A 1,153,433-nucleotide genomic window follows, 5' to 3' on the forward strand; every position below is an offset into this window, starting at 1 on the left:
CACTTCACTTTCTACCAGGGGATACTTGCACATAAGGAAGTTTTATATCAATGACTTAGAGCCATAGGACCTGAGTTTGAATTGTGCCTCTACTATTTGCTTCCCGTGTTACCTTGGGGAAGTCACTAGACATTCTTGGGATTCATTTTCATCATCCTTCAATCAGGCAGTCAACAAATATTTATTGTGTTTACAATGTACTAGAAACTGAACTAAATGCTAGGAATACAAATGTAGGCAAGAAGAAAGATGGTCTCTGCCCTCCAGAAAATTACATTCTAATGGGGAAGTCAACTCAAGAAAGGAAGCTGAGAAGGGAGGATGGAGGAAAAAGGTATTTAGTGTGGAGGCTGAAAGAAGTCCAGAAGAGTGCAGCATGGTGGGAAATGAATTGGGTGCCCTCCTTAAGTGGAGGTTCTGGGAGGAGCTCTCCACTCACCAGTCAGAGAGAGGGGACCCAGCAGCAAAGAGCACTTCTGAGAAATGAATCTGTGAGTTGAGGAGTGAAGTGATCTTCCAGGATGAAGAGCTTTCTGAGGTGTGATGGACAAATCCAGAGGAGTGTAGTCTGGTGGGAAATGAAGAGAACACTGGCCTGGAGAGTCAATATACAAAAAATGAGGGGCTAGGATTAAAATGGTCTCTACGGCCCCTCCCAGCTATAAATCATAGGATCACGGTGTAGTAACACCGTGGTCTAACTCTCCCAAAATGAACCTGGCTATGCCTCTGCCTCAGGGATCTAGGGTACTCGTAAGGGATTGGGTGTCTTTCTCTAATCCTATTAGCCTCAATCAGGTGTGTTTTCTCTCTCCCTGCCTCATTAAGTAACTATAATTTGTTCCCCATTTCCATTTAACCAATTAATTTATTCATTTAATTAACTAATTAATTTAATAGATTAGTTTAAAAAATTTATTTTATTTTTAATTTATAAAATAAAACAAGCATTTCCCTAACATAGTATTTAAAAAAGACGATTGCAGCAAAGGAATATTCACTGCAAAGATCAGCCGGAACAGAAGTATTAACTCCTGGAGGTTCACTCTCCTTTATAACTACCTCAGTCCCTAGAAAGAGTGGGCTCACACTTAAATCCATAGCATTTGATCCCACCAAGTTCCCTATCTAATGTGGTGAAGCCATTACATGAGTTTACATCTCAGTTATGGTTGGGGCTGTGTCAGACAAGTCACTTTGTACTTTGCTCTTTTGGCAAATTCCTTTATAGACGCCAACTCTCTTGGAGTTGTGGTAGGTTGCTCTCAGGACTTTGCTAAACTCAGAAGGCTACGGTGATCCCCAAACTCTATCTAAAAGCAGGAAATAATAGACACAACATGAACAGAAACAATAGCAGGGACATATACTATTATCTGGCTTCATGTGAGAGAGGGACAGAGGCCTCTCCACAACCCGGGAGCCTAGAGCAGCTCATCTTCCTCAAAGGCAAGCCAGTCCAAAAAGATCCAGGCTGGGAGATTCCCTCTTGTTGGTTAGTGCCTTTTGAATGAACCTAATTCCACAACCAATTTTTGATTGGTTCATCTTCACCACTTGGTTAGCAGACCAGAACCTGGCACCAAGTGTTTCCCCAGGCTCATGTTCACAAGCCTCTGCCATGATAGGTACATCAATTTAGTCCTAAAAGGGACTACAATCTCTGGATTCTATGATTCTATGACTTTCTTGGGAGAGAATTGTTATTGTGACTTCATACAAGTCACATAAAGCCAAGTATTATTTTTTAGATGTTGGTGGTTTCAGCTATTTCAGGACCATAGACCTTACAAAATGATATTAGCCAGCATCCAGGCCTTAAATTGGCTGAAAGCTAAGTAACGTGCTTATATAATGGAGAAAGAAGTGCTTGGTCTTGTACAAATAGAAAATGATTTGGGCAGAGACACTTTATGGTAATAACAGACACATCAGTTTTATAGCTTGCTATTACAAGACTAAATTACTTGGGGGCCAAGTTTGAAGACTCTCAGGCTTGGTCTTTATCTTCAATTACAGTCAAATGAGGCTTCATCAAGCTCCAGGTGCCACACTTTAAGTTGCCCAATGAAAAGAGATCAGACTATAGGAATACACCAGTGAATTCCCTAAATACTACTGAAAGTCAAAGGTGGCCATCTAAAGGGCTGGAGGAGGCTGCTGAGAGTTGAGAGGAAAGACCCTCTGTCCTGGGGGGCCCTTCCCATCATCATAGCCATTGGCTTGTTTTTATCCCACCAAAGATCCTTGAAAACACAAATCAATAGCCTGAGCCTCGTTCAGACTCATCATCCCCATGCAGTTAATTGCAGAACACTTCACCTCATTGCAATCACAGGTGGCACAAACAGTAAAATGCATTTCAAAGATGACAGGGCTAAATGTGGATCCTGTACCAGAAAAACCATCACTTAATGTTTTGACATAAAAAACTAGTTTGACTGTGCAGTCTAAAGATAAGGTGAGTTTTATATGTTGGAGAAAAGAAAGGATTTTCTAAGTTTTAAAAATTATTTAAAATGGAAACTGCCAAACCTCAACTTCAATGAATTATAGAGTTGGTGGTGCTTTAGATATCATCCCACTTGCCTGTGGTTATCAGATAATAATGCATATGACAACAGCCTCAGAATTGAAAGAGACCTCAGTGACCCTCTAGTCTAACCCATACCTACAAAGGAATCCCCTCAATAGCATCCCCCAGCAAGTGGTTGTTCAGCCTCTACTTGAAGACTTCCAATGAAAGGGAACCCATCATTTCCATGGGCGGCCCATTCTACCTTTGGGCAACTCTAAATTTTACTAAATTTTTCCTTGGGTAGGGCTGAAATTTACTTCTGCAATTTCCATCCTTTGCTTCTGGCTCTACTTTTCAGGGCTATCCTTTTCCACATGATAGCCCTTCAAATACCTGAAGATGGGTATTATATCCCTTCTAAGAATTCCCTTTTCCGGGATATCTCCAATGCCTTCAAGTGGTCTTCTTCCTATGGCATGGGTTAAGGGCCTTCACCAACCTTACTGGGCTCCTTTGGTCTTGTTCCAGCATCCTTCCTAAAATGCAGTGGACAGAATCAGGCAAGGTAACAAGCATTTAGTTATTAAGCACTTACTATGCTTCAGGCACCTGGTTAAATGCTGGAGCTATAAAGAAAAGCAAAAACAGTACTTGCCTTCAAGGACCTTAAGTTTTATGGTGGAAGATGACTTAGAAAATGGAGCTGAAAAAGGCAAGGTTGGGGAGAGATAGTAGGTATCCATGTGGGCAAAATTCAGAGAGTTAGGAACTCACTGATGGGAGAAATGGGTTGGAATGATAGAGAGAGGAAGTAATTGTGGAAAAGTCCATAGAACAGAACCCTTTCCCCCACACTAAGATGTTTAAAGCAGTAACAGTCTTATTTAAACCTTGTACTTCTCCCAGTGGTTGAAGGAAGACAGCTGGTGCTGAATAAATGCTTGGCATAGTATTCTTCACACAGCTGGTGCTGAATAAATATTTGATAAATGTTGAATGATGAAAATAATATTTCAGGTGTAGCCTGCCAAAGGCAGAGCTCAGGGAGACAATCATCCATCATCTGCTGCCCTCTAAGTGTGGTTGTCCTACAAGACTTTTTCCTGAGCCTTTTTCTCCATCTACTCTCTCTCCTTTGGTGATCTTATCCATTCCCCATCAAATCACACTAAGGTGAATAACTCCTAAAGTGATACATCCAGCCTCCAAATCTTCTTCAACTTGGCATTTCTAAATGCTTGTTTGACATCTCTACTTGGAAGTCTTACTCACTCTTTTTTTTTTTTAAGTGAGGCAATTGAGGTTAAGTGACTTGCCCAGGGTCACACAGCTAGTAAATATTAAGTGTCTGAGGCCAGATTTGAACTCAGGTACTCCGGACTCCAGGGCTGGTGCTCTATCCACTGCGCCACCTAGCTGCCCCCTTACTAACTCTTAAAACTGAATTTGCCTTGTCCCTCAAAACCTGTAAAGGACAATACCACCCGTCCCATTCATGAACTATTGCAAAATCTTGGTGCTATATTTCATTCTTCCTTCTCCCTCATCTTCCATAGACTATCAGTGCCAAGCTTTGTTGATCTTCCTTCACAACATATTTCTCATCTATCTCTATTCTCTAATTGCATATGGCTACCGCCCTAATGCAGCCTCTCATCTCCCTTCTGAACTATTATAATAACCACCCAATTGCTTTATCTGCCTCCAGCCTCTCTCATCTCCAATATAGTTTTTCCCCACACAGCTGACAAAATGCACATTGGATAAAGGGCTGAAGTAAGGAAGATTCTGGTTCAGATCTTGCCTCAGTCACTAGCCATGTGACCCTGGGCAAGTCGCTTAACTGCTTTCAACCTTAGTTTCCTCATCTGTAAAACGAGGATAATAATAGAAACTAACTCACAGAGTTGTTATTAGGATGAAATTACATAATATATGTAAAGTGCTTTTCAACCTTTACGACTCTTTATAAATAATAGCAATTACTCCTAAGCTATGGGTCTCATCAAGCCACTGCTAGCTCAGCAACCTTTAATGCCTCCATATTGCCTTTAGGAAAGAAAATAGAGTAGGGGAAAGACCCAACCTTCTTAATTTGCTTTTCTTTTTCTTTTCAGGGCAATGAGTGTCAAGTGTCTGAGGCAGGATTTGAACTCAGGTCCTCCTGAATCCAGGGCCGGTACTTTATACACTGCACCACCTAGCTGCCCCCTTAATTTGCTTTTTAAGGCCTTAAACAAAATGTTTCCTGGGATACCTTTCCAGTTTTACTTCATATTACTCCCTTTCACATACTTTGTTTATGTATACACCAAATTGGACCAGTCTCTAAACTTGACATGCCATTTCCTACCTCACATACCTGGTAATACATTCCTTTGCTATTTCAGCCTCTCAGAATCTTGACCTTTCTTCAAGGATCCTCTCAAGTACTGCTTCTTCCCTGTGAATCCTTTCACCATAACCCCAGTTGAAAGTGCTGCCCATCCTCAAAGAGTTTTAAATCACTTTGCCTTCCTGATCCCTGCTTTATGTTACTGTGTTAAGCCTAATCTTTATGCATGTCATGTGCCCTCAAGTAGAATGCAAGCTTTTTGAGAGCAGGGTTCACATCAATTTTATCTTTGTCCCCCAAGATCTACAACTACATAACTTGCATATATTAGGTGCTTATTAAATGTCTTTTGGATTGTGGACTTGTAGAAGCAGATGTGTCCGTGGGTTGCTCCCCAAGCAAGATAGATGAGCCATATGGCAGCCAGAGCCAACCAATGCTGGTTCCTTGAGCCCTTTGTTGTTGTTGTTATTCGCATCTTAGTTTATACTGTCCTCCCAGGCTATCAGAGCTCAATAACAATAATACTAATACTAATGATAGCTAACCTTTATCATTAACTATTGTTAATATAACTATCATTACTATAACCAGTACCTACTATGTGCCAGACATTATGCTAAACACTTTATAAACATTTTCTCATTACCCACAAACAATCCTGGAAGGTAGGGGCTATTATTATCCTTATTCTAGAAATCAGGAAATTGAGGCCTACAGAGGTTGAGTGACTTGTCCAAGCCAGTAATATATGAGGCTGGATTTGAATCCAGATCTTCCTGACTTCAGGCCTGGCCCTCTATCCACTGTACCACTCCTCCTATGAAAAATCTTTGAAAATTGGGTTTCTCTGGTACAAATTGGCATTTGACCTAAGCCTCCTTACACTGATTGAGGGTCTTTAGGACTCAGTTAACACTCTACAGTTTTTCTGGAGCTCATCTAGCACAGTGCCCGTCATGTAGCAGGTACCTAAAGGCATGTTAACAACTGAATAAATCCTCTGTCTGACTTTTGTGTAGGATCTACAGAATCTAGACATTAGGCTAAGATGGTCTCTGTACAGAATGAATGTGCCATTAATTGTCTAAGTTGATAGTTTTGGTCTCAAGCTAATAATTTATTTAAATGTTCTCATTAGTGGTTGTCATTGCAGATGAAGGCAGGTTTGAAAATTAGCTTTGGGAACAGAAAAGCTAACACAAGTATAATTTGTATCATTGTCAGGCTCAAAATAGTCCATTTTTATGTGATTTTGTTGTTCAGTCATGTCTGATTCACTGTGACCCCTTGGACCATAGCATGCCAATACTGGACATGGAGTTTTCTTAGCAAGGATACTGAAGTGGATTGCCTTTGCCTTCTCCAGTGGACTGGGGCAAATAGAGTTAAATGACTTGCCAAGGGTCACATTGCTAGTAAGTATCTGTGGCTGGATTTGAACTCAGTTCTTCCTGATTTCAGACCCAACATTCCATCCACTGAGCCACCTAGCTGCCTTTTTTTATGTGATAGCAATACCTATTAAATATGGCAGCCATCAATTAAATAGATGACAAATGCTACCACAGGTACCCTCTCTTGCATTTATTGAACTTTGATGATCATTTCATTAGCCTTTGGGGACCTCCAAGTTGAAAGCTCTGGGAGGAATTCATTTATTGGATAAATCTTCAAATTCCTTGAGTTAAGGGACACTATTGCATTTGTTTAACAATGGTAACTAAGCTTGTTGAGTATGGGAGGTGACAATGGAAAAAACACTGAATTTGGACTCTGGTGCTATATTTAATTAGCATGGTTCTTTCTGACTAGTCTCCACACAGGAAATGAGAGGAAATGGGGGGAGAAGGTGGGAAGAGACAAATGAGCTGTTAGCTTGGGGTGTGAGCTTGATGGCTTTGAGAGTGGGTGTGGGAGTAATATCAATGGGTTGCATGTTAGAATTTGTCCCTGTCCTGTAGGCTTTCTCTTATTTGGCTAGGTGATGGCATATGGTACCAACCTGCCCCAGGATCCTAAGCAAACTAAAGAATAAGAGAACAAGGGTCTCTGCCAACCTTCTCCATGACCATTGGCATGGTCAGAACTCACTTTTAGCCTCTTCAAATGGTTATACCAGTATCTCCTACAAGCCAAACTGCATATTCAGTAATGGGATGGGATTGGCCCCAACAAAGTCATGGAGTAAGGCTAGACAGCCAGGATATAAGAGATGCTCAATTTGGCATAAGCCCTTTTAGCTGGTCTTATTTAGAAGCTTGATAATAATGTGATGTCAAGGTCTCCACTGGATAGAGTGAGCTGATGTGTGACCTCAAGTAAGGAAGAGCAAGAGAGATGTTATAAGGACACAGAGCAGCTAGGTGGCACAGTGGATAAAGCGCTGGTCCTGGATTCAGGAGTACTGAATTTGAACTCAGGTTCAAATCTGGCCTCAGACACTTGACACTTACCAGCTGTGTGACCCTGAGCAAGTCACTTAACCCTCATTGCCCTGCAAAAAAACAAAAACAAAAAACAAAAAACAAAAAAGAGTGCATCATTTGAGAAACTGGAGTTCATGTGTTTAGTGTTATACAATATCCAAAGCAATTTCTTTCACATCCTCTATCTCATGTATTCTTCACAACAACCCAGACATTATTTTTCCATTTTATATAGAATCACTTAAGGATGGAAGCACCCACATGGGAGACTCTAGGAACTTCCTTTTAGGAAAAGACATTCTATACTTCCTTATCATGTGGGTAGAAGCATCCTCTTTCCATTGGTTATATAGCTATCAAAACTAGCTTCCTTTAAATCTAACTAAGGGAAACAAGATCATTTTTTCTATCTAGTGTCATCAAGGGGTGAAAGTCTTCTTCACCCATAGCATGGGCACCATGTGGTAAGCTGGAAAGGTTCTCAGGGCTACCATCTCCTTCCCTTTAAGACACCATGAAAAGGGCTCAGGGTTTTGGTCTGTTTTGTTTGTCCTTTTCAGTTCTGGATGCAGAAGGTGGGGTCATGGACCCAGGAACTCAAACCTTGGAGCCAGGGTTCCAGGCCAAATGTTGCGATCAGCCCTGCAGGAAACTCTGAGAAACTAGGGTGATGGAAGCAAGCCCAGGGAGACTTTGGATTTGGTGGGACCAATGCAATCTAAAAAATGAGTTAAACTGTGAATCTAAACTCCATCTCTAGAAACTGAACTGATATAAGGAGTAATATCTGTCATCCCTGCCCCCCAGGTGTTGGGAGGAAATGTTTATATGTTCATTTCTGCTATATCTTTAAGGTAAATATTTCTTTATAAAAGTTAACATGTCTTTTAAGTGGTTAAATCGAACTGGGGATTGAAATTCCCTAAAAACCTAGGGAACATCATAGGTGGGGGCTTGAATCAATAGCAAAGACTAGACATTTCCCAGTTCTTTTAATTGTATCAGAGAACCCTGGGGGAGAGGTGAAAGGTAACATACCTGGTTTTTGGACAATGGAGGCCAGAAGACACTGTTATATACAGAGTAGAGAAAGGGAATTTTAGAGAAGTCAGATAGCTTTCCCAAGGTCAAATAAACCCAGGTCATTGAATTCCTTACTCTAGTGGTTCATTGCACTTTTCTATTCTACTATCAGTTTAAAGAGATACTCATTGGGGAGCTCCAAATGCTTCTTGGCCATGCTTTAGTCCATTTTCCTGGCAGCATGCGGAAAAAAGTTCAATGTAAACAGAATTCAGACTCTAACTTATAATAATAATAATAAACAGGCATTTATTAAGCATCTGATATGTGACAGGCACTGTGCTAGGTGCCAGGAATACAAAGACAAAAATGAAAGAATCCCTACTTTCAAGGAACATACATCCTATTGTGGTGCATGTGAGTGTATGTAGCATGTGTGGGATATGAAGTGATATGTGTGTAAGGGGTGGGATGGAGCATCACTTGTAAAAGATGTTCTCACTCAAATCTGATCTTTCCCTGGTTCAGCTTGCATTTGCCTCAGTGGTTTATCTCTATATGCATTTGTGTGCATGTATACATCATATATAGATATATGCTTATAAACACCCATATGTGTATATTCACATACGTGTACATTCATATTTTATACATTATAGCTTAATATATAACATACATATGTATATACATATATACATACAATTATAGTAATAACACAGATTATATTGTATCAGCTATCCTATATTTCATTACACGTATTCTATGTACATGTATGCATACAAGTATATATTCTATGATGTTATATATTATATATTATAATATATAATATACACATAGAAATATGTACATATACATATTTCTATGTGTATATAAGGCATATAAACATAGCATGTATGTGTATATATGGTATATAAACATAGCATGTATGTGTATGTGTATGTGCAAGGGTTGTATTCCTACATATTAAATACATGGTATATTTTTGAGAGCCATTAGCTACTGGGAAAATCAGAAAAACTCTCAGGTTAGCCGTGTGTGTGTGTGTGTGTGTGTACACGCTTATGCATGCTATGTACACAGATGTAAGTACCTGTGCAGCATATTTCATGTTTTAAGGGGTGGGAGGGAAGAAATCTTTACAAGATTGTTTGATGATCAACAACAGAGGACAGGGACAAATAAGTAGAAATTCTAGAAATAAAGAAGGGGAAAAAAGAAAAAAAAGCCTCAGGTTACATGGGCTAAGCTTTGAAAAAAATAGGGTTTTTTAAAAGATCAAGGTGAGGGGGGAATATATTCCAAGCAAATAACTTAAATTTATATAATGTATGCAAAGCATTTTACATACATGTTCATTTGATTGTCACAACAACCTGTGATGTAGACGTCATTTTTAATACTCTTGTCACAAGTGAATATATGGAGTCTCAGAATTGCCTAGGGTCATATAGCTAAAAAATGTCCAAGGCAACATTTGAACCCAGATCAATGCTGTTAACCCCAGCAGGGACCAGCCTGAAGAAATAGAGATTAGCATTTAGCTACTGAGTATGGAAGTCTGGGGCAGATTTCACTGTCTAACTCAGTCACCGAGGCAACTTGGTGCAGTAGGAACAGAGAGCTGTCACTTAGAAACAGCTGTTTGAGAATGTGATGGAAAAAAGACTTATTCAGGAGACTACAAATAGAGACAATTTATAAGAGAGGCCTTCTATTCTGCCCTCAGCTAAACAAACCAGGTGGCTCAGTTCCATAACCCTGAATAGCACATTTGCAATGGGATAATGAAATCTTATTTTGCTTGCCTGGCTAATAGTTGCTTCCCTAAAGCCCTCTATTTGAACTTCTATTATGATATAAACTACACTTTGTCATGTAATTTAGTTATTTATGTAAACATCATTTGACCCAAGGGATTATAAAAGACACTGTAGCCCATAATGGAGAATCCAGTTTAGAATCAGAAAAGCCTGGGTTCTAATCTCAGTTCTGATGCTTACTAATTTTTTGGACCCTGGGCAAGTAATTTAATCTCCATGTGCCTCAAGCAACTCCCTAGAACTCTCAGCATGGTATAGTGGAAAGGGAAGGTAGGTGGTTCAGTGAATAGAACACTGGGCTTGGAGTCAGGAAGACTCATCTTTCTGAGTTCAAATCCAGCCTCATACACTTACTAGTTCCACGGCTCTGGGCAAGTCATTTGACCCTGTTTGCCTCATTTTCCTCTTCTGTAAAATAAGCTGGAGAGAGAAATGGCAAACCACTTTTTGCCAAGAACATGCTAAATGGGGTCACAAAGAGTCGGACACAACCAAAAACAACATCAAAAAACCAAAACCAGGGGGCAGCTAGGTGGCGCAGTGGATAGAGCCCCAGCCCTGGATTCAGGAGTACCTGAGTTCAAATCTTGCCTCAGACACTTGTCACTTACTAACTGTGTGACCCTGGGCAAGTCACTTAACTCCCATTGCCCCGCAAAAAAATAAAAAATAAAAAAAAAACACCAAAAAACCAAAACCAAAACTCAAAACATTCCAAGGATCTTGCTAAGGGCTACCTTGGCTTATATCATTATCTTTTCATTTTGACAATCATAATAGCTGACATTTTTTATAGCACATTAAGCTATATAAAGCCTTTTGCTTATGTTATCTCATTTGAACCTCATGACAACCATGTGAGGTATGTTCTATTATTATTCCCATTTTATAGATGAAGAAATTGAGGCAAATAGAGATTAAGTGACTTACCCAAAGTCACATAGCTAAGTTATCTTGGGAAGAATTTGAACTCAAATCTTACTGGCTCCATATCCATTATTCCATCTACTGTACTATTTAGTTGCCTCTCTATGCTGTAGAAACTAGCATGCTATGAGGATGTAAAAAATAAAATCAAATCTATTATCACCAGCATTGTAGTTAGAATAGCTTGACAATGCAGTGGGCTGGCCTTACACAGATGCAGAGGGAATGTTTCAATAGGTGGCATTATTAGAAGTCCCCAGGAAGGCCCTCTGGTCTGAATGTGTGCATGCATGAATACATACATGTACATGTGTAAAGGCACATTGTATATACATTCATATGTGTGTGTATATACTATATAAATATAAGTGTATACACACACACACATACATACACATACGTGCATATATATCCACTCCGTTGTAGTCTGGCACCATTGCATAGACATTCAATTGGATGAAAGCATCTCAGACTTTGAATCCTTTAATTAAACATGGATATTTAACTAGATTAGAAACTACTGGAGGTCTGGGACTACCTTTTCTTATTTTGTATTCTTCTTATTACCTAGTACAATGATGCATACACTAGGCATTCACAAACACCTTTTAAATGAATGATTTAGCCTATTATCAATTATTAACATCTCTACAGGGATTCATTTATTAAATTGTTTTCCAACTGTGACAGCTGAGAGTAATGATAATCCTACCTTATGTTTGGATGGTACTCCACAGTTGAGAAGTTTTCTTTTATATCTTCAGTACTGTGATGCACTAATAAAAGTTCTGGACTTGTCAGGAGCTCTGGGTTTGAGTTTTGACTTTCTGCTGCTTACTAGCTATGGATCCAGAACAAACTATTTAAACTTTCTGAGCCTCAGTTTCCTCATCTGTAAAATTATACTTAGCTTACATGGTTGTGGGAGAAAAGAGGTTTGTGATCCTTCAAGCATTTTAGGATGGGAAGTTGCTGATAATTTGGTGTTCTCAACAACCCTTTGAATTAAGTAGATCACAGATTAGCCATATTTTACATACTAGTAAATGTAACCTTAAAATGGTCAGGTGATATGCTTAAAATCACACATTTACTGGTAAAATTTTGAATGGGCCCTAGGCTGGTGGAAGAAAGGGCTTTTGCACCATGAAGAGTCTCAAATGATGTTGTCAGCTCAAGCTAAGACCTTACTCATACTCAAGAGCTGCATCCTGAAGAATGTCAGGACCTGAGTTCAGGGTTTCCCAACAGGGGATTTCCAGGAACTATTATTGGGGAGCTGGAGTCAAGGGAATCAAAATAAAGCTCAAAATAAATGAGAATAATAAAAGCCAGGCATCAGGAGTTGTGTGGTCACTGTCCTAAGGCCTGCAACAACAATAAAACCAACAACAAAAAGTGCCTACTGCTTAAAGGTCACCAGAATAGGCAGAGGGGGGAGATTCAAGGTTAAGATAGGTAGATAGGTAGATTATAGATAGAAAGATATAGATGATAGAGAGACGGGTAGATAGAAATAGATGATAGAGATAAAAGATTAGAATGACAAAGATAAATGATAGAGCTACATATAGATTAGATATATCATAGAGCAATAGGTAGATGAATGGATAAATAGATTGATACAGATGACAGGTAGATGATAGATTGATAGAGATAGATGGTGGAGAGATAGGTAGACAGAGATAGAGATAGAGATAGATGATAGATTAAATATACAATGGAGAGATGATGGATGGATAGATTGATAAAGATAGATGATAGAGAGATAGGTGATTAAGATGACAAAGGTAGATGAGAGATATAGGTGATAGATTAGATAAATAATAGAGAGATCAATGATAGGTAGATAGATGAATGGATAGATGGATAAATTGATAGGTAGAGATAGATTATAGAGATAAATGATAAGAGAAGAGGGATGAGAGAGAGCTATGTAGGTATGGACATAGATTAAATAGATGATACAGACAGACAGACAGACAGACAGATAGATAGGTAGATAGATAGGTAGATAGATAGATAGATAGATAGATAGATAGATAGATAGATAGATAGATAGATAGATAGATGGAGCATTTACTCATTTACGTGCCTGGCAATGTGCTAAGTGCTAGAAATACAAGTAGAAGAAAGCAAGACAGTTTCCATCAGGGATGTGCTAGAGCCAGAACTGGCTTGTGAACTTGAACAGGCTAGTGAAAACCAATCTTTAAATTTATGGTGTGAGTATTCACACCTCAGAAGTCAGCAAAACAGATCAAGGTTTGATTTTTTCTTCTGCTGTTTGTCTAGACAAGAAAATGATGGAGAAAATGTTAAAAATGGAGATTAAACTTTAAGCATGTCTTCCCCTACTTTTTTTGGGGGGGGGGTAGAACTAGTTGTTAAACATTTACCAACATACAAATTAATGGTACATGTGATGACACATATAGACAAGACCCAGTTAATTACCATGAAATACTCACAGCCTAGTAAAGCATGGGTGATGACACCAACACTGATAGCTACAACGCACAATATTCTGTATCATAGGATGATAGGTCTAGAGCTGGGAAGGATCTTCGAGGCTATCTAGTCTAAATGGCTCATTTTCCAGATGAGGAAACTGAGGCTCAGGAAAGGTAAATGACTTGACCAAGAAAAGTCATACAAATAATAAAAATTGGGGGGCAGCTAGGTGGTGCAGTGGATAGAGCACCCGCTTTGGAGTCAGGAGGACCTGAGTTCAAATCCAGCCTCAGACACTTAACACTTACTAGCTGTGTGACCCTGGGCAAGTTAATTAACCCCAATTGCCTTACCAAAAAATCAAACAAACAAAAAAAACCAAACAATAAGCATTGGAAGTGCTATTTGAACCCAGGGTCCTCTGACTTCTGAGACAGGACATTACTCTATGTTACACTGCCCCCAATGGAGGAAGTCACTTAAACCTTCCAGCTTCGGGTTTCTCTGCTGTAAAATGGGTCTAATAAGGTCTCAGTGGTTTGTTCTGAAACTCAAAAGAGATAATGTAAGAAAAGTACTTTGAAAATTTCAAAGTACTAAATTTTGGGGGGTTATTATTATTATTTTTTGTTTGTTTTTGTTTTAGTTTTTTTCAGGGCAATGAGGGTTAAGTGACTTGCCCAGGGTCACACAGCTAGTAAGTGTCAAACGTCTGAGGATGGATTTGAACTCAGGTCCTCCTGAATCCAGGGTCGGTGCTCTATCCCCTGTGCCACCTAGCTGCCCCTTATTATTATTCTTTTATTAGCAGTGGGTCAACCGAACAAGTCACCTTGTGCTTTGGGGCTTTGCTTTCCTCTTCCACACTAGGAAGAGGTTGGATGGGATGATCTATGAGGTTCTTCTATGCTCTAACATTGTATAACCTTTTGTTTTTTAATGGACCAAACCTCTGATTTATTAGTATAGGCAAGTGTTTCTCAAATCTTTTGATCTCAAGATTCCCCTGCTCTCTTAAAACTGATTGAGAGCCTCTCAAAAAACTTGTGTTGCTGTGGGTCATATCTAGTGATGTTTCTGTTATTAGAAGTGAAAATAGTATTTATTATAAAGCTAGTTTTGAGTTCATGGACCCCCTGAAAAGGCTTTAGGGACTCCCAGACCACACTTTAAGAATTGCTGGTACAGGCACACCTCGGAGATATTGCAGGCTTGGTTTCAGACTACCTCAATAAAGCAAATATCACAAAAAGTGAGTCACATGAATTTTCTGGTTTCCCGGTGCACATAAAAGTTATGTTTACACTAGACAGAAGTCTATGAAGTGTGCAATTGTATTATATCTTTAAAATGTACATGCTTTAATTAAAATACTTTATTGCTATAAAATGCTAACCATCACTTGAGCCTTCATCAAGTCATAATCATTTTGCTGGTGCAGGGTCTTGCCTTCAAAATGATGCCTGCTGACTACTCAGGGTGGTGGTTGCTGAAGGTTGCGGTGCCTATGGCAATTTCTTAAAATAAGACAACAATGAAGTTTGACCCATCTATTGAGTCTTCCTTTCATTTGAACACATAGAAGTCATTATAGGGTTACTAAATGGCCTAATTTCAAAATTATTGTGTCTCAGAGAATATGACAGCTCAAGGGGAGGGGGAGAAATGGGAATGGCTAGTCAGTGGAGTAGGGAACACACACAACATGTATCAAGTTCACCATCTTATATGGGCTCAGTTCATGGAGCCCCCAAACAACTATAATAGTAACATTGAAGATTGCTGGTCACCATAGCAGATATAATAATGCTGAAAAAGTCTGAAATGTTACAAGGATTACCAAAATGTTGGAGCAGCTAGGTGGCACAGCCCTGGATTCAGGAAGACCTGAGTTCAAATATGGCCTCAGACACTTGACACTTACTAGCTGTGTGACCCTGGTCAAGTCACTTAACCCTCATTGCTCCACACAAAAATAATAAAAATAAAAAATAAAAAAATAAGAATTATCAAAATGTGACACAGAGATATGATGTGAGTGCATACTGTTGAAAAAATGGTGCCAATAGACTTCCTCAACACAGGGTTGCCACAAACCTTTAATTTATTTAAAAAATCATATTTCTGCAAAGCACAATAAAGCAAAGTGCAATAAAATGAAGTATGCCTATATAGGGAACTACAAGGAAGAATACATCTTCTAGACATCAGTACCTCCAAGCCTTAGCTGGGGAGAGGCCACCAAGAAGTTAAGGGACTAGGCCATTATCACATGCAGGATTTGAACTCAAGTCTCTGACTAAGGTCAGCTCTCTGTCCATCATGATATACTGTCTCTTTGGTCCCTATGGAAGACAATTCACCAAAGTATACAGGGCTATTCATGCCAATAGGGCTTCTGACACACTGGCAATAATAGTATTATAGAATTTTTAAGGAAGCCCTTAATGGCTCCTGAGTGGGCCAGAGAAAAACCTGATCAATTGACTCACAGGTCAAGGTGAGACTTACCTGTGTGCTGCTGCGTAGAATGTGAGCAGAAGAGAAGGGCCCTGGGGTTTTTGGCTAATTGGACATGACTGCAGACAGTTTTTTCTTACCCCTTTTAGGGGTAAAGGGGTATCTCCCAGGCTATGGTGTTTCATCCTTAGTGGACAATGAAACACACACACAAATGGAATGAGTTTGAGAAGAGACCTCAGAGGTCATATTTCGTCATTTTCCAAATAAGGAAATTGAGGTTCATAGAAAGTGAATTGCCGATATTTTTGTAAAGCCAAAATTTGAACCCTTTTCCTCCAGCTCCCATTCCATCCCTCTTTCCACTTCACCCTATTTAAGCATATGTTTTTTTCAAGAGGGAAGGAACCACATGTACAAACACATGTTCTTGGTAACAAAGCACTTATTGATGGCACAGGGTTGACAGCACTGAGGTCTGAGCAGCTCAGGAGAAAATGTAAACGAAGTGTACATTAATAGCCCATGATGTTTTGATGGCAGCAGGCAAGAATACAACAAGCAAGGAGCTGAGGGGCGGGGGAAGAGGCAGTCTGGAGGTTTTTGTTTAAATTGGTACCAACATAACTGAATTGTGAGTGCTTGCCAAGCATTGAAGAAGTCCTTGGTGCTGTGCAGGAGATGACAGGGAGGGCTCAGTTTGAGCCAGACTGAATAACTGAAACAATGGAGAAAGTGACTCCAACTCACAGGTTTGAGGTCACTGGCTAGCTCCTGCCTTTTCCTAGCCCCCTTCCCCTCATATTCTACTACAGGGAAAACCAGATCCCTGGCATTGGGGAAAGCTGGACCTGGCCTTATTCTTGGGTCTGTTTCAGAACAAGATCCCCGCCTCCCCGCACCCCAAACAATGCAGTGAAAATGGTAGCAAGGAGTAAGAAGGAATGCAGCAATGGAGAGTTCAAAAGTACGGACCTGCAATGACTGAATATGCCCATACATCCATGCCCAGCAGCAGTAGACAAAGCCTCATCATCCCCTCTGGCCAAACTGCCCAATTCGGCAGAAGGAAGTTATATATAGTCTGAGCCAAATTGTCTCCCATTGATCAGTGACCCAGGCAAGAGGTGCCAAAATCACAGAATCCAACAAGACAGAAAGCAGAGCTTGCTGCAAAGGGCAGAGAAGAGGTGGACTGCATGTTTGGAAGGGATTCATCTGGAGAGCACTGGTGCCTAGGAGGGCATTGGCCATGACTTGAGAAACAAAAGCTTAATTACCTTAATGTGCTCACTACAAAGTCTCCTTTTTCTTTTGTCAAAGAGGAAATGAAATAAAAGCAGAAGAAATCATGACTGGATGAACTGAGACAGGAAAAAGGAAGATGGTCTTTGCAAAACTGTGCATCTTCCCTCCCCATTTCAGTTTCCCTGTTCTAGAGTCTCCTATTCATTTGTAGATTCCAAGGGAGCCTCCACTCCTGAAGGTGACACAGTTTGTTTTTAGGGGATTCATTTTGCATACATCCTGTATTCATTTATCTGTAGACATGCCGTGGTCCTCTGGATGAGAGTTTCTCATTTTGCACTTCATTTCTTTCTCATTTTGTACTTCAGTCTATAGGGCCTACCAAAGCATTTGGCACTAGAAGGTACTCAGTAATTAAATTTATTAGATTGTAAGCTCCTTGAGGGCAGGGACTGTCTTTTGCCATTTTTTGTATTCCTGGCCCTTAGCACAATGCCTGGAACATAATAAATATTTATTTAATGATTGATTGACTGTTCCTTGATTGGCCAATAGACTTGTGTTTGAGTAATTTAACAACAAAATGGGTTACACCTAGGAAGAAAGGCCAGGTGTGCCTCATTTTTTTTGTAATTCATGTAATTCCTTCATTCCTGGCCCTTTGGCTGATTTTGGGGACTTCAAAATCATGCCCACTATATTGCTGGCTCATCTTGTAATTTCTCTCAGTGCTTAGGGACTTCTTTCATTGAAACCCTAAAATATCCCTCCACAAGTTCTACCCCTTTTCTCCCACCAGTGAGTTTCTCCTGGAGCAGGAACTAAGAGCTGATTGTTCAATTTTCAGTGTGAACATTTATACTTTTGTTGTTGTTGAGTCATGTCTTACTCTTCATGACCCCATTTGGAGTTTTCTTGGCAAAGATACTGGAGTGCTTTGCCCTTTCCTTCTCCAGCTCATTTTATAGATGAGGAAACTGAAGCAAACAAGGTTAAATGATTTGCCTAGGGTCATACAACTAGTAAGTGTTTGAGGTCAGATTTGAACTCAGGAAGATGAGTCTTCCTGACTACAGACCCAGTGTTCTATGCACGATGTTGCCGCCTAGCTGCCCTTCTCCAAAGAAACACATGCAAAATACAGAGCTAGAATTTGAACCTGGGTCCTGTGACTCCCAGGTCATTGTGATCTTTCTATTGCACTATTTAAATAGCAACTATTATTAAGTGACTGGCTCACAGTCAAAAATGATAGTGGATAATCAGGGAGATGATTTTTAAGATTCATTTCAATTCTAAGATGATATAATTCATAGTAGGGGATTCTTCAAAAAGAATGGAGGTTATCCTCATTGTAGGTATTCCAGTAGAAGCTGGAAGACAACTTATCAAGGGCACTAGAATAGAGGAGGCTCATTCTATGGGTTTAGGTTGGACAAATTGGTCTCTGAAATTCCAAATCTACTATTCTGAGGTTAATTGTACATATGTGCGTGTGTAAGTGTGTACATGTCAGGGCAGTTAGGTGGCAAAGTGGGTAGAGCGCTGGTCCTGGAGTTGGAAGGAACTGAATTCAAATCTGACCTCAGACACTTACTAGCTGTGTGATCCTGGGCAAGTCACTTAACCCTGTTTGCCTTAAACATTTGGTGCCATCTCCAGTCATCCTGATCTATATCTTGCCACTGGACCCAGATGGCTCTGGAGGAGAGAGTGAGGTTGGTGACTTTGCACAGCCCTCCCTCACTTAAATCCAATTCAGTACAAGTCATGACATCACCACCAATGTCAAGGACCAACAACAACAACAGCAACACGTCAGGGATCAGACAGGAGTAGATTATAGGATAGAGCTGGAAAAGGATTCCAGAGATCACTTAGTTTAATCCCACCTCTCATTTTCCAGATGAGGAAATTGAGACACAGTGGGGAGAAAAAAACTTACTCAGCATCACATGTGGAAAATAAGTACCCGAACCAGGATTTGAACCTACATCCTCTTAATTCCAAATCCAGTCCTCTTTCCACTATATCCCCTCATTTTTCCTCCTTAAATGAAGGGAAATGGTATTTTAAAGGATCTCACAGCCATTCTTTTAGTAGAGTGAAAAGTCCCTTTATTGCATCATTTATCATCCCCTATTTATCTTTTATGTAAACTCAGATTCACAATCCTAAACTGAGCAGGTACATTTTTATCTGCTGCAGAAGGTCTTCTCCTTTAAACAACTTGTTGTTGTTCAGCCATTTTTTTTTAAAGTGAGGCAATTGGGGTTAAGTAACTTACCCAGGGTCACACAGCTAGTAAGTGTTAAGTGTCTGAGGCCGGATTTGAACTCAGGTACTCCTGACTCCAGGGCTGGTGCTCTATCCACTGCACCACCTAGCTGCCCCTGTTCAGCCATTTTCAATCATGTCCAACTCTTCATGACCCCATTTGGGGTTTTCTTGGCAAAGATAGTAGAGTGCTTTGCCATTTTCTTCTCCAGATCATTTTACAAATGAGGAAAGTGAACCAAGCAGGGTTAAGTGACTTGCCAGGGGTCATACAGCTAATGTGTCTGAGGCTGGATTTGAACTCAGGACAATAAGTCTTCTGACTCCAGACTTGGTACTCTATCCACTACACCATCTAGCTTTGGGAATTATGTGCAGATCCATAATTGATCCATTCCATTTAGAGAAAGCATTATAAATCTGCTCCAATTCAACCAAGACACATTTATTAAATGCCTACTATGTTCAATGTCCTAGAAAGCTATGTAAAGGATTGGTGATTTTGTCAGGGTGGGGAAATGGAACTTCTTTCACCAATGCAGACTACAACTTGTTTATGATTTATTAGATAATCCCTAAGGAGCTTTTTGAGATACATAAAGTGATATGACACAACTTACCTAGGGTCTCAAAGTTAGTGTTAGAGCTAGGTTTTGAAGCCAGGATTTACTGATTCTGAAGCCTAACATTTTTCACTGTCAATGTTTGGACACTGGGGATAAAATGATGAAAAAGAAGCTTACAGGGAAAGGTTTAGGGTTTCTAAGACCTGCCCTAAAACACGAGTGATGTGAGGTTGAATTTGATTAGGTTAAAAGAGAAAGTTCAATTAGACTGGAAGAAATGTGAAGAGGAATTGAAGAAGAAGACATCACTTCCAGTAGTAGTGAGGTTGGGGAAGGTTTCATAAAAGAATGACACCTGAATTGGGTCTTGAAGAAATGAGCAGAAATTTAATAGGGGAAGAGATGTGGAAAAAAAATTCTCTTAAGGTGCTTGTAATGTCAACCCACTCATTCACTAATCAAAGAGCTCAATGGGGAAAATCGGGCTTGGCCATGACTTCTCACCTTGCAGCCTCCATATGAAAACTCCGATCTAAAAGTTCACTTGGCTTTCTGATTCTCCAGGCCCCCAGAAGTGAACCGAAATCCCACCTGAAGCCCAATCCACCAGACCCAAGAGTTGCCATGGAGGAACATTCATTATGTTTACTCATCTGCTTTATTTAAACAATGACCATCCAGCCTTAGCTCATTCATTGGCCTTTAGCTTGCAGACAACAAAACTCGACAAAGTCTTCCCAGATGGAGGAAGAAGAGGAGTTTCCTCTCCCCAGACAGAACAGAATCCATATTAAATTACTTGTTAGAAGAGAGAGAAGGACCACCTTGAGGACAGTTGGTAGAAGAGGGGAAAGTTTTACCCTGTGACATCCCCTCCCCAAGAAAGCCGCATTGGGATTATTTAGGGTTGAATTAATGCAGGGTATTTTTTATCCAGGAGATTAAATCAAGCCATCCATTAAAGAAATAATCCATGTACTTGGTTTCCATTAACATGGCTTTGGTCCCCCTCCCCCTTTGTCCTAATTTCCCCTTTTTTAAACATCCTTTCCTGGGATTACTGATATCACTGTGGCATTTAGGATCTGGTTTAGGGGAGTGGGTGGGAGCTTCTCCCTTTGCAGGCCCTGCTGATTCATCTCTGTGAATCATTTGTCAGGGGTGCCACTGCTGGGCCCGATTGCTTGCCTGAGTAAGTAAACGATAGAACTTGTAAATTCTCTTTTTCTCCTTCCCACTCACCCCTCCTCCCCTTCTCTCTGTCTTTCCGTTCCTTTTCTTTCTCTTCCCTCCTCTCTCCCCTCCCTTCCTCAATCTTTTCTCCTCCTATTTTCCCTCCCCTCATACCCACTCCTTCTTGTTCTCTCCCTTCCCTCTCTATTCTTTTCTTTTCTTCCTCCCTCCCTCTCTTCCTCCTCCCACGTTCCATCTTCTCAGATGTTTAACACTTAGTGTGTGTCAGGAGGAGAGATCTTGGGTCACGCCAGCTGCCCAAGAGCCTGGGAACATCAGCTGTTTCCCAAATGCTGGTTGCTTGTGGGCCCGGAGCCCCTGGGTTCTCACCATTCCAGGACTGATCTCACCCACACCATGCTTCCCACTAGGTAATTTATGGATTCAAATATCCAAACTGTGACCAACCCAGTACATTCATGAAAGCCAGACGCTGAGGAGTCATGCTTCCCAGACCAAATTGGACTCTCTGTTGCTTGAGGTCAATTATTATAAACTATCAATTTTGTAGGAATGCTATTAATTCCACTCTTGTATAAACCATGTCCCTGTTTCTCCACAATTACATCTTGTGAGATTTCAAACAGCAGTGATCTCTAATCTTTATTCCCTCCTCTTCTGCCTCCCGTCCTCCTCATGCCCCCACCCCAAATGGAAGTTTCCAGCTGTGTATTATTTGGATATGATTCCACACCAGCTTTTTCCATAATACGCAGTCGGACCAATTCCAGGTCCCAGATGTGCTATTTATTTACTCTGAAGCATCTGGGCCTCAACACAATCCTGTCCCTGCAACGTGGCAAACTTGTGAAAAATCAGGGTGGCAGCCAGATAGCAAACAAACTGAACTCTCTTGGCAAGCAGGGGAAAACATTTCAAAGGAGAATGAATGGGGAGGGTGGGAGAAGGAGGGGGAGGAAGCCTAGGAGCAAACAAGGGAGGGATGGGCATAAGGGAAGATGGAGGAGATGCAAGCAGGGCTAGCAACTGACACTCTTCCATCCTGTGCCTTCTAGAGTTTCATATGAACAGATTAACATTAGAAGCTATGGATTTTGTTTCTAGGGCTGGGCAACTTCTAAGACTAAACAAACGAGTGCAGGCTCCTCAAAAAAATGATCTCTAGGCCTGATAGGGCTGGAAGGGTGGTGGTCCACAAGGCTATAAACATATTATTCCGAGAGAAGGGCTGCTTGATCTTGCTTTGACAAAATAGGGTCAATCCGGCAAAGTTTTAGATGGGATACGATTGGTCCTAACCCCAGAACAACATGCTGGGAAAAACAGTTCTATGCTCAAAGTTGGCACAGTGGGGGAAAAACAAAAACAAAAACATTGCATTTGAAGCAAATCCTGTTCTGTTATTAACTAGCTGTGGGACCTGGAGAAGACAATTTACCTTTCTAAGCCTCAGTTTCCTTATCTACAAAGTAAAGATGTGAGACTAAAAGGTCCCTTCCAACACTAAATCACCCTTCCTGTGATACTAACTGTGGAACCTTGATACAAATTCTCAGGGAAGGGACTCTTGCAGGTTAAAATCTTATAAATATTACATAAAGTAGGAAGGAAACTTTTTAAGACCCTAGGAAATGTCAAAATTAGGAAACCTCAAGAATTCATCCAATCCAGAGGTTTTTAACTTGGAGTCTGTGAACTTGCTTTTAAAAATATTTGGATAACTGTATTTCAAGAGAATTGGTTTACTTTGTGATTATATTGATTTTCTTCTATGCATTTAAAAACATTATTCTGAGAAGGGGTCCTTGGGCTTTACCAAACTGCCAGAGGGGTTCATGAGACAGAAAAGTTAAGAATCCCCATCTATTTCAACCCAGACCTGAAGAGGAACCATTCGTTCCTCCAACAGCTCTACTATTGGCTATATGTTGTTGTTGTTCAGTCATTTCAGTCATGTCTGACTCTTTGTGACCTCATTTGGGGTTTTCTTGGCAAAGATACTAGGGTGGTTTGTCATTTCTTCTCCATTTTACTGATGAGGAACTGGGGCTAACAGGGCTAAGTGATGTGCCCAGGATCATACAGGTAATACGTATCTGAGGCTGGTTTTGAACTCAGGAACGTGAATATTCTTGAGCCCAGGCCTGGCCCTCTATCCACTGCACCACCTAGCTGCCCCACAGTGGTTATATAGTTTATGTCAAAGGCCTTCTTGGGGATGGGAAACCTTACTACTACCACTTTTGAACAACTCTCATTTACTGGGGAATTTTTCTTTATGCTGAGATTAAAACCTCCCTCTTGGGGAGGCTAGGTGGCACAGTGGATAAAGCACCGGCCCTGGATTCAGGAGTACCTGAGTTCAAATCTGGCCTCAGACACTTGACACTTACTAGCTGTGTGACCCTGGGCAAGTCACTTAACCCCCATTGCCCTGCAAAAAAAAACAAAAACAAAACAAAAAAAAACCTTCCTCTCTTTGCACCTTTTATTTGTTGCCTAATAGGATATAAGTTCCTTGAGGTCAGTGTTTACCTCTTAGTACCATGCCCAACATATAACAGATGCTTAATAAATGCTACTTGACTAATTGTCTGGAACATTGCCTGATATGTAATAAGGATTGAATAATGACCTTTGTATTGGAAATGAAAAAGCAAAATTGACTAACATGTAGTTGATAACCCCAAACCCATCTGGGCTCATTTTGCAGTGGGAAAGACCCAATACCGCCAAGCTCCCCTTCCCTGTCTGTCTATCTTTCATACCCTTGCCAGGCTATCCAGCTACATGTAGCTGCCTGACTGCTCATACTGCTTTGATGAAATGGAAATCACCAACTCTTTTCCTTCTGGTGAGATGGAGAAACACCAAGCCTTACCATGTGCCCCACCACTGCTTCCTAAGGACCTCTACACACTCCACACACCATCTGACACACTGATGCATCCTAAAGATTCCTAACCTCTCCATCCATCCTTCAGATTAACTTCCTTTTATGTATTGTCTCCCCTAGTTAGAGTGTGGCCTCCTTGAGGGCAGGGATGTTTAATTTTTCCATTTGTGTCCCCAGAGTTTAGCACAGTTCTTGGCACATCAAAAGCACTTCACAAATGCTTTTTAGTTCATTTACTCAAGATAATCGAGGAGATTGTAAAAAAGCATCTAGTTGTCTTTTTGACTTCAAACCACCTGGACCAGATGAACTAAAACTGTTAGTACTATGAGAATGAGCAGATGTGATTGCTGAACTACCTTTAGGGAAATGTACAAGTCCATGGGAAATGGGAGAGGTGCTATGAATTAGAGAAGGGTAAATATGACAATTTTCTTAAAATGCAAGAGAACACAGTCTGCAAACTATAGGCAAGTGAGCCTGACTCTTATTCTTGGGAAATTCTTAGAATGGATCATTAAAGAAATCTTTGGCTAGCATCTGGACAGGGAATTGGTGATTACAAAGTCAGCATGGCTTCATCAAAAACAAGTCATGCCCAACTAACCTCATTTCCTTTCTTTTTTGGCAGGATTATTGAACTTGTATGTGGGGAATGCTGTACATAGAATTTACCTAGTTCTTAGCAAAGTTTCTGATAAGTGTCTCAAACTATTGTAGAGAAGATGAAGAGATATAGTTAAGAAGATTATATACTAAAATGAGTTCAGAATGGTTGGATGGTTGAACTCAAAGTGTAGTTGTCCATGTAAACATGGCAGCAGGTCTCCAGTGGTCTCCTCTAGGGAACTGTGCTTGTCCCTGTGCTATTTAACATTTTAATCAATGATTTACATCAAGGCATAAATAGCATGCTCATCAAATTTGGAGATGACAAAAATGGAGAGGGATAGTTAGCCCATTGGTGGATAATTAAATTCCAAGAGGATCTTGGCAGTAGAGTATTGGGCTGAATCAAATAAGATGCAATTCAATAGAGAATAAATATAAATATTCTATACTCAGGTACCAAAAAAAACCATTCTCAGAAATACAAGATGGGGGAGACAAGGTTAGATAGCAATTGTTCTGAAAATAGATCTGAAGTTTTCCATGTATGAATCTACATTGTTGTGGTAGCAAAAAGAATGATTTCAATCATGGGCTTCATTGAAGGGCATAGTTTCCAGGAATAGGGAAGTGATCATCCCACTGTACTCTGCCCTAGTGACACAGCATCTGTAATATTGTGTTCAGTTTTGGGAGCCACAGTTTAAGATGAATATTTATAATCTAGAGAGTATGAGGGTAACCAGGATAGTGAAGGGCCTTGAGTTCATGCCACATGAGGACCGGTTGAAGGAATCCATGCTTAGCCTAGACAAGAGAAGACTGTATATATGTGCATGTGTGAAGTGTGTGTGCGTACACGTGTGTGTGTGTGTGTGTGTGTGTGTGTGTGTGTGTAAATGTGAATGACTGCTGTGCTCAAGTATTTGAAGGGCTGATATATGGAGAATGCATTAGACTTGTTCTGCATTAGACTTCACTCCAAAGGGCGGAACCAGGAGAAATGGGCAGATGATGCAAAGAGGCTAATTGAGAAAGGTCTCCTAACAATTAGTTGTTCAAAAATAGAAAGAGCAGGTGAGAGAGAGAGAGGTGGTAGATTCTTCATTCTGTGGTCTTCAAGTAGAGGCCAGATGACCACTTGTTGGGCATGTTACAGTGGGGATTCCTTTGATGTAATGGTTCAGGCTAGATCACCCCCAGAAGTCCCTTCTATCATTCAAATTTTGTGATTCCACTAATGCTTCTTGGATGAATTGCCTTTTGGGTTCAGACAAACCAAATGCGATCCTCCTCCACCCTGCTTTGTGGAGTGAGATGTGAAACACAGCTACATGAATAAAGAATCAAACTATTTCATAAGAGAGATCACCAAGAAAGAAGGATGTCCAATGTTTAACTGGTATCCATCAGCTGTAACCATGACATTTCAGGCAGTGGGATACCTGGCTAGAATAGATTTGGGGACTTCTGGTGCTCTATAATTCTCAAAACTTTTCTTTTTTGCTCCAATCACAGTATTTTTATTTATAACACTTCCAGAGAGCCAGGAGACTGGTATGGATACAGGAGATTCTAAGTGTAAGTTCAATAAGATTTGAGGGAGACTCTCATGCAGTTCCAAGTTTAATTTCTATATCATTCCAGGCATTCCTTGTCAAATGTATATGACAAGGAATGCCTGGAATCAATCATACACACACATACACATACACATACACATACACATACACATACACATACACATACACATACACATACACATACACATACACATACACATACACATACACATACATACACATACACATACACACATATACATATACATATACATATACATATACATATACATATACATATACATATACATATACATATACATATACATATACATATACATATACATATGGTGACTTTACACTCGCACATAAAGCCAGCCTTGAGCAGGATATTAGACCACCTTGTGAGTAGAGCCTGATGTCAACCTAACTTGTATGAAATGATCACGTTTGTAGAGAAGCCAAGCCAATTCACTTCTTTCTCCTCCTGGGATGATAATCATAGCAGAAGTTTCTGACTTCCTTGAGGCTTTTGGGTGCCAAGTACCAAGAAGATTCTTTCTACCCCTCTTCCTCTGTTTGACTCACCTAGTACACAGGACCGATAACTGAAATTTATATAGAGCCTTAAGGATTTCAATATACTTTTCATACATTACCTCATTTGATACTCATTACCTCATTTGATATTCATCCTTATCTCCATTTTACAGATGGTGAAACTGAGGCTTGGCAAGGTTAAGTGACCTGCTAGGTAGAATTTGAAGATAGATGTGAACGAAGTACTTCCTGACTCCATGTTCAGCATTCAGTCTCCTATACCATACTTCCTATTAAGAGTCAGGCCAATGAGACCGAGTCATACATTGCTTGGAGCTGGGGGGAGGGGGGGCTTGATTTATTCAGGAAAGAATCAATTTGCATCTCTTTACTTCTTTTAGTTTCCTTTATCTTATGTTCTTAGGGGCTTAGCAGAAACATCTCTGGTAAGAAACTTTTCTTCTCCTTCTCCTTCTCCTGCCCCACCCCAGATACTAAAGACTCCCCCCCCCCCCAGGGTTACCCTCTATCTATTCTATAAGTACCTCATATGTATCTCTTTATTGATGTTATCTCCATCTGACAGGAACCTTTTTTTTAAAAAAAAGTTGGCCTTTCTTCATATCAATAGCACAATGCATAGCACCTGGCATATATTAAGCACTTAATAAATGCTTGTTGACTGACTGACTGTATAATTTCATTCCCCGAGGAGTCTAAGGTTGCTAAGCCCTGGATAGAAGATCATAGGATTTAAGGTTCAAGTGACCCTAACGGTCAATTAGTTCTACCCTCTCATTTTACAGATGAGGAAACTGAGGCAAAGAGAGGCTAAGTGTATTCACCAAGGTTACCAGGTGGTAGGAGCTGGTATTCAAACCCAGGTCCTGTGCTGCAAAATCCAAAGCTTTTTTTCCATGGCACCACATTGCCTATATGCAATTGTTCCGCTGTCTTCTGAAAACTTTTTTCCTACCTGAAGACTTAGCCACACATTCAGTTGAACCTCATACCATATTCCCAAAGGTTAAGTTTCAAGGCAAGAGTAAACCACCATAGCAAGAACCAGACGTCTACCCTAATAAGAAAAGCACCTCAAAGGCCAGCATCTCTCCAGTGACTGGAATCCTTGTCTCATGCTATTTCGTGGAGCTCATGTCAGTTTACACAGATGCTAGGCTTTTAGTCCCACATCTGTAGTCCAGATTCCCCATTTGGGGGCAGACAAGGACAGGAAAACCGGCAGTTCTACAAGAATAGGATTTGCTGTTTAACATTCTGCCTTTGTGAGGTTGTATCTACTTCTGCCTACATTAGGTATGGATTAAAGAGTTTTGTGTTGTGAATAGTTTCTGACATAATTTGTCAGCTCTAGGGAAGACAACAACACCAGTCTTGTCTTCCCTGGTGGATCTTTTCAAGTGTTACATCACAGAAGGTTTTCCCTCCACTGATGCGGAGCTGATGCATGCTTTAAAAGAGTAATCTATAGGAATTATTGTGGGGGGGAAGAGTTAATTAGCATGTAGTTGCCAACCTTGGTGAAGAGGCCTTATGAACTTAACCTCAGGCAGAGCTGTGACTAGGGCAGGTGACCATCACATTGCTACAGAATGCTGAATTTAGAGTACCCACAATACTTTCAGCCCTTTAGCAGCCTAGAAAGAGCAGTACTTAGCTCCTAGTCAGAAAGAATGCTACCGCTTCTTGGAGCCACATATAAGAATAGCTATTGTATCCAGGGCCAGTTATCTTGATTTTTGTCCTGCCACTAGATTTGAATTTCAATGACTCTAGAAAAGAAAGTTAGGCTGAGCAGTTCTGCCTCACTTAAATCCAATTCACATGCAAGTCAAGACATCACCCATGATGTCATCGGTCCTCTTAGAAAATGAAGGATGAACAATAACCACAATTGTTTAAAAGAGCAAGTTACCAGACTTTAGATTTAGAACTGAATGGAACCTTTTAAGTTGGCCATCAAGTCCAGTCCCCTGATTTTACAGATGAGGAAACCAAGTTGAAAGAGGTTAAGTGATTTGTCACAGATCACATATCTAGTAAGTATCTGAGATGGAATTTGAACTCAGATCTTCCTCACTCAAAATTCGGAATGCTAGCCACTGTGCCACCAAGTTGTTGAAATGATGCTGGATTGCAGTGAGGACTTTTCCCAGAAGCCCTCTGATCCCTGAAATGAGGTTGAAGTACTTCCCTGAGTCCTAGTTTCTTTGCCCTTGGGTAACAGCCCCATAGCTCATCACTGGGCCCATACAAAAGCCTTTTCAGCTCAGTAGTGCTCTGCACTGCAAAATAACAGGGTGAGCAATGATTTATCTGGTGCTTCAGCTGTCCTAATAAGTGAATTAAAACAGCCATTCAGAAGTCCTGATCAATTATATAGAAATAGATTAAGATGACTGGAAAAAATGAATTAGCCACTTTCAATTCATCTACCTTCCTCACCTGTTCCACTTGTCTGGTCTGAGTCCTTGTTAGATGGAACTGTGCTTATTTCTGATTTTGGCTGCTTAACAAAACCTTGTGTGGCTATAAGATAGATTTTATTTTTATTTTTAAAACAATGGGATATAAACTACAGCAATGGAAAAATCAAGTCATACAGAGTTCCACATAAGGGAAACCAAAACCTATTAAAAATAATGATCTTCAAAGGGTTCATTGGTTTTAGAGCTAAAAAGGCTATAGAGATCATCTGGTCCATCCCTCTTATTTTGCAGATTGGGAAACCATGGTTGGGTTCAGAAAGAAAGGGAGGGGAAAAAGCACTGTTTAACAAAAATGTGAACTTTCATTTTCCTGGGTTTTTTGTCTTGTTTTGTTTTGTTTTGTTTTGTTTTACAAAAGCTGCCTTTTCATCCTTCCCTTCACAGAACATACATTTCTCACATTGTCTTATGTTAGCCTTAGATGTATTCCTTGACTTTATGTCTAATCTAGCTCACTTACATCCTCACTGAGGAAAGGAATACAAATCTTCCTCTGATCATCCGTTAGATGATGCAAAAATAATTTGCAGCCATCTTCTTATTAAGCTATCTGCCATCTCTATGAAATAGAGGCATATTGATACTGATAGAAGACAGAAATTGAGGCACAGAGAGAGCTCTTACCCAGTTACAATAATTAGTTCCTTTTAAGCTCAGGGGCCATATCATTATATGGTCCATCCCTCAGGTTTCTCCTCTGCTGTTTTAGGGAGTTATAGTCAGTGAAAAGTTTGGAGTATAATCACAATTGCTGACCCCCCCAACTGGGAGCCTCCTAATATTTATGCAGAGGTTTGGCTCTCTGCCTCCATTTATATTTGCATTTATCTCTAGCTAATTCCAGACTCTTTGTGGTTGAAGCAAAATTCAGGTTACTGGGAATATTTCAGTAAAGAGCAACAGAATCTGTTACAATGTCTATTAATAGACCTCCAGGAAGGAGAGGTGGGGAAAGAGCAGACATTCTATCAGAACTTTCCTCATTTCTCAAGGAGGTGGTGACAGCCCAACCCTTCTGCTTTGAGATATGTATAGGGGCCAATGGCTTCCCTCAGTCTCTCCCTGCTCTGCCACAGCTCAGTCCAACTTTCTTTTTCTCCTCATGTTTGTTGCTCTTAGGCTGCCTATTCTTTCTGGCTCAGCTCCTGATGTCTCCAACGTTCCTTTCCACCACCAGGTCCTTGGAATCTCTGATACTGAATTATTTCCTAGTTTTATTCAAGCTTTTCAGACTGAAAGCAAATCCTTCATCCACTAGAAACAGAATTCCAGCCACATTTAATTGAGATATCTTTGATTCAGGAAGGTATCCACTTAGTTATAATTGATTGATTGATTGATTCAATCAAAAATTGTTCTTGCCTAATAAACATAATTACTTTTAAGTGGGGTGGGCTAATAAATAGACTCTTACCCTTACAGATGTCAAAACTGCGCTGTATCCTGAGTTTACTTGTTCAACAAGGGACTAAAATCCCCAGTAGAAACAAAGAAACAACAAGAATTCCTTTCTGTACTCTTCCCATACTCTCCTCACTCACCACTTTGGACTTTAAGTGGAGGAGAGAAAGTAGGAGAGAAAGTAGTGGAAGTTAGTACTGCAGAATCACACATTGAGAGTTGGAAGGCTTTCAGAGATTATTTAATCCACCCCCTCATTTTACAGATGAAGAAACTGAGGCTCAGAATGGTTAAATGACTTGCCCAGGATCACACAGGAGGAAGGTAGTAAGTGGTAAAGTTCGGATTCAAATTCAGCTCCTCTGGGTCCAATTAAAGCAGAAAAGATGAAAAGGTAGGAAGGAGGTGTGGGAAAGAAGAACAGAAGACATCCCTGGAGGGTTGATTACCCACCTATAAATAGGGAACACAATTAAAATTACCAATCAATCATGTGCTTTGTTGGAGGCAAGGGTATTAGAAAAGTTTAGGCAGTCTCCAATTTATAAACAGTTTGCATTCTAAAATTTCCCTTGAAATTATAGTATAGCAAAATGACAAATATGGTAATGTTTTACATAATCATACATGTATAACCCATATCTGATTGTTTGCCACCTTAGGCAGGGGGAGGAGAGGGAGGAAAGGAGGGATAAAAATTGGTACCCAAAACTAAAAATAAAAATGCTTATTACATTTTTTAAAATATAGTACAGAAATAATATTATAAATGGGGGTTTGCTAGAGTTCCAGGTAATCCTTTTCAAGCTGAACTGTAGCGGAATACTGTATGTTTACAATGAAACATAGTAGGAAATAGTGTTATTGCCAAACTAGAGTTAAACAAAAAAATTAAAAAATAAAACTGAATAATAAATAGTGTTTTGTTTTTAATCTTGAATTCTGGTACTTGAGAGGAAAAGCAGGTTTAATTAGAAGAGAATGACAAAATAACTGAAGGCTTTTGGAGAGATTGTCAAGAGTACTCCCAGGCCCTTTCAAGGGCTTTAGAGGTTGATGGCATAGGTATTTTACTATGTCTAATTTCACCTCAAAACTTATCATCCTTTTTCCTTGATACAGGTGTATCACATATTAGCTAAGATTAGGGTAAATTGTTGTCTCATAAATAGAACAAAGAGGAGAGAGGAAGAGAAAGGGAGAAGAGAATAATATCTTTCCAAAGATTCAGAAAAAGAAGCAAGAAGGACAGAAGTTAAAGAAGACCTATGGTTACATGTGAGTCCTTCCCTAAGGTGATTGAGCTTGCTTGAACTCTAAACAGTAAAAGACAGGTAAGAGGAGGGTAGCATAGTGTGTTCATGATATTCCTGAAAGGAAAGAAAGGTGGTGGTAGGGAAGAGACAATTCATTGATTAGGACATGAGGTGTTGCCATTGGTTTGAGACCTCTTGGTTCCTATACATAGAAATTTGACTGGCAATGGAATGATATGGTAGGGTAGCTGGAAGGAAAAGAGTGTGCAACTGACTATTTTTATGTATAGGACAGTAGCTTTTTGAGTATTTATAACTGGGGAAATTCATAAGATGAAGTCCTTGCCTTTAAGGAGCTTCAAATATTTGAAAAAACAGAATTTACATATAGTGAAATAATTAGGAAACTATACAGTTTCCTCACCTGGTGCTCCCAATACTGAGAAAATTACAGGCTAAATAAACAAATCAACAAAAACTAGACTCCAGGCCATATCTGCTGATAAAGATACCTCTCCCACCCAGATTGCTATTGGCAACTAGAACAAATTTCTGAAAATCAGAGATGGTTTGAACAATTCTATTCAAATACCCAAAGGGTCCTGTCAGTAAGGCAAGTAGGGAAGGAACATGGCATTCTAATGTTGAGAAGTGGCAAGAACTTAAAGGTTAATGGAACAGGAAATGTTTAGCCTACAGAAGAGAAGATGGGGGTAGGGGGAAGGGAAGGGCTGTAATGGCTGTCTTCAAGTATATGATTGGTTATCATGTTGAAGAAGGAAGAACTTGAAGCAATGGGTAGAAGATATAGAAAAAAGAATCTAGGTTTGGTGAATGAAGACATTTCCTAATAAGTAGAGTTGTCCCAAAGTAGAATGGACTACTTTGGAAGATTATGGGTTTCTGGGTCTTGGAGGACTTTGAGAAGAAGCTCGATGATCACTTGTCAAGTATGTTACAGTAGGGATTCTTTTCAGGTATGGGTTGAACTAGGTAACTTCTGAGGTTCTTTTCAACTCTAAAATTCTGTGATTTTGTTGGAGTGGGATTTTGGTCACCTTATTTAAGAAAATTCTGTGTTGGTGACTTTTGTGTCAAGCCAGGTCCTGCTGCTTCCTTGTGAGTGATTGTAGAAGTGCTCATGGGTGGACCAAATGTTTCTGCTAAGAACAGTTCACAGCCAATCAGATACTGAGCAGGTTAATTGGCAACCATTAGAATGAATGAATGAGAAAGCAATGATCAAGTTTTGTTGTTGTTATTGCCATTTTTCAGCCATGTCTGAATCTCTGTGACCCCATTTGGGATTTTCTTGGTAGAGATACTGGAGTGGTTTGCCATTTCCTCTCCAGCTCACTTTACAGATGAGAAATTGAAGCAAACAGGGCTAAGTGATTTACTCAAGATCACATTACTAGTAAATGTCTGAGACTGGATTTGAACTCAGGAAGATAAGTCTTCCTGACTCTTGGCCCAGCACTCTATCCAATACACCACCTACCTTCCCTGATTAAGTGCTTACTGTGTACAGAGTGTTTATCAAGTGTTTGTTATGTAGAAAGCACTTTACTAAGGGATACACATAAAAAAGTAAGACAATCATTTTTCAAGTGGCTCACATTATGATAGATGAGACAACAAATATAAGAGGTTTTAGTTATAAATAAGACAGAAAGCTTCCATGATCCTAGGGGTGCAGCCACAAAGCAGATGGTGATGGCTCTTTATTCATTCATTTCCATGATTAAATCACATAAGTTTCTGATGTGTCAAGTGTTGAACCACTTGACAATGTCAAAAATAAGTTATTATAACTAACATTTGAAGTATTTTAACATTTTATGTTATTATATTTTAATTTCAATTTCAAATTGTCTCTCACTCCCTCTGCTTCCCCCTCTCCACTGAGAAGATAAGAAAAACAAAAAATACTACAAATATGCATAGTCATGCAAAACAAATTCCCACATTAGCCATGTTCAAAAAAGAAAAAAGGAAAGAAAGACAAGACAAGAGAAAAAAGAGAAGATAATATGCTTCAATTGCCCTGAGTCCATCATTTCTCTATCTAGAGGTGGATAGCATAATTTCATCATGAATTCTTTGGAATTGTGGTTGGTTGCTTTATTGATCAGAGTTACTTGATCTTTTATAGTTGATAATCTTTGCAATATTGCTGTTACTGTAAAAAGTGTTCCCTTGGTTCAGCTCATTTCAGTTTTCATCAGCTCATATAGATCTTCCCAGGTTTTACTGAAAGTATCTTCCTCATTATTTCATATAGTACAATAATCTTCCATCAGATTCATAAACAATAACTTGTTCACTCTTTCCTCAATTGATGGGCATTCCCTAAGTTTCCAATTCTTTGCCACCACAAAAGAACTGTTATGTATATATAATACATATTTTATAATCTGTAATATTATATATGTATGTATTTTAATATGAGTCCTTTTCTCTGATTTCTTTTGGGCATAGACTTAGTAGCAGTATCACTGGGTCAAGGGATATTAATAATTTAGTATTTTTTTGGCCATAGTTCCAAATTGCTTCCCAGAATGGTTAGACCAGTTCACAGTCTCACCAATAGCTCATTAAAGTATCTGTTTTCCCATAGCCCCTCTAACATTTATCATTTCCTTTTTTTGGTCATCTTAGTCAATCTGATGGGTATGAGGTAGTCTTTGAATTTCTCTATTATGATTTAGAGCATTTTATATATGGTTACTGATAACTGAGATTTATTCCTCTTATTTATTCCTTTGGTCTATTCATATCCTTTGATCATTTATCAATTGGGGAATGGCTCTTATTCTTGTAAACTTGACTCAGTTCCATACACACACACTCATTATACATACACACACACATATAGATATATACATACATGTGAAATGATACCTTTATCAGAGAAACTTGATGCAAAGATTCTCCCCCCAGTGCCTTGCTTCTCTTCTAATTTTAGCTGCTTTAGTTTTTGTTTTGCAAAAACTTTGCAATTTTACATAATCAAGATTATCTTTAAAAAAAAAATCTCCTGTGAACCTCTCTGTCTTTTGTTTGGTCATGAACTCTTCCCCTGTCTATGGATCTGGAAGGTAATTTCTTTTTTGCTCCATTGATTTACTTATGATATCAACCTTTATATCGAGATCATGAACTCATTTTGAATTTATATTGGTATATGGTCCTGGATGTTTGTTTATGTCTGGTTTCTTTCTGCTAGATTACTTTCAAGTCTTCTGAAAAATTTTGGTTGAATAATGAGTTTTTGCCCTAATCACTGGGATTTTTAGGTTTATCAAACACTAGGTTGCTGTGTTCATTTGTTTCTGTATATTACGTATCTAATCTGTTCCACTGATCAACTGCTTTATTTCTTTATCCAATCCCAAACTGGTTTGACAATTACAGCTTTGAGATCTGATACTGCTAGGTCCCCATCTTTCCCATTTCCCCCCATTAATTCCCTTGTTATTTTTTACCTTTCGTTCCTACATATAAATTTTGTTATTATTTTTTCTAACTCTATAAAGTAATTTTTTGTTAGTTTGATTTTTATAAAATTGAATAAGTAAATTAATTTAGGTAGTATTGTCATGTTTAGTACATAAGGTTGGCCTGTTCATGAGCAATTATTTCTCCAAGTAGTTATGTCTTTATTTGCATGAAGAGTGTTTTGTAATAATGCTCATATAGTTCCTTTGTATGTCTCAGCAGGTAGACTCCCATGCATTTTATGTTGCCTGTATTTATTTTAAATGGAATTTCTCTTTCTATCTCTTCCTACTGGATTTTGTTGGTAACATAAAAAATGCTGATGATTTGTGTGGATTTGTTTCATATCCTGTCACTTTGCTGAAGTAGTTAATTGTTTCAGTTAGTATTTTTTAGTTGAATCTTTAGGGTTTCCTAGGTAAAGAACCATATATTCTTCAAAAGTAATTATTTTGTTTCCTCTTTGACAATATTTATTCTTTATTTTTCCTAACTTACTGCTATAATTTGCATGTTTAGTACAATATCAAACAATAATTAGTCATTATGGACATCCTTTTTTTCACCCCCGATCTTCCTGGAAAGACTTTTTGTTTATCCTCTTTCAGCTCTTGGTAATAGATACTATTTGTCATTTTAAGGAAAGTTCCACTTATTCTATTTTGGGGGGGAGCGGGGCAATCAAGGTTAAGTGACTTGCCCAAGATCACACAGCTGGTAAGTGTCAAGTGTTTGACATCAAATTTGAACTCAGGTCCCCCCTGAATCCAGGGCTGGTGCTTTATCCACTGTGCCACCTAGCTGCCCCCAAGCTCCACTTATTTTTATGATTTCTAGGGAAATGTGTTTTTGATAGTTTTGGGGGGAAGAGTGTTATCGTTATCAAAAGCATTTTCTTCACCTAGCAAAGTAATCATATCATTTTTATTGTTTTTCTTATTAATATGGTTAATTATGCTTATAGTTTTTCATCCCTGAAATCCTGATAAAAATCCAGTCCAGTCATAGTATATGATTTTTGTTGTATATTGCTATAATATCCTTGTTAGTATTTTATTTCACATTTTTACATTAATATTCATTAGAAGAAATTGGTCTATAGTTTTCTTTCTTTGATTTCACTCTCCTTTGATTAGGTATCAAAACCACATTTGTGTCAAAGAAGGATTTTTGTGTGTAATGTTTCTGCTTTTCCACTTTTGCTTGTGAGGCTTTATGCCCTAACACACAGTCAACTTTTGTGAAGGTGCTATGCACAGCTGAGACTAGGTATACTCCTTTCTATTACCATTTTATATTTTCCAGAGGTCTGCCATATCTAACTTTAAAAACATTCTTTTCATCTCCTTAATTTTTTTCTTGTTTATTTTATAGTTAGATTAATATAGGCCTGGTAGGGTTAGGGGATTTGGTAAATTGAGCTTCCCCACTAGTATAGTTTTATTTATTTCCTCCTCTAACTCATTTAGCTTTTTCATCAAGAACTTAGATGTGATGCCATTTGTTGCATATATGTTCAGTATTGATATTAATTCATTATTGATGGTACTTTTGAGGCTTTGCCTCTTAAGATTGTTGTCAGGATCAAATGAGATACTATTTGCAAATTTCTTAGCACAGTAGATAGCACATAATAGGTGCTATAAAAGTGCTATTGTTGTTGTTGTTGTTAACATTATTATTATTATTCTTTAAATTTTTTGCAGGGCAATGAGGATTAAGTGACTTGCCCAGGGTTCCACAGCTAGTAAGTGTCAAATATCTGAGTCCAGATTTGAACTCGGGTCCTCCCAAATCCACAGCCAGTGCTTTATCCACTGTGCCACCTACCTACCCCCTGTTAACATGATTATTAACCAGCCAAGAGGGTAGGAGTTGTCAGAAGAGGTAGAGATGTGGAGCACAGCATTGCAACTGAGGACTGTTTGCCCAGAGCAGGCAACTATGAGTTGCCACAGTACTTTGTTTGACCAGTCTCTATGGTAGCAATATATCAGGCTCTGTCTCTTGGAGTATGTCAGCTTGCGCCAAGACTGTAAGTGACTCTGGGGAATACTCAGTTGGTACATTGTGAACCTTAGAGGATCCTCTAATTAATTGGTAGATTACTGTGTTTAAAGTCCTTTGATTCTTTCCTTTTCATAACACTCTCTTTGGCTATGTAAGAGCCAACTTGTTTAGATCCATGCTTCTGTCTAAGGGTGAGATGACAGAGGGTGTAGTGGGTAGCACCCTGGATTTGGAGTCAGAAGAACTGGGTTTCAACTTTGACTCTCATCTACTGTGTGACCTTAGGCAAGTCATTTTTCACCTCTAATTGCCTATTTCCTCATCTGCCAACTATAATTATAATACATATTCCATAGGATGGTCGTGGAGCTTAAATGTGATAATGTGTGTGAGAGCTTTTTATAAACTTTAAAGTTTGCATATATGCGCTATTTATTATTACCATTTACTTATTTATTTATTCATTCATTTATGTATTTTTTCATTAATTAATTAATTAATTAGTTTGTTTGTTTATTGTTGTTAATTCTCTAAATTTCTCTGGGTCTGTTTCCGCCTTTTAAAATGGTAATTGTTCCATAAATCCTCTTTTGACTTGAAAGTGTATGATTTTCCTAGATTTCTGGACAGGGGTTCAAGCAAAATGAACTGCAATATTTTCCTCCAGAATGTAACCCTGTCCCTTCATGATAAGACTGGAACAAAGGTAACATTGCAACAGTCAGTCTCTCATCTCCATTCCTTCCCTACTCTAATCCATCCTCCACACACCCACCAAAGTGATATCCTAAAGCAAAGCTCTGACCATGATACTTGCTGCCCCAAGGAGCATAGTAGCTTCTAGGATAAAATACAGACTCCTCTATTTGGCATTTAAAGCCTCTTCACTCTCTGACTCCCACTGCCCTTTTGAGGTTAATTACACATCACTTCCCCTGAAACACTCTATGCTACCAATAGGTATACTTGCTGTCCACCATAAATTGTATTTCATCTCCCATCTCTGTGTACTTGCACAGGCTTTCCCCCCTGCCTGGAGTGCCCTTCCTCCTCACTTCTGCTCTTGGAACCCCTGGTTCTCTCCAAAACTCAGCTCAAGTGCACTTCTTTTAAGAGCCTTTTCCCTGGTTCTTCCGGTTGATGTCCCCAATCTCTCTCCATGGTACTCATTTTGTGCCAAGCATTGTGCAAAATTCTGGGGAAACTAATACAAAGATAAACATCCCTGCCCTCAAGGAGCTTACATTCTAAGGGCAGGGGGAGAAAACAAATATTGAGGAAAGGTTGTCGGGATGGATATTTTGGCTTGGAAATTTACGGGGATAAAGAGTAAAATCTTAGGGGAGTAGATTTGTACTAGGAGAAATGATGGAGTTAATCTGATCATTGTTACAGAAGTAGAAAAAGAAGAGGGATGAGAAAGAGGAGGGAGATAGTGAGGGAGATGGAGCAGGGAGCCTATTGAGGAGATGGCTAGATAGTAGCTTGGCCAATGTAGCCAGCTGAGGCAAGCTCCAGTCAGGAACCTGGGGTCCTACAGCAGGAATTCTGGGAACAAAGGAGTTAAGTTCTCCGGGGCTCAGTTTCTGGTCTGGGCAACATGGGGGCTTGGCAGCCATCGAGGAGACTGTTGATTGGTTGATTGATTGACATTAAGAACAACTGAAATTATGTAGGCCATCTGTTATGAAGTTTTCCTCTTTGATGAGGACCTCTTAGAGGGCATATTTCTCAAACTGTTAAGGGCCATTGAAAATGCTCAAGTTTTTACTACAAGAGGCAAATTTAGCCTGCCTTTATCTCTCCTCCTCTTTCCCTTCCACCCCACCCCCAGCTCTGAGCTGTAAACAGGCTCCCCCTGGAACTGGCCTTGCTGCCATCCCCTCTCTCCAGGACATTGGAAGGACTTATTACGGCCTTGGCACCATTCCACTTCATTAGCAACACTCACTGTCATCTAATAGAGGAGAACCATGTCTCTTGGGAAGGAGAGGAAAGCCCCTTGGCTGGAGAAGTTAGTCTGGGCCAATAAAACACTAAAAGATAAAGTTCAGGACATATTTTGTTCCCGGCGCTGTGGAATGAGCTGGATGACTTAGCTGGCTTTCCCCCCTAGCTTGTTAATTTCTATGATTTGCAGCAAACAGGCCTTAATAGGAAAGGAAGAAGCATAATTTTCTGAGAACAAAAGTAGAGACTCTGTCTGCTTAACAGATTTTGAATACTGTCCAGCCCAGAGCTGTCTCCATATGGTATTTAATAAGTGTTTTCTAATGGGGGGAAATAGTGTTTAAAAACAATTAACTGAAAGCTTTTATTATCATTGTCCTGGTTACAGCTCCCAGATTGAATGGGGGGGGGTGTGGAGAGGGGTGGTTGGGGGAGAGGTATGGAGAGTGAAAACATTCCCACATCTTTCTAGGTTTACTTTAGTTAATGCTGGTTCACTTTCATATTAAAAGAAGAGTCCCTAAGACAGGTGCATTATAAATGAGAATTTCAGTCCACTTTCTTTTTCAGGGGACAGACCTGATTTCAAATCCAGACTCATTACTCACCAGCTGTGGGACCCTGGGCAGGTCACTTAATCTCTCTCTGCCTGAGTTTCTTCAACTGTAAAATGGGAACAAAGATAGCACCTACCTCTCAGGATTGTTGCAAAGATCAAATGGGATAATATTTGTAAAGCACTTAGCACAGTGCCTGGATCATAGGAGACACTCAAAAAATGCTTGTTCCTATCCCTTTCCCCACTTTAATTATGTATTTAGTGCAATACACTTTAAAAATATAACTGTGGGGCAGCTAGGTGGTACAGTGGATGAAGCACCAGCACTGGATTCAGGATGCCCTGAGTTCAAATCCAGCCTCAGACACTTGACCCTTATTAGCTGTGTGACCGTGGGCAAGTCATTTAACCCTCATTGCCCTGCCCCAAATATATATTTATGTATGTGTATATACATGTGTACATATGTGTGTGTATATATACACATATATACATATATAATATACATATACATATATATAAAACTTTGTGACAACTAGTCTGCATGACACAGAAGTTAAAAGTGCATGTGCAGGTCATAATCATGCTTATTTACCATGGACACCAGAAATGTGGACACAGGTAGAGGATTGTTTTTTAGAGCCTGCCAAAGTTCCAAATTATAAGCTTGAACATGACCTGAGTCACAGGTTGGCTAAATATGCCAACCATTGGTGATGTATTGAGCCCCATAGAGGCCTGTGTCAAGAATATATAATATATTATATAGCTCTTCAGACCCAACAGACTCCTCACTACCCTTTGCTACCAGAGACCACCTCAGTCTCTGTGCTTAGCCATGGATCAGGTATCTTTGACGAGGGTCTGCATGTATCTTTGCTGTTGTTGTTTAGTAAAAGAGGGTGGGGTTTTTATTTGTTTGATTTTGCCACCTGCCTCTTTGACTTTATCTCTCCAGATCCTGAACCTGCACTACAGGCCTGAAACAGAGGTAGATTTACCCTCTCAAAAACTCAAATGTGTCTGTGATCTGATCACTTCTTGGAGCTCTCCTTTGAGGATGAAGATCACAGCCCATCCTCTAAGACTCCCTTAAATGTCTTACCCAAAATCTGCCATAGGAGATTCAGCAGACATGGGAGACCTCTTCCTCACTTTCTTCAGACATCACAAGAGTACTAGTAGAGTAGTCTGGCCAAATACTTATCATCCCTTCTTTTTCCCAAATGACTGACTATCTTCTCTTTCTGTCATACAATTACTTGATGGCATCCCTTGGTCCTTTTTTTTTTTTTTTTTTTTTTTTTTTTAGGAGGCGGATTCCTTTCACAAAAGTAATCCTGGGTTCTTAAGGACTCCACCACTGGATCACAAGCTATTGCAAGTTCTACCATGCTGGAAAAAGCTCCAAGTGTTGTACAGAGACAAACTAAGTATGGTTTCTTAAGGACTAGCCCAGCTAATAGCAAAGAAACCTATCACCAGTAGACTGGCCACTTCACTGATGAACTTTTTTGACTAAGACCACCTCTGTTGGGCATTTCAATTCTAGAGGATATTGTCTGGGGAGAACACATGTGACAGATATTATATAAAGAAGAAATACAATAGAGTAACTGTTCTCAAGAAGATTACAAACTTCTGGGGGAAGGGAATGAGTTATAATATATACATAAATAAGTCCAATGCTACATTAAAGATATTATAAATAAGGAAGAACCCAGACAAAGAGCTCAAGAAAAAGTGAAAAGGTAAAATTACTTTAGGGGTGGGGTGGGGAGGCAAGGTGGAATCAGTGAAGGCTGTTCACAACTCATGAAATTTGGAGGTATTTGAAGTAAGAAAAAAGCTGATGGGATTCTGGACAGTGACATGGCCAGTTATCTAAAAATATATGTTCCAGACATCCTGAAGAATCCATTGAATTTAAAAGACAAGTAAAAAAAATCAGTTTATAGCAAATGCAATCTCTTCTTCTTTTTTTAAAGATGATACCGCAGAAGGAAATGGGACAAGAGATTAAGCTCTACAGAATGGAATAGAGCTCAGATTTGGGGGAAAATCACTTTCAGCTTATAGAGTAAATAGTCTAAATTGCAACTGGATTATGAGGAAAATATGGCTATCAGAACCCTCTGACTGATTTGTTTAGTGATAATGCATCAGATATCCCATGTGAATTTTCAAATCATTTAGACAAGAGAGAAAAAAAGAGGTCAAATGCAGGGTCTCAAAAGAAGTCCTGTGTTGTAAGAGGATGTTAGAATAACTGCCCAAATGATCATCACCTGGAGGAATGAAGAGATATTATTCTGGGGGAAGAGAAGACTTCAACTGGATACATTTAGCTGTCTTTATGTATTGGAATAGCTGTCTGGAGGAAGACAATCTTTTCCCGTTTCATGTCAGAGGGGACACCAAGAGTCACAGGTTGTAGAGAGGCAGATTTAAGTTTGAATATGGAAAAATTCTAATAATTAGAGCTATCCCAAACTAGAATTGGCTATCTTAGATGATAATGGGTTCCCCTTTACTAGATGTATTAAAAAAAATAAAAGGAAGGAGGAGGTGGACAGAATCAACCCTATGATACACTGAAGCATGATTTTAAGTAAATCAGCCTGGCTATAGATAATGGTGAAATATCAGAGGGATCCAGTTGGCATGTGGTGGTAGGAGAAGGTATGGGACTCCTGGATTCAAGGTGCTAAGTAGGATCTGAGACATATTAAAGTCACAGACATCAGCAGGCCCAGTAGAGCTAAGCAGCAGCTGAAAACTGAGGGAAGATATTTCTATGTTTATATTGTGGAAAGGACTGCTGGCCAGGAAGCCACACCCACATGCAGAGACGGCATTCAAAATCAGACCCAGTGTCCATGGGCATGGATGATAGATGAGCTGCTATTTGTTGATTTTGCCCTAATACCAAACTTTCCTTTCACACCGTGTTCCCCCAAACCCTCACCACACACAGGGTCTTTCTCCTAAGGACCATAGAAAGGCTCCTGTGGTCTTAATTCTGATTAATCATGGGCAAACAGCAATGTGGCCTATTTCATGGAATCATAACTCCTTATCTTCTCCTGTAAATCTTCTCTTCCTTCCAAAATTCCCTGGCTCTGTGGAAGACAATCTCATCTTTCCTGTTCACCTAAAAATGAAACCCGAATCATCCTTGTCTCTTTCCTCTTGCTCACCCACTTACCCATAACTAATTGCCAAATGTTGCCTCTATATCAAATCTCTCATCCACACCTTCTCTCCATTCATCATGCCATTGCTATGGTTTATGCTCTCATCATCTCTTTATTCCTAAAGCAAGTCTGATCATATCTTTCCCTGCTTAAATATTCTCACTAATTCTCTGCAGCCTCTAGGATAAAATGTAAACTCTTTAGAATGACATTTAAAGCCTTCCACAATCTGGCTTCCATCCACTGATCTGGACTTATTTCTCTTTGTTTACTCTATATTTTATCCAAACTGGCTTACTTAATGTTCCCAGAATTTGAATTCCTCTCTTCTTTCTCCATTATGCTGCACAGGGTATCCCCAGGCCTGGAAAGTATTCTCTTTTATAATATTTAGCTTTCTTCAAGGTTCAGCTCAGGTGCCAAAACTAGGAGCCTCCTTTCATGATGCCCAAGTTGATAGTGTTTTCTCCCTTCTCAAATGATCTCATATTTACTTAATTTGTGTATATGTTGTATCCCCAAGTAGAATGTAAGCTCTTTGAGGACAGAGACCTTTGTTTTTGTCTTTCTGTCTCTAGTGTTCAGCATAATACCTTGCACATAATGGGTACTTCATAATTGTTTATTGAATTAAGAAATGAAAAAAGACCTTAGATCAGCCAGGCCAACTCTCTGTCTCATATGAGGAAACTGAATCATAAAGCTTTGTGTCTGTGACCACAGTCATCCCACAGGGCAGACAAACCAACCTAACTGAAGTAGCAATGCACCCTGAGAGAGAAAGGGGAAGTGGATGTATTAGGCAAGTCAAATCACTACCACCACCACCTCAATGAACAGCTTCCCTCAGATCCTGATGGAGACAACCCAGTATGCTGAGACCAAGAGCCATGGGAATATCAATGTTTCTAGCCCAATGCCCTTAGCCCTCACTCTCAGATACAATCCTGTGGAGATGTAGCCTGGCAAGTGCTATAGGCACAGCTACTGAAGATCCAGAGAGGAAAATTTTTACCACCAAAGTCCTTGGCACTGTCAAATGGGTCAACATCAGAAACTGATAAGACTTTATAAGTGGAAATGACATTAAAGATGAAGCATTAACATCTGTTTTACTGCTGCATCCCCCAAACCATTGGATCTTTCCATTTGATTTACACCTGAAATCTTCCATCTGTATTGTTTTGCCATTAGAATGTGAACTCCTTGTGAGTAGGGGTTGTCATGCTTTTCTATTTGTGTATCCACAGCACTTAGCACAGAGCTTTGTATTAATAAGTACTTAGTAAATGCTTTATTTATTCATTCATCTATAGTATTTAATATCTATGAAAGATGCATTTAATTCATTCATCCATTTAGGTTCAGATGTATATGAACAACCCAGAGACTAGACATAAATATTTAAAACCACGATACATTCCTCTATAGATAAAGTGTCCAGGGATATAAACAACTGTTTACAAAAGAAGGAACACACTCTCAATAACCACATGAAAGAATATTTCGCATCACTAGCAATGAAAGATAGGATAATTAAAATGACTCTGATGTTTCACTTCACACCAATAAATTTAGCAAACATGGTAAAAGGTGGAAACAGTTGCTGTTGGAGGGACTGGAGGGAAGACAATCACATGAATGCACTCTCAAAAGAGATATGAATTCATCCAACCCATCTGGAAAATAATTTGGAATAATGTAAGAAAAATCAGTAAATAGGTCATACCCATCATTGTCACTACTGGGCAAAGATAGAGGGAAAGTTCTCATACATACTAAAATAATTAGGGTAAGGGTTTTTTGTTTGTTTTGTTAGCAAAACAAAACAAAACAAAAACCTGGAAATTAAGTGAATGTTCACAGCTAAACAAATTGTAGTATATAAATGCAATGGCATGTCATTGCATTGTAAGAAGTGATAAATTTGGAAAATTCAGAGAAATGTAGGAAGACTTGTATGAACTGATGCAGAGGAAAGAAAGCAGAATTAAGGAAACAATAAAACACCACCAATCATTGGAATTCAGATTAGTATAATGACTAATTTTGATTTAGAACTAATTATGGAACCAATGGTGGTAAACCATGATTACAGAATGCTGAGTCGGGAAATTTGTCATTGGTGGGTATTTTGTCAAAGAATAGACTTTGGAATTTGTTTGAGTTCCTTTGGTCTTAGCCCAAGATGGGTGGGAACTGAATTGTGAAGGTCTCTCCATTCCATTTAGCTCTTTAAAGGCTTGGTATTTCTTGTTTATTCTGTAGGTTTTTTATGATTTTTCTTCCAAAGAAAATGTCTCCATTCTCTAATGAGTTCCTTTTGGTCATGGAGTTATTTGAAAAGTTCAATACAGTCTATCTGGCCTTTAGGAAGAAAGGGTGGAGCTTCAGCAAGCATCCACACTTGTGAAAAATTCAAGTGTCACACTTCATGACATTAGATCTTCTGGTTGACTCATTCACCCATAATGCCTGTTTGCTTTCCTGGTTCCCCTGGGGATGCAGGACAGCCCAGAAGTGAACTTCTGTACCTTACATAAAGATTAAGCATGTGTATTTATTCTTTGAACATCTGCATATCACTTGGCAAAAAGCTACCTCTGGGGTCTTTGCCTGGACCTGATTAAAGGCAGTCTTTTCTGTCCTGTATAACAATTTGGCCCTCATTCCTCAAGCCAGCCCATGTGCAGATTAAACCCACCAGTCCACTTCTTCCAAAATCGTGTGTTGTTTCAATAATAAATTGCTCAGAAGTAATTGTTATCATTTAAAATCCAAATCCCATCATGGCCAACCAAAATGTGGGCTCTCATTTCTCTGGAAGTCAGGCTGGAGGAGATTTTCCATCTCCTAGTAACTCTGCTAAGAACAACATTTTCAGACCCCACCTACCCGCCTTAACTTTTTTGTGATGTGGTCATCTGAGAAAATTTTGACTTGTTTTTCTTTGCCTGTTCTTCAGGATGTATTTCCTGACAGGGCTTGGGCATATACATTTGTAAGGTGTCTCTTTCCAGGGACTGCTGTGATCTGAGCTCAGCATAAGCATTTCCCTGTATGTATACCAGCACACTGTTAGGTAATTAAAATGCTCCTAAGCTCCAGCAGGCCTGGAACCATGCTGAGCCAAGTCTATCTAAAAATAGAGGCCTCTGCCAAACACTCATCAGTGGTCAAATCCCTTGGCCTTCAAGCTCTCCTGTGGCTTTTGGGAGGACAAGCAACTGAGGGAAAGGTTGTGGATCCCTTGACTCAAGGCAGAATGTAATAATGAAGCTCACATACACTCTTGCTTTATAACTAGTCTTACTCCTGTTTATAAAAGTCTTGGCCTTCACAACCACTGATTACAGCTCCAGCTGGTACCAAGAAGGAACAGTTGGTACTGAGCTGTTAGGTCTCAACAAGGCTAGTTTTAGTCACTGGCCTTGGGTGCTTCTTTGCATGGCCAGAAACTGTAGGCTAAGTGACTGCCAAAGGCTTACCAAAATCAGGTCAGGGGCCTAGTGGTTATGGGGAAATGGGATTATAAGAACACAGACAGATCTTGTAGGGCAAGTCTACTGATGGAGGGATATCTCCATTCTGTCCCTTCTCCCCATCCCCACACTATGTCACTAAGAGCCATGAACTCTCCCAAATTCTCTCCTTTGACTTGCACATCCTGTAGTTGTTTGTAATTATCATTTAAAGAATGAAATTAGAACACCCAAATTCTTTCCCGTGGGTTTCCTGGGGTCATTTCTTCCTTTTCTCTCTTGTCCCCTCAGATTCCTGAGAGTCCCAACAGACTCCACCCCTCACGCTCCTGCCTCTTTTTTGGGCAGTGGGTGCTGAGGAAGTGACAGACTTGTCAGATTACTTAAAGAAATAGACTTGGCAGATAGACTTCAGAAGGGCTTCTTGCATGTTTTTATGACTTTTGACCCAAGGTAGATTTAGGTCTGAATGTGGAACTCCCTTCATTATGCTTAGAAACTCTTATAAGGCATGGCGGTTTATTTTAATTTTTTATTCTCTATAGGGTTTTTTGGGTTTTTTTGCATTTTCCCCTATTGACTTTCTTTTGGGGACATAGATACCCCTAAGGAAGATGGCTATCTGTAGACCTTCCAATATCATACACTAGATTTTGTTGTTGTTGTTCAGTCATTTTTCAATCGATTCTGACTCTTCGTGACCCCATTTGGGGTTTTCTTGGCAAAGATACTGAGGTGGCTTGCCATTTCCTTCTCCAGCTCATTTTACAAATAAGGAAACTGAGGCAAACAGGGTTAAGTGACTTGCTCAGGATCACACAGCTAGTTTCTGAGGCCAGATTTGACCTCAGGAAGATGAGTCTTACTGACTCTAGGCCCAGCTCTCTATCCACCTAGCTGTCCCAATTGTGCACTATAAAATAGAGCTTTATTAAATTAGGGAGCAGCTATGTTCTGCAGCTAGAACACTAGGCCTGGACTCAGAAAAAACAAAACAAAACCTGAGTTCAAATATAGCCTCAGACACTTGCCAACTGTGTGATCCTGGCCATTTCACTTAAACTGCCTGCCTCAGTTTCTTCAACTGCAAAATGGGAATAGAAATAGGGCCTATCTCACAGGATTCTTGTAAGGATCAAACAAGATAGTATTTGTAAAGTGTTTAATACAGTGCCTGGAATATAGTAAGTACCAAGTGAATTTCCTTACCCTTTCCCTAAAAATTGATTTTCCTTATGTAACGATTGGAATGACGCCACCTGCTGGAGAACTACTGTAGGAAAGCTCCGCCATGAGGAGAAGGCGTCTGAGGGCAAGCCATGCAGCTTTTCTTTGATATCAGGAAGTGACGTTTGCTTGTGGGAAGAAGAAGGGGCAAGGCTGGCTCTCTTGCACCCTTCTGCCAGGACTCTTGTGGAGAGCGGAGCAGGAGAACTGTAGCTCCCGAGATAGATATCTGAATCTAGGCCTCTTTTTCTCTCTCTTCACCAAATTCTTATTCTCCTTAATAAATGCTTAAAAGTCTAAACTCTTGCTAAAGCTTTTAATTTATTAGCGACCACTCATTAGATAATTTAGACAGACTAGCTAGAATTTTAGTGCCTTACACTTACTTGGTCAACTCCAGTGGTGCCTGTTGTCTTAGGATAAAATATAAATGCCTTTATTTAGTTTTTAGAGTCTTTCACAACCTATCCTCAACCTATTTTTCCCAGATTAATTGGATATTATTTCTTTTCCTATACTTTTCGATGCCCACCCCCCCCAAATTAGCCTTCTCTCCCTCCTTTACACATGGACTCCATTTCCCATCTCCATGCCTTTACATTAGAAGGTACCTAATGCCTGGAATTCCCCCTTCACCCCCAACTTATAGATTCCCTCTATTTCTTTTTTTTTCTTTTGTAGGCCAATGAGGGTTAAATGACTTGCCCAAGGTCACACAGATAGTAAGTGTCAAGTCTATGAGGCTAGATTTGAACTCAGGTCATCCTGAATCCAGGGTCAGTGCTTTATTGTGCCACCTAGCCGCCCCTGATTCCTTCTATTTCTTAAAGTGATTTCCTGATTCTGCCTCCTCCCTCCACCCCAGCTGAACTGCCATTGCACATTACTACTTTGAATTTATTTGTATTTGTTCTCTTTATATTTTTTCTAAATATACTTATATATCTATATGTTGCCTCCCACCCCACCCCCCATTCAATTGTAAGGTCCTTGAGAACAAGGATTGTTTCATTTGTATTTGTATGCCTAGTTACTGACAGTCTCTGAAACATAGGAGGTGCTTAATGTTCTTTGACTGATAATGACTGAAAGTCTTTCACTGAAATTTGTAGAGCTAGATGTGACCTGTGATTCTGCACTTTATACTTCATGTTGGTCCAAAGTCCGTGCCCAAAAAGCACTCTCTCATTCTTTAGAGTGAACTGTTTTTTCCCCCTAGCCACCCCTAGAGGAAATGTGATATACATCTGAAGTCAGGGCATCTGTGATCAAATCCTACTCTATCACATTGCTACCTATGTGACCTTGGGCAAGTCGCTTAATTTCCCTCAGATTTCTCAGCTGTTAAATGAGGATGGGGTAGATGGCCTCTAAGACCCCTCTCAACTTGAGAGTCTTTTAAGCATTTCTATAATAGCTGCTTGTCAGCTGCTATCTGTTCTCCCCCTACCCAGTCTGGTACAATTGTGTTTTTGCTTGAAGCATTTCAACATTTCACTGCCAGCAGCCCATCAGAGACTTTCTAGCTGTAAGGGCCCTCAGAGGTCTCACCATTTTAGAGATAAGGAGACTGAGACAGAGAGAGGTCAAGTGACTTACCACCACATAAGCAATAACTAACGAACCAAGGTTTCAGCCCTTACTGCCTGTTCAATGCCCTTTCTGTTGTATGATGTGAGGTATTTTCCAGGGACTCATTTTTGTGAGGGGCTGGCAGATAAAGGATAGCAATGTCTGCAATCTAGTCGTCAATTATAGGATACAATCTACATCAGAGGAGAATGGCTATGAGACCACAGGCGATATGGCTACCTCCATGAACAATGGTATTAATACCAGCCTTACTGGATTTGCTGCTGACCTATCAAAGGACACTGTGATAGGACCCAAATCTCCCATTTTTCTGGAACAGGGATTGGTTCTTCTGAAAGGACAGTAGAGCTATTCCTGGGGACCAGATTGGCTCCTGCCTCCCTTGATACAATTTCTTGGTCACCTAAGGGCATAAAAGCTGCCCCATTTCATCCCTGAATCAAACCTGAACAGGCTAATGGGGTTGGGCCCACTCCTAATGGACACACTGACCTTTCTTATAGGATTTTCAGGTTCTATACACCATTCAAAAGTAGGCTGACTTGTAGGGTGTCTCATGGAGTTTGTCAGTCCCTGCTATTTCTCCCAGCCTTTAGGGCAGCTAAGTGGAACAGTAGATAGAGTACCAGGCCTAGAGTCAGGTAGACTCATCTTTTTGAGTTCAAATCTTGTCTCAGACACTTACTAGCTATGTGACCCTGGGCAAGTCGCTTAACCCTGTTTATTTCAGTTTCCTCATCTATAAAATGAGCTGCAGAAGGAAATGGCAAACCACCCCAGTATCTTTGCCAAGAAAATCCCAAATGGGGTCATAAAGAGTCGGACTTGACTTAAGAAATCCAACAACAAAAACAACAGGGAATCTCTCTCTCTTCACCACTCCCCATCGCAATTCACAAAGCACTGCTTTTTTCCGCAGGGGCAGGTCTCCTGTGACTTAGAATAGGAGAGGCTCCAGAAAGGCTCTCAGGCCCATACTAATACAGCAAACTTCTGGGAAAGTATCATAAACATTGGAAGTTGGGGTGAGGATCTAGATTCAAAATCCAACTCGAGTGACCTGGGACAAATTAATTCAACTGGCTGGATCTCCATCTGGAAGATAAGGGTTAGTAACTCAATAGCTTCTTTATCTTTTTTAGCCAGACCTGTGATTTCATTGATTTAGGGAGTTTCTAGGAAAGAACTCCCTGTGTGATCTGGGACGAGTCACTTCAGCTTGCTGGGTCTCATTGACTTCATCGATGACATGATGTCTGTAAGGGGACTTCTTGATCCTTTTCTCTAATCAGACCTGTGAGTTCATTGAGACAGGGAGCTCCTGGTGAGATATTTCCTCTTGCCAATGCAGACTCCTGTTTTGCAACTTATGGTGTTAGAGCAGGACTAATTCTTTACCTTTCTTTTTTCATGACAAAGTGCCTTTGGCAGTCTGGTGAAGTCTATGGACTCCCTCCCTTCCCCCCCTGCCCCCTCAATAACATTTTTAAAATGCATAAAATAAAACACATAGGATGACAAAGGAAAGCAATGATAGTGAAATAAAGATGATTCCCTCCTCCCCCCCTCCACTACCCAAGCACAGGGGCCCCTTGAAATCTATTCAAAGATTCCCTGGGGAAGGGGAGGGGGTCTGTGTTTCCCAGTTTAAGATTCCCCAGTGTTTGTAGGGATGTCTGAGATTAAGTGACTTGTTCAAAGCCATACCATATGTGGAAGAAGAAGGATGTCCACCCAGATCTTATTGACTCCAAGGTTCTCTATTCACTATACCATCCAGTGCCTTGGATTCAGTGACGACTCAAGGTCCTTGCTAGCCCTAAATCTATCAAGAGCTAATTCCACTTATAAGATGACCATCCCAGGCTCTGGGGTTTTTGTTTTTGTTTTTTTTTGCACTACAAAAGCTACCATATTCTCCCATCAAATATTTCCATTTTCATGGAAACATGCTATCAGTACAATTTCTCTGGGGATTGAATCCCATAGAAGTGAACCCTAGCAGGATAATGTAAATAGGACCAATAACAGAGCAAACTGATAGCAACTCCAAACCAGGGGTATGCTGGTAAATGTTTAACAACAGGCTCAAAAAATGCAAGCAGGACATACATCATTAACATTTTCTTCATCACTTTCTTAAAGTCCAGACTAATTGACAAAACAATAAATCAAGTCGAATTGTGTTTTGCTTCCAAAGTATAAATAAATGCTCACAAAGAAAATTTCACGAGCAGTTCCCAAGTACCCCCCGACCCCAACAATTGTGCTTTTAGGAATTCCTCAGGGTGTGCAGCACGAGTCTGCCACCTATAAATTGTACTTTAACAACATTGCTGAATCCCTAGATTTAGCACTCATCAAAACAAGAGGCTAGATTCAACAAAGCACCTAGCACTGAGAACCTTCAAACTCTATTTTACACGCTTCTAAATGTTTTCCTGGATGCAGCAACTAGATGCAGCCTGATCCAGCTGCTTCTCTACGTGTTCTCGGTACAAATCTACTTATTCTCTGTATTGACTGTTCCCTGTATAATAATAACTACCTGCTAACTAGGGGAGGTGGATCATTAGTTCCCCCCCACAGACCTTTGCTTACCCAGGATTTGGTACTGCTATGGAATGCCCTTTTGGTATTTTTCTTCCATTTATCTTATTTATTTTTTTAATCTGAAAATTTCATTAAAATTTTGCGCATTCATAGGGTAATGATCAAGTTATCAATAGATTATAAGCTCCTTGAGGCCAGAGACTGTTTCATTTTTGTCTTTGTAACCTTAACACCACAGTGCCTAGTACAGAATCAGTGCTTACTAAAGGCTGGTAGAGTTTGAGTTTTGGCTGGAGCAAAGAGTATGGAGTATGTGGTAGGGAGTGGTAAACCCAATAACTAACATTTAAGCAGCATATTGTGCAAAGTGTTTTTTACACATATCATTGCATTTGAGTGTCAAAACTACTGTCTGGTGTTCCTGTTTTACAGATAAGGAAACTGAGGCTCAGAGAGGTGACTTGCCCATGGTCACAGAGTTCACAAGTTTGCAGGAGATGAGATCTGAACTTATTTTTCTTTATGGTACTTGGTCCAGCACTCTCTTCACTATCCCATAAAAAGGATAGAAGGATAGGGCTTTGGAGGAGCCTCTCAGGAGTTCTGATCAATTCTTTTTTTTTTTTTTTAGTGAGGCAATTGGGATTAAGTGACTTGCCCAGGGTCACACAGCTAGTAAGTGTTAAGTGTCTGAGGCTAGATTTGAACTCTGGTCCTCCTGACTCCAGGGCCAGTGCTCTATCCACTGCACCACCTAGCTGCCCCTCCACCTACCTGCCCCTAGTTCTGATCAATTCTAAGGGATTTCTGGAAGGATACATCTGTCCCCTTACCATTTGACACACCCACTGCCATCCCTTTGTCAAGTTCTCTGCCTCTCATCCCTCCCTCTGCTCTACATCTAAAATTCTGCTACTCACACTACTCATTCAACCACACAGTAGTTCATGGGCTCATGGTTCCACAGCTTCTTGCCTGGGTTCTTTAAAAAAAAATAAAACCCAAGCCAATACAGGACAGAACTTTCTGGCTGGCTTGTGCTCCAGTGAACATGGATAATGAAGGGAGCACAGGTGAATATCTCTTTCTGATGCATGCACTATTCACTATGGGATAAAATATTAAAATGCCCCCAAACAACAGCTGGAGAAAATTACTCCATCCATTGCTCATTATGTAGTTCTTGCCTCTGGTTAGCATTTACATTTTCTGAGGCTCTGAAAAGTGAAAAGACTAATCATTGGGTAGATAGCAAGGCAATAGCTGTATAGTCAAAATGAGAAAGAATCCAAGGGATGAGAGTTAAAAAGTACACTCACACCTGGAAGTTTTTTTATATGTGCAAAAATGAACACTATCACTTTGCCATCCAAAACAGATTGCATCCTCTTGTAAAAATGGAAGGGAGAAGATTGATTAGAAACTGAGTTTCATATGGGAACAGATCTCCAATGCAACCATAACTGTGAACCTCTCCCTGCCAAATATGATTAGAAATCAATAGAGGAACTCCAGACAATGGGCCAAAAATGTACTGAAATGGATATGTAGGCTTTTTGTTTTTGTCTGGGCCTGTGATTTCTTTGGCACGGAGAGCTCATGGGTTAGAAACACTTCCCCAATGCAGATTGGCAACTTATCAGGATCTTAGATTCTTGGAGAGTTGTCTGAGAACATTAAGAAGTGAAGTGACTTGTTCAAAAGACCTACATCAAGTATGTGTCAGAAGTAGGAATTGAATCTAGGTCTTTTTGACCCCAAGGGAGGTCATAACTTCACTTTCTCTGTAGCTCTATACATATAGAATATCTAGCCATTAAATGGGGTGTAGGGGCCTCCCCTGAAACTGCAGATCAAGGGATCATGACACTATACCCTATTCTTGGAAGCAGGATGGGGGCAGCTAGGTAGCACAGTGGATTGGGTGCAGGGCCTGGAGTCAGGAAAATTCATCTTTCTGAGTTCTAATCTGGCCTCAGATACTGGTTGTGTAATCCTCGGCAAGTCACTTAACCCTGTTTGAGGAAACCCTGTTTCTTCATCTGTAAAATGAGCTGGAGAAGGAAATAGCAAACCACTCCAGTATCTTTGTAAAGAAAACCCCAAATGGGCTCATGAAGAGTTGGACTTGACTGAAAATGACTAAACAGCAACAACAACAAGGAGGCTGTATGATATGAGGGAAAGGGCTCTGGAGTCAGAGGATTTGGGTTTAAACATTGCCTCTGATTACCACCTGTGTGATCTGGGGCTGATCTCAGTCTGTTTCCTCATCTGTAAAATAAGGGAGTGGGGCAAAGACTAGATGAGGACTAAGATCTTTTCCAGCTCTGGTCTCTGGTCCTGGGACATTTTCTGCCCAGAAGTTTTTAATGGTTACCACAGCACAAAGAAACATTTCAAACAACAAAGATTGGGGGGTGGGGCGGAGTTCTTCATGCTGGAGAGTCCAAATCAATGAAAGGAAAATTAAAAACTGGCTTCCAAGATTACACCATTTGAAAAGTCACAAAGCAGAAGAAAGCCTGAAAGCTGAGGTTTCTGCACACACAAAAAACGAAGGGTTCTCAAGGAAAGGTTGGCTTATGTTTCTTTCTGCGCAGTACTGGCTATGGGCTACAATGCAACTTGGCTCATTGGACAGTGACTGTTTTTCCACGGTGTAAATAGAGTAGCTGCATTTCCTCCCTACTGTGGTCTTGACAATTCTTGAATCATTTGCTCTGTCTTTCTGCTTATGCAGGTCTCTGTATAGTCCTGAGGGCTCCATTTTCCAAGGTTGGTGAGCAGCTCATTTCACATCAGTACTGTATATATTACACCAAGTTTCTTTGCTGGGGTGGGGTGGGGAGGATCCATTTGCCCCTGGCAGATGAGGCCAACTCTCTGCCTCTCTGATTTCAGAAGAGACTGGGGTCATGGGGGGCGGGGCGGAAAGGGAGAGTGAGAATTCTGCCAAAATTCAGGTGTCATTAATCTGACCTTGTATCTGAGTAAACTGGATGGTCCTGGGCAGTCAGTTAATTCCCAGCCACCTTCTTTGGGCCGATTTCTGGGAATGCTTGGTTTTATACTTCTTGATTGGACTTGACCCATTGGTCCTACAAGCTGGCGCCAGAAAGCGTTATTGTCTCTATCCAGGAGATCATTCTTAGCATTTTTGCATGTCATAGACCCCTTTGGAGGTCTAGTCAAAGGCCATCAACCCCTTCTTTGAATGCTTTTAAATGCAGAAGATAAAATACATAGGATTACAAAGGAAACCATCTATAGTGAAAGGCAGTTATTAAAATATTTTTTTAAAAAACAAGTTCATGGAGCCTCTTAAATCAGGACCCATAATTCCCAGGTTATGTAAAACTGGAGCAGGTGAGTCCCTCTCCCTGCCTTTGGCTTCACCCACAGGAGGGCTGGTGATGGATGCTGTTGCTTGTAGTTGAACTGATACAGTAGGAGAGGTCGTCTGTTTTTCAGCAGAAGCAGTGCTGACCCTCCAGGGGTTGAAGAGGTGTGTGTGTGTGTGTGTGTGTGTGTGTGTGTGTGTGTGTGTGTGTGTGTGTGTGTGTGTGTGTGTACATGTGAAATCCCATGTAAGGATGAGGGAAAGAGCAAAGAAGGGATACTGAAAAAGGTTGGGGTTGAACACTTCTAGGTATGTCAGGGAGGTTGGTCTTCAGCCTTGTGGCCACCAGGCTCAGACTGGGGAAGCTGGGAGCAGAGAGACAGGCAGCGTGCTGCTGGTGGCTGGGCTTGGATTAACTCTCAGAGAGAGAGATAAGTGAGGAAGGGAAAGAGGTGACGGTGGCCTTTACTGCTGGAGAGCCTGAGCCTGAGCTTTGGAGTAAGGAGATGCAAACCTCACATGTATTTCTGGGCTTCAGAATATCTTGTAGCATTTCTCTTCCCCTGGACCTTCCCTGGTGTTTACTTTTATTGTGTTTTAATCAGAGACCAGCTTGTTCCGAATCCAGATGACAATTTAATGTGAAACATCTGAGTAAAAGGGAGAGGATGAATGATTCCATAAAGCCATAGCCAAAACAAGCTGCCTGTGGGGGCTGTCCAGGACCTAGTCCCTTGGGAGATGGCTGCCGTGTGGACCTTGTGACCTTGGCAATCTAATTCACCTCTCTGGGCCTCTCTTTCTCTCATCTGTAAAATAGAGGATGACCTCCAAGGTCCCTTCCTGTGCTAAATCTATGATGCTGTGACCTTGGGCGAGTTACTCTACCTCATTTTCCTCAGCTATAAAGTGAAGGTGTTGTAAGGACCCTTCTACTTCTCAATCTATGATCCTATGATCCTATAACCTACCCCAGGGTCTGGAGAAACAACAACCTACGTTTGTAGAGCCCTTTAAAGTTTCAAAAGCACTTACCCTCCTCAAAATAACCTTTTGAGAGAGGTACTTGGAGATATTATTATCTCTATTTTACACATGCTAAAATTGAGATAGAGAAACTAAATGGATTGCTCAGAGTCACACAGCTGGTAAGTGTTTTGACAGTATTTGAACTCAATTTCTTTGACTCCAAGAGCAGTGTTTTCATGGCCCCAACTGGAGGGGTAACTACTAATTCAGTCACCTGGCAAGGATGACAAAAGATACTTTGGGTGGTTGCTGTTAAAAGCATCATTTCATAACTTTTTTTTTTTTTTGTGGGGCAATTGGGGTTAAGTGACTTGCCCAGGGTCACACACCTAGTAATTCTTAAGTGTCTGAGGCCAGATTTGAACTCAGGTACTCCTGAATGCAGGGCCGGTGCTCTATCCACTGCGCCACCTAGCTGCCCCCCTTTCATAACTTTTAAAGACAAATTCAGTCCTGCGTGAGTGGACCTCCGGGAAAAATCTCAGAACTCAGTACCTAAGATTCTGTTGGGGGATACACCAGGATACCATGCCATGGAGTGGAGAAGATAGAACACCAGAGCATAGAGGCCAGAGAACAAGAGTAGAGCAAGGACCATGGGAACAGACACTGGAGGAATTCACCTGGGGTGTGAAGAGGGAGCTGGGTTCAGAAAAATGAGCTGATTGTGCTTGCTAGCTAGGTGCAGGAAAGGAGCTAGAATGGTTCCTAGAGAGCAAGCCTTGGAATCAAGAAGACCTGGGTCAGAAGTCTCACATTTGACACATACAGGTTATGTGTTCATGGACAAGTCACTTGATTACTCAATGCTGTAAGGCTATACATTACGCATGATGTGTAAATCATCATTGGTGGAGGGGTTTTCCTCACTGGAAGTTTCTTACAAGCATGAAACCACAGATGGAGGAGCTCCCTCAAAAACAATGACGATCACCACCACCGCCAAAATCTAGGTGCTAAGTGCATTTATTTTTATCTATTAAAAAGTACGAGTGTCATTGGTTCCTTCTAAATTTCTGTGCTGAGTCAAAGACCAGTTGCCCCCACCCCCAGCCCCAGCTACAACTCTGGTCCTAACACCTAGATAGTATTACTCAAAGCAGATCTTGCTTTATACATATTTCACAGATGGGGTACATGCTTTTAATAAGTATCTTTTTTGGGAAAGCCAATCTTTCTGTACCAAGGAAGGATGGGGTAGTATAAAGAGCATAGGAGATGAGTTCAAATCCCAACTCCCAATCTCTGCAACAAGAACCATCGTTCTTTCTTCCTCACAGGCTTGTTGTCATAGTGTGCAAATCCATGCAGGGAAATCAATTGCCTGCTTCTCTCCCCCTCCAGACCTCCCCATCAAAAGGTCCTGGGTCCTGGGGTTTCCTGTCCTGTATTTATTTATTGTCTCCTCCCTTTGAGGTGGGCTGCTAGGTGGAACAATAGACAGAGTCCTGGCCCTGGTGTCAGGAAGAGAGTTCAAATTGGCACTCAGCACTTACTAGCTGTGGGACCCTGAGCAAGTCACTTAACCCTGTTTGCCTCAGTTTCCTCACCTATAAAATTAGCTGGAGAAGGAAATGATGAACCACTCCCATATCTTTGCCAAGAAAACCCCAAATGGGATCATGGAGAGTTGAGACTCAATAACAACCATCCTTTGAGGTAAATTAGTTCAATCTTCTCATTTTACAACTGGGGACCAGAGAGTTTAAGTAGCTTTTCCAAGGTCACACAGGAAACAAGTGCCAGAGCCAGGATCTGAACACTAGGGTAAGCAGTATAGTATAATGGAAATATTTTGAGTCAGAGGACCTGAGTTCAAATTCTAGCCCTGTCACTTACCACATTGTGACCCTAGGCAGATCACTTAACCTCACCTGGCCTCAGTTTCCTTGTTTGTACAATGATAGTTTTGGAGTAGATGACTTCCCAGGTCTTCTGCGGGTTGACTATATGGTTTTCTAATTCTACAACTAGGGCTCCTTCCACTATGCCACATTATATACTCACGCCAAGAGAGAAGAGGCATGAGGCCCTGAAGTATCTGGTTTTTGGAGTCTCTCATGGACCATCATACCCAGCATGAATCTTTGTGCCTTACTAGTCTGAATGATCCCCAAGAGATTATGAGCGGCTTGAGGGCAGATACTGTTTTTATCTTTCATTGTATTCCTAGCACTTAGCACAGTACTCGGTCTATGGTGAACATTTAATAAATTGCTTGCCAACTTGTCTTGACTCGGCTGGACTTGACTAGCAGTTTTTTTGGACCAAGCATTTGTTTACAATGACCTGTCCAGGCCTTCCTGTTTCCTATATATGCTAAGCAGGTTCTTGGAACAGGTGGTGGGTCTCAGATAGATTAGAATACAGGAAACATCATTTGTTAGGAGTCTCATGAGCATCTTATGTTACTAGCAATCATTTACAAGTTTTGGAGGGCTGCTTTACTGTAGCATTCTTCTTTCTTAAGAAATACCATCAATAAACTTAATGCTTTGTTGTTGTTGTTTTTTTAAGGGAAGAAAGCACAAGTCAAGGTTGGGAGGGACAGATCCTTGCTGTCAGCTTTTCTGCATCCCTTTCACCATTCATCTTGCCGACTGCTGGGGTTCTGGCCACTACGCTATGTTTCCCTAGTGGACAGAAATAATTATCCAGTGCAACTTTGTTTTTGAAAGAACTCTAGAAGAAAAGCTTTGCCCTTGGAGATACTTTAAAGCTGACCAAATAATGGAGGTGCTTTCCTAAAATGGGCAGAGAATTGATGTCCCTCCAACATTAGTCCTCCCTCACAAATCCCAGAACACTCTAGACAGTGGATGTTTAGCCAATGTTTCCTTATGGTTAATCTTGTGGGAAAGCATCTCTAAAAACAAAGCTTTGATAGAAATTCAAATTAAAGGCCTCTACATCTACCTACCTGTACATCTATCCTTGTCACCTTCCCTTGAGCCCCCAAATCATACACTTTTCAGAGTTAGAAGGGTTATTAAAGGCCATCTAATCCATGGACCAACCCATCCATGGACAAGGTCCCACTCTAAAGATTCCAGACAAATGATCATCTAACCTTTGCCTGAAACTTCCAATGAGGGGAAATCCACCACATCTGAATGTTAAGGCCAAAAGGAAATTTGAGATTGTCTAATCAAATCCCTTCATATTTTAACAGCTCAGGAAACTGAAGCCTAGAAGGGCAAACAGATTTGCCTAACACCACTTGCTAAAAACATACAATTGCAAATGTGATAGAGACCTCAGTGATAGTATTGTAGAACCCCTACATAAGGAACGAATTCCATCTATATTCCTAACATGTCACATAGCTTTTGTTTGAAGACCACCAAGGTTAAGTAACTCACTTCCTTCTCAAACAATCATTTTTTAAATTTGATACAGCTCCATCAAGTGGTGTGCTGGTAAATATTTAACAACCAGGTCTCCAAAAAAGTACCCGTGATATGTTTTTAAGTTTATGCATTATTAAGAGAGAATCAATATGCTATTAATAGAGAAAATGTTAATAATTTTCTCTATCACTTTCTAAAGTCCAGACACTCATCAAAAATATAAATCAAACCCTGATTTGTAGCAGTTGCAAATTTCTCTGTTTGCCAATTACACTGAAAATTTAACAGTCCTGGGGGAGCACATTTGGACAGTTTTAACAATAAGCACTTTTTCCCATCATTTCTTCAGCACCCAGTGTTCCCTGGTAGTTTCCTTGTTCAAGAACAAACCAGTTGTGCTATAAGAAATAATGAGCAGGATGGTTTCAGAAAAACCTGGGAAGACTTATATGAACTGATGAAAATGAAGTGAGGAGAACCAGGAGAACATTTACGCAGTAACAGCAACATTATACAATGATCAACTGTGAATAACTTAACTATTCTGATCAATACAATGATCCAAGACAATTCTAAAGGACTTGTCAAAAAATGCTATCCATGGGGGCAGCTAGGTGGCGCAGTGGATAGAGCACCTGCCCTGGATTCAGGAGGACCTGAGTTCAAATCCGGCCTCAGACCCTTGACACTTACTAGCTGTGTGACCCTGGGCAAGTAACTTAACCCCCATTGCCTCACAAAAAAAAAAAAAGAAAGAAAAGAAAAGAAAAATGCAATCTATCTCCAGAGAGAGAACTGATGGAGTCTGATCAGGTACAGATTGAAGCATAATTCTGAAACTTAAAAGTTTTCTTGATTTTTTGGCAACATGGCATGATTTTACCTGTATAATTGATATCACATTTCTTTCCCTCTCAATAGGTGTGGGATAGGGAGGAGCGAGGGAAAGAATTAGGAACTCAGAATTTTTTTTAAAAAGAATGTAAAAAATAAATCAATAAAAGTTGTGAGTTTTTTTTTTTTAATTTTCCAGGCTTAACCCATCTTTACTTCAAAGAGCAGGAAAAAAAAACCCAACCCAACTCAGGGTCATATGGCCATGAAAACAGTTATTTAGTTTACAAATGTATGGTTGGCTCAGTGACTGGCACACAGCATAAAAGATTATGGATTGATTGAGAGTAGTAGGCCCAGGTTTCCAACTCCCAGTATTCTTTTCACTTAACTCATAGGAATTGGATTGATAAACTCTATAGTACTGCTTAAAAGCAGAGTCACACTAGGGTGGAGGCACCCAAGACACTAACATTTGGAGAGGCATTGATTGCTTTCTGAGCTTTAGCTATGATATGAAGCTATAGAAATGATTTATTTCTTCTCCTCAGATTCCAGACCCTTCCTGTCCCAGTCCCATCCTGCTCCCACAGTACACCCTTCTCCACAAGCAGCAGAGGATAGAAGGTACTTCAGGGTCTCTACTGCTCCTCTCTTTCCAACAGAATTGAGGGGACACTTTGTGTTGCACAGTAATTGCTGGTTACTCTACTACAGTAGGAATTCAGAGGTGATCTCTGCCAGTGGATCTGGAAAAGAGTTGTGGAAGAAACACATGAAACATGGTATTTTTTTGTGTGTTGCAGTTTGCTGCTGCCGACTTTTGGCCACTTAACAGCTAGATGGCATCATGTTTAGAATTCTGTTCTTGGAGTCAAGAAGACACACTAGCTGTACAATCCTGAGCAAATCACTTTACCTCTTTGAGCCTCATTTTCCCCATCTGTAATAAGGTCACAAAAATGACACCAGCCTTAAAGCATTGTCATAAAGAGTAAATGACTCTGTGTGTGTGTGTGTGTGTGTGTGTGTGTGTGTGTATCTATACCTATATCTATAGATCAATCACTTGGCAAATCTTAAAATGCTATATAAATTTTAGCTATTGTTAAATCTTGGCTTACTTTTCACTCTTTTTTCCCCCTGGGGCAATGAGGGTTAAGTGACTTGCCCAAGGTCACACAGCTAGTAAGTGTCAAGTGTCTGAGACAGGATTTGAACTCAGGTCTTCCTGAATCGAGGGCTGGTGCTTTATCCACTGTATTACCTAGCTGACCCCTACTTTTCACTCCTAATGGAGACACCCCTCCCCACTGTTCACTCCTCTAACCCCGAGTCCTACCACCTACAAGTCCAGACCTTCTGAGGCCCCCTTTCCTCTCACCAGAGCCATAAGCAGCTCTAAAGAGTTACATGTGTCCACGGCAACAATCTAATTTTCTGAAATATGAGTCTGAAAAGCTTAGCACCCTTAATAGGAGCAGAGATAGATAAGCAGTCTTAAAACCCTTCAATATGCCATTTCCAAAAATCCATCTCTAACGAGGCGTAGCTAACAAAATGTGTACGGCGATTATTTATTCTGCCAGAGATTCCCAAGGTGATAGAATCGGTTGCTTGTGAAATTTGTTGTGACAAACCGTCCCTGATTATGTAAACCCTCTGCTGCGCCCAGACCAGGGAGGCGCTGCTATTGACTGAAGTTTCTGATCAACTATTTCTGCAAATGGCAGAATATAGATTGAAGTCAATGTCGAGTTATTAGTCACGAGTCATTACCTGGGACTGTGATCAGAGAGGCTGGCTGCTGAGTCGTGGAAATGTTAAGTAGGGAAAGAGATAAAAATCCTACTGTTCACAGTGGAAAAGCAGGTGGCTGCTTCTACGGGAATGCCAAACACTAGCACCAAGGAGCTGGGTATAGATGTAAGGGTGAAAATGAGCTTTGTGGGGCCATAATCCCCACATGGGGATCCCTCATGGGGGTCCCTCATACCTCCACATTTTTGCTTGCTGTTTCCTGTGTCTGAATGTTTTCCCTACCTTCTTTCAACTGTTAAATTCCCAAATTCATCTTTGACAGTCCAACGACAGAATCTACTGCCTCTTTAATCAAATATAAAATCCTCTGCCTGGCATTTAAAGCCCTGCACAATCTGGCTCCTACCTACCTTATTAGTCTTACCTCGTATTATTCCAACTTTGGCACCCTCTGCTCCAGTCCAACCGGCCAACTCATTGACGTCCCTTAGTTCAGTCCCAAATTTTCCATCTTATAAAATGAGAGAACTCAACAATTCTCCCTCTTTCTCGATATTGATCATGTGTTTTGCATGCAGGAAGCCCTGCATGTTTCTGAAATCATTGCCAGTTCATTTTTCCTCCTTGCTTCTTCTGTGGGAAGGATATGAGTATGATTCCCATTTGTGGAGACCAGGGAAGAGAGACATTGAGGGTTTTTTTTGTTTGTTTTTCTTTTTTTTTGCGGGGCAATGGGGGTTAAGTGGCTTGCCCAGGGTCACACAGTTAGTAAGTGTCAAGTGTTCAAGGCCGGATTTGAACTCAGGTACTCCTGAATCCAGGGCCAGTGCTCTATCCACTGTGCTATCTAGCCGCCCCTGAGACATTGAGTTTTAATGGTGGCCCCAGGAATGGACAGAAAGGAGTTTGAAGACCCAGACCTATTACCCATAGCTGATTATGCTTGGGTAAGTCACTTAACCCCAATTGCCTCACCAAAAAAAAAAAAAAAAGATTCTCCCAACACCCATGGGTCCTTCCTCTAAACCAGGTGGCCTTTCTGATCTCAGAGAAGGTGTTGGGAGAATCTTTCTTCTTTCCTTCTTTCTTTCTTTCTTTCTTTCTTTCTTTCTTTCTTTCTTTCTTTCTTTCTTTCTTTCTTTCTTTCTTTCTTTCTTTCTGGGTGAGGAAATTGGGGGTAAGTGACTTGTCCAGGGTCACACAGCTAGTAAGTGTCAAATGTCTGAGGCTGGATTTGAGCTCAGGTCTTCCTGAGTCCAGGGCCAGTGCTTTATGCACTGCACCACCTAGCAGCCTTGGGAGAATCTTAATTGGGAGCTGCTTACTGATTTTCAGAAAGCACATTCATAAAGTTCTTCATAACATGCATACATATCCTTTTAAATACCAAAGATAGTTCCTCTGCTCATAGAAAAGTCCTCTAAAGACCCCAGATACTTCCTGTTATTCAAGACTGCCACTCAGCTCATCTTTTCAGCAATGCTCCAATTAGGGTCAACAACCCTCTTAATTATGTATCTTTTCCTTGAGCAATGAGGTAATGCTTCATTCATCAGGATTTTATCTCCTGGTTATGCTACTAGCAATCCCTTTGGAGTACTCCACTCACATTATCAATGAGAATAAATCGGAGAGTTCAATATTACTGCAGAGTTGGCCGTTTGTTAGGGCTTAGTTTATTAGTCTCCTGCAGTTTGAAGCCATCAGGAAGTGGGCACAGTAACTACCACCTGCTGACAGGGCTGGCAGCCAAGAAGGCCAGAAACATCTCAAATAATCTCTGGGTGAATGGCAGCAGAACAGCTAGCGTTGCCTGAGGCACTCAGCAGCAGGAGCAGGCCAGGGAAGTCCAAGGCTGGCTTACTGTTCCTTGGAGGAGTTGGTGTGATGAAGAGAGCATGCTCATCCTTCAGCCTTCTCTGTCAGGTGTAGAGAAGACCATCTTTTTTTTTTTTTTTTTTGAGTACTTGGTTCTGGAGGTTAGGTTCTATTTTATGTCTTACACAACTCAAGATTAGGGAAACTGACAGCTCTCAAGAGGCCATTGAGTTCATTCCTTGGCTTCTAGTAAGAGAGCTAGCTATCTACTCTACCTAAAAAATCTCTGGAGAGGAGATACCTTGACTTCACTTGGGGTCACATATATTAGGGGCTTCCAGTAATCAGGTCCAAAAAATCTTCCCCCTCCCCTTCTCCATGATGATGATGATGATGATGATGACGACGACGATAAACAATAATAATAATCGGCACTTGAAGTTTGCAAAGCATTTTCCATATTGTGCCATTTGAACCTGACAACAACCCTAAGAGGAAGTAATACAGACTTTATTATTCAATCACTCAATAAACATTTATTAAGTGCCTATTATGTGCTAGGCACTATGCTAAGTTCTGGGGATCCAAAGAGAATAATCTCCTTGTGGAGCTTACAATCTAATGGGTGAGACAACATGCAAACCAATGTATACAAAGCAATCTACATACAGCATAAATAGGGACTAATTAAGAGAGTCGAGGCAATAGAATTGAGGGGTTGGGCTGGGTTTCCAGTAAAAAGAAGGGATTTTAGTTGGGATTTAATTATTCCTGTTTTACAGATGAGAAGACTGAGGCTCAGGGAGTTTAAGCTATTGATCTGTCTGCAATGACCCAGCTAGTAAGTGTAAAAGGTAGAATATCTAACCTATAGCACATATTTAACCTGCATCTTACCTGCTGCTATTTGTTGCCATAACTTGTTCCCTATCATATGCCTTGATCTTCATTGCTATAATGGAGCAGAGACAACTATTATTATTATTATTTTAAACATAAGGAGTAGATGACCATGTTGGCCTACTAGTCAGTTAGCCAGGAGATAGTCAACCTGTCAAGGAGTACTTACTGCATTCTAAGTACTTTGCTAAGCTTCTGGGAATACAAAGAAAAGCTGAAAATAGCTCCCTAAAGAGCTAACAGCCAAATGAGGGAGACAGCATGCAAAAGACTTGAGACATACAAGATAAATACAGAGTAGTGGACAGTAATCTTAGAGGAGAAGGCAATAGAAGCTGTTTCTGTGTGTGTGTGTGTGTGTGTGTGTGTGTGTGTGTGTGTGTGTGTGTGTCTGTTGGCAGGGGATAGAAAAAAACCTTCTGTGGAAGGTGAGATTTGATCTCATATGGAAGAAATGGAAGGAATCCATGAAGGTGAAGTTAGGAAGGCATTCTAGGCACAGGAGACAACCAGTACAAAAGCAGCACTGTTAGGAATGGGAGTGCCAAGTGTGAGGAACACCTAGTTGATCAGTGTAGTTGAATGAGAGAGTGGCTGGAGGGGAGTGAAGTATGATAAAGCTTGGGAAGGCTGGAAGGAGCCAGGTTATGAAGAGCTTTGAAATCCAGAGGACTTTACTTTTGATTCTAGAGGTACTAGGGAACTACTGGAATTTTTTCACCATAGGTTGGGGGTGAGGTGTGTTAAATCATGGAATAAACCAAAGCCATGAGTTAAGGAAGAAAGCATCTTCAGTTGAAATAACAGGGTTGCAAACCTGCCACCTTGGGGGATGGCCAGTGGATTTCCCAGACTAGATGCCCATGGAAAAGTCTTTTATACCCTTAAGAGGGAAGGGGGAGGAGGCAGCATGAGGTAGCAAGATCCCAGCCACCCCCAGCAATCTGAGCAAGGAGAACCACTTTGTTCCGACTGTTTTGTCCTTCATGTCATGAATTCCAATGCAAGGGAGCAAAGACATCAAGGGCCTAGATCCAGCTTCAGTCAGGTTCCTTCACAAGGCAAGACCTCAAGATAAGACTCAAGGTCTGACTCAGTTCAACTTAATCTCATGATCATAAGGGTAGGAATTTTGACTGGAATTTTTACATTGTCAGGATGACTAAGAGGTTGTGGCAGTCCACATAACAATTGGTATTAATAGTTTTCTGTACAATTTTCTCAGGGGTGATGTGGTCAGAACTACACCTGAGGAAGGTCTCTTTGGCAATTGAGTGGAGGACTGGATGTTGTGGGGAGAAACCTGAAGTAGGAACAGCAATTGGGAAGGCTATTGCTATAGTAAGGGTGAGAGGTGATGAAGGACTGAAACAGGGTGGTAGAAGAGAGAAAAAAACACATAGGAAAGATATAGCATATATAGAAACAATGAGATTTGCCAAAGAGTGGCTATGTGGACTGAGCAAAAGGGAGGAGTCAAAAATGATACTGAGGTTGTGGGTCTGAATGGTTGGGAGGATGATGGTATTCTTCACAGTAAAGGGGAAGTGGGAAGAGTTTGAGGAGAAATTTCCATTTTAAACATGTTGAGTCTGAGATGTTTATGAGACATCCATGTTCAGATATCCAAAGGGCTATTGATGATACAGGATTGTAGATGAGGAAAGAGATTAGGATTGGGCAAATATAGCTGAGAGTAATCTTCACAGAGATGATATTTGAACCCAACTTTCCACATGGATTTTTTTTTTAACTCAGGTCCTTCTGAATCCAAGGCTAATGCTTTATCCACCGTACCATCTAGCTGCCCCTTCCCACATGGATTAAGGGTAATATTTCTAAAGGGAAAGGCTGTGCCTATAGATACAATGAAATGAGATCTGCCCTTCCCTTCACAAGAACTATTATATCAGTTTACTTAAAACATTATTTTCTTTGAAAAGCAAAAAGTCAATGTAATTAGTTAATTCAAAGTGATGAAGGAAGATGTGTCCTGGCAGATTCCCATATTAAAAGGATCTTACAAGAAAAGGAGAAGCAGTATGGTGTGGTGAAAAGTGCTGGATTGGAGTCAGAGGAGATCTACATTTAAACTCTGCCTTTAAACTTCCTATCCATTTGAATATGGGTATGCCCATGTAACCTCTCTCAGCCTCATTTTTCTCATCCATAAAATGGGGGTTGATAATATGTAATACCTAGGGCAAGGTGATGTTGTGGGCTTTAGCTTTGACAGATAATACATGATAACCACTTATAAATCCCAATTGTAATGATAATAAGAAGAAATGCACTGGGATTGTTGACTTTATCGGGGATTTGGGTTAGATTAAAAGGAAGAAATTTCAGATTGTGATGATTGGGAAGCTCTGAAATGTGTTATCAAGTGAGGCTGAGGGTCTCCCTCTATGAGGATTTTAAAGGAAAGAAAATTTATGTCTGCTTAGAAGCAGAGGAATTGACAGTTTGACTTCTTGAGATATCTCCAGCCCCATGAGATTGTAAAAATGCTTCCAATTTTTCCTTGGGCCAAATTCACAATTCTAGTTATAAGACCACAGCCTTTTAGGTCTTCTAGTGTTACTGAAATGACACTTTATAAACAGTCAGAGGGCTGGATCCATTTAGATTCCTTCTGCTAAGCAGCTGAAATGTGTAACTTGGCCAATGAAAGAAAAGCACATTGCAAACTGAGCCCTTCCATTGACCACAATTCCAAAATCTTTTAATAAGTAAGAGAGAAGTTTTATTTTGGTTGGTTGGATGGTCTGATGGGATCCTGAAAGCCAGATAATGCTTCAGGGTCTTATATCTATCCCAACTAAAATGCAGCCTTGCTTCCCAAACCCACTCGTTTTCACAGTGAAAATAGCACTGCTTTGGTGCCGATGATGTTTGCCAAGCAAAAGAATGGTATGTCTTCTGTTGATGGGGTGGAGCAAACTCTCTTAACCTTCAGGAATGGGAACAGTGTGGGGCCAGCCACAAGGATTCAGCCTGCCCAGCTTCCAGAACCTTCCTGAAAGCTGGGTGAGATTCTCCCTTATGCCTGGAGTGAAATTAGGCCTGGGGAGCCAGACAGACCAGACTGTGGCTTTGTGAGGAAATCTTTGGTGCCATAGCAGGGGCAGATTGAGTGAGGGGGATATGAAAGATGAACATTCTATAAAGTTAGCCAGGTGAAATCTCATAATGTCTCACATCTACACAGAGAAAGGAATTTTTTTTTCTCTTCCTGTATCTACCTCTTTTATTTCAAGTGTAGGAAATTCTGGTTTCTTCATAGGCCAAGACTCCAAAGAATTGAAGGTGAAGGTCACTCAAAAGAAACTGGAGAGGCACTTGGCAGGCATAAGCAGACTTCAATATAATAGCAACCAAGGGTTGTATTGGAGAAGATGCAAAATGGATGCTAGCTGAGAAATGTCTGAAAGGAAAAAGATGAGGGTCAGTCTTAGCAAATCCACTGACATCTGAGCAATAACAAGAAATTTAGAGGAGTGCTCCCCATCAGTTGGGTGTATTCCTGTGGAAGGTTTATGAAAGGACATGGACGAGAGTTCTACAGGATGAGGAGTGGTTGTGATGGGGTTGCCATCTGCACTGTTAGAAAGGGTATTGATATCAGTGATATCACAGAGGTATCAAAATATTGAAATATTGAAGTATACCATCAACAGCTAGGTGGATATTATGCCAGGTCAGGTGTCAGAAAGACTCATCTTCTTGAGTTCAAATCTGGACTCACATACTTACTAGTTATGTGACTTTAGGTAAGCCACTTAATCCTGTTTGCCTCAGTTTCTTCATCTGTAAAAAGAGCTGGAGAAGAAAATGGCAAAACCATTCCAGTGTCTTTGTCAAGAAAATCCCAAGTGGGGTCATGAAGAGTCAGATATGACTTAAATCACTGAACAACAAACATAGGCCAATAGATCTTTGAATGGAGGGATGAATGGGGGTAGGAAAGAGTATTGGATTTAGAGATAGAAGAGTATGGATCGGGCCTGGTCAAGGATTGCAGTGGCAGGAGCTCTTATTTGAAAATACTGTCCACCGATGCATTTTCCCTGAAACAGAGAGAAGAGAGGCTATCTAAGAAGAGTAAGCCAAAGACTGTTAATTATAATTAATCAGTTTGAATGTCTTTTGATATTTTTATTATTGATATTGTCACAGTCATGTATGCTATTATTTCTTCATTTCACATAACTTTATACAAATCTATGTGTCTCTATTGTTGTTGCTTTTTCCTATGCAGTAATATTCCATTCTATCTATGTATTACAAGTGTGTTTAATCATTCCACAACTTAAGGATACCTATTTTGTTTCCAGTTTTTTGTTTCCTCTATTTGTTTTTGTTACCAAAGGAGTTGTGAAGAGAATACTTTGTTGCACATCAAACCTTTCCACCATTGACCCTCTTGGGATAGTTGTCGGACTCTACTGATACAAGCTAGTGCATGTTGAAAGGATGCTGGCTCTGATGGTGAGGGGAATGGAAACCATGTCCTTTGAAGATCAATAGAAGGAACTAGAGATGTTTACTTTGAAGGGGAAAAAAGACTCAGTGGGGAAATCATAGGGACAGGTACTGGACCTGTGACTTCACTTGTATAGGGAATAGCCAGGTGAGAAAACTCCCTGTACCAATGCAGTTCAACAAATTCTCTTCAACTTCCAGTCTTTGAGAATTGCCTAGCTCACTGAGAGGTTAAGTGATTTACCCAGAGTCACACAGTGTGTATATGTCACAGTCAGAACCTGAACTCAGGCCTTCCTATGCAAAGTCAGTTCTCTATCCACTTTGCCACACTGATTCTCGTTCTAAGGTGTAGAACTGAAGGACCTGGACTCCAAGCCAAGCTCTACTGCTTAGTGCTTATATGACTTTGGATACTTAAACTTTGGATTATATGTCCTTGAAGGTCCCTTCTATCTCTAAATTTAATGATGCTATGAAGTCTGAATTCCAACCTAGCTTTTCTCCCAACCTACTATAAAACTCATACTGCCTTACCTTCATTTTCTCATTAATGCTGACTTACCAACCCAAGCTGGATCACCAGGGAAATATACTATAATAACGTTCCTTGTATGTAGGGAGAGGCTAATCAAAGAACTGGTCACTGAAACAAGAAACAGCCAAGAAGTAGAGAAGACAGCATAGGTCTGTAGGGTTCAAATGATGTAAGGTGTGGTCAGTGTCTAAACTTGGGGAGATAAAGGTGAAAAAGACATAATGACATCAGCTGATCAGGAGCTGCTTCTGGTCCTTCTGCTACTTTTCCATGCGATAGAAAATCTGGACCCCTGGGTAAGACCAGGCCAGGAGACAAGTGATGAGGTAGAAGAGGCTGGTGGCTTGGATGGAATGGAAATGGGAGGAGCTGGAGAAGGAATCAGCATCTGAATCCAGATTAATCCCCTCCTTTGAAGAGGAGATGGAGACCATCTGAGAAATCCTCAGCCCTGAGTCCCACAGAGGACTAGATGTTGATACTATAGGAAGCTATGAGCTAAATGGCAGTGGGGACACTTGCCAAATCCCAGTTGAGATGGTTGGGGGGAAGTCTAAGTCCCAGAATATGAAGTGTTCGCCTGGGATTTCTGGACTTGGGCTTGCCTATATATGCTATATATAGTATATAACTTATGTGTATGTGTATATATCGTATATTTGGTTTTATTCTTTTTTCTTCACTGGTCATGATGAATAGTAATAATAACTAGCATTTATATAGCACCTATTATGTAGTAGGCACTTTGTTAAGTGCTTTAAAATTATTATTTCATTTGATCCTGACAATATCCCTAGAAAGTAGATGCTATTATTACCATCATTTTACAGTAACATACGTTAACTGACTTGCCCAACATCACAGAGCTAGTAAGTATCTGAGGCTAGATCTGAACTCTCTTCTTCCTGACTTCAGGGCTATGGCTCTACCCTGTCACCAAGCTGCTTAAAGAACTGCATACAAACCATTCTTATGTGCTTGATGTCATTATTGCCATGCTAGTGTGATGATTCCATTGCAATGTAGCAGGAAAGGGAAAAGGGCAGAGTTGGTCACTGAGTAGGGTCTGAGCCAAGAAAGAAATAGGATAAATCTACTTAGACCACCCCCTAGACTGAAGAGAATAACAGTTCTATCCAGAAAGTAGCAGACATAAAGGATATAGACCGCATTCTAAGAAATAGAGAGAGCTTGACATTTCTCCTAAGGGCCCTCTGGTGTTGGGTAAAGCTCATAGCCACCAGGGTAAGCAAATGCTAACCAGTTCCTGGCTCTTATGTATGAATAGTATCCAGGTAAATGGGCATCCACATATTCTGGGGGTTAGATTAATTGCCGCACCCTTTTAGGATAACTACCAAGGATGTTGTTGAAATACAAAGACAAAAAATGAAACAGTCCCTACCCTCAATGCCCTTACATTCTAATCAGAAAGAGGGGGCTGGTACAATGTATCCACAGATAAGCAAATACAAGACAATTTGAATTAAAAGAGAACACTAACAGGCATGTCAAATAGGAAAGGCTTCCTTTCCATTTGAAATAACACAAGAGCTGGGTCCAGAGGAAGCTCAGGATTCTGAGAGTCAAAGGTGAGGAGGCATTACATTTAAGGAATTGGGAATCAGTTGTGAGAGGGTATGATGATGAAAGATGGAATGTTAAGTTTAGGGAATTACCAGTGTGGCTAGAACATAGAATATTTATGTAGGAAAATGATAGGCAATGTCTTGAAAGGTGGGCTAGAGTCAGATTGTGAAAGACTTTCAATTCATGACTGAGGAGTATGTATATTATCGTAGAGGCAATAGGAGGCTCTTGAAGATTATTTTAAAGTGGTATTTTCCCCCCAATTATATATAAAGACAATTTTAGCATTCATTTTTATGAGATTTTGGGTCCCAGATTTTTCTTCCCTCTTCCTAAAATAGAAAGCAATTTGATATAGATTATATATGACAATCATGTAAAACATATATCTTAATTAGTCACAGCTATGAAAGAAAAAACAAATCAAAAGGAAAAAAATGAAAAAAATAAATAAGTAAAAATAGAATGTTTTGATCTGTATTTAGAGTCCATCAGTTATCTGGATATGGGTAGTATTTTCCATGATGATTCCTTTGTAATTGTCTTGGATCATTGTATTGCTGAGAAGAACTAAGTCATTCATAGTTGATCAATATTGCTGTTACTATGTATAATGTTTTCCTGGTTCTGTTCATTTCACTTTGCATCAGTTCATACAAGTATTTCCTGAAAGATTCTTAAGCAAGGGAATTATCTTGTCAGAACTGTTCCTTAGGAAAATGACTTTGTGACTTTGACAACCATGTACATAGTTTAGAAAGAAAGGAGACAAAGTAAAGTGACCAATTAGGAAAATATTTCAATCATGCCTACTAGAGGTGATAAACCCCAAAAGGAATAGTTGTGGTGTGAACAAAAAGGAGATGAATGGGAGAAGTGTTGAATAAACAAGACTTGGCATATAAGTAGGACTCTGGTTTTGAAATTTGGGGGCACTGAAAGGATGATACCATATTACATAGATACAGGAAAATTAGGAGGAAGAGTGAATGTAGGAGGGGGGAAGATAATGTGTTCTATATTGGAAAAACAAAATTAGAGGTACTAATGGGACATCCAAGTGGAAATGCCCATCATACAGTTGATTTTGTGGGACTAAAGTTCAGGAGAGAGTTTAGAGTTCAATGTATAGATTTAAGAATCATTTGCTTAAAGTGAAAATTGAACCCATGACAGCAGATAATATCATCAGAGGAGAGTACATATAGAGAAGAAAAGTTGGTCTAGGATGGAGTCTTAGACAACATACATACTTAGCGGCCCTAAGATGAATGATGAGTCAATGGAATAAGTTGAGGAAAGGTCAGACAGATAGGAGGAGAAGTAGGAGAGGGGAGTCACAGAAACTAAAGAAGGAGATAGCATGGCAGGGGAAGGTAATGAAGAATATCAAAACTTGTAAGAGAGGGGGAGCATGAAGACAAAGAAAAGGCCACTGGATTTAATACTTAAAAGATTGCTGGGGGGCAGCTAGGTGGCACTGTGGAGAAGCACTGGCCCTGGAGTCAGGAGGACCTGAGTTCAAATCTGGTTTCAGACACTTGATACTTATTATATATATATTATATATAACTGTGTGACCTTGTGCAAGTCACTTAACCCCAATTGCCTCACTCCCCCCCCCCAAAAAAAAAAAGAAAAGAAAAGAAAAAAAGATTGCTAGTAGCCTTGGAGGGAACAGTTTTAGTTAAGACGTAGGAACAGAAGACAGATTGAAAAAAGTCATAGTGAGGTGAGGAAGTCAGAGTTTAAAAATATATAAATACTTTATGGAGAAACATGTCCTAATGCAGATCACACAGCAGTGGCTTGTGTATTTCTATTTGTTGCAGAGAATACAAAGTTCTCAGCTTGGTATTTAAGACCCTTAATAGTCTGGCTCGTTTACATTATCAGTCTTATTTCCCTTACTTCCTCTGGAGAACTTGACATTCTAGCCTGGCTGGACTAATAGCTCTTTTCTGAACTCTGTATTCCATCTCTAGCCTCCCTGCATTCAAATATGCCCTTCCCCATCCCTGGAATACGTTCCTTCCTCTTCTCATGGAAAGGCAAAGGAGGGGTAGCCTTGGAATCAGGGGGACCAGACCATTTCTGATACTAATTAACTGGACCTTTCTGAGTCTTGTTTTCCTAATCTGTAAAATGGGGATAACAATGGCACCAACCTGGGGGGCAACTAGGTGACACAATGAATAAAACACCGGCCCTGGATTCAGGAGGACTTGAGTTCAAATCTGGCCTCAGACACTTGACACTTACTAGCTGTGTCACCCTGGGCAAGTCACTTAACCCTCATTGTCCCCCCCCCAAAAAAAACAAAACAAACAAACAAAAAACCCAAAACAAAAACACAATGGCACCAACCTCACATAGCTGCTGTAAGGATCAAATTATATAACCCATGGAAAATACTTCTTGAAACTTAGTGCTATATAAATGTTATTCTTGGGATCTTTGCCTCTCATAATCTTTCTCAAAGGCCCAGCTCAAAAGCTCTCTCCTCCAGGAAGACTTCTCTAATGTTCCCATTATGAGTACTCTCTCCTGCCTCTAATTATTTGGTTTCTTTCCAGGGATGTGCTGGAGCCAGCTTTAACTATCTTGTGAGAGTCCATCACTAAATTTTCAATGTGAGCGTTTATGCTGGGAAACTGGCAGGTTTTGATTAATTATGTTCTTGCTTGTCTGGATTTCACAAGGTGATGAAGAAAATATAAATAATGGTTTAATTTTAAAAGTATATTTTGTGCATATATGTACATATATATATATATATATATATATATCTGTACAGAGAGTTAAACATTTACCAGATATTTACTCCTTTGTGTCTGTGTTATATATCTTCAGTTATATAGCTTCTTAGGGGCAAAGACTTTTTCTTTTTTGAGGTGGAGGGGTTGGTCTTTTTATCCCTAGAATCTAGGAGATTGTCTTACAAATAGTAAGTGCTTAATCAAATCTTAATGAAATTGAATTACTCTTGAACATGATCAATAAAATTGATGTTTAGCACCAAGAATTAGAATTTTTTTATCAAGAGCTGCTCATGCCAGAAGCTCATTTCATTTTCTAGAGTGGAGTAAAGTTTCTAGTGGGGCAGGTAGGTGGTATAGTAGATGGATTTCCAAGCCTGGAATCAGGAAGACTCATCTTTGTAAGTTCAAATCTGGCCTCAGACACTTACTAGCTGAGTGACCCTGGGCAAGTCACTTAACCCTGTTTTCCTCAGTTTCCTCATCTACAAAATGAACTGGAGAAGGAAATGGCAAACCACTCCAGTATCTTTGCCAAGAAAACCCCAAATGGAGTCACAAAGAGTTGGACATAACTGAAACAACTGAGCACCAACAACAAAAACATTTCTAGTCTGGTAGATTAGGGTATTGCTGTTGATCTAATGTACATAGCTTTCACCAGTGTCGTGTGGTGGATAGAAATGGCCAAAGAGCCAGGACAAACTGGGTTTAAGTCCTGCCTCTGACACATATTGGCTGTGTGACCATGGACAAGTCACTTAACATCTCAGTGCTCTAGACAGCTCAATTTTCCAAGTATGGAGAGAATCCCCTCAGACACTGGTTTGAAACAGATTGTCTATACATGTTGTATCCCCCTTCCCCAATAAAACACAATTCCTTTAAGGGCAGGTTGTTGGTCTTTGTATAGTGCCTGGGATATCATAGGTGTTTAATAAATGTTTGTTGATAGATTGGTTGATTCATAGAACTGGTGCCTCATCTTTGATTCCAGTATCTCCATATAATCATCATTTGTCCTAATATTTTCCATGCTACAACATGATTCCTTGGAGAAAAAAAAAAACAACAACAACCCAAACAGCTTCTTGTCCAGCACACACACACACACATACACACACACACACAGAATAAATTCCACAGAGTTCAAAATGGTATATTGTGGCCTAGACCAAGCTTCCACTGTTGACTCGGCTGCCAAATGATTTCATCCTCTGGTGGAGACCTTTTAACCTCCCTTCTCTCTCCCACTCCAATACCCATGAAGCTCTTCTGTTGTGAAAGTCAGCTGTTGCTAAAGTGAAATGCCCCCGGGGTAAAATCCACCCTTAGCTCACAGTTGACTCTCACTTTTGGGGCCTTGCTGAAGGGACTTCGGTTGTGTCCTTATATGGGAGCTGAATTCTCTGAGCAAGGCTGATGCCAGGAGATGAGAGAGAGCCTGTCAACAGCACCGGTAGTTTTTAGTATGCTTCCAGGGTTAGATTTTTTACAGCTTGAATAAGGAGCTGTTTTCTCCCTGGAGTAAGACCTTGGAATAAGACTGTTGGTTGTCATGTACACGGTGATAGTTGTTGGTCATCAACAGACAGTGCATTTTGCTCGGGGGATCATCTGTATGGGCAGTCACCTTAGGGTTTCCTCTATTATGGATGAAGGGAAAACCTTTAGATGCCTCAGTACCCTGGAACTATGAGTGCCCTGGCTAAAATAACCACTAAAAGGACCAAGAGACATCGCAGTTTACTTATGAAATGAGCAGACTGGCCCTGGGACTCAAGTCCCTGAAGGAGGATATTCAGGAGACCCTAAAGACATGCTTAAATCAGTCCACATTTAACCCATGTAAATGACAGTTTACCAAGCAAGATTTTAAAAGCCAATTTTATGCAGGAATCTTCCAGTGTCTTCAGTAACATTTCCATACAAATAGTGGCACCACACAGATGACTGAATTAAGATGTACTCTCTGGCTCTGGCAATGGTGTCATTTAAAACAATTACTGTATGATTTCCCTTTCACATAGTCATAGAAACCACATTGAAAGGATTTAATGCAATTTATTGTGTTGGAGCTTAAGCAGAGACCTGTTTTGCTGGGCTCGAAAAAACAAAGCTGGCCAATTTTGTTTCTCCTTTATCCAAGGTGTGATGGATCCAGGTTGGGAGACGGTGACCTCCAGCAGCAGGCTGCTCAGCTTTCTGGGAAATAACTCCGCAGATAAGTGGATGCATTTCCCTTGATGCGGCTGAAAACAAAACCCCGTGCCAGGAGAGTGCTAATCCCCTTTGATGTGCCTGCAACTGATTTTCTGTTTCAGAAAGGGAAGCACAGGGAACCTGGGGCAAGACCAAGAACCGTTTGAAATCAGCGGAGCGGAGAAATCTGTCTTGCCCAATCATCCCCAGAAGCCTCTTCTTTCACAAGCTACTTTCTCGGGAAACCTTGTAGTTTCGTGATGATCTCCCTACCTTCTCCCCTCCCCCAGGACAAGGTGAAGCCTGAAACTGCAGCATTATTGATTTCTGGGATTTGTGTTAAACTGCTGGATTTCTACATGGTAGCTCTAGGACCTGTGGTCCCCCCAGGCTCATGCCTCAGGCACCGATTAGGGCAGAACTAGAAATTCCCTTCAGTGGGTGGGATGGTGAAGAAGACTGCAAAGATATAAAGGAGGTCTAGATTCAAGTCTTAGCTCCATGTCATCTTTTGCCTCAGTTACCTCAACTCTAAAGTGATGGAGGAAGTGGGCAGCTAGGTGGTGCAGTGGATAAAGCACTGGCCTTGGATTCAGGAGTACCTGAGTTCAAATCCGGTCTCAGGCACTTACTAGCTGTGTGACCCTGGGCAAGTCACTTAACCCCCATTGCCTCACCAATAAAAAAAAAAAGGCTATTAAAGTGATGGGGGAGTTAGACTTTTTTGTTGTTGTTCAGTCATCTGACTCTTTGTGACCTTATTTGGGATTTTCTTGGCAAAGATACTGGAATATTTGCCATTTCCTTTCCCAGCTCATTAAAAAAAAAAACAACAGTTGAGGAACTGAGGCAAATAGGGTTAAATGACTTGCCCAGGGTCACTCAGCTAGCAAGTGTCACAGGCCAGATTTGAATTCAGGAAGATGAGTTTTCCTGAGTCCAGGCCCAACACTTTATCCACTGTACCAACCTGACTTCCCTAGGGGTTAGTTAAAGAGTGCTGGGTTTGGAATCAGGTAGACCAGGGTTTAAATCCTACCTCAGACACTTAATATGTGACCCTGGGCAAGGCATTTAACTTCTATGACTCATTTTCCTCCAAGTGAAATGAAGAAGTTGGACTCAATGATTTTGAAGCTCCCTTTTAGCGCTAGATTTGTGACCTTATCATCTACAGCCCCTTTTCAGCTCTGATGGTGTCTCTGGCATGCTACTTGTTTTTGGATGGGACATGAAGTGGGTTTTGATACATCCAAATCGTCTATAAATCCATCCCAACTGCCACACTATAAAATCCAGCTTCTTTCTCCAGGCTGCCTGGGTCAGCAGGCTATCTATCCCTAACCAAACAAACTTTTGATATGGGAGAGAGGAGTGTTAGTAACGTTCTTCCTCTCTCCTCTAGAAAGGCCAGGGTTAGTCATTCCCTGAGAATGAGTAGAGTTAGGGTTTCCATGATCTTTTAGGAGACCACAGTTATGTACAGCTGGGAGCTCTTCTGGGAACTCTATGGTAATAATAATATTTGTATAATATCATAATAATACGAATATATAATATTGCCTATGGTAACAACAACAATAGCTAGCAGTTATATAGCACTTACTATGTAGCAGACCCTGTGCTAAGCACTGTACAATTATTATCTCAATTCATCCTCACAACAACCATGGGAGGTAGGTGTTATTATTATCACCATTTAACAGATGAGAAAACTGAGGCAAACAAATTAAGTGATCTGCCCAGGGTGACACAGCTAGTAAGTGTCTGCGGTCAGATTTGAACTCAGGCCTTCCCGACTTTGGACCCTAGCATAGTGTGGAGCTCATAGTAAGTGCCTAATAAATGTTTATTGAAATGAATTTTCCTCTAGTCATTCTCTGAGTTGCCCTCATAACCTCTTCATTGAATCATAGATATAGAGTTGAAAGGGCTTCTAAAATTCTAGCTATAGGGCAGCTAGGTGTTGCAGTAGATAGAGCACCAGCCCTGGAGTCAGGAGTACCTGAGTTCAAATCCGGTCCCAGACACTTAACACTTACTAGCTGTGTGACCCTGGACAAGTCACTTAACCCCAATTGCCTCACCAAAAAAAAAAATTCTAGCTATACTGTCTAAAATATCTAATGAGTGGTTGCCAATAAATCATAAGCTTTAGCAAGAGTTTAGACTTTTAGGCATTCATTAAGGAGAATAGGATTTGGTGATAAAAATCTAACCATTTCTAAGAGACCCCATCATCCGACCTGCCATGGTGAGGTCAGGAACCAAAATGGCCCAACCTTTCCTTCTTCTTCCTAGAAGCCTCCTCTAAAACTGGGAACATCCCCCATCCACACGCACACACAGCTCCAAGCTAATTGGCCGGTAGCTTTGATAGACAGTACCCACGAGCAAACATCACTTCCTGACGCCAAAGAAAAGCCACATGGCTTGCCCTCAGAGGCCTTCTCCTCATGGCAGAGCTTTCCTACAGTAAATCCCCAGCAGGTGGCATCACTCCAATCATTACAAGTGCATGAATCCTGTCAACAACACCTGTAAATGCTCAGCCATCATCTGCTTGAAGATCTTTAGTGGCGGGGAACTCACTGTCTTCTAAGGCAGACCATTCTAACTTTTGGGTATCTCTAATTAGATTCAGAAACCCATAGGATTATAGATTCAGAGCTGGTAGGAACCTCAGAGATAATTTAGTCCCATCCACTAATTAGAAATAAGGAAACTGAGGCATAGTAAGGGTAAATGACTTGCCCAGTACTCAAGCAGTTCAATCATTGGAATATGTCTCTTTTAACAGCAACCCATTGATCCTAGGTCTATCCATCAGGGCCAAGCAAAGACAAATTTAATTCCACCACAAGGACAACACTTCAAATAACTGTAAGCAACTATCCTGTTGTCTATAAGTCTTTTTTGCTTTTCCAGGTGAATCTCAAATTCACTTTCTTTACTTAATCTTCATATTAAGCCTCAATTTTGGGTCCCCTCATTATCCTGGCCACCAACCTCTAGATGAGCTCCTGATCATCAGAGTCTCTTCCACAATGTGGAACTTCAAACTGAACATGAGAGTTCAGATATAGATCCAGACGCTTCATTTCTATTAGTGTGGCCAGAAATGACACGAGTTCTTTTTTTTTTTTTTTAGTGAGACAATTGGGGTTAAGTGACTTGCCCAGGGTCACACAGCTAGTAAGTGTTAAGTGTCTGAGGCCGGATTTGAACTCAGGTACTCCTGACGCCAGGGCTGGTGCTCTATCCACTGTACCACCTAGCTGCACCCTGACACGAGTTCTTTTGAGCAGCAAAACAATCAACCAGCATGCATTTATCAAGCACTTACTTACCTGCCAGCCACTGTACTAGATGATAGGGATACAAGTACAGAAACCAAAATGAACCCTTCTCTCAATTAGTTTACATTCTAATAGGGGAGACATGCTCTCTCTTTCTCTACCTACACACAAACATTTTTGTGATGACACATATATGTATACTTAGATATAGTATATACATTGTCTCTATATTGTTAAGGGCTAAAATTCTAGCTAGTCTGTCTAAAATATCTAATGAGTGGTCACCAATAAATTATAAGCTTTAGCAAGAGTTAGACTTTTAAGCATTTATTAAGGAGAATAAGAATTTGATAAAGAGAGAAAGGCCTAGATTTCTATCTATTAAAGGGAGAGCACATTTCTAGCTCCGCTCTCCACCAGAGTCCAGAGGAAAAGGCGTGAGACCGAGCGCCAGTCTCTTCTTTCCTCCTCCCACTAGTCCGCGTCACTTCCTGATGCCAAAGAAAAGACTCCTGGTCTTGCCCTCAAAGACCTTCGCTTCATGGGCAGAACTCTTCTACAGTAAGTATCCAGCAGGTGGCGTTATTCCAATCGTTACAATATACATTATACATTGTGTTATATATGCATATGTACATGTATAATCTATACATATGTATATCTACATATGAACACAGATTATTTAAAGTGAATAAATCTATACATGTATATATAATATATACAATGAATAAACAATACAATATGCTTTCTATATTTGATATATATGAATAAATATAAATGTGTATATTATATAAAATGAATAAATAAATATATATACATTGTATCTCTATATAGATATGCCTATATACACACATATATATACACACATGTTATTAAATAAAAGATATAAGGAAGGTTATTAGTAGTTGGGAGGGATTAAGAGAGATCAGGAAAGACTCCATGCAGAAGAAGGCATATAAGCTGCTCCTTGAAGGAAGAAGTAAGGAAGGAGTGCATGCCAGGAATGGGGATGGGGGGCAGTTAGTGTAAAGGTACAGAGATGGAGGATAGAGTGTGAATGTGAGGAACAGAAAGAAGGTCAGTTTGTCTGGAGTGCTAGAGGGAGAGTAATGTCCATTGAGGTTTGAACAGTAGAGTGGGACCAATTAGGCTTGCATTTCTTGAGGTCTTTTTCCTACTTCTTTTAATGTGAAAAATTTTCTGAAATAGGGCTAAAAGTAAGAAAAGCAGTTGCTTGTAGCTTCTAGTGTCAATCAATAGGCATTTATTATGCAACTACTATGTGCACAGCACTATGCTGAGTGCTGGAGATGCAGATGCCAATGACGGTCCTTGCTGCCAAGGAGCTCCAAGTCTAATGGAAGAGACGATACGCAAACAACTACGTATAAATGAGGTAAAATAAAGCATTTATCAACATTTACTTTGTGCTAAGCACTGAGTATACACACAGAAAAGTAAGACATTCCTAGCTCTCCCATTCTAATAAATTTGAGATAATCAGTAGAAGAAAGGTACTGGGGGAGATCAGGAAGGAATTCTCATAGAAGGTGGAATTTTAACAGAGGCTTGAAAGAAGCTAGAGAAGTTAGGAGGCAAAAATGAGGAGGGAGAGAATTCCAAGCAGAGGGAAGAGTCAATGAAAATTCTCAGAGTCGGAAGATGGAGTGTCTTGTGTGAGGAACAGCAAGTAAGGAGGCCAGCATCCCTGGATTGAAGAATATGTATATGGAGGTGAATAAGATAGAAGAAGACTTGGGGGCAGCTGGGTGGCACAGTGCATAAAGCACCAGCCCTGGATTCAGGAGGACCTGAGTTCAAATCCAGCCTCAGACACTTGACACTTACTAGCTGTGTGACCTTGGGCAAGTCACTTAACCCTCATTGCCCCGAATAACAAAAAAAAGATATAAGAAGGCTGGGAAGGCAGGAGGGGGCAGCTCATGAAGGGTGTTGAATGCTAAACAGAGGATTTTCTATTTAATCCTGGGGGTAGTAGGGAGCCGCTGGAATTTACTGAATTGGGGTTGACATGGTCAGACCCATGCTTTAGGAAGATTAATTTGATATTTAAGTGGAAGATGGACTGGAGTGGAGAGAGAATTGAGGCAGGGAGACCAATCAAAAGGCTATTGTATCAGTCCAGGTGTGAGGTGATGAGGACTGTACCAGAGTTTTGGCATGTCAGGTGAGAGAAGGGGGAGGCATATACAAGAGATATCACAAAGGTAAAATCTACAGGCCAGTTCTTGTCAAGAGATGGAATACTGGGGGGCAGTGGGGAGGAAGAGTGAGGACTCAAGGATGACACATAGGTTGTGAGCCTGGCTGACAGGAGAATGATGTGAACAGTAACAGGGAAGTTTAGAAACAGGGGAGGCTTTGGGGAGAATGATAATGAGTTCTATTTTAGATGTTGAATTTAAGGCATTTATCAGATATCTACTTTGAAATGTCCAATAGACAGTTGGAGGCACAAATCTAGAAGCTAGAACAGAGGTTAGGGCTGGATGAGTAGCTTTGAGAATCATCAGCATAGAGATGATAATTGAATTCATGGAAGTTGATGAGATCACTAAGTTAGATGATATAGAACATGAGTCAGCAAACTACCCAGTGAGCCACCTGCTGGGAACAAAGAAGGTTTTTTACATTTTAAAATAAAGTTTTATTGTATTTTAACATTATTTAAAAAATGCTCCTAGCTATGAGTACAAAAACAGGCTGTGGGAGAGATTTGACTCTCTAGCCTGGAGTTCACTGAGTATTGTTGTTATTGTTATTCATTCTTTTTTTTTTTTTAGTCCTTCATTCTTGAAGAGGACTAATGACATCATGGGGGTGTGGTGGTGGTGGGGAGCAGGGGGGTGATGTCTTGACTTGTGTGTGACCCTTGATGTAGAGGGAAAAGAAAAAAAAAGACCCAAAATAGAGCCCTGGAAGTGGATGTGGCATGGACAAAGATCCAGCAAGGAGACTAAGGAATGGTCAGACAGGTAGAAGGAAAGTCAGTATAGAGCAATGTCACGGAGTCCTATAGAGAACAGTGTATCAAGGAGAAGAGGGTGCCCAAAGGCTCTAGGAAGGTCAAGAAGAAAGAAGATTGAAAAAAAACCATCTTTTTTCTTTTTTCTTTCTTTCTTTTCTTCTTCTTTTTTTTTTTTTTTAGTGAGGCAATGAGGGTTAAGTGACTTGCCCAGGGTCACACAGCTAGTAAGTGTTAAGTGTCTGAGGCCGGATTTGAACTCAGGTCCTCCTGACTCCAGGGCCAGTGCTCTATCCACTGTGCCACCTAGCTGCCCCTTCAATTATTTTTCAGTGAAGTGTGAGGCAAGTTCTCAGCTGAGAGTTTGGGCAGAGCAGGAATCAGGGGTTGGTGGTTGGAGGAAGGAGGAAAAGGTTTGTAAAAGCTTCTGTAGTAAGTAGGAAAATAAGTTAACTAAGGAAGCATATAAGGATTGCCTTGTTACAGTGAGGGCTCAGTTGAGAAATATAATGTCTACTTGTAGTGGACTTAGTCAGCATGGCATCCACTTCCTGGTTTTCTCTAGTGTCATTCCGCAGCATGAAAGTAAGAGTAAAAGCACAGGACAGTTAGAATAATCTAAGACGGGCTTTGCAGGAGAAGATACACAATAGAGTATAGGGGCCAAGGCATTCAAGAGAAAAGGACAGTGTAGAATCAAATTGGTTTACCAATGAACAGATCAAGATGGGGAAGGGAAGAAAGCGTAGCCTTTGTAAGGGTGATAACAGGGGAAAGAACTGTGACTTTCAATCTTCTGAGCCCTCAGTCAGGATGAACAGAGTTTGAGGTTGCAAAGCAGAAGTAGAATAATAAGATTGTGATTGGATAAGAGAATTTCAGGGTTCTGAACATAGAAGTGGTTCATTTGTGGATGATGGCAAGATGAGGATATGACCATCTTTGTGTGTGACTGAGGTGTCACAGGAAATTAGTAAATTAAAGGATGTTGAGGTTAGGGTATTTGAGGTGGTATGGATTTATATGCAAAGTCTCCTCATATGTGAGTAGGGGTTGGGAAAGAAAGACTTTGAGCTCATTGAGGAAAGAAGTGGAGTGCTCTTTAGGTCAGCTGACTACAGCTACCAGAATTGGTGTGGTAATTATGGATTGAATGAACTTCAACAGAAAAGAGGTTACTGAGTAATAGTGGCCAAGGGAGGGACTGGAAGTGGCAACAGGGAGCAAGGTATGTTACAACTCTCCTAATTCAAATAGTAAGTTGAGAGAATGAGTGAAAATTCAGCCAGTTTTGGAAAGGGAGGCCAGGGAGGCTTTGTCATTAAGAGGAAGTCAGTTTTCAATGAGAGCCAAAGGACAGAAAGAGTGAGAGAGGAAAAGATTTAAGATGAAAGGAAAGTTGTTACCTATGGAGCAAGTATTCCAGAGAGCACCATAGAAGGGCTAGGTAGCCTTAGACAGGTAACCATTAGTAGGGGGAAAGGTTGGGTTGAGGGAAATGGAAATAATGGATCAGATAGTAGGAGACAGAAAATGGAATTTTGAATGATGATGGGGGCAGGGTTCAGAATCACTATGAGGGGGGTAGTATAACCCAATGGAAATTGATTATTCAATAAATTTAAGTAGGTTATCAACATCCCCAGGGGTTTGGCCTCAGGGTAGTGGCCTCTCATGACCTTTGGCAGCTCAGGTGAAGGGACCAGTGGGGGAGAGCTGAAAGAATGATGTTTTGTCTCTCCCCATAAGGCAGGAGACTTGGCATGAGGGAATAGGGTTTCCCTCTTTACCCCAAAGGCAAAATACTGGTGCATGCTAAAATGGCATTTCTTCTCTTCCTTTGAAAGTCAGGCGACCTGGTGTGATGCCCTCCTATCCTTTAGGCCCATATTACTCTTGGTAGGAGTGAGGGAACCCATTGGAGTTCTCTTACTCTATACTTCATACTTCAAAAAAAACACTTTTATAAAGAGATATTTAGTGTAAAGATAGAGCTAGGACAGAAATGCAACCATTTATCCCAAACAACTGGATATTCATTTTCCCCTATGCTACCTCAGTCCCTGGAGAGAATTAGTTTAGACAATACTGTGCCTACTTACCATTCACCTACTGAGTTCACTTCCAAATACAGGATGTTTGAGGGATACTTTAGCCTGTATCTCTGCTCCAGTTGCACTGGGCCAGGCAGACAGCTTGGTCTTTTGTTTCTCATCAATTGGCTTCTCCAAATCCAGCCCCGATTCTAAGCTCCTGAACTATATATTTCACACTTCCAAAGGTTCATACTAAGTCAATTCCTTGCAGGGTCAATCAGATTAAGAACAAATCAGGGGGCGGCTAGGTGGCGCAGTGGATAGAGCACCAGCCCTGGAGTCAGGAGTACCTGAGTTCAAATCTGGCCTCAGACACTTAACACTTTACTAGCTGTGTGACTCTGGGCAAGTCACTTAACCCCAATTGCCTCACTTAAAAAAAAAAAAAAAAGAACAAATCAGGCCCTTGAATTTTTCCTGAACCGGGTACCCTGTAGTAAGAATACTGCTCTTAGTTCAGGATTACCATTGCCCTCCAAGTCCTAGTTTGGTTTTCATCAGGGAGTAGATGGAGGCCTGAGTTTGAAGTCAGAGGCTCTTCCATTTATGACCACAGACATGTTGTTCTACCAATCTATTCCTCCATTTCCTCATCTATAAAACAAATAGGTTAGAGTAGATGTCTTCTGAAATCCCATGATGATAGATCTCTAATTCCTATGTAGAATTCTCAGGAAGTTGAGTTTTTTTCATTTAAGCTACATCGGGGCCTCCAAGGCCCAACCCTGCTCAATACCTTTTCAGACTTTAAGGGGTTTGGAACAAGATGAAATAATTTGGGGATTCAAAATATATTGTTTTGAGAGTTGGAAATTATTCAACTTTCTGTTTCAAAAAAGAAAGAAAAGACTTACACAGGCTTCTTAGACCTCAAATAAATTTTGAGACAGTATTTTGAGGAGCTGAATGTAAATGAATCTGAAAACCTATAAATTATTTTCCCTTGAAGTACACAATTTTAAAAACAGGAAGGGAAAAATGTACTTTGCAAAATATGCCCTGATGAACTCTAGAAAGAATCTGGAAATGTTTTGCTGACCCCCTTGACAATTCTAAATGTAGGACCTGTGCACCAAACAACCCCTCCATACTGCACTATTGACAATCTTGCCACATTTCTCTCCTTTACTGAGGTGGAAATTTGCTTGGGGACTTGTAAAGAAAAATTAGAGAAGTTTTTTCAAAAAGAAACCAAAATCTTTTATGCAAATGCCTACAAAACAAAAAGAATCCAAATATCCTCCACTTTACTCTCTCCCAACTCCAGCCGGCTATTATGTGACTGATACAATAAAACCCCTTTAAATAAGAATTCTACATTTCTTAGGAATTACAGATTAATAACACTTGACTCTTAATGCCTTAATATTTCCAGTTCTATGTGGGATGTTTTAGATAATCATAATTATACAAGTATGGCTTGAATCCTTCACCAGTATCTTTTCATATACTTAGCAGGAATAAAAAGACAAATAGCAAAGTACTGTAACGATTGGAATGACGCCACCTGCTGGAGACTTACTGTAGGAAAGCTCTGCCATGAGGAGAAGGTCTTTGAGGGCAAGACCATGTGTCTTTTCTTTGGCAGCAGGAAGTGATGTTTGCTTGTAGGAGGAAGAAGGGGGAGACTGGCGCTCTGACTCACACTCTCATGTGGAGTCTGGTGGAGAGTAGAGCTAGGAATGCTCTCTCCCTTTAACAGATAGATGAATCTAGGCCTTTCTCTTTCTCTTCACCAAATTCTTATTCTCTTTAATAAATGCTTAAAAGTCTAACTCTTGATAAAGCTTATAATTTATTGGCAACCACTCATTAGATTTTAGACAGACTAGCTAGAATTTTAGTCCTTAACAGTACTTAATTAAAACAGAATAGAACAGTAAATTTCAAGGGGAAATCAAGCACTATAATCATTTTCTATACCTCATAAATAAAAAGTGACAATTTCTTACACACTCTCAGTTTTGGTGGGAGTGGTAACATTCCTCAGACAGCTCTCACTCTTACAAGGGAATGTTGCTTCTCATCTGGTAGACCTCATCATGGCTATCTCACTGAAACCAACTGTAACTCACTGCTTCTCCACCCCACCTCTATGTCTCTAATCCCTCCTAGTCTCCAGAATTGCTATTCATTGCTTCTTTCTGGACCCCTTACTACCATTTGCTGGAGCTGCCTCTACTGAATCTTTTTCTGCGGAAGAAGAGGAATGTAATCACTCCTTTGTAAGACTTCCTTCTGCCATACTGGAGATGGGGGTGGGGGTGGTATCAAGCTAAGGGGCTGGCATTTCAAGGTTTATTTATTTATTTTTTAAATATTCACGCCTACCACACCAGGCGGACACTTGATGTTCCCCAGAATATCAAGTTTTCCAGTCCTTCTTCTTCTTGATCCCTTGGCCACTGGAGCTGAGGTCACAAAAATAAACTCGAAGCTTCTATAAACATGAAGGAGGTGTTCCGCAAACTAGAGGAGAAAGGCAGAGCTCATCAATCAGTCCACAAGCTATTCAGAACTTAATATGTCAGGCACAGTACTAGGCACTGGGGATATACTAAGACAAAAATGAAATGGTCCCTGCCCTCAAGCAAATGAATGACTCCTGCCTCTCATTTCTGCTCCCATTGTAAAGATCCCTGTCACCTTTACATGTGTATCTTAACATTAGACATAATACATGAGTGGGCAAGCCTCATTACTCCAAACTCTCATTAATCGAGCTGATGTAACACTAACGAGTTATGACTATTGACTGTTAGACCATAAATATCAGGGAATGGGGAACCAACGACAGCTGGGTGCTTTATGGAGTTTCCTTATCAAAAATAAAATACTAATGCTACCTAAGATTTATAGAGCCATTCTTTCAAGGAGCTCAATGCTCTGCATATAGATTGTTTCATTTCAATCTTACACTATCCCAGTGAAGAGGAAGAGGGCAAATACTCTTAGCCCTAGTTTACAGTTGGGGGTAAATGAGCCAAAAAGAGGGTAAGTGACTAGCCAGCAGCCTTGTGCTAAGTCAGCAGCAAGGTCACACTGCAAATTCAGGCCTTTTGGCTCTGGGTGTCATGCTCTTTCACTAAGGATCCATTTTCAGAAAGAATCTTTAAACAGAGAGGGTCAGCATGACTCGGAACAACAGCAAGGTTCAAGCCCCACCAAGCCTGGCATCATGATCCGCCTCCCTGGCCTCCTCTCCTCCATCCCATCTGTATGTCTCATACACACACTAACCTAGTGCTACCCCTCCTCTGCTTCCTGGTCTGTTGCATACAAGGCATTTATAGTTCTTGGGACATATTTGACTGAATCTGAAGAACAAAGAGGCAGTACTAAAACACCAGATCACACGGAAAAGTCTTCACTGACGTTTACGTTGACAATGATGTTGGAATATTGACAGACCACACCATGTTTATCCTGTCCAGTTTCCTGGAAAATCATTCAGGCATGTTTATGGATGGATAATAGGTTCCCATCAAACTAGATTCCCACCCTACTCCTGTGGGGGTAGAAACAATTTTTTTCCAGTACAACTTCCCTCCCTGGTTACATTATTCAATCCACGAGCACTTATTAAATATCAACTCTATGTAAGATACCATGCCAGGTTCTGGTTATACAAAGACAAAAAAAGAAAGGAAAATGTATCTGCCCTCAAGGAGCTTACATTTGATTAAGGGAAAATAATACCAACTTGGCTAGTACTCTAGGAGACAAAGTACGTGTATGTATGTACATGTCTATATATGTATGTATATGTATACATGTGTATGCACACACACATACATATACACAATTGCCACTAGATAGGGCCACAGAAGAGAACATTGGCATCAATGATACCACCCTTGCTACTAAGCTCAGTTGACCTTCATACTTTAAGTTGAAAACATTCTCATGATGCCAGGCCATTAGACAGAGGTTTCATGTGTTACAAAGATATTCCAATTCTTGGAAAAAGCAGAGTTTACCCCAGAGATCCCCAAACATTTTCCTAGCTCTAACCCAACCTTGGCCTAGAGCATCAATGTTGGTATATGTAATCTGCAATGAATGTATTAATGAGCAAAGTTCAAATAAGAGTAAATTCTTCCTAAACCATAAACTAAGAAGTTAAAACAATTTCTAGAAGCATTGATTCACAACAAGGAACAAACAAGGAGAAAAAATACCAATTAAATAGTTGATATCTCCTTAGGAACAGTCTAGGTCATCCATATTCAAGATTAATTGAGTTCAAAAATCACATTTCATCTGAGTCACAGTGGTTCTCTCTTTTTTTTCCCCCTCTGTATTCACCTTTCTCTGCATGAGCCAATAAAAATGCCCAGCATTTCTTCAAGTCACAGAAGATATATTTTTGTTCATTAATCACCAAGCAGAGGTTAGGACATAAACAAATCAGTATTATTTATACTGAAAGTGGCAAACACCCCATTCAAAGGCATTCATTTCCTCCCTGAGCATGTGCTACCTGGACCAGAGCAAAAGAAATATGTATTTTTGTTTCCTTTTAAGAAAATCTCACCTCATTGCCAAACCTCAAGCATAACAGGCCCAAATAGAAGTGAATGTTTCTCAAGTGCAACAGGGAGGCCATTTAGATTAAAAAGCCTCTCTTCTGTCCTTTCCAAATAGGGACTCCATATTAAACTGACTTTGGAAAGCCCCTAATGTCTTGCAAATCTTTTCTTCAAGAGAAATTTCCATCACAATTGGCATTATAATGGCCTCTTCCATAATCCCCTCTTGCCAAGTGGCCAAAAGCTCTAACCTAGAGAAAATATTTCCCAGAGCTTATTTCCTGGGCAGCCATTAGGGAAGAAATAGGAGCCCCAGGGATGAGGTTGGGAAGGGATCACTCTTATCTCCTCTCAAGCCTGGTCTTACTGTGTAATAGGAGATAAGTTGCTTACCCTCTATGAGGCTTGGGTTTCTTCTAGTGTCTGTAAGATGGAGTTGGCCCTTCTCTCCCTGGAATTTTGTCAGAATTAATTCATTTGGATTTCTGTGGAAATAACGAATCCAAAAAACAGTGCCTAGGAAAATATGAAATTTAGACATAATGAAGTCAGTCTTTGTAATGAAGAAAAGTAATGTGAAGCGTGAATTTTTGAGGTGGGGGTGGGAGTGGGGGGGAGGACCACTCTCCCTTGAATGGAGGAAAAGTTGATCATCCGTGATCCCAAGAGGCTTCACTTCTAAGGTTCAGACTTCCTGTTTAGTAAGACTCCCTCCCAAGACCACTTAAGGTCTGTAAGCAGGCTGTGCTCGAATGGTCCTGTTGGTGAAGAGGCAGATGGTTCAACATAACTGTCACCTTCTTCCTTTTTGCCTTTCCTTTGACTGCCCTGACCGAGAAACCTTCCTACACAGAGGTACAAGGAAATGGTTGTCAGCTTTTGCCTATCAGTGTCCAAATTGGGCCCGAGTCCAGCAATCTATACTAAGCTCTATGCTGTAAGCTCGGCTATGACCATCTTCCAGCAGGTGGTCGATGAAGGTGAAGCATTAAAGGCTCTTTTCATTCTCCTCTCATCAGCAGACCTGGAGCTGGTCTGATAGTTTCAAAGTCATTTCCATATTGAGCATAGACTCTGTTTATACTGGTTGATAGATAATTGTTTAAGTCATTTCATGCATGAATGTTTGGTCTTCCCAAATGGAATGCAGTATTTTCTATTTTCACATCCAATCAGGGCAGACCTGATCCACCACTTGAAGTTGTATCTTTCAAGACCCAGCTCAAATGCCACTTCAATTCAATTCAAAGCACAATATGCCAGCCAGGTGCTGGAGCACATGCTCGATATCCTCACCAAACTTCTAGTGTAGTAGGAGGAGATGGCAGATACATAAATAACTGTAATACACAGGATAACATGTAAGGTCTTTAGAGGCGTGCACAATAATGACTTATGGGAGATCTGCAAGTGGGGATTAGAGAAAGCTTCATAGAAAAGACCTAAGTTAGGTATCAAAGAACAAGATGGAATTCAGCAGAGTGGGAGAGATTGGAAACACATTCTAGTCTAAAGTAAACAAGGAGAACAAAGGCACAGATTGTGACAGCATGCAGGCCGTGTTCAGGGAATGAAGACCAGGCTAGGCTGGCTGGACCATAGGGTGCATGGGAAGGGCCAGATGAGATAAAGCTCAGAAGGTGGAAGAGGAGGAGGGAATTTGCAGATTTTGTGGAGGTGCTTGAATGTCGGATAAAGGAGGCTGACTTTTACTTGGTAGACAATACAGAGTTTCTGAAGAATCTTGGGAAAGGATTGGAAATGACCAGATCTATGCAAAAGAAAAAATAAGTCGATTAGGGAAATGAATTACGGAGAGAATAGGATAGAGCTATTTGAAATTTATGGTAGTAGTCCAGGCAAATGGTAACAAGGGCCTGCACTATGGTAGTGGTAGTGAAAGTAGAGAAGGCAAGATGGGTTTTCTTGGCAAAGACACTGGAGTAATTTGCCATTTCCTTCTCCAGCTTATTTTTACAGATGAGGAAACTGAGGCAAACAGGGTCAAGAAACTTGTTCAGAGTCACACAGATAGTAAGTGTCTGAGGCCAGATTTGAACTCATAAAGGTGAGTCTTCCTGGCACTCTATCCACTGTGCATATATGTACATGTGTATGTATGTGTGCATGTATATATGTATCTCCAGTGTTAATATGTCTCTTGAACTCTAGTCCTGCATCACCAACTCTTCTGGAAATCTCTATCAGGATGTCGCATAGGTATCTCAAACAGATCCTATTTAAAATGGAACTCATTGTATTTCCCCACAAACCTTATCCATCCTTGTTGATGGCACCACTATCCTTCCTCTCACCCAGGTTTGCTACTCTGAAGTCATGCTTGATCCTATTCTCTCCCTCAACCTACCTATTCAATGAGTTGCCAGACCATAGCCCTACCTTCATAAATCTCTCAAAGCTGTGCATTCTCTTCTAGTACAGGCTCTCTGAAATATTTCCATATACTCCTGCTTTGTCTCCCGGAATCCAGTTTTTCTCTTTTTCAATTCATCCTCCATACAGCTGTCAAACTGATATTCCTAAAACACATGTCTGACAATGCCACTTCCTTGTTAGAGAGGCTTCAGCAGTTCCCTATTGCCTCTAGGGTAAAATACTAACTACTTTTGGGGGTGCCTTTAAAGCCCTTTTACAATCTGGCTTCAACCTCTTTCTAGAATGATTTCACATTACCCTCCTTTATGTACTGAACTGCTAGTTCTTTCCAGTACACAGTATTCCAGCTCTTGTCTCTCTTCCCTCATATGGGCTCTTCCCTATGTGCAGAATGCTACCCTCCTCGCCTTCATCTTTTAGACTCATTATGTCCCTTCAATGCTCAGCTCAACTGAGCTGCATAAGACTTTCCCAATTCAGCCCTTCCATCATTAATGTTCTTGTCCACCCCTACCCCTTTTTTGCATTTACTTTGTATATATTTTGTATTCACTTATCTGCAAATATGTTGTTTCCTTTCAGTAGAATTTAACCTCTTTGAGTGCAGGTACTACTTCCTCTTTGACTTTGTATCTCCAGCACAGTTTCTGGAAAAAAACAGATGCTTAATAAAAGTTTTTTGAATTGAATTGGACAGGGATTCCTGCAACATCCTTGAAAAACATAAACAAAAACACAAGGGAGGAAGGAAACTTTCCCTAATCCCTCCAGCTAAATATAATCTCTTTTTCATATGATTTCTTATCATTTTGTGCCACTATCCTGCACTAAACACATTCTAATTTGAAAAAGGAGATGATGGGGGCAGCTAGGTGGCACAGTGGATAGAGCACCAGTCCAGGATTCAGGAGGATCTGAGTTCAAATCCCGCCTCAGACGTTTGACACTTACTGGCTGTATGACCCTGGGCAAGTCACTTAACCCCAATCACCTCACTAAAAAAAAAAAAGAAAAAAGAAAAAGGAGATGATTTTGTAGATAGACAACCTGGGGTTTGAACCCCAACCTTGCCATTAATTATCCATGTGATTTTGACAAGTTAGTTAACTTTTGTACTTCTGCTTTCTATTTGTATTAATGAGGGGGTTGGACTAGATGCCCTCTAATGTCCTTTCCAAGGCTATACCAATGATCTCATATGATGGCCTTTGTTAGATTATAAACTCCTTGAGGGCAACCCTCATTGCTCAGTATAAGGCATTTCACGAAGTAGGCATTGAATGGATGTTGAATGTACAGATTAATTAGCCATATTTGAGAAAAGTCTAACAAATACTTTGGCCAGGACAAGGTAACATGAAATAAAGAAAAACACAAAGTGATTCTCAGTCTTATGAAGTCCACTTGCAGTTCTATAGTGATGGTGGCATAGTTATCAATAAGGAGCTGGAAGTACTGAGATTCACACAGTTTTTAGACCATCTATGGACATTAATTTAACCACTGATGCTCCAAATGTGAGATCTTTGTCTACAGATCAAGGAGGAATTATAAGACTGGAGAAATTACATTTTATTAGTCTTTGCATTCTCACCATAAATCAAACCACAGCTCAGAAGAAGGTTGCTACTTAATAGAAGGATGGTTCATTGGTTTTCCTTGGAGGGGTCGCTTATGAGGGGTATCCAAAGGCAATGAGGAACATTCTCTTTTTTTTTAATTTTTTTTTTTTTTGCAGGGCAATGGGGGTTAAGTGACTTGCCCAGGGTCACACAGCTAGTAAGTGTCAAGTGTCTGAGGCCAGATTTGAACTCAGTTACTCCTGAATCCAGGGCCAGTGCTTTATCCACTGCGCCACCTAGCTGCCCCCAGGAACATTCTTTTAAGGGATATTTGGAAATCTAGTGTTGCTGTGCTCATGATAAACATTTGCAAAACAGCCAACAATCTGGACCCTATAGTTAACCAGTATGAACAGTTTACATTAACCTCCACTCTCTCAATTTGCATAATTCCAAATTGTTTTTCCAAATGGTTGTAGTGTTTCACAACTCCACCAAACAATAGTGTGCCTATCTTCCCACAACAACTCATCTAACATTGACCACTCCCATCTTTTGTCATTTTCACCAGGGTCAGACTTTTTATGCCTTTAGGTGATAAGGAAGCTTCACTCTCAAGAAGCCAGGACCAATAAACTCCTGGGGAGTCTTGTGTTCTTTTAGGGAAAGATAATCCATGTTGAAGGAGGGGAGGAGAGGGGGAGTAGACCTATTCTTTGTTGTGATCAGGGAAAAGAAGTGGGTATATGCTGGTAAATATTAGTCTTATCACAACCTTGCTATCTCTCTTATCATTACAAGTTGTTATCCTGAAGATCAGGGCTGAACCTCTTGGAACAGATGATGTGCAGACTGAATACATGGGAGAAATCAGATGCAAACCTCCCCACTTTATACCACCTGCCTACTCCCAAGGAAAGTCATGTTTGGGGAGGGGGGGGCTCATATAAATGGCTAACTCTTCCTAGATGGCTTGCTTATCTGCCATTTGAATTAGGACCCTTGGCTATGAGGAGCATTTCCTTTTTTTCCTTTTGTTTTATTGATGCTTTTTTTTTTAACAGTTTAATAGTATTTTCCCAATTATATATAAAAACAATTTTTAGCATTCATTTTTACAAGATTTTGAACTGCAAATTTTTCTCTCTCCCCTCCCCTCTTCCTAAAATGGTAAGCAATTTGATATAGGTTACATATGTGCCATCATGTAAAACATATTTCCATATTAGTCACAGTTGTGAAAGAAGAAAAAGACTGAAAGGAAAAAAAAACATTAAAAAGTAAGTGAAAATAGTATTCTTTGATTTGTGTTTAGAGTCAGTTCTTTATTTCTATGTGGATAGAATTATCCATCATGAGTCTTCTGTAATTGTTTTGGATCATTGTATGGCTGAGAAGAGCGAAGTCATTGATAGTTCATAATCACTTAATTTCGCTGTCATTATGTACAGTGTTTTCCTGGTTCTGCTCATTTCACTTTGATGATGTCTTCTTCTTCTTCTTCTTCTTCTTCTTCTTCTTCTTCTTCTTCTTCTTCTTCTTCTTCTTCTTCTTCTTCTTCTTCTTCTTCTTCTTCCTTCTTTCTTCTTTCTTCTTCCTTCTTCTTCAAAAATTATTGTCACTTCCAAGTAACTTTCCCCACATAGACCCTTCTCTCCTTTGTAACAAAGAAAAGCATCCAATTGAAATAAAGTCTCATGGTGAAAGTATTTAGCAGCATATGCCCAGTTCCATACCTGTAGACTACCACCTCCTTTCTGAGGGGAGGGAGGCATGTTTCATCAGCAATCTGCTGGAAACAAGATTGGTCATTATGTTTAATTGGAATTCTGATATTTTCTAGTGTTCTTTTAATTTACATTATTGTGATTATTCTGTAAATTGTTCTATTTTCTTCACTCTGCATCATTTTCTACGTCTTCCCAATTTTCTCTGACCTCTTCTTACCACATAATAATATGAATGTAATGGAATACTATTGTACAACTTGTACAGTCCCCCACTTATTCCAGTCTTTTTGCTTAACACAAAAATTGCTACTGTGAATATATTACCTTTTGAAATATATGAGATCTTTCTTTTTGTTTCTGACCTCCTTGGCCTATACAATAACACTTTTTTCCCCCTGAAATAAATAGTTAGAACAACAACAACAAAATACCTTGCACTTTGGAAAGAACTAGCTCCAATTTTAACACAAGATCAGAGTGAGTCAAGGAGTTGCCTGCTTTCACTAAAGTAGATGTGAGTGCCTCATTTACCAGGGGCTGTCATCAAAATTAAGAGGCATATTTGGTCTCCTAGGTGACTGCAGGCATGTATTTCCCTTGTCTGTTTTCCTTTGTGGAGGTATCACATAAAATATACAGGAAGTGCTGCAGTACTGGGTGGAGATTGGTGATGTTAATATTCATTCTGTGACATTGGGGCCACATTGGCAACTCAGAAACCCCTCTTGTCAGAATTTCCCATTACACAGGAGTATGTTTTTGGTTTTTGCTCTGTTTAAAAACAAAGACACAATAACCTCAAGCAGAAATCCAATTCATCTTTCAGTTGGAAAGTGGATATGTCTAAAGATCAAGAGACCATTGCTAGAAACCAAAGCCCCCCACGGTCCTGTGGGAAGAATTAAGCCTTTTATTAAAAGATATTCTTCTCCAAAGGGGGAGATTGTATAACATGGTAAGAATATGTAAAGATCTACCTCATCCACTTAACTGACTAGAATTCTAGAATGATAGGGAAGGGAATAAACATTTATTTAAACACCTTCTGAAGCATTTATTAAACCTACCGAGATGTCTAGGTTGCACAGTGATTAGAGTGTTGGGTCTGTAATCAGGAAGACCTGAGTTCAGATCCAGCCTCAGATATTTATTAGCTATATGACCTTGGGCTAGTCACTTAACTTCTGTCTATTTCAGTTTCCTCAACTATAAAATAGGGATAAAGAGCTTGGCCAAGAGCATGGCACATACTAGGCACTTAATAAATTCTGGTTTTACCCTGTACTATGTGTCACACAGTGGGCTAAGCATTTTAAAAAATTTATCTCATTTGATGTTAGAACTGGAAAGGAACTTAGAGAAAATCCGGTCCACTTTCCATATTCCACCCCCCGCCCCCCCTCCATTTTACAGTTGAGGAAATTGGGACACAGAGAGAGGAAGTGATTTGCCTAAGGATACCTAGTGAGTTATTCAGTGGCAGAGCTGAGACTTGAACTCAGGCTTTCCAACTCTCCTTCCAGGATTCTGTCCACCATTTTTTTTTTTTTTTGGTCTTATCCTGTGATTTCACCAATGTACAGAAATCCCAGTGGAGTCTGATTAACTCTTCTATAACTTGTTCCCTTAGTTAAGTGACTTGCCCAAGATCACACAACTAGAATATATTAGAAGTGAAACTTAAAGCCAGGTTGTTCTGCCATACACAGAATGCCCTCTCCCTATACCTTCTGCCATACCATCTCTCTTTATTCTTTATCATGTTGCATTAGGATAGATGAAAATTTTCTGAGGTGTTTGAGGATCCTTTCTTTCAGTGTGTTTTCACTGGATATGGCACCTTCCTTTATGGAAACCCTTCAGCTTATCTCCACAGTGTTTGTAAAAAAAAAATACATCTCTCATAAAAATGATGATGTGAATATGTAGACAAGAGTAGTAGAGATGCCATCATGCTTCCTAATATGAATGTTCTCTGCAGCAGTGAAACCTCATGGAGCTTACTTAGGCACTATCATCTTAATCACAAGTTGTGGTCACTTATAAGAGACCAATAGCTTTTGTTGGTTTTATTTCCCTCCATTTTTGTATGTGAGCCTTATGCTGCTTCCTACATTGTTACTAGTTTCACCTTTCACAGTTGTCTGATTGTTGTTGTTGTTGAGTCATTTCAGTCATGTCTGACTCTTTGTGACCCAATTTGGAGTTTTCTTGGCAGAGATACTGGAGTGCTTTGCCATTTCCTTCTCTAGCTCATTTTACAGATAAGGAAACTGAGGCAAACAGGGTTAAGTGACTTGCTCAGAGCCATACAGCTAGTAAGTATTTGAGGCTGGATTTGAACTCAGGAAGATGAGTAACTTCCTGACTCCAGTCTTAGTGTTCTGTCCACTATGCTACCTAAATGCCCCTATTAATTGTCTAATGCCATGCCCTATTTCATCCATGTGTGAGTCTATGTACTTTGTCCATGGCTTGGGGTTTAGACCCCACAAACCCTGCATAAGATTTTTTTATATTTGTTCCTAGACATAGTTACTCTGAAGATCCCACAAAAGTGGCATGAAAACCACTCTCATATAGTGTCTCATTAGGGATGCCACCTCATCAGGGAGGGTCAATGCAGTTTGCCCTAAAAGATGGTACCTGAAACATTAACTATGTCTACTGAGATTCCATATAACCTGGACCACCTGAGGAATAAGGAGGTTTACTACCCTTCTGCAACAAATAGTTAAAACTAGAAATATAGATAACAGGTTGGCTGTATTAATGAGATTGTTAGACTTCCGTGAAACAATAGAAACTGATTCCATTATGCCACCTGGCTGACCATTGTAGCAGCCCAGAAAGCTTGAAAACCTCTCCTCTTGGTGAGAATGTATCCCTCATTGCCATCTCCAGCCCTGACCCCTCTCTAGGTCATAGGCATACATTTTCAACTTCCTTCCAGGTAGCCCCACCTTAAACTCAAACCCTTTGGACCTCTGAAACCCGAAGCTCCTCCTCCTGATGTCCCTCTTTCTGTTGCTGCCCCTGGTTTGTTGACCAGAATAATGATCTTGGCATTGCCTTTCACTCTTTTATGACCCTTAGCACTCTGCCTATGATCAATAAGCTTCAATTTTGCCCTGAGACTCATCTTGGAGTACCTGGGTTCAAGTTCTGCTTCTGGCATTGGTTTCCAGTGACCTTGGACAAATCACTTAAACCTCTCAGAGTTTCCTTGTCTTTAATGCTTTCACCCTTCTCTAATTTATTTCATGTACTGCTGCCAGATTAATCTTCCTAAAGAAAAGCTTGTTCAGGTTTATACAAGTAGGAAGTAGACAGTAGACCCCAAAGCTGGGATTGGAACCCAAGTCTTCTGGAAAAATAACAACAGTTCTCTTTCTATTGCCCAAAGCTGCTTTTTTTAGTCATATCTCACACTATAACCTTGGATGTACTCTATGCTGTAGTCAAATTGGATTCCTCACAAGACATATCATATGTGTTCCTGCTCCATTAATGGGAAATGGAGAAGCGGAACTGGGGCCAATGATGTTTTCTCCCAAGGGACTGGCATTGGGAATGGGAATTGCTACCTCCCTAAGGTGAATACCATTCCCAGACTTTGGCTTGTGGTCCTCCATCAGACCACCCTGCTACAAGGTGAAACTAACCCTGTCCCCCATTCCAAGCATTCCATCTCCAGGGTGCCCTCTTTCAAGGTCTATCTTCTTTGCCTTCCCCCATCTCTGTGAATATACTTGAGGTTGGATTTTCCTTTTCTCCAATGCCATCACCACTTCCTCACAACTTATCTTTGACCCACATGAAAAAATTCCTAGTTTTGGCTTTCCCAATAGTTATCATCACAACTTACATTTATAGATTGCCTTAAGGTTCACAGGGTATTTTGGGATCATTTTAGTCCCTTTACCAAGAATGCCCTCCCCCTATACCTTCACTTGTCAAAAAGATACTTATTTTTTGAGGCCCAACTAAGATATCACTTCTATCATTTTGCTTTCAATGAGACCTTCAGCCATATGTGATCTCTTCTGTTTATGAACCTCTATATTATATCATTTCTCCTCTAATTTGACATTCATCATATTCTTGGATTTCATTTGTGCCTTTTTTTTTTTTTTGCATTGGCCAGTCCTCTATTGAAGATTTACAGAAATATCCAAGTGAGAATTACACAGGATGGGAAGGTGTTGGGTTGTGACTTTCATGGTTGGAAAATGTCTACATCAAAGAGAACATGTACATATGGAAATATTGAAGTAAGTAGAAACATTTTAAGACCATGTTGTGGTATAATATAGAATCTAAGCAGAATAATGGCAGTATATAAGCTCTTTGAGGGAAAGGCTGTTTTTCATTTTGTGTACTCTTGTCTTATCCTTCTCCTTCTCCCTCAGTCAGATTGTGAGCTCCTTGAGGCCAGGGACTTTGTCATCATTTTTGTATACCATGTATTGCCTAGCAAAGTGCCTTGTAATCAGTAGGTATTCAGAAAACGTTTATTGAATTGAACATTTTTTAAAAATTAGACAAAGAAGCCAGATAAAAAATGTATTTTGAGATTACTGTATTAATCTGGCTCCCAAGTAAAGGTGAAAAATGCTATTTTCTGAAGGATTCTGGGTTTCATGTTTAGCAGGGCTGAGTGCTGTTGCCTATAACTTGAACCTGACAGATGAATTCTGGAAAGGCCTTGTAATGTGCTCACCTCCAAAGAGCACTTCAGACTGCTTTTGGGAATTCCAATTCTTAAAGTACTGAAGAAATATTTGCTTAAGTTTGAGAATGAACACATTGGTCATTGGTCTAGAGTTCTCTAAACGAAATTGGAACAGTAGGAGAAATGGGTGGTTTCCAGGGATTTGTGCAAAGCCATTGATTGAGATAGAGGCTGAGTCCATGTTTAGTTTATGCTGTCATCATTATGGAAAGTAGTCTTGCATCAGATGCATTTGATTTGGTTTATAAGAGAACAGTGTTACAGGAAAGAGAATGTTCTGTGGGAGCAAGTTTCACCGAAATAATAAAAAACAACCACAGTGGAACCCAGCTTAGCAAAGCAAAATCTTGACTAAAAAAATCCAGCCTGGCCCTGATTGCTGAAATCCTTAGAGCATTCTCCTGACTATAGAGATTTAGAGAGACATTTTCACAATCCCTGAACTCAAAAAGCCAAAAAGGATGATCTTTTTCAAAGCACTCTTTTTATTAGCAAGGATGTACAGCCATCACAGTGAGAAAAGATACCAATACTCAAAGAACAATAATAGTTGTCATTTATTTAGCATTTTATTCAATTCAGTTAACAAGAATTTGTTATGCACCTACTCAGTGCCAAGTATTGAGCTAGGTGCTGGTGATTCAAAGACAAATATGAACCAGTCCCTGACCTCAAGGAGCTTATATTTTATTCAGGGAAACTACATGTACACATGCATAATGACTAGAGAGTTTGGGGGATGGGGTTGGAGGGGGCTAGAAGTAATAGCAGATAGGAAGAGGTAGCATTTGAGTTGAGCTTTGAAGGAAATTAGGAATTCTAAAAGGTGGGTGGGGGTGCAGAGAAGATGGAATGTCATGTATGAAGAACAGTAAGAAGGTCAGTTGGGATATACCAGAGTCTGTGAAAGGGAGTCATGGGAAATAGCCAATCTAATAGACGTTCATTAAGTACCTACTGTGTACAAAGCACATAATCTTTGGGAGTACAAAGACAAAAATGAAACAAACCCTGCCTTCAGAGATTTTATATTCCACTGGGGATGTAAGATAGGCAAGTGTAACTTCTATACAAAGCAATACAAAAGGGTTTCAAGCAGATCACCATCAAGTGGGGAGATTGGAGAAGCGCTCCTGTGACTCACCCCTATGATGTGCTCCGAAGGAAGTCCATGATTCTAAAAGACAGAAGTAAAGAGGGAATGAATTAAAGACAAGGGGCACAATCTATAGAAAGGTTCAACTGTAGGAGATGGTGGGTCATGTATGGGGAAAAGCTAATAAGTCAGTTTAACCAGAACAAAGACCATGTGAAGGGGAATAATATGAAATGACTGAAAAGGGAGATGGGAGATAGATTAAGGAGGTCTTTAGAAGTATTTTACCGGGGCAGCTAAGTGGCGCAGTGGATAGAGCACCGGCCCTGGAGTCAGGAGTACCTGAGTTCAAATCCGGCCTCAGACACTTAACACTTACCAGCTGTGTGACCCTGGGCAAGTCACTTAACCCCAATTGCCTCACTAAAAAACAAAAAAACAAAAAAACAAAAAACAAGTATTTTACCTAAGTTAGCTCTTGTAAACCTCACAACTATCCTAAGGAGAATAAATCTTCTTAAACTCTGATTGCAGATAAGGAAACTGAGGGACAAAACAGTTCACTGGTTTGCCCAATTTCATGAAACCTACTAAGAAGCAGAGGTGGAATTTTGGCCTAGGTGTTCTGAACCAGAACCAGTGCTTTTACCACTGGCTGCCCAATTTTAATTCCTTTTCCTTGGCTTCTACCTCAAGTACTTCAACATTATATAGTCCTTTAGTAGTCTGATACAATTAAATTGCTTCCAAGTTCTCATTCTCACGCTAGAGCATTCAATTCAGAGAGCACTCAGCATGTAAAAATAGAATTTAATTTGTCTTAGAATTTAGTACTTTTTTTTTTCTGAGCATGGATGTCTGAAGTGAAACTCTTGAACACATAATGTATTCTCCTCAGATGTTGAGACAACATGTACAGAGAGAAACCCAGGTTTCAAAATGGATTCCTAACTCAAATGTATCTTCACATCTTTAGTCAAGAGTTCCAGTGCCCTTTATAGGCATCAACGGTCATTAGCCAGTCAAGCATTGCCCATTGAGAATGATAACCTGCATTACATGGAATCACCATCATGGGTGACCCTGACTGGGATTCCTTGACACTTGAATCCTCTTTCTGCCTACTTGCAGTTTTTAGTTTTTAGTTTTTGTTTTTGTTATATTGATCTGGAAACTCTAGATTTGGGGTATGACATTCCTGGGTGATTTCAATTTGGGATTTCTTTTCTATTTTCACTTTGCCTTCTGGTTTTTATAAATCTAGATAGTTTTCATTTATTATTTTTGTTTGGTCATGGTTTCCAGAGACCCTAACCATTCTTAGATAATCTCTCCTCAACCTCTTTTCCCTGGTCAGTTGGTTTTGATAGTAGATGCTTTATATTTTCTTCTATTTTCCCAGTCTTTTGATTTGTTTTAATATTTGCTATCTCCTTGAATCACTGAGTTCTATATGTTTCATTCTAAGTTTTAGGAGGTCCATTACTTGGATAAGATTTTTAACTTTCTGTTCTAAACTCTTCAGTCTTCTTCCAATTTTCCTCTTCAGAGCCCTTATTTCATTTATAATTTTGGTTTTTTCTACCTCTTGCTTAATTTCTTCCAGGCCCTCTTGGAATTCTGGGAGTTCAACCATTTTTTTTTTCTGAGACTGTTTTCCTTTGTCTAGTTACTCCCTATTGTGGGTTAACCTCTTCTGCATCTCTTGATCCATAGTATTTCTTCACTATGTTTAATGTTGTCTTCTGTTTGCTTGAACTCTCAATCCCTGGTTTGGGACTTTGTGAACAGGCCAGAATCTACACCTTCCTTCACTCTTAGATGGGGTGATAGGTCCTGTTTGGTCCTGACCTTAATTTCCCAGGCTTCTGCTTCATGTTTCCACCTCTCCTGTATGTCTGTGCTCAGAATATTACATTCTTCAGGCCTTTCTGAAGCATTTTAGGTCAGAGTGCTCTTGGTCCAGATACCCTCAGATAAGAGTCTTTAGTGAAGGTGCTGATAAATTTCCAGAATATTTACCTGAACTCATGCTGGCTTCCCTGGCAGGACCCTTCTCCCAATGTCTGCAGGCTTCTGGCTATCTTTTGGTGTATTCTTGTGATAGATGAAGAAGCTTTCTTTTTCTTTTTGGAGTTTTTGATCATTATTCATTATTATATGCTCTTTAGATCTTTGCCAGAGTTTATGTGGGAAATCTGGACTCCTCTATGCTCTTCACTCATGTTGTCATTTTAATGGAAAGTCTGGTAATTTAACTTTTGTGTAAAATGCTTGAACCCTTTAGACTCTTAGAAGGAATGCACGTGTATGTTGTTCATGACCCTGGAGTCCATGAAATCCTTCTTTCCTGTATTGATAACTATATTTCAATATGATTGATTTCTTTTGCAACCCTATGTACTTTATTTTATACGTCCTTTAAAAACAATATTCTTATAAGGAGTTCAGAGGTTTCACCAGACCATCCATGGGGTCCATGACACAAAAAGTTTAAGAACCTCTGAACTAAACCAACTGCCTCACTCTACATAAGGAAAGGAAGGCCCAGAAGGGTTCATTGATTTCAGCTCCCTTTGTGACTCACTCCCTAGCTTAAAAATCACAGAATCTAAGTGAAGGGACCCTTTAAGCATCCGGTCCAACCTGTAACTGAACAAGAATCCCATCTATGATAAATGGCCATCTCCTCATTACTGGATGATCCCCAGCAGTGAAGAACCAATTACTTTGCAAGGTGGCCTGTTCCACTTTTGATGGGCTCTAATCTCTGGGAAATTTTTCCTGACATCAAGCCCTAGTCTTAGCCATTGTACCTTCTACCCATTGTTCCTAGTTCTGCCTTTTGAAAATGAGCAGAACAAATCTCTCTTATGTGCCACAGCCCTTCAAATACTTGAAGGCAGTTCTCATGGGTCCCTTAAATTCTCTTTTCTCCAGGAAAAGCATTCCCAGTTCCTTCCGTATATTGACAGGTGGTAGCAGAAACCTGAATTCCAATCCTGCCTCTTGAACTTGGTAGCGGTGTAAACACGGACAAGTCCCAAGTTTCTTCACTTGTGAAAGGAGGATAATAACAACTGTTGGAAAACAAATCTTGCAGGCTGGTTGATGGACACAGATGAGAAATAAAATATAAGGAACCTGGAAAATTTTAAAGTATAATATAAGCATCTTCATCTTCACTGTCTTCATCAGTCATCAGCATCTACTCCCTTGAGGTAAAACTCCAGCCTGCTTGCCCTCCTCAGGACAGTGTCCTTTCTAAAATGTGATGCCTAGAACTGACTATCCTATTTCACATATAGGTTGACCAGGGCAGAGTCTTCCAGGGCCTTCACATCACTTTTGTTAGACACTGAGGCTCTCCACCTGCTTCCTTAGAACAATTTAGCAGTTTTGTCTGCCCCCACATGGTTTACTGCACTTCTACTAAGGACACAGTCTTTGATATTCTTGACCTTTTGTTCTTTCAAATGAATTTTGTTACTGTTTTTTCTAGTCCAGTAAAATACTTTTTTGGTAATTTAATTGGGATGGCATTAAATATATAAATTAGTTTAGGTAAAATTGTCATTTTTTATTATATTAGCCCTACCTATCCTTGTACAATTAATATTTTCCAATTCTTTACATCTAATTTTATTTGTTTTTTTGTTTTGTTTTGTTTTTGTTTTTTGCGGGGCAGTGGGGGTTAAGTGACTTGCCCAAGGTCACACAGCTAGTAAGTGTCAAGTGTCTGAGGCCGGATTTGAACTCAGGAACTCCTGAATCCAGGGCCAGTGCTTTATCCACTGCGCCACCTAGCCGCCCCCTAATTTTATTTGTATAAAAGTTGTTTTTTGTTTTTTGTTGTTGTTTTTGTTTTTTAGTAATTTTGTTCATCTAGTTCCTGGGTTTGTGTTGGTGTACACAATCTCCTAATGATCTTTTTCTCCCTATTTTCCCCACCAAAAAGGGAGATAGAATAAAATGTTGGTGGTTGTCTATATTCCTCTATTCATAATTCAAATGACTCAGAGCTGGAAGACAACCTTAGAAATCATATAAACCAGGAGTTCTCAGTATTCTGTGGTGGCAGCTAGGTGGTACAGTAGATAGAGCACTGGACTTGGAGTCCGGAAAATCTCAGTTCAAATCGAGACACCATCACTGTGATCTTGGGCAAGTCACTTACCTTTTTTTTCTGCCTCAGTTGTCTCATCTGTAAAATGTAAAATAATAGCACCTACCTTCCAGGGTTGTTGTGCAGATAAAATGAGGTAATATTTGTAAAGTGTTTTTTAAACATTAAAGCATTCTATAAATACTAGCCTCTATTATGATTGTGTTATGACAGCTAGTTGGTACAGAAGATAGAGTACTGGGCTTGGAATGAAGAAGACTCATTTTCATGAGTCCAAATCTGATCTCAGACACACTAGCCATGTGACCCTGGGAAAGCCGTTTAACCCTGTTTGCTTTAGTTCCTCATCTGTAAAATGAGCTAGAGAAGGAAATGACAAACCACTTCAGTATTTTTGCCAAGAAAACCCCCAAATGGGGTTATGGAGAATAGAACACAACTGGAAAACAACAAAACCCCCCAAAAAGGTGGTGCAGTGGATGAAGTGCTAGGCCTAGAGTCAACAAGACCTGAGTTACTTTAGCCTTAGATACTTTCTAGCTGTGTGACACTGGAAAAGTCACTTAACTGCTACTTGCCTCAGTTTCCTCATCTACAAAATGAGGATAATAATAGCACCTACCTCCCACGGTTGCTGTGAGGATCAAAGGAGGTAAAATGCTTAGCACAGTGCCTGGCACATAGTAAGCACTGTATAGATGTTAGTTGTTGCTCTTGCTGTTGTTGTTGTTGTTACATGTGTCATGCACCTCTGTCACTGTCTAATCAAGCTTACAGACTCCTCAAAATATATTTTTTTAATATATAAAATAAAACAATAGGATTATAAAAGGAAACCAATTATATTAAGACACAGTTATCAAAATATTAAAACAAAAACCAAATTCCTGAACCCTAGGTTAAAAGAATCTGAATTCTAAACCAACTTCTTCATTTTACTGATGGGGAAACTGAGGTCCAGAGAAGAATGAGTTACAGAAGTGGAACTGAGAACTAGGTCAAGTGATTCTGGATCGAGGCCACTGTTCCCTATACTATTCTACCTCTATCCGCTCCATTTTTTTCACATATGCTTATCACATTGAGCCCCTTTAATCTGCCCTTTCTTTTCTATAACCTTATTTTTATTGATTTTTTTATATCACCTTCGTTTTCAAATATATCCCTTTCTCCCACTACCAAGCTAGGCATTTCCTGCTGGAAAACCCAAAAGAAAATAAATTTAAGTAGTTCAGGAAAAGCATTAAGCACATCAACTGTATTTGATGATACTGGTCAATCATTCAACAAGCATGTATAAGCCAGCCCTTATGTACCACATTACACATATATAGTACCCTATCCTTAGAAAAAGGCAAGGCATTTTTAAAAAATTCATCTTCAGGATCAAACATAATTATTAAAATTATACAACATCCAGGTTAATTTATTTATTTTTCTTTCTTTCTCAAGCCTACTATTCAAAGATATTTGTGGGGGCAGGGATTGGTTCAGTCCTCACACGTGTCCATGAGAAACTGGCCTTCCAGCAAGGCGGAAAAACAATGAAAGCTCTGAGAAAACTTTCAGTCTATGATGTCACCAGAGAATGTTAGCATTTCAGAGCCAGAACTTTTCCTATAGATGAAGTTTCTCAGTGGGTTGAGGGAGGTCAGGCCCTCTGTTCTGGATACTCAAAAGCTGAAGATTAGCTTGGTATAAAAATCCACCCCAGACTAACCTACTGAGAAAAAGAATCTCAGACCAACAAGACTTCCCATCACATCATACCCTCCTTGGCATCATCTGGCCTCAGCTTCCAGACCTCTAGCAATGAACAGCAAGCAGATTGGAGCATGGAGGGATGTGTAGCTACTTGATGCATTTTCTCCTTCCAAAAGGCTTTTGGCACATGTTTGCATGTGTGTTGGAACAAAAAAAGTGTCATTTTTGGTGCCATTTTCCCAATGTTTGCATATTATGAGATTCACCTATAGTCTCACTGCATGGAAGGTCTGGGGAGTGGCATATACAAATGCAGTCATCAATACATCTTCTGTAAGGTCTTTTGCAGACTAATTGTGGGAGTCTGATTGTGGGGTTTTGGTGGCAGGAATGTTTCGGTGTAATTGATGTTAAGAAAAAAAAAGTGTAAGTAGGGGGCAGCTAGGTGGCACAGTGGATAAAGCAGCGGCCCTGGATTCAGGAGGACCTGAGTTCAGATCCAGCCTCAGACACTTGATGCATACTAGCTGTGGGACCCTGGGCAAGTCACTTAACCCTCATTGCCCTGCCCCTCCCCCCCAAAAAAGAAAGAAAAGGCTAGAAAAGAATAAAAAATGTGTAAATAATAAAAATCTTTGAAATACTCTATCACTGGCATACCCCAGTGAATTTGTGCTATGATGAGAGGAACAAAGAAGCAGTTGGATTGGAAGCTGCTGGGTCATCATAGGTCTACTTAAGGTCAGTCATGGTGAGTTCTGAACAAAGGATTAATAGGAACCTGACAAACCGTGTTAGAAAATATATTTATTTTGTCAGACTTCCTGAAGAGTAGCTATTTCTCCATTCAGCCTGAGTGATGGCGTTCAGCTTGCATACTTACTCATCTTGACAGCTAACAAGATAAACATGTCAGCATGTGATTTGCCAAATACTTTCCCATGGAATTCAGACAGAACTTGCCAACTGTGCTCACTTTTGAAAAGGATGATCATGGCATGAAAGTGGAGGGGAAAATCTATAAACCGTAAGATGATTTTTTTTTCTAATCACCATTCTCAGGTTTCCATGTGCCATGGACAATTTTGCTCAGTCCACTGGGGAAATGTGTCAGTTCTATGCCTAGAACTCAAAAATTTTCACAAGAATTAGATGGATAGAATGAGTTATTATTAGGGTTATTTCCACGCAATGAACTTCTATGTCCTGGTCTGGAAATGCAGGACACACTAGTATAAGGGGATACCATTTTGGAGCTGGACAGTTATTGGTGATGGAAGACCATTGAAACCACCTGTGGCAGCTTGAAACAAACCCTGGAATTTGACTTTCTGACTGAATCATGGCATGAAGCAACTAGAGCTACTTCAGAACATATCCACCTATATGGAAGGTGGAAACCTCGTAGGCCTTTGAGAGGACCTCTGGAACTGACCTGGGCCTTCAAGTGAGTGTCCATAGCCAAGTAGAGCTTCTACCCTAGGGCCACAGAAGAAGCCCCTCTGGACAAATAGTTCTATGCTGTATATACTCATCCATGAACCAGAATATCAGAGGCTTGAGGTCAGTATGACATATTTCAAGGTACAACCAAGAAAGAAAACCCTAGGAACAAATATTTAGAGCTGAAGGGGTCTTAGTGGTGATCTAGATCAAATCCCTGATTTTTACAGATGAGGTAACAGGCCTAGAGAAATAAAATAACTCATTGAATGTCACAGAGGAAATAAATAAGAGAGTCAGGATTAGAACCCAGATCCTTCTACTACATCATAATACTTTTCTCATATTTTTTTGGGGGGGGGCAGGGCAATGAGAGTTAAGTGACTTGCCCAGGGTCACACAGCTAGTAACTGTCAAGTGTCTGAGGTCAGATTTGAACTCGGGTCCTCCTGAATCCAGGGCTGGTGCTTTATCTACTGTGCCACCTAGCTTCCCCTTCTCATAATTCTAATTAAAGCCAAGAGGATCAGATTGAAATCCTTGGTATTTGGGGGGCAGAGACCACTGGATTTAGAATCAAAGAACTTGGTCATGAATTCCAGGTGTGTTGCAGCTACCTGTATGATGCTGGGAAATTCATTCAGCCTCTCTGAGCCTCAGTTTTCTCATTTGTAAAATGAGGAGGTTGATGACCTATTTTATTTTGATAAGTGAACCAGACTTCCGGATCACAGATTTAGAGCCAGAAAGAACCTTAAAGGTTGTTGAGTCTGCCCCCTCATTGAACACATAAAAACAAACAAACCAGCCAATACCCTCAAGGAGCTTCCAGTTTAATGGAAGAAGACAACATATATAAATCAGCACATAGAAGATAAATACAGAGCAGATGGAAGGCAGAGCAAGCGGGGAAGGCATTCAAAACAAGTTAAAGTTAACAAAATGGATCAGGTTGTTCTTTTGTTATATCTCCTTATTGCATTTATTTCTGCCTTTAAATACAAAGAACACATCTAATTTGTCTTCCTTGTGACAACCCTTCACATACTTGAACAAAGTTATTATATCCCTCCTGAATCTTTTCTTCATCAGACTAAATAACTCCAGTTTCTTCAAACGATTTTTGTATGACATGAACTTGGGACTCTTCACCATTCTCATTGCATTCCTCTGGAAACTTTCCAACTTATCAATGTCCTTCCTAAAATACAGTTTCTAACCCATATCTCTATCTTTTTCCTTAAGAACAGCATAGGAGATTTTAGCCGCTTTGCTTAAGACTAGATAAACAATATCTAGAATTCTTTCTTTTTTTAAATATCTATAGTTCTTTCCTGATGTACCAGTCTAATTGTCCTGTTGAAAAAAAATAAGTGAAGTTAGCTTGGCACAGCCTCTTCTTAGTAAAGTCATACTGGATTTTAGTGATCGCTGCTTCCATTTCTAAACGTTTAATAACCACCCTTTTAATAGCTAACATTTCTCCAACACTTTAAGCTTTGCACTTTACATGTTACCTCATTTCATTCTTTAATAGACTTTATAATTTTGCAAGGAATAGAAGTCAAACTCATTGATTTATCATTTGAGCAAATAGATTTAGAACTGGAAGGAACTTTTATTGCTATTCAATTGTGCCCAACTCTTCTTGACCCCATTTGAGGTTTTCTTGGCAAAGATACTAGAGTGGTTTGCCATTTCCTTCTCCAGGAGAAAATGAGGCAAACAGGGTTATGTGACTTTTCCTGGGTCACTCAACTATTAAGTTTCTGAGGCCAATTTTGCACTCAGGAAGGTGAGTCTTCCTGACTCCGGGGCCTGCACTCTATCCACTGAGCCCCCTAGCTGCCCCAGGAAGGGGCTTTATAGATCACCAGCTCTATAGTACTTTGCATATTTGGCCAAGCCTGCACACAGTCTCTGTAGCAATGTCTTGAAATATCCCTGTGGTAGTAAGTATGGTCCATAGGAACAGTCAATAGAGGAAAATAGGTAAAAAGAAGTGATTAGTGGCTACCTTGCTCATTACTGGCATCATTATCAATTAATTCAATGAGTATCCCAGGTACCCTTTATAATACTTAATGACTTCCCACATCTCTACCCTTAGCACAACCATAAAATTACGTATGACCATGAATATATTGATAAACTTTTACCCTTTAAATATAACCACAACTAACAAAGAATTAGAAATGAAGTAAATGTCTATCAACCTAGAAATAGCAAAACAACTTGACAAGATGGTAATGGAAACATAACTGCACTATAAGAAATGATGAATATGAAAAATGTAGAAAACTTAGATGAACAAATGCAATATTAGATATTTAAAAGATTATTTGAAAATCAACAGAAATATGTATGTATGTATGTATGTGTATGTGTATATGTATGTGTACTTCGCTATGGCTTAACAATTTGGAGAGCTATCTAGTTTTAATTTTTATTATCAATTCACCTTTAAAGATTACACATTTATCATTAAAACTGGAAATAAGAATATTAACTAGATTTTTTCACTGACATTGTATGGAATGAACTGAAAGAACCAGGAAAACAATATATGCAATGCCTATAACAACATAAATGGAAAACAATAACTATTTTTGAAAACTGCAATGCAGTGCCAATGGCTAAATTTGTCTTGGAGATGAAAAAAAAAAAGATTCCACCTTTCTCCCTTCTTTACAGGGGTAGAGGACTATGAGTTTTGGACATTGCATACACTGTCACACTTGGTTGATGTGTTGGTGAGCTTTGACGAACTTGGTTTTTGTTTTCTTCCCTTTTTAAAAAAAATTCTTGCTGGGTAAGAGGGAGAGGAATATATTTAGAAAGGAAAATGTTATAAAAACAAAAAATAATTAATTAAAAAAATTTAAATGTAACTATTATATCATCCCAGACTTTTCCAGTGCCTTCAGTGAGGGGGATAGTTGTGTGATAAACCTCAGGAAGTGCTTTTAGTGGGACTCAATTAAAGTTCCATGGTCTCAGATTATGAAATCCAGTACCCAATGTGCCCTGGCCTTCTAAAGGCCTTGGGGGCTGCTCAGATTTCACAACATCACTCTTGAAAAATGAAGTGACAAAACCCCTCTCTTATCAGGGCAATTTTCATTCTTTCGTGTCATGACATTCTCATCTCCCCTTAAGCTTTTAAAGGAACATTTCCCTTTCTCTCACCCCCACCCCCATCCCCACTTCTCTAGTCAGTTCACACATTCTTGTGAACTAACAGAGACATGGAGTAATGGGCAGTTTTTTCCCTCTGGGATGATAACACAAAAAGAAAACAAAACCCTGGACTTGTGATCATGAGTCACATACATGTAAGCAGGAGAGGGTGGGGGGGGGAAGGTTCAGGGGGATTTTAAAAATTAAGTAGTAAGTAGGCAGGGGTGCGTTTTAATGATGAAGATACATGGCACAGGGTGTCCCTATTCCACTGTAGCCAAAAGGCTATTTCTTAGCACTATTTCCCAACACTACCTAAGAAACTGAAATATACTGAGAAGTCTTTCTCAAAGTAAGGCTTAGGTAGGAGAAATGATGTTTGGGCTATGTTTTTTTACTTAATTTATTTATTTTTAAGTTAGTACATAACCTTCATAGAGATTGGATGGGGGGCAATTGGAGTTAAAGACTTGTCCAGGGTCACACAGCTAGTAAGTCTCTGAGGCTGGATTTGAAGTCAGGTCCTCCTGGGGCAGCTAGGTGGTACAGTGGATAAAGCACCAGCCCTGGATTCAGGAGGACCTGAGTTCAAATTCAGCCTCAGACACTTGACACTTACTAGCTGTGTGACCCTGGGCAAGTCACTTAACCCTCATTGCCCAGCAAAACAAAAAAACAAACAAACAAAAAAAGAAGTCAGGTCCTCCTGACCCCAAGGCCAGTGCTCTATCCACTGTGCTACCTAGCTGCTCCTGGGAGTTTAAAAAAGGTGTTACCAGCTGGTAATCATCAATTTCAAGGGGACTTAGACCTACTTTCTTGTAGATTACCTTATCTATCATTATGTATATTTCTGCCATCCCTGAATATTTGTTGTACCTTATTTAGCTGTGCTTTAGATAACAGATGTGACCTTGGGCAAATCACTTTCTCTGACTATTAGTTTTGTCAATAATTAAATGAGGGCATTATTTGAAGGGCAGCTTAGCATCCTGGAAAATCACTGGACCTTTTAATGGGGTTGTTTTGGGGAAAATTTTTTATTTTGGTCTCATATCCCCAGTGGTGAGCACAGTGCCTAGCTTATAAGAGACACTTAGAAAATACTTAGTGAATGAATGAATAAATGCTTATTGAGTGAAACCAAAAAGAAGATACCCTTATATGGACTTTTTTGTAATTGTAGGGCATGTTTCCATATGCTTTGATTTGACCCAACAGCTTCGGACTGGAGAACAGTGTTCCTTGAAACATACAATACACGTTACTTTTAGCTGGTCTAGGCATTCTTCCACAGATTTGCTTAATATCTAGTTTCCTCCTGATGGTCAATCTTAGCTAAGGCAACCACTCCATTTTGAAGCCCACGGTTCACTAGGGCTAAATATACTTTCTCTGGGAGTCAGGCCAACCATGACAATCTGTCTTCCTTAGTTCTAATGTCTTGGTGCAAGGCTGAATATAAGAGGAAATGGAGAACCAGCATGGAGAAAGAGCTTAGCCTTTGCCAAGTATTGCTGTATATTCTTTAGGAGTTTATTCATCTTGGAATACCCCCCTCCCGAGTTCAAGGACAATGATATAATACACAATTGGTTAGAGTTGGGATTGCTATGAAATGGCATGTGCTGCTAAGTACCTGTTTCTATCTTTCTCTTCTCCCCTTTGCCTACATCCTATTCTAGGTTGACCTTTTTAAACTTAAAATTTTAAATTTAAATTGAGAAGAAAACTGAAAGATCACCTAGTCGTACTTAATGATGACTGAATGGTCTCTATATCTCTCCCAACAAGTGGTTATTCTGCTTTTTCTTAAATGCTTTTGGTGATATTGGACTCACTACCTTCCACAGACCATTCCACTTTGGGGTAAATGTAATTTGGTAAACACTTCTTCCATATGCTGAGGCACAATTTTCCCTCCTGGAACTTCTACTCATTGGTCCTACATCTGCTTTCTGGAGGGACATGTGAAAAAGTCCTTTCCTACTAACACTGGACAAATCTCCAATATTTGTAGAGCACAATTATTCTCCCTATCTCCTCCCCAATTTTCTCTTCTTCTGGCTAAGCATCTTCATTTCCTTTTATTGATTTTCATATGTTATCATTTCCAGTGACTTCAGCATCCTGATATCCCACCTCTGGGATATGTACCATCTTCTCAGTGCCTTCCTTGAAAAGACATCTCCTAATATTCTATATATGGTCTGACCTGGACAAGCTACATTGAGATGACCACCTTCCTTGTTCTGGATGATTTAAAGTTCCCCCTCCAAACTGAATCTCTCATCTTGCATTTAAGCATTTAAGCATTAAGCAAGAAATCATCTAAAACATTTCAGAAAATGTTCAAAATAAAATACTGATTATCAGTGTCAGAGAATTGAGAGACAGTTCACTATAAAAAATATTCCTGTACAACCCAGTTGTAATTGTTCAGTCATTCTTCAGTCACATCTGACTCTTTGTGACTCCATGGACATAGCATGTCAGATCCTTCTCTCCTCCACTATCTCCTGACATCTGTCCATGGTCATGTTTGTTGCTTCTGTGACACTATCTATCCCTCTCATCTTCTGCCGTCCCATTTTCCTTTTGCTTTCAACCTTTCCCAAGATCAGGGTCTTTCTCAATCAGCCCTTTCTTCTATGGCAAAAGTATGTAGGTTCAGTTTTAGTATTTGACCTTCTGGTGAATAGTCTGAATTAATTTCTTTAAGTACTGACTGATTTGATCTTTTTGCTGTTCAAGGTATTCTCAAAAGTCTTCCCCAGAACCATGACTGAAAAGTGTTGATCCTATGGTATTCAGCTTTCTTTATACTCCAACTCTCATAGGCATACATTGCTACTGGAAAAAACCATGGCTTTGATGATACAGACCTTTATCAGCAAGGGGATGTCTCTGCTTTTTAGTATTTTATCCAAATTTGCCATAGCTTTCCCTCTGAAGAGAATCTTTTAATTTCATGGCTGCTGAAATGACCTTTGAGCCCAAGAAAATAAAATCTGGGGGGCAGTTAGGTGGCCCAGTGGATAAAGCACCAGCCCTGGATTCAGGAGGACCTGAGTTCAAATATGACCTCATACACTTGACACTTACTAGCTCTGTGACCCTGGTCAAGTCACTTAACCGTCATTGCCCTGCAAAACAAAACAAAACAAAACAAAAATAAAATAAAATCAAATCTGACTCTGCTTCCATTTCTTCTCCCTCTATTTGCCAGGAAGTAATGGAACCAGTTGCCAAGATCTTAGGTTTGTATTTTTTTAATGTTAAGCTTCAAGCCAGTTTTTGCACTCTCCTCTTTCACTCTCATCAGGAGGTTTCTTAATTCCTCATCACTTTCTGCCATCAGGGTGGTATCATCTACATATCTGGGACTGTTGATATTTCTCCCAGCAACCTTAATTCTGGCTTTTGATTTGTCCAACCTGGTATTTCACATAGGGTATTCTGCATATAAATTAAATAAGGTGACAATATACAGCCTTGTCATACTCTTTTTCTAATATTAAACAATCAGTTATTTCATGTTTGGTTCTAACTTTGCTTCTTGGTCCTCAGACAGGTTTCTCAGGAGACAAGATAGATAATCTGATACTCACATGTCTTTGAGAACTTGCCACATTTTGTTGAGATGCACATAGTCAAAGGCTTTAATGCAGGGCTTCTTAAGATTTTTTCACTCACAACCCCTTTTCACCCAATAAATTTTAATGTGACCCCAGGTATATAGACACATAAAATAGGTATACATAACCTTTTACTGTTGCAAAATTTTTCATGACTCCCACATTCAATTATGTGACCCCATATTTGGTTGTAACCATATTTGCTTTAGTGTAGTCAATGAAGCAGAATTAGATATTTTCCTGGAACTCCCTTGCTTTCTTCATAATCCAGTGAATGTCATCAATTTGGTCTCTAGTTCCTCTGCCTCTCTGAAAACTAGACTAGTCTTCTGATAATTCTCAGTTTACATATTGCTGAAGCCTAACTTGCAGAATCTTAAGCAAAACATTCCTTGGGATTGCCCTCCTTTAGAACTGGGACGTAAATGATCTTTTCTAGCCCAGTGGCCACTGTTGAGTTTCACAAATTTGCTGGCATATTGAGTGCAGCAGTTTAACAGCAACATCTTTTAGGGTTTTAAATAACTCAGAATTCTATCACCTCCACTCACCTTATTATTAGCACTGCTTCTTAAGGCATATTTGACTTCATTCTCCTGGATTTCTGGCTTTAGATCAATTACCACACATAGTGGTTAGCAGTGATGTTAAGATGTTTACTGTATAGTTCTGTATATTCTTGCCAACTCTACTTAATCTCTTCTACTTCTGTTAAGTCACCATTTTTGTCTTTTACCATGCTCATTTTTGCATGAAATATTCCCATAATAGCTCTAATTCTCTTGAAGAGATACCTTGTCTTTCCCATTCTATTGTTTTCTTTTATTTCTTTGCATTATTCATTTAAGAAAACCTTCTTACCTCTCTTTGCTATTTTCTGCAATTCTGCCTTCAGTTGAGTGTATCTTTCAATTTTCTCCTTTACCTTTCATTTCTTTCCTCAGATATTTGTAAAGCCTCCTCAGAATCCAGTTTTCTTTCTTGCTCTTCTTTTTCTTTGGAATGTTTTTTGTTTGGTTGGTTTTTGCTGCCTTCTGTACAATATTATAAAACTTTGGCACTCTGTCAATAGATCTAATCCTTTAAAACTATTCATCACTTTCACTTCCTAGTCATAAGAGATGTTAGTTAGGTCATACCTATATGGTCTCATGGCTTCTTCAATTTGTTTGAATTTTGCAACATGAAGCTCATGATGCGAGCCACAGTAAGCTTCAGATTTTGTTTTAACTGACTATATTGAGCTTCTCCATCATTGACTGCAAAGTATATAATCAATTTGATGTCCACATGTGAAGCTGCCTTTAGGGTAATTAAAAAAGAGTGTTTGCTATGACCAGTGAGTTTTTTTTTGACAAAACTCTATTAATCTCTGCCCTGCTTCATTTTGTATTCCAAGGCCAAATTTACCTATTATTCAAGTTACCTTTTGATTTCCAACTTTAGCATCCCAATCTTCTATGATGAATGTGACATCCTTTTTTGGTATTATTTCTAGAAGATGTTATAGGTCTTCACAGAACTTACCAACTTTGACTTCTTCAGTATCAGTGACAAAAGCATTACTGTGTTGTTGAATAGCTTGTCTTGGATTTGAACAGATATTCTATCATTTTTGAAATTATATCCCAGTACTACTTTTCTCACCCTTTCATTGACTATGAGGGCTACCTCATTTCTTTCAAGGGATTCCTGTCCACAGTATATGTAGTGATCCCCTGAATTAAATTCACCCATTTCTGTCCATTTAAGTTCACTGACTCCCAAGATGTTGATGTTTAATCTTTCCATCTCTTGTTTGAACACATCCAGCTTACTTTTGTTCGTAGATCTTACATTTCAGGTTCCTCTACAATATTGATTTTTGCAGCATCATACTTTTGTTTTTGCACCAGATATATCCACTGCTGAGCTTCCTTTTGGCTTTGACCCAGCTGCTTCATTCTTTCTGGAGGTACTTACAGTTGTCCTCTGATCTTCTTCAGTAGCATGTTGGACACCTTCTGACTTGAGGGGCTCATCTTCCAGTTTCATATAATTTATCATTTTAATCATGTCCATGGGGTTTTCTTGTCAAAGGTACTGAAGTGGTTTGTCACTTCCTTCTCCTATAGATCTCCTTTCGTCAGAACTGATTATCTATGTCAAGGAATTGACAGAAGGTTCACTATCCATAATATTCCTGTAGTAACCAGTGGGCTTGCTCAATGTGATCTAGCTGGGCTAGTAGGGGACAACTAATTTTTTCCACTGCTCAGCTTCCCCTTTTGACTCTTAGCCATGGATACCATATACATTCAGGGATAGAAAACTGGAAGTGACAGTAGTTATGTTCCTGCCCACCTAGTCTCTTCCCTAATAGAAGTTATATAGTTCAGGGAAAGGCGAAAAAACTCTATGGTACAGTGGCAGCCTAAGAACCTGGGTTGGAATCCTGGCTCTGACATTTAACTACTTGTGAGCAAGTCACTTATCCTATCTGGACTTCAGTTTTCTTATCTATAAAATGAGGGATTTAAATTAGATGACCTCTAAAGTACTTTCCAGCTCAAAATCAATGATCCTAAATGATCAGCTTTATAAATTCAAGATGGCAGAGGCATGGATAACAATTGCTTTAAAAAATATCTGAAGGTTTTGGTTTTTTTTTGTTGTTGTTGTTGTTTGTTTGTTTGTTTTTTTAGTGAGGCAATTGGGGTTAAGTGACTTGCCTAGGGTCACACGGCTAGTAAGTGTTAAGTGTCTGAGGCCGGATTTGAACTCAGGTCCTCCTGACTCCAGGGCCGGTGCTCTATCCACTGCGCCATCTAGCTGCCCCATATTTGAAGGTTTTAATGAACTATGAGCTCAAATGAATTGGCAATAAGACATTGAAAACTAATCTAATACTATTCTCTCTAACATCCATGCATTTCCTCAGGTCATCCCTAAATTTGGGATGTAATCTTCCTTCCTTTGTGCCCTTCCTCCATTTCCAACTGGTGAAATTCTTTTCCCTCATTGAAAGCATTATCTTTTCCCTAAAATATTTGTTGGATTTAATTGAAAATGAATATGAAACATTATTTTCTGAGTTTATAAGCTATGTTTTGGGAACATGGTAGGAGACAGCAGGAGTGGGGAGTCTTTTTATCTACTTATTATTGATAAGGGATTGTGTTTGAGGGAATCCTTTATCTAGCTTCCATTTGCAAAGTCTATAGCTATTTGCAGCTCAGTCTTCTTTTTCTTCCCAGGTTTGATGTTATATCTGATCCAAATGAACATTTCCATTTCTTAACCTACTTACCACATTTGCCTGTCTCCAGTTATGTTCCAAGCAAGCACCAGTTATTCCACATTTTGTGAAGCTGGATCTATTACTGCACTGCATAAGGTCATTCCATGTTAGCCAATAAATCCTACGAAAGCTTCTTCGAGGTGCCATCTCCCTTTCCCACAAACAATTGGAGGCAAATTGGTGGCAAATAGGAGGCAAATCTACCCATCAAGGTAGAGAGATAAGATGAATTCTACAAAGCCACTGTTAGTTGGATATCCCGTTTCAATACTAAATGGGGAGGGCAGCTAGGTGGCACAGTGGATAAAGCACTGGCCCTGGATTCAGGAGTACCTGAATTCAAATCTGGCCTCAGACACTTGACACTTACTAGCTGTGTGACCTTGGGTAAATCACTTAACCCTCATTGCCCCAAAAAAGAAAAAGAAAAAAATCTAAATGTGAAGAAGGGTTCATAAGTGACGTTGATGAAATTACTCAAGAATCCAGATGTGAGATGCATCCATCAATCAGAAAGCATGTCCTGAGCACCAACTATGTCCTTGGCCTGATCTGCCCCTCCCCTAATGAGCTTGTAGTCAAGGTAGGGACCCAAAACTTAAACTCATGATAAAATAGCAAATAATGCATATTAAAATATTTCAAGGATCCATTATTTTATTGGGTATGGTTACTCTCTCTCTCTCTCTAATAGTGCAGATTAGGGCATCTCCATACTATAAAATAGATGGTATTGCTGAGTTGGTAACCCCACCACCCCCAAAAAAAGTCATCATTGGTGGCCAAATGAAAAACCTTATCAGCATGGACAGATTGGTTCTCAGGTGACAGCCATTCATAATTGGCTAAAAAGGATAGGTGAGATGGGAGCTTCCCTTAGTGAAATCCAGCCAATCAATAAACAGTTACCAAGCACCTATTATGTGCCAGGAACTGTGTCTGGGGATACATATAGGAACAAAGAAATATGATCCCTGCCCTCAAGGACACCACAGAAAAGGGAAGGAGCTAAAATGAGGGATGCAGGAAGGGATGGAGAAGTCAGAGATGTCCCAGAATAGTGTAGCTAGATATATTAAATGTTCTGAACTGAGCTTCCTCCTTAAATGGTGGTTTTGGAGTTCATGGCTATACTCTTTAAGCAGAGGGGCAGAGGGTGGTCTAGTCACAACTGTATCTCTGGGTACTAAAAGAATTAGTTGTTGTTATTTCTAAACCTTATCAATGATCTTTGAAAAATCATGAAGAATATAAGATGTGCTAAAGTATTAGAGAAGAGAAAATCTTGGCCCCATTTAAAAAAAAAGAGAACTAGATATATTCTTTAAATCATAAAAACAATAAACTTTCTATTCTTGGCAAAATTCAGAAACATATGGTCATCATGTGAAACCTTCAGAAGGATGGTTTCTGAGAATTTGGAAAGGGAAGTGATGATCACTAAGAGCCAACATGACGTCATCAAAAATTCACATTTCCTTTTTTGGGGGGTTACTAGACTAATAAAACAAAGGGATACCATAGACACAGTAAATGACAATTTTAGTAAGATATTGGACAAAGTCTCTCATATTCTTTACTTTCCCTTTGAACAAATATTGATGTGTGAATTATGTGACATTATGGTTAGATGGATAACATTGACCTTTCCCAAAGAGGGATCATTCATAGATCAATGTCAATTTGGAGGGAGGTCTCTAATGCACTAACTTAGGAATTTGCTCTTTCTCCCTGTCCCATTTAACATTTTTATCAGTTACTTTAGTGAAATCATATATGACCTTCCATTCAAATTCACAGATGACATGGAGCTAGGAGGAACAGTTCATATAGTAGATGACAATAACATTTGCATGGTGCTTTGAGCTTTGCAAAGTGTTTTCATAACAATCTTGCCATCAACCTGCCACTATTGCCCTACTACTCCTCACAGGGCATAGCAAACATTACTCTGGACCTCAGGGATACACACCCCTATTCCCAGGGAAGTTCATCCACTCAGCTTTGGGATCTACCCTGCCACCATGTCTTTCAGGCTCTTTCCTATCCTCACCCCTAACTTGCTACTGCATGCTCAATGATCTAAACAATCTTATTGCTTCTAAAAAGGTCCTGTTAATTGCCTACCTTATGGATCTATTGATGATCTCTGTTATTCTCCAAACCAAAATATCCCTTCCCATGGAATCATTTCCCTACACGTGTTGTCCTTGAGGGGAGGGAACTATCTCACATTTTGTATTTGTATCACCAGTACTTAGCAGAGTGTCAAGCACATTGTTATTGTTGTTGTCATTCAGTTGTTCAGTCGTGTCTGACTCTACAGGACCCCATGGACTTTTGTCCATGAGGCTTTCTTCACAAAGATACTGAAGCAGTTTGCCATTTCCTTCTCTAGTGTGTCCCCATTTTACAGATGAGGAATTGAAGCAAACAGGGGCCAAGTGACTTGCCCAGGGTTACACAGTTTGCAAGTGTCTAAGGCCAGATTATCTTCCTAACTTTAGACTCAGTGCTCTATCCACTGCACCACCTAGTTGCCACTAGTCACATGTGGTAAGTGCTTAATAAATCCTTCTTTGTCCAATTATTCATTCACTCAATCATGTAATGAAAGTATTAACACATCCACTTTATAGATGAGGACACTCAGGCTCTGACAGGTTAAGAGACTTAGTCATGAAATGTCTAAGGAGGGACTTGAACTCCAAGATCAGCACTCTATTTGTTATGCCAAATTGCTTTTCAGCAATGAACGATAGAGCCACTATTAAGAAACATTTCTACAGGGTAGAATGTTGGACTGAATCCAATAAGACAAAAATTAAAATCCCATATTTGGTTTCAATAAATGAACTTCACAAGTACAGGGTTGAGGAGGCATGAGTAGACAACACCAAGAAGGTATGAGGTTCTTGTTGGCATCATGTGACATGGATGTCAAAAAAGTCAATGTAATCTTAGGCTGTGTTTTAAAAAAGAATAGTGTTTGTTGTCCAGGAGAGAGACAGAGAGACAGAGAATGATGATGATGTTAGGTCCATTATATTCTTCCCTGGTCAGATTCTTCTGGAATATTGAGTTCAAATTTGGGTGCCTCATTTTAGAAAAATCATTGACAAGTTAGAGTGTATCTAGATAAGGGTGTCCCAAATGGTGAGTATAATGGAGATTATGCCACATAATAATGATAATATTAATTGATTTTCGTTATTAGCAACATTTACATACTAATAATAACTAGCATTTATGCAACACATTAAGGTTTGTAAGTACTTTAATGTTACCTCATTTTATCCCTGTAACAATCCTGGGGGATAGATGCTATTATTATCCTCATTTTACAGAAGAGGAAACTGAGGCAAAGAGAGGTTAAATGACTTGCCCAGGGTCACATGACCAGTAAATATCTGAACTTGGGTCTTTCTGACTTAAAGTCTAGTACTCCATCTGCTATCCCACCTACCTGCTTAAGGTTTGCTAAACTCTTTACATATATTACATCTATTTGATCCTCATGAGAAGGAACAAGAAATGTTTAGCCTGGAGGAGAGAACACTCAGCAGGATGTAAAAGCTGTCTTCTAGCATTTGAAGGGTTGTCCCATAGAAGAGGGATTAGGCTTGTTTTACTAGGCTGCACAGGATAGGTTTAGGAATAATGGATGGCAATTGCAGAATGCAGATTAGGGTTTGATAAAAAGAAAAAAAAAACTTCCTAGCAATTAGAGCTATCTAAAAGTGGAACAGCCTATCCCTCAAGGGAATGACTTTCCCTTCCGTGGAGGTCTTCAAGCAGGATGGATAATCACCTCAGCATCTAAACCAAAGCTTTGCAAATAATAAGCACCTCCAGGGTCACACAGCTAAGATACTGAAGCAGTTTGCCATTTCCTTCTCTAGTGTGTCCCCATTTTACAGATGAGGAATTGAAGCAAACAGGGGCCAAGTGACTTGCCCAGGGTTACACAGTTTGCAAGTGTCTAAGGCCATGTACATGTGGGTCCTTTTCCCTTTTTTATGATCTGTTGGGGAAAAAGACCTAATAGTGGTATTACTGTGTCAAAGGGTATGCACAGCTTTATAGTCCTTTGGGTATAGTTCCAAACTGCTCTCCAGAATGGTTGAATCAGTTCACAGCTCCACCAATAATGCATTCCAATTTTTCCACAGCTTTCTCCAACATTTATTATTTTCTTTTTTTGTCATATTAGGCAATCTGATAGGTGTGAGGTGGTACCTCAGAGTTGTTTTAATTTGCATTTATCTAATCAATAGTGATTCAGAGCATTTTTTCACATGGCAATAGATAGCTTTGACTTCTTCATCAGAAAACTGAAGGGTCTTAGTTTTTACTCACATATTTCTCATCGCTGATGTTACGGTCAGGAGGCTAAGAGAGAGTGCTTGGCATTGCTCCAGATGTACAAACATGGGCTTTGGAAGTTTTGAGCCAAAGTCAAGGAGAAGGGAATAAGGTCTAGAGTACAGGCAATCTGCCGTAGATGAGGTTCATGAGTCTCAGACAGGTCCCTCAAATCTGAGGGGGGTTTTTTGGATTCTTGTACTGTCCTATTTCTATTTCTATTCCCATTATCCTAATGAGCTTCGCCTTACTGAACCAATGCCTTAGCCAATTGCCTGCTCTTCCTACCCTTCCTAGTCCCTCTTCTTCTTCCCCCTTTCAATTCAATTCTGCATATAGTTATTCAGTACCTACTGTTTATCAGTCAACAAGCATTTATGAAGCACCTACCTTGTGCCAGACATTGGGCTAAGTGATTTAAGCACTGAGATATTGTAACTATCCTGTCATCCTAGGCACAGGATAGGTTCTGAATACTACCTTACTTGGCCCCTCTTCTGAAGCCTTCTTCAGATTGGTTTACAAGTTCTTGGGAATAACACCAGAATGACCACCTACTTAGCATCATACCAGGGATTTCCCTGCTCCTACCTTCTCTCTTTGCCAACCTATCAGTGTTTCAGAAATCTTCAGGGATTAAAAAAAAAAAGAAGAAGGCAAAGGAAAGCTGACACTAAACTGGATGCCCCTGATCTCACTCACATCTGGTACCAGTCAGAGATTTACAGAAGCTGCTTGGAGAGATTTTGGTTACCACTGGAAAGCCTGATCAAATTTACCGGCAATGTTTTTGTGATGTTGATTGAATTGCACAACCAACAATAACTAGGAAACAGCGGTCACACACAGTTCTGCACATTCAGTCATAGAGAAATAGTAACAAAAGTCAAAGGGTTCTTTGGGACAATATTGAAAAAAGTTTCTTGTCTATCATTAGGTTCATTAAGGTCAGAACAATGTTAATATGCTTAAGGAAATTCAGGAAGAGAAAGAAAAACATCAAAAGCCTGGGAAGGTGACTGGTTTAGAGAGCCAGATTTTAAAGTGGACAGGGTTTTAGTTGGCTCAAGTGATGACTGAAGATTACAGAGGAGAGCAGTTGCTTTGGATTGTTTTAGGGGTTGTGAACTAGACCAGGCTGACTGAGCAGAAAAAAGCTGATGATCAAGAACTTGAGGTCTACCAGAGGAAGCCTTGGAGCAATCTCCCAAAGGAAGTGACCAGGATCAGCCAAAATGAGAAATAATAAAATAAGAGATGATAGAAAGAAGCCTTGTCTTGTCAAGTAATAGGGAAGATAAACTGCTCTACCATTGGAATGTAAAATCCTCCCCATTAGATAGTAAGCTCTCCGAGGGTAGGGACTGTTTTTTGCCTTTCTTTGTATCCCTAATTCTTAGCACAGTGCCTGGCACGGAGTAAGCATTTAATAAATATTTGTTGACTTGATTTGAGAAAGAGAAGACAAAACATGAAAAATGGAGGGAGAGAGAGAGAGAGAGAGAGAGAGAGAGAGAGAGAGAGAGAGAGAGAGAGAGAGAGAAGGGAAATAATTTTGAAACAGAATTTGCCAACGCAGGGCATTCTGTGGGGTATATTATAAGAGACTTAAAAAGCCAAGAATACAGTGTTGTATTGCCTTTATATGCCATGATAGTCTTCATTCTGGGGCAGATAGGTGATAGTGGATAGAGCACTGGGCCTGGAGTCAGGAAATCTTACTTTCCTGAATTCAAATCTGTCCTCAGATATTAACTAGCTGTGTGACCCTGGGCAACTCACTTAACCCTGTTTACCTAAGTTTTCTCATCTGTAAAATGAGTTGGAGAAGGAAATGGCAAACCACCCCAGTATCTTTGCCAAGAAAATCCCAAGTGGGGTCATGAAGAATCAGACACAACTGAAACGATTCAACAGTCTCCATGCTTAAAGCTTATTCCCCTGCTCCAAAGGAAAAATGGAAGTTCTATGCTCTTGACAACACAACCACTGAAAGTGAATGTAGAACATATGTATTCAAGGAGAGAAATGAAACAAAATGTGTCATCCTAGAAAACCTTATAGGTTGGAGAGAGAATGACTTCTGGGACTTTGATGTTGAAGAAATTGTTGCCACTATTTAGTGGACCTGAGATGGGAAAATTTATCCCCAAACAAATTATCTACCAACCAGTTTAAATTTCTGCCGAGGCCAGCCTATGTCACTGGGGCAGAGAGGACCCCAGACATTAGCTGGAAGCAGCTCCTCTTTCGGAAGCTATCTTATAGAGCCACTCTTGGAAAGAAGATTTGGGAAGAAGACTCCATTCGGGAGAACCAGCCCTGCTGATAACTTCTGTCTGAGTGCTCTAACTGGGATCCCTCAGGAGGCCAAGAGAAATGGTTATCTCCTTCTGGTTCTTTGCTAAGATGGTGGTTTACACTTCTGTAAAAGCTCTTGAAATCTCTTCTTTAGTTACTTTTCTCATCACCTTACACAGGCCTTCCCTTGGCCTTTTACACTAACCTTCTTACAGGTCTTATCAAAAGATAATAGATCACAAATTTAGAGCTGGATAGGAACTCAAAGGTTTACCCTCTCTTTTTAGACAGAAGGAAATTGAGGTTATAGGACTTACCTAAGGTCACACAACTTAAACAGGCTTAAATCCAGGTCCTCTGACGTCCAATCCAGGGCTCTCTCCATTGCCTCTTGCCATTCATTCTCTCCCTCCTCAAGGCTGTACTATACATCAAAGCTTCTTAAACTGTGGGTCACAACCCCAAATGAGATTGCATAACTGAATGTGGGGGTTGCAAAAAAATTTGGCAATAGTAAAAGGTTATTTATACCTATTTTATATACCTACATACCCGGGATCCATAAACATTTCTCAGGGGAAAAGGGGTCGAGTGGAAAAGGTTTAAGAAGCCCTGCTGTAGACCATGGACAGGTGTGAGAAAATAATGTGATTTGGCAGATACTCAAAGGCCCACCTGGAGATTAATCTAAACTGATTGAATTAGGTAAGAGTGGTTGACTGCTGATTAGCCTACTTCAGATTAACTAGATTGTAACCACACCTGGCTGGCCTTAAAGAGGTATTGTACTCAGAAACTAAAGATTTTGAACATAACTTGAGACCATCTTCAAGTCCAGTGAGCCAAGGGATTTGGATGATGCCTACCAATCAGCTCGAAGAAGTGTGTAAGGACCGCCTCTGCTCCAGACCTATAAAAAGCTTCCACACTCAGTTTGAGGGAGTCCATGGTTGAAGTAGGCTCATGGTGGAGGGCATGAGGAAGAACCTGACCAGGTTGGAACTCAAGGCTAGATAGACCTTTTCTTAACTTTCTGAACTCCACATGAATACCTGGTATGCTTTAATAAAGGCTTAATACCCAAAGACTGGCACTAAAGATTCTAATTTAAGGCAACCATACGTTAATTTTTTTTTGCAGGACAATGGGGGTTAAGTGACTTGCCCAGGGTCACACAGCTGTGTGTCAAGTGTCTGAGGTCAGATTTGAACTCAGGTCCTCCTGAATTCAGGGCTGGTGCCAACTTCAATATTTCTATGTAGCCTTGCATTTTTTTTCATCAGGAATGCTTAGAAGTCCTCTATTTCCTTAAAGATCCATTTTCTCCCTTATAACATTATACTCAGTTACTCCAGGTAACTTATTCTTTTTTTTTATTTAGAATTTTATTTTTTTTCCCAAATTATGTGTAAAAACAAATTTGACCATCAATTTTTAAAACATCGTGTTCCAAATTCTTTTCCCTCCCTCCCCACCCCTTTTAAGAACTCAAACAATTCATTATAAGTTATACATCTGTAGTCATGCACATTTCCACATTAGTCAGCTTGTGAAAGAAAACAGACAAAAATCCTTTAGAAAAAGGAACTAACAAAAAATTATGCCTCAATCTGTATTCAGATACCACCAGTTCTTTCTCTGTAGATGGATTGCATTTTTCATAAGTCCTTAAGAGTTGTATTGGATAATTGTATTGCTGAAAATAACTGTCATTCATAGTAGATCATCTTACAATATTGCTGTTATTTTATATATATATTACATTCTACTTTGCATTAGCTCATGTAAGTCTTTCCAGGTTTTTCTGAGAGCATCCTGCTCATCATTTTTTATAGTAAACTACATTTGTATAGTACTTTATTATTTTCTAGTTACATGTAGAGATAGTTTTCAACATTTGTTTCTATAAGTTTTCTAGTTTCAAATCTTTACCCTTCCTTACCCCTCCCCAAGACAGCAATTATATATGTACAATCACATTAAACATATTTCTGCATTAGTCATGCTGTGAAAGAAGAATCAGAGCAAAAGGGAAAAAATCTCATAAAAGGAAAACAAAAAAAGTAGAAATAGTATGGTGAAATCTGCAACCTGATCCCATAGTTCTTTTTTTCTGGATTTGGAGAGCATTTCCCATCATGAGTCCTTTGAAACTATCTTGGACCATTGTGTTGCTGAGAAAAGTCAAGTCTATCACAGTTGATCAACACACAATGTTATTGATACTGTGTACAATGTTCTCCTGGTTCTGCTCATCTCACTCATCATCCGTTCATGCAAGTCCTTCCAGGTTTCTCTGAAATCCACCTGCTCAACATTTCTTCACATTGATCTTTTTAAAACTTTGTGTTCTAAATTTTCTTCCTCCCTGCCTCCTCAACCTATGGAGTCAAGCAATTCTATGTAAGTCACACATGTGCAATTATACCAAACATCTTCACATTAGTCAAGTTGTGAAAGAAAATAGAATAACTTTAGATAGAGGAACTAAAAAGTAAAATTATACTTCAATCTCTATTCAAATACCATCAGTTCTTCCTCTGTTGATGGTTTGCATTTTTCATACATCCTTGTGATAGCATCTTGCTCATCATTTCTTTCACAGTTACTATTGCTAACTGTATTTCCCTTCATCTTATTCCCTTCCTTTGATATTTACTCTATTTTCCTATCCCTCCGCAAAAATGTTTTACTTTTTACTGCCCCTCTCCCAATCTGCCCTCCCTTCATTCATCTCTCTCCCTCTTTTCCCATTTCCCTCAGGGCAAAATATATTACTATACCTACTTGAGTGTTTATTCCATCTTTGAGCCAATTCTGATAAAAGTAAGATCCAGAGATCCCAGGTCAAGTAAGGCTCACTCACTCCCTGGCTCCTTCCCTATTTCCCCCTCTACTCCATAAGTTTTTTCTTGTTTCTTTTATTTGAGTTACTTTACACCTTCCCACTTCTCCCTTTCCCTTTCTTCCAGTGCATTCCTCTTACCTCTCAACTTTATTTTGTAGATGTAATAATGGGTCAGCTAGGTGACACAGTGGACAAAGCACCAGCCCTTCACCCATGAGGCCCTGAGCCCAAATCCAGCCCCAGACATAAGCCACCCCACCATGCCTGCCTTACAAAAACAAGAATAAATGCTTTACATATATCATCCCTTCATATTCAATTCACACCTGTGCCCTCTGTCTAAGTATATTCCTTTCAGCTGCCCTAATACTGAGAAATTTCTTATGAGTTGGAAGTATTATCTTCTCATGTAAGAATGTAAACAGTTTATCCTCTTAATGTTCCTGTTTACCTTTTTATACTACTCTAGGGTCTTGTATTTGAAAGTCAAATTTTCTATTTAGTTCAGGTCTTTTCATCACAAATGCCTGAAAGTCCTCTTTTTCATTGAAGTCCCATTTTTCCCCCTGAATGATTATACACAGTTTTCCTGGGTAAGTGATTTTAGGTTGTAGTCTGAGTTCCTTTGCCCTCCTGAATATCATATTCCATGCCCTCCAGTCCTTTAATGTAGAAGCTTCTAGATCTTGTGTTATCCTGACTGTGGCTCCACAGCATTTGAATTCCTTCTTTCTATCTGCTTGCAATATTTTCTCCTTGACCTGGGATCTCTGGAATTTGGCTATAATATTCCTGGAAGTTTTCCTTTTGGGATCTCTTTGACATGGTGATCAGTGGATTTTTTTAATTTCTATTTTACCTTCTGCTTCTAGAATATCAGAGCAATTTTCCCTGACAATCTCTCGGCAGATGGTGTCTAAGCTCTTATTTTGGTCATGGTTTTCAGGTAAACCAGTGATTTTCAAATTCTCTCTCCTGGATCTATTTTCCAGGTCAGCTGTTTTTCCAAGGAGATATTTAATATTGCCCTTTATTTATTTTTTTATTCATTTGGATTTGCTTTACTGTGTTTTGGTTTCTCATAAAGTCACTAGCTTCCATTTGTTCAATCCTAATTCTTAGGCAATTATTTTCTTCTGAGAGCTTTTGTATCTCCTTTTCCATTTGGCTTTTCAAGCTGTTGACTTTTTTTTCATGACTTTCCTGTATCACTCTCATTTCTCTTTCCATTCTTTCCTCTATCTCTCTAAATCTTCCTTTTATCTCTCCTACTTTCTCTTCAAAGTCCCTTTTGAGCACATTCAAGGCCTGAGACCAATTCATATTTTTTGGGGAAGCTTTGGATGCAAGAACTTTAACTTTGTTATTATCTTCTTCTGAGGGTGTATTCTGGTCTAGCTTGCCCCCAAAGCAGCTTTTGATGGTCTGCTGGTTTTTTTTTTTCTGCTTACTCATCTTGATCTCCTATTTATTGGCTTTTAACTCCTTCTTAAAGTGTGGCATTGCTTCCAGGACACACTGTTCCAAGCTACAGCTTGGTCCAGGGGGTGATTGGGCTTTTTCTTAGCCTGCCTAGCTTGTGAGTAACCATGGCCTGATTTCTCTTTGACCCAGAAACAGAAGTCTGATTGAAATCTGATTCTCTATGGTCTTTGCATGCCTGTGCCCCTCCCCCACTGTGTGGCTGTACCTCAACTTTGCTTGCTGGTTCAGAATGTGGGTGCCCCACCCCAGTTCTAGCAGAGACTGCAGCTATTCCCCCCAACTGCTGAACCCCCTCACTGGTCCATGAGCTGAGCTTCAGAAGAAGCAGCTGAAGATTCTGAGGTTTTGGAGGCACTGTGAGGCTGGTCCGGCTCCTCATGCTGCTTTCCTCTATCAGCTTGAACAGCAGGTGATCCCAGTCACCTAATTAAGCTGTCTTTGGCTAGAAAAGAGTCTCACTCTGTTCTTATATGGGTTCTGTTGCTCCTAGAGTTGTCTTATTGCATTATTTTTGGATGTATGTGAAGAGGTTTTCTGGAGCTGGGAGAGTCACAGCCTTTCTTCTGCCATCTTGGCTGTGCCCCTCTGGTAACTTATTTTTGACTGTAAGTTTATATCTCTTGCCTTCTGTAATATCATATTCCTAGCTCTCCTCTCCTTTAAAATTGTTGTTGCTAAATTGTGTATGATTCTAACTATGGCTCTTAAGTTCTTGAATTCTTTCTTTCTGGTTGCTCATAGTATTTTTTCTTTAACATAGAAGCACTGGATGTTGATTTTGATATTCCTAGAAATTTTCATTATGGAGTTTCTTTTAGAAGGTGACCAGTGACTTCTATTTCCACGTTTCTCTCTTGTTCTAAAAGATCTGTGCAGTTTTCTTTTAAGATTTCTTGAAATATAATATCTAGGCTCTTGTTTTGGTTATGGCTTTCAAATAAATTAATAAATTTTCTTCTTCAATCTGTTTTCCAGATCAGTTATTTCTGTGGCAAGATACCTTACTTATTCTATCTTTTTCAGTTTTTTCGCTTTGTTTCAATATATCCTGTTGTCTCATGGAATCATTGGCTTTCTATTTGGTTCATATTAATTTTCAGGGAGTTTATTGCTTGGGCAGGATGTACCTGTTATGTGATACAGCTAATTGCCTTCCCAATTCTTCCTTCCATAATTCTCATTTCTTTTTTCTTTTTCTTTTTTAGTGTTGTCATTTCATTGACAAAAACCCCACATTTTTCACTCTTAAAAAAAAACAACAACAACCTTGTTTCCTCTCTTCCAGGAATTTTGTTTGCACTTGTGCCTACACAATTTTTTTCCTTTGAGGCTTTGCTTATAAATATTTTGGAGTCATTCTCTTCTTGATTTATGTCTTAAGTGTCTGTGTCACCATAATAACTTTTTGTTTGCTCTAGACTTGCTATTGGGGCTAGGATCTGTAAAGGGGTGGTCTGGATCGGTCCTTTTATTTCCTTCTTGGGAAATTAGATGTTGTTTTATTTTAGAATCTCAAAGATACTTCATGTTGGTGACCTATGAGCTATCAAGGTAAAGTCTGATTACTGCCACCCCCCACCTTGTCTGAGTTCTTCAAGCTTCTGACCTGAGTTTGGGTCTAAACAACATTAGAATGCTGCTGGACTCGGTTACTGTTAGTCAAAGGGGAAGCTCTACTCATTCATAGTGACAAAACTGCAGATCCTCCTTTTGTCTGGAATCCATACCCTGATATTCCTCTGTAGTTTTCAGAATGGGATAGAAGCTGGAACTGAGACCCTGATTCATTCATGGGCTCCAAGACACACTGCTATTGCTCTCTTCTGAACTTGTTCCTCATTTTGATATGCAGACAAAGGTCTGCATTAGAGTGGGGTAGGGATACAGGTCCCTTCCTCATTCTACTCTAGATACGTGACTCAGAAATGGGTAATGGGTAACAAAGCTGCCAGTTGCATTTGTCCTAGTCAGAGTGCCCTGGTATGGGTCTGGGGGTGCCCTGCTATGAGTCTAGGACCTGCTTTTGTCCTGGACCATAGCCTCTCTGCGTATGTTGTAATGCCATCCTCAGACTTCTCTGCCAACCTGGGCTGGAAAAATGACTTACTGTGATACTGTGATTTTTTTCTTGGATTTTCCCATTAGGATTACATCCAGTGTATTTTCTAGATCTGTTTGGAGGAGTTTTAAGAGAGTAGTTGACTGTAATGCTTCCTGTTACTTCCGCCATCTTGGCTCTGCCTCCTTCTGCAAGAAGAACCAGCAACAGTGGTGGTTCAACAAGAACAATCTATTAACAAGCATTTATTGGGTGCTTGGCATGTGTCAGGCAGGCACCACTCCAGGCTCTGGAGATACAAGGACCAAAGTGAGAATAGTCCATACCATTGAGGGGTTTCCCTCCATTACATCAGATGAAATTACACATGTACATACATACCAGTAAATACAAAATATTAATGTAGCATCAGTATTGCTACGAAGATGACAGACTCAAGCAGATGCCATCCCAGCATTTACCAGTTGGTGACATTTTTTTAACTTGGATTTCTGGGACTGTGCTTTTTGAAGATTCCTGAGAGAGAGGGGAGCTGGAAGAAGAGCATTTCATCTACTTCAGCATCACATGGAAAGGCAAAGGTCAAACATTGCACCGGATCTTGGGGGTACTTGCTAAGGTGCTCTTTCCTTTTGTGCTTTTGATAGAAAGCCACTACTGCTATTAGGTGAATGGAAGAGGGGGAGGTATACAGGAGGTGAGAGTGGTAGTTACTGAAATAATGAAAGTTTAAGACCCCTTTAAGACATCTTTCCTTTTCCCTGCCTCTATGTCAAGGAAGTAAATAAGTATTTATATAGTGCCTATTACGTCCCAAGTACTATACTACATGCTTTATAAATATTATCTGATTGGATCTCTATGACAACCTTTGAAGGTAGGTGCTACTATTATCTCCATTTTATAGATGAAGAAACTGAGGCAAACAGAAGTTAAATGACTTGCCCAAAGTGAAATGGTTAGTAAGTGTCCGAGGCTGGATTTGAACTCAGGTCTTCCCGATTCCAGGCCCCTCACTTTATCAACTGTACAGTTGGCTGCCTCTGAAGGTAGCAACTCCATTTAATTACTCCAAATTTTGTCTGTCTCTTCTTTCTGGAAAGTGAAAGGGTTAAATGCATTTAGTCTCTGGATTTAATAGCACAAGTCACTGCTTCATATCCAAATGAAATGTTCCCTTCCTCCCTCGTAACCCCTCCTTGCCATTGCTTAATGGATTTTCATTGCTATCATTGTATTTCCCTTTATATAAAAGAAAATCTGGCAACCTTCTTGTAGGATTAATGTGGATACAGGTAAAGATTTTGGGGAAGGCTTGTATCTGCATAAAGAGAGAGAGAGAAGCATTTCCACTTCAGCCTGAGGTACAAGGAAAGAAGGTATAGTGAATCCAAGGGAAAGATATAAATACAATGGAAATGAATTGAGATAATATCCTGAAATCAGTGCAAATTTCCATTAACAGGAGAGAAAACAACAGGAAAGGGGGGAAAAAAAGCTTTCAGAAATTAATTCCCAAGGATGAAGTTCTCACATGTAAAGAATATAGTTAGGCGGGGGATGTATATCCTTAACAATAACATGAGGAGGGGTTCCCATGTGTTAGCTTTAATGGGGATCACCATGAATAAAGAATAAGGGAAAATATCCTTTGGTGTAGTATTTTAACAGGAGAGCAGGTGTCTTTCAAGGTCTCTCTGAAGAACTTTGGAATAAATTATGAGATATGGGACACACTAGCACAGGTTCCCCAGTGTGGCATGCCCATATCAAAGAAGGTGCTATGCTCTATGAACAAAGCAGAACTACAGTAGCTCAAAAGAAATGTGAGATGTACAAATTAAGAGACATCTCCTTTCCAAATGTTCATATGGGATATTTGTGCCCAACATTTGGTAGAGCCTTCTGAGCTCATATTGGTTTGATCAGCCACAGTCAGAAACACTATACCTTGACCCCAACATTGTGATGTCATTTTGGTCCTCTTTATGCATGAAGGACAACTAAGTGTTTCCCAGAAACAAGTTCATTTGGAAGAGGTCCATGTGCAAACACAACAAATAATACAAAGGGGCATCATGTGTTAGACATCCATGGTAATACTGCCTCTTCCAATTAGCCTTGTCTTGCTTTTCCCTCCAGGAATTGTCTCTTCTAGATCTAAGGATAAATGTATATTTGTTTTAAATTTCCCTTTGCTTATATACTAGATGTTGTCTATACAAAGTAAATACAAGGTAATATTGGTGGGGAAGCTCTAGGAGCTGGGAGTTGATTTCAGAAATGATCATATGTAAGAAGTTAAGTTTCAGTTGAGCCTTGAAGGAAACTAGGGATCCTAAGAAGGAAATGAGGAAGGAGTTAATTCCATGAATGAGGGATGATCTGAGCAAGACATGGAAATAGGAGGTAGAATGTCAGACATGAGGGACAGCAAGAAAACCAACTGGGTTATACCATATTGAACATGAAGGAAAACAATTTTAAAATCAACTAAGAAATGTAGGTTGGAGGCAGGTAGATTAAAGTCTTTATCTTCCAAACAGAAGATTTCATATTTTATCTTAGCAGTAATAGGGGACTCCTGGAGTTTACTGAACTGTGGAATGACGTAGTTAGAGCTTGACTTTGGGGAAATCACTTTGGCAGTAATTCAGAGGATGGATTGTAGAGGAAAATGAGACCTGAGATAGAAACACCAATTATGAATCTATTGCAGCAATCCAGGTAAGAGGTGATAAGGGCCTGAACTGGGGTGTTGTTTACAAGGAATAGCAAAGATGCCAGTCGGTGTCACTGGGCCACAGTGTGTGTGTGTGTGTGTGTGTGTGTGTGTGTGTGTGTGTGTGTGTGTGTGTGTGTGTGTGTGAGGTGGGGGAGAGCAAGGTGTAAGAAGAATGGAAAGATAGGGAGGGGCCAGATGGTGAAGGGCTTTGAAAGCTAAATAGATGGTTTTATATTTGATCCTAGATGTAATTGGCAACCACTGGAGTTTATTGAATGGTGAAAGGGGCAGAGGTGACACAGTCAGACTTGCAACTTAGGAAGACTAATTTAATAGCTGAATGGAGGAGGTATTGGAATGGGGAGAGACTTGTGGTAGGGAGACCAACCAGCAGGCTATTGTAGTAGTCCATAAATGTTACAAAGGTGGAAATGAAAGGACTTCAACACTGATTAGATAAAGGGAAAGGGGCAATGAGAGAAAGAGTGATAAGCTGAGGATGACACTTTGTTTTTTTTGGTGGGGAAATGAGGGTTAAGTGACTTGCCCAGGGTCACACAGCTAGTAAGTGTCAAGTTTCTGAGGCTGGATTTGAACTCAGGTCTTACTGAATCTAGGGCTGGTGCTTTATCCACTACGCCACCTAGCTGCCCCAGAATGACACCTTAGTAGTGAGGCTAGGTGACAGGGAGAATGGAAGGCCCCTATATAGTAACTGGGAAATTAGGAAGAGGGGAAGGTTTTTCAGTTTCAGACATGTTGAGTTTAAGATGTCTACAAAACATCCAGTTCAAGCTCTCTAAAAGCCACCTGGAAATGCAAGATTGGAGGTCAGGATAGAGATTAGGGCTGGGCAAGTAGATCTGAGAGTTCGTCTGTATAGAGATGATCATTAAAACCATGGAAGCTGATGAAAACAATATATGAAATGATATATGGGCTTATTTGTGGGCAATAGGGACATACCTAGTAGACAGGTAGACAGGGAACAATTAAAGATTGGTGAGAGAGCTGGGATGATAAAAGGAGTAATCATCATGTGAAACAGAAGTAAAGGAGAAGATGGTGGCAGATGGCACCTCTGTGATGGGAGATGAGGAATGGGGGGAAAGAGGGAGCTTTCAGTTAAGAGCTTCAAGTTTTTTCAGGCAAATATGAGGCAAGGTTGTCAGCCTAGGCTGGGTAGGAGGGAGTAGTAGCAAGTGTGAAAAGATTACCTTGATGCACTGAGAGTCCAATTGAGATTATGTAACCTAAACTTGTAGTGGTCTCCATCAATAAGTTTTTTGAAGGTTTCTCTACCAACCATGCAGAGTCGTTGTGAGGAAATGGTTTTTCAAACTCTAAAGTGCTATAGAAATGTGAGTTGTCACTGGTTTTGGCCCAGAATTGTGGAGATAAAATGTGATAATGTCTACAAGAAAGCTTTTTAAAAAATAGATGTTTTATTAAATATTTAAACTTTGCTGTCACTTCCCAATGACTCTCTATTTCCCATGATAAAATCCTCCCTTGTAGCAGAGAAGTACAGTCAGGCAAAAGAAACAAACACGTTGGTTTTGTATGCCAATGCATGCTTTATTTGACAGACTCCCCCATTTCTCAGTTCAGAACAGGGAAGTATACTTTATTGTCAGTCCTTTGATGGGTGTCATGATTGGACTGTATTGACCAGACTTCTGGTGTCTTTCATAATTGTTTTCCTTTATATTAGTGTGCTCCTTGTGTAATTGTTTTCCTCACAGTTCTGCTCACTCTACATTATATCTCTTTATAGAAGTCTCCCTAAGTTTTTCTGAATGCTTCATATTTGTTATTTCTCATGGTGTGGTAAAAATTCCATTACATTTATAGAACACAATTAGTTTTTGGTATTTCCCAGTAGATAGACAACAACTTTGCTTCAAGTTTCTTTATAGATATATTATATAAATATAATAGTATTATAAAATTTTATATATCATCATATATTTTATATAGTATATATTTTATAAATTATAACATATCATAAATATAATATATAATATAGTCTTTGTTAAATGAAATAGGAGGGGGAGGGATACAAGGGGAAATTTAGTGAGTTATATCAGTGAAAGATATATTCACTGATATCTTTTACTTATATAGCTCACCTAAATTTCCTAATATATTTTTACATATTTCTGTATATTATAAATGATAAAATTATTATAAATACAATATATAATATACTATAAAATAGTCTGTTTTTTTTTTGTTTGTTTGTTTGGCTGGGGTTTTTTGCATGGGCCAATGCAGGTTAAGTGACTTGCCCAGGGTCAGTCACACAGCTAGTAAGTGTTATGCGTCTAAGGCCAGACTTGAACCCAGGTCCTCCTGAATCCAAGGCCAGCGCCTTGTCCACTGTGCCACCTAGCTGCCCTAAAATAGTCTGTTAAATGAAGTAAGAGGGGGAGGGATATTCACTGACATCTTTGACTGATATAACTTACCTATATTTCCCCCATATCCCTCCCCCTCCTATTTCTTTTTTTAAAAAACTATTTTAAGAGAAAAACAGCAAAACTGTTGATCAATATATAAAAGAAATATAGGCAATATTCCACACACATAAACATTCCACCTTCAGAAGGGAGAGAGAGGAAGAGGGGGAGGTGGCTTCTCATATTTGTTCTTTGCAATCTTGTGACATTATAAGAGAACTTTGTAATGTAAAGCACTACTCAAGTCTATTATTATTATTATTATTATTATTTTGGTGAGGCAATTGGGGTTAAGTGACTTGCCTAGAGTCACACAGCTAGTAAATGTCAAGGGTCTGAGGCCAAATTTGAACTCAGGTCCTCTTGAATCCAGGGCTGGTGCTCTATCTACTGCACCACCTAGCTGCCCCCTATTATTCATTTTTACATATTTTCTCTGTGTTTTTGGAGTAGTCCTATAATTTAATTCATATAAACTTTTGTTGAGGAAACTCCCTTTACTAATGATGCCTGCTTGGCAATCTATGCGCTCAGAGAATTGCCTGGGACACAAAATGTGTTAGAGAAAGGCCTTGAATGTAGATTTTTCTCTTAATCAAGCTAGCTCTCTATAGATTGTACCATATAGTAGGTATCTCTTAAGTGTCGTCAAATTAAACTTTTTTCTCTTCTGAAGAGCCAGTTTAGGAAATATAAAGGTCACTGTCTCTACTTCTCTATCATCAATCCAATGCAATCTAATCTAACAAGTATACTAGCCATTTGCTTCAGTGCAGGGCACTGTTTTGGGTTCTGGGCATACAAAGCAAAACAAAAACCAGTTTCTGCCCTCAAGGAGCTTACATTCTACTAAGAATGCATTGGTTCTCTGTGCCATATATTTACTCAACCAACATACCAGTAGTGGGGGAGTATGAGATCAAATCAGCAAAAGAGCAAGAAAGAAAAATAAATACACACTCCTTCAGACAAATTTTAAAAACTTTTTTGAATGACTCTTTGATAGTTAGTGAAGCAGGTAGAACTCAAATTCAATGGCAGCCATAACATTGCCCATCCATTCTCTTGGCAGCAATTTTTCATCGCATCCATTATTTATAGCTTGCTGCTATGACTCCACAAAGCTCATCTGTTTTCACAAAGGAAAAGGAGCCAGTGTGGATTTATGGGTTGCTTTTCCCTTTGTGAAAATTGGTGAGTTACATCAATGAATTTGGTGACAAGGAACATTCTACATAACTTCTCCCATGCAGGTATGTGGGTGTAGTAAAAGTTTACTTCTCTGCATTGCAGATACTCCCATATTTTCTCTGTCATCATCCAAATGTAGGAAGTACTGCGCAGGGCTTTGTTCTGGAAGCTGTACTGTCTAACAGGGATAGAAACAATTCCTGCCTTTGAGGGTGTTAACCCCTAATTCCATGAATGTGATGGTGAACATGGCTAAGAGGTCTGATTTATCTCCAGCAGTGTGTGTTACCCCAGGTCTATTTCAAATTCTTTCACTGAGTAGTTCCTTTATCTGGTCCCTGTATTCTTCAGAGGAACATTTGAGCTAAAATCACACTTTTATTGCCAGTTGGGGACCTGAGAATCCCTCATTTTATAAAAAAGAAAACTGGGTTACATAGAGGTTAAGTGCCTTCACTAAGGTCACAAAACTACTTAGAATCAGAGACAGGACTGGAACTCAGGGCTTCTGATTCCAATGTTCTTTCCAATTTATCACGATTCCTCTAAAACACCATTCAGATTGAGTATAACAAAATTCAAATGAACCATAACGCAGCAAGTTGGCTCCTTCAGTTAAGTAGGACATTTCCCTTATACCTTATTTTTATGAGACAGACTCACATTAGTCATTTTTTTTAAAGACACCTTGATGGTTATGTCCTAGGGACAATATAGATTGAGCCCAATCTCCCGTCTTCCACATCTACATCTACAGTCTTTTCCGTTAAAATTTATATTCTCAAATCTAACCACCGGTTTAGAATGCAAACTCATTTGTAAAACATTATGGAGGATGGCAGAGAATTAGGAGCAGTATCACCTCATAAAACTGCAAAAAAATAAAGGTAAAAACAAGATTACAGAACGCTTTGTGTGAAATGAAACAGGCATATCATCATACAGCAGATGAAACTGATATGAAGACAACAAATAGATAAAAAATGGAACAGATTTGACAGTATTCCTATAAAAATCTATTTTTAAAATCATTAACGACAGTTCAGTCATTACATAAGGTACTGATATGTTGAGAAGTAGAAGCTATAGCTGGAAGAAGATGTAAATTAAGAAAGATTTAGTGCACAGATTACATAAAGAGGTAGTCTGTGCTGAAGGTGACATAACCTTGCAGACCTTGAGGGACCATTTTATAAACTAAGAGATACAAATGTGCCAAAAGAATGGGAGGAAAGCATGTATGTTATTGATAACCTTAAAGTACAATAGTAACTAACTACCTGCCTACTTTCTTATCTTAATAAAATCTTAATGAGAATGATTTATACATTATTGAGGTTCTCTATAGAGAACATAAAGGAAGACAAATGATAAACAGGGGAGGATCTTGTTTTATCTGTACCTTTCAGACAAATATTTGTAAGATGAAGTCTTATAGAAAACTATAGATTTAAAAGTCTGCTAATTCCTATCTCATATATTCATGAAGGGCACCCTCAATATATTCATACACAAAGGATTTTATAAAGTTTTTTTTAATATAAAGATGAGAAAGTAGACATATGGTGGTTAGATTCAGAAAATCAATCCTAATTGGAAGCTTCATAGATACAGATGTGGATATAGTCAATTGGCTCTATGATCTCATGATCCAGAACATAATTATGGGTATCCTTGATGAAAAAAAGGACAGGAACCAGAAGGCTTTAACAGATGGTTTTCCACAACAGACTTAATCTTTACAATCAAACAATTAACTGAAAGGTACAGATGATATAAGGTCTTTTTGTGTTTATTGTTTGTTGACTTAAAAAACAAAGCATTTGCCTTAGTAAAATTCAGCCCTAAAGGGTCTCTTCCCAAAAGGAATCTCTCATTACTTTGGTAAACTCATAAAAGATTCTTGGTAAGTAAAATCCTAGAAATGACCATTTAATGGCTCTCTGATGATTAATATCAAAGGAGGCATAAGACAGAGAGATGTATATTCACCAAGGCATAAGATAAGGAGATGTATGTTCCACTGCCAAGGAAGGTGTCCACCATAGGAGCCACATGAAAGAAATGTTCTTCAATGGATGGTGAGTTACTCTAAATACTCCTGTTTGCAGATGACCTTGTGCTGATTGCACCAAGTCCCAGAACACTGTTATTAGTACCTTTACCTAAGTTAGACACTATAAATAGATAATAAGCTGAGTTTGGAATCAAATAGAAGGAAGAGAGAGGGCTGAATTGCATTTGGGAAATTGTGCAGTGTTTTTAGTGATGTAAAGCTGATTCCCTATACACACAATCATGTTTAAAACAACAATGAATTTTTCTGGTTAATCTATTTTGCTATAAAACTCAACACACCACAATCATCTCCAAATAATTAAAAATGTGGGTGACTCAAAGAGCAATGGAAAAATACATGGTGGGAACAAATGCGTTATTTCATATTTCCAAATGACATCCAGTCAAGAAGTGGGAAAAAGGATATCATGGAGGAAATGAATAATTGGAAAAGAAGGTGGGCTGGTTATGTAATGAGAATGGAGGATAACAGATGGTGAGTCCAAGTGATGCTCTTATACCAATGAAGTGTAAAAAACACCCCAAACCTAGAGGAAGACCTCTAATACATTGGTTGGATGCTCTGTGGAAGACTTACGGGAGAACAAGAATGAGACACAAGCATACATGATAAGAATGCATGGATGCATTGTGATCTTCATTCAACAACCAACAAATCAATCAACAAGCATTTATTGAGTGCCTACTCAATAACAAGCATTGAGTTAGTTACTTGGAATACAAATACAAATAATGAAACAATCACTGTTCTCAAAGAACTTATGGGGAAGTACATACTTATAACAAATATGGATCATCAAGTCATTTAAGAGATTCAGTTATATTCAATGCTACTTTACCAGCAAATGCAAAGGAAGTAAGGAGAATCTTGTCAGCAAAGGTTTTCTGCCTAAAGCCAGTTCACCAGAAACTGACTTTAACTAAAACATCTTGTTCTCCAAACCTTGTGATCACATGAGATTTTGCTAAGTGGTTTTTTTTGTTTGTTTGTTTGTTTTTACCAAGAGAGAACCATTCATTCTCTGACATTGTATTTAGCCCATTGCAGCAAGGTCTCAACCATTTATATCAGCACAGAGATAAATTTCCAGTTGTTGATACTAAAGTAGTATTATAACTATGAATACCGGAACAGACACTAGGGTCTCTCTAGTTATTCCAGCTCTCTAATGTGGAAAGAAGATTTTAAAAAACAACCAAAAATTTCTTGAGATTTTAAATTAGAACAGTCCATCAAGGCTATACTTTAGAGAAGAGGCTGAGATCCAAATAGAGGAAGTAACTTTGATCGATGTCATATAGCTAACGAGTGGCATAACCTAGAATTCAAAGCCAGGTCTCCTGATACCAAATAAAGCCCATGTTCAATGGATGAATTACTGAATGAGTTAATGAACAGAAAAGCATTTATTAAATGCTTACTCTATGCTGTTGCATCATGCTTTTGGTTCATCAACTGATGGCATCTATCTGCATTCCTGGTTGGATGGAGGCCTGTTCAACGTTTCACATCTGAGATCCAAAACTAGAGTGAGAGGTAGCACCCTTAGAGACCTGCTTTTCAACGATGATGTCACACTTGCCTGTCACTCAGAGAGTGAATTGCAGACCTTGATGGATCACTTCTCCCAAGCTTGCACGGACTTTGGCCTAACCATAAATCTTAAAAAGATGAAAGTCATGTGTCAGAGTGCTATGTCACCTCCATTGATACACATCAGCAGCTACCAGTTGGATGTTGTAAGCCAATTCTCGTATCTTGGCTCTATTGTCAGTGACAATTTGTCACTTGATTCTGAGATCAATCAGAGGACTGGGAAAGCTACTTCAACCATGGCTAAGCTTGCCAAGTGTGTCTTGGCAAACAGTAAACTGACAAGACGAACCAAATTTGCTGTCTGTAGAGCATGCGTCCTGAGTACCTTACTGTATGGCAGCAAAACATGGACTATGTATACTAGACAAGAGAAGAAGATTAACAGCTTCCACATGCGCTGCCTTCCTCGCATCCTTGGCATATCTTGGTCAGATAGGATCACCAACACGGAAGTGCTTCAATGCATGCAACTTCCAAGCATCTATATGCTACTGAAACAAAGACTGCTGCGCTCACTCGGTCATGTGCACTGCATGCAAGACGGGTGCATTCCTAAAGACCTACTCTATGGTGAGTTAGCCTCAGGCCAAAGACCTGCTGGACGCCCCCAGCTTCGCTACAGAGATGTATGCAAGCGAGACTTGAGGGCTCTGGGAATAGACACCGGCAGCTGGGAGGAGATGGCCAAGGACTGCACCCGATGGAGTTCAGTACTCAGGAGCAGCTTGCGCACAGCTGAGATGGGCCTTCAAGCTCGGGGGGAAGAAAAATGAATGGGACGCAGGAACTGATGGGCGACAGAGAGCACAGTTTTCCAATGTCCTCCTTACGGCAGGAGCTACGGCTCCTGTATCAGACTACACAGCCACACTGTGGCCTGTGGCTCTTCAAGGTGCTGATCCATGGTCTTCTGAGACTGCTGGGAGCCTACTACTACTACTACTACTACTCTATGCTAAACACTAACAAGTGTTCCAAGTGTTTAAGGTACAAATACAAACCCAAAGATACTTCCTTTCCTAAAGGAGCTTATATTTTAATGGGAAAGACAACACACACAAGGTGGTGGTAGCTATGCAGGCATACTTTGGCCAAGAAAAATTTAGGGAGGGTAAGTGGTATCGTAGTGCAGTGGATGAAACCACACCTAGTAAAATGGCAGTTGATTTGATCATGGTCCCCAAAACAGAGGTGGGGAAAGGTACAAACATGGCAGCAATGAAATTGGAATGAAAAGAAGCATGGATAGGGTCTTCTTGAAATAGTAGGCCATGAGAGAAAGTCAGCATTCAGAAAGGAATGGGGAATGGGTTCACAGAGCAGACTTTATGTAGATGAAAGGATCAAACACCTTCAGTGCATGGTCTCTGCTGTGGGCAGCAAGAGAGTTGGAGAAGCTGTCACCATTGTGCCTCCTTGGATGCTGCCTTTCTTCTTTTTAAAAAATTGCTGGAGGTGGGGGGTGGGGTGTAGCTAGGCAGCACAGTGGATAAAGCATTGGCCCTGGATTCAGGAGTACCTGGGTTCAAATCCAGCCCCAGACACTTGACACCCTGCACAAGTCACTTAATCCTCATTGCCCTGCCAAAAAATCGCTGGAGCAGGGGGAGGTGAAGGTTGCTATTGTTGCTAATAGGCCCTCTTTCTCCATAGCAACAACATTGTAAAGGGACTAATAATAATATGAGAGGAAAGTTATACAGTCAAAGATGAGTCTTTCCATCCCCAATAGATCTCTCATGCTCCAGATGCAAATCATCAATAGTTCACTGTATTAGTTGTCTAAATCACTCAGAAGCTTATTGAATTGCATCAGATTGGAGCTTGAAGAATGTTTCCATCCAGATATTCCAATGATGCCTTGAATTCAACATGTTTCAAACCAAGCTCATCCTCCGCTCAGTAAAACCCGCTTCTCCTGACTCCCCTGTTCCCTTGGTTACACCCTCTTTCTTCAGCAAAGCTTAAAACCTTTTACTCTTTCCTTTCCTTCACCATTCACATCAATTAGTCACCAAATCTTATTGATTCTACTTCTAAAATATTTCTCACATTCATCCCATACTTTCCATGCTTGTTACTATTACCTTAATTCAGGCCTTTATTACTTCTTGCCTGGACTATTTTTAAAAATATGTTTTTAAATTATCTCCTTGCCTCCAGTCTGATTTCTCTCCAATCTATTCTATATGCCATAGAAAGATTGATTTTCATAAAACAATCTTTGATTTCATCATTCCTTTGCAATAACCCTTCTAAGGTCTCCCATTGCTTACTGATTTAAGTCTAAGCTTGTTAGTTTAATATTCACACCCATTCAATTTCTGGGACCTATCTATCTTTCTAGGTATATTTTCTAATTCCTCTCGCAGAGGCTCCAGATAAATTGGATTATTTACTAAATTTTCAGTATATTCTTGTCTTTTAATTATTTGGATATTTATTTAGCATACCCTCCTCAGGTAGGTGGGGTGATTCCCTGAAGGACAATACTGTGATACTACATGCTGCTTACATGAAGAGAAGGGACTAAGCATTTATTAATCACCTGCAATATGCCAGACACTGGGTAAAATCCTTTTTAAAAATGTACAAATAGTATCTCATTTGATCCTCCCAATGACTCTGGGAGGTTGTTGCTAGTATTATCCCTATTGTACAACTATGGAAACTGAACCAAACAGAGGTTAAGTGACTTACCCAGGGTCATATAGCTAGTAAGTATCTGAGACCAGATTTGAACTCAGGGCATCCTGAATCTATGTCTGGCACCCTATCTGATGGGCCACCAGCTGCCTCTGAAGTGGCACCTCAATGACTGATAGACCTTTTAGCTCAGCATACCTGTGTAAGGTGGAGAAACTTTGAAGGAGGGAGAGAAGTCTGAGAGATATGCATGAGAGAAGAGGCTCAAACTTTTGAATAGAGGCTGGGTAAATCTTCATAGAGCTGCAAATCAGTGGGGAAAGCCAGCCTCCATCAGGTCCCTTGATTCCCAGTATCTGCACCTCCCAAAACTGATGAAAGTAGATTTCCCAAGGGAGAGGATTCTCTCCTTGGTGGAGCTAAAATTTTATCTAACTCTTCTGACTATGAGTCCATTTACTTTTGTCTATTCCATCATCTAACTCTAATTTGTATAAGTTCCTTGACATCTATTTATTGTTTTTTTGGATAAATGATTTTGCCTGGCCTCTGAGATTGCCTTTTTTGTACCAAGCACTTGGTGGGTGAGAGCTAAATTGGTCCTGAGTAAGTTGTTATTCTCTTCTTTAGAGTGACCATGAAAAGTCATTTTTATCCTGAATCTCTATAAAAGCACCATACCCTGATACTACAAATATCTGCTATGTGGTAGATAGATATAATTCTAGCTCAATACTTCTCTTGTAGGTAAGAGAGCAAAGGAAAATTTGCCCAGCTACAAGTGTCCTGGATCCTGCTTCCCTCTTGCCTAGCAGACTATTGATAATCTAATAATAGCCCTCTTCCTCCTCCTCCTTCTTCCCCCTTGTCCTCCTCCTCTACACCGGGAAGAAATTACAGCCTAGAGTGAGCTAGATCCCAAATCATTTCTGTGTAACTATATCCCTGCAGATCTGACAAACCAGGGTCCCTGTTGACTAGCATTTAAACCATTACAGAAGCTAATCTATTTTATACTTCAGGTTTCCCCGTCTAAATGATAAGCTTCTTGAGGGCAGAGACTTCATATTAATCATATTTTTATCCTCCACAATGCATAGCACAATCGTTTCCCACATCTGCCTCCCTTTCCTATTCACAAGCTGCTGAACAGAGCTAAAGAAATGCTCAAAACTGCCTGCGGGGTCCACTACAAAGTTATGGCACAACATCTCAACACGTCTCTCACAGCAGCAAGTTAATTCTTTCACACCTCCCCAATCAGTTCTCTCTTGCACTCACCCGTTGTGACTATTCTCAACCTCTTTGTCTCCCTTGAAACCTGCCATCACACTCCCTCTCCCTACCCTGGACCCATACTTCAACCAAAAATGGAGTTCATTTGCTCACTCTTCTTCTTTCCTCCTCATTTCACACCATTTAGACAATCTTCCACCATTCTCTTCTCCTTGGCTCCTGTCTCTGATGAAAAGGTGGCTCTCACCTCTTTGCCGAAGCATACTGTATGCATCCTTGATCCTCTCTCTTCCTACCTTCTCCAACAAACTGCTACTGCTAACATTCCTTCCCTTTCTGTTGTTGCTGTTTTTCAGTCATGTCCAACTCTTCATGACCCCTTTTGGGGGTTTTCTTGGCAGAGATACTAGAGTGGTTTGCCATTTCCTTCTCCATCTCATTTTACAGATGAGGAAATTGAGGCAACCAGGCTTAAATGACTTGTTCAGGATCACAAAGTTAATAAGTATCTGAGTCTGGATTTGAACTCAAGTCTTCCTGACTCCAGGTCCACTGCGCCATCCATTGCACCACCTGACTTCCCTACTATCATCCCTACTTTCTATCTAATCTTTACTCTCTAAAAATTCCTTATCTAATTGACCATATCCTCTAGCAATTCTTTGTATTCTTTACCATCCTTCATGGCTTCCTTGAGAAAGTCCTCTGTCTTAGGTGTTCTCATTTTCTCTCCTCTCACTCTGTTCCAAAGCCCTTCACAACTGGCCCCTTCCTAGCTCTCCAGGTTCCTTATACTTTACTTCCCTGCCCACACTCTACTGGCCTCTTTATTTTTGGTGAGGTAATTGGTGTTAAGTAACTTGCCAAGGGTCACACAGCTAGTAAGTGTCAAGTGTCTGAGGTCAGATTTGAACTCAGGTCCTTCCGACTCCAGGGCCAGTGCTCTATCCACTGTGCTACCTAGCTGCCCCCCTGCCCACACTCTACAATCCAGCAGCATTTGCCTTCTTTCTGTTTCTTGAACAGGGTACTACATCTCCTCACTAGGTGTTCCCACATCTGGAATATGCCATTTCCTCATGTCTGCCTCTCAGTTTCCCTGGCACCCATCAAAACTCAGCTCAAATCCCATCTTCTGAACAGGGCCTTTTCCAATCCCCCTGCTGCTAGGACCTTCCCTCTGAGATTACCTTCTATTTACTCTGTATGTAGATGGTACAGTGAGCAGGTAGATGGCAAGTAGATAAAGCATTAGGCCTGGAGTCACAAGACTTGAGTTCAAATCTAGCCTTGGAAACTTACTAGTTATATCACTCTGGGCAAATGACTTAACTTGTGTTTGTCTCGGCTTCCTCACTATACAATGGGGATGCGAAGAGCAGGAGGATCAAGTAAGATAATAACGAAAAAGCACTTAGCACAGTGCCTGACACATAGCAAGTGCTATATAAATTTTAGCTTTTAATATAGCTATTGTTGTATGTAACGATTGGAATGACGCCACCTGCTGGAGACTTACTGTAGAAGAGTTCTGCCCATGAAGCGAAGGTCTTTGAGGGCAAGACCAGGAGTCAGGAAGTGACGCGGGCTAGTGGGAGGAGGAAGGAAGAGAGTGGCGCTCGGTCTCTCGCTCTTTCCTCTGGACTCTGACGGAGAAGGGAGCTAGAAATGTGCTCTCCCTTTAATAGATAGGAATCTAGGCCTTTCTCTCTCTCTACCAAATTCTTATTCTCCTTAATAAATGCTTAAAAATCTAACTCTTGCTAAAGCTTATAATTTATTGGCGACCACTCATTAGATATTTTAGACAGTTTAGCTAGAATTTTACCCCTTAACATGTAGGTACCTAATCTTTTACATGTTGTCTCCCTCATTAGAATATGAGCTCCTTGAGATTAGGGACAATATCTTTGCCTCTGTATCATCAGTGCTTAACAAGTGAGGCAGCTAGGTGGTAAAGTGGATACAGCACTGGCCCTGAAGTGGGGAGAATCTGAGTTCAAATCTCACCTCAGATACTTACTATGTGGCCCTGGGCAAGTCACTTCACCCCAATTGCCTTAAATATCTGGGACCATCTCCAGTCATCCTGATATATATATACATATCTACACACACACACACACACACACACATACACACATATATATATATATTGCCACTAGACCCAGATGGCTCTGGAGGAGAGAGTAAGGTTGATGACTTTGCACAACCCTTCCTTACTTAAATCCAATTCACTGCAAGTCATGACATCATTCTGATGTCTTGGTCCTCTCAAACAACAGCCACAGCTTAGCACAGTGCCTAAGGTATTGTAAGAACTTATTAGATGCTTGTCAATTGACTGACAATAAATATTTGCTGAATGCGCATGTAGCCCTTGGCTGAAAGGGTCAATTGTATGAGACTCTCTCCCTGTTATTCATAAAATGAATACAAAAAATTAACATACCTGTAAGACTGTAAAAAGCAAAAGATAAGAATCAACTGAGGCTTTACAAAAAGACATGCCAATGGAAAAAAACAAAAGAAAAAACAAACAAAAAAGCTTTAAAAATTATGTTTGGAGCAAGATAAAGAAGAAGAAATGAATGGGAGAACCATCTTCAGGTAGTTATGGAATATGGATTAGATTTTTTTTATTGCCCTAGAGGGTAAAACTAGTGCCATTAGGTACAAATTGGAAAGAAACAAATATCAGCTTGAGAAAGGGTAAGAAACATCAAAAAACAAACAAACAAACAAAAAATCCTTCCTAAAAATTAAAGCTATTCCAAAAATGGAATGGACTGTTTTTGTAGATAATGGGATCCCTATCACTGGAGGTCTGCAATCAGAAGCTGAATGACCACTTGTAATGGATATTATAGAGGGATTTTCTGTTCAAGTTTGAGTTGGACCAAGTGATTTCTGAGGTTCCTTCCAACTCTGAAGTTCTATAATTCTATGCTATAATTTTAAAAGATATGACAGACAGAGGTATGGAAAAAACTCCAGTTTTTTAAGGAAAAACTGTTCAATTTCTGTCTTCCACAACAGGGAAGAAAACTTAGCTGCAAAGGCTAGAACTAACAGTGAATAAGAGAATTGAAGGTCCAGATGTGCGGGCAGATCATAGAAAAGAATTTAAATTTCTAAACTCAGATTAATTATATGCATTTTAGAGGACTGGAAGAACTTGCCAATGTTAATGCATAACCATTCCCTTTAATTGTTAAAGAATTCTGAAGAAAGGGAAAGGTACTGAAGACTGGAGATGGGCAAATTTCCCAATTTTTTTTTTAAAAAAAGGAAAAATAAAAGGTAGTGTATCCAACAAAATTCTAGAACAGGTTACTAAAACTATGTTTTGTTTGGAAATACTTGAAAAAAAAAAGAGTCATCTCTAAGAACATCCAACAAATGGCTATTTGTTAGAATTATCCCTAGTGGATGGAGAACTTTGATGACATTGTTATGGGAGTTTAATACAGACTCCAAAGACCAAAGGAGGAAACATCACAAAATCTGATCAAGAGAGCTTTAAACTCAAAAGTAAGAGTAAGGGAGAAAACTGCTCATCCCAAACTGCCAAGTCAGATGACACAGAGAGAAGTACAGCAAGGGAATAGCAAGAGAGAATAATTCACAGGAGAAAAGAGCCAGCAATAATACTCATGGTCCCAGATGTCTATACACAAATAGACAAAGTATGGAGAGTAAATAGCAAAGTAGAGATCCTAATGTAATTCTACCACAGTATGGCTTGATGGAATTGAACTCATGATTAGAATATGGTTATAGAGTCCTATATTTTATTCAAAGGAACAGAATGACCACACTAGCATTTTTTAAAGGCTGAGAATGAAAAACTGTCTTATCGTCATTATCTACTTTTAGCTGTCCGCTCCCCTGATTTGTGCCCATTTTTAACAAATTGATGTTATTGAAGTCTTTTTAAAAAATCATTTTCATTTCTAGGTATATTTCTCATTTCATTCCAGAAACAAACCTTCCTTTTTTTTTTTTTTTTAAAATGGTAATCTTGGGGGCAACTAGGTGGCGCAGTGGATAAAGCACTGGCCCTGGCTTCAGGAGGACCTGAATTCAAATCTGACCTCAGACACTTGACACTTACTAGCTGTGTGACTCTGGGCAAGTCACTTAACCCTTATTGCCCCACAAAAAAAATGTTAATCTGTTTTTTAGCAGTCAACAACAACTAACATAGAGGTAGTCTTATGGTATATGCATCATTCTTCCCTTGTACCATCGTCTGATGTATGAAATTATTACTGGTTTTTCCGTTGCTCAGAGTTAAACTACTTTTAGAAAAATAAACTTTTATTTACATATTTTTATATCATCTACATCTTCCACTACATTCTTGCCCCTTCCCCGAGAGCCATCTCTTTTGATATTATTATTTTATTTTATTTATTTTTTAGTGAGGCAATTGGGGTTAAGCGACTTGCCCAGAGTCACACAGCTAGTAAGTGTTAAGTGTCTGAGGTCGGATTTGAACTCAGGTCCTCCTGACTCCAGGGCCGGCGCTCTATGCCTGCACCACCTAGCTGCCCCTGTAACTATCAGTTTTTATTGTTTTGTTGTTCTTTTCATTTACATTGTGGTTGCCATTGTGTATATTACTTTCTTAGATCTGCTTATTTCATTCTACATCCATTCATATAAATCTTCCTATGTTTCTCTGAATTCCTCATTCTCATAATTTCTTACTGCATAGTAATACCCTATTGCATTTATCATGGGACAATTAGCTTAATCCTTAGAAAATGAGTGATGTGCTCTGCATAGCACCAACCCATAAGTAGGATGGTGAGTCTGTTTTCTGACATGAATGATGTGGGAACCCTTTCTTCACTTCAGAGTAAAAGCAGCTACCCTTTGTTTCCTGCTGCCTTACTATGTGGTAATGGAAAGACTTTTAATTGGTTGCTATAATGGAGCTGAGTATAGAAACAAAGACTCGAATTAATGGAAGAACTCTCTTTCCTTGTAGCTTTTAAGTAAGGAAGAAGAAAAGCTATTTTGGGTCTTGGACCCTCTTACCTAGTGTCTATGTGGCCCTGAATGCATGGTGCTATTTTTGTCTCTGCTGTGTTCATTCTTTCCAGATTTTAGGCAAATGAGCCTCAAAGATGAAATGAGCCAGATAATGACTTTGTGAGGTAAAAAGGTTGGAAGAACCTCCAGAAGTCCTACAACCAGAGGCCACAGCAGAATCTACCAGTAGCTACTGTTGAACCCAGTGAAGAGTCAACCCTGATGAATTATTTGCTTCACTCAGTCCATCACTATATTGACTCAACAGCAAACACACCATATTTTCAAACAAGGGAGCAATTCATCCACTGGCTACTCTACAGCCCAAGTGAACTTGGTTGGGGGATCCTTGGTAGTCACATGTTAGGTTTGAGTCCATTCTTGCCATCATGGATCAAGTGGGTAGAAGAGAGTGGGCATCTGATTTCAGAATTGTTGTTCTCTACTTTAGTCTTTACTCTATCTTCCCATTAATATCCCTTTATAAAGGCTAATTGATATTAATTGGTTAATTGAAAAATTGACTGGTTAAAATTATATTGGGCAGTAATCACTGGCAAATGATATTGAGGGAGGGAACACACAAAATAGGGTCTTGCAAGCAATAGCATCAGAAAGATACTCCACAACCCTTAAGGGATACCCTTAGAACCTTGAGGTAACAAAAGTAGTAGGTATTTTCTAGGGACTCTGCCTATCAACAGAATATCTATATTTACAGATACAATTACATTAAGATTATCTTTGTTTTATATACTACATGATATTAACAGTTTTAAAATATTAAACTAGGATGGAATGCCTGGTATAAACATTGCTTGGCGATGATGGATATATTTTCAAAAATACATTGCTGTTACTGCTAATATTTTATCTAGTGCTTATTCATCAATATTACTTAGGGAAATTGCTTTCTTTTCTTTTTTAGTGTTATCTTTGCTAGGTATTGAAATAAACACTATAGTAAGTTCATAAAAAGGTATTAGATAAGTATTATATGGATTAATATTATGTAGTAATATAAAAGTATTATACTTATTAGTAATTTATGTATTATAGATCATAGGAGCACAGATTTAGAGTTAAAAATACCTTTACCCCTCATCATGAATGAAAAATATTGAAGTAAAGAGAGGTTAAATGATTTGCCTAGATAGTAACAACTGTGGCTAGAACCTAATCCCTTGAGAGCCACTTATGTACCTACTATTCAACACCTTGCTTCAATATTCTGATGGATTTGTGATCTCACCCATGTCCATTGATGCAGATCCCAACTCATCTATTCCCTCTTAGCTTGTGCAACTCTTTTTGACAGATTCCCAGAAATCCTCCAGAGAGGGTGCGCTCAGCAGGGTGTGGAGGCCTTTTTCTAGATGTAAACACTAGTTAGAAAAAAAATCTGCAGTGGTTCTCAGAGGTTATTTGTAGGGTAGATTCTCCTTCTAAGGAATGTTCTAAAATTGGTTATAATATATTTACTCTGGTGTTGTGACAAACAATGTTAGTTAAAGTGATCTGATGGCTAGCTGCCAAATTCTAAATGAAGTAGGGTGCTCTCCTGATGAGAGTCCATCCTTCTGACTTCAGTGCAACCAAATTCATTGGGGCCTACTCAAGAATTTTCTGTCTCATCCCAGCAAGGGAGCAGAGCTCTATGTTCCATGAGAGGTAGCCCAGTACAACAAATATGAGGTTTTTCTGATCACCCCAATAAACAAAATCAGGGTTTTATTTGTGGAGAATCTTCATTTATGGAGGTCTCTCTTGCCCCTGTTCACCTATATCTGATACTCAGAAGCTGCAGAAATTCAAATCCAACCCTCTGCAGGGAAAGACTATGCATCTGCAAGGTCCCTCCAATAATCCATGTGATCTCAGGAAAGGAGGAAACCATTTGGCCCCAGAGATGACAATACCTGGAGATGAGAACAGAGTGATGTGAATTCCTCAGACAACGTGCAAAATTAAGAGCTGTCAGCCGTGGACTTGCCCTGGCAAAGTGACTGAGGAGTTCCTGGACAAATGAAGCAATACTGGGCCTAAATCTCCTGGACGCTGAGAAGGAGTTTATGAACACTGCTGTGGTCCTGGGCCAAACCCCCTGGAAAAAGAAGCAATTATTGGAATTTTGGGACCTAGCAAGGAAGAACAGGAGCTGAGGGTTACCAAGGAACAAACTTACAGTGTAAAGGAACCAACCAAGATATTTACCTTTAATTGTCCTATGAGTTAAGTGAACTATGAAGGTCTGGGGAAAGGGGCCTACTCTTTAACAACACCAAGCATGAAAAAAAATATATTATCAGTGTGTAGAACTATATGAGTCTGGGGGAAGGCATATGGGGAAGATGAGACTCATTGGGGACAAAGGAGTCAACTCTTAAATGTCCCAAAGTAGTTTTGCCTTTACTAGGTATGTGATCCTGAGAAAATCACTTACCTTCTGTTTGCCTCAGTTTCCTCAACTGTAAAATGGGGGTAATAATAATGGGAAGATAAAAATGAAATGCTTTCAAGTTCTTAATATAGTGGCTGGCACATAATAGGCACCTAATAAATGCTTTTTCCATTCTCTTTTAGGTGAGGCGGGATGACATCCTTAACCACAGGGAACTATTATAAATCAAGAAGGCTATAGGTCCTCAGGAAAGATAGAGGCACAACAAAAAGGGAAGGATAGCTGGTTTGACTATTTATAGGCTCAAATGCAGGGCAGTTAGATGATGCAGAGAATAAAGTACCATGTCTGAAGTCAGGAAGACTCATTTTCATGAGTTCAAATACAGCTGCAGACACTAGCCTGTGTGACCCTGGGCAAGTCACTGAATCCTGTTTGCTTCAGTTTCATACTCTGTAAAAAGAGCCGGAGAGGTAAATGACAAACCACTTCAGTATCTTTGCCCAGAAAACCCCAAATGGGGTCATGAAGAGTCTGAAATGACTGAACGACAACAACAAAGGTTCAAGTATGAATCCTTTCTGTTTCACATTTTTTGTCTAATTAAGTAAAGCTTGTCCTGTATTCAATTAGCTTAAGTGCTTGCATGGGAGGTGAGGATTCCTTTACTATTTCTGTAGAGAGTTAGACATGAGCTACTTGCTGATGGTATCAGAAGCAGCCCAGGATAGAGGAAATATGAGCCAAATTCTAATGTTCCTAAAAGAAGTCAGGGGTGTTGGTGGCATGAGCAGTTTTTGTATCCCCTCCCAAATTGAACCCTGTCCATGTAAACTAAGAACCATGATTTGATGCCACAAGTTACAAAAAGAATTAAAGTGTTCTTGAGTGTATTTGTATGGATGCATGTGTTTATGGCTTCAAGATGTTTGTGGGGGCCCACAGCATAGCCCCTTTAAGCAGAATCCCTTCTAGTGAGCTGGGAGAATGTAGATGGATGGTAGTCCCCAAGTGTCACATTTCACTGCTAAGTACTGCAGTGAAAAATGGACTGAACTGAGCATAACCCATCATATAGCCTTGATCCACACCATTAGTCACAGGAAATGGATAGGAGAAGATGCCATCAGCATTAACTCAACCGCACATCCTATCACGAAACAGTCTCAAGACATTGGTCAGTGTCTGAGAAAACAGGAGCTGACCGGATCTAGAAATGCTGAAACACCTAAATACACCATGAAGCAATGTAACCCTAGTGTTCAGGAAAGTTCTTATGAGGTCCAATGGGCATTCAATTTCATGTCAAGTCAAAAGTTCATGTTACCATTGTGGGCTATGTATAAGTCATTTCAGTGAAAAGGAGAAATGATACTTCCTTTTGCCTAAGAACACCAAACATCTCTAGGTGGGGATGTTGTAAGGGGGACAGGGGCGAGGCATATGGAATAAGCTATAGTCTCTGTCCTTCGGTAGCTTCAACATTATATTGAGTACTTAGCTCCCCACATAGGAAAAAAAAAGAAAGGACTCAACAAATTCATTGGAACTTTTTGAATTGTTGTAGCATAGGGTATAGCAGTGTGTGTTATCAGAGATCTCTGAATTAAGAGTCAAGGCAGAGACAGCTAGATGGAACAGTGGATAAAGCACCAGCCCTGGATTCAGGAGGATCTGAGTTCAAATTCAACCTCAGACACCTGACACTTACTAGCTGTGTGACCTTGGGCAAGTCACTTAATTCTCATTGTCCTGCAAAAAAAAAAAAAAGAAAAGAAAAAAAGAAAAGAAAGGAGAGTCAAGGCCCTGTCGCTGACCAGTTATATGACTTTGGACAAATCATTTTACCTCTTTGGGCCTCACTTTTCTCTTCTGCAAAATGGAAGCATTAAGTTAGATAAAGACAAGACAATGACAAAGACAAAAGTTCCTTTTAGCCCAAAAAATTCTTTAAATTCTGTGAAATGAAGGGAACAAGCATTTATGAAGTACCTCTACACTATGCTAGGCATTTACAGAAATGATCTCCTTTGATCCTCACAACAACTCAGCATCATGCAACTAGTAAGTGTCTGAGGATAAATTTGAATTCAGGTCTTCAATCTATTCACTCTATCCACTGTGCATCTTTTTTTGTTTTGGTGAGGCAATTGGGGTTGTGACTTGCCCAGGGTCACACAGCTAGTAATCATCTGAGGTGAAATTTGAACTCGGGTCCTCTTGAGTCCAGGGCCAGTGCTCTATCCACTGCACCACCTAGCTGTCCCTGTGTACCTTTTTAAAAAGAGATTTTCAAGTGAATGTTTGCTGAAGGATGTGGAAGGGCTAAGTCCTGATGGTTTTCTCTGAGGTGGAAGGGAGGGTGCTGAGAGGGGATGGAGGGAGGAGAAAGCTGGAACATTAATTGAACATTATGGAGTGAATTAATATTGGGTCCATCCAAAGAGAGAGGCTGAAAAAAACCTGAGGTGTCAAAACAAAGATTGGACCAGGGAGGTGGGAAGTTACCCCTATAACAGTATTTAGGATTCCGGACGTGTTGAATCCTGAGGGATGCTGCTCAGTCATAGAGAATATAAACAAAAGAAACATCAAAAGAGCCCAGGGCTGAAGGTCCAAATTTGTCAGGAAGGAATCCATGAAGTGAATCGAGGCAGGCAGTCACAGCTTGCCAAATCAACAGCGTCTGTAGGTAGGAAGGAAAACAATCTAGGGAGATTTGAAGGGCATAGGAAGAATAACTGTTGAAAACATCTTTTCTTAGCTTAGAAGGCCCCATTCTTCCTAAGCAAAGGCCTAGGATTTTAAATAGAACCCAAAGCAAGAATATTTTTTTTTGCCTCCCTTCCTAGTTAAACATTTGTAAGGACTCAAGTCAATATGGGAACTAATTATTGTTTCCTTAGTATTCAGAAGCAGTGTTGCTTTGTCTGGGCCCAATGTTAATTAATTTCATAATGTTTAATTAATATTTCATCAGCTGTGTCTCTCCTCCTTCCTCTCCCCCCCCCCGCATCCCCCCCCCCACTCCCCATATACACCTCAGTGCAGCCTTTCAGGATTTACCCCTTTCATATCACCCAGCAAATGTTTCACTTGAAAATCTTTCTTTAAAATGTTTCTATTTATGAAATCTTGTAGCTTTGTCTTATGGCTCAAAAAAAAAAAAAAACACAACAGGAAATGAATAATAAGCCCTGGTTTTGCTCATCTACCAGAGCATTACCAGGTTTGAAAGCCAAAGTTCAGAAAAGGACGTTTTCACAGAGTGACTCTCAAACCTTTCCACATAAAGCTGGAATCATTCACTAGTTCCTGAGGCTGATCCTCTCTACTCCCTGAGGTAAATACTACTCCCATGATGGGAAGAAGAGAGCTATGAGAGTATCTAGAGACTGCTATAGGGGAGGTCTCCCAAGGGGGGAACAGAGACAAGGGAGGAAGGGACAGAAGAGCATGAAATTTAGCTTACAAAAGGAAATCTATTAATGTCAGGAACTGTTGAGAGGCATGTCAGAGGGAAAATGAGGAGATCACTGTTAGGGGAAGCAAAATTTGCTTAGGCTCCTTATTGCCACCAGTTCTTTCAGAATTCGTTCAATAGATGTCCTCCTCACTCATGTCCAACAACCCATAATAATAGCATCATTCAATTAGGTTGTTATGAATTTAGATTTGGGAATGTGGAGTTATAGCATGCCAGAGGTAGAAGGAACCTGGAAAAATCAATTAAGCCAGTCCCTTCATTTTAAAGAGAAACTGATGCCCAGATACTACAAGCATCTCTTCCCTCTCTTGGTCTATTTCCTCATTTAATACACCTGTATTTAAATAAAACAGTCAACAAATCATCTTACAGAGTCTGAAACATAAGTGCTCAATAAATGCATCATACATTTTCCTTCCTTCTTTCCTTCCTTTATTCCTCCCTCCTTCCCTTCCTTTTTCACACATTTCCTCCTTCCTTCCTTCCTTCCTTCCTTCCTTCCTTCCTTCCTTCCTTCCTTCCTTCCTTCCTTCCTTCCTTCCTTCCTTCCTTCCTTTCTTCCTTCTTTCCTTTCTTCCTTTCTTTCTGTCTGTTTTTCTGTCTTATCCTTACGAACAAGATAGATGTGGGCTAGATAATAGTATGCTCAAGGGATTGAGATCATCCTGGAAGGAGATCTCCAGTGATGTCTAGTGATTTGCCCTTGGCCCTTTGCTGTTCAACATATTAATCAATGTCTTGGATGAAAAACATAAGGTTTCATGCTTAAGAATTGTACATATGACATAGAACCAATGGTATGCTGAAGCAGGCTTGTACTGGCTCACAAGTACCTTGTTAAATTTTCAGTGTGAATATTTATACTTCGGAAGTTGGCAAATGTTATAAATCACGACTTGATTTATTGTTTTGTTGATTGTCTAGACTTAAGAAAGTAATGGAGAAAATGTTAATAATACATAACAATCTTAAAAGTTTGTCATGTCTACATTCTACCCACTCCCCCAGAAAGCTGGTTGTTAAACATTTACCAGCAAATCCCTGCTTAAAGCTGAGTGGAATAGTGCACAGATCCCAAACAATCTAAACAAGCTAGAGTAATTGTTCAAATCTAAAAAGATAAAATTCATTAGCAACAAATGTAAAATTCTCCCTGGGTTCAAAAAATCAACTGCATACATATTGGATAAGAGAACTCTATATCAGTTTCTGTGAAAAAGATCTGTGAGTTTGAGTGGCCTCTAGCTCACTGTGAGTCAGCATTATAACATGGCAGACACAAAAGCTAATGCATTTTAGGCTTCATTAAGAAAAAGCATCCTAAACAAGGAAGATGATAGTCCCACTGTTCTTTAACTTGGTGAGGCCACATATGGAATATTATGTACAGTTCTGGATGTCACTTTTTAAGGATAACATTAATAATCTGGAGAGAATTCTAAGCATAACAATCAGCAGAATGAAAAGTCTTAAGATCATACCATATGAGATCTGGTTAAAGGATGTTTAGTTTGGAGAGGACTTAAGGGAGATAGGCTTGCTCTGGTATTACGTTTGTGTTTCTCAGATTGAACCTGAAGCAATGGGAATCGTTGGGAAATATTGAAAGGTAGATTTGGGCTTAATGAAAGAAAAAAAAATCCTAAGAATGAGAGCTTTCCAAAAGTGAAATGGTCTGTTTTGGAAGCTTAGCCCCTCACTGGAGGTCTTAAAACAGAGGCTGGACAACCACTTCCTGAGGATGTCATACAAGAGAGTCTTGTTCATTTATGGTTTGGACACAGTGGCCTCTGAAATCCCTTTAGACTCTGGGATTCTGTGATATCCTTAGTTTGTGTCATTGTTCTGATTATTTTCAAGATTTAGGATAGATCCTTAATTCATGAGGTCTTCAAGAAGGGATTTTCTGTGTTTTGGTATGTGAGAAAATTCATTCTCTCTTTACTATTAGATAAGTCTACAGAGCATATGGCTGTGCTGAATGAGTTGAATCTATAGAAATAGTTTGGGAACAACAACAACAACAAAACCCAAATGAAGACTGTTTTAAAATTGAAGAAATATTAGTTTGACCTTAAGTGCAAAGGTGAAAAGGAAGAGAGGTTCCTGAAGCCAACCTCTAATGTGATTTCCTTTCCTGAGGAGACACAATTAAGATCGTATATCAAGTCAACTCCTGGATTTGCATGTAAAAGGACCCAGTAATGGATGTAGCAGGCTGTTTGAAAGGCAAATTATAAGGAAATGCTTCTTCCTTCTGTCATCAAGACACTACTTCAGACTTTTCAGTATTAATTTTGTAGGCTGGAAAGCCCTTGTTGCCGTTAATTATATCTGGTCAAAGCAGGGGCGAGTGGAGCTGGGTTAGTAATAAAATAGGATGTTCTGAGAAATCTTGCATAATACATCACCCGCCTGTAAGTGATGTGAAAGGGGAGATTCTTAATTATCTGTACCAGACATTCCATTCAGTGAATGGACAGGAGCAAATCCAGGGAACAATGACATCTTGTAAGTCTTGAAACAGTTCAGTGTTCAAGGAATAGGCCAAACATTTAGAAGCCACATCCTTTTATCTTCTCCCTTTGCCAATCCCCCCATTGGGTGGGACTGATTCAGACATGTTACACTGGCTTTGCACTGCTTCTTCTGATTTCCAGGGTACCTGAGAGTGACTGGATCATGGAAGTATTGGTCCTGGCTTTCCTGGTAATCGCTTTATCTAATTAGTCACTGCAACCTTTGACTGGGCCCCTTCTACTGTCTTTCAGGTAGATTCATTCCCACACCTTCCCTTTCTCATACATTTCTTCTTGTACTCACAATTACACACACACACACACACACACACACACACACATGCACACCAGCTGGCACAAACCACTTACTCAATAGTTTAGGAAAAGGAGAAATAGCTTTGGAGCTTAGAATTCAAAGGGGTACCAAGATGTTGGCTAGTTCATGTTCTGTGTTGAAGATGCTAAGGAGAATATCTGAGCATTAGCAATCTCCTGAGGGCTTCTTGGTTTTCCTCTGGAAGACACAAATGCCGTGAGAAAATTTAAATCTCATGCTATACCTGACCTCTTTCTGGAATGCATGGACGTAGGGAAAATATGTAAACCTGCTAGGCCTGCTTCAAGCTCTCCAGATGCTGAATTCTGCAGCACAAATTTAGGTTGACCTCATTCGAATTCAGCATCACTTTTCTTTTTTTTTGGTTTCCATTTAATCTAGGTAGCTTGGTGATACAGTTGACCTAGATTCAGGAAGAACTGAGTTCAAACCCTGCCTCAGACACTTACTGAGTATGTGACCCTGGACAAGACACAACCTCTGTTTGCCTCAATTTCCTCACCTGTAACAAGGAGATAATAATAGCACCTTCCCCTTCCCCCCTCCAGGGTTGATGTGAGAATCAAAGGAGTTAATGTATGTATAGTACTTTGCAAACCTTAAAGCGCTATATTATAAATGCTAGTTCTTATTTAATGCCAACTTATATTTAAATGAATGTTATTTTTATCATGGCTTTATATTGTGGTATAAGGGCTGAATGTCTAAGCACTGTACTGGGTGAGGTTAAAATCTTACCTCAATGCTTCCTACCTGTGTGACCTTGGACATTCTGCTTCACTTCCCTAACCCTCAGTTTCCTTATCTTTAAAAGGGATTTATGGGGCATTCAGGGAAGACTAGCACCTCTGGTGTCCACCTTTCAGCCAACTCTCACCTGTGGCTCTAAGAAGCTGTATGTAGCAAGCTCAGTGGCCACACCCTGGTAAAACCACTCAGCAGATGGGCTAGACAAGATTGAAGATAGCCAACAGGCCTGAAACCCATTGGTGAGGTAGCAGGGTGTCTACCTCAATCACACGAAGACTTCTCCTGGTGGAATGGGCAGATGGGAACAATTTGTTACAACAGCCACGAAGGCAGCTGAAGCAGTGCTTAGAGCTTGGTCAGACATTGAAGACTCAAGGTCATCCACTGAATCCTGAGCCATCACCAGTCGTCTTGATTGTTGTCCTGCCACTGGCCTTTAATGGCTCAGGAAGAGAGTGAGACTGATGACTTGGTGCAGCTCTGCCTTACTTAACTTTAATTCACAAGCAAGTCAAGGTATCCCCCGTGACTATCCTGGATCTTTCTTTGAAAACAAAGGACAAAGAACGTCTTTAAAATAAGGGGACTGGTTTGAGTGGCCTCTGAGTTCCCTTCTAGATCTATGGTGTTATGAGTACTCAGTGATGACGCCTTTGTGTTAATACTGATGATGTCTCCCTGTGCTAGGAGGAAACATTACCATAATACTACACTGGGGTCCTTGCCCTTAAGCCTCACCTTTAAAAGAGAGAGCAGACACAAGGATAAAGAGGGCCAGAACTGAGAGATACTGATAGGAGAAGAATTATACACACAGAGGCTCATATTTGGTCTCTTGTAAGGAAACACTGTGTATCTGAGGGGCCCCTTCAGGAGCCACGTGTTCAAGAGAGTGGAAGAAATCACACTATTACAGATATGATATCTAATCACTTGATTCCTTTAGTAAGGGTTATTTTTGTCTCCCATGTGGATGTATGACCTTGTGTTCAGCACTTTCAGTCTGGACTATGGGTTGCAGTAGGTACTTGGACTGCAGCAAAGTAGTGAGGAGTTCCTCGACCAAACTGGGAAATACAGGAGTGTGAACTACCAGTACAATAATAGAAGTGGAGGGACTGGTAGTTTTCTGGACAAGTAGAGGAATTCTGGGATCAAGTGTCCTCAATCCAGAAGAGGAGTTCCCAGCAATTCCTTGACTTGGTGAAGGAATTCCAGGACCAAGCAGAAACAGAAACAGAAGTTAAGCAACGAAGGAATAATAGAATCACGGTGGGAAAGAAAAATCCAGACCTTGCCTTCCAGCAGTACTGAGAGTAAAGGCCGACTGTTACTGTCCAGAAGAAAGGGATAAACATGCCCAAGTACTTTCTATCATTTTGGGGGGGGCTGGGAGGAGTTGTTTGCCCTTAATTTCTCGAAGAGGACCATGACATCGGGGTGATGTCATGACTTGCCCAGAATTGGATTTAAATGAGGGAGGGCTGTGCAAAGTCATCAACCTCAATCTCTGGGTTCAGTGACAAGATACACGTTAGGATAAATAGAGATGCTCCCAGATCTTTAAGGCAATTGGGGTTGTGACTTGCCTGGGGTCACACAGCTAGTAAGTGTCTGAGGTGAGATTTGAACTCAGGTCCTCCCAACTTCAGGGTCAGTGCTTTATCCACTGTGCCACCTAGCTGCCCCTAGCATAGAGGGAGAGAGAGGAGGAAGTGTGGATACTCAACTAGCCTATAGAATCATAGAAATCTAAAGAAGATGTAGGTCCAACAGCGAAGAGGAAGAGTTTAGACTCTTTGTGTACTTAGGGGCAAGTCTTTGCTAGTTGGTTTATTTGTTTGTTTTTGTCAGATTAAGTTAAGCTTCTTCCATATTTAATGCATTTTTTTTTTTGGCACATGGCTTAACTTTACCACTAAGGGTGTTTTAGTTTTTCTATAGAAGCCCAATCATGAGCCATATTCTGATGCTTCCAGGGGGGAACCTTGGGTTGGGCATGAGCCAGAGTGTTTGTGAGAAGTTCCCATAGCTGTTCCCAGTTTGTGTAAAGCCAGCCCTTTGGGCATAGTTCCAAATTGCTCTCCAGAATGGTTGGATCTGTTCACAACTCCACCAATAATGCATTAGTGTTCCAATTTTTCCACAGCTTCTCCAACATTTATTATTTTCCTTTTTTGTCATATTAGCCAATCTGATAGGTATTAGGTGGTACCTCTGAGTTGTTTTAATTTGTATTTCTCTAATCAAAAGTGATTTAGAGCATTTTTTCATATGACAATAGATAGCTTTGATTTCTTCATCTGAAAACTGCCTGTTCATTTCCTTTGACCATTTCTCAATTGCACAATGATTTACATTCTTATAAATTTGATTTATTTCCCCATATATTTTAGAAATGAGGCCTTTATAAGAAGTATTGGCTGTAAAAATTGTTTTCCAGCTTTCTGTCTCCTTTCTAATTTTGGATGCATTGCTTCTGTTTGTACAAAACCTTTTTAGTTTCCCGTAATCAAAACCATCCATTTTGCATTTCATAATATTCTCTATCTCTTGTTTAGTCATAAATTGTTCTCCTCTCCATAGATCTGAGAGGTAAACTATTCCTTCTTCTCCTAATCTACCTATGGTATCACCTCCATTGTCTAAACCATGTAGCCATTTTGACCTTATTTTGGTACAACCATAGACTTCTAACCAGAATCCCTGCCTCAAGTCTATCCTAACTCTAACCTATTCTCCAGCCACCTGCTAAGTGATCTTTATAAAGTAGAAAGTATAAAATGTCTGGTCACATTACCCATTGAATGAATGAACTCAATGAACTCCCTATTACAACCACAACTGAATACAGATTCCTTTGTTTGGCGTTTGAAGCACTTGATATCCATCCTGATATTAGTCTTCCTATACTCTACTTCATACCCTACATCCTCTATGTGGTAGCAATACTGGTCCATGTGCAGTTCCTAAAACATGAAAATCCATCATCCATCTCCATTCCTTTATACTGTCTCCCATGCCTGGATGTGCTCTCCATTCACCTTTATTTCTTCATTTTCTTGACTTCCTCTAAGATTCAGCTTAAGTCCCATCTACTTTCCTTTTCCATCCAGCTGCTAATGCCTTCCCCTCCCACAGTGCTTTCCATCTACTGCAAATATGCTAGGTACATCTAATTAATTAGTTGTTTCTATAGCCTCCCCCAATGGAATATAAGATCCTTTGCAAAGGAGCTGGGAAGCAGCTAGGAAGCTCAGTGGATAGAAATCAGGAAGACATCTTCATGAGTTCAAATCTGGCCTCAGGTACTTACTAGCTTTGTGATCCTGGGCAAGTCACTTAACCCTGTTTGCCTCAGTTGCCTCATCTGTAAAATGAGCTGTAGATGGAAATGGAAAACTACTCTAGTATCTTTGCCAAGAAAACCCCAAAGGGGTCACAGAGAGTAGGACACAAATGAAAACACTCAATAAGATCCTTGAGAGAAGGGATTTTTGTTTTTGCCTTTCTTTGTATACTCTGCTTAGCAAAATTATTTGCACCTAATAAATATTCAATAAATGCTTATTGATTTGAGTACATCCATCCTAGTGTTGTTCTTGAACCAACATTTCCCATTGCTTATTGAACACTTTAAACAGGATTTCCTATAAGCACCTCAAACTCAACATGCTCATAACAGTCTCATTATCTTCCCCTCTTTAAACTCCCCAAACACAGTCCTCTTCTGGTCTTCTCTATACCTGTCAAAGGCATCACCTGCCTTCCAGTCACTCATGTTAAAAACCTTAATATTGTCCTGAATTCCTCCCTTTATTGCACCCCTTATATCAATGTTGGTAACGAAATAATACAAAATCTTTCATATCCATCTCATCTTCTTTACCCACACAACCACTAGCCTAGTTCAGGGCCTGATGACCTTTCACCCAAACTCTTCCACTTTCCTTCCAACTATTCTCCTTGCCTAGAGTTTTCTCCTCTTCAATCTACCCTCCCTGCAGCGACCTCAATGGTATTCTTAAAGCCTAGGTCTGACCATGTCTCACTCCCATTCATGTGCTCCAATGGCTCCTAATTGCCTCTGAGATCAAATAGAAATACCTCCAATTTAAAGCCTTTCATGACCTGCACTTCCAGCCACCTTAGATATACCCTCCTGCTCTCTATAGCAGGATATATACTGGCCAGCTTGTTTTTTCTCATGCATGAACTTCTACCTCCAATCTCCATGGGTCTATAACATTCCTTTTTTTGGGGGGGGGCAATGAGGGTTAAGTGACTTGCCCAGGGTCACACAGCTAGTAAGTGTCAAGTGTCTGAGGTCAGATTTTAACTCAGATCCTCCTGAATCCAGGGTCGGTGTCTTATCCACTGTACCACACAGCTGACCCTACTCCATGACATTCTGTCACCATTCTCCATGGTTCTATGACCTTCTACCTCCAATCTCCATCACTCCATGACATTCCGTTTCCAGTCTCCATGGCTTTTTAATGACCATCTCTCAGGTCCAGAATGTATTGCCTCTTCTTGATCTCTTAGAATCTTTGTTACTTTCAAAAGTCATGTCAAGTAGTACCTTCTACATGATGTTTTTCCCCATCTTCATCCCTCCCCCAACTATCTCTTGCCACTCCAAATTACCTTGTACTCCTTGGATAGAGAAGGGAAAAGAAGAGAACAGTCCTTTATTAAGCACCTACTATGTCTCACATATACTGGTTAAGTGACTTGTCCAGGGTCATAGACAGTGTCTGATGAAGGATTTGAACTCATGTCTTCCTATCTCCAGTCCTGACCCTCTATCTATTGCATCACCTAACTGGCTTTAGAACTAGGAAAACCTGTGTCCAAGTCCTCCTTTAAAGACACATTGACCATATAACTTTGAGCAAGTGACTGATTTAACCTATCAGTACTCTACTCAAATCTCTAAAACTAAGATGCTGATCAGGTGCCAACTTAGAGTAGCAGAGGGAGTTTCCTCATGTGGGAGTTCACTATGCCACTAGGATCACAGTCACAATCCTTTCCCCTTATTTTGTACATGATTTCATATGGATTCATTGTCTCTCCCAACAGCATGTAAGCTTCTCTGAGGAAGGAATTATTTTATATCTTTCTTTGCATTCCTAGCACCAAGCACACTAGCTGGAACATAATAGATTCTTAATAAGTGCCTGTTGATTGATGGATTGATATTTTTATATGACATGTCAACTACTTTGGATTGGAATCCTTTTGTTTTGACAAGCACAGATATGCCTTCCACATGGGTTTGGAGTAGGAAAAAAATGAACTTGAACTTTTAATTTACCACAAGAACTTGGGGGGAGGAGAGGTATGAGTAGTGTGTGTATTAGGGAGAACAAAAAATATGCAAAGCCTTCAATGAGCCTCCTGGGCCCAGAATTCTAGGCACTCACACAGAGCATGGGTTTCATGCCTTACTAAGTTAATGATGGGTTAATCTTAAAAACACAATTGACGAGCAAACAAGGAGGAAATGGGTAGCTTAAGATTTCCCGAAATGAGGCAAGGGAGGATTAAAATGAAATATGAAGAGGAGATGGGGGGTGAAATGTGGTTAAGGTTTGATGAACTCAAGGTTTGTGGTGCTATTTTTTTTTTGACCCCTGAACCTCAAGCTGCTAGAATATGTAATCCAAATCCCTGTTTGAACCTGGAAGGGAGAGCTACAAGTGATGAATGGGAGGTCAAAGGGTCATAGAATCATACATCTAGAGCTGAAAGGGACCTCAGAGACCATCTGGTCCAAGCCTTTAGTTTTACACATGTGGAAACTGAGGCCCAGGAAGGAGAAGGCACTTGTCTAAAGTCTCACAGGTACTAAGTATTAGAAGCAGGATTTGAATCCAAGTCCTCTCACCCTAGAGACAATGGCTTTGCTGAGAAACAGATAATAGGTTCAATAATACACGAAAATATCCTAGGAATGAGTACTGTACAAAAGATAGGAGGTAGTAAGTTACTTTTTGCTGGAGGTCATACACAGAAGACTGAATGATTATTGGTTAGGGATGGGGTGGGTAAGAGGAGGTGGAGAAGACATTCCTACATGGGCATGTATCCACTAGCCAAAATGGTTTCTGTGGACCCTTTCTTTTTTGTTTGTTTGTTGTTGTTGTTGTTTTGTGGGACAATGAGGGTTAAATGACTTGGCCAGGGTCACACAGCTAGTAAGCGTTAAGTGTCTGAGGCTGGATTTGAACTCAGGTCCTCCTGACTCCAGGGCTTGTTCCACCTAGCTGCCCCTAGGACTCTTTCAATTCAGAAATTCTGGGATTCTAGGCATGCTACCATATAGTATTGAGAGGAAACAACCATTTCTCCATAGAGGGGAGACCTTGAAGGAATACAGTTGCTTCCTTAAAGAGGGTATCTCCCTGAAGCAAGTTGCTGTTTCCTGACAATGTCATTGCAATTCTCAGGTGAAGGGGACTGGTACATTCTGAGAATGTTCAGCTGAGTTGTGTAATTTTACAAGCTGAGTTGAAGTGGCTGGTGACAGCTGTAGGTTACTTACAGCTAGGGGAGGGAGGGCACTGATAGAAGGGAGAACAAAACACAACAAAAATTTAAAAAACAAAAAAAAACAGAAAGAAATAAAAATTCCTGCAGTTAAATTTAAGTACCCAAATAGAATGGTTAATTGGAGTGATTCTTTCTTATTTCATTACATGCATAGGTTTGTTTACCAAAATAAAAACTTTCTTTAAATGGCCAGCAATTCATTCCAAATCACAGCATATTTATTTTACAAGCTAACAAAATTCATCAAATTTCTGTAATAAAATGCCAACCAAAAGGCTATCAGCTACACAAATCCCAATTCTTGACTCATCAGGCACAGTTGGATTTCTTCAGTTTGTGTCCAGCACCGGCTCTCTCTTGTGTCTTTCTCTCATAGAAGAGACATGGGTAGGTAACTCTGGCCTTTGAATAGATTTCTGATCCAGTGTTGTCTGAAAGCCAGTGTCCTCATCTGGGAAACACCTGGCCTAGCTGCTGCAGATTGGTCTCAGCCCAATGATACCAATTCAAGCCAATTAAGTATAAGGTCATGTTCAGCAGAGTACATAGCTCTGGATCTGGTATTGGAAAAACCTGGGTTCAAATCCCCCCTCAGCAACTTAATAAGTAGGTGATCATGCACAAGACACTAAACCCCTCAGAGCCTAGGCTTCTATACTTGTAAAATAGAGATAATACTTGTACTACCTACTTCACAGGTCATTTGGAGATAAATCTTTTGCAAAACTTAGTTACATAAATGAGAATTATCATTAAAATAAATTCATTAAAGGGTTTTTATGCTAAATTCTAGAGTCAAGAAAATGAAAGCAAATCAAAGTAAAATTCTTTGAAGACAAGAACTTTTTTGATTCTGTCGTTTAAAGGTGAGGATTTCTATCTCACCCTAATTAATGAAATCCTGGAAGGAAAGAGACATCGTTATTGAATCAATTAGTCAAAAGTATACTAGGTGTGAATAAGTTCTTAACTAATCTAAAAGGATCATAGGAACTTCGGGTCATTGGATGAAAGCAAATGATGGCACACATAAAATATCTTATGATTGGTTGAAAGAATCAAAAACATCTCTGGGCCTAAGTATAACACAGCTAGCCAAGGTTCAGGTGATTTGCCTGCCCTATCCCCAATCAATACCTTCTAAAGAGGCTTTTTGAGACTAAAGATAAACACATCTCACATTCCAATTCCATATGCAGGCCAGTTGAGTGGCGTTGAATCTGTAATTAAGGACTCCTGAGAGGGAATGGAAGGAAGTGCAGAAAATTCTCTCTCTCTCTCTCTCTCTCTCTCTCTCTCTCTCTCTCTCTCTCTCTCTCTGTTTCTCCCTGTGTCTCTATATCTGTCTCTTTCTGTCTCTCTGTCTCTGTCTCTCTCTATATGTCTTCTCTGTCTCTCTTTGTATCTCTCCCCCTCTGTCTCTGTCTCTCTGTCTCTTTCTCTGTATCTGTCTCTCAGTTGCCCTTTGGGGAGGACCCAGGCTATCAGCTTGAGTGGGACTTGGGAAAGTAACCTTAGAGGCAGGGCTACCCTGTCACTAGATTATACATCATAGATTGAGACCTACAGTGGACCATAAAGGTCATTTAGTCCAGAACCTCCTTATTTTATGAATGAATCGGACCAGAGAGTGAAGTGATTATGTCAAAAGTTATATGTCATGACATACTCAAGATCTGAATGCAAATCTTCTGACTACGAATCCAGAACTCTTTCCACTGTGTGCTGAACCCTCTGTTACTTAGCACAAAGCTTTTCACAAATTTCATTGTTGTTGTTCAGTCGTTTTAATCATGCCAAGTACTACCTGTGTAACCCTGGACAAATTACTTAATCTCTCTCAGCCTCAGTTTCCTGATCTCCAAAATGGGGATAATACTAGGACTCACTACACAGGATTGTTGTGACGATCAAATGAGATAACATAGGAAAAATGTTTTGCAAAGCCTACAGAGCTCTATTAACAACAGCTGTTATTTTTCCTTATTAAAAAGGCATAGGGGCAGCTGGGTGGCACAGTGAATAAAGCACAGGCCTTGGATTCAGGAGGACCTGGGTTCAGATCTGGCCTCAGACTCTTGACACTTACTAGCTGTGTGACCCTGGCCAAGTCATTTAACCCTCATTGACCTGCCAAAAAACAAAACAAACAAACAAAAAGGCATAGAAGGCAATAGTAAAGATTTTGAATATTTGAATTCTATAACTATATACTTAGAAAGATAGCATGGCACAGTAGCTAGAAAGTTAAACTTGGAGGTAAGGAAGTCCTATTTCTGATATGTGCTGTCTTTGTGAACCCTGTTCAAACCCTCTAGGTGCCTCCAGGCAATGCTAGAAGACAGACATGGTGGCCACCAGCATTTATGGGGGGAGTTTCATCATCTGGAAGTTCCCGCCACCAGAAAAAAGAATGGGTCTAGACTCTATCCATTATTATTATTTTTAATTAAATTTTATCTTTCTTCACTTAGCAAGCATTTTCTTTCTTCCTTCCTTTTCCACCTCTTCCCTTCACTCTTTGGGGGGAAAAGAAAAAGAAAACCCTTGTAACAGAAATGTGTGGTCAAACAAGACAAATTTTCACATTGGCAACGTCAAAAAATGAATGTCTCATTCTGCACTCTGAGTCCCTCACCTCTGTCAAGAGTGGGGAGAATACTTCTTCACCAATCCTGAGAAATCATAGTTGTTCATTGTGTTAAAAATAATAACAGCTAATGCTTACAAATTACCTACTATGCTTCAGGCACTGTGCTAAGCATTCTACAAATATCAGTTTATTTGCTCCTCATTGACAACCCTATGACATAGGTGCTATTATTATTCCCATGTTACAGATGAGGAAACTGGAGTCGAGTGACTTGCCCAGGGCCAAACAGCTAATAAGTATCTAAGGGTAGATTTGAACTTTGGTTTTCCTGACTCCAGCCAGATCCAGTGCTCTATCCCTTCTACCACCTAGCTTCCCCATAAGAACTTGATCAAAACTCTTACCCCAAGGAGATCAAAAAAAGAAGAAAAGGAACATATATATATATATATGTGTGTGTGTGTGTGTGTGTGTGTGTGTGTGTATGTATATATATTATATGTGTGTATATATACACATAGATATGCATATGTATATATATATCCATTTAGACAGATATAGTTATATCTATAGATCTATATCTATTGATATCTATAGATATATCTATCCATATAGATCTATAGGGATATATATTTGCACATATATAGAGAGGTAAGGAAGGAATATATATGTATATATATATAATCCATATAGATAGATATCGATATTTATGTAGCTCTCTACATATATTATATATATCAGCTCTTTTTGTGATGGCAAAGAACTGGAAACTAAGGTGTTGATAACCATCTGGGGAATGGCTGAACAAATTATGGATATGGATATATTTGTAATAAAGACTATTGTGCTATAAGAAATTATGAAAGTGGGGGCAGCTAGGTGGTGCAGTGGATAAAGCACTGGCCCTGGACTTAGAAGGACCTGAGTTCAAATCCAGACTCAGACACTTGACACTTACTAGCTGTGTGACCCTGACCAAACCCCTTAACCTTCATTGACCCACCCCAAAAAAATAAATCATGAAAGGGATAGTTTGAGAGAAGTCTGGGAAGACTTACATGAACTGATTCATAGTAAAGGGAACACAACCAGAACAAATTATTAATAACATTGTAAAAATGAACAACTTAAGCCTTAAGATTCTTAATTAGTGCAAGAGTCCCTCTCCTTCAGATAGCCTGTCTTCCCACATGGTCAGCTCTCTGGGAAATCTTCCAAAGTCTTTGTCAAGGATGAGGTGTCAGATTATTGAGTTAGGTCCAGCCCCATTATACTATAATATTCCACTGTCATGATTTCCATTGAAATGAATATGTTGGTTATTAAACCATTTTTGCACTTTACTGAAACAGATGATATTAGGAATAGATAGCTACGTGTTCAATCTTCTCTTTATCTTCAAAGCCAGGAAGAGTGGGAGATTGGAAAGCTCATTGGACTTGGGGTCTTGGGACCTTGATCTGAACCCTGGTTTGGCCACTTATTCCCTCTGTGGCCTTAGCTAGGTCACTTAATCTCTCTGGACCTCATTTTCCTTATCTGTAAAATGAGAGGCCTGGACTGGATGACCTCCAAGATCCCTTTCAGCTCTAAGTAAATCTGTAATCCTGCCAAAAGGCCAGGTTGTGGTATTTTCGTGGTCCAAAAATCATCACTCTCTTGGAAAAACACAATCCTTCGTTTTTAAGAAAGGAAAATATTTAGGAAGCAAGTGTGGCTTCTTGAATTTTAACTAGCTTTTCTAAAACTATTTTAATGAAGAACTGAGAGGGAATCGTTGGGGGAAATGAAGAGGGGGGCTGGAATCATTCCTCCTTAAAATGCTGTATACATAAGTTTATAATCTAAGTGGGAAATAGGCCCCAAGCTAGACCTATTTGGTACTTTTACCCAACCCCAACTTTTTTTTTTGAGAGGCAATGGGGGTTAAGTGACTTGCCCAGGGTCACACAGCTAGTAAGTGTTAAGTGTCTGAGGCCGGCTTTGAACTCAGGTCCTCCTGAATCCAGGGCTGGTGCTTTATCCATTGAGCCACCTAGCTGCCCCCCAACCCCAACTTAAAAAAAAAAAGAACTACAAGGAATTGTGTTGAACTGTAGCTGGCCCTTGGGTTAATGAATCATTGTTGCAGCAACTCCCACATTAACGCATCTAAAATACAACAGGTTCTTCAGCTCTCCATACCAATGCCAAGTAGTGCCCACATTCATTATCAGTCTCTCACATTAAATTCTCACCCTGGAGATCACCACTGAAACAAAACCTGTCTTCCTTATTAGTATCCTGACTGAGATGACTGTAACTCCTTTCACATAGGCCATGAGTCCTCTTCATAATTAACCTATCACTTCCTAACTTAATGGATCTCATAAGTGAGCAGGGTCTTAGACATGTAGCCAAGCCAGCAATTCATCCCTAGGGCTTCCTTTCATGGATGTACTAAAGTATTTTTTTAAAGGACTCTTGAAAAACAAACAAGCAACCATTTTTAAGGATGCAATAGCAGGTAGTGAGTTGCTTGGACTACTGATGGGAAAATGCCTTTATTATTTTGTTGGTGGTCCCATTAGACCTGTGTTTGATTTTTTTCTTTTCAAGTAAAAGTCAATTTCATCTTCATTCAAGTGAATTCTGTAGATTGCAAACAGTCCTTTCTCTGCATCCCCATGGAGAATCTGGCCATGGGTTACTTGAAACTGACATACCGGCAAACAGCTCCCTCCCTAAAGGTGCTGGCATTTTCTGGATGTCCTCAAACTTATTGTACCTTATTTTGTTCTTTCTACCATGACTTTTTAAGGTATAAAGCACTATATTTCCCTTAGTCCCTGATGTGAGAGAAGAGTCTTTGAGCAAATAATAAAGAGAAATAAGGAAGGAGGGGAAAGAGAGTTATCTCATTTGAGCCATCTTAGTGACAGTGAATAGTTTGGAGATCTCCAAAATCATGGGTGAACCTGCTGTATCTTCCTGCACATTTCTGGAAGCTTTTCTTTTTTTTTCCTGTAGGGGGGCCCTCATAGCCTTGTTCTCATGGTTTACATGTCGTTTCCTTCCTTTACTCTTTCCTATGCCGTGGGTTTTACTCAGTCCTTCCCTTCATTCCATGCTGCTCCCCCTTCCCCCCCATCTTGGCCTCTACATCTGCTGACTAAGTCAATGCTATTAAATCTTGTTCTTCCATGCACTGACTGATAGTAGGTAGTAGAAGTAGGAGGGTAGAGCATGGAAAAGGTACCATGTGGGTAGACATGAAGAATGATTGGGGTGAGTGTTGGATGCAAACAGAGAAATCCTTTCATTACAACTAACACAGTCCTGTAGAAAACATGTTAAAGTGACAGATTCAAGTTTTAAAGTTGGGTTTGGGGAAAATCTCCTACCTATACTTTCAGCAGTTGGGCTGGGATGGAAAGAGCAAGCTCTTATTCATGTAGATTTTCTTTAACATAGAGCTAAAAACTTAGGGTGTGCCACTAACTTCAGCTGTTCCCTGATAGGCACCAAGAAGAGGTTGAGAGGAGTTTGCCCATGGTTACGTGGTTTTAAGTGACAGATGTAGAATTCCAAATTGACAAACATTTTTTAAATGACGTATTCTATTTGAAGTACAGTATTAGGTTAATGTGGCTCTCTGCCTATATGGGGCTAACATTCTACCTCCTTTCTACCTACAGAACCCGAAGAATCCAACAAGGCCTTGAAATCTAGTTGTGAAACACACATAGATACATACATGTAGATACAGTGCATCATTAATCATCAATTAATTAAAACAGTGAGAAAGAAATCCCCAGATTAATCTGCTTTTAAGATATATAAGTCAGTAATAAAGAAATGTAAATTAAAGTAATTCTGACACTCTACTTCATATCTATCAGATTAGTAACAACAACAACAACAACCAACAACAACAAAGACAAATGTAAGAGAGACTGTTGAAACAGAGACTCATTAATGCACCTTTGGTGAACCATGCTAACTGTGTACCATGCCATCCTACTTGTGAATGGATACAACCATTCTGGAAAGCAATTTGGATTTATATACAAAAAGTCACTGAACAGTAACCTAGAACAAAGTTAACAAATAGAACCTGGCACTGTGATGAAATACTACTGTGCTATAAGAAATGAGGAAATAGGAGACATGGGAAGACTTATATGAACTGATGCAGAATGAAGTGAGCAGGGAAAAAGGATTTATACTGGAACATCAATATTACAAAAAGTGAACAATTTTGAAAATTTTTATAAAGTGATGATGAATGAAACAAGCAGAAACAAGAGACAACATACAATAACAACACTGTGAAGACAAATAATTTAGAAAGCTGTGAGAACTATGATGAATACAATGATGATCCAAGATTCAAGAGTACAAATAATGGAGCATGTTACTCATCTCCTAACAGAGAGGTGATGGATTCAGTGTGCAGAATGAGACATAGATTTTTTCAAACATGACCAAAGGGGGAAATGTGATCTGACTCTACATATTTGTTCAAAGGAATTTCTTTTCTTTTTACTTTTTTCAGTGGGGGGTGGGGACATTGGAGGTGGGAATGGGATGGAGAGAAAATAGATTTTTGTTAATCAAAATAATAAAACTTTAATAAAGACATATAGATAGTTTTCATGGAGGGTTGGCTCCCTTAGGGGCATCTTCCACATACTAGGGGAAGGAGTAAGGGTAGGAAGAGAAAAGGGGGTATTTTGCCAAAGCAAAAGTAAGAACCACATCTTACAAAGAAGTTCTCCCACTTAGAGCAGCCCCCAAACCCTATCATACACTGTTACCTGGTCAACAAAGCAGCTACAGGATGGCAACTTATAGAGATTTTTTCTAATGCTTCAAAACATCTATGTAGATTGCCTTGGAAGAGTGACTTCATAAGCTTTAAATGTGTTTGTAAAAGGATCAGTTCCAGCCCCTACCCACCCACCTCCATGCTGGTAAAGAGCATTCATTAAAACGCAATAACAACATGTTTATACAATTGTTTGCTCCTTGGACTCTTTAGGGAGCATTGCCAACTCTTTATTGGGAATTTAAACGTGCATTGCAAGCAGAGAAAGAAGGATGAATACATCATCTCCTAGAACAAAGGTAACAAATAGAAGCTGGGAATGTGTTTCTGGTAGGATAAACACATATAAAACCTTCACTGACCCTTAGAATGCATGGAACACTCAACATGCTGTTTATGCAAAGGGAAGTCACTTTGAAGAATTTCAGAGAAAACCAGTAGGACTGTTTGTCAAGTCACAAATCTAAAAGGCACAGATCAGAACATCAAAAAATATTTATCTGGGCTTCTCAAAGTGTTGGTGAAATCACTAATCTGCCAGACGGAGACATTTCCCATAGATGTAAGGGCTATGGTTTTTGGTGGGTTTTTTTTTATCTGTTTCAGGGTGGTAGGTGCCATCTGATCCATTGAGTGGTTCTTCCTGTACATCAGGCAAGTACCGAAGGAATACAAACATACCAAAGAACAAGGAAAGAGGACTTCTCCCTTATGATTTCTTTTTTGTGGGGAAAAACAATGGAATATATCTATAATTACTTCCTGAGCACTTATAATCAATCACCACTTGAACTGAAAGCTTGTAGATGAAGCTCCCACTCCACACTTTTTCAAGTGGAAACATTAAATCTGGGGAGGCATAAAGGGAGCCAGGTACTGCTCAGCAGAGAGCACGATTTCAATTAATTTTTTTTTCCTTTCTTGAAAGTCACTTGGCCACTGACATGTTTTTAAAAAAAACTTTGAGAGTTTGTAAGTTTCTTTTTCTTTCTTTGGCAGACTTGAAAATTAGATTAGCAGGTCCTTGACTTGTAGTGTTGGGCTTCTTTTTACTACTGGTCCCTTCATTATCAAGCCTCCTATATTTAAAAGAAAAGGAAGAATTGGAAGAGATCCCAGACTTTACTTACATAGCACTTTTTTTTTTCATGAGATGCTTTAAAGAATGACCTTCCAAGGATGGTTTATATGACACCCCTCAATAAGCCTAGGGAATAAATGTCAGTTATGCATATGCTATAACTGGGGAAAATGGAGAAATTTACTGAAATAATATACAACATGGCAAATAAGTATAGGAATGGTCAGTGACTCCTGAAACCTCAAAATGAGAATTGTAGATGAGGATGGTCTTTAGAACTGGACCTTGTTTTTCTCTCTGGGCTGGCTCGCTCACCCCACCCTTCACTCGAACTGACGAATAGAGTTCCCAGGTAGGGGTGGCTACACTACTATTACTTTCAAGATCTCTAGGGTCCTACTCAAATGGGTAGGTTATACTTCTACTTAATTGGAGCTTCTGGTCACTCTATTTTTCCCATTTTACAAATCATCTGGGATGATACCATCGTAACCAGGAGCAAGAAACATTAAAATATAACATTATACCCATAAACCTAGGATATACTCTCCCTCCAATGAACCCCGTGTCCATGTGGGAGAGTGGGTACAAATTTACAAAGCCATGGTAAGGAGATACACAAGTAGTGAAAACGTGTGCCCATGGCAACTCAGGACTTCAAATCTTGATGTCCACTGTTCTTTCATGCATGTCAGTTCAAGGCTGTAGCTGCTTCTAGCTTCTCTGTCCTTCTGCTTCAGCCTTAGATCACTCCCATCTTTCTCTGCTTTCATGCCTACACCTATGCTGCTGAATGAAAATGGAGAAAATTACTCAACTGTTCTGACAGGGTCCACTCCAAATATATGCTTTACAACCTCAATTAGGCCTTCACTCGTGCTAGGCAATCCTACTATACCTTATCCTCTCACTATCCCACTGTCCAGAGCAGCTCTTTCAAATTGTTTTATCCCTCCTTGAACCCACCACTCTCTTAGCTGAAAACTTTGCCTCATATTTTACAGAAAAAAATTGATGCCTCTCCCTGGGAACTCTCTCTTATCCTCTCTTCTTCATTTCCCAACACTCAGATGCCTTCTTCTACCACTGTCTGCACTGATGAAGTGGCCTCACTCCTTACAAAGCTAACTCCCCTACTTGTTCAAACAATTCCATTCCATCCTTTCCTCTCCAAAAGATTTCCCCTTCAGTCCTGCCCACTCTTTCACGTATTTTCATTTTTTCCCTGTCTACTGGCTTATTCTTCATTGCCTATAAATACAGCCATGCCTTCCCTATCCTAAAAGACCCTCACTTGATCCTCCCATACCAGCTACCATCCTATATCTCCTTCACCCTTTGTAGCTAAAGTCCTCGAAAAGTCCCCCTACGATAGGTGCCCTACTTTCTCTCCTCTCATCCTCTTTTTTAAAAATGTTTTTTTTTTAATTTTTTTTTAGTGAGGCAATTGGGGTTAAGTGACTTGCCCAGGGTCACACAGCTAGTAAGTGTTAAGTGTTGAACTCAGGTACTCCTGACTCCAGGGCCGGTGCTCTATCCACTGCGCCATCTAGCTGCCCCTCTCATCCTCTTTTCAACCCCTTACAGTCTGACTTCTAACCTTATCATTCCACTAAAACTGCTCTCTCCAAAGTTACTAATGATCTCCTGGTTTCCAGATACAATGGCCTTCTCATTCTCTTGGACTTCTTTGCAGCCTTTGACACTGTCAATCACTCTCTCTTCCCTGACACTTTCTTCTTTCTAGGTTTTTCAGGACACCTCTCTCTCCTGCTTCTCCTCCTACCTATCTGGCTGTTCCTTCTCTGTCTCCTTTGCTAGATCCTCTTCAAATGCTCCTCAGGGTTTTGCCCTGCACTCCCTTCTCTTCTCCTTCTTTATTACTTCACCTTCTCATTAGCTCCCCTGAATTTAATGACCCCCTTCTATACTGATGATTATTAAATCTATCTATCCTTCCCCAAACTCTCTGCAAAACCTCTACTCCCGCATACCCATCTTCTGTTAAGATATCTTTAAGTGCATGTCCCATAGGTATCTTAAATGCAACATATCTTCAGGAACATGGCTTCAGGAACAAATACAAAATGCTCCGTTTAGCATTCAACCCCCTTCCTAACCTAGCCCCCTGTCTTCTTAGACCTTACTCCCCAGTACATATTCTCTGATCCAGTGGTCTCTTGGCTGTACCATAAATAAGACATGGGCATTTTCTCTGGCTGGACCCCATGCCTAAGAGCTCTCTCCCTCTTCTTCTCCACCTACTGACCTCTCTAGCTTTCTCTAAGTTCCAACTAAAATCCCATCTTTTCCTGGAAGCCTTCCCCAACCCCTCTTTTTTTTTGGTGAGGCAATTGGGGTTAAGTGACTTGTCCAGGGTCACACAGCTAGTAAGGGTCAAGTGTCCGAGGCCGGATTTGAACTCAGGTCCTCCTGAATCCAGGGCCAGTGCTCTATCCACTGCACCACCTAGCTGCCCCATTCAACCCTTCTTTTTTTTTTTTTTTTAAATTAGTGAGGCAATTGGGGTTAAGTGACTTGCCCAGGGTCACACAGCTAGTAAGTGTTAAGTGTCTGAGGCTGGATTTGAACTCCGGTACTCCTGATTCCAGGGCTGGTGCTCTATCCACTGCACCACCTAGCTGCCCCATCCAACCTTTCTTAATTCTAGTGCTTTCCCCCTGTTAATTCTTTCCTATTTGTCTTATACATAGCTTGCTTTGCATACATTTGTATGCATGTTGTTCCCCCCCCACCCCAGATTGTAAGGGTGGCAAATTATTTTGCCTCTTTGTATCCTCAGTGTTTAGCACAGTGTCTGGTACATAGTAGGTACTTGGTAAATGTGTATCTATTGCTGGGCAGGCTCACTTCTTTGTTGGCTTCTACATGCCACTAACCTCCTGGGCTGCTGAGGTAGTGTTAAGTTCTTTTAAACAAAGCAGTTTTGCTAGCCTTGGATCTTTAGGGCTTCTCCCAGTCAGCTCCTTTGCTTGGTCTAAGAGACAATGTTATCATCTTTCATCCAAAAGTAGTTCCCCTAAACCTGGGATCTACAGAGCTCTCCCATCAGGCTTCCTTGTCTGGGTTCTGAGGAGTTTCCACTTTTCAAGCAGTAGATGGCAGTGCAGAGAAAGGTAAATGTGGACTCAGTCCAATCACTTCTAGACAGCAGCAAAGCCTTCCCCCTTTCCAAGTAACAGGTGGCAGTGGCTGAGCTGCCACTCAGCTCTGAGGTTGCTTCTTGGACCCCAGTTCTGAGGACTCTGAGGTCTGATCTTCAACAAACGCTACTGATCCAAAGCAGGATCACTCATGGGCAATGACTCACTTCTATTTTAAAAATAAATTTTAATTGATATCTTTGGTTTTATATCACCTAAATTTCTCTCTATACTCTTCCTCTTCCTTCTCCCAGAGCCATTCTAAATAACAAAGAACATTTTTAAATAAAAAAAGAAAGAAGGGGAAAACACATTCAGCAAAACAGATCAGTTCATCAACTAACTTAGAAAATATATGCAATGTTTCACACCTGTAGAACTACTACTTCTGCAAAGGAGTGTGTAGAGTGGGGATATCTTTTCATACTTGTTCTTGGTGTCATTCTTGTTTTTCTAAATTTTACAACATTTTACTATGATGGTTATTCTTTTTATTTATATTGATGTCATTGTGTAAATTCTTTTCTTGGCTCTGATTATTTCACTCTTCATCAGTTCATGTAAATCTTTCTATACTTCTCTGTATTCAAGTCAATGCACATTTATGAAGCACCCCAGTACTAAGTACAGGGGATACAAAGACAAAAAACAACAAAACAAAACAAAACAAAAAAAACAGTTCCTGCTCTCAAGGAGGGAGACAACAAGCAAATGATTATGTACTAACAAGATTATTCACAGGATAAATGGGAGATAATCTCAAAGGGAAAGCACCAACATTAAGGAGAAGTGGGGAAGATTCCTTGTGGAAGGTGAGATTTTAGATGACACTTGAAGGAAGCCAGGAGGTGTAGGTGAAGAGAAAGAATATGATAGAGATAGGGAACATCCAAGAGATGAAATTTTCCAAGGATCAGCTAGGAGACCAGAGTTACTGGATTGAACAGTGATGTTGTATTATATTTATGTGCCTCAGTTTTTTATCCATCCCCCAATCAATGAGTATCTACTTTGTTTCTAGTTCTTCTCTACTACCAAAGTGCTGCTATAACTATTTTGACATAAAGGGGATTTCCTTCTTATCAATCACCCCTTTGTCTATATGATTAGTTCTAGAACCTCTGGATCAAAGAGTACAAGATGCTTTAGTTGTCTCATTTGCATAATTCCAAATCCAGAGCTAGGGTGTATTGTACTTTGGTTGTTCCAACCAAAGCTGGCTAAAGCTTTTGATAAATATCATTCTGTAGGCTCCCAGCACCAGGCATTTGTGAGAGTCATCCATTTCACCTGGAATGCAAAATACTCTCCTATCAACTTGTTGCAATCCCTCCCTTCATTCAAGGAAAAGCTCAGTTTCCCATAGCTTCCCAGATGGGAGTGTTCTCTATCTCCTCAGTTTTTCCTAGAACACTTTATATGGATCTCTTCCTTTCCTTAATCACATTCTCTGTAGTAGAGAACAGAGTGAGGGGGGGTGGGGGGGTGGGGGGCATGAGGCTGGGAGGATGTCCTGAAGTAAGGGCTTGGTTTCCACTAATCAAGAGAAATCTTAACAGATGCAGCCAGGGGCAAAAAGTTTCTCTCGCCCTTATAATACTGATGTAGAAACACATATGAGACCTTCTTCCCAACCCCATCTTGCCTTCTTCTCACCAAAATCATACATATATAATAGTTTAAAATTTTAGTATAACTTTAAGGCACATCTCACCCCTGCCTAGAAGTTAAAGCTTGGGGCGGGGGGAGGGAACAAAACAAAAATCCAACTATAGCGTATGTTTTATTTTCCATTAAGATTTTTATCTCCATGCCAGCTTCACATGCTTATGTACATTTATTCCAAAAAATAGAAATGTAAGAAAAATACAATTTTGAAACTCCCTAAATGATGGCTGGCTTCTCTGGCAGAGGCAGCCACCTATCTGGCAGCTCCTGGGTTGTTGATCTGGTAATGGCCAGAGTTCACAACTTCATTTCAAGGGAAAAGGAAAAATATACCAGATTAGAGGCAGCCAGGTGGGGCAGTAACTGGAGTATTGGACTTCCAGTCAAGAGGTCTTGAGTCCAAATCTGTCTCAGATCCTGTATTAGTTTTGTGACCCTGGATAAAGTCACTTAGCACTTTTCAGTCTCAAGTTCATCATCTATAAAAATGAGAGAATAATAGCACTTACTACACAAGGTTATTGTGAGGATTATGTATACATGTATGTATGATTACCTGTCTTACAATGATAATTATGAAAAACTCTGATGTTTAAAATCTAAATGTGTGGTCCCCTTAAATTATAAGCTTTAGCACCAGTCTTTGGGCATTAAACATTTATTAAAGCACACTAGGTATTAACAAAAAGGAAATCACGTGGAGTTCAAAAAGTTAAGAAAAGGCCTATCTAGCTTAGAGTTCCAGCCTGGTCTGGTTCTTCCTCAAGTCCTCTACCATGATTCTGCTTCAACTATGGACTCCCTCAAATTGTGTTTAGAAGCTTTTTATAGGTCTGGAGCAGAGGTGGTCCTTATACACTGCTTCAAGCTGATTGGTTGGCATCATCCAAATCCATTGGTTCACTAGACTTGAAGGTGGTCTCTAGTTGAATTCAAAGTCCTTAGCTTCTGAGAAGAATACCTTCTTAAGGGCTAGTCAGGTGTGGTTACAATCTAATTAACTTGAAGTAGGATAATCAGGAAAGTCAATCACACTCACTTAATTCAATCAGTTTAGATTAACCTCCAGATGGGCCTTTGAGTATCTGCCAAATCCCATTATTTTCTCACAGATCAGTCTCACTTGATCCTAAAAATAACCTTATGAGGTAGGTACCATTATTCTCCCCATTTTTATAGATGAGATTTTATACAAATAAAATACATATATTAAATATAATACATAATATAATAATGCATAACAATACATATTTATAATATATGATAAATACAAAATATAGTATATGATATGTACTATCATATATTATATATAATAAAATATAATATATTTTATTGAATCTCATTTGATCCTCAGAATAACCTTGTAAGGAAGGTGGCTGTGACTACTATCTCCATTTTTGCAGATAAGGAAACTTTATATCTAGAACAATATATGTATAGATATCCATATTTACATCTATCAATAATGTTTCATTTAATCCTCACAATAACCTTTTTCTCTCCCTTTCTCTCTTCCCTCAATATATGTGTATATATATATATATATTTGTATATACATGTGTATACATGTGTGCACACAAGTATGTATGTACACACATCCCACAAAATGGGGAGGGGAGAATTTCACAATACATGCATACATATATGTATACATATGTACATAATAAGATCGAGCACTTTGACAACTTTAAAGGGTTATATAAATACTAGCTCTCATTAGTATAAGCTGTCAATTATCTAACTAACATCTGCTCCAGGTCCCCCTGACCAGACTCTTCACATCATGATACAGGCATAGTTTCTCTTAGTGTGTCCCAGGCAGAGTTTCCCTGTCTAAGTGGCTACTGTGCTATTCTCAGTAGCCAGTTATAGGCTGCTAACTCTGACCCATGAATGCCCAAGGAAGTAGGAAAGAGAGATGGAGAGGGAGGTGAAGGGTCCCCTATCCACTGAGCAGAGAAACCTCCAGCGTATACAATATCTCTATCTGTCTTCCCCCCTCCCCATTTTGTGTGATGTGGTTCTACTCCCCTACCCCCAAATTTTAAATAATACATTGGGAATAAAAATTCTGCAGCTGTCCCATCACTTTTCTTTTCTTTTTGTGAGGCAATCGGGTTTAGTGACGGGGAACTCATTAATTCCTGGAGGAGTCCCTTCTTTTTTTCCCCCTTTTCTTTGAGGCAATTGGGGTTAAGTGACTTGCCCAGGGTCACACAGCTAGTAAGTGTTAAGTATCTGTGGCCAGATTTGAACTCAGGTCCTCCTGAATCCAGGGCTGGTGCTTTATCTACTGCAAACCTAGCTGCCCTCTGTCCCATCACTTTTCAAGCTTGAGAACATTCTTTCAGGTGCTCCCACCTCAACATCAATCCCAGTCCTATGAGTGCACAGGTCCAAGTGGAAACCAAGGGAATGTGAAAGAAAATTCTGTCTCTAGGCAGATTTGAAACATGTATCATGTGTGTGTATGCATGTGTATATATGCATGCACATGTGTATATTTGTCCCCAGTAACAAATTAAGGGCAGAATGTGTTGCTTTTTCATCTGTGACTCCCTACTTTGCTTTTGGTGGTTACCTGAAATGAGAGTAGTCACTTAATAGATATTTGTTGAACTGTGTACCAAGACAAATAGAACATGGTCCCTCACCTCATAGTATTTCTCCTTGTTTAGCAAGAGGGGCTTTATGTATTCACTCTGTCCTTGCCTGGGGTCCTAGGAGGCTCACTTGATGACTTAAGGTACATTCATAAACTTTGGTCATAGAGACCCAGAATGGAGACAGGCTAAATTTGTTAATCATTCTTGGTGAATTCTGTGGAAACCAATGTTAAGAAGGGAATATAGCTAGCTCTTCAAACCTGGCAGACTATTTCCATGTAGGTTGTTGTCGTGATCTCTTTAGGTACATCTCTGACACCAGGGGCCTGGAGAGCAGTACCTATGAATGTATAATAATGTGCAAATAACTCAGGGCAAACAGTTTTGATATGGTTTTATTTTGTGGCAGCAACAGTCATGAATGTGTGCTTCTATTGACACTAGGCTGACTCAGGATGTCTGACCTCAACCAAATGAAACAGATTGAACTGGTTAGTTCTGTGCCATATGAGGGCTGGATTTTGAGCCATACACACGTTTTATTGTTCTCTCTGTCTCTCTGTCTCTCTGTCTGTCTCTCTGTCTGTCTCTTTCTGTCTCTCTGTCTCTTGTATTTTTAATTCTGTGGTTTTATTACTCTAAGGAAACATATGCAAGTCATAGCTACTAATATGTACACTTTGATGACTGTTAGAGATATTTGTGGCAGCTGTTGGTGGGGAAAGTCAAGCATTTGAAGGATCATTCCAACCCTCAGTGAAATAGGATCCACTATACTAAAGCACAAAGGAAAATGCAGTTTAAAAAAAAAGAAAAGATGCCAAGAACTGTTGACTATTGCTGCAAATCAGCCCAATTAATCCTGAGAGAATAAGCAAAGACCTTCAGAGAGACATAACAGCTGGAGTAGTTGTTACTGATTCTTCTACAGTGTGGAATAGGGTACTTGAAGTTGAAAGGAAGGAAGGAAGAAAGGAAGGAAGGAGAAAGGGAGGGAGAGAAGGAAGAAAATTAGCTTTCACTATCTTCCAGGCACTATACTAAGCACTCTAAAATAACTCATTTAATCCTCACAACAATCCTGAGAGGTGATATTATTATCCCCATTTTCCATTTGAGGAAGGTGAGGCAAATAAAGGTTAAGTAATTTATCTAAGGTCTCATGGCTAGTTGTGTCTGAGGTGGGATTTGAATTTGGGTCTTCCTGACTCCAGGCCCAGCACTATATTCACTGCACCACCTAGTTGCAGTTCTTTTTATTTAAACAGCTGCTAACTATTGCTGTAAAGAATAAACACTTGTCAAGAGTAAGACAAAACAAAGATTGAAGTGCTAACCATTGTAAAAAGGTAGTTTTTCTGATAAAACTCACCTTTTCAATCAATGTCATACCTTTGTTTTTGTTTTTTTTTGCAGGGCAATGAGCTTTAGGTGACTTGCCCAGGGTCACACAGCTAGTAGTGTCTGAGGCTGGATTTGAACTCAGGTCCTCCTGAATCCAGGGCCACTGCTTTATCTACTGCACCACCTAGCTGCCCCTTCAATCAATGTTATATCAAAACCATTGTTAGAAGAAATCCAGAGAAGCCTGTATCCTCCCACTTCATCCTCCCGCCTTACATAGGCATCTTGATGAGACTCAAATATTCACTCCAAAAAATGCTTTGGAGATTTAAAAATTTTCTAATAGGCCTGAAAGTCTTATCTCATTGAAGGAAAAAGAAACTGATAAATATATTGTTATTCTTAGAAGAAGAATCATTTTTAAATTGTAGAAATTCACAAATGGAGATGGAATACTAGAACATGCCACATCTCACAAAACGTTAAGAAATTTTCCCCAGAGATGGAAATAATCATGCTTCAGTTGCCCTAGGAGCTCAGCTAAACACCTATAGGTTGTAATCAAGGCTAGACTTGCAAAAATGAACTCTTTGTAAGATACCTTTTTTACATATGCAATCTGTTAAGAATGTTGTTTTATGATGCAGAACTAAAGAACATGTCAGAAATCTTTTGAATGAAATGCCAAATCATATAAAACAAAAGATTATAGCAAAAGGTCATATTGCATATTAAATAATTTTTTTAAAGATTTGAAAATTCTAACGTGTATTGTATGTTTCATTGATCATTTTTGTTTGTCCCAAGTAATTCTCACAACCCTGCAAATCCTTCCTGAGTATTTGCTTATATTTAGTAAAGGAATTGAAATTTTTTCTTCCTCATTGACTCAGTCTCTTTGGATCTTGACCACGCCCTTGGACCAGGCCTAAAATACAATTATACATGCTTAAATATACAATAACTAAACAATACCTATAAAATAACTATATAGCAGAAGAGAGTCTTATGAGAACAAGAGGGGTACACATTTTCAAGTAAGGTCCAAGGAAGAAAAGCTCATTTTTTTTTTCATGGACTGATTCCCCATTCAAGTCTACCTCATCCTTCAGCAATCTGTTGAGTAGAGTCAATTTAGCTGATGCTAAATTTTGGATCTCAGTTGCCCCAGCTGCTACGGATACATGAGGTCAGGAATTGGGTCAGTACCAAAGAAGCTAAGAACAGCAATATGAACCAGCTAAAAGATTCAAGAATTCAGAGAATCACAAAATGTCCAAACTTGGGATGGGTCTTAGAGATACCAACTTTTACAGATGAGGAAATTGAGGCCAAGGTCACACAACGCACACACGTTTTGCCATACTGACTTTGTTGTTGTTACACTGGCTCCTTCTTGAGGTCAGTTTCTCCTTGCCAACACTGGCAGCCAGTTGCCTCCCACTCCATTTTTCTCCTGCCAGGTTCATTTTGCTGCTGGATGGCTAAGAAAAGTAGACAAGTTCCTACAAAACCCAACAAGGTGTTTTCCCACCAGGGGAGGGAATGTCCAAAAAAGTCACACAAAGCAACAAACATTTTATAAACTACAGCTTGAAAAAAGAGTAAAAGAGGGCTTTGAAGAGGCTTCCAAAGGAAGAATTTATATGGGGGGTCATCAGTCCTGAAGTTTCTAAGATTTCACAGGATTCTTTCCATATTTAATGAATTTCAAAGATGATCTAGTATAGTCCCTCATTTTATACACAATGAAGCTGGAGATTGCCCAAAGTCATACAGTAACTAGTTTATTTAATAAATATTTATTGAGCATCTGCTGTGTACATATCACTATGCTGTAGGAGGTGCTAGCTTCTCTGGGACAAAAAAAGAACAGTCCTTGCCCTATATGTGTTTACAGTTTATGGCTGTTCAGTCACGTCTGACACTCTGTGACCCCTGTGGGGTTTTCTTGGCAAAGATACTGGAATGGTTTGCCATTTCCTTCTCCAGCTCATTTTAAAGTTGAGGAAACAGAGGAAAACAGGGTTAAGTGCCTTGTCCAGGGTCACACAGTTAGTGAGTGTTTGTGGCTGAATGTTAACTCCAGGCCCTGTGTTCTATCCACTGCACCACCTAGTTGCCCCTTACAATTTACTGGTGCATAACTTAGAACTAGAAAAAATCTCAGAGACTCTCTAGTCCAACTCTCATTTTACAGATGAGAAAACTGAGGCCACAGTCACAAAGAGCATACACTTTTTGCCACACTAACTTTGTTGTTGTTATGCCGGCTCTTTCATGAGGTCGGTTTCTTGTGACTTGCGTGAGATCTCACAGGGAATAAGGGGCAGAGCATTGATTTTGAACTCAGATTCTGACTAAATCTAGTACTGGCATACCTTGGAGATATTGCAGGTTCAGTTCCAGACCACTGCCATAAAGTGAATATTGCAATAAAGTTAGTCATATGAAGTTTTGGGTTACCCTGTGCATATAAAAGCTGTGTTTATACCATATTGCAGTTTATTAAGTGTGCAGTAGTATTATGCCTTATTGCTAAAAAATGCTAACCATCACCTGAACCTTCAGTGAGTCACAACCTTTTTGTTGTTGGAGGATCTTGCCTTGATGCAGATGGGGGTGGTCTGATCCGGGTGGTGGTTGCTAAAGGTTGGGTGGCTTGTGGCAATTTCTTAAAATAAGACAACAATGAATCTTGCCACACTGGTCAATTCTTCCTTTCGCTTGAACACTTAGAGATAGATCATTGTTGTTGTTGTTGAGTCGTTTCAGTTTGGGGTTTTCTTGGCAAAGGTACTAGAATGATTTGCTATTTCCTTCTCCAGCTCATTTTACAGAGGAAACTGAGGCAAGCAAAGTTAAGTGATTTTCCTAGAGTCATACACCTAGTAAGTGTCTGAGGTCACAATTTGGCTTCAGGTCTTCCTAACTCTAGGGCCTGCTTTATGCACTGAGTCACCTAGCTTCCCCTAGAGACCATTGTCAGGTTATTTGTTGGCCTAATTTCAATATTTTTGTGTCTCAGGGAATAAGGAAGCCAAAAGAGAGGGAGCGAGACAGGGAACAGTGGAGTGGTCAGAACACACAAAACATTTTTCGATTAGGTTCGCTGTATTACATAGTCACGGTTTGTGGCGCCCCAGAACAATTACACTAGTAACATCAAAGATCACTGATCACCATAACATAATAATGAAAAGTCTGAAATATCATGAGGATTATCAGATGTGATACAGACACACCATGTGAGCACTGATGGACTTGTTCTATGCAGGGGTGCCACCAACCTTCAACTTGGGAAAAAAGAAGAGAAAAAAGCACTATCTGAATTGCCTAAGGTCATAGAGCTAGTAAGTGTTTGAAATGGGATATGAACCCAGGTTTCCCTGACTAAAGTCCAGTTCCCTAGCTGCTAATTCTTTTTTTTTTTTTAAAGTGTGGCACAATGGAATGAGCACCAGCTCTGGAGTCAGAGGACCTGGGTTCAAATCATACCTCCAATGTTTACAATTTGCATGGGCTTGGGCAAGTCACTTAACCTCTAAATTCCTTCTCTGTTAAGTGAAGGACTGGGGATAGATGACTCCCCGAGGTTCCTTACATTCGAATCTCTGATCTTATAGTCTTTGGGACCAATAATTAAAATAAAGGGGATAATTTGTTCAGAATTATCTACATTACTGGTCTGTTCTCTTTCACTACTACACTCACTAAGAGCATGCAGTTGGGGTTTGGGGACAAAGACACTGTAATTCCATTATAATACATGTCTACCTCACCAGGGATCATAAAACATTTATTAAACACCTACTATGTGCACTCACTACATTTTATTTTCTTATGCCTAGCATAGCATTTTGCATCCAGTAGGTGTTTAATCAATGTCTGTTGAATTGAATTAATTTGCAGGGCACTATGCTAGGTTCTAGGGCCTAACAGGAGAGAATGGCATGTTTTGTGGTATTTTTTTCCCCTTCAGGTTTCAAATCTCTCCATACTTCCTCTAAAGCTGAAAAAGTAAATAAACCCAATCCATTCTGGGCTCTGATCAGGACCACAGGCATCTGGAGCTGTGCAGGTTGGGTGGCAGATTGGGTACACCTGGAATGCCCTCTAACGATCAGATTCCTCAAGAATGTTTTTTTGTACTCGACAATCCATGCTCCAAACATTTATGTGTTTATTTTAAAAGGGTCATGGCTGCTGACAGACTGCAACATTTGGGGGGAAAGGTCTTCTTTGCCTAGAGTCAATTGACTGGAAGAGATCAAAGGCCCTATGGAATGATCTGGATCCAGCAGTTTCACTTTGTGTACAGAACTGCTGTTAACCATTAGCCTCAGCCCTCTCTTTGGTTAACTAAAAATCATTTGGTGGTCCCTTAGAAAGGAGAGACAGAGAAGGCAGGAACAGGCAATGTCTGCTCCAAAAACAGTCTCATGTTTCCCGGTTCAAGAGAGAATTGAGTAGCATGCATCATTAATTCCTATGCAGCAAACATTTTTCACTCCAAGTGGCAATTAGCAGTAACATTTCTATCTTGTGTTGCCGTGATGAGATTTTTATGCTAATCATCACATAACAGTAAATTAATCATTTGGGCACGGTTCAAGAGGATGTATATTTCATGAGGCAGATATAGATATCAAGATCAGTTTGATATTTACTCAAGGTAAATGGGAAGCATCACAAATTATGATGAGAGAGGCCAACAAAGGGACCACGTGAGGGAGGAAGGAACATGTGCAGTGTCAGTGTGCGTGTAAGAATGCTACAAGTGCTCTTGGGGTCAATTAGTGTAATCATTGGAAGGAAGGTAAATTCCCAGGGGATCCTAAACTGAAAAATCATTCACAGACTCAGCCCCGGCCCTCAAAACCACATCTTGACAATGTCAAGGGTAAAACCAGCAATTTCCCACGTTTCCCTTTAATCCTTTTCCTTTCCCCGCTACGAAATTTACCCTTGTCACATTTATATAATATTTAAATGGAATTCTCAACTTGCACTTAAGTCCACATGGCCAGATGAACCAGAAATGGGACTTGTCCCAAAAGCCAAACTAGAAAGCTTTTAAGTTCTCAGGAAATGGGACGCCCACTCAAATGTAGCTTTGGTCCCCAGCAGATAAACAGCCCCCATCCATCAGTTTATGGAAAACAGGATGGCGGGTGGTCGTGAAATACACACAAAGCCCTGACTTACTCACACACCATGGGACATGCCTGTGGAGGGCTCAGAGTCATGGACAGCTCACCAAAGAGTAGGGGAAGAGTAGTTGAGGGCAGGGGAGAGGGGTGGAGAAGGCTGAGGCTTGTCTTGCTTTTCTCAAACCCTTGCATTGTTCTGATTACTTTCCCAATCTTATATAACACAACATCCACACACTTCTCATATTCCTACTTACTCTCCCTTCCCCACATCCACCAAAACACACACACACACACACACACACACATGCACACACACACGCACACTTCTATTACACAATGCCTTTTCACTAGCCCCACCCTCCCTCATTTCCTGTATGACCTGTAATGAGGCTCTAGTGACAGGCCAGGGCAGGAAATGGACCTTTCTGTCATCACCTCTTCCAATCCCCACATCATCCTTTCTTTCTCTTTTTCAGAACTATTGCAATAGCCTCCTGGTTGGTTTTCTTTCATCAAGGCTTTCCCTTTTCCAATCCATCTTCCTTACTGCTACCAAAATGATACTCTTAAAGCTTGTTGTTGTTTTGTCCTTCATTCCCAAAGATGATCATGACATTGGGTGAGGTCATGACTTGCACTGAATTGGATTTAAGTGACGCAGGGCTGTGCAAGGCCACCAACCTCACTCTCTCCTCTGGAGCCATCTGGGTCCAGTGGCAAGACATAGATTAGGACATCTGTAGATGGTCCTGAATGTTTAAGGCAATTGGGGTAGTGAGTTGCCCAGGGGCACATAGCTAGTGTCTGAGGTGAGATTTGAACTTAGGTCCTCCCAACTTCAGGGCCAGTGCTCTATCAACTGGGTCACCTAAGCTGCCCCGACAAAGGAAATAGTACCCAATCCTACTTACTCTTAAAGCACAATTCTGACTCTATTACTCACCTTCTCAATAAGCGCTGATGGTTCCCATTACTCTGAAGGTCAAATGCACACTCCTGTGTCTGGTATCTAGCTCTTTACCACTTGATGTCCAGGCTTTTCCCACATCTGTCTCTTTCCCATGAACTATTGGTCCAATCAAATTAGATCCTTGCTGTTCCTCTTCTATGTTTATGCCTTTGCAAAGGCATGAACACCTCAGGGTCTAAGATGTATTAATCCCTTTTCACTTCTGCCTCTTGCAAACCTTGGTTTATTTCAAAGCTCAGTTCAAGTGTTACAACCTATATACAGCCTTTTTCTGATTCTCTCAATTATTAGCATCCCCTGAATTTACATTCCATCAAATTTACACTCTCCAAAGTTACTAATGATCTCTTAGTTGCCAAATCCAATGGCTTTTTCTCAATGCCCCTTCTCCTAGCCATGGGTAGCCTTCTGCACTGTTGATCACTCTCCCTTCATTGATACTCCTCTCTAGGCTTTAAGGATACCACTGCCTCTTGGTTTTCCTCCTATCTGACTGCTCTTTCTCTGTCTCCTTTGCTTGCTCTTCCTCCAAATCAGCCCGCTAACCATAGCTGGCATCCAGGGTTCTGCCCTGGGTCCTCTTCTCTTCTCCCTCCAAACTACTTCACTTGGTGATTTCATCAGCTCTCATGGATTTAAGTACCATCTCTATGCTGATGATTCTTAAATCTATCCATCCTGCTCCAACCTTTCTGCCGACCTCCAACTGCCTTTCAGATATCTCTAACTGGATGTGTAATAGACATCTTAAATTCAATATGTGCAAAAATGAACTCATTATCTCTCCCTCTAACTATCCACCCCCCCCAGCTTCCTTATTTCTATAGAGGGTAACATCTTCCCCCCAGTCCCTCAGGCTTAAAACCTAGAGGTTATCCTGCATTCCTCGTTATGTCTCATCCTCCAAATCTAAGTTGTCACCAAGGACTGTTGATTACATACACTTCCTTCTCTTTTTTGATACCCCCACCTCCTTTGACACTGCCAACCCTCCTTACCTCACACTTGGAATATTGAAATAGCTGATGGAGGCAGCTAGGTGGCGTAGTGGATAAAGTACCGGCCCTGGAGTCAGGAGGACCTGAGTTCAAATCCGGCCTCAGACACTTGACACTTACTAGCTGTGTGACCCTGGGCAAGTCACTTAACCCCCATTGCCCCGCAAAAAAAAAAAAAAAAGAAAAAAAGAAATAGCTGATGGATCTCCCCTCTCCAATACATCCTCTGTTCAGCTTCTAAAGTGATTTTCCCAAAGCTCAGGCCTGACCATGTCACTGCCCCCCCCCCTACTCAATAAACTGCACAGTGCTTAGGACATAGTAGGAACTAAATGTTTATTGATTTATTTAGGGAGGGGGCTTGTGAGCAAGCACTGAGACAGTATGATACCATATAAAGTCATATATCATAATTTATCACACTTCTTTGTCATACTTCTATACCATCTCCTCAGGATGCATTTGGTAATTTGTGGCTTTTCACACTGTCCTTGATTTTCATTCATTGAGTCACCAAAAGGACAAAGTATAATGCCTGGGTCATAATACACTGTGCACCACCCCCTCCAAGTCTTTTCCTCTCCTTCTACCTAATTTTTATATGAGGACCTCAGATATCATACAGTCTAATATACTATAGACACCAAAGGAGAGTCCAATACTCTCATTTTACAGATAAGTAAACTGAGGCCCAGGGAGGTTGCTCAAGATGATAAGTATCCCAGGTGAAATCTGATCCCAGGGCTTTCTGCTGCTACCTTGTAAAACATACTATCGGAGGCCCCATTGACACCCCTGTGGGTTTCTTTAAACATTGAACTCTACCCATTTGTTGTCATAATTGATGCCATGCTTGTTGAATATTCTTATTAGGGGAATGCATGTTAGTCCACTGAGTGAACTCCTGAGGTTATAAGCCTTGATGGATCAGAGAGGGGGGAAGAAGAGATTTGACTGGATGAGATTCTCTGATTGGACAAGTTGAATATTTGAATGTTGCAAACACTGAAGCAGCAGAATATGTGTGATAAGCATCCAGCATATGGTCAACCTGTTTATCTACCTAATATGTATGTTGACAACAAATCCAAAAGCAGTGAGTACATCATCTAAGAGGCCAGAGCTAGTATTCTGGGGACACAAAACCAAAATAGAGCTATTTGTTTCTTACAAAAATAAACACTGAGATCAAAGAAGAAGAAGAAATATCCAAGTCTGGCATTAGCATTCACTAAAGGGAGTCAGATTACAGGAACAGGATGTGAGATGGCAATCACAAAATTAGATGAATTGGAATGCTAGAGGAGCCAATTCAGCAGTCCTAGAAGTAAGCCAAGAACCGCTACCCCAAGTCCAAGCTATTCCATGAAGATGAAGTGAACAGACAGGAGTGGTTGGTATTGTAGGAAGTTCAGAGAGGAGGGTGAGCAGATTAAAGTGATCTCAGGGTTACCTGAGCCCCATTCTTTGCTGTAAGGAATTGTAAGAGAGCTGTGACTAAATAGAAGTGGAGGTGTAAGGAGAAAAAGAGGAAGAATGATTTTTTTTTGTTTGTTTGGTTGGTTTTTTTGCTGGGCAATGGGGGTTAAGTGACTTGCTCAGGGTCACACAGCTAGTAAGTGTCAAATGTCTGAGGCCGGATTAGAACTCAGGTACTCCTGAATCCAGGGCAGGTGCTCTATCCACTGAGCCACCTAGCCGCCCCCAGGAAGAATGATTTTTAAAATTTCTTTAGTCTCCTCCTGCTTACATGATTATAGATTAAGAGCTAGAGTGTACCACCGAGGCCATCTCATTCAATCTGATCATTTTACAGATGAGGAAACTCAAGTGACTTGCCCAAGATCAGAAGTTGATCAATAACACAGGTGGGATTTGAAACTCTGGCACTAAAATGACTGTTTTTCCTCTCCATTTTTGGTATAGACATGAAAATCAGAGGAATGATGCTTCCCCAAAAGGCACTTCCAGACTCTAAATGGATTCTGTGTTTGGCTGCATAAGGGGAATGAGGTGGTAAAAAACATAGTTTACAGAGCAATGAAAATGAGAGTTTACAAAGCAGGAAGAAAAAGCAAAAAGAGAATGAAACCCCAATGGCTGTAGTCATGTTGTGGTAAGGTTACAGGTTGTACCTGGCTTCTCAGTTGACTTGATGATGTCATAGCTAATAACTGATCTCTTAGAGCTATATCATCAGCTATTTCTATTCTTGGTAGTGTTCTGATTGACAATGGAAACCTTCAAGCTGTTTGAACAGGGACAAAGGCAGTAGAAGAGCCAGTCCCTAGCTGCTTACAAATATAGTACTGTTCCCCAAATGGGTAATGGAATGGAGGGAAGGTTGGATGTGGGGCATTTTTATCATAGCCATAAAGTAGAATCCTTTTACTCTGGCCATTTAGTTGCCTAAGATTCATGTGGAATGGGCAGAGGACTTCCTCCTCCTCTTCTTCTTCTCCTCCTCCTCCTCTTCTTCTTCTCCTCCTCCTCCTCTTCTTCTCCTCTCTCTCTCTGTCTGCTGTTTTTATTTCTGCCTCTCTTTTTCTTTCTTTCTGTAGAAATCAACAAGAGGAGGTGCATTTAAACACTATAGCTGGGGCAGCTAGGTGGCACAGTGGATAGAGCACCGGCCCTGGATTCAGGAGTACCTGAGTTCAAATCCAGCCTCAGACACTTAACACTTACTAGCTGTGTGACCCTGGGCAAGTCACTTAACCCCAATTGCCTCACTAAAAAAAAAAAAGAAAAAAAAATAAACACTATAGCTACTTCCAAACCTGACCTCTCTTCTTCCTTGATAGAGTGGCCTCATTTTGCCCGCATCTTCCTGTAACGCTTGTTTCACTAGACTCTCCTAGAGATTACAAATACTATTATATCTCTTTTAGAGTCAAATGGAATTTTGAGGAAACAGCAACTTTAACTGTCAGTTTGGGGAGACTATTGACGATAACAGCTAGAGAGATGCTAGAAAAACAGTTCTCCTGTCATGACTGGAGAAGAGCTGAAGGAGAGAGAAAAACTGAACAGAGAGGCTTTCGGTTCTTCCTTAACCTGTTTTAACTTTTGTCTTGTGAAGAGAATGAAGAAAGTTCTGGTGAAGAGATTTCACTATCATGAATGTACTTAATGATGTGGGACTGTGTCCTCAGAAATAAAGAGGAATCATTTGTCATTACCATGAAGGTTTGTGAGGTAACTGCGATCATTCTCACAGTGCAAATGCTGTAAATAATGATGTCTGTTTCTATTGTTGATTTCATATTTAATAAACTGCATTTCAGTAACTTTAAGATTTAGTTAATTCTAGGAAATTAAGGGATTTAACAGAGAGAGAGAGCGATGAACTACTATTGGGAAAGGAGGTTTCTCCAGTTTATTAATTCAATGATATTTGATGATCGGGTGGGACCTCTGACATTAGTTGATGAATTAAGAGATAGGAAATGTGTTTTAGTTAAACATGCCTATAGATCACCCTGGAGCACAGGATGACAAAGTGAATGAGTCAAGTAGCAGTCTATACAATTGTGGACGACTGAGGCTATTTGCTTTGCTTCTTTTCTTCCCAGCCCTGATCTCACGGGCTTCCCTTTCTTCACTTTCTCTCTGGTAGCAGTTGGATGGTCTATGTATGCATGACCACACAGCCCCCTGGGCTTAGGAGAGTTATGGATTATTGTCTCATAATCATCCTTATAAAAATAATTGCACATATTTCTAGGATTGTTGATTCTATCTTTATTATGTAGAAGTCATTATTGCTGGATTTCTAAATTGTTGAGCTGATAAAGTTTTCTGATGGCCCACGCAGTTGGTAATTCCAACTTCTACTAGATTAAGATGTTCAGGGGGCAGCTAGGTGGTGCAATGGATAAGGCCCTGGCCTTGGATTCAGGAGTACCTGAGTTCAAATCTGGTTTCAGACACTTGACATTTACTAGCTGTGTGACCCTGGGCAAGTCACTTAACTTCCACTGCCCTGCCAAAAAAAAAAAAAAAAAAAAAGATGTTCATTACTGGGCTAAGTATTCTCCCATACAACCTATGCTGATGAGCCAAATTAAATATTCTCTAAAGAAAAGTCATTTAATTGTTTTGCAAGGTTTCTCTCTGTAGGAGCAAGGCCAAAAGAGCCCAAGACTCCCAGGACTACAATAGATTCAAGGGTCCAGTGGGTCAATAGCTAATTAAAGTGAGGTGCTTTCTTCCCTCTCCCCTTGGTCAGTTAATATTTACTAGTGGGGAGGGGCAGCTAGGTGGCACAGTGGATAAAGCACTGGACCTTGATTCAGGAGGACCTGAGTTCAAATCCAGCCTCAAACACTTGACGCTTACTAGCTGTGTGACCTTGGGCAAGTCACTTAAGTGTTGTTTTCATTGCCCTGCAAAGTATATATATATATATATATATATATATATATATATATATACTAGTGGTAAGGGCCATAGTGCCAGGCTGGGCTGCAGGAAGCCTGGGTTCTAGCTGTTGCTCTGCCACAATCTTGCTGTGTGACCTTGAGCAATTTACTTCACCTTCTTTTGGCCTTGTTTTCATTATAGAATAGGGTAAATATACTTACTTAGAACTAGAAGGAAACTTTGAAGCCTCTTGGTCCAACCCTCCCTGTTATCCAGATGAGGGAACCGACTCCTAGAGTGGTCAGCTGACCACTCCAATGTCATATTCTCCCAAGGTAAGTGGCAGAGCTGGGATTTGAACCTAACTCCTCCAACTCCAAATCCCATTCTTTTCCCATCATACCAGGGAGAAAGACATGGTATAAACCATAAGACCTCTGAGATCCATTTCATCTTTTTTTTAGTGAGGCAATTGGAGTTAAGTGACTTGCCCAGGGTCACACAGCTAGTAAGTGTTAAGTGTCTGAGGCCAGATTTGAACTCAGGTACTACTGACTCCAGGGCCAGTGCTCTACCCACTGCGCCACCTAGCTGCCCCCTCCATTTCATCTTTAACATGGAACTTTTCTTTTGAGCAAGGTAGCATAGTATTATGGAAAGTGGCATAGATCTGGAATTGAAAAGAGCTGGGTTCAAATTCTATCTCTGATTTTTCAAGCTGTGTAACCCTGGGCAAGACACTCAACCTTTCTGAGCCTAGGTTTCCTCATCTGTAAAATGGACATCATAATGCCTGTAGTATCTACCTCATAGGGTTGTTGGGCAGATTGAGTAAGATAATGTACGTTGAAATGTTTTGCCTGCTTCGAAGCGTAATATAAATTATGTCAGCTATCATCACCACCATCATCACTATGATCATTATTATAATTAGATACTTTCAGAGTTGGGGTATATTCTTTGGCATATCCCTAGTCATACCATATCTTTATCTTTTGAAAATGAATGTGACTTTTGGAAACAACCAAAAGTCATTCAGAGGAGAGTTTTGTGAATAAGCTGAGGTTTTAGGTTGTTAGAAAATATGATTTCTGATTGTAAAAAAAGCATGGTGGGGCAGCTAGGTGGCGCAGTGGATAGAACAACGGCCCTGGAGTCAGGAGGACCTGAGTTCAAATCCGGCCTCAGACACTTAAAGTTTACTAGCTGTGTGACCCTAGGCAAGTCACTTAACCCCAATTGCCTCACTAAAAAAAAAAAAAAAGGCATGGTTATGGAATGGGGGTGGGTGGATAAGGAGGGAACTGGCCTGTGAGGGCCCTGTCCTTACAGCCCATACAACAACAACACGACTACCAGTAATAGCCAACATTTAGATAATGCTTACTATGTGCCAGACACTGTGCTAAGCACCATACAAATATTTCATTGAATCCTCACTAGGAAGTAGGTGCTATTGTTATCTACATTTTATAGTTGAAGGAACAGAGGCAAACAGAGTTTGAATGACTTACACATGGTCATATAGCTAGAAAATATCTGGAGCTGGATTTGAATTCAGGTCTTTCTGACCCAGGCCTGGCACTCTGACTACCTCATCATCTATCTGCATATAAATAGATAGATAGATAGATAGATAGATAGATAGATAGATAGATAGATGGATGGATAGAGACAGCGATATAATTATCTAGCTAGCTAGATATATACACATATATGTATATACACACATATATGAATATGTAAGGGGAATCTTGCAAAATTATACATATAAATGCATGCATGTATGTATGTAAAATTTGCAAGATTCCGCTGAGCTTCAGAATGTGGGTCTGGTCCTTTGCCTATATAGATAGGCCACTAGATGACACATTATACACACACACACACACACACACACACACACACACACACACACACACGAGCTCTCCCTGCTGTATGCCCATATGAAGGCTTGGTTAGTATGCTTTTGGAAATACTTGATGGAGGGTTCCTATCCCTCTCCACCTAAAAACATGTGCATATATTCTCTGATCATTTCCTGTCCATTTATTGCATGGACATGAAAAGCTTTTTAATTGACTATTGAACTGTAACTGTCTGAAGGCTTCAACAAATTCTCTCTCTCTCTCTCTCTCTCTCTCTCTCTCTCTCTCTCTCTCTCTCCTTCCCTCCCCTCTCCCTCTCTCTCTGGTTCTCCTCTTCTTTCTCTCTGTCTCTTCCTTCCTCTCTCCTCCATCTCCTCTCTTCTCCTCTCCTTTTTCTTTCCTTCTTCTTTTCTCCCTCCCACTTACTGTGGCAAGTGAAGAAATAGTTTGTATGGGTCTCTAGATAGGGCAGACGTCAGAAGCAAAGGTAGTGGCAGGTACTGTTACAGTTGACTTAATGTCTCTATCTGGGGGCATGTGGGCATGAACATGTGTGGCGACTGTTTCTTTTGTTTCATGATCTTAGATGAATGAGTATTCCAGATTATAACTTTTTGAGCTTTGAAATGTGTGTGAGATTCTGAAAGAAGCCATAGCAGCCTTGCCTGATGAAAAGACAGCCCTGGGGAGCAAGCTCTTTGACTTGACCAAGCAGAGAACCAACCCAGTAGCCATTTAGGGAGATGGTAACTGGTAGATTGATATTGGAAGGGGGACATGCTGCATGGGGGCTCACAAGCAATAGCAATAGAAAACCTTAAGTTCTCCCCATTACTCCTAAAATCGTCATGAGGAGATGGAGAAGCTACACTCAGGGGAACTGACCTGCCATTATGAGTTAGGGTTGGAAGAATGAGCCTGGAGTTCTGTGACATAATGAAGCTGATTTTCCTGTGGGGCTTTTAAGCTAATTCTCCTAGGCACGGAGTCAAGAAAAGCTAGGAGGACATGCTGCTTTAGACACTCGTTTTGTGACCTCAGTTAAGTTATTTAACTGTTTCTAGCCCTCAGTTTCCTCATCTGTAAAATGGAGATAATATCTAGCATACATATCTACCTGGGAACATCAGCTGATGTTGATCAACTGAAGTTGGATCATGCATGCAAAACACTTTGAACTTTAAGGCACTATGCCAGCCATTGTCAGTACTATTCCCAGAGAGGAATTCCAAAAATATTTTGAGCGACACAACATTGCTATACTGAGTGTATAGCCTCTCAAGCTGACAAGGTAGGAAAGAGGTATGTAAAAGTATGTATGTAATAGTCCTTGTATAATTGCTTTAAAAATCAGTATCTAGCATCATTTTATACATAGCCCAATTATCCACTTAAGATTCTTCAAGGTACATATAGTGTAAAGTTTTACTCAAATTGGTGAAAAAGTGATAATTTCTAATCCTCCTTTCCCCCAAATCCCTAGCAACCTTCTTTGTTGTTTGTCCTTCATTCTCAAAGAGCACCATGACATCAGGAGGTGATGTCATGACTTACAGTGAATTGGATTTAAGCGAGGGAGGGCTGTGCAAAGTCACCAACCTCGCTCTCTCCTCCAGAGCCATCTGGGTCCAGTGATAAAATATAGATCAGGATGACTGGAGATGGCCTCAGATGTTTAAGACAATTGGGGTTAAGTGACTTGCCCAGGGTCAGACAGCTAGTAAGTGTCTGAGGTGAGATTTGAACTCAGGTCCTCCCAACTTCAGGACTAGTACTCTATCCACTGTGCTACCTAGCTGTCCAGCAACCTTCTTGGATTTATTTATTTATTTATTTATTTGTTTGTTTGTTTGTTTGTTTGTTTGTTTGTTTATTTATTTATTTATTGCAGGGCAATGAGGGTTAAGTGACTTGCCCAGGGTCACACAGACAGTAAGTGTCCAGTGCCTGAGGTCAGATTTGAACTCAGGTCCTCCTGAATCCAGGGCCGGTGCTCTATCCACTGTGCCACCTAGCTGCCCCCCAGCAACCTTTTTAAGCACAGGTGGTCACCTTGCTATTTTAGTGATTCAAGGATATTATCAGTGCTTTCCTTCAGCAAATTTGAGATAGAGGGGAAATCCATCCTTGGCCCCCAATTTCTTCTTTTTGTGTATTTTCCCCCATTCTATTTTTATACACTTTCTTCACCTTTCCACCCACTGCCTTCAAAGCACAGTGTGTTCCTGTTTTCCCTTATCTAGCTATATGTTCCTGCAGTAACCCATATAGTTCAGTCCTGCCTGGAATGTGTAACGATTGGAATGACACCACCTGCTGGAGAGCTCTACCATGAGGAGAAGGAGTCTGAGGGCAAGCCATGCGGTTTTCCTTGGTGTCAGGAAGTGACATTTGCTCATGGTACTGTCTATAAGAGGCGAGGCTTGTTCTCTTGGTGATTTTCTGGAGTTCCTCAGGGGAGAGAGGAGCTGGAGATATTGCCTCCCTGAGATAGATAGATAAATCTAAGCCTCTTTCTCTCTCTCTTCTCCAAATTCTTATTCTCCTTAATAAATGCTTAAAAGTCTAAACTCTTGCTAAAGCTTCTAATTTATTGGCAACCACTCATTAGGTATTTTATTTTATTTTTTGCTTGTGAAGCAATTGGGGTTAAGTGACTTGCCCAGGGTCACACAGCTAGTAAGTGTTATGTGTCTGAGCCCGGATTTGAACTCAAGTACTCCTGACTCCAGGGCTGGTGCTCTGTCCACTATGCCACCTAGCCACCCCCTCATTAGATATTTTAGATAGTATAGCTAGAATTTTAGGCCCTTACAGATGTATTCCAAATTCTCTCTCTTTCCTCCCACCCCATCACAAAATTCTTCTTCTTAATGCCCCACTCTCAGTTAGCTCTGAAAAGAAAGTGCTCTGAGAAGAGCTGGACCTGGAGTCAGGGAGACTTTTGCTCAAATCCAACCTCAGACACTTACTGGCTTGTGTGACCCTGGGCAATTCCCTTAACCTGTCTGCCTCACTTTTCTCATCGGTAAAATGGGGATACGCAATCTTTTTCCCAGGATTGTTGTGATGAGCAAATGAGATATTTGCAAAAATCACTTAGCACAGTGCCTGACCTATATTAGGCACTTAATAAATGTTTATCAATTGATTTTTGTGAAAAAAGCACAGTGTGGTGGAGCTTTTTAAAAAAGCCTATTTTGGTTAAGGAGGATGGAGTGAGCAAAGGTGCAGAGATGGTAAAGGGGAGAAGGAAAAAAGGGCATGATGAGTAGTCCATCTTGGTTGGAATGTAGAGTGTGTAATAGACAATAATGTAAAATAAGAGAGGAAAGGTAGGGAGGATCCAGACTGTGGAAGGCATTTTGAAAGCCAGAATAAGGAGTTGATGCTTCTTTGGTTGACATTGTAGAACCACTAGAAAGTTTTTCAACAGAATGGGAAGGTGGTCTGAAGAATAATTTGGCAATATTGTGAAGTATAGATGTGAGAGGGGGGAAACTAGAGGAGAAAGAACAGTTGGGAAGTTATTAAAATAACCTAGGTAAGAGGTGATAAGGATAGGAAATGAGATGTAGTAGTTAACTTAAAAATGAGGAAATTAAGAAATCTGAGGTGTTTAATGCAGTCTTTAAGCTATCAAAGCCTAAATGATTATTATATTATTAATATAGTTTTGTGAATAAAATAATTCATTTTATTACTCTAAATGATTAAATGAGTTTAAGGCTTAGTAGCTTAAAAACTACACTGACATTTGAAATGCCCCATATTTCCCAGGCAGAATTGATAGAAATGAACAAGCAATTGAATATGGTGGGGTAAGAAAATAGGAAAAATTTAAGTATGAATCCCAGAGGTATTACATTTTAAAAGTAAATAATAGCTTAACACAAAGGGACTGATGGCAGAATTTCAGACACTGATAAGCAGGTGATGAATACAATTTTGAGGTATTTGAGCTTCCCCTGGAGCCCTTCAAATCCTAGCTCTTATTTTAACCCTAGTTACTGGTAAACCAATTGAAGCCAAGTCAGACCTCCTCATTCTTCAGGATAAACAGGCACTAGTTCTAAAAACAAATAAAAGAGAACTATCTAAAGAGAACAGAGTGAATGCATAGGGAGCTCAGTGAACAACCTACATTTTTTGTGTGTGTGTGAGGCAGTTGGGGTTAAGTGACGTGCCCAGGGTCACACAGCTAGTAAGTGTTAAGTGTCTATTTGAACTCAAGTCCTCCTGAATCCAGGGCTGGTGCTCTATTCACTGTGCCACCTAGCTGCCCCCACAACCTACATTTTTAAAAGGTTTGTAGAGATGATCAAAACAGGGGTAGGTACTAGGGATGACTATGAAAGAATGACATGACTCTATAAGAATGTGCCCAAGAATTTCAAAGTTCAGAATGAGCTAAGGCTGGTGATAGGCACTAAGGATAAAAACAAGGGTTGAGGGGTTTTGTGAGGGAAGGGGTATATATTTTGGCAGCTAGAAAATGATCCAATTAAGGGCTAGAGCTCTTGATAGGGGTGAATGTGTCTATGATAACAAATGACAGAGAGAAGGCATAACTGACTACTCATTTTATTTCTCTTTTGTCTTCCAAGGAGAATGATCTTCAGATTGGGTAGAATAGCACAAGAATAGTCAACATGAAATTGAAACCTAAGATAAAGATGGCAAAGGCAAAAAAGTACCAACCAAAGGAGTTTATGTCATCAAACCTAAGGTCATGAAAGAACTTAAAGATGTATTTGCTTAGCCACTGTTCATAATCTTTGAAAAAAAAAACTATAGGAAGCATAATATGTGTCTCAGGACTTGGGGTGAATATTGTGACAATTTTCAAGGAAAATGGAAAAGGGCGAATTTTCAAAACTGTAAGACAGTGAGCCAGCATATGAGAAAGGAAGGAAATAAACATTTGTTAAGAATCTACTATGTGTTAGTTGTTGTTGAGTCATTTTTCAATTGTGTCAGATTTCTTGGGATCCCATTTGGGGTTTTTTTTGGCAAAGATACTGGAGTGGTTTGTCATTTCCTTCTCCAGCTCATTTCACAGATGAGGAAACAAACAGGGTTAAGTGACTTGCCCAGGGTCACATAGCCAATCTGAGGCTGGCTTTGAACACAAGAATTTGTGTTCCTGATTCCCAGCCTGATGCTCTATCTACTGTGTCACCTAGATGCCCTACTATGTGCTAGGCAATTTATACATTTTATCTTCTTTGATCTTAACAATAACCTGTGAAGTAGGTGTTATTATTATCATCTGCATGTTACAGTTGAGGAAACTGAGGTAATGAGAGATTAAGTAATTTGACCAGGGTCATATAGCTGGTAAGTGTGTGAAGATGGATTTGACTAAGATTTTCCTAACTCTAGGTGTGAAGAGGGATTTGAACTCCGATCTTCCCAACTCCAGGCTCAGTTCTCTATCTACTGTATCACCTAGCTACCTCCAGATAGGACAACAATTATTAGCAACTAGCGCGGGTTTATCAAGGTCTGGTGCCATCTTGTATCAGAGGGCTTTTCTGCCAGCACCCACTTATTTGTGCTTTCTGACCTCCTAAAATTACTTTACATTTATGTTGTATATAGTCTTGATATTTCCTTCTTTGTCCATGTTGTAGCCCTTAGGAGAATCAAAGGTACTGGAGGCCAAAGACTTTCATGTTTGCCCTTGAATCCTTTGCACATGGTAAGAGCTTAATAAAAGTTTGTTGAATTGAATTGAGTGCCCTTTGATGAATGGGTTATTAGATTGGTTGATCAGAGACTTGCTGTAGACATAGTATTCATGGACTGAAAATATCTTTGACACCATCATTGTGGACAAAAGAGTGTGGTGAGCTAGATGAAAGTACAGTTATGTGGACCTAGAACTGTTCAGGGAAGTCTTGATGAAAAGTGTTTGCCCTCAGCTTAACAAACTTCATTGTTACTCACAAGAGAAGGAGAATAGTTGCCAGCAAGAACAGTCTTTGTAGCTGATCTACATGCCTACAGTGGCTAGCACATCAGGGTGGAGTGGGGAAGGTTATGGTGGTCTGGAGCTGGGAGAAGAAGGAAAGAAGTATGTATGCTTAAGTCAAAGGCCTAAAGCACATATAAATTTATATACAGTGGACATAAAGATCCAGTATGATACCACTGAGAAACTTCCCTTTTATCTAAAGAACTAGTAAAGTGAAAATATTCTCTAAATTACCTAATAAAGAGGAAAGAATGAAGGGCAGGGAGGTAGAAATGAGGAATAGGGAAGTAAAGAATTTAACCCTAATGGTACCATCTGAGAAGGATGCTGGAAAGGTTAATGCTCATCCTCTGGGTTTGTTAGTCTTTGCATGCTTGCATCCTAGGGGTAGGAGCCATAGCAGTCAGACTCATTTGCACCCAGTCCCCACATCCAAGCTATTCCCTCTAGGCCTGTGTCTTCTGGGTGAGCCGGGGTAGGGGTTTGGGCTCATCTCTCTGCTTGTGCTAATCTTCTCCAAGAAAGACTAGGGTGGTTGCCAGGGCTTCCTCCTAAAGCATAGTGGGCACTGACTGAAGGATCCAGCGATTCCCAAAGCACCAAGGTAACCAACCACTCCCAGAAGGTTTGTACCTGGATTGCTGTTCAGGCACCTAGAGTCAGCCAAAGAAATATAAAGCAAAAAAGGCAGCCAGTGGCCCAGACTGGGCCCCTGCTCAGGCTGTCCCGTGGGAATAGTCACCTTCCTGATGGAGCTTCATAATCCTCATGTGATCAGAAGGCAGAAAAAGAGAGTGATGCAGAATAGGAATTGCTCCTTTCTAAGGTCTACCACATCAGTAGCTCTTACAGTGGTCAATAAAGGGATTGCTTGGTCATCTTACATGTCACACGCTTCAATGATGAGTCATACATGCCTAAAAGTTGTCAGGGAAGCATTGCATATGTTCCGTGGGATGAAACCCCTTCTCCATATACAATTCATTACTTAGGTGAGGGTGAGCAGCTGTGCCTTCAGGATAAGCTCTTTATAGGGTTAGACATGATATGTAAGCTGGACATTGAAGGAAGCAGAGGGAGGGAGGATTGCATACCAGGTATAGGGGATAGTCTACCCAGAGGCACAGAATCACATGTACCAGGAACAGCACAGGCCAGTCTGTTTGGGACACAGAGTGCATGAAGGGGATTAGTGTGCAATTAGCCTGAAATGGGATTGTGAAGGACTTTAAAAGCCAGATAAAGGAGAGTCTGCAATTGACCCTAGAAACAAGAGGTTTTTGAGGAGGGAGGGTCAAGGTCAGATCCATGCCTAGGAGTAACACTTTGGCATCTTAGTGGTGGGATTAGTTTTGTTCTGTTTGACCTAAGAGAGCAGACTTAGGAACAATGAGGAAAAGATTTAGGCAGAGAGGTAGATTTAGAGAATGAGGGAATAAGCATTTATTAAGCAACCACTTTGTATCGGGCATTATACTATGGGCTTTACAGATATTCTCTCATTTGATCCTCACAACGACCTCACAATTAAAGCTAGCCCAAAGCAGAATGGGTGTCCTCCAAAGGTAAGAAGTTCCCTGTCACTAGAGGTGTCTAAGCAAAGCTTGTTGGGGTGGTTGAAGAGAGGATTTTTGTTCAGGAATGAGTTGTCCTGGATGCCCACTGAGATCCCTTAAAATTCTTGAAATTCTGTAATTCTGTGACTCTTTTCTGAGTGGTTCATTCTGAGTAGGGAGCTGTGTACATTTAATTCTTCATACTTATAATCCTAGTGCCTACCACAGCGGCTAGTATGTAATAGCTACTTAACAAAGACTTGATGATTAATTGATAGACATATTGCTATACTAAGATTTGGAGGAGTGATTTCAAATAGTGGACTCTAGTTTTAATTTCTTGGAAGTCAGGCAGGAAGAGCTGCCTATCACTTGATTCAATTCAATTTTATTTTATTTTGTTGTGCTTTTTTGGTTTGGTTTGGTTTTTTGGGCAGGGCAATGAGGGTTAAGTGACTTGCCCAGGCTCACACAGCTAGTGTCAAGTGTCTGAGGCTGGATTTGAACTCAGGTCCTCCTGAATCCAGGGCCAGTGCTTTATCCACTATGCCATCTATCTGCCCCCAATTTTATTTTATTTTTTTTGAAGGTGAGTATGTCTTGAATGTGTTCTTGTGATTAGGACATGTATGATAACATCAGATTGTGCAGTATCTTCCTTACTTCCGCATCTAATCCTAAAATACAAAACAGAATCCCCTCGGACAAAAACACAATGCATATTATTCTTGCAAATGGAACCGATTTATTCAAGCATTTACTCTCAGCAACAAATCAATTTTCCTTATAACTGAAAGAAAATGCTACTCTCAAAAAACAATAAAATACTGGCAATAAAAGAATGTAGTCTTGCTACTAAAATGAGAAAATTAGGAAAGAGAAGAGAAACATTCTGCCAGATGGCAAAAGTGTGCTTTGAAGTCAAAGAACAAAAACCAAATCAACCTATTGAGTAGAGGAGAGGCCTTCTACCATGTAGAATACTGGGTTCTGGAAAGGGTGCGCCATCTTCCTTGTTCTTTGGATCATCTAGGCAACATCTCATCTAGGTCTGCAATGACATAGGAGACGACAGCCCAAACGGCGGCTGAGTAGTTCATCTCGATGGGATTCAGTGCTGTCATGGTATCTCCTTGGGAATGATGGAAAGAGAAATACTGCTTTAGGTCATCCATTAGATTGGCACCTAGGGGAAAAAAAAGAGAGGAGTTCTTAGTGGAGTCTGATTATGTTTGCATGAAGACACGAGTAAAATTCTCCATGGGAGAGAGAATCAGCAATGTCTTCTCTTGGGTGTGGACAGAAGAGAACCTTCCCATACATCACCTCTAGTTTGCCTCACCCTTCCCGCTACAACTCTTGCCTAAGTCAGGGGTTCTTAATTTTTGTGTGTGCCATGGACCCCTCTGGCAGTCTGGCAAAGCCTATAGACTCCTTCCAGGGGGTTGGACTAGACGACTTCTTTGTTCCCTTACAGATTCACATTTAGGATATAAATATTGCAAATGGGTGTCACAGGAGTAGTTCTTTACCCCAATCCTGACTCACATGTCCTTCTAGGGTTATAAGACCTGGGGTATATGTAGAGGATGGCTGCAGGAAGAGGTACAATCCCTCATCACCACTTCACCCAGGGCTAGCTAGCCAGTGTGGGATTAGGAAGGCAACCCATCAGTAGCCTATGCCCTCTAGCTCCTCCTCATCCTTCCTCTCCTTTGCCTCATCCCCAGTTGGAAGGAACATCAAAAAACTATTCCTCATTAACAAACCTTTCCCTTTCATTCATTGACATTTAGCTCAGAGCTCAATTATGGTGTTATATACACTGTAAACCAATAATGTAAAAAAAAAGCCTCTCAGCCATGAAACATTAGCAATGAACTCTTCAGGTGCTAGTCTGCAGGTGCAGAGGACGCCGTACAGTTATCCCTTCCATATCATGGGGATTAGGTGCACAGCACCCGCATGATCTGGAAAATCCACATAAAATGTTTTGGTCTTCCCTTCATACCGGAGAAAAAATCCGAATCATTATGGACTCAACAGATAAAATATGTTGATATTATACAACATGACACATATTTTATGCATTTCTGAGTTTCTAAACTTTTTCTGTGTCATCTGCTGGCCTTCATGTGTCATTTATATCTTCTGCAAAACTCCCTCAAAATTCCCATTTAATTTCTTATGCCAGACTGTGAAATATCAAAACCATGATGGGGAAAGTCGCTATGTGGAAAGGATAATGGTACATTAAGCTGACAGTACCTATCGAAGGCCTCACTTGTCTTTAGAAGGCATTCTCTTATTTCTTTTCTTTTTTTGGGGGGGGGCAGGGCAATGAGGGTTAAGTGACTTGCCCAGGGTCACACAGCTAGTAAGTGTCAAGTGTCTGAGGCCAGATTTGGACTCAGGTCCTCCTGAATCCAGGCCCCATGCTTTATCTACTGAGCCACCTAGCTTCCCCCTCTACTTTTATTTCTGAACCTATAAATAGTGGTTTTTAACTCAGTAGCTAGGAAAGGGGGGAATCAAACTACCTATCACCCATATCATGATACTGTGATAAGGTTTCTGAGTATGGAATCAATAGACCCGAGTCAGTAAATCAGATCAAGAGGCATTGGTTAAGTGTTTACTATGTGGTAAGTGCACAAAGAAAGGCAAAAAGAATCCCTGCCTTCAGGGCAGCTAGGTGGCACAGTGGATAGAGCACCAGCCCTGGAGTCAGGAGGACCTGAGTTTAAATCCGGCCTCAGACACTTAAAACTTACTAGCTGTGTGACCCTGGGAAAGTCACTTAACCCCAATTGCCTCACTAAAAAAAAAAAAAAAAAAGAATCCCTGCCTTCAAGAAGCTTACATTCTAAGGGGGAGACTGCATGCAAGTAACTATGTACATATAAGACAGGCACAATGTATAGAGAAGACAATCTCGGAAGGCAGGCAATTTTAGTCCCAATTCTGGAATGGGGTAATCATGTAACCTTGAGTAAGTTCTTTAGCCACTATGATCCTCAGGTTTTTCATCTGTAAGATAGAGGAAATAATGTCTCTGCCCACCTCATAGGGTTAATATGAGGATCAATTGAAGTAATGTACATCAATAAAAGTGCTTTATAAGTTTAAGTCCACCTTTATTAAACACCTACTATGTGAAAATATAGGAGAGAGCTCGGTGGATAAAGTACCAGCCTTATTGGATAGACCTAGTTTCAAGTCCCACCACTTGACACACATACACACACACACACACACACTGGCAGTGTGACCCTGAATACCTCACAAACTGAGTCTTTAAGCCCCTGGCAATTTAAGGCTATAAATTGCAGGGGAGGTGCTAATTTCTAAGATTATGAGATCCACATTCCAGTCAACTCACAAGTCTCAATCCAAGTCATCTTCCTAACCCTTCTCCGAACTTCCCCAAAGTGCAAGTACTATGCTAGACACCGGAGATACACTAACATTATCAAAATAGTTCCTGCCTTCAAGAAGCTTACATTTTATTGGGATAGAAACTGCAAGGTACTCTAAAAATGTACAGCAAAATCTCTGAGGGCAAGGACTTTCACTTTTATGTTCCCATGTCCAGGTCTTAGCTTAGTTACTTGTTAATTGATTGATTGGTTCTCCTCCTTTTTCTTCTGTAATTCAAGACACATTAAGTGACTATGCTATCCTAGACATTATGCTAGGTAGAAATACAAATGGAAACACAATCTTTCTCCCTTATTATGAACAACAAAAATAATATTGGGAGGCAAAATAGTTCAGAGTTACCAAACATTCAGAAGCTTGTTTAACTATAAGGGTGGAGGTCACTGGCCAGTGTGGGGGAGGGATTCCTGGAGAAGAATGTTATGGGAAGGGACTGGCCAATGGGGAGGCCCAATCATTTGAGGACTGAGACCGTATTAGCCAATCTCCCTGCTTTATTTAACCTCAGTTTCCAATAAACAATTAAACTAAAATGAATCTAGTTCTAACAGAAATGGAATTTCTTTCTTTCTTTCTTTCTTTCTTTCTTTCTTTTTGGTGGGGCGATGAAGGTTATGACTTACCCAGGGTCCCACAGCTAGTAAGTTACAAGTGTCTGAGGCTGGATTCGAACTTAGGTCCTCCTGAATCCAGGGTCAGTGCTTTATCCACTGTGCCACCTAGCTGCCCCTAGAAATGGAATTTCTAACCACATGCCTTCCCTCCAAGTCATCTGCAAAGAAAGAGCAATCATGCTTTCTGACAGAAAGACAGTTTCCATGTTGAAACAGAAGGTCCTTAAAAACAAAATGGTGCAGGGAACTCTGTAAAGCTGACTGTATCACATTTCTTACAGATTACTGACAAGTCTTGGCTACAAGAAGAGTCCCTAGAATGAAGGGTGTACAATCCCTTTTTAGAAAAAGAGGGACAGCTATCTACCTGTATTTCATCTTTTCAGTGTCATCTACAGTTCCCAAATCCCCCAGCTATCAGTCATTTCTCCAATTCCTCAAATTTGTATAGCTCTTTGTGTTGACCTCGCCCTTCCCCTTACGCTTAATATAATAGCAATTTGTGTACATTTCTTATCCCTCCATTATATTGTAAGTTCCTCAAGGAGAAGGACTATTATCATTTTTCATTTTTCTCTCTCCAGCATCTAGCATGCTGCCTTACAAATAGCAGCTCTTTAATCAATGTTTGCTGAATTTAATAGAACTCAGAACTTCCAGTTTGGGATTCCCCTTATGATCAAATCAAGACTAACGTTCTTCTGGAAAGGTCATGTTAATCAACTGTCCTATAGTTCTACATATCATCCCTGGGATTTTTTACATAAAAACACCTATCCCTGGCTACCACTCCCCTATATAATGTTTTAAAATCTTAATAGCATTTTATTTTTTACAGTTACATGTAAAGATAGTTTTCAACATTTGTTTTTTATAAGATTTTGAGTTCCAAATTTTTCTCCCTCCCTTCTTTCCTTCCCTCTCCACAAGAGAGCAACCAATCTGATATAGATTATATATATACAATCATGTTAAACATATTGCTACATTAGTCATGTTGTGAAAGAAGAAATAAGAACAAAAGGGGAAAACTGCAAGAAAAAAAACAAAACAAAAGTGAAAATTGTATGGTTCAATCTACATTCAGATTCCACAGTTCTTTTTCTGGATGTGGAGAGTGTTTTCCATCATGAGTCCTTTGGAATTGTCTTAGATCATTATATTACTGAGAAGAGCCAAGTCTATCACAGTTGATCACCAAACAATGCTGCTATTACTGTGTACAATATTCTCCTGGTTCTGCCCACTTCACTCAGCATAAATCCGCTTAAGTCTTTCCATGTTTTTCTGAAATCTGCCTGCTCATCATTTCTTATAGCACAATAGTATTCCATTACATTTGTATACCACAACTTGTTCAGCCATTCCCCAATTGATGGGCATCCCCTCAATTTCCAATTCCCTATATACTTTTACATTGTGTTCTCTTATTAGAAAGCTTTTGTATCTGTATCTTTAAAGCTTAATATAGAGGTGAACACATAGTAAGCATTTAAATGGTCATTCATTCAATAGTTTGTTCATTCATTCTCTTAATTTCTCAGAATGAAAAAGGCTGACTTTTCTATTGGGTAGCAATCTCATGACTTCTTAGCCCCTGTGGATTATAAAACGATGCATACCTTTTCAATTCTTCTGAGATATTAGAAACTGCTTATAAAACTAAATGACCAAACAAAAAAAAGTGTGGCATCAGGCCACACTGCAAGGGCCCAAATAGCCACAGCTGAGAATGAACTAAGATGAACTCCCTAAAATGTTTTTCTCTAAAATTTTAAGAAGACATTTCATCTTCATTGGTTACTTTTCTGAAAGACTAGTAGAGAAGGAGAGCCAGTATTTCAATTTCTTGTTGCGTCTGAGATTGCAGAGTAAGGGGTTAGAGGTAATGTCAAGTACCCCAGGTGATGCAAATCATCACATATTTTGACAGGGAGGTGAACCCTAAGCAGAGAACCATGAAATGTGTTTCAGAAACAGTGACATGGAGGGAATGATTCTGATGTGAAGGCCAGTCTCCTCTTCTAGCAGTAACTTATGGCATCTCTATCAGAATATGCTTCTCCATCATGATCTTTGTATCTCAAGTAGGCTTTATTTCTTCTAGGTTTACTCTAAGGTTGCAGGTAGCTCATTTCCTTTAGGATTTGAGCCATGGGGGCAGAGGGATACTGTTTGATGTGGTGGTAGTGGTGGGTAGTGGGTTGTTCTGTACGTCACAGAACACATGATCAGTATTTAAAAAATGCTAAACAATAAGGACAGCAGATCATAAATATGTCAGTACTTTACGATTTCAAGAAACCTTTGATTTTAGTGGTAGAGGGTTTCCCTCCAATGATGCAGATTACAGTCTTTCTACATGCTCTAAATTTATTAATTTTTTTTGCAGTCAAAGAAATTCATCACCTGGTGGCCATACTTCTGATAGTGAGACACTCTCAATTTAGATAATATGGTCCCCAGAGGAGAGACATGTAGTCACTAGGCGGCAGAGCAAGCAATACAAATGGCCGTCAAATCAACTTTGTAATTCATGAATACAAGATGTGAAAAAAGATAAATTCATCTGAGTGAAGGGCAATTAAGTGACTCTAGAGGCTGCAGATATAAGAGTGCATATGTTAAATTTGTGTGCCCTCTAAATCTCAGTGCTTTGCCACAGAGTTCTAGTCTCTCTGCCACAGTTTAGCCTAGTAGCAATTAGCAGATCTTGACTTTTGCTGGCCACACTTTTGAAAACTCCATATTATTTTCATGTCATGATGAGGCATTGGAATAAAAATTTAGGGGAAGATATAGATAGATGGATAGATACATACATACATACATACATACATGTGCATGTGTAGCTCTATCTATCTCTCTAGACAGATATATAGACAGATCAACAGATAGACACATAGATAAAAAGACAGAAAATTTAAATTTATTAAATATTTGTGACAGGTATTGTATAAGAACTGGGTATGAAAATCAGTAAGACAAAATGGTTTCTACTCTCAAGGAATTTGTTCTAATGGAGGAAAACAACACATGAATAAGGTGGGAGAGGGAAGAGAACTGGTGGAAGATGTCTATAGTTTCCTGGATAAAATATTATAAAGAGTCTATAAACCTAAATGAACAAATGGAAGCTTTTGCTGTTAGAGTGGAAAGGGAGAGTTCAGCCATTAAGTCTATTATGTAGGAGAATTCCTTGACCCTAGATTTTGGATTTTTTTTTTTCAATTTAGTCAACATTTATTAAAAGCTTACTATATGCTAGTTGTGGAGAATACAAAGTCAACAATGAAACAACCCCTGCTCTCACAGGGCTTTTATACTATCAGGGGAGGCAACATGTATATAACAAACATATACAAGGTAAATTTTGGGGGAAGGATGGGAGGGCACCAGAAGTTGGGGAGAAGGTAGAAATCAGGAAAGGCTCCTCCTAAACCTTCTTGAGAAGTTAAAACACTAAAAACACACACACACACACACACACACACACACACACACACACATACACGTCTCCTCTGCCCCTTTTTATCAGAGACAACATTTTCTGGCAGTATAACCAAGCAATAACTGTTTAATTTGCATGATTAAAAAAATACAATGCCCACTGTTATTATTTCTGCTCACAAGAGACCCCATTAAGTATTATGGCAAGGTTACTAGATTTCAGATTAATTCTAAATATTTGGTAATTCCTGAAAAGATCAATGAGCAAATGGATAGCCACTGAGAGAGGTATTGCAGAAAGAGCTAAGAGGTAGGAAGTAGGAGAGCAGGGTTTGAATCTTGCTTTTGACATTAACTTGTTGTGTGGCCTTGGGCAAACTTGCCTTCTTGAGCCCTCAGTTTCTTCCTCTGTAAAATGTTAGGTTTTTAACCTCTAAAATGGAGGCTAAACTACATGAATTTCAAGGTCCCTTCTACCTGTAAAACTCTGTGACTCTCTTGATAGCTCAATCCCCTTTGATGTAATTAGCTGATTTCAGTGTAAGCAAACTGGGTGATTAATTTTATAGAAGTTTCTGAAAAGATATTTGAAAGCTTTTGAAAGTTAAAAATACAAACCCGCTATTTTGGTGCATGCATTAACTTCTGAAAAGACTGCATTAAGATGCACTTACAGCTGTGGAAAATCCATTTCTCTTTTCTAAACAGATCTTTATCAGTCTGGGGACATAATTTAATTGCATGGAATGTATAACAGACATTCTCCTAATCATAATAATTATGGGCTTATAGAACAGTGTTATGTCCTTAATTTAGTCCTCCAAAGAAAATTTACTCTCCCTAGAATTCATAAAATGCTAAAAATACATTTAAAATGTAATTAAAAATTACTGTGTCTTTCAGCAACTTTATCGGGTGAGAAAACTTTGTTGCCAAAACAATTAGCAAATCAATTGATGGAATTTGCAGATGTTTAATTTCCCTTTTCAAAGGAGGCACTTTTATGATGCCTGTGCTCTGACGCTAAGACTCAGAAGCAACTAATTAATAGCTTCCCAACCAAGAGCCCCCCACCTGAGAAAACAATTTGCACATGGCATTTCTGAACTCACACCAGGAAACCACTGTCCCTGTAAGAAAAAAAAAAGAAACATGGATCACAACTGTCCAAGAAAAGAATTATGATTTGTTTCTAAAATAACATGTGTCTGATATTAACGTACGTTACAGAATCCTGGACCACTGGATTTGGAGTCACGGGACCTAGGTTCACAAGTCACATCTGTCACTCACTAAATAAGGCAACACCACCCCCTTGGGCAAGTCACAACCTCTTTGGGTTTTAGTTTCCTAATCTGTGTGTTGTGCCCCCACTTTGCCATTCAAGAGAGGGCAGATGTTACCTTCAGACTCAATGGGTACTCTGTGGGTACCTATTTTTTACAACTAGGAGCTCATGAGACTTCCCCTCCCCGCCATGAATTCACTTTTAGTAGTCAACCAATGGTATCTGTATAGTGGAGAGAGAGAGAGAGAGAGAGAGAGAGAGAGAGAGAGAGAGAGAGAGAGAGAGAGAGAGAGAGAGAGAGAGAGAGAGAGAATTTAATTCAATGATTATATACAACAACTCTGGGAAGTAAGTGTTATTACTAGATGAAGAAACTGAGGCTAAGAAAAGGAATTTATCCAGGATCACACAACTAGCTAAATATCAGCTAGCTGCCTCTTTGGGGAAAGAGATGATAATGCTTCCCATTTGCTCTTCTTCTCTCTGCTCTCCCCTCCCAATTCTCTTCTCCTTCAGTCCCCATCTCTGCCCCTCACACCAATACCCATTCTGGTGATAGGCAGAAACAGAAAACAGACAGGTCAGAAGTATTAGCTTAAAAAGTTGTTAATGTTCTAGACATCACTGACAAAGCAGATGTAGATAAATCACTGGGACACTAGAATCACCTAATTGTTTAAAAACAACTCAAGGATGAAATGGTGGCATTATACACCAAAATACATTAGCTGCTGTTGAACAGCTGAGGTTCTGTGTGTACAGCTGTCTATCTGGGTATTAGAAGGAGGGCTAGTCTTGTGGTCAGGAACACGTGTTCAAATCCAGGTAGGATTCTGTGACCCTGGGCCAGTCACTTAGTCTTTCACAGCTACTTTACTTTGCCGTAGAATGGAATAATAGTATGTATCTACCTTACACAAATATGATCATGAATAAAAAGTACTTTGAAAACTTTATAATGCTAAATTATCATTGTTTCTGGTGCTGTGAAGAGCCTCTGAGGATGTTATGGAAACTAGACCAGTATACTAGTCTGATATTCATATTGAGATGCTGGTGGAAATACAGAGCTCAGGGAGGGATCACTGGGCACTGAAACAAATGGCATTTCTCTAAGAAGGACAGCATAGTTTCTGTAAGGAGGCATTGTGGTGCAATGAATGGATTGAGCACCAGGTATTTGGAAAAGGGAAGATTTAGGAGAAACCAGACAGCTGTCTTCAAGTATCTAAAGGAGACTCATGTGGAAATCAGTCACATGGATTCTGTTTGGGACCAGAGGGCAGGACTATATGAGTTGTAGTTGGAAAATGTGAAGACATAAGTTTGGATTTGATATTAAGAAAACTACCCTAGTAATCAGAGTAAGCCCAAATTGGAGTGTGCTTGTTCGAGAGACAGTGGTTCTGCATGATCCCTACTCTCAAGAACGCTATAGTTTACTGAGAATATTTGCCGCCATAAATAGTATACAATCCTGAAATATTTGTTGTTGTTAAGTCACTTTTCAGTCATGTTCGACTCTCTGTGACCCTGTTTTTAGGGTTTTCTTGGCAAAGATGCTGTAGTGGTTTTCCATTTCCTTCTCCAGCTCATTTTACAGGTGAGCAAACTGAGTCAAGCAGGATTAAGTGACTTAGCCAGGGTCACTAGTAAGCTAGTAAGTGTCTGAGGTCAGATTTGAACTCAGAAAGATGAGCCTTCCTGAGTCCAGTCCCAGCACCTTATCCACTATGGTGCCACCTAGCTTCCCTAGGTGTGTACACTCTGCAGCAAAAAAAAAAAAAAAATGCTTATGGTGTGAAAAACATGTATAGTAATTTTTGTTTTGTAAATATGTAAAATTTTTGGACAAATGGGTATCAGATATGAGGATGTCTTTTTTTTTTTAAACAGATATAAACTGTGAACTGATGAAAGGTAGTACTTGTCATAATATAAATACTTTGTCACCCCTGAAAGAAAAGAAAAAAGAGTTTTCTCAGGGCTCCAGGCAACCCTCTGAGTTAACTGGGAAGGTGCTGATCTACATTGGAAGAGGGTTTTTCCTCACATGGTAGTTCCCCAGAGCAATGAAATCACATCCTTACCCCATCCTAACGCCACAGAATGGTCTGCCACACCTAACATACAAAACTAGCTCCTTTCTTGTGGCTTAACATAACTTGTTATATTATAACTAACTTGTGGTTAAACATAGTAACAGGATTGTGGAAAACTGAATTTGCCTTCTAGCTGCAAAAATCCTTCTAAATCCAGAAAATCTTTTACTCTTTAGGCATTCACTTGGCTTTTCCTTCTCTTTAACATGGTTTATTAAATGTCAGAACCCATTAAAAATTAATTTTAAATAATGATGTGACGGCTTTTCAGGGATATGATGTGTTAAAGACATTATTAAGTAGTCCAAAGACTACCGCATTGGGAATAAGAACACCCACATTCTAGCTGCTTCTCACTAATTCTGTGTGATCTTGGCCAAGTCACTTAATTTCTATAGACCTCAAGTTCCTCATCTATGAAATGAGAGAGGGTGGTCTAGATGATCTCAAAGGTGCCTTTCTCATCTGAAGCTTAGTGATTCCAAAGCTATGTACAAGTCACTTGGCTTGACAAAACACTACTCGAACTCTACTCCAAATCAGGTTCTGAGGAAGGATCCAAGATGGCACCTACCCTGAAACCAATATGAAACCAGTCAAGTCTTGACAAAACACTACTCGAACTCTACTCCAAATCAGGTTCTGAGGAAGGATCCAAGATGGCACCTACCCTGAAACCAATACGAAACCAGTCAAGTCAGATGTTAATCATGTCCAACATGATGTGGGAGCCTCTGGTGATATTTTCCTAAAGCCTTCAGATTTATTTATAAAAATAACTTTTCTCTTTTACTGGTTTTCTGGTGGTTCCCCATCTTGGAAGCTCAAATAAAATAGGTGATTTTAGCTGAATAGCTGCTAAAAGGATACAGATTTTAGGCATCCAAATAAAACCTACATGGGAAACTAATAAAATGTCTTAAAATTATATTCCGCAAGGGAATCAACTTGTTAAGAATTTAAGCTCTGTGAACTCCCAAACAAAGGAAAACAAGTCTGAAAGAACATATCTGTGAAATGAATATGCTTTCTAGTGCTCTAAACACATTTCACTAAAAGCAAAATGTCTGTTAAAGGAATATCCATTAGCTGGCTATGCCCTGTGAAAGGATTCTGGCACCCGGCAATTCATTTAAAGTGTGTTTATTATACAACAAACCCATGTTTAGCTTGGGATATGGAGGTTTTGCCATAAAGACTGGATTGTGTCATGGAAAGAACAGTGGGCCCACGAGAACTGGGTTCTAGTCCTGGGTTAGCCACAAACTAAGTGGGAAACCTCAGGCAACTCAATTAATTGTACACCCTGTGTCCAAAGCCCTCACTTTCCTCATTTTATAAAATGATGGGGTTAAATAGATAATCTCTAAGGATCCCAGAAGTAGAGCTAGAATGTCTCATCCAACCCCATCATTTAACAGAGGAAGAAATCAAGGCTTTAACAGGATAAGTGACTTGCCCAAGATTACACAGATCATAAGTAGCAAAGGCCTGAATTTGAACTCAAGTTTTTTGGTTTTGTTGTTGTTGTTGTTTAGTCCTTTCAGTTGTATCTAACTCTGTGATCCCATTAGAGGTTTTCTTGTCAAAGATACTAAACTGATTTGTCATTTCCTTCTCTGGCTCATTTTACAGATGAGGAAACTGAGACAAACAAGGTTAAGAGGCTTGCCCTGTGTCACACAGTAGGAAGTGTCTTAGGTCAGATTTGAACTCAGAAAGATGAATCTTCTTGACCTGACTGCAAATCCAACATTCCATACTATCCCATGATGCTTCTAGACCTAAGGTTCTAACACTCTACCAAGGAAACACACAGATTGATCTTTATTAAAACAATCTTCAAGCCAATCTTAGTGATGACAAAACAATAATTATTCCCAGTATCCCAAAGAAATAAAATTCCTTTCTACTTAATTCAAAAGACATTTATCAAGCACTTAGTATGTACAAGACACTATGGAGGTACTAGGGATATAAAAATACACAGAGCTGGTTCCTGCCCTCAAGAAGCATATGTTCTATGGGGAGATACAAGCATACATGCAAATATATATGTGTGTGTGCATGTATGTCTATATATGTCTCTCCCTACATGTGTATAAAACGCATATTTGTGTGGATGTATATACATATACACAGATACACAATGCACAATGAAGTATATGTATATATATATACAAACATATATAGTATGTTTATGTACATGTATATATACATATAGGTGTATATTATATATTAATATGTATGCATGCAAACAACAAACATCCTCACATATATGTGCATGCAAATACATATACATATAAAATAAAATGTACTTGTGGACAAATCCATGCAAATATATATACAACATAAAGCATTCAGAAGGATGGTAGAGTCCATATTTGAATCACAAATTTAAACTTGATGTAAAGGGGGGAAAATCTTAAAGCAGTTTATAATTGGAAATGTTTTTTTAAGAAAAAGGAAGGAAAGTAATAAGCATTTATTAATCACCTATTATGTACCATGTTCTGTGCTATGCAATTTATAAACATTATCTCATTTAATCCTTACAATAACCCTGGGAGGTAGCTACTATTAGTATTATTCTCATTTTACAGATGAAGAAACTGAGGCAGACAGCACTTAAGTAACTTGCCCAGGGTCACACAGCTAGTAAGTATTTGAAGCTAGATTCAAACTCGGGTCTTCCTAACTACAGCCACTGTGCTCTTTCTGCAACACTGCCACCTGCCTGAGCTGGTGGATTTCCTTTCCTTAGAGGCTCATTGGGTAGATTAGCACCTCTGGTGCTGCCTGCTCCACTTTCTAATTCTGTGATTCTCTTAAGTGTTCTCTGGAGAGGAGGGGGGAGGAAGGGAGACACAGAGACAGAGAGAGAGGAAGGGAGACAGAGACAGAGAGAGAGAGAGAGACAGAGAGAGCAATTTACCCATTTCTTCTACATATTCTTCAAAACCAAGGCTCCAACATTGTAGGCGGGCATAATCCCATTTGCTCTCCCATCATTTATGCCTTTAATACTACAATTAAGCGGGGGAATGGGAGAATGGCCAAGGAAAGGGGGACCAAGCCTCTTCAAGGCCCTGATGTGGCTTCCAGAGCAGAGTTTATAAATAACAGTGGATTCCTGCTGTTTTACCTCCAGAATCTTTTTTTTTCCCTTCACAAGGCTTTAGAATTCATGACAAAAGATAAAGGGAAGGCCTGAGGTCCTTCACTGGCTAATTAAACCATAAGAAGACCACATCATCTAGGATAAGGAACATCTAGCGTGAAGTATTTCTTGTTTAATTTCCTACATTTGAGTAATAATCTTATGGCTGCTGTAAATAGGCTAAATGACTGCTCAGAGTTATCACAGCCACTCTGACAATATATTAACCTTTCACTCATTGCTGCAAAGCCGCTGGAGCAGCTGGGGATTTTTTTTTCCAAACTAGGCTTGCATAAAATTGTGTGAAATTGGGTCTTGGGGAAAGGAGTTCCACTCTGCAGAACAAAGGTTGGCTGGAATCGAAAATAACACATCCCCAACTGCTTCCAACTGCAGAGAAACAGATGAAGCTTAAACACTGCAGGGCCTCTAGGGCTCTCATTTCTCCACTCCACCCTGACCCCCCCTGTTTGACATGAGAGCAGGTTTTCTTCTGAAGGCTAGTGCATCCTGCAGCATGATATTGGCCAGAGAAAAGGCACACAGTCGAAGGCTTTCCTTGGTTTATTCCTATTGTGTCTTTTCTGGAAGACCACGTATGCAAATGTAGTCAACAGAACTAGTAAGGAGCAAGGAGAGTCTCTCTAAGTGTAAGTTAGGGATGTCTATATGGATTGTCTAAATGTATAGAAGCAGCCTTTGGGTGGCATGGAGAGACATGAACTAAGGCCTGGCCTGCCTCAACAGACAGGAGGAGGACGAAAGACCTTGACTGTACTACCAGAACGCTAGCTTGCATGGCCCAGGAAGATTCAAAGAGTTATATGCTCTTGTCTCCAGGCTCCAACATAAGTATCAGTGTAGATTGTTTTCTGTTTGCCCCCAAATATCTCTGGTCTAGGGTTATGAAACAGGTAGGAGGCACAGTAAATAGAGTGCTGGACTTGAAGTCAGGTAGATTTATCTTCCTGAGTTCAAATCTGGCCTCAGACACTTAGCAGTGTAATCCTGGGCAAGTCACTTAACCCTGCTTGCCTCAGTTTCCTCATCTGTAAAATAAGCTGTAAAAGAAAATGGCAAATCACTCCAGCATCTTTGCCAAGAAAACCCTAAATGGGGTCACGAAAGGTCAGATATCACTGAAACAACTGAACAACAACTAGGGGTATATGAGGGCTGAAATTTAATATATGGAGCATTAATTGGGTGACTCACCAAACTATTGGGGTCCCGGAGATAATGAAGGACCTTTAGGTTCAAAGCTCCCTCCCCTCTGAACTGCCCTTTTAGATATTTCTCCCAGGCCAATAAGAAAGGAGCCTTACAGCTTCTTTTCCACAAAAGGATCAGATTTTATTACTTGGGAATTAATTAAACAACAAAGGTGTAATTAGTAAAAATCAAAGATAAGGAAGTAGGAAAAAGAAAATACAGATAAATTCTCTTAACTCTAAACTTAGCCTATGAAAACCAGATTGTTTCCAATTAAGCTAATGCAAAGGAATTTGCATTCACTCACCACACTTGGGATGTCTACAGTTGCTTGCACCAATGGAAAGGCAGAAGCAAGAGAGAGAGCTAGCTTTCCAGAAGGGCCTCAGCCTCCCCTCAGGGAACATTCAATCTTCCTCCCCCAAAAGGGGAGGTCCTTCAAAAACTGCCTATGGAGAGTTCTCCTTCTGACCTCAGTAGCATATGTAACTTCAGGGTGTGCCAGGTGTGGCCCCTTCCAAATGAGTCAGCTAAAACTCCAATAATTTTTACAACAGGTATGAACCTGGGTTCAAAAGAAAAGCCACTTGTCTGGTCAGCCTTAAAGGGTAGAGTAATCCTTAGCTTATATTCATTGTTAAACTCTGGTTGCACAGAAGATCATCATAAATAGCAAACAATAAGTAAAATCATTTATCCAAGCAAACAGCAAACAGCATCAGAGAAGTAATACAGATTAAAATATACCAGAAAATACTCAAGAGTGAATGAGCTCTTCAGCTGAAAGTCAGATAAATATCTAAGCTATAAACAAGAGAGAGAAAGATTGCACCCAAGGGGAAGTCTTCTCTCAAGCTTTGGAAGTTCAACATATTTGTATGCTGGCTTCACCTACATTTCTGCAGCTCTCAGGAGATGTTGGTGCTTTTCTCTTGCAAATGTCTTCCTCAACATTCTCCAGTGGTCTCAAGACAATCCCTTCATACCTCATGCTGAGTACACAGCATCTCACTCAGGTCCTTTCTGCCAATTAGTAGTCCCATCTCCCTCTGCTACGTTGCATGCAGTGCAATTCTGCAAAACCATCCCAGGCTTGATTGGCAGCTGGTTATATAGATTAAAAGGAAAGTTTAGGGCTGTCTTCAGACTATAATCTTCCTGAGGGCAGGAGCCTGTAGCATTATATTACAGCCTGTCTCCTTTCAGAATGGTGACTTGTAGAAGAGTACCCAGCACAATGCTCTGAACAGACTGAAGTGGGTAGCCCTGATTCTTCTGAATGAGAACATTTATTGTATGTTTACCATTTTGGATTTCATACAATGATATGTTTAACTTTACATACATGCCTGGTTTCTTCCCTAAATTTGACTTGGAACTCCTTGAGGGCAGAGGCTGAATCTTCTCTGTATTGTATGATACCCCCTTCTTCACCCTAGACTATAGTACCTTATAGTAAAGTGCCCAGCAAAGCTGAAGTGAAGAGTTCTAATCCCTCTGAATGGAAGTACTTCTTTGTATCATTTCATATTTCATATGATTCCTTGTTTGTGTATTTGCCTGGCTTGTACTATAAATTAGACTGTAAGCTTCCTGAAGGCAGAGAAATTGCCTCCTACTTCTCAATAACCTGAAATTATGTACAGAATTACATGTTGAATATAATTAAGTAACACCAATGAAATATGCAAAAAAAAGCCTGGTAAAATAAGTAATGGACTGGATTCATTTCACCCATATCATCTGTTTACTTAGAATTCATTCTTTCATTCCAGGCAAACATTTTACATGTGTTGGGATATTATAATTATAATTCTGGGGTGAAAAGACAATTCAATCAAAATCTTTAACCAAAATCTCCCCTAAATATATCAACTCTGTTCATTTCTCTCTAGAGATTCCTTTAGATCTAGCTATTTTCTTCTCCTGTTCACATTTGATTATCCTTTTTTAATGTCCCCCTTAGAGGAAGAAGAGTGAGTTCCTCTCCTTGCTATATCTCTTCTCCATTGAAAAAATGACCACCTTAAAAAAAAAGAAAAGAAAAAAAGGACAACCTTGTAAATTTCCAAAGATTGAAAGATCTGGAATTTTCATTGGCATTGGTAGCAGCATCCACCTTGGGAGCTGAGAGATATACCAAGAACAAGCTCAACACATCGAGGAAAGATAGCCTAAGGGAGCATATTGGATTTGGAGTGAAGTGTCAGTTATGGATTCTCTTAAGGTGCCGATATCAGAGCCCAGCAGAGAGCAAAATCAAAAACGAACTTCATGATAATTCAAAGAGAGGAGAAAGGGGATTGCTGGTAACCCAGACCTGGGAGTTACCCATTTGCCACATGTACTTGCTATATGAGAACCTTCCTGCCTTTGAACTTTCAATCTGAACCTATATTCACCAGGGACCTTGTATTTGCAAGAGAAGAGTACATACCCAGAGTTCTTTTTTAAACTGTCTTTGTTATACCACCTTAGCAAATGCCTTTTCTAAAAGGTAATTAAGTCTAATTGATTGTCAATAGGAAGCACAGCAGTGGGGGCTTATGAATGATAGTACAAGAAAAACCTAATGGTCTTTAAGTTTACTCCTAGAATCCTCAAGGAGAGTCATGGTCATTGTCCTCTCAGGATCATGCTCTGCCAGTGGGAGTGGGAATTGGGAGGTGATCCAAAAAAAAAAGAAGAGTGCTATTCTCAGATGAAGACATCCATAGGCTATTTACCAAATTTTTAGAATACACAAAACTGGATGTAATAGGTAATATAAGAATGACAGAATCAGATCCGAAAGGATGTTGAAAGGCTAACATAATGGGCTGAATAGAGTAAGATAGAACTTAATAGAAATAAATATCAAGCCCAACATTTGGGTTCAAAACATTAACTTCTTAAAATCACAAAATGTGGGAGGCATGGCTAGATACAAGTCTGTCTGAAAAGATATGGAGCATTTAATGGTCTCTGCTTAATATGAGTAAAGAGCGTGATGAAACATTCACCAAACTAATGTGACCATAGGCAACATTGAGAGTGTCTAGAACATAAGATGTATTGTCCTACTTTCCTCTTCCCCAGAATATCGTGTTCAGTTCTGAGTACTACACTTTCAGAAGGATGAGACAAGATGGCAAACACCCAGAGAAGGGTGACTCCAGTGGCGAGTAGACTGAAGAATATGCCATATGAAAATCAGCAGAAGGAACTAGTGATGTTCCATCATGAGTAGAGGAGACTTACGGGTGTGGGGTGTTGCAGGGATTTGCTAACTTTCTTGTATTATCTGAAGGGTTATCATGTGCAAAGGTATTATATTTGTTCTGATCATAGAAGGCAGAACTGGGAAGGATAGAGTGGGAATTGGCAAGAGGTAGATCTATATTTCAAATAAGGAAAAACTTCTTAACCATTCCACCTGTTGAAAAATTGAATAGGTTGCCTAGGAATATAATTGTTTTCCTATCACTTTGAGGATTTCAGAGGCTGGTTTATATGTCAACCAGTTCTTTGGGATGTTGTTAAAGGGATGCCTAGGTAGCCTCTGAGGTCTCTTCCAACCCTGAGATTCTTTCATTCTTTTCGTTGCTGTTGTGGTTGTTGTTTGTTTTTGTGGGACAACGAGGGTTAAGTGACTTGCCCAGGCTCACACAGCTAGTAAGTGTCAAGTGTCTGAGGCTGGATTTGAACTCAGGTCTTCCTGAATGCCGGAGGACCAATGCGCCACCTAGCTGCCCCCGAGATTCTTTAATCCTTAATATTTCCTTCCCCTCATGGTCTGGTGAAACCAGACTCTGCTGATTGTTGGGGGAAGGAGGGAAGGGTCCCAACAGTTTAAGCAAACATTTATTATCCTATCTTATGTGCCCAGCAATCTGGATATTGGGCATATTTACAAAAATTAAATAAGGATTAATATATTTTACATAAACAAACATGGATTTGTTCTGCAAACCAACCCACACATCAGGACTGATTTTCTCTCTCTTTTTCCATCGTGCAACACTGCTACTACAGGTGTCGAAAGTGTCCCTCCATCATTGCTACTATATAAAAATGGCCTGCTGCCAGGCCACCCCCAGCAGGGATGTTGGACCAAGCTAGAGTTCCTGTCTGGTAAATGTTTAATGACAGCCTTCGGAGGATAAAGGGATAAAGATGCAATTAAAACCTGCACTTCTGGACAGATACTGTGATCAGATTAGACTTTGGGGCATTATTTCAGTTTTTGATATAGTAACATTGTGTCATCTTCAGTACGCTGTCCCTGATCTAAGTAATCCCCTATTGATGTACATGAGGGAACTCATATCAAAGAATAATGGCATCTAAATCATTGTTTCTGACTCATTAAACAATTTCTACCAGTGAGTAATAATACTTTGGCTTTAATTAGCCTTTTCCTGAAAGGAAAAAAAAAGAATAACAGAGCTTTTCTATTTATTTTCTTATTCTAATCGGATTCCTCTGAGGAAAAAAGAGATAGGGATGTGGGGGGTATATGCCCCTTTTACAGATGGAGAAAATGAGGCCCAGGGAGCTTGGAACCTCCCTGCCCCCAAGATTCCACAGTCACAGTGGCAGAGCTGGCCTCAGTAGAATCTGTCTTGTGATGAAAAAGCCTGTGTGTTCTTTCCCTTAGATCATGGAAAGTGCTGAAATCCTTGCTTGCTGCAAAGCCCAAACAGCCTCCCCACAGAGACATGAGAAAACTCTAAGAAACTCAGAGGATACTAGAGAGTGGGCGGGGGGGGGGGGGGGGGGTAGGCGGGGCAGAATGCTTGGAAATCACCTAGTCCAAATCCCTTGTTTGACCGATGAAGAAACTAGGACCTAGAGAGGTGAGGTAACTTGTCCTAGGTCACACAGCTAGTTAGTGGCAGACCTGGGACCCAAATTCAGATTATTCTGAGTCAGAGGTCAGAGGTCAGTGTTCTCCACAGTGCCTTGGCAGAATGAAGGGGGGTGGGCAGGGGGAATGGGGGTGGAAGAGGGTGGAGGCAAGCAGAGCATGTGGCAAGAGTCAGAACGGGCCAAGTGTAGGTGGAGAGGTTGGCTGGAGATCAGAGGACAGGCTGGTTGGGGAAAGGGGGGCACTAAGTCTTTTTTGGGTTTTTGTGTCTTTACTGGGTCTTTACTGAAAGTATCTCACACCTTATGAGTACCATCTCTTACCTTCTTCAAGAGGCCTTTTCCAATCTTGTCACTTATTAGTCCTCCGTCTCTCCCCTTCTTTATATAGCTCTAAATGCAGGTTAAACATCTTGTGTTTACTCATTTGTGAATATGTTGCATCACACTAGATTCCAGTGTAAGCCCCTTGAGGGCAGGCATAGTTTCACTTCTATCTTCCTATCCCAAGGGCCTAGTACAATGCCTGGCAGAGAGTATCCCTTTAAATTCTTAGTGTCCTATGACCCAGCTGAAGGAGTTAAAGGACCCTCCCAAAGGCTAAAGGAGTTAAAGAACCTCCCTGTGGATTCCAAAGGCAGGCACCACTGACTCACCCTGGCCTATGGTACATTAAAGTAAATATTGAGACTATTAAAACAGGGCATCAGTGTAACGGTTGCTAACACAGACAGACTCAGGAATCAGAAGGGACTAAAAAATTTGGCAAGAACCATTGCAAAGAGCTTTTGGTCTTTCCCTATAGAAACACTCCTCACTGTGAACCTCATTCTCATTTTTTTGGTTTCAGCCGGGAACTGTTTATTTAATATATTCTGCTTTTAAAAATCAGTTTAAACATGCATCACTGCATTCTGTTTCCACTGCAAACTGGTCAGATCCAGTAATGAGTCCAAAAAGCTCCTATTTCAGTATGGATTAGCATATGTAGGGGACATTCCCTCAGACTGTCAGATTGTCCTAAGAAACCCAGACTCATCAATTAATTAGTCGGACATCAAACTCCCCATCTCTTCCCCCTTAGCCATTACTAGCCAGTAACTCTTGTTTCTTGGATAGCCTTTCTCGCTTTACTTCCATAATTCTACATATTATTTAAGCCCCTTTTAGCCCACTATTTATATTCTCTTACCTGTCATCTTTCTTTCCTTCTGTTTCTTCCAAGAATTATTTTCCCACTTCCAGTATTTGTCTCCTGTGTTTTCTCTTCCCTCACCCATTTTTCTTTGCTATCATCCTTTTTTTTTCTTCCTTTGGAGTGCCCTTGTCATCATCTAATTTCCTTTTCAGTTTTTTCATTGTTTATTTCTTTATTACCCCGAGTATATTTAAGATTGTTTTTAAACATCATTTTAAAAAACATTACATTCCTTCCTCAATATATCCCTTCCCCCGAGCTCTTTATTCAAGAAATTTTCTCTTATAATAAAAATTAAGAAAGAAAATGGGGGGAAAAGTTAGCAAAACCAGCCTGCACATGGACCATCTCTGAGAGTATATGCAACAGCAAGATATTTTGGGGGCAGCTAGGTGGCAAAGTGGATAAAGCACTGGCCCTGGATTCAGGAGGACCTGAGTTCAAATCTGGCCTCAGACACTTGACACTTACTAGCTGTGTGACCCTGGGCAAGTCACTTAACTCCAAATGCCTCACCAAAACAAAAAGGTTTTTTTTTGAAAAAAAAATTACTAACAAACTACATTATTCAGAATACTTCTTCAAAGATCCACGATCTTAGGTCAGTTTGACCCCTTAAATTTGTTTATTTTTTAACTGAATCTTAAAAAAAAATCATCAAGCACTTTTTGGGGCAGGAACCTTGTGACAAACATCCATACTTGAGCAAAACAAATTCTCACATTTGCCATGTCCCATGTCGTCCTGTACAGTGAGCCCCATCACCTCTCCGTCAGGGTGGGGGTGGGGTGGGGTGATGGCTTTCTTCAACCCTGGCCCTCTGGAACCATGGTTGGTCACTGTTTGATCAGAGTTATTTACATCTCTCACAATTATTCCTTTTTACAATGTTACTGTTATGGTATAAATTGTTCTCCTGGTTCTGCTCGCTTTACTCCACATCAGTGCATCCCTTTATTTTAAAAATGAGTAAACAGAAGCTCAAGCAGGTTAAGTGCTATGCCCAAGGCTGCCCACGTAGCAAGCAGAGAGCCTGGATTCAAAGCTGGAATCCAATATCCTTACCTCTTCACTCTGCCACAAATAGTTTTCCTGTCTTGGCAGGAAAAAAAAATTGTCAGTTAGTGGACGTCATTCTAGAGATGAGGTGTGAATAAAAAGAAAAATTAAAGCTAAAAAGTCAGTGTCAAGGGATGTTTAAAAGTTGATTTTTAAAGTTCATTATGTTGTCACATAGGGCAGCTGGGTGGCATGGTGAATAGAGTACTGGGTGTGGAGTCAGGAAGACTATTCTTCCTGAGTTCAAATCCAGCCCCAGACACTTACTAGCAGTATGACCCTGGGCAAGTCTTGTAACTCTGCTTGCCTCAGTTTCCTCACCTGTAAAATGAGCTGGAGAAGGAAATGGCAAAATCATTCTAGTATCTTTGCCAAGAAAACCCCAAATAGGTCATGGAGAGTCAGACACAACTGAAACAAATAAACAATAACAACAACAAAAACAACACAATGTTGTAACATCAGGGAGAAATCACATATGGGGATCAACATTCACATAGTAGTAATTCTCAATAGCCCAATTTTGTGCCTCCCTGTTTATGCCAGAGACAAGAGGAAGCACATGATTGATCTGAAGCTTGACTACATATGGGCACACAAACAGGCAGACAGAACACACACACACACACACACACAGAGTAAATCCATCCAATCAGGCCAAATGCAGACCAGAGAATTTTCCTTTCCATTGTGCCATGAAGCCTGCTAAAGTGAGGCACCAGCCAATGATCTGAGGAGGATAAATTCAGAAAGCCCTCAAGTTTTCTGAGAACAGTTTGTAAACCAACTGTTCCCATGGAGTTTGGTTCCAGAAGCCTGATCACCTGAGCAAGAGAGCCATAGTCCCACTGGGTGACCAGCCTTTATGCTTAATGGGCTGAGGAATTCAAGATGGAGTTTCCAGATCCCAAACCTAACAGAGTGTGTGTGTGTGTGTGTGTGTGTGTGTGTGTGTGTGTGTGTGTGTGTGTGTATGGGGTAGATAGGTGGCACAAGTGGATAGAAGCACTGGTCCTGAAGTTAGGAGGACCTGAGTTCAAATCTCACCTCAGACACTTACTAGCTGTGTGACCCTGGGAAAGTCACTTAACACCAATTGCTTTAAACATTTGAGACCATCTCTGGTCATCCTGATCTATATCTTGCCACTGGACCCAGATGGCTTTGGAGGAGAGAGTGAGGTTGGTGACCTTGCACACCCCACCCTCACTTAAATCCAATTCAGTGTAAATCATGGCATCACCCCAATGTCATGGTCTTTTTCGAGAATGAAGGACAAACAACAATATATGTATGTATGCATATATGTATGTGTATATATGTGTCTATATACATATATGTATATATAATCATATATATGTGTATATACATATATATGTATATACTCATATTCTATTTTGATATAAAAACTTATGTGGCACTATCAAGTTTGTAAAATGCTTTATATGTATCATTTCATTTTATACCCCTTTTTATAGGGAGGAAACTGAGGCTGAGAGGCTACATAACTTGCCCAGGTTATGTGACACATATAGTAAATGTCTGAGGCAAGATCTGAACTCTAGTTTTCCCAACTCCAGGCCAAGACCCCTATCTACTGTACTGCCTAGCAGCAGAATATTAGAACAGTCAGACAAACTCACGGTCCCAGTGATTCTGAGTCAAGTTGTAAACATTGATTAATCATATACTCCATGTCAGACACAGGGCTAAACACTGGGAATACAAAGAAAAGCACTGGTCCTCTCTCTGACCTCCCTCTTCTGCTTCCCTCCCCAACAAAACCAGTTTCTTCTCTCAAGAAGCTCACAATCTAACAGAGTCGACAATACTTCAATGGTTTGTCTGGGCTCTGAGCAGGGTTCATGCCAGCAGAACTCTAGGATTCCAAAAGACAGAGATGGTACCAATAATTATCTCAGTAAGAATAGATAGATTTCTGTCATGCACTGTATATTCAAGGCTACAGGCTTGTGTGGAATTAGCTAAGGCACACAGGGTGTCTTTAGAGCAGTTGGTCTCTTTTAGTGAAAATAAAGCTAATAGGCGTTTTTTCCCTGAAACAATAATAAGGCACATTGCATCTCCTATCCCCAACTCCTCTTTCTGCTTGAGGAAATTTCAGTTTGGTTGAAAATCTTTAGAGAGAAGGATGGGAAAAGGGGGGAGAAAGAAGTAAATGTAGGGAAAAAATCCCCAAATTTATCCAGGAAGAAATCCAATTAGGGAATTGTGCACTGTACTTTTCAAAATGGAAATGGTATACTCATTAAATTGCCCATTAACCAAATCTAGGAAAACAATATGTGGGAAAGGAGACAGACAGAGGGAGGATACAAAAGGAGTCTGCTAGATTTCCCAAAGACGGGATGGGGACAACTGAGAATGCAACCTATGTTGTAGCTGTACTACATTCTACAGCTGTGTGACAGCTGGTGGTGAGCCTTGACAATAAAGAAACTTTCTGGTAGTGAAGTATGATGCTAGGGGAAAGCTTTGTGGTTTTATGCCCAATACAAAATTTCAAACAGATATACTTTTTTTTTTTTTGGTGGGGCAATGAGGGTTAAGTGACTTGCCCAGGGTCACACAGCTATTAAGTGTCGAGTGTCTGAGGATGGATTTGAACTCAGGTCTTCCTGAATCCAGGGCCAGTGCTTTATCCACTGTACCACCTAGCTGCCCCAAACAGATCTACTCTTGGAGAAAAGAGCTTTGTCCTAGGCAGAACCTGAGGACATAACAATGGACAACATAATTCCTGACCCCAAAGTGTTTACAATTTAATGGGTAGAGGGTTGGGGAAAATATCTATGTCTATATGTATATCTATATGAAAGTGTGTGTATGTATGTATGTATGTATGTATGTATGTATGTATGTGTGTACATATACTTATATTCACATATGGATATATAGAGCTATAATATTCAGATACATATGTCTGGATAGCAAAATCTAGATATAAATATAAATAGAGATAATGAATTATAAGTGAAGCTAAGAGGGATCCAAGAAGACTGGAGGTGGGGAAAGGAGGCACAACAATAGCTAATAGCTAGCAGTTTTACTATGCTTTAAGGTTTGCAAAGAACTTTACAAATATTATCTCATTTTAACCTCATAACAACCCAGTGTTGGGAGTGTTATTAGCCTCATTTTACATGTAGCCCAATCCTCTCTAGGTTACTGGTAACTTCCATAAAGATGAGGAACCTGAGGCTGAGAGGTCAAGGGATTTCCCTAGGGTCAGGCAGCTAGCTAATCATCTGAGCCAAGTTCTGAACTCAGGTCTTTCTGGTTTCAGATACAGCACTCTATCCATTACAACAAACCACCTCCCAATAGTGATGACAGAAGGTTTCATAGCAGCAGTTCAATATGAGCTATGCCTTGAAGTAAGAAAAAGATTTCAGCATATTGTCTGTGAATGGATTCTCCCTTTCTAGTGCAGACACATTTCTGTAATGAAATACCCAGGCCCCTTCATTAATTGACTAATCTGTTAGCATATTAATACACAGGAGGTAGAATTCTGGCAGGCTCAAGGTAATTTCCAAATTTGCAGTAAAAGGATGGTAAACAGCATCTTTACTGGCTTGTTTTCTAGGTCTCTATTGTCCAACTGCTCAGACATTTGTTAAGGGATTAATGTTGGCTGGACACCATGCTAGGCACTGGTAATGAATGAATTAAATAAGACAAAGTCCCTAATAGCACTCTTTGAGGCAGCCAAGAATGTGCAATAAAGTGGGTGTTCAAAGACTAGAAAACAAATTTAAAAAAATGTAGCACACAAATGCAACAGAATCGTATTGTACTATAAAGATTCTTCAGGAGGTCCAACTCAAATGTCTCATCATAGAATGGAGGTGCCACTGGGTTCTGGAGTCCTATGTCAACATAATGCTAGATACAGAAAGTTCTACCATGCTGATTTAAGTACAGAAAGGCTCATCAACGGTAGAAGGCCCACCATGTGATGAATTCTTTAGTTCAGAGTAATCCATGAAACAAAAGAAAAACACAAAATGCAATACAAAATGAGTATCATTCATCCATCCATCAAAATCATTCAAGATTCTTCAGAAGATATAGCAAGAAAATCAATGTTCTGATAATAATCAGTAAGATGAAGCAAACACCAGGGAGATGCATGTTCAATAAAGGTGTCTGTCTCTGTGATGGAAAACTAGAATCCAAACTGAAAAGGGATTTACTGTGAATGGAGGGGGTCTCCACATGCTCCTGTTTATATGTAACATTGTCCTCCCATCAAGCTACAGAACATTCCAGAGACCCATGGAAGAGATCTGGAACCACTCACTATAATTTGGTCTTATTATCTACACAGAAAAGACCAAGTGAATGATGAATGGCTATTGCTTGGATTACAACATGCTAGATAGGCTCTCAAGCTTGTCCATCAGTATGATTATACATATGTACAGTGAGTTGGGTCTAGAAGTGAACATAAAGAGGAAGGCAACAGGGATTTTTTTGGGGGGAAGTTTTAAAACTTCTTTAGAGATATCTCAAGCTTCCCATAAAAACAATGACCTATATATATATTAATAGCAGCATTCTATAGGTATTCTATATGTCAGTGAAAAATGGAACATAACAATCTCTGAAGAATTAAAATTAGTATCTTAGAGAATGTAGAGGAACAGGATAAGTGGGAATAGGCTGAGACATATAACCAAAAAGGAATTTTGAAATAGAAGAAATGCCATTGAGGAAATGTATGATAAAAATAGAAAATGGGTTGGTCATGGGGCACAGGTGAAGAATGGCAGGTAAACAGCCAGGGTGCTCTTCTGGTATCTTTACAATGTCAGAAGAGAGTAAGGAAGGCCTCTAACCCCTTGTGTGTATGGGTCTTATTGTTGAATTTAGGGAAGATGAGGACAAGGATCATGAACTCTGAAACATTATAGAGATTAATGGAAAAGATCTGTAACCACCCAATAGAATTTGTACTTCTCATCCACACAGAAAAAACCAAGTGGATGATGAATGGCTATAGCTCATATTATAACATGTATGTAAATGGCTGGATAGTGAGAGGCAGGAAGAATAGGTTCTGATCTGAATCATAGGAGGGAACTTACAAATTTGAGATCATTAATCTATTTGAGTATCTGTGTAGATGAAATGATGAATATGAGGACCCACATGGAGAAAACCTAAAATAAGCAGAACTCAAAGAATTGCAGGCACAACAACCACCACTAACGATCAGTCAAAGCAGTGTGATCAAATTCAAATAGAAATCATATATAAGGATCCCTGCTGGCTCCAGTTTGAGTTAGAATTCGGAAGTGTTGTGGGCTGTGTATTTGACACCTCTGTCTTAAAGGAAGCTAGACTCCGAGTAATTGAAAAAACCAAAGAGAGACCCAGAAAACAAATAATGAAATGTGAAAAAATAAATATTAATAACAAATTTCTTGGGGACCCAGAGATCTAGTTTCAATTATCTCCCTCCCTACTTCAGAAGGTTCAGTTCTTGTTCAGGGCCAGCCCTAGCAGTACAATAGGAATGGAGATAGACTCTTTTGTCTAGTTCAGTGAACTGATGGGATTAAACCACACCCTTTGCCTTGTGCAATTTAGAGGTTACTCTTTTGGATACTTCCCCCTGTCATCTGTAGAGATCATTTTAATATGGACTACCCTCAAGTCATGTCAACCAATGGAATTGAATGATGCTAGCCAATTAGCTTTGATCAATGTATAGTGACCCGCCTCTATCAAAAGAGGATAAGAGCCAAGACCAAGAGGTTGGCACCATTTTAGGCTTGAGTCAGAATGCTGTTGGTTTGTGTGCACCTTCCTCTTAGGACAAGGTAGGTTTGCAGGCCATGTGCTCTATCTCTGAGAGACATGGTGCTGGGGCTTTTCTGTTTGTGTTAACTGCCACACAGTCAATTCTTTACTAATATTTAATATTAGTTAATAAGAAATGATTACTGCCAAAATGGGTACAATAGCCATTATTATATAAATAGCCATTAATATATAAGTAGCAAATAATTTTAGAAAACCCAGCCTAGCCCCAATAATTAAAAAAACACACAGAAACACCTCTCCCTGCTCTTGACAGAGGGACCAGTAGGATATAATAATAATAATAGTCACAATTGCTGGTAAATATGGTCATTTAAAGTCATACTGTCACTGTATCGGAAAGAAAGAGGGAAATATTTATTAAGTGTCTACTATGGGCCAGGTATTGTGCTAGGTGCATTACAAATATTATCTCATTTGATCCTTGCAGCAACCCTGGATTATAGGTACTATTTTTTTAAACATCTTTTTTTTTTTTTTTTACATTTTATAGTTGAAGAAACTAAGGCAGGCAGAGGTCCAGTGACTTGACCAATTTCACATAGCTAGTGTCTGAGTTTAGGTCTTTCTGATCCCAGGGCAGCTTGGTGGCATGGTGGTTAAAAGGATGGGCTTGGAGTTAGGAAGACCTAAGTTCAAATCTGGCCTCAAACACTTATTAGCTGTGTGACCTTGGGCAAATCATTACTTAACCTTTTTGCCTCAGTTTCCTCATCTGTAAAATAAGCTGGGGAAGGAAATGACAAACCACTCCAATATCCTTCCCAAGAAAACCCCTAAAGGGATCATGAAGAGTCAGACTTGACTGAAAATGACTAAACAACAACAAACTTCTTGATTCCAGGACCACACCCTTTTCTACTGTGCCACCTGAGTGTCTTTTGTGGAATTTTTTTTCTTTCTTCTAGGTTTGAATGGGAGTGGTGATATGGAAGGTACAAACCTAGGGGAAGAGAATAACTCTATTACATCTATAGCCAAAGCCTCAAATAAAAACATGACTTATCCATAAGGCCAACCAAAAATCTTGGAAGAAATGGAACAAAATTTTAGATGATACTATAAATGAAATGACAGCTCTAGATGAAAGAATTAGAAAAGGAATGAGTTCTAAAGAAAACACTTAGAAAAAGAATTAACAACTAAGTATAAAAGGTGCAAAACCTTACTCAAGTAACAGAATTCCTGAAAATTAGAATGAACTTAGAGATCATTGATTCCAAAAGATAATAAGAAAATATTAAAACAAAATCAAATAAGTTAAAAAAAGAAAAAATATGTCAATCATATCATATCACAAACAACTGAACTGGAATATAGGTCAAGGAGAAAATCCATGGATGTCTATTATATTGAAATAATTGTCTATGGAAATCTACTTTGGATGTTCTGGGTAGCTTTTGATTAAGCACCTGGGATCTCCTAGAGAGTCATTAGGCAAGAAACCACTGAAGGTTTGTAGAACCCAATTTTTCCCCCGTTGATTTATTTCAACATTAATTAAAACTTGAGGGAGCAAATAACAAGGCTTTTCAAGGGGGAGAAGTTAGATGGCACTCCCATCATGAAAAAAAACAAAAAAACAAATAAAACCCTTTTGTTGAGTTGTGGGATCATCAAGACAATTGCTACTGCCAATAACTACTAGGAAGTATTCTTTCCTTCCTAATAGTGGTGCCAACAACATAAATAGGGATTCTGGGAGGAGAGACAAGTTTTAGGGGAAAATAATAATTAGTTTTGGATATAGTTGAGATGTTGTGTGGAGGTATTGGTTTGGCACAACAGGGTTAGGAACTGTTAGAAGACTTTCCATATTTGTCTGAATATTCATTGTGGAAAATCAGTGCAGCTATGGGGTGCCTATTTACACGACTGGCTTCCTCTGTATGTGTTTTCCTGTAATGTATACTTGTGACTTTGGAACGTCATGGGGCCAGGCAATAAATTACTACAGGTCTTAGTCAAAGATTTCACCAAAGCCTGGGCAATGATGATTCTGTCATAAAGTCAGCAACTGTCACTGATAACATCTCTGAAACATTATCTCCTCTTACTACTATATCATATTATTTCTCAAGGTAGAATGGATAAAACTTTGTAACTAGATGGATGTGAGGCAAAAGGGAAAGGGAGTCATCAAAATCAGGAAACTCAAAGTTATATGTCTAATTGCCTAGAGGTACTTAGGTGGTCCAATAGATAGAGCTTCAGACTTGGAGTCAGGAAGACCAGACACTTCTTAGCTGTGTGATCCCTTGGGCAAGTCACTTAACCTCTATCTGCCTCAGTTTCCTCAACCTTTAATGATAATAATAGCCCCTACCTCCCAAGGTTGTTTGAGGATCAAATAAGTTAATATCTATCAAGTATTTAGCACAGTGCCTGTCACATGGTAGATACTTAATAGATCCTTGGTTCTTTCTTTCCTTACTAATAGTGCTGCCAAGAACATAAACAGCAATGTTGGAAAGAAGGACAAGTTTTAGAGGGAAATAATGCTTAGTTTTTTATAAACTTGAGATGGCATATGGAGGTATTACTTTGACACTACAGGGTCAAGGGTAGAGAAATTCATTTGAAGTGACAGTTGAAGTCCTGGAAGTACATGAAAACACCAAGAGAGTCCATACACAAGTACATATACACATACATATGTACACGTGCACACTCATAATAAATACTGTGTGTCTGTCCATGTCTATATGTAGATATACAAATATGTGTGTAAGCATACATGTATACACATAAATGTATGTGTATACACACACAGAAGAGGGCTCATGAAAGAGCCTTAGGTGACATCTATATCTTTTTGGTTAACATTTCACTAACTGGGGTGGGGGGGATTTGGAAAGGGGCTATAATCACAAACCTCTCCTCTCTTCCCATCAGCTTGAATCAAAATGACAGATCTTAGAAAAGGGGTAACGATGGGCCAAGGGACAGGACTGATGAGCTTGATTTATGTTGTTAAAAACTTTAAAAGCTTTTAATTTAAACCCGATCTTGCCCTTTAAAAAGTCAACACTCCAAGTGATAGTTAAATCTGGCATTTTCAAACCATGCTGTCTGTCCTTGGACATCCTCCACATGCCCCCACACCCCCACTGAAATTTAGACTCTTTCTTTGGGACCTTTGGCTCTGATAGGTGAGCTCACCTTATCTTGCCTGGAACCAGCATGCTTTGCCATTTTCTGGCCATTTCCAAAGCACTCCTCCTACACTCTAGCCATCCTTCCCTTCCCTTCTCACACGTTAACGCCCCATTTCCCTATTAGAATGTAAGCTTCTTTTGTTTTTTTTTAATATGAATTAAGTTTACTTTATTGAATTTACAAAGCAGTACAAGTCACTTCTAATATTTTATTCACAACTGGTTGATTGGTCAGAAATAAACAATAATAACTACAAAGAGACTTTTTTTTCCAAATAAAGAGAAAGTTTTAAAAAACTGTTATGGTAACAAATCCATATAAGTCAGAGTTGTAATAAAAGTTCATTTCTATCACAGCTCCATCCCTATCTCTCCTAGTTTTATTCCTTCCTACCTACAAGGCTTGGTCATCACTGCCTTCTTCAGAGTACCTGAAAATTTGGCTTTTTAAAGATATTTTATAATTATACTGATAGATAAAAATATATCTATGTGTTAAACCCAGAATATTTAGGATGTGTAAGAACAAAATGAATGTGAAAACTGCACTAGACTAGAAGCTTGTGCTCAACCTTTATCTGAAAGCATCAACCGATACTTCCCAGATTATAGATTATATTGCTGAAAAACACAAATCCTATGCCATTAAACTTTAACAGAACGTTCCAACCAGTACATTTTAATTGGCAGCATAAACAGGTTAAAACAGACAAACAGGTTACATACTTAGAGAGGCACTTTTGAAAATTTAAGTGTAAGAATGTAAATACATTTCACCAAATAAAAATTGTCTTACTTTACAGATTGGTGAATTTATCGCCCCAACCACAGGAAGAGTTCTTACTAATACATTCAGGAATTACAGTGTCCAGGAAAATCTCAAATTTTCTGACTAAATCAAATACCAAGCACATACAAGTATGACAAATGAACTCAAAACTTGGTTTGCAAACAGTGAATCTTAAATTCAACAAATATTTTGCTGAAGAACTTTTGCTCAATCCCTTCCTAAAATTTTCTTTACAAATTAAATATACATTCTCATTCTCTTAAACTTTGAAAAAATGTGTTTTGATATGTTTTTATGCAAAAAAATTATTTTTTAACAAAAAGATTTAGAAAATTTTGGTTCAGAAAGGGATGAGACAACTCCTCAGGAACTGTGACTCCATATTTGAGGTCTGCCAAACAGTGTAAGCTTCTCTAGGAAGAATAGTGTCAAAATAGCGGCACTGTATTCACTGGGCCTACCCAGGGTATATGGATCATGTGGCAGGAAGCCAGAATGTAAGCTTCTTGTGAGCATTGACTTGCTTATATTTCACAGTGCCTGGAACACGCTAAGTATTGAAGAAAAGCCTTTTCTAAAGCCTTTAACAAAGTACAAAATCAACTTATTAAAAAAATCTTACAAAGTATAGACATAGAATCTTTTTTACGATTAAAAATATCTAAAACCCAAAACAAGCACTATATATAATGGATTTACGTTAAAGTTTTCCCAATAAATATAGGACTAAAGTAAGGATGCCCCTTTTCCCTGTTATTATAATGCTACAATTATAGAAATGTAAGCAACAGCAATAAGATAAAAAAAAAATTAAAAGTATAATGATAGGCAAAGAGGAAACAAAACTATTATTAATTTCCCCAAAGTTGCAGGTTATAAAATAAACTTTTAAAAACATCAATATTTCTTGTTTTACATGATTACACATGTATAACCTATATCTGATTGTTTGCCATCTTAGGGAGAGAAGAGGGAAGGGAGGGAAGGAAGGAGGTATAGAATTTGGAATTCAAAACTTAGGGAAAATGTTAAAAATTGTTTTAGCATGTAACTGGGGAGAAAACATAAACAATTTAAAAATCGGTATTTCCATGTAATTAACAATAAAATTCAGGAGGCAATAACAGAAAGGGGAGTCCCATCTGACAGAAAAACAAAATGCATAAGCTATTTTGGAGTCAATTTAGGAAAGCGTACTCACTACAGAGAAAGCTTCAGAGAGGTGGTAGCAAGCCAGGCTAGGCTAGCCTTGAGTTCTTTCACATTTTCATCAGTGACTGTTCTGTGTGGCCCTGGCTGCTGATTCTCTGAGAGAGGTAACTGAGAGCTCATAGACCCACAACATAACAGGATCACAGACTTAGATCTGGGAAGGACCTTACCATTTTTTATTGCAGGGATGCATGTTTCTCTTTGGGAGTGCATCTCCAATGTATGTAATGGAAGACAATGTCAAAAAGAAAGAATGTTGTTTTCCATATAACTTCTTAAGAAAATAACCATTTACCAAAGGGTGCCTATGATGCCCTTCCCCGTGATGAAGCAAAAACAATTGTGGCATTGTTTTTGTTTCTTGGGAAGAAAGGGCAGGAAAGGTTGTTTTCTCTCCACTGAGATATGTATAAAATTGAAGTAGGGCAAAGAGGTAGACCATCTCAAGGGGAAGCACTCCTGATCTGGCTACACAAAGCAGTTTTCTTCTATTCTGTGTGTGTGTGTCTCTGTCTTTAAAAATTATTTTTACTTTGATTTATTTTTTATTTATGTAATAAAACAAGAATTTCTATAACATAGTATAATAAAAAAGATGATTGCAAATTAAACTGCAAATCTATTATGTACAATTTGTTATTCCTCTTAAATATAGAATAAAGTTATCGTGTATATTTCTTTTTTCTTTTTTCCCCCTCTTCCCCCCCAGGTGACTACTATTAGATGCAAATATGTGTGTGTGTATATATATACGTATATATATATATATATATATATGTAAAATCATTCTATACATACTTCTATTTATCAGTGATCCTTAGTGAACCCAGATGTCTGACAGTTTTACCATGTGTTCCCAAACATGAGCTCTGGGATGACTAGTGATTAATTAAATAAGAACAAATGTATTTTATTATTGGAAGAGGACAGCAAGCAGGGGAAACTCTGCTAATCAGAGGTGGAATAGCTCATTTTGAGCAGGTGAGGAGAAGACAGTGGTCCCTCAAACAGCAATCCTAGTTGGGCATCCTGCATGGAATTTTTAAAGAAGAGACTGGTGGTCCAACACTGGGAAGTCCTTTGTTGCCCCAGGATCCCCTTAGTCATCTCAGTAAACTCTGGGGGCTTGACTAGTTCGGCTCCACCATTCTGGAGAAGTTCGATTGGCGAAAGATTAGAGAGATTCGATTCAGATCTCTCAGTAGATAAGAATTTTCAAAGCATGCTAGAACTGGCTTGGCCTTCCAGGAACCCTTCAAAATCCCGGGAGTCAGCCTATTCTTTGACCTGAGACCTTCCTCATTCCAAAAAGCAGCCTGCCCCCGCGTGTCCAGAGTCAGCCTGGGTTCTGGGAGTGGACTACCTAGTGTGAATCCTGCCAGTCCTGTGCAGAAAGGCCTAGTAGCTTAGCTTCAGGGGCCCCTAAGCTCCAGGAGAAGTTCAGATACCTGGGATAACAGGAATAAAATACCTACAGGTAAGATCAATTCTTCATTTTAGCCAGCTCCCCAAAGCTGCAAATAGCCTTTTTCTTTTCAAGTTGGAGGAGAAATCCAATAGTTTGTATCACTTGCCACTATGAATCTGATAAAAAGCCTTTCCTGAAGGCTATAACAAATGGCAATGTGAGCCTTTATGTTAACTCTGCAATATTGTAATACACAGCTGGACCATTCAGACTGTATTGATCTTGGACAGTTGCTGCCTTGTCATGTGTCTCAGCACAGCATTCCACTAGCTTCACTGCTGCCTTTATCCCTCATTAGATGCTGGCCATCACAGAGGAGGGGAGGTGGGTGAGTGTGTGTGTGTGTGTGTGTGTGTGTGTGTGCACACGCGTGGGTGGGTGGGTGGTGGGGGAGGGGTGGTTGGGAAGGGACCTGAGCTTCTATAACACAGGGTTAGTGCTTGGCTATGATTAATATTTGAAATCTTCTATTCCTCCCAATTTGAAGCTATTCTCTCCTTTCTCAAATTTCTCATGCAACTCTGGTCCCCACAATGAGCTTAACCCTATTCTAATTTGCATTAAATTTACTGCTATAAGATGCCTCTTTCCTTTTATGAGACTGTCTCGAGGGGCTATGTTGTTTTTCACTTTTGTAGTAATATATGGCCAAGTTTAAAATAAAAATTTTGCTCGACTGCTGCTCCTTCTGTGAAGCCTTTGGGGATTCCCCCAGTTATTAGCCCCCCCCCCCACCTCCCCATCTTCAAATTACTCTGTTTTGCCTTAGCTGTGTACACACTATTCCCTCAGCAGAATATCAATTCTTTGAAGATGGTGACTTCTTCGTTTTTGTCTTTGTATCCAGGGACACTGTCTTCTGTAGCGTTCCTCCTACAAGATACTCCTTCTCTTGACTCTGAACATTTCCCCTATGCCTGGGATGCTCTCCCGTCTCCTCTCCATCTTCTGTCTTCCTTCAAGTCTCAGTGGAAATGCCACCTTCTGCAAGAAGCCTTTCTCAGCCCTCTTTAATCTTAATGTATTCTCTCCCTTGCTTATCTTCAATTTACCTTGTATATGCCTCATTTGTGCATAGTTGTCTGCATGTTGTTACCCGCCATTAGGTTGTAAGCTCTTTGAGAGCAGGGGTTGTTTTTACCTTTCTTTATACCCCCAACACTTAGTACAGTGCCAGACATATAATAAATAGTACGTGCTTAATACATGTTTGCAGACTGAATAACTGATTTGTATCTTAGCCAGTCAATAATGCTTCTGGAATTGAATCAGCAAATTGTTACAGAAAAATTGTTTGCTGTGCCATCTTTGACTCTTCAGTTATCTCATATCTGCTAAATCCATCCATTTGCCAAGTGTTGGTCATTCAACCTTGGCCACCACCTTTTGCATCTGGCCCTTTCTCTTGGCACAGTCAGCATCCTAATTTAGACCCTCATTATCCCTACTTGAATTGAATCATCTATGAAAAGCACAGTTCCTTCTAAGAAACCAAAAAATAAGTTCACAAATGTGTATTGGTTCATTAATCCTAATAATAGCCCAATGAAAAGGGGGAGATGTGGGTATTATTTCTATGATGTTTATTTTATAAATAAGAGTAATATAAGAGAAAGAGTTCTTATCTAGGAATCATGAGTTACAGCATTACAGAGTGATCTCAGCATTTCAGAGGATCTCAGTAGCTATCTCATTCAATCTGGACCTAAATAAGAACTTCTATAACATAGTACCAAAGAAGTCATTTGGTCCCACTTAATCAACAGGTATTTATGAAGTGCCTGGTATATGTGCTGGAGACACAAAGAGTAAACCAAGACCCTGCCCTCAGAGGATTCTGATTAAACATCTCTAGGGGAAGGAAACTCTGCTTTCTCCCAAATCTGTCCATTGCATTTCTCGAGAATTTAACTCTTCCTGGATTACATCTCTGCCTCTGTTGCTAACTTTCCAGGTCACTTTAGGCAAGTCATTTCACTTCCTTGTCTTTAAAATGGGGATATTAGATGGTATCTGTTTTCTCTTTCAATAGTTAACTACCCCACGTACCAGTGGACAAAGGCTCGCTTGGCGTACATCAGGTCAAACTTGTGGTCCAGCCTTGCCCATGCCTCTGCAATCGCCGTGGTGTTACTCAGCATGCACATGGCCCGCTGCACCTTTGAGCCAGGTGAATTCTCAGATGCCAGGGAGGATCTGGCTGCTCTGGAGAAAGATTATGAAGAGGTGGGCGCAGAGGCAGAGGAAGGGGAAGAATACTAGTGAACAACCCAGCTGAGGGATGCCAGAGAGTCTCCCTTCTCACCTCCTACAAGTAGAACTGATTACATAATTTGTTTACAAATAAACATTTGCGTATTAAAGTAAAAAAATAAAATAGTTAACTACCACCAGAGGGGTAGTTAACAACAGTAACAACAATAGGTGAGACTCCTATAGATTTTAAGGTTTGCAAAGCACCTTAACAACACTGTGTCTTTTGGTCCTTACAACTACCCTGTGAAGTAGGTATCATTATTATTTCCATTTTAAAGATAAAGAAACTGAGCCTGAGGGAGTTAACATGAATTGAGCAGGATTAGACAACATATAAGGCTATATTTGAATTCAGACCTTTATGATTCTATGTCAAACAGTTTATTCAGTGTACCACCAGTCTGACTGGCCTTAAACTTTTCAGTTCAAGGCTCCTAATTCTGGGCCCCTTAACAGCCACTTCTTTCCTACTTTCAGATAGAATATCCATTCTATTCTTAGTCTATAACAGCATGTTCTGTAAGTGGCCGCAGTTTCTGGCTCAGAGACGATCTGATTTTACAAATATAAACACTCATACATATCTATTAAGGAAACAGATGAAACCTCCTGCAAAGACTCCAAGCCCCCCAATCTCTCTGACAATGTCATCAACTCAATTCATTGGTAGCTGTCATTGGCATTCAGGGCAGACACACTCCAGAGCATTTGCCTTACAAAGAGTTATTATTGTGAGTCTCCAATGTAATTCAGCATCCTAAAAATGAGGAAGATGAAGGCGCATTGACAGCATTCATTGATGAAAAGACAGAGGCTGCACAACATGGTGCTTTATGTACCTGCCTCCTGGAAATCACACAGAATTACCAATCAACTTTGCCAGTTTATATGATTTGGTCAGCATGGAAGTGTGAGAGATGAGAGATGGAGGACACTGAGCTGCATCTGCATTACCCAGCTGGAGCTAAACTCTCAGCTCTGTCTTGGGACATAGTCAAGGGTTTTTCATTCTATTTTCTTTTTTAAGTCTGATTTCTGAAAAGTGTAAATAACCTTTTCCATTCATATGATTCTAAGACTGTAGATTTAGAGCAGGGAGAGACCTCAGAGGTCATTGAGTTCAACACTATCATCGTACAGATGAGGAAACTGAGGAACAAAAAAGCTAGTGACTGGCCCAGGGTTATACAGTTAGTAAATGTCTAATGTAGGATTTGAACTATGTCATCCTGGCTCCAACTCCAAGGCCCTGTCCATTAACACCATGCTGCCCTATTAGGATATCAAAAACGTATACCCCCTCCAAAAAAAATTGTAGCATTTAAGGATTAATTGGTCAATATTCTGTCTCTCTCTACTCTCAAGGGTCACCTTCTACATAAAGCTTTTCCTGATTCCTCCAACCCCACCCCCTCAGCTGCTAGAGCCTTTTCTCCTCTGATGACCTTGTAACATTCATTTTTACCTATCTTCTACATATACTTAAATATGTACATGCTGGCTCCCACATTAAAATGTAAGCTCCTTGTAGCCAGGGACTATTGCCCTCTTGTCTTTGTATCTCCAGCATTTAGAACAGGATACAGCAACTATGTTAAATAAATGCTAGCTGGTTGGTTGGGGGATTGAAGAACGCTCAGAAAACAAGACACCTACAACTTTAAAAGCCGATCCTTTAGGGAGTGATCTTTCACTTTTATAAAGTCATCCTTCTCGTTAGAAAAAGTATTCTCCATCGGGTTCCATTAAAGACAATGACATTAACACACTTAAAAAATTAACTTCTAGGCCATTTTATTTACACGCTTCTTCAGGGATAAGGCACCGTGGGTTTGTACAGTTCATTAATGCTTAGTTGTTATGAGGAATTCAATGGTAACAGTTTTGAAAGGATTATAACTTATTTCAAATGATCCCTACAACCACTCTTGGAGATCACTAAGACACCTGCTATTATTTCATTTAATGGATTAGGAGAATGAGGTTCAGACAACAACTAAGATAACAGCCAAGTTCACACAATTAGTAAAAGGAAAACCTGGGATTATAACTAAAGTCCTTTGATTCCAAGTTTACAATCTTCCTTATCACATACTACACTGTCTTTATTTTCCAATGAAGTCCCAATAGAAAAATGGGAAGGCATTCTTTTATTGCCAGCATGCTCTTGAAGGAAAGAAAACGTCTTTAGCCCTGAAGTATATTGTAAGGTCATGGTATAATAGACCTAGAATTTTAAGGGATGAGGGAGGCTTTCTAGTCCTGTCTTGTTTTACAAATGAGGACACTGAGGCCCAGGGTGGTGCCCAAGGTTATAGAGATAGTGAGCCTCAGAGGTAGGATTTTAATCTATGCCCTCTGATATCAGAAATTCCTTAGGAACTTAGTACATATTAAAATACTATGGAATTGAGGCATATTAGTATTTAGCAAAAAGATCCATAAACTTAAAAATCAGAAGAGGTTGAGTACAGATCCTGGCTTTGCTACTTATCAACTATATGACCATGGGTAGGTCACTTAACTTTTTTTTTTTTTTTGCAGGGCAATGAGGATTAAGTGACTTGCCCAGGGTCACACAGCTAGTAAGTGTCAAGTGTCTGAGGCCAGATTTGAACTCACATCCTCCTGAATCCAGGGCCAGTGCTTTATCCACTGCACCACCTAGCCGCCCCCATTTATCATTTCTAAGCTTGAATTTCCTCATCTGTAAAATGGGGATGCATTCCTATCAGTTCTAAGAGTCCCCAATGTATCTCAGATTTATTTTGATGAAAGGTCTTTTAAAATTTACTGTGAATAAAAGCCTCTTAAAGTAAAATTTTAAAGTATAACACATATGAATGTTGTCGTTGTCATCATCATCATCATTCTTTCAAAACCCCAGTAGGAACAAGAATTTTCCTTATCTAAACTTGTTGATCACTGGCACTTTAGATTACACCACAAAATTTGTTTCAGGCAGTATAAAAAACTCCAGAACTTTGTCCATACTTGGTCAAGAAACCCACATTTAATCTATTTGCATAAAAGTCAGCATGGTACACTGGGAAGAACATGGAACCTGAAGTCATAGGACTTGAATTCAAATCCTGACTGTCACTTACTACCCACATGACCTTGGACAAATCAGTTGGCATTTATAGACCTTAGTTCCCTCATCTGCAATATAAGGAGGCTGGATGAGATGACCTTTAAGGCTCTGGATCTATGTTCCAATAATCTGATTTGAAATTTCCATTCCTTCTTTAATAATGTTTAGTGAATAACTACCAATTTTTGAATTATACTTCCAAGCAGGCTCAGTAACTATGACTGAGAATATGGCTGAAAAGAAGTTTAGACCTGTTTTTGTCAAGTACTTTAAAAACGAGGAATATTATTCATGGCAGGAGTCCTTAACAACAATAAATCTTTGTCTAATGTGCCTTGACAACACAGGTACCGTTGGGTATTATTCTAGGCAAGTTCCTTTACTGACTCATTGAATGAATCTTACCTCCCACATAATAACTTTGCAGAACTAAAACGCACATTTCAATTTACAGTGGTGGGACAAATTTTACTTTGAAATATCACTTCAAATATCCAGTTAGAAATCCAAAATATTTTCTCACTTACTGAGTTTTGAAATGATTCACTAAACAAACACTAAATTTCTGCCTTTCCAATTGCTCCTTCCCATCCTCTGAATAGAAACATACAAAATCTCAAAGCTGGAAGGGACTTAAGAAATCATCTACACCAACTTGTGTCTTGACAGTGTGGAAATTTATTTTGATTTGGGGACCCTACCTTCAGGCTGAGATTAGAAAGCCTTAGGCCCTCAGGGTCTCTCCCCATCCTCCTCAGCTTCAGCTGAGTGAAAGAGCCCCATGGGCTATACAAGACGCCAGGTCAGGGGGGGGGGGGAAGGAAGCCCCCAGCTCTCTCCGACCTGAGCGGAGCTATCTGAAAGATAGCCTGTGCTGAGGCACGTGAAGTGGGAGTGCACCCCCCCCCCCAAAACCAGCCATTAGCTTGGTCTGTGGGGGTGAAGGAAGCCCAAGATTTGAGTGGAGAGAAGAAAAGGTATATATAGACCTGGGAGTTAGACAGGAAAAAAAGAAGGAGCTAGGACGGACTAGATAGAGAGACAAGATTAAGGAGAGGAGCTGACTAGAGGAGGACGGACTAGATAGGCTGACTAGAGGGGAGCTCAGACAAGGACGGAGGAGATTTTGGTTCGGAGAAGGAGAGACAGGGCTGACAAGGTTACAGGCCTTATTACAAACCAGGGAAAGTGTAACGTGCCCTGAGGCCGGAGGTGGCTATGGCCCTTATTGTATTCAAGAAGTTTGAACTGCAGCAGGTGGGAAAGAGACCACAGGAAGGCAGTCAGGTTGTACATTTTATTTTTGTGTATTCTTAATTTTCAATAGTATCTCATAAATAAACTCTGCTTTGATTATTTAGTTTAAGAGGCTTCTTAATCTTTAGATTATCAATAGCGGAGCAGTGTGGTGGAAGTCAGATAGCCAAATAGTCAAAAGTCCCCAGATTAGTCCTCCAGTCAGCTTTAGCCCCCCAAAATTAGGCTAGTCAGTAAAAATATTTTTACATTTGAATGGCGACCACAAAGGGACTTAAGGCCCAATTATAATTTTTCTAAACTTATCATTTTTCATATAATCATAATTTTTCATAAATCTAATTATATATAATTTTCCCAGGTTAGTTATAGTTATGAATAATTAATTTTTTGTACAACAGAAACACTTTTTACATCATTTTCAGACAAATGGTCATCCACTCTATGCATGAAGACTTCCTGTTGCCTTCTGAAGCACCCCGTCTCATATTGGGTCACCTATGATGGATCCCAAATTTAAGAGAGAGAAAAAAATTGGGGATATACTTTGCCTCACTGTGCTCTATCACCATGAGACCCACTCCATAGTACTGTGTTCCATTTTGGGTACCACATTTTGGGAAATATCAGGATGTCAGATGGAAACTAGGATAGTGAAAGACCTCATGATCATGCCAAATGAGGATCAGATGAAAGCATGGGGAATGTTTAGCCTAGAAAAGAGAAGATTTGGGGGTAAAGGGAACATACTAGCTATTATCTGAAAGGCTACTGCATGGAAGAGTGATTAGACTTGTTCTACTTGGCTCCAGAACATAGAACCCTACAATGAGTTCTTGCTTCTAGATGAGTCAAATGAGTAAAAGTTGCAAAGAAGTGACTGAGGCTTGACATCAAGAAAGCTTCCTAATAATGAGAACTATCCAAAGGTGAAAAAGGTTTCCTCAGAGGTTCCAGGATCCCTTTCACTTGAAGTCTCCAAGCAAACAGTGGAGGGTCATTTGTCAGGTATATAGTAGAGGGCATTCCTGTTCAGATGGGTGTCAGACTCAGTAGCTTCTAAGGTCTCTTCTGACTTTGAGATCTGTGACCTGAAACCTCTCTGCAATGACCACCCTTTGCACTTGGTATAGCTCTTGATGGCCAAGAAGAATGACTGTGATTTGCCTTTCATGTGAACACTCTTCAGATATTTCAAGTCAACTATTGTTTTTCCATAAGTCTTTAGGCTAAACGTTCCCAGTTGCTTCACCTAGTTCTAATGTGGCATGATCTCTGGTCACAATATCTTAATGTCTTTCTAATAGACAAGGTTCCATTTGCTAAGGTCCATTCTAAAACAGGATGCCTAAACTTGTGTTGTTGGTCCTTCATTCTTGAAGAGGACCAATGACCTCAGGAGGGTGATGTGCTGACTTGCAAGTGAATTAGATTTAAGTGAGGCAAAGCTGTGCAAAGTCATCAGCCCCACTGTCTCCTCCAGAATCACTGGAGTCCAGTGGCAAGATGTAGGTCAGGACAACTGGCTATGACTTCAGATGTGGTGGGAGACCTTGACCTTTTTAAGTTAAGGTCTTTCCCAAGTCTCATTTTGTCTGAGGCAACACCCATTCAGTAGTTAAAGAGTAGGTAAGAAGTTTGATAGGGAAGGAGCTAAACTGTTGAGTATAAACTAAGGGTTACCTTGAGGCTTATAAGTATCCAGAATGCAAGAAAATTGTCTTCATTTTGTTTGCCTGGGAAAGACTGTGGGTTTACTGCATCCTAGTGTCCCCTCCATGCAGTAATTCTATCATCTATAATTCTATAATCTTTAAGGTGCCTATCAGCACTAAATCCTAAAATCCACTTTGGGCTCCTGGCGTTTTCTCTGGCTGTTCCTCATGCCTGGAACATCTTTCTCCTCCAGTTCGACTAATGGCTTTCCTGGTTTCCTTTAAGTCTTAACTAAAATCCCACCGTCTACAGGAAGCTTTCTTTAAACCCTCTTGATTCCAGTGCTTTCCCTATTTTAATTATTTCCTTGTTGTTTGATCCTTTCAATCATGTCCAACTCTTCATGACCTCATTTGGGGTTTTCTTGGTAAATATACTGGAGTGGTTTACTGTTTCACTCTCCAGCTTATTTTACAGATGAGGAAACTGAGGCAAACAGGGTTAAGTCACTTGCCCAGGGTCACACAGCTAGTAAGTATCTGGGGCCAGATTTGAACTCAGGAAGATGAGTCTTCCTGACTCCAGGCCTGGTGCTCTATGCACTATGGCACCAGCTAGCTGCCTTAAATCTAGTGCTTTCCTTCTTTTAATTGTTTCCTATTCACCTTGCATTTAGCTTGCATTGTATATATTTGTAAAATGCTGTTTCTTATTAGATTGTAAGCTCCATTTTTTTGGTCTTTTTTTTTTGGTATTCCCAGCATTTAGCATAGTGCTTGGCATATAGAAGGCATTTAATAAATGTTCGCTGAATCAGTGAATGAATCTTATCATGAATCATAAGTCTAGAGTTAGGCAGCTATATAACACAGTGGGCAAGTTCAGGAAGTGCTGAATTCAAATCCTGCCTCAGATGCTTAGCTATATGACCTTGGGCAAGTCACTTAATACTCTTCAGCCTCAGCTTCCTCATCTATAAAACAGGGGAAATAATAACATGTACCTGTTGCTGTGAGGATAGGATGAGATGATATGTGTACAGTATTTTGCAAACTTTAAAGTGCTAGATAAATTATAGCTATTATCATAATCGCCATAATTATTATGTAAGAACAACAGCAATAACATCATCATCGACCTCAGAGGCCATTTAGGTCAATTGCCACAACTGTGATGATTACTATGGCAATTATTGACTAAGAAGGGACTTCAGAGGCCACATTTTATAGATGAAGAAACTGAGACCCAGAGAGGGAAATGACTGGCGAAAGGTCATGATATTGGAGGATCATTAGATTTAGAAGTGGACAGTTTAGTAAAGGCCATTTATTCCCACCACTTATTTTATAGATCAAGACACTGAAGCTCAGAGAGGCAAAGTGATTTACCTAGGGCTACACACCTAGTAATCATTAGGAGGCTAAAATTGATTGTAATTAGACTGTAAACTCCCTGAAGGCAGGGTCTGTCTTTTGTCTCTTTTTGTATCCCCACAGTACCTGGCCCACATCAGGCACTTAATGTTTACTGAATTGAATTGATTATAGTCCAGTGGCCTGGCTACATAGGAAAAACTGGTAAGATGCCAGATAAACCTAGAATTCCATGATTCCCCAGAAGAAAAAAAGATACATGGATATAGAATATGGAACTTTAAGGTGGCATTTACAAGAAACTTGGAAAAGATTTGGGAGGAGAAATAAGTTTGCTCTCCCTAGAGAAAGGGTCACTAGCTATGTGACCTGGGGCAAGTCACTTAAACCCTATTTGCCTCAGTTTCCTCATCTGTAAAATGAGCTGGAGAAGGAAATGGTAAACCACTTCAGTGTATGTGCTAAGAAAATCCCAAATGAGGTCATAAAGAGTTGGACATGACTGAAAAGACTGAACAACAAGGAAATAATTGCATGTTCTGCAAACAGATTGGGAGGACTTGAGTTCAAATGTGACCTCAGACACAAGCCGTGTGACCCTGGGCAAGCCACTTAACCCCAACTGCCTTAAACATCTGGGGCCATCTCCAATCATCCTGATCTATATCTTAACACTGGACCCAAATGACTCTGGAAGAGAGAGTGAGGTGAGGTTAGTGACCTTGTATAGCCCTCCCTCGCTTCAATCTAATTCACCATAAGTCATGATATCACCTCCTGAGATCATGGTCCTTTTCCAGAATGAAAGACAACAACAACAGGTAAATACTATCCATTTCAAAGATACACGCTCCCACCACTTTTTAAAATAACATTTTAAAAGAAGTTATGAATTTTTGAGATCACTGTTTTTCATATATTTTTTAATTTTCCTCAGGGAAAACAGGGCTGAATTTTTAACAGCATTTCAAGGGAAGCAAAAGGTTAGCTGATGAGGTGCCATTTGGTTCAGCAAAGCAGATTGTAAGAAATGTGATTATGACTACAATTAACAAGGGTGTAGTCTAAAAAGTGAACAGAAAACCCAGCCCTCCTAAAGCGGATGTAAAGTGATGTGGGAGGGAGTATTAGGACAATTGCCAGAGTACAAATCTTGGGAAATCTGGCCACTTGAACATTCTCATTTACTTTCTGTGTTAAATTAAACTTATATTTGAAGGCCTAAGGGCCTAAGGAGGAGGGCTCTACTCTCACATATTGTTCTCTGATCACACATGCACATACACCAACATTTCAAAATTAATCTTTGTGCACAGATGAAGCCAAGAGGGGCAGAGTCCAGGAGAAGAACTGAAGTTCTAAACCCTATAGAAAAACAAAACATACCAACACAACCTGAAGCTCACCCAGCAGGCGAGCCTAGCATGCTGAAATGTCTTGTGAGTACTGGAAACCCAATCTTCTGAACCAAAAGCTTATTTAAGTTTTTTAAATTGTTATTTTTATGCTATTAACTTTAGTGGTGTGGTAAAATCTATGGACTTCTCAGAAAAAGGTTTTTAAATCTATCCAACAACATATATAGGATTCAATTACACTGAAACACATTTATGAAAAAAAAATTTTTGTTTTTGTTTTTTTTTAGTGAGGCAATTGGGGTTAAGTGACTTGCCCAGGGACACACAGCTAGTGTCAAGTGTCTGAGGCTGGATTTGAACTCAGTTACTCCTGACTCCAGGGCCGGTTCTCTATCCACTGCTCCACCTAGCTGCCCCGAAAAAATTTTTTTTTAAAGTTCATGGACCCCATGTAACCATAGAGACCTCTAGCCTGCCCTCAACACTACTGAGAGTTTAAGTTACTACTGGTTATGGTTGTTGTCCTTCATTCTGGAAGAAGATCAAAGTGACATCAACATGTTGGGGTCAAGGTACGGTGTGTCCAACTATGGCTGAACAGACCAATATGACCTTGGATGGCTCTTCTACAGGTCAAGCACAAATAATCCCTGAGAACATTTGTGGTGGATGTGTCTCTAAATTTGCACATCTCACTAATACGAAGGGGATTGGCCAGCAGGGAGTTGATTCCCAAGGTAATGAGATGGTAAAATAATTTTACGCTTCCTCCAATTAGTCCAAGTAACCAGACCCAGACAAACTAGATCTATAGGTAGTGAAAGAATTTGAAGATACAATGGCTGAGACCCTGTCAGTGATATCTGAAAGATCATGAAAATGGAAAAGGTGCCACAAGATTGAGTTAGGTTGAGCTGTTGTTTGTCTGTTCCCTAAGAGGACCAATGCATCAAGGTGATGTCATGACTTGTAGTGAGCTGGATTTAAGTGAGGGAGGTCACCAACCTTACTCTTTCCTACAGAGCCATCTGGGTTCAGTGGTTTTATATATAAAACCACTGAATATCACATATATAACATATACCACATATATCAGGACAACTGGAGATGGCCCTGGATGTTTAAGGCAATTGGAGTTAAGTGACTTGACTAATCTCTGAGGTGAGATTTGAACTCAGGTCCTCTAACTCCAGGGCCAGTGCTCTATCCACTGTGCTACCTAGCCGCCCCCAAATGGATTAGGTAGAACAAATGTCCCAACTTTCTTTTCTTTCTTTCTTTTTTGTAAATAGTATTTTATTTTTTCCAATTACATGTAAAGATAATTTTCTACATTCATTTTGAAAATTTTTTCTTCCTCTCCTCTCTCCTTTCCTTCTCCCCTTCCCAAAATAGCAAGCAATGAAATATAGGTTATACATCTATAATCACGTTAAACAGATTTCCAAAATGTCCCAACTTTCAAAATAAGAGAAGAGACCAGAGAGTATAAAAACTATAAGCCAGGGAGCTTAACTTTAGTTCCTGGGAAAATTCTAGAGTAAATCATTAAAGAGATGATTGATGAACATCCAGAAAGGGATGCAGTGATTACTAAGAGCCAACTAGCTTCATAAAGGTCATGCCAAACAAACCTCATTTCCTTCATTGAAATGGCTACTAAAATGGGAAAGGCTACAGATTTATTTTACCTAGAATTTCAGCAAGGCTTTGGATAAAGTATCTCATGTTATTCTCATTGAAAAGCTAGTTGTATGTGAACTAGATGACAATAGAATTAAAAGGATTCAGAACTGTTTGGATAGCCAGACTCAAAGACTAATCATTAATTTTTAAATGTCACCATAACTAGAAACCTTTTAGTAAGAGTATACCACGGTCCTGTGCTGGACTCTATGCTCTTACATTTTTATTAGTGGCTTGGATAAAGGCAATGATGGCACAATAATCCAATATGAAGATGACCCTCAGCTGGGGGGTATGGCAAACAAAACGGAGGGCAGACTTTGGAACCAAAATGATAATATCAGGCTAGCACACTGAGTTGAATTTAGAAAGAGAAATTTTAATAGGGATAAATATAAAGTCTTACACTTAGGCGCACACACACACACACACACACAAATCAGCTTCACAGGTGAAAATAGCATTTTTTTTAATGAACTGTAAGCTCAATATGAGTTAGTGGGGTGATGTGGCAATGAGAAAATAGGCACACACTGGTATACTCCTAGGTCTATAACCCTAAGAGATAAAAGAAAGAGGAACAGGACCCATTTGTATAAACATATTGATAGCAGTTCTTTTTGGTGTGATAAATTAACAACTCTAATCAATGCAACAGCCAACTATGACTCAAGAGGACATGATGAATAATGCTACTTACCTCCTCCCAAGTAGGTAATGGACTAAATTTGTACAGATGAAATAGGAGGAAGAAAGAGTGAAAGTCTCTATATCCAATGCAAGAAAATAATTGAGAAACTCATTAAGCAGGCCAGCAAAGGGTGGAGAAAGGAGACGAGTTTAATAACTCGGTAGGCACAATCCCCAGTTATCCATTTAAGGGATTTCCTTAGACCCTTCTCTTCCTGTTTCCCCCACCAGTGGATCTTTATACTTAATGTATTCCCAGCTCTGACTCCTATTTTCTCTGCTCAAGTTTCCAAGGTGACATGGAAGCAACTTTGGGATTTTAAAGGCTACGTGAGCCAGCCTGGCACATTTTCTGGTAAACCCTTCAAAGCTGAAAGGCTATGACCATGAGGCAGTAAGTCTGTTATCCATGGCTAAGCCTGAGTATAAACTCAAAAGTATATAAAGAAGGTGGGGCAGCAGGTTATGAACTATTTTGGAGGCTACAATTTATGCAACTCTTTACTAAGGCAGGGAAGGACTGCAATCTGCACTGGTGAAAGAGATACTTAGGAGGCTGACGTTGTGATTCACTCAAAGTACCAAAGGTTAATCCTGAAGTTTTTGTTGACTTTTCTTTTTTTGATCTCACTGATCAAGTGGTCCTGGAGTTAGGAAGACCTGAATTAAAATCTCACCCCAGATACTTACCAGCTATGTGATCCTGGGCAAGTCATTTAACCTTAATTGCCTTAAACATCCAGGGTCATGTCCAGTTGTCCTGATCTATATCTTGTCACTGGACCCAGATGGCTCTGGAGGAAAGAGTGAGGTTGGTGACCTTCCACAGCCCTTCCTCACTTAAATCCAATTCACTGCAAGTCATAACAACACCTCACAAAGTCATGGGCCTCTTCGAGAATTGAAGGACAAACATCAACATCAACAACAACATTTAAACCTAATATAATTGAGATTATGTATTTTGAGATGCCTGGGAGTCTATATAGTCAGTCTTAGCCTGAAGAAAGCCTTTCTAGATATGTTCAACTCCTTGGGAATTAAGCTAATATAGAAAATCTGGCTGGGTTCTAAAGGAACTACTGGACATGGCATAGTCCACCTGGGTTACGAAGCTCCCACTGGGTCCTCTGTTAGGAGGCTGGATTAAAAAGCACATAGGAGGGGCAGCTAGGTGGCGCAGTGGATAGAGAACCAGCCCTGGAGTCAAGAGTACCTGAGTTCAAATCCGGCCTCAGACACTTAACACTTACTAGCTGTGTGACCTTGGGTAAGTCACTTAACCCCAATTACCTCACCAAAAAACAAAAAACACATAGGAATCATTCCATATGTTTTGAGGTATTCTTTTTTTCAAGTATTTTTTTAAAAATTCACGTCCCTTTTGCTAACATCCACTCTACTGAACAAATTTCTAAAAAAAGACAAAAACAAAAAATTATGTCAATCCACAGGAGGCCTAGTCCAACAAAACAAATCTGCACATTTGCTGTTTGAAAATGTATTTTTCTTTCTTCATTTTAAGTTCATCATCTCTGTCAGGAGATAAGTGGCATGTTTCATCTTTATTCTTTTGGACTTCTTGTCTTTCACTCAATCAGTTAGCATTCTACAGTATTTCTGAGTTGTCTTTCTCTATAACTTTATCACTATACAAATTGTTCCTCTAGTTCTACTCAGTTCTCTGCAACAGTTCAAAGAGGGTTTCCCAGTTCCCTCTGAAATGGTTTCTTTCATAATTTCTTATGACACACTAATATTCCATTATTATACACCATAATTTGTTTAGTCATTCCTCAGCAGGCAGTATTCCCTTAATTGATCATTTTTGACTATCACCAAAAGAGCTGCTATAAATATTTTGTACACAGATTCTTGTCTTTGGAGGGGAAGTATAGCCCTTGTAGTCACATCACTGGGTCAACAGGTATGTGTAGTTTTAGTCTGGTAATTTTCTGACCATGGTTCCAAATTGCTCTTCAGAATGGCTGGACGAATCTATAACTCCACCAATCTTCTTTTTCATAGCCCCTCCATCATTTGTTAGTTTCCTCTTTGATCATCTTGGCCAATCTGATAGATATGAGGTGAGACCTCAAAGATACTTTAATTTGTATTTTTCTGAGCTGGAAGTGATTTAGAACATTTTTTAATATAATGGTTGATATCCTGGATTTCCTCCTTTAAAAACTGCCAGTTCATATCCTTTGATCATTCATCTATTGGAAGCAGCTGGTGGCACAGTGTTAGAATGCTAGGCCTGGAGGCAGGAAGACTTGAGTTCAAATCTGGACTCATTACCCATGTGAGGCTGAACAAGTCATTTAAACTCTGACTCAGTTTGCTCATTTGTAAAATTAGAATAATAATTATGCTTACTGGACAGGGTTATAAGGATCAGATAAGATAACAATTGTAAAGCACTTAGCAAATAGCAAGGGTTAAATAAATATTAGCTAGTATTATAATCATATCTATTGGGGAATAGTGTTTAGTCTTATAAATTTGAATTAGTTCCTTCTATATCTTGGATACGAGACCTTTATCAGAGAAACGTTTCACAAAGTTTTTTTTCCAGTCACCCATTTTCCTTCTAATTTTGATTATACCAGATTTGTTTATGAAGAATTTTAAGAAAATTTATGTAATAAGAACTGTCCATTTTTGCGTGTGATCTTATGATTTGTTTAGTCATAAACTCTTCCTCTCTTCATAAATCTGAAAGATAATTTCTTCCTTGGCGTGACATTTTATATTGAAGTCTCAAATCCATCTGGAGCTTAGCTTGGTGTATAGTGTAAGGTATTGGCCTAAACCTAATTTCTGTCTGACTGTTGTCCAGTTTCCCCTGCAGCTTTGGCAAGAAAGGTGTCCTTCCCCCTCCCCACCGAAGTATATTTCATACAGGGTCTCCACAACTGGTTTTAGAGACCAGGAAAATTTTAACGAGGAGCAGAAATTTTAGTAAAAGAATTGCCAACTTTACAACTATCTCTTGATTTTATCTGCCTTTTTTCTTATGGTTTTACCTGAAGCCTCCACAAAATCCTATTCTGATGCCCCATCATGGCACGGACATGACCCTGTCTTCTCAAAGTCTGTGTCAGTGGATTGTAACGTCTAGTAGGTTACAGCATGCTAGAAAGGCTTGAAATATGGTTACAGCCCAATCCAAATCCATTTCCCAAAGACCAGCCTAACTATGGAGAGGCATAACACCATTGCAATATCATTGCAAAGCATGAAGCAAAGAAAAATTTAAAAATGGCCGTGGTCCTGTGCACTTCCCTTCTCTTTGCCTTAAATCTACTGGAGAAGGAAATGGCAAACCACTCCAGTACCTCTGATAGCTTCATGGGATCATGAAGAGTGGGATTTGACTGAACAACAGAACAACAAAGACTAAAGACAAATCATTTAACCTCTGACTGCTTTGGTGTCCTCATCTATAAAATGGGAATAATATCACCTGCCTGATGGGGTTGTAGTGAGTATCAAATGAGATAATAACTGTAACGTGCTTAGCATAGTACCTGCACATAGTAAGCACTATATAAATGTTAGCTATTATTATTATTCTTATTCATTAGAGCTGACCCCACACTTGGCTATGCTTGTCTGGGTATGTTTAATTGAACTTCACACGGAGTTTGCTCTCTGACTATAGCAATGCAAGAATGTAGTACTGGGGCAGCTAGATGGCTCAGTGGATAGAGCATGGGCCCTGGAATCAGGAGTACCTGAGTTCAAATCTGGCCTCAGACACTTAACACTTACTAGCTGTGTGACCCTGGGCAAGTCACTTAACCCCAATTGCCTCACTAAAAAAAAAAAAAAGTAGTACCCTCAAACACCATGTGTTAGTAGAAAAACATGTCATCTCAAAGAAGACTGTTTAGCCTTTCTAGTTGGCCAATATCTTCACAGGGAGGACTAATACGTAACTCCCTTTAATTGCTTTATTGTCTGGCATTGTATGACCTTGAGAAAATCAAAAAACTTCTGTGGGTCTCAGTTTTTTTATCTGTAAAATGAAAGCATTACACCAGACAATTTCTAAGATTCCTTTCAGCTCTAAAGCTATGATCCTATGGTATGTCTACCCAAATAGGAGCAATTGCCCCTAAAAAAACCCAAACTGGTACAAATGCAGATTATACCATGACAATCATAAAAGGGCACCCTGAAATGCCAGGTAAAACATCCAAAGACTTCTCTCAAAGCATAAATTATGAAATATTTAAAGAGTTTGGAAGGAAAAAAAATTGGTCAAAAAACAATGCCTAGGGGCAGCTAGATGGTGCAGTGGATAGAGCACCAGCCCTGGATTCAGGAGGACCTGAGTTCAAATTCAGCCTCAGACACTTGACACTTACTAGCTGTGTGACCCTAGGCAAGTCACTTAACCCCAACTGACTCAGAAAAAAAACAAACAAAACAAACAATGCCTACTAAGTTGTACTAAGTTCAGCATTACACACATGAACAAGCTGTAAATACATACTAGATGAAAATGATGATTTATACTTTTAGTGGATCCACAAATTCATGGGTATGTGTACCTCCTCCCCCCCCCCCAATTTGGTATGCCTTCTCTTTTTGTGAAATTTTTGTCCATCTCTTTCCATCAGTCTTCTATAGAAGAACCATCCAATGTGCTAGAGGACTTGGTCAGTTTTTAAAAATCTTTTTTGAATGACAGTGCTCCAGTTGGGCTGTGGATCTTATCCTTCACTCTTGGCCTTCCTCCACATAAGTTCTTGATGCTATCTTTTGTGTACTTTAATGGTGTCATGTCGGAAATATGCTAGTAACTACTTGCATGGGGCAGCTAGGTGGCGCAGTGGATAAAGCACCAGCCCTGGATTCAGGAGGACCTGAGTTCAAATCTGACCTCAGACACTTGACACTTACTAGCTGTGTAACCCTGGGCAAGTCACTTAACCCTCATTGCCCTGCAAAAAAACAAAAAAACAAAAAACCTACTTGTACCCATCTAGAATCTCTACATTTAGGTCACCTGAAGTTTCAAGGGGCCCAAGATCATAGTACCATATGACTTTCAGGGATTTAAGAAAAAACACTAGAAGGATACTGATGTTATTTAAAAGATGGCCTTTGTTGTTGTTGTTAGCAAGTAACCTGGGATCAGTGAAAGTGCTTTGTGATTTTCTAAATGCTATGCAGTCTATTATCCAATTCTTTTGTTTGTTTGTTTGTTTGTTTGTTTGTTTTCAGGGAAATGATGGTTAAGTGACTTGCCCAGGGTCACACAGCTAGTAAGTATCAAGTGTCTGAGACCAGATTTGAACTCAGGTCCTCCTGAATCCAGGGATGGTGCTTTATCCACTGCGCCATCTAACTGCCCTCTCCTATTCAATTCTTGACCCAGTTCAAAGATCATTTTTAGCAACTGCCCAAGATATACTCACTGTAGTACTAATAAGCTGTCCCATCCATGGAAATGCTTCCCTGCGACTTTTTCAATGAATCTCCCTTTCAAGTTTTCTACTTAAAGTGAATCAGTTTTGACAACTCCCCCTCCCAATTTATTCTCCTTCCCCTGCTCTTACATGAGATCTTGCATAACAGTGGGGCACCCACACACTGAATCATTAATGGAAATGGTTCTATGGTTTTACCCATTTTTTTAACCTAGTACATTTCAAGCTAGTTTAGCAGCTGTTTTCTATTTTCAGTGAGTCAGATATTTTTTTGGTGACCTTTCAGGTTCTGAGTGTGGGAACCATAAGGATCCCAAGGGCAGACAGTGATGGTTTTTAGGAATATGGCATGGACCTTGGCATCTCAGTAACCTAAAAATAATTTGAGACAGGATGCGGGTGATGTTGATAGTCAGGGAGAAGGTTTTCTGAGTACTCCAAAACAAAATGTTAAGGAAATGCTACCTTTCTTGGTGTTTTATATCTGGGCACAAGGGTACAGTGAAAAGGGGAACAGAAGACCTGGGTTTATGCCTAGAAAAATAATGATAATAAATAATAGTTATTTTTATTACTGATGCAACTGTTTTCATGCAGATCTTGGTTTAGTTCCACAAACAGTGTCTCATCATTTGTCATAGCAATGTTATTAGATAAGTAGGAAGAAAGGATGATTATCTCTGTGTACACACTGGGAAATTGAGTCACAATTACACCACATGACTTGTAAAAGGTTATCTATATAATCAACAGTGGCGCTGGTGATAGAACCCAGGTCAAATGACTTCTGGTCTGGGTCATTTTCCCAGGATCTATTGGATGAAGCTATATTTCCCCTTAATAAGAACATATTAGTAAACTCTCTTTGCTCCAAAAGTGCTTTTAATTCTGATCTAGACAACATAAGAATTAAAGAAGTAGAGTTTCCAGTTTATTAGTGAAATACAACTAATAAAATAAAATATTAATAAAAGAGCATCAAAATTAGGTGATTGCATAATGGTTTCAAAAGTTGGTTCAATGATACACTGAATAATTGTTAATGCATTTTTGTCAGACTAGACACTGATACTTTGATGGATTTGTGATTTCACTGGTGTGGATACTCCATTGATAGAGGCAAATTATAATAATGATTGCTGTTGATGTTGAGTTGTTTTCAATTGTGTCCAACTCTTCATGACACTAGTTGGGGTTTTCTTGGCAAAGATACTGGAGTGGTTTGCCATTTCCTTCTCCAGCTCATTTTAGATAAGAAAACTGAGGCAAATAGGTTTAAGTGACTTGCCCAAGGTCATATGTCTAAAGCTGGATTTGAACTCAGGAAGATGAGTCTTCCTGATTCTAGGCACAGTGCTCTATCCCCTGTGCTACTTAGCAATAATGATATGAATTATAATGAAAGTAATTCACTTTTATCCAGCAGTTTAAGGTTTGTAAAGTGCTTTACAGAACTCATTTGTTCCTTGCAAGCATCCCCTGAGGGGGTTTCATCCCCTGAGGGGGGTTCCATCTATTATTTTCTGTATTTTTTCAGACGAGGAAATTGAGGCTCAGAAACATGGGCTGGGTCACACAGTTAAGAGGCTGAGGTGGGATTTGAAATGAAGTTGTCCCAGCCTCATCTGTGGGACACTTTTTGTTTTTTATTTACTATACCACACTGATTCCCGATGACAATACCTCCCTTCTTTCCAAACCTAGGTGCTTCTTGCCTCTATCTTTTCATACATTCTTTTTAGTTTCATCTATATGACTCTTCATGGCTTTTAGATGTGTTTGTCTCATGCAATAACTTGAGATTTATTTTCTTAGCTATTTTTAAAAAGCAGATTATTATTTTGGAGGCAGTGAGGTGGTACAGTAGATAGAGCACTAGGATTAGAATCAGGAAGACTCATCTTCACAAGTCCAAATCTTGCCTCAGACACTAGCTGTATGATACTGGGGAAGTCACTTAATCCTGTTTGCCTTAGTTCTTCATCTGTAAAAAATGAGCTGCAGGAGGAAATGACAAACCACTCCAGTATCTCTGCCAAGGAAGTCCCCAAATGGGGTAATAAAGAGTTCGACACAATTAAAAATGGCTGAACAGGGGGCAGCTAGATGGCACAGTGGATAAAGCACCGGCCCTGGATTCAGGAGTACCTGAGTTCCAATCTGGCCTCAGACACTTGACACTTACTAGCTGTGTGACCCTAGGCAAGTCACTTAACCCCCATTGCCCCGCAAAAAAAGAAAAAAACCAAAAAACAACAAAAAAACCACTTTGGTTATGGGCTAGCTAGGTGGTGCAGTGGATAGAGCACCGGCCCTGGAGTCAGGAGGACCTGAGTTCAAATCCATCCTCAGACACTTAACACTTACTAGCTGTGTGACCCTGGGCAAGTCACTTAACCCCAATTGCCTCACTAAAAAAACAAAAACAAAACAAAACAAAATAAAACAAAAAAATGGCTGAACAACACTTAAGTGACTTGCCCAGGGTCACACAGCTAGTAAGTGTCAAGTGTCTGAGGACAGATTTGAATGCAGGTGCTCCTGAATCCAGGGCCGCTGCTTTATCCACTGTGCCACCTAGCTTCGCCACCCCAGCCATCAACCTACATGTGGATCAAACAAGTTAAACCTGACCTCAACAAAGCTGAAAACTGATCTAATAAGCTATCTAAAGATAAGATATCTAAAATAGATATCTTATCTATTTTACCTCCAGGTATGCAGTCATGGAGCATAAAGATGCTGGGTCCTACTTAGTTGAAATCTTTCACTGAGTAACAATAGCAATATACACAGAGTAGAAAAAAGAAGGTAACAGAGCCTCTGGGAAAGCTATTAGCTACAACAGCATTTAGATCTCAATTACTCTAATTTTCACCATTGAAACTAATAAGGCTATTCAGCAATAGTGGCACTGTTAATCATTTTTAATGCAGCAACACACTTTGGTTCTGAAAAGGAAAAATCCAGGTGGTGTACAGTGTAATACTGGTGACAGATCCCTGAATGGTCTGCTTTGGGACTTGTATGAAGTATATAGAACCAAACAGCGTGTGTTAAATGAAATCAATGAGCCTTTTAGATTCCCCTAACCAAAGGGTGACCTTGAACACGGATAATTAAATGTGTTACACAGAAAGCACATAACCATTTGTAAAAGCAAATTCTAATAATCAAAGAAGAAAAAAATCTGATTTTAAGCCACTACCAGGTTGGCAATTAGTTCAGATGATATGAACTATACCTATATAAAGCAATCTTTATAGAGTGTTCATCATCATCATTCTTTCCTTAGCTTCATTTGATTTGTTTCCTTAGCTTTATTTAATATATGAAAAGTGCTTTATTGAGTTCTTGAGATGAATTAATTGGTTTTTTAAACAATCTTTTGTTTTTACATCACCTGGGTTTTCCCTTTTATCCTTTCTCTTTCCCAACCTCCCAAAGAACCAACTTTTCTAACAATTTTTTTTAAGAAAGAAAGAGGAGGAAAAAAATTCAGTAAAAACCATTTGTACATTGAAAAATCTGATGTGAAGTGGAATGATTCACACTTTTAATCCCTAACCTCTGCAAAGAAGAGGAGGGAGGTGTTTTTTCTTATCTCTTCCCTGGAGCCAAATTTGTTTTTTATGATTTCGTAACACTTGGTTTCTTCCATTTTGTGGTCATTCTTTCTATTTACATTGCTGTAGGTGCATTTGTTGTTTTCCCGGCTCTGATTCCTTCACTTGGTATCAGTTCATATAAATATTCTTTATATTCATTGTGGTCTCTATTTCTTGCAGCAAAGTACATTAAATTCCTGCAGCACAGTAAGCTTAGTCATTCCCCAGTCTTTAACCATCTCTTTTAATTCCAGTTCTTTGATATCACAAAAAAGTGCTAATATAAGTATTTTGGTGAATAATGAACCTTTGTTTTGACCAATTACCTTCTTGGGTTATACACCTCGAAATGTAATCTCTGGTTCAAAGAGTATGGACATTTTAGTCACTTTCATTCACCTGATTCCATATTGTTTTCCAGAATGGTTGTACCAATTCACAGCTCCAACAATTAATTAATTGTTAAAAAAAATAATAAAAAAGGCATGTATTTCCCCTGTGGGGGTTCACATTCAAAGAGTAAGGTGATCAGCCTTTTTCCTTTCTTTCTTAGTAATGATAGTAAAAATAATAATAATTATTATCATTATAATAATGAGAGATCACATTTATATGATGCTTTAACATTTGCAAAGTGTTTTACAAACAACATTTTATTTTTGCAACAACCCTGGGAAGTAGACACTACTATTCTTTTCATTATACAGATGAAGAAACTGATGCAGATAGGTTAAGTGATTTGCCAGTGGTCTCAAAGAGAGTAAGTTTCTGAGGTCAGATCTGAATTTCAGGTCCAGCACTCTATCCACTGTACCACCTACAGAGTTGTATGCAGGAATGATACTAGGGTCCCAGAAGAATTTGGGGGCAATTGTATTCTGATTGTAGGGAAGGAATCCATTTCTTTTCTTTAATATTAATATCATTAGCAGCCTGAGCTGTCAGTAATGTCTAATAATCTAATACCTAACAGTTCAAGAAATCCACTCTACTGGCTCACGTGGTGGTCAGATGAAACAATACAAGGACACTCTCAAGGTCTTTTTTTTTTTTTTGTGGGGCAATGGGGGTTAAGTGACTTGCCCAGGGTCACACAGCTAGTAAGTGTCAAGTGTCTGAGGCCAGATTTGAACTCAGGTACTCCTGAATCCAGGGTCGGTGCTTTATCCACTGCACCACCTAGCTGCCTCCTCAAGGTCTTTCTGAAGAACTTTGAAATTGATTGTGTGACATGGGAGACACTGACACAGGACCACCCAGCATGGCATGGCCACATCAAAGAAGGTGCTGTGCTCTATAAGCAAAGCAGAATTGCAGTAGCTCAAAAGAAACATGAGTTGGACAAATTCAGACATATCTCCGCTTGAAATGTTCATATGAACTATTTGTCCCAACCTGCGGTAGAACCTTCCAAGCTCATATTGGTCTGAGCAGCCACAGTTGGACACTGTTAATTTGACCCCAACATAGTGATGTCATTTTAGTCCTTTTTGAGAATGAAGGACAACCACCAACTGACCTAATAAGGTAATCATAACATAATAAAATAATAATAGTTAAACTTTATAGATTGCCTTATTGTTTGAAAAGCACTTTACATATTTTATCTCTTTTGACAATTTTAATTATTAGGTCATCACTGACTTGACCTTAAGCCAACTGATAGCCCAGTTAGACAATACTGGGAGATGTTAGATACATGTTTCTCTTCCTCCCTCATTTTGTTGATATGGCATGAAAAAAGGTGCTAGGCAGAAGTCTGAGACAACAAGGCAATGAGCATTTATTAAGCACTTACTGTGTGCCCACCAACGTGCTAAGCACTGGGGATACAAATGCAGATAAAAAGAATGATAGTCTTTGACATCACAGGAAGTATATAATAACATACAAGAGACAGACGAAAGCCAGGGTGGGTTTGGGTGGGGGGGGATGTTGAAGTGACCCAGTGTGGGCATAGTGTGAATTCCAGAAAGTCAGAAGCACAGCTGAGAGGGGAAATTAGGCTGCCTGGCCCTTTCTTGAAATGACAGCACCAGGAATAACTCACTAGTGAAGGAAGGGGGCTTACATGGCTTACATTGCTCCAAAAGCACAATTCTCAAACTAGAGTTTAGTCTCCTGTGTTAAGAACCAAGTAATGGGGGCAGCTAGGTGGTGCAGTGGATAGAGCACTGGCCCTGAAGTCAGGAGGACCTGAGTTCAAATCTGGCCTTAGACACTTAACATATACTAGCTGTATGACCCTGGGCAAGTCACTTAACTCCCAATTGCCTCACCAAAAAAAAAAAAAAAAAAAGAACCAAGTAATGAAAATAGGGAAAGAACTTCCAGCAGGGGCCTTGACATCATATGTTAGTAACAGCAACAGCTGCTAGTATTTCTATAATACCTCCTGTGTGGCAGGCACTGTGCTAAGTGCTTAACAAATATCTCATTTGATCCTCACTAAAACCCTGGGAGGTAGGTGCTTTTATTTTTTATTTTTTGGTAGGTGCTATTATTATCCCCATTTTATAGTTGAGGAAACTGAGGCTAAGTGATTTGCCCAAAGTCATATGGCTAGTAAGAGTATAAAGGGGATTTGAACCCAGGTCTTCTTGACTCCAGGTCGAGTGCTGTATGCGTCACACCACTTACCTGCCTTGAAATGAGAAAGTTTCCCCAAACGTTCCAGGGTGGTTATGGCTCTGATATATAGCACACAATAACCACAATTCAAAAATCACTTGATGTTAAAGATAATTTGATAACAATGTTTTCAACTCAATTCAATAAACATTTATTGTGCACCTACTATGTGGTAGGCATTACGCTAGGTACTCAGTATACAAAGCCAAAAATGAAATCATTCCTCACCTGAAAGAATTGACATTTTCTCCCCAAAATTCCTTGTTTTTTAAAAAAATTTTTCTTTCAAAGGAACCAATATCTTTCCAATCTCCCAAGTTCTTGACTTTGGCATTCTCCCAGACTTCTAAGTCCTCCTCACATCCAATCAACTGCCAATTCTTGCTGTTTCTACCTCTACAGCCTCTCCGGCATCTGACCCTTTCCATTCACTCACAACAGCTACCAACTGGGTTCAGGCCCTCATCACCTCTTCCAGACTACTGCAGAAGCTTTATAATTGGTCTCCCTTTCTTCAAACTCTCACCTCTCCAGTCCACCCTCCACTCTGCTTCCAAAGTCATTTTCCTTAATTACAGATCTGACCATGTGACTCCTTCAACATCTGTGGCTTCCTATTGCCTCTAAGATACAACAGAAACTCCCATGTTTAGCATTTGAAGTCCTTCACAACTTGGTCCCAACATATCTTTCTTACTGGATATCCCACCTGCTTGGAATAAATTTTTCCCCTACCTCAACCTCAAAGAATACCTTTCCTTCTTTAAGACACATCTCAAGTACCTGATTCCTCCAATGGCTAATGTCCTCCCTTGTCGAGCCACCTCATACTTAACTATTTTGTTTATATTAGTATTTATTCACTTTATATTAATATTATATGTATACATACATGTATATATTTATATATATTTATATGTATACATACATTTATATATAAACTTGTTTTAAGTTCCTTGAGAATGAGGATAATTTCATTTATTGTACTTGCATCTCTTCTGCAAGAACCTGGAACATGGTAGGCACTTAATGAATGCCTATTGATTTATTAGTAAACATTTACATATACTTGTGTAGATGCTTACATATGTGTGCATATATATATGTATATATATATCATTTATTTAATTTTGGGGGACATGTCAAGGATGGACCCATGATTTAATTGAAATTCTGGTGAAGGAACTCCTATCCATGCAGTCTGGCAATGTTGTGGCCCGAGACATTAGAAGAATTGTCCAGGATCACAAAGCAAGGAAGCATTAGAGGCCAGCAGGTTGGGATCAAACCCAGTTCTTGATTCTAAAGTCAATTCTCAATCCACTATGCCATGTTACCTTTCATATAAATAGTATACTGAGAAAATTTTAGGGTGGGGTGAAAGTTCTAAAAATAGGGGGTATATGGGAGGACTTCTTATAGGAGGCGGTACTTGAATTGTGTCTAGAAGGAAAGTAGGGTTCTATAATGAAGAAAGGAGGAAAGAGGACATTTCAGACACGAAGGATAGCACAAGGACAGAAGATGTAAGTCATGTAGGGTGAATAGCAAATCAGTAAGTCTAGCAGGAACATAGAGATGATGGTGGTGGTGGTGATGATGAGAGCAGTTAGTACTTATATAGTATTTGAAGGTCTTCAAAACACTTTACAAATATCTCATCTGATCCCCACAACAAATCTGGGGAGGTAGTTGCTATTTTTTCCCATTTTACAGATGAAGAGACCAAGACAGAGATCAAAAGATTTGTCCAGTGTCACACAGTGTCAGGTCTTCCTGACTCCAAGTCTAGCACTCTATCCACACCATTTAGCTACTTGTAGTATATGAGAGGAAGTATTATAAAAATAACTTGGATAAATACATTGGGATGGAATTGTGAGTGGATTTAAATACCAGCAAAGGAGTGTGTATATTAACATATAGGTATTAAGAAGTCACTCTTGAGGGGCAGCTAAATGATGCAGTGGATAAAGCACCAGTCCTGGATTCAGGAGGACCTGAGTTCAAATCTGGACTCAAGACATTTGACACTTACTAGCTGTGTGACCCTGGCAAGTCACTTAACCCTCATTACCCTGCAAAAAAAAAAGAAAAGAAAAAAGAAAAAAAAAGAAGTCACTCAAGCAAGAGAATGACATGATCAGACTTGTGTTTTAGGAAAAACATTTTTGTAGTTGTATGGGTGATGGATTGGAGAGAGGAGAGCCTAGAGACAAGGGAATCAATCAGGAAGCTATTTTCATAATTCAGGGGGAAGGTGATAAAGGGCTGAACTAAAAAGTTGTCCACTTGAGTGGAAAGAAGGGGACAGATACAAGAGATGCTATAATCAATGACTTAGTTATTGATTAAATATTAAGTCAGTGGCTGAGGGAGAGCAAAGCCAAAGGTGATACTGAGATATTGAACCTAAATAACTAAAAACATAGTGCTACTCTCTACCAAAATGGACATTAGGAAGAAACAGATATTTGAAACCAGGATAATGAGTAATTCTTTGGACGTGTTTTGTTTGCAGCAACTTTTGGGACATCCAGGTGGAGATACTCAGCATGTAGTTAGTTGTTGGTGCTCAAATATCACTCAGGAGAGAGATGAGATCTTGATATGTATATTTTTGAGTAATGTGCAAAGAAATTGAACCTATGAAAGCTTATGAGATTTCTATGAGAGAGTAAAGAAAGAGCCCAAATTAGATCACTGTGGTATACCCTCATATGAGGGTACAACATAGATGATGATGTTGATCCAGCAAAGAGGACTTCTTTTTTAATAAGCATTTTTATTTATAGTTTCGAGTTCTAAATTTTATCCCTTTTTCCCTCCCTCCCCTCTCCCCTTCTTGAGGCAGTAAAAAATCATATATGGGTTATACATGTATGATTATATAAAACAATACCGTATTTGTCATCTTGTACAAGAAAACTTGATTAAAAGAGAAAAAAATGAAAGAAAGTGAAAAATAGCATGCTTCAGTCTGTTTCATCAATATCAATTCTTTCTTTGGAGGTGGATAATATGTTTCATCAATAGTCCTTTGGGATTGTCTTGGTTCAGATCACTTCACTATACATCATTTCATACATGTTCTTCCAGGCCTTTCTGAAGTCATCCTACTTGTCATTTCTTTCTTTTCTTTTCTTTTTTATTTTTTAGTGAGGCAATTGGGGTTAAGTGACTTGCTCAGGGTCACACAGCTAGTAAGTATCAAGTGTCTGAGGCTGGATTTGAACTCAGGTCCTTCTGACTCCAGGGCCAGTGCTCTATCCACTGCATCACCTAGCTGCCCCCTGCTTATCATTTCTTATAGCACAATAATATTCCATCACCATCATATACCACAGTTTGTTTAGCTATTCCCCAATTGATGGGCATTCCTTTGATTTCCAATTCTTAGTCATCACAAAAAGAGCTGCTATAAATATTTTTGTACAAATAGGTCTTTTTCACTTTTGGGGGATGTCTTTGGGATATAAATTTAGCAGTGGTATTGCTGGATCAAAGTATGCACAGTTCTATAGCCCTTTGGGCATAGTTCCAAATTGCTCTCCAGAATGGTTTTATCTTTTCACAACTCCACCAATGTAGAGTGTCCGAGCTTTCCTACATCCCCTCCAACATCCAATATTTTCTGTTTTTGTTATATTCAGCAAAGAGGACTTCTAAAGACCGCTCAGAAAAGTCAAAAGGGAGTTCAGTCATGACAACCTTGAGAGAAGAGAGTTTTTAGGAGGAAGAAGAGGTAGACAGTGGCAAATGGCAGAGAGAGGTCAAAAAGGATGAGAAAGGCTACTGGGTTTAGTAATTCTAAGCTCTTTGATAACTTTGGGGAGATCAGTTTCAGTTGAGTGATGGGGTTAGAAGTCAAATTACAAGAGATTGAAAAATGAATAGAAGGTGAGGAAATAAACAATGAATATAGACAGTTTTTCCTATGGATTTAGCAATAAAGGAAGGAGATATATAGGACAAGAAATGGCAGTTTCGAGTGAAAGTTTTGTGTAATGATGTGGGCTATCTGGGCATGTTTGTAAGTAGCAGAGAAGGAACTAATGGAAAAAGGAGAGATTGGAGATCATAAATGTTAAGCGGATGATAAACAGGGCAAGTTCATGGAATAAACAAAAGGGAATGATCAAGGGCACAGGTAGAAGACTTGGCCTTAGAAAGAAGAAAGACTATCTCTTCTTCAGAGGATAGAGGAAAAGGGGAGAGGAGTGAGGATGATCTTGAAAGGAATTGAGATATAGAACTGGGGAGAATGAACTCTTGACAGAGATGGCTTCCATTTTGTTGGCAAAGTAATAAGTGAGATTCCATGCTTACAAGAAAGTAGGAGGGAATGGTGTAGGTGGCTTGAAAAAAAGAAGAGAAGGTTTGGAACAGGTACTGTGAGGTATGTAACAGGGAGTTAATAAGGGATGGGTAAAATAATTGTTGTGCAGGATTAAGGAACCCAGTGAGATCAAATAACAAAGATATATAGTACACCCAAACAGCACAGCTATATGATTTTGTCTAATAGTATTATTTCATGAGTAGGAACAGAGGAAACAGATGAGGAAATCATGTTAGGCTGAAGTTTGGGAAGGAAAGTGGAGAGGTAGTCCAAGGTAAAATTAAAATTGTTAGCTATAATGTCAAGATTTCAAAGGGAGCAAGTAAGGACAGAGCAGAGTTATAGAACGATAGGAGGAATTAATGAGAGTGAAGAATAGGTTTGGGGGGCACAGAGAAAGGTAGAAGGGCAGGAAGGCATAGTTGGCTGAACTTCTGAGTTTTTATACAATTAATTAAACTTCAGATTGTAAGTATCAAAATTGCAATGTAATCCATAAAAACTTAAATGCCACTAGAAAGCTTTTAATGTATGACATGATATAAGGAATAAGTGGTTCCAAATACAACCCCCCCTTTTTTTTTTTTGCTTTAATTGGGAACTGAGAAATAAGCATCTATCTTTAATCAAGTACTGGATGTGAAGAGGAAATATCGGAGCTGGCAACAACCATTTGAGAAGGAACTTTTCAAATTAAGCTTTCAGAATTCACACTGAGAAATCCCAGCTGATGTCAGTTCTCAGATGTAATGACAGCATTTTGCATTTGTGATTCTGAGGATTAGGGTAAGGGTAATGAATGCACAAAGTTGGCCAATTTAGCTTAACTTCAGTCCCCAAAATTGATGCCACTGGATTCCTAATGGGGAAGCATTTTGATTTTATATTCTGGTTTGGATCTCTTCATTTACCATTCGAGAAGCAATGTCAATTAACATTTTTTTAAAACCCTCAGAAGATTGCTTAAAGGCAGCAATAGAACAGTATTTTGGTTAAAGATTTTCCAAGGCAATATTGCTTGGTATTCAAAGGTGAAGACTCCACTTAAGCATCAGATACCATCAGTGTGATGTGGTCTGGACACATGAGACTTGGGCACAAGTTCCTATTTCCATTAGGGATTCTACAGGACAATTCCGTTCCTTCTGTCCCATGTAATTTGCAGCTATTATCATAGATATTAGATGTGGAAAAGACTTGGCAGGTCACCTAATTCCCCAGACCTTTGTATAAAACTGTCTCTGTTGAATATTTATGGGAGCATTAGTTAGCAGGACACTCTAAATATAAGTGTAATGCAGTAGTCATCATTTGGTACCACCCTGTAGGCAAACAGCATCAAAAGTAATAGAAACACAAGGATAAGTAGGGGAATAATCAATAATAAAAATAGCAGGATTAGTAATGATATAGATGGAGTAGCGAGGTGGCACAGGATAGATCATTGGACCTGGAATCAGGAAGACTCAACTCCCTGAGTTCAAATCTGGACTCAGACATTTAGCTGTATGACGTTGGACAAGTCACTTCACTCTATTTGCTCATCTGTGTCCTTATTTATAAAATGAGCTTAAGAAGGAAATGGCAAACTACTCTAGTATATGTGCCAAGAAAACTACAAATGGGGAGTTGGACATAACTGAAAAATGACTGAACAACAACACACACACACACACACACACACATATATATATATATATAGTGGAAGGAATCAAAACCCAAGGGGAAACAGGATGAGGTTCATATCATCTTTGTCATTCTGTCTAGGCACAGATGTTTTCGGAGAGCCTAAAAAAAAATGGGCTCACATCCTAGCTCTTTTATTCAACCAGAAAAGATAAGTCATTTTATTCACCTCTATAAATAGTTCACAGAATATTGAATCTAGGGAAATAATAGCAGGATAGAGATTCGGTCTAGGACTGTTTTCTATTCAAAACCTTCTTTTGAAAGAAGATGAGAATGAGGTGATACTAGCTGAAATGGGGAAAGGTAGCATGGAGTAGTAAATGGAGAACTGGCCTCATGGTTAACAGCATACAAGTTCAAGAGCTGACTGTCATATACGGCTGTGTGACACTGGCAAGTCACCTCAGCTATTAGAGCCCAGACAGCTTTCTAAGATGAGGTTGCAGAATCTGGAGTCAGCTTGGTGGTGCAGTGGATAAACTGCAGGGCCCAGAGCCAAGAAGTCCTCAGTTCAAATCAAGCCTCAGACATTTACTAGCTGTGTAACCCTGAGCAAATCACTTAACCTCTCTCTGCCTCAGTTTCCCCAACTAGTTAATAAGAGCCCCTAACAGCACTTTTCCCACAGGGTCATTGTAAGGATCATATTAAATAATATTTGTAAAGCACTTAACCCAGGGCCTGACATGTAGTAGGCTAAAAATACTTCCTTTTATGCACCAATTTGCATTAATAGAGGTAGTTCCCTATACCAAGGAAATTAGACATCTGTCAAAAACAACCAAATATGTTTTATACAGTGCTTCAAAACTGACAAAATGTTTTCTACACAATTTGAGCTGGGTGGTGTAAACATTTTACATCCCCTCTTTACAGCTTAGGAAACTGAAACACAGAGATTAGGAAGCTCACCCACGGTCATGCAGACTACTAAATGGGAGAGCCAGAACTCAAACCTAGATCTCTATGGAGGCAAATCATCTTCTGAGCAGGCCCAGTGATGAGTTGAATGATGGGACAATTTTAGATTTGCCAGAGAAACTTGAGAGTGTGATCAGCCCCAAGGGCTCCAGGGCTTCCCTGACAATTGTTTCTTCTGTTTTAATAAAATGTCCAAGTAGCCATGTGCCAGGTACGGCATGTTGATCAAAAAATCAAAATGATGAGATTTTTAAAGTAGATTTCATTAATGCCGACAGCGTGTACTTAATTAATATATAGAAAACTCATCTGGCATTTCAACTTGGAAATCAAGTCCATTTCACTTGGCAGCAGGGCACAGTAGAAAAGACCAATGGGCTCTGGAAGGTATGGAGTTCCCATAGGCATTAGGAGCAGTGCTCCAGAAATGGAAATGACTCATTTATAACATCTGCATAAGGAGAAGCTAGACCCAAGAAGCAGCTGTTGTTATTGTTGTTGTTGGTCCTTTGAGGACCAATGACATCACAGGAGATGTTGTGATTTGCACTGTGAATTGGATTTAAGTGAGGCACAAAAGTCATCACAAAGTCATCAGTCTCACCCTCTCCTCCAGAATCATCAGAATCTGGTAGCAAGACAAAAGTCAAGATGACTGGCAATGGCTCGGCCAGAAGCAGCTGGTGGCTCAGTGGATAGAGTTGCTGGGCTTAGAGTCAGGAACATCTGAGTTCATTTTGGCGTCAGACACAGTAAAGCTCTGTGATTCTGGGCAAGTCACTTGTCTCTGTTTGCCTCAGTTTCCCTATACTTAAAATGGGGATAATAATAGTCCCTACATTTCAGGGTTGTTTCAAGGATCAAATGAGATAATATCTGTAAAAAAGGGCTAAGCAAGGCATCTTGCCCATAGGGCACCATCTAAATGCTTATTTCCTACTTTTGCGTTACAAGAAAGGAAGAGAAGGATGCTCTCAGAAAAACCTGGACTTACATGAGCTGATGCAGAGTGAAGTGTACTGTGTAGAAAGTAACAGCAATATTGTCAGATGATCAGCTGTGAATGACTTAGCTATTCTCAGCAATACAATTATCCAAGACAACTCTGAAGGACTTACTTATGATGAAAAATGCTATCTATCCCCAAACAAAGAACTGATGGTGTCTGAATACAGATGGAAGCATACTTTTAAAAAAAATTGTCTTTATTTTTCTTGAATTTTTTGTCTCTTTTTTTCACAACATGACTAATATGGCAATGTTTTGCAAGACTACAGATGTATAATCTATATTGAATTGCTTGCCTTCTCAATGTGGGGGAGGGGAAGAAGGGAGAAAATGTGGAACTCAAAGTTTTAAAAATGAATATTAAAAGTTGTTTTTTTACATGTAATGGGGGAAATGAAATATTAAATAACATAAACGCTTATTCCCTTTCTTCTCTCCTCTCCCTCAGGAAAAGCAGAAACACTGGAGTCAGAAGATCTGAGTGGAAATCCTGACTTTGCTACTTACAAGCCCTGCGGCAAGTTATTTCATTTCTCTGAGCCTCAATTTACTCATATGTAAGATGGCAATCATTCATTCAGAGCCTTGAGCTGTAATGTCTGCACCTGGAGCAAGTGTAAGAAGGTAGGAGGCTCATGTGTAGTATGGCTGTTGGGAGGAAGACTCCTGCCTCTGGATATTATATTTAGCTTTGCCATTCCTGAAGAAAGGGTTGTTGCTTGGGAAATGAGATAGACCAGCATGTGGATACAAGTACAGAGGGGAAATGAAACAAACATGACCCAAGATAAGGCAGTCATGGGTTCATGGGGGAGGGGCTCATCCATGGTGTGGCAACTAACAGGAGGAAGCCGACCCAGGAATGGGACTGTCAACACTCTCCAAATTCCTGGGCAAATTCCCAAACATCCCACCCTATCTATAGATTTTATAATATTTGTAGTGTCTAACTCATAGGACTACTGTGAGGAAAGACCACTGAACATACTACAAAGCATCATATAACGATGATTATTTCTTAAAATGATAACAGAATTAAATAAATACATTTAAACTGTCTACAAAGCACAAAGTGAAGAGCAGATCTGATATGATTTGAGTTTTTCGAATTTGGGGGCGAAATCTCCAACACCTGCTCACAAGGGTGGGCTTGATGCAGTGGATAGCTGACTCCCTCTCAGAAATGGAGGTTGATGGTGCTAAGATCAGCAACCACTGAGTGTTGCTGGCTGTTCCTAGGATTGTTTCTCATAAACTCCCACTGGTGTGCTTCCCACTGCTTATTAGCCAGTGTTAATTAGAAAGGCTATTTACTAAGCAAGTATAGCAAGGAAAGTTATTATAGAAACATCTCTCCAAACCAGGGTCACACTCTTCTTTTGCACATACATCATCTCTGAGAAGAGTGGGCTCATATACTTTGACTATTTATCAATTGGAGAATTGAAGTATGTATAGAATATTTTTACATATATATGTGTGTATATGTATATGTGCACACACATGTGTGTATATATGCACATGTGTATACATACAGACACACACAAACACACACATTTTTGTCTAATGGTACCCATCTCTAGGGCAGGGTGGTGGGAGGGAAGGACAAAAAAAGAAAGAAAAAAATGTACATGATAACTTTGCTATATATTTAAAAGGAATAGCAGAAATAATAGATTTACAATTTCATATGCAATCAGCCTTTTTATTATGCTGTTATAGAAATGTTTGTTTTATTCCATAAGTTAAAAATAAATAAATGTGAAAAAAATTTATTTAAAAAAAAGTGGGATCAAATTTAGAGGGTAAATGTATCCAAAGAGTAAACTAAGTTTCAGATTACATGATGTCTTTTTCTCCTGTCATGGAATCCTCATTGGAAGTTACCATTAGGTGCAGCTGAACATTGAGGATCAGCGTCCCTGTAGAGTTTTGAAGATAACTTTCTTTCTTTTGTCTAATTTAGTCTCTGTGTATTCCCCCCACCCCCAATGTATATGTTGTCATGAGCCACGACTGCTCCTGGAAAATTGCTATAAGGATTGCTATGCTCACAGAAACTCCAGGTTTTCTGATCTTTTGAAGTTCACACTACTGTCACCTGGTCAGAAACTTGCTCTCCCTTCCCTGGGCAATCCCCCATTGGGAGTCCTTCACCAACGTATTCAACCAAACTGGAATGTATCATTCTGAATTGTCCAGTCATGTTATACACAGGCCTAGGGTGTGTCCGATTCTTTTGGCCAGTCACTAGATATTTCCAATGTGGCATCATCATCTGCCTTTATCTAATGACCAAAACTTCCACAAACCTTTCTGATTTGAAAGGTTATTATGGACTTATTCACATGTAGTTTACTTTTGATGGATTCATTTGAGGTGTCTAGGCCTTCTGTGATTTTAATATTTGGGAAAGGGTTTTTGTAATTTATTAGAATAATTTAGATACCTCACAAAGATGGATTATGCTCCAAATGTTCAGATGCATCAAGTCTATGTGCTGTGTCACTCTGGTCGAATGTGCCACAATTGATTATGGTGACCCTAAACTCTGGATGCTTATTTTCAGTAGATAAGGATTTTTTAAAGGGCAAAATCCAATTATTTTGCAAGTAAAACTGCACAGTTCTAAATGTAATCTCAACTTCAAAATCTTTGTAACCTACTAAACAGCACAGCTAGCTTTTTCAAGTGCCAAGCAATTAAAACTGCTCTGTTAGCATACTCCTTGAGTTTAATAGCTCCAAAGCTATGCAAAAATGGATGTGGGTGGGGAGGCATACTTCTGCATCTCCTTTCCCTCCAGCAGGATGAGGTGAGCCCTCAGTGGCTCAGAAGACTAATAATTCACCAGCCTGCCTTCTGCTGAATTCCTAAGGTTGCTCAAGATGTTTCTTTTTAGCAAACACTGAAGAATCTGTACTTAGCTTACCACACCAAGGCAGCAATCCATTGAAATATTCAGGATAATTAAGCATTATAGCACCTGATTCTTTAAAATGAAGCAACATCATTAACCATCAAGAATGAAACCATCATTGGCTCTAGGCTGTTTTCACCACAGTCCTTTCCAGAACCTAAAATGTAGTTTTCTTCCTCTTTCTCCCTCATTTACAATTCAGACCATTATTCAGAGGTCTTCACACTTGGGCATTTCCAAATATCTAGGGCTTTATGATCAGACACACTATCCACAGATCTGATTTAATGTAGACATAGTCTCACTTCCTCCATGAGTAGCTATTTCCTCAGTAAAGCATCTTACATATAGCTACCCATTTAGGTCATGAAGAGTGAATTATGCAGTCTTTGTGAAAAAGATGACACACCTTTTAGTAATTTGAAGTACTTTGGTGTGGGGGGGGGGGGAGGCCACATCCTTTCTTTAATATCTGACCCAATCTCTCTCTCCAGACTGCAGTAACACCATATGGAAAACCAGTGGTTTAACACCCAGTATAGAAAACAATTTAACATCAGGTTGTTAAAAATAATAATAAATGGGCAAAACCCTAGAGAACCCAAGAAATAAGCTATTAGGAAAAGAATGAATTAAAAAGGAAACCAGACCCATAGAAAGAAGCTTTGTGTATGGGTAAAATGCAACAGATTCTTTATTCGTTTTCTAACAGAAGTTGGCTCTCCTTTGGTGCATACAAAAATTAATAAGGGTGAGAGGAGGCAAAAAATGTTCCTTTATAAGGCATATAAACACATTCTTGGGCAAAATTAAACTCTTTGGTTCCAGGACAGTAAAAAGCACATGCTTTGTACAAAGTCCCTGAGGGTTCGTCAAACAGAGGCATAGAGAGGCATATGCCATGGAGTGATTGGCATAAACTGCTCCTCTGTAATCTTCAACAGATGTGGCATGCCAATTGATCGGGGGAAAGCAGCTTCTAGTTAGCACTCATTGCTTTCTGGTGATGGATAGGACCAAAGTCTTTGATAAATGTAGTACTGATGGCCAAGGCACACTGTTTAATTGTGCTAAACTGTCTGATTCATCTTTTCATTAAGTTTATCAAGAGATCCAACAACTGAGAAACAGAAAGAAAAAAAATTCTCCCTCTGGGGCTTCCAAGAAGAAAATGGGAAAAGGAATTGAAACCGAGAAGTATTCTAGCAAGGGATAAATGTTACTAGGAGTTACATAAATTATATAACTGATGAATGTAAGTGAAGTCTCATCAGTAGAAGAGGAAATGAAAATGGCAATAGGGTCAGACATGGCGGGGGGAGCCTATTTCTTCAATGTCAGAATACTCCCAAACATTTCCCTTTTTAGAGATGGTGAATTGTCAGCCTTTTGAGCCACTTTATGCCCAGTGCTGAATTTTCCATTACAGTGTGATCGATATCATTTCCCAATTCTTACCTAATAGCAATCCCTCACATTTCTTTGTCTTTATTGTTACAAAGCTTTTTACACCTTCCTGGATCTTCATACCTATCTTGCAAGGTGATAAGCAGGGTGGGTATTTTTATGCCCAGTTTGCAGATGACAGAAATAATGCCATTGAGGTGGGACAATTTATCAAAGGCCACACATATGCTAAGTCGAAAAGCCAGGGCCACAATGCCTTCTGACTATGTCAAAGGTTCCCTTCAGTACTACACTCTTCCTCCCACATATAAAGATACCAAGGTCAGGCTTATCCAATTTTTAGGTGGCAGGGAAGTGATATTGGATCAGTTTGGAGTCAGGATACAAAGATCTTGACCCACTGGAATGATGAAATGAATCTAATAAGATAAAATTTAATAGGAATAAATGCAACAATGTATACTTAAATTCAAAAATTCAATTTTACAAGTATAGAATAAAGAAGGCATAAATGGGGGAAGGGAAAAAGCATTTATTAAGCACCTACTATATACCAGGGTAGTTATAGCAGCTATGTGGCACAGTGAATAGAGTGCTAAGCCTGAAGTCAGGAAAACTCATCTTCATGAGTTCAAATCCAGTCATAGATTTACCATCTGTGTGACCATGGGCAAATCACTTAACCATATTTATCTCAGTTTCCTCAACTATAATATGAGCTGGAAAAGGAAATATCAAACCATCCCAGTATCTCTGACAAGAAAATCCCAAATGGAGTCATGAAGAGGTGGACACAACTGAAATGACAGAGCAACAACAAACTAAATGGCAAGAACTGTATTTAGTAATAATAATATATTTAATACATATATTACCTTTACTATATGCCAGGCACTATGCTTTAAAATTATTATTTAATTTGATTGTCATAACAGCCTTGGGAGGTAAATATTATTATTATCCCCATTTTACAGTTGAGGAAACTGAGCCAGACTTACCCAGGGTCATATAATTAATAATTATATGAGACTGAATTTGAACTTAGGTCTTCCTGACTCTAGACCCAGAGTTCTGTCCATTAAGCCACCCTGGAATTTCTAAAAAGCTTCAAGTTGAATATGTATCAACAGAGCATCATATCAGCCCCCAAAGCTATTGTTCTTCTGGAGACAAGCATAGTGTCCACAAAAAGTAGGGGATCATTCCATTGGATGTTGTCCAGATCATACTACAACCAGAACCTCAATGTGGGTTTCGGTTCTAAGTGCTAGATTTTATGAAGCACACACACAAAAGGGTGACCAGGATGCCAAGAGGACTGCAGACAGTGACTTAAGAAGATCCATTGAAGGAACTAGGCTTATTTCAGCTGGAAAATGGGCTTCCTCCTTGCCCTGCCTTTTCATTTGAGAATTCTTAGCTTCCTTCAAAGCATTCCTTATCCCTATAGAAAGCATTTCCTGATCTTCCATCTTGTTCTTTTTTCTCCCAATCCCAAGGATCTCAACATCCCAAGAAAATTTAACCCCTTTCAGGGCAGAAATTGATTCATGTTTCTCTGTGTATCCCTAGCACTCCTAATACAGTATTTGATATATAGTAGGTGCTTAATAAATGTTGAATTGGCTGAGTGTGAAAGTTGTTGTTATTCAGTTGTGTCCAACTCTTTGTGATCCCATGGACCATGCTGTGCATGGAGTTTTCTTGTCAAAGACACTGGAGTAGTTTTCCATTTCTTTCTCCAATGGATTATGGCAAACAGAGGTTAACCAACTTGCCCAGGGTCACACAGCTAGTATATGTCTGAGGTTAAATTTGAATGCAGGTCTTTCTGATACTAGATTCAGCAGGGCCATCTAGCTGCCTCAAGTGTGGAAGAAGATACCTGTAATCCCTGCTACTAAGGGAGGCTGAGGCTGTGGATCACTGGAGTTCTGTAATTTTGAGCTGAGGCAGGGCTAGAGTCTATAAGCCCCTATACCAATCCCAGCACCAACATGGTACCTGTACCCCTCAGATCAGAGGGCTAGTAGGCTGCCTAACAAGAGCTAATCTGGCTGGAAATGAAGCAGGTCAAAGATTGTATGTTGATCACCAATGATATTGGGCATGTAAATTGATGGAATGGAATTGAACTACAAAGATGTAAAGGCACCATGTTAGTTATTAACAAGTATCTGTAGGGCTATCACGAGGAAGAGGGATGAGGTTTATTCTTTTTCAGGCTCAGAAAGCAGAATTAGGAACAATGGATGGAAGCTGCAGAAAGGCAAGTTTCAGTTCAGTGTCTAACAATTACTGCTATTCTAAACTGGAATGAACTGACATATTGATGAGCTTTCGGATTATAGGCAAGCCAAATGGCTTCTCTGACCCTTGGTTTCCTCATCTATAAAATGGACTTAATGCCACTGGCCCTCTCTCCTTCACTAGGTTTCCATGAGGAAAGTGATTTATGAACCTTGAAGAGACCAAGTAATATGACTTATAAAACATGTGATTTTATGAAGTTAAAGTTGTGAAATATATACATAATACACATCCTCTTTTTTCTTCCCCTTGGTGTTTCTGTCACCAAAATATAAATTTTTAAAGTTTGTTTGGAACTTTCTGCAAGTTACATGTAAAAAACCAAATTTTTTTATACTGATTTTTAAAAATTTGTGTTCCAAATTTTCTTCCTCCCTCCCTCCCTCCTCACCCCTCCCTAAGAAATCAAGCAATTTAATATAAGTAATATATATACAGTCATGTAAAACATCTCCACATTAGTCAGGTTGTGAAAGAAAACAGACAAAATAACTTTAGAAAGAGGAACTAACAAAGAAAATTATACTTTAATCTGTATTCAGATACCATCAGTTCTTTCTCCTGTAGATGGATTGCATTTTTCATATGTCCGTCTGATAGCATCCTGCTTATCATTTCTTTCACAGTTACTATTGTTAACTGTATTACCCTCCATCCTATTCCCTCTCCTTAATATTTACTCTATTTTCTATCTTCTTTCACCAAGCCCCTTCTTGCTTCTTTCATTTGGGATTTCACCCCATTCTACCTCTCCCTTTCCCCTCCTGCAGTGCAATCCTCTCACTCCTCCATTTTACCCTAAAGATGTCATCATGGGACAACTAGGTGACACAGTGGACAAAGTACCCACCCTGGATCCAGGAGGACCCGAGCCCAAATTCTGCCTCAGACACAAGACCCTCACCCATTGCTTGACCCTGGGCATTCCATCCAGCCCTGACCACCCCACAGAAAAAAAAATGATAAAAAATAAATGATTTACAGATATCATCCTTTCATAATCAATTCCCACCTGTGCCCTCTGTCTAACTCTATGCCTATCATCTGCTTTAATACTGAAAAAGTTCTTACAAGTTAGATGTATCATCTTCCCATGTAGGAATGTAAACAGTTTAACCTTTTAACATCTCTCATGATTTTTTTTTCCTGTTTTCCTTTTTATGCTTCTCTAGGGTCTTGCATTTGAAAGTTGAATTTTCTATTCAGTTCAGGTCTTTTCATCATGAATGCCTGAAAGTCCCCTTTTTCATTGAAGTCCCAATTTTCCCCTGAAAGATTATACTCTGTTTTGTTGGATAGGTGATTCTTGGTTGTAATCCCAATTCCTTTGCCCTCTAGAATATCATATTCTATGCCCTCCTGTCCTTTAACATAGAAGCTGATAGATCTTGTGCTAGCCTGACTGAAGATCCACAGTACTTAAATTGTTTCTTAGTTCTTGCAATATTTTCTCCTTGATTTGGGAGCTCTGGAATTTGTCTATAATATTCCTGGAAATTTGCATTTTGGGATCTCTTTCAGGAGGTGGTGGATTCTTTCAATTTCTATTTTACCTTCTGTTTCTAGAATATCAGGGCAATTTTCCCTGAAAAACTCTAGGAAGATGATGTCTAAGCTCTTGTTCTGATCATGATTTTCATGTAGTCCAATGATTTTCAAATTATCTCTCCTGGATCTGCTTTCCAGGTCAGCTATTTTTCAATTTAAAAAAATTATTTATTTATTTATTTTTTGCAGGGCAATGAGGGTTAGGTGACTTTCCCAGGGTCACACAGCTAGTAAGTGTAATGTCTGAGGTCAGATTTGAACTCAGGTCCTCCTGAACCCAGGGCCAGTGCCTTATTCACTGCACCACCTAGCTGCCCCCAGCTATTTTTCCAAGAAGATATTTCACATTGCCCTCCATTTTTGGATTTGCTTTACTGTGTCTTAGTTTCTCATAAAGTCACTAGTTTCCATTTGTTAAATCCCAATTCTTAGGTAATTATTTTCTTCAGAGAGCTTTTCCATTTAGCTTTTCATGCTGTTGACTTTTTTTCTCAGGCCTTTCCTGAATCATTCTCATTTTCTCCTCTACCTCTCTTACTTTATCTTCAAAGTCCTTTTTCAGTGTCTCTATGGCCTGAGACCAATTCATATTTTTTTTGAAGCTTTGGATATAGGAGCCCTGACATTGCTATCCTCTTCTGAGGGTACAACTCGATCTTCCTTGTCACTTAAGAAACTTTCTATGGTCTGCATCTTCCTCTGTCTGCTCATCTTGCCTTTTTTTTACTTGACTTTTAACTCCTTCTTAAAGTGGGACATTGTTTCCAGGCTGCACTCTCCCATGCTTCAGGGGGACCTAGGTGGTACAGTTAAAGGAGAGGCAAGTTCTGCACTCACCCTAGCCTGTGTTCTTGTCCAAAAGTAAACCCAGGCCTACCTGCTCTTCAACCAAAAAACAAAATTTTTGTTTCTCTGGGTTGATACCTCCAGTAAGCCTGCACCCCTCTCCCACCTGGGCAGCCACCACTCAAGGCTGCTTCCTGGTTCCCAGCTGGGGTAAAACAACTGAGTACCACCTCAGCACCAGCAGGGACCCCTGTAATCCACCACCAGTCAACCACTTAGCCCTCTCACCAGACTGTGAGCTTAGTCCCAGAAGACGCTAGTGCTACAGCCACTTCAGAGGCTCTGGAGGTCTCTTTCTCTGGTTCAGTCTGCTTGGGGCTGGATCTGTGTCAGCTTGACCTCAGGGTTGGGTTCCAGTCCCGCCCCAGCACAGCAGATCCCTCCTGCTGACCTTCTAAGCCATCTTTGGCTGGAAAATAATCTCACCCCATCCTTTTGTGGGTTATGCTGCTCCAGGTATTGTCTTATGGCATTATTTGAAGGGATTTAGGGGAGACTTACGAGGACTCACTGCCTGTCTGCCATCTTGGCTCTGCCCAGGAAGCCAAAATGTAATTGTTGACACTTCGATTTAATTAGAAGCCATGGAAAGTACTTTGTACATAATCAACAACAAATACTATTTTATAGGAAAAGAGGAATTTGTTCTTGTCCTACTAATATTTGACTTATTTTTTCCCTTTGCTTGCCTGATATTTCTGCCATATGATATATACCACTGATACACTGAGCTCAAATGGGTCCCTTCTCATGGGAGAAAGAAATGTAAAGTAGAAAAAGCACTGTTGTTAGAGTCAAAAAACTAGGTTCTGATCTCACCTCTGTCATTTATTGTCTGTGGAACCTAGGACAATAGTCACTTAACCTCTATGAACCTCAGTTTCCTGATCTGTAAAATGGGGAGCAGGGTGAATTAGACAGCTTCTAAGGACCTTATCTGTTCTAAATATATGACCCGTGTGGCTTTGGGCAAGGTACTTCACATCTCTGCGGATCAGCTTCCTCATCTGTAAAGTGAGTGGGTTGGACTACAGATGACCTCTGAGGTTTCTTCCACCTCTAGATCTATGATGCTTTCAAATAAATAAGAGGCATGAGAGAGTTTAGCAAATGCAGAATGCTCTTTGAATTCTCTTAGGAGGAACCACATAGTAGATGTTCTTAAGTGCAAACATTCTGTGAATATCTATAATACTAATACCATTTTCCCTCATTTTCTAGGAACTTTTTTATGGATTCTTGCCCTGTCTGAGTATGATGGAGAGGAGCTGGTGGGGATAATGAGAAGCAGCATACGTGGCATCATGGGTAGAGGGCTGGCCTTGGAAGCAGAAAGACCTAAGTTAAAGTCCTTCTTCCAACATATAGTAGCATAATGTATTTCACTTCTTAGGACCCTTACTGACTTTCGAAAACTATAAATTATGTCACTCTATCAGTGGACCGTTTTTACAATGGAAAATCGCACATATGAATGAAAAAAAGAGAGAGGAGCATCTTTGAAGTCTTTTCCAATTCTGAGATTCTGAGTCAAAGATTTGTCATCTCAAATGACTAATAACTCAGTTCTATGGTGCTTTAAGGTTATTTGATGCTCAAAATGAGCATCCTTCTTTTGCAAAGGAGAAAACATGTTCAGAGTGTTGGTTCAGGGTCATGCAGCTCAAGAGCAGCTAAGATGGAATTTGAACCCAGGTCTTCTGGCATGAGACTTTAAAGCTGTAATCACTCTAGTACTTTCCTCTTGAATACACTCTTGAGGAAGCCAAACATGATCTGTGGGGAGATCATATTTGGATGAGCAAAGGGACTGAGTGTTTTAGAATGAGGTGACTCTTTGATCTCTTAATTGCCTCTCAGACCTCACTACCTTACACCAGCAAGTAAGGTTCTCTCCAAAAGGAAGCAAATGTCTTAATAATTAGACAAAAATACTTGCCTCAGGCTGATCTGAGCATTGAGCTGGTCTTGATTAGCAAAGCAAAATAAATAGCTTAAGCGATTTTTTTTTCTTGGACAACTGAAGTTAAAACACAAAGTTTGTGGCAATGACCTGGGGAACTGGGACAAAAGCTTGAGGAAGTGTCCACCTCATGGGGCTGCATATAAATGTATATACAGCATTTTGTAAATCTGAAAACACTACATAGATGTAGACTTTTATTATTTTGGAGGAGGGAACTTGGGGGGGTGAAGGGAAAGGGTTGAATTACCTGGAAAATTGCTTTAAATTTTTACTTCCTTTTGCTATAGAACCGGCCAAGGAGAGTTAATGATGTTTGTTTTGATGCCAAATCATTGGGTAGGTAAGACAAGTAAACCTTTTTACGTACATAAAACACAGATATTGTAAATAATTATCTGGCAAGCTTTTCTTTTTAGAAACATTTGAACTGCTAAGCAATAGAAGAGATTTAAAGGTCTTTGTGGTCCAACTCTTTTCATTTTATAATGTGACTGAGGCCCAAAAAAGTTAAATAATTTAGCCAAAGTCACACATGTAGCAAGTGGCAAAACCAGGATTTCAACCCACAGTCTCTCCCTCTCTCAATCCAAGGTTCTTTTCATGTTTCCATAGGATTGTTCTGAGTGTAGATGCAGCCAATATCCCTGTGGAGTTGTCAATATTTTTTTTTTTTTGCTAAGAGTAGGCCACCTTAGATATTCATTATGGGATGAAATAAAAAAAATATGGAAAAATAATGCATGGTTCACTAACATAACATTAACATAATAACCTGTGAATTATTTAAATTCATATGAATGTGAGGGCACAGGAAAACATGGAAACAAATTGTACAATCCAGTTCTGTTACATTCAACATGTCCACTCACATTCCAAAGACCCACCATTAATGGATTTCATGGAACTCAGTACTTGTTTTATGCCTCACGAGAGGAGAGATTGTCAGGACAATAGAAAATCTAGTTCCAAAACAAAACTAAAGGTCTATTTTAACTTTTTTTTGTGGGGCAATGAGGGTTAAGTGACTTGCCCAGGGTCACACAGCTAGTTAGTATCAAGTGTCTTAGGCCAGATTTGAACTCAAGCCTTCCTGAATCTAGGGCTGGTGCTTTATCCACTGTGCCACCTAGCTGCCATCTATTTTAACTTTTAAATAAAATATTAACATCTTTGAAACTTTGTAATATCACCGAGCTCTTATAAAATTATGAGGAGGAAAATTTTCATTCGCAGGACCAAAGATTCTCATGTAGTGGGTAAACACAAAGCTATGTCCCAAAGGATATTTTGGGGTGCCCTTTTTGAGATGAATTATACACGCTGAGGAAACCTGTTCTAAATCACTCTAGTTGGAAACAGTCTATCCCCAATTTTCCTTTGGTAGTATCTATCCTTTGCTCTTGTTACATGCTACTTCGATCCATATTTATTTGTTCATATTTCCTATTATCTATTAGATTTTAAACCCCTTGAAGAAAGAGACTTTATAATTTTTTTTCTTTGAATCTCCTAGCACAAAGAAAGACCTTAATCACAGTTTGGTGAATGGAACTGTCCTTGTGCCTTGTTAGCATACAATTAGTCTTTATGGCAAAAAGTCATTATCTAGCACCAGCTTACTTATCCTAAAATCCCTTGCTCTGTGTGATGCTTTCCTCATTGCTTCCATAATTCCATAATTATTAAGGAAATCAAAATCCTAAGCATAGCTCAGTAAAGTATTTAAGTGAAATTGATGAAATGTCACAACATTCTAATGCATGTTTGAATCAAAGGAGATTCAACAAGCTGTTCTATTAAGTTCAATTAGTTCTCTCATCACTGTAAATAATCAATCAATCAACAAGCATTTATCAAGCAATGACTATGTGTCAGGCACTATGATGGGGGCTAGAGATATGAAAGCAAAAATGAAAAAGTTCCTGCCCTCAACAAATATATGTCTATCAGAGAAAACAACATGTATACATATATGTTAAGCAAATACAAAATATAGAAACAAAATAAATGAAGCAGAAATAAAAAACAAGATGGTGTGAGGGAGTGGGGAGAGACTCTAGGAACCTAAGGAATAAGGAAATCAATATATTGATGCAAGGTGAAGAGGATGCTTGTTACAGGGACATATCTTGTGGAAAGAATACAACCAAAAAAAAAAACCCAACAACATGGAAGTGACTGGTTAAAACCATAGTTTGTCTTAACCATCAGGAGGAAAAGATACCAAAAGAGAAAAATCAAGATAGATTCATTTTATATATGTGCACATGCACATGTTATATTCACACACACATGTTCACACATGTATGAAACTATATAGAAAGCATTCATCTTTTGAAATGTGCTAATTCCATTGGAACCCTCTTCCAAACCACAATGCAAAGCACTGTGGGAGCATTTACAAAATGCAAATCACAAGATAAATGAGGCACAGTTAGCAAAGCACAGAAAACTAAGATGTTTAGAAAGGGAACTACTAGTTGAAACCAAACAATATTTAAGAGATGAATTATTAACAACTATGAACACACATTACTGTCCTTTATCATAAACAACTAAAATAGGATTAAATTAATTTCAATTGGATAAACATTTTTAAAATGCCTCCTCATGCAGAGCATCTTGCTTGGCACTGGAGATACATCAGGCATAGCATGATGACCTTCCTCCTTATATCTCATAAAACACTTGATCTTTTGTCTTGTTAAAGAACTTTTCCCATATTATAGTGTATTTCTGTTACTATATACTGTGTCTTAATTCCCATAATAGGCTATAAGTTTGAGGAGGAGAGAAATTGTATTTTATGTAAACTTTGCATTCCCCCATATATAGTGCTATAAGTTCAGTGAAGGAAGCATTACTTTAAGCTCAGGGCTTGCCTTCATGGAGAATGCGGGACCTAATTTTGGAATTAAAAGGAGGGAAGGATTTCATTAGGTATATATGGGAGATGGGAGTTAGGTCTTGAAAGATAGTAGTCAAAATTGGAGGTGGAAGAGCATTTTAGGCAATGAAGGACCAAGTGAAACACATAAAGAGGGAAAGCATAAAACACATTGATAAACATCGAGTAGCCCAGCTTAGCCAGAACACTGCTTACACACTGTTGTTTGTCCTTCAATGATATCACGGAAGAATGACTTCACAGGATCATATCTTGACTTGCACATGAATTGGATTTAAGTGAGGCAGAGTTGCACCAAGTCAGCTTTAGAGACCTTGAAATCTAGCGGCAGGACAAAAGTCAAGACTACTAGAAATGAACCTGGAAGCAGTAGATGACTTTGGCATCTTTGATGCCTGAACAAGCTCTAAGCACTCCACAACACCTGCTTCACCCTCCTTCATGGTCATTGGAACAAATCATTCTCATCTGCCCATTCTGCTGGGGGAAGTTTTTATATGTTTGGGTGTAGACACTTTTCCCAACAACTGACAAGTCTGAGGCCTATTGGTTACCCTTAACCTTGTTTAGTCCATCTGTGAGGATGGTTTACCTGGATATGGCTACTGCACATGTTACAACTGCTTGGACACCATAGGTAGATAAGTAACCCTGAAAAGGGCTCAGCAAACCCTCACACCAGAGGTTCCAGTCCTCTTGGGACACCTCATACACCCTTGTCTATTTGTAGGATAGTCACAGAAGATGAGGCTGAAACAAAAGATGGAGCCAGGAGAAGGGGAACCTTGAGGAAAAGCTTGAAAGCCAAATTAAGGGGTTTGGACTTTATTTGGTAGATAAAGAGAAAATTCCTGAATATTTCTGAACAGGCCAGTGACACTATGACTGATATTGAGCCATATATCAAGTCATGTGATCACTTACCTTCCCAGATCCTCTGGTTTCTGTTGAAAGGGACTGCGTCGTCATCATTTCTGGGTACTCCCTGTAGCACTGATGCAATGCTATGAATTTAGTAAGTGCTCAGCAAATACTCATCGAATGACTGAGTAGGAAAATGAAGGTGATATTATAGTACTAATCATGTGTCTTGATCCCCAAAGTTATGGTGGTTTGTTGTTCAGTCATTCAGTTGTGCCAGACTCTGTAACTCTGTGAGGTTTTCTTGGCAAAGATACTGAAGTGGTATGCCATGTTCTTCTTCATTACCTTTTGGCAGAATTGTCCACTATGACACGTTGGTCTGTCTGTCTGGATGGAATAGTTCATACTTTCATTGAGCTATACATGCTCCTCCATCATAACAGAACAGTGGTTACTGGGTGCCTAATACTCCTATATACCAGTGAACCCATGTGTTCAGGGAAGGGATACACTATTCTCCCATTTGACTCAGTGAGCCTGTCAGATAATGGGCTCATATACAATTCTTCTCCATAGAACATTCCTCTAAACATCAGAACCAAGGCATGTTCATATGGTCTATACTAACTCTGTGGTATGCATATTGCACACTAGCCCCTCTACATTCTCCTTGGGCTAAAATGCTTACCAGTTAATAAGATATAGCAATTCCCAAGATGCTTTGCCCCAGAACATGTAGGTTCATTGGATGAGAACAAAGACCCCATTTTTTCTTCAGGATGTACATCCATAGGACATCTATGGATGGTGGATCGAGTCTAAAGCAAGCTAGAGAAGTAAAGGAAGTCTCTGCCAGTTTTGTGACCACAAGGAGGGAAAGATAAATGAAGGAAACATAGAGGTGTCAGCAACTAAATGAATGATGAGCAAAGCCAAGCCAGGGGCTTTACAGAGAATACAATGAAAGAGATGGGTTGTAGATACTGGTAGGAGCAGGATTTAAACAGGAATGCCAAGCCTATTTGCATTGAAGGCACTAAACTCTAAGTCTATTTGAAGAAAAAGTATGCCTTCCCCATTATAGCTATAAATCTTTAGAGAAGGTCTTTCCCCAAACTACTCTGGGGAGAAGGGAGATGAGATTTCACTTGTTTGGAAATGTATTGCAATATAGTTTTCTGTCACCATTCATATGCTGATTAAGCATTTTACTAAAGCTGTTTCCTGGATCTATTAAATAAATACATAGACCTGAATTAAATTTAGCAATTATGACTTTTTTTTCTAAATGAGTAGGGGCATGAGGAAGGCATAGACATAAATTACCAACGTAAACCTAAACAATTTGAATTTGATTCTTAGGGTCCTAAGCAGGTTGTACCACAGGGTAAATTATTGTGGATACATATAATATGTCATAGAAGTTAGCCTGGGTGGTCTTAACTCTTCCTGGTGGTTACATACCACAGAAATTGTGGTAGGTAGGGTAAGTGTAGGGAAAAAATCCCACAAACATAAGTGCAAAATACAGTTCTCATAGAAGGGCATATTATGGGGAGATAAATGGACTAAATTTGGCAAAATTTCGTGGTGGGCACAGTAGGGTCTTGCCTAAACCAAGAGCTTGCTGCCTTCCAAAGTGGCAACCTTATTATGTAATGTTGCCAGCTTTGCAGAGGAATGAGGTAGCTATTGCTATAGTAATGCATCCTCTGAAGATGGTTGCTGGTTTGGGGGTGGGTGGAGAAGAGTTAGGGGATGGGAGATTTGCAGTATGGCAAGCAATTCTGTCATTGTAAACTGCAAGCCATTTGTTTTGGAGTCAGACAACACCACCAGGTCCACCTAAGGCTGGCAGTCAAGCATAATCTTTACCTGGGGATAGAAGGGACTAGAACTGAATTGAGGGCAAAGAAGCATAAACCAAGAAGCCTGGCCAGGCTGGCATTAGGGATTCTGTGCCATACCGAATTCAAGATGCTGAGGCATGCAAAAACAAAACAAAACAAACAAATAAACAAACAAAAAACCAACCATTTATAACACGGATATAGGAAAGGATAACCAGAAATGGACCAGGAGGCAAAATGCAGACATGGGCACATTGCAGATTGCTGCTGTTCAGTGTGTTTACCCCCAAAGCTTATTGTGTTTGATAGCACCCATTGGCATTCTCTCCTCCTCTTATCAAGGTGTTTTTTTTGTTTGTTTGTTTGTTTTTTGGGGGAATTTGTGGGGTAATGAGGGTTAAGTGACTTGCCCAGGGTCACACAGCTAGCAAGTGTCAAGTGTTTGAGGCCCGATTTGAATTCAGGTCCTCCTGAATCCAAGGCTGGTGCTTTATCTACTGTGCCACCTAGCTGCCCCCAAGGTATTTTCATGGTCAGGCTCAGGGTCCACCCCAGCTCCATCTGACCTTTGGCCTCATAAAATTGTCCATTTGATACCATTTATCTAAGCTTCTCCCTAACTTTCTTTTTTTCGGGTCTGATGATCTCAGTTTACTTCTTACTCACAAAGTACTTTTCAATACTTTGTCATTCCTGTAGTTATTTTGCCATGATCCTCTTATTTGGGTGATGCTAGTTCATTGGAAAAATAATTAGAAATTAGAGTGGCAATTCTTGAAAGAATCTGGCCAATATTGAGTACAACAGGATTTTTGGAGTTCCTCCTCATCATTTAATAGTCAAATAGATCCATGGTCTCACTGATCCCTATAATAATGTTAACTGTTACCTATCCCTTCCTGCTCATACTGTGGGACTTTTGTCTATGCTCTCCCATAAGTTGTTCATAGGGGGTCCATTGCTAGTCACCTTTATCCCTTTCTCCATACATTGAGGTGAGTGGAACATTTTGATTGTCATCTTTTCATTCTTGCCAGGTGACCTTGTCCTACTATTATACAACTCCTTGATAACATCTTTTAGTCCTGTTCATACCTGTTTACATCTACTGGATACCTCTCTACTAACTTCCCTCTGTGGCATACTAATTTTTAATTCTTCAGAGGCAACTGTATTCCATGTCTTACTGCAATATAGTAACACCAGTAGAATGTATTAGCAAGGTGGGTCTTTGCTTTTCAGTAAAGCAGTTTTCCAATTTCCTCAAGGTACTTTAGTCTGTCTTTCTTCTCTTGTTTGACTCTGGGTCCAATTCATTGTCAAGCTGCACTATCATAAATATACATATGCATATATACATATACATAGGTGTATATGTATTGTTTGTGTGTGTGTGTATGTGTGTAATATATAGAAAGAGAAGTTCACATAGAGATAGGGATACTGATGAACAAGCTCTTTAGGGTGTCTCTCCAAATGAACGTCGAAACTTGGACTTTGGTTTTTCCTGTGTAGATATACAGGACAAACTCCATTGAATAATCACAAATCTCATACAATCATCCCAATGTCATCTGCAAACAGTAGCATCTGGAAGACTTCACTTTCCATGAATAATCCCTTTTTGACCTGACTCTTCATTGGATCTCTTCTATCACAGGGGTGAATGCCTTTGGCAAGCATACATTTTCCTGTTTTATGTCTTACCTGACATTTATTATTAGAGGGTCACTGAAAGGGTTATTTCTGTTGTTATATCTTCCAAGGAATTTTAAATAATTTTGATGTATAGATGAGAGGCACCTTGCTGTTGAAAGAGCCTGTAAGGTGGTGTTTTGTTCAATTTTTTTTGGTAATCAACAAACAATAAGCACAATGGAATCATATCTTCTATGTTTTTAGATAACTGTAAAATGGCAAAGATGTTGTCTATGTTGAATATCACTTGCAAAAGCCTTCTTATTCTTTAATAATTCTAATAACTGAGTTTGCCCTTGATTCATATAAAAATGACTTTCATAAAGATTTTGCATAGATAGGAAATTAGTCACATAGGTCAGTAGTTATTCATATTCTCTTGGTAGCCTTTTTTGTACTAATAATGTCGAAGATTTTTTTCTATGCCCTTGGTTACTTCTCCTCCTTTGCCTTGTATATTAGTGCTTTAAAGACCTCACAATTGTATTGCCTACAGCATGGATGTCCTCTATATATACATAATCTAATCCAGCTGCTTTTAGGTTTTGGTTTTCTTTAATGCCATTTCTATACCTCAAGGATTGTAGTATTCCATTTGTCTCTTTCTCTCTCTATGATCTATCTCCTGACCTTATCACTTGACTGAAATTTTTCTCTTCAAGGACACCAGTGCTAAAGCTATTCACCTTTTTTCAGTCTTTATCCTTCTTGACTTCTGCACAATCTTTCACACTGTAGACCACCTCTTCCTGCCTACTCTCTTCCTGGGTTTTTGTGTCAGTGATCTTTCCTGGTTTTCTTCTTATCTGTCTGATCATTCCTATGTCTACTGTTGGATTACCATCTATGTGTAGGTGTATTCTAAGGTTCTCTTCCCTTTCCTTCCTCCCTTCATTCCCTCTCCTCTGCTCTCCTCTGCTCTGATCTCCTCTCCCCTCCTGTTCTGTCCTCTTCCTCTTTTCTTCTCTCCTCTGTTTTTACTTTTCCTTTCTTCTCTACAATCTCCTTGTTGGTGGTCTCTTTATCTCCAAAGGACTGAATTGCCACTTTCATGTAGATGACTCCCAAATCCATCTGTCAATCCTTCATCTTTCTATTTACCTCCAAGGCTTACAACACCAATTGGCTTCTGGACAACTCCACTAGGATGCCCTATAGGCATAGCTAACTCAACATGGCCAAAATAGAAGTCATCTTTTCCCTGAAGCACTCTTCTTGCTAACATTCCTATTTCTTTTGGAGGCAACCACCATCCTCCATGTCATTCCAGTTTTCAACCTTGGTATCATTCTAGATTTTTCTCTCCTTCTCACTCACCATATCAAATCAGTTACCCAGTCTTATCAATCCTAACTCTACATCACTTGCATTGGTACACTTTGCTCCATTCGCATAGATATTTCTCTAGTTCAGGTCCATATCTCTTCGAACTTGGACTGTTGCAGTAAACTCCAAATTGGTTTCTTTGCCTCTAGTCTTTCCCTTCACCAACCATCCCCTACCCAGCTGCAAAAAATGACATGCCTAAAGCACAGACCCAACTATATCATTCCACTGTGTAATAAGCTTCAGTGGCTGTCCACTGCCTCTAGGATAAAAACTCTTTTGTTTAGTATTTAGAGATTTAAAGTCCTTCATAGTCTAGTTCCAATCCATCTTGCCAGACAGTTCATAATACTTCTAATTGTGCATGTTATGCTCCAGCCAAACTGGTCTTTTGTTGTTGTTGTTGTTCCTTTTATTCCACATCCTGCCTCCATGTCTTCTAATAGGCTGTCTCTGATGCTTTTTTGCCCTTACTTTTGTCTTTTGGAACCCCTAGCTCCAGTCACAAGGCTCAACTCAGGAGGCTACCTCCTACCTAAGGCTTTTCTCAATGACCTCCCATCAGCTGTTAGAAATCCCCTGCTCCTCCAATACTTTCTATATTAATTAAATCTATTTTGTATTAATATACATTTATTTAAGTAACTTTCCTGTAATAGAATGTAAACTCCTTGAAGACATGAACTATTTTCATTTTTGTCTTTGTATATTCAGTATTGGTACATAGTACTTGTTTAATACATGCTTGTTGAAATGAATTGAAAAGTTCACAGCTCACAGTTTGATAATACTTTGCTTCAATGCTGGAGAGTGCTTTTGCTTTAAAAAAAAAGGCCATTCAAGGAAAGGGCTTGATTTTTAAAAAAGAAAAAAATGTTGGGTGAATGACTCTTTAAATGACAGTTTAGTGAGTATACTTACATTGGTAATGATGCTTATATTTTAGCCATCAGAGTGTACTAGGTCTCCAAAGGGAAAGAGCATCCAATCGGTACATTTTTATTTTTCATTTGAGACTAACTGCTATTCTTCATCTTTTTCTCAAATTTCTAGTTCTTGAAACTTTCAGTGAGGAATAAGAATCACAACCAAAGCAGTCTCATCTTAACTTCTAGGAATAGTAAAAAAAATTGAAATACTCGATACTAGTTTCAAAAGAACTAAGGAGAAGACAGCAATCATGCAGTTCCCATCATGGGACTCAAAAAGAAACTAAAGAGAATTCCAGGAAAACATTCATTGCTTTAAATGAACCACTGACTATAATAGCCTTCCCCATATAGAGAAGGAAAGGGCAGCAACAAAAGGAATGGGAGATGAAAAAAAGGAGTCATTTAGAACATACTCCTTTCTTCTGGACACAAATTACTCTGGTAGAGAGGTCAATTGAAATCCTCCATACCAGTGGAAATGAAGAAATGCATCTAAGTATTCCCTTAAGAAACTTAAAAGTAATTTGAATAACACAAAAGATTATTTCATTAGTCCAGACACCCCAATCATGCTATCATGGGAGTGGAGGGTTTCTGGTACCCATGATGCTTCTCACATCTCAGTTTCATTAAAGCAGAAAAAAATTTAAAGTGACAGTTTAACAAGACTAATCCACAGGCCAGCAATTGCAATCTATTACTACTGAATGGATCTGGCTTTATGTAAGCTTTGTATATGAATAAACAATGATAGGACTACATCTCAGCTGTCCAGCTTAGTGAGAAAGACAGACATCATAGAAATGTACATTCCACAGATGATTTCCAACAGCAGTATGTACTGGCACAAATACTGATCCATTAGATAAGCATTCTAGCCCTGTCTTTGACTATTTTTACCAAATGGGAATCATCATTTAACTTCTCTATAAAATGAAAGAATATGATTAAATAGGATCTCTACATTGACTTCCAGGAATAGAATTCTATGATTTTAGCTAATGTTAGCCATTATGGTCACTCCCTCCTCCCCCTTCCCAAATTTTCCTATAACCCACCAAAACTTTGCCGAAAGCTATAGGACCAAATGTACCGATTTGGGTTTTTGCCTATGCTTAGTAAATGATTGTTCACTGATTCATTCATCTTAAGAAACTTTTGGTTTCAGAAAGATAATTCTTCAGCATAATTGAATTGGCACTGGCCATATCTCCAGACACTACATTAATGACTGACAGCAGAAGAAACCATAAGAAATGATGTTAAAATTTGTTTTTACATATATTTTAGAAAATTGTCATGGGGCGCAGAGCACCCCAGAATTTCTCTGGGGCACACCAAGGAATCTTCTCCTTGAGAAACTAAACCAGAGGACAGATAACACCTAGAGAGATAAACTGAACCAAATCAGACTGAGCTAGCTTGGGATTCCTACCCTTCATTCTGGTCTCCCTTACCCTGGGGAGATAAACTTGCGTGTGGCTGCAGCCTTTGTGTTCTGAAGAGGGATCATAGCCACCCCCTCACCCAATTCCTCTAGTCACTACCAGTGGGGGATGGTCCTCTACTCCTCACCCAATTCTCCCAGCTACCACCAGTGGGGGATGGTCCTCCCTCAATAAAGGAACTTTTCAGGGGCAGATGGTCCACCCCCATCAGTCCTCTATAAAAGTACCTTCCAGTCTCCTATTCGAGGAGATTTGGTACCTCTGAGCTATGTGCTTTATGCCAATTGCCCCATGAAAAGTCCAAGGATTTATTTCATGGTTTCCCTCCCCCCACCCTTCCCTTCCCTTGCTCCTAAATAAATTATTACCTTATTCTAACTACTTTTTGTGTGCAAGAGGGTGTAATTCTTTAAAGAGGAATTCTCAATAACCCCAACCCCACACCCCATTTCCCACCATATCAAAAATAAAATTCTATTAGAAATGATCAGAGTACCAGATAAAAGTTCAGTGATTCCATCTTACTCTTCTTCATTTCCTCTACAGTATAAGCACAAAGCCTTTCCTGTAATAGACTCTTCATAGATATTTATTGAGTGTCATTGAATGATAGTAATTAAAGACATCAGACCATCTAAGTTCTCTGCTCAAGAAGTTCCCTATTTCCTCTAGGGCCAAATACAAACTCCTTTGGCATTTAATGCCCCTCACACTGACTCTAGACTATCTTTTCAGAATAATTACCCATTACTCTGTGATAAAATAATGGAATTTGGCAGACGCCCAGGGGTCCCACCTGATTGATTTAGTTTTGTTTGAATTGGGTGAGAATGAGAAACTAAGTATCTACTTAAGGGTGATGGGATGTGGACCACACCCGGCTGGCCCTGAGTGACATGTTTATATACTACTGACATCAGCAAGAGAACACTCTCAACCTATTAGCTTGAAGGACCTCCCCTTTGGGAAAGGGAGAAAGGAACTAGGAAGGGGATGCTGGATCATAGAAGAAGTCTTTTTATTTTTTATTTTTTGGTGAGGAAGAGGTGCGTGGGAAGAGAGGGAGAACAGGAGTCCTCCTAGTCTTTTGTATACCAGCTTGGTGGTGAGAGATTTCACATGGGCTGCTAGGAAAGGAAAGGTTTCTGTCTCTCTGGCTATACCAAATAGATCTAAGCTTTAATAAATCTTTAAAAGCCTAAACTCTTGCTGAATTTATCAGTGATTTTAGCCAATTTCCCCCTCCCCCCCCCAAGACTGGGGTGGGGGTGGGGGTGGCGTAGATTAGAACCCACAATTTAGATTTTAAACAACACAACTCCCCCTCATGGATTCTAGCTTTAGCCAACCTGGCCTAATTGTTTTTCTCTGTATCTGATACCTCATTTTCTATCTTCATGCCTTTGCAAAGGCCACTCACCCCATGCCTAAAATATTCTCCTTTCTTAGAAACACTAGTTCCTTTCTAAGCTCAAATCAAGTGCCACTTCCTTCAAGAGACCTTTCCTAATTTTCCCAGTTGTTAGTGTCCCACTGTTGAAATAATGTTGTACTTATTTTATCTATGTTCTCTATGAACTTATGCACAAAATTGTTCTATACATCTAGGAGAAAATCAGGTGCTTAAGATGAGAGAGTATTTCACATTTCTTTGGTATCCATTGTACCTAGTTGAGTTCCTGGCACATAGTACCTGCGAAACAGATACCTCTTGTTTGATCCTCCTAACCTGCCATATTTTGAGATATCTCATCTAAATGATATACTTACTGATGCTATGAACAGGACTTTTCCTTTAAGACAATCTCCAAGTTTGGTTAACACATACACACAGAAACAACGAAAAGAATTTTTGTCCTGTATTTGTTTTTTTAAGATAGCTCATTCTATTTTTAGTTGTGAAAGATTATTTTAGGCTCTACAGCCAAAAATATGATTGGCATCCACAGAGTCACAAGTAGAATATAAGCCATTAAAAACAAAACAAACCCCCCCGCCAACAAATTAATATTTTAAAAAATATTTTTTCTTTTTTTCTTTTTTTTCTTTTCTTTTTTTTGCAGGGCAATGAGGGTTAAGTGACTTGCCCAGGGTCACACAGCTAGTTAAGTGTTAAGTGTCAAGTGTCTGAGGCCAGATTTGAACTTAGGTACTCCTGAATCCAGGGCTGGTGCTCTATCCACTGTGCCACCTAGCTGCCCCTCTTTTTTTCATTTTAAAAAATTTTTTTTAATTTAAAATTTTTTTCTTTTTCCAACAACGTAAACATATGTAGTACACTGTTGGTGAAATCTACTTTACATAAAAAACTAGGTTGTTTGTATATGTTTGTGCATGAAGGGAGTAATTATGAAGTCTCTGTAGCTATAGAAATGTTTTTCAAAACAATAATAGAATGTAAGCTCCTTGAGGGCAGGGGCTGACGTGGTGAATTTTTTTTCTTTGTATCTCTACTGCCTCTCACTGTACACATCATTGGGATGGGAAGGAGAAGGGAACAATAATTTATTAAGGACCTATTATGTGCCAGCACTGTGCTAAGCATTTTACAGATATTATCTCATTTGATACTCACAACAACCCTGGGAGGTAGGTTCTGTTATTATCTCTATTTTCCAGTTGAGGAAACTAAGGTAGGCAGAGGTTAAGAGACTTGCCAAGGGTCACATAGCTAGGAAGTATCTGAGGCTGAATCTGAATTCAGATTTTCTTGACTCCAAACCCAGCGCTCTATCCACTGGTTCAGGTAGCTGCAGAAATGTTTTCCAAAACTATAACAGAATGGCGCAGTGGATAGAGCACTGGCCCTGGAGTCAGGAGTACCTGAGTTCAAATCTGGCCTCCCTGTGTGACCCTGGGCAAGTCACTTAACCCCAAATGCCCCACTAAAAAACAAACAAACAAACAAACAAACAAACCAAAACTATAACAGAATGTAAGCTCCTTGAGGATAGGGGCTGATAAGCTTTTTTTTTTCCTTCCTATCTCTATTGCCTCTTAGCACCTATTCTTAGTCACTTAATTAAGTGTAGAGCTGAATTGCAAAAAAGACTTCAAAAATCAAACAACAATTGAAAAAGAGAGCCTAGGGGCAGCTAGCTGGCACAGTGGATAGAGCACGGGCCCTGGATTCAGGAGGACCTGTGTTCAAATCCAGACTCAGACACTTAACAGTAGCTGTGTGACCCTGGGCAAGTCACTTAACCCCAATTGCCTCAAAAAAAAAAAAAAAAAAGAGAGCCTAAGCTTCTGGTAGGCAAGCTAGGATCAGGTTGCCCGTCCCCCTCCCCCTGCCCCCAACCCTGTCTAGAGACAGGACCTGGAAACAAGCTCAGCTGAGAAAATTCGGATAAGCTGCAGCATGAGACACAATCCGATCCCCCCAGCTGTTACTGTTACTTGATCCTATGTTGTTTCGTGCAGGATGTGTGAATATCATAGCAACCAAAGCTGTTTGCTGAGTGAGACAAACATCTATGAAGGACCTTCATGCCACAAGGATGACACAATGGTAGGAGGCCCGAGTCTCATGCTCTCACAGAACAGCATCTTCTACCCCTTCTTGCATATCCTTAGGGGTAGAAAGGAGCTAATGTTACAGGAAGTTTCCTTCTGTACCAGGATACTCGCTTTCTACATGGGCACTGGAGGAGGAAAGACAGGTGGGTGAGCACCAATCCCCAAATAGCTCCCAGAAGCCAGTTTGGATCCCTCTCTTCTAATACTGTGGCCAAGCTTTCTTCCTCCGCTTGGCCAAGGGTTTAAAATATAAAATCATGCTCATACGGTACTTTTTTTTTGGTGAGGCAATTAGGGTTAAGTGATTTGCCCAGGGTCACACAGTTAGTGTCAAGTGTCTGAGGCTGGATTTGAACTCAGATCCTCCTGAATCCAGGGCCAGTGCTTTATCCACTGAGCCACCTAGCTGCCCCTCATACAGTATTTCATAAATTTATTTCAACTGGCTCATGTGCCCTCATTTTCCAATAAGATTCCTAACTCATAGAATCATGGATTTAGAGATGGTCGGGACCTTAGAGATCATTTAGTCCAATACCCTTATTTCGCATTCCACAGTTAATATCATTAACAACAACAATAATAATTCATAATAATAATAGTAATAGTTAACATTTCTACGGCACTTACAATGTGCTAGGCACCATACTAAGTGCTTTACAATTACTCTCTCCTTCAATCCTTGCAACAACCCTGAGAGGTAAGAACTATTATTATTCTCATTTTACAGATGAGAAACTGATGCCCATAGAGATTAAGTGACTTGTCCATAGTAACAAAAATTGTAGGTAGCACTAAGTAGATAGAGTTCTGGGTCTGAAGTCAGGAATACCCGAGGTCAAATCCTCCATCAGATACTTAGTAGCCATGTGACTTGGAGCAAGTCACTTAACTTCTCTGTGCCTCAGGTAACTCATCTATGTAATGGGGATAATAATCACACCTGCCTCCCTAGGTTGTTTCAAGGAACAAATGAGATATTTGTAAAGCACTTAGCACAGTTCCTGGGCACACAGTTAACACTATATAAAAGCTATTATTAATAGTATGAGTCGCAGGCCAGACTTGAACCCAAACTTGAACCCAGACCTTCCTGCCAGTACTCTATCCACTACAGTACTTGGTTCAAAAGAAAAACAAAACAAAGGAATACATGTGATACTCTAAGATCAAATATAAAAACCTTTGCTTAGCTGTTAAAGCTCTTTGTAACCTGGGCCCTCCCTACCCTAACAGTTCCCTCACATATTACTCCTTTCTACATACTTTGTCATGTATGACTCTAGACAAGTTGCTATTTCGAGCACATGACACTCCATCTTCTGACTGCCTCTTTTCACGACCAGTCTCCCATAGCTAGAATGGTGTCGAGCCTCACCTCTGCCTCTTGGTTTTCCTGGCCTCCTAAATTTAAGCTTCAGTTCAAATTTCACCTTCTATAAGAGAGTCCCAGTCACCCCTTCCCTCCCAATGCTAGTGCTTCCCGCTGAAATTTATACTGCATGTACTGAGATTTACACTGTTACACTGAGATTTACTCTATGTATCTTGTAGGCATTTAATTGTTTGTGAGCTCATCGAAGGCAAGGACCATGTTTCTGCCTTTCTTTGCATGTCCTATTTTTAGCTGAATTCAGAAGGTTAGAACCCCAAGAGAATGGTGGGACCAAGTGGGATCTAGGTTAGGGGAGGTGTTTGGGGTACAGCAGATTTTCCTAGATACACCTCAAATCACAACGTTCAGGTTGTGTAAGGTGTAAGGTCACCTCTGGCATTTCCATCTGGTCATATGAGAACACAGCTTTAGAATTTCAAAAGTTGTGTTTATAGAATTCACTTCACTTCAATCAACATTCCTATTTTCTGATTCAAGCAGTCTTACCAGGTATTCCAGCTTGAATCCAGTAGCTAATGTCAGTTCCTCCTCCATGTTCAAAAACTTGGGTGATATTTATAGGTTGTAGCAGGTTCATAACCTCCTTTATAATAGCCCGGGCTTTATCACTTCCAGTGAATGCTAGACCTGTGGGCATGAAATTGCCCTCGTCAGACTCCATTACCAAGCTGACGTTAGAAATGTTGACCTAAACACAAGAGAGAAAACAGTTTAGTCCACGTTCCTTCACTTCTTCAATTTTCTCTTGGGAATGTGCAACAACAACACAAATTCCTTACTCATTTGTTACCATGATGAGAAATACTTTGGCTCAGAAGGGTTAAGTATCTCAGGGTCACACAATAACTAGAGCAAGGCAGCTCATGGTCTGGCCACATTAACATATGCCTACTCTACACAATTAAACATTAATGAGGTGTCCACTATATGACACTTGGTTCTGGAGTTACAAATACAAAAAAAGAAAAATGTTGTCTTCAAGGAACTTTCTACTGCCCAGCTTAAAAGTCTATTTGCAGAGATAATTAATGGAGATAATAAGGCAGTTTAAAATAAAAATTGTCATGAAAATGTGTCTTTTCCATGGCATATCTAACATTTAAACTGGGCTTTAAGGTTTGCAAAGCACTTTTTATGTTTTATCTCATTTGAGCCCCACAACAACTCTATCGAGGGGGTACTAAGTATCCATATTTGCAGCTAAGGAAAGTGAGGCGGAGAGAGATAAAGTGATTTGCTTAGGATCCTATAGCTAGTCAATGTCACATAGAGGTGGGAATTGAATTCTGGATTCTTCTTTACTCCAAGTCTAATATTTTATAAAGCTCCACCTTCCTATTTCTAATTCTAGAATATTATATTATGCTAACCTACCTGGTGGAAAAAAACACAGGACTTGGAATCAAAAGACTTCAGTTCAAATCTACTGCTTCATATCTCTGTGACCTTGAGCAAGTTCCTTCTCCCTGAGCCTAAGTTTCCACATCAGCAAGATAAGAGAGTGGTACTAGATGACCTAACATCCCCTTCCAGCTCTAAATTGTATGACTCAACAGACCTATTTGTATTTAAAGGTAGCAACTCTCATCCCTCCATTACTCTTAGACTAGGGAATAAAAGATATGTTCCATGAGGAGCTTTCTTTTACAGATCTCTCTATCCTGAATATTCAGCCCCATTCAAAGCCTGGGTTCTTATAAGTCTAGCAGGTTTACTACAAATTTCTGATTTTGTTGTTCTTTCTGTTGAATCCCCTGAGTAGGAGGTAATAGTTCAAGGCCTCAAATGCTAGTCTCCCTGGTGTAAAACTGCATAGCCTAATTCCCAGGTGGCTGAGCCTGAGCGGCCCATGTAGAAACTCTTTCTAAATAAAGTTAGCTGGAGAAGTACAGTGATGAGAAGGTAGCCTCTGCTTTCAGTGGGAGAGCTTAAAATACAAGACACTCTCAGCAGGTTGCAGAGCTCAAAGGCACCCAAGCCTTAAACTTGCTTAGCTTTTAAAAGCCCACAAGTTTAAAGCCCTTTCATACTGGCAAGACCATCTGTTTGGCAGCATCCATCTGCCTCTTCATGTGATTTGTTCTGGCTACTATCATCCAAAGATGCATTAAGGTCTGTAATGGTGTTCTTACCTTATTATAACCATAGTCCCTGGGTAAATAACAAGTAGTAAATTAATAAAGGACTGGGAGGAAGGGGCAATAGATTCAGAGTAGGAGGATCTGGGTTTGAATCCTGGTTTTACCTATGCAACTTTGGCCAAGACATTTAAATCTCTTTGGGCTTCATTCCCTTCATCTACAAAATGAAGGAGGTAAACTAGATTAAATTCTAAATCTACAATAGTATGATCCTAAGTAATGATTATGCTGAATTATATAGAGAAATATATTGCAAGTCACTAGCAAGAAGAATTTCTTAAAATTGGAGCCATCCAACAGGAACTGGCTTCTTTGTAAGGAGGTGAGTTCCCTGTCACTAAGATGTATTCAAGCAGAGGCAAGATGACTCCTTGTCAGAAATATAGAAGGAACTTTTGTAGTAAGGAAGACATTGATCTAGTCAAGCCTCTTACAACTTTGAAAATCTATTATTTCACACCAATCATTAACTCTAAAACAAGCTGAATAAACTTATCTATTGAGCTACTGCTCAGTTTCAGAAAGACAGATCAACAGCACTGAACTAGAAATCAGATTTGATTTCTGGTCTTGTCTATACCAAAGGTTCTTGAACTTTTTCCACTCGTGACTACTTTTTGCCTGAGAAATTTTTATGCAACTCCAGGTATATAGGTATATAAAATAGGTATAAATTCTATTTTACTGTTACCAAACTTGTCATGACCCCCACATTCAGTTACATGATCCCATATGGGGTCACAACCCACAGTTTAAGAAACTATGGTCTATAGCACCAAGTGATCTAGGTGGCCCAGTGGATAGATCACCAGACCTGGAGTCAGGAAGACCTGAGTTTAAATGCAGCCTCAGACAATAGCTGTGTGACTCTGGGCAAGTCACTTAGCCCTATTTGCCTCAGTTTCCTCATCTATAAAATGAGCTAGGGAAAGAAATGGTAAACCACTCCAGTATCTTTGCCACGAAAACCCTCAAATGGGGTTACAAAGAGTCAGACACAACTGAAAAAGGACGAAACAATAAATGTACCACTAACTAGTTGTGTAACATCTGTCAAGACAAAACCTTTCTCAGTCTCAGTTTACTTATCTTAAAATAAGGGAGGGAGTTCGACCAATTCATCTCTGCAGTTCCTCTAACACTAATGTCTTGTAAATCTTTAATTTTTGGCTATATATAAACTTTGACTTATGCAAATTTTTGAGGTTAGAGAAATATTTCTAGGGAATATTTCTGACACTACAAAGATTTTCCAATTGTAATCATAGAAGCTTACTTGTGCTGTAAGGGAATAACAAAACCTACAATGGGCTCTTCAAACACATGCAGCACATGATCCTGATCCATAGGACTATTTTGAGCAAGCTTCTAGACCCAGGGAAGGAGTTAACTTGGTCAGGAAACACAATGCCTGGGGCTGTGAAAAAGAACATGTTCAACTGTGAATTCATCTAGGCTCTACCACGTATGTGATGGAGACCTGTATAAAGTGGAGAGGGGCAGGGAGATAGATCCCTACTGTTGAGACATGGAGAAAGAATTAGAGAAGCAGCAGCAACAGGTAACCTGCTAAGAACAGCAGAAGAGGGCTATGGATGCCAGCAGTAGAGAGTTGTAGAGAGTTGCAAGGAGAATGATAACAGGCACTGCCAGCTGGGAGATAACAAACAAAAACTGCCTACCTTCAATGAGCTTATAGTCTACCCTAGGAGATAACATGGAAATAGAGGAGTAATCACAAGATAATTTAAGGAGGTAAAGAGCACTCAAGATCAGGGGGATCGAGTAAAGTTCCTTGTATGAAGTGGTACCTGAGATACCCATTAAAGTAAGTTTAGCAGTGGAAATGAGAAGAGGGTGCACTTTAGGCATGGGAATCAACTTCTTCAAAGGCCCTAAAGTCAGAGATAGCAGGCTGAGTTTGAGGAACAACAAGAAGCATGTGCAGTTGGAGTCTAGGGAGTATGACAGGGAGTAATGTTTTAATGCCAAAGGAGATCATGGGAACTTAGTAAGTTGTGTCATATAGTAAAGTCTTTAAAATTTCTATGTGAGGGTTAAAGAGCCAGAGATATGAGAAAAATCTGCCCAGGTCTTTTGTGTAATGTGAGAACCTCTGACGTAAAAGGTGGGAGAAAAAAATAAGATGAATTCCAGGTAAGACAATAGTTTGTGAGCACCCCTCCCCACACACACAACATAATGACGTCACAGGGGAAGGAGACCCAAGGCAAATGCCATGCCATTGTTGTACTTTCTACCCTCTCTTGCTGCATCCTGTTGTAGAAGGGGGCTATTCACAAGAGGCCAATTATAAGAAGTTATCCTTCATATGGATACACCTGCTCCCTTGTAAGCACTAGGGGAGTAAAGACTGGTGGGAGATCATCACTGCTCTGGAACCCAGAACAATAATAAAGATCTTACTCATATATTTACACTAATAATAACTGAGAAAGGCTGAGTTGAATAGTGAACAGAGCCCTTAGCCAGCCTCAGAGCACAGCAGAATGGTTGTAGTCACCACTATCTGACATTTAAGGAGTAGTTTTCCTTTTTTTGATTTTTAATTACAATTTTATTGGTTTTAATTCCAAATTTTTCCCCTCCCACTCACCCTTCCTGAACCCATTGAGAAGGCAAGGAATATAATACCCTTTTTATATATAAAATCATGAAAATCATATTTCTGCATTAGATATATAGGGAAAAGGAAAAATATACTTCAGTTTGCACTCTGAGTACATCAGTTCTCTATCTGAAAGGGAATAGCATTTTAAAAATTATGAGTCCTTTGGAATTATGATGGATTGTTGTATGGATCAGAGTAGCCAAGTCTTTCATAGTTGATTTTCTCTACAATATTGCTATTACTGTGTAGATTGCTGTCCTGTTTCTGCTCACTTCAATTTTGCATCAGTTCATAAAAGTCTTCCCAGGTTTTTCTGAAACCACTCTCTTTATTATTTCTTATAACATATTATTATTTCATCACAATCATATACCATAACTTGTTCAGCCATTCCTTAATTTATGGACATCCTAAGAGATTTCTCCATTGCCACTCAAGGCCATTTATAAAATTTTAGGCATTGGATAGAGGCAGTATAATATAGCAGATAGCCTTGTAGCCAGGAGGACTTGGGTTCAAGTCTTATCTCTGACCCACACCGACTATGTGACATTGGACAGTCACTTAACTGGCAAATGTACCAGGCTACTGGGAGTGTCCAAGACAACAAGCTGAAAATATGGTAGAAATCTTCTTTGGTTAAGGGAATTTACGCACAAGCAATCCCTTACATCAAAGGAATCACAGGTCTGGACCAAAAAAGAGCAACCTGACATTTCTGTAGTGCTTTAAAGTTTTTTTTGTTTTTGTTTTTTGTTTTGTTTTGTTTTGTTTTGTTTTGTTTTTTAGCGAGGCAGTTGGGGTTAAGTGACTTGCCCAGGGTCACACAGCTAGTAAGTGTTAAGTGTCTGAGGCCGGATTTGAACTCAGGTACTCCTGACTCCAGGACTGGTGCTCTATCCACTGCGCCATCTAGCTGCCCTTGCTTTAAAGTTTGCAAAGCACTTTGTACATATCTCATATGAACCTCAAAATGACCCTGCCAAGTAGGCACTATAAATATTATCTCCATTTTACAGATGAGAAAACTGACTCACAGAGGCAAAGCAACTGGTCTACCAAAGTAAGAAGAGTTCAAAGCAGGCTTTGCATTCTTGACTCTACCCCAGTCCTGCATTCTACCCATTATACCACACTGCCTCTACCTAAATCCTATTCAGTTTTTGGGAGGTGATTTTATGAGACAGGATTTAGTGATAAAGTAGAGTTATGTAAGAAAACACGACACCTCAACTTTAGCTACTGATGTTGCACGCTGGTGGTGTCATTAGAAGTAATAATGTGTGAGAATCGAGTTATGTTCAGACCTAACATTCAGGCCTTGTTTAACTAGCTTGGTGATGTCTGATCAGCAAATCCTCGATGAAATTCTGCAGTCCTCATCAGCTTCCCCTCCTTTGTCTCCCACAACACACACACACATACACACAGCATAAAAACAAAAACAGAAATGCACTACCATAAAGAAGGGCTTCCAACATTGATCCCAGAGCTACTCTTCAGGGGAAAGGAAAAACCCAACAGCCTAATTATCTACCATTTAGGTTAAAAGTGGAGGCTAGTATAGAAGTGAACTGTTATGCTTTGACAGTTAAGTGCTAATGAGGCAGCTGGGTTCAACGGAGAGAGTCCTGGGATGACAATTTCCAGAGACCTTGTGTTCTAATTCAATAAATGACAAGTTGAGCTACCTTAGGGGAGAGTTAATCCCTCCCTCTGTCTCCCAGTCACTTAGCCTTGGCTTCTCCATCTGTAACCTGGGAACAATACCATTCCCATATGAAATAATTAGAGTGCCTAAATAAGAATTTTAGTTACTTAGAAGAATAATGCATATGCTATCCATTCAAGGGGCAATGAAATGTAGTGGATAGAGACCTGGCCACAGAGTCAGGAAGGTTTAGCCACGGCCATCAACTGCTAATCTCAGTGCCCCAAGTAACCTTCCAAGACTCTAAGTCACAAAAGAAAGTACTAGTCTGAATGCCCCATTGGGAGTTTCCTACAGCAATGAAATCACAGGTCCATTTTTTAAAGCTACCCATGTGTCATAATTATACAAGATTCCTTGAAAGAAATAACAAATAAGCTTGGTCAACAACACTCTCACAACAAAGGAGGCATATGCTCATCAAAGCTGTTTGCCACTATTGTAAAAGAGATTGAGGTCAGAGTTGAAATGGAAGAGGAATCTCCCATAGATGGTGGGATCTTCTGAATGTTCCTGTTTGTGGATGGCATTCTGCTGATTGCATCTAACCTGGTAAAACTGCAGAGATTGCGGGATTAGATCTACAATCATTCTAAAGAGTTCTGTTTAACTATTCACATGGGGAAACCAAGTGGATGAAGAATCCTATTGTCCAGTTGAATGGAAAGCCTATAGAGTTTATCCATCAGCATACACACACACACACACACAGATCTCAACATAGACATAGATGGCAAGTATTGCAAATGGACAATGATTTGGACCCAGAATGGAAAAGGAAGAAGAGGATAAGCTAGATTGGTTTTGGAAACAGCAAAGTTCTTTTAATTAATTCAAATTTCCCTTAGAAAACATTTTTAATAACAATATTCTCCTGGTGATGTCATCTGGTTGCAAGTCACTGAACTGAAATTAACAATCATAAAAGGTCAGTGGAGTAGAGCAATGGATGTGAGTAGGCTCCAATACAGTACAAAGGAAGGGCCATGTAAAGGATGCCACTAAAGAAATCTATGAGTGAAAAAAGAGCGTGGACTGGTCATTTGGACCAGAAGAAAGGAAAACAGATGGCAGTTCCTTATACCAATGAAGTCCCCCTTTCTAGCTAATACATTATTTTAATTGGTATTTTTTAAATAATGAATATGTTTTATTTAAGTTTTGATATTTTGTGGTACAAAGCAGCTAGGTAGCATACTGGATACCTGGAGTCAAGAATACCTGAATTCAAATCTGACCTCAGACACTTTCTGTGTGACCCTGGGCAAGTCACTTAACTCTGTTTGCCTTGGTTTCCTCATCTATAAAATGAGCTGGAAAAGGAAATGGCAAACCACCCCAGTATCTTTAACAAGAAAACCCCAAATGGGGTCACAAAGATTCAGACATGACTGAATAAGAACAGCAACAACAATTATACAAAGCAGTTATGTAAGCGTTAAGTTCTGAGCCCTCAAACGAACTTTGGAAATGCTCTAAAAAACCATTAGGTTAATTAGGAAATAAGTAAATCTCCACTGAGGATAGGAGTGGGGAAAGGAGGGCTTTTTGTTGCTCCTCTAACCCCAGTCCTTCCTTGCAATGTAGGAGCTGCATGGGCAGGATAGATGCCAGGCCTACAAAGTGATTTGTTTAAGCAAAGAGAGTAACAAAAAGAACGAGTCTACTTCCCCCATTGACCAAAAATTTCCTGCTGATGAGAAGAAATAAAGAGCCTAACCTAATAAAACTTGCTCTTGCCGCAAATTATCTAGTACACATAGATATCAATGCACCCGAGCTCTGGGACCACTAGGTAGAGAAGTGTTTGATTTTCACTCATGCTAAATTTTATAAGCTGCTGCTAAAATGATGGCAGACTCCCATTGTTTCCTATTTATATATAAATGTTCACATATGTTTTCAATAAAAAAAAAAACTTAAGAAAACAAACCACCCACAGTACACAACACTGCCTTTTCTCCTCATTTAGAGAGTCACTATCTAATTGTTAGCACATGGAGAGAAGGCCAGAAAAACAAAACATCTTCTTTGCATAAAGAATTGGGGATAAGCAAACCGGGGTCATTGAGATGTTAGGAATCTCTGCTTCTCTAGAATGTCTTCACCAACCTCCTTGTCCCTCATCCTACAATGAGTAATTGAGTAATTAAGGACACACCTCCTATGGATTTGGATAGCAGAGCACCAAGGGTTCCAGCAGAGGCAGCCTGAGTTCATTCATGCAGCCCATTTTAAAATATAGACTCAAAGAAAACTAAGAGAGGGAAGGGTCCTTGGAGATCAGCTCATCCCACATAACTCAATATTCATGGTGTCTGACAAAAAGTATTTTATGGGATTGAATATTTTATTTCCTCCTGGAACAGGGCTGGGTTTGCCACTGCTGAATGGAACAAGCTGAGGTTGGATTTGTTCTGGTGAGTAATTTTTGTAGAAATTAATAGATACACAGAGCTGTAGGATACCCCATGGATCAGATATTAGCTTAGCAGTTCTCTGTGTCCACTTAAAATCTGCATTTTAAACCACCATGCTAATTAAGAACTGTTAAAATTGTCATTCATTGCCCACATCTTATCCCCTGAAACAGTTAGCATTCTCTATGATGATGGGTGGGAAAACCTTCCATGATCTGGGCTTGTCCCAAAGTCACATCCCTTAACATTTTCTTTGACTCCAAGAGTCAGATTACCTGCTCCCCAAAGAATTCCATTAACTGTGGTCTCACTATATTAATGGTCTTTTTTAAAAAATGGACCGCCACATTAAATTAATGAAGTACACTTAAAATAAGTATTGGCAGCTAGGTGGCTCACTGGATTGAGTGGTAGACTAGGACACAAGAAGACCCAAATTCAAATTCTGCCACAGACATTTGTTAATTGTACCCTGGACAAGTCACTTAACTTCTTTCTGAGTCAATTTCCTCATCTGTAAAATGGGGATAATAATAATAATAATAATAACTCTCAGGATTGTTGTGGAGACTAAATGTGATAACTTCTGTAAGGTGCTTTGCAAAACTTAAAGTGCTATAGAAATGCTTATGAATATTATTAGTAGTAGTATTTATTAGGGTCTAGAAAACACTTTTGCTTTTATAGGATGCTAATATATTAGTCCTCAGAAGTATAGAATTAGAATTTTCAAGTAATTCTTCCCTTGGGGAGATTAAAAAAAAAAACCCTAGACTATTCTTCTTTGTTTTAAAGTATTCATTTCATTGTATGCTAGCCAGGTGCCTTCAGTTCCATCCAAACGACAAGGGGATTCCTACTGCCTTCCAATTAAACCTGCAGTTCATCTAGTCACTCAGGAATGAAACATCAATCTCAAATAGGCCAACAAAGCCTACTGACATGCCTTAAGAAATTAACATGTGACAGACGTTAGTGATGTTTGGTCAGGTGGTTGCCTGAAGTTGAGTTTCCAAAGGCATGTTTTCACATGATAAGTGTACTGAGTCACTACACACCATCTTTTCCATCTGCAACTGTGACCCTGGAATTCCCAGTTCAAATGGTGGAAGGGAGGAAGAATGAGAGAAAAAGCAATCTGTGCTTCTTCACAGAGGTATGCTTATGTTTCTTTGTTTTGCAACAAGCCATCTCCCTGCTTGACAAAGCCAAGAATAAGTGTTTCCCTCCATGGCTGGTTGTTGAGATAGTTATACCATGTGGCTCAGCATTGGACTCTGACACAGTCTCCAGGACTCAGCTTTGAGCCTTGGTCTTTCCTACCCTGAGGAAGAGGCAGGGAAAAAACATGATGACAAAGTGAAAGGCTGCAAGTTATTTTTATTTGACAGCTAACCTGGTTTCAGCTTCGGGAAGACGGGCAGTCATTGTGCTGTTACATGGGGGCTGAAATAGAAAACATCTATTGAGATGTAAGTGCAGTCTTAGTTCCAGACAAGAGAGGAGAAGGAGTGATTTCTTGAGGTCTCCTTCCAGTGTTGGGATTCTGAGCATGTATACAGAGTGATGCCTAAATGTGACAAACCTGCGTTTACCAGCAATTTTCCAAGATGCCATCTGAGGCTGCCTTGATCTCAATGAATACTCCTTTCATACTGGTTACAGTCAAAGAATAGCTCTCTAAACTTATTTTTTAAAAAAACACCAACCCACATCAACCCTAGGTGAATATCACTATGGTAACAATGGCAAACCAAGAGGATTATGGAGAAATATGGCAAAAACATATGCTAAAAATCCAAAGTGTTTGTTTGGCAGGAAAAAAAAAAGAAGAAGACAATTACCAGGGTATTCAGCTGATGCACTTAGAAAGACTCACATGGCAATAATGTCAATCTTGGCTTCTAATTTTAGTCCAGCACAATGGAAGCAACAATATGGCATAAATGGGAAGGAGAGAGAAAAGGCTCAAAACAGATGTCAAAAAGCAACACAAGGAGCAGGATTCTGAATCTCACAGCTGTGGGTGAAAATTTCATTCCCTTAAATACTTGGGTTTTCAGTAGCTTAGGGCAAGAGTCTCATGTTGTTAAAATATAAAACCAGGCAAATGTTTCACTACAGTATTGGAGAAGATGAATCTCCAATTGAAGCTGGGATTGCATTAGCGATGTGCCCCTGCTCTCACTGGCCCATAAAGCAAGAAGCAAATTGTCTCAGTGGGAAAGCTTTTTGGAACTTAAGGGCTTTCTATGCAGCATCTTGACACCCTAATAATAATAATAGCAGCTCATATTTATAGAGAGCTTTAGGGCTTACAAAGCACTTTCCTCACAATAATTCTATGAGGCAGGTAGTACCAGAGTTATTGTTTTTTTTTTTTTCCATTTTACAGATAAGGAACCGAGGCACAGCAGGAATCCAACTTATAACATGGATGGAATAATAGCATGTTCATTTCATCAATATTTCTCACAAATGGTCATTTTGCCTCTACCTGAAGACCTTTTGTATTAGAGAATGAACCCACAAACTTCCGAGCCAGTCCATATGTTCTGCTTTTGGAGGACTTAAGTATGAGCTACCTTCCTTCAGATTCTGAAATTCTGGGACATATGACAGATTTTTTTCCTCTGCCTTTGGAAGCACATTTGGTCTGTTTTCTCATCTTGACTGGTGAGGAAACGAACATAACTTTTCCTAGCCCATTATATTTATTGGCATCGGAACAGACTATGCATCATGTCCCATCCGGCAGTTCATCCCAGCCACTTTGCTGTCTGCCATGTTTCTTTCCACCTGGAGTAACACCATCAGGTCCAGACCTAGAAAATGTTCCCCCAGGCCCAGGAAGAATCAATCCACTCAGCTTTGGAACTCTTGCCCTAAGGCTAAGCTGTATTGTTAAATAAGTGAGAGCAGACTTGCCTAGTACACTACATCTGGTTGACTCCCTGACTAGCAGACCATGTTTCACATCATATCCAGCCACCCATCCCAATCATCTGCTGGTACACGTACTCTCCCACTTACCAAACCCCCTCCCCAATCTCTCATTCTAGGAATAATAACTGAATCAGCACAACTATTGTTGGCTGAATGCTCTATGGATAAATTGACCATCTCTGCTTTGCATTCTCTTTCTTATTAGAATATAAGTTCATTATAGTGACACCGTGTCACTATAGTTACTTTTATTACCAGCATTTAGCACAGTGTCTTGTACATAGTAAGTACTCTGTAAGCTATTTTTCTTTCTTTCATTCATTCATTCTACTAGAAGGGAAACTACTAGGAATTTTATTGGAAGGAAAATAACGAATGTTTCAGTCTCCTGATAACCTGAAGAGTATAGAGGCATTTTTTTCTGTCCCTTTCACCTTCTCCCCCAGTTGGAATGCCAATCTTGATATTGTGTACATGTAGCTATTAATTGGCACCAGCAGAAATATGACTGTATTCATCTCTGGGTGGATGCCTGGGACTCTGCCTTTAGCCTCTATTTTTACCTGAGCTGAAACCCTCTGTTTTTTCTGTTAACTCCCTTGGCTCTTTGAAAATTTGCTGTGTCAAGGGTTCTTTCACTGAATGAAGCCTGACTTTGTCACCTTTCTCTTGGTCTTTTTCCACCTTTACTTGCTCAAGGGCATTTGATCTGCACTTAAAAACTTCCTACCAACGCCTTAATGCAATGAGTAGGGGGCCACTTATCCTTGATTACTTACTGTTCTTATCCATCAGACTTCATAACCTATCTACTTAGACCAAGCCTATTTGAGTCCAAAGAATCTTAACAACTCCCTTCAGCAAGGCATTATCTACAGCACATTTTCCTACCATTTTATGGGTCTTTTTTCAGGATATAATGCCTAAGCAAAAGTATACAGAATCCTGCTAGAAAGGGAGAGCCAATTGTTAAGTTTTCAGTGTAAGCATTTACATCTCAGAAATCAGCAAATACTATAAATCAGATTTACTGTTTTGTTGATTGTCTAGACTTAAGAAGGTGATGCAGAAAATGCTAATAATGTAGATTACATTTAAAAGTGTATTGTGTGTACATTCCTACCCACTCAGGTATTAAACATTTATCAGAACCCCACTGTAGCTTGGATGAGTCTGATCTGCATTTATCAGGTTTTTTTACCAAGCTCCTTAGGCAAATATCTGGTATTCTTACCTCTATCTGTAAGAAAGTAGTGTATATTGTGCCTCTTTTCCATAAAATAACTCAGTTTCTACTTTCTTCTCTGCTTTCCTCCTCTAGTATTTTACTTATTTCACTAAATATTTCCTTATTAAATTAAACTATTAACATTATTATATTTTTAAATTTTGAGTTCCAAACTATTTTTCTCTTTGCTAGCCCTTGAAATGACAGGTGATATACTGATAACATATATGAAGTCATACAAAACATATTTCCATATTAGTTGTGTTGCAAAAGAAAAACATGAAAGAAAATGAAAAACTGTTCTGCAATCTGCACTTAGAGTTTATCATTTCTCTTTCTCATTTTTCATAAAGGGTTCTTTGGAATTGTCTTGGATCATTATCTTCATCAGGGTAACTAAGTCTGTGGCTGATCATCTGATCAAATGTGGCTGATCATTGTTATAACAATAATAATATAACAATAACTGCCTACAATGTTCTCTTGGTTCTACTCATTTCACTCTGCATGAGTACACATAAGTCTTCCCAGGTCTTCCTGTAAACCACTCTGCTCATCCTTTCTTATAATACAGACATATTCCGTCATAATCATATACTACAACTTGTCCAGCCATTCCTGAATTGATAGGCATCCCCTCAGTTTCCAATTCTTAGCCACCGCAAAAAGAGCTGCCATAAATATTTTTGTACAAATAGGTCTTCCCTCAAAATATTGATAGCAGCTCTTTTTGTGGTGACTAAGAATTGGAAAACAAAGAAATGCCTATCAATTGGGGAATGCTAAACAAGCTGTGGCATATGATTATGATGGAGTTTTATTATGATATAAAAAATTACAAGCAAGACGATTTTGGAAAGGTCTGGAAAGACTTAATATGAACTGATATATAGTGAAATGAGCAGAACCAGGAGGTTGTGCACAATGACAGCAATATTGTTGGTGAAGAACTGTGAATGATTTAACTATTCTCAGCAATACAATGATCTAAGACAATTCCAAAGGACTAATGATGAAGCATACTATTCACCCCCAAAGAAAGAACAGATATTGACTGAACACAGAGTGCAGCATGTTATTTTCACTTTCTTTTTTCTTTTATTCAAGTTTTCTTATACAAAATGACTAATATGGTAATGTTTTATAAAATTGTACATTTATAAACTGTATCTAATTGCTTACTGCCTCAGGGAGAGGTGAGGGAAGAGAGGGAAGGAGGGAAAGAATGTGGAATTCAAAACTTTAATAAAAATGTATATTTTTAAAATCCCATAAAAACAAATAGATCTTCCCCCCACCCTTTTTTTGGATCTCGTTGGGATTGGGACAAAGGGTATTTGCAGTTTTATAATTCTTTGGGCATGGTTCCAAATAGTTCTCCAGAATGGTTGGACCAATTTACAACTACATCAATAGTGCATTAGTGTTCCTAGTTTTTCATATCCCCTACAGCATTTATCATTTTATTTTTCAGTTATGTTAGCCAATCTGATAGATGTGAGGTGATATTTCAGGGTTCTTTTAATTTGCATTTCTTTAATCAATAGTGATTTGGAGCATTTTTATGTGACTATTAATAGCTTTAATTTCTTCTTTTGAAAACTATCTATTCATATCCTTTGGCCATTTATCAATTGGGGAATGGCTCCTATTTTAATAAGTTTGGCTCAGTTCCCTACCTTTCGAGAAATGAAGTCTTTGTCAGAGAAATTTGCTGTAAATTGCCTCTCCCCCTACCCATTTTCCTGACTTTCTTCTAATTTTGGTTGCACTAGTTTTGTTTGTGCAAAACCTTTTAAATTTCATGCTTTCTTAATTTACTTATGATATTACCCTTTTACGTCTTAATCCATTTTGATACTATTTTCATGTATGGTATGAGATGTTGGTTTATGCCTAGTTTCTGTGAAATTGCTTTCCAGTTTTCCCAGCAATTTTTGTAAAATGGTGAGTTCTTACCCCCAAAGTTTGGATCTTTGGATTTATCAAAGGCTAGATTACTTTGATCATTTATTATTTATTGTCTACTTAATCTATTCCACTGATCTATACCACTCTATTTCTTAGGCAGTAACCAGATTGTTTTAATGATTACCATTTTTTAACACAGTTTGAGACCTGGTATTGCCAGGTCACCTTATTTTTAAAATTTTTATCTTGGTGTTCTTGACTTTTTGTTCATCCAGATGAATTTGTTTTTTTTTTTCCTAGCTCTATAAAATAATTTTTTGGTAATTTGATGAGTATGCCACTGAATAAGTAAACTTGTTTAGGTAGAATTGTCATTTTTATTATATTGGCTCGACTTACATAAGACCAATTAGTATTTGTCCAATTGTTTAGGTCTGCCTTTATTTGTATGAAATATTTTGTAATTGTGTTCATACAGTTTCTGATTTTGTGTTGGGAGATCCCCAAGTATTTTATATCATCTGCAGTTATTTTAAAAGGAATTTCTCTTTCTATCCCTCCCTAACAGTGACTTCTCTTAGAATGCTTCTTTTCCACAGAAGAGAAAATTAAGAGAGTTGAGAGAAAAATTTTTTTAAGTCTGGCTGTGGGAGCTAGAATGGAATCTTACCATTTTCCCTTGTTTGTTGAGATCTTGGCTAGAGGTCTCTGGGAGCATTTATAATATAATACTTCAGCAGTATTTCAAATTATAATCAGGCAGAGATGATGGGCATTTTATAGACTGTCATATTCAGAGAGCAGTTTTATGACCCTTTTGTGAACCCTACTAACCTGAATAAGGTACTTCATACACTTGGTAGATCAAGACTTGGCAAGTGTTAGATAAGCCTGGCTTTTGAGAATACTGCCAAAACATCCAATTCTATGAATTAGTGTAGCTGGCATCTTATCAGGTTCATTTTCATCATAAAAAACCTAGAAAGAATAGTTGTGCATTTGATTCATGCTTATCTATTTTACCTAGCCCTGATGGCTTGAGCATGCCTTGTAGGGACCAATTAATTCTGCCTCCATATTTTCCTGTTCATGATCAGGTAGTTCATCATTTGACCTAGAAGTACTTCTAGTCAATCCAGTTTCAATGATGCTATATCTCTCTAAGGAAAGTGAAATTTTGTACCCTGGATTCATTCTTTCTTTCTTTCTTTCTTTCTTTCTTTCTTTCTTTCTTTCTTTCTTTCTTTCTTTCTTTCTTTCTTTCTTTCTTTCTTTCTTTCTTTCTTTCTTTTTTGGGTGGGTCAATGAGGGTTAAGTGACTTGCCCAGGGTCACACAACTAGTAAGTGTCAAGTGTCTGAGGCCAGATTTGAACTCAGGTCCTCCTGAATCCAGGGCCAGTGCTTTATCTACTGGAGAGGGGGAGATATTTCCTTGTGTGAGTAAGTTGCTGGCTCTTTTAACAAAAATAAAAAGAAAAATAGAAAATCCACAAAAACAAAGCATTAACATGATCTTATCTCCCATTTGTCTGGTTAAACAGACTAAAATCAAAAATAGGGTAATTAGGGAGTTTAAAAGGTCCATTCGAAAAAATTTAAAGGGAAAACACAGCCAGTACGCCAGTACTTAGCAGTTAAAGGGAGAGCGTAGGGGAAATTTCTTACCCAACCAGAAGATCAGAAGATTGAGGGTTCGGGTCCCTTCGTGGTCGCCATCTGTTAAGGGCTAAAATTCTAGCTAAACTGTCTAAAATATCTAATGAGTGGTCGCCAATAAATTATAAGCTTTAGCAAGAGTTAGACTTTTAAGCATTTATTAAGGAGAATAAGAATTTGGTAAAGAGAGAGAAAAAGGCCTAGATTCCTATCTATTAAAGGGAGAGCACATTTCTAGCTCCGCTCTCCACCAGAGTCCAGAGGGAAAGAGAGAGCCCGAGACTGAGCGCCAGTCTCTTCCTTCCTCCTCCCACTAGCCCGCGTCACTTCCTGACACCAAAGAAAAGACTCCTGGTCTTGCCCTCAAAGACCTTCGCTTCATGGGCAGAACTCTTCTACAGTAAGTCTCCAGCAGGTGGCGTCATTCCAATCGTTACAGCCCAGGATTCTTAAGTCACCTACCTTGACTAGTTAACTGGCTAGTAGATAGAGTGCTAGACTGGAGTCTGGAAGACCTGAATTAAAATCTTGTCTCACTTACTAGCTATGTGACCCTAGGTGAGTTACTTAATTGTTCTGAGTCTCAGTTTCCTTATCAAGTATGACAGGGAAAAAATAATAATAACTAGCATTTTTATAGTATTTTGAAGTTTGCAAAGTACTTTACAAATATTATCTCATGTATCCTCACAATAACTCTGGGATACAGGCACAATTATTGAACCCATTTTACAGATGAGTAAACTGAGGCATACTGGGCAATTATTGTATATGCTAGGCCCCTGCATGAAATAGAATAATTTAGTACAAAGTTAACATGTATACTAATTATTTCTTTTTTACAAAAATTAGATGTCTTATTAAAATGGATGTGTGACAACAAAAAGAACAATGTTTTTTTTAAAAGGGAACATTTATAAAGCATCTGTGAATTATATTTTTAAGTTTTTAAAAATTCTAAATTTGACAAATATTTAAAAAGTATTTCCATATGCAAAGTAGATTAGTAAAAAGAGAATTATATGTGAAATAATAAATTTCTATTACCTATAGCTCAAAAAAGAACATGTTTTTAAAAAAATCAACTCTTAGATTCAATATATTTTTCTCATTAACTTTCTGCTATTTCATTCACTGCTTAATTTAAATTTGGTTTTATCCCCAAGCTTAAATAGAATAACTGTTTCTAATTCAAAGTTGTGTCCATATTTTGACATCAGAATTTCCTCCAGATAATCTTGAGTCTTGTGGACATCATGGCATCATTCTCACAATTTGTCCTCAGTAACTGTCCTACTGTCTTTTCTCTTCCTGAGTCAGGGGCATAGTACTCCCATGCTAGGTCAATAGATCTAAAATAAAGATATGGCCACAATTTTGCCTTGAGTTGTCTTATCAGCTAGGAAAAAGGAAGGGCAACATTCTTAATTATATGTTCTCTCATTTATGGAGTAGAAATAGAAAGATTTCATATATAGATCCCAACATAAGTAATATGAATTCCCACAAATGTCTTTTTTTAAAAAGTAAAAATAATGCTTTGTTTTTTAGCTCCTTTACCTCTTTTCTGTTTGTTTTTAGACTTTACTTCTCTCTTTCTCTCAATAGGTACCAGCTTTCAATCTACCAAAATAATTCCCTTGGAAGCTGAGGTCTTTGCTAGTGAGTGACCCCTTTTAAAACTGTTTTGGTTGCAGAATGATCTTGGGGGAAAATTTCCCAAATATTTATTTTTTAAAAGAAATTTTTATTCATGCCAGAAAAACAGTAAAAACATACAAAGAACAATAGAAATAGAAATGTTTAAATAGAAAACTTAAGTTTTTTTAAAAGAGGTTTAGAGTTGATTTATGATGTAGGTTTGTAATTAAATAAAATATGAAGTCCTGGTTAATAACTGGACTACAATTTGCTTTTAAGGCACAATAGAGTTATCCAGTGTGATATGCAACCAATAGATTAACACAGTGGGAGACAGAAACAAAATTTTTCCTTTTTTGTATTTGTGAGACTAGCTATTTTTGATCATTTATTTCCTAGGAGTGAGAGAGAGATGTCTCCAGGTGAGAGTCCAGCTGGTCTGGGGAAACCTACATGTAGTTGTCTTAGTGACAGAAAAGTTTCATCTCCTCTGAGCCCCCACACTATTTGAACTATTTGTATCCTAGTGATTTACTGGCAGGAAAGGAAGACTAAGAGTGAAGGGTGTGTGTATGTGTGTGTGGGCACACTGTTTTCTTAAACTGGAATTTGAACCATTTAACACCAGTGCTATAGCTAATATCTCAGCTTGATTTTGCAAACTGGCTAGTTACATGATCTGCTCATCATAAGGAATTGATGGTAATAAAACTGAGCCAGAAATTCTCTTATCACACCATGAAGTAAAATTCTGTTTACTTGTGGCAGAAAAATTTAAGTATGTTCAGATCTTTGTAGCAGCAATTAAAGGGTTCACTTACCCTTCCAAGGCTACAGAAAATAACATAAACCAAAATTTAATTGTTCTCTGCAGTGTCAAATAGGGGAGGATCAAGCAGATTTATAATTTTGGTTGGAAAACTTTGGATTCAGAGAAGAGTGCCTAATATTGAACAGAGGAAGATGTTCTGTAAAAATGTCTCCTTTATACACCTGATTCCTATTTCCTCCTCCTTGTTTTGCTCTCTTCAAATCCCAGAGAAAATTCTCCCTTCTACAGGAAACCTTTCCTTTACCAACTGTCTCCAGTTTATCCTTTATATTCCTTGTATGTACATGGCTATTTACATATTGTCTCTATTAGATTGAGAGCTCCTTGAGAGCAGGGATGGTTTTTGCCTTTCTTTGTGCCAACACTTAGCACAGCATCTAGTACATAGTAGGTGTGCCTAATAAGGCTTATTGACTGATAACTGATTCCAAGATAGGATATAGTGAAATATACATCTAGAATAATATCTTTAAAAAGCATAATAACGCTAAGAACTAGAATTATGAGCCTATTTTCATATCTTTTTCATCTTACTCTTCCTAGCCAAGGAGAAGGAACCCTTAAATATGTGGTAATCAAGTATCTGCTTATTGAGATGGATTTTGTGGAATCATAAGGTCTCTGAGTTGAAGGGTACCTCAACTTGTCATTTCTATAGTAATAAGTGTCATTTATGTAGCACTTACTATGTGCCTGATGCTGCGTTAAGAACTTTACAGTTATTATCTCATTTTATTCTCACAAGAACCCTGTGAGATAGGTGTATTTATTATTACCATTTTATATATAATGAAAAAGAGGCAAACAGGGTTAAGTGACTTGCTCAGAGTTATACAACTGTAAGTGTCTTAGGCTAGATTTGAACTCAGGTCTTCCTGACTTCAAGCTCAGCATGTCTCTTATGCCACTTAGCTGCCCCAACAAGAATACCTTCTACAGGATCCATGGGAAGAAGATAATCACTCTCTTCTGAGGCAGTCCATTTTGCTTTGCCATAACTTTAACAGTTATGCAACCAAGATCTGCCTCTCTACAACTTCCATCCTCTGTTCCTAGTTCGGCCTCTGAGGTGAAGCAGAATGTCAAATCTCTCATAGGAAAGCCTTTTAGATGTCTTAAAACAGATTATATTTTCCCTCCCCCACAAAATTTTTTCTTCTCCAAGACAAACATCCTATATCCCATCAAATTACTCTTATACCTTATCATGTGATCTGCAGTCCCTTAACCACCCTGCTTACCTTCGACTGAAGGACCTCCAGCATAGGATCATAGAATATCAAGGACATCAATGAAAAAAATGTGAAGGAAGGTGGCCTATTAGTACCAGATGTCAAATTGAATTACCAAGTCATAATGATCAAAACAATATTGTTCTAGCTAAGAAATAGAGTGGTAGATGAGTGGAATGTTAATTACATATTGCGCATTAGTAAATGATCATTATAATTTAAGGTTTGATAAACCCAAAGATTCAAGCTCTTTGGACAATAACTCACTATTTGACAAAAATTGATGGGAAAATTAGGAAGCAGTTTGGCAGAAACTTGGCATAGACCAACATGTTACACTGTATACCAAAATAAGGACAAAATGGATACACAATTTAGACATAAAAAGTGATATTTTTATCTGTCAGATCTATGGATAAGGAAAGAATTTATGACCAAACAAAAGAGAGAGGGGATCATGGGACACAAAATGGATAATTTTGAGTACACTGGTTTAAAAAGGTTTTGCATGAGCAAAACCAATGCAATCAAGATTAGTAAGAAAGCAGGAAACTGGGGGAATTTTTTTTTTTACACCAAGTTTCTCTGATAAAGGTCTCATTTCTCAAATATATAGAGAACTGAGTCAGTCAAATTTATAATAATATGAGCTATTCCCCAATTGATAAATGGTCAAAGGATATGAACAGGAAGTTTTCAGAAGTAATCAAAGCTATCTATAATCATAGAAAAAATTGACTAGATAAATGCAAATTAAAAGAACTCCCAGGTACCAGCTCATACCCATCAGATTGGCTAACATGACAGAAAAGGAAAATGATAACTATTGGAAGAGATATGGAAAAATTGGGACACTAAAGCACAGTTAATGAAGTTATAAACTGATGCAACCATTCTGGAGATTAATTTGGAACTATGCCCAAAGGGCTATAAAACTGTGCATACCCTTTTACAGAGAAATACTATGACTAAGTTTGTATCCCAAGAGGTCAAAGAAAAGAGAAAAGGACCTATTTGTACACAATTATTTATAGCATCTCTTTTTGTGGTGACCAAGAATTAGAAACTGAGGAGATGCCAACCAACTGGGTACTGGATGAATGAGGTGTAGCATATGATTGTAATGAAATACTATTTTCTTACCAGAAATGATGACCTTGATAGTTTCATAAAAACCTGGGAAGACTTATATGATCTGATACAGAGTGAAGTGAACAGAACCAGGAGAACACTGTATACAGTAACAACAATATTGTATAATGATCAATTGTGATTGACTTAGCTATTATGATCAATACAATGATCCAAGACAATTCTGAATTACTTATGAGGAAAAATGCTGTCCATCTCCAGAGAAAGAACTGATGGAGTTTAAATGTAAATGGAAGCATAGTTTTTCACCTTTTTTTTTGCAACATAGCTAAGATCAAAATATGTTTTGTAATGATTTCATATGCATAAGCAATATCATATTTTTAACTTTCACAATGGGTGGTAGAGGGGTTGGAGAGGGAGATAATTTTGAACTCAAAATCTTTTAAAAATTAATGCTAAACAGAAAAATAATAATACATTTAAAAGAAAATAGATTGAGATAATTTAAGAATTATTAAACTACCCAAAATGCATAATTTAAAAAGAGCTTAGACATCATATTTCAAGAAATTATAAAGGAAAACTGCCCAGATATCATAGAACCAGAATGGGCTTCTGATGGAGGTATTCAGAGAGTGTGTGTATGCATGTGTGTATGTATGTATGTATGTATGTATGTATGTATGTATGTATGTATGTAGAGAGAGAGAGAGAGAGAGAGATCCAGAATATAGATACTGTCCATGGATATAGGCTTGAAGGCAGAGGAAAAGATTTTTTTAAAAATACTTCAAGAATCTGTGACATTGTCAATTTGGGTACTACATTTCCTGGTATATATCATAATCCTTTTCTTCTGTGCTAAGTAGTAAATTGCTGTTGCTACCAAACTTTATCAAGTAATTACCAACCAACCTTTTGGTGACAAAATGAGATCATAGCGGATACGAATGCTAAATTATAGCAGATATGAATGCTAAAAGGGGAGGCAGGATAATTAATACAAACTTTTTTTTCCAAGGCAGGCCTGGATTTTCCCACTTTGCTCATTATCTTCCACTGAGGATCAAAGTTGGAAACCCTTCTGAAAGCAAACTTCAAGCAAAGGTTTTTCATGGATTCTAATTATTCTACTTGCAAAGATAACTTGAAAATTATTAAGGTAACAGTGTCTACTTTAACTAAACCATTTTCATGATTTTAAATGAAACATTTTGACCAGGCATCAACCCAAATGAACGAATACATTACTTTGTCTTGTTTAGCTTTTAGAGATGTTTGGAGCATTAGATGAAGCTAAGGGACAAATCTATTCATTCCATCCTCCCCATTTTCAGGCCCCTGACCCCCATTTCTCTACCTTCCCATTACCTATCACTGGAAAGTCCCTGGGTTTCAAATGTATGCTTTCTCAGGAGGATAGGAAAATACAACTCTCAGTCTAGTGTGCATTTGTGCATAAAGAAAGCCTGCAGAAGCTCCCTGGAGAATACTGGTTGAGTGACTAAACCAGCAGTCACATCATCAAATGTAATCTTCTGGGGAAGAAGCTCTGGAAGTCCATGACAAGTAAATGGACAAAAGATATGTCTTTCAAGCCAGTGTTCCCTGAAAAAAGTCTGAAGGTGAGCAAAAAGAAATATTCTAAGTAGAGGAGACCTTGGAAAAGATTTTTTTGGTGACATGACACTAAGGATCGACCTTTTTTCCCCCCAGGGCAGAGGGTTAAGTGACATGCCCAAGGTCACATAGCTAGTTAAGTGTCAAGTGTCTGAGGCCTGATTTGAACTCAGGTCCTCCTGAATCCAGGGCCGGTGCTTTATCCACTGTACCACCTAGCTGCCCCCACTAAGGCTCAATCTTATGTTTGTCCTACTGCAGTAAAAATGTCTTTTGAATGAAGACACCCTGAGGAAACATGTTAGGAAAACTTCAGCTGCCTCCTATGTCAGAATAAAAGTTGGAAAAAAGCATAAAAATAAATATTTCATCTGTAGTTTTTAAAGAATTAAGGAACAAGACCTAAATTTAGTTCAAGGCTCAGTGCTAAGCACTAATAGGCATATGAAAATGAATAACATATAGGCCCTGTCCTCAAGGAGCTTATAGCTTAGCGGAGTTGGAGAAGGAAGCCATGTCCATAAGTAAATATAATGCTAAGTAGAATTTCAAGGAGACTAGGAAAGTCCCTAAGAGAGACACAAAGTAAAATACCATGAGGATTTGAAAAAACCGAACCAAGGAAAATTAGGACCATAAGAGCTCTTAAAAAATCAAATCTACCTTCTTTCCAGGAAGGCTTGTGTCCAAAACATACAAGACCGATGACTCTTTATCTTGTTTTTAGAGGACTCCAGTGGCAGAGATTTTACCTGTCCCAGCATTTCTTTGCATTTTGCAAGCACAAACTAGCTAAACACCATTCCCCTCCAGGCTAATTTTTTAGGTGTTATTGAGATGTCATTTATTGTCCGATTGCAGAAAATTCTTTTAAAGTGGTACTTCTGTGGCTTCAGAGTTAAATCCTTAATTCCTGTCTATATTATGAAAAAGGAGTAGCTCCCAAGGAGAGAAAACTGGAAGAAATAAGAACCATTTTTGGATAATTTGAAAGCAGAAAGTCCAAGTGTAAAAAGCAAACTTGAAGATGGAAAAAAAGTTTGTTTTTGAAGAGCTTACAACAATTTCTTCCTTCTCTGTTAAGCTCCTTGATACAAAGGATCATGTCTTTTTCTTTTTTCTTTTTCTTTTTTTGGTCTTTGTATCTTTAGTACCTAGCACAGTGCCTGAGACAAAGTTGCTTAATAAATACTTGTTCATAATAAATAACTGCTTGACATGAACCTAAATTCCCGAGAAGCAGTATGGAGTAATAGAGACAGCAATCTAACAATCAGGAGGACCTGAATTAAAATATTCTATCGGACACATACTGGCTCAGTGACCTGAGGAGAAAGAGAGAGAGAGAGAGAGAGAGAGAGAGAGAGAGAGAGAGAGAGAGAGAGAGAGAGAGAGAGTAGAGCATTCCATGAATGGAGGAGAGCTAACGTTAGAAGATGGAGTGTTGTGTACATTCCTTCAGTACTCTAACTTCTAGTTCTCTAGCTTTCAATTAAGGTTTAATTTATAATGTCCCTTTGGTGACTTCTTTCCTAAGCATGTTAAGTTACTAGTGCCAATTTATTGGAGAGATGTCAGTGGTGAAAAAGAGGGCTTCTGGGTGACTCACCTACCCAGTGGCTACAGTAACATGGAGAGGAAAAGGAACATTCAGAAACAGAAACAGAAACAATAACAGGAGTTTGAGACACCAGACCTACTGTTTTTGTTTTTCAGTGCTTCCTGCCTGACCGCCCCCCCCCCCAGCTTTTTTTATTCTTGGAGATGCTTTGACCTCTAGTCATTTTTATCTTCTCATCTTTTAGGCAGTTAACATAGTATGGCAAACTGTGCTGAAGGCTCTAATTTAGGCATCCTTTTATAAATCACCAAGACAAGAATGGAACAAATGAAGAGGAAAAAAACTACCTTCATACAAAGCGGCTACTTTCAATTCTCTAAAACTATAGTTAATGGCTAATTATACTGACATTCCCATTGTGTGGAAATGCAGAGAATGCAAATATAATTCCTCAGGTAATTATTTCATTAAATGGAAGTGACTTGTGTGAAATAGCAAATTAACATAAATGTCTTCATAGGAACTAGCAAGTATGTGCTTTAATATGGAAATGTTTCAACTTTGAAATAACAGGTATCCTGCTGCATTCTTCAGGTGACTATAATGATGAAGTTGCAATAGGCTACTATATTTACTCATATAAGTCCCACCCTCTCTTTTAGTTTTTACTTCATCATGAAAATGGAATGAGCAAAACATGCAGGTAGATTCCTACTAACAAAGGGACCCAAGGAATCCATATAGCTGCTGCGTCAACCTCAAGCATTAATTTTCCCTCTGAAGACTTGTTTTTATTTTAACAATTTTTCCCTTTACATTTTAAGTTCCAAACTATCTGGCTCCTTCCCTCCCCACCCGACACTAGAGGAGGCCATCATTTGACACAGATGTGTAGATATAGATATAAATATGTAAAACCATACTATCCTACTTCTATTTATCAGTTCTTTCCCTGGATGTGCATAGGATGTTCCTTGATAAAATCCTTTGTAGTTGATCTAAGTATTTATAATACTCAGAATAATTTAGTCATTCACTATTATTCCTCAAACAATATTGCTATTACTATGTGCAATGTTCTCTTGGTCCTGCTCATTATACTCTTCATAATTTCATGCAAGTCTTTTCATATTTTTCTAAAAACAACTTGCTCATCATTTGTTATAGCACAGTAGTATTCCATCATAATTATATGCCATAACATTTCCAGCCATTCCCCAATTGATGGGCATCCTCTCAATTTCCAGTTCTTTGCCACCACAAAGAGAGCTGCTATATATATTTTAGAACATACAAGTTCTTTTCCTTTTACCCTTATCACCTTGGAGAAGAGACCCCATAGCTGTGTTACTGGGTCAAGGAGTGTACACAGTTTTATAACTCTTTGCGCATAATTCCAGATTACTCCACAAAATGGTTGGATCTCACAGTTCTACCAACAGTGTATTGGTGTCCCAATTTTTCCATATCCCCTCCAACATTTGGCATTTTCCCCTTCTATCATTTTAGCCAATCTGATAGGGGTGATTTCTTCATCCAAAAAATTGCCTGTTCATATTCTTTGCCCTTTTATTAATTAGGGAGTGACTCCTACTCTTAAACATTTTTAAAAGTTCTCTCTATATGTGAGATGAGAGACATTTTTCTGAGAAATTGTCTATAATCTCCCCTCCTAATTTTCTGCTTTCCTCCTAATCTCAGCCACATTGGTCTTATTTGTACAAACCCATTATAATTTAGTATAAAGAAAATCTATTTTTAAATTTCACAATGCTATTTACTGTTTATTCTTCTAGTCATAAGTCTGATGGGTAATGTTTCATGTTCTTCTAATTTTTTTATGATATCTCCTTTTATATCTAGGTCATATATCCATTTTGACCTTTTCTTGGTAAACAGCATAAGATATTGTTTTATACCCAATTTCTGCCAGACTGCTTTCCAGTTTTACCAATAATTTTTACCAAATAGTAAATTTTTATCCCCAAAGTTTAAATCTTTACATTTGTGAAACATGAGTTTACTATAATAATTTACTGTTGTGTATTGTATGTCTCCTCTGTTTCACTGATCCACTTTTCTATTTCTTAATCAGTACCAGATAGTTTTTGATAAATATTGCCTTATAATACAGTTTAGGATCTGGTACTGCTAAACATCCTGTCTTTACAGTTTTTTTTCACTAATCCTTTGACATTCTTGACGTTTTCTTCTTCCAAATGAATTTTGTTACCTTTTTTCTAGTTCAATAAAATAATCTTTTGGTAATTTGATATGACATTGAATAAGTAAATTGATTTAGGTAGAGTTTTCATTTTTATTACATTGGTTCTGCCCACCTATTAAAAATTAATATTTTACCAATTATTTAAATCTGACTTTATTTGTATAAAAATATGTTATAATTATGTTTGTGTAATTCCTAAGTTTGTATTGGCAGGTATACTCCCAGATATTTTGTGCTGTCTACATTTATTTTAAATGGGACATCTCTTATTATTTCTTCTTGCAGGGTTTTGTTGGTGATAAATAGAAATGTTGATGATTTATGTGGGTTTATTTTATATCTTGTTACCTTGCTAAAAGTATTAATAGTTTCAAACTGGCTTTTTAGTTAAATCTCTAGGATTTTCTAGGTATACCATCTTATCATCTGCAAAAGAGATAGTTTTATTACTTAATTGCCTATTCTGATTCTTTCAATTTCTCTTCTTATCTTATTGCTATTGATAGCACTTCTAATAAAATACTGAATAATATTAGCAATAATGGGAATTCTTATTTCACTCCTGATATTATCGGGAAGTTTTCTAGCTTATCCCCATTACAAATAATGCTTTCTAATGGTTTTAGATAGATACTTCTTATCATTTTAAGAAAAAATACATTTATACCTATTCTCTCAAGTGTTTTTTTAAAAGGAATGAGCATTCCATTTTGTCAAAAGCATTTTCATCATCTATTGATATAATCATATGATTTTTTGTTACTTTTGCTATTGATAGAATCAATTATGTTAATAATTCTCATGTTAAATCATCTCTGCATTCCTGGTCTAAATTTTACTTAGTCACAATGTATCATCTTTGTGATATAGTCTCCTAGCTAGTATATTACTTAGGATTTTAAATCCATATTCATAAGAAAAACTGGTCTATAGTTTTCTTTCTTTGTTATTTCTTTTCCTGGTTTAGGTATCAGTACCATATTTGTTTCATAAAAGGAGTTTGCTAGAACTCCTTCTTTCCCCATTATTCCAAATAACTTGTTTAATATTAGTTGATCTCTAAATGTTTGGTAGATTTCACTTGTAAATCCATTTGGTCCTGATGCTTTTTTCTTAAGAAGCTCCTTTATTGCTGGTTCAATTTCTTTCTCTAAAATAGGTTTATTTAGACATTCTATTTCCTTTTTTGTTTATCTAGGCAGTTTATTTTATTTTATTTTGGTGAGGCAATTGGGGTTAAGTGACTTGCCCAGGGTCACACAGTACATGTCAAGTGTCTGAGGCTGGATTTGAACTCAGTTCCTTCTGACTCCAGGGCCCATGCTCTATCCACTGTGCCACCTAGCTGCCTCTGCAGTTTATATTTTTGTAAGGAGTCCTCCATTTCACTTAAATTGACATATTGGCAATTACAATGGCATATAATTGGGTAAAATCAATCCTTATAATTGCTATGATTTCATATTTATTAGTGGCATAGTCCCCCTTTTCATTTTTGACACCTGTGATTTGGCTTCCTTCTCTCTCTTTTTAAATCTTACTAACCAATGGTTTACCTATTATATTTTCCATAAAACCAACTCCTCATTTTAATTATTAATTCAATGGTTTTCTTACATTTAATTTTATTAATTTCACTTTTAATTTTTAGGATTTCTAATTTGCTGTTGTGAGTGAGATTTTCCCTGTCCCTTAGTTATAAGAGATTTACTATAGTTTTAAGTGATTTAATTAAAATAATAATCAATGTATTAACAAAAAATAATTGTGATTCATATAGATGGCATAAGGTTAGTAGGTCAAGTCCTTTTTCCATGTTTCTCAATTTTCCTATGACATAATGTAGTTGATCTTGTGATATCTGCCTTAGGAAATGTCACAGGGCCTGTAGGTGGTCAGGCCTATGGTTCACGCCGCTTTACACTGGCCTACCAATGATCCACCCTATTGATATCATAACGCTTATCCCCTGTTATTACTCAAGACTATGTTCTAATTTTAGAAAATGTCCCCAAGGGTATATAAACCTATGCAGTTTGTACTTCTGGGTCTTTCAGGCCCAAAGCCTGGATGACCGGTTTAGTTGAGGGACTGGCCCTCTCTCAATAAACCTATTTGCTTCAGCCTGGAAACTTTGTTATTTTCATTCTTCCGTCGGACTTAAAATTTTTTCGCGACACTGTTTAATAGGGAATTTTAAATTTGTCCTTTCTCTAGATTATTTTTTTAATTGCATACCCAGTACATTGGTCTATTCTTTCACTATTTTATTTATATAAGCATTTAGAGATAAATTTTCCAATTTCAGAGGAAGAAACTGAAAAGCCATAACTGAACTTCCAAAGGGGGGAAAACCTCCAGGCCCAGAAGGATTCATAAATGTAATCTATCAAATAATCAAAGAACAATTAAATCAAATATTACATAAATTGTTAGCAAAATAGTAAAGAAGAGATTCTATTAAAATTCTTTCAATGACAGATATTATCCTGATATACAAGCCAAGGAAAACCAAAGCAAAAAAACTAAAGATTAATATGCTAAAACCCCACATAATTAAAATCATGCAATATAACCAGATTGATTTTATGCCAGAAATATAAGATTGGATTAATGTTAGGAAAACTATAAATCTAATTAACCATATTAATAACAAAATCAAAAATCACATATCAATAGATGAAGAAAAAAGCTTTCTGACAAAATATAATATTCAGTGTTTATGCTAAAACATTAGAAATCAGAGAAATGAATGGACTTTTCCTTTAAAATTATAAATAATATATATCTAAAATCAAGAACTACCATTAGTTGTAATAGAAATAAACTGGAATTCTTTCCAATAAATTCAGGGGTAAAACAAAAATGTTCTTGTCGCTACTTCTAGTTGATAAAGTACTAGAAATGCTATAAATTACAATGAAACAAGAAAAAGTAATCAAGGAAATAACGACAGTTAAAAAGGAATCAAAAGAATAACTTTTTGTATATGATATAAAAGTATAGTTATAGAACCCAAAAAAGAATTTTAAAAAACTAATTGAAATAATAACCTCAGCAAAACTACAAGACATAAAATAAATCTACACAAATCCCTAGCTTTTCTATATACTATCAAAGCAATACGGAAAGAAAGAAAAAGTAAAATTCCATTGAAAATCACTATAGAAGGTATCAAATACTTGGTAGGTGACTTTCCAAGATGTACACAAGAACTATATAAGTACAACTAGAAACAGGTGTTTACATAAATAAAAGATAGTTCTAAGTAATTGGAAAAATATTAATTGCTCATGGGCAGAATTAGACAATACAATAAAAATGACAATACTCCCTAATTTAATTTATTATTTAATGCCATTCTAATCAAATAAATGGATTTGATTTAAAGTAATCAATTATTTGCTTTATAGAAATAGGAAAAAATTATAACAATATTCAATAGGGCATAAGTAAAGAATATCAAGAGAAATAAAGGAAAGAAATGGGAACAAAGAGGACCTAGCAGATCAGATCTCAAACTATATTATAAATCAATAATTATTAAAACAATTTAGTATTGACTAAAATATATATCAGTGGAACATATAGAAGCAAATTATATTATACTTTGGTATCAATAAACTCCAAGATCTGAGCTACTGGGATATAACCAAAAATCTAATCTTTCCTTCCTATACTTCCAGTCTTCTTACTCATTACTTCCACCTTCCCTCCCTTCAACTACCCTAGCCAAAGCACCATCTAGCCAAAATGACCTACTTGTAGTTTCTCACACATAACATTCCGTTTCCCATTTCCATACCCTTTCATTGACTGTCTCTCATCCCTGAAAAATTCTCCTTCTTCACCTCTTCCTCCTCCTCTTAGAATCCTTCCCTTCCTTCAAGACTCAGGTCAAATGCTAGCTTCTTCAGTAAGTCTTTTCTGGTTCCCCCAGGTTCTAGTGGTTTCCCCTCTATGGTCACCTTCCATTAATTATATATGTATCATTTATGAATACACACACATATACATACAGAGAGAGAGAGAGAGAGAGAGAGAGAGAGAGAGAGAGAGAGAGAGAGAGAGAGAGAGAAAGAGGGAGGGAGAGGGAGAGGGAGAGGGAGAGGTAGATAATAGAGATAGAGTTAAAGACAGATGTATGTATACTGCCTTCCTATTAGATGTAAGTTCTTTGATGTCAGAGACTGGGCTTTTTCTTTGTATACAGTACTTGGCAAAGAGTAGGCATCTGAATGCTTATGGATTGACAGATTTTTGCTAATGATTCATTAAACTGTTACTTATTAAAATAATTTTTTTTTGCAAAAATTCAACCTATTCACGTTTTCTAGGAAAACACCCTTTATCATAGTGATATAATCTGAATCATCAAAGATGGCCAACTTATTTAGGAAAGAAAAGCCTCACTCCTTATAAACTGAATGTAGCACAAACATGAATAAGAATTATGACTCTAAAATAACATGTCAAATGTTTTTTAATTGACTGATCCATTCCAATTCTAAAATTCTATAAAAGCCAATAATATTTTAGGAAAATTGTATGAGAACTTGATAAATATTTGCTATATCTTACTTGAATGTCAGGCTCACAATGAAGCATTTATAGCATCTATTACTGTTGCTATTTTTAAAATAGTTATCCTTTATATGTAAAATACAGAATTAAAGAGGGTCCTTGATTCTTTCTTGACAACATGTGCATTACTAGAATTAAAGAATCTTAAATAGATGAATATATGGTTATAAGAAGGATCATTTTGATGACAAAGGCAAGAATTTGAAATATTATTTGGAAAGCCATGGTGGAACCAATGAAAGAATTTAAGGCTGAATTCACTGTATTGGTCACAAGACAATATTTTACCCGCAGATTTTTGAAGAGATAGTGAATAGAGGGTAGCAGGTGCATGAAAACTAGGGAGGAAAAGGTCAAAGTAGCCACAGTCAATGGCCTGCTAGGTATATAGCATTCTTTAAAACATTTACATTATTTGAAAATCCCTGCTTACTTAGAAAGGTCATCACAAAAGTATTATGTTATCACCTGTCTCAATTCAACAGCATACAGCTTTTCTTATGAGTTGTAGCTATTATAATTCAGGATAAACTGTACATACTCACTGCTTAAAAATGTTGATCAGTGATAATGATTATAAATTAGAGATTGCCTGATAGGTACTAATCCTTGTGTACATCTGGAGAGTTGTATTCGATTCTGGGTGCTATGTTTTTGGAGGGATATTGACAAACCACAGTGTATGCATAAAAGAGTGACTCTGTATTTGGTAAGAGGACTCTCTATATTTGGATCCTAATCAGGGTATAAGACAAGTCATAGAAGAATAGCACGGATGACATGGTCAGTAATTGATGGGGAAAAATAACGGAATAGGATCAAAAATAATACTTTGGGTCTCAGCTATCTGCATACCAACATGTAGAATCCAAGTAAGTAATGAAGACAGTGTAAAAATTTACCTCAAGAAAATAAATATCGACTTCATAGAAAGCACTGAGCCTTGCTGGAATGGGATTTCTGACTGGAATATAGCAATGGAAAGATAGCCTTGCTCAAAAGAAACAGATCCAACAGAAGAGGCAGACAGTACTATATGTCAAGAAAATGAACATTTTTTACAGAAATACATGTAATTTAGTTAGAAGCACAGTAGAGAAAATTTGAAAGAAGATAAAAGGAGATGGGGATAGGTCTGGACCTTTGGATTTCCTGGTATTTAGTGTGGCCTCGTCAAATGCATGCTGACAGCTTCTCTACAATGTATAGTCTTAGAGAGCTGATAAGAGCAAGGAGACATTAGGTGATTTGCCCAGGGTCATATAGCCAGTCTCAGAAGTAGGGAATACTACTCTCTATCCATCTTTCATGAAGATTAAAAAGCAAAACATAAATGATCATAAATGGGGGGCACCTAGCCCATTAGACTATGAGCACCCTGGGAACAGGCATTTATTTTTTGCATTTTCTTGTATCCCCAGTACTTAGCACAGTGCCTAGCACATACTAGGTGCTTAATAAATGCTTGTTGCCTGACTTACCTAGTTAAACAGAGGAACTAGATAAGCTCCTGGTAGCAATCTCAAAATTGGTATGAGGGCAGGCATAATATAGTGTCATTTTATTTTTCCTTATGCTTAGTAACTAGGGCATCGATGGCACATAATAGGTACTTAATAAATGCTTACTGATTGATTGATGATGGGGATTTCAAGGACTCAGAAATCACATAAGTCACAGAACTCTTATTCATTTAAAAGCAGAACATCTAACTGACTTGCCTTCCTGACAGTTTCAATTCTTAAAAGGAAAAGGAAGCGATGTTGAAGAACTAGACTTAATTCTGGCCAGTGAAGAAACTCTAATTGGTGAAATGAAAGTGACAGTAACCTTGGGAGAAAAGGACCACGGTGTTATCACTTCTTATAACCCAGAGAAGTAATGCTATGACTTAAGGAAAGCAGATTTTTAGAAGTGCAGAGAAGAGAGGTATGATCCCATGAAACTCTAAAAGGGCAGATGAATTAATGGAAATAAAGACACTAATTCACACTTATAAGGCCACTTTCAGTTTACAAGGCACTTTTTTCCCAATAATCCCATGAGACAGGCTTTCAAAAAATGATATAGTCATGAATAATCCCAATAATATTTTTAAAAGGATAAGCATCAGAAGTTCTCCAGTAAGTTCATATTTTTAAAAAAGATAGATTACAGTATTTATTAAGAGCTTATCATGTGCAAGGGACTGTTAATATAAGTAAGTAAGATGGTCCCCGCACCCAAGAAGTTTACATTATAATAGGGAAAGATAATACAAAAAGGTGACCAAAAGGCAGGGGGATGCATGTGGTGGCTGAGTTTGGAGATGGTGGAATAGGGGCTTGGTTCTGGGCAAGATACAGTAGAAGGTCACCTACGAGAACCCAGGCTGGGGCCAGAGCAGAGTCCAAGTTCCTGTGGGAAGATGGCCAAAATGGAGTTCGCTTGGTGTGGAGATGGCCAAATTTTCACAGGGACAAAAGATATAAACAGGGGCATATAACCAAAGAAGAATACAAAAGAGTGGAAATTACATAGAAGGATAATAGAAGGCCAAAGTCCAAAGTGAAATGAGGTTTTTTTGTTTTGTTTTTTAGTGAGGCAATTAGGGTTAAGTGACTTGCTCAGGGTCACACAGCTAGTAAGTGTTAAATGTCTGAGGCCGGATTTGAACTCAGGTACTCCTGACTCCAGGGCCAGTGCTCTATCTACTGTGCCATCTGGCTGCCCCCAAAAGTGAAATGAGTTTTGGGAAGAACAAAGAAAGAAAAGAAAGGAAGGAAGGAAGGAAGGAAGGAAGGAAGGAAGGAAGGAAGGAAGGAAGGAAGAAAGAAAGAAAAGAAGAGAAAAGAAAAAAGACAACAAAAAGGGATTTTTAAAGCTATATTTTGTGCCAAAAAAGGGAAGAGTTGGGGGCAGCTAGGTAGAACAGTGGATAAAGCACTGGCCCTGGCTTCAGGAGGACCTGACTTCAAATCTGGCCTCAGACACTTGACTCTTACTAGCTGTGTGACTCTGCGCAAGTCACTTAACCCTTATTGCCCCACCAAAAAAAAAAAAAAAAAAAAAAAAAAGGAAGAGTTAGGAACTACTCCTTAAATTTTATTTTGTAATGTTAGATCAGACTAAAGATGTCTTGTTTTGCTTGCTTTTTTCAATGGCCAGAAGGCATGATATTCAAACTGGAAATAAAAGAAGCAATAGGAACAAACATGAAGAGAGAAATGAAGGTGGAGATCTGTGAAGAGATAGGAAGAGCTCACCAAGTTGTTCTAAATGGTTTCAACAATCCTATCCCAAAAGAATTACACTGATTCTTAAATATTTTACAGATGTGGTAGCGGTGATTTTTAAAGGACTGAAGAGAACAGAAGAGGTGCTTGAAAACCAGTAGTGGACAAAAATTCTGATTTTCACAAAGAGGAAGAAGAAATTAATTTTAGATAAGAAAGTCTGATGTGAATATGTAGCAAACATCTAGAGCTCATTAAGAAATAGGTGGCTTTTGAGCAAAGAGAAAACAAAAAAAGAAGTGAGCATAGATATACATACTCATGATTTGAAAGTGAAACTCAGGGAATAATCAAGTCTAATGCCTCCCAGAAACATTCGATAGCTATAAGTAGTCAACAAGCCTCTGATAAAAGGCCTCAGATGAAAGGAAATTCACAGCTTCCTTGGGAAACCCATCCAGTTGTGATATGCCTGGTTATTGAGAAATTCCTATTCATATTAAACCAAAATCTGATCCCCCATAACTTGCACCCACTGGTCCTGGATTTGCATCATGGGACCACAAAGATTAAATATAACTGGCATTTATATAGTACTTTTCATGTTTGCAAAAAGTTTTGTAATATTATCTGATTTGATTCTAACAACAACCCTGTGAGGGAGATGCTACTATTTTCCCCATTTTACAAAAGAGGAAATTGAGTCAGACAGAGGTCAAGTGGCTTGCCCAGGGTCACACAGCTAGTAAATTTCTGGAACTGGATTTGATTAGGTTCATTGGTGGAATAGATCCTTTTGCTTCTGTCTTTGAATCACCAGCACCTTGTTAGGGTGACTGGCATGTAGTGAGTACTTAATGTATGTTTCTGGGCTGGTTGATGAGGACTTGGAAGAATAGAAGAGAAATGAGGAGGCAAGACACAGCGAGAAGTGAAATTTATTCCAAGACAACAGTTTTTTTAAAAAGAATCTCTGAGGGGCGGCTAGGTGGTGCAGTGGTTAGAGCACCGGCCCTGGATTCAGGAGGACCTGAGTTCAAATCTGGCCTCAGACACTTGACACTTACTAGCTGTGTGACCCTAGGCAAGTCACTTAACCCCCATTGCCCCACCAAAAAAAAAAAAAAAGAAGAAGAAGAAAAAAAAAAGAATCTCTGAGGATTTTAGTAGACTTGGAGCTCCAGAAATATTATATAATCACCAAGAATGCTAATCTGATCTTGGGCGATAGTCCCACTGTACTCTGCCCTTCTCAGATCTCTTCTGGAGTACCATGTTCAGTGCTGGGCATCAGTCTAGGAGGCATTATTAATATGAAGTGTGATCAGAGGAGAGCACCAAAATGGGGAAAAGCCTCGACTCCAGATTATATGAAAATCAATGGAAGGGACTGGGCATCTTTGTTCTAAAAATGAGACTCATGGGGGACAGGCCAACTGTCTTCAAGTATTTGAAGGTTTAGCATGTGGAAATTGGACTCGAGGATTTGTCCTGTAGAGTTAGATTTGTTTTGTTTGGATTCAGAGGGCTGAATTAGGAGCAGTGGATAGAAGATGGAGGAGGCAATTTAGATTTTTGCTATCAGGCAAAACTTCCTATCAATTAGGACTGTCCAAAAAATGGAATGGCCTGTTTCAAGGGATGGTTGACTCCCTTCACTGGAGAGCTTCAAATAGAGGCTACATGCCTATTTGTTGGGTGGTGGTGATTCCTTGAGTGTATGGATGGGTTAGACAGAATGGCTTTTGAGGTACCCTTCAAATCTCAAATTCCACAATTCTGTGAGTATGGATTTCTGCTTGCCAGGGATCTTATAGAGGAGATTTTCTCTAGGGGGAGGTTGTATAGGTTAGGATAGAGTATCTCTGATAGATCTTCCAACCCAGATTCTGATGTCTAATTCAAAGGTGCACATTTTCTTTTCTTTTTTTTTGGTGAGGCAATTGGGGTTAAGTGACTTGCCCAGGGTCACACAGCTAGTAAGTATCAAGTGTCTGAGGTCGAATTTGAACTCAGGTCCTCCTGACTCCAGGGTCGGTGCTCTATCCACTGCACCACTGAGCTGCCCCAAAGGTGCACATTTGCAAAATTTGCTTGTAGAGGTTAGAAAGCTTTATCTACAGGATGACACCAAGTGGAACCCTGAAAGATAAATTGAAGGACTTTCTATGTCAGGCTTAGGAATTCTTATTTTATTCTATAGGCAGTAAGGATGTTATATAGGATATAGGATATATAGGATATGGGATTTCGAGCAGGTAAATAATAGTCTTTTTGATTCCTCATCTGAAAATATTCTGTCCTTCCTCAGATATTAATTGAACCATTCCTTTGAACCCCTCCTTAACCCCTATTACACGATATTTTGTATTTTTCTTGTCTCTTTATATATGGTACCTCCCCAACCTGCAATGCCAGAATAAATGCTCCTTAAAGAAAAGGACCATGCCATTTTTTACCTTTATATACACTCTGGACCACCAACAGGCAGGTATTCCCCAAAGCCCTGGAAACTGCAAGATATCCCAGATGACTGGTCCTGCTTCCAGCCTATCCTCACAGATGCAACCTGGCAACTATAGAGAGGCAACCCCTACCTCCTCAATAACCACTGCCACTGAACAGATAGGAAAGTCTTACTTCCAAGGTCTTTGGCAGTAGTTAAACGGTTCCACATCAGAAAATGATATGGTTTTATTAATGGAAATAATATTAAAGAAAATGCATTATTATTTGCTTTGGTATTGTACCATAAAGGCCTTTCCATCCGACTTGTCACCAAAATCTCCCATCTGTGATTGTCTTCCACATTAGAATGTGGACTTGAGAAAAGGGATGGTGTTGCCCTGCTTGCAACCCTAGAACTCAGCACAATGATCAGCACACAGTAAGTGCTTAATAAATGCTTTTCATTCATTTTTACATTCATTTGCTGCCAAGCCTAGGGTCTTAAACACTGCAGGCATTGATAACCATGTGTTCAATTGAATTACATTGAATCTGCTGGGCTGATAAATCTCTACCTATAATCAGCAAGCATGTGATACTAGTCACAAGTCATAATAGACTACTCAGAAGGATGCAAATAAATACAAAGAATAAACATTAAAAAATAAACAAATACCATTAGAGTCCAAAGAGCTCCCATGGGTACTGTGGAAATTATATGAATATCGGAAAAATAAAAGTCGCAAACCAACAGCCTATAGAAATAAATGAAAATCCGAAAAATGTCGGGCTTTCTTTGACAGATTCAGGCAAATATCTAATCTCCAAAAGAAAAGCCCAGGCTGCACAGAAGCCCAACTGTAACAATGGTGACAATAACCTGTAATTAGTAAATCTATACTGCATGGAACAGTGAAGAAATAAGCCAGGCTAGCTTTGAAAACAGAGTTGAGATGAAATCAAATCGAATGGTTATAGCAATCCTGTTATTTCCATAGCAGTATATGAAAACCACATTATTCCCACTTCGGCAATGTCACCATAACTAAATCTACTTTATATAAACCCAAACTGTACAATGATGGATCAACAAAACAAAGAAAACTAAAGAAACCCATTTGCCCATATATAAATTTAATATTTCTAAAGTGGTAGCATAAAAATAACATTTTATTTGGGGTTAAAAGACTGGTATTAAATCCCAGCACTGTTACTACTTGTGGGATCTTTGGCATATCAGTTTACCATTCTGGGATCCCATTTCCTTCTCCGTAATAATAATAGCTAGCATTTTTATGTGTTTTAAGATTTACAAAGCACTGTACAAAGTGCATTTTATTCTCACAACAACCATGTGAGATAGGTACTATTATTATTTTTTTGATAGGTACTGTTATTAATCCCCTTTTTATAAATGGTAAAATTGAGGTTAAGTGACTTGCCCAGAGTCACACAGCTAGCTGGTCATCGTCCAAGGCTGGTTTTGAACTCAGGCTTTCCTGACTATAAGCACTGTGTCACCTAGCGGCCTCTGTAAAAGTAGAAAGTTTGCATAAAAGGTCTCTTTAAGCTCTATATTTTCAGTATCTTTCTCAATTTTTGAACAAAGCTGCTGTGCATTTAGAAGTTGGCAAGAGTTTCATGATTAAAAGGAGAGTCTAATCTTTTTGCATATTTATACTCTAAGCATCCCCTACCCAGGCTCTATTAAAATTTGTTTCTGAATATTTTTATGACATGAAATTCAATAAAATACTACAAAGATCCATGTGACCTTTTTTTCCCTTACAGTTGGCTAGGATTAGGATAAACCTATGCATTTCAGCAGTTCATACAAACCATCCCTCATTTACTAATGTCCATTTAAAATACTGCTCTTATTAATGACTACCACGGAACAACAATGATCATACTCCCTGTAATTCAATTGCCAAAAGTTTGTGCAATAAATCAGGAAAAGGTTAAAATATTTTTTCATCCTAGAATAGAACATATCAATCTAGTTTATTTGATTACCTTGTCTAATGAGGCTTTCTAGAAGCTGGATAACGTGGCTTGTTATAATTATGCCAGATCATGTTTTGCCTAAAAGGAAAAAAAAAGCCAGCAATCTGGTTGATATTATTCTTGAATTATTTTTTTTCCTTTCTGCTTTGTAAATATCCCTTCACTCAGATTCAGACTGAATTTGGTACATAAGACACGACAGCCTCCATCTACTCTTCCTCTTTCCAGGCTAAGAAGGGGATCAAGATCTGTTCCATGTAGAGAAGATTAGGTAAAATGGCTTCTTGGAAACTCTCCCTTCCTTCCTATGTTTGAAAATACAATGGAATCATTTATAACTTTCCTTAATTCCACACCTAAAACCTACTCCTAGGAAAAAGCTCTTCACAAACCATCAGCACCATAATGCGACTACATGAAAGATGAGGGATATTTTTTTTTCTTTCTTAAGCATTCAAAGGCAAACACAACATCCATCTCTTTGAATCTGAATTCAAAACAACAATAACAACAACAGGAAGGTATAATGGACAGAATGAGGGTGTTGGTGTGTAGGTTCAAATATTAGCTCAGCGACTTATTCTATGTGTGCATCGCGGGGAGATCGCCTTCATGTGGGGAACTCATTGGAGACATAACTCAGGAGCACACAGCCCCTTAGGGGTTTGGCTTTACCAGACAATGGGAAGACACTTTCATTCCAAAGAAAAGACACAAATTAAGTGACAAAAAGGATACATCCCCCTCTGCCCCATCCCCACCAAGTGAGTACATGCTGTCTCCTCTGAGTCACCAGACCACCAAGGGAAAATAGCCTTCATTCAGAAATAAATATGAACAGGAAACACATACAGAAGGAGTACTCATAGGGGTATGTAATGCCAGAGAACATGCATACTCAAAGAAAACGTATGACCAGGGCATACATATTAGACATCTATGTGGCCACACCTGTCAAGGGACCCATGTCAGGAACCTATATGCTCAGAGATCATGCGTAAAGAGTTTTTGTATACATACATGTATACATGCATGCATGTATTGTGCATATACATGTGTGTATGCATGTGTGTATATATATATATATATATATATATATAACTATCCCTATACCTACATCACACATACTTATACCTATACATACACCTATACATATACCTACACATGCATATACATATACACACACAATGAAAAGTATAGCCAGGGCAACTCATACCTCAGATCTATAGAGTTCCTGATGCCCTTTGATTTGTTGTTCTGTCATTTCAGTCATGTCTGACTTTTTCTGCCTCTATTTCTGTTTTTTCTTGGTAAAGATACTGGAATGGACTGCTATTCCCTTCTCCAGCTCATTTTACAGAGGAGGAAACTGAGGAAAACTCAGGGTCACACAGCTATTAAGTGTATGAGGCCAGATTTGAACTCAGGAAGATGAATCTTCCTGACTTCAGGTCTGACATCTGTCCATGGCATCACCTACCTGCCCTCAACTTCGTTCTACATCTTCCAATTAAGAATTCAGGTTATTTATAACATCTCTCTAATGACCTCTTTACTAAGGATGCTCAATTACTCCACTAGTTCCAACTCATTGGAAAGAGACAACTTTAAAAGGACATAGGGAGTCAATCGTCCCAATAAAGACTTAACTGGACTGACACAAAGTGAAGTAAACAGAACCAGGAGAACATATAACAACAATATTGTAACAATGATCAATAGTGAAAGACTTAGCTACTCTAACCAATACAATGATCATGATGAAAAAGGCTTATAGACCCCACAGAACTAATGACCTCTAAGTACAGGTTAAAGCATATTGTTTTCACTTTCTTTGTTTTACTTGCTTTTTTTGGCAACATAGATAATATGGAAATATGTTTTGCATGACTTCATATATATAATGGGTGTCATATAGCTTGCCTTCTCAGTGGGTAGGGGAGGAGCTGGAGGGACGAAGAGAATTTGGAACTCAAAATTTTTAAATGCCCCTTGCCTTGACTATAGGTTTCTCTTACTACTAACAGGGTCATATCTATCTAGAACTAGCAGTGATAGCAGAAACCATCTTGTCAACCACAGATGTAAAAAAAATTGTTAAGGAAACAGAAGACAAAAGTAGATAAGTCACTTGCCCACTATCACATAGGTAGTAATCTTTTGAGGTATAATTTGAACTCAGGTAGTCTAAAGTCTAGAGTCACTGCTCTTTCCATCCTACCAGGCTGCTTTTCTTTCTTCCTGGCTCCCCCAAACTAATTCAGGAGAATGGAATGGTGATTTCTACTTCCAATGGACAAGAGAGGGAGCAGCCATCAAGAAAGGAAGCGAGGGGGAAAGGGTGTGGCCACTGAATTTCTGGTATTCTCTGCAAAGTCCCATTCTGACATTGAACAGATGTTAGCTCAAAGAGATCTGGGATGGCTTCATTATCAGCTAATTCTATACTACAGGAAAACCCTAACACTTATTTGTTTCCCTTCTCACAGATAGCATCTCCTATTTGCTGCCTTATCACACATTTTAGTCAAAAAGCTTATTTCCCTGAAAGGTGTTATAAAGGCATTTCAGTGAAAGCTGTTTATACAAAAGACCAGCATTTTGCACAATCACCATGCTCATCCCAATAGGTTTCAAAACAGCTTAATTAAGCCCAAAATAATAATATTAATTGTGCTAATATTTAAGTAGCACTGTAACCTCTTTGTCATTATTGCCAATTACCTAATCTATAGTCACATATGATTTGTCTATACCATTAATGGAAAAGGCACAGAGTTTATACAGGAACTGAACAGGAACAATATAGAAAATGACAGATGAGCCTGGGTCCTGGGTTTGCCACATAATTCAAATTTCTTTTAATTTCATATTTTTCTTGGCAGAAAGATTTGCAAACTTAAAGTGCTCGGTAAATGTCATATGTTATTATAAAGCTGAAAAAAGGCATAAAACTAGAATTATTAAGTTTGGAAAACAATAAAAAATTAATATCCCATTTAATTTTGTTTTCCAATTGGATAACCTTGACCTAGAAGAGTTCCTTAAGAAATAGCTTTTGCAGTACTCTCACTACTAAATAGATTTTTGAAATTGATGGGGGGGAACCTCTATTTGGAGGGTTTTTATCTGTTTGTTTTTAGTGGGTAAGGAACATTTTTCTATACACTGTGCTCCTCATTTTAAAGATACGGAACTGACAACAGGAGAGGTAAAGTAATTTATATCACAGATTTAAGAGCTGAAAGGACCCTTAGAGAACATCTAGTCCAACACCATTTTTACAAAGGAGAACACTGAGGCCCAGAGAAAAGAAGAGACATGATTTGCTCTTTATCACTCCTTCTCTCTTGAAATACTGGGGGTATAGTTTGTTATATGTGTTGTAGCCTCCCAGTAGAATGCCCTCTTTGAGGCAGGGCCTGTTTCTTTCTTATCTTTATATTTCTGTCAGGGCCTGGCAGAAGCAGTGTGGTACAGTAGCAAAGAGTACTGGGTAGTTTTTATAAACAACCAAATATAAAATGATAATAATGAAGGTGATGATGCCAACAACAAAAAGAGGAGGAAGAGAATGAGGAGGATGAGAAGGAAGAGAAGGAGGAGGAGGAGGAGGAGGAGGAAGAAGAAGAAAATAGGAGGAGGAGAAGGAAAAGGAAGAGGAGAAGGAGAAAGAGAAGAAAGAGAAAGAGGAAGAGAAGGAGAAAAAGAAGAAGAAATCTCATTTGACTCTGGAAGTAGATGCTATTGTTATCTCGATTTTATAGATAGAGTAACTGAGACTAAGAGAGCTTAAGTGACTTACCCAGGGTCACACAGCTAATAAGTGACTGAGGCAGGATTCAAACTGGGGTCTTTCTTATTTCAATTCCGGTGCTCTATGCACTATTGAAGAAGGGACAAAGGATTCACAGGGCGGAAGGAAGGGGGTATTCTAGTCTGAACAGAATTAGAGGTTAATCCCATCAAATGTTTAAAGAGCAGTTAATATCCATGGTACCCAAATTATTATAAAAAGTTGAGAAAGAAAATATTCTGCCAAACTCTGGTCATGAAGTAAATATGGTCCTAATCCTTAAGGAAGAGGTGGATAAAGCAAGGAAAGAGGACTATTGGTTGACCTATAGTCATTGAAAGCCTTCATTTGTTCTAAAACCTTATGAAACCTCAATACTGAATGCCGTTTTTATACAATACAAAGGATACATCTAAAGCCCAATGCTAGCATAATTTACCAATGGCAACACTATAAGCTTTTCCAATAAATACAGAAGCAATGACAGGCTGCCTTCCTACCCACCCCCCCACCATTATCAGTCACAGTTCTAGAAATGCTACTAGTAGCAATAAAACAAGAGATAACCTAAAGCCATCACCATTGGCAACAGAGACGAAATTCGTCCTTCTTGAAGATGAAATAAAGGTTTACTTAGAAAAACCCATAGAGTCATCCAATCAATTAATCGAGACAATTAATAAACCAGTATGTGACAAGGTGAGAAGTCACTTAATCTCTCATTAATTAATTTTCTCGCCTTGGAATGGGGATAATATGTGTAGTATTCATCTCATAGGGTTTTTATAAAGCTCAAGTGAGATAATACATGTAAAAACCTTTGGCGAACTTTAAGCCACTATCTAAATCTCAGTGGATTCTGGCCATTTTCTTGTTATTGGCCATGCAGTTGCACCCTCTTGACCACCAGACTTCCAGAAGAAGCAAATCAAAGTTAGTTCTTACACTCAAAGAGCTTCCAAGTCATGTGAACCTCAAGCAAATGACGCAATCTCAGTTTCCTCAGCTGTAAAGCAGGGATAATGATCACTCCTACCACTCAGAGTTGCTTTGAGGATCAGATGAGATAATATTTGTAAAGTGCTTAGCACAGTGTCTACCATATAGTAGGCACTATATAAATGCTATTGTGATTGTTGTTTTGGTTATTTGGAGCATTCCTCAGAATGGGGATATTAAATGAGATAGAACTCATGCTCCAGATCCAGCTTAGGGCTGCTGATCTGATTGAACCAGCTGAGCTCCCTCCTAATCCCCTGTCCTTGGACAAGAAGTTTCCAGTAGCAAGCATGATATGTTCCAATTAAGAAGCAGTTTCCCATACAGAAGCCTCATTTGATACTCACAACAACCCTGTGAAATAAGTATTATCATTCCATTCTACAGATAAGGAAATTAAGATTCAGTGAACATAAGCAAACTTACCAAAGGTTTTTGTTGTTGTTCAGTCACTTTTCAGGCGTGTCTGACTTTTTGTGACCCCATTTGGGGTTTTCTTGGGCAGAGATACTGGAATGGTTTGCCATTTCCTTCTCCAGCTCATTTTGCAGATGAGGAAACTGAGGCAAACAGGGCTAAGTGATGTGTCCAGCTAGTAAGTGTCTGAGGCCAGATTTGAACTCATGAAGATGAGTCATCCTGACTCCAGTCCCAGCACTCTATCCTTTGAACCACCTAGCTGCCCAAGATTGCACAGCTCATAAATAAAAGTGGGAATTGAACCCAGGGTCTTCAGATTCCGAGCCTTGTTGTGCTCATTCCATTCAACTCTTGGGAGGAAAATATTCAACAACCTCACATCTTTTGGCTATCAATACAACATGCATAGGAGAGCAAAAGTCGATAGAACATAAAATCAGAGTTATGATATGGTTACTCTGTTCCTTCTTAACAAATCAAAGTCAGTGTCAGAGCCTTCTATAGAAGGCCACCTGTGTGTGCAGTTAGATAAGGGAGATATAGAAACCAGAAGCTTCAGAGTTCTACCAAGCAGTTTTTACCTTGTGTTGCTGGTAATACTGGAGTGAGCCGACGCCACCTTGCTCCTCAGCTGTCCACAGTACCAAGCGCAGGGTCCTTTTTGGTCGAAGCCCTGAGAAAAGCAATTAAGCAAATGAAACACTGCGGGTGTCCAGCTCCTTTAACTTTTTGTATTCCCCACAGCTCATTTTCTGCCTTCTGGAAGAGGGAGGAGGCAGGAAGTAATCACCTCCTCCTTCTCCCCCTGCCCCAGCACTGCTGGATTCTGGGTATGGCCCACAGAGCCAAGGAGCCCCATCCACACGACTCTCCAGATAGGGTTAACAGGGAAAGTGATGGTGACAAATGCTCTCTCCAGGCCTGGGAAGTGCAGGGCCTATAATCATACCCTTATCTACACGTCCTGCATGGCAGCACAATGGACCACTGCGGCCTACCAAGCCAGAGGTGACTATTATAGGTTATTAAAGCATTTTCTGAAGATTCAATCAGGTTTAGGAGGAGGAAAGTCAAGGGAAGGGATCCTGTGACCTTACAATGGCAGTAATTGAAACCCAGCAGTAAAGTGAGGCTCTACTTCTGAGCTCTAAGTATCTTATGACTTGAGAAACAGGGAAGGGGGAGGGGAAAAAAGGGAAGAAAATGGGCTTCTTTACTATGCAGTGTCTTAACAACCAAGTAAAGCCATCCATGCTGCACCCAGGAAGGGGATGAGCTATAAGGCAGAGAGAATTCTTTTTTTTTTTTTTTGGTTTCTTAAGCAAATTTTACTGCCTTTCTTGGAAATGCAGGATAATTCTTTCAGTAACAAAGACAGGGAGGTAAATGGAAAGGGCACATAAGTGACTGTCCCATAGCGTGCAGAACAGTGGGTAGCTACCAATAACCTGTGTGAATAAGTACATTTTGGAATTCAGAAAGTAAATGAGCCATGGCTGGAACCTCAGCTGCCCTCAATACTTACAGGATCTGTGATTTCCACAGTGTGGGTATCCCCTACCACAACACACATCCCCACCCTTCTGTGACTTTTTTTGTTTGTATTTGCGAGCCAATCAGGATTAAGTGACTTGCTCAGGGTCACACAGCTTGTAAGTATCTAAGGCCAAATTTGAACTCAGGTCCTCCTCACTTCAGGGCCAGTGCTTTATCCACTACACCTCCTAGATGCCCCCTTTCTATTGTTGTTTGTCCTTTGTTTTCAAAGAGGACCAAAGATGTCAGGAGGGTGATGCCTTGACTTACAATTGAATTGGATTTAAGTGAGGCAGAGCATGTTAAGTACTTTGCAAACCTTAAAGGACTTATGTAAATGCCATTATTGCTATTGCTATTATTCAAATCCTACCTCTGATGCTTTCTCCCTATATGATTTTCAGAAAGACACTTAATTTCCTTAGTCTTCATTTCTTCATTTTTAAAAGGAGGGTGTTAGATGAGAGGACTGCAAGTCTCTGCTTAGCCCTACAACTATGACCCTGTGTTCTACTGTAAGGGGACCTAAATGATGTTCTTGAGAAATAATAAAAATAGAAAAATATAAAGTTTGCTTCAAGTATAATAAATGGTTTGTGTGGAAGGAGGATCCTGATTCGTGTCTATCTTAGCAGGAGGCCACAAGCAGTGATTAGCTTAGTCATAATGCATGCTGGACAATTCTGAGATGGGCATGAAGGGAATATTAAGAATCCATTCTGCATGAGAAGAATCCAAACTCATTCTCTGCACTTCACTTTCTTGCAAACCACCTGCCCACTCTGGGAACAGCTCTGACCCTGAAGTCTGAGGAGCCCCAGCCATGCCCAGTTCACTTTGAGCTAAACTCACTCTTGGGACTTCTCTCTTTTCAAGTAGCCTTGTCCCTTCCTTTGACCCTTTCTTCCTCCAACTCCCTTTAAAAAGGTATCTTCCCTGATGAGAATGTAAGGTCCTTGAAGGCAGACACTGGCCTGTTTTCTTTTATTTGTATCTTCAGTGATTATCATAAAGCTTGGCAATTCTTCATAAAGATAAGATTCTCTCTGCCTCTCTACTCTCTCACTCTTCTCTTCTCTTCTCTTCTCTTCTCTTCTCTTCTCTTCTCTTCTCTTCTCTTCTCTTCTCTTCTCTTCTCTTCTCTTCCTTCCCTTCCTTTCTCTTCTCCTCCCTCTCTTTTTCTCCCCTGCTCCTCTCTGTATCTGTCATTCCCTTTCTCAACTACATATCCATATTTCTAACAGAGAGAACAAAGAGTTGGGAATCAGAAAACCTGGGTTCATATATCCGTTCTTTTGCCTACTACATATATGACCTTAGACAAGTCATTTCAGCACTCTAGGCCCATTTCCTCATCTGTAAATTGTAAGGATTGCCCTGGGTGACCTTTAAGGTTCCTTCTAGCTTTAAATCTATGAAGATTGCAAGGTGGCACAATGCATTAAGTGATGGGCCTGGAGACAGGAAGACGGGTTCAAATCCAGCCTTAGATACTTACTAGCTGTGTGACAGTGGGCAAGGTACATAAGCTTTCCCTTAGTTTCTTCATCTGTAAAATGGGGATAATAATAGCACTCACCCAGAGCAGCTAGGTGGCACAGTGGATAGAGCACTGTCCCTGGAGTCAGGAGGACCTTAGTTCAAATCTGGCCTCAGCCACTTGACACTTACTAGCTGTGTGACCCTGGGCAAGTCACTTAACCCCAATTGTCTCACCAAAAAATAATAATAATATTAACACTTACCCTCTGAGGTTATTGTGTAATCAAGTGAGATAATATTTGTATTTTTCAAACCTTAAATATATATATATATATATCACATGTATATAATCCATATATTAAAAACCTATATATAATTTTACATACTTACATAAAGGTGTATATAAACCTATATACATGCTAGCTATTGTTACTCCTGCAATGCCAGATTCAATATGAATGTATGAGGCAGTATACTGAGCAAGAGTGCTAGAGGTAAACGTTAAAGTGATTTCTAACTCTGTACCTTTTCCTCAAGCTGATTTAAATTATTATTTAGCACCATCAGTCCTGGCATTTTTTCTTTTTTTCTTCCTTTTTTTGGCAGGGCATTGAGGGTTAAGTGATTTGCCCAGGGTCACACAGCTAGTAAGTGTCAAGTGTCTGAGGCCAGATTTGAACTCAGGTCCTCCTGAATCCAGGGCCAGTGCTTCATCCACTGTACCACCTAGCTGCCCCATCCTGGCATATTTCAAGAGGTATTTTACAGAAACACAGGATTTTAAAGTTGGAAGGGACCTTAGCAGCTATCCATCCAGTCTAACCCATATGCAAAAAGGAAATCCCGCCATAACATTCATGACAACTTAAGTTGGGACACCTCCTCCCTATGTCTCCAGTCACTCTGTTCCACTTAGAGACGACTTTAATTCTTGAGCAGCTTTTCTCGCCACAAAGCTGAAGTCTGTCTCTTTGCAATGTCCACCCATTGCTCTGGGGCCAAACAAACTAAGTGCAATCCCTCTTACGCATGACAACCAGTCAAAGACTCGACCCCAGCCATGATATCTCCCCTGAGTCTTCTCTTCTCCAGAGTTAACATTTCTACTTCTTTCAACTAATTCCCATGTGAAATGGACTCAAAGTACTTCAACATCCTGGTTTTGCTCCTTTGGACACTCTCCAGTTTATTAAGGATTTAAATCATGAGTTCACTGTGCTAGGATCATAAATATTTCTACTGTGAACAGTACTGTGAACTCCCTGACACACAACCTATTTACAACTCTATAGACCAACTAGTAGAGTCTGAGTGGTAGCTTAGAGGCAGCCGGTGGTCCAGGAGTTAGGAAAACCTAAGACATATCATAGCTACATGATCCTGGTTAAGTCACTTAACTTCTCTCCGCCCATTTCCACTTCTGTAAAATGGGGATAATAATAGCACCCTATCTCCCCAGAGTTGTTGAGAGGGTCAAATGACATAAAATATACAGAGCATTTTGTAAACCCTAAAATGCTTTGTAAATTCTAGCTATTTTTAATTACAAGTGCTCAGAGTGAAATTTCATACAAAAGCAACATAGCATTGGGTAAAGGAGAATGCTTGCATGCACAGTTGTCTCGTGCAGAATGGGGTTAAATCACCTGTTCACAGGCACGGTACTCAGAAAGCTGTTTTATAAGACAGAAATCTAATCAGAGGAGCTAAAGATTACAATCTTTGGATCTCTCTGAGAGCAAAAAGGCTTAGAGTCAACTCAATCCAAGTCACATTTCGCTTGCCACACAGACAAAAGTCAGTCAAAGATAAGCTATGGTTATTTATATGCTACTTTTGCAGATACTGAACAGAGATAATTAACACAATAACAATCTACAAGGGAAGGATGGTGAAAGTACCATACATTTTTTTTTTGCACATCTTTGCACCCAAAAGAAAAATGATTAAAATAGCATTCTCTAAATAGGGATAAAATAACAGTTAATAGACTGGAGAAAATTCATTTTTTAAAAGCAAAAGCTCTGGTTATCCCTAAAGATTTACTGTTCTACTTGAAACTCATTACAGTACAGGATTATTCTCTTTCACATTTCAAATCAGCCAGATGGCCAATGATGTCATATTAAGATAATAAAGAAGTAACTAAGTTGGAGTGAGTAAAGTTGAGACCACAGTGTAACAGTAGTTGCTGGCCTGAAACATGAAAGGAGAACCCCTTGCAAGCATCTGTGTGGCACAACACAGAAGACATACATTAACAGATAAAGTGGTTAATTACTTAACACTCAAGGCTTTGTGACCAAAAGAACAAACCAAAACAAAAATTCAACCAAAGTTTGGCTAAATCATGAATTTTGGCTGATCTCCAAACTTCTTTAAGTTTTAGAATCCTAGGATTCCAGGAATATATTTGGGAAAAGAGAGAATGTGTTCAAGATAAGCCTTGAAGTCAAGGAAGATCTGGGTTAGGGATTTGCTTTTAAACACATATTTTAAAAAAGAGAAAAAAAGCAATATAGAAAAACTAACCAAAAACTACGAAACACTCATTTTCTTCTTAGCAACTCTCCTCATCCATTGACAGGGATGGGGGCGGGCATGTTATGGAAGAAAGAAAAAATTACAGAAAACCTAAGTCACATAAGCACAAGCAAGCAAAACAAATTCCCATGTTGGTCACATCTTAAAATGCATTTGTTACTCTTTAGATTGGTCCATAAATTCTCTGTCATGAGGTGGGCTATGTTCATCTCTATCAATTCTCTGGAATCATGGTTGGTCATTTGTTTGATCAGAGTTCTTGTCTTTCAGAATTGTCCATTTTTACAATAATGATATTAAAGTATAAATTTTTCTGCTGGCTCTGCTCATTTTACTCTTCATCAGTTCATACAAGTCTTTCTATATCTCTTTGAAGCTGTTTTTTTTCTTATTTTTATAGGCCAACAGTATTACATTACATTCATATACCATATTTTCTTCATCGATCTTCCAATTGATGAATGCTTTGGTTTTTGGTATTTTTACTACCACAAAATAGAGTTGCTATAAGTATTTTTTTTGTTTTTGTTTTTGTTTGTTTGTGTGTGTGTGTATGTTTGGTGAGGCAATTGGGGTTAAGTGACTTGGCCAGGGTCACACAGCTAGTAAGTGTTAAGTGTCTGAGGCCGGATTTGAACTCAAGTCCGCCTGAATCCAGGGCCAGTGCTCTATCCACTGTGCCACCAAGCTGCTCCTACTATAAGTATTTTTGAACATATTGAACCTTTTCCACTTTCTTTGATCTTTTGGAGCATATAGGCCTAGTCCTGATATAATTAATATATTCAAAGAGTATATCTTGCTTAATAACTTTTGAGGAATAATTTCAAATTATGGTTAGACCCAAACATACCTCTAGTAACTGTGCACCAATGTGCCTATTTTCCATAGTCCTTCAAACATTTGTTATTTTCCCTTTTTGGCCACCTTTTCTAATATACTAGATGTGAGGTAGAACCTCAGAATTACTTGGAATTTATATTTCTCCAATTTTTATTGATTTGGGGCACTTTTTCACATCACTGTTTGGCCTAGGTTTCTTCCTTGAGAACTGCCCATTTATATCCTTAAGCCTTTTGTCAATTGGGGAATGGCTCTTGTTCTTATAAATTTGAGTTGTTTCTTTACATATCTTGGAAATGAGACCTTTCAATGAGAAACTTACTGAAAAAAGTCCTAAACTTGTCCCAATATTTCACCAATGTGTGTCAGGTCCAAATAAGTAGACAGATCATTCATCAGTTAAATAAATGATGACTGAACACCTATTGTAAGTAAGATATTTTGCCTGTTACCATCATTGGAAATGCTCAAGTCAAGTTAAAAAATGTTTCATGTTTAATAAGTTGTTGCTATGAGCAAGGTGCTATCCAATGCTTTTCTAACTCTACCACAGTGTGACTGAGCTTCTTCTTAAATAAAAGGCATTCATTAATGAAACCTGATTCTACCATTGTTGGGAGTTCCTTCACCAAGGCAGATTACAATCCATTTATATTTTATTTTCATGGAGAGTTTTCTGAGACTCAGAAAAAATTGTGATTTGCCTAGGGTAACATAACTACTGTCAGCGGGGGGAGATTTGATTCTAGTTATCCCTGACTCCAAGTTCACTACTCTATTATGTCATGCTCCTTCTCAAACTAAAGAAAAGACATATTGAATTAGGTGTTTTAAGAATCTGGCTGCTCAAATTCTTATTATGTAAATTTAATCACACCTGCTTTGTGTTTATGAGGGATTACCCAAGCTCTATATGTTCTACATTTTCTTCCACTTCTTTCCACATAGGAAGAGACAAAAAAATTATTCAAGACCAATCTGGGCAGAATACATTACAAACTTTAGAGCATCAAATGCTAATATTGTACATGAAAACCAATTGCGTGAATTTTTTTTTATGTTACCTGCTAGTGGTCTTTTCCATCAACATATATCAAAAATAACAATAAATCTGTTGTGGCTTATAAGGCTAGTCAATTTTGTGTTTCAAAACATGACATTGGGGTTTTTGTCATTATTTACAGTATTTTTTTCTACAGAAAGTGGAAAAACTCTAGTAAGTGATAGATTTGTGCCTTGATGATAAATATAGTGCACATATTTTAGCCAAAAAGTAATGAAAAACATTACACAAACTGTTCTATGCTAGGATAAATTAAGGAAAGGGTACCACATTCTTCTTGTATGCTTCCAATGAATAGGATTACCCCTTAAATAATTTCTCCTCTGAGGATTGTACCTCAAGGGGGAGAATGAAGTGTTTACATTTAGAGGCAGACTATTTAAAAAGCAATATGCTTCCAACAAGAAATGGAAATCAGGAATTTCAATAGAACTATAACTTTTGGACTCCAAAGAGCAAACATGAAGTTTATGCTGTTTAATAATACAATAGTCTTATAAATAGATTTTAGTGATTTCTTTTGTTTTTACAACACCTAGATTTTCCTCTGCATACTTTCCCTTCTACCCTCTTAGGAGTCAATGTTTAATAAAGATTTTTTAAAAAGAAAATTAATATGTGAAAAAATTATTAAAACAAAAAAAAACAAATAAAAAAGGTGTTATATGCAATATTCCATATCTTTGGACCCCATCCTCTGCCAAGGACTTGGGGAAAGAAACTTTACATATCCCTTTGTTGGGGCCAAGCTTGGTGCAGAATCCCTTGGAAGTATTTAAGATAATAAAGCTAGGAGTATCAATCTGTATGAAGATTAGGAAGAATTTTGCAAAGATTTGCACTGGGTGCATGATATTTACATTTCTGCCACGCTAGGCTATTTGATTACTATCTATATTCCAGATGTAGGTTACTCTCTCTCTGAGAAGAAAAGATAGACTTGAGAAATAACTCTCCATACTCCCTCAGGATGAAACCATAATGGGGGAAAAAGCAGAGAACTCTAAAACAAATTATATTTAATAGAGATAAAATGTGTAGGAAAAGTGAAGCATTTCCAGAAAAAAATAAAAGTGGGGTTCAATGGGAGGGGGAGATCTTAAGTAGTATATGGGAAAAAATGCCTCCTGGGGAGGTTTTAGAGTGAGGAATGTCAGGGTTGTTGTGAAGATCAAATGAGATAAAATTTGTAAAGTGCTTAGCACAGCACCTGGCACATTCTAGGCCCTTAAATGCATGCTACTCTCCCTTCCTCCTAATCAAAAGGGCTTTAAAATTAATAAACTAGAGTAAGGATAAAAGTGCCCAGGTTTGTCTATCAAGCTGATATCACAGAAAGGTACTGATAAATAAAAGAATATAGCAGTTGAGACATACAGAAGTTTACAGGATGTGGAAATCCAAGACAGCTGACAATAATATAATCCAGTATCAAATGCCTAAGAGGTCCAAAGCTTAGTCAATAAACAAGAAGAACAAGAGGACAAATTCAACTTCACAAGTATCCCTACGAATTGGTCAGGAGAACCTCATTACCGAAATATGATATCCCTTATTCAAGATATCACACAGCTGACAAAATGATTTCTTAAAGCAGAAGTTACTCTACCACCTAATAAACCCTTTATTTCCTATAGATTCAAATATAAGCCCCTTTATTTGGCATTTAAAACCCTTTAATATTTGGCTCCAACCGACCTTTCTAGCTACAGTACATGTTATTGTCGTTGAATCATTTCTGTCGTGTCTGAGTCTCCATGACCCCATTTGGAGTTTTCTTGGCAAAGATACTGGAGTGGTTTGCCCATTTCCTTCTCCAGTTCATTTTACAGATGAGGAACTGAGGTAAATAGGGTTAAGGTGATTTGCCCAGGGTCACACAGCTGGTTAGTGTCTGAGGTCCAATTTTAAATTAGGTCCTCTTAACTCAAGGTCTGGTGTTCCCTCTATAGCACCACATAGTAGTCAAAGTATATTGATGGAACAGATGCTATTTTTCACATTCTTCCTTTTCTTTCTTTCTTTTTTTTTTCGGTGGGGCAAATTGGGTTAAGTGACTTGCTCAGGGTCACACAGCAAGTAAGTGTCAAGTGTCTGACCTCAAATTTGAACTCAGGTCCTCCTGAATCCAGGGCCAGTGCTTTATCCACTACACCACCTAGCTGCCCCCTCACATTCTTTCATTAAGTGACAAATATGGTGATGTTTTCCATGATCACATATGTATAACCTGTACTGGATTATTTACTGCCTCGGGCAGCAGTCAGAGGAGGGGGCAAGGGAGGGATAGAGATTGGAATAGAAAAATATAAATTAAAAAGTTTAATCTGGAAAGGTGGGGGAGAAGTATGCTGGGAAGGGTACAGGAGATATATATATATATATATATATATATATATACACACACACATATATACATACATATATATACATATATATGTATTTATATACACATATATTTGTTGTGCATTTATGAGTTATTTAGGTATTATTTATATAGTAATTATATTTAAACAAATTTTTAATAAATTATTTATATGAATTGGTATGTTTGTTATTTATAAAAGTTATTTAAGAAATTAAAATACAAAGTTATATGTACTAGAATATATCCAGGTATATCTAAATGTCATAATGTAGAAAATTTCCATTATTTATGTCATATATGTGTCTGTGTATATTACATCTATGTTTGATAAATATATAAAATATAATTATATATCACAAATAAAATAATTTTTTTTAAGAAAGTAAATGCTGCTTCCCTTAATATACACCAGAGTCCATATGAACTGGCTTTCTTGCTGTTCTTCATACACAGAACTTCATCTCTGTCGCCATCCTCTGTGATTTAATTCCTTGTTCATCCTCACTTCAGAAAATCCCAAGCTTAGTCCAGTCATGCTCCTCATGGTCTAGTCAATGAGACTTTCTGTCTAATCCCAACACATACCTTCTTCTCCCATCTCTGTGTCATTGCATCAGCTGTCTCTGATACCTGGAATTCACTCCCTCCTTGACTTCACTGCCTTGACTTTCTTTAAGGCTTAGTTCAAGTCATCTTCTGCATGAAGCTTTTCCTGACTACTACCCCCCTCAACAGCTTTGTATACTTTTGAACTCCTTAAATGACCTTGCATTTATTTTGAATTCCTTCTGTACATTCTTATAGGTGTATATACGTTGTTCCCCCCACTAGGATATATGCCTTGAATACAGATTCGGGTCTTTTTGGTTTTTTGTGAAGGCAATGGGGGTTAAGTGACTTGCTCAGGGTCACACAGCTAGTAAGTGTCAAGTGACTGAGGCTGGGTTTGAACTCAGGTACTCCTGAATCCAGGGCCAGTGCTTTATCCACTGCGCCACCTAGCTGCCCCTTACAGATTCATTTTTAACTTTGTATCCCTAGAATCTAACACAGTGTCTATCATATAATAGATGCTTAATACTTTTTTGTTAATAAATAATTCTGGATAAGAACCTCCAGTTTAAAACATACATTTAAAATATTTAGTTATTTCAATTCAAAGGGAGATCTTGTTGAGGAGAAACATCAAAGGTTTGTGGACTATAGAGAAGTGTGATGCTTATGACTAGGATTATAGAATTATATATTTAGAGCTGGACCTTAAAGCCTAAAGTTGTGTGGTCTAAACCAATCATTTCCCAGATGAGGAAACTGAGGCTCAGAAGGTTAGTGGCTTGTCCAAGGTCACATAAGTAACAAGTGTCGGGGTCAAGATTCAAACCTTAATCCTCAGACTCAAGATCCAACATTCTTTCCCCTGCATTAAGATTTTCTTAATGCAAGTTACTCCCCAATTGAGAAATGGTCAAAGGATATGAACAGGCAGTTTTCTGAAGAAGAAATCAAAGCTATATATCGCCATATGAAAAAATGCTCTAAATCCCTATTGATTAGAGAAATGAGAATTAAAACAACTCCAAGGTACCACCTCACACCTATCAGATTGGCTAATATTACAAAAAAGGAAAATAATAAATGTTGGAGAAGCTGTGGAAAAATCAGAACACTAATGCATTGTTGGTGGAGCTGTGAACTGATACAACCATTCCGGAGAGCAATTTGGAACTATGCCCAAAGGGCTATGGCACTGCACATACCCTTTGACCCAGTAATACCACTACTAGGTCTGTATCCCAAAGAGATAATAGAAAAAGGAAAAGGACCCACATGTACAAAAATATTTATAGCAATTCTCTTTGTGGTGGCAAAGAATTGGAAATCGAGGGAAGGCCTATTAATTGGGGAATGGCTGAACAATTTGAAGTATATGAATATAATGAAATACTATTGTGCTGTAAGAAATGATGAGCAGGAGGAGTTCAGAAAGACCTGGAAAGACTTAAGTGGACTGATGCTGAGCGAAGTGAGCAGAACCAGGATAACATTGTACACAGTAAGAGCAACATTGTGCGACGATCAACTGTGATAGTCTTGGCTCTTCTCAACAGTGCAATGATCCAAGACAATTCCAAAGAGCTCATGATAGAAAATGTTCTCCACATACAGAAAAAAGAACTGTGGATTCTGAATACAGATGGAACCATATGGTTTCTACTTTTATGGTTGTTTTCTTCTCTTTTTTTGAGGTTTTTCCTTTGTGTTCTGATTCTTCTTTCACAATATGACTAATGCAGAAATATGTTTAATATGATTGTCCATATGTAACCTACATCAGATTGCTTTCTTTCTGTCTTGGGAAGGGGGGAAGGAAGGGAGGAAGGATGAAAAATTTGGAACTAAAAGTCTTATGAAAACAAATGTTGAAAACTATCTTTACATGTAACTGGAAAATAATAAAATACTTTTTTGATAAAAAAAAAAACCTTTTTCTTAAAAAGGTGGCTGGGAGACTCTGGGTATTTCAAGTATCAAGTAACATTACAAAAAATGAAACATTATATTTTAACAGCTAAGAAGCAACCAGTTATCAAAGGGCCAATTATTCCCCAAATCAGCTGTCTATATACTGTGACATGGAGTGAAAAATAAAATTAATAGCTTATTAGAAGAATAACAATGAGAATATATGAAATATAACTCAGGCAGCTACCACGGGATCCATTTGAACAAGCTATCTATGTTAGAATATGAATAAAACAACAGATGTCAACACAAGTGCCATTTCCTAAGGAAGTTTAACCAGGGTATAGTCAGAACTAGAAGACTAAGAGATGTAGAAACTGCCTCAGCTCATAAACTCTTCATGTCCTTGGCAAATGGAGAGCTGTGGCAACCAAGGGAAATGTTGGATTAGGAGATAAATTTTTCTGTAAAATCTCACACATGAGACAATTTAACAAGCACAGATTACATACTTCTATATGCCAGGTGGTAAGGATACAAACCCCAAAACTAAATATGCCCTACCCTCAAGAAGCTTATAGTCTACTGGGTCATGGGTCACAATACATATATGAAATACAAAAATAAAATGCATAGAAAAGAAACTTTGAGAAGCAATGGTAATCACTAAGGACTAGGAGGATCAGGAAAGTCCTCCTGTAAGTGATCAATAAAGGTGCCTTTATCAAGCACCTACTGTGTGCCAGGCACCATAGGAGATGGTACTTAAGGTTTGGGGAAGCTAGAGATCATTAGAGACATAAATGAAAAGGGAAAACATGCCAGGGATGAGGAACAGCCTGTACAACATCTCAAACAGCAAAAAAGTAAACCATTTTGGTTGCAATAAAGCTAGCAGGGAGAGAAAAGGCAGGGACTTGCCTGAGCTCCCCCCAAACCCTCATCCAAACAATAATACTTCATAACAAATTCTGGAGCACTAGGACCCACAAAAGGACAGGGTGAAACAATTTTCCAGCCCAAGGCAACTTAGAAGGTTAGAAGGAAAGGTCTGTCACATCAGGGTGAGAGTGAAGCGCAGTCTGATGCAAGCAATGCCCTAGCAAGACAACAGCAGTCTGCACCGCGGAAAACCAACAGCAAGCCTTGGGGACAACTGAATTGACAGTAGCGGCTTCTGAAGCTCTCAATCCACAGATGGTAAGGGAGATAGACAACAGGTCAAAAGGAGATTTCAGGGATTCTTTTGCTGGCATAGGGTGCAGGACTTTTGCATTACCCATAAGTAGATATGGGTCATGATGCTGGGTCTCAATCCTAGGATAAGGAGGACCACTAGCATACCAGAGCTTGCATATACAGGGGAGTAGAGACCCTGGTAAAAAGTTCCAGGGTGGAAAAACCTTCTTGTAGTTGTTCACAGAACACAGGCTAGGAAAGTAGTAAACATACCTCTCCTTAGATCATACCACCTTGGAAAAACTGAAAACTTTCAGACCCTCAGACCTAATTCTAAAAATAGCTACAAAATAACCTAAAGTTTGGAACTGCCCCCTCTACCACAGGAACAGAGTCCAACTTCAAAATAAAGTTAAAGGTCAAGAGATAGGCTGGAAAATGAGCAAACAATAAAAAAGAACCTGACCACATAAAGTTAAGACAGAAGGTATGGGTATGAGTTGAATATAGTGGAATTATATTTAAAAAATAAAAGGGTGAGAAAGAGGAATGCACTGGGATAAAGGGAAAGGGAGAACTAGAATGGGGTAAATTATCTCACATAAAAGAGGAGCAAAAAAGCTTTTAGAGTGAAAGGAAACATGGGAGATGTGGGGAGGAGCATTTGAACCTTACTCTCATCAAACTTGGCTCAAAGAGGAAATAACATATGTATACAGTTGGGTATAGAAATCTATGTAACCCAACATAGATTTTTATATCCAACTCTGTGTGTGTGTATAATTCTACAGGAAAGTAGAAGGGTAAAACAATAAAAAATGGGGGAGTGCTGATAGCAGGGAGGGTGGATTGAGAGAACTGGTAGTCAGGAAAAACATTTTTGAAGTTCCATAGGGTGAAAGGAAAGAGAGTAGGATAAATGGGGAAAAACAGGATGGGGGAGCAATACACAGTAATAATAACTGAAAGATGTTTTACAGCAAGTTTCTCTGATGAAGGCTTCATTTCTCAAATATGTACAGAACTAAATCATTATTGATACATCATCAAAGGATATGAACAGAAAGTTTTCAGGTGAAGTAATAAAAGGCATCCATAGTCTCATAGGAAAAAAAGTTCTAAAAAAGCAGCAAGTGAAGGGAGGGAAATAAGAAGTAAGTTTGGAAAGTAGGTTGGAACCAGATTGTGAAGGGCTTAAGTGGCAAATATAAGTATGTGTATTTTATCCTAGAAATGACAGGAAGTCCCTGAAGCTTCTTCAGTAGAGGAATGACAGGGCCACCAGGTCTATCTCCTCTGCAAATAGTAGTAACAACAAAGAACTGTGATAGTCACATTCTTTCTGTGGGGGAAATTCTTTTCCTTGTCAATTCTCACTTCTAAATATGTTTTGTATATGACCTTTCCTTTCCCTTCCTACTGCCAGCACCTTAATTCAGGTCTTTATCAACTCTACTGCCTGAACTAATGTCACCTAACTGTTTTTTCAGCCTTCAATCTCTTCCTCCAGTGCATCTCACAAATCATTGGCAGATTAATTGTCCTCAAGCTCCTCTCTGTCATGTCACTACCCTCTCTCCTCTCTCTAAATTGTTGAAAATCCTTTAAGGCCAAACAGAAGAAAAATAAATTATTTAGCCTCAGTAGCCAATCTGCATTTATTATCTGTCTACTATGTGTCAGGCATTGTGCTAAGTGCTATTAAAAAAAATAGATTGCCCTCAAAGAGCTTATAATCTAATGGGGAACGACGATATACTAAAAGGAATCTGGAGGAAGTCAGAGTAGATCAGTCAGTGGTAGTTCATTGTGCTAGGTATTATTGGTAATATATAGAAATGCTCATTATTTGTATGGGCTTATTGAATATCTTACAACTTTGCTAAAGTTATTCATTGTTTTGACTAGTTTTTTAGTTGCCTTTATAGGGTTCTCTAAGTATATCATACTATCATCTGCTAAAAAGTGACAGTTTTGTCTCCTCATTGCCTTTGCTTATTCTTTCAATTTCTATTTATCTTATTGCTAGAACTAGCATTTCTAGTACAATGTTGAATAATAATGGTGATAATGGACATTCTTGTTTCACCCCTGATCTTACTGGAAAGGTTTCTAGTTTATCCCCATTGAAGATAATGCTTGCTCTTGGTTTTAGTTAGATGCTACTTATCATTTTAAGAAAAGATCAATTTATTCCTATATTTTCCAGTGTTTTTTTGTTTTTTGTTTTTTGGGGTTTTTTTTGCGAGGCAATTGGGGTTAAGTGACTTGCCCAGGTCACACAGCTAGTAAGTGTTAAGTGTCTGAGGCCGGATTTGAACTCAGGTACTCCTGAATCCAGGGCCAGTGCTCTATCCACTGCGCCATCTAGCTGCCCCCCCAGTGTTTTTAATAAGAAATGATTATTGTATTTTGTCAAAAACTTTTTCTTCATGTTGAAATATGATTGTTGCTATTTTTGTTAATGATATGATCAATTATGTTTATAGTTTTCCTAATATTGAACTGGTTCTGAATTCTTGGTTTAAATTTAGTCTGGTCATAGCATGACCTTTTTGGTATATATTATTGTAATCTCATTTCTAATATTTTATTTAAAATTTTTGCATCAATAGTCATTAGGGAAATTGGTCTATATATATAGTTGGGAGTTTTTTCCTTTTGGTTTAGGTATCGAAACCATATTTATCTCATAGAAGGAATTTGGTAGGACTCCTTTATTAACCTATTTTTTTCAAATAATTTATGTACTATTGGAATTAATTGTTTTTTAAATATCTGTCAGTATTTGCTTGTAAATCTATCAGGTCTTGGGTTTGTTTCTTTGGTTTCTTTTCCCCCTTAGGGAGCTCATTAATGGATTGTTCAATTTATTTTCTATGATAGTGTTATTTAAGTATTCTATTTTCTCTTCTGTTGACAAAATTGGTTTATATTTTTTAACTGTTCACTCATTTCATTTAGATTGTCAGTTTTATTGTCATATATTTGGGAAAAATAGCTCCTAATAATTACTTTAATTTTATCTTCATTAGTTGCGCATTCACCCTTTTCATTTTTGATACCGGTAATTTGGTTTTCTTTTTTTCTTTTAAAAAAATCAAACTAATCAAATGGTTTATCTATTTTTTTGGCTTTTTTCATAAAGCCAGTTCCTAGTTTTATTTATTAATTGATTTTTTAACTATCAATCTTATTAATCTCTCTTTTCATTTCTAGGATTCCTATTTTGGTGTTTAATTGGAGATTTAAAAATTTGTTCTTTTTAAAGTTTATTTTGGTTGCATGCCCAATTCACTGATTTTTTCTTTCTTTTATTAATGTAAGCATTTAGAAATAGAAAATGTTCCCTAAGGACTGCTTTGGCTGCACCCCATAATTTTTGGTATATTTAGCATTGATGTCATTATCTTTCATGAAATTATTATTTCTGTGATTTATTCCTTGATCCCCTTGTTCTTTTTTTTTTTTTAAGTGAGGCAATTGGGGTTAAGTGACTTGCCCAGGGTCACACAGCTAGTAAGTATTAAGCATCTGAGGCCGGATTTGAACTCAGGTACTCCTGACTCCAGGGCCAGTGCTTTATCCACTGCACCACCTAGCCACCCCGATCCCTTTATTCTTTAGGATTAGATATTTAGTTTCCAATTAAATTTTTTTAGGCGGGGCAATGAGGATTAAGTGACTTACCTAGGGTCACACAGCTAGTTTTTATAATTGCTACCCCTGCCATTTTTTTTCTTCTGTTGAAACATAATATATTCTGTTACAGTCCCTTATTTTAAATCTCTTTGTGTCTTTCTGTTTCGACTCTGTGTGTGTGTGCGTGTGCATGTGTGTGTACTCACCTTCTTAATGCAGTCCAAATGAGAGGGAAGTTCAGGTATTGTGTACTGCCCCCTTCCATACCCCATTTTCTTCTCCATTATAAAATCCCTTCCTCATGTGCCTCTTATGTGAGATAATTTTCCCCATTCTTCCTTTCCCTTCCCCCTTCTCCAGTACATTCCCTTTTCTCACCCTTTCATTCTTTAAGACCATTTCAACCTAATAGCCAGTCCCATTTCTTCCATGTAAGGAGTCTCCTAACTGCCCCAATGATGATAAACTATTTAGGGGTTACAGGTTTTATCTTCCCACATAGGAATTAAAATAGTTTAACCTTGCTAAGTCCCTTATGATTTCTCACTTATGTTTACTTTTTTATGCTTCTGTTGACTCTACTGTTTAAATGTCAAAATTTCTATTCATCAGGAATGCTTGAAAGTTCAGTATTTCATTAAATATCCTTCCTTCCTCCCATAATCTTTTTGTTAGGATTTTGTTTTTTTGTTTTGTTATAATTCTTGCCCCTTTGCCTTCCAGAATCTCACAGGCCCTCTGCTCTTTTATGTTTGTAGGTGCTAAATCTTGTGTGATTTTGACTAAAGCTCCATAATATTCTAAATATTTCTGCCTGCTTCTAGTATTTTTTCCCTTTATGTGAAAGATCTGAAATTTGACTATAACATTCCTGGGAGTTTTCTTTTGGGGATTTCTTTCAACAGGTCATTGATAGATTTTTTTTTTGAGTTTTTATTTTGCTTTCTGCTTCTAAGATATCCTGTTGAATTTCTTGAAATATGATTTTGCCTCTTTTTTTTAATCATTATTTTTCGGTAGTCCAATGATTCTTAAATTATCCCTCCTCAATTTATTTTCCAGGTCATTGTTTTTCCCATGAGATATTTTATATTTCCTGGCTTTTGACTTTGTGCTATTGTTTCTTAATGTCTCTTCATAGTTATTAGCTTCCCATTCTAATTTTTAAAGAGTTACTTTCTTCAGTGAGCTTTTATTCCTTTTACCACTTGGTCAATTCTGATATTTAGAGTTATTTTCTTCAGTATTTTTTGGTACCTCTTTCACTAAGCTGTTAATTCTCATTTCTTGCATAGCTCTCATTTCTTTTCCCAACTTTCCCTTTAATGCTTTTATTTGCTTTTTAAAATCTTTTTTTTTCTCTTTTTAAAGAATTCTTCTTGGGCTCACATCCAATCTGTATTTCTAGATGTCTTCAAAACATTGTCTTCTTCTGAATTTGTCTCTTAAGCTTTCTTGTCACCACAGTAGATTTTTATAGTCAGGTTCTTATTTTGTTGTTTTCTAATTTTTCCAGTCTATTTCTTGACTTTTTACTTTATATTAGACTTAGACTCTGCTCATCCCTGAAGGTAGTGGCCGGGGGAAGTTTGGCCTGACCTTTTTTGTCTTTTGTCATACTACTTTCACTGTTCTGTCTGATAGGCCTATGATGTTTTCAGTTCTTCCTATAGGATGTAATCTGGAATGAGTGAATGGAATGAGAGACCTTCCCGGTCTTTTGCTCTGGTCCTTACAAAGGTAAACCCCTATTCTTACATGATTGTGACTATTCCTCTGTGACCACTCCTGAAACTGGAACCCACCACTAAGTAATGGACAACAGGTTTGCCAAATGTCACCTGAACCTATACCCTGTGCTAGTGGAAGGGTCTCCTAGGAACCTTTTCTGCTCAGATATTCAGTCCCCTTAATGACCCTGGGCACTGTTGCTGCCCCACAATTCACAGCCAGTGCCACAGACCATAGATAGTGTTGCTTCCACCATGTTATAATCCTAGCCAGCCTCTATCTTAGTGTTAACAGATCTCTCTGTCTTCTTAAGATGCCCAGGGATGAAAAGATGACTGACTGACTTTTTGTTGACATTCCCATTTATAATTTGGTTTTCTGTGGGGTTTTATATGTTGTTATATTTTTTATATGTTCTTATATTGAAAGAGCTCTTCAAAAATACTGACTTCATTCCACCATCTTGGCTTCAACCATGATACTGAGCCTTAGGTTAAGCTGTTTGCCTTTCTTTCTGCTCATTTAAATGCTATCCATCTTTCCAAACCTAGTTCCTCCATGAAACTTTCTCTGTTTATTCCAGCCCATGGTGATGTCTTCTATGAAACTTTAAAACCCTTAATCATATACTGCTTTTTGAGACCTCATTTATATAATGAATTGCTTTAAATATCTGGGCTATTATTTAATATTTCATGCATTTAAGGTCAATCTCCCAACTTTATTTCCCAGAAGTTGCTAAGTGGCACAGTATATATAGTGCTGGTCCTGGAGTCAGAAAGACCTGAGCTCAAATATGACCTTAGACACTATGGTATTCTGGGGAAAATACAAAGAGGTACATAAGATGAGGTCTGGTCCCTGTTCTTAAGAAGCTTAGAATCTAGGAAAGAAGGAAGGAAACAAACAAGCATTTATTTAATGCCCACTACATGTCAGGTAACTTTTTATATTTTCCCCAGAATACCTATTATAGTACTTTATCCACAGTCATGTAAATTCATCCATGTGGGAATACCATCCACCAAGGCAAGTCACAGGCTATCTACAACTTATCATTTTACAGACTAGTCTAATGCATATAGAGTTGAAGGAATTTGTCCACAGTTAACAACTGGTAAGCCTCAGAAGAAGGATTTGAATCCATGTCTTCTTGACTGACTGTGAGACTGCTTTGTCTTTAACCCTGTAATCCCTTTTGAGCCAGGATCCCAGTTCCAGAACTAGAAGGCTCCTTAGAGGCCACCAAGTCCAGTCACCTTGACAAAAGACGAGACTGAGCTTATGCCTTTTCCAAGGCTACACAGGTAAGGCTGGAAGTTGAATACTTGTTCTCTGTAGCCACAGTCCCTCTTTTCCCTATACGTTGCTTCCTCTGTAATAAATGCTCATAGAATTAAATACACTTATATTTCTGAAATTTAGTTTTTTACACTTGCATCATCATTGAACTTTTTGCATGTTTTCTGGTTTATCTCCCTAGTTTGACTGTAAACTTGAGGCCAGTGACTATGCCTCATACTCTCTACAGGATACACAATAGAGCTATGCACTTACTGCAAACTCAGTGATTGTTAAACTGATGCAACTAGAAGAAATGGTGCAGTGGATAAAGCCACTGGGACTGGAGTTAGGAAGATATGAGTTCAAATTAACCTTAGAAATGTACTAACTCTATGACCCTGGGCACATCACTTAACTTGTTTGCCTCAGTTTCTTCATCTGTAAACTGGGAATAATAATAGCACCTACCTTGCAGGGTTGTTGTGAGAATCAAATAAGATAATAATTATAAAGTACTTAGTATAGTATCTAGCACCTAGTATTATATAAATGTTAGCTGTATATAGAAAATAGCTTTGAATCTGAGAGACAGCTTTAGATAACAATAATAACCCAAGTTCTAACTTAAATAGGTCTATAAAGTTTGCAAAGTACTTTCTTAACAACAGCCTAGTAAGGAGGGTGTTCGTTCAATCAATACATAAGCATCTATTAAATACTAATTATGTGGCAGGTGCTATATAAGCACTGGGGATATACTGTTGTTTGTCTTTCATTTTTGAAAGAGGACCAATGACATCACTTGTGCATGAATTAAATGAGGCAGAGTTGTACAAAGTCATTGGTGACTCTTCCCAAGTCATTAAAGTCCCATGTCAAGACAAAAGTCAGGATGACTGGTGATGGCCTGGACGTAGTGAATGACCTTGACGTCTTGGATGCCTGACCAAGCTCTAAGCTCCATAGCACCTTCTTCAGCCACAATTGTTCTCATCTGTCCATTGACTAGGGGTGGTTTTCATATGCCTGGGGATAGATATCCCCTTAACTCACCAACAAGTCTGAGGCCTGTTGGTTATCCTCAAGAACTGGGATAATATAAAGAAAGCAAAAATAGTTCCTGCCCTCAATGTGTTTACATTCTAACATAAAGCAGTACATACAAATCAGCATATACAGAACAGATGAAAGTCAGCTTCTGAGTCAAGGAAAGCCATTTGTCTTAAAGGAAGCCAGGGATTCTTTGAGTTGATGGTCAGGAGGGAGAGGATTTGGGGGGGGGTTGGCAAAAAAACAAACAAACCCCTGCTGTACAGTGAAAGTTTTAAAACATAGGAAGGGATCTGTTTTAGACCAGTAAGGTATGGTAGAGGGCTGGCCACGCTTCCTTGTGTAATATGTTTGACTATATAAATAATCATCATTTCCTTGAAAGCAGTGACAGTGGCTTGATATTTGTGCAAAGAAAGCTTGGGGCCTCCCAGGAGAAGCAGAAGTGTTGTTTACCTCAAACACATTCATTATCTAATAATGGAAAGTGTGAGGCATTATATATCCTCCTGGCAAAACTAACCTTGCAGAAATCTCAAACTGAGTTTATAAAGAATTTCAGTGTCTCAAATTCTCCTTGGCTAGGGGACAGATTATCTGACCTAATGGGAGCTTTACTTGGCCAGGTCACCTCTGTCATCTCACCTACAAAAATAGGTAGGAGGGAAGATCCTGTATAGTCGGTTAAAAAATATTTACACCCAGGGGCCTTTTCACATTTATCTTAAAGCCTCAAGGGACTGTTCCTTTAGAAGAAGTCAGTGAGTTCATCTTTTTTCAGGGCCAGGGCAGGGTTTGTACTGGTGTGGTCACAAAGTCTGTTTTTAAAGTCCCACATCTTGAAGCTTTTGAAATGAAATCCAATCCTTGCAAAGCTATGTGCTTAGTGTGGGAAGGAATGTGAGACTTCAACTCCCAAGACTTTTCCCAGGACCCCCTTTTCCCAAACCTTACTTCCAACCTTCACATTCATCTTTCTATTGGCTTTGTCTAGGCAGTTAAGTATTCAAAAAGATGGCTTATTATTTCATTTGAGCTCATTTTCTTTTCATCAACTTAGTTAGCAGGGCTTACAAAGCACAGCATCCCTTACCATCTCTGTGCACATGAGCACCAAACAAGAAGAAAAATGAGATCCAACAAGAGGGCGAGCAAAATCCATCCATCAGTCACTCGGTCAGTATTTACAGAGTCCCTACTATCTGCAACTAAAACAGGTAAATCTATTGGGATCTGTCAGGCTAAGAAATAAAGGGAATTCTTGGAATGCCAGTCCTATGCAGGGCACCAACTTACAAATTCACTTTGTGCTTTATATGCTTGTATCTATCTATCTTTCTAAAATGAGTTAAGACTGCCATGCATCAGTGAAGCTTTGCTACTGGATACCTTTTTTAATGCTCTGATCAATCCTGTACCACTACTTACCTCTCTTTAGTCCCTGTCCAAAATTTTTCTATAACAAAGATGGATTTGTGGGCCTAGAAAATCAACACAAAAGTATTAGATGGGAGAGACATGACTGGATAGCCATTTGTCTGGAAAGAAAAGATGATGTATTGATGATGATGATAATCAATATTTGCAAAGCACTACAGATATGATCACATTTGATCTATACAAAAACCCTGAAAAGTTTTGGTTATTATTGTTGTTGTTTAGTTGTTTTCAAGTACTACTCTCTGTGACCCCATTTTGGGATTTTCTTGGCAGAGATACTAGAAGGGTTTGCCATTTCCTTCTCCAGCATTTTTTACAGATGAGGAAACTGAGGCAGACAGGGTTAAGTGACTTGCTCAGGGTCACACAAGTATTGTTTGAAGAGAGATTTGAGTCTTTCTCTTTTTTCTTCCATCTCTATATTTATGATTCTATGATCCTATGAAAGTGGTTTTTTTTAAGTATTTTATTTTTTTCCAGTTACATAAGGATAGTTTTCAACATTTGTTTTCACAGGATTTTTAGTTCCAAATATTTTTCTCCTACTTTCCCTTCCTTTCCTTCTCCCCAAGATGGAAAGCAGTCTGATATAGGTTGTATATGTACAATCACATTAAACATATTTCTACTTTAGTCATCTTGTGAAAGAAGAATCAGAGCCCATGGAAAAACCTCAAAAAAGAAGGAAAAAAAAACAGTCCAAAAATAGAAACAGTATGGTTCAATCTGCATTCATAATCCACAGTTCTTTTTTCTGGATGTTGAGAACATTTTCTATCATGAGTTCTTTGAAACTGTTTTGGATCATTGCACTGCTGAGAAGAGCCAAGTCTATCCCCATTGTTCATCACACAATGTTGCTGTTACTGTGTACAGTGTTCTCTTGGTTCTGTTCTTCTCATTCAGCATCAGTTCATATAAGTCCTTCCAGGTTTCTCTGAAATCCTCCTCCTCATTGTTTCTTAAAGCACAATAGTATCCCATTACATTCATATACCACAACTTGTTTAGCCATTTCCCTATTGATGGGCATTCCCTCGATTTCCAATTCTTTGCCACCACAAAGAGGGCTGCTGTAAATGTTTTTGTACATGTGGGTCCTTTTCCCTTTTCTATGGTCTCTTTGGGATACAGACCTAGCAGTGGTAACACTGTGTCAAAGGGTATGAACAGTCCCATAGCCCTTTGGGCATAGTTCCAAATTGCTCTCCAGAATAGATGGATCAGTTCACAGCTCCAACTACAATGCATTAGTGTTCCAATTTTTTCACAGCTTCTCCAACATTTATTATTTTCCTTTTTTGTCATATTAGCCAATCTGATAGGTGTGAGGTGGTACCTCAGAGTTGTTTTAATTCTTATTTCTCTGATCAATAGTGATTTAGAACTTTTTTTTTTCATATGGCAATAGATCGCATTGACTTCTTCATTAGAACACTTCCTGTTCATATCCTTTTGACCATTTTGATTTGAGTCTTTCTAATTTTAAGTGAGATAGCATTAGAACTGAGGTACTGATGTCAGGAAAAACCTCTTATAACAATGGATGGTGTCCCAAAGTGGAATTAACTGCATTGGAAGGTTATGGGTTCCTTCTAGGTAGAAGCTGGATGACAATTTACCACTTTGTATTGTAGAGCACTAAAACTGGAGTCAGGAAGATCTCCATTCAAATCCAATCTCAGATATTTACAAGCTGTGTATTCTTGGCTAAGTCACTGAACCTATTTGCCTCAGTTTTCTGAAAAAATGGCGATAATAACAGGACCTGCGTTTCAGTGTTGTTGTGAGGATCAAATGGGATAATAATTGTAAAGCACATCACAGTTCTTGACACATAGTAAGCACTATGTATTAGCTATTATTAATTATTATTATCATTAGTTCTTTTTTGAATGGAGGTTGGATCAGATGGCCGCTCAGGTCCCCTACCCACTGTATCTCTCTGTGGTTCTGTAAACCTATGTGTTAGGCATCTGCTTACTTCACCCAACAGCCTACCACTGCCTTTGAATTCCAAAGGGAAGAAGCGACAAGTACTCAAGGCCTAAACCTGGGTTGGCTATACAGGTGATTTTTTAGAAATAGACCCCATAGAGTCATAATCTTGTAACAAGAAAAAAATAAAAACAAAAAGGAAAACAAAGCTCAGCAAAACTAATTAAGACATTAGCCAAGTGTGACAGTAGATGCAACATGACATGCCTATTATTTCTCCCAAATCTGCACTTAAAGGAAGAGAAGTGCATTTTCTCATGTCTACCTCAGGGCCAAGCTTGCTCATTGTAGTTTGTGTGAGTGTTTTTAAGAAGTGGGGCAGGAGGGGCAGCTAGATGGCGCAGTGGTTAAAACGCTGGCCCTGGATTCAGGAGTACCTGAGTTCAAATCCGGCCTCAGACACTTGACACTTACTAGCTGTGTGACCCTGGGCAAGTCACTTAACCCCCATTGCCCCACAAAAAAAAAAAAAAAAAAAGAAAAGAAAAAAAAGAAGTGGGGCAGGAGAATGAGGGACGTGCAGAGAGGAATAGGAGAGGGAAGTCAGGGCAAAAAGAAAGAACTGTTAGGCTGGACTAGTTAGAGTTGATTTCTCAGGTGGTCAGGAATTAAATGCCACAGGGTCTTGCTGGTACACAGTCACAGCAATGATAAGACTTTGAAATGTTCAGTCTAGCAAATCATTAACTCTGACCAGACAAGAGCAAACAGAGGAGGGGAATGTTTTTGTCCTTCTGAGTTGTTGTTTAATCTTCAGTTGTGGTTAACGGGGCTTAGATCCAGCAAAATTTAAGATGAACCCCTAAAACAAGCTGGCCCAAAGCCAGTTCAACATACACACACACAAACACAAAATGAAACTTCTGAAATAACTCTTTGTTTCATAGGGCTTAGAAAAAAAATAACTATATAATTCCGTCAAGTTTGCTGTGGGAAATAAAATGCATATAATCATTTTTATTGTCAGGAATAAATATGGGGAACAAAAACTCAGAGGGATGGTGGCAAGATGAAAGATGCTGGCATAAAATACAGATCACACCCTAAAATGAGATCCCTTTTAAAAGAAAATAAATATATAGGCAACTTTAAAATAATACCAATTATAAGCAGATATCAAATTTTACAAAAGCTGGATCTAGGAAGAAAAAAATGTATGTAACCTGTATTTGAACCAATATGGTAATAGTATGTAAAGGCTTTGAATTCTTCTAAGGAAAAGCAATTTTAAAAAATACTTTGTGATTACTATATAATATAGAGAGTTCACCACTTGACCTAACATAAATAGACTAGTAGGCTACATGTAAATGGAGCAGTAATCTTCAGATGGAGGGGAGTCTATAGCAGTCAACCTATGAATTCTTACTTGGTTCAAGGGTAGAGTAGGAGGAATTGATATTTATAAAATAACAACTCACATATATGTAACTCTTTAGACTTTGCAGAACACTTTATATCTGATTTGATTCTCACAACAACCCTGGAAGGTAGGTACTATTATTATCCCTATTTACAGAGAAGAAAATGAACGTAGGCCTCTAGAGGTTTAGTGACTTAGAAGCAAAAGAAAAAAAATGAATGAAAGTACGGGAAGAAAGACTTAGGAGAATGGTAAAGGCAGCTGGGTGGCACCATAGTAGATAGAGAGTTGGGCCTGGAGTCAGGAAGATTCATCTACTGTAGTACAAATCCAGCCTCAGACACTTACTAGCTGTATGACCCTGGGAAAGTCACTAAACCCTGTTTGCCTCAGTTTCCTCATCTGTAAAATGAGCTAGAAAAGGAAATGGCAAAGCACTCCAGTATCTTTGCCAAGAAAACCCCAAAATGGGGTCATGAGGAGTCTGGCACAAACAAACAACAAAACCTTTCCTAAGAAATGGAATCCCCGAATATGAGAATAAGACAACATATATGTAGGGCTGAATTTGAACTCAAATCTTTCTGACTGCAGGAACAGCACTCTGTCCACTGATATCTAGTTATAAAGAAAATGCCTGAAAAAGAGAAGCTACATAAAAATAAGAGGTATTTGGAGTATTAGAAACAGGAAGTGGAGGAGCAAGGGGATGAGTAAATTATTGCATAGGAAATAGAGAGCTGGCCTCAAAGCCTGGAAGATATGGGTACAAGTTGAGCCTCTGCATCTAGTGGTTGCAAAGAAGGTGCCAATCTATATTGGTAGAGAACATTTCTTCACCTAGGAGTTCCTTATACGTAACAGAAATCACAGTTTCCTCCTATGTAAAAGGGAGATAACAATATTTACACTATCTTCCTTGAAGAATTGTTTAATGTGCCACGCTCTGTGTTAGGTGATAGAGATCTTGATGCAAAGAATGAATTTCTATTCTCAAAGATCTTATACTCTATCAGGGGAGGCAACATGGACATATATGATTTCATATATATACATATGTATATGAACATATATGAATATGCATATATGAACTATGAAAGGTCTATGAAAATAAAGTGCTACATAAAGTTGGGTTACTAATTTTTTTTTCATTCTAATATTTCTTGTTGTCTCATGGGATCAATGATTTTTGTTTAGTTTATTCTAGTTTTCAGGGAATTCATTTCTTGGGAAAGATTTTGTTGTTGTTGTTGTTCAGTTGTGCCAGACTCTTCATGACCCCATTTGGGCTTGTCTTGGCAAAGATACTGGTGTGGTTTGACATTTCCTTCTCTAGATCACTTTTTTACATGTGAAGAAACTGAGGTAAACAGGGCTAAGTGACTTTCCCAGGGACACACAGCAAGTAAGTGTCTGAGGCCAGATTTGAGCCCAGGAAGATGAGTCTTCCTGACTCCAGCCCTAGCACTCTATCTACTATGGTGCCACCAAGCTGCCCTTACCATTCTCTCCCTCCTTTCCATCCCTCCACCACTCATTGAGAATACAAGCAATATAATATCAATTATACATGTTAAGTCATGTAAAACATATTTCCATAGTAACCATGTTGCGACAACAACAAAAAGCAATAAAGAAAAAAATTATACTGCCATTTGTACTCAGAGTTCATCAGTTCTCTCTCTGGAAGTAGATGGCATTTTTCATCATGTGTCCTTTGGAACTATCTTGGATCATTGTCTTGATCAGAGAAGCTAAGTCTTTCACAATTGATCATTGTTACAATATTATTATTACTATGCTCAATGTTCTTCTGGATCTGTTCACTTCATTTTGCATTAGCTCATATAAATCTTTCCAGGATTTTCTAAGACCACTATAATCACTAATAAAGGCAATATAAACCAGATTATTTCTGTACTTTCTAGTTCTAAATCCCATGATCCTCTGAATTGTATTATTATTAATTTTTTTGGGGGGGGAAACTAGATTTTCTTATCTCACCCAGGCTGTTAGTATATAGGCCACTCAATGAGGCCAATTCTACTACTGATTGGCATGGAAGCTTTGACCTGCTCCATTTCTAACCTAAACTGGTTTGCTCCTCCCTTGGCAGCCTGCTGGTCCTGGCTCTGGGGGTCTGACCATCTTGTTGCCAGACTTAGTACAGATAGCAATTGACTTTAGCCCAACTGCAGTTCAGAACTCCTGAACTCAAGCAAGTCAGCAACTTCAACCTCCCTTAGAGGCAAGGATTATAGGTATGTGCTACCATGCCTGGCATTATTTTCTAATGAACATTTTAGCAACTGGAAACTGTTAAATTACAAATAAAAACCAAAAGATACTATCAAAGTAAGGGGAAAGTTTATTTCTTAGATTTCCTACTCATCACCCTCACTCTTTTCTATACTTGAGCTCTGACTGATGTCATGGGGTCATTTAGTTTGTCTGATAAGGTAAGTTTCAAGGTAAATGGTGAATGAGAGAGAAGGAAGGAAGTGGTCTTTCAGATGTCAGTCTCATAGATTGTAGAACTGAGAAATTAAGAGTTGGGAGGCTCAGATAATCTAACCAAAGCTGAACAGAAATTTTTCTCTACTGTGCTTCCAGTAAATAATCACCAGCAAATCAACTTGAAAAACTCCAATGAGAGAAGGGTCCCACCACCTCCAGATACAGAGTCCCTTTTGTTTTTTGAAAACTAATTTTTACCACATATTTACTTATAGGTAACTAAGTGGTTCAGTGGAAAAAGCCCTGACCTAGAGTCAGGAAAACTTGAGTTCAAATGCAGTCTCTGACATTCCTAGCTGTGTGACCCTGTACAAGTCATTTAACTTCTATTTGTATCAGCTTCTTTATATGCAAAAGGAGTATTAATAGCACCTCCCTGCCAGGATTGTTGTTAACATAAAATGAGATAATAATTGGAAAGTACTTAGCACAGTGCCTGACACATAGTAGGCTATTATTATTAGGTTACATTCATCTGAATCAGCTTCTCTATAATTTCCACCCACTGCATTGAGTTTCAACCTGTGAGGTCATGCAGAACACAGCTAATCCTTCTTCCATGTGACAGATCGTCAACTTCTTGAAGACAGCTATCCACCTCTGGACATCTCTCAACCAGTATGACCAGCTGGCCATGAAGATGACTGAGGAAAAGTTACTCAAAGTAGGCTACAAGGAGTGTTGGAGGTCTCAAGATAGACTATCTTTTTCTGTGAATGTCACTCTCTAGGTAATAGATACACAGTAGCCCTAATAGTTAGAATGTGCAAGCATCATTAACACCATAGGCTGTAGACTATAGGACCATAGGAAAGAAAATAAAGAGGTGAAAAATCTAATGATCAAAGTGATCTAGTAAAATGTTTTCAAGTCTCTCAGACTGGACAAGGATTGAGACTGAAAATGGAAATAATTCCCTTCCATGTTTAAATACCTTCTTCAAAATCAAAAGAAGTATCATCACAGACAGCATGAGGAAATGGAGGGAAAGGTGCAAAGGGCAGAGTAGTGGCCAGACCCTTATTCCAGTTTTATCTACAAGAATCTTATAATTTTTAAGGTGTTATAAGTAAAAACATGTAGTCAGGAAGCCTGTTCTTAGGATTATGGTAAATGGTAAAGAGAATGGGAGCTTTTAAAACTATATAGGGCAGAAATCCAAAAAACTTGGTGAACAATGGCCTTGAATAATGGAACATGATGCATGCAAATTCTCTGTTCACAAATATTCAGTAGATATTGTGACTGAATCCCTAGTGGGCGGGAATCAATTGTTTCTGAATCATTCTGTTCAGCACAAAGCACAACGCACTACATGCAAATAGGTATTGCCTTTGATAGGAATGCCATCAAAGATGGCCACAATAAGATTGGTCCTTCCATGTTCAGAGTATCCCAGACAAAAACAAAACAAAAAGACCTGAATTAAGATCAACCTGAAGGCCTAGTCTCATAGTATTAGACTGACCTAAAGTAGAAGATGTTAACAGACATTCGAATACATATATACCCTGAAAGCCTCAAAAATATGGAAACAAATTTGTATTGAGATGATGAAACCATTGATTTCAGCTTCCCAGCTTTTCTTGGCTTGACTTAGTCCTTTAGTTGCTTAAATTTGTTTCTGCGTAAAAACAAATCAATAGTACAGAGTCAAATTGTTCAGAACAAATAAGCTTCCCTTTAAAGTCTTCAAATAGCAATTTCTACTTCAAAGGTTGAAGAAACAAAGATGATCTAATAATTTCCTCATGTCCAGGGACTTCCCTGGGGGACCCTGGGAAGCAGTTCACCATTTTGATCTCATTCCCACCTGTGTTTGGGAAGCATGCATAAAGAACAGTGGTTAAACTTTGTTGAGCTTTGAACCTTTAACACCTTGGGTCAACTGACTAATTCCAAAAAAGTAGTATTTCTCCTTTTATAGCTCAAATGACCATAGACCAGACATATAGCTGGAAGGGTCCTTATAGTCACATGATATAAACCTCTCATTTAAAAAAAATCTTTTAATAAATGTTTATTATCTTCCCGTCCCATTTTCTCCCCACCATCATAGGATAATCTTTTAAAAAATCAAAACCCTTATAATAAATATGCATAGTCCAGCAAAACAAATCACCACTTTGGTCATGTTGAAATATGCATGCCTTATCTGGATTTTAAGTCCATGACTTCTCTAGCAATAGGTAGGTGGCATGATTCATCTTCAGACCTCTGGACCCATGGCTTATCACTGTGTTAATCAGAGTTCTAGTCTTTCGAAGTTGTTTTTCTTTTTAATGTTGTTGTCATTGTGTAAATTGTTCTTCTAGTTCTTTTTATTTCACCTTACATCAGATCATAGAGGTTTCCCTAGTTTCTTCTGAGACTGTCCATTTCATTGTGTTTGTGTTTGTGTGTGTGTGTGTGTGTGTGTACGTCAGAATAAATATTCCATTGCATTCCCATCTTGCAGTTTGTTTAGCTATTCCCCAATAAGCTTAGTCTCCAGTTTTAAATAGGAGGACAAAAATATGAACCTAAATTTTTCTGATGTCAAATTCAGCATTCTTTCCATTATCCCATGTTAATTTCCAACCTAGCATACTGTGGGCACAGTTTATTAAATAACTGTAGTAGGCACTTAATAAATGTTTAAATGAATGGATAGACGAAAAAATGAGTAAATGAACTATTTCATTTTTCTACAACTATTTCACTATGGCTGGGAAACTAATGTTATTTCATCCTGATGAAATTTCCAAGTATGAAAATCAAAGCCTGGTTTATATAATCAATAATCATCACAATAACTAGCATTTACATTTTTAATAACAATAATAGCTAATAACAATTTAATAGCTAAAATTTATAATTTTTCCTATTTAAAAATCATATTTTATTGAAGTTAAAAATTGTTACCAGACAATATGGATAAAGTAAGCAATTATATAATTTGACTACATATTAATCCTTTTTATTCACTGATTTTCACTAATATAACAGAGGGTTATTCTTATTCATTTTTAAAGTTGTCCAGGTAAGCCATCCATCATCTTGGAATTCTTTAACACCCCCCTCAGTATGTAGATTTTCTTCCTAGAAACATTAATATGTTATATTGGAAATATTCATATTTTATACAGGATATAAAAATCTGAGACAACATAGTTGGGCACACAATTATAGCTGCAATGGCAAACTTTCCAAGTTGTATTGTGGCGATTAATACCTACTGTATTCCAAACATTATAATATGTGCCTTTTTTTTTTTAACAAATTTATCCTCACAAAAATGCTGTGAGATAAGTGCTCCTATCACCTCCATTTTACAGTTGAAGAAACTGAGGCAAACAGAATGTGTAAATGACTTGCCCAAAGCCAACCAGTTAGTAAGTATCTGAGGCTAGATTTGAACTCAAGTCGTCCTCACTTCAGGCCCAGCATTCTCTCCACTGTGCCACTATAATAAACTTTTATTTTAAGAATAAAAACACCATAGACTCAAATCAAAACTACATTCTGCCTATCTTTTTTTTGTTTTTGTTTTTGTGGGGCAATGAGGGTTAAGTGACTTGCCCAGGGTCACATAGCTAGTGTCAAGTGTCTGAGGCTGGATTTGAATTCAGATCCTCCTGAATCCAAGGCCAGTGCTTTATCCACTGCGCCACATGGCTTCCTCCTGTTTTTGTTTTTAAAAAAACAATCCATTTGAAGAATTTGGAGTCATCTTCCCCCCCCGCCCCCACTTTTTTGCAACAGATCTTGCTTTGGCTTACAAGCAGTTGAAAAAACTTTCTAAAACCCATGTCAAATAACTTCGGGCTTATGCTATTACAGTCGGCTAATCGTCTTCTCTCATTAGAGTTGCTGTTCATTTTTTAGAACTTCCCCCTTTTAAAGGTTGAACTATGGGCCAGGAGGCAAATGGTATACTCTCCCCATCAGACACATTTATTCTTTTGCACTAAGTAGTACCTATTGTATGTTCGCCAAGTGTTCTTGTTACCATCAGATACCACAGGGGACATGAGATGACCCTGGCATGCAGAGGTCTGACTGGAAAACACCACATTGCATCCACTCACAGAGTTCTGATGCCAAGAAATAAGCAGCACAAAAAAATTATTGTGTAAAAAGTCCACATGAAATGAAAGACTGTGTATCTTGTAATGAAAGCCCCCTGATTGCAGAACCAGCTGCTTAAGTGCATTGGCATGGTTTGTTCTTGTTTAGAGATGCAGAGACATCTATTCAAACAAATAAACATTGGGAAAGAATGGGGAAAAGAAGGTGAAGGTAGATATGTAGAAAATGAGCGGGCTGTTTAAAGTCTTGGACTAACTTTGCTTTCCTTCGATTTCCTTTTATGTTTCTTCACAAAGACTATTTCATGCTTTTCCTGTAATTTCATAAAGTTCTGTTTTATATCCTGAAAAACTAAAATAAAAAAGCATCTCTGACACCATGTACTCAACTTAGGTGTCATGAGGGACAGTTTTGAGTGCTGTGCATCAGGAATACAGTCACTGTATTTACATTTTAATAAGTGTTTTGCTTTTATTACATTTCTTTTTTATACCTACAGTTCCCAGGAAAGGATCTGTGATAACACACCCAGAGTCAGATCAGATGCATTTGAATGAACTGTAATTTCCAACCAAGGAACCTAACTCAGAAACCTGCCCAAGTTATCCTTCAGAAAGGACAAATATTTTTTAAATGACAGGTGTGTTCTGGAACAAATTTATTCTTAGAGTTCTGCTTAGGATTGGATCCTGTGAAATTCCTTTGTTCTATTTACTAAAAACAAAATATGCCCTGGGATGACTTCTTTTCTCCATGAGATTGAGAAACCAATTACAGGCTTCTTCTTCCCTTCCCAAAAAAGGGCTAAGCAAAGCTAAGTATTAAGGATATCTTTTTGAAAATTAAAAAACAAAAAGGTGGGGGAAGGGTGTGCTAGGAAAGGTTCAGGAGGCATATATGCATTTATATACACACATAAATATATATATATGGTGCATATGAGTTATTTAGGCCTTATTTATATAGTAATCATACTTAAACAAATTTGTCATATATATTATTTACATGAATTAATATGTAATATGTTATTTATAAAAGAGTTATTTAAAGATTTAAAATACTAAGTTATATGTATTTGAATATATCTAGGTGTATCTAAATGTAATAATGTAGGAGATTTACATTATATGCCATATGTGTGTATGTATCTATGTTTGATATATGTATGAAATATAATTATATATCACAAATAAAAATACATTTTTTAAAAAGGATATCTTTTTGAGGGGGAGGGGAAGGGACAGAAATGTGATTTCAACCATTATGGGAACTCTTAGTGTGGAACTCCTTTTATCAATGCAGATGGACAGTTCATTTATAACCTATCTTAAAGAATTGCCCAAAGCAGAGATTTCAGAGTGGGAGAGAAGTAGACTGAGCATGGGGAATATTCCTGAACCAGATGAAAATGTAATTGGGAAATATTTAACAAAATAAACAAAAATTCAATACAACATAATGTTCACATGTGGTTTTCTAAGTCAGTGTGGATCCATAGAATCCCTTATATATGGCTTAGTGGCCCCATTTCTATTTGACTTTGATATCACTTGCCTACAGGCACAGGGAGAATAAGTGAAGAGTCCCTGCTCAAATTCCCAATAGGTGTCAATAGTAAGATTTGAACTTCAGGTCTTCCTGATCCCCATTACACTATACTGTCTCTAATTCAGGGGCCGTCATGCACTCCTTTCTCAGAATAATGCTTTCAAATACATAAAATAAAATACATTGCATTAAAAAGAATTGAAATGCAGTTGTCAAAATGTTAAAAAAAAATCATGGATCCTAGGTTAAGAACACTTGTTCTAATTTCTAAAATAAGATCTATGATACAAATTGTATTACATATAATAGTAAAGAAATCTATTCAAATGGCAATAGCAACTGAGGTTATTTCTTCTACCTTTTCTTTGTATTCCTTGCACAAAGTATATCAATTGGGGCAGCTGGGTGGCACAGTGGATAGAGCACCGGCCCTGGATTCAGGAGGACCTGAGTCCAAATTCCACCACAGACACTTAACACTTACTAGCTGTGTGACCCTGGGCAAGTCACTTAACCCCAATTGCCTCAGCAAAAAAAAAAAAAAAAAGGAAAACAATCTTCTTTTTCCAAATCCTCTTCCTTAATTTGCCTGAAATATATTCCATGGTCTCTCACTTTCTCATTGACATGAATGAATATTTCCTCTAATTTCAGCTCAGAGCCACTGGATACAAGGATGTCATTGGGGAAGTCAATGCCAGCTGACATCACCTAAATTCTACAGGAGAAAAAAAATGCCCTGACCAAAAGGAAAGGTCTTTCAGAATATGATGCTATGCTTGGTTTTAGTTAGCGCTGGTTACCAAAGTCATTTTGTGCTTGGGTTCAGGGCTCTGTTAACACGTAGAGAGCACCAAGAACAACTGTTTACTGTCATGCAGTCTATCCGGCCTCACTAAGTACAGCTCAGGGAAAGGGATGCCTTTGGGGGACACGTTCAACATGTGTTCAGCACTGAGTGCATATATGGCAATGCTGCACTAATTAGAACTGGGGAGAGGGAGGAAGTTGAAGGCCGGAAGGAAACCAGGAGTTCTAAAGATTTTGAAAGAAATGCAGCTTCATCACTTTCAAGTGGCTGCTGTCTCAGTGTTGCCAGGGAGGGGACCTTGAGTAGATAAGAATCATTTGTAATTAGTAGCAGCCAAGTGTATACAAACAATTGATATGTTAAGACTCTTGACCACAAGTTTGTCTTCTAAGTAAATTAAACAGACTCTTGAAATCTTGTTTACACTGTGAGCTGTTAGCTCTGGAAAATCTTTAGAGGCCACACAGGGACTTCTGTGTAGAGGCTTTGGAGGCTGAATGTAGAGAGTTTTCCTGCGAATGTGTGCATGTTTCTATGTCTAATGTATAAACACAAACAGACACATACACATGAATCTACACATTTATGTATAATCTATTTTTTACATGTCAATAGCTATCTATAGCTATATACATGTACACACACATAGAGTCGGGGGGAGAGGGAAAAGGGAGCAGACCTTTCTTGATCTCTCTGGCTGCTGGTGACCCCCTCACAATTATTTTGTATATATTTGCCATTTAGTTATATATGAAAACTTTGTTTCTCTTGATAGAATGTAAGCTCTATGAGGAAAGGGCATATTCCATTTTTATCTCTGTATTCCCAGGACTTGGCGCAGAGTTGCTTAGTAAATGTTTGCTGATTGATTCCCACTCTCCAACTCTTTTTTTTTTTTTTAGTGAGGTAATTGGGATTAAGTGACTTGCCCAGGGTCACACAGCTAGTAAGTGTCAAGTACCTGAGGCCGAATTTGAACTCAGGTCCTCCTGAATCCAGGGCCAATGCTTTATCCACTGCACCACCTAGCTGTCCCTTCCAACTCATTTCTATAACTAATATGTAATACACAACTCAATTCAATAAGCATAAATTAAGTGCCTACTTTATGCCAAACCACCCTGACAGGCGCTAAAGAAAATAAGACAAAAAAAATGTTTTCAGTTCCTACCCTCAAGGAGCTTACATTCTTCTGGGACTCTGATTAAAAAAAAAATAATGGTCTCTAATGAAGAAGAAGGTCAAAATGACAAAAATTTCCCATGGAACCTAAGATTCTTAAATGTAATTACATTTTAAAATCCAGAAATCCACTCTAGGAGTTGCTTCCCTCATGCCAAAGGATTTCTATATTTTGTAGTAGGAAAGATATATGCAAATAACTTTCTTTACCCTTATGTTTAATCCCTAGACTTATTAAATGTTTTCATCCCACTGAATTTAGCAGGTTTTATATTTCACCATTTTATTGTGTAGCCAAATTCTCCTTTAGCAACTTGCTCAATGGCATTACCTCTATAGGCTCAGCCCAGACTTTCCTAACCTACTCGAACCCCAGAACATTCAGAACTAGAATCAGTTACTTTAACAAAGTGAGAGCCATATGGGTACAGTGAGAGTTATTCTTAAGCTGTACCAGACCAAGCAAATCTATAAGTCAACTATAGGCAGCCTGTTGTAATAAAGAGAGCCCTGGTTACAGAGTCAAATAATTGAACTTTGAATCCTAGATCTCCTAATTAGTAACTGTGTGACTTCTTTGGACCTCAAGCTCTTTAATTGTAAAAAATAAGAAGTTGGACTATATCTCCAAAGTCTTTTCCATCTCCAGGGCATGTGTTGTCATTCTTGTTCATCCTTCATTCTCAAAGAGGACTAATGACATCAGGAGGGTGATGTCTTGACTTGCAAGTGATCTGAATTTAAGTGAGGCAGAGCTGTGTAAAGTCATCAGCTTCACTCTCTCTCCTCCAGAGTTATTGGGGTGGGGTGGGGCAGCTAGGTGGCACAGTGGATAAAACACCAGCCCTGGATTCAGGCGGACCTGAGTTCAAATCCAGAATCAAACACTTGACACTTACTAGCTGTGTGACCCTGGGCAAGTCACTTAATTCCCATGGTCCCACCAAAAAAACAAAAACAAACAAACAAAACAAAAACAAAAACAAAAACACACAAAAAAATCTGTACTCAGAGCAGCAATCTCATCATTTCATACCAGACAGAACTTCTTCAGATTTTCCTCATGTCCTCCAGCGTCATTGGGGTGCAGTGAGTGGCAAGACACAGGTCAGGACTATTGGTGATGGTCTTGATGCAGTAGGAGACCTTGGCTTTTTTAAGCTAGGTCTTTCCCATTCAGTAATAAGCTGCAGGAACTAAGTTTATACCCAAGAATGTATTGTATCATCAGGGCATAGTAAATTGGGTTAGATCTATGGTGCTGGCTCAGTGTCCTAATGTCTATGCAATAAAGATTTTCACAGCTATGAGAAGGCCTATATTTGTAAAAGAAAAGATATAAACCAACATCCCAGTAGGGAAACTAGAAGAAAACAGGGAATGGGCTATGAAAAACAAAGGAACTTTGATAACCCCTGAATTATAATTATGCATTCCTTATAGGCAGTTTTCCCCCAAACTCATATTTCCTCCTAACTTCCCTATTTTTTTTTTTGCGGGTCAGTGGGGGTTAAATGACTTGCCCAAGGTCACACAGCTAGTAAGTGTCAAGTTTCTGAGGCCGGATTTGAACTCAGGAACTCCTGAATCCAGGGCCGGTACTTTATCCACTGTGCCACCTAGCCGCCCCCTCCTATTTTTTCTAATGCACCATCATCCTTTCACTCATTTATGTTCATTATATGAGTTGCCTTCAACTTTACACTCTTGCTCATCTCCCATTTCCATATATGCATATGATATTGCTTTTCAGTTGTTTCAATAATGTCTGAAGCCAGATTTGAACTCACAAAGATGAGTCTCTTCCTGACTCTAGGCCCGGTGCTCTATCCTAGATTCCTGTATGTTGTTGTTCAGTTGTGTCTGACTACTTGTGACCCCATTTGGGATTCTCTTGGCAAAGATACTGCAGTGATTTGCTGTTTCCTTCTCCAGCTCATTTTACAGAGGAGGAAACTGAGGCAAACAGGGGTAAGAGACTTGCCCAGGGTAATAGATAATAAGTGTCTGAGGCCAGATTTGAACTCACAAAGAAGAGTGTTTCTCACTCCAGAACCAGTGCTCTTTCCACTGTACCACCTAGCTGCCCCTTGCATACAAAGTTCTCTGCAAACCTTAAATGTGTTAATATTATTATTGTTATTAGAAGTGACAACCTAGTATCAGAGAAATAGAAATAGTAAAAACTTGACATACAACTACATTACTATGATAATAGACATTCAGAATGAATCTAAATATATAACAGTTAACTAGGGTTTCTGCGTCAAATGACCAATAAGACAGAGGACTCAACATTTTCTTGAATCCTCACAACCTCTCAAACCACTCCAAACAGAAATTATAAGTTAAGGATACTAAGAACCCCCCGCGCCAAAAGGTTTGAAAAATGAACTGGCACTTCCCTACTGCCCACAATGCAGCATACACCAGAAGGCAATTGCCCAGCTTTGTTTGTCTCCCTTACCTCTTTCCAGTGGGTCTAGACTTCAGGCTGTGGAAATTTGAGAGGAGACTAAGATGCTTTGAGAGCTATCCTCCAGGGAAGTATCAGTAAAGAGGGAGTTGGAAAATGAGCAATAAGGGACAATGACGGAATAAAAGACTGAAATTATCAAAGATCACAGGAAAGAGAAAACATAGAGACCTTGAACATAAGAAGACAAGTCAAAAGGAAGACATTAAAAGAGAAAGAAATATAGCCTCCAGATCTACTAAATGAGTTCAGGCATCTCTGAATAAATACTATAAAACAAAAGAAAATAATCCACACATGATGAGACAGAGAATGCTGTGGAATTTGAAAATAACATGGAACTACAACATGCAGTTTCTGAGTGGTTTAAAAGAGAAATAAGAATTATGAAAGCAGAAAGCAAATATAAATAGCATTAGAGAAAAATTTGAATCTGCAATGGTCTCAGCAAAGAAACAAAAGAAAAAATAATGGACAGGGTGTGCAAAAACACAGAAATTAATGACAATCTAGAAGAGAAGCAAAAAACAACAACATTAAAAGAAAATACGCTTTCTAGCTAAGCAAAATATACTTATTCCAAAGACAGGATTCATAGATACAACTCAAGAATTATAAGTCTCCCGAAAGAACATAAGTCAAAAAACCAAAACAAAGCAAAACAAAAAACAAACTTAGATACCATAATGAAAGAAATAATGCAAAAAACAAAAGCAAAACAAACAAAAAACCCCAACTGTCCAGAACTCCTCAACCCAGAAAATGAAATACCATACTGAAAGGAAATGGAAAGGTACTATATAACACCTCTAGAAAAGAAAACAAACAAACTCAAGGGGGCAAACTCCAAGACATAGTAATGAAATTTAATAACTGAAATCAGAAAAAGTTCTGCAAGTGACCAAAACAAAAACACCCAAATGAAGACTAAAAGAAATTCAAATAACATAAGATAATTCTGCACCCACCATAAAATGCAGGAGGATATGGGATAATATGTTCCTAAAAGCAATGAAGTTCAGGGTGCAGCCCAGGGTGACCTACCTTGCAAATATGAGCATAACCATAAATGAGAAAAGATGGATATTTAATTATAAAGATGCATCTGAAACATTTTTAGAAAGAAAATCAAACCTGAAGAGATTGTTTGCATTTTGGAAATCTCCCAGAACCAAGAAATGTGGGAGAGATGAGCATATGCAACAATCAAGGACAGCAGCAGCAACAGAGTGAAGTAAAGAAACTAGTAAGAAAATTATTTCTAAATGTACACAAGAACTAGCTGTGTGACCCTGGGCAAGTCACTTAACCCTCATCGCCCTGAAAAACAAAAAGTACACAAGATAGGAATGAAAGCTCAAATTAGGTGAAGAGGCAGGTAAGGACCATTACAGACAGAAGCTTGCAACACTATACCTAAAGGCGAATCAAATTTTTTTTTGTTGGACTATGTTATGAATGGGAAGGTGCATGAAAGAAGTGTAATGAAGAAGAAGAAAGAGTAGAGTGTAGGATGGGAAGACTAGCAATGAGAAGAAGGTGACCTTTGTGGTATCTTAGGAAAAGTGGAACATACAGGTGAGTGGGTGAGGGGGAAGGGAAGACTGAAAAGTGATAAACTGGAAAAGAAAACAAAAACTAATAATTTACTGTTTATAAGAAATATATGCATACATGATACATATTTTAAAGATGTACACAAAATAAAACTGAGGAGATGGAAAGAATAATTTACGATGCATCAAGTGAATACATAAAAGCAGAAATTGCCATCATGCTGACAAAGCAAAAGCAAACATTTTAAAAAATAAAAGAGGATAAGCAAAGAAATTACATTGTGCTGAAAGGAACCATAGACAACAAATATCAAATAATAAACATATACATTTCAAATGCATTAAAATTAATAGAAGAAACATTAAATGAACTACATGAAGACATAGAAATACAAGTAGCAGAAGACATCAATATCACTCAGTTTTGGATAAATCTAACAGAAAGATAAAGAAAAGGTAAAGTAATAAAGTGAATAAATTGGGAGAGAAATCAGAAATAAAAGACATATGCCATCCTCTAAATGGACTTCAAAAGAATATGTGTCTATGCATAGGTATATGTGTATGTGTATACATACATACAAACATATACATATATTTCTCAGCATCACAATGAACTTTTACAAAAAATGACTATGTAGTAGGGCACAGAGATTTTGCGAATGAATGTTAAAAGGCAGAAATAGCAAATATATCCTTTGCAGACTATAACACAGCAAAAATTTATACACTTTTAGCAAATCTAGTTAAAAAGAAGGAAGAAAATTAAATCAATACACTAACAAATGACCAAGGTAAAATCACAAAAATACCAGAAGAAAAATTTTTAAAGGATCAGAACACATATGCTTATAAAACTGAGAATGCAAAAATAGAGGAATACCTTCAAAAATTTAAAATACTCAAACTATACAACTCCAGAGAGAGATTATAAATATCCTATCTCAAAAAAGGAAATAGATGTAGTAGAAAGGAACTCCTAGTCAAGATTCACAGAATTCACAGAAGAATAATTCTATCAAACTTTTAAAGAAATGAGTGTCCATACTTTGGAAATTATTCTCAAAAACAAAGAAAGCACCCTACCAGAATCCTTTTATGACATAAAAACAGTCCTAATACTTAGACCAGGGAAAGCTAAAACACAAAAGGAAAATTATAGGCCAACCTCATTAATAAATACTGACTCAAAAATTTTAAACAAAAACTCACCAGACTATAGTGATTTATTTAAAAAATCATTCATCATGACCAGGGAGGATTTATATCATGGATGCCAAGATGGTTCAACATTAGGAAAATAATCAGCATAATTAATCATATTAAAAACCAAAACAGGAGTATAGATGCTGAATGAACCATACTATTTCTTTTGTTTTTGGTGCTGTTGTTTTTCTATTTTGAGGTTTTTCGTCATTGCTCTGATTTTTCTCTTATAACATGACTAATGCAGAAATATGTTTAATGTTATTGTATGTATGTATATATGTATGTATGTATACACACACACAATATATATATATATATATATATATATGAAAAAACCTATATCAGATTACCTGCTGTCTAGGGGAGGGGGGGAGGGAGAGGAGGGAGGGAGAAAAATCTGAAATTGGAAAGTTCACATAAACAAAAGTTGAGAACCATCTTTACATGTAATGGGAAAAAAATAAAATACTTTCTTAATTAAAAAACAAACAAACAAAAAACCCCAAAACAACCCAAATCCATAATTATCTCAATAGATGCAGAAAAACCCTTACACAAAGTGTAGCACTTATTTTTACTAAAAAACCAAAAACTTTAAGATATAGGCATAAAAGGACCTTTTAATTACATATATTTTGGAAAATAAAATTCCATTCAAAAGAGAAAAAATATAATAAAAATTTCTAAAGCCAAAAGTGAGTATTATGCACAATGAAGATATGCTAGAATCTTTTCTGATATATATGGGAGTGAAATAAGGATGCTCACACTTCTCACCTAATGGTGATGTAGTTCTGGAAATGCTAGCAACGGCACTAAGAGAAAGAAAGTAAAAGCATAATGACCGGAAAAGAACAGATAAAACTATACCTATTTCTGATGATAAGATAGTATATTTGGAAAACAATAGGGAATCAGCAAAGATAATAAATGAGATAATAACTTCAGTAAAATTTCAGGCAACAAAATAAACCCTCAGAAATCAACTGTAATAATGAAACACAAGAAGCAATAATATAAGGGGAAATCCCATTCCAAATAACTATAAAATGCATAAAATATCTGGGAATTGACCTTTCAAAGCACACAAAAGACTTGTATAAATTTAATTATAAAGTGCTCCTTAAAGAAATAAGAGGGGGCAGCTAGGTGGCGTAGTGGATAAAGAACTAGCCCTGGGTTCAGGAGGACCTGAGTTTAAATCCAGCCTCAGATACTTGACACTAGCGATGTGACCCTGCATAAGGCTCATTGCCCTGCAAAAAAAAAAAAAAAGAAAAAAAGAAAAAAAAAAAGAAATAAGAATATTCAGTGCTCATGGGGCAGCTAGATGGTGCAGTGGTTAAAGCACCGGCCCTGGATTCAGGAGTACCTGAGTTCAAATCCGGCCTCAGACACTTGACACTTACTAGCTGTGTGACCCTGGGCAAGTCACTTAACCCCCATTGCCTAAAAAAAAAAAAAAAAATTCAGTGCTCATAACTAGGTCATGCAATATAATAAAAACGACAATACTACCAAAACTAATTTACACTTTTGATGACATACCAATCCAATTATCAAGAGGATATTTTATGTAACTTGATAAAATAATAGCAGAATTCACCTGGAAAAAATCTCTAGAATATCAAAAGAAATCATGAAAAGAAGTAAAAAGAATGATTAAACTATATTTAAAAGCAAGAGTCATCAAAACCATCTGGTACTATTTAAAACACAGAGAAAGATCAATGAACAGACTAACAAGGAAGAATCAGAAACAAGAGAACTTTATAATCTAGTCTTTGATAAAGAGGAAAACATAAGTTACCAAGTTTAAAATCCTTTTGTGATTGTTAGGAAAACTGGAAAGCAGTCTAGCAGAAATTAGACTTATACCAATATCTTACACCATATTCCTCAATACGTTCTAAATGGATGTAAGACCTTAATATTAAAGAATTAAAATTAAAGAATTACAGCTATGGGTAAAAGACATATTCTTAACCAAACAAGAGATAGAAGCAATTATAAAATAATCTTGATAACTTTGATTACACAAAACTAAAAAGATTTTGCACACAAAATTAACACACTCAGTTCAGGATAAGGGAAATGGTCAAATAGGGGAACTTTTTTTTTTTGTATCAAATTTCCTTTATACAAGAATTTGATATCCAAGATGTATAAACAACTAATAGCCACTCCCAATAAAAAATGAGCAAAGGATATGAACAAAGTTCTCAAAAGAATAACCACAAAGTTTTACAACCACATGAAAAGTGCTCCAAATTATTAAAAAATAAAAGAATTGCAAATCAAAGCAACTCTGAGGTCTCATCTCACACCCTAAAAGTTGGCAAAGATGACTAAAAATGGCAATTCTGAAAATTAGAGAAGCTATGGAATGATAAGTACACTAATACATTTTTGGTGGAGCTGTGAAATGGTACAACCATTTTGGGAAACAATTGGAATTATGCAAATAAAGTGACTAAGGTGTTCACACCCTTTGAATCAGAGTCCATTAGTGGGCTTATATATCAAGGAAACTGTCAATAAGAAGAAAGGGCCTGTATACACAAAAATACTTATATCAATATTTTTTTTGTGATAGCAAAGACCTGGAAAAAAAAGCCAATTCCTATCAACTGGAAAATGGTTGAAGAAAATGTGGTATGCAAAAGTAATCGAATATTAGTCTTCTAACAAAGGCTATATGTGATGAATACAGAAAAACATGGAAAGATCTACATGAACTAATACAGACTAACATAAGCAGAGCCAAGAAAAAAATATACACAATAATTACAATAATGAAAATTGAAAGAAAAATGCAAGTTAATTTAACAAAATTATAAGGCTATAGCATGATTTGAATGAAGAGATATGAGAAGGCACCCCTACCTCTTCATGGTGGTGGGAGGTCCACATGTTTTTAGATTTTTTCAATGTATTGATCAAATTGGTATGATTTTTTCTTTTTTTTTTTTTGTTGGTCTTTAAAAAATATTTGTTATATAGGGTGGCTATATGGGAAGGAGAAGGGGATGGATGCTGGAGAAAACCATAATAATATAAAAAAAAACCCAGAAGACATTCAGAAAAACATAAAATTCATTAGGAGGTGATGCATTGGATAGGGCACTAGGCTTAGAATCAGAACGATGTGAGTTAAAATCTGGCCTCAAAAACCTTCTCAACTATGTGACCATAAGCAAATCACTTAATTTCTCATACCTCAATTTCCTCAACTGCAAAATGGGGGTGATAATAGCACCTACTTCCCAGGCTTGTTTTAAGAATAAAATGAGGGGCAGCTAGGTGGCACAATGGATAGAGCAGTGGCCCTGGATTCAGGAGGACCTGAGTTCAAACTCGGCCTCAGACACTTGACTTGACACTCACTAGCTGTGTGACCCTGGGCAAGTCATTAACCCCAATTGCCTCACCAAAATAAATAAATAAATAAAAATAAAATGAAGTAATTGTAAAGTACACATAGTAGGCACATAATAAATGCTTATTGACTGGCATGAAGAAATTATTTTATAATATTCTTTTTTAGACATTTTTTTGTTTTTATAATATTCTTAAAAACATTTTCTCATTTGTTCAAAATGTGCTTTTAAATATCCAGAGAAAGTTTTGAGTTCTTTAAGAAATGCCTTGGATTGAACCAGGTCATTAACAATATCTTCCAATTATGGTAGGAGATTGTGACGCTGTCACTCTTAAATGCTAGCTTTGCATTTTTTTTCTTTTCTTTTTTTCTTTTTTCTTTTTTTTTTTTTTTGGTGAGGCATTTAGGGTTAAGTGACTTGCCCAGGGTCACACAGCTAGTAAGTGTTAAGTGTCTGAGGTCAGATTTGAACTCAGGTCCTCCTGAATCCAGGGCCGGTGCTCTATCCACTGTGCCACCTAGCTACCCCATTTTCAACACAATTATGTGATGCCACACAATGGAATTAGCAAAAGGCAACTGAAATGAATATTATTACTGATCATCCTTATTTTTTATGATTATCAGTGAATATTTTAAGCAATGTATTAAACAAAGGCAACAACATCTAGAAACTAGGAGCTTATTTTTCCCTCCACAGATACACTTGAAGTTCCAATACGAAGCTAAATTAAGTTGTCCTGAAAACTGGCAGGAGCTTGAACTTGGTCAGATCAAGGGGCCAAGTCAATTACAAGAGACTGCTTCTTCTTGTGAGAATATTCTCTTCCTAGTTTCCTGGCGTTTATATGAACAATCTTTGCATTTATATCTTTGGTCAGTTTTCTCATAAAACAGCAGAACCAATGAACTCTAATCTATTCAGCCCAGACCAACTTTGTAGGAAGACCTTTAACTGCTAGGGAATAAATCAGTAAAAGACCTGGGAATGCCTTTGATCCAAATCAAGGTATTACCAGAACTTTTTTTTCCCTCTTGAGACAAAGAAAACATCTGAATAGACTTTCCAAACAGAAGTTCCTGATAAAAGACTACTCCAGCACTATGAAACACTCATAAATCCTAACTCTCTTATGCCCTAGCAGGACTTAAGGTGAGTGATGGGAGAACAGGGACTTTTTAAAGCAGGGCCAATGGCTCTTTGTAGGAGAAATTTCCAGATGTTCAACCTACCTTATAAAAGTAGGCACATACCAGCTACTCTGCTCTGATGAATAAGCTGACTAAAGCTCTGTGGAGAGATGGTCAAAATGTTGAAAAGCATCATCTTATGGAAGGCCTTACCCAAAGGGATGCTCTCATGATATTAAACATCCCCCAAATACATGAAAGAATAGGGAAGAAGACAAATCCCAGGTCTAGTACAATTGACAAGAGGGGAGGAGAAAATAACTGAATTAAAAGTTTTAAAAAGGATGTGTCAGAAATATTGGTTGCTGCCTCATTCAAATAGTAAGAACCAGATACTTTCCTCGGTTGGACAAGCTGACTAAGATTCTAGGGAGGAATCTTAAAGACTTTGAGAAACACCCTCAGATCGCTGGTTAAGATTACTGATAAAGGGATAGGTTGTGGGTAGGTAAATGTGTATTGGCTAAAAAAATAACAAAACCTAGCAGTTGCTGATATTCCCATCAAGGAAGAATAATTAGCATATCTATGAATCATTGCTCAATTTAGACAGCGAATATTGAATTATATTTTTTTAGCTTAAAGCAGAACAACCTATGCCTTGATTACAGGTGTCAATAGAATGAAAATATAGACAGAACTTGGGGCCTTGCTGGTGGATGATTAATACACCCACATACATGGATATGCTCTTGGTCTTTAGTAGAGACAAGAGAAATGATAACTTGATAGTTGGCAATATTAAAGACAAGGGCTTATATTTATAGCAAAAGTGAATGATTGGAAAATCCATTAATGTTAAGGTCTTATTTACATTTCTGCATATCATATGTTTGCTGGTTCAATTCAGCTGAACAATATTTGCCAATAAGATATAAAACAATAAGAAAAATAACTCACTTTGACATAGTGCTGTATTATGTACTAAACATTTCTCTATAACACTGTAAAGTAAAAGTTTGTTTTTTTTTAACTCTCCCCAAAGGGTAGGGAAACTGAGGCCCAGAGAAATTAAATAAATTATCCACAATGGTAAAGCCCGCCAGCATTTTCCAATAGCATTGCAAGATCAAATAATGCAAGTGTTATTTTACCAATTTTATGAATGGAAAAACTGAGGTTTTGATTCTGATTCTCCAGATTCTCCCACCATGAGTCAGCGTCCTTCATCACTCTGTTCTGGCCCTGTCTTCGGTTGATTAATTTCATGAATGGTTCCAGGTAGGCTCTCTTTCATTCCCTTCCCTGCTGTGCTTCTGTCTCTCTGGATCAGCCACCATAACCTCACATTATCTCTTTCCATATTCTCTCCTTTCAAGGGGGTGTTGTCTCCTCCCATTAGAATGTAAGCTCTTGAGGGCAGGGATTCTCTTTCTTTTTCACTTATATCTGTGTCTCCAGCATTTAGCACAGTGCCTGATGCATAATGAGTGTTTAAAAAATGTGTATTGCCTGCCTCCTGGTCAGAGAGGTAAATGCTGAAACATGAATGTAAAAACCCTAGTCTTCAAAGTACAAGTTGGATACCTTTCCCTGTTTCCATTTGAATTCTTTAATGACAAATGAACTTCACACACATCTGCTCTTCTATGGCCAGGGATATAACCTCATTATAAATTTACACAGACTTACAGAATTTCAATGTGGTAAGGACCACAGAGGACATCACTTCACATGCCAACTGTAATAAAGCACATGATCATAGAAACTGACATATGAAAACAGTTTACTTTGATATAGAACTTTGTGGTTTATCATTTTAAAGTGAATTAATGTGGCAGAAAGGACTGGCTTTTAACTCAGTAAGACCTGGGTTCTGGGGGGTGGAGCCAAGATGGTGGAGGAAAGGTAGTAACTGCTCAGACTTCCTGACACAATTAACTCCACCAAAAACCTCTGGACACAGCCAGAAAACAACTCCTGGAACAGTAGAACCCACAAAAAGATGGCTGAGATTATTCTCCAGCTAAAGACATCTTGGAAGTTCAGCAGAAGGGGGAACCAGGTTGGGAGTGGAATCGAGCTCCATGATGGTGCCACCACAAATACAGCCCCAGGCAGACTACACCAGAAAAACTTACCCCTGAGCCCCCAAATCAGCTGCAGTGTTGGCATCTTCTGGAACTAAACTCATGGTCTGATGAGAGGGCTGAACAGGTGGCTGGGGGTGGGGGGGGGAGTCTACAGGGGGTGTATGCAGGATCTCAGGGAGGATTTGGATGTCCTACCCCAGCAGGGAACCAAGAAGAAACCTTGAGCGATGGCAGCACAGGTGGGGGAGGGGTGCAGGCTCATTGGAGCTAGAAACCATGGCACATAAAGTTTTGCTGTCTGGTTCATTGGCAAGTTGGCCTGGGGCTATCTATGGACCAGAAAAAAGGCCAGGTGAGTGAAGAAACTGTCCCTTATAACACCTGCGACCCCCTGAAGCTTGGGACAGTATATGATGGAAGCAGGACCTCACACCAAGAAGGAGTTAAAAGTCAAGTGAAAGATGGGCAGGATGAGCAGGCAGAGAAAATTGTGAACCACAGAAAGCTTCTTTAGTGACAAGGAAGATCGAGTTGCACCCTCAGAAGAGGATAGCAACATCAGGGCCCCTACATTTAAAGCTTCCAAGAAAAATATGAATTGGTCTCAGGCCATAGAGGTGCTCAAAAAGGACTTTGAAGATAAAGTAAGAGAGGTAGAAGAAAAAATGGAAATAAAAATGAGAGTGATGCAGGAAAAACATGAGAAAAAAAGTGAATAGCTTGAAAAGTCAAATGGAAAAGTTCTCTGATGAAAATAATTGCCTAAGAATTATGATTGAACAATTTGAAACTAGTGACTTTATGAGAAACAAAGATACAATAAAACAAACCCAAATGAATAAAAAAATAGAGGGCAATGTGAAATATCTTCTTGGAAAAAACAGCTGACCTGGAAAATAGATCCAGGAGAGATAATTTGAAAATTATTGGACTATCTGAAAAACCATGATCAAGGAAAGAGCTTAGACATCATCTTCCATGAAAATGTCAGGGAAAATTTCCCTGATATTCTAGAAGCAAAAGGTAAAATAGAAATTGAAAGAATCAACCAATCACCTCCTGAAATAAATCCCAAAGGAAAAACTCCCAGGAATATTATAGCCAAATTCTAGAGCTCCCAGGTGAAGGAGAAAATATCGCAAGCTGCCAAAAAGAAAGAATTCAAGTACTGTGGAGCCACAGTCAGGGTAGCACAAATCTAGCAGCTTCTACATTAAAGGATCAGAGGGCATGGAATATGATATTCCAGAGGGCAAAAGAATTAGGATTACAACAAGAATCACCTACCCAGCAAAACTGAGTATAATCTTTCATTGAAAAAGAGGACTTTCAGGTATTGGTGATGAAAAGACCTTAACTAAACAGAAAATTTGACTTTCAAATACAAGACCCTAGAGAACCATAAAAAAGTAAACAGAAAAAAAGAAATTAAGAGGGATATTAAAAGGTTAAACTGTTTACATTCCTACATGGGAAGATGATACGTCTAACTAATAAGAACTTTCTCAGTATTAGGGCAGATGAGAGAAATAAATTTAGACAGAGAGCACAGGTGGGAATTGATTTTGAAGGGATGATATCTTTAAAGTATTTATTTTTTGTTTATCTCTTTTTGTGGGGTGGGTGGAGTTGGGTGACATGCCTAGGATTTTGCAGTGGGTGAGTGCCTTGTGTCTGAGGCAGGATTTTGGCTCAGCTCCTCCTGGGTCCAGGGTAGGTGCTTTGTCCACTGTGTCACCTAGCTACCCCATGATGACATCTTTAAGGTAAAATTGAGGGGTGAGAGGAATGCACTGTGGGAGGAGGAATGGGAGAGGTAGAATGGGGATGAAATCTCACATGAAAGAAACAGGAAAGGGCTTACGGAGTGGGGGGAGAAATGGGGGAGGAGCAGGGCAGTAAATGAACTTTACACTCATCAGAATAGGTTCTAAGACCTTAATCTCATCAGAGTTGGCTCAAGGAGGGAATAACATACACACTCAATTTTCCCTGCAGGAAAATAGGAGGGGAAGGGGATACAGAGGGAGGAGCAAAAGAAGGGAGGGCAGATTGGGGGAGGAGGCAGTGAGAAGCAAATCCCTTTTGAGGTGGGGGAGGGTGAAAGAAGATAGATAAGAGTAAATATCATGGGGAAGGGAATAGGATGGAGGAACAAAGTTAACAATAGTAACTGTGAAAAAGAGAAAAGGGGAAAAAATTGAACAAATTTTTGTGGTGGCTAAGAATTAGAAATCAAAGGAATGTACTTCAATTGGGGAATGACTGAACAAGCTGTTGTAAATGATTGTAATGGAATATTATTGTGCCATAAGAAATGACAAGCAGGATGATTTCAGAAAAACCTGGAAAGACTCATATGAACTGATGTATAGTGAAGTGAGCAGAACTAGGAGGACATTGTCCACAGTGACAACAATATTGTTCTATGAGCAATTGAAAATGACTTAAGGGCGGATAGGTGGCGCAGTGGATAAGCACCGGCCCTGGATTCAGGAGTACCTGAGTTCAAATCCGGTCTCAGACACTTGACACTTACTAGCTGTGTGACCCTGGGCAAGTCACTTAACCCTCGTTGCCCCGCAGGAAAAAAAAAAAGAGAGAATGACTTAACTACTCTCAGCAATACAATGATCCAAGACAATCCCAAAGGACTAATGATTAAGCATACTATCCACCTCCAGAAAAAGAACTGATATTGATTGAACACAGACTATAAAAAAGAGTACTTGTGGATTATACATATATAACCTATATCAGATTGGTTGTTGTCTTGTGGAGGGGGAAGGAATAGAGGGAGGGAGAAAAATTTGGAACTCTAAATATTATAAAAATGAATGTTGAAAACTACCTTTAGATGTAACTAGAAAAAATAAATAATAAATAAAGACCTGGGTTCAAGTCCTTACTCTGATTCATACTAGTCATGTGACAATGAGCAAGTCATTAATTGACTTTGTGGTATCCTAGAAAAAATAAGACTCATGTTAGAGCCAAGTTTCATTGGTGAGAGGAGTTTTCATAATGGCATTTTCCATACTGATGGAAACACTGTTGCTGACCCAAAATGGAGGGAAAAAAGAAAGTTTACAAAGACAATGCTCATAACAACTCTTTGAGGTCAATCCTGTAACTATTACATCTCCATATTATAGATGAGACAACCAAAACTTAGAAAGTCTAAGTAATTTGACTGAGATCATTAAGTGGCTATTAAGTGGCAAATCTCAAATTCCAATTCAGTTCTTCTGAGTCTAAGTTCAATGCTTAGCCCACTATACCACCCAACCTTTTTTCATACTAGATATGAAATAGAACGCTGATATGTCAGATTTTGCAATTGCAGAGTGTGAAGAGATGTCAAACATCTAATCAAACTCTTATTAAAATGTGAATATTTTCTACTGTTGTAGAAAATCCAGAAAAGTGCTTTTCCTTCCTCAGCTTGAATGTTTTCCATCATGGGGAAACTCACTATCTCTTAGAGAAGCTACTGTTTTTAATGGTTCATTTTTTAAAGTTCCATTTGCCTGAAATCTACCTTCTTAAAATTTTTGCTCATTTGTTACTGTTTCTACTAGCTCATGCTAATAGAATAAATCTAATACCTCTTCCATAAGACAGTCCTTCAAATATAATGAAAGACAACTCCTTCCCATTAAATGTCTGTCATCTAATCATCCCTAGTTTTTTTCAACCAGTCCTCCAATGCATGGTTTTATTCTGGTCTACTGTCCTGTGGAAATGATGCAAGATATGAATGTCTTTTCTAAAATGTGGCAACCAGAACTGAAAGGAATGTGTCAAGTGTAGACCTCCCTTATTCTGGATAAGGCAACTTCTAATAATACTAGGACCTTTCTTAATACAGTCAAAATAGCTCGAGTCACCTTCTTGACTCATATTGAACGGCTGAAACCGCTAAGTCATTTTTCATACAAATGACCATCTTGTCACAGTTTTCCCATTCTGTACTTGTGCTATTGTGTGTTTGGATTTTAGTTGTTGTTGTTTTGTTTTTTAGTACCACACAACATTTATCCTATTACACTTTATCCAATTTGATTTAGCCCATTGTTCTAGAGTATGAGTTATCCCTCTCAGTTTCAAATTTGATAAGCAAGTGAATGGTTTCAGTTTCTGTCAGTGGTACCATCATGTTCTGAGCCAGGTAGGTACAAACCTTCCCTAGCATCTTTAACTCATTCTTTAAGCTCACATGTCCATCCATACTTAGTTACCAAACCCTGTCAATTCTAATTCTCTCTCTCCAGTCTTTTACATATGTCCCCTCCTCTTCATCTACGCCGCTCTAGTCTCTCATTCTCTTTCGCCTTTTACCTGATGATGCTGACAGGGCAGAAAGAGAGGCTGAATTTAGAGTCAAAAAACTTTGGTTTGAATCCAGCTTTGCTACTTTCTACCTTTGTGACATTAGGCAGTCACTTCTCTTTGGGCTTCAGGGATTTTTTGTTTGTTTGTTTTAATCTGTAAAATTAAGGGGATGGGCTAGATGGTTTCTAAAAACCTCTTTGGCTCTAAAATCTATTACCTTATAATCTGGGTAACAGTTTCCTTCCTGCCTATGATCTAATCTTCATTAAGACAGCTACCAAAGCCAACTCCTTAACACCTTATTGTGATCATCTCACACTCCTGATCAAAAGTCAGTTGTAGGTCTTCTTTGCTTGGCAGCTAAAGATAAATTCTTTGGTATGGAACTTTAGGGTCTTTGTAATCTCACTTTGAGGTACCTTTTCTAGTCTGATTTCACTCTGCTTCATATAGCTAACATTCCATCCCAAATAGTAGTACTAATTGATGCTACTAGTCCCACATTTTTTCTGTCCATTGGACCTCCATGCATTCAAAAGGACAATTCCTTATACCTGGATCATGGTTCTTTTATACCACCACCAAGTGAAATTCTGTACTTTCTTCTTCTTTCTTTTTTTTTAAGAGGAAGTCAGGGTTAATCCAGGGTCACACAGCTAGGGAGTATAAGTTTCAAGTGTCTGATACTGGATTTGAACTCAGATCCTCCTGATTCCAGGACTGGTGCTCTATCCATAGCATCACCTAGGTGTCCCACATTCTCTTCTTTCAAGGCCCAACTCAAGTGGTACTTTCTCATGAAGGCTTCCCTGATGCACTCAGCTAGGTAACCCCTCTGTCTGCATTAGATCAATTATTGCATTTGACCTGGTATCAGCCTCATCTCTGTACATAGCTTATTCCTGTTTACTGGATTATTAACTCTTTAAGGGCAAAGACCACGCTCTTTTTCACTTGTTTTTAGTCCCACGACTTTGGAGAGTGCTGTGCCCTTTCTAGGCACTTAGTACATGTCTCTGAGTCAAATTTCTTGGGTATGTATTTTCCTCAAATTCATTTATTAAAATTTTAAAGAGTACATGACAAGAAATTGGCTACTCATTTTACACTATTGATTTCTCATCAGAATTTAATCATGACTCAAACATTCCCACATGTGGTATAACATGCAAATTACTGCATAAAATCAGAGCAGCTTCAATTCATCCTGTTTAAATAAGCTATCAATTAAAAAAACACAGGAAATGAACACAAGAAAAAACCTTCATTCCAAATGCAAGTATCTCCTAGAAAAGTTTCAGTAATACAAAACCTTTGACAGTATTGGGAGGCTATAGCTGCCTAGAGTGACTTCAGTTAGTCTATGACAGGAGGGAAACGAGTTTGCTCTGAAGAGTATCTTAGTTTGAATCCCATCTCTGATTCTTACTCCTTTTGTAACCATGGGCAAGTTACTTCTCCCTGCACTCCTGTTTCTTCATGTTAAAAATGAAGGGAATTGGACTAGATAGCATCTGGGGTCCATTCTAGCTTTAAATCTATGATCCTATGATTTATGATCTTAGGATTCCTGCCAAGTAGAAATGTAGATAACAAAAATTTAAAGTACAGCCTCATCTGCATGCATTTCAGAGGAGAATGATGGAAGACAATCAGTATCTCTTCACAAAATGATGAAAAGCAGCTGAGTAGAAAATGAGTCCATAGTAATATGTTTTAAGACCCACCTAAGCTAGATCATCCTGGGATCATCATTATTAGTGCCTGAACCTGAGAAAAAAGGAAAGAAATAGATGGGAAATTCAACAGATTTGCAAAGCATTTTATAGTGATCACTTCTCATCAATGAATAGAGTGGGAGTACAACATTTGAACCCTTATTAGTATACTATGTGAGAACACAGTCAGGAACCATGAAATGAAGTCAAGAAAAGAAGCTAGAATTGACTAAATAAAAGCATTTAAAAGTTGATTTTCATGATATCTCAGAAACAGTGTGATTCCCCAATATTAGAAAAGATGATATAAAAAAGGAGAATAATGTAACTAATCCTTGACTAAAAGTCTATTAGCATGAGATTCCCCTCAATGGTGGAGATTGATTATTCAAAGCTCTACCCACTGTGTGAAGGGCAAAATTGGCAGAAGTTTGGGAAAAGAGATCCTGGTCTTCTGGCTTCCAGATTTTTTTTTTTGTGAGGCAATTAGGGTTAAGTGACTTGCCCAGGTCATACAGCTAGTAAGTGTTAAGTGTCTGAGGCTGGATTTGAACTCAGGTCCTCCTGAATCCAGGGCCAGTGCTCTATCCACTGCCCACCTAGCTTCCCCTGGCTTCCAGATTTGAAAAGGAAGAAATATTGTTTCAGAGAATTTCTTCACATCCCTGAAAGGAGAGAAGGATTCTGGGAAGAAGTCAGCATGTCAAAGAGCCACCACCTTGATATGATCTTCTTCTGAAAAAGTCTGAAACTACATGTCTTCTTTCTTGAAGGTAACATCCAGAAGATGAGGATCTCTCTTCTCCCAAGCTCTTGCCAACTTCACCCCTCACGCAGGTAAGGAGGATTGAATAATCAGTCTAGCAATGAGGAGAGTCTTGTGCAAATGTGCTTTGAGTCAAGGTTACACTAAGAAAATACTGGCAGCTACCAATCTAGATGGCTGTTTATGAAATCTATACATGAATTGATGGTATTTCAATGGAAAAATAAGAAATGAAGAAGCAGGATTTCACAATGTTCTGCAACATAGTTTGTTTATAATTGCCATTTCAAAAGGATGAATAGAAAATATAGCATCCTGCTATGTGTATTGCTTCTGGATTTTTAGAAAGCTTTTATTTCAGAATTTTAAAAATGCAGCTTTGAAGGCTCTCCTTGACAAGGTGTCTCTCAATATAGACATTAAAACCATATAAGAGTTGATGACAGCAAAATGAAATGAGCAGAACTAGGAGAACGTTGAATACAGTAACAGCAATATTGTACAGTGATCAACTATGAATGACTTCGCTATTCCCAGCAACACAAAGATATAAGACAATTCCAAAGGACTCATGATGAAAAATGCTATCCACCTCCAGAGAAAGAACTGATGAAGCCTGAATGCAGAATGAAGCATAGCATTTTTTTTTACTTTCTTTCCTTTTTGTGTTTTTTCTTTGTGTTTTCTTTCACAACATGACTAATGTAGAAATATATTTTACATGACTGCATATGTATAATCTATATAAAATTGCTTGCCATCTCAGAGAGATAAAGGGAAGGGGAGGGAGAGAATTTGGAACTCAAAATTGTAAAAAAAATGTTAAAATTGATTTTACATGTAAATAGAAAAAAAATAAAAGAATGTAAAAAGCATCTATGACAGAAGTAAATATAGACATAACAGTTCACAAATCTGCTAAGCATTAAAACCAAGTAAAGTATTGAGAATAGAATTTTACTTAAGGTATTCACTAATGATGTGGAAGAAGGAGGAATTGCCCATTAATAATGACTCTCCAAATGCTCCTGTTTATAAATGATGTTATACTAATTTCATTGAGCCCTCAAATTTTACAAACTTTCTTCGTGAAATCCAAAAGGGTTTAACTGTCCATATAAGAAAAACAAAGTAAGTGAAAAAATACATACTATCTAAATGATGAAATTACTTTAACAGGTAGCTCATTTAGCTAGATCATTGTGTGTGTGTATACATACGCACATATACATATACACACACATGTACATATATACATTCATATACATGTGTATATTGCATGTGTGTGTATCTTGGCTAGCCACTACAAATAGACAATGATAGATCCAGACTTGAGTAAGGCTGAATCATAATTAGGAAACTATGCAATGCTTTCAAAGTCCCAAACTGCCTCATGCTATAAAAGCCCATTTCTCTAAAACCAATAGTTTCTAAGTGATGTTAAATAGTGAAAATCATGAAACACCATAAAGGAGAAGGATTAATATTACAAATAATTCAAAAGGAAATGGAGGGGCAGCTAGGTGGCGCAGTGGATAGAGCACCGACCCTGGAGTCAGGAGTGCCTGAGTTCAAATCCGGCCTCAGACACTTAACACTTACTAGCTGTGTGACCCTGGGCAAGTCACTTAACCCCAATTGCCTCACTAAAAAAAAAAAAAAAATTAAAAAAAAAAAAAAGGAAATGGAAATATGCATGGAGAGCTTTAGTAGACTGAAGTATGTTACCACTGATATGCACACCAGAAGTGGCATAAAAGACATGGTATCAAGGATATAGATGACTTTAAAAGAAGAGAAATAATTCACATTTCAAGATGGGAACACTATAGATGAAGAGCGTAAGGACAATAGTGATGCTCCACAGATTAAAATAATAATGAAAAGCACTGGGTATATTTTCTATGGAAGATACTTGGGAAAATATGGACAAAAACATACACAGGGTAAAAGGAATAGGACAAGTACTCATGCTGATAAAATCACAAATCTACCAGAATTCAGAGTATGTGATTCTACTTTACACCAGTATGGTTTTACAGTGTTCAAAACACTTTCACAAATATTGTATCACTTGCCCCTTACAATAAATTAGGCAAGATAAATATTACAGTCAACATTTTACACAGTAGGAAACTGAAGCTAAGAGAAATCAAGTGAATTGTTCAAGGTCACACAGCAAGGATAAAGGGGAACCAGAACTACAGTGCAGTCAAGTGCTGTGTGTGTGTGTGTGTGTGTGTGTGTGTGTGTGTGTGTTTAGAATTCCAACATAGTATATCACAACACCCAGGAGCAGCTCTCACTGCCATTGGAATAAAAAACAGGAAATTTCTGAACCTATGAGACAGGATAATCATTGTATACACTAGATACTTAACAGATGTTTGTTGAAATAAATTGTATTAGTTGAGGTGTTCTTTTGGGTGTTCCAAAACTGCACATTAGAAATAATACTGCCAGATACCACCAAAAACCATTAGTGATCTCTGTATCTCTAATTTCTTAATTTAGTTCTAACAGAGAATATCATCAATTCAAATCTGGATTGACCAGTATTTATTTCTTTTTTCTTTTCCTTTTTCTTTTTTTTTTTTTTGGTGAGGCAATTGGGGTTAAGTGACTTGCCCAGGGTCACACAGTGACCTTGTGACCAAGTGTCTTCCTGAATCCAGAGCCGGTCCTCTATCCACTGCGCCACCTAGCTGCCCCTCCAGTATTTATTTCTACAATTTAATGCCACATCCACAATTCTGGTATCAAACTCAGTATTAGCTACTAGAGGCACATTTGCAAAGATGGTACAGCATCGCCTTTTCCAATATACACATAAACAGAGAAAGTCTGGCAGGAGTTTAGGATACTCACTGGACTGAGGGAACATCTGAAACTGAGAATATCTTTCCATTGGAAGATTTTTCTCCTAGCTTCTTGCTGTTGCAGGGGTGGTTACCAAAGGCAAATATGTTGATTATAATCCAGTGTTTTAGGAACAAGAGCACAAGTGTATATTGTCTTAAGGACATGGGTGCCAGCTTAAGTGTTATGAGCATGGCAACATGGAAGGAGAAGCAGCGATTATGATAAATGTGTATTCCAGGTATGAATTTTTATGAGAATAGGGAGTGGAGGTAAGACAGTGTAAGGAAGTGTGGAAGCTAAGGATTTGGAAAGTGCTCTGATGGGTTAAAGTAAGAGTGGAGGCTAAGAGTTCTCAGGGTCTCAATGTTCCTTTCCTAGGGTGGCCATCATTGCATAAGAATGAGGGCAGGACTCGTGGCCTGGTTGCTACTGCCCTCCCAACATGGTGAATAGCAGCACACAGTGAGCACAAAGAAAAGCTAAAAGATTTTTTCTAGTACAACCTAGCTAAATTGTGGGAAGCAGAGTTAAAAAGGAAATTGGCAGGAAAGCACAGAGAATAATAGGCAGCCTAGCACATACATGCTCATGTGTGTCTCTCCAAAGGGAGCCAGTCAAAAATGTTCATCAATAACCATAAACTGTTTTGAGTGTCTACGATATTGCTTCATTCAAAGAATCTTCAAAGAACATCTTAACATAATGGAATTCTAGAGGTCATCTAGTCTAACCCCTTATTTTGTATAGAAGGAAACTAAGGCTTAGAGAGGAGAAGTGATTTGACCATTTGATCATGACTAGATCTATCATCCTTCCATCCATCCATCCATCCATCTCTCTATCCTTTCTATCAGTTCTCAAACTTTTTGATTTCACTCTTAAAATCACTAGTCTTCCCCAAAGAGCTTTTGTTTATCTAGGTGATATCTATTTATATTTATCATATTAGATATTAAAAAATTAGTATTATGAAAATGGTTTTGACCTCAAGGACCTCCCAAAATGTAGTCAATGAATCAGATTTTGAGAACCACTTCTTTAGACAGACAAAGCTGACACATTTTTAGAAGCACTTCACACATAGAAGGGGGGAGGGGTCCTCCTTTGGTGGGAAGCTTGAACAATGTAATCTTCCATATATTATTGAATTAGACTGGGCACATCTAAATAAGGAAATGATGGAAACTTTTTACTTGTTGATTTTTTGCAACTAAAACCAAACTCAAAATTCCCACTTTTTGTCAAGTCACACCACATAACAAAGCCAGACTATCTAGAAAGATATCTCAGAATTCAGTAAGTTAGGGTGAGGGATACCATTCCCCAGCAATGAAAAACTTGGAAACAGTTTCTGTCCATCCCATTTGTCTTTTCTAGCATACAGCTGTTTCACTGGAGGTCACAGCCCACCAAGTTCTTGCTCAGTTCTTTCAAGGTTCATTCCTTTTGAATTGAAAATGCAGATTTCTTTCTTCAGTTTCACTCCAACAGGATCATTTCCTCTTGAAGATAATCCTTCAGTCTTGTGGCTCTTATGTGGAAGGAGCTTTGGGGCCTGCTGAGAGCTAAGAAGAAGCCTGAGTTTTGTGTCTGACATACTTCTGCTGATTTCTGTCTGGTGAATGAGACTTTGTGAAGAGTAAGTAGAACTCTCCAATAAAGATGAAACAATCAGAGGATATCAATTTGGGACATATAAATGGAGTGGAACACAACAGATAATAGTATAAGGGTCTCAACAGAGTCAGAACTAACCTAATGCCTTGCAGAGTTAGTAAAGCCTTTATACAGATCAAGTTAAGCATTCTCAGACAAATACCTTAGAAAGTCATGCATTTCTGCCAGAGAGAATAAAAATTGAGGATAATTGGATTGAATTCCAAACACGAATACAGTATAGCATGCATGGTGCCAATACAAAACTTCTAAGGCATTAATTACATTGTTAATGTAATATCATAAGTGAAGGAGACATGTCATAGTATTTGATGAGCCTGTATTCCTTTCAATAAACACAGGTCTTTTAAAGCATTGAGGGCTAAGAAGCAGACTGAACTCAAGTTCCATTTTCTTATTGGTACCATATATGGTGTCAGCTGCTAATATTATTACTTCCACTGTTGAACTACAAGAGATAAATCTTTTTAAATCCATGAGGGCAACAACTAGGGTTTTGTCAAAGCTATAAACAAGGGCCTATCTTAGGATGTTTCTCATGGTTTCAAGCAGTAAATCACTGAAGGGTAGTAAGGGGAGGAGGAAAGACATTTATTGAAATTAAATCATCAGCTTATAAACAGTAGAGTTTTCCCTATTGGGAGACACTAAAAGAAAGGGGGAAATAACCTGAATAAGTTTATTCATCGGTAGAACAGAAAAGATGGCAATCAGTCCTCAGTCCCATTTTTAGTTCATGATGAGTGCAGCATTTAGTAAATAGCTTCAAACATGTAAGAGATGGGCATTTGAACAGGGGGAATCTAAAGTTAATGAAGGTGATATCACTCAGGAAAGATAAAAAGATTTCTTTTTTTAGAAGGGGGAACAGGGAGGGGAATAAATAGAACTGAAGTGAAATGCCATGACAACTAAAGATAACAAAACTATCCTGCAACCAACTGGCGAACAGCTGCCAAACCCAAGTAAGATAAAACAAAACAAGAAAATCCCCTCTGTGTGACCCAACTTATCACACACATTTTTGGGGGGAGGGGAGAAAGCTAAATCAAGCCATACACAATGTGGGATTTCAAAAACAGTATGAAAATTAATGATAGCACTTTAAGGAAGATTGCAGCAATTCATTGAGCAGAACAGGCTCTGTCATGCCATTTCACTTTATGACAGTAAGATAATTTTCATAGAGCTTTGGTGAATTGCTAAAAATTGACTTCTCTGGCCACGACCAATCTCTCAACATTTTGGAAAAACTGTTCAATGAGATCTGTTTCCTTCCATAAGTGGGGATAAGTGTCACCTAGGTAAAGCATAAAGGACTTGGAAATTGCTCACCTGATATAGCCTGAGTTTAAAAAAGTATATGAATTTATAAGTCCAGTTAAAATCCAATGGTTTTTAAAGTGGGAGCCAGGAGAAAAAGAAAAACAGTTAGCAAAAAAGCTAAAAGCTCATCACAGAATTAAGTGTGGCAACCATATATCCCACTTTGGACAAGAAACTCTCCCATTTAATTTCCTGTCCTTGGAAATATGTCCCTGAAGATGTTACTAATTGATATGTTTTATCCTCTACTGAGTCACACTCTCCATTTTTGTTTCTGCTTGCCCTCAACAACAGACAGATTTGTTTGCCTTTTATTATATGTCTAAGGTAATTTTATAGCTACTGCCATCTGCTTCCACTAGTTGGTCATACTTTGTCTAATCATGTTCATCTCTTCTCTGGTTTACCCACAATCCTTAGAGTATACAAGTGGTGCCTGATATTTAGAAAGATAGAATAGGCAGCTACTTTGGTGATAAGATGCAGAAACAAAATGCCAGCTCCCACACTAGCTATCCCAAAGCCCTAAAATTCCTTACAAGAGCTGCCACAAAAAAAAAAAGCTCATGGTGGCCCATCAGTCAAAAGCAGGAGGGAGCAACTGGAACTCTTTATGCTCTGGCTTTTGGGGTATTCAGATGAATAGGAAGCTATATCAATGGTACAAGCCTTTAGTCCCCTGAGTTAACTAAGGCTCAAGGACAATTTTAATACCTAAGGGATAATAAGCTTGACCCTCAGGGAACACAATGTTAGGATATTGTTACCTCCACATGCCCTTCATGAATGTGCCTACACCACATAAGTTCCTTTGGCATTCCTCCTCTTCTCATTGATGGTGTGTCTATATTACTGGGAGAATGTGTCACACAGGTCATTGGGAAGAGGAAATTGGAGAACAGAGAATGTTCTATTTCTAGGGTTTTTCTCACTATATTATTTCACTAAATGCCTTTGTTTCAAATTAGGGTCCCATCATTTGAGATCCTGGTAAACATAACACATTGGTGGTCATGAGTTATGACTGTGCATGCATGTGGACCCACAGAGTACCTTAACCTAGGACAATTTTCTGGAGGGTCTTTGTGTGAATGTGTGTTTGTGTGGCTGGGGGGAACTCCTAAGTGCTACACAGACATTTGCCAAATGTTTAGTTCTTTTCATAGTTATGTATTCCCTAGAATCACCAATCCAGTTAAGTGGCATGGAGGTTATGCCCACATTTTCTAGTCCTTATCTTCTCCAGGTAAACCTTAGCATATATCCCTTGCAAATAAGAATTCCATTTCCCTGGTCCTAAACTAAGGTGTTATTTCCAAATCCACAATGAAATGAAAAGAGAGTCTTATTATTAATATCACATCCTTAAAATCAGTGTGAACACATAAAGACTTAGCATGCAACTCATAAATGGTAGAGGCATTCATTTTTCCTAACAATGAAGTGCTAGGAAAGCATACTCCTAAACCCTATTAACTTGCAAGGGTGTTCCTGGTTGCCCATAGAGAAAGAAGGTTAACAATAATAGAGATGCTCTGGCTAGAAAGGTCTCATAAGGTTTTCTGCCTAGGCTTCCAATTATTCTTCAGCAGGCTCTTTAGTAGTTCCTACTTCTGAGTCTTCAATGAACATTAGGACATGGGTAAACATAGATATCTCACAAATGCAAAGGGATCTCCTACCTCTCTCCAAAGGAAGAAAGACAAGCATCCCTTCTGTGTCAAGGGAATAGAGGGACTAAATAATTTGATATGGTTGTCATCTGTGAAAGCAGAGGACATTAGCATGAAAAACAACATTAAAGATGGATATATCCAGAGGGAAATTTTGATGAAGCCAATTTGACACAGTGAAAGAGATCAGAGATGTGTGTTTATTTGGATAATCAGCCAACATATATTTACTGAGTGCCTACTATGTGTTCTATTTTTTTGCCCATTTAGAGAGTACTTATCATCGCCAAATCAAAGTTTCAAAGACCATTCAGCCTCACTAATTCCTAGCAAGTGAAATCCAAATGACAATTTCAAAACTCTAAAGCACAAGCTCCCTTGCCCATGACAGTAGTGGCTGTAAAAAAAGGAAGGATGGAAGGAAGGAAGGAAGGAAGGAAGGAAGGAAGGAAGGAAGGAAGGAAGGAAGGAAGGGAGAGAAAATATGAAATATGTTCCCAGAAACCTTTCATACACAGAGAAAGGCTTGTCTACAGAAATTGACATGGCATTAGTGATCAATCTGGAATAAGCAGTTTTGATAATATTAAAAATAAAGTGTGCCCTTTGGGAAAATTCTTTTATCTTTCTGTGTCTCAGCATTCTCAGCCATTGAAGGTACAGAATCAGGAGATGGGTTGTCCTAGGCGAGGAATGGCAAGCAGTCCAGTGTAATTGGATCACAGAGGGCTTGGAAGGAAGTAAAATATAAGATGGGAAAAGTAGGAAGAGGTCAAGTTGTGGAGGGACTTAAATGCCAAAAAGAAGATTTTTATATTTTAAGCCAGAAATAAGACTGTCACTGGTGGTTACTGAGAAAGATGGGGTTAACATTGTCAGATCTGAGAATTACTTCTTTTTGTGGTGGAGGGTAGGAGGCAATTGAACCTTCCTAGCTCAATGAGGCTGGAAGTGAAGCAGTCTCTCAAGGGTTGGGTCCCAATGCTGTTCAGTATAGGCTTTGACATGCTCTACTTTTTTGGGGGGGTTGGGGGCAATGAGGGTTAAGAAATTTGCCCAGGGTCACACAGCTAGTGTCAAGTGTCTGAGACTGGATTTGAACTCAGGTTCTCCTTAATCTTGAAGTCAGGTCCTCCTGAATCCAGGGCTGGTGCTTTATATGCTGAGCTGCCCCAAGATATGATCTACTTCTGACATGGGCCACCTCACTCCATTCCTGGGGACTCACCAGATGAGTGCTAGCCTTAGTAAGGACACCCAATTTTATTTAGTTTTATTGTATCTCAGAACACCTAAGGTCAAGTGGAACTAGTGGAACCAGCTTCAGCCCCTCCAGAAGCAGAGATTAGAGGCATATGACACCATGCCCAACCCAGAACTGTGTTTTTGGAAAAACCACTTTGGCAGTGGAGTGGAGAGAGCCTTGAGTCACAGAGACCAGCCAGAAGGCTATTGCAGAGGCCATGCATGAAGAGCTACATGATGATCTGACCAGAATGATGGCTGTGTGAGTCAGGAGTAGGGGGGCATATATAAGAGGTCTGATGGAGGTAGAAAAAAAAATGACTTTTTAACAGATTGTGTCTGCACAATAACCTATAGAGAAGATGTAAGAAGTCCTGGCTTCTCTGCTTTGGGGACCAAAATGCCCTAAGGTTCCATGAAGAACCAGAACTAGACATCTGTATCTGATGGGAGAGAAAGCTGATTATGGATCTTGGACCAATGCTGCTTATCTTATTTGATATAATAGGAGAAAAGAGGCAGATAAGAAGAGAGGATTTGGAGTATTGAGTTAATTGGATTTTATTAAAAAACCAACAACTGTTTTGGGGGAGGGCTAGTCTTCTGCTCTCTTTACTCTTCACTCTGCCTATGCCCCACCCCTCTCTCTTTTCTAGAACTTCCTATGCCTTGAAACTTCCATGCTATAAACTTGCATCTTTTGTGCAACCTTACTAATTGGCATCTCACTTCCTGTGCCATCAGAGAGCAGACAACCCATCAGATGCACCAGATAGTGCACATCCCACCCTTGCTTACTATTATACCCCTGCATCTCTCCTGGCCTTTTCCTGAATCTCTGAACTACTCTGATGTCTCAACTGACATCTTTGTTCATTGTACTCACTGATCCAGAACGAGTCATAAGAGCTCTTGGTATAACCTGAATACACTAAGTTCCAAGGGCAGCCTCTCACAGAGCCGGGTTGCACTCATCCCTCCCGCCATGTCTTAATGGTCATCTCCCTCGATGCCTGTGAGACATCCTTTGTAATCTATCCCTTTCCTGCACTTCTCTGCTATGCTTTGGAGGGATCGGCTGTTGACCTAATCAGGAGGAAGGTACCTCCATAGTATCTTTCCCTTGCTTTCTCTGACTCTCCTTCTGTCCTTCCATCTCTGGTACCCCCTTTTAAACCTTGAAGTCTTCCTGGGATGAGTTAAACCATGATCAAAAAAGGTCTCTTGCTTATAGCACCATAGGCTGGTCTAGTTCTTCTTCAAAGCCCTTTTTAAATCCCAGAGCAGCTGCAGAGATCTAGGACAGGTGGTAGAATATAAGTGTTATTCACGGTCTTAGTGATGTTTTGCTGGGAAGGGAGCTTGGAAAATGTGACTTTTCAAGGCCCCTTTCTTTATGGCTGGTAACCCAGTTCCCCCTCCCCATACACTTTCAGGAATCTTCCTCAAACCTATCTATAGTTCCATTCACAGATAGTTGTCACATAACAACATAGTTGGAAATATTCCTGTGCATCATTATTGCACGTTACCTATCATTTCAGGACCAAACTATGACATCCCAGAAATGAATATTACAAAACTGAAGGGCAGGCAGAGGAGTCTGCTCTTAATGGAGCTACAAAAGCAATTATCACAAAACAATAACAACAGCAACAATATTAATAATAACAATGCCTTATAATGGTACAGAATTTTGACATTTGCAAAATGCTTACAGTACCATTCACTTGAACAATCTGCATGAGTACTCTGCTCAAACACCGATACAGATCTGGGATTAGCTCTTTGAGAATCAAGTCAGTCTAAAGGTGAGAAGAGAGAACATCCTATGATGATTCATCCGTCCTGCTCCAATCTCTGTGCCTTTTCACTAACTGTCTCCCATGCCTGGACTGCTCTATTTCCCTACTTCTACTTTCAATTTTCTCTGTTTCAAGACTTAGCTCAAATCCCACCTTCCACAGGAAACCTTTCCCAGTCCAACCTTTCCCCCCAAAAATCCACTCCTCACCAGTAGTTTCCCTCTGAGATTACCTTTCATTTACATTGCATATATTTTTAAGTACGTTTCCCCCATTAGAATATGAGCTCCTTGAGGTCAGTGACAGTAAGTATGTTTGCCTCTCTTTATATGCCTGAGTCTTAGCAGAGTGCCTGACACATAGTTGCTGCTTGATAAATGCATGTTACTTGACTGAAACACTTTCTGACCTAATGAATGAAAGAGCAGGGACAACAGAGGTAAAAAGGGGAGAATGATACACACATATTTTTGTTGTATCAAGACTTAATTCAGAGTTTTCAAAACATTCAATCAAATTATAAAGGATTTATTTCTGCCTAAAAGAGGAATATTGGCATTCCTCAACTTCCAAGTTTCTATACATATCCACATCCCTACCCACTCTCAGGTCAGTTTGTCTCCTGCCTTCAATCTACTGTCCTCCTCCTATATTTCTTCTCCTTTCTGGGGTTACAAACATGAATAGCCCCTGCCCTTGAAGAGCATGAAATCCACTAGAAGGAATAGGATACATATACAACCAGGTATAAAATAAGGTGGCAAGTTCTATGTGCAAAGGATAGACCCAGACAAAGAGCCTGAGGAAAATTTGAGGCAGAAGATAACACTTGAAGGTGAGCAGGGTAGGCTTTATGAAGGTTTCATCCTCAGTATGTAGTACCAAATTTCAACAGGTAGAAATGAAGAGAGAGGGCAAGCCAGACTTAAGGGATGGTCTGGGTAAATACAAAAGATGCTAGGAAAGATTATGAAATAGAGAGAAGTCAGATTGCATTGGGACACAAAACACAGGAAGGACTAGATTTTGGAGTTTCTTAAATGACAGGTTTCGGAGTTAGGATTTTATCTTATACACAATAGAGTGCCACCAAAGGATTCTGAGCAAAAAAATAATGTGATCATATCAGTGGATTATAAAGATTATTTTGGCAGCTATGTAAAGCATAGACTGAAAAGAGATTGTATGTTTATTTTTAATTAGTAATATATAATTTCAACAGCAAAATTGAGAATCAAGTGAATGTCCATCAATTGAGGAATGATGGAAAAAGCTGTGTTATATGATTGTAGTGGAATGGACTTGTGCTACAGGAAATGACAAACAGGATGATCCCCAAAAAACCTTGAAAGACTAATGAACATCGATGTATAGTGAAGTGAGCAGAGCTGAGAGCACATTGTAGGTAGTGACAGCAGTATTGTTCAATGAGTAATTGGGAATGACTTAACTACTCTCAGCAGTGCAATGATCCAAGACAATCCCAAGGAACTAATGAGGAAGCTTACTATGCACCCCTATAGAAAGAACTGATAAAAAGAACACTTGTGGATTGTACATATATAACCTGATTGTGATCTTGTGGAGGGGGAAGGAAAGGGAGAGAGGGAGGGAGAAAAATTTAGAACTCTAAATCTTATGAAAATGAATGTTGAAAACTACCCTTACATGTAAATGGAAAACAAAATAAATGTTTGTTGATTTAAAAAAAAGTGTTTCAATATGCACTCAGAGTTCATCTCGCTGGTGGAAAGCATTTTTCATCATGGGTCTTTGGAATTGTATTGGATCACTGTCTTCATCAAAATAGTTAAGTCTTTCACAGTAGATCATCTTTACAATATTACTGTTATTCTGTATAATCATCTCCTAGTTCTGCTAATTTCGCTTTGTATCAGTTCATATAAACTTTCCCAGACTTTTTCTGAAACCATTCTTCTCATCATTTCTTATAACACAATAGTATTCCATCATAATCATATACCACAACTTGTTCAACTATTCCCCAGTTGATGGGCTTCACCTCAGTTTTCAATTTTTTTGCCACAACAAAAAGAGCTACTATAAATATTTTTTGTATAAATAAGTCCTTTTCTTTTTCTTTTGATAGCTTTTGCATACAGACCTAGTTCTGGTATCACTGGGTCAAAGCATATATGTACAGTTTTATAGCCCTTTGGACACAGTTCTAAATTGTTTCCCATAATGGTTTGACTAGTTCGCAAGCCCAGCAGCAATGCAATATTGTGTCTATTATCCTACAATCCCTCCAGCAGTTGTCATTTTCCTTTTTTTATCATGTTAGCCAATCTGATAAGTGTGAAGTGGTATCTCAGAATTGTTTTAATTTGCATTTCTCTGATCAATACTGATTTAGAGCATTTTTACATGTAACTGTTGATTAGCTTCTGAAAACTGCCTGCTCATATCCTTTGACCATTTATCAGTTGGGGGATGCCTTGTACTTTTTATTAATTTGATGACAATTTATTGAATTAGCCAATTATATGGCAAAGACTATAAAGGGATGCAAGGATTATGAACATTTTTTTTTTTTAGTGAGGCAATTGGGGTTAAGTGACTTGCCCAGGGTCACACAGCTAGTAAGTGTTAAGTGTCTGAGGCCGGATTTGAACTCAGGTACTCCTGAATCCAGGGATGGTGCTCTATCCACTGCACCACCTAGCTGCCCCCATGAACAATTTTTAAAACAGGAAACAGACTGCTGCTGATTAGTTGAAAAATATTCAACCTCCCTAATCATCAAAGAGATATCAATTAAGCAAATTAGAAATACCACCTCATGTGAAGAATTTGGCAAAATAATTAACAACTACAAAACCTAATAATGTAGATGTGGGTTTGTGGACAAACTGAAATATGCATTCTTCACCGACAAAAAATGCAAACTTATGGAATCTTTTTGGAGAACAACCTGTCAGTATGCAGTTAAAGTTACAAAAATAATCATACCCTTGACACATTAAGCCCATTGTTGAGTGAATACTCTGAAAAATCTTATAAAAAAGAACAAAAAAGTTATATGTTCAGAGATTTAAGATATATAGGAATATACATTATATAGGTATATCTGTATATGCATATAACACACATGTATGGGTATACACAAGTATGTTTGTGTATATATGGATATATATGTAAATAGATTTATGTGTATATATGTATATATGTATATGTGTGTGTATATGTGTGTATATATGTATATATGTGTATATATATGTATATATGTGTATATATGTGTGTGTGTATATATATATATATATGAAAAAGCAGTGATCTGGAGTCAGAAGACCTGGGTTCAATTTTATTTCTGCCACTGAGTACTTGTGTGACCATAACCAAGTTACTTCTGCTCTCCAAGTTTCAGTTTTCTAATCTGTTAAATAAGGGATTTGTATTTAATGACCTGTAATATCCTTCTTAGCTCTAAATCTGTCATCCTATAATGTTCACAGAACAATTATATGTAATCGCTAAAAAGAGGAGGCAACATAAATGTCTAACAATAGGCGAATGGTTGAATAAACAGTTATCCCTTCCACATTGCGACTTTCCCCATCCTGGTTTCAATATGTCATGGGTTGACCTTAGATATTATATGGGAATTTGGGGGGAGTTTTGCAGAAACTGCGGATGATATGTGAAGGCCAACAGATGGCACAGAAAAACGTTTCAAAACTCAGAAATGTATAAATATAGGTATAATATTGTATAATATCAACATCTTTTATCTTTTAATACCAAAATAATTCATACTTCTCTGATACAAAAGGAGGGCCAAAAAATTTATGTGGATTTTCCAAATCATGGGGGCTCCCCATTCCTAACCCCAGCAATGTGGAAGGGATAACTGTTTTGTGAAACACTGATCAAGAATTGACTATCAAAAAGCACTTATCCACCAAAAAAAAAAAAAATAAAAGCACTTATCAAGCATTCTTCCATGTGCCAGGCACCATATAATAATGTAATATCATGTCATTAAAAGTGGCAAGGGAAAGGGAAGAAGCACAGAGCAGCAGAGAGACCACAGTAGAAGTCTTCTATTCCTTTTACCTTCCTATCACCCAAAAACTTAATAAATACACCATCTATACCTTTTCTTATATCATGGGGAAAAAATTAGACATAGATCTCTAGGGAACTTATTGGATACCACCTTATAAATTAAATTAAATTCAGTTCAGTAATGATTTATTAAACACATACTATGTGTCAAACTCTGTGCCAAACTTTTGAGATAGAAAAAGAGGGGAAAAAACCAGTCCCTGTCCTGAAGGAGTTTACAATCTAAATTAATATAAAATCATGAAGGCAACTTCTTTAGGTCTAGCCATTCAACTAGGCCTGGATCTACCTAACTTTACCTGATGTCTAGCTCACCCGTTTACATCATTTCTACAATAGTAGAATCATGCTGGGACATCTAGGTGGCATAGTGTATAGAACAGGAAGACCAGACTTCAAATCCAACCTTATACATTTACTAGCTTTGTGACCCTGAGTAAGTCACTTAATCCTGTTTGCCTCCGTTGCCTGATTTGTAAAATAAGCTAGAGGAGGGCTTGGCAAACTATTCCAGTACTTTTGCCAAGAAAATTCCAAATGGGTACATGAAGAGTCAGACATGACTGAAAAATGAATGCACAATGACCACAAGCATCATGGTGAGGAAGATTACACCAAAGAACAAGGAGACAACACGATTGAGATTGATGTTCAGATTAAAAAGTAACTCTGAGTGCAGACCTTTTTATCAAGTTAATGCTTGTTTCATAGCTTTAACCATAAGCTCTTCTCCAAATTACTAAAGCCATACAGAATTAAATGAAAACCACCATCAATTCTTCAATGTAGGTTAAAAATGCTATTCACATGGCTTGATCTAAAATTCCTCAATTATAAGAGATGAAATCACCCACTCCACTAAGAGAATAGAAATAATTCCCAAATCAATAAAATATTGCTTCACTTCTAAGGGGCTCCAGTAAACCAGGAAATATGAAATGGGTTTTCTAAAGCAATTCCTGGGATGTAGTGCTGAGAACACAAATATTGTCTTCGAAGCATTTCCTGGCTTTTATTTTCCCAGACAACATTAATCAAGACAAAAGCTCAGAATAGTTTCAATTATATTTGAAAATGTATTCTTACCGTGAAAGAGCAAGAATACAAGCACCATTGGACATAATCAGTGATCTATGCATGAACATTTTCTGTGGTATTGCCTGAAAATCTGTGGGCTTTGAATATATTAAAAGCAGAAAGCCAGCTGAGAGCTGATTCATTGGGGAGAAGATGAGCACTGGATACAAAGCCTCTGTTTTCTCTAACCCATTTCCTTGACCTCTTTTTTGTTCATTTGTTTAAAATAATTGACTTTTAAGGAAATGAAATGACCCCAAGCAGCAACTTCCTACGCCGTTACTTTCTTTGTTCATAAATATTCTAAGTTTGTACTTATAATTACATAGAGAAGTCAGGGGACACAGCCAGGTAAGGGTCCTGTGATCATGGAAAATAGGCAAATAAAGTAATAATAATAATAGCTAGAAGTTATATAGTACCCACTATGTAGCAGGAACTGTAAGTACTTTACAAATAGTATTTCATTTGATCCTCATCTCCATTTTACAGCAGAGGAAACTGAGGGAAACGGAGGTTGAGTGATTTGTCCAAGGCTAATTAGCTAAGCTGGATTTGAACTTTGACTCTGGGGTAGCTAGATGGTGTAGTAAATAGAGCACCAGATTTCAAGTCAGGAAGAACTGAGTTAGAATGCGGACTCAGACACTTACTAGCTGTGTGACCCTGGACTGGTCATTTAACTGCCTCAGTTCCCTCATCTGTAAAGTGAGCTAGGGAAAGAAATGTCAAACCACTCTGGTATTCTTGCCAAGACACGACTTGAGTTGGACACGACTGAAAAATGACTAAACAACAACAAAAACAACTTCCTAACTCTAGGACTGGAACTCCATCCACTGTACTACCTAGCTGCCTCTGAGGTTCCTGAATTGTGACTAAAGAGAAAAAGCTCCGAACCAAGAAGCCTTGGATTTAACTGGTTGTGTGACCCTGGGCAAATAACGTAAACTCTCAGTGCTCTCTGCACAATATTTAAGAGTCTGAGTTTCAGAGAGTGTGCCAACCTACATTGGTGGAGACAGTCTCTGCATCCTGGAGGTCTCTGAACCAATGCAATCATGTGTCTTGTCTCTATCTCTTCCTTAGGAGGCAGCACAATCATCACTCTTCCTCAACAAGGAAAAGGCCAATTAAATATAGCAATTTTGTGATTGTGGACAAATCCACCTGAGTTCTTTCCATCTCAGTTTCCTGTTCTATAAGAGGAGAAAGTTAGACTAGGTTATCCCCAAGGTCCCTTCCAGTTATCCTTTGATATGTTAATCAACCATAAGCTATGCTTTAAGTAAAGCCAGAGTCTTAATGTGATGGTTGTTTATGAGGCCCTACCAAACAGACAATGGATAGTGGGTCAGGGTGATGAGGAAGATCTGGGCTGAGCTAAACTACATCAATGGGCCATGGGTACAGAGGCTGAGTCAATGGGAGCTTGACACAGAAGCTTGGCTCACTCCTAAAAGAGTCACTGTCTAGCATGAATCACATCCACAGGTTCTGACTTGTCTGATTTCCCCAGCGCTGAGGACGGAGAACATGAAAAGTGCTGGTGAAAAACTTCAACAGGACTTGTGTCCAGTGACTTCAATCAATCAGTCGATCAATCCACAAGCATCTAAGTGTCTACCTTTGTGCTGGGAACCATGCTAAGCTCTTGAGTCTACAAAGAGAAATGAAACAATTTGTGCTCTGGAGGAGATTGGATTGGGGGGGGGGGCGGGGGGAGGAGCTGCTAGGGGGAGAGATAAATGTAAGCTTATAAGTATATACATTGGCCCATAGGATAAAATGTATGTGAAATAAATATAAGGTAATTTTTAGGAAAGGTGCTAGAAGCTGAAGGGAAGAGGAAAGGCTAGTGATTTAGGTCTGAGATCAAAACTCAGGGCAGGGCATATGCTCATAGGAAATCACATTCCACTATGTAGTTCTTAACCTTTTCTGTATCATGGACTCCTTAGCAGTCTAGCAAAGCCTATGGACTCCTTCTCAGAATGTTTTCAAATGCACAAAATAAAATGCATGAGATTATAAAGAAAAGCTATCATATTGGAATACAGTGATCAAAATATTGGAAAAACAAGTTATCTTACCCCGGGATAAGAATTATTAATATAGAGTAAAAGCCCTTTTGCATTAAAGAACACAGAATAATAGTCTGAGGAGATTTCAGAGGCCATCTAATTCAACTCCCTTGTTTTGCAAGTAAGGAACTGAGGTAAGCTCATTGCAAGTAGGAACTGTAACCTTCTTTCCCCTTCTATGTCCAGTGCCTAGCATATAGCAGGCACTTAATATTTGTTCATCAACTTGACAAACTCCCACAGGTAGTAATGATCAAAGGCATGATTTGAACCCAGGACTTTTGATTTCAAACCCACTACTCATTTTACCATACCATGTTGACACTCCTTAAGAGGGCCTTTTAATTTTTCCAGGAGTCCTTCCTTACTTGGTCTTTTCCTCCATCCAGGATCACAAGGTTGTGGGGGAATATGAGAAGGAGTCACACCAAGTAGAATTCCACTCAACTCCCACAGATCACTTTTAAAATGAAGCTGACCACAAGGCCAAAAGGGAAGGGTGACTTCAGGGCCAAGGGGATCTCAGGATGCATTTCTGTATCAGAAGCAGACCTCGGTTTTTAGGCTCAGTGACATAAATGCAATAGATTTTGAAGTAGCTCTGAAAGGCACCACAGACCACAGCCCCTGATCAAGTCAGAGGAACAGGCATGACAAGAGGGCTTCCAGAAGGACGTAATGCACAGCCTTCTCTCTGCCTCAGAATTCCTGCCTTTCCCGAGCCCTCAATTGAAAGTGCACTCCCTCCTAAACTATCTTGTCTTTAACTACTGTGTTTATGTTTTCATTTATTCACTTAATATTTAGCCTAGAAATACTTGGGTTTTTGCTGCCTCCCCCAATAGAATATATTAACTTATCTTGAATATCCCTAGTGCCTATAACAGTGTCTGGCACCTAGTAGGCATTAAATTAAATACTTGTTGCTTGACCGATTGAAGAGCTAACGGGGAAAGATATAGCTCTAGCTCTTAAACTTTTAGCATGTTCAGGGGAAGGAGACAGTTTCACCTTCAACAACCACATGGTCCAGGGAATCTAGCCAGGAATGTGGAGGCTGTAGTTCCTGAAGAGCAGCCCAGCTGGGATCTCCATCCTGACTAATACTCATGGCTCAGGCTCCCTAGAGCCTAATTATGTTGTGTCTTGCTGCATCACCAAATCAGTCTGGCAGGGACCTTGTGTAGTCTTCTAATTGTGCTCTTCTCTAATAATAAGAATATTATTTTAAAGGACAACAATAATAATGGGTAAACAAATTGTGGTACATGAATGTAATGGGATTTTGTTTTGCTGTAAATTCAGAGAAGCATGGGAAGACTTACATGAATTGATACAAAGTAAACAGGAAAATTATGTGTGTGTATATATATACACACATATATACATATACACATACATAGTTATATATATTATATATATGCATGTGTACGAATGTGTATGCATATATATAATTACTACAATAATACAAATGGAAAAAAACAAGAACCACAACCATAAAAAACTGAATGCTTCGAATTATGATCATTAAACTTGGCTTCAAAGAAGAGTTCTGAGAAGAATTCTCCTTTGTAGAAGTCAGGGACCAAAGGAGTGAAATATTGCTTAAAACATCAGATTTTTCCAGTGGGTCAATTAGTTTTCTTCCTTCCTTCCTTCCTTCCTTCCTTCCTTCCTTCCTTCCTTCCTTCCTTCCTTCCTTCCTTTTTTTTGTTTTAAAGGCTGGTTTCTAAAAAGGGAAGGAGAAAATTACAAGGGAATATTAAGTTGATATAAAAACAAAAGATAGAAATAAAAATCAATTTTTAAAAAGGGCACCAGAAGAATGGCTGGCACATGAATGTAAAGGCATGTTATTGTGCTATAAGAAATTATGAATATGAAAAATTGAGAGATGCCTGGGAAGCCTTAGATTAACTGATGCAGAGTGAAGTAAGAAAAAGAAAACAATGTGTACAATAATATAAATAGAAAAAAGAAAAGAAAACCAAAACTGAACACTGTAATTACAAAGACCAGATTGTTTCTAAAGATCTGAAGAGGAAAAGCACCTCCTTCCTTCCATTTCTTTCCTTTATATACTGTCAAACTTGGCTCATATGCCAGTTGTGCTGAACTGCTTTTCCCTTCTTCTCTTTATTTTTTATTGTTTGTCATAAAGGATGGGCCTTTGTTTTTTTTTGTTTTTTGTTTGTTTATTTTTGCGGGGCAATGGAGGTTAAGTGACTTTCCCAGGGTCACACAGCTAGTATGTGTCAAGTGTCTGAGGCCAGTTTTTTACTCAGGTACTCCTGAATCCAGGGCCAGTGCTTTATCCACTGCGCCACCTAGCCGCCCCGAGGATGGGCTTTTTAAGTAAGGGAAATTAAGGCAATATAAAAATAAAAGCTACAAATAAGGTTATTTTAAAAAATCCTTTTAGGAGGATATCTCATCATGTTCAATAGTAACCTAGTCTTTAATGGTCCCTGTTGTCAAGATAAGCTTCCTGAGAGGCAATATGGTAAAAGTTAAAGTGATCTAGACCTTAAAGTACTGAAGATTATTACTTCTCCTAACAACTCAAATATCTTAAGCTAGCTGGCATTTGTTCCCACTGAAGCTTAACTTTCTTCATTAAAGAATACCCTTTTTCTACCTTCTAGATAACCTCTCTTCATACAGTCATAAAAATTGGTCACTATTCTATAATCCCCAGGAGCAGAATCTTGACTCCTCCACATAGAAAACACTTTCTAGGTTATAGCTAAAATAAGTAAATAGATGTATTGTAGATATACTCACTCAGTCTAAGGCAGAGGAGAGGGTTGTTTTTTTTTTTTTTAAGTGAGGCAATTGGGGTTAAGTGACTTGCCCAGGGTCACACAGCTAGTAAGTGTTAAGTGTCTGAGGCCGGATTTGAACTCAGGTACTCCTGACTCCAGGGCTGGTGCTCTATCCACTGCGCCACCTAGCTGCCCAGAGGAGAGGTTCTAAAGTGGCTAAAGGAGGAAGAGGAGTTTGCTTTATCTAATCTAAAGTTAAATCACATCCTATGTGGTTAATATTAAGTAAATCTTCATTTATGCCATTGGTATATCTGGCAAATTTATCAAGAAATATTTCCTGTATTTTCTTTTTCTTCCCCCTTTTTTTTGCAGACAGTGGAAATTTCTATGTTGATAATGCAAAATGCAAAGATGTTAAGTGTGTTGATGAAAGCGAGAAAACTTATAAGTGACTTCAAACCAGTCCACAGCAAAAGAATTCAGCAAGTCCCAGCTGAGAAAACATGTATCTACCACAGGTCTTATGATAAACACAGAAGCTACAACCAGAGGAAGTACAATATTTTAACAAGAAATGAGCAACTCATCTCATAACCCCATGAAAAGAAGTCTCGAAACAAGACAAAATATATTCCATATCACTACCATCCTACTTTTTGGAGTTATAAATGTCTATAACAAAAGGAGAAAAGTAACCAAATGAATTTCTCTGTAGGCTTTGATATTTATGATTCAGCCATCAACAAAAAATAAATCTAGTCAATTATGTAACAAGTTCTTTTCAGTAAAAACAAATATAAACTTCCAAACATTAAAATTAAAACAAGGAAAGGAAATAAAAATAATAAATCTAAGGTTAACAGGAAAAATATGGTGAGGAATTTAGGGAGACTTTGTTTGCTTTAGTTAAAAACTTTTATTCCCTTGTAGAGTTGTTATACCATTTCCCAGAAGATGTTGAGAGAAGGGTAATGATTTTAAAAGAACACAATTTCTTCTGACTACAGTCTTCTTCCCAGTATACAGAATCCAGTAGTGAGAACAAATGCTAAGCGTCAGAGTGCAGAGATTTCATAAGATTACTAATCAACTCAAGGGGAAAAAAAATCCCCTTCCCAACTCAGAATCATTTGGAGTCACATGAAAATTTGGCACATTGAGTTTTCTGTCCTTTTTCAAGAGTTATCTGTAAGATGTGCATTCACTAAAGTTCAGCTACATGGAATAAGGAAGTAATTCTTTGGGTACATTTTGCATTTGAGTATGTGCTAACACACACAATTTAGGAGGAACTGACTTTATAAGTAATTGTAGAGTTGGCATGTAGAAGAGAAAATACAGTTGGCTCAGCCCAACCCTATAGGTCTGAACCAGGAGCAATGCATGGAAGTGGCAAAGAGGCAAATTTAGGCTTAATTTAAATCACCTATGAATTTCCTAACAATTGGATATCCAAATGTGGAATGGGTTGACTTGAGTGGTGGTGGCTTCCCTACCACTCTTTAAGCAAAAGTTGGATGGACACTTATCGTATATGTTAGATATGTTCAAATATAATTGGACTGGATGACCACTAAGTTCCCTTTTTAACTCTGAAGTTTTGTGATTGTATTTTCATTACTTTTTCCAACTATGGTTGTATCATTAAATGTTTCTACCAAACCAAAATTAATACAATCCTCATGTGCAGAAAGATGGCTTCTCAAATACTAGAATGAAAAAAGAAAAGAAACCAATCCCACAAAGTCAGTCAGATGTACTTTAGATTTAAAGCTCTTTGTATCTCAGTTCCCTGGATTGGTCCTAACATTCCCAGACCTGGTCTAGGGGTAGAATTGTACAGAGATTCTTCCAGATAAGTTTTCCCAGATAAGATATTTGGCAACTACTTATACTGGTCTTTGTACAATAGTTAATTTCAGCATTTCTCTTTGGGGTTCAGTCCCAATATAAGGTACAACAGGAAGTTTTATTTCATAAGTTCAGAATACCTCTCCACCCTTAGTTCTCTAGAATTAGTCTCCTAGGACTATGCCAAGGTAGGAGAATATGCCCCACATTTGGCCTCCACTCTTCAATTAATATCTACTATTAGCAGTGATGTAAAAGCTATGGTCCATAAGTATGAGATAAGAGTGCTCAAAGATGTACCATACAAGTAAGTGATTTCACGAATATACTTTAGGTCCTTTTATACTAATGGTTTATCAGACTTTTCATGATTTTCCTCCCTTGCAATTCTAACTTTGCTACTCTTGTTGCAGTCAAGGATCAATAACCATCAGTTCTATTCCTATTAACTTATACAGAATTGTTCCTGTGAGGGCAAAAGAAGCCCAACCAGTCCTCTACTGGATTCATGCCCTCTCTCTTAAGAGGCTCTGTGGGGAACACACAAGGCTTTGTGTGCAAAAAAGATCATCCTTTAACCTTCTTTCTAACATGGTAATATTTTTTCTCCCCATGTCCCCCAAAAAGCAACAAGATTTCTTACATATCCTAAATTGTGAGGACCCAATTAATAATGGTGGCTATTTTAACAAGGCGAGTACTATCTTAACATCTATTTAGAACCAAAATCTCAATGTTCTGGCCTTGGTTAACTCAGCAGGAAAACTTTGAGAATTGCTGGTGGTGTGTTTACTTTTTGAGTAACAAATTAATAAGCTGAAGCAAAACATCTTTAGCCATAGGATTTGTCCACTGGCAACAAAGTATTCCTGGCAAGGATACTCAAAATAAACAAAGCATTAAATTAAAAAAAACCTACAGATACAAAACGTACTTAGCAGAACTGCATGGAAAATAACCTTTTGTTTACAGTTGTTCAGGGATGAGTTTGTGCATTGATAAAGTACAAATAACTCTGGAGCAGGATTAGTTGACTATTGTTCAAATTTTTGGCTGCTGGGAGTGAGGCAATAGGGGTGGAGAATGGGAGGAGAGAGGCAAGGAAGTATCTTTGAAAAACATTCCCAGTTTTTAAAGAATCCCAATAGGCCAAGACCATAACTTATCAGCACTTCATACTAACTCCACCAAGGACCTTTGACATGCATGCTATATGACATAGCATCTTTGGAAAAACTACAAAACACCCCCCCCCCTAAAAAAACACACCTCATTTTCTTGGAAAATAATTTTTCCCAAAGGGTTTTCCAGATTTCACCAATTAAACATTTTTTCCATGTGCTATTATATGTAATTATGATCCCATTTCTTGCCCTCCGGTACCATATCCTATTTCTTATTTGGCTATATCAGTTCCTTCACTAGGGATTTTTGATTCTCAGCATGTTAGGGGCTCAGCTGTTGCTGTGAACACACACAGGAAAAGCAAGCTAAAGATAGAAATCCGTGACCATGATTCTGAAAAGAATAATAACAACAATAATAGAAAAATCCACCATAGATTTCTGGAGTAGGATAATTGATCATTTTGAAAGTCCTGGCTAGCTTTAAAGCAGACCTTTTAAGGAAAGCCATCGTTAATCCTTTGCGCTTAAAAGTAAAGACTCGGAAACTTTCTTCATAGATTTTTTAAAATATCAGTTAACATTAAGCCAGGAGACACTGAACAAATGTTTAACATGGATAAAATCTGAAATGAACAACTTTTTTGATTACCAACGAAAGAAGAGCCAGTTTGGTATCATGGAAAAAGGACCAATTTGGGGTTCAAATTCTGCCTCTGACTTATAATATGAGACCCAGTGCAAGCAACTTAATCTCTTAGTGACCTGGGCAATACTCTAAGACAATAAGTTTCAAAAGAACTGCCAATGTTCATTGGCAGAAGGAGTTTTTATACAAGGAATTCCCTACACTGACCACTGAAAGTCCACTAAATCATCTTTTCATCATTTGCTCAATCATCACACAATTTTTTTTAGCATGTAGTACTCACAAAATAGCATGGGAGATAAATAAGATAGAGTCCCTTCAAAGGATATGGATTCAAATCATAGTTCTGTCACTTACTAGAAGTATGACCCTGGGCAAACCAATGAATTTCTCTAGTACTCAGCTTATACATCTATGAAATGAAAGCCTTAGAACAGATGACCTCTGAAGTCTTCCCCAACTCTTAATCTATGGTCCTATGTTCCTTTCATCAAGGAGCTTAGAATTTAACTGTGGAATAAACTATAACTATTAATGCAAAGTAGAATGTGGTAGTTTAAATAAACAATTCCCAAAAATTCAGGGGAGGGAGAGGCCGATTCTTCCCGAAGGGATGAGTGTAGACTTCATGGGGGAGATGACAATTTAGTGTGGCCTTAAAGGATGGGTAGGATTTTAACAAGTAGAAATGGGAACAGATAACAGATGTAAGCAAGGAGGCAGGAAAATAAATAATATATTCTGAGAATTTCAAGAACAGTAGGATATGTGAAGGGTAATAGTGAGAAAGGCACCCAAATGAGGTAGCATTGACCAAATTGTAGAAGTCCTTGAATGCCAGGCTGAGATTGTACTTTATTCAGTAGGCAATGAAGGGCCATTGAAGGATGTTGAGAAGGAAACAAGAAATCATATTACTAGAGTTGTGTATTAGGAATTAGCTGTGCACTGATCTGCCAGCAAAGTATAGCATAGAGCAAAGAAAGGAGAGATAGAAGGCAGAGAGGCCATGTAGGATAATGATGTTTTAGTACTTCTACTTTGATGCCTCTGTAGACTCATCAATATAGGGACTCTCTCCAATGAGGCAATCACAACCCATTCATGCATGTCCACCCTATGCAATTGCTGTCCTTGCTAACCTGGAGGTGTGCCACAGAGGACCCACCCAAACTACTAAGGCTCTACCTCTACATCTCTTGACAATTCAATGGAACCTGCTGATTATCCCCCAGTTATCCCATGTTCTCTCCAAATGACTGGCCTGTCTTTCTGTCCTGTGATACATTTCTCTAATGATATAGTTTGCTTTCCTCCTGCAATGTGATCTCTCATTTGTAATTACTATAACTATGTGCTCATTTTAAAATTCATATATAGCTCAACCTTACTAGGACCTTTCCAATTTTTCAATGAAGGACTAACCTTTCATTCATATTATCCAGAGTTGTCTGTGTTCATACAATTAGAAGCACAAGATCTTCCCCACACACACCCCAACACACCACACCCCACCTTTCCAAAACACAGGTACGTTGCATGTGGAATTTTTTCCCATTGTGGCTATATCCAAAACCCTACCCTTAAGAACAAAAGTAAATTTATGCAATGGAATAATTGGCAGGACTATAAGTCTGCCAAGACTAGAAGACATCAGGTGCTAAGGTCTCTTCAAACCAAAATAGAGAAAAAAAAACCTTTTTTTTTTATATCTACTACATTTTACATTGCATTATAGCACACTAATACCTGATTGGTGGAACTGTGATTACATCTAATTGTTCTGGAAAACAATCCTGAATTAAGCAAGAAAATAAACTAAATTGTTCACATCCTTTGATCCAGCAATCCCACTACTGAATATTTACCCCAGGCAGGCCAAAGACAGCAACAAAGGTCTGATATATATAAAAAGCATTCATAGCACCTTCTTTTTTTATGGAAACAAAGAAGGAGGCATGGGAAAAGTGGATGCCCAACAAACGGTGACAGGCTGAGGCAGCATGGTACAATAGAAAGATTACTGGCTTTAGAGCCAGAAAACTAGGATTTGAGTCTCAATTTTGTACTTTGATACCTATCAGATTTGGACAAGTCACTTCTCTGTGTCTCAGTTTCTTCATTTGTAAAATGGGAGGTTTGGACTAGATGACCACTGAGGGTCCTTCCAACGCTATCTTTATGATCCAATCATATGAATATAATGAGATATTATTGGATGGCAAAAATGACACATATGAGGAATTTCAAGAAATACAGGAAGACTTATATGAACTGAGGCAGGATAAAATAAGCAAAACCAGAAGAAAAATATTCACAATAACTACAATGATATAAAAAAACACTAAAAGGAAGGCCAATTCTGAGTAACTGTAATAACTAATCTCAGTCCTTCTAGATCTTACCAGAGAGGAAGAACATAGAAAAACAGAACATGGCACTTGTTGTTAGATTCTATTACTGAGTAAGTTATAGTTACTTTATTGTCTTTCTATTTTATGAGGGACAAGGGTTAAGTTTGTGGAGGATGAGAGGGAAATATCATAAGCAACTATATCAGTCATTTATGTAGTAAACTACCAACAAATTATGTGCTTTAAAACAAACCACTTAGGAACACCCATAGCTAGGAGTGTAAAAAAGACACTGGGGACCCCACCAGTCTACCTGTTCCTGGGATGTGACTAGGGCCGGCTCCTGTGTTTTTTGAACTTGAGACTCAAGCAAGTTCATGTTTGTTTGAATATAATGTTGACTGACTAACAGAAATTTGCCAGATTGCCACCTTGGAGGGAGACACACAAACTCCAGCTGGGCAGAGAAGGAACCTTGTTGTGAGTACAAGAGGAAAGATACTTGCTTATCTTAACCTCCAAGTCTCAAATTGGTAGTTTGTTCTCAGGTAGTTGTTTGTGTACTTTGATTAATATGGTCTGATTTCACATAGTGAGAAATGTAATTCTAATTAGTGTTTCCATCACACTAGTTAGCATATGTGATGACAACACAGCTACAAGCATGTGCTATACATTATACATATCCAGAAATGACTGTGATGCAAAAAGCAAACAGTATTTTCCATTTCCTCGGAGTACTGGAAAGAGCAATGGGCTTGGCATTGGAGGCCTTGGGTTCAAATCCCAGCTGTGCCCATGACTACCAATGTAAACATAGGCAGATCACTTAACCATTCCAGGCCTCAGTTTTCTTATCTGTAAAAGGAGGGGATTGGACTAGATGACTTCAAAGGTCTCTCCCAGCTCTAAATTTATGATTCCATCATCTTCCCTACAGAATAACGAAACAATTAAAATTTCAAGCAATCCCACAGCACAGAGTTACACAGTAGACTATTCATTCCAAGGCCACAGCCAATAAAAAGCTAAAAGTTTAACTCCCACTGGAGATGACTACAGCAGTATTTCTTTAAAAGAGCAAATGGTTCTCTGCCCCGGGAGAACCAAACCTTCTGGCCCTCACAATAGAAACACCTCTGCCTTATCCTTGTAAAGATGCTCATTACAATACAATTGTTCAATTCTTCTCGCCTCCAGACTTCCAAGTCTAGACTTAGCTGAGGTGGATATTATAATCTGTCTTGGATTCAGTGGGGTGACTCACCCATGCCATTTCAGTACTTGGGCTTATCTTTGAATTCTGTGATTGCAAATGCTGCTTCCATGCACAGGACTGGACTAAAAAACTCAATGAATATAGAGTTTTCCTGAAATTGAACAGGGACTGGAGGGGATGAGGACAGGCAAGGCACTGCTGGTCTTACTGGTGAAATCAATCCTCCTATTTTTTTTCACAGAAATTGTAGCCTCATCAATCTTGCAGGGTGTCAACCACAGACAATGCCTGAGATTGTTTTAGTTACAGTGGCATGCTCATTTTCCATGGTGATTAATCTATTTAGTACTTCGGTGTCTGGAATACAATTTAAGTAAGACTTCACTCTTACTGACACTTGATTAGTTCTGTTTTAGGAAACCAGCGACAGGGAAACACGTGACCCTCTGGAGGCTTTGCAAACACAAGGGAACCAATATTCAGCAACAGGGCTTGTGCCTAGAGCTAAAACCCCAATGAACAACAATAACAGCAAAGAACCCACCCCACCTCTTGAAATGCTTACACCTCAGTTAACAACTTTATGTAAATTTACCTAGATCTTTAATAAGAGAGAGGGCTTCCCATGACACAAATGCTCCACTGCCATCATCCAGGGCTCCCTGCCCAACATCCCAACTGTCCAGATGTCCACTGATCAGGACAACCTAGAAAATACAAATACAGAGATATTGATTTACTAAATGGGAAAAAATAAGTTAAAATGGCACTTACTCTCTGGACTTTATTTATTCTCTTTACAAAATGTGTTAAGAGAAAGCTTCTGACACAAGAGAATCTACAAAGCCAATTCTGCATCTTCTGCGTGGTGCCCCTCCTCCAACCTGCTATGCTCTAATGGATGGAGAGCTAGAGTTAGGGTCAGGGGCATCTCTATTTAAATCTTTCCTCAGATACTTATTAGCTGTGTGGCATGGAGTGGTCAATTGCGTTCTCTGGGTCTGTTTCCCCATCTTTAAAATGAAGGGGATGGACCCTGAGGCCCTCTCCAGTTTTGATGCCGGAATCCTTCCAGCTTTGAATCTCTGATCCTATGACCTTTTGCCTTCATTAAGTAATGATTTATTGAATTCTTTTTATGAGCAAGGCTTTTAAAATTTACTGTAGTCATATTCCCAGAGCCTATTCCAGTGCTTAATAAATGCTTGGTGATTGATTTGTGCATATGGTACTCTATTGGATTTCATGAGACAGTAGAAGGAACACTCTATTTGGAATCAAGGCCTTAGTTCTAATTCTAGATCTTGCACTAATTACCTGTGTGACCATGGGCAAGTTGTCTAACCTTTTTGAACTTCATCATCAATTGGGAAATGGCTGAATGAGTTGTGATATATGATTGCGATGGAATACTACTGTGCTGTAAGAAATGATGAGCTCAATGGTTTTAGAAAAACATGCAAAGATTTGCTCAAAATAATGAAGAGCAAAATAAGCAGAACCAAGATAACATTCTATACAATAATAGCAATACTCTTTTTGTGTTGGTTTTTTTTTTAGCAATACTGACTTAGTTGAGCAACTAAGTCATTTTGACTATTATAAATACCCAAATGAGCTACAAAGAGGGGGCAGCTAGATGGTGCAGTGGATAAAGCACTGGCCTTGGATTCAAGAGGACACGAGTTCAAATCCAGCCTCAGACACTTGACACTTACTAGCTGTGTGACCCTGGGCAAGTCACTGAATCCTCATTGCCCCGCAAAAAAAAAAAAAAGAAAGAAAGAAAGAAAATGAACTACAAAGGACATATGAAGGAAGACACTGTCTGTATCCAGAGAAAGAACTGATAAATAGAAGTATGTATAGAAAATTTTTACATATATATAATATACCTGCATGTGTATATTCACGCAAATAAGTATATATTAAAGACACCTGATTAGTTCTGTTCTAGGAAACCAGTGACAGAGAAACACATGATTCTCTGGAGGTTTTGCAAAGACAAGGGAATCAATATTCAGATACATGGCTTGTGCCTATACCAAAGAACAATAACAATAACAAAAACCCCATCACTCTTAGATGGATAGATGATAGATAGATAGATAGATAGATAGATAGATAGATAGATAGATAGATAGATAGATAGATAGATAGATAGATAGACAGACATAGACATAAACACATACATATATACATATATAGAGATTAGATTGTTAGATAGACAGACAGACACAGGCAGACGGACAGACAGATAGATAGATAGACAGACACACCTATTTGTGCCTAATAGTAGCCATCTCTAGGGTAGAGGCAGGGAACAAAAAAAAAGAAATTTTATGTGGTGATTTTTGTTGTATATTTCATGTGCAATCATCTTTTTTATTGTACCATATAATGGAAATGCTTGTTTTATTCCACAAATTAAAAATAAAATTAAAAAGGAAAAGAAAAAATAAGAAAAAGTATTTGGGGGTTGGACTAAATAGTTTCCAAAGCTACTCCTAGCTCTAAATCTATGGTCCAATGATCCAAAAGAATTTAGAGCAGAAAGGACTCTCAGAAGATATCAAGTCCAGCTCCTTCATTTTACAAATGAGAAAGGCACAAATGAGGTACTAAGAGATCAAGTGACTTTCCCAGGGTCACGGAGGCAGTAAGTGTATGGAGGAAGGGAGATTTAAACCCAACTATTATAATGGACTTATATAATACTTATAATAGTTAAATTATAATACTTAAATTTACTTTACTGTTAAATAAGCCTGGAGATAATATCATGTTCTAAGAGGTAGAATCCCTGCAGCTTTAAGATAATTATGATTTGTGATTTTAAAAATTAGTAATTTTCTCTTAGAAAATATATAAAGTTTCCTAAGAGAAAATTACTAATTTCTAAAATCACAAATCATGATTATCTTAACCTGCAGGGAAAATTAGTAATTTTGTCTTAGAAAATATATAAAGTTTCTGGGAGCAGCTAGGTGGCACAGTGGATAAAGCACTAGCCCTGGATTCAGGAGGACCTGAGTTCAAATCTGGCCTCAGACACTTGACACTTACTAGCTGTGTGACCCTGGGCAAGTCACTTAACCCCAATTGCCCTGAAAAAAAAAAGAAGAAAATATATAAAGTTTCCACCTGAACCTCTGTGTGTGTGTGTGTGTGTGTGTGTGTGTGTGTGTATGTAAATTTTGAACATCTGCCAAGTGGAGTTGCACTAAATATCTGGATAATTAAGGATAAGGAAGGTCTTTCAGAGTGAATTATCTTGATTGCCTGCCTTTAAGAAAGAACTGAGCTCCTTTCCTCTGTTGCCTCTGTCTGCATAGATAAAACCAAAGTCCCATTTCATTGTAGTCATATATGACTTCACACTGTTCCCCTAAATAGCCATGGAGCTGACCCAGGTGGAATTATTCCTTTGACCCCAGGGTCAAACATATATTTCAACAACAGGAAACTCTAATTTGAAAAAAAAAATGTAATCCCATTTGGGATGATATTCGAATCAATTGGCATTCTCATCTCTCTTATAATCCCTGAAGTGACACAATTAAAATGAATAACAGACTGGAAGAGAGTTTAACAATTTTTGAATGAACTTTTACTTAGATCAGGATTTCTTTTTAAGAAGAGAAGAAAAGTTAATTCTGCTTTCTTTTTCTGTAACTTTTCTTTGGCATAAGTGTTTATGGATTGGTAAGTGGTACTTCTTGATAATGTTTTTCAAAATATTCCATATTCCCCCCTCAAATCAAATCCTATTCAGGATTAAATATAAAATTAGAAGTGGAAATATAGTCAAAGATGGATTTATATTTAAATATAGTCAAACTCAGGAAACAAGGGAAATTTTATATAGTTTGGTCTTTGGTGTTTCTGTAGAATCTTTATCCTTCCCCTGAACAATGAAATAATGAATAGAAATACTGGAGATAGGGGCAGCAGCTAGGTGGCACAGTGGATAAAGCAGCAGCCCTGGATTCAGGAGGACCTGAGTTCAAATCTGGCCTCAGACACTTGACACTTACTAGCCGTGTGACCCTGGGCAAATCATTTAACCCTCATTGCCCCACCAAAAGAAAAGAAAAGAAAAGAAAAAAAGAAATACTGGAGATAGCAAGGTATGGAAGAAGGAAAGAACACTGGGCCTGGAATATGCTAAGACCTGGGTATGAATCCCACCTCTGACACTTATTAGCTATGTCCATGGGCAAGTCCCTGACCATTTTGGTGCCTCAGTTTTCTCATTTGTAAGATCAGCACAATATTAACTATAGTTACTATTCATATACAAATTGATATGTTCTCAAATAAGATAATTAATTGCATGGAAAAACATCTTAACAATTAGAACCATCAGTAAGCGGAATGAATCTCTCCAATTTGATTGTAAGCTCCTTGAGGGCAGGGACCATCTTTTGCCTCTCTTTGGATCTCCTGAGCTTAGCACAGTACCTGGCACATAGTAAGTGCTTAATAAATGTTTACAGAATGAATGAATGGGTTGCTTCATGAGGTAGTGTTTTGGCCTCCCCTCACTGAGATCTCCAAGCAAAGGACAGATGGCCATTCAATGGGTAAAACAAGATGGCCTCAGATGTCCCTTTCAAATCAGAGATGTTGTTATGTTTTCTATAAAGTACTTTGTAAATCTTTGAGGTTTACACTTGGAGGAAAGAGGCCTTATATGTCGACTATTATTATTATTATTATTACTTTTTGTTATGAACTTAATGTTAGACACATGAGACTTGCATTGCAACTGTTTGCATATAGATAAATGAATTCTGATCTAGGTAACAATGAGGACATTTGCTAAGGACTCCAATCTGGAAATGAGGTCAGATTTGGAGGACAAGATCAGAATTCAGAATAAATTATCAAAGTGCTCAGAATCTTATTATAGATAAGTGCACAACATGTAACTGCTGTAGAATTTTAATTTTTTTTAAGGACACAATAAGCAAACAAGTGGCAACATGTAAAGGTGTAGAAAAGGATTTAGAACTCACGGACTTAATATGAGCTAACCACAAGGATAGTGGTCATAATAGTGGGACATTGAATCTAAGTAGAGGATATTCTCAGTATACCTAAATCTCAACAAACTTTTGGGGACAATATAGGACAAATATTTCAGTGGATTATTAATATTTTTGTTGTGTGGGAATTTTGGTGCGTTAAAGCACTTCTGAAAAGAAGTGGACCGAGGCAGCTAGGTGGCAAAGTGGATAGAGCACCGGCCCTGGAGTCAGGAGTACCTGAGTTCAAATCCGGCCTCAGACACTTAACACTTACTAGCTGTGTGACCCTGGGCAAGTCACTTAACCCCAATTGCCTCACTAAAAAAAAAAGAAAAAAAGAAAAGAAAAGAAAAGAAGTGGACCATTTATTGATCCATGTCAATCTTTTTCATTATACAGAAGTTTTTGTTCTAATGGGATATGACCGGTACTTTCACTTTTCTGCAGTTTTAGAGATGTGTGGAACAAGTTAAAGGGATTTAGAGAAGTATGTGCTAGCAAAAACTGTAAAAAATATTACATAGAAATTTAGGTTTTTTAAGTAGATATTTTAAGAAGTCAGAGGCCTAAACAACAGATCAAATATCCAACATCTTCTGACCAAAGTTTAAATTTCCAGTGATATAACTGAAAGGCAGTGAGATGCAAATAAAGTGTGCTAGATTGTGTGGGCCATGAGATTTGTTTTGGTGCTACCACTGCAATGAACCCATTTCATGATCTATTCTAGAGCAATTCATTTCATTTCAACAGGCCTCAGTATGCTCATCTGTAAAGTGAGCAAGTTAAGATTATTTAAGGTCACTTTTAGTTCTTACACCTTATAGATCCAGAGTCAAGTCTGTTAGGAGACCTCCATTATTTCACTTAATGCAAATTTTTTTTATAACGAGGTGAAGTGTAAAGGGGGCCACTTTCTCCAGAATCATCAAAAATTGAACAGAAAAGAGGTTCTACCCTTCTCCTAAGACCCTCTTGTAGACTATTAGGTTCCAGCCCCCAACTTCCCACCACCATCATTCCCATTTGTCTCATTTGCACAATCTGTGTGGCCCTCTCTTCTTACCAATCTCACTTATGTCTGCCTTTTATTTCTAACACACACCCTACCTTAGGACCTCCTGCAGTTGATTGTAATGGTCACCCTTGCCAAACCACATGTAAAAAGAAGCCTGACTTGCTTGCAGGAAAAAAAAAAAAGCCTTCCCAGGATTTTGGTGTTTGCACGCTTCCTCTGTTTATGTACTTATCTTTTGAATGACTGAATGATCTTGGCACATGACTTTTAATATTCTGCATCTCAGCATCTGTTACTTATACAGATTCATAGCTATGACTGTGATCTCCTGCATGCACTGTGGTAAGTGGAGTTATTTGCTAAACAGTGTCAATCAGTCAGATAGTCAGGCAGTAAATATTTATGAAATACTTAGTGTGTAACAGACACTCTGCTAAGTGCTGAGCCTACAAAAAATGGCAAAAGATGGTCCCTGTTCTCAAGTAGCTCACAATCTAATGGTGGAGACAGCTATGTACAAATAAGCTACATACAGCCTAAAAAGGAAATAATGAAGAGAGGCAATATATTAGAATTAAAAGGGGTTGGGAAAGGGTTCCAGGAGGAGATGGTGTTTTAGCAGAGACTTGAAGAAAGGCATGGGAAAGCAGGAGGAGAGCCTTCCATGAATGGGGAGGGGGGGCAGCCAGTGAAAATGCCTAGAGATGGAGATGGAGTGTTTTATTTGAGGAATAGCAAAAATATCAATGTCACTGGACCATAGAGTACATGCTGGTATAAAAATTATAGCAAGTGGGGGGGGGCAGGGTGGTAGGGCAGGTTATGAGGAGCTTTGAAAGCCATAGGATTTTACATTTTATTGGAGAATATTCTCTTTTACATACATTCTATCATGGACTAGAAATTGGGAAACCAGGTGTCCCTGATTGTTTTTCCCCCAGACTGATTACTTTGATCATATTGAATTGGATCATTTCAGGAGGTGAGAAGGGGTTGTTTATGCTATGAAATTCAAGTGATGATGCATTTCCCAGACCACATGGGAAATCCTCAAATTCCTAACAATGAAGAACAGTAAGAGGCTCAAGACTATAAAGAAAAAGAAAAGATGAAAGAACTCAGCTTATTTAACCTATAGATGGAACAGGCTGGAAGATGGTCTAATAATGGTTTTTAAATTTGATGGAGTATTCTGTGAATGGTGAATAGCTGAGAATAAGAACAAAGAAAGGGGGATTAAACTACAGCAACAAGAATTTTGGTTTCATAAAAGGGAAAATTTCTGGAGGGAGGTGGCTAATCATAGGAATATATGACAATGGAAGATGGGGAAGCCTATTACTTATAGGATTTTTAAAATAGAATCAATTCATGCTTAGAATAGAAGCCTGAAAGGAAGGAAATGACTAAGAGAAGAAGGTGGCCTCGCCAGGTCCCAATGAGGCCTATGATTTCATGTCAGTTTTCAACGCATCCCATTGCTACAGAGTCCATTTTAATGGGGAGGAATTTGAAAAAAAAATATCTAGAAATGTCATTAAAAGCAAAAGAGGAACAAGCTAGACAGACATAGTCAGAAGTATTCTTTAATAGAATAAATACTGAAAACAACTTCTATGTCCAACAATTAGGAAATAGCAGTATAAATTAAAGTATATTAATCTTGACATGCAGTATGTTATATTGTTTGGACTTATGGTTTAGATTCAGGAAATCCTGGGTTCAAATTCTGCCCCTAACACATAGTAGCTGTGTGATTTCAATCAAGATCAAGTCATTTGTCTTTTTCATGCCCCAGGTAACTTTCCAAGGCTAAGTTATAGAAGAGAATCAGTCACAGAAGGAGTTTCCATATTAGGAATTCCCTCTGTTGATGAAACCATAAGTCTGGATATAGAAAAAACATAATATACATAGATATGTGCATGTTTACATATGGTGTCCTAAAACAACAAATATGAAGAATGCAAGGTAATATGATGAGACACATGAAGTGGCATACAGCAAAATCAGTAACTAGGAAAAGCAACACGCGTACATTAACAACCTCTCTATAATTTAGTAATGAAGTCTCAGGGAGATTCTTTCGACTCAGAGAGATTAAGTGACTTTCCCTTGGTCATATAGCTAGTAATATCATAATATTTAAACCAAGCTCTTCCTGTCTCCAAGTCCAGAACTCTACCCAATGAGTCATGCAGCCTCTTGTTGTGCCAGGTTTCATCCTTGACTCCTCACTCTTACTCATCAGACATGTGATGACAACGACAAACAAACAACAACAAACCAGTTGCCAAATCTTGTTTCTAGTTCCACAAGATCTCTCACATCTGTCCCCTGGTCTCCACCTACACAGAGACCACCCAAGTCCAGACTTTCATCACCTTTTACCTGAATTATTACAATAGCTTCCTCTTCAGTCTCTGTCTCAAATCTACCCCCATTCCAATCTATCCTACACACAACCACCAAGACTATTTCCTTTAAGCTCTGTTCTGACTGTGTAACTTTCTCAAACCCCACTTCCTATTCAAAAAATTCCAGAGACTCTCTATTACTCTTAGGAACAGCTGGGCAGAATAGCCAATTCACTGCTCTTTATATGTAATACTTCTATAGACCCCCACACCGGTTATCCCCCACACCTGGGATCCATTTCTTTCTTAGTACCACCTTTTAGAATCCCTAGTTTCCTTCAAGACTCAACTCCTGACTGTATATATGCCACTTTCTGTATGTAACCTTTCTTGATCCCCCCCCCAGATGCTAGTGCTTTTCATCTCCAAATGATTTTTTCTGTGTATATGTGTATGCATGTGTACATACAGGAGGAGAGCATCTGCATCTTAAAATCTGCTCCTTATACAGATTCATAGCTCTGACTATGATATATAGCATATATATTACATGTACATACATACATACATGTGGTAGGCCAAAAGTCACAAAGGGGTTTCAATACTTAACACCTTTTTTTTCTGTTTTGTCTTTAATTTGCAATGCCATAGCCTCATATACAGTATATATAGGAAATAAATTTACATTATGTATAAAAAATCAAATCTTATAAATGGCAAAAAATAAAGAAAAATGATTTTCAAAAAGTCATTAATACATCATAACTCTTGGCCCATCTTGTATATATTCTGTGCCTGTGCATGTGTGTGTATATATATATATGTGTGTGTATGTATATGTATGTGTATATGAATATATGTGTGTATATCTCTCTATATATGTAGATGTGCGTGTGTATCTGTATACGTAAGGGTATATGTGTATATATTTGCACACACAGGTGTATGTGTGTATTATATATATTACCTACATGTGTGCATGCTCTCTCACTTGTTAGAACTAAACTCTTGGAAGGGCATGGATGGCTTAGTTTTCCAAATCAGGAAACTGAGGTTCAGAGACATTTAGTAAAGATCACAGGGGTACTAGCATAAGAATTGGATTTTTTTCTTAGAGTACAGGTCTTCCTATATCCCTTAGCTTTATTCCTATTACATTTTGGAATGGGTGCTGTGACCTGCTCCATTTTCAATCTGAGTCATTCACCCTTCCCTGGCCAGCCTATTGGCCCCCAACTCCCCATGGCTCACTATATGGGTGCAAGATTTAGTTTAGACAGTCAATCAGCTTTAGCCCTACTGTAACTCAGCAAGCAATCTATCAGCCTCAGTATCCCTAGCAGTAAGAATTATACCTGACTCACAAGTAGAATTTGAATCCAGATCCCCTTACTCCAAAACCAATGTTCTAGGCACTGCATTCCCTGCATTTGGATAGGAACCCTGTACTTTGCAAGAGACTGATGGTGAATACATTTTGGATACTACTCAGCATAGACAAATGTGGCTTTGTTTAAACAAACATTTCCCTATGCAAACATTAGGAGCATGCCTGTGGAACCAAAACAGACCTCTCAATAGAAAGTAGTGTCTGACTCCTACCTAGCAAATACTGGCACTTCCCCCTCCTACTGATTCAGCCTTTGGGTGTTGCTAGCTGAGAGGACACACATCACTTTCAAAAGGAAATGTGCCATCTGTCCAAAAGCTCACACTGACTGATGAGATGCTCCTGGGAAAAGTGCTAAGTAAGGTTCGTCCAGTCTGCCCCCTCTCTTATGTGCAGGAGGGAGACTCAGATTTGCTTCATGAAAGGAAAATCATGCCTGTTCCTGGCTGAAATCTCTTAGTGTGTTATTGAACTGATAGATGAGGACAAAACATGAGGAGACCTAATTTATCTGGGGCTCAAGAAAGCCAAGCCATTGATGGATTTACAAAATGTGATTGCAAAGCATTTGGAGAGAAAAATGCCTGTAATGGATTAAAAATTGATTTGGGGATAGGGGAACAGAGAATGTCTGTGGGAGGAAATAATTCTGATTAAATGACGGCAGTGGGGTTCAGAACAGCTGTAATGACTGGCTGCAATAGGAGATGATCTCTCAAGCAAAGGAAAAGAGAGCCCTGTAACCATCCAATGGGATGTACTACCCCACATGAGAGCATGACAGAAGCTGGAGGAATGCCTTCCAGTGCTGGTCTCAGGACAGTAAAGGAGACCAGAGAGAGCTTCATTCCCTTAGACCAAGAACCATAGATTTAGAGGCCATCAACTTCAACCCCCTTACTTTATCAATAAGAAAAGTGTGGCTCAGTTTATGGTTTGCTCAGGTAGATATCTAAGGCAAGATTTGAACACAGGCCTTTCCATTACACCATCAAGTTAACAATACTGACACTCTCCTTTTAGACAAATTCCATAGGAAGTTGAGAGAAAATATAAGACCCTTTACTACTGAAGCAGAGTAAGATATAGGGTGAAAACCCTTTGTTAAAGAGTTTGAGAATGTTCTGGAAAGGGCACTGGGCATGGAGTCAAAGATCCTGCATCCTAGTCCTACCTTTCTTAGCAACCATGGGACCATAGAAATAGAACATGTGTATGTGTGTGTGTGTGTATGCATATGTGTATATGCATGTGTATATACATATATTATTTCATCTTACATATTATAGATGTATATATAAACACACTATGTACTTTGATATGTTATATACATATATCATATGCCATATATTTATTTTACATATACATGTATGGGGGCAGCTAAGTGGCACAGTGGATAAAGCACCAGCCCTGGATTCAGGAGGACATGAGTTCAAATGTGGCCTCAGACACTTGACACTTACTAGCTGAGTGACCCTGGGCAAATCACTTAACTCTCATTGCCCCACAAAAAATACATATACGTGTATGAGTGTTTTTGTAAACGAATACACTAATTACCTAGACTTACTGGAGCTCTCTAACTATCCAGGTAACAGAGAAGAGTTATATAAGCACTGGTCATACTGACTAAGGAACGTACCTGTTTTACACAGAAACAATCCTTTGGGAGACCCAACCTAGCTGGACAAGAGTAAACCTGGCAGGACATGACAGGAATCAGTAACCCTGAAGCCAATCAAAGACTTATCTGACTGCAGGATATGGGACTATGGATATGGATCTTATCTTCAACTATTTTCTAACTTTGGAATAATTCTTTTTCTTTTTGAAGAGATCTGCATAATCAAGCCTTGAACTGAACTGCCTATCACCAAGAATGCCTTCTTATTTGTGTAGCAAAGGCCACATGCTCCACCACTGGAATTCCTCACACACACCCTCCCTTTGGGAGTGGGCCTTTCTAAGCCCACCTTTTCCCCAAATACCTCATCTGCCTTTGTTTAAGTTGTATAAAAATCCCTGCAATCTGTTGCATGATGTCCTATTCCACAATAGGCTGGATAGTAAGATCATGTGTGATTTTCATCCCTGCTTAATAAAACCCTTCTTTTAATTTTTATAGGCATTGTCTTCCTCTGCTTTCCTTCCCTCTTAGGAATAAGGGGATTTAAATTTCAAGAACTGGCCTTTGCATTCTCTGGAGAACTGGCTTTTGTGTTCTCTGGCATTCCCCTTTGGGGAAAGAGAAATCTAAATTCCATTGAGAGTGGTTGCCTTGGTTTACATACTTATATGTGTCTGTGTATACAAATACCTATATTAAAAAAAATACAATTCAATGGAAGGATATTGTATTATTTTTCACCGAGTTTCTCTTCCAGCTCTAAATCTTCTTCTTGTAAGGCCTAGCTATCTCAATACCCTAGTGATTCAGCCCAATACCCATGGGCAGCCAGGTCACCAAGAAGAGAGAATGTTGAACCCACAGTCAGGAAGAACTGAGCTGAACCCTTTTTCTTTTTCTTCTTTTTTCTTTTCTTTTTTTTTTGGGGGGGGGACAGGGTGGGGATTTATTTATTTATTTAGAATCTTCCCCAAGTTACATGTAAAAAAAAATCAAATTGATTTGAACCTTTTTTCAAACATCTACTTAGCTGTGTGACCCTGGGCAAGTCACCTTACTTCTCTCAGGCTCAGTTCTTCACTGTAACATGAAGATAATAATAGTACCTTGTGCTGTTGTGGGGACCAAAGTAGGTACCATATATAAAGCTCTTTGCAATCTGTAAAGTACTATATAAATACCAGCTATCATCATATCTCCTACATCCATTTAAGCATTGTATAATATGAATTGATGCTCTGTCTCAGTTTCCTCATCTATAAAATGAAAAATAATACTCGGGTGCAGTTAGGTGGCACAGTAGATAAAGCACCAGCCCTGGATTCAGGAAGACCTGAGTTTCAAATCTGGCCTCACACACTTGACACTTACTAGCTGTGTGACCCTGGGCAAGTCACTTAACCCTCATTGCCCTACCCCCTCCCCCCAAAAAAAGAAAAATAATACTCACATCACTGGGCTATTGTTATGAAAAAGCTTAATAAGTTTAAAAGTCCTATACAAATATTAGCTATTAGCATTATCCCTACTGTTTTTTTGTTTTAACTTTTGTTCTGTTACAATCAGGTCTCAGAGTTCTTCTGGAACTATGATAGTATCTGAAATCCTGGAAATCATTTGTAGTGTGGAGTAAAATTTTATATGGTTGATTAGACCAGAACATTTAATCACTCAAAAGGCATTTACATGCCTACTATGTGCTAGACACTGTCTTGGGCACTTGATGTTTAGAGATAAAATTAAACAAGTACTGTTCTACCAGGAGAGAGAACCAGTATACATATAAAAATATACAAAATAAATGCAAATTAACTGGGGTGGGTGAGGGATGCACTGGCAGATGGTTAGGAAATGTCTCTTGTAAAGGTGACATTTGAAAGAAGCTTTGAAGGAAACCAGGGCTTCTAAGAAGGGAGTATATTGGAGGAATGGGTAACAGCCTATACAAAGGAATAGAGATACAAGAGGGTATGTACTAAGGAAAAGTAAGACTTTAAGTTTGATTGGCCCTTGAAGTGTGGTAAGAAGGCTGACCAGATCAGGTGGTAAGATGAAACTAGGTTGTGAAGGGGTTTAAATGCCCCAAAGTGTGTTATATCTCACCCTAAAAATAAAAGAGAGCCATTGGAATTTACTTAGTAAGGGAAGGACATGGTCAGACCTATGCTCTAAAAATATAGTTTTGGAAGCTGTGTGCAGGATGGATTGGACAGGAGAGAGACCTGAAGCAGGGAGGGCAATTTTTTGGCTACTGAATTTGTCCAGGTCATAGGTAACCAATGACCTGAACTAGGGTGCTACTCTGTAAATGGAGAAAAGGGAATAGTCCAATTGACAAGACTTAGCAACTTATTAGATATGTATAATAAGAGAGAAGTCTGAGGTTGTGAACCTGGACAACTGAAGTGACAGTGGGACCCTCATCAGAAATAAAGATCTTACCAAAAAGGGGTATGTTTGGGGGGAAAGATCATGAGTTCTGTTTTGGACATGTTGAGCCCGAGATATCTTTGAGACGTCCAGTTTGAAATTGTCAATAGTCTGCCATTAAAGTGGAACCAGAGCTCAGGAGAGAGAATAGGATTAGGATTACACACATACACACACACACACACACACACACAAACAGAATGCAGGTGCATATATATATATATGGGAGGGCTTTAAGGCTTGCAAGGTTTGAAATATATTATCTCATGTGATCTTCTTAATGACCCTGTGACATAAGGGCTATTAACACCCCCATTTTACAGGTGAGAAAACTGAGGCTGAGAGCGTTTAAGTGACTTGCTCAGGATCACCTAGCTAGTAAGCATTTAAGTCAGGTTTCAAACTCAGGTCTAAGTGACTCCAAATCTGTCACTCTAACCGCCATGCCACGTGGTTGTCTCATTTTATGGTAACTGAATCTGTGGGAGATGAAAGAAGTCAGAAAGACAGTGTAGTGAGAGTAGGGGACCCAGGAGAGAGCTATAGTATACACTCAAAAATAGAGGGACAATTAAACAAAAGAAGGGAAGTTCAGGCAAATAAGAAGAAAACCAAGATTTCAAAAGTACCATGAAAACTCCAAGATGAGAGAGTATACAGGAAGACAGCATAGTCAGTCATGTTAAATGCAGCAGATAGGTTGAGAAGGTTGAAGACTGAGACAAGAACATCAGATTCCACAATTAAGAGATCAGTGGTAACTCTGGAAGGAGAGGGGAAAGGAACAAGCATTTGTTAAGTACCTTCAATGTGTTGGGCACCACGCTGGGCCTGACAAACATTATCTCATTTGATCCTCACAACAAACTTGGGAGGAGAGTGCTATTATTATCCTCATTTTACATTTGAGGAAACTGAGGCAGACAGAACTTAAGTGACTTGTCCTGTGTCACACAGCTAGATAGCTAGGTGGTACAAATGGATAGAAGCACTGGCCCTGGGGTCAAAAAGACCTGAGTTCAAATCTAGCCTTGGATACTGACTAGCTTTATGACCCTGGGCAAGTCACTTAACCTGCTTTAGTTCCCTCATCTGTAATATGGGAAAATAATAGTACCTACATTGCAGGGTTATTGTGAAGATAAACTGAGATAATATTTTAAAGTACTTTAGAAGTCTTAAAGCAATATATAAATGCTAGCTATTATCATTAAATAGTGGTATGTTTAGCAAAAACATTTTATGACGTGAGAATGACCCTCTCAATAGCTCTTCTAGATCTAAGATTATGGTACAATGAGCCTAACAATTCAGTCAAAAGGAAACAAGGCCTTCCAGAAAGTCACAGCCAGTTTTCCAAATGTGGCCCACCATTATCCTTTAGAATACAAAGACCATGTTTGTACCTTTCTTTGTAGCTTCCAATCTTTGCAAAACACCATGGCACACTTTAAGTGCTTAATAAATGCTGATTAACTGACCTTCATTGCTGCTTATGATAATCTTTGATTTCTCTGTGTCATTTTAAGACAATTTCTGCTCATAATCTCTAGGGTTCCTCTCAGGTGAACAAGGCTGGAACCTTCTACAGGAAACCTTCATGAATATTTAGGTCCAGAAAAGGGCTACTACAAATATTAAGTATTTTATTGATGTGCACATTTGTCCAAAATAATATTATTTTTACATATTAAGCCTGGTCTCTCTTTATTGCATTTAGAAGCATAGATTTAGGGCTGGAAAGAATTTCAAATGTCATCCACTCCCACCCCAAAGAGGAAACTGAGGGCCATGCAAACTAAATGGCTTCTCCAAAGTCACACAGGACATAAAGGGTTGAGATAGGATTTTATCCTAAAACATAGAGTCATAGAATTTTAAAGTTGGAAGAAGCTAGCTGATTTGACCCTTACCCCAAAAGTAACCCTTGCTTTGAACATAGTCGTCCAGCTTCTGGTTGAATTCTCTGCCTTTGGAGATGTTCAAAGGCAGGGAACTCACCTCCTGAGACAGCTCGTTTCACTATTGTTGTTTGGTTCTTTGTCCAACTCCATTTGGGGTTTTCTTGGCAGAGACACTGGAGTGCTTTGCCATTTCCTTCTCCACTGGATAGCACCAAATGTTAGCAAGTTCTTCCTGACCTTGAGCCTGAATTCTCCTCTTTATAACATCCGCCCCTCTGCTCCTGTGTCCCTCCTTTGAGGCTAAATCCATCATTTTTCCCAGAACACTATTTAGCATAGTCATCCTAGACAAATGATGTTTATACAGGCTCTGTGAGAATCCGAGAAAATGTGTACACTGTCTACACATACAGTTTAGGCATAAATTGGGGGAAGAGGGAAGTCAGCCTGTCCCAAGCACTTGAAATGCAATGTAATAAATCTTAACTTCCAAGCTCCTGATTAAATGACAGAGTTTCAGGAGGACCAGAAGTGACACTCCTAGTCTCACAAGACTCAAAAGCCATTAGCTGTTAAAACCTGATGATTAGCTTTTAAAGGTTCAGTACCTTGACTCACAAAGAGCATTGTGAAAGCTGCTGCTTCTGTGGAGTCCAAGGTTGGGCAGGGACAATGGTCATCCCCTAACAGAGCTCTCAAGTAAAACTTACCACCTATCCCCGCTAATGATGAGCCAGTGACAAGGCAAAGAAAGAAGCCTGAGAAGTGTGAACTGTCAAAACATGCAAGGAAGGAGGAGATGCCCAAGAGAAATTAATCTAAATTAGCTGCTATTCCACCCTGAGGTTTGATGAGGGACTACTATAAAAAAAAAAAAAAAAGAGAGAACATGATAGAAAGACAAGGTAATTTTAGATCTCGACAGAGCCCAGGAATATTTTGCCTTAGCTTCCTCCTCTCCAAAACTGAAGCTAATTAAAATGATCATCATGAAAGTAGAAGCAAAGGTAGTATGGTATTTGCTGGCATTTCATAGATTTGAGTTTATGAGGTCAATACTTAGGAAGCTTTTTTATTTTCTCTTAGGTACTTCACTAGGTGATTGTCTATTTTAATCTTAGGCAAATGGTAGTGTCTGGTTTATAACCCTGTATCCTGATAGGCAGGCTGCCCATTGATGCAGTGAAGTAGGATGGATTAGCATGCTTTTTCATTGAATTATACTTAAAAAAAAATAGAGCAGTTAAAACAGCTTAACGGGGCAGCCAGGCAGCACAGTGGATAAAGCACTGGCCCTGGATTCAGGAGGACCTGAGTTCAAATCCGGCCTCAGACACTTGACACTTACTAGCGATGTGACCCTGGCCAAGACACTTAATCCTCATTGCCCCACCACAACAAAACAAAACCAAAGAAAACAAAACCAGCTTAACATAAAAACCAACTAGTATTAGCATAAATGTTCTATGTTAATAAGCTCTACATCTAAAACAAGATTTAAAGAAATATATACACTTAAGTACGAATTATATCTACAACAACCTAGATAGTTATTCTAGCCCCTTGTTCTCTTTCTTCCTCCCTCTTTTCCTTCCCTTCCCCTCAGGAAGCTGATTTAATACTTTCCATGAGAGGAATTTTATCATTTCATGAGGTTAGCCATTCTATTTCAGGGGTTGGGGCCTTCAATTATTTAGAAGTTCTTTCTTTTGGAGCTGAAATCTGCTCCTCCCCGACCCCATCCGACATCCATCTAGTCATTGAGCCAAATTTATAAAGCTAAGAGCCATTCCCCAATTGATAAATGGTCAAAGGATATGAAGAGGCAGTTTTCAGAAGAAGAAATCAAAGCTATCAATAGTCACATGAAAAAATGCTCTAAATCACTATTGATTAAAGAAATACAAATTAAAAAGATTCTGAGATATCAACTTCACACCTATCAGATTGGCTAACATGACAGAAAAAAGAAAATTATAAATGCTAGAAGAGATATGGAAAAATAAGTACATAAATGCACTGATGGCAAAGTTGTGAAATGGCCCAACTATTCTGCAGAGCAATTTGGAACTATGTCCAAAGGGCTATAAAACTGTACATACATACCTTTTAACATAGCAATACCTGAACTAGGTGTGCATCCCAAAGAGATCAAAGAAAAGGGGAAAGGGCATATTTGTACAAAACTATTTATAGCAGCTCTTTTTGTGGTAGAAAGGAATTAGAAATTGAGGGGATGCCCATTGATTGGGGAATGGTTGAACAAGTTTTGGTATATAACTGTGATGTAATACTCTTGTGTTATAGCAAATGATGAGCAGGATGGTTTAATTTCTTGCATTTTAATGGTTTTTTCTGCATTATGGATAATACTCAAATATATTTTTATGATTTCATATATATATATATATATACATATATATATATATATATATATATACTTGATAACATTGCTTGCTTTCTCAACAATGACAAAGGTTCTGGAAAAAAAGGACAGAAATGGGAACCCAAAAAAATTTAAATACATTTTAAGAATGAATAATAATTAAAGGAGTAGTGAAAAAATTTGGTCTAATGAAAGTTATTTTTTTCTTTTTAAAGGATGGGGAAAACTTGAGTCTGTTTAAAGACAGTAGGTAAAGAATAAATGGGTAAAGATTAGGGGGGTGGGTGATGATGGAGAGGCAATCTGCTGGAGAAGATGATAACTGATAAAATCCAAGAACCATGTAGGAGGGTTGGCCTTGTCAAGGAGAAAAGCCACATAATCAGAAATTGGGGGAAAGAAGGAGAGAGAAGAAGATGATATAAAGATACTTTGAGATGAAAAAAGGAGGAGAAAAGGAAACTCACAGTCAAAAGCCTCTATTTTCTCATAAGAGTAAGAAGCTAGGGGACAGCTAGGTGGCGCAGTGGATAAAGCACCAGCCCTGGATCCTGGATTCAGGAGGACTGGAGTTCAAATCTGGCCTCAGACACTTGACATGTACTAGCTGTGTGACCTTGGGCAAGTCACTTAACCCTCACTGCCCCCCCCCCAAAGTAAGAAGCCAGGTCCTCTGTTAAAAGGATGAGGGTAGAGAAGCTGACCAAAGCATAGTAAAGTAGGATGAACACTTTCATATTCCTAGAAATGCCTTATTTAATGCAGCCCAAGATTACATTATGGCTTTTTTTGAAGGGCGGATTGTCACATCATATCATTTACTCATCTGGAGTTTGTCCTTCACTATACTTCATATCTTTTTTTCCCCAATAAGGAACCATAATATTATCTTTTTCCTAGTCAAAGTGTTTCCCCTTAGCTCACCTCTCCACTTTTATTGTTGTGAGAAGATTTCTCTCATACCCTCTACCATCTACGAACTATATTGCATCTATATTGGTACCCTGTTAATCAACTCTGGCCTTTGGAATTAGATGAAAGACATTGCCTTCTGCTAAGACATTTGAAGTTATGAAAAAAACAAACAAACAAAAAATCATGTTTTCCCCAAACAAACCTTTTTGACACATTTAAGAACAATATTTCAGTTTTCAAACAGGTACAAAGTAGACTATCTTCATAGTGCCATGCTATTATCCTCCATCCATCCCTTCCAACCTAGCTCTCAAAGCTCCTGCCCTGGGACCCTGGGCTTCTGATTGTTAAGTATTCACCATAGGTAACTTTGACCACTCTATTTCTCAGCCATCTTCACAGCAGGAAGCACAGGTTCTTCCCTCCTATCCACCTTCCTACTCTAGCTTGGAGAAAAATAATCAAATCAACACTCCCTAAACACTGCTTCTGGGCCATACCTCCCCTAGATGTGTTGATATTCTCTAATAGAATATAAGCTCCTTGAGGGTAGGGACTATCTTTCTTGCTTGCACGCATGGTTTCCTCAGAGTTGACCAAAGGTGCTTGGCACATGGGAAATGTTTAATAAAGCTTTCCTATTCCCTTATTCAAGGGCTTTTGAGTAACAATCAGCTCTAGAACTCTTGGGAAGTAAGCAGGGTGAAAATGGCAATGACCCATATTATCTTCAAGATAATCTCCTCTCAGGCTTAACAAACTTCTCTCTTGCTGATTCCACCTTCACCTCAATCTATTGCCTGCTGCAGCTTTGACTTGATGTCATACCAAGAGATGAGAGACTCAGAAAAACAATAAACACAGACTCCTCAGTCTTCTGTGGATGAGGAAATAGCTGCGAGTACATGTGTGAAAAGAGATGTTTAAGAAATGCTTCCAAAGAGAGGCAACAACAATCCTGCCCTGTAGCTCTGACCCTAAGCCTACTCTAAGGAATCCTATTTTCTCTTTTCAAAAACTAAACTAAACCTAAGTATCTTAGCTTCTTTCATTAGATTCTCTTTTAAATGTTGCCAGCTAGCTAGCTTCTCATCCCTTAAGTGCTAATTAGAATTTAAAGCAAAAATGATGACCAGTTCAAATACATATGATCCAGCAAATGCACCCCCCCCCAGGCCCCCACCACATAGTGTGGATTATTTTTTTTTCTGTTCTCGACTTTGATGAACAACAGAGAGATGACAAGAGAACCTCTTAGATTGCGAGAGTGGGAAGGGACCACAGACGTCATATCCCATCATTTCACAGTAGAGGAAAGAGGTAAAGTGAATTGTCTGTGATCACACAAATGGCAGGTAAGGTAGCTGGGATTGAACCCAGGTCCTCTGTCTCCAAATGCATCACTCTTCCAAATGAATCATTAAAAAACAAAAACAAACAAAAAGCAAACAAAAGCAAAAACAACCCCCCCAAAAGAACAGAAACAACAACAACAACAAAAAAAACAGATCCAGAGCACCTCCCTAGAAATTCAGCCCAATCTATTACGTTTTCCTCATCAACATTTAAAGTGCTATATGACAACAATTGATGCTCAGAATGAAGTCCTGGATCTTGTGAAATTCCAAATAATTAAAAAAGAATAAAATATCTTAAATATAACTATGTTCAATGAGTAGGAGTTCAAATTAATATATTTTAGAAAGATTGTCAAAAAGCAAGAAATTGAATTACTGGAAAAACTGGCTTTCCAACTGGGAATTTTACTTTACCTTATTTTCCAATAGAGCTACCATTTTCATTTCCAAATGTCCTGAAAAGCTTGTGAGCTTGAGACTGCTTTTGACTCACAAACTCACATAAGAGACTTCTTATCTGGTCCTTTCTTTAAGAATGAGGACCAACTCTACAAGATATTCATAAAGGAATCAATGTCACACTGGACTGGGTGAAATAGAGCTCTACCCTTCACTTCTTTTAATGTTTGGGAGAAATAATTGGATTTGGAGAGATTATAGACTGCATTTGGGATGAAGGTGTTCAGGGTGAGAGGTAGTCAATATGAGTTAGGATCCCAAACAAAAGAACGTAGTATAAAAATTATATTTAACTTAACTAGTGCCCGGTGGCCTAACCTGTGAACTCCTGGCTGGCTATCTGACTGCTTTTAGTTGGTAAAGCTATAGCTGGCTATTAGCTGCCTACTTGCCTGGGGGTTTAAAAATTCCCCCAGGTTCCTTAAGCAAATGCCAACCTCTTCCCCCAAATGCCTCTCCGACTAATAAGCAAACGCCTTTAAAAAAAAAAAACAATTAAAGCAGGGTTTATTTATATGAATAAACTTAAAGATAAGGATAACAAGAGAAGTAAGATAACAAAAGTAAAATACTACCTGTCTACTTATTAAACGTTCTCTCCAGCCAGCTCATCTGCAGACACGCCTCACTCCAACTGGTTTGGTTCAGTCCTCTCCAACTTTCTCAGTCCTCTTTTCTCTCATTCATTCCCCCTTCACTTTCACTGCTCCGCTCATCTCTCTGTCTCTGTAGCGTCCTTGTAGCAGCCTCTGACCATCTCCCTTTCTCCATAGTGTCCCAACCTTCTAACTGAAAAGCCCCCCTTCACGTCTCCCTGCGTCTCTTTTAATTAATCTCCTTTCTCAGGTGAAACTCGGGCTGGCCGCCCCAGGACCATGGCAGAGCCGCGGGCTGCGTGGCCCGGGAACTGGGGGCTGGGCAAAGCTAGGCGAAGCAAGCTCTAGAGTTCCTCAGGCCTCCTGTGCGCCTCCCTGCTGTGCGTACACGCCATACTTGGGGACCCAGAGTTTTTGTCTGCACCACCTAGTCCAGCTCAGAGGCCCCCCACAGCTGAAATGGGGGGGGGAACGCAGGAGGCCAAGGCTCCGCTTGGGGAGCCTGAGGCTAATTTTAATGCCTACAGTTGGGGCCTTCAATGAAGGTCCAAATGAACAGAAGGAAATTATAGCATTACAGAGCTCAAAGGAATCTCATACAGTTCCACCTGTCTATACCTGAACAGGTACAAAACACCTACAAAAATCTCCAAGAAGTGGTCAATTTTTCCATTTGGAGACCTGAAGGGATTTCAATCCTACATATATTTATTCAGCTCTTATTACATCCATAGTACCCACTACTTCAAAAGGAAATCCGTTTTACTTTTAGACAGCCCTAATGGTTAGGAAGATTTCCTTTCATGGAGCCAAAATCTGCTCCTCTACAATTTTGAACCAATTCTCCTACTTCTGTTCTCAGGTCAAGCAGAATAATTCAAATTCCCCTGAAGTAGCTATCTATAGTGGATAGAAGTCTGGACCTGGAATCAGGAAGACCTGAGTTTAAATCTGGGCCCACACTCTTTTTTTTTTTTTGGTGAGGCAATTGGGGTTAAGTGACTTTCCCAGGGTTACACAGCTACTAAATGTCAAGTGTCTAAGGCCGGATTTGAACTCAGGTCCTCCTGACTCCAGAGGTCCTCCTGACTCCAGCCCACACTCTTACTAGATGTGTGATCATGGAAATTTATTTCGTTTCTTTTTGCCTCAGTTTCCTCAACTGTGAAATGGGGATAATAATAATAGCACCTACCTCCCAGGGTTGTTGTGAAGATCAAATAAGATCATATTTGTAAAGCACTTAGTATAGATCCTGGAATGTAGTAGGCACTATATAAATGTTTCTTCTTCCCCACTTTCCACATAACAGCCCTTCAGATATTTGAAGAGAACTTTCATGTCTGTCCCTCTCCTCCTGCCACAAGACTGCCTTTCTCTTTGCTAAACATCCCTAGGTCTTCCAAAATATTCTGACATACAATGGTCTCTAGTTTTTGTACCATCTTAGTCAACTTCCTTTAGAATAAGAAGAAAGGAAGGAGTAAGCATTTGTTAAGCTCCAACTATGTGTCAGGTACTGTGCTAAGTGCCTTAAAAATATCTCATTGGATCCTCACAGCAACCCTGTCAGGTAGGTGTTGTCAGCATTATCATCATAACCATCATCCATCATCACCACCACCACCACCATCATCATCCCCATTTTACTTTTGAGAAAACTAAGGCAGAGAGAGGTTAAGTGATTGGTCCAGAGAGTCTGAAGCTGGATCTGAACTCAGCTCTTCTTGACTCCAGGCCCAGTACTATGTACATCATGCCACCTAGCTGCCTGTGCAATCTAGAATGGCTGCAGATTTTAAATGCCCTTGCTAAAATGTGGTGCCCAGAATAGGCACATCCTCCAGATACAACCTGATCAAAACACTGTAGGCAGCAGAACAATCACCTCCCTATGTGTGAATACTCTACCTATATGAATTCAGATGTTCTCTTTTTAGCCTGCCACATCACACTGTGAACAGTCTCTAAGTGAAATTTTCCTTTGACATTATCAGTTCTAATTTGTACCTGACCAAGATTTCCCTTTACAGCATACCTAATGAGTAAATACACACCTTCCCCCTACCCCATTCCACTTTCAGACTATTCTAATTCTTAGACTTGAAACTGAGCCCAAATCTGCTTGTCTGTAGCTTCCTCCTATTGTTTTCCCTTCTATTCTGCCTTCTGTGGCCAATCAAAGGGAGAGGGTGGAGTGGGAATAATTTTAATCCCTCTTCCACATGAAAGTAAGTCCTTCAAATATTACAACACAGTTATCACATCATTGTCCTCCATTTTCCCAAGTTTTCTCAACACTAAACATTCATAGGTTCCTAAAATTTTATTATGCAATCATCTTAAGACCCTTGAATGCACTGGTTGCCAAATTTGTTGAATGACATTTGAATGTTTAGTCTACTACAATTACTAATACAATGAAAATTATTGGGGAGGGGGGGGCATAAAAATTCCAGAAGAGAATAATTTTGTAATACCTACAAACAGAAAACAAATGGGCCACAGGAACCTGAGATTGGTTAGATATACAATAAAAGATATCAAATGGGAACTGTCTATTGCCCATTTGATTTGATATCAGAGGGAACAGATAAGGAGCAGAATCTTAGAAGGAAAAGTTCCTAAAGGAGTTGGAATAGAAACTAGAAGTAGGAGGCACCATAAAAAGACAGAGGAAATGGAGCCCAAAACATTAAAAAGTATGAGTAAAAATTCAGAAGCATGAAAATTGGAAGAACACAAGGTATTCTTCCCACAGAAGGCAGAACAAGAGGCAATGGGTACAAATGGGTAGGAAAAGGGAACTTTTTGTTTTTATATCAGGAAAATGTTCCTAATAATTAAAGCTAGCCAAAATTAGAGTAGGCTGCTTCAGAAAGTGGTGGGCTCTCCCTCATTGGTGAAGCCTATAAGATCACTTACTGGGTATGTTGTAGTTGGGGGGTTTTGTTTTTGTTATGTATGGATCAGAGGAGATATCATTTGAGCTCCCTTGCAATTCTGTGTGATAGTTAAAATTTTAAAAAATTTGAGCTGGACAAAAAGGTCTTAAAGAAATCATCTAACAATCATTGGTCTCCCAGAAAAATATGAAGAAAGGTCATGAGTAAAGAGAGCATCAGCGGTCACAGCAACAACAATAATTACAACAAACAGCCAAACTCTGACTACCCTATTTTGGAAAACGATGAAGTCTCAGAAATACTGGAGTCAAAGAGGTGCCATATGACAGTAACAGAATCCATTGAATGCCACCAGAGATGAGCCTTGGATTAAGTTCTTTCAAATATATGAGCATCAATTTCCTGAGAAAGCAAGTCAAAGATAAAAGACTATAGGTAGCAAGGAATGGCTAGGTCATGCTTCAAAGAAATACAATCAGAATCATGTGGACTACGATCCATGAGAAATTAATGAAAAAAGTGAAATCAAGTATGCTGGAAATTTGTTTAAATGTCTTTCTCCCAGGAATAAATTATCCAGAACAGTCAAGCATAATCTAACAAGGGGAAAATGGATTTTAAACAGCATTGATGGCTTGCAAGCATTCATTTGTGAAAAGAAGAGTTAGTTAAGAGTCTTTGAAATATAAATACAGTGGATAAACTAAATTGAAGGTGAACAAGTTTGACTGGTTTGAAAGCTAATTGATTATCCATTGTTCATATTGTAAAAGAGGGAAGACTATTGTTACTTTACAGTGTTACCTTGTTGAAGGGTCTTTGAGAAAGTAGCTTAACAAAAATCCTAAAATATACATATAAAACTATATTGTTGTTTGCCCTTAGTTCTTGAAGAGGACCATAAAATCAGGAGGTGATATCATGACTTGTGGTGAATTGGATTTAAGTGAGGGAAGGCTGTACAAGGTCACCAACCTCCTTCTCTGCTCCAGAGCCATCTGGGTCCAGTGGCAAGATATAGAGGGAGGTGGCTCTGGATATTCAAGGCAATTGTGGTTAAGTTATTTGACCAAGGTCACAAAGCTGGTAAGTGCCTGAGGTGAAATTTGAACTCAGGTCCTCCTAACTTCAGGGCCAGTGCTCTATTAACTGTGCTGCTCAGCTACCTCTGTGGTACTGTATCAGTACTAACAAAGGACAAGGTCTATCACTCTAAGGTAACTATAGGAAAATGAACATTTCCCCAGCAAAGATGAAGAAAAGGATGGATAGACATTCTAAGGTCATGTGATAAACAGGTTAAAAAAATCAACTGAGATATTTCTAGAACAAGCAGACATCATTTCATTGAACAATAGGAAAGGCTAACAATAGGTACATTTCATTGGATTTGTCTGAAACTGAAATGTTTTATCTCCAAATGGAACCTGCTATGATACAAGAACCAAATGGCATTCCAGGGGCAAGATTCCTATGAACTCAGCCAATAGTATGCCAGGAAAGAGGGGAAAGCATTAAACAGATGGCTGAGTTGTGGATTTGCTTGTGGAACAGGAAGAGTTTAGGATGGCAGCTCAGAACCTGGACATTGTCATCAGAAATTAGAGAATAGTTATTCTCAAGGAGCCAGGATTTAAAGACAAGTTATTTAGGTCATTATCTAATAACATAATATATATGTAGATTATAGATAAAATTATTTAGATTGTTATCTAAATTTTTATTATAAAGGGACATGCTGTAGAGGTGGTGCAGTGAATAGAGAGCTAGGCTTAAAGTTAGGAAGACCTAAATTCAAATCTGGCCTCAGACACCAGCTTTGTGACCTTGGAAAAATAACTTAACATTTCTTTGCCTCAGTTTCCTCATCTGTAAAAAGGAGATAATTCCCTCCCAGGGATGGGGTGAGGATTAAGTGAGATAATATTTATAAAACACTTAGCACAGTGTCTAGCATATAGTAATTGTTTAATAAATACTTATTTCCTTTCTTCCTATTAAAAAATATCCTCAAAATTTACTAAAGAACTGAATCAATGAATTATATTGATAAGAGACCAGTATCAAATACTAAAATGTTACATACAGTTGCCAGGGGTTAGCACTGATCCCTGGGCAGATAGGGGGAGCAATGGATAGAGCACCAGGAAGACTCATCTTCCTGAGTTCAAATATGGCCTCAGACATATACTAGCTGTGTGACCCTGGACAAGTCACTTCACCTTGTTTCCCCATCTGTATAATGAGCAGGAGAAGGCAATGGCAAACCACTCCAGTATCTTTGCCAAGAAAATCCCAAATGGGGTCAAGGAAGAGTAAGACATGACTGAAAAATGACTCAACAACAAAAAGCACCGATTCATAAAAATTTAAGAACAATATTTTCAATATATGTAACCATGCTGAATACTCATACTTGCCAAATGATATGAAATGAAGTATTTCAAAATATAGAGGTCTAACAAGAATTCAAAAGCATGTACAAACTCGATAAGACACTTATCATCTCTGTTGTCTTATCCGTTACTGGAGTTGTACTGAGTATGTTTTCAGTGAACCTATAGAGGATGAGTTTATGTTTTATCTTCTACTAGAAGCAGTTATTTATCCACCTGTGTAACAATCCATAAAACACTAAATGTATAAAAATAGCAAGACAGTGACTTATCCCAGGAGTATTTCTATCTGAACCCTAGCAATAAAGATGAGAAGAACAAGATAACAATATTTACAATAAGAGTGAATCCAGGGGCAGCTAGGTCGCGCAGTGGATAGAGCACTGGCCCTGGATTCAGGAGGACCTGAGTTCAAATTTGGCCTCAGACACTTAACACATACTAGCTGTGTGACCCTGGGCAAGTCACTTAACCCCAATTGCCTCAAAAAAAAAAAAAAGGAGTGAATCCAGCATTTCCTAGGTAGAGCCAAAATGCTGGAGGAAAGGCAGTGAGTTCTCAAACTCACAACACAATCACACCAAAAAACATCCAAATAATGCCATAGGACAATTCCTGGAGCAGCAAAATCCACAGAAGAACGTGGTGAGATCATTTTCCAACCAAGGAAGGTCAGAAAAAGGGAGCTACTGTGCTGAGATAGGAGTGGAGCCCAGCCCCACAGTTGCGCTGACACAGATCCAATCTCAGGAAGGCATCACCTTAGAAAGAGAACCCCAGAGCCTCTGAATCACCTGCAGGGCCAGTGTCATCTGTAACTAAGCTCACATTCTGGTGAGAGGGCTGAGCCCTTGTCAGGGGGGAGATAACAAGAGTCTCTGCTGGTGCTGAGGCAGAATTGGGTTTTTCACCCCTGCTGGGAACCAGGAGGGAGGCTTGAGTAGCAGTGGCCAAGGTGGGGGAAGGGCACAGAAGCTGAAAACTACAGCACACACAGTTTTTCTGTCTGGTTGATTAGCAAGTTGGCCTAGAGTTATCTACAGACCAGAGAAAGGGCCAGGAAAGTGAAGAACCTGCCCCTCCTTTAATCATACCACATGGGTCCCCTGAAACTGGAATAGTACAGCCTGGAAAGAGTGCCCCACTTTAAGGAGCTAAAAGTCAAGTAAAAGAAAGGCAAGATGAAAAGACAGAGAAAGTGAGGACCATAGAAAGTTTCTTTGGTGAAAAGAAAGATCAAGGTGTACCCCCAGAGGAAGATGGCAACATGAGGACCCCTATATCTAAAGCTTCCAAGAAAAAATATGAACTGGTCTCAGACTATAGAGGCACTCAAAAAAGACTTTGAAGATAAAGTTAGAGAGGTAGAGGAAAAAATGGAAAGAGAAATGAGGGTGATACAGGATAGACATGAGAAAAAAGTCAACATCTTGCAAAGCCAAATGGAAAAGGAGATACAAAAACTCTCTGATGAAAATAATTGACTAAGAATTAGGATTGAACAAATGAAAGCTAGTGAGTTTATGAGAAACCAAGACACAATAAAGCAAATCCAAATGAATAAAAAATAGAGGGCAATGTGAAATATCTTCTTGGAAAAACTGCTGACCTGGAAAATAGATCCAGGAGAGATAATCTGAAATTTATTGGTCTACCTGAGAACCATGATCAAGGAAAGAGCTTAGACATCATCTTCCAAGAAATTTTCAGGGAAAATTGCCCTGGTATTCTAGAAGCAAAAGGTAAAATAGAAATTGAAAGAATCCACCAATCACCTCCTGAAATAAATCCCAAAAGAAAAGCTCCCAGGAATATTATAGCCAAATTCTAGAGCTCCTAGGTGAAGGAGAAAATATTGCAAGTTGCAAAAAAAGAAATAATTCAAGTACTGTGGAGCCACACTCAGGATAGCACAAGATCTAGCATCTTCTCCATTAAAGGATCAGAAGGCATGGAATATGATATTCCAGAGGGCAAAGGAATTCGGATTACAACCAAGAATCACCTATCCAGCCAAATTGAGTATAATCTTTCACTGGAAAAAATGGGACTTCAATGAAAATGAGGACTTTCAGATATTCAAGATGAAAAGACCTGATCTGAATGGAAAATTTGACTTTCAAACAGAAGACCCTAGAGAACCATAAAAAGTTGGAGTTGGGTGGCATGCATGGGATTTTGCAGTGGGTGAGTGCCTTGTGTCTGAGGCAGGATTTGGGTTCTGGTCCTCCTGTGTCCAGGGTGGGTGCTTTGTCCACTGTGTCACCTAGCCGCCCCATGATGACATCTTTAGGATGAAGTTGAAGGGTGAGAGGAATGCACTGGGGGAGGGGGAAGGGGAGAGGTAGCATGGGGTGAAATCCCACATGAAAGAAATAGGAAAGGGTTTATGGAGTGGGGGAAGAGATGAAGAGGAGCAGGGCAGTAAATGAACCTTACACTCCTCAGAATAGGCTCAAGATCCTTAATCTCATCAGAGCTGGCTCAAGGAGGGGTTAATATACATACCCAATTGGGTGGAGTAATCTATTTAAACTGGGTAGTAAATGAGACTAATAATCATCAGAATTTGCTCAAAGACCTTAATCTCATCAGAATTGGCTCATGGAGGGAATAACATACACACTCAATTGGGTGGAGTAATCTATTTAACCCTGCAGGAAAATAGGAGGGAAAGGGGATAAAAAGGGAGGGGAAAAATAAGGGAGGGCAGATTGAGGGAGGGGATAGTCAGAAGCAAATCCCTTTTGAAGAGGGATAGGGTGAAAGAAAATAGATAATAGAGTAAATACCATGGGGAAGGGAATAGCATGGAGGGAAATAGTTAACAATATTAATTGTGAAAAAAGAGAAAAGAGATAAAAATTGTACAAAAATATTTATAGTAACTCTTTGTGGTGGCTAAGAATTGGAAATCAAAGGAATGTCCATCAATTGGGGAATGACTGAACAAGTTGTGGTATATGATTGTAATAGAATATTATTGTGCTATAAGAAATGACAAGTAGGACGATTCCAGAAAAACCTGGAAAGATTCATATGAACTGATATATAGTGAAGTGAGCAGGACTGGGAGGACATTGTGCACAGTGACAGCAGTATTATTCTATGAGGAATTGTAAATGTCTTAATTACCCTCAGCAATACAATGATCCAAGACAATCCCAATTCCTAGGGACTAACAATGAAACATACTATCCACTCCCAGAGAAAGAACTGATATTGATTGAACACAGACTAAAATTAAATAAATAAAATAAAATAAAATAGTTTAAAAAAAAGTGAATCCAGAAAGTCAAATCAAACTAATGGCCCAAAGTGATACTTATAAATACCACAGGTTCCCACCACTAGGACACATTGTGGGGGCAGCTAGGTGGTGCAATGGATAGATCACTGGCCCTGGATTCAGAAGGACCTGAGTTTAAATCTAGCCCCAGACACTTGACACTTACTAGCTGTGTGACCCTGGGCAAGTCACTTAACTCTCAATGCCCTGCACACACACACACACACACACACAAAGATAGCAAGGAGAAAAGTGTGAAATCTTAGCTCAATGAAACCATGGAAAACAATTTAATACCTACATAACACCAGTCATAATGTACACATTTGGAATCTTAAAATAGACCACAAGGGATTTAGAAAGCATCCTAACAAAACCCATGTTGTTGTCAGGCTTTCATTTTCTGAGAGGACCAATGACATCACAGGGTGATGTCTTGACTCACGTAAATTGGATTTAAGTGAGGCAGAGCTACACAAAATCCTCAGCCTAACTCTCTCTTTCAGAGTCATCAAAGTCCAGTGGCAGGACAAAAGTCAAGATGAATGGCAATGGCCCTAGATGCAGAGGAAGATTGAGATGTCTTTGACATCTGACCAAGATCTAAGCACTCCACAATACCTGCTTCAGCTGCTACATGTGCTACATCTTCTTCGAGCCACAGGTGAGATTTGAGTGGCAGGTGGACATCAAAGGTGTATGAGTAACCCTGAAAAGGGCTGGACAAGCCCTCTTTAAATACCTCATACACCCCAATAAAACCCATAAAACATGAGTGAAACTCAAGATCCTTCACTCTAAGGCAATTATAGAAAGATGAATAATTTCTCTATCAATAGTTGGTCAAGAAGCATTTATTAAATATTGAATGTGCCAGTCCTTATGGTAAGTGTTGGGGATAAGAAGAAAGGAAAAGCTATGGACCCTGCTTTCAAGGAGTTCACACTGAAATGGAAGTGAGGAGGAAACAATATGCAAAGAATTATGTCTAAACTTTTAGAACAGTCTTTACTTCCCAAAGCAAAAATAAAAGGTGATAACAAATATTCACTATTTAATTTGCTGAATATAACCCAATGTGCTTTTTCTCCATCCAAGAGTGAAATCAAAAGGTGCTCCCTGTACATCATCCCCATAAACTCACTCAATAATGTGTTGACAAAGAAATGTGGAATAAATGGCTGCCACATGGATTTGTTTGTAGAAGCACAGGAGGTTTTCTATTTTTAATATAATTTCTTTTTATTTTCAGTTACCCACTAATTGAGAAGATAAATAATACAAAAATCATTGAAACAAAAGAGTTTATGACCATGATTCAGACTCAGGTAAGTGTCACCCGATATTGCAGAAATATTATCCTTAAGAAGCTTGGGATTGTCCATTGATGCAAATATTGCAATAAAGTGGTGGAAACTATATGATATATCACTATGGGTTGCAAAAAAAATAGCATCTACTAGATTCCTACCTAGAAAGTCATGATCAGGTGGCTAGAATTATACACCAGAAACTCACTATCTTTTATCAACTAACAGAGAAAAAAAATCTATCTATTACATATACAAATCAGCAATAAACTAGATTTTATCCATAGCATGATTATAGATAGAACTGTTACTCACAACTTACAAAATATAACATGATTAAAAAATTAAAAATAACATATTTCATAGCTGTTGCCATACTTCACACTCATAATATCCAAACTACATTGAATGAAAAGAGTTTAAAAGATAGAGAACTAGCAAAAAAATAATAATAAAACCATGTGGAAACAGGATGAGGTATGTGCCATTCCCATTGTCTAGCCTGCTACTAGAGTTGTTCCAAAGATAATTTCAGTGACTCTCTAGAAATAAGCTTAAATCCAATACTCTTTTTCAATTACAAAAAGTAGTCGTTTTATTCACCTGTGCAACAGACTGCAAAACATAAAATATAAAATAAAAGTAGCAAGATAGCAACTTGTCTTTAGGTTTTTTCTAGCTGAACCCAATAAAAAAATAAGAAAGATGATATGATAGTTTACTTATAGAATATTAGAGAGTCAAATAAAAATTAATTAAAACAATACCTTCTATAAAGTATATAGGATATAAAATAAACCCACAAAAATCATCAGCCTTTTTTATTATTACCAACAAAACCCAGGAGGAAGAGATAGAATTAGAAATAGCATTAAAATGACTACAGAATTTATAAAATATCTAGGAGTCTATTTACCAAGATACCCATAGGAATTATATGAATATAACTACAAATACTTATCACAGAAAAAAGGGAAAACTCAAATGATTGGAAAGAGATTAACTGTTCAACTGGTCCATACATACCAATATAATAAAAATGGCAATAGCCTCTAAATTAATTTACATACATAGTGCTATACCAATTAACCTGCCAAAGGGTTGTTTATAAAACTAATCAAAATTATAACAAAATACATGTGGAGGAACAAATAGTCAAGAATCTAAAGAGAAACGAAGAACGTTAGAAACAAAAGGGCTCAGAATAACAAGCTCTCAAGATACAAAGTACAAAGCAATAATCATCAAATTAATTTGGTACTGGTTTTTAAAAAAACTAAAAAATGGATCAATGGATCAGATCAGATACAGCCGAGGTAAAAGCAATCAAGCATGGTAGCAAAGTGCTTAATACACTGACGGATGTCAACTACTAAGGTAAAGACAAAAATCTTTGGAAAAATGGAAAGCTGTATGGTAGAAAATGGATTAAGACAAAAGTCTCACAATGTAGACCATTATAAACTCCAAATAGATGTATGACATGTGTGTATGGTCATATAGGAGAAAGGAAGGTAGTACCTTTTATGACTCTATCTGGGCAGAGAGTCATTGGTCTAACAAGGAAGAAAGATGATCATATGAGAAAAAAAATGTAAAATGGAGAATTTTTCATCACATAAAATGGAAAAGGTTTTGTCCAAATAAAAGATCAATGCAGTTAGAATTAGAAGGGAAACAGTTAATTGGGAAATACCTTTTTGGCAAGCTTCTTGGATAAAGAGCTGATAACATATATAATATATATAGCCTAAATGTGTGTATGCATACACAATGTATATATAATCTACATACACATATATACATATATGTATACATAGTTGTATACATACATGATACTTATCACACATACATGTATAGATTAGGTACTTATATAAATATCTGAGAATAAGACATATTTCCCAATAGCTAAATGGTCAAAGGAGATAAATAGGTAGTTTTCAAATGAAGCAATACAAGCTATCAACAACTATATGGAGAAAAAATGTTCCACATCACTAACTAGAGAAATGAAAATTAAAACCACTCACATTCCACCTCATACACATGAGATTGGCAAAAATGACAAATGAAGGTAAATAACAAGTGTTGGAGAAGTAGCAAGGGTACAGGCACATAAAGGCATTGTTGATGGACCTACTATGCATTTGTACCTATACTCAAAAAGTATTTAACCTTATATACCTTTGACCTGATATCATTACTAAAGGTCAAAGGCAGAAAGAAAGGATTCATATGCATAAAACTATTTATATTATCACTTCTTGTTGTAGCCAAGAACTAAAAACAAAGTGGGTGGCTAAACTATAGTATATGAATGTAATGGAAATACTGTCACAAAAGAAAATACAAAAGAGATGGATTCAAAACTTAGGAAGACTTTTATGAACAGGTTCAGAGTAAAGTGAACAAAACAAGAAGAATTTATACAATGACTATAATAATGTAAAGAAAATATATTAGAAAGAATTTAAGAACTGTGATCAGTGGAATGACCAATCATGATTCCACATGAATGATGATGAAGAAAAAAAACCTTCCCACCTCTTGGCACAGAGATATTGGATTAGAGGTGCAACATTGGACATAAATCTTCAGTCATAGCCAGTATGTGAATTTATTTACTTGAATTGTTTTACTTGACTCTACTTAGTTGTTACAAGGAAAGGCTTGCTCTTATTTATTTATTTGTTATCAATGTATTTGGGGGGGGGAGTGGTTGTAATATTGTGGGAGAGAGGTGAATAGGTAATAGAGATCCTAAATAAATGTCATTGAAACACCAAAAAAAATACACAGAAGAACGTTCAGCAAATACATACAAGTAGGGCAGTACTGGCAGGATTTCCCAGGGTCACACAGCTAAGTAATTGTCTCTTGTCAGATTTGAATTTGAATTCAGGTCCTCCCAACTTCAGGGCTAGTGCTCTATCCACTGTACCACCTAGCAAGTCACTTAACTCCAATTGCCTTAAATATCCTATGCCATCTCCAGTCATCCTAATAATATATCTTGCCACTGAACCCAAAGGGCTCTGGAGGAGAGAGTGAGGCTGGTGACTTTGCAAACTCCTCCCTTACTTAAATCCAATTCACCAAAAGTCATGACATCAACTCCTGCTGTCATGGTCCTCTTGGAGACTGAAGGACATACAATAACAACAATTGATATGACTGTTAAACTTAATACTCCAAAAAAAAAAAAAAAGTAAATCCAGGCTTTACATAACAGCTTCATGGTTTTATATAGAATCATTTTTTTCTATCATGGAAATGCTCATGTTTATTGTCTAAGGTTATAATAGAAAGAAAATATTTAAGAGAAAGTGAAGAATCTATTCTCAGATAAATTCATCTTTTTTTAAAAAAATATTATCTATCTTAAAGACTGGCTTTCAGCATTATTGTCAATTCTCACCAATAAAGGTTCCTACTGAGCACATAGATACAGTAAGTAGATTCCAAACAGGTTGCTTCAATGGAAAGATGCTGGTTTGGGAGCAATCATTATTGTTTATCACTTTAAATTATGGAGGGATTCATTCTCAAGTACCTATTACTGAGAAATCTGACAAATATTCTAAAATATCTTGTTTGGGAAGCATAATTCAAGCCAAGAAAACTTATTTTCCTTTGAAAACATCATATACCACATGAAGGCAACTGGAAAAAAATAACTGAGTTGTATCTTGATGTTGAATAGCTGGTTGAGAATTTGCATGCCAAGGAATAACATAATTGTGGCATTCTCAAATACCACTTTAGATACAAGGTGCAGGAATGAGGTAAAAGTGAATGAATCTGAAATGAGTGTGTCAGATGGGAACATCCCCTTTATCTGAGCTGAAAAGCACTGTATAGGGTGGGCTAACTAATATATTCCAAATTCAACACTGGCACCCAACTGTCATTTTTCATTCACCAATTTGAGCAAAACAGAAACACAAAAGTCCTTTCCCTCAGAGTCTCCTGATTGCATGTAGTCCTTGAATGAAACAGGAATTTGAAAGAAAGGGAAAGAGGAACTTCACCTGGGGAAGTGATGGTTAAGCAGGGGACAATATTACTTTCTACCCCATTTCACACAAACTATGATGTATTGGCAGTTAGAAGACAAAGTGGATACAATGATGACCTTACAGTCAGGAAGACCAAAGTTTAAAGCCTGTCTTAACAACCCCTTACTAAATGTGGAATCCAGGGAAAATTTTCTAACCTCTCTGAGCTTCAGTCTCCTTATCTGTAAAATGGTAGAGCTATCATTGTGTTAAGAATTCAAGGAAGCCCCACAGATTATAAATAGTGAGAGGGCTGTCTTTAGTCAGTATTAACATTATTGTAAAGTTTAGGCATCTAAAGGTATTTCTTACCTTTAATAATCAAAAGGAAAGGAGGCTTTTCACTTCAGAAGTAAACAGGAAACATCAAATTACCTTCCAGACACTGGTTCTCCTTCCTTGGCCTCCTCTGAGAGGAGGGACTAACAGTCTAAATTTGATGCCCCCAAATCTGGTACTTACAGAGCCTAGCATTGAGTAGGTGGTTAATAAAGCTTGTTAGCTGACTGATTGGCCTCAAAGTACATTACACTCATTTACAACATCTGCATTTCAAAGATTTGATTGTAAAAAACAACAAATAGCTTGATTCTCTTCAACAGCTACTTTATATATCTTAGTAACTACTTAACATTTGGGAGTGGTTATGACTTTATGTTCCATGAAGAGCTATATGATTCATCCCCTCTAGCAATATGTTGTTCAGTCACTGAGCGATGATCTTACTAGTTAGAGTACCAATAATCAAATAAAAACCCAAGAGTCTAAAAACAATGTGATTCTTAGCCATAGATCTCTTTTCTATCGCACTCTATAAGCATCATGGCAAAATGAGAAAGAGGCCACATAGGATTAAAGATGACCTTAAATTTTTTATTTGTTTCATGGTTATCATGGCCAAAATAAAATATCCTCATTTGTTGGCCAGCCTATTGGTGATGTGCTTATACAGATAGCTATGATGGTCCTAGGAAAATAGACATGAGTACATATATCTGGGACAGACCATGTACAGTGTGGATAGGCGTGAAGTTGACTAGGAAGAGAAGAGGAGATTGCAATTTCCCAAAGGAAATCTAGCCAAAGTTCCTTTAATGACCCTAAGCTTCCCAGGAAGATAAAGGTTCAACTTTTTAATACCAACTTGCTACCATTACTGTTGTATGGCCTCCAGTGACTCCATGAAGCAAATTTATGAGAGCACATGAATAGAAGCTACACTGGATGAGCAGGCATGGTTAGGCTGTTATCTGAATAATTGGCAGGAGGCTCCCAAACCCAAGAGATCACAGATTCATTTGACTGTTGGGAAGTGATGGGCATATCTATTGTAGGCACTGAAAAATTACTCATTGAATTGACTTTTCTTTGATAGTAACATTTGATTTAGGAATATGTCCAATCACTGATAAAGTTTAAATTACTTTCTGATTAATGTGTGATTCCTACTATGTTTCTACTAATTACTTTTGCCATTTATAACTTTAGATATACTAAATAAACTTGCAAGCCACCACTATATTGTTCACTTTTTTTTTTAAGAGTGTAAACAATATGCATTTGTAAAAAGGATTAACCTTTACTTTCCTCTTCAAAAATCAGAATCACATAGGACCATAAACCATAAATTAGGACATTTTATTCAATAAGCATTTATTAAGGGCCTACTATGTGCTAGGTATTAGGGATATAAAGAAAAGTAAAAGATAGTCCCTGCTCTCAAGGTGCTCATAGTCGGATGGGGAAGAAAGCATGCAAACTATGCAAACAAGAAATACACAGGATAAATTGGAAATAATCAAATGTGAGGGTTCCTCACAAAGTCTTCATGTATTTGTCTATGGTTTACAGAAGAGTGAGGAAATTAAAAGTGTAGTATTCCACAGAAATCTAAAAAATTTATCAGTTAAATTCTGGTTTTGGAATTTTTTTTAGAATTGATGGGTAGGGACAGCTAGGTGGTACAGTGGATTAAGTACCGGCCCTGGATTCAGGAGTACCTGAGTTCAAATCCGGCCTCAGACACTTGACACTTACTAGCTGTGGGGCCCCTGGCAAGTCACTTAACCCCCACTGTCCCACCAAAAAAACAAAAAACACCCAGAATTGATGGGTAAAGCAATATAGGAAGCCAGAAGATCAATTTAATTTTTACCAGCTGATTCACACAGAATGTTGCAATTAATTACCTTCAAGCATGGAAAAAAACAGAAAGGACAACTGGATAGTTGTTGGATAGTGTGATTTTCCACACTTACTTTCTAAACATAACCACCATTCATATTGGCTAGTATATGATGTGAAAGTAGCCTAAGTATATAATTTTAATAAAAATATTGTGGAAAGACACATCCAGGATTTTCTTTTAAAAGTTATATCTGGGGGGCAGCTGGGTGGCTCAGTGGCCTTGGATTCAGGAGGACCTGGGTTCAGATCCGGCCTCAGACACTTGACACTTAACTGGCTGTGTGACCCTGGGCAAGTCACTTGACCCCCATTGCCCTGCAAAAAAAACAAAAAACAAAAAAAACAAACAAAATAATTTTTAAAAAAGTTATATCTGTATACCTTGTTAGAGTAGAGAGAAGAATGACCTTAAAGTCAAGGAGACCTGGGTTCAAGGAGGGAAGGAAGGAAAGATTTATTCAGTGCTTACTATGTGCCAGGCACTGGGCAATGCACTGGGAATCCAAGGGACTACCTGTGAAGAAAACAATGAGGTAGCTGAAAAACACGAGCAGAGAAATCAGTCCTTGGGGAAAGTCCAATGAAAGGCTGACATCACAAAAGATAGCACCTGTCTGAGCAGTCTGATTTTCTGCCAACATCACCCAATCAACACACCTGCAGGGGTTCTAGAAGGATGGGAAAGCAAGGCCACTGCTGAAAGACAACCACCTTGCAGCTGATTTGGGGCAATTGCATTTCACAGTGTTGCCAGGTAGAGGTAATCAACAAGCATAAACAGGGCTAGCAACAACTGAAGGTGAAGGGTTTCTATCTCAGAAACCGAGGAACAAGTGAAAGCTAATTAAAGAAGAATCCCTATGTGAACAATTCTGGCAAAATCATCAGGTTATGTTTTAGGGGGATATTGAAAATTCTGAGGGATATGCAGCCATGCAATAGAGGGGCACTGGGGTAAAAGCTGCCATTTACTAGCTGGGAGACTTTGGGAAATTCATTGAAACTCTCTGAGCCTTCATCCCTTACCTTGCTCTTAATTATTACCTTCCTTCACACACTCTTTATCCCAGCTAAATTGGCCACATTGCTGCTCCTCAAACACAAGATTCTATCCCTATACCTTTGCACAGACTGTTCCCCTCATACCTAGAATGGCATTGCTTCTCACCTTCCCAACTTGGAATCTGTAGTTTCCTTCAAAGTATAGCTAAAACACCACATCCCACATGAAGGCTTTCCAGACACTCCTCCACCCACAACTATGTGGGTCACCTAATAGAACATAAGCTTCTTGAGGAAAAAAATAGCTTCATTTTTTTTGTGTGTGTTGTTGGGTTTTTTTTAATCCCCAGAACCAAGCATAGTACCTAGCACACAGTAGGTCTTTTAGAAATGCTTGGTGCTTGTTTGATTAATTGATGACTCTATCCTATTTCATAGTGATCAAGTGCACAAAAACCATTCCATTATCTATTATATAACAACATTACTTAGAATCTTGCCAGGAATCTAAGTCAAGGTCACTCACTTTTTATACTCTGAAAAATAGACCTTCACTGCCATTTTGAAAACCAACACCCTAACCATCAGCCTCCATGCCTACAGTACCGCTCCCATTATGACACCCAAAATACTTCACAGTTTTATAATACTTTAAAGTTTACAAAGATCATTCCTCACAATCATGTTGTCATAAGTAGCTAAGTACCATTGTCCTCATTTTATAGATAAAAAGACTAAAGCTCAGAGAAGTAAACTCTCTTGTCCACAGTCACGCAGCTTGTAACTCTCAAGAGTTCAGACTCAAACCCATTAGTCCCGATGCTAAACCTTTCAACTTTCTGGCTACTTCCAAACCATGCTGCTTGTACTCTGACCATCTGCTCCATCCCCCTCCAGATGGGGCAACCTGGCTTCAGTCACCTCCCTGTCACTTCCCAGGCACTTCCAAACTATGTTGCCTCATCTGTGCCACCACCTACCTCTACCTTATACTTGAATTCCCGGGGCTTAGCACAGTTCCTGACATATAGTAAATGCTTTTTCATTCATTGATTCACTATATAGGAAGTTATATCCCTATTGTTTTTATTCATTAACAATTATTATATATAACTAATTATCATAATTGTTATTAACTAGCATTTAGAGTAGCAAGGTGGTACAATGGATAGAGTTCCAGGCCTGGAGTGGGGAAGATCTGTGTTCAAAGCCATCCTCTGACACTTATGAACTATGTGACACCAGGCAAGTCACTTAACCCTATTTGCCTCAGTTTCACCATCTGTAAAATAAGCTAGAGAAGGAAATGGCAAAGCACTCCAACATCTTTACCAAGAAAACCCAAATGAGATCACAGAATTGGACACAACTGAAACAATTCAACAACAAACAACAAAAAGCATTCGTTTGTGAAGCACTTTTATATGTATTATTCCACTATATTAATATTTTTGAGGTGTGGCAGAGGGAAAATAAGGGAAATAGCTTAAATTTCAAAAAGCTAAAATGCCTAGGATAGATGACAACATTCAAGTTGGGCACTTAAGAAAAAAGGAGGGGCAGCTAGGTGGCACAGTGGATAAAGCACGGGTCCTGGATTCAGAAGGACCTGAGTTCAAATCCGGTCTTAGACACTAGCTGTGTGACCCTGGGCAAGTCACTTAACCCTCATTGCCCTGAAAAAACAAACAAAGAGACAAAGAAAAAAGGATACAGTTGGATTCATTGTGGTGAGAAGTTTGAGATAAATCAATCAAAGATGAATTAAAAGACATTTGGGAAGACATAAAGGTCCCAAAGACATGAGATGACCTGGGTTTGTAGCAGACCAAGTCATCGGTTTTTCAACTTTCTCCATATTTGGAATTGGAACATAAAAATAACAGGGTTGAGATTGTTGTTGTTTGCCCTTCATTCTGGAAGAACACTATGACACCTGAGTGATGTCATGACTTGCAGTGAATTGGATTGAAGTGAGGGAGGGCTGTGCGAGGTCACCAACCTTACTCTCTCCTCTAGAGTCATCTGGGTCCAGTGACAAGACATAGGTCAAGCCATCTGGAGATGGCCTCTAATGTTTAAGGCAATTGGGGTCAAATGACTTGCCCAGAGTCACACAGCTAGTGAGTATCTGAGGTGAGATTTGAACTGAGATCCTCCCAACTTCAAGGCCAGTGCTCTATCCACTCTGCCACCCAGCTTCCCCATGGTTAGGGTTACCTGGTTCTGGAAATTAGCAGGATAAGAAAAGTATGAGGCCAAAGGAACAAAGGTAGCCAAAGGTTCATCAGTGATGTGGCTGATTATGAAATCAAGCAAATGCCTTTGGACTTTCCCACCTCTGTCTCAGGGGCCTTCTTCCCCAGGGGATACCTCTGTCCTTGTGGTCCAATCCTCTGATGAATTAGTCCCTGCCTAGGCCAATCAATTTAGGAAGTGCCCAAGCCATCTATGCTTATCCCTTTGCAGATACACTACTCCCTCCCACCCCACCCCCATTTTCCAGCTCCCTTGTATGTGGTGTAAGCTCCTTGAAGGTAAGGACTATTGGAGGGAGGGGCTTATATCTGTATTCCCAGGACTTAGTACAGCACCTGATCTAAGTAAGCGCTTAATAAATGCTCTATTATCCATATCTCTATCTAGACCATGGAGAGACAGAAGTTCATTGATCTTTGGTAACTGTGATCTTTGACTCATCTTGATGTTTTGATTCTTAACATCTTGCCTCTTCTGATACCTGCTGAGAACACGAGTGACAGACATGCTAAACTGGAGGGGACAGTGGGAACAAAGGTCATGATGAAAGTTAAAAACTAAGTTTCAAAGGAGGGAATCCAAAGGAGAGATGAAGTCTGATAGTTTGGTGTTTGGGCTAAGAGCCCTGCTGCCAGTAGTAAAGGTGATGCTAGAGCACAAGGCCTGGAGTCAGGAAGTTTCATCTTTGTGAGTTCAAATCTGGCCTTAGACACTTACTAGTTGTGTAGCCCTCAGTTTCCTCATTTGTAAAATCAGTTGGAGAAGGAAATGTCAAACCACTCCAGTATCTTGGCCAAGAAAACCCCCAATGGTGTCACTGAAAAACAACTAAACAATAAAAACTGTAGAATACCATATATAATGTCAGTATTGGTTGACATTTCAGCTTATAGGATCACCAGATCATAAACTTAGCATTGGAAGGGACTTTAGAAGTCATTGAATCTAGCTCCCTCATTTGAAAGATGAAGAAACCAGGACCCAGATAAATGAAATTATTTGTCCAGGCTTACACACTAAGTGTCTGAAATGGAATTCAAACACAATTCCTCTTGACTCTAAGTCCACTGAGCTATCTAGTATACCATGTGGCATCTAGTTTTACTGAACTGTTTTTATTTTTCCCTTTGGAAAAAAAAAAAAAACCCAACAACTTCCTTATAACTCATGGCTGGCTCCCTGGGGGTGATATAAAAAACAAGAGATGGCAATAAAAATTTTTCAAAAGAAATTTGAGATATTATAGGAGGGTGAATCAAGGCATTCCCTCACTCTCCATGTCAACCAGAAACCTGTAAAAGTTAGGAGAGAAAAAAAAAGAAATAAAATATGCAGAAACTGTAACCTTTCAGAAGCACAAGTGTTTGAAGAATATCCATCAGCTTTCTCAAATACTCTAAAACAATAAGCAGCATGACATTTTTCAAACAAATATTTTAAAACTTGGGTCCATATGTGTGCTGAAAATGAACGTCGGCTGTTCTACAAGAACGGCCCTGATTCATTTCCACTATCACACAATGGACTGTGTTTGCTTATTTCATTAAATCCCCCAAAGGTTACACCATGCTGAAATATTACAAATTCCACACCTCCACCACTGGGAACTTTGCATCAGGCTGCAAAAAATGAGAAATGTGAAGCAGCATCTTCTAGTCCTCCAATTCAATAAATTCAACTAAAATTGATGGAGCACCTAACAAAGGCATTGTTCTAGGCATTATGATGGAGGTGGCTACTGGGATCATCAAGAACCTTACAGTCTAGTGGAGGGGAAAGGGTAGAGAGGAAAAGTGTCCCCCATGCCCCAAAACACACACACAAAGGAAAGTGTTGAGACAAAGTACAAAAAACAAATTGTTATGGAAGTAGAGAGGGAGAAACAAATGTTCTAAGATTGTTAATGAAAAAACCAAACCAAACCAAACCCAAAACCTGTTAACCACATCGAGGATTATAAGAACCAATTAAACTGAGTTGGAAGAATATTCAAGCATTGGAAGTAAAACACAGACAATGCTCTTTAGTTTGGAGAAGAAAAGGCTTGGGATAAAAAAATGGAGAATTTAACAGCACTTTTCACATGCAGGGGACACCAGAAGATTACAAATAACTAATCTACTTTTCCAATGAAGGCAATAAATTATAGAATGGAGTTAAATCCTACCCAGAGATATTTCCCAGCTGTCATGACCATGAAAACAATATAAGCCAGCCTTATGATATGGTAGCTAATGTGATCTTGGGGCAATAGAGAGAGAAATTGCTTCCAGGAATAAAGATGCAATATTCCAACTGTACTGCTGTTCTATTCAGTTCTGGGTACAACAAATGAGGAAGGACATTGATGAGCTAGGGAATGACTAGAGGAGAGCAACCAGAATAGTTAAGAATCTTTCACTCATGCCCCATGAGGGCTAGTTGGTACTGGAGATGTTTAGCCTAGAGAAGAGAAGACTCAGGAGAGGCATGATAGGTGATTTTAAATGATTAGAAGGCTGTCATATGGAAAAGGTATTAAACTTGATCTGTTTGGAACCAAAGGGCAGAACTGGGAGCAATAACTCAGAGTTCTAAAGAGGCAACCTTCAGCTTGATGGGCAGGGGGACGTTCTTCATGGTTGTTGTTTGTCATTCAGTCATTTTTCATTTTTGTGTCATGATCCCTTTTGGGATTCTCTTGGCAAAGATACTAGAGTGGTTTGCCATTCCTTTCTCCAGCTCATTTTACAGATGAGGAAACTGAAGCAAAGAATGTTGAGTGACTTGCTCTGGGTCACACAGCTAGTAAATGTCTGAGTCTATATTTGAACTCAGGAAGATGTCTTCCCGACTTTAGGCTCGACTCTCTATGCAGCCACCTACCGTGATATGTAGGTATGTTTGGATGGATGGATGTAATGTATGCAAAAACATAATGGGCTGCCTAATGAAGAGATGTTTCCCCTCACTGTAGGTCTTCAAGTAAAAATTATATAATTCAAATCATGTCAGCAAGTATTTATCAAGCACCTATTATGTGTAAGGCACAGTATTAAGTTATTCAATATACTATCATGGAGTTTGTGCAGGGGAAATGGGTATGGGCTGGTCTCTATTCCCTTCAAATTCCCTTCCACCTTTGAAATTCTCTAATTCTGAGAGATCTTGAATTATATTATTGGAAGAAGCACATATTCATCAACCTAATTTTCTCATATGTGAAGCGAAGGTTGTAAATTATCTGCACATTGGAATTTTGTCAGTCAATAAGTAACAAACACACACACACACACACACACACACACACACGCGTGCACATGCACACACTGTCCTGGACTAGTTTCTTTCTTCTTTAAAACTTTATTTCTTGGCATTAGATCCCAGAGTTTGAATAATCATCTCTATATCTTTTCTAATCTCTGTTATGAATTTTAGCCCCTCACCAGGAAATATCTCCTGCTCAGCTCCTTCTTCTAGCTTCCCTATTTCTGTTGAAGGCACTACCATAATATATCAGTCATCCAAGTTCCCAACCTTAGCATCTTCCTTGACCCTTTCCTCTCCTTCACCAATCATTTAATCAGATTCCAAATCTGGCCAATTCTACCTACACAACATCTCTTGCATCCTTCCCTTTTCTCCATTCATGTGTCTGTTACCCTAGCTCAGGACTCATCACCTTGTAACTGAACTACTGCGATAACTACCTAGTTGGCTTCCCTGCTTCCAGTTTCTCACCCTCTCCAATTCTTCACATAGATGCCAAAATAAACTTCCTTAAGCACAGGTCTGATCGTGTTACTCCCCTGCTCAAAATCCATGGCTCCCTTTTGCCTAAAGGACAAAATGCAAACTGCTCAGTTTGGCAATGACTACCTTGTACAGACGTGGTTCGAGCCTACCTTTCCATACTCTTCATGTTACATGCCCCAACTCATTCTACATTCTGGTCCAACTGGCCTATTTTCTGATCCTTGAACTCAGTGCTCTATTTGCATCTTCACATGAGCTGTCTCAACGTGCCTGGAATGCATTCTCTATACAACTCTGCCTCTTAGAATCCAAAGCTTGCATTAAGACTCAACTCAGGTGTAGCTATCAGTGGTCTTTCTCTCATAATTATCTCCTATTTCCCTTTCTATCCTACCTGCTTGTAGCACCCAGTGGAATGGAGAGGACCTAAATGATTTTCATTTTACCTCTCATTCCCCATTGGCCACCAAAGTGTCTTGTATTTATCAGATTTCCAGCTTTGATGTCAAGTATTCAAATCAAGGACCACCTTCTAGATGAAGGTGTTCCTAAACCCCCAGCTAAAATCATCTTTATCTGTTTTGTGTATACAGATTTATGGATATACATATTGCCTTCCCGAGAGAATGGAAGTCACTTAAAGGTAGGCACTGTTCATTTTTGGTTTTGTATCCCCAATATCTGGAACATAGTAATACTTAAAATTCATGTTGAAAGATTGATGTTGTAGAGGCTTGGATTGGATTGGATTGGATATGGGGAAGAGAAGAATAGGGAAGAGTTAAGGATAACTCTAAGATTAGGACCCTAGATGATGACTAAAATGAATTAGAAAATTCTAGGAAGTTATTGGGTTTAGGGAAGAAGAAAAATTCTCTTTTGGATGTTTTTTTTTTGTTGTTGAGCGTGACATGCTCAGATAAGAAACAGGATCCCTTTAAGATAAATGGAGTTATTTAGCAATGAAAGGGACAGAAAAACAAGTGTCCTGTGTAAAGAGATTTATATTGATTATCAAAAAATGTAAGATATTGCCATTGTTATGGATGAACATTTTGATGCCCAATAGGAGTTGAAAACACAAACACACACTTATACAGTTCCTGAATGGACTAATAACATCACAGCCTCTAGTCCAGAGCTGTGTCATCCTAAGCAAAAGAGGTTTCCTCCCTCATGTGTTTGCTTGCCAAGGTTCCTATAAGGGTGTTCCCACTATTATTGTTTGTCCTTCATTTTCTCTCTCTTTCTCTCTCTCTCTCTCTTTTTTTTTTTTTGCAGGGCAGTGGAGGTTAAGTGACTTGCCCAGGGTCACACAGCTAGTAAGTGTCAAGTGTCTGAGGCTGGATTTGAACTCAGGTACTCCTGAATCCATGGCCAGTGCTCTATTCACTGCACTACCTAGCTGCCTGTCCTTCATTCTGGAAGAGGACCATGACATCCAGGAGATGTCATGACTTGCAGTGAATTGGATTGAGGTGAGGGAGGGCTGTGCAAGGTCACCAACCTCACTCTCTCCTCCAGAGCCATCTGGGTCCAGGGGCAAGATGTACATCAGAACGACTGGAGATGGCCCCCGATGTTTAAGGCAATTGAGGTTAAGTGACTTGCACACCTAGTAAGCCTCTGAGGTGAGGTCTGAGCCCCACTCTCTAACAAAGATACTTAATGAATTGAAGGGAGAGTTTGATATTGATTTAATGTGCTCATTGTAAAACATTTCATTATTATGTATTTGCTTTAGCATATCAGTATTTGTCCTTTCTTTTGTTTCATTGTTAAGCAAATGGATAGGTTTAAGATCCAAAGGTGTTATTACTGGGTGTGTGGGGGTCAAATTGTGTTTATGGTCCAGTAGATGGAAAACCCATGGAATAGATGCTTAAGAGCTAGGGTGGTAATTGGGAAGCTCATTTCCTTATAACAGGGCTACTCTTAGGACACTGAGAGAGTTTGGACTTTTAGGGTCTATTTTTGGGGAATGAGAATTGCTCATGTAAGAGCAGGTTAGACTAATTGAGCTGAGCCAAAACCAAAAAGGAGTGAGGATGTCTGACACACTGAGGCGAGAGTTATCAGAGGCAGCTAGGTGGCACAGCAGATAGAGTGCTAGGCCTAGAGTCAGGAAGTCCTGAGTTCAAATCCAGTCTGACACTTACTAGTTGTGTGACCCTGAGCAAGTCACTTGACTTCTGTTTACCTCAATTTCCTTGGTTGAAAAATGGGGATGATAATAATAGAACCTACCTGCCAGAATTGCTGTAAGGGTCAAATGATATAATGTTTATAAAAGTACTTAGCACCATATCTGATACACACATAAATGATTATTTCCTTCCCTCCCTTTCCCTTAACCCCAATCCAAAATGGTCAAAGAATATAGTCATAAATAAAAGGCTGGTTCTCAAGGAATGGTGTTAAGATCTATTGGGTACCAGGTTAAAAAGATGCCTGCCACAAAAAAAAAGAAAAAGAAAAAGAAGAAAAAAAAGGAAAAAGAAAAAGATGCCTGCCTCAGGATGTCTAGACCTCCTTCAGGATGCTAGGCTCACTGATGCTAGGCAATTTTATCATACCTCCTTTATCAACATACAATCATCCCACTCCTCATGATCTCTCACCCTCCATATCCAAGATGCTATGAAGGCCTGTCAGTTTCCTTTTGCAACATCTACCAATACCCACCTCTCTCCTCTGACACTGCCATCATTCTGGTACAGGCCCTCGTCACCTTGCACCTGGATCACTACAGAAGCCTGATGGTGGGTCTGTTGGCCTCAAGTCTTGATTCACTTCAATCAATCCTCCATTCAGGGAGTACAGTGATTTTCCTAAAGTGCAGGTGCGATCATGTCACCTCACTCAACAAACTAGTAGCTTCCTGTTGCCTCCAGGATCAAAAACAAAACCCTTCATAACTTAGCCTCTCCCACCTTTCCAGTCTTCTTACACTTCACTCCCTAACATGTACTCTTTGATGCAGTGACACTGGCCTCCTGGCTTGTTCCACAGACAATCCATCTCTTGACTTCAGGCATTTTTCTCTGGCTGTTTTCCATGCCTGGAATACTCTCCTCCTCAGCTCCAACTACCGACCTCTCTGGCTTCTGTTATGGGAGAAAGATCTCCTTTGTGAGTTCATATGGAAGGTTACTGCTACTAAGATAAATCTACCACAAATGCAGACATTGTAAAGATAAAAACTTGGATTTGATTATGTGTAAACAGGTACAAGAGGCAGAAAAACAACCCTGAACCTTTCAAGATTAGGATTTTCTGAAAATCTTTTCTAGAGAAGACTATATCAGAGAGATGTAGAAATAAATTATTTTACATATTTTTATTTTTTTATTATTTTGGGGGGCAATGAGGGTTAAGTGACTTGCCCAGGATCACATAGCTAGTAAGTGTCAAGTATCTGAGGTCAGATTTGAACTCAGGTCCTCCTGAATCCAGGGCCAGTGCTTTATCCACTGTACCACCTAGCTGCCCCCTATTTTATATATTTTTATCTTATTTTAGGCTATAAAAATTTTAAAAGACAGATTAATAATCCCAAACTTCCTTGAATGTCATAAAAGTTGAATGAACTCAGTTAAACAGAATCATAATCTCACATGTCCCCTAAGAAAACAAATCTAGTTCAATAGACTCTATTTGGAATTTATTTATTTTATTTATTTTATTTTTTTGGTGAGGCAATTGGGGTTAAGTGACTTGCCCAGGGTCACACAGCTAGTAAGTGTCAAGTGTCCAAGGCCAGATTGAACTCAGGTCCTCCTGAATCCTCAAAAGACCAAAGGTAAACTATCAGGTTACAGATTAAATTACATTTAGAGTGTTCATAATGGGCTGATTGAAGGGGAAGATTTGCATGATTACAGAATCCTTTCCTCAAATAAGGCACATCAAATTGGTTGGGAAACCTTGGCTCCCTTTTTAGCTTCCTAGCTGAGAAATGTGTGAGGCCTTAAGGCAATTTTTACATACCATGGAATAGGTTTCAGACAACTCAATAACCTCCTATCTAGGAGAACCAGCCCTGACTCCTCAAATAATAAAAATTAATAAAAGGAAATAAATCAAAGGTGAAAAATTATCACACTTCCTCTAAGTGCCAACTAAAATCTCACCTTCTACAGGAAGACTTCCCTAACCCCTCAATTCTAGTGGCTTCTCTCTGTTAATTATTTATTTATCCTACATTTAGCTTTACATATATATATATATATATATTGGTATGTTGTCTCCCCCATTAAATTGTACACCCTTTGAGAGCAAGGACTGTCATTTGCTTCTTTTTGTAACCCTGGAGCTTTTGAAAAATGTTTATTGATTGATTGATGCCTCTTCCCCCTATCCCTACCCCAGGACACCCAGACCTTATCAAGCCTAGGAAGAAAGACCCATCAGCACAAGGCCCTTTTCCCTTCTCATCCCTCACCTCTGCCTGCCCCATGTGCCAATGAGACCTCATTGGAAAGGACTAGCCCACCAGGAAGAGCCACCTGTGGGGATCCTTCTTCTCGAGCCATACTGACAATGCTAACTTCCCCTTCCCCTCCTCCTGGCCAGACACTGGCTTTACACGAGGGGATCCAGAATCCCCATACCACTCAGACCTCCTGCCTCACCCTCAGCTTTATAATGGTGGGTAGGGCAAGCCATTCTAGGCTGTCTCCCAATCCCTTCCTCTTACAGAGAATATAGTGCAATTCATACTGCCTGGATGAGCTGAGAGTTTAGATAAATGTATTCTTTCCAATAAGACCAAGCCTATCATTTATCTGCTTTGCCATGTCTTATGGAGGTCCTCCAGGCTCTACCATCTATCCTTTCTCTGTACTCTCCCAGGCATTGCCATCAGACTTTAGGATTTCTTAATCCTTCAGTCTGCCCTGCAGCTAATCCCTCTGATATGTATTACTGTTTAGTCCTTTCAGTTATTCAGACTCTTTGTGACCCTACTTGGGGTTTTCTTGGCAGAGATACTGGAATGGTTTGCCATTTCCTTCTCCAGCTCATTTGACAGATGAGGAAACTGAGGCAAACAGGGTTCAGGGATTTGCCCAAGAGTCACTTAGCTAGTAAGTGCCTGAGAGCAAAACTTACTCAGAGTCTTCCTGACTTCAAGCACAGCACTCTATCCTCTGCACCACCTAGCTGTCCCCAATATGTATTATTTCCCTCAATTCAAAGATAAACTCTAGGAAAGCATGGATTGTCTCATTTTTCTATTTCTATCCTCAGGTTTAGCACAGTGCTTGGCATATCGGAGTAAAAGTAGTACTAACAGTAGGAGTAGCAGTAGTGGTGGTGGTGGTAGTAGTAGTAGCAGCAACAGCAAACATATATGTATATACATATTCACACACACATATATACATATACACATACACACACACACACACACACATATATATATATATACACACATATATATGAAGAGAGAGAGAGAGAGAGAGAGAGAGAGAGAGAGAGAGAGAATTTTCTGTGTGGGGCACTGTGCTAAGATTTTTACAAATATCATCTTATTTGATACTCACAATAACCCTGGGAGATAGGTGCTATTATTATCCACATTTTACAGTTAAGAAATCTGAAGCAAACAGGTTAAATGACTTGCCAAGGGTCACACAGGTACTCAAGGGTAGTGTCTGATATTTAGATGTCTTAGTAAGCACTTAAGTGCTTTTTCCATCACTTAATATACAATTTAAGCCACCTGATTATATTTGAAAGCTGTTCCAAGGTGGATGGGGAAGGAGGGATAAGCAGAGGTGTTAAATACAGTCCCTTGGGTCCTGTCATAGATCAAAGCTTCATCAGTAGCCTGTTTTTACTTTTGACAGAAAGAAGAGCCTTCGGTGGTTCTTTGATCTCTGGCTTACTTCTCTGTCACACCAAGGGTCCCTTTCATCTATCTGTCTCCTTGCTCCATTCCCTGACCCCATCTTAACCAAGAGTGGATCCAAGAATGCAAATCAAGTAAGAGGTCAAGGGTAAGGTAAGAGCACTAAGAACTTGGCTTACAGAGTGCTTCTGTTTCAGGAGCATCTATACTAGGGAGGACAATAGCATCTGGCAATTGTATCATATTCCAGGGTTTTTTAAAAAAATCAATGAGGTTTTACTTTAAAAATTTTAAACCTAATTAGGTAGAGGGTGAGCTACACAGATAGCAGAATACATAAAAATAATCACTTTTTATGATTTAACCATATTTTTTCCTCCTACTGAACCTATAATTCCACCAGGACCAAAATTCCTGGTGAGGAACTACATCTACTAATGCAGATCAGCACCTGGAGCACTAAGAAGTCAAGTGATATGACTAAGGTCATACAGTCAGGATGTGGCAGAAGCAAAATCTGAACCAAGATTTTCCTAATTCTCCACCAATGTCAGGAATACAAGAAAATTGCATATCATGATCTGGAAAAAACAAGCCATCTACCTTTCCCCCCTAAATTAGCCATCAGTCTGTCTTGTTCTTATCCCACATCACAGGGGATAGGGGTATAGTACCCCATGATCTGGAAAATCTGTCTAAAATTTTTGGCCCTCTCTTTCTATGAAACATTTAGTATGATATTTTTCTTTTGCTTTTATGGGGTGTTTACAGTGCCTCATTGTAAGATTTGGGTTGATAGTATACAAGCTGGGTCAAAAGTCACAAAGGGGTTTCAATATTTAATAACTCCTTTATTTTTTTGTTTTTAATTTATAATACCATAACATCATATACAGTATATATAGGAAATGAATTTACATTATGTGTGAAAAATCAAATCTCATTAATGGTGAAAAAATCAAATCTTGTAAATGGCAAAAAAATAATTTTCCAAAAATCATTAAAACATCATGACTTTTAGCCCATCCCATATAATACTATATATTTTGTGAATTTCTGAGTTTCTAAACATTGTCTGTGTCATCTGCAGTTTCCACAAAACTCCCCCCAAATTCCCATTTAATTGCTTATGCCAATCCATGATATATTGAAACCGCAATGGGGAAAGTCGCAATGTGGAAGAGGGATAACTGTAGCCTAATGCAATATTTTTGCTTTCTCTCTAAAGAGGAGAGGGAAAGACTTGGGGGTATAATCCTCATGGACATTCTTTTTAAAGGAATTTAACATTTCAGTCATTTTCTTAATGACTAAATATCTTCCCCTTTTCTCTATTTCAGTATTGTTTGCCTTTGTTCCCCTTATCTATTCACCCCAGTCTTTGACTTCTGTATTTGAAGAGAGAAAAATTATTTCATTCAATCAATATTTAGGACAAGAAGACTACTGGTGTATAATGTACATAAAGATGTAAGAATTATGAGCAAATACAGGGTTCCAAAAGAAATAATATTTCCTATTCATTTTGTAAACTCTTATTTAAGAGAATGATTATACTTTATATTTGTGGCTTTCATTTGTGATTCCACTATTCCCACAAAGGAAAGAGAATGGTAAATAGGAGAGAGAAAGAGAAGAGTTAGAGAGAGACATTGAGAAAGAAAGTGAGACAGAGAAAGAAAGAGAGGAGAGGAGAGGAAAGGAAAGGAAAAAGAGAGAGGAAGGGAGGGAAGGGGCAGGGAGGGGAGGGAAGAGGGAGCTGGAGAGGCCAAAACACTTCTTAAGACTACCAGAAGAGTAGTACTGAGGGCCTTATTGCACAATTGAAAGAGCACTGAATTTGGTGCAGAGTAGCTGGGTTCAAATCATGGGATCTGCCATATTCTCTCTGTATGGACCTTGGGAAAGTCATTTAACTTCTCTTTAGTCTCGGTTTCCTCATCTTTGAAGAAATGAAAAAATAGGTGAATAGAAAACTATTCATAAGAGTTTTGGGAGCAGCTAGGTGGTGCCATGGATAGAGCCCCAGCCCTGGATTCAGGAAGACCTGAGTTCAAATCCTGCCTCAGACACTTGACACTTACTAGCTGTGTGACCCTGAGCAAGTTACTTAAGGCTCATTGCCCCGCAAAAAAAAAAGAGAGAGAGTCTACCATGTGCCATGTACTGGAGATTACAATTCAAAAGTGAGATTAGTCCATGCCTTTAAGGAGGTTACATTCTAATACAACACCATTAAAGTTGAATGACAGGGGCAGCTAGGTGGCACAGTGGATAGAGCACCGACCCTGGATTCAGGAGGACCTGAGTTCAAATCTGGCCTCAGATACTTGACACTTACTAGCTGTGTGACCCTGGGCAAGTCACTTAACCCCAACTACCTCACCAAAAAAGAAAAAAAATGTTGAATGACAGATTGGACTAGTTGATCTATAAGCCTCCTTTCAGCTCTAAATCTGGGGATGCAAGGTGGCACAACAGATAGAGTTTTAGGCCTGGAGTTAGGAAGATCTGACTTTAAATGTGACACATAATAACTATATAATCCTGGCCAAGTCATTTAACAAGTGGTTGACTCAGTTTCCTCATCTGTGAAACAAGGATAATAAATAATAGCATGTGCCTCCCAGAGTTGTTGCAAGAATAAAAGGGAAAAAATACTTTTAAAGTGCTTTGCAGACATTAAGATGCTCCAGAAAATGCTACTATTGTTGTTATTACTCTATGATTTTAGCCTCCTCGATTGCCCCATAAACAACAACTCATTATTAATAGGAAACAATATTAATGTCCAGGATTGCAGATGCGCTACCCTGGTTTGGGTGCAAGCCTACAAAGAAAGGTTTCTCATCCTCACACAAACACAGGCCAGTGCAGTACATAGCTGAAGGTCTGAAGCTGATTTATATGCATGCCAGCCAGGACAAAAATATTAAAGAAACTGGGAACCCAGAGCAGATTCAGCTGATCTCCAGAATACAAATAAAGTTTACGAATGAGAAAGACATCCAGGCTGCAAGGCCAGCATAAGTCCAGCCAATTCTAGCAGCTTGTTAAAAAGGTTTCAACCCCCCTTCCCCCAATATATTTTCTCCCTGAACTCAAAGTAATGGAACTATACCACCAGCACATTTCGTTCATTACCTGCATTATAGCTGGCTAATTATACTTGGCATCAGGAATTTTCCTACTGTATGTAGGGTACTAAGAGTATTTTTTAAGTCCTTATGTTTTCATTAATGGAGAATTTCACAACTTTTCTAGGTCACAGAAACATTCAATGATTATAAGCATTTACTTGCAAAGGAAATGGGATGGGGGAGGGGGGAAGGAAAGACCCTGGCTCATAATAAGGAGCTCCATGCCAGTTTATAGAGAATGAGCTTGAATGTAAGACTTGGAGTCAAGAAGACGTCAGGTCAAGTCCCAGCTCTAGTCTTTTTTTTTTTTTTTTTTTTGCAGGGCAATGAAGTTTAAGTGACTTGCCCAGGGTCACACAGCTAGTGAGTGTCAAGTGTCTGAGGCTGGATTTGAACTCAGGTCCTCCTGAATCCAGGGCCAGTGCTTTATCTACTGAGTCACCTAGCTTCCCCTCAGCTCTACTCTTTACTGGTTGTGGAGTCTGGGCCAAGTCATGCGATATCTTTGAGCCTGGGTTTCTTCATCTATGGTGCCCCCAAATTCTTTAACAGGTTAAAAATGCACTGAAACTTTCGGAACACCCTGATCAGATGATAATCCTTGAATTAAATAGCACACAGGTTCATCAAACATTTAGGATCATAAGACCACATGATTGTAAATTAGAGCTGGAAGTGACTGTGGAGGTCATCTGGGTATCTAAGCACCTTTTCCAAGGTCATAGAGATGGCAAGTGGTAGAACCACTCCAACTTCAACTCAGGTTCTTAGACTCTAATGTTCTTTCCCTTGGACCATGTTAACTGCTGACCACCACACTAGGCTCTGAAGAAAATAGAAAATTGAGTAAATGTATTGCCCTTGCCCTCCTAAAGACTACATACCATTGGGAGAATAAGACCTAAACACAGAAAATATAATTACATCATAATTCTTTGATTTGAAAGTCATCTTCATAAAGGTGAAATAACCATATACTACATGATAAATGAAATGGAGAGGTTTTTTTTTAAAGTACAATTTAAGATTGTTTCCATTTTTAAAAAGGGTATTACCAGCTGAGAATATTAGGAAAGGCTTTACAGAAGAATTGGCATTTGGGCTGAGCTTTAAACCATGGCTAAAAGTCCAGCAGGCAAAGACTGGAAGAGAGGAGATGCTGGGTAGGGGGAACAATGTGAGGGAAAGTATTCAAGTTAGATAGTGTAGGTCAGGTTGGGAGAAAGAGTAATTCTATTTGACTTGAGCAAAGAATACATGTAAGGTAGTAATATGAGGCCAGTCTCAAAAGAGTTTTCACCAGATCATTAAGGGTCTTAAATGGTAAGCAAAGAAGGTATTCAGTAGGCAAAAGGGAGTCACTGAAGATTACTGAGTGATTTTCCTAGACTTTCATACAAGTGTAGCATTTGGTCCTTCCATTTACATTGTTGTAGGCATTGTATATATTATTTTCTTGGCTATGCTTAATGCACTCTTCATCAATTCATGTAGATATTTCCATGTTTCTCTCTATTTATCACATTCATCTTCTATAGTGCAGTAATAGTCTATATTCATGTGTCACAATTTGTTTAGACACTCCCCAATTGTTTCTGAATCTTTGCTATCACAAAAAGTACTGCTATAAATTTTTTGGTCTACCTGAAGACTTTTTTATTAATGGCTTTCTTGGATATATTAAGGTATCCTTAGGCTTAGGGTAAGCCCAGTAATAGAGTCCCTGTTTCAGAAAATTATGGACATTTTAGTTACTTCATTTGCATAATTCCAAACTGCTTTCCAAAATGGTTGAATCAATTCACAGCTCCATCAAAAATGTATTAATGTGTCTATCATCCCATAACTCCTCCAACATTGCCTATTGCTACTTTTTATCATCTTTGCCAATTTCCCAGGTGTGAGGGTTGTTTTGATTTGTATCTGTCTAGTTATTAGTGATCTGGAACATTCTTTTATTTGGTTGTTAATACTTTGCAATTCTTTTAAGAATAGTTTATTCAACATTTATTCATTAGGTAATGACTATTAATAATATGTGCATATATGTTAATTATTTATTTATCTTAGATACCCAAATTTTATCAGAAAAATATGGCAAAGAGAATTTTCCCATCCAATCACTTCCCTTCTTATCTTGGGTAAAATAATTTGGTCTGTACAGAAAGAAGCTTCTCCATTTTATGTAATCAAAGTCATCTATTTTAATTTTTGTTATTGTCACTATCCCTTGTTTAGTTGTGAATACACCTCACACCCAGAGTTGTGAGAGCTATATGATGTGCTTCTCTTCTAATTTTTTTAATAGTATGATCTTTAAAGGTCATATGTCAGGTCAGCTAGGTGGCACAGTGGATAAAGCACTGGCCTTGGATTCAGGAGGACCTGAGTTCAAATCAGACCTCAGACACTTGACACTTACTAGCTGTGTGACCCTGGGCAAATCACTTAACCCTCACCCCCCCCCCAAAAAAAGGTCATATGTCCATTTAGAATGTACTGTAGAATATGGTGCAAGGTGTTCATTCAAGCCTGATTTCTGCCAGATTGCTTTCTAGTTTGCTTCAATAGTTTTCATGAAATACAGAGTTCTACCTTAGGTTATTTGTGTTTTCCACTTTACCAAACACTGCTTTACTGAATTCCACTGTTTCCCATTCTCACTTATTTGGTCTTTTCCATTGGTCTAACTCTATTTTTAACCAATACTTGGTGGATTTGATGACTGCTGCTTTATATTATAATTTGAGGTCTGGAAGTGCTATTCTTCTTTCATCTCTACCACTTGCCATCATTTTCCTTGATGTTCTAGATATTTTGTCTTCTTCTTGTTGTTGTTTTAAAGAATTTTTAAAAATTATTTTATAAAGCTCTGTAAAGCCCTTGATAACAAAATTGATGTAGCATTAAAATGTAAATTAACTTTGGTAATATTACCATTTTTATTACATGGGCACAACCTAAACATGAACACTGAATATTTCTCTAGTGATATACTTTTCTTTATTTTTTTTAAAAGAGCACTTCATAATTGAATCTATACAAGTCTTTTGTGTGATTTGATTGGTCAATTCCCAGATACTTTGTGCATTTTGTATCTCTTTAGAATGGGATTTTCCTTTCTATTCCTGCTTCTTGGATTTTATTATTATTACACAGAAATGCTGTTGATTTTTTTTACTTTTTCTTTTTTTTGTGGGGCAATTGGGGTTAAGTGACTTGCCCAGGGTCACACAGCTAGTAAGTGTTAAGTGTCCGAGGCCAGATTTGAACTCAGGTCCTCCTGAATCCAGGGCTGGTGCTCTATCCACTGCGCCACCTAGCTGCCCTAATGCTGTTGATTTTTGAGGGTTTGTTTTGTAGCCTGAAGCTTTGCTAAAGCTAGTTAATTGTCTCAATTTGCATATTTGCTGATTTCCTAAGATTTTCCAAACATACCATCGTACCATCAGCAAATAAGTAGTTTTATCTTCTTTTTACCTATCTTTAATTTCTTTCTCTTATCTTATTGGTGTTGCTAATATTTCCAAAACTATATCAAATAATAGTGAAGAGAGTTGACATCCTTGCTTCAGTCCCATCAGAAAAGATTCCAGTGTAACTCCGTTGCATGTGATGCTTACTTTGTTATTTTTTATTATTTTTATAAAATAAAAATGTCCCTCTATGCTTATATTTCAGAGTTTTTAGCTTAAATGAGAGCTGTACTTTGTTAAAGCCTTTTCCATATATATATATATAGAAATAATCATGTGTTTTAGATGTTTTGGTTTTTAATTTGATTAATTATGTTATTTTTCTAATGTTGAACCATCATGACATCCTTGGAGTAAATCCCACTTGGTCACAATAAATTATTTCTTGGATAAATTGCTGTAATCTGATGAGATTTTGTTTAAAGGTTTTAATAAATATTCATTAATGATACTGGATTATAATTTTCCTTCTGAGTTTTATTACTTCCTCACATAGGTATTAGGACTATATTTTTCTTATGAAAGGATTCCAGTAAAATGCTTTCTTTTTCTATTTTTGGGAATAATTAGTTAAGTATGGGTACTAATTGTTCTTTAAAAGTTTGATAGAATTCTCTTGTCAATCCATTAGGACCAGATTTTTTTTTCTTTGTTAGTTTCTTTAAAGGTGGATTTGTTACCTTTTCTGAGATTGGGTTATTTAAGATGTCTCTCTGGACTTCTGATAGTTTGGGTATTTTTATATTTTTGAAAGCATTCCTATATTTCTTTTGTGTTCTCAGTTCTGTCGTCATATAACCATGCAATATGTTCTGATTCAATTAATTTCTTCTGGTTTTATTGTGACTTCACCTTGGTCTTTTGCTATTTTACTGATTTGATTTTCTGCTCTATTCTTTTAAATCAGATTTGCTAAAGGTTTATGAATTTTATTAGTCTTTTCAAAGAACCAACTTTTCATTTTATTTATCATTTCCATGGTTTCTAATTCATCCATTTGACCTCTAATTTTTAATATCTCCCCCTTTGGGCTTGTTTCAGGTTTAGTTGTTGCCTTTCTAATTTTTTTTTTGCCTTTCTAATTTTTAATGCATATTCATTTCATTAATCCTCTCATGTTGAATCATCATTATCATTTTGTTTCACATTATTATTTGTATGAATTATTTTTGATCCATTCATTTTTTAGGGTTTCAACATTATTAAATTTCCATTTGAGTCTGTGTCTTTTGTTTGTGGTCCCTCAACCAATTACTATTTTTATTGTGTTATGTCCTCAATCCTGTCACCCACTCCTCCTGTTTATTACCTCTTTCCCTTTGGAGTTTTGCTTTTTAGCTCCTTTTTTCTTACTTCTTTTTTCTGGTTATTTAATTCTTCTTCCTATTTTTTTTTTTTACCTCTCAGCCAAGTATAATCTCCTTTCTTCTCTTCACCTTCAATTAATCCTGTTCATTAGATTTTTAAATTCCATTTTTCACCCCTTTTCAGAGAGAATTTCCCTCCCTCATTCTCTTCACTATCCATCCTCCTTTTTTGCCTACTCTAGATTTGAATTCTCTCATGGCTTATCTAGTCCCTTTTCCTTCTCTTCATTCTTCATGGGATCAAGACTTCCATGGTCCCCATTGCGGGTTCTCCCCCTAAGTTATTTTTACCACTGTTTTATACAGCTTGCCCTCCAGTGTCCTCCTTTCATTGTGCCTCACTCCCAGAAAGAAACAAATGCATTGGGAATCACATAAAGGAATGTGAATAAATAAAGCAGTTTTGCAAATAGTTTTCCCTCCTAAGGCAGCAGACCCTCTACAATTCTAATCAGCCCAAAAGTATTTCATTAGCCCGACCCACATTAACGGATAACTCCTTCTACCTTCCTTACTTTTCCCACTTCTTTCCAAAGCTCCTGGCTTTTCTAGGGTAAGAAATTACTCAAATTTAATCTTCACAAGCATGTCAAGAGTTTTGCCTCCTAAACACATGAAATTAAACAAAAGGAAACAAACTTCTTCCCCTATCCCCTTGCAAAATATATTAAATTTCTGGTCCTGCTGCCCGATTTAGAAATCAAGACTACAGCTTGATTTCAGTTAGGCCCTAGGCCCATAAACCAACACATATTTAATGGTTGAAGTCAGTTTTTTATAGCTTTGGTTGGTAGGTTTTAAACCACAAAAGAAAAGGAAGAGCCCCTCCTCCCCTTTAGAGTAGATGACTTCACTGAGAAGACTGGGTCTATTTGATGGGGGTGTATTCATCCCCTCTTCCACTCCTCAAACTACTTGGAAGCAACACCAGTCTCCCCTCCACTCCTGATTTATAGGAAAACATATCCTGGATGTTGTCTAAGGCTGATCGTTCCACTCATCACCTTGATTCTGCATCCTCCCACCTCCTTAGGATAAGTAGGGTTATATCTTAACTAAACTGTTTGTCCCCCTTATTCTTTAGCACAGTGTTCTGTAAAGAGTAGAAACTTATAAAAACTGTATGATGAATTGAAGTGAGTTTAACTTCATTGCATAGGGGAAAACATTAATAGGTAGCAGCAACTTGCAATCATCTGGATGCTTGCTCACCTATAACCAACTTTTAATCTGGTTTTTCCTTATAGTCAACAGGATCAGAATATGATCCTGGTATGATATTATGGATTATGACATGGTATGACTTGAAAAGTGTTGAAAGTCCAATATGCACAAAGTCCTCCTACAATAACCAAAACCAGACCTACTTCCCACCCCCTTGTCCTCTATGCTGCAAACTACGGCATTACTCAGTTTAGGGTTGGGCTACTGAAGGTCCTTGTCAAAATACAAATGTGATTAGGGACAATTAAAACAATAATCCATTTGCAATTTAGCTTAAATTAGTTCATCAGATTAGCTAGAGAAGATATTGTGCCTTAACTGGAAGAAATATTGAATTAAAATCAACAGAAATTTTAATCAGTGATGAAATCAGGTAATTGTAAATCTTTAAGTTCTATATAAATGATAAATGCTATTATTATTATTACTTGATGATGACAATGTTATTTTCATTAGAAATCAGAAGGTTTCATTTCTAGTTGTGGTTTGACCACTGTCTAGTTTAAGGGTTCTTAACCTACTCTGTGCCATGGACTGCTTGGGTTATTTGTTGAAACCTATGGACCTCTTCTCTCAATAATATTTTAAATGAAAAAAATACAATTGCAAAGGAAGCTAATTACACTGAAATATTGTTATTAAATCTTTTTTTAAAACAGTTCATTGACTCCAGGTTAAGGACACTGGTCTAATTATATGTTCCATGTAATTCTGAAACTCTTTTTGGACTTCTACATCTCTAAAATGAAGGGATTTGATTGGATATACTTCTAGCTCAAAATTCAATATCTAAATGGTCTCATACAAGAAAAAGCAACTGAGAGGTTTTCAAATTAAACTCTAATCTGAAGCATGAACTTCCTTCTAAAATGTTCTTGATGAGGGGTTATCTTCCTAAAAATTGCCATCATCTCCTGAGGCAGGTCATTCCACTTTTGAACAACTAATTACAAGGAAGTATTTCCATCTATTAAGCAGGAACCTAGTACTTCTACCATGGTATAGTGAGTAGGGTGCTAGACTTGAAATCAAGAAGACATATGTTCAAATAGCTTCAGACACTTAGCAGCTATGTAACCCTGAGCAAGTCACTTAACCTCTGTATACTTCAGTTTCCTCAACTAAAAAATAAGGATGGGGGGCAGAGCCAAGATGGCTGAGAGAAGCAAGGAAGTTGCCTGAGCTCTCCCAAGTTTCCCTCAAAAACAACATTAAGTCAAGCCTCTAAACAGATTCTGGAACTACAGAACCCACAAAAAGACAGAGAGACACAATCTTCCAACTTGAGATAATTTAGAAGACTTTGGGAAAAGTCTGTCTCACTTGAAGGAAAGGGGAGCACGGCACAGCTCAGCACAGCAAGGACAGGGTCTGGGCAAGTCAGGAGGAGGCTCCAGAATAGAATACAAATCAAGAGCTGAGACCCTTTGTTCCTGGCTCAGCAGGCCAGTTGTGAGACCCAGCAGCACCAGCAGAGAGGGCAAACTGCCAGCTAGATAGAGAACAGCCCACAGGACAGGCACAACTAGGCCAAGCCATCCTAGCTCAGGGAGCAAGCACAGGGAGCAAGTCCAGGGTGGTGAGGAATCCACAAGCCACAGAGGCCTCTGTGATGTTTAAAATCTATATTGTGTGATCACCTTAAATTAAAAAGCTTCAATACCAGTCTTTGGGCATTAAACATTTATTAAAACATAACAGATATTTACAAAGAGTTCAGAAAGTTAAGAAAAAGAAGTCCTACCTAGCCTAGAGTTTCAGCCTGGTTGGGTTCTTCCTCAAGTCCTCCTCCACAAGCCGAGCCTGCTTTAATCAGGAACTCCCCAGCAAGCTGATTGTGGAAGCTTTTTATAGGTCTGGAACAGAGGTGGTCCTTACACACTGCTTCAAGGTGATTGGTTGCTGTCCTCCAAATCCATTGGTTTTGAAGGTGTTCTCAAGTTGAGTTCACAGTCTAGCTTCTGAGAACAATACCTTCTTAAGGGATAGTCAGGTATGATTACAATCCAGTTAACTAATCAGCAGTCAATCACTCTCACTTGATTCAATCAGTCTAGATTTATCTCCAGGTGGGTCTTTGAGTATCTGCTAAGTCCCATTATTTCATCACACCTCAGAGCAGGAAGCCAGAGCCCAGGCTCCTATCCCTCAGCACAAGAAGCTTGCAACAGTGGCCCCTGTGCTCCAGGAGTAGAACTCAACTTTAAAAGTAAAAAAAATAAGCTACAATATGATTAAGAAACAGCAAAGGGCCCTTACTATCTCAATAGCTTCTATGTTGACAGGGAAGATCAAAACACAAATTCATATGAAGACAATACTGTCAAAATGCCTACCTGTGAAGCCTCAAAGGGGAAGATAAATTGGTCTCAAGACCAAAAAGCTTTCCTGGAAGAGCTCAAAAAGGATTTTAAAAATCAAATGAGAGAGGTAGAATTAAAAATGGGAAAAGAAATGAGGGAAATGAAAGTTATTCAAGAAAACTATGAAAAAAGAGTCAACAGGTGGGAAAAGGAAGCACAAAAATTGACTGAAGAAAACAATTTCTTAAAAAAATATAATTAGCCAAATGGAAAAGGAGGTGTAAAAGCTTACTGAGGAAAATACTACCTTAATAATTAGAATTGGGCAGATGGAAGCTAATGACTCCATGCTACACCAAGAATCCAAAAAAACAGAATCCAAAGAATGAAAATAATAGAAGAAAATGTGAAATACCTCATCAGAAAATGAGGATAATAATACCTGCCCTATGCAGATCAAATGAGTGAATATTTTTAAAGTTCCACATAGTAATGCATAATAAATACGTGTTTACTTCCTTCCTTTAGTACCCCATTACCAAGTAGAACAAGTTTAATCCTTCTATGTGGTAGCCTTATTCCCTCTACATTGTTTACTTTTCCAGGCTAAAGATCCCTAGATACTTCTACCAGTCCTCATGTACCATGTTCTCCATTGCCTTCCCTTATCCTGGTCACCATTCTCTCGATGCCCATTGATTGTCCAACTCCTTCATAAAATGTGCTACCCCAAATTTGTAGAAATACAGCATTGCCTCTCCAGTTAAGAATTAAATGGTTTCAAGGTTAACAATGCAATGAAAACTAGAAACAGATTTATTTAAGAAAAGGGGCAAGGTTTGCAACTATCCATAATTCATAATTAGCATATAACAAGATCACAGAGCCCCAGATTTGGGAAGAACATGAGAGACCAACTACTACACATCATGCCTTCTATAACATCTCTGACCAATGGTCACTCAGCCTTCATTTAGATACATTGGATAAATGGATAGGTGGATGGATGAAGGACCCAGTACCTTATGTGTCCATCAATGCTACTTTTGTATAGTTTGAATTATAGCCAGAAATGTGTCTTCCTGAAACTTTCACCCATTGTTCCTAAAACTGCTTTCTAGGGCCAAGGAAAACAAGCCTAATTTCTCTTCTGCATGACTTCCCTCTAGGCTGACAGAGATTGATTAATCAGCATTCTTTGGGTGTAGTTATTCAAACAATACCAAATTTGCTTAAGTATATACCATAGTACATGATAGTACAATACAAAGCATGCTAGATTTGGAGTCAAAGAACCTGTGTTCTCTGGGTTTAGAGCCCACTTCTCTCACCTACATGATCTCAGATAAATTGCCTAAAAAAGGTCTCACTTTCTTCATCTCTAAAATAAGGAGAATGAACTAAATGACCTCTGAATCCAATAATCAATGATCTAGCTCACATATTTTTAGCTTTTCCTAGATTTTCATGAGTCCAGAAGAGAGAGTAAGGCTGACCACTTTGTACAACTCTACCTCACTTAAATTCAATTCACTCATGAGTCAAGATATTACCCATGATATCATTGGTCCTCTTCAAAAATGGATGAACAATAATTAGCAGATATGAGATATTTTACAAATGCCTTGCTGAAATCCAGGCATACACTATGCCTGTGGTAATACCCTAATTTCATAAAAAAAGAAGCAAGTTGTCTTGATATGAGCTATTCTGGATGAATCCATATTGACTCAGCCATTTCCCATTATAAAGTGACCACCATTTCCCAATCTACATGCTCAAAAACTGCCTTTTTAAAAATACATGCTAGAATTTTGCCAAGAACTAAAGTTAAATTCACCAGCCTGTGATTTAAATAATCTATCTTTTCCTTTTTTTTTTTTTTTTTTTTTTTTGCAGGGCAATGAGGGTTAAGTGACTTGCCCAGGGTCACACAGCTAGTAAGTGTCAAGTGTCTGAGGCTGGCTTTGAACTCAGGTCCTCCTGAATCCAGGGCCAGTGCTTTATCCACTGCGCCACCTAGCTGCCCTTCTATCTTTTCCTTTTTAGGAAAAGCAAGACAAGTTTGAGTTTTTCTAATCATATAGTACTTCTTTAATTCTCTGCATTTCCATTTAAAAAATAACATTTGTTTTAAGAAAGCAAACATAAGAAAACACTAAATATGAAAATAGTTATGCAAAACAATGCAAAAGAACAACTGTGACTGATAATTCATACAACAATGTACTTTTGTAATTGATTATTTACTCGAAAAAAGATCATGTGCTTTAAATCTAACAAGGCAGTCCACTGTATTTCATCTGAATTTTTTGGCTATGTAATACTGTCCAATGATCATCATTTTCCTCCCATCAGTGCCTGTAAAGTCAAGGTTCTCTGTCTTGGGCCTTTTCTTACCATCTCATGATCTTACTACTTTCTTTCTTGACGATAACATCAGTTCTTTTAGTTTTTACTCATGCCTATGGAAATTACTTTCAAATGTATACATTCAGCCATAGTCTCTTTCTTGAAGTCCAATCTTAAATTACAAAGTGACTGCAGGAGATCTACTCTAGATACCAAGTAAGCATCCCATATGTCCAAAATAGAACTGGCTATATCCTCCCTTTCCCAAAAGAAATGTAACACTCCTCTAAACTTCCTTATTTCTGCTGAAGACACCACCATCCTTTCCAGTCAGTCAGGTTCATAAGCTTGGAGTCATCCTTGACACTTTTCTCTTCCTAAAGCCCTATATCCAATCACTTGCTAAATCTGCATTTCTCAAAAGCATCTCTACTTATAAAGCTTCTACACTAGTTCAGGGCTACATTACTTCTCCCTTGGACTATTACAATAGCAACTTAATTTGTCTTCTTGCTTTTAGTCTCTCCCTCCTCTAATCCATCCTCCACACAGCTGCTGAATCAAAATTCTAAAACAGAGCTTTGGCTATGACATTGCCCTGCTCAAGAAATTTCAGGGTCTTCTTCTTGCTTCTGTTTGAGTTTTGAAGGTCTTTATAACTTGGGTGTAGCCCCCTTCTCTAGACTTATTGTTCATTACTCCCCTTCATGGACTGTAAGTTGAATTAAATTGACTTGTCTTCATTTACACAACTGTTGTCAGTTCTTATTCACTATACATAACTTCGTACAAGTCTTCCTATATTTCCTATATTTCTTTGAATTTTTTGATATTTTTCATTCCAAATGCTGTAATAATATTCCATTACAATCATACTCCACAGCTTGTTCAGCCATTTAATCCCTGGATGCATAGCTTGATTCCAACTTTTTACCATGACAAATAGAACTGCTATGGATGTTTCTATACAGATAGGTCTCTTCTTCCTCTCAGTAACCTTCTTGGGGTATTGTGTGATTTTTCAAAGATCAACAATAGTAACCAACAGAAATCACATCTGCCGGATCATTCAGGCAGTCTACAGCACACTGTCATCACAATGCTGCTTTTGCTTCTCCAGTTATCTTCATTCAAATCCCTTCTACCATCCTTCAACTCTCCCTTATATGGAGAGTTGACATTGGTAAATTTTCTAAATATAAAAATTAGAAAATTCAATCCAGAAATATTTATTAAAGCCAACTTATTGCCAAGAGCTTTTCTAGGCAGTTTACAAAAATTTTTTTAAATTTATCATTCCCACTCTTAAGGAGTTTATATTCTGCTAGAGAATCTTCTACTCAATCATCCATTTTAACCTAATTTGTTCCTTTTTGAATAAGACATCCTCTTCCATAACCACATTCTAGACATGACATATCCTACCCTGTCTCAGTCATAATTATGACATTAAATTGGCTTTTTTAAAATTAAGGTTGCTCTTCCTTCTCATTATCTATAATATGTGCATTTATGTGCATATCTTTTATCTTTTTTTTTTTTTGGTTGGGCAATAAGGGTTAAGTGACTTGCCCTGCGTCACACAGCTAGTAAGTATCAAGTGTCTGAAACCAGATTTGAACTCAGGTCCTCCTGAATCCAGGACTGGTGCTTTATCCACTATGCCACCTAGCTGCCCCCTATGTGAATATCTTGAGACCATGAGTTTTATTATTGCCCCTCTGCTTGTTGTTTTCTAAGAATTATTAGTTCTCTACTCCAACATTCTTCTTCTCAAGTTGTCCCTGCTAGTTTCTGTGGTAGCTAGGTTGGTAGAAACATACAGAAAATTGTTTTCCCTCTCTCATCTTCAATTTTCATTTTAAAGAATTCTTGCTCAAGTATAATTTCCTACTTTCACAATTTAGCTCATGCCATCCCTCTATAGACTTTGTCTTTTCTCCTTCCCTCTGTTGGTTTTGCCCCCATGTGTTCCTTGGCTATATCTCCACTTTTTTCATTTGTGCTGCCAACAACCTAATTCATGTTTTCTTTCCCATCTCTTCTAGTTCTCCACCCCCCCCCCCAATCCATCTAAGACACAACAGTCAGCTTCCTTTTCCCAGCATCCTGAATGATGAGGTCTTAATTTAGACCAGGGCTTCTTAAACTTTTCCCACTTATGACCTCTTTTTGCCTGAGAAATTTTTATGTGATCACAAGCATACAGGTATATAAAATAGGCATATATAACCTTTTACTTTTGCCAAATTTTTCGTGATCCCCACATTCAATTATGTGATCCACAATTTAAGAAGCTAGAACCTAAAATCATCATTTCATAGGGAGTCCTAATCATGCTTACTTTATTCGTGACTCATCTGCCTCTCTGGACTTCCTCTCTAGCTCCTCAGCAGTACACTGCCCCCCCCCCCCCCCCCCCCCCCCCCGCCCATGAAGGTACTTCCTCCTCTTTTCCAGTTCCCTTTGTCTGTTGTCTTCCCCTATTAAAATTTAAGTTCCCTGAAGGTAGAGGTAGCCTTCTTTACTCAATATTTTTTGCCCAGGTTTAATATTGTAACTAGCACACAGTAATGTAAGGATTGGAATGATACCACCTGCTGGAGACTTACTGTAGGAAAGCTCCGCCACAAGGAAAAGGCGTCTGAGGGGAAGGCATGCAGCTCTTTGGCGACAGGAGGTGACTTTGCTTGTGGGAGGAAGAGGGGGCAAGGCTGGGGCTCTTGCTCTCTTTCGTCTGGACTTTCATGGAGAGTGGAGCTAAAATGCGCTCTCCCTTTGATAGATGAAACTAGGCCTCTTTCTCTCTCTTCACCAAATTCTTATTCTCCTTAATAAATGTTTAAAAGTCTAAACTCTTGGGGCAGCTAGGTGGCACAGTGGATAGAGCACCGGCCCTGGAGTCAGGAGTACCTGAGTTCAAATCCTGCCTCAGACACTTAACACTTACTAACTATGTGATCCTGGGCAAGTCACTTAACCCCAATTGCCTCACTTAAAAAAACAAACAAACAAACAACAACAACAACAACAACAAAAAGGCTAAACTCTTGCTAAAGCTTATAATTTATTGGCGACCACTCATTAGACATTTTAGAGAGACTAGCTAGAATTTTAGCCCCTTACAGTAAGTGCTTAAGATCAAACAATATAATATTTGTAAAAAGCTTAGTATAGCAACTAAATCAGAGTAGACAATTACTTGTTCTCTTACCCCTTACATATTTTATCTATCTATCTATCTATCTATCTATCTATCTATCTATCTATCTATCTATCTATCTATCTATCTGTCTATCTGTCTATCTGTCTGTCTGTCTGTCTATCTACCTGTCTTTAAAGATTTGATCATATTGTTCCCTTGCCCAAAAACCTTCAATAAAGTCTCAATTTCTTAGGCCAAGTCAATGCACCATCTTACTCCAAACTACCTTTCCAAATATTCTAAGAATATGCCATGTACTGTTTGCTTTTCTGTACCTATGTCCATGTTTGCCTCACTCCTTCTTCCCCACAATCTCCACCATAAGATTCAACTTAACAGTTCATCTATGAAGACTTCTCTAATCTTCATATGTTTCTGAGAGCCCTTTATTGATACCTTCCCTATGCTATTTACATTCTTTATTGTTGTTTGATCATTTCAGTCACATCCAACTCTTTGTGACCAAATTTGGGGTTTTCTTGGCAGAGATACTAAAATGATATATCATTTCCTTCTCCAGCTCACTTTACAGATTAGGAAACTGAGGCAAACAGGGTTAAATGATTTGCCCAGGGTCACATTACTAATAAATGTCTGAGGTCAGACTTGAACTCAGGAAGATATGTCTTCCTGACTTCAGGCCCAGAATTCTATCATCTTGTACTACCTACCTGCCCATATAATTTACATTCTGCTTCCCATTATATCACTGTATATCCTTGATTGTGAGTATTACAGGCCTCAAGGGAAGGGAGGGAGTATTGTTCATTTCACTAATCCATACACTTAACACAATACTTAGCACCAGGTAGGAGTTTGGTAAATAATTGTTAGATGAATGGAATAAGAGATGATCAGAAAAACAATTGTTAATTAATCTTTTGACTGACAAACACTTTTTGAACAATGTTTTGAATGACAACAGGGACTAGGTTAAACTCAACATGTTTGAATAGTTAGTCAAATCCATCAAAAGGATGGATCTAAGATATATTCCAATGGTTAGCCTCAACATTTTACAATCTGGATTTTTCTAGCTTCTGCTATTAGAATTTCCAAGCTGCTCCATCAGAGGCCAGCTATTTAATTTTTTAAAGCCTCCACTGTATTCTGTGATGAATAAAACTAAGTATTACAAGGATATACCTCTTTCCTTTTTCTGTTATATTTTAACTAAATGTTCAACCTCTTTCTCTTCAGGCGATCAAAAGATGGAGGTGGGAAAAGGAGGGGAGGGAAGAGGAAAACAGGGATAAACATAAAAATCTATCACCCCAGGAGAATTAAGTGAGGCTCTTATTGATATTAATACCACCTTCCCTTTCACTAGGATGTCTGCTAATAACTATTGCAGGACTGCCTAAGTTTCTACTCTGCAACAGAAGCTCTAAAATATTTTTTTACATTTGTGGTTGGTTTACTCATTCATTTGTTCCACGCAAGTTCATTAAGCAGGTGACTTCAACATGGTAAAGTACACAGTAGGTTTAAACAGGCTCTAACCTATAGCCAATGAGAAACTCTGAAGAAGATCTGGAATAAATGTTGTCCACAAGGAAACATATGGAAGGAAAAAAAGCTGGTCATGTGGTGAGGACCAGGGATAGCAAGTGGGCTCCACTTCAATCTTTCCAATGTCTGTAGCAATCAAAGAAGTCCCCTAGCATGTTGAGTGGTCACCCTGTGGTGAATTTATGAGAGACCACAAACAAGAATCACAATGTTGGGCAAGTGCAGATCTGCATCCCTGAAGGCAACTCCAAATGGATAACATCACAGATTTATTTTCCTAAGGGGCTGTAACGATTGGAATGACGCCACCTGCTGGAGACTTACTGTAGAAGAGTTCTGCCCATGAAGCGAAGGTCTTTGAGGGCAAGACCAGGAGTCAGGAAGTGACTAGTGGGCTAGTGGAAGGAAGAAGGAAGAGACTGGCGCTTGGTCTCACTCTCTTTCCTGAGGACTCTGGTGGAGAGCAGAGCTAGAAATGTGTTCTCCCTTTAATAGATAGGAATCTAGGCCTTTCTCTCTCTTTACCAAATTCTTATTCTCCTTAATAAATGCCTAAAAGTCTAACTCTTGCTAAAGCTTATAATTTATTGGTGACCACTCATTAGATATTTTAGACTAGCTAGAATTTTAGCCCTTAACAGGGCAAAGCTGGTGGAGATAAGAAATTAGAAGAAAAGATAGTCCCCACTGTCATCAAGTTTCTAATCTAATAGTTGCTCATGACACATTCATAAATGATGCTTATGCAAAATAACATAGGATTAAGGTATATGAGGAGAGACAAAGTACTCTGTGAGATCTAAGGAGAGAAGACCATTCTCCAAATGGGGGAAGGGGTGGTGATCAGGAAAGATCTTGCAGAAGAAGCATTTGAGTCATGGGGTTGAGGGTGGGTAACATTTCAACAGGATGATGGGGCCCCAGAAGGAATTGGCACTTAGTCCTGGTTTTCATTGATCCTGCTGGGGTCTAACCATATCCAAACTAAATTTATGATATAAACCAAGAGCTGCCAATGTACAAAACTTAAACAAGCAAAACTAGTTCCAGGCCTTTTCAACTCCTGGTTCCCCATGGCAACAGCTACACATGGCTCCCTCAGCATTTCCATCAAACATTTACTAGGCATTCCTAAGTTTGTGGCACCAATAAGAGCACTATGGGGGGCTATACAAAAACCCTGTCCTGGAAGGATTTATAACTGTGCTAAAAACAAGGTATGCTTTTAATCTGTGGTGGCAATTCTTGAATAATTAGGTGCAAAGAAACCATTCTACCCTGAAATAATGGATGGGTTTAAGAGTTCCAGAAAACATAGCCTTTTGATAAGTATTTGGAATAGCAGCACCTGACTCATCACTGTGAACACCTCCTTCACGTTCCCTGATACATTCAATCAGTGCATCAAGTCATGGAGACAGACCTTTAAACCTTTAGCCCATTTCTACCATGGGACATTAGAAAACAAAGGAATACCAAAAATTCACTATAAAGTTATCTTAAGCATAAAGAAAGATATTGAACACACAGGAAAATCTAGTTATCAAGCAACCCCTTCTCACTAACGACTTTAAGGTCAGTAAAACAGAGAGCTGCTTATATGAGTAATCTCTGGGCAGCCAAAAGTCCTCTGGCCCCTAAATATTTCCCGCTTTGGACAACACATGCTCCATAGACATATTCCTTAAGATTAAGTAATTGTGTCACCAGAAGGTCCCTGTTCAAGTGGAAATAAGTTAATAGGTGAGAGATAAGGCATTAAACTATTAGAACCCAGTAGAACACTAGAATACATTAGTCTTTCAGATTATCAACCCAAATCCACTTTTTAAGACTTCCATGAAATTAAGATGACCACAAGTTCTGAAAGACTTTGACTATGAACCAGAATAATAACAGAGCCAGCATTTATATAGCACTTTAAGTGCTTTAACACAAAGTGTTTTATATACATTATCTCATTTAATCTTCACAATAACACTTTGAGCTAGATGTTATTATTACTTCCATTTTACAGATAAGGAAAATTAAGTTGAAAAATTAAGTGGCATGCCCATGGTCCTTCGGCAAATAAAAATCTAAAGCTAGAACTGAGACAATCTGTTGACTCAACTGAAGCCAATGTCTCCAGGTACCAATGATCTCTTAACTGCAGAAGCTGATGGTCTGTTAGTCTTCATCACCTCTCTGCTACATGTAACACTCCTTTCCTCCTAGATACTCTCTCCTTTCTGGGTTTTCATGACTGCTTTCTATTGGTTTTCTTATCAATATGATCCTTTCCATTTATTTTGCTTTGTGATATTATCGGCTATATGTTGTACCCTAACCCTGGGTGTATCCCCTCAAGGCTCTGCCCTAGGTCCTCTGTTTCCCTTTTTATACTCTCTTGGTGAGGTCGAGTCTCCTGGATTAAATTACCACTTTTATGTAACTGATTCCCAGATCTATATATCTAACCCTAGTCTGCCTCTCTCCAGAGTTCCACATCATAGACAGCCTATTAAATATTTCAAACTGGATGGCCCATGGCCATCTCAAATGTGAGCTCCTTACTAGCAGGGATTATCTCATTTTTTTTATCTGTATCCCCAAGCTGAGTACAGTGACTTGCTCAGATACAGATTAGGCTAAATGACCTCTGAGGCACTTTCACAGTCTCTGAGATTCAATAATTTTGAAATTTGTCATGTGAAGGGCAAATTACCTAAATCTAGAACAGCTCATCACCAGAAGATTCAAAATGGGAGGTGGGGATTAGCAAAGACAAACTTTGCTGATTTAACAGTGCTGCCCAGGGCAAGCCTTGATCTGCTTCAGTAGCCAGGAGGATTTTATGGCATAGAAAATTGAGTAAAGCCATATTCCCTACTGTTACTGGGACTGGTCTCCAGTGTATCCCTCATGAATGACATGTTTAAAGAGACAAGAGGACAAGCCTTTCTGTCAGTGGAATAGTCAAAGAGGAAATCCAGGATCAAAGACCTATTTTACTTACTTGGGGATTAGAGATTAGTCAAAACTTTCAGAGGAAAGGAAACCAGGAGTAATAGCTTTGGGGGGAAGGGAAACTTGAAAATTCTCACTTGAGACAAAGAGGTTGATTTAGGGCTCAGTCTACCCACTTGTGCACTGTAGCAGGACAGAGTCTACTCTCTATCATCAGGGACTCCCAGAGCTCCAGAAAGTACGAGACACTTGCCCTTAGCTATTACTAATCTCTAAAACTAAGGAAATATGAAAATGAAATATGGCACCAAAAAGAGTGAGACACAATAATCTGTTTCATGACTGCTTTTCTAGAATTTTTTTTCTGTGTTAATGCACTGAGGAAAATTCCAGCTTTTGTCCAATGGTACAGTAAATATTAAGCATGGTGAGACTGTTCAAATGTTCTTATCCCATGAATGAATCATGGGAATGCTTTACTTGATTCATTTAAAAATTAATTTGAACTTCAGCCACCAGCCCCCAAAGCTTTCTGCCTGCCCTCTTCTCCTATCTGACTAGTCCTAGCCACCCCTCATTTAAAAATGGAATTTCTTGTCCATCTTGTCCATCTCCTCCCCAACTCTGCTTTGGCCTCCTTCTGGCCATTTTTGTGTCATGAACTTCCTCAGGAGTCTGATAAAAGATATAGCCGCCTTTTCAGAATACTTTTAGATGCATAAAATACACATAATTAAAAATGGAACCAACCATATTGAAATGAAATTATCAAAATAGTAACCTAACAAATTCATGGATCCCAGGTTAAGAAAATTCGCTCTATCTCACTCCTGTCCTCCCTCTTACCTGTTGTGGACCAGAAGGGATGATACCATCAGGACTGAGGCTGTTGTCAGCAGTCCCAGGGCTTAAGATATCTATGGATTTAACAACATCCTTGATGGCCCTAGGGTCAGGTCAACCTAAGGGATAGATAGTTAGGAAGGCCTAGAGTTGCTGCCTCTAGTTGCACTGATAAGATGAAAAAAAACTAAGCCTTAAGAACAGCTTCAGCTTTCTTTAGGGAAAGCCAGCAAAAGGTTAAGTCCATGGATCTCATTCCAGATAAAATCATTGCTTCTCTGTAAGGCAAAGACTAGCAAGCCAGAAAAGTCTGTATGAATCTGTATATAAGACCCAGCAGAATCAGGATTCGGGGTTATTAAATAAAATGAAGTAGAAGTAAAGTGAATAAAGATAGAGATGCACCCTCTACAGTAAAAGTGCTATCAGCAACTCCAATGTACAGTAAATTAGAACATCTGAAATTAAAATGCCCAGTATAGTGGATCTAGTATGTTTATAGAGGGCCTTTTCAAAGCAATTATGGTCTGTGAGCAGGGTTATAACACTGAAGGAGGCAGAGATAGCATGACAATACAGTGCTGAATTTTGAGTCAATCATTAAAAAAGCATTAAGGGGGGCAGCTAGGTGGCGCAGTGGATAAAGCACTGGCCTTGGATTCAGGAGTACCTGAGTTCAAATCCAGCCTCAGACACTTGACACTTAACTAGCTGTGTAACCCTAGGCAAGTCACTTAACCCCCATTGCCCTGCAAAAATTAAAAAAAAAAAAAAGCATTAAGACCCTACACTGTGCCAGGCATTTGCAGTCATGGCTTATTCAGGGGCAGAGGGCAGGGTAGGGGCCAGAGAGCATGGAGGGGGAGTTTTCTTGCTATGCCATCTAAATACTTTTGCTGTGAGCTAGATATATCTACTAGTTTAACACAAAAGAGAAACACATTGGTTGGGGCTTATGATCTATAGCTTTAGGAAGGCAGACCCACAGGATATCCTAGAATGTGGGAGAAGCAGCAACCGGAGGACCCAACCACAGAGGGAGGGGCAAGATGAAGCATTCCAGAGGGACTTCTTCACAGAGATGAGTAAACTAAAGTCCAAAGAGCTTCAGTGATTTCTATAGTTACACAGCTAATAAGTGTTAGAGTTGGGACTGGAACCCAGGTCCTTTGGCACAAAAATCCAATGGTTATCCCCCCTAGATCACATAAGCCTTATCTAGTAGATGGTACCTGAGTAGCACAGGTACACAAAATGCTAATTTTTTTAAATGCAAGTGTATGATTTAAAGAATTAAAATGAAACCCGGGCTACTTCATTATCCTAGGGGGAAAAATGTTTTCTTCTGAAGAAAATATCTTTGAGGAATGCCAAAATAGGGACAAAGAAAAGCAATGTAACGGTGGGGGGAAATTCCAATACTGCCTTTGTCCAGAAACAATGACATGAAGGAATAAGCAGGAAGCAAAGTCTTTGATTTCTCCTCTAGTATCAATACATTGGATTTCCTGGAAATCCTTAGGGACAATCTGCCAAGCAAACTTACAAAGGAAAATCTTGAAGATTCCAAAGGCTGATGTCCCTGTTTCACAGCAGGGCAAAAGTTTCCCTCCTGGCTGTGCTGACAGGTCCAAGTCCAAGGAGATATGTATCTGTCTCACATTCCAGCAGCCCATCAAAATTCTTTTCTTATCTTGTTGGCTCAGTCAGTTATGCCTCTCTCTGATTTGCCCCATTCTTCAGCCATGGTCAGGGCTATTCTGTTAAGAATTCAGTGAAATGACTTAGCATGGTTCTTGGTACTCTTAAGAAACCACTGCTCAGAAAATATGGAGGACAATGGGAAGGCCTATTTCCTCAGGGAAATGGAACTAATGTGCAAATTGCATTCCCAGACTTGATGCTTTCATACTGTATTGCAATCAAATTCATGTTTTAAAACAAACAAGAAAAAAACATAAACTATGACCGCAAAGAATCGACCCCCACAACCACAGTGCCACACTTCCTGGAGGGAGTACCTAGCCAAAAGAATCAGCCTGTGCATTCAGTTTTCCCAAACTGCCATCCTATTGACTTTGACTTTACACAGGGGACCCGACAAGTTGAAGATAACTACAACTTTGTCTCCATTGCTTTCAGACTGATGCCAAGATGAACAAAATAACAACTGAATGCTTTCCAAGAAGGAAGCTAGAAAAATAGACTAGGACTGACAGAAAAGCAACTGGTTTTCTTAACTCCTTTTCAAGGGGAAAAGGTCTCTAAGCACTTTTAGGTCATGGAAGTCTCCTGTCCCTCAAAAATGTTTCTGCCCCTCTTTGCTCAGTGACCAACCATCAGCAAAAGAAGTTTATTCCTTGGCTGGGGACCACGTTAAGCTGAGGGGTGTTAAGGGACAGAAGAGGTAATTTTCATATTTCATTTTTGTTGTCATGGAAACCTAAACAGTCTCCTTGAGAGTGCCTCTGGAAACCTGCAATCTATGAACCATAGCACACCAAGAGGATGGGATTCCTGTCAGTCCACTAAGGACAATTCCAGCTACACATATGTTAGCCCTGTTAGGAACCTTACTACACCTCTCACTGAGACTAAAAGCAGGTTCTTCTTAGTTCTTGGTACACTGGAAAAGAGCATACATTAAAACATGTCAGGGGCAGCTAGGTGGCGCAGTGGATAAAGCACTGGCCCTGGAGTCAGGAGTACCTGGGTTCGGATCCGGCCTCAGACACTTAACACTTACTAGCTGTGTGACTCTGGGCAAGTCACTTAACCCCAATTGCCTCACTAAAAAAAAAAAAAAAAAAAAAAAAAAAAAAACATGTCAGCAGTGGCAAACTGTCTCTTATACTTGGAGGTCCCCAAGATATTGATTTACTAGTTGTCCATTCCCAATTTTTTCAGGGAAAAAGTTGCTTTTTTTGTGGAAAACAGGTATGAACAACTGTATCCCATAGGACGAAATATGTTGAGAAAATCATAAGCACCTGAAGTCAAGTAACTATGTCACCACACTCTTAACAAATTGCTTTGGCTCCCTATTACCTCCAGAATCAAAGTCCTCTATGTCTAGCATTGAAAGGACTTCATAAGTTGGCACTGTCCTACTTTTCTAGTCTTCCAGATCTATGATTCAGTGACACTGGTCACCTTGTTGCTCAACACAACACAACATGACATCTACTCAGGCCTGGAATATCCTCCCTCCTGATGCTACCTCATGCCTTTCCTGGCTTTGGTCAAGGTTCATCTCAAATCCCATGCTCTGCAGGAGACCCTTCCCAGTCAACCATCAATTTTGTATATCTATACAGTATATAATTCAGTATATTGAGTATACATAAACATATATTCATGCATATATATAATTATGCATGAAATGTATATATAAATATATTTATCAATCTTGTGTGTCCCAGAATCAATGGGAGGCATATGTAAATGTGTATGTATACATGTATCTGTATGTGTATATGCATGTGCACACATGTATATGTATGTATGCACACATGTATGTTTATATGTATATTATGTAGTTATATCTTTCACAAGGTGTTTTAGATCTTGGTGTTTATGCCAGGTAATTTTCTGCCCAAAATTGTTCAAATTACATATGAAAACTCCTTCTTCATATCTATATTTTAAGCTTTTATTAAACCAAAATTCATTCCCTGAACCTGTCATCTCTCAAAATATTCATAGGTAATAGTGGCAATATCTTAAACCCTTTATCAACTGATTTAACTCTTTTACAAAAAGGTATTTTTTTTCTCATCTTTTCAGCACTAAATTGTTCCCTCTGAAACGGGTCTTAAGACCCAATACCTTATAGTTATTTACATGCTGGTTTTCCCTTAGAATGCCAGCCAGTCACTCAATAAACAATTATTAAGTGTGTGGTATGTGACAGATACTGTGCTGAGTGCTAGGGATACAAAGAAAGATAAAAGATAGTCACTGGTTTCAAGGAGGCTCATAGTCTAATGGGGTAGACAACACGCAAATAACTATTTAAACAAGCTATAAAGGTTAAATTAGAAATAATGAATTGAGGGAAAAGCACTAGAATTAAGAGTGATGTGGAAAATCTTTGAGTAGAAGATAGGTTTTTAACTGGGACTTGAAGGAAATCAGCTCCCTGAAGGTAAGGACTATTTTGATTGGTTCTCTTACATAACTTTTCAGTCTAAAGACAAGGACATGACTTTAAGGGGATTGTTTATGAAGGTAGAGGGTGGGCTTGGCAGGGGTAAGAGTGCTCTGTTTTGAAGTATGTGTAAAGATGCCGTGGGGCTAGCCAAGTATTTTGCTGAAACTGAACAAAAGTGGAAACACCTAAAGGGTTCAGCAAAACAGTACAACTGACTTTATGTCAGGAGTTGAGGAACCTGTGTTTGGGAGGTCATATGAGGAGCTTTGAAGGCTGGTTGTAGCTTCTGAAGCTGTTTGCCAGAGAAGGTTGTTTGCTGAATCTCAAATACTGCAATGGAAGAATCATAGCTGCAACTGGATTGAATTATACCTGCTGAAAACAGATTCAGGCAGAATGAAATATCTGCTATCTATCCTGCCTCCAAGCAATTCAGGTGAGTGAAACTCAAGCAACATTCTAGGTATTCTGACAAAATACAATCTTGTCCCAAAGAAGGAAAGAAAATGTACCTAGAACACACAACTAGGTGCCACAGTGTATAGAATAGTGGGTCTGAAGTTCAGGATGACTCAAGTTCAAATCCACCCTCAGATACTTGCTAGTTATGTGACTTTGGGCAAATCACTTAACCTCTGTCTGCCTCAGTTTCCTTAACTGCAAGATCAGGATGATAATAGCAGCTACCTCACAGGATTGTTGTAAGGATCAATTGAAATAATATTTGCAAAGAACCCAGCACATAGTAAGTGTACTGTTATTTTAGACGTAGATCTGGAAAGAATCTCAGAGACCATCTAATCTAATCTAATCCCCTCATTTTATAGAAGAGGAAACTGATGCCCAAGGAGGTTGAGTTATGCCGAAATAGTAGAATCAAGGGTCTGAGCTCAGAACCAGTTATCTTTCCACTGGACCACAAGTATACCAATTATGATACCCAATCTTGGCCCCAAGGAAGAGATAAGCATGAAGGCCTATGGGTGTAGAACAGTATCATGACAGAATCAGGTGATGTGTTGGTTAGGATTTTTTCCCCTCTTTTTTAAAATCTTGATTTCACTGTGTGTTTCTCTTTGTCTCCCTGTCTCTGTCTGTCTCTCTCGATGTCTCTGACTCTATTTCTCTGTCTTTGTCTCTCTGTCTATCTCTCTGTCTCTGTCTCTCTGGGTCTCTCTCTGGGTCTCTGGGTCTCTGGGTCTCTGTTCTCTCTCTCTCCCCCCCCCCCCCTGCAAAATAACACCTGTAGTACCTACTTGTTAAGAAGGTCAAAGGAGCTAATGTATGTAAGGCCATTCGCAAACCTTAAAACCTACATAAATGTCAGCGAAAAGTCTCAGTATCCACCTCGGTAGCTCATTAACAGTTAATTAGAAAGATCTGTGCAGAAATGGGTAGAAGTCGGGATAGCATCTTGTCACAAATCCATCTCAGTGCAAATGTATACAGGTCTTAAAATAATTTACAAACCTCAAAAGTTACAAGGTTTGGGGTGGGGTCTGTTTGTTTGGAGACCTGACGGAAAGCCTGGAGGCCCTCAACCCGGCAAATCAAAATCAGCCCCAAATCCAAACAAGTCATTTCTCGTGATCCGCTCCCCCCTGAATGCCCGAGGGCTGTGTTCTCCTCCCCCATCTCTTTAAAACTGGGTCGGGTGGAAGCCCATCTTGCAAGCAGCTTTCTCGGGACAAAGCTGAGTGAGTGGCCTCTGTGATGTGGGCCAGGTTGGCAGCTCTACAAAGGCCAGGCCGAGGGGATGCAGTCTAAACAGAGAGGGCTGTTTGGTTTCGCTTCCGGAACCGCGGTAACACTGAAGCAAAGGAGCTTTTCAGCCTTGGTTGTCGGCTCGGAATTATCCTAGGCTGGGCGGCCTTGATGAGGAGGCCGAAAGACAAGCATCTGAAAAGGGAGCGCAGGGTTGCGGCTGGATAATATGCCATCCTAGCAAATCACAAGGTTACCCATCTCAGCTAAACGCAGGCCAGGGTAACACCCCTCCCTCCCTGCCTTCCCCTCCTCCAAGCCAGGGAAGGGGGAAGCTACCCTTGGCCAGACAACTGGGCCCATTCCTGAATCAGAAAAGCAGCCTGATGCCAGTCGATAATGTTAACCCCTTCATCCCGAATGCCCGGGCAGGCGGTTTGGGCTGCAGCCCCAAAGCGAATTCCTGTTTAATTTAATTGCTTTGGTTTAGGTTCTTCAGAATAACACAAAGACAGAAAGATTATTAGTGCATAAATGCCCCGGGGGCTGGAACTGGAAGAGAAGGTTTTGGGTGGGGTTTTAGCCCCCTTCTTTTCTCTCTCCCTCCCCTCTTGCTGAAGTTAGTAAGTGCTACCTGGGAGTATAACTCGAGCACACTCAATCCATAAAACGAATTAAATAATTGGTTGGTTGTAAAATACTATGATTAACTGAAGTACCCAAGACTCACTGGTACCGCCCTGCATATTTTCAGGGCTTTTTGCCTACTGAATAGCGGCACAATGGGGCAGGGAGGAAAATATGCTGTAAATAGCGAATGGAGCTTTGCTCCAAGGTACCAGCGGAGAACCCAGAGAAAGGAAAGTGGAGAGGAGAGAGCAGGCTTCCTCCGTGCTGGAAAGTGGACTTCCTCTCCACGTTAGTCATTGCTTATCCTGGCTTAACACTCCCGTGCCAGGAAACAGCGCTACTACCCCCTCTCAAGGTGCCCTCACTGGCAGGGACCACAACTAACCCCCTCCCACTTGTTTCCCTCTATAGTTTGACAGTATTCGACGCCACCTCCACCACAGCCCGAATTCGCCCCAGGGGGAAGTATCCTGCCTGGGACACAGCCAGGAAGGGGGCAGGTGGAGGGGTGGAGCCTCGAGTCATTCAGGTGAGGCCTGCAGAGGAGGAGAGAAAAGCCTGGGTTTAGAGTCAGAGGAAGGGATTTTGAATCCTGGCTCTGCTACTTAGCACTTATTTAACCTTGGGTAAAAATCACTGACCATCTCTGGGTCTCAGCTTCCTCAACTGAAAATAAGGGGCAGGACTAGATGACCTCTGAGTACCCTTCCTATTCTAAATCTACAATCAAGTGGGATAATATTTGTAATGCACTTCTCACAGTGTCTGGCACATAGTAAGCACTTAATAAATTCTCCTTTCCTACCCCGCCTCCCCTCTTCAGAACTAAACGCAGGGGGAAGCTAGGTGGCTCAGTGGATAAAGCACCAGCCCTGGATTCAGGAGGACCTGAGTTCAAATCCTACCTCAGGTGCTTTAACACTTACTAGCTGTGTGACCCTGGGCATGTCACTTAAACCTCATTGCCCCGCCCCCCCCCCAGAGAGAGAGAGAGAGAGAGAGAGAGAGAGAGAGAGAGAGAGAGATACAGTAAAAAAGGGGTTTGCCAAGGGAATGGAGGACACAAATTATCTAGGTACACCTCTCAGTGGAAAGTTTTCCAGTCGTGCCTTTTCTCTTCCTCAGGTTTGCTTCAAAATCCATGTACATTGAAGCAATCAGCCATCATTAGGTATGGGCCTCTGGGATGTACTTCTTGCTCAGGCAGCTGCTGACTTCAGCACCTCTACTTATGTGGAGGGAACAGGGCTTCAGACCCCACTGTGACCTGAGTCTCCTCAGTCCTTCCATAGACCTTGGAGAGCCATATAAATCCTGTGTGACCAAAACATTTCTTTAAACTGCTTTGGTTGTTTCCCAGAAAAATACCCTCCTTCAGGAAATTGGCATTAGAGAGCCTAGCTGGGCACAGCTTTTCTGCAGATTTCAGCCTGCCTCTTTCTTGCTTTCTATAGAATTGTGTATGGGGAGGAAAACAAAACAAAAGAAAGTCAGGGAAACAAAGAGATAACAATCATCACCTACTCCAGTTTCTCCTCATCTAAGGAAACAGAATGAAAACAGAAGGAACTCTTAAGTTTTCTTGTTCCATCCCTCTACTTGCAGGAAGGTATCAAAGGGGGACCATTCCAGGTAGGTCCATGAACAAATGAACAGTCCCAGGTAAAAGGACTTTCCAGAGCTTTGGTCATAGAGTGATTACAATGGGCAGTGGTCATCCCTCTCCAAGCTACATCTCTCTCTCTCTTTTTTTTTTTTAGTGAGGCAATTGGGGTTAAGTGACTTGCCCAGGGTCACACAGCTAGTAAGTGTTAAGTGTCTGAGGCCGGATTTGAACTCAGGTACTCCTGACTCCAGGGCCAGTGCTCTATCCACTGCACCCCCTACCTGTCCCAAGCTACATCTCTTTTATTGCAGCTTAAAGCTTTTTATGTATCCTCATCTTCTGATAATCTTCTGTTTGAAGTTTGCCTGTAAGGTAGGGTTGAGGACAGTCAGTCAGCCATCTAGCATTTATTCAGTGCCTACTATATGCCACAATGCCAGGATATAAAGAACAGTAAAGGCCAATCCCTGTCTCATGGAGCTCACAACCGAATGGGGGAGACAATATACAAATGATTATGTACAAACACTATATCAGTGGATAGATAGATGGATGGATGATGGAAGGATGGAAGGATGGATGAATGGATAAACACACTTATATTTGTATGTATATACATATATACACAATATACATATATACGATAAACTGGAGATGATCGACAGAGGGGAAAACACTAGCATTAACGGAAAGGCTACATCTTGAAGGGAGTGGAACTTTAGCTGGGACTGGAGGGAAGTAAGGGAAGCTAAAAGGCAAAAATGAGAAAGGGAGAGAGTTCCAAGCATGGGGGACAAATTGGGAGAATGCGCAAAGTTGGGAGATAAAGTGTGATGTGAGGAAGAGCAAAGAACCAAGAGGCTTTAAGATCACATTGGCAGGTGAGTGGAGAATGGACTGACGTAGGGAAAGATTTTAGCAGGGAACTCAACCTACAGGCCATTGCAATAGTCCAGGCATGAAGTGATGTGGAACTGTGTCAGAGGACAGAAGGGTCTCTATTTGAGAGATATCAAGAAGGCAGAAAAAGATTTGGCAACAGATTGGATATGAGGGGTGAAAGTGAAGGATAAGACCAAGGTTGTGAGCCTAATGACTGGGAGGACAGGGGTGCCCTGTAGGCCAAGGGAAGTTAGAAAGAGGGGAGGGATACAGTACACCAATGATTTTGATGTTTTTAAGAACGACCAAATAAGGAAATTCCCTCTACCAATCAATGCCGGTCTGCATTTTCTCTGCAACTTTATTCTCAGAGCTACCTAGTGAAACTGAGAAGGTTAAGCGATTTATTCAGGGTCACACAACCAGTCTGTGTCAGCCTGTCCATTAAGTAATATGCTTACTCCAACCATGCCACCACTGATTACAGTATTTTTTCATTTTTCTTTTGGAATTGCTTTTAAAGCAAGTATCGCTTGAACCTTTGAGAAAGTCATACCCTTAAAAGCATGCCTTCAAGGAGACTATATGTTCTCAAGCCCCACAACTGACTTCCACCACATGAGAATCATTCAATTTCCTACCAACCATTCTTTATGATGAAACACCCACATGAAAAATTCTCAGTAAAGACACTAATTATTAAGGTGCCAATAAAGACATAAAACTTTTACTCATCCCCTTCCCAACCCACACCCTATATAATCTAGTGTAAATTACAGTTTCAAAATGTGTGTGTGGGTGCACACATGCTATACTGTACAATTCTGGGGTTTCTCATATTTTTTTATTCTTTATTCAGGTCCACAAGGGGATTTGTTGACTAGATTTTTGTTTTATCTTGTTTTGTTTTGTTTTTAAACACAACCTGTGATTAGATAGATAAAAGGAATTCTCTTTACCAACACAAAATGGCAACTACTCTGAAACTTAAAATCTTGGAGAGTATTCTGCAGGGTTGAGAAGTTGTGACCTTGCCTAGGGTTATACAGCAAGTAAGAGTCAAAGACAGGAATTGAATGTAGGTGTCCTTAACTCAAAGATGCTGCAGCACACTCCCTATTACCTAGATAACAGGTCATAAAGCCATAAAAGACCTCAGAGATTATTTAATGCAATCTTCTCATTTTACAGGGAAGGAAACCAAGGAGGTGGGGCAGATATGTATGTGCAATACACATATATGTACATGTGTGTCTATGCATATGTACATATATTCTAGATGTGTGTAATTTATGTGTATGTATATAGGCGTTATGTATATATGTACATAGACAGACACATGCATTCACATATGTACACATACATACATACATACTGATGCCCAAATTCATGTAGGACAGAGTTATGTCTCATTACTCCTTACATCTCCATGTCTCCTTAATCCTAACCTTAATCATTCCAATATGTCATGCTGTCTTTCTATCTGAATCAGTCAAGAAAATGGGATGACATGATGCACTATTATATTAGGGACCACAAAACCCAGACCACCCAGAAATGACTTAGTTTGGGGGCCTTGACCACCCTGCATATGACTAGTATACAAAGCTAGTTAGTAAATAGGGCAACTAGAACCAATAGATAAGGGAATAATAATAATAACAATGATAATATTATTAATAATAAGGTTATGACGATAATGTTGATGATGATGATTCAGAGAGAGAGAGAAAGGGAGAGAAAGAGAGAGAGCAAGTGAACTCCCTTTCAGGTTTTCCAAAGCATTTTCCCTATAATGACCCTATGAGGTAAGCCATGTAAGGAATATTGTCCTTATTTCTCCCTCTCCATCTTCTCTCCTTTGACACTATCACCACTCTAGTGCCAGCCCTTATTACCTCACATCTAGACCATTACAAGAGCCTGCTGGTGGGTCTGTCTGCCTCATCTCTCGCTGCTCCAACCTATCTTCCATTCAGCTGCCAATGTCATTTTCCTAAAGCCCAGATTCAACTTTGTCACCCACACCCACCCCTTACTCAGTAAACTTCAGTAGCTCCCTATCACCTCTAGAATGGAATACAAAATCCTCTTTTTTGGCATTCAAAGCCCTTCAAAATCTAGCCCCCTCCTATCTTTCCAGTCTTTTTACACTCCACTGCTGGACATGTACTTTTTGATACAATAACACTGACCTCCTTGATGTTCCATGAACAGGACACTCTATCTCTTGTCTCTTGGCATTTTTCTCTGACTGTTCCCCATGCCTTAAATGTCCTCCATCCTCACCTTTACCTACTTACTTCCCTGGCTTCCTTTGGAAGCCATTCCCAACTCTGCTTCATTTTAGTGCCTTCCTTCTGTTAGTCATCCCCTATTTATCCTGCATATAGTTTGCTTTGCTTATATTTGTTTGGATGCTGTCTCCACTATTAGATTATAATCTCCTTGAAGGCAGAATTGTGTTTTACTTCTTTTTGTATCTCTGGTATATAGGAAGTGCTTAATAAATATTTACTGATTGATAGATTATTTTAAAAATAAAGAAACTGAGGCTCAGAAGGATGAAATGGTTTGTTATGGTATACAACTAAATATCAGAACTAAAATTCAAACTTAGACTCCAAATCAAATATTTTTAACATTCTGGATTGGATTCTTCTCATATTAGTCCTCTACCCATGTTTCTTTTCTACTACATATTCAAGTCCCTCCTGAAAATACTTCCCATAGAAGGTACATTGGGTGATTTTTAATTTCCTTTTTATGGAGAACTCATAGAACTTGAGTTCAAATTCTGACTCTGATACTAATTATCTGTGTGATCTTGGATGAGTCATTCAATCTCTTTGGGCTTTACTGTTCTTCATTAGTAACACGGAGTCCATGAATCACTTCCAGACATTCTTCTCAGGAAGACAAATCACCATATATGTTCACTTCAATTAAAATAACATTTGTTGTTCATGTATTTCATAGATAAAACTGTGAGAAGCAATACGGAGTGGATCTGTACAAAGTCGATTATGATATGAAGCCTGCCTGAAGGGCACTTAAAATTTAGTACCAGAGGGGGAAGCTAGGTGGCACAGTGGATAAAGTACCGGCCCTGGATTCAGGAGGACCTGAGTTCAAATCCAACCTCAGACACTTGACACTTACTAGCTGTGTGACCCTGGGCAAGTCATTTAACCCCCATTGCCCTGCCCCCCCCCAAAAAAAAAGTCAATCAAAATTTAGTACCAGAGGGAAGATGTGTACATATATGTAACTTAGGGCAGAACATGGTAAGTGCTGCACACAAGAAAAAGCGTATAATAACCTCCCTTAACTGAGGGGAGAGCAGTTAAGAAATATTATAATTGCAATTTGAAGAATCAGCAGAATCTTGAGGGGCAGAGATTGGGAGTTAGGGGCTGGCTATTCCAGGTAATGGAACAATATTAGTAAACAGGAAGGTTGTTAGATGCATGACCTGTATAGGGAACAGTGAATAGACTGATTTGGTCAGATTATAGGGAACAATAAAGGGAAGGATGGTGATCTCACTGATGTCACTACTCTGTCCATATTGGGAGAAAGGGAGGAGATATGGATTATATGGATGCCAATGAAGCCTTTGGGCTATCCATCAGTTATGCCTCCATATCACTGTGACCCTGACATCTTCCCCCCCCCCCCAATGATACTGTACAACTCTTTGATGGCATTATTCATTCCAATGCTCCTACACAAATCTTCATTTGTAATGTGTCACAGCTGGCTCACGCCCACCATGAACAGCTCCATTGACCTTTGGGTGACTTTCAATTGTCATTTTTCAGACACTGCTCTATTCAATGACTCATAGCCATGGAGCATTATTGAAAGTATACTATTAGTTTAAAAGAAAATAAATTTCAGAGAGAAAGTTAAGATCACTAAAAGTACTATACAATTTCATAAAAGCTGTCCAGCCTATTCTATTTAACCCTGATCAATTTGTGGTGTCTGTCCAATATTGATGGACTGATGGATCAGCTGTGTAACATATCCATCCAGCTGTCTGTCTTAGTCTGGATTACAGGCCTTCTTCATTGATTTCGTTTTCATGTGGATAACTACACTGATCTTTTAAGTAACTGCAATGTGGAGCTACTCTTAAAGGAATAGTCTTAGAGAGTTGCTTAGAGCACTGAGAGGTTAAGTTTCTTGTCCAGGGTCACACAGCCAGCATTTGACTTGAGGTTTTCCTGGCTCCAAGACCAGCACTCTATCCATTATGCAAAGCTTCCTCTCTTGTTACTAAATCAAATGCATTTCTATAATTATTTGACAATAAGCACAGAGGAATCTTGTATTTTCTGCATGGCTGTAAAAATTAAGTCCGTTGTAGAATACCACTCACAAAAGCCTGCCTGTTTCTCAAATTTTCATGAAGGCTAATCCTTGATAGTTGTGAAGATTATTGTCATCAAGATACTATAATGATAGGGAGGTAGAAAAATGGGTTAGATTTTTTTCCTATTCTGTATCACTGGGGAGGGAGTAATAATAAGGTTTGAGGTTATTTTCCTCCAAGTCTTTACTATAATTTTTCTCCCTCATATACTTTAAGAATCAGTCCATCAAAATGATGACACATCCATATATACTTAGTCCAGGGTCTCATTGTTCTTCCTATCTTTGTTTTCTTCAGTGCTATTTCTACATCTTCATAAAGCACATCAGGAATGTAATATTAGAGCCAAGTAATGTTAACTCCACCATCAACTGATTGCATAGAGGGTTTGAGGTATACATTTTACCTCAGTTTCCCATCTAATTGTTGTCTTCCATCTCACTCATGTTTAATTGCCCCTTAGATAACTTTGTTTCAATGGGTCTTTTGCCAAACTTTCATTGATTCCATTGGTTCTCACTGTTTTATACTGGCTAATAATCTTCCACTATTTTCCTTTGTGAGATTTACAAATAGATAGGTTTATATTCTAAATCAGTATTGTCTGGCTTCTACGTCTCCTAGATAAGAAATCAATTATTTAAAAGCATGGGTAATGTTTTTTGCCTGTTTTCATATCCTTGTTAAGGCAATTAATTTATTTACTTCATTTTATTAGTTTATTTAATTCCTCCTTTAAGAAGTAGTACTAGTTTATGTTGATGTTTGTTCTTTTATCCATTTTCTATCTGCCAGTATCAACAGCTTGTTTAAATTGAACACATGGAAGTTACATTATTTACATGGCAAACCTGCTCATTTGTATTTTTATTCTGGTTTGCTATTCATTTTTATCTTTATCCTAATAAGTCAGTGGACCATATCCAACTGTTTCAGAAATGACTCCTTGATCAGTAATTAGTTGTTTCTAGACTGTTACAATACAATCAATTTTATTTCTGTGATATTATTTGGAGCCATGCTTCCAGATTCTTTTCTGGAAGAAAGAATTTATGGTATATGGGTAGGAATGTCTTAAAAGTATAAAAGGCTCTCAAGTTTCTTATTCCTGAACCATATTTTCCACATTTCTGCCCTATGCAAACCATCACTGTTGTTGTTGTTTGTCCTTTATTTTTAGATGACTATTTTTTTCTTTTCAGGGCAATGAGGGTTAAGTGACTTGCCCAGGGTCACACAGCTAGTGCCAGGTGTCTGAGGTCTGATTTGAATTCAGGTCTTCCTGAGTCAAGGGCCAGTGCTTTATCCACTGTGCCACCTAGCTGCCCATTTGTCCTTTATTTTTGAAGAGAACCAGTGACATTGCAGGTGATGTCTTGACTTGCTCTTGAACTGGCAGAGTCACCCCCCTCATTCTCTCTTCCTGAGTCTTTAAAGTTGAGTGGAAGGAAAAAAAGTCAAGACAACTGACACTACAGGTTGAAAGCATAAGATGATTATATTTGGAGGTCATTAAAGTTCTAAATAAAATTCCTCTGTCTCCTTGTCCCCTGCCACAGACATTGGGACATAAACTACAATTATTTTCAAGATGGTCTTTTTGCAAATATTTAACATGAATACTGCAATGAGATGACCACATGACCCCTGAGATGATGGTTTTTTATCTCACTTTGTACACTACTATACTCCTTTCCTCAAGAAGAACATGAGAGCCACACCTTTCTTCCATTTCACTGTGACTTCCTTTTGTCTTCTGGCTTCATTCACAGTAAAAAAAAAAAATCAAGATTGATACATATCAATTCCTCTAGCAGGATGTCTACTGACTTGACTGATTATGGGACAAAACCCATGGTCAGGCTATCATCCACTAAGTTAATATTCATGGATACTCTAAAAACTGGGGATTCTTAGCACCCTTCTCTGCCTCCCTTTCTCCATTTTGGGGAAGGACCCCGGAGGGCCAATTTTCATTCCTCTCCATCCCATGCTTCTGATTTTCTGAACTTCAGTATTATGCTCCGGTGTGGTTAGTTACCTTTATCTCCTGCCACACTCCATTCCCCTACCTCACCCTGCTTTTCAGCTCCCTTTTGTATGCTGTCTTCCTCCATTAGAATGTAAACTCTTTGAGGGCAAGGACTATATTTTTGCTTGTATTTGTATCCCCAGTGTTTAGCACAGTGCCTGGAGCATAGAAAGTACTTAATAATTCTTGCTTGCCTGCCTGCCTGCCACATGACTTAGAAGAGTTCCCCATGTAACAAAGCATCATTTGTCCCTTTCTATTTCATGGGTTGCCATGGCCAAAAAAATGCATCTTCAAGTGGCCATTCTATTTATGATGGACCTGTCTGTACTTAGCAAAGCTGGTCCTCAGGAAGTGGACTCTTGCCAGGACCAGGCTCCCTAGGCTGCCATAGTTGGGACTCCACTGGCCTAGAACCCAAAATCACCTCTAAGCCAAGAAGGAAAAGGATTATATGAACAAATCTAGAGAGCTGTTTATAATTTCCACAAGCTCCCTAAGGGACTTATTCACACCTAAAATTGGACACTGGAGAGTCACCACAGCTATATAAAGTTTTTATCAATTTGTTTCGCAACTGAATTATATCATTCTCTACCCCTACCTACTGTCTCCTTACCCCTTCTTCCTCTTTCCCCCTACCTGCACTGCAAACCAGCTAGTCATCAATTACAATGTCCAGCCTGGTCTCACAACACTCCCCCTTACTAGATGGACTGAATCAAAAATTCTCCAGCCTCCTGCATATACTGTCTGCTCACTAAAACACCACAATTAGGAAGTGAATGGGTTATAAAGCAAACTGCATTAGCCATTAGAAGAGTTACGGTATGTGGATGTAATCAGTCTTACTAAGGGAAAAAAACATTTCACGACAGTTACAAAATATTCTTTCCAAATGATAAATAATAAATCAAATGGGCATGATTAATGTCAGTATGGGGAAATGTATGGTGGTGGTTTTGGTTACAATATTTTTGTGTCTACATAAATCCTGGGTAAGGAAGCTGTGAGGATCAGGGAAGATATATGTATGGATGTTTATATATATATTTATATGTATATATGTGTGTGTGTATGTGTATGTATGTATGTATATGTGTGTGTGTGTATATATATATATTTTTTTTTTTCAGGAAATGAGCCATTCCAACTCTAAACCTAGTACTAGATTTCTGTACATGAAATAGACTATGTACTCTACACAGAATTCAGAAAACAGAAAAGCCCCCAAACATGTTCATCTTGGACAACTCAATTGAAATAACATTTACTAAATGCCTGCTAAATCTCAAACACTGTGACATTGTGATAGGCACTGGGGAACGTAAGCACAAAAATAAGAGTCCTTGTCCTTGAGTATCTGATTGGGGAGATCCAATGGGGAAACAGAGAAGTCAGCACAAAGTCTATCCAAAGTTGCAGGGCTGTCGTTTTATTTGCATTTTTCATGGAGGGAACTCTAATGAGGAACTTCTTCTGCCCATACAGACTGGAGCCTTCTCTGTGCCTTACAAGTATCAAGAGGTTGAATGACCCATGGGAATACATCCAATATGTGACTGAGGCAGGGCTTTAAACCAAGGTCTTTCTGCTGCTGAAGCCAATTCTCTAGCCACTCCACTATTCTGCCTCTTGAACTAATATGAAGTAATGAGGAATATACAATGATAAAAAAATCATTTCATGAAGTAGAGAGTAATAACAACTGGAAAGAATGGGAAAAGATTTTCTCAGGTATAAAGTGACACATGAGGTAAAAGTTAGGGATGCTAAGAGGGAAGGAGAGCATGTATTGTGCACAGGTAGAGAAGATGGAAGATAAAATATAATGTAAGTCATTAAAGTGGCCTATACTTTTAACCTAGCAATATCATTGGACCTGTATCCAAAAGAGGACCCATATGTAGAAAAAAAATATTTATAGCAATTCTTTGTGTGGTAGCAAATAAATTTAAACTAAGAGAATGACTATCATTTAGGGAATGGATTAATAAATGGTGATATGTGAATGTCATGAAGAGCTATTGAGCTTTAAGAAATACATATTTGTGGTAGCCATCTCTAGGACAGGTCAGGGAGGGAAAAAAAAGAAAAAAAGAAATTTACATGACTATTTTATATTTAAAAGGAATAGCAAGTTATACATAACAGATTTGGAGTTTCATATGCAATCATTTTTTATTATACTGTGTTATGGAAATGCTTGCTTTACTTCATAAATTAAAAATAGTTTGTTTTTTTTTTACCACAAAAAAAGAAATGATGAGAGGCATAAGCCTGGTTAGACTTGAATGAACTGATGCAGAGTGAAGTGAGTAGAACCAAGAGAGCAATATATATATATTCATATACATATATATATATATATACACACACATATACACATATAATAAAAACAACATTATAAAGAAAAACAACTCTGAAATGTATGTACAGGGAACCATTAGGGGGCTAATTTGTCAAGGCAAAGAGGAAATCAATGTTAGGTTCCAACTTCTGTGGTCTCTCCTATCTTCTTTGGGGGTCCGATATCTTGAGAAGACAGAAGAGCTAATGGAGATAACAAAAAATGGACACAGCATCCTGGGATTTGGCAACATAGAGGAGCTTCTTATGGCTAAGAGGAGAGGCCCAAAGAGCTCTTGCTTCTTTTCAAAAGATCACAGGATCATAGATATCAACTGGAAGGGGCTTTAAAAGTCCCCAAGCTATATAGTTCCACTAATGAATTGAAGGACACTCTCTCTCAGTCCCCATATCTAATCCATGGTCAAGCCCTGTGATTTCTACATTCATATTGTTTCCATGTCCCCTTCTCTCCTCTGACACTGCTACCACCCTGGTGCGGGACCTCATCATCGCACCCATGAACTGTTGCTATAGCATCTGGGTTAGTCACCCTACCTCAGCTCTCCCCTTCCTCTAACACAGCTTCCATCCAGCTGTCAAACCAATCTTCTTAAAACACAGATCTGACCATAGCACCTCTTGGGGCTCCCTATTACCACTAAGATCAAATATAAAATCTTTTTTTTTTTTTTTTGGCATTCAAAATCCTTCATAATCTGACTCCTCTATACCTTTTGGTCTTCTTCCTACAACTTCCCTCTCTCACGTGCTCTGCAATCCAGTGATACTGGTCTCTTTGTTAGTCCTTGCACAAAACACTCTACCTCCCCATTCCAAGCATTTTCACTGTCTGTCTCCTATGCCTGGAGCGCTTTCCCTCCTCATCTCTGCCTCCTGGTTTCCTTTAAGTCTCATCTAAATTCTCACTTTTTGAAAGAAGTCTTTCCTACACCCCCTTAATCTTAGTGCCTTCCCTCTAAGATTATTGCGCCCAGTTTATCTGTATTACCCCATTTTATCTTGTATATATCTTGTTTATATGGAGTATACATATTGCATCTCTCATTCTACTGGGTGGTTATTTGCAATCTATTTGTGATCTGGGGTCAATCACTTAACACTTTTCTGCCTCAGTTTCCTCACATCTAACTTGAAGGGGTTGAACTGAGAAGGTTTCTTAGGTCTCTTCTAGACCTAGTTCCATGACCTCACCATCTTAATAAATGACATGATTTTAGACTTGTACTGTAGAAAGAGCAATTTGGCAGCTGTTTGGAGGATGGGTCAAAGAGAGGACAGATTACAAGCACAGAGACCAATTATGTCCCAATAGGAGATGATGAGAGCCTAGCTGAGAGTTGTGGTGTGAATGTAGATGAGGGTATGGATTTAAGAGCCACTGCAGAGGTAAAATCTCCAACACTTGGCAACTGTTTATATATGGAGGGAGTGGGGGTGATGAGGGAAAAGAAGGAGTCAAAAGGACTACAATTTTACCGATCTGGGAATATAGTGGCAAACCTAATTCAAATATGGTACCGTGTGGCTTTATTAATGAAATATGCGAGTTTGGAAGAGTGACAGGTTTGAAAGAAGAGGAAGGAGATGATGAGTTCTCTTTTGGACATGTTGAATTTGAGGTCTCTATGGGATATCCATGGGGAGATCTATTCACAAGCAGGCAGCTAAGTGACACAGTGGATAGAGCACTGGCTCGAGAATCAAGAGGGCTTGAGTTAAATCTTACCTCAGACACTTACTAACTGTATGACCCTGGGCAAGTCACTTAACCCCAATTGCCTGAAACATCTGGGGCCATCGTCGGTTGTCCTGATATATATCTTGCCATTGGACCCAGATGTCCCTGGAGGAGAGAGTGAGGTTGGTAACCTTGCACAGCCCTCCTTCACTTCAATCCAATTCAGTGCAAGTCATGACGTTAGTCTGATGTCATGGTCCTCTTTGAGAATGAAGGACAAACAACAACAACAATATATGTAGATATCTATTTAGTTGAAAAGTAAAGGTACTGATAGGAATCTGGACAAAAGTTCATTTCTTTTTTTTTTTCTATTATAGAGGCTAGTAGTTAGTGATAAGGGCAGCCAGGTGGTACATTTGTTAAGTGCTTACTATGTGTGCCTAGGGAAGTTGGGTAGCACAATAGATAAAGTGCTAGGATCAAGAAGATCTGAGTTCAAATCTGACTCAGACACTTACTAGCTATGTGACCCTGAGAAAGTAATTTAACCCTGTTTGCCTCAGTTTACTCATCTCTAAAAAGAGCTGGAGAAGGAAATAGCAAACTACTCCAGTATCTCTGCCAAGAAAATCCCAAATGGGATCAGGAGAGTCAGACACCACTGAAAGGACTAAATAACAACATGTATGCAAAGTAATCAAAGAAAGTAAAAAACCTGTTGTCTGCCCTCAATGTACTCACATTCTAATGGGGAATATAATATGCAAATAATTATGTACATCCAAGATATATACAGTGGAATAGAAGGTAATCTCAGACTCAAAGGAAAGAAGATTGGGCTAGAAAGTCCCCTGGAGAAGGTGGGACTTGAGTTGAGTCTTCATGGAAGTAGGGGAAGCCAGGAGGTAAGGTGAAAAAAGAGAGCATTTTATGCATGGCAACCAGGAGATGGAGATTTCTATATAAGGGGCAGGGGTGGGGAAAGCCCAAATGGCTAGAACAGAGACCTTATCACGGGGCTAGGAGTAAGGGGAGTTAAGGAGAAAGAATATAAAGTACAAAAAAACCCTGGGAAGTAGGAGGGAGGTCTGAGTTGGGAGGAATTTTAAACATTAAATAGAGGCTTTTGGGGGCAGCTAGGTGGCACAGTGGATAAATCACCGGCCCTGGATTCAGGAGGACCTGAGTTCAAATGTGACCCCTCAGACACTTGACACTTACTAGCTGTGTGACCTTGGGCAAGTCACTTAACCCTCATTGCCCTCCAAAAAAAAGAGGCTTTTATAATTGATCCAAGAGGTAATAGTTAGCCACTGAACTTCACTGAGTGAAACAGGTGTGTGTGTGTGTGTGTGTGTGTGTGTGTGTGTGTGACATGGTTAGACCTGTGCCCTACAAAAATCACCCTGGAGGGTAGATTGATAGAGAAAGATTTGAGGCTGGGGAACCAATTAGGTTATTATAAGAGTCTATATGTGAGGCAATGAGGGCCTTCACCTTGGTTAGATAACGGTTGACAAAAGGGCCACTAGATTTGGCAGTTAAGAGATTATTGGTAACTGTGAAAGAGAGTGATGAAGTCAGAAGATTTAGAATCAAATGGGAAGAGAGCAAGCAGGAAGGTGGAGGCATCTAATGTCAATGGCTCTCTCAAAGAATTTAGCTAGCTGAAAAGGGGAGAGGTGATACAGCACCTTAGTTAGCAGGGATGATAGGGTCAAATTAGGTTTTTTTTAAGTTGGGGAGACAAGAGTGTGTGTGTAGACAGCAGGAAAGGAGCCAATAAATATTAAAAGATTAAATATTAGAAAGAAAGTAAATTGGGGAAAACTAAAATATTATTTAAAAAAAATAAAGTGTGGATGATAGAGAAGGAAATCTGAAGGAGAAGAAGGGACAAAATAGAATTCAGGGTAAATTTGAGTGTTTTCCTTGGCAAGGAGAATGGCTACCTCTTCATGTGAAATGGGGGTGAAGGGGATCATGGGGGAAGACAGCTAAGTGATGTAAAATGAAGAAGAGAGGAAAAAGGGGAACCCTTGGTAAATGCCCTCAATATTTTCCGTTGAAGTATAGAAAACTCTGTCATTTGAGAGAGTATAAGGGTGAGGTGCTGTGAGGGTGGAGGGGAGGTTGAGAGGAGAGGAGAATGTTTTAACAACTGCTGCTGTGAGTGAGATAGGGAATTGATTAAGGAGGTATAAAAAGATTGCCTTGCTGTTGCGAGGACCCAAATGAGATTATGTAACAAAAATTTGTCATAGACACAGTACAGTTTAGTGATACTCTCCAGCTCTGTTCAGTAACATAAATGTTTGTAGGCTTCAGGGAAGAAGCCAGTAATAGAGAGAGAATGAAGATGAAAGACAGAACTTAAGAATGATGAATGAATTGTTGTTGCTTGTCCTTTGTTCCAGAAGATGACCATGGCATTGGGGTGATGTCATGACTTGTAGTGAATTGGATTTAAGTGAGGGAAAGCTGTGCAAGGTCACCAACCTCACTCTTTCCTCCAGAGCCATCTGGGTTTAGTGGCAAGATTGATATCAGGATGACTAGAGATGGCTCTAGTTAAGTGACTTGCCCAGGGTCACACAGGTAGTAAGTGTCTGATGTGAGATTTGAAGTCAGGTCCTCTTGACTACAGGACCAGTGCTATATCCACTGTACCATCTAGTTGCCCCAGAAAGGAGAAAATATTGGGAGATGAAGTCAAAGGGTTCTGAGATGAAAAGAATGGGAGACACATCTAATAATACCTCTACAACCCTAACTTCTAATGGAAGATTTTGTTTTTCAATAAAGCAAGAGGAAAGGTCCTGAGTGCAATTTTTTATACTTTTATACAATTTTCACACACTCTATTTTATGGTATTCTTATAAGTATTTATGATGAATTTGCATTTTCATAGTTTAGGTACTCCTCAGTTAACAAAACGGTTGTGTTTTAAAAACTCAAGTTGTGAGTCTCTTACTTGTAATTAACAACATATTTCCCACAGACAAAATAAGTGATGGTTAGGTTCCCAAGATAAGTCACAGAAGCTCCTTTGAACCAAACTGCAACTAAAGTATAGCACTAATGGTAATAGGGTAATTCAGAAGCTAACCACTATTTATAACATCTAATCACTTGGGTAAAGATCCTGGAAGACATGGGGAAAGATGGGATTGAAGGCACCAGTAGGCATTTTCACTTAGCAGCCCTAGAGGAAAACAGTGACCTCTACCTTGCATTCCTACCAATACCCCGACTTTACAGATAAGGAAACTGAGGTCCAGAGAGGTAACATCAGGTGAAGTTAATCTGACAGTGTTGCTTTAGCAATGTTATCGAGTTTGATCTCAGTAAGTTTTAACCCCCAATAGACTAATCAGAATTATAGCTGTTTCCATTCGTTTTGGCAGGAACTTCCTAACTGCCTGTCATACTTGGCATCACCTGCCTTAACTATGTAGCAGACAGGAATTTCTTTGTCATGGGGGAAGGGAAGGAGATTGAAAGGGGCAGAGGGACCAGAAAAAGGAAAGTATTTGCTTAGAGTTTTCTACAGAAAAAGCATTAACTCACTACACCAGACAAAATAACAGCTTTTCAAGCCTGATGAGAAGTGGATTTAATGATTGTTAGATTTATCTACTTTCTTTGTCTTTTTTGTCATTTAAAACTGCAGCCAAAGCTCATTCTAAAGGGTCAAACCATTCGGAGGCAATGAATTGCCCCGTCTCACATATTCTGGTCACCAGTTATGTGGCTTCCAGTCACATTTGGCAGCTTAGGGTGAAAGTATAGAATGTGTGGTTATCTATCCCTTTCCAAAAAGGAAAAAGAGAAACAAATTAAGGGTTTAAGCCTCAATGTCTGAGGCACTGATGTTTCCCACTGTCCAAATCCCATGCTGCTGAACCAACAGCTTTTATAGCCTGAGTCGGCACAAATCATCTTGATTATTAGCCAATTTAAAAAAAAACAACCTCTACTTATGTCATCTTGTAAAACAGAAGGTTAGGGAAATATTAGGCAGTGATCTTGGTTAGGAAGAAGTGGTTGCTGTAGATACTGTTTTATAAATATAAGACCCTGGAGCCTTTCCAGCTCTGACCATACTGCTGAAACATCTTTCTGATTTGATGGCCAGAAACAATAGAGTTACTTACTCTGTTCTGTTACACCCAGGACAACGAAGACCTCTGAAGAAATAGAAACTTTATTTTTAAAACCCAGGCTACTCTTGTGAAAAACTGACAGGGTAACTTCCCATTTCTTGAAGTCACATTTTCAATGTACATTGGGAGAATGAAGTGTAAAAAGAAGTAAAAAGCCCTATTTTTTCCCCAATGTGGTATTTCTCTCCTGTCTTCTCCACTAACCTTTATCCCTGACCCAGGCTTGTCTCCTTATCCACCTGACCCATTCCTCCATCCCTGCCCAGGGCTATTCAACATATAACAATAAATATTGTAACATAGAATCATAGCTCCAGAGCTGGAAAGGACCTGAAAGGCTACCTTGTTCAAAAGGTTTATTTTAAACATAAGGTACTTATCCCTCTTCTCCTTGCCCACCTCCCAGTTCAAGAATATTTCACTTTTGTCTTTCATCTAGGAAAGAGTGCCTGGTTGTTGTTCAGTCCTGTCTGATAGTCTGTGACCCCATTTGGGGGTTTTCTTAGCAAAGGTTTGTAGTTTCCTTTTCCAGTTTTTGGTTTTTGGTTTGTTTTTGTTTTTGCAGGGCAATGGGGGTTAAGTGACTTGCCCAGGGTCACACAGCTAGTAAGTGTCTGAGGCCAGATTTGAACTCAGGTACTCTTGAATCCAGGGCTAGTGCTTTATCCACTAAGCCACCTAGCTGCCCCCTCCAGTTTTTTTAATAGATGAAGAAACTGAGGCAAACAAGGTCAAGTGACTTGCCTAGGGTCATATAGCTAGTAAGTGTCTGAGACCAGATTTGACCATTTACCAGGAAGAAATTTAAGGTCACCTGGCAACTCTAAACTTTCTTTAAAAATTATTCTTATTCAAAACTACCACACATTCCATGTGGAATATATAATGCAACAATAAGAAGCAGATCTGAATTTCATCTTCACATTCATGGAAAACTGCAACTAAGGAAGAGCAACTGAGACTTTGCCTCAGGAAGCTGACACAGGAGGAGAAGGTTGTATATCCTCTCCTACAGTATTCATCATCATTCTTAGGGACTCAGATGTGAACTAAGGCCCTTGGAGGGTTGGGCCCCCAGCTCTTCTGCTACAACTACCTCTAGGACAGATAGTTCCCTATATAATGCCTCTACAACCCTAACCCTATTTGCCTTGGGCATTCTTTTTCATGTATGGATCGAATTAGATGGCCACTGAGATCCCTTCCAACTTTGCAATTCTAAGATTGTATGAAGTCATAGCTGTGGCTCTGGAAAAAATTACGGGATCATAGATTTAGAGGTAGAAGGGAAGTTGAAATCCTCTAACGAAAGCCCCTCACTTTATAGGTGAGGCAACCATTGTCTAGAAAGGAATGACTTGTCCAAGATCTCAAGTAGTGGAGATGGGATTTGAACCCAGGTCCCCTGATTCCCAAATCCCACATTTTTATCCCCATGGCTCCATGCTATTTTCCTTGATTTAAATCTTATTCCATAAAGTTGACTAAACACCAACTTCCATCCAGAAACATGCTGAGGGGATGGGGATGAGGCAGCAGCAGTAGGCTGCTGCCAGTTCAGCAGAATATTAGACTTAAGTGATAGAATTATGGGGGAACAACATATTGTAATTGTTGAGAAAATAAGTCCATTACCAAAACAACACATTTATTTACACCGATGGCCGCACAACATTAACAGCTCAATGGAGTAGCTAATGGACTTTGGAGCATAAGAAATGATTCCTATAGCTGCTCCTTTATTTGGTTGCTGGAACAGCATCTTTCAAATTAATAGGCCTCTGTTACTCTTGAATTCATTGTAGAAAGTTCCACTGTTTCTCTAGATCACAAAGTCCTTTTAGAAAAATAACAAAAATATAAGTTTTACTGTTCTCCCAGAATTGTGTTGTTGTCTGTCAAGTAGCTCCAACTTGTGGTAATCAATCAACATACTGTTATTGAGTGCCTATTATTTGCGTACAAGATGATTTATAGGGTGTTCAGGTGTTAAAATTCCTACACCCTATCCCTTTTTGGGAGTTTCCACAATAATTCCTTCCTTCTTCTCTGGGCTCCACTCGTGACTCTCCAGTCTTCTTTCTCCATCATGTCCAATAACCTTCACAACCTGGAAATACCTCTGCCACCATTGCTCAGCTGCCTTCTCACTCCAGAAGGACCCTTGAACCCTTCCTCTAATTGAGTAGTTTTTTCCAGAACTTCCATTTTAAGGAAAGTTCCAGGCCAATCATGTCAACCCTTCTATTCCTGTCTAGACTCCACTCTTGGCTCCCCAGACTTCTTTCTGCACTCATGCCCTTCAAGGTACCTTCTCCCCACTCCTTTTCAGCTCCGTCTTATGTATGGTCTTTCCCCGTTAAATGTAATCTACTTAAAAGACAGGGGCCCCTTTTGCTTTCCTAGCATTTAGTACAGTATCTAACACATAGTAAGTATACACTTATTAAATGTTTGATGATAAGACTTGAGTTCCATTACTTGGGGTGATAATCTTTTTTTTTTTGTGTGTGTGTGTGTGAGTGACTTATTAAGTTTTTTTGTTGAGTGACTTGCCCAGGGTCACACAGCTAGTAAGTGTTAAGTGTCTGAGGCTAGATTTGAGTTCAGGTCCTCCTGAATCCAGGGCTAGTACTTTATCCATTGTACCACCTAGCTGCTGGGGTGATAATCTCTTAATCAAAAAAAATTTATAAACTGATGGCCAAACTATACTGAAACAGACGAGGCCAGGATACAAGAAAAACAACTGTTAATAATTTGGGAGGAGGGAGAAGTTCCATGTAGGAACCTGGTTTTTCTATTCTTCTTCTTCTAAGTCTTACTAGATTTATCTCTTTGCAGTAGGAGGGAAATGTAACTGAGTTGGGACTCCAAAAAGCTAGATCATAGGAACCTCAGAAACCACCTATCCAACCCTTATCTGAGATGTAAATTTCTTCTACAATATCTCTCCCAATTGGTCATCATGCTCTCATTTAAACAATGCCAGTAATGGGTAACTCATTATATAGTGATTCAGATTGTTATATTGCTAGGAAGCCTTTCCTTATACATTTCAAAAGTTTTGGTTCACTAAGCCTTAGTGAAGTTTAATAGCATTTTTAATATATTAAAATTAAAACGGCACTAGGACTTTTGGGACACCCTGAATTCAGCCAGTATATAACTCGTTTCCATTCACTGGTCTTCTATTTTTGTCCTCTAGAGTGAAGTAGAATAAATCTGATCCCTCTTTCCATATAATAACTTTGAAAACTCTATCATGTTCTATAATCATGTTCCTTCAGTTGTCCAGGGTAAACATCTCCATTTCCTTAGCATTGATTCTACTTAGTGTGGGTGTCCTATCTAGTCACCAACCTGGACACCCTCCTTCGAATGTACTCTGGTTTATCAATGTTGTTCATTCAGTTGTTCAGTTGCATCCAATTCTTTGTGACCCCGTGGACAATAGTGCACCAGGCTCTTTTATCCTCCATTATCTCTCCAAGTCTAGTTTATCAATATCTACCCTAAAATATAATACCTAAAAGTAGATACAATACTTTAGATGTGGTCTAAAAGTGGCATTTGGATGTAGATGCCTCCCTCATAGAAGTATGAAATTTTTAGAGTTGGAAGTTAATTCAGTAGCTACCTAGTCTATATCCCAAAGCAACCCCTATCATAACATACCCCCAAATTCTACTTGAAAACTTCCAAAGAGGGGAAGCCCACCACCTTTCTATTCAATTTCATGATAATTCTAAATCTTTGTTCTGCCTTCTGAGGCCAAAAAGAAAAAAAAAATCTAATCACTTTTTCCACAGGACAAGCCTTCAAACATATTCTAAAGGGTTACTGAGCAATCAATCAGTCAATAAATGTTTATTAGACTCCTGTGCTAAGCACTGGATGACCAAATGAAGATATTTATAATTTCTGCCTTCAAGGGTTTGCAATCCAATTGGAAAGATGAGATTAAGCAAACTATTATACATAAATCAAATCTCTGAAAAGATAATGCACATATTCAAGTGGTGCTGCGGAAAGAAAAACTGACTATGGAGTCAAAGAACCTAAAATCAAATCCCAGTTTACTACCAGTATGACCTTGGGCAAGCTTTTCCATTCATCTGCAAAATGGGTTGATGGGACTAAATGTGTTTTAAGGACTTGGGCATCTCAAAGTCTCTGATCCTATGAAATGAGAAGGATGGGAGGCAGATATTTTTTTTTCCTCAAAATCACCAAAAGCCCATATATCCTCTCTCTTTATAGTGAAAAAACAGATTCAAACAATAGCTGAGATTCTCAGTGTGAGCTATGTATGAAATGGCAGAGAATTAATGAATGTAGAATATGGCCCACTTTGGATTTGTGAGTGGATACTATAATTTCTCTGCTTTCACAGGCCTTATTTTACGAGTGGACTTTTTTTAATACACCATATAGCTCAATGAATGAAGAAAGAAAAAAAAAGTATGTTCTGCTCCAGGCACGCTTGCTATGATTAGCCCCATGTCTATCTTAGTTTTTAAGCACTATGGTTGCAAACTCCTAACAAAAGCACACTGATTGAACACTCCAGAAAAGAGTGGCCACCCACACGTTAGCCACCACCACTACCCACCAAACACTTATAGATATGGAAGAGATGCTAAAAAGGGAGCTAATTTGAGGCTCCAGGCTCCTCAGGACTGTAGACCATTGAAATATGGGCCACCTACAGCTCTCATCCCTCCTAAGGGCACACAGCAACAAGCATTACTCCACAGTTCAATGACAGCCCCACTTCTTCTCAAAGAGCACGTTTCTATCTCACGTGAAAGAGGAGAAGTTACCATATAGGCTATAACCAGAAAGCCAGTGTATCATGAAATCATCCATCTTTTCCAATGACTTAAAAGATTTCTCCCTAATTATTTCACAGATGATTTCTCTGCCAAAAAGCCAGCTGCAGTAAGTCATGTTCCCTATTTCTGCCTGTAGGACATACCATAATTGGCAGAAATGCACGCCACAGAAGTTGGTCTCTAACCTACCATTAGAGCTTACATTAACAAATTCCACCAAACTGTGCAAACGTTATTCCATCTGAGTTATCCTCTCTGGCATCTCTGTTAATGGCTTCTCACTCCAAAAGGGGGAAAAGAGATTGGTTAGAGGAAATTTACATCCAGTCCAGTCAGTGAACTCTGTATGAAATTAACATAGTGGAATTCTGATCAGACATCTCCAACAACAATTTAAAAATAAAACATCAAAAAAAAAATGACAAAGTAGAGCCAGGAGTATGCTCTTCTCTACTGGAAACTGAACTGTTTAACAGAAGTGGAAAATATCACAACTCTAGAGGAAGGAAAAAGAGCATTTTAAAGTTACAAAACTTGTATTTCAGAGTAGAATCAGCAGCATTTCTTAACTCAGTTCAGAGGACAACACAATGCAAGCCTGGCTCACAATCCTGATTCCCATAAAATTTCTACCATCCATCCTTGCTGGGGGCAACACAGAGAGAATTTCTGAAGTTCTAAACAATAGTCTGTTTTCTCTCTTTTCCCCAACGCTCTTAAAGCTTTTCTACAAACTGTTTCAAGTTGAAGTGAGTCAAGTTATGAGGCAAAATTGTCTTTCCACTTTGATACTGCACCCTATGAGCTATCATATCTTGGATTTCTTCTCCAGTTCCTTCTCATATATGGGGATGGTTGACATAGCTTAATAGGCAACACATACACACATCACACTCCAGGCGGGATAGTTTATAGTCAGAAGGCTTAGGTTCAAATCTAGCTTTCCTGATAACTAGCTATATGCCTTGGGCAAATCATTTCATTTTGCTTGGCCTTGGTTTATTCATTCCTCTCCCCATCTTTTTTGTTGATATCTTTTGTTTCTATATCACCTTTATATTAAAATCTATCCTCATACCTTCCCTACCCAGTAATCCATCCCTTGTAGCAAAGAATTAAAAGGAAAGAAAAAAAGGATTTAAGCAAACCTAATCAGCAAATCAACTGTACTTAATAGCAAATGCAGTTCCTCAACTCTGAAATTAAAAATTATGAATAATAATAAACAAAATTAATAACACTAATAATATTTACATTTACATAACACTTTAATGAAACAAAGAAGGCTGTGCTGGCTCAGTCATGTGCAGGGCATGCAAGATGGGGTGCATTCCTAAAGACCTACTCTATGGCGAGTTAGCCTCAGGCCAAAGACCTGGTGGACACCCCCAGCTTCCCTACAGAGATGTATGCAAGCGAGACCTGAGAGCTCTGGGAATAGACATTGGCAACTGGGAGGGGATGGCCAAGGACTGCGCCCGATGGAATTCAGTACTCAGGAGTAGCTTGTGCGCTGCTGAGATGGGCCTTCAAGCTCGGGAGGAAGAAAAACGAAGGAGACACTGGAACCGACGGGCAACAGAGAGCGCAGTTTTCCAATGTCCTCATTGCAGCAGGAGTTGTGGCTCCCGTATCGGACTGCACAGCCACACTGTGGCCTGTGGCTCTTCAAGGCGCTGATCCATGGTCGTCCGTGACTGATGGAAGCCTACTACTATAATGTTTGCAAAGAGCTTTACATATGTTATCTCATTTGATTCTTACAAAAACCTTGTGAGGTAGGGGCTATTATTTTCTTCACTTTACAGATAAGAGAACTGAAACTGATGTGCCCAAAGATCACAGAGTTAATAAGTCTTGGAGGCAGGATTTGAACTCAGTTCTTCCTGACTCAACTCTCTTCTCAACTCTTCTTTGGAACCAAGCTTAATCATCATAATTTCACAGGGTTAAGTTTCATTGTTTCTGTTCTTTCCATTGTTGTAGTTTACCTACTTCACTCTGTACCAGTTCATATGAGTCTTCCTATGCTTCCCTGAATTCTTCATGCTTATAATTTATTATAGGCCAGCAATTCTCTATTACATTTGTGTACTGCAATTTGTTTAGCTATCACCCAGTCGATGGGTAGCATCCTTCTTTAAAATTCTTTGCTGCCACAAAAAGTGGTGCTGTGATCATCTTTGTGCACATGAAATTCTTTCTCTCTGTCTTTGATATCCTCAGAATTTCTACCTAGCACTGAGGCCTTGGATTAAACCAGGAAACCTAATCAAAATCACTACAAAATGGAAACGACAACAGCAACAAAAACTAAAGACTTTATCTGATCAATTGATATAATTAATTGATGTCAATCAATATAATTATATGATCTCCTCCCCAGAGAAGAGGTAAAAAAAATGCATAATCCCTCTCCACTACAGAAGACTACGGATATAGAATATTGCCTACATTATCAGACACAGTCAATATGTTAGTTTTGAATTGCCTTGCCCCCCTTTTTAAATCTTTGTAATAAGAGAGGGCTTATTGGGTAGGAGATGGGGAGGGATATATTTGAAATGAATGTGATACAAAAACAAAAGGCATAAAGGAGAATAAAATAATTCTTAAATAAAATATTACAAATATTACATTGTGATTTCACTGTTATAATTATAAAAAGTGAAATAACAAAGGAATGATTGGAAAGTGAATTGCTGAGATGTGATTGGGAAACTTTGAAATATGAAAAAACAGGGTTCTCCATGCAATGGTTACACAAACTGATATATTGACAACCAAAGCAATCTTGTACTAGATAAAGTGAAAGAATCAGGAAGACCTAGGTTCATGTCTAGGTGTAGGACTATGGTTACGGTGCCTCTTAGTGCCCCTAATACTGTCTAAGGCTCTAAATTACAGATATAGCATTCCTCTTCATTAATGGACGGGGTTTCCATGCCAGGTCTTCAACATACCAAAGAATCGCACATCTGGACATGTAGGGGGCTGGGGGCAGTTCCACAGGAGCAAAGACTTATCTCTTGCCTCTTTTTGTGGATTTTAGTGCCTGATATATGTATATGTTCAATGACTGGCTAAGACTATTGGGGAATTTTAACAGCTGAGAAATAGTAATTTGGGAAGATGGGAAGCAGAAATCTAAGAAACATGAAGAGTTGTAAGCTCAGTTCTTAAATCACATCTTGAATCTTAGACAGGATTTTAGAGAAGGGCAGAATGCCTGGTCTTGTCAGCTGTGGTCAATGTTTAAAAAAGAGAAAAGAAGCCATGATCAAAGCCTCCAACACTATGCCTCACTGCATTTAAAAGTTCAAGTGTTATCATACACCAGCCATAAGATCCTAAAAGCATCTAAGGCAATGCCAAACAGAGGGATCTCAGGATAAAAGGAGAAGTTGGAAGGGAGTCTGGACCTAGTCTAACCCACACCTGAAAAAGAATTCCCATCACAACACATCAGACAAAGAGTTATCCAACTTCTTCTTGAAGCCTTGCCTTAGAGGGTTATCTAGGATCCCCTGAGCCACCTATTCCATTTTTGGAGGATTTTAAGCCTAAATCTACTTTGTCTTAATTCCATCCCTTGTTCCTAAATTCTGCCCTCTGACACTAAATAGAACAAAAGTCCAATCCATCTTCCATAAGATAGCCATTTTATCTCCCTACCACAATTCCCCCTGAGTCTTCTCTGGGCTCAAAATTCCCTATTCCTTCAAGCAGTCCTCATGGGGCACAGGGCCCAGGCACTTGACCATCTTATCAGTGCTCTTAAACTGTGGTGCCAATAACCAGGCACCATCCTCCACATGCAGTCTTACCAGGATCAGGTTCAGTCAAACAGCCCACCACCTCCTTATCCCTGCCCAGGAAAGCATTTGCTTGATTGGCTCCATTTGCCTGACTCCCAGCATTAACTTAGAAATCACTGAGAAATTCCAAAGAAATGCTGGAATGAAACCAGACCAGTAAATTCACAACTTTAGGGTAGACATAAAATAAACTCTCATTTGTAGTGTTGAGAGGCAATGGTAATGTAGTGGATAAGGGACTTGCCTTCCAGTAGGATAACCTGTATTCCAGTTGTGCTTTAAACACATTCAAGCTGTAGGACCCACTGCAAGCCCTTAACCTTTCAATGTCCCCAGAAACTCATTAAGATTCTAAGTTGCAAATCCACATTAGTAGTGGCCACTTCCTTCCTCACTGGAAGTCTCCCCTAGACCCGTAAAATCTGTTTAAAAAAAACCACACATACATACAAAGAGGCCTAGTTAATGGGAATTTTGGAAATGATATTAAAAAGCAAATTGCCACTTGCAATGTTCATATTTACTGATGAATCAGTTCAACCAGCAGTCTCTGCTCTTTTTTTGTATCAAAGACACAGGAGCTTGAGGCTAAGGACTTTGTATTCCTGCATATCTAATGCATGTATTTGGTAGAGATGCTGGATTTTAAGCACCCTCAACTTTGCATTCGAAATGAGTTTTCCCCAGATTTACTGCACTAAAAAAGGAAGCCAAAAAAAAATTGTGAGGATCAAGAGAAAAAAGTTCACTTTTCTATGTGGAGGAAAGCTAAAAGCTAAGCCAGAGAGAAAAAAAAGTTCAATGCAGTCATGGTTCCTTTATTAAAACTGGATAATATTATTGTTTAAAATGTATATGTGCAATGACTCATATCTTCCTCAGTGGAGCCCTTTAATTTCACCACGACACACATGGTGCTGAAAACAACCCCATTTGGAGGTAAAGGGAGTTGGTAACCGAGGAAAGTATGTGGAATAACTCCATGAAGGCTGAGGTGAATTTGGTCTTTGGGGAATATTAAATGATTCTGAGCTAGGAGAAATATAAATAGGCTATTTCACTTAATGCTCCTGTGAGGTAGGTCAGGTTCCACTCTTTCCTTCAAAGGACTGGAGGAGAATTTCACATTCCTGTACCCAACTGGTAAAGAACTCTAAAAATTATATATGTAGTCAAGAATTTAGCTAATAAATACCTCATTTAATACAATTATGGAAAAATGAACCTGGTATATGTGTATGTGTGTGTATATGCCTCGGGCTCTCTAAATAGCTTTATCTTATAACCTTTTTAACAAGCAATTTATTTTGTAAAATTATTATTGCCGCACAGACACTTTGGAATTCTTCTAATGTTAAAAGGTTTAATTAAAACAAATAATATGTTCACATAGGTTTCCTGGCAACTCAAAGTACAGAGTCCATTTTCACACATATATTTGGGTTATCAAAATGAACTTATTAAAAAAATGCCTCCCTTCATTCCTCATTAATGGTATCAAACCAGGAGTATGAAAATTGAAAAACCAACCTGAAGGGGAAAACAATTGCTTTATATCACAGAATTCTGAGTGTAAGGAATAAGATTAACAAAACTGCATATCATATCTCTCTTCATTAAATATGTGAAATTCATTTATTTAAAGGAATTAAAATCACTTCTTACTGGACAACATGATATCTGCTTTTTAATTTATACTGTGTGACCTTGAGCACTATGCCTCAATTTCCTCATCTATGGTAAAATTAGATAATAATCAAGCTTTCCCTTATGTCAACTGAAACCAGAACACCAGGCCACCTTCTGGACAGCTCCAAATCATGCTATAGACCAGGGCTTCTAAAACTTTTTCCACATAACCCCTTTTTGCCCGATAAATTTTTACATGACCCTGGGTGTGTAGGTATATAAAATAGGTATATATAACCTTTTACTGTTGCCAAATTTTTTCATCACCCCCACATTCAGTTATGAGACCCCAAATGGGGTAATGACCCACAGTTTAAGAAGCTAGGATAAAGACTAGTGGTTTTCAAACTTTGGGATCTCAGGATCCCTTTATACTCTTAAAAATTATTGAAGAATAAGACCCCAATATCTTTTGTTTATGTGGGTTAGACTTATTGATACTTACCATATTAGAAATAAAAACAACCTACTGTTATTATGAAAATAATTTTGACCTCAAGGACGCTCTGGAAGGGGGGTCTTGAACAACACTTTGAGAACCTCTGATTTCACTCTGCCTCCAACTAGAAATTGGACTCCCTCCTTAGGATCCTGGGCTCCAATAAGGGGTGATTTTACCTTATCTTTCTCAGAACCAGGATATCATAGCACTTCCTAGCCTTCCAAATCATGCTACTGTTCCCATACTCATATCTGGCCCCCACCATCTGTCCCTCACTTCCCAATTCTAGATCCTCATATAGATGTTCTTCCCCCATTAAAATGTAAGCTTCTTGAGAACAGTGACTGATTTATTTGCTTGCCTTTATTTGTGGATTTTCTCAAAAACTCAGCACTGTTACTGGCACATAGTACATATTTTCATCCATTCACTCAGATTTAGAATATCATTATAGGGCATGCAGAGTGCTCTCTTCACAGCAGCCCCATAAAGGAAGAAGTGAAGGTTTGATTATCTCCATTTTCTGACAATCAACAAGTATTTATTAAGATCTATGCTGTCTTTTTGTGGTGCTTAAGAATTGGAAATTGAAGGAATGCCCATCAATTGGGGAATGCATAAACAAGCTGTGGTATATGATTGTAATGGAATATTATTGTGCTATCAGAAATGACAAGCAGGATGATTTCAGATAAAACCGGAAAGACATAGGAACTGATGTATAGTGAAGTGAGCAGAACCAGGAGAATATTGTACACAGTAACAGCAATGTTATATGATGAAGAATTGTGAATAACTTAGCTCTTCTCAATAATAAATACAATGATCCAAGATAAAGCCAAAGGGCTAAAGATGAAGTATACTATCTACCTATAGGAAAAGAAATTATATTGTTTGAATACAGACTAAAGCAAGCTATTTTCTTGTACAAAATGAATAACATGGAAATGTTTTACATGATTGTACATGTATAAGCTATATCTGATTGTTTTCCATCTCAAAGAGGAGGGGGGCAAGGAAGAGAGAGGGAAGGACAGAATTTGGAACTCAAAGCTCTTTTTTTAAATGTTAAAAAATGTTTTAACATGTAATTGGGGGCATAAAATATATATATATATATATATATATATATATATATATATATATATATATATATATATATATATATTTTTTTTTTTTTTTAGTGAGGCAATTGGGGTTAAGTGACTTGCCCAGGGTCACACAGCTAGTAAGTGTTAAGTGTCTGAGGCTGGATTTGAACTCAGGTACTCCCAACTCCAAGGCCAGTGCTCTATCCACTGCGCCACCTAGCTGCCCCCCATAAAATATATTTTTAAAAAAGAACTATGCTAAGCACCACTGAATATATGTAGTGAGAAATAATGAAATAATCCCTATTCACTAGGAACTTACCTTCTAACAGGGATAAGAGTACATATAAAAGGACATATGGAATATTCTGTACATATTTATATCACTGTATGAATTTGTATATGATTATATGAACATAAATATAAATATGTAAAATATAATATACATACATATAAAATATAAATATATTTTATAAAATTTGATTTAATAAAATCTAGACATATATGATGCACTTAAATATAAAAACATATATAAATATAATACACATATATGTCATATATATTGGAAACAGAGAGAAACACACACAAATAAATAAATATCAGAACTAGGTCTATGATTTCATTAGTATACAGAACTCCCATATGAGGGAATTCCCTCTACCATTGCAGACCATTCTCAGCAACTTTTAGTCTTGTTCCTCCTTTGTTTTCTAAGAGGACCAATAGCATCACGGGGTGCTATCTTCACTTGCGTGTGTGAATTGGATTTAAGTGAGGCAGAGTTGCCCAGTCATCAGCCTCATCAGAATCATCCAAGTCCAGTGAAGGGTTGTGTTAATGCTTTCCCAGGGCACAGCTCAGGAATGTGTCAGAGGCAGGCCCCTTGAGAGTCTCTCAGGGAGGACCGGCTCTGGGGTCATCTTTCTATTAGATCCTGCTGCTTTTCATGAATAAACACTAAATGCTTCAATACACAGTAGTTTGAGGTTGAGGGCACTGGTAGTTGAGGGGCATAGCAAAGACTTCACATAGAAGGTATTGTTTGAATTGATCTTGAAGGGACAGACTAGAACTCCATTTTGGTCCTATTGCTTCACCTGCACAAGATGCCCCTCCCAGACTAAGCTCATCACTTCTAAACTTATCACCTTGCTGCTAATTCAGGCCTTGATTGACACACCTCCTTCAGCTTTGTTCCCATTGGATTGGAGGGCTAGATGGTGGAAGACCAAACTCTTCCCAATGCGTTCCTTTATAAAGGGTAGAAATTGGATGAACAGTTCAATGCACTTTAGTGCATCTTCTGCCCTATCTGGTTTCAACTCCACAGATTCCCCCTGGTAACCTACCCCCACTCCACTTTCCTGACTGTGTGTGTGTGTGTGTGTGTGTGTGTGTGTGTGTGTGTGTGTGTGTGTGTGTTTTGTCTTCCCCTTAAGATTATAAGTTCCTTGAGGGTAAGGACTGTCTTTCTTTTTATTAATTTTTATTAACTGTATCTCCAGTGCTTAGCCTGGTACAAAGTAGGCACTTAATAAATGTTTATTAGATTGGAATGGGTTAGAATAGTTCTATGAGAGAAATAGTAATGGGAAGGGAAGAGGGAGTACATTCTATGCATGAGAAATGACCAGTGCAAAAGTCAGAGATAAAAGATGTCACATGTGAAAAACAGAAAGGCCACTGGCTGGATAAGATAGGTTGCTACAAGGTTGTGAAAGGAGAGGGGTTTATATATTTGATCCTAGAGATAACAGGGAGTCAGGGAACAAGTAGGAGGTTGATATGGTCAGATCTGCATTTAAGGAAAATTACTTTGGCAGCAATGTAGAAGATGAACTGGAGTTGGGAAATACCAGAAAGGGTAACAATTTAGGAGGCTATTGCAATAATCTAGATCATTAGTTTTAAGTGTTGTGTAGACCTCTAGGGGTTCCAGAGACCTATTCAGGAGGTCCTTGAGATCAAAATTTATCTTAATAATTGTGTTGCAGGGGCAGCTAAGTGGCGCAGTGGATAAAGCACCAGCCCTGCATTCAGGAGGACCTGAGTTCAAATCCGGTCTCACACACCTGACACTTACTAGCTGTGTGACCCTGGGCAAGTCACTTTACCCTCATTGCCCTGCAAAAGAATAACAATAACAATAACAACAACAACAACAATAATAATAATAATTGTGCTATTGTTGGTCATTCATGCCTGACTCTTTGTGACCATGTCTGGGGTTTTCTTGGAAAAGATACTGGAGTGGTTTGCCATTTTCTTCCTTTTTTAAATGATGAAACTGAGGCAAATAACATTAAGTGACTTGCCCAGGGTCATATAGCTAGTAAGTGTTTGAGGACAGATTTTAATTCATGAAAATGAGTCTTCCTGACTTCAGGCCCCAAATCCTATACACTGCACCTAGCTGCCCAAATAATTATACTAAGTTATTTTAACTTCTAATACAGTAAATAGAAATTGATCTAACCATATAAATAAGCATTCTGTGGTGGAGGAAGGGGGGTCCTTAACAATTTTAAAAGTGTAAAAAAGGCCCTTAGACCAAAAAGTATGAAAACTGATTTAGACTTTAGATGATGAGGACCTGAACTAAGAGAGAAGGGGCTATATTGGAAAGATGTTTTGGAAGCAGAAACAGGAAGATTTGGCAGTTTATTGCATATGTTGGGTGAGGGGGAGTAAGAAGTCAAGAATAATGCCACAGTTATGAACCTGGGCTTTACAAAGATAGGGGCATTTGGAAGAGGGTAAGCCAGGGGAAAAGCTAGAGAGTTGTGTTTGAGACATGTTTAGTTTATAAGATGCCCAACAGGCAAATGGTGATGTGAGATTGAAACTCAGAGGAGAGACTAGGATTTGCTTTATACATCTGGGAGCCATCAGCATAGAAATGATCATTAAACCTAAAGAAACTGATGAGGAGAAAGAGAGAGAAGAAAGAAAAAAAAACAGACACAAAGAGAGATGGAGACAAAGAGAAGCAGGGACACATAGAGATATATACAGAAAGAGACAGAGAAACAAGAGTTAGAATCAGAGTTAATAAACAGTTTTCAAGAGCTGTCCATGTGCCATGCTTTGTGCTAAGTGTTGGGGATAAAGAGAAAGGTAAAAGACAATCCGCACCTGGCAAGGAGCTCAGAATCTAATAGTGGAAGATGACACAACAAAAGAAGCTGAAAAGGCAGAGGGGAAGTAGGGTGAGAGGGGAGGATGGGGTATAGGAAGCGTTGTTCTGCACAGGGGTCAATGAAGTCCTGCAGCTGAGAAAGGAGATAACCTGAGAATATGAGAGTTTAAACTTTTATTTCATTTTGCAGACTGATAAGTTTCTGAAGATCATAAAGCCCAGGAAAGCAGCTTGATGGAAAATGATGAGGTAAATTCCCAGAGAGCCTTCTTTATAGGGTGGAAGATGAGGGAGGAGGTCTCCAATGTCCACTCTCCACCATTTCCAATCAGAGGGATAAAAAACACAAAGACCAAAATACAGAGACACAGAGAGATAGAGACAAAGAGCAAGAAAGTAGTGAAAAAGAGAGTAGATAGAGAAGAGGGAACCTAAGAAAGGGCTTCAGGGATCACCTACAGTTAGGGGTCATCATATGGATGATAAATCAGCAAATATGACTAAGAAGGGATGGTTGGCCATGTTAGAGGAGAATCAGGAGAGAACAGTGTCATTAAAGCCCAGAAAAGAAAGAATATCTAGATGGAAAGATCCATCAACAGTGTCAACTTCTATACAGAAGCCAAGATAGATAGATACCGGAAAAAGACCATGAGAATGGGCAATTAAGAAATCTTGGGGGGGGGGAGCAGCTAGGTGGCACAGTGGATAAAGCACCAGCCCTGGATTCAGGAGGACCTGAGTTCAAATCCGACCTCAGACACTTGACACTTACTAGCTGTGTGACCCTGGGCAAGTCACTTAACCGCCATTGCCCCAAAAAAGAAAGAAAGAAATCCTTGGTAACTTTGAAGAGAGCCATTTCATTTGGGAGATAAAGTCCAAAGAAAAATTTCAAAAGGTTGAAAAGTAAAAGGAGAACAAGTAGAGATAGTGAGTGTAGATATTTATTATTTGTTTTTCTAGAAGTTTGGCTAATAAAGGGAGGAGAGCTATAGGACAAAAGTTAAAGGAATGGGAGTCTAGTGTATTTTTTAAAAGATGGGGGAGATTTGGGTATGATTAAGGGCAGTTGCAAAGAAACCAGTAGAGAAGGAGAGATTGAAGATCTAAGTGTGGGGATTGTTGAGTTTGAAGCTTGCTAGAGAAGACTAGAGGGGGCAAGAGCAAGAGGCACGTGTAGACCAGTTAGCCTTGGGAAGAGGGGACACCACTGTCAGAGATAAAGGGAAATGAGAAAAGAACATGGGAGTATGTCAAGGGATTTTAAGATGAAGAGATGAGTGAATAATTTGTAAAATGACATAAATTTTCTCAGTAAAGTAAGTCAAGATTCTCAGCTAAGAGAAAGGGGTGTAAGAGGCCTGAAGAGAGAAGGGTTTTGGAATTCTTTTTAATTTTTAATAAGTATTTTATCTGTTTTAATTAGACAAGATCTGCCTTCTTATCCTTCCTCCCCAATACAGCTCCTTCCCCCAATCGTGAGCACAAGAAAAAAAAAATATTACATGCATATTTAGTCAATCAAGACAAAGTTCCACTTTAGTTATGTCCAGAAATCACTTGTCTCATTCTACACTCTGAGTCCTTCCCCTCTCTATTAAAAGGCAGACAGCATGTTTCATCATTGGTTCTCTGGAATCCAGCATGGCAAATATGCTCATGAGTTCTGCACAACAATATTTCGACACATTTATATAGTATAACTTATTCTTTAGAAAACATTTATAAAGCATTGTATAGATAAAGAAACAAAGACACTGAGGGGTTAAAAGGCTTAGTCATATACACCAAGCTTCTAAGTAGAGTCTTTTTGTTTGGTTGTTTCAGTCATGTCCAATTCTTTGTGACCCCATTTGGGGTTTTCTTGGCAAGGATACTGGAGTGGTTTGTCATTTCTTTCTCCAGCTCATTTTACAGATGAGGAAACTGAGACAAACAAGGTTGTGACTTGCCCAGGGTCATACAGATAGTGTGTCTGAGACCAGATTTGAACTCAGGAAGATGAGTCTTCCTGACTTCCAGGTCCAGCACTCTATCCACTGTGCCACCTAGCTGTCCAGAGTCTTCTTTGGCAAAATTTAACCTAGATCTCCTGGCTCTAATCCTAGTGTGTTATTTACTCTGTCACAACAGGGATGCTATCTATTACTTGACAATAAAACAGCATGATGGTGTTCAGGAGTCCTGAGCTTAGAATCACAGACTCTGAGTTTGAATTCTGACTCTTCTATTTACCTGTGTGACCTTTTGGCCAATCGGGGTTTCAGTTTCCTCTTCTATAAAATGAAGGAGTCAGAATGGCCTCTGAGGTCTTTTCCACATGTAGATCCATTACAATCTATGATCTCTAGAATCCCTTCTGTGACTTTGAATGTATACCTCCTCAATTTTTAGAAGCATTTCTTCTATCCCAGGACATTCTACTTTGTATCATATTTTCTTGTCTTATCCCTACTACTCAGTCAAAAGATTCTTAGGGGTAAGGGACTATGCAATTTTTCATTCTCATGCCATCTGGTTTTAATATCATGTTTCACATGTAATGTGTTTACCAAATGATTGTTGAAATATTTGTTGTGAAAGAAAAAAAAGGATAAAAAATGAAGACCTCTTCATAATATCCAGTGGGCAAACGGTTAAACTGTGGTACAGAACATTTAAGTGACTTGCCCAAGGTCATATAGCTAGTATCAGAGGCAAGACTTGAGCCCAGGCCTTTTGAACTTATATACTTTCCTTCCTTGAGACTGGAAGACCAAGCAGAAGGTTCCCTGAATTTTTTGCCTTTTCTTCAAGACTTTTTACTTTTGAAGTAAAGTCAGACTTCTATTCACCAACTTTCTACTGAGCTCCTCAGTCACAACAGATCAGTTGGTTTTTGATCATCCATGAGTCCTAGATTCACAATCAGCCATTCCTTCCAATGGCATCCTGCTGGTCAGGCTCCACTGGAGAAAAAAAAAGAACATTTGTCTCATCTTCCAGCTCCTTGTCTAAAAATCTAGCTCTCAACAAGCCTCTTGGTCTTAGATGTTCCAGTTTTCTCTAGCAGGCTGCAAATCCAACCAATCCCCCCACTTCAATCTTCAACATCTTCTTCTCTATTGGTTTCTTTCCCACTGCCTTTAATCATGCTCAAATCTCCCCCATCCTTTAAAACATAACTACTAGATTCTACCATTCCCATTCTACCTTCACACCTTCACGCTACTAACAACCACCACCTGCAGCAGGTTCCATATGTCTCAACTATTTCAATAGCCTGCTAATGGTTCTGCCTGCCTGGTCTCTCCCCATTCCAATCTATCTTCTACTCAGCTGCCAAAGTGATTTTTCTAAAGGACAGGTCTAATCATGTCAACCCCTTACTCAGTAAGTTATACTGCCTCCCTACAACCTTTGGGATCAAATACAAAATCCAGACATTTCAAGCCCTTCACAGCTTGGCCCCTTCTGACTTTTCTGGTCTTTTATATTTTATTCCCCTCCACATACTCTACAATCCAAGGACCCTGGCTTTATTGTCAGTGTTGGATCGTGATTCTCCATCTGCCAGTTATGTGCTTATTCACTGACTCTTCCCCAAGTCTAGAATGTCCAACCATGTCTAGAATGCCCAGCTTCTCTCAAGACTCCATTCAAATCCCTCCTTCTTTAGGAAGCCTTTCCCTGCCATGCATTTACTTCTAGTGCCTTCACTTTGAAATTGGCTTGTATTTATAGTGTATATACCTTGTATGTATGGGGTTTTTTATATTGTATTCCCCATTAGAATGTAAGCCCCTTGGGGGCAGCTAGGTGGCACAGTGGATAAAGCACTGGCCCTGGATTCAGTGGGACCTGAGTTCAAATCCAGATTCAGACACTTTGACACTTGCTAGCTGTGTGACTCTGGGCAAGTCACTTAACCCTCATTGCCTCACAAAAAAAATAATGTAAGCCCCTTGAAGGCAGGGACCATTTTGCCTTTCTCTGTATCCCCAGTGCTTAGCACAGTGCCTAGCATGTGTGTGCATATGTATGTGTATATACATGTAGAGAAAGTATACAAATACTCTCTCTCTCTTTCTCTCTCTGTCTCTATATATGTGTATGTGTCACTCAATTTTATATACATTATATTCTGCTCTCTATATGAACATATATATGTCAAGTGCTTAATAAGTGCTTGTTGACTGATAATAAAGGCTGTCAATCATAAGTAAAATGAAAATTCCACAAGTAATTCAAAATGCTAGTTTGATAAGTATTAAAATTTCTTCCCGTCCAATGCAATTTCTCTGGGCTCAGTTTCTTCATCTGTAAAATGAGTGGGTTAGAATAGTTGACCTTCAATGCCATTTCCAACTCTAATTCTTTGATTTCTCTACAAAATTGTTATGCCAATAAACAGGAAAATCAACTTCCTCGTGTTCCCTCCCTGTCTTCTCTTTTACACCTCCCTGCCCGTGTTAAATATCTGGGGCGGGGGGAGGGAATCAAAAGCTCAGCAAACAGGGGAAGAAAAATAATCGACAGGATCCAATGTATCTGCAGGTTTCTGATCCATGGTATAATGGGAAAAGTATTAAATCAGCTGTCAGAGGTCCTGGATTCAAGCCTAGCCTCATAAAGTTGCTACCTGTAATGCTAACTACCTATCTGATCTTGTGTAATTCATTTGACCTCACTGGGCCACAGTTTTCTCATCTCAGAGAGAGAGAGAGAGAGAGAGAGAGAGAGAGAGAGAGAGAGGGCTAGACTAGAAGGTTTTTGAAATCCTTTCCAGTTCTCAAGTTATGATTCCACAAACACAAATGTTTCCTTATGAATGGGAAAGGAAGATTGAATTCAGGTAAATGTACAATGAATAAAGGTTTTTTTTTTAATTATGGAAAACAAAATATCCCTTAAGAATAGTGAGCTAAGAAAAATTAATTATTTTTTTAAAAAAAGAATAGTGAGTTAAACACACTACTAGGTGTATATCTTCAGAGATTAAATAGAAAGGAAAAGGACCCATATGTACAAGAATGCTTATAGGAGCTCTTTTTGTTATAGCAAAGAACTGGAAATGAAAATAGTGCCCATTAAGTGTTGAATGGATAACCAGGCTGCCACATGTAAATGCAATAAAGTTACTTATATTGTAAGAAATTAGAAAAAGAATGGTTTCAAGAGAAGCCTTGGGAGTCTTGTCTGAACTGATGTGGAATAAAGTAAGCCGAACCAGGAAAACAAATTATAAAATAAAAATATTGCAAAAAATTGAAAGACTTAAGAAATATATTCAATGTAATGACCAACCTTTCATTACTGCAGAGGTCTAATGATGAAGCACGCAACACACCTCCTAGAAGAGAAGTGTTGGGTTCAATGTGCACAATGAAGCAAACCTTTTTCTTCATGTGGCCAACATCGGAATTTGTTTTTGCTAGACTGAATATTTGTTAACTGCTTTTTTTGGTTTGTTTTCCACCTGAGAAGGGAGGGAGTTGGAAGGGAGAGGACAACTAGCAATACTGGCAAAAAAAAGAAAAGAAAAAGGCATCTTCAATGTATTTTTAAATATACAGAAGAGTACAGAAAGAAATGCAGCCAAACAGGACAACTTTGAAGGTTATATGTTGAATTTATTATTTACTTAAAAGTTCTTTTTCTGCTTTGTTTTGCCTTATTTCTGCTCCATTGGTTCATTTTATTTGGTGTTTGTTAAGTATAGAACAGACAAACATTAATGATGGGTCAGGCCACTGGACTACTACTACTCAACACAGGCTATAAGAGTGGACCAGCCTCAGTCTAGTTAGAAAGCACATTCCCCAAAACTGTGAGAAACAGTTGCCTATACTATTCCCAGCTCATCAGTCTAAAATAAATGCCAACTCCCATCCCAGTGTAACAAAATGGCTGAATTTATAGAAATATGGTAGAAATTTATAGAAATATGGTAGCCATATCAAGGAAAGAAGCAGAAACATATACATGCACACTTATGCATACACAAACACACTTAGGCACATACATGCACAAACACACAACAACAACAAAACCACTGGAAAATGTTCCTCTCTGACCACTGCCCGCAACATAAGAAAAACATTAGAGAACAGGCTGGCTTGTGTTAAGCATACAGCATCTAACTTCATTTTATTTCCAATTTTAGTGATGTAATAGTGAATTTCTGTCGCATTTATAATTAAGAAACAGATGGTAATGCTTAGTATTAAGCAATAAGGAGGGGCCATTAAAACAACCAAGGTTGCCAGGAGTATATATGATATCAGGGGTTTTGTTTTATCATGACAGTTTCGTAACCATGGGAAAAGAGGAAGAGAAAGGAAGGATTTTAAAGTGTATTGGATCTTTTGTTAACTCCCCTCTCAAATGATTTATATCATAGCCATCCCCCCTGAAGAAGACACATTTTACACAGATAAATGCAAAATGTCCCACATCCTGGTTTTGTCACAAACTGCTAGCAAAAATGAGAAAACACAAAAACCCAAGATGGAACATTGGCACACTTATGGGAAGATACAAAAGCTGAAACACCTCAATCAGCAGGGGGAGGAAATTCTGTACCCCATGGGAAGAGACTAGCCTTTCTGACATCAAGAGAACATGAGGACTACAAATTCCCCATATGAAACTCAAAACAAAACAACAGCTACAGAGCAGAAAGAAAATGATGTTTAATTTGCCAAGTGGCAGAAACAAATGAGAGTATTAATGAATAACTGGAGAGGTTGGCCCATCTCCAGTGTTTCTCCACACAGTAAGGACTTTTTGTAGGAATGTCACCTTCTAGATGAGGCCTTTCCATATCCCCTTAGTTACCAGTTATTGATACTATTATGATCACTTTGTATTAATTTTGTGGATTGGTCATGTTCTTCCCCTCCTCAAACCACTCCCCCCCCAAACCAGTAGAATATAAGTTCCTTGAGGACATTATGGATAAAGCACTGGCCCTGAATTCAGGAGGACCTGAGTTCAAATCTGGCCTCAGACACTTGACACTAGCTGTGTGACCCTGGGCAAGTCACTTAACCCTCATTGCCCTGCCCTCCCCCCCAAAAAAAATTATATTCCCATTCCCTGGCATAGTACCTTACATAGAGTTGGCATTTAACTAATGTTTATTGAATGAAATTTATCCCCTTGGTAATGTGGACTTTTTAAAGCAATTACTTGTTCCTCAGACCTGCCTTTACAATGTTCTCCAAGGTGATTTAATTTCATTTCTCTGGGACCACACTGTGGATTCACAGGGCTCCAATTATCACAGTGGGAAGCTTAGCCTCCAAAATGAAGAGCCAAATCCAGCTGGCTCAAGATCTTATCAATCTGCCACTGTCCCTTTTAACGGTTTCTGTCACCTGCCAACCTTCGCTCTAGACCATTAATCTTGTGAGATGCATGGCTGGAGAGGAGCTTCACCTTTAGAATGTCCCAAGGCAGCTCATTATACAACCCTCCTGTTCCAAAATATGCTCTACATCATGGAATAATGAGGAACAGAGCTTGAGGACTGTGACAGACTCTGTGCTGATGAAATGGTCCTTCATCCCTCCCTCTCTCCCCCAACCACTCTGACAAATCAAATAAAGAGGTGGTGTAGAGTGAGGAGTGTGTGGGGACAGGTAGAGCTCAGGGAACCACTGAAGAGGGAAGATGTGGGAAATCTGTGAACTCATTTTCTGCCTGGACAGCCCTAAAGAAAACACTCTTAATGTTCCGAGGCTCTGATTATGTGGAAATAGTCACACTTGAGATTCATTATGTCACATCTGTAGGACAAGCAAATAGAAGGTAATTCTTCCAGGCACCTTTGCCAACATTTTCCAACTGACAGTACATTTATTAACTCCAGTGTAGAATTCAACAAGTCCTTGCTTCCCTGCTTATAACCTGCACTGGCTCGGTAAGGAGGTGGGGAGCTCACAATTAAGGGAAAGGATATGACAGCCTGTTCCCCCGCATTGAAAAGCTACCAGGCTTAGATGGATGAAGCTGGGGGCAGCCCACAAGCATCAAAAGAAGAATTGATGCCTCACTGCAGTGAGAAAGCACTGGCCAACTAGAGGACTACAAAAGGAGCTATTGGTAAAAATTGTTACCCCATTGAAACCAAAATGTGATACAAAACCTATCATGAGTAAAATACTGATGATATTTCAGTTCCTGCTTGTCTTATCTACTGATTTCCCTCCTCCAACCTGCCTCCATACTTCTTCCTCTAATTTTGTTTTTCAAGGGGGCAGCTCCTCATATTCAAAAAAGATTTCGTAAGCACAGACATATGATTAAGAACTGTGCCACTACCACTTTAGCTTAACAGAGAGCATTTGCAGGAAATTCAATTCAAGTGTTTATTGAACATTTACTGTATGCTGAGCACTGAGCTAGGTATTGTGGGAAAAGATAAATATGTGATATGGTTCCTGCCCTCATATCCACACAGCCTATCTCGTTTTTCATCAACATGTTCCAGTCAAAGACTTGATAGATGACAATGCCTCTCTTTGACTTAGTCCTCAAGTGAGCTAAGGGACCAAGGTTTAGGGAAGTGAAGATATCAATGAATCTTGATTCATATAATTAGTCCTGGGCAGATAAAAAAGCAGAAGCCTGGTCTTCTGACATCCAATTCATGTGACTTCCCCTCTGCTTCATAAAAGACATGGGCATTTGGAACTCAAAACTTTAAGTAAAAATGTTTATTATTATTAAAGAAAGAAAGAAGACATGGGCATTTCTCAAGTTAGTCCAAAATCCAGCCTGGTAGATATCTACCCAAGATGATAGGGTCATGAGAGTACCAGGACACCAGGCACCAAGCCAAGAAGAAACAAATCAGCTATATATTGATTGATCAACTGTGTTTCTTCCTTTTTGTCTTTCCTGGGTCATGCTGATCTCCATCTGGATGATACACCAGTGATTCATCCAGGGAGTCAGGACCAGACTCAGCTCTTCACATCTCTTCATCTTTAATCTTTCTAGATCATGCCTTATGAAGAGTCTTAAAGCTGCAGTGGGTATCACAGAAATGAGCTGAGAAATTCTAAATAGATGTTTGGCAGTAGCCACAGAGTATCTCCATGCACTATTGGCTGAACCCCTTATCTCACTAAGTCTCAAATCTAATAATTTCTCTCCTGTAATATTTTAATAGCCCCTAATTTATCTCCCTGCTTTTAGACTATCTCCTCTCCAATCTATGCTTCACAGAGCTTGCCAAATTGATATACCTAAAAATGGATCTCATCATGCCATCCTTACACTCAGAAACATTCAGTAGCTCTCTACTGCCTTGAAGACCAACTACCTATAACTGCCTTTGCCTGGCATTTAAAGTCTCCCACAATCTGGCTCCTACCTACTTTTCTGAACTTATTTAATATTTCTCTCTTTCATACATTCTATGAGGAACTAGAAGTTACTCATAAAAAACAGTTCATATACTGGCCCCAGACCTTTGCATGAGATGTTTTCTAACCTAATATGTTCCATACACCATCTCTACCTCAAAAAATCTCTGACTTTCTTCAAAGCACAGCTCAGGTACACCTTCCTACAGGAGACTTTTCCTGATTCCAACCCCAGCCCTCCTGCAACCCCTACCCCTCACACTTCTTCTTGCTCTCTCCTGCTGGAAATTACATTTATTTTTTATCACTTTGGATAGGAGAGACAGTATGACATAGTGGATAGCAAGCTGGACTTGGAATGACAGACCTGGGTTCAAGCTCTGCTTCTTACCTCTATTGGCTGTTGACTCCCTTAACCTCTTCATGTCCCAGGCAACTCTGTGAGACTAAGCTGGCAAGCTTTGGCCAAGGGATACCCTGCCAACTCAGAGCTTCCTTATATCAAGGAATGGGCCCAGTCAAAAAGAGAAGAGAAGAGGAAAAAAGGGCAAAAAATCCCTTTTATGTATAATTTCTTTTCATATATATATATATGCAATCTACAATGGAATCAAAGGGAATGGAGAGCCTTATAGGTAATTTCCATTCCTCTTTAAATTACTTTGTATTTTACTTTGTACTTGCTTTTATACATGTTATATCTCCCTCTACCTCTCAATGGGGGGAATAAGCATTTATAAAGTGCCTACTATGCGCTAGGCACTATACTAAAAATTTTATAAATATTACCTTATTTGATCCTCACAACAACTTTGAGAGGTAGGTGCTATAATTAATTCTATTTTACAGTTAAGGGCATTGAGGCAGACAGACATTAAGTGACTTGTCCAAGTTTACCCAGGTAGTAAGTATCTGAGGCTAAATCTGAATTCAGGTCTTCCTGACTCCGGGCCCAATACTCCATCCACTGTGCCACCTGCTGCCCAGTAGAAAGGCAAGCTTCATTAGGGTAGGGGTGATTTCTTTTTCTTTTTCTTTGTATCTCCAATTCCTAGCACACAGTAGGCATTTTATAAATGTCTGTAATTTTGAATTGAATTAGGAACAATAAGAGTAAGATTTTTTTAAAATTAAAAACACATAGAAACAAGTTAAGTATCTTTACTGACTCAACTTCAACTATTATCTATCATTGATTGATTGAATACTGGCTTTCTTCATTTTGCTTTAAGAAAAATTCTTTCCCTAAGTGAGAGGTGTGAAAAAACTTGTTCACAGCTCACTGGCTGCCCACTTTCTGTCAGCTTTCCTCTGTTGTTAGTGTTAATTGCCTTGCTGTTAGCTCTAATTGTCCTGGTGAAAGAAATAACATCACCTTTGACTGAATTCTACCAGTCCCGGAGACCCAAAGCCTTTGCCAGTTTCTTTGTACAAAAGAAAAGGACTTTACCTGCCTCTCCAGGCTTCTGCCTACACCAACTACCATTGTCTGATGCTTAGGTTTTCAGCAGGAAGAAAGAAGGTGGATGCAAGCCCAGAGGTTCAAAAGTGGATCTGGCCTGCAGTAAGTGTCTATACTTTTCCAACCAGAAAAAGGTTACCCTGGTAACCATGCTTACTCACTAACTTGCTTTCTCACTAAGTCACTACAGAAGTTACTTTGCACAGAATATGAAAGATTGATTCTCTTTTGATTGGTCTAACAGCTTTCAGCTCACTGGAAACCTGCTTCTTTAAGAAGCAGCTTCCCTCCTCCTTTTCTCCCAATCTGAACAATCAGTCAATAAATATTTATTAAGCACCTACTGTGTTCCATGAGCCTTGAAGCCAAGAGATTTTATACAGTATTATACCATAATTCCCTCCCCCCACCAACCCCGCCCTGCCCTGCCCCATCTCTTCACTGGAGGCTTGTTAGGAACTAATTAGTTACCATTCCTGTACTCCCTTACAAGAAACAGGTATTTACTACTTGAATAATCAACCAACAAGAATTTATCAATTATCTAGTAGGTGCCAGACACTTTGTTAGGTGCTGGGGACACAGAGATTATAACAATCCATGCTCCCATGGAACTTATTTTTAACAGGGGTGTCAACATTGTTGTTTAGTCATGATGACACTTGGTGACCCAGTTTGGGATTTTCTTGGCAAAGATACTGGAATGGTTTGCCATTTCTTTCTCCAGCTCATTTTATAGGTGAGGAAACTGAGGCAAACAGGGTTAAGTGACTTCCCCAGGGTCACATAACTAGTAAGTGTCTGAGACTAGATTTGAACTCAGGTCTTCCTGACTCCAGGTCCAGAGTTCTCTCCATTGAGCCACCTAGCTGCCCCAAATGGAAAGTTAATAAATACAAATGAAAACAAAGGCACTAAATAGAAGGTAGTTTAATGAGGGTATTAGTAGTTGAGGAGATCAGAAAAAGACGACATGGGAAAGGGGTTCCTAAGCTAGGGTCTGTCAAATTGTTTTCTTTCAAATACTGTGATAATTCTATTTCACCATAATTGGCTGCCTTTGTAAACCTATCTACTTTATATTATTCATTTAAAAACGTTATTCAGAGAAGGGGCCCATAGGCTTCCTCAACATCCAGAGGGGTCCCTTTAATATATATATATGTGTGTGTGTGTGTGTGTGTGTGTGTGTGTGTGTGTGTATTTAATATATTTACACATACACACACATATAGACATATATATCATTAAATACTTCCCAATTATGTTTTTTAAATTAAAATTCATCTTTTAAAATTCTGAGTACCAAATTTCTCCCTGCCTCACCCCCTCCCCCACCCCTTGAGAAGATGAGTGATATAATATCATTTATACATGTGAAGTCATGTAAAGCATATTACCATACTGAAGGCTAAGTATGCCTAATATAAAAGATGGTGTATTAGTTTGATCTTGAAGGAAGACATCTCTTCTGTCTGTGGGCTCAGTTAACCCCAAACACTGACAGCAGCTCTGACCTTGGGCAGGAAAAGTTATGAGAAGTACCTGCCTCAGAAGGTGGTTAGCTAAGTATATTGAACAGAATGGATTCCTGCTATTGGTACTCCAGGTCCGCTTATCCAGCCTGGGCCTGGATCCTCACCTGTGGTTGGCCAAACCTTCTGTTCTTGCCTTATACCCTTCACCTAGGTTCTTGATTCTTTGTTCCTCAGTCTCCTACCCAGGATTTCTGCCTCATGTCCCTGCAGACTTCATCCACTTGCTGGCCAGGGACCATAGGATTTAAATGCTCCTCCTTGCCTTGGTTAACCCTTTGGGACTTCACTTTTGACTCAGTTGTCCCACAGTGCTATCGGGCCTTCCTCCTGTCCAGCCAAATTCCCAGTGCTGACTTTTTCTAGACTGCCTGATGCTATTGCTGCCTAAGTGTGGGTTGACAAGTAGAACATTTTTTGATGATTTCTGTTAGACTCTACAAATGCTACCAGGCAAATCTCATCCAAGTCCCAAGGCTCAAAGCTCTCCCAAAGTAAATAAAAATGCTAATTGGCTGCCTGACTAGATCTCTCAAATCACCTGAAGAAAACACAGTTCTCTACCACTTGGCAGCTTGGAGATGAGCTCATTAGGAAGCTGCCAATGAAAGAATATGACTGTAGAAATGACAGAGATTATCATGACTAACAAAACCCAATCTGAGTAGCTGGGAGCTCATTCACATATACACATATGGGCCAATTGTTCCCATAATGGCACTGATGCTGGAGAGAGATTTCAGAAGATGAAAGGAGCCTCTCTCTTTGGTTCAGAACCACCTTTCAAGCCAACCCAGCTTAACAATATGGCTGAGTATGACAGGAATCCAAAGTTTGTGAAGCTGGAATTTTAAGTACAAATAGCAGAATAAGGCAGAATAAGGCAGCTAGGTGGTAAAGTAGATAGAGCACTGGGCATGGAGTCAGGAGAACTTCTCTCCCCGAGTTCAAATCTGGTCTCAGACACTAAGCTGTGTGACTCTGGGCAAGTCATTTAACCCTGTTTGCCTCAGTTTTGTCATCTGTAAAAGGAGCTGGAGAAGAAAATGACAAACCACACCAGTATATTTAGCAAGAAAACCCTCAAAGGGGTCACAAAGAGTCAGAAATGACTGAAAAATTACTAAACAACAAGCAAAGTGAAATTATCAAGGGATCCCTGAAGAACAAGAACAAGAATGAGAACACAGAGGAGGAGGAGAGCAAGAAGAAGCAGCCTACAGAACATGGGCTTATATCATAATACTTTAATTACAAAAAAAGCAATCATTTTATCCACTTGCACAACAATTTGTTAAAAAACTGTAGGATGGGGCAGCTAGGTGGTGCAGTGGATAAAGCACTGGCCCTGGATTCAGGAGGACCTGAGTTCGAATCCGGCCTCAGACACTAGACACTTACTAGCTGTGTGACTCTGGGCAAGTCACTTAACCCTCATTGCTTCACAAAAAAAAATTTTTTTTTTCATCAAAAAACTGTAAGATAATGACTTGCCCCCATATCAATTCTATCATTCTATTAGTGTACAGAAGGAAACAAGTTCAACCCAAGGATCAGCAGATCAGATTTAGATCTGGAAGGAACCTCAGTGGTCATCCAGTCCAAACCCCTCAGTTGAAGAAACTGAGGTCTAAAGCAATCTATCCATTTTGCTATGGTACTTCAAAAATACAATTCTCTATCTCCCCATTTTATAGATGAGGACTAGAGCTTAATGAATTTACCTGAAGTAATGCAGCAGGTTAGTGGCTGGTGAAGAACTTGACTCTATAACAGGATTGTGAAGACATACTAAATGCAAAATGCGTTGTAAACCTAATGTATTCTATAAATGTCTACTGTTCTCATTACTGGGGTGTGATGTAAAAAGTGTTGGATTTGGAGGAAGGACTGGACTTCAAATCCTAGATGTGCCATGTATTGCCCACTACACACAAAGTTTTGAAACGCTCAATAGGCCAGAAAACAAATTATTTAGGGAAGAACTCCCTTTTTGACAAAAACTGCTGGGAACACTGGAAAGCAGTCCGGCAAAAATTAGGCAGGCTTAGACTAACACCTTATGCCACGTAAGAATATTTTTGTGGTGGGGGCAGCTAGGTGGCACAGTGGATAAAGCACCAGCCCTGAATTCAGGAGGACCCGACTTCAAGTCTGACCTCAGATACTTGACCCTGGGCAACTCACTTAATCCTCATTACCCCCGCCCCACCTAAAATGTTTTGGGAAATATGGTATAAGGTATCAAGTTCCATTGTTTCTGATTCTCTCTGGTCTAATCTACCCCATTGATCTATTTTTACAATCAGAACTTCTCAGTTATTTTCATCAATACTAGATGGTTTTGATGACTAAAGCTTTATTATGCCCAAGTTCAAATCCTGCCTCCAAAATTTACTTATTTGTGTGATTTACAATCCATTAGCCTGTAATCCCTTTGAGGGCAGGGAGTATTTTTCTTTTATTTATGCTTAGCACAGTGCCCCGCACATAGTTGGTGTCTAATAAATGTATATCGAAATGAATATAGGCAAGTCATTTAACATAACTGGGCTCCATTTTCTCATCTATAAAACATGCCTACAGGTTGTTGTGAGGATAAAATGAAATCCTCATTTTCATTTCAACTTCAATGGAAATAAAGTGTTTTGTAAACTGCAAAGCACTATGTTTTGTTGTTGAGTCCCATCCAACTCTTTATGAACCATAGCATGCCAGTACTGTCTATGGGGTTTTCTTGGCAAAGATACTGGAGTCTTTAAAGCACTATATAAATAGGAATAATTATTATTAGTGGTCCCTCCCATCTCCACCCCCAACTCCCCTCCCTAATGAATCACCTGCATTTTCTTCTTAATTTTCCCAGAGGAAGCAACAGAAAGGCTGCCAGTGCTAGTATTTCATACATAAACAATCAGCCTATTTGCTGATAGCCTCTTATACATTTTTGGGGGTATTTTTTCAATTAACAAGCTCTTCTCCCCACCTCCTCTCCTCCAACTGGGGAGAGGAGGTTCTTTTATTTCCAGGGCAATAAGGGTTAAGTGATTTGCCCAAGGTCACACAGCTAGTGTCAAGTGTCTGAGGACACAGTTGAACTCAGGTCCTTCTGAATCCAGGGCCAGTGCTTTATCCACTGTACCACCTAGCTACCCCGGGGAGGAAGGGGGGACTCTTGTAACAGATATGCATATTCAATTCATTCCCATATTAGCCAAGTTGAAAAATGTGTATCTTATTCTGCATATTGACTTGGTCAGTTCTTTGTCTAGAGCTTTCTTAAACACTGCTTCTTTGGAATCATGCCTGAAACTCTTCCCTAGAAGTATTAAAATTATGCATGCCCTTTGACCCAGGCACACTGGAAACCCTGTTGATGGAATTGGTCCAGCCATTCTGGAATGTAATCCGGAGTTATGCCCTTAAAGTTATCACAGATATCGCTTCTAGGCCTATTCCCCCAAGAGATCAAAGAAAGCAGAAAAGGACCCATATGTACAAAAAATATTTACAGCAGTTTGTTTTGTGGTGGTAGAGAACGAGAAATGAAGGGAGTATCCATTAATTAGGGAGTGGTTATTCATTATGGTATATGTACTGGAATATTATTATGATGTAAGAAATGATGAAAGGACATGTTACACCTTTGTGTTCTTTCCTTCCCTGCACCTCAATTTCTTAGCTTCTCCTTTGTCAAACACGAACTCCTCCACTAACAGGTCTTTCTGCACCTCTTTCTCCCAGGCTCCCTTCTGAAATCAGTGTGTGAGCAGCAACAGAATCTGCAAATAAGCCAGGGATGCCAGGTCTTGAAATATCATCACTTATTTCCAGGAGGTTCATGCATCATCTCATAGTTCAAAATGAAGCATATGGATTTACAGCTGGAATTATTCATGGAGCAAGAACGAAAGTTTGGTTACAAGGACCACCACAAATGCTGAAACAGGATAATTTAAGGAGGGATGATGACTTCAGATGCTATTGGGAAATGACAAAATTCTATACCACTCTGATTCTACTCCCTCAGCCCCCACATTGAAACCTCAAGGGACACTGTGTCCATTTACAAAAAAAAAAATCTGCATTTTAAAAGTATCAGTTGTGGTAACTACCAAACACACCTTTCCCTTGGAGTGTTTCACAGAAGCTGGAAATAAGCAATGTGAGTGGTTCACATTTACTATTCCAAATGAACCATTTGGAGTCACTCCATTTCTTGCACCTATGCATCTCTCACCTAACATTCAAAAAACTAGTTTTTACAGTGATAAAAGGTATTTTTATAAATAATCCCATAATAACCTTGTTGTGAAACGACATATAAACATTTCTTTCCTTTTAACTTCAATTTCTGATTAGGTGCTAGTAAAGAGCTAAGTAAAGGCTAGCTGTAAAAATTAAATACAGTGTCAGGAAAAACATAAACAACGAATTGGGGGAAGGGAAGTTGGATTCTGATTCCCAGCGCTGCCAATAGCTAGCTACGTGGTCATGGATAAGACATCTTACCTCTCTGGAAATCAGTTAACTCATCTATAAAATGAAAAGACTGGACTTGATGATCCCTAGATTCCCTTCCATTCCCAACATCCTATGATTAGGAGACAGTACGGAATAGTGGATAGGACACTGGACTTAAAATTAGAAACACATGGGTTCAAATTCTGCTTCAGAAATTTACTAGCTGCATTTCAAAGGTTCAGTCATTTAACTTAACCTAATACATGTCATAATGAAAATGAATTAGATTTCTTTTCAACTAGACCCAAAAGGAAGTTCTGGAAACTATGGATAGAAGTCACAAAGGCAGATTTCAGCTTCATTTCATGAATAGAGGCAGTTAGGTGGTGTGGTAGATGACTATTGGGCCTGGAATCAGGAAGACCCAAGTTCAAATCTGACCTCAGACACTTAGTAGCCATATGATCCTGGGTGTCACTTAGTCACTGCTTGCCTTAGTTTTCTCATCTGTAAAGTGAGGATAATAGTGACTATATCCCAGAGCTATTCTGAGGATCAGAGATAATCATTGTAAAATACTTAGCTCAGCACCTGGAACATAGTAGGTGCTATATAAATATTGATTTTGTTCAGTAATTTTTCAGTCATGTCTGACTCTTTGTGATCCCATTTGGAATTTTCTCAGCAAAGATACCGGGGCAGTTTGCCATTTCCTTCTCCAGCTCATTTTATAGGTGAGGAAAATGTTTAGCTATTAGATATTATTCTCTCTCAAGAATAATACAAGGCACAGAAATGGAAAAATACAAATTGTATATGGGGACTAGCAAAGAATCCAAGTTGGAATTCGAACATAAAACACGTCAAATTAGAAAAATCTGTGAACTCCTCATGACAGGGAATTCCTACTCTGGGAACTTCACCAACCAACACAAGTAGCAACCCATCCATGACACAGCAGGAAAGTCCTAGAGACTGTTTGCCTGAGGCAAACTTAAACTTAACTTAAACAAGCTTAAACCCAAGTGACTTGCTCAGGGTCACACAATAAGTGGCAAAGGTGGGATCAGAACCCCTGTGTTTCTTCCTGACTCCAAGGCCAGTACTCTACTTAACACCCACACTGCTTCTTTATATACATAGGCTACATGTATGAAGACTGAAAAAAGGAGGTTGGCCCCAGGCTGGGGAGGGCCAGGGATGCTAAGTTAAGGTACATTTTTTTCCCCAGAGAAGCAGCAAGCCATTAACTATTTGTCAGCAAGGGAATGATGAAAGCAGGGATGTGGGACAATTAACCTAGACATAGAAAGGAGAATGGGGGCAAAATACTTGGGTAGGGAAATGAGCATTTGTTAGGGACCTACTATATGTCAATCACTGTGCTAATTAAGCGCTTTACACATATTATCTTATTTGATCCTCCCAATACATCCTGGAAGAAGTTCTTATTAATATCCTCATTTTTCAGATGAGAAAACTGAGGGAGACTTGTTAAGTGACTTGCCCAGGGTCACATAGCTAATAAGAATCTAAGGCCAGACTCAAATTCAGGTCTTCCTGACTCCAGACACTGTGCTCCATCCATTAGAAGCAAGTATTTCAAGATCATGGAACCTGTTGTGGGACCTGCTCCTTCTGGTGGAGGACTGGCACCGGGCCTTCTCCTCCCCTAGAATCCAGATCAGATTAACAGATTCCTGTTACTAAAAAACAAAAAGCGGTCACTATTGTAAACACAGAGGCCTCTGGATATAAACACCCCAGAGAAAAATAAAGAACAAGAAAGCCACTGAAATCTGGCAAACTAATTCTTGGAACAAAATATGGTAATTTTGCAAAGAGACGATGCCCGACCAAGGAAGAACACGGCATTAACTGCCCATAATTGCTGCTAAAAATTCACATGAAATAAAATTAAGTTAGTTTAACCTTAAATTACAAGTCAAGATTGTGCACTGAATAATAATATTCTTTGTTCAATCGTTCATGTTTAATTTAACTAACAGCATAACTATGATGGCCTGTAAGCTACCACAAAGCCATAATGGGCATCCCGAGCTTCTCCAAAGCTGGTTTTCATGGCAGTAAGAGTAACTACAGTAACCTCTGCCTATGCTTCCCAGCAAAGAGGATTCCAAAGGACTTTACTATCTCAGCCAAGTAAATAAAAAGTGCAGTGAGACAACTTCAAAAGGCACCAGCCTCACATCAACTTAGCTTCAAACTGGCCATGTTGTGATTTTTCCTATAAAATTAGAATGCAGCTCTCCCATCCAAAGAAGACAGTGAGTCCACAAAAACAGTGGAGCTAAAGCTAAACTGGGGAGCTGGGTGAGGAGGTTGTTTGTGACCCATAAACCTAAAGGTTTTGTTGGAATGACATGAAATAGAAGACAATTCAATCAATTAATTGGTTTGGGGGAATAAAAATCAAGTACATCAATTCATAGGGTCATAGGATTGGGAGTAGGAAGGGCTCTAGGGAAGCATCATGGTATAATAAATAAAACGCTGATTGTGAAGTTAGAGGACCTGGGTTCAAATCTCATTTCTGACGCTACCTGTGTGACCTTGGGCAGATTGCTTAACTTCCCTGGGATCAGTTCCCTCATCTACAAAACGAGGTTTGAAAGATATTCTTTTGTCCCTTCCAACATTATGGCTGCCCATGCATGCCCAGTGGCTACTGGGTCATCAATGCATTTCATGCTATCTTCTTCCAGATGACAACCATGAGAAAAGAGCCCATTTCAATATTCCTTCACCAATCCAATCCTGAGATTTCCATTTACCTTGAGGTATAAATAGAAGACTAAAAAAGAAAGGACTGCATTTGGAATGGGAGAAACCAGTTCTAAATGCCAGCTCCATTACTTATATCTGTGTGACCTTTGACAAGTCCTTCTATCTCTCTGGACCTCACTCTCTTTATCTGTAAAACAAGAGTTGGGTCAGAGTTCTTCTAAGGTAGGGACCAGCTCAAAATGTATGTTCCTTTTAATTCAGTAGGACCCAGCCTCACAAAAATTGAGACAATCAATCGCTCAACATTTATTAAGCATCTGTTGGGTGCCCCCAAACCATACTAGTAAGTTTTGTGGATAGACATACAAAAAAGTGAAACAACTCCTATTCTCAAGAAGTTTACAATAGGGGGAAACAATAGATATATACAAAATACATATAAAAGAAGTAAAAGGCAATTGGGGGGCAGATGATGCAGAATATAGAACTTAAGTCTTACAGAAGACTAGGGATTCCAATCAATCAACTAACAAATATTTATTAAACACCTTCTGTGTGCTTCCAGGTACTGTGTTAAACTCTGGAGACCCAAAGACCAAAGTCAAATAATCCCTGCCCTCAAAGACTTTACAATCTAGCGGGGGCTGGGATTAGAATTTACATCTACAAAAATAGATAATATAAGGTGAATGGAGCAGGGTAAGGCACTCACAGATGGAGGAAGCATAGAATGTCCTGTGTAGAAGTTGGAGTTTGATCTGAAAACTTAAAGGATACTAGGGACTCTTAAGAGATGGAGGTGAAGTAGGAATAAATACTCGGCCCAGGGGATGTGGGCATCATCCTCACAGCTGTTTAATCTGAATTTCTCCAATTCCCCTCATCTGTAAAGTGAAGATGGTAAGAGCATCTACCCCCCAGGGTTGTTGTGAGGGTCAAATGAGATAACATGTAATGTGTTACATAAATTTTTTGTTGTTGGTCAGTCGTTTTTCAGTCACATTCAACTCTTCATGACCCCATTTGGAGATTTCTTGAAAGAGATACTGGAATGGTTTGCCATTTCCTTTTCCGGCTCATTTTACAGATGAAGAAACTGAGGCAAATAGAGGTAAGTGACTTGCCTAGAGTCCAACAGCCAGAGATTTGAACTCATGAAGATGAGTCTTTCTGACTCCAGACCTGGTACTCTATCCACTGTACCACCTAGCTGCACCCCCCATATGAAAGCTAGCTATTGTTATTACTACTGAAAAAACCAAGGTATGATCTTTTTTATTTTCTTTTCTCTTACCTAAGTTTATCTCAGAGAATCATAGAAACCCAAAATTGGAAGAAACCTCAGGGGACATCTAGTATAACCTACACTAAACAAGCATCTCATCTGTAATACTACCAACAAATGGTCATCTAACATTTCCTTCAAAACCTCTTGAGACTATTTGTACAAAAATATTTATAGCAACAATTTTTGTGGTGGCTAAGAATCAGAAATCAAAGGAATGTCCATAAATTGGGGAATGGCTAAACAAACTGTGGTATATGATGGTGATGGAATATTATTGTACTATAAGAAATGACAAGCAGGAGGGCAGCTAGGTGGTGATAAAGCACTGGCCCTGGAGTCAGGAGTACCTGAGTTCAAACCCGACCTCAGGCACTTGACACTTACTAGCTGTGTGACCCTGGGTAAATCACTTAACTCTCATTGCCCAGCACCGCTCCCCCCCCCCCAAAAAAAAAAAAGAAAAGAAAAAAAGAAATTTCAAGCAGGATGATTTCAGAAATACCTGAAAAGACTTGTATGAACTGATTTATAATGAAGTGAGCAGAACCAAAATAACATTGTGCATAGAGACTGCAATATTGTTTGATGAAGAACTGTGAATGACTTCACTACTCTCAACAATAAAATGATCCAAAAAAAAAAAATCCCAAAGGACTATTGATGAAGCATGCTATCCACCTCCAAAGAAAGAACTAATGTTGATGGAACACAGACTGAAGCATGCTATTTTTCATGTTTTTTTCATTTTAAATCAAGTTTTCTTGTACAAAATGACTAACATGGTAACGTTTTACATAACTGTACATGTACAACTCATATCTGATTGCTTGCTACCTCAAGGATGGGGGAGGGAAGGGAAGGAAGGAGGGATAAAACTTGGAACTCAAAACTAAAAATTAAAATATTTATTACCATAAAAATAAAACCTTTTGAGAGAGGACAGATAGATTTACTTCCATTGCCTCCAGACTAAAATCCATTCACTTTTGCCTGTTAAGAGGGTTTGACCGGCATTGAACCTAAATCTGCTTCTCAGCAGCTGATACCCATTGCTCCTATTTCCCTGGGGCCAAGCCAAACAAGTATAATCCTTTCATGTTATTGGTCTAGAAATATATGAAGACAGTTCTCCCATCTCCATTAAGTCTTCTTTTCTCAAGTCTAAATTTCCCTACTTCTTCTCATCATTTTTTGTGTGGCACAATCTCAAGGCTCATCACCATTCTGGTTACTTTCCCTTGGTTGCTCTCCAGACTGGCACTGTCCTTTCCAAGATTTGGTGCCTGAAAATGGATATAATATTCCAGATGTGGTCTGGCCAAGACAGAGGGCAAAGAAAATATAACCTCATGTATTTTGAACATTGTGTAGTCTAAGGTCACATTAGCTTTCCTGACTGCCATGTTATCCATATTCAACTTGCAGTCCAGTCAAACCAAAACTTCTTCACAAGAACCATTATTTAGCCATGCTTTTCCCTATCTTGCAATTGTCAAATTGACTTTTTGAACCAAAGCAAATCCTTTATATTTTGTTCTATTAAATTTGATCCATTCTTCCTCTAATCTCTAACAAGTTTTGTTCGTTATTATATGGGTTTTTTTCTAGATGTGCCCATTGTTCTAGAATTGTTAGAGGTTTTCCCATCCCGACTCTGCCATCCGACACATGAACTATTCCTTTAAGTTTTGTGATAGAAACAAAGTGGTAATCATACCATGTATGGATTTATCCAAGTCGCTGATCATAGTGTTAAACAACACAGAATTAAGACACACTTCCTTCCAAGTTAACAATGAACCATTAACGATAACCTTTTGAATGGAGTTATTCAATCATTTTTCCAAATCCATGACCCTGTACTGCTGGCAAGCCTACATCTCTCCATCTTTTCCACAGAAATAACATTAAAAAAATTTGTCAAATAATTTGCTAAAATCGACACAACAGGTCTCCAATATTCCCAGATCTACTAGTCTAATAATGCTGTTGCCCACAGTCCCAAAGGCCAACAACAATATAAACTGACATTTCAAATCACAGAGGTAGGATTAATAAACACTACCAGGGTTGACATTTTACCTGGTGACTGTCTGCCAAGAAAGCAGGCAACAGAACAAGTGAGGGTAGCTTTTCTTTTCATACTGTGGTCACTATCTTAGAGGAGCACAAAATTGCATTTAAACTCTCCATTTGAAAATAGGTTTGTAAAGCTGTGAGTCTTGGCCAGATATAAAAAACCCACCCAGAAAACTAAGCAAAAATATTAGCTAAAGACCATTCTGCTTTGTCCTCCATTTGAAAAACAACAGAATTAACACTATTCCAACTAAAAAAGAGCCTGGAAATTCTAAAGAACAATTGTTGTTGGGGCAGCTAGATGGTGCAATGGATACAGCGCTGGCCCTGGATTCAGGAGGACCTGAGTTCAAATCCAGCCTCAGACACTTGACACTTACTAGCTGTGTGACCCTGGGCAAGTCACTTAACCCTTAATGCCCTGAAAAAAATAACAATTGTTGTTGAGTCATTTCAGTTGCACCTGACTCTTTGTGACCCCATTTGGGGTTTTCTTTCTTTCTCCAGGTCATTTTACAAATAAGGAAATTGAGGCCAACAGGGTTAAGTGATTTGCCCAGGGTCACATACCTAATAAGTGTCTCAGGCCAGAATTATTTTTTTCATAAAAGTATTTTATTATTTTCCAGTTACATGTAGAGATAGTTTTCAACATTTGTTTTTATAAGATTTCTAGTTTTACATTTTTCTCCCTCCCTCCCCTCTTTCCCCCCCTCCCCAAGACAGCAAGCAATCTGATATAGGTTATATATGTACAATCACATCAAACATATTTCTGCATTAGTCATGCTATGAAAGAAGAATCAGAGCAAAAAGGAAAAACCTCAAAAAACAAAAACAAAGTAGAAATAGAAATAATATGGTTCAATCTGCATCTAGATTACATGGTTCTTTTTTTCTGGATCTGGAGAGCATTTTCCATCATGAGTCCTTTGGAACTATCTTGGACCATTGTATTGCTGAGAAGAGTGAAGTCTATCACAGTTGATCAACACACAATGTTGTTGATACTGGGTACAACGTTCTCCTGGTTCTGCTCATCTCACTCAGCATCAGTTCATGTAAGTCCTTCCAGGTTTCTCTGAAATCCGTCAGGCCAGATTTAAACTCGTCTTCCTAACTCCAGTTCCAGAGTTCTATCTACTGTGTCACCTTGCTGCTCCATCAGAACTATTTTTTTTAAATCCTTAATTATCAACTAACTTTATCCAGGATTATTTTTGTTGTTGATGTTTGTCCTTCATTCTTGAAAAGGACCATGACATTGGGGTGATGTCATGACTTGCACTGAATTGGATTTAAGTGAGGGAGGGCTGTACAAGGTCAGCAACCTCAGTCTCTCCCCAAGCTGGATGACTGGATGGGTCCATTGGCAAGATATAGATATATAGATATATATATATATATATATATATATATATATATATATATATATATATATATATATATATATATATATATATATAAACATCCAGGGCCATCTCCAGTCATCCTGATTGATATATATCAGGATGACTGGAGATGGCCCTGGATGTTTTTAGGGTAACTGGAGTTAAATGACTTGCCCAGGATCACACAGCTAGTAAGTGTCTGAGGTGAGATTTGAACCCAGGGACAGTGCTCTATCCACTGTATCACCTAGCTGTCCCTAAGGATTCCAGGATTAAATCCAGAATTTGATACAGAAATGCAAGATAGAATTCTTTTTTGTTTGTTTGTTTTGTTTCTTTATTTCACCAGACCTTTATTTTTTCAAATTACATGTAAAGATAGTTTTCAACATTCACTTTTGTAAGATTTTGAGTTCCAAATTTTTCCCCACCCTCCTTTTACTTTCCCCTTCCAAGACCAGCTAGCAATCTGATATAGGTTATACATTGCAACAAAATAAAATTATTCATTCCTTTCCAATATCTAATATTCATTTCTTATAGCATACAGGTTTAGCAAGCCTCTATAATTTGTATTTAGACACTAACATTTCATGGGAATTAAATATGTAATTTTTGGGGTGTGAGGCAATCAGGGTTGAGTGACTTGCCCAGGGTCACACAGCTAGTAAAGTGTCTGAGGGCGGATTTGAACTCAGTTCCTCCTGAATTCAGGGCTTGTGCATTATCCAATTCACCACCTTGCTGTCCCTAAATATGTAATTTTTAAAGTTTTTCTGTAAAGAACTAGATAAAGTGGGGAACAGCTGAACAAACTGTGGCATATAAACATAATGGAATATCATTATGAAATAACGAGTAATCAATGAGATAATTAAGAGAAATATGGTCAGATCAATAAGAACTGATACAGAATGAAATAAGAAGAATCAGAATGAATGAATGAATGAGTAAATGGAAAAGTACTTGTTTAGCACTGATATGTACAAAAAGCTGGGAATACAAATAAAAAAACTCATAGTCTCTGATCTCAAGCAGCTCACATTTTAATGAGGGAGGTTACATACTCGGAAGGTTTTAGCTGCAAGTTAGATGGAAAGTGTACCCTAGGATCCTTAGAGTTCAAAGGAAAAAATACAAAATGATTGGCCTTAGTGAGAAAAGAGTCTCTTTGAGCGAGACAGGGGTGAAGGATGAGTTAGTGGCAAAAGGCACTTGAGTGAAAAGAGGAGAAAAGAGGGAATTGTTCGTGAATGGCCTGTTTTTTTTAGTAAAATATGAAGCAAAGTTCTCAGCTGAAAAAGTGGAGAGAGAGGGAGCCATGGGAAGTTTAAGAAGGAATGAAAAGATTTGGAAGAGCCACTATGAAGAGTGGGATAGTGTGTTGTGAAAGTAAGTGGAAAAAGTACCTTGATAAGAATTGCCTAGCATCAATGAGAGCCCAGTTGAGGGTGCGTAACATAAATTTGTAGTGGATTTAGAAGTTTCATGATTTTTTTCACCTGCTTCCAGCAAAATGAGGAAAGAAATAAAATGACAGTGATTGGAATAATTCAAGGCCTATACATGGAAAGGCAAGATTGGCAATATAATGCAGCAAGGGACTCAATAAGACAATTCATTCATTTAGGGGTTAAGATGGAAAAAGAAGAAGAGTGCAGCCATTGCAAGAATGATGGCCTAGGAAAAAACCGAGGGGTCAAGGGATTGGAGGTCCTGGTGTAGACAAAGAATAGGATTTGGAGTTGCAAGGAAGAGGGAAAGGTAGAATAACAATAGATTGTGATGAGATGAAGGAATTCAGAGTTCATGAACATGGAAGTGGTGCATTTGTGGATCATAGCATCATCAAGATTATGACTATCTTTTTGCATGGCTGAATTGGGGGTGGAGGAGTAGATCATGTGAAATGACTAAACTGAGGAACTGTGAGATTATGGTGTCTAAGGGAGTATCTTTATGTACATTCAAGTCTCCTGGCATGAGAACATGAGTTAGGGAGAAGAGAAAGATTGTGAACCAGGTAGTGAACGCATTGTGGAAGGAAGGGGAAGGTCTTGGAGATCAGTGGACAACAGTTACCAAAATTTTCATTGGATCGTAAATATGGATTTCCTGATCCTCGAAGGAAGGGTGATTACCGAGTGATAATGGTAGAGAGATAAGCTAGAAGTTGCAATGGAGTACAAAAATTCCAATATTCCCACCTCAACTAGTAAGCCTAGGGGAATGAATGAACATATAACAGTGCCAGAAAGGTTAGTCAGGAAGGCTTTGTCATCAGGAGGGAACCAAATCTCAGTAAGAGACTGAAGATGGAACCATTCTGGAGAGCAATTTGGAACTATGACCAAAGGGCAATCAAATTGTGCATACCCTTTGACCCATCAATACCACTTAAAAAGGGAAAAGAACCCACATGTTCAGTAATATTTATAGCAACTCTTTTGTGGGTAGCAAAGAATTGGAAATTGAGGGAATGCTCATCAATCAGGGAATGGCTGAACAAGTTGTGGTATATGAATGTAATGGAATATTATTGTGCTATAAGAAATGATGAGCCGTTAGATTTCAGAAAACACCTGGAAAGACTTACATGAATTGATGCTCAGTGAAGTGAGCAGAACCAGGAAAACACCATATACAGTAACGGCAACATTATGCGATGATGTACTATAACAGACTTAGCTCTTCTTAGCAATACAATGATCTAAGACAATTCTAACAGACTCATGATAGAAAATGCTATCCACATCCAGAAAAAGAATGAGAGTCTGAATGCAGATCAAAGCATACTATTTTCACTTTCTTTGTTTTTTTTTTTCATGTTTTTTTTTTCTTTCACAACATGACTAATGGGGAAATATGTTTAACGTGATTGCACATGTATAACCTATATCAGATCGCTTGCCATCTTGGATAGGTCAAAGGGAAGGGAGCAAAAAAAAAATCAAATTCAAAATCTTATAAAAACGAATGTTCAAAACTATATGTAATTGGAAGAAATAAAATATTTACCAAAAAAGAGACAGAACATAGAAGGAGTTTTGTTAAGGGGAATGGGAATAAGGGATTGGGCAATGGGAGGCAGGGAATGATGTTTGAATGATGACCAACAGAGATTCAGGATCACTGGGGTGGGGAGGGTATGATCAGGAAGGAAATTATTAAATATTAATCAAAGATTTTACATAGAGTTTTCAATGTCCATAGTGTTTTAGTCTCTGTGTAGAGTCTTTTCATAGCCTTAGGCAGATTAAGTAAGGAATCAAATACCTGAAGTAGAAAGAATGATGTTATTCTTCTTCCCCCAAGAGCAGGAAGACAAGCTAGAGATCTGAGGTAAAGTGACTCACAAGGTCACCCAGATAGTAGGTAGAGAATCTGGCATTTGAACCAAGGTCCAGTTAACTCCAGATCAATCACTCTATCCACTATTACCACATGGATTCCTTGACTTATTTTTTTATACTTGGAGGGATATAAGATGGGCACAAATAATTTCTACTTACATATGCTTCAAACATAAAAATGATTAAAATGATTAAAAAGTTCAACAGGACAGCCATGGCAAGAGATCAGGGAACAGAGGAATAGATAAGTCCTGAGGGGAAAAATATATATATGTGTGTGTGTGTATATGTGTGTGTGTGTGTGTGTGAATTCTCACCTTTAAAAATTCACTTTTTTTCCAATCCAACCCAGATCCTTCCGTTTGAGGACCACAAATGGATAATTTATTTGCTTTGGTTGCCTACCTAGGTGGCTAACCAGCTCAAACCCGTCATCCTGGCTTTCGTTCATTCCAGTTGCTACTTTTTATAGGCCCACAGCCATGTTCTGTAAAGCACACATTTTATAAATTTGAAAAATAAACAATGAAATAAGTCACCCTTGCCACACATGTATTCTTCACTCTCCCCCTCCCCCAACCCTGGTTTAGGTTGGCCAGTTTGAAGTTATAAAATGTTTAAAATAAAAAAGAATTAAATATGCCAGCTTAAAATTTTCCCCCGCCTAATTTCCAGCTCAAGGTTAAAATGTGAACACATGAACTTTTTTAACCAATGACTTCATGAAAAATTTAATAATTTCTCTGGTTATTAAAGTTTAAATAGCTGTTTAACTTTGTGAAAAAGGCTCCCACCCAAGAAGAATAACTTGATGGTACCATTAAGAGGGATTTTACAAATCTTCAAACTACATATTCAGATGGCAGGGGGAAAAGCTACCTTTTCTAATAGTCTTCAAAAATAATTCAAGTATCATGTTTGCCCCCTGAATATGGGGCTTGAGACATCAATGTTTATGCATTCTTCAAAGGAATTTCTTGTTATTCAATAATTAATTTTTAAAAATTAATATTGTATAAAAATAAAATTAATATTGTATATGTTATTCTTTAGGTTGTTATGTAGTATTGCACACATAAAATATATGTCTTCTGCAATGTGTATTTCTGTATACAATAAGCAGAGGTATCTTGGATGCAGCTCATCCTGGACTTTAAATTTTCAATGTGAGCATTTATACCTAGTAAATCAGCAAATGCTACAAACTGGGGCTTGATTTATTGTTTTATTGATTGACTCAACTCAGGAAGGTGAGGAGGAAATGTTAATAAAGCAGGTTAAACTTACAAGTATATCCCACAGTTGTGGAGGGCCAGCTGTTAAACAATTACAAGGACACCCCTGATTACAATTCGCAAAAGAAAGAGAGAAACAGTAGATTATAGTGGTTATAGTGTTATGCTTAAATTGAAGATCTGGGTTGAAGACATGCCTCTGACACTTACTACCTATGTGGCTCTAGGCAAGCCACTTCTCTGAGCCTCTGGTAACTTCCTAGGGCCTCTGTACTGATTCAGAGCAAGCTATGATTTAAGTTGGTACAGGGAGTTCTTGCACTGGGAGTTCTCTACAACATTAACGACATCACAGTTTTTTCACATATTTTTCAATGAGTAAAATTATATCCTTTGAAACATAACAATTATATATAGCAAAATAATAGCATTCTTAATTTTCTCTAAGCATTTGGTATCCTTCCTTCTTTCAGATATCTGGAGAATGGATCTCTCAACAGCCTCCAAACTTTCACTTTTTTTCCAGGGTGGGCAGGGCAATGAGGGTTAAGTGACCAATATCTAATATGCATTTCTTATAGCATGCAATTTGAGCAGGCCTTTATAATTTTTATTTAGGTACTAACATTTCATGGGAATCAAATATGTAATTTTTTTTTGGTGAGGCAATGAGGGTTGAGTGACTTGCCCAGGGTAACACAGCTAGTAACTGTCAAATGTCTAAGGTTGGATCTGAACTCAGGTCCTCCTGAATCCAAGGCTGGTGCTTTACCCACTGTGCCACTTAGTTGTCCCAACACTTTTACTTTTAACATATACCTCCTCCATTTCTACCTGGTCTTTCCAACATTGCTTTTATTTTCATCTTCTTCTTCATTTAGCTTATGGAAGATTATGATATTCAAGTCCAAAGGCAGTTAATCCCACTACTATTGATGGATAAAAATTTGTTGTTAAAATTTTTACAGACTTTATTTTTCATTGTTCAATGGTTTGACAAAACCCTATAGCCCCTAAGAATTTAAAATTCCAGGTCACACAAAAGTCAGTGGAAAGCAGCATGGTAGAGGTGTCCCTCTACCAGACTGACTAAAATGATTAAAGGGGAAAGTAACAAATTTTGGAAGAGAAAGAACTAATAAATAGAAATATGTACAGCATAATTTTCCCTGTGTGTGTGTGTGTGTGGTGTGTGTGGTGTGCATGTATAATCTAATGGTGACCATCTCTAGGGCAGGGTGGGGGAGGGAAGGGAAAAAAAGGAAAAAAATCGCTCCACAGAAACATAAAATAAAATAAAATAAATTTTTAAAAATTTAATTTTTTAAAAAATAAATACCCTACATGTTCTAGTTAAGATGGCTCAGTGGATATAGTGCTGGGCCTGAAGTCAGGAAGAACTCAGTTAAATCCAGCCTCAGACACTTGCTAGCTGTATTACCCTACAAAAGTCACTTAAACTATATTTACCTGAATTCACTGGAAAAGGAAATGACAAACTACTTCAGTATCTCTGCCAAGAAAACCCCATGGACAGTATGATCCGCAGGGGTCACGAAGAGTCTGACATAACTGAATGACTGCATGATCCAGTGGTATTCTTTGGCCTATTAAGGAATCTAGAGAAAGGGTCCCCTGCATGCTGGGTAGACATCCCCTGGAGAGGATGGAAATCAACAAGTATTTTAAAGTACCTACTATGTGATGGACAGGTTGCTGGGTGCTGAGGCTGCCCCTCCTCAACTAAAATAGTCCCTGTTCCCAAGGAGCCTACATTCTTTCAGGAGAAGTCCCATATGCATAGATATGCATGGGGAAGTCACATGTGCAAAAATATACAAAAATCTATACAAGGCACTTTAGGGAGGTAGGCTCTAGAGACTGGGTTAATCAAGAAAGGCCTTATCAGGCTAACACTTTTTGATTAGCATTGTTGGAGGAAGTCCAGTAACAATGAGATCACTGATCCAACAAAGAACTGAAGAAATGTTGCTCCTGGAGGTCAATCTCTGTTATCCTGAAAGTCCACTCAATTCAGTGACATTTATGACTCCTCCAGGTAAATATGACACGTTCAATCGAAAGATAAATTTCATATCTAAATACATAATAAAACCATATCACTTAAGAGTCAGAAGGACTGGATTGAAAGAATCAGCTAAGGCAATCCCTTCATTTTGAAGGTGAGGAAGCACTTTTACAAAGGGGTAAAATACAAATAATACAGAGGTAAATTTCATGAGTTCTGAAGGTCACACAGTTAGCTTGTGGTAGAGGAGGTTGTAGAAATTCATCCTCCTCTCTCCTAATCCTTTTTCCACTTGACCGCCCGGCTTGTTTTAAAAAAAAAAAAAATGACGTGTCCTTTCCAAATTCAGATAACAATTGTATCATTTAAAAAATATTTCCCATTAGCTAGCATAGTAACTGGTTGTTTTGTAATTCTGCTGGAAAGCTAGAACTTAAGTTATGTTTTAAAAAAAATCCCTGAAAAGAGCTGTCAACAGGGAATGAGGCTGTTTGTCTACAGAAAATTTCCCTAACCAGTGCTCTGAAAAAACAGCCTTATTGTACTTAGAAAAATCAGAAGCATCTTCCTTTTCCATAGATCTTTCTTTCTTTTTTTTTTTTTTAGTAAGGCAATTGGGGTTAAGTGACTTACCCAGGGTCACACAGCTAGTAAGTGTTAAGTGTCTGAGGCCAGATTTGAACTCAGGTACTCCTGAATCCAGGGCCGGTGCTCTATCCACTGTGCCATCTAGCTGCCCCTCCATAGATCTTTCTAAGCTGGATTCTTGTTCCCTCTCCACCCTTTGGAAAAACTCTTTAAATATTTAAGTTTGAAAAACACTCCATCTAAAGAGAAAGGCCTCATGGGATGGCACAGCAAGTCTCTTAGGTCTAGGCAGATGAGAAAGGTCGGTGTCAGAGAAATCAAGAGGATTAGGGCTTCTGCCAGTCTTCTGTTTTCTACTGACAAGGTACTCTAACCCTCCTCTCTCACACATGTTCCTCCTTCTGACCTCCTTGTCATTAAGATTTACTGCTCTAGGTTAAAATCATGAGATCTTCCCTCATTCTCATACCCAACTAGGGTGATATAATGGAAATAGTAATAGACAGAGTCAGGAAATCACTGATCTTCAGTCATTTTCAGTCATGTCCAATTCTTCATGATCCCATTTGGAATTTCCTTGGCAAAGATACTAGAGTGCTTTGCCATTGCCTTCTCTAGTTCTTTTTACAGATGAAGAAACTGAGGCAAACAGTGTGAAGTAACTTGTTCAGGGTCATATAGCTAATAAGTGTCTGAAATCAGATTTGAACTCAGGAAGATGAGTCTTGCTGACTCCAGGCCTGGCACTCTATCCACTGTGCCACCTATCTGCCCCCATATAAATACTAGCTATTATTATCATTATTGAGAAGACCAAGGTCATCAGGAATGAGCTTTTTCATTTTCTCTTCTCTTCCTTAAGTTTATCTCAGAGTATCACAGAATCTCAAAGTTGGAAGACACCTTATTGGGCATCTAGTACAACCTTCATTCAAACAAGTATATACCCCCAATAAATAACCCCCCCCCAAATCAGTCATCTAGCCTTTCCTTGGAAACTTCTTAGGAAAAGAAGAAGCGATTTATCTCTATTACATCCAAAGTCATCTCAATACATGTCAATAGGCATCTTCAGGCATGATATAAAGTCTTCGGGTCAAGGCCAAAGTGAGTCCATGAGGATTTGGGGAGGACTTGATTTTAAGGTGTGGCCCAACTATACACCAATCTTTTGCTGGGACTCCTGGGTCATGCCTCAATTCTGAGGTCAAGGCAGCTCAGGTATTTTAGAGGGAAGAGAGGAATAGTATCTTGGGGTATCTGACTGATTTCCCATCCCCTGCAGACACTAGCAGAAAGGTCTCAAACAATTATGACACTGGCAGTTTCTAATCTGGTAACTCCCAAGTATGTTAAGAAAAAGAACACGGGGGCAGCTAGGTGGCGCAGTGGATAGAGCACCAGCCCCAGAGTCAGGAGTACCTGAGTTCAAATCCGGCCTCAGACACTTAACACTTACTAGCTGTGTGAGCCTGGGCAAGTCACTTAACCCCAATTGCCTCACTAAAAAACAAAAAAAAAAACCCAAAAAACAAAAAATTAAGAAAAAGAGCACAGTAGAAGAAAAGAGGTATTAGGAAGAAGAAGGAGGGAAAGGAAAACAAGTTAGGTTAAAGACAGCTGTTGGACAAAGAAAGAGTAAGTTCCCCCAAATTAGGACTTTTGAGACAACTTCAATACCATATTATAGAAATCCCCCTACTTCCTAGAAAGTTTTCTCGAGTACTCTTTTCACCTCTGAAATAAATGAAACTTGGCTTTCCTTAGTATATCGGATAGTCCTTTGCCGTGAAAAAACTGCTCTCTCAAAAATCACCAGTGACTTCCTCCTCTCTATCTATTCATGCCAATGACATGTATTACTAGGAATAAGAACTCTGTTTTTCCCCATTGAACATGCTGGGAACCTTGGTATCATCTTTAACTTCTCTCTCCCTCCCTTCCTCCACACTGGTCGCATCCTATCAGTTGCCAAGTCCTAATGATTCTACTTTGGTAATAGCCTTTGTATCTGCCTCCTTTATTCTGTCCCCCTGCCACTGTCCCAGTTGGTATCCTCATTAGCTCTTGAACATACTATTGAGACAGTATTCCAACTTGTACCCTGCTCCCCCAATTAATTTCCTCAATCATTGCCAACCTAGTCTTCTTGATGCATACAATCACAAGATACCACTCCTTGAAATATTTCACTGGTATCCCCATGCCTACCAAGTAGGTCCCAAATTCTTTAACCTAGTATGCAAAGCCCTCTAAAATCAATCTGCAAACTACAATTCCAACCTTGTTTCAAACTCCTCTTCACATACTACAATAGTAGTAGTAGTAGTAGTAATAATAATAATAAACTATGATAATAGCAATAGTTGACACTGATGTAGCATTTTAAGTACTGCAAAATGCTTTATATATATTCTCTCATTTGATCTGCCCAACAATCTTGTGAGGTAAATACTAAAAGTTTGTCCAGGTATAGAAAAAAGTAGACATCTTATCACTCTCTGAACATGTTCCACACAGCATTTCATAATATATAGAAAGTTGAACTTGGGGTCAAATAGACCTACATTTAAATCCTATGTCTCACATGAATCACTTGTGTGACAATGAACAACTCACCTCTTGACCTCTCTGAGTACACCATTTGTAAAATGGGTATAAGAATAATAACTGTAGTTTCTACCTCTTATGGATTTTTGAGGCTCAAATGACATGATGTACAAGAACATTTTGCAAACTTTATGTCACCTATTATTGGTGTTATTGTTGAGGTTATCATTATTATTTCTGCTTCCATGCCTTTACTCACACTTTTCCTTATGTCTTAAATGCCTTCCATTCCTATCTTACCAACTCTATCTACGAAATTTCTATCTATTGTTTAAGGACTATTTCCAATGACACATTGTTCAGGGACTGTGGTAAAAAGTTTTAACAGTCGGTTAGATAATGGAGAGAAGCCAGTTTTGGGGTTTTTTTAGGACCACCCTTTTGGGGAGAAGACCAACAGCATTGCCTGCTGAGCACTCGACTTCTGACTCCCGGGGTGCGAGCTTAAAAGGCAAGGAGAGAACGGAAGTGAGAGCTTTTTCCTGCTCCGCTGGTCTCCTGGCTGCGCTGCACAGACAGATGCGGACTGGAGTTTGACTCGGCCCGGCTCTCGGTTAACAGCACGCGCTTGACTCGGTCTCTCTCCCCAAAAGTGGCCTTGGGTTTTGGTGAGTTTTATACAGAATATAGACTAAGCCTAGACTTAAGATGATTTGTATTGTATTTCTACTTTCCTATCCTTCTAATCAACATCACCTTGTGACTACCATACAATAAAGGCTCTATCTAGAAAACCAGAAGCTTCTTCCATTTACTAGTCTGGGAGATAAATTAAGGGAAAGGTTAAATAGGAGAGATTTATGATCTAATATCCAATTTTAATCTCACAGGACCAAGCTGGCCAACCTTCCTTTCCCTCCTGGCTCTGCTTCTGACTCTCTTGGACTTTTCCAGCATGCCTCACTACCATTTTATCCCTGAACTTCCATTAGAACCTGAGGTATCCTCACTCTTGAATATCCATCTTCCCCTGTAGTCTGCTCTCCCAGGAATACCCTTCTATGCCAACCCCCTTCTCCCATTGAGGCATTCCTCCCAGGGCCTCCCTTTTTATGAGTGGCCCAAGTTGGCCAATCTTTATTCCCTTCCCATCTCTGCTCTGACTTTCTGGACTATAACACCATTGGATTCTATCATACACTTCTCAGCTCCTTCTTATGTATTATCTTCCCCCATTAGAATGTATGTTCCTTGAGAGCAAGGAAAGTCTTTTTGTTTGTAAATGTATCTTCAGTGCCTATAAGAGTACATGGAATACAGTAAGTGCTTAATCAATGCTTGTTGCCTTGTCTTGTTGTCTTCATGGTTCCCCAAAATGGAAGTGATGTCTCCTTCCCTATAACTCTCACAGTACATTATTTGTACCTCCCTTTTCCTATATTATATTAAGTGCTGTTATTAGGTTTGTGTTTGTCTTATCCCCCCATTAGAGTGTAAGCTTCATGAGAGGAGGGAGCATGAATTTCTATATATTTATGTATGTAATAATTATATGTGTTCATGTATAACTCACATACTGCTCAGTAGAGTGCTTAGCATATAGTAGCAGTTAATAAATGTATGTTGAATTGAACAAAATTAAATAAATGGTACAGCAGGAAGCTTTAGCTTGACATTCAAGAGGGTGGCAAGCATTAGAAGTTTAATAATTAGAGGCAATAAAGGATTACTTAAGTTAATGTCAATTCGATTTCCTATGGTGCATTAAGCTCAGGACAAAATGTGGACACAACTTAGCCCTTGTCTTGCATTCAGAGCTGGGCTTACCAGTGGCTAAGTAGGAGCTTACCTATAGGAAATGAATTGAATGATTCTGGAAAGTCACCTCCTGCCTCAAAAAAGCTTCCCTACCTTTCTTCCCAAACTGAACATTACCTGAAGTTCCTACATTAGAAAATCATTCTTTTGAGGAAACTAGAGTTGCATGTTTAATGCCTATGCCCAGTAATTCTAAAGGGTAGTTCAGGCAGTCAAGAAGTGAGTGAAACATATTGACTTATAGGCCTGAATTCAGTCAAACCCTATATTTTCAGTTATCTCAATTTACTAGACCTATCACTTTACAACTGGCCCCTTATTTGACTTAATCCTTTCTAGGGCTCTCATTTCCTGCACAGTATGCTGACTAATGGAAAACTCTCCATGTATTTCTCTGTGCATCTCTCCCATTCTCTTCCTCCCCACAGGACACTGATTTAGCTCTGGCAGTTCTGACCTATAGCTATTGATGAACTTGGTACACTGTCCTGATGGCACCACTGACAAGAACCACTGGTACCATTTCCAGGAACCACTGGTAGAACTGCCAGACACCAGCAGCACCATAGACAGACACCACTGGTACAACTAACAGGTACTACTGGTATTACCAACAGATACTTTCCTAGATGCCAAAGTGAAATTCCTGAAACAAATCTCACCTTATCCCTCCTCTGCGCAAGAAACTCTTATGGCTCTCTCTCACCATTAGGATAAAATAAAAACTCATCTATTTAACTTTTTGCAAACAACAACAACCTTCACAGTCTGACTCCAGCCTACTCTTTCAGGATCATTTCAGATTGCTCTTTTTCACATACCTTGTATTAAAGTAATAATGTCCTACTAGTAGTTACCCATACATGGAATTCCATCTCTGGCTTCTGTGACTTTGCCTGACTATCTCCCAGGCCCTCAGCTCCATAACTTCTGCTACATGATTATATTTGGAATATACGATAAATACATCATTTTACAATTGAGGAAACTAGGTTCAAGGAGTTGAGATGACTTCCCCAAGATCCCACAGCTAGTAAATATTAGGGACTGAACTTGAAGTGGGCTGATCCCACGATACCAACCCATTTTAAGCAATGGCAGAATCACTGGAGTAAGTAAGACAATACTCACTTAGATGTATGAGTTCTAGTATGACAACATTTCAAGGACCTGTGATTTCATCAGGGTAGGAAATTTGTCATTGGCTAAACTCTAACTCATAATCTTAAGGGTTTCCTGAAGTTCAAATTAAGTAACTTGCCCATAGTCACATTCTGTGAAAAGTCAGAAGTAGAATATGAACCCAGGTTTATGGTCATTGGTCATGTCTTATATAAAGGATTTTTTTCAAATGTCATAATCACCTCCCTCATTTTAATAACAGTTATTATACCTTGTCAAAGTCTCCAGGGAACTTCCAAATGGCTTAAGCAATAGTTGGTTTCCTGATGAATGGAGAAGAGAGGGAAAGGACACTCAAATCTAAGTTGCTAATAGTGGTAAGGTTTTGAAGGTCAAGCTTATGAGACCATCTGAAGACCTTGAGGAACTTCATCCCCATTCAGACTTAGAATACCAGAAACCAATATGGGTTTATTAATGGAAATGACAATAAAGAAGATTCATAAACATCTGCTTTGCAACTGCACCGGAAAGACTGTGGGGCCTTTTCCAGCTGATTTGCAGCTGAAACCTCCTATACATATGATCTCCTCAATTAAAATATGAGATATTTGAGAGAAGCTTTTCTATTTGTATCTCTGGAACTTTGCACAGTCCAATGCACATGGAAAGCACTTAATAAATGTGGCTTTTTCCATTCATTCATTCGTTCGTTCGTTCGTTCGTTCGTTCATTCATTCATTCATAATACCCTCTACAAACTCAAGTACAGTCATACTGGCCTGCTTGCTAGTCTTCATCACTGACCTCCCTCCCCATCTCTCATCACTTCACCTTTGTAGTGGTTGCCCTACATGCCTGTGATGCTCTCCCTCTCAGGAGCAGCACAGCATATAGAGAGAGCTCTGAATTGGGAATCAAGAAACTGGGATACCTACTAGCTAAGGGATCCTGAGTAATCTCTCTGAGCTTCCAGTTCCTCATCTGTAAAATGAAGGAGTTGGACTCAACAACTGCTAAAGCTCCTCCCAGGCCTAAATTTATGATCCTCATTAATAACTACCTTTCCCAGAAGATTCCTGCCCCTCAGTTACTAATGCATTCTCCTCTGAGGTGTCTATTATTATGTGTATGTGGGTTTTATACACACACATATACACAAACACACACATACCCTTTTAGACTACATATACCTCATACATATGTACATATGTGTATATTTGCATTATATACTTGTGTATATTTGCATATATGTATATACATATAGAATAAAGTGTGTGTATACATGTAGGATAAAGTATGTCTCTATATACACATATCTATACATGTGCTGTATATACATGTTTATGTTTATACATATAAATACATATATCTTGAATAAAGGGGTATGGCGTATATATATATCATGGGTCTGGGTACATGTATTTGTTTATACACATATACCTTTACATGTATACAACATGTAGAATAAAGGTACTTTCATCCTATAGATAGATAGATACGTGTATATATTAACATATGCATTGCATATATTTGTATGTATACATGCATATGTGTATTGTGCATGTACAGGTACACATACACATACACATATATCCCTTTATCCTACACGCTGAGGGCAGGAGTCAGGAAGACCTGAGTTCAAATCCAGCATCAGATACTTCCTAGGTAAGTCACTTAACCCTGTTTGCCTCAGTTTACTCATCTATAAAATGAGCTGGAGAAAGAAATGGCAGACCATTCCAGAATCTTTGCCAAAAAAAACCCAAAAGGGGTCACAGAGAGAACAGTCAAACACAAGTGAAATGATTCAACAACAACAATCCTACATTTTGTCTCCATTAGGATGTAAGTTTCTTAAAGGCTGGGGCTATATCTACAATGTTTATAGTTAATATTTAATTAGCTTTTATTGATTGCTGTTGAAGTCCCCTCTTTCAATTTGACACCCCCCCCTCCCAGAATGTTCTGTTTCTACACAAAGGGGGAACAAATTTGACATATCTAGTAAACCTCTGCTTTGTTAGCAATAATGAATAAATGACAATGAGTGAATGTCATGGTACGCTTATAGAATGTAAAGATGACAAGAAGTTGGAGGATAGAGTTAACTTAGTAGATTATAGGGTTAAGATAAAAAATGATCATGTCAGCCAATAATTTGGGGTGGAATCTAATAAGAGGAAATTAAATGGAGATAATTGTCATGTTCTCTATTTGAGTTCAAAGAGTCCACTTCAAAAAGAGCTCTGGATTTCAAAACAAAGGTCCTGGGTTTGATCTTGAGTCTGTTACTCGCTAGCAAGTAGAGAAGGTATGTCATTCCCTCTATAGTCCTAAGTGGTAACAGAGAGCAAAACTTTACAAAAGTTAAAAAGCGAACATGAATTTCATTAGCAACCTACTTTGAATTATTGACAGCAGTACAGAAAGGGGCCCAGAAGATCTGGTTCTTCACAGATGTCCTCTGTCTCTAGTCACCTCTTTCTCTGGTAACCTCCTGCCAAATGTCTGGCAGTACCGGTCTGAGTATCTCTTTTTTTTTTTTTTTTTGTGGTGAGGCAATTGGGGTTAAGTGACTTGCCCAGGGTCACACAGCTAGTAAGTGTTAAGTGTCTGAGGTTGGATTTGAACTCAGGTACTCCTGAATCCAGGGCTGGTGCTCTATCCACTGCGCCACCTAGCCGCCCTGAGTATCACTTTCAAAAGGACAATTTTCATCTCTTCTAATTGTGGGGACCAATTTTTAATTGGGGAGTGCTAGCTAAGCGGCTTGATGCAGTATTGGGGCAAGGAAGGAGACCGGAAGCCTCCCTCAAAACAGAACAGGATTTATTTTAACAAGAATGAACTTAAAAAAAACAAAACACAAACAGAATCAGTAGGATCAAGGGAAAGGAAATAAAATGGGGAAAGGGAAATTATAATACCTGAAAAAATACCACCACCCAGGAATCAGCTGAAAATACGCAGCACAGCTTTCACCTCCACGGCCCAATTCTCCTACCCCAAACCTAGAAACACCCCACACAGCCTCAGCCAATGGGGTGGCCGCTCTGACAGTCACATGACTGCCCTCACTAGGCTTCCAATCATTATAATTTTGCCAGGCCCATGTAGGCGTCTTCAGCGAGTGGGGATGACGTGAGGTGCCAGAGCCCTGGCAATGGCTACAACCAGTGGGTGGAGCACCGTGCGGTTTGTGGAGCCCCAGGCCAGTGCGTGCTGAGTCAAAAACCTCAAATAACAATTAATTCTTTACATAATGAAGAGCATGTGCCAGGGGAAACCTTTCAAAAGTGGCTTCATGTATGATTAACTTTTAAGTTATCAATGATCTGGTTTTCTGGGAAAATAACATAATTCAGCATCTTAAAACAAAGTAAAGACTCCATATACATCCACATAGTTAGCTCTTAGTTATTTAGGTTGGTTTTCCAGGTTATAGATTGTATTCAGGTCCTGTGTACCTCATCCCTCAGGTGGTTGCGTTCTTGGTCATTTCCATTAACATTAATATCCTCATGGGACACAAAAATAAAAGGAGAAGAAACAAGCTGATAAGTTCTGCTAATTCTTGATAAGATCTATCTAGAGGTTTGAAGGGGTAGGAATCTGAGTCTCCCATCTAAAATAAGGCTTTGGAAGTTAAGAGGCAACATGGTATAGTAAATAAAGTTCCAGGCTTGAAGTCTGGGGTCAAATCTGATACTCACTAGGTTCAGGACCATGGACACATGACATGCACTCTCCATAAGCTTCAGTTTCCTCTTGTAAAAAAGAGTAAAACAATGTCTATAGTAGCTACTTCTCACGGATGCTGTGAGGCCCCCATAAGATAATGTAGACAAAGTATTCTGCAAAATTTATGTTGTTTATGTCAGAGTCAGCTATTGCTGTCCTCAGTGGATCTATATTGTCCCTTTCCTCCAAATCTACTAAAAAGTGACAAGTAACTGCAAGCATCAGTTCTGAATTGTATGAAGCATATTCTTTGTACCAAGATACTTACCTGTTCTGGATACTTGCTCCCAGTGATCTCAGCCACAGTATTGAAAGAGTCTATATCCGGGTAGTTCTTTGCTTCCATCTTTAGTTGGACAACAATTTTGGTTCCCCGAGAAGCCATCCTTGCCATCATCTCTGCATCTTCCACAGTAATGCAGGCTGTTGGGATCTGAGGCACACCATCCTGGTAGTACTGAATTCCTGTGTGTGGACTTGAGAAAAAACAACCTATGTTAACCCCAAAAGACTGATCTAGAAAAAAAGAAAGACATTTATTAAAATTTCACCAAAATATTCTCATTTGGTTCACTTTTTTTTGTTCTGTTTTCCTAATGTCAGCTACTTTTGAATAGGAAAAAGAGGATTATTGCCTTCTTGACAAAAGAACTATTATTGCCATGATCAGAAGTCTTCCATTACGATGCTGCCTTCTTGGGTATGGAAGTTCTTGAAGGCTTTGCCATTGTTATATAAGCTCTGGCAGGTCCTACTAAGATAGAAAGCCTTTGAGTATAAACCCATCAATGGACTTGTATGATAATATGCTTTTCAAAAAGGATCAGTCTAGAAGGTTTGGAGAAACTCAACAGCAAAAGGTGGACCACCAGATGTGAAATCTGCGGGTCATTAGATTCATCAAACTGTCTACCTAAGGCTATTCAGGGGCTGTATTGTGCATCAGTGTAGGGAGAACACACATCAACAAAATCCTGAATCTTATGAAGTAATAAAGAAATATGGATGATGATGATAGGAACTGTGGTACAAAGAATAAAGAGATAGCCTCAGAGTCCCAAAGACCTGGCTTTAAGTCTAACGTCTTGCTCATATCAGCAAGTCACTTAACCTCTAAATGCCCCAGGTAACTGTCAAGTACTATAAATTACAGAACATGTAGAGATTTGTATTGGCAGAGGAAATTCCCTCATTGGGAATTCTCTAAATCAATAAAATCAGAAATCTGGAAAATAATAACAATATTTACATGTTTATATAGTAATTTATAATTGCAAAATATATAACATTTTTTCTTGAGGGATTTTAAGATCTGAAATAGAGGTGACACATCCCCTACTTCTTTGGCAGTCTTTGGTGGACCCTATAAACCCCTTTCTTAGAATAATGTTTTTAAAAGCATAAAATACATAAGATTACAAAGGAAATCAATTCTACTGAAATACAGTTATTTAAATATTATGTCAAACACAAGCTCACAGGTCCCAAGTTAAGAACCCCTGCTCTGTCTCACTTGAACCTTATAACAACCCTGTGGGGCGGTCAGTGAAAATATTATTTCTATTCTAAAGATACGTTAACTGAGACCAAGAGAGGTTGAATAATTTGCCTAAGTTGTCACAGCTAGAAAATGATAAAACCAGGACTCAAAAACCAGGTCTTCTGACTCCAAATCTGGTGGGTTTTTTCTTCAATACCTAAAACTTAATTTTATTAATAATATTATGTTACAGCTTCTTGAGTAAGTTTTCAGGGTATCTATTTTGGTATTTTAAATAATCCTTTAACTATTAGCCCACAAATTCCAGTGCTATCTGCATGAGGCCAAGAGGCCTCCCACTGTTGTCAAAGTAAATGGATTGGGGGGCAGCTAGGTGGTGCAGGGGTGGCTAGGTGGCACAGTGGATAAAGCACCAGCCCTTGATTCAGTAGTACCTGAGTTCAAATCCGGCCTCAGACACTTGACACTAACTAGCTGTGTGACCCTCGGCAAGTCACTTAACCTCCATTGCCCCGCAAAAAAAAAAAAAAAAAAAAAGTAAATGGATTCCTGTAATAGTGACTTAGAAAATTACAAATGCACTTTACCTATGTTGCATTGTATTTTTATTTATTTTGTTAAACATTTCCCAATTGCATTAATCTAAGTCCTAGCAGGCTTATACACTTATTAGCTGTATGACCCTGAGCAAATCACTTAACCTCAGTATGTCTCAGTTTCCTCAACTGTAAAACAGGGACAATAATAGTACCTATCTCTCAGAAATGTTGTGAGAAACCATGAAATTTGTAAAACACTTAGTGCAGTTCCTGGTACATAGCAGGCCTTTAATAAGTACTTGTTCCCTTCTTCCCTCCTTTTCCCAGGATAATAGGTAGGCCCCCATGGTAAACTTATGGAAAGGCATAGACAACAATCACACGAGATGGGCAGTCACTGGAATATCTGAGCAAATATTTTACCCTACAAAGGCCATTAGTGGTACCCTGAATAACCAACGACTAAGGAAATTAGGAAGAATCCTAAAGACAGAGGCAGCTCTAGTGAACAAAAAGAGTGACATGATGTAAAGAAATGGAAGTTAGAATATGAATTGTCACAGTCAATTTCCAATTCATCTTGAAAGTCAAGAATAAGCAACTGGGGAATGACTGAAGAACCATGCTGTAAGAAAAAATAAACACAGATAGGGAAGAGGTATAAGAATTGATTCAAAATAAAGTAAGCAGAATCAGAAAAGATATATAGATACAGATAAAGATATGAGAGACACAGACAGACAACAATTAGGTAAATGTAAAGAAAGCACACTAAAACAGAATACTATGAAACTCCCAAAAAACAAAACAAAATAAAAAGAATGATATGAAACTCCAATGATCAAATTCAGCCCCAAAGACGATGTACCTCCCTACCTTCTTTACCAAGGTAGGCCCTACTGGCATACAACACAATAGATTTCAAACTTTTTTGATATTTTCTTTTTGCTGAACTGTTTTCCCCCTCTTTTTTACCTTCTTTTTCCATTAGGGATAACTCACTGAAAGGATAAGAGCAACAGGGCACACTGGAAAATGTAGATGATATAAAAACAAAAAAAAATATCAATAAAGTTACTTTTAAGTGAAATGTGGACAAATATAAATGTCAGAGATTTTGTGAGGATTAATGAAACGTGACTGGTCAAAGTGCACCTTTTCCCTTTCTTCCATATATCCAATCTACACAAATATAAGGAAGCCTTATTATTGTGTACTAGTCTTTTTTTCCCCTTCTGGTATTTTTTCTCCCCAAAGAATGATTTTTAATCAAAAGCTTTATTAACATATTGGTGATTCAGCATCTGGTTTCCCTAAACTGCTTTGCTCTAATCCTGCTGCTTTAATTGTGTCACCATCTTTCCTGTAACCCCAGTAACAGGATTGTATGATCGAAAGGTCAGGGTTTCTAACAATTGCTTTCAAAGCTGTCAGTTAATCTCACCCATTTCCCAACATTTCCGCAGGTCACATCCTAACCTGACCCCTTTACCCCAAATGTTTTTCAAGCTATCCCATGTTCATGGGATAGCCTTTTTCTCTCATGCTTTCCAAACCATAACCTTGATCACCCATAAACTATAGTTTTTTTATTAGCATCATCTAAGAGCTATACTACCCCACACCTTCACTAGCACTATTGTCCAAAGCTCCTATGTATTTTAGGGTGCAACTAAAGTACTTGCTAGCTAGCTAACTCTTGAAGTAACATTGCCAAAGGGTCTAAAAAATCCAAGATCACAAACTGGTAGCTGAGCCTGCCTGTCCTGTTCAAATTTTTATCAATGACTTGGTTGAGGGTGTACTTAGCAAAATTTGAAGATAACACAAAGGTAAGTTATTGTAATTGTTGTTGAGTCATTGCAGTCATACCTGACTCTTCCTGACCCTATTTGGGGTTTTCTAGGCAAAGATACTAGAGTGGTTTGCCATTTCCTTCTCCAGGTCATTTTACAGATGAGGAGACTGAGGTAAGCAGGGTTAAGTGACCTGGTAAGAGATTAAATGTCAGAAATGGAATCTATGATGATCCCGACAAGGCTCTGTCTGGGCCCTCTTTACTTCTCCTTCTACTATCTCACTTAGTGATCTCATCAGCTCAAATTATCATCTATTTCTATGCTGATGATTTGCAGATCTATATATACAGCCTTAACTTCTCTCCTGAGTTTCATTCATGCATCATCAATTGTCTTTTAGATATGTCAGGGTGGATGTCTCATAGGCATCTTCAAATCAACCTGTCAAAAACAGATTTCATTATATTTTCTCCCAAACCCTTCCTTCTTCTTAATGCCCCTATTACTATCCAGTATACCACCATCCTCCCCAATCAGCCAGGCTCAAAACCTCACTCTCATCCTTAATCCCTCACTACTTGAGGACAGAAATGTGTCTTTATTTGCAGTGCTTAGTACAATGCCTGGCACATAGTTAAGTACTTAATCTATGCTTAATGATTGACTGACTGATAGACAATGCCTTACATATAGTAAACATTTAAATTTTTATTGAATGAAATTGAATCACAGAATTTGGGGGGCTTAAAGGGACATCAGTGTAAATCTAGTCCAACTCATACCTGAAAAAGGAAATCTTCTCTTTAACAACGAAAGAAATGACAGGCTGGAAAAATTGTGAAGCAAGCATGCAAAGTCCAGCACATGGGTTCAAATGTTAATTGCTTAAGTACAGAATAGGGGAGATGTGACTATAAAATAATTCATGTGAGAAAGATTTCAGCATTCTATTAAGCTGGAAGTATTTATGAATCAGTAGTTTAATGAGGCAACTAAAAGAATTGATGCTGCATTAATAAAAGCAAAGTGTCTATCACAAGAAAGATCATGATGAAAATGCAATATCAAGGATTTATCTGGAAGGGACCTCAGGGACATCTGATCCAATCCATACCTGTACATCTTAGAAAGTATCCAGCACCTTCTTGAAAATCTACAAGGAGGGGTGGGTGGGTTATCACTTCATGAAACAACTCATTCCATTTTTTATTCGTTCTAATTTTTAGAAAGCCTTTATTCACAATAACCTTAATTATGCCATTTTGTAACTTTTTTCCCCCATGGGGCAATGAGGGTTAAGTGACTTGCCCAGGGTTTTCACACAGCTAGTAAGTATCAAGTGTCCGAGGCCGGATTTGAACTCAGGTCCTCCTGAATCCAGGGCTGTTGCTTTATCTACTGCACCACCAAGTGGCCCCCATTTTGTAACTTCTGTCCATTCTCACCTGTGGCTCCAAGAAGCTATAGCATGCACAGCAACCATACCCAAGTATATCCCCTCAGCAGATGGGCCAAACCATCTCAAGGCTAACTGACAGACCTCAAACCTGTTAGTGAGTTAGGGGGATAGCTACCCCAAACATGTGAACACATCTCCCAGCAGAATGGGTGAATGAGAAAAATGTATTCCAACCCTCATGAAACTGGCTAAAGCAGGCACTGTGGAACACTTAGAGCTTGGTCAGACATCAAAGACACCACAGTCATCTCAGGCCGTTGCCAGTTGTCTTGACTTTTGTCTTAACACTGACATTCAATGATTCTGGAAAAGAGAGTGAGGCCAATGACTTTGTGCAACTCTACCTCACTTAAATTCAATTCACTTGCAAGATATTATCCTGCGATGTCATTGGTCCTCTTTGAAAATGAAGGATGAACAATAACAACTTGCTGCCATTCTAAACAGTCTTCCACACAAGCACCCTTTAAATTCTAGAAGACAGCACTGCATCCCTGCTTGAGTCTTTTCATTTCTAGGATAAAGATTCCCAGTTTCTTCAACCAATCTTTATAGGACAACCAATCTTCAAGGCCTTTTACCATTTCATTTGCCTTCTGGGGCACTCTTCTTCATCTTAATATCCTTCCTAAAATGTAGCAGCCAGAATTGAATGAAATATTTCAAATGTGACCTGACCAGAGTAATTAATTACATCATGCTTTTCTCTGGTTATACCACATAAGAACTATTGTTTCCAGTTCAATAAGTCAGTCAACCAACATTTATTAAGAGTTTACTATGTATGAGCACTGTGTTAAGTAAGCATCAGGGATATTGAAAAGGGAAAACAGTCCCTGCCTTCTAAGAGTGAATAGCCAGGGGAGTCTGTGGCCCTACTCTCCTAAGACTGTCTCTTGTTATACAACTCTGATACATTTAAGGCTTAAAATACAACTAGTTCTAAATGGAACTGGCTGCTGAAACTCTTTAGCAAAGCTTGCTGATGTGGCATAGTTATAAATCTACCTTCCTCATCCTGAGCAGGCCTTCTTGGTTAATTTTGAGAAATTCAACCTTTTTGCTACTGGTCCATGCTTCCTGATCCCATCACTATACTTGGTAATGTAATAGTTGTCATGGCAGATACTTTGTCTGAAAATTCTATATAAACCCAGGCCCCGAGTGATTCTGGGCCTTCAGCCTAAGAGCATATCCCACTATTCATCTGGGCTATTGCCCCATGGGATGATGGGGGCAAGGGAGGCCCCATGTGACTCCATTCCTGGCCGCATTTGTTTATATCCTCCTACGCTACACTTGTTTGTATTAACAAACTATTCTAACTCATCCTACCATCCCTATGTGCCACTCACCTGAGTTCTACCCTAAATTGATATGACAAAGAACTTACATTCTAAGGAGTAAGACAATATGAAAATAATTTAATTGTGTATTTGTAAGTTGTTGCTGTTGTTGTTCTGTCATTTCAGTCATGTCTAACTCTTCCAAACCCCATTTGGGATTTTCTTTGCAAAAATATCACAGTGATTTGCCACTTCCTTCTCCACATCATCTAAGGCAAACAGGGTTAAGAGACTTGACCAGGGTCACACAGGTTACAAGTGTCTGAGGCCAGATCTGAACTCAAAAAGATGAGTATTCCTGAATTCAGGTCCAACACTCTATCCACTGTGCCACCAAGTTGCCCTAAGTAGGTCCAAGACTATGTATGAATGTATGTATATGTGTATATGTGTATACATAAACACATGTAATTCATAACATTATATGTAAACATATATATGCATGGCAAATTGGAGGTAAGGCACCCGAGTACCATAATTTAGATGGGCCTGAGGAAGCTAGGCCACTTCTAAAAGATGATAAACATCTTTTGTGAAGGTACTTGAAACCATGTCATTCCAAGGTAGGTTGAGGGAACTGGGAATTATTTAGATTGGAGAAGACTGAGAGAGAACCATCATAGACTTCAAATAATTGAAAGGTCATCATGTGGAAAAAGTATTAGATTTGTTCTGCTTGGCTCCAGAGGGTAGAAATAGCTTCAATGGGTAAAGGCTTCAGAAAATCAGATTTCATCTAGACATAAAGAAGAAGTAAAAAATCTACTCCCTAATATTTAAAACTATCCAAAAGTATAAGGTACTACCTTAAGGTGTAGGGAGTTCCTAGTTACAGCATATATTCAGGAGGACACTAGATGAGTCCCTAGAGATGTTGTAGATGGGGTTTCATGAGTCAGTTGAGGTTGGCCTAGACAATCTCTAAAGTCTCTCCCAACTCTGAAGTGCCGCAATTCTGTGCTGCTATGCTTAATAACAAGTATTTTGTTATTGTTGTTGTTTAGTCATTTTTCAGTCATGTCTAACTCTTCATGACCCAATTTGGGGTTTTCTTGACAAGGATACTGGAGTGGTTTGCCATTTACTTCTCCATCTCATTTTATATATGAGGAAACTGAGGCAAACTGAGTTAAGTGACTTGCCCAAGGTCACACAGCTAATAAATGTTTGAGGATGGATTTTAACTCAGGAAGATGAGTCTTCCTGACTCCAGGCCCAGCACTAGACACCTAGACACCCCAAATAACAGTTATAGCTATTCTAAAATGCCATAATCTGGGTCAGTCTGAAGAAGTGAAGAATCACTGTAGGGAGTGTTATACAATGGTTCATTATCCAAGGAACTGATGCAATGATGAACCACAAGAAGTGTCCAGAAAAGAAAGAGGGCTACTTTAATATTTATTATTCATATGGAATGTCTAGTATTTAGTTAACAACAATCTGCTTGTTCCCAAGTTGTCTTTCTTAACAGAAGATCAGTCTATCACTTCTTGACAGGGATGTTTCAAACACAGTATGTCTTCAAATTAATTTGTTTGAATAAATCGCAGATATAAGTTTTCACATTTGGAACAATAATCCAGAAACTGAGCAGAATTTTCTACTTGGGGTCCTTATTTCAAGAAATATATTTAGGTACCAGCAATTTATTTCTAGATGTAGCATTATTCACAAACCTTTGGTACTAAGGAGTACATTGGGTCAAGCACATTAATGGTAGTGTGGGATGTGATCTAAAGTCAGAGCTTAGCATGAAGGCAACCTTCTCATTCTACTAGTGAGCCTCACTTACCCATGAGCAGTTTGGTGTGGACTTCTGTGGACACCATCTCAAATCACAAAAGGGTCTCTGAATGCCAGTGGCAATAATGGTTTCCCTTTCTTGGGAAATTATCTATATATTCTGTTAACAATGTTACTCAGGGAAGAGAAGGACTGTAACTGAGTGGACTGACTTTGGAGTTAAGGACCTAGGTTCAATCATGCCTTTGTCACTTATTGCCTGTGTGACCTTGGGTCAGTCAATTGACCTCTTTGGGCCTCAGTTTTTTAATCTGTAAAATGGAGAGGAAGAAGAGAACTAGAAGGCCTATAAGGTCCTGCTCTAACTCTAAATCTCTGATGTACGACTACTCTAGATGACACAGTGGATAGAGCTCTGGACTTGGAGTCAGACAGACATGAATTCAAATCTGACCTCAGATATTTAACTAGCTGTGTGACCCTGGGCAAGTCACTTAATCACTCAGCCTCAGTTTTCTCATCTATGAAATGGTAAAAATAGTAGCATCTACCTCACAGAATTGTTGTAAGACTCAAATGACATGCATTTGCAAACTAATCTATAATCTAAGTGCTATAATCTAATTATTATGATTATTACTACTATTACTATTACACATACACACAAACCCAATAGCTCTTAGGGTCTTTTATGAAAAATACCATTCAATTATTGGAGATGACCATGACCAAAGACAGAGGTATTCCATGGGGACTTTGGAGGAAACTTCTAGCTTGGGACAAACATACAAAAACATAAAAAATAATTTAAGGTTATAATTTTAAACAATGAATCCTATAATATGGCCACATTAGAACTTCTACCCTCCAAAGGGAAACAGATTATGAATCAATCACTTCTCTAGTTCCAGTTGGACATACTTCGACACAGAATTGCTTCTACCCAAAAGCAGAAGAGAATAGCATTGTGCCATTCTGTCTACTAGAAAGACAGAAGAGCTGATATTAGTAAACTGGTATTCCAGGTGAGACATTAGTAAATGTCCCCTTCATGCTTTGTACTATTTCCAGTCCAGTTCCCCCTTAGTAATCTACTGATCACTGATCATTTATAAAGTGCTTAATAGCTTCTAGACCTTATCCTTGGTGCTGAGACTACAAAGACAAAAATGGAACTGTCCTGGTTGTAAGGTAGCTTGAATTCTATATGGAGGGACAATACGTACAGGTATCGGCATATACACATTATAGTCAATATCAATGCAAGTTAATATGAGGAAGGCTCTGGCTGCCATAGGGAATCAGGGACTGTCTACAATTTGGGGTTTCTCCATTTTATAGAGGTAAACATATGAGTTGCTATTCAAAGTCTAGACTAATGGGTTGTGCTCCTTTTTTTTTTTTTTTTTAAAGAGGCTGGTTATATCTGGATTTAAATGATCCACGCCCAACCCTTTCAACAACAGAAATCTGCTTCTTCAGTCCATTTACATGACACACTGTTTTTCCCTTTTCTAAGAGATATTATTCGGGAAGGAGCTATTCAAATGGTCTTAATTCCAAACAGCTAGATGCTAATGAGATGGCAATTTATAATTGATCAACATTTACAAGGTTGGGCCCAACAAACTCCTGGCAATTTTTACTCAATAATCACCCTTTCAAAATTAAGACACAAACTTTACCACACACTAAGTCAATGACCCTTGATTTAGGGAAAAGCAGCTTTCTATGGTAGAAAAGTGCTTGGTTTGGAGTACAGAAAGACCTGTGTTTGATTCCACCTCCCACACAAAATAGTTTTGTAAGCATAGGCAAATCATTTAACCTATGTTAGTCTTTTTTCCTCACCTTAGCCCCCTAAAATGCATATTTTCCTTTAAAATTTGACTCAAGGGCCCTCTTCAGTATCAGTGGTTCTTAATATGAGCACCACGAACATGGGTTTAAAAACTATTTTGATTTGTATATTTCAATATTATTGATTTCCTTCGTAATCCTATGTATTTATGCATTTAAAAACATGATTCTGAGAAGGGATCCACAGAAACAGGGGCTAAAATGCCATAGGAATCCTCAACACTAACTAGGTTAAGAACCTCTCTTCTATATGAAGCCTTTTCTGATCCCTCTCCCATAGATGCTAGTGTCCTAAACCCCAGATCACTTTGTGTCTATTTTATATATATCCATATACATAGATGTTATCTAACCTGACACAATATTCAGCTCCTTGAGGGCAGGATGTTTCACCTTATTCACTATATTCTCAGCATCTGGCACAGTGCCAGGCACACAGTGGGTACTTAATAAATGCTAGTTGACTGATTGCATATGGGAATAACAACATCTGTAGTACAGAACTCATATAATTGTAATAAATACGATATTAATATATGCTATTATCCTCAACAACTATCAAAATATAGATCTTTCCAGTTACTGCATCAGTGGGTCTATAACAAACATCTCCTACACTAAAAAACACATTTGGGGGAGAGCTGAGGGGTTTTTTTTTGAGTGATCCTCAATTCTGATTAAGACAAATGCCCAGTTTGAATAAACAAGTTGACTAGTCCACCCCATTATTACACATCAATCACCTAATGTCCCCGTCAAGAGTTATTCTAAGAGCAGCCACTTATGACTGGTCCTTTGTAATAAAAAAAAAGACTACTTCTATTGCAGAGCTGTTTCTTTCTTTGCAAAGTTCACATCAGTCTCTGAAAGTGGGTATTGGAATATACACACTGTAGCCACCAAGAGGGCAATTATGCACCCCTACTGAGAGAGATACAGGTCTTTCTGTGTTTTGGGTATTCTTTTTTCCTCAGAGTCATATAACACTTTGACTAAAATGAAAAAATATTAACATCACAATGAAGTCTTAGAATGTCTAGGGTCTGGAGGCAGGAAGGGTGGGGAGAGGCTATGGAAGGCTAAGGCCTTTGAAGCTGGGGCCTTTTGTTTCCACATTCTTTTTCTTAGAAACTTCTTCTCTAGTGAGGTTACAAGGGCAGACACTTATGTGTATATCATTTCCAGAATCTTGGTAGTAATCTGTGATTTAATAATAAAAAAAATCTTCCCTTAGAAAGTTCAGTACTGACACTATCCAGCAGTTCTGAATGTCTAGTGACTGACACACAAAATTCAGCTCACATATTCATGTAATCATCCACAACACAAAAGCAAGGAGCTCATATTCATCCCAAATGTTAGAATGAAGGTCCGTGCTAAAACACAGACAATTCTTCAGAAGGAGATGAGGCTATTGGACAAGCTGTTTTCATTTCTGATTTCTGTAATTCTGCTGGGATGACAGAAGACAGGCAAAAAAAATATCTTTTTTCTGAATTTTATACCATATTGATGCCATATTCTGTATAGACAAAATGCAAGTCACATCTAGCATGATATCTTACATTCACTGAGCAACTCTCACTGAAGAGACTGTTAAATACGGTGGTCTTTTCATCTGCTGTAGAAATGGAGTAATTAATAACAGAGAAAAGGAGGAAGCCAACAAGATGTATTGAATTTGGATTCAGATAAAATGGATTCAAATGTTGACTTGGTCATTTTCTTCCTGTAAGACCTTAGGCAAATCACATCATCTCTCTATCTGTAAGATGAAGGACTGGCCTAGAAGGCTTCTAAGGTCCTCCCTTCCATATCTAAATCTATGATCTAGGGGGTGTGCTAGAAAACGTTTCACAACTGAATCAATGGAAAAATATTTGTATCACACACTTTTACATTTAATCTACATTATTTACATTGTCTCTGCTGCCTTTTTGAGGCTACACAATAACAAAAATAATAAATCAAACCCTGATTTGCAGGGTTTGTTATTTTCCAAGGGGTAAATGTTCCTGATGAAATTGAACAATCAGCTGTCATCACATAGTAGGAGCTGGCTCCACCTGCATGATCTGTGAATTAGTTCTCACTAGAAACAAAATTGATACAGGTTCAAATCCTGACTTTTGCTACTAACCACTGATGGAGGGGAAAGATCACTGGATCTATAATCCAAGGGCAAGCATTTGAATTACTACTCTGCCACTAACTATATGTGAGCCCTTAACCTTATCTGGACTTCAGTCTCTCTCTCTCTAAATTCTACGGTTCCTTCTGGCAGTAATGTTCTAGGATCCTGAGTCTCCTAGCCATTATGAGCCCCAATTTCCTCATTTGTAAAATGAGAGGGTTGGACTTCACTAGATGATCTCCAAGGTCCCTTCCAGCTCTGATAGTGTACATTTCTAGAGCAGGCAACAGTGGCATGTGGTCTGCCTTTTCTTCCACCAGAATGAAGTCACAGTGTCAGACTGACTGCTGGTGCCCACAGAACAACTCTGATTACTACTTCCAATTGCAGCTCTAGAGGGAAAAAAGAATCCTAACATAGAATCATAGGCCTGGGAGGCAACCTGAAGATTATCCAGTCTATCAGGCTCACATCTAATTTACAGCCATCCTAAACTGTGTAGTCAACTGTGGTAACCCATGTCTCCATCTCCCTATCTTGGCATTACCAAAATTCTCCTGTTTAAGTCAACTATGGCATATAAATCATAGCATGTGGGGCTAAGAAAAAGACAGAAGAAAGCCTGGGATTACCATGTCTATAATAAGGATGTTGCTGGATCCATCCCATTAGGGTGTCCTGATATGTACTGTAGTCTTATCTATTAAGGAAATTAATTCCATACAAAAGTCTAAGCCTCCATTCTCTGAAATCTAGAATGGAAGTGGGGGCCAGAAATAATCTCAATATCTGATGAGAAGGGGCAAGCTAGGTGGCGCAGTGGATAGAGCACCGGCCCTGGAGTCAGGAGTACCTGAGTTCAAATCCGGCCTCAGACACTTGACACTTACTAGCTGTGTGACCCTGGGCAAGTCACTTAACCCCAATTGCCTCACTTAAAAAAAAAATCTGATGAGAGACAGAAATGGAGACCTATGTATGTATATGTGTGTATATATATGTAGGTATATGTGTGTACATGTGTATGTGTATAGATAGTTGTATCTATCTCATACATACACAAACATATATACATGTGTGTATATACACATATATGTATAATGAAGGAAATTAATTTCTTAAAGAATTTAAGCCTTCATTCTCTGAAACCTAGAATGGAAGTCTGAAGCCAGAACCAATCTCAATACTTGACTATATACATAGAGATAGATATAAATACGCATATTTATGTGTGATATGGATATATGCATGCATATACATAGGTGTGCACATCTGCATATGTATAAATATACAGTGTATGTGTACATATAGATATATGCATATTTGTGTATGTATATATATATGTATCTATCTATCTTTATATGTACATAGACCTGAGTTCAAATCCTGCCTCAGACATTTCCTAGCTGTATGACCCTGGGATAGTCATTTAACCACTCTCAGCCTCCATTTCCTCATCTGTAAAGTGGAGATAATAATAGCTCCTACTTCATAGGGTTGTTGTGAGGACCAAATGAGATAACATTTAGAAAACGTTTTGAAAACCCAAAAGGAAAAAAAGGAAAAAAAAGAAAACCCTAAAGTGTTATATAAATGCTAGCTATTGATTCTGTTGTTGTTATCATTGCAGTAAGCAAAACAAACACACAGTGGCCATCTCTAAAAAGCTATGTCTCATTCATTCCCTGGCCTTTAGGTCATAGGGGTTGAACATGTGTAAAAATTAATAGGGAAAAAAAAGCTATGTAAATTATTCTTTGATTCCAGCACCTAATGTATGAAATACTTGCAGCTGGATCTTTTGAGTAGGACTGGTCTATCTATCTCTACTCAGCTACAAAGGTAATATTTTCTCTATGTCAATCATTTTCATAGTCAAAGACTCTTCTTATACATCTGCTAGTGAGTCAATCTTGTACATAAACTTGGGATCGGTGGCCAAAGGTGAATATATAACCCGCTTTAATTTTCTGAATCATTGTCTAGGGTCCCTCTATTCTGTATAACCATGTAGATGTCTTTACAATTAATTCTGAAAGGCCTCTTTTTGTTAGTATTCCTATACATAAGGAATAGGCATTTAGCTGCTTCAAAAGAGGAGAATAACATATATAAACACCATCTGTGCAGCTTCATTAGCATATTGGTCTCAATCATAAATTTCCATGAAATTATAAAAAATGTGTATCCCTTGATTTCAGCTCTACCTTCCCTCTGCCTTTTGTTTGGTCCTTTCCTTTTGGAATCATGAAGCAATACTTTCTGATGTAAGGAAAGGCCTTTCCTCAAACAGGGCAGTAATCTAGGAATTGTGTTCAGGACAACCACCCCAAGTGAACAGCATGACAAGCAGCACAAAATGTGACCCTAAATTTGTGAGGAAGAGTAAGATGCTAGAGCAACATCTTGTGGTAGGAGAAACCCTCAGGTTACTTAAGGCTGCTACTGGGAAAGTTACCTTGGTAGGGTCAAAGGAGCAGGACACTGAGAAGCAGGGTTTATCCCCATTGTATCAACTAGTAGCTTCCTATTTGAACTAATTATTAGTATTAACCTGGTGCTAAGTCCTGTTATCATTACACTACTGAAAGTAAAGCACTATGTGTGCTTTCAGGGCCCTGAGACAAAGGTACAGTTGTACCACCCTAGTTGCAAATGAGATCTCAAAATCAAAGAACAAGTGACACTTAGGGGAAAAAATCAATCATATATCATTCCATCTAACCTTAGGAAAAGCCAAAGCCAGTTCCCAGATGTGTGTATTATTTCCTATTGACATGTCAGGCCTATAGTCCAAGAATCTAAGCTATTTTGGAGGTTACCCTTAAGGCTATACCAATCATAAACATCTACATCAGAGGACACCTAGGTAGGCTGACTTCTCTGGAAAAGAATTAGCCTAATTCTTTTCTAGACTCTTGTTAATCTCTGGCTGCATAAGACTAAATTCTATACTATTTTCCACCATGGGCAGCCCATTCTGTGGACAGCTCAGTACGGAATCTGAGTAAATAGGCTGATAATACCCCAAGAATGTGTCAGCATGGCTACTAGACTTTACAAATGGAACATTTTGTCCAGCTCTCCCCATTCAGCTTCTTCTCTTCACTCCTGGATTTCTATTCTCAATTTTTAGCTTGTGCTACATTTCTACTCTACAGAGACTCATATCCTCAAAATATTCTTTACAGTTTAGAAAAAATTAGTCCTTTACTCAGGAAATTATAATGATGATGATGGTGGTGGTGGTGATAGTTATAATGATAGCTAGCAGTTATACAATGCATTAAAGTTTACAATCATATATAATCATCTCATTAGATTCTCACAAAAATCCTATCAGATCAGTGCTATCTCTGTCCCATTTCACAAATGAGAAGTTAAGTGATTTGCACAAAGTCACATAGCCTAATAAATATTGAAGGCAGGATTTGAGTTAAAATATTACTGACTCCAGGCCCAGAAGAATTCTTTCTACTATGATAATTCTGTCTCTCAGAGAAGGATTTATATTAAGAGAGTAATTCATTGTTCGTAGGATTAAGGGAAGGTAGGACAGCAAGAGAAGGTACTATTTACATATTCTACATCCTTTAAGATGCTAGCAGCCAACAAACATTCATTGACTTTCATTAGATCATGGTTGTGAAGATCACAAAGAATCACAGAATGTCAAAGCTAGAAGGGGATTTAAAGATCATATAAAAATGTCAAACATTGCCCTCAGGAAGCTTACCATTAAGTTAGGACAAGTCAAATATAAGAGGTGGCCATAAAATAATAAGACATTAAAAATAATCATTCAATTCAATTAAATAAACATGTATTAGGTGCCTACCACCTGTGAGGCACTGTGAATAACAGAACTGATACATTCAAGTGACTGCTGTCTTCTTTAAAGTAGTCCCACTAGAAGTCTGCACACCCATTTCAACATTGTTCAACATATTTTTAACTCTTGTTTTGAACCTGCCTCCAGAGCTATTTGCTATAATTTCACTAGTCTTTAATATTCCCCTTCCAGGGTAGATTTAAATTTTCAAAATAGCAAATAATCACTGAGTGCCAAATCTGAGGAATATTGATTGTGGGTGGGTTTACTGGTAATACAACAAAGGGGAGGAGTAAAGTGGGGGAGAGTGACTATAAGGCAATGATACTGATCTTCTTGTATGGTTCTAAAACTGTTTCCAAAGTTACTTCTAAAGAAGAAATTAGAAGAATATGCTGAACAAAGATAACAATATTAGATGAGTTTATAGGTTCCCTGGGTGACTATTTTGATGGACAACACTTGTGGCTATTCAAGTTCGTGTGTGTGTGTGTGTGTGTGTGTGTGTGTGTGTGTGTGTGTGTGTGTGTGTGTAAGTCTAAAGAAAGTCACTCATTTTATACATAAACTGTAGTTCACAATACCAGACAATAAGTGATAGATACTATATAAATGATATAGACAATGTATCCTAGAGGAATTTGGAGAAGTACAAGTCATTTCTGCCTCCTCATTCTCTCTCACTTCTCTCATACAATCAGTTAGCAGGTTCTTGCTGATTTGATTTCTGAGAAGTCTTTTGAAGGTCTCTCATTTCTCTTTGCCACCATCTTAGTTCAGATTCCAATCATTTCTACCTTGGACTGCTTTTATAATTTCCTAACTTGATGTCCTTCCCTCTAGTCTTTCTCCCAATAATCACATTACCATCCTATGAACCAGTCTGAAGCACAGTTCTAGGCATGCTACGCCCCCACTGAAAAATCTACCATGATTCCAAGTCCAAACTCCTTTGACTGGCATTCAGGATCCTCCAAAATATCGAAGTTGCCTACCTTTTCAGGTTTACCTTCCATTGGTTTCTTAGAAATACATCAGGGTCTTATCAAAATAGATTAGTCACAATTTCCCAAGACGAACTTTGTACCTTAAATGTTCTTCCTCCAGAATGTCTAACTCCCAATTTGTACCTGTTGAAATATAAGTCATCCATCAAAGTCTATTCCAACTACTATCTCCTTGGTGAAATCTTCCATATTACCTTAATCATATATGATCTGCTTTTCTTCCTATCACTTACTGTATTAAAGGTCTTTGGAATTGGCTTTAGAACCAGTCTCAAATATTGAATTATTGTCCTTATTAGAAAGTAAAGGTTAAGAGAATTATATAAAATGTGACTTGTATCATGTTCATTTCTCCCCCTTAGGTCATAAGCATCTTGAAGGCAGAAACTAAACCTGATTTATCTTTCTATTCCCCAGACTATGAATAACATCACTTTGCCCCAAATGGCAGTTATATCTCAAAATGGACAGGGCCTCAGAGTCCAATTCCCTTATTTTACAGATAAGGAAACTGATGTCCAGGGATGTTGAGTCACTTGCCCAGTAATATCAAAAATGGGATTTGAACTCAGGTCCTCTGACTTTAGAGCCATACTTTCCCCACTGTACCACTTTGTGTATCTTATCACCTCTGGATTCCTAGTTTCCTACCCCAAATTGTTGTCTGTGAGCAATTTTAATGTTGACCAAGGAACAAGAAAGCAACAACACTCAAAAGTAATCATAATTGTAAGTCTTCACTCCCCTTCCTACCACACACACCCTCCATGTGTGCTAAGGCAAGGAAGTATAGCCAAATCATTTAAAATACTAAAAGTATGTGTATATTGGCTGCTGAACACAGATCCTGGGGTACATTATTGCTTGTGAAATGGCTTATTAGAAGGCAAGAGAAAAAAAGCAGCATGGAACCTTTGAACGCTCAAATAATATGTTTATAATCCAAAGAAAACCATTCCATTCCCCAGGTTTGTTATAAGTACTGACTAGAGAACTACCAAAATACTCATAGAAATATTACTATAAATTTCACACTAATGTTTTCTCATGTGGTGCTTAATTTTTAAAACCCTAAAAGTTTTGTTCCTTTTTTTAAAAAAAAATTGAAAGTTTTTTCTTCTTCCCCTGCTCTTCCCTCCTCCCATTGTCCCTCTAGAGGTTCTTTGAAACAGATGGCAGTGGTGGGCTAAGCAGATAGAGCTTCAATGGCCTATGGCTCTGACTGTAGTCCTAATGAGAGAAAGGGAAGAATTAGTGGGTGTTCATTTGAAGGTCACCACCCAGGTAGCCTTCCACCCATCCTTTACTATTCTATTTAACCATCTGGCTTAAGAAGTAGAAAATTAAATTCCTCTCTCAAAGAGAGAACATATTTTTAAGAATAGAGACCAGAGCAGGCCAGAGGTACAAAAGCCCCTGCCAAGAGCTAAGTGTTTGTTCACAAGGAAATCTACAACAAACAAACTGTGTGCCATGGAGAAAATAACTCATGATAGGAAATTAGTCTGTTTAAGACATGGAAGAGGTAGGCGTAATATTTAGTTGAGGCAAAGGGCTTTCATGTGATCCTTTGAAGAAGGCAAATGTTTCTTGCCCCAAATTTAAAGTGTAAACAGGACATTATCAAAATGGTATGTTACAAACATCTGGGTAATATGTTTCTAAAGACTGGGACTTGATATCCAGAAATCAGCTGGCAAGAATTCCAAATCTATCACAGGTTAGGACACTTTTTCAAACACTCAGATGTCTGGTAGATGCAGTGGTTTGGGGTTACAGCAGTTCATTGTGGAAGCTTTAATATATTTTATAAACTTATGTGTAGATAGAGTTAAACTTAGTCAAACTTCAGTTGGAAGAAAGCAAGAAAGTTAAAACACATTCCCCTTTCCCTGAAAAACCCCACATGCAAATTTGAACAGAGAATAACATGAACTCTAAGACCAGAAATCAAGTGGGAGCCATCATTTCCAAATTTTCTATTGAAATTTCATTTTTGTGAGAAATTAATACCCTTGCCTTTATACAGATTAATAAAAACTCATTACATCACTTAGTCAATTCACCCCCCAAATTGTTTCCTTCCCACATAGTCCAATAGCAATAAATGTGATCACACTTTTATTGGTTGCCTTGTGAAAATATTATAAAACCTAAGAGACCTCACTAGTTGATAAGTTTTTCTACCCTAACCTGTTAAAAAGTTTCATTTCTGCTAATAAGAAAACCCTTCATGTAGATCCAGTCTTCAATTTTTATTTAAATCAAAGTGGCCCTAAAACATGTGACTTAATACAACAATTATTTATTAGAGTTTGACATTTTTCCATCATCAGCTTAATATTGGTGACCACCAGTTTCTAGCTGGCTAGAGAGAATGGACTTTGGGCAAGTCATTTTACTTCTCTAGGTCCCAGATTCCTGCCTATAAAATGGGGGGATAGGGTATATCTGGTCAAGATGGATGCCAAAATGGGATCTCCAACAAAACCCTGGAGTTAAGAAGGAAGAGAACATAAAGGAAGAAACAGCCATAAGAAAACAAACTTCTTGATCCAAAAGGGGAGGGAAAGGGAGGGGGGGAAGAAAAGAACTAGAATCGAAGGAGGTCCCTTAAATTTCCTCCTTGACAGCTGGGGAATGGCTGAACAAATTTTGCTATAGGAATAAAATAGAATAGTACTGTGCCGAAAGAAATAATGAACAAGTCAATATCAGAGAGTCCTCGTTAGGATAAATGAATGAAGAGTGAAATGATCAAAAGAACTAGGAGAGTATCCAACCATCTCTTCAGAGGACTCACAATGACATATGTCACCCACTTTCAGATAGAGAGAAATAATGGACCCAAAGTACAGAAAGAGACACATTGGATATGGCAACCATAGTAGATATATTTTGCTTGATGATGCTTATTTGTCACAAAGTTTTCTTTTTTTTTCTCTGTTGATTGAAAGGGGGTGCCAGAGAAGGAGGGAGGTTAGCAATATTGCTTTTTTTAAAAAAAGAGGATCATAGTGGAGAACAGAAGTTTCAGAAAGAAGTATAGATACTAGGTCTATTTCCAAAAATGATTACCGAAAAAGGAAAAGAATCAGTATGTTCTAAAATACTTATAGCAGTTCTCTTTGTGGTGGCAAAAAATTGGAAATTGGGGGAAAAACCTGTCCATGGGAAATGGCTGAACAAGTTGTGGTTTATGATAGTGATGAAATATTCCTGTGCTATAAGAAATTATGAGCTTAATGATCTTAGAAAAACATGGATAGGAGGCATCTAGGTAGTGCAGTAGTTAAAGCACCTGCCCTGGATTCAGGAGGACCTGAGTTCAAATCTGGACTCAGACACTTGACTCTTACTAGCTGTGTGACCCTGGGTAAGTCACTGAATCCTCACTGCCCCACCAAAAGAAAAAAAAAGAAGAAGAAAAACATGGATAGACTTGCACAAGATAATGGAGAGCAAAATGAGCAGAACCTGAGAATACTGTGTATACTGGTAGCAATATTGTGTTAAGAACAACTTAAGTCATTTTGACTATTATAAATACCCAAATTAACTACAAAGTATATATGGGGCAAGACATTATCTGCATCCAGAGAAATAACTGATAAATAGAAGTATGTATAGGATGATATATATTATATATATATATATTTATATCTAATAAGTCATCTCTAGGGCAGGGGAGGGAAGAAAAAAGGGGAAAAATGGAAGTTACATAATAAATTTAACGTATATTTTAAAATAATGGCAAGTTATACATAATAGATTTGCAGTTTCATGTCCAAACATCTTTTTTTTTCTATTCTACTATGTTATAAAATGTTTCCTTGAGTTCAGAATAAAATACACTTAAGAAAAATGTAGGAGAGTTTTGAAAGTAACAAGTAGAATTTAGGATATATATGCATATAGATATATAGTTTCTAAAAGCAAGTGGTATGAAATGGAAATTCATGGTTTCACAGAGAATCCTTATCATGTATGAATATACCATTTTGGGAGCTGAGAAAAAATTCAGATTTTTTTTTTCTTAAGAAATAAAATGGGGGCAGCTAGGTGGCATAGTGGGAAAAGCACCAGCCCTGGATTCAGGAGGGCCTGAGTTCAAAGCTGGCCTCAGAAACTTACTAGCTGTGTGACCCTGGGCGAGTCACTTAACCCCTCATTGATCCACAAAAAATAAAATAAAATAAAAGAGGGGGTTGGACTAGATGGTCTATGGCCCTATATAGAAGCCCAAAGACCAGGTCTAGTATGTTAATTCAGTATAGATCCTTGATCAAGGCAGAAGTAAAAAAAAAAATTATTAGCCACAAACATGAGGACTGGGTAATTATTTCTATTTCATTGTCCATCAATTAAATAATTACTAAACATGAGGTTGCAATCTCCTAGGAAAAATTTAACCTTTTCTTGTAATTTTGTAGTCAGCAGATGTGCTTTCCTTCTTATGCAACCTCAGGTAAATTGCTTAACTTCCCCAGACTTTCTTTCTCTTCTCTGTCACATGATATGGTGAGAGAGCTTCAAAAGCCCCTTACAGATCAGAGTCTATGGTCCTATCCCAGCTTGAGCCATTCCCAAATCTCTGGATCCACTTAAAATCATTATCATATGTAATGAGAGGCAACAGGGAAAATGGATAGAGGGCTGTTCTCAGAGTCAAGATGAACTGGATTCATGTCCTACATCTGACACATACTGGTTTTGTGACCCCGGACAAATCACTTAATTTCTCAGTGCCCCCAGAAAATTATCTAAGTGAAGCTGTACCACACTACCCAAGAAATCTTTCCAACTATCTTCTACTATTTCATTGAGCGTACTGATGTTGAAATAGGCATCCCACATCTTGGCACAGAAGTGCAGAATGAAACATACATTTTCATACATATAACTATATTTATTCATTACAAGGAAGGGTATTCTATTTGAGAGGGTGAGAAGAGGAGTTGATGGGTGGTGATAATTAATGATGGGCGGTGGTAATGAAATAATTAAAAAAAAACAAAAGAGAGTAGAGGGAAGTTCAAAGGCAGGTACAGATATACAGTGCAGTGTTGGTACTATTGTGTTAAATGTAATATACATGTAAAAAAATCCAAACTGTACCTAACAGAACTTCACATGTTTATATCCAGCTATCTTTTCTATTCTTTGTATATTGGAATGGTCATGTTTTTACTTGATTTTGTGAAGGTCATAAGAAGAAAAATTATTAATGCTAAGTACACTTTGGGGCACCCTGAGGGTGCCATGGTGCATAGAGTTCCAGGCCTGGAGTCAGGAAGACTCATCCTCATGAGTTCAAATCCAGCATCAGATACTTGCTGCATAACCCTGGGTAAGTCACTTCACCCCAATTGCCTTAGTTTCCTCATCTTTAAAAATGAGCTGGAGAAGGAAATGGCAAACTCAGGTTTTTTAATCATTCTATCCTTTCCGACTTAAATTTTTTGCTCCTATAATCCAAAACCTCTATGGTCCTTTCCAGATCTAAACCTATGATTTTATTGACTCGTTCTTCCCATAGACAGTTTGCTGTCCAATCTAGATAGAAAAAAAAAAGTTATGTGTGTCTTTGTTGGGGGAATTCGGCTTATAAAACAATCTGAGGAAGCAGCTTTTCCCTACAAGCCTCCCCTACAATCCTTGTTAAAATTTCAAAATAGGTGATGGTTATTTTCTATCCTTCCAACTTACTTTCTATGCCCAGACTCTGACCATCTCCTACTTCCTAGTGTTCCCTTCCCTACTTTCTGCAAGAGCTCACTGTCTCCATGTGTGCCCAAATCAGTTTTCCCTTGCATCCTTCCAACTCCCTTAATGCTAAGGGTTAGGGAAACAAGTTGATTAAACTACAGGAAATCCCCAGAATCCATGGATTTATAGTTGCATCATCTTCAGAAATACAAGGTACAAGCACACTTTCCCAAAACAGAGAACTGCCCTTTTGTTACCCCCTAATAATGGCTGCATTTGAGTCAGTTCTATATGCTAAAATATTCCATGTCTTGTGTGTGTTTTTAATACTGCAGAGAAAACATAACAATTTTTTCACTCTGATAATTCACCTTTCTTCTCATCTAGCTGCTTGCTCAAGCATTTTCTAGGGTTTTACTACCCCCCAAAAAAAATTACTGATAAGTTTTCTACACTTGCTGTGGTTTTTTGGGGGGGAGGGCTTGAAGGTCATCATGTGTTACGTTTGACATTGTAAACTATATAAAGTGTTGTGAAAATGTGAGCCATTTTTGGTTTCTAAAGGACCCTAGAGTCAAATCACTCAGCCTACTCCATCTATAGGCGTGGCACTAGAAAGGGCTGTGAAGGCAAAAAGGGAACAATACTAGGGAGGGGCCAGGATTTATTCAGCACCCCTTGAAGAACTCTATGGAACTTCTCTAGCTTAGAAAAGTTGGGTTCAAATGACACTTCTGACCGTTACCACCTCTGTAACTTTGGGTAAGTCACTGGATCTACTTGCATCTTGGAAAATGAGTGAGAATCAATGACTTCTAGGGCCCCTTCTACCTCTAAATCTATGATCTTAGAGGCTAAAATTCCTTGTTTCTCCAACAAGGTGGGCTGAAGGAACACAGCTAACAGTTTGACTCTGGTTTCTTAAAACTGAGACAGGCTTACCCTAGGGTTTTAGTTTATCTTCTAAGAACAAAGAATACAATGACTACAATCAATCGCTCCACCAACTATCACTTAGTAAGGACCTCCTATTTACAACTAGGCACTGCACTAGGTTTTAGTGACACAAAGGAAAGCAAAAAAACAGTTCCTTACCCTACAACAATGTAACTAAAAAGACCAATAAAAGTAAATCAAATTAAGAATAATTGAAAGGGGCAGCTAGATGGCTCAGTGAAGAGAACACCAGCCCTGGAGTCAACAGGACCTGAGTTTGAATCTGGCCTCAGACGCGTATTAGCTGTGTGACCCTGGGCAAGTCACTTAACTATGATTGCCTCCAAAGAGAGTGAGACAGACAGAAAGAGAGAGAGACACAGAGAGAGAGAGAGAATTGGGGGTGGAAATCAATGATTGTTTTTTAGCAGCCAGGTAACAAAACACCTCCCTGCTCATAGCAATAAAGTGGGGCAGAAAGTGTGTATATACTCCTGTTAGATGTGGTCACCATATCATATATTTTAAGTTGTGTTTATTTTAACCTAGTAGCTTTTCTTTCTGTCACAAGCAGAGCTAGGAAGAGGACTTAAGTGATTGTAATTTAAAGACAAAAGGTCCATTAGCTTTATTTTTTTATTTAAAAAAAAGGTTGGGACGCGTTTGGTTGGCTTCACTCTCTATAACAACAGAAGTTTGTAGGAAATGGGGAAGTAACCCCTTCTTTCCAGCCCCAATCCTGTGCTGTAGGGGAGGGAAACAGTCACAATTTTTTCTTGGTCCTCTGTCTGGGTACCTCAATTATCATCATTATTTTCAAGTGGATCTGTGACATTATTCAAATGTATGTTTCCTCCTGGGATGAATATTGGAGTCCATCTAGGCCAACCCAACACATGGGACTCTTGTCCCCTTCCCCCTACACGGGCCCCAAGGGGATCCACCGAACCAGTGAGGAGCTTCCTCAATTTCTCAACATTAGGAGGATAGAGAACAATATGGGATCAATAGTGTAATCTCTCCATTATCCTTTCTTCTCTACATGTGATTAACCTAACTTGGTTTTCTATTGTCCTTCATTTTCAAAGAGGACCAAAATGACATCACTATGTTAGAGTAAAGTTACAGTGTGTCTGACTTGGGCTGATCAGACCAATACGAGCTTGGAAGGCTCTACCACAGGTCAGGAACAAATCTACAGCTGTACACATCTATAGTAGCATCCTTTGCTCAGATTCTTCATTATAGTTCCTCATCTCTTATGTGCTGCAGCCCATTAACATCTACCATTAGAATTTTCATTGTCAACGACAATAACAGATATTTACATAGCACTTAAATACATAGTCTTTACTTAAATACATAGTACTTAAGTATTTGTGTAGTATTTAAGTAATAGTAGTATTAAGTATTGACTTAGAATTTACTTAAATACATAATATTTACTTAAGTAGTATTTAAGTAGTTTTACAGGTATTACCTCATTTGAGCTTCACAATCCTCTATGAGGCAGGTGATGCTATCATCACCACTTTATAGATGAAGAACTGAGGTTTTAGAAGCACTAAGTGACTTCCCCAGGCTCACACACCTAGTGTCAGACTGGGGTTAGTCTTCCTGCCTTCAAGTCCAGTGTTCCAGTCAGTGAGGTATGTTCCTGACTTTTCTCCTCCAGGTTTGACTTTCCTTCTAAGTTTAGGCTTTTTTTTTTAACCTCAACTCTAGATCAAGGCTCTCTTTAAGCCCTTTGAAGTGTTGACCTTTGTGAGTATTAGCTTTGACCTTGGCCTAACTTTCTGTTTACCAACTTGGATAAAGTTTGGGCCATGCCCTCAACAAAGAAGCTACCCTCCCCCCCCATCTACAATCACACACACACACACACACACACACACAAACACAAACACAAACACACATACACACTCCTCTGAAAGCATGCCTTCTAACTTTCCATGCCCATTGAGACCAGACAAGTTCTGGCAGGCATGAGTTTTCAATCTCCCCCACTTCCAAGCTCACTACTTCTGAGATGAGCCCAGAAGTTCCCCTATTCATCTCATAGACTGATGGTAAATTAATCTTTCTAATGCATACATAGAATCACATTACCTGGGTTGCTGGAAAACCTTTAAGGATTCTCCCTGTAACTTCTTCCTACACCTGACACTTTCCCTTTCCAACTCCAAATGGATTTATATGGAAGTCACCTGGGTGAGGCATACAGACATTCCAATGAGAAGATTTGAAGATACTTAATTCCATGAGCTTCTGCCCACTCTGGACTCCTACACACCAAGACTAGCAAATACCTTCAGTTTGCTCCCTAACCTCCTGCTCCTCTCCTTCCTGAGATACAAAAGCACCACCTGCCTGAACACTTAACCCTTTCATCTCTCCTACCCAGTTTCCACATCTCTAACTCTTCAGATCATTCTCTTTCTTCAAGACCCAACTCAAGAACTACTTCCATAAAGCCATTCCCAATTCCTTCTAAAAGTGAAAACATTTCTCCCCAATCACTCAAAACTCTGTTTCACTTAGCCTCATACTCTAATATGTATTATACTTATTTATGAATAGGATATATCTCATCACCCTATATGCCTGTAAGCTCCTTGAAGACAGCAGTTATGCCATTTTCATCTCTATGTCCCCAATTCATTCTTTTAAAATATTGAGTGCAGGGGCAGCTAGGTGGCGCAGTGGATAGAGCACCAGCCCTGGATTCAGGAGGACCTCAGTTCAAATCCAGACTCAGACACTTAACAATTACTAGCTGTGTGACTCTAGGCAAGTCACTTAACCCCAATTGGCTCACCAAAAAAAAAAAATATATATATATATATATATATATATAGTGCTTCCTATCACTGCATAGTGAAAAGTAAGTGACCATAAATCTAGGGGTGAAAGGGACCTCAGAGGCCAAATATTCCAACTCCCTTATTTTATAGATGAGGAAACTTAAGTTGGTTAAGCAATTTGTCTAGAGTCTCAGTTGTCATTAGCAGCAAGGGTAAGATTTGAACCCTGATTCTTGGAATCCAAAGCCCATTCTTTTTCCATAGTATCATGCTTCCTAGATTAGAATGCTGGACTTGGGAGACGGGGAAACTTGAGTTGGATTTCCAACATTGACTAGCCATGTACTTTTTAAGCCTTAGTTGTATCAAATGGAAAATGGATATGATAATAATTATACAACCTCTACATCACAGGGTTAATATAAGGAAAGTCTTTTAAGGATAAGCAACAAAATGCTATAGAAATGTGAATTATCATCATCATCATCATCTCTATATGCAGACAACTATATTTTAGGACCTAGGAGGATATAAAGATAAGACAGAATTCCTGCCCTTACAGAAACTTACATGCAGAGTAATTTGAACCTTACTCAATAGGTAACAGGGAATCCCTGAAGAGATCTGAGCCACAGTTGGCATGGCCATGGCTCTACAAAAACAAGATATTCTAGCAGAAATCAATATAAAGGATGAATTGATTGGGGAAAATGTGGATTTTGGAATATCTGTAAAGAAGGTATTATAGTAGTCTAACTTCATAGAGACTCTATTAAGGTTGAGAGGAAGGGATGGAAAGGCACCAGACTGAAAAGGCAGAATCAATAGAACTTGGTAACTAACAACATAAAGCAAGTGAGACAAAGAAGATTAAAAAATAACATCAAGATTTTGAACATGGGTGGCAAGCATTATCACTGATGGAAAATGTGATCTTTGGAGAAAAATTTTAACAAGAAAAATAAACTTTAATAAGTTATTATATAGCAATTAAGTTGGTAGTTTGGACAGGCATTGGGACATCTGGGGGAAATGTCTTGTAGGCAACAGGAGGTATAGGATTAGATCTTACAAAACAGTTTAGGGGAAGCTTGGTGGCACAGTGGATAAAGTACTGGCCTTGGATTCAGGAGGACCTGAGTTCAACTATGGCCTCAGACCCTTGACACTTTCTAGCTGTGTGACCCCGGGCAAGTAACTTAACCCTCATTGTCCTGCCCCACCCCCCAAAAAAAGACAGTTTATCACAGTGTTTGGCACAAGGTAGGTACTTAATACTGAACTGAATCTGATGAATTATTCCCCATTGTCTACTAAATAAAAACTAACATGTAAGAGGTTCTTTAAAGTCCACAAAGACCTTATGCACATGTTCTCATTTGATCCCCAAAACAAAGTAGGTATTGTAGCTATTGCTGTATCCATTTTGCAGATGAAAATTTTGAGGCCTGGAGCAATACAGTCATTTCCCTAGGCTTTTATAACTGGTGTTTCAGGTGGGATTAAACCTAGGTATTTTTTAACTCCAAGTCCAACTGCATCATGATGTCTTTCCAAATAAAAGAGGTCCTGGCCTGGAATTCAAAGACCAGTGTTTGACCTCTATATTACCTTGATGCATAGGAAGTGAAATATGTCAGGTTAGACTATTCAGACAACCACTATTGAGTCCATCTCGGTGTTGGGTTAGCACATTAAAGTGAATTCCTAAAATAATTATAAATGGTACATTTCTCATCTATTTCTCTAAAACTTAGAGAAAATAAGTTGAGCGCTTCAAGAAATCTCCATCTGCCCCAGTGAAAATACAGAAAAAACTTACACTCTGTAAATCCACTCTTAAGAGTAAAACACACACACACACACACAGAGGAATTAAGGAGGGAGGAATTCCCATATTACTGTGTTTACAATACTGAATTCTAGATAGGATTCCAAGTCACCGTTCCTAAGTAACACCAGAGTAATATTTTATCATTCTGTTTCATGAGAATCAGTGCAGCAATAATTGAAACAATATCCTTTAAAACTTTAATAAACAAAGTAGAAACATTAGATGCTGGGAAGTCAAAGTTAATTCTTGGTGTCCCCTGCCATGGATGTCCTCATGAAACCCAGTCACCTTTACCTCTGAAATAGCCAGCCAGAAAGTATCTGTATGATCAAGAATCATCTCTCCATGGAAGATGTAACATGGCATAATGCATACAGAATTGAACAACAGATCAAAAGATCTGGGTTAAAATACTACCTCAGGTACTTACTAACTCTGTGACCTGGGCAAGTCACTTACACTATCCAAGTCTAGTCTTCCTCACCTAAAAAATAGGGATAATAATAGTGCCTACCTCCCATGGCTGTTCCAGTCAAATGAGAAAATGTCTTCCAAGTGCTTTACAAACTTTAAATGCTTTCTAAATGTGCATTGCTATTAACAAAAGGAGAAGTACTAATCGTCCACTACTAGTAGTAGAGTGATAGTCTCTTTCCTAGGTTTTTGTTACTGGTCAACAGTTGAGGCTACTGGACCTCCCTCTGATCTCTTGAAAAAAGGATGACAAAAATCTAACCAGGTACTGGAAAGTTGGGAACAACTTTGTTAGCTAAGATCAAAGCTATCATAGAAACACTAGACAAATTTAGTTGGTGTTTTCTTTTAATTAATCAAACATACAAAACAGTCTTTAGTTCCCTTCCCCTGAGCAATGTGGAAATCCCCTTTCCTCTCTCCCAATTTATTCATTCTCACACCCCATAACGCTATACCAAATTGGTATGTCTTGAGGTAAGAACAGAATTGTTCTCTTCTTTAAGACTTAGATTAAACATCTGGCAAAGGCAGGGGTTTCCTTCTATCCAAAGTGTAAAACCAGAGCAGACTACATGGGAAAAGAAAACCAGGAAGGTCCTCAGTTTGATACCATGCATCTCAACCTTTCTCTAGAAGACTACTTCTGAGAGAGCAAATAATGCCAATGGCATGAAAGAATCCAAAAGCTCCGGAAAGGAACAGAATTTCACAAAATTTACCTGATAAATTGAAAAAGTTAGTCACTCTAATTACTTACCAGTACTCCTACCCCAGTCTCTAAAACTCCTTTCCTTAAGCTTGGTACTGCAGTATTTCCCAGCAAGGGAATACACTAGAGCAGGGCTCCTTAAAAATTTTGCATTTGCAAACCCTATATATAAAAGTAGTATGCATAACCTTTTGCTGTTGCCAAATTTTTCAAGAACCCCACATTCAGTTATGGGGTCACAACCCACAGTTTAAGAATCTTTGGACTAGAATATACATATGGGTGTGTATACCCACATATATATTCATTTATGTCTAGGTATACTTTTTTTGTGCTGTGCACCCCTCTGAAGCCTATAGAAACATTCCACAAAAAATGTTTTTAAATGCAAAAGATAAGATAGGATAACACAGGAAACTAGTTACAGTATGTTGAAATATAATTATCAAACTTTTTTTTTTAAAGCTCATGGACTTCAGGTTAAGAATCTCTAGATTTCTTCATACTCTCCAATCATATGAAAAATTTGTTAATACTTTAATATTCATAGATTAGGAGGTGCTTCCTCTTCCTTTATCTTTCATCCAACTGTCCTTAACAGAATCAAAGAATTTGAGGTTGGGAAAGACCTTAGAATGGTTGTCCAAGAAGGGAAAGTGAACAATTAGTTGAGTCTAGGTTTCCTATAACCCCACCTCCCACCCCCGCCAAATACCAAAGTAAACTAACAACTGAGCAGAGCTAGGTGGTGCAGTGGATAGAGCACCAGACTGAAAGTAAAAAAGAATCATCTTTCTGAGTTCAAATATGGCCTTGGACACTTACTAGCTGAGTGACTCTGGACAAGTCACTTAACTTTGTCTCAGTTTTCTCATCTGTAAAATAAGCTGGAGTAGGGAATGGCAAACCACTCCAGTATTTTTACCAAGAAAACTCCAAAAGGGGTCACAAAGAGTCAGACACTAAAACATTTGAACAACAACAACAAACAACTAAATAAAACAAATCAAAAACCCGTAAGTCCTAACAAGAGAAATTAATTCATAACAAAGGGAGAAAAGGTGATATATATGAATATATACATAAATAGACATAATCTATATGTATATAAAACACAATGAATAAATATTATGGGACTAAAAAAGCTAAAGAAGAGAAAACAGAAGAGTAGATAAGCCACAGAATTAAATCTGGAAGTATTGCAAAAATGCTTAAGACTGGGTTAGAAACTCATCAAGAAAAATTATGGGAGATATAATATCTCTAGAATTAAGATAAAATTAAAATCCTTAGGGAATTTGAGTCCAGAAAATTGAGTGAAAATTATTAACAAAATAATTGGACTTTATAAAGAATAAAATGGTATTAATGAAAGAAAAGTGGCAGAAGTGGTCATGTAAATAATCAAACAATCCAATAACATAATTATAGAAGACTACAAATAAAAATAAAAGAATTAAAGTATAGAGTTCTAAAAATGGAAAACTATTTCTTTTCCATAAAAATATGGAAAAATAGAGTAAAACATGTTTAAGAAAATCCTTCAAGAAAAGGTTCTTGCAGTTATTGATAACAGAAGATAGGGTAAGGCTTAACTTAATACATGAGATGACAACAAAGAAAAACTCAAAGTTTCACTCATGAAGAAACAAAGTCAAGTGTTACAGAAACAAAGAGAGGATTTTGCAAGAAGACAGTGAAAAGCAAATCACATATTAAAATACAGTTATTCAAAGCATATAGGTTTTTCTCATCCTGAACCAGAAATTATGGGAAGAAATGGAATACAATATATTGAAAAGTAAGATTAATTTGGCCTAAAAGTTTAAATTATTTATCCAGAAATATTAAGCATATAATTTCTTGAGAAAATATTGTTTTAAAATTAACCTGACACTTTCCAAACATTCCTAGTTATAGGCCAGTCTTCAATCATGTCTTTGATATACAAATTGGCCATGAAGCAAAGTAAAGAGACAAAATAATGAATAAGTAGTGATTCAAACCATATATATTCCGGTTGGGGAGGGAGGAGAAGCATACTATCTCTTTGAAGTTTAGGTTTCCAAGGGTTAGCAAGGAGGCAATGGCCAAGATTTGAATGACTCTATAGGAAGAGCTCAAAAGGAAGCAAATGACCTTAAAAATTGGGGAGAGATAAAAGGGGGGAAAAAGATTATTTTACTTCAGTAAGAGGAATAAAGATAAAGTTTAAGCTAATTAAAATATAGGAGGAATAGAATAACATATGTAATTCCTAACATGTTGGTTTTTTTTAAAGATGAGGGAAGGACAATAATGTCTCGAAAAGCTTAATCCAGCAAAAATAATATGGGAAGGAGTGTGTGTGTGTGTGTGTGCATGTATGTATGTATGTGTGTGTACATGCAGTGAAATAAGGGGAATGGTACCCAGGACATACTTTTCTAAAATTAATGTATCAGGATATGTCAAATTTAACAATAATGATCCCAGAAGTAAATGGATAGAATTCACCCATAAGGAAGAAGAGGGTATCAAAATAGATTGTTCAGAAAATGGTTCTGTGATATATGTGCTTAGAGTAAATACACCTAAAGCAAAAGAACACACATATTCAAAGCAAGAATCTAGATCACAATTGTTGTTCTTCAGCCAACACAAAAAATAATTGAAACCATAATTTCAGACAATGTAGAAGTCAACAAAAAGAGATAACAAAGACAAGAGAAACAGAAATAAACAGGTAAAAGATATTATGATTAAAGGTTCATAAGACAATGACAGAGTACCAATATTAAATATACAATGAATGATATAGTAGTAACTGCATAACTTAAGTTAAAGTGAAAAAATACGCCACTGGAATAAAATATGTTGTCTATTAGTCTATCAGAGTGGTTAGCTAAGCACTTCTGACGTGAGGCCACTGTCTTTGTCCTTTATCTGTCACTGTGATTTGCTCAGGGTAGATTAAGGGAAGTAGGTTCCCCAAATTTCAAATTTGCTCTTTTTCCTCACTCCAGCTACTGCAGGAACAATTCTATTTAGCTCCAGTCTAGAGTTTCTCCAAAAGAGTGAGAAGGGGGAGTAAAATATTTACCCAACATAGCATATAGTTTGCCTACATGACAGGCCATTTTATTCCCACATCAAAAGCAACAATAAGCATAAACAAATCATAACAAGTTTTAGCAGAACAATTTAAAGAAGAATCAGAAGTTCAACTTTGAGCTATGTTATAATCTGCTGGGAACCTGATAATAGGTCTCATTAAGACCTAATACTAGGGTGGCTAGGTGGCACAGTGGATAAAGCACCAGCCCTGGATTCAGGAGTACCTGAGTTCAAATCTGGCCTCAGACACTTGACACTTACTAGCTGTGTGACCCTGGGCAAGTCACTTAACCCCCATTGCCCCACAAAAACAAAACAAAAAAGACCTAATACCATTGCCAATTAGCTATTTCACATTTGACCTCTACTATTCACAATCCAGTCAAACACCAAGCATGATCTTCTTTTCTTGTGGCCCCACTCTCTCTTATGCTAATTTTTCACTTGACAATAACCTGCTTCTACTCCTAGGAACAATCACAAGTGACTGAGTGTAAACTGAAATCTATAAACTTTCTGTGTAGGTGGATTGCTTGGAAGATGTAATAGAAATAATCCTGTTCGATGACTTTCCAATAATTCATTAACAGATGTATGTGATATATGCCCACTTTGCACAACAAGGGCAGCTAGATGGCATACTGGCCCTGTAGTCAGGAGGACCTGAGTTCCAATCTAGTCTCAGACACTTACTAGCTGCATCATCCTGGGCAAATCACTTAACCCCATTTGTCTCAGTTTCTTCATTCTGTGAAATGATCTGGAGAAGGAAATAGCAAAACACTCCAGTATCTTTGCTGAGAAAACTCCTAATGGGGTTATGGAGAGTCAGGTATGAAGGAAACGACTCAACAACCTTCCACATCAAGGATAGATTCTCTGTGAATAAAGGTCCTCTAAATGCTCCTGCTTGTAAATGACATTGAAGATTAGATCAAGTCACAGGATATTGTTGATCCTCCTGGAGGGAATCTGTAAGCAATCAAAGGAGTTTTCATTCACTGAGGAAAATCCTAACTTTTCAATATTAACACTGTGACTAAAAGGCAAAATGTAGAGAACTATTGCCCACAAAGGCCTTCTGATTAAGTTAATATCACCCAGAGGGTGACTGAGAGGCTCACAGCAGACATGTGTGAACTGCAACACAAGAATGAACATGTAACTCTATGGAAAACTTGAAGTAAATGATATCACTAAGAATTGTATGACAGGAAGAGAAGATGTGCTGGTCACATATAGTCACAGGTGGACAGCCAGAGTGCTTTACTGATACTCAGATGATGCTGGAAGAAAGAGAAGACTTTCAGAACAATGAGTGGTTCTTGTTGTGATCTTTTAGAAGAACATGTCATCATAATAAATGTTCTCTTTTAATAATATTAATGATTAGCATTTATGTAACACTTTAAGGTTTGCATAGGACAGGTAAGCAAGGATGGGTGGCAACTGACATCCCTGGAAGAAATCCCTGAATCAATAAGCTCACAGATAATTTGAGTTTGTGTCATAAAAGATGGTTCTCTAAGAGGGGAAAAAAGGAGAAAGGAATACATTGGGAAGTAGAAGTGATGTTAAAACAAAAGATATCAATAAAAATTATTTTTTAAAGTGTATATTTTTATCTTATTACAACTGAAGGTCTTATATCCAGATATATAGGGAATTGACACAACTTCCCAATAATAATAAGTATTCTGTGAGTCTGACAGATAATTGACCAAAGGATATGAATAGGAAATTCAGAAAAACAGAACCACAATCTATCAACAACTACTTGAGAAATTGCTAAAATTCACAAATAGCAAAGGCATGCAAATTAAAATAACTCCAAGGAACCACACAGTAATCAACAAACTGGCAAAAGTATTAAAAGATGATGAAATTCCCTGTTGGGGTGTGGGAACTAGGCACACAATGGTATGGTAGATTTTTGAAATGGTTTCTCTCCTTTGGAAAGCAATATGGAATTATATAATAGACATGTCAAAATGTTCATACCTTTTGACTCAGCAATCTCTGTTTTAGGTTTATGCCCTAAGGAAGTTAATACCAGGCAGAAAAATCCTTCTGTAAAAAAAATATTCATAGCAGCACTATTTGTAAAAGAAAAAAACCAAACTCTGTGCCCAATGGCTAGGGTGCAAGTAAATATATTGTTATCTATGAATGTATTATTATACCATATGGAATCACAAATAAGAATATACATAAACATGGAGGTGTATATACGAGATAATGCAGAATGAAAAACCAAGACAATAATATACTCATAGTGACTATAACTCTATAAAGAAAGAGAGCATCAAACAGCAATAAAACTCATCATAAAGAATAGCAGCTAGATGACTCAGTAGATAGAGTGCTGGGTTTGGAATCAGGAAGACTTGAGTCCAAATATGGCCTCAGATATGTTATGATCTTGTGATCTTGGGCAAGTCATTTAATCTATGCCTGCCTCACTTCCCACAACTGTAAAAAATAATAGCACCCACCTCCCAGAGTTGTTGTGAGCATCACATGATCTATTTGTAAACCATTTAGCACAGTGCCTGGTTTATAATGGTGACTTAATAGTTCCTTCCTAAGTAAAATGGTGCTTCCTTGTTAAAGCTGATATACACAGTTTTCATTTCTTTTAATAATCAGCAAATAACAGAAGGGTATAGTTTCATGGAAATCTTTTGAAACTTTTGTGCTATTTTACTTGTTCAGAGGTTTTTGTTTTTTTCCTATTGAAATAAATGAAAAGTTCTCACTATTTATGTTTTGTTTATTCTATGATTGATTTTGTTTAGGATTTGACATGCAAAATTATTTTTTTTTTGGTGTTGTTCTTACTCAAGATTTTAATTAACTGTCTTTAACTCTTTCTTATAAATTAGAATGTTTGTATCTGCCAATGGGACTGCTCTCCTTTCCTATTTGTATTCCAGTACTTTGTAAGAACTTAATAAATGTTTCTTAATAATAATAATAATGGGGGGCGGCTAGGTGGCGCAGTGGATAAGCACCGGCCCTGGATTCAGGAGTACCCGAGTTCAAATCCGGCCTCAGACACTTGACAATTACTAGCTGTGTGACCCTGGGCAAGTCACTTAACCTCCATTGCCCCGCCAAAAAACAAAAAACAAAACTAATAATAATAATAATAATAATGAACATTTATGTAGTGCTTTGAGATTTGCAAAGTGCTTTATAAGTATTATCTTATTTTATCCACATAACAACTCTGTGAAGTAGGTGTTATTACAATCCCCAGGAAGGAAGAAATTCAGCAACTTTCCTGGAATCATAGTTTCATATCTGAGGCCAAGTTTTGAACTCAGGTATTCCTGACTCCAGGTCCAACACTCGATATACTGCACCATCTTGCTGCCTCTCAGAACTATCCATTCATTCATTAGAAATGATCACAAAACTAAAATGCAAAGTAAGGGAGACCCATTGCTCTTCATCCTCCATGTCTCCTCCCTTTTCTATAAAACAACTTTCAATTATGTGAAGATACCTATAATGTCCCCTATATTTTTCTTTCCCAGGCTAAACACCCCCAATTTCTTCCATCAATCCTCAACAGGCATGGTAGCCAGTCTCCTCATTATGCTGGTAGAGTACTTCACGAGGTGAGTTGGAGTCAGGAAGACCTGAAGTCAAATCCTACTATAGTTAATGGCTGAGTGACCTTGGACAAGTGACTTGCCTAGTTCAACATCAGTTTCTTTGTCTCCAAGCTGAGAGGGTTGGATTCAATGGCTTCCAAGATCCTTTCCAGCTCTGAATCTATAATCCTATGATACTTCCTAAAACTTAGATTATGGAATCCATAAAACTCCAGCTTTAGTCTGACCAGTGCAGCATATAGTGGGACTACTACTTCCTTTGATCTGAACACTACCTGTACAGAAGGAGCTCAGATCAACTTGGTCTTTTGGGGTTGTTATGTTACACTGTTAAACACACATTGGGCTTACAACGCCTCTGTCCTTTTTCAAATCTGACCTTGTCAATGGGCTCTCTTTCCAGTCACATCAGGCTCTTTCAATGACTCTCCTTTTCCTTCCCTGTCAGAATGACCTACCAATATGCTGACCAGTTTGTATTCTTGAGAACCTCTTCCCATTCCAATGGGATTTTCCTTTTAGAATATCATGCCATAGTTTGCTACTTATATTTATTCTGAACATTTTAAAATCCACACATCTATTCATCTAAAACAAGAAGGGGTTTGACTTAATGGATAGGGAGTCAAATGGGATCAGGAAGACCTGAGTTCAGTTCTAACTTTTACCAAATATCAGGTGACCCTTGACAAATCACCTCTCTTCTCAGTGGCCCAGGCAACGTTCCAAAACCATAAGGTACAGGCATGAATTCTGGAGTATGATGGACCATGTTGCCAGGCAACGCTGATAAAGGAAATGACCATGGCAGGAATTTCTCACAAACTGATGAAAATTACAGATTAAACAAAAACAAAACAAACAAAAATACCAAAGACACATCAGACCCTGCATGACCTTAAATTGCTTTTCTATCATCAGGTCTAAAATCGTATAGTCATTTCTCATTGTTCAGAATCAAAATCAGCCTATCAGTTCCCTAAACACTTTCTCTACCCTTAAAAAATAAAGGCATATTGTTTAGATGAAACATGTCTAGAAAGCATTTTATGAACCTTAAAGCACTAAATAAAAGTAAATCACTAGTAATGACCATGTGAGATCTTAACATGAACACTATTTCCTGCTGGTTGCTTGCAAAAAATCATTTTGGAAAACTGAAGCTCTGGAACTTGGTAAATTACATTGTAAGGTGTATTAAACTTGGGATCACTTTGGGGATTCTCTCAGTTTGTGCTTTGCTCTCTTTTACCAATACTCCCAGGCAAGGTTTTTATGCGATTTCCTTAAATATGTTATTTGAGCTCTTTATTTCATAGTGTTTTTTCTTGATACTAGTAATTACATGACTATCTGAAACACTCTTTTAGGGTCCATTGTTTGGACTGTAGAAACATCCAGGTTTCTATTTTTTTTTTAATCGGCCTAATTATTTGTTTGTGAATCTCTGCTTTTCTGTGTTCTCGATCCACCATTCTCTTTCTCAAAATGTCTAGGGTATTATCAAAATTTTCCTTTTTGTTCTGAACCATCAATTGCCTCTTTTTTCAAATTCTTCAAGGATTCTGACTTCCCTACTTGTGTTTTCCTTTAAGTTTTAAAATTAAGGATTCTAACCTACTCTGGAGATGTTAAACTGTTGTTCTATCTCCTTTCAGGGAGGGGGGCATCTAATTTGGGGTAATGCAGTCTTTTTGATTTGTTCTGAATATTTATTCTTTTCATTTACCCAATTATATTCACTCATTGTATTAAGGTCACTTTCTTTAGTCTCTGCTGGTTTTTCTGTGAGATTTTCCTTTTGAATATTTCTTTCTTTTCCAATATTTTCACTGGATATTTCATATTCTTGCATACATAAACACACAATTCAGGTATACCCTATTTTATGCATTAGGTACATTCCCAAAAAGAAGTAAAATGTCTATTTGAAAGAATTGTATGGTGATAGTACACCCCCCAATTTCTCTTTCCTATAAATCTGATTTTTATATTGATAATATACTTAAGAGAAGGCTAACATATATGTACATGCACATGCACACACATGGCTTCATCTCTCTACATAATGATTATTCACATTTTTATCTTCCATAGCAATAATTAATACATGAGGCCTTGCCTTGCCTGGCTTCTCTCTCTCTCTCTCTCTCTCTCTCTCTCTCTCTCTCTCTCTCTCTCTCTCATACACACACACACACACAATTAGGGGTTTTATTAAACAGCTACGTGGTATAATAGACAGAACGCTGGACTTGGAATAAGGAAGCCTTGAATACAAATACCTTGGACAGTTACTAGGTATGTGATCCTGAGCAAGGCACTTAACTTCAACCTCAGTTTCCTCATCTATAAAATAGGGAATAATACTAATACCTACTTCATAGGGTTGTTGTGAGAAGCAAAGCATATATATCCACATATCTATGCATATATATGTATATACATGCATTCATATATGTACATATACAAGTGCATATATGTTATGTATAAAACACTTTGAAAATCTTTAAACTATATAAAAATTAACTTTTTATCAGTGTTTGCTTCCTCTTGAAATTGCTTTGCATAAACTCTCAGTGTATATTTTGTGTTTAACTGAGCTCAGTTGGATTGTGATCCTTGAGGACAATATTATTTTTTTTTTCCTTTTGTCTCTGTATCCCTCATAAATAGCCCAGTTCACATATAACAAGTACTTAACTAACTTTGATTGGATTGAGTTTTTTTCCTTGGCATTACCAAATGAAAGTAATCATTTTATGATGTGTCAAGGTTGGGAAAAATTGGGCTCTAGGACTCTGAAGGTCTCTTCTGGCTCAACAAGTTGAAGAATCTTTCCCCAATCATTGTCTACTTTTTTAGTTACAATTTCCTTTTAGATCCCTCAAATGGGAGTTGGTTGATGGATTTTGAACCAGGAGAAGAAAACACTGGGGGAGGTGGGGGCTGGAACATGATAGTTGTGTTCAAGTATTTTAAGTACTTTCAAATGGAAGGACTAGACCTAATCTCTTTGCCCCCAAGGGCCAGTATTAGAAAAGGTGGGTAGAAATTGCAAATAAGGTGATTTAATCTTGATGTCAGGAGAAACTTCCTAATAATTAGAACTATTTCAAGTGGTATGAATTGCCTTCAAAAGTCTGGGATACAGTGGTAGGATCTTCAGAGTGGGGATTCCTGGTGAGTATTGGTAGATAGAGATGGCCACAGGAATCCCATCCAAATCTCAATTCTGTTATTCTGATTCCTACTCTGAACCCTGTCTTGAGCTGATAGACTTGCTACTCCATTCATTGGTTTTCATTTTTTTTTTGCAGGGCAATGGGGGTTAAGTGACTTGCCCAGGGTCACACAGCTACTAAGTGTCAAGTGTCTGAGGCCGGATTTGAACTCAGGTCCTCTTGAATCTAGGGCCAGTGCTTTATCCACTGCGACACCTAGCTGCCCCCATTGGTTTTCTCATACAGTCTAATTAACTGTCTCATTAAGACAAACTATAAACAAAGAAAGAAAGAAAGGAATTGTAGTTTTACAATTGGACCAAACAGTTCCCTATATAGGCACTGCTGTCCCAGAAAGTGCTTACTTTATTAATAATAGCCAACATTTACATAGAGCTTCAAAATGTGCAAAATGCTTTACAAACTCACAACAAGCCTGTGAGTTAGATGCTATTTATCATCCTGATTTTTATGGGTGAAGAAATTGAGGCTGAGAAGGGTTAAGTTACTTAACTGGTTCACACAGTAAATTGTCTGAGGCAAGATTCAAACTCAGGTGTGACTCCAAATCCAGCACTCTATGCACTCTGCCACCTAGCTGCGTGCTTTTCAAATTTCTTTTAAAATACCACTAGTCCCCTGCAGTAGGTGGGTTTTTGTTTGTTTGTTTGTTTGTTGTTGTTGTTTTTTATGTGAGGGGATTGAAGGAAGAACTTTCTGTAGGACACTTGCCAGGAAATATGCAAAAGGGACATTTCTGGTAGCATGAAGCAAGAGGTCATCTAAGGCCAAGCCTCACTCAGTAATCCACTCCAAGGCCTCAGATCATTTCCTTCCTCCACATACTTGGCAACTAATTAGTTTTAGTCCAGAAGTTATATGTTCCTGAATTTTCCCAGGACCAATGGGTCCAGCCCTTGGCCAGAGGTCAATATCTCTAGAATAAATATGGCTTCAGTTTTTAACCATTCTCCACCCCCTAGCCACAAGTACCTACAGTTTTAATTCATTTCAACAAATATTTATCAATGTTGCTATTATGTGCAGGCCATAAAGTTTTTGTTGTTCAGTCATTTTTCCAGTCATGTCCAACTTTTCTTGACCCCATTTGGGGGGTTTCTTGGCAAAGATACTGGAGTGGTTTTGCTATTTCCTTCTCTAGTTCGTTTTACAGATGAGTCAAACAGGGTTAAGTGACTTACCCAAAGTCAGATAGTTAATAAGTGTCTGAGGTTACATTTGAAATCAGGAGGAAGAGTCTTCCTGACTCCACGCCTGGCACTCTATCCACTGTGCTACCTAGATGCCCCAGGACACAAAGTAAAGTGCCCCATTTCTGCACTCAAAGTCTAAGGTCATCATTTTCCACTGGGTCACTCACATCCCAAATCCATTTGCCAGGGCTAATAGCAGGCCGCTAAGCCTCCTCATTTCAAGAGAATGTGCAGCCTATACTAAAGCAGCCTTAAGCTAAGCTGCTACAAAAGGAGAAAAGAGAAAAGAGGTCTCTTTCAGAATTTGAGGACGAAGACTTATTCTTACCCCCTCCCTATCTGGCAGAAAGCTTAATTCCACCCTTGAGAGAAGAGCTCCATGTTGGATGAGTCTCACCCTACTAATACTAAAACAGGAGCACTAATACTGGAGGAGGGCATTCACCACACTGGTTTCTTTCTAGGTTACTCCCCCACCCTGGGAACAAGCCCTAACTAACCCTGTTCACCACATGACATCAATAAAAGACCAGGAAGAAAAAGCTACTTATTTTTTCTCTTTCCTGGCATAAGGAAAGAATGAAGCTGAATGCACTGAACAAACACCTCTACAAGACAGACTTCATAACAAGGACATGGGAAAATCTCTGTTGTAAAGAAATTATAGACCCAGTAGCTTTGATGAATTGGAAGAAGTAACTTCAGAATTATTTTCAAGATTCTGAAAGAGTTCATCAACCCATTTGAAAATTCCCCTGTATTGAAAATATGCTTTTCTTGGTGACTAGCTATTTTCTAGCAGTTATCACTTTTCCTTAGTGCCCACATCACTCCCTGGTAACTGAGAGAAATGCCGTAAATTCTGTGAGGCCAACAGATGTCTCTTTGAGGCAGGATTCACACATATGTCAGGCTATCAACAAGGTTAGCACTCATTATGTAGCAGTAATGTACCTAGTAGCTTCCTCTTACAGAGAAGAGGAGGAAAATAAATACACAGAGACAAAGACAGAGAGACAGAGACAGACAGAGACAGAGTTACAGACAGAGAGACATAAACATAGGGAATGAGAGTCAAAGTCAGAGAAAGCCAGAGACAGAAACAGAGAGTCTCACTAAGTATCTAACAAACTAACGAATGACTACAACTCAAGTTGAGTCAACAAGCATTTATTTTTGTTGTTGTTTAGTCTTTCAGCCATGTGCAACAATTTGTGCCCCCATGGACTGTAGCACACCAACACTGTCCATGGCATTTTCTTGGCAAAGGTACTGAAGTGGTTTGCCATTTCCTTCTCTAGTAGATGAAGGCAAACAGAGGTTAAGTAACTTGCCCAAGGTCACACAGATAGTGCCTGAAGACAGATTTTTTTTTTTTGGTGAGGCAATTGGGGTTAAGTGACTTGCCCAGGGTCACACAGCTAGTAAGTGTTAAGTGTCTGAGGCCCGATTTGAACTCAGGTCCTCCTGACTCCAGGGCCGGTGCAAACAATACAAACAAAAGGAATTCAAATTAGGTAACATATTTTTAAAAAATAAATAAAAGTTAAGGTAGGCACACATACCATTCTCAATGTAACTTGCCACAGTGAAAAGAAAATTAATAGAAAATTTCAGTACCTCTGAAAAATGCCCAGAGAAAAGAACATTGGAAAGTATTTAGGGGTGATCTCAGAGAAGTGGGAGCAAATACCCTTTAATAATATTAACACTGCCATTGATATAACATAGTAAGGTTACAAAGGACTTTTCCCCCCCAAGGCAATGAAGGTTAAGTGACTTGCCCAGGGTCACACAGCCTAGTAAGTGTCAAGCGTCTGAGGCAGGATTTGAATTTATGTCCTCCTGAATCCAGGGCCGATGCTTTATCCACTGCACCACCTAGCTGCCCTGACAAAGCACTTTACATCCTCAGGACAACCCTGCAAGGTAGATCCTCATTTTACAGATGAGGAAACAGAGTGAAAGTGGCTAAGTGCCTTGACAAAGGTCAACCCAGCTAAAGTATCTGAATCAGGATCTGAACTTGGGTCTTTGTGACACCAAATCCAACACTCTATGCACTGGGACTGAGTTCAACAGAGCCTTAGCTTAGTGCAAACATGGTATCAAGTGTTAGAAGAATGCCTAAAATGATAGCAGTTGGGATGTCATTCATTCTAGTATTCAATAAATATTTACTGAGTGCATACTATTTACTCGGAACTGTGGCACCCATTAAAACCAGGTTTCTCGATAGAGATTTTGTAGTAATGGTCTCCTTAATATTTTGCCTCTTGTGTTTAATCATCTTCTGGTCTTGCTCCCCTCTTTCTTCAAAAGAGAGTAGCTGAGGGGGCAGCTAGGTGGCACAGTGGATAGAGCACTGGCTCTGGAGTCAGGAGTACCTGAGTTCAAATCCGACCTCAGACACTTAACACTTACTAGCTGTGTGAGCCTGGGCAAGTCAATTGCCTCACTTAAAAGAAAAGAAAAGAAAAAAAGAGAGCAGCTGGTCTGTGACTGGAGGTGGGGAGGAGAAGGTTTGGTAGTAAAAGGAAGGATAAGTTGTGAACTGGAAAAGTTTGAGAGGTAATACCTAGCAGGGTAGTCTGGACCCAACAGATTTGCCATAAATATTTATTAAATGACTTGACCACATGGCTATTCTGGCTGAAGTGCTTAGTTGTGTAGTTGCTGATGGAAACTGATGGGCTACTGGAGCACTCTAAGCCAACCCTGGTTAGGAATCATTTTTCTTTATCTTTTCAGTAGCTGACCAACAACCCAGCAAATTGCTTCTTCCTGATTGTTCATCCTTATCTTGGGATAAAGCAGAAAGCCTTGAGGGCAAGCTAGGCTCCTTGGAAATTTTTCTGCTTAAACCAGATGCTATGGAAGAAATGACTTCATAAGAAAGGTTTTAATATGTTCTTTAAGTAAAGGGGAAAGGCTGGCTTTTGGATTTTTTTGATAAGCAAGCAGTCACTCATTAGATCCCTTTGGGTAGTGCCTCCTGCTATCTAAGCTCAATGGTCCCAGTTTATTCTCCCTTATAGCAGTCCTAATCTCCCCCCCCCCCCCCCCCCCGCCTTTTCCCCCGGCCCCCCAGTGATACTGAGTCACTGCTTGCTGATAAATTTGTAGCAGGGTTGTGTGTGGCTACATGAACACACAGGTGGGCTGTCCATGCCTATTAACAGCCAGGTTCCCAGGGAAACAGCTAAATTATGGGCCTGCCCAGGCAGTGGCTGGTGGGTGGTTTAGACATTGCTAGCCTCAGTGGAATTTAACCAGTTCTCCCTGTCTCTTTACATGTGAGCACCTAAAAGGGGAGAAAAGGGTTTGGCATCTGGCTTTGCTGTGTAGCAGACCATCTCTTGGTCTGATTAACTGATTAAGCACCATGGGTCATAAAGAAATACAGCAGAAAGTCATGACAACAACTAACATTGATATAGCATTTTTACATACACACATTTTAACATAAATTATCTCATTTGATGTAAAAACTCCAGTTCATCTGGCCTAATCTTGGGTCTAGCCTGTCATCCTACTCAGTAAATTCTAGTGGCTCCCTATTACCTCCAGAATCAAATGTAAGAGCCTTTGTTTGACATTTACATACCTCTCCAGTCAGGCACCCTGTTACATTTCCTGTCTTTAAAGACTTCAATCTCCTCCGTGATATGCTACAATGGTCCCATTTTGCAGCTCCTTCCAAACAATTTTCCATCTTCTAACCCCTTGCCTTTCCACTGGCATCTTTCTCATCTCTGCCTCCTGGTTTCCTTGGCTTCCTTCAGATCTCAGTTCAAATCTAACCTTTTACAGGAGGCTTTTCCCAGTTCCCTGATACACACCCCTTTTGCCTTCCTTCCATTTATAGCATAGATATCAAATACATGCATGGTTATTTGCCTATTGTCCTTCCTTGGGGGCACAGGCCATGTTTTTAATCTTTCTTTGTGCCCCTTACACTTACACTTTCCCTTATACTTTGTATCCCAACCCTTACCATAGCACCTGGCACATAGCACTTAAAAATACCTATTGACAAACTGACTGAAGTAGGTACTGTCATCATTATTATTCTCAGTTTACAGATTAGGAAACACACTCAGAGAAGTAAAACAACTTGCCTATGATCATATGGCATGTAGTTTTCAGAGTCAGATATCTCCTGACTTCCATCCCAGAGTTCCACATGCTATATACTCTACTTCCTCATAAATGAAAGCATGGTAACGTCCCTCATGGAGTTTATGATCAAATTTATGACAAGATGAAACTAACATATGTGAAATAATTAGAGGCACTGCAAGATAAATTGCCCAGGCTGTAAATGTCAGGTAAGTGTTAATTGAGCACAATTTTTGGTGTGAATACTTCACACCCTGTATAATTTTTTTTGGAGAGTCCATTGTTAAATATTTACCATTACATCCCTGAACTCAAAGTACAAAGAGATCAGTAAGGGCCAGCCTGGTCAGGCAAGACTTCACAAAAGAGGTAAAACTTGAAATGGTCTATGAAGGCTCAGTAGAATTTAGAAAGGAAAGGAAGGGGAGATTTGATTCCAGGCAAGGAAAATGTGAGTGAAAGCCAAGAATATAGGATGGTCAATGATGTAATTCAACAAATATTTGTTGAGTATCTACTCTGGATGAGGCATGCATATACTGAGATAAAAACAAGGCAGCCCTTGCCGTCAAGACACATATGGGTATGACATATATGTAGATACATACATATAATTTAATTTGAAAAAGAATAAGACATTGATAACTGAGGAATTAGAGAATTTTCCAGAGGGGGTAAAATGGTCTTAAACTCAAATCTGCCTTTTATTAGCACAATATGGAAGACACGTTGTTCAAATCACAGAAATGGGTAGAAGCAGGTAGAGCTGGGGCACTAGGCAAGGCACTCTTGCTTCCATATGGCTTTGAACCCTGGCAGCAAATTAATGTATTTAAGCCAGAGGTTCTTAACATTTTTGCAGTCATGGATCTTTTTTAAAGTCTGGAAGCTGAGTGAAGTCTATGGAAGGAACCCTTCTCAGGATAATGCTTTTTCAATGCATAAAATAGAATTCACAGGATTACAAAGTAAGCCAATTATATTGAAATATAGTTACCAAATGTTCAGTTCATGGTTTCCAGGTAAAGGACCTCTGATTTCAGCAGTGGGCAACAATGGCTGTTGGGATTCAATCTTTAAATCAGTCTCTGCATAGTTCTGGATCTAGTTTTAGATTTGTCCATCTCCTCCTTCACCATCAGGCTGTGAGATATGTCTACTATCAATAGGCCTGTTTTTAATAGCTTTCTCTTCCCTACCATGCCCTTTATAGTTTGTTGCTTCTAATCTTCTGTGGGTTGGGAATTAATAACCAAGCTTGTTAGCAATTATATAATCAACCAGTATGTATATGTATGTGTGTGTGTGTGTGTGTGTGTGTATAAACAACCAATTATATAATAAGAATTATATAAATCAACCAGCATTTATTACACATTTGAAGATAGGTGGAAAAAAGCAAGCTATAAATGAGTCAAAAGGGCTATGAGTTAGGGTGTCAAAAATAAAGCACAGGGTCTTTATAACAGTTATTTTAGATGCTTAGCTATTTCATATGCCTTTTAACTTACTTGGGGACCGAGAGACTCAGTTTAGTCGAAAGATTCTTAACCTTTTTTGTATCATAGACCATCTGATGAAGCTTATGGACCCTTCTCAGAAGGTTGGGTTTTTTAAGTTCATAATTGAAGGAAATCAAATTTCAGTTACAATTTAGTGAAAATAAAGTGGGGCAGCTACGTGGCATAGCGGATAAAGCACTGGCCCTGGATTCAGGAGGACCTGAGTTCAAATTTGCCTCAGATACTTGACACTTACTACCTGTGTGACCCTGTGCAAGTCATTTAACCTTCATTGCCCTGCAATAAACAAATAAATAACTGAATGAATGAATAGATAAATAAGTAAACGAATGAATGAATAAATAAATGGATGGATGGAGAGAGATAAAGTTGTGATTTTTCCCATCCAAGTTCATGAATCCACTAAAATTTATGCTTTAAGGATTAATTGACCCCAAGTTAAGAATACTTGCTCTAGATGGTTAAGAGTATCACAGCATCATACAATAGGGAGGTGGAGGAAGCACTGGATTAGACATCAAACGATTCAAACCCAGATTCTGCCATAATCTACCTGTGTGATCCTGGGTAAATTGCTTAAGCACTCTAGGTCTCAGTTTCTTCATTTGTAAAAATGAGGGGGTTAAATGAACATGGCTTCTAAGGTCACTCCCAACTCAAGGTCTCTGTGCAAAGAGTGGATGGAGCACCCAGAAGGGAGGGAAGGTTTGTTTAGGTAGAGGTTGGACCTAATGGCCTCTTAACTGCCTTCAAACACTGACATTCTCATTTTGTGAAGACTGACCTCCGCAAGAATGGAGAATCGATAGAGATAATCAAGCACCATCTTACCCTGCTCTCTTGTGATACTCCTGTTAAATAATGACTATAAAGAACCTTATAGAACCTTAAGCAATGCTTCTGATTATACCTACCATGACTACTAGAGTTGTTTTGACATTAACTTGTATGATTCATATTGCCAGATCAGAAGAGTCATTGAACACACAGCCCAACAATATGGAAAATGCCCATTTTCCTGCACAAGTTGGTCTTTTATTTATTCAGGCCAAAATAATAATAATAATGCCTCTGCTACTGGAGTAAATTTCATCACAAAATGATCAACATTCCAAAACCCTCAAAAGCTTGCATGTTCAGGGCCAAAGTGTACCAAGCTGGTAAAAATAAACCTTCTCAAGTGAGCAAATATTGACATAAAAATCAATGTACAGCATTATAAACATCTGCCCTGTTGGCTTCCCTAAATCACCAACTTGTTTTGCTTTTGCAGTAGGTCTGTTGAGTGACCAGGAGCAGTTTAATTCTAGGTTAAAAAAAAAAAAAGACTTGTCTGAAAACACAAGCAAATAGAAAATGTCAAATGAATAACCAGTCTTGAGAGGGTTTGGGGTTTTTTTCCCCTTTTCTCCTTTTGTTTGTGGTCAAGGGAGGAAATCTCTCCCTTTTGTTCCCTAGGTGAGTTAAGGAGATAATGGTCCCTAGATTATAGCCATTCACAATGGCCTAACTTTGAATTTCAAAGTGTGCTACCCAGATGGAAATCATACATTCTACTGCAAAACTATCTTCCTATGACATTTAAGTGCACAGGAGTCCTAGCCCGCCCAAGTGTGAGGCAAAATTAGTAAGGACACCTGATGGACAGCTGGGCACTAGAAAGAAGATAAAAGGTTGTATCTGCCCTTGTCCTCTCTGTAAGAAATGCTAGGACCTAAACAGGCTGAAGGTTGTTGAAAAAGCTGAATGCTTTTACAACTCACATAGCAAAACTGTTTGTTTGGTGTTTTTTAAAACTGAATCTAAGGCACCTGGGGGTGGTAGTAATAGATGAAGACTATTCTTTTCGGGAGACATGGCAAACACAGGTAACCACTTTTTGTCCCCTTTTGAGTGGGCCACCAACAAAAGCATAAAAACAAGGAAAGGGCACATGGAACATGAACTGCAACTCTGATAAGGCTTTCTCTAGTCATGCCATCTGTTGTATCCTAGCACTTGTCATCCAAATTGCTATTCTCTTGAACAAATTTCATTTTCCCTAGACATTTCAGCTTAAATGAGCTCATACTGTATATCTGACACCTGTCAGAAGGAGCGAAAGATTTCTGGAAGAAGCATGAAACTGAGAAAGAGCATGCAAGCTCATGCTTCCTCCATGGAGAGTAAAGCCTGTTGCTTTTTTGTTGTTTATTTTTTTGTTTCTTTTCTTAAAAATTCCCCAATGCTAAGAAAAAAATGAGAGGAAGGAAAAGCATCAATTCAAATCACCTTTGCCCACAAAACTAGGGAAAGCAACCTCCATTCCACAACAGTGATGATCAAAAAGACAAGGGGGAAACGATGAGAAGGAAGGAAACAGCAGTGAAGAAATCTGAGCTTCTTTTGATAGAATTGACTGAAACTCTCTTTGCTTCCTGGCTGGAAGAGAATTCAGTAACAGGCAAGGGCAAGCAGGGCAGTGATTTCATTAACCAAGTCTTGATTCTGTGCTTTGCATATCTACAGATTTGCTTTTACTTCCCCAAGTCTAGGAAAGCAGCCAATTTAAGTGAGAAGAGTGATGATAATGGATTGAAGGTGCCAAAGGGCATATCTCTGGAAGGAGAGATAGTATAAATAACTCCTAGGAGGGGGCCTGTGGCATGCTAGTTGGAATATCTGGGAGAAGGAGGAAATTTAGAAAGCATCAGCTGAAAGGCTATGAAGGTGTTAGCCCAGGATGGAGGAAAAGAAAAAGGATAATGGGAGAGGACAATTAATAATAAAAACTTGCATTTATAGAGTGTTTTAAGGTTCGCAAAGTGCTTTACAAATATATCATTTTATCCTTACAACAACCCTGGGAGCCTAGGAGATAAGTTATCATCATCATCACCACCACCACCACCATCACCACCATCACCATCATAATTCCTATTTTATAGATGAGGAAACTACAGCAGACAGAGGTTGTATCACACAGAGAGGGAGTATCTAAGGTCGGATTTGAACTCACGTCTTCCTGACTCCAGGTCTAGTGCTTTCTCCATGTCACTATCCAGTTGCCTTGACTGTAAGCTCATCGAAGGAAAGGCTTGTCTTTTGCTTCTTGTTATATTCCCAGTGTTTAGCACAGAGCCAGGCACATTGTAGACACTTTTAAAATGACTGATTATAAGAAAATGCCTCGAACAAAAACATGGTCAAAAAGAGTTTGCTTGGGTCCCCCAGAAAAGACTTGATAAAAACTAGTTAAATCTGGCCCCTTGGAAGTGAGAGACCACTCATGGACAGAAACAGAATGATAAATCCATGAGTACAGTCCCTAATGCCAAAGGAATTCTACCAGCACTTGTGCTTATTCTTAGGTAACCAAATCTTAAGTGGCATATTTAATGGTGCTAGGATCTCTATCCATCATTGAAAGGCTCTAGGTCCCATTGATTATTTTAATACAAAGCTCCTCAGCCCCTAACAGCCTCAGGCCATTTGGAATGGCTCTGTGTCTGGACAGAGCCATAATCAGACACTGGGATCCATGGGTGGTGGTGAGGAAGAAGCATGTCTCCCTATGTTCTTTGTTCTGTAAATGGGTGTTCTACTGATAATCTATACACTAGCAATAAGTCTTGTAGTTAGCTTAAGGTGAGTGTGGCTACATTCTTGAAATATCAAACCGCATTGTGAAATGTGGTTCTGAATTTCTAAAGTCCCATTTAATGGAAAAATCAGTGGCGTTAAGGCCACGTGGTATGCTGGAAAATGCTGCCCTAACCATCCTGAGTCCTTTTGTGATCCATGCTTTCTCCTGGAAATTGTGACATATTGTTTTGACTTCTCTAGCAAACTTTACTAACCTGATTTAACGCAGGCCCAGAAACTGATCCTACAAACCCTTTCTTGTTGAATTGGATCAAATTTCCCAAATGCAAATTTAGAAAACAAATTTCAAAGCAATAAATATGCTGCATAATGCTCTATCGAATTATCAGACATTGTAGGATTAGTTTTAGAAACAGATCATATATGTGTATAATAGAAAAATTCAGGTCCAAAATTTATCAACTATGGTGCATTAATTATGGTGTTTAGAAAGCATATACACATATATGTGCATATGTAATATGTATGTGTGTATACATACACACACACAAACACACACATAAATATATATATATTTGAACAAAGTGGTTTTGCCATTGATAGATTCAATTAAGGAAGAAGTCTATATAACCTTGTAATACCTTTTCAGGATACTCATAAATATCCTTTGAGCTTTTACACAAACTTGTTTCAGCAGAGGAGTACTTTCAACAGATCATGATGTTTTGCACCCAGCCAGTGCTAGGCAACCTGAGGCTTGTAAGCAATGAAGATCTATTTCACAGCTTCTTTCCTTAGCTGGTGAAGGGATGACATTTTGTCTGCCAAGCCTCCCTGGAGATTAAAAAACAAGCCCCAGAGGAATGGCCATGCAACTGATACAGGCTCTTCCCCAACTAGGGAAAGGAAAATAGAATTAATGTCTACACAGTGTAGGCTGTTGCAAATGGTGAGTTTCTACTTCATCTAATATCATATAGAATATGGACATTAAGTTATTAAAAATCCTACTGAGGGAATAAAGGGTTAATTATCTTTGGTGTAAATACCCTATGATCAATGTTAGAGACATATAAATAAATCTAACTTTTAAAAATCTCAATTTTGGAAAAAATAAAGAAAATTTGAAGGCATACCTAATTAATTTATACAAAGCACTAAAGGCCTCCTTTTGGCATTGATCTGCCTGACAAACATCTTTCAAAGGGGGAAGAAAAGCAAGATAAAAGAGATAATTTTAAAGTAATCTTGAGTACCAAAATAGCAAAGAGAGGTAAAGGGCATGACAAAAAAAATGGAGAATGCAATTTGAAACAAAACGAAATGAAGATTTCCAGTTATAGAGATTTGTGATATAACTGTCTATAGATATATCAAAATATATATAGAAAAAAGAGAGGCAGAAACACAGAGACACAGAAAGAGACAAAGAAAGAGAGATTAATATCAGTCAGGGTTGTAAACTTCCTGAGAGAGAGAAGGGAATGATAAGTAGGAAGATCTGGAAATAAATAGGACAATTCAATATGTGATATGGAGGATACTGGGTTGGACACAGACTACAAAAAATCTGTTCAAAATCCTTGATTTTACACTTACTACCTATGTGACCAGGAGTAAATCACTTAAGCCTTGAGGCAGACAATATGATGATATACTTGAAAAATCCTAGAGATTCAATTCAAAAGTTTTTTGAAACAATTAGTAATTTTAGCAAAGTATCAGTCCAGTATATAAGATAAACTCACATAAATCATTGGTATGTCTCTATATCACCATATCACCAAAAAAAAAAACCCTGCAAGAAGAGATAATAAGAGATATTCCATTTAAAATAACTGTAGACTGTATAAAATACCTAGTGGTATAGCTGCCAAGATAAACCCAGGAAGTACAGGAACATAATTATAAAACACTCTTTATACAAATAAAATAATTGGAAAATATTAACTGTTCATAGGTGGGCAGAGCCAATATAATAAAGTGACAATTCTACCTAAATTAATCTACTTATTCAATTTCATCCCAATTAAATTACCAAAAAATACATTTTATTGAGCTAGAAAAAACAATAATATAATACATTAACAATAAAAGGTCAAACATATAAAAGGAAATGATGAAAAATGTAAAGGAAAGAGGGTTAGCAATACCAGATCTTAAACTATATTATAAAATAGGAATTATCAAAACTATCTGGCATTGGCTAAGAAACAGAAAGGCGGATCAGGGCAACATAGTAGATATACAATACACAGTAGTAAATGATTATAGTAACCTTGTGTTTGAAAAATGTAATGATTTAAACTCTGGGGAAAAGATTACCCTATTTGGTAAAAAAAAAAAAAATGATAGAAGGGGAAAATGACAAATGGAGGAGATGTGGAAAATTGGGACATTAACATACTGTCAGTAGAATTGTAAATTGATCCAACCATTTTGAAACGCAATCTGGAATTATGTCCAAAGAGTTAGAAAACTGTGTATACCCTTTGACCCAGTAATAACACTATTAGGTCTGTTTCCCAAGGTGATCAGGGAAAGTTAAAAAGAATCTATACATTCTAAAATATTTATAGTAGCTCTCTTTGTGGTAGCAAGGAACTGAAAATTGAAGGGATATCCAACAATTGGAAAATGGCTAAACAAATTATGGTAGATGATTGTGATGGAATACTATTGTGCTATAAGAAATGATGAGCTGGTCAATTTTAGAAAAAAACAATTTTAGAAAAAAACATTGATAACATGTATAACCTATATCTGATTGCTTACTGCTTCAGGGAGATGGAAATTCAGAATAATTGTGAAGAACCGAGTTATTCTGAGTATTATAAATACTCAAAATAAGTACAAAGTATCTGTAAAGGAAGATGATACCCACCACTAGAGAAAGAACTGATAAATAGAAGTATACATAGTATTGTTTTACATGTATTTATAAATCTGAGTCAAATGGTGGACTTCTCTAGTGTGGGGTGGGGAAGAAGGGAAGGAGACATCAGATTTAATTTTTTTTAAAAAGAAGACATAGTAAGAATAGAAATAAACATTCCCCAATAGGTGAGATAAACCATTTTAGTCACTGGGGAGAATGGATTCAGACTTAATGAAATTTCTATATTATAGTAATTCCACCAAATTCACATCCAAATGCAACATTACTCCTGGATGACTTTCTCAGCTACTGCTGGGCAGTCTTGATGTTAGACCTCAGAATGATCTCAATTGTACTCTATTGTTTCACTCTCCTGACCTCTCAGAAATCCTAAGGTAGTAATCATGTCCTTCACCCAAAAACAAAGAAAATAAACTTCAAGAGGCAAACAATCAAAGGTGGTATTTTGGGGCCACTTTTGGAAGAAAGCCTGAAGTCTATCCCCTTATAGCATTGTCATTCTTTTCTTACCCAAATACTCTAGGCAGCAGCACTCTGTCTATAAGGACCAGGCTTGTTAGCTCTAGCTACAGTTGTATAATCTACACTGATCACTAAGCCCATTCTCCTTAAGAATCATCATCACCACCACCATCATTACCTCGTTTCAGACAAAAATGGCACTAGGACAAGTTATTTTGCTATTATTCCTTCATATTTAAGGATCTATGGACCATTGGTTAATAAAATGGTAATTTTCTGCACTTGAATGAAAAAATTAGGATATAAGTTCATCTTCTATAAGATCCCTGAAAGTATTCTTGGTCTAAATCCAGCAAAAATTAAGTCAACAAGGATGACAGAATTTGTCTGGACATTATGGTTATAGCAGACACAAACTTTTTAAAATTAGCCTCTTTTGTTACAAGTCGTCTGTTGATTGGTTTCATGCCATAAAACGCAAAAAGTTTGGAATTCCAGTTTAAGTATGCCCATCTCCTTCTCAATATCATTTGAGAAAGGGGCAGCTAGGTGACACAGTGGATAAAGCACCATCCCTGGATTCAGGAGGACCTGAGTTCAAATCCGGATTCAGACACTTGACATGTACTAGTTGTGTGACCTTGGGGCAAGTCACTTAACCCTCATTGACCGCCCCCTGCCAAATATCATATGAGATATACTGTTGCTGGTTTTTTCATCCAATTTGTCATTAGGCATATTCTCTGGGGTTTGCAAGAACTGAAAATTTTCAATAATCCTGCCAATTTTTTTCAACTTTACCCTCTTAAGATTTTAGCAAATTCTTGATTTTATCTCTTATTTATCTAATTAATATTAGGAATAAAGTAGAGGTGGGGGGATTGTAGTGCATGTTTAATGATCACCCTGCACTAGTCAGCAATATACTATGATATGACTTAGACATGGAGAAGGGCATTATTACTGAGAAGCAATTGGAAGCCCTTGTCAGCAACTGGTAAGATCTGTTTCCAATTTTGTTATGATGGAGTCCTAGCACATAAAGAAAATGTTCATTTGCTTAATTCATTTCATGTGCACTTGTCTACTTTAAGGTTAGCAGAATTTCTATCCAGAGTATTTCCAGCAGGTGAGAGACAGGTATTTTTGATGAATTCTGACACATCTTGCCTTTTCATGGCACCAGAACATGAAGGCACACAACTTAACCAGCATTTACTTAATGGTTTTGTTACAAGAGAGCTCTCATGAAGTGAGACTAATCTGTGATTGTTATGTAAAAACAAGACACAAGAAAAAAAAACTTTTTAAAAAATATAATAAATGCAAAAGTTTAGAACAGGTCAGAGAAAACAAGCATACATATATCTACACACATATGTATGTATATATGCATATATATCTATTTCTATATACATATATTTATATACCCACAATATATGCCACTCATATGTATATATTCACGTGTGTATGTATGTATAGTCACAATCATACAAGCTTTCCCCTTCTGGCTCTTTGTTTTAGCCTTTCAAATTTGTTATGGCAAAGGGGAAAAGATAGGAGCTTTAGACGCTAAACAACTGAACAAAGAATTGCAGGCAAATGGGGTGTGTCCTTTGTAGGTCTGTCATGGGATTGACATTTTTTCCATCAGATTTGTCCACAGATAGTTCTGTGGCAACTATAAAGAGATTCTATCACTTAGCTAAACTGCATAAAATAAAGGAAATTAGAAACTTCATTCTTTATCTCATCAAGAAACAGTTATCAAGTATCTATTAAATGTTATCTGACCACTTTTCAATGTGATGAATTAAATTAGCTATCACCCAGCTATCAAAGACCCTGGGTACCCAGTCTAAATTACTGATGATATGAAGAAACTGAGGAGGTGAATGGTATGTTCGTTTGTTTGTTTTTAGCATTTTTCACATTCTTTCAAAGTTATGACATGTAAGTTGACATTACATGGGAAGAAGCAGAAACATCTGTGACCACACTGGCACCAGGTCAGTCTCCACCCTTTTATTTCCCTTGGTTATAAAAAGTATTCTTTCAAATTAAATATGCCCAAACACCAGCAAAGAGTGGCAAAGGATGAGAGTCAAACACTGTACTTAGATTATTTGATCCTTCAGGGTTTTTTTGGTTTGTTTTGTTTCCCCATTAACAGCAATTTTGTTTGTTCATTTGCATATCACTTATATTGGCATAGATGGATAATGGTAATCTCTAAAAATAACTACAGAGGTTATTACCCCCAATCTCACGCTGTTAATGAGAAAGTTCAGTAGAAATAGTATTGATTGCACCCTGCTAATGAGCCATCTTCTCTGGGGAAGTTTGACATCTTTCCTTTTTTTCTAAATTCATCAGAATTGCTTTTAATATCCCAAAAGAACTCAAGTTTAATGCAACATAGTGGTCAGGAAGAACTACATTCAAGGCCCACCTCTGACCATGAGACCCAGAACCAGTCATTTACCCTCTTTAGTGCCCCAAGGCAAATAGCTACAACTCTGCATTAGGAAAGGGAGTTTCTTCATTGATGGTACCCTAGAATGAAACCATGGGTCCACAGCCCACCACACACACACACACACACACACACACACACACACACACACACCAAGTTTAACTGTTCAAGAATGCTTTAGAATCTGTCATGCGCTAACAGACCTGCTCTAAATCTCATAATCCTCTGCTTTTCACTCTCATTATGACGATATCAAACAAAGGCCACAGTCTGCTATGTACTCTTTCATAAACCAGCACATGTAAACTGTTTACTTCTATCCCTAAAAGATCCAACTGGAAAATATCACCTGAATCAGGTGACCAGGGATTTCCCAGGGGAGATTTACAAAGGCTTGGTGAGGGCCATGGTCAGTGTTGTCAGAACTCCAGCCCAGTGGGCAAGACCAGGTCAATCACTAGGAAACCAGAGAGAAGGGAACTCCTTCAGAGCAGAGGCTCTTCTTTGTTCGGGGAAGAGGGAATGGATTTTTCTTAGCATTGTACCTAGCACACACTAGGTGCTGATTGATTCATGATTGCAGGCCTCTCAAACTCAATATAGTAAAGTCCAATGCTAGTTAACTGACTGACTCACTACGCAGAAAATCTAAAGAGCAATTCTGTGGATGGGGGTGAAAAAAATAAATGGAGCAAAACTCTCTGATGATCTATAACTATCATCACTGGGTAGTTGTTCCAACAGCTACCAAAGGGTCTCTGATGCCTTTCGAATTCCAGTTAATATTAAGTGTATTTAAAGCCTTGATTTAGTGGATTAGAAATACATTAAGAGGTAGCTAATTATTGAATATACCATGGGATCTGAAGTCAGGAAGCCCTGAGTTAAAATCTTGCCTTAGATTCTTATTATCTTTGTGACCCTAGACAAATCAGTCTCAACTTCTTCATAACAGTAACCATCTTGAAGAATTACTGTGAGAATCAAATGTATAAAGCACTATATCAACATTAGTTATTATTATTGAAGTGGTTCTTAACCTGGAATCTGTGAACTTTTAAAAATATATTTTGATAACTGTACTGTTTTTCTCTGCAATCCCTTATGTTTTATATTATGCATTTAAAAGCATTATTCTGAAAAAGTGTCCATACTGTTCACCAAATTGTCAAAGGTGGAGGGAGGGGAGGAACACACAAAAACAAAGACTGAAAACCTCTGATTTGAAGGATCTTTGCCTCTTCACTCTAGGCACCTTCTCCAGGGCCCCTGTTCTAAATACATGTGAGAGTTCACAGGAGAAAACAAACAGGTAGTGTGTGAGGTGACTCAGGGCTCACTGGCCTAATGCCTCTTCTACACTGGCATCATCCTCTGAGACCTTGGTCATCCAAACTTTAATAAAACCCTCTAAAGGAAATCACCTAATCAAAGTAACCAATGCCATTAATGTAATCACACTTATTTCCCATCCTGTAGGCTTCCTCTATTTCTGAATGGCACCATTTCTCATTCCAAATCTTCCCATCATCAGTGAGGTTAATGAGATGAAGAGGAAAAACAACCACCATATTTCAAATTCTGTCAACTTTGTTTGGGTTTGTTAGATTTTTTTTTTTTACACCCAGGCAACATTTATTAAGTATCCTCATGTAGAGCATCCTGCTACAGGTGCTATAGGGAGTTACAAGGGGAAAAGATGAAGATCTTTTCCTGTTCTAAACTCATGTGATTTCATTACCCAATTGCTCTTGCACTAGATGAAATCACTATCTCTCAGTGAACAAAGTGGGATTATAAAGAAATGAGACAAACCATTCAGGTCTCTCTTTTGAGCTCTACTTACACACCACCATATTTCTAAATGACGTTAGGTTATAAGCTCTTTGAGGGCAGGGATTGTCTTTGTGTATCCCTAGCACTTAGCATTCAAGTCCATAATGCCTGAGACAGAGTTGGTGCTTAATAAATGTTTGTTGATTAATTGATTACAGGCATTTCAAACTTAACATGGCCTTCTGACTGTTCCTTGTCAATCAATCAACAAACACTTATTAATCACTTTTGTAAAACAGGAAGCGGGCAAAGGTCAGAGGACACAACAAAAAGACAATAGCCCCTGATCTCTCGGGATGTACATGGAAAGGGGGAGAGAACATGGAAGGAAATCAGTACGTGCATACATGGTCCTTCTATGTGACCTGCCATCTCCGATCTTTGTGCACTGGCCCCATGCCTAGAAAGTATTCTCTTCCCAGTTCTAACTCTAAGAATCCGATTTTATTTCAAATTTCAGAGCAGTTGCTACCCCTTGGGTGAAGCTTGTGCTGATCCTCCCCCCCCCAAAATCACCTTGATTTTATTATGTATTTAATTTACATAAACTTCTGTGTATAGATGCAGTTACCCCAAAAGACCATAAGATTTTGTCCAGCAAGTGCCTAGATGCTTGGAAATGCCTGTTGATTGACACTGAGCAGGGTTATTATGAACAAATCACAGAAACTCTGTGTACCTCAATTTTTTCAACAATAAAATGGGGATGGGGGCAGCTAGGTGACACAATGGATAAAACACCGGCCCTGGATTCAGGACGACCTGAGTTCAAACCCGGCCTCAAACACTTACTAGCTGAGTGATCCTGGGCAAGTCCCTTAACCCTCACTGCCCCACAAAAACAAACAAACAAACAAAAAATAACTATACTTACTCCACCTACCTCACAGGGTTGTCATGGGGAAAGAACTTTGTAAAGTATAAAGTGCTAATATCTATGCACATGAGCGACTTTGGGCTATTTATCTCATAACTTTATGTCAATCATATGTCACCAGACATCACTGTTTACCCATCGAGACAGATATCAAATGCAGGTGCCCCCAAACAAAAGAGTTCACAGTGGTAGGAAACCAGGATGAGGCTGCTCAGACTTAATGCCAAGGCTCTTTAATGACAGGGCTGGGCTTTTGCAAAGGGCACTGCATAAGCAGACAATATTGCTATAATCTCTAAAACCTGGCTTCAAAAGGAATTATTTCCTTCATTCCACTAGAGATGTTCAGAGAAACACACCCCAGCACTGTGGCTCTTAAAGTCTGTGCTTTCTGGTCATTTGAAAAATAGAAAGTGAACATTTGTATGTTTGAAAATTATAAATGCAAAGTAACTGCCAGGAGTGAATTCTTCTATCAAAGTTACAAGCAGATGAAAAATGGCAGCTTGTCCCAGAAACTCAAGCAGGTCATTAATTTTAGGAGCCCTCTAGATCACCACCATAGCACACAGTTTGCATGTAGCATACAGAAAATTTGCATAACTCAGTGGTCTCTCATTTCTGAGATTCTATTTTTGATAAATAGTCATTCAAGAGGCTTATCACTTCATTGGTATAATATTCAACTTTTGTGAATGTAAAATTGGAACTCCCAGAATCAGTGCACTAGCCTTCCTTCTGCGGCTTTTGTATGAAGGGGTGGTTGAAGCAGATAATTCCACAGAGACAACGTACTTTACAATGAGAGGTGATAGATCACAGAACTAGACCTGGAAGAGACTCCAGACACCATCTAGTCCAACTCCTTTATTTCAAAAATGAGGAAATAGATGTAGGGAAGTTAAGTGACTTGCTCAAGGTGTCACAGGAAGGAAGCATCTGAGGAAGGTTCTTTAACCCTCTTTTCCATTGTACCATAATGCCTCTTGTACAATGTTAGAGTTTCTCACTTATCTAAGTGAGCTGCAAATACCAATATGCTAGCTGAAACAAAAAAATGATGATGAATAAACAAGAGTTGTTTGCAGAATGAATCTCATTGTCCAAGGTCCAGATGTTGGCAATAGTCACTTCATTTAGTTGCACTGGCTTGCTTTGTGCTTAGAAGGCAATATGTCCCCGCTACCTGATACAGGGATGAGAATTCTCTGCTTCAGAAACATTTCAGCATTCTTTTCAAAGTCCCTCTAAACAAAGAATTTGGTGCTCAGAAATGAGAAAGAATAGAAAGGGAAGAGAGGAAGGGTCAGGAAGGCAGAGAATTGTATTCAACACCAGCCTTTCTGGTTCTCCCCCCTTGAGAACACAGAAGCCCAACACCTGCTTGAATGATGAGACCTGGCATTCTACTTGATTACCGTACATCTGCTACAGACCTCAGAGTGAATTAAGTAAAAGCAAAAGAAGGGAAAAAAGGATTAGCAACTAAGACTGGTCCAATTGCACCCCTGTGAATCACACTGGTATTTTTCATATTTTTATAATCATCAGTGGGGACACATGCCCTCAAAATTGCAACAATATTTCAAAAACAATTTAAATCAAGCTTGATAGCTAATTATCCTAAGGTCACGCTGAATAACCAAATCACCAGGACATCAAAGAGAAATAAAGACAGTCTAAGTGTGAACTATGTAGCATTATTCCTTTCCCATTTTTATTCAAGTTCTCAGTTTCGCTCCCTGAGAACAGCTTTCCAACTATTTCCCCCAATACATGTCATCTATACTAAGTGCTTTAAATTGGCCCTTGGATTACAAAAATGCCCATGTTCAGTTTTATCACAATACTGCCTCATAAGTCAGAATGTTTTACTGATAATAATGACTCTCATAAGATCATAGATTTAGAGATGGAAGAGAACTTAGATGCCATCAAATCCAATCCCGTTCCCCCCTGCCATTTCAGAGATAGAAAAATGAGGCCCAGAGACATTAAGTTAATTGACAATGGTCTTATGGGTACTAAGAGTTTGAAGCAGGATCTAGTTCCTGTTTCAGTGAATCCTCCACCAGTCAATAGCTCCAACATGGTATTGATGGGAAAGTCTTATATGTTCAGAGCTAATTAAAATACATAGTCAATTTTCTATAATCTAGACTAATAGAGGAGACCAGTGATGGAAATAATCTAAATTAGAAAATAAGACTTTGGGGGCAACTTATTTATGTAAAGCAATCTGCAGCCACAAAGCACTACAGAAATGTGACTTAGTATTATGACTCCCGTTCCCCCGTCATGACTTTTTATCCCACACCTGTGCTCACACCTTTCATTCCTCTAACGCTTTTTCCCCATCCATCCTTGTCCTGTAAACCGTTGTAGCCATCAATAATCTCTCCTTCCCCCAGACTGGAATACATAAGAGAGGTTCCGTAGGAGGAACAGGTCTCATAATATTCTCATTGAAGGGAATTTATGAAAGCTCAAAGGAAAGACAAAATGAGAGTCCAGCTTAAACCAACTAAGTTCCCTAAGGTCAAGGACATTTTCTCCTCTTTTGTTGTATCCCAATGTCAGAGGTGTGCTGGAGTCAGCTCCTACTTACCCTATTGTTAAATTTTTAGTGAGAGCACTCACACCATGGAAATCAGAAAACACTACAAATCAGGGCTTAATTTATTTTTGATTGTCTAAAATTCAGAAAGTAATGGAGAAAATTATAATGATGAAGAAAAAATTTTAAAATTTTTCTTTTTTTTAAGAGCTGATTGTTAAACATTTACCAGTATATTCCTGCCTAATGACCTCCATTTATTATTATATATCCCCTAGGGACTTAATAAAACTAAGTGGTTTGAACTGAATGGAAGCCAACAGCACATTAAATATGGAATTAAGTATACAGGGATCAGATTCACATTTGGAGCAGGTATTTGGGTTGAAAAGGGAAAGGATATTGAAAGGATCCTAGCAAGCAAAAACACTCACCTGGATGGACTGAAAATTGAAGTAATAGCTCCTGATAGGGTTTATATCTAGATTTCCATTATTAAATACTTTCAAAAACATCTATAGGACTGGGCAATTTTTCCCCTTTCCAACAACCTTAGACCATAAAATTTGGCTTTATGCAATTGGATTTCCCAAATAAGGATAAAGCTTACAGCACATCACTGAGTTCTGCCATTTCTTTTATGTAGCCCTTCTGATCCAAACAACTGCTGGGGTCTGTCCTCCTCTGCCTGGAATTGCATAATTTTTATTTTGTGAATATTTTGGATCTATTGGTGTGTGGGGGACAGCTAAGTGGCACTGTGGATAGAGCGCCTGGGCTGGACTCAGAAGACACATCTTTCTGGGTTCAAATCTGGCCTTTGACACTTATTGGCTATGTGACCTTGTGTAATCCAGTTAACCTTGTTTGCCTCAGTTTCCTTATCTATAAAATGAGCTGGATACTCTAGTATCTTTGCCAAAATCCCCCAAAACATTTGGGGTCATAAAGGTCAGACATGACTGAACAACAACAAATTGATATGTGTATATATTATTTCAACCAATAGAATATAGGCTCCTTAGTGGCAAAAAAAGATTTTATTTTGCCTTTTTTCCCCATTGCCTACTCCAGTGTCTAGCATATTCTGGGCACTTAATAAATGATTACAGACTAATTGATAGATTAATACTTTGACTAATACTTCTATATCACTTTTGCAAACTGGACATGGGGAGAAAGGCAATGTTCTGAGGAGGCTTGGACTGTGACTGCTACTCTATCTATCAGTGCAAAGCCATAATTTAACTAATCTGACTTGACAAAAAGCAATGCATTGGACCTGAATACTCAAAGAATCAGTGATTTTTTTTTCAGCATTACAGACTTCCAAATGACCAAAGCAGATAAAACTCATCTCTAAACATTTTGGGAATTGACTGAAGTACAAAAAGAAACAGAGGGGAATTCTAGTTCAGATCTTCCTAACTCAAAAACCAGCTGTTTAACCATTACATCACAATGCCACTAGTATACAAGCCTCTAGCAAGCTAAAAACCCTGTCAAGGTTGTAGCAAGTGTGTGGATTTGAGAAGCATGGGTACTGGGGAGGGAGAAGAGAGGTAGCTAGAGTGTTGCTAAAAAGAAAATAAAAAGGTAACAAGCATTTTTAAGATGTACAGAAGAGAACAGAAGGGTGTTCAAAAGGAAACAGAAAAACACAACAGCTTTTAAAATTGCATGTTGTTACATTTATTACATACTTTTTTTTTTTTCATTTCCCACCCAGTTTTGCTTCTGACTTTCTGGATTTTGCCAATGTGTCCCAGCTGTTTCAACTCCTGGCCTCCTCAGTCTGGAACATCCTAGTGTTGTCTTTCTCCTCTCACTGGTAAGTGCCTCCCAAAGCCTCCATTTTGTGAAGAGGTCCAGACCAACCATCCTTTATCCCCCTTCCGGACTTTGCCATCGTGCCTCAAGACAGCACTTTTATTTGTCCACTCTTCGGCTGCCTTCTGAGTGTGGTCTTCTAGTATTAGAATGTAAGTATTTAGGGCAGGGCCTTTCTTTCCTTCCTTCCTTCCTTCCTTCCTTTCTTTCTTTCTTTCTTTCTTTCTTTCTTTCTTTCTTTCTTTCTTTCTTTCTTTCTTTCTTTCTTTCTTTCTTTCTTTCTTTCCTTCCTTCCTTCCTTTCTTTCTTTCAAATTTGTACCCCCAGTTCCTAGTACCATGCCTGGCAGATTTTTGTTGTTGTTGAGTCATTTCAGTCATGCCCAACTCTTCTTGACCCCATTTGGAATTTTCTTGGCAAAGATACTGGAGTGGTTTGCCATTCCTTCTCCAGTTCTTTTTTTTTATAGATGAGGAACTGAGGCAAACAGGGTTAAGTGACCTTCCCAGGGTCACGCAGCTAGTAAGTATCTGAGGCCAGACTCAGGTCTTCTTGATTCCAGAACTGGCACTCTATCCACTTCTCCACCTAAACACCCAACAATTAGTGCCTAGCAGATATTAAGCACTTAATAAAGGCTTGTTTCCTGGCCTTTAAAAGAAGCAAATTGTAGATAATAAAGATTCATAGTCTAACCCATATTCTTCTATCTGTTCTATTTCATTTATGGAAATCTTTTTCAGTATTTGGTAGTTTTAAATTTTTTTAATTGTTTTTAATTTTTTTTTAAGTTTGCAGAATTCTGGAGCAGCTAGGTGGTGCAGTGGATAGAGCATTGGCCCTGGATTCAGGAGGACCTGAGTTCAAATCCAGCCTCAGATATTTAACACTTACTAGCTGTGTGACCCTGGGCAAGTCACTTAACCCCAATTACTTCACCAAAAAAAAAAAGTTTGCAGAATTCTACATTGGATTCATGTTGCCATAAAGATTCTTACTTATTGGTGACTTCTCTGCAACACAGAATCTTCCCTGTAAGAGGTATCTTGTAGAACTGTGAGGTGATGGAGAAGGGGGCAGAGGTGAATTTTTCCAAAAACATCCATGCTGCTGTTGCTGCTATGGGTGCCCAGGTGCCTTCCCTCCATATGTAGGGGACGTTGGAAACTAGCACAGTGGAGGGAGATGCCTGAGTGAGGAAGTGTTGGGAGAAAAGGGTAGGTAAAATCGTGTTGTAGACAAGCCCCATGATTTGCTATTGAAGGGAGGCTGGGATGCCACCTATCTTCCTATTCTCCAGTTAATCACACACCCCTTGAGGGTCAGATCATGGTCCTCACTCTGGAGACTGCTGCTCTAGGAAATTCACAACCTCGGAGTAAAGCAGGATACATCTCCAACTCCTATTCAGTGTGGGTGAATGTGCTGGGGAAGAACTGGTCATCTCTGCAAAATCCACACCCATAAAAGGAACAACTATCAGCTCCACCTTCAAAGTCTAGTAGAAGGAGAAGATGTCTGGGTATCTACCCAATTCTGTGATCTTCTAAACATGTAAATAAAGGCATGGAACAGGACACACTTCCAAGGCAACAGAGCTCAAGTAGCATCCATTTCCCATAAGAGTAATAAGTCATATGATAGGCAATAGGCAGGAAGATGTGTTGGTGCTTTTTGTTGTTTCTTTTTTAAACACAGAATAACTGGATCTTGGGTCTTATATATCGGGTGCCTTTATATAAAAACTAAGAGAAGCCACTCCCTAGACAGGCATTTCATATCTAGACTTCCCAAAATTACCCAGAGACAACAGTACGGGGCTAAAAAAGCCCCAAGCCAAAAGTTGGGTGGCAGTTTTGCCCCTAACTTGCTATGTGACCTCAGATCTTTCTGAATCATTTGTAAATACTTAACACTGATTATCTCACTAGTCGATTGTGAGACTCAAATAAAATACTTTAAAGCACTGTACATGTGTCAGTTATGACTTATTATTTTTAGTATCAAGTAATAACAGCTTAGTGTTTCTGTTATGTTATTTATGATGAGAGAGTGCTTTAAGATAGGGAGTATAATTCATTTTGCAGGTAAGGCCATTTCCTTATATTCAATCAATCAATAAGCATTTTTTAAAATACCTTGTATTGTTGTTCAGTCTTTATCAGTCATGTCTGATGCTCTGTGATCACATTTGGGGTTTTCTTGGTAAAGATACTAGAGTGGTTTGCCATCTCCAGCCCATTTGACAGATGAGAAAACTGAGGCAAATAGGGTTCAGTGACTTGTCCAGGTTCACACTGCTAGTAAGTATCTATGGCTGGATTCAAACTCAGCTCTTCCTGACTACAGGTTTGCCCTATGAAGTACCAAGTGCTAAACAGTCATTGTACTGAATGCTAGGGATATGCCTTCAAAGATCTGATAGTCAAATAGAAAGGGTTAAGTGTAGAAGGTTTCTGTTATTTTCTCACACCTTGAGGAAGAATATGAACCCAGGTCCTGGGACTTCAGGTCCAGAATTATTTTTAGTATAGTGAGCTTCCCCTTAAAATCAAATGAGATGGCAATTGTGAAAGCTCTTTGTAAAATGGGATGCACTATCCAAATGTACAGTCATATTACTGTAACCTCAATCGTGGAAAAACTGATTTGACAATCCAAAGAGTTTGAAAAAGGCTTGGCTACAACATTACTTGAAAAGATTTAATCAGGCCAGAACTAATAAGCAGGATTCCTATCTGTTATAGACCACAGTTTGTTGACTTTAAACCTTTCAAGTGGAACAGTAAAAAGATATGTAAAATGTCTTCAGTCAAATAAAATGTTTCTTATGCTTCTAGGCTGTAGGCCTGTCTCACAGATGTCTTCATTTTACAAGCAACAACAATAATAACTATGCTACATAGAGTCAGCATGGTGCATCTAATTAATTTGGGTTCAAATCCCACTACTGACACTAACCTTGTGACCTCAGAAAAATCCCTTAATCTCTCTGGGCCTCAGTTTCCTCATCTTTTAAATGGGGATGAGGATGTGAGGAGGGGGAATGGAGGTGGGGTTGCCTTATAGCATTGTTAAATTTCCTTCTAGTTCTAAATCCTTGCTCCTATTGTAAGGGGAGAAGTGGATTCATTTATTACTTCGCCCCACTTAAAAGTTCTTACCTTTGCTAGGTAAGAACACCTGCAAATTGAAACAATGAACCAGAACTCAGTGTAGGGGAAAACAAACCAAAAACCTATATACTTCGTTTGATCCATCAAAGACATTCTAATTATGTGTAACAGGAAGTCTGTTTTGATTGGATAAGGGTCTTAGGGTCATACCCTAAGAAGCTTGTATAAAATGAGGAGAGACATTCCAAGAATCTAACAGTGGAGAATGAGGAGGGAAATCAAGAGCCAAAGAGAGTTGGTGCTCAGTGGAAATGAACAAAAGGAGAAAGAGAAAGTAGAACTGAGCTGTGGATAAGAAGAAAGTGTTAGAAGAAGGTTCGTCAGCCCTACAGGCATCTCAAAGCAGAAACATACAATTGAATCCACCTCACCAAGAGCCAAGTGAAGTTGCAAGAAAACCTTTGGTCTTTCTCCAGCTGACCCTTCTTTCAGCCTATAATAAAGGCTTATTCTTCTTTACCCAGATGTTATGGGGTATTTTGACTCAACCACAAGGAAGCAGGGGTTAGCTAGAGATAAACATGAATGTAAATGAAAACTGAGAGCCAAACCTCTGCCTTAATGTTAGGAGTTTTCCTAACTGGGGGCTCAGAGCAATTGTGATTGTACTCCTAACTTTTCATTTGATATAAACTTCTTTAAGCAGGATAGGGAACTATATGGACCTGAGAAGCTATTATACTTCCCCTAGGCTTAAAATGAACCAATTATTGTAATAGATGAACTATGATCCTATGAGTTTATGAACTTTGGGAAATCCTTTGCATTAAATAACCTACATATGGATTTAATTTCAGGATTGTTAATGCAAAAATGATGTTTCCCACTAATAATGGATTCACATATACAAAAACAAACAAACAAAAACATTTGAGATCTCTAAAGTTCTCTACATATGAAATAATCATGGCTGATCCTTAGCCTGTGAGGTGGATTAGGGAAAATAGACAAACCCAAAGTACATTAACTATTTCAGGTTTTCACCCACCCCTGATGACTGTGAAGTAGTAAATAGAATGCTTGATTTGAAGTGAAGAACTGGATTTGAATTATGCCTGCATAATTTGTTTAATTGTGAGACCAGGTGCAAATTGATTATCTCTCTCAGCCTCACTTTATTCATCTGAAAAACAAGGTTAATAATAACTGTAGCAGCGACCTCACCTGCTGCTATAAGGCTCAAATGATATGAATGCAAAGCACTTTACAAACCTTAAAGTAGCTACATAAACATTAAACTTTCATAGGAGTAGCATTCCTGGGATGTGCTCATAAAATCATAGGATTTAAAGGGAGGGCCCTTGAAGATCATCTAGTGCAATCCCTTTGTTTTACTAAGAAGGAAAGAGACTCAGAGAGAGGAAATGACTTGCCAGGGTCACACAGCAAGGAAGCCAGAGAGTCAGGACTCAAACCTAGGTCTTCTGATTCCAAATTCAGTGTCCTATTCACTCCACCATGATCAATGACCATGATTTCACTTAATCATGAGATCATTTGGAAAATCAATAATATATTTTTTAAGGAATTACAGCAGCATCTTCATCAGTTCTTGTTCCCATAAAGTTCCCTACAGATGACTATGGCACAACTCAGTCTTCTTTCATAAATAAAAAATAGATAGATAGATAGATAGATAGATAGATAGATAGATAGATAGATAGATAGATAGATAGATAGATAGATAGATAGATAGATAGATAGATATAATACTAGTGTGAGAAAGAAAAGTGTTGTATTCCTTTTCTCTTCCCTTTTGGACAGCTCCCCTTAGAGGGAATTTCCCAGTTCTGGGCTCACAGGGGTTTTCAGTCATTTCCTTTTTAAAGGGTGTAGGGATGATAATTGAGGTCGAGCAGCTGTGCCTCCAGCATTCATTCTGCAGTAATTGTGCAGAACAAAGAGATTCCCCTTCACACCCAAAGGTCCAGATTCCAAATGGAATTTTAGCTAAATACTATCTCCAAATGTTTTAAGGATGTTTTTCTATATTCATTAAGTCCATGAAAAAAGGCTACAAGATGAGAGTATTAATTCCTAGACACTATTTCTTTCTCTCCTCCCTGCCCTCAAAAAAAAAAAATTGTGTTTTACCTGAGTTCTACTACAACAATCTATTCAAAGCAAAATGCCAAATAACAATCTTTCCAGTCTTTTCTACATATAACGGCTAGACTCTTTTTGAGGACAAAGAGCCTCAAAGTGTCACGGATAGCAGGAGGGCATCACAGACCAAGCAGAAAATTAAGCACTGAGCAATCTAAGACACCCTCAAGTTCTTAAATGTTTGAGACTTGGTTTGTATTTCCGGTTTCTAACAATGAAAAACAGCGGAGCTTCCCAAACTCATTAGGGATCCTTGATAAAACACAGATGTGAATTCATCTCTCCTTCCAATGCAAGTACATAAAATATAATATTCAAATTTATTATCTCATTAGAGATATGGAAAACTTTTAAAAGGTAAGCACAAATGACCCTTTGAAGCTGGATAAGGATGAGGCAATCATACCAAAGAAATGAGCAAATGTTGGTTAAACAATTTCTGTTGATCAATGTATACCTCTGTGTGTGTGTGTGTGTGTGTGTGTGTGTGTGTGTGTGTGTTTTAGAAGAAGAGGATTATATTTTTTTGGAGACATTTTTTTTCCGGAAATTGACTTGTGACCTAGCATAAAGCACCTTGGATTTAGAGTCAAAAGATGTGGTTTCAAGTCCCAGCTCAGTCATTTTTTAGCTGTGTAACCTGAAGCAAATTAAGTTCTTCTCTCTGAATAGTTTCCTTATCAACCAAGCAATGAGGTTTGGATGAGATCAGAGGTCCCCAGACTGCCCCATTCATCCCTAGCATCCATGAACTTGGATGGGAAGGAAATTGCATATATGTCTAAGTATGAATATATACATATATATGTTTATGTGTGTATAAATATACATATATGTACATATACTGTGAGAAAAAATTATTAATAATGGATTTCTTGGGGTACCCAGAGATCACTTTCTCAGTCCTTTCTCCCACCATTCCAGGAAGTCCAGTTCCCCTTAAGAAATGTTATCAAATCTCATTTGGGACAAACTCAAGGGAACAAAAAGAAAGGAGATAGATTCTTTTGTCTAGATGGGTGAAGGATTGATGGGATTAAATCATACCTAGATTATGGACTTGACCTTCAGCAACTTGAGTGAAGGATCCTTTGTATTTTTTCCCAGATGTCATCTCTAGAGTTCATTTTAATGTGGACCGCCTTCAAATCAGGTCAACCAATGAATGAAGCTAACCAATTAGCTTTGATTAATGTATAATGACCCGCCTCTATAAAAAGGGATAAAAAACCTGTACAAGTAGCCATGTTAGCTTCTCTTGGCTCTCAGTGACCACATGGTTTCTGTCTCTCTAGCTCTCTCTCTTAGATCTCCTTGGGACCACATGCTATCTCTCTGGGAGACAGCATGGATCTTTTAGGTCTTTTCTCCTGCTCAAGCTAACTGGCATGCTGAAGCTCTCTCCCTGCTTTCTCTACCACTCTGCCTGAGACTATGAGAAGTTAGCGAGCCACATAATCAATCCTTTACTAGTATAATATTAATAAATTAATATATGCTTACCCAAAATTGGTGTCAATAGCAATTATTTTAGAAACACAATACACATATTTGAAGGGAATGTTAAATTTCAACTAGAAATGAAAATAGAGTTGTAATTTTTTTTGCTCTCCTTTTTAATTCTATGCATTTTATTTTATGCACTTAAAACCATTACTCTGACAAAAGATCCATCAACTTCATCAGACTGCCAACAGGGGCCATGACACCATGACATAAAAAATGGCTAAGAACCCCTAGTAGATAAATTCTTAGGCGCCTTCCAAGGTCTACCATGCCATCATTCTGTAAGTCTCTGATTTACTACAAAGAAGATTCAAATATGCAATGCAGACTTACCTATAGATAGAGAAAGAAGCAACAGATCTGATGAGGGAGGCCACTGCACCCACTTTTGCTGCTTCTACTGCCCCTTGAACACGGTACTGTACAGTTTCTCCATAACCTTTGTAAGGTTGGTTATAAACAACAATCTTCCCTGTTGCTTCAGAGGCCCTTCTGTGCAGCTCATCAAAAGAGGACACCACCAGGACTTCAGCAGTAATTCCTAGAAAGAAAAATGATAGGAACTTGACATAATTTCCTATGATCAGTTGGTTTGGCACACAGAAGAACATAATAACATTGATATGATTCAACAAACAACAATGAACTGCATATCCTAATGCAAAGAAGCAAATTTGACTTAATGAGTCTTTGTGGAATTAAACCCATGAATAGAATACGGCTCTCTTTCAAAAGATAAAGACTAGGTAAAAGGGGAGGGGGAGGAGGTATGAGTTGCAATGTATATTAAGAATATATATTCAAGAGGCACACATTTGGGAATATGACTAATATGGGGATTAGTTTTGCTTGGCTATGCATATTTGTTACAAGGGTTTTGTTTTTCTTTTTCCCCCCATAGGGAAGATGGAGGTTGGGGGAGGGGGGGTGAGATGCTTTTTAATTGAAAAAAAAAATTTTTAATCAAGTGATGAAATCTAGGAACCTTAAGGAATTAGAATGGTAGTGGTGATGGTGGCTCAGTTGCTTCAGATATATTCAATTCATCATGATTCCATTTGGGGTTTTCTTGGCAAAGATACTGGTGTGGTTTGCCATTTTCTTCTAAAGTTCATTTTAGTGATAAAGAAACTGAAGCAACCAGGGTTAAGTGACTTGCCCAGAGTCATAGCTAACAAAGTATCTGAGGCCAGGTTTGAACCCAAGAAGGTGAGTTTTCCCGACTCCATGCCTGGCTCACTATACCCATGTAGGTGCCCCCAGAAGTTAGAATGGTGGGGAGCATTTGAGCAAAAACCAAGGGAAAGACAAATAGGAGCACTTTAGTGATTAGAACATGCTACTGATAATCAGGATAGAAAGAGAAAATAGATGAGGAACTTTTGCCACATATCACAAGCACAGAGTAACAACACAATAGTGATAGGCACCTCCAATTATCCTAGCATCCACAAGAACTCTCTTGGTCCCAAAGCTCAACAGATAATGATTTATTAACTTTCCTTACTAGTAATCTCATCTTTCAAAAGGTAAAGGATTTGGGATCTAATTCTCTTTAGTGAGGAAGCAGTTGCTAGGGAGGGGTAAAAATGGACCCTGAGCGAAATAATGACTCCCTCTTAGAATCTGATATAGAAAAGGTGAGAAAAACTGAACATAGTCTGACATGAACCCAGAAAATGCTCTCAATAATGAAATTCAGAAGACACAAAGACAAACAATTGTGAGGAAGAAGAAAAAGGGGGAGTTCTAATGAGACTAAGGTAAATGTACAAGGAAATCATTAGTCAATTTAGATTTTTTTAATGTATAGAAAGGAAGCAAAAATGGATAACAGGATTTATGAAAAAGCATGGTATAGAATACTGTTAGGCATGCTAAAGATCAGAAGAAACATGAATTAGCAAGGAAAACTTGCCATCAAAAAAGGTATTTTTAGCTTTACTAGCATAACATCAACTCCAGGGTACTTCTCCCAACTCCTACTCACACTGGCTATTAAGGTTCCTAGAAGGTATCTGAAGACCTCTCCACTTAGGGTTTTAGAGGTAACATTAAGAAGTTGATGTGATTCTGTAATATTATTACTCATGAACTCCCTATCTGGTGTATTCTTAATTGATTACCAGCCAGCCAGGCTTAATTAGCTTTTAGAAAAGAATATTTACTAATGTGGTAAGTAAAAATAGTCTCCCCAAAAGTCTGAGACACACTATCCCACAGGTTATATAGAGTGGATGGGAAAATGGGCTCAATATTAGACAGCACATGTAGCAAAAAGGTAAATCACAGCTCTTGCTTAGATGGAAGTCTTTTTCTCCTTCCCTGCGATCCTCCCAAAGTTCCCCTTAGTTTAGGAATTCTTACCCAGAAGTCTGTAAATTTGATTTTTAAAAAAATATTTTTGGGGCAGCAAGGTGGCAAAGTGGATAAAGCACCGGCCCTGGATTCAGGAAGACCTGAGTTCCAATCCGACCTCAGACACTTAACACTTACTAGGCTGTGTGACCCTGGGCAAGTCACTTAACCTTTACTGCCCTGTAAATATATATATATATATATATATATATATATATATATATATATATATATATATAGAGAGAGAGAGAGAGAGAGAGAGAGAGAGAGAGAGAGAAAGAGAACTGCATTTCAATACATTTGGATTCCTCTGTAATTCTATATGTTCTTTTATATGCATTTAAAGACATTCTAAGAAGGGTCCACAGGTTTTGCCAGAGTGTTAAAGGGGCCCATGACACAGGGTTAAGAATCTCTGCCTTAGGCATATGTAGCTTACTGCTGGGCTCCAAGGCTCAGTGTACACATAGGGCTTTGTGTAGTCAATGCATTGACTTTTAACTTGTCCTCAGAGTGGCTCTCAAGTTCCTGATATAAATGTTGTCATTAGCCACTGCTGTTAGAGGGACAACTGCTCTTCATCAAAAGGAAGTCCTTCCAGTCTTTTGACTTTCACAAGGTCATCCATCCTTTGTCCCAAGAAGGGAAAAGGAATGAGACTCAATCTTCCCTACCCCTTTTCTTCCCTTAGCTCATGTGTGCAAGGGTATGGCCCCTGAATCTTAACTCCCTTTTCTTGCTCAAGCCCCTTCTTTAATGTGCATGGGTCCTGATTGTATCCAGTGGCTCAAAAGCACTTTACTTGGGGGCAGCTAGGTGGCACAGTGGATAAAGCACCAGCCCTGGATTCAGGAGGACCTGAGTTCAAATCCAGCCTGAGACACTTGACACTTACTAGCTGTGTGACCCTGGGCAAGTCACTTAATCCTCATTGCCCTGCAAAATATAAAAAAATTAAAAATTAAAAAGTACTTTACTCTTCCCAAAATGATTAAAGGCATGTTCTGATCTTTGATTCATGATTCAACAGAAACATACAGGTTTTTTCATACCTAGTTTACACCTTTGATTGACTGATTCTATAATTCAACCAAAGAGCCATTCTCATCTAATAAAATTATCAGGGGGTCAAGTATCCTTCTAGTTTTGAGAGGGCTAGAAATTGAGACACCCCTTTTACACCAGGGAACAGAGGAGGACAGAAGAAGGGAGGGGACCATGGCTTTAGATGGATGTGGTAATGATGACTGACAACAGAGAGAAGGCAGAACTGCTCAACAATGATTTTACTTCCATTTTCTCTGCTTTTAAAAATAATCTTTGAACTGGAAAGTTCAGAACAAAAGTAGCTGATATAGAATTGAAAGCTAAGACAAGTAGAAAAAGCAACTAGTAGTCTTTGTCAAATTCAGATGTCTTGGCCCAGCTGAACTACACCTACAGGCAATGAGAAAACAAGTAGCCACAATTGCAAAGTCACCAAAAGACCATGGCGAATAGGAGCAGTACAACCATTCTGTTGTCGTTAGTGTTGTTGTTCAGTCATTTTCAATTGTATCCAAATCTTGCTGAGCCCTCTTCAGGGCTCCTCTACCACCTTTGGTGTCCACCTGATTTACCTAACTCCTTGTGGCTCCAAGAAGCCATAACATGCACAACAGCCATACTCCAGTAAAACCATCTCAGCAGATAGGCTAAACCAGGTTGAGGGTAATCAATCGGCCCATCAATGAGTTAGGAGGATGTCTACCCCAAGCATGTGAAAGTTTTCACAGAATAGAAGGATAAGAATAATTTATTGCAACTGCCAAAAAGGCAGCTGAAGCAGGCACTGTGGGGTGCTTAGAGCTTGGTGTGGCATCATAGACTCCCAGGTCATCCATTGCATCTTGGGCCATCTTCACTTTGTCCTGCCACCAGACTTTGATGCCTCTGGGAGAGAGCAGCGGTGATAACTTTGTACAACCCTGCCTTGCTTACATCTGATCCATGCAGAAGCTCAGGCATCACTTCGGATGCAGCTGGGTCTTCTTCCAAGACAAAGGACAAACAGCAATGATGCCCCCCCCAAAGTTAATGCAATCTTAGGTTGCATTAGAGGAGTATGAGGCTTATAGAAGGTGTTGCCGTATGTGCCCTAGTGAGTACATGAATCTATTAAAGAGATAAAAAGGAGAGCTATCTGGGGGTTTCAAATTCACGCCATGAGGATCGGCTGAAGGTACTGAAGGCCAACTTAGCCTAGAAGAGCTAAGACTCAAGGAGACAGGATGACCTTTTCAAGAATCTGGAGGGCTGGTGTGTGAAAGATGCATTAGATGTATTTTGTCCTAGGAAAGAAGAGTGGAAATTACAAGGAGGCCGATGGATGCTTGATGTCAGGAATAACTTCCTAAACATTAGAATCATCTGAAAGTGGAGAGAACTGCCTTGGAAAGTGGTGAACTGCCTCTCATTGGAGGTCTCCAAGCAAAAGCAGGATGGATACTTTGAAGACATGTTTTAGAAGAAGGGGCTCTTTTTCAAGTATGGATTGGATTGGGGGCAGCTAGATGGTGCAGTGGATAAAGCACCGGCCCTGGATTCAGGAGGACCTGAGTTCAGATCTGGCCTCAGACACTTGGCACTTACTAGCTGTATGACCCTGGGCAAGTCACTTAACCCCCATTGCGCCGCAAAAAAAGAAAAAAAGAGTATGGATTGGATCAAATGGTCTCTGAGATCCCTTCTACATTTCAGGTTCCACGATTCTGTGACCCCTTCCACACTCATAGCACACACATCACTGCACTAAGTATGAGGATCATACAAAAGTTATTCATGAAAAAGTTCCTGCTCTCATACAGCCTATTATCTAATAAGAAACTAAGACAAAATCCACAGATAACAATAATGCACAATGTTACATGATATGTACAGCCTCTGACTGAGAGAACCTGGATCCAATTATTGTCTTTGACAAGTAATGGTTTTGTGATACTAGGTGAGTCATTTAATCTCTAAGACATTCTATAAGTCACTCTAAAACCAGAACTTTTTTTTTTTTCCCCCGGGCAGGGCAATGAGAGTTAAGTCACTTGCCCGGGGTCACACAGCTAGTTAAGTGTCAAGTGTCTGAAGCTGGATTTGAACTCAGGTCCTCCTGAATCCAGGGCCAGTGCTTTATCCACTGTGCCACCTAGCTGCCCCCTTAAACCAGAATTTTCAAAGAATGAGCTGACCTAAATGGGTAGAGTTTCCTTACCCATGCATTCCTGATGTTAATGAACTTACAGCTCCCCATCCCCATTCCCACTCCTATTGTATGGTGAGTGCATTAGAATTATTGCAATAATGAATATGAAGAATTCTGAGAAAATGAGTAAAACCTGTATGAACTAAAGCAGAGCAAAAAGGAAAGTAGAACCTGAAGACTTACACGATGACCCTTAAAGGAAAACAGCACCTATTGTGAAATTTTCAGAACCCTCATCAATATCATGGACAAATGTGATTCCAGACAATGCCAGAGGTAAAGCGTGCTTCTTGCCTCTGAGCACAGAGGTATTAGACTACAGGTGCTTAACTCTTTGTCATAGTCAAAGGGCTGATTTCTTTTGTTTAACTCTCCCAGGGAAGTGACAGCATTTTTTTTTAAAAGGGGAAGTAAAAACCCCACTATTTTTAAAACCTAGTTGAAATATGCACAAAAAGAACACCTGGATAATGAAAAAAAGAAAAGTTATCATAGACTAGTGGGAGTGGAAGGGCAAAAAGGACCGTGTAGGCAAGATGGTATTTGAATGGCACTTTTAAAATGGATAGGAATTCAATATGGGAAGAAAGGAAGGAAAGACTTTCCAGGTATTGGTAACAATAAGTAAACCACACAAGTGATTACATGATATGGTCCAGGGCTGTTCAATTGTTCAGTCATGTTCAACCTCATGATCCCATGGAGCAGAGCTCACCAATACAGTATGTGAATTTTCTTGGCAAAGATACTATAGTGGTTTGCCATTTCCTTTTCCAGTGGATTAAGGCAAACAGAGGTTAAATGACTTTCCCAAGGTCACACAGGTGGTAAATATCTGCAGCGTGATTTGAATTCAGGTCTTCCAGAATCCAGGCCCAGTGCTCTATCTACTGCATGGTCCAGGTTCAAAGAGTAATTCATTTGGATGGAGCACAAAGTGTACATCCTGAAATAATACAAAATAAAGCTGAGGGGCAGCTAGATTGCGCAGTGGATAGAGCACCAGCCCTGGAGTCAGGAGTACCTGAGTTCAAATCCAGCCTCAGACACTTAACACTTACTAGCTGTGTGACCTTGGGCAAGTCACTTAACCCCAATTGCCCCGCCAAAAAAAAAATTAATTAAATAAATAAAAAATAATAAAGCCGAAAAGGTAGGTTTATGCCAGACTGTGGACAGTCTTAAGGGCCTGACAAAGGCATTTAACTAGATCAAATGCATCAAGCAAACTAAATCAAGAAGAGCATACTTTTCAAGTCATCTCCCATGCTTCTAATAGCCTCTTTGAGTCATTTGCCCAGCAAGTCCTAAATCATAAATTGTTAGAGAGAATGGGCTGGGAATAAGGAAAATAGAGTTGAAAAGCCACACATTTAAAAGAATGACAGCAATTATTTACAAAGGCAAAAGAAAATTTTTAAGTTCCCTTTGGGATTCATGAAACACATATTTATCTTATCTTGGACATATTTTGATGTGTTGCTAAACAACCCACACTGACATCACACAAAGGGATTGACAAAGTTTAGGAACAATGCCCTTGGAAGCCAATGCAACCTCATAAATCCAACTCTTAACAAATGGTTAATGTAACCACTCCCAAAGGCCACAAAGGAGTCAGCTTGTTTTCTTTCCTCCTTTGTACAAAAGCTCTCAGGGAATGTGGAAGCTTCTCATGCTTCTCAGTTTACAGTACATGTTCCTTGTTTATTACCAAGTATATCACTATTCGTCAAATAAAAAAATACTTTGAAGACATTGTCTGAATGTCCTATAATAATACTGAAGCCTTGATTAAGAAAACAGAAAGCATTCTTCCATCTTCCCTCCTGACCAGTTTTTACTAAATGGGGAACCATACTTCAGGCCTTCTAAGAAGTCGTTCAAAACACTGCCAAAAGACCAAAGACCCAATTTAGTCAAGTGGTAACACTGACAAGTGAAGAATGTTCAACAATAAAGGCCAACCACTATTTCAAGAGAGAAATATGGATATAAAAGAAAGTCACAGTTGGCTGATTCTTTTTTTTGTGGCTCTTAGGTAAACTGTATAGTACTGAAATATGTCAGTAAAAACTGAAAGTTGTAATGAATGTTTGGTGAGTTTACTTAATCTCCTAAGCTAAGGAACTGGGTTTTGATGAAAGTTTAACAGCCACCATAAAAAAAGACACATATCTTAAATATTACTTGGAAAATCCTTTTAAAATGAATTGCAGAACAACAACGTAAGTGCAAAGAGTAATAAAATGAAACTAAACATTATTTAACTCTTAATGACCAAACTTGGCCCTGAAAAAGAGGTGAGTAAATGCAAAAACAATGACTCTCAAGTCATATGACAGGAGATTAAATTCCACTTCTGATAATGACAAACCATGTGATCTTGGGCCAGTCACAACCTCCCTGTGTCTTGGTTTGTTCATTTCCAATAGGAGGGACCAGACTCAATAGCCTCTGATCATCTGGTTTCAGATCAATGATTCTATGACTAACGTCCTTTCCTTGAAGAGATGATGGACTATGAGTGTGGAAGGTTACCCAGGTTGTCAGGCATCATCAACATCACCTTCATCATAGCATTTAGATGGAGCTTTAAGGTTTGTGCAGCACTCTGCCAAATATCTCATTCAATCCACACAACAATCCTGGGAGACAGCTGCCTTTATTATCCCTATTTGACAGTTCAGGAAACTGAGGCAAGCAATGGTTAAATGACTTGCCCAGGATCTCAGATCTAATAAGTGTGTGAGGTTGGATTTGAACTCAGGTCTTCCCACCTCCCGCTATAGGCTCTATCTGCTTCAATAGGTGAAGAAAATGAAAGGAAAAGATTCCAGATATATGGAACAATGAGAACTCTTTGACTGTGGGCAATATGCTTCTATTTTTAAAATAAGTCTTAGATTGCATTAGGTTTTCTGTTTATGATGACATACTACTAATGCATATTATTATTATCATTATTATTAATTAGTGATGATGATAATAGCTAGCATTTACATAGAGATTTAGGTCTTCCTAACTCCAGGGCCAATAGTCTATCCACCATGCTACATGATTAATGTGTTGGTTGCTTTTGCTTAACTTTCTGTTTTTTTAAATCTCTGTTATGAGAAAAGGCCTGCTGGCCAGGGTGTATTTAAAGGGGAGGGCATATTTCAAAATGAATGTGATATAAAAACAAAAGGCACCCAAAAAATCTTTCAATAAATGAAACACAAACATTCAAGAATGCTTGATTTCAAGATAGGCACCGGTCTACGGAAACCTTGGGGCCTGGCCTCTTTTCTCCCTTTTTCTTTACTCTATCTAGAGATATAAAATGCTGAATAGGTGACTTTTGAATTTCAATAACTGGCTACAGATCCACAAGTATATCTTTAAGCACAATTAAGAGTTTAACTTATCTCAAAATGTCAGCAGGCAAATACTGACCCAGAAGAACAAAGAAAAAGGAAAAGCTATCCATCTACTTGCTTTTTTATATCAATCTAAAGTAAAAGCCTTGGGAAAATTGGAATTCACTGCCTTTATCTGTGCAGATATTGAGATTCATAACTTTCTGGAATTAGGAAGACTACCTCATAATTTAATCAAGGTTATTGTTGGCATATTAAGGAAAATATGCTGACAAGTTACAGCTGTTTCTAATGAACAACAGGTTTGACCATCCACCCAAAGAATGCTCTAGTGAGAGGATAACTTTGGTGTCTGGATTAGGGCCCTGGAAATGGAGCCAAATAACTGGAAAATTTCATAGTCCACTGTGAAATTAAAGTCATATTAAGTGGTGGCACTCTACAATGTTCAACATTTAAATGGATTCCTACAAGCAACAAGAGAGTCGTAGAGTCTGGAGTAAACGAATATCTACCAGCCACCAAAACTGATGATAATTCAGCTAGATTAGAAATGTCCAGGTGTATAAACCGGTAGCAAAAGGCTCCAAGGAGGAGGCCAAAGCCTTTTATTGTTTTGAAATTTTGTTGTATCAAGCACTATGAAAAAAAAAAAAGTGAGTCACAGGATCAGACTTGGGAAACATTTTCATTAAAGAGATTTTTCATTTTCAGCACTAAGGAAACACCTCTCCTATCCAGAACTAAACTCAAGGGCGACTTGACCTCTCCAGAACATTGCCAAGAACCAAGCAGTCAGCGGGGAAAAGCCAATGAGAAGCCAAGAGGAATATTACAAAATCTACTAGCTAAAAGTCCTTCAATAAAATTACTAAAAAGGCCCTTCAGGACACAGCCACAGAATTGAGAAGTCAAAAGTCAGCTCCGTTCATACCGAAACAGGCCCCAAAAGTGGCCTGTAGTACTTTCCTTGAATATCTAGAGTAAGAGGGAACTCACAAGGCCACCCATTCCACTCTAGGATTCTAATTATTGGAAAGTTTCTCCTTATCCCAAACTCCAACCCATTGTTCTTGGTTATGCCTTTTAAATCCAAGCAGAGGGGACAGCTAGGTGGCACAGTGGATAAAGCACTAGCCCTGGATTCAGGACAACATGAGTTCAAATCTGGCCTCAGACACTTGACACTTACTAGCTGTGTGACCCTGGGCAAGTCACTTAACCCTCATTGCCCCGCAAACTAACAAAACACAAATAAACCAGAGCAGAACTTCAAATGTTTGAAAATCTGTGTCCTATGTCTTCATTTGGTATCCAATCTTCATGGTGCATGGCCTTGTTGACCTTCTCTGGATGTTCTCCAACTTATCAATGTCCTTCCTAAAATTTAGCACCTACAATTGAACTCAGGATGTTGTCTGACTTGTACTGATAGTGCAGTAGGACCATCACCTCCCTAGATCTAGGTACAATGACTTCTCCATGCAGTCCAAGGTCACATCACTTTTTTTGGTTGTTGCAGCAACTATTGGCTCACAGTGAACTTGCCACCCAATAAAACATCCAGATCACTTCCCAGACTCCCCCCACCCTATCTAGTCAGGCCTTACCCATCCTTAATTTATGGAAATGTTTGTTTGTTTGTTTACCCCAATGGAGAACTTTGTCCCTATTAAAATCCTGATATTCAGTACAACCCATCAGAACTTTTGTCTTCCTGACTAGGTAATTCAATTTGTTAGCTAACCTTCCCAGCTTCATTCCATCTACAAACTGATTCACATGTTAATTGAATCCTTTATCCATATCAGATAAAAATGTTGAACAGAACAGAACCAAGGGCAGCTCCCTGTGGCATTCCATTTAGAAAGCTACCTCCAAAATGACATCAACTTGTTAATGGCTGCTCTTTGGACTCTGTCATCTGACCATTTCAAAATTCATAGGGCTGTGCTATAATCTTGCCCATAAGAGCAGCAGGAAAGACTTAATCAAATGCTTTCTGAAGTTTAGGCAGGTTGTCTGATGAATTTCCCTATATAGCAATGTTTAAAAAGGAAAAGAGGTTAATCTGGTATGATCCCTTGTTGATAAATCCATAATGGCTTGTAACCACTGCTTCCTTTTCTAGAATTACAAACAGCCGTATCTTTAATAATACCTTCTATAACTTTCCCCAGAAATCCAACCAAAGTATACCAGCCTAGGTCTTATAGTCACCACCATTTTCTTCTTTTGTTGTTATTTTTGTTGTTGTTGTTGTTGTTTAATTGGGATATTTTCCCTTCTCCAGTTCCACATCAAATCTGTCTCTTCAAATCTAAGCTGGTTGATATCCAAACAACTACCCTTACAACTATTATAACTACCCTCTCTCAGAATTCTTTGAAATACTCTCTCCCAATATCTGAGGAGCATTTCAAACTATACTCAGCTTTCCCTTCCTTCTCTATCATAAATTTTAAGATGGCATGTTCACTTTCCTGAAATATAATAATAATAATAATAATAATAATATTTTTTAATAAAAATTTTAACCTCAGAAAGTAATTCTTCCCAGTTGGTCAGATTTATAGCCAGAATAACACTTCTCTTAATTATTTCTTCTACCTTTTGAAGAATGGAATTACTAAAGCAGTTCAAAAATTTTAGTAGTTTCTTGCAGCAGAGAAAAAACGAGGAGGCAAGTAACCAGATGGTATAAGTCTTCTGTTACTACTATGACTGCATGAGAGGTCCAACTCATCATCTGTTTCCCCCTTCAGGTGAAGTGGTCTCTAGTGTGCTCCTTAAATAAGACTTCTCTTTACCTCTCCATTGATCATAACCCAAATGTTACCCTTATGCTGCCCATTTCTACTTCCTAAATATCTTCCTAAATAAAGCTTCTCAATGTGCAATGTTACCCCACAACCCCTTATATCTATTCTGTTCTTTTTAAATAAAATGTGCCCAACCATAATTATATTTGAGACTAATCCCACTAATTCTAAGGGATATCTAAACTATCAAATTCTCAATGGAAGAAATCACTGAATTTGAGTCAGAAAATCTGGGTTTCCATCCTGATTCTGCCACTTTCTACCTGTATGGCCTTGGGGGAAAAAAATCACTCAACTTCTCATGGTCTCAATTTCCTCATTTGTAATGTGAAGGAATTGGACTTTGGTCATCTCTATATTATCTTCCAGCTCTAAATCAATGATCCTATGATCTTTAAGCCATACTGTTCAGGTCAGTTGTTAATTACTCACTCCTTGTGCATCTAAGGCCATGGGGCTTCACTTTCGAGCCCTTTTCTTGGATATTGTCCCCTGTGAATTACTCTCCAGATATTCTTCTTCCTGTGATGGACCTATCTGATTGGCAGATTATTCATGGCAATTACTCCTTCCAGTGCCATTTTCAATTTAAAGCCCTTTACAAAAATTCACAATACCCCTATGAAAAGATATTGGAACCAACTCTCTATATGCACTCTTTTAAAGTCCATGATGCCTAGATTTTAAGCCATCATGAAAAAATTCAAATTCCATTCTCAGACACTGTTTTCTTAACCAGCTGTCTATGTCCTATTGTTTCATCAAGTCTCCCTTGAGCTTCTTAGAATTTTGGTCCTTCCTACTGGCCGTTCTAGGAAACTTAGTAATCTGGTTTCCAATAATAATAGTGCCTCACTAATGTCTAGAACTTCATAGTTTACAAAGTGCTTTCACATATGTGATCTCACTTAATTCTTATATAAAAACCCTCTGAGAGAAGTAGGATAGGAAACTTTGCTTTCTACCAATAACCTGAATTCTCCTTTTTACTCTCCTCTTCTCCTTCTAAATCCTTATACCAAACTCCCAGCAGCTCAGAAACAGAGACAAAATTCACAGAGAATCCTGCTCCCTAATCATATAAAAGAAGAAACAAAAAAAACATACCTATACTTTAAGAAACTTTCAGGAAAATAAAAACATTTAAGTGCTACCCCCTACACATACACACACACACACACACACACACACACACACACACACACACATACACACATGAAAGAAAAGCCATTTTATCTGGTTTACTATTTCCATTTTTAAGATGACCAAAATGAACAAAGGAAAGCTCTTCTTTCCATGAGTATTACTCAAAGTCAGCTTCAATTATCATTTATTTTCCATTAGACTCCACAAGATTACTCTCATAAATCAGGGGACCATTATCGCATCAGGTCCCAATCTATTAATAGCGATGATAGGAGGGGTGCTTCCTCTTAAAAAACAACAGTAATCAGACCCTATGTGAGTAATGAAAAAGACAAAGATGGTTTGACAAAGATCCTGAGAAGAAACCCAAATTATATTTGAGACAGTCAGGATATGAAACACTGTCTTGAGCCACAGCAAAAAGAGCATTAAATCTCCAGGTTTCCTTTTTTCTCCTTCCATACTAGATGTTCATAGTTCACAAAAATCAGACAGAACCTCAGAGCAGAAAAAGGGACAACCAGGTCGGGGAATGGGTCATAGAAGATTCAACCAGAACAGCCATTGGAGCCTTGTGCCCAATGATCTTCAAGCAGAGTAAGAGGTGGCCTGTTATTTCCCTTCAAGATTCCACCCTTTGGGGAAGCTAGGTGGTGCAGTGGATAAAGAACCGGCCCTGGATTCAGAAGGACCTGAGTTCAAATCTGGCCTCAGATACTTGACACTTACTAGCTGTGTAACCCTGGGCAAGTCACTTAACCCTCATTGCCCCGACCAAAAAAAAAAAAAAAAGAACCTACTCTCAAATGTGGACCACTCAGGGACTTCTAAACTGTCTGGGAGAAGTAGAGAAGGAGGCATAAGGGAATAAGCATTATTAAGCACCTATTATATGCCAGGCACTATGCTAAGCACTTTGAAAATATATTATATGATTCTCATAATAATTCTGAGAGGCAGATGCTATTAAGATGCTTAGGTCTTGGGGCGGCTAGGTGGCACTGTGGATAAAGCACAGGCCCTGGATTCAGGAGTACCTGAGTTCAAATCCGGCCTCAGACACTTGATACTTACTAGCTGTGTGACCCTGGGCAAGTCACTTAACTCCCATTGCTCCGCAAAAAAAAAAAAAAAAAAAAGATGCTTAGATCTTTGTCATCTTCGCAGAATGGCAGTTTGCTGCCATTTTCTAGGGTGAACTCATATTCTTGCACAGGGATGCCTGACTGGAAAAGGCAGCTAGATGGTGCAATAGATAGGTTTGTGCCCTGAAGTCAGGAGGACCTGAGTTCAAATCCTGCCTCAGAAACTCTCAAACAGACATCCCCCAAAACAGAAAATTTATTAAATTAACTGATACAGCAGAAAGAATATTGGCTTTGGAGTCAGGGAACCTCAGTTCACATCTCAACTACATGGGTCACCTTGGAAAAGTCATAAACTCTCTGTCTCTTCATCTGTAAAATGATGGAGTTGGACTATTGAGCTCTCAAGCTCTTGATCTATAATCCTATCCCCTTAGCACTATGTTGTCTTAGATAGTTAGCTACCAAGAGCCATCCTGCCTTTGCTTGAAGACTTTCTGAGATGGCCTATTCTACTTTTTTGTTGTTCAGTCATTTTTCCACTGTGTCTGACTCTGTGCTCCTATTTGGGATTTTCTTGACAAAAACATTGGGAGTGCTTTGCCTTTTCCTTCTCCAGTTCATTTTACAGATAAGAAAACTGAGGCAAAATAGGGTGAAGTGACCTCCCCAGGGTCATATAGCTAGTAAGGACCTGAGGGCAGACTTGAACTCAAGAAGAAGAGTCTTCCTGACTCCAGGCCTGGTACTCTTTCCAATGCACCACTTAGTTGTCCCTCCCACCTCAATTCTACTTTTAGATAGTTCTAATTGTTATAATTTTCCTTATGTGGAGTCTAAATTGTTCTCTTTTAAATTTCCATTCTCTCTGGGTTTTGTCCTTCATGGCCAAGAACAAGTTTAACCCCTCTCCCAAATCATGTCCCCATAGAGCTTCCTTTCTGTCCTCTAGGCAAACCCAATTCCTTCAAATCATGACACAGTGTGATTCTGTCCTTCCTTGGGATGCTCAGCACTTTAATAACATTCTTCTTAAAGATGGTGTCCAGACTGGAACAAAATAGACCAGATATGGTCAGTTGTAGAGTTACAGAATACAAGTGTTTGAAGGAACCTCAGAGATGACTGACTTTCAGAGAATGGCTTAGTGTAAAGCCCACTGGATATGGAATCAAGGAACCTCTGCTCCAAGCTAGGTTGAGCAGCTTACAACCCTAGTTTACCTTGGGCAAATCATTTAACCAACCTGGGTTTATCATTTGTTCATCTGTAAAATTAAGTGCTGAATTAGATGAGTAATTCTTATTTTTTTTTGTCATGGATTCCTTCGGCATTTTGCTGAAGCTTCCCTTCTCAAAAAATCTTTTTTTAAAAAATTCAAAATTGAAGGAAATGTTAAACTTTAGCTAGAGGTCAGTGAAAATAAAGATGTAATCGTCTTCCCCGTTTAAATTCAAAGACCCCCTGAAATCCATCCAGGTACAGCTGGGTGTTGCAATGGATAGAATGCTGGTCAGAGTCAGGAACAGCCATCTTCTCGAGTTCAAATCCAGACTTTGACACTAACTGTGTGACCCTGGGCAAGTCACTTTACCTTGTTTGCCTCAGTTTCCTCATCTGTAAAATGAGCTTAAGAAGGAAATGGCAAACTACTTTGGTATCTTTACTAAGAAAACCCTAAATGGCAGCACAAAAAGTCAGACAAGACTGAAATAATTCAATAACAACAATGTAGCATGACTACAGTACATATACATGATAATACATGATAAATGCAATTAAAGAGGCATAAGACAAAAACATATCTGGAGTTCTAGATAGGTAAAGTATATTACTGACTAGGGCAAAAGGGAAACTTTCATAAAGAAGGTGGCCATTGAAGTGAATTTTAAAAGATAGCTAGGAATTCAATAATAGATAGATAGATAGATAGATAGATAGATAGATAGATAGATAGATAGAAGCTAATATTCATATAATTATTTAAGGTTTACAGAGCGCTTTACAAATATTATCTCATTTTATTATCACAAGAACCCTCAGACTTAAATGCTATTATTATCCCCATTTTAAGATGACAGAACTGAAGCAGACAGAGGTTAAGTGATGTGCCCAGGGACCAACGTCTAGTTAAATGTCTGAGGCTGGCTTTGAACTAAGGTATTCTTGACTTCAAGTAAAGCATTCCCATGCTCTGGGCCATATTACTGCTTCTGATACACTGCTAAAAATCTCTGTGTGTATATGTATGTATGTATGTATGTATGTATGTATGTATATTTTTATGTGTGTATATATGTATGTGTATTGTATGTGTGTATGTATATATACGTGTATATGTGTGTGTATGTGTATATATATATATATTGCTTGTGTTTATGTGTATTTGTGATAAATTGAATATCCAACAGAGGGAAGACACTAGCATTAAGGAGGATCAGGAAAGGATTCTTATAGAAGGCAGTATTTTAGCTGAAACTTGAAGGAATATAGGGAAACCAGTGGGCAGAGAAAAGGAAGGAGAAAAATCTAAGGCATGTGGGGCAGCCAGTCAAAATGCCCAGAGTTGGGAGATGGAGTGTCTTATACAAATTATAGAAAGAGTTATGTAATCACACAAAGGAGTTTGGCCTGTCTCTCCACATAGGAAAGTAGAGGAAGAGTATCTATTGCCCAGATTGTGACATATATTTGGATGGACACTCTATAGTTTGTCCAACAGTATCTCTATATGGGACAGACAATACAGAAGGATGATGAGCTGGGTCCAGAGTGGAACAGAGAGTGATGGACAAGATTGCTTTCATTGCTGTTTTAGTGACCCGAAACTTCCCAGGAAAACAAAGGTCCATCTCATCAATACAAATCTTTTCCTGGTATCACTATATGTCAGTAAGAGGAGGAGCACCATTGCCTCCAAAGAACCTAAAATGAGTATCATAGAGAAGGTAATGGAGAGGTGCATGGTAGGTGTGAGTAGGCTGCAATACACACACACACACACACACACACACACACACACACACACACACACACACACACACATACCAAGAAAGAACTCCAAAGAAGAACAGGTATAAGGACACAAGCAAGAAATTGTATGACAGAAGAGAAGATGGACTGGTCACATGGCAAGAGCAAAGGAGCACAAGTGGACAACCAGACTGCTCCACTGGTACCCTGGCACTGAGAAACTTTTGGGTGAATATGGATAAGGGTCACACAGGATGGGTAATCACAACTGAGTTGTGATCTTCTTTGTTGGAGGGACTCCCAAATTGATGAGATTACAGATACACTTGAGTATTTGAAGGATGTTTAGCCGATTGTTCTAGCCAGTTGAGAATTGTTGGAGCTCCCATCTTGCTTCCCCTTATTAGCTATTACTCCCTAAAAATGTATAAGATTTTGTTTTTAAGAAAAAAAAAATCAAAAACCAACCACTTTCTCCTACCTTTGATCACTATTGCTATTCCCTAGTGAGAAAATCAAATACTATTATATATTTTGTTTGTATATCACATTTACACATGTATATAAATATACATGTAAATATATATGTATATTTTTGTGTGTATGTGTGCATAGCCAGTAAATACTGGTTATTTTAGATTTGTGTATGATTTAGATTGTGGTCACACACACACACACACATATATATACATACATACACACATACATATATATATACACACATATGTATAAAAAGAAAGATGGCTACCCTCAAAAAACCTGATTAGAAGAGAAATTCATTTATAAAATCTTTTGGAGGATGATGGACAATTATTAGTACTGTTGTCTCAGAAAATTAATGGAGAGTAACACTAGACTTGGCAAGAAATTTTGTGCGTGTATACACATATCTGTAGATACATATAGATATTTAAATACTTGTTTTGTTTATATAAAAATATCTCTATCTCACTCTCAATCTATATCCATATCTATATAAAACATATAGAGACAGAGACCAGAGACCAAGAAAGACGGAGAAAGAAAAAGAGAGACATAGCTAGAAATGAATTCATCTGAAAAGGTCCTGGGGGTTTTGGTGGATTGCAAACTCAATCTGAGTCAAGAATGGGACAGGGCAGTATAAAAGGCTAACAGAATCTCAGGCCACACTTAGAAAACCACACCTTCCAGGACAAAGCAGATGATGGAGCAGCTATACTTCACCCATATCAGATCGTATCTAGAGAATGTGTTCATTTCTGAGTACCACATTTTAAGAAGAAAACTGATAAGATGGAGAGAACTCAGAAGGGAGTTTTCTGCCTGAGAATTCCTTCTTAGGTTATGTGCTATTGCAAAAGATTGGTTGATCTTCCTTAATAAAGCTATACACTCAACTGCATATCTCTCTCTATTCATTAAACACATTTCCTGAAGACCTACTATATGCTGTGTATCAAGGGAATAGGAGGTAGAGTGTAGTAAATACCATACAAACGAGTCAAACAAAATGTTAAAGGAGGTTGGAGAAGGAAACAAACACTTTTGACCTCCTGCCCACCACTTTATGCCAATCTCTCAAGGTTCCTGGGTGAAAAGTGAATAGTTATATTGCACATATTCCATTAAAACCAAATTTCTGGATAAAGGGCAAACAAGTAAGCTGGGATTTCAGTTCAGCAAATTCTGAGTTTGTGGGTCCCAAGGCCACAGTGATTCCTGGGCAGATTAAGCACCTATTGAAACCAGGCTATACCAACATCTTACACCTAAGCACTTAGTCAATCATACCCTGGTGGCCTCTAAGAGTTAATACCACTGCCAGAGCTAACCAATATTCAACCAGGGATTAACTCAAGCACTGGAACAAACTGGCTTTCTAAATTGGGGAAAACAAATAGGAAACCTTGACTTCATTTCAGGATGTTTTCCTGGAAACAGAATCCTCTCTCAGGTAGCCTCAGTATATGAGTTGGTGGGGAAAGGCCAAAGATGATATGACTTAAAGGAGAATGCCAATAATACTCAAGAGAGGTTACAAGGCCTACAAATGAGCAGTAAGTTGGACAGTGGATCCAGAAGAACCTCCTAGAGACACTGAACAGATCCAGTTCAGACAAGGGAAAGCTTTACACATCGGCACTGAATAAAAGTTTTGTGAATGAAGGGAGCACAGTAAAGGGCTAGGAATGACAGCAGCAGGAGACAAGCTGTCAATGTTCAGAAGACAAGAGAAAGGTAAAAGCAGAAAAAGAGAGGTGTGATTGGAGGCAAGTGACCACAGTTCAGCTTGGGGCAGAGTCGTAAACTCACTTTAAATTTAGTCGGGTGATTTTACAGTCTCTCATTTCAGAGAGAGAGAGAGTAGAGAGCCAGTCAGCCTCATAATCAGGAAGACCTGGATTCAAGTAATGCTGCTGACAGAGACTGACTGTGTGAGTAACTTCTCAGTACCATAAAGGACTATCTAAGGTTACAAGAGGCAAAACAGTTCCAGATTTGTATTGGTAGAGGCAGTCCCCATACCAAAAACAAACAAAAACCACAGGAACAGTCTGAAAACATTCATTTTGGGGGGCAGCTAGGTAGCACGGTGGATAAAGCACTGGTCCTGGATTCAAGAGGACCTGAGTTCAAATCTGGCCTCATACAGTTACTAAATGTGTGACCCTGGGCAAGTCACTTAAACTCTCATTGCCCCACAAAAACAAACAAACAAACAAAAAACCCCACACATTCATTTCAACAAATATTTATTAAATATTTATAGCACAGGGCACTGTATTAGGTGCTACGGATAAAAAGACAAAAGAGCCACAGGATTATCAAATTTAACCTAAAAGGGACCTGGGAAGCAATTAATCCACAGATAAGAAAACTGAGGTTAGAGAAATTAAGTGACTTGTAGTTGATCACAGAGGCACTGAATAGCAGAGTAGGTATTTGAACGCAGCTGGGGACCTTGACTTGAGGTCTAGCATGCCTTTCACTTCACTCCCCTGCTTACTTGCCAAGAACATACATTCTGCTGGATGTATCTGATGACTGAGATGGTAAGGAACAGAAAGATGGAGTAGGTTGGAGCACATTCCCTGCAATGACACAAGCCTGTGCGGTGAAATCAACAACAAGCAGGACCAAAACAGGAGATGGGCTGATGATGTAGCAAATACTTCAGTGCCTCAATGGCACCTATGAAATATTTTAAAACTCAAAGGAGGGGGGCAGCTAGGTGGCGCAGTGGATAGATCACTGACCCTGGAGTCAGGAGTACCTGAGTTCAAATCCGGTTTCAGACACTTAACACTTACTAGCTGTGTGACCCTAGGCAACTTAACCCCAATTGCCTCACTAAAAAAAAAAAAAAGAAAAACTCAAAAGAGGGCCTCTGGTCTTCAGGGTAGATTCTCTATGAAGGGTTTATTTAAAAAACAAAACAAAAACAAAAATGAAGCAGGAGAATTGTACAGAATCAGAAAGCAGGGATTGGTTGTGATCTGAGACATATACTCCTTACAGACCAATGTTTTTTGTTTTTTTTTTTATCTCTGGTGCTGAGTACAGTAACTAGTACTATGTTGCTGCTGTTGTTGAGTTATTTTTCAGTCGCATGGGATTCTTCGTAACTCCACTTAGGATTTTCTTGGCAAAGGTCCTGGAGTGGTTTGCCATTTCCTTCTTCAGTTCATTTTACAGATGAGGAAACTGAGGCAAACAAGGTTAGTAACTTGTGCAGGGTCACACCACTAATGCTTGAAGCCAGATTTGAACTCACAAGGAGAAGTCTGCCTGACTCAAGGCCTGGCACTCTATCCACTGTGCCACCTAGCTGCCCATCTAGTACTGTGGCAAGGCTTTTAAAAAAGCTATTTTAGAAGCTACATCAAACCAAGGGTTGAGTTTTTTATTCTGTTTCTGTCACTGTTCGTTTTAAAACCAGATTTATGATTTCATTGGTACTGACAGCTAGGTAGAATGGTTTACCTCTTAAAGGCTGCCTCCAGGCTTCCCCGGCTTTTTTCAATTCTCAGCTTCTTCAAGAAGCCTTTCCTTATTCCCCTCAATGTTACGGCCCTCCTCCTGAGATTATCACCAATTTATCCTACACATATCTTCTCTATCTGGTTGCCTGAAATTTGTCTCCTCCATTATAATGTGAGTTCCTTGAAAACAGGGACTGTTTTAAGTCTTTTTTTTTTTATCCCCAGGTTTTAGTACAGTGCTTGGCACATAGTACGTGCTTAATGGATGCTTCTTGATTTGACTTGAGTTTACTAGGTGGCATAATGGATTAAACGCTGGACTTGGAGTCAGGAAGACTGGAGTCAAATCCTTTCTCAGACACCTTACAGCTGGATGAAAACTGCCTCCTCACATTCCAGGCTGTTAAGGAGAATGAAAGTTTCCTAAATAAAATATGAATAAAGGTAGCATGGTGGGGGCCAGGGAGAAGGGATGTGAGATGGAGATGGGGAAGAGTTGACCTTTGCCAAGATGATGAAGGATGGAAAAAAAAACATAAAGAGAATAACAAGAAAAGAAACAAATATTTATATGACTAGAGCTTAAAGAGTTTCCCCAAAGAGGAAAGATCTAGCCCTCTGAGGAGGAAGAATCTGCTTTTCCTCCCAAGAATGATATTCACAGAGCCCACAGACACTATCAAAGGAGAGGTCATCTAGTAAGGGGTAGAGCAAGAAGAGAAGTAGTTGGTGATCACCTGTTCAGGGGTATGGAGGCCATGATTTGTTAACCTGATAACAGCAATAGAAAGGTCTGAGGAGGAGGGAACAACAGCCTACTATGTGATGGATAATTTACAAATATCATTTCATTTGATCCCAATAACAACCCTGAAAGGTAGTTAGTATTATTATTACCATTTTTACAGCAGAGGAAATTAAGGCAGGGGGCAAGCAACTTGTCCAGGGTCACATAGCTAGTAAGAGGATTTGAACTCGTCTTCCTGACTCCAGGCCCAGTGCTTCTATCCACTGCACCACCTAACTGTCACAAGGGGGCATTCATTTAAGACCTAACTGAAACTCCCAAGCCTTTTCAAAACAGATGACAACTACCCACCTCTACTGATTCACATGAATGCAAATTATACTTCCAGAAACAACCTTAAAAAACTTTGCCAATGATTATAAAGCTTTGGACAATTAAATAAAGATCATAAGGGCATAGGTTGTGTTTTCCTCCCTGTCGTCCACTGAAGGCAAGGGATGAAGAAAATGGTTTTAAATGGTTGCAGAGAAAAATTCACATGAGAAGTGAACAGCTGGCCAAGAAGCTGACATCTAAGAATGGGATTTGGAAATCTCGATCAAAGCTTACAATATAGAGCTGATTCTTGGCCAGAAAAGAAGCGTACCTAACAAAGGCTGGTGAGAATGCCTTTGCCAAGCATCTCACATATCTAATCAAAAAAGGCTTTAAACTGAAGAGAATGGGTGAGAGAGAAGACTGCTTATGTATAACCCCAAAGGTACATGCTATATAGAATGCAGCAACAAAGAAAGAATATCACCTGAGACTCCCAGACTCAGAAGTTTACAAGAGACAAAATCCAAGAAAGTAACCAGTAGTAAAACTCAACATCTTTTCCTTGGCTGTTCCACAAGCCTGAAACACACTTCCTCCTTACCCCTAGCTCATAGAATCTTTCTCTGTCTTTAAGGTGAAGGTCAGACACCATCTTCCGCATAAAGCCTGTCTTGATCCCCCTCCACCTCCTCCTCCTACTGCCCTCCCTTCCAAACTACCTTGGATTTAACTTTGTATATATTTGTATTTATTAATTTTATATTTATGCTGTATACTCTTTATATGGGGGCAGCTAGGTGACAGAGTGGAAAGATTGCCAGCCCTGGAGTCAGGAGAACCTGAGTTCAAATCCAGCCTCAGACACTTACTAGCTATGTGACCCTGTTTGCCTCAGTTTCCTCATCTGTGAAATGAGCTGGAGAAGGAAATGGCAAACCACTCCTGTATCTTTGCCAAGAAAATCCCAAATGGGGTCACAAAGAGTCAGATACAACCAAAAAATGACCAAAGAACAACAGTCCATGAAAGTGTCCATTATGAAATCCATGAATCAAAGAGGGGAGGCATAATGATGACTATATGAATGAAGGTGAAAGGAAGAAGAAATAGGGAAAGCAGAATTCAAAGTATTAAGAGAAAAGGTAAATATGATTCATGGAGTAAAGTACTTCCAAGGAAGTGTGCCCAAGGAAGAAGGAAAATGCTGAAGAATGAAATTGTAAAGACACAAAGGGAAACAATTCTGATGAAAAGAAAAAATGGAATTTGTTAGAAGAGTCCAATGGGGAGATACAGGGAACTCACAAACCATCTCAGATTTTAAAAAGAAATATTTAGGAGATGGAAGCAAGGTTAGGTAACAAAAGATACTTATACAAAGCCAAGTATCATCCTTTAAAAATAGCATTAGTAGCATTGAAGGTTAGAATGTGCCAAATCTGGTGGAAAAGAACTCAAGACAACCAAAAGTGGGACTTTAGAAAATGGAAGATCAAAGAAAGTCTAAGACCTTTGCTTGGGGTTTATTGGGTAACTGACAACAGAAAAATTTAGAATTCTTGTTCAGTTTTTGTTTTCTCTGCCAAGGAGAATGATTTTTATAATGGAAACATCAGACAAACAAAACGACTAACGAACACCCAGGAAGAGTAAAGAAACCATAACTTGACAACCATAAAGTCAAGTCACCTGCCCTATATGAAAAATGGCTTCATGTACTGAGAGTACCAGCCGATGCAATCTCTGAGCCACAGTCGGTGCTACTTAAAATATCATAGAAAGTAAGAGAAGGGTCACAAGATTGGAAAAGGGCAAAAGTCCCATTTAAAAAAAAATGTCAAGAGATTCGAGTCTGCAAAACTATGGGCCAGTGAGTTTGTCTTCCTGGAAAAATCTGAGAAGGGATCATTAAAGAGATTGGTGGTGAATATTTAGAAAGAGAAGAACTGATTACAGGGAGTCGGTAGGGTTTCATCAAGAATGGGTGATGCCAAACTAACCTCATTCCATTTTTTTTTTACATGGCTACTAAACGAGTAGAAGAGGAGATTATTGTGCATGTAGTTGGCCTAGATTTCAGCACAGCTTTTGAAATAGTATCTCATATTCTTCTTGTGGAAAAGAGATTATAAATTAGGGGGAAGGGAACAGAACAAGAATTTATAATAGCACCTACTATGTGCCAGGGCGCTGGGCTAAGTGTTCTTTTACAACCATTGCCTCATTTGATCCTCACAAAAACAACTATTGTTATATTCATTTTACAGCTGAGGAAACTGAGGAAACAGATTAAGTGACTTGCTGAGGGTCACACATCTAATAAGTATCTGAAGCCAAATTTGAATTCAGGTCTTCCTCACTCAAGGTCCATTGCTCTATCCACTGTATCAACCATCAGTTGCCTCTATTAGACAATGATACAAACTGATGGACCAATAGAGAGATACTAATTAGAAAGTAATGTAGTCAGATGAACTCAGAACTGATTGGATGTTGCTAATTATTCAAAATCAGTATGATAGGAGGTCTCCAATGGAGGACCCTGGCAACTGATGCTTATCTGTATGCTCTTTATTTTTATCAATGATTTGGATAAAGAAGTAGGTGTAATGCTCAGCATATGTGAATATGAAATTAAACTGGGAGAAATAGTTAACATGCTACATGTCAGTCAGGCTCCAAAAAAGGTCAAATCACCCTATTGGAAGAAGCAAAGCACCTCAAGGTAGAGATAGAAGGCACCATGCTCAGGACATGTCAAACCACCAATTCCACCTTAACTGCTACCTCCCCTTAAAGCCCAATGGAGACAGCCCAGGACTCTGAAAATAAAGTTCTTGTCACCAAAGTCAAGCAAGAGTGACAACAATGACAAGGAAAAAAGCTCCCATTTATATAGATAGCTCTTTAAGGTTTGCAAAGCATGCACCTTACCTATGTCATTTTCTTTTCACAACAGTTCTAGGAGGCAGGTGATATTATTATTCCCATTTTACAAATGAAGACACTGAGGCAGGACAGAGGCTGAATGATTTGGCCAGGGTCACTGAGATTTGCACTGACCAGAATATCAGAAGGTGATGTGATTTTATCAGTGGCAATAAAATTGAAGATGGGGGGCAGCTAGGTGGCGCAGTGGATAGAACACTGGCCCTGGATTCAGGAGGACCTGAGTTCAAATCTGATCTCAGATACTTAACACTTACTAGCTGTGTGACCCTGGGCAAGTCACTTAACCCCAACTGCCTCACCAAAAAAAATAAAATAAAATAACATTGAAGATGAGGAATTAGCCTCTGCTTTGCCACTGTGCCCAGAGGCCCATGGGTCCTTTCCATCTGACTTGCAGCTGAAACCCTCCATATGTGACATCTGCCACATTAGAATGTGAACTCCTTGTGAGTAGGGATTGTGGTTCCTTCTCTCTTTGGATCCCTGGTTCTCAGCACAGTGCTCTGTATATAGTAAGTGCTTTCATTCACTCATCTCTTCATATGTCTCTCTCTCAGGCTCTCCATCTTCCATATGTCCACCATAGAGCTTCCACCCAAGATACTCAATAACTTCTTCAGAGTCATAGAGATTCTGAGGGCAGACCACTGTACCACTTGCACCATCTATCTGCTCTGGCCTGCACATGCCACACGGCCAGCCCAACTCCTTTCCCAGCCATATGTTTTCTCAGTGATATACCATATTCTTCAGCCTGGATCATTGCTGGAAATGTGCTACAGCTTCCTTGTACCCACCATGATTTGCTCTGTTGCCCTGGATTTCACCCCCAACTTCAATTTCTCAGAGCAACAATCTTCCAGGGTTTTCAGCCAAAAAGCACAACCAGGAGAACACTGCAGTTAAAAAGATGGATCTTTGCTCTAGGTAGCATAGTGGGATTTTTACAAGTAAGAATTCAGAATGGAGATTCAGCATACAAAATCAGAAGTAGTAGTTCATGCAGCAGATAGATCCCTCAAACAGGAGTCAGAAAAATCTTAGTTGAAATCTAGTCTCAAGTGGGCAGCTAGGTGGCACAGTGGATAAAACATCAGCCCTGGATTCAGGAGGACCTGAGTCCAAATGTGGCCTCAGACACTTGACACTTACTAGCTATGTGACCCTAGGCAAGTCATTTAACCCTTATTGCCTTGAAGAAAGAAAGAAAGAAAGAAAGAAAGAAAGAAAGAAAGAAAGAAATAAAGAAAGAAAGAAAGAAAGAAAGAAAGATCTAGTCTCAGACACTTTGTAGATATGTGACACTGAGCAAATCACTTAACCTCTATCTGCCTCAGTTTCCACATCTGTGAAGCAGAGATAATAATAACATCTACTTCCTAGGGTTGTTGAAAGGCTAAAATGAGACAATATTTGTGAACAACTTTGCAAACTTTAAAGCAATATATTAATTCTAGCTATTCTTATCATCATCATCATCATTAACCAGTAAAATGTGTGAGGCCTATATATTGCTCCTCTTTAGAGGGTTAATCAACTTAGTATTAGCTGTAATAAAGAACAGTCTTCCAAACATATTTTATTCCAAAAGGTTTTTTTCCCTACATTCCACCACCAAAATACAAGGGCAAGGATGATGAAGACACAGTGCTTATGTTGGTATTAAGTAAAAATAATGTTATTACAGCTTTGTATGGAAGAGCTAAAATAACCCAAGGAAGCTTAACATACCAAAAGGGTTATGTGTGTGTTTGTGTTTTTTTCTCCAAGCTAGGGTTTGGAATTTTAACTGTCCCATTCTCTCTTTGGAGAAAAAAGTCTTTGAAAAATTGCTGCAACAAGGGAGATGCTCTGGCCTACATATAAGGAACATGCCTCACATGCCTGATTCATTCTGGATCAGTAACTGGCCACCAGAAAAAAATTCCAGAGACATGATGAAAGAATCAGACCAATGAGACAGATCAGAAAACTTAACTCCACAAGATCATTGATTTAGTGTTGGAATAGATGCTGGGGGTCAGCTAGCCCAAAGTCCTCATTCTACAGATGAGGAAACTGGGGCCTACAGTAGTCAAGTAACCCACCCAAAGTCTCAAGGATTATAATGAGCAGAGCCAGAATTTAAACCCAAATACTCTCACTACAACTCCAGGTCTCTTTCCATTACAAAAGCACACAATCAAAAAGTGTCCCAGGTGGCACAGTGTATAAAGCACTGGCCCTGGATTCAGGAGTACTTGAGTTCAAATCTGGCCTCAGACACTTGACACTAGCTGTGTGACCCTAGGCAAGTCACTTAACCCTCATTGCCCCACCAAAAAAATAAAATAAAATAAAATAAGTGTACCAAAGTGTAACGTGCCACAGTAGTTAGTAGTAGTTATCTCTTGGACTACTGTCCATTGAATTCATGATTGAGGTGGGATTCTCTTCTAGCTCTTCAGATTCTATACTTGGTCTTCCAGGGAACAAAATACCTGGTCAGGATTAGCATTACAGGATATTCCCTTCACACCTTACCCCCATCCCATCCCTTCAACTTTCCTCACCTTTGTAATGGGAACCCACAGTTTTCAGTAAAAAACAAGAAGTTGGCATTTTAACACAGTGATACTCTCCCTAATTGCCCCAGCAGCTGAAACCAAGAATTCAGTCATCTAGACCTCCTATATTTCCTTTTCACGTGTATTCTTTTTGTCACTGACTTCCTTGAGTCATATGCCTAGCAATGGAATATTTTGGGTCAAAATGTGGACATCTCAGTTATTTTCTTAACCTAACTCCAAATTGCTTTCTGGAACATACTTTAGTCACCACAGATAAGAATGAGAAATGAACAATATGGTCATCCCTAGGGTTGTAATATCAAATCACATGACAGGATTTTCTAATTATGTACCTTTGTAAAAATAAATACCCAAGAAGGACATGCTCTGGAAACATAATTCAACCTGGTAAACTCCCTTATAGTTAGAAAAATACAATCATGGGGTCTCATACTTTCAAATGTTCAGAGGAAAAAGAATTTCTCTCTTTTTCCTTTCAGTTATATAAGAAATAGATGCAGAAAATCTAGCCCTCTGAAGAGCAAGCTGCAAATTCTAAGAAGGAATCTTTCTGCCTCTGAGAACTTTGGAAGCAATCAGGTTTTCAGAGACAGAGACAGAGACAGAGAGACAGACACAGAGTAACTCAAGGGCTGGAGGGAAACCACTAGAAGGAGACAGTGTGGTATAGTAAAAAGCACACTGGATCTACGGTCAAAGGGCTTGGGTTCAAATTTTTCCTCTGGTACTTGTGGGATATGGGCAAATCCCTGAACCCCTTGGGTTTCAGTTTTTTCATCTATAAAATGATGCTGGGACTAAATAGCCTTTGATATTCCTTCTAGTTCTAATTCTGTGATCCTAAGCACATTCAGGGAGTTGCCTTCAAAGACTTAACACAATGCTGATCATGCTTGAGGCATGAACACAAGGTTTTAACACTTAAATTAAGAGATTCAAGGTGAATTGAAGAAAGCCTTATTCTTAAATCTGGAGAAAACCAGGGTTAGATTAAGCCACAATTGCTAACAGTTAGGGATTAATTAGTAAAATACCTAATTGTATCTAGGAGTTTGTATTTCCTTAAATCTTGTCCTAATTACATTTCCTATTTAAGTAGAATAATTAGTAACACTAGTTAGTGTTTATACTTAGCTATGAAAGACTGGCTATCTTTGTGGCTATGTGTAAATTTACGCGTGTGCTTCTCATTTCTCTGTTTGGGGGTCTCTATGTATATGTTTCTCTCCCATTTAGTTGCATCCTCTTTTTATCCACTTTATATTTCTCCTTCTGCTCTTCTCTCTCCTTTAATTGACCATAATTTAGAACTTCAGTAAATGTGGCTTTTATTATTTACTATATTTATTGAATGGAGTTTTATGTTCTCTGTTTTTAATTTAAAAGAGTGGAATGTTTTATATTGCCATCTTAAAACAAAACCAAATTAAGTTGTCTTCTACTTTTAGGTCCCTCAGTAGGAAAATAGCTCACACCCCTGACTGAGGTATGAGTTGGCAGAATGCCTCATTAAATTTATAATCTCATCAATGTGAGTATTTTCTTCAATGTTGTAGTTCACATCCTATCCATACGGTCTCATTGTGTTGAATCACTCCCCAAATCTTACTTACCATCAGTCCCCCTACAGAGAATTCACCCAGAGTGTCAGGGTCTTCACCCAGATCTCTTAACATGACCTGGATATCAGTGGAGCCCATAGATAATCCCTTATTTTCATTCATACTACCTGCCCAATCTACCTTCTCTTCCTGACAGTGTTTCTGGTGCACAATTAATCATTGGTAACATACTATTCAAATTAATCATTTGTCTCTCCTCCACCCTCACCTACAACTTTAATTCTCTGGAGATTGGTTTTCCACGAATATTGGTATTATATTTCATATTTGTATCCCTAGTGCCTAGCACAGTGTTTTGCACACAGCAGACATTTAACAAAAGTTGTTTTTTGGTAGTGGATTGAGAAATTGATTTCAGCTCAGGGGATTAAAGAAGGCTTCATACAGGAGGTAGTATTTAAATTGGGACTTGAAGGATGAGGAATTATTGGAAAGAAATAGGAAATAGGAAATAGGAAAGAAATATTGGAAAAGAGGATATTTCGTGCAAAGGGAATATGGTGAGCCAAATTACAAAGGTAGAAAAGCATAGTTTACATTTGGGGAATGGATAATAGTTCTAATGAAGGGGAGCTGGATATATAAGATGAAAAGGAAGACTAAGGCTATTTTTTAAAAATTAAGTAATAATACAAATTATATATATAAATTTTTAAAATAATACGTAAAAATAAAAGGCAATATATAGTTAAATGGCTAAATAAGTGACACAATTATTTTTGTAGTAGTTGAAGATGGGAATTATCACTGGGGCCTAGAGTGATCAGAAAGGTCTAACTGAGGAAAGGGGACAGCTGAGTTGGACATTAAACAAGAGTTATCATTTGGATGGGTAGAAGGTGGGGAAAAGCATTCAAAGGAGAGGGAATGGCATAAGGAAAGGCTTAGGACTGGGTAAGAGCCTGAGGTATTCTAAGAACAGTGGGAAGATTGGTTTGGATGGAGATTGCTTGAAGAGATAAAACAGTACTTTGGAGTCAGATTATGAAAATAAAAACAACTGAGAAGTATGTACTTAATCCTAAAGGCAATAGGAAGCCATTGTATACTTTTGAGAAGCAGAACCATATCTCATCATGGTTTCACTGCATAAGGTTTCACCCAACATAGTACTGCAAAGGGAAAGAAGCTCTGTTTCTCTAAAGTAAAGAACTTAGATTTGTTCTTCAAAATTCAAATCAATAGATCAAACAGTGAAAAAATCAAAAGATAAATTAGAAGTAGGTATTTCAGCTCAATATAACAAAGAACTTTCTAACAATCACTATTTTCAGTTGTTTCAGTTGTGTCTAACTCTTCACGATTCCATTTGGGGTTTTCTTTACAAAGATATTGGAGTGTTTTGCCATTTCCTTCTCAAGCTCATTTTATAGACCAGGAAACTGAAACAAACAGGGTTAAGTGACTTCCCCAGGGTCACACAGCTAGTAAGTACACGAGGGCAGATTTGAACTTAAGAAGATGAGTCTTCCTGACGTCAGGGCTAGCATTCTATCCACTGTGCCACCTAGCTGCCCCTTTCTAACAATCAGAGCTATTCAAAAATGGAATCAGCTGCTGCCTAAGATAACACCTATCATTTGACATATTCAAGGATATTTTAGAAGTTATTTGTGTACTAGGAAGGCTGCAGGTCAAATGATCTCTCATATCCCTTACAATCCTGAGTTTCCACAGTTCTTTGATGCCTATAGCACCATGGAAATGGAGGTGTCAAACCATGTCAATACAAAGCCTATGAAAATTTTCACTTTCTTTGAAACTTGGGTTGCTCTCTTCCTTTCACAAAAGGAATTCAATCAAGCCAACCCAACAGGTAATTAGATAAATCGAAAAACAGTCCCTGCTTTCAAGGAATTTACCTACATTCTATTGAGGGGATACAGCATGTGCAGGAGGAATATCTACCAGAGTCTCCTACCGTGTAGGCTGGATTATTTCTCTTCCTTGAAATGTACTGAAAACATCTTGGGGACTAAAGACTCAGGCTGTTGATAGGGCTTTCTGTGTGCCTAAAGATAAAAAAGCCAAAACAAACAAACAATAGCTCCTCCCTGGAGCCTGACCTGTAGACCACCATGGTCAACTCAGAGGCAGAAGAACTGTGCTCCGCTGAATCGACCCAGGGTTCTGTTGAATATCTTTCCTCTGCTATGGCTACATAAATCTTCTTTTATTAACTGTCATATGGACTGCACATGTCTTGTTTTGTTCCAGTCTCAAGCTTAATTTATCAGGGTTCTGGTCTGATTGGTCCTGGTCATCAACAGCATATAAACAGATAAGTGTAGAGATCATCTGAGGAAGGAGACTACACTAAGGAGACCAGGTTAGGCTTCCAATAGTAAGTAAGGCACATGAGATGAGACTTTTGAAAGAATCTAGAGCGTCTAAAAAGTGGAGGTGAGGAGAGAATATGTTCCAATATACTAGACAACATATACACATAAAAATATAGAGAAAATCATTTCAGAGGTAATTTATGAGAGGGGGTGAGGCAATAGCAGCTGAGGGGATCAGGAAAGATTTCATGTAGGAAATAGACTTTATGATGAACTTTGAAGAAGAGTAAAGATTTTAAGATGCAGCAAGATGCTTGCTTGTTCAGTGGACAGAGCACTGGGGCTGGAATCTGAAAACTTTTGATTCAAATTTGGCCTCAGAAATTTACTAGCTGTGTGATCCTGGGCTACTTACTTGACCATGTTTGCCTCAATTTCCTCATCTGTAAAATGCTCTGGAGAAGGAAATGGCAAACCACTCCAGTATCTTTGCCAAGAAAACCCCAAATGGGGTCATGAAGAGTCAGACACAACTGAACAACAATGGTAAGTAGAGAATACATTTCTGTCATGGGGGACAACATGTGCAATGACATGGCTACTGGTGAGGAATTATTCTGTGTGAGAAACCACAGGAAAGCTAGTTTGAAGAACAAAAGGTCTAAAGGAAAGCAGGGTACAATAAACTAAAAACATAGACTGGAGCCAGGCTCTTAGATTTAGACTGCCAATTGACAGAGTTTGTATTTGAGCCTAGACTTAGGGATTTAGATGCCAATCGAGAGAGTTTGTATTTGAGCCTAGTTGCCGATGGAGTTTACTCAGTAGGCAATTGACATCATCAGACATGTTTGTGCTTTAGTAGTCCTTTGTCAGCTGTGTGGAGGACAGACTAGAAAAGGCAGAGACCTGAGGTAAGGAGACTAAGCAGGAACCTAGTGCAATAGTCCAGACAGGAGGTGCTAAGTTCCTCAAACAGGGTGTGCTGTGGGATGGGAGAGAAGGAGATAGATGTGACAGATATTGCAGAGGTGTTCCCACTTCATTCAGGCCAAACCTCAGCCCAGGAGGTCCGTTCTCTTCTGAGGTCCTCTTAAATTATCTCAGGAGGATAAGTGTTTTACCCCTTTATTTTTGCTGCTCTACATTCATTTCATGACAATTTTGAGTCTGTTTGTGGAGGAAAGCTGGAGAGCCTGGAAATTTCCATCTTCCCAGAATGCTTCTAGAGATAAAATATTGACAGAAGATCAGAAGTAAGTTTGTTAAGAGAGATAATAGGTGGGAACTCAATCCAAATTTCCTAGGATGACTTTCATTTGCTTAGGTTCTAGATCTCTTAGAAGAACATTAATCATCCTATCTACTTTGCTCCAGCAGAAATGGGACTCTATGAGTAACCAAAATTTGTAGAAGACATGGAGAAGACACAGGTCCTGCCCTCTAGGACTTTATAATCCGAGTATTCTCACCACAGCACTGCTACTTGCCTGCCTTGACTTCTCATCCTGTTTCCCATATATTCTTCCAAATACCAAGAATAGGCTGCCCAAAGGCAAACTTACAATGTGCTACCTCACAATCACACTAACTTTTCAATGCCTTCGGCAATATTTTACGGCAATTACCTTCAAAAAGAGAAGCTCTTTATTATACATGAGGCAAGAGACATACAGTAACCGCAGTTTTTCAACAAAAATAACCCTATAAATTAATACATGCTGTTTGGTGAATAGGCACACTGAGCTGGAGGAGCTTCTAATCCTTTTAAAATTAATGTAAATTCAAATGTAATTAAAGATGAATAGCTCAGAAACATCTTTGCTATGACAGCGGAAACCAACGTGGACTCAGAGAAGGTCTTTAAGGCAAACAAAGCCCTGGCAAGTAATAAAGCATTTTTCATGGGGAAAGTACCCGCACAGACAGAACTAGACTAGATTAGTCTTTTTTTTCCCTCAGTCTTTTTCTTTTAACTCAGGGATTGCTAAATTGGTGTGTATATTTTTTTAAAAACCCAACCCACACATTCGATGAGTATAATATTCTTCTGCTAGAATGCAAGAGAAAATTCCCTTATAAGAATAAAATTATGTGTTAAAATAATAAACCATAAAGAAGAGAAATAACTGGGCTAATATCCTATCAGAGTCACTAATATGTCTTTCTAAATAAAGTCCATCAACAAAAATTTGGACTGTATTTAGAGTTCCCATTTTCTCCCCACTTCCTCTCATAAACATGGTTCATCATGGGAAAGTTTGATTCATATAAAAGAAAGAAGCATAAGAATTGGATCCATTCCCCAAACATTTTCAGATCCTAACCCAAAACATCTTTGGAGAAATATCTGTTCACATTGTTGTAGTAAAGTGATTTTATATAACAAGGTAATATGTTATTTTGAAAATAATGGTTCCAAGATGAAAAGCGCCTTTAAGTAGAAACTGACTAATTAAAAAACCATACAACATGTGTAAATTGTGTTCAAAGGCTTTTCTTTGTTTTAATTGTAATTACTTGCTCGGAAATGTAAATGTTTCAGTACTGTGCCAGTAAAAATAATTTACTGCTAATGGAGCTCCCCTTTACCCCTTTTTTTTTTAGACCCACATATCTGTGGACTATTAGAACATATGTCTTTAATACTGCTACAGGCCAGTAGTCTCATCTGTGTAGATGTTCCTTCCCCTGATGCCAATGAGAACCCTCTCATTCTGTGAAACTCTTGCCCATGTTCTTCTTCTAAAACTCCTCCACTGGGAGCCTACCCAATGTGCTGGCGTCCTTTGTCTGCTTCACTTAACACTCAGTGGATGCTTACTAATGGAGCCCATGAACTGTCCAAAAGTTATTTCTCACCCTTGCCAAAGATTTATACATCTCATCCGGTCAAATAATCAGTAAGCACTTATTAAGAACCTACCGAGCATCAGGCACTGGGTACTGGGAATCCAAAGGCAAAATCAGTATGATTTCTACCTTCGAGGAGCTTACATTCTATTGGGATAGACAGCAGGTACATATATAAGTTATAAGATGCAGCTTGGCATAACTGATAGAGAACCGCTCTTGGGGTCAGGAAGGCTTTTAATTCAAATCCTGCCTCAGACACTTATTTGTTATGTAACTCTATTAATCTCTCTGAGACCCAGTTTTCTCGGCTCCAAATAGAGATTATGATGATGATGATACTTAATAATATTAATTATTGCTAACACTTAAGGAAATGGCAAACTACTCCAGTATCTCTGCCAAGAAATCCCCAAATGGGATCACAAAGAGTCAGACAGGCCCGAAATGACTGAACAGATATATCACTTACTATGTGCCAGGCACTGTGCTAAGCATTTTACAATTATTATCTCCTTTGAGCCTCACAACAACCCAGGGAGGTAGGTATTATTATTTTCCCCATTTTACAGATAAGCAAACTGAGGCAGGTGGGGTTTAAGGGACTTGTCCAGGGTCCCACAGCTATTAAGTATCTGAGGTCAGATTTGAATGAGGAAACTGAGGAAGATGGAAATTAAGTAACTTGCCCAAGGTCACACAGCTATTACATGTCTGAGGCCACAATCGAACTCAGGATTTTCTGACTCAAGGGCAAGAGCTCTATCCACTGTACCACCCAACTGTCCCAAATTATTATTATTTGATAATAGCACTTACATCACCAGGTAACTGTAAAGATCAATTGAAAGAATATATGTAAAGTCCTTAAAGTGTTATATAAATGTTAGTTATGATTATAAGTACATATAGAAAACAAAATAAATACAAGGTAAATTTAGGAGGGAAGGCACGAACAGCCAGGGAAATCAGAAAAGGCTTTATATAAAAAGAAGTCCTTGGGCTGAATCTTAAAGGAAACAGGAGATTCAAAGAGTCGGAAGTAAGTGGGGGAGATATTCCAGGCATGGGGTGGGTGTGGGGGGAGCAGTGAGGAGAAAGGGACAGAGATAGCAGATAGAGTTTCACATGTGAAAAACAGGAAGAAGACCCATATAGCTGGACTACAGAACATAGAAAGGGGAATACTGAAAAATGAAGCTGGAAAGCTAGAGTGGGGCCAGGTTTGTGAAGGGTGTTAAAAAATAATATTAGCTGACATTTATATAGTGCTCTACGGTTGGCAAAGCACTGTACATACATTCTCTTATTTGGTCCTCACATCAAATGCCCAGCATTTGATCTTAGGTTTGATCCTAGAGACAACAGAAAACTTCTGGAGTTTACTGAGTAAGAGAGTGACAAGGTCAGGGCTGTGCTTAAGGAAATTCATTCTGGTGGGCATGTGGAAGATGGAGTGGAGAGGGAAGAGGCTTGAAGCAGGGATACCAAAGAGGAAGGCATGGTCATGGGTCAAATAAAGCTCTGAGTCAGCTAGGGCTGTCCGCTGTATGAGTAGTGAGAAGAGAATAAAGTGCAGATCATGTGGAGTCAGGAATAAGAAGATCTGACAACTGGCTCAATAGGAGAATGAAGAGGGAAAGCCAATGCCTAGGCTGCAAACCTCGAAGACTGGAAGATGGAGCTGCTCCGGAATGAAACAGGGAAATTAGAAGGGAGATGGGTTAACATTCCACGTGTCACATCTTCTGGGCAAGTCTTGGTTAGTCATGGGTTGCAGCCTTCTCAGACGCTCCATTTTTCCTTTGGGTTATCTTCAATTTTATTTCATCTGAGACTGCAGCAATCGGTGACTTGCAACCATACAAGCATCACTAGAAGAATATTAATTTTTCTAAGTGGCCCTTTGTTTCAGGGAGAACCTTGAAGTCATTAAAAGTGTTGCATAATTTCCCCAAAACAATCCAGACCATTCTTTTCTTTCTGTTAAATTCTGGGCCCACTTAATTGACTATTGTGAGTCTGTCCAAACTATGTATGCACCAGTGGACAAATTCTAGGGGCTATCCACCCAATTTCAAATGACAGACTGGATACTAAGTATTTTTCACCTACTTTGCTTTCACAGTGTAGATGTATGGTATACATGCAGTGCATTTTTTAATTTGGTTCAAGTCAATGACTTCCATGGAGTGGGGGTAGAAACTTCCAGTAGGGTAATTCCTGCTAGTAAAGCAAATAGAAAAATCTGTAACTTTTCATCTTAGAAAGTTGCCCGAACCAAAAAAGAGGGGGGAGGGGGGCAGTCAGCTAGGTGGCACAGTGGATAAAGCACCCACCCTAGATTCAGGAGTACCTGAGTTCAAATCCAGCCTCAGACACTTGACACCTAGGGTCACAACCCTAGGCAAGTCACTTAATCCTCATTGCCCCCCCCCCAAAACCCAAAAACCAAAAACAAACAAGAAAGTTGCCTGGTTGAGAGGATAAGTGACTTATTTCATGATCACATAGCTAGGATATATTAGAGTAGGACTACATCAAGATCTTACTGACTTCAAGGCCTGGCCTCCCTCCACTATAACATGCTGTCCAGTAGAACAGAACTCTGAGGGCAGGGTCTGTTTGGTTTGTTTTTTTTTATATCTCTAATACCAATCATCTAATCCCCAATCTCTAACACCAACTGTAGATGTTTATTAAATGCTTATTGGATTGGATTGTCCTTCAGTGCATTCTTAGTGCAAATTAAACAATAAATTAACTAATGAGGTTTCCTTCCTTTCTATACATCATGCAAGGAGCTTACATTATACTTAGAAGATTCATTGATATGGATTTTCCTTCCATCTATACAAACTGCTGTCCCTGTATCCTTTGTTGTTCTTGTGTTGTTATAACTGGAAAATTTAATGCCTTGTGGCCAGGCTCCAAGGGTAATCTTTTTGCTCTTCCAGTGGGCTATCATCACAGCCCAGCCTTGGTAGTCCATGATACAGGTGGTGTTCAGTGGGCACAGTCTTTTAAACTAAAGGCCACTCCCCACCATGATGAAGCATCAAAGTAGAACTCTAACATCCTATACAGGAGATATCAAACTTCCCCCATAAAACTCTAAAGTGAGGCCAGAACCAGATTAAATTGTTGTTGGACAATGTTTAACAAAATAAATAAAAATACAAAACAACATAGAAATGTTCATTTGTGGTTCTCTAAGTCATTACATAGCCTATAGGGATCACTGGATTTGAGTTTGACACCTGTTATAGGGCATGCCTACCTGGTGGGGGAAACAGAGTAAGTTTTTTCTTTGCTTTATTATCTAAAAGCACTGGGTTATAGGGAATCAACACAAATTTATACCAGGAGCCATTTACTTTAGACAAAGAAGTGATCAAAAGAACAAACACAACTTATCAACAACCATCAGAAAGATTGTCACAAATCACTTATGATAAGAGAATTAGAAATTAAAACAATCCTGCAGTTTCACCTCACAACCCACAAATAGGCAAATTGAGAGAGAGAGAGAGAGAAAGTCCATTTTTAGAAGGGTTAAGATCAAGAGATGATTTGGTCCAATGTTGGTGGAGCTGTGAATTGATCCAATCGTCATCTCCTCTTCCTGATCCTCTTCCCTCTCCTCCTCTTCCTCATCTAATAGCTAGGATTTGTTGTTGTCTTTCATTTTCCAAGAGGACCAATGATATCACAGGATGCTGTTTTGACTTGCACATAAAATGGATTCAAGTGAGGCAGAGTTGCACAAAGTCATCAGCCTCCCTCTCCCAGAGTCAAGACAAAACTCAAGATGACTGGTGATGTCCTGGAATGCTGTGGATGGCCTTGGCGTCTCCAATGTCCGAACAAGCTCTAAGCACTCCATGGCTCCTGCTTCAGCCACCTTCATGGCCATTGGAACAAATTGTTCTCATCCTCCAATTCCACTGGGGAAGTCTTTACATGCTTGGGATAGACATCCTCCTAACTCACAAGTGGGTCAGAGTTCTGTCAGTTACCCTTAACCTGGTTTAGCCCTTCTACCATGGATGTGGCTGCTGCACATGCTATAGCTTCTTGGAGCCACAGGTGAGAATTGGATCAAAGGTGCACAAGCAATCCCCAAAAAGGTCCTGCAAGCTCCCATAACAGAGACCCAGTCCTCCCCCAAAATCCCATCCTGCGTGGGTTGTGAAGGCAGTATTTATATATACTTTAAGGTTCACAAAACACTTTAGAGAAGTTAACTCATTTGATCTTCATAATAATCTTATGAGGTAGGTGCTATTATCTCCATTTTACAGAAGAAAAAAAGGAGACAGAGAGGTTAAGTGATTTGCTCATGGTTCTATTGCTAGTAAGCATCTGATGCAAGAATTCTAAGTCTTGCATTCTATCCACTGTAAACCACCCCCAAAAAATTCAAATTATACAATAAATAGATTTTCATATTCCTTGTACCAAGTAGTTCACTACTAGGTATATTTGCCAATAGACGAGTAAATGAAAAAGCATTTTTTTTACCTACAAGAACATCAAAGACAAAAAAAGAAAGATCCTCAAAACAACAAAAGATTCACAGAAGCAGTTTTTGTTTTAGCAAAAAATAGAAAACAAAATGGGTATGCATTAGCCATTGTTATTTGTTGTTCCATCATTTTAAGTTGTGTCTAACCCTTGGTGACCTCATTTGGGGTTTCTTTGGCAGAGATACTGGAGTGGTTTAGCATTTCCTTCCCCAGATCATTTTTCAAATGAAGAAACTGAGGCAAACAGTGTTGAATGACCTGTCTAGGATTACATGGCTAGTAAGTGTCTGAGGCTGAATTTGAACTAGGGTCTTCCTGACCCTAGGTCTGGCACTCTATCCACTGAGCCAACAAGCTATGATATAGGAATGTAAAGGAATATTACTGGGCCATAAGAAATGACAAGAATTCAGAAAAACATGGGAGGACTTATTAATTGATATAGAGAAAAATAAACAGAAACAAGAGACAAATACACACAATGACTATAATACTACAAAGAAAAACAATATTGAAATTAAGCTAAACTCTGAGTAATTATGATAGCTAATCCAGATGAAGGAGAATAATAAAATAATAAAAAGATAAAATAAAGTTCCTCTGTTTAGTAGATACTACAGGTACATAATGTTTTGTACATCATCTGATAAAGTCACAATTCTGATTGGTTTTGCCTGTTATTCTTTGTTACAAAGGAGAGATCATTTTGGGAGGGTGAGAGAGGTATCTGGAGATAACTGTGATGTAAAAACAAAAGGCATCAACAAAACTTATTTTAAAATAAAATAAAAACAATGGGTTCCCTAGTCTTTAAAATATTAGAAATTTATTCTATTTAACAAAGAAAATCTTCATGGAAGACTAAATAGAATACGGTATAGAAAATGTTTGATTTTCTTTTTAACCACACAGACTTGTGTACAGTGTACCTCTGATGCAATGAAATCCTATTGTCCTGGAAAGCTTGGAATGACAAGATTAACAAGCTCCAAAGATTCAGAGAATTTTGATGAGTTTAAACTTGAAAAACATCTAGAGGTAGAGCAGCTAGATGGCGCAGTGGATAGAGCACCAGCCCTGGAGTCAGGAGTACCTGAGTTCAAATCTGGCCTCAGACACTTAACACTTATTAGCTGTGTGACCCTGGGCAAGTCACTTAACCCCAATTGCCTCACTAAAAAAAAACAAAACAAAAAAACATCTAGAAGAGACCAAGAGTTGTTTCCATAAACAATAAGAGATGGTTGGACTAGACCTTGAAATGGAGCCTTCAGGGAGGAAACTAAGGAACTTTTCTCCTGGGGTATTAACAGCAAGCCATATTTAATGTACTTTCTTGGTCTATCATATCAGAGGATCTCATTGCTTTCACATCCAGGTGTGAAAAGATGAAGTAGAATCCCTGGTTTCACCAATACAGAAAGTATCCTAAATGACCACCATAAAGAAATTGAATAAGACTAAGGACATTCCAAAAACATGTCTCACCTATACAGTGGAAGGTGTAAGGAAATGGGTTTTAAAAGCTACATTCTATTTCTGGGAAGCAGGGAATTTTCATGCTTTTATGTAATTACACAAATGACCTTTGACTTCTTTAGCATATTGAGACTCCCCAATGTAGAAACTCTGTCCACCAACCTATAGCAGTGATTTAGATCACAGCCTACCTATGATTTGGCTGATAAATTTGGGAGAGTTGCCTGAGGCACAGAAACTGACTTGCCCAAATTCAAATAAGTCATGTCAGAACTAGGATCGAACACAGGTCTTCCTGGCTCCAAGCCTAGCACTTGATCAACATCAAATATCATGTTGTCTCTGCTTTACACAGATTAATATAGCAGCATGAGTTTCCCTTCAAAGATCAGCTGTACTGTACCCTCCCTCAGATTCAAGGCATACTGTGAGAATGAATCAATGACCACTCAAAGCCATTGCTCAGAAGCCTTCACTAGTGCATTAACTTTTACTAACCCAACCAGATATGTTCATTTAAAGCAAAAGACATTTAATTAAATGTACCAAGAAAAGTAATATGAAAAACATTTCCCCATGCACATATGCAGCATACCTTTCCAGAATATGTGGTATGTCTGGAAGGCATACACATAAAAAATGTGCATGACCTAGGGATATAAATAAACAACATATAAATAGGAAATACACATGGCTAGGACAACCCAGACCTCTAATGCTATATCATGGTCAATGTCTTCTGGAGATATCACCCTATTCTTCACTACTAGTCATTGTGTCTCTGTTCTCTTTTTAAGCATTAAGTTGTTTCTACTGTGTGTGGAATCTCCACACTCAACTGGGGATCTCAATGGATTCAGGGTCATGGAGTTGCTCTTACTACCATCTTTTGGTCATTAGCCTCTTCAAGGATGTCTGTTACACTCTTCTAACATGAGATAGGATCCAGTGGCTAATAAGACTCTCTCTGACCAAGGAGAGTCTATTTTAATACATAACCAAATTGGCACACTCATCTGGAAGGAGAATCAAAGTCAGGAGAATTCTCTAGGATAACATTAAACCTATTTTTTATTTTTATTTTTTAGCATTTCATTCTTGCTACTAATTCGAAGTCTCTGGACCCAGCAACTACCTTACTTGGTATTGGAAATTTTCCTTTAACTTCTGTAAGATCCCTGATTCTCAGCTTGTGTACCCAAAACTTATTTTGAGGACTCTTTATAAAAAGATTCCATAATGTTTCCTGATTGGCACGCAAATAAACATAGGGACAAAAATAAAAAAGACTAAGTACATATGGTTATTCTGCATTCCTGTCTTTATTATGTATATCTGCAGGCAATAAAATTACCCACTTTTGTGCCACAATCTGGTTACCTTATGTCCTTAGATTAGGTCACTTCAAAGTTAGGTCACATGGATTAAATGTGTTGAATCATACTGAGATCACTGTACAAAACATGCATTTGAGATAAAATATAAAGTAGTAAACTGAATTTAAAAGTACAAGCATATCGTTATTGTAATTGCTCTATGTTGACCCAGTTCATTTAGCTAAGAGTTTTTTGCTGTTGTTGTTGTTTTGGTGAGGCAATTGGGGTTAAGTGACTTGCCCAAGGTCACACAGCTAGTTAGTAAGTGTCAAGTGTCTGCGGCCAAATTTGAACTCAGGTCCTCCTGAATTCATGGCTGGTACTCTATCCACTGTGCCACCTAGCTGCCCCTAGCTAAGAATTTTAAGATATTTGCAGTCAGAGAATGTAAAAGCATGAAAGAACCACAAAGATTATATAATCCTACCCCCTTATTTTACACATGAGGAAAGCAAGGATCAGAGAAATAAAATGGCTTGCCAAAGATCACACTTATTGATAGAGGCAGGATTAAAGTAGGGTTACTTACAGGCCAATGGTCTTTCCGTTGCCTCCCTATTTCTCAAATTCTATTATGTTCCCATAAGTGGAAGAGTTTTAAGAGAAAGGTGACTGAGTGCACAATAGCAAATGTGTCCATGCATTTCCCAATTTTACCTGCTAGAATATAATACTAAGCTAACAATGTACTGTGAAGACTTTGCAGTTACAAGCATACCTATCACTCAAACCATTTAAAGCAAGCCAAAAATAACAAGTGTATATGACTGGCATTGTTTTCTCTAGCTCCTGGGTACCAGAGAATACCACACAGACAGACCTTGTGTCAAGATTTGTGTGACCTCTCCGTTTTTAAGCAACAGTGGCTCTCCTTACCCTTCGGCCAATGCTTCTGACTTTTATCTCTAACATCCTTCAGTTCATCTTTGGAAAATTTCAGCAAGAGGATGTCATTTCTCTATCTCCAAGGAGGTCATAGGAAACAAAAAAGCCTATCAGAAATACTAGACCTGTTGGCTTAGAGCTACAAGAAGAGAAAAATAAAAAGAAAGGTCCTACATACACCAAAGTATTTATAGAAGCAAACAAAATTGATGTCCATCAATTGGGAAATGGCTAAACAAATTGCTTTATGTGGGTATAATAGAATGTTTTTCTGCCTTTCTTTGTATCCCTAGCACTTTGCATAGTATCTGGCACATTGCAGGTATTTAATAAATGTTTATTGATTGACTTTTAATTCTATATGTGGAATTCAACTGACCAATAATCTTCTTACAAGTACCCTTCAGTGATATATCTGGATGAGTGGAAACTACGGTTAAATTTTTAACATTGATCCCATTTTTATCATTTCATGACTCTCAATATTTTTTTTATTTCAGCCTAAGATGGATTTTTAGTATTTTATGGGCTACTGCAATTTGTACTATTACTCTAAAGCAGGGGTCAGCAAACTACAGTGAGAGCCAAACCTAGCCTATTGACTGTTTTTGTACAGCCCACCCACTAACTAAGAATGGTTTTTACAGTTTTGTATTCAAAATGCAAAAATCATTCTTATCTCACTAGCTGTATAAAAACTGGCAGCAGGCCATATTTAGCCCTTGGGCTGTGGTTTATGGATCCTTGCTATAAACATATCCATAATGTTAATTCTGACTTACTATCCCTTAACTAAAACCACAAATTTTCCCTTGGTCAATTAAATTGCCATAATACTAGCCATTTAGCTGATAATGACTGAGCTGAATCTGAATTTTTTCAAAAACTTCACTAAAGCAAACATTTGAACCTCGTGGTCAAGGCTAAAATGCAGTTATAATTCTCTGGACAATCATTCCAAAAGGACTAAGTGACAATCACCACAAATCACAGCTTCGCACAAACACAGACAAAGCACAACTTTGCTTATAAATCACATTGTACATGTTTAAGAAGTTTGAGTTTGTCTTACAAATTAATATAATAATGAATTATTTTCAATGCATGCAAAAAGTTTTATCTTGTGGCCCTCACCATCTGGAGTTTGGATGGAAGTCTCTTTTTGCCTATGCTTATGTCCAACACTTACGGGAAGCTAGTTTGGTGAGAAATCAATGGCCTGAGAACCTAAAGAACCACTGGTCCTAATCTTAACTCTGACGATGGGCAGGCCACTTCGCTCCTCTTGTAAAATGAGGGGAGTGAACTAAATGGTCTTTAAGGTCTATTCTATCTCTCAAAGTTCTATCCTGGGGCGGGGGGGGGGGGGAGGCTGGGCAATGGGGGTTAAGTGACTTGCCCAAGGTCACATAGCTATTAAGTCAAGTGTCTGAGGTCATATTTGAACTCAGATCCTCCTGAATCCAGGGCCAGTGCTTTATCTACTGTGCCACCTAGCTGTCCAGGCAGTGATTTTTAAAAACAATTTCAGAGAACTCCGAAGTTACAAAAGGAATAAGGTTGTTGAAATAATAGGAATGTTGTACTTTATATATTACACTTTGTGGACATTTTCTTCCCCAATAGAACATAGGCTCTTTGAAGGAAGGTATGCTTCCATTTTTTTTCTTTGCATTCATAGTCACTGTCATATCATAGATACTTAATAAATGCTCATCATAGATAACAATGTTAAAAGGTTAAGTTCCTGGTATAGAAGGGCTAACTGAAAGAACTGAAGATATATAGTCTGGAGAAGAAAAGATTTAAGAGGAGGAAGAGCATGATAGCTATCTTCAAGAATCCAAAGGGTTACTTATCATGTGTAAAAAAGGCCTATATATGGCTAATAGGGAAACATATTTTGCATGATTTCACTTGAATTAATGCTATATTGTTTGCCTTCTCAGTGAGTGGGAAAGGAGGGAAGGGAGAAGGGAGGGAGAAAATTTAGAACTCAAAATTAAAAAAAAAATGTTAAAGATAAGTAAATAATTTTTTTAATAAAAAAAAAAGATTATAGTTACTCTGCTTGACCTCAGAGCACCAAAATCTATTAGCAACAGACAGACGATTCAGAGTGAACAGATGTAATCCTGACATAAGGAAGGGGGTTCTTGACAATTAGAGCTCGACAGTTCTGTCTACCATACTAGACCATTCTAATTGTTAGGAAGTTGTTCCTCAGGTCAAGTTGCAATCCACGCCTTGGGAACTTTTTTCATTGTTCTAGGTCTGCCCTTGAGGCCAAGAAGGCCACATAACCACCCTTCAAACATTTAAGAAAGTTAATAAGACACTTCAGGACGAAGTTCTCCAATACTAATGGCCTTAAGGAAAAAAATGGATGACCACGTGGGGATGTCATGGAGTAGATTCTTCTTCAAAGTATTGGTTCAACTAGAAGTCTTTTTGAGGTAGGTCTATTTTCCCACTCTGAGATGTGTGTGTGTGTGTATGTGTGTGCGATTCAGTGTGGCCTAGGGCATGTCGGTTTAATTTATGTCTATTTCTGCTCCATAAGGCCCAGTTCCAAACTTGCACGAGGATTTGAGGTTTCAAGGCATGAAAATACAAAAGGATTCCAAAAGTTTCATAACTTTCTTCCTATAAAAACTTTGGCAAGAACAAGAGTTTTCAATTGCAACATCCTCACAAAATATAAATTACGACATGAGAGAAAAATCGGGCCCTCGTTTCCTGATAAAAACAGTTTCATTTCAACATGGTAAAAATGAAAGAATCAGACCATTTGAAAAATAAATTACAAAAGACCAAAGCAACAACTATGGTTTATTTTTTTTTTCATCATTTTGGACTGGAAATAGGGTATAGTAAACACTTGATAAATATTTGTTGAATGAGTAAGAAAATAAAAGAGGAATCCTGAGAATAGCTATCAAACAGCACCAAGAGTATGAGAGTTAGCTGAATCTTTAGCCTCAAAAACACCATTGAGAAGTTGGGTTTCTTTAGTGGGATGAACTTTATAAAAGGAAAAAGAAAAATAGGCATTAGAATCAAATGTGTCAGAAGGCAGAGCTGGAGGAACTTCAATGGCATGTCTTTGAAGCCTACCACTTATGTGAGGAAGCCAAGATGGAGTGGACATCTTACCTATCAGATAAATTTTAAATAATTATCATCATTCATATCACCAAAGGCCTTGGAATTGCGGCATAATGGGAGAAGCAATGGATTAGGAATCAGAGAATATGAGCCCTAACCCTAACTCTGCCATATACTACCTTGGCCTCAGTTTCCTTACCTGTTAAATGAGAGGGTCAGGTTAGATGATTTTTTTAAAACAACTAGCATTTTTTTTTTACAGGGCAACAGGGGGTAAGTGACTTGCGCAGGGTCACACAGCTAGTAAGTGTCAAGTGTCTGAGGCATGATTTGAACTCAGGTCTTCCTGAATCCAGGACAGGTGCTTTATCCACTGTGCCACCTAGCTGTCCCCAGGTTAGATGATTTTTAAGGTTCTGTCCAACTGCATATCTATGATCCTAAGATCTGAGTTCAAATGTCACCTCTGACAGCAGCTCAAATGAAAGAATATTTATAAAAAGCACTTAGCACAGTGCCTGGAAGAGAGTAAGTGCTACATAAATGCTTATTTCCTTTCTTTCTCTATAAGAAAATCATTGAATCTCTGAGCCTCAGTCAGCTCTGTATGACTATACATGAAATCATAGGTCCTTAACATAATTACTGACATCAAGAGACAAACATTATCACTCTATATAATTCTTACCAATAGCTGATAATTAATATGAAAGCATTAATTAAATAAACTTTTAAAAATAAGCATACAACAGGGTGGCACAGTAGATAGAACACCAGTTTAAGAACCAGTAAGGCTCATTATGAGTACAAATCCAGTCTCAGACACTAGCTGTGTGACCCTGAGCAAATCACTTAATCCTGTTTGCCTCAGTTTCCTCATCTGTAAAATAAGCTGAGGAAGGAAATGGCAAACCACCCCAGTGTCTTTGCCAAGAAAACCCCAAATGGGGCTACAAAGAGTCAGACAAGACTGAAACAACTCAACAACAACAAATACAATAGTTACAAGTTGTATCGTATAGTATAATTGTATAATATCCATTTATTAAAACACTAATTTAACAGTTTTTCAGCCATGTTTACAACTCCACCAAAAATGATTTCTTAATAAATACTTTTTAGGCGGCTAAGTGGCACAGTGGATAAAGCACCGGCTCTGGATTCAGGAGTTCCTGAGTTCACATCCGGCCTTGGACACTTGACACTTACTAGCTGTGTGACCTTGGGCAAGTCACTTAACCCCCATTGCCCCACCAAAAAAAAAAAAAAAGAAAAGAAAAGAAACTCCCTTTATAGAGTGGTAGATCAATGGAATAGGCTAGGCTCAGGAAATACAGTAGTAAATGAAACTAGTAATGTAGTGTTTGATAAACCCAAAGACGCCAGCTTCTGGGATAGGAACTGAGTATTTGACAAAAACTGCTGGGAAAACTGGAAGATACTATGGCAGAAATTAGGCATAGAACAACTTCTGACACCTTATACTAAAATAAGGTCAAAATGGATACACGATTTAGACATAAGAGGTGATAACATAGGTAAATTAGGAGAGAAAGGAATAGTCTACCTATCAGAAAACAGTTTATGACCAAACAAGAGATAAAGTATATTATAAAATGCAAAATGGATGATTTTGATTACATTAAATTAAAAAAATTTTGTACAAACAGAAGCAATGCATCCAAAATTAGAAGGGAGGCAAAAAGCTGGGAAACAATTTTTGTGGCCAGTACTTCTTTTTTTTTTTTTTTTGCGGGGCAATGGGGGTTAAGTGACTTGCCCAGGGTCACACAGCTAGTAAGTGTCAAGTATCTGAGGCTGGATTTGAACTCAGGTACTCCTGAATCCAGGGCCGGTGCTCTATTCACTGCGCCACCTAGCTGCCCCCCCCAGTACTTCTGATAAAGGCCTCATCTCTAAAATATATAGGGAACTAAATCAAATTTATAAGAATCCAAGTCATTCCCCAATTGAGAAATGGTCAAAAGATATGAACAGTCAGTTTTCTGATGAAGAAACCAAAGCTATCTATTCCCATATGAAAAAATGCTCTAAATCTCTAATGATTAGAGAGATGCAAATTAAAACAACTCGGAGGTACCACCTGATACCTATCAGATTGGCTAAAATGACAAAAAAGGAAAATAATAAATGTTGGAGAAGCTGTGGAAAAATTGGAACACTAATGTATTGTTGGTGGAGCTGTGAACTGATCCAACCATTCTGGAGAGCAATTTGGAATTATGCCCAAAGGGTGATAAAGCTGTGCATACCCTTTGACCCAGCAATACCACTTTTGGGTCTTTTTCCCAAAGAGATCATGGAAAGGGGAGAGGGACCCACATGTACAAAAATATTTATAGCTGCTCTTTACGTGGTGGCAAAGAATTGGAAGTTGAGGGGGTGCCCATCAATTAGGGAATGGCTGGACAAGTTGTGGTATATGAATACATTGGAATACTATTGTGCTGTAAGAAATGATGAGCAGGAGGAGTTCAGAGAAACCTGGAGGGTCTTGCATGAGCTGATGATAAGTGAGATGAGCAGAACCAGAAGAACATTGTACACAGTATCATCAACATTGAGTGTTGATCTACTGTGATGGACTATATTCTTCTCACCAATGCAATGGCACAGAAGAGTTCCAGGGAACTCATGATAGAAGAGGATCTCCAAATCCAAGAAAAAAAAAACTACAGAGTATAGATGCTGAATGAACCATACTATTTCTTTTGGTTTTGGTGCTGTTGTTTTTTTCTATTTTGAGGTTTTTCATCATTGCTCTGATTTTTTCTCTTACAACATGACTAATGCAGAAATAGGATTAATGTTATTGTGTGTATATATATGTGTATATATATATGTGTGTGTATATATATATGTATATATGTATATATATGTGTGTGTGTATATATATATACATATATATGTATATATACGTATATATATCTCCTATATCAGATTACCTACTGTCTAGGGGAGGGGGGAGGGAGGGGAGGGAGGGGAGGGAGGGAGAAAAATCTGAAATTGTAAAGCTTGTATAAACAAAAGTTGAGAACTATCTTTACATGTAATGGAAAAAAATAAAATACTTTATTAATTTAAATAAATACCTTCAAAATTCAATTAGACAAATATACCTAAATCATTTACTATTTGCAAGGAGTTGTGGTAATGTCCTCAATGCCTCAGAATCAATTTTTATTTACTTTGTACATTTGTACAGCTTGGAAGAATACAAGTTGTTTGTGCCTTTTTTTTTTAACCCCAGTGCTTAGTGCAGTGCCTGGCATACAGAAAGTATTTCATAAATGCTTATTGGTTAATTGATTGCATATTATTACATTTTCTGTCATTATAACCCCAGCACCCATAACAGTACCTTACACGTAGTGGGGAGGAATTGAATCAGTATGAGTTGAGATTGTTTTTGAGGTGGTGATGGTGGTGATAATGGTGAGAGCTACTATACACTGAAGAGGTACAGACTGCTCCAGGGACTGAGGAAAAGAAAGAGAGAGCCAAAGGACCTTTCTCGGAGTCAAATAATTAAACATTCTCCATGTGTATTTCTCTAAATTAGGTGTGGTAAATTCCTACTGTGCACTCCAAAGTTATGTTAGAAGGACAGCGATAATAGAATGGCCTGAATAAAGAGCACATTGCAAGCAATTAGTACTTCAGTTAAAAGATACATTAGCTTTATAACCATTAGGATGATAATGGGCCAGACATGGATAGATGATCACAGAATGCCAAAGTAAGAAAGACAGAAGCATTAGTAGGTGATGAGGTCAGCAACAGTAGAGCTTGGGAAGGCTGTGGGGCAGGGAAATTTTTACTACCGTCTGGGTGATTACAAGACATCACCACCAGAGTATGGTGCTGAGGTTTGGTTTGTTCATTTAAGAAATCAAAAATATAAATAAGAGGAATAAAATTTGGAACTCAAATCTTTAAATAAAAATGTTTATTATGAAAAAAGGAAAATATAAATAAGTTAGAACCTTTGCTACTGAACCTCCAGCAGAGTCACAGAACAATTCAAATAAAAATATTTTTAAATCCCATGAAAACATGGAAATATGATTTCATTAGTTGGGATTAAGAACGCAATCAAAAGTCTATACAGTACAATGCACACTATAGGGGTTCAATAACCCTTCACTTAAAATCTCAGGAGTCAGATCCCTGAAACATTCTGCTGTTTCTAAGAACTGGAAATTACCTTCCTAGCTCTGCCCCAGATTCTTGCCAGACAGACTTTTTAACAGCTAATTTGGGAGGGGGGAGGAGGAAGACAACCACCATGCTTCTGCATAGAATCATGGAAATTCAGAGCTGAAAAGGACCATTGCAATGATCTAATTCAATTTCCTTATTTTACAGAAGAAGAAACCAAAGCCCAGAGAGGTGAACTCATGGTGACAAAGATTGTTACTGGCACACCAAGGAGGAAGAATTGAGATCTCCTCACTGCAAGAAGAGTGATCTTAGGGGCAGCTAGGTGGTACAGTGGATAAAGCACCAGCCCTGGATTCAGGAGGACCTTAGTTCAAATCCGGCCTCAGACACTTGACACTTACTAGCTTGTGACCCTGGGCAAGTCACTTAACCCTCATTGCCCCACGAAAAAGCAAACCAAACCAAAACAAAAAAGAACAGTGATCTATCCAGATCACATTCAGTTGCAATGGTCCCACAATAAATAACATTAGTAAAGTCCGCATATAATCCTAGTAAAGATAAAAACACAAGAGCTCTCTCCTGTGCTCTTTTTATCGCCATCACAGGAGTAATGGGATATCTCTAAAGTACAACTCCAATCATGCCATTCCTTTGCTCAATAAGCTCCTGGGGCTGCCTATTACCTCTAGGCTCAAATGTAAAGATTTTTGGGGGACCTACACAACCTGACTCCAATCTACCTTTCCAGCCCTATCATATTATAACCCTTTATATACTCTTCATTCCAAAATGACCTTGTTGTTCTTTACACACAATACTTTATTTCTTCTCTCTGTTCCTTTGCCCAGGCTTTCCCCTATGCCTGCAATGAGCTCCTTCTTCACTAATACCTCTTGGAATCCCTAACTTTATTAAATAATATATGATTTATATAATATTTATATATTCTATTTTTATTTATTCTATTCTATCCTGTTCTATCATGTTAATTTATTGTTTATATTATAATATTTATATTAATATATATTTTATTTAAGGAAGTTAGCAATTCCAAGAGGCATTGGTGAGGAAGGAGTTCATCACAAATATATATATATATATTTGTGTGTGTATGTATGTATAGATATATAGATATAGATATCTGTAACATTCTTTACAGCATCTAATCTCCATGCTGTTAACTCAGCCTTGGATACTCAGAATCTTCCCACCTCCTTCAGCCTCCTCTTTCTTCTGATCTGAGGGCTGGAGTATGAAGCACTAAACTGCTCCCAAAGCTTTCCTTTATAGAGGGCAGGAATTAGATCCCCAACTCTCTCTGCTATCCATTGGCAACTCTGCTTGGTCTTTTTTTCTGTTGTCCTTCAATTGTTTTTCAGTCATATCTGACTCTTCTTGACCCCATTTGGGGTTTTCTTGGCAAAGACAGAGGAATGGTGTGCCATTTCCTTCTCCAGTTCAATTTACAGATGAGGAACTGAGGCAAACAGGGTCCGGTGACTTTCCTAGTATCATCTACCTGGTAAGTGTCTGAGGCCAGACTTTAACTGATGAAGATGAGTCTTCCTGACTCCGGGTCAAGCACTATGCCACCTAGCTGACCCTTCTGCTTGGTTTCAACTCCATGAAATAAGATTCCTCTGCAGGTACCCATATTCTGAGTTATTCTCCCCACCCCTTTCCACCTTCCTTTTGTGTATCATCTACCCCCCCCCCAATAGATTGTAAGCTCTTTCTTTTTGTTCCATCTTATTTTTAGTATTTAGCATAGTGGCTGGCACACAGTAGGCACTTAAAAATATTTACTGAGTTGAATTGAATTCTTTTTTCAGTGCTGGACTCAGAGCTTTGAGACACCTGGGTTTGAATTGCGCTTCTGAAAAATCACTCACTAAATAACCAAAGACAAGTCAGTTAGTTTTAGCCTTGGTTTTCTTATCTATAAAATGAGAGCGATAATAGTTAATAATTGAGGCAAGGCTCAAAGTAGAACATGTAAAGTGTTTTGTCAAATTAAAAGTGTCATATAAAAATTACCTATTATTAGCCCAGACAAAATCCTGCTTCTTCAAGAAATACAAGTTAGACATTTGGGAAAAGTTTCAGATCAGTGGTCCATAAAGCCTAGTATTCGGTCTCTCTGGCAGAAGCATCAAAGGACATTTTGTAGGGACTGTTTGTTCTTCATGGTCTTAGTAAGTGTTTGTTGAATTGTTGAATATATCTGAAAAGTTTAAAAGATTATGCCCTGAACAACCCTGGATTCTCTTAATAACCTGCTAATGTAAATTTTACCTCCATGAATTTATCTAAACCTTTCTTAAACCAATATACATCTTTAGGCTTTTCAAAGAGATCCATACTAGCCACTATATAAAACAACTTTTTAAAAATTTTGCTATGAGTTTACTACTTGCTCTTTTTAAGGGATGAAGCATACTTCTGGCATTCAGATTTGGTAAGGGGGTCCATTTTGTGCATAGCCTTCACAAGTTTAGAACCTTTCTAAAATTCTATGTGAGTAATGGGGAATCATTTTTTAAAGATGTTTTGTTGGCAGAGTGGACAAAGTACTTGGAATCAGGAAGACCGGAGTTCAAATGCTGCTTTAGACCCTTGCTACTTATGTGACCCTGGACAAGTCACTTTCAGTTTTCTAATCAGTAATAATAATAATAATAATAATAACAACAGTAACCTCCTCACAAAGTTTTTCTAAGCATCAAATGAGATAATACACACAAAAAAGTTTTGCAAACCTAAAAGTTCTATATAAACATTAGCTTTTATTACTATTATTAGTAGTAGTAATCTATGCCATAACCTTGATAATATCTTTTCTCTGGAATCTCTTCTTTAATCTCTGTGATGACAATATGCAAGCCTTAACTTCTGAACATCTCCAGATGTCTTCAGGACCTTTCTTCTTCCACGCCACATCATGATTGCAAAGTCAATATAACAACCACTGAGTCGACCCTATTTATCAAATTCACATTTCTGTCTATGGATACAACCAAAGATAGGAAATATTTCTTTTCCGTACTTATTTTCCCAGTGCCTGACCCACAGTAGGTGCTTAATTTGACCTGGAGTCATCTTTGACTCTTACTACTCAGAAAGGCAGCTAGGTGTTGCAGTGCATAGGACAGGCCTGGAGTTAGGATTCATCTTTCTGAGTTCAAATCTGGACTCAGACATTGACTAACTGTGTGAATCTGGACAAGTCACTTAACCTTGTTTACTTCAATTTCCTCAACTGTAAAATGAGCCAGAGAAGGAAATAGCCTTTCTTTGCCAAGAGAATCTCATATGGGACCATGAAGAGTAGGATATGACTGAAATAACAGAACAACAAAAACCAAGGACAATATGGTAATATTAATTCTAAGCATATATATACCAAATGGTATAGCATTTGAGTTCTTAAAGGAAAAGTTAAATGAGTTACAGGAGGAAACAGTAAAACTATACTAGTGGGGAACCTCAACTTTCCCCTCATATCTGGATAAATTTAACCACAAAATACATAAGAAAGATGTCAAGAAGATGAATAGAATTTTAGAAAAGTTAGATATGATACACTTCTGGAAAAAATGAATGGAAATAGAAAGGAGTGTACTTTCTTCTCAGCTGTTCATGGCACCTTTACAAAAATTAATCATGTATTAGGGCACAAAAACCTCTCAAACAAATGCAAAAAGGCAGAAATATTAAGTGCATTCTTTTAAGACTACAATGCAATAAAATTGCATTCAATAAAATATAGATTAAAGCATTAGACATTAAAATATAAATTAAAAATTAATTGGAGGGGGAAGCTAGGTGGTGCAGTAGGTAAAGCACTGGCCCTAGATTCAGGAGGACCTGAGTTCAAATCCAGCCTCAAACACTTGACTTACTAGCTTTGTGGCCCTGGGTGAGTCACTAAACCTTCACTGCCCTGAAAAAAAAATTAATTGGAAGGATGAACAAATTGTGGGATGAAATTAGGATGGAACACTATTGTGCTATAAGAAATGATGAGCAGGATGCTATTAGAAAAACTTATGAAAAATGCAATCCATCTACCGAGAAAGAACTGATGGTATCTGAATACAGATTGAAATATATTTTTTTGTTAGTTGTAATGTGGAAATGTATTGCATGACTGACTATGTATAACTTATATTGAATTGCTTGAGTTCTTAAGGAGAGTTGGAGAGGGAGGGAGGAAGATAATTTGGAACACAAAGTTTTAAAAAATCGATATGAAAATTTGTTTTTACATGTAACTTGGGGAAAATTCTAAATAAATAAAATTTTTAAAAATTGTTACCACCAAAAATAGTTTAAATTGGTTAAATATTTAACATGATAAGTAATTGCAGAAATTTGATGCATGACTCTGCCAAGACTTAGACATTGTATTCATTCTTGTCCCATTAGAAAAGCAAAATAAATGGCAATTTGTTTCATACAGAAAAAAACAATTGGAAACTAAATAATCTAATCCTAAAGAATAAATAGGTCAAAGAGCAAATCATAGGGAAAAAAACAAATAATTTCATTAAAGAGAAAAACAACAATGAAAAGACATCCCAAAATGAAATATCCCAATGAAAAAACAACTACCAAAGTAGTTGTTAGGGGAAAAGTTTTATCTTTAAAAGCTTATATCGGGGGCCGCTAGGTGGCGCAGTGGATAGAGCACCGGCCCTGGAGTCAGGAGTATCTGAGTTCAAATCCGGCCTTGGACACTTAACACTTAATAGCTGTGTGACCTTGGGCAAGTCACTTAACCCCAATTGCCTCGCTTAAAAAAAAAAAAAAAAGCTTATATCAATAAAATAGAGAAAGAGCGGGGCAGCTAGGTGGCACAGTGGACACAACACCGGCCCTGGATTCCGGAGGACCTGAGTTCAAATCCAGCCTCAGACACTTGACACTTACTAGCTGTGTGACCCTGGACAAGTCACTTAATCCTCATTGCCCTGTAAAAATTAGAAAAAAAAGAAAGAAAGAGCAGCTCAATGAATTGTGCATGCAATTTTAAAAAACTAGAAAAATAACACATTAAAAATCCCCAGTTAAACACCAAATTAAAAATCCTGAAAAGCAAAGGAGGGCTTAATAAAATTGAAAGTAAGAAAACCATTGAACTAATAAATAAAACTAGGTTCTGGTTTTATGAAAACCCAATAAAATAGATAAATCATTGGTTAATTTGATGAAAAAAGAAAACACCAGTATCAAAAATGTATATACCACCAATGAAGATGAAATTAAAGCAATTATTAGGAACTATTTTTCCAGTTACATCCCAATAAATCTTATAATCTAGAGAATCAACTAAAAAACTAGTTGATACAATTAACAACTTCAGCAAAGTTGCAGGATATAAAATAAACACACATAAATAATCACATCTATATGTTACCAACAAAGTCTAGTAGCAAGAGAGTGAAGGAGAAGTTCTATTTAAAATAACTCCAGATAATATAAAGTACTTCAGAGTCTAGGTGCCTAGAGAAAACCAGGGACTATATGAACACAATTACAAAACACTTTTCACACAAATAAAGACATAAAAAACAACAAGACGAAATATTCATTGCTCATGGAGTCACTGTACTAAAAATGACAATTCTACCTAAATTAATTATTTTTTCTGTGCCATGTCAATCAAGCTACCAAAAATTATTTTATACAAAGTAGAGAAAATAATAATAAAATTCATCTGGAAGAAAAAAAAGGTCAAGAAAATCTAGTGAATCAGTGAAAAGAAAATGTAAAGGAAGGCTGGCTAACAGTGCCAGATCTCAGACTGCATAACAAAGCACTAATCATAAAAACAATTCAGTACTGGCTAAGAAATAGTGGTTGATTTGTGGAATACATAAGGCAGGAAAGAAAGAGGGGAAGGGGATAAGGTGGGGGGGGGGTGAAAGAAGGGAGGGCAGATTGGGGGAAGGGGCACTCAGAAGCAAAACACTTTTGAGGAGGGATAGGGTGAAAGAAAATAGAAAATTGAGTAAATGGCATGGGGAGGGAATAGGATGGAGGGAAATATAGTTAGCAATAGTAACTGTGAAAAAATTTGAAGCAAGTTTGATAGGCTGCAGTTCTCAAACACATAGAGAACTGAGTCAAATTTGTAAAATAAGAGCAATTCCCCAATTGATAGATGATCAAAAGACATGAAGTTTTAAGATGAAATAATCAAAGCGTGGCTATAGCCATATAAAAAATGCTCTAACTCACTATTGGTTGGAGAGATTCTGGTCAAAACAATTCTGGGTACTACCTCACACCTATTGGATTGGATAATAGGACAACAGAGGAAAATAACAAATGTTGTGGGGGATATGGGGGATATGGGGGAAATGAGACGTTAATACACTCTTGGTAAAGTTGTAAACTGATTTAAACATTCTGTAGAGCAATTTGGAACTATGGCCAAAGGACTATAAAACCATGCATACTCTTCAACTTAGCAATACCACTAGTAGGTTGTTACCCTAAAAGATATTTTTTAAGTTGAATATGAAATTGGGTGATGCCCATCAATTGAGGAATGGCTGAACAAATTGTGGGATGAGATTAAGATAGAACACTATTCTGCTGTAAGAAATGATGAGCAGGATGTTATCAGAAGGACTTATGAAAAATGCAATCTATCTACAGAGAAAGAACTGATGGCATCTGAATACAGATTGAAGTATAATTTTTTGTTAGTTTTAATGTGGAAATGTTTTGCACGACTGCACATGTATAACTTATATTGTATTGCTTAAGTTCTTAAGGAGGATTGGGGAGGGAGGGAAGGAAGAGAGTTTGGAACACAAAGTTTTTAAAAATCAATGTAACTCGGGGAAAATTCTAAGTAAATACAAATTTAGGGAAAAAATTAATTCTTGTTTCTTTCCTTTTTGTACTTTTAGAAATCTATTGTTCCTCCAGCCCATCTCCCATTCTTATGTTACATTTTTTTTTTCTAGATAGTAGCTTTTATACCATCTCTTAAGTACATATCATCACCATCATTAAATGGTTAATTCATTTATGCTGACCACAGGACCCCTTACTGCCTGTTGGATCATATGCAATTTTCAATCTTCAGAAAATACATGGCTCCATGATTCACGGCAGTGAAACTCCTTGAGGTTGTTTTACTTTTGTCTGTTTCCCTAGTGCTTAGCATATAGTAAGGTGCTTTAGAAACACTTGAGGATCAACTGCTTGATTGACCATGTGATCACCAGGAGAATACTGGTATTCAAAAAAAAAAATGTGGGGTTTTGTGTCAGGGAATAATCTGAAATGGCTAAAGAAAAGAGATGAGCAATATTCCAAATGCAACACAGCCAGCTCAATTTCTTCTATTTGATTCTGGGCCCAACTCATTGTTGCTCCACGGTGCATATCCAAGATGTGTGAACTGATGGATTAACTCAATGGATTTACCATCTCACTGCACATCACAGTCTGTGTAAAAGGTATGTTTCTTCCATCTGGCTTTCTTGCATAGATTATTATATCCTCGTTTCCCACTCTGCTGCACTTGTTTTGGATTTATTTGACTTCTCCACCATGTCTCTAGGAACCCCATCATTGGGAAATATCCTGCAAGATCCAATCAGCCTTGGTACTCTCAGCTCAACAGTACCATGAACTCACCCACTTCCATTTAAGGACAGACCTCTCCTCATTTCCCTCTTGGCTGCACTCATTGGGGACTTCTTTGTCTTCTCCTTCATACTCTCCTGACAGAAATACCTCCTATCCCTTCTTCTCCTTCCCCTCTCAGCTCTCCTTTATGTGTTGTCTTCCCCCTCCCCCCTCATTAGATTGTAAGCTCCTTGAGGCCAAGGACAGTTTTTCTTTCTCAAATCTGTATCCCCAGCATTTATCGCTGTGCCTGGCACACAGTAGGTGCTTAATAAAAATTTATCCACTACTGTTTATTTGATCCATCTCTTTGTAGGGTTCATGGATCTTATTGAGGAGTCCCAATCTGTTAAGGTTGTCACTAAAATCAGCATTGTGTCATCCACCAACAAGAACATCTAAAGGAAGTTGCCAGCTACAGGCAACTCTTCCATCTGAACAACTTTAGTGAACAAACATCTCCCTGTTTTATGATGCACTGAATAATGCTAATTAGAGGAGCATTGATCAGTTATATTTGTAGTTCCCCTAATTAAGAAATCTTCTGTGATGCTAACATACACATGGGAGAAATCTTATGGATGAGAGCCTTTAAGGGAGTATTTTGCTCTATGGAGTTAAATGGTGTTTTGTTTTTAATAATCAACAAAAAATAAATACAATTGGAGTTTGTATTTTCTGTTCCAGCGGTTCTCAAAGTGTAGTCCAAGGACCATCCAAGTCCCCAAGATATTATTCAGAGTCCACAAGGCCAAAACCATTTTCATAATAATGCTAAGATATTATTGCTTATTAAATACTCTTCTCATTTCCAATTACATATCTATGTGATTTGCTGGATTTTTTCCATATACCCCAATCAAAACAACATATTGAAACAGAATGAATGCAAAAGCAGATAGCAGAATCCAGGTGTCTCTTATTAAGACAAGCATTAAAGAGATTAGCAAAAACATGTGAAACAATGCCTATTCTCACTAGATGTTTTTGTTTTGAAAATATGGAATTTTTAAGTAAAAATTATTTATGTTAACAAGTAATGGTTTTATTATTATTTTTAGATGAATTTATTAGTGTTTTTAATTTTATCAGTATAATTTATAATATAGTAAAAACTAGATTGATTTAAGTCACACAAACAAAAATTCTTTGGGGTCTTCAATAATTTTTAAGAGTGTAAAAGGGGGGAGAAGCTAGGTAACACAGTGGATAAAGCACAGGTTATGGATTCAGGAGGATCTGAGTTCAAATCTAGCCTTGGACACTTGACACTTACTAGCTGTGTGACCCTGGGCAGGTCATTTAACCCTCATTTCCTTGGGAAAAAAAGAGCTTAAAAGGGTCCTGAGACCAAAAAGCTTTAAAACTACTGCCCTCCACCCTTCAGAAGCAGTGTGGCATAATGTATGGAGGTGGGCGTCAGGGAAGTTCTGAATTCAAGTACTGCCTCTGATTCATAGAGTCTTTGTGATTTGTCCTCATACAACTTCCTAATGACCCGGGGAGAACTCTATGACCATATTTTACAGAGGAATTGCTGACCTCCCCAAAGGAAATTGCTCACACCAATAAAATTATGAATCTGAATTTAAAAACAACAAAAAATGTACATATTCACCCCTTTGCAGAGATGAATAGTCTACAAATATCGCACACTTACACATATCTTACCAAAGATTAAATCTTTTTTGAAAGACTAAGTACATTGAGTCCCTCATGCTTATTTGCTCCCCTTGAAGAATTCTAGTAGATTAGTTGGGCAGGAAACCATGTTGCTTTAACATAATAGCTTATCTTCATTTAAGTGATCATTGATCTTATTCCTTGTTATAGAACACACCAGTTTGCCAGATAGAGAAGTGAAATTTACCAATCTCAGGTCTCCCCTGGAATTCTTTTTATGGATATTACAGTCACAATCTATAATTAATTCATTCATATATTAGCTGATTCAACAAATTCAACCCAACATTTTAGCCAACTATTCTACAATTTCACCTTTGAGCTTCTTCAAAACTCCTGGGTAAGTGACATCTGACCTTAGTGATTTATTACCATCTAGCTTGTCAATTGGGTCTAGAACACCCTGTGTACTTGAGCATTGTTTGATCTAATGCTTCTCGACTCATCTGCTTTAAAAGACAAATTGGAATCATCAATCTTCCAAATGCTTTCCTTGGCCAAAAGTTTCAATTTCACAGTACAAGTTCTACTAAGCAATTTACATGTAATTATCCAAGAGAAAGAGTACCCTGGAAACACTAGAAGGAGTCACAAGAATACAATGCATTCAGCTTCCCTGGAGAGGCCAAGGAGCCTTTAGTGAATTGAGATTGTTAATTCTATACAGAATTCCATCAAAACAACACGGAGTCTCCAGAGGTCCTGAATGGAAGTGGGAGCAGTGGGAATGGAAAGTCGGGATGGATGCAACAGATAGTGCAGAGGCAGAATCTACAATACTTTGCATAGAAAGATGCTGAGCATGGTCCACAAGCATGCATTCAAAAGAGAAACTTCTACACAAGAGAACATCACAAAAGCTAGTTGATGGTGATGTGATGATTAGAATTAAATTCATTTTAAGGGTTTATCCTACTGGTTGCTAAACAAAATTCACTAGAGTAAGAGAAACCTGTAGGATCAGGGAACCTAAGAAGACACCAGACAGAAGGGACAACTGCACAAACATTAAACAATACGTAAAATAAGGTAAGTGGAGAATGTTGTTATGTATCCAAAGAGCCATCTGCAGTGCAATGGATAGAGAATTGCCTGGTTTTAGGTTCCACCTCCAACATATATTGTGTGTTCTGTGTGACCCCAGGGCAGGTCAGTCAGTCAGGCAACAAGCATTTATTAAATACCTACTATGTGCCAGGCACTGTGCTAAGTGCTAGGGATATAAAGAAAGGTTAAAAAGACAAACCCTCACTTACTAGCTGTGTGACCCTGGGCAAGTCACTTAACCCTCAATGTCCCCAAAAAACAAAAAACAAACAAACAAACAAAAAACCCTTCTCACAAGAGAGAAGGCATCATAGTTAAGAGAGAGAGAGATCAGGAAAGGCTTCCTGTAGAAGGTGAGATTTTAGCTGGTTAGAGAAGCCAGGAGCATAGAGAGCAGCGCTCCAGGTGTTTTTCCAACAGTAAGTTGAAGAGAAGGTGCTGGCCTGCTTATATAAGGGGAGTTTGTCCATCCAGGAATCCTTTTATCAGTGAAACCAGAGGTGTGGTCCCTATTCAGAGTTCTGTCCCTCTCTCTATCTCTATACAAAGATAAAGCATATAGCATGAGGTGGTGGGGAGAGATGTGATGGAGAGGAGAGAGTTAATCTGGGAGTCAGGAACAGATCTGAGATGGAGGTATGACTCTGCACATTAACTGTGTGACCCAGGATAAGGCACTTACCCTCTCAAGGCTCTAAGCTATTCTCCAAGACTAGAAATTGTTGGGAAGGTGCCGGCCCGCGTTGGTAACAAGAGTTCCCTCAACTGGGAGTTTCTTCTATCAATGAAATCATAGGACCAAGCCTTATTTATTCCCATCCTGATCCCCTTCCTATGCTGATCCCTATACAAAGATGAAGCAGACAGGATGAGGTGGTTAAGAGAGGCAACGTGGTGGAAGTTGGTGTAGAAGTTAGGAAGAGCTGGATTTAAGGCCTGCCTCGGATACATAGTGACCCAGGATAAGTCATCAGTTGCCGATCTTCAACGATGGAGTGAGTTTGAAGGAAGAGGGGTAGGAGATGACAGTGACTGGGTTGAGAACAGTCATCTCTCTTTCCATAGTAACATGCTTGGCATCTGATGACTGAATCATAAAGTATCTCAACTCCCCTGTCAGAAGAAGCAGGAAATGGAGCATGGCAGAAATGGAAGTGGGATTTTTTTTTCATTTTCCATGGGTGGAAGGGTTCAGACTGGACAGGTTCTCATTCACTGGTCACCTACTCACCATCCAGCACCCCCAATACACTTAACTCCATTGCATTAAAAAAATCAAGAAACAGATAGAAAAAAAATGAACTCATAATTGAAAGATGTTGATGAAAAATTAGAAAGAGCTGGCTTCTCAACCACATGGTATGCAACATGCAAAATGATCGAGCTTTTCTTTCATATGTTTTATGAAAAATACCCAGTTATGACCTTCCCAAAAGGGGAAGTAGATGTTAGCAGCCATCTACTACAATGCATACCTAGGAAAGAGGCCCTACTACAACATATCTGATAGATGGTCACCAAGTCTCTTCTGGAAGATGTTGTCTAAAAAGGGAGAAACCCACTGCCTCCTATAGAAATCCATTCTACTTGTAATATCTATCATTGTGAAGAAGTTTCTTCTTACATCAAATTTACATCAAAACGTCCTCTCTGTACAACTTCCACCCATTGTTACTTTGCTGTTGTTGTCTAAGTGTCTGAGGCCAAATTTGAACTCACAAAAATGGGTCTCCCAGAGCAATATCCAAAGCACTCCCTAGCTGCACCTGCCTTGTGCTCTTAGTTCTGGGCCAAATAGAATTAATATAAGTCCCTTTTCCACATGAGAGCCTTTCATATTCTTTTTTTTTTTTTTTTTTGCGGGGCAATGGGGGTTAAGTGACTTGCCCACAGTCACTCAGCTAGTAAGTGTCAAGTGTCTGAGACCGGATTTGAACTCAGGAACTTCTGAATCCAGGGCCAGTGCTCTATCCACTGCGCCACCTAGCCGCCCCCCTTTCATATTCTTAAGAACACTTGTCACATCTTCCTTTGACTCTCCTCTCCTCTGGGTTAGACAATCACAATCCCTTCAACAAGTCCTGATTTGGCACGATATGAAGCCCATCACCACTCTGGTCACTCTCCTCTGGATGCTTTCCACTCTTTCAGATTCTTTCCAATATAAATAAGCTCATTGAGGGCAAGTACTGTTTCATTTCTGTCTTTTTATTATTAATGCCTAGTACCATGCCAAGCACATGGTATGCCAAGTCAAGTCAACAAGAATTTGTTAAGTGCCAACTTTGTATCAGACACCTGTGATAAGTGCTGGGTATATAAAGAGTGGCAAAAAACAGGCCCTGTCTTCAAGGAACTTATATTCTAAAGGGGATAACATGCAAACAAGTATGCATATATCAAATGAATACAGGGTAAACTGGAGGCAATCTCAAGAGGAAGGCACTGTGGTGAGGGGGGGACAGGTCATATATATTTATTTAATAAATGCTTATTGGTTGAAAAGAAAAAAAAAATAAGAGAAAGTGGGGAGAAAAATGTGAAAGGCCTGAAGAAGAGCAATCACATGACAATAGCTCCATTCCTAAGAACTCTCAGGGAAAGGTACATGGGATAACAGGACAACATTTACCACAAAAGAGTAGGTTCCCTTAGTACCTCTACCTGACGATCATGGATAAATACAGCAACATCTGGCACTTAGGAATCTCATCTGAACAGCAGCTTCCTCACTCCCCATCTGTAGCAGGATCCCAAAGGCAAAGTATTGTCAGAGGTGGTAGACCCCATGGGCCACCTCTGTTGTCAGTACAAAATTAGATACTGGAAGGAGAAAAAGAGGTTTCTTGTAAGTGTCCCCCCCCCCCCCCGCGCCCCCCGCTAAAAAATACAAATTTGGTATTTCCCTGATGAGATCAAAGAAATAGAACAAAGGTGCAAATAACTAATTAAATGAAGGAAGAGACCTACAGGTAAATTAGGTTGCACCTCAGAAAGAAAAGTTTCGAAAATACAAAGGAACTCAATCCTGTTAACTATATTTATTTTCATGAGAAAATGGCAGACATAATAGTTCAGCAGATTTAGGGACTAGAACGAATAAAATGTAAGAAAGTAAAAGTTATGAAATAAGGCATTCCTTATTTGTGGACTCTAGACTTAACAACGGGCCCATAATATTTTTAAGTATGATGAAGGACAACAGCTTGATTTAGCTGATATTAACTTAACTTCTGTCCTTCTGTTTACCCTCTCTCCAAAGGAGGAAATATGATTAACTTTTTTTTTTCTTTTTGTGGGGCAATGAGGGTTAAGTGACTCACCCAGGGTCACACAGCTAGTAAGTGTCATGTGTCTCAGGCCAGATTTGAACTCAGGTCCTTCTGTATCCTGGGCCACTGCTTTATCCACTGCGCCACCTTAGCTGCCCTCAATATGGTTAACTTTTACAAGTGTGGAATGGGGGGCTGGACATGAAAGCTTTGAGGCAAAAGGGGCAGATTTGGAGAATTATCTATTACCTTCCTTTCCCCTCATTCCTCATCCCCACCCTTACTATCTTCCAACCCAACCAATTGTCTAAAATTTCTCTAAGATTACCTATAATTTAAGAGCCAAATACAGAGCTTTTTTTTTTCTAAATTTTTATTCTACTTCAGTACTTTTGTAGCTTCTGACACTGTCGACAATCTCCTTCTCCTGACTATTCTTTCCTGATAATGCTGTCTATGGTTTTCCTACCAAACAGACTTTTCTTTCTCAGTCTCTTTTGCTGGACCATCACCTTGCACCTGCCTGCTTTATTTGGGTACCTTCCCAAAACTCTGTAATAGACTCTTATCTCTATCTACCCTCTGCCTTGATGATTGTGATTGTTCCCATGTGTTCAATTATCATCTCCACAGAGATGACTTCCAAATCTACATATATGGCCCTGGTGTTTCTTTAATTCTAACTTGAATGCCCCATAGACATCTCATACCCAACATATCCAAAAATTAAATTGATCGTGTTTTTCCAAAACCTCCCTCTCCTTCAAGATTTCTTATTCATGTTGGTATGAGCACCATTCTTCCACTCAAACAGGCTCATCACCCCCTGGTCATGCTCCACTCAGCCCCTCTCTCACCCCCTTTCTCATCACCTCCTTTCACTCACTCCCATGGCCACCATCCCTAATTTAGGTCCTCATCATCTCTTGTCTGGATTATTGCAATGGCCTCCGAATTAATCTCTGGACCTCCAATCCCATTTACTAGCAAACACACTGTTTTGAACTGTAGGGGCCAAATTTAATATGGGGAGAGTTAATTGGATGGCTCACAATAATACTGGGGTTCAGAAAATAATGAGGGACCTCTATGTCCAAAGCTTCCTCCCCTCCGAACTGCCTTTTTCAGTTATTTCTCCCAGGCCAATAAGAAAGGAGCTTAACAGTCTCTTTTCCACAAACAAATCAGGTTTTATTTAATGGGAATAAAATACACAGAAAAGGTGAAATTAATAAAGTCAAGGACAAGGGAATAGGGAAAAAGGAAAATGGATAATCTCCCTGGCTCTAGCAAGGGTTGTCTCAAACCCAAACTCAGCTAATTCTGAGGGCTGGATTTAACTCACCACCAGGGGTCTGTAATTTCTATGGGAGTCAGCAGCCAATCTGTAGTCCACTCCGAATGCTCCTCCAAGACCAGAGAGAGACTGAGAGAGTCCTCCACTTCCTGTTGGGGTCCCTTTTCTACTTTTTTCTCCCTCCCCCAAAGGGGAGATCCTTCAAGTAGTGTGGCTGAGTCTGGTTTCCTGTTGGCCAAGTTAAGCTAAGTCTAACAGGGAGGGCCAGGTATGGCTAAAATCTAATCATCTTTAAGTGGGTACTTAGAAGTTTCTCATTCACACCCAATTCAAACACTACTAAGTCAATCAAGTTGGACCCCTGGGGTCTGCCAAATTCCATTATTTTACCACTGTACTTAGGGCACAATTAATCAATCTCTGTTGCTTTTGGAAAGGCAATAAACATTTATATAGAGCTTACCATGTACCAGGCACTATCTAAGCCCTTTACAAATATCATCTCATTGGATCCTCACAACAACCTTGCTAAGCAAGTTCTCTTATTAACCTCATGTTATAGTTGAGGAAACTGAGGTAGAGAAAGATTAAGTGATTTTCCCAGGGTTATATTGTGACTAAGTGTTAGAGGCTGGATTTAAACTCAGGTCTTCCTGACTGCAGGCCAAGAGCTCTATCCCTTGTGTCACCCAGGTGCCTCTGTATCTAGTTGCCTGAACTGAATTGACATAATAGGGACTGTGATGAAAAAAAATAAAGCTATAAGTGACAAAGTAAGGGCCCAGATGAGGTTATGTGGCAAGAATTCATAGTAGAAGAAATCAGTATCTATGAAATCAGAATGTTCAGGAAAGATCTTTCTGAATAAGAAAGGGTCTCTTAAGACCTCCATTTAAATTAGAACTCTTTCTCCTACTCTAAAAGAGCAGATGCTCTGCCAATAGCTCATACAGGTATTCTCCTCAACTTGTTAGAGCTCTTTGGAAGTTATGAAGGGGTCCAAAGGGGTAACAAAACTCCAAATGACTCGCGTGTGTGTGTGTGTGTGTGTGTGTGTGTGTGTGTGTGTGTGTGTGTACACAATTGTTTTGGTCTAGAGCTGTGATTTCATCAGTGCTAAGGAATTTCTTTAGTACCTGCTCTGCAACTGACAGAAGTAACATATGTACATATGTGCATATATATTTATGTGGGTGTTCATTTACTTATTTATCTTAGTATATGCAACACATGAAAAGTGACCTGGCATTTTGGACAAAATGAAAACAGGAGTCAAGACTCATAGGCTCAAATCTCTCTTTACCTATTTAATTAGCTAAGTGATCATAAGCCAAGAAACTAACAATCCCACAGAGCCTTGGCCTTCTTATCTGAAAAATGGGAATAGCAATGCTTGCATGATTGACTCCATTGGGTGGTTACAAAGAATTCTGCAAATCTTCAAGTGTTCTATAAATGAGGATTGGGTTCATGTTAGGCCCTTAATAAGCATATGTTGACTTGATGACATAATATGTGTGATGAAATAATGGGATTTTAGCAGATACTCAAAGACCCACCTGTAGATTAATCTATACTGATTGAATCAAGTGAGAGTGATTGACTGCTGATTAAGCCTACTTCAAGTTAATTGGATTGTAATCACACCTGGCTATCCCTTAAGAAGGTATTGTTCTCAGAAACTAGACTGTGAACTCAACTTGAGAACACCTTCAAAGACAATGGATTTGGATGACGCCAACCAATCACCTTGAAGCAGGGTGTAAGGACCGCCTCTGTTCCAGATGTATAAAAAAGCTTCCACAAACAGCTTGTGAAAGGGTGTTCCTGATTAAAAGCAGGCTCCTGGAGGAGGACTTCAGGAAGAACCCAACCAGGCTGGAACTCTAGGCTAGACTGGAGCTGAAGCTTTTGATTTAAGGTGACCACAATTTAGATTTTAAACATCACACATGTAACATGAGTGATTGGTTCAAATAGATTCAAACCAAGGACATTTCATCTGACATCCTTGGTGAGTTCTTTAGAAAGCAGAGTTCACTATATATTAAGTGCAGTCAAGTGATGCGTGTACATATTCTTTCTCCAAACTGTCCTTTCCCTACTGAGTGAAGGAAAAGCCTTGCAGCAAAATTCAGTGTGAACAAATCATTAGGACTATAGCAAGAATGCAAAGTACCACTCAGTTCTGTGGCAAGCCCCCAAATCAGTACATAACTCCACTGAATATCTGAAAGTCTTTTAGAGACTGTTTCCAAATCTGGTCCAGTTTCATTTCCCAGTCCTACCTTCCTCAAGCCCCGGAGTTCAAAATTACGGATTCCTGATGGTCAAGAGCAATTACTTTTTTAATCTTCATATTTCCAGGATCAAGCATGCTCCCTTGCACAGAGTAAAGTGTTGAATGTTTATTAAAATGAAGTTAATCTAGGGGCAGCTAGGTGGCGCAGTGGATAGAGCACCAGCCCTGGATTCAGGAGGACTTGAGTTCAAATCTGACCTATGACACTTAACACTTACTAGCCGTGTGACCCTGGGCAAGTCACTTAACCCCAATTGCCTCACCAAAAACAAAACAAAACAAAACAAAAAATGAAGTTGGGGCAGCTAGATGGCGCAGTGGATAAAACACCGGCCCTGGATTCAGGAGTACCTGAGTTCAAATCCGGCCTCAGACACTTAACACTTACTAGCTGTGTGACCCTGGGCAAGTCACTTAACCCCAATTGCCTCACACAAAAAAAAATGAAGTTAATCTAGTTGCTTGCCAATTGTATACCAACTTTCAGCCCCCCTTCCTCCCCTGACAAATGAGATGGGTCAAAGTCTCAAGATACATAAGGGATAGAATTCGTTTTCATAAGCCCTCTAGATCAGAGACAATATATGCTCCCAAGTCAAATGACAGCTTCTGATGAGTTCCTGAGGATTCCTACTCCTCATATTTTATAGTATCATCTTCTATAAGAGATACATACTCCAGAATGAAAATTCCTGAAGTTTAAAGCTTCAGGTAAACAAATACAATTAGTTCCTTTCATCAAACCAATTACTTTATTACATCTAATTATTAAGAAATTCTGTATATTAAGTTTAGTTAGAATTAGTTATATCTGTCTTGGGTGTCCATTAATTACATGCCTAAAAATTCAAAAGGTAATTGATAACTCAAATATTTTCTTATGTTGAGAGAACTGTGTTATCCATCCAACTAAATGCATGCACCTCTATAAGCAAAGTCATATCTGACTGTGAAGCAAAGACAAAGGTAATCAATGAAACAGATTAAAATAAGAAAGAAAGAAACTTCTTTTTATCAAAAGGCAGCTGTGGGGCACCATAAAAAGAATTGTTGGAGTCAATACCTGCATTCAATTCCCATGGCTACCACTTCAATAAGTAACTTAAGTACTCTGTTTCTCAGTTTCTTTGCCCGTGAAATGGGATAATAATACCTGTTCTTCTGACTTTAATGAATTGTGATGATTATTAACATGGCTTTAAGGATCAAATAAGATCATTTATCAATAAATTAGCAAGCATTTATTAATCCAATACATCAAGCACTTAAGTATTTATTAATTGCCCACAATGTGCCAGGGACTGTGCTAAGCACTGGGGAATAGAAAGATACATATAAAATGAGCCCTGCCTGGTATTTTCTTCATCTGGAAGTAAGAGCTTCATTTTGGAAAGAACCTTGAAAATTGTCATGCATTATGTAAATGTCATACCTTCTGAACATACCTTCTGGCGGGGTTCCAACACTGCTCCCTAGGCCTAGAATGGCCATTGTATGATTTCTGGGCTTTAGCATCACAGCAGACTCTTGTCCCCTTTCCCAGTGGGGCACTTTTACAGGTTCCAGATGGACATTCTCCAACCCATCATCTATCAGGTTCTGGTACATAATTTGGATGGCTTTTTCTAGGTTTCTGGAGCCACTCAGTCTGGGTCCAACGGTGTCAACCAAAAGTGCCAGTCTCTCATAGGATCTGTTCTGGGCCTTCCCATACAGAGCAAGGTCTACAATGTCCTTAGCAATATCTTTGTAGCCTGCTATTTCTTCCTTTATTTCTATAAAAGTTTTCAGGGGACCAACATCTTCACACACAGCCCTCCCAGGGCATGAAGGTAAAAGATGAAGCACAGCCACAAAAAGGAAGATGAAAGGTGTCATTATGATCTTTTAGGTGGCTTTCTCTCCTGTGAGAACCTAGGGGAAGAAGAAAAAGTCACATGTGGGGAGCAAGCTCACTGCCAATCAACCATACTGTATTTCTAGAGAGAGCAAAGAAGAGTTCCCTGAGAAGGAGAAGGATCCAATCTGGGTGTTGTCACATGAGCAAATGCTACAAAGAACTCAGGGCAAAGCCACAAACTATCAAACTGAAATAACAAGGTTAGGACAAAAGGCAGTTAAGCTATAGGGAAAAGATGGTATTTTTAGGTATGAGTGAATTTTACTTTGGCTGTACAGATTGCTGAAGTAGAAAAATGACATGAAAGGTAAATTAGAGGGCAATTGTTCACTTTATAAAGAAATTATCTATAGGTTGCCTTTCAATCAATCAACGAATAAGTATGTATTACATGAGTACAAGTGTTTATCAAATGCTCCAAACACTCCCAAAGTATATTTCCAGTATTAACTGGTTTACAAAAAACACAACTGACCCTCAGCTCTTCAGAAATATCTCTGCTTAATGTGTGCCTATGAAACTGAATTAATAATAATAATAGCCTGCTATCAATTCCAAAGAGAGGAAAAATGGCATAGAGGATATAGTGTTGGGATTAGAGGCAAAAAGACCTGGGATTTAATCCTACCTCTGACACTATTTCAGTGACCTTGAACAATGCCTTAACCTCTCTGCATTTCAAGCAACCTCTATACTTCCCTGCTAAATCATAGAAAGATTGATAGATAAATTCCTATTCTAGGAATTTTAAAATCAAAAGTCCTTTGAATAGTTGATTATGAATGTAAAGGAAGATAATTTCTTCACTCATTAATAAATACATCTGCAATTTTTTCTGGATTAGTACCACAAGTAGGTATATCCCGATCTTGGCAATACATTTAAAAACTATCAACAGATCAAGGTGTGCAAGGAGACATTTAAACAAATGAGAAAAGGGGGCTGGGGGAGCAACTGATCCTCACTCTCAACTGAACTGGTCAAAGGAAGGAAGGACTCACACGTGCACATGCATACATACATACGTATATACACACAGAGTTTGGTTTAGAAATAGCTTTCACTCAACAGGTAAAGTAGAAAGAAAGGGTAGAAGAGAGGAGGAACTAGAAAGAGGGTATATTAAGAGAGGAATTAGTCACAATAGGGAAAAACTAAAGCTGTGCAAAAATATTTATAGCTTTTTCTATGGTGGCAAAGAATTGGAAACTCAAGGGGTGTCCATCAATGGGGGAATGGCAAAACTAGTTATGACATATGAATGTGACAGAATACTAGTGTGCTATAAGAAATGATGAAACAGATGGTTTCAGGGAAACCTGGGAAGAACTGTATGGACTGATGCAGAATGAAGTGAGTAGAAACAAGAGAAAAATGTATACAATGATAATAATTTAGTAAAGAAAAACAACCTTGACAAAATAGGAACACTAATATCATCATAAGGACCAATATGATTACAGAGGACTTGTGATGAAACATAATGCCTACCTCCTGATAGAGAGGAAACGGACTTAAAGTTCAGAATTAGATCTATGGATATATATCTTTGGAAATGGCCATTTGTTTTGCTTGACTATATATGTTTGTAACAGGTTTTGTTTTTCTTTTCTTCTCAATTACGGGAGTTGGGATAAAAAAGAAAAATGGATTTTTTTATTGAAAAAATTTTTTTTTATTTAAAAAAGAAACTACAAGCAATAAATGTTCAAGGGGTGTCCTGTTCCCTGGATCATTGGAAAAATAGTGCTATTGACTCTAGTGACACTCCTACCATATGGCATGTTCATACCCCTAGGATATAGAGCAATGGTGCAACTACATCTCAGAAGGGGCATAGTTCAGTGGGAAGAGCACTGGGATTAACCTCCTAAGACATGGTCTAACCATGAACTCACCATTTAGAAATGGAAAAGGCTCTTAAACTCTTGATAACTGGCAAATAATAGTATTTAATAAATACCTTATCATACATTATTTTTAAATAAGGAAAAAAATACCTGCCTTACCTGACTCACAAGATTGTAACATGTTCAGGATAGAAGGAGCCTTAGACATAGTCAAGTCCAATCCATTGATTTTGTAAATGTGGAAATTGAGAATCAGTTTAACTGATTTGCTGGAAGTTACAAAGTTATTAAGCTGCAGAGCTACAAGTTGAATACAAGTCTCATCTCCCAAACAAGCAAGTTAGCTCTCTCTCCATATAGGTGTGTGTACATATATATATACATATACATATACATATACATATACATATACATATACACACATGCACATACACATACACATACATATACATATACATATGTGTGTATGCATATATGTATATGTGTATTTATATATACTTGTATATATGTATTTATATACATATCTGTCTGTCTGTCTATCTATCTATCTATCTTTGCCTCCCCAGGAGTGCAGCAAAGAAGACTCATTATGAGAGCTGAATATAATTTTTTTAAAGCCCTCAAAGTGGAAGCTTTATAATAATTAACATTTAAAGAGTTTCATATTATATAAAACTGTTTCTCTTTCAACCCTTTGAAGTAAGGGGTACAAGAATCAATAACCCCATTTCACAGTTGAGGAAGTTGAAGGTCCGAAAAAGTGACTTATCACACCACAATTACCAGAGACCAGACTCAGGCTCAGGTCTTCTGACTCCAACTTGAGGGTCATTTTTACTAGATCAGCTTAGTAGAATGAATGGTTCCTGGTCTTTACTGTCACTTCAGTGACCCCTTTTCTATAGGATAGTTTCTAATCCAATCAAAATGTATACCACTAGATAGCAATTTATCCTCAAAAATATGAGAGTGAAATGAGCTTTAACAGAACAAAAACAAAAAAAAAAGAAACAAGAAACTATCTATCCATCCAAATCACCACCACCATATCAGTATCTTCTCATTAGACCTTCTCTAAGCACTCTGCAAACATTAATTAGCTTCCTTGAAACATTTTTATAAGGTAGGATTAGAACCATATAATCTCAGACTTTTCAAGATGGAAGGGACCCTGTGGATAAACTTGTTCATCTACTTACTTTGGAGAAAATTAATGAAGAGATGTATCCTGACTTTCACAAAGGGCAATAATGACAACAGCTAGCATTTGTATAGTACTTTGTGGTTAGCAGAACATCTTACACACATATCCTTTGATGCTCACAACAACCCGGATAGGTAAGTGCTATTGTTATTTGTCTGGGGTCACCCAGCTAGTAAGTGTTGGAGGCTAGATTTGAACCCAGTGATTCCTGACTCCTAAACAGCATACAGTTAAGGAACCAGTGAATAATATTCTTTCAAAAAGTGGATAAAGGGCAGCCAGCCACAATAGTGACAATGGAAGACATCCAAACTCTCTTGTCTTATGTGTTGTATGGCTCTGACATTGTGGGCATTACAAAGGTATTGTGGGGCAATTGGGTGGTGCAGTGGATAAAGCACCAGCCCTGGATTCAGGAGGACCTGAGTTTAAATACATCCTCAGACACTTGACACTTACCAGCTATGTGACCCTGGGCAAGTCACTTAACCTTCATTGCCCCACAAAAAAGAAAGAAAGAAAGAAAGAAAGAAAGAAAGAAAGAAAGAAAGAAAGAAAGAAAGAAAGAAAGAAAGAAAGAAAGAAAGAAAGTCATATCTAACTCTTTTTGATTTCATGTGAGATTTTCTTGGTGAGGATACTGGAGTGGTTTGCCATTTCCTTCTCTAAGAGCTCATTTTACAGATGAGGAAACTGAGACAAACAGGGTTAAGTGTCCAGCTAGTAAGTGTTTGAGGCTACATTTGAACTAAGGAAGAATAGTCTTCCTGATTCCAAGCTCTGTGCTCTATCTACTGGACCACCTAGCTATAAACCATTTAAGGTTTACAAAGTTTTACATTTGTTATATCTTATTTGGGCCTTACAACAGTTCTAGTGAGGTAGGGGTTATTATTATCCCAGTTTTGCAGATGAAGAAACCGAGGCTGATAGTGGTTAAGTGGCTTGCCAGGGTCACAGTTCATAATTGCCTGAGGCAGGATTCTATTTCAGTTCTTCCTGATCCAAGTCTAATACTCTATCCACTACGGCACCCAGCTGATGGAGTTACTACCTCCAAAGGTGAAGATTACAACACACCCCAACCATATCATCCTGTATGATTACTGTGCATGTCTTCTACAAGATGTCCAACCAATGAACTAGGAATTTTCTTCTAGGTCTGATATCTAGAAATCGACACAATGTGCATCTATTTTCTCACCCTTCTTTTCCCACATAAGTAGGTCCTTTTCTGTCATACATATCTCTGCTGATACTTTTTAGACTACATTTTTCTTTCAGCTGATAACTGATAGTTATGTTGCAGCATAATTTCTTCACCAACCATCTATTTCTCTAAGTTAAAATTAAATCAATATAAAATTGAATAAATATATCCTTTCTTGCTCAAAAGTCTCAAGTGGCCCCTGAATGCCTTGAGGATAAAATACAAACTATTTAAACTGATATAATCTGGCCCCAAGACTTATTCCATATCATCTCTCTTTGTGTACTCCATGCTCCAGCTAAACTGGAATTGTAGCTAATCTCCAAACTCAACGTTCTGTCCCCCACCTTCATTCAATTACATAAGTTGTCCCCATTGTCTGGAATGTGTTCCCTCCTCATCTCTATGATCTCCACCTCTTAGAAACCTCTTCTTCTTTCAAGGTTCAGTTCAGATGCAACTTCCCTAATGGAGGCTTCCCTGGATGGAGCCTTCCCTAATGCCATCGATGTTACTTCTCCCTCCCTCCTAAAATGGCTTTCTATTTATTTTTCTGTATACAGGCATCTCCAAGTTGAATGAAACTCCTTGAAGAAAGAGGTCTTCTTATCTTTGTATTTTCAGTACCTAGTAGAGCATATTAAATAATACTTAGTATTGGGGCAGTAGGTGGCACAGTAGACAGAGCAGCAGCCCTGGAGTCAGGAGGACCTGAGTTCAAATCCGGCCTCTGACACTTAACACTTACTAGCTGTGTGACCCTGGGTAAGTCACTTAACCCCAATTGCCTCACAAAAACAAAACAAAACAAAACAAAAAAACAACTTAGTATCTATATAGCATTTTAACATTTGCAAAGCAATTTACATGTTACCCTGTTTGATTTTCGAAACACCCATGTGAAGTAAGTGCTATTATGATCCCCATTATGAGAAATGAGAATGCTGAAGCTGAGAAAGGTTAAGCAACTTGCTCAGTCACACAGCTAGTAAGTGTTAAGGGTCTGAAGTAGAATTTTAACTTAGTTCTTCCTGACTTCATGTCTAGCTCTCTATCCACTACCATTAGCTGCTAACACAAAGCAGATGTTTCTTTTCTTTACTTTTCTTTTTTTTGGCAGGCAATCGGGATTAAGTGACTTGCCCAGGATCACACATCTAGTAAGTGTCTGAGGCCAGATTTGAACTAAGGTCCTTCTGACTCCAGAGCTGATGCTCTATCCACTATGCCACATTGCTGCACGCATAGGAGATATTTATTGGTGTTTTTTTGTTTGTTTTTTGGCAGGGCAATGGGGATTAAGTGACTTGCCCAAGGTCACACGGCTAGTAAGTGTCAAGTGTCTGAGGCCGGATTTGAACTTAGGTACTCCTGAATCCAGGGCCGGTGCTTATCTACTGCGCCACCTAGCCGCCCCAGGAGATATTTCTTGAAGTGAAATAAATTCTATTCTACAGATTCTGTAAAAAGGAGAAATCAATTCTCCAGGATATTTCAGTGATGCAGTATTCGCCTTCTCTCTTTGTTAAGTAATGATTTCTTTCACTGAACTGTCACATTGCCCCATCCCTCTCTATCCTGCTTCACTTCCAGGCCTGGCCTATGTGATGTTTAAAATCTAATGTGTGTGTCCTTACCTGCCCCCCCAGAGTGTGTGTGTGTGTGTGTGGGGGTGGAACTAGCTAGGATTTACTTATAAATTCAGCAACAGTTTAGGCTTTTAAGCATTTATTAAAGTATATTAGAAGTTAGTAAAGAGAGAGACCAAATGTCTCTGAAAGAATGGAAAAAAACCTAGCTCAGATCTATTCTTGAGAGAGAGAAAAACTCCTTCACCTAGCCATTCATTCTTCCAAAGAGAGAGTGTCCCAGTCCAAGCTTTCTGTGAAACAGGAAGTGGGGCGGTCCCCACACATAGCTCCAAGCTAATTGGCTGGTCTTACTCTTGTCCATTGATTGACATGACTTAAAGGAGGTCCATGAACTTCTGGGAAGCCAATTCAACCTTAGAAACCTCAGAAAGGTCCTCTCATGCTTTCTCAGCAGAGGGTGGGGCCCCTGATTCTCACACCTAAAAATGCTAATATTAAATCAACAAACATTTATTAAGTGCCTACTATATACCAGGCACCTGAGATTTAAAAAAAAAAAAAAGGCTGCTTCTCTCAATGAGCTCAAGGTCCAAGGAGGAAAACAACATGCAAACTGCTGTGTACAAATAAGATGTGCCCAGGGCACTAAAATTTACAAAGCTATTTGTGGTAGCATACTTAGAGAACCAAACTCTGCTTAATGTAAGGTGCCCCCCAAGAACTCTGGAGTGTGAACATTTAGAAAAGAGGGCAGGAAGTTTTGTAGGACTAAATCTGTGATTTGCCCTCATATATAACAGAAACATCTCAGGAAGAAAAGGGTCACAGCCCTTGTAATCAAACACCAGGCTTACTCCTCTTTGTCCCTCTCTCCTTTCCCTACCCCCTTTTCCCTTCTCCTTTTCCCTTTTCCCTCTTCTCTCTTCCCTTTCCTCACCTTTTGCTCCCCTTCCTTCTCCTTCTCCCCCTCTCCTTTCATTCTCTTCATCTCTCTTTCCCTTCACCTCTTTTCACCTTCTCCTCTCCTCTCTCTCCTCTTGGCCTCCCTTCCCCCACTCTTCTCTCTCTCCTTTCTTTCCTCCTTACCTCTTTTTCCTTCCCTTTCCCTCTCTTTCTTCCTCTTCTCTCCTTCCTTTTCTGTCTCTCTTCCTCCAGGTCACCAAAAGCAAGTTCGAGAGGAGAAAGATCAGAGGATCCTAGCTTCAAGGTTGGAAGTGCTGAGAATGGATGGAAAGAATCTTGTCTGGTGTCTGTCCGGCTATTGTCTTTCTTAATATCATTGGCCAATGGTCTTCCCCACACCCTAGTCTAACATGGAGAACAGGGGATGGCAGAGGACCTTATTCCGCTGGGCCCACTGAAGCTTAGCTTTGTTGATCTCTTTGATTGTTAACAGTGAAAAAAATAATTTGGAATTTTAAATACATGCATTCTTAACAGGGCATGGAAATAATTCACTTAAGCAGACACTCAAAGTTTTCATCTTTTAAAGATGCCTAATAGACAAATAATTCCACTGACAGGAAAACATCTAGAATCTTTTCAAACAACTCCAGGACCATTTGATAGAAAAAGGCTACAACTTAGTCTGCACAATACACATAATGACCTCCATTCACACACAAAAGATGAAATTATTGTTCCCTTTCTTGGATCCAAGCTGTTGAATTCTTACACTTTATATTCTTCAGAATCTTAAACAACTATTACTTGTAAAAAACAAAAAAAGGCAAAACAAAACAAACAAACAAAAAAAACCTAGCCCTATCCTAAAGCAATGTGCTTTAGAATTCAGGAATCCCTGCCTTCAAAGGAAAGTATAGAGCACTGTTTGAAGAACTGGTTGGCTTTTTATTTTATTGTCTTCATAATCCACAGTAACAGATTATCTTTCACACACATGCACACAAAAAGATAAAGTCCTTTATCTTGTCATTTTCATTCTTTTCCGCATAAATCAAGGAGTGAGCTGAAGTGAACCCAGTCTTTGTCTTACTGGAAATTCTAGTCTATGTATATAGAGGGTTTATGTTTTAAGAAAACAAAACAAAAGATTTTGCTTTGACTGCTAAAATTCTGCCCCTCCTCCCCTCCAAAAAGGGTTTGCAAATGTCTTAAGCAAAGCCATATATTCTGGAATGAATAAACCAACAGAGTGAGAGTGAGAAGGAAGAGAATGAAAACTTCTTCATATCCTCACTTGTCCCCTGGGTCAGAGGAAGAAGGGTCTTTTCTCCTCCTGGCCATGGCTCCTTCATCCACCCTTATGATCACACTCCTCCTGCCTCCTTCAGGATCTCCTTCCCAACATACATAAGTTTGTAGAGATGGAAGAGAGACTAGACAGATAATTCAACCCCCTCATTTTACAAATGAGGAAACAGGATCAGAGAGATGAAGAGTTGTACCACATATAAATGACAGAGAGAGAGAGATGTTAGAATGCAGCTTTCCTGACATCCAGTCCATTAGTCTTTGCATCTTCACCCCATCAGTCCTTTTCTGAATCCCTTTCTTCCCTTGCCATCTCTCTCCTCACTGCCTCATTCTCTTCTTCCCACATACATGCTTAGGTCTTGCCTAGGCTAATAAAAAAAATACCCTTCAGGGAAACCTGTTATCCCCTCAAGCTGTTGTTCCATCTCCTTTATCATTTTCACAGACAAGTTTCTTAAAAGACTAATCCACATCTGCTCCTTCCCATTTATTCATTCCTTAGCTCTTTGAAAGCTGGTTTCTAACTCCCCAAATCTACTAAAATCGATCTCTAAAATGTCATCTACTTGTTGAATCCATAGGGAGGTTTTTTTTTTTTCTGAAGTCTTCATCCTTCTGGACCCCTCTAGACCATTTAACACTCTGGACCACCCACTCCTGGATACTGTCCTCCCTTAGTTTCTATGATGCTTCATATTCTTGTCCCTTTGCACCCTACTGCCTTGTGATACATCAATCAACAAGGATTTCTTAAGTGCTTATCATGTGCCAGACATTGTGCTAGGAAATAGGGATAGAAAGACAAATGTAAAACAGTCCTTGATCTCAGAGAGATCACATTTCACCAGGGGAAACAAAATGTACATATACAATATAAACATATGTAAAATATACACAAAATTATCACAGGTAATTATTTTGTGGTGGGGAAGGCACCAATAGCTAGGATGATCAGGAATGGCTTTATTTCATTTGAATTATATAGGCATTCCTCCATACTCAGCATTTGGCCCACTAATCTCCCTTCATATACCTACTCTTTCAGTATTCTCTTCAACTTTCACATCATTAAATATTGTTTAAATGAAGAGTCATGCCACATATTAGTGACAAAGAAAGGTATTTTAAAATTTTATTTAAGTCTGAATCTCTGTGATGCCATTTGGGGTTTTCTTGGCAAAGATACTGGAGTGGTTTGCTATTTCCTTCTCCAACTCATTTTACAGATGATGAAACCGAGGCAAATAGGGCTAAGTGACTTTTCTGAGGTCACACAGGTAGTAAGTATCTGAGACTGGATTTGGACTCAAGTAAAATGAGTCTTCCTGACTCCAGGTCTGGCGCTATCTGCCAGGCCACCTATATTACCTCTATTACATTCCAGACCTTGAGTAAGGGACTTCATCTCGATAGGACACAATTTCCTCATCTGTAAAAAGAAGGGGTTGCCCTTAAATGACGTCTGTCTCTTCTTATGATTCTGAGATTCCCAGATCTTCATCTCTAACCCTGACCTCTCACCTGAACTTCAACTACAACCACCTCTTGGGAAGCTTGGCATCAATGTACCGATGAAACCTCCAGCTCAAAATGTCTAAACCTGAACTCATCAGTCATCTAAAATATGCTCCCTTTCCCAACTTCTTTATTTCTATTAATGGCATCTTCATTCTCCTAGACATCCATGCTCACTTACCTTGGAACCATCTTGGATTCCTCCCTCTTTCAAGCCCTCCACATATGATCAATAAACAAACCTGCTAATTCTCTCTCTCTACAATATTTCTTTTATACATGTCTTAGCAGGAGGAATGAAAAAGCCTAGGCCTTTATCACTTATAGTGTTGAAACAGTCTTCTAACTGTTCTATTCATCTCCATTCTCTCTCCCACTCCAAATCATCTTACAAACTACTCTCTTCCTGATTTCCCTTCCTACTCTACTGTCTTGCTCAGTCACTACACTGCTAAATTACCTTTTGTAGATTCCCACTGTTGTTCTTTTTTCAAATAAAGTCCAAACTCCTTACCTTATAATTCAAGATTTCTCTATAAACTCCCATTCAACCTACATTTCAGTGTTATCTCACTAGTTTTTGTCATGTTCTCAGTGTTCTAGTCAAACTGGTTTATTCACTAACCCTTGAACACATTCCATGATTCTCTGCCTCTGCTTCTACTAGTCTCTCAATTCAATCCAACACAACCAGTTCCCTAGCACCCACCCTCTGCTAAGCACTGTGGCCACAAAGATGAATGAGTGAGAAAATGTTTATTATGTGCCAAGCACTGTGCTAAGCAATGAGGATTCAAACACAAAAGCAAAGATAACCCTTAACTTCAAGGACCTTACATTCTAAAACAGGAGACAACACACATCGGTCCTGAATGCTCTAGGGATGGTGAATGGAATTATAAAGGAATAACTTGACACATCGTCTCAAAGAATAAAGACAGAGTTCATGGTTTCAGAACTGAGGGGGTGGGGTGCACAAAGCAGAGAAAAGTATATTCTTGGCTGCAAGACTAAAGATGGAAAAGGATATAATTCCTGCCTTCAAGGAGTCTATAATCTCTTGGGGTTAGGTTCATCTATAAATAGTCGCAAACTGGAATGTGATAAATTCATAGTATCATAAATAGACCTGGGGCCAAAAGAGAAGTGAAAGGCCACCTCTATAATCCAAGTCCTTCATTTTAAAGATTAACAGACTGAGGCCTATGGAGTTAAAATGATCTGCCCAAGTGGTTAAATAGAGAGGTGTGAGAAATTTAGAAAGGGGATAATGATCTTTAATTAGAGGGATAATGAAAAGCTTCATGTAGGAAAGAGCAACTGGAATGGGAGCCCATTCTAGGCATAAAGGATGATATATGTAAGTATGTGAGGTCAAGAGACATCAGGGTAAAAATGAGGGGAAAACTGATGACATGGTTTTGATGAAATGTATAGGAAGGGGAACAGGGGAATAACAATGGAACAAGAGATTGAAGTTAGATCATACAGGGCCTTGAAATGCCACAGTGAGAAATCTGCGTTCTATAGACAATGAGAAAGCACTGAAAGCTTTTTAAGTAGGGGAATGACATGATGTGATTTGCCCACTAGGAAGATTATACTGGCATAATCTGAAAGATAGATTGGAGAGAGATGACACTAGAGGCAGGAAGACCAGTAGAGAGACTGTAACATCAATCCAGGTGAGAAGTAAGGATAGAAGAAGGGAAGTAAAGGGACAAAGGAGAGGTGGATATCAAATATATGGGTATATCCATAGATGTTGGCAATTTATTGGACATACAAGATGGGAAAGACAGAAGAGGCAAAGATGACTCTGTCTTCTTAAACTAGGTGATAAGGAAAATACCAATGCCATCAACAGAAATGGGGAAGTCAGGAAAAGAAGAAAGTTTGGGGTACAGTAAGGAGTCCTGTTTTATATATGTTGAATGTGGTTTGCTGGTGGGATATTTAAGAGGACATTTCTCTTTAAATTGGCCTATTTGGGCTAAGATCAAGTATCATTTACCTGTGAATCATAGATAACTAGGATTTCAGAAGGATCAAAATTATAAGTAACCCAAAGGGAAATAAACAAAATGCACTGAGTATAATATAAGCAGCACTCTTTTAGAATAACTTGTATGTAAGAAGTGGCACAATTGAGAATTCATATTACCAAAAATGGAGGTCAAGAATCACATAGTATCATAGACTAACATGTCCAAGACACATATGAATCAGTAACCCTTCTACAGCATAACCAACCTAGGTCTGAATGACTCCAACAAGAAGGAACCCCTTACTTCCCAAGGACTCCCTTTTTATCTTTGGACAGCTCCAGTGTTTAGGAATATTTTCTTCCATTAAGTCTGAGTCTGGCTCATTACAACTTCCATCCACTGATTCTAATTCTGTCCTCTGGAGACAAGCAAAGAAAATCTATTCCTCCTTCTCCATCACAATCAGAATCACAATTTGGTTCAATGCAACAAATATTTATTAAGCATCTTAAGCAATGAGGATACAAAAATAAAATAGTATCTAAGTTTTAAAAGAATGTACTAGTTTGACCATTTGCCTTTTTATTCCTAAAGAACAGTAGTTCTCAAAGTGTGGTCCAAGGAAGCCTAGGGATCCCTGGAGACACTTTCAGGGAGTCCACAAGGCCAAAACAATTTTCATAATAATAAGTCATAATTTGCCTATTAAAATACTCCTCCCATTTCTAACTAGACAGTTGGGTGACCCCAGCTTCATACATTTCATCCAATCAATCAATAGGCAGGTACTAAATGGTGTCTATGTGCACTGTGGTACTAGGGATACAGAAAGAGGCAAAAGATGGTTCCTGCCCTCAAGAAGCTTACAATCAATAGGGAAGATGACATACAAGCAAACATATACAAAGCAAACTGTATGCAAGATAAATAGTTAATAATTAACAAAGGGAAGGCCCTGGAATTAAGAGGGATTAGACAAGGCTTTTACTGGGTAAAATGCTGCAATATACTCAATACCAAAGCATATAGAAGAATCCAGTTATCTTCTGATATAAGCCAGACATTAAAGAGGTTTGGAAAAAATAGGTAAAACAATGCCACTCTTCAAACTACATTTTTTGTTTTGGAAAATATACTTATTTTTCATAAAAATGTGTTATGTTAGCATACAATGGGTTATTTTAAATGAATTAATAAATATTTATTTTAAAATTTTATCAGTTTTAATTTATTACACAGTAAATACTGATAGCTAGAACTCACATAAACAAAAGGTCTTTGGGATACTCAATAATTTTTAATAATGTAGCTTAGAAACACTGCCCTGGACATTTGGAGGGGGCGGGGGGAAGGGGAGACCTTCTAATTCCATGGTTTACAGAAACTCTCAATGGCCTGTGGATCTGGCAAGTGATCTCCAATTTAAATTCTTAGCAAGTTGCCTGGGAGTACCAAGAAAATAAGTAAATTGCTCAGGGTTACCCAGCTAGGAAGTTTCAGAGGCAGGTCTAGAAACCAGCCCTTCCTGATTCTGAGGCTGGCCTTCTAGCTTCTTCATCAGACTTCTTGCTGAGAGGTACTTGCTAGAATGGATTAGGTTAGATTACTCCCCCAAAGGACTCTGTGCCCACAGCAAGCATCCAAGGAATACTTGTTCAATTGAATTTTTCACCATAACCAGAGGGCATTCAGCTACAGAACTGTGCCTCCTGCTCTTTTGTCTCCCCTACAGCACCCAGCATGTAATATGAATTCAATAAACATTCCTTTGATTTGCCTGATTCTATTCTTCCATGATGCTGGGGAGAGAAGAGGCAAGGAATATCCACCCATAAACCACTGCCTCTATTCTACCTTAACCACTCATTTAAAAAATGTCATTCAGGGGGTGATCTTTAGAAAATTTCCATGACCCTAGATTCTTTAAAAGTATTAATAACAAAAAAATATATGTTCCTAATTATGTGACCTTATGTGACTCAATGCCTCAGTTTCCTAATATCTAAAATAGGGGGGATAGTGGGGGAGAACACAGATCTTAGAGGGTCCTGCTGTTTCTGAAATACTGTGTTTTACGGAAATCCACTGTAGTTGCATTGCTGACCTCAAAGGACTGTTGTAGGTGTCTGATGATGTTAAGTAAGGATCCACTGAGCCAGCATATGTTAAATGCTTATACAAACATTAAGTAAGATAATTATTATTTTCATTTATTTTTGTTTTTTTCCAACTTTCATCTTCTTATAGTTCCTCTAATTGTGAAATTTAGTGAAATTTCTTCTGTGGTTAAAAACACTTTACATCTTGAGTCAAACAGCTGACTGAAACAAATGAATGGGCACCTTTTTAAAACTTAAAGAATTCTTTCATTCAACAAGCTTTATTAAGTACCAACTACTATGTGCTAGGGATATGAAGACCTATCTTGAGAGCAATCTCTGACCTCAAAAAGTCTATGTTCTCCTGGGAGAAAACAACATGTGCTTATATGAGGTAGAGACAGATGAGAGACAGAGACAAAGAAACCAAGACCGAAAGAACAGCATATACACATATACACACTATAACATACACACACAAATATGTATAGATATATTATACTAGCAGACTTACAAGACTTAAGTTCAATTTGGATTAAAAACTTACAGTTAATAGAAACCTTAAAGAGCATAAGGAAACAGCTGAGTACTGGGCCTGGAGTTAGAAAGATCTGAGTTCAAATCCGACCTCCAACAATTATTAGCTGTGTGACCCTGGGTAAGTCACTTAACCCTGTTTGCCCCAATTTCTTCATCTGTAAAATGAACTGAAGAAGGAAATAACAAACCACTGTTGTATCTTTGCCAAGAAAACCTCATGGATAGCATTGGAGTGCTACAGTCCACAAACAGGGTCACAAAGGGTCGAACATGACTAAACAACAACTAACTCCCTCTTTTTACAGGTAAGAACAGAAAGGTCTTCTAGAGTGACTAAGGGATATGCTCAATCTTTTACTGTCCAAGGGTACAAATACAGTAAGTAGTAGAACCACGACTGGAACCCATATCCAGAATTCTTGCTAATATACTTACAAATAAGAAATTGTTTGCATAAATCCATTATTATCTTTAGTAGTTAAAGATCCTGCTATATACTATAGCATATACTATATGAGGTGGACCATCTTGGGGAAGAGGGCACAGATTATTTTAATTATTTTCATATGTACATACCCACCTATTTTCATGGGCTCCATCCAAATATATGCACTCAATAAAAATGCAGTTAATTTCATGTAAAACGTAGCCTTTGCTCCCCACTCCCCAAAAAATCTCTCTTCAGATCCCAGGAAACTTGGAGCTCTAGGATTTGGGTCATCCCAAAAGCAGAAATTGGACAAACAGCCATCAAGTCCAAATTTTCCAGGCCTTGGACCTCTCTCCCTCATTCAACATATTCAATGAATGAGAGGAAGTACTTGTGTTTTACCAGCAAGTGTATTGAAACATTTGTCTTCAATCCAGAGATATTAAAAAGATGTTATCAGACAAAGCAGAGTCTCCTGTCAGAGGGGAATAGAGGACAGGCCATACTGAGGCAGACAAAGTGCAGAAGACTTCCAGGGATTTAGTTGCAGAAAGCAAGCTGGAGATATATAGATTTAATTACCATTCGCCAATACAGGATTACAGTAGGCGGAGTGTACTAATGTGTTCTTATTACTAAACAGCATGTTCTCCCCATGCATCTTCTCTTGAACTGGTTCATAACATGCTCCAAGGCACTCTCTGGTAGAGATATTACTAATTTCCTTTGGAACCCTCTGATCCCTTTCCCTGGCTTTCACCAGACTCCCTGGCCCCGTGAACAGAAAAGCAGAAAGGCCTGACATGAACCTGGTTGTAAGCATAATTCTGGTTGCAGAACAAGTCAGGAAGACCCCCTGAGTCTAATGTTTGCAGCAAAATACCATATTGCCTCCTAGTAGACAGTGCTGAAGATCACACCTTGCTAAACAGCTAAGACGTTTCCTAGGTGTCTTATTTGGAAATCTGATGAATCTTAAACTAATTCAATTGAGATTAGATATTTAGTTTTTTATAAGAGCCAATGCACATTTACACATTTCCCTAAATCCTAATGCTAGCTCTTTTCTCTAAAATCACCAGGACAGTGAGTGCCATGTGTAGACACAAGCCAAGAGCACATGTAAACTTGTTTCATGGAAAAGAACATTCTGTCCTGCAAAATGACACCGGAAATATAGCACCCCTGAAAGAATTCACAGACAAACAGACCTGCTGATCCCCATGTATCCTATTAGGCAGATACTACTCAGAGCTGGGGAAAAAGGAGACTTAAACTGTGTGAACTGACAAGGAGAGAGTGAAAACAATTATTTCCTTAAAATATTTCATCAGAAACCATAAAGCACATCAGCATGTCCTCAGCAAAATTCTACCAAAAAGAAAGAGTACTCATAAAATGTATTTTCTAGGGGAGGCTAGGTGGCACAGTGGATAAATCACCGGCCCTGGATTCAGGAGTTCCTGAGTTCAAATCCGGCCTCAGACACTTAACACTTACTAGCTGTGTGACCCTGGGCAAGTCACTTAACCCCATTGCCCCGTTTAAAAAAAAATTTTTTTTAATGTATTTTCTAAATAGATATTTGCAGAATAAGTGGTAGTAGGAAATTTAAAAGTATTGAAAAATGAAAAGGAGTAGGGAATGGGCTGGCTCAATCATACTAGGGAAAAGTGTGCAAAGTCCCTTAAAACTCATCATACCCATTGACCCAGTGAGGCTACAATGTACATATACCCCAAGGAGTGGAGGGGAAGGAAGGGATGAGGAGGAGAGGAAAAGAGAGGAAGAAAAAGGAAGTGAGAGGAAGGGAAAGGAAAAGGAAAGGGAAAGGGAAAGGGAGAGGAAGGAAGAGGAAAGGACAGGGCAGGGCAGGGCAGGGAAGGGAAGGGAAGGGAAGGGAAGGGAAGGGAAGGGAAGGGAAGGGAAGGGAAGGGAAGGGAAGGGAAGGGAAGGGAAGGGAAGGGAAGGGATAGATAGAAAGAAGGAAAAAAGAAAAGATGAGAGAAAGAAAAAGGAAAAGAGGAAGAAAAGAGAGGAAGAATGAGGAAGGAAAGGAGGGAGTGAGAGAAGAAAGAGAAAGAAGAAAGAGAGAAAGAAAGGAGAGGAAAAACAAAGTAAGGAGGAATAGAGGAGGAAGGAAAGGAGGGAGAGAATAAAAAGAAAACAGAAAGGAGAAAAGGAAAGAAGGGAAATTAAGAAAGGAAGGAAGAAAGAAAGGAAGGAAGGAAGGAGGGAGAAACAAAGTAAGGAGGAAGAGAGGAGGAAGGAAAGGAGGGAGAGAATAAAAAGAAAACAGAAAGGAGAAAAGGAAAGAAGGGAAATTAAGAAAGGAAGGAAGGAAGGAAGGAAGGAGAAACAAAGTAAGGAGGAAGAGAGGAGGAAGGAAAGGAAGGAGAGAAGAAAAAGGAAACAGACAGGAGAAAAGGAAGGAAGGGAAAGAAAGAAAGAAAGAAAGAAAGAAAGAAAGAAAGAAAGAAAGAAAGAAAGAAAGAAAGAAAGAAAGAAAGAAAGAAAGGAAGGAAGGAAGGAAGGAAGGAAGGAGGGAAGGAGGGAATGAATGAAGGAAAGAAGGATGGATGGAAGAAAGGAAGGAAGAAAGAGAAAGAAAAAAACAAGTATCTAATTATTCATAGTACCACTTTTTGTGATAGTAAAAAACTAGAAGCAAGATGGGTACCTAATAACTGGGGAATGGCTAAGCAAGTTGTGGTATATAAATGGAATATTAATGTGTAGGAATAAGTGACTATAACTATGAGGAATTCAAAGAAACATGTGAAAACTTGTTTGAAGTAATGCAGAATGAAGTAAGCAAAAGTACAGAGTAAGACTGTAACAATAACATATAAAAACAATTACAATAACCAATCAACAAATTTTTGTTAAGCATCTGGTATGTGTCAGGCACTGTCCTAGGCACTGGGGGAAAAAATAAAACCACTCATTCTCAAGGAACTTACATTCTATGACAATGTAAATGAAAATAAGCTAAATCCCAAAAAATTGCTTAATAAAAAGGAGGGGCTTTGACTAGACGGCCTCTGAGGGTCTTTGTAGCTTCACATCTATGTTGGTATGACTTGTTGCCTTCTGGCAGAGAGGTAGAAGATGGCTGGTGCAGACTATGCCCTGCTCTTTCAGATGTGATCACTATATTGGTTGCTTTCACTTGGTCACAAGGGAGATTCATTGTTGAGGAAGAGGTAGTATATTCCATAATGACTGAGATATCAAAACTAAAGGCATCAACAAACTACATGAAAAAATAAAATTTTAACCAGTAGAAAAACTGTGCAGAAGATAACAAAGTATAGAACATCAATAAAGTGGCATGATTTGAGCTCAGATGCATATTAGCTGTGTGGCCCTGGGAAAGCCAGTCAACTTCTCTCAACTCCTGTTTCTTCCTCTGTAAAATGAAAGATGTGGAGAACAGTACTAGATGAATGGATGAACTCTTGAATGGACGGAATAAACATTTATTAAGTGCCTATTATGATAGCCAGGCACTATACTAAGCACTTTACAAATATGATCTCACTTGAGATTACAGACCATTAGAGACGGCCTCTGGACCCTTCCAGCTCTAAATCTATGATGCTATGTGGAGAGAAGAATCTTTTAATCTCTTTCAGCCTCAGTTGTTTTTTTTTTTTACTATAAAATGGAGGTAACAATAGCACCAACTTTATGGAGTTGTTGTCAGGACGGAATGAGATAACATGTAAAGTGCTTTGCAAACCTTAAAGTGTTTAAATAAATGTGAGTTATTATATTATTTACTTTCTTTTTTTTTTTTTAGTGAGGCAATTGGGGTTAAGTGACTTGCCCAGGGTCACACAGCTAGTAAGTGTTAAGTGTCTGAGGCTGGACTTGAACTCAGGTACTCCTGACTCCAGGGCCGGTGCTCTATCCTATTATTTACTATACTACTGTATTACAGAACATACCATAAAGTAAAGATCTAAGGGTCCTAAGTATAGATAGATAGACAGATAGAGATAGATCCATCCATCCATCCATCCATATGATACACACACACACACACACACACACACACACACACACCAAAGACCATGAAACAATCTGAAACTGTACAAAGGAATGATTGTTTTCTGAAGATGATTTCTAAATCAAAAAAATATTGGGGTGGGGGGGTAGAAGAGAGGGGAGAGCTTCACTTTCCTCTATAGTTGTGAAACCCAGTGTTTAATGGAATGATCATAAAGAAGAGGATAAGAAGAAGCCCAGAACTACAGTATAGACTGCAGGGGAAAAAAATAATGTAAAAAACTGAATTGTTTACCTGTGGGAATATGCTGAGGAATGGGGAGGACAACTGGGAACAGCAAAAAATCAAACACGCCACAACTTCTCTCTCTCTCTCCCTTTCTGATTTATTTCCTGATATCTCACTTGAAAGATGAAAAGAGCAGAGCTAGGTCACCCGAGTCATGGTTATGGGAAATGAGGTGAGGAAACAGTGAGTTCAGAATAATCGCCCCTTAATTGCCGGGAGGTCTCCTAAATCTGTGAAGGATCTGCCCATTTCCTAAAGGCAGAGCGTTTGATTTTCCTCCAGAGAATGCAGGAAATCGTATCCTTTGAAACAGATGAGAAATTTTGGATAACATCAGATTCTATTGGAATGCCCCAGGGCAATGAGACTACACCAGGCATGCTGCATAAGAGTGTCTGATACTTTTAGTAGCAGATGAGGGGAAGTTTGTTGTGACAGCTGTGGGAGAAAGAGCGGGAAGGTTAGATGGATTTGCAATGTGAGAAGGTGATTTGGTAGTGGGGGGAGGCAAGGTCCTCCGATGGGGGAGAGTGGGGTTAGAAAGTGGAAGTTTTTATCCTTCAGAAATGAAAGTAAAGGGAAATTGAAGGAGATGGAAACTAAGGCCTGTCCAGTCTGTTAGGTATTCCCTGAATAGAAAGAGGATCGAGTCCAGGTTGACAATTCCCTGTAAATAGGCTCACTGGTCATTTTCAGGGCATAAAGCCCCAGATAAAAGTAGAAGTAACAACATACATCTATTACACAGTCCAAACATCTCAGAGCTAGAAGGGCCCTCAGTAGCCAGCCAGTCTCAAAAGGATCCTTACTACATAAAACCTGATAAACTGTTGGCCCTCTAGCCTTTGCTTGAAGACCTCCCGTGACGAGGGAACCACTACCTCCACAGGCACGACATTCCATATTTGCAGGTTGTTCTGATATTAAGCCTCAAGTTTCATTTTTGCATCTTCTCCCAATTGTTCCTGGTTCTGCTCCCTGAGGTCAAACAGAATAAGCTGAATTCCTCTTCTACACAGCAGCCTTTCAAATATTTGTAAAGCATCGAGGATGGTTCCCCTGAGCCTTCTTTTCTCCAGGCCAAAACTCCTCCAATTCCTTCAGCTCATCATCACAGAATATAGACTGACTGTCATCCTTTCATCAGAGGAGATCATTTGGATCTTGGGCATCTTAACATTCAGTTGTCACTGAAGGTAATTCTCCTCACATATACAACACATATATACATATACACACATGCACACACACAAGCACATACGTAGAGTGTTCCAGAAGTTTTTAGTGCGGGTTTAAGTGTTAATAGCTTAATACTTTTGGGATAGCCCACATATATAATTTAGGACCAGATCGATGATTTAATTGCTATAGGAAACTCTCAGTGAGCAAACTCCCTCCATCAAGGCACATAGGCACCTTCTCTACAACTTATTGTCTTAAAAAGTATCCTGGGGGGCAGCTAGGTGGCACAGTGGATAGAGTACCGGCCCTGGATTCAGGAGGACCTGAGTTCAAATCCGGCCTCAGACACTTAACACTTACTGGCTGTGTGACCCTGGGCAAGTCACTTAACCCCAATTGCCTCACCAAACAAAACAAAACAAAAAGTATCCTGGGGATTTGGGAGCAGAAGTGACTTGCTTGAGACCACACAACCCGTAATTTTCATAGGTGTGGCTTGAACACAGCTCTTCCTGACACTACCCACTACATCTTATTGTCTCCCTACTTTTTATGATTCTCATTATTTACCCAAGAACAATTTTGCACCAGGATTTCAGAAAAACCTGTAAAGACTAACTTCTGTGTCTCATATAGCTATGATCCCCATGGCACCACACAAAAACCCTAAACATATGGGTTTGCCATTTGTTTACTATATTCTTTCCACCCTTTGTTCAGAATGCTTGCTTCTTCACCTCTGAAGTACCTTAGCTAGGTTATGCCAAAAGAGGGAGTGAAGGGTTTGTATCATCACTCTCCACCCCCACCCCCAGCTAGTGCTAGTGCCCATCCCCACAATAATTCACCTTGTCTTTATTTGGCATATAATTGTTTATGTACGCATTGTCTCATCCAATAGAATGTAAGCTCCTTGAGGGCAGGGACTTTTAAATTTTTTATCTGTATTCCCAGTTTCTAACACATCCCTTATAAATTAAAGCAAAGTAGCTCCTGTCCTCTCTCTGCCACTGAATAGCTATATGACCTTGGACATATCAAAATGATATCTTTGGGACTTGGTTTCTTCACCTGTAGAAAAAAATCATTACTTCTCTAAGTTCCCAGCTGTAACATTCTACCATTCTTTTTCTGCTATGCATCATCATGAATGACATGAGAGTGAAAAGACTAAATTTAAAGGTTTTAGGAGGGGCTAGGGTCTCTGGATACATTTCAGAGCATCTGTGAACTTGGATATGAAAACGAAACATTATAACTTTATTTTCATTAACCTCTATCAATTTATCAGCTAGGTGGCTCAGTGGAGAGATTGCTAAATGTGGAGTCTGGAATACTTGAGTTCAAATCTAGTCTCAGACACTCCCTAGCAATGTGACTCTGGCCAAATCACTTGACCTCTATTTGTCAAAGTTTACCCTTTCTGTAAAATGGTGAAGATAATAATAGCATCTACCTCCCAGAGTTATTGAAAGGATAAAATGAGATAATGCTTGTAAAACATTTTGCAAACCTTAAAGCACTATCTAAATGCTAGTTATTATTATTCAAATATGAGCATAATCAACAAACCACAGTAGTATTAATAGTACCTGTGATTTTGTCACCAATCAAAATGACAAATATTTTCCTATGATGTCACATTTGTTCAAAGCATGCTCAGCAATACTTAAAAATTGTCAAAGGTTTTACACCTGCTATTACATATATATTAATAAACCACAAATTTGTTTTTTTTAATATTTTTGGGGGGGCAGGGCTATGAGGGTTAAGTGACTTGCCCAGGGTCACACAGCTAGTAAGTGTCAAGTGTCTGAGGTCAGATTTGAACCCAGGTCCTCCTAAATCCAGGGCTGGTGCTTTATCCACTGTGCCACCTAGATGCCCCCTAAATAAATATTTTGATAACAGTATTTCATATAACTGGTTTTCTGTCATTCTGTGTATTTTGTTTTAAGAATTTTAAAATAATCTGAGGAGTCCATCTTTTCCATCACACATCCAAAGGAGTATATGACACAAAAAAGCCAACAGTGTTATACTGCTCCATAATACCAGCAGAATAATTTATACTATAGCAACAATATTGTAAAAGTGAACAAGTTTAAAAGACTTTATGACTCAGATCAACACAATGATCAACCAAGATTCCAAAGGACCAACACTGAAAATTGCTACCCACCTGAAGAATGCTCCTCACATTCTAATGGAGTAAATACAGAAAATGAGACGCACATTTTTGGACACAGCCACTATGGGGATTTGTTTTGCTTGCCTGTATTTTTGCAAGGGATTTCTTCTTCTCTCTTTTTTTTTCTTAATGGGAGGTATGAGAGGATATTGGAAGGAGAGAAAATAAATAACTGACAATTGAATAAATAAATAATAAATTTATTTTTAAAAAAGAAACCCCCTGCTCTTAACAAAGGGAAGCATCTGAATTTATGTCAAATGATCACAATACCAAGGAGTTGCTAAGAAAGACAGCTAATACAAGAGATGACAAGCAGGATGATTTCAGAAAAAAAACTGGAATGATTTACATGAACTGATACATAGCAAAGTGAACAGAATCAGGAGACTACTGTACACATTAACAACAATATCGTTCAAAGAAGAATTATTAATGACTTAGCTATTCTCAACAATATAATGATCCAAGACAACCCCAAAAGACTGATGATGAAGCATACTAGACAGCTCCAGAGAAAGAACTCATATTGAATAAATACAACCTGAACTATGCTATTTCTCAGTTTCCTTTTTTCCTTTTTTATTTTACTTGTCTTCTTATATAAAATGATTAATATAGGAATGCTCTACATAACTGCACTTGTATAACCTGTGTCTGCTTACTGTCTCAGGGATGAGGCAGGGGCGGGAGGGAGGGAGGAATCGAATTTGGAACTCAAAACTTTAAATAAAAATGTTTTTAAAACTTTTTAAAAGACAGCTGAACCTATTGATGTTAGTGGAGAAGTTTTAGCCACAAATTCTTCCCTATGAGTGAAATTTGGGAGAATTTTAATTGTCATCTGCTTCCAAAAATTAACAAGCAGGAAAATTTTAAATGGATACCTTAGGGGCTTTAAGCATATCCTACTTCTAAGAGCCCAAAACACTGCATTCATGGGGCTGGCTCCATTATATGAAACATATTTACTTATTAATGGACTTGTAAAATAGGGCATTTTCATGCAAGTGACTTTGTAATATTGTAGGACTCTAGGACTCACTATTCCCTAGATGAAAACGAATGCTGTGTTAAAGGTGTTTGTGTATGGCTGTTGGGTTGTTCCTAGCTCTTTTTTTCTGATTAGTAATAAGAAGTATTTATAAGCTCTCTCTTTTACCCTCCAAGGTCCCCAGACACCAATTATATACCTGGAATGTCAGGGCTTCAAAATGTTTAGGAAGCTCTAGACTTAAGTGTTTGGTTTACTTTGGGTTTTCTCCTTCTGGGGAGAAGATGGAAAAGAGAATTAGAGTATCCTAGTACATGTCACCAGGAGCCACCTCCATTCTTGTCAACTGGGATTTTGTAGAGGTCTTGGTTTATTGATGGAGAATGCACTGTTCTAGACAAATATCCCTGGGAGTTCAGAGAGAGAAAAGTCTCATGAATGCCAAAATATTCTGATCAGCAAATGAAAAATTTTTTAAAAGGAACCAAAGTGAATACACACTGATTGAAGAAATGGAAAAACAAACTGGTAGAGGGATGTGATGGAATATCATTGAGCAGTAAGAATATAAAAGATTGAGAGAAATATGACAAGACTTATATGAACTGATAAAGAAGTAAAGTGAATTAAACAGAACCAGGACAATCATTAATACAATAATACTGTAAAAGACAAACTACTTTGAAAGACTCAAAACTCTAACCAACACAATAACCAACCACAGCTCCAGAAAACTCATGATGAAATGTGCTACCACTTCCAGACAGAGAGCTGATGGGTTCAGAAAAAAGACTGATGATTTTTGAGGGGACATGACCAATGCATTTGTTTTGATTGACTGTGTTTGTAACAAGTTTTGTTTTTCTTGTTTTCTCAATCCGGGGGGAGAGGTGGGAGGGATTAAGAAGGAGAGAATGCAGACCTGAAAATAAAATAAAATTGAATTTTTATAAATGGAAAGAAAGCAGAAGCAAGAGAGCAATATACACAATGATTACAATGCAAATTAGAACAACACTAAAGGCAGCTGGACTTGGACCGAATGCAATTATCTGTCTTAGATGATAAAACACATTTTCATCTTTTTGGGAGAGAGGTGGGTGTGGGTCTATGGGTTTGCAAAATTGTATGTACTATCAAAAGGTTTAATTGATTTGAGGAAGGGATATAAGGAAATGACTGCATTTCTTTAAAAAAAACTTTTTTAGCAGCAAGGTCTAAATAAAATTCTTTTTATAGTGACAATATAGGGGGCAGCTAGGTGGCTTAGTGGATAAAGCACCAGCCCTGAGGACCTGAGTTCAAATCCAGCCTCAGACACTTGACAGTAGCTGTATGACCCTGGCCAAGTCATTTAACCCTCATTGCCCCATAATAATAATAATAATAATAATAATATAGTGACAATATATTATAACCCAGAGAAGCAGTGTGACAGTAGATAAAGGGACATCCTCAGAGTCATGAAGACCTCCGTTAAAGTCCTATCTTTGACACACACTAGCTATGTTACCAATGGCAGGTCATTTAAATTTTCAGTGTCCTCAGCAATTCTCTAAAGTTATGTTAGAGACAAATTGGTCATCTGTAACAGTGTAGGGTGATCTGTATCAGTGGAACTTCTTGATATCAATAAAAATGTACAAAAAAGTACATTCTATTTTTCACATTATCTTTTCTTTTTCAGTTTTAAATGTGTCACTTAAGAAAAATGATAAGCACATGTCAATATTAGACATAGAACTATCAAATTGATAATAGAAAATTCATAATTTTTTTAAAAAGGAAAATGAGTGGATTGACTGTATATTTCACAGTATGGGCATTTTTTTGCCAATCACTTTGATACTGTTTGTCACTTTAATAGAATTTCTCAGCAGCCTGTACAAAGAACCAACATTAGGGGTAGGAAGTACCCAGACAAACTGGGGCTTCAGACAGAGTTGTTTATGTCTGTTTTTCTCTATTGTTCCAATCTTATTCAAGTACAAGCTGAAATAAAGATGTGTGAAATGTTGAAGCTTACTGAAACGGACAAGACATACCTAGGAAGCAAGTTATGGACTTGAAAAAAGTACATACAGTCAGTAAGAATCAGACAGCTAAATATGCATTCAGCACATGGGGATGGACTGGATTGTTTCGGAGAACTCCTCCTTCCTTTCTCCTGACTCTTCTGAAGACCTTTATTAGAGGTTTCCTGAAGAATTTCTGCAGAAAGATTCCCAAACTTCATTAGGCCCCAATGCATTCTAATTAGCCTAAAAGCTAAGCATTAGACCTAGCCACATTTTCTTAGGGTTACAGGATAATAGTCTTTGAGCTGGAAGATACCTCAGAGGTCACGTCCAAGCTCCTTATTTTGCAGATGAGGTAACTTAGTGACTTGCCCAAGGTCACAAAGGCAGTGAGTAGCAGAACTTGGGACTCCAAATCCTAAGACCATTCCATTGTGCCGTGCTTTCTCCCCATTTTCATCATATCCTTCTGTTCCTCATCTCATCAGGCATGAGCACCTGCCAACCCTACATGCAGTATATCCCACAAAAATATATGTCCATAGAAACACCATGTACAGAATTGGAAAAAGGAAGCCATCATGGGAGAGTGTCCATGGGCCAAGTGGACAAGGCCCCAGCTTAAATGATAATGTATGAGGCACTTCCTTGAAATATTAAAGGACATACTAACATGTAAAGCTCTTTCTTCAGACGTATTCTTTGCAGGTCCTGATTGGTAAGAACCCCACATGGCCCAGTACAACTAGACATTATCTATCCCTGTTTTACATCATGGCCCCCATACCTGCATCACACATATTGCCTACCCTTGCACTGCTTCTCAGCCTTCACCCTCATAACCACCATTTTCCAGTTCTGAAGCCATAATTAAATCGCCCTTTTCATTGCACCGGAAGAGTGTGTTGATCTATTTCCTAATTCACCGTCTCTGTAACTTTCCAAAGAAAAATCTCTTTTCCTTATCACCATTTTAAAGTAATATATTACCCTCCTCCCACTTTAAAACCAGGAGGAAGGGGGGAAGAGCTTCACTTTTATATTTGTTTCCTAGTTATTAGCCTAGTTCTTGGCACATAATAAATGATTTTTTTTATTCATATATTTATACTGGGCTGGTAATAAAGGGTTGTGTAAATGAGGTGGCCTGGACTTCCTCAGCCAGCACTAGAACCCTGTCTTCTGACTCCAAATCCAATTCCCTTTCAATGAAATTCAATAAGCATTTATTACATGAATATCAATAAATGAGTCAGCAAGCATATATTAAGCACTTCCTATGTGTCAGCGGCTATGCTAGGCATTAGAAATATTAAGACAAAAATGCAACAGTTCCTGCCCTCCAAACATTTTATGAAAAGACAAAACTTAAGTGAGGATATATAATATACATATAATATATATACACACATGCACACATATACACATTCATACACACATATATGTATACATACACATAAATATATGCATATACATGCACATATACATACACATACACGCAGAACAAAACAAAACAAGATAAATGGGGAGGTGGGGGAGACACTTGCTGACAGGGGAATCGGGAAAAGTTTCATATGAAAGGTTGTGCTTGAGCAAAATTTTAAAGGAAACAAGTAATTGTAAGAGACAGAGGTGAGGAGCCATTGCAAAGTGTGGAGAGAGGAGATGGAGTGCTGTGTAAAGAATAGTAAGCAGGCACCTTGCTTTCCACTGCAAGGGAATTAAGGCATTATAAAAATGGAAAGGCAGGTTTGGCCCAGGTTTTAAAGGTCTCTACCTTCCAAATGGGGAAGTTTATTTTTGATCCTAGAGGACACAGGAAGTCATTGAAATTTATTGAGTTACTGCATCCATGCTTTAGGGGATAAAAGGGTTGTATAAACTAAATGAAGGATGGGTTAGAGTGGAAAGAGACCAATTAAGAAACTGTTGGGAAAGTCCATGGAAAAGGTGACAAAGTCCTCAAATAAGGTGGGAGACATGAGAATCAAGAGAAGAGGAGAGATAGAAATGGTCCTGTAGAAGTAGAAATGGAAAGATTGGCAACTGATTAGCTATGTGAAGTAGAGGAAGGTCAGGGGTCAAGAATGATATCAACGTTCTGAAGCTGGAAAACTGGAAGGAAGATGCTGAGCTAGACACAAAATAGGGAAGTTTGGATGACAGGTGGGTTGCGGGGAGGGGAAGGACAATGAGTTTAGCCTTGAACATGTTGAGTTTAATTTGTGAGGAATAGAGAGAGAAGGTCAGTTTGACTGGATCAAAAAGGATGAGATGGGGAGTAGTAAACAATGATGCTAGAAAGCTCAGTTGGGATTAGGTTATAAAGGGCTTGAAAAGCTAAACAAAGGAATTTCTATTTTGTTCTAGAGGCAATAGGAAACTGCTCATGTTTATTGAATAGGAGAGAAAAATGGTCAGAACTCTATTTAACTAAAGTCACTTTGGCAGCAGCCTTGAGGACTGACTGAGAAAGTTGAGGGAGGAAAGCCAACTAAGAGGTTATATAAATAATGTAGAAAAGAAGTGATAAGATCCTAAACCAAAGTGATAGATCTGTAAGTAGAGAGAAGAATATGGTTGCAAAAGAGTATTGTGGTGGTGTAGATGGGATCATGGATGGAAAATATTTAGTAACTACCAAATACCTAAGAAGACACTAGCTGGTGGCAAAGACAGAGTATCAGAAGCTTGCTATCTTTCATAAACTAAGAGACAAGAGGATCCCATTCTAATTAAGTCCAGGCATTTTAAATACCTACTCAAAACTGAACTCATTATAATTCTCCCCAAAGTCTTCCCCATTCTAAACTTCCCTAGTATTATCAAAGGCACCATCATCCTCTCAGTCCCTCAGCTTCCCAACCTAGGTATCATCTTTAACTCCTCCCTCTCTCTCCCTCTTTCTCTCATCTGCCATATGCAATCTCTGGTCAAGTCCTGTTGATTTTATCTTCATAACATTTCTTGTATCCATCCCTTTCTCTCTTCCATATTTATTTATTTAAAGTTTTGAGTTCCAAATTCTATTCCCTCTCTCATTCCCTCCCCAAGGTATAGGTTATACATGTGCAATTATATAAAACAAAAATTTTATATTTATTCATTTATTTAAATGCCTTTCTCTCTTCTGACATTGCCACCACCTTAGTGCAAAGTTCTCATCACCTCACACCTGCACTATTGAAATAGACTCCTGGTTGGTTTCTCTGCCCCAAGTATCTCCTCATTCCAGCTCATCCTCCACTCAGCCTTCAAATCAATCTTCCTAAATAACAGGTATACCCATGTCACCCCCTATTCCATAAACCACAGTGGTTCCTTCCTGTCTGAAGTTTCCATCTTTTCATCAGAGATCCATATGGCTAACTGCCTGCTCTTCATGCATAAGGAAGCCCTCACTTTGGCATCATTGTTTATTGGATATTTGCATGGAACCATAAAAACAACACCACATCTGCATTTAATTACAGTTCCATATCCACAAATCCACCATGGCACTAAATCTCAATGGCTCCCTATCTCCTCCAGGATCAAATATAAAATCGTCTGTTTGGTGTACAAAAACCTTTACCACCTGGTCCCCTCCTACCTTTCCAATCTTCTTACGCCATACTTATTCCCACATACTTTGTGATCCTATTAGAACAACCACCTTGCCATCCTTTGGATGAGACACTCCATTGGTCAACTCCATGCTTTTTTTTTCCTGCCTGTTCCACATGCCTGGAATTCTCTCCTTCATCTCCATCTTTTTGGGCTCCCTGGCTTCCTTGTAGACTCAGCTACAATCCAGGCTCCTATAAGAATCTGATCCCTCAATGCTACTAATTTTCCTCTGTTCATTATCTCTAATTTATCCTGTATAGATCAAGTTTGTACAGAGTTGTTTACATGTTGTTTTCCTTATTAGATTATAAGCTTCTTGAGCACAGGGGCTGTCATTTATCTTCCATGGTGTGCTCAAAGCTTACCCGGCACATAGGAGTCTCTTAATGTTTATTGACTACAACCAGTAAGCAAATTTTAAAGAATAAATAAACACTTAGTGGTAAACAATGCCAACCATATATAGGCAGTTAAAGGAGGAGAGTGCCAAGGAAGAGAAAGCGGGAGAGAATGGACTCAAAATTCAGCAGTTTTTCCTAGTAGGCCAAATTCTTTGATTCCATGATAGATTTTCTTTAAAAGCCAAGCAGCAGGACATGTAAAAGGAAGAGGCTCCAGCTACAAGGCTTAGAGAGAGTCTGCAAGAAAGCATCCTCTATCCTCTTGCACTTTCTGGCCATTTCAAACCATGCCACCTTCACTTGAGCCCTCACCCCCACTTCCTCCCCACTAGGAATTTGAACTTTGTCCCTGAAACCAAACAAGGTATTTCATTGGTGGGTGTTTGCCTTATCTTTCAGGGATCCAGGACCTTCACTTTGCTTCAGAGGCATCTCCAGACAATGCTGCCATGTACACACCCTCCCCACCTTCACTATCCAGCACCTTTTTATGTGTTGTTTTCTTTCCTCATTTGAATGTAAGTTCCTTGAGGGCAGCAACTGTCTTACTTATGTGTACTTGAATCCCCAATACTTATCACAGTGTCTGACACATAATAAATATTCTTTCTTTCTTTCTGTCTGTCTGTCTATCTATCTATCATATCTACCATCTACTGCTGCCACTCCCAATAATATCCCGCATCTCTTACAGAAAGATTTTAAAAACTGCTGCCATAGTAAGAAGAAGAAGAAGAAAAAAAACCTTAAGTTTTGATCCCATAATAGCTTCACCTCTTCCCAGGCTGGGAAAAACAACTACCAAAGTAATTAACAATACAGCTCCCCTCAAAAGGCAACTTGTCTGAATAGCTATTGCACTACAAATAAAGACTTCAAAATATCCTGCAAAATTCAACCAATAAATTATACTAGAAGTAGAACATTATCCCAGAGAAAAACCACTGCCTGTAACTGCCCCAAAATAACACTGATCCATCAACATTCAAGAATTATGTCTCTAATAGATGTCATCATGCCAAAAACTCAGAATATCTAACCTATGTGGGATAAAAAAAGTTTTCAAAATATGGAGCTCTAATGAGAAAAATCAAAACCACATGGGAGCAGGATGAGGAGCCTGTATCCCCACCATCCTGCCTGCTCCTACTATTTCCAGAAGGATGTTTTCCCTGGTTTTACAGAAGATGAGCTTTCATCCCAATACCTTTATTCAAAAACAAAAAAGAGTTATTTTATCCACCTGTGCAATAGTCTACAGAACATTAAATATAGAAAAAATAGAATGGTAATTTGTCCTGGTATTGTTTCTACCTATACACCATAAAACGACATAAATGAAATTATCTGTAGTAGTAATAATAATAATAATAATAATAATAGGTTGAAGTAACCTTACTCCTTACCAAGGTTGCTAACCCCTCCAACTGTTCAAGAGATCCCATTCCATCCCATCTCCTCCAAAAGACTATTGTCTTCTCTGTCATCCCCACTCTATTCCTTTTCTACTGGCTCATTCCCTAGTACCTACAAATAAGCCTATGTCTCCTCTACCCTGAAAAAAACCCCTCAATTCGATGGTTCTATCCCTGCTATCTATATCATCCTAAATCTCTTCTCTTTGTGGCTAAACCCCTTAAAGAGGCTATCTGCAGTAAGTGCCTCCAATCACTCTCTTAACTCCTTACAATTCAGCTTGCAACCTTATCATCTCTCCAAAACTGTTCCCTTCAAATTTACGGAGGATCTCTTAGTGCCTGCATCTGACGGCTTTCTCTCAATTCTGATGCACCTTGACCTCAATGCAGCCTTTGATACTTGTGATCCCCTTTTTTCTCTAGGTTTTTTGGGACACCCCTCTCTCCTGGTTCTCCTACCCATCTGACCACTCTTCAGTGTCCTTTGCTTGGTCTTCATCCAGTTCACACCCTCTTACTGTTGATGTCCCTCAGGGTTCCTCCCTGGGCCCTCTTCTCTTCTCCCTCTATACGTCTTCACTTGATGATCTCATCAGCTCCCATGGATTTAATTACCCTCTCTATACCAATGCTTTTCAAATCTACCCATCCTGCCCCAATCTTTCTGCTCACCTCCAATCTCACTTCTCCAACTGCCTTTCAGAAATCCCAAGCTGGGTGTCCAGCAGACATCTTAAACTCCGCATGTCCAAAACTGAACTCAACATCTTTTCTCCTTAGCCCTCCTACCTTCCCCATTACTATAAGAGCAACACCATTCTCCCAGGCTCACAACCCAGGAGTCATCCTGGCTCCCCTTCCCCCTGCCATATCCAAGCTATTGTCAAGGCATATCAATTTTATCTTTGCACCCAACATCTCCACTTATGTGTACCACTCTGGTACAGACCTCATCACCTCATGTAGTTGCTTTAGGCAACTCTTTAAGACTTATTTACAAGGAAGAATATGGGTTGCAGTCTGCACTGAAAGGAATTTCCACACCAAAAGTCTTCTACTCTCATGAAGTGAAAGAACTTCCCCTGATGTGAAGTTCCTTCACATATCTAATTATATGAAGGAAAGTTATAGCTTATATTTCTTTGGAGCATATATGCAGCATAGTGTAGGACAAAGAACACACTGAATGGCATCAGGAGACGTGAGTTCTAATCCTACCACTGCTACAAAATTTTGGTGTTGTCTTGGGAAAGCTACTTCACTTGTCCAACCTCACCTATAAAATAAGCTCATCACACCCTGAAGTCTCTTTCATCTCCCTCACTGCATAAGCTTTACACATTCTGGGAATCCTGAGGAAGAATGAAATGCAGGGGCCACAAGACTTGTATACTAGCACACAAGTGCTAAAAATAGGAACCAATGTAAGAAGGAAAGGACCAGCATGCTGTACAACCTGGTCACTATAGCTCTCAATAGCTGCCCACCCTGCTTATCTCCAGGAGGTGAAAGTTTTAAGAACTCCATTCACTCCTTTACTGCCCCAGGGCACCAGAGGGAAAGCAACTGGAACCCCAGAATGAATGTGTCCTGTCCTTGCATCCATCCATTCTTCAGCCTACTGGGCTTCTAGCATCCCTATCTGTGGGTGGCTTAAAAGGAAATTGCTCCTCCACTGAAACTTCTACATTTTGGCAATAAAACTTTATGTTTTAGAAGGTGAGCGTCCTACCCTGAAAGTCGGTAAAGGCTGTTAATTCCCTATCAAGTTACAGGCACTGCGCTCTGCTGCCCAGGCTAATCAATGTTCTTTCGGACTGAGTCTCTGGCAGCTTGAGCTCATTGGCTGGAAGATCCCATCTCTCTTGGATATAACTACAAGTTCCATATTTTTACCCTAAGGCTGATATTTAAATCATTTCCTGCCATACCACTACTTCCCAACCTTTACTATATAAGGAAAGAGCACATAGCACTTAAAATTAAAAACATCATTCTTTCTAAACGTGTGGGTTTTGTTATGATGTTTACCAATGTGTGTGTAGCATCAAGGAAGGGCTGGTTCCCTCATGTGCTTTACCCCAAGGATCTGCAGGACTCATGATGAAAAGGAGACCAGACAGTCTCGCTTCCATTTTGAGTTATTCCGTTGCAATGACAACCCACTTTACAGAATCCCAGGGTGCCTAAGTAATGTGTTGGGCAAGCCAGCATTCACTAGATTTACATCTGTTTCAAATGCTCTTGATAACTTCACCCTCAGGTAGTCAACCAATAAGCATTCATTAAGTGCTTGTTATGTGTCTGGCATTGTGCTCAGCATTAGGAATACAGAGAAGGGCAAAAAACATAGTTTCTGACTTTAAGGAGCTCCTACTCTACTGGGAAACTCTTCATTTTTCATATGAGGAAACTCATCAGGTTACTTATAAGACATATACAGCATATACGGAAGGCAATTTCAGAAGGAAGGTACTACTAGCAGTTGAGAAGACCAGGAAAGGCATGGTGGGATTAGAGAAGGTAGGATTTGGGTGGGGTTTTAAGGAAAGCCAAGTTGTAGGAGTGGAAAGGTAAAGCATGCCAAGCATAGGAGATATCATAAGTGAAAAGATACAGAGTCTAGAGGTAGAGCAGCTTCTTCAAGAGACAGCAAGAAGGATGTTGTCTCTGGCTCATTGGGTATATGGAAGGGAGTAAAGTGTAACAAGATTGGAAAGGCAGGAGGAACCAGGTAATGAAGGGCTTTCAAAGGACTTCATCTTTGATTCAGAAGATCATAGAAAACCACTGCAGTTTTTTTGTTTGTTTGTTTTTGTTTTTGTTTTTTTGGCAGGGCAATGGGGGTTAAGTGACTTGCCCAGGGTCACACAGCTAGTAAGTGTCAAGTGTCTGAGGCTGGATTTGAACTCAGGTACTCCTGAATCCAGGGCCAGCACTTTAACCAATGCGCCATCTAGCTGCCCCCAACCACTGCAGTTTTTTGAAGGTGGGGTGTGACATAGATCAACCTTTACTTTAGGAAAACCACATGGTCAGATAAACAGGGAATGGACTAGAATAGGGAGAGATCTGAAGCACAGAGACCAAGCAGAAGGCTATTGCAATAGTCCAGGCTTAATAAGAACCTGAACCTGGGTAGAGCCTACATAAGTGGAGAGAAGGGGACATTATAAGAGATGCTGTGAAGGTAGAAAGGTCAAGACTTGGTAAAAGACTGAATATGTGGGGCGAGGAGATGAGGATGCCTTGGAAGATGGAGTCCCCTTGACAATAACAGGTCAAGTCAACAAGCATTTATTAAACATCTTCCATATGCCAGGCACTGTGCTAAGTACAAGAGATACAGAGAAAGGCAAAAGAAATAAACCAACAAACAAAAGAGAAAAGTTTGGAAGAGAGGAGGGTTGGGGGGGAAAGATAACGAATTCTGGTGTGGACATGTCAAGTTTGAGATGCATCTGAGACAGGTAGTTTATGATGTTCAAGAGTCAGTTGCGGGGGTGGGGGGGCAGCTAGGTGGTACAGTGCATAAAGCACCGGCCCTGGATTCAGGAGGACCTGAGTTCAAATCCGACCTCAGCCACTTGACACTTACTAGCTGTGTGACCCTGGGCAAGTCACTTAACCCCCATTGCCCCGCAAAAACAAAAACAAAAACAAAAACAAAATAGTTGGGGATGCAATACTGTGTCTCTTGGGCTCTCAGAATTCTACTTGCTAGAGGCTGTCCTATTCCATCTAATTATATCAGGTTCCAACGCTACCTCCCCACTGACTAACCCCCGAGACCCAAGGCAGTAGTAATAGCATTCACTGATACTTCTTCAGCCTTTTAAAGTTTGCACAGCCCTTATTTCATAGGATTGATTACATTTGACCTCCATAACCGCAATGAGGTGGGTAAAAGAAGGTCCCCATTTTGTATGTAGGTGGTTGACCAAGGGAGGTCCTTGATCAACCTGATGAGCTTTCCTTTTATTTAGACCTTTGGTGAGCACTTCCCTATGGAGCCTGTGGACATGCCTTTTGGCCCCCTTTTGAGAGGACTTGGGCCATCTCCTGACAGAAGTAAGGAAAGAGAGGAGCTAAGGGACTTCTCCAAAGTTGCACAGCTCATAAGTATCTGGGGCAAGCTTTGGATCTGGCCTTCCTAACACTGAGAACAGAACCCCATCCAGTTTTCCACACTTTCTTCTTGCCTGACTTCCAACTACTATCATAAAGAATAGGATGACAACAAATGGTTTTTAATGGTAACTTATTTCCTAGTCTCTGTCTGACTGGGCTAGAAAGAATGAATAATTATGTACAATGAAAAGTGTTACAGAAATGCTAATGAGTGCTAATCATAAGGTTCTTAAGCTCATCTGAAAAGCAAGACAATTTGAATGGGGCTCAACTTAATGCTCAAAAAAAAAATCAACTCTAGAAATCCATTATCAACAACTAACACTTCAAACAACAGGTTTTTAATGTTTCATGCAAATTTAAGTGGGCCATTTCTGTTTGTGAAGCACACCAGCATGTGGAATTGACAAAGGCCAAAGCCTACTCTCCCAGCACCATCACCTCCTCTTCCCATAGAGGCCTTTGGTCCAGAGGAAAAAGTATACGTTGAACCCATTAAAACACAGAACATATGTAAAAAGTGGGACAGTGAGACCAGAATGATGTTTGCCAGAGTCCACTCCTATGTGACATAATCCCAGGACTATTTCAAATGACATAATAATTGTAAAGCACTCAGTACAGTGCTGGAATGCACTAGGTCCTTAATAAATGCTTGTTTCCTTCCTCTTCCCTATAGCAGAGGCCATGTTATTATTCCCAGAGCCATATTATTTTTGATTCCAAGGCAAGCTAAAAGATTAGGATCACACCAATGGTCAAGCTACAGGTTTGGGTCTCTTCTAGCACTGATCTGAGGGTAATATGAGTTCAATAAACTAATCAGTGAGCAGTTAGGTGGCATAGGGGATAGAGGGGTCCTGGATAGAACACTGAGTGCCATAGTACATAGAGTGCTGCATCTGACGTCAGGAAGACCTGGTTTCAAATCCAGCCTCAGACACTTACAAGCTATGTGACCCTGGGCAAGTCACTTAACTCTGTTTGCCTTAGCGTCCTCATCTATAAAATGAGCTGGAGAAGGAAATGGCAAACCCCTCCAGTATCTTTGCCGAGAAAACCCCAAATGGGGTCATGAAGAAATGAGCATGACTGAACAACAACAACAAACTAATCAGTGCTGGTCCATCCCAGGAGTTTGAGATATGTAGATGCAAGAAAACTTGGAATCATAGATTTTAGAGCAGGCATCAGAACATCAGAATCATCCTTCACTCTTCCGTCTTCTCCTTTACCCTCCCTAATAAATTCCAAGTCTTATTTATTGTACCTCCATAACAGCCTTCACATCAGTTTATTCCTCACAGCTCATACAACCACCATCCCTAGACCAGGCTACTGTAATAGCTTCCTGTTTGGAGGCTCAGATCTTCCTCTCCTTCCTCTGGGCATTCTCACAGTCCAGTGCACATATCTGAACTCTAGTCCCTCACCTCTCATATTTGTCTCCGTTTCAAAGGCTCAGGTGAGGTGTCACCTCTCCTGTGAAGCCTCTCTTGATCCCCCTAGGGCCTAATATATTAGTAACTCTTCCTTCTACAAATTACCTTGTACTTACTTATCTATGTGCATGTTGTTCCTCAACCCACTGGAATGTAGGCACTAATATTAAAAAGATAGGATTTTATAGCAATAAGAAGTTTGGTATTATTGAAGATACCGTATAATTTCCTAAGCATGAATCATTCCAATCCCTCTGGGATACAGTTGGGACCTATGATTTCATTGGTGTAGGGGATACTCATCAAAGAAATTCCCCCTACCAATAAAAATCAATAGTTGTTTTGCAATTTATAGTCTTATAGTCTTGGAGAGGCAAGTAGGTAGTATGATGGAGAGTGTTGAGCCTAGAGTCAAGAAGACCTGGGTTCAAATTAGACCTCAGATATTTATTAGCTGTATGACCTTGGGCAAGTCACTTAAACCTCTGTGCCTCAGTTTCCTCAACTGTAAAATGAGGATAATAATAGTTCCTACCTCCCAGTGTTATTGTGAAGATAAAAGTGATAATATTTGTAAAACACTTAGCATATAATAAATATTTCTTTGTTTACTTCTTTCTTTTCCTGATGGATGCTAAGTGGCATAGTGCCACAGTCAAGAAGACTTAAAGTCAAATCCAGCCTCAGACTCTTACTAGCTTTGTGACCCTGGACAAGTTATACAAACTCTCATTGCCTCCAATTCCTCATCTATAAAATGGGGATAATAACAATATCTACTCTCCAAGATTGTTATGAGGATGAAATGAAATAATATGTATTTGTAAAGCATTTTACAAACCTTAAAGCCCTATATAAATGCCAGCAGTTATTATTAAGTGTCTTGCCCAAGGTCATACAGTCAGCATGTATAAGAGGTCATCCTGACTCCAGTGTGACCTCTCCAGCTACAGTTCCCAAGATAACAAGAGATAAATTGTTTTGTTTGAGAGGGTGGTTTTGGTTTTGCTGTTGGAGTAGAGGGGAGGACAAAAGGAATAATCTGAGTAATTTGTATCCCTTCCTAAATAGGTAACCAGGATTAAAAACCACCAGAAAAGGTGGAATATCACAATTATTTTTGTTCTTCCTACCACAAACACTGCTAAAAGTTAGTGATCTTAACACCTGGAAACCATTTTCAGTAAATGCTGGCTGAGTTGAATCAAATTGAATTCTATCTCAATAAATGACAACCAAATCAACCCAAGTAGACTCTAATTATCAGGGGCAGCTAGGTGGTGCAGTGGATAAAGCACCAGCCATGGATTCAGGAGGACCTGAGTTCAAATGTGAACTCAGACACTTGACACTTACTAGCTGTGTGACCCTGGGCAAGTCATTTAACCCTCATTGCCCTACCAAAAAAATAAGAAAAAAAAGACTAATTATCTTATGAGGACTATGTAAAGGGAAAAATAGGGAGAAAGGGGAGGAAATGGAACTTGTCTCAGAAGTAAGACTGGCAAAGCACTAAAGAGAAACCCCATGCTTCTTCATCACCTAATTTTTCTTTACAAAGAAAGTAAAAAAAGGGACCAACAAAGCAAACACAAAATGGTGGAATTGACTCTTTTAACAAACTGAAATAGCTGGTGAATAAGGAAGAGTCATGTCCCAACCATCTGGCTGTGGAGAGCTAGAACAAAGGTAAAAAATTCAATATCAAAATAGAATAAAATGAAAATGAAAAGATATGGTATAAACTGAAGCAACTTTTAACTTGGCCTACTTTAACAACAATCATCTATGAATGGGGGCAGCTAGGTGGCACAGTGGATGAAGCACTAGCCTTGGATTCAGGAGGACCTGTGTTCAAATATGCCCTTAGACACTTTAAACTTCCTAGCTGTGTGACCCTGGGAAAGTCACTTAACCTTCATTGCCCTGCAAAACACACACACATACACACACACACACACACACACACACACACTATCTATGAATGGCCTAGTATGTTCAAGGCATTGTGTGAGGAACTGGGGATACAAGGTCAAAAACAAAAATGGTCCTGCCCTCAAACAGCTTACATTCTACTAAGGAGATACAACGTGTACACACATAAGTAAGTGCAGAGTACATACATATTAATACAAAGTAATTTGAAGGAGAAAGTATTAAAAACTGGAGGGAATATAAAAGGTCCCATATGGCATGTAAAATGTGAGGTCTGCTCCAAAAGAAACAAGGATTCTCTGAAATAGAGCTGAAAAGGGAACATGTTCCAAGCATGGAAGGCCATTTGTGTAAAAGGCACAGAGGTGAGAAACTGTATACTCTGTGATAGATGAAGGAAAAAATGCTAGCTCTGATATAGTTCTACCCTGATACAATAGGAGAAGGACTGGTGAAAAGCTGCAAAGGCCAAAAAATAAAGTTGACTCTGATTCAGACTACAACTATTTCCTAAGAAGCCCAACTAAGTAAAACTTCTGTTTGAGGGCAACCCTAGGACTGTTCCTACATGATTTGGAATGATGGAAAATAAAAATCAAGCTAGGCAGAATCTAGGCTTGCCAAATGTTTCTGGAAATGGATTTGAAAGTACCTGAGAGAAAAACATCTTTTAGTCAGGGAAGAAGTAGCCAAGAACTGAGCACCCAGCAACCAACAACCTTGACGAGAGACAAAGAGACAAAGAATACAATGGACAGACATTCTGTGATTGGTTATTTCAACTTTCAAAGGGAGTATTCTGATTGGCTGGCAGGGGGTCTTTTAAAGACACTTACAAAGGTTAATTTTTGATTTATTAACTTATTATATATTAGTTGCTATTGATTTATTATTTATGAATAATTGTTACCAATTTCTTATGATTTATAATGTATTGATTTATTATACAATTGCATAATTATATATATTTAATTATTTATTTATTAGTTAATGTCTCTGAATTCAATTTTAGGCATTTAGTTTTATTGTTCCAACCTGTATATGTTTTCTGCCATATTGATTCTTCCATGAAACATATTAGCTACCTGTCTCAACTTTGTGTTATCTGTACACCTAATAGCCCTGCTTTCTCTGGCTTAATCCAAGTTTTGTTGATAAAAGTAGTATAGAGAACAAAGCCGAGGACAGAATCCAACGGCATATCACTAAAGACCCAGGCACTGTAAAAGCAGTCCATTTAAACTTTTGGCATATGGTTATGAAATCAAACGTCAACCCAATGCACTTCTCCATCTTGTTCACAAGGATATCATGAAGTACTTTGACACATACCTTGGTGAAATCCAAATAAACTGGTTATACATCAGAGGTTCCCAAAATTTCTCAGTTCATGGCACTCCTAGTGTCTTAGTAATTGTTTTCATTGAACTCTTAGATGGTTTATAGCACCTTAGACAAAAAGAAATACCTCACAGTGCTATTTATTATGTGATTAGGTCCAAACAACACAACAGATGTTTATGTCCTAACAATTTAAATGACATTTTATATATATCTATATATCTATATATAGATATATAGATATATATACATACATACATATATACACATATATGTCAGTTTAAAGAAAAAATTATATTTTTATTTAATTCTTAAATAATTTCACAATAACTTACTAATGGTGAATATGTGTGTCCCTGCTGGACACTGCATAGCTTCTCAATTGTTGGAATTAGATTGAATACCACCACCCTAATTATCTGTTCCCCACTGATTTTTGCTTGATACTTCTTTTTTTTATAATCATTGCAATCACCAAAAACCTAACTTCAAAGAAGATGATGTTAGAAACCTGAATGTTCAAGAAGTGAGTGCTATACCCAAGTATGCAAGTAACAAAAACTTATTCAAACATTTGAGTACTTCATTGAAAGGAATGTAGCCAATTTCATCATGTTAAAATTAAACTTGTAGTTTAAGCAGTTTGGGACAGATGTTGATTATCACCCTGTTTTTCCTCAAAAATTTAAAATATCCAGAGGTACCCTTATGAATTCACTGTGGCTCCAGTGCTGTAGCACACAATTTCAAAACCGTTAGGTACATGATGTCCCTTGTCCTATCAATACAGTAACTACTTCAGAAACAGAAATGAGGTAACTTGGGCTTGACTTCTTAGTAAACGTATTTGGGTTCTTGATAATCATCACTTCTTCTAAGTGCTCGCAAATAGTCTGTTTACTAATCTATCCTAGAATTTTGGAAGGGTCAATTGGTGTGGGTTTCTGGGATCTATTTTTTTTTTCATTTCTCAATATCACCATTGTCTGAAAAAGCTTCTGCTTCAGACACTAGCTCTCATGATTTCTCCTGTCTCTTTCTTTTTGGAATCAGAAAGAGCATTAGTGGTTATAAGAGCAACAGATCAGTGAGAAGTGAATATAGTGAACTGAGATAGACACTGCCCCTTTACCTTTGCAACCAAAATGCCTGAGGGATAAATGGCCTTTGGGTGTCCCTGGAGAAAGCTAGGCATTGAAGACTGAGTGAGAGAAAGTACAATTTCAGATCTAAGTTAGAGTGACAGGTCACTTATCACTTAGGAGTCATAAGTCAATATTGATAACTGTATTTCTACAGCAGTTAATAGTCTATTTACACCATGCAACCTTTCCCTGGTCAGAGAGTGAATGGAAAGGGAAAGTCAATGAGACAAGAGATGAGGCAGGAGAGATTTACCAGTCATTAAATCCCTGGAAAGGCAAAAAAAAAGAAGGGCTCTGGTCTGATCATGCTCACCTGCTCAAGATTGGAAATAAGAACTGCTCACACATGTTCAGTGAAAGTGAGCTGGAGGAACTTCATTTTGAATCACCACCTAGGGGCTAGCACAAATATTACACTTATATTACACTTTAAACTGATATTTTAGCCATGCCCTGCAAATGAGGTATAATGAAGAGTTTTGCTTACCCTGGTATCAGGCCACATGTGCTTGGTCTCACCTTAACATCTTAGAAAACCATTCAGGACTTTTCATCAGAGATAAAAGATTGACTGCCAATTAACCCTAAGCATAAAATCCTTTTCCAGGGTATCTAGATTCCTTCTAGGGTTACTTACTTAGAACTAAACTATTCAGGGCAGTTAGGTGGCACAGTGGATAAAGCACCGGCCCTGGATTCAGGAGGACCTGAGTTCAAATCTGGCCTCAGACACTTGACACTTACTAGCTGTGTGACCCTGGGCAAGTCACTTAACCCCCATTGCCCTGAAAGAAAAAAAAATGAAATAAAAGAAATAGAACTAAACTATTCACCCTAGGGTGCCATAAAGTAAGACTACCAGTGAAAAAGTTCAAGATTATACTACACAAGTACATTTGGAGGATTTGCCCCAGTACTTTGTCCTTTGAGGTTTTTCTGCTGTTCTCTCTCTCTCTCTCTCTCTCTCTCTCTCTCTCTCTCTCTCTCTCTCTCTCTCTGACTCTCTCTCCCCCCCTCTCATTTCCTATAGTTAGCTGTTTAATTTTTTTCTATTATTTGTCATTTGGAACAGACTCTTCTAAGTATCAAGGCAGGCATAAGCCTAAAAAAAGAAATATGTAAAATTTTTCTGTATTTGTATAATTATATTTGGAAGATGAATGTAAGAGCCAGGCCCACACAGATACAGAGATCTTTCAGGGAGTGTCTTCAAGGACAATACTATAAGAGCCTAGGTTAAGGAAGTAAAAGGAGACCAGCTTTTTGAGCCTTCCCAGGTCCTCAGAAATTCATCTACAATTAGGGATATGGATAGTGTGTCTGAAAGCATCCCATTTTTTTTTCTCATGAGGATTATTGGTGTTTGGGTTATCAGAGATTTATCTTGAAAGGGCCCCCATCTTTTTTAAAACCTATTTTGCCTTTTCTAGCCTCTAGTGCTGGGATCATGCCTACCATTTCTCTAAACTTTTTAGAAATCCTTTGATTGCTATGAAGAACAGGTTCTATCTACAACCTTTTCTATTTAGGAAAATGAATTAATCAAATATTTATAGAGCATATATTATGATCAAGGTACTTTTCTTTTGATCTGGCGATCACCAAGGAAACTTGAAAATTGGGGAATTCTGTCTCTATCCTCCACAGTGAGATTAGTTATATAGGCAAGGTCAAGAAATTTCCCTGACATTAATTAGTAATTGGTGAATTAGGTGTGTCTGGGAAACAGCCCATGGGGTATGGAGTGGTGGTGTGCAACAGAGGACTTGTACTGTTGTCAGAAGAATAACTAATGGTAGTCAGAGAGAGTGATTAGAAAATGACCCAATTGTATATTAATTAGTGGTTTGTTGGTTTTGGTTTTTTGGTGACTGGCCCCTACTGAAGATTGTCAAGGGTTTAGCGGTCATCCCCAGATACACAAACAAGAACAAAATTTCCTAACCTGGCATCCATAAACCCATAAAGGTTTTTTGAATAATTTTTGGGTGGGTCAATGGATCTGGGTATTGAAAATATTCCTATAATTATATTTTAAGACAGTTGGCTTCCTTTGTAATCTTATCTTTTTACTTTGTCTATTTAAAAATGTGGTTCTAAGAAGGAATCCAGACTGCCTGAGGGGTCCATGACACAACATGTTTGAGAACCCTTATCCTAGAGGGTTAGGATTACCCCATAGTGAACCTTGAGTTAGTGATATTGGGGAGAGTAGAGAATGAAGGCCAAATATGGGTGCCCCAGTTGGAAGAAAGAGAGAAATTCCATTTAAAATAACTACAGATTATATAAAATATTTTGGGAGTATACACACAAGGTACACACAAGAACTATATGAACACAACTACAAAACATTCCGTACACAAAGACAAAAAATTGAAAAAAAATATTAATTACTTATAAGTAGGTCAAGCCAATATAATAAAAAAATGACAAGAATACCTAAATTAATTTACTTATTCAGTGTCATACAAATCAAATCACCAAAGGAATACTTTACAAAGTAGAAGAAAACAAATCTTATAGTTCTACAAGTTTTATTTCATTCCAGTTCTGAATTTGATGTGTCCTAGCCCTAAACTTGCTTGGACTTACCATTTTTTTGAAATAATAAACATTTTTTATTTAAAGTTTTGAATTCCACATTTCATCTCCCCTTCCCTCCCTCCCCTTACCCCTCCTTGAGGTGGTAAACAATCAGATATAGGTTGTACATGTACAATTATGTAAAACATTACCATATTAGTCATTTCTTATAAGAAAACTCAAATAAAAGAAAAAAGTGAAAGAAATAAAGCAAAAAATAGCATGCTTCAGTCTGTGTTCAATCAATATCAGTTCTTTCTTTGGAGGTGGATAATATGCTTCTTCATTAGTCCTTTGGAATTGTCTTGGATCATCATATTGCTGAGAATAGTTAAGTCATTCACAGTTCTTCATCAAAGAATACTGCTGTCACTGTGTACAATATTCTCCTGGTTTGCTCACTTGACTATACATAAGTTCATACAAGTCTTTTCAGGACTTTCTGAAATCATCCTGCTTGTCATTTCTTATAACACAATAATATTCCGTCACAATCATATACCACAGCTGGTTTAACCATTCCCCAATTGATGTCCATTCCTTTGATTTCCAATTCTTAGGCACTGCAAAAATAGCTGCTATAAATATTTTTGTAAAAATATGTCTTTTTCTCTTTTTTTGGATTGGGCTTACTCATTAACCTGAATCTGCATTCCTGCTTCACAGTTTTTGTTAAATGATGTTTTTATTGTCCTGGTTTAGGTTTGTAAATGGTCTGCTCCTTATCCCCAGATTTCATAGTTGACCTGTCCACAAAAAGATAGGGGCTACCTTTGACCTTAATTCTGCTACCTTACAATCTGAATAGTTGGCAAAGACACTATGAGAGACTGATTCCCACAGTTTATACTTTCTATAATGCCACCTCCTTTCCTTCTTGCCTCTCTTTGAATTTTCCTGTTTCTTCTTAGGTTTAATACCTGTGTTATACTAACTTGTGAAACTTTACTCCATTTACTCTGCATCATCACCCTTCTTTCTTCTCCCCTCATCCCAAGCTCCCTTCATTAGGAAAGTCCTCATATTTGTTGACAAACCATTTCAACAATTTTCAGTTAAGTCTGGAGGGCTTTCCATTCTTGGGTCCTAATCCTAACTGAATGAGACATTATTGGAAATTGCCCTAATTCAAATGTGGGACAGACACAAGTCTATTCACCCAGAAAGGCAACACTCACACTTAAAAAAAAAAAAAAAAACCTTCATCACCACCACTCACAAAAAAATGAGTGATTTTTTTTTCTTTTCTGACTTCCCACACTGTCAGTTAAAATGATATCTCTGAAACAGGTTGTATAAAGTCCTACAAAGTCAACCCATTAAGTAGAGTTTCCAAGGGTAACCCAGGTTGGCCGGACCCTTCAATCTATGGAATAATTCAGGAGGCTAATGAGGAGAGGCCAAGCTGCTCTATGGGGTAATGTGACGTGGCTAGGTAGGAATAACATTCTGTTCTACAGAAGGGAGAAGCTGAATCAGGCAAAATTATTTTAAGAAATATAACTCATAGCCCTTGCTCTTGAAGAGTTTTTAATTTAGTCAAAATAAAACAGACACAAGTACTGAAACTATCTTTACTGTTCCTTACATGCAAAGTGACTGCTGGGCCATACTCAAAGTGGCAAAGTCATTCAAAACCCTTAGGACTATTATCTCTGGAAAATAAACAATAACTAGCATTTATGTAGCACTTTTAGGTTTGTGGAGCACTTTTTAAAAAATCTTATTTGAACCCCACAAAAACTATGTGACATAGGTACTATCATCCCATTTCTATGATGAAGAAATTGAGACTAAGAGAGAATAATTGACTTTCCCAGAATTTTAGAACTAGTAGGGACCTCAGAGATAGTCTAACCTCATTTTATAAATGAGGAAATTGAGGCCTAGAAAAGTTCATTTGCCTGATAATACAAAGATGGTGGTAAGACCAGACGAACACCAGGAGCTCTTGGATTTCTATTCAGGGTTTGTTTTTCTTTAATTTTATTTTTAATTTATGGAATAAAACCAGTGTTTTCATAACATAGTACAATAAAAATGATGATTTCAGGGGCGGCTAGGTGGCGCAGTAGATAAAGCACTGGCCCTGGATTCAGGAGTACCTGAGTTCGGATCCGGCCTCAGATACTTAACACTTACTAGCTGTGTGACCCTGGGCAAGTCACTTGACCCCCATTGCCCCGCAAAAAAAAAAAAAAAATGATGATGATTGCACATAAAACTGCAAATCTACTACTCCATCCTGTTTCTTCAAAGCCAAGTTTAGAAAGTGAGACTATGTAACAATTGTAGCAGCTAGTACCCCATTCACTTAGGAGTCTCCAAAAAAGCTATCCCAGACATCAGGAACTATTTAGTTTCTAATCCATTCTAAAATGTAATCAATGTGTTCATTTTTACCAGTCATCTACAGAACATACTTACTTCAAAGAAAAGGCATGAAATGAAATAGCATGGTTATAAAAATAAGCAAAGAGCCCATTCATAAACCTGGATCTCTTCCCAAAAAGATATATCTTCTGTGGTGCTTAGAATTATCCATATGCACCTGGGGAAGACATAAAGGCCAAGTTATCCATGTAGAGGAGCAAGCATTCAAGGATCACATTTGGCTAGAGCACATGTAGAAAGGCTACTCTCACCACTGATATGGGATAGTTGCTAGTGTAGTCTTGTGATATCACTGCATTGCTCTCTGTTGGGTTTGCTCCTCACCAGGTATCACTCTCTGCTGTTAATCACTGGGTATCATGTCTTTTTTGGTCCCTGACAAACATTACATCCACTGTTCTCTACAAGGCAACACATTACATTGTCTCTGATTTTTTGTTATAAAACAATATCTCATCCAGCAACATTAGAAATGCTGTGGTTAGTAAGTTTCTCTCCTGCAAGGGATGGTCACAGCTCTTTCCAGCATCCCCAATGGAGAGATGCTGTGCTTAATAAGCCTCTCCTCAGCAGCTCTCTCAGTCAATGGCTATGGAGTGCTCTTTTAGTTACTAGCTATGACAATTTTCCCCTCAGTCAGACTGCCCAGAGAAGGTAGCAAATCCCAAATCAAGAGCCCATCTGCTTCTTAAATTCTTCTCTTCTCTACCATGTACCTTTGGTTCAATTTTCAATTAAAACTATTGTCAGAAATTCATTTTATTTGTAAGGTCTTACCACACTCCTCTAGGAAAAGCAAGTATCTTCACGGTTCCTTTCTCAAATGGAAAAAGGAACTAAGTAAAATTGGGCTGAGGAAAAAGCATTCAAATTCCTCCCATCATGCTCAGCTTTTCTATGCAAATCATAAAGGATGGTCTGGTTAAAGAAGACTGAGAAGGTTGATGACCATCTTCTCCCAAGAACTCTCTCTCTCTCTCTCTCTCTCTCTCTCTCTCTCTCTCTCTCTCTCTCTCTCTCTCTCTCTCTCTCTCTCTCTCTCTCGTCTCCACACAAGCAGCTTCTAAGCCAGTACACTGTTGATCACTGTGCTTCTCACAAAAGTAAATAATTTCTCATGCACCTCATTAATGCAGTGGCATTTCACTTAGAATATTTCTTGTTTTGTTTTCTGTGCTAAGGCAAAGGTGATTGTCTCATTCATAGCTAAGCATTCCTATCAAAATTGAGGCAGTTATGGGCCAAAAAATAGATGTTACATACACGCACCTGGGGAACATATAATCCCTGGATAGTTTGTTAGAATGTGACGTGAGTGGTAGAGCAGTCTAATGGAAAGAGTCTGAAACTAGAAGCCAGGGAACCTGTGTGTTCTAGTGTCAACTCTGCCAGGAATCAATGAGCTGTGTGATCTTCAGCAATTAGCTGAACCTCTCTGTGACTCCATTTTCCTCATCTGTTAAGGCCATTTCCTTCTCCAGGCAAACTGAGGCAAAGTGACATGCTCAGGGTCACATAATAACTGAAGTCAGATTTTAATTTAATTTAGGTGTTCCTGGTTCTTGGCCTGGTGCTTTATCCACTGCTCCACCTAGCTGCCCTATATCTGGCATATAGTAGGTGCTTAACAAACACTTGTAGAATTATTGAATTGTTAAAAACTAAAAGTGTGACTATCTGCAACTCTTCCTAGTCAAGAAAAAACCTAGAGAAGGTGGACTTTTACTTGAGTTTAAGAACTTCAGAAAGTGGGGGGGGAGCTATTTTCAGGTATGTGTGACCCAAGATGGGGGGAAGATAATAAGACAGAAGAAAGCAGAGGGCTCTGAGCACTTCTGAGAACAGTTTTTTTTCTCCTATGACAGACACTAGATCTTCACCAGGCACCAACAACATCTGCACCAACAACAGGCCCAGTCTCCTTTAGCCCACTTTGGCCCACACTTAATTTTCAATCATTAACGTCTAAAATAAGGCACAAGCCTCTTCTTATATAATGTTTTCAATCCAAGGTATGGATATTAATATTAAACTGAGTCTCTCAGCGTTTGCATTTCCTGGAATGAAATCTTAAAATTAATGAGCCTTATGCTGCACTCACGTTTTTTTGCTCTATAAAGCACACACAAGGATTCCTTTTCTCCCATCCAAATAGGCCATGTAGGCTCTCATCAACTCATCATCAAATAGCATTTTAGTAAGCTCCCACCTGTACGTGGCAAATAACACTGCCATGAGCTAAAAAAGGTTGAGGAAGGGACAAGTTCATTTGACAGCTGCTCTTGGAGGAGATGAATGCTTGGAATGGAGGATATTTTTAGAGGTTCATGGGATGATACGTTGAGAAGTTTGAAGGGATCTTATTGGCCATTTAGCCTAATCCCAGTAAGGTCCCAGAGAGGTGAAAGAACTTTTATGCAGTTTAGTAATCCAATCATCCAAGCCGGCATTAGGAGCCAAGTTTTCTGACTCCAGTGCTCATTCCCCTACATAAAGGGTTCTTAACCTTTGTTTTGTTTGCCATGGACCCCTTCTGAGGATAATGCTTTTAGATGCATATAACAAAATGCATTAGTTTGTAAAGGAAACCAATTAGATTAAAATAGAATTATCAAAATAATTTTAAAACAAATTCCAGGATGTGAGGTTAAAAATCCCTTCTATGATCCAGGAGAACATTGTACACAGTAACTGCAACATTGTGAGATGATAAACTATGACTGACTTAGCTCCTCTCTGCAATACAATGATCTGAGACAGTTACAAAGGCCTCATGATAGAAAATACTATCCACATCCAGAGAAAGAACTGATGGGCTCTGAATGCAGATCGAAACATACTATTTTCACTTTAGTTTTGTTTGTGGGTTTTTTTCCCTTTTGGTCTGTTTTTTCTTTTACAATATGACTAATATGGAAATATATTTAACATGATTGCACATCTGTATCCTAAACCAAACTGCTTACCATTTTAGGGAGAGATGAGGAAAGGGAGGGAGGGAGAAAAAAATGGAACTCAAATTTTTTTTAAATGAATGTTAAAAATTGTCTTTATATGTAATTGGAAAAATAAAATACTATTTAAAAATAAAGAAAATCGCCTTCCTTACATTATACCAACTCATTTTGGTTTTATACCTCCACTAGAAGTTGAGAACTGGTCCACAGAAATTTCTGGCAGAGTTGACTGATTTAACATATTGAGCATCAGATATGGATCCATATATAACCGCAGGTAACCATTATAAGCAATAAGACATAGTGAAAAGAGAGCTAGCCTTGGGCCCACAAAGGCCTTGTTTCAAATCCTACCTCTGACACTTACTAGCTGTGTGACTATGGGCAATTTACTTAACCTAAAACTTGGTCTCCTCATATATAAAAGTGAGGTAAGACCTCTACCCCCTATCAGAAAGAGCCTCTGAGTTCAAAGACATAGTTCTTGCCCTTGGCCACCAGGCTTTCTCCAAATGCCATGCCACTGGATCCTCAAAACAAGAGGAGTTACCATTTGCCTCCATTGCAACAGGAGAAGAGGAATGGAACTTACGGTATAATTCCTCCTGGAAATCTGTCAAGATTTACCACAAAGATAATTCATAATGGAAAAAATAAACCTGCCCAAACAGGTCATAAAGGGAGATAGTCTAAGCATTCTTCCATCTCTATAACTGAATTGGATATCTTTGCAAAAAAAATGTTTAAGACATTTTGTATTTAAAAAAGAAAGAAAAACCTCATTAGATTTCTCATCATCATCAGTGCTGAATTAGTGGACATGGGTATTTTGAATAAAAAGTTTATAAAATAAATCAACAGTAAAAGTAAGATTTAGGAGGAGAAAAAAGAGGGGCTTACCAAATCATAAGAACCAAATAGCAGCCAATTATAGATAAACATTATCACTCTAATCCATTAAAGCAGGACCTTGAATAAGATATGCTTTTTATTTTCTTATAGATTTAAGTCTCAGTTCTGTCCTCACCTACCTAACTGGACAAACCTACCTACTTTCACCTTTTCTCACCTACCTAATCTTGTACAAACTAATTCATTTCTCTGATCCAAAGTCTCCTCATATATAAAATGGTGTTAACAGTGCCCACTTGAGGGGCATCTAGGTGGTGCAGTGGATACAGCACCAGCCTTGGAGTCAGGAGTAACTGAGTTCAAATCTGGCCTCAGACACTTAACACTTACTAGCTGTGTGACCCTGGGCAAGTCACTTAACCCCAATTGCCTCACCAAAAAACCAAACAAACAAACAAACAAACAAAAAAACAGTGCCCACTTGACATAGATCACAAAAATTGCTGTGGGGGTCAAATGATATTGAAGGAATACACTTCATAAACCATAAAGTGCTATACAGATACAAGGTGCTATTACATAATTATGCTAATTATAATATATAATTGAATATAATTATATAATAATATTAAGGCCACACAAGTTATCTTCTGTACCCCCAAAGAGTAGATGGGGTAGAAAGACACATAAATAGAATGCTGGTTTTTCTCACCTAATGGAAGGAATTGAAAAAAATTTTAAATTAAAAAAAAAGTTGGGGGTGGGAGGGGAGGGAGGAAGAGAAGTTGGAACACATTGTTTTTTTTTTTTTAATTGATGCCAAAATTTGTTTTTACATGTAATTTGGAAAATAAAAGTCTAAAGTAAAAATAAATAAATAATATATAAATAAGAAATGGTTACAAAGGAACAACCTGGGCTGAACTTGGCTCTGGCCAAATACACAGTGGAGACTTCTTTTTGCTTTTTTAAACTGATTTCCTTATACGGAGAGTTCACCTTTTCCTTGGTTGAATGATGTAGAATGGCTTTGAAAATAGCCATCCCACTCTTATCACTGGCACAGAAACACCAGGTAAGAAGGACGTGTTCATTATACTGCTAATCACTCCCACAACTCTCTTCACCCCACAAAAACCCATGATATTTTGGAGTTCTTAAATGATAATATTAATAAAAAATTTACATGTAGATAGAAACTGAAAGTTTACTAAACACAACAGCCCTTCCTATGAGATAGACAGAATAAGGTATTATTCTCTCGTGTTTTACAGGTAAGGAAACTAGGGTTCTGCAGGTTAAGTGAATTGTCCATGTCCACACAACTAGTAAAAGTCTGCAGAGGGGGCAGGTGGGTGGCTCAGTGGATAAAGCACCGGCCTTGGATTCAGGAGGACTTGAGTTCAAATCCAGCCTGAGACACTTGACATTTACTAGCTGTGTGACCCTGTGCAAGTCACTTAACCCCCATTGCCCTACCAAAAAAAAAAGATCATACTATTGGGGGCAGCTAGTTGGCAAAGTGGATAAAGTACGGGCCCTGGATTTAGGAGGATCTGAGTTCAAATCCAGCCTCGGACACTTGACACTTACTAGCTGTGTGACCCTGGGCAAGTCACTTAACCCCCATTGCCCTGCAAAAAACAAAACAAAACAAAACAAAAAAACAACAAATGTCTGCAGAGAGACCTGAATCCAAGTCTCCTCATTCCAAATCCCCCATTGCACCACACAAGCTTACATGAGCTACCATAATTTTAAGACTTAAATAAAAGGCAGAATTAATAACATTGTGATTTTAGGCACTGAAATGCCAGATAAATACCCAGGCAGGCTGTAAGCAGGGACTCCCCAAAAGTCTCCATCTGAGCTTAATCTTTTCTGGTAACATCACAATAAAACCGGTTGCTAAGCATTTCTGGCCCCACTAGCAAGAAGCCCTGCAGCCTCAGAGATTTCTCCTGAAAGCCAAGGCAGACAGTCAGCCCAGCAACATGAATTTTGAGATAGCACTCCTCAATACCTCCTCAATTCAAAAAAGAAAGAAGCATGATTGCAATTAGGCAGACGAGCATACACACATGCACCCTCCTCACTCAGATGCTGTAAGGAATGACTGATTAGGAAGAAATGTTATCACTTTGTTCCAAAGCTAAGTGATGGGGTTTTGAATAGTGACTGTATCCTCCCCAGGCTGGCTCTCAATACAGAAAATTCAACCATCTTCTGTAACACAAGCTTTCTGTTATAGATAATACAGATAAGCTCCAAGCAATCCTAGAATCTTAGAATCAAGGAATCCAAGACTTGAAAGGCATCCCCAGGTCCCCCGATTAGCCTAGCCCTGGTCCAAAACACCAGTGCCTCGTCACTGAAAAAAATCCCAAATGCTAAACTACAAAGCACTAACTGGTCCATGGAACTGACAACAGGATGGCATATAACCAAATGGTCAAGAAGAATTTAGTTAAGTGCTTACACCTATTTCAGGGGCTAAGAATAAACAGTAAAAAAGAAATAGTGGGGGAGCTAGGTGGCACAGTGGATAGATAGTCAGGAGGACCTGAGTTCAAATCAGGACTCAGACACTTGACACTTAGTAGCTGTGTGACCCTGGGCAAGTCACTTAACCCTTATTGCCCCACCAAAAAACAAACAAAAAACAAAAAAAGATAGCCACTGCCCTCAAGGATCTTACAGTTTACAAAGGGAATACAAGACAATTTCACAGAGAAGGCAAGAGCAGCTGAAAAGGGCAGAGGCTAGAGAAAGGCCTCCTGTAGGAGCTAATGATTCTGTGTTAGATGGGAGAAGGATGCGCATTTCAGGCATGAAGGAAAGCCTGCAAAGGGATAGGGACAGGAGATGGAGTGTCCTAGGTAAGGGACATTAGGAAGGTCGGTTTGGCCAGACTGAAGGGGGCATGAAGTAGAGTAATGTGTAATAAGCAAAGAAAACCAGGTCGAAGCTGAATTGTGAAGGGCCTAAAATCCCACCGTACATTGCACTTGACCATAGTCACTTTACCAAGTAGTAAAGTGACACACTCAGTTCTTTTCTTTGGGAAATGAAAGAACCTATAGAAAAGGGGCCTAAATAGACCAAGGTGCAAAAATTTCTGCCTCATTATAAATAAATCAGTAATAGTGTAATTACAACATGAGTTTCAACTGGGTAGAATTTCAGAGTGCGTTAGATGTTACCATTTTATTTTTAGTAAGACTGTGATTGGGGCAGTTAGCTGGCTCTATGCTGGGCTTGAAGTCAGGAAGACCTGAGTTCAAATCTGGCCTCAGACACTGGGCAAGTCACAACCCTCTTTGTCTCAGTTTCCTCATCTATAAAATGAGTTGGAGAAGGAAATGGGAAACCACTCCAGTATCGCTGCCAAGAAAAGCCCAAATGGGGCCATGAAGAGTTAGACATGACCAAAACAAATAAAAACAAGACTTTGATGTGAAGGAGCTTTGAAACTGTCCTCAACTGGCAATGTGAGAAGAGATTTGGAGTCAGAGGACACGGGTTCAAATCACAACTCTGCCCCTTACTGTGTCACCTCTTACCACTTCAGGCCAGTTGCCTCATCTAGAACATGAGAAGAATGGACAATAACTAGATGGTCTTGAAAGGCCATCCTAAGATCCCAGGGATTAACATTTGTGAGTAAAAGGTGGATTTAGTACTTTAAGGATAAGAGGAAAGAGAAGGTGATCCTTAAGGCTTTGATGAAAGGCTTTGATCAAGAATCTGACTTCCCCACCTCCAACTCAACCCCTCACATAGTCTGAAATTTTACCATTATATAATCATTCCTTGGGATTGACAAGTAGATTCGTTTAAAGTGTAAATACTTCTGATTTAAGTCCTGCAGTCAGTAATTCACAATTTATTGTGAATTATTTTATCCTTCCTTTCTTTCTAGAAGCTAGCAAAAATCCAAACAGAAGGGATTTTTTTAATGGATCTGAGAGCCAGTCGATATTTAATTTTGGTGGTAACCTGATAAAGCAGAACAGGCATTGGCTCAGAAATTCTAGATCCTGAGTCCAAATCCCACCTCAACACAGTGTAAGGTGTTTGAGTATATGGTCTCTCAGGTCCCTCCCAGACTTACGTCTATGATCCTAGCATCATTATTCAGACATGAGCTCCAGGAGAGAAGAGACTGTCTTGCTTTTATGTTGATATCTCAAGCTCCTAATACATTACTTAGGTGTGATAAGTGTAGAACAAATGCTTATTAATCCATTCATCCATCAGCATTGTCTAGGGAGGGAAGATTACAGTATATGTACAGGGTCGGGGTAGAAGGTATAAGGGGAGGGTACAAGGTACATTTATTCTCTTCTAGTGTCTCTCTCCTCTTCATCTCCTCCCTTTCCCTCTCCTCTCCTCCCCACCTCTATCTCTCTCTCCCCTTTCTTCTCTCTTTTACCTCCCCATCTCTCTCTGTCTCTATGTGCAAACACACACACACACACACACACACACACACACACACACACACGATTAAGGAAGGAGATGAGAGTCTCTCAAATTTGTCTTTCAGTTCAAAACCTGAAACAAAACATAGATATAGCACATACTGATTATGAGCCTAGTCACTCCAGGCAAAAGGGAAGAAAAACCTTGAATTTTGCCCTCCCACCCAGACCCCATTCACGACTCATCAAATAATCACCAGCCATCCCAAAAGACCTACACCAGTGGATCATAATTCAGTTGCCTGGCTCCCAGAAAGCAGAAAAGTAAGGCTATGAGTCTGTGCTCCATCGGTGTGATAGAAATGAATCAGCCAGTAAAAGGAAGGGATCGCATTGTCTAATCAAGGTCGGGACATCAGCATGGGTGCTAACTTAAGTGAAGATAAAGAGAAGGCAACACCCATGGGCATGTTTTGACTTGACTTATTAACTGGATATCTTGACCTAGGTGGGTTTTTGGACCACTCAACTTGTGGATAATAACCTCTCAACTATTTCAGATTTTATTGACTGGGCCTTAGATCACAAAAGGCCCTGGCCTCCTCCTTTTCTCTCCTCCTGAGTACCTTTGGGCCTTTTCAGTCAAAGTCTACTGATGGTGAAGAGAAGTTCATATTATTCAATTTCAGCATCTATTGGGAATTCTAGTAAAGGGACTGGTTGTTGTTGTTCAGTTGTGTCCAACTCTTAGTGACCCCATATAGAATATTCTTGGCAAAGATGCTGTAGTGATTTGTCATTTCATTCTACAGTAGCTTAAGGAAAACAGAAGTTAAGTGACTTGCCCAGGATCACACAACTAGTGAAGTTGGTTTTGAACTCTGGTCTTCTTGACTCTAGGCCCAGCACTCTATCTATTGAGCTATCTAGATGCCTTCAAGGCTGTTGTTTGTCCTTCATTTTCAAAGAGGACCAATGATATCATAGTGTGATGTCTTGACTTGCAGGTAAATTGAATTTTTTAAAAAATTATTTTGCAGGGCAATGAGGGTTAAGTGACTTGCCCAGGGTCACACAACTAATAAGTGTCAAGTGTCTGAGGCTGGATTTGAACACAGGTCCTCCTGAATCCAAGGTCAATGCTCTATCCACTGCACCACCTAGCTGCCCAGGTAAATTGAATTTAAGTGAGGCTGATTTGCACAAACTTGTCAGCCTCACTCTCTTCCAGAGTCATAGGAAATCCTGTGGGAGGACAAAACTCAAGATAATTGGGGATGGCCCAGGATACAGCGGATGACCTTCGCATCTTTAGTGTCTGACCAGGCTCTAAGTGCTCCATAGCTCCTGCTTCTGCCACCTTCATGGCTATTGGAATAAATTGTTCTCATTTGCCCCTTCACCAGGGAAAGTCACATACTTGGAGCAGACATCCCCCTAACTCACTGATGGGTTTGAAGTTTGTTGGCTATCCTCAACCTGGTTTTACTAGAGTGTGGCTATTGCACATGATACAGCTTCTTTGAACCGCAGGTGAGAGTTGGGTGACAGGTTGACACCAAAGGTGGATAAACAGCATTGAAAAGGTCTTGGCAAGCCCTCACACTAGAGGTGTCAGTCCTCCCTTAACACATCATACACTCCTCCAAAGCAAACAGGTTAAATGACTTGCCTAGGGCCACACACCTAGTGCCTGAGGCCAAACTTGAACTCAGGTCTTCTTGACTCCAAGCCCAGAGCTCTATCCACTGAACCTTCTAAAGGGACTAGTACTACTGGCCAAAATGAGGTTTCAGTATTTCCTGGAAATTTCATTTAAATAATAATAATGCTTATTCTATCTCCTGACTGCATGCGGTTTCACTGCCTGTCTCTGGTGCCTGGAATTCTCTCTACTGTTATCTCTGTTTTCTTGATTCCTTGGAGCCCTTCAAGTCTAGCTAAACTCATACTTTCTACAGTGTGGGCCTAAAGTCATGAATATTTAATAACTCATTTATTTTTGTCTTTAATTTACAATACTATAGCATTACATACAGTATATATATATATGTGAAATGAATTTACATTACATGTGAAAAATCAAATTTCATAAGTGGCAAAAAATAAAGAAAAAATAATTTTCAAAAAGTCATTAAAACATCAGACTCCCTTCGTGACTTTTTGCCCACGTCATACAAGAAGCCTTTCCCAGTTCCCTCTCTTAGTGCCTTCCCTCTGTTCATTATTTCCTATTTTTCCTGTATATAATTAGTTGGTGGCTGTTTGCATGTTGATTTCCCAATTAGACTGTGAGCTCCTTGAGAGCAGGAATCATTTTGTGCCTTTCTTTGCACCCAGCGATTAGCACCTATGCTTGCTGACTGACTGACAGACTGACTCAAGGACTGAATTATCTTTCACCATTCAAATCCCATCAAAATATGAAGAGACCACAATATAGAAAAAAGAATTACAGCTGTGAGGAACTGGGGTTTCCTTCTAAGTGGTCTGTTTATCCCCAAGGCCCCCAAGGGGCTTGCTGTCTGCCTCTTTTTCTGTCTTTTGTTTTTTTGGGGGGGAAGATAAGGGATGTATCCGTACATACATACATACAAAGGCATATAATGGGGTTGTATATTAAGGCCCTGCCCTATGGCCTAGAGGAGAGAAGATTATTTGGATGGCTTCCATAAAAGAACCCATCCTACATGTTTACATGAGTCTGTGCTCTCCCTATGGAGCGTGGGGACAGGGCATAGGGGTAAAACCAGCCTTACAGTCCTATGTGCAATCTTTACCAATTATCTGAGGGCTGTAGCATGCAGGGCAACCCAGCTGCTGCCAATCCCCAGAGCCAAGGACCTATTCACCACCAAATGGAAACCATCAAAAACTCCTTCTTGAGAAGAGCACAGCTGGGGAACATTGTTCTTCTTCATTATGAAGTCCTCAATGAGGTACAGATGCTCTGAGTAGTAAATAAGGGGGTGGGGAAGAGAGAGAAAATACCTGGGAAGCTAAAAATGATTATGTGCTGCCTCTACCTCCCAAATTTCCCATTCAGGTAGCACCTGCTACCACTCCCCTGCCCCACCCCTACACTCTTCTCTTGCCATTACAGCCATTGAGGGTGGGGAAGAAGGGGAAGATTTCTTGTTTTAGAAGTAGAAAGCAAAAACTAGGGTGAGACTCTGAGCCAGGAACACTGTGGTCGTCATCCACCCACCCCAAAATATCTTCCCCCCAAAAAAATCCTGAATTTTCCTCTAGATTTTGTCACTGCCTGGAAGTCCATCAATTTGAGATTAATATGAGTTAACAAAGTGGTCTCTTTTAAAAATTGAGATATGGGGGTGGGGTCAGCTAGGTGGCACAGTGAATAAAGCACCGGCCTTGGATTCAGGAGTGCCTGAGTTCAAATCCAGCCTCAGACACTTGACACTTACTAGCTGTGTGACCCTGGGCAAGTCACTTAACCCCCATTGCCCTGCAAAACTAAAAAATTAAGATACCTCTACCAAGGTAAGGAAGCAATCAATTAATACATGTACTTATCATCTACTATATATATATATATATATACATGTATATGTGTGTCTGTGTGTGTCTGTGTGTGTATATGATAGACAATATGCATGCAAAGACAAAAGCAAAAACAGTTCTGCTCCCAAGGAGTTGACATTTTATCAGAGGGAGACAAAATGCACACAGATAAAATTATAGAAAATAAATACAAAATAAAAGTGATGCACTGGGAGGTGAGGAGAACACTAGCATCTGGGTAGGGGAACAGAAAAGGCCGATGTTTAAGGAGATGTTTGAGTTCAGTCTTGAATGAAGCAAGGGAGTCTAATGTGTGAAGGTGATAAGGGACTGCATTCCTGGCATGGGTCTCCTTTGTATGAAGGCACAAAGACAGGTGATAAAATGTGTATGAGTTAAGTTTGGCAGAACCAGAGTATATGGAGACTAATGTATAAGAAGACCGGAAGGGTAGGTTGGCTCCAGACTGTGAATGCCTTAAATGTCTTAAAGAGTTTGTATTTTGTCCTTAGGTATATAACTTTGGAGTATGTATTGGAAAAGGAAAAAGCTGGAGGCTGAGGTCAATAAGGAGGCTACTATAATAATCCAAGTGAGAAGTGATAAGGGCCTGTACAAGACTGTGGAGAAAAGGGGACAGATGAAATCAAGAGAGGTTGTACGGATAGTACTAACAAGACTTCATAATAATATATTATGAGGTAAGGAAGAGTGGGAGTTGAGGATGACTCCAGATTGCTAATCTGGATTACTAGAAGAATGGCAATGGCCTTGCAGCAATGGAGAAGTTCAGAAGAGGGAGAGCGGGATGTAATGAATTCTGGGTTTGACATGTTGAGTTTGAAGTGCCTATGGGACAACCAATCACACAAGGATCATGCAAAGATCAGTCACTTTCGAATTAGCATGAATCTCTCCTAACATCTAGCTGAGACAGCTGAACCGAAGGAAGGAAGTTTTGATTAGAGAAGCAGGAGACAAGAGGTAAATAATTTTAGAGCTGGGAGCACTTCGGGGAGGTTGGAGGGAGGGGAGGAAGACTTGAATGGATGCCAGAATGCTTAATTTGAATGGAAACCAGTGTGTAGGGGAAAGCCTACAGAAAGGAAAGCAAGAGAATACTCCTTCACCACCTCCACCACCCCCTCACTCCTACTCCCACCCCATCCCCCCAAGAAAACCAAAACAAAAAAATATTTAAGCCTTTAATGAACTTCAGAATTTTCCTTAGAACAGACCCTAAACCCACGAAAAAGAAAACACTTTTCCTTTTCCTTTTCTTCTTTCTCACAGTACCCAAAATTCAGGCTCATCTTATTAGTACTATGATTTGGATACATAATGAAATTAAATAGGCCCTGGGTGGTTGATCTGGGAACCTGATCAATGTTTTAACACCATTTCTAGAGAAAAATAAATGCACTCCATTCCAATTCAACTTAATTGAACTTTTAGAACAAATTGATTCAACAATTTGAGTGACTGCTATGTTGGAGACTAGCCTCTACTTAGCATGCCTGAAGAACCCAGGAGGCCCAAACACTACTAGCGCCCTTTGACCCTTGTTTTCCATATTTTCAGAGGTTTTTCAAGTAGTAATGGAAGAGAGCTGGGTAAAAGTTCTAGAAGCATCTCCTGGCTGCCATGTTGGGTGAGGAGAGGGCAAGATACTTGGATTCCAAAAGACCAAAGAGCCCTCACAAAATTTTGTCTTAGCCAGGAAACACTTCTAGAACTTTGCCCTACTTTGTCCATCCATCCCTGTTACTATTATCAAGACATCTGGAAGCCTTCACTGAAATTCATCAATCAAAAGATGTCATTAGGGATATTATGAAGAGGCTCTCTGTTCCTGTATATGTTAGACTCCCTGATACTTCTGATTCTGTGAACACAACTACTCTTGCTAGTATTCTCTAATTCAATTCAAAAGGCATTTATTAAGTGCCTACTGTGTACAGGGCACTGAGTTAGGTACTGAAGTTACTAAAGCCTACCCCCAAAAAGCTTACATTCTTCAAAGTCAGTGATGAACTCACAGAATAGTTGAGTATGAACCACATCATGATCACTGGAACAAATATAAAAAAAAAAAAGCAACAAGTATCTGACATTCCTGTGGTACCAATAATGGGATATCAAGGAAAGCAAGAGTTTTCACAGAATTGGAATCACAGAACTTTAGTGTTGGAAAGGATCTAAATTGACATCTGGTACAACCCAAACTAGAATAAGAGTTCCCACAATAACATACCCAACAATAGTCTCCCAGCTGAGAGGTACCTAGGGGGCTCAGTGGATGACAGAGCACTGAATCTGGAATCAGGAAGGCCTGAGTCCAAATGCAGCCTCAAAAACTTACTAGTCTTGTGACCTTGGGCAAGTTACTTGACTTCTGTCTGCCTCAGTTTCCTCAGCTATAAAGTGAGTATAATAATAGCACCTACCTCAGAGAGCTGTAACAAGAATCAGATGAGATATTGTGAAAGTGTTTAGCCCAGTGCTTGGCACATGGTAAGAGCTTAATAAATGCTCATTTCCTTCCTTCCTGTCTTTGAAGATCTCTGGTGATTCAGCCTTTTCTATTTTTAGGTCATTTCCTCACATTTATGCATGTGCTTAAATTACATAGATTAATACATAAACTAGTATTCTACCCCATCTACACCGGAGGTGTCAAACACATATCTAGATTCCTCTCCAGTGCCACCCAAACAAGATTAAAATGTAACTGGGAGGTCCCTTTCAGCTCTGGATATACGATCCTATGCCTTAATCATCCTTGTACCTTAGGATGTGCCATGGGTGGAGGAAGGAGTGGGGCTGAGCTACTCTGTCTGAACAAATGACAAAGTATACACCTATTATGCACTAACTGATATGTGTAGGGATCAAACCAGACTTCATCTTCATCAGCACAATGCTCTAATGTAATTTTAAAAATGCCTTTAAAAAGGACATTGACAAGGTGGAAAACACATACACAGGAATGCAACTAGCATAGGGAAGGGTCTCAAGTCCATGCTGTATAAGGGTAAGTTGACAAGCTATGTTTGTTTTTGAAAAGCCAAGACTTGGGAGGGACATAATAGCTATCTTTAAGTATGTGAGGGGCTGTCCTATGGAAGAGAGACTAGAGTTGCTTGCTCTGTCAGGCTCCACTGAACAGAACTGGGAGCAATGGGTAGAAGTGGTCAAGATGTGAATTTATTAGCATGATCCAAAAGTGAAATGAGCTGCCTTACGAAGCAGTGGACTCCCCATCACTGGAGGGCTTCAAACAAAAGCTGAATAACCACCTGTTGAGGAGGTTGGAGAGGGAATTCTTGTAGCTACGTGTTGGACTAAATGGTTTCAGAGGTCCCTTTCAACTCCAAGATAGATTCAGGGAGTGAGTCTGACTGCAGATGCTGCTCATATAGCCTCCCCTACAACACCTGACTGACCTACACACCAGTTAGTGAAACATCTGCATCTGATATGACCCCTGACCCAAGGGCACAGAAACTTATGTGATTTATAAGGAGTTTCCTCAATTGCCAGACTTGAAGCTTACGATATCCATCCTTACTAGGTTCCAAATAATCCTACGTAAGGTAAAGAGTTTTCTGTAAGTTCAAATGTTAAATACAACATTTAGTCCAACATCTAGCTAATCCAAATGTGGTGAAAAATGGGAATGCCACTGGGCAGACCAAAGATATTTCCTAAACCAGAGATCTGACCATTGCTGTCATTCTGGTCCACTGAACTTTCACTTAACAGGAAAAACAAAGGTTCTGATAAAACAGTCAAATATAAGCATTTATTGAGCACCATGTAGCAAGCCCTGGATTAAGTATATCACCACACATGAACAATGGTTGGGGGGAGAGGGGGATGAAAAAGGGAATGGTAAATTAAACATACATTTGGAAGCCAATGAGGTCTCACCCATAAAGCTCATATCATACTTCCATTTTCAATAGTAGAGAAAACTTTCCAAGGTAACATTTCTCTCACCTACCTTGCCCCTTTATGTCAAGGATCCATAATTTCATTGCATGGGTTCTCCCCTCCATCAACACAAATTAGTAACACTCTAGATGTTATGATATTTGAGAAATATGGTGGCTAAAAACTCCATCTCCCTGAAGCTAACCTGGAAATGGGCTATCTAAAATTGGACAGGTTGTTCATCAGATGAGAGACATACAGGCAAACAGACAGAAAATCCATTGCTGAACCTTTCCAGCTTGTCAGGATCAGTCATGGTTCTTAACCCAGAGACTATGAACTGGTTTGTTTGTGGTTTTTTTTTTAATATTTTATAAGTGCATTTCAATATAATTGCAGTCCTTTGTAATTCTATGTATATTGCTGCATACATATTTAACAACATTCTGAGAAAGGATCAATAGGTTTCAATAGATTGCCAAAGGAGTCCATCACCCATAAAAGGGAGTCCATTGAATCATAGATTTAAAGCTGGAAGGGATCTTAAAGACCATCAAGTCCAATCCCCTTGTTTTACAGATGAGAAACTGAGGCTCAGAGAGGTTAAGTAGTTTACCCAAAGTCAGGCAGCTAGTAAATATTGGGGAGAATTCAAACCCAGGTATTCCAGACTCTAAGTCCATTGTCCTATCCTCTACTCCCCATTTCCTCTCAACCTATCTGACAATTACCACTTGTTTGACTGCCTGGACAATGATTTGTTTTTTATTTCTTCTTCTCCTTCTCCTTCTCCCTCTTCTCCTTCTCCTCCTCTTTCTCCTTCTCCTTTTCCTCCTCCCCATAAGCACTTCCCACCCTGGTGGATAGGTCTAGTCTCCAGGTTGAGGCCATCCCCACTTTGGTCTCACTGCTAACTAAACTCTAGTCCTTACATCTGAGATTAACAAAAGTATCTAGTATAGAAGTATCCAATAATTAGATCACAGCCATTCTCTAAGAGCAAATGGACTACAGTGGCTTACTTCATAAGGTTTAATAAAAAAAGAGACCTTACCAGTAACAAAAATGCAAATCCTGAAAATAGATATAGCTGGATTTAAACGGGGGATATATTTTGCAGAATCACAGAATCTCAGAGAGGGAATTATTTCAGAAGTTACCTAGACCAAATAGTGCTTAAACAAGAATTCCCTCTACAAAAATACCCAAGTGAGCATCTGACCTCCATTTGAAGACCTCTAATGAGGGAAAACCCACTACCTCCTAAGGCAGTCCACTTTAGGATATCTCTGATTATTAGAAAGTTTCTTCCTTATATCATGCTTAAGTTTTTCTCACTGCAACTTCCATATATTTCTCTCAATTTGCCCCCAGGCACAAGCAAAATGTGACTAACCTCTCTTCCACATAGCAATCTTTCAAATACATGAAGTCAGTTATATTTTACCAACACAGGATATCTACCAAGTATGATTTATATACTTGGGGTTGCTTTTGTTTGTGATTTTTCCTTGTTCCTGGAAGAGGAGATAGAAAAACTGTTGCCAGTTTTAGGATTAATAACCTTCCTAGGAAGGAAGGAAGGAAGGTATTTCCTGTACTATACTGCCGGAAATATAGAATAATGATGTGCTTTTCACCATGTAGATATACAGTTAGAAAGCATGGTTTATCATGGTAAGATGAGTAAGTAACTTGACATCTTTGGACCTCAGTTTCCTCATCTATAAAATGAAGGTGCTGGCCTAGATAGGCTCTGAACTCCCTACTTGCTCTATATGTATGACTCTGTGACCTGCACTTACAGGTAAATAAAGGGAAAGTGAGAGAAGAAAGTCTAGAAGTAGAAAATCTCCCAGTCGACTTGTGTTAGACAAGGCTGGGCTGCACATCCTGGAAGAAGCCACTAAGGAGAGGCACAGGCTCCTCTACTCCCATTAGCTCTTAGGAATAGATCTTCAAAAATCAGCTAAATCAATAATATCACCACCACCACCACACCCTAGTCCTCATCAGGGGCATGAAAATAGATATTTGGTTTAATGGTGAGCCTGATCCTAGGCTATATGAGATCACTCTTAATAGGAGTCTCCACTCTTATAATTAACAATAAAATATATAAAATGCAAATGGTGGTTGAATGATCCAGCAGTAATATATGAATCCTGCTCTGGGTCTTCTCTGATAATAGTGAACAAAAGAGTCATGTTTTATGCTTTAGCATGATCAGAGAGCTATCAAACAAAATCAACTTTGTAATATTTTAAGTAATACTATATAATGCTGATACATGCACAAGAGATACTTTGTTGGAAGAAAACATTTAAAGTGGTATTTTGCTATACTGAATTACATTCCTTTTTTTAGTCAACAAACAATAATAATAATAGAATCTCCTGTTTTCTACATCTTTCTGCCAATTTTGTGATGCTTAAGATGTCTCCTATGGAATATGTTTGTGAAAAATGACCTGTTCCTTCCTAATACCTTCATCAAGGAAACCTTTGCTGTATATATGAATTACTGTTATAAAATTATGTATATATATATATGTGTATATGTATATACATATTTATACATACACACAGAGAGGAAAGAAGCTAGCAAATGTAACAGCTTGGAATTACAGAACTAATTTCAGTCACACTTAAAAAAATACCAATGAGGTCCTAAATTTTTCTTCCATACATTTAGTTTCATTCCCTTCTTTAGATACCTTGAGATGCAATCCTTCAATAACCTAAAAACTAGGCTGCCTCCAATATTCACCTCTTTTGTGTATTCACTTGGTCTAGGCCAATTCCTTTTTCTATTTTTTATCCTCTTCATTGCCATTTCTACTTCTATAAACACATATGTGATTATTATATTAAAATCCAAATGTGGTGGCTCCATTGTCTTTGATGAAAAGTTTATTATAAAAAACTTGCAAATCTTTTCCATTTTTCATCTGTTTGTTGTCTTCTTCTTTCAGGATGACTTTGCTCGACTGCATCCCTTGCTAGATTTTCTCATAACTGTTGTTTTTTCCATCAAGTTATGCTGTTCATAATCTTCCAACATCCTTCTCTAAGTTTTTACAAATGAGTTTATATTCTAAATAAGTGTTGCCCTTCCATGCCATATATCTCTGGCTGGTAAATAAACCAATTATTTGCTGCGAAAGGCAGTTTTTAGGCTCTTTCAGTCTCTTCAACATAGTAAATGATTTATATTAATTTAGCTTCTGTGTGAAATTATTTCCTTCATCATTTTCAATTTTTCATACTAGTTACTTCCTTAGATAAACCAGGATAGCTATTTTATTTTATTTTTAATAAAAGTATTTTGTTATTTTCCAATTACATGTAAGGATAGGTTTCAACATTTGTTTTCATGGGATTTTTAGTTCTAAATTTTTCTCCTACCCTCCCTTCCCTCCCTCCTCCCCAAGAAGGAACCTCCTTCCCAAGAAGGAACAGGATGGCTATTTTAATTGCACAGCATGTCTTCTGCACATTTTTATTTTTACTTCTTGCTTTGTATTAACTTTTTTCTTGGTTTTAACAAGTCAGTAGTCTGGCTACACACACTGATTCAAGAATAACTCCAACATCAGTAATAAGCTATTTCTTGTCTTTTATAATGTAATCAGTTTCATTTTTTGTGATATTGTTCAAAATGTTTACCATATCTATGTCCCGATGCCTTTTTTTAAAGAAGGTATGTATGATATTCATAGGTATGAGGCTTTTGTGTAGTATACAAGTCTTAGGCCCCTCCAATGTCTTACCTTTGAGGCAAAATTTCCAATATATTTTTCACAGTACTTGTCTATTCCTACCTTTGAATTTAAATCATTGAGTATCAAGGTGTATGTTAATTTAATGAGATCTTCCACCAAGTGCTTTATAAAATTTCACTTAACACTGCATCTTCTGCAAAAAAACAAAGTCTGCAATAAGCTACAGATATTTTCTTGGTGGTCTATTTATAAATATTTATTATGATGAATGATATGAGATGGCCAAACATCCCACAAAATGGTATTTCCTATTGCCCTTGGACATATAATAGAACCAATTCCACTAAGTCCAATCTACATTTCAAACTTTATTAGCCATAACACCGTCTTCCACACATCATGAACCAGCCAAACTGATCTTTCCTTTTATTCCTCATTTAGAAAACTCTTTCTCTCCTTTCTGTATTTTCACACTGGCCATCTTCCATTCCTGGAATGCAGCCCCTCTGCAATTCTACCCCATGGAATCCCTCTCCTCCTTCACAATGCAAATGATCACCAGCTTCTTTAAAAAAAACTATGAATTCATTTTACATGCATTTATAATCTGACACTTCCACTAGCATCACCCCCTTATTAAAGAAAAAGAAACGAAATAAGGGAAGGAAGAGAAAGGGAAGGGGAAAGAAAGGAGGGAAGGGAAAGGGGAACAGAAGAGTAAAAGGAAGAGAAGAGAAGGTGAGGAGAGGAGAGGGGAAAAACCTTATAATCCAACAGACCAAATTTCTTTATTGGCAGTGCCTCTCTCTACATTTTAAGTTCATCAACCCCGTGGCAAGAGGTGAGTGGCCTGCTTCATCTTTTGTCTTTGGCACTCATGGTTTACCTACCTTCCAGGGTTGTTCTAAGGATCAAATAAGATAATAACTGTAAAGTGTTTAACACAGTGCCTGGTGTGTGTGTGTGTGTGTGTGTGTGTGTGTGTGTGTGTGTGTGTATGTATATGTATATGTATATATGTGCCTGTGTATATATGTGTGTATGTACACACATGTTAGCTATTATTATCATTACATTAACTGGAGTTCTAAAGTTTTTTTCAAGTTGCTTCTCCTAAATCTGCTCATTTCACTCTCAAACTATCAATTTCATCATTTCTTATGGTACACTGATATTCCATTCCATTCATATACTATAATTTGTTTATCCATTTCCCAAAAGGAGGGTGCTTTCCCCTGCAATTTTTGGTTACTATTAAAAGACCTGCTTTATAAATTTTTTGCGTAAATAGGTCTTTTCCTTCTTCTTTGATCTTTTTGAGGGTATGGTCTTAGTATTGGCATAGCTGAATCAAAGGCTATGCACAGTCCAGCAACTTTGGGGGCATAATTCCAAATTGTTTTTCGGAATGACTGAACCAAATCACAGCTCCATCAATAGAAAATACTCTTATGTACCTGCTGTTCCACAGCCTCCCCAACATTCATCTTTTCCTCTTTTGTCATCTTTATCAATCAAGGGGGGTGGTGCAATGGAAGCTCAAAGTTATTTCATTTGCATTTCTCTAATATCTCTAATTTCATTTACAATTCTCTAATACTGATTTAGAACATTTTTCATGTAGTTGATAGCTTGGACTTTTTCCTTTGTAAACTATTAGCTACCATCTTCTATATGAAAACTTTCTTAATTCCTTTAACTACTCAAGCCCTCCCTTCAAACTATTGTGTGTATTATCAACTTTATGTCTCCTCAATATATGTTTTATGTATTTTATATAAACTTATTTTCCCCCATTAGGATATAATCTCATTGGCAGTAGTTGTTTCATTTTTTGTACTTTTATCCCTAGCACTTAGCACAGTGCCTGGCAAAAAGTGATACTTAATAAATAATTATTGATTAGTTTTTGGTTTGCCTATCCAAAGAAGCCTGTGAACCATCCTCACAAAATACAATATTAATTTGTACTAGAAACCCTGAAAAGCATGGGCATAGGTTTCTTTTTTAAATATTATGAAAATTCTGTGTCTGAAATTGAAAGTTAACATTATTTGCAATGGAGAAATACTGGAAGCTTTCTCAATGAATACAGAAATGAAGCAAGAAATTTTCCTATTTCTACTTTTTAAATATTCTATAAATGCTAGCCATAGCAATAAGAAAAGAAAATGATTATAGGTATGAATATTAATAGACAAAATCGTTCCTGTTTGCCCACAAAATGATGACTTACTTAGAAAACAACAAAGAATCAGTAAAGAAACTAATTGACAAAATGTATAACTTCATTAAGGTAAAAGAGAATAAACAAACAAAAAAACCCAAATGGTTAATATTTCTAGACAGCAAACCCCCCCCAAAAGAGGAAACAATACAAAAAGAAATCCCATTTGAAATAATTACAAAATGAAAAAAAATATTAGTCAACACAATGAGACTTATTCATGACATATACGTATATACAATCATAAAATGCTCTTCACACAAACGTGGTATATGCTCTTGGTTGGAAGTGCTGTGGGAAGATAGGTAGATGATAGCAATATACTCTTGGTGGAGCCATAGATTATTCAACCCATTATGGAAAATAATGTGAAATTATGCAAGTCACTAAACTGTGCCCCTTGGCCCCAAAATACCATGACTGGAATACAATGTAAAGAATGTCAAAGACAGAAAGACCTCATATGAATCAAAATATCCATGGGAGCCTTCTAATAGTAGAAAAACAAATGAAATAAGATTGTTGTGCATCTACTGGAGAGAAAATTATGGCTTATGAACGTCATGGAATACCACTGTACCATAAGAAACAGCTACTATGAGGAATAAAGAGATACAGGAGAAGACTTGTCAAACAGAATCAGGAGAATATATACAATGACTAATAAATAAATATAATAATGCATATGAAGAGCATAAAAAACAAAGTCAAATTCCAGGAAACTATAATAACCCAGACTGGCCCAGGAGAAGAGATCAGGAAATATGCCTCCTTTTCAAGAAAGAGGTGGGTTCTCCCAACATTAAAGGGGGTCTGGTGTTTCTCAAGAAAAATTGTTTCTATTCTTAAAACAAGAAGCCTATAATTCTGAAGGTAGACAGAAGAGGAAAAAAGGAAACAGAGAAGGTCAATCTAACAGCCAATGAATATAAGGAGGGATGAAATAAAATACCATTTCCCTAAGAGAAAGGACACAGAGAAGAATTCTGGACAGGGAGAGAGGAGACACAAACTTAAAAAGTCCCAAAGCAACAGAGCCTCAGCTGGCAAAATAAGTAGAACCTCCTGCCAAACTCTTCTGGGTCAGGGTTGCCAAGGAAGGCCCTTGTAGAGCTGAGAATATGTGATTCAGTGCGCCTTCCTAATGAAATGTGTGTGGCACTTCTGAAGGTTGGCATTGACCCCATCTCAGAGTGCCTCTTTAGAATACCATCATCTTTCTAAACTGAATAAGGTGCTCTCTCTCTCTCTCTCTCTCTCTCTCTTTCTCTGTGTGTGTGTGTGTGTGTGTGTGTGTGTGAGTCTCTCTCTCTCATGATTTTCATAGCATTGACTTCAAGGGAGATATGTTGAAATTTAGAAATGAAATGGAGGGGCAGCTAGGTGGTGCAGTGGATAAAGCACTGGCCCTGGATTCAGGAGGACCTGAGTTCAAATCTGGCCACAGACACTTGATATTTACTAGTTGTGTGACCCTGGGCAAGTCACTTAACCCCAATTGCCTCACCAAGAAAAAAAAAATTAGAAATGAAATGGAAAAGGTCTTGGTAAAAAGGCAATGGGGTTTCATTCTAATATATATATATAATTTAAGATGTTTGGAAAGTAAGAAAAAAAATCAGCTCAAAACAGCTAACTAATAGAGAGTATGTATACTTTATCACCGCTTTTTTTGGAACAGATTAAACAAATCAACATTTATTTGCTGAGCCCCTACTATGTGACATGCACTGTTCTGAGTCCTGGGAAGGCAAATACAAAAGTGAATTAGCCCTTATTATCAAGGAGCTTATATTACAATGAAGGAGAGACAGAGACACAGGGACAGAGACACAGAGAGAGATGCACATTTTAATGAAGGATAGAAATATGTATGTGTTATATATATATATATAAATACACACATGCTATATATGGTGCAGGTATAGATATGTGTGTTATATATGCATGTGTTTTACATACATACATATACATGCTTATATTCCAATGGGGGAAGAAAGGTATATCTATGTGTATATATGTATGTATATATAACACACATACATATTGAAGGTAAGTATGTATGTATGTATATATATATATATATATATACATACATATCTATTCAGAAGTTATCACCAAAGACATATGAGTAGATGGGTTTGCCAAAGGAGAAAATGTAGAGAGAGAAAGATGTCAAGGACATTTTTTTTGTGGGGCAATGAGGGTTAAGTGACTTGCCCAGGGTCACACAGCTAGTAAATGTCAAGTGTCTGAGGCGGGATTTGAACTCAGGTCCTCCTGAATCCAGGGCCAGTGCTTTATCCACTGTGTCACCTAGTTGCCCCAAGGACAACATTTAAGAGATATGAAGAGGAAGGGATTATCATACATTGCTGAGAGATCTAGGAAGATGAAGGATAAAAAAGGGCTACTGAATGTAGCAGAAATGTCATTGGTGATGTAGCAGTTTCAGCAGACTAGTAGAGCAGCTAGGTAGCTCAGTGGAGAGAGAACTGGGCCTGGAGTCAGGAAGATGAATGTTCCTGAGTTCAAATCTGATTTCAGACACTTTACTAGCTGTGTGACCCTGGGTGAGTCACTTAACCCTGTTTGCCTCAGTTTCTTCATCTATAAAATGAGCTGGAGAAGGAAATGGCAAACTACCCCCAGTATCTCTGACAAGAAAACTGTAAATGAGGTCATGAAGAGTTGGACACAACCGAACAACAGCATTAGGGATGAAAGTCAGAGATGAAAACCGAGCAAACGGAGTCAAAGTAGAGGCAGTGTAGACATTTGTCTAGGAGTAAACGGGAAAAGAGAGTGAAGAATAATAGCTTTAGGGGAGAACAGAATCAAGAGAATATTTTTATAATAAAAGAAAACTAAGCATGTCCATAAATTGAGGGAAAATAACCAATACAAAGGATGAGATTGATGATGTAAGAAAGAAAAGAAATGATTGATGAAGTAAGGTTATGGACGAGATGATAGAGGATGATAATAATAATGGGCATCCAAGAGAGAACTTTAAGATTTGCAAAGTATTTCACATATACTATCTCAGTAAGTCACAGGACAACCTTGTGAGATGGGTACTATTGGTATTGTGAGCACCATTTTACAGGTGATAAAACTAGTAGGATTCAAATTCAGGTCTGACTCAAAGTTCAATGTTCTCTCTACTATATCACTCATGTCAAAACTGTGTAGGGAAGAAAATAAGGCCAGAAAGTAATTAATGCACTGGTAGAATAAGGAGAAAATGAAAGTTCAGAGGTCATAATGAAGGAAAAGAATACATAGGAAGGACTAAAAGAGTGGATGATTATGGAAGGACAGGAGACTATATTCAGAATAAAGAATTGCAGAGTTTGAGAACTTGGCAAGGAGAGCTTTTTGAATTGTGATGTAGTCCAAGGTGTGACCAACCCAATGGGTAAGAGGAGTAAAATTCAGTTGAGAGTCATAGGAGGAAAAGCCAGTCAACAAGCATTTAGTAAGTATTTATTATGTACAAGGCACCATGGTAAACAATGAGGAAAGTTAAAAGCAGGAACTGTGAAGATAGTGTATTTATTAGAAGGGACAACAATTTGCATTTAAGCCACATGCACTTAGTAGATGCTTAAATGTTGTTTGTAAAAACCTTTATTGCTATGTCAAGCATTACACGGGCATATTGCTACCACCACCACCACCACCTAACTATTGCCTTTTTTTGTATCTCCAGCCCTTAACACAGTGCCTGGAACATAGTTGGCACTTAATAAATTGACTGGCAGTTTTGTAAAAGAGGGATTAGACTTGTTCTGGTTGACTTTGGGTGGGAGGGCAGAACATTTTCAAATCAAGGGGTAGAATTTGCAGTATGCAAAAATCCCAGACAGCTCATGATAGCACAGCCCAGGGATAGAGGGGCATTCTCAGTTGCCCTTCCCCAGAGACAGCCAAAGTCCTTGGAGGTCTTCTAAGAGAGGATGAACTAGCATCTGTTGAGTATTGATGCAGAGGAAGATTGTCTTCCAGTATGAGTTGGACTAGATGATTATGGAAGTCCCTTACAACTCTGAGATTCTGTGATGTCTGTTGTACAAATCAATTGAGAAGGGGGCAGCTAGGTGGCACAGTGGATAGAGCACTGGCTTTGGATTCAGAAGGACCTGAGTTCAAATCCAGCCTCAGACACTTGACACTTAACTAGCTGTGTGACCTTGGGCAAGTCACTTAACCCCAATTGCCTCACCAAAAAACAAAAAAAACAAAAAACAAAAACAAACAAAAAAACCTGAATCAATTAAGGAAAGCAATGACATACCAACTTACAACAGTGAAGACTGGCAGGTAACACAGAGAGTACTATCAATTCCAGAAACAGAAGCCATTTTTAAAGGAAGAAGTGATTTTTCTGGATTTCATGAGTCAAATTTCTAGGTAGAAATTGTATTTTCTACTCAATGTTTCACCAACTTCGTTCAATTTAATTTAAATATATTGAGTATCAGGATGTGCAAGGAAGGGTGCTATATACTATATAGAGAGGGATAAAATTGAAGAAGTCATTCTTCACTTCAAGGTGGGAATAACACATAATCAGAAATGAACATAATACAAATAGGTGAATTAAAAGAGAAACAAAGAAAGTGAAATGAGAGTTCAAAGGACTGAAAGATAACTTCTGGCCAGAGGGAAGGGAAAAGAGAGAGACAGAGACAGAGACAGAGAAACAGAGAGAGAGAAAGACAGAGAGCGGGGAAAGATTTCCTGAAAGAAGTGGTATTTGATCTGTGACTTGAAGAATTGGTGGGTTTTCAACAGGATGAAAAGGGAAGGAATTCCAAGCATTAAAAATTATATATGTAAAGGCCTAGAGACAGGAAATCTTAAGTCATGTTTATTTTGGGAAATAGAAAGTAATCCAGTTTGGCTGGTGTACAGAGTTGGTGTAACAGAGTAGAGTATAGAAACAGGATTGGAAAAGTAGAATAATAGATTTAGAATGGGAAAACTGCTTAAAGAATAACTATGCCAAATCCCCTCATTTTACAGAGAGACCCAGAGAGGTTTAGTGACTAGTCAATATGGAGTCACATAGCTAATTAGAGGTAGAGTGGTGATTTGAACCCTTGTCTCCAAACCAAGTACCCTTTACACTGTCTGTCTGTCTGTCTACCTACATGTATATGCACGCAAATATGTATACGTATGTGCATATGATAAATCAGGAATAGTCTTAAAATCCTAAACAAAAAACTGTATTTGATAGACAGAATGCACTAAAGGTTTCTGAGAAGGAAAGTAATTTGAGAAAAGGTTAAAAGTGCATAGAATTGGGGCAGCTAGATGGCACAGTGGATAGAGCACCAACCCTGGAGTCAGGAGTACCTGAGTTCAAATCCGGCCTCAGACACTTAACACTTACTAGCTGTGTGACCCTGGGCAAGTCACTTAACCCCAATTGCCTCACTAAAAAAAAAAAAAAAGTGCATAGAATTGGGGCAGCTAGGTGGTGCAGTGGATAGAGCACCAGCCCTGTGTGACCTTGGGCAAGTCACTTAACCCCAATTGCCTCACCAAAAAAAAAGTGCATAGAATCACTGTAAGTATAGTTTTATGGCAAGCTAATATAATATATAGCTATGACATATCTCTGGAACAGAGTTCTTAATCTAGAGTACATGTACCCTTGATTTCAGGGGGTTCATAAATTTGGATGGAAAAGAATAGTTTCACTAACTTTTGACTTCCTTTGTGATTCTATATATTTTATTTTATGCATTTAAAATACTGTTCCGGCATACATTTTTAGGTATGGCTAATGGGGAAATTTGTTTTGTAGTATTTTTATATGTTTATATACAAGGGTTTTGTCTGGGAGTTATGGTTGTTTGGGGTTATTTGTTTTGTTCAGTGGGAAAAAGGCAGCAGAGACTATAAATGAATGTAAAAATTCATGTTTTAATTATCCTAAAAAATAAAAGTTCACACAAAAGAGTTCTTAGGTTTCACCAGGCTGCCAATGGGTTCACAACACATAAGCTGAGAACCCCAGCTCTAGAGGCTTGCACAACAAGCCAGGTGGGGAGAGGTGACCCATTACTGTTTGTCAATGTACTCCATCCCATCCCAAACCAGCAGAGAGGGTGTGGAGAGCCTCGAGGCAGCACTTATAGCCCCCAAAAGAGGGACACTAGCACAGCAAGGAATGTCTCCTTTACTACTGGATCAACACCACACTATAGCCATCTCTGGGCTCCAGCACAAGTGGATCAGGAATTGTCCTGACACTTGTAACCAAGATGTCCCATATTGACCAGCCTGTGGAATTTTTAATTAACCAGTTCTCTAACTTAGGTGGTCCACAGACAAGTAAAACAAAAGTAACAAGAAATCTTTTCTACTCACCCAAGATAAATCAATTTAGGAAAAAGAGTTATGATGGATTTTGTTTTTAAGCCTTTGATACAGTTCCTTGTTTGAGGCCTCATTCATCTTTCCTAAGCCTCCAACCAATGTGTACAGTCTCCATTCTTCCAAAGGTGACATTGTGGGCGTTATTGTTTTGTTCCAGGGACAAGATTAATCTGGCCCTTAAGGTATCAATATCTCAATCCTCAGAGTGATTACATATAACTCAAATAACTCAAAAACAATGCCATAGATTTAGCACTGGGTCTTAAAAAATAATCTCTATATCATTTCTGTTCTTTAAACAAATCTGTGGCAAAACATCAAAAAAGATTTCCCTCCTTCTACAACCAAAGGTCAGCTAGTTTTCAAAAGCACCTCATATTTTACCAAAAACAAAAGCCTAAGATTCCTGAAATTTTGTCGGGGTGGGGTAGCATGAAGCATTAAGAAAAGAAGGTTGCCTTACATGAATAAAAGATGAGGCAAGTATATTTGTTCAAATATTACTTCAACACCACTCAATTTAAAAACACCCATGCCAAGTTCCAACACTAAAACATAGGACTGGGGGTGGGGGTAGGGATAAGGGTTGGGGTGGGGTAAGGGGGCAGAAGGAAGGTTGGATGAAGGGGAGAGAGCTTCTGAATGCTGAAAAGTCAGAGCCAGAGACTGCTAGAACTGATCTACTATAAGTCATGATACATCTGAAGCAGTAGAACTTTGTAGTTTATATGGATTATACCTCAAGCTAATTATGAAGACGACAGTGTGGTGCTTCCACAATTAAAGCAACCCAGAAAATCCATTTCTAATTGGAAAGCAATAGAAAGATTAAAAGGAATGGTACAGTGTCATCAATTTTCCACTCTTTGAATTTCTAAAAGAACTATGGATTTCATTCGTTTTGAAGGAGAAATTGAATAATAAAACTTTGGTCAAGTCTTTTCTGTATGTCTTGATGGCAAAACAATAAAGCTTAGTGGTTTCTCAGATATTTTAAAAGTTTGGGCTAACTCAGCATGCTTGGGACTCCTTTTTCGTGATGCAAAAGATATAAATGAGACTCTGCCGGGAAAGAGATCAGATACAATTCATTTGGAAGGATTACCTTGTAAATGGTTTGCATTGAAAGAATCTGGCTCAGAAAAAACAAATGAAGAAGTACTCATTAAGGTATCTGAGGTATTCAGAGAATGCAGAATGTGGACATTCCAGTGCTGGACCCTTGTAGAGAATAAATGACTGGCAGAAATTTTCATACTTTTAGTTTTGGTGGACATTTGAACTTTGAAGTTAATTTTCAGTATAAAGAATATGTTGCCTTTATCAAAGGTATGAATGCCTTGTGTGGTATGAAACTAAGATGGCAAAGCAGTAGACTGCAATATAAAGGTTTCTTTTGATTCAGCTAAACACCTTAGTGATGCCTCAATTAAAAAACAACTTGAAAGGTAAAATCTTCAAGAACTTGAACAGCAAAGAGAAGAGCAGAAACGTAAAGAAAAAGAAGTAGAAAAAAGGCAAAAAGAAGAGGAAAGAAAACAAAGAATTAGAGAAATTGGAAAGATAAAGGAAACGAAATGAGAAGCTATGTAAGAGAACAAAAGCAAAAAGACAGCAAAATCCATTGAAATCAGAAAAAAAACTAGAGAAGATACAAGCAGAAGAGCAGAAAAAATTATTGTTAGCTCAAAGAAATCTTTAGTCAATAATATTAATTGCAAAACTGCTAAGCAGAGCAAAGGCAGTAAAATTACTAGAGCATGAACGGAAAGAAAAAATCCACCTGCAACATTGAGGAGAGAAGAAGGTTTCAGGAGACTGAGCTTAGAAGGGTGGAGAAGGAAAAAAGAATGAACTCTAGGACTTCAGAGGAAAGAGAAAGAGCTCAGGGAAAGGCTGTTAAACATTTTGTTAAGCAAAAAAATAGATGAGAGAGAGCAGAACAAGGAAGAAACAGTGGCATCTCATTCTGCCCTATTACAACCTGTTATAGATATTATACAGTCAGTGTCTTCAAACTGTGTGACTTGCATTCTCTCCTAAGTCAGCCAACTCAGATCTGTCAAAAAGAAATGCTATCAAATCAGGGGATTCATTTTAATTCTAAAAATGTGAATGGAAACTTAAGTGAAGAAGCTCAGTACAAAGAAATTTAAGAAACTTAACTGTATTAGAAGTGAAAGATCTACAGAAAAATAATGTTCAGATGCGCTCTCTTGTATTCCTGCCAATAATCAGCAATGAAGGGGTCCAGCTCTTTGTGACCAGAACATGTCCACAAAAGATTCATCTTCTGTACGAGACAAATGTAATAGAGAACCAAGGGAGAGAAGGTCGGTCCAGTAGAGACAAGTACTGACGAGAGGCATAAAAGGGACAGGAGCAGGCATAAAATGGATGTGAGTAAAGAGGATGAAAGACTAAGAAAAGAAAGACAACTTCACAGAAGACACTCTTACAAAGATTATAGTCCTCACCAAAGAAGCGTAAGTCCCAATAGATCTCGGTACCAGAGGTCCTACAGCAGAGACATCATACAGTAGAAGGGAAAGAAGCTGGGACAGAACTGTGGCCAGGAAGTACCATCAACCATGGAGATTCCAATCCCTGAGCAAACACCCAAGTACTTGGAGCTGGCAGTAAAAGACTCTGCCTTTTTAAGGTGCACTTACAGGATAGACCAGGATCAGCAAGAGGTTCTGAAGTTTTGGGCTTCTTGATCACCTTAAGAAAACTGAGTCTCTGCTTAGGGAATGTAAAGTGAACTCTTTTGTGAAAGTAAAAACAATTAAATTAGAAATTTATTTTCATTTTTTAAGATTGCACGGTTATTTGGGCTTCAGTTTCAACTGTTGGTAATTTGTTGTTTTTTTGTTGTTGTTTTTTATTAGCTCTCCTTTGCCTTTGAAATATTTTCAGCTGATAGCTCTAATGTCACTGGTATTCTGCCTCCCCCCCCCCCCCGGGCGGGGCAGTGAGGATTAAGTGACTTTCCCAAGGTCACACAGTTAGTGTCAAGTGTCTGAGGCTGGATTTTAACTCAGGTCCTCCTGAATCCAGGGCCAGTGCTTTATCCACTGCACCACCTACCTGCTCCTATGGGTACTCTTTTAATCAGGGGAAATGTATAGACTGACAATTCGTGAATTCCAGACTACTACATAAATGTATGCAAAATTCTTGACTAAAAATTCTTTACGAGCCCAATGAAGTCAACATGTATGGCAGAAAAAAAGCTAAATTTAATTTAACTTGAGATAAGTTGCCAAATGTTAAGTGCCATGAACAACCACAAAAACTTATAGGATATTTAAAAGGGAAAAAAGAACTTGCTAGTTTGATTTCATTTTGTATTTCACTGATTCAAAAACACAGAGATGGTGATAGAAAGAAAGATGTGTAGGGCAGCTAGGTGGCTCAGACACTTGACACTTACTAGCTGTATGACCCTGGGCAAGTCACTTAACCCCAATTGCCTCACCAAAAAGAAGGAAAGAAAGAAAGAAAGAAAGAAAGAAAGAAAGAAAGAAAGAAAGAAAGAAAGAAAGAAAGAAAGAAAGAAAGAAAGAAAGAAAGAAAGAAAGAAAGATCGGGAACAAAATTATCATGGCATAGTAAGTCATATATGAAATGTAGGTAGAATTCCTTTAAAATTGGAAATACAAATGTAGTACACTTTTTAAAAATTCTAGTAAGTGGGAGTATAAAACATAGTGGTCTGGAGATGCTCCATTACTTCTGAAACATAGACTTTTTACAAATGAAATTAATTGAGAGTAAAAAGTTAGTTAAACGCTTTTGTTTCTAGCACAAATTAGTGTATGTGTGCGTGTGTGTGTATTTTAAGAAGCTGCTTTGCTAAATTATTTTTACTTGCAATGTTTCAAACAGATTCAAGGCTGCTTTTGCTTCTCAAGATGAAGTTCAGAAATTTTAAAGTAGTTGTAACCTTTGGGTTATAAAAGGTTGTGCTTATTCCAGTTTGCATTTTTATGGTAAATAAAAACCTTTTGCAGTGGAAGAAAAAAACAAAAATCATGGGCCTGTAATGGACATGCTGACAAACTTTTATCCAGAGATATATGAAGGTAACAAAGTTGCTTAGCAAGGCAATAGTGTGTTTGAGTTCTTTTTAAAGACTCCATAACATCTGTTAAAGGATCAGCTATCAGTTTAAGTGACAGAAGAGCTAACAAGTACAAGGAAATCTCATATCTTGTCCTAGAAATTACAAACCCTTTTATTCTGTATTGAACTTAGGGCTCTAATGGCATAATTTATGGATGGATTTATTATACAGTATCAATAAACCAACGTAAATTATAAGTACAATATAATTAAACTTAAAAAGATGCAGAGTTCAGAGGGTACATTTCTATCATCTCTACTTCTCTGGATACCATATTTATACACCTTCCATGTTGGTTCCTTTCCTAGAAGGAATCCATACAATGACATAAGCTTTGGGTATTTCATGAGAAGCAGGAAACTGTATATAAAGCTGCTAATGAAATATATCAGCTGTTGTCTTTCATTACCCCTAGCTGATTTCCCAATGATCAATACTTTATTGGTAAGCATACTTCCTCACTAATCACATATTGCCAATAGCTGTAAAATTTGACAATTTCAGAGGAGCACAAGGTCATAGCTCCAAGGCTGAAAGGGTCCTTAAAGAGACCATGTAGGGGCAGCTAGATGGCGCAGTGGATAGAGCACCAACCCTGGAGTCAGGAGTACCTGAGTTCAAATCAGGCCTCAGACACTTAACACTTACTAGCTGTGTGACCCTGGGCAAGTCACTTAACCTCAATTGCCTCACTAAAAAAAAAAAAGAGACCATGTAGTCCAAACCTCTGATTTGACAGATGAGGAAACTGAGGCCCAAGTGGTTTAGTGACTTAGCTGAAGTCACATAGAGAGTGAGAAGCAAAGTTGTGAAGTTAAGTCCTGTGAACCTAAACTCAGCATGTTTTCTACTCGTCTTCAATAGTTGATATTACCAAAAACTTCAATCCCTGGAGGGCAATCTATTGATTCACACCTCGGAACTTTCTTGGGTTTCCCTTCAAATCACAAACATATAATCCTTCATGGGGCCCAAACTCAAAATTTTTCCAATTTGTGTAGACTTTGAGAACCTCTATGTTGCTCTCCAAACCATAATTAGACATCAGAGGGAATGATCTTATCTACAATAATTTGTAGAAATAAAGCTAGGTTTGTCCTGCATATTCATTTTCTTGTCCCTTCCCATATCAATCCTATGCCAACTCTCTAAGAAATAATTGGGAGTAGAAAGGAAAAAACCCTCCTCAGTTCTTCATTTCATACTGGTCCTTTTTATTTCCCAGCTCCAGACCCAGCTTATTCATTTTTAATTACTTCAGCACCACCTCTGAATTTCTACATGGTTTGTTGTGCTGCATGCAAAGTATACCCATTCTGTAAAAAGAATGCCCCATAGCACACATCGAAAATATATACAATACCACTTAGGAGAGTAGACTTCATTTTTAGAGGATTGTTTTTGGTTTTGTTGGTGTTTCTGAATTATCTACTTTTACTCATATGAAATGATGGCTGTCACATGGGGCATAGGATAAGTCAGAAGAAGTTTCTTCTGTGAGAAGCAAAACCAAAGATGACCAGATAACAGTATAGACATATTGAGGAATCAAGAGACTATTAAAGTTTAGATTGGCCAACTAGCTATCAGGACAGACATATCTAAGAAGGGAGATAAAATTCTATAGAAGAGGAGCGGCTAGGTGGCACAGCGGATAAAGCACCGGCCCTGGATTCAGGAGTACCTGAGTTCAAATCCGGCCTCAGACACTTGACACTTACTAGCTGTGTGATCCTGGACAAGTCACTTAACCCCCATTGCCCTGCAAAAAAAAAAAAAAATTCTATAGAAGGAAAGTCACTTGAGTGTGGCTATTAACTGACTGGAGCTAGGAGACAGAGAAAACCCCAGAGGTCAGGACCATAATGCAAAAAAAAAAAAAAAAATCCCCTTGACTCTCGGGAATATGACAAGCATCCAAGCTTTCCTCACCTCACCCCAAAAAGGAACTTTCCATTTTCAAGCAGTCACCCCATCTATCCTCTATAAAAACTTCTGCCTTCCTTCTGTTCTAGGAGGAGGATGTTTAAAAAGCACCTTCTGGGGGTGGGGGCTGGGGGTATGTGAAGTTTTGTACTTACCCCTTGGTCACTTTCTCTAGTGCCAAATAAAAAAAAATTAATTTTAATTCTAATTGGACTGTGTTCAAGAGTGTAATTCTTAACAGTGTAATTCTAAGGACCCCCACCTCTTTTCATAATAATATTTTCATAATGAAGCTCAACTCTCAGGGCTCAAAGAAAGATCATGAAAGACGCTGTAATCTAGGAAGGTTTCACGTCCTCCCCAGAAGGTGAGATTTGGTTGGATCTGTTTCTCTCACAGATTGCAAAAGACTCTATTAATGAAGCTTCTCTCTTACTAGGGGTTATCCTTCCTTTTTGAGGGTGTTATGGATTTCTCTCAGCTTCTTATGAATAGCTGTTCCCCTCAGTGGATTTCTGGGCCTATAGTCATTTGTCCACAAAGTTTCAAACATTCTAAGACTACAAACTATAATAAAGATCAGAAGAAAGAACTTTTTTTGGGGGGGGGGCAATCTTTGGGAAAGAAGTTGTAGGATCTTGGTACATAGTCACTTGAATTACTGGATGGAACATTTTTTTTTTAATATAAAACCTTACAGTTGACCACAAATTGATAGGTTCTTCATCTCAGCTACCAAGACACAAGCTATGCCATTTGTTTTTCTTCCGTTTTGCATAATTCACATGGATTTGACAACACAATGCCTCTTACTGTTTTCAAGCCACAGATACTAAGAAAGGAATTCTTTTTGGCAAATTAAGGGCTGAATAGAATTACACATGTCACTTTACCCCAACACTAAGAATATGGAATTGGCAGAATGAGCTCTACTCTCCCACATCCACATATTCCCACTTTCACACCTTGGCTTCCATGTACCTACACATCAAAAAATTCTTTTATGGGCATGAAAATGGTAGTACCAATTTGCACTCAGTTAACATTTATTAAGCACTGACCTTAAAAAAGGCAGACACATCACCATCTTCTTCATCACCATCATTGTCAGAATTTATATAGAGTTTTTAGGTTTGCAAAGCACTTTACATATGTTATCTCATGTTATTTACCCTGTGGAGATTAGTGTTTGCTTATTCAGATTTTGATGCTGAGGAAACTGAGTAACGAGAGGTTAAGTAACTTGCCCAAGGTTGCATATAAGTGTCTGGGGAAGGATTTCAACTCAAGTTTTTCTTCCTGACTCCCAAGTCCCACTCTCTATGATAAAAACTGTCATGACAAATGTATCTCACCCAAATGAAAGCTGAAATTTTGCAATCCTGGGCAGCAATTTGAAGGCCTTAGGAACATAGGTGGTATTTTCATTGTTACATGAGGTAGGACTTTAAAAGAAAAATACATTTGAAAAAGGGAACCAATAGTTTAAGTGTTGGTTTCTGAGAAAAAAGTTTGAATTTCTGTACTATAAAAAAATAAACATTGCATATCTACCAAAGGTCCAGAAGAATAGAATTGTCTGGATGTTTGTAGGTCTGATCAACTAAAGCATATACTGCAGAGCATACATGAGATACGAAGAATATTACCATCTAACATCTAACAAAGGCTTCTAATGTGGAATCTTTGAGCTTTTTTTTTAAAAAAAAGATTTTTTTATAATTGTATTTCGATATAATTTGTTTCCTTTCTCATCTTATCTACTTGATTTTGTGCTTTTAAAAACATTATTCTGAGAAGGGAAACATTGGCTTCACCAAAATGGAAATGGACCCATGAAACAAAAAAGACTAAGAAACTCTGATATAAATGGCGAAAATGTACAACAGGGACAGAGAGAATATTTATGAACACAGTTGTCTACATACTGGTATGCTGAGTTGGGAAAATAAAGTAAACTAGATACATTAATGCAAGGAAGCAAAGTCTATCTCATGGTTATCACTGAGACTTGACGAGATATGACTGATGACTGGAATATGATGATGAAGGAATATGCCTGATTCAAAACTCACTTCAGTTGAGATCAGGAGAAAGTCCTCCTGCCATCAATGAAAAGGGCCTTCTATCTGTGCCCTTCTCATTCTCAGCGATTCATATCTTTGTGATCCCACAGCTCTTCCACAATGAGTCTACTCAACATTCTGGAATCCTTTCTCTGGGTCTTTATCATATATGGAGCAGGGAGCCAGGTGATATAATGGATAAAACAGTGGGCCTGGAGTCAGGAAGATTCATCTTCTTCAGTTCAAACCCAGCCTCAGACACTTACTAGCTGTGTGACCCTGGGCAAGTCACTTAACCCTGTTTGCCTCAGTTTTCTCATCTGTAAAATGAGCTAGAGAAGGAAATGGCAAACAAATGTAGTATCCTTTCCAAGAAAACCCCAAATGGGCTCACAAAGGGTTGGATATGACTGAAAGCAACTGAATAACAAATCAAGTATGACGATGGTCAGGCTGCCAATCTACTATCCCTAGATCTGTTACTATATAACTGGCTTACTTCCTTTTCTGGTCATCCACTTCCTTGATAATATCTTCAACAGATTTGATTTTTTAAAAAGAGTTAGTAGACTAGGGCTAGATACCAAGAGGATGTCTTCCTGGGAGGAAATCTTCCTATTAGAAGGAGGAAGCACAGTGGCAAGCATTTGGATAAGGGTCAATAGAAACAATACTATGAGATAAATGTACTAAAGACCAGCAGGTCAGAAGAAGGAAATGTATGATGAGTTTTGGAAACAGATTGCAAAACTCATTTAGAGGCATCACATAGTAGTGATAGGGAAATTCAACTACATAATCATAAATCTGTTGCTGTTTTTGCTCACCCAAAACCAAGGCAACTGCTGAGTTCTTAACCAGTCTTAAAGATAAAAGTTTTCAAAATGTACAAGAAGTGACTGAAAGAACAATTATTTTGGTCTTGATTCTAATTTATGAACCTATGAACTAGTTGCTGAATATCCAGGACCAGGTTCCATATCAGTGGATCACTAAGAGCCCCAAGGATTCAAACAATCTTTTTATTAAAATCATATTCCAGTCTCCCCCTACCCTGCATACTGCAGTAGCCAAAACAGTTGAAGAGAAAATCAGGAAGATAAAAGAAATTAAAAAGTGGTTCCACAAGAAGATTCCCTGGAGTCTCAGGATCTCTCCATCAAAGTCTTAAAAACCACTTTTATATTCTTCTAGCCCAAAGGCCCCAGAAGGAGTTCCCAGAAAAATCCACCCGGAGTCAAAATTAACCCAAACTGTCCTGGGTCTGCATCACAACTTCCTTACTCACAATGGTCTCAGATGGCATTTGTAGGAGTGTTGAGAAGTTAATTCACCCAGAATCCTGTTCCACACCACTGAGGGAAAAAGTATGGGAATCTTGGGAGGGAGTGTCCATTGCTGTCTTAAAAGTTTCAAAGTATAATGTGTTAGAGACTCACACTCATTTCAATTGCATTCTGAGCTCTGGATACAACTGTATGCCCTTTTTCCATGTGGAGACTAATTGGGTTCAGAAACACATCCATCACTGATGTAACAGAATGGATTCAGGGCTGAGAGAATCTTAAGAGGTCATCTAGTCCAGCCCTCACATTTCAGAGATGAAGAAACTGATGCATAAAGAGAATGAGTGATTAGCCTAAGACCATACAGCTAATGTGCACCATAAGGATTCGAACCCATGTCCTCTGAGTTCAAATTTCACACTCTTTTCTCTCTGTGTGACCAAGCTTCCTCAGTGCTCCCCAGGGGGCTGAAGTCTCAAGGTTTAAAACCCAGATGAGGTGTTTCAGTCTCTCTCTGTCCTAACACTCACTCACTCAACAAATCAACCACTCAAGACCCAAGTCCCAATTCCTAGCTCCAAAAGAAGGGATCTATATTCCAGATAGATATCATGATGATGGGAACAAACAATGGAAAAAGGGCAAAACTACCTGAATATTTTTGGTTTCTGTTTTTTCTATAGGCTGATGTTCAGACTAGGAAATAGAAAATGAAAATAGCTATTAGGGAAATTAAATTCTAAATCCTCAGAGTGCCTTGCTACCCTCAATGGGTTCATGTCACCATGGATAAACAAAGTATATTCCAGAGTTCTTGATGTGACTGCTACATTGCCATCAGTGATCTTTCAAATGTCATGGAGAAAAGTACTTGGAGAAGAATTCCCTATGTGGCAAGAACTTCTGGGGAAAATGAAAGTAGTTTTGAGAAAAAATATTGGTTTAAACTAGGGGTTCTAAGCTTTTTTTGTATGTACCCTTTTGGCAGTCTGATGAAACCTATGGACTCTCTCTCAGAATAAAGGTTTTTAAATGAGTAAATAAAATATACAGAATTATCAAAACATTAAAAAATAATTTTGCAGACTCCAGATTAAGAAAATCTGATTAGAACAATATCTTCCATCACATACCACAATAAATTTTCAATTGATCAAATGGATCAAGTTAAATATGAAAGATCATGTTGTTATTTTATGGAGGAAATAAATAAAGGTATCTTTCAAAACTGGGTAGAGGGAGAGTTCTTAAATAAATAAGGTCTATAAGAGATTAGAATAGATAGACTATGAAATTTCCATTACATGAAATAGAAAAGCATTTTGTAGGGATGAAATCAGCTCAGCAAGGATAAGAAGGGAAACTGCCAACTGGAAGAAGAAATCTATATCAAATATCTCTTGTGAAAGTCTGATATAAAAGATCAAGAGCTATTCTCCAACTGATAGTCAAAGAATATGAACACAAAATTCTCAAATGAATTTAAAACAAATAATCGAAAGAGATTGTTCCAACTCACTATTAACAAGAAAAGTTCAAGTTAAAACTACTTTAGGATTTTATTTCACACTTAGCAAATTGTCCAAGATAATTTTTTTAAATGGAAATATTCAATGGTAGATAGTATGAGTGAAACCTGTATGAGCAGGGACACATATACAGTTGGTGGAATCCTGAATTTGTCTAACTATACCAGAAAGCAACTTGGAATTGAGCTTTAAAAAAAGAAAAAAAAGAATAAAATGCCCATACCCTTTGACCCAGAGATCAAAAGAGGTCAAAGATACAGAGAAAGTTCCCATAAGTAGAAACATTTTCACAGCAGGTCAAAGAAGGTCAGAAACCTAAATTGTTTTTCTTTCTCTTTTTTATTCCATCTTATAAGGCAAGGGAGATAAGAAATATTTGGTAATAAATATGATATAAAATATACATTAAAATGTAAATTTGATATAAAAATACCAAAAAAATTTATAGAAATATAATGGAAAAGATGAGAAGAGCTAATAAACTAGAGAAAATCATGTCAATCAGATTCTCAAAAAAAGTGGAAGAAAGGTAGTCTTCAAACTAAGAACTGGAAAGTCTGACTTTAATTCATGCCAAAATTCTAGAAAAGGTTATTAAAATACAGGTTTAGTGAGCACTTTAGCGACCACTTCGTGGTCACGAAGAACCAAATGAGGTCATCAATATTAATTTCATTTCCTTTTTCCAAAAGATTACTCAATCAAAAGACCAGGGGAATACCACATACGTAGCAAAATTGTGTTCCTCCAAAAATAGGAAATTACCCAGTCATGTGAAGGTTGCATGATCTCTGTTGGGGATGTCAAAGAGAAGGTTCCAGCTCATGGACAAATTAAACTAGATGATCTCTGCAGTCCCTTGCAACTATGAGAATCAGTGACTCTATGAAATAACATAATTGTTATTATACTACAGCAGTAATAATAATGTTACCTTATTAGCAAAAAGTAATAATAATTAATAAATAGTAATGATATTATTATCTGATTATTTTAGAGGTTCTCAAACTTTTTGGTCTCAGGACCCCTTTACACTTGAAAAAATTGTTGAGGACCAACCATTAATAGCATTTGTTTATGAGTTATGTCTATCTACATGTCATGTTAGAAACTAAAATATTCTTAGTGTTATTAAGAAAATAGTTTCAGAGACCCTCTGAAAGGGTTTTGAAGACCTCCAGAAGTTCCTAAACTACACTTTTGAGAACTGTTATACTAGGCTATTAACCAAAGGAAAGAGCACTTAGGACCTACAGTTTTATTAGGCAAATAGAGATCTTGTCACACAGATAATAAGTAGCAGAGCTGGAATAGCTTGTCATTTCCCATCATTAAAGTGATGTAGTCTTTGCTAATTTTGATTGCACCAACTGCACAGAGACTCAGTCATCATAAAGATTATTGAGGATCTCTCTCTAAGAGCTTTAATATGGGTTATATCTATCAATATTTATCATGTTAGAAATTTAAATGGATAAAATTTTAAACTATTCATTTGAAAACAATAATAAACTCTAACATACTTTGTGAAAATCATATTTTTCAAACCCCAAAAAATTAGTGAGAAGAATGGTAGTGTTTTACATGTTCTTAGAACTGGATTCTCCTATCTGTTCCTGCATTTATACTATTGAAATATTTTTTAATTGAAGTATACAAAGAGAATCCACTACATAGACATTTAGTTGGAAAAAAGAAGCATTTGGGGGGCAGCCAGGTGGCACAGTGGATAAAGCACCAGCCCTGGATTCAGGAGGACTTGAGTTCAAATCCAGCCTGAGACACTTGACACTTACTAGCTGTGTGACCCTGGGATAGTCACTTAACCATCATTGACCTGCCCCCCCCAATTTAAAAAAATAAAGGAAAAAGAAGTATTTTAATAAGCAAGTAACATCTAAGGATTAATATGAAGTTTTTTTGTTTTATTTTGTTTTGTTTTGTTTTTGCTCAGTGATACTGGGGATAGAGTGGCAGGTCTGGAAGACCAGCATTCAAATCAGCCGCACATGCTTATTAGCCTTGTAATACAAAAAAAGTCACTCAACCCCTGTCTGCCTCAGTTTTCTCATCTGTAAAATGGAAATAATAATAGCACCTACCTCCCAGGGTTGTTGTGAAGATCAAATAATGTAATGTTTATAAAGCACACTTTCTGGCAAGATGGTAGTTTAATAAATTTCCTCTCCACTCCTTTCCCTGGAAAGGGTCTCAGGGACCCCCAAAGGGTCCATGGACTATACGTTGAGAACCTCTGATATAGATAAGATGTTCCTCTGCAGTACAGTCAAGTTATTGTTCTAGGATTTGTCAATTAAATCAATCAACAGTAAGTCATTGACTACACATTTTCAATCCATCATGTACCCAGCTGGGTGGGGTCTATAAGAAGTGAGGAAAATTGTTATTTTGCTATCATATTGATAACCAATTATTAAACTAGGAGCCAAGTTCTTTTCTCTTTTATTTTGTCATTTAGGGACCAGTCCATGTAGGTCAGTCAGTCAGTCTCTGAAGGACACAACTGACTGATGAGATTACCCCTAACCCTAGGGGTAATTGCTCCTCAATCTTGGGCAGGACCCCGGGCAACCAACAGAGGGAAGAGTGTAAACAGAATCCAGTCTGGACAAGTTCTTGCCCCAAGGAGAATAGCCCTGTCCTTAAACCTCTCCGTTAGAATTTAAGGTGACCCAGCTCATGAAGGAGAAAACCAACCAGAGTGGGCCAGGTAGGTATCTGTTCTGCTGTCCAGAATTCTGGAGATAAGCTGAAGACTTCTAGCCTACCTCTTCATTAAATGTCCACCAATCAGGGTTGTTTTCTCCTGCCACGGTTATTTATTTCCTTTCAAGAATGTATTTAAGGCATTCAGTGTGTCTGTATTAGGGATCTTTGGTTATGGGAGAAACCATTGATCATTACTGTATTGATTATTAGCTAGCCTAATCAATAAATTTATTGTCAATTACCTAGAAGTTCTGTCTCTCAGGATTTTCATTTGTAAGAGTTGAATAAGACAGTCCTTGTTTCCAGGGAGCCTGTCATCTAGCTGGAGAGCCATGAAATAATGAAAGACTATGTAAAGTAATTCAGTGCTAAATAGGACAGTGCAGATGGTAAGTGAAGCATAAGTTCAGAGAAAGGTCAAGCTTGCAGGTCATGTACACACCCACATGTTAGTGTCATGGGATGGCACCTCAGCCCTTAATTTCCGACATCTCCAACTGGATGTCTTTCTGACATTTCAGACTCCAACATAATATGCCCTGCCCTGGCATGGCTGACATAATACATAAAGAAATCACAGCCCTGCAGTCTAGAACAATGAAAAGAACGCTCCTCTCCCTGAATGTAAGTATTCTACATCAGGACTGGTAACTCTGTTCTGCCTTCTTTCACTCTCTTCCAGCAAGCAGGAATATGATGGATCTGAACCATCCATTGTCCATCACAAATGCTGCTAACTAGACTGGTAACGGAGGCACAGCATTTGCTTCATAAGCATTCACCAAATAGATATATTTTCCCTGGCAAATATATGCCTGATGTTAATCTCATGAAGCTGGAGTAAATCTTTGAAAAGAAACTTGTCCTTGGTAAGGAAGTGTGTCTCTGACATTACACAAATATCAGCACTTTTTCAATTGCTGAACCATTACTGATTTGACCTAGTATTCAAATGAACAATTCTTCCCTTGGTGTATACTGTAGCATCCTTTGTGCATATCTTTGATCTAAACTTTGATATAGGTCACTTCAAGTAGCAATTAAGGTTAAGAGTTAATTTGTAAGGGCAGCTAGGTGGCACAGTGGATAAAGCACCGGCCCTGGATTCAGGAGGACCTGAGTTCAAATCTGGCCTCAGACACTTAATACTTACTAGCTGTGTGAATCTGGGCAAGTCACTTAACCCCAAATGCCTCACAAAAAAAAGTTAATTTGTATAGAGAAGTGACCTGATAATATGACAAGAGAGGATCTAAGTGGTTCACACTCATCAGATGTACAGTTTAATTCTACCAAGTAAAAGAACTATACAGGGTATCTAACAGTCAGTTTTCCAGAATCCAAAGGAGTTAACTATTCCAGAATTTCTCTCCTAAGTCTGGCAAGAAAGAATACATCGATGAGTTTTGGGACATCATGCCATCATCTTAATAAGAACAAATACTGAATCCAAGCCTTGGGATTCAGTTCTTTTCTGTTTTTGTTGTTATCCTCAACCCAATATTTTCCTCAAATATCACAGGGCTAAGTTACTCGATATTGAGTTGCCAAAAAAAGCTTGCACTTCCATATCTGTAAATTTGTACATGTGGTTAATTTATGTGAACTTTTTGTTATGTTGCTTTAATGGTCTCACATGACAACAGACAACCAAAATTTGTAAGTCATCCTAAGAGCTGAGAATTGAAATGCCCAACATATCACTATGTAAGGAAAAAATAAAAATGCTACCAGTAAACTGAAGGAAAAAAAATGAATGAGAGAAACTGTGGGTTTGGGGAAAGTCACATAATGGTGGAAATTGAAGCTGTCACAGCAGATTATTTATCTGAAGAAGGAATATAGAGAAGGGAGCTTAGGGCCAAGGACTGAACCTTACGAATGACAGTTAGGGGTTGGTGGGAGGAATGGGTTATAAGAAAGGAGAAACAAGCAGGTCTCTTGAAGATGGTAAAGAGTCAGAAAGTTTCAGCATCATAAACAAGAGGAAAGAAAGTATTTCCCAAAGAAGGGAGCAGTAAAGACCATTAAGTAAGGACTGAGAAAAGTCCATTAGCAATGTCTAGACAAGGCGAGAGGGCCTTTAGACCTCCTGTTGTCCTTGGAGGTAACATCCCTCTGGTTACTACCAACGTAGCTCAAAGAATGATTTCCTCCCGATGGACTGTCTCCTTCAGACCAAAGCCTCCCAAGGTTTAAAGATAAAAAGCTGGAAAAGAGCTCAGAGCAGTGTTTAATCAGTTAATAAGCCTTTCAAGAGACTGTCAAAGTAGATTACTTCTGCATCTTTCCCCTTCACTATCTTTTCCCTTCTTCTCCCAGCTGTCAAGAATTTAAGTATTTTTAAAATGCAATTTATATTTATTGAATAGCTTCTCCCCGTGTCTGAATAAGTATGCAGCTATCCCTTACTTACTGCAGTTAAATGTCAGCCATCCTTATTTTCCTTCCTGTTCTTTTCTCCCTTTCATTTTTTCTCCCATTTTTCTCTCCCTTCCATCCTCTTCCTCACTCTAATAATCCTTTCTTCTCTCTTCTTCCATTAACTTCTCTCTTCTGTCCTTCCCTGCCCTCTTCTTCTCCCCTCTCTACAATTAATTAGGAGCAATGATATTACAAAGAGGCAGATTTAGCCTTTGGGTAATTAAAAAGGTTTTTGATAATTAAGGCTATCACAAAGTAGAATAAATGGATGCCTTGAAAGATCTCACTAGAGATCTTCTTTAAGAAGATGATAGTTGAGCACTAGTTATGTTGTAGGTGGAAATATTTTTCTAGACTAGGTGACACTTAAGTTTCATCCAAATCTGAAATTTGGTTATTTGGTGATCCAGTCCTCAGGAAGAGAACCAGCATGGTACAGTGGGAAAAGTACAGGACCAGGGTTAGATTCCTAACTCTACTATAGACCGAGGTCATCTTTGCATGATCTTAGAAAAGCCACTCATCTTCTTGGAGCTTCAGTTTCCTCATCTGTAAAATGATAGGATTGACTAAATGACCTCTAAAGTCTCTATCCCATTAGAGAGTCATGATCCTAAATGTAAGGGTGAATCAATGAATCATTCTACTTAAAATACTACAGCCCTGCTATCTTAACTGGGTGAGAGAAGACCTCTATTGAATCAATCAATCAACTAAGGGGTCTGTGGAAGTCATCCTTGAAAGCTATCAGATGAAATGTAGTGACATTCCACAGGGTGTATATTCATAATAGCTGGATAAACTTAATCACATTTTGTGAGACTTCTACAAAATAGAAAACCAGTATGGAATCCATGTGTTCAAGTGGCAAGCCAGGAAAGCGCAGTTCTAGCCAAACCTCTGAGATGAAGCCAGCAAAGAGACATAGACATTACTATTAAGGGAATCAGTAAAGGCTTCTTATAGAAGGTAAGATTTTGGCTGGGGCTTACAAGAAACCAGGGAAGCTTGGAGATGAAGATAAAGAGGGAAAGAATTCCAGGTATGGGGAACAATCAGGGAAAATGCCTGAAGCCAGGAGATAGTGTCATATATGAGGGGCAACTAGGAGGGCTAAGATATATAGAGGAGAGGAAAACCCGAAATGTAGGAAGGAGCCAGATTAGAAAGGGTTTTAAAAGCTAAGCAAGAGATTTTATATTTGATCCTGTAGGTTATTAAGGGATCACTGGAGATTACTGAATAGGAGGGTGGCATGGTCATAGTTGGAGAAAGACACTGTGGAAGAGTGAGGGCCTTGGAAAGAAAAATGGAAAAAAGAAAGAAAATGTAAGGTTTAGCTTTGAAAGAGAAAAGAAATACCAAGGAAGGCTGTTGGCCCTTTAATCATTTTAGCAGAAGACTCAGGCTGAAGTCACCATTTGTAACTCACCCCTTCAAAGACCAAGGAAAGTACCAATGGAAAATATGCTCTTTCCCCAACTGCCCTGCCCTGTGCCTCTCTATAGGGCAGCTGGGTGGCACAGTGGACAGAGTACAGGACCTAGAGTCAGAAGATTCATCTTGCTGAATTAAAATCTGACCTCAGACACTTCCTAGCTGTTTGACCCTGCACAAGTCACTGAACCCTGTTTGCCTCAACTACCTCATCTGTAAAATGAGCTAGAGAAGGAAATGGCAAACCTCTTCAGTATCTTTTCCAAGAAAGTCACAAATGGGGTCACAGAGAATTGTACATGACTGAAAAACACAAGATAATATCCTCACTTCTCTACACAAATGTTTTCAGTATCCTGAATTTTTGCCTTAACCATAAAGGTTAACTAGAAATAAATACAAATTTAGATTAATGCTGATAGCCAGAACTGTGCCTGAATGTTGGGAATTTTCCTAACTGGGGGCTCTGAGAAATTGTGAGTGAATTCCATGTACATGTATGTGTATGTAAATATGCATATGCATATGCATGTGTATGTGTGTATATATGTATGTATAATGATTATGTATTGTATATGTGAGTTGATTCCATGTATATGTATGTTTATGTGTACACGCACATGGATATATATATATATCCATGTGTGTATAATTATTATTATATGTTATGTATGTGAGTAAATTCCAAATATATATTATATAGAGATACACATATACATGCACATGTGCACATGCATATACACACATATATACATGTGTATGTATATGTGTATTGTACATGTAACACACATACTCCATAAAGCAGCCAAAGAGGGAACCACATGACCAGAAAAGCCACTGAATGGCCCCTAAACTAAACACAACAAGTTATGGCTGATTAGACAAAACAAAATAGGGGAAAAGGGCAACAATGACTATCAGACTATCAACTATTGACTATTGCTGGTCTTGTGCATTCTGCTCATAAACACCTGCATTCTATCTGTGTTGTACTGGGAATGGGCAGGCAGGACTAACTTCTTGCTTCTTTGAGATCTAAGTAGTTTTGTGTTATGTGAAAGTATCTAAAACATGGACTTGAAAAAATAATCTACCATCTAGATTTCTTTTTCAGTTAGCCTAACCCCACAGTCCTCAGGCTGGCAGCAACTCTACCACCTTCGAGAAGGAATTTTGTCCTGATAAAAGAATGGGTGGACTCTATGAAGGACAGGGGGGAAAACAAGCTAATCCACTAAGGTTGCTTCTCCTACATGAGAATGAGAGGCCAGAGCTAAGAGCGGGTCAGCTGAGGAAACAAACATTTTTCTCCATTGGCAAATGTTTAATTGAACATTTTGAGAATCTAATTTCATGTGTGCAGATGCAAATGTTTGAAGAGTTGTTTACAGGGCTGTTTGTGCCAGAAAGACCCTAGTGCCAAGACAGCACACAGTCCCCTATTATCCTGCTGGTTTCTACTTCTAAAGATGTTTCAGGGTTTTCTGAGGCTTGTCAATTTCCACATTCAAAGTGTCATCTGTTTCTTCAAAGCAGAGGACTACTTCCTCTCTTCTGTATGCATCTCTTCTCTCCCTGACTGGGGAGGCCTAGAGAGAAGATACCAAAAGAGGAACAGAGCTCATCCTTAGCAGGAAGCAGCTTGGGATCAAAGTTTGACTGGTTTCTGAAAAACCAACACAGAAACAGTTCCAGATCCTGAGTGGTTTGTGCCATATGCTGCCTCTTCACCATTTATTTGCTCTCATCAATTGTTTCTCATGCTCACTGACTTCAAGGCTCAGCTCAAAGCCTACTTTGTGCAAGAGTCCTTTCCAGATGCACCCCACCAAGTGTTTGCCGGGATTTTGACTGAAAAAAAAGGTTTCTCACAATCTGCTATCGGGAGGGTGGTTTTTGATCAACTCAAGATAGTTCAAATCCAACTTCCTACATACCTCTCCCTGTCTCCCCCACCAAAAGACCTCCCCCTCTGAAATTATCTCCCATTTGTTGTTGTTCAGTCCTTTCTGACTCTTCCTGACCCCATTTGGGGTTTTCTTGGCAAAGATACTGGGGTGGTTTGCCTTTTCCTTCTCCTGCTCCTTTTATGAAGTAAACAGGGTTAAGTGACTTGCCCAAAGTCACACAGCTAGTAAGCATGCTTAGTGCAGGCCCTGCACTCTATCCAACAAACCACCTAGTTGCCCATAATATTAGCTAACATTTCTATATCATCTGCTATGTAACAGGCACTATGCTAAGCACTTTAAAATATTATCTGACTTGATTCCTCACAACAACTCTGGGTGGAAGGTAATGATTATTATCCCCATTTTGCAGATAAGGAAACTGAGACAAACAAAGGTTAAGTGACTTGCCCAGATCACATAGCTGGTAAGTATCTAAGGCTGGATTTGAATTCAGGTCTTCCTGACTCCAAGCTCTCAGTATACCATCTACTGAGCCACCAGGTTGCCCCTATTTATTTACTCTGTATACATATATATATATATATGGAGAGAGAGAGAGAGAGAGAGAGAGAGAGAGAGAGAGAGAGAATCTATAGTATATCATGAATACATTCTTCCCTGCCCCACCCCAAGCTAGTTGCTAGACATTTAGCAGAACACCATGGTGAGAGCTCATCACTTCCTGTAGCTGCCCAACCCATTTTGATATAACTCTTACTTTTTACATAAAGCCTATTTTACCTATTTTTACATAAAGCTGCTCTATACCTCCACCATAGGGGCAGCTAAGCATCACGGTGGATAGGTTGCTGGACCTAGAGTCAGGAAGACATCTTCCTGAGCACAAATCTGGCCTCAGACATTTACTTGCTGGGCAAGTCATTTAACTCTGTCTGCCTCAGTTTCCTCCCCTGTAAAATGAGCTGGAGAAGGAAATGCTAAACCTCTCCAGGATCTCTACCAAGACAACCCCAAATGGGGTCATGAAGAGTGGGACATGAATGAAAACAACTGAATGATCTCCCATGGATGGCCTCTTGTTCATTCCTCTGGGAACAAGCAAAACTAGGCCCTCTTCCACACGCGAACCCTTCAACCCCCTGATCTGATGACAACAATCATGCTACCCAGGACCCCAAACCTTCTTAACTCTAGACTAAACAACCCTGTTTAGTCCCTTAGGTCAATCCTCAAATGGCAGGATTTAACATCTTGGCTGCCCTCATCTAGCCACTGTTCATCTCATCCGTGCCCTTCCCAAAATATGTGGCCAGGAACTGACCACGGTATTTCACACATGCTCTCACCGGGGCAGAGTACACGGTGGGATGATCGTTGCCCTATTCTCAGATATCATTCCGCCTTAATACAGTCCAAGATTTCATTAGCTGTCTTGGCTGCCACACATCACCAATTTTCCTCCTTCCTGACCCCCCTAAGTACACCCAAAGAGACCCGTCATCAATTGCTATCCTCTCCATCTGCTACTTCAGCAGTAAGATTCATGGCAGGAAGGCTGCACACAACTTTCTCCTTGAGCTCAGGGACACCCTAGTTCCATAATAAAGCAATCCTCCAAACACCATCCCCTGACTCCTTCCAAGGCTAAGCTGCAGTTCTTAAGAGAGGCAAAGAAATACATTTGACCATGAATGATAGAATCCACATCCCTTTTTGCAAGGACGGTTAACTGAAGAAAAGATATTTAAAGTCTCTTCCATCAAAAGATGGAAAGAAGCTCATAGAAAGAGCTATTTCCTATCTCCCTGCTAAGATGAGCAACAAATGACCCATCTGGTTTTCCCTGATTGGTTGATCTGCTGCTCAAGGATCTTATTGGTATCTATGGTGTCTCCATTCATTTCCTATCCCTCCTGTGGTACTATGCCTTTCACAAAACCCCAGATCAGCAAAGTGTATGAAGAAGGAACAAAAAAAAAACATTTGAGATAAGCAGCCAGCTGTTTTGAACAATAATTCTGTAACATTATACAAGCAGCATCAGTGTATTAAAAGGACACTTAGCAAAAGCAATAATTATAGCTCTGGATCCAGCATAAGCCTCAAAGTTGAAATTAATTTTAATAGTCAAAAAGATTCCTCTGGATGACACTGTATTCTTCCTTGGCATTAAAGTGGAAATTGAACTGTTTGGGCAGTCTAACATCTTCCTCTCATGACAAACCTTTAAAAAAATAAGAATAAGCTTTTTGCAGTGTCTTTATAATGATTTTTCTGTTGTTGTTTTAGCTAACTATGAAAATAAGGACAAGGCCAAAAAATATAGGAAGAGAAATGATAAAAATAAAAAAAAGGCCCTAGAAGTGTTTACTGGGGGGTATCAGGCAGGAGTATTTTCATTCATTCAAGAAGCACTTAATAAGTGCCTACTGGGTGCTAAGCTGGCAGCTGGATGGCTCAGTGGATAGAGCCCTGGAGTCAGGAAGACCTGAATTCAAATCCAGCCTCAGATACTTAATAGCTATATGACCCTGGGCAAGTCATTTAACATTTGTTTGTGTCAATCCACTGGAGAAGGAAGTGGCAAAACACTCCAGTATCTTTGCCAAGAAAACTCCATGGACAGTATGGTCCACAGGGTCATGAAGAGTCAGACACAACTGAATAAAGTAGTAAACACTGAGGAAGATACAAAGATATGAGTCTAGGCTCCTGGCTTCAAGGATCTAAGAATAAATTATCCTTATCACCATCATCACAGTAAAAGAGTAAAAGAGTGGGCAATATTATTCATTGATAACAATAAATTAAACAAAAGGTCAAAAAGAAAGGAAAATAGCTTGCACAAAAAAGGTACCTTACTTTGATAAGTGGGGCATAATTTTATACAAACAAAAAATTGAAACATAATTAATGGCTTCCAATAATACCTGTTGAAAAATGCAAAGAAAGTATGGTACTTACTTATATTCCATGCTAAAAGTACAGAAATAAAAATTTGTCCTTAATATGATCAAAATTAATATTTGAATTTTAACATGTTATAATTATAGCTATTTTCTTTATATCACAGGTATTTCTGATAAAAAGACACTTCCCCTCACTCAGACTTCCTCCTCTCTAGATTAAACCTTCCCTTATACCAAAAATCATTAAGCAAAAATACCCTAGATAGTCATCCCATCTTCAATGCAGACAACATATTCTGCCCTATCAGACTCTTACCTATTTGCCATGAAGAAAGACATGTATTTTAGTATCTATTCTCTAGGAACACTATTAATTTTTCAGTTACTCAAGAGGTCAGCTTCCTTTTAGTTATTATAACAGTTATTTAGTTATTATAACAGTAATTATTTTATTTCAGAAAGACCTGGAAAGATTTATATGAACTGATGCAAAGTGAAGTGAGCAAAACCAGGAGAACATTGTGCACAGTGACAGCAATATTGTTCAATGAATAACTATGAATGACTTAATTATTCTCAGCAATACAAGGATCCAAGATAATCCCAAAGGACAAACGATGAAGCATAGTATCCTCCTCCAAAGGAAGAGTTGACATTGATTGAACACAGACTGATGCATGCTATTTTTTTTACTTTATTTCTTTCATTTTTATTCAATTTTTCTTGTACAAAATAACTAATATGGTAATGTTTTAAATAATTGCATACATAAAAAAATGGTAATCATAGCATTAATATTTTCTTTCTATTTCATTAATATTTGGGGTTCTTTACATTGTTTTAGTCATTGTCTATCTTATTCTCTGGGTTATATTTATTTAGTTCATCAATTAATTCACACAGATATTCTAAATTTTCCTGAATTCATCATATTTATCATTTCTTACTATATAATAACATCCCATTACATTTATAGACTACAATTTTTTTCAGTTATTCCTCAATCAATGGACACCTAATTAATTTCCAGTTTCTTGCTACCACAAAGGTGTGGCTGTGAATATTTTTCTATTTATTATTCCTTCTTTTGTCTTTGAGTTTCTAGGGACAAAAGTTCAGTACTGGCATCACTGAATTAAAGGGTGTGTACAGCTTATTTATTTTTCTTATGTAATTCCAAACTGAACCAGAAAAGTTGAAATACCCTAAACTTCCATCATTAGTCATTAGTGCAATTATGCAAATAAAGGGACTAAAATGTCCATACTCTTTGGCCCAGAAACTCCATTGCTAGGCATATAACATCAGGGAGGTCAGTGACACAAATAAAGGTTCCAGATGCCAAAAATTTTTATAGCAACACTCTTTGTAGTAGTAAAGAAATAGAAAAAAATAGATGCCTAAACAGATTGATGTTCATAAATATGAACTATTATTGTACTATAAGAAACAACAAATCTGTTAAATACAAAGAAACATGGAGACTTACATGAACAGATGAAAAGTGAATAAGTGAAAAACAAATATTGCAAAATTATTTTTTTAAAAAAAGTTTGGCTCCAAAGAGAAGATATGAAAAGATACCTTTTCAAACCCCTTTGCAGAAATTTGGAAGGGGCGCTTAGATTCCATTATTTTGGAATACTGAATATACTGTTGGTTTTTTCAATGTATTAATTGGTTCTGATTTTGAAATCTTTTCTTATCTTCCTAATTTTCTTTTTTTTTAATTCTGTTATAAGGCATCGGGGTCAGGGGAAGGACAAAGATAGGAATTTAAGTGATATAAAAACAAAAAAATATCTATAAAAATCTACTACAAATCAGAGGTATATTGATATGATAGAATTTTTTTTTGTTTTTTTTGTTTTTTAGTGAGGCAATTGGGGTTAAGTGACTTGCCTAGGTTCACACAGCTAGTAAGTGTTAGTGTCTGAGGCCGGATTTGAACTCAAGCACTCCTGACTCCAGGGCCAGTGCTCTATCCACTGCGCCACCTAGCATATTAACAAAGAAACAACAAACAGGATAAATACAGAGGAATGTGGAAAGACATAGAAACTGATGCAAAGTAAAATGGGCCGAACCAGTAAAATAATATGCACAATGACTACAACAATGTAAATGGAAAGAACAACCACAAAACAACTGAGTCAAAAAATTGTAAAATCAAAGACCCAACTTTTGGACCAAATGAGCATAGGATATCTACCAATATATCTTTGCACAAGTAGGGCCCCCATGTGTGGAACCTTGCATATAATGTCAGATACTTTTCCATGTGTCAATTAGTTTTGCTTAATTTTTTTTCCTCTTCCTATTTTTTTTTTCTGTTACAAAGGAAGGCTCTCAGAGAAGGGAAGAGGAGGGAGACAGAGGGAAATGATGTGCAATCAAAAGATATCAATAAAAAATCTATTTTTTTGAAATGTAAATGTTCCTATAGTCCCTACTATCTGTTTCAGTTTTTTCATCTGTACCATCTTACAAAATGTGAGGGGAAAGCTCTAGGTTGTTTTAAATAGCATTTCAATCAATTGACAAGCATTTCTTAAGGTCCTGTGCTCTCTGTACTCAAGGAGCTTATAATGTATAATACAGAGAATCATCAGAAGACACTTCAGAAGCATTATCCTCCAACTGCATCATTTTAGAAATGAAAATAATGTTGAATGACTTGTCCAAGGTCACAAAATCACAGCTCTGGGTATTTTCTCTGGCTGTCCCCCATACATAGAATGCTCCACCTTCTCATCTCTGCCTCCTGGTTTCTTTCAAGTCCCAGCTAAAATCCCAGCTTCTAAGGGAAGCCTTTCCCAATCCCTTCCTTCTGTTGACTAATTCCTCTTTATACTAACAATAGCCTGTTGGTCTACAGTTGTCCCACCAATTAAATTGTGTACTCTTCCAGGGCAGAGATTGTACTTTGCCTTTCTTTGTATTCCCAGAATTTAGCATAAATACTGGTAAATAGTTGAAGTCCAATAAATTATTGGGGGGGGGGGGAAGGCAATTGGATTGGGGTTAAGTGACTTGCCCAGGGTCACACAACTAGTAAGTGTTAAGTATCTGAGGCCAGATTTGAACTCAGGTCCTCCTGAATCCAGGGCTGGGGCTCTATCCACTGCGCCACCTAGCTGCCCCCAGTCCAATAAATTATTGGCTGACACTGGCAATTTTAAAGGGAAAATTTGAACTCTAGGCCTCAAAATACAAAGTGAATTCTCTTTCCACTATAACATGCTTCAGAGACAACATGCATACATGCAAAGTTATTATACAAAATATATACAAAATGGTAATTTAGGAGTGAGGAAGAAAGCCCTTACAATGGGGAGACCAGAAATGACTTCATATTATCAAGTAGTCATGTGTAATTCTTTTAAAAACTCTTTTCTCCTATCATTGACCACTAATCTATTGAGTAATGCTTCCTGGTATTGTACAATTTTATTAATAATTCCTTGTATATCTTCAATATCAGACTTTTATTAGTAGTGTTTGAAGCAACTACCTTTCCAATTTTTTACTGGCTCTTCTCATTTTATCTTCATTGATTTTATTCCTGCAAAAGCTTTGTAATTTTTATGTCGTCAAAATTGCCCATTTTGTCTTTTATGATCTCTTCTAGCTTTGTTCTCATTATGAATCCTCCTCATACCCAGAAGTACTTTTGCTGGCTTTGTTCTCTAGTTGATTTATTTTATTATTCTGGTTTTGTTCTCTGACTTATTTTTTATGATATGACCTTTTATTTGCAGGTCAAGTAACCATTCTGAATTGATTGTAGTATATGGTGTAAGCTGTTGGTCTAACCATTTTCCCCAGCAGTCTTTGTCAAAAAAGAAGCCCTTTCCCCTCTAAGTTCTGTTTTGGGGTTTATTACTTCTGTTTCTTGCTTATCTACTCTGTTTCATTGATCCACTCTTCTGCTTTTTAACCAGTACCTAAGAGTTTCAATACATGCTTGACAGTACAGTCTGAAGTCTGATAAGCCTATGGCCCTTTATTCACACTGTTATTTCATTATTTCCCTAGATACCTCTAGACCTTTTGCTCCTCCAAATGAATTTCATTATTGTTTTGTCTTGTTATATATAAGATCCCCTTGGTAATTTGAATAGTATAGCACTAAATCTATAAATTCAGTTAAGAAGAATAATTTTTATTAAATTGCTAAGTCCCAGTCAGAAGCACTGTTTTTCCACTTTTTTAAGTTTTATTTCCATAAAGACAGTTTAGTAGTGGTATTCATATAAACATTCAGCAGACTTTGTAATGAAGAAACATCAGACACTTTTCCCAGTATTATCAAACAAGAACTCCCACTGTGAGCAGTAGTAAGGCAAGAAAAAGAAATTGAGGGGCAAAGAAGAGAAAAACATATCTATTTCCCAATGACATGATGGTTTACCTGGTTAACTCTAGAGACTTTTTTAATCATGAAAATAAATAGCTTCAATGAAATAACATACAAAATAAAGCTACAAGAATCATTGGATTTTTTCTGTGTATTTCTAAATAATCAAGGAGGGAGAGAAATTCAATTCAATTAAATAAACATTTATTATTAAGCACCTATTAAGAGCCAGATGCTATGCTAGGTACTATATCCAAAGAAAAAACAAAATACTCCCTTCCCAAGAGCTGACATTCTACATATCATCTTTGGTTATAGAGTAGAGTTCAAAATGCACACACTGCAGTGGCATAATAACCTATCTCCAAGTGATCAGGAATTGAAGAGAATACAAAGGCTCCCTGGTAAAGATGTTAGCACAGAGGCTTAAACATTTAAACTTTTGTACTCGGACTTTTATGAGGAGTCTACAAGTAAGGCAATGTTGCCTTTAATATGTAAATATGTATTGTGAAACCCTGAATGGAAATACTGTCAGTGCAATCAACCAATCAATAAGCATTCATTAAGAAGGTACAATTTGAACTGAGTTTTAAAGGTGAAGAGAGAAGTGTACATCCAGACAAAAGGGGGACATCAAATAGGGAGATGAAAGATGTAGTGCTGTCTAGGAGGAACAACAAGAACACCAGTTTGTCGGGACCATAACATCCAGGAATAGTTGTGTAGTTTGTCCTTCATTCTAGAAGAAGACCATGACATCAGGAGGTGATGTCATGACTTGCAGAGAATTAGACTCAAGTGAGGGAGGACTGTACAAAGTCACCAACCTCATTCTCTCCTCCAGAGCCATCTAGGTCCAGTGGCAAAATGATATACATCAATATGACTAGAGATGGCTCCAGATGTTTTGAGGCAATTGGGGTTAAGTGACTTGCCCAGCTAGTATCTGAAATGAGATTTGAACTCAGGTCTTCTCAACTTCAGGGCTAGTGTTATATCCGCTGTGTCACCTAGTTGTCCCTCCAGGGAGAGGAGTAAGGCTGCAAAGGTAGGATGGAAGCAGTCTGTGAAGGACTTTATAGCCCAACAGAGGAGTTTGGTTTTTATCCCAAAATCAATAGAGAGCTACTGGTGAACCAGAGTGCCTGAATCACAAATTACATGGAGCTCAGCTGTAGAACATAATTAGGAAAGGCCCTATTCTAATTTAGCCCTGCAGGGAATCCAAGTCTGCCCAATGCAGACAGGTATAACATAAAATTATTCAGAAGAAAAGATACCAATGGGAGAAATCTTTGCATAGCATCATAGGATCTTCAAAGATAATCTATTCCAGAAATGTCAAACTCACCAGTAATAATCCTTAGTGCAGCCTGAACCAGAATAAAATGCAAGTGGGAAATATGTAAGAAAATAAATAAAAATACAACAAAGAATAGGTAACATTAATTAGTGGTTTTCTAAGTCACTACATGGCCTGCAGGGATCTCTTTCTATTTGAGCTTGATAGTACTTGTTTAGCCCAACACCTTCCTTTTTTATAGATGAGAAATTGGAGGCCCAGAGACATCAAGTGATTTGCCCAAAGATACCTGGGTAATATTAGAACCAAGAGTCAAAACCAAGTTCTTTGACTCCAAATCCAGTGTTCTTTACAATGACCCAAGCTATCTAGCCTAAGGGGAACCGACACAAAGCTATAAATTTCAAGCCATCCAGTGGTTCATAGGCAAGTGGTCAAAGAACATGAATTTTTTAAAAGGATGAACATGAACTATCAACAACCACTGGAAAAAAGAATTCAGTCACAAATAATTGAAGAAAGGCAGATTAAAACAACCTTTGGTACCTCACACCCATCCAAGCAGCAAAGACATAAGATGAGAGGGCTTATTACTGGAAGACAGGAATGCAAACTCACTGCTGTGGAGTTCTGAGTTAGTTCAACCATACTGGGAGATCATTTGGAATAATACAGGAAATGTTGCCCAATTGTTTATATCCTTTGACCCAGAGATCTCACTACAGGGTGTTATACTCTAAGGAAGTTATTGACAATAAAAGAGAGAAAATATCCATAGCAGCATTATTTGTGATAGCAAAAAGCTGGAAACAAAATACATGCCAAATAACTGGGGAATGGTTGAACTCTGATATATGATTATTGCCCTGTAAAGAATAATCAATATGAAGAATTCAGAGAAATATGGGAAAACATAAATGAAGATATGAAAAGTGATGAAAGCAGAAGAAAAGCAGCAATCTAAATAGCACACACTCCTTTTTTCCCTGCCCCCAGGGCTTCTCCAGAGCATTAAAGTCTAGTTCTGGTACAATCTAATCAAATTGATACTCGTGAGCCCCATCCGTACAGACCAAGACTTTAATTATAAGGTATCTCATGAGGACAGTAGGAAGATAATTTACTTAAAATAGAAAATCAAGGTAAAATTTGGAAAATACATTCCTGGCAAACATCTAGCTCAAGGCAAGTCACCAATATCCTCTTAGTCATCAGGTCATAAATTCTGAGCTAGAAGGAAGTTTAGGAGTCCACCCCTCCACCACATTTTACAGAGGAGGGACTAAAGCCAAGAGAAGTTAAGTCACTTGCCCAGGACCCTACAAAGATGGAAATTGTATTTTCAGATGATCCCAAGCCAAGACTCAACACCTTGACTAGGAAAACCTGAAATTCTGAGATAAAAATTAGCCCTTTGGCCACTTGAGTGTTGTGACTCCATGCCTAAAATCTGTTGAGTTCCTCACAGGAACTCTGTGCTTCTATTCAAAGCAATCCAATGTAGGGCAGCTAGGTGGCGTAGTGGATAGAGCACAGGCCCTGGAGTCAGGAGTACCCGAGTTCAAATCCAGCCTAAACACTTGACATTTACTAGCTGTGTGACCCTGGGCAAGTCACTTAATCCCAATTGCCTCACCAAAAAACCAAAACAAAACAATCCAATAAACACTTATTAAAAATGACTTTATGTGTAATACACTGTGCTCATTTCTGGGGACACAAAGATAGAGAAAAACAGTCCTTACTCTCAAGGGGCTTACTGAAGGATATATGTATCATATAGATAAGTATGTCCATGATCATTCCAGGATGGAGAACGAACGGGAAGAGAAAAAGAAAGGATTCTTGAAAGGTTGATAACAGCCTGTATTATGGTGGTAACCATGGGGAGTAGTGAAAAGGGGACTGATTTGAGGTAGAGAGAAGACTGAAATAAGGTAGAGCAGAGAAGGGACTGATATGTGATTGCTTTTAAGACTTAGCAACTGATTAGATAGAAAGAGAAAAAGTTAAGAGGCCAGGATGACTGAGGCTGTGAACTTGGGTGGCTGTAAGGATGGGGATTCTCTTAATAGAAATAAGAAAAGCTGGAGACTAGACTAGAGGTATAGTCTCTAGAAGAGAGCAAATCTCAGTAAATCCTAAACCAGGCATCAAGGGAAGCAGTGAAATTTCCCAGCATTTCTTTTCCACTGTCCAACCTCAGAGTGGAAGGGCAATCTCTAAGTTCCCCACCCCTAGTGTGAAGCAGTTCACTGTGTCATCTAGTTCCCTCTGCCTTCTCCTCTTTTTTTTTTCTACCTGTACTCTTCTCATTCAAATCTTTGGTATTAGTTCCTAAGTGATAACATGTGGTGCTGCAGACTCCTGTAGAATTCTTGTTCCCTTCGGTTATCATTCAGTAAGATTATAGTAGTCAAAAGTGATATGTCCTATTAGTAATTGGGCAATTTTGTTTTAGTGTTTGACTGGGAATTTACTTTGTCATTTGTTTGGGTATATATGTTAGGGAATATCCACTGGCTATACATAAAAGGCATTAATCATTTTTCTTAAATACAACACAATATGCCAGTGCATTTTATAATGTCATCATTCTTTTTTTTGCGGGGCAGTGAGGGTTAAGTGACTTGCCCAAGGTCACAAAGTTAGTGTCAAGTGTCTAAGGCTGGATTTGAACTCAGGTCATCCTAAATCAAAGGCCAGTGATTTATCCACTGTGCCACCTAGCTGCCCCTCCAATCATTCTTAATAATAAGAGCTAGTACTAAAAAAAAAAGAGCTAGCACTGGTATAACATGTCAAAGTTTGCAAAGTACTTTACATAAGCTATCTCATTTAGTCCTCTTTAGAAGCCTGTGAGGTGGGTGCTATTATTATCCCCATTTTACAGATGAGGAAACTGAGACAAACAGAGGTTAAGTTACTTGCCCACAGCTAGTGTCTTAAAGCACCATACGAAATCAGGTCTTCATATTTTGGGGTCTAGCACACTCTCCACTGTGCAATCTACCTGCCTCTATCCAATTACTTTATTCAATTAAATCTTTTGTTATTGATTTGTTTCAGTTATATCTGACTCTTCATAATCCCATTTGAGGTTTTCTTCATATAGATATTGGAGTGGTTTGACATTTCCTTCTCCAGCTCATTTTACAGATGAGGAAACTGAGGCAAACAGGGTTAAATGACTTGCCCAGGGTCACACAGCTAATACATGTTTGAGACTGGATTTTAACTCAGGAAGACATTTTCCTGACTGCAGGCCTGAAACTCTACCTACTTCACCACCTCAATCAAGTCTAACATCATAATCCCAAATTTATAGAGAAGTATTCTGCATAAATCCCTTTTTTTGCTAGTAAGTAGAGCCCACAAAGTCCGAGATCAATCATGCTGTTTATAATCACCATCCTTCTCGATTGTATCTGCTCACCTTTCTTTTAACCCAACTAAGGCCTCTCCTCAACTCTTCAAGGTAAGCACAAACCCTCTATCTATCTCATCCTACGTCTGTGAATAAGATCATTTCCCCCTCTACAAGTACAAGTGCATCTACTTTTAAGCAAATCCAAGACATAAAAGTCTACATTTAAACTAAACAGGGGGGCATCTAGGTGGCTCAGTAGATAAAACACCGGTCTTGGATTTAGAATGGCCTGAGTTCAAATCCGGCATCAGACACTTGACACTTACTAGCTGTGTGAACCTGGACAAGTCACTTAACCCTCATTGCCCCACAAAAAAAAAAAAAAAAACTAAATAAAAACAATGTGGATTATTCACCTTACAAAGGAATCAATCACTGTGAAAGCTTTCACCATATTAAAGTCAGAAGAACATGAATCTACAAAAGATTTCTGTTGACCTTATACCTTTTTAGGTGTCATTTTTATAATCCCAAAGTTGTTTCTAAATCTGTCCTTACAGCACCTAGATGATCCTCCACCACCTTCCTACCCCCTCCCTAGATCCTCTTTTTGTTTTTCTTCCTCTTTTAAAATGTAAGCTCCATGACAGCAAGGACTAGATTATTATCTTTGTATCTCCAGTGCTTAGCATAGTACATAGTACCTGGCACCTACCTATCATCTACCTATCTCTCTATATCTACCCGTCTGTCTATCTATCCACCCACCAACCCACCCATCCATCCATCCATCCACCCATCCATCTACCCTACCAGTTTGCTCCCTTTTATCCACTCTGCAAAGGAAAGAACATTAGACCAGCTATTACAGAACCTGGGTTCTAATCCCAGCTCTAAAATTTATTCCCTGTGTGACCTTGGAAAAGTCACTTGGCCACACTGGACCTCAGTTTCCTCATCTGTAAAATGAAGGGGCTTAACTAGAGGACCTCTGAGGTCCCTTTCATTGCTAAATCTATAATTCTATCTCCTTTGTCTTTTTGGTGACCTAGATTAGCCTCTCATTGTTTAGTATATGTTCATCCGTTTTTCCTTCCCTCCCCCCCTCAAAAAAAAGTTCCTTGAAAAAAATAGTTCTAAGACCTCCTCTGAATCATAAATCATTCCAAATTCAGCAGCCAATTTGCCTTTTGCAGAAGCTGGTATAATCCAGGTATGCTGAAGCCAGCTCCAATCTTCTGCAGAATTGATTGTTAAATTTTTCAGTGTGAGCATTTACACCTCAGAAATTGGTGGATGCTACAAACTAAGACTTGATTTATTGTTTAATTGATTGTCCAGACTTATGAAAGTGATGGGGAAAATGTTAATAATGCAAATTAAATTTAAAAGTGTGTCCTACATACTTTTTTTTGGAGAATACTGCCTGTTAAACATTTACCAGCACACCCTTAGATATATTAAACCAATTTGTGTCTTCAGACTTGAATCTTTAGGGCATGAACCTGTTCACATTTGGCAGAGCTCATCAACCATACAGCCTTTAACTGTACCTAGGTCATTATATAAATAGCAAAGAAACAAAAACTCTGGGGACACAGGATTATGTCAAGCCTACAACTTCAGTGCATTAAGTGAATAAGACCTAGAACTAAAAGGCAATGGGTTTAACAGCTTGACTCAGGAGGACACATGAATGGGTTGTTTGTTTTGAAAACCAAAGTGGCTTAGGGGAGGGAGAGAGAGAACATTTTAAAGCTCTAGCTTGGGGGCAAGTAATAAAAATTGTTGCCTTAATGTTTTTTTTTCATAATATTGTGAACAGTAGGAAGGTCTACTCCATCATATTACCCCTCAGGGCAGAAAGTTACAGTCTCCTGAGCTAAATCAAACTGGCACCATGCAGTAGTTTTTCTGATGGCAGCAATTGGTTTATGCCGTCCCTGGGCCTTAGCACTTGGCAGATTTTTTAAAAAAAGGCAACACAGGACTTTAACTTATTTTATGGATTTCTCTTTTCTTCCCTAGTTACCATCAAATTAAGAACATGGGACCTGAAACCTCCATCTTTCTTTCTTCACTTGCCCTTGAATTAGGGGCTATCTACATACACAGCCTACAAGCCACCATAACCTTGAGGGGCTACTAATGAGGAAAAAGTTAACTGGAAAACCACTTTGATAGTATTCTCACCTCAGGATCATGGATCTGGAGACAGAAGAGACACAAGGGATCATCTAGCACAATCCTCTTATTTTATATAGATAAGGACACTGAGGTTTATCAAGAGGTTTACATGTAAAAGAGGTGTGTATATATAAAGAGGTATATGCATTGAAAGAGGTGTGGGGGACAGCTAGGTGGCACAGTGGATAAAGCACCGGCCCTGAGTTCAAATTCGACCTCAGACACTGGACACTTACTAGCTGTGTGACCCTGGGCAAGTCACTTAACCCTCACTGTCCTGCAAAAAAAAGAAAAGAAAAGAAAGAGGTGTAAATATGTATGAATGTGTGTATATATGTGTATGTATGTATATAGGGAGAGGGAGAGGGAGAGGGAGAAGGTGAGGGGGAGAGAGAGAGAAAGAGAGAGAGAGAGAGAGAGAGAGAGAGAGAGAGAGAGAGAGAGAGAGAAGGGATGGAAGGTTAAATGAGTTACAGAAGGCAGATCAGTGGTACAATGGATAGAGCTCCTGCCTAGAGTAAGAAAGACTCAACTTCCTGAGTTAAAAACTCACCTCAAACACTTACTAGCTGTGTGACCCTGACCAAGTCACTTAACTCTGTTTGCCTCAGTTTCCTCATCTGTAAAATGAGCTGGAAAAGGAAATGCCAAACCACTTTAAGATCTTTGCCAAGAAAACCCCAAATGGGATCACTAAGAGTCAGATAGACTGAAACTATTTAACAATAAACAACATTTAAAAAAAAATAACTTGCCCAAGGTCACATAGGAAATGATTCAGAGCCAGGATTTGAATCCAAGTCCTATGACTCTAAATCTAGTTCTCTTTCCACTAAATGTTTATTGATTGATTGACTGATTGACTACACCATGATTTTCAAACATCTGTCAAAAATTAAAAACAAAAACCACAACATAAACCATTCCATGGAGATTGGTGGGAATTTTTCGTATAGGGCCACCTACTTTCTGCTTCCAAAATTGGCAATGCTGTAAATGTTTATATATGAAACTGCCTGTCCTTCTATTTGGGTCAAAGCAAAAGAATTTAGTAAAATTCTAACTGAACTACAGAAATCTTCAAGGCAATGACCCTACACTGACTCTTTCTTCTCATTCAGTCTTTTTTCTCCAGCAATCCAGCTTCAACTACTACCTGAGACTAAATCCATATTCATTCTCACCATAGTACACAACCCTACACCCACATTACTATTAACCCACAGTTCACACACAGCTGGAACCTTCTGTTGTTCAGTTGTTTCAGTAGGGTCCAATTCTTTGAGAATCCATTTGGGGTTTTCTTGGCAAAGAGACTAGAGAGGTTTGCTATTTCCTTCTCCAGCCCATTTTATAGATGAAGAAACTGAGGGAAACTGGGTTAAGTGACTTGCTCAGGGTCACACAGCTAGTAAATCTCTGAGGGTGTATCTGAACTCAGGTCTTCCTGAGTTCCCAATGCTCTATCCAGTGCAACAACTAGCTTCCTTTTTTTGTTGTTTTTTGGTGGGGGTGGAGGGGGGTGTAATGTAACCAAAAAGTCTTTCTTCTGATCCACAGAAAACGTACTAGACATAAAACCTGAAGGATTCAAAGGTACATATAAATCTAACAATGGCAAAATAGCCCAATAAACTCATTATACTCCCACCCACCCTTGTAAGGTAAAAACGATTCTGTGGGATTACAGAACAGACACTTCACATTCACCTCAGACCACAGCATCCAAGAGACTTACAAGTTCAGATCTCTTGGCCCTCCAGGAGATGGCTTTCTATTAAAGTCTATTAGTTTAGGGTGATCCTAGTTGTCTTCTTTGAGAAGGAGGTTATTAAGGAAATCCTTTCCAGATGGTCAAATGGTGCCAGACTCCTACTCCTCCTTAACTGAATCTTAAATGTAGATCATTTCCTCCTCATTCTCTCTCACCTTTCATATCCAATCTGTGGCCAAGCACTTCTGTTTCTGTCTTCATAACCTCTCTTGTATCCACCCCCTTCTCTCCCCTAACACTGCCACTACCCTGGTGTAGACCCTCATCGCCTCCCGCCTGGACCACTGCATGGCTGGTCTCATTGCCACAAGTCTCTCCTCACCACTCAGCTGTCAGATTGATTTTCCTAAAACAGAAGTCTGACTATTTGGTGAGCCCGGCCCCACCTCAAGTCTTCTATTCTCCAGGCTGAATATCCCTTGTTCCTGCAACCAATGTTTATGCAGCATCATAGTCAAACCCTTCATCATTCCTTGAAAATAAGTGAAAACTTTTATCTTCCTAAACTCTGTTTTTGGCAGCTGGTGGGAAAGTATAAGGAGTACTGGGCCTGGAGTCTGGAAGACAAGAGTTTAAATCTGGCCTCAGACTTTTGCTAGCTGTGTGGCCTTTGGACAAGTCATTTAACCTCTGTCTGCTTCTGTTTCCACAACCATAAAGTGGGGATAATAACAGCGCCCACCTAGCAGGGTTATTGTGAAGATCAAATGAAAATAACAGTAAAAAAATAAAAGCTGGCTACAGCACTGGAGGTGCTGCATAAATGCTTTCTCCCTTCCTCTTGGCTACCTAACATCTCCATTCCCCAAACACTATCTTCTGGTTTGGTTTTTCCATTCCTAGAAGACAAATGACCCTGTAATTCAATTTTTCAAACATTGATGAAGCTACTATTAAGTGCATGGCACCACAGTAAACTCTAATTCAAAGATAAAAACACCACCACACAATCCCTCAAAGAGTTTGTAGGCTAACTGGGAAGAGGGAGGGAGGACAAGACATATATTTAAGTATGATATAAGGTTAAAAAACAATACTTGTAATTAAGCCAAAGGAGGGCCAGGAAAAATGCTATGATAAAATTGAGAAAGCAAAGAGTCTGATCAATTTGGGGACAAGGGAATGGGGGCCTAGGGAGGAGAAGAAAGGCAGGAAGGGTAAAAAAAAAAAACCTAGTTTACAAAAACAGCCAGAGACATCAGATCCCCACTCAATATGCCAAACTAGGCCCCACTTGCTCCAGTCTTATTCAATGTAACCATTCACAATAGCTAAAGCAGGTAGCATTGCTTTATTTTGTTTTACCTTTACTCATTTTGGAGTTTTGATCATTTAGACATAATCATGCAAAATTATTTAAATATGCATGCAAAAAAGATTGTTTAAAATATGTATTAAAAAATGACACAATCTCAAAGGTCCCTTCCAGCTCCAAAAGTCTACGCTCTGTGATCTCAAATGTATGCAAATGAATGACAATGTGTCCCCAGACTAAAGGGGGAAAATATGGCAGCCTTAGTCAGGGCTTTCACTGAAGCAAATGAGTCCCAGGGAAGTAAGAACATGGCATTAGAAAATGAAGTTGTGTCCTCCTCAACCACCCCCAAGTCCTGTTATACCAGAAGAGGACAGAAAAATAGAGAGCTGGAATTCACAACTCATTGCCAAAGAGATAGTATATTCAAAGAATCACAACCAAACTATCTTGGCTAAAGAGAGTTCCTTGGAACAGACTATGATTTCAGGAACAATTAATCATTATCCCAGACAACATTCTATATTGGTCTGACCATAGGTCACATTTTCTACCCCTAGCCTTTAGCTTAGCTTGCATAAAATTTGAATATATCTGATAACTGGTGTCATTATTTAGTGTATGTTGTTCACCTGATTAGTCATGTCTGAGCTGAGTTGTGACTCCATTTGGGGTTTTCTTGGCAGAAATACTGGAGTGGTTTACCATTTCCTTCTCTAGCTCATTTTACAGATGAGGAAACTGAGGCAAACAGGGTTAAGTGACTTGCCCAGGGTCAAAGGGCTTGTAAATATCTTAAGTCAGGTTTGAACTCAGGTCCTCCTGACTCCAAACCCAACACTCTATCCACTACACCACCTAGCTGCCTTTATTTAGTGTATACCTATAGACAGACAGATAGATATATACATACAGAGATATAGATGTAGATATTTTCTTTCACTGAAATCTCATTTTAGTGGTGTGACCTATATTGCAGGATTCAATTCAAAAAGAACTTATTAAAGACCTACTGTGTAACAGGGACTGTAATAGTTGTTTTTAAAAGCAAATAAACAAACAAAAAATCAGCAGTCCCTGCCTTTGAGGAACTTACATTCTAATACAACCTTGATATAAACCAATATGGTAAAATTACAGAATTTTAAATTCAACATTCATTCACTCATAAAGGCAGCATAGTTTATGGAAGGGAAATCTGAACCTAGAATAATCCACTCTCTGGCTCTAATACATATTAGCTATATGACCATAGGCAAGTCACCTAATCTGTCTGCATTTGAGTCACACACACACACACACACACACACACACACACACACACACACACACACACACACATTAGAGAAGAGATGCCCAGAGATGTTGGAGAAACTGTCCAGGGCAATTATTTACATAACATAGTCCAGAGGATGATGGGAGAAGAAAGAAAAAACAAATGGAAAGTGAAGTGGGAATGCCTTGTCCAACATGGAAAGCTTCATTTGGAACGGATAACCCAAGGGCAAGGCACATTTTCCAGGCACTGAGGGAGGAAGTAGTACAGAACTGTCATGAGTCAACCCAAAGAAGAAAACCTATTGGTTTGGATCAAAGTCCCACAACTATCTAAAAAGACTCTTTGTATGGAGAATGGGACTGTGGGATCAAGAAATAAATGGGAGAAGATTTCAATAGGCTGGAGGCAGTTAGTATTTGAAAAATGGGAATTCCTAACCATTTTTGTGTCATGGACCTCTCTGGCAGTTTGGTGAAGCCTATGGATCCCTTCAAAGAATAATGTTTTTAAATGCATAAAAATGTATAGGCTTGGGGCAGCTAGGTGGCGCAGTGGATAGAGCACCGGCCTTGGATTCAGGAGGACCAGAGTTTAAATCCAGCCTCAGACACTTAACACTTACTAGCTGTGTGGCCCTGGGCAAGTCACTTAACCCCAATTGCCTCACCACCACCAACAACAACAACAAAAAGAAAACCACAAAAATGTATAGGCTTATAAAGAAAAGCAATTAAAATAAAGTTTCCAAAATATCTCTTTCTTTCACATTCATAGAACCCTTGAAATCTATCCACATATCACTTAAGGGTCCGTGGATCCCAGGTTAGGAACCCTTCCTCTGGAGGAAGGAATTCACCTGAGGCATCAATGCAATCCACTCCAAATTCCAAACCTTCTAAAGCCCACCAATGTTTGTTGGAAGAGAGCCAAATAGCTGTGGGCAGGGAAGCAGGTCAAAATGGCAAGAAGGACCTTTATGCCTATGAGCAATAATAGAATGTGACAGCACCAAGACAAGAGAATTTGCCAGGAAAAGGTCGGTAAGACTCAGAGAACCAAGAAGGAGAAGCAAATTCCAGCCTTCCCTTTAATGACCCAAGGTCATGCTGTATGTCACAAGTACTGGAAAGTAAGAAGGGCAGGAGGGTAGCCTCTTGTATCTCTGCAAGGTTGAAAATGGATTATTCTATGTGTCCTTTTCTCTCTGAATAAAACTGTTCTATGTTTTGAAGCCTTGTCAACATTAAGTATTTTAAGAGAGCCACTTTTAAGTCAACATTAAGTATTTTAAGAGAGTACCAGATACTGAAGTGCCCTGGCTTCCCACCAGGGCCTGAGCAATGTGCTAGTCTAGTGAGAGGCCCCTGAAGGGTATCAAAGCCTCTGACAGGAGCAACACGTACAAAGGGAATAATAATATTTGTAGTACCTGCCTCATAGGGTTGATATGAAGAACAAATGAGATAATGTTTGCAAAGCACTTTATATACTTTAAAACATTATATAAATGTCAGCTAATGTGATTGCATAGTATAATAGTGATGATTTGTTAACAGTTCAAAATTAGCAGGGTAAAGGTAAAATATAAGCTATAAATCTTCCTGCCTTTAAGCAAAGCTACACGGGGTGTTCCAAAAGTCTCTGTCCTGCTTTAATAGTGTGGAACAGCACTAAAACTTTTGGGACACCCCATCTTTCCAGAAATTAAGATCGATCAAATGGACGTATTTAAATTAGGGGTGATCATTCACTTTGCTAAGTCACCAAAATGATTACTTTAAATAGGCCAGCCTCCCATCGTCATTTAAAATATAATTCAATTCACAAAAATGATAGTTTATAGTCTTCATCTCTATCAGGTGATAAGAGGAATTAACTCTTAGATGCTTAAAAAAGCACCTTCTCCACAGCAACACTTGTGAGGTAGGGGAATTGTAAATAGTATAATCTCCATTTTCTGCCTTAATAAACTGAGGCTTAGGGGCTGATCCAGAGAGCCGGTCAATGGCACAGCCAGAATTCAAACCACAGTTACATTATCCTGTTGAGGATTCTCTCCCCAAAGCTTTCCTCTGGCATGCCAACAACAGATATAGTTTTCTCTACCGTCTGTACCTTGTGTGGCATCACAGGATGATGCAGTCAGAGATCTAGAACTGTAGAAGCCCTCAGAGAGCATCTAGTCTAAATGACCTTGCCTCACCATTCCACATATAGGGAAACTGAACCTCACAGAGGAAAAATGATTCATCCATGTTCACACAGGCTGTCAACTCATTCACTTTAGCAGTTCAGTAAATAAGCCACTTCAGGTTGGCCTGTGCAGGACCATAAGTAACATACTTCTACATAGAAGAAGCAACACTTTTAAATCATAAAATAATAAAACGAAATCAACAGAATCATAGACTAAAAGCTGGAAGGGACCTCAGAAGCCATCGAGCCCAACTCTCCCTTTTTACCGAGGAGGCCTAGGGAGATGAAGTCATTTGCTCAAGCTTACATAGGTGGCAAGCATCAGAGGGAGGATTTGAATTTGGGTTTTCTGACTTCGGGCCTGTGCTCTTTCTCCTATATGAGATGGGTTCTCTGAAAAGAGGAATCCTTCTCAGCATACCCTCATTTTAGAGATGAGGAACCATAGGTTCACCTGATTTGTCTACACTTAAACATTAATAATTGGGTGTCTCCAGAATGCCTGGGACCAGGCGATCCAATCCTCAGAACCCTTGAAAGCCTGGAGTTTTTCCCCTAAAAGATTCTTCTGAGGGGCAGCTAGGTGGCGCAGTGGATAGAGCACCGGCCCTGGAATCAGGAGTACCTGAGTTCAAATCTGGCCTCAGACACTTAACACTTACTAGCTGTGTGACCTTGGGGAAGTCACTTAACCCCAATTGCCTCACTAAAAAAAAAAAAAAAAAGATTGTTCTGAGTAGGAAAACCCTCAAATATTCTTTTCCCTATGTTGTCTGTCAACAATTGAAGGAATCCTTTATTCACTAACACTTATTAGTTTCTCTCCAGTTTGCTAAGTACTCCGGAACCGATGGAGACAGAGGAGGGAGAAAAATTTTTTGAGAATGATTGGGCTGGAAGGATGAGGAGGCAATTCAACAAATGGAGAAAAGGAGGGGCAGCCAGGTGGCACAGTGGATAAAGCACGGACCCTGGATTCAGGAGGACCTGAGTTCAAACCTGACCTCAGACACATGACCCTGGACAAGTCACTTAGCCCTCATTGCCTTGCAAAAAAAGAAAAGGAATAAGCACTTATATAGCATCTACTAAGTGCCAGGCATTGGGCTAAGCACTCACAACAACTCTGGGAAGGAGGTGCTGTTAAGATCCCCATTTTACAGTTGAGGAAACTGAGACAAGCATCGCACACTTAACTTTAACAAAGATGAAGTGTCTGAGGTCATATGTGAACTTGTGTCTTCTTGAGTCCAGGCTCAGAGTTCTATCCACACTGCCCCACCTAATTTGAGCTAATCTGGGTTACCGAAGCACAAGAAGGAAAGAAAATAGGATTTCTACCTCAGTCTAACCAGGGAGATGATACAATAGAATAGAAGGGCTAAAGAGATGTCTAAACAGAGTGGATTCTTGAAAAAAACAAAAGGATCATTTGTGGGGGAAGGAAAGTCACTACCAATTGCTTCCCCTACATCATTCTTCAGAAATTGCTTAACCTTTTCCCCCCAGAGGGTCTTAGTTGTATTACTGTTCCAACAGTATGGTCATACTTCATTTATCTGGGGAATGGGTGGAGGAGAATTAAGAGGTTTCCCAGAGGCCATGAATGATTCCTTAAAATTAGGAATCTCTAGATTCGGGCTTTCCCTTGAAGGTCAGTTCTGGGCCTTAGTTTCTTTTGTAAAAACCTAGGGGCTGCATCTGCAAGGGCCCTTCCAGCCAGTGCTAAAGTTCTGGGGCCCTTTCAAGAGAAATGTTTCCTTCCTCCTCCCCACCCCCACACAGAATGTAAGCTCCTAAAGAGCAGGGATTGTTTCATTTTTCACTATCTCCAGCGTCTACCAAGCATACAGTAGGTGCTTAATGTAAGGAATGAATGTGGTTATCCATTCCTCGTTTTCCAAAGAGGACCAATGACCTCACGGCTGATGTGCTGACTCGTAAGCAGAGCTGCAGAAGGGAAGTTTTTTTCTTTCCATTTCACAGCGGAGCTACCATCCTGTCATCCCATCCCCAGTGAAGGCCTGGGGCTTGCGCCCTCCCACCACTACCCTAGGTCCGCTGCAAACGCACCTTGGAGCACGCGTGTACAGAGGCCGGGCAGTGACGGCGGGTGCACGGGCTGCAGAGGCGGCGGCGGCGGCGGCGGCGGCGGCGGCGGCGGCGGCGGCAACAGCAGCAGCAGCAGCAGCAGCAGCTCAGGAGTGAGGGACAGGCGGGCTGGGTCGTTCTCTGCCTCCGGAGCCCTGCCGGGAAATATCCTTTCTCCCCTGTCAGCCGCGGTCCCGTGACTGCGGCCGGGCCTCTGGGTGCAACGCCTGCAAAGGGAGGAATGCTGCCCTGGCCCCTGTTGTCCACCCAGACGCCTGAGCAGCCCTGGGGCAGCCAGCGCAACCGCTGGGGCAAACTAGGGGATAAGGGCAAGCCCCTCTACTCCCTCCACTCTTCCTAGAACTCGTCCTGCCCCAGCCCCTCTGGCCCCCGTTGGGACACCCGTTTCTGTGCTTCATGTAAAATCTTATTATGTAAATTGGCCATTTAGCCTGAGGGTTTTTTCAAACAAATATATGTTTGTGCGTTTATTTTTTTTTTAATCAGAGCCAATAATATGAGTTTCTTTAAAAGAGAAGATGGAATGGAGTTAGTTTCAGAAACAGCATCCTTGGGCCAAAACGGCCTGGCCTGGTGCAGTTTGGTCCAGGAGCGACTGGAAAGGTAGGAGAAAGTGAAACTGACATAAGGAAGTCGTCTTGTATAAGAATCCTATGAAGATGGGGAAAGAACTGGTTTCTGAGGCTGAAAATGAAAACTAAAAATACATAGAAAACTAAAAACTTTCAAATTGAGAGATTTTAGTTTTGAGGGGTTTTTGTTTTGTTTTGAAGGTGGGGAGTGCCTTCTGTAATTCACCATTTAGCACAGTTTCTGGAACATAATAAATGTTTGTTGACTGAGGTCTGAACTTAGAAGAATGATGATGACCCCCTCTCTTTGTTAGCAAGGTGGCAAAAAAGAAGCTTTTTAAAGGTCCTGAATAGATTCGTGAAGAAAAAAAAAAACGTTGTGTTTACCATAAAAATAGCATTTATTCAGCTCTTTAGGGTTGGCAAAGCACTTTATGTATATTATTTCATTTCATCCTCAAAATAACCCTCTGAAGTAGGGCAGGGAGGAGTCAAAGGGAATGGTGATTGGAGTTTTAGGGTAATTGACTGATAATGACTTTTCAGGAATGATAGTGTTGATTTTATCATAGCTCTCAGAGCAAGAGGAGGGGGAAGAAAGGACTTAAAAAGAGTGCATGCACCCCAAACCTGGCAGTGAGATATAGGGAAGTGGTCTAAGTCTAGGAAAGATAAGGTGAATGTTAATCAATCAGATCCCAGGGTCCAAGGGATAGAAGAGCAAAAAACAAAAAAGAAAAAAAAAAAACCAGGAGTTGCCCAAGGAAATAACCTGTTGGGCTTGAGTTAGGGCAACACATAGTGAACTGGTTTTTTAACATGAGAGTGAGTTCTGCTCTTTATCAGAGAACTCACTCAAATCTAATGGCCTTTTCCCCATCCTTAACTTTCTTGACCGCTCTGCAGCCTTTAACATTGTTGATCATTCTCTTCTCTCTTTGGGACAGCTAGATGGCACAGTGGATAGAGCACTGTCCCTGAAGTAGGGAAGACCTAAAATCAAATCTCACCTCACACACTTACTAGCTGTGTGACCCTGAATAAGTCACTTAACCCCAATTTCCTTAAGCATCCAGGGCCATCTCGTCCTGATGTAAATTTTGCCACTAGACACAGATGGCTTTAGAGGAGAGAGTGAGGTTGATGATCTTGCACAGCCCTCCCTCACTTAAATCCAATTCACTGCAAGTCATGACATCACCCCAATGTTATGGTCCTCTTTGAGAACAAAAGACAAACAACACCAACACCATCTTCTTGCTAAGTATTTGTGACTGCTCTCTCCTGCTTCTCCTCCTACATATTTGATTGTTCCTCCTCAGTCCTCTTTACTAGATCTTCATTCAGGTCACACCTATTTTTGGTGGGTATCCCACAAGGCTCTGTCCTGGGCCTTCTTCTCTTCTCCCTGGATACTATTCACTTGATGAGCTTGACAGCTCCAATGGATTAAATTGTCATCTCTGTGATAATAATGTTCAGATCTTATCCAACCCTAACCTCCCTCCTGACCTCCAGATTCATATCTCCAACTGCCCATTGGATATCTCAAACTGGATGTTCATAAACATCAACAAGTCCAAAACTAAACTCATTATCTTTCCCCCAAAAGCCCTCCTTCCTTCCAAACTTCCCTATTACTGTCCAGGCTACCACCATCCTCCCAGGCTTCCAGCTTAGGTGTCATCCTCAATTTCTCATTCTCTCACTCTCCCATATCCAATCTGTTGCCAAGTCTTTAATTTTACCTTTTTAACATCTCTATTATATCCCCACTTCTCTCTGACTCTGCCATCACCCTAGTCCAAGCCCTCATCACCTCATGATGAGGTTATGAACTATGGCAATACCCTGCCGGTTGGTTTGACTCAAGTCTCTATCCACTCCAGTCCACTCTTCACTGAACTATCAAACTAAGTTTTCTATAGTACAGGACTGACCCCTACTCTATAAACTCCGGTGGCTCCTTCGCACCACCAAGATCAAATATAAAAACCTCTGTCACTCAAAGTCCTTCATATCATGGTCCCTTGGCTTGTGGAAGCTAGAAAATTGATTTTCATTCCCAGTATTTAATTGTTCTATAATTGCAATTTGAGAAGGTAAGAAGAAATACATCAGCATGTTAACCAGAAGACATCATAAGGTCTATGCACACTTCAATAATTCAATTAAATGAAATTCAGCAAGCACTTACTGAGTGCCAGGCTCTGTGGGCACTGGAGATAAAAAGACAAGAAGTGAAACAGCCCTTGCCTTGTAGCGCTTAAGCAATACAATCAATGATACCGTGTGGAAAAGTAACAGGGCAGCTAGGTGGCACATCGGATAGAGTGCTGGGCCTGAAGTCAAGAAGACTCATCTTCCTGAGTTCAAATCTGGCCTCAAAAACTTACTAACTTCGTAACCCTGGGCAAGTCACTTGACCCGGTTTGTCACAACTACAATGACTAGACAACACAAAACAAAAAGTAGACATAAACCCCGTATTTCTTTCTTGGTTTTAAATGCTGGACAATCAGGTTTGGAGAGTTCTTAAGGCAGAGTTCCTCCTTGATGAGCATAAGAGAATTTGATCTAAGTCAGAGGCCTGCCCTTAATTGGTTGATCGAATAAAGACCCAAAAGCCTAGTCAAGCATAGTAGCATCTGAGGACCCTGCCTGGTCAGTTAGGGGCCCTCTGACTCAACAAAGGTCCCTCCCAACCTGCTTTGGGGAGGGTGATCCTACTAAACTCAAGACAGCTCAAATCTCATCTACAAGAGGATGTTCCCTGTCTCCCTTACTGCTAATGCTTTTCCCCAAGAAGACTTTTCATCTGTTCTGTATAAACCTTGGATTTACATAATTGCTTGTGTGTTGTCTCCCACATTAGAATGTGAGCTCCTTGAATGTAAGTCCCATGTTAGCCCAGAGCCTGGCACATAGGAGGCACTTAAGAAATACTCACTGACTGACTAAACCAAGGAGTTTCTGGCACTAGAAAATAAATGTGAGAGTAACTGATGCAGCCTCCTTCCCCTTTTCCTATTAGAAGCTTGAAATTAAATCATTTTTTCTTTTCTTTTCTTTTTTCTTTGCGGGGCAAGGAGGGTTAAGTGACTTGCCCAGGGTCACACAGCTAGTAAGTGTCAAGTGTCTGAGGCTGGATTTGAACTCAGGTCCTCCTGAATCCAGGGTTGGTGCTTTATCCACTGTGCCACCTAGCTGCCCCTAAATCTTTTTTTCTTGAAAAGAAAAAGTATGACCATAAGGAGAAGTTATTATAGGCAGATGCTTTCTTGTTTTTTTGCCTTATATCCATGGAAGATTTAGATGCTAAACATAGTATCTTCTTTTCCATTCATCATCACACTCACTAAGGTACCAGGATAAAGCTTCCTTCCTTGTGTAAGTTACTTGGCTGAATTTGAAATCTGTGTGTCTTAATATTCTTTTTTGAGATGCCCGTTTGGAAATAAGAAATTGAAAATATATGTCATAGGTCTCAACCCTGATGCAGCATCACCAAGGAAGGATCAAGGGTTTTATGGATTGTTTAGGTGTTGTTTTTTTCCAGTTGTATCTCTCCACATTCAGAGGCCAGGTTCTAAGCTACAATGAGTATTGATTCATAGAGGAAGGATGACTCTCGGCCAGATTGTTGATGAAAGGTCTGTCCCTGGAATACAGAAATTAGAATACTTCCCCAACTGTGAACAGATAGATCAAAGACTTAACATAGCATTTAATCCTCAGAAACAAAACAAAATTATCTTCCGATAACAAGGACTTGGAAGACACATAAATGAAAATTCGGACTATTTGGGATAACCAAGGTTATCCCAAACCAAGAATGCTGGGCTGTTGCAGTCCTAGGCCAGGAACCTAGAAAAGGGTCAAGCTATTTTCAGTGATGGAAGGGGTCTAAGATAGAAGGGAGGAAACAAGCATTTATGAAGCACCTACTATGTGCCAAGCACAGTACATAGAGAAAGAGTAGAGATTCATTATCATCTAATTTAACAGTAAGAATAGAGATGCATCATCAGCCTTCCTGCTGCATACCTCTCAATCAATCTGTAAACATTTATAAGGCCCTTACTAATCTCTGGGCACTATGATAAATTCTGGGGATACAAAATTTTTTTTAAAAAGTGACAATCCCAACTCTCAAAGAGCTTACATTCTAATGGGGGTGGGGATATGGAGGAGGGGAGTCCTTGCATTCTCTCTATCCAGTGTAGCTGCAGACTCTTTCTGCTATAACTACTCTATTATGACAGCTAGGTGGTCCAGTACAGAGCTAGACCTTAAGTCCAGAAACCCTAAGTTTAAATCCTGCTACAGGTACTTACTAGCTGTGTGACCCAAGGTAAGTCAGTTAACCTCTATCTGCCTCCGTTACAGAATCTGGAAAATGGGGACAACAATAACATCTACCAGGATTGTTGTGATAATATTTATATGTACTTTGTAAACTTTAAAGTACCACAGAAATGTTAGTGGTGCTTGTGGTTATTATTATTGTTATTATTATTATTGTTAACTCTTAGCAGAAAGGCTTCCCAAGAAAAAGGGCCTTGGCCTTCCCAAATTATCATGCAGACCCTTGGAGAATCATCTCTCAACCTCTCTTCTCCCTCAGCAACCATGTGGGTGGCCAACCTCATGATGTCATAGTGATCTATCCACAAAGCCACAGTGGGAAATGAATATGTGAAAAGTGCTGAATGCGAAATGTTTACCTAGGACTGAAAGGACAGTTACTATGAATTCCTGGTACTGGTGAAAGCAGAGGTGGTCTTCACAGCTCCAGCTGCCAAAGCCAAAGGGGAACAGGGGAAGCAGAGTCCAAAAGAAGACAGGGAGCTTAACTGTTTCCTGATCATCTCCCTTCACCGTTAATACAGGCAACACTGAAAAGCAGTTGGGGGGTAGAAGCTGGACAGACAAGCACACCCCTGCAAATTATAGCACATGTAAACTGTACAAAAGCCACATTGAAGTGGATTCTAATACGAAAACACTGTTCCTGATGTCAAGGAGCATTTTAATGGAGGAAACAGCGTGTAAGTATCTGTGTATATACAAGATATATACAGTACAATGTAAATGGAAAGTAATCTCAGAGGGAAACGGGGGTGGGGTGGGAAGTAAGAAGGACTCCTGCAAAAGGTAGAGTATAGACTGAGTCTTGAAGAACGTTGAAGGAGGAAACTAAGGCATAAAGAGGATAAATACCTTGACACAAACCAGTTTCAGACCCACATCCCCCTGACTTCCCAAGTCCAACACTCTCTTCCACCATACCATGTAGTAAAAGCCTTATATAAACTCATTTATTGTTAGCCTGGTCATGCAACAACCATGTCATAACAGGAATGTCACTATATTTGTTTTTAAAACTATTGTTTTTTATTTTTAATAATATTTTATTTTCCCCAAATTACATGTAAAAACAATTTTAACATGTTTTTAAGTTTTGAGTTCCAAATTCTATCCTTTCCTCCCTCCTCTCTCCCCTCCCTGAGACAGTAAGCAATCTGACGTAGATTATACATATGCAGTCATATAACACAATTCCATATTAGTCATTTTGTGGAAGAAAACTGGAACAAAATCAAAAAAAGAAAGAAAGAAAAAAGAAACTGAAAAACAGTTTGTGTCAATCTGTATTCAGAAGCCACCAGTTCTCTAGAGGTAGATAGTATTTTTCTTCATGAGTCCTTTAGGATTGTCTTGGTTCATTGTATTGCTGAGAATACCTAAATACCTAATACATTCACAGTTTGTTGATCATACGGTATTGTGTTACCATGTACCATGTTCTCCTGGTTTTGCTCATTTCATTCAGCATTGGTTCATGTAAATCTTTCCAGGTTTTTCTTTTTTTCTTTTCCTTTTCTTTTTTTTGGTGAGGCACTTGGGGTTAAGTGACTTGCCTAGGGTCACACAGCTAGTAAGTGTCAAATGTCCAAGGCTGGATTTGAACTCAGGTCCTCCTGAATCCAGGGCCAGTACTCTATCCACTGTACTATCTAGCTGCCCTCCAGGTTTTTCTGAAATCATCCTGCTTGTCATTTCTTATAGCATAATATTCTATTACAATCATATACCTTAACTTGTTCAGTCATTCCCCAATTGAGGGGCATCCCCTCAATTTCCAATTCTTAGCCACTATATTAATTTTTAAAATGGGATACAAAATGAAAATGGACATTTTTACTTTCCTTCCAAAGAAACACATTATAGCTAAATTGTAAAACTAAATCAGTTTTCTTAAATTCATACATCCAAAGATACTAGTGCACCATTGGGCCAAAGAGACACTTTAGAGCAGGGATTCTTAACCTGAGGTCCATGAACCCCCAAAGCATCCGGGGATAGATTTCAGGTGATCTCAGAACCAGAAGAACAATTTGTATAATGATAACATAGAGATAATAGAACTCTGATCAACATAATGATAAGCCATGAGTCTAAGAGAATGAAGGTGATGGATGTCATTTACTTCCTGACGGCAAGGTCTTGAAGTTAAAATGCACGTATTTTCAGGGGCAGCTAGGTGGCTCAGTGGATAAATCACCAGCCCTGGATTCAGGAGGACCTGAGTTCAAATCTGGCCTCAGACACTTGACACTTACTAGCTTGTGACTCTGGGCAAGTCACTTAATCCTCATCGCCCTGACCAAGAAAAAAAATGCACATATTTTCAGGTATGTGCACACAAATAATGTGGGGTTTTGTTTTAGGGGACTACATATAAATGTATTGAGGGATTTGCTCTTTCAGGTTTATTTGTTTTGATTTGTTCAGCAAGGGAGAGATATAGAGGGATGGACAGATTACTTTTTAAAAATATTCATTATCATTTCATACTGTGTGTGTAGTATACCCTCCAGTAGCTACCTCTCCCCAGTTCACTCACATTCCTGAATTCGGTCTCCCAGATGACCACTATTAACTCAGGTTCAAGGTACTCTTTGGGCCCATGCTCCTAAAATTATAGCTCATTAGCCCCCGCTGGTTCAATCACCTTAAATAGCAAAATGTTACAATTAGTTGGATGAATGAATGAATAAGTATAGTATTTATTTATTAAGCACTTGGCCTATAAAAACATTATGCTAAATGCTGGGAATACAAAAAGAAAAGTAAAAGAGTCCCTGCTCTCAAGGAGTTTATAGTCTAATGGGGGAGATGACATACATGGAAAGTTTGGGTCGTAAGTCAGACAAAAAGATCCTATGGTACTCTGGGTACAGCAGCAAAGCAAGTGTAAATGCCTCTTTAACATCATTTCCACTGACAAAATCATATCAGTTTCTGATGCTGAACCATTTAATAGTGCTAAAGCCTTTGGTGGCAAGAACTTTCTTACCTAGGTCTTCAGTAGCTTTGGCTAGAGCCTCTGTAGGAACAGGTGGTGCTTCCCAGCACGATGGCTGAGGGCACTGAGCTGGAAGCAATGCTATTCCCAAGGCAATTGGGTTCAGGATATTGGGATGTCTCCATCAGGGTTCAAGGGAAGATGATGATCAATATGGTGGTGGTGATTCAAAGCAAAAGCATTTACTTAAGTGACTGAGTAAAGACAGTAGCTAAAAAAAAAAGATTTTTATATAACCTTTCATTGTATTCTCCTCCAAATACGGCACTTGTATAAAGAATGAGAACACCAGTAGAAAAAAACCCATTAATTTCAGGAACCTGTATGGTCAAGACAACTTATCTTCTAATTCTGCAGGGCCCCACTGTCCTTTTCTCTTCTCCTGGTGTTTTTAATGCTGCTCACCTACTAGATATAGCATTGCTGCTAGGCAGATCACTCATCTGTTTTCCTGGACCTGCCCATCGCTGCAAGTCAATGTCTGAATGCCAGGATTACTACTCTCTTGAATTCATATCTGGCTTTTTTATCTGCTGGCAGGATCATACTCCTAAAACCTTTATCTTGCTTCAACTCTCTCTCTCTGCTTCTTGATGGCTACAGTGTCTCTTCCTGGATAAGTAGTCTACCACAAGATTAGATACTGATAGGGTAAAGGAGAGAAGCATCTCCCCACCCCAGCTGTCTCAATTCAGAGAGCAATTCCCTTTCAAGTATTGGGTTCTTCTTCTTGTTGGTTTACTTCTTTGATGCCAGAGGTCACACACTTCTCAGAACAGCCTGAATTTACTCCAAAGCTATCAGGCAATCTTGTTTTATAAAGGTCATGAAAGGTGTAGCCAGTATTCAGCCAACCAATGGCAGGCTGCCCTCTAATTCTATGAAGGTAAACTTCTTAATACATCATAAAGAAATAACAAAGAAAAAGCCCTTTTTGACACTTCATCTTAGATCTTAATAGTTACTGCCTCTATTACTTCCTTTCTATGAATATATTAACTGGACTTCAGAGAAATTTATCAGAGATGAACCAGTCAACTCCCCCTACTACATGTAAAAATAAGATTGCAGTTCCAGCCTTCTATCTAGAATGCCATTTAAAAAATATGCCCCCATTTAACCTCTCTCTGCCTTAGTTTCTTAAATTGGAAAATGGGAATAATAATAATAGCACCTACCTTCCAAGGGTGTTGTAAGTATCAAATGAGATATTTGTAAATCACTTTCTAAACCTTAAGGTGCTATGCTAGTTTATAGCGCATCATCATCAGTAGTATTAACACATTCATCATCATTATGTACCAATGATATACTCTTTATTAGATTCTATGACTCCATTAATAAAATAACAGAGAGACTAGCCATTGGGTGCTGGCAATGAAAAACCCTCCCCTAGAGAAAAACAAGTTCTTCAATTCAGCAAATGAATAGAAATTAGAAGACAATTTCTCACCAAGATGCCTGTATTCACAGTGGAAAAGTGCATTATCATCTCTTTTCTGGCAACTGCAACTGTGTGCCTTTGGGAAAAAATTGTTTCCCAGATAAAAGACTGGCCCTTCCTTAAGTGTGTTTAGTCTCTCAAGACCAAGGTCTTTCCCACATTCACATCTTTTCACCACCACTTGTTGTTCTTAGTCAAAGATCAAGAGTCATATTTTACCATCATGAGACCAGAAGAAACTCACTGTGCTTGCTAGACTTCTTCTCAGAGTCCTTGAGAGCAGCTGTGTTTAGGGAACCTTCTCCACTGTCAGGCAGGTTGTGGTAAAGAGAATCCAAACATCTTCCCTATATAATACCCTCAATCTACAAAGATTGAATGAGACAAGAGCAAAGATATACAGGTATTAAATAAATAGCAGAAATGGAGAAACAAACCTAGTCCTTATAACTCTGAATTCAAACTTTTTTTCTACCACACCAGGATTTTTACTCACCACCACCCTGCAGTTTATATTTTTAGTGTTAAATCAAACCATCCAACTTCAACGTGAATTAGAAAAAAGATTCAAGGACTCAAAACATCAATGAATGACTATTTAAACATCTTCTTGGGGGCAGCTAGGTGTCACAGTGGGTAAAGCACCAACCCAGGATTCAGGAGGATCTGAGTTCAAAGCTGGCCTCAGACACTTGACATGTACTAGTTGTGTGACCTTGGACAAGTCACTTAACCCTCATTGGCTGCCCCCCCCAAAAAAATTAAACATCTTCTTTTGTGGAAATAATCTTGAGTTACTATGAACCCAGTTTATCTTTGTTCCTTTAAATTATTGATGAACTCAGTTCTTCAAACATTCAGCATCAGAGAGTATGATCAATTCACCAAGGGAGTGCCTTCTTTTGATCTCACCTCTGTAAGTGCTGGCTTACTTTTATGATCTGGAGCTGTGATTTCATCAGTATAGGGAACTGCCAGTGTGGAAATGTCCCATTACCAGTCCAAAATGGCAGCCTTCTGTTATTTATAGTCTTAAAAAGTTGACTGGGGCAGAAAGAGATTGAGTTGGCCTCTTTGGCACAGCCAGCATGTGCCAAAGGAAGCCTTAATTCAGATTTTTTCTGACTCAAGGTCAGCTCTCTTCAACACAAAGTGAAAGTATAGCAGTTGATTGGTTTTTAATATTCAGAGAAATTACTGTTTCTAATAAAGGTCAAAATCAACATCAAATGAGGAAGAAGGCTAAAGATAAATACACAATGTGGGCAATTGCAACTGACTCAACCTAGTCTATTTAAACAAGATAACTAGAGCTGCCACAGCCAAATGAATTGAGTACTGTTGGGGATCAGTCCTCAAAATGACCAGAGTAAGTGATTTAACTGGGATATCTTCCATTTGTCTAGCTATGTCCAAATGCAACCTGAGTCAGAAATAAACCAGTGCCCAAAATGGATACATGATTTAGACATATGAGGTGACACCATAGGTAAATTAGAAGAGAAAGGAATAGTTTACCTATCAGATCTTTGGAAAGGAAAACAGTTTATGACCAAACAAGAGATAGAGTATATTATAAAATGCAAAATGGATGATTTTGATTACATTAAATTAAAAAAATTTGTACAAACAGAAACAATGCATCCAAAATTAGAAGGGAGGCAGAAAGCTGGGAAACAATTTTTATGGCCAGTACTTCTGACAAAGGCCACATTTCTAAAATATACAGGGAAATAAATCAAATTTATAAGAATCCAAGTTATTCCCCAATTGAGAAATGGTCAAAGGATATGAACAGGCAGTTTTCTGATGAAGAAACCAAAGCTATCTATTTCCATATGAAAAAATGTTCTAAATCTCTAATGATTAGAGAGATGCAAATTAAAACAACTCTGAGGTACCACCTGACACCTATCAGATTGGCTAAAATGACAAAAAAAGGAAAATAATAAATGTTGGAGAAGCTGTGGAAAAATTGGAACACTAATGTATTGTTGGTGGAGCTGTGAACTGATCCAACCATTCTGGGGAGCAATTTGGAATTATGCCCAAAGGGCGATAAAGCTGTGCATACCCTTTGACCCAGCAATACCACTTTTGGGTCTTTTTCCCAAAGAAATCATGGAAAGGGGAAAGGGACCCACATGTACAAAAATATTTATAGCTACTCTTTATGATGTGGCAAGGAATTGGAAGTTGAGGGGATGCCCATCAATTGGGGAATGGCTGGACAAGTTGTGGTATATGAATACAATGGAATACTATTGTGCTATAAAAAACGATGAGTAGGAGGAGTTCAGAGAAACCTAGGGGGTCTTGCGTGGGCTGATGATGAGTGAGATGAGCAGAACCAGAACATTGTACACGGTATCATCAACATTGAGTGTTGATCTACTGTGATGGACTATATTCTTCTCACCAATGCAATGGTACAGAAGAGTTCCAGGGAACTCATGATAGAAGAGGATCTCCAAATCCAAGAAAGAAAAAAAAAAAGAACTACGGAGTATAGATGCTGAATGAACCATACTATTTCTTTTGTTTTTGGTGCTGATGTTTTTCTATTTTGAGGTTTGTCGTCATTGCTCTGATTGTTCTCTTATAACATGACTAATGCAGAAATATGTTTAATGTTATTATGTGTATATATATATATATATATATATATATATAACCTATATCAGATTACCTGCTGTCTAGGGGATGGGGGAGGGAGGGGAGGGAGAAAAATCTGAAATTGGAAAGCTTGTATAAACAAAAGTTGAGAACTATCTTTACATGTAACGGGAAAAAAATAAAATACTTTATTAATTAAAAAAAAGAAAAAAGAGGGGGCGGCTAGGTGGTGCAGTGGATAAAGCACCGGCCCTGGATTCAGGAGTACCTAAGTTCAAATCCGGCCTCAGACACTTGACGCTTACTAGCTGTGTGACCCTGGGCAAGTCACTTAACCTACATTGCCCCACAAAAAAAAAAAAAAAGATCTAAAAAAAAGAAAAAAAAGAAATAAACCAGTGCCACTCTGAAAAGCTTCTGTAAGCATTATAGAGTACCCAAATCCAAAGCTGCAGTCTTTTAGGAGCATCTTTTTTTTTTTTAGTAAACGTTATTGATATCTTTTCTTTTTACATAACCTATATTTCCCACTGGATCTCTTTTCCCTCCACCTCTCAGAATTTATAATAAAGAAAAAAGAAAGGAAAAAATTCATCAAAACTAATCAATATATAAAAAAAGCTTGACATATTCAATGTCCCACAGCCTTAGGCCCCCATCTCCGCAAAGAAGTTGGGGGTGGGGATTAGACTAGGATCATAATCTTTACAAGTGAGTAACAGTCAATCAAAGATTATCCCCAGATATTCCTGACATAGTGAAGAATGTGTCTAGTCCCTATTTGTTATCAAAGTCTTGAAAGTTTTCTCATAGACCCATCACTCCTAGGCACCTTGAACTTCCTGCTTTTGTTCAGAATCTCTTTCATATTTTAAACTAATATAGGTAGAATCTTATGACTGCTTTCTTGCTTTTCATGGTTTGGGAATCAAGATTAATGAAGTAAAAGACAGGTAACAGACTTTCCTTGAATAGAGTAATCATTCCTTTTTTCAAACCAATTCTTTTCAGTGTATTCATCATAGCATGTGTGGGCTACGTAAAGAATTAAAAAAAAAACAGAACCCCTGCCTTCCAGATCTTCTAGCATCTGTTGGGTTTTTGGAAGTGGGTAAATTGGTATCAAGACCAGACTTCTGCCAATGTAGATTAGTCAGTCATTCAGTAAGCACTTATTGAGCACCTAATATGTGCCAGGAACTATGCTAGATGCTGGGGATACAAAAAAAGAAGCAAAAGATAGTTCATGTCCTCAAGCAGCTCATAATCTAATGGGGGAAACAACATATAAACAATTATATACAAATAAGTTACATATGTACAGGATAAGTATTCAACAGAGGGAAGGGATTGGGACGGACTTCCTGGAGAAGGTGGACTTTAGCTGGGACTTGAAGGAAGCCAGGGAAGCCGAGAGGCAGAAATGAGGAGAGTGTTCCAATCATGGGAGACAGCCAGAGAAAATGAAGGAAACAAGATCAGCACCTGTTCTGTAACTTAACAGCTTTAGTTTTTCTGGGGTTAATGAGAATTGAAGTGACTTGCCAAAGGTCACATAGCCAGTATGTGTCAGAAGTGAGACTTGAACCCAGGTCTTTCTAATTCCCATGAAGATTCGCCATCTACTACACCATGCTGCCTCTTGGTTAGTTCCTTTACCTATCAGTAAAATTGGGAGGTTTGCTTTTACCACATTTTCATCACTTTAAGATAAACAACAAAAGAGGAAAGGAGAATGACTTGTAATTTATGGATTGAGACTGGGGATTCTGGGAAGATAGTGCAATAGGTCAGCAATTTCCAGGAGTTCCAATCACTTTCTATGTATATCAATGTAAGAAAGAACCCACATATGTCCTGGCTGGATCTCTCTTCTGTTACAGAATAAATCTGCTAGAATCCCATCAAATCCAGGGGTCTTATGATGATGACTTCCTAAAAAATGAATTCTATCAATGTTGCTCAACCTGAATGAGTTTTTATTTTAAACAGGGCTAGGTCAACCAAGTCTCCACTGAAAACTTACTCCAAAGACTATGGTGGTCCAAGTTAGAAATATAATGGACATCTTTCTCCAGGGGACCAACCCAGCTAGGTTGAGAGAGGTTCCTCACTAAGAGGCTGGCGACCGAGTGATACTTTTATTTTCAGCCTCAGCAACTCATGAAGCCATCGACTAAAGCAAAGAAGGACTGTTATCTGTCAGAGTGACCGAACCATTAATTTTCTAACTTATGAGATTTATGTGATGCTTTAAAGTTTGCAAAGCACCCCATATTCCTTATCTCATATTGACCCTCAAAACAAGGTTGAAAGATCATATTATTACCCACTTTTTTTGACAAATGAGAAAATGGTTAGAAAGGTCTAGTGATTAGCCCAAAGTGACAAAGTTAGTGTCAGGTAAGATTCAAATCCTGGTCGAGAATTAGCACAGCTAATTCTCAATCATGTCTTAAAGTGAGGATCATAAAATGAGAATCAAGAGAAACCCAAAAAGTTTGAGAAATTGGAAGGAGCTATATAATGGTATTGATCTAACTTTCTAATGAGTGAGAGAAGAAAAAGGGACATGTCGCTTTAGCTAGGTGGGCACAGAGTCAGGAAGACCCAAATTCACATCTGATCTCATACTCAGACTAGTCTCAAATGAGACTAATGATGTGTACCTGGGCTAGTCACTTAAGTTCTATCTGTCTCAGTTTCCTCAATGGTAAAATGGGGATAATAACAATATTTACCTCAGAGGGTCGTCATGAAGATCAGATGATATATTTGTAGAGCCCTTAGCACAGTGGCTGGCAAGTTTTAGGCCCTCTATGGATGCTTGTTCTCTTTCCTCCCCATCCCTCCCTTAGGAAACTTAATGGTTTACAAGTGTATTAAGAGAGTTAAGTGAGAAAGCCCAAAGTGGACTGATTCTGTTCTGAGGGTTTGAAGAGGAGAAAGAAGGGTCACATAGCTATTAAGTTTCTGAGATCAGTTTTGAACCTAGGTCATCCGAACTCCAGGCCCAACATTCTTTCTACTTTGTCACTGGGATGTTTATTTATTTCTTTGATGATCTATTTTAGAATTTTTTCCCAGGAATTGAAGACAGGTTCACTGACCTGTAGTTTGCAAGATCTGTTTTCTTTCCTTTTCTGAAATCAAGACATTTGCCTTACTCTATTTTGCACTGTCCTTCAAATATCATTAACAGTGGTTCAGCAATTGTGAGTCAGTGAGTCAGACAGAGGATAAGTGACTTGTGCAGGGTCACACACAGACAGTAAGTGTTTAAGGCAGGATTTGAACTCAGGGCCTTCCTGAGTGACTCCAAGTCAACTGCTCCATCCACTCTACCACATAGCTTTCCAAAACCTCCACTGTGCTTTTAGGAATTCCTATTCCATAAAGAACAAACTTCCTTTCATTCTGGACCTCTTTCTCTAATACTCCTCTCATCTACTTACACTCCCTAAAAACTGACTTTCCCCAGATGACGCTGCTTCCCTGGTGATCTTCTTTGGAACTGACTGTACTTTTGCTCTGCCCTCATCCTCCTCCCCTAACACAGTGCCTTCCCAGTCTGGAGAGTCAGAATATACTTCGCATCCCATTGCTACTTCCAGACTTCCATTGGCCATCATCACTCACTCAGTAACCTCTCCTCCTTTGAGGTTCCCTCTCTAAATATTTTATACCCAATACAAATGATGTTGGCTGTGGTCTGTCATCCCCTAGGTGTTGTTCCCCTACCTTTCTTAAGGAGTTTTGCACGCGGATTACCATCTTTCTCTCTTTTCCAATTCCAGCCCTTTCACATTCCTCATGGTGCTTCCTAAAACACCTGAATCTCTGAGTTCCTTAGTCTTCTCAGATCCTATGATCTACTCAACCACCACACCTTAATTGCACAAATACACACACACACACACACACACACACACACACACACACACACACACACACAGTGCTAATGCCCTGGATCTCACTATCACCCACAAACGTTCTACTTCCTTGATAAAAATCCTGATGACCCTTTTTTTTGTCCATAGCATCCTGTTATTCCATTTCTCTGATGCCTTACCCATTCCTTAACCTATTCTTCAGCCTCATCATAACCTCTGATCTCTTCACCTCCAAGATGTGAGATAACTTATGTAAAGTTAATTAGTGAATCTTAAAGTGCTACATAAATGTAAGCTATTATTAATTTACTTAGATTCTAGCAAATCATTTTATAAAGTATCTGATCTCAGGCCGTTGTTGCTGATCTTACTTCACTCTCCCGCCTTCCCGATCTGGACCCTGTAGTTAAGCAGTATACTCACATTGTACTCTGCTCTCAGATCTATCAGCCCTCTGACCTACCACCACCATTTATTGCTTGCCAAACATCAATCTTGGATTACTTCCACTGTCTGCCTCTTCTACTCTTACTCACTTGCTGATGAATTGAACTGGAGGAAGTCCCACAAGTCTGCAACTGAGCCTACTACAAATTTATGTTATTTAACATAACTAGGCCATCCCTGCAACAAGGCAGGCCCTTGATTCCTCTAATTGGTTCCCTATATCACTCCCTACAGAAGCTATTCCAAACCTTTTCTTCTCTATTAAACCCTCCCATGCTTCCTCTTCCCCATACCTTTCTTCTCAGCTGAGGATTCTGCTTTTTACTTTATTAAGAAAATTGAGGGGCAGCTAGGTGGTGCAGTGGATAGAGCACCGGCCCTGGAGTCAGGAGGACCTGAGTTTGGGTCTGGCCTCAGACACTTAACACTTACTAGCTGTGTGACCCTGGGCAAGTCACTTAACCCCAATTGCCTCACCAAAAAATAAAAAGAAAGAAAGAAAGAAAATTGAGACCATTTTCCAGAGACTACCTCTTTTACCCTTCTCTTCATCTCAAAATAAGTTGACATCATCCTCTGCTCTCTTTCCTATTTCTTTAGTCTCTGATAATAAGGTAGGATACAGAGTGCTACCTAAATGAGCATAAATGAGATAGTATACTTTATAAAATTCTTTGCTAAAATCTAGGTAAATTAAAAGAGCTTACATTTATGAAGCAATTTCTCCTTGCCAAGGCCATCCCCTCTATGTCCCCTTAAATACATCTCCTTCCCTTCTCTTACAGATTGTCCCTTCAATAATTCTCTGTCTCCATCTTTCTATATCTCTCCCCCTTTGCCTTTCTCTCTGTCTATCTCTGTCTGTCTCTCTTTGTCTGTGTGTGTGTGTGTGTGTGTGTGTCTGAAATTCTTCCTCTCTCTTGGCCATCTCTCCTCATCAATTGGTTCCTTCCCTTCTAACTACCTTCAAATATTCCCAGTCAGATCAGGGGAATGCCCATCAATTGTGGAATGGCTGAACAAGCTGTGTTATATGATGGTGATGGAGTATTATTGTGCTATAAGAAATGACAAACAGGATGATTTTGGAAAGGCCTGGAAAAACTTGTTTAGGCTGATGTACAATAAAATGAACAGAACCAAAAGAACATCGTGCACAGAGACAGCAAGATTATCTGATGAAGAACTGTGGATGACTTAACTATTCTCAACAGTACAGTGATCCAAGACAATCTCAAAGGACTATTGATGGAACGCAGACTAAAGCTGACTATTTTTCACTTTCTTTTATTTTTTTTATTTAAGTTTTCCTGTGCAAAATCACTAATATGGTAATGTTTTGTGTGATTGTACATGTATAGTCCATATCTGATTGCTTACCACCTTAGGGAGGTAGAAGGGGAGGGAAGGAAGGAGGGATAAAAAAATGGAACTCAAAACTATAAATAAAAATATTTATTATTTTAAAAATTTTATATATATATGTCCAATCTCACCTATCCATATATCTATAAACTTCACTAAGCCCTACCATCCCCACAAACTATGTTCCCATGGCCAGTCAATGCCAGGGGAGAAAAAGCTGTCTATACTCATTGCCTCCACTTCCTCTAGCCTCATTCACTCTTCAGCCTTTTTCAATCAGCTTCTTACTTCATCACTCAGCTACTTTCCTCAAAGTTGCCAATAACCTTTTAATCGCCAAATCTAAAGATCTTTTTTTCAGTCTTCTTTCTTGATCTTTTCTGCTGTATTGTTAACCATTCTTCCTTCAGATACTTTCTCTTATTAAAAAAAAAAGTGTCTTTGCTCTGTGTCCCTTTGGGTAGTGTGAAAATATTTCCCTGATGGAATTGTAAGAGGAGCTACAAATTGACCATAGCCATGGAGGCCTTTAAATTGCTTAGCCTGCCAGCCTGGAGGGAGTTGAGGAAGTTCACCAAGAGTAGTTTTGTAGTGTGTGAACTTTTTGCCCATGCCAGAGAGCAGGAGAAGGAAGAGTGGGAAAAAGGAGTTTCTTTTCTCCTCTCCCTACTATCAATACTGGTATTAAAGTGCACAGTTACCCCGTGGGAGACATGAAATCCAGCAGTTTGAGAGTTTGTCAGTTTGACCAATCAGACACATACTTCATAGTCAGACACAGAAAAAGAGAAGGAAGCTTAAGGAAAGAAGCGGTTTCGAGGAGTATGATTCCTGGCAGCAGAGAAGAGAACCAAATTGTATTCAAGAGAAAATTAGCCTTGGCAACTGAAAGCTGAGCTCCAGAGAGAAGTGACCAAGAGTACACTTGAATGACTGTCAGCAGAGACACCATGGCCCAATGAGAGCTGTATGAGAACTTTTCAAGATGGACAGCAAAGTCCTGTAGTATTTACTGGAGGAGTGAACTGCATGAGCCACATTTTTTTTTATTGGGTGCCTCACTACTGTTGTGTTACAAGTTTATTTCCAGTCTTCCACAGATGTTATTTATTTTTATGGGAGAGTAAATTTCAGGTTTGGAGCCAAATATTTTATAGCTACTGTTCTTACTTACCATCTTAGAAAGTGCCATTGCTTTGAGCTAAAGGTATTTCCTAGCCAACAATTTAGGGAAAGAACACATCAGCAGGGGATTCTGACTTATATTAGAAGAAGTCCAGACCCACAGTCTACTCCAGAACCTGGGAGAACTGCGGTCCTCAAGAGCCCAAATTCATGAATACAGATGAAAAGTGGGAGAGTGTTTTAAAGGGAATGCTAACTATGACAACTCCATGATTGTGGGTGTTCCCAAAGGTTCTGGCCTGGGTTCTCTAGGTAAACTTTCTCTCCTCTCTCCATGATCTCATCAACTCCCAAGAGTTTAATTAGCATCTCTATACACATGACTCAGAACTATATATTCAGCCTCAGTCTCTTTCCTGAGCTTCAGTCCTGTTTCATTAACTTATTACACAACTTCGAACTTTGTTTTCTGGAGATACCTCAAACTCAGCATTGTCCAAAAAAGTATTCACTATCTTTTCCCCCAAACTTCCCTTTTTCTTTTGAAGGTACCATCATTATTCAGTCTTCCAGGTTTGTAACCTCAGCATTATCCCATACTCCTTATTCTGCTTACCCCATGTATCCAAGCACCTGCCAAATCTTGCCATTTCTAACCACATGACATCCCTTGCATCTGACCCCTTCTCTCTATTCACACAGTCATTGTCATGGCTTATTCATTAGTCTCCCTGCCCCGATTCTCTCTCTACTCCAACACATCCTCCACACAGCTACCAAGGTGATTTTTCTTACATGTAGGCTTGACCGTGTCACTCCATTATTCAAAAGATTCAAGTGGTTCCCTATTGTCTCTAGTATAAAATACAAACTCTCCTGCTTGATCTGGCCCCAAGCTATCTTTCCAGCTTCCAGCATTACTCACCTTCTCACACTCTACAATCCAGCCAAACTAGAATTGTTTCTATTCCTCACATAAGGCTGATTACATGTTGTTGTTGTTGTTTAATTTTGTTTTGTTTTATTTTACTATATGTGTCCTCCTTGTCTGGAGTACACTCCCTTCTCACCTCTTCCTCACAAAATCTCTCTCTCTCATTTCCTTTAAACTGCAACTTTATTATAGATATATTTGTATATCTTTATACATTTGCATATGTACATATTGTCTTTCCCATTAGAATGTGAGTTCCTGGGATTCAGGAGGACCTGAGTTCAAATCTGGCATCAGACACTTGACACTAGCTATTTGACTCTGGGCAATTTACTTAACCCTCTTTGCCCTGCAAAAAAAGAAGAAAAAAGAATGCGAGTTCCTTGAGAGAACAGATTATCTATTGTTGTTCTTCTAGTTGTATCTCCAGTGCTTAGAACAGTGCTTTGCACACAGTTGGCACTTAATGAATATTTTCCATTTATATATTGTAGCTGCTTTCTATGGCATCTAGCTTGGTGTATATACATAAACTGCTGTATCCCTGCTTATTTAGTTTAAAGGCAAAATACCTGGCAAATACATTCTTCCCAGTCTCTGTTAGGCATTCTACATCACTAGCCAGGATGCTATCATTTCTATATTTTAAGCCATGCTCTAGATCTTATTCTCAGACACTACCTTTTTTGGAAGGGGAAGAGGCAATGAGGGTTAAGTGACTTGCCCAGGGTCACATGGCTAGTGTCAGGTGTCTGAGGTCGAATTTGAACTCAGGTCCTCTTGAATCCAGGGCTGGTGCTTTATCCACTGCGCCACTTAGCTGCCCCTCAGACACCACCTTCTTACGTAGATTTTCACTGCCCAAATCAATTTTTCTCTCTTCCCTTCAGTGGAGCAGGAAGGAACAATAATGAGGAAAATTTAACCTGTGTGCTCTCTGTCCTTCACTTTCTCACCCAAGATTTTGTAATCTCTGACATGACTTTCAAGGCACCTTCTGGTGGTATCATTTATGTCCACATGAATTTTCAGAAATGGGTACCAGTCATCCATTTTCATAAGTTTGTGGAAATTTTCTGTTATGCCTTAGACACATGCCCATGAAAGTCAACGACTCCTCTATGGCTGTTATCAGATCATGAAATCATTGCCTGACTTAAAAGAATTGATGCTGAGTGAAATGAGCAGAACCAGGAAAACAATGTACGCAGTAACAGCGACATTGTGCAATGATCAACTATGATAGACTTAGCTCCTCTCAGCAATACAGTGATCCAAGGCAATTCCAAAAGACTTGTGATGGAAAATGCTTTCCACATCTAGAGAGAGAACTATGGAGTCCAAATGCAAATCAAAGCATACTTTGTTGTTGTTGTTGTTGTTTTTGTTTGTTTGTTTATTTATTTCTTATGGCTTTTCCCTTTTGTTCTGATTCTTCTTTCACAATGTGACTAATGTGGAAATATGTTTAATGTGATTGTATATATATAATCTATATCACATTGTTTGTTGCTTGGGGGGAGGAAGGGAAGGGAGGGAGAGAGAAAAATTTGGAATTCAAAATCTTACAAAAATGAATGTTGAAACTATCTTATATGTAATTGAAAAAATAAAATACTATCAAATAGAAACATTTTTTTCTTCTGCAAAAAGAAAGGAAAGGAGAGGAGAGAAGAGAAGAGAAATCATTGCTTCGGTAGTCCTGGTCAAGGAAGCACCAACCACCTCAGCTCTTTTTTCTGACCCTTACTACATGTCACTTCACCATTCATGTGGCTCTACTATTGCATTCCACAGAGGACAAGTAGATGCTGCTTCTTCAGAGCACCCAGTTCCCTCTTCTTCCGGAAGAAAGTCAAATCTATTCTTTTTTTTTTAAGTACTGTGTACAGCTGTTCTCTTCTCCCCCTCTTTATCCTCTGTATGACACTCATACTCTCTAATATCCTGAAAAGGGTCGAGTTTCCCCTCCTCTACCTGATATATTTTTCCCCTCCCATTTCAACCCTGCTTCCATTTTCTGTAGAAACACTTCATTGACCCTAAAAGCTGAAGCAGAGAGGTGGTGATCCTCCAGTCTCTTTATCTTCTCTGAGAGGAAGACTAGTCTGCATCTGGAACCCATCCATCCCTTGACTGTGGCCAAAATCAGCATTAAGTAGGAGCTTATGAAGGCAAGAAGTTCTTCCCTTTTAACTTTGCTTCCCAAGTACCTGGTACATGATAGATAGATAACATGTTGGCTTGAATTAAATTGAATTCAAATGACCAGTTTCCACCAGAAGCACCGTCTAGAAGCTAAGCCACTCAGCTCTGCCTTCTCTGGGACCATTTCCCAACCTGCCGCTGCACATGTATCTCCTACTCAATCCATCTTTCTAACTCTACTATTGCCTCTGGAAAAGAGAGTTTTAATGGTTAGCCATATTGCTTCAGTCACCATCTTTGTGACTTGCAGACCTTTCCCTGACCTCCTCCCCCATGTGTTATCTTCCTGTTTACAAAATAAGCTCCTTGAGGGCAGGAACTGTCTCAATTTCGTATTTTATGCCCAGTCCTTAACACAGCCCTTGGCACATAGTAAACACTTAATAAATGCTATTCATTCATTCATTCATAATTGGGTGCCTAACAGTATCCTACACATAAATGTTTATCAAATTGCAAACCTCAGCTGCAGAATGGGCACAGCCTCACTCCTACCATGATGGTTTTCTTCAGTGAAATTCTTCGTATCTGGACACTGTGAATCATTTGTTTAGGGTCTGATTCTCAAGAAGAACCAGAAAAGAATTTCTTTATCACCAGGAGTGCTCCCAAGCTAAGTATCCCTCAGAGGCATAATGTTACACAACAGGCCCCCAAAATACCATATCAGCTTTCTAAGGCATTTCACAGTTGCTCCAACAGTACCAGTGGAACTGAGCCAAACAACCTTGGAAGCTAGCTCAACAACAGAGATGCCACTGTCAGCAGAAAGTTTTTTTTTTTTTTTAATGGACCATAGCCTTGTTTGGCAACTGGGTCCTACAGCTTCCAAATAGCATCCATTTGTTATTCCAAACTATTTCATGGGCAAAGCACTGTGGTTCAGTGAATTAAAAAATCAGTTGGGATTTAGGTGGCTTTGGATTCAGATTCTGCTACCATCTAAGCCTAGAATCCCAGAACCTGTGACTAGGAAGGGATAAAGCTCAGAGGTTCTCTGACCCAACCTTTCCCTGAGGGGAAGTATTCTCTACAACATCCCTGACCAATAGTCATATAGTAACCCTTAAAGGCCTTTCAGGATGTGGGAATTATTACCCCAAGGCTATGGGTTTGTTTTGTTGTGGGTATTTTTGTGTTTTGGTTTTTTTGTTGGTGAGGCAGTTGGGGTTAAGTGACTTGTCCAGGGTCACACAGCCAGTACTTGTTAAGTGTCTGAGGCCATATTTGAACTCAGGTCCTCCTGACTCCACGGCCAGTGCTCTATCCACTGCGCCACCTAGCTGCCCCTGAGGCTGCGATTTTGGAATAGCTCTAATTTTTTTTTTCTTAGACCAAGTCAAAATCTGCCACACTGTGACTTCTTCCTCACTAGTTCTGTCCTGTAGGATGGGCATCCTTGAGAAATTTTCTATAAATGTATAAATTCACATAATCATTCCATAAGGTTTTCTGGAAGAGACCTTAGAGACTAACAACTTATTAGTTCAACCCTTAATTTTGCAGAAGAGCAAACTGAAGTACAAAGAGTTAACTTAATTGTCCCCACTGCGACATAGTGGCTGGAATACTGGCCTTGGGAGTCAGGAATACATGGGTGCAAATCTTTTCTCTCATATTTAGCAGCTAGTTGTATGACACCAGGAAAGTCACTTAGTGTCACTAAACCTCAATTTTCTCATTTGTAAAGTATATATATATAGAACACTGACCTCAGATCATGGGTTTTTTGGGCGTCAGTTGGGATGATGTATATAGAGGGCTTTGCAGCCCTTAAAATGTTATCTGTCGGGGCGGCTAGGTGATGTAGTGGATAGAGCACCAGCCCTGGATTCAGGAGGACCTGAGTTCAAATCTGGCCTCAGACACTTAACACTTACTAGCTGTGTGACCCTGGGCAAGTCACTTAACCCCAATTGTCTCACCAAAAAATAAATGTTATCTGTCCAACTGTGAGTGGTAATTATTAATTAGTCCTACTGAAGGTCACACATAGCTGGTAAGTGACAGAGCTAAAGCTGGAACCTCACTGGCTTCCCTGCCTTCAAGTCCAGTGTTCTTGTTACTGTAGCAAGCATTCAGACCTGGTTTCTTTGTCCATAAAACAGGAGCTAATCATAATGACCATGCTGTGAGAATGAAGTAAGGAAAAAATAACACCCCCTCCAAAAAAACCCTGCTAACAGTAAGTGCTTTCCAAGTTACTAAAAAACTTGGGATGGGGTGGGGGAGAGAAATAACATGAATAAATCCCAACAGAGAGAAGGGGACAAAAGCTGCTTCCTGTTGCATGTCAGCTAAGAGTGTTCCCTAGTCCTTTCTCTCTGAGCCTCAGGAAAATAGGACTAGAACTGGAATCCTTCCCAACCTAAGCCCTAGGTAAACAAAGGCCATGTGAACTCTCAATAAGACAACCCTGGTAACCAGAGGGTGGGCTATACTTAGCTACAACATTCCAAATGAGAGAACAAAAGGAAGCCGAGGGGGCAAGTCCAGTCTTAGGGAAGACAGAGGGCTGGTACCTGCCCATCTGCCTGCTCTCCTCTACCCCCACCCCTACCCCACCCCCCCAATACTGTTGTTAGAAAACAGATGGCTGCAGAAGTCTGAATTTTAAATTTATGAATGGAAATGTGCACAGATGTTAGTAATCAAGATGGTATATAAGAATTTTTTTCTCATACCATGTTTAGGGCTTAGCTCTTCTTCACACAAATGGGAGAAAGGGTCATAAAAGGGGGAGATTTTCTTTTCTTTCTTTCTTTTTTTTTTTTTTTTTGATCTCTCATACAGTATGGATCCAGTGTCAAAGACTGAGGGGCAACAAAGGAAACATTTTTAAAGAACAAAGAGGACAAGACTAGTGAGTGTTCATTTACAAGGGTTGATGTGCATCAGGAAGGAGGAAAAAAAATATCCTTCCATCCAAGCCCTCCAGAGTTCATCTGCCCCCTTGATTTAGCTTAAGTTTCAATTCAAATGGCCTCTGCCAAATGTTTGGGAAGAAAGGTTTTTAAACTTTGTCGTGCGGGGTGAGCTGCTCTTCTTTATGGTTGTGAGGCCCCACCATCCCAGGCCTCTTTAAACAGCTTTGTGACGGTCACCTAGGAGTCCTTCAGATTTCACCAAAGAATTGAGCTTGAGAACCTAGTTATAATGAGAACAGCCACAAGACGGGCAAGTAGAGGAGAATCTAAGAAGGTCGAAGGAGAGCATTCTGGGATCCTAGATTTAGAGCTAGAAGGGGCCTTAGAAGCCATTGAGTCTAAGCTCCTTCATTTGACAAAGGAAGAAACTGAGGCACAGAGCAGTGTTTGTTTTTTTTTTTCCCCATGTTCATACAGCTGGGAAGTGATTGAGGCAGGATTAGAACGCAGGCCTTCCTGCCTCCTTGTCCAGCATTCTGTTCATTATTCCATGATGTCTCTTGAAAGCAGTAAGTCATATTGCTTCCCATGATTAAAAAAGAAGACAGAAGGCATATTGAGGTTTCAAGGTAAAGCCTCCCAGTAGGACTGTTGTTTCAGGGAGGATGGATAAGGGAGAAGGCAGCTGGTAGCCAATCTAGGAGGCAGGGTCACTTTAAGGTTTTTAAGCCTTCCACATCTAAAGCTCTTCCCAATCTGGCTGGAGTCTAACTTCCAGGGTTCATTTCACATTATTCCCTTTCACATGTTCAGTTCTCCAGGCCAAACCTTTCTGAACTTGGCATTACATCTTCCACTCCTGACCATTGCACAGTTTGTGCCTCCTTTCCTCTCCATTACCTTTTAGAAATGCCAGTTTCTTTCAAGGCTAAACTCATGTAACAAATCCTGATTCCCCCAAGTGGTATAGTGGATAACATGTTTAACCTGGAGTCAGGAAATCCTAATTTCAAATCTAGCCTCAGACATTTACTAGCTATATGACCTTCGTCAGGTCATTTAACCTTTGTGTGCCTAAGTTTCTTGATCTGTAAAATGGGGATAAGAATAGCACCTACCAGGGCAGCTAGGTGGCACAGTGGATAAAGCACCAGCCCTGGATTCAGGAGGATCTGAGTTCAAATTTGGCCTCAGACACTTGACACTTACTAGCTGTGTGACCCTAGGCAAGTCACTTAAGCCTCATTGCCCCACCAAAAATAAATAAATAAATAAATAAATAAATAAATAAATAGCACCTACCTCACAGGGTTGTTGTGAGGATCAAATTAGATAACAACTGTAAAGGACTTAGCACAGAGCCAGGCACATAGTAAGCACTCAAAAAATGTTAGCTATTTTTACTGTGTCATAGGCCCCTTTGGTGAATGAAGCCTTATGGACTCCTTAGAATATGATTTTATCTTTGTGTCCTCAGCACTTAGCATGGTACCTTTCAGAAAAATGCTTGTTGGCCTGGATTGATGAGAGAGGAAGAGAGAGTGGGATATGTTTGCGTCAAAGATAGAAAATTACATTCAAGGACATGCAGATTAAGGAGAATGTGTACAGAGCAGCTCAGGGCATATGTTAAAAAGCATGAGATGAAAGGGCGTAAGACAAGGGAGAAAAGGGGGAACCTGTGAGTGCAGTGGAGTAAGCAGAGAAAGGAGATGTGTAGCCCTTGGAAGTGGGGAAAGTCTACTTTGCATCTTAAGTCTGGTTAATTCACATTTTTTTAACTGGCCCTGAACTAATTTTCTTTACTTCCTTCCATCTTCTCTGGCCAAACCCTACCCAAATTGATGTATTCTATATATTAAAAAAAGAGACTTAGAGTATTAGTTTAAGCAAAATGTAAACAGGAAGGTAAGTCTCATTTTTCTAAATCACAATACATGGCAAAGCCAAATCCTGGAGTGTACATGCAATTCCATTCACAGCTTTAGGGAATAAATGTTATTTAAATCTTTTTCACTCCTGTACCCAATAATCTTTCTATTCTTTAAAATCAGCTCATAGCTGATAAGTGGACCTGGTAGAATTGAAGCTTTTTATGTCTCTTCTTTATCTGCTTAAAAATATGTAAATATGAAATGGTTTTAGTTTTTTGTGATTTCTCTCTCCTCCACCAGCACCATCAACTGGTTTAAAATGTTTCTTGGCCAACAGCTCTCTAGCCAGTCACAGAGTTAACTTGGAAGATGAAGTGCTGACCTGGCTCCACTCTACCTTTCTAATCTTGGGAAGGTCATTATTTTATATCCTATGGGGTGTCTTGAAAGCCTTAGCCAAGTTTTAAGCTGATAGAAATGTCATTAAATTTCACTAAGACTTTTGAAACACCCTTTCTCTCACTCCCTTTTGCAAACTCCTGTCCAAAGTGGCCTTCTTTGTGTTTCTCCCATAGGACATTCAATTCTACTTTTTTAGGATCCTTTATGTGATCTACCCAGATACTAGGACTTTCCAACAGTGCTATTATTTTGTGTTTATTTCACAAGTACTCATACCCATCCATATTTCCCTCTGATGGAGCATAAGTTCCTTGAGGACAAGGATTGTTTCATTTTTTGCCTTTAAATCTTCAGTTCTGGCCCTGTGGGTCCTTAATAAAATGCTTGTTTTCTCAATTAATCCATGCCTTCCTAACAGACTTATTAGCCAGGATGCTTTGCTTAAACCAATGGATCTTTTCACATATTTACCCTTGGGCTTGAAGTCTGGTTTTTTAGCTAATTCACAGGAAACTATGCTGCTACCTAAGATACTATGTGGACTTGATCAGAACAAACCCAGATTAAGACTGTTGGGGGCAGGGGACTGGGAGTGAGAGGAGGCGGGAACCTTCAGAAGACCAGAAATCAGCAATGAAAAAACCTGGACCTGGGAGGGGGAAATGAGGTTGGAATCCACTGGGATTTTCTTCATTGGATTTGAAATCAGGTAAATTCAAATACTGCCTCACATTTACCAGTCCTGAGCCCCAAGTGAGTCACTAAACTTCTCAGAACCTGTTTCTTTGTCTGTAAAATGGGGGCAATACTCACCTCATATGGCTGTCATGAGGCTCAAATGAGATGACGTACTTACGTATGGTCCCTCATGAACCTTAAAACCCTATATAAATATTAGCTATTGTTTCTGGGAGAGGGGGAGGGAACAGCAAAGGTGTTACTGCTCCTTTAAAAAAAACCCTGTATTACAAGGATCATCCTAATCCTACAGAGATATCATTCTCCAGTTTTATGATCATAAAATCATAGAATGTCAGTTGGAAGTGACATTCTGTGATTGGACCATCCTATATGGAGCATAGAGTCCAGCTCCTTATCACTGGGTCTGTAGAATTCTGAGTGGAAAAAAAACCTCTTCAATATATCTTGAGATTATCTACTTAGAGCCTCACTGTTTGTCAGTCACTTAAAACTGTAAAAGTCACATAAGAAGGGCATTTAGAGTTATTGTTTTCAATAAAATATTTAATACATGCTTTCCAAAGAAAGCCCTTGCATTTTTCTGGTATCAATATAGGCAGATATGGGAATAATTATTTATTTAGGTGTGTGAATAATGGGCTCTCCATATGTTCCTTTCAGGCCAATAGTGTAGTAAATTACTTATTTACTTTAAAATGTATTGATGTCCTCAATTCAAAGTCATCATGAACAGGAATCAAATAAGACAGTAGAGAAGGATTACAATCTGCACTAGTGTAGAGAGGACAGCCACACCATGAAAGATCAGTGACCCATTTAGGCTTCTGACCGCCAACATCATAAATTCATAGATCTGAGGTGGAAGGGACAATTAACCCAACTACCTCATTTTAAACTACATGAGCAAGCTGAGGTCTAGGGAAATTAAGTTACTTGCCCAAAGGTCACACGAATAGTTTCATATCTAATTTACCTAATTACCTGGCTCGCTTATTAAGCAGATTCCTTCAATCGTGACCAAAAAAGTATTGAGTTTGACTCTTAGGACCCCATCTGTGGTTTTCTTGGCAAAGATACTATAGTGGCTTGTCATTCCCTTCTCCAGCACATTTTACAGATGAGGAAACTGAGGCAGAGTTAAGTCACTTGCCCTGGGTCACAGAGCTAGTAAGTGTTGGTGGCAAGATTTGAACTCAGGTCTTCCTGACCCTAGGTCTAGTGCTCTATTCACTGAGTCACCTAGCTGCCCCTAATTTACCTACTTGTTACCTGGATTATTCATTAATCTGATTTTTCCCTTGTGCCCCCCAAATGCTAATGCACTGTGCCTACTTCAAGTCAAACACCCAAGTGTCTTTTCTGTGCAGGGCCATGGCTGTGTGGGGCATAAAGACAGAGAGAGGACCCTACCTTGAAGTTTGCATTCTACTGAAGGAATTCTGCATGTACCCATGTAAAGCACAATCCCAGGTATTTTGAAGTGGTTAGGAAGCACTCTACCTATTGTAAAGAGTAAGGACAGGAGTGAATGAAGGTTTCATGGAGGAGGTGACCCCTGATAAGCCTTGAAGGATAAGTTAAACTACAAGCATTTATTAAGCACTTACTAATATGCCAGGCATTGTAGATAAAAGACAAAAACTGGACTATAATTAGAAGTCCCAACCCTCAGGGATTGTATTTTTTATTGGATCAAACAGGGAAGATTAATTCACAGGTAGAGAGTAATTTACCCTTAAGGATATGGTCCATAAAGTACTTTTTCAAGCCTTACCATGAGTTTTTGTTTTTACTAGACTATAGGTCCTAAAAGCTTTTTAGAGCTAAGCTCAGTTTTATTAGTCAAATCAAATGTTTGATCCCCAGTAATCTACTCTTCAATGGCAGATGGAGCCTTTAAAAAACAAAAACAAAAAAAGAACTCATCCTGTCTCCATTTATACAGAACTTGGGAAAATTTCCAAGTATCTGTTACTACATGCCCTAAACAGAAGAGCAATACTCAAAAGAGGAAGAAAAATATTGTTTTCTTCCAGTAGCTAGTTAAATAGCAAGAATTCAAGATGCACTTTAATATTTACTTAAGTTTTCCCTTACTTCAGTGACTACAGCTAATACTTTTTATAAACTGCATTTAAGAAATAAAACAAGAACAGCAACTAAGCACAAACATCATACAGTGGAAGAAAATTGGATGTGAGACTGTACAAATGAATTTTTACTTTAGGCATGACAGACTTTATTTTGGCACTTTAACAAATACTTTGCTTTACAGCAGTGACAAAATATTTGCCAGAAATTTCCCTTTCCTGGCACAGTGATTCCAAGCAGTTATAAGATTTGAATTTCACTGCCCTCTGTACAATGAGAGGTATTTCCACTACATTCTTAACTTTTTAGTAATGGATGGACGTTGAATAGCTTCAAAACATGCTGTTATTTCCTTTTCATTGTTTATTTTTAAATGAGATTGTTTCTACACTCGTGGGACATAATCTTTAGTGTTAAGGCCATTGGAGTTTAAGAAAATGATGCTTACTTTTTGGGGGACCCTTTGAAGCTCTGGGAGAATTCAAAGAAGCCCCCAGAAATATGGGTCATCCTTTATTAGGATGGAAAAGTTTGACTACTAGTATTCTTGTTCCTAAATGGGTGGGTAAGAATTAAAAAAAGAGAGAGAGCTTTGGTAAAACTGAAGTAGGTGATGTCCAAAGTATAGACACAGTAGAGACATACACCATTTTCTTCCCAAACTATATACATCACTTTCCAATGCTATGAATCCTCGAAAGCCAGGCCTTTCTGTCATGAAGAAAGAGACAATTCCACCTTCTTTGGAGGGAACTAGGCTAGTCAATGTATTATACTTCTGTTAAGCATTCAGGAGAGAGTTGAAGCACAATTTTGAAAGATAAATCAAATTAATGACTAAGCCTCAGATACCTAATTCAGGAAAATCCCTTTCATACCTTTGGAACCTATAGTCCTAAAAGAGTTATTTGCAAAAAGCACATGTCTATCTCATATTGCCAGCAGCTATTCTAATAGAGGTTGCAATCCTCATAATTCATTGGCAACCTTCCAAATTTCTACACCAACACACACACACACACACACACAAGCTGATACATTTGGGTTTCCTCTGATTCATTCAAAAAGGAATCTTGCTACAAAACAGCCCCATCCATGTCTTCTTTGGTCTTGAGTTACAAATAGCACCCCCTGAAATCAAACCCACATCATCCTTGATAATGAACAGAATCATAAGCCGATGGGAAGGGTACATTTGGTCGAAAATGTATAAAATGTATAACAATGACATTTTCCATATTAGGCCACATGATTTATTCAGTAGTGTTTATGTTCCCAAATTACAATTTATGTCTATCCATAAGACTACAAAAGTTACCATTAGAATTGTCTGTGCTTATAAAATACCAACTTCTTTTTTTTACTGTTATATATACTCATTAACACCAGTCTGCAACAAGTTACATAGAATCATAGGCACTTCAAAGGCTTAAAAAGACGTTTACAACTTAAATGCATGTTTTTTAAAGAAGAAAAACTGATTTTTTTCTTTAAACCCCTACTTGTACCTTCAAATTGCAAGAAATTAACAAATACAGTGACCATAAGAATCTGCAGCAACATCTTAGAATACTGTTAAGAGTCTTTGGGTCTGCTTAGATTTGTCAGTAACTTATACCAGCTCTTCCTGATGGAAGATCTGATTAGTAAAGCTATGACTATACAGTTTTGTGATAACAACCCAATTTTACACATTAATTTGCTGTTGCAAATCTGTCTGCAGCTCCAGGTCCACTGAGAAACAAAGCAAGTGTAAAATGGATATTCCAACACTCAGAAATTTATACAAAGTGGATGTGAAGTTGGCATCTCTGAAAATCACATTTACACTAAATTACCTTTATCTGAATTATCCAAAGACAAATTGCACCATGACTGCTACAAAAGGTATGATAGGTGGGGATAGGAGAGAGTGATTGGGAGATGAGGTAGGGGAAGAAGGGAGGAAAAGGAGCAGGGGGAAACAGATAAATTAATGAAGAAATAAGACTAACTTGTAAGACTGATCTGAGACATGCTGACAAAAATTAAACAACTTTCATCATCGAACCATAGGATAAAACAATCATATCATTGTTTTCATATTTAGCCATAAAGGTTTAAAATGATTCCGTGAACATCGAGGTTTTTCCTTTTTATAAAATAATATTTTGCCACTGCTATTCACAGAACACTGCAGATGTTAAGTTTTAATTTTACGTTGTTCTAAAGGAATACATGAAAAAGTTTTAAATACAATGGGACTTTATCATAAAGGTGCCAGAATGGCTCTTTAATGAAAAAAAAAACCAAAGATCTTCATTATTCTATGCAAAAGCTTTTATTTTAAAAAGTTCAGTGATCTCATAAATAGAGACACTAAATAGGAGTCTCACGCATAAAACTCCTTAGTAGGTGCCTTTTGATAAGCAGCACTGGATGGTTTCCGTTCTCCGAGGTCGTAGCTACCTTCGTCCTTCTTCCTCATGCGATATACCAACAGCAAGATAAGGAAAATTGCAAAGAGAAAGCCAATAACTCCGCCAGCAATGACAGCTGCAAGACAACAAAAGAAAGACTACTATAAAAAGAGATGCACAAGGGTGAGGAAACCAGATTTATCAGACAGAATGCATTTGTACTTTTATAAAGGACTTAATTCCCAAACCGAACCTCTAAGAAACTATCTAGATGCAAGGAAGCAACTAGGTAATTATGCAAATCTGGCAGTCTTGGGGAAGGTAGGACATTTTCTTTGATTAGTGTTAACAATATCCTCCAAAAGCCTCAACCAGAAGAGAAATTTGGTCGTGATTATTAAACTGAAGCTACCTCTGTACTCCAAAATGCTGTAATCTTTTCAACATGAGAATTTCATATCTGAATTCTCTAAATACCCTTCTTTTAACTGATGGGTTTCTATTTACATTTGTTTCATTTCCTAAAGATAGTCATGAAAAAAGTTTATTTTGTTCTTTAAATTACTTTTCTAGTCCCAGATTTCTTTGTATCATTTAATTTGTCATATCTTCTTAAATTCATCTAAATCTCTGAGGTGAAAATTCACTTAAAATCAAATAAGAATACTTCCATTAGATGAAATCAGAGACTAGGTTCTTAAAGACTGTGTGTTATTATTCATGCAAAATATGAAAAAATGGAGATCAATCACTTTCATAAAGATAATTCAGATCTCTCTATTCTGACCCTAAAATTATTAAAATACAGTGTTTGGGGAAAATCTACCATCAACACATCAGTTATATGTATATGTATTTGTATGTATATGTGTATGTATATGTATTTATATATACATGACTGTGTGTGTGTGTATATATGAAAGAAAGTATGTGTGAATATGTGAGAGAAAGCATAATGAAACAGCAAAATATTACCTACCATAAATGCCAATCCAAAATTAGCTATAAAGATGATGGTGTTATCACTCCAAAAACTAATAATTTCTTCATACCCGGTAGTTTTCTTTAAAGCTACTTTAAAATTGAAGATTTAACACTAGTAATCTTTTAAATGGGTCATCTCTCAGACCAACTACAGTTTTAATAAATACCACAAATCTAACTCTATAACATGCAATTCTGGTTGGTTTCCTTGTTTACACATTATTGGGTTCTCGGTTGCTTAGGAATTCTCTGAATTTAGCTATAAAACATATGGAGTGCACAGATAGAGTGAAAAGCCTCCTCATGCATCTTGACTGTGAAATTTGTAGCCAGCTTATCAATAGCCACTGGCAAATTCCCATGGGTAGCCATTTTGAACAACAATTTTGGGACAACAAAAAAAAAATGGGTAATTCTATTGCAGAAGTCTCCAGCAGAGTGATTATTAAGTTAAATCAACAAAGCAACAAATGTCATCTTTCCCTGGCATAGTTGAAAGCTGGTTCTGGTGCCAGTCTAGTCCTAAGAGTTCAAAATATGCTTCAAAGTTAACTTCAAAATCCAATTTGGTTCAAGGATTAAGCTACCCCAAGGCTCTTTTGGATTAAAGATGAATTGGAGCCAGACTGGACTTCACAAAACCCCTTTACATCAGTACAAAACCTCCTAAATGTTCCTTCCTCTTCTTTGGCTTCCTTCTCTATGTCCTATAGTTAAATATCCACCAGATCTTTCCTGAAAATTGGCCTCGTCTCTCACCATGAATGATGAGGAAAGATGTTCAGGACTGTCTAGGACAGGCTGATGAGTGTCAGCCTAGAGGTAGCTTGGCATTTTTTTTTTTTGCAGTGGATCTTTCCACTGTATATTTATTGTCTTTTCTATCTTTTTCGCCCACCCTGTTCTCCATGTTTTGTATTGAGGTAGGGGGAGGACAGAGCTGACTAATCGACAAAAATCAACGCACCTGCGAGGACTTCTGTCCTCTTAAATAGATTGTCCGAGTGCTTCTCAGTATACACATCTGTATCTTCATCGGCTGTCTCAACCTTTGTTCCAGCCTCTGGGATGTGGACTTTCTCCTTGTCGATTTCTTCAGGTGACTGAAGTAGAGGGGGAAAAAAGAAAGAATTTTCAAGCCAAAAACTTACTAGATGAGAAAGAGGTTATAGTTACATGGTCATTATAAAGCTCTCTGCCATTATTTAGGGAATGATTATGGAAGGCAGAAGTCCTAATTGTTATGTCAGCGCAAATGGTGGAAATTAAATCCATACATCCCAGACCTAAAACTAGCAGAGACTTCAAAGGCCATATCTAGGCCAAACCTCTCATCTTACAGAGGGGAAAACAGAGGCCAAAGTGACCTGCTGAAGGGTACACAGGGAACAAATGTCAGAAGCAGTACTTGAACCCAGCTACTTGGACTCAGGAATGAGTGTTTTTTCTCCCTCTCTCATTCTGTACCTAGCATATACATGTACATATGAAAAGATCACTAGTTTTGCTATAAAGAGTTACATGAACTAATTGATGCTGAGTGAAATGAGCAGAACTAGGAGAACGTTGTACACAGTAACAGCAACATTGTGTGATAATCAAATGATAGACTAAGCTCTTCTAAGCAACACAATAATCCAAGACGATTCCAAAAGACTCATAATGGAAAATGCTTTCCACATCTAGAAAAAGAACTATGGAGTCTGAATGTAAATAGAAGTATACTATTTTCACTTTTTTTTTGTTTTCTTGTGGTTTTTCCCTTATGTTCTGTTGCTTTTTTCACAATATGACTAATGTGAAAATATGTTCAACATGATTGCACATGTATAATCTATATCAAATTGCTTGCCATCTTGGGGAGGGGAGAGGGAAGGGTGGGAGAAAAATTTGGAACGCAAAATCTTATAAAAACGATTATTGAAAACTATCTTTACATGTAACTAGAAAACATAAAATACTATTAAGATAGTTTGCAACATCTATTTTTTCTATCTTTACATTTAATTGGAAAAAATAATATTTATAAAAATTAATTAATTGACTGATTATTCTTCCTAAAAGACGTTATAAAAAGACAAAAAACCAAAAACAACAACAAAAAACAAAGATGCAGATTTGGAGGGAAAGCCCCTCAGGTTAGAATCAATGCTCTGCTACTTATTATTTGTGTGACCTCATAAAAATCTAAGTGATTGTCACATGTGAAAAGCCACTTAAAATCAAATAAATCAGCAGCAGATATCAGAGATCATATTTTTAAGGGCTACATGTATTATTTTGCAAAATATGAAAAAAGTTCAACCCTCTGGTGCTCAGTTTCCTCATCTCTAAAATGGACTAAAAGATGTCTAAATCAATGATCGATACTCTCTCACTATCAACCCATCTGATTCTCCATTTCTACCCCACTTCCCTCCCTACCCCCACCCCTCCAAATCCCCCACTGCTCTGCTGAAACTGTTCAATGGTCACCATTTCTTCTCTTGACTTCAGAAGTATAGGACTAGAAGTCAGAGACCTGGTTTCTAGTCTTTTAGTTAATAAGCTTTTATTAAGCACCTACTATGTGCTAGGCCCTATATGCTAAACACTGGGAATACAAAGAAAGGTAAAAGATAATCCCTGCTCTTGAGGAGCTCATAGTCTAACAGGGAAGATAAAATGCAAAAAATTATGTACAAGCAAGCTATGCACAGGATAAATTGGAAATACTCAGTAGAGGGGAGGCACTAACTAGTTTTAAGGGTGATCCTTACCAGCTTCTCTAATTACTAGCTCTGTGACCGAAAGCAAGTCACTTGACCACACAATGCCAGCCTCTTCATCTGTAAAATGATGGATTGAATGATTTCCAAATTGCCTTTGAACTCTAAAAATCCTACAACTATCATGACCCCTTTCTCTGATCCCTGGTTTACAACTACAGAGTTGATCTTTCACCCAGGTTCAGTTCTATATTCCCAGATGTCTGCATTTACATATCCCATGGCCGCAAACTGCTCTTTGTTGTTGTTGTTCAGTCACTCAGTTGCATCTGACTCCTCGTGATCCTTTGTCCAGGTTTTGTTTTGTTTTTTTTTTTTATCTAGGCTACTAGAATGGTTTACCATTTCCTTCTCCAGCTCATTTTACATATGAGGAAGTGGAGATGAACAGAGTTAAATGACTTGCCCAGCATCACACAGCTAACATGGCTGAGGCTGGATTTGAACTCAGGTTTTCCTCACTCCTGGCCCAGAGCTCTATCCACTGAGACATCTAGCTGACCCAAATTGATCATGTCTAATATTAAGTTCACCAGCAAACCACCTCTTCTTCCAGGTTTTTACCATTCTTTTAGCACTTTGGAACCCAAACCTTTGTGTCTTCTCGTATTCCTTCCCAGTGCCATTTGTTTCTTTTGTCACCCTTTCATACAAGTTTCTTCCTTTCCCATCCCAGGTCTTCATAACCCCATGTTTGAATTATTTGGTCAGTTTCCTCACTGGTCTTCCTGCTTCCATATATTTTTCTTGTCCCAACATGAAGCTGCTAGCTACTGTCTCCTAACTGGTCCTCACATATGGCCTGCACAGTCTTACCTCTGTGATTTCCTCCCCCCCCCCACTTCTGTTCTCCACACCTGGAATATCATCCCCCTTCATCAATCCAAATCTACCCATCTCTTCTGAGGTGCATTCCTGGCTACCCAGCCCACTGTGATCTTTACGTTCTATGACCTCATATGGCACTTAATGTCAATCCCACAATCACATGCTTGGTTGTGTGTTAGCTTGTAATGCTCTTGAGTTGTTTCTTCTTCATCTTATCTTCCTAGATAGATTCTTTTATATCTCCTATGTTCCTTATCCCAGAATGAGCACAGAGCCAGAGCTTAATAAAAAATAAAATGTTAAATCTGGGAAGGATTGAGAGAGCATCTAATGAATGCAAGATACCAGACAATGTGTTCTGGTTCACTACAAGGAAGAGCATCTTAATAATTAGAACCATCTAATAATGCAATTTGTTTCTTCTGTGGACAGTGATTTCTCTGTTATTGTAGGCCTTCAAATAAAGTTGAGGTGACTACTTGTAGGAGATGTTTTTGAGGGGATTCATATCTCAAGCAAAAAGTTGGACTGGAGAGTGGTGTCAAACTTACATAGAAGTAGATCCCTGCTGGTATTTTTATTTATTTTGTTAAACACTTCCCAATTATATTTTAATCTGGTTCAGGTCTCACCAAAGAGCTTTTAGGCCACTTGAGGTAGGTCAGGAGTTTAACATCTCTGAACCAGATGATCTCTAAGGTTCTAGGATTCCAGTTCTAAAACTCTACAATTACAGAAGTCTCCTCTAGCTCTATTAATGCTGTACACAAAGAATGAATGAAATAATAAGTGAACTAACTTGAAGTTTAGTTATGTATCCAGAAGAATTTATTTTAGGAAGCATCATTCATCTGTCTCATTGCAATTAGGAAAATTATAATGGATGAAAAGTGAATCCAATAACCCACATTCTATTGTGTAACCTCAGGAAAGTCACTTAACTTCTCTGGTACTGAGGTGTTTTTTTCATCTGTAAAAAGGAGTTGGACTCAAAAGTTTCTAAGGTCCCTTCCAGCTCAAGATCTATGAGATCCTATGAGCTTATAAATAGAAATATCAAAACAATAGACTTGCCAGTTACTCTGCTTATCTGGTTTCCACATCTCCATGTGTTTGACATTTAAAGAAAATCGTTTTAGCATGGTTACATTTATAGGAATTGTATATTAATATGTCTTAGTCTTTTCCATATTTCCCATCTAAATACAAGGCCTAACCATCTGGACCACCGTCATCAAATCTAATTGTGAGCACAAAAGGAAGTATGGATTGTATAGAAGATAAAGTACAAATCTCTGGGGAGCCTAAAGAACCTGAAAAGTCTCATTAAAGCAGTACATAGTTAAAGTCTAAAAAGCAGATAATGATGATTGGCCATGAACCCAAATGCATGGCACTAGACATTGGTAATGTGGGTCTCCAAGCTACAATAAAATTAGAGGGGGAAAAAGTCAAAGTAAAGGCAACTAATTTGATAAAGGGGTCTTGGAAAGTCATGTGTTATGATACCACATAAAAGGGAGGAAAAAAAGTTGGGGTGAAGATTTGGTCAGGGTCTACAAAATGCCAAAGAGGTATCCATAGATTCACAGTTTTTAGAGCTTGAATCTTTGGTCTTAAAAGTCATCTACTCAATTCCTCCCATTTTTAGATAAAGAAACTGAGGTTAAGGGGGCGGAGCCAAGATGTCAGAGGAAATGCAGTGACTTCCCTGACCTCTCCCCAAAACCCCTCCAAGAAACTGAGGTTAAGTCATTTGTCCAAGGCCATATAGAGCTAGTTGGTGGCAAAGTTGGGATGAAAACTAGGTCTTCAAGGGGCAGCTAGGTGGTGCAGTGGATAGAGCATCGGCCCTGAGCTCAAATCCAGCCTCAGACACTTGACAGTTACTAGCTGTGTGACCCTGGGCAACTCACTTAACCCTCATTGCCTTGCAGAAAGGAAGGGGAGGGGAGGGGAGGGGAGGGGAGGAGAGGAGAGGAAGCTAAGTCTGCTTGATCCTGCTAGTCCAGTGATCTTTTACTAGCCGTGTTGGTCAGTCGATGCCCCCCCCCCAAAATTTAAAATGGAAAAAAATAAAAGAGATGGGCATGAATAAGTGACAAGTTCACCTTCACCTCTATAGCCCTTCCCCCAATTAGATGGCTCTTTTCAAAATCTCTATTTAAGGAAGGTGCTTGGGCCAGCTATCTTATTTAGCTCCAGGCTGTACCTCTGCCACAACCCAGTTTTTCATTCTGATGTTCAATCCCAACCCGGAATTCACCCATTAGAAGCACCCTCCATCTCTGCAGCTTCTCTCTCTTATGGAATGCCTTCTCTTAAAATCGCTGTTTAAGGAAGGTATCCAGGCTAGCCCTGTCTCATTTCTCTCCAGCCGGAATTTCAGCCTTTCTATACCATCCCCTCTACCTCACTGGCTTTTCAGTTTCCTTATATGGGTGGTCTACTCTCTTCAGAATGTAAGCTTCTTGAGAGGAAGCACTGTTTTTCTTTTCTGTTTATATTTGAACTCTTAGTGCCAGGCATATAGTAAGCACTTAATACATATTGGTTTTGTTGACTGGAGAGGTTAAGTTTATTAGCCTCTCATATGACATTATTACCAGGAGCAGTTTCTCAATAAACAACTATCTGCTACTAGATCTATTAGAAAGTTTTATATCTTTACCTTCCCAACCTTAAGAAATTACATACAATTATAACCCTCTACTTGACATGAATCATTGTTAAAGGACCATGGAAAAATCATCTTCTCATTACAACATGAGGTGCTCCTGAGAGCTTGATTAACTATATTCTAGAGGAAGCCTAGGAACAATTTAGTGGCTCACAAAGAATTCCCAGGCCTTCATATGCCAAGACAAAGTCAAAGAGAACTGGCAAATTTAATTTGCAATACATAATAGACTGAGTTCTTTCCATTTCTCAAGTGTTTTATGCTCAATTCTTCTTTCCAAGATATCTCAATAGAAGCCTGGATTTGATCGGTTGTCCTGCAGGCAGAGACGCAGCTCAATTATGCCAGGAATAATTATCCAGTTTGTGGATTATCTAGTTCCTAAATCCATGGACCTTTTAGTCATTTCACTGGGGAAAAAGCCTGAACTTAATGGCTGAAATGAAGCTGGCAGATGGATTTTGAATTTAACTTATCTATGCCATCCTTGTCCCATACTAAAGTTAATCATATGAAATTTTCCTCAGATTCTAACTGCCCTTACATCATCTATGCCAGAACACCTACCACCTCTGAATTAGCTCCATGGCCACAAAAAAATTAATGTTTGCAGGAATTTGGCTTGCTGTGAGCAGCATCCCTGAGACTGATAATCAGCCCCAAATTCTCCCCAAATCTCAAAACATTCCGAATAGTTTGTTCCCACTTTAAATTTTAATAGAGTGGGTATAAAGAAATGGGCATAGCACTGCGAGACTGTATCATTAAGAGAAAAATAAATCACTGTAAGCTATGGAAAGCAACAATATGCTGTTTCAATGCCTTAGAAGTTCCATATGTCTGCCAAATCAAATTAAGACTAGGCAGCACAAGCAATTAAATGCAGCCAATTAAAGATTTGTCACATCCATCTCTAGTTTGAATTCCACGGAAATGAAATGGGACTAACGGATGGGCAAGCCTTTGCTCAAACAAACACCTGACTGCTTCCCAGTTGTTTATAATTTAATAAGTAGATAGACTGTCAAAACACTGACATGCAATATCCTGCATCAGTGCCACAGTGAAGCTAAGGGAAACTTTCAAATTCAAAATGTACATAGAAGACATCGCTCCAAATCCTGGAAGTAGCATTAATTGCACCATGTAGCTGCATAACGGAACTTTCAATTAATGTGATTTATGGTAGGACCCCTTCCAGCATTTGTGGCAGCTAATGCTATGAATGAATTAACTGTGTTTAGGCTTCCTTAACTTCTGAACTTTTTTGATCTGGTATCTATCTGCATCCGTTTTCTTGATCCTATATCAAAAAACAAAACAAACAAAAAAAACAGTTTGCAGAGTCACCAGAAAAGACCAGAACTGATTTTTAAAAATCAGACCATATTATGCTCAAAACATTCCTCCCCCTCTCCATATATACACAGTAATAGGTCTGACATCTTTATGAATAATTTGACTAACTCAGCCAAGATGGCTTGTCTTTGCCCAAAACTTTAAGTCTTGAGGTTTGATTTCTAGAACCTACATGTTGAAATCCTTCACTAAAGTAAAACTAAAAAGCAGGAAATGGCAAAAACTTAGCAGCAGCAATCCTGGAAATCCATAACATAGACACCCAGGCTAGAATTTGGTAGCTTCATAATCCATTCTTTATCATTTGTACTTTTTCTTTTTCCTCCCTCTTACCCCTTTCAATCCCTCTCTTCCCCTTCTCCTTTCCTTTTCTTCCCTCCTTCCCCTTATTCCTTCCTCTCTTCTCTCAGTCCCTCCTCCCTATTCTCCTCCCTCCTTTTACTGCTCCACCCCTCCATCTCCTTTTCAGGTTTCCAGTCCTTCATTCTACTGTTTTCTCCCACTCAATAAACATTTATTGAGCACTCACAAGAGACCACAATAATAACTACAGTAAAGACAAAAATAATTAACAAACAGTTCTCACCCTCCTTTCCTTTCTCTTTTTTCTCTGCCTCAAACCAGTCAATGGTACCAATATATGCTCCAGTCAGAACTACAGGTTTGCTGACTCCTGGATGACACTGAGTTCGAGTCCAACTTCATTCAGATCTACAATTTACCACTCATACACAAAGGTCATGAGAGGCAATAGCAAATTCCTAAGAATTCTCCCAAATGGAATTAAAATAAAAAGAGGACCAACTCAGGAAGACCTGAGTTCAAATCCAGCCTCAGACACTTTCTAGCTGTGTAACTTTGGGCAAGTCACTTAACCCTGTTTGCCTCAGTTTCCAAAGATTTGTTATCAAACAATTTAAGAAGACTAGTACCTTCATCCATCACATAATCCATTTTTTGGGAGAAAGGGGGTTAGACCAGTGGTTTCTTTGGTATAGGGCAAAGATGTCAAATACAAGGCCAGAAACACTGTGGCCTAAACCAGATTAGAATATAATTGGAAAATATTTAACAATAAGAATACAGCCTGCAGGCATAGTTACCTCTACCTTCCTATTTGGGTTTGACACCACTGTAAGAAATTCCCTATGTTTATGAAAACCAGCAACTATTCTACAACTGTCTCATTACTTGAAAAATAGACTTGTACATGTTTGCATATAAATGTACTTGGTGAAATGAAAGCTGAAAAATTCATTTCTTGGCCTCAGGGTTTAAACTCTAAATGAACTGAAAAGACTTTGCTTTGAAAAATTTTTTAAAAAGACTTTGCTTTGTTCTTCTCATCTGTACTATGTACATTTTTGCTTTTAAGCCCCTTGACCAAACGCTTCACTTCCTCAATATCTATGGAGACACAGGGGCAGGCTAAAGATATAATATATATAGGCAATGAAACAGGACTGTAATGAAGAGCAACAAGGTAGGCTGAGTACAATACACCTTTAAGAAAGCATGTAGACATTCAATTTTAACAGGGGTCTCTCAAAATGGTCTATTCTTTACAATATTTAAAAACCCAAACAATGAAGATGTTAGGTTCATGGATAATGCACACCTTTGTCTGAGCAGGAATCTTGGTCTGAATTTTCAGTGTTGTCGTCTCAACTTTTGGAGCATCACTAGTGAATGGTATCTTTGGAATTGTTCGAGATGTTGGCATCTGTGGACTTTCTACTTCCTCTTCAGCTCCTGAAACAACAAACAAAAATCAATGTGAGCAATAGGAAACAGAGCTAGAATATTATCTGACCCTGAGAATAATGCTATTCTTATCAAATATTCAGCCTTCATTTATCTGGCTTCAATTTTCCTGTAGTGATGAAAGAGGATAAGAATTGGATTTTATTGGCATAGGGAACTCTCACATAAGAAATCCCTCTCTACTGATGCAGGTTGGCACCTTCTCGATTACTTATTATAGTCTTAGAAAGCTGCCTAAAGCACAGAGAGGTTAAGCAATTTGCCTAGTCACACAGCCAGTATGTGTCATAGGAGAGACTTGAACCCAGATCTTTCTGGCACTAACACCAGCTTTCCATCTGATATTTTGCACTGCCTCTTGACTTCATCACATTGGGATAAAAAGGGGATGCAAAGGTGACATCTGGTGTTCTAAAGAACACTGGCGCTTCCTTCCATTTTCTCATCTTCTTACATAGAGGCCACTATCCTTCCATTTCAGTTCTACCTTTAGACTTTCATAATTCTTGAAGGTTTATGAGATTCAACCGCAATGTTCTTTTTAATGTTGATTATTTGCTATTTGTATATGAAAGTCAACCAGCACTTCATAATGCTTTTAATTACTTTGAATGGGTAGCCAAAGAGATTAGTAGTGTTCTGAGCCTTTATTGGATTAATAAAATAAGCACTTCAGAAATACCTAGACAGCTGTTCCTGGATACCTTTTTATGTCTGTCCCTTGCTTTTTGTTTCTACTACCCTAGTTCAGCTTCTTATCCCCTCATTCTGAAATAGTGATTGCAACAGTCTCCTAACTATTCTTTCTGCCTATGATCTCTTTGAAATCTTCCCATCACACAACTTTGATCAAGTCACTCCCCTCTTTCTCTGTCTTCCGCCGGTCTAGTGGGGAACGCCACAGAATAATCATAAAGGCGTTAAGAGTTAGAAAGAATCTTAGAGATTTTTACTGACTAATAAAAATTAGACTTGACTTCCTAATTTTATAGATGAGGAAACTTAGCCATGCTTAGATCTTTTCCAATCAGTCTTTCTGGTTTTATCTTTCAGTGCATGAAAACTACATGTACTATAAGTAAAGGGATGGGGTTTGGGGACGGATGTCCCTTAAGGTACCCAGCAACTTCTTGGCTCTGCATCTCCATAATGCCTCAGAAACCTCTTGAGCCTGAAAGATCATTTCAACCCTGAAATTATGACTTGGAAATACCCTCTATCCTTTAAGCCCCTCTCTCTCATTGGATGGCTCTCCCTAGAATCTCCACTTAAGGAAAGTGTCCAGAGAAGCCATCTCTTCATTTCTTATCAGGATGCATTGTGTACTTCTGCATCATGTTGTGTACCTTCTTCTCTCAATGCCTTCCATTTTTAGCTTCATTTTATATCTTCCCCCCTTAGAACATAAACTCCTTAAGGGAAGGGTTTGTCTTTCTTTTTCCTTGTATTTTTAATCCCAGCATTAAGAATAGTGCCTGACATATGGTGAGCACCCAATTAATGCTTATTGACTGACTGACTACATCTCTGTCCACACTATTCATTCTTCCTAGAATGTTTTCTCACATCCTGTTGGCTAATCTGAATCCTATCCTATTTCTCATAGCCCAACTTCTCTATTAAATTTCCCCTGGTTAGTCAAACCCACAATAATCTCTATCACCCTCTGAAATCCTACATTAGTCATTTCTGTATCACTCACTTGACACTTTACATGTGCTTCCATGTATAAAACTTCCATGTATACAAGAAATTTTTTATGTAATTATGTTTTACCTCCCCAATATTATATTCCCCCAATATGTCATAAACATACTAGATGATAAATAAATACTCACTGACTGAATGACTTGATCTATGGTAGTGTGAGATTTAAAACTGGATACTAGAGCATTAACCTCCCCTTTTTAACCTTTCCCTTCTTTATCTCCCAGACTAGTAAATGGAAGAAGCCTCTAGTCTCTAGTTTGAGCTTTTATTGTTTGGAAATTACAAGGTGATGTTGATTAGAGGGATAGGAAAGTAGAAATACAAAACAAATAGTCTTAAGTCTAAGTTTAGTCTATATTCTGTATAAAACTCGCCAGTTTTTTAAGGACCACCCTTTCAGGGAGGAGACCTATGGCTGTGCATGGGCTACGCACGCCAGTCCGGCTGCTAAGCACTCCACTTCCGGGGTGCGAGCTTAAAAGGCAAGGAGAGAACAGAAGTGGGATCTCTTTTCGGCTCTCCTTGTTCACTGGCTGCACTGCACACACAGAGGCTGATGGAGATTGGACTTGGCCCGGCTCCGTAACAGCACGTGCTTGATGTGGCTCTCCCCCCCCAAAGGTGGCCTTGCTAGTGTGTTCCTGATTAAAGCAGGCTCATGGAGGAGGACTTCAGGAAGAACCCAACCAGGCTGGAACTCTAGGCTAGACTGGAGCTGAAGCTTCTGATTTAAGGCGACCACAATTTAGATTTTAAATATCACAGTAAGAATATTATTATTGCTTTGGCTTCCACTCCATCCTCAGCTCATAAATTGGATTTTATTTCTTCCTTCTGCCCACTTCAATGCCATCTCATAATCTATCCCTCATTTATGTTATGATTAGATTATTCTCCTAAGACTCGGGTAAATTAAGAATGTACTCAATATTACTATTTAATTTATAAAGGTGTCTCATTTTTCTATCTTAATCTCCCATCTAAATCTTTCAGTGAAGAACAGTTACTGGAAAATTATTATTTACAATAAAATGCATTTCCTACAGATTTAGCTCATAGTTTCAAATTTTCTTTTGCACATTTTACTGTTAAACATCTAAAGTCTTCTTTGGGTCCCCCTAAAAAGACTCAGAGGACATCAGGAAGACTAGGTTGGTAATCTAAAAGGCAATGGAAAAATATGTAAGCGGGGTAAGTAAGACTCACTATGGTGACTTGCATGTGAAAAGGTGCATAAAAAGACACTGGAATAAGTGACCCATGAGACATGAAAACTGTGAGTAACTGGAAACATAGTTGGCCATTCACGCAGTGAGAGTGAGGGATGATATGTGTCTAACCCGAGTGCTATACGGATATCCATGAAATATTAGAAGAGCCAGAGGAAGGCCTTTAGCACCTTGAAGAGATTGTCTGTGTAAGAATTATGGAAAGACCTGGATAAGAATGGCACAAGAAAAGCATGGAAGTATTGCAATGAACATTAGTGAGGAAAATGTTAACGCTAATGAGAACACAGATGCATCTACATACCAAAGTATCCACTTGTTATATTTAGCATGGTAATCTCAAGAACACCTTTCTATCTGCCAGCCTGTTAATCCATCAGAAATTTATGTACCATATTCTTAACTTGTTCTCAAAGTGAATGATTTAATCTTTAAAGAATTACTTGCATGTGAATGAGAACTAAAGATGAAAAAAAATTAATAGGTTAGATTAAGGGCTAGGAATATGTATATCCATTAGGTAATAACAAAGCAAAATCCTTTTCCAAAAGCCTGCTTTATAATAGGGCTAGAGGAATATTCAATGCTTATAGTTAGGTCACTTCAATTTAATAAAAATAGCAATACTATCAAAATTAATTTACCAATTAATTTACCAGTTTAATGTTACGCCAATCAAATTATCAAGGATCCTTTCTATCTGTAATTTATAGAACTAGACACAATATTACCAAAATTCATTTGGAGGAACAAAAGGTCCAGGATTTTAAGGCAAATAATAATTTAAAAGGAGAAATGAAGTGAGAACAGTAATTCTAGACCTCGAATTATGTTATAAAACAGTAACTATCAAAATTAGTTGATACTAATTAAAGAGCAGAAAAGTAGATCAGCAGAACAGACTAATGACAAGAAATGCTGGACAATAATTTAGTTGAAATTGGATCCATACCACAACCTTATACCTTCTGTCACAATAATATCAAAATGGATAGGTGACCTGAATAAAAAGAGTAATTCCATTAGAAGAAAGCAAGATCAAGTACCCTTCATAATCACGTCTATGGGGAGAATTTTGAGCCAATGAGGGATAGAGGCAATCATAAAAATAAAATAAAATCAGTAGCTTTGATTACGTGAAATAGAAAAGGCTTTGAATGAACAAAATCTATATATCTAGGATAAGTGGACAAATTGTCAAGTGGGAAAATTTTTTCCATCAAATATCTCAGATAAGGGTCTCATAACCAAGACACATACACATATATACACATACATACATGCATATATATATATGTAAGCACAAATATATGTATATATAGAAATAGATATAGATATAGATGTGGCTAACAGCCATTACCCAAAGGATAAGTGGACAAATGATATAAACAAATGGTTTTCAAAAGAATAACAAACTATAATAATCATATGAAAGATTGTTCTAAATAACAAATAACAGAAATTCAAATCAAAATAACTCTGAGGTTTCAACTCACAATCAGCAAATTGGAAAAATGACAAAAGGTGGAAATGGTCAGTACTGGAGGGAAGTCCAAAAGACAGGAGGATTAACACATTGATAGTGGAGCTATAAATTTGTCCAACCACCCTGGAAAGTACTTTGGAATTATTTTTTTAAGTGACAACAATATCCAGACCTTTGAACCCCCAAAATCCCCACTGATAGGAATATAAACATTGGAGGCTACAGACAGAAAGGATCTGTACACAACAACATTTTTATAATAGTCCTTTTAGTGCTAGCAAAGATTTGTAAACAATATATGTGCCTTTTTGGATGGAGAATGGCTATACAAGTTCAAATACATGATACAGTGGAGTATTATTATGCCATAATAAGTGACTAATATGAAGAATTCTAAGAAGCATAGAAAGACATAAAATAACTGATGAAGAAGGAAGAAGAACCAGGAAAATTATATATACAATGCCTAAAACAATGTAACTAGAAAGAAAAAGAAAAGGAAAAACAGGAAGGGCAGGGCAGGGGAGGGGAGGGTGCATAATTAAAATGTCCAAGGTTGGCCTAAAAGTAGACTTGAGAAAATAAATGTCTTTCCCTTCCTTGTAAAGCTTGGGGGAGAAGGAGAGAAACAAAGATGTCCAGTGTTGCACTGACTGACATGGTCAATGTACTGGCTGGTTTTGCTGAAATTATTTTTTACTCTTTCTTTAGTCTTTGTTAAAAGGGATGGCTTGGGGCATAGGAAAGAGGGAGAAGGATATTTAAAAAGGCAATGTGGGGGGCAGCTAGGTGGCACAGTGGATGGAGCAACGACCCTGGAGTCAGGAGGACCTGAGTTCAAATCTGACCTCAGACACTTAACACTTACTAGCTGTGTGATTTGCCCTAGGCAAGTCACTTAACCCCAATTGCCTACCAAAAAAAAAAATTTAAATTTAAAAGGCAATGTGGGGGGCAGCTAGGTGGCTCAGTAGATAAAGCACAGACCCTGGATTCCGGAAGACCTGAGTTCAAATCCAACCTCAGATGCTTACTAGCTGTGTGACCCTGGGTAAGTCACTTAACCCTCATTGCCCAGCCCCCAAATAAATAGATAGATAGATAGATAGATAAATGAATGAATGAATGTATAAAGTATGGGGAAAACAATGCCTGGCACACAGTAAATGCTTAATAAATAAGATGATCAATTTTTCAAAAAGGCAATGTGAAGCAATAACAAAAATAATCAATAAAATAAAATACAAAGAGTCTCAGATATAAAGGCCAACTAGATATCAGAAATCAAAGAGGACAAAATAAAAAATGAATTCAAAGTGAAAAAATAAAAATCTACAATGATAAGAACTTGAAATTTGTGAATTTCTTTAAGGGTGAATACCTAAAGATAATATTTCACAGACCAAGGATTACTGATGAGTTGAAAGGTATTCATGGGATAATAATCAGTATTCTTTTAAATCCATAAAAGACAAAATATGTCATTAATAATACCACCTCATTTTCCCTCCTAAAATAGCATTTTCTTCCAGTTTACCCATTCATCCACTTCGAGTTTCACAAAATGGCAGACATGGAAGAGGTTTGAGAGTCTATTTAGTCCAATCTGTAACTAGTCCAACCAAATACCCCCTTTATAACATGCTTAACAAGTGGTTGTCTAGCATTCCTTTAACGATGCTTGAGAAGGAGGAACTCACTAAATAAAGAAGAAATTTTCTGCTTGGCCCCAGATGACAAAATGAAATCAATGGGTGGAAGTCTTCTCAATATAAGGAAAAACTTCCTGGTAATTAGAGTGATCTAAAAACAGAATAGGATGTCTCAGGATTTACTGAGTTCATTAGTTTTATTGGTTGCTATGTTGCACTGTTGACTCATCTGGAATTTGCAAGTCAATTAAAACCCAAAATCTTTTTTGTAGATGAACTGCTTCCTAGCTATACTTCCCTCCTTTTGTACTGGTGAAGTTGATTTTTTTTAACACAAATATAGAACTCAATATTTATCTCTATTAAATTTCATCTTCTTTAATTCAACTTAATTCAGCAAGTATGTATTAAATGTCCATCATGTACAAAGCATTGGGGAGGCAAAAACAAAAATTAAAAGAATCCTTGCCTTCAAATAGCACATCACTCTAGTCTGTATATGTATTTTTGCATCCTGGTTCTGTCATATATTATCTTTTTTTTTTTTTTTTTTTAGTGAGGCATTTGGGGTTAAGTGACTTGCCCAGGGTCACACAGCTAGTAAGTGTTAAGTGTCTGAGGCCAGATTTGAACTCAGGTACTCCTGACTCCAGGGCTGGTGCTCTATCCACTGCGCCATCTAGCTGCCCCTGTCATATATTATCTTAACTATTACTTTTAGCTTTGCATCAGCTGATTTGATAAGGATACCATATATGTCATCTAAGACACTGATACAAATACTGAGCACAACAGAGCCAAGAACAAATCCTCAACAAATCCACTCTTGTAGAGACTGCCTTTCCAAGTTGACTTCAACCCATTAACAACAACTCTTTGGGTCCAGTTGTTCAACCTAGCTGTAAACCTTCCAACAAAGAAAGCATGAGAAACCTCTTTTAAATGCTTCAATAAATCCAAGTAACCTATGTCTACAGCCTTCCCCTAATCTACCTATCTATCTATTGACCCCAATGAAAGAGGAAATGAGGTTAGAATGGCATGACCTCTTCTTGATGAAGCCATTACTGGTAGAGTAGTCACTGACTCTTTTTCTAGGTGTCCTCAAGTCATCCCTTGAATAAGAATATGTTCTAGAATTTTGCCAGGAAATTGAAATCAAGCCCCCTGGTCTACAGTTTGTAGAGTCCACTGTCTTCCCTTTTGTGAAAATTGGAACATTTGCCTTTCTATAGTTGTTCAGCACCTCTTTATGGGGAGGCTAGGGAAACTGGATGGAAAACTTTTGAGAACCAATACCTTAAGCTGAGATTCAGTAACTACTACAACTGCATTGTCAAAGCAAAGAAAGGCAGTGATGATGGATTATCTTGTCCTTTAGCACACTTTTTCCTATTTGTTCCTTCCACATGTTTGAAATGGGAATTTTAAGTAAGAGGAGATACAAAGTCCCCTTTCCTAAATCTTACCACTTAGAGAAAGAGAAAAAATAAAGAGAAGCAGCATCTATCTCTTGGAATAACTTGAGCATACTCATGTCCAGAGGTAGCAAAATGACTTGTGTGATCTCCAGAGAGCCCTTCTAAACCTTGTTTGAATTCTAAGATCTGTAGCACAGAGACAAGATAGGCCCATTTAATTATGAGCTGGGGCATTCTGAACATAATTTAAGTACAAAGTATGTCTGAGGCACTAAAGAAAATACATATGTTATGGGTGTAAAGCATTAATAGTGTTTTAGTGAGTGATATTGGGACTCTGCTGGGCAACACTTATCCCACTTGTTCTGCATGTGAGATATATATCACTCCCCTAAGAATAGCAATGGCTATTTTTACACCAGGATTGCATTGTAAGCTCATACTTACTGGGTCAGAAAGCTCTTCCATCTCTTTCCCAGACTTGCTGTTTCTCGATTTAAAACACTACACCTCATATTATAGCTTGACTTTCTTCAAGCAGAGGATCAATTTGAATATCTCTGGGTCATTCTGCATTTGGGGCCAGTCTGCTAATCAGATGGCATACATGAATCTAAGCCCAGTACAGCTGTCAGGACCTCTGGGATTACAAATGAAAATTTTAATCAATAAAAATCCCAATAAAGATACCCAGCCGAACACTGATTCCTGACTTGACCATTAATTACTTCTATGCTCAAACCTTGTCTTGGCCACAGCTTCCACTGGGATTTTGCTCGAGCAAGTGAAATGACTGGCCATTGGACTAAAGAGTGTTTATTACAAATGTTTTTTCAATTCAAGTGTACATTTTCCCCTCCTCCCCTAGAGCTACCCAGAGGAAGTAAGTGAGGCCAACTGTTTCTGATTTATCTTTTAATTTCTAATCGGTGGTACGGAGTTTTGCCAAGTAGGTGTTCATTTAATTTCTTTACAGATGTTTTAGGTGACATTACTCTCAATGTCTTAATTGAAAGTCCCACTGAAACTCAAATATATTCTCTATATAAAAAATTCTTTGAACTATTTCATGAGAACTGTTTCTCAAAATATTTAAAACAGAAACAGGGTATTATCTTAAAAATACCAGAGAATACACAGTTGAGATAAAGGTACAATAAGTTAAATTATTATTGTTGTTATAAAAAGTGAAGACTTTTGACAATCATTTTATTAGGTAGTCCACTTCCAAATTAGCTTAAAAGTGTGTGTTTATGTATGTGTGTGCATATGCATTAATACACACATGTACATGCATATATACATATACATACATATGTATGTATACACACACACTCAGATTTATTCCTGAGAAACAAAGGAATAAATAAATTGATAGACTCCTGAAAGAACTCTGCAATCTGGTTAGTAGCATGGCATCTAAGAATCAACTCCTGTTAATGTTGAACAATAAGGGTAAGATTTCCATGGGGAAGGAGGTTGGGGGAGGGTATGAAAAAACAAAAGTGGTTTTCCACTCTTACCTGAGCCCGATGCAGATGCGTAATCATCATCATCAATAGGATAAACTCCAGATGCTTCTTCAATAGAGCTGTTGTCAAGGTACATATCTTTATCAGAAGTCAGCTCTGCCCTCTAAGAAAGAAATGAGAGGGAAATTTCAAAGGGTAAAACTATTAAGAATTTATGACATTGGGGCAGCTAGATGGCACAGTGGATAGAGCACCGGCCCTGGAGTCAGGAGTACCTGAGTTCAAATCTGGCCTTAGACACTTAACACTTACTAGCTGTGTGACCCTGGGCAAGTCACTTAACCCCAATTGCCTCACTAAAAAAAAAAAAAAAAAAAGAATTTATGACATTGTTCAGTTTTCTCTAGTTATTTACCTCCCTTCAATCTCAATCCCCCTTCAGCCCCATTCTTCAAGTCCTGTGTCCAGGAATGGTTTAATACCATCTTAAATAGCCAATGAGAGGTAGGGGCAGGAGAGCCTGTCTTGGAGCTAGGAAGACTAGGGTGTCAAATCTAGCCTCTGACACACACCGACCGTGTGATCCTAAGCAAGTCATTTACCCTCTCTCAATGCCCTCCCTAAATTGCAGAGAAAGTGCTGCCTTACACCAATAGAAATAGTAGATGTTCCTCATTCAGGAATTCTCTATAGAAATGAAATCATGGCTCTAGTCTCTATTCCTACATACACAATTCAAATCTAAAGTGCCTGGTGCAGCACCTGGGGACAATCCAGGGATTCAGGGGTCTACAATTTTATTCAATATGATTAAACAAATATTTCTTATATACCTACCGGGTGCCAAGCACTGTGTTAAGTGTAGGTGAGAGAACAAAGTGTAAATAATATGCCATCCGTGTCATTCTGCTTACTGTTTTGTTTTGAGTTGGGGTATAAATGACCATTTCTGCTTCTGCTTCTTTAAGATTAAAACAATTAAAAGCCTACCCTGGGCCTACTTCTTTTGTCTTCACAAAGACCATTACAAAGCTTATAGCAACATTCTCTTTGAGTTCACTGAGGATAAATGGTCATGTACTATGAGGCGAGAGCTGGGAGTGTAATGGTAAGTATTTAACAACCACCTTGGGGGGAAATGGGGGACTTCGAAGATGTACACACGCTAGATACACTTTGGGGGGGGCAGAGCAATGAGGATTAAGTGACTTGCTCAGGGTCACACAGTTAGTAAGTGTCAAGTATCTGAAGCCGAATTTGAACTCAAGTCCTCCTGAATCCAGGGCCGATGCTTTATCCACTGTGCCACCTAGCTGCCCTTAGATACACTTTTAAAAGTTTAATCTGCATTAACATTTTCTCCACCATTTTAAGTTTAGACCATCAATAAAACAGTGAATCAAGTCTTCATTTGTAGCATTTAATGATTTTTGAGGTATAAATGCTCACAATGAAAATTTAACAACTGGCCCAAGCAAGGTCGAGCTGCATCCAGCATACCCTGCCTATGAGACTATACTGTGAAATAGGAAAGAGAGTGGTTGTCATCCAAGAAATGAACAACTACTGCCAGCACCGCCAATTTATATAGGCAGACTAGTACTTTGGGGTTGTGTATGATCTTGTCTATGGCACCTGGCATGGCAAGTGATCTAAACAGTGTGTCTACATTTGATAATGAAAATACTCCTCTAATGGTTATCGTCCCTAGTCTCTTGACCCTGAAACTATTGATCAGTACACCAAGAAAAACCTGAACAGAGCCCTTATAAAAAAAAAAAAAGATAGATGTTTGGTAATAGCAAACATGTATATTATTGAGAAAAGTGGAATTATAGAATTTAAGAATGAGAAAGGGCCTTGAGAGCCCCTCAGACCATCGACTATAGCCTAATCTATATGCTCAGAGGAAATCCTGTCTGTGATGTCCCCAACAAGAGATTCCTCAGCCTCTGCTTGAAGCTCTTTTTACCAAGGACACCGAAGACCCAAGACTCAGAATTGAGAGCTGGAAGAGGGCACAGAGAATGTCTAATATAGGGGGTTTTAACCCAAGTCTGGGAACTTGCTTTTTAAAATGTTTTGATAATTGCATTTGATATAATTGGTTTTCTTTTGTAATCCTATGAATTTTATTTTAGCTTGTTGGTCAACTAGCATTTACTAACACAGTTACTCTATTGACTCAGCTTAATAAATAAGAGTGTTTCATTCTAAAAATCAGACTTTTGACCCATCCAGAGTTAGAATAAAAACTTCCATAGAATTAGGGTAATGGATATCTATTAAAATGACTGTAATAAGTTGATTTTTGATCCACTATTGACACCTAATCAATTCTTATGGTCTGATGAAGGTAGAGTTTATCTGTAAAACTGGGGATTTGACCTAGATGACTTCTAATATGCCTCCCTTTTCTAAATCTGTGATCCAATTACTACAGTACCATTTTAAAAAATAAAATTGAACGCTCACCCCAAAAGACTAAAAGAAATTATTTCCCTACAACTTTGTTTTTCATTAGATTTTTCTCTTGAAACAGAAGTTTCTGTTCCAATACTCACTGGCTGGAAACCATCCTAGGCAGACAGGCAGGTCCCACCCTTGAAAACAGTACGACTTTATTCTATCAAGTTACAATGCCAGCTAGGAAAGGCGAACACATTTTAAACTTGATCCTACATTCTCCACTATTCCTTCTATGCCAATTCATAGAAAGGTATGTGAACCCATCTTGCTTAATCTGTCTTATTACCCAGACTCCAAGTGGTGAAATCATAGGCTCTGGTTTTTCAGTGGCCAAGCTCACAAGCTTTGAGTAACTGCAATGAGCCAAGAGTCTGAAGGAACTTTCCTCCCAGCACAGTCACATCTCAATTTGGCAGTCTTTGGATAATAAGATCCTTTCTTTTCCGAGGTTTTCACAATCTTCAGTGTGAATTTCCAGTTTTCTGAACCTTGCCACAGACCCTGAGGTATGTTCTGTGCTCCAGTCAAGCAAACAAACACAATCAAGATTCATTTATTAAGCACTTCCTATGGGCCAGACACTGTGGAAAGTGCTGGAGCTGATCGCCTCCTTTGTCAAACATGTCATATCCATTCCCACAATGTAGCCTTTGCATACATTGTTGCTCTTAGAATTGTTCCCATTTTTCCTAACTTTCCAAATCCCATCACTCCTTCCAGGACCATCTTAATCAAGCACTTGGTACAGTGCCTGACACATAGTAGGTGTTTATTGATTGACTGACATTGATTGAATCTGTTATCTTTGATAAAGTCTTCTCTGATAACTATCTTTCATGGACCAGAAGCATCCATAATTTTAATTCAATTCAAGCCAATCCAACAAGCATTTATTAAGCCCTTACATTGCAAGGCAATTTGAGAAATAAGCAATCTAGACAAGATTTGGTTCCTTCTCTCATGAAGTTCAAAGGTAGTACTTATTAAAAGCACTCAGAATTTAGAGATGGCACCAATAGTCTATATCACACAGTTTAGAATATAATTGTATAGCATCTCATTTTGTTTGATAAGAAATGTAGTTCTTACAGCACTTCCATTCAATCATAAATGGAGAGCTGAAAAGGAATTGATAGGCCATCTATTTTATCCCTCATTTTATAGATAAGGAAACCGAATTCCCAGGAAGCAATGTGACATCCAAAGTCACAAAGACAATAATCAGCAGGCCTGGGGCTCAAACCCATTTCCTCAGACCCAATAGTCATTCCACTTTTTAAATAATTGTTTTCTTTTTCTTTCTTTCTTTTTTTGGTGGGACAATGAGGGTTAAGTGACTTACCCAGGGTCACACAGCTAGTAAGTGTCAAGTGTCTGAGGACAGATTTGAACTCAGGTCCTTCTGAATCGGGGGCCAGTGCTTTATCCACTGCACCTAGCTGCCCCCAATCGTCATTCCACTTTACAAAGTATATTCATCTTCTCTCTCCAACTAGCCTACAATCTCCTTGAGGGCAGAGATTATGTCAAATTTCTCTGAACCTCTTTATCCCCACCATACTTAGTATTGTTCTGAATATATAGCCGGTGTTCAAGAAATGCCTGTTTACTTATATGCATAGAATAAATTGGTCTTAGGGTTGGAATGTATAGCTAACATGTCACGACAAAACCAAGTTACCAAGTTATTATCAGATTCACAAATGGAAACTAGATCTATTTCAGGCATGGATGGTCCTTTGACCCCATGCTTTGTATAAATTTTTAAGTACTCAAACTTCTTCTACACATGGGTTCCAGCACACAGATTCGTTTTCAAAGCTAGAGAATTTAGAAGCTCTTTTTCAAAAAGGAAAAAAACCCTGAATACTAGGAACTCTGTTTCCTTTTCTTCACAGTGAGTGATTTTAATTTCCCTCTGCCCACACCAAACTTCTGGTTTGATAGATCTAAGTACAGCTCTACGATATTCAATCCTTACTTGTAAATTGAGTTTCCATTCATTAGATAACCCAGCTGTCTAGACCAACACATCATTCATACACTAACAGGCAGATAGAGGGGGGAAAAACCTTACAGATAATTCTGTGTTACTTTTAGAGACTTTACAACTCAGCTGTACCAGGCAGTCAGTCTCACACACCATTGAATTCACCAAGATAAATGACTCCTGCAAGATTATGCCAGGTTAACGCTATTCTAGGACCTTAAATTAAGACGAAGGTGAGCCTAGAAACCAGAATCCCAGGATAGATGGACAGTTTTCTTGTTAATTGGTTTAGCTCCCTGCGTAAATGCTTTCATTAATACACACAAGAGAGATACCTTGAAAATTAGAGCCAGAAGGGGAAACAGAGAATGTCCAACATTGGAGTTCTTAACCCAAGTCTAGGAATTTATTTTTTAAAAATATTTTGATAATTGTATTTTAATATAGTTGGGTTTCTTTTGTAATCCTATGAATTTTATTTTAGCTAGTCAGTAAGTTAGCATTTACTATGCCTTGCTATATGCCAGGCATTATACTAAGTGCTATTTTATGCATTTTAAAACCATTATTCTGTGAAGGGGTCCATAGGATTCATTAGAGTGCCAACAGGGTCCAACTATAGCTATTCAGAAAAACAAAAAAGTGTTATCTACTTTGTTGTTATAGGAAAAATAAAACACACATCTTTTCTGAGAAGAAAAGTTGGAAAAAGGCAAGCTAGCAACTGCAATTTCCTTTTTTAAAAAAGGCTATCCAAAAATGGAAGGGACTACTTTTTTAGAAGGTAGTAGATTTTCTTCCATTAGCACTTTTTACACAAAAGCTAGATGCCTATTTGCTGCCTGGCTGTGTTTCACTGGGGATTCTTTTTCAGGTTCAGGTTGGTCTACATGGCCACTGATGTCCCTTCCTCTCTTAAGTTATAGCCATTCCCATAATTCAGCTGTCTTGTGCCCATCTAGACTAGGCTTTTGAAACACATCAGTTCAAGTTTACGCACTGTGGCTGTTACCCTGAAATCTGCAACTTTTCTGAAACCAAATTCTTTTCTGCTTCTTAAGTGTGACTTCTCAATGCTGGTGGAATAGAATGATAATGTTAAGGAGGAGGGAACCCCAGTAACAGATTTTATGATAGTGAAACTTACACTAATTACTCATCATCAAAACTAGAAAGAAAAGCCAGATTTTTCATGGGGGTGGGGGGGGGGAGTGGTGTATGTGTGTGTGCTTCAATAAGCCAAGCTTTAGCTATAAAAATAAAATACCAATCTAGCATTAAATTTCTGCACCACTCTATGGGAAACTAAAAACCCAGATGGAGGCTTTTGTTTCCAGATAAAGGCACTTCTAGCTCCTGACTTAAAGGGGCCTTACCTGCACAGCTGAATTTACCTTTATGATTAGTGTAAGGGGATGAAGTACCTGGTGGCATGTAACCTTAGCTTGTATTTTCACTAAATTAAACTGATATACCATGAGCTGATCTATTATGAAATAATAATTAACTCTTAACTCCTTCTACCAGTCACTTAGGAAGATGTACCTATTCTTAACTTTTTTCCAAATGTGTACCCCATAGGACATCATAGAACAAAGCCAGTCTCCTCATTCTCCAGATGATGAAAACAAATCCCAGGAAAGATTAAAGGAGAATGACAAAATTGTCTTTTCTTCCTTCTGTGCCTTGAAGAAAACTATTTAGCTTTTTATTAATATCAATCTGCTGCTAAGTATTAGTAGCAAGTTAATGGATTTATCCCTTATACAAGTTAGGCATACTTATCCATTAGGCAAATTTTAGCCACAATTCAAGGATGGAACCCTACAGTTTACTGACAGGTAGATGTTTTTAATCCTGAATGTATGAGATATGCTTGAGCTATCTCCGAGAGTTTGTCTTTAGACCAAAAATTAAGTCTGGTCTCACTTTACACCATTACTTAAAACTTTTCTGCTCAAGAGGTAGGGAGGTAACCTAGTCTTAATTCCCTCATTAGTGAAATGAAGGGATTAGATTAGTTTATCTTTGAGTTCCCTTCCAGGTGTATGGTATTCCCTCCAAAGGGGCAAATCATAAACCCTCCTTGCCTTCTCTTGTCCGACATCCAATGCTTTGTCTGTGTACTTCTACAAATATTTCATAAGGAGGCCTCCCCGGTATGCTGGGAGCATTATCCTGGGTTTAGAATTTTTTAATGCTACATGGGCACTAGTACAACAGATGGGGTGTACATCTGTTGTCCCTTCCTTTAGCTACATGACTGACCTACAACCTGTTCTGATCATATATCTCTTGAATAATATCTTTTACACAACTTCTTGAGCACATTATCATTGATAAAATGTTAAAATCTATTTATGCACACCATATATCTTTTAACATTAGGTACCATGAGCTTAGTTGTCATCTCCCTGCAAATTATTTGGTGATCTGTATATCTAGTTTTAATCTCTCTCCTGAGCTCCAGTTTCACATCACCAACTGCCAATTGGTCATTTTGAACTAGATACCCAATATACATCCTTGACTCGACATGTCTCATAAGGAATTCAGTATCTTTCCTCTCAAACCCACCTCTATTCTCAACTTCCCAATTACTGCTGAAGGCACCACCATCTTTTCAGTCAAAAAGGTTTGTCATCTTGGTGTCATTCTCTTTAATCTTGCATATCCATATACACTGCTAAATCTGGTCATTTCCTCCACTTCACTTGGTCTCTATTGACACCATAGAGATCAACTTTAATCATGTCTTCATTACATCTTGTCTGGACTATCGCCATGACTCTGGTTGGTCTCCTACCCTCAATTCTCTCTTGCCTCCAAATCAGCCTCCAAACAGCATCGAAAGGCTTTTCCTAAAGGAGTGCATGGCTTATTATACTAGCCTTACACACCTCCTCAACTCAAAAACTCCAATGGCCCCTTATAACAGGTGGCATCTAATATAAGCTCCTCTGTCCAGCATTTAAAGCTCTATGCCCCTTCCTACCTTTGCAGTCTTCTCACACGCCACACAGTCTGTGGTCCTACCATGATGGATGACATTCTTTCTCTTGTCTTGGGTCCCCTGCACTGGCTACTCTCCAGTGTACTCCCCTTTTCCACCTAGGCTTCTTGGCCTATCTTCTGCTTGAAAGCTTTCCTGAATCCTTCAACTGCTAAGGCCTCAATGACAAAACTACTTTGAATTCATCATATGTGTGCATACATGTATGTATATAAATGTATATATACACACACAATATACATTCATTTAATATATTATAGATTAATGTAAAATATTGTATCTATTAATATATACATATATTAATTTTGTATGTCATATATATGAAATATGTACACACACACACACACACACACACACGGGGGGGGGGGTATTTGAGACAAGGTCTATTTCATTTTTGTCTTTGCAGTCTATGGATAATAGATATTAATCAGAAGGGACTTAGGAAGTTATCTAGTCCATCAATTTTCATATGGTCCAGGGATCCCTGAAACCCTTTTCGGGTTTCTACAAGGTCAAAATAATAACTTGCATAATAATTCTATCATTTAAATGTCTAATATCAATGGCTATAACCCATATGAACAAAAACTTAGCGGGGGGGGGGGGGTATTCCTCAATAATTTTTTAGAGTGTAAAAGGGTTCTAAGTCCAAACAGTTTGAGAACCAGTTTTCTAGTCCAGTCATATTGTGATATATAATAGAAAAATTAATCAGTCAATATTTACTAAGTGCCTACTATGCAATAGTCACTGTGCTAAGCATAGTCTCTGCCCTCAAGGAGCTTACAATCTAATTGGGAGACAACATGCAAACAAATGTATACAAAGTAAGCTATATACACAACCAATAGAAGATAATAAACAGAGGTAAAGCACTGGAATTAAGAGGGGTTGGGGAATACTTTCTGTAGAAAGTGGGATTTTAGACGGGACTTACAGGAAGCCAGTGAGGTCAGTAGCTGGAAAAGAGGAGGAAGAGCATTGTAGGTATTACAGGAGTCGGGGGGGGGGGGGGGGGGGGGGGGGGAAGGGGAAGCACTGGAATCAGAGGGCCTGGGTTCTAATCCTTCCTCTTGATGATTGTTACCTGTGTGACAAATCCTGAGCCACAAGTTTCTTTATGTTTAAAATGAGGAATTAGACTAGATGGCCCCATAAGTCCTTTGCTGCTCTAAATCTATATTCCCTCATTTTACAGATAAGGAAACTAAGTCCTAGGGAGGTTAAACAACTTGGACAAGGTGACAAAGGTAGTAAGCATCAAAAGCAGGATTACATCCAAAGTCCCCTGAGTTCTGTGCTCTTTCCATTGTACCACACCATTTGTACCCTTTGTATCCTATTTAGCACAGTTCCGGGCACATAAGAGACATGATAAAAATATAAATAAATATAATTTTGATTCAGAATCAAAAAAATTCTCTTTTCTTCCATCTAGTCTGTAGGTTTAAATTCAGATGCATAGGATGTTAGAACTGGAAAACGACTTTTATGATCATCTAATCCCACTCCCATTTTAGCACAGGAGTAAACTCAGGATCAGAGAGGTGATATGACTTGCCCACAGACTTAACCTACCTCCTGATAGTTCCTTTGTTCAGAAATGAGGTGTTTGATGGTGAAATTGATAGAATGCCAGGCCTGGAATCAAGAAGACTCGGGTTCAAATATGGCTTTAGACATTTACTAGCTCTATGACCCTGGGTAAGTCACTTTATCCTGTTTGTCTCAGTTTCCTCATCTGTAAAATGAGATTGAGAAGGTAACAGCAAACTACTCCAGTATCTTTGCCAAGAAAAATGCAAATAGGGTCATGAAGAACCAGAAATGACTGAGATGACTCAACTACAAACACACCCATATGTTGAAAGGGGATTAAGATCAGAAATGAATGAAATTGGAAGGACCCTAGTCATAGGTCATAAAAGATCTTTGGGACAGTACTCTGGGAAATACCTCTGTAATTTAGGATTTCTTTCAACTTTCTTGTAAGATTTCTACCCTAAACACAAAAAAACCCTGAAGACATTTCCTTGATAAGTTATTTCAACATATAATATAAAGAGAAAGCAAAGAGTTTAGCTTACTTAGTGTGTATAGAATCAGTCAAGCAAATTAGGAACATAAACCTAATGTCTTTAAGAAACAAAAATCAAGCTGTGGGAAACCTGAGTTAAATGGGTTATTAATTATGTAGGATGGCAGAAAAGGACTCTTTCACAAATAATCTCCGATCACAGATAACTGAAGACATTAGAAAATTTACTAATAGACTCACAAGATCACAGAATTTCAGTGTCAGAAAGGACACTGGAGACCATGTCATCCAAGTCATACCTAAAGAACTGCCCTTTTATATAACACACCTGACAAGTTGTCATCTCTGCCTAATGACCTACGGGGAGAAGGAATCCATTTCCTCCTGAGGGGACCCATTCTATTTCCAGATAGCTTTCCTTCCATCAGTCCTAAACACGCCTCTTTAGAACTTCGTTGCTCTCTATTCTTCCTACCATGGCCAAGCAGAACAAATCTTAATATTTCTTCCAAATGCCAGCTGTTCAAATCCTTGAAGCCAACTATTATGAGCTATGTCCCCCACAAGTCAGTCTGTTGTAAAAAGTGCCAACTATGTTCCAGGCACTATGTCAAGGCCTGGGGACACAAAGAAAGACAAACAACAGTCCCTGTCCTCAGGGAGTGTGCATTCTAATAGGAGACAACACATAAGATAGATAGAAGATAAATGCCAAGTAGACAAAGGTGATCTGAAAGGGGTAGGTATTCTGCAAGTGGGAGGACCAGGGAAGCCTATTGCAGAAGGTAGGATTTGAGTTGAACCTTGAAGAAAGCCAGGGAAACAGAAAGGCTGGAGTGAGGGGGCAGGGTATTCTAGTGAGTGCCAGGGCACAAGGATGGGAGAGAGTGAAGCTTCTAAGGAACTCTAAATCAGCCAGTGTAGTTAAATCAGTGTTTGGAGAAGAGTCAAGGACAAGAAGGTTGGAAAGAGAGAAAGGCACCATTTTATGAAATGCTTTAAATCCCAAACAGAGGCATTAATTGTTGGTACTAGAATTAAGTCAGTTATTGTCTGTAAAATTCATTTCACACACAATTTATTGGCTTTTGTTATTATTTTTATTATTATTTTATTTTATATGTTGTCTTTTTTAAAGTATGTCTTTTGTCTCTGATTAGACTGCAGATTCTTTGAGGGTAGGAAGTTTGGCCAATACGTCTTCCAACTTCCCTACAATGTCTAGCACTAGAGCTTAATTCCATAAATACATTTTGTCTGAATGATACAAACCCAGACAGGATTTCTCCTATATCAGTGAAGGACTGAATTATCTGCAAGCCAATTTTAGACAGGAGGAAAAGAATTGGTTTTTCCCTTCTAATTATTTATTGTCAGAAAAGCTGGCCAACTGAAGGGAGCCTATGACATAATGACAACCCTTTTTAATATATGTCCTTAAGAAATGGAAAACTAGAATTGAGGCTTATGAACCTGTGAAAAATGACCAAGGAAGAGATGCTAGGGCTTCACAGGACATACATGTGCAGTTACACGACTTCAGAAGCTTCCCAAGAAATTTCAAAATGGCTTTTCTCTCTGAAAAACTGAGGATGTGAATATAATCCCTAAACCAAGTCTCCAAACCTCACATTCCTGAAAATCCCCAGGAAGACAAGCATCTTCCCTAAAGATAGTGCTATTATCCCCATGAATCCTCTTCCCTAAAATTATTGCAACCCACTTTGGTGAATAAGAGAATTTTGCTGTCTCTTTGTTCATGTGATATCCCCTTTCAGTATTTATCATAATTCTAGGGATGGTTCTAATAGTCTTTCATTCACCAGACAGTGGGGGAGATGACAAAACTAAATAAGAAATGGTTCTTGCTTTGAAGGATGATAATGAGTAAGGGTGGTAGTGGGGTTAGAAGAGTACTACACAGAAAAATGTGAAATTGTCATCAGAAAGACCTAAGCTCAAATCTCGTTTCAGACACTTACCAGCTGTTTAACCCTGGGCATTAATCTCTTTGTGCCTCAGTTTCCTGATTTGTAAGATTCACCTGAACTGGAAGACCTCTAAGGTTTCCTCCACCTTTAAAATCTACAATTCTAGTATAATTAAGTGCATAGGATAAAGTCCTATAACATCAGATGACAGAGAAGTAACATCCAATTTGGGAAATTAGGAAAGGCTATGAAGAGGAGAAGGCATTTGAACTGGACCTTGAAAGAAAGGTAAAATGTCAACAGAGCCTACACATGAAAATTCTCCTAACCTATTCAATCGATCAGTAAATCAATCTGCATTTATTAAGTACCTCCTGGGGATACAAAGGCAAAAAAAGAAATAATTCTATTAAAAAGCATTTAGCTGTTATCCTAACCTCATATGAAGGAGCCAAGAAGAAAAGAAAGGGTACCCCAAAATCCTCATTTCCTTCCCTAAAACAAGGCCCCATTTCCTCCACAAATTATCTTACTGTGAGCTAACTTACCCAGATTGTTTTCATTGGATCATAAAATGCCTTGCAGGACATCAATTATAGTTCAGAAATTTTTTTCAAAGTTATTCAAAAGAAACTACAATTACTAATAGGCCAACATCTTTTTTATGCTACATTTTGCATATTTTCGGTAACCCAAAAGAATTTTTTAAAAAAACTCTATTATTAGTCTCCTTAACTGTGAAGTGTCTCCATTTTACACACAAAGAGCTTTTGGCGTAGCCAATTAAATTCCCCAATAATCAATCAGTGAATCTTAAATCAAGCCTTGTGAGGGAGCTGACTAGCCTTCCAGCGTTAGCATGATTCACTGACTCTTACAACCAAAGCCATTTTTTTCACAGAAGGCTCTTTACTGGAAAGAGATAAACTACTTGTTTTTCTGACTTTGGTCCAATGTCAGTCTGATTATTGATTCTAATATGAAGCAATGCCACGTCTGCACAAGCCAGGTCTCTGCCGGGCTGTTCTATTTTTCTGTGATTTTCATTCAGTCCAGTCATGCCATTCTGATACATTGACTTGTTGGTCAACTATATTGGACCAAAGTCCTCTGTTACTATGTCTCTTTAACGAGTAATCTAACAACAGCCAGCAGTCATGATCAAATCTTGTCAACACACATTCACTTCCACTAACTGTTTACATCACAGGAATACAATACTACAAAATCTTGATGTCTAAAATGTTATCATGAGTCTCATTATCACAAGAGCCCTTCATGGAATGAAATGGTCTGCAACGAATCTGGATCTTCCATTCCCATTCCCAATGCATGCTCATTTTGTAACTCAGAGGTTAACCTACAAAGTTCATGAAATCAAGTAATCAAAAGCAATGTTTCCTGCATGGAAATTGGTTCCTGGCAGATGGTGAACCGAAAACACTCATCTTTCATGTCAATAAAGAGAAGGCTAACTTAACTCATTCTTATCTGGGTCTAGAATCCAGATCTTGAGAAAGAAGGAAAAGAACTTCTACCCTGAGCTGAATTTATTGGCAGCATTTAGCAAGGCTCTAAAGTGGGGAGTCAATATGAAGATGTATATTAAAACAATGCCTGGAACTTTGAGTGGGATTGTTTTGGATATATATGACACACAAAAGGAAAATGTTCATTACTTACAGATGTGTGCAAAGTCGTGCTCTCTTCCTTTTTTGGTATATCAAACAGAGGGAAACAGGGATTGTAAGTCATGTCATTACCAGTACATTGCCACTCTCCCTCCTACCAAAGGATATTCCAGTATTTATTTTGCTGGATATAGGATCATAGTTTAGACAGACAGACAGACAGACAGAGACAGAGACAGAGAGAGATAGAGAGACAGAGAGAGACAGAGAGATTCTAACCTGAATCTCAGTTGAAATGTATTAATATACTACCACTGATTCTCTCCCAATAGAACAACCAGACTATGTTTATAGGTGTAGTTTAGGGGAATGAAAATATGGTTTTGTGATTCTAAGATGCCGGATTGCTTTGTTTTGTGTTTTTTGTTTCTAATTCAAAAGTGTTTTGTCATTGCTATTATTGTTTGCTCTGGACCTGTGATTTTGTCAGCACAGGGATCAAACAAGTACATAGTTCCTTCTTCTAATGTTGTTCAGTCATTTTCAACTCTCTGTGGCCCCATTTGGGGTTTTCTTGGCAAAGATACTGCAATTTGCTATTTCCTTCTCCAGCTCATTTTACAGATGAGGAAACTGAGGCAAACGGGATTTAGTGACCTGCCCGGGGTCACACAGCTAGTAAAGGGTCTGAAGTTAGATATGAACAGAAAGATGAGTCTTCTTGGCTCCAGGCATAGCACTCTATCTATTGTACTGCCTACCTGCCCCCTTCTACTAATACTATTTTGCTATTTTTTTTTCTTTCTTTCTTTCTTTTTTTTTTTGGTGAGGCAATTGTGGTTAAGTGACTTGCCCAGGGTCACACAGCTAGTAAGTGTCAAGTGTCTGAGGCCAGATTTGAACTCAGGTACTCCTGACTCCAGGGCCAGTGTTCTATCCACTGCACCACCTAGCTGCTCCCTATTTTGCTAATTTTCTAAATATCTTAGTCTTAGAGAGTTCCCTGTGGGGCTCTGAGAAGTTAACTGACTTGCCCATGGTCACACTGTCAATACCTGAAATAGGCAGAACTTGAACACAGATTTTCTGAACTTTAAGGCCAGCTCTGTAACCAACTGCAAGATGTTGTCTCTCTTTCAAAGGCATTTTGCAAACAAAAACCAAAGAAACAAAACAAAACAAAACAAAACATCCACACACACATCCACACATATGAACACACACCACCCCACTAACACTAACTACCATAATGAGGGGACCTAAAATTTATGAAGAAAACAGGTTCTAATCTCAGACTCAATGCTTTAACCAAAGGGCATTTCCAGCTGAGTATTACGTAAAAAATTACATTTTTATGCCCTAAATTTTAACTCTGTGTGTGTGTATGTGTGTTACAGCGCAATGAGGGTTAAGTGACTTGTCCAGGGTCACACAGCTAGTAAGTGCCAAGTGTCAGAGGCCAGATTTGAACTCAGGTCCTCCTGAATCCAGGGCTGGTGCTTTATCTACTGCTCCACCTAGCTGCCCCCTAAACTATGTATATTTTAAATGAATATAACTGCTATCATATTTATATAAACAATGTATAGTAATATATGATGCTATATGATTGACAGGTGATTGGAAAATTAATAAACCAGCAAGTTATAATGGATCACACCTAAGCTGTCTCATTGTCAATGTCTGGGAGCCATTTTGACATGTTTCATGCATAGGGATAGAATCCACAATTTAGCATGTATCGCAAAGGTCTGGCTAAGTTAGACTCCAGTTGAATACCAATAAATGCACAGGTCATTCTACAGCTGGCCCAATAAGAGGAATTGTAAAGCTGATAGAAAGGCTTCTTGTCTATTTTAAAACATACCAACTTTGCAGAGGGCTCAAATCCTATTAATCATAGTCCATGAGAGCCAGGGATCAGCTTCCAAGTATCAACTCTACGGGTAAAGCCTCCGAGAGGGTAGGATTTTCCACTCTGGTGATACAATCCCTTGCCTCTCAATCTCCCAGTAGCAGTTGCCATTAAGACTGAGCTTTACCACTTCAAAAATGGCCTTTGTGAAGGTTTAGGTCAAGAGGAAAACTTACATAAATTTTACTATCTGTTATGCCTCCTGTAGCATTTCTTCTTTTTCTTCCAATCCTTGATGGTGGTGTTCCCCCTTCTTTAAAAGTTTCCAGGGGGCAGCTAGGTGGTGCAGTGGATAGAGGACCGGCCCTGAAATCAGGAGGACCTGAGCTCAAATCCAACCTCAGACACTTGACACTTACTGGCTGTATGACCCTGGCTAAGTTACTTAACCCTCATTGCCCTGCAAAAAAAAAAAAAATTCAAATCTTGGTTACTGCCTGCCTCTCTTGGATCATTATTTCAGGAAGAGTCTCAGCCAGTATATGAGGAAATTGAGATCTATTGAATGGCTTGTCCACAGTCATACACATTCAAACCAAGATCCCCTAATTCCAAATCTAATTTTCTCTCCACCATACCAACTCCTATTCATGTTATCAACATAGAAAAAAATTAACAATGCTTCATTACCTACCCAATAAAGTTCAAACTTTTGTTACAGATTCAGTTTGGCATCAACCTAACTTTCTTAGTCATATTTCCCATCACTCTGAAAATGGCCTGTGTGTGGTTTTGTTCAAATCATTCCCTTTTCCTAGAAAGGACACTTCCTATCTGTCCTTCTAAACAGTTCATAGGTCACCTCTTCCAAGAAAACTCACTATGGTGCAGCAGACTGAACATTGAACTTGGAGGCAGGAAGACCTGGGTATGAATCCCACATCAGGTACTTGACTAGCATTGAGAGCCTAGGGGAAAAAATGTCTTTTAACCTATCTCAGTTGAAGAGGCAGAGGTGAAGATGCACAGGGCATTCAAGGTATGATAAAGGAACTTAAACTGGAGATAGTCAAATCTACCAAAATTTTGAAAAACTCTAAGGAGGCCAATGTAGCTGGATCACAGAATCTGTGTAATGGGCTTAGGGGTGGAGAAAGATTTAAGAAGGCTGGAAATGTAGGAAAGTGGGGGCAGATTGAAAAGGGATAACCATAGGATCAAATGAGATAACCTAAATAAAGAACGCTGGCAAACTTACTACATATATTTGGCCTAGGATGGTAGATTTAGAGCTGAAAGGAAACCTAGAACTTGAATCCAACCCCATCCTTTGAAAGATGAGGAAACTGAGAGTTAGAGGCCAAGTGACTTATTCTGGAAAAACAGTATTAAAACTCAGGTCAGGTCTACCTCCAAGTTCACAACTCAATCTACTGGGCCTACTTAGCTAACTAGCATTTCCCCCCAGCCAAAAATAAATGGCACACTGGATAGCATTCCATGCCTGGAGTCAGGAAGCCTAATCATTCTGAATTCAAATCTGGCTTCAGACCCTTACTAGCTGTGGGACCCTGGGCAAGGCACTTCACCCTGTCTGCCTCAGTTTCCTCGTTGTTAAGTATTAATATTGTTAATATCTCCCTGTAAAATGAGCTGAAGATGGAAATGGCAAAGCAATCCAGTATCTTTGCTAAGAAAACCCTAAATGGGGTCACAAAGTGTTGAAACCACTCTCTGAGAAGAAATACTAATGTCCTTTGTAGGTTCTTATTATACCTTTACATTATACTTTGAATTAGTTATTTGTGAATTTTCTTGCCTGACAATGAGAGTGTGGGCCAAACCATATTCTTTTGTTTTTGTTTGTTTGTTTTTGTGAGGCAATTGGGGTTAAGTGACTTGCCCAGGGTCACACAGCTAGTAAGTGTCAAGTACCTGAGGCCATATTTGAACTCAGGTCCTCCTGAATCCAGGGCCGGTGCTCTATCCACTGAACCACCTAGCTGCCCCTAAACCATATTCATTTTCATCTATCCTCCCCCCCCTTGACCTAATGGAATAAAGTTCATTATGTTGATTAGGTGTTCAACAAATATTTCATGATTCCAACTAAGTAGAGTAGATGGTATGAGCTACAAAGTGTCTATAATGTCACAATTTCATTTAAAGACCAAAGTGCTCTCAGGACCCACCATAGAACCAATTGTTTTTTATTTGAGTTCTTGCTTAAGCTGCATCAATTGTGAATAAGGAGGATTTTGCTGAGAGTTTTGTAATGGGTCATCACATTTGGCATTTTATTTATTTCTCACTGGCAATGCGATATTTTTTTCTCCTCCTGTTTATGAAAAGAACACAGGACTGCAAGGGTATCCTCATAACAAGAATATAAAGTACTTCATACTTGGCCCAATGCTTCAAAATAATTTTTGGTTAGAGACAGATAAGAGCAGCGAGAATCTAATTCCACCTTATCCCTTCATCTTGGGCCACAAGAACAAGAAGACTAGGAAAATGGATATTTAATTGCAACATTCTGGTTTCTAAAATTCCCCAGGTCTAATTACCCATCGCATTAGCTACTTTTTGCCTCTCAGTTATTTAAAGCATGAAAGAGACTTCCTGTGACAGTCTGAAGGATGGCTAGACCAAGGGATTGCCAGCCTCACATTTAACAAGCTCCCTACTACCACCAGCACCCAGAACACTGTGACACACTCACTCACTGGTCTGGACAGTCACTCACCAGTCCTTCAATTAAAAGCCGAGTTCTGTGTTGATCTCTGGTTTTCTGTACCAATTCTATTACACTTATCTCTCTGACTAGAGTGAAACATTGTCTTATTGTAATAGTAACTGCTTGTTCTGCCCCTTAGAGTTGGCCTCTGGGTTTGCAGATTACAAAAAAGGCTTTGAGTTAATGACACCCATTGAAGACCTGATTTAGGAGGACTTTAAAACATGATGAATGAAGATGGCCACTGCTCTCTTTCCCTACAGGAATGGGCTGATCAGCATTAACCAAGCGAGAACAATAACAAGAGCTAATGGAAGGATTTTCACTAAGGCAATAGGGTGAGGGGTATGAGTAGGACATGTGCCTGGCACATAGTAGGTACTTAATAAATGTTTATTAACTGACTGATCTGTGACTTCAGTGATAGAGCGAACTCACAGATGAGAAATCTCCCTCTACTAATGCGGGTCATCTCTTCTCTACAACTTTATAATTTTCTAAAATTGCCCAAAGCCGACTTGACCAAAGTCACACATGAGCCCCATCTGGGTCTGGCTCTGAAGCTAGCTCATTACCCATAAGGTTAGGCTGTCTCTCCAACCAAGGTGAAAATGTCAATTGGCAATTACAACATCAATAACATTACTGATATCAATTGGATGTTGCCTTTGATGGAGAAGTGATTTTTTATTGTAGTTATTTCCTTCATTCCTCCTAACCCTTTGTTGATTTTCTCAAGGTCCTGGTATAAATCCTTCATAAAGGATCAACCCAGTGGGCTGAAGGCCTTTCTCTGATTCTTTTAATATCTAGAGAGTATCAGTATAAATACTTTCTACACTTAAGTTAAAAGTAAATGTATAAACCAAGGTCTTTTTAAAGGTGATGCCAAGTCACCTTGTGTCTGAAGTATATGCCAAAAAGGATTATTCACATTCCATATATCTACTGGAGAAGAAAGCAGAAAGCCTCAGACCCTGCCCAAAACCAATAGCCCTAGGCTCTGTCTTTCTCTTTGTAGATTTTGGTGTGGCTTGATAAAAGTTGTGTGTGTGTGTGTGTGTGTGTGTGTGTTTAAGCATGAAAAACAAAGAAAAATAATTTAAACCAAACTACTTTCCTAATAGGGAAGCTAATAGCCACTGAATTAAATTATGAAATCCAACCTAGACTTATACAAGCATTCATTCACTCATTTCTACAAGCATAAAACTGCATGAAAACCAGAGTTACTCTAAGATGTGTGTGTGTGTATGTCAGGAGAGAAAATCAAATATTGGACAAATTTAGCTGTTGTAGCAGAAAGGCACAGGATGTCAGTACCAGAATACAATCTCTAAGCAAACTCATTTGCTGAAATCTCACCTGCTGTGAAGAGATGTAACACATAATGATGAGAAGTTTATGTAATGGGAACCAGCATTCTTTCTTCAATCTGAGAGAAAAGACCAGATTTGGACTCTTCTCAGAGCCCTAAAGGCAGAGAGTGAGTCTGGTTTCAAGCCCTACAGCTTTGGGGCCCAAACCTCCTAGCAAGGGGCCGCCTGGCACATGAGGCTCTGAGGAGCTGAGGCTCCTGGGTCTTAGGCCCGAGCAGGGCCTGAAGAGGGGCCTGGGTTTTGTGGGAGTCAGGCTGGGCTAGGAGTTCACCTTGAGGCGCCGAGGTGATCCCCATATGACTTGGAGCTCAAGCCCTGTCTTGAGTTTTGTTTTGTTTCGAAAGGTTATGTTTACACAAGCACTGTTTAGTGGGGAATGGGGACATTCTTACTCCTGCATAGGGTTGGAGCCTAAGGCTGCAATCTGATTGGTCCATAAATGGAGCAATCTGATTGGTCAAACCCTAAGTCAGGTTTTCTTTTTTTGAGGAGTTATGTACTTAACACAGCATTGCTCTGACACTCTTGCCCAGAATAGGTTAAGGCCTGGTATCATAGTTTGTAAAATCTGACTGATTAACTGGTACCACCTGACTAGTTTCTAGCACTGTGATTGGACCACTTGGTACAATCTGATTGTTATTGTTATGCCTATGTTGATAGGGGGGAAGTATGGAATTAAGGTAAGTAAAATGCCTTAATGTGATTGGTCGGAGGGGACCCCTTGAGGGGTATAAATAGGGGCAAGGGACCTCACTTCAGTGCACTCTCCATCACATTCAGAAGAGTGCCCATCTTCACAAAGATGAATAAAGATGCCTTCACCCACCAACTACTGCCTGCTTGGATTCTATGAGCGGTGACCTGCTAACAACACTCGAGCTGCAACACTAGGGCTGTTAACACTAGAACTGTGCAACACTATTTGAGCTGTTAGCCCTGTTTTTAACAAATTCAATTCATTTAACACTGATTATGTGATTACAATGGGGCAAAGTATTATTCTGGCACTGAGAATATCAAGAGAGAATGTGAAACTAGCCCTTTCTTCAGGGAGTTTACAATGTAAAGGGGAGGGGGAAATAGTGATAGAATGTGCTGAGGGCAAAGGAGAGGTCTTTAGAAATGGATGTTAAGAAAACTGAGTCAGGAGAAAGATGACATTCTTTTGGTTGGGAAAAGAAAGGCTTCACAGAGGATGTGAGTGGAACTTTGAAGGAAGGGAAGAGACTGGTGAAAACTGAAAGAGGGTCCAGTCCAGAAAGAGAGGATGGAATGAATAAAAGGCAGAGGATAGGAAAGAGTTAGATACTAATGAGGAACAGAGAATATTCCAGTTGAATAGAAGAGTTTTGAAGAGTTATAAGCCAAACCTGGAAAAAAATAGGTTGGAAGCATATGGTAGAGGGCTTCAAATATCTGAATCAGAAATTATGCTTTTATTGCATACACAATGGGGAGTGAGTGAAGATTTTTGAGTATACATTCTTTTGCAAGATTACTTGATCAGGGGTATAAAAGATGGATTCTGGAAAGAGTGGTCTATTTAATTTGTTTCTTGTTAAATTTTTATTAGAATCCAATTTGGAGACAACTGTGAATATAAAGCTACAAATATGTATTATTTCATTCTTATGACATGGGGAACAGGGAAAACTCATTATAATGGAGATAATCAAATGTCTGGGGAAACAGTGTGGGTAAAGCATAATGGTAAAAAGTTGTAAACCCACTTTGTTTTAGACCCACTTTTTAAAAACTATTTAAAAATACTCTATTACATAAACACTATTTTCCACAACTTTCTGCATGAGAAAATAATTAAAAGCTACATTTGTATGCACAAGAATGCGGGCACACATACACACACACTTCACCAGTTGTTGCTATTTTTGCTCTTAACTGAAGTTGCCTTATGTTAATTTACTAGTGACAATTAAAATGCCTCAGATGGAAAACATATATGATCATGATTACACTAGGTTTGGGTGATATTTAGAGCATTAAGAAATGAAATTCTTGAAGAAAATACATTCAGAAGTCTCAAGAAAAATTTTACAAGTGAATTCAGTTAAAAGATATTTGATGCTCTACCTTGGTAGCCCTAGACACCTAAAGATAATGGTGCCACATGATCTATGGGTGCTCAATAAATTTTGATAATTTCAAATCTGGCCTCAGACATTTGACACTAGCTGTGTGACCCTGGGCAAGTCACTTAACCCCAATTGCCTCACTTAAAAAAAAATAAATTTTGATAATTTTAACTCTCCTTTTATTCAATGTCAATACTGCCCATCTATTGTCTCCAAATGGCCACTGTGTCCATCAATGGTAGCCAGGCAATGGTAAAGTCCATTTAAAAAACAAATATCACTCTGTCCTCTTATGCTCTAAGATTCCTTTTTACCTTTTATGTTTCACTTACCACCCTAATTTATTACATAATCATTTGGAGAGCAGGAATCATATTGAAACTGGAACTACTAATGGGAACCCTTATAATCACCTGCATATCTAGAATTTTATAGGATTTATATTCTGGTCCTAGAAATTTATGTTTCCCCCCATCCCCATTCCAATATTCACCATTATGTGTAGCACTTGAGGAAGTCTAGGAGGCTTTATTTTGTGTGCCTTTTTTGGTGGGGGGATAGTGAAGGGAGGGTCAAGAGGGGGGATAGAGGGGAGAGGAGGATGCCACTCCAGGCTACTGTTTGATTTTACATTTAAAGTTGAGTCAAAGATAAATCTTCCCCTTTACCACTATCATTGCAGACATTGTAATTTACTCTATATTTTCTCATCTAGATTTCTGGGGCAGCCTTCTAACTGGGCAACCTACCTCCAGACTCCTCCCCTTCCAATCCATTCTTTTTTTTGGTGAGGTGATTGGGGTTAAGTGACTTGCCCAGGGTCACACAGCTAGTAAGTGTTAAGTGTCTGAGGCCGGATTTGAACTCAGGTACTCCTGAATCCAGGGCTGGTACTCTATCTACTGGGCCACCTAGCTGCCCCCCTCCAATCCATTCTTAACACCACTGCCCAAGTAGGATACCACTCTGATGAGATTTGCTCAAAACCTTTATTTGACTCCCCATTGCCTGCTTAATAAAATGAGTTAGGGTTAGGGACAGGACTTTTAATTTCATTGGTACAGTGAACTCTAGGGTAAAGCTTCTTAAACTGTGGGTTGTGACCCCATATGGGGGTCACATAACTGAATGTGGGGGGTCGAGAAAAATTTGGCAACAGCAAAAGGTTATGTATGCCTATTTTATTTACCTATATACCTGGGGTCACATAAAAATTTATCAGGGAAAAGGGGGTGACAAGTAGAAAAAGTTTGAAGCCCTGGTCTAGGGTAATGTCAGAACCACCTCTGCAACAAAATCTCTCTGGAATTAAAAACCTTCTACAATATGGCTCTAACCCAAGAGCTGGTCTTTTTTGTATGTCTCATGAACCCCTCTGACAATCTGGTGGAGCCTCAGCACCTCATCTCAGAATGTTATTAAATGCATAAAATAAATAGGGTTAACTAAGAAATGAATTATACTAAAAAATATTTATCAAACTATTTTTAAAAACAAGTTCAAAGACCTCAGGTTAAGAATCCCTACCTAACAAACCTTTACAGACAATTCAGATTACCTTCATGGACTCCAAATTCCAGCTAAAATTCTAACCCCTTTTATCCAGCTATGACATCTACATGCTTTTGTCCATTCCTTCTATCACACCTGGGATGGACTCTCCCAACCTCCATGCCCACATGCTAACTGCTTTCTCTTTTGTCAAAGCTCAACTCAGGTACCACCTCATTTGAGATATTTCTTGACCCCACTCCCATCCCCAAGTGATTTCTCTCCAGATTTCACAATGCATTTTTCTTGTACCTTTCTTTATTCTTAAAACATTCTCATCTTATCCCAGACTCTATTGATTATTTGTGTAGATGTCTTTTTCCTAATCACAAGATCAGAAAAGCCTTGAAGTGAGGGGTCTGTGTGATGATGGATCTTTAGATCCTCTGCACTGAGCACATCCAAGTGCCTTGCACACTTAACAAATATTTGCTAAATCGAATCTGTTAGCATCCAGTGGCCACTTGACAAACAACTCCTGTTGTGACAGAAAGAAAAACTTGTGTGGGGTTTTCTGCTTGCAAAATGTTAAATGAAGATGGGACTGCTCCTCTTCAGCCCCAGCAACTATGCTGTGGGGCACAAGAAACCATCGAAGGTCATTTTCTATTAGTCTCTACTTCCAACTGGGCACACCTGCCTTTGGTTCATGCTCTGGAATGAAGAAGTACTTCCGATTCTCTCTTCTCTCTGCTTATCTTAACTTAGCCCACAGAAGAGAAAACTACTAACTCTTGTCTCTCCTGTTCTGGAGGCTGGAGATTGTAGCTGAAAGACTGAAGCTGCCCGGGTAACCTCTTTGGCATGCATGCCAATAACTCCTCACCTAATAGTCCTTCCTCTGCCTCACTGCCCTGGCCCACTGGTGATTACGACAATCCCCTCAAGTGGTCAAATTACAGGGCAGCCCCCATGGAAACCCATTTGGAACTGTTCAAGCTCATACCAAAGAATGATGTTTTTAATACAGATTGTTCTTTTTTTTTAAATCCTTACAAAAGCAGCTGTAATCAATCCTAAGGTTGGGGAATGAGGGGTTCTCTGTAAAAAACCTTCCATTCGGGAAGCCCTGATACAGATACTCTTTCCTTTCCTGGTTTTTAAGAAAACAATTCCATAGAAACAACACAAAATCAATTTCTCTGTATTGTGCTAACACTAAACAAAATCAAAATTAAAATATGCATCTCAAAATTCATTAAAACCAAAGCAAATATAAGAAACCCATTCATTATGCAACCTTCTAGACAAGGGAGAACAGTTAAAAAAAGAAAGGCCATTGAACAAATTTGGTAATTATTAAACACAAATTAAACCTCAGCAACTGTTGTAAAAGTTGTTTAACAGGTGCCACAGGCTTGATGAGTGAGGGGAAATCCATCTTCATTTGAGAACTGGCATTCCAAATTCCTAATTTGCAAGATAATGTACTATTTTTTTCTGTTTCTATTCCTGAGAGAAAACTATCAATTCTATGTAGATGCCTATGGGCAGTCATGGTTCTAAAGTATTGACGTCTTGCCTGAACTTTCAGATTCCAGAATATTTTAAGTCTTTTCAAAGGAATTTTCCATCTTTTCCATCTTTGGCCCCTATATACTAAGAGCTGACATTTAGAATCATGGCCCAAACATTCAGCATCAAATCTGCTTTCTCACTGGACTTCCTAAGAAATTAAGATGTTTTGAAAGGTAAAAATCAGTATTTAAGGTTAGATTTAAAGACTTCAAAGAATTTTGGCTTTTGTGTTTTAAAATATACCCTCGGGCGGCTAGGTGGTGCAGTAGATAGAGTACCGACCCTGCATTCAGGAGTACCTGAGTTCAAATCCGGACTCAGACACTTGACACTTAATAGCTGTGTGACCCTAGGCAAGTCACTTAACCCCTATTGCCCCATTAAAAAAAATAAACAAAACAAAACAAAAAAACCCATACCCTCCCCATCAGGAACAGCCAATTTTGAGATAAGCATTAGGGGGAAAGAGTAAAATTTGAATATATTATTTATGTTTCTTTTGAGGAAAATTTAAAGGTATATATATATTAAGATCAACAGTGACCTAAAATGCAATGATTACCCTGAATACTTTATTTAGTGGACCAGACATGTGGCATCTGCCACATAAAAGAAATGAGACCTAATAAAATCCATCCAGAATGCTGGCAGTATTGCAAAGGACTATAAAAACTTAATGGCATTTGCTTTTCTTTCAAATAAGAAGAAAATTGAATTTCAAGGGGGTATAGTCACAACTTCTATTGTAAATATTTGACATTCATTCATGTCTCACATTCCCAGTGTTCATCTACCAAAGCAGGAATTTGTTGATGGGAAGTGCAATTTACAGTTACTCTTCAGCCTTAGCCCTTTAAAAGTTCTTCTGCCCCACCCACACCCAACCCCAACCAGAAAACAGCTTTTCTTTTTAGCAAATGAATGAACAAAGCTCCTTCCTTCTGGACAACTACTCAACTCAAATGGGTCAAGGGAATGAAGATTTTTAAAAGACAAACCTCCTGGAGCTGTTACACACTGAGAATTTCCAAGCATTAACTGACCTGGACAGTCTCAGTAAGTCATTTTAATCCACTACTACAAGCACGGATCTTTGTATCTTGGGCTTCATCTAGTCTCTGTGGTACAAAACATATGAATCCAGAGAATGCTAGGTCAACTCATTTCGAGGGTCTAACCATTTTTAATACTGTTCTTATATATATATATTTTTAATGTTCTACAGATCACAGAGAAACTGTTGTTAGGAGTCTGGCTGAACATCAAAGCTAGCTATCTCTTGAAGAGGCTGTGGTGCCAAATGTTCTCTTTCAACAAAAAAAAATGCACATTAAAAGCAGAACTCACATGCCTAACAGCATATTGCCTTCTCCATCATAACATCCTGTCATCTCTTTTTATTCCATCAGGGAGGGCTCTCCCAATTGTAAATAAATATGGCTCATATGATCATCCTACCAACCCATGAAAGACTTTTACTCTCCGCAATACAGCCCCAAATGACATTAAGAACCATTAACCACAAGGAGGAAACTTCTAGTGTTTACAAATTATCTTTCAAAAGAAAGCCAGGTAGTTTACTTTGACTCTGGCTACACACACCTCCAGAGCTCAAGACAAGATGAGCTTTGGGCAAACTAACATATGGGAGTTCCTCAAGTTTGGGGTCACCTAGCAACCTCATCATCACCACATCACTGCTCAAATTCAATTACACGAAAAAATGAACAATAATGGAGTATGATTGTGTCATAAGAGATAATAAATATTCAGCATTTGGAAAAGTGTGAGAAGATGTATGAACTAATGCAGACTCAAGCCATCAGAACCAGGAAGATAATATGTACAAAGCAGATTCTGAAAACATACCTCCTCCACCCTTTCCGCTTCATTTCCAAAATGCAACTATTACACAAAATTATCAGATACAAAGTATTGGCTAATTTGACTGAACAGTTCTCCCCACCCCTATCCCTGCATTTCCCTCCCTTTTAATCTTTATTACAAGGGGTGGTTCATGGCTGAGAGAGATGGGATGGACATATTAGATCCCAGAATGATCGATTTACAGCTGGAAGGGACCTTAGACATCATATAATACAAGTCTTTCATTTGGGTGTCAAGTAAAGGGGTTGGGCTAGATGACCTCTAAGGTCCCTTCCTGTTCTAAAGGAAAACGAGATTCAGTGAGTTGCTCAGGGTCACACAGCTAGTGACTAAATCAGGATCCGAACCCAGATCTTCTTGACTCAAGTCTAACACTTCATCCACTACTGTGCTACTCTATTAAAGTGAAAAGCTTCAATAAAAATCTAATTATTTTTTTCTTTTCAAAAATGGAAAAATAATAATTTAGTCACCTTTTCTTTTTTTTTTTTTTGGTGAGGCAATGAATGAGGGTTAAGTGACTTGCCCAGGGTCACACAGCTAGTATCAAATGTGTGGGGCCAGATTTGAGCTCAGGTCCTCCTGAATCCAGGACCGGTACTTTATCCACTTCACCACGTAGCTGCCTCCCAAGTCACCCTTTCTTGAATATGCATTCTAACATTGTGCACCCAGAGCTAGACACAGGAGTCAGAATGTGGTCCAACAAAGAACAGTGAGGCTTGTTCTGAATACCCTTCTTCTTTTCATGGTGGGCAGCTAGGTGGCGCCATAACTAGAGTGCTGTGCCTGGAATCGGAACTATGGGAGTTCAAATCCAAACTCAGACATTTACTAGCTGTGTGACCGATCGTCGGCATGTAAACCTCTGTTTACCTAAGTTTCCTCGATCGTAAAATGGGGACAATAATAGCACTTACCTCTCAGAGGCGTTTTGAGGATCAATTAGGGTTATATGTGTAAAGCACTTAGCACAGTGCCTAGTACAGAGTAGACACTATAAATGCTATTATTATTATTACTGTCAGCTAAAATCTTACTCAGTTTTTAAACTTGATGCTGAGTCATAGTAAGCTGATATAATACACTGAAATGTTTAAGATTTGTTTTTACTTATTCGGCTTTCTAGTCACGTATCCTCCCATCCTATACTGGTACAGTTGATTTTGTTAACCCAAATGAAAGTGCTATATTTAATTTGCTCTTTTTAGAGTTATCCCATAGGTTTAGCCTGTCAAGCTCTTTTGTCATCCAACTTAGTAGTGCTCCTTTTTGGCTTCATGCCATTGACAAATTTCAAGTAGCTGCCTTCATCAAAGTCATTGATTAAAAGCCTGAACAGGACAGCGCTAAAGAGAGACCTCTGCAGCACTGCACTAGAAACCACTCTTCAGTGTGATATTAGTCTATTCATCAATCCATCAACATTTTTTTGGTCTGGTGGGTCAAGCAGGTCCAGATCTAGCTAAACATGCATCATTTCTTCCATCCATCTCTCTCTATCCCATTCACAAGCATTGTCATGACAGCTTTTTGTCAAACTTCTTATGAAATTCTAGTAAATGATGTACAATGGTAAGTCCTTAATGTTTTCCCAATCTGTCAGCTTTCCAGTATTCTGGACTTTCAGAATTAACAATGGCTGTTTAGAGTTGCGTGTGAGCAATTCTTGCCTATGTGCTTGTTTTCTCTTGTAAATGATGGTTGTTTTGCCTAGTCTAGATAATACAAACTGAATAACTATGTAAATACATATTGCTTTATCACCCCATCACCACAGTCATGTTCTTTAGAGAACTACTAATGAAAATGAAAATCACATGACTATCGTTACCTTGAAAACCTGGTTCTGGGGCAGCTAGATGGCACAGTGGATAGAGCACCAGCCCTGGATTCAGGAGTACCTGAGTTCAAATCCAACCTTAACACTTAACACTTACTAGCTGTGTGACCCTGGGCAAGTCACTTAACCCCAATTGCCCCACCAAAAACAAAAAAACCTGATTCTGAAGCTCATAGGGAGGCAGACACATTTTGTCACTAATAAAGGCAGGCAGAAGGGCAAGTTTCATATTATGTGCTACATCACTGGGAAGAGATTTATAAAACCTCACAAAAGAGTGAAGCTCTATTTGCCTAGAAGTAACAGCTTATGGCTTCATGTTTGCAAAGTACTTTATATATGTTAGCCCACTCGATACCCATGATAATCCTGTTATTTAAGTGCTATTATTAGCCTCATTTTACAGGTGACTTAAGTGAAGCTGGGAGATGGAAGGAAAATTTGCCCAGAATTACACAGCTACTAAATCTCTGGAGGAAGGATCTGAACCTAGGTCTTCCTGATTCCAAGTCCAGTAATCATTGCACTATATCGTTCTGCCTGAGTTAACTAGGCCCCTAAAGAGACAAATGCTTCCAGAAGACAGGAAATTAGCAAATGTGAATTAGCAAATTAGCAGAGCGAATTAGCAAGAGAACTGTAGGACTGTCAGAAAAAGGAGTACCTCTCAAGACACAAAAAGGGATCTAAGTCTTAGGACCTGCAAGAAAGAAACACCAGAATTTCATTATGAGGAGGAAGCAAGGTCAGTACAAGCATGGCGAATGTGTCTCCAGTTAAATGGTTGGATGGCCAAACTTTACTGAATTCTTTGTTGAGACACCATATATCTAAACCATCTATTATACTTCTCTATAACAAAGGTAGTGGGCAGAGGACAAAGGAAAAATAAACATTTTCTACCCAGGAAACTTTAAAGAAAGTCAAGTATAAGAGAAGAATGAAAGGACAATGGGAAATTGACAAACACAGTTCAAATGGCTTGTAGCTTTCATCCTCGGTTTACAAAGCACTTTTCTTCTTTAAAAAAAAAAGTCAAAATAAATCAAATGCTGCCTCTTAGAAAATAAAACCATGGCCAATTAGCTTAATAGATGGAACAGGGGGAAAGGGAACAGGCTACCAAACAACTGAGCCAGAAGTCTGGAATTCTATACTTCTGAACTCTTCGCCTAACTCAAGATAGTTGGCTTTTATTTGCCAAAAGGAGAAAATGGAAGCAACATTAAATACAGAACATGACACTCTTGGTTTTACTATGTGAAAAGGTTAATGAACTTTTTGGATAATGAGAGTCTGTGTGCACATTTAAAGAATAAAATTTTTTCTGGCCCCATCTAGCCACTGCATTATAGCAATAGCTAAATGTGACTTTCTTTGTTGTTTGTTTGTTTGGTTTTTTGTGAGGCAATTGGGGTTAAGTGACTTGCCCAGGGTCACACAGCTAGTAAGTGTAAAGTGTCTGAGGCCAGATTTGAACTCAGGTACTCCTGACTCCAGGGCCAGTGCTCTATCCACTGCGCCACCTAGCTGCCCCTAGATGTGACTTTTTTTAAGGCATAAAGAAATAAGATACATGTCCAACAGCAATGGATCGGCTGATTTCATTCTATGGTGTTTAAGGCACACCTGTGTGTCTGAGAGCTAAAAAGTCAGAGTATGTCAACACACACTCCAAGGTAAACATATTTACCAGGCATATCATCTCCTGGGAACAAAGCAAATCCCGGTAGACTTTTCGGAAGGACTTGGATTTCTTAGTTTGCCTGTACATTGGCAGACAAATAATATAGTGTCTTTTACGTCTCTCCAATGCAAAAAGACTCCCACTCGAATATAGAGTTTTGTGACAAAATCATCACTACTTAAGAAACATCACACAGGTGTCATTCTTACCACAACAGATTAAGATTCCACACACTGCATAGATAACAGGCCCTCCTCCCCCTGCTTTTTTTCACTCTGTAGCTAATGGAGACAACCTGCACCTGGGTAACCACAGATAACCAACATTAGCCACCATTTGGGAAGGGTTGTTTTTCTCATGAAATATTTAACAGGCAGTTATCAGTTAGGCCAGGGAAGGCCAAATGGCAGCCCCAGAGGAGCTCCTAGCCTCCCAGCTGTTGCTGCTCCACAACAGCTCTTCAAGTATACCTGGAGTATATTTAAACATACCTCTTCACTGCTAGTAAGGGAGTAATCTTTCGCCTGGTGGCCGCCCTTCAGAGCAGCCTCCCTTGCTCAGGCTGCTAACGTTATGTTAGTCCTACTGCCCTTTTAGCATACGGTACTAGCATCTTCAGGATCTCCAAAGGCAGTGGGGTATAGCTAAGAATATGGAATTTAAACTGGACAGGGTTGGCTCCAATATATTACCTGTATGATTTTAGGCAACCTACTTCACTTTTCTAAGGCTCAATTTCCTCATCTGTTTAAAAAAAAAAAAAGGAACAAGGACATTTGTAATACCTACCTGTCACAGATGTGATGATTCAATACGTTAAGTATAGGCAAAAGCCTTTGTAGACCATAGAGCCCTAAATGGTTGCCCGCTGTAATATGTGATAATATATGTAATGTATAAATATATACATCATATGATTTATATACATATATATACATATATAATAAACAGAGAGAGAGATAGATGATCCTGAACAGGCTAAAAAAACTAGCTACACTTAATTGAATTCAAGCATGGGGGGGAGGGGAGAGACATCTTTTGTAATTAGCCCAAAACTGTAGGATGTAGTCCTTAATCCCAGCAAAAAATTACTTTTAAAGATGATAATTTAATCATGAATTTTCTTCACTTTTTTGGCCTAAAATTTTCTAGTGCTTTGGCAACATCCTGTATTTGTGGAAGATGCATTCACTCACACAATGAAGGGAACACTTAATAAATTACTTTCCCACATAGCCTAGATACCTTTTCCAGTAGATGTTATAACCAGGATCTAAAATTGAAGGTTAATATTATCTGACTAATCTTGACATTAACCAAAAATAAATTGCTAAGGATCAAAATAAGATGGTGGGGTGGGAGGGTTGAGATCTTTCCTTAAGCCTAAGCCTAAATTCCCTTTATATGAGCCCATTGAAATATGAAGAGTTCATAATTTATATACTATCACTATATACATAAATTCACATGCTTATTAAATTGAGTTGAACTTTTGGTCATTACATTACCTGGATTACCACCTTCATTTAAGCTTTGAGTAAAGCTTAAAATTTTGCTAAAACTTTTTATATCTCCTAAGTAAGAATCTCTTGGAACAGAAGTTCTTAACCTTGGAATGGATTTCAAAGGGTCTTTAAAAAAAATTTGGTAACTATTTCCTGATTAGTTCCTTTGTAATACTGTGTATTTTATTTTATGCATTTTAAAACATTATTCTGAGAAGGGGTCCAAAGGGTTAACTAAATTTCCAGAGAGGTACAAGACACACACAAAAAGGTTAAAACCCCCTGACTTAAGCGATATTTACTCAAATCAGATCATAGATTGCTCTTCTATCACTCAGATTTTGCTGGTTATGATCTATAAACACTTTTGTTTCATTGCTTAGAAAAAATAGATAACGGGTTAAAATTAAAGTAAATACTGGGAAATTTAGGGGTTTTATTTTTACTTTTTTGATTTTCTTTACTTACCCAAAATTTAGTGCAGGGCAAGTGCTTGCTGACAGATTGCCACATGCTAAAAAGTGCTAACTTGTAAATCTCAGGCTAATTCAATAGAATCCACCCAAACCTTAACTTTAAAATAGGTCAAAGAACAGCATAGTCACCCCTCCATTTACTGCTATCCTGAAATGCCAATTGTCCAAAAAAAGACTTATTTTGAATTTTAATAAAACAGTACTCTTGAAAGGATCCAAGTAAAATATAGTTATCATTATCTTTGTACTTAGTTGTCCACAGCAGGTAGCTTAAAGACATAAGATAGAAAATGTTTTCTTGACAAGAAAAATTAGAAATTTTAATAGTCTTTCCTCTTCCAGTAAGAACATACAATTTCCACCACAGGCTTCTACAGGAAAAGAGCACTGAGAAAGAGATGAGTTGAGTACCCTCCCCTATGGAGATTGACATGACAGAAGCCGGCTGTCTTTCTCACAGACTCCCAACCAAGAGAGGCCAGAACTTTGTCATGCACAGCAGGCCAGAGAAGGCCGGTTGTGCTATTAGAATATGATGGGCCAACAACTCGATGGCCTTTTATACAGGGACAAACACTATCCTCTCTAGGAGAACTCCAGGAATGTTGTTAGCATATTTGGTGGATCCCGCAGTTGCTGACTTAAGGGAGAACATAGACAAAATTTGTGGAAGATGGGCAGGCAAAGGGCATTTGTCACATGGGTTAAAAATGGATATTATATTGATAATACCATAGAACCATCTGAGTACATTTATATATCATCAAGCTTGCAACCTATTTTTTCACCTAGCAATTATACTCTATTAATAATTCCATGTTATAATCAAGCAATGGGGTTATAATCACAAAATAAGTCACAGGAATGTGCATATATGTGTGATTTGTGTTAAAAATGGCAGGTTTTGCTTTTTTATATTTAATCTACAACTTCCTTTTGGTAATGTCCAAAACCTTATAACTGTAGCCTCTATACTGGGAAAGTGACACATTACTTGCAAAGTAACAGGAGGCCATATGATGGAGAAAATAAAAGAACTGGCCTTGGAGGAAGGAAGAGCTGGATTCAAATTCTGCCTCTGATACATCCTGCCTATGCAAGTCTGGGCTCTTAATTTCTCAGAGCCCCAGGCAACTCTTTGAGGGTGTCATACTGAGAAGATGCTGACCTGTATAGCTAGAGGGAGCTTTCTCAGGAGGGAATTCATTGTACATTCAATAAAACCACAGGTCCAGTCCCTGTCCCTAGCCTATTCTTTGCAAAAACACTATGCTTCCAAGACTAGATAAAGCATTTAATAAGGGCTTACCATGTGCCAAGCACTGTGTTAAGTCTAATTTGCTAAAGTCCCAAGAGGATACTTTTGAAACATTCCAAATTATGTACGTACCCCTGTCCTTTGTCTATGAAGAGGATTGTTGCTAACCATCATCAATAGGGAACATATTTTCTGTTGTTTCTTTGCCAATACTGATGATGGATTGGGACTGATTGATCCACTCTCATAATGAAAGACGACACACTTTTGCAAGAATGCTGTCTGGAGTCTGATGTATAATCTTTGGCCATGGAACACAGCAAACCAAACTGGCTCATAGCCTCAGTAGCCCCACATTTTAACTAACTGATCTAATTACTCCAGTTTGTATAAACTTGCTGATACAGGGAAAGATGGCAGTGCCTTTGCCTAATGGTCTCTGTTTATAGCTGGGAATCTAGAGCTCCCACCAAGATTTCCAATTCCAGAGATACCCTCGGGCAACTCATTTTAACCTTTCTGACCCAGTTTCCTTATCTACTTAAAAAAAAATCTCCTCCTTCTTTCAAAATCATTCATCCCACAAGCTAACCTAGCTTGTTTACTTAATGAAGAATACAAGTTAAATAGATAATTTAATCATTGGGTACTGTTACCTAACAAGTAAGCAATCAATATTTTTGCCAAAATGATGTTCTCTGTTTTGCCATTTATGTATGGGTCATGATATAAAGATAACTGAAAAACAAACTCATTCAATTTTTTGAAACCAATTTTTTGGCTGGCCAGTGATTTTGTTTGTTACAGTTAACCTTTCATTCTCTGCTCCACTTAATCACAGAATATGCCAAATATAAGGAATTTCTGAAGACAAAAGGGGGACAAAGTGAAGTGGGACCCACAAGTTTTGTTGCCGATATAGCCCCTGAGTGTTCTAAACATTATATTCAACCAATTTATTCTCATAAATATCAATGGTTTATCCAGTTGTGTAAGTGAGGCACTCTGATGGAAATAGACAGACTAAGTCCTCAGCCCTGTCCTTATGAACTTACAACCTACTAAATATAACTGGAGAATCAGTACCATGTGATGGAAAGAACCCAAAATCTGGAGTCATAAGTCCTGGGTTTGAATCCAAGCTTCACTATTTAGTGTCTCTATGACTTTGGGCAAATCATTCACCCCTCTGGGCTTCACAGCTTCCTCATCTGTAAAATGAGGAAGATGAACTAGATGACCTCTGAGTTCTTTTCCTCTCTACAGCTTCTGAACTTCCAAGAAGATAATGTCCATAAAGGTGTTTTGTGTTTTTTGTTTTTTGCAAACTTTAAAGTGGTACAGAAATGACAGCTGTTCTTCTGTAAGGAGACAAACACACAAACCTATTACTATTCTTTAAATTTACTGATACTAAAACAGAGGAATGAACCAAAGTTGCTGGGGCAACTTCTTGTTGTTCAGTTGTGACTGACTATTTGTAACTTCATTTTGGGGTTTTCTTGGCAGAGATAATGGAATGTTTTGCCATCTCCAGCTCAATTTACAGATGAGGAAACAGAGGCAAACAGGGTTGTCACATGCCCAGGATCACCCAAGCTAGTAAGTGTCTAAATGCAGATTTGAACTCAGAAAGTTGTCTTCCAATTCTAGCTCTCTATCCTGTTGTACTACCTAGCTGCTCTTGCGCAACTTGGGATTCCATAATTATGCCTGTATATATGGCCAAAGGAGTACCTGAAAGAAACTTCAGGGTGAGGTTCATGCATTGATCACTGTGGTAACCATATTCTAAACTTCCTGAGCCAATGCTATTCTAGTCATGCTAGAGATAATAGATCATAAAGCCTTCTGCTGAGAGATCCCCTTTAATTAAAAAAAAAAAAGTAGCACACATGGCCTTAAAGTCAGTTTAAGTCTTTTGTTTTCTGGAATTCTGCCTTTAATCCAGAGGATAGAGTGATATATGATATAAAGTTTAGTAGCCAAGAGCTCTTACTAATAAATCATCGTATTTGTAATCTCCAGAAAATTAAGATATACACATACACCTCCCCCCACAATAAAATGCTTGTAATAGGATTAAAGTCTGAACAGAGTCCCAGCTTCTCAAGTTACAAGGAACAGAACTGTTCTTGAAAACACTGTCAGGGAGAGCAAGAAAAGCCACCAAAAAGTAGCTTTTCTATTCTGTACAGTATGTAGTAGGTGCTTGTCAGTTCTACTCAGTACAAATTTAATAAGTTGTTTGGCTGTTCGCAGTTTTAAAAATTTTTTCCCAAAAGTTCTAAAACATGGGCCCAATTAAAATCTGCCATGCTTAGCCTGCCTCTCATCATTTGCCTTGAAAATTATGTTAATATAGATTTTTGGAAGGAAAACAATATTCCTTATCGTTTTCTCCTCTTATCTCTAGCCTTCCCATTAAAACTCATTAAGAGAACAGCTAGTTGGTGCAGTGGATAGAGCACTGGCCCTGGATTCAGGAGGACTTGAGTTCAAATCTGGCCTCAGACACTTGACCCTTACTAGCTGTGTGACCCTGGGCAGGTCACTTAACCCCAACTGCCTCACTAAAATACAAAACAAAACAACTCATTCGGTTTCCCAAGGTAGTTATTTGGGCGGAATAGTGAGATATTATACTGGATTTAAGAGTGAGAAAGACCCAAGTTCAAATACTGTCTCCCTCACTTACTAGCTATGTGGCCCTGGCTAAGTCCCTTAACTTCTTTCAGTCTCAGTTTCCTTACCTTTAATATGGGGGTAATAATAGCATCTACCTTACAAGGGTGTCCTGAAGATCATATGAGATAATGTATGTAAAGGGCTTTCAAACCTCAATGTACTATATAAATGCTAGCTAGTATTATTGTTATGGTTGTTGTTATATGAGATAATTTATGTAACGTGCTTTATATACCTTAAATGGTAGTTAAATGCTAGTTAGAGGATTATTAATAGTGAGTCTTATAATTTTATGGCAAGAGACATAGTAATTGACTTTAAATAATTTTTAAATGTTAGGGCTACAATGGCATTAAATGTGTGTGCAGTACTTATTAAATTACTAAGCACTTATACAGAACATTCTTATTTATAAAGTGTATTACTTTTATTACATAGTCTGTCACACCAACCCAGTGAACCACTGTTGTATACCATCTTCTAATTGGGCAAACACAGAAGAAGAAATGTGGAAACAAGAGGCCAGCTGTAGTCGCCAGGGGTCCAAAAGTCACAACTTCACAATTTCTAGGTCATGGATTAGCCCAATTGGAAGAAAAAAACCTACAAAAGTTCTTTTTCTGTATTATTGGAAGGCAAATTTTAGGAAATCTATTCATTCCTTCAGCATTTTACTTTTCTCACAAACAGAATTGTTGAATCAAAGTCTTTTCCAACATAGGTCTTTACACATAGTAGGTGCTTAATAAAGGTCTAAATGAATGTAGTCAAGTGAATGGAAGGAGGAAGAAAGGAATTTCCCACCCACCATGACTGGCTTTGGAGGAAGAGCCACAGGTAGCAACAGGCTCTAAAGCCTACTTCCAACCACAACTGCTATTTTGACCTTGGTGTTTTTTTTTAATTCAGTTCCACCTACACACATGAATAACCAGCCCAGATAATGTGGTAGATTGTTAGTATTTAATTATATACAGAAGATTCTTCTTTCACCAGAATGCCAACAACCTGAAGGCTCAAAGTCTGAACATCAGGGACCCATGATTTCATAGCTGCATACCATCTATAACACCATTTTAGAGAGTAGCCTGGGGCTCAAGGACAACTTACCCAGGATCAAACATTTAGTAAGTCTCAGACATGGCATTTGAACTCAGGTCCTTTACATAGGGCAGAAACTAGAGTCAGCTCACTCCATTTTATACTCTATGGAGTCAGATGCCCCTCCCAAGACAAGCTCACCTCTTCTAAGCTTACTACCATGCTTGCTGTTAACTCAAGCCTTGATGGACACCATCTCCCTCAACCTCCTCTCCTCTCTGATTTGGAGGGGGAGGAGTAACAAACTCCTTCCAATGCCTTCCTTTATAGAGGGTAAAAACTAGGACTCATCTCACTCCACTTTGTATCTGCTGTCCTGCCTGCACATATTCAACTCCATGAAGCAAGATGTTCCTTCGCAGGGTACCCCCTGGCGTCCTATTTTCCCGCACTCCCATCTTTTTTCTGTGTTCTCTCTCCTATTAAATTTTAAGCTCCTTGAGGACAGGGACTGTCTTTCTATGAATTCTATCTCCAGCACTTAGCATAGTGCCAGACACTTAGTAGGTGCTTAATAAATATTGATTGGGAAAAAAATTTTAATTTAAAAAAATAAAAAAATAAATATTGATTGGATTGGATTGGATTAGATCTTCTTAGTTTTAACTTGAAATTCTTATCTATCCACTGGGCCAGTGCCTTTAAAGCCTCAAATATCATAAATTTTTTTTTCTTCATCATCCATGATGCTATACAGTGAAAATTCATTTCCATGCTGGTGATCTCAAAGCAGTATTATACTCAAGCGCCTTCTGAAGCAAAGATTAAATCATTTGTTTTATATTTTAATGTTGGATGTGATTTGTTACTCTAGTTCTTTGAAAACTTCCAATCTATGTGAGTCATTTGCAAATACTCATTTAAGGGAGGATAAGGGAAGGGATTAAGCATTTATTAGGCACCTACCATATGCCAGGCACTGTGATAAGCACTTTATAAATATTATCTCATTTGATCTTCACAACAATCCTGTGAGTTAGGTGCTATTAGGATCCTCATTTTACAGTTGAGGAAACTGAGGCAGTCAGAGCTTAAGTGATCTGCCCAAGATCACACTGCTGGGAAGTGTCTGAGGCTGGGTTTGATATCAGGTCTTCTTGATTCCAGGCCAAGCCCTTCACTGGTCACCTGTTTAACCAGCTCACAATTATATTATATAATCCTTTCAGTTTGGCCCTATGAAGTATTTAGTCCAAGCTAACATCTGATTACCCAAATATGCTACTCTCCCCAAAATGAGGGGTTTTTGTCTATATGTGGGTACACACTAGGATAGGAACACACTACTAAACAAAACACTAATTCCCCTTACAGTGCCATGTTTTTGATAGAAAAATAAGCAGGAAGGACTTAAAAGATTATGAAGTTTGTTCATGTGTAAGCTAGTAAAATATCTTGTGATTTCATGGTACCAAAATGATAGGAGTTAAGTGAACACAAAGTCCAATTGTGCAGACAAAGCAGCAGGCACCTACAAAAGCTGTAACTGACCTTGCCAATCCTGGTACAGACAGTCCATAAGGAAATCTGGAATCCTGAGACAGCTCCTCCAAAAGGTCAAGGAGCTTTATTTCAGAAGAGGCAGCAAAGACCCAGTGAGTGAGGGTAGGGACAGGAAGAACAGGTCAGAAACATCTATCCCATGGGAACATTCTTGAAACCTGAATAAGCCATTCCTTTCTCAGTCCCTTGCCCTGCCAACATTCCCAAACAAAGGCAAAGGAGAAAGAAAGATGGTTGCAAGTCTTCGTGGCCTGGCCTTATGGATGTTAAATGACAGCAGGTTGCCTGATGTTTTACTACATCATCTTTCTCACTTTTCATCTTAAAGCCCTTCACAAAGACAATGCACAATCTTCCCCCACCCAGGTAGGACACCATGAACCACATAATAAAGGTAATGGGGAAAAGGATCCTCTGTGTTTAGATGCCTTTCTTCCCAATGTTCTCTGCTTATCAGTTTCCTAGAGAAGTTAAGTCACTTTTTATAAGGTTACATTCAAAGCTTGAGGGTATCCAAATATTTCTGATGGAAGGCACACATTGCTATGAATTTCCCCAACTGAGTGAACCCAGACCATTCAGGGTGGGGAAAGATTTTAGTCTGGATGAAAAGCTTTCTTATTTTCATTCTAAGTTAGAAAGACAGGCAAGCATATACCCCTGAGGAATTCATTGACAAAAAAAAGGAAAGAAAAAACTCCAAATTTTCCAAAAGATTTATAGCAGCACTCTCTGTCACATGGGGAATGGTTTAACAATTGCAGTAAATGAATGGAATGTGATTGTGCTGTTAAAAAAAACTGACATATCACAAATATGGAGAAACATGCAAGACTTGCATGAACTGATGCAAAATGAAATCCACAGAACATGGAAAACAGTGTATACAATGAATGCGACAACATGAATGGAAAGAACAACAACTACAAACTAATCAAAATTGAAATTTGCAAAAACATAAAGAACAAGCTTTGCCAAAAAGCAGAGACAGGAGAAGCCAATTCTTGTCCTCCATTCCTTAGTTTGGGTTAGGAGTGAGGGTGAAGGGAATTCATGGGCAAAGAACATTATGTGTAACATATATTATGTATCCTAGATATTTTTTCTTCTTCCTTTTTACAAAAATTCCTTATTATTAGTGGAGACAGAGAGACAGAAACAGAGAGACAGGGACAGAGAGAAAGAGAGAAGGAAAAGAGAGAGGAGAGTAAAGATACAGGCATATAGGGGGAAATCTAGTATATGAAACCAAAATATATCAATATTTAAGTCCAAAAGGCTGAGGAAGTACGACAACAGGACTGAGGCTTAAACCACTCTTGTAGCACAATGGGAACACCTGGCTTTTAAAAAAGGAGTAATTACCATGCCACTAGCAGTTATAAGCTCATGTTTGTGGCACAGTTACCCAAGAAACTCAATCTGCAGATGCTGACATAAGCTTTGCTAACATGACTTGGGAATACAGGCCTATGTTTCTATAATTGCTGGTAGGACTGTAGTAAGGCCATTTTTGTCCATAATGACAGAGTGTATTGAAAAGTGCACAGCCACCAAGAAAGGAGCCACTTCTAGCCATTCCCCCTTAAGACTGCCTATAAAAACCATGAAGCAAAACCAGAATTTTTCTTCATTCAGTGATGTTTTTAAAAACTAATATTTTATTTCTAAAATCAGAGAATATTAATGTTAAGTCTTTATGGTATACAACTATTGTGTCCAGGATGGAATAACTAACAGGGTTTTTTTCTGAGTCAGGTTCACCCCTTTTACCCCAAATCCTTTCCCATATAGACTTTGGTACTCTTTTCTGAGGCAGCTAGATGGCAAAGTGGATAAAGCACTGGGCTTGGAATCAGGAAGACTACTCTTCCTGAGTTCAAATCTGACCTCAGACGTTAGGTGTGTGATCCAGGGCAAGTCACTTAACTCTGTCTGCCTCAGTTTCCTCATCTGTAAAATGATCTGGAGAAGAAAATGGTAAGCCACTCCAGGATCTTTGCCAAAAAATCCCCCCCATGGGGTCATGGAAGGTCAGATCCAACTGAAACAACTCAATGACAACTCTTTTCACATCAGCTTAGAAAACTGCTGAGCTACTGTCTTGGATCTGTTACATAGCATGAACTTGGGAACTTGTAGCAAGCATTTCTTTTATCTTTTCATGAAGCTCTTCCACCTACATCAATACATGCCAGCAATAATTTTTCCCCTTTTCTACATGGGAAATGAGGAGGGCCAACCCTTGTAAAACAGTGAAGCCAAGTCAATTCAATAAAGATTTATTAAGCATTTACTATGTGCCAGGCACCATGCTAAGTAAGCTAAGTAAGCATGTAAAGAAGGAAAATTTTCTTTTGAGACTATGCTATCTTTCCTTCCACTTCTCCCTTTCCCCCCCTCATCCCTGAACAAGCCATTCCTTATGCTTCAGGAATCAACTAATCCTCCTTAAAGTGATGGCAGGTCAAGGGTTTAAGATATTAATTACTTCCTCTAGGGGTAGCTGTGTTTTAATATAGATCTTGAGATGTAGGAGCCTTTAAAAGCCAAAGAGAAGGATGAACCTTTAAAAGCAGAATTTAAGGCACTTGTGAAGGTGGTCAATAGATTTTCTTTGGTAGGTGGTGATAGGAAGAAAGAAGAAATCTGCCCAGCCTGTTCAAATCAGTTGTTTTTTTTTTTTTTACCTTTTTCTGAGGTTGGCCCAGTTCACAACTTATGAAGTCAAAGTCAGTAAAGTTATGAATAAAGTAAAAAGTATGCAGGAAAATGTCCTGAAACATGATGAAGAGGTGGAGATTAAACTGACTGTTTCTATTTAGTTTTTTGTTAGGAATACAGAAAAAAATGAGACTAAATTCATGAGTAGGGAAAACTGTAATCATAGCAATTATCTTCTGAAAACATTACTGATAATAAAAATAAATCCTTATGTAGTTTGACTTCTTTAAGAACATGTGACTACTTTTCGACCTCTTACTAAATTTCTCACATTGATAGACTTAGGTTTGATGCATGCCACCATCTCATCTTGTCTAAGAGGCAAGTACCTGTTATCCTATTTTTGTAGATAAAGAAAATGTGATTCAGGTTAAAAGACTCATGGTCAAACAAGTAATAAGTGCTGGCAGTAAAACTTGAGCCCCAATTTATTCTGACATTCATCCTGGTCCTCCTTCCACTAAACCATGTGGCATTTTGAAATAATCAAATGATGAAGGGGATGGATTCAAAGAAACTTTAGTTGTATGAACTGATGTAGGGTAAAGTGAGCAGAACCAGATGAAGTGAACACTGACTGTGACACAGTAAAGATAAACGACTGTGATCCATGCAATGATCATCCATGACTCTAGAGGACCACTGATGAAACATGCTTCTCATTTCTTAATGGGAAAGTAATGGAGTAGAGGTGAAGAATGAGACGTACATTTTAAGAAGTCAATGTGTGGATTTGTTTCACTTGACTATGATTATTAGTTACAAAGGAGGACTTTTAAAAATGAGGGGGAGAAGCATAAAATTGGAGAGGGAGAAGGCAGCTACTGATAGTGACGTAAAAAGCATCAATGAATTTTTTTATTTTTAACTTTTTTGTGGGGCAGTGAGGGTTAAGTGACTTGTCCAGGGTCACACAGCTAGTAAGTGTCAAGCGTCTGAGGCTGGATTTGAACTCAGGTTCTCCTGAATCAAGGGCTGGTGCTCTATCCACTGTGCCACCTAAATGCCCCTCAATTAAAAATTTTTTAAAGTACACAGAAGAGATTCAGAGGGACAATTTAGGAGCTGTATATACAGAATTAATCATGTATGTTTTTAAAAAGATGCCAAACTGAACATAATGGAGACTTGCAGTTCATGTACAATGAATTCTTTTGTTCTATTTATATAATAATGTTCATACCTGCTAGAGTTTATCAAGTTCACAATAAAAATTTTAAAAATACTCGAAAACAAAACAGCAATTTTAACCTTTCCTATCAAATCCAAAATCTCTTGGATTTGAAATAGATTTGGAGAAAGAATAGACTCATCCACAGAGGTAGAGAGAGAAAATGAATATAATTCAATTACCAGAACTTCAACAGTACTCAAAAGAAAATCACGTCATGTTTTAGGGTTCACTAGAAATGAGAATCAAAGGTAGATTTATTACTCAGGTATCACATACCACACAAACACACCTCATGTAAAATTTGGATGGAATGCAACTTTTCAACTAAAAAATTAACTCATTCTATTGAGTAAAATTTCTTTTATGGAATTTGGAAACCTTTTAATTGTGAATGAAGAAGAGAGTGGAAAAGAGGGAAAAAACTGAGCAATGAATTTTTTGCCCCTTTAATTTCACTAAAACAAAATACTATTCACAAACAGGCCTCATGCCAGCAAGTTCTATCTCCCCAATGACCATAGCAACTAAAGAACAAAGGATAGAAAAAAGTCTAGGTTATGTAGGAAACCTGGTTAATACCATCTTCATTATCATTTGGAATGGCATAACCTTGGCCCACAGTCATAATGTTATAGCTGTCTCCAATGGCAACCCAACCAGTTTACTCAAGGTGAAATTCTGAAAGCTTAACTTAGGTCCCCTTCTTAGGCAAAACATAAACAAGACCAAAGCTGCTTCCTTGGCTTGTCCTTCAGAAGATCTCTAAGAGTCCCAATATTATTATAATTCTACTCACCATCTCAGGGAGACATTCTTTACAATTTTCTAAAGTACCCATCTTCTACTCCTCATTCAATCATCCCTGAGGGATAGGGGGAGTGTAAACTGGAGATGAAGTGGGCTGGTACACTTTACCCCCAAAAGGTATGGTGTCCTCTCCTACTTGACAAGCAGTCTATGGCCTAAGGTATCTTTTGGTCATTCTGTAAACAAAAAGAGTCAAGAAATCTACTTTATCAGTCTCTTCAAAAGCAGCATGGTCTGCTGCCTATTACCTGTAGTATAACCTTAGGCAAGTTACTTAGTTTCACTGAGACTCAGTGTCCTCATCTGTAAAATGAGAGGTGGGACAAGATAACTTCTGCAGTTCCTTCCAGCTGTCAATCTTATGATCCTACAATCCAGGTAGACCAACAAGGGAGCATCAATCAAACGTTAAAGCAAATAATATGTACCAGGAACCGTGCTACACATTAGCTATACAAATATAAACAGAAAGAAAAGCTATCAGTCTCTGCTTTTAAAAAGCTTACATTCAGGGCAGCTAGGTGGCACAGTGGATAGAGCACCAGCCCTGGATTCAGGAGGACCTGAGTTCAAATCGGGCCTCAGACACTTGATACTTACTAGCTGTGTGACCCTGGGCAAGTCAATTGCCTCACCAAATAAATAAATAAAAACCTTACATTCTAATGGGATACATAAAAGTAAACAGAAATAAGAGACAGGCACGGGGGGGGGGGGATGGTTTTGGGAGAGTCAAGAAAGTAGCCTGGACAGTAAATGAGCCTAACACTCCTCAAAATTGGCTCAAAGACCTCAATCTCATTAGAATTGGCTCAAGGAGGGAATAATGGACACACTCAATTGTGTGGAGTAATCTCTATAACTCTGCAGGAAAATAGGAGGGGAAGGGGATAAAAAGAGAGGAGCAAAAAAGGGAAGGGCAGAGTGGGGGAGGGGACAGACAGGCAAATCCCTTTTGAAGATGGATAATAGAATAAATATCATGGGAAAGGGAATAGGATGGAAGGGAAACAGTTAACAATAGTAATCATGAAAAAGAGAAAAGGGGGAAAAATTGTCCAAAAATATATTTACAGCAACTCTTGGTGGAGGCTAAGAATTGAGAATTGAAGGAATGTCTATCAATTGAGGAATGATGGAAAAAGCTGTGTTATATGATTGTAGTGGAATGGAATTGTGCTACAGGAAATGACAAACAGGATGATCCCTGAAAAACCTTGAAAGGCTAATGAACATCAATGTATGGTGAAGTGAGCAGAGCTGAGAGGACACTATGTGTAATGACAGCAGTATTGTTCAAGGAGCAATTTTGAACCAAGACAATCCCAAGGAACTAATGAGGAAGCTTACTATGCACTGCTATAGAAAGAACTGATAAAAAGAACACTTGTGGATTGTACATATATAACCTGATTGCGATCTTGTGGAGGGGGGAGGAAAGGAAGGGAGGGAGGGAGAAAAATTTGGAACTCTAAATCTTATGAAAATGAATGTTGAAAACTATCCTTACATGTAAATGGAAAATAAAATAAATAAATACAAAGTAAAAAAAAAAGAAAGTAGCCTGGAGAGGAAGGAGGGTTTCACCCAAGAGGTTCATTTAGTCTTAATGCCATCTATTTTAATTGGAATTGTCATAAAAAAAGCCATCCACTATAGGAGTTCTACCAATGAGACACTGAGGATAAAGTCTGAAGATGTCCCTCTTTCATTCTCATAAAATAACCATGGAGCCACTAGTCTAGTTGCTCACACACATCGAAGGTGGTTGCCAGCTACAGTTGTAACCATCCACAGATTCTTCTTCCTAAGAATTCTTTGGCTTTCACCTCATTTTATCAATTTCTCTCATTTCTTAATACTGCAAACTGCAATCTTAAGTTTAACTTTATGACTGCTTGGGACCAAAACTTTTCCCATGAATCACTTGGAAAGCTCCCCCAGACATCACACAGAACTTAGCTCACATGCATTATTGGTCTATGTCACATCCCCTTCCAGAGTTTAAGGTCTATGAGGTGAGGGAATGTGTATTATCTAAACTTTTTCATTCCCCCCACACCAATATTTAGCATATTGATCTGTATTTTAAATATGGAGAGGTGCCCTTTTTGTCACTAAGTGAGAAATAAAGAAATTGAGTGTTAAATAGCAGATATATAATCTGGACAATCAAGCCATGGTCCCCCAAATTATCATGTATGATAAGGATGTTCTAAAATTTCATTTAACTCTCTATCCTATGAGAAGTCAGTGCTTGTTTATACCAAAGGTATAAACAAAAGGATTTAGCCTCCAGGGGACTGCAATAAGAAAGGAACTCTAGTCACATACATTCTTTTCTTCCCATTGCCTTTCAAATTGCATTGCACTTCATTTTTTCTCTCTGTGCAAATGTCAAGGGTGACCATCTTATTTTTGTCTTTGTATCTTTAGCCTAGAGCAGAGGTTAGAATTTAGTAGGCACTCAATAAATGCTTATTGAATATCTAGGCAGAAAGGAAATATACTCTGCATGTATCAGGAGGAAATCAGAAATTTAAAAAAGAATTTTGCATAATGGCATCCAAGGGCTGTGGTTGTGCTTTGTTTAACAAACAGGGTATGGAGGTGCCAGCTCTGAAGAGATAACTCAGTCTTCGTAAATGCAATTAATTAATCACCAGTGGGCACCAAGATGTAGACATCCACTTCCATCTCCATCATTAAAAAACTCAAAATGTATTTAAGCAGTAAGATCATGGTGAGGACTGTAGAATCTCTATCCTTAGACTGATAAATTTTATTATACCCTACACTCTCCATTAAAGAGTTAATATTTGAAATTTTAAAATAAAGCTTTAGCTAAAAACATCATGTGGAATATGCAGAGTTCATATTAATTTCCTAGTCTGTAAAATATGTGTTGGTCAGGCCACATCTGGAATACTGCACTGACATTTTAAGAGGGACAAAGAGAAATGAAAATATGTCCAGAGAAGGAAAACAATAATGATGAATACAATTTGGTCAAAACATTTGAAAGAACTGAAGATATTTAGCCTGGAAAAGAGAAGACTGGTGGGGTGGGGGCCTGTAAGATGGGCGCATTATAGTGATCTTTCAATCTTTGAAGTTCTTATCAACATGGAAGAAGGTCTAAATATATATTAAGTAGTCTCAGTAAAGAGAATTAAAACCAACAGGCAAAAAGTTTCAGGGAGGAAGATTTTGGCAAAGTGTAAGAAAGAATCACCTAGCATTTACAACAGTCAAAAAATAGGCTGCTTTTTTAGGGGATAAACTCTCCATTCCTGGAGGCATATGAGCAAAGGCTAGTTGACAACTTGTTGGGGATGCCCTAGAAGAGATTCATTGCTTTGGGGAAGGATTAGATTTAGATGACCCAAGGTGTTTCTAATACCCTTCTATCTTTCCAGTGAAAGAACAAAACCAAAAAACCACCCTACATGAACTCCCTCCTACAAATTCTGATCCAGTCTAAGCTCCTCTGCCCTTTTCTCAAGCCCCTTAATGATCTATGCTCACAACACTTGTTCAACCTTTGTTACTCACAACTTCATAACATGGGCCCTTCACTCCAAATAGGTCACTTGTCTTCTTGTTCTAAAAGCAGCCAATCCTTCATGTTCCATCCCTAATCTGGAATATCTTCTCCCATAAACCCCTAGTACCCATTCTTTGAGACCCAGCTCATGTCCCAACTATTCACCCTAGGCCTAACTAATGCCCTTCAAGTAATTATTGTATATTATCCGTTGCTGACTCATGTGTTAATCTCACCACCTCAATTAAAGCATACACTCCTAGCTAGATGGATGGATAGATAAATGATAGAAGATAAGAGGCAGAGAGGAGGAGGAGGAGAAGGAGGAGGAAGAGAGGGAGGAGACATATGGATATAGTTATCTGCACTCTTTTTGTATCTCACACAGAGCTGAACACATAGTTTGTCCTAAGTAGATACTAGATTTTTTAAAAGTATAGGATTGATATTCAGTTAATCAAAAGATACTACAAAGGATACCACATTTTTCAGCAATATCGCATGTCTTTTTTTCAAGAGAAATAAATAGGACTCTAAAAGCTAGTCCTCTACCCGGTTGTTCTCAACTGTTTCAATAAAATAGGAACATCTGATCCATAAGATCTTGAATCTAATTTATTTATTTTACACATAGGGAAACAGATGCCAAAGATATAAGGGACTTGCTCAAGGTCACACAGGTAGTAAGTGGTGGAATCAGGGTTTGAACCCAGATCCTTTGTCTCCAAATCCATGACTCTTTATCTGAGCTAAGAGATCTAGGACATCATGGGATTGGTGAAATGCTCTGAGTGACTGGAGAATCCAATCACCCGTTCAATTTTAAATCACAGGCTTGGGTCAGAAACTTGTGACAGTCTCAAGAAGCTCAGAATTGCATCCTTTCATGTACCCCCTCTTCTCTGAAAAGAATAATTCCTCAATTCAGCATCAAATGAGGAAGAAGTTATTGAAAATGACAACCTGGAACATCGCTCAGTGGCCATCAATGTGTGAACCAAAGATGCCATGGGGGTTCAAGTTTTGGTGACAGTCTATGGATGATTTCCAAAGCATTTCCCTTCCCCAATACCATCTCAATACTATTAGACTTCCAATCTTTTGCCTTCTAAAGTGCTGCTCAAATCATGCTCTGAAAATTAATACACATTCAGCTTCTCTTCTTCAGAAAGAAGCCTCTTTCAATATGAAAAACAGACACATACACACCAGAACCTTGGCATAGCACCCACTTTTTTTTAAAAGCTGCTGACCTAGACTTGCAGGCTAGCATCACATGACTACAACAGAACTGAACCTTTCCTAGAACGGGTCTCGTACAATTAGATTTGTTCTGATTACATATACTTTCCAATTATGGGCTTTGTTTACAAAGCATAACTGAAAGCAGACACACAGAACACAAGCCCTAACTGATTTGTTGGCTTTTGCTTGAAAATGCCCTCAGGATCAGTTATTGTACCTGTATTCTTCCTGGGTTTAAGTATCTGCCTGTTGGAAAAAAAAAAAAAAAACAACTACAGTCTGACACAGTAGAATAGGAGGAGTGCATTCCAGGGCCTTCAAACTATACAACAGGCCTATTGTGGCCTTGGATTAGGGGCAAGGCATTTAACAGATACAAATAGTGTACTGCCAGCAGCTCTGTTCTCTCATACCTAACATCTCAAATGCCTAAGACAGGAATTCTTAAAGACAAACTATATCCTTAGCTCTAATATCAGGGATTCTTAACCTTTTTTGTTGTGGATCCCTTTGGAAGTTGGGTAAAGTCTAAGGACCCCTTCTCAGAACAATGTTTGTAAATGCATAAAATAAAATATGTAGGATAAAAAGGAAACTAATAATGTTGAAATAGTTATTTAAAAATTTTAAAACCCTGAAATCTATGCATGAATCCTTTGGGGGGGGGGTGATCCCCATAGATTCCACTAAGAACACCTGCTCTTATTTTACCTAAAATCATATTAATCAGTCACACAGCAGAAAAGGATGTGATACAATTCTAAGTATAATGCAGTTAAGGTGGGAGAAAGGGAAGGAATTCAGCGAGATATGATAAAATAACTGCCACAGTTAACAATTTTGTCTTTTCTTTTAAGTTGCTTTGTTGTTGTTTTTACCAAAAAGAGGTTAAAATACACTGAAGCCTTGGTTATCTATCCAAATGGAATGAAGCAGAAGCATGAAAAATCCAAAATGACACAGCCCAGTACTTTATCTGGAATTTTATTTGACTTTAGGGGCAGGTAGATGGCACGATGGATAGAGCTGCCTAGAGGCAATAAAACTCATCTTCCTGAATTTGAATCTGGCCTCAGAAACTTACTGTGTAACCCTGGCCAAGGCACTTCATCCTGTTTGCCTCAGTTTCCTCATCTGGAAAATGAGCTGGAGAAAATAATGGCAAACTATTCCAGTATCATTGCCAAGAAAACCCCAAATGGGGTCACAAACAGTTGAACCCACCTGAAACAACCGAACAATGTGCCAAGCAATATGCTAAGCCCTGGGAATACAAATAGAAAAAAAGCAAAGACAATCCCTGGAACTTTACATTCCAATGAAAGAGAAAACACATGCATGGGAGTGACACGGCCAGGAAGGAACACAGGGATTGTGAGTGGCTCCATAGAGGAGTATATTGACAAATACATATACACAAACATACCCCACCCAGGAAAAATGGCAGAGTGGATATTTGATCATGGTTCATGGCTCTATAAGGGAAGTGGTTTTTCGGTGGGTAGGTGGGGTCAAGGGAAAATCACTCAGTCACTCGACAGAAGAGGGTACAAGAGGAAAAGAGTTGGAAACCAAGTTGTGGGAGTGATTGGAAAGCAGAGAGTGAAATGAAACGTGGTTGGAACTTTCCTGAAATACCGTTTCACAAGAGATAGTCACCACCAGAGCTAAAAGAAAACTCGATCATTGTCCAATCCAAACCCCTCCTTTAACAAATGAATGGGACTGTGGAATTTAAGGGACAGAACCAAGGTCATACACCTGAGTGGGAAAGCCAGCTGGTGATGGAGCCCAGGTCCTTGGACTCCAAATATAACACTCCGGGTCGTTATGAAAGCCCTTTGCAGACTTCAAACAGATATATGATGTGAGATGATGACGATAAGGACATAGATATTTCACACATCCAACAAATGAGAAGGTGTATGAAAACACAGTTCCAATTAACAGCATAAACCATTGGCGCAGTTTGAGGCAGTGGTCTGCAAGCACTCATTTTACAGAGCACAGATGAAGCCAGGCATTTCCAGGGCAGGATATGGCAGAAAGGTGATGGATTCACACATGGCACTTTGTACACAGTAGGGGCCCAATAGATATCAGTTGGCTGACGGGATAGAACGAGACCAAAGGAAGGTCTGGTTTTGCAAATGAATCCACGACAGTTCTCTGAGATACTGTTTTGAGGTTCAACAGTGGCTTACCTACACTAAGCTGATCCTGCAAAACTGGGGCACTAAACTCAGAGAGAAAATACAAGTTCCTAGAGTTGCTCACTGCTAGCCAGTGCCACATTTCTGCTTTTAGATTCTGTCTACTCATAATGCCTTATCCTCTGATTAGGTAAGGAAGCAGATTAAAATCCTGCAAAAACTATGGCAAACCAAAGCCTGTCTAATCCTACTTCCTCATCCCTAAAAAGTAATGGGAACTGTCATTTATACAGTGATCTAAGGTTTCCAAAATGCTTTACATACCTTTTCTTATTAGACTCAGAATTAATAATGATGATGATGATAAGAAGAAGAAGCATTTGTATTTTTATATCATTTGAGGTTTTCTTAGCAAAAAAAGCCCAAAAAACTAGAGTGATTTGTCATTTCCTTTTCCAGCTCGTTTCCTCCAGATGAAGAAACTGAGACAAACAGGGTGAAGTGACTTGTCCAGGGTCACATAGCTAATAAGTGTTGGAGGCCAAATTTGAACTCAGGTCTTCCGGACTCTAGGCCCAGCACTCTATCCACTGTACCACCTAGCTGCCCACAGCTGTCTCATACCTAGTAAGGAGAATTTGAACTCAGGTCTTACTGACTACAGGCCCAAAACTAGCCACTGTAACATCACAACCCTATAGTCCCACTTTCTACAAGAAGCCATTCCAGATCTCCCTCAATGCTAGTAGTGCTTTCCCTCTGTCAATTATATCCAATTTGTCCCATCTATGTCTTATTTGTACATAGTTGTATGAGTTTCTTGAAAGGAAGGGACTGTCTTTTGCCTTTTTTTGTATCTCCATTGCTTAGCACAGCACTAAAAACATTATTATGTTCTGGTACTTAATAAATGCTAACTGACCAACAGACCCTGTGAGATGAGTACTATAGTTATTATCTTAATGGGGTCAGGAGTAAAGGAATGAACTATATTTTCATTATTGGTCCAGAGACGTAGTGAGTAGACTCCCTCTACTAACACAGACCTACAAGTTCAAGTCATAAACTTGTCTGGAACATTGAGAAATTAAGTAATTTGTCCAGCGTTACATAGTTGAAATGCATCTGAGGCAGATGTTAAACCTAGGTAGGCTCTACCTCAGAGACCAGTTCTCTATCCACTATGCCATGCTGCCTCTAATCTTCATGTTACAGATGAGAAAACTGAGATTCAGAAAAGTTAAGTAATTTGCCCTTGGTCCCATAGCCAGTATCCATGTCCAGAACTTAAACCAAAGAAAATATAAAAGGTTTGAAGCAGAGAAATAGAATAATAGTATTACTCAATGCAAACTTAACATTTCAGCTTCCCTGACAGAAATTAATTTCAGGTGATATAGGACTTTATTGGCATTCAGAGGCTAAAATACATTAACACACCATTCAGGTGGCTGGCAAAGATACATACTTGTGCTCTATATTTCATCTATGAATTTTAATAAATAAGAATCTTGCCTTTTCAATAATTATAACTAAGAAGATCTTTAAAAATGATCTCTGGCAAAATCTACAAATGAGTGCTATCAATCAATTACCTTAATATATGCAACCTAGTGCCAAACCAAGTAGATAGATTAAAGGCATTATTGAATAAAATGAAACATAAGTTAAAGTAAATGGGACTCTCCTGGTCTTCCCATCTGGAAGCAACATTCCAGAGCATTGCACTAAAGCACATGGGAAAGTATGATGATTGTGGTTCTTTAAGATAGGTAAATGACTATATCATCTAGTCTATTGGTGATACCCTCTGTCCCCCCAAAAAGCAAGAGTAAAAACACGAGCTGCTTACTTTGGAAGACTGGAGTTTGACAGAAGTCAAGCCTATCTGTACAACTTCCTATTACTCATATCTCTTCCTAAGAGGAAGACATTAAAGTTATAATAGCACTGACTGAATGGAACAAACATAGCATGATCATTCATTTGGGCTTCTATTTTTTTAATGAAGTGAAAATTACAAGTCATCTCTACTTGGACTCATAAAAAACATTTTTTATTCAAAATTTAAAAAATGATAGATGCAATTACAATTCCACAAAACCCTACTTCTCAAACACATTTCTGATTAACAGAATCATATGGTCTTTTTCCTAGCAAACTTTTTAAAATGGGTATGTATTTAAATTTTATCTTAAATTTATACCAATGAACCTCATTTTTTCATGCAATTTGCTTTCCATTAAAACAATGCTATCTCTTAAAAAGAATTCCTCTAAAATATTTACCCTACCAAAATTTCTGTTTATACATTTTAAGTCTTTCTGTAAATGCCAAGACTTTCTATTTTCAAAAGTAAAGGTGTCATTTGTGGAAAAAAAAACACGTTGATATTGTTCTTGGTGCCTACTTATTTAAACTTACATTATCTTTAACTCCCCCCACCCCAATCTCCAATCTGCTTTCTCTTTATGATAAAATAGCTGTTCAGGAATTCCTGGAATACCTACAATTCCTTTCATTCAATACCAGAATACTCTTATGGGCCTAATGAATTGGAGAAACATTACACTCTAACAAAGACAGGATGCTTCAAGACACAGGAGGAATTTTCATCATTCAGGATCTTCCAACATTAAAACCCAAACAAAGACAAAAAAGTCATTATAAAAAGTCAACTAAATTCACAGAAAGACTCCAAGATACTTCTTCTAAAGAGGGAATTGATTAGGGAAAGAATAAAAGGAAATTTGTTGCTACAATTTAGTGTACAATTTTTAAAGTTTAATACTATGTGAGAAACCTTTCATTTATTTTTCCCCATCTATTTACTTCCTTCTCTGTTAAAGTATACTAAAATTCATTGACTAGTATGAAAAGGGGGGGGGTTCTGTATATTCTTTAATGCATAACATATCAGTGGAGAAATTTTTTTTTTCACTGACAAAAACTTTTGTCCTCTCATTCAAATATCTTGCTTATAGGTGGTGTTCAACAACTATTGAATGGGCTTCCCTCAAAGTTCACATTTATAGGACAATTTACTTTATAAATCTCTTCTCCAAGCAACTCTGTGAGGCTGAGAGTATAATTCTCATTTTCCCCATTTTACAGAGGAGGAAAATCTGCCCCAGATAGATTATATCCTTATAGCCACAAAATTTGTAAATGGCAGAACCAGAGCTTGAACCCATCTTCTGCTCTTTCCACATACTGGGTAGTTTTATTATATTTATTATTAACCCCCGAAGGGAATGCTTGAATTCCTTAAACAATTTCTTTTAAATTTTTATATATTTTATTCTAAATTTAAGAAATAAAACAATTATTTCTATAACAATGGCATAGAAAAAAGATGATTGCAAATAAAACTGCAAATCTATTATGCACAACTTGCTATTCCTTTTAAAAAATATAAAAATTGTTATGTAGCTTCCTTTCCCCCCCTTTTTCCTCTCTCCCTTTCTCTCCCCCCTCCCCCCCAGAGATGGCTACCATTTTTGGCAGTCATTCACTTGAAAATATTTTCTCTCCTTTTAAAAGTTAGGTAATGACCCTGGGCAAGTCACTTAACCCTCGTTTCCCTGCAGCAAAAAAAAAGAAAAAAGTTAGGCAATGTCTCATTTTTTAAAATAAAAACATCCATACATCTCTTATTGATTTGCACACTTCTTGTTGAATTTTAAGAATTTTACAATCTTTTAAATTTTATGATGGCATAATTCTAAGGCAAATCTCAGAAGTTATTTCATTTATAAATTATTTTGGGGAGAAACATAGTCTTCCTAATGGTTAGAACATAAAGAACAAACCCCTTCTCAATAACAGAATTCATCTAACCCAAAGTACCTGCATGATATACCATCTACTCCTACCTTTGATTACCAATAATGCTTTTCCTATTAGGAAAAGCAGAATTTAATTTGTGAAATCAAGAGGTATGATTCTCAATGAGGATATCCAGCCTAAGGGGACACTGTAGCCTTTCACTGTTAATTCCTGCTTTTGCCCCTTGTTTAGGCCATTTGTCAATTCTTCCCAGAGAAAAGGAAGGCAGGAAAAGTGGGAGAGAAGGGATAGGGGAGGGAGAAGAACCTAAGGAAAGGGACACATTTCAAGGAAAGCACTGGGAACCTAGGCAACAGCTGACTTGGCTCCTGAGCTGAAGTGGGTGGGGACCTTCCAAAAGCACAAGGGCTCCCCAGGCATTACTTGCCTGTTTCTCATGACACCCTAACCCGAAAGGAAAACAAAATACCCTTTGATCTACTCTCTTGGACTCAGAATAATGCACACATTTTGTGATTTAGAAGATGATTAAAGTAGGTTGGGCAGAAAATGTCCTGAGAGCTCAAATCACCTGAAAAAAAGGTAACTCAAAATCCAACATTAGGCATCCTGAACTAGTGATTTGCTTTTTTTAGATGCTTGGCAACCTATGGCTGAAATTACTTCCTCAGGAGCTAGTCTGCCTTAAATTGTCCAGTTTAAAAGGATATCAGTTGTCGTTGAGAAAATTTCAAGCAAGAACAGGTTTTCTAACAGAAGACATTTAGCATGAGATATGGCTGTCCAGAGTTGCATATATAGAATGCCCATGAAGGCAGCTTCAAGTTAGAGCTGGCACTGGGGGCTGAGAGAAGCTCTCCTCCATGATAGCTCTTGGTAACAAACTGATGTATTCTCACTGCCTAGGATAAATACAATTGAATACAGCGTACAACTAAGAAGACCTCATAACTTAAGCAGAAGTGGCTTTCATCCTATATAAGCTGAATAGTAAGAAACACTGAAGGGCAGGGCCAATGACAATGGATAACTCCAAAGATGGGCCTCAATTTCAGCACACTGCTGGGTAGCTACTTGGCATACCTGATGCCTCCAGAGGTGTGGACTGAGAGTGTTTATTTCTGACTGGCCCAGGAGTTATTCCCAAATACTCTTATATATACCAAGGAATACTTATGGAGAGCTGTGCACATTGTGTTAAAAAAAATAGTCTGGACATGTCAACAGACCTTGAAATAGACATGGAAGGAGCAAGCATAGACCAAGCAAGGATGAGAACTTTGGGATTTCTGTAAGTAGAGAGAGTGTTGTTATTGATAGAAATCACAAAGGCATCTCTACAAATCAGGCGCTGGCCAGAGAGCAGCAGTACTGAAGGTGATGCAGGAATGAGTTCATGGCAGGCTATTCTATGAACCAAACTCCTTTCTCAAAGATTGTGATATTAGGGGAATTGAAGAATATTGGACTATAGTAACTTGTTTGTTACTAATACACCTAATAATTGTTTTGTTCCTTTAATGGGGACCTCTTCTGATTTAACTTCTTTCTGGATGCAATGTGGTCAGGATGACTGTAACTAGATTCAACAAACACTTATTAAGTAACTTCAAGGACCTAAGATAGGCTTCAAAAAGGGGTCAAAAGATGCACCGATAGGCAAGCAATTGTGCTCCTAATTTTAAAAGAGGGAAGAAGATAGATGTTAGAATCTATAGGGTGTGGAGAGGGAAGAAAAAAGATATAAATTTACATGTTAACTTTCTTGTTTATCTAAAAGGAATAGCAAGTTGTACATAGTAGATTTGTAGTTTCATGTGCAATCATCTTTTTATTATACTATGTTATGGAAATGCCTGTTTTATTCCATAAATTAAAAACAAAATACATTTAAAAAATAATCTATAGATCAGTGAACCTTGTATATCAAATACCTCTGAAAATTTCTGTTACAGATAACTTATGAGAACCCAGAAAAGGAAGCAATGATCACTAAGGTATAGTATGGGTTAATTAAGACATGTTGTGACATACACGAGTTGTTAGAATGGTTAACCAGAAGAATAAGACAACTGTTGGGGGATACCAGTAAAGCATGTAGTCAAGTATCTCCTAATATTCTCATGGACATCACAAAGAAATGTGAGTTGTATGTTAGCAGTTAGATGAATTCATGGATGAGTAAATGGCTGTACCCTAAAGAGACTTGATTGATGGATCAATGCCAACCTAAATGTAAGGTGTATTTTTACATTTCTATTATTAATTAAATAAGTATTACATATTATCAGAGATGAAATACTAGAATAAGATAGGATTTTGCTATATCAAGCAGATAAAATATAGACTTATGCATTGCTGTGTGAGTTTGGGCAAATTATTCAGTCTCTTTGGGTCTCTGTTTTTCTTCCACTATAAAGCATAAAAGGTAATGTCTATTCTAGTTTTATTATTCTATGACTCAATGATGCATGCGCCCTCATTATATTCTGGCTATGTCAGTCCTCTAGTTTATATTAGTAAAGTCAAAGAGGCTTTATGATGACCTTGCAGAGAAGCTACTTAAATGGAAGTTTTAAAGGGAGTCCCCACAGAAAGTTTTTCAATCTTGTTTTGTTCCACGTTTTTATTGATTCAAATTTAATATTTATTAAGCACCTCTAACTGTAAAGTACTATACTGGACACTTGGAACAGAGATTAATTAATTCAACACTAACCCTATTCTCAAAAGGCTTTATAATTTAATAATCAATTATTTGGAAGAAGACATAGATGGTATACTTATCAAATCAGCAGATGACACAAAGTGTAGGAGGCGAGTTGGCAGCCTTTATTAATGCAAAAATAACTTAGGGGTGAAAGGTGACTGTAGGTTCAAAATGCTTCAACAGTATGATATGGCTGCCAAAAAAAGATAGTGCAATCTTAGGCTGTGTTAATAAAATTTAATATCCATAACAATGGAAATTAGGTATCACAGTACTCTGCAATGGTAAGACATTCAGGTACCATGTTTATTACTGAGTGTCAAACACAATGTTTTTTGTGTCATGGCTCCCTCTGGCAGTCAGAGGAACTCTGGGGATTCCTCAGAATCAAGTTTGTTGCTTACATTCATAATTGAAGGAAATACCATATTTCAGTTAGAGATTAGTGGAAATAAAGTTTACAGATGACTAGAGGAGGAGAGGATTCATGCACTGAGTTAGACATTGGGCTCTAAATGGCTCTTCCAATGTTAAGAGTCTTTGTTTCCTTGTTTTGGTTTTGTTTTGGTTTTTTGGTGAGACAATTGGGGTTAAGTGACTTGCCCACGGTCACACAGCTAGTAAGTGTTAAGTGTCTGAGGCTGGATTTGAACTCAGGTCCTCCTGAATCCAAGGCAGGTGCTCTATCCACTGCGCCACCTAGTTGCCCCAAGAGTCTTTGAATCAAAGTAGTTTTCTCCTATTAATTTCTTTAGTCACTATCCCTAGCCCACCAGAGATGGTACTAGGCAACAAGGACTTGCTTACTTTACTCCTTAGTCCTTGAATTTGGAGCACACTTATGACAAGCACACATACCTTTGTAGACTCTATACATGAGAATACCATAGGTGAACTAAACATTCCAAGAATCACCTTTAGGGCTCAAATTAGTAAATTAGAGTGGGTTACTGTGATGAATTCTGAGACTCATTATGGAGCTGTTGGCACAGTGATGAATTTTTAAGCCACAGCAACTCTTCAACATGGTCTAAAGTTTAACTACAGGTGTAGGACGATGTTGATCTGCAGTGGGAATAGTTGCACTGACAATATCACAAGATTTTTGCAGTACTGAAATCTTCTGATCCCTAGGTATTTATTTTATTGCTTTAGTCAAAGAGACCCTTTATGTGCTTGCTATGGACACTAAAACAGTTCAGGCTCTGAACTAGAATTTAGTTTCTTTGCTTTCTGTTAAACATAGAAATATTTCAATATTCCATGGATCCTTAGACCAGTGAAGATAACAACCAGGTTATGACTGGATAAATGGTCTATGAGAGCAGTCAACCTGGTGATGAGGCCGTATACACGCAGCTTTGTCCTTTGGAAAACAATCTATCATCATGCACATTGTTGAGGTCTTTTCAGTTTGTTAGACCTTTCCAGAGCCTATGCCCAGCAGGCATGCCCTCCAAAGAACTTGGAATCACCTCCACAGTAGGATGAGGCTTTTGGAAAGCAGGAAGAAATACAATGTCCTTTGGAATAAAAATCAAATAAAGATCAAATATTTATATACCACTTATTATGTATAAGGCAACATGGGGGAAACAAAGAAGTCTAAAACACTATTCCTTCAATCAATTAACCAGTAAGGCATTTATTAAGAGCCTATTATTTGCTAGACATGGGTATAAAGACTAAAGTGAAACAGTTCTTGCCCTCAAGAAGCTTACATGCTAACAGGGAGATATTATGTACATTTATAAACATATGTGAAAACTTATACATATCACATACAAAGTAATCTTGGGGGTGGGGGGGGAGGCGGCATCTAGGTGGTACAGTGGATAAACTACCAGCCCTCGATTTAGGAGGACCTGAGTTCCAATCCAGCCGTAGACACTAGACACTTACTAGCTGTGTGACCCTGGGCAAGTCACTTAACCCACATTGCCTTTCCAAAATAATAATAATAATAATAATAATAATAATAATAATAATAATAATAATAAGGGAGGGGATATAATAAGAAGTTTACAGAAGTTTCTTTTTTGGGAAGTCCATTTAGGATCAGACATATCTTAGTAAGAGGTACCAAAAATACCATCATGTATAATTCTGAAAAACACCTAAACTGTCCTTATCAATACAAATTCTTCCAGACTAATTTTTCTCTACACAAAAGGGCAGAAAAACAAAAGGCTTGATTAATTTTATTCTCAACTAATTGAAAAGTAAATCCTGACCTTGTTAGGAAGAGATGGCTCTATCTACCAGCGCTATCTTAGAATCAGTTTTGCTGGTATGATCATGACCCAGGCAGTAACTAGGGCAGGTAGACCAAAACTCTGTCCCAGTGCAATAAAATGAAAAGGGTGTAAAAAAAAGTTTTTCATGTACTCCCTCAGTGGCCACTAGAGTAACTAATTCTTCTTCCCACTTGACTTAATTTGTTTTAATTACTTCTTATGTTATTTGCATGTTGGTAATTAAAAAGTTGACTTGAGGGTGGGTTTTGTTGGCTTACCCTAGGCACATTTCATGCTGTTTATGCTAGACAAACAGCTAGTTATGGCTTTGATTGTAACTAATAAATGAGGGCTAAATAAACACTTTGGAATAGGACTGAGACTATTAACTCATTTCATAGCAGACACAGATGAATCTTCAAAAGATATAGTTCTTAAAGGATTCATCATATGTACTTACCTCATCTACCTCCCCATTTTCTGTGTTAAGTACGTGATATATGATCTTTGTTATTCAGACACTGTATTTTCTAACTGTTGTTGAGTAATCTTCAGTGACAAAATTGTAGTGTTGACCACTAATAGGAAATTGTGAGTTCTAGGAGGGATGGACACTTTAAGAAAATAAACATCTTCAAGTAAATGCCTCACCTATTTTTTTAAGGTGGACTAGTAGAGGTTGGGAAAATAGAATCTGTTGAGTAAGCAAAACTGTTACACAATAATATAATATTTTTGTTAGTTTTCTTCAGACACCAGTCGGTCAAAAAACACTTATCAAGCACCTACTATGTGCATGCACTGTGCTAAGTACTGTGGTTACAAAGAAAGGCAAAAGAAAGTCATTGCTCTCAAGGAGCGCACAGTCTAATAGGGGAGATGACATCTAAAGAAACCATTGCCAAGAACTGACAAATGGGATCACAAAAAGTAAGAATCAAATGAACAAGAACAAATTCATACTAAATCTGAAACATTGTATTCCATAATTTAGGAAGGACATTAATCCAGAAAGTGTCCAAAAGATCAGCCATGATGGTAAGTGCAGGGTCTTGAATCCAGACCACATGAAAATTTGGACTGATCAAAGGAAATGGAGATATTGAGCCTTGAAAAGAAATGATCCATGGGAGATAGGACAGTCTTCAAGTATTTGAAGTGTTGTGATGTGGAAAAGGTATTCGTCTTATTTTGCTTAAAGCAGAATAAGGAGCAATAGGAAGAAGTTACAAAGAGGCAAATTTAGGTTTGAGGGCAGGTAATATTTCTTAACACTGAGAGCCAATCCAAAGCAGAATAAGCTACCACATTCTTCCTCATTACAGTCTGGATAACCACTTAACAGACATGCTTGTCAGAAGAATTCATTTTCTACCATTCATTGGACAAGAAAGGTATCAGGATCTCTTCCAATTCTAAAACTCTGTGATTTAGTGATTCTATTCTACCAACAGTGGCTCAGAAAAATCCTACCGTACTCTTCTTTCATGATTATCCCAAGCTAATAATCCCATTGACTCAAGATCTGTGATTACTTTTCTCATCCGAAAGAACACAGATGTTCTCGTCCAATATACTTAGTGTTATCTAACAATTCCTAGTGACTTACTTCTATATATAGTGGTACTGAGGGAGGGGAGGTGGTCCCTACAGGTTTATTGGTGCTCTGAGTCAGAATTTAGCTTTCTAGATCCATATTTATTTACTGTGACTCACACATTAAGTTGGGCTGTGGAAGCTTTTTATAGTGGAAGCCAGCACACTTAACTGTTTAATGCTGAGCCTATAGCATCCTAATGATACTAAGTTAGAACTTTTAAAAAGGAGAGAGATAAGCACCATCCCAACAATGATAATATTCAGAATTTATAAATCACTTTAAGATCTGCACTTAACAAACAGTATCTCATTTGATTCTCATAACCCTGAGAGGTAGATGCTACTATTGTTCCCATTTTCCGATGAGGAAACAGAGGTCAAGTGACTTGCCTATTTAATATTTAATAATTGTTTGAAGCCATCAAAATCTTGTCAATTAAGATTTGACTGGCTCTTACATACTAAACAAGTATATTTATAAGAGCATACTTATTTTCCCCCTTTACCTAATCATAACAGGCCAATCCAACACAATAAAAACAGCATAGGGAAGTCAACATGGACCTAGAAGAAGTCATTTAGGGGCAGCTAGGTGGCACAGTGGATAGAGCACCAGCCCTGGAGTCAGGAGTACCTGGGTTCAAATCTGGCCTCAGACACTTAACACTTACTAGCTGTGTGACCCTGGGCAAGTCACTTAACCCCAATTGCTTCACTAAAAAAAAAAAAGAAAAAAAAAGTCATTTAGACTTTTTTGCCCATTTTCTGCTTAGCACTGTGGCTAGTTAAATTATTATTTAACCCCCCAGCACCAGAGGATACAAGCTTTATTTGGAAAGCATGAAGTTCAAAAATGGGAGATTTGCTCATTGTGACCTTTCTCATCACTCAGAAAAGAACAGCAGAATATTTTGCTGGCTGTCATTAATGACTAGATAGGAATACAGATAAGTGTTTTAGTCCTCTTCTCCAAAAGCGTTTCTAAAGTCCACAAAGGAATCACAACAAAGAGATGGCAGCCTCTTATGTTAGGAGGCCAAAAGCTCTGACCTTTTGTGAAACACGAGAAATTCATTCAAACATGCCCTAATTACACACCAGTGTTTTTGCTCTTCCCCAGACTTATCAATAATAACTAGCAATTCACCTCCTTGCCTTTATATCCAACACTGAGTCCTCTCTTTGCACTTTAGTTATCACGGTAGTTGCTTCCACGAGAAACACAAAAATTAGTCATACTCAACAAAAGGTTCTTCTTTCCATTTCCTTTCAGCACAATATTAATGATACCACAGGCATTTTCTCCAAAACCAATGATAAGTTACTCCTTCTGAGAAGTAAGGGTTCATCCATCATAGGCTTTGGCCCTTTTTTTCTTTCTGTTCTCCACTAGTGGGAACCTATTTATTTAGGCGTTTATAAAAAAAAAAAAACAAAATAACAACAGGTGGACTATTTGACATTACAATGCCATAAGTAAATGAACAGCTCCAGGGAGACTACATCTTGAATTTCACCCATGGTAGTAATAGACAAAAATACAGCGACCCCTCTACCTTCTGTTCTCTCCCACTTCACCACCAAAAAAAGTGTATGTTTGGGGAAACTAATAAAAACAACTTTGTAGTACTTGGGTGCAACAATAGAGCATACTGTAATTATAAAGTAATCATTGTTGATAAAGAAAGGAATTCTGGGATTGTATAGAGAGTGCTATTTTTGAATTCAGAAATACTTGAGTTCAAATCCTGCCTATAGTTGGAGGATGGGTGAATTCTTACACCTAGAAAATCACAGGCCTTTGGGGCATTTAAGTCTTACTTATTCATTCTGCCTTTCAGGCAATTAAAGATAACTCAAAAGGCAAAATACTACACCTGCCTTCCAAACCTTAGCTTTAGAGACATTAGACCAAGGGTACCACTATCTTATATTAATATTATAATTGTGTGATAAGTATAAAGAATGTATGGCACATAAGAATAATGTGCAAATAATTGTATACATAATAGAAATAAAATTGTGTAATAATTCCTTTCCATTGAATTGTTGTCAAGAAGCAATATATTTCTAAAGAAATGTTTTGAAAAATGCAAAATATGATTCTATAAACGAGATTTCGCTGTCACTCATGACCATCTTACAATAAGATGGCTTCCATACAAGATCCAATGGAAAAGTTGTACCATTCCTTGCTTTCCATTCTCAGCACTTTCCATCCCATATCATCTTATACTGTACCTGCTGGTCTCACTGATACTTATTCTCTTTTTCCTCCAATCTAATCTATATGTTATATATACATATAATATAATATGTACACATTATGTTAAATTAAAATTATCACTTAATAATTAAAATTATTTTCCAGGCATTTAAGGATTTTCACAAACTAGTCCCACCCAATCCATTTAAATGCATCTTCTACTACTCCCCAACATAACAGCTTGAACATACTTCTTATTGACCTAGACACATACCCCATTCTCATTCCCACTGTTTAAACTTACACATCTCTTTTTCTCATCTGTTTCTCTTACCCTTTTCACCATAACTAAATCCTATAATCTTTTAAAGCCCCTCCAAACTCTCATATCCTCCCAAAAAAGCTTTTCCTAGGAATTTTAGCAAAGTGGCCTTCTTCCATGCCTAACCACTAGTAGTATTACTTCTCCTTAGTGAAGCTGAACACTAATTGTAAAGGCATTCCCAAGACTATTGGAACACAACATGTGAATATCCCCTATATTGCCTTTCCTTTTCCAGACCCTGTGCTAATGGTTCTCCAGCAGGTAACCAAGCTGTCCTTCCCCAACAGCACCACCTGGTGGCTAACAAAGATACCTCTCTTTCTACTATTTAGCCTTTTTTCAGCAGGTTGATGCATGAATAGTGTGTTTGTTCCTCTATTCAACATGTTTGAAAGTAGCTGAACTGATGAATGACCATTTTCTACCACTATGAATTCATAGCCTGGAAATATATCTACAAATATGATCTAAGGATACTTAGTTTTTACTGAATAATAGTATTAAGTTACATTTATGTATCACTTTAAGACTTACAAAACCCTTTCCATATATGCTCTCATTTGTTCCTCGAAACAATCCTGTCAGATGAGTGCTATTACTATCCCTATTTTACAGAAGACGCTACTGAGGCTTACAAAGCCTAAGCGACTTACCCAGAGTCACCTAGACACTAAAGGTCTGAGGTAAGATTCAAACTCAAGCCTTTCAAACTTCTAGATAGAGCTTACAGAGCTATTCCCAAATGTAGTTCTCTGTTACTCTTTAGTAACATACTAAAGAAAGCTTATAATTAAATTATTTTTAGAATTAGAAAAATGTCTAACAATTAGAGTTCTCCAAAATTGAAATGGACTCCCTCAGCTGGGTAATGGATTCTCATTCCTTGGAGGTCTCCGAGCAGAGAATAGATGGGTGATAACTTAAAACATGCTCTCAGAGATAATGCAATACAATACACAGGGAAAATATCTACTCAAATGATAGCAGCTGTGTAATGGCTTGGCATAGCAAGATATACTGACAGGAAAGGGAATACTGTTTCCTAAGCTTCAGATATAGGTCACAATACCATCTTCTCCTTTCTTACCCTACCCTAGCAACAAGATATAGATGACCTTCTTTGAGATTATTTGTGAAGGGAGAATGGCAACACAATATTCTCTATGTCAGGTAGCTACCTACAGATGATTTTCCTCAAACTTACCTTCCCTGCTCCCCTCCGGAAAGAGTCTTCCTGCCTTTGAGACAAATGGAACACTGGAAAAGATGAATTTATAATCAGAGGACCTGGATTCAAATTCTGACTCTACCAACTAATATGAGCATGACTTTGGGCAAGTCGCAGAGGCTCCTGGACTTTCATTTTCTCATCTATGAAATGAAGGATTGGATAAAATAACCTAAGTCTCCTTGAACTCTAGGTCTATTCTCCTTTCAACTCTGAGATTCAATGTAAAGGAGACAAGAGGACTGACTTGACAAAGGACTGGACTCCTCAATTAAAGGGTAGTACCCAGTCAAAATAAATGCAGACTCCATGCTTGGGCAATGATAGTGCTATTGTGCTATTGTCCATCATGATGGGGAAGATATGAACCAGAGAGTCACAGAACCACAGACACACTCATCAAGTGAAAAGAATTATGGAGAAAATTAGGACGTTTGATCTTGAACATTTCTGATGTTCTCAACCTAGAAATGGACACAAAAATTCTCTGGGGAGTATTAAATGACCTTTATAATAAAACTGGGTATAAATGGTCCTCACAGTTAAAAGAGTTTTATATACTTGTTTAACAAATCCTCTGCTTGGATTGGAATATTCCCAATTTCTCAAAGGAACTAGCAGGTTCTTTTTTTTTGATCTGTCAAAAAAAAAACAAAAAAACTTTCCCCTACATTTCCCTTCTACCTCCTACTGCTTAGAGAGAATGCCATGAAGCTTAATCAGTCTCTTGGCTAAAATGAGCCAAGATTTTTATTGGCAGAGTTGCCCACCTTTCTTTCAGTGAACTACTGTGTTTAATGCTCTAATATTTACTTTAGTATTCCAGTGTGCAGTACTAATAATAGCTAGCTAATTATAATAGCTAATATTTCTATAGCAATTACTTTGTGCCCAGTATAAGGCTAAGCATTTTACAATGATTGCAGTAGCCCTTGGAAGTGGGTACTATTATTATCCCCATTTTGCAGATGAAGAAACTGATGCAAACAAGGCTTAAATGACTTGCCCAGGGTCACACATAGCTAATAAATATGTATGGCTAAATTTGGACTCAGGTCTTCCTGACCCCAGGTCCAACACTGTCCAGTAGGAAACCTAACTGCTTTAATGGAGATGAAGTAAATGTCTTCTTTCCTATGTGACCTTGAGAAAGTTCCTTACCCTTTCTGGGCCTGAGTTACCTAATAGATAAATTAAGAGATTTAGATTAGACAGACTCTAATGTCTCTTCCAGTTCTCAATCTACAAACCTATGATCCTGCTGGCACTAGCTTCAGTAAAAAAAGCAGCAGAGGCCAAGGCAAGCATTGCAGTCTGGTAAAAATATACATAGGCCCAAAGGTTCTTAGACCCTTTCTTCTAGGATATATCATTAGACAATTAAAGAGGGTTTCTTGAGTAAAGGAGTCTAGCATAATAATGGCTTAGCACATTGCAATGCACATAGTAGGTGCTCAATAAATGTTTATTGATTCAATAGTAGGTTTATAAATAAGTTGATTTGTAGAAAGATAAATACATTCTTCATCAAATGTTATCAGAAAACAGAAATGCTCTTCCTGGAATTCTTGGGGTTTTCCCCCCCATTTTTTCTTCTCTATGCCAATATATCCAGGAAAGGAAAAGCAAAAATCCAATAAGAAAAAAAGTTACTATGTTCAAGGGTTTATAAATTGTAAATTCCAGGTGGGTAGATCAATAAGGACAAGAAAGATTATACCCCAAAATACATGAAGAAAGCATTTCAACAGCTCCTAATCCAGGTTCAAATTCATTTCAACTGTAAAAACATGAGTGAGGGAATATTTTCTTTATGGAGTTACTGGCATCAAATGTAAACTACAAAACATCCTAGATTGCTAATTTTCTAGGCCAAGCATTATTATTTGGCCCTGCATTACCAGAAAACAAAATTAATGCTGAAGTTTTGACTACTTTAAAAAAAGGGGGGAAGGATCAAAAGGTGTTAGGAGCAGAGATGTCCAGTGACAGAGCCAAATTTCATGTTTTTCCATTACTCCTGAAAACACTACAACTATGAATCATTTTTAGCTCATAGATGAGAGAGATCTATTTAGTGATTTAACTCAAGAGACTTTAAAGATACAAGAAGCAGGGGACAGGTAGGTGGTGAAGTGGATAAAGCACCAGACCTGAATTCAAATCTGGCCTCAAACACTTGACACTTACTAGCTCTGTGACCCTGGAAAAGTCACTTAATCCCCATTACCCCGCAAAACAAAACAAAAGATATAAGAAGCAGAGAATATCTGTAAATGAATTAACCAAGTGGGGAAGACTAGATATTTTGCTTCTAATTTTTAGTAGCTTTAATATAGTGCTCATTCAGAAAGATTCAAGATAAATAAAAATAACAGATACTACAAAGCACAAACTGAAAGAAGGTTGGAAATCTCTTGGAATCTATCTGAGCACCTAAACTAATGATTCTCATCCAACCTCTTTGGAGTGGAAGCAAACCATGTAAGATTTTTTAATATCCCGCCTGGAACCATCAGTCAGTCCTCTGAAAAGACCTCTCCTGCTTATATTTATTTTTTATATTAAAGTGAACTAAAACTTATTCTGCTTTGATCAGTTTTTGGAGAATTCTGTGCCACCTTTGAGACTGTTAAATCAAGAGATATATTCTTGATCAAGTGTTAGCAGATAACAAGAACACTCCTCTTGGAATTCTTGTCTTTCTTGACTTCACTACACTAATACTATCCAGATGAAAGAAAGCAAAAATCCAGTAAGAAAAATAAAAGTGAAATAACCAACCTTCTGCAGTATTTGAGCTGTCAATATTTGACAACATGGCCCATTACTTACTTAGTTAGGCAGCTACCAAGATGGGAACTTTTAGCCCAGATGAAAGGTATACCAGGGCAGCTAGGTGGCACAGTGGATAGAATGCTCAACCTGGAGTCAAGACAACTCATATTTCTGAGTTCAAATCTGGCCTCAAACATTTACTAGCTGTGTGACCCTGGTCACGTCACTTAACCCTGTTTGCCTCAGTTCCTCATGTATAAAATGAGCTGGAGGAGGAAATGGCAAACCTCTCCAGTATCTCTGCCAAGAAAATCCCAAATGGAGTCACGAAAAGTTGGACATGGCTGAAATGACTAAACAACAAAAAGTTTCATCAAGTTCTATGATAGCCTTTCCACTTTAACTCTCAAATCCCTTATTTCAGAGGTTTTTTAAAAAGATGAGCAAAAGACAAGATAAATCTAGTCTCCATGAATGCCAATGTCTCTTTCTAAAGAAAAAGAGGATTGCACTGAGTTGTTTTTAAAAAAGTTTCCCCTTCCTGAGAATTTGTCAAAATCAAGCATACCCTTATGATTTACTCCAATTTTATTATTAGTCATAATACAGCCTCAGAACTGTCAGCATACAGTGGGGAATACAGACAAATAATGGGAGTCATTATGTTGGGTCAGTAACTGGGGAGTATTTTCAGTTTCCCCAGCAGGTCAGATTGTCACTGACTAGTAAATAGTCTAGTCTACCTCCTCATCAATCAGGGGACTAGAGCATGCTTGATATTTCCTCCAATAAAGCAAAATAAACTGATTTGTGGACACACTGTAGGCACCCAAGAACAACAGCCAGCAGCAGATTATCTATCTTGGTCACCTGAGAGATAAAATGCACAGACTGCACCTTGTCAATGCAATCCAAAGTAATTTGCTTATTTTCTTAAGTAGCAGGAGCTGGTGGCTTGAGGGAAACAGAATAAGATGGGATACCATCTCACTTAATTTCAGCAACAATCCAGACCACCAAGAGGCAGAAAAGACAGAAAATCTAGAATAGAGTCCTCTTTGCCCAATTTACTAGATGTGTGACTGGGCAAATCACTTACTTGCCTTCTCTGGCCTTTATCTCAGGCTTCCTAATCTGGAAAATAAGTATGCCAATAATATTTGTTCTTCACTAACTGGGCTGATCATGTAGAGAAACAAAGGGATACCTGAAGGAGAATCCACATTGAGAGCTGGGGGAAGCCCCCTGCGCGCACGCGCACGCGCGCACACACACACACTTAACAGATGAAGACTTCTCTGAGTGCACTGGCATGAATTGCACTAGTTGAATAGTTGTTTTATGATCTGCATCAACAGTAGGATCTTGCTCACAAGGCTGTTAAGATGTTCAAATGAGATGATTAGGTGAAAGGGCTTTGTAGCTGACACTTGGCCATTCCCAAAGGCCAAATCTGATTATATTGCTCCCCTGTTTAGGAAATAATGATTCCTTCTTGCTACTAAGAAAAAAATGCAAACTTGTTTTTGTTTAGCTATTGAATACCTTCCCAATTTGACTCCAGTCTTCTGTCCTAGGCTTATTGACGCGATTCTCCTTTACACACTGACATGCCAGTCAAAATGGGTGCCTTGATGCTATTCCTCCCACCCAACTGTCCATCTCTGTCTCCCATGCCTGGAAAGTACTCACTATTTGCCTTCTAGATAATCTCTAGCTTCTTTCAAAGCTCAGTTCAGGTGACACCTCATGGAGGAAGCCAATTTCAATCCCACACTGCTCACCCCATGCTGCTTCCCCTAAAAATGATAAAACCTCCTTAAAGATCAAGATTTTTTTTTCAAGGCAATCAAACAAACATCATCTAATTCTTTCTTTACTTGAGATGAGATTCAAGTGATTTCCCCTTCTGTTTCCCTTTTTTTAATAAGATTCAGGAGTTATTAAGTGCCCATTTGCATAGCTCATAAAATCGACTAAGAAGTGAGCTTTTATGCAATTTCTAAAGCTTTGGCTGGGAGAACTCATTTAAGTGTTCTCCGAGGCTGTTATACTGTCTTCATTCAATTCATCAATAACATTTCAAAATAACAGCTCATGTAGTTAATTTATAAAGATTCCAATTGAGTTGGAATTGTCCGGTGGGGTTTATGTTCATTTCCTATCTCTTGACCAGGAATGAAGTGTGTGTGTTGCTATCTACCTCCTGATAGAGGTGATTTGACTGAGGGGGGACAGAATGAGACACTTTCTGTTTTTGGACATTGCCAGTGTGGGAATTTGTTTTGCTTAACTATGCACATATTTTTCCAAGGGTTTGTTCTTCTTTTCCCAGTGTTAAGGGGAAGGAAAAATTTTTACTTTTGTTTATTGAAATTTTTCTTCATGTTTTAAAACTTTTTTTCTTTTACCAAAAAGAAGTGTAAGGGAGCCTTCATTTTAGTTAAATCGGTTAAATGAGAACAAAAATACCAGATCCAGTATATACCAACTTTTAGACCAAGGCTTCTTTAACTGTGGGTCACAACCCCATATGGGGTTGTGCAACTGAATGTGGGGGTCACAGAAAATTTGGCAACAGTAAAAGGTTATTTATGCCTATTTTATATGCTTATATACCCGGGGATGTGTAAAAATTTCTCAGGCAAAAATGGGTTACAAGTGGAAAAAGTTTAAGAAGCCCTGTTTAAAACAATATTTTAAGTGTTATGTTTGACCCACATAACAGAAAAGGCTCTCTTAATGAAAAAGCATTGGGGAAAAAAGTTTAAATTCTAAGAGTGTATCTTGTATGTTGTAGGCACTCAAGAAATGTTTTTAACTAGAACTGAATCCATCTTATAAGCTAAGAATCCAAATTATTTGAATACTTTCACTTTATAAAAGTTGTTTTAAACCATTACCTATCACAAGCTCACAGTGGTATAGAGGGTAATGGACTCAGAATCAAGAAGAACTCTGCCTCTCTTTCCCAGTCACTTACCAGCAGTGAAAACTTGAGTAACTGTTGGCCTCAATTTCCTTATTTGTAAAATGGGGATAATTATACCACCTCCCTCACAGGGTTGCTCTGAGGATCCAATTATATAACATGTGAAGTTCTTTGCAAACCCTAAAGCCAATTAATATATTCTTCAAAGCAGCACCAGGGTGGACATTTTTGAGGCCAAAATTTGGGGGATCATGGGATAAAAGTAAGAAAAAATCAGACTGATAGGGACATTTGATGGGAAAAGAAACAAGGGCTTATTGATGGAAGAGTAGGGGACACATTATGCATATAAATATACACTGTGGGGAGATCTTAAAAGACTGGTGAATTCCTTAAATTTGCTCAGTTGCCCAACTGCTCAACAGAAAAAAATTAATAGAAACATTGATCCTAAGCCATCCCATAAAGGCAAATGGTCAGAAATAACTTCACGTGAGGGCAGCCATAAGGATTCCAACCTATGATAATGTAGTTTTTTTCAGTGGTTATTTCTTCCTGCCTATCTAACTCTTTCTTCATTTGGGCAAAGCTCTTTCTTTCAGAAACTACTTGGACATCCTAAGTGACCACTAACTTTCTTGAAAAACCGCGTTCCTTTAAAAATCCTTTTCCCCTCAGGATACATATCACCACCACTCAAAGTCATTGAAAGCAGATTGTGTTCTTCCTCCTTCCTTCCATCTGTCCCCCCAAGCCCTCAGATTTTTGGAGAACAATGATCAAGATCAAAGTCAACTAAAAAAAAAAAAAACCAATACACAACCAAACACGGTCTCTCATTTGTTCCAGCAGGAGGCAGGGCATCTTTGCACTCTCAAAGTACCAAAAGACCAGGCAAGTCAGAGCTATCCCAGCAAATGCAGAGATGAACAGTCACTGGACTCCTTTCCTTTCATGCTGCTACATACAGGATCACAGACTTCGAGCTGGAAGGGACCTCAGAAGCTATATCTACATCTACATCGACACTGACATCTATATCTACATCTACATCTGCATCTACATCTGCATCTACATCTACATCTATATAAAAACACATACACACACATATATATACACATATATTTTTAAACAATCATTTATTTTTTCCAGTTATATGTAAAGATAGTTTTCAACATTCATTTTCATAAGATTTAGAGTTCCAAATTTTTCTCCCTCCCTCCCTTTCCTCCCCACTCTACAAGACAGTAACCAATCTGATATAGGTTATATATGTACAATCCATAAGTGCTCTGTAAAGAATTAATTGTTATTTGAGGTTCTTATGGCTCCATCTTTTAGCTAGAATTTTTAAAACCCTGGCGCATGCACTGGCCTGGGGCTCAGGCACAGCGCCTCCACAAACTGCACCGTGCTCCACCCACTGGCTGTAGCCGTTGCTGTGGCGCTGGCACCTCATGTCATCACCACTCACCAACACCTACATGGGCCTGGCAAAATTATAATGACTGGAAGCCCAGTGAGGGCAGTCATGTGACTGTCAGTCAGGGAATTGGCTTGGGGCTGTGTGTAGTTGGTCTGGGGTCTGCTGGGACTAAGAAGGGAGGAGATTCACCATTCTAGCTTGAAGCTGGAAGGCGACAGGACATAGCTGTGTGTGTTCTCAGTTGATTCCTGGGTGGCGGTGTTTATTCAGGTTGTATCATTTTCCTTTCTCCATTTTATTTCCTTGCCCTTAATTCTACTGATCTTGCTTGTGTTTTTTAAGTTCGTTCTTGCTAATAAATCTTGTTCTGTTTTTGAGGGAGGCTGTCAGTCTCCTTCCTTGCCCCAATATTGTGGCAAGCCACATAGCTAACACTCCTCAATTAAAAATTGGTCCCTACAGCTCAGAAGCTATATATAGTCCAGTACCCTCATTTTACAGATAAGTAAATTGAGGCCCAAATAGACTGACTTGCCCAAGGTCATATAAGTAATGTCAATGACAGGATTCAAACTCAGGATCTCTGACACCAGCCCCAATGTTCCTTCCATCATACCACATTATACATCAGTCATATAAGACATAGCCAACGTAGTCCCTGGCACAGGGTTGGTACTTAATGAATACTTGCTTAGTAGTTGACTGTTATTTGATTTATAACCAAAGAAAATTCAGGAAAGGTGAAGATGAGGGGAGAGACCATTTATTTCATGAGATTCAGTACATGTTTGTTTGGAGGTGAAAGATGACATGCTCCCAGAATGTCCTGTATACAAACAGGAAGGATGTGATGTTTCATACAAATAAATTAAATTTTTGAACAAATCAAATTTATACAAACTGAATATTTCAAATGTATCAGGGAAGCTATGAAAGAATCTTGGTAATAAGAATAACTACTTTCTAATTTACCATTCATAAACATTTATATTCTGGCTTCTCCTAAAGCAGGCAAAGATGTATTTCACTGCGGGTTACCCATCTTTCCCCATAACTTAAATCTTTGGGCAAGCGTGTTCTAGATGAACACCATAATGAATCCTTTAAGCAAAAAGAGATGATATCTTATACTTCTATTTTTCAGAGACTCATATATTTTGGTATAAGTTAGTAATCAAGTTATAATATTTAAAAATACAGGATAAGTGGTTTCCTTCTTGTCACTATGCCTACAGCAAATTTCTCCTAGTAATCGAATTACTTTACTATGAATATGATAAGCATATGACATGCATAACCTATAAGAAATTAATATTATTTTTATTAAAATGTATATAATCAAAGTGGGCTTATCTGGCATCCTATCTATTAGAAATTTATATTAATGTACTAGACCAGAATGATAGCTGATGTTCAAAATCATCACCCTGGGGCAAAGAAAGATCCTAAAGAAAGATTAAATTATATTCAATAGAATTTTCATAATGAATATATTTGAATATATTAATTGTTTAGAATTTGGTAACCAATGAATAGTATGTATACAAGGAAGGTTGGAGACAAAATTTTGAGGGTATTTAATGCCAGGCTGAATATTTTATAGGGATTTAATTTATATTAACCTGTCTTACCCTATCCAATCCCATATTCTCCACACAACTGTCAAAATAATCTTCCTAAGCCAGGTATGTGACTGTGTCACTCTGGTCAAGAATCATCAGTGGCTCCCTATTGCCTTTGGGACCAAATATAAACTGTGCATCCCACAGTCTGGCTGAAATTTACCTTTCCAGATGTTTCACATCGAATCTGCTTCTTCACACATTCAAGGTTCAAGTCAAACTGGCTACCTTGCTATATTTTGTAACTGTGCGCTCCAGGGGCAGCTAGTGCAGTGGGTAGAGTACTGGCCTCGAAACTGGAAGGACCTGAGTTTAAATCTCACCTCGGACACTTACTAGCTGTGTGATCCTGGGCAAGTCACTTAATCCCAATTGCCTTAAACATCCAGGGCCATCTCCAGTCATCCTGATGTATATCTTGCTACTGGACCCAGATGGCTCTAGAGGAGCAAATGAGGGGGTAACCCTGCCTCATTTAAATACAATTCACTACAAGTCATGAAATCACCCCAATGGCATGGTCCTCTTTGAGAATGAAGGACAAACAACAATAACAATGCATTCCATCCTGTGTCCTTGTACCTTGACACAGCCCGTTCCTTATTTCTAGAATGCCTCCCCTCATCTCTGCCTCTTAGAACTCTTAGCTTTTCCAAAGGTTTGGGCGTCACCCTATAAGAAGCTTTTCCTGATTCCTGCCATGTGCAGAAGTCAGACTTACTCTGGCTCTGGTGAGCATAACCAGGAGTGAAAGGCAAATCAAACCTTAATGGCTGGGGGTGGGGTCCCGCTCCTCAAAGGTCTTGCAGTTGAGGCAGCTGGGCCATTTGTCTCAGGTGTCTTATAGAGGGGATTGCATAGCTGTGGAGGCTCCTTTCAACTCCTAAATTCTGTGATATTCCCAGTTAGAGAAAATTCCCCTCCAAAACTTGTTACTTATCTAGGTGGTGCGAGGGATAGAAATCCCAGGCCTGGAATCAGGGACCTGAGTTCAAGTATAGCCTTAGATACCTCTGTGACCCCAGGGGAGTCACTCCTCTGCCTCAGTTTCCTTATCTGTGAAATAGGGATAATGACTGCACCTACCTCAGAGTTGTCATGAGGATCAGATGAGATCACTATAAAGTGTTTAGTACAGTGCTTGGCACATAGTATTATATAAATGTTGGTTATTATTAATATTATTAATATGTGTATACATTATATCCCCCAGTAAAATATACACTTGCCAGCAGGGATATTATAATGGGGGAGGAGGGAAAGGGGAGAAGAAGTTGTCTTTGTATCCCCAGTACAAAAAGCAGTAACTTTCACAATGTAGGCACTTAATAAATGTTTATTGAACTGGTCACAATAATTAATTAACCAGACTATTTCTGCAACCATTAACAAGTAAGGCATTTACTGTGCTTTCCCCCAAACTCCACAATTTAAAGGAAGCATTTTTATCATTTTTGAACAGTTAAAGCATTCGAAGGCACCAAAAGCAGCTGCATTAGGAAGCTCTTCGAAAAACAAGGCCTTAATCACTTCGGCTGTGCCCAGTAAAGCCTCCAACACGGGCCAAAGTAGGAGCAAAGAAATATCTGCCCTAATCACGATCTAACTAATGGGTTAGTATTTAGGAGTTGTGTCTGATGTTCTGGGAATTTTATTTCCAAAAAGAGAAATAAACTGGGGGGAATTCAGATGGGATAAACAACAATAATTAAGGAGTTAGAGGGATTGGCATGTGAGGGGAAAAGTTAAAACAGATTTTGTATAGCTTGGCTAAGGCAAAGCATCAGAGAAACATGATAGTTCGGTACATTGGGGACCAAAGGAAAGGAGAAAGAAAGAAATTATTCAGTGATTCAAGGGATCTTAAGTAAAAGAAATGGGATAGAGACTGTAAAATCTCAGGGGATAGGATTCTTACAGGATAAACAACTTAAATGGGGAGTTTCTGACTCGGTACAACATACAAGGAAAGAACACTTATAAAAGCACCTGACGAATGTCTCAATTCAGCCTTGAAAATAAGCAGCAGGTACCAAATCTAGGGACTTAAAGAAACCATGTTATCACGTAATAAAAAAACTTATACAATGCCACCTTTTCTAGTTCTTTTGTTTGTTTTCTTTTTATGACATCTTGTTTTGGTGAGAATGATAAAAGCTAGCATTTAAATATGCCTTGAAAGAAGGCCATACTTTACATGTGTTATCTCAATTAATCTTCATGACAACCCTGGGAGGTAGGCTCTCTTATTATCTATCCCCATTTTAAAGATGAGAAAACTGAGGCAGACAGAGATTAAGTGACTTGTCCTATATCACACAACAAGGAAATATTTGAATCCAGGTCTTACTAGCTCAAGGTCCATCTCTCTATCCATTGTACCACTTAGCTGCCTGGTTGTGCAACTTTGAGATATTTGTACTATGAGTAGACACTTCAGAGAAGTTTTGGCTTATCAACATTGTATACAGTAACAGCAATACTGTTTCAAGAACAACTTTGAGCAAATGAGTTATGTTGTGTATTATAAATACCCAAATTAACTATAAAGGACATATGAAGAAAGATGCTATCTTCATCCAGAGAAGGAACTGATAAATATAAATATCTATGGAATAATTTTACATACATATGTATATACATACACATACCTATTTGTATCTAATGGTAGACATCTCTAGGGTGGGGGAGAAGAAAAAAAAAGAAATTTACATGATAATTTTATTGTATATTTGAAAAGAATAACAAGTTGAAGATAGGTTTGCAGTTTCATAAACAAAACCCTATTTTATTGGTATAGGAAGGGCCAAAAGTCACGTTATTTTAATAACTTTTGAAAGGTATTTTTTTCTTTATTTTAGCCACTTATGAGATTTAATTATTCACAAATCATGTAAATTCATTTCCTATATATACTATATATGATGCTATGGTATTGTAAATTAAAAACAACAAAAAAAAGCAGCTATTAAAAAATGAATCCCTTTCATAACTTCTGGCCCACCCTGTACTATGTTATGGAAATGCTTGTTTTATTCCAAAAATTAAAAATGAAATAAAAACCAACATTGAGATGAAAATGTAAAGGCAATTAGCATAGATTTTAACAGTACCTAACTGTGCCTTGCACATAGTAGGCACTTAAATGTTTGCTGAATGACAGCAATCATCTATCGAACTGTTGAATCAAACTGAGCCAGTAATTTTTAAAGGAATTAACTATTTTTAAGATTTTTTTGAAAACTATGATATTCTGATAATGACTCAACTTCCCTTTTCTTGGTTTATGTCACAGATGGATTACAGATATACTTCTCACACATTAAAAGTTTTGTTTTGGGGGTTTTTTGGAACCAATTCCTTCCTTTCTAAACTGTCAAATGGTATTTGAGGTACCCAATTCAACCCATCAACTAGCATCAACTATGTGCCTGACACTACGATAGGTACCAGGGATGCAAAACCAATAGATGAAATAATCTATTAATGAAGGAGCTTAAATTCTACATGTGTATTATAAACATAAAGAGAATAAGCACAAATAAAAAATCATTAAATGCATTAAATAGAGAAGGAAGACACTAGCAGTTAGTGGGATCAGGCTTGGTGGAGAAGATGGTCCTTACTCTAAGTCTGAAAGGAACAGAGGGAAGGAAGGAGACAGTAAATTCCAGGCACGAAGGACCAGTTAGCAAGTACAAAGATATGGAGGAGGGAGATGAAATATCATGAATGAGGAATAAAGAAAATGCTAGATAGCATCAAGTGGAATAGAAAATAAGGTAAAACAGCTGGAAAGATTGGATGGGGCTGGATTACTTAGAGGCAATAGGAAACCACTGGAGCTTATGCAATAGGGGATTGATATAGGCAAATCTGACATAGTCAATTTAAAAGTTTAATTAAAAAAATAACCTGCTGGGGGCAGCTAGGTGGCACAGTGGATAAAGCACCGGCCCTGGATTCAGGAGTATCTGAGTTCAAATCCGGCCTCAGACACTTGACACTTACTAGCTGTGTGACCCTCGGCAAGTCACTTAACCCTCATTGCCCCGCAAATAAATAAATAAATAAATAAATAATAACTTGTCAGCATATTTAGTGCTAAAAAGAGCTAGGAGATCATCTAGTCCAACTTCCCTATTAAACAGAGAAAGATACTGGGACCCAGAGGTTGACATGTCCAAGATCACAAGGTGGTGGACAGCAAAACTGGGATTCAAATCTAGTCCTTCTGACTCCATACCCACCCCCTTTTCCACTTTGCTGTTTGCATAATGATAGCTGTCGTTTATAATTAGCTTTACGGTTTAAGTGTATAAAGTGCTTTATAAACATTAGATTGTGAAATCATTCAGAGCAGGAACTCACTCTAATCTGGTCCAAAACTTTCCATGTTTTCTCATTGCTATTGGAAAACATACAAACTCCTTAGCCTGGCATTTAAGCCAGAATCTGGGTTCCACCTGCCTTTCCAACCTTATTTCATACTGCTCCCCTTCATTACCTCTACATTTCAACTACAATGGAGTCCTAGCCACTCTCTAATCTGGATACTTCCCATCTAGTTGTGCATTCCCACAAACCATCCAGCCTGCCTTCCAGTCCCCTACCCCCATTCCCAGGATGCCCTCCATTTTAAGATCTCCAAATCCTTGTCTTCTCCTAAGGCTCATCACAGATGCCACCTTCTCTCTGAAGCCTACTCTGATACCTCTAATTATTAGGGCTATCTTCTTCCTCAGTTTTTCTTGTACAATTACGTAAACTGGAAGCATAGAAAACTTCATTTAAACCTGAATGGTACCTGAGAGATAACACGGTAGAGTAGAAATGGTGCTAGAATCAGGGGACCTGGGGGGCAGCTCTGTGGAGCAGTGGATAAGGCACCGGCCCTGGATTCAGGAGAACCTGAGTTCAAATATGACCTCAGACACTTGACACTTACTAGCTCTGTGACCCGGGCAAGTCACTTAACCCTCATTGCCCTGCAGGAGGAGGAGGAGGAGGAGAAGGAGGAGGAGAAGGAGGAGGAGGAGGAGGAGGAGGAGGAGAAGGAGGAGGAGGAGGAGGAGGAGGAGGAGAAGGAGGAGGAGGAGGAGGAGGAGGAGGAGGAGGAGGAGAATGAGGAGGAGGAGGAGGAGGAGGAGGAGGAGAATGAGGAGGAGGAGAATGAGGAGGAGGAGGAGGAGGAGGAGGAGGAGGAGGAGGAGGAGGAGGAGGAGGAGGAGGAGGAGGAGAAGAAGAAGAAGAAGAAGAAGAAGAAGAAGAAGAAGAAGAAGAAGAAGAAGAAGAAGAAGAAGAAGAAGAAGAAGAAGAAGAAGAAGAAGAAGAAGAAGAAGAAGAAGAAGAAGAATCAGGGGACCTGGGTTTAATACCACTTCTGATCATGAGCAAGTAACTTGCTTGTGGTCACATCACTTGGCCTCAGTTTCCTCATTTGTAAAATGAGGATAATAAAAATAATAAAAACCCACCTCAGAGGGTTTTGGTGAGGAAATAACTTTGTAAAAGATAAAACCTGATATAAACGTGTTACTATAAATTTTTCAAAGAAAAAATAAAGAACGGTAAGGGATTTAACCACCATGACATAGTTAGAAGGAGCCTAACTGGCTTATTTCCCATACCAGATTTCCCCAGTATGCTACTTACAACTGCCTTCAGGGCTCTGTCTTTGTAAAGCGTTCTAAGAGGCTGTGAATGGCTCTGTACAGATTCTTAGTGGGGAAAATACGTCCTTCTTTACTCCATCTATTGCTATTATGCCTTGTCTGGCACTAGCTTCCATTTGGTCCCTCCACACAATCTGTCCACTGTTAGCATGAGATCATTCCCCCTTTGTGACTACTGCCACCTCTAGAACTGCCTTCCTTCCTCCAGGCTCCCCATCTCATGGCAAACTGGCTAAAAACATCTGGTCTCCCTGTCCTCCATCTTTGTAAACCGCAGAAGAGGATGAGAAGCAATCTCCATAATTATGAAATAGTCAAGGCAAGGCCATTTGTATGAAACTGTCTAGATAGTGGGAAACAAAAGTTATTCTATAAAAATCAAGCAAATGAAAAAATAATTAAATCCATTAAAATTGAATTTGAAATTAATTAATTAAAAAATTAATTCAATGAAGCAAATGCATTCAGTTCCTATAGGGTGCAAAGCATTATGCTAAAAAAAATGGAGGAAATTTTAAAATGCCAGTTAAGATACAGTACCCTTCCCTCATGGAGATGACCCTCTGGACTTGGTGTCAATCTATATGACACTGGTTGAGTCATTTAACTCAACCCTGAGTTTTCTCAGCTGCAAAATGGGACTAATAATAGCACCAACTTCCCAGGGCTGTTGTGAGGACTGAATGAAGTAACATACACAAAATCCTTTGCGAACCTTAAAAACAATATATAAATGCTAGCTATTATCATTATTACAGGGGAGCATGAAATTCATCTAGATAAATATAATGCAAGATTTAAGTTATATATAATCACATAAAGTCAAAAGAATGCTGCTTTTACAGTCAGAGCTACTGTGTTCAAATCCTAGTTCTGCCTCTTCCTTTGTGACTATGGGTAAGTCACTTAACCTCTCTAATCATCAGTTACCTCAACTGTAAAAGGATACAGTTAGACTACAGAGATGACTTCTAAGATCCCTCCCAGCTCTAAACATCTATAAATTCATAAGAACAATAATGCCACATGAAGTCTGAGTCATAGTAAATGGGTGGTTACTGAATAGCCCATCAAAGGAAGACTTCATGAAGGAGGCCAGTAGCATTTTAGCTGGGCTTTAAAGAATGGGGAGGATTGTAACAGGAGAAGAGAGGAGGGGAGAAGGCGCACCAGGTCTGAGGATCAGTGTAAGCAATGCCATAAAAGGGAAAGTGTAGTAAATGTATGGGAAGGGGGGGTGGAAAGTAGTCCACAGCTAGTGTACCGGAGGCTGAGCTGAGGGGCACGATGAAATAAAATTTGAAAACTAGGGTGGCACCAGCCTGTAAAAGGCCTCCTAGGGGAGACTAGAGAAGTGGAACCTTATTTGCTAGGAAATAAGGAAGCACCAAAGGATTCTGGGGGCTAGGGGGATAGGACCAGTTCAGTGAATAAAATTAATCCAGCAGTGATGTAAATGATAGAACAGACCAGAAGGGGCGTGGCAGGGAGGAAAAGGAAAGGGTAAAGCAGATTAGGAGGTTATTGCAATGGTCTTGGCATGTAGTAACAGAAGCCTGACCACAGCAGTGGCTGTAGGAATAAAAAAGGTTTGTAGAAGAAGCATAGACTTAAGAGTTGGAAGGGCTTAGGACTTTAGAGGTCTTATAGCCCTACCTCTTTATTTTACAAGTAAGGAAACAGGCCCAAAGAAGGCAAGCCCCTCTGAGCTAAGGTTCCTTGATTTTAATGCAGGTCAACAGCGCCAACCGGAAGACCTTGGAGGTATTGGCATACGGACTGTGATGGTGTGAACAGGGGCAAAGATGAGAAATTACCCGTCCACTGGAGGGCAGGGAGATGGTCACACAAGAGAGGAATATCAGACTGAAACAACTGTGCATAACTAAAGGACAAAAATAAATTTACTGTCACTCATCTCAAGTATCCAAGTGAAGAATGATAGAATCTCAGAGGACAGAGAATCACAAATCTAACCCAGTCCCAACCTACCTTTCCAGTCTTATGACATATTACGCCCCTTCCTGGCTTCTACAGTGCGGCCAAATTAGACTTCTTACTGCCCCTTATCCAAATTGTTCCATCTCTGCATCATTTCACTGACTGGTCCTGATTCCTGGAATTTATTCCCTCTTGACTTTGGCCTCTCAGAACTCCCAACAGCTGAAGTCCCACCTTCTAAAAGAAGAAGCTTGACTCTATCTTCCCAGTTGCTAAATGCCTTCCATCCTCCCTAGCCCCACCAAATTACCTTGGCTATCCCTTTCGACATGTATGCATGTCCCAGATAGAATAGAAGCTCCTTCACTATCTAGGACTCTCTTTTTGTTGTTGTATCACAGAATAGAGCACAGTACCTGGAAAATAGTGTGCACTTAATAAATGATTGTTGAATAAAACAAAATAAATGATTGTTGATTAATTGTTACATTTTGAGCTGGAATGAACCTTATATTTATCCAGTCCCACTCACTCTTTCTACATATGAAGAAAGAGGCACAGAAAGTCACTTGCCTAAAATCTCAAAGATCTTCGAGAGTCAGCGAGTATAACTCCTATCAAACACGATGATACTTGGGCACTTTGTTCTAAAAAAGCAATATCACAGCAAGTATTCTGTATTCGAAATGCCATAATGATAGTACTTCTTCCCTAAATATATACTGTAAGCCCTTCTTCAAGAGGTGCTCATCATCTTGTATATTTTTCCTGTCATTTCTTAGTTTCATAATAACAATAACAGGAACTAGCATCTACATAGCACTTGAAGGTTTTCAAAGCATATTATAGATATTATCTCATTTGATTCTTAAGACACTGGGAGGCAGGTATCCCCCAGGTTAGGTATCCACATTTTTACAGATTGAAAAACTGAGGCAGACAGCACTTAAGTGACTTGCTGAGGGTCACAAAACTAATAAGGGTCTTAGTGCAGGATTTGAACCCATCTTCCTGTTTTTAGATTTGGTACTCTGTGGTACTTACATCTTTATCCTCATCAGTAAAATCAGAGAGATGCACTAGACCGCCTCTAAGATCCCTCTTCTATTTCTAAACCCTAGGCTCTCAAGTATAGTTTACTTCTCTATCTCATGGAGAGAGGGACATCAGAGTTCCTAGCCCACAACATGTGACTATTATTTGAGACTTCCAATTTAACACTCTATCAAGAAGAATTACAATTGATTACTACATGTGTATGCATACATACATGTGTGTATACACACACATGCCAGAAGCCGAGGAAGACTGTCCCAGACACCATGCAGTGAGTAGTCCTTGAACCTTCTGAATGAACCCTGACATCAACAAGTTAACCATACAAAAATAAAAGAAGAATGAATGATTCTGAAGTGCAGGTCCATTGAACAATTTCAACCAGTTCAACAATGAACAGAATAAGAAGTACTAGAGCCCTGGGGAAAATACCCAAAACAAATATGGGGCAAGCAACTGAATGCGTGGGACAGGTTGGGAAGGAACTCAGAATCGAACTACAAAGTGGAACAGATAATAATAGTATTTACTAATGATAGTAACTAGCACTTACATTTTAATCTCATTGGAGGTTTTTAACAAACCTGGGAGGGAGGTGCTATTATTATCCCCAATTTACAGTTGAGGAAACTGAGGGAAACAGGTTGAGTGATTTGCCCAAGTCACACAGTGAATACTGAAAGTCAAATTTGAACTCAGGTCTTCCTGACTTCAGGCCCAGCACTCTATTCACTGCTCCATCTATCTACCTCTGTAACTAGAATTTACATAACACTTTAAGGTTAGCAAAGCATTTTAAACAAATACAATCTCATTCTTATCGCCACAACAACTTTGGGTGGTGCGTGCCATTACTACCCTGTTTCATAGATTAAGAAACTGAGGCAGGGGCAGCTAGGTGGCACGGTGGATAAAGTACCAGCCCTGAATTCAGGAGGACCTGAGTTCAAATTTAGTTTCAGACACTTGACATTTATTATCTGTGTTACCTTGGGCGAGTCAATTAACCCATAGTGCCCTGCAAAAATAAATGAACAAAAAGAAACAAAACAAAAAAGAAACTGAGGCAAATAGAGGTGAGGTGACTTGCCCAGGGTCACACAAGTGTCTGAGGCAGAACTTAAACTCAGATCTTCCTAATTCCAAGTCCAGCACTTTAACACTGACATAAAATAGATTTTTTTGTTAAGTTGGGGGGGAAAATAAAATCACATCTTAGAAAATAATTACTTAAACATACATATTTTTGGTAAAAAAAAAAAAAAGAAAATCCTTTGAAGCCGAAAACCCTCATTGAATTAAGCCCCATAATACAGAGATGTAATTTTATTAACCTCAAGTTACAAAATGGGCTAATTGAGACAAAGCTACCAAATGACTTGCCCAAGGCCATTCAGGGATTTCCTCTGGTTCAGCCCAACACAGAGAGATCTTCAGAAAGTCCTAACTTTTCACATTCTGAGTCCTAAAGTGGGATGTTCAGAATCCTGAAAGAGAATATTTATCTACTCTGATTCTTGCGTAGTTTTCATCACCTCTTTCCCCATCCACCCATCTGGATGCTTCAGAGATCACTGTAAGCCCAAGACAGATTTAAGTCTGAGTCACAATGGAGCAGGACCAGCAGACAGGGAGCTTTTATAAACAAAGATTCAGTCCCTCTCCCCCCCCCCCACCTTTTTGTTTCCTGCAGACTTCCAATTTGATGCCTCTAAAATGATCTATGTTAGAAAGTTAAATTTCATGAAAAGAATGTCCAATAAAGCCATTAATTTTATTTTTAGCTCATATGGCTGCAATTTCTGTTTGGAGCCTTTTCATTCCAAGAAAACTAAGAGCTGCTGAGGCACCTGGATTCACTTCAGGGTCTCTGCTCCATGAACTATTACATTCCACACATAGTTTCCCAACACAAATACTAAATGGCTGCTCCCTAGTTCTTAGCTCACTCACTGTCTGTACAACATTCCCTCCCCTTTGATGTGAAAAAAAAAAAAAAAGATTTCACTTTACAACATTGCCCTAGATTAGGTTTTAAGAGGAAAAAAGGGGGGTAGGAGATGGCAAACACACCACAGTATCCCTATGGAATAGCAACAAATTTGGAATAGAATATTTTGATTCTACCAATAGTACTTCATGAGTTTAATAACTTTGCCTAAATTCTGCACCCCAATATAAAATACTTAGGGTCAATGAACGAGTCCTAGTTCCCAGGGGAACCTCCTCTTCTCCTCCCCACAAGGCCATTTGTTGATGCTTAAGCAAGAGTTACAAAAACCAGATTTCTCAAACAATCCCCCATTTCCCCCCTTTTTCCTTCTTACTATCCCAGTGCATTTCATTAATTGCCCACACTCTCAGAAACCATGTTTTTAATGTTGTTGTGCTGTTTCCAACAACTCTCCACCCCACCTCCTGCCCTCCCATCAAGATTTCTTGGGTTTTAATAGCCAGTCACGAAGCTACCCCCTACTGAATAATTATAGTTTCTGATCAATTAATCTAATCACTTTTTCACAGATTTTTATCCGATTACAGATGTAAATCTGCCTCAAAGGTTCCCAATGAAAGGGCAGAGCTGGGCATAACCTGAGGCCCGGTAGGATTTCTTCTTGGGCAAATCGAGGCCCCTGACTTCTATCAGCAAAGTGGACTAATCAAATATTACAAAAAGGAGAACTGTCACCATTTCTTCATCTTCTTTAAGAAAAGCAACCCCATTCCTTCTCCCTTCAAATTGTCAGGAGTTAGGTTAGGCTAACTGGGTCCTGCCAAAAGCAAAGTTTGAAAAGTTCAGAATGGTAAATTGTAAAGACTAAGAGAGCATGCATGGCACACAGCTCTTTGGAAATTCATTTTTATGTATATTTTGAGGGGTTGGAGAAGTATTTGAAACTCAGAGAAAAATTATTCCATCGCCCCAGTGAATGATTCATTTCAAACCTGACTGTAAAGGAAGTGAATTCATATATGTCCTTGGAGGATTTTTCCTTGAGCAACTACAAGGCTTCTGCCTCGTGCAGAATGCGGGAATATGCACATCTCCATCCAAACTCAAAGTGACAAGCAATGAAAAGGAGAAATTCCAACCCCAGGCAAAAGCAGCAGGTGGGAAAAATTCTCCATTTATGTAAAACTATTCCAGGAATAGGCTCTCTCTCTCTGCTTAGAAGATACTGCCACCTGAAGAACATGACTCCTCTCTACCAAATGCTAACAGCCAAAGAGTGTTTTCACTTGCAATTTAGTTAATAATAATTCACAGTGATTGATTTTTTGCAAAACACTGGCAAAATAGCCTCTTTGTAAAGTTAGCAATAGCAAACATTACCCTTTTTCAGATGAGGAAACAAAGGCACCACGACCACATAGGATCATAGACATGGAGCTGGAAGGGACACAGGACGCTATTGAGGAAATAGCTCCTCATTTTACAAATGAAGAAACTGAGTTCCGGGGAGGGCAAAGCACTCTGAACTAAGGAGGCCTATGACTTAATGCACTTGGTCAACTGTCTTGACAAAAAGATTGCAGAAGCAGGCAAGATGGTGGTCGTGTTAATGAGGACATATGAGAAATTGTGTCTGTATTTGTAACTCCCTAATACAAAAGAAAACAGCCACCCCCAAAGTATTTATTTAGCTATCTGAAATTTCACTTACTAATAATAGGAAAACTTAATAACAGCCTACTTCAAATATATTCCATGTGCCCTTCTGTCATTTCCCCTGCCTGGCATATTAATCAATACACGTTACCACAGATTTTCCTTCATATGATATACTTTATAGTCATTGCTTATTCAGTACCTGTAAAAAAGAAAATCACTCCTCTTCAGCCCCTTGGTATAATTTGAGTAGAATAAGAGCAATAAAAAATTCTCAGCCCAAATCTAGGAGCAAGGAACCACTACTATATATAAATTAAGTGGAACAAAGCTGGGAAATAGTTAACTTTTTGAGACATCCAAAACTATCTTTAGAAAACAACCAAATGGCTCTTTTGATAAAGGAAGGGGAAGGAGAAATAAGGAACTAATTTACATCTTTTTCTTTCTAACCCAATCCTTTATCCCACATGAGGACTTAATCATCACCAGGTAACCATTTTCAAAAAACTCACTAAAGGGCAATTGGAACTTCAAAGGCCTATCAATCAATAAACAACACATTAAGAAAGCCCTGACAGACACAACAGACATGTCCTGAATTAGGAACACTAAACAAAGCCCATGTTCTCCTCCCCAGAGAAGAGCCTCGAACATTTCCCTGTCTCACTACTCTTACTCCAACATGTCTGCCTGACTCTGGGGATGGTTGGTGAGGAGAGTTTGGTAAACTGTCAAGCCCTGTGTAAAGGTGAGTTACTTGGAGAGGAACTATGGATACCCTGAAAAATGCAATTCAAGAAAGATGGATGATCATTACTGGAGACTAATGGAAGAAGGGAGGGAAGGGGGTGTGCATGTGCTGAACCCTGATTAAATCCAAGTATGGTATCATATAAATGTAGTCTTCTCTTCCCAGTGTTGGAGAGAACTTATGGAGAGGGTAAAGGGTCAGAAGCAGAAGATAAACACTTTACTCACCCTTTAAAAATGAAGAAAAGCAATCAAATTCCCACCAGTAGGCACATTTTATTGCTTAGTCATTTCAGTCATGTCCAATTCTCTGTGACCCCATTTGGGGTTTTCTTGGCAGAGATACAAGAGTGGTTTGAGATTTCCTTCTTCAGCTCATTTTACAAATGAAGAAACTGAGGCAATCAGGGTTAAGTGACTTGCCCAGGGTCACATAGCTAGTAAGTGTCTGAACACAGATTTGAACTCAGTAAGATACCCAAGGTAGATTACAAATCCACTTAACCAGTCCTTTTTGGTGGGTAGACAAGGCCCACCTGATCACTTCGTTTCAGCTTTCCCAAAAGGGCAGGATCAATTTCTACTCTCTTCTACTTCAAAATAAAAACAAAACAACTAAATCCTTCTGTTTGGGGGGGGGGGCGACGACTTTACTTTTATTCTCCCCAATTCTGTCCCTTATTTCTGTATTGCTCACTGCATCCTAGAAGTTAAATCTCAGCCTCTTCACCAAAGAGGAAAATACCAATCCTGCTTCCCAACTCCTGCAAATAAAAAACAACAACAAAAAACCCAAAACAAAACAAAATACTAGAATTTCCAAGTATACACACAAACAGAAATAAATAGCAACATAGAGTCTCAAAGAACTTCTGATAGCCATCTTCCCCAAAGCTTTATTACTTTCCTAGCTTCAGGCTCAAAGGCCCCACACACACTCAGATAATGGGAGGGCCCACCTATCTTTTCCAGACTGTAGGCCATAAATCCTCGGTGGTGGCAGCTCTGTTCCAGACACTGCCACAGTTCAACCTTCTGTTAAGTTTTATAAACATCCTTCCTCAGTTTTCATTGTAGCACCTCCCTGATTCAAGATGTCCACCCCTCCATCTCCCCTCCACTCCCACTCTGCCCTAAAGGCATATAGTTTGAACCCATTAAAATGATCCATTGGTTTGTTGCTTTCTTAGACAGTAAAAACTTTTGCCCAGACTATAAGCTACTTGAAAAGGACATCCTATGGGGGGTGAGGGGGAGGATGAGGAGGGCTTGAAAGAGTCTGCTAATAAGCAACATAGGACAAACAGTGGTTAACACACATGCAAGTACATTATCCACCCCCTCCCCTTTATAAAATTTTCCTTTTCAGGGCAAAATAAAGTCACAAATACACTTTTTAAATTGGCTTGAAGATACATAGGCTTATCAGGGAGAGGGGGAGGTATATAGTAGTGAAAAGAATCCTCAACATGGAATCAGGAAAGCTGTTCTATATGTTCTGCCACACCATTTCTGTATGACTCTGGGACAGTCATTTAACTTTGTGGGAGGAGCAAATGAAATCACATATGTAAAGTGCTTTATAAACCTTAAATAACTAGATAAATACTATTATTATTCTCTGTAAAATGAGGAGTTGCATTGAAATCAGAGGTGCTTAGCCAGGAGTCCATGAACACCTGGGGTGAGGGAAGGGTAGAAAGCAACCAGGATTAGGTGACTTGCCCAGGAACACATGGCTAAGTAAATGTCTGAGGCTGGATTTGAATTCAGGTCTTTCTGACTCCAGGGTCAGCTCTCTATCAACTTTGCCACCTCGCTGCCCCAAATGAACTTATTTTTTTAGAGACATTTTTATAACTATATTTCAAAATAATTGGTTTCCTTTGTAATTCTATATATTTTATTTTCTGCATTTAAGCACATTATTCTGAGAAGGGGGTCCATGAACTCCATACTCCAATGACCTCCCCAAAGGGTAAGAAACCCTGATCTTACATGATCTTAAAGTTCCCTTCTGGATCTAAAACCCTAAGATCAAAACATTTTTTAAAAATAATGTTCTCAAATCTTCTAACACAGTAGACAGAGTGCTAAGCCTGGAGTCAGGAGGACCAAAATTCAAATTCAGCCTCAGAAACTTACTAGCTACATGAACCTGGGCAAGTCATTTAACCCTGTTTGTCTCAGTTTCCTCATCTGTAACATGAGTTCGAGAAGAAAATGGTAAACCACTCCAGTATCTTGGCCAAGAAAACCCCAAATGGGATTACTAAGAATTGACCATAACAGAAACAGCTGAACAACAACTCAAATCTACCTCCTTCCTTAGAATTCAGCCCACACTTTATCACCCCGAATTGCCTTTTGGCCCCAGAAGGTCATAAGCAGGATGTGTATAATCAAACTCACATAGCAGCTGCCAAGATGGAGATAATCCTTTGAGTTCACGCTTTAGCTCTCCATTTACTAGTCCAGTAAAAATGCCTGGCAGCAGGCCTTACCCAGCTGTTACAAACATGTTCTAGGTCCATAGCATAGAGTATCTTCTACAGGCTCAACCCTGAATGATAGCAGGACATTCAGGATCCAATCCTGCAGGGAGGAAATGTGGGGAAGTGGAAGTCAATCTCTAATGGTGGTCTCCTTTTGCAAAACTCCTTTATCCACTTTTGGACCCAAGAAAGGCAGCAGCATAATCTCCATGCCAGGTTAGGAATTGTTAGTGTATGGGTTTCAAACTCATTTCTAATATTAGTGTGCAATTTCCATCAAGTCGCAAAGGCAACAAATGTTTATTGGGGGCCTATCGTACACAAGACAATCTCACTGTGCCTTGATGTGATGCACCCATTGAAATAATAATGACAGTTCGCAGGTAAGTAGGATTAATTGGTCACATATCTTCTAGCTATGCAGTGTATATACAATGGGCATCTATGTTAATTATCACTGGAAACTTTGAGGGCCAGAGTGGCAATAATTTTGAAAAGAAAGTCTGTGGCAAAAGTAAAGAAGCTGTGTGCATCCTGGAAAATATTTTCAATGTAACTACAGAATCAGAGTAAGAGCTATTTATGGGGGCAGCTAGGTGGCGCAGTGGCCCTGGATTCCGGAGGACCTGAGTTCAAATTCGGCCTCAGACACTTGACACTTACTAGCTGTGTGAACCTGGGCAAGTCACTTAACCCTTGCCCCGCAAAAAAAGGAGCTATTTTATATATTTATCATTATATAAAATTACTAGTGTGAACCTAAGAAATGTATCACATCATGAAAAGTTATTTTTTACTATTATAAATAAGCTATTCAGACAGTTGAAGAATGTCAAGGGAAATATTTTCTAATACTATATATGTAAATTTGGATTTTTTCAAGGGTATAAATGTAAAAAAGGTAGAGCTGTCTCTAATCTGATCCATTTGGTATCCTTCTAAGATATATATATATATATATATATATATATGTATGTATGTATATATATATATATATATAATCTTGTTGTTGTCGTTTTTAAAGGTTCCCAGAATACAACAGTGATTTGAATGATTTCTCATGGGGCAGGTATACCAGTTTTAAAACAAATTTAAAGAAAAGTCACAATTTTAAATGTTTTTAATCTAGGAAAATTAACTTTGTTTTGAAATCTTGACGATAAAATGCAATGACCACAAAATGCAATGACCACCTCAATTCCAAAAGACTGATGATAAATTTAACTTCTGACAGAGGTGACTGACTTCAAGTTGCAGGATAAGCCATTAATTTCTGTCTTTTTTTTTTTTAAGTGAGGCAATTGGGGTTAAGTGACTTGTCCAGGGTCACAAAGCTAGTAAGTGTTAAGTGTCTGAGGCCAGATTTGAACTCAGGTACTCCTGACTCCAGGGCCAGTACTCTATCCACTGCGACATCTAGCTGCCCCTTAAGCCATTAATTTCTGAAAGTGGCCAATGAGGAAATGTGATTTGCTCAACTATTCATAATTATTACAAAAGGTTTTTGAAAATGTTTTTCAGGGAAGGTGAAAGGTGGGAGGGGAAGAAAATAAATGTTTATTGACTAAAAACTTTATCATAGAGAAATAAACTGACAAAATGATTTCTATAAACTTTATAATTTATGAATTATAAAACCTTAAAACTTATAATTTATGTAACTATAAAACTATGTCTAGATGTTGGGGGTTTTTTTGGGGGGGATAAACTTTTTTTTAAGTAGTTTCATCATTTTACTAGGCTTACCATCAATAACATTGGGGGGGGCTCTTTTTCAGGGGAAAAAAAACAGAAGGGCTCTTTTCCTCCCCAACAAAGTAGTGAACACCACACTCTAAGTTTAACTTCCAAAAAGTCTTAAGCAAATAAGTTTCTCATAATAAGACTACTAATTGATGACCGCAGAGGACAAAATGAAAGACTACCACTTCTTAAACAGCAGGTCACTCCTGTTATGCTCCATGTTGTATATTTAACATAGGCCTTCCACAGAGGTTGTTTTTGCTTAAAAGTTCTGAGGGTTATGGCAACAGCAATGGCAGCAAAGAGGTCTGGAGGGATCTGGGGGCTGTTTTGTCCTATGGCGTTTAGTTTAAAAAATACATATTTCCCCCTATTTTTGAAGGTGCAAGATATCAAGGATTCACCATGATTGTAGCAAATGAACAAGATAAGACAGGCTCACACACTTCCTAAACATGAAGTAGGTCAGGCTAAATGAATGTTTCCTTCCATTTGAAAGCATTTTCAGGCTTCAGAACAACTATTTTCAGTGGATTAGAACTAACAGTTTAAGAAATTAACTTTTTTACCATTCCAAATTATAAATATAATAGCTGCTGGAGTAGAGCATCGCAGATTTAAAGCTAAAAGGTGCTTTAGAAGCCATCCAGTCCAACCACTTCTTTTTTTTTTTTTTTTTTTTTTGGTGGGACAATGAGGGTTAAGTGACTTGCCCAGGGTCACACACAGCTAGTAAGTGTCAAGTATCTGAGGTCACATTTGAACTCAGGTTCTCCTGAATCCAGGGCCAGTGCTTTATCTACTGCGCCATCCATCTAGCTGCCCCCAACCACTTCTTTTTGAGAAAGCAATGGTCTTCCCCAGGCATGCAGATGAGTAGAACACAGACCCATCCCCACATCTCCAAATCCAGTGCTCTTATTTCAATTGTGGATGACTATCTGCTTTAAATTCCCAGACTATTACAGAATCTAAGCATTTGCACTATACCGTTATTTATCCTGAACAAGGCCCATGTACGTAGCATTTTAAGGCTTACTTTTCTCATCTCTCTGAAGCTGGGCCTGCAAATATTATTACTCCTGTTTTAAAGATAAGGTAACAGAGGCTCACAAGTTAAGTGCAATGTCCATAGTTCTATAGTTTGAAAGAGCTGGAGCTTGGATTCCAACCTGGTTCTTTTGATTCCAAGTTCAACATTTTATTTTAAATTAAAATGGCTCTTATTCTTTGGAAGAGGTTTTTAAAAAGCAAGCAAAAAACCAACCAAACAAAACAAACAAAAAACACACACAAGCTGCTTTTTGGATGCAGCAGTTTCATTAACTGTACCAAAAAAAGGCTACAATCCATTAATTGTGACAGCAAAGAAGACTCTTTTAAAAAGCTATGCCTTGGGGCAGCTAGGTGGCACAGTGGATAGAGCACCGGCCCTGGATTCAGGAGGACCTGAGTTCAAATCTGGCCTCAGACACTTGATACTTACTAGCTGTGTGACCCTGAGCAAGTCTCTTAACCCCAGTTGCCGCACTTAAAAAAAAAAAAAGAAGAAGAAGAAGAAAGAAAGAAAGAAAGAGAGCTATGCCTTGTAGCAAAAACTTGAGGAAGCATAATAAATAGTACAAGGGCACCCAGGTGGGGCAGTGGATAGAGCCCCAGATCTGGAGCTGGGAAGAGCTGAGTTCAAATGTCGTCTCATACTCTTACTAGCTGTGTGACCCTGGGCAAGTCACTGTACCCTGTTGGCCTCAGTTTCCTCATCTGTAAAATGAACTAGAGAAGAAAATGGCAAACCACTGTAGTATCTTTGCCAAGAAAACCCCAAATGGAATCATGAAGAGTGAGACATGACTGAAATGACTGAACAAAACAAACAATACATAGTGCTCAGACCCTCTGGTACAAGACTTCTTCTACTACTAGAGGCTAAGTTAGACAGTGAGCTGCCACAACCCTTTGCTCCTTGCCATCTTCCCTATACCCTCCCTAAATCACAAGCAGCAGCAATATGTGAGAGAACTAGGAATGATTTGTCTTCATTCCTTCTGTAATGGGGACAGACAGAATAAAGGCCAGGATGATGGAATTACCCACTTTAGAGTTTTGCTTCTTCCAAGAGCTAAATCATTCATGCAAAATATCATAGGACTCAGGTCTGGAAGGAACCTTAACCAAGCCTCAAAGGAGTTAAATGAGACAATGTGTGTAAATGTGATCAAATAAGATAATGCCTATATAGAACTTTGCAAACTTTAAAGGGTCATATAAATGCGAGATATTGTTATCAATCAAAAAGCATTTGCGTGTAAGAGCCACTGTGCTGGGGCCTGGAGAATACAAAGACAAAATGAAAAAAAGTCCTTCCCTCCAGGAGTTTGGTGTTTTCTGTGGAGACAACATGTACACACCTAAGCACATGGTGAATAAATACAATGTAATTGGGGGGGGGCAACAAGTGAGCAGGCCTGGGGGAACATCAGGAAAGACCTCATATGGAAAATGGGGCTTGAAATGAGCTTTGAAAGAACAAACTAGGGTTTTCCAGAGGCAGAAGTGGGGAGGGAGTGCACACTAGCCACAGGCTGTGATCTGTGTGCAAAAACACAAGCAGAGATAAGAGATGCAAGGTCATGAGGAGCAGCTAAGAAGAATTGGTTTGCTGGACCGAGGGGTACATGAAGGACAGGAGCATATAATAAATCTAGAACAGTATGTGGGAGGCAGATTGTAAAAAGGGTTGAAAATATCAGAGACCTATGGATTTGATTCTACAAATATTGGGGGCCGTTAGGGTTTCTGTAGGGAAGTGATATGGTTAGCACTGTCTGTGACTTGGAAAATTAAAGACAGCTGTCTGAAGGCTGGATGGGAGCATAACGATTGGAATGATGTCACCTGCTGGAGACTTACTGTAGGAAAGCTCTGCCATGAGGAGAAGGTCTCTGAGGACAAGACCATGCGTCTTTTCTTTGGCGTCAGGAAGTGACATTTGCTTGTGGGAGGAAGAAGGGGGAGGCTGGCGCTCTGACTCGCTCTCTTTCCTGTGGACTCTGGCGGAGAGCAGAGCTAGGAATGCTCTCTCCCTTTAAAGATAGATAAATCTAGGCCTTTCTCTCTCTCTTTACCAAATTCTTATTCTCCTTACTAAATGCTTAAAAGTCTAACTCTTGTTAAAGCTTATAATTTATTGGTGACTACTCATTAGATATTTTAGACAGTCTAGCTAGAATTTTAGCCTTAACAGGAGACTGAAGAGGGTAGAGTATTATTTAATAGTCCAGGTGAAAGGGGATGAGTGAGAGTTTCAATTAGGGAAGTGGCCACCAGGAGAAAGAAGGGGAGAGTTATGATTCACCACAGGGTCAAGTACCTCACTTGGTGAGAAGATTCACTTGGCAATAACCAGCAAGTTGCTTTCTCCCACCTCCTCTGGCTACAATCCTTTATCATGAATGTTCTATCTGTCTTATTCTCATTCTCTCTCTCTCTCTCTCTCTCTCTCTCTCTCTCTCTCTCTCTCTCTCTCTCTCTCCCAATTTATCTTTGTTGTTGTTCAGTCAGATTGTAGTAGTGACTGACTCTTCATGACCCCGTGTGGAGTTTTCTTGGCTCATTTTACAGATCAGGAAACTGAGGGAAACAGAGTTTAGGATTTGTCCAAGGTCACATACCTATTAAATATCTGAGGCTGGATTTGAACTCAGATCTTCCTGACTCCAGGTCCAGCGGCTCGATCCGCTGTGCCACGTAGTTGCCCTATTAATCTACCTTACCTATCAGAATTTGATGTCATCTGCACAGCTTCATCTTCAAGCAGGGGTATTTGGTTGGCTTCACTATCTATGGGTAATATTTTTTTCTTCTCTCTGGATTCCACACTGAAAAGCCACCCTTCATGATGGTGGCAAATATCTTTGGGAGCATTCATATCCCCGTTTTCATCTTCCCTTGATATTGATAATCAGAGAATCAAACAAAATTATCTCTGCCATCAGAATGTGTGTGCCTTGCAGGCAGGGATTGTATTTTTCCCTTTCTTTATATTCCCAGAGTTCAGCATCCATTCCTGGCATTTAGCAAGCAATAAGAAATGCTTCTTGTTGTTATTTTGTTGTTATATCTTTTCAAGAAATCTTGTATGATTCTGAAATATGCACAGAAGACATTTTGTTGACAGTGAGATGTTAGGAAGATATCTTGTTCTACAAGTCAAATTATCTTTATAGTCAAATAAGTACACCAGGATTTTTCTTTTTCTTAAGTTTTTAGTCAATTATGACATGCAATTATGACTATAATTGATCACAATGTGATCTGCTATCAAATATTGCTTGTGAAAGGCTGCCTATTTCTTTTTGCCTTTAAGACTACTACTTACATATATCTCAAAGTACATGTTAATATTATTTCCATTAATAATTTTGTAGAGATGAGAAACTAGGCATATAAGCTGATATTTAATTGTTTTTTTTTTCTAGGCTGCCTTTTTTGTTGTGTTGATACTAATGTGTGAGATCTTTTCCACAAGCATTTGGTATACTTTCCTCATTCAGATTCCTTGAGGGTCAGTCCCTCAAGACCTCCCAAATTTTGTTTCCTCCAACATAGACTTACTCTCTTTGTATATCTGGTCAAGCTCAATTGTTCTTCCGTCTTTGTTTAGACCCATTTCTTGCACCTACCTCAACCTCATGTAGGGAACTGGAGCCTGTGATGTTAAAGTCCAGATAGAGTAATAAAAATGACTGAAATACAGATGTGATGTTATAGAAATATTGAAAAAATATTTCTTTATTTTTATGTTTGTCTGTCTTCCTTTGATTTCATCTCGTCATGTCTTAGAATCTGGCTTGGTTGGGTCTTTTTTTTTTTTTTTGGGTGAGGCAATTAGGGTTAAGTGGCTTGTCCATGGTCACAGAGCTACTAAGTATCAAGTGTCTGAGGCTGGATTTGAACTCAGGTCCTCCTGAATCCAGGGCCGGTGCTCTATCCACTGTGCTACCTAGCTGCCCCTTGGTTGGCTCTCTTGCCAACATATGTATAAATTTTCTTTTCCATCCACTGCCTCATACTTTAATAAGATCACACAACTACAGCCAAAAAGAACTTATAGCTCATCTAGCCTAACCCCTTCATTTTACAGATGAGGAAACTGAGGCCCACCACATGTGAGTGATGCTCATAAATATCAAGTAGCAAAGCTGTGATTTGAATGTAGGTGCAATACAGCCTCCCCCTTAATAAATTCTCTATCAGTGTGTCATAGAACATTCTGCAGATACCCAAAAGTGAGCTAACTAGATTCTTATCACCCACAAAAATTTTGAGTAGTTTTTTCATGACCTCCACCTACAGTTCTGTAGAGCACTACAAGGTCCTATGAATACAAAACCATACAGCTAAACCATATTTATTCTCAAATTTTGACATTAAACAAGGAGGAAAAAATCTGGTGGAGCCTTTTACTCATAAAGCAGCAAACAGCTGGCCTACACACCCAGTTGTTTCCTGTCTCTAACAGGTGGATACAACTTTTTTCCTAACTGTGAGAACTTAACCTCCTTCTCCAAGCTCTTTCACCCCGCCCCACCCTAAAAGAAAATCCTATGCTTCCATCTGGTAAAACAAGAAACCTGAGATACAATGGATGGAGAGAGTAGATTGAGTGGCTGACATATTAGGGAGTTGGCAGCTTAAATGAAGATTAAATACTAAAAGCCATGATTTTTAATACTGCACTCTTTTAGCTCTTAGCAGCAACTGTAACCACTTGATCTAGCACTGCACCTCCCAGCTGCCTCTAATGAGGCTTTATAATATAGACCATCTACGCCATACATCATATCATCTATACCAGCCACCACTTACAGGTAACAGCAGGTGGATATGCTATGAGCCTATAGGCATCCAGTGATAGGCATGTAATAAATGCTTATTCACAGAATTTGAGAGGTAAAAAGAGACCGCAGCAATTATTTAAATCCAACTGAAATGAACTAAAATGAAGGGGTCTGCCCAGGCAGACCCTTGGGCAAAGCCCAGAATAGGAACAGGGAAGTCAATAAACCCACAAATACAGGGCAGCTATGTGGTACAGTGGGTAAAGCACCAGCCCTAGATTCAGGAGGACCTGAGCTCAAATCCAGACTCAGACACTTGACACTTAAAAGCTGTGTGACCCTGGGCAAGTCACTTAACCCTCATTGCCCCATTTAAAAACAAAACAAGGGGGCCGCTAGGTGGCGCAGTGGATAAAGCACTGGCCTTGGATTCAGGAGAACCTGAGTTCAAATCCAGACTCAGACACTTGACACTTAACTAGCTGTGTGACCCTGGGCAAGTCACTTAACCCTCATTGCCCTGCAAAAATTAAAAACAAAACAAAACAAAACAAAACAAAAAACCCTCACAAATAGGAGTAGAACATATACAGGAACTTAGCATGTCACCCAACAATGCTCACTCAAAACTTTCCTTCAATCTGTGCCTGCCTACCTAATAGTAGTGGGCTCAGTAGAAAAATGACAGTCTGGGTTACTGCCCCCAGGGCCAAAAACAAACGTTCTGTAGGATTTGAAATTGGTTTTGAATAAATGTAATGATCATTTTTAAAGGTGAAAGAAGTAACAAAAGGAGATTAAAGGTGTGTCTATATGGGAGAGAAGTCCTATCTATTTTGCTTTTCTCATTACAGGCTTGTGAGCTAATTTTACAAGACTCTGGACCTATTTTTAGAACCAAGTGGGGAGCTACTTTTTGTCTCTTCATAGTGCCTCACTCCTCTACCCTCAAGGATGAGGTCTGGGCATTCACAACCCCCCCAGGTCTCTGCAAGGGTCCTATGCAGATCAGGCCAGAGCTTCAAGCCCTGTTCCTGAGCTGGAAAATCTGTATAAAAATTTTGGGCCCTCCCTTTGTTTCAAAGAACTCTGATTTTTTTTTCTTTTTTTTTTCTTCTTTTTCTTTTTTTCTTTTGCGGGACAAGGAAGATTAAGTGATTTGCCCAAGGTTACACAGCTAGTAACTGTCAAGTGTCTGGGACCAGATTTGAACTCAGGTCCTCCTGAATCCAGGGCTGGTGCTTTATCCACTTCGACACCTAGCCGCCTCTCTTTTTCTTATCTTTTTTTTTAATGGTGTATTTACAATACCTTATTGTACAATCTGCATTAAGTATTTGGTCATTTGGGGGCCTTCTCCTCTGAAGCTTCCACAAAAATCCCTTTAATTTCTTAGACTGACCCAGAAATCTTGAAGATTGAATAACTGTAGTAGGAATTCAAACAAATCATTGCACCTCTCTGTCCCTGCCTCCTTTGACATTAGGGGATAGGGCTAACTGATCTCAAAGAACTAGTCTCCTGTATATACTATATATATAATTGTACTAGGTACAAAATATCCTTTGAGGACAACACTTCCACAACCTCAAACACTGAAAGACATTACATGTGGGGCTTATTTATTACAGATCTAGCCACAGCTCTGCTATAATAATAAAGAATAATATCAAATATTTTAGATTCCACAGCTTCATCAGCTATTAACAAATCTGCTTTCCAGCTTCAAAATTTCAGGCTGCAAGTTTTAAACAAGTAGTTATTTTCTAATGTAATCCGGAATAACTTTTCTTAGGTGTAGATTTGTAAATCATCATTATTTTTTTTCTAGGTCAGATAAGGCATTTTCTGTTACTTAATGGACTGAAAAATTGTGTTTCAGAATGGAGTACAGACAATCCTGCTCTCAAAGTAAATATGTGATCAAAGGAAACTAGGAATAGATTAGATAATAGGCTGCAAGCAAGAACTAATGATAACTCAGGAAGTTTTAGTGGCCACGGTAGCCTAAAGCAATTCCCTTTTCCCTGCTATAACAGGAAACCAACTTTAGTATACTGTGAATTCAACCAAGTCAGGGATGCTTAACGCTTCCTACGGACAAATACAGCTTTTTCAGTGCAAGAGGAACATCTGTAAGATAGATTTGTGACTTACACATGATTAGTGAACTCAGAAGCTTCTGAAAACAAACTTTGAAGGCAAATAAACATAGCATTTCTCTGTTCAAAGTATAAAGTCCATCAAAAATCTAATTTTAAAGCTGACAAAGGACACTTTACTGAAACTATACCAAGAAGACAAGAATCTTTTGTTGAGCCAGAGCAAACAAGTCTTTACAAAGTGGAAACGTTTTGATATTTCAAAAACCATTCACAGATAAATGCATTTGATTCATACTTAAGAGTCTTTTGTCCTAAGAACTCAAAGAACCCAGAGAACAGTGAAATGCCCGAGTCCACAATTCTAGGGAAGGGTCAAAGGACAAAGTGCAGGAAGAGCCAAGGCGTAAAGGGTACAAAGGAGAAGCAGGAGGGGGGTGGAATTTCAGATTTAGCAGGCAGAAAAGAAGATGGTGTTCAAGCAGATAAGCAGCTGAGTACATGATTGTGATGGTGGTGGTGGTGGTGGTGGTGGTGGTGGTGGTGGTGGTGGTGGTGGTGGTGGTGGTGGTGATCATGATCATGATGATAGCTAGCTTGCAAACCTTAAAGCACTATGGGAATACCAGCCAGGGGCTTTACAAATATTAACTCATTTGATCTTGTCAACAAAATTGGAAGTTAGCTGATATTATCCCCATTTTACAGATGAGAAAATGGAGGTAAACAGAGGTTAGTTATATGATTTGCCCAAAGTCAAAAGGCTAGCGAGCATTTGAGGTTGGATTTGAATCCTAACTCTTAAGTCCAGGGGTCTAGCCACTATGCCATGCAGCTGCCCTACATGGTCCCACTTGAATAAAGCGACACCATTCTGCTTAGGGGTCATGATAAACAACAGATGGTACTTATCAGCTACACCCTATGTAAAAATAATTCCATCACATGGGCTTGAGAATTACATGCACCATACTACAAACAAGAGCCTGCATAGGAAAAACTGTGGGGAAAATGTCAAAGAAAAATATAATAGAAAAAAGATGTATTGAATCATGGAGTGAGATCCAGGGCATCCATGTGCCCCACTGGTATTCTTAAGATGGAAAGAAAACAGGAGGATGGCCTCCCAATGAGTTGGGTGGACCAACTATGGCACACTTGGGGAAGACAGAGAGAGAGAGAGAGAGAGAGAGAGAGAGAGAGAGAAAGAGAGAGAGAGTTACGCAGGATGGGCAAACATGAATGGGTGGTGAGTTGGGCACTAAAAGGAATATCCACATCAGTCAGTAGGCATTTATTAAGTGCCTACTGCATACCAGGCACTGTGTTAAGTGCTGGAATCTAGCACCACTAGAGTATTACAGTATGCATGTGTATATATATGATATATGTAAATTCGATTTTTAAAAACTTACTAAGCACCTACTATGGGCCACATCCCATGAAAGGCACTGAACATACCTGAAATGAAAACTGACAAAGAATTAGGAGCTTGCAATCTAAGGAGGCAGGAGGTGGGAAATGCTATATGCAAATAAGGGTAATAAAAGGTAAGATCTGATGGGGAAAAGGAGAGACATAAAAAGGCCCTCTACATCTACTGTGTGTGTGTGTGTGTGTGTGTGTGTGTGAGAGAGAGAGAGAGGGAGAGAGAGAGAGAGAGAGAGAGAGAGAGAGAGAAAGAATTTCCCCCATTAGAATCTAGGCTCCTTAAGGGCAGGGATTGTTTTCATCTTTGTCTGTATCCTCAGTCCTTTGCACAAAACCAGGTACATAGGAAGTACTTAATGAATGCTTGTTGATTGATAAGAAAATTTGAGGAGGGAGGGGACAGGAAAGAATGTGGGGGTGGAGATGGGGCAGGGATAACAAAGGCTTCATGGAAGAAGCTCTATTGGAGCTGGGTCTTAAGAGAAAGGAAGCATTTGAACAGACAAGTATAGAAAGAATCTATTACAGGCATAGCAGTCTGGGGGGCAGGGGGTGAGTGTGGGTGTTGGGGGATGAATGGCCAGAGATGGGAAAGTGTAGGACAAGACTAGATGACAAGCAGTCCAGTTTGTCTGGAATACATGTGTGGGTGAGAGTTACTTGAAATAAGACTGAAAAGACAAGTTAGAATCAAGTAGGTAGAAGGTCTTAAATAAATGCTAGGCTAAGGAGGTGAGGGGGAACCAGTGAAGGTATTTGACCAGAGGAATTATATGGTCAGATCACAGATCATATATGTATGTGTATATGCGTGCATATATTCCAATAATTGAATGGCAATAGAACACTGTGCTAAGAACATGTGTCAACACTAAAGGTTAGCTCTTCCTTCAGTGGTAAACTTAAAATGGTGATTCTCCCAAATTTCTGAAATGATTCAACTTTTCAATGGACTCACAAAGCTTCTGTTGCCAAATTAATCACCAACTTGAAGCTTTTGCAGAAAATGTTTTCATTCCTCTATCAAAACCAGCATGAAAAATTGGGGGTTTGAAAAGGCCACATCTGAGACATCCTTTAAAGTGGCATACTAACAAAGGCCTGACTGTACCTTTAACTCATCCCAAATGTTTTAATCCCTTTGGAAGTTAAATACAAAAGACCAAGAAGTTGTTTAAATATTCGTCACAATGCCCTGTAAACAGTTTGCAAAAACTTCTTCTTTGACCGAACAAGATACACACATACATACATAAACATATGTGTATGTATATGTATATGTGTATACAAACACATATATGCATACATATGCATGTACTATGTGTATGTGTAAATATACATCTATAAAATCTGATATGTGAGTGCAAATACACATATGTATGTATGTATATATATATATCATATGTATATCACACATAGCTATAACTGTGGTATTTTTAAAAGGTGGCTTTGGAAACATAAGAATAAACATAAACTTCAGTCAAGAATGAGGAAATAGAATATAACTGTTTCCCCTTTGCCAAACCCGTATAAGGCCTTAGCAGCCCCAGTCTCTCTTTATAGAAATAGATATATTTTAAATGTAGAGTGAAGATTTGAGTGGTGGTCTCTCCCAAAACTGAGAAGGTGTCAACCTGTATTAGTAGCAAGAATTTTCTCCTCTATGAGTTCCTTTTACCAGTGCACCTTAGAGGTCCAGTCTCTATCCCTATCCCTTCTTCCAAGTGGCAATTTGTTTCTACTGAAACAATAAAGTTAATTTCCAGAGAATGAAAATGACTGATGGTACTTTTGTTTCTAGGACGCTTAAGTCTTCCTACTTTCCAATTTCTTCACTCATTCTGGATCTCTCTCTCTCTCTCTCTCTCTCTCTCTCTCAGCTTTTTAGGATTTAAGTGACTTGCCCAGGGTCACACAGCTAGTAAGTATATGGGGCCACATTTGAACTCAGGTCCTACTGACTGGAGGGCCAGTGCTCTATCCACTGCACCACCTAGCTGCTTCTACATTCTGGATTTCTAAGTCATTTAATGTCTCTCACTCTTCTCTCTGGCTCTTCCAAATCCTGATACCTTAGTGTACCTTAGTGTTAATTCAATTCCACAGAATTATTTATCACCTAACTTGTTCCTGACATTGTGGAATCAAGTACAAAAAAATGGGGGAAAAATCCCTACTCATATACTTACACATTTTAATGAGGGAAATAGCAGGTATATATAAAAATATATACAGCATAAACATGAAGTTGATGGACATGGATATTTATGTCTACATACACACAAAGTAGTCCAATACAAGGTAGTTTGGGAGAGAGGGCATTAGCAGTTGGATGGATGGGCAAAATTTTCATGCAGAAGATGGCGGTACATGAGCTGTGACTTAAAGGACAAGAGAAACCTCTTTGAGCCAGAGGTAAGGAGGGGAGATGGAATACCATAGATGAGAGTGGAGGGAGAGAAGGATCATTTGGCTATACTGCAAAAGGCGAGAAATTAAAACCAGGACATGTCAGGGGTTAAAATCAACACACATTATGCTGAATGCCTGCTATGTGCCACTGACTGTTAGGCATTGGATACAAAAAACAACAATAAAACAGTCCCTGTCCTCAAGGAATGTATATGGTACTTGGGGAAAACATGTACCTGGGGAAGTAAATCCTAAATATATACAAAATAAATGCAAAGTTATTTAGGTGGGTAGAACCCTTGCAACAGAAAGGAATCAGAGGAGACTTCCTGGACGAGGTGGCACCTGGGCTGAGCCTTGATGAGGGTTCCAAGAGGCAGAGACAAGGATAGAACATTCCAGGTATGAGGAACAGCTTGGGTAAAACATGGATGGAAGGGAAAGATGGAGTGTCAAATATAATGATGATGACTGATGATGATGATCATAGATAACATTTATATAGCACTTAATATGTGCCTGACACTGTGCTAAATACTTTAGAAATATCTCATTTGATCCTCACAGCAACCCTGGGAGGTGAGTGCTATTATTCTCTCCATTTTAAAGATGAAGAAACTGAGGCAAACAGAAGATAAGTGACTTGTCTAGGGTCACATAGGTATTAGGTAGCCAAGACTGAATTTGAACTCAGGTCTTCCTGGCTCAAGTCCTGGTGCTCTGTCCGCTGAGCCACCTAGTTGCCACAGCAACATCAAGAGACATCAAGACTCAGGTGTGGCTAGAACATAAGTCATTGAGGAGAGTAATGTGTAATCAGCCTAGAAATATGTATGTTGGAGTCAGACAGCAAAAGGCTTCACATGCTAAAAAGAGGATTGTTTTGTATCGTGGAGACCACAGGAAGCCACTAAAGCTCTCAGAGCAGGGGAGGAACTTGGTCAGAACTTCGACTTGGGAATATCAATTTGATAGCCGAGTGGATTAGTGAGAAGGGAGCCTGGATACAGGGAGAACCAACCGAAGGCCACTGTAATAGTCCAGGGAGGTGGCAATAAGGGCCTGATTTAGGAGAGAGAAGGGCACAGATGTGAGAGATGTGAAAATATCATGGACAAGTCTGGACAATTGATTAGATATGGGGGCGGGGAGAAGGCTGCAAAAGGGAAGAGCTAAGGATTACTCTTCAACCAGGGAACTTAATGCAGAGTAATAACCATAAGATGGGGGTAGGGGGTGGGGAGGGGGAAGCATGTTTAGACAACAGTTGTTCTGGAAAGATTGGGGGGGCGGTTAGTGGACTGTAAGCTCAATATGAGTCATTAATGCGTGGTGGACAAAAAAGGTAATACAATCTTGGCCTTCATTAAGGGGGATTCGGCTTCCAAGAATAAGGAGGTGGGAGTGTCACTGTATTCTGCCTTGGTCAGACTACATCTGGGTTAAACTCTGGGCACCACAGTTTAGAGGACTCATAAGGGAGGTGGGATAGCTATCTTCAAGTATTGTGAAGGGCTGTCTTGTCAAGGAGTGGGGTTAGATTGCTTTTATTTGGCCCCAGATGGTACAACTGGAGCAATGGTGTGAAAGTTGCAAAGAGGCAAGTGTGGGCTCGATATCAGGGGAAACTTCCTAATAATTAGAGTTGTCAAAAAAAGTAGAAAGTGATAGGTTTCCCCTCCCTGGAGGTCCCCAAGCAGAGCTACTCAAGGGCAGGGACTGTCTTTTGCATTTCTTTGTATCCACAGAACTTAGCACAGTGCCTGGCAGAGTAAGTGCATAATGTTTTTTGAGTCCCTGACAATTGTAGTGGGATTCCTGGCAAGCATTGGTCGGACAAATCCAATTCTTCTGTCACCGAATAAAGAAACTTGCCAAAGTACATCTTCTTATTGGAAACCATTTGAGATATAATTTAAGTGTCACCCCAGGCTTCTCATTCTGCATATACTATGTCTTTCCTTATAAGATGTACTCTAGCTAGTAAGTCTGCATGTAATGACAGCTGGATCTATTGTTTAAAGACTTGATTTATAACACTAAGTTGAGAAAGCAGGAGATCAGAGAATACAAATTTACGCCACTTTCATTCCCAGCCTGTGCCCTAATAAGGTGGCCTGGGGACCAAAAGTTTTAAGTTAGCTAGGATTCTTTTTAGGAGTCCAAGAGCCCAAAGTTATTATAGTATAATAAACTATTTGGCTGAGGGAGGGAGGTCATCCAGGTGCACTCTCTTATGCTATAATCTGACCATTTTGTTTTTCATAAACTTTCTTTTTTCTTTCATTCTCTTTCTTCCTAGCTAGTGGAACAGGGGGTTGGTGGGGGACTGGGGGGAAAGTTGAAAATCAAATGTCTCTAGTTAAAGGGTAGAATCCTAATTCTTGAATCACATTTGCCTTAATAAAATACACACAATTTTTTTTCCCTTGGAAAAGTATTCCACCATTTTACAACTTAAGTTAATTATAGGCTTTGACTGTTCTATCACTTTGGCAACTCTGAGTAGATATGGATTGTGTAAGGGAAATTGACAATATTAACTGATATTTATGTAGCACTTTAAAAGTCTGCAAAGCACTTTGTAAGTAAGAGGAGAGATTTAAACCCAGATTTCCAGACTCCACATCCAGAATGATACCTATTCGGTTCAATAAACATTTATTAAGCACCTACTATGTGCCAGGTGCTGTTCTTACTATGTCATAGTACCTTTCACCTGATACCTTATTTATACTTATAGAACCTGTGCACTTTTGAAAAATGTAGGCCAAGATCATCATCGACTACCCTAAATAATTAAGAAATGGTAGTAGTTCTCAGTTTCCTAAATTCTGTTCCAAAAGGCATGTGAATGAGATTCCATGAAAAAAGGCCGATGCCTGTGAATTATCCAGGAAGTGGAGGAAGAGGAAGGGTCCTCACTTTCCCAAGGCTGGGGAAGGAAAGGGATAGGATGAGCATCTGTTGTTTTGTCGTTTTTTTCAGTTGTGTCCAACTCTTCGTGATACCTTTTGGTGTTTTCTTGGAAAAGATAGTGAAGTGGTTTGCATTTTCTTTTCCAGCTCATTTTACAGATGAGGAACTGAGGCTAACAGGGTTAAGTGACTTGTCCAGGGTCATACAGCTGGTAAGCATCTGAGACCAAATTTGTCTTTTTGTCTTTCTAAGTCTATATCCAATGTTCTAGATTCCCTTAGAGGCAGCCTCCTGGTTCTTTTGATTCTGGCTGCAGTGATAGGCTATCTCAAAGGGCCCAACATGAATGGGAGCTAAGTAATAAAATGGGTACAGGCTGCAGGGGGAGACAAAAGTCTCAGCATAAATCAAAGACATAGTTATGGCTGAACAACAGAGAAAAGTCATGCAGACAGGAGAACTTGAGAATAAAACCTGATAGGAAAGGACTGAGAAGCACCAAGCCCTTCTTCCAGTGTGATCTAAGCCTAAGAGCTCTGTGTAGACATATAAGTCCTTGGTGCCAAATATATGCATACCTCCCTGTGTTCCAGAAGCCCACAGTTTTCACCTTGTATGGAAAACAATTATATACAGCAAATATTCAGCATGGAAATATGGTTAATTTTCATTTGTTTCTTCAAAATTTCACTGACTTCTCCAAAGAGTAATCTCATTCTGCTAGGCATCATGCCCTACTAACATTCCTCTTCCCTGGCCTTCCCCAGCCCCATTTCCCAGGTCTCATTAGCATATTGCATACTCCAAAGCTAAATTACTTTAGGAAAAACTTTAGTCATTACTGGAGGTCAATAGTAAATAGAGAGTTAGACTTGGAATTAGGAAGACCTGGATTCAAATCCTGTCTCACATACTAACTAACCATGCTGCTAATCAGTCACTTCACTTGCCTGGCCCACCTTAGTCCTTACTATCAAATTAGGGTGTTGGAATAGATGTTTCTTGAGGTCTCTTCCAGTTTGGATCTGTGGTCCCACAAGCTTTGATAAGTTACAACCTCTTTGAACCTCAGTTTCCTCATCTGTAAAATGGAGGAAACAATAGTACCTACCTCCCAAGGGTTGCTGTGATGAAGTATAAAGTGCTTATGTAAGAGATAAAAAAGTTTGATATATAAATATTAGCTATTATTATTTGTCTCTCCTAGCACCATGGTTTGTGTGCAGAAAGCACTCAATAAATATTATCAGTTAATTAACTGACCAAATAAAAATCTTAACATTTGACCGGTAATAACTTGAACAAAGCATCCAAACCTTAAGGATCTAAATCTCTAAGACAAAAATGGAAAAGGAATCAGTAGAAAAGTCAAATTTTGAATTGGTCACCAAAATCCATACCAAGACTATTTACACGCCAAGTTTCCATCTTTGGCCTGATTTGAATCTTTATATGTTAAATTTTTATCTTATCTTTAGAATGTCCATTTTTAAAAATAAATCTTTATTTTATCTTTAGGATAAAGATCTTAGCTTATATTAGCTTGATTCCCAAGTTGTTTGCATTTCTATTTTCAACTTTGGTTTATTTCAAGACATAGATAGCAGCAAAAACATACAAACACCAAACCTAATATTAAAACATTAACCTTATAAATTTGTCCAAACTTATACCTCTTGGTGGCAAGGGGATGACTGAAAGTGATCAGTAAATTACATAATACACTTTGTAAAATGATGGTTTCCATGAGATTGATAGATTTGGGTCTGAACAGGACCTGGGAGACCATCTAGCTCAATTTCCATGTAACAAATTAGATCCCCTCAACACAGACAGTCTCCCCCAGACCAGGAATCACACACATCCAAAAAAATGCCTAGCAAATTACCAACAATTACTCCATTTTCTATAATGGAAATGAGAGAGACAGATATTGCCTAAAGTGTATCCAAAAATGTTACATTATAAACAGTCTCCTTATTTTAATGAGCTGACACATAACACAAGCTACTTGATAGGATTTAATAAACTTTTGAGTGATACAGCACAGAAAACCCCCAAGGCAGGAGGCCTTGGTTTAAGTTGTAACTCTTCCATTGAACAGCTGTGTAACCTTGGGCAAAAAACAATTTCTTTGGTTCTTCGATTCCCTCATCAGTAATCTGAGGGTTCTGGGATTAGATAATCTTTGCATTCTTATGAATCTATGACTGAATCTGGACAATGTCCATATTACCCTGTGATACCATTTGATCTGGAAGGGCCCTTAAGCCCATCCAATCCACCAACTTCATTTTACAAATGAGAAAACTGAGGCCCGGAGCAGCTGAGTGATTTACATGTTTGAAAATTACCCATACAATCTTAAATCACATTTAAAAAATCGCTTCTGAATTCCATTGCCCCACGTTTATTAACTGCACGGGAATAATTTTCTTTTTTTTAATTTTAAAATTAAGGTGCCTTATAGAAAAATATTAGGTGTCATTATAAATATACCACTATTTCAACAACTAACTTCAGAGAGCATTTATGATAAATAAATGTTCAATTTTCTGGCCTCAGGCCAGAGGCTACATGTGTAATGATTAGAATGAGAATATCAGAATCTCACGGCACATCAGAGGTTCCCATAACAGCATATAGAATCACAGTATTTGGAGCTAGAAAATCCCATGGAGATTATCTAGTCCAACATCCTTATTTTACTAATGAAGAAACCTGATGCCAAAGGAAGTTGAATAAATGACTTACTCAAGGTCACACTAGTGTTAAATGGTATAACCAGCATTCAAACCCAGGAGATCTAACTTCAATGCTCTTTCACCAAATCACTTTTAGTTAACCTCAGTTTATTCTGCATTTCCTGGTCAATCAAGGGAGGTGATAGCATGGTACCATCCCTGACATTGGAGTCAGATGATCTGGGTTCAAATTCTTTCTTTGAAACCTATTACCTCAGTGTCCCTGGGCTTCGGTTTCCTGAGGATTTTAATTTTTGTTGTTGTTCAGTTGTTTTCAGTCATGTCTGACTCTTCTTGACTCCATTTGGGGTTTTCTTGGCAAAGATCCTGGAGTGGTTTGCCATTTCCTTCTCCAGCTCATTTTACAGATAAGGAAACTGAGGCAACCAGGGTTAAGTGACTTGCCCAGGATCACACAAATAGTGCCTGGAGCCTGATTTCAACTCAGGAAGATTAGATGTCCAGACTCCAGGCCCAGCACTTTAACCTCTGAGGTCCCTTCTGGCTCTAAATCTGCAGAGATCAAATCATTCTTCAAAAAAAGAAGTTGGAGTTGAAGACCCAACTATTACAGTCAAACTATTACAAGCAACCATCCTATTCCTTCTTTTTTACCTTCTTGTGTTCACTTTGTGGTATCCTTGGCATTCAGTTCCACTCAGCTCATCCTGTGCTTTGGCATTCCCTACATTATTTTTGTATCTACCCTCAATGTCCCACCCTTGCTTTTCTAAAATCTGAGCTGGCTGATAAACTTCCTATAGAGTCACATCTGTCTCTTTAACTAGTTGCCCCTTTTCTTCCTCATTTGAATGATTTGTATTTGTTGTCATCAAAATTTCATTCTTTAGAGCATTCCACCCATCTTGAGCTAAGTGGAAATGACATTAAAGAAAAGTCTTCCATCCGTGAGGCCCCTGTGCTGTAAGGATTACAAGACCTTGCCACGTCACTTGGAGCTGAAACCTTCTCCGGAAAGAGTGTAAGCTCCCTGAGAGCAAAGACTGTTTGTCTTTTTTCTTTTTATCCCCAGTACTTAACATGGTGCTTTTGCACATAGTAAATACTTCATGAATGAATTCAATGAATTCATTCAGTTTCTCTTCTTAGGTTATGGACTCCCACAAATCTGTTTTCTGAACACTTTGAAATCCTTAGAATTAGTTCTCTGAAAGGTTATGTATTGAACTATACCTGGTATCTCCTCATCTAAACACAAGGTTTGGGGCGGCAGCATCACACCCTCCCCTGTTTCAATAATTTTTGCTTTCAATGATCGGTTCTTCCTTATTGGCCCAAACCAAGCCCAGACAAGCAATGGATCCCATTATTTCCTTATCCACCTTCTAAAAGATCAAATCATCAGAAAAGCAAGTAAAAAATTTCTTTGCTGTTTTGTTTACTTTTCAATCAACTAAGTGGGGTGAAGGAGGCAACCCTTGAGTTGGCCCGCGAAAGATTTCAAAAGGAAGAGGGATAAGGTGGGGGGGATGAGGCACTCAAAGGAATGGAGAAACTGGAGTGCAGGTCAATGGCCAAAAGTCAAGTAAACCTCTTATGGGTGCAAATTTTATTTCAGAAAAAGAATCTAAATTTACCATTTTATTATTATTATTAGATTATTATTATTAGTCTCTCTACCTGTTTTTTAAAATAAACCTAAGATTATAGGAAAGACAATGACTACAAAATATACTTGTGAAAAGCCTAATTACTACACTGTTGTGATTTTCCTGAAATGTAGCTAATAGGGTCCAGCCCTCCCTCACTTAAATCCAATTCAGTGGAAAAAATGGCATCACTGCAATGTCATGGTCCTCTTTGAGAATGAATGAAGGACAAACAACAACAACAGCTAATAGGGTCAATATTTGGGAAAGGAAATACAAACTCATAGCTTCTCTCTGATAACTTGATACCAAGCCTGGAGTACACATTCACAAATTTGGCGTTCACATGTCACAGTGCATAATACACTGTTTCATTTTGCTGGTTTGACACAGTGGAGAATTTCAGAGCTTCCCACCCCCACTTCACTGGCCTATTCTTTGTGTGTAACTCAGAGGTTTTAAGAAAGTCAGACAGAAGGGGGCAGCTAGGTGGCGCAGTGGATAGAGCACCGGCCCTGGAGTCAGGAGTACCTGAGTTCAAATCCCGCCTCAGACACTTAACACTTACTAGCTGTGTGACCCTGGGCAAGTCACTTAACCCCAATTGCCTCACTAAAAGAAAAAAAAAAGAAAGTCAGACAGGTATGCCCTAGACCAAGGGCACAGAATTAGAAACTGATCTCTGCACATTGCATATTGACTTAGGAAATCAAAAATTTGCATTATCTATGTTGTACTGCATTTTATTTATTTTATTAAATATTTCCCAATTACATTTTAATCTTGTTTGGGCATCAACAAAGTCTGACACCTCTGGGCTAGATCAGCGGTTCTCAAACTTCTTGATCTCAGGACTGCTTTGCACTCTTAAAAATTGAGGGGGGCAGCTAGATGACACAGTGGCTAAAGCACCGGTCCTGGATTCAGGAAGACCTGAGTTCAAATCCAGTCTCAGACACTTGACACTAGCTGTGTGACCTTGAGCAAGTCACTTAACCCTCACTGCCCCAAGAACTTTTATTTACATGGGTTATATCTATCAATATTTGTCATATTAAAAATTAATAAAATATTGGTATTAATATGAAATCTTTTTTTACTACTGTGGAACCCCTGAAAGGGACTACACTTTGAGAACAACTGCTCTTGACTAATGAAGTCCCTTCTAGTTAAGGAACACATCCTTTGAACCTTTTTATAAGATATTAACTTTGCCTTAGAAACGGCATTGTCAAAATTTGACCTATTCAAGCAGTAGGGCCTGAAACCTTATTTGCTCAAAGGGAAAGATTTTAAACATCACTACAACTACTAAAATAACAAAAACAAAACAAAAAAAACACCTCACCACAAACTCCCCAAGCCCTTCCCACCCCATTTCAGGTGCTTAGGAATGCATCATTACAGGTCTTCTTTCAATTTGCCAGAAATCCTTTAAGGAGTCTTGCTCATGTATGGGCTAAATTAAATGACCTGTGGTTTCTATTCCAGATTTTATGAACCCCATTCTATTTAAAGTAAAGGACTTTCCAAAGGTGGAGAATGAAATCCATCACTAATATTTACACATTTACTCCCACAGCCCTGGACCATGGATACATATCCACCAATCAATCAAAAAATATCTTTTGAACTGAACATATGGGGGAAGGCTGTGGGAAATACAGACCACATGATACCAACCTTCACAGAGTCTATGATCTTGCCTAAGAGAGAAGGTTCATACAATTTCTAAGGTGCCCTTCCTGTGTGAAATCTATGATCCCAAGGTTCTGATCTCAGAGTTGGAAGGGCCCTTTGACATTTATTGAGTCCAACCCCTTCATTTTATACCGAAGAAACTGAAGCTGAAACTTAGGAAGTAATTTGCTCAAGGTCACAGGCAGAAAGAGTTGATGGCAGAGCCAGAAACATTACCAAACCACATGTATCTACTTGGTGCTAAATCGTTTAAATGTTGTATAAATTCTAAAAAGAGAGAAATAAGTTAGGATCAAGATAATCAGAGGCTCAAGGGTTGGACCTTAGAGACCTTGTAATCCAACCCCTCCTATTGCAGATGAAGAAGCTACGGCTGAGAGGTAAGAGGGGCTTCTCAAGGTCACACAACTGGAATGTAGCACAGGCAAAGATCATGAAAAAAGCAGCAAAATGAGAATTGTGTGTTTGTGTATATCCATATAATCTGACACCTCATAAATTACTTTCTATGCCACAGAAGTTATTGAATTTTAAGATACTAAAATGTTTGACTAAGAGAACATACAGATTATTTCCCCCTAAATACTATATTTGGTGAATAGAGAGAATGAGAAATGATTGACAGAAAATACACATATATCCATACATTCACACACATATATAATATGTATATACATATCCTATATATTCTATAAAGATATCCTATAGCTAGAGATGTATAAATATACGAGGGTGGTTATTCACACACTATATATTAGTTTTCTCATAGGGCAGTCTTGGCTCACTGCCAATTGATATTTGCCCCAAAAATGTAGTTGGCTACTAGATACGCTCAGGACTTGCTCACTCTAGGCAGTCTAAAGACCAGCTGGTCTGTCTCACAACCTGAATATTCACTTTGAGATTTCGGTAATTCAGAGTCCATAGGTAAAGTTGCCCAAATTTCAAATCTGTTTTACAAGTAATTTTCATCTCAGAGTCTATCTCATCAAGGGAAAAGGCAAAAGGTCTGTAATTGTATTTTTTCCTTCTGAAACAGTTTTCATTGTTGTTGTCTTGGGCAGTAGGTTTAAGCTATATCTTAAGATACGATTTTCTAGCTCTGGGAAGCTATAAATGCAGTTCCATACCAAAGCAGAGAGAAGAGCTAAATAATCTCCTGAAATCTCTTCCAACCTTCAGATTCTACAGAATGTCACACACAATACTCATATTTCCCAGAACATGCTTGACTGTTTCTGGAGAATGATGGACACCATCAAGCCTTGATGTAAAAAAGGTCTTGAGAGTTGGTCAGTCAGAACTGCATGATCCATTCCTTTTGGTGACAAATCTACCTTTAGAGCAAGGGGGTTTTTAACCTGGTATAGTGAACACTAATGAACTTGGATGGGGAAAAAAATTACATCTTAATTTCAATATGATTGGTTTCCTTTCAATTCCTATGTGTTTTATTTGATGTCTTCAAAAACATCATTCTGAGAAGGGGTCCACAGATTTCACTAGACTGCCTAATGGGTCCCTGAAACAAAAAAATAGTTAAGAATCCCTGACTTTAGAGAGTCCTTCTTGAAGGTTGTCTGCCTGACTCTACTATTTGTATCAAGCTCTTTACAAAAGTAATTTGTCTATTCCAGGGAATAGCCAAAAGGTTATAGGTCTCCAATTTTATTTTTCCTTCTAAAACAAACTCCTAAAATCTCTTCCTTGCAGATTAAACTGAGAAGTAAAACTTGAGCTCAAACTGCTTGACAGTTTCTTTTTTGAGTACACAGACTTTGAAACATGTGTATAAATTCCTCCATTTCAAAGCAGATTTCTGCATTTTCCTAAAGTAAACATCTTTCAGCTCAAATTATATGTTTATAGCAGTCTGTAATATATTTCTTCTAAAGGCAGCCACATGGAAAGGGAGACACAGCAGTGTATCACGTCAGTCACATTCCATCCTCTCTTTCTCCCCATGGTGCTCCAGCCAGAAAAGCATGAATGTAGGAGGGCAAACTGGATTTCACTCAGAAAGCACTTACTGCCCCACTTCTAGTCAACCCATAAAGTGAGACACTCTATTTCCTTCTCACATTGCCTTTGAAACCTGTACAAAAGCATCCTCCCTCTACCCTTTCCAGGCTAAATCTAAGATTTAACACTTCACTAACTGCTCAGATACTTTCCAAAGGGTATAGCTTTAAACACAAGAGGAAAAAAAAACACAACCCACCATCACTTTTTAAAAATCTCAGGAAAACAGTTGAAGCTTCCAGATCAAAACGCAAAGTACTTTGCAATGTCCTATGACTGCTAAAGGCTCAAAAGAAATAACCTTTCAAATCCATCATCTTCCTGGATGTTCAGTGCTTATACAAAGAGAACACATGACTTAAAAATAATTGAAATTGAGTATTTGGCCATTTGGGGCTTTGAAACTGAGTTTCTAAGAAACACTGACTCACCAACCAACAAAGGTTCTTTGCTAGAGTCTCTAGAGTTGACATTTAAAGAATATCTAATTGCCCTTTTGGACGATATTCCAATGACTTGAAATCCTGTTTATCACAATGCAGTAGCTCATTCTAAGAGCATAAAATTCCTTTTGAAGGAACTATGTTTATAAACGTTCAAAACCCAAACACAGAGATGTGGGGAGATAGGCGAGCACTTGACAAAAAAGCTCCCCTCTTAAAGGAAGGCTCCCTTGTTAAAACAGGAGCCCAGAAACGGAAAGGGATGTCCAACCATTCTGGTTCTAGAATCCAGAGAATGGAACTTTTCCCAGCACGAGCCCAGAAGCAAAAAAGGTCCTCTTGAAACGCCCTTCTGTTTTGAAAGGTTCTCTCTTTGAGACAGTTCTAATAATGGAGTGCTTGTTTCCCCTTTCCAGATACTGTATTTTCCAGAACTAAGGCAGCCCGGAATATTTCTTTCTAGTAAACAATAGGACACCATCGGTGCTTTCTCCTGTGTAAAGCATGACAAAGTTCAGAACTGGCTGCAAGATCGCTTCGCTAAAAACAGATTAAACCTTCAATCTAACAAAAGGGAAATCTAACAGACAAGGTTTAGGATGCAACGTGAACTCCCAACCAACCACCCAATGTTTATATATTATCTAAAATATGTCTTTCTAATTCGGTATTATATGGAGTGTATTTTTCTGTTCTAAAGCACAGTGACTAGTCCACGGAGTGAATCCCACAAGGACTGATAGTGTCTAAGTTTTCTCCCCATTTTATTCTGCTAGTCACCAACCAAAGGTATTTCTCCATTTCAAATACTGGTATTCTCAACCTGGGAGGAAGAAATCAGTTTAGAAAATACCACCATACAGATCACTTACTATGTGTGTAGGTGAAGAGTAATCAAAAGATGACTTAATTTTCCTTTAAAGTGACAGCTAATTTAATTAAAATGGCCAAGTTGGGGGAGGGGGGATGCTGGAAATGAGGTGATGGGGGAGGTGGAAGCGAGAGGCATGGAACACACACCAATACAACAAAACCTCTGCCTGGGAAGACCTTCAACTGCTCAGGCCCCTAGGAGTTTGCTCAGCGACTAAGTCAGCTGTGATTGCTTCCATTCAGGGAGACAATGCTCCGCAGCAGCAGCACCAGGCAAGAGAGGAGGCAGTTCTCTTTAGAGGGCGCCCATTGGGTGATTTCGGGAAAACATTTACAGCCCCCAGAAACAGAGCCCTAGTCAACTAGCAACCAAATTCCTCCTGCTCGGAGGCAAGGGCGGGGGAGGAGGGCAAAGTGGCGCCAACACCGTAACTACCTAGGAGAGACCCAAAACCTTACCTACCTCAATTAAGCCCTGAGGTTTTATTCAGGCAGTTAACTAACGCGAGAAGGGCGTTTGGCCAGGTAGAAGAGTCGCCCTCAAAAATGGGGAAGACACCCCGAAGCCGATCAGCAGCTTGCAAAGAACAAACGAAAGCTAGCTTTCAAATCTCGTCTGGACCCTGCGACAGTCCCCATATCACTCACACAGACACACAGAATATCTCTCGATCTCTCAGTGTCTCTCTCTCTCTCTCTCTCTCTCTCTCTCTCTCTCTCTCTCTCTCTCTCTCTCTCTCTCTCTCTCTCTCTCTCTCTCTCCTTCCCTCCCTCCCCCCCCCTCTCTCTCTTTCTCTCTCTCTCTCTCTCTCTCTCACACACACACACACACACACACACACACACACACACACACACAGGCACTCGATCTCTCTTCGGGTAGTGCAAGCTCCCAGAGATTTGCAGGCGAGCCCCAACCTCTGGACCGTCGCCTGCGCCCCTCTCGGGCAGCCTTTTCCCTCAGAACCTGCTTCTCCCAAACCCTCGGACAACACAAAACAACAACAAAAACTTTGGCGAACTTCTCTTGCTAGGCACATTTGGGGTTCTTTAGATCTGGAAAATCTCGCCACCACTTGCATCAGCAGAGAAGAAAAACAGAGGGGGCAGCGAGGGGGGAAGAGACCCCAAAGTTTCTAGAACGGCTCTCTCCTAAGTTAGCCGCCCCCCCCCCCAGGCGGAGAGCACAGCGTGCGCCCAGCGTGGACCTCTCTCCCCTTCTCCCCGGACTCCTGTTGCCACCACTGCGTCCCCCCTCCTCTCGTCCCCAATCTTCTCCGAGTCATAAAGAAAGACCCGAGACCAAAGAAGTTGAGAACGACTTCAGGGGCCTCTATAGCCCTAGAGACGGTGACTCTAGAGTTATCCATCCCCAGGGATGCCAAAAAAAGAAACGCTTAGGGCTCGTGTGTGTCTTTTCCCTTGGGTAAAAAGGGAGATGGGGGGAGGGAACGAGTACATTCTCTCCGGGAACCCGAGCAAGGACAGCGGGGTTCTGACGGATACTTTAGGAAGAGGATCGTGGGCAGACGGACAGGATAGCTGTTGGAAGCCCCTGTCCAGATCTCCATCTGAATCACGAGTCCTGAAGGCAAGCTTTCTCCTGAAAAGCGGCTAGAAAATCCAGGGACTTACATGCATACCTATATACACACACGTCCTTCCACCACCAAACCTCACCCTTCCCTGCCAACTCACCGACTCCCCGGACACACAGGCCACCAAGCCAAAGGTGAGTAGTATCCACACACGCCGCATAATTCCCAGGGGACCAGCTGCTCCCAATCAAGCGCGAACAACCCGGGCGCCTCCGCCGCTCTCAACTCGGTCGAGGAGAAATGACAAGCACCAGCCACCCCTTTCTTCCCCAGTCCTCGACCACTGCCTGTCCCAAAGCCGAAGAGTGCCGGGGTAGCAGCGGCGGCAGCAGCGGTGGCAGGCAGCGGGGGCTCCTGAGGATTCAGCTTCTTCCTTTCTGCTCCTTCTCCAGCTGCTGCTGCTGCTGTTTGCTGCCGCCGCCGCTGCCTTTGCTGCTGCTGCTTCTCACTTGTTGGTTTCAGGACTGCCAGAACGGATCCCGAGTGGTTTCGGGGCTTTTCTTTTTTCTATGGTGGTGGTTTTCAGTTTCTCCAAGTAACCCTTCCTTTGGTTTAGTTTACCCCCTTTTTAATCAATAAATTAATAGTTATAATAATAATAATAACGTTAGAGCCAAAGTTTCGGGGGGTGGTAGAGTTAAGCAGGCGAGGAGCCTATTCAGCCGAAGCTCCGGGAGTATCTGGAGAGAAGTGCGTCCTGGTCCTCCGCTTGTTGCTGCTACAGCTGTGCTCCTCCTCCTCCTCCACCTCCTTTTCCTCCTCCTCTCCGTCCTTCTCCTCCTCCTCTTTTACCCCCCTCCCTCCCTCCTGGAGTCCGTCTCTCCTGGCTCCTCCGTGTGTCTGTGTGAGAGAAGTCAGCAGTGCGACTCCTAGTTAAAACCGAGGAGAAATTCCTACAGGGTTACAACGCAGATTGGCAGCTTATCCGACCAGTGGAAGCAGCAGAGTGCCAATTTGCAGCTCTCCGCTCGTCTCCTTTTCCACAAACCAAAGCCACTTCATTTCTCTCCCTCTTCTTCTCTTGTCTTTCTTCTCCTTCATCCTCACCTCCAACAACCGGGGCGGGGGGAGAGTACACCCACCGCCTTGCAAAGTGATGAGGAAAAATGTTACCCGTATTTTGATTTGAACTTGTAAGAATTTGCCAATATTAAGGAATGAACTTTAATATTTTGTGGGTTTTTTTTAATAATCCTTTCGGGTAGTTTTAGAAATGCATTTTTATTGATACTTTTTACTTTTACTTCCAATATATTTTCCAATGTAACCCCCCTTTCCAACCATCTTTAAAAAAATAAAAAGAGAAGGGGGAACCCCAGTTCAACAAAACTAAAACATCAAAAAAAAAATCAGACTTTATCTAGTATTCCATACCCACAGACACGCCCCCCCCATGAAAAAGGTGATTTTTAATGTTTCTTCACTGGCCCAAGCTTAGTTATCATCATTTAATAGCAATCGTCAGTCTTTTTTTTTTTAATACCTTCCTGGGATTATTGTTTGGAATTTATAAAAACTGTGTTTTTAAATAGAGTGGGAAGGAAATTTTGAATGGGAAGCTTCCAAAATGCACCTCCCCCCAAGAAACCCTGAATTTTTTCAGGGCATAGGCTAGGTGCCACCTTTAAACTGATCACCCAAGTAATTATCACTCTCTACCTCTTGAAATGACTTGGTATTCATTTGGGGGGGGGTTGTTGTTAGTGGTGGTGATTTGGGGGGTTTTTGTTCCAGGAATGTAATCCTTAAGAATTTTTCCTGTAATACTGAGGATTTAAGTAATTTGGTCAATATATGTAAGAAGGAGAAATTGAACTCAGGTCTTCAAAACCAGGAAGTTATTCCTTATACCACAGCTGTGCCTATTTAAATATACTTTAAAAAATTTTGTAATATAGAAGGCCATAGTTTTAGAGGAGGGAGGTATATTGGAGGCCATCTATACAAATCTCTCCTTTTGCAGATGAGGAATTTAGTATATACTTTTCCCCCTAGTGGTTAAACTTGTGTGCATGTTTATCCCATTGAGGGCAAAGAGTATTTTGTTTTTTATCTTCATATAAAGCATTGCCAAGCACTGAGTAGTTGCTTAATAAATATTAGTTTAATTGAATTTAACAACTCAAAAGCCAATTGTTTTATCAGAACTAGAAGTATCATGCTTCTCTCAAAGACCCTACTTAGGACAATTTGTGGAATACTCTAAAATTCCTATCTCTTCATTTTACTATAGGTCCTTACCTTTGGATGTTATAAATAAGTCAATTTGGTAAGAAATTGACTTGCTACCTCTGTTGAGTAATGACATGCTAGAACTTTTACAAAGAAAAAAGGAATAAAGCAATTTATATTTTGAAGAAAATAATGAGCAAGTCTTGCTTGAATAATAACAACTAATATGGACATTGTTATGCAGTCTATTTTTCCCTTTCAAATTGGTGCCTAATATAGGGCAAGGAAATATATATACATATATGTATATGTATATGTATATTGTATTATATGTGTATATGCACACATATATAATGCATATATACATTATACACACATGTATGTATTTTGATATAGATGTAGATATAGATGACATGAATATAGATCTCCATTTTTCTACCACTAACCTTGTGACTTGATTGTGTGATTATTCTGGTCTAAACCCTGGCAGATTCTGTAGAAGAGCAAGTCTTTAAAAAATATTGTCATAGAGTTATTAGTCTTATAAAAATGATGCTTTGCATTTATATAGTGCTTTGAGATTTACAAATCACTTCACACATAGGATTCCACTTGAACCTCACAACTACCCTAGGAAGTAAGTGCTATTATTATCCCTCTTTTACAGATGAAGAAACAGGCAAAGATAAGTTAAGTGACTTGCCCATGGTCATACACCTAGTAAGTATTTGAGGCTGCTTTTAAACTCAGGTCTTGACTCCAAGTCCAGTACTCTATCCACTGTGCCATGTAGCTACCTCAAAATTATAGTTTCAGAGCTTGAAGAAATCTGGGAGAATGTCTGATCTGACCCCCTGCTTTCACAGATGACAAAACTAAGACCAACGAAGGTTAAAAGGCAAATATTTTTGAGGCCAGGCCTAGAAGAAGCTATAACAATATACCAAATGAGAATTACAGTGTCCAGAGAGCCAAAGAATCAATCCCTATTATGAATCACAAAGGAAGGAATTTAGGGCATTGAAGAATTATAGACTCAGGCAGGGGTCAGCATACCCTTTAACCCTAAGTGTCACCAACAAAACTAAACAGTGCCAGAGAGTGCCTTATGTTCAGTTTTAGGTATAAACATGGACAGAAGAAAAATGGGAGACATAAATGGCACAAAAGAAGATAGCAGGAAAGAATAAAAGGTGATTTGGGTGAGTAAATAAGCCATTAATTACTATGGTGCAGGAGAGAGGGTGCTGGACCTGGAGTCAGGAAGACCTGAGTTCAAATTTGACCTCAGATACTCAGAAAAGTCATTTAACTTCTTTATGGCTCTGTTTCCTCATCTATAAAAGAGGATGATTATAATAATTTCTCCCTCCCATGGCTGTTGTGAGGATCAAATGGCAATATTTGTAAAGTGCTATGTAAACCTTAAATGCTAGCTATTTATACATCTGTCTAGATAGATATACCTCTCTTAATTCTGTGCCTTCCCTCTCAATTATTTCCTATTTATCCTGTATAGGCAGGTAGGTGGTGCAGTGGATAGATTACTGGGCTTGGAGTCAGAAGTCTCATCTTCCTAAGTGCAAATCTGGCCTCGCACCCTTACTAGTTGTGTGACCCTGAGCAAATCGCTTAACCCTGTTTGCCTCAGTTCCTCATCTATAAAATGAGCAAGAGAAGGAAATGGCAAACCGCTCCAGTATCTTTGCCAAGAAAACCCCAAATGAGGTCATGAAGAGTTAGATATGACTGAAACAACTGAACAACAAAATTTATCCTGTCTATAGCTTACTTTATATACATACACACACACACACACACACACACACACATATAAATTATTTGCACCTTGTCTCCCCAATTAGATTATAAGCTCCTTGATGGAAGGGACTGTCTTTTGCCTCTTTTTGTATCCCCAGTGCTTAGCACAATGCCTAGCACATACTAGGAGCTTAATAAATGTTTATCAATCGATTCCTTTGTAATTTTATTTTTTACATTTATAAACATTCTTCTGAGGAAGGATCTATTGGTTTCTCTTGAGCACCACAGGGGTCTGTCGCATAAAAAACGTTAAGAACACCTGATGTAGTATATTTCTCCACCTTCAGGAAGGCTTATTCCAAATCACACTGGAAGATATGTCTTCCATGTAGATTATAATTCTAATAAAATAGGTTGGACTCCTTTGGTGAGTTCTTTCACTTCTGGAAAATGGGAAGGAAAAGAACAAAATGCAAGGTTGCAAGTTCTTCTGGATAACTGCAAATTGATTTATTGTGCTAGAGAGAATCTGAAAAATAAATACAGCAAATTTTTTTTTTCTATCAGGTTCATCAGAGAATGTATCCCCAAGATACCTGGTATTATTGTTAATAATACAGAGTGAAAGCTGGTATGTAATTGATGCCATTCTGAAATTCACATTACCACAGGTGCCTACATAACTCATATAAGAATTCAAGCCTAGAAATAGTCAACGTGTCATACTTAATTTCCTTAAACAAGTTCAATTGCATTAACAGATGATGAGAAAATATTACACCCCCCCTCACTTTCAAACTTGACGCTCCCCATAAATGACATTTTGTCTCCCACATGTATGCCCAAGGTCACCCATGCCTGGAGTACTCTCCCTCTTCTCCTTGACCTCATAGAATGCCCAGCTCCATTCATGATTCAGCTCACATACTACTTTATATAAGAAGACGACTCCAAATGTCAGTGATCTTTTCCACTCTATGAATGGCCTGGGGTCAGGAAGACCTGAGTTCAAATCCAAATTTAAATTCTAGCTGTGTAAACCTAGACAAGACACTTAACTTCCATTTGCCTCAGGTTTCTCATCTATAAGATAGGAATTATAATAGTACCCAACTCTCATTGTGAAAATCAAATGAGATAAAAACTGTAAAGCCTTAGCACAGTTCCTGTCACATAGTAAATGCCATAGAAACATTAGCTATTATTGTTTTAGGGCAGCTAGTTGAAATAGCACATAGTGTCAAACCCAGAGTCAAGAAGACCTATATTCAAATGTGGCCTCATATTCTTACTAGCTGTGTGACCCTGGACAAGTCATTCAACCCTGTTTGCCTCAGTTTCCTCATCTGTAAAAATGAGCTAGAAAAGGAAATGGGAAACCAATCCAGTATCATTGCCCAAAAAAAACCAAACACCCAAATGGGGTAACAAAGAATCAGACATGACCAAATAACAAATTATTATTTTGCATACAATTTGTATTTACATATTTGTGTACGTGTCTCCTTTTCTGCAACCCAGTAGAATGTAAGTTCCAGGACAGGAACTATATTCATTTTTGTCTTCATATCCCCATAACTGAACACAGTTCTTGGCACATTGCAAGCTATTAATAAATGCTCATTGAACTGAATTAACAATCTAAAGTATTACTCATGGAACTGAAAATATTCTCCACATTCCCGAGGAGATGTGGGAAGTAGAAGGCATAGGACAGGTGATATGTGCTAATTTGAGTCAGGAATATATCTAATAGCTGTGGAGCTGCAGACCTTTTGTGTGTGTGGTTGGCTAATTGGACTTTGTTTTTATTCAAGTGGAACCACAACTCTGTCAAAATTTGTGGAATACACTTAATAATTTCAAAATGTGCTATGACTACAGCAGAATAACTCCTTGCCAGCACAGGTTATCTGACTAGCCAGAGAAGGCTCCTGCTGTAAGGAAAACTGGTATGACAGTCTTAATCAATCCCACCCTCTCATCCTATGGTCTCTTTGATTATTTTTTGTTTGTTTGTTTTTGTTTTTTTGTTTGTTTGATTTTGGGGGTTAAGTGACTTACCCAGGGTCACACAGCTAGTAAGTCACCTAGCTGCCTCTGAGGTCTCTTTGATTATTAAAAGAATGAAGCAAAAATTTTGAAAAGGAAGGATGAAAGATGAAAATTACAGAGTTAAAGATAGAGAAAGGCTGTGCACCATTGTATAGAAATGTCTCAGCAGAAATGGAGAAAGAGGGCAGAGTAAAGGAATAGGAATGATAATAATTTTAAAAAGAGTCACATTATGATAATTGTTTTTGTTTTTTTGTTGTTGTTGTTTGTTTTTAGTGAAGCAATTGGGGTTAAGTGACTTGCCCAGGGTCACACAGCTAGTAAGTGTTAAGTTTCTGAGGTCGGATTTGAACTCAGGTACTCCTGATTCCAGGGCCGGTGCTCTATCCACTGCACCACCTAGCTGCCCCACATTATGATAATTGTAAAGGAAGTAGAAACTACTAGAAAAAATGAATTGCTTATCTTGAGTGGTAACAATTTTTACTAGAAAGAGTAATATAGAAGAGATAGAGGCAAGATGACAGAGAAAAAGCAAGAAGTTGACTGATCTCTCCCCAATTTCCCTCAAAACAACTTAAAATAAAGCTTTAGGGACAGTTAGGTGGCGTAGTGGATAGAGCACTGGCCCTGGAGTCAGGAGTACCTGAGTTCAAATCCAGTCTCAGACACTTAACATTTACTAGCTGTGTGACACTGGGCAAGTCACTTAACCCCAATTGCCTCACTTTAAAAAAAAAAGATTAAAATAAAGGTTTAAAACAAATTCTGGAGTAATAGAACCCACAAAAGGATAGGATGAAACAATTTTCTAGACCAAAATCTTAAAAGGACTGTTAAAAAGGTCTGTCTTACTTGGGTAAAAGGTGAGCACAGCCCAGCACAGGCAGTGACTGGGCAAGCCAGTGGAAGTTCTATACTCACAGCATGGATCAACAACCAAGGCCCCACAATTCCAGGCCAGTTGCACAGGAGGCCAGCTGTGAGGCCTCCAGCCCCTGCGTAGCAAGCCACCACCCACTCCAGATCCCTTGGCTCAACAGATGAGCTGCCAGCTCCAGAGACCCTGACATAGCAAGCCAATAACCAGGCCTTTTCCTCCCAATCCAAGAAGGTTAGAAGAGTGCCTCCTGTAGCCCAGGAGAAGAACTCAACTTGAAAAGTCACAAAATAGGCTGGAGAATGAGCAAACAACAAAAAAGTCTTGACAATAAAAAAGTTACTATGGCAACAGGGAAGAAAGGACAACACTGATAAAATGCCTATGTGAGAAGCCTCAAGTTGGGGCACCTAGGTGGCACAGTGGATAAAGCACCAACCCTGGATTCAGGAGGACCTGAGTTCAAAGCTGGCCTCAGACACTTGACACTTACTAGCTATGTGACCTTGGGCAAGTCACTTAACCCTCATTGCCCTGCCAGAAAGAAAGAAAAAGAGAAGCCTCAAAGAGAAATATAAATTGGTCTCAGGCCCAAAATGTCCTCCTGAAAGACCTCAAAAAGGTTTTTTAATAAACAATACAATTTAAAGTTTTGAGTTCCAAATTCTATCCCTTCCTCTCTCCCCTCCCCCCTCCCTAAGGCAGTAAGTAATCAGATATAGGTTATACATGTTCAATTATGTAAAACACTGCCATGTTAGTCATATTGCATAAGAAGGCTAAAATAAAAGAAAAAAGTAAAAGAAAGTGAAAATAGCATACTTCAGTCTGTGTTCAACCAATATCAGTTCTTTCTTTAGAGGTAGATAGTAGGCTTCATCATTAGTCCTTTGGAATTATCTTGGATCATTGTATTGCTGAGAATAGTTAAGTCATTCACAGTTCTTCATCAAACAATATTGCCTTCTCTGTGCACAATGTTCTCTCTTGGTTCTGCTCACTTCACAATATATCATTTCTTACATGTCTTTCCAGGTTTTTCTGAAGTCATCCTGCTTGTCATTTCTTATAGCACAATAATATTCCATCACCATCATATACCACAGCTTGTTTAGCCATTCCCCAATTGATGGGCATTCCTTTGATTTCCAATTCTTAGCCACCACAAAAATTGCTGCTATAAATATTTTTGTACAATTAGATCTTTTTCTCTTTTTGGATGTCTTTGGGATATGAACCTAGCAGAGTTATTGCTGGATCAAAGGGTATGCAGCAGGTATCTAAGTGGTGCAGTAGATAAAGAAATAGCCCTGGTTTCAGGAGGACTTGAGGTCAAATCTGGCCTTGGACACTTGACACTTACTAGCTGTGTGACCCTAGGCAAGTCACTTAACCCCAATTGCCTCACCAAAAAAACAAACAAAAATTAAATAAGAGAGGTATAAGAAAAATCGGGAAAAGAAATGAGGGTTATGCAACAGAATCATGAAAAAAGAGTCAACAACTTAATTAAGGAAGCACAAAAAATGGAAAACAAAAATAGAAAAATCCACTGAAGAAAACAGCTCCTTAAAAATAGAATTGGCCAAATGGAAAAAGAGGTGCAAAAGTTAACTGGAGAAAATAATGCTTTAAAAATTAGAATTGGTGAAGAAAAAGCTAATGACTCTATGAGACATCAAGAATCAAACAAAATCAAAAGAATGAAAAAAGAAGCAAATGTAAAATAACTCATTGAAAAAAAAAACCTGACCAATAAAATAGATCCAAGAGAGATGATTTAAGAATTATTGGACTACCTGAAACCCATGATCAAAAATTGAGCTTGCAGAGCATCTTTCGAGAAATTATGAAGAAAAACTGTCCTGATATCCTAGAATCAGAGAGTAAAATAGTAATGGAAAGAATCACCTCCTAAACAAAATCCCAAAATGAAAAATGCCAGAGATATTGTAGTTAAATTCCAGAACTTTCAGGTCAAGGAGAAAATACTGCAAGTATCCAGAGAAACAATTCAAATATCAAGGAGTCACAATCAGAATTATACAGGATTTAGGAGCTTCTACATTAAAGGATCAGAGGGCCTGGAATATGATACCTTGGAAGGTAAAGGATCTTGAATTACAACCAAGAATCAATTACCCAGCAAATCTGAGCATAATCTTTCAGGTAGGAAAATGGACATTCAATGAAATAGAGGACTTTTAAACTTTCCTGATGAAAAGATCAAAGCTTAACAGAAAATTAATTTTCAAATATAAGACTCAAGAGAAGTATAAAAAGGTAAATAGGAAAGACAAAACTTAAGCTATTCAATAAGGTTAAACTGTTTATATCCCTACATGGGAAGATGATACTTAAGAACTGTATCTCTATTAGCGCAATTAGGAGTATATATAGACAAGGTGCAGGCATAAGTTGACTTTGATAGGATGATATAAAAAAGAAGGCATGGGAAAGAGAATTACACTGGGAGAAGAGGAAATGGAGATGCAGAATGGGGTAAATTTTATCACATGAGTAAGTACGAAAGACCTATTACAGTGGAGGGAAAGAATGGAGGGAAGTGAGCATTGTTTGATCCTTACTCTCATCAGATTTGGTTCAGAGAGAATAACATACACACTAAGTTGGGTATAGAAACCTATCTTACTCTATAGGGCAGTAGGAGGAGAGGGATTAAGAAAAGTATAGGGGGGACTAATAGATAGGAGGGTAGATTTAGGGAGATGGTGGTCAGAAGCAAAACACTTGTGAGGAGGGACAGGGTGAAAGGAGAGAAAGAGGAAAAAAGTATAATTGGGGAAAGGATAGAGAGAAATACACAGTAAGCATAACTATGAATGTGAATGGGATAAATTCTTCCATAAAATGGAAGCAAGTAGCAGAATTAATTAAAAAACAGAATCTTATAATATTGGAAGCAAAGAGATACACAGAATAAAGGAAAAAGACTGGAGCAGAATATATTATGCTTCAGCTGAAGTTAAAAAATAAAGCAGGGGTAGCAATCCTCACCTCAAAGCAAAATCAAAACTAGATCTAATCAAAAGAGACAAGGAAGGAAACTACATCTTACTAAAAGGTATCATAGACGATGAAGTAATGTCAGTACTAATCATATCTGCAACAGATGATATAGCATACAAATTACTAAAGGAGAACTTAAAATGAGTTACAGGAGAAAATAGACAGTAAAAATATACCAGGGGAGGACCTCAACTTTCCCCTCTCAGAACTGGATAAATCTAACCACAAAATAAACAAGAAAGAAATTTAGGAGATGAATTCAATTCTAGAAAAGTTAAATATGATAGACCTCTGGAGAAAGAGTAACACAATAAACTTGTAGTCAGAAGATCTAGGTTCTTTCCTCTCTCTGATTTACACCTGTCAATTATGACCTGGGATGGACATAAAAAATCAGTGTAGATTATGCATTTGGAGATGTCTGTCCAATGTGCTACTTGACTAAAAGGTCAAGAAGTAATAAAATCAAAAGCATATCTGAGATCAAATAAAAAATATGATTATTCTATATTCAAAAACATGTTGTTGTTATTCAGTCATTTTTCAATTGTGTCCAACTCTTCATGAACTCATTTGGGGTTTTATTGGCAAAGATCCTGGAGTGTTTTGCCATTTACTTTTGCAGCTCATTTTACAGGTGAGGAAACAGAATCAAACAGGGTTGAGTGACTTGCCCAGGGTCACACAGTTAGAAAGTGTATGAGGCCATATTTAAACTCAAGACAAAGAGTCTTTTTTACTCCAAGCCCTATTCACTAACAAAACTCTATCCTCTAACAAAAATATGTAGGGGGATGTTTATGTAAGTATAGAATTCATATGTTTCCATTGTACACATATTAATGTCTGCAACTCTGCCATAATGTCCAATTTATGTCCATTTCTTTCCATATGTGTACATATGTTCATATTACCTTTATGATTTTCTAATACATCAGTTGATCCATGATTTCATTTACTGTATAAGTATACTCCCTCAAAAGGTCCACCTATGCATGCCTTCTCTTTCTGATCAACTCTTATTCATGGCCTCTCATTCATTCATTATTTCCCTTGAGATTCTGGATGTTTTGCTCCTCAAATTAATTTTGTTATTATTTTGTCTTCCCTCAATATCTTGGTTGATATAGCACTAAATCTATATATTAATTTAGATCATGATTTTATTATGTTGTCATGACCCATCCATGAACACTAAATAACCTCTACAGTTTTTCAAGCTGCTCTTTTTTTAAGGAGTATTAGGTCATTTTATCTGTATAGATCTTGAGTATGTCTTCGTAAATTGATTCTTGGATTTTGTATGTATTTTAATGGGACTTCTTTCCATTATTTCTTCTTGAATTTTGTTATTTCTATGCACAAAACTATTGATTTTTATGGATATATTTTTCATATGGCTAATTTACTGAAGCTATTATCTTAGTTTCTTTGCTAATTCTGTAGGATTTTCCAAGTTTCATATTGCCAATAAGCAGGAATAGGTTTATCTCCTCTTTGCCTCTCTTTACAACTTTACTTTCTTTCTCCACTATTGCTATTGCTAACATTTCAAGAAAGATTATTAAATAAGAGCAGGGGAAGGGGGCATACTTCTGTATTTTTTGACAAAGCTTCTCATTATAGGCAATGCTAAATTTTGGTTTTATGTATATACATTTTGTCATCTAAAAAAAGAGGGTAAGCCTTCTACTTGTATGTTTTGTAGTATTTTTAATATTACTGTTGTATTTTATCAAATGTTATGCATGTCTTTCCATAAGTCCTCCAAAGAAGAACCACCCAATATTTAGGGGTTCTCTAGGTCTTTTAACATTATGTGATTACCAGTGTACCTAGTACAGCTGTTACTACTAGCTCTCATTTTTTACTGCCCCATTTCCTTTTCCAGTGGTAAATCTCTCAATATCTTTTATAATAGTTTTATACAAAAGACACTGGCCCCATTCCAATCAAATGAGCCTGCTAGAAAATCCCCTTAAATAAATATATCCTGCCTTCACACATTTACATAGGTGATTCCCTATGTCAGAAAGCTGATCTTCATCTCTTAACATCCCTATCAAAGCACCCCTTGACTGCTGCCTCCTATACAAGAATTTTTCTGACACCATCATCACAATCATCAGTGCTTTATTATTCTTTAAATCACATTGCATTACATTGTATATTTCCCCAAAAAACTCCTGTGAGGCATGTAGTATAATTCAATTCAACTTAACAAACATTTATGAGCACTCAATGTGTGCAAAACACTGTGATAGGCACTAGAGATAATATTGAAATTAGTCTGTGATTTTTTTGATTCGAGTTCTTTCCAACAATGTAGATCATAGCCCTTCACACATGCTCAACAGGAACAGCTCTTGTCCATGCCCACCCATAAATCGTCCACAGGATGGACACCGAGGGTGTCCCCAAATGTAGAGGAGAGGTTTCTCACTTTCCAATATTTAAAGGGTAGGAGTGGAGCACTCTGACTGTCCACCTATTCATTCTTTGTTCTTGCAACATGACCAGCCCATACTTTTCTATGATACATTTTCCTTAATGATATATTTTATTTCTGTTCTTCTTTGGTTATTCATTATTTATAATTAATTCATTGGTTATACACTTGTTATAGTTGGCTTAATTCATTGGTTAGACAATTCGACCTGCTCACATCTACCATGAAGCTTCACACTGCCCTCTGTGTGATGCTTATCTTTGGTTCTTCAGAGGGAATTGTGCTCTGCATCTTATCTCCATATAGCAATACTAGTAGAAAGTATTAAAAAGATGAGCCTTTGCTTTCATGGGAAAGTTGTGGACTCAATAAAAAGAGCTTTGCATTTTCCTAAAGTCAATTCAGCCTATTTTCATGCTCTTGTTCAACTCTGCACACAACTCAATGTTTATCTGTATGGTCTTTCCTAGATAGACACAATAACAAGCTCTATACAAATGTATATTGAAATCTGGGCAATAGTCATTCTTTTCACTTGGGCTTTCTTGTATGGATAAACAGGCTGGACTGCTCTCAGTGACTGGATTGATGCAATCAGCACAGTATTACTCACAAATAGGAACATCTGGGGAACTTGCCCATGAAGAGAGAATCCCTCTTGTCCCAAGACTAGATCTACTCCATCATACTGGCATGTCTCTGGTGTGCATACGTCTCATGTTATACTTTGCCTCATATTTATTATCAGAGCATTATTGAACAGGGTCATTTAAGTTGCTATATCTGCCCAGAAAACATGAACAATTTTGATGCATGAATTGGAAAGAACTTGCTAGTAAAGAGCTTGTAAGTCTCAATCAAATCAAATGTGTTTTTCATATACAATAAATAATAATCATAATGCTCATCATCTTTCAGTTAATTTGAAATGGTAAAGATATGGTCCATTGTTGAATATTTCTTGTGAAAGTTGGCATTTTCCCTGCTGATACCTTCATTGAGGATACCCTCAATCTGTGTATCAATGACTCATAAGAATTTTGCATAATTGAAAGAGTAGGCATATACATGGTTATTAATGTTCTCTTGATCACCTTTCTTTCAATATTTCTTACAAATTTCCCATGTCTTTGGTATTGTTCCCTCCTTCAGATATCTTACATAACAATCCTTCAACACCCAAACAGTTGTCACCTCTAACACAGATATATTCACTTGGTACAAACTGACTGCTTTCTTAATGTTTGTTCTCTTTATTGCCATTACTTGTGTCTCTATAAGCACAGTTGGAGGTTTGATATTAGTGTTCAAGTGTGATGTTCCCACTGTCCACTTATGAAGAAAACAATGTGTTATAATAATATTCACAGATCTTTTATGTGAACTGATGCTGAGTGAAGTAAGCTTAGCCAAGAAAACAATATATACAATAAGTACAACAATGTAAATTAAAAGAACCACACACCAAAAAAAATGAATGTAGATTTCCAAGGACAGAGCCAAGATAGAAAACTAGAGAAAGCCCTCAGCTGAACTCTCCAAACATTCTTTTTCCAAACAACTTTAAAATAGTGTCTCAAATTAAATTCTGGAGTGGCAGAGCCAACAAAAGGTCAGAGTAAGACATTTTTCCAGCCCAAGACAACTTGAAAGGTTCAAAAGAGAGATTTGTGACAGGAAAGTGGAGGGTGACCCAAAGCCTACATGGATGAAACACCAATGGTAGCACCAGGTGGTAGCAACAGACCCAGCAGCAGCTTTGGGAGCTTTCAAACCAGAGATTGTAAGGGGACCTGGGTATTGGTCAGAAAGAGATTACAAAGGACTCCCTGTGCTAGCATTTGGCAACTTTGTTGTCTATACCCAATTCTGGGTTCAAGTGTGGAGAGGAGCACTTTGAATTAAGAGAAAGCAGGAGACATAAGGAACAATATCACTTCTGGTCCCAAGGGATCAGGGACCATGAGAAACACTATTATTTCTGGTCCTAGTGGAGCAGGGGACAAGAGGAGCAGTATTGACTGCAATCTCAAGGGATCAGGGGCCCTTCCTGCATAAGTACCAGTGTGTAGACCAGGAGAGCAGTGACCACACATTTTCACAGATCACATCACCTTGGAAGACAAAAGAGGTATTATTACAACAAAGAATAAACTATTCATCAAAAATGAGTATAATCCTTCAGGAGGAAAAAAAGTATATATAATGAAATAGAGGACTGTCAAGCATTCCTCATGAAAAGACCAGAGCTGATTGCATAGTATGCTTCATCATCAGTCCTTTGGGATTGTCTTAAATCAGTGTGTTGCTGAGAATAGTTAAGTCATTCACAGTTCTTCATCAAACAATATTGCTGTCTCTGTGCACAATGTTCTCTTGGTTCTGCTCTGTTCACTATACATCAGTTCATACAAGTCTTTCCACGCCTTTCAGAAATCATCCTTCTTGTCATTTCTTATAGCACAGTAATATTCCATCACAGTCATATACTACAGCTTGTTTAGCCATTTCCCAGTTGATGGCCATTCCTTTGATGTCCAATTCTTAGCCACCACAAAAAGAGCTGCTATAAATATTTTTGTATGAATAAGTCTTTTTGTCTTTTGGGGGGATGTCTTTGGGAAATAAACCTAGCAGTGGTATTGCTGGATCAAAGGGCATGTACAGTTCTATATCCCTTTGGGCATAGTTCCAAATTGCTCTCCAGTATGGTTGGATCTTTCCACAACTTCACCAACAGTGGATTAGCATCCCAGCTTTCCAACATCCAATATTTTTCATAAAAGTGAATGTAACAAAATTATAAAGACTCAAATAAAGACATGAAAGGATATTCCCAACCCAATGCTTTGTGGAGATGGTAGGTCCACAACTGTTACACATTGCATATGTTTTTAGACTTTTTGAATCTATTTATCAGTTGTGCTGGGCTTTTGCCCTCTTCCATTTTTTTGTCTTTAAAAATATTATTTATTATAATGAATGACTGGAGAGAGAAAGTTAATTTGAGGATAATTCACACATCAATAAAAAGTCTTTTTCTTTTCTGTCATTATTTAATCTATGTGGTCCTTTATGGTGTTAACCATATCCCTTGCTTATTAATTATTTTTGTAAAGAAAATATTAATAATAAAGAGGCATGATGGTTCTGTGTAATACACACATTTAATTGTCTTTCATCCTTTTTCCTGAACTACTATTTGCCATATCTTTCTCCTTATCTTCACTTTTCTTCATCTTTGAATTAAAGCACAAAATATCAGTATGTATTGATTTAATTTGGAGGATCTTCTTGAACCTCTCATAGAATTTTTCCAGCAATTCATCCTCAGCAACCCATGTTAGTGCATAAGCTACAATTGTTTTCATGGGGTTATTTCTGCAAATGTTCATCATTAGTCTTGCAACATGTATTGACCAAATATCTCATGAAGATAAAATGGTTCTTGTTGCCTTTGGGCATATGATAGAACCTTCTTTGTCAGTCCCTTTCTTTGCCTCCTTAAGGATTGCCTGTGAGCCCTCCTTCCATTCAACTACAATTTCCTTCTTTCTTCTGGTTTCATTTGTAGCAAGAATGTCAAGAAAGTTATGATTCACCATCTCCAGCAACATGTTCACTTTCTGTCCACTGGTTAACATTTTTCAGCAGGCTTAGCTCAGAAAAATCCAATGGTTCTAGTTTGGGATTAGAAAGCATTGAGATACCAATAAAGGTAAAAATATGTATAGTGTCTCTTTTTGTGGTGGAAAAGAACTAGAAACTGAGGGTATTCCTATAAATTGGGAAGTATATGTATAAATTATGGTATATGAATGTAATGGAATACTATTATGCTGTAAGAAATTATGAAAGGGATAGTTTTAGAGAAACCTGAGAAAACTTTTATGAATTGATGTAGAGAGAAGTGAGCAGAACCAAAGGAACAACTTATAAAATAAGAACATTTTAAAGACACACTACTTTGAAAGACTTAAGAACTTTGATCAATGCAATGACCAACCGCAACTCCAAAGAAACCATGAGGCATGTTACTCACCTCCTAACAGAGAAGCAGATAGATAGAGCTGTGATTAGAGATAAAAATTCAAAGAGGTAGAAGTGAAAAGGGAGTAACATTCCAGGTGTGGAAGACAGCTAGTAAAAGCCATGAAAGTCTAGTTGCTACAGTCAGGGTTAAATTTCCAGTCAGGGAAGAAATTTTGGGGCAGTAAATAAAATGCCAGGCTTGGAGTCAGAAAGACTCATCTTCCTGAGTTCAAATCTAGCCTCAGACACTTACTATCTATGTGACCCTGGGCAAGTCACTTAACCCTGTTTGCCTCAGTTTTCTCATCTGTGAAATGAGCTGGAGAAGGAAATGTCAAACCACTTCAGTATTTTTGCCAAGAAAACCCTAAATTGGATCACAAAGATTCAGACGTGGCTGAAAATCAACTAAACAACAGAGAAATTATGTACACAGAGTGCAGTTTTAGACATTTTTTTGGACATGGCTAATTTAGGAATTTATTTTGCTTGATTGTGCATATTTGTTACAAAGGTTTTCTTTTGTTCCAATGAAGAAGGAAAGTAAAAAACAGATTTTTGTTAATTTTTAAAAAACTAAATTAAAAAGGATGCTGTGAGGTACTAGTGGACCACAAAATGAAATAACAACTTTACTTAGAATAAGGTTTTTTCTAGCTTTTAGAAATATATAATTCCTAAAATTTAAAAAGATGGTAGTTCAGATAAAATAGTATTCTCCTTTATCTCTACATTCACCCTAGCAATCTGAAACACCAGTTCAGAAGAATGTTCCCTTTAAGGTAATGGGAATTTTGCTAAAACCTCCAATACCAATTCCCATAGACTTGCCTTTTTTTATAACTCAGCAAGGCAGTCAAAAACAAGGTTGATCTTGTTAACAGCCTTAATAACTTTTAAAAGGAAATAAGTCTAGCATACACAAAACTGGTACTGATCCCTCTAGTCAAAGATTTCACATTTAGATATCAATAGCTAAATTGAAATTTGTTGATAGTCTAAACACTGTGTAGTTCTTAGCACCCTCTGATACCTTTCCCATCATTCTGACAATGTCACTGAAGAAGAACAGAATGCTGCATAGGATGGAGGGCCATTATATATTTTTCTTTGTTGCATAAGTTTCAATGGCTAAAGAAAATTATCACTAATTGACCATCTTTCCTGTCATTTCCTCCTCTATTAGCTAAGTAGGTGATTGAAAAAGAAATCTTTTTTGCTAGATAATACCATATGGCATATGATGAAAGTACAAGAGAAATTGAGACAAAGTGCTCTAGGAAAATTTAAAGAAGAAACTTTCAACTGGAGGAATCAGGGGAAACTTCATGGAGGAAATGAATTCTGAGTTGAGTCCTCATGGAGGAGGAAGATTCTGAAAGACAGTTGAAAAAGGAGTACATTCCAGTTATGGGGGTTGGTCTATATGAATGAACCAAAGCAGAAAATGATGTTAGGTTTAGAGAATAGGTACAGTAGTAATTCAGTTTGGCAAATGAGATTATACCCATTTTACAGATAAGAAAACTAAGAACTGTTATTTAAGTAACTTGCCTAGGAGCAATGATTTTCAAACCCAAGCCTTCTCTCTGACTTGAAGTCCAGTGCTCTTTCCGTTAAATGGCCCTGCCCTTTCTTGATGTGGTATCTCAAATACAAATGTTTAGATTTGTGTGCTATATCTGAAAAGAAATAATGGGGCTGTACTTGGTCTAGAAAAGAGCAACTGGGGTACGCCAGCACTTGTTGCATGGCACCACAATCTTCAAGTCACTTGCTCTGACTAAAGACTTTACTTTTGCTATATTGACTACCTTCTCTTTAATTCAAGTTGACATATGCAAGGAAGCAAGTGTTCCTGGAACTTAGAATACATGAAGGGGAATGAGGTATAAGAAGACTGGAAAGGAAGGGAGGGGCAGGGTTAATGAAGGTCTTTAAAAGCCAAACAGATCTGAAAACAATAGGGATTCACTTGCATTTTTGGTAGATTGATTTGATAACCAAGGTAGACTGGATCCCATGGATGGACTGGAGCAGAAAGAGACTTGAGGTGGGGGCAGCTAGGTGGCGCAGTGGATAAAGCACTGGCCCTGGATTCAGGAGTACCTGAGTTCAAATCCGGCCTCAGACACTTACTAGTTGTGTGACCCTGGGCAAGTCACTTAACCCCCACTGCCCTGCCCCCCCCCCAAAAAAAAGAGACTTAAGGTAAGGAGACCAATCAAAAGACTATTGCAGGGGCAGCTAAGTGGCACAGTGGATGAAGCACCAGCCCTGGATTCAGGAGAACCTGAGTTCAAATCTAGCTTCAGACACTTGACACATACTAGCTGTTTGACCCTGGGCAAGTCACTTAACCCCCATTGCCCAGCAAAAAAAAAGACCATTACAGGGGGGTGGAGCCAAGATGGAAGAGGAAAGGCAGTGATTTCTTGGAGTGCTCCCCCAAAACCCTCCAAATATCTTCAAATAATGCCATAAAACAATCCCTGGAGCAGCAGAACCCACAAAAGGACAGGGTGAGATCATTTTACAGCCAAAGATGACTTAGAAGGTCGGCAGGAAAGGTCTGTTGTACCAGGGTGAAAGTGGAGTGCAGATGGCCGTGCCAGCACAGGTCCAGCACCAGGCAGGCTGCTTCCAGAGTGTGTGCAGTGGTGGCCACTTATGGAATTCAGCTCACAGGCAAGTGAGGGGATCAAGCAGTTGGCCAGAGGAAATTACAGAAGTCTCTCCTGGCACTGAGGCAGGACTCTGTTGTTTTGCCCATGCTCAGCCCCAGGAAGCAGTTGGGTGGCAGCCCAGGTGGGGAAGGGGTGCAGGCACACTGGAGCTTGCAGGCACGGTGTAATGGAATTTTCTTCCAGGTTAAAGGGCAAGAAGGACTGTGGCTTCTTGCAGACCAGAGTACAGACCAGGAGAAGTGGGGAATGAGTCTTTCCTTAAATCATACCACCTGGGACCCCCTGAAGCTTAAGACAGTGCATCCTGGAAGCAGTGCCCCACTTTAAGAAGTAGCTAAAAGTCAAGAAATAAACTAAGAAAATGAGTAAAGAGAAAAAAGTGTGGACCCTAGAAAATTTTTTTGGTGACAAGTATGATCAAAATATACCCTCAGAAGAAGATAACAAAATCAAAACTCCTACATACAAAGCTTGCAAGAAAAATATGAATTGGTCTCAGGCCATAGAAGTGCTCAAAAAGGACTTTGAATTTTGAGGTTTTGCATCACTGCTCTGATTCTTTCTCTTGTAACAGGATTAATGCAGAAATAGGATTAATGTTATTATGTGTATATATATATATATATATATATCTATATGTATATGTATAGAGATATATAGATATAACCTATATCAGATTACCTACTATCTAGGGGAGGGGGGGAGGGAGGGGAGGGAGGGAGAAAAATCTGAAATTGTAAAGCATGTATAAACAAAAGTTGAGAACTATCTTTACATGTAACGGAAAAAATAAAATACCTCATACATTTAAAAAAAAAGGACTTTGAAAATAAAGTAAGAGAGGTAGAAGAAAACATGGGAAGAGAAATGAGAGAGGCACAGGAAAGTCGTGGAAAAAAAAAAGTCAACAGCTTGAAAAGCCAAATGGAAAAGGAGATAAAAAAGCTCTCTGAAGAAAATAATTGCTTAAAAATTAAGATTGAGAAAAAAATTAGGATTGAGTAAATGGAAGCTAATGACTTTATGAGAAATCAAGACACAATAAATCAAATCTAAATAAATGCAAAAATAGAGGGCAGTGTGAAATATTTCCTTGGAAAAACAACTGACCTGAAACATAGTTCCAGGAGAGATAATTTGAAAATTATTGGACTACCTGAAAGCCATGATCAAAATAAGATCTTAGACATCATCTTCCAAGAAATTTTCAGAGAAAATTGCCCTGTTATTCTAGAAGCAGAAGGTAAAATAGAAATTGAAAGAATTCACCAATCACCTACTGAAAGATATCACAAAATGAAAACCTCCAGGAATATTAAAGCCAAATTCCAGAGCTCCCATGTCAAGGAGAAAATATTGCAAGCAGCCAGAAAGAAACAATTCAAGTATTGTAGAGCCACAGTCATGATAACTCAAGATTTAGCAACTTCTACATTAAAGGATTGGAGGGCATGGAATATTATATTCTGGAGGGCAAAGTAACTGGGATTACAACCAAGAATCACCTACCCAACAAAACTGAGTATAATTGGGAATGGAGCCAAGATGGTGGAGGAAAGGCTGTGATTCTCCCTGCTTCCAACAAACCCATCCACATACCTCCAAAAATAATGCCATAAGACAACTCTTGGAGCAGTATAACCCACATAAGAACAGAGTGAGACTCTTTTCCAGCCAAAGACAGCTTAATTAGGTGACTGGGATCACCGGCTGTTCAGGCTGAGAGAGGAGCACAGCTCTCAGAGTAGGATCAGCCTTGGGGAGTCAGTAGCTCCAGAGCCTCAGAATCTCTAGCTGCTTCTGAAGCTTGGCTCACGAACCAGTGAGGGGGTCCAGCAGTTGGGGGGAATAGCTGCAGTCTCTGCTAGAACTGGGGTGGGACACCCATATTCTGAACCAACAAGCAAACTCAAATAACAGCCACAGTGGGGGAGGGGCACAGGCACTCCAAGCTTCTGACCATGGAGATTCAGATTTAAATCAGACTTGTTTCTGGGTCAAAGAGAAAGTTGGCCATGGTTACTCACAGGCCAGGCAGGCTGAGAACAAGCCCAATCACTGCCCTGGGCCATGCTGTAGCTCAGAACTGTGTGTCCTGGAAGCAGCACTACACTCTAAGAAGGAAATAAAAGTCAAGAAATAGGCATTCAAGATGAGTAAGCAGAGAAAACAGCAGACCATCATAAGCTTCTTTGGAGGCAAGGTAGACCAGAATATACCCTCAGAAGAAGATAATAACAAAGTTAAACCTCCTGCATCCAAAGCTTCCCCCCAAAATATGAATTGGTCTCAGGCCATGGAAGTGCTCAAAAAGGACTTTGAAAAGAAAGTAAGAGAGATAGACAGAAGATTCAGATAGGTAGAGGAAAAAATGAAAAGAAAAATGAGAGCGATGCAGGAGAATCATGAGAAAAAAGTCAACAGCTTGAATAGCTAAATGGAAAAGGAGATACAAAAACTCTCTGAAGAAAATAATTGCCTAAGAATTAGGATTGAACAAATGGAAACAAGTGACTTTATGAGAAACCAAGACACAATAAAGCAAATCCAAATGAATAAAAAAAAAATAGAGGGCAATAAAAAAAAATCTTCTTGGAAAAACAGCTGACCTGGAAAATAGATCCAGGAAAGATAATCTGAAAATCATTGGACTATCTGAAAACCATGATCAAAATAAGAGTTTAGACATCATCTTCCAAGAAATTGTCAGGGAAAGTTGCCCTGATATTCCAGAAGCAGAAGGTAAACTGGAAATTGAAAGAATCCACTGATCACCTCCAGAAAGATATCCCCAAAGGAAAACTTCTAGGAATACTATAGACAAATTCCAGAGATCCCAGGTCAAGGAGAAAACAATGCAAGTAGCTAGAAAAAAGTAATTCAAATACTGTGGAGCTACAGTAAGGACAACACAAGATCTAGCAGCATCTACATTAAAGGACCAGAGAGCATGGAATATGATATTCTAGAGGGCAAAGGAACTGGGACTACAACCTAAAATCATATACCCAGAACAACTTAGTATAATATTTCAGGGGAAAATGGGATTTCAATGAAAAAGAGGACTATTAGGCATTCATGATGAAAAGACCTGAACTGAATAAAAAAATTTGAGTCAAATACAAGACCCTAGAAAAGCATAAAAAGGTAAACAGGAAAAATAAATCATGAGGGACATTGAAAGTTCAAACTGTTTACATTCTTACATGGGAAGATAGTACTTCCAACTCATAAGAACTTTCTCAGTACTAGGGAAGCTCAAAGGAATATACTTAGACAGAGGGCACAGGTGTGAATTGAATATGAAGGGATGATATCTGTAAAGCATTTATCCTTGTTTTTTGTGGGGCAGGCAGGGTGGGGTAGCTTATGTCTGAGGCTGGATTTGGGCTTGGGGCCTCCTGGGTCCAGGGCTGATGCTTTGTCCACTGTGTCACTTAGCTGACCCATGATGACATCTTTAAAATAAAGTTAAGTGGGGCAGCTAGGTGACGCAGTGGATAGAGCACCGGCCCTGGAGTCAGGAGTACCTGAGTTCAAATCCGGCCTCAGACACTTAACACTTACTAACTGTGTGACCCTGGGCAAGTCACTTAACCCCAATTGCCTCACTAAAAAAATAAAATAAAATAAAGTTAAATGGTAAGATGAATGCACTGGAAGAAAGGGAAAGGGAGAGGTGGAATGGGGTAAAGTATCTCATATAAAAGAAACAAGAAAAAGCTTCTGGAGTGGAGGGGAAGATGGGGAAGGAGTGGGGGAGTGAGTGAGCCTTACTTTCATCTGAATTGGCTCAAAGAAGGAATAACATAAACACTTAAGTCAGTATAGTAATATATTTTGCCCTGAGGAAAAGTGGGAGGGGAAGGGGAAAAGGTGGGAGAGGTGGAGGAAGGGAGGGCAGATTTGGGGAGGGGGGAGTAAAAGGCAAAACACCTTTGAGGAGGGATAGGGAGAAAGAAGATAGAAAACAGAGTAAATATCAAGGGGGAAATAGGATTGAGGGTAATACAGTTAACAATAGTAACTGAAAGAAATGATGAGCAAGATGCTATCAGAAGGATGTATGAAAAATGCAGACTGTCAACAGAGGAAGAACTGATGGTATTTGAATACAGATTGAAGCAAAATTTCATTTCTTAGTTCTTCTATCTAAAGTTCTTCTGTATATTTTCTTTCACAATTTGACTAATGTGAAGATGTTTGGCATAACTGCATATGTATGACTTATATTGAATTGCTTGATTCCATAGGGAGGGTTAAGAAAGGAGGGATGAAGAAAAATTAGAACACAAAGTTTTTTAAAAATCAATGTGAAAAAAATTGGGTTTTTTCTTTTCCTTTTTTTTACATGTAATGGGGGAAATTCTGAATGAATGAATGAATGAGTGAGTAAGTGAATGAATGAGTAAGCAAGTAAATAAATAAATAAATGAAAAATCCAAAAAAAAAAACCCAAAACCTGAGTATAATCTTTCAGGGGAAAGTATGGCAATTCAACGAAAGAGACTTGAGCTGAATAGAAAATTTGACTTTCAAATACAAGACCCTAGAGAAGCATAAAAAGGTAAACAGGAAAAAGAAAAGATGAGGGATATTAAAAGGTTAGACTGTTTAAATACCTACATAGGGAGATGATACTTCTAACTCATAAGAACTTTCTCAGTATTAGGGCAGCTGAAAGGAATACACTTAGACAGAGGACACAGGTCTGAACCGAATATGAAGGGATGATATCTGTAAATCATTTATTTTTTGTTTATCCTTGTTTTCTGTGGGGCAGACAGGGTGGGGTGGTTTATGTCTGGGGCCGGATTTGGGCTTGGGGCCTCCTGGGTCCAGGGCTGGTGCTTTGTCCACTGTGCCACCTAGCTAATCCATCTTTAAACATCTTTAAAATAGTGTTCAGGGGTAGGAGGAATGTACTGGGGGAGGGGAAGGGGTGAGGTGGACTGGGGAGAGGTAGCTCAAATGAAGGAAACAAGAAAAAGTTTGTGATAGGGAGGGGAAGGGGGGAAGGAATGGGAGAGTGAGTGAACATTACTATCATCAGAACTGCCTCAAAGAGAGAATAACATACATACTCAAGTGGGTATAGTAATATATTTTGTCCTGAGGGAAAGTGGGAGGGCAAGGAGCTAGGGTTCAGGGAGAGAAGAAGGGAAGGAAGGGCAGATTTGGGGAGGGAGCAGTAAAAAGCAAAACACTTTTGAGGAAGGTGAAGATGTTTCATACATTGTTTCACATTTATGATATATTGAATTGATTGAGGATAGAGGGAGGAAGAAAATTTAGAACACAGAATTAGTGGACTTAAGGAGGGAATAACATACACACCCAATTGGGATGAATAATCTATCTAACCCTACAGGAAAGTAGGAGGGGAAGAGGATAAGGAGGGAAGGGTGAAAGGAGGGAGGGCAGAGTGGGAGAGGGGACAGTCAGAAGCAAAACACTTTTGAGGAGGAATAGGGTAAAAGAATATAGAAAATAGAGTAAATATCATGGGAAGGGAATAGGATGAAGGGAAATAGTTATGATGATTGATTATAATGGCAAAATATATGGTACCTACTTTGCTGGGCTATTGTGAAAAAAATTCTTTGTCAAGTTTAAGGTACTATATAAAAGTTACGATGAACTGGATGCTATCAGAAAAATGTGGAAAGACCTACATGAACTGAAGCAGAGTGAAACATACTATATACAAAATAACAGCAATAGTGTAAGATGATCTGCTGGGAAGGATGTGGTTATTTTCAGCAATGCAGTGGTCCAATATAACTCTGAAGGACTTATGAAAATTGCAATACATCTACAGAGAAAGAATTGATGGTATCTGAAAAAAGATTGAAGCACAATTTTTTGACAGTTCCTTAATCTGAAGTTTTGTTATCTGTTTTCTCTCACAACCTAGCTAATGTGGAGCTATTTTCTATGATGACTCATATTGAATTGCTTGAGTTCTTGGGGATGGGGGGTGGGATGGGAGGGAGGAATAGAAGTTGGAACACAAAGTTTTAAAAAATTGATGTCAAAATTTGTTTTTACATGTAATTTGGAAAATAAAATTCTAAACAGAGAAAAAAGACACATTAAATTGTAGTTTTGACAATAGTCATGCTTGTTTTTCCCTTAATCCTGTTGAAAAGATTGCTAGTCTTTCTCCATTACAAATAAAATTATGTCTTAGCTTTCAAAAAAAAAGAACTTGCTCATTAATAGGGCAGCTGAATGGCGTATTTTTAGACAAAAGGTAGAGGTGTGAGTTGAATATGAAGGGATGATATCTTTAAACATTTATTATTATTGTTGTTGTTATTATTATTATTATTATTATTATGCGTGTGGGGCGGTTAGGGTTGGGTGGCGTGCCCAGGGTTGCACAGCTGGTGAATGTCAGTTGTTTGAGGCTAGATTTGGGCTAGAGTTCTCCTGGGTCCAGGGCTGGTGCTTTGTCTGCTGTGCCACCTAAAGATAACATCTTTAAAAAAAATAAAATTAAGAGGTGAGAGGAATGCACTGGGAGAAAGGGAAGGGGAGAGGTGGAATGGGGTAAAGTAGCCTACATAAAAGAAGCAAGAAAAAGTTTATGGAATAGAAGGGAAGATGGGGGAGGTGCAGGGGAGTGAGTGAGCCTTACTTTCATCAGAATTGGCTCAAAGAGGGAATAATATACACACTCAATTGGGTATGGTAATATATCTTGCCCTGTGGGAAAGTGGGAGTGGAAGATGATAAGGGGGGAGGAGTGAAGGAAGTGAGGGCAGATTGGGAGAGGGGGCAGTCAGAAACAAAACACTCTTCAGGAGGGATAGGATAAAAGAAGATAGAAAATAGAGTAAATATCAAAGGGAGGGAATAGGATGAAGGGAAATATAGTTAGCAATAGTAACTGTGAAAAAATTTGAAGAAGAGATTAGGATGGAATACTATTGTACTGTAAGAAATGAAGAGTAGGATGCTATCAGAAGGACTTATGAAAAATGCACTCCATCTACAGAGAAAGAACTGATGATATCTGAATATAGATTGAAGTATTTTTTTGTTAGTTCCTCTTTCTAAAGTTTTTTTTTGGTCATATTTTGCATGACTGCACATGTATAACTTATATTGAATTGCTTGAGTTCTTAAGGAGGGGTGGGGAGGGAAGGAGGAAGAGAATTTGGAATATAAAGTTTTAAAAAATCAATATGAAATTTTTTTTCATGTAACTTGTGGAAAATTCTAAATAAATAAATAAATAAAAATAGAAAAGAGCAACTAAAATAATCAAGGGAATAGATGGACAACTGAACAAGTAGGACTCCCCATTCCCAAAAAAGAAAGCTCATAAGAAATATCATTTAAGTTTATAACATCATGAGGCATGTTGATAGAATAAATGGACTTACTATTAAATCTTGGCTGTTAGAACCAGGGAGCATCCCTTTGAAACTCCAAGGTTATAGTGTGAGGACAAAGGAAAAAAACAAATTTATATTAAGCTTTTGGAACTCATTATCCCAAGAAAGTGAAGATATAAATAGACTTAAGAATAGTTAGATCAACTCACACATGATTTAATAATAGTTCATTAAGAAGAGCTAGGAGTATTTGGTCTACATTCTTAACCTTTTGAGCTTGGCGTCATAGAGGGAAAATAACATATTTTCTCAAAATAAATAAAATCTCCTGTTATCGCTGCCAGAGATGGAATAGTGGGCTGGATGAAATTGTTATGACCCAAGATGGTATTTTTTGCCTTCTTAATGTTGTTGAGTGACAGTGATTTCTATCATAAGGTCATCTCCATGTTTTAACACATGGAAGAATCCTCTCAAAAAAGACCTTTGCGTGATATACAAAAACTGCCTGCCAATAATGGACTGAACTATCCTGGGGAGACTTGACTGTCAAAGAAAGGTTTGGTGGAGGAGGCAGCTAGAATGGCTGTCTCAGGTAAGGTGGTTCAGTTGCCTTCCTTTATACAAGATTCAGCTTGTGAATATCCCTTTAAAAGTGTAGCATCTGGGGGTAGCTAGGTGGCAAAGTGGATAAAGCACTGGTCCTGGATTCAGGAGGACCTGAGTTCAAATCTGGCCTCAAACACATGACACGTACAAGCTGTGTGACCCTGGGCAAGTCACTTAACCCCAATTGCCTCACCGAAGAAGAAGAAGAAGAAGAAGAAGAAGAAGAAGAAGAAGAAGAAGAAGAAGAAGAAGAAGAAGAAGAAGAAGAAGAAGAAGAAGAAGAAGAAGAAGAAGAAGAAGAAGAAGAGTAGCATCCAGAACTACGCATTATAGTCCAGGGATGGCTTGACTTGTCCTTTCCCCCCAAGGGAAGATTTAGGAGAACTGGGAAAAAAGCAGATATATTCTAGAAATTATCAACTAGCTACACCTGAGGTACCATCCAGCTGGGAAATTCTGTGATCCTTGGACTCGGCTTTGGTTAGAAAGCTGAGCTCTTGGGAGTGTTTGAGTTTTTCTTCCCATTGTTGTAATAATCACTTTAGATCCTACTGTCAGCCCCAGACAGACAAGAATCAGATGTTCCTGAGGATCTATGTATTGATGTGGGAGGAGAGCATAGCATAGGATGAAACAGGTCCCAATGAAAATATCTTTCCATCAGGGGCTCTGCTGGAAGAAATTTAGAAAATGGAGAATTCTGAATTATATTTGCTATTGTGAGGTATTAAATGAGATTCAAAAAGGGAGTTATTTTTCTACTTCCACCATCAAGTTTTGAGACCCTCAACAAACTACTTAACCTTTTTTCCCCTTCCTGGCAAGGTCAAGATGCCACTCACTCTAAATAAATGAGTATAGTATCATTGTGAATATGGAAACATTTATTCCATTCAGTGGAGTAAAAATGAAGTTATTTGTAAAGAGCACAAATCTTTTATCAGTTACAGGGAACTCAGGTACAATCTAGTCAATTCTGCTTATTTTTCATGTCAGGAAAATGGTACCAAAACACTTGTCCAAGGCTACACACCTGTCTCATGGTGGCAGAGTTGGCACTCAGACAGTTGACTCCCAATTCAACCCACTTTCAGGATATTTTAATCATGATATTTTGGAGGACTTTTCCCTTACTACATGCTAAAATATAGGAATGGAAAAGTCCCGGAAAGTCATAGAATGTAAGCTGCTTGAGGGAAGGGATAATGTTTATTTTTTTGTCTTTGTATAAAAGCTTGTTGATATAATTGATAGAATTAATGGCCAAGCTTCCCAGGAGGCTCCATCTAAGTAGTTCAAGATGAAAGCTCTCCTAGAGAGGAGATCCTCATTCCTACCTTCATTAATCCTTCAGAAGGATCTTTTTGAGCCTAATCTTGAACATACTTCTGTCTCATTCTGACCTTCCTTCCCACTTGAAAACAGCTGAAGTAAACCTCATTTGTGTATGGATTACAGATGTTTTGAAGGATTATAAACCTAAATTAAGGTTAATTAGTTTTGCAGAAATACATTTTTGACTCAATAAATCTACAAAAATATAGCAGTCTATAAAATTATTCACCTAATCTTTTGATCATGCCAGTATCACAATATCAGTGATATGCCTGATGACAGGGAGGAGGAGGAGGGGGAAGAAGAAGAGGAGGAGGAGGAAGAAGAAGAAGAGCCGGAGGAGGGTGGTACTAGGGGAGAGGAGGGTTTATTTTCAATTTTTAAATTCCTGTGTACATCTTTATTTAATTTGGGCTCAGACAGATTTATCTTGGGCCTTTGGCCTGGGGATGTGGACTGAGCCAGATAAATCATTATAGGACAGTTGAATGGGGAGAAAAATGAATGGCAAACCAGAAGATTAAATCTAATTCTTAGGTTTCTGAAATTCTTTAGATAACAAGGGCTTAATGGGGACAGAAACAATTAAGTAGGTTGCTACTGAATTTTTAACCAATTCCCTGCCAAAAATGAAAAGGTGAGAAAGCCTTTTTAAACGACTTTATAAAATAATCCTGAAACATGATTTCAGATTGAGGCTGTATTTGCTACTAAAAGTGTTAAAATTATTTCTTCTTTGGGAGGTATTAAAAAAAAATTTTAAAAGCCTCTAATCCTGAGAAAAGGATAATGTAGTTTATTTGTTCTCTTCATCCTATATCCTGGTGTTTCTTTCCCCTAGTGACATTTTCTTCTCTGTATTGATTTGCATTCCTTTCTCTGCTTAACATTCTCTTGGAAGATTTGTGGGGGGAGGGGAGGAGGATGAGTGTGTGTGTGTGTGTGTGTGTGTGTGTGTGTGTGTGTGTGTGTAATGGGCTAAAGAATAAAATAAAAATGAGTGTGGCTTGAATTATAACTCTTCTGTATAGTTTTAGTGGTCTCTGGGTGTATATACAATAGGTGAGTCATAAAGGTACATATCAGTTTTAGGTAGAAGGTGTTGATGATGGTTTTATTGCTCATATGTACAATAGGAAACTGTAATTCACATCTTTTTTGAGATGGAAACATTTTATTGTATATAAATATTTTATCTGTTGGAGTTATGAAAATCTTTTCTTATACTACTGTTTCTTGCTCAATAGTAAAGGAAGACAGTTATTGAAGTTGGCTGTGAATACTTTACATGTACTGTTAAAGGTATAGTCACTTTTTGTCTGGAAGACTGTAGGGTGCATTCTCTGGAAATAAGTGAATTGAATATAAGTCATATTTCTCTTGCCATTTTCTATCTGGGGATGTCTACCTGCAACTTTTTTTTCATTGAACAGGAAGCTGTGTGGGCTTGTTTGGCTAAGATCAAGAAGCCGTTAAATTCTTGTCTTGCTTCTGCTATTATCACGCTGGGCTTTGAATGAGTTGTTTTATCTCACCTCTATTTTTTGTAATATATTAAATAAAGATATCTGCAAACTACCTACCGGGTTTTCATTAGAAATTAGGTGGGGGAAAGACTTCAAAACTATTTAATGAGATACATACCATGCTCACTAGCATGATTTCCCACTTTCCCTTGAACATATGGGTTTTGGTCTGTCACCATTCTTGGCTTGGGGAAAGACTTAAAAGCAAGGAATTACAATGGAGACTGTGTGAAGGTGTCTGTGTGTATAAACTAGCATGTTTGCAAGAGTGCCCTGGAGAGGGCGTGCAAAGTGACTGAAAGGTAGTGTTTACATTTAGGATTTTCTTTCTTTTCAAGTGTCAAATGTGGAGCTTAAGCGCCTGTTGTTCTAAGGGGAAAGAAGGACCAGGAAGACACTGAAGGCCCTTTTGTCCTCTTCTTTCCTAGTTTGATGGTACCTTGCTTCACAGCAAAAACAAAACACAAAAACAAAAGTACCCTCAAAACTCAGACTTATTCCCTGAACGAGTCAGCTCAGAGGTGGTTATCAAAGTTAACTGCTAGTCAAATCTGCCTCTCAATTATTACTCAAGTAAGAGTGAGAGGGAGGGGGCAGCTAGGTGGAGCAGTGGATAAAGCACCGGCCCTGGATTCAGGAGGATCTGAGTTCAAATCTGGCCTCAGACACTTGACACTTACTAGCTGTGTGATCCTGGGCAGGTCACTTAACCCTCATTGCCCCACCAAAAAAAAAAAAAAAAGAGTGAGAGAGAGACAGTAATGGAGCTGGGAAAGGGCAACAGTTTGGGTTCAGGACAGAGCAGAGAACAGGATTAAGTGCTGGCTCTCTCCTTCTAGCTCAGCCAATTGCCAGCAGTTGTGTACAGTCTGTTGCCAATTTAATTTACTTTGGTTACTCTTGGAGGACAAAGTGCACTAGTGTATGCAAAGTATCCCCTAAGGAAATTCCCTAAGTAAGGTGCTCCCAGCTGTGAAACTGATTGATTGTTTTAAAGCTCCCAAAGAGCCTTTGCTGGCAGCCCTGGATGTTATTTCAAACAAACAAAAAAAAAAAGTATTTTCACCAAGTAGCGGGATTCTGGGAGATTATAGCCGATACTTCAAGGATCAGTGACTTCATCAGAGTGGGTCTTCCCTCTTGCTTTGCACAGTGTAACCCCTCTATGGCTTAATGAGTTGTCAAGGCTGAAAAATCCGTCAGGCTTTGTAGGCCAGCCTGGTGCAACCATCAATTCTAGGCCAGACCTCTAAAGACTGACAGGTACACAATCCCATCACAAGGCTATACACAAATTCTTTATATTTATAAAGTGATTAGCACAGTGTCTGGCAAATTAATAAATGCTTCCTTCCTTCTATTCATTCTTCCTTCTACCCTCTCTACCTTTTTCTCTTTCTCCCCTCCTCCTGCCTTCCTACCTTCTTTCCTTTTTTCTTTCCCCTCTTTACTTCCCTCTCTTTCTAACTCCCTTTCTCCATCCCTCCCTACTCCTTCCTTCCTTCCTTCCTTCCTTCCTTCCTTCCTTCCTTCCTTCCTTCCTTCCTTCCTTCCTTCCTCTCTTCCTTCTTCCTTCCCTCCCTTCCTTCCTTCCTTTCCTGCTTGTTAGTGACTGTCAAAATCTATTTTACTAGCACAGCTTTTAAGGCCCCAGGATCTACTTCATGCTAAGATGAGGCCTCAGAAGAGGAGGGAGGGGGAAGCTAGGTGGTGCAGTGGATAGAGCACTGGCCCTAGAATCAGGAGGACCTGAGTTCAAAGCCAGCCTCAGACACTTAAACACTTACTAGCTGTGTGACCTTGGGCAAGTCACTTCACCCCAATTGCCTCACCAAAAAAAAAAAAAAGAAGAAGAAGAAGAGGAGGGAGGAGAAAGAGATATTATGTAGGAATAATTTTTCCATTTTTCCCTAAAAAATAAAAAAAGAAGAGGTGTTTCAGCAAGAGCAAAGAAGGATTGGGGGCAATAGAAGGAGACTAGAAGGAAATGAGATAAGTAAATACTTTATTCTGTCTGGTTCTCCTTCAACTGAAGCAATTAGAAATCCCTTTATGGTCTACAGGAGAGTGGTTGTGACTAGTTTGGTGATATGCTTCTCTGAATTTAGCTGTGTTAAAACACAGCCTGGTCAAACCTACCAGAAATTATGATAGACCTCAAGAACCCTGAGTCTTCTCCATGTTGTGCATAGGCACTGAAGTCAAGCTTTAACGGAGGTTACAGATAAATATGTATGTCAAAATATAATTAGAGGGGGCAGCTGGGTGGTGAAGTGGATAAAGCACTGGCCCTGGATTCAGGAGGGCCTGAGTTCAAATCTGACCTCAGACACTTGATACTTACTTTGTGACCCTGGGCAGGACCCTTAACCCTCATCGCCCTGCAAAATATTTATGTGTGTGTGTGTGTGTGTGTGTGTGTGTGTGTATAAAATTAGATAGGTAATTGTGAAGAAATGGCTTTGATGATGCACTCAGGCACTTCCTCTGGGTAAGTCACTTAACATTTCTGAACTTCAATGGGGTAGACTGCTACTGTATACATTGTTCCCATTGTTCTCACTTCCCTCTGCTTCAATTTTGTCCTTAATAAAAACAGGAAAGTATAGAGGAAGACCAGTTTAAAAAGAGAATATGACAAGTTTGATTTGGACATTCTGGTGGAGATGTACAAAAGGTAGCTATCTAAAAGGGATATTGTGAGGATCAGATGAAATAATGTATTTAAAGTACTTTGCAAACCTTAAGATATTATATAAATGTGAGTTATATTATCGTTAATCACCCTTTGTAAGCAGAAAGTGTCAATATATAGTATTCAACAAAAATTGTCAAATTCATATAAAGTACTTGAGAATATTTCAAAATTCATTGTTCCTCTTGAAATTCGAACTATCCTTGAAAACCTTAAAAAACTAAATTAAATGGACTAAGGAGCTCTTGGTTGGTATTCTTTGTGTGTGTGTGTGTGTGTGTGTGTGTGTGAACCTGTGATGTACAAATATATTTATAGATGTTCTTTTTGTTGTAGCAAAAAAAAAGTAGAAAATAACAGTGCCTTTCAATTGGTGAGTCTCTCAACAAATTATGGTATATGAATACAGTGGAATATTACTGTGCCATTAGAAATGATGAAAGGGACAGTTTCAGAGAAACCTAGGAAGACTTGTATGGAGTGATGCAGGATATTCCCCCTTTTCTCCCCTGATACTGCCACCACCATGGTGTAGATCTTCATTACCACACCTGGATTACTACAAAAGCCTGCCCACCAGCTGTCAAGCCACAAGTCTCTCCTCACTTCAGTTCATCCTCTATTCAGTCACCAAAGTGATTTTCTTGAAGTGCAGGTCCACCCCACCTCCCCATACTCAATAAATTTCAATATCTCCCTATTGCCTCTAAGATCAAATGCAAAATCAAAATCATTGGTTGGGTCTTCAACACCCCCCCCACCTCCCGCAACACACTCACCTTTCCAATCTTGCACATATTTTTCCATTCAGTGACAATAACCTTCTTACTTTCCCTTGCATAAGAAACTCCATCCCCTGGACTTTTTCTCTGGGTGTTCGCCATGCATAGAATTCTCTCCCTCCTCAACTCTGCCTCCTGGTTTTCCTGGCTTCCTTCAAGTCCCAACTAAGGGAAATCTTTCCTAATCCTTCTTAATTCTAGCACCCCCCCATTAATTATTTCCTATTTATCCTGTATATAGCTTGTTTGCACCTATTTATTTGTTTCTTGTCTCCTCCTTTAGATTGTGAGCTCCCTGAGGGCAAGGACTTTTCATTGCATCCCAATCTCTAATCATAGCACCTGTCCCAATAGGTGCTAAATAAATGCTTTTTGACTGACTGAAGTGAGCAGAACTGGGAGAAAAGTACATCCAATAACAACATTGTTAAGAAAAACACTTTGAAAGACTTAAGATCTGATCAATGCAATTACCAACCTTGTCTCCAGAGGACTGTGACCCCTCTTTGGACAGAGAGATAGTGAAATAAAGGTGCAGAATAAAACATACATTTTTGATAATGGAAAATGTATAGATTTGTTATGTTTGGCTATTCTTATAAAGATTGCAGTTGCCTTTCTTTTTCTTTTATTATTTTAAGGGGTGGAGGAATATGGAAGTTAGTAGTAATGTTGTAGTCCCCCCACAAAAAAAATAAAAGAAAGATGATCACAAGTATTTTTTTGAAAAAAAGGAAATTCAGAGAGACAAACAGAGCAGCTTTGAAAATAGCATGGTGAATTTATTATATACTTTTTAAAGTAATATGTATGTAATAGAGATTTTTGTCTGTACAGATAATTATCTTTTTCTGGTTTGTTTTGGATATGGAAATGTTCTTTTTTGGTGTTTGTTATTTTGAAACAATTAAAAATATTTTAAGAATATTTCAAAATTTGTTGTTCATCTGTCCATTTTGAATCATCCATGAACAGCTAAAGAAATAACTATACTGATAATATTAAAATGCTAATAGGCTCTTGGTTATTTTCCTTTTTGATGTTGTTTTGGGTGTGAACTGTGATTTCAATGGTCTAAGGAATTCCCACTAAGAAAATCCTTCTACCAATTCAGATCATCTTCTGCAACATTATAGATTTAAAGAGCTGCCTCAAGGAACTGTCTTCCTTGGGATCATACAACCATTATGTGTCAGAAGTGACACTTGAGTCTAGGTCTTAATTTTGCCCTTTACAGAAACAGTGAATTTTAGAGGAGGTGCAGTTTAAGAAGGAAATAATTGTAGTCTGACTTTGAGTTGCCAACAGAACATCTGGTGAAGATGTCCAGTTGGCAGTTGATGCCACTGAAATTTCTTTCTATTTCCTGTTGCCAAATTCTTGACCAAAAGTCAACCAAATTTCCTTGTTAAATCAGAAGTCATTAATGAAACTGGTGGCATCTTTTATTCTCTTTCAAATCCACTAAAGATTAGCAGTAACTTCCTTCTATTACCTTGACTACTGATATTTTTTAATAATATCACTTCTACATTATAACCAAATATACTCCATGGGAGAAAGCTTTGACCAATAGCCAGAAATACTCTATCAAAGTTTCTTAAAGTATAGGTTGCGACACCATATGGGGTCCTGTAACTGAATGTTGGGATTGTGAAAATTTTGGTAACAGTAAAAGGTGGTGTATCATTTGGCTATAGACACCCACTGCAAAAAAATACAAAATTCTTCTCAGGTACTATGTAGCCCCTTTCTGCAAGGATGGTTCGGGGTGGAGGCATAGAGAGTACTGGAGGCTAAGAATCACAATTTTTAGACTGATTATAAACTTTAACATAGTTGTTGGGTGTATAAATACGAGATCATGTTCCTATGGCCAATGAGTGAACATACCACTGGAGAAACCAAATCATATTAGTCTTAATATTCTCAATCCAAATAAAACCAGAAGAAGGTATTTCCAGCTAAGTGGAGGGATAGCTCACAGGTTCTGTGAGAGGCAAACAAAGGAGTTGGGGGGATTGGTTTTACTGGGTGCCCAAAGGCAACAAAAAACATCATTTCATGAAACATTTGGCCTGATCAAACAGTAAAATATGTATTGCAATCTCTAATTATAGTGCTTGTGATAAGTATTTGCAGAAAAGACCACCATGAAAATAATTGCAGCTTATGTACCAACATCTGTTACAGAGGATGAATAGAGAAATTTTATGAAAAACTTGATAAGACCATCCAAATTAAATCAAAATATACTTTGATACTCAGCAACTTCAGTGTAAAGGTAGAACTGGGGGAGGGGGTTGGAATGAGGTTAAGTAAGTTAGAAAATATGGAATGGTAGTATAGAATGAGAGAGGATAAAGAACTGTATACTACACAGATGTCTCATACGTGATGAATAATTTTTAAAATAATTATTAGAAGGCACTGGAAATTTCCAAAACCCAAAACATAAAAACTGAAATTTGTGACATTCACAATCAATACTTATTAAGTGTCTACTATATGTAAGGCACTGTGCTAAGCATTATGGTTACAAAAAAAAGGCAAAAAGACAGGCGCTGCCTTCCAGAAGCTTATAATCTAACAGAAAAAATAACCTGTTCCTGTTGTGAGAATCAGCTATTTATGTTTAGCCAAATCATTGACTGAACTATTAGAGAAAAGTACAGAACGAGTACGGAACTAGAAGAAATTTTTTTAAATTAGAAAAAAAATTAATGTGCAATTAAAACAATGCAATACTGGCCTATTTAAACTGTGTTTATGCAAAAGAATGTGAGATAGATGGAAGAAATTACATAGACACTGACTAGACTCCATCTTGAGACTCAGAACATTTTCTCTGGCTGTCCTCCATGCTTGGAATATTCTCCTTCTTCATCTCTACTTCCTGGCTTCCCTGGCTTCTTCCTTCAAGTCATCCCATCTTTTACAAGAAGACCTTCATGAGCTTCCTTAATGCTAGAGTTTCCCTTCTGTTGATGATCTCCAGTTTATACTCTATATAACTTCTTTGTACATAGTTGTTTTCATGTTGTCTCCCCCATTAGACTGTGAGCTCTTTGAGAGCAAGGACAGTCTTTTGTCTTTCTTTGTATCCCCAGTGCTTAGCTCAGTGCCTGACACATAATGGGTGCTTAATAATGCTTATTAACTGACTGACTGACTACAGAATTTCATGTAGATTTTTTTGTGTGGGGCAATTAGAGTTAAGTGACTTGCCCAGGGTCACACTGCTAGTTATATGTCAAGTGTCTGAGGCTGGATTTGAACTCAGGTCCTCCTGAATCCAAGGCCAGTACTCTATCCACTGCGCCACTTAGCTGCCCTAGATTTTTAACTAATGTAAATTAGTGTGTCATAATGAGGAGTCAATCAGCAAACTCTTGCCAAGGGGAACAGAGATGGCCATCAAGGGTAATACTGGTTTAGAATATAAGATCATTGGCAAAGTATTACAGAAAGGATGATAGAAGATTACATATGAAGTATTACTTCATAAAACAGAAACATTGGTGTTAAAATAGTTTGAAGAACATTTGATGAGAAACCCAAGTCAGCAAAGGAATCCCAAGGGCTTTTAAAGAGGGGAATGGAAGTAGAATGATAAGAAGTAGAAAATGAAAAAATATGGCAAATACATTTTATAACAAAGCCTTTTCACCACCAATCCTGGATGTGCTCAGAAAGGAGAGAGACCTCTAAAGAGAATAATGACATGAAGAGCAACTAAAGCAGACAAAGTGTACTTAGAGGAGGTGTATTATGGAGGTGACACAATTGTAAGAATGTTGAAGGCTATGTTCATAAGGTATCTAAAGGAGAGAAAAAGCTAAAAGCATGGGGAGGGGGAAATGAACCATATTAATAAAAAGATGGATTAAAAGGAAATCAAAAATACCTACCTATAAGCTCACATTTCCATCTATGTAAAATTTTTAATGAGGATAATCTGTATCTGTATACACATCAAAGGCAGCCTTGATGAAGGTATTAATAGGGAGCAGGCAATCTTTCTATCTTTATTCCATGGTAGACTAAATCTTAACACACAACTTTCTCAAAAATGAAGAGAATACTAGATCCAACTGTGGCTGTTGCTTATTGATGATAGAAAAGCATTTGATTCCATAGGCCAAAACGTTACCTTAAAAGTTCTTTTCCAACAAGGTTTGTCTCATAAATCCATCAACATTATTCAGGATTCCTTGAAATATATAACAACAAAAACAATTTCATTTGAGTCAGGAAGACTTGAGTTCAAACTTGGCCTTAGACCTTTACTAGCAAAGTGACCCTGGGCACTTAATCTCTGCCTCAGTGTCTTCAACTATAAAATGGAGATAATAATAGCATTGACCTCCCAGGGTTGTTGTAAGGACCAAACAAGATAATATTTATAAAGCACTTAGCACAGTGCCTGGCACATAGTAGGCACTTAATAAATGCTTACTTGGGTGCAGTGGATAGAGCACTGGCCCTGGAGTCAGGAGGACCTGAGTTCATATCCAACCTCAGACACTTAACACTTACTGGCTGTGTGACCCTGGGCAAGTCACCTAACCTCAATTGCCTCACTTTAAAAAATAAAAAATAAAAAAATAAATGCTTACTTGCTTCTCAAAACAAGGTAACATATACTCACCAAAGCATTCATCACAGTCACGGAAGAAATTTAGGGCAGAGTCCAAGTTGAAGAGGGATTCCCTGTGAGTGGTAAGGACCTTTGGAATGTACCTTTTTGCAGAGGACATAATGCTGGTTGCAGCATGTCCTGGAATATTGCAGAGCCTCCCAGATACAATCTATAACCATGCAAAACTAATCATCCACATGGCAAAAACTAAGTGAACAAATAATACCTATTATTCAGACTGTGTCATGCAGATAGATGAACATCCTACAGAGTTAATCCATCTGTATATATACACCTCAGACAGGCACTGAAAATGGACAATAAAGAAGGTATGGAATTAAGCAAGAAAGAAAGCAGGATTGTGGACGGGAAATTGCAGAGCTCTTTTAAATGGCCTCAAATTTCTCCCTGGAATGAATGAAGACTAATATACTGATATTTTACCAGGCTTGATATATACTTGTGGCACAAGAAATATTACAGTTCCCAAAGAATTTACATTGAAGATTGCTCAAAGGTGAGAGAAGCAGACTGAACATGGTAAATAAGGGAATACAAAGAAGAGTTGAGTAAAGTATGCCACCAAAGAAAGGTGTGATAGAAAAACAAGATGGTTGGGCACATGGCCCTAGTGAGGGCCTGTGTGCTTCACTGATATCTTGGTAATGTTAAAAGAAATTAAGGAAGGCTCCCAACAAATGAACCAGTCCCTTGCCCACCCCATAACCTCTTCCTCAACTCTCCCTGTGTATAGAAGGGAGGACATGGATAAATGTTGCAGAAGGCAGACAGGCATTAATAGATTATGATCTTTATAATAATTGTTATCATCACGGCCACCATTGATATAGCACTCTGAGGTTTGCAAAGCACTTTACATCTGTTATCTCCTCTGATCTTCATAATATCCCTGTGAGGGGAGAGCTAACTCCAATACCCATTGTATTGATGAAGAAACTGAGGCCAGGAAAGGTGAAACAACTTAGGCCTGGAGTCAGGTTTTCCTGATTCCAAATCCAGCACTCTATCCACTATACCACCTAGCTACCACTCATTGTCATCATCATTATCATTGTAATTTCATCATTATTGTTGTTGTTGTTATTATCATTGGAAAAATAAACCAGCATTTATTTAGCATGATTGTGCTAAACTTTATAAATGTTATCTGATTTAATCTTCACAACAACCCTGGGAGGGAGATACTCTTATTATCCCCATTTTACACATGAGGAAACTGAGGCAAACAGAGGGCAAATGACTTGCCCACAGTAATATAGGTAGTAAGTATCTGAGGCAGGATTTGAACTCAGGTCTTTTTGACTCCAAATCCAGGACTCTATCCACTTAGCCACCCAGCTGCCACATCATCATCATCATCATCATCATGATTTCACCATCATTGTTTTTAAAAATAATTATTATTAATAAATAAGCATCATTTTCTGTTATTGTTATTATCATAGAAGGAAACATCTAAATTGATAAGATCACAAATCCATTTCAATAACTCAATGGGGTAGTGAAAGGACCAGAGAACCTGGGTTCCAATTTTGACTCTGCCATTTATTGTCTATGTGACCTTAGATCAGTCACTTAACCTTTAGGCTTCATGAGGAAGAAGTGAGAGTAGATGATCACTATGATTTCTTCTAACTCCAAATTCTATGATCTCTTGTCATGTAATACGCAGTAAGGTTTTGTCTGGTGTTGACCCAGACCTCAATTCTACCCATTCTTTTCCCCCTCTCTCTCATTAGCTCTACATATGGAAATTAAGGAATGGAGTACAAAGGCAGGAATCCAGATGAATGGCCTAGCTTGTCACTATGAACAAGGTTAACTAGGGAGCTTTAGGGGGCAGCTAGGTGGCACAGTGGATAAAGCACTGGCCCTGGATTCAGGAGTACCTGAGTTCAAAGCCATCCTCAGACACTTGACACTTACTAGCTGTGTGACCCTGGGCAAGTCACTTAACCCTCATTTCCCTGCAAAAACAAAACAAAACAAAACAAAACAAAAAAACCTAGGGAGCTTTAGTTCACACAACACCTTTTGCTTGCTCTGAAAAATGAATTAAGGCCAACTATATACATACATCCTATACTCTCCAGCATATTCTTCCAGAGTACTCTTCATTACTTTGCCTTGAAAATTTTAAATTCATAATGAACTCCACATAACTTTCTCCATTTATTCTGATGAAAAAATTAAATTCAAGTCACTTTCCTCAGGTCATAGAACAAATCACTTTTTAAAAAATCACAGAATTATAAAATATTAGAGCCAGAAGGAACCTTAGAGATCATTAGTCATTTAAATATAGTGAAAAAAACATTAATGAGAAGGCCTAACTTATACTCTGCTACCTTCTAGTTGAGTGGCCTCAAGCCAGTCACTTTATCTCTGAGCCTCAGTTTCTTTATCTTTAAAGTAGGGATAATACTTACAATACCAATTTTTAATAAGGACCCAATAGCCTCTGCAGTTTCAGGAGGGGCTACTGGCAGTGGTCATGAGCTTTGTTCTTTCTTTTCTGCCAATGTTTCTAGTACTTTTTAAGCCTTCTCTGTAATTTGTCTAGTCTGGTCCCAGTCACTAGAAGGCTATAGGAGGTGACATGGGAAGACAGATGATGGGAATCAAACAAACAATGCATAGAAAGGAATATTTTTCTCTTGCTCAAGAAGACTCAGCAGAAGGCATTGGCCATATGGGGAGGAGGGTATAACATTCTAGGATCAGGTGTAAGCAGGACACCGTCATTGGCAAACAGAAGCACATTCCCTCATCATCCACAGGAAATCCCTCTTCAGCTTGGACGTGGGAATAGAGCTCCATCACAGAGGGAAACACCTTTGGTGAGCATGCATCTTGTTTTATGCTCTTTTGCTGTTGTTGTTTAATCGGTTCAGTCGTTTTGACTCTTTGTGACTGCCATCTGGGTTTTCTTTGACAAAGATACTTGGAGGGGTCTGCCATTTCCTTCTCCAACTCATTTGACAGATGAGAATACTGAAGCAAACAGGGGTAAGAGTCACACAGCTAGTATGTGTCTGAGGCTGGATTTGAACTAGCAAAGAAGAGTCTCCCAAACTCTAGCCTTGGTCCTCTACCCATTGCCTGGCCTAGCTGTCCCTACCTTACGTTTATGAGGGGAAGGATCACTGAACAGGGGTTGTTCTGTTATATCTTTCAAGGAATCTTGAATGATTTTAATGTATAGATAGTAGACACCTTGCTGGAAGACAACTTTAATGTAGTATCTTGCTTTACCAAATCAAACACTTTTTCATGATCCAAAAAAATTAAGTCCAGAATATTTCCCACATCTTTCAGTCAACTTCAAATGGTAGAGACGTGGTTCATTGTAGAATATTATTTGTGAAAGCCTGCTAGTTCCTTAATAATTTCCTGATTAAAGATACCATTGATTTGTCTGTTGATTACTCTCATAGAGACATTGGTTAGATAGGAAAGGGAACTAGGCATAGTGGTTGGTAGTTATTGATGTTTTGGGAGTTGCTTTTGGGGGAATTAATATTTGACAAATTTGACTTTGAAGCACTAATGGCTGATCTTTCATTCCAGTCATTCAAACAGCTCCAAATTCATCCAAACTATACTACTGCACAGAAGACCTCTCTCTATCTTTTCAAAAAGGACAGTATGAGAAATTTGGTCAAATGCTTTGCTGAAATCTAGGTTAAATATGTCCAGGGTGATGGCTTCAGCCCTTTCAAAGATAAGGATCCTTTTTAAATGTAAAACAATCTCATGGATCTTGACTTAATTTTAATTTGACTCAATATTCGTTGACTGGGAAACTATGTCATTACAAAAAACATTATTGTAAAGTGAATAGCATTTTAAAATGAATTTGTATTTTATGAATGACAAAATGTATCTGCATTTAACATTGGACAAATGTTAAGATAAATCTCAAAAAATATTTTATTCCTTCAACAAGTTAGATTTGCTTGGTTTTTGTTTTTTTTGTTTTGGCATATGGATTCTCAGACCTCCAGTTATAACTTCCTGGCTGTATACCATCATCCCCACCACCACCTCCACAACCCCATGGGTCCACAGCCCCCAGGGTAGGAATCTTTGTTCTAGACAACATTCTTCTAAATAGCAACGTGATATTAGAAGTGCAGTCTCATTAAAGTACAAAGGTTAGGATTAACCTTAATTTGCCGCCTATTTGTAGTTTCAGAGCCCAGGGCCTGTCTCTGCTGGAGGAGAGATCCTGGCTCATACTTTAGTACACACCCTCCTCCTCTGTAACCCCCAAATTCTATATTTCAGGTCACCTACCAAAAAGGAAATTAAAGCAAGTTAACTAGAAATAAAACAAGAAATGATGCCATGTGAGGTTTTACTAAAATGATTTTTCCATGTTTATGTTTGTGGTCAAGCTTAAAATAGTCTAAAAACAAATTCAACTTAGGATAACTGAAGAATAATGGACATTACATCAAAAAATCAAGGTAAGGTTAAAATTAGGACTTAAAAAATATGTTTATTACATGATCACATGCTGTAAAAGATTTGATTCACCTCCCAGTAAAGAAAAGAACAAAATTCTGTCAGTACATAAGGAGCAATAAAACTTTGATTTATGATCTCAAATGGAAGGCCTATAATTTATATTGTTTCTCTTTGAAAAATAAAAATCTTGTAGATTAAACTTAAAACATTGAATATAATTCCAAAGATAGATTTAGATAAAATGTCAGAGATATTTTCTTCAATTCAACAATTAATAAAAGGAGGCTTTGTGTATTCATGTGTGTAAGTTTTTTTGGGGGAGAGGGTAGCATATTTAAAAGAATACATGCCCTCTTTTTCTTTCTCATTAGTCTTTTCTTGGGAGGGTGGGGATGGTGAGAGCCACTGGGGAAGGGTATAAGGAAGGCATGAACTGTATTTTCATTCAGAGGCTCAAAATCTCAGAATTATCTTTGCCTTTTCCATGTCCTTCATTTTCTATCGCCCATCATTTACCCTAAATTGGTGCATCAAGGTCCTTACTATTGTCCTTGCCTCAATTCTTTTTCCTTTTAATTCATGCTGTAGAAATGCCACTACCAGATTATGGTATCTTTACTGAGGTCCTATTCTAACATAGATTTAAAGCTGGAAGAGACCGGAGACACCTCTTCTCTCTCTCTCTCTCTCTCTCTCTCTCTCTCTCTCTCTCTCTCTCTCTCTCTCTCTCTCTCTCTCCCTCTCTCTGTCCTGGTCTCTGCTCCTGTTTCTCTCTGTCCCTGTCCCTGTCTCTCTCTGTCTCTCTCTGTCTCTGTCTCTCTGTATCTCTCCCTTTCTCTCTCCTGTCTGTTATTTCCTTCCTGGGCCAATTTACCCCTGTTTAGGCAGCCTTGTGGTCCCTTGTACCTGGGAGCTTACAATATTGGTTCTAGACTTACTTTAGCCTCACTGCAGTTCAAAACTCAGGGACTCAAATCATTTTCCATTTTCCCAGTAGCAGAGACTCCCACAGAAGTTGAGTGACTTGCTCAAGGTCATACATGTAATAAATGTAAGAAGTGGGATTTGAACCTAGGTCCTCTGAAGGGTTAGTTTGCTTTCCACCGTACCACACTGCCTAGGCTACATCATTGGGGCACAGGGGTAGATAATACCTGACAATTAAGCTAAACTCATTTTTCAAAGGCAGAAGCTCAAATACCCTGAGAAAACTTAGAATAAAATCAGGTGATGGAGTGTCTGTGATGTCCAAGGATCACTTGAGGGAGGCTTATCATTAGGTTGGCTGCAAAGGTATGAGTATTTTAACTATAGCAAAAGACCATGTAGTCAATTAGTAGAGGGAAAATACTTATTGCAGTATCACAGATCCCTGACTTGTTAAAGTATGTCACTACTATGCTCATAACCATCTTAGAACTTGCCATTCACTGTTTATAGGATTAAATGAAAGCTTCTCAATCTGACATTGAAAGCCTTCCATAATATGGGTTCATTTGGATTTAGCTGATTTTATCTTCTGCTACTTCATACAATTCAATTATTCTAACAAGTGTTAATTAGGCACCTAATATTTGCATGGGGAATACAAAGAGAGCTCATAGGATCATAGATGTAGAGCTGAAAGGGGATTTAGAGGTCATCTCTTCCAACCTTTTCATTTTACAGATGAGGAAACTGATGGCCAGAGAGTTTAATGACCAGCTAAAGGTCACACAAGTACAAAGAGGCAGAACCAAGATTTGATCCCAGATCCTTTATATTATGGTAATAAAAGGGAATCTTTAAAAAAACCAAACTTTTAAAATACACTAATATATAGTGAGCAAATTGCAAGTACCTCTGAATATTTCTTTTTTTTCTTTTTTTCTTTTTTTGCAGGGCAATGAGGGTTAAGTGACCTGCCCAGGGTCACACAGCTAGTAAGTGTCAAGTGTCTGAGGCTGGATTTGAACTCAGGTACTCCTGAATCCAGGGCCAGTGCTCTATCCACTAAGTCACCTAGCTGCCCCACCTTTGAATATTTCAAACAGGAATCTAGCTAGATAAGGAGAAGCATAGTGATAGATAGAATTCTGCTAGTGTCAAGGGCTGCATTTAATGGACTCATCTGTTATTCTAGCTGTTTCTGTCTACAAATCCTCCCTCCTCCCTATAGGGCAGGGCTTCTTAACTTAGGGTTGTTGAATATTTTCATTTGTTTTTGTTTTTTAATAACCATATTTCAATGTAATTAATTTTGTTAGTAATCTCATGCACTTTATCTGTTTAGAAATATTATTCTGGATTTATGGGGCAGAATTAAGATGGCAGATTAAGGGCAACTACCTGGCTGAATTCTACCAATATTCCTTCCAAACAACTTTAAAATTTTGGAGTGGCAAAGCCAACAGAAAGTTGGGGTGAAATATTTTTCCAGTCTAAGAAAACTTAAGAGGTAGGAAGGCTAAGTCTGTAATACTTAGATGAGGGTCTGATAGAGGTCTGTCTAGAGTCTCAACACAGAATAGGGGTTGTGAGTGAGGGAGAGTGGGAGAGATGGGCAACAGAAGTCATAGCAGTATCAGTGGTAGCTTTGGGAGGTCTTAGGTCAGAGGCGGTAAGAAAATCAGACATATGTTTAAAATGAGATTATAGGGAATGCTTTGTTGGCACTGAGTACAGCTGGACTGATTGATGACTCTATTGCCAATATGCAATTTGGGGGTCACAATTCCAAAGCAGAGGAGTGCTGGTAATCAGTCATAAGGGGGTGGGGCCCTGTTTATAGTTCTAAGGCAAAGAGGAGTGCTAGGTCTGCAATTGCCATGGACTAAGGGGTCTTCCTTGGTAAAGATCAGAGTGCAGACCAGGAGAGCAGTGACCACACCTCTTCCTGCATCACAACACTTTGGAAGCACTGAAAACTTGCAGACCCTCAGAACTAGCTCTGAAAAAAAAGTACAAGAAAGCCTTAAGTTTGGGAAAGTGCCTCCCCACCTCAAGGTAAGCAGAGTCTAACTTTAACATAAAGTTCCAAGCCAAGAAATAGCTTAGGAAAATAAGCAAACAACAAATTGACCATAAAAAGCTACTACAGTGGCAGAGAAACCAAGACATAAACTCATAAGAAGATTATGATGTGAAAACAGCTACAAAAAAGAAAAATGGTAATTAGATCCAAACCAAATAAGAATTTCTGGAAGAGTTAAATAAAGATAAGAGTGGTAAAGAAAAAAATGGGAAAATAAATGAGAGTGATGCAAAGAAATTATGAAAAGAGAACAACTTGGTAAAAGGTACAAAAATATTAAAGAAAATAACACCTTAAAAAACAGAATTGGGGGCAGCTGGTGGCGCAGTGGATAGAGCACCGGCCCTGGAGTCAGGAGGACCTGAGTTCAAATCTGGCCTCAGACACTTAACACTTACTAGCTGTGTGACCCTGGGCAAGTCACTTAACCCCAATTGCCTCACCAAAAAACAAAACAAAACAAAAAACCCAAAACAGAATTGGTAAAAGAGGCACAAAAATCTGAAGAAAAGAACTCCTTAAAAAGTAAAATTGGCCAAATGGAAAAAGAAGCAAAAAAGCTCACTGAAGAAAATAATTTCTTGGAAGCTTTAGATATAGGCGCCCTGACATTGACATCTTCCTCTGAGGGTGCACCTCGATCTTCCTTGTCACTAAAGAAATTTTCTGTGGTCCCTACCTTTCTCTGTCTGCTTATCTTGCCTTTCTTTTACTTGACTTTTAGCTCCTTAAAGTGGGGCACTGTTTCCAGGCTGCACTATCCCAAGCTTCAGAAGGTCCCAGATGGTATGATTTAAGCAGGAGCTGGTTCTTCACTCGCCTGACCTGTCCCTGGTCCGTAGATGATCCCAGACCAACTTGCTAATCTACTAGCTTTGTGTGTTGTGGTTGTCAGCTCTGACAAGCCTGTGCCCCTCCCCCAACTGGGCCACTGCTACTCAAGCCTACTTCCTGGTTCCCAGCAGGGATGAAATACCCAAGTTCTGCCTTAGCACCAGCATAGACCCCTGTAATCTCCCCCCTGCTAAGGAAGGGCTCAGCCCTCTCACCAGACTGTGAGCTTAGTTCCAGACAACAAGGTGAATTCTTTACTTTTCAGTATGCTGTACAGATCTTTTAATTTCATGGCTACGGTCATGGTCTGCAGTGATCCTTGAACCCAAGAATATAAAAGCTGACACTGTTTCCATTTCTTCTTGCTCTATTTGCCAGGAATCGATTAGATTAGTTGCTATGATCTTAGTTTTTTTAAGGTTAAGCTTCAAGCCAGTTCCTATGCTTTCCTCTTTCACCCTTATTAAGAGGTTTCTTAATTCGTCACTTTCTGCCATCATAATGGTATTGTCTGCATATCTGAGATTGTTGATATTTCTCCAGGCAACCTTAATTCTAGCTTTTGATTCTTCCAGCATGGCATTTCACATGATGTACTCTGCATATAAGTTAAATAAAGTGACAATATACAGCCTTGTCATACTCCTTTTCCAATCTTAAACCAATTAGTTGTTCCATGTTCAATTCTAACTGTTTCCCACAAAGAGGTACCTCAGGAGGTAAGTAGCATGATCTGATACTCCCATCTCTTTGAGGACTTGCCACATTTTGTTGTGATCCACACAAAGACTTTAATGTAGTCAATGAAGCAGAAATAGATATTTTTCTGAAACTCCTTTGCTTTTTCCATAATCCAGTGAATGTTGGTAAATTAGTTTCTATTTCCTCTGCCTCTTTAAAAACTACCCTGCCCTTCTGGTAATTCTTGGTTCATATATTGCTGAAACCTAGCTTACAGAATCTTAAGCATAACCTTACTGGTGTGTGAAATGAGTTCAACTGTTTAGTAATTTGAATATTCTTTGGCATTGCCCTTCTTTAGGATTGGGATGTAAACTGATCTTTTCCAATCCAGTGGCCACTGTTGAGTTTTCCAAATTTGCTGGCATATTGAGTTCAGCACTTGAACAGCATCATCTTTTAGGATTTTAAATTGTTCAGCTGGAATTCCATCAGCTCCTTTAGCCTCATTGTTAGCATTGCTCGCTAAGGCCTACTTAACTTCATTCTCCAGTAATGTTTGACTCTGGATCAGTTACCACACCCATCATGGTTACTGGTGATGTTAAAGTCTTTCTTGTATGTGTTTTTCTGTATATTCTTTCTACTTCTTCTTAATCTCTTTTTGTTTGTTTGTTTTTCTGAATCTCTTTTAATTCTGTTACGTCCCTACCATTTTTGTCTTTCATCATGCCCATTTTTACATGAAGCATTCCCTCGATAGCTCTAATTTTCTTGAAGAGATCTTTTGTCTTCCCCATTTTATTGTTTTCTTCTATTTCTTTGCATTGTTCATTTAAGAAAGCCTTTTTATCTCTTCCTGCTATTCTCTAGAATTCTGAATTCAATTGAGTATATCTTTCCATTTCTCCTTGCCTTCTTTCCTCTGCTATTTATAAAGTCTCATAAGATAGCCATTTTGCTTTCTTTTCTCTTCTTTTTCTTTGGAATGTTTTTGTTGCTGTCTCCTGTACAATATTGTAAACTTCTGTGCATAGTTCTTCAGTTCATCTATTAGATCTAATCCCTTAAATCCACTTCATATTCATAAGAGATATTATTTAGATAATACCTATATGGGCTGATACTTTTCCCTACTCTCTTCAATTTAAATATGAATTTTGCTATAAGAAGCTCATGATCTGAGTCACAATCAGCTCCAGGTCCTTTTGTGACTATATAGAGCTTCTCCATATTTGGCCGAAAAGCATATAATCACTCTGATTTTGATATTGACTATCTGGTGATGTCCATGTATAGAATTACCTTTTGGGTTGTTGAAAAAGAAGGTTTGCTATGACTAGTAAGTTATCCTGACAAAACTCTGTTAGTCTTTGCCCTGCTTCATTTTGTGCTCCAAGGCCAAACTTGCCTATTATTCCAATTATCTTTTGATTTCCTATTTTAGCATTACAATCCCCTATGATGGTTGTGACATCCTTTTTTGGTGTTATTTCTAGAAGTTGTTGTAAGTCTTCATAGGCCTGATCAACTTTGGCCTCTTCAGCATCAGTGATTGGAGCATGGATGTGTATTTCTGTGATGTTGAATGATTTGCCTCAGATATGAACAGATATTATTCTGTCATTTTTGAGATTATATCCCAGTACTGCTTTTATTAACTTTTATTAATAACTTCTATGAACTATGAGGGCTACTCCATTTCTTCTAAGGGATTCTTGCCCACAGAAGTGTAGGTAGTGATCATCTGAATTAAACTCACCCATTCCTGTCCATTTAGGTTCACTAACACCCAAAATGTCAATGTTTAATTTTTTCATCTCCTGTTTGACCACATCCAACTTCCCTCTGTTCATAGATCTTACTTTCTAGGTTTCTATGCAGTATTTTTTTTTTAGTGAGGCAATGGGGGTTAAGTGACTTGCCCAGGGTCACACAGCTAGTAAGTGTTAAGTGTCTGAGGCCGGATTTGAACTCAGGTCCTCCTGACTCCAGGGCCGGTGCTTTACCACTGCGCCATCTAGCTGCCCCTCTATGCAGTATTGATCTTTACAGGATTGAACTTTCCTTTTGTCACCAGCCACATGTACAGCTGAGCTTCCTTTCAGCTTTGGCCCAGATGCTTCATTCTTTCTGAAGTTACTTGTTGTTGTCCTCCATTCTTCCCCAGGGGTATATTGGACACCTTCTGACCTAAGGGGCTCATCTTCTGGTGTCATATCTTTTATCACTTTAATACCATTCATGGGGTTTTCTTGGAAAAGATACTGGAGTGGCTTGCCATTTCCTTTTCCAGTGGATCACTTTTTGTCAGAACTCTTCCCTATGACCTGTCCATCTTGGGTAACCCTGCATGGCATTGCTCATACTTTCACTAAACTATACAAGCCTCTCTACCATGGCAAGACTGTGATCCATGAAGGGAGCTCTACCATACACGTCCGCCCAAGGGAAGGCATATGAAATAAGGCTGTGAAATTAGATTGGATCCCAATTATGGAGGATCTGGAATGTAAGGATTAGAGGTTTATATTTTTATTAGTAGTCAATGGGTAGTCACCAAAGGTTTTAGAGAAGAAGTACCAAAATAACTTACTTTTTTGTTTGTTTTTTTGGTTTTTGTTTTGGTTTTTTGTGGGGCAATGGGGGTTAAGTGACTTGCCCAGGGTCACACAGCTAGTAAGTGTCAAGTGTCTGAGGCAGGATTTGAACTCAGGTCCTCCCAAATCCAGGGCCAGTGCTTTATCCACTGCACCACTGAGCTGCCCCCTAAAGTACCTTACTTTGATAGTATACACTGCTCCAGCCTGGCAAATGTCATTGTCTTTCCCCCTGAATGCACCATACAGACTCCCAAGCCTTTGTTCTTATTCCCCCCTTCCACCTGCCCAAATCTTAACCACTCTGATGGGTCCACTCCTTCAGTAAAGGATTTAATTACCACATTTTACCCCACACAGATGGGATCCTTTCCTGAAACCGTATAGACAGACAGTGCTTCCAGTTTATACCAGTCCTTTGGTAACAATAATTGATGCTTACATGGTACTTTGAAGTTTGTATACACCATCTCATTTCATCCTTACAACAACCCTGCAGGGTAGGTACCAATAGAGATGAATCATCATCTCTATTTGGCTGATGGGGAAGCTGAGGCTTAGTTAGGCTAAGGGATTTTTTATGGCCATGCTGCTAGAGTCTTGATCATTACTTAATTCTGTCTCCTCAGTCAGTTATGCTTCTGGAGGGCAGGGATCCTGGCTCACATTTCTTCTGTACATCCCTCTGTCCTATAGGGTGCTATGTAGAGGCAGCAAGGTGACCCAGTGGATAGAGAACTTGGCCTGTAGTCAGGAAGATCTGAGTTCAAAAGGAGGGCTCAGACACTTACTAGCTGTATGACCCTGGGCAAATCACGTAAGCACTGTCTGACTCAGTTTCCCCAACAATAAAATGAAGATCATAATAGCACCTCCCTTCCAGGGTTGTGATGAAGATCAAATGAAATAATGTTTAAAGTGCTTAGTACAGTGCCTTACACACTATAGGTGCTAAATAAATGCTTGTTCCCTTCCTCCCTTGTGCATGGTAGGAGCACTCTACTAGGTACTGAGGAAAAAAGCTTCTGAAATGAATTAAAAGTCAGGGTGGAAAACAGTCATTGCCCCACCCCCTTCCTGAGAACAGGACTGGCAATATATGTGGGAAAGAGAATAATTTTTTATTCAAATGTACAAGTACTAAGGTGAGCTGAAAGGATCCTTAATCATGGCCAATAATTATTATTTCTATAATAGCAATTACAGAAGTGGAATTGGTAATGATACTTGGCCTCCAGAATAGACCTATACAATCACCCCATGGATCTAGTGCCTTTCATACAAAATTCTCAGGGTGCTTAATTGGAGAAGTACCATAAGCAAAAAGAAAAAAAGTCCATGTGTGAATGAATAATTTCACGTTTAAGGCTTGTATGATAATAACCAAAGACTTTAAGTCTGCAAAACAGCTTAGTGATAAGAAAATAATTGCATAAGAAAAAATACCTTCAAAAGAATTTTAAATTCCTTGCAGAGGAAGAGAAATTACATAAATACTTGGCCCACAGACTTGCCAGAAAATCCAAACTTGTGAACATATAACCCTCTATAAGCTCTTGTTGACACTGGTTTGGGGAAATCTCATGGATCTGGGAATTTGGGGCAATTTGAATAAAACATAATAACCAGTACCTTGTAGGTTAGGTTTCTTCCTCTCTCTGCTTCTTTCCAGTTTCCTTTATGTGTGGCATTCCCTATTAGAATGTAAGCTCCTTGAGGGAAGGGACCTTTTTTCTTTTTGCTTGCATTTGTATTCCTAGTACATAACTGTGAGTGGCACATAGTAAGTGGTTAATAAATGCTTGTTGATTAACTGAACGAATATCTCATCAAGAGTCCTCATTATAATATTTGGGTGTTTGCTTGAAAACTGGGGCAGCTAGGTGACACCACAGTGGATAGAGCACTGGCCCTGGAGTCAGGAGGACCTGAATTCAAATCTCACTCAGAGACTTACTAGCTGTGTGACCCTGGGCAAGTTACTTAACCCCAATTGCCATAAACCTCCCGGGCCATCTCCACTTGTCCTGATGTATATCTTGCCACTGGACTCAGATGGCTCTGGAGGAGAGAGTGAGGTGGGTGACCTTGCACAACCCTGTCTCACTTAAATCCAATTCACTTCGAGTCATGAGATCAGCCCAATGTCATAGTCCTCTTTGAGAACGAAGGAAAACAACAATGACTTGAAAACTCCAGTGAGGAAAAACGCAGTTCTTCTGGATTATTCTAATCAAGGTTTTTTCTGACATCTGGCTTAAATTGGCTTCTTTGTAGCTTCAACCTATCGTGCCTGGTTCTGTCCTTTGGGGCCAAGCAGAACAAGTCCAATCCTTCTTGCAAATGATAGTCCTTCAACTATTTGAAGACAGCTAAGTACCATAGTAGTTAGAACTCTGGGTTTGAAGTCAGGAGGACTCATCTTCCTGAGTTCAAATCTGGCCTCAGACACTAGCTGTGTGACCCTGAGCAAGTCACTTAACCCTATTTGCTTCCATTTCCTCACCTGTAAAATGAGCTGGAACAGGAAATGGCAAACCACTTCAGGATCTCTTCCAAGAAAATCCCAAATGGGTTCGTGAAGAGTTGGACATGACTGAAAAACAATAATGGTTATATGTATATGTGTATGCACACATACATACATTTATATCAAAATAATTCCATTTCATCTCACATCCAGAAAATTAGTAATGTTGGCAAAAGATGGAAATAACCAATAATGGAAGAACTGTGATAAGCACTTTGAAAGTCCTCATATACACCAAAATATTTACAGCAGCGCCTTTTATGATAGCAAAGAACTGGAAACACAAGAGCTGCCCACCAATGAGAAAATAGCTAAATAAATTGTGCTATGTGAATGTAATGGAATACTACTGTACCTTAGGAAATGATGACTGTGAAAAATTTAGAGAAACATAGGAAGACTTTATGAATAGATGAATGAAATAAACTAAACCAGGTGAGCCATATATGTAGTAACAACAGAAACTGAATGCTGTATCATTATAGTGATGAAGCTCAGGTCTGGAAAAGATGCTTCCCATCCTTCTTTGCAGAGGTGTTGAACTATAGAAGGGGAATACTGCATACACTGTCAGACACAGTTGATATGTGGGTTAGATTTGCTGAACTTTTTTTTCTTTTTCTTTAAAAATGTCTTTATTATATGGAATGGCTTGCTGGTAGGTGAAGAAGAGATATATTTGAGGGGCAGCTAGGAGCACCGGCCCTAGAGTCAGGAGTACCTGAGTTCAAATCCGGCCTCAGACACTTAATACTGACTAGCTGTGTGACCCTGGGCAAGTCACTTAACCCCAATTGCCTCACTAAAGAGAGAGAGAGAGAGAGAGAGAGAGAGAGAGAGAGAGAGAGAGAGAGAGATTTGAAAATGAAGGCCATGTACATACAAAACAATCAGCAAAATTAAAAAGTGAAAAATATGTTTAATTAATCTCTTTGGTCTTTACATTTCTCACCCCCATAAGATCAACATTTTGCCCCAATTTTCTATGAGGGAGAAGATGTGTTTCGTTAGCTCTTCTCTAAGACCTTAACTTTTTTTCAGTTACTTAAAACTCAATCACTGTTTAGTGATCTTTCATTTACATTGTATTTATTATCATCTTGGTACTGCTTAGTTGGCTCTGAATCAGTTCATACACATCTTCCCATATTTCTACCATTATTCATATTTGTTATTTCTTAACTGCACAATAATATGCCATTATATTTATATATCCCAGGCGTGCACCTGCTCACAAGAAATGATCATTAAATTCTCATTTTGAGCTTTTACACCTCAGACCTCAGCTCTCATATCAGGGCTTAATTTGTTGTTTTGTTGATCATCTAAACCTAAGAAAATGATGAATGTTAATAATACAGATTAACCTTAGAAATGTGTTGTGCATACATTTCCCCCACTCCCTCAGATTCAGTTACTTTACATTTACCAGCACACTCCTCCATATACCATATTTTTAAATAATAATAAACATTTTTATTTAAAGTTTTGAGCCCCAAATTCTATCCCTCCTTCCCTCCCTCCCCTCCCCATTCCCTGAGGCAGCAGGAAATCAGATATAGGTAACACATGTGCAATTATGTAAACATTATTATATTAGTTGTTTTGTATAAAAGAACTTGAATAAAAGAAAAAATGAAAGAAAGTGAAAAATATCATGCTTCAGTCTGTGTTCAATCTATGTCAGTTCTTTCTTTGGAGATGGATAGTCTATTTTATCATTAGTCCTCTGGGATTGCCTTAGACCATTGTATTGCTGAGAATAGTTAAGTCATTCATAGTTCTTCATCAAACAATAATATTGTAGGGGCAATGGATAAAGCACCGACCCTGGATTCAGGAGGACCTGAGTTCAAATCCAGCTTCAGACACTTGACACATACTAGCTATGTGACCTTGGGCAAGTCACTTAACCCTCTTTGCAAGAAACAAAACAAACAAAAAAACAATATTGTTGTCACTGTGCAGAACATTCTCCTGGTTCTGCTCACTTTGCTATACATCAGTTCGCACAAGTCTTTCCAGGCCTTTCTGAAATCATCCTGCTTGTCATTTCTTATAGAACAAAAATATTCCATCATAGTCACGTACCACAGCTTGTTTAGCCATTCCCCAAATGATGGGCGTTTATTTGATTTCCAGTTCTTAGCCACCACAAAAAGAGCTGCTAATTTTTTTTTTTACAAAATGGGTGTTTTTCTCTTTTTTGTATGTCATTAGGATATACACCTAGCAGTGGTCTGGATCAGAGGGTATGCACAGTTTTACAGCCATTTGGACATAGTTCCAAATTGCTCTCCAGAATGGTTGGATCCATTCACAACATCAACAGTGGATTAATTGTTCCAGTTTTCCCACATCCAACATCCAATATTTTCCTTTTTTATTGTATTTGCCACTCTGATAGGTGTGAGGTGACACTTCAGCATTGTTTTAATTTGCATTTCTTTGATCAATAGTGATATAGAGCACTTTTTTTCATATGACTATAGATAGTTTGATTTCTTTGCCTGGAAACTTCCTGTTCATATCCTTTGACCATTTTTCAATTGGGGAATTACTTGTATTTTTATAAATTTGACTGAGTTCTCTATATATTTGAGGAATGAGGCCTTTATCAGAAATACTTGTTTCAAAAATTCTTTCCCAGTTTTCTGCTTTCCCTATGATTTTGATTACGTTAGTTTTGTTTGCATAAAAGTTTTAAAATTTTATATATTTTACATTTTGCATTGCTCTCTATATCTCTTTTGGTCCTAAATTCTTCCTCTATCCATAAATCTGACAGATAAACTATTCCATGCTCTCTTAATCTGCTTATGGTATCACCCTTTATGTGTAAATTATGTACCCATTTTGACCTTATTTTAGTATGTGGTGTGAGATGTTGACCTAGTTTCTGCCATACTATGTTTCAGTTTTCACAGGAGTTTTTGTTCCAAAAGCTTGGATCTTTGGGTTTATCATATGCTAGATTACCATAGTCATTTACTTTAGTGTATAGGCATGTACCTATTCTATTCCACTCATATACCTCTCTGTTTCTTAGCCAGGAGCAGATTGTTTTTGATAATTACCACTTTATAATACAGTTTGAGATCTGGTACTGTTAGACAACTTTCTTTTGCTTTTTTTTATTGATTCCCTTGATATTCTTGAGCTTTTGTTCTTCCAGATGAAATTTGTTATTATTTTTATAGATCTATAAAATATTTTTGGATAATTTTATTGGTACATATGCCATGTTTTTTCAGCCATTCTTCCATCAATGAGCATGCATTTCTTTGCCATTTCTTTGGTGCCTATCACAAAGAGATATGCTATGACTATTTTGTTATATATTAGAGGGTTGTTTCTGTCTTTGGATTCCTTGAGAGAATATACCCAGGAGTGATATTAACATGCCAAAGGATGAATAATTAAGTTACTTCTGATGAATAATTTCAAATAGATATGCATAATGGCTAGACCAATTCACAGCTCCACCAAAAGTGCATTGGGGTGCCCATCTCACCATACATAGCCCCTCCAAAATGGATTGTTCTCATTTCTTTTCACCTTTGCAAACATGTTGGTGGCAAAAGATAGAAATAATGGAACTCTATAAAGAATCTGATAAATTCCTTCAAAGTAAATCAGCATATTCTTTATTTCTCATTGACTTCGATGTAAAGGTAGTAACAGATGAGAATGACAAAAAGATATAAGTATCAGGAATAAGTAATGAAATTAAAGACTTGTTCATGCCTTTATATTATATTGTGGATACACTTACTCAAAAAAGACTTGGTAATCCCTAAATATGGTCAACAATAAATAAAATCCAAAAAAAATTAATATATTTTAACAGACAGGAATTGACTCATTACTTATAGGGCAGCCTTTTCTGAATGAACTAGGCATGTGTGGACAGTCAGACCACTGACTTATTAGAGCAAAGATCAAAATTTGTATAAAGCTAGACGAGATCATTCATATTTTTTAAAAAATATATGGCATGTAGTTGATTTTTTTTAAATTTTTTTTTTAACGGGACAATGGGGGTTAAGTGACTTGCCCAGGGTCACACAGCTAGTAAGTGTCAAGTGTCTGAGGCTGGATTTGAACTCAGGTACTCCTGAATCCAGGGCCGGTGCTTTATCCACTGCGCCACCTAGCCACCCCAATGGCATGTAGTTGAAACACTTCAAACCTGAGCTATTCAAGCAAGTTATTGATAGTGAAAATTAAGTAATGAGTTGTATAAATGCTATTGATAGATTATTATAATTTTATAGAGATTTAATTGCTATAAAATGTAACAGCCATATAACAATTACCATATCAATGAGATTAAAAGAGTCTAAAAAGCATTTCAGTCAAGTTCTAGAAAGAGCTTGACATTTTAGAAAATTAAGCTGAATCTGAAGAGATAAAATTCAATAGAGATATATGTATAGGCTTAAAGATAGAAAGCCAGACTCCTGAGACCATCTCCTCTAACTCTTGTGTTTTACTGATGAGAAATGTGGAACCTAAAGAAGTAACTTACTCAAGGTCATACATGCCAAAACCAGAATTTGAATCAAGGTCCTCTGTCTCAGCCAGGTAGGTGGCACAGTGGTTAGAGTGCTTGGGCTGCAGTCAGGAAGATTTGAGTTCAAATCTGACCTCAGATACTTAATAACTGTGTGACCCTGGGCAAGTTACTTAATCACAGTCTCCCTCACTTTCCTCAACTGTAAAATGAGGATAATAACAGGATGTGCTTCTCAGGATAGGGGCAGCTAGGTGGTGCAGTGGATAGAGTACTGGCCCTGGAGTCAAAAGGACCTGAGTTCAAATCTCATCTCAGACACTTACTAGCTGTGTGACCCTGGGCAAGTCACTTAACCCCAATTGCCTTAAACATGCAAGGCCATCTCCAGTTGTCCTGATATATATCTTGCCACTGGACCCAGATGGCTCTTGAGGAGAGAGTGAGGTTGGTGACCTTGCACAGCCCTGCCTCACTTAAATCCAGTCACTGCAAGTCATGACATCACCCCAGTGTCATGGTCCCTGGATTCAGGAGGACCTGAATCCAGCCTCAGACACTGGATACTTATTAGCTATGTGACCCTGGGCAAGTCACTTAACCCTCACTGCCCTGCAAAAATAAAATAAAACAAAACAAAATAAAATAAATGCATAAGATAAAAGCCAACAAAACAACAACAACCTCCTAGGATTGTTGGGAGGATCAAACAAAATAATATCTCCCGATCGTTTAGCACAATGTCTGGCACATAGTAGGTTCTTAATAAATGCTTGTTCCCTTTTCCCCTTCTCTTCAGAATCTGTTCTTTCTGCTGTTCCATAATGTTCCTTATATTTTGTTATCAAAATATTAACTTGATGAGTACAAGATTATGATAATGGGAGTGGGGAAGGAATAAATGGATAGGCAGATTGTCTAGTAAGGACCTGTGGAGTTTAAGGGACAGTAAATTCAATATGAACCAATAGTGTGTTCTTATAGCCAATAAAGTGAGCAGTCGGGTTATGTTAAGACAAGCATAGCTTACTTACATGAATTAGGAAATGGTATTGTTGCTGTCCTCTGTCCTAGGCAGATCTCATCTGTAGTGCTATGCTTAGGTCGAGGCACCACCACTTAGGAAGGATACATCTAAACAGGATATCATCCAGAACAGGAGCTTTTAAAATGCTGTGTTATGGAACACTCTGGCTGTATGGGGAAACCTATGGAGCCCTTCACATAATAATGTTTCTAAATGCATAAGATATGGGGCAGCTAGATGGCACAGGCCCTGGATTCAGGAGGACCTGAATCCAGCCTCAGACACTTGATACTTACTAGCTGTGTGACCCTGGGCAAGTCACTTAACCCTCATTGCCCTGCAAAAATAAAATAAAACAAAACAAAATAAAATAAATGCATAAGATAAAAGCCGTAAGATTATAAAGGAAACCCATAACATTGAAATAAGGATGTGCTTTTTTTTTTTTCATCTGAGTTCACAGACACACTTGAAATCTATCTATGGACTCAATTTGAGAACCTCTGGTCTGGAAGGAGGTCAGAATGGTGAAAGGACTTAAATCTATCTACCATGTGAGTACTGGTGGGAGAATCAGGGGGTATTTGGCCTGGAGACAAAAAGACTTGGAGGAGGGTCTAGTAGCTGTCTTCCAATTTGAAGGGCTGTCATGTGGAAAAGACATTATACTTGTTCTTTTTGGTGCCAGAGGACACAACTGAGAGTGATGGATAGAAGATGCAAAAAGACAAATTTAAATTTGTTATCAGGGAAAATATTCTAACAATTAAAACTACTGAAAGTCAAATGAGTGGCCTTAGGAAGTAGTGAAGTTCTCTAAGCAAAAGTTGCCTGGCGTCTTATCAGGGAGTTTATATTAGGAATCTCTTTAGGTATGGATTAAAGTCCATGGCTGTTGAGTAAACTCTGAAACTTTGTGATTCTGCGGAAAGATATCTAATCTATGCAATAAAGAATATCATATGATTCTATCCCCATGCCCTGTAAGAGCAGGCTCTTGGAATACTACCTGGTAGGATTCTTCAAAGCACATTTTTTCGGCAGCTGCTGATTCTTCCTGTGTTTAAAGCTAACAACGGAATCACCTTGAGTCACAAAGCACTTCTGTGAAGAGGTGATTCTGTTGCTAGATATGAAAACCCTAAACCCACCAATAACACGTGCCTTGCCAGAGTAGAATGTAAATAGACCTGGGCATCCTTGGAGCCCTAGTATGTGGCTACCCACACACCCAGGTGCTATCATGCTTGGAATTCCTTTCTCAATGGATCCTTTTAGTGCATCTCCCTTTATTTTTTTAATTTAAAAAAAAATTTTTTTAGGGAGGCAATTGGGGTTAAGTGACTTGCCCAGGGTCACACAGCTAGTAAGTGTTGAGTGTCTGAGGCCAGATTTGAACTCAGGTACTCCTAACTCCAGGGCTGGTGCTCTATCCACTGTGCCACCTAGCTGCCCCCACATCTCCCTTTATTAAAGACCCCTTGACTATTATTGACTCCTGGATTATTTTTTTCCTTGAACAAAAAAGCAGATAGCTGGTGAAGTAGATAGAGCACTGGGCCTGGATCGAGAAATACCTTAGTTCAAATCCGTCCTCAGACACTTAGTAGCTGTGTGAGCAAGTCACTTAGCCTCTGCCTTATTTTCCTCAACTGCAAAATGGGAGAAATGATAGCACTTACCTTCTAGGGTCAAATGAGATTATATTTGTAAAGCATTTAGCACAATGCCTGACATATAGTAGGTGCTTAATAAATGCTTGATTCCTTCCTTCTTTCCTAGGAGAATGGGGTTATTTTGGGGAAGGTATCCAGAAGGAAGGAATTGCAGAATTGTATTGAACCAATCAGGTTGTGAGAAGAAGTGCACATGGATGAGAACTGTCCCTAGATAAGGCTATTGAATGTGTAATTTAAGAATGTGATTCTGAGAGGCTCTTTCTTACATATATCCTGAGATAGATGTACTTTCCCACCTATTCTGATTTATTGTTTGTTAGTATGGGTGGTATTCAAATTAACCATAAATGTGCCCCAGGGTTCAGCCACCTTTGACATGTTACCTTTACAACTCTGAGTATGTCACTGAACCTTTTATATGCTTCAAGCAATACTCTAGGACTTACCTACCAAGTCATAGTTAGTAAATCAGGCAGTCAGTAAACACTAAGGACCTATTACTTCCAGGTACTCTGCTAAGGGCTAGGAATACAAAGAAAAGCAAAAGACTGTCCTTGCCCTCAAAGAGCTCACCATCTAATAGGGGAGACAATATATAAAAAGAAGCTGAAAGTGGGACAAGGTAGGAGAAGGGTTCCAGGCACTAGGGGCATGATGAAGTCCTGTAGCCAGATTGCAAATGATGAAGTTTCTGTCCCTCCCCCCCATTCTCTATCACCTCCAGGACCAAATAGAAGGCATTCAAATCCCCTGACACTCTAGTACCTTCCTACCTTTCCAGTCTTCTGACATCTTCCTCTCCACCATGTTCTATGCAATCTGGTGACATTGGTCTGCTTGTGGTTCCTCATATAAGACATTCCATCTCCTGACTCCCAAACATTTTCACTGGTAGTCCTCCAAGCCTGGAATGCTCTTGCTCCTCCACCTCCCAGCTTTCCTGTCTTCCTTGAAATCCCAACTAAAATCCTACCTTCTATAAGACTTTGCTGATCCCCTTTAATGTTAGAACGAGTTCCTTCCCCTCTGTTGGTTACCTCCAATTTGTCCTGTTTGTAGCTTGTTTGCACATATTGTCTCCTCCATTAGATTGTGATGAAATCTTTGAGAGCAGGGACTGTCTTTTCCCTTTATTTATATCTACATAGATATTAGCACAGTGTCTGGCACATAGTAGATATTTAATAAGTGCTTCTTGACTGACTGATATTCATATACAATATTTGTAAATTATTCCCTTTGAAAGCATTTGCATGTTTTCTATGTGTACATATTATCAGATTGTACATAAACTTATTTTGCTTGGAAAGAATACATTTTGAAAAGTTAAAACTGAGGTGACTGGTTCCTTTCTAAATGAAAGAAATCCAAGAGAGTGCATAGCAGAAAGGGGTCTCCAAAATTTAAGGTACACTCTGCTTGTCAATATAATTTATTGTTTTGTTTTGGTTTTGGGTGGGGCAATGAGGGTTAAGTGACTTGTCCAGGGTCACACAGCTAGTATGTGTCAAGTGTCTGAGACCAGATTTGAACTCAGGTCCTCCTGAATCCAGGGCTGGTGCTCTATCCACTGTGCAACCTAGCTGCCTCATCAATATACTTTTAAAAGACTCTTAAAAGTTGATTGAAAGGGATGTCCGGTGATAAGTCACACATCCCAGGGTTGCTGAAGATTTATAGACCTCTAGCCCATGCTGGCAGGTGGGCACACCAGCTCAGGAGTTTTATTGAAATGCTCAACTGGGGACATTCATTAAGCAGATTATGATGGCAGTGTTTTAATAAAGCATGAGACAGCTAGACCCTGTCAGGTGGAAGAGAAAGAAGTCTGTGATTAAAGTAACTTTGATACTTGGTGTGCTTTGTAGAAAAAAAGGCAGAAATTATAGGGAAATAAGTTGTTATTGACAAGGTGCCAGAGTGGAAAAGATTTTGAGACATTAGAAAGGTGGTCACCTGTTCTCTTCCTCCATCTTGGGGAAATGCTCCAAATGCCATCATGTAAAGCAGTATCAACAATATTGTGTGTTGATCAACTGTGATAGACTTGATTCTTCTCAGCAATACAATGGTCCAAGATAGTTCCAAAGGACTCCTGATGGAAAATGCTCTCCAAATCCAAAGAGAGGAAAAAAAAGATCCGTTGAATCTGGATGCAAATCAAACCATACTATCTCTCTTGTTTTTGTTGTTGTTGTTCTTTTTTGAGGTTTTGCCTTTTTGCACTGATTCTTCTCTCCTAACATGACTAATGCAGAAATATGTTTGATGTGATTGTACATATATAACCTATATCAGATTACTGGCTGTCTTGAGGAGGGGGGAGGGAGGGAGAAAAATTTGAAACTAGAAATCTTATAAAAACAAATGTTGAAAACTATCTCTAAATGTAACTGGAAAATAATAAAATATTTATATGGAAAAAAAATGGTGCTAGAAACGAGGACAAGTTTGCTGGAGCTTGGAACTCTGCAAACTCAGAGACATCTATTTGTGATGCTTAAAATGCTTTTACATTTTTGTAATAGTATATTTCCAATTAGTCATTCCCGTGTAACAGTGAGATTTAAGAAAATGTTTTAGTAAGAAGAGTCATCATTTTTCTCTTGCCATGAGAGCTATCTCCTGTTCTCTTAACCACTTCTCTGTGCACAGTGTTTGGAATCACATTTCAGGCTAGAGATAAAACTGAGGTCCAACTGTAATCATCAAAGGCTCAATGAAGAAGCATTGCATGATAGCAAAAGGAGTATTCCCCAGGGATCTCCTTTGGTGTTTTAAGCCCTTCATAAGCTCATTCTAGCCTATCTTTTCAGACTGATTATGTATCACTTACCCTCATGCAATCTTTGCTTCTCCCCAATTTAACTAACAATGTACCCCATTCATCCCATTCCATTTCCTGCTTCCATGATTTTGTACAAGCAAGCACCTCATGGTTAGAGTCTTCTTTTTCCTTTACCTCTGGGAAGTGAATTTCTGTCAAGGTTCAGTTTAGGTGCCTCCTGATTTCCCCAGTTGTTACTGATTCTCACCCCCAAAACTATATCTATTTTTGTACTTTTTTGTATTTATTTATCTCTATACATGCTATATGAGGACAGGAGCTGTTTTGTTTTTGTCTTGGTATTCCTATTGCATGAAACATAATAGGCATTAAATAAATGTTTGCTCAGCTGAAATGAATTTAGCTGATTTCTTTTCGGCCCTTTCTTCTTCCTTTGCTACATTATTATCTTCCTTGACGATCACATTCACCCCTTTCCTTTTAATGGTCACATTTAGTTGGGTCATTCTCAAATCTGTATCTTAAGCCTCACCAAAGTTCCAGTTCCAGTTCTAATTTTAGCTCTGTTCTTTAGTTGTAGTTCTAGTTTCTAAAGTCTGATGAACTTTTAGATAGATAGCTCCTACCTGGATGTTTTGCCATTTCAAAATCCAGTATTTCCAATTCAACATCACAAATTAAACTTACCATCTATTATCCCAAAATCGCTCTTACCCTTCTAGGATACCCAGTTTTTTGTAATTTAGGCCCAAAACTTTGGAATCATCTTTGACTCCATTGTCTTTTCCCTCCTCCATACAATCAGTTGCCAAATCCTGCTGATTCTACCCCTACAATATTTATCACAGAGATTCGCCACCTCTCAACATACACTAGCAACCTGAGTGATCTCTCATTTGGACTATTTTAGTAACCTCTTAACTACTCTCCTTTCCTCTAGCCTCTACTCCTTCTAATGCATCCCACACACTGATACCAAGTTAATCTTGCTAAAGAATCACTCTAATCATCTCCTCTCTCCATTCATTTCTCCCCATTGCCTTTAAAATTAAATCTAGAATTGGGCATGCAACTTAAAAAGCTAGAAAAAGAACAAATTAGAAATCCCCCAATAGATACTAAATTAGAGATCCTGAAAATCAAAGGAGAAATTAATAATATTGAAAGCAAAAAAAACTATAGAATTAATCAATAAAACTAAGAGCTGGTTTTATGAAAAAAACAATAAAATAGATAAAATATTGGTTAATTTGATTAACAAAAAGAAAGAAGAAAACCAAATTACCAGTATCAAAAACGAAAAAGGGGATGTTACCACCAATGAAGTGGAAATTAAATCAATAATTAGGAATTATTTTGCCCAACTGTATGCCAATAAATTTGACAATCTAAATGAAATGGATAAATATTTACAAAAATACAAACTGCCCAGGTTAACTGAAGAAGAAATAAAATCCTTAAATAAAACCATATTAGAAAAAGAAATTGAACAAGTCATTAATGAACTCCCTAAGAAAAAAACCCCAGGGCCAGATGGGTTTACGGGTGAATTTTACCAAATATTTAAAGAACAATTAATTCCAATATTATACAAATTATTTGGAAAAATAGGCGAAGAAGGAGTTCTACCAGATTTATTTTATGACACAAATATGGTGGTGATACCAAAACCAGGCAAAGCAAAAACAGAGAAAGAAAATTATAGACCAATTTCCCTAATGAATATTGATGCTAAAATCTTAAATAAGATATTAGCAAGGAGATTACAGCAAGTGATCACCAGGATAATACACTATGACCAGGTGAGATTTATACCAGGAATGCAGAGCTGGTTCATCATTAGGAAAACTATTAACATAATCAACCACATCAATAAGAAAACCAAGCAAAATCATATGATTATCTCAATAGATGCAGAGAAAGCTTTTGACAAAATACAACACCCATTCCTAATAAAAACACTGGAGAGTTTAGGAATAGGGGGAGCTTTCCTTAAAATAATAAACAGTATCTACTTAAAGCCATCAGCAAGTATTATATGCAATGGAGATAAATTAGAGGCCTTCCCAATAAGATCAGGGGTGAAACAGGGATGTCCATTATCACCCCTATTATTTAATATTGTCCTAGAAATGTTAGCTTTAGCAATCAGAGAAGAGAAAGGAATTAAAGGAATTAGAATAGGCAAGGAGGAAACAAAACTATCACTCTTTGCAGATGATATGATGGTATACTTAAGGAATCCTCGAGAATCAAGTCAAAAATTACTTGAAACAATTAACAACTTTAGCAAAGTAGCAGGATATAAAATAAATCCACATAAATCATCAGCATTTCTATACATGACCAACAAAGTCCAGCAGCAAGAGATAGAAAGAGAAATTCCATTTAAAGTAACAGTAGATAATATAAAATACTTGGGAGTCTACTTACCAAGACAAACCCAGGAACTCTATGAACACAACTACCAAACACTCTTCACACAAATCAAATCAGATCTAAATAATTGGAAAGATATCAATTGCTCATGGATAGGCAGAGCTAATATAGTAAAAATGACAATACTGCCTAAATTAATTTACTTATTCAGTGCCATACCAATCAGACTACCTAAAAATTATTTTATAGAGCTGGAAAGAATAATAACAAAATTCATCTGGAAAAACAAAAAATCAAGAATATCCAGGGAAATAATGAAAAAAAATTCACAGGAAGGTGGGTTAGCAGTACCAAACCTGGAGCTCTACTATAAAGCGGCAGTCATCAAAACTATCTGGTACTGGCTAAAAAAATAGAGTGGTAGATCAATGGAATAGGCTAGGCTCAGGAAATGCAGTAGTAAATGACACTAGTAATGTAGTGTTTGATAAACCCAAAGACTCCAGCTTCTGGGATAGGAACTCAGTATTTGACAAAAACTGCTGGGAAAACTGGAAGATAGTATGGCAGAAATTAGGCATAGACCAACATCTTACACCTTATACTAAAATAAGGTCAAAATGGATACATGATTTAGACATAAGAGGTGATACCATAGGTAAATTAGGAGAGAAAGGAATAGTGTACCTATCAGATCTTTGGAAAGGAAAACAGTTTTTGACCAAACAAGAGATAGAGTATATTATAAAATGCAAAGTGGATGATTTTGATTACATTAAATTAAAATTTTTTCGTACAAACAGAAGCAATGTATCCAAAATTAGAAGGGAGGCAGAAAGCTGGGAAACAATTTTTGTGGCCAGTACTTCTGATAAAGGCCTCATCTCTAAAATATATAGGGAACTAAATCAAATTTATAAGAACCCAAGTCATTCTTCAATTGAGAAATGGTCAAAGGATATGAACAGGCAGTTTTCTGATGAAGAAACCAAAGCTATCTATTCCCATATGAAAAAATGCTCTAAATCTCTAATGATTAGAGAGATGAAAATAAAAACAACTCTGAGGTACCACCTGACACTTATCAGACTGGCTAAAATGACAAAAGAGGAAAATAATAAATGTTGGAGAAGCTGTGGGAAAATTGGAACACTAATCCATTTTTGGTGGAGCTGTGAACTGATCCAACCATTCGGGAGAGCAATTTGGAATTATGGCCAAAGGGCGATAAAGCTGTGCATACCCTTTGACCCAGCAATACCACTTTTGGGTCTTTTTCCCAAAGAGATCATGGAAGGGGGAAAGGGACCCACATGTATGAAAATATTTATAGCAGCTCTTCACGTGGTGGCAAAGAATTGGAAGTTGAGGGGGTGCCCATCAATTGGGGAATGGCTGGACAAGTTGTGGTATATGAATACAATGGAATACTATTGTGCTATAAGAAACGATGAGCAGGAGGAGTTCAGAGAAACCTGGAGGGTCTTGCATGGGCTGATGATGAGTGAGATGAGCAGAACTAGAAGAACATTGTACACAGTAACATCAACATTGAGTGTTGATCTACTGTGATGGACTATATTCTTCTCACCAATGCAATGGCACAGAAGAGTTCCAGGGAACTCGTGATGGAAGAGGATCTCCAAATCCAGGAAAAAAAAAACAAAACTGTGGAGTATAGATGCTAAATGAACCATACTATTTCTTTTGGTTTTGATGCTGTTGTTTTTTTCCTATTTTGAGGTTTTCCATCATTGCTCTGATTTTTTTCTCTTATAACATGACTAATGCAGAAATAGGATTAATGTTATTATGTGTATATATATATATATACATACATATATATATATATATATATATATATATATATATATATATATATATATATATAACCTATATCAGATTACCTGCTGTCTAGGGGAGGGGGGAGGGAGGGGAGGGAGGGAGAAAAATCTGAAATTGTAAAGCTTGTATAAACAAAGGTTGAGAACTATCTTTACATGTAACGGAAAAAAAATACTTTATTAATTAAAAAAAAAAAAGAAGGGCAAGGAAGGAAAAAAAATTAAATCTAAACTCCTTAGCCTAGCAATGAAAGCCCTCATGACTTGGCCTCAACTTACATTTCTAACATTATTTATTACTATTCCTCTTTAAATACCCCTTTCTTCAGCCAAATGGGACTATTGACTATTCCAAAAAAAGGAAACACTGTAGTCCCTTATTTCTTCCTTCATCTTCATATGTGACTAGCTCTGGCTAAATTTCACTTCACTCCCTGGCCATGTCACCATGCACCATGCAACCTAGGCCAAAAACCAGCCCCTGGAGAACTGAATTATCTTATGCCTAAACTACTCTGGGGCCCTGCCTTGCTGATTGGTGTTTACCCTAGTCACACATTATATCTAAGCTGAATATCAGCATGTTTCACTTCCAGTTCTAAAATCATGGTCCAATCAATTCTGCCGTTGCTCCTGGAAAGGGTGTATCCATCTACTACCCCATGGCTCCATTCACTATCCCTATAACTTTCCAAACCAAAATATCCTACCCTGGTCACCACTCTGCTTTACATATTGCCTCTTATTAGATGTAAGTTTCTTGAGGGTAGGAACTATCTCTACTTTTGTATTTGTATCTATAGCACTCGACACATAATAAACCCTTGATAAATAAGTTGATATTCATTCATCTGAAAAACTTTCTTCTACTATCTCTACTTGTCTCCCTTTTATATTATTTTTTGGAGCTAACTTTATCTTGATTCCTCAAACTCTTCTTTAATCCTTAGAAATAATCTCTTCTGCAATCAAAAAGCAATTTCTACCAAGTCAAGTCAATGAGCATTTATTAAGAACTTACTATGTGCTAGGCACTATGCTGAATTCTGGGAACAAATACAAGTAGAAAGAAGCTAATCCTTACTCTCAAGGTGCTTACATTCTAATGAGGGAAGGAAATACACAAAAGGAATCTGAAAAGCAGGAGAAAGGGGGAAGAGATAAAGGTACCCAGTTTGGGGGCATGTTAGAGAAAGTCAAAAGATTCTGGAGTACAACCTGAAAAGGAATGGAAAATATGACTAGTTTGGATGTCTTCCTTATAATAGAGGTAATGGGAGAAATAAACCAATCAGTCTTTCAAATCTAGACCCCCAGAATCTCTGTCTGGTTCTGAGATCCCTACTCCCTTTATACAAATTCCTTATAGTATGACCAAGTCTCTCCCAGAATGACTTTGATTCATTCAATATCGTGTACAGGTCCCATTTACATTTGGTTCTGATTGACTCAATTTAGAAGTGATCTTAACCTAACAAAAGTGACCCTATCTCTTCTTTAATCTCATTTTTGTTCTCAACCTAACTAACAAAAAGGTCTTTTGTTTTTATAAGCATTTTACTAGCTTATAGTGAGCTTTTGTATGCTTGACATTTTTTATAAGATGGAGGCACTCTTTTTGTTTTTGTCCTTAGTTACTTACTCATGCTTCCATCTTCTGTCCCCATCTCTTTCAAATCAAATTATCAAAATGTTTCATTTTTCATTCAGAACTTAAAGCTCTCATAAACAGCAAGGTAGTATAGTGAATAGACCAGTGGATCTGGAGTCAGGAACACCTGAGTTCAAAGACTTTTGCTCGCTGGGCAAATTACTTAAACTCTTGCTACTTCACCTATGAAATAACGATAATTATGGCACCTAACATAGAGGGCTTTTGTGAGGATCAAAAGAGCTCTTTGACAACCTTAAAGCACTATGTAAATGTTAGCTATTATTATAGACTTCTTTTACCAAAGCAGCTCATTATCAATAAATTGGTATATTAATAATGTAGGAGCAGGGCTACATTGATTATCCCACCTATTTAATTGCTTTTGTTAGGTTAAGATCATGTATATATTGAGTAAATCAGAACCAAATGTAAATGGGGCCTGTTACCATCTTGAATGAATCAAAGTCATTGTAGGAGAGACTTGACCATACTATAAGGAATCTTGTACTTGTAAAGTTCATTTTTTAAATGTAAGTACAAGATGGTACATTTATTTCTATTGAGTTTCATCTTATTTCAAAATTTTATTTTATGAAAAATTATTTTATCTTATTTATTCAGCCCAATGTTCTAGTCTATCAATTCTTTTTTATGTGGACTCTGTAATCTACCATATAAGCCACCCTTCCCACCTTTGTGTCATTTGCAAAGTAGATGAGCATACCACCTGTGTATTTATCCAAGGAACTAATAAATATTCTAAGTACCTCAGGGCCATGCACAGATCCCTGGAGTGTTCCACTAGACATCACCTGCCATGTTGATATGGAGACATTAAGTAATCTTTGAGTTCTTATATTATTGTTCAATACACATTTCTTTATATCTTCAACAAGAATATCATCAAAAACTTTGGTAAAATCTAAGTAAGGGAGAGCAGAACTACACAATTTAAATTTTGTTTCTTTTTTTCTACCAAAAAGAATGATATTTAGACTAGGAAGAGTGAAGTAAACAAAAAAAAATATGAGAAGTTGAGACTCTATATAAATGACATGGTGTTAAGGGAGAACCTGCTTAACCCCAGTGAGGTAAAATCATCTTGCCTAGATAAATTACATTCCAGGTTTATAGAAGAATTTATGTACATGATTGCTAAAATGTGTCAGTGATCTTTGAAAAAATATGGAAAAATACAGGATATTGGAAAACTGGTGACCAATAAATTGAATTTTTATTTGTATTCAGGAGAAGAATGTAGATTCTTATAACTATATGTGCCAGTGAAATCAACATCTTGGCAAAGATGTATTATTAAAGGCATATATAAAGGTGGGGTTCAGCCTAGACAATGACCTATACCACTTAAAACATTAAGATGCTATGCCTTGATACATTAACCAGGCAGTATCACTTTCTCTATTGAATCAATCAATCAAGCCTTAAGTGCAGAAAAAGCCCTTGATCAGTTTATATGTGCTTGAAGGCCATTGGATGAACTAGAATGACATTGTGTAGGAAATATATTTATATTGGTTGAGGAAACTTAGCCATTCCCTGTAGTTCATCTAGAAAATAGCAAATTACTTTAGAACTTAGAGATTCAAATGGCTAATAGTGGAAAGAAGAAAAAGTTGCCAGTGGAAAAGAATAACTTGGGATGGGGTATGGGGAGAAGGCCCTGACTTTGGTTTTAGTTTCCTCTTTCCCTGCCCTATTAGCCAGAGAAGAATCTTGTGAGTATTTTATGATACTACTGTGCTATAATGATGAATACAAAGAACACAGGAAAACATATAAGCTGATATGAATTAAAGTAAGTAGCATCAGAAGCACAATAAAGCAATGGCCACAATAATGTAAATTGAAAGAATAACAACAGCCAAAATTTAAAATGAATTTTGAATAACTATAATTTCCCAAACAAGAGATATAAGGGTATACTTTCCTCAAATCTTTGAAGAAGTTGGAGGCTATGGGTGTGAAACGCTTGATATACTGTTGAACATGGTTTATATGTTACGTTGTAATATATTAAGATAGGATATGTTAGAGTTTCTGAACAGTTTTTAAATCTCTTTTTTATTCTTTGTTATAAAAGATGGCTCTCTGGGTATGGTGGGGATATAAACAAAGGTGATGCAGGAATGAAAGATATGAATATAATTTTTTCAGAAGTTCACCAAAAGCTAGAATAATAGAACAAATCTAATGAAGCATTGTTTTTTCCCTTTCCTTTTATTGCACAGCATGTCTTAGCAATAGAGTGATTTCAAAATACAATTGGTGCACACTTTAAATTGGTTGCACTTAACTCATTTTTCAATGGATAAAGTACATTATTCCCAATAACAGTAATATCATTAGCAATCCCATACTATTTAAACAGGACATTTATATACTTTAAAAAATAAGATGACAGTGTATTTTATTTTTTAGTAGTGTTTTATTTTTCCCCAATTACATGAAAAGACAATTTTTAACATTCATTTTTTTGTAATTTTGAGTTCAAATTTTTTCCTTCCTCTCTCATGTGCTCCCTCCCTAAGATGGTGATTTCATTGTTATATATGTACAATCATGTAAGACATACTCACATATTAGCCATGTATAAAAGAATAAGAAATAAACTACAAGAAAAAACTACCAAAAATGATAAATAGTATGTTTGCAATATGCATTGATTCCATCAGTTCTTTCTCTGGAGGTAGATAGCATTTTTTCATCATTAGTCCTTTGGAATTATCTTGAATTTTTATATTGTTGAGAATAGCTAAGTTATTCATAGTTGGTCATCATACAGTATTGCTGTTACTATGTACAATGTTTTCCTGGTTTTGCTCATTTCACGTTGTATTAGTTCATGTAAGTTTTTCCAAATTTTTCCTGAAATCAACCTGCTCATTATTTCTAATAGCACAATAGTATTCCATTACAATCATATACCATAACTTGTTCAGCCATTCCCCAAAAGATGGCCATCCCCTCAGTTTCTAATTCTTTGCCACCATGAAAATAACTGATGTAAATATTTTTGTACCGATAGGTCCTTTTCCTTTTTTAAAAAAAAAAAAAATCTCTTTGGGATACAGACCTACTAGTGGTATTGCTGGATCAAAGAGTATGCACAGTTTTATAGCCCTTTGGGCATAGTTCCAAATTGCTCCCCAGAATGGTTGCATCAGTTCACAACTCTACCAACAGTTCATTAGTGTCCCAGTTTTCCCACATTCCCACCAACATTTATCATTTTCCTTTTTTATCATATTAGCCAATCTGATAAGTGTGAGTTGGTACCTCAGGACTCTTTTAATTTTCATTTCTCTAATCAATACTTATTTAGACCCTGATGAAGCATTCTAATCCATTCTAGTAAGGTATAGGGATGAGAACAGTCTTAAACTGAGAAGTGACTGATTTCAGTAAGGTTTAGTAAGAAAGATACCAAATTGTACCTGTAGCATAGATCTTCATTTAAGAATTTTTCTCTTTAAGACTTTTGTCAGTATACAATCTTAGTCCCTAATTGTTTTCCCTTCATAATGATTACCTGCAAATCCTGAAAGTTATGCTTTTTGAACAAGAATCTAATTAGCCTGGACTACAAGTATGTATTTATGACTAACTCTAATATGTATTATAGCCATGATATACAGTTCTGATGAATAATTACCATTTCCTGTTAACTTGGCTCATGCCGTTTTCCTATTTTCTACTTGATACCCACAGAAAGATAGAAATTTGAACTTGATGTGTTTCAGTGAACATAGTTACATGAATAAACATGATATTGCTGGTTGTCCAAAGAAGCAAACATATTTAGATACTTTATGGAGCATTTATTCAACATAGAAGCTGTAAACAAACTATATAATAACAAGAAGTACCCTTGTAATAAAATGATAAAAATCTGCCAACAGGTAGTGAGACCACTTTTTACTAAACCCAGGAAGTCAGCTCAGACTTAAGAATGATCTGGAGCTAAAACTACTAAGACATGCCCAGTTTAATTAGTTTAGTTCTGCATGACTCTACCTCCTGTGAAAAGCCAAAGGCATGTCAACTATACAATTTCCACACAATGTTCAGCTCACTTTTCCAGTAGGACAATCAGATGGAAATTCTGGAGGAATTCATGGCTTGATAGCGTGGAACTCTGTCCTGAATGCTTTGTCATTATCAGGGAACTCTGACCTCTTCTGGCTTCATCTAGGCCTTCACAAAGCAGGGTAAGTGAACTCATAGGCCAATCTACACCAAGAGGACATTCTGCCACCATTGCTGCTCCTGGCATCCCTTTCTTTCTGACTTCAAGTAGAATCCTTTCCTGCAGAAGTTGCTTCTTCCCTCCATTTCTCAGCCAAATGGGGATAACAGCACCTACCTCCCAGGGCTGTTGTGAGGATCAAATGAGAAAATAATTGCAAAGCTCTCAGCACAGTGTAAGCTCTATATAAATGCTAGCTATTATTATTTTATTTATGTTCCCTTTCTCCAAAGGAGAACAACCCTACACTGGAAATGACATACCAAAAATAACCAATAGGGAACTGATACATAAGATAGTAAGGTGATAGGAAGAGAGCACCTAGTTGCCTTTGATGAATTCAAGTCATTCGGCCTTTCTGAACTGGTTGTCTTTGGGTCCTGAAAGAACTGGTGGGTGTGATTACTGAAGCACTAGCAATGACACCCTCAAAATCATGGAAAACAGGAGGAGCACCACAACTAGAGAAAGACAAATGTCTCCATTTTCAAAAAAAGAAAAGAGAAAACAGTCAACAAAATATAGACCAGCAAGCCTGAATTTAATTCCTGTTAAAACTGCAGAATAGACCATTAAAGAGATGGTTGGTAAACATCTGGAAAGGAAACCAGTGGTTTCATCAAGAATAAGTTTTGGGACAGGTAGGTGGCGCAGTGGATAGAGCACTGGCCCTGGAGTCAGGATTACCTGAGTTCAAATCCGGCCTCAGACACTTAACACTTGCTAGCTGTGTGACCCTGGGCAAGTCACTTAACCCCAATTGCCTCACTAAAAAAAAAAAAAAAGAATAAGTCTTGCCAGATCAATCCCATTTGATAGGGTGACTAAACTAGTAGATGAGAAGAATGCTGTAGTTGTAGCTTACTTAAATTTTATGAAAGTTTTTGATGCTATTCTTGTTGAAGATATAGAGAAATGTATATTAAACCAGGGCTTCTTAAACTTTTTTCCACTTGTGATCCCCTTTTTGCTCAATAAATTTTTTATGGGATCCTGAGTATATAAGTATATAATACAGGTATATATAACCTTTAACACTTGCCAAATTTCCCCACACACACATACACACACTTTTAGTTACCCACAGTTTAAGAAGCTTTGTATTAAACAATATAAGGATTCAAAGATTATTTAAATGACTGCATATCAAAATAGCAGGAGATATCTAATGGAACACCCCTGGCATCTGTATTTGACCCTGGGGTACTTAAATTATTTATCAGTCCCTTGGATAAAAACACAGGTGGTATGCTCATCTACTTTGTGTGTTTTTTTTGTTGTTGTTGTTTTGGGGTTTTTTGGCCGGGTAATTGGGGTTAAGTGACTTGCCCAGGGTCACACAGCTAGTAAGTGTTAAGTGTCTGACACCGGATTTGAACTCAGGTACTCCTGACTCCAGGGTCAGTGCTCTATCCACTGCTCCACCTAGCTGCCCTGCTCATCTACTTTGCAGATGACACAAAGATAGGAAGAGTGTCTAGTATGGTAGATGATAGAGTCAGCATCAAAAAGAATTGATAGGGGGGCAGCTAGGTGGCACAGAAGATAAAGCACCGGCCCTGGATTCAGGAGGACCTGAGTTCAAATCCGGCCTCAGACACTTGACACTTACTAGCTGTGTGACGCTGGGCAAGTCACTTAACCCTCATTGCCCCACAAACAAACAAACAAACAAACAAAACAAAAACAAAAACAAAAACAAAAACCACACAAATCAAAAAACAAAACAAAAAAAAAGAATTGATAGGCTAGAGCACTGAGCTGAATCTAATAAGATTAAACTCAATAGAGATAATTGTTCCATCTTGTACTTATATCCAAAAAAATAATGAACTTTACAAATAGAAGATTGAGGAGACAGGGGAAAACCAAAAATCTGGAGGTTTTAGTGGACTACAAGTTAATTATGTGGCAGTAACATTATATGGAAGCCAAGAAAACTAATGTCACCTTGGGCTACATTAAGATGGGCGTAGTTCCTAAGAAAGGTAAGTAATATTCCAGTTATATTTTGCCCTCATCAGATTGCATCTGGAATATTGTATTCAACTCTGGGTGTTGCAGTTTTCAGAAGGATATGGATAACCTGGAGAGGCACTCAGGATAATGAAGGAATCCACATCACACAAGGACTGGGGTTGTATAGCTTGGAGAAGGTAAGGATCGGGGTGTAACGATTGGAATGGCGCCACCTGCTGGAGACTTACTGTAGAAAAGCTCTACCATGAGGAGAAGGCCTCTGAGGGCAAGCCACGCAGTCAAGGTCCTTGGTGTCAGGAAGTGACATTTGCTCGTGGGTACTGTCTATCAAGGCTACCAGCCAAGCAACTTGAGGAGCCTCCCATTTCTGGGAGGAGGACATGAAGTAGGAAGCGGATGCTGGCAGAGGGGCTCTGTCTCTTTTGGTTCCTGACCTCACCGTGGTGGATTGAATGATAGGGTCTCTTAGAAATAGTTATATTGGGGCAGCTAGGTGGCGCAGTGGATAGAGCACCGGCCCTGGAGTCAGGAGTACCTGAGTTCAGATCCGGCCTCAGACACTTAACACTTACTAGCTGTGTGACCCTGGGCAAGTCACTTAACCCCAATTGCCTCACACACACAAAAAAATAATAGTTATATTTTTACCTTTCTCTCTGATCCTAATGCTCTTTAATAAATACTTAAACATTTAAATACTCTTGCTAAAGCTTATAATTTATTAGCCACCACTCATTAGATTTTAGATAGTATAGCTAGAATTTTAGCCCCTTATAAAGGGAACATGATAGCTGCCACATGGACGAAGTCATTTGACCACAGAACCAGGAACCATGGGTGAAAGTGTCAAAGACATACCCAAAAAGAGAAAAAAAAACTTATTTGTACAAAAAAATTTATAGCACCTCTATAAATGGCTAAGAATTGGAAATCAAAGGAATGCCCATCAATTGGGGAATGGCTGAACAAGCTGTGGTATATGATGGTGATGGAATATTATTGTGCTATGAGAAATGACAAGCAGGATGACTTCAGAAAGGTCTGGAAAGACATGTATGAACTGATGTATTATGAAGTAAGCAGAACCAAGAGAACATTGTGCACAGAGACAGCAGTATTGTTTGATGAAGAACTGCGAATGACTTGACTATTCATGATACAATGACCCAAGACAATCCCAAAGGACTATTGATGAAACATACTATCCACCTCCAAAGAAAGAATTGATATTGATGGAACAGGCTGAAGCATGCTATTTCTCATTTTCCTTCATTTTTTTTCTTTTAATCAAGTTTTCTTGTACAAAATGACAAATATGGTAATGTTTTACATAATTATAGATGTATAACACAAATCTGATTATTTGCCACCTCAGAGAAGGGGAGGGGAGGGAAGGAAAGAGGGATAAAAATTGGAAACCAAAACTATAAATGAAAAGTTTATTTTTCTTTCTTTTTTGGGGGGTGGGGTGGGGCAATGAGGGTTAAGTGAATTGCCTAGGATCACACAGCTATTAAGTGTCAAGTGTCTAAGACTAGATTTGAACTCAGGTCCTCCTAAATCCAGGACCAGTGCTTTATCCACTGTGCCAACTAGCTACCCCCAAAATATTTATTATTTAAAAAGAAAGGAAGGAAGGAAGGAAGGAAGGAAGGAAGGAAGGAAGGAAGGAAGGAAGGAAGGAAGGAAGGAAGGAAGGAAGGAAGGAAGGAAGGAAGGAAGGAAGGAAGGAAGGAAGGAAGGAAGGAGGAAAACGTGTCAAAAAAGTACATTTAACCTCTATGTCAGGAATAAAACAAAACAACTTCCTAACAATTAGGGCCAAAATTAGAATAGGCTATCCTGAGAGGTGGTGGATTTCCTGCTCTTTGGAGTTCTTCATGTTATAGTGGGGATTCCTTTTGTATATGTTAGAATAGATGAACTCTAAGGTCCCTTCCTACTCTAATTCAGTGATTCTGTGGAATCCCAAAAAATATTTGGGACAGAGCTCCCTGAAGTGTGAGATCCTACAGGACCATTCAGATTGCAGAATCATATAGAATTTCTGCTCTACAATAATCTGTCACAGCTAGGTGGCACAGTGGATAAAGCACTGGCCCTGGATTCCGGAGGACCAACCTGAGTTCAAATGTGACCTCACACACTTGACATTACTAGCTGTGTGACCCTGGGCAAGTTACTTAACCCTCATTGCCGAGAGAGAGAGAGAGAGAGAGAGAGAGAGAGAGAGAGAGAGAGAGAGAGAGAGAATGTTACCATAATCTGTCTCAGAAAGCCCATAAAGGGGTCCAATCAAATCAAAAGCAGGGCAGTTAATGAAACATTACCCCATGCAGGACTGCTTCCATTTGTCCTGGTTCCCTCTCAGGCTCTTAACTGTGATGGATCCATTGACAGTAGTTGTGGGATTGGTAAGACTCTGGTAGAGCTCCCACAAAATCAATCAGTCAATCAAAGTATTTATTAAGTGCCTGTTAGGCACTGTGCTTGGTGCTGGTGACATAAATACAAAGAATGAATCAATCAATCCCCTTGCAATGGCTTTGTTCTTATGGAAAGACAAAGACAACAATAATAAAAGCTACGTTTATATAGCACTTTCAAGATCTGCAAAATATTTTGCATACATTTTCTTGTTTGATCTTTGCAACAACTCTGTAAGGTGGGTGTTATTATTACCCCCATTTTGCAGATAAGGAAACTGAGGCAAATAGAGGTTTACAAACAGAGTCACACAGCTAGTAAGTGACTGAAGTCTGGCACTCTGACTACTGCAAAATATAGAATCATATACAGCATAAGTATAAAGTGAATAAATGAAAATATATACATAGAAGTTAAAAAAATAAGGTAGTTTGAGTGAGGGCAGTCAAGAGGGATCTGAAAGTCTTCATGCAGAAAATGGTGTGTGGGTGTGCATCTTGAAGAGAGGGACTCTAAGAAGGAAGGAGTGCATTCTGGGCATGGAAATAGCTCTTGCAAAAGCACAGAGATGGGAATTGTCTACTTCCTGTCAGGTTCCTCTGCTCTGGAATCTGAGCATATTGTCCTACTGTCCGCTGAAAAGAATTCAGCTAAGAATTATCTTCCTTGCAATGTATCATTTATACTTCAGTTGTTTGAAGAGTTTCCTTTTCATAACAACATAAAGAATGCATGCTCACCTCAGTCCCAAACGAGCTTAGAGAATAAACCTGCCCTGCCACGTGGGCCTTGTGATTGGTACCTTGGGGTAGTAAGCACAGGTTCAGGTCTTTGGAATGCTGCATGTAAACCTCTTGCATGTGGAATCACATCAGCTCATCTTTCTTTAGCTCCTAATATGTGCAAGGCAATGTGCTAGGTTTGTAAACATATGATGAAGTGACGATAGCCAGCATCCCAGCTGCATTGGTTTGGGTTGGTACATGTCCTCGGTCCACTTAAGGCTTCTTTATCATCAGTCTGTAGGGCTGTGATGACTCTGGCAGGCAGTATGCCATATCTGGAATAGTCTTCTCTAATTCTTATCTCGTATCTGTTGGACTGCAAGATTGCTCATGTCAGCTTTTCGCTAAAGCCACATCGCAATTCTGTTTGTAGCATCCAGACTAAGAAGATCTGGCCCACCATCTTAGTGCCTAGGCAAGACTGAAAACTATAACAAGTCATGAGAAGTAAACTTTCCTATTTTGTTTTTCCATTTAGAAGAGCAAAAGAAAAAAAAAGATCTGAGATCCTAGAATTTAAAGCTAAGAAGGAAAAAATGAGTTTATATAATCCAGGGTTGTCCCTGAATGGGACTAGAACCAGATTAAAATGTAGCTGGGAAATATTTAATGGTAATAAGAATGCAATAAAACATAGATAATGTTAATTTGCGGTTTTCTAGGTCAATATCCTAGTAGGGATCTAATTCTATTTGAGTTTGACACCACTGAGTCCAACCCCTTCATTTTACAAGATGAAAGGACTAGGGCCCATAGAAATGAGGTAACCTGACTGAGGTAGTCAGTTTTAGAGCCAGGATCCAGCATTATAGGAACACAGAAGTTGGAAGGGACCTTAGAGGTGGTGGTGTGCTGGTAAATGTTTAACAGCAGGCTCTCCAGGGGATAAAAAGCAAACCAACTTACACATCACACACTTTTAAGTTCAATCTACATGACTAAATATTTCTTCATCACTTTCTTCAGTCTAGACAATCGACAAAACAACATATCAGGTTCTGATTTGTAAGATCTGCTGATTTCACAGGTGTAAATGCTCACACTGAAAATTTAACAATTGGGTCAGGGAGCTAGTATAAACAGACTCTTGCACACCCCTGCTTAGAGACCATTGTGCCTGAGCAAAAATGCCCTCTTCAGTATGGCTAATAAGTGTTATACTTATATTTGTAGAGAGATCTAATTGTTAGGATGTTTTTCCTGATATCAAGCCTAAATTTGATTGCTTACAGCTTCCACTTGTCTTTCATTCTGACCTCTAGGGTGGACAAGATGAAGTCCAATCTTTCTTCTACCTAAACAGACCTTCAAATCATAATCATCATCAACAACAACAAACACTACCACCACCATCATTATAACTGACCTTTATATAGCACTTAGATTTGCAAAAACTTGACATATAATTTATATATATATATGTGTGTGTGTGTGTGTGTGTGTGTGTGTAGGTAATATATTATATATAGTATAGGTAATATATTATATATAGTATAGGTAATACATAATATAAAATTTATATATTATTTAATTTGCACAAATAGGTTTAGTATCCTGCCCAACATCACACAGCTAGTGTCTGAGGCAGGAGTCTTCCCAACTCTAAGCCCTACCATCTATCTACTAAACCACTTATCTGCCTCTAATAATATAAATACCCGATGCCAGCTATCATAGTCGCCCTAAAATATTCCTTTTTCCAAGCTAATTATCACAAGTTCCTCCAACCGATCCTTATACAGTTTTGCAAAGCAATATAGCAGAAAAAATACAGGATCTGGAATGGGAAGACTGGGATTCAAATCCTAGTTCTGCCACTTATTGTCCATGTGATCTTAGACTAGTCCCATAATTTCTTTAGGCCTTTGTTTCCTCATTGATAGTATGAAGAGATTGTATGATGCCATCTCTGAGGTCACGTTTATCTCCAGATTGATGATGTTATCAATGGCCTTGCGTGTTTTCCCTCTCCTCATTGCCCTCTCCTGGATGATTTCGAGATTGCCAATGGATCAATTAAGCATTTATTAAGCACCTCCTATGTGCCAGGCACTGGCAACACAGGTATGATGAATGGAATGTGGAGTCAAGACGGCTGAGTGATAGGAAGCACTAACGTGGGCTCCCCTCCTCAATCTCCTCCAAATAACCAGAAAATGTATCAAATGCCCCTAGGGAAATCCAGAAGAAGAAAAAAAGTCACTGAGTCATTTCTCCAGCCTGCTTCAGCATAGAGAAACAGATAGGGAGGTCTACAGACTCCAGGGACTGGGTCACGGCAGGAGTATGCTACAAGGGAAGCATTCCAGCACCTGGAGAGAGGTTGTACACCAACTCAAGGGGAGGTCCTGAATGATATTTGTGTTCTACTAGACCTATAACAGGGCACCATGACAAGGATGGGTGCCAACTGGAAGCTTTGTTGCTCAGGCAGCTGGTGACTTAGTGAATAGAGCACTGGGCCTGGTGTCAGGAAGACCTGAGTTCAAATCCAGACACTTTATAAACTGTGTGACTCTGGGCAAGTCACTTATCCCAGTTTGCCTTAGTTTCCTTGTCTGTAAAGATGAGCTGGAGAAGGAATGGCGAACAACTCCATTATCTTTGCCAAGAAAACACAAATGGGGTCACAAAGGGTTAGATACAACTAAAATAACTGAACAACAACCTTCTTCTGAGCCACAAATATATGCATTCCCTGGCAGGGAGTACCTTGGTAGGGAGGAATTTCAGAAGCTACTTGCAACAAGTAGCTCATACCCCAGGCTTGGCCCTAGTCTGAGATGCCCACCTGAGGCATCTAGTATGGCCTGCAGAGGAATAACCAAAGGCAGAAAGAAACCAGATTGAAAGAAAGCCTATAATTTCACCACTCTAAACCCACAAAGCTTTCCAGATAACTGATGGGGATGGAGTCCAGCAGCAGTCTGCTCTTGCATCAGGAATTTACATAGATCAGACCAAGGTCCTTGGATCAGACCCCTTTGGCAGCGCCTTAAGTTTGCAGACCACAAGCATGTTCCTGAGATCCTCAATACCACAACACAATACTCCAAGAAAACAGAAACAATACCAGCCCAGACCTTCTCCCCAAGAATGTGGCAGAGTCCAGTCCTAACATCAAGTCCAAGGTCAAGGAAAAAAGCAAGGAATATGGACCCTCCCCCCCAAAAAACCCCCACCATAATGAGCAATTATGATGGCAGAGACATTCAATCAGTGTTACCAGCCAATTAGCTTGGAGCTGTGTGTGTGGATAGCCCTGTTTCCTGTTTCACAGGAGGCTTCTGGGAGAAACCATAGAGGAAGCCAGGTCTTTTCGGGTCCAGATGGTGGCTTGCCAGCAGAGGTGGCAGGGACAGGCAGAATAGGGAGAGTAGACAAATCTCATATTTTATCCACATGTTTCTCTTTACTAACCCCAATGTAGTTTAATAAATACTTAATGCCCAAAGATTGGTGCTATACATTTTCTAATTTAAGGCAACCGCTCATTAGATTTTAGACATCACAGCTAGAATTTTAGGCCCTTACACTAGTAAAAATTAGTGTAATGATAAAATGGAAAAAAAGGATTTTTCACAAAATACAGAACTTCCAAACATTCTTGATAAAAAGACCAGAGCTGCAAAGAAACTTTGAAGTTCAAACACAAAAGTGAAGAGAAACATAAAAATGTAAATAAGAAGGAACAATGATGAAGGATTGAACTAGGATAAATTAATTACATTCAAATATGGGGAGATGATACATGTCCATTCTGAACCCTATCATCATCAAGGTTCATAAATGGAATCCAATTAGATAAGACTTGGGAATGGCTTTGTTAGCTTTGGGAAATGATGGAAAGAGAAGGGAAGTGAAATACAGTGGGAATGGGAAAGGAAAAGGAAGTTTATGGAAAATTATCTCACATAATCAGAGTGCTAATGAGAAGGAGGAGATGGGAGGGAGGATGGCTACCCACTCAAACCTCATTTTCATCTGAAATAATCAAAAGAAGGAAGAATAAACACACACCCATGCAGAGTTGGGTACAGAAATATATTTCACTCAGCAGGGAAATAGGAAGGAAAGGGGGGGGGAGATGGAGAATTATAGGAAAGATAGATTAAGGGAAAGAGTAATCCTTAGCAAAACAAACTCTAAGGGTTTCCAAAAAAATTTATAGCTCTTTTGGGGTGGCAAAGAATGGGAATGTGGGGAAATGTCCAAAACTTGGGGGATGAATGTACAAATTATGGGATATGAATGTGATAGAATATGATTGAGTTAAACTTTTATATGTGTTAATGACCAGTCAGGATTCAAGAGGACTGATGAAATATGTTGACCACCTCCTGATAAAGAGGTGAAAGACTAAAAATGTAGGATGAGACAATTTTTTTCTGGACATGGACAACATGGAAATTTGTTTTAATTGACTACATGTTTTTGTAATGGGTTTTGTTTTTCTTGTGTTCTCAAAGGGAGGGGGGACAGAGAGAGGGAGAAAGTATATATCTTAGCTGATAAAAATCAATAAAATACCTAAAATTAAAAAAAACTACAATGAAAGAAATAACTCTTACCTATAAGTACCTTACATTCTAATGGTGGAGGTAACAAGGCTATGTGCAAGTATACAAAATAAACATGAAGAGAATAAGTGAAAATATTAATAACAACAACAAAACTAGTAGTTAACATTTATATTGTGCTTTCAGATTTGCAAAATATTTAATATGTGTTGTTTATTTTATCCCCACAGCAACCCTGTGAGGTTTTATTATTATCACCATTTTATAGATAAGAAAACTGATGATGAAAGAGGCCAAGTGACTTGTCCAGATTCTCATAGCTAGTTAAGTACTGAGGCAGGATTTGAACCCAGAGCTTCCTGACTCATGTACAGCTGGGTGGCACAGTGGATAGAACATTGGGCCTGGAGTCTGGATGACTCATGTTCCTGAGTTCAAATCCAGCCTCAGACACTTACTAGACATCTGGGCAAATCACTTAACTCTGTTTGCCTCAGTTTCCTTATCTGTAAAATGAGCTGGAAAAGGAAATGACAAACCACTCAAATATTTTCCAGCATTTGGACCACCTACAAATTCAGCCACATTCAAAACTCCTTTAGGATTTTCATGGAATTTAAAAAATCCCATCCACCTTCTCAACTGCCCACAGGGTGGTTCTGACTCAGGCGTTCCTATAGCTAGTGGGCAGAAGCAACAAAAGCAGGGGAAAAAAACACCTCTCTCCTATGCTGGAGGACTGAACACACCACCAACATTTATCAGGAAAACAAAAACAAAAAACCTTCTCCCACTGTTTTGCAGCAAAGTTCCCTGAAGTTAGAGATTGTTATGTGTGTATTATTCATTGTTTTCTGAGGTCCTTCTTCTGTTACTTTTTCATCATCATAATGAGAGGCCCTCGGAGGAGGTTATATGCCTTCTTATATTGAATGTTACAAAAGGATTGTCAGTCAATCAGCCAATCAACAAATATTTCTTGGCAATTTACTATTGTCAGGAACTATGCCAGATGTTGGTCATACAAAGAAAGGCAAAAACACAGTCTCTGCCCTGAAGGAATTTGTGTTTGAATGGAAGAGGTGACAGGCAAATACAAGATATATATATATATGTATGTATGTATGTGTGTATGTGTGTGTGTGTGTGTGTATGTGTGTATGTGTGTGTATAGTGTAAGTGGAAGGTGATCTCAGAGAGGAAGGCACTCCCATGTTGGAGGAGGGGTGGCAAGGTAGGGAAAGGCCTCCTGCATAAGATAAGACTCAGAGCTAAATCTTGGAGGCAGCTCAGGAAATAAGTACACAAAGATGAAGGGGGAGAGTACTCCAGGCATGGGGCCAGCAAAAACACCAAGTCCCAAGATGGAGTCTCTTGTGTGCTGGCCAGTGTGGATGGATTAGCGAATAGATGGAGGTGGGTACAATGTCAGAAGACTGGATAGGTAGAAAGGGTCCAGCTTGTGAAGGCCTTTCAATGTAAAGCAGAGGATTATCAAGAACATTCATTATTAAGGTAGACAGCAGGAGACCTTCTGCCATTTTATTCTCTTCAAGAAAAGTGGAATCCCCATAATGGATTACTTATCACTGCTACTCATCAATGATCACCTTGTCTTCCTTTAAAGAAAGACCTTAGGGGGCAGCTAGGTGGCGCAGTGGATAAAGCACCGGCCCTGGATTCAGGAGGACCTGAGTTCAAATCCAGCCTCAGACACTTGACACTTACTAGCTGTGTGACCTTGGGCAAGTCACTTAACCCTCATTGCCCTGCAAAAAACAAAACAAAAACAAAGACCTTATCTGACGGCAGCTAGGTGGCACAATGGATAAAGCACCAGCCCTAGATTCAGGATGACCTGAGTTCAAATCTGGTCTCAGACACTTGACACTTACTAGCTGTGTGACCCTGGGCAAGTCACTTAGCCCTCATTGCCGAGAGAGAGAGAGACAGACAGACAGACAGACAGAGAGAGAGAGAGAGAGAGAGAGAGAGAGAGCTTAGCAGTATTCAGAATTATACTATTATTAATAAATATCATCATCTTCCTAACTGACATTTGCAGAGCACAGTAGCATCTGCAAAAACTTTATGTCCATTATCCTCCATGAGCCTCACAATAGTACAATAATAATCCAGCCAGCCAGTCTCCCTCCAAAACTGAAAGAGGCTTGATTTGTGTAAATAATACATATGTTGAAAAAAAGGGGGACAGCTAGGTGGTGAAGTGGATAAAGCACTGGCCCTGGATTTAGGAGGACCTGAGCTCAAATATGGCCTCAGACACTTGATACTTGCTATCTGTGGGACCTTGGACAAGTCACATAACCCTCATTGCCCCATCAAAAAAAAAATAATAAATAATACATATGCTGTTGTTTTCACTTTAGAGATGAGGAAACTCAGTCTCAATGAGTTATATGATTTACCCATGATCACAAAGCAAGCAGATTTCAGAAGCAGGATTTAATTCATCTTCCTGATATGGAAATCAAAAGGAAAGGGCCAAGGGTGTCTTGGTTTTTTAAAAGGAGGAAAAGGGTTATTTTATGACTGTAGTTCTAAATTCCTATAAAACATGTTTCCACTCAAATCACAAGTGAAACAAAAGGTTCTGGAATATCCTATCCAATTCCATTATACCATCAGTCAATAAAGTAGCAAGAATTTATTAAGTACTTACTATTTGCCAGGTGCTATACACTATGTAGTTTAGTGCTGACTTAAAAGGAGAAGCTCTCTAAAAAAATATTCAAAGTGTAGGTCATCCAAAATAATCTGATTTTTTTTTCTAGCTGTGTGACCTTGGGCAAGTCCCCTGACCTCTTTGGATCTTATTTCCCTCATCCAAAAAAAAATTAAGGGGGGAAATGGTAAGAAAAATGACAATTAAAGAGGGCATTGCATTATAAAAGCATAGAATATATTATAAAGCAGTATTTGTTGAAACATTTTCATATTGCTTGAGAGCACTACTTATAGGGATCTAGATGGCAAGTACATAAGAGTTCTGGTCCTGAAATCAAGAAGATCTGAGTTCAAATCCAACCTCAGTCCATACTAGCTGTGTTTCCCTGGGCAAGTCACTTAACCCCTATTTACCTCAGTTTCCTCATCTGTAAAATGGAGGTAATAATAGCACCTACCTCCCAACGTTGTTGTGAGGATCAAATGAGATAATATTCATAGTAGGCACTTCATAAATGCTTGTTTGCTTTCCCTTTGTTTTCTTCCTGCCCCATCTTTAAGAAGGAGAAAAGTAAATCAGTTGAAGAGACTAGAGAATTCAAAACCAGAAATGACTGAAAACAATAGCCCATTGTTTAATAAACCCAAGAACAAAAATTATTCAAGGTAAGATGCACCTTTTGACCAGAATTGCTGGGAAAACTGGACAACATCTTGCCAGAAATTAGGTTTAGAGCAACTTCTTAAAATAGAGCAAGCTCAAAATAGATATATAACCTGAATATTTTTAAAAGGTCATGTTCAAATATTTATGTATTTATATAAATCCATGATTCCAAAATCTATAGGTGTTTTCTTCAATAATACCAATTGCAGTCCATTTGTTTCTGCCCAACCCTGTACAACTTCTACAACTCTTGTCCTTGTTCTCCCATAGCTTCATCTAGTGGAGTTAGGAGAGGGATTGGGGAGGCATGCCCAATATTCTTGGGATTTTCCTTACCTTCTCTTGACATCTCAAAGATACAAATGGAGCATTTATGTTGTCCAACTGTTAGCCCTCACTCTCACCAGATGAGCTGCCTATCTTTTTTCACTCAGTGCATGCTCTTGGGTATATCCTTGATTCCTTTGTCTTCAAAGTATCATTTCTTATATTGCAGTTGGATCACAGTTACGGTGTGCCTTCTGTTCTCCCTCTGAATGATGCTCATTTTTAATTCTTGAGAAATTAGTAGCCATACAATAGCATTGGTAGACTGCTGTTGTTAAAAAGATGGGCATTTGTTTCTTGGAAAAGTTTGAGATCATCAAAAGAGACATGAAATTTCCAGAAAGCAAAAAGTCCTTTCTCATCCTCTGTTTAATTCTGTCTAGTCTATAAAAACTCTTGTCTTTGTCCTCCCATAAGTTCACCTGGGGTGGGGTTGGGGAGGCACACCTAATGTTCTTGGCACCTCCTTGTATGTAAGTACGCATGCATGTATATTTGTATTATGTATATTTGTGTATGTGTGTATACTGATGAACAAGCTCTGTAACTGCTCTGTATGATGAGCTGGACAACCAACAGCCTTCATACATTTAGTCTTTCCTATGAGGATGGTTAAATAGGTCATAAGCGTTGGAGTAATTACAGAGCTATTCCAGGAATCATTGAGGGGTTCTGGAGCTTGGTGCAACTATTACAGTATACCCACAAACAGGAATATGTGAAAGACTTTATCTCATATGGAGAATATATCTCCAACTTAGACACTGTGCTAGCTCTCTCCATCATAGTGGCAAATAACATTGGAGGTTATCGTGCCTTCCCATTTTATGACTTTCCTAATATTTTAAAAATATCTTTCAAAGAATCTTGAATAATTTTTACACATATATAACACACCTAGGTGTTTCTGTGGGGCCCAAAGTTTTGTGCTCTCTTCATTTGCCCTTCTTTTGTAGAAATTTAGCCTCTGGGACCCGTGCTCACACCATCACTGGTTCCAGGCTCCAGTGACTCATTCTTCCTGGAGAGATCTGAGTCCCAAGTTCAAGTTTTAGGTTCTGCTTTAGAAGAGTTATAAGATCCTTCATAAAACTCAATTGTGGCTCATTTAGCCCCAGTAAAGTCTTAAATTACCACTTGTAAGGTCCTAGCTTAGATAGTTTGTGAAATAGAAAACCTTTTAGGACCATCTTTCCACGTACTCTCTGATCTCGAGTAATGATATGCCACAGACAAAGGGAATGAACTAATGGATTAAAGTAATCAGGTTTACAAAATGTCACAAAATAGGACATACTGAGTTATTTTTTTCTGGTTCTGCCTAAATGGACAGATGGAGAGGAAGGGGGAGGAGAAAGAAGCTACCCCTTCACCACTATGCTTCTCAGGCAAGCTTGGAAAATACACTGCCCATTACACTCTTCCTCCAATCAAATTACTGCCCTCTGACTACAGTGAAAGAAAATGCTGGCCATGCTAGAGAGAGACCAGTTGTTTCCAGCTTTCCAGTCTCTGCTGCTACCACCAGTCATGTAATCTCCCTTTTCTACCTACTCCCCAATTTTTTCTGGATGCCACAAACTTCATGGGACTGCCAGATCCCATCCTCTCATCCAAACTTCTGAAAAGATAATGTCCTTAACTCTCAGCCTGCTATTGGATTCCTCTCTGGAAGCTTTTGGGTGGAACTACATATACATTAGACCCACCTTTTTGGAAGAGAATCATTAAGGTAAGCACTCTGAACTACCAAATCCAATGCTTTTTTTTTTATAATCAACAAGAAATAAACACAATAGTCTATTGTATTCTTTATTTTAGTCAATTGAGTAACGACAAAGATGTGGTGTACTGTGGAACACCGCTTGTGAAAGTTCCCATCTCTCCCTTCACCCCCAGGAGCCAACATGGGTCAAATTCGGACCAAGACCATGAAGAAGGTGGCATGGGTCATCACTGAAAAGTACTACACCCGCCTGGGCAACAACTTCCACACACATATGCAAGGAGATCGTCATCATCACCAGCAAGAAGCTCTGCAACAAGATCTCGGGATATGTTACTCATCTGATGAAGCAGATCCAGAGAGGCCCTGTGGAAGGTATCTCTATCAAATTGCAAGAAGAAGAAAGAGAATGGAGGGATAACTATGTCCCTGAAGTCTCTGCTTTCGATCAGGAGGTCATCGAAGTGGACCCTGATACCAAAGCAATGTTGAAACTCCTGGACTTTGGCAGTTTGTCCAGTCTGCAAGTTACCCAGCTCACAGTTGGGAACGAACTTCAAAACACTAATTGACTTTTATGAAGGATCTTATAACCCTTCTAAAGCAGAACCGAAAACTTGAACTTGGGACTCAGATCTCTCCAGGAAGAATGAGTCATGGGAGCATGGATCCAGTGATGGTGTGAGCACAGGTCCCAGAAGCTAAATTTCTACAAAAGAAGGGCAAATGAGGAGAGCACAAACCTTTGGGGCCCACAGAAACACCTAAGTGTGTTATATATATGTCAAAATTATTCAAGATTCTTTGAAAGGTATTTTTTAAATATTAGGAAAGTCATAAAATGGGAAGGCATGATAACTTCCAATGTTATTTGCCTTCTTTGCAATAAACTTGGGAACCCCCCAGAAAACAACAACAAACAAACAAAAAAAAGAAAGTTCCCATTTCCCACCAGTACCCTCATTGAGGATGCCCTCAATGTATGTATGGATAGTTCTCATAGTTTTTTCACATAGGTATTTAATATGGTGCAGTGGATAGAGTACTGGGACTAAAGTCAGAAAGACTCATCTTCCTGAGTTCCACTCTGGCCTCAGACACTTACTAGCTGTATGACCCTGGGCGAGTCACATCAACCCTGTTTGCATTAGTTCCCCATCTGCAAAACAAGCTGGAGAAGGAAATGGCAAACGGCTTCAGTATCTCTGCCAAGAAAACCTCAAAATGTAGTCACAAAAAGTTGGATACGATTGAACAACAATAACAATAACAATAGGGAAAGTGGGTGTAAAGGCTTGGAATTGTGATTTTCTTGCCCATCTTTTTTTCAGTATTAATAAGGTCAGGGATTTCCCTCCCCCACCCCCACCCCAGTGCTTTTGCTATTTTCTCCTCCTTCAAATGTCTTGTTTTTTGTTTTTGTTTTTGTTTTGGCAGGCCAATGAGGGTTAAGTGACTTGCCCAGGGTCACACAGCTAGTGTCAGGTGTCTGAGGCTGGATTTGAACTCAGTTCCTCCTGAATCCAAGGCCAGTGCTTTATCCACTGGGCCACCTAGCTGCCCCCTCAAATGTCTTGTTAATCAAAGTCTTAAAACCCTTATCATGGTGTCACCTCCAGCATAGATCTCCTCTCTAATACCATTTCCTATCCCCATTTATTCCCATTCCCATTTATTCTCTTTAGTTCTATTTCTGACTCCCTGATAATCATACACAAGTATGATGTCAGAATCTGTTTGGCTGCTTTATTATTTTTCATGATGAAAAATATTATTAAAAGCATTTGCAAATGTTTTCCATTTTCTTTTTTTTGCTGCCCTCCCATTTTCATTTTTAAATGCCCTCAAGGTAATTTTGCTTCATTGGGTCCTTTGCCAAGCTTTATTTAAACTGGTTTTACTTTCTACTTTTTTCCGTCTGAGAACATTGCTCATAATCTTCTGCCATCCTGCTCTTTAAGATTTTTCAAACGAGCCAATGTTCCAAATGGGTGTTGCCTTTGGCTGCCATCACTCTCCACTTATCAAATAAGTCAAGTGATTGCTCACTTAGGCAGTTAGACTCTTGTGGTCGTGTTATATCAATTGATTCAAATCAGTCAAACTTCTGTATTAAATTATTATAGCTTGTAACTATGGGGCATTTTGTTAGTAAAATGTATAGAGCACCAGACCTGGAGTCAGGAAGACCTGAGTTCAAATCCAACCTCAGACACTAACTAGCTTTCTGACCTTGAGCAAATAATAACTTCTATTGCCTCAGTTTCCTCATCTGTAAAATGGGGATGATAATGGCAGCTTATTTTACTTCTCAGTGTTCTTAGTTCTAAGATTAGAGGGTGTCATGATGCATCGGTAACAGACATTCCTCACTGGTAACAATAAAAGCCCTACTCCAGTCTCTATAATCCCAATAAATAATTCATCCAATGCTTTAAACAGACTGTTTTCAAAAGAATCGCAGACTCTAAGTGAGCACATGAAAACATGCTCCAAATGACTATTAGTAAGAGAAATACAAGTCCAAAAAGCACTGGGTTCATCTTAGTCTGTAAATTGAAAAATGTAACAAAATCTGGTAATAGCGTTGGAGGGACTGTGGGATGGTAGACACACTGATAAACTGTGAGTGGGTCCAATTATTCTCAATGTCAGTTTGTAATTATGCAGGAAAAAATGATTCCATTTTCTATATCCTTTGACCAAGCAATACCACTATTGGACATATGCTCCAAAGGAAGCTAAAGATAGAAACAAAAGCTCAATACATACCAAAAGATTGATAAAAGTACTATCTATGGTAACAAATGGATGGAAATAAAATACATGCCCATCAATGAGGGAATGTCTTTTTAAAATTGGAATATATGGGGGCAGCTAGGTGGCACAGTGGATAAAATACTGGCCCTAGATTCAAGAGGACCTGAGTTCAAATGCGGCCTCAGACATTTGACAATTACTGTGTGACCCTGGGGCAAGTCACTTAACCCTCATTGCCCTGCAAAAACAAACAAAAAAAATTGCAATATATAAACATAATGGCATGTCACTATATAGTAAGAAAAATGTGGAAATCAGAGAAACATGGGGAAATGTGTTGGAACTGATAGAAATAATTAGCATTTAAATAGTGCTTTAAGGTTTGCAAAGTGCTTTATAAATATTAACTCATTTTATCCTTATGCCAATTATGAGAAGTAGGTACTATTCTTATCCCCATTTTATAGATGAGGAAACTGGGGCAGGTAGATCAAGGGCTAGTAAGGGTCTGAACTCTAGCAGGTCTTACTTACTCCAGGTCTAGCACTATTTACTGCAGTCGCCCCCCCCCAACTGCTTTTCTATCAACTGCCATTGTTATATAGTAAAATAAACAGAAGCAAGAGGACAATATACCTAATTACTATAATAATATAAATGGAAAGATAGCACAAAGAAGTTAGATTATGAATAATTGAAAAACCATTGAAAGTCTCAGATGACAGATAATGAAAGGAGGTATGTATCTCTTCTGAGAGCAGAGAGGCAGGGGGACTACTGGAATGAATGTTATATATGTTGCCAGATATAGAAATTATGTCATTTGGTAATTAATAAGACATTAACAAGGATGGCTATACTATTAACCAGGTATACACATCCTATTCTAGATTTTGAAAAGGAATAGGTCTTTGTGTTTTGCTTAATAATTTTTCTTTGTTACAAGGGAGGATTTATTCTGGAAGAGGGGAAGAGTTTTTCCTCTGGAAATGAATGTAATTGTTCAAAAATATTTATAGCCATTTTTTGTGACGGCAAAGAATTGGAAATTGAGGGGATGTCCATCAATTGGGGAATGGCTGAACAAGTTGTGGTATATGAATATAATGGAATACTATTGTACTATAAGAAATGATGAGCAGGCAGATTTCAGAAAAATCCAGAAAGACTTAAGTGGACTGATGCTGAGTGAAGTAAGCAGAACCAGAACATTGTACATAGTAACGGCAACATTGTGTGATGATTAGCTGTGATAGATTTTACTCTTTTCAGCAATACAATGATCCAAGACAATTCCAAAGGATTCATGATGGAAAAGGCTCTCAATATCCAGAAAAAGAACAAGGAATCTGAGTGCTGATTGAAGCATACTATTTTTACTTTTTTTCTTTCTTAAGATTTTTTCCCTTTTGTTCTGATTCTTCTTTCACAACATGACTAGTTTGGAAATCATGTTTAACATGATTGTACATATATAACCTATATCAGATTGGCTGCTGTCTTGTGGAGAGGGGATGGCAGGGAAGAAAGGAAAAAAATTTGGAATTCAAAATCTTATAAAAATGAATATTGAAAACTATCTTTACATGTAACTGGAAAAAAATACCATTAAAATTGAAAAAAATTTAAATAGAATTAAATGTGATTTAAAGACAAAAGGAATCAATAAAACATTAAAAAAATACAGTTCTTAATCTTTTCCCCAAAATGCGTGGGATTCTTAAAGCAGATGATTCTTTACTGATAACAGGCAATGTATTTGATAGCATTCTTTTATTTATTCCTCCATTAGAGCTGCAAAGTTACTGCCTTCTGATTTTTTATGCTGAGACTGAAATAATATGAGAGTTGTTCATTTTCTGTGGCTTTCTGCACTTAGAATAAAGAAGATCTAGGTTCAAACCCTGCTTCCAATACTTATTAGCTGTGAGGCCATAGGCAAGTCACTTAACTTCTTTCAGACTCAGTTTCCACATCTGTAAAATGGGTGATAATGACAGTATCTACACCTCAAGTTTTGTTATGAGGACTAAATGAGGTAATTTATATAAGGTATTTTGTAAACCTCCAAGTGTTATTTGTCAACTCTTCTATGTAAGACCCTCATTTCAGGACCTTCCCCTTTCCCTGCCCACCCCCCCATACACACACATAGTCTAACTCCAGTTGTGCAGGTAACAATTTTATTAATGTGCATCCCAGCTGATGGGTTTTTTGTTTGTTTGTTTGTTTTTTATATTTGGTGGGGCAATGAGGGTTAAGTGACTTGCCCAGGGTCACACAGCTAGTAAGTGTCAAGTGTCTGAGGCTGGATTTGAACTCAGGTCCTCCTGAATCCAAGACCAGTGCTCTCTCTACTGCGCCATCTAGCTGCCCCCACCAGCTGATGGTTTTAATGCTTCTCCGGGAAAGAAAAACATTACACAACACTTGTTAAACTTCATCTTGTGCTGGAACATTTGCTCCCCAATACTGTTGTCAGAAAGGAGCTAGAAGGAGATGGACAGTTGAAATTTGCCCAGGGTTTTTTTACTTCTTGTTAAGAACTTGATGGCTTACAAACTCTACCCTCCCTTAATGGGCCTCCTGGGATTCAGTCCAGTGTTTCTTAGAGATCCCGAGATGTGCACATGCCTTATGCTGGCATGCATCCAGTTCCTTTTCAACATCGAGGATAAGATGTACACATCTGGCTTATAGTGTAGCCATCCTTATAAATGCCTAATTTCTTCTCCAAAATAACACCACCTGCTATCGCTCAAAGTTGAGTTTCCTAAGAGCCTACATCAATGTTTCCTGGAATACTTCATAAAACAAACTCCCACTGATGAGTCTTTTACCTCCCTTTTCCTAAGAAGCAATCATGACAACAGTGCATTCTAGCATCTCCACAAAGGCCTAGGAATTCTCCATATTTTTTGGCCTTCATTTGGAGCAGGAGGGGGTAGCTAGGTGGTGCAGTGGATGAAGCACTGGCCCTGGATTCAGGAGGACTTGAGTTCAAATACAACCTCAGACACTTGACACTTACTAGCTATGTGACCCTGGGCAAGTCACTTAAGCCCTCATTGCCCTGCAAAAAAACCCCAAGAAAACAAACAAACAAACATTTGGAGCAGGATTCTCATTTTAAGAAAATTAATAAGAAAATCTTTCTTTACACCTAAAGCCTATGTTGTTGTCTTTTTTTCTGGTCAATGAGGGTTAAGTGACTTGCCCAGGGTCACACAGCTAGTAAGTGTCAAGTGTCTGAGGTCAGATTTGAACTCAGGTCCTTCTGAATCCAGGGATGGTGCTTTATCCACTGTGCCACCTAGCTGTCCCTTGTTGTTATCTTATAAATTAGGTATGTGCTGATTTACAAACGCCCAAATAATGAATGTTGATTAGCTATATAGTTATGCCAGATGTGGAAATGGACTTCCCTGCTCCACATAGACTAAAAAGGGTTTCTCACATCATGTGACATCCTTACTATACACCAGATAGTCACAACCTTACTTGGAAAGGGGATATCATGTTTCTTTCCTATGCATCCAGTGGTTTTCCTATAGGAACAATGTAATAAATGGTGGTTTGTCTCCAGGCCAGCCCATAAAAGTCTACTTAAACCCAGAATGTGGAAGAAAGAGTGTTGTTAGTAGCATATCATAAGCTCCTTGAGGGCAGGCACTGTCTCACATGTCTTTGTATCCCCAGAGCAGAATGTGGGCTTCCAATATAGTGTCATCCACCTGAAACAATATATCCAAGAGAGCATCTCTATCAAGTTTTTTCTTCCTTCTCACCAGCAAAAGTAGAGCTATCAGACATTCAGCCCTCTAGTAGGTTCTTTAATCTCGGTTTGTCCATCCACAAAATGGAAATGATTATATTTGCTCACAAAATTCCCTACTTTTCTCTGATATTTCCACTAAAACTCAGGGTGAGTTTTAGTTTTAGAGACCATTCTGGACCATTTAGGTCCTTGAGAGTAATATGGTAAAGTGAATAAGCAAGATGGATTTGGAGTCAAAAAGACCTATATTCAAATTCTTTTATCTACACTTCTTAGCTATGTGATCAGGAAGAAGTCACTTTATTCTCCTGAGCCTGTTTCCTCACCTATAAAATGGAAACTACCTATCATGGGGGTTTTATGAAGCTTTTATTTCTCTTTTTTTAGGAATTTCTTGTGTCATGACAAGTGCTACTCTATAATGAAGGACCATGTGAGTATGAAGTTTCAAAGCCTGTTTGTTTGTCCTTCATTTGTCCTTCATTCTCAAAGAGGACCAGTGACATCAGGAGGGTGGTGTCTTGAATTACAAGAGAACTGGATTTAAGTGAAGCAAGGCTATGTAAAGTCACCAGCCTCACTCTCTCTTCCAGGGTCATCTGAGTCTAGTGTCCCACCCTTACCATGTAAAGACTGTCAGCAATTCTTCCTTACCAATCTTCCAACATTTAGAGGCTATCAATAACACTCCCACTCAATACTGTAATTGATCTTGAAGCATCAAGTGAACATCAGAGTAGCCCTTTGCACAAAAAAAGTTAGGACCCCTCTTCTGTGGCTTTGTTGTAGGGCAAATTTATTAGAAGATTGAGTAGTGACCTTACTAAACTTCTTCTAGAAGACAAATATGGCCTTAACCCCCAAAGTGGGAGAGATAAAGCAGAGAAAGAAACTATAGATCAAGATCAGCATTGAATCTTGATGCAAGAACATTGAATGAAATATTAGCAGAGTCAATGGAAATATATTTTTAAATTATTCACTATAATCAGATTGAATATATACGAGAAATACAGAGATATTTCAGCATTATTAAATTTCTAGTCATGATAGTCCATATTCATAACAAAATAATAAAAATCACAATTATTTCAATAGACACTGAAAAAAGCCTTAGACAAAATATAGCACTCAATTGTATTAAAAGTAGTAAAAATAATAGGAACGATTTGACTATGAGCTCCTTCAGAGCAGGGATTAGTTTTAAATTTTTTGTATCCCCATATTTAGCACAATGCCTAGCACATGGTAGACTCTTTTTTTGGGGGGAGGGGTGGGAAACGGGGGTTAAGTGACTTGCCCGGGGTCACACAACTAGTAAGTGTTAAGTGTCTGAGGCCAGATTTGAACTCAGATCTTCCTGAATCCAGGGCTGGTGCTTTATCCACTGCACCACCAGCTGCCACATGGTATTCTTTTTTTTGTTTGTTTTGGTTTGTTTTTGCGGGGTGATGGGGGTTAAGTGACTTGCCCAGAGTCACACAGCTAGTATGTGTCAAGTGTCTGAGGCCAGATTTGAACTCAGGTACTCCTGAATCCAGGGCTGGTGCTTTATCCACTGCACCACCTAGCTGCCCCCCACATGGTATTCTTAATAAATGCTGGTTAACAACCTGAACTATTGAAACTTTCCTTAATATGACAAAAATATCTAAAATTAATAGCTAGCATTATTTGCAAAAGAGAAACATTTTTTCAAATAAAATCAATGGTAAAGCAATTATGCCCATTTACTACTTGATATAATGCAAGAAATATCAGCTATAATAAGATGACAGGGAAAAGGAATTGAGTAAATAAGCAAGCATAAACAAAGGGGAAGAAAAATTATTTTTACTTGCAGATGGTATACTTAAAGAATTGTAGGGGGCAGCTAGGTGGCACAGTGGATAAAGCACCGGCCCTGAATTCAGGGTACCTGAGTTCAAATCCGGCCTCAGACACTTGACACTTACTGGCTGTGTGACCCTGGGCAAGTCACTTAACCCCCATTGACCCGCCAAAAAAACCAAAACAAAACAAACAAAACAAACAAAAAAAAGAATTGTAGAAAGTCAATGGGGAGCAGCTAGATGGTGCAGTGGATAGAGTACCGGCTCTTTATTCAGAAGGACCTGAGTTCAATTCTGGCCTCAGACACTTAACACTTATTAGCTGTGTGACCCTGGGCAAGTCACTTAACCCCAATTGCCTCACCAAAAAAAAAAAAGTCAATGAAAACTAAATAAATATATTAACCTTTATAAAGGAATAAATGAATGAAAAAAACATTTTTAAAATAAGAGAATACAAAATAAATTAACAAATGTCACCTGTGCATTTGTCTTTTACTATCAAAATTCAACAAGAGGAACTAGAAAGAAAAATTCCATTCAAAATAATGACAAAATTCTTAAAATACTTAAGTTACTAATGTTCTCAGGATACATATGTTATATCACAAAACACTCCTTACAGAAACAAAGACAAATAATTGGCGAGATATTAATTTTTTTATGGTTGGGGTGTGATAAAAAATGTGATTCTGCCTAAATTCATTTATATGCTTAATGTTTTATCAAACTACCAAGGGAAAAGGGAATAAGTATTTACTGAGCACCTACTATGTGCAAGCAAGCACTTTGCTAAGCATGTTACAAATATTATCTAATTCAATCTTTACAACAACCCTGGAAGGTAGATGCCATTATTACCCTCATTTTACAGGTGAAGAAACTGAAGCAGATAGAATTTAAGTGACTTTCCCAGAGTCACACAGCTAGTAAGTGTTTAGGAATGGATTTGAATGCAGGTCTTCCTGATTCCAAGCTCTATCCACTGTGACATTTAATTGGATTTTATATAACTTGACAAAATGTTAGTTAACCTTCTCAAGGGAAATAATAATAATAAAGATAAATGAAGAAAGCCTACCATTACTTGATTTCAAAGTATATAATAAAACAATAATCATTAAAATTACATGGTACTGGTTGAAAAAAAAAGCAACCCAGAAAACCAGAATAGTGGAATAGGCTAGAAAAGTAAGACTGAAAAACTATAGAATACAGTAGTAACCCAACCACTAGAGGAAGAACTCCGGTTGAAAACTACTGGGAAAACTGGAAAGTAATTGGCAAGAATTAAGTTTAGAGGAAACCAATATTTTGAAGCAAAATAAACTCTAAGAGGTAACTGTAATGTAAAAAAGCTATATCATTAAAAATCATAGAACCAGAGGAGAATGAAAGAGATATCTTTCAAATATATGGCGTGGGGCAAATTTCACAAGAAAAAAATAAACATTTTTTGACAATAGGGAACTGAAAAGTTTTTTCATCAACAAAATCAGTGTAACCAGAATAAGAAAAATTTTCAGTTTAGGAAAAAAATTATTCACTTCAAATATATATATGATGTTCAAGATATAATAGGAATTGATAGAAAAGACAAAGGCAAGAGTTATTCCCCAAAAGGTAAGTGGTCAAAGGATATAGATGAACTTTTTTTCCAGAGAAGAAAGTACATAATCAACAATTCTATTTTTTAAAAGTCCTACATCATTAATAAAAGCAATTGAAAATTAAAAAACTCTGAGGTTTTACCTTATGTCCTTCAAATTGGCAAAGATTATAAAACATGGAAATAATCAATAATCACTGTTAGAGAGGTTGTGCAAGGACTGACATGCTAAGAGGCTATTGATGGAGTTTTGAATTGCTCCCACCATTTTGGAAAACAATTTGAAGTGATGTAAGAAAAGCAATTAAACTAGTCATACCCTTTGACCCAGTGATACCGATACTAGGCATGTGTCCCAAGAAGATAAAGACCAAGAGGGAAAGTTCCCATATATAAAAATATTTATAGCAGTATTTTTGTAGTAGCAAGAAATTGAAAATAAGTAAGTACTCAATGATTGAGGTAATGGATAAAAATAAAATGGGGTATATGGATATATTATAGCATTATTGATTTGTATGAAATAATAAATATGAAGATTTTAGGGAAACTTGGGAAGATTGGTATGCACTCAGGCAAAATAAAATTAGCAATACCAAGAGAATAATATCCACAAAGACCACCGTTGAGTAAAGGAAAACAACACTAAAATACATATTACCAAATGAGATATCTATAAAATGTTTAGTAAAGTGTCTGGCGCATAGTAGGTGCTTAATGTTTATTTGCTCTCTTCCCCTTTATTCCCACATGAACTCAGATCAATGCAATCACCAATCTTGACCCCATAGGACTGAGAAGGATACATGCCTTTGTTGGTTCAGGAGAGAGGTACTGAAGCACAGGTGTGGAATAAAGTATCTGACATGTTCATTGTTGGTTGATTTTCACTTCTTTGTTACAAGGAAAGATTCTATGTGGGAGAGAGTGATATCGAAGGATAGCAATGTTTGGGATTTTTTAAAGCATTAAATGGGAAAAAAAAAATGATTGAGTGCTGGCAAGTTCTCCTGTTCTGTACCTTGACAATGACAAGGCACATTCAATTTAGAAAACCCTCTGTTTTCAATGTGTTTGCTATTCCAAAGTAGATAAAGAAAAAACAGTGAGGGGGAAATGATGTAAGATAAGCGTTACAAAAAAAAATCTTCTCGAAATGAGAGTGAAATATGCAAAGGAACCCACAAGGAGGAAAACGTGACAATTTTATCATGTATTAAGTGGGATTTAATTGTAAAGAAAGTCACTGCAGGAATGTAAAGCCTGATTGGCTGCCAGGGCTGGCTTTATTTTAGGATAAGTGGGTACAGTTGCTCTGGGTCACATACCAATGGGGGAAGGAGGGTATGAGAGCTCTTGGTAAGAAGCACTGTGGTAAAGGAGTCCTTTGGGAGTTAGGGGGGAGAGGAGGAAAGTGGGCAGGACTTGAAAGGCGGCTCTGCTCATTAGAACAATTTTCTGTTCGCATTCTGGCTGCTTTGGGCCATAGTCAGGAGGGGTTAGATGGAAGCACCAGAGCACTTTGCCATTTAATTCACTGGCCCTTCTCCCCAAACCATCCATGGAACCACTGGCCCTAGCCCTTAGAAAAAGTATTTCAAGGCTGTTTTTAATGGTCTCCTGCATTGCTCTTACAACTGTGATGGATGACTGGCTTTTTTGTTTTGTACAGGGGTCCTAGTCTTTGTGAGACAACCTGGTCATTGTCTCGGGCCTTTGCTACTTCCTTGTGGAGCATACTGTATTCTCACCCAGTATTAAGTATTAGTTTTAGCTTTAATGTATCACCAGTAGCAAAGTCACTGTAATCACAATACTCTTTTCCTTTCCACAAAAAGTAAAAAGAAAAAAAATCAGATGATATTTTTCTTTAAAAAAACAAAACAAAACATGTTTGGTGGCACAGTGGATAAACACTGGCCCTGGATTCAGGAGGACCTGAGTTCAAATCCGGCCTCAGATACTTAACACTTACTAGCTATATGACCCTGGGCAAGTCACTTAATCCTCATTGCCCCGAAAAAACAAAACAAAACAAAACCCCAAAACATGTTTATTAACACATTTCATTTTTTAAGTCACAGTCATTTCTGGAAGGAAAAAGATGTGAAACCCCCCAGTGAACCTTCCTTGTAAGCAAAAATATTTCATAAGATTACTGTATCCATTAACATACATAACATTTTGCTGTAGTAGATTCTCACTTCTTTGCTTTGAGAATGGAATTGTTTAATTATCTGTACCCCGTGATCAAATCATGTTAAAAACAAACAAAAAGATTATAAATTAAAAATCAGTTCCCTTGTTGAAGCTTATATAATTTTGTTGTTGTTTGTCCTTTGTTATCAAAGAGGACCGTGACATTGGGGTGATGTCATGACTTGCAGTGAATTGGATTTAAGTGAGGGAAGGCTGCTCAAGGTCACCAACTTCACTCTCTCCTCTAGAGCCATCTGGGTCCAGTGGCAAGATACACATCAGTACAAATGGAGATGGCCCCAGATCTTTAAGGCAATTGGGGTTAAGTGACTTGCCCAGGGTCACACAGCTAGTAAGTATCTGAGGTGATATTTGAACTCAGGTCCTTCCCACTTCAGGGCCAGTGGTTTATCCCCTGCACCGCCTAGCTTCCTCATAAAGTCTTTTACATGCTATTAGATCACAAGCATCTTGAAGATAGAGATAATCTTTTGCCTCTCTTTGTATCCCCAGAGTTTAGCACAGTGCCTAGCACATAGTAGGCACTTCACAAATGTTTTTTGACTATTTTTGAATGCTACATATTCATGTCAATATCAGTTCCTTGAAGGATATTGTGAGAATATTATAGCCAGCTAGAAATATACCATGTGGATCATCATTCCTCTTAATGGGATTCTGAGATGAATCCCAATCTGGACATCAAACCCCATCCAAGTGAAGAAAGATTGTCAAGCTAGAAAGCATTAATGGGCTCTCAAACCTGACCAAAGGGATGGTCTCATATAGTTCCACCTGGTATAACTCTTTCTAATGAAGTTAAGTATCCCTTAACATGTATCCTTGAAGCAGTTACTCTTCAGTACCTTGATTACGTTAATTGAAGAAGGATAGAGAGACTCTGCTCTGCTTGACCCCACTGCTCACCACAAGGTGGTCAGTGGGCAGGTTCACTGGCAAACAAACACCTCCTAGCTAAAAGGAATGTGAGCACTTCAAGTGCTGCTTTGCCTGGGCTTACAATTCTGGGCTGTCAGCAAGTATTTACTGAAAGCTGATGCCGAAATTCCTGCACAGAACAAATAAAACAGTCCTCATTCCGAAACAAGTCCCTGTTTCTTGGGTAAGAGCTAGAACACTAGACCTGACCTTCCTTTAGAGGAATTTCCAGGTAAACAGTATCGCTTCCTGGTCGGAGGTCAGGGTGAGGTGTAAAGTATGTTCGTTGTTTATGATTTTTTTCTTTTTTTTAGGTTTAAAAGGAATAAAGAACTAGATAATTAGTCAAGTTCTCAAAGAATCGACTCCATAATCAGAAGACCTGGGTTCAAAAGCTGCCTCTGCCATTTACTACTGTGATTTTATGCAAACTGCTTTAATTTTCAGACCTCAGTTTCCCCATCTGTAAAACAAAGAAATGTGTGGTAAGTGGGGATTTGTGAGTTGTTAATGCTCTCTCTGGAAATTTAACAATCAGCTTTCCCAAGCCAGTTTGGAGCTGCCTCTAGCCCACCCCTTAAACATAACCTACCTAAACCAAAGCTCTTTGGGGGGAGCCAATCAATTAATCAACCAATAAGCATTTCTTAAGCACTTATTATGTCCCAGGCACTCTTCTAAAAACTAGTGTCCTTAATAATTTTTCAGAGTGTAAAGAGGTGCCAAGACCCCCAAAAATGTGAGGTCCACTTGACTAGATGATCTCTAGGTCATCTAAATCATCTAAGGTCCCTTAAAGTCGTTTGTTTGTTTGTTTGTTTTTATGGGGGCAATGAGGGTTAAGTGACTTGGCCAGGGTCACACAGCTAGTAAGTGTCAAGTGTCTGAGGCTGGATTTGAACTCAGGTCCTCCTGAATCCAGGACCAGTGCTTTATCCACTTTGTCACCTAGCTGCCACACCCCCCCTTTCAAGTCTTAATCTGTGATCTTGCTCTGAAGATCTCCAGGTGTGTCGGCATTACCTTAGGCTCATTTGACCTATTTCATTTACCTCCATCATAAGACCTCAGTTGTACCATTTGTGAAAGATATGGTGTCAGTTCAATTCAACAAGCATTTATTAAGCACCTAGTTCATGCTAGGCACCATTCTGGGTGCTGGGGATACAAAGACAAAAATGAAAGAGTCCTTGCCTTCAAGAAGTTTATAATCTATAATAAAGAACTAGGATAGCGGGAAAGCTAGGTAGTGCAGTGGATAAAGCACCAGTCCTTGATTCAGGAGGACCTGAGTTCAAATGTGGCCTCAGACACTTGACACTTACTATTTATGTGACCCTGGGCAAGTCACTTAACCCTCATTGCCCCCCCAAAAAAAAGAACTAGGGTAGGGGCAACTAGGTGGTGCAGTGGATAGAGCACTGGCCCTGGATTCAGGAGAACCTGAGCACTTGACACTTACTAGCTGTGTGACCTTGGGCAAGTCACTTAACCCTCATTGCCCTGCAAAAAAAAAAAAAAAAGAACTTGGGTAGAATGATTACTAGCAGATCTTTAATTTCTAAATCTAATGGTCCTGTCTTCTTACAATGAAATACTGCACCGAGCCCTTCAAATATTCCTGAGATAAAACTGGTGAGAGTTCAGAGTAGTCTTCCTCAGAGTCTCTTCAGTGCTTTCTGAGGATTAGGAGGGGGTGAGAGGTATGCTCTTTAGACCATCACTTTAGCAAAAAGGAGACAGCAGCCCATGGAATTACAAGAACTCTCCCACTTTCCAGACAACCAAGCTACAAAATAATTCTTCAGAAACAGCCATATGGCTGGCTGAACCAAATGCACCTAGTGATGAAACGCAGAGTGACACATTGGAAATATGCGGCTCACTGAGTCATTGGTGAACCAGTTTCCAGGGCCTGAGTCAGGAGATTACAGGACTTTCACTGCTGTCTGAATCCCAATGGGTATGTGATGCTTTTATCCGGCTGCTCTCAGGCAATGTGATTCCTCTGTTAAAATGCCTAACACTCCTAAATTAGACTTTGGGGGCTTAAGCTCAGAGTTGGGTGACCACCTCAGAGAGAGCTGGGAAGTTTTCTCTATGCCAGTCCTCAGAAGCAGGAAATAGCCCCCTGTTCCTCTTACAAGTTCGCTTCTGAAACCATGGCAAAATAAAAGGAAATTTGTGCTATTCCCCAACCCAGTCCTCTCTTCCTCAGTGAGTCCTCTTCCTTCCTTTCTCTAATATACATACATGCCTTGTCTTTGTTCAAGACTAGACCCCAGACTCACCCTCCTCAGCCCTAGCTCACCACATCCCACTCTGGTTGGCACCTTTTAGCCATAAACCTTGGCACCCACGTGTTCGGTCTGTACTGAATTACCTGGCACCTGTTCATTTGCTCCTAAGGAATTGTTCTCAAGTTATTTCATGTATGTGTGTCTCTTCTCCCCAGGGGAGAAGATCATGAGAGACGAGCTCATGGAATATGTTATCTCCTGCTCTTTTTATTTTTTTTTAATGCCCTAAAAAGCCCAGTCTCATTCCAGGAGCAAAGCATATGCTTAATTGTGGCCCAGTGAATGAATGAATGAATGAATGAATGAATGAAATTGTATTTATGTATATGTGTTTATTCACTAGACATATATATATATATACATATATATACACATGCCATCTTCCCCATAGAATGGAAACTCCTTGAAGGCATCAATTGCTTCATTTTTTGTCTTTATATTGCCAGAGCCCAGCACATAGTAAGCACGTAATAAATGCTTGTTGGTTAATTGAATAATGAATGAATAAATAAATGGAAAAAAACTTAGGAATATACTGGATAACTCCCATTTGGGAATTATCAATTCAAGTTTTCCTCTTAAGTAAGTATAACTCTGAATTTATGATCTATAGCAGCCAGATAGCACAGTGAACCTAGAATCAGGAAGACATGAGTTTAAATCCTGTATGACCTTGGGCAAGTCACCTAACCTTTATCTGCCTCAGTTTCTTTGTCTATAAAATGGAGATAATAATGGCACCTACCTCTCAGGGTCATTATAAGGATAAAATGAGATAATATTTATAAAGTGCTCTGAAAATCTTAAATATGATATACACACACGTCCTTTTTAAAAAATCTTTCTTTCTTCTACATGCACTTAGTCATTACAATCATGTCCCTGTGTTCATGGGTGTTTTTTAAAAATTTAATTTATTGTATTCTGAACTTAAGACATAAAACAAGTATTTCCATTACATAGTAGAATAGGAAAAAAAGATAATTGTATACGAAAATGCAGATCTATTACTTACAACTTACAGTTACTTTATAAAGGTACCATGTAACTCTTTTTTTCCCCAAAAGTGTTTTTTTGGTACTCTATAGTTTTCATTGTGAGAATGCAGAATTGTAATTTCACTATGTATGGGGGAAGATTAGGGGAGACAGAAGATAACTCCCAGTGTGGAGTTATCTTCCACCTTCCATCAATATAAACAGGCAACTCACCTGTAATTGTTTGATCTTAGAGCACCAAAGAGTTACATGGCTTGACTGTGATCACACATCTAGTATTTGTCAGAAGCAGGATTTGAACCCAGATTTTTCTGTCTCCAAGGTCAGCCCTCTATCCACTTTCCATTCTGCTACATAGTATTAGTAAGTTAGTATCTCTGGCTAATGGTCCGTGTTGGCTAGACCATAGTGCTGAGGTCAGAGTTTGGATATTTTACAACAGTCTTGCAAATGATTATAGAGGAGGGCGTTAGAGGTGGCAGTGAGGTGAGAGACTAAGGAGGGAACAATGCAAACCTGACATGGGCTCTATGTCAAATAACATTTACTAGGAACTTGGTGCTGGATGAGGCCCTGTTACTAAGTACTCTGCTGACCTTGAGTGAGGCCACTTCTCTGGGCCTCTGTTTCCCTGTGGATAAGATGAGGCAATCTGATATAGTGGAGAGAGAACTGGGATTGGAATTAGAAACACCTAAATATAAATACCACCTGTGACATTTACTTCCTATGTGACCCTGTGCAAGTCACTATATCACTTTTGCCCAGACAACTCCCTAGGGCTTATCCATGACTTTTCTAAAATGAGAGGATTGGACTATATAATTACTAAAGTCCCTTCTAGCTCTAAATCCTGGGACTCCAATAGCACATTAAAAAATAGCAAATTAATGTGATTATAATCAAGTCCCATTTACTCCAAACATTGAAACAAAGGCACAGGATATTTGCTTTTCCATCTATGCTTTGTTAAGTCTTTTAAGCAAATGCCATTTGCTCTGAAGAGGAACCCCATGTGGTTGGAAGTTGAACTCACTCAATCAATAAGCATTTATTAAGCACCTACTGTTATCAGGTACTATGCTAATCACTGGGGATATAAAGAAAGGCAAATGTGGTCCCCATTCTGAAGGAGCATGGGCCAATGGAACTACCACCATTTTTCCTTGGGCAAAAGGCCCAAATGTTTGCAATGCAACTATATGAGAAGGCCTCAGGATTTTTGAGCTAAGAGATACCTTAGAAAGCATTTTCCCATATCTAATTCAACTACCACCTGGCCCAAGGTCACAAACCTAATTAGTACCTGGAACCCAGGCCTCCAGACATGAAAACCTAGAGATTTTTAAAAAATTCATGTTAAATGAGAACAAGGCAATTAATTCCAGCAGTTTCTAAGCCTTACTAATTGAAATAGCTATTTCTACATCTGAGAGAGAGAAAGTGTGTGATTTAAGGTAGGGTTTCTGTCTCTATGGGAAAAGTGAAGTACAGAGTAGATGTAGATAGTCTGATCACTGAAGGGAGGTGGACTAGAAATTCCAGCCCCCGAAGCCTCTTGTCCTCAACAGCAGGGTTCTGAGGCTTGACTTACCCAAATTTACTCTAATTGCATTAACATGCTATGCTTTGGCTGTGTATATCCAGTCACCATCTAGTGTTTCAAATACCCATCGTTTATAAGATAAACGATTATAGCGTGTCATAGCTTTCACAAGTCATTCATTTTGTAGAATGCAGATTAGCACTGTCATTTAAATACATGCAGAAACAGAGAGAGACAGAGAGACAGAGAGAGACAGAGACAGAGAGAGACAGAGACAGAGAGACAGAGACAGAGACAGAGACAGAGATAGAGACAGAGAAACTCAATAGTATGTCTGGTAGCAAGGAAAATATAAAGCTTAATCTACTAATGGAGCTGGGAACATGGAAATCATTCAGTAAAACGTTGGATAAATATTGAACAATTTCCATGTCCCTGCCTCTCTTGCCCAAAGCAGTCTGAAATTCATTATACATAGTGACAGAAATATATAAACAAGTCTCCCTACTTCCATTCTCTCCACTGCTTCAAATTGTCTCCCCTAAGGATGTCACATTAACCTTCCTCATCTATAGATCTGGTCATGTCACTCTACTAAAAAAAATCATCTTCAATGGATCTTTGTTGCCTATGCTCAGGCTCCTTTGCCAAGCATTCAAAACCCTCCATAATTGGGTGCCACCCTACCTTTTCAACCCCTCATTTTGCTTGCCATACACACTAAACTTCAGGCAAACTGAACTACAAAATGCCCTATACTTTGCAGCCTCCTTGCCTTTGTTTACAATATCCTCTATTCCTTAAAGTTACAGCTTTCACATGTAATTTTGGGCAACTCACTTTACCTCCCTGGGCCTCAGTTTCTTCATCCATAATATTAAAGGGTTGCACTCAGTGACCCTCGTTGGACTCAAGGTCCCTTCTAGCTCTAGGTCTATAATCTCATGGTCCTATGAACCTGTAGAATTGGTTTAAATTATTCAAGATTTCACTGATTCATAATCTCATCAATGTGGTCATTCTGTCCAGAGCACAACCTATTGACAGCATCTCACTTTGTGAGGAGACTCGTGTCCATCTTCTCCCATGAATCCTTCCCAGGAGATTTCACCTAATAATTATCATTATTAGTATGGACTGTCTATCTAAGATGTTTGTGTTGAATAAACATTTTTATAGGTTGTTTACCATTGTCTGGAAGATAGATATTATTTATCCACTTAGGTTTTCCTGTGTGGATAGTTAGGCCAAATGCATTGAAGTGTTTCTGTATCTCATTAAAGAAGCTCTGTGGTGTTCTGGGGCTCGATGTAATTGTCAGTCATCCAGGACTATCTGGAGGACCTTATCATCTTTAGGGAATCTCTCTTTTATTTGGACTCTGGAGCAACACATTGGGAATGTGCTAGAGGCCCTACCAAGCACTCTTGATGAACATTTACCCCCCTATGCCTCACTGGCTACTAACAAACAAAAGTTGAATGAACAAAGTTATCTGTTATTATATCTTTCAAGGAACCTCTTATGATTTTCACAGATACATGGGAAGCATCTTGGAGAAGAGGTTTCTAAAGCATTCTTTTGTCAATATTTAGCACAGTGCCTGACATATAGCAAGTGCTTTAAAAATGCCTTTTGATTCAACTTAGTAAAAACTGCATTTTTACTAGTCAACAAAGAAAAAAGTACAATGGGATATTTTATTCTCCTCATTTTGGGACAATTATATAGCTGCATCATTGCAAAGCCTGCCTGTTCCCTTGTCAAATCTTCATCAAGGATGCCCTCAGTGCATGTAGGGATTATTCTCATAACAATGTTGGAGAGATGGGAACATAGTCATAAGGGTTGTTAGTTATTGATATTTTCTCATTTATCTATTCTTGGTAATGATAGAATTTGTGATTGAACCCTGCCTTTTGTATCCTTCCTCCTTTAAAATGGCCTCCTTTCAGATGCCTTGACAACTGATATCTCATAACCCTCAAGATTGTGTGATCTCCAACATGGAGGTTCTTTGTTTAAACTGGATCTAGTCTATCTGCCTTCCTCATCTTGATTTTTTTTAGTGCCATTTCCACTTCCTCATACAGAACATCAAGGTCTGGGATGTTAGAGTGTCACTGATGGTGAAAAGATTTTCTTATAAAAATCTTTACAGAACTTCTTCATTTCCAACTTGTTTGTTGCTCTCCTTCTGATTTCATCTTTAAATGCCCTCAGGATGACTTTGCTTAGATGAGTTTCTTGCCAAGCTTTCTGTAAACTTGTTTTCCTCTACACGGCTTCTTGCTGTTTTATGAGAAGATAATGTTCAATACTCTGACTGTACACAGACAGCTGATTCAGAAATGACTCTCTTATTGGGAACTAGTCATTTCCTCTCTATTAAGGTACAGGTCAATTTTATTTTTGTGTGATGTTATTTAGTGCTCACTACAACCAAAAAATCCCAACTCTCTTCTTGAAGAAATATCCCATAGGAATATTGGTATTTCAACCATGGGGTTTGATTCAGGTTTTATGTTTTCTTTTATTCTCAAAAGTGCTATTCTGATACCTCACTGAGGTATGCGGTAAGGTTCCACCATGCTGAAAAGCTTTGGGTATAGTTCCACTGACAGACTGTAACTACTGTCCAGGAGCTAGTTACTACTACTACTTCTTCTTCTTCTTCTTCTTCTTGTGGGTCAATGAGGGTTAAGTGACTTGCCCAGGGTCACACAGCTAGTAAGTGTCAAGTGTCTGAGGTCAGATTTGAACCCAGGTTCTCCTGAATCCAGGGCCAGTGCTTTATCCACTGTGTCACCTAGCTGCCCCCTAAGCTACTTACTTCTTCTTCTTCTTCTTTTTTTTGAGGTAGTTACTTCTTAATGAATTTTTTGGCCAGGAATGAAATAACAATTCCAAATGGCTCTTGGTCCTGTGTGCCTCCACCCCACCCCCTGCCTCTACTCCTGCATTGATAGTGGGAAAGTGGATGAAAAGTGGGCACAGAATGCTTCAAATCCCAATATTTTATATTGTCTATTGGTCTAATATAGGTCATTGGTGCTATAAATGTGAGGTCTTTGATAGTGACCTCCCATAGCATCCAGTGATCAAGATGATGCAACATATTAATGGAGGAATTTATTTAATCATATCAACATTGAAATTCTTACTAGAAAATGAAACTAGAAGGTATAAGGAATGTGGCTCAAAGGTTCCTCTTATAGCGGGAAGGCAAAGTTGCTTTTGTGCTTCCAAAAGCAACAAGAAACATCATTTCAGGAGATACATGGCTGTCTCTTTTTGTAATACTTTTGAAAAGTAAAGGATGTGGTATTGCCTACATAAGTTATAGCCACATGGGTTTTCCTAATGCAGCTCAAGGGGAAGCTTTGGTAGATATCTTGCCTATCGAGATTTAAAGAAGACTGCTCCTGCCTAGAGAAGAGATAGCAATCTTGTCCACTCCAATTTAAAGAAGATAGTGCTCCTGCCTGGAGGGGAGGAGAAGTAGATGTGAATCTGGAACTGGGCTCTAATCAGAGAAGAGGTACTAGACTATCACTGTAGCTGTCTGATCCCCAAAACGTAGATAGTTAAGGAGAAATTATTTTCCCCTTAGGTTCAAACCAATTTCCTGGTTTCTATCCCCTTAAGGAAGGGTGGCACCCCAAGCTTATATCTAAAGGTATGACTCCTTCCTACCAAATGCTTGATTTATCTGAGCAGATAGTAAATTGAAATTAGAAAATTTTATACACATTAGAATATGCTAGGAAACATAGAGTGATTGAACTCTCCCCCTGGAAGTGAGATATTTATCTGCTCAGTAGATATCAGATCAACCAAGATAAAGTCCCTGATCTCACCTAAGGGGAATTTGTCCCCAATTGAAAAATAAAATAAAATGAAAACTCCTGTAACAAATATGCAGAGTAAAAAAAAAAACCCCAAGCAACGAACAATTTCCTACATTGGCCATGTCATATATGTGTGTGTGTGCATATATATTATACATGTATGTATATATAACATATGTAAAACAATTTCCTACATTGGCCAAGGCCAATACAGGTGGATGATATATGTATTATAAATGTATGTGTATATGTGTATTACAAGTGTATGGGTATTATTTTTCTGGAATCATGATTGGTTATTGTATTGATCAAATTCCTTAAGTCTTTTTAAAGATTTTTGTTTCGTGGTGTAGTTATTATTGCATAAACAGCTCTCTTCCAAGCAGAAGTGTTGACACTGTATGACCTTGGGCATATCAGTTCACTTCCCTTGACCTCAGTTTCCCCTTCTATGAATGAGAGGGGTTGGACTTTCAAAATGGCCTCCAAGTTTCTTTGTGAGCTCTAAATCTATGATTTCATACTATTCCACATGACAGCCTTCTACATATTTTTGGCCAGCTGTTGTAGCTTTCCTAAGTTTTCACTTCTTCAGAATAAATATTATAGTTCCTTTGGCTTTTCCCACATGGCAAAGTTTTACAACACCCTTGGTGATCTAGTGTATGACCAAATTCCAAGAAATTCTTTTATTTTGGATATTATATTTTTTGCTATTCATTCCTTGCTTTTCTTCATTTTCTGGCCATGATTGAACTTAGCCCGGGCGAAGGTCAGTCAAATCATCTTTGTGGTGCATTTTCCTGGTCTGTTTGTGTGGTGTCAAATGCCACATGTTGGCAAGCTGCCAATATCAGATAATGGCTTTGCCTTTGTTCCAATATCGGGGAGCCTATATTCATCACTTGCCCTTGTCTTCCATTTGCTGTGGCCTGTATTTGGACGTGTAGCCGATTATCTCTTGCTTTTACTAGCCCCTTCTTGAGAATTTTCATGTTATGATAGGGGATTTTTTGCCTTCTTGCCTTCCTCTTTTAAAGTATAAGGTGCAAGTTGGAGTGGGAATTACAAGTTTTGTTCTGCATATTCCTACTCATGAAGCTATCATGGAACCACATATTAAAAGCAAAAGAGGTCATTACCACCATCCTGATATGTAGGTATTATTTGATCTGTAAAATAGATATAAATAAATTGGAAAACAAATTGAAAATCAATTCCTTGACTTGTTTCATCTGGAAAGAGAGATGTTTCAGAAGCATTAAAACAATAGGCCCATTAGAAAAATTAATATCATCATCCTAAATAGTTTATCAATGATTATACATGAAAAAGAAAGGATTGTGATTTATGTAAATACTTATTCCCTTCTTCCTGTACCATCATAGATCATAATTCTTTCATAACATAGTAGAAAAGTTGCATAAAGTTGTCCATGGTGCTTAAAGATTAAGTGACTTTTCCAGAGTCACTTAATAGGATTTTCAACCTACTTTATTCTTGACCACAACCCTGCCAATTTATTCATAATGCTAAGCTTCCTATTGTTAATATATTTATTAAACAAAGCCCAGTACTAGATTTACGTAATGCAGTAGAAGGGATATGACAAATCGACATGTGAAATTATTTAGCTTTGTTTTCTTGGTTCATCAAAGATGTCTAAGGTAGCCTGACAGGTTTGTATTTAATTAAACAGAGTGACTCTCTTATCACTGAACATGTGATCAATGGATACAGTAAGAAAGATTGGGTTTGGAGTCAAAGGATTTAGGTTCAGATACTGGCTCTGCTCCTTTAAGCACTGGTCTAACTGTATCACTCTCCATAATCAATAAACCCCAGTGGCTGGCTCCCTATTACATGAAAATGAAATATAAATTATTATTCATTATTTAAACTCTTTACAATTTGACCCTTCCTATCTTTCTCATTTTTCTGACACATGGCCCACCTCCATACATTTTATCGTCCATTCTTATTGACTTCCATGATATTCCTCACTCATTATACTTGATCTCCCATCTCCATGCTTTTTCACTGGCTATTTCTTATACTGAAAATACAGTTATCCCTTCTACATCGTGGGGTGGTGGTGGTAAAGGTTGGGGGAATTAGGGGCACGGTGCCTCCCAAATCTGGAAAATCTGTGTAAAACATTTTGGCCTTCCCTTAGTACCGGAAAAGAAGTCTGAATTTTTTTTTTCTTTTCTGGAGTAGTTTCATTTCCTTATTATAAAATTGGGGTTAAGTATTTCATCATAGGCTATATGTAGGTCAATGTTAAGTAAAAATACTTTTTTCTGTGTCATCTGCTGGCCTTTGCATAATATCTGTGGTTTCTGCAAAACTCTAAAAAAATTCCCAATTAATTTCTTATGCTAACCTATAATATATCAAAACCCGAGATGGAGAAAGTCCTGATATAGAAGGGATAACTATACTCTCTCTTCTAAAACTCCACCACTTAGAATGACTGGCTTCCTTCAAAAAATTTCACCTTCTCTAGTGAGAAGAACATATATATATATATATATGTGTGTGTGTGTGTGTGTGTGTGTGTGTGTGTTGATTCTCCATTTGAATGTAAGTTCCTTCAAGGTATATCTGTTCAATTTTCCTTTGTGAAAGGAAGTTTTGTGTGTTGATTTCAGCAAAACTGAAAGTCTTTTGTTATTCACTCATATTAAAGTTTTGTGACCCCATTTAAGGTTATCTTAGGAAAGATACTGGAGTGGTTTGCCCTTTCCTTCTCCAGCTTATTTCACATATGAGAAAACAGATAAACAGGCTTAAGTGACTTGTCCAGCGTCTTTGAGATAGTAAATGTCTGAATTGGAATTCAGGTCTTCCTGACTCCAGGCCCAGTGCTCTATCCATTATGCCACTTAGCTGCCCTAAAAAGACAGTCATTAAAATATAAAAGAAAAGGCCTTTAGATACAAAATAAACATTTCCATACCTTTGAAGAGGTCTGAGATTTGAATAACTCAACTTAATTTGAAGCTGAGGCACTTACTTCTTTGGCAGTGAGGTGGCACAGTGGATAGAATGCCAGACCTGAAGTCAGGAAGACTCATCTTCCTGAGTTCAAATCTGACCTAAGACACTTATTAGCTGTTTGACCCTGTGCAAATCACTTAACCCTGTTTGTCTCAATTTCCTCATGTGTAAAAAGAGCTGGACAAGGAAATGGCAAACCACTCCAGTCTCTTTGCCAAGAAAACCCCAACTGGTGTAGAGTTGGACATGGCTGAAATGATTGAACAACAACAAACTGACTTCTATCACACATTGTCCCTATTGTAAGGAAAGATCGTCATAAGCCAAGGAAGAGTCCCTGGCTGAGAGAACTGACTGAACCAGTAAAAATTGTCAAATAGGAGAGGCTAGACCACTCCTACCTCTTGCTTCTATGAAGCAAACATCAGAGTCAAAGAGAAGAGGCTTCTGCTAATCCTAGGCTAAGATTCATTGGCTCTCTCTGAAAAAAAAACAAAAAACTGGACAGCAACTCCAGCTGAAAAGAGCACTATCACACTCTAGCTAAAGAGAGGCCACAATCCTCAACATTGGTGTATTTAACTTTCATGACTTCAAGCATTTAGGTGATTGTCTTGGTAACCTCATTTTCACTTTCTTGTTGGCAGCCACACACATTCCTGGCTATGTTCAGTAAAGGGGGGCGGGGAAGAGAGAGGGGGGGGGGAGGGAGAGAGAGAGGTGTGATACATGCAAGTTTGTGCAGTGGCCAATATCCTACAATGCCCTTCACTGTTCTTGCTCACCCTACTTACTGTTGGAGGGTAAAGAGCTCCCCATGAATTAAATGCCTATTTTCATTGTTTGCCTTTAAAACTCAAGTCTTGTTTGGTAATGATGTCCCCAAAGCCTAATGCAAGTCCTTGGGGCTCTGAACCCAAGTGTGCAAAATCCGTGATGCAGCTTTAGTGAGAAAATAAAGGTGTTAGATAAACTTTGTGCTGGAGTGTCTGAAGCTGCTGTGGCATGGAGACCCTTAAGAATCTTAAATGGAGTACAAAGCTGATTTCATCATGATCTCCAACACCATCCACCAAGAGAATATCTAAGGTGATATGGAAACCTCCCCTGTCTTAGTGTACTCTGACAGTAGCCAGTGACTACAGTCCCTGCAACCTTCTCCACTGATTTTCAGAGGGAAGCCCAGGTAGAGAGGTTTACAACAGTAGAGTATACTGTATGTCACCCTCACACTGCCCTGACACAGTGAAAAGTAAGATTCAGATTAAAAAATGTTTTAGGTTTAAGACTTTTATTTGTTGTACAGTATTTATGGTACTGTAGATTTCATGTATCATGAAAAATTAGTATTGTCTGAAATCGATGTTTTGGGGATTTGGGGGGCAGCGGGGGTGTGTGTGTGTGTGATGAGGGTTAAGTGACTTGCCCAGGGTCACACAGCTAGTAAGCATCAAGTGTCTGAGGTTGGATTTGAACTCAGATCCTCCTGAATCCAGGGCTGGTGCTTTATCCACTGCATCACCTAGCTGTCCCCCAAAATCAATGTTTTTAATTGAAATATTAACACAAGGGGGGCAGCTAGGTTGCACAGTGGATAGAGCACCGGCCCTGGATTCAGGAGGACCTGAGTTCAAATCCGGCCTCAGACACTTGGCACGTAATAGCTGTGTGACCCTGGGCAAGTCACTTAACCCTCATTGCCCCGCAAAAAAAAAAAAAAAAAAGAGAGAAGAAAAAAGAAATGTTAACACAACAGGTCATGGAATTCTAGGGAATTACTAGAGAGAAAATATTTTGCATGTTACCAACTTTATTTTGTATATTACATTTTATGGGTTATTTCATGGTTACTGTGTTAGGAAAAATAGGTATCAGAATTAATGTTTGGTTATAAATAATTGTATACAGAAAAGTATATTTTCAGCAATCCCTAGTGAAAGATTATAGTTTTTACTGGTAGTGAGAACCTAACCCCCTATTTCCCATATATTCAATCTATCAATGTTCACTTGTATTACTTTTGCGCCGTTTTCTAGGAATGTGACTCCCAAGTAGCCAGTCAACCAGCCAGTCCAGTGACTGAAAGCTGTGAAAGACTTCAGTTGATCACTGTATAATGAGCAAAAGGAATATAGCAGATTGCCCCATCCAGTTGAGATATCACTCTTTACATCAGCCCAAAGGCAAAGTAATCTACCTAGCAGTCCAACTGACAAAGTGGACTGTCCAGCCCAGTCCAACATCAATTATCCATAAGTCAAGTGACCTGCCTGGTCCAGCCTAGCAATGGCTAATCCCAGAGAAGAGTCTTCTCAGCAGCCAAATGATCTGCTTGACCTATCCCGGCATAGATAGATACACAGATAATGTATAATGCTATTTCATTATCTCCTTGTCCAGAAGTGGAACCAGCCCAGCTTAGCAGTAGAATGATTCACTCATCCTTGCTATCATACCCAAAGCAAACCTGAGAAAAGAAGGGACATTAAAGGCCTTGAGTTCTGGAGGGGTGAGTTTCCTTGGCCACTTTTGTTCTCTACATGTGTACCTCACCACCATTGTACTTTCTTTCTTTTTTTTTTTTTTTTGCAGGACAAGGAGGGTTAAGTGACTTGCCCAGGGTCACACAGCTAGTAAGTGTCAAGTGTCTAAGGCTGGATTTGAACTCAGGTCCTCCTGAATCCAAGGCCAGTGCTTTATCCACTGCGCTACCTGCCTGCCCCGAACCACCATTGTACTTTAAGGTATGCTCATTCTACTTCTGCCTCCCTGGACCATGCATATATTTATGGAAGAGTGTGCCCCAGATTTGAAGGTGAACATTTTATAACTACCAATCTTGTAATGGCATTGGATTAAGTGTCTCTGCCACAGAGGTAAGTCTATTGGCTTATTGTTAGAAGTACAACAGTGGAGGGGGGGGGGGGTCATGTGCTGTCATGTTACCCATAAGGTTACTCAGGGTTACTCTTAGAGTGCCCCTCTGGGGACTCAACCTGACAGATCCCATGTGAGTTGGGGGAGTGAGACCAGCAGGAGTGTTGTATTTGTATTCCTCATGCATAGCACAGTGCCTAGAAAATTGTAATTGCTTAATAAATGTTTATTGATTGATTCATTAACCTGGAACAATTAATATAACCTCGCTAGGTCTCAGTTTTCTCAAATATAAAACAAACGGATTGAAATAAATGACCTCAAAGTTGCTTTTCATTTGTAAATCTGTGATCCTAAGTTATACCCAGGGTGCACTGATGGAGTCTTAGAGATCTCAGAATACCTTGGGCATGATGAAATTTTGCATGCCAACCTAGAGCAAACAAAAAGAATAGTGAAACCTATGCTTTCCCATACTTTCTGAGAGAGTCACCTTCCCCTTTTCCACCCAGGTACTCTTCACTTTGCACAAGACATAAGGCCTCTGGGTACAGAAGTTGTTCCTTGGGAAGTCCTTTTATACCTTTAATTGTTTGGGAGGCAAACGCTGGGGTGGGGCAGTATTTTCTAAGATATTGAGAAATAGGAAGATATCTGCTCTCTTTAGGAGGTCTGGTGAAATGCATGGATATTCTTTATTGGGTGTACACACAATTTATGCCTTTTACCCAAATCAATTTCAGTTTAGTAGTGACTTTGCAAAATGTGGATTGTTTCCAGTATATTTCCTGTATAACATGAAACCCAGATGTAAATATGGAATAGTGAGGTTGAAGACTGATTTGCTGAAGGGTTTTATTGAAAACATAGGCATGAGGCCACATTGACCTACTGCAGCTTAGAAAGCTTCTGTGAAATGTGTCCCTAGGATTCCTGTTTTAGTGTGGTTCTAACTTTATTTTGGACTTTGGTTTTGTGGTGGGATGCTACAGGTCTTGTGTGGTTTGGGTTGCTCAAAGCTCTACAAAGCCTTCCTTAGCCTTAATGAGCAGCATGCACAGAAAGGCTTTGAAAAGGGAGTTGAGAGGAGCATGGGAAGGAGAAAAGATAAATTTTTTTATTGAAAAAAAAAGTGAAATTAAGCCAATAAACAATAAATATCCTCTTATCAGATTTTAGCCTCACAAGGTCTTTTGGGGTCCTGACTGTCATCCAACATGTTGGCCATCTTTCCCAGTTTCATTTCATAAGCATATTTAATAAGGATATTATTCATACCTTTATCTAAGTCATTGAAAAAATGTAAATGACATGGGATAAAGCACATATCATTAAATCTTTCTACTAGAAAGTTTCAAAATTGACATTGACCCCCTAATGAATAATGTTTGGATACAGCCATTTAATTAACTGCAAAACCACCTAACATTACCAATTTCTAGTGACATTCAAAAGAATAGCATGAATTAGTGAAATGCTTCACTAACTTCGTATAAAGTCTTGCTTAATGACTAGCATTGTAAAGAATGGCTTTGATTCCCTGATCTAACATTTTTGTAACCAGGTCAAAAAAAGAAATGAGGTTCACCTGATGTGGCCTATTCTTGAAGACATATTAACTCTGGTTCCCTTTTCTGAATGTTCACTACCCATCCCTTTCATATTACAATAAGGCTTTGTTAAGGATGCTCTCTCTTTCTCTACCTTGTTCTTAGCATGGCCTTTAATCCATCAGGAATCAGCCCTAATGTGGGACTAATGCATGGCTCTCTTTTATCCAAGCAGCTCAGGCTGGGGCAGGACAGCAAAAACACATAGATGAAGGTAGATAGGTTCCATCAGGGTCCTGGGGACCAATAGTTCCTACTGGTCCTATGAACTACCTCCCCTGACATCCTAGGAGTAAAATCTTGGTGATGATGTGAGACAAATTTTGACTTCTATCAGTACCCAGATTCAAACTAGCCAAATGGTGGGGTTCCTTTAATGTTTATTTTTATGGTATGTTCAGCTTGTTCCATCATTGCTTCCCCAGGTTGTATTTCTGTTTTTAAATTAAATGTCATCTCATTGTACCTGTGCTTTATTTTTTTATCCCTTTCCTTCCTCAAAAGTCTGTTTTGCTTCTGACCATTGCCTCCTTTAATCTCTCCTGTCTTTTATCATCCACTCCATATGTCTCTTATCCTTTTTGCCTCCTATTTCCTTATTGAGTCAGATAGATTTCTATACCCAACTGAGCGTATATGTGTGTGTGTATATATATACATATTTATATCTATATCTCTATCATCTCTATCATCTTTCTGTCTATCTACCTATCTATCCATCCATCCATGCATGCATCTATCTATCCATCTATCTATCTATCTAAAATCTGTGTGTTCTTGCCTCTTTGAACCAATTCTAGTGAGAGAGAGGTTCAAGCATTGTCTGCCACAACCACCTCCATTTCCCTCTGCACTGTAAAAGCTCTTTTATTGAGAATGATTTCCCCATTTTACCTCTCCCTTCCCCTTTCTCCCTCTTTTTCACTCTTTCATTTTTGTTGAGATCATCCCAATATAATCAACTCATATTCACATCCTCTGTCTATGTAAATTCCTTCTAACTGCCACAATGATGATAAAGTTCTTATGAGTTGCATGTATCATCTTCCTATGTAGGAATGTAAACAGTTTAACTTTGTTGGGTTCCTTATTATTACTTTTTCATGTTTACCATCTTATGCTTCTCTGGGGTCTTGTATTTCAAAGTAAAATTTTCTGTTCAGCTGTGTTCTTTTCATCAGGTATGCTTGAATATCCTCTATTTCATTAAATATCCATTTTCTCCCCTGAAGGATTATACTCAGCTTTATTGGGTAGGTGAATCTTGGTTATAATCCTAGCTCCTTTGCCTTCTGGAGTATCATGTTCCAAGCCCTCTTATCTTTTCATATGAAAGCTCCTAAATCTTGTGTTACTATGACTGTGGCTCCATGACATTTGAATTTCTTCTTTCTGGCTGCTTGCAGTGTTTTTTCTTTGACCTGGGAGTACTGGAATTTGGCTATAAAATATATGGAATTTTCATTTTGTGATCTCTTTCAGGAGGTGGGTGGTGTATCCTTCGCATTTCTATTTTACTCTCTGGTTCTAAGATATCAGGACAGTTTTCCTTGATAATTTCTTGAAATATGATATCTAGGCTCTTTTTTATCATGGTTTTCAGGTGGTTTAATAATTCTTAAATTATCTCTCTTTGGTCTGTTTTCTATGTCAGTTGTTTTTCCAATGAGATATTTCACATTTTCTTCTATTTTTTTCATTCTTTTAATTTTGTTTGATTGTTTCTTGATGTCTCATTGAGTCATTAGCTTCCAATTGTCTAGTTCTAATTTTTAAGAAATCATTTTCTTCAGTGATCTCTTGCACCTCTTTTTTCCATTTGGCCAATTCTACTTTTTAAGGAGTTCTTTTCTTCAGTAGATTTTTGTGCCTCTTTTAGCATTAAGCCAATTCTGGTTTTTAAGGTGTTATTTTCTTCAGTATTTTTGATGCCTCTTTTACCAAGTTGTTAATTATCTTTTCATAGTTTTCTTGCATCACTCTCATTTCTTTGCCCAATTTTCGCTCTACCATTCTTATCTCTTTCTTTAACTCTTCTAGGAATTTTTGTTGGGCTTGGGTACAATTAGCAGTTTTCTTTGAGTCTTTGGTTATAGATCTTTTCATGTTGTTATCTTCTTTTGAGTTTGTATCTTGGTCTTCTCTGCCACAGTAGCATCTTTTTATGGTCTAGTCCTTTTTTTGATGTTTGATCATTTTTCCAGTCTGTTTATTGACTTTGAACTTTATATTAAAGTTGGGCTCTGCTCACCTTGGGGTGGAGAGGCACTGTCACAAGTTTCAGGTTTACTCATAGTTCTATTTCCAGAGCTAGTTCTGGGTGTCTGCAAGTTTTCAATGCTTCCAAAGTGATGTGATTCAGAGAGAGGCATGATCACTGCTCTCCTGGTTTGTGTTCTGGTCTTTACCCAGGAAGGGGCCCCACTCCCCAGCAGCCACAAATACTAGTTTTCCTCTTGGCCCTGGAACTGTGACCAGGGAGCCTGTGCCCTTGTGACCAACACAAGTACTCCTCTCTGACCAAGAACTGTGACCCAAAAATGTAATCCAGAACTTCATATGGGCAATAGAGATGCCAGTCAGCACCAGTCACACCAAGTGCCCTGAAAGGGTCCCCTGTAATCTCTTTCTGACCAGTGGTCTGACCCCCTTACCACCTCTGGGCTAAGAGTTCCCAAAACTGCTGCTGCTGCCTACAAGGCTGATACTGGTAGACAGGCCTCCACTCTAGTGTCATAGACTTCTCAACCATCTAAGTTGTCTTAAACTGGAAAAAATGTCTTACCCAAACTTTTGTTCACTATGCTGCTCCAAAATTCGTTTTGAGACATTACTTTAAAGTTGTTTGGAGGGGAATGTTGGGAGAATTCAGCTGGGTTGCTGCCTATATTCTCCTATCTTGGCTGAACTCAAGAATACATGAAAGTGGGGCAGCTAGGTGGTGCAGTGGATAAAGCACTGGCCTTGGATTCAGTAGGACCTGAGTTCAAATCTAGCCTCAGACACTTGACACTTAACTAGCTGTGTGACCCTGGGCAAGTCACTTAACCCTCATTGCCCTGCCAAAAAAAAAGGAAAAAAAAAAGATTACATGAAAGTCTTTGAAGGGCTTTCCTACTGAAGATAAATGAAACTTGTTCTTGGTCCCAGAAGACAGAGCTCAGAACAATGGGGTCAAAGTTTCAAAGAGGTAGATTTAGGTTTGATATAAAGAAAAGCTTCTTAAAAACTAGAGCTAAAAGTATAATAGACTGAAAGTAAATTCCCCTTCACTGGAGATCTTCAAATAAAGACTAGATAACTAGTCAGAGATGCTATGGAATTTCTCTCCTGGTAGGCATATGTTCAAACCAATTCAATTCAATGAGCAATTATTTTTTACTTTTCAATTGATAAGCATTCTTTTTTTACCCTTCTACCTCCCTCCCATTGAAAAATAAAAGTAAAATTCTTATTACAAAAATTTATAGTCAAGCAAAACAAACTCTTACATTGACCAAGACTAAAAATGTATGTTTATGCATCTTTAGTCTATCACATTTCTCTCAGGAGAGGGGTAGCATACATCATCATCTGGAATCATGGTTGGTCATTGCATTGATCAGAGTTCTCAAGTTTTCCAAAGCTTCAGTGAACATCTATTGAATGCTAATCACAAGGCAGCATGGTGTAGTATGTAAAGAGTCAGCCACAAAAATAGAAATACCTAGGTATAAGTCCCATCTCTTATACACACTAGTTGTGTGAGCCTAGACAGGTCATTTTACTTTTCAGTGTCCCCAGTGAACTCTCTAAGACCATAAGTTACATTGCGGGTGCTAACTGACATTGATATAGGGAATATCCTTATGAGGAAGAAAGGAAGGATGGACAGACTAGAAAACCTCTAATAATATGTTGTTTAATAAGCACACTTAAAACATAAAGACTTATATAGAAATAAGAAAGGAAGGAATCCTTTATTAAATGTCCACCATGTGCCAGGCACTGTGCTAAATATTTTACAAATACTGTCTCACTTAATCTTTATAACCCTGGGTGTAAGTGCTCCTATTACCCTCATTTTATAGTTAAGGAAACTGAGAAAGGCAATGGCTAAGTGTTTTTCTCAGGGTTGCATAGTAGTAAGTGTCTGAGGTTAGATTTGAATTCATCTTTCTGACTTCAGGCCCTGTACTCTATCCACTTAGCCACCTACCTCCCTATACCAATGAAATTCCTAGTTGTGGTTCACCTCCAACCCCTCAGTGTATGAACCTGGGTCTTCCTGGCTCTGAGTTTGACTCCCTCTATCTACCTTCTTCAATGTGCCTCATAATGGTCCACAAACTATTGTGAATAGAGCTAAAATTGGAAGTTAACTAATATCAAGCATTCAAAATCACAAATGGAAAGGATGGCCCAGTTGTGTGTAATTTCCCAGGAGTTTCATCTATTTTCCTGGGACATGAACATTCATACATGTGATATCAATAAATTTTCTCTGAATAATAGAATTATCAAAAACATTTAAAAATACTCTATTAAGGTTTTGTTCTATAATAAATAAACATCTTTGCAGAACCGATGGAATCTGAATACCCATTGAAGCATGCTTTTTTTAAACTTTCTTTTTTTTGTTGTTGGGATATTTTGCCTATGTTTTCTTTCGCAACATAAATAATATGGACATACATTTTGCATGACTGAACATGTATAGCCTATATCAAATTGTTTGACTTCTCAAGGAGGAGGGTATGGAAGGAGGGTGGGATAGAATTTGGAACCCAAAATTTTAAAAAACAATTGTTAAAAATTGTTTTTACATGTAATTGGAAAAACCAAAATATTTAAAATGTTAAAAAACACTAGAAAGCATAGAAATAAATGGAATTTTCCTTAACACAATAAATAATATCTATATAAAATTAAGAGCAAGCATTATAGCATATGTAGTGGGGGTAAACTAGAGGCCTTTCCAATAAAATCAAGGGTAAAGATCATTATCCCTACTACTATTTAATTTAGAGTTAGAAATGTTAACTATAGAAATAAAACATAAAATTAAATTGAGGAATAAGCATAAAAAGGAAACAACATTATACCTTTTGTAGAAGATTGGATGGTTTTCTGAGAGGACTACATAAACAACTAAAAATTAATTGAAAGTTGAAGAATATATTATAAACAAACGCACATAATATATTGAAGTGCTGCAATAACAGTAACAGCAGCACTTCAGTATCTATTTTTTTAACTCAGCAGGAAGAATTTTAAAAAGAAATTCCATTCAAAATAATTATAAAATGTTGTTGTCTGTTCTTTGTTTTTGAAGGGGACCAATGACATCACAGGGGATGTCTTGACTCATGGGTGAATTGGATTTAAGAGAGGCAGAATTATACAAAGTCATTAGCCTCACTCTTCCTGAGTGATCAAAGTCCAGGGGCAGGACAAAAGCCAAGATGCCTGACCAAGCCTGCTTCAGTCTCCTTCATGGCCACTAGATCAAATTGTTCTCATCCACCCACCCTACCAGCGAAGTCTTCATATGCTTGGGGTAGTTCACCAAAACAGAAGGATGCCCAAATAAAAGATGGAGAGAATCATAGGAGATAAAATGGCTTTTTAAAATTATATAAAATTAAAGCTTTGGGGTTTTTTTAAACAAATATTGTGGGTGTGCTCTGGCCCTTTCTCCCACAGCCAGATAAGCTAAAGCCTCCTAGAGGTTCTGGGGTACCCGGTGGCATTTGTGAATGTTTTTCTTCCTCTACTGTCATTAGCTTGAGCCCCCATCAGATGTGTTTCCCTCTTTGTTAAGGGGTCAGTGACCAGGGCCCCGGTTCCATTTAACCACTTAATATTTGTAGTAAACATAGTAAAAGCTACAAAAGATTGTTTACTTTGGAGATATAGCAAGAAAAAAGTACAATCCCAATCCCCAACACCCAAGCAGAATATTTTTACCTTCACTGCCTCAGTCTTTGCAGAGAGTAGTCCCAACTTAGCTTAAGTCCTGTAAAGTATTTCCCACTAAGTTCACTTCCAAAGTGGCATTGCTGCCAGATGAATCTTACTGCTAGGCAGAGGTCCCAAAGATTCACTCTTTGCTCCTCAATGCACTGATGATGTCCTGACTACAAATCTGAATTCTGGAACACTGGAATATTGAATGAGACTCAACTCCCTATATTCATCAGGGACATTAATTCCATTAATGACCCAAACTCAAGAATGACAGGATGGTTAAGAGCCCTTTGGAGTCCTTTGAACTCACAAAGTCATAGACTCCACATCTCTCACAAGTCACCAAGATCCTCCAGTAGTGATGTGGCAAAAGGGAAGCTGAAGGTGCCAGGCCTTTTTGAATGACTGCAGCTAATCAAAGATTTTTCACTTGATCATGTTGTTAGCTAACTATAAACAGTTACAGAATGTCTGCACTTATTCTCATCTCTCCAAGGCACTTTTCTTACTTGATTCTCCCAGAAACAACTCCCTGATTTCATCCATGTGGAGATGCCACTTGCTTCCTAGTGGGAGACACCATCTGAGCCATTCAGTACACTTTCAGGCCCCCATTAAAGAAAACCAAAGCAGTTAAAATTACAAGGAAAACTTTTAATTGGAGACAAAGTCATTGCAGAAATTTTCTCTTATACATATCTCATTTTTTAAGACATATGAGGAATTGATTCCAGCTTGTAAGAAAAAGGCATTCCCCAAATGGTAAATGGCCAACAGCATGAATAGACTATTTTCAAAAGAAGTAATTACAACGTTCAGTAGGCATAGGGGAAAAAAAGTGTTCGAGATCACCAATAGTTGGAAAAATTTTAATTTTGAAATCTTTGAGGTTTCCTCTCACAGCCATCAGATTGAGATGACAAGATAAAGAAAATGGCAGGTGTTGGAGGGGCTGTGAAAAATAGCCACAGTATATTTTTGGCAGAAGTGTGTCCACATATCCTGGGAAGCAATTTGGAATTGTGCCACCAAAGTCACACAAGTATGTATAGCCTTTAATTGAATGTATACCATTAGGCTTGTATAGGACCTATATGTATATGAATATTTGAAGCAGCTCTCTTTTGTAGTGGCAAAGAACTGAAAATTGTGTGTGGGGGGGTGCCTTTCAATTGATGAGTGTCTGAACATGAATGTAATGGAATATTATTACACTATTCAAAATAATGACAGGGACAGTTTTAGAGAAACTTGGAAAGTCTTCTTTGAGTCATTGCTGAGTGAAGTAAGCAGAATAAGGAGGACTAATAAAAATAATAATAATAAGACAAATTACTTTTTTTTTGGTGAGGCAATTGGGGTTAAGTGACTTGCCCACGGTCACACAGCTAGTAAGTGTTAAGTGTCTGAGGCCGGATTTGAACTCAGGTGCTCCTGAATCCAGGGCTGGTGCTCTATCCACTGTGCCACCTAGCTGCCCCGACAAATTACTTTTAAAGACTTAGGAACTTTGATCGGTGCAATGACCAACCATGATTCCAGAGGCCTCATGATGAAATATACTATTCACCTTCTAACATAGACATGATACACTCAGAATGAAGACTGACATATATTTGTTGAATATAGTCAATGTGAGAGTGCTTTATTTGAATACTTCATTACAAGTTTTCTGTTTTTCTTTAAAATTGGGTGGGGAGGGGGAAAGTGGCAGGGAAAGAGATGCTATGATTAGAGTTCCCAAACAAAAATGAGAGGAGAACAAAAGGAAGGACAAAAGGAATCAAAGACAAAATGGACATCTATCAAAGTTATACATTGAATGTGTTATGTAATTTGAAAGAAAAATAAGCTCAATAAAATAGAAATTCACTATGTATCCTGTTCTATCATGGAAATTGAAATGCTCCTTTTATGTGGTATTTATTAATTTCAGAATAAAAAAATTATATCAACAATTAAAAAAAAACAACACAACAACCAGGGGTCTCATCTGCACTTTATAATTTACATAACTAAAATCTGTCTTTCAGTTGCAAATAAACTTTTATATGGAAGTGGATTTTAATAGAAATGCAAATAAAAAGGTATTTTCAAAGAGAAGGTGCTTCATAGCTAAATGCTCTAAATGTCAGAGAGCTTTTAAAGCTGATTTAATGTCATAAAACAGCAAATTTCATCAAATTACACTTTACTTCCTTATGCACCGTCCAACCCATCTACAGTAATAGATTACCTTTCTATACAGAGCAATTCTATGTAGTAGGGGGTCAAACAAAGATGGTCTATCCACACTCAAATAGAAACCACAATTTTTATACTCTACTCAAAGGCCTCAGGTCCTTACTCAGAGTCTATTTACTCCTAATTTACACAGAATTTTAATAGTCCTGGTGACCTGATTTTCAAGTCCACAACAGAATAGGAACAGCAAATGAAGAGTGGGTCTCTGGGATCTCTAGGTGGGTGCTCCAGGCATTGACAGCCTAACAGAAATAATGTGATAGACTGAAAAGAATACAGAGCCAAAAACCAGAAGATCTGGGTTCCAGTTCTAGCTCTGCCATTAACTGGCTTTGTGATCTTGGACAAATAACTGTGCCCCTCTGAACCTCAGTTTCTCTATCTGTAAAATGAGTGGGGTTAGACCAAATGATCTCTCAGGTCTCTTCCAGCTTTAACATTCTATAGTTCTAGCAAAGAGGGAAAAAGACAATTATCAAAAGCAGAGAAATGAGTTTAAAAACAACAGAAGTCTGGAGTCATTTAGTATTTGTGGTTGGGGAGGGAGAAGAACTCTATTATAACCTCAAAAGGCCCTGAGGGTATAACTATATAGTAGTACCATATGATCATTGATATTCATAAAGGGGTTCCTGAGTAAAGAAAAGATTAAATTGCAGTCCATATACACTACTTAAGGAAGCAGAGATGCATTTAATACATTTTAGTGGGATTTCATCCCCAATGGTTGAAATATATATTTTTTGCTTAAAGAATTAAATACTCAGCTATCAATAAAACCCTTTACAATAAAGGATTCATTCTCCAAGGTTTCTACAGAGTTGAGTTCTACTATGCTTTCAATTCCCATAAATTTGTACATCTTTGAGTTAGATCTCAGTTGCCTTGTAGGTTTTGGCAGCTCCTGATAGGATGGTGCCAAAAACATAGGCTCAATCCCTGTAGAGATTTCAGTTAGCTTTGTTCAGTTTCATGGCCCCTCTTACCCTAACTGTGTTATTCAATTCCCCCCATAAAAAAATATAACCTTGGGGCAGCTAGGTGACGCAGTGGATAGAGCACCAGCCCTGGATTCAGGAGTACCTGAGTTCAAATCTGGCCTCAGACACTTGATACTAGCTGTGTGACCCTAGGCAAGTCACTTAACCCCCATTGCCCCCCCAAAATTAAAAAAATATATATATACATATATTTATATATATAACCTTTCTTTATTCCTCTGATCCTAAAGGATATAGGATATATGTGTGTGTGTGTGTGTATATACAAATACATAAACATCCATTCATGCATATATATCATACATACATATATATATATATATATATATATATAAATTGGACAACAAAGTTGGAGGATATAAGCTGCAAAATATATATTGTTTATATATATATGTATATGTGTATGTATATTTGGGGAGTGTATGCATGTAAATGTGTGTACATATGTACATATGTATGCACTTCAGTAAAAAATTATCTATACCCACTGACTCTCCTTTCTTACCATTTCCTCTATCTTAAAAATTATTTTAAGAATTAAAAAATCTTTTCCATTATGAATTTAACAAACATGAGTTTTTAAAATAAACAAATAGAAAGAGAAAAGCAGATTGTATCTGACACTATGAGTCTGTTATATGCAATTTTTAAAAATATATATTAAATGTATTTTTCTTTGTTTCATAGGATGCTGGAGGAATTGAATCACATCAGTTTTGACATTCTTGCTAGAAACAAATCAAAAAAAAGGAAGAAAATGAAGCTAAATGGATAGATTGCTCTCAGGTTGTCCTTAGAGAGGCAAAGAAGGCATTGGTGAAATGAGTTTTACCAGGCTCTTGGAAGAAACAAGAAACATTATTTCATGGGATATTTACACATGTAACAATACTGATGATAAATATTTATAAAGAGACTGCTAGAAATCGATTGTAACATGCACCAATATCAATTACTGAGAAAGAAATGGTAGAAAAATTCTATAAACAACCTGATAAAACCCTCCAGATCAAATCATACACTCTAATACTTGGTGGCTTCAATGCAAAGCTAGAGAGAAGTGAAGTTGAGGGAAAATATATGGGGATGCATCATTCAGGAAGAAATTTGAGAGGACAAAGACTTCTAGATTACATAGAAGCTTCACCCTTTCTAAATTATGAGAACTTTCTTCAAGAAAAGAGTGGGTAGGTTGTGGCTATGTCACAAACAAAATAACACAATAAAGAATTAAATAGATCTCATTTAAACATACAGAAAAAGACTTGTTATTGATTGGGAGTTATCCCTAAATCAGCAGTCTGCACAACTGGACCATCAACTCATCAGAGGTGAGATCATGGTTATTTTTTAAAAAAGAATACTAATATTGAGAAAAATATATGAGGTAAAATTTCTATAATTTAACCTTGAATTATTTTAACAAGTCATTTGAAAATAAAAAATGAGAGCCAATGAAAATCATATCATCACTGTGTATAATAATTTCTTTTAGGTGTTTAAATGCAAGTTAATTGTTATAACAAGGAGACCAAAAGAGCCCTCAAAACACCTTGTCAATAAATCTCTGGCTTACTTGCCAGAGAAATATGGTTATCAAAAGAAACACCTGTTTAGAATGTAAAATTGTTTGTACAATCATATGAAGAATGATGAGAGGTTATGAACAAGATTTTCTCATAAAGCAGAAAGAAGTAATAGAAGGTAAAACCAGTTTGAGGAAAGCTTGATAAAATATTCAACTAAACAAAGCCAACCAAAGGGCATTCAAGGAAAATTAATAATAATAATAATAATAATATAACCTGATATTTAAATAGTGCTTTAAGGTTTACAAAGCCCTTTATAAATATTGTCTCATTTTCTCCTCACAACCCTGGGAGTTGGTGCTATTATTACCCTCATTTTACAGGTGAGGAAACTGAGGCCAACAGAAATTTAGTGACTCACTAAGGGTCACATGGCTAGTAGGTGTCTGAGGTTGGATTTTAACTCGGGTTTTTCTGACACTGAGTCTAGCATTCTATCCATTGCACCATCTAATTGCCAAAAATAGGTTGTCTACAAAGAGAAGGAAAAAGGAAAATATTTGCAAAAAAAATTTTTAACCAACTGATATTTCCATTAAGGACACTAGAACCCCAACACTTGGGCCAGAACATCACCGCACATTCCTGACATGCTTATGAGAATGTAGAAGAGGTAGGTAGAAATGATATTAAAGAGAACAAAGACAGAAAAATACCCAGCCAGACTGAACCAAAGATATAAAGAGGAAATCCATACTGGAGGCAATATAATTACAAAGTCTCTGAGGGACTAATAAAGTTTCAGAAGGAGGAAAACATACTAAAGGAATGGGAAAAGGATTGGACTTTATTAATACCACCCCAAAAATGATCAGGAGAACACTATTATCTTCAGACCTTTATGTCTACTATTCCATCTATACAAAATCTTTATGAGAGTCATCTACACTTGGATCTAGGGCATCTTCAATGAGGGTATTATTAGGGGAAAAGCAGGGTTTCACTAGCAACATTCAACAATGGTGCACATCTTTACCACTGAGAAATGAAAAAAATTATTTTCTGTTATTTTTTATTATACCAGCAACAATTTGTTGTTTATTTTTCTCTTATTTCAGTTGTGTCCAACTCTTTGTGACCCCATTTGGGGTTTTCTTGGCAAAGATACTATAGTAGTTTACCATTTCCTTCTCTAGCTCATTTTACAAATGTGGAATTTGAGGCAAACAGGGTTAAGTGACTTGCCCAGGGTCACACAGCTAGTTAGTGTCCAAGGCTAGCTTTAAACTCAGGTCTTCCTGACTCAAAGCTTGGGGTTCTATTTACTTTACCCCCTAACTGCCCTCTAACAACAACAATTACAGAAACCTAAAATGGTTTGATTTGAAAGAACAGCCTAACAGGCTCTTTATAAATAAGATGTCTTCCATTCATATAAGAAAATTCCGGAATTCTTGGGAAATATCCCTATTCAATGACTCAATAATCAGGTAAGTCATAAATCAGGAAGGAAAGAAGGAAACAATTACTTATTAAGTGCCCACTATATGTGAGTCACTGTGCCTTTCACATTACAAATATTTCATTTTATCCTCACAGCAACCCTGAAAGGTAGGTACTCTTTTTAACCCCATTTTACAAGTGAGGAAACTGCATCTGAGACGGGTTATAGCACTTTGTCTAGGTCTTTCCTTTTCCCATGCATCACTTTATATTTTATCATACTTATTTGTGTACACATTACATTCCCGCTATCGGATTGCAAGTTCCTTGGAGTCAGGGACTATGGTTTTTCATTTGTGTCCAAAGAGCATAGTACGGGGCAGCTAGGTGGTGCAGCGGATAAAGCACTGGCCCTGGATTCAGGAGGACCTGAGTTCAAATCTAGCCTCAGACACTTGACACATACTAGCTGTGTGACCCTGGGCAAGTCACTTAACCCTCATTGCTCTGCAAAAACAAACAAACAAACAAACAGAGCATAGTCCATTGCTTTGTGCTAAGCAGGCATTCATTGAGCTGAATTGTTGTTTAGGGAGTGGGTGAAAAATTATCAAGGGACTAGGGCAAACAGATATCAGAACAAAAAACAGCATGGTATATGGTTTACTGATTCTGAGTCAATAGAGTCATCTCCTTGTTTGAAAAAGTACAGTGCATAAACTTTGATGTTGACTAAGAGTGTTGTCATAACTGACCTAAAGACCATGCTAGCTCATATGTCATTTGTCAATATTTTCTTTTCTCTAATCCATTTGTAGTCCCACCTCCATTTTTCTTATACTCCCCACTTCTGTCTTATTCCTCATGACCAACTTTATTTATAATATGTTTAAATTGTTAAAGTTACAGTTCTCAGGACAATGTAGGTATAGAAATAGACTTAGATACAGAGCAAAACTAAAGAGTCAATGTGCTCAACAAGACTTGAGTTTGAATCCTGGCTCTTTTGTATACTACCTATATGACCTTGGGGAAATCACTCAACCTCTGTAGGCCTCAGTTTCTTCATCTGAAATTAATGAGTTTAGGTTAGATGATCCCTAAGCTCTAGGTACAAAGTACTTTCTGGATCATGTGACCAATAAAATGGAGGACTGAATATTTTCTTCAGTCCCAGTATCTATAGTCTACTAAGGTAACAATCTGATGAATAGCAAAAAAAAATATATAACCACTAATTCCTAAAAAGTCACTCAGCATCCCTTTTCCCATTACCCACCATGCTCTGGCAGAGCTACACAAGCAAACCACCAGCTTGCAAAAGAACTCAACTTTATCCTATTCTTCTTCTAGTGCCAAGAAAAACCAAAAGGTAGAAATATGCCCAAGCTGTATCAAAAGTATGACAGTAGTCTGTGCTGCAACAGAGATTAAACTGTGAGATTAAAATTGGATATTAGATCATAAATCTCCCCTACTTAACCTTTCCCTTAATTTATCTCCCAGACTAGTAAATGGAAGAAGCTTAGGGTGATCTGGACCTTCCTCACGTGAGCAAAAGAACTGAGGAACAGGGGAAATTGGGGAAGGATGTGTGTGTGTGTGTGTGTGTGTGTGTGTGTGTGTGTTGGGTGGCACTATACTGTCTGAAAGGGCCTAGCATGCAACTAGGGCCAGTTTTGTCTCCTTAAAAGGCACTTAGGGGATAAAATGATGCCTGTAAAATGTGAACTGGCCATTTTGGGAGGAGACTGAGAAAGCTTTGAATTACAGCCCTTAGGGGAACTGACATCAAAGGTGAAGGAGTCAGAAAGTGAGCAATACAGGAATATGAGGGGGAAAAACCAAAAATTCCCAAAGATTTCAGGAAGAAGAAAACTCAGGTAAAGACCTGGAGCATGAGGAGATAAACCAACAAGTAAGCCATCAATGGCAGAAGGGAATATGATCTCCAAGTAATCTAAAAGAGTCCAGACTTCTATGAATAAATATTACAATACAAAGGAAAATGATTCACTTCATGATGAGGCAGAGGACCCTGGGGATTTTTTATAATGTGGAATCACAGCGGGATATTCCTGAATGACTTAAAGAAAAATAAGAATTTTGAAAGCAAAATTCATGGCTTGTGTAGCTGAAAACATAAAGTTTATCCACAAAACAATAACTGACAATAGATTATAAAATAAGCCTAGAGGGATATAGACAACTAGTACTAAGATACCTATCATAAAGAGCTTACAGTGAAGGAATGAATGTCCTGGAAGGTTTCAATAAAGACAAGAAAAGAGAGAGGGGAAGTAAGAGTTAAATATAGTGGGGATCCAAATTTTACTTTAGAGTTCCTTCTGTGTCCTCTATCACCCCATATGGGCAGCTAGGTGTCATAGGAGATAGAGCACCAAGCCTGGAATTAGTAAGACTCATCTTCCTGAATTCAAATCCAGCTCAGACACTTCCTAGCTGAGTGACCCTGGGCAAGTCTCTTGTAAAAAAAAAATTAATTATTAGCTAATTAATCTATCCTGGAAAAATTATATAATTGGATTTATGAAAAAATATGATTATATGACAAATTATAAGCTTAGAGAAATTATAATTGGGCCATAAGTCCTGCCGCAGTCGCCATTCAAATGTAAAAATATTTTAGCTAGCTTGCCTAATTTGGGGGGTCTAATCGATTGGGGTATTTAATCTGGGAACTGTTGACTAACTGGCTATTTGACTGTCTATCTGACTGCTATTAATTTAATGTGGGCCGTTTATAAAGTTCTACCACACCTGCTCCACTCCCAAAATTGATAAGCAAAAGATTAAGAAGCCTCTTAACTAAATAATCAAAGCAGAGTTTATTTATGAGATACTATTTAAAATTAAGAATATAGGGAGGGGCAGCTAGATGGCGCAGTGGATAGAGCACCGACCTTGGAGTCAGGAATACCTGAGTTCAAATCCGGCCTCAGACACTTAACACTTAATAGCTGTGTGACCCTGGGCAAGTCACTTAACCCCAATTGCCTCACTAAAAAAAAAAGAATACAGGGAAATAAAATGTACAACCTGACTGCATTGCAGTACATCTCTTTCCACTGCATCTCTTTCCCACCTGCTACACCTGGAACTTCTAATCTTGTCTACCCAGTCTCTCTATTTTACCCTTCCCCCCTCTGAGTCTTGTCCGCCAGCCTCCTCCTCTTGTCGGTTATAGTTCTTTAGCCTTCTCCTGAGTTCTTCTAGCCCCCTGTTTAGTCTAACCCCCAGGTCAAATCTCGGGGCTTTTTTTGTACCCCCTCAGACCAAGCTAATCCGCCAGCCAGAGCTGTGGCTGGGGTGGGGGGGGGGGGATGGAGGGTGATACTCGAGCACCACGTGCCTCAACACAGGCTATGCCAGAGCCCAGCCTGGACAAGCCCAGGATCTCTCGGATAGCTCTGCTCAGGGTGGAGGGAGCTAGCGCTCCCTCCCCGCAGCTGTCTGACCTGGCTTTTTGGCTCAGCTGAAGCTGAGGGGGAAGGGCACCAGCACCTCCCACACAGAAGAGGCCCTGAGGGCCTAAGGCTTTCTAATCTCAGCCTAAAGGTAGGGTCCCCAAATCAAAATAAATTTCCACACACTTAACCCTGTTTGTCTGTTTCCTCATCAGTAAAATGAGGTGGAGAGAGGCAGCTAGGTGGAGCAGTAGCTAAAGCACCAGCCCTGGATTCAGGAGGACCTGAGTTCAAATTTGACCTCAGCCACTTGACACTAGCTGTGTGACCCTGGGCATGTCACTTAACCCTCATTGCCCAGCAAAAAAAAAACAAAAAAAACAACAAAACAAAACAAAACAAAACAAAAATGAGGTGGAGAAGGAAATGGCAAACCACCCCAGTATCTTTTCCACAAAAATCCCAAATGGGGTCACAAAGAGTCAGACACAACTGAAACAACTAAATGACAACAACAGCCCCCCGTGATGTTTCTCTGACCACAGTGGTAGTCAGAGAAGAACTATGGGAGGAAGGAGTGACAGGTAGGTGAGTTTTTTTTATTTAAACTGGAAGCTGTAATGAATATAGCAGTCCAAACCAGTGGCCTCCAAAGTGGACTTTGTGGAAAGTCTTAGCAGAATCCCAGAGGGCATTAATGCCTACAGCCCCTCTGATGGCACCTCCTAAAAGAAGGCTATGATAGCCTGAAGACCCCACCAGATACTGGTGAAGTGGAGTGGTATCCCTTTGGAAAGAAATTAATCCCCGTTTGATGATTCCATGGCAGATGATATTAAAGAGGAAAGGCTGGGAAGGATGTGTGTGTACCTGGTGGCAGATGTTTCCCTTTTCTGGGTCTTGAGTGAAGCTCCTCCAGCATCCTGCTGGAGAAGATAATTGTGTCTGGCTTATCCAGATGGTGGTGGGTGTCTCAGCTCCTGTACCCAAAATGGTGATTACCAAGCAGTCTGAGTCTCATGATTCAGAGCAGAGGCAATTTTCGTCATATTTGGGGATGATCCTAACGTAATGAATAGGTTGTGTCATAGTAATGGGGGTGGCATGGGAGTGTGACTAGTGTCTAAAAGGTAGTAAAAAAGGGCCCCTTTAGAGTATCAAGTTCATATGGATCCTGCCAGGAAGAGAAGGACCAACTTCCTGTTCTGTTTTCTGTGATGGGGTCTTGGAAGCAAGGCCAACAGCTAGTGAAGTGGCTTTATGAAGTTTCTCAGCCAGGGAAATGTGGAGATTGCTGAGATAGGGATTGTTTCACATGGGGAATGGGACTATCACTGGTGGTATCAGTTGGTTCAAAATTGATGCACAACTTAAGCTTCAGTTTGGCAGCCAGATGGGTCTAGGTCTGAGTCTACTCAGGTTCCTCCTTCACTGACTACCTGCCCTCAGTGATGCCAGAGGTAAGTACTCATATACTGGTGACAACAAGGATGACGATGTAATAACCAAGGTGTTGGGGCAAGATGCAGCATCTTAGGTCTGGGAAAGAGCCAGTCTTGGGTCACTGCTTAGTTTCCCAATGAGCCACCACTTTTTGCACTAGGTATTGAAAAGAAGTGGAGATGATCTTAAAGTCCCCTAAGTGTTTTCAGTAGCTACAAAGGCTATTCAACAGGACATCAGGAGCATGGTTTGACAGTATTATATTTGGGAGGCAGTTACTGGGCTGTGGTATGGTTGGATAGGTCACACATACCAGAGGGCATTCTATAGGCATCTGGCAAGGGAGACAAGTTGTGGATCCCAGCAATAGCACTGATGCTGTTTGCCTTGATGGTGCTTGCTTTGTTGAGCCCGCCAGAGTGGCTGATTCCAAAAGACACAATCTCAGGGCAATTGGCACAGCCATACTAAGAGGCAGTCTATGATCTTCCCCTGGTTTAGTTGCTGGATCATGATTTCTGGGACCCAAGCAGACGTTAATGTTATTAGGTGATGACAGACAACAGAACAGCATCCTAGGTCCATCAGGGAAAGCCCTTCTGAACTGTGTGGGGAAAGATAAAACTAGTCTTTGTACCCATGGGAGTTGGGGCTGGGGTGGGGGGGACTACTGTAATTCAGTCTCAAGACACTCCTTAGCTCAGAGAAGGCTAACTCTTCCTCCAAGAGGAGGCCTTCTGTTCCTGTGAATTGCAAGACTTGGCTGTTGAAGAGATCAGGGACTCACTATGGGATTCACAGGCTGGGCTTTTCTGGAGAACTATATGGCTTCTTATAGAAGGTCAGAAAGGACACACTGGGTGGGTGGGTGGGTGGGGGTCACTTGAAGCAAGAGCAAGGTACAAAGGTGTTAGTTGGAAGTAGTCTATGGTGGTGATATTTGGGCTGCTCCAGGGGTATGGGCTATTATGATGTTGAGAGCCCTGATGTGCTCTTGCCAGGTGGTCAGTCAGGCTCCAATGATGTTTTATAGCTTGGGCCATTCTTCAGGCCAAGTTCATAGTGGAGTGGGGAGGGAGGGGCCCAGACCACTCACCATGCAGTAGGGTCAATGCCTACACTGTGATACAGGGAAGATGTTGGTGGCTGGGTGGGCATTGTTCTGGTAAAGTCTTGTCTGGCAGGAGCGCCCCTACCCTCCTTTTCAACTGAATTAAGGCCTGTAATTGTGGCTTTTCTTACCAATGCATAATCGCTTTCCCTTCCTTGGCATATTGCCCATAAGTTTCTCCTGTGGCCAGAACTCATGGCATACTTTGTCACATTTGTTTGTATCCAACAGGCCCCAGACAGGTGTCCAAGTGCCCTAGTCATGCTCTTGTTCCCCATGAGTCAGGTCCAAAGGGTATAAGTGGTTAATTGTCGTTGTTCATCTGTTTTTGAAGAGGATCAATGATGTTTTGATTTGTGTGTGAATTGGATTTAGATGAAGAATAATTGCACAAAGTCATCAGCCTCACTCTCTTTTCCAGAGTCATTGAAGTCAAGCAGCAAGACAAAGGTCAAGATGACTGGCGATAGCCAAGGATACAGTGGATGAACACTTTGGCATCTTCTTTGCCTGATTAAGTTCTAAGAGCTTCATAGTTCCTGCTTCAGTCACCTTCATGGTCATTGGAACACATTACCCTCATCCTCCCATTCCTTTGCCAGAAGTCTTCACGTGCTTGGAGTAGACATTCCCCTAACTCACTATTGGTTATCCTCAATCTGGTTTGGTTGAGACGGTTTTCTTGGTATGTGGTCACTGAACATTCTACAGCTTCTTGGAGCCACTTGTGAGAGTTGAATGAATCAGGTAGACACCAAGGTGGATAAGCAGCCCTGAAAAGGACTCAGCAAGCCCTCACACCAGAGGTGCTCATCGTCCCCAAATACTTCCTACATTCCATAAGTGGGTTTATTGTAGGAGTGAAGACCAAGATACATTTGGAGGTGTTGGATAGCCAACGCTGCTGGCTCAGTGGTTGGAGTCCTTACGGTTACTACCACAAGCACAGTAGCCCCGAGATTGCCAGGAGAAGTGCTAGTGGGACAAAACTTCAGTGAGGGAGTCAAAATGGTCTCTGCAAGTGAAGTCCTAGCAATTATCTGGGTGAGAGGTCTCAGGGAGAGGCCCTCATCCTTGTGGCCCACCTCACAGTCCTCCACAGCTTCTGGGATACAGGCTATTTCAAAGTGCCTATACTGTGCCAGGGGCAGGACCATTATAAAAGATGTGACTCCCAAGGAGGGCTACCTGAACATCAGATCCATCACAAGGCTCATCTCCATTACACACTTCTGTCTCCTGAAATCCAGGAATCTTAACCACATCTTGCACATGCAGGTCCTTCTGGTGTGGGAATGAGGCTGGTTGTTACTAGCTTAGCTGTAGGTCTTTCTGGGAACCGTGCTGGGAAAAGCATCAACGATGGATGCTTTGGCCAAAGGGGCAGTTGTGGGGAGAGGTTTCCAAAAGAGATCTCTATCACTATCACTGTCCCCATTGTCTATTTGGGCAGGAAAGCAGCCTATCCCCATGTCTTTACGTTGTGGGTCTGGGAAAACCATAGCAAAATACCCAGGTTTCCACTTCGAGGGATTCAAGCATTGGTTGATACTGGCCCACAAAGCAGTGAGGCATAAAGGGGTAAGTCCAGGAATGTCTTTCTATCCTTTTGCAGTCTGGGAGATGTCTTAGTTTAAAAACAAACCATATGGTGCTTGCTTCAGCAGCACGTATACTAAAATTGGAATCATACAGAGAAGATTAGCAAGGCCCCTGCTCAAGGATGACACACAAATGCGTGAAACATTCCATACTTTAAAAAAATAAAAATAAAATAAAATAAACCATATGCTTTGTCTACTTCTTTCTGGGTTGTATATCTTAGCCTCTGCCCATGAAATGGATGAATTTCCAGCTGCTATCTCCTGTTTGATGGTGAGTCTTAGGAAATTTGAGGCAGATATGAAGGTTAATGTGGAGTCATTATCAGGTGCATCAGTAGCTAAGGCTTGCCCTTGACTCATTAAGGTTGTCAGTGGCAGTAAGGCCAGAGCAATGATCAGACTTCTCTTGTCCCACCTACATGTTCTGGGGACGTTGAGCTCTAACGGGCCAAAGCCCACCTGCTTGCTGATTCTCCTGTGCTGCCTTTCTTTAGAAGCCAAGGCCCATGTGGTGTTTGCCGTGCTTCAGGGTGAGCATCTGGTCATCCATAGACTCATGTCTCAGAGGCGTGCCAGAGCTTGGTGTCCCTCGGGAAGGGCTAGAGGGTGTCAGCTGTCCATCACAGGAGCCAGAGCGTCAGGAGGACCAGTATGAGAGTAAGGAAGCAATGGTAGTGCAGCCATTTTCTCTTGGGGATCTATAGAGTTTCCTGGTCTACTCTGTCTGTCCTACATGCAAGATGACAGGTCCCATAGGATGCTAGGGGCTGCATTGTGGGTAGAGTTTAAATTTCTCCTTTGTCCTCTAGACATGGGTACAGGGGAGACACATCCATCATTTCTTTTTTTTTTTATTATTTATTTTTAAATTTTTTTGCAGGGCAGTGAGGGTTAAGTGACTTGCCCAGGATCACACAGCTAGTGTCAAGTGTCTGAGGCTGGATTTTAACTCAAGTCCTCCTGAATCCAAGGCCAGTGCTTTATCCACTGTGCCACCTAGCTGCCCCACATATCCATCATTTCAACAGGGAATCAGTGTATACCAGTTGGGAACTCTCCCTTCCTTATCACGTCAGCCAGGTCCTGGGGCAATGGGCTTCTATCTCAATATCCATAAGAGAACCACCAGGTCCAGGTTTGTGGTATTTTATAGCAAGCAATAGAAGGGCCTCTTTCAAAGGTGAGGCTCCCTACATGGTGGGAGAAGGGGACCAATACAAAGGAAAAGTACATCCAAGGTTTCCTGGTTATCTAGGGGGAGCAGTGAATAGAGTACCAGGCCTGGAGTCAGGATTCAAATCCAGTCTCAGACACTTAGTAGTTGTGTGACCCTAGGCAAGTCACTTAACCTCTGTTTACCTAAGTTTCCCCAAGTGAAAAATGGGGAAAATAATTGCACCTACCTCCCAGGGTTGTTGTAAAGATCAAATGAGATAATAATTGTAAAGTGCTATAGAAATGTCAGCTACTATTATTACGTGTGGGAAGGAAATGTTAGGAATTCTATTCTTGCTCTATCTTTGAATATATCTTTTCCCTTTTAAAAAGGAAAATGAATGTTAATTGGTCAAATAAAACTGGGATGCTAATAAATGGTGGGTAACAGTAGGGTGGGGTGAGGGAATACATCAGAATGAGAGGAACCAATTGCATTAGAGAAAAATATTCTTGACCCCTCTAGGGTATCCCATAATACCGAAGGGAAGATATAGCCAGCCTTGTTCCAGAAGAACGACTGAAGAACATCAACAAGTTGTTTTCCTTCTACTAGTTCTACAAACCAGAACTCATTGATTTTCCTCTCCTGATATGGGCATTTCCCTGGTCTATTCCTGTCCTCTGGAGTTGAACTTCAAAGTCTCAGAATCTGAAGCTATGTGGTAAACTTCATGGACCCCCTATGGGGCCCATTAACACATACAAAGTTTATCCAAGCATTCCCTAATGGGTACTTAGCTAATTATAGAATCATCCAGCTGGAAGGGCTAAAGATCATCTGACTGAGTTCCTTTACCTTTAGGAACTAACATGCATTTCATTAAATTCCAAGGAAAGCTTCAATGATGTTATATTTTTTAAAAGAGATTTACGCATGTACAATGAGTATTTGATGAAGGAAGGAGTATGATATTGTGAATATTATGATAGGTAACTCATATACCTTTATAAAGCATTTGATAGATGTTGCCTCATTTGTACTTCACAACCTTGTGTGAGGTACTATAGGTATTATCGTTGCCATTTAATAGATGAGGAAATTGAGGCCCAGGATTATCATCTGGTTTGTCCAAGGTCAAATAATTAGTGAATATCAGAGCTTGGACTCAAAATCAAATCTCCTGTTTTTAAATCCTGAGTTTTTTCTACTTTATCACAGATGTCTCCCCCAAAAGTGACTTAAGGTTATAAGTAAGCTACTGCCCAGAGGTGATTATTTACAGATGTTCCTCTCTCCCTCAAAAGTTCTCCCTCCTCACCTCTGCTTCTTACAATCCTTAATTTCCTTCAAGACTCAGTTCAAGGGCAGCTAGGTGGTGCAGTGGATAAAGCACTGGTCCTGGATTCAGCAGGATCTGAGCTCAAATGTGGCTTCAGACACTTGACACTTACTACCTGTGTGACCCTGGACAAGTCACTTAGCTCTCATTGTCCTGCCAAAAAAACAAAAACAAAAGCTCCCCCCCCAAAAAAAAAATTCGTTCAAACACCATCTTTTGCAAGACCTTTTACCATCCTACCCCCAGCTTGACTTCCAACAGCCCCACCCCCATCCCCACGTTAGAGCCTTTCCCTCAGAAACTAACTTCCATCTATCTGGCATCTATCTTCTATGGACCCAATTACTTATATCTTTCTCCCCCAATGGAGTGAAAGCTTCCTGAGTGCAGGGACTATTTTTGTATGCTTTATATCACCAGTGCTTTGTATATAATAGGTGATTAATAAATGTTTGTTTGATTGACTGGCAAAACAACGGTAGTGACTAAAATTTTCAAGTCCTATGGAAGTCAGTGATCGACACTAATCAACTAGGAAGAAATATAAAGTTCTGTATGTTGCATGCTCAGAATGTCCTTTGCTAGTAGAGTAGGTGATAGCTTGTGTAGTGTTATTTCAGGGTCTTGGTAAAGCCTCTTTTGCCTCTGGTTTGATGATAGCTTCATTTCCTGGGTCTTCTCCAGCACTCAAGATTTATTAGACAATACAGGAGTGTGCTGGTAAATGTTTAACAATGGGACTCTTCAATTTTTTAAAAAATGTAGGCCCACAGGGCAGCTAGGTGGTGCAGTGGATAAAGCACTGGAGTTCCAATCTGACCTCAGACATTTAACACTTATTAGCTGTGTGACTCTGGGCAAGTCACTTAACCCTGATTGCCCTGCAAAAAAAAATTAAACTAAAATTTTAAAAATGTATGCCCACATACATTTTAAGTTACATTATTAATACTTTCTCTTTTTTTGGTAATAAACATTTTTATTTATAGTTTTGGCTTCCAATTTTTATCCCTCCTTCCCTCCCTCACCTCACCTCTCCCTTAGGCAGCAAGCAATCAGATATGAGGTATACATGTATAATTATGTAAAACATTACCATGTTAGTAATTTTTTGAACACTTTCTTAAGTCTAGATAATCAACAAAATAATAGATCTAGCCCTAATTTGTAGCTTTATAGATTTCTAAGGTATAAATGCTCACACTGATCATTTAACAAGTTTTCCCTGGTTAGAACTGGCTCCAGCACACCCTAGATTGTACAGAAGGCTTGGTGACTCTAGGCTAAAAATAATAATTAATAATCATAATAACAGTAATAACTGATATAGAACTTTAAGGTTTATAAAGTGCTTTACATCCATGATCTCATTTGAACTTCAAAAAATTCCTGGAAAAATGAGCCTAGAAGGGGAGGCTTGGGCTCACAAAGAAATACTTAACCAGTCTACAAAATTGCCCAGAGTAAGCCTTTAACCTGCAAAGATCTTGTCATGTTCTTATGAGTTGATGACTTTTAACTTCAAGGTTCTGTGGAAGAATTAAATATGCAAAGACAAATGATTTCTTAGAATCATAGAATCAGAATTGGAAGGGACCTTGTTGCTCAGTTGTGTCAGATTCTTTGTGACTCTGTAGACCATACTTGCCCATGGGGTTTTCTTTGTAAAGATCAGCCAATAGTTTGCCATTTTCTTTGCAAGTGGATTAAGGCAAACAGAAGTTAAGTGACTTGCCCAGGGTCACACAGCTAGTAGTTGTCTGAGGCTGGTTTTGAAAACAGGTCTTAAAAAAAAAAAACAAAAAAAACATTATTAGGGGGCAGCTAGGTGGCACAGTGGATAGAGCACCGGCTCTGGATTCAGGAGGACCTGAGTTCAAATTTAAACTCAGGCACTTAACACTTACTAGCTGTGTGACCCTGGGCAAGTCACTTAACCCCAATTGCCTCACCAAAAAAAAACCAAACCCCAAAACGAAAACAGGTCTTCCTGGAAGGAACCTTAGAGGCCATCTAATTCAACCCCCTCTGTTTACAGATGAGTTAACTGAGGCCCAAAGAGAGGTAAAGTGACTTGTCCAAGGTTACACAGGATAGTCAGGAAAGGAAAGAAATGGTTAAGCACCTACTATGTGTCAAGCACTGTGATAAGTGCTTTACAAATATTATTTCATTTGATCCTCACAGCAGCCCTGGGAGGTAGATGCTATTATTATCCCCATTTTACAGATGAGAAAACTGAAGCAAATAGAGGTTAAGTGATTTGCCCAAGGTCGCACAGCTAGTCTGAGACCAGATTTTAACTCAGGTTTTCCTGACTCCAGGTCCATTTTTCTTATCCACTCTACCACGTAGGTGGCTGGGTAATTAGTAAACAACCAGGATTTGAACCCAGAAGCCTTGACTCCAAATCCTGGGCTTTTTCAAATGCTCCTCAGTAGCTTCTATCCATTGCTCCTGTTTCTGTCCTTTGGGGCCAAATGGAATACGTTTCATCCCTTTTCAACATACCTTCTAGTACTTGAGCCATCACATTGCCTCTAAACCTCCTTTTCTCCATTTTGAACTGGCTCCGAACCATGTTTTAATTTGAAAATGTTGAGGTTCCTCACCATCTTGGTCACCCTTCTCTGGAGGTGCTCCAGCTTATCAATTTTCCTCCTAAAATGTTGCCTCTAGACATGAACATAATCTTCCAGACATGACCTGATTGACCAGAATATGATAGAACGATTGTCTCCATCATTCTGGATATTGCCTAAGAATAAACCTTAGCTGGCTTTACTACCATGTTATACTACTGAGTCACACTGAGCTCAAGGCCACTAAAACCCAAAGGTTTTTTGTTTTTACCCAAATGCTTATCAGTCCATACCTCCCCTGTCCTCTGTTTGTGCACTGAAAAAAAGAACCACCACAACAACCTAAGTATAGGTCTTTATTTTGAACTCTATTAATGTTACTATTAAATTAGTCTCATTATTCTGCTCTGAGATTTTTGACTGTTGACTTACTTGTTGGCTATCCTTCCCAATTTGCAAAGCATGTGTCATTTCTATCATTTCATAAGCATCCAAGCTATTGACAAAAAATCTAGCATAGAACAGGACCAAGCACAGGGAACTTCCTGGCACTTCATTGGAGACCTTTGTCAAGGTTGCCATCAACCCATTATAATAAAAATAGTTAATATTTATAGTAGAATTAAGATGAAGAAACTTGTATCCTAGACCCAATTCCACCACTAACTGGATGACCATGGCTGAGTTAAATTCTCATTGTCTTGGAAGTTTCAAGTGTCTTTAGCTGTATAACAGATATGCCGTACCATTCTTGCTGTTGCTCTTGTTGGGACCTGTACTTGCTTTGCTGTAGGGAACTTCAATTGAAGAAATCCTTTTCTTGATAACCTTCAGCAACTGTTCTGCAACTAAAGATCCAAATTCAAATCCAGCCTCAGACTCATGGTAGCTATGTGACCCTGGGTGAGCCACTTAACCTTTTTGCCTCAGTTTTTTCAAATGCAAAATGGGGATAATAGAGGCAGCTAGGTGGCACTGTGGATAAAGCACTGGCCCTTGATTCAAGAGGACCTGAGTTCAAATTCAGCCTCAGACACTTGACACTTACTAGCTATGTGACTCTGGGCAAGTCACTTAACCCTCATTGCCCTGCAAAAAACACACAACAAAAGCAACAAAAGTGGGGGAAATAATAGTGCAGTTTTTCCAGTGTTATTGTGAGGATCAAATGTGTTAGTAAATATTAAAGCACTCAGCACAGTACTTGGCAAATTGCAGGAACTATGTGAATGTTAGCTATTATTATTAAAGAGTTATCTGGGGCCCTGAGAGGATAAGTAGCTTGCCCAGGGTCAGTTAGCCAGGGGATTTCAGAGGCAGCATTTGAACCCAGGTCATCCTGACTCTGAGACCAAATCTTTATTCATTATACCATGCTGCCTCTCCCTATATAACAGCTCTGTATGTAACATGCTATTGTTATTTGCCATACTCTAAGAACCCTCTAAACTTGGTGTCTTTGGCTAATTTCAAGCCTTGAAAAGGCAAAAAACTCTTCTGTTTAAGAAACAATTGTCCACAAACCAACTTCTTGTAGAAGGAACAGCTGGGGTACAGAGAATGTTCTGAGATAAATAATGGATAAAATAGGAATAAAGGATGAAATTCCCATTACTTTGCTATTAACTCTGACATACTCATGAACGGTTTGGTGACTGTTCACCTCTAACGGACTCACAGTTTGCTCTGGTGCCTGCACTACCCTGTAATATGTGATTACTTATGGATTTAGAGTAGGAAAGGATTACAATTCAATTCCATTAAACAAATATCTATTAACGATCTAGTATTTTCAAGGCCCCCAGTTCAACCCCTTAATTTATAGATGATGAGGACATTAAGTTCCAGACACTAACTTAGTCAGGAACACACAGAACTAATAGAATCAGATCTTAGAGCTAGAAGAAAATTTCATGATTTAGATAGATGAACTCTAGAGGACTCCATGTCCAACCCTTTCATTTTCAGAAGTAACTGATGCTCAGATAGATAAGGTAATTTGCCCCAAATCACATAGTAGATGGTATTAAAGCTCTTACCAGAGCTCAGTTCTCCTGACTTGCACCAAGTTTATCCCTATTTCTTTGTCATCATATTGCCTGAATTGTACGTTGAGATATTGCAAAGAAAATAAAAACCCTACTTTATACCAAACTTCTGATGGTGTCACCTTGAACAAATCATTTTGCTTCTAGATTTCTCAGTTTTTTCAACTGCAATTGTGTCAAATTCAAATAGAAATGCATCCCTGTCAGCCACATATTGACTTAGGAAACCATAAATTAGGATTGTTAAATTCTATTTTTATTTTGTTAAAATGTCCTGATTATGATTTCAGAAAGGCCTAGAAACACTTTTATTAACTGATGTATAGTGAAGAGAGCAGAACCAAGAGAACATTGTGCACAGAGAGCAATATTGTTTGATGAACTGTGAAAGACTTAACTATTCCCAACAATACAATGATCTAAGACAATCCCAAAGGATTATTGATGAAACATACTATCCACCTCCAAAGAAAGAACTTATATTGATGGAACACAGACTGAAGCATACTATTTTTAACTTTCTTTTTTTCTTTTATTCAAGTTTTCATATATAAAATGACTAATATGGTAATGTTTTGCATAATCATACATGTATAACCTATATCTTATTGCTTACTACCTCAAGGAGGGGAGAGGGGAGGGAGGGAAGGAGGGATAAAAATTGGAACCCAAAACTATAAATAAAAATGTTTATTACTTTTTAAAAAAAAATTTCCTGATTACATTTTTTTTCTTTTTTCTTTTTTTAGTGAGGCAATTGGGGTTAAGTGACTTGCCCAGGGTCACACAGCTAGTAAGTGTTAAGTGTCTGAGGCCAGATTTGAACTCAGGTCCTCCTGAATACAGGGCCGGTGCTCTATCCACTGCTCGACCTAGCTGCCCCTCTGATTACATTTTAATATGGTTTTAATTTAATAAGGATTTCTCAGGCCAACTGCTGGGAGTTTGATATCTCTGGACTAAATGATATCCTAGCTCTGTCATTCTTCTATCTGGATTATAATATCTTAAGATCTAGAGTTAGAAGAGACCTTACAGGTGATCTAGCCCAACACCCTGATTTTACAAATAAGAAAATTGAGACCAGAGAAGGGAAATTACTTTCCTAAAGTCAAATGAGTAAAAAGCTAGGTCTCCATTAGTGGAAACAGCAATGAATCCCCTGAAGTGGTCATATTATTCAAATTCACGCTGCATATTTTCATTGGGATGGAACCAATTACCATATTTCATATAATTATAATTTCAAATAGTGTAAATTCAAATACATGTGACCACTTCAGGGGGTTCAATATTTGTACTAATCAACACTGAACATCAACAATATCAACAGTAAAGACCCTGTCACATTAATTAGCTCATTTTAATCCTAGGGGCACCATAAAAGTTCCTAAGGTCCATATGGTTCTCTCCTTTGTATCTTTAGGGGATTTATTTTAAATGAAAAGTAATGAGTATAATCACAGTTGCTATGAGCTCCTAACTAAGAAAATTCGTAACATTTAGTCAGTGGTTTGGTTCTCTGCCTTAATTTACATTTATATCTCTCTTTAGTTAACCCCTGACCTCTTTGTTGTTGAGGGAAGATTCAAATCCTTGGAAACCTTTGATTAATAGTGCCTGTGGATAGAGAGGAAACAGTATGAAAAGGGAGAGAAAGAGGGGACCTTTAAAAAAAATTTTCTTTAAAGTGGGGGGATCCTTTTCTAGGAACTCCTCTTAGTTGCTTAGTAGGTGGGATTGGTGTCATCCTTTTAAATCTTCTTCTCTGCAATGCTTGTAGGGTCATTGACAGTCCTCAATGATCCTTCTCTGCCCCAGCTCAATTCTACTTTCACTGGTTGCCCTGGGGTTGCCAGGTTTTTCCAGATCAGCTGTGCATGACCCTATATATCCTCTCTGCTTCCAAATCCTCTAAATCACCATGTGGTTCTTAAATAGTGCCTCCTTTATATACAAGTTCCTCAGTGTGTCCCTAATTCTCTCACTCAAGGACTTTGGTTCTCCTATTCACACTCAGTTCTGATCCACTGATTCAATCAACCATTCTTACCTAACAAAGGCAATTATTTTGATTGAGTTGGGGATAATCCCATCATAGGGGACAGCTAGGTAGTACAGTGGATAGAGCACTGGCCTTGAAATCAATAAGACTCATCTTTAGAGTTTGAGTTTGACCTCAGACACTTGCTAACTTTGTGACTCTGGGAAAGTCACTTAATGCTATTTACCTCAGTTCCTTCATCTATAAGATGAGCTGGAGAAGAAAATGGCAAACCACTCTAGTATCTTTTCCAAGAAAACCTCAAATTGGGGTCACAAAGAGTCAGATATGATTAAAACAACCCAATAATAACAACAAATCCCACTATCAGTGGCATTGCTTAGTTTCCACTCCAGGGAACATCAAACCTTCCCCCAGGATAAACTGATCACCTAAAATCTCATCAACATGCAGATTGATTCAGTTTTTGATACTCATCACCTTCCTCACTCCCTCAGTTGACCTTCCCCTATGATTGGAGGGCAGAGCAATAAATTTTTCCCAAAGCTTCCCTTCACAGTAGGCTCAGAACTTTCCAGATAACTCTTCATTTTCCATCAATAACTTACTCCCCATGCATGTTAGTCCTTCATTTCATGACTTGTTCATGAATTGGATTTAAGTGAGACAGAATTGCACAGTCAGCCTCACTCTCTCAGAGTCATCCAAGACAAAAGTTTAGATGACTGGTGATGACCCAGGATGCAAGGGATGACCTTGGTTTCTTCAATGTCTAACTGAGCTCTAAGCACCCCATAGTACCTGCTTCAGCCCCTTTCATGGCCATTGGAACAAATTATTCTCATCTGCCCATTCTGTCGGGGAAGACTTCACATATTTCAGGTAGCCGTCCTCCTAATTCACCAACAGATTTGAAAGTCTGTCTGTTACCCTAAACCTAGTTTAACCTGTCTGCCAGAATGGTTTCCTGGGAAACCAGGATGGCTGCTGTATATGCTACAGATTCTTGGAGCCACAGGTGAGACTTGAGTGACTGGCGGACAACCAAGGTGGATGAATAGCCCTGAAAAAACTCATCAAGCCTTCATAGCAGAGGCGATAGTCCTCCCTGAACACCCCATATACCCTTGACATGTACCCCCTTATTGTCCCACCTCCCCTTCCTGGGCATTTTTAAAGTTCCTTCTGTATGTCATCTTCCTCCATTAGATTGTGAGCTCCTTGAAGTCATGGGCTGTCTTTCTTTTTCTTATTTGTATCCTTAGTGCTTAGTACAGTGTCTGGTACACAGAAAGTGCGTAATAAACGTTTATTGAATTGAATTGAAAAATAGTCAGTGGAGCAGCCTCCTGCCCTTACCCCTTCCTTAGATGGATGTCAAGTGAAAGATCTGGGACACAAACCCACATCTTCTGACTCTAGATTTATTGACTGTTCTTTCCGTGGCAGGGAATTGGAATTGTTTAGTCTAAGAAGGAGATGAAGAAGGAACCGCATAGTTGCTATCTCTAAGGATCTGAAGAGCTATCATGTGGAAACGAGAAATGAGTTTTGTTCTATTGGGCCCCAACAGACATATTTAGGAACAATGGGTAAGATTAGAAAAGAGATGTATTTAGATTTGATATGAGGAAAAGCTTCCTAACAATTGGAACCTTCCCAAAATGGAATTAGCTACCTGTGGAAATAGTAGGTTCCCTCTCATTGTAAGGATGACTATAGGAAAATACTGGATGACTACTTGCAGGATATGTTGTACGGGAGATTCATTTTCAGGTAGGATTGGATTATATGGCCTTTAAAGTCCCTTCCAACCCTGAAATTCTGGAATGCTATGATTTTACAATGATGCTATTGAAGAATCTATCATCATCTAGTCCAATTCTTGAAGGAGAGAAGAAGTATCATTTCAGAAGACTGATTCATATATCATACTGACCTTGAGGCAGCAGTCAGGCCCTTGGAGTAGATGATGAAATATAACAGCAAACAAACAAAAACAAAACCTAGAAATTAAGGTACAAATGAGAGAATAAGTTGAGGACCTAATTTATTAAATCGAACAGGCATTTATTAAGCAACTTCAGGTTGTTGTTGGTTTGGGGTTGGGTTTTTTTGTTTGTTTGTTTGTTTGTTTTGGTGAGGCAATTGGGGTTAAGTGACTTGCCCAGGGTCACACAACTAGTAAGTATCAAGTCTCTGATATCAGATTTGAACTCAGGTCCTCCTGAACCCAGGGCCGGTGCTCTATCCACTATGCCACCTGGCTGCCCCCAGCACCTTCAGTTTTTCAGGCACTGTACTTTGCACTGGGAATAAAATTATTCTTACCCTCGAAAAATTCCCATCCTAATGGGAGAGACAACATGTAAAAAATAAACAACAAGGATCAGAGCATTTCAGACAGAGGGACAGCCAGAGAGAGACCAGAGAAGGAGTGTGTGTGTGTGTGTGTGTGTGTGTGTGTGTGTGTGTGTGTGTGTGTGTGTGTGTAGACTAGAAAGGCAGGAAGAGGCCAAGCTGCAAAGATTTTAAAATGTCAAACAGAGGTCTCATTGCACAAAAGGCCAACTGTAAATAGGTGTCGATGGATCTTGTTAGATGGAGTCATAAAAGGGTTTAAATAGTCATTTCTCATCCCTGGAAATGACCCAAAGGCTCCCTTTCTCATGCTTTATGCTTCAGTTAATAATTATCAAGCCTATTTTTCCCAAAAGACACTACTATATTTTGCCTCACATTAAGTAAAGGGCAGGAATGGTAACACAGGGGTGGGTCTTGAGTTTGATCTAGGGGACAGTTTGATCATTGGGATATACAGAGAACCCCTTAGCCACAGAATCTTATCTATTTTACTAAGTGCTGGGCCTTCAGGCCCAGATTCTTTTTCTGTCACTGATCTATTTTCATCTTCCTAAAGTATAGATCTGACCATGTTACCCCCATTTATGCCATAAATGTGGCAGCTAAGTATCACAATGGATAGAGTACTGGTCTCAAAGTCAGGAGGACTCATCTTCCTGAGTTGAAATCCAGCCTCAAACACTCAGTAGCTGTGTGATCTGGGCAAGTCACTTAACCCTGTTTGCCTCAGTTTCCTCATCTGTAAAATGAGCTGGAGAAGGAAATGGCAAACCATTCTAGACTCTTTGCCAAGAAAACCCCAAATGGGATCACAGAGTCAGACACAATTGAAAATAACCCAACAATAATAATAATAATCACCTTAGTCAAACTGTTCTCTGTGTCACTAGACCCTCCCTTGGGCATGACTGGTTTTGCCCCCAGGTAAAAATATATACATACATATAGGCATACAGACACACATGTGTGTATATGAAAAACATTATGTATGTATGTATGTATGTATGTATATAGATATAGATACACACATATATACATATATGTGTATATATACACACACATATATACACATATGTATATATATACACACACTATCTATAGATAGATAGATAGATATAGTGTGTGTGTGTGTGTGTGTGTGTGTATAGTTACAATTCTACTTAACAGCCAACCTTCTGATGATGTCTTTCACTTAGGGTGACAGACACACAGACCCTATTCTTGCTGGAGTTTATGCTCTGAGGGCATAGAATCCAGTCAATAAAAGGATCCACCACAATAAAAGGATCCAAGAAATACTTTAGTGAAGGAACACTAACACGACCCTTAATTTTTTTTAAAGGATGTACTCTCAAGTTTGAGAGGTATTTAGAGGAAGATCACTGAACTGGAAAGTAGGCACGTAACACTGACCACCAGATAGCTGCTTTACCATGGAAGCAAGTAACTTCCTCTTTGCAAGCATTTCCTCATCTGTAAAATGGGAAGAGGGCTGAACTAAATGCTGTCTGGTGTTCCTTCCCACATCTAAGTTTCTATTATATATTTTTAAAAATTCAATAACCCATCCATCACTTGGCATCAATTCCAGAACTCTTTTTTTTCTACCCGAGTTCAAGGAAGGGACTTTTATTAAATTGGAAATAGGAATATTTTCATGTGTTTTTTTCTACTTTTTCATTGATGCTTGTCACAAATTTAAGGACTAGGAACCTAGATATTTGATTACATTCTAACCCAATGGAACATTTGGGTAGTTACCAAGCGAGGTGTTGCATAAACCCTATCCTGGTAGTCAGTTACTTTTTTCCCCCTATTGCATAAAGGCTAGGTCTAAATAATGAAAAACTCCCTTTTCCTTCTGTACCCAAAGGTTTCTCTTTCCATTTGGAGACTTTGCATGTGCTTTCTTGATCCCATTGGTAGTGAAAAGTATTCTCCCTTCCCTTCCATACTTTAAAGATTTATTAACCCCTGATACAGTCAATATACTGTTTCCGACATTTCAGTCTTCAGATTCCATGTTATCGGCCAATTGACAGCTCTTCTGGAGGGGTTGCCAAACATGTGGGATTCTAATTCAGGAAGAATCAACCTGGAGTCTCAGCAAGTGACTTTCCCACGTCATTGGCCTCTTCCAATCATAAATCCTCTGTTGTTTAAGCATGACTGCAAGCTCAATATGAGTCAACAGTATGAGATGGGAGCCAAGAAAGCTAATGGAATCTTGGACTGAGTTAAGAGAGTTATGGCATTCAGAACTACAGAGATAGTCTTGTACTCCACCCTAGTCACACATTGGGATGTGATGTTCAGTGCTGGGAGATAACATTTAGGGAGGAAGTTAAATTGGAGGGCATCTACCCATAGGAGGGAAATCAGGATAGCAACAGGCCTCAGGTTCATGGCATACAAGGAACAATGAAAGGATCTGAGTATGGTTAGCCTAGAGAAGAGGTGGTTTGGGGGCAATGTAATAATTGTCTTCCAGTATTTGAAGGGACCAGCTTGTGGGAAATGGGTTAGACTTGATCTGTTTGGTCCCAGACATTTGAACAGAGAACAATGGATAGAAGATGCAAAACCAACCCAGTCCTTTTCTGGTCACATACTAATGAATTACTAAGAGGCATAACTATATTGCATAAGCCATCAGTGCAGACAGTCCCTACTTGGTTTGTGAGTCAATTCTCTGGAATTTAGAATATATTTCATCACAGAAGCAAGATTATATATCATGATTAGATTCCCAGGCTCCTAAACCTGTGATTCAATTGAATTATTTGTGCCAGGGTAGATCCTGGGTCCTAGGCTTAGGGGGCAATATGTGACAGGAGGGTGAAGGAAGAGAATTTCCCTCCTTTTTCCTGGTTAAGTGATAATTTGATGCACATTTTTCCTACTATAAGAGACAGTTTGGTATTACCAAAGGGCAACTCAGGAAAGTCAAATCAGACTTTGGCCACTAGTTATATGACTTTTGACAAGTCATTTTAGCACTCTGAACCTATATAAAATGAAAGTTTTGGATTAGATAATGGAAGTAATCCTCTACCTCTACCATGTTTTGTTTCTAAACTCATTTTCTATAGCCCCTTGCTTCTTTTTCTGTACTCATATCTCCTGATACCCTTCTCCTCAATCTCCAGTGTTGTTATTTGCCCACATATCTCCTACCACACTCTAGACTGCCCTACTTCCAAGGGATCACCAAGTCCCACCTTGCTGATTTCTCCTACTCTGCTTTGATTAAAGCACTTCTCTTGGTACAGTTAATTTCTTCTTAGTTTTAAAAGGAACACAACATCATCGAGTGAAATCATACAAACATATGATTAACTCATAGACCCTAAATATATAGTACAAGCCTACCCAAGCCACTCTGCTGATCAAGAAGTTTCAGCGAATCCCTTTTTCTTTGGGGATAAAATATTAACTCTTCAGCTTGGCTCTTATGGTCCTAATCAATCTGGTTCCAATCAACCTTTGGAAAATGATTTCGCATTACTCCCCCATGTTCTGGCCTACTTCCTATTCCCTAAATTCAGCACTCCTTTTCCCCCCTGTGTGTCTTGGTGCAAAGCGTCTTCCATGCTTGATACATATTCCATCCTAGCCTCTACCTCAGAATTCTTAGCTTCCTTCAAGGCTCATCTTCTGTGGAAAGCTTTTTCTTGGCCTCTTTAGTTTTGGGGGAACTATCCCTTCTCAAATTTTGCATATATTTATCTGGGATAAACTAATAAATTAGAAAGTAAACTCCTCAAGGGCAGGGGTGGTTCTTTCTTTGTTCTTTGCATCCCCGGTGACCAGAACTGTGCCTTTTATGCAATTCATAAATATTTATTTAATTGAATTGAACAAGGAAACTTGATAGCCAGAGTAGATTTCAAATTGGTGAAATCGGAGGCAGTAAAAATGAAGGGAAGTGAAAAATGAAGGCTATGGAATAGGATGAGGAAGGGAGAAAGATTGTAGGGTGTACTGGGGGGGCGGTAGGGATCCTATATAAGCAGATCATCCTTGCCTTGAAGGCTTCTCCTGAATTAACTCAAATAAGCTCTCCCTCCTTTTCATAGTCCTACGGATTTTTCACAGTGGCTCCTGTGGCAAGGAAAGAGACAGAGAAGTTAGTAGCCTGTCATTTACAAAGCTCTTTTATAAGTTGGAAACACCTGAATTGGATGAGCACAGCCTAGAATGAGGAGGATATGGGAAAAGTAAAGGAGGAATAACAGGTGAGAAAAAAAGTTAATTTCTATGCCTTTAGCAATGAACCTGTGGAAACTTGTTTGGGGGTGGCCATAACACCTAAACCCAGTGGGTGTGAGAGACATTATAGTATTCCACAGTAGGTTCAGTGGCTCCTTAATGCAATAACAGATAATTTTCCTATAGAAATCTCCAATATCATTACCTAACAGGAGACTCCAAGGGAGATCATGTTAGTGCTTTGAGGACCTAGGGATGGGGTGGGGGAGAGGAAGAAACCTTCCAAATTTGAGCATGTAGAACCTCTGGTGAAAATTAGCAAAATGGGAGACTGAATCACTTACTGAAATGACCTGGAAATTCCCAATATTAGAATTTTATTTTGCATTGAAAAGGAAAAAGTCCTCAGAAAGTAAAAGCAGAAGGGATTATTCTCTTTAAAATTATGATGGAAAAGGGTGTTTTTACCCCT

General features: G+C 38.7%; 2 protein-coding genes, 2 long non-coding RNA genes, 1 other non-coding gene and 2 pseudogenes across 7 annotated transcripts; 5 read left to right on the plus strand and 2 right to left on the minus strand.

Moving 5' to 3' along the window:
* Positions 1-205,496: 205,496 nt before the first annotated feature.
* Positions 205,497-833,520, minus strand: CPQ (carboxypeptidase Q). The gene is made up of 8 exons (XM_043996276.1): positions 833,440-833,520; positions 717,060-717,528; positions 648,841-649,048; positions 578,972-579,179; positions 427,068-427,179; positions 344,470-344,561; positions 300,052-300,253; positions 205,497-205,947 (listed from the first exon to the last, which is right to left on the minus strand). The coding sequence occupies exons 2-8, from the start codon at positions 717,490-717,492 to the stop codon at positions 205,787-205,789; spliced, it is 1,416 nt and encodes a 471-aa protein (XP_043852211.1). The 5' UTR covers positions 717,493-717,528; positions 833,440-833,520; the 3' UTR covers positions 205,497-205,786.
* On the plus strand, positions 232,942-244,475 carry LOC122749813. Of its 3 annotated transcripts, XR_006355716.1 has the most exons (4): positions 239,447-239,623; positions 239,812-239,938; positions 241,647-241,840; positions 244,415-244,475. It is a non-coding gene; the product is annotated as an uncharacterized LOC122749813 (long non-coding RNA). The 3 variants fall into 3 exon arrangements; XR_006355714.1 differs by lacking the exons at positions 239,447-239,623; positions 244,415-244,475 and adding an exon at positions 232,942-232,985 and having other exon boundaries at positions 241,647-242,032; XR_006355707.1 differs by lacking the exon at positions 244,415-244,475 and having other exon boundaries at positions 241,647-242,032.
* Positions 283,295-310,878, plus strand: LOC122749910. The gene is made up of 3 exons (XR_006355725.1): positions 283,295-283,960; positions 308,419-308,469; positions 310,865-310,878. It is a non-coding gene; the product is annotated as an uncharacterized LOC122749910 (long non-coding RNA).
* LOC122746589 lies at positions 791,976-793,833 on the plus strand (annotated as a pseudogene).
* Positions 833,521-864,620: 31,100 nt separating the features above from the next.
* On the minus strand, positions 864,621-1,000,991 carry SDC2 (syndecan 2). Its single transcript, XM_043983080.1, has 5 exons — positions 1,000,869-1,000,991; positions 885,194-885,305; positions 876,027-876,160; positions 867,741-867,876; positions 864,621-865,925 (listed from the first exon to the last, which is right to left on the minus strand). The coding sequence occupies exons 1-5, from the start codon at positions 1,000,926-1,000,928 to the stop codon at positions 865,762-865,764; spliced, it is 606 nt and encodes a 201-aa protein (XP_043839015.1). The 5' UTR covers positions 1,000,929-1,000,991; the 3' UTR covers positions 864,621-865,761.
* Positions 1,000,992-1,088,379: 87,388 nt separating this feature from the next.
* On the plus strand, positions 1,088,380-1,088,770 carry LOC122746592 (annotated as a pseudogene).
* Positions 1,088,771-1,137,299: 48,529 nt separating this feature from the next.
* On the plus strand, positions 1,137,300-1,137,406 carry LOC122737513. The gene has a single exon (XR_006354347.1). It is a non-coding gene; the product is annotated as a U6 spliceosomal RNA (small nuclear RNA).
* Positions 1,137,407-1,153,433: the final 16,027 nt, after the last annotated feature.

Source organism: Dromiciops gliroides, chromosome 1 (assembly GCF_019393635.1).
Source record: "Dromiciops gliroides isolate mDroGli1 chromosome 1, mDroGli1.pri, whole genome shotgun sequence".
Lineage (NCBI taxonomy): Eukaryota > Metazoa > Chordata > Mammalia > Microbiotheria > Microbiotheriidae > Dromiciops > Dromiciops gliroides.

Coding starts and splice junctions, on each gene's coding strand:
- CPQ (XM_043996276.1), bottom strand. CDS start 717,492: ATGACACCTTTCATCTTCCTTTTTGTGGCTGTGCTTCATCTTTTACCT. Junction 427,180..578,971: donor GGAGCAAGTATCCAGAACAG/GTAAGTATCTTG, acceptor TGTATTTTCTAG/GTTGTCCTGATCAGTGGACA. Junction 344,562..427,067: donor CTCTCTTATTAAAGATCTAG/GTAAATTTACAT, acceptor TGCTTTTCTCAG/GGCTTCGACCAAAAAGGACC.
- SDC2 (XM_043983080.1), bottom strand. CDS start 1,000,928: ATGCGGCGTGTGTGGATACTACTCACCTTTGGCTTGGTGGCCTGTGTG. Junction 885,306..1,000,868: donor CCTGTGTGTCCGGGGAGTCG/GTGAGTTGGCAG, acceptor TTTCTTTCTTAG/AGGGCAGAGCTGACTTCTGA. Junction 867,877..876,026: donor AGATTCCTGCTCAGACAAAG/GTGTGCATTATC, acceptor CCTCTACTTCAG/TCACCTGAAGAAATCGACAA.